General features: G+C 49.6%; 336 protein-coding genes, 13 non-coding genes and 1 pseudogene across 353 annotated transcripts; 179 read left to right on the top strand and 171 right to left on the bottom strand.

Annotated features, from left to right (window-relative positions):
- Nucleotides 1–589: 589 nt before the first annotated feature.
- Nucleotides 590–1,275, top strand: LDX57_007543 (cysteine hydrolase; the record flags this gene model as incomplete). Its single annotated transcript, XM_046089258.1, has 3 exons — nt 590–733; nt 797–1,000; nt 1,063–1,275. 3 exons carry the CDS (start codon nt 590–592, stop codon nt 1,273–1,275), a joined length of 561 nt encoding a protein of 186 aa, XP_045945228.1.
- Nucleotides 1,276–2,213: 938 nt separating this feature from the next.
- Nucleotides 2,214–2,307, bottom strand: LDX57_007542. Its single transcript has one exon. It is a non-coding gene; the product is annotated as a tRNA-Leu (tRNA).
- A 1,797-nt stretch (nt 2,308–4,104) lies between these two features.
- On the bottom strand, nt 4,105–6,102 carry LDX57_007541 (putative bZIP transcription factor; the record flags this gene model as incomplete). The annotated part of the gene is made up of 2 exons (XM_046089257.1): nt 4,105–5,224; nt 5,294–6,102. The coding sequence occupies 2 exons, from the start codon at nt 6,100–6,102 to the stop codon at nt 4,105–4,107; spliced, it is 1,929 nt and encodes a 642-aa protein (XP_045945227.1).
- Nucleotides 6,103–14,154: 8,052 nt separating this feature from the next.
- LAP3 (C1 family peptidase) lies at nt 14,155–15,891 on the bottom strand (the record flags this gene model as incomplete). Its single annotated transcript, XM_046089256.1, has 4 exons — nt 14,155–14,589; nt 14,652–15,512; nt 15,596–15,684; nt 15,759–15,891. The coding sequence occupies 4 exons, from the start codon at nt 15,889–15,891 to the stop codon at nt 14,155–14,157; spliced, it is 1,518 nt and encodes a 505-aa protein (XP_045945226.1).
- Nucleotides 15,892–16,489: 598 nt separating this feature from the next.
- On the top strand, nt 16,490–17,388 carry LDX57_007539 (uncharacterized protein). Its single transcript, XM_046089255.1, has 3 exons — nt 16,490–16,794; nt 16,873–17,106; nt 17,180–17,388. Exons 1-3 carry the CDS (start codon nt 16,666–16,668, stop codon nt 17,231–17,233), a joined length of 417 nt encoding a protein of 138 aa, XP_045945225.1. The 5' UTR covers nt 16,490–16,665; the 3' UTR covers nt 17,234–17,388.
- A 1,979-nt stretch (nt 17,389–19,367) lies between these two features.
- On the bottom strand, nt 19,368–20,391 carry LDX57_007538 (uncharacterized protein; the record flags this gene model as incomplete). Its single annotated transcript, XM_046089254.1, has 1 exon — nt 19,368–20,391. The coding sequence occupies exon 1, from the start codon at nt 20,262–20,264 to the stop codon at nt 19,368–19,370; it is 897 nt and encodes a 298-aa protein (XP_045945224.1). The 5' UTR covers nt 20,265–20,391.
- Nucleotides 20,392–25,014: 4,623 nt separating this feature from the next.
- LDX57_007537 (uncharacterized protein) lies at nt 25,015–25,923 on the top strand (the record flags this gene model as incomplete). Its single annotated transcript, XM_046089253.1, has 4 exons — nt 25,015–25,226; nt 25,293–25,562; nt 25,618–25,695; nt 25,743–25,923. 4 exons carry the CDS (start codon nt 25,015–25,017, stop codon nt 25,921–25,923), a joined length of 741 nt encoding a protein of 246 aa, XP_045945223.1.
- A 775-nt stretch (nt 25,924–26,698) lies between these two features.
- Nucleotides 26,699–27,357, bottom strand: LDX57_007536 (uncharacterized protein; the record flags this gene model as incomplete). Its single annotated transcript, XM_046089252.1, has 2 exons — nt 26,699–27,164; nt 27,248–27,357. 2 exons carry the CDS (start codon nt 27,355–27,357, stop codon nt 26,699–26,701), a joined length of 576 nt encoding a protein of 191 aa, XP_045945222.1.
- Nucleotides 27,358–29,507: 2,150 nt separating this feature from the next.
- On the top strand, nt 29,508–31,509 carry LDX57_007535 (uncharacterized protein; the record flags this gene model as incomplete). Its single annotated transcript, XM_046089251.1, has 8 exons — nt 29,508–29,630; nt 29,680–29,750; nt 29,802–29,825; nt 29,874–29,963; nt 30,016–30,098; nt 30,154–30,551; nt 30,615–30,944; nt 31,009–31,509. 8 exons carry the CDS (start codon nt 29,508–29,510, stop codon nt 31,507–31,509), a joined length of 1,620 nt encoding a protein of 539 aa, XP_045945221.1.
- A 1,127-nt stretch (nt 31,510–32,636) lies between these two features.
- On the top strand, nt 32,637–34,514 carry LDX57_007534 (uncharacterized protein; the record flags this gene model as incomplete). The annotated part of the gene is made up of 1 exon (XM_046089250.1): nt 32,637–34,514. One exon carries the CDS (start codon nt 32,637–32,639, stop codon nt 34,512–34,514), a length of 1,878 nt encoding a protein of 625 aa, XP_045945220.1.
- On the bottom strand, nt 34,515–36,543 carry LDX57_007533 (CCCH zinc finger protein). Its single transcript, XM_046089249.1, has 5 exons — nt 36,274–36,543; nt 35,643–36,218; nt 35,477–35,588; nt 35,369–35,421; nt 34,515–35,255 (listed from the first exon to the last, which is right to left on the bottom strand). Exons 1-5 carry the CDS (start codon nt 36,317–36,319, stop codon nt 34,684–34,686), a joined length of 1,359 nt encoding a protein of 452 aa, XP_045945219.1. The 5' UTR covers nt 36,320–36,543; the 3' UTR covers nt 34,515–34,683.
- Nucleotides 36,544–36,724: 181 nt separating this feature from the next.
- On the bottom strand, nt 36,725–37,051 carry LDX57_007532 (uncharacterized protein; the record flags this gene model as incomplete). The annotated part of the gene is made up of 1 exon (XM_046089248.1): nt 36,725–37,051. The coding sequence occupies one exon, from the start codon at nt 37,049–37,051 to the stop codon at nt 36,725–36,727; it is 327 nt and encodes a 108-aa protein (XP_045945218.1).
- Nucleotides 37,052–37,522: 471 nt separating this feature from the next.
- LDX57_007531 (transcription factor IIF subunit TFG2) lies at nt 37,523–38,020 on the bottom strand (the record flags this gene model as incomplete). The annotated part of the gene is made up of 1 exon (XM_046089247.1): nt 37,523–38,020. One exon carries the CDS (start codon nt 38,018–38,020, stop codon nt 37,523–37,525), a length of 498 nt encoding a protein of 165 aa, XP_045945217.1.
- A 783-nt stretch (nt 38,021–38,803) lies between these two features.
- LDX57_007530 (uncharacterized protein) lies at nt 38,804–40,051 on the top strand (the record flags this gene model as incomplete). The annotated part of the gene is made up of 1 exon (XM_046089246.1): nt 38,804–40,051. The coding sequence occupies one exon, from the start codon at nt 38,804–38,806 to the stop codon at nt 40,049–40,051; it is 1,248 nt and encodes a 415-aa protein (XP_045945216.1).
- Nucleotides 40,052–40,461: 410 nt separating this feature from the next.
- On the top strand, nt 40,462–40,598 carry LDX57_007529. The gene has a single exon. It is a non-coding gene; the product is annotated as a tRNA-His (tRNA).
- An 817-nt stretch (nt 40,599–41,415) lies between these two features.
- Nucleotides 41,416–42,584, bottom strand: LDX57_007528 (uncharacterized protein; the record flags this gene model as incomplete). The annotated part of the gene is made up of 3 exons (XM_046089245.1): nt 41,416–42,204; nt 42,270–42,340; nt 42,398–42,584. The coding sequence occupies 3 exons, from the start codon at nt 42,582–42,584 to the stop codon at nt 41,416–41,418; spliced, it is 1,047 nt and encodes a 348-aa protein (XP_045945215.1).
- A 2,647-nt stretch (nt 42,585–45,231) lies between these two features.
- On the top strand, nt 45,232–46,969 carry LDX57_007527 (aldehyde dehydrogenase; the record flags this gene model as incomplete). The annotated part of the gene is made up of 4 exons (XM_046089244.1): nt 45,232–45,704; nt 45,811–46,204; nt 46,288–46,742; nt 46,825–46,969. The coding sequence occupies 4 exons, from the start codon at nt 45,232–45,234 to the stop codon at nt 46,967–46,969; spliced, it is 1,467 nt and encodes a 488-aa protein (XP_045945214.1).
- Nucleotides 46,970–48,609: 1,640 nt separating this feature from the next.
- Nucleotides 48,610–53,175, top strand: osm1 (putative fumarate reductase Osm1). Its single transcript, XM_046089243.1, has 5 exons — nt 48,610–48,819; nt 48,879–48,947; nt 49,004–49,241; nt 49,304–50,763; nt 50,840–53,175. Exons 1-5 carry the CDS (start codon nt 48,780–48,782, stop codon nt 50,935–50,937), a joined length of 1,905 nt encoding a protein of 634 aa, XP_045945213.1. The 5' UTR covers nt 48,610–48,779; the 3' UTR covers nt 50,938–53,175.
- On the bottom strand, nt 51,479–52,597 carry LDX57_007525 (uncharacterized protein; the record flags this gene model as incomplete). Its single annotated transcript, XM_046089242.1, has 1 exon — nt 51,479–52,597. One exon carries the CDS (start codon nt 52,595–52,597, stop codon nt 51,479–51,481), a length of 1,119 nt encoding a protein of 372 aa, XP_045945212.1.
- Nucleotides 53,176–54,080: 905 nt separating the features above from the next.
- CDC55 (protein phosphatase 2A regulatory subunit CDC55) lies at nt 54,081–56,076 on the top strand (the record flags this gene model as incomplete). Its single annotated transcript, XM_046089241.1, has 6 exons — nt 54,081–54,124; nt 54,375–54,415; nt 54,540–54,637; nt 54,708–55,353; nt 55,428–55,993; nt 56,053–56,076. The coding sequence occupies 6 exons, from the start codon at nt 54,081–54,083 to the stop codon at nt 56,074–56,076; spliced, it is 1,419 nt and encodes a 472-aa protein (XP_045945211.1).
- Nucleotides 56,077–57,375: 1,299 nt separating this feature from the next.
- On the top strand, nt 57,376–62,912 carry SIN3 (transcriptional regulator SIN3; the record flags this gene model as incomplete). The annotated part of the gene is made up of 8 exons (XM_046089240.1): nt 57,376–57,476; nt 57,572–57,639; nt 57,747–58,399; nt 58,518–58,618; nt 58,671–59,394; nt 59,462–59,965; nt 60,125–62,227; nt 62,286–62,912. The coding sequence occupies 8 exons, from the start codon at nt 57,376–57,378 to the stop codon at nt 62,910–62,912; spliced, it is 4,881 nt and encodes a 1,626-aa protein (XP_045945210.1).
- A 1,379-nt stretch (nt 62,913–64,291) lies between these two features.
- coaT (acetyl-CoA hydrolase ACH1) lies at nt 64,292–65,999 on the top strand (the record flags this gene model as incomplete). The annotated part of the gene is made up of 3 exons (XM_046089239.1): nt 64,292–64,434; nt 64,490–65,696; nt 65,772–65,999. 3 exons carry the CDS (start codon nt 64,292–64,294, stop codon nt 65,997–65,999), a joined length of 1,578 nt encoding a protein of 525 aa, XP_045945209.1.
- Nucleotides 66,000–67,031: 1,032 nt separating this feature from the next.
- Nucleotides 67,032–67,472, bottom strand: LDX57_007521 (uncharacterized protein; the record flags this gene model as incomplete). The annotated part of the gene is made up of 3 exons (XM_046089238.1): nt 67,032–67,065; nt 67,148–67,272; nt 67,380–67,472. 3 exons carry the CDS (start codon nt 67,470–67,472, stop codon nt 67,032–67,034), a joined length of 252 nt encoding a protein of 83 aa, XP_045945208.1.
- A 3,831-nt stretch (nt 67,473–71,303) lies between these two features.
- btgE (putative cell wall glucanase (Scw11)) lies at nt 71,304–73,290 on the top strand (the record flags this gene model as incomplete). Its single annotated transcript, XM_046089237.1, has 2 exons — nt 71,304–71,475; nt 71,534–73,290. The coding sequence occupies 2 exons, from the start codon at nt 71,304–71,306 to the stop codon at nt 73,288–73,290; spliced, it is 1,929 nt and encodes a 642-aa protein (XP_045945207.1).
- Nucleotides 73,291–74,362: 1,072 nt separating this feature from the next.
- Nucleotides 74,363–76,962, top strand: LDX57_007519 (uncharacterized protein; the record flags this gene model as incomplete). The annotated part of the gene is made up of 2 exons (XM_046089236.1): nt 74,363–76,122; nt 76,176–76,962. 2 exons carry the CDS (start codon nt 74,363–74,365, stop codon nt 76,960–76,962), a joined length of 2,547 nt encoding a protein of 848 aa, XP_045945206.1.
- Nucleotides 76,963–77,766: 804 nt separating this feature from the next.
- LDX57_007518 (uncharacterized protein) lies at nt 77,767–77,943 on the bottom strand (the record flags this gene model as incomplete). The annotated part of the gene is made up of 1 exon (XM_046089235.1): nt 77,767–77,943. The coding sequence occupies one exon, from the start codon at nt 77,941–77,943 to the stop codon at nt 77,767–77,769; it is 177 nt and encodes a 58-aa protein (XP_045945205.1).
- Nucleotides 77,944–79,618: 1,675 nt separating this feature from the next.
- Nucleotides 79,619–81,853, bottom strand: chs3 (putative chitin synthase activator (Chs3); the record flags this gene model as incomplete). Its single annotated transcript, XM_046089234.1, has 3 exons — nt 79,619–79,647; nt 79,712–79,918; nt 79,978–81,853. The coding sequence occupies 3 exons, from the start codon at nt 81,851–81,853 to the stop codon at nt 79,619–79,621; spliced, it is 2,112 nt and encodes a 703-aa protein (XP_045945204.1).
- Nucleotides 81,854–86,441: 4,588 nt separating this feature from the next.
- Nucleotides 86,442–90,131, top strand: chsF (chitin synthase CHS3; the record flags this gene model as incomplete). The annotated part of the gene is made up of 3 exons (XM_046089233.1): nt 86,442–89,131; nt 89,187–89,992; nt 90,049–90,131. The coding sequence occupies 3 exons, from the start codon at nt 86,442–86,444 to the stop codon at nt 90,129–90,131; spliced, it is 3,579 nt and encodes a 1,192-aa protein (XP_045945203.1).
- Nucleotides 90,132–92,917: 2,786 nt separating this feature from the next.
- LDX57_007515 (uncharacterized protein) lies at nt 92,918–94,129 on the top strand (the record flags this gene model as incomplete). The annotated part of the gene is made up of 1 exon (XM_046089232.1): nt 92,918–94,129. One exon carries the CDS (start codon nt 92,918–92,920, stop codon nt 94,127–94,129), a length of 1,212 nt encoding a protein of 403 aa, XP_045945202.1.
- A 1,320-nt stretch (nt 94,130–95,449) lies between these two features.
- On the top strand, nt 95,450–97,888 carry LDX57_007514 (WD40 repeat domain-containing protein; the record flags this gene model as incomplete). The annotated part of the gene is made up of 2 exons (XM_046089231.1): nt 95,450–96,398; nt 96,453–97,888. 2 exons carry the CDS (start codon nt 95,450–95,452, stop codon nt 97,886–97,888), a joined length of 2,385 nt encoding a protein of 794 aa, XP_045945201.1.
- Nucleotides 97,889–99,833: 1,945 nt separating this feature from the next.
- Nucleotides 99,834–100,841, top strand: LDX57_007513 (uncharacterized protein; the record flags this gene model as incomplete). The annotated part of the gene is made up of 1 exon (XM_046089230.1): nt 99,834–100,841. The coding sequence occupies one exon, from the start codon at nt 99,834–99,836 to the stop codon at nt 100,839–100,841; it is 1,008 nt and encodes a 335-aa protein (XP_045945200.1).
- Nucleotides 100,842–101,090: 249 nt separating this feature from the next.
- LDX57_007512 (type I polyketide synthase) lies at nt 101,091–109,450 on the bottom strand (the record flags this gene model as incomplete). Its single annotated transcript, XM_046089229.1, has 12 exons — nt 101,091–101,951; nt 102,016–102,336; nt 102,396–104,256; nt 104,318–104,379; nt 104,434–106,065; nt 106,129–107,137; nt 107,185–107,338; nt 107,399–107,978; nt 108,031–108,081; nt 108,138–108,731; nt 108,788–109,201; nt 109,268–109,450. The coding sequence occupies 12 exons, from the start codon at nt 109,448–109,450 to the stop codon at nt 101,091–101,093; spliced, it is 7,722 nt and encodes a 2,573-aa protein (XP_045945199.1).
- Nucleotides 109,451–110,043: 593 nt separating this feature from the next.
- Nucleotides 110,044–110,980, top strand: LDX57_007511 (uncharacterized protein; the record flags this gene model as incomplete). The annotated part of the gene is made up of 3 exons (XM_046089228.1): nt 110,044–110,085; nt 110,150–110,168; nt 110,241–110,980. The coding sequence occupies 3 exons, from the start codon at nt 110,044–110,046 to the stop codon at nt 110,978–110,980; spliced, it is 801 nt and encodes a 266-aa protein (XP_045945198.1).
- A 965-nt stretch (nt 110,981–111,945) lies between these two features.
- On the top strand, nt 111,946–112,185 carry LDX57_007510 (uncharacterized protein; the record flags this gene model as incomplete). Its single annotated transcript, XM_046089227.1, has 1 exon — nt 111,946–112,185. The coding sequence occupies one exon, from the start codon at nt 111,946–111,948 to the stop codon at nt 112,183–112,185; it is 240 nt and encodes a 79-aa protein (XP_045945197.1).
- Nucleotides 112,186–113,457: 1,272 nt separating this feature from the next.
- Nucleotides 113,458–114,647, bottom strand: LDX57_007509 (alpha/beta hydrolase). Its single transcript, XM_046089226.1, has one exon. The coding sequence runs from the start codon at nt 114,386–114,388 to the stop codon at nt 113,606–113,608; it is 783 nt and encodes a 260-aa protein (XP_045945196.1). The 5' UTR covers nt 114,389–114,647; the 3' UTR covers nt 113,458–113,605.
- Nucleotides 114,648–115,520: 873 nt separating this feature from the next.
- On the top strand, nt 115,521–116,559 carry LDX57_007508 (uncharacterized protein; the record flags this gene model as incomplete). Its single annotated transcript, XM_046089225.1, has 4 exons — nt 115,521–115,582; nt 115,641–115,751; nt 115,815–116,062; nt 116,162–116,559. 4 exons carry the CDS (start codon nt 115,521–115,523, stop codon nt 116,557–116,559), a joined length of 819 nt encoding a protein of 272 aa, XP_045945195.1.
- Nucleotides 116,560–117,684: 1,125 nt separating this feature from the next.
- LDX57_007507 (uncharacterized protein) lies at nt 117,685–117,941 on the top strand (the record flags this gene model as incomplete). The annotated part of the gene is made up of 2 exons (XM_046089224.1): nt 117,685–117,810; nt 117,885–117,941. 2 exons carry the CDS (start codon nt 117,685–117,687, stop codon nt 117,939–117,941), a joined length of 183 nt encoding a protein of 60 aa, XP_045945194.1.
- A 1,368-nt stretch (nt 117,942–119,309) lies between these two features.
- Nucleotides 119,310–120,880, bottom strand: LDX57_007506 (putative DNA mismatch repair protein; the record flags this gene model as incomplete). Its single annotated transcript, XM_046089223.1, has 4 exons — nt 119,310–119,383; nt 119,458–119,991; nt 120,035–120,420; nt 120,474–120,880. 4 exons carry the CDS (start codon nt 120,878–120,880, stop codon nt 119,310–119,312), a joined length of 1,401 nt encoding a protein of 466 aa, XP_045945193.1.
- A 286-nt stretch (nt 120,881–121,166) lies between these two features.
- pfa4 (putative palmitoyltransferase with autoacylation activity Pfa4) lies at nt 121,167–122,653 on the top strand (the record flags this gene model as incomplete). The annotated part of the gene is made up of 5 exons (XM_046089222.1): nt 121,167–121,501; nt 121,554–121,725; nt 121,775–122,074; nt 122,123–122,201; nt 122,250–122,653. The coding sequence occupies 5 exons, from the start codon at nt 121,167–121,169 to the stop codon at nt 122,651–122,653; spliced, it is 1,290 nt and encodes a 429-aa protein (XP_045945192.1).
- A 67-nt stretch (nt 122,654–122,720) lies between these two features.
- Nucleotides 122,721–123,676, bottom strand: LDX57_007504 (class I SAM-dependent methyltransferase; the record flags this gene model as incomplete). Its single annotated transcript, XM_046089221.1, has 3 exons — nt 122,721–123,222; nt 123,281–123,564; nt 123,644–123,676. 3 exons carry the CDS (start codon nt 123,674–123,676, stop codon nt 122,721–122,723), a joined length of 819 nt encoding a protein of 272 aa, XP_045945191.1.
- A 1,593-nt stretch (nt 123,677–125,269) lies between these two features.
- Nucleotides 125,270–125,443, top strand: LDX57_007503 (uncharacterized protein; the record flags this gene model as incomplete). The annotated part of the gene is made up of 1 exon (XM_046089220.1): nt 125,270–125,443. One exon carries the CDS (start codon nt 125,270–125,272, stop codon nt 125,441–125,443), a length of 174 nt encoding a protein of 57 aa, XP_045945190.1.
- A 73-nt stretch (nt 125,444–125,516) lies between these two features.
- LDX57_007502 (uncharacterized protein) lies at nt 125,517–125,874 on the top strand (the record flags this gene model as incomplete). The annotated part of the gene is made up of 2 exons (XM_046089219.1): nt 125,517–125,607; nt 125,666–125,874. 2 exons carry the CDS (start codon nt 125,517–125,519, stop codon nt 125,872–125,874), a joined length of 300 nt encoding a protein of 99 aa, XP_045945189.1.
- A 1,593-nt stretch (nt 125,875–127,467) lies between these two features.
- Nucleotides 127,468–128,472, top strand: LDX57_007501 (lignocellulolytic auxiliary activity family 9 protein; the record flags this gene model as incomplete). The annotated part of the gene is made up of 1 exon (XM_046089218.1): nt 127,468–128,472. The coding sequence occupies one exon, from the start codon at nt 127,468–127,470 to the stop codon at nt 128,470–128,472; it is 1,005 nt and encodes a 334-aa protein (XP_045945188.1).
- A 2,052-nt stretch (nt 128,473–130,524) lies between these two features.
- Nucleotides 130,525–130,719, top strand: LDX57_007500 (uncharacterized protein; the record flags this gene model as incomplete). The annotated part of the gene is made up of 1 exon (XM_046089217.1): nt 130,525–130,719. The coding sequence occupies one exon, from the start codon at nt 130,525–130,527 to the stop codon at nt 130,717–130,719; it is 195 nt and encodes a 64-aa protein (XP_045945187.1).
- A 436-nt stretch (nt 130,720–131,155) lies between these two features.
- LDX57_007499 (DUF202 domain-containing protein) lies at nt 131,156–132,097 on the top strand (the record flags this gene model as incomplete). Its single annotated transcript, XM_046089216.1, has 3 exons — nt 131,156–131,516; nt 131,659–131,942; nt 132,032–132,097. 3 exons carry the CDS (start codon nt 131,156–131,158, stop codon nt 132,095–132,097), a joined length of 711 nt encoding a protein of 236 aa, XP_045945186.1.
- Nucleotides 132,098–132,469: 372 nt separating this feature from the next.
- LDX57_007498 (uncharacterized protein) lies at nt 132,470–133,792 on the top strand (the record flags this gene model as incomplete). Its single annotated transcript, XM_046089215.1, has 1 exon — nt 132,470–133,792. One exon carries the CDS (start codon nt 132,470–132,472, stop codon nt 133,790–133,792), a length of 1,323 nt encoding a protein of 440 aa, XP_045945185.1.
- A 185-nt stretch (nt 133,793–133,977) lies between these two features.
- LDX57_007497 (wax synthase family protein) lies at nt 133,978–135,246 on the bottom strand (the record flags this gene model as incomplete). The annotated part of the gene is made up of 2 exons (XM_046089214.1): nt 133,978–134,410; nt 134,462–135,246. The coding sequence occupies 2 exons, from the start codon at nt 135,244–135,246 to the stop codon at nt 133,978–133,980; spliced, it is 1,218 nt and encodes a 405-aa protein (XP_045945184.1).
- Nucleotides 135,247–136,212: 966 nt separating this feature from the next.
- On the top strand, nt 136,213–136,652 carry LDX57_007496 (uncharacterized protein; the record flags this gene model as incomplete). The annotated part of the gene is made up of 4 exons (XM_046089213.1): nt 136,213–136,227; nt 136,281–136,351; nt 136,412–136,498; nt 136,559–136,652. The coding sequence occupies 4 exons, from the start codon at nt 136,213–136,215 to the stop codon at nt 136,650–136,652; spliced, it is 267 nt and encodes an 88-aa protein (XP_045945183.1).
- Nucleotides 136,653–138,262: 1,610 nt separating this feature from the next.
- LDX57_007495 (cation:proton antiporter) lies at nt 138,263–140,146 on the bottom strand (the record flags this gene model as incomplete). Its single annotated transcript, XM_046089212.1, has 3 exons — nt 138,263–138,967; nt 139,021–139,841; nt 139,891–140,146. The coding sequence occupies 3 exons, from the start codon at nt 140,144–140,146 to the stop codon at nt 138,263–138,265; spliced, it is 1,782 nt and encodes a 593-aa protein (XP_045945182.1).
- A 1,506-nt stretch (nt 140,147–141,652) lies between these two features.
- On the top strand, nt 141,653–141,871 carry LDX57_007494 (uncharacterized protein; the record flags this gene model as incomplete). Its single annotated transcript, XM_046089211.1, has 1 exon — nt 141,653–141,871. The coding sequence occupies one exon, from the start codon at nt 141,653–141,655 to the stop codon at nt 141,869–141,871; it is 219 nt and encodes a 72-aa protein (XP_045945181.1).
- A 169-nt stretch (nt 141,872–142,040) lies between these two features.
- Nucleotides 142,041–142,676, top strand: LDX57_007493 (uncharacterized protein; the record flags this gene model as incomplete). Its single annotated transcript, XM_046089210.1, has 1 exon — nt 142,041–142,676. One exon carries the CDS (start codon nt 142,041–142,043, stop codon nt 142,674–142,676), a length of 636 nt encoding a protein of 211 aa, XP_045945180.1.
- A 201-nt stretch (nt 142,677–142,877) lies between these two features.
- On the top strand, nt 142,878–143,231 carry LDX57_007492 (uncharacterized protein; the record flags this gene model as incomplete). The annotated part of the gene is made up of 1 exon (XM_046089209.1): nt 142,878–143,231. The coding sequence occupies one exon, from the start codon at nt 142,878–142,880 to the stop codon at nt 143,229–143,231; it is 354 nt and encodes a 117-aa protein (XP_045945179.1).
- Nucleotides 143,232–144,779: 1,548 nt separating this feature from the next.
- On the top strand, nt 144,780–146,270 carry LDX57_007491 (glycoside hydrolase family 71 protein; the record flags this gene model as incomplete). Its single annotated transcript, XM_046089208.1, has 2 exons — nt 144,780–144,860; nt 144,921–146,270. The coding sequence occupies 2 exons, from the start codon at nt 144,780–144,782 to the stop codon at nt 146,268–146,270; spliced, it is 1,431 nt and encodes a 476-aa protein (XP_045945178.1).
- A 1,376-nt stretch (nt 146,271–147,646) lies between these two features.
- On the top strand, nt 147,647–148,234 carry LDX57_007490 (uncharacterized protein; the record flags this gene model as incomplete). Its single annotated transcript, XM_046089207.1, has 1 exon — nt 147,647–148,234. The coding sequence occupies one exon, from the start codon at nt 147,647–147,649 to the stop codon at nt 148,232–148,234; it is 588 nt and encodes a 195-aa protein (XP_045945177.1).
- Nucleotides 148,235–154,369: 6,135 nt separating this feature from the next.
- On the bottom strand, nt 154,370–154,750 carry LDX57_007489 (uncharacterized protein; the record flags this gene model as incomplete). The annotated part of the gene is made up of 2 exons (XM_046089206.1): nt 154,370–154,553; nt 154,614–154,750. 2 exons carry the CDS (start codon nt 154,748–154,750, stop codon nt 154,370–154,372), a joined length of 321 nt encoding a protein of 106 aa, XP_045945176.1.
- A 3,919-nt stretch (nt 154,751–158,669) lies between these two features.
- Nucleotides 158,670–159,319, bottom strand: LDX57_007488 (uncharacterized protein; the record flags this gene model as incomplete). The annotated part of the gene is made up of 2 exons (XM_046089205.1): nt 158,670–159,101; nt 159,176–159,319. The coding sequence occupies 2 exons, from the start codon at nt 159,317–159,319 to the stop codon at nt 158,670–158,672; spliced, it is 576 nt and encodes a 191-aa protein (XP_045945175.1).
- A 1,579-nt stretch (nt 159,320–160,898) lies between these two features.
- Nucleotides 160,899–163,197, bottom strand: LDX57_007487 (sugar porter family MFS transporter). Its single transcript, XM_046089204.1, has 3 exons — nt 162,514–163,197; nt 162,018–162,467; nt 160,899–161,962 (listed from the first exon to the last, which is right to left on the bottom strand). The coding sequence occupies exons 1-3, from the start codon at nt 162,560–162,562 to the stop codon at nt 161,007–161,009; spliced, it is 1,455 nt and encodes a 484-aa protein (XP_045945174.1). The 5' UTR covers nt 162,563–163,197; the 3' UTR covers nt 160,899–161,006.
- Nucleotides 163,198–163,395: 198 nt separating this feature from the next.
- On the bottom strand, nt 163,396–166,280 carry LDX57_007486 (uncharacterized protein; the record flags this gene model as incomplete). The annotated part of the gene is made up of 1 exon (XM_046089203.1): nt 163,396–166,280. One exon carries the CDS (start codon nt 166,278–166,280, stop codon nt 163,545–163,547), a length of 2,736 nt encoding a protein of 911 aa, XP_045945173.1. The 3' UTR covers nt 163,396–163,544.
- A 2,384-nt stretch (nt 166,281–168,664) lies between these two features.
- On the top strand, nt 168,665–170,089 carry LDX57_007485 (uncharacterized protein; the record flags this gene model as incomplete). Its single annotated transcript, XM_046089202.1, has 1 exon — nt 168,665–170,089. One exon carries the CDS (start codon nt 168,665–168,667, stop codon nt 170,087–170,089), a length of 1,425 nt encoding a protein of 474 aa, XP_045945172.1.
- A 930-nt stretch (nt 170,090–171,019) lies between these two features.
- On the top strand, nt 171,020–172,130 carry LDX57_007484 (glycoside hydrolase family 43 protein). Its single transcript, XM_046089201.1, has 2 exons — nt 171,020–171,328; nt 171,382–172,130. Exons 1-2 carry the CDS (start codon nt 171,044–171,046, stop codon nt 172,054–172,056), a joined length of 960 nt encoding a protein of 319 aa, XP_045945171.1. The 5' UTR covers nt 171,020–171,043; the 3' UTR covers nt 172,057–172,130.
- A 5,550-nt stretch (nt 172,131–177,680) lies between these two features.
- On the top strand, nt 177,681–179,910 carry LDX57_007483 (uncharacterized protein). Its single transcript, XM_046089200.1, has 3 exons — nt 177,681–178,397; nt 178,485–179,638; nt 179,699–179,910. The coding sequence occupies exons 1-2, from the start codon at nt 177,739–177,741 to the stop codon at nt 179,419–179,421; spliced, it is 1,596 nt and encodes a 531-aa protein (XP_045945170.1). The 5' UTR covers nt 177,681–177,738; the 3' UTR covers nt 179,422–179,638; nt 179,699–179,910.
- A 730-nt stretch (nt 179,911–180,640) lies between these two features.
- Nucleotides 180,641–181,939, top strand: LDX57_007482 (D-isomer specific 2-hydroxyacid dehydrogenase family protein; the record flags this gene model as incomplete). Its single annotated transcript, XM_046089199.1, has 4 exons — nt 180,641–180,788; nt 180,850–180,916; nt 180,981–181,264; nt 181,356–181,939. 4 exons carry the CDS (start codon nt 180,641–180,643, stop codon nt 181,937–181,939), a joined length of 1,083 nt encoding a protein of 360 aa, XP_045945169.1.
- A 186-nt stretch (nt 181,940–182,125) lies between these two features.
- LDX57_007481 (DUF1295 domain protein) lies at nt 182,126–183,234 on the bottom strand (the record flags this gene model as incomplete). The annotated part of the gene is made up of 2 exons (XM_046089198.1): nt 182,126–182,453; nt 182,537–183,234. 2 exons carry the CDS (start codon nt 183,232–183,234, stop codon nt 182,126–182,128), a joined length of 1,026 nt encoding a protein of 341 aa, XP_045945168.1.
- Nucleotides 183,235–183,757: 523 nt separating this feature from the next.
- On the bottom strand, nt 183,758–184,446 carry LDX57_007480 (GNAT family N-acetyltransferase; the record flags this gene model as incomplete). The annotated part of the gene is made up of 2 exons (XM_046089197.1): nt 183,758–184,252; nt 184,306–184,446. The coding sequence occupies 2 exons, from the start codon at nt 184,444–184,446 to the stop codon at nt 183,782–183,784; spliced, it is 612 nt and encodes a 203-aa protein (XP_045945167.1). The 3' UTR covers nt 183,758–183,781.
- Nucleotides 184,447–186,965: 2,519 nt separating this feature from the next.
- On the top strand, nt 186,966–188,069 carry LDX57_007479 (uncharacterized protein; the record flags this gene model as incomplete). The annotated part of the gene is made up of 1 exon (XM_046089196.1): nt 186,966–188,069. One exon carries the CDS (start codon nt 186,966–186,968, stop codon nt 188,067–188,069), a length of 1,104 nt encoding a protein of 367 aa, XP_045945166.1.
- Nucleotides 188,070–188,497: 428 nt separating this feature from the next.
- LDX57_007478 (NAD(P)-dependent alcohol dehydrogenase) lies at nt 188,498–189,756 on the bottom strand (the record flags this gene model as incomplete). The annotated part of the gene is made up of 2 exons (XM_046089195.1): nt 188,498–189,529; nt 189,607–189,756. The coding sequence occupies 2 exons, from the start codon at nt 189,754–189,756 to the stop codon at nt 188,498–188,500; spliced, it is 1,182 nt and encodes a 393-aa protein (XP_045945165.1).
- A 421-nt stretch (nt 189,757–190,177) lies between these two features.
- On the bottom strand, nt 190,178–191,011 carry LDX57_007477 (uncharacterized protein; the record flags this gene model as incomplete). Its single annotated transcript, XM_046089194.1, has 3 exons — nt 190,178–190,588; nt 190,645–190,697; nt 190,786–191,011. 3 exons carry the CDS (start codon nt 191,009–191,011, stop codon nt 190,178–190,180), a joined length of 690 nt encoding a protein of 229 aa, XP_045945164.1.
- A 587-nt stretch (nt 191,012–191,598) lies between these two features.
- CDC5 (Cell cycle serine/threonine-protein kinase cdc5/MSD2) lies at nt 191,599–195,879 on the bottom strand. 2 transcript variants are annotated; one of them, XM_046089192.1, is made up of 5 exons: nt 195,786–195,879; nt 195,085–195,590; nt 194,565–195,007; nt 192,409–194,509; nt 191,599–192,353 (listed from the first exon to the last, which is right to left on the bottom strand). In XM_046089192.1, exons 2-5 carry the CDS (start codon nt 195,394–195,396, stop codon nt 191,790–191,792), a joined length of 3,420 nt encoding a protein of 1,139 aa, XP_045945162.1. In that variant the 5' UTR covers nt 195,397–195,590; nt 195,786–195,879; the 3' UTR covers nt 191,599–191,789. The 2 variants fall into 2 exon arrangements, with proteins under 2 accessions (XP_045945162.1, XP_045945163.1); XM_046089193.1 differs by having other exon boundaries at nt 194,565–195,590.
- Nucleotides 195,880–196,317: 438 nt separating this feature from the next.
- Nucleotides 196,318–197,203, top strand: LDX57_007475 (OPA3 family protein; the record flags this gene model as incomplete). Its single annotated transcript, XM_046089191.1, has 2 exons — nt 196,318–196,377; nt 196,439–197,203. 2 exons carry the CDS (start codon nt 196,318–196,320, stop codon nt 197,201–197,203), a joined length of 825 nt encoding a protein of 274 aa, XP_045945161.1.
- A 369-nt stretch (nt 197,204–197,572) lies between these two features.
- On the top strand, nt 197,573–198,251 carry LDX57_007474 (uncharacterized protein; the record flags this gene model as incomplete). Its single annotated transcript, XM_046089190.1, has 2 exons — nt 197,573–197,859; nt 197,909–198,251. 2 exons carry the CDS (start codon nt 197,573–197,575, stop codon nt 198,249–198,251), a joined length of 630 nt encoding a protein of 209 aa, XP_045945160.1.
- A 1,331-nt stretch (nt 198,252–199,582) lies between these two features.
- MYO1_2 (class I myosin myoA) lies at nt 199,583–203,882 on the top strand (the record flags this gene model as incomplete). The annotated part of the gene is made up of 9 exons (XM_046089189.1): nt 199,583–199,585; nt 199,683–199,919; nt 199,978–200,023; nt 200,092–200,574; nt 200,629–202,326; nt 202,382–202,473; nt 202,523–202,770; nt 202,821–203,389; nt 203,446–203,882. The coding sequence occupies 9 exons, from the start codon at nt 199,583–199,585 to the stop codon at nt 203,880–203,882; spliced, it is 3,813 nt and encodes a 1,270-aa protein (XP_045945159.1).
- Nucleotides 203,883–204,288: 406 nt separating this feature from the next.
- Nucleotides 204,289–205,352, bottom strand: LDX57_007472 (uncharacterized protein; the record flags this gene model as incomplete). Its single annotated transcript, XM_046089188.1, has 2 exons — nt 204,289–204,429; nt 204,507–205,352. 2 exons carry the CDS (start codon nt 205,350–205,352, stop codon nt 204,289–204,291), a joined length of 987 nt encoding a protein of 328 aa, XP_045945158.1.
- A 994-nt stretch (nt 205,353–206,346) lies between these two features.
- Nucleotides 206,347–207,231, bottom strand: YOR1_3 (ABC transporter C family protein; the record flags this gene model as incomplete). Its single annotated transcript, XM_046089187.1, has 1 exon — nt 206,347–207,231. One exon carries the CDS (start codon nt 207,229–207,231, stop codon nt 206,347–206,349), a length of 885 nt encoding a protein of 294 aa, XP_045945157.1.
- Nucleotides 207,232–208,360: 1,129 nt separating this feature from the next.
- On the bottom strand, nt 208,361–210,327 carry YOR1_2 (ATP-binding cassette transporter yor1; the record flags this gene model as incomplete). Its single annotated transcript, XM_046089186.1, has 3 exons — nt 208,361–208,411; nt 208,488–210,149; nt 210,211–210,327. 3 exons carry the CDS (start codon nt 210,325–210,327, stop codon nt 208,361–208,363), a joined length of 1,830 nt encoding a protein of 609 aa, XP_045945156.1.
- A 6,041-nt stretch (nt 210,328–216,368) lies between these two features.
- LDX57_007469 (uncharacterized protein) lies at nt 216,369–217,280 on the top strand (the record flags this gene model as incomplete). The annotated part of the gene is made up of 4 exons (XM_046089185.1): nt 216,369–216,393; nt 216,449–216,864; nt 216,933–217,028; nt 217,095–217,280. 4 exons carry the CDS (start codon nt 216,369–216,371, stop codon nt 217,278–217,280), a joined length of 723 nt encoding a protein of 240 aa, XP_045945155.1.
- A 615-nt stretch (nt 217,281–217,895) lies between these two features.
- LDX57_007468 (uncharacterized protein) lies at nt 217,896–219,673 on the top strand (the record flags this gene model as incomplete). The annotated part of the gene is made up of 4 exons (XM_046089184.1): nt 217,896–218,237; nt 218,296–218,970; nt 219,036–219,461; nt 219,539–219,673. The coding sequence occupies 4 exons, from the start codon at nt 217,896–217,898 to the stop codon at nt 219,671–219,673; spliced, it is 1,578 nt and encodes a 525-aa protein (XP_045945154.1).
- A 375-nt stretch (nt 219,674–220,048) lies between these two features.
- On the bottom strand, nt 220,049–222,442 carry LDX57_007467 (uncharacterized protein; the record flags this gene model as incomplete). Its single annotated transcript, XM_046089183.1, has 2 exons — nt 220,049–222,143; nt 222,267–222,442. 2 exons carry the CDS (start codon nt 222,440–222,442, stop codon nt 220,244–220,246), a joined length of 2,076 nt encoding a protein of 691 aa, XP_045945153.1. The 3' UTR covers nt 220,049–220,243.
- Nucleotides 222,443–222,676: 234 nt separating this feature from the next.
- Nucleotides 222,677–223,704, top strand: LDX57_007466 (uncharacterized protein). Its single transcript, XM_046089182.1, has one exon. It carries the CDS (start codon nt 222,850–222,852, stop codon nt 223,204–223,206), a length of 357 nt encoding a protein of 118 aa, XP_045945152.1. The 5' UTR covers nt 222,677–222,849; the 3' UTR covers nt 223,207–223,704.
- A 1,598-nt stretch (nt 223,705–225,302) lies between these two features.
- Nucleotides 225,303–226,792, top strand: eglD (putative endoglucanase). Its single transcript, XM_046089181.1, has one exon. It carries the CDS (start codon nt 225,483–225,485, stop codon nt 226,590–226,592), a length of 1,110 nt encoding a protein of 369 aa, XP_045945151.1. The 5' UTR covers nt 225,303–225,482; the 3' UTR covers nt 226,593–226,792.
- A 719-nt stretch (nt 226,793–227,511) lies between these two features.
- On the top strand, nt 227,512–231,330 carry LDX57_007464 (putative UDP-glucose,sterol transferase). The gene is made up of 6 exons (XM_046089180.1): nt 227,512–227,704; nt 227,770–228,622; nt 228,681–229,442; nt 229,507–230,392; nt 230,527–230,665; nt 230,864–231,330. Exons 1-6 carry the CDS (start codon nt 227,566–227,568, stop codon nt 231,169–231,171), a joined length of 3,087 nt encoding a protein of 1,028 aa, XP_045945150.1. The 5' UTR covers nt 227,512–227,565; the 3' UTR covers nt 231,172–231,330.
- Nucleotides 231,331–231,384: 54 nt separating this feature from the next.
- TOR1_2 (phosphatidylinositol kinase- protein kinase tor1) lies at nt 231,385–238,878 on the bottom strand (the record flags this gene model as incomplete). The annotated part of the gene is made up of 3 exons (XM_046089179.1): nt 231,385–232,047; nt 232,142–238,689; nt 238,755–238,878. 3 exons carry the CDS (start codon nt 238,876–238,878, stop codon nt 231,673–231,675), a joined length of 7,047 nt encoding a protein of 2,348 aa, XP_045945149.1. The 3' UTR covers nt 231,385–231,672.
- A 1,408-nt stretch (nt 238,879–240,286) lies between these two features.
- LDX57_007462 (uncharacterized protein) lies at nt 240,287–244,114 on the top strand. The gene is made up of 2 exons (XM_046089178.1): nt 240,287–240,835; nt 240,892–244,114. The coding sequence occupies exons 1-2, from the start codon at nt 240,532–240,534 to the stop codon at nt 243,771–243,773; spliced, it is 3,186 nt and encodes a 1,061-aa protein (XP_045945148.1). The 5' UTR covers nt 240,287–240,531; the 3' UTR covers nt 243,774–244,114.
- A 318-nt stretch (nt 244,115–244,432) lies between these two features.
- On the top strand, nt 244,433–246,873 carry LDX57_007461 (beta-galactosidase; the record flags this gene model as incomplete). Its single annotated transcript, XM_046089177.1, has 1 exon — nt 244,433–246,873. The coding sequence occupies one exon, from the start codon at nt 244,433–244,435 to the stop codon at nt 246,641–246,643; it is 2,211 nt and encodes a 736-aa protein (XP_045945147.1). The 3' UTR covers nt 246,644–246,873.
- A 611-nt stretch (nt 246,874–247,484) lies between these two features.
- Nucleotides 247,485–248,792, bottom strand: LDX57_007460 (uncharacterized protein; the record flags this gene model as incomplete). Its single annotated transcript, XM_046089176.1, has 4 exons — nt 247,485–247,947; nt 248,044–248,479; nt 248,540–248,576; nt 248,625–248,792. 4 exons carry the CDS (start codon nt 248,790–248,792, stop codon nt 247,485–247,487), a joined length of 1,104 nt encoding a protein of 367 aa, XP_045945146.1.
- A 4,438-nt stretch (nt 248,793–253,230) lies between these two features.
- LDX57_007459 (uncharacterized protein) lies at nt 253,231–253,908 on the bottom strand. The gene is made up of 2 exons (XM_046089175.1): nt 253,537–253,908; nt 253,231–253,465 (listed from the first exon to the last, which is right to left on the bottom strand). The coding sequence occupies exons 1-2, from the start codon at nt 253,693–253,695 to the stop codon at nt 253,403–253,405; spliced, it is 222 nt and encodes a 73-aa protein (XP_045945145.1). The 5' UTR covers nt 253,696–253,908; the 3' UTR covers nt 253,231–253,402.
- Nucleotides 253,909–260,225: 6,317 nt separating this feature from the next.
- LDX57_007458 (uncharacterized protein) lies at nt 260,226–260,770 on the bottom strand (the record flags this gene model as incomplete). The annotated part of the gene is made up of 2 exons (XM_046089174.1): nt 260,226–260,296; nt 260,362–260,770. The coding sequence occupies 2 exons, from the start codon at nt 260,768–260,770 to the stop codon at nt 260,226–260,228; spliced, it is 480 nt and encodes a 159-aa protein (XP_045945144.1).
- A 171-nt stretch (nt 260,771–260,941) lies between these two features.
- LDX57_007457 (uncharacterized protein) lies at nt 260,942–261,361 on the bottom strand (the record flags this gene model as incomplete). The annotated part of the gene is made up of 1 exon (XM_046089173.1): nt 260,942–261,361. The coding sequence occupies one exon, from the start codon at nt 261,359–261,361 to the stop codon at nt 260,942–260,944; it is 420 nt and encodes a 139-aa protein (XP_045945143.1).
- Nucleotides 261,362–265,102: 3,741 nt separating this feature from the next.
- Nucleotides 265,103–267,836, top strand: LDX57_007456 (OPT family oligopeptide transporter; the record flags this gene model as incomplete). The annotated part of the gene is made up of 8 exons (XM_046089172.1): nt 265,103–265,384; nt 265,450–266,010; nt 266,079–266,195; nt 266,254–266,535; nt 266,586–266,849; nt 266,908–267,085; nt 267,142–267,431; nt 267,495–267,836. 8 exons carry the CDS (start codon nt 265,103–265,105, stop codon nt 267,834–267,836), a joined length of 2,316 nt encoding a protein of 771 aa, XP_045945142.1.
- Nucleotides 267,837–269,232: 1,396 nt separating this feature from the next.
- Nucleotides 269,233–270,426, top strand: LDX57_007455 (uncharacterized protein; the record flags this gene model as incomplete). Its single annotated transcript, XM_046089171.1, has 1 exon — nt 269,233–270,426. The coding sequence occupies one exon, from the start codon at nt 269,233–269,235 to the stop codon at nt 270,424–270,426; it is 1,194 nt and encodes a 397-aa protein (XP_045945141.1).
- A 490-nt stretch (nt 270,427–270,916) lies between these two features.
- LDX57_007454 (putative secretory lipase) lies at nt 270,917–272,422 on the bottom strand (the record flags this gene model as incomplete). The annotated part of the gene is made up of 1 exon (XM_046089170.1): nt 270,917–272,422. The coding sequence occupies exon 1, from the start codon at nt 272,282–272,284 to the stop codon at nt 270,917–270,919; it is 1,368 nt and encodes a 455-aa protein (XP_045945140.1). The 5' UTR covers nt 272,285–272,422.
- A 2-nt stretch (nt 272,423–272,424) lies between these two features.
- Nucleotides 272,425–274,137, top strand: LDX57_007453 (germin family protein). The gene is made up of 3 exons (XM_046089169.1): nt 272,425–273,178; nt 273,236–273,375; nt 273,429–274,137. The coding sequence occupies exons 1-3, from the start codon at nt 273,039–273,041 to the stop codon at nt 273,854–273,856; spliced, it is 708 nt and encodes a 235-aa protein (XP_045945139.1). The 5' UTR covers nt 272,425–273,038; the 3' UTR covers nt 273,857–274,137.
- Nucleotides 274,138–274,691: 554 nt separating this feature from the next.
- Nucleotides 274,692–280,942, top strand: LDX57_007452 (uncharacterized protein; the record flags this gene model as incomplete). Its single annotated transcript, XM_046089168.1, has 3 exons — nt 274,692–274,746; nt 274,819–277,824; nt 277,873–280,942. The coding sequence occupies 3 exons, from the start codon at nt 274,692–274,694 to the stop codon at nt 280,800–280,802; spliced, it is 5,991 nt and encodes a 1,996-aa protein (XP_045945138.1). The 3' UTR covers nt 280,803–280,942.
- Nucleotides 280,943–281,760: 818 nt separating this feature from the next.
- LDX57_007451 (uncharacterized protein) lies at nt 281,761–285,452 on the top strand (the record flags this gene model as incomplete). Its single annotated transcript, XM_046089167.1, has 6 exons — nt 281,761–282,588; nt 282,646–283,599; nt 283,682–284,019; nt 284,077–284,340; nt 284,388–284,731; nt 284,797–285,452. 6 exons carry the CDS (start codon nt 281,761–281,763, stop codon nt 285,354–285,356), a joined length of 3,288 nt encoding a protein of 1,095 aa, XP_045945137.1. The 3' UTR covers nt 285,357–285,452.
- A 322-nt stretch (nt 285,453–285,774) lies between these two features.
- LDX57_007450 (cytochrome P450) lies at nt 285,775–287,464 on the bottom strand (the record flags this gene model as incomplete). The annotated part of the gene is made up of 3 exons (XM_046089166.1): nt 285,775–286,727; nt 286,784–287,168; nt 287,228–287,464. The coding sequence occupies 3 exons, from the start codon at nt 287,462–287,464 to the stop codon at nt 285,775–285,777; spliced, it is 1,575 nt and encodes a 524-aa protein (XP_045945136.1).
- A 1,522-nt stretch (nt 287,465–288,986) lies between these two features.
- LDX57_007449 (uncharacterized protein) lies at nt 288,987–291,472 on the top strand (the record flags this gene model as incomplete). The annotated part of the gene is made up of 5 exons (XM_046089165.1): nt 288,987–289,220; nt 289,277–289,743; nt 289,795–291,043; nt 291,107–291,303; nt 291,379–291,472. The coding sequence occupies 5 exons, from the start codon at nt 288,987–288,989 to the stop codon at nt 291,470–291,472; spliced, it is 2,241 nt and encodes a 746-aa protein (XP_045945135.1).
- Nucleotides 291,473–291,594: 122 nt separating this feature from the next.
- Nucleotides 291,595–294,042, bottom strand: LDX57_007448 (WD40/YVTN/BNR-like repeat-containing protein; the record flags this gene model as incomplete). The annotated part of the gene is made up of 1 exon (XM_046089164.1): nt 291,595–294,042. One exon carries the CDS (start codon nt 294,040–294,042, stop codon nt 291,595–291,597), a length of 2,448 nt encoding a protein of 815 aa, XP_045945134.1.
- A 1,764-nt stretch (nt 294,043–295,806) lies between these two features.
- Nucleotides 295,807–296,337, top strand: LDX57_007447 (uncharacterized protein; the record flags this gene model as incomplete). Its single annotated transcript, XM_046089163.1, has 1 exon — nt 295,807–296,337. The coding sequence occupies one exon, from the start codon at nt 295,807–295,809 to the stop codon at nt 296,335–296,337; it is 531 nt and encodes a 176-aa protein (XP_045945133.1).
- Nucleotides 296,338–299,383: 3,046 nt separating this feature from the next.
- LDX57_007446 (GNAT family N-acetyltransferase) lies at nt 299,384–300,197 on the top strand (the record flags this gene model as incomplete). The annotated part of the gene is made up of 3 exons (XM_046089162.1): nt 299,384–299,548; nt 299,632–300,006; nt 300,063–300,197. The coding sequence occupies 3 exons, from the start codon at nt 299,384–299,386 to the stop codon at nt 300,195–300,197; spliced, it is 675 nt and encodes a 224-aa protein (XP_045945132.1).
- Nucleotides 300,198–301,502: 1,305 nt separating this feature from the next.
- On the bottom strand, nt 301,503–303,438 carry LDX57_007445 (Zn(II)2Cys6 transcription factor; the record flags this gene model as incomplete). Its single annotated transcript, XM_046089161.1, has 3 exons — nt 301,503–302,466; nt 302,520–302,663; nt 302,716–303,438. The coding sequence occupies 3 exons, from the start codon at nt 303,436–303,438 to the stop codon at nt 301,555–301,557; spliced, it is 1,779 nt and encodes a 592-aa protein (XP_045945131.1). The 3' UTR covers nt 301,503–301,554.
- A 1,080-nt stretch (nt 303,439–304,518) lies between these two features.
- On the top strand, nt 304,519–305,341 carry LDX57_007444 (uncharacterized protein; the record flags this gene model as incomplete). Its single annotated transcript, XM_046089160.1, has 2 exons — nt 304,519–304,799; nt 304,849–305,341. The coding sequence occupies 2 exons, from the start codon at nt 304,519–304,521 to the stop codon at nt 305,339–305,341; spliced, it is 774 nt and encodes a 257-aa protein (XP_045945130.1).
- An 830-nt stretch (nt 305,342–306,171) lies between these two features.
- On the top strand, nt 306,172–306,810 carry LDX57_007443 (uncharacterized protein; the record flags this gene model as incomplete). The annotated part of the gene is made up of 1 exon (XM_046089159.1): nt 306,172–306,810. The coding sequence occupies one exon, from the start codon at nt 306,172–306,174 to the stop codon at nt 306,808–306,810; it is 639 nt and encodes a 212-aa protein (XP_045945129.1).
- Nucleotides 306,811–307,636: 826 nt separating this feature from the next.
- On the bottom strand, nt 307,637–309,145 carry LDX57_007442 (uncharacterized protein; the record flags this gene model as incomplete). The annotated part of the gene is made up of 2 exons (XM_046089158.1): nt 308,367–309,145; nt 307,637–308,307 (listed from the first exon to the last, which is right to left on the bottom strand). Exons 1-2 carry the CDS (start codon nt 309,025–309,027, stop codon nt 307,637–307,639), a joined length of 1,332 nt encoding a protein of 443 aa, XP_045945128.1. The 5' UTR covers nt 309,028–309,145.
- Nucleotides 309,146–313,639: 4,494 nt separating this feature from the next.
- On the top strand, nt 313,640–315,743 carry LDX57_007441 (uncharacterized protein; the record flags this gene model as incomplete). Its single annotated transcript, XM_046089157.1, has 5 exons — nt 313,640–313,951; nt 314,265–314,294; nt 314,372–314,563; nt 314,621–314,825; nt 314,890–315,743. 5 exons carry the CDS (start codon nt 313,640–313,642, stop codon nt 315,741–315,743), a joined length of 1,593 nt encoding a protein of 530 aa, XP_045945127.1.
- A 2,373-nt stretch (nt 315,744–318,116) lies between these two features.
- LDX57_007440 (uncharacterized protein) lies at nt 318,117–318,479 on the top strand (the record flags this gene model as incomplete). Its single annotated transcript, XM_046089156.1, has 1 exon — nt 318,117–318,479. One exon carries the CDS (start codon nt 318,117–318,119, stop codon nt 318,477–318,479), a length of 363 nt encoding a protein of 120 aa, XP_045945126.1.
- Nucleotides 318,480–357,154: 38,675 nt separating this feature from the next.
- On the bottom strand, nt 357,155–358,544 carry LDX57_007439 (uncharacterized protein; the record flags this gene model as incomplete). Its single annotated transcript, XM_046089155.1, has 2 exons — nt 357,155–358,055; nt 358,129–358,544. The coding sequence occupies 2 exons, from the start codon at nt 358,542–358,544 to the stop codon at nt 357,155–357,157; spliced, it is 1,317 nt and encodes a 438-aa protein (XP_045945125.1).
- A 27,134-nt stretch (nt 358,545–385,678) lies between these two features.
- On the bottom strand, nt 385,679–388,102 carry LDX57_007438 (cytochrome P450). Its single transcript, XM_046089154.1, has 7 exons — nt 387,670–388,102; nt 387,418–387,550; nt 387,154–387,345; nt 386,943–387,094; nt 386,647–386,891; nt 386,323–386,594; nt 385,679–386,244 (listed from the first exon to the last, which is right to left on the bottom strand). The coding sequence occupies exons 1-7, from the start codon at nt 387,866–387,868 to the stop codon at nt 385,869–385,871; spliced, it is 1,569 nt and encodes a 522-aa protein (XP_045945124.1). The 5' UTR covers nt 387,869–388,102; the 3' UTR covers nt 385,679–385,868.
- A 1,433-nt stretch (nt 388,103–389,535) lies between these two features.
- LDX57_007437 (uncharacterized protein) lies at nt 389,536–390,688 on the top strand (the record flags this gene model as incomplete). Its single annotated transcript, XM_046089153.1, has 6 exons — nt 389,536–389,616; nt 389,664–389,700; nt 389,750–389,817; nt 389,875–390,263; nt 390,316–390,383; nt 390,435–390,688. 6 exons carry the CDS (start codon nt 389,536–389,538, stop codon nt 390,686–390,688), a joined length of 897 nt encoding a protein of 298 aa, XP_045945123.1.
- A 1,463-nt stretch (nt 390,689–392,151) lies between these two features.
- Nucleotides 392,152–393,786, bottom strand: LDX57_007436 (uncharacterized protein; the record flags this gene model as incomplete). Its single annotated transcript, XM_046089152.1, has 1 exon — nt 392,152–393,786. The coding sequence occupies one exon, from the start codon at nt 393,784–393,786 to the stop codon at nt 392,152–392,154; it is 1,635 nt and encodes a 544-aa protein (XP_045945122.1).
- A 285-nt stretch (nt 393,787–394,071) lies between these two features.
- On the bottom strand, nt 394,072–394,695 carry LDX57_007435 (uncharacterized protein; the record flags this gene model as incomplete). Its single annotated transcript, XM_046089151.1, has 1 exon — nt 394,072–394,695. One exon carries the CDS (start codon nt 394,693–394,695, stop codon nt 394,072–394,074), a length of 624 nt encoding a protein of 207 aa, XP_045945121.1.
- Nucleotides 394,696–396,210: 1,515 nt separating this feature from the next.
- LDX57_007434 (URC4/urg3 family protein) lies at nt 396,211–397,676 on the bottom strand (the record flags this gene model as incomplete). The annotated part of the gene is made up of 4 exons (XM_046089150.1): nt 396,211–396,842; nt 396,904–397,077; nt 397,139–397,466; nt 397,521–397,676. The coding sequence occupies 4 exons, from the start codon at nt 397,674–397,676 to the stop codon at nt 396,211–396,213; spliced, it is 1,290 nt and encodes a 429-aa protein (XP_045945120.1).
- Nucleotides 397,677–399,916: 2,240 nt separating this feature from the next.
- Nucleotides 399,917–401,805, top strand: LDX57_007433 (uncharacterized protein). The gene is made up of 5 exons (XM_046089149.1): nt 399,917–400,063; nt 400,121–400,536; nt 400,593–400,989; nt 401,058–401,485; nt 401,555–401,805. Exons 1-5 carry the CDS (start codon nt 399,970–399,972, stop codon nt 401,741–401,743), a joined length of 1,524 nt encoding a protein of 507 aa, XP_045945119.1. The 5' UTR covers nt 399,917–399,969; the 3' UTR covers nt 401,744–401,805.
- A 5,886-nt stretch (nt 401,806–407,691) lies between these two features.
- LDX57_007432 (GMC family oxidoreductase) lies at nt 407,692–409,753 on the bottom strand (the record flags this gene model as incomplete). The annotated part of the gene is made up of 4 exons (XM_046089148.1): nt 407,692–408,127; nt 408,189–408,630; nt 408,774–409,491; nt 409,547–409,753. The coding sequence occupies 4 exons, from the start codon at nt 409,751–409,753 to the stop codon at nt 407,692–407,694; spliced, it is 1,803 nt and encodes a 600-aa protein (XP_045945118.1).
- Nucleotides 409,754–413,838: 4,085 nt separating this feature from the next.
- Nucleotides 413,839–415,180, top strand: NAM7_2 (ATP-dependent RNA helicase; the record flags this gene model as incomplete). The annotated part of the gene is made up of 4 exons (XM_046089147.1): nt 413,839–414,025; nt 414,100–414,179; nt 414,251–414,624; nt 414,973–415,180. 4 exons carry the CDS (start codon nt 413,839–413,841, stop codon nt 415,178–415,180), a joined length of 849 nt encoding a protein of 282 aa, XP_045945117.1.
- Nucleotides 415,181–416,195: 1,015 nt separating this feature from the next.
- LDX57_007430 (uncharacterized protein) lies at nt 416,196–417,371 on the top strand (the record flags this gene model as incomplete). The annotated part of the gene is made up of 1 exon (XM_046089146.1): nt 416,196–417,371. One exon carries the CDS (start codon nt 416,196–416,198, stop codon nt 417,369–417,371), a length of 1,176 nt encoding a protein of 391 aa, XP_045945116.1.
- A 2,266-nt stretch (nt 417,372–419,637) lies between these two features.
- Nucleotides 419,638–421,010, bottom strand: LDX57_007429 (Zn(II)2Cys6 transcription factor domain-containing protein). Its single transcript, XM_046089145.1, has one exon. The coding sequence runs from the start codon at nt 420,988–420,990 to the stop codon at nt 419,866–419,868; it is 1,125 nt and encodes a 374-aa protein (XP_045945115.1). The 5' UTR covers nt 420,991–421,010; the 3' UTR covers nt 419,638–419,865.
- Nucleotides 421,011–421,275: 265 nt separating this feature from the next.
- On the top strand, nt 421,276–422,023 carry LDX57_007428 (putative quinol monooxygenase; the record flags this gene model as incomplete). Its single annotated transcript, XM_046089144.1, has 3 exons — nt 421,276–421,471; nt 421,527–421,852; nt 421,904–422,023. 3 exons carry the CDS (start codon nt 421,276–421,278, stop codon nt 422,021–422,023), a joined length of 642 nt encoding a protein of 213 aa, XP_045945114.1.
- A 356-nt stretch (nt 422,024–422,379) lies between these two features.
- Nucleotides 422,380–423,075, bottom strand: LDX57_007427 (uncharacterized protein; the record flags this gene model as incomplete). Its single annotated transcript, XM_046089143.1, has 3 exons — nt 422,380–422,781; nt 422,841–422,947; nt 423,007–423,075. The coding sequence occupies 3 exons, from the start codon at nt 423,073–423,075 to the stop codon at nt 422,652–422,654; spliced, it is 306 nt and encodes a 101-aa protein (XP_045945113.1). The 3' UTR covers nt 422,380–422,651.
- A 1,038-nt stretch (nt 423,076–424,113) lies between these two features.
- On the bottom strand, nt 424,114–425,383 carry LDX57_007426 (sialidase family protein). The gene has a single exon (XM_046089142.1). The coding sequence runs from the start codon at nt 425,317–425,319 to the stop codon at nt 424,219–424,221; it is 1,101 nt and encodes a 366-aa protein (XP_045945112.1). The 5' UTR covers nt 425,320–425,383; the 3' UTR covers nt 424,114–424,218.
- A 1,268-nt stretch (nt 425,384–426,651) lies between these two features.
- On the top strand, nt 426,652–429,445 carry LDX57_007425 (caspase family protein; the record flags this gene model as incomplete). Its single annotated transcript, XM_046089141.1, has 3 exons — nt 426,652–428,700; nt 428,759–428,935; nt 429,001–429,445. 3 exons carry the CDS (start codon nt 426,652–426,654, stop codon nt 429,268–429,270), a joined length of 2,496 nt encoding a protein of 831 aa, XP_045945111.1. The 3' UTR covers nt 429,271–429,445.
- A 1,555-nt stretch (nt 429,446–431,000) lies between these two features.
- LDX57_007424 (uncharacterized protein) lies at nt 431,001–431,841 on the bottom strand (the record flags this gene model as incomplete). Its single annotated transcript, XM_046089140.1, has 2 exons — nt 431,001–431,313; nt 431,762–431,841. The coding sequence occupies 2 exons, from the start codon at nt 431,839–431,841 to the stop codon at nt 431,001–431,003; spliced, it is 393 nt and encodes a 130-aa protein (XP_045945110.1).
- A 1,562-nt stretch (nt 431,842–433,403) lies between these two features.
- Nucleotides 433,404–433,834, top strand: LDX57_007423 (uncharacterized protein; the record flags this gene model as incomplete). The annotated part of the gene is made up of 2 exons (XM_046089139.1): nt 433,404–433,476; nt 433,539–433,834. 2 exons carry the CDS (start codon nt 433,404–433,406, stop codon nt 433,832–433,834), a joined length of 369 nt encoding a protein of 122 aa, XP_045945109.1.
- Nucleotides 433,835–435,819: 1,985 nt separating this feature from the next.
- LDX57_007422 (cytochrome P450) lies at nt 435,820–437,159 on the bottom strand (the record flags this gene model as incomplete). Its single annotated transcript, XM_046089138.1, has 5 exons — nt 435,820–435,979; nt 436,045–436,208; nt 436,264–436,300; nt 436,398–436,423; nt 436,473–437,159. The coding sequence occupies 5 exons, from the start codon at nt 437,157–437,159 to the stop codon at nt 435,820–435,822; spliced, it is 1,074 nt and encodes a 357-aa protein (XP_045945108.1).
- A 1,599-nt stretch (nt 437,160–438,758) lies between these two features.
- Nucleotides 438,759–439,748, top strand: LDX57_007421 (class I SAM-dependent methyltransferase; the record flags this gene model as incomplete). Its single annotated transcript, XM_046089137.1, has 5 exons — nt 438,759–438,856; nt 438,912–438,937; nt 439,000–439,030; nt 439,102–439,456; nt 439,512–439,748. 5 exons carry the CDS (start codon nt 438,759–438,761, stop codon nt 439,746–439,748), a joined length of 747 nt encoding a protein of 248 aa, XP_045945107.1.
- A 2,676-nt stretch (nt 439,749–442,424) lies between these two features.
- Nucleotides 442,425–443,060, top strand: ZRC1 (cation diffusion facilitator family transporter; the record flags this gene model as incomplete). Its single annotated transcript, XM_046089136.1, has 1 exon — nt 442,425–443,060. The coding sequence occupies one exon, from the start codon at nt 442,425–442,427 to the stop codon at nt 443,058–443,060; it is 636 nt and encodes a 211-aa protein (XP_045945106.1).
- An 810-nt stretch (nt 443,061–443,870) lies between these two features.
- Nucleotides 443,871–445,943, top strand: LDX57_007419 (putative manganese ion homeostasis (Fr); the record flags this gene model as incomplete). Its single annotated transcript, XM_046089135.1, has 2 exons — nt 443,871–444,218; nt 444,285–445,943. 2 exons carry the CDS (start codon nt 443,871–443,873, stop codon nt 445,941–445,943), a joined length of 2,007 nt encoding a protein of 668 aa, XP_045945105.1.
- Nucleotides 445,944–447,651: 1,708 nt separating this feature from the next.
- On the top strand, nt 447,652–447,972 carry LDX57_007418 (uncharacterized protein; the record flags this gene model as incomplete). The annotated part of the gene is made up of 1 exon (XM_046089134.1): nt 447,652–447,972. The coding sequence occupies one exon, from the start codon at nt 447,652–447,654 to the stop codon at nt 447,970–447,972; it is 321 nt and encodes a 106-aa protein (XP_045945104.1).
- Nucleotides 447,973–448,132: 160 nt separating this feature from the next.
- Nucleotides 448,133–448,519, top strand: LDX57_007417 (uncharacterized protein; the record flags this gene model as incomplete). The annotated part of the gene is made up of 1 exon (XM_046089133.1): nt 448,133–448,519. The coding sequence occupies one exon, from the start codon at nt 448,133–448,135 to the stop codon at nt 448,517–448,519; it is 387 nt and encodes a 128-aa protein (XP_045945103.1).
- A 158-nt stretch (nt 448,520–448,677) lies between these two features.
- LDX57_007416 (uncharacterized protein) lies at nt 448,678–449,229 on the top strand (the record flags this gene model as incomplete). Its single annotated transcript, XM_046089132.1, has 1 exon — nt 448,678–449,229. The coding sequence occupies one exon, from the start codon at nt 448,678–448,680 to the stop codon at nt 449,227–449,229; it is 552 nt and encodes a 183-aa protein (XP_045945102.1).
- Nucleotides 449,230–449,566: 337 nt separating this feature from the next.
- Nucleotides 449,567–452,843, top strand: LDX57_007415 (putative ab-hydrolase associated lipase). Its single transcript, XM_046089131.1, has 2 exons — nt 449,567–449,945; nt 450,009–452,843. The coding sequence occupies exons 1-2, from the start codon at nt 449,856–449,858 to the stop codon at nt 451,695–451,697; spliced, it is 1,779 nt and encodes a 592-aa protein (XP_045945101.1). The 5' UTR covers nt 449,567–449,855; the 3' UTR covers nt 451,698–452,843.
- A 412-nt stretch (nt 452,844–453,255) lies between these two features.
- On the top strand, nt 453,256–454,224 carry LDX57_007414 (HD domain-containing protein; the record flags this gene model as incomplete). Its single annotated transcript, XM_046089130.1, has 2 exons — nt 453,256–453,325; nt 453,414–454,224. 2 exons carry the CDS (start codon nt 453,256–453,258, stop codon nt 454,217–454,219), a joined length of 876 nt encoding a protein of 291 aa, XP_045945100.1. The 3' UTR covers nt 454,220–454,224.
- Nucleotides 454,225–455,951: 1,727 nt separating this feature from the next.
- On the top strand, nt 455,952–456,332 carry LDX57_007413 (uncharacterized protein; the record flags this gene model as incomplete). The annotated part of the gene is made up of 1 exon (XM_046089129.1): nt 455,952–456,332. One exon carries the CDS (start codon nt 455,952–455,954, stop codon nt 456,330–456,332), a length of 381 nt encoding a protein of 126 aa, XP_045945099.1.
- Nucleotides 456,333–456,559: 227 nt separating this feature from the next.
- On the top strand, nt 456,560–457,827 carry LDX57_007412 (uncharacterized protein; the record flags this gene model as incomplete). Its single annotated transcript, XM_046089128.1, has 5 exons — nt 456,560–456,748; nt 456,826–456,893; nt 456,950–457,070; nt 457,122–457,626; nt 457,688–457,827. 5 exons carry the CDS (start codon nt 456,560–456,562, stop codon nt 457,825–457,827), a joined length of 1,023 nt encoding a protein of 340 aa, XP_045945098.1.
- Nucleotides 457,828–458,094: 267 nt separating this feature from the next.
- On the bottom strand, nt 458,095–459,081 carry LDX57_007411 (uncharacterized protein; the record flags this gene model as incomplete). Its single annotated transcript, XM_046089127.1, has 2 exons — nt 458,381–459,081; nt 458,095–458,298 (listed from the first exon to the last, which is right to left on the bottom strand). Exons 1-2 carry the CDS (start codon nt 459,041–459,043, stop codon nt 458,095–458,097), a joined length of 867 nt encoding a protein of 288 aa, XP_045945097.1. The 5' UTR covers nt 459,044–459,081.
- Nucleotides 459,082–459,591: 510 nt separating this feature from the next.
- LDX57_007410 (uncharacterized protein) lies at nt 459,592–460,980 on the bottom strand (the record flags this gene model as incomplete). The annotated part of the gene is made up of 2 exons (XM_046089126.1): nt 459,592–460,809; nt 460,873–460,980. The coding sequence occupies 2 exons, from the start codon at nt 460,978–460,980 to the stop codon at nt 459,592–459,594; spliced, it is 1,326 nt and encodes a 441-aa protein (XP_045945096.1).
- Nucleotides 460,981–462,362: 1,382 nt separating this feature from the next.
- Nucleotides 462,363–463,967, bottom strand: LDX57_007409 (uncharacterized protein; the record flags this gene model as incomplete). Its single annotated transcript, XM_046089125.1, has 1 exon — nt 462,363–463,967. The coding sequence occupies one exon, from the start codon at nt 463,965–463,967 to the stop codon at nt 462,363–462,365; it is 1,605 nt and encodes a 534-aa protein (XP_045945095.1).
- A 980-nt stretch (nt 463,968–464,947) lies between these two features.
- On the bottom strand, nt 464,948–465,406 carry LDX57_007408 (uncharacterized protein; the record flags this gene model as incomplete). The annotated part of the gene is made up of 1 exon (XM_046089124.1): nt 464,948–465,406. One exon carries the CDS (start codon nt 465,404–465,406, stop codon nt 464,948–464,950), a length of 459 nt encoding a protein of 152 aa, XP_045945094.1.
- Nucleotides 465,407–468,772: 3,366 nt separating this feature from the next.
- On the top strand, nt 468,773–470,238 carry LDX57_007407 (ankyrin repeat domain-containing protein; the record flags this gene model as incomplete). Its single annotated transcript, XM_046089123.1, has 3 exons — nt 468,773–470,030; nt 470,091–470,168; nt 470,222–470,238. Exons 1-3 carry the CDS (start codon nt 469,289–469,291, stop codon nt 470,236–470,238), a joined length of 837 nt encoding a protein of 278 aa, XP_045945093.1. The 5' UTR covers nt 468,773–469,288.
- Nucleotides 470,239–471,063: 825 nt separating this feature from the next.
- LDX57_007406 (uncharacterized protein) lies at nt 471,064–472,624 on the bottom strand (the record flags this gene model as incomplete). The annotated part of the gene is made up of 2 exons (XM_046089122.1): nt 471,064–472,239; nt 472,307–472,624. The coding sequence occupies 2 exons, from the start codon at nt 472,622–472,624 to the stop codon at nt 471,064–471,066; spliced, it is 1,494 nt and encodes a 497-aa protein (XP_045945092.1).
- Nucleotides 472,625–473,123: 499 nt separating this feature from the next.
- LDX57_007405 (uncharacterized protein) lies at nt 473,124–474,685 on the top strand (the record flags this gene model as incomplete). Its single annotated transcript, XM_046089121.1, has 3 exons — nt 473,124–473,451; nt 473,501–474,098; nt 474,163–474,685. The coding sequence occupies 3 exons, from the start codon at nt 473,124–473,126 to the stop codon at nt 474,683–474,685; spliced, it is 1,449 nt and encodes a 482-aa protein (XP_045945091.1).
- A 932-nt stretch (nt 474,686–475,617) lies between these two features.
- LDX57_007404 (uncharacterized protein) lies at nt 475,618–477,806 on the bottom strand. The gene is made up of 4 exons (XM_046089120.1): nt 477,336–477,806; nt 476,821–477,283; nt 476,678–476,751; nt 475,618–476,588 (listed from the first exon to the last, which is right to left on the bottom strand). Exons 1-4 carry the CDS (start codon nt 477,556–477,558, stop codon nt 476,143–476,145), a joined length of 1,206 nt encoding a protein of 401 aa, XP_045945090.1. The 5' UTR covers nt 477,559–477,806; the 3' UTR covers nt 475,618–476,142.
- A 52-nt stretch (nt 477,807–477,858) lies between these two features.
- Nucleotides 477,859–480,074, bottom strand: LDX57_007403 (cytochrome P450). Its single transcript, XM_046089119.1, has 6 exons — nt 479,695–480,074; nt 479,251–479,604; nt 479,093–479,176; nt 478,645–479,033; nt 478,322–478,568; nt 477,859–478,199 (listed from the first exon to the last, which is right to left on the bottom strand). Exons 1-6 carry the CDS (start codon nt 480,034–480,036, stop codon nt 478,020–478,022), a joined length of 1,596 nt encoding a protein of 531 aa, XP_045945089.1. The 5' UTR covers nt 480,037–480,074; the 3' UTR covers nt 477,859–478,019.
- Nucleotides 480,075–480,457: 383 nt separating this feature from the next.
- LDX57_007402 (uncharacterized protein) lies at nt 480,458–482,074 on the top strand (the record flags this gene model as incomplete). Its single annotated transcript, XM_046089118.1, has 2 exons — nt 480,458–481,701; nt 481,933–482,074. 2 exons carry the CDS (start codon nt 480,458–480,460, stop codon nt 482,072–482,074), a joined length of 1,386 nt encoding a protein of 461 aa, XP_045945088.1.
- Nucleotides 482,075–484,680: 2,606 nt separating this feature from the next.
- LDX57_007401 (uncharacterized protein) lies at nt 484,681–485,697 on the bottom strand (the record flags this gene model as incomplete). Its single annotated transcript, XM_046089117.1, has 1 exon — nt 484,681–485,697. One exon carries the CDS (start codon nt 485,695–485,697, stop codon nt 484,681–484,683), a length of 1,017 nt encoding a protein of 338 aa, XP_045945087.1.
- A 648-nt stretch (nt 485,698–486,345) lies between these two features.
- LDX57_007400 (flavin-containing monooxygenase) lies at nt 486,346–488,402 on the top strand (the record flags this gene model as incomplete). Its single annotated transcript, XM_046089116.1, has 3 exons — nt 486,346–487,201; nt 487,253–487,413; nt 487,476–488,402. The coding sequence occupies 3 exons, from the start codon at nt 486,346–486,348 to the stop codon at nt 488,400–488,402; spliced, it is 1,944 nt and encodes a 647-aa protein (XP_045945086.1).
- Nucleotides 488,403–488,700: 298 nt separating this feature from the next.
- LDX57_007399 lies at nt 488,701–488,810 on the bottom strand. The gene has a single exon. It is a non-coding gene; the product is annotated as a tRNA-Ser (tRNA).
- Nucleotides 488,811–489,739: 929 nt separating this feature from the next.
- Nucleotides 489,740–491,488, bottom strand: LDX57_007398 (putative tannase; the record flags this gene model as incomplete). The annotated part of the gene is made up of 1 exon (XM_046089115.1): nt 489,740–491,488. One exon carries the CDS (start codon nt 491,486–491,488, stop codon nt 489,740–489,742), a length of 1,749 nt encoding a protein of 582 aa, XP_045945085.1.
- Nucleotides 491,489–494,544: 3,056 nt separating this feature from the next.
- LDX57_007397 (flavin monoamine oxidase family protein) lies at nt 494,545–496,020 on the top strand (the record flags this gene model as incomplete). The annotated part of the gene is made up of 1 exon (XM_046089114.1): nt 494,545–496,020. One exon carries the CDS (start codon nt 494,545–494,547, stop codon nt 496,018–496,020), a length of 1,476 nt encoding a protein of 491 aa, XP_045945084.1.
- Nucleotides 496,021–497,036: 1,016 nt separating this feature from the next.
- On the bottom strand, nt 497,037–497,726 carry LDX57_007396 (protein kinase domain-containing protein; the record flags this gene model as incomplete). The annotated part of the gene is made up of 1 exon (XM_046089113.1): nt 497,037–497,726. The coding sequence occupies one exon, from the start codon at nt 497,724–497,726 to the stop codon at nt 497,037–497,039; it is 690 nt and encodes a 229-aa protein (XP_045945083.1).
- Nucleotides 497,727–498,036: 310 nt separating this feature from the next.
- On the bottom strand, nt 498,037–498,924 carry LDX57_007395 (uncharacterized protein; the record flags this gene model as incomplete). Its single annotated transcript, XM_046089112.1, has 1 exon — nt 498,037–498,924. One exon carries the CDS (start codon nt 498,922–498,924, stop codon nt 498,037–498,039), a length of 888 nt encoding a protein of 295 aa, XP_045945082.1.
- A 989-nt stretch (nt 498,925–499,913) lies between these two features.
- LDX57_007394 (uncharacterized protein) lies at nt 499,914–501,795 on the bottom strand (the record flags this gene model as incomplete). Its single annotated transcript, XM_046089111.1, has 7 exons — nt 499,914–500,240; nt 500,295–500,375; nt 500,432–500,524; nt 500,577–500,882; nt 500,957–501,273; nt 501,327–501,552; nt 501,613–501,795. The coding sequence occupies 7 exons, from the start codon at nt 501,793–501,795 to the stop codon at nt 499,914–499,916; spliced, it is 1,533 nt and encodes a 510-aa protein (XP_045945081.1).
- Nucleotides 501,796–505,930: 4,135 nt separating this feature from the next.
- LDX57_007393 (hydrophobin family protein) lies at nt 505,931–506,464 on the bottom strand (the record flags this gene model as incomplete). The annotated part of the gene is made up of 3 exons (XM_046089110.1): nt 505,931–505,969; nt 506,030–506,091; nt 506,173–506,464. The coding sequence occupies 3 exons, from the start codon at nt 506,462–506,464 to the stop codon at nt 505,931–505,933; spliced, it is 393 nt and encodes a 130-aa protein (XP_045945080.1).
- Nucleotides 506,465–508,156: 1,692 nt separating this feature from the next.
- LDX57_007392 (eukaryotic translation initiation factor 3 subunit D) lies at nt 508,157–510,584 on the top strand. The gene is made up of 2 exons (XM_046089109.1): nt 508,157–508,453; nt 508,518–510,584. The coding sequence occupies exons 1-2, from the start codon at nt 508,246–508,248 to the stop codon at nt 510,068–510,070; spliced, it is 1,761 nt and encodes a 586-aa protein (XP_045945079.1). The 5' UTR covers nt 508,157–508,245; the 3' UTR covers nt 510,071–510,584.
- A 1,985-nt stretch (nt 510,585–512,569) lies between these two features.
- On the top strand, nt 512,570–513,349 carry LDX57_007391 (cutinase family protein; the record flags this gene model as incomplete). The annotated part of the gene is made up of 3 exons (XM_046089108.1): nt 512,570–512,645; nt 512,713–513,013; nt 513,085–513,349. The coding sequence occupies 3 exons, from the start codon at nt 512,570–512,572 to the stop codon at nt 513,347–513,349; spliced, it is 642 nt and encodes a 213-aa protein (XP_045945078.1).
- A 527-nt stretch (nt 513,350–513,876) lies between these two features.
- On the top strand, nt 513,877–514,453 carry LDX57_007390 (Zn(II)2Cys6 transcription factor domain-containing protein; the record flags this gene model as incomplete). Its single annotated transcript, XM_046089107.1, has 2 exons — nt 513,877–513,954; nt 514,070–514,453. 2 exons carry the CDS (start codon nt 513,877–513,879, stop codon nt 514,451–514,453), a joined length of 462 nt encoding a protein of 153 aa, XP_045945077.1.
- A 241-nt stretch (nt 514,454–514,694) lies between these two features.
- Nucleotides 514,695–516,462, bottom strand: flbB (the record flags this gene model as incomplete). The annotated part of the gene is made up of 5 exons (XM_046089106.1): nt 514,695–515,157; nt 515,206–515,793; nt 515,863–515,950; nt 516,004–516,078; nt 516,384–516,462. The coding sequence occupies 5 exons, from the start codon at nt 516,460–516,462 to the stop codon at nt 514,695–514,697; spliced, it is 1,293 nt and encodes a 430-aa protein (XP_045945076.1).
- A 2,949-nt stretch (nt 516,463–519,411) lies between these two features.
- On the top strand, nt 519,412–520,881 carry LDX57_007388 (uncharacterized protein; the record flags this gene model as incomplete). Its single annotated transcript, XM_046089105.1, has 1 exon — nt 519,412–520,881. The coding sequence occupies one exon, from the start codon at nt 519,412–519,414 to the stop codon at nt 520,879–520,881; it is 1,470 nt and encodes a 489-aa protein (XP_045945075.1).
- A 1,063-nt stretch (nt 520,882–521,944) lies between these two features.
- LDX57_007387 (putative arsenite resistance protein Ars2) lies at nt 521,945–524,874 on the bottom strand (the record flags this gene model as incomplete). Its single annotated transcript, XM_046089104.1, has 3 exons — nt 521,945–522,601; nt 522,677–524,691; nt 524,775–524,874. 3 exons carry the CDS (start codon nt 524,872–524,874, stop codon nt 521,945–521,947), a joined length of 2,772 nt encoding a protein of 923 aa, XP_045945074.1.
- Nucleotides 524,875–527,284: 2,410 nt separating this feature from the next.
- Nucleotides 527,285–528,400, bottom strand: hapB (transcription activator HAP2; the record flags this gene model as incomplete). Its single annotated transcript, XM_046089103.1, has 2 exons — nt 527,285–527,925; nt 528,055–528,400. 2 exons carry the CDS (start codon nt 528,398–528,400, stop codon nt 527,285–527,287), a joined length of 987 nt encoding a protein of 328 aa, XP_045945073.1.
- A 6,332-nt stretch (nt 528,401–534,732) lies between these two features.
- On the top strand, nt 534,733–540,310 carry LDX57_007385 (kinesin-3 motor protein uncA; the record flags this gene model as incomplete). The annotated part of the gene is made up of 3 exons (XM_046089102.1): nt 534,733–534,796; nt 534,885–539,720; nt 540,291–540,310. 3 exons carry the CDS (start codon nt 534,733–534,735, stop codon nt 540,308–540,310), a joined length of 4,920 nt encoding a protein of 1,639 aa, XP_045945072.1.
- A 403-nt stretch (nt 540,311–540,713) lies between these two features.
- Nucleotides 540,714–542,128, top strand: LDX57_007384 (DUF821 domain protein; the record flags this gene model as incomplete). The annotated part of the gene is made up of 2 exons (XM_046089101.1): nt 540,714–541,103; nt 541,199–542,128. The coding sequence occupies 2 exons, from the start codon at nt 540,714–540,716 to the stop codon at nt 542,126–542,128; spliced, it is 1,320 nt and encodes a 439-aa protein (XP_045945071.1).
- Nucleotides 542,129–544,885: 2,757 nt separating this feature from the next.
- LDX57_007383 (glycoside hydrolase family 43 protein) lies at nt 544,886–546,368 on the top strand (the record flags this gene model as incomplete). Its single annotated transcript, XM_046089100.1, has 2 exons — nt 544,886–545,644; nt 545,700–546,368. The coding sequence occupies exons 1-2, from the start codon at nt 545,336–545,338 to the stop codon at nt 546,366–546,368; spliced, it is 978 nt and encodes a 325-aa protein (XP_045945070.1). The 5' UTR covers nt 544,886–545,335.
- Nucleotides 546,369–546,648: 280 nt separating this feature from the next.
- On the bottom strand, nt 546,649–548,627 carry LDX57_007382 (BCS1 and AAA domain-containing protein). Its single transcript, XM_046089099.1, has one exon. It carries the CDS (start codon nt 548,485–548,487, stop codon nt 546,778–546,780), a length of 1,710 nt encoding a protein of 569 aa, XP_045945069.1. The 5' UTR covers nt 548,488–548,627; the 3' UTR covers nt 546,649–546,777.
- Nucleotides 548,628–548,648: 21 nt separating this feature from the next.
- LDX57_007381 (alkaline phosphatase family protein) lies at nt 548,649–552,448 on the bottom strand. Of its 2 annotated transcripts, none has more exons than XM_046089098.1 (3): nt 551,956–552,448; nt 549,918–551,895; nt 548,649–549,866 (listed from the first exon to the last, which is right to left on the bottom strand). In XM_046089098.1, the coding sequence occupies exons 1-2, from the start codon at nt 552,418–552,420 to the stop codon at nt 550,606–550,608; spliced, it is 1,755 nt and encodes a 584-aa protein (XP_045945068.1). In that variant the 5' UTR covers nt 552,421–552,448; the 3' UTR covers nt 548,649–549,866; nt 549,918–550,605. The 2 variants fall into 2 exon arrangements, with proteins under 2 accessions (XP_045945068.1, XP_045945067.1); XM_046089097.1 differs by having other exon boundaries at nt 548,649–550,578; nt 550,629–551,895.
- Nucleotides 552,449–553,270: 822 nt separating this feature from the next.
- Nucleotides 553,271–554,101, top strand: LDX57_007380 (NAD(P)-dependent oxidoreductase; the record flags this gene model as incomplete). Its single annotated transcript, XM_046089096.1, has 1 exon — nt 553,271–554,101. The coding sequence occupies one exon, from the start codon at nt 553,271–553,273 to the stop codon at nt 554,099–554,101; it is 831 nt and encodes a 276-aa protein (XP_045945066.1).
- A 332-nt stretch (nt 554,102–554,433) lies between these two features.
- LDX57_007379 (nucleotide triphosphate diphosphatase NUDT15) lies at nt 554,434–555,030 on the top strand (the record flags this gene model as incomplete). Its single annotated transcript, XM_046089095.1, has 3 exons — nt 554,434–554,521; nt 554,608–554,810; nt 554,869–555,030. The coding sequence occupies 3 exons, from the start codon at nt 554,434–554,436 to the stop codon at nt 555,028–555,030; spliced, it is 453 nt and encodes a 150-aa protein (XP_045945065.1).
- Nucleotides 555,031–556,147: 1,117 nt separating this feature from the next.
- LDX57_007378 (uncharacterized protein) lies at nt 556,148–557,089 on the top strand (the record flags this gene model as incomplete). Its single annotated transcript, XM_046089094.1, has 2 exons — nt 556,148–556,258; nt 556,316–557,089. 2 exons carry the CDS (start codon nt 556,148–556,150, stop codon nt 557,087–557,089), a joined length of 885 nt encoding a protein of 294 aa, XP_045945064.1.
- A 772-nt stretch (nt 557,090–557,861) lies between these two features.
- On the bottom strand, nt 557,862–561,620 carry LDX57_007377 (uncharacterized protein; the record flags this gene model as incomplete). Its single annotated transcript, XM_046089093.1, has 1 exon — nt 557,862–561,620. The coding sequence occupies one exon, from the start codon at nt 561,618–561,620 to the stop codon at nt 557,862–557,864; it is 3,759 nt and encodes a 1,252-aa protein (XP_045945063.1).
- A 992-nt stretch (nt 561,621–562,612) lies between these two features.
- On the bottom strand, nt 562,613–565,732 carry LDX57_007376 (putative HLH transcription factor (Hpa3)). The gene is made up of 4 exons (XM_046089092.1): nt 564,939–565,732; nt 564,131–564,880; nt 563,828–564,067; nt 562,613–563,766 (listed from the first exon to the last, which is right to left on the bottom strand). Exons 1-4 carry the CDS (start codon nt 565,159–565,161, stop codon nt 563,453–563,455), a joined length of 1,527 nt encoding a protein of 508 aa, XP_045945062.1. The 5' UTR covers nt 565,162–565,732; the 3' UTR covers nt 562,613–563,452.
- A 10,917-nt stretch (nt 565,733–576,649) lies between these two features.
- Nucleotides 576,650–578,242, bottom strand: NUA3_2 (oxidative DNA demethylase; the record flags this gene model as incomplete). The annotated part of the gene is made up of 1 exon (XM_046089091.1): nt 576,650–578,242. The coding sequence occupies one exon, from the start codon at nt 578,240–578,242 to the stop codon at nt 576,650–576,652; it is 1,593 nt and encodes a 530-aa protein (XP_045945061.1).
- A 275-nt stretch (nt 578,243–578,517) lies between these two features.
- On the bottom strand, nt 578,518–578,694 carry NUA3_1 (putative component of NuA3 histone acetyltransferase complex; the record flags this gene model as incomplete). Its single annotated transcript, XM_046089090.1, has 1 exon — nt 578,518–578,694. The coding sequence occupies one exon, from the start codon at nt 578,692–578,694 to the stop codon at nt 578,518–578,520; it is 177 nt and encodes a 58-aa protein (XP_045945060.1).
- Nucleotides 578,695–579,483: 789 nt separating this feature from the next.
- On the top strand, nt 579,484–579,962 carry LDX57_007373 (uncharacterized protein; the record flags this gene model as incomplete). The annotated part of the gene is made up of 2 exons (XM_046089089.1): nt 579,484–579,596; nt 579,647–579,962. 2 exons carry the CDS (start codon nt 579,484–579,486, stop codon nt 579,960–579,962), a joined length of 429 nt encoding a protein of 142 aa, XP_045945059.1.
- A 2,110-nt stretch (nt 579,963–582,072) lies between these two features.
- On the top strand, nt 582,073–583,092 carry LDX57_007372 (uncharacterized protein; the record flags this gene model as incomplete). The annotated part of the gene is made up of 1 exon (XM_046089088.1): nt 582,073–583,092. The coding sequence occupies one exon, from the start codon at nt 582,073–582,075 to the stop codon at nt 583,090–583,092; it is 1,020 nt and encodes a 339-aa protein (XP_045945058.1).
- A 345-nt stretch (nt 583,093–583,437) lies between these two features.
- Nucleotides 583,438–584,483, bottom strand: LDX57_007371 (uncharacterized protein; the record flags this gene model as incomplete). The annotated part of the gene is made up of 3 exons (XM_046089087.1): nt 583,438–583,857; nt 583,944–584,214; nt 584,443–584,483. 3 exons carry the CDS (start codon nt 584,481–584,483, stop codon nt 583,438–583,440), a joined length of 732 nt encoding a protein of 243 aa, XP_045945057.1.
- Nucleotides 584,484–585,121: 638 nt separating this feature from the next.
- On the bottom strand, nt 585,122–585,994 carry LDX57_007370 (enoyl-CoA hydratase/isomerase family protein; the record flags this gene model as incomplete). The annotated part of the gene is made up of 2 exons (XM_046089086.1): nt 585,122–585,623; nt 585,681–585,994. The coding sequence occupies 2 exons, from the start codon at nt 585,992–585,994 to the stop codon at nt 585,122–585,124; spliced, it is 816 nt and encodes a 271-aa protein (XP_045945056.1).
- An 885-nt stretch (nt 585,995–586,879) lies between these two features.
- LDX57_007369 (alpha/beta fold hydrolase) lies at nt 586,880–588,029 on the top strand (the record flags this gene model as incomplete). The annotated part of the gene is made up of 3 exons (XM_046089085.1): nt 586,880–587,431; nt 587,506–587,640; nt 587,709–588,029. 3 exons carry the CDS (start codon nt 586,880–586,882, stop codon nt 588,027–588,029), a joined length of 1,008 nt encoding a protein of 335 aa, XP_045945055.1.
- A 549-nt stretch (nt 588,030–588,578) lies between these two features.
- LDX57_007368 (uncharacterized protein) lies at nt 588,579–589,181 on the top strand (the record flags this gene model as incomplete). Its single annotated transcript, XM_046089084.1, has 1 exon — nt 588,579–589,181. One exon carries the CDS (start codon nt 588,579–588,581, stop codon nt 589,179–589,181), a length of 603 nt encoding a protein of 200 aa, XP_045945054.1.
- A 181-nt stretch (nt 589,182–589,362) lies between these two features.
- On the bottom strand, nt 589,363–590,859 carry LDX57_007367 (transcription initiation factor TFIID subunit 7 family protein; the record flags this gene model as incomplete). The annotated part of the gene is made up of 1 exon (XM_046089083.1): nt 589,363–590,859. One exon carries the CDS (start codon nt 590,857–590,859, stop codon nt 589,363–589,365), a length of 1,497 nt encoding a protein of 498 aa, XP_045945053.1.
- A 355-nt stretch (nt 590,860–591,214) lies between these two features.
- LDX57_007366 (Bromodomain associated domain protein) lies at nt 591,215–591,862 on the top strand (the record flags this gene model as incomplete). The annotated part of the gene is made up of 1 exon (XM_046089082.1): nt 591,215–591,862. The coding sequence occupies one exon, from the start codon at nt 591,215–591,217 to the stop codon at nt 591,860–591,862; it is 648 nt and encodes a 215-aa protein (XP_045945052.1).
- A 583-nt stretch (nt 591,863–592,445) lies between these two features.
- LDX57_007365 (pH-signaling protein PalC) lies at nt 592,446–594,101 on the top strand (the record flags this gene model as incomplete). The annotated part of the gene is made up of 2 exons (XM_046089081.1): nt 592,446–593,774; nt 593,835–594,101. The coding sequence occupies exons 1-2, from the start codon at nt 592,476–592,478 to the stop codon at nt 594,099–594,101; spliced, it is 1,566 nt and encodes a 521-aa protein (XP_045945051.1). The 5' UTR covers nt 592,446–592,475.
- A 518-nt stretch (nt 594,102–594,619) lies between these two features.
- On the bottom strand, nt 594,620–595,321 carry LDX57_007364 (putative NADH-ubiquinone oxidoreductase 12 kda subunit; the record flags this gene model as incomplete). The annotated part of the gene is made up of 2 exons (XM_046089080.1): nt 594,620–594,708; nt 595,096–595,321. The coding sequence occupies 2 exons, from the start codon at nt 595,319–595,321 to the stop codon at nt 594,620–594,622; spliced, it is 315 nt and encodes a 104-aa protein (XP_045945050.1).
- Nucleotides 595,322–595,988: 667 nt separating this feature from the next.
- MNN10 (putative alpha-1,6-mannosyltransferase subunit) lies at nt 595,989–597,493 on the bottom strand (the record flags this gene model as incomplete). The annotated part of the gene is made up of 3 exons (XM_046089079.1): nt 595,989–596,649; nt 596,706–596,991; nt 597,052–597,493. 3 exons carry the CDS (start codon nt 597,491–597,493, stop codon nt 595,989–595,991), a joined length of 1,389 nt encoding a protein of 462 aa, XP_045945049.1.
- An 859-nt stretch (nt 597,494–598,352) lies between these two features.
- Nucleotides 598,353–602,800, bottom strand: RAD53 (serine/threonine-protein kinase). The gene is made up of 4 exons (XM_046089078.1): nt 602,576–602,800; nt 600,939–602,502; nt 600,473–600,873; nt 598,353–600,421 (listed from the first exon to the last, which is right to left on the bottom strand). Exons 2-4 carry the CDS (start codon nt 601,833–601,835, stop codon nt 598,669–598,671), a joined length of 3,051 nt encoding a protein of 1,016 aa, XP_045945048.1. The 5' UTR covers nt 601,836–602,502; nt 602,576–602,800; the 3' UTR covers nt 598,353–598,668.
- LDX57_007361 (threonine aldolase GLY1) lies at nt 602,760–604,216 on the bottom strand (the record flags this gene model as incomplete). Its single annotated transcript, XM_046089077.1, has 3 exons — nt 602,760–602,998; nt 603,089–603,172; nt 603,235–604,216. The coding sequence occupies 3 exons, from the start codon at nt 604,214–604,216 to the stop codon at nt 602,760–602,762; spliced, it is 1,305 nt and encodes a 434-aa protein (XP_045945047.1).
- A 1,020-nt stretch (nt 604,217–605,236) lies between these two features.
- On the top strand, nt 605,237–607,507 carry LDX57_007360 (uncharacterized protein). The gene is made up of 2 exons (XM_046089076.1): nt 605,237–605,649; nt 605,717–607,507. Exons 1-2 carry the CDS (start codon nt 605,369–605,371, stop codon nt 607,140–607,142), a joined length of 1,707 nt encoding a protein of 568 aa, XP_045945046.1. The 5' UTR covers nt 605,237–605,368; the 3' UTR covers nt 607,143–607,507.
- Nucleotides 607,508–607,828: 321 nt separating this feature from the next.
- LDX57_007359 (RNA exonuclease) lies at nt 607,829–610,768 on the bottom strand. The gene has a single exon (XM_046089075.1). The coding sequence runs from the start codon at nt 610,625–610,627 to the stop codon at nt 608,408–608,410; it is 2,220 nt and encodes a 739-aa protein (XP_045945045.1). The 5' UTR covers nt 610,628–610,768; the 3' UTR covers nt 607,829–608,407.
- A 460-nt stretch (nt 610,769–611,228) lies between these two features.
- GRX3 (PICOT family protein) lies at nt 611,229–612,339 on the top strand (the record flags this gene model as incomplete). Its single annotated transcript, XM_046089074.1, has 1 exon — nt 611,229–612,339. Exon 1 carries the CDS (start codon nt 611,473–611,475, stop codon nt 612,337–612,339), a length of 867 nt encoding a protein of 288 aa, XP_045945044.1. The 5' UTR covers nt 611,229–611,472.
- Nucleotides 612,340–614,950: 2,611 nt separating this feature from the next.
- Nucleotides 614,951–616,522, bottom strand: LDX57_007357 (putative Gamma-butyrobetaine hydroxylase subfamily; the record flags this gene model as incomplete). Its single annotated transcript, XM_046089073.1, has 1 exon — nt 614,951–616,522. One exon carries the CDS (start codon nt 616,520–616,522, stop codon nt 614,951–614,953), a length of 1,572 nt encoding a protein of 523 aa, XP_045945043.1.
- A 465-nt stretch (nt 616,523–616,987) lies between these two features.
- On the top strand, nt 616,988–618,264 carry TPC1 (thiamine transporter TPC1; the record flags this gene model as incomplete). The annotated part of the gene is made up of 4 exons (XM_046089072.1): nt 616,988–617,020; nt 617,140–617,192; nt 617,289–617,442; nt 617,548–618,264. The coding sequence occupies 4 exons, from the start codon at nt 616,988–616,990 to the stop codon at nt 618,262–618,264; spliced, it is 957 nt and encodes a 318-aa protein (XP_045945042.1).
- A 326-nt stretch (nt 618,265–618,590) lies between these two features.
- On the bottom strand, nt 618,591–620,419 carry TUB1_1 (tubulin alpha chain; the record flags this gene model as incomplete). The annotated part of the gene is made up of 7 exons (XM_046089071.1): nt 618,591–619,057; nt 619,129–619,632; nt 619,696–619,767; nt 619,827–619,914; nt 619,983–620,136; nt 620,220–620,278; nt 620,408–620,419. 7 exons carry the CDS (start codon nt 620,417–620,419, stop codon nt 618,591–618,593), a joined length of 1,356 nt encoding a protein of 451 aa, XP_045945041.1.
- Nucleotides 620,420–623,465: 3,046 nt separating this feature from the next.
- On the top strand, nt 623,466–626,350 carry LDX57_007354 (Mechanosensitive ion channel family; the record flags this gene model as incomplete). Its single annotated transcript, XM_046089070.1, has 2 exons — nt 623,466–624,104; nt 624,167–626,350. The coding sequence occupies 2 exons, from the start codon at nt 623,466–623,468 to the stop codon at nt 626,348–626,350; spliced, it is 2,823 nt and encodes a 940-aa protein (XP_045945040.1).
- A 1,662-nt stretch (nt 626,351–628,012) lies between these two features.
- Nucleotides 628,013–634,269, bottom strand: RIM15 (protein kinase RIM15; the record flags this gene model as incomplete). Its single annotated transcript, XM_046089069.1, has 2 exons — nt 628,013–633,619; nt 633,697–634,269. The coding sequence occupies 2 exons, from the start codon at nt 634,267–634,269 to the stop codon at nt 628,013–628,015; spliced, it is 6,180 nt and encodes a 2,059-aa protein (XP_045945039.1).
- A 5,399-nt stretch (nt 634,270–639,668) lies between these two features.
- On the bottom strand, nt 639,669–640,139 carry LDX57_007352 (uncharacterized protein; the record flags this gene model as incomplete). Its single annotated transcript, XM_046089068.1, has 2 exons — nt 639,669–639,790; nt 639,836–640,139. 2 exons carry the CDS (start codon nt 640,137–640,139, stop codon nt 639,669–639,671), a joined length of 426 nt encoding a protein of 141 aa, XP_045945038.1.
- Nucleotides 640,140–640,252: 113 nt separating this feature from the next.
- LDX57_007351 (uncharacterized protein) lies at nt 640,253–641,269 on the bottom strand (the record flags this gene model as incomplete). The annotated part of the gene is made up of 1 exon (XM_046089067.1): nt 640,253–641,269. One exon carries the CDS (start codon nt 641,267–641,269, stop codon nt 640,253–640,255), a length of 1,017 nt encoding a protein of 338 aa, XP_045945037.1.
- A 1,253-nt stretch (nt 641,270–642,522) lies between these two features.
- LDX57_007350 (uncharacterized protein) lies at nt 642,523–643,097 on the top strand (the record flags this gene model as incomplete). The annotated part of the gene is made up of 2 exons (XM_046089066.1): nt 642,523–642,792; nt 642,912–643,097. The coding sequence occupies 2 exons, from the start codon at nt 642,523–642,525 to the stop codon at nt 643,095–643,097; spliced, it is 456 nt and encodes a 151-aa protein (XP_045945036.1).
- Nucleotides 643,098–643,391: 294 nt separating this feature from the next.
- Nucleotides 643,392–644,695, bottom strand: ERG26 (C-3 sterol dehydrogenase/C-4 decarboxylase; the record flags this gene model as incomplete). Its single annotated transcript, XM_046089065.1, has 2 exons — nt 643,392–644,054; nt 644,117–644,695. 2 exons carry the CDS (start codon nt 644,693–644,695, stop codon nt 643,392–643,394), a joined length of 1,242 nt encoding a protein of 413 aa, XP_045945035.1.
- A 600-nt stretch (nt 644,696–645,295) lies between these two features.
- Nucleotides 645,296–646,235, bottom strand: LDX57_007348 (ubiquitin-conjugating enzyme E2 variant; the record flags this gene model as incomplete). The annotated part of the gene is made up of 2 exons (XM_046089064.1): nt 645,296–646,150; nt 646,215–646,235. 2 exons carry the CDS (start codon nt 646,233–646,235, stop codon nt 645,296–645,298), a joined length of 876 nt encoding a protein of 291 aa, XP_045945034.1.
- Nucleotides 646,236–649,443: 3,208 nt separating this feature from the next.
- rga1 (GTPase-activating protein LRG1) lies at nt 649,444–653,439 on the top strand (the record flags this gene model as incomplete). The annotated part of the gene is made up of 6 exons (XM_046089063.1): nt 649,444–649,896; nt 649,969–650,671; nt 650,744–651,397; nt 651,465–652,562; nt 652,620–652,906; nt 652,987–653,439. 6 exons carry the CDS (start codon nt 649,444–649,446, stop codon nt 653,437–653,439), a joined length of 3,648 nt encoding a protein of 1,215 aa, XP_045945033.1.
- A 1,790-nt stretch (nt 653,440–655,229) lies between these two features.
- Nucleotides 655,230–656,508, bottom strand: LDX57_007346 (uncharacterized protein; the record flags this gene model as incomplete). The annotated part of the gene is made up of 3 exons (XM_046089062.1): nt 655,230–655,941; nt 656,005–656,296; nt 656,361–656,508. 3 exons carry the CDS (start codon nt 656,506–656,508, stop codon nt 655,230–655,232), a joined length of 1,152 nt encoding a protein of 383 aa, XP_045945032.1.
- A 370-nt stretch (nt 656,509–656,878) lies between these two features.
- Nucleotides 656,879–657,934, top strand: RPN10 (proteasome regulatory particle base subunit RPN10; the record flags this gene model as incomplete). The annotated part of the gene is made up of 4 exons (XM_046089061.1): nt 656,879–656,904; nt 656,965–657,003; nt 657,076–657,295; nt 657,377–657,934. The coding sequence occupies 4 exons, from the start codon at nt 656,879–656,881 to the stop codon at nt 657,932–657,934; spliced, it is 843 nt and encodes a 280-aa protein (XP_045945031.1).
- Nucleotides 657,935–658,304: 370 nt separating this feature from the next.
- LDX57_007344 (uncharacterized protein) lies at nt 658,305–660,587 on the bottom strand (the record flags this gene model as incomplete). The annotated part of the gene is made up of 6 exons (XM_046089060.1): nt 658,305–658,731; nt 658,878–659,000; nt 659,307–659,352; nt 659,632–659,647; nt 659,722–660,366; nt 660,417–660,587. The coding sequence occupies 6 exons, from the start codon at nt 660,585–660,587 to the stop codon at nt 658,305–658,307; spliced, it is 1,428 nt and encodes a 475-aa protein (XP_045945030.1).
- Nucleotides 660,588–661,400: 813 nt separating this feature from the next.
- MES1 (methionine--tRNA ligase MES1) lies at nt 661,401–663,352 on the bottom strand (the record flags this gene model as incomplete). The annotated part of the gene is made up of 2 exons (XM_046089059.1): nt 661,401–663,064; nt 663,163–663,352. 2 exons carry the CDS (start codon nt 663,350–663,352, stop codon nt 661,401–661,403), a joined length of 1,854 nt encoding a protein of 617 aa, XP_045945029.1.
- Nucleotides 663,353–663,741: 389 nt separating this feature from the next.
- On the bottom strand, nt 663,742–664,948 carry LDX57_007342 (isocitrate lyase/PEP mutase family protein; the record flags this gene model as incomplete). Its single annotated transcript, XM_046089058.1, has 3 exons — nt 663,742–664,299; nt 664,399–664,454; nt 664,527–664,948. The coding sequence occupies 3 exons, from the start codon at nt 664,946–664,948 to the stop codon at nt 663,752–663,754; spliced, it is 1,026 nt and encodes a 341-aa protein (XP_045945028.1). The 3' UTR covers nt 663,742–663,751.
- A 2,041-nt stretch (nt 664,949–666,989) lies between these two features.
- Nucleotides 666,990–668,333, bottom strand: LDX57_007341 (putative C2H2 finger domain protein; the record flags this gene model as incomplete). The annotated part of the gene is made up of 1 exon (XM_046089057.1): nt 666,990–668,333. One exon carries the CDS (start codon nt 668,331–668,333, stop codon nt 666,990–666,992), a length of 1,344 nt encoding a protein of 447 aa, XP_045945027.1.
- Nucleotides 668,334–668,696: 363 nt separating this feature from the next.
- On the top strand, nt 668,697–669,185 carry LDX57_007340 (uncharacterized protein; the record flags this gene model as incomplete). Its single annotated transcript, XM_046089056.1, has 1 exon — nt 668,697–669,185. The coding sequence occupies one exon, from the start codon at nt 668,697–668,699 to the stop codon at nt 669,183–669,185; it is 489 nt and encodes a 162-aa protein (XP_045945026.1).
- Nucleotides 669,186–670,144: 959 nt separating this feature from the next.
- On the bottom strand, nt 670,145–674,901 carry CDR1_6 (pleiotropic drug resistance family ABC transporter; the record flags this gene model as incomplete). Its single annotated transcript, XM_046089055.1, has 5 exons — nt 670,145–670,568; nt 670,636–671,099; nt 671,165–672,655; nt 672,719–674,231; nt 674,297–674,901. 5 exons carry the CDS (start codon nt 674,899–674,901, stop codon nt 670,145–670,147), a joined length of 4,497 nt encoding a protein of 1,498 aa, XP_045945025.1.
- Nucleotides 674,902–676,453: 1,552 nt separating this feature from the next.
- On the top strand, nt 676,454–677,469 carry LDX57_007338 (NmrA/HSCARG family protein; the record flags this gene model as incomplete). The annotated part of the gene is made up of 3 exons (XM_046089054.1): nt 676,454–676,627; nt 676,682–677,093; nt 677,147–677,469. 3 exons carry the CDS (start codon nt 676,454–676,456, stop codon nt 677,467–677,469), a joined length of 909 nt encoding a protein of 302 aa, XP_045945024.1.
- A 198-nt stretch (nt 677,470–677,667) lies between these two features.
- LDX57_007337 (putative carboxylesterase) lies at nt 677,668–679,346 on the bottom strand (the record flags this gene model as incomplete). The annotated part of the gene is made up of 3 exons (XM_046089053.1): nt 677,668–678,684; nt 678,736–679,071; nt 679,125–679,346. 3 exons carry the CDS (start codon nt 679,344–679,346, stop codon nt 677,668–677,670), a joined length of 1,575 nt encoding a protein of 524 aa, XP_045945023.1.
- A 316-nt stretch (nt 679,347–679,662) lies between these two features.
- On the bottom strand, nt 679,663–680,400 carry LDX57_007336 (uncharacterized protein; the record flags this gene model as incomplete). The annotated part of the gene is made up of 1 exon (XM_046089052.1): nt 679,663–680,400. One exon carries the CDS (start codon nt 680,398–680,400, stop codon nt 679,663–679,665), a length of 738 nt encoding a protein of 245 aa, XP_045945022.1.
- Nucleotides 680,401–682,090: 1,690 nt separating this feature from the next.
- LDX57_007335 (putative choline transport protein) lies at nt 682,091–684,083 on the top strand (the record flags this gene model as incomplete). Its single annotated transcript, XM_046089051.1, has 4 exons — nt 682,091–682,658; nt 682,719–683,058; nt 683,204–683,478; nt 683,986–684,083. The coding sequence occupies 4 exons, from the start codon at nt 682,091–682,093 to the stop codon at nt 684,081–684,083; spliced, it is 1,281 nt and encodes a 426-aa protein (XP_045945021.1).
- Nucleotides 684,084–684,387: 304 nt separating this feature from the next.
- Nucleotides 684,388–686,757, bottom strand: LDX57_007334 (alpha-L-arabinofuranosidase A; the record flags this gene model as incomplete). The annotated part of the gene is made up of 8 exons (XM_046089050.1): nt 684,388–684,735; nt 684,862–684,969; nt 685,035–685,189; nt 685,248–685,667; nt 685,725–685,914; nt 685,966–686,082; nt 686,130–686,585; nt 686,638–686,757. The coding sequence occupies 8 exons, from the start codon at nt 686,755–686,757 to the stop codon at nt 684,388–684,390; spliced, it is 1,914 nt and encodes a 637-aa protein (XP_045945020.1).
- Nucleotides 686,758–688,424: 1,667 nt separating this feature from the next.
- On the bottom strand, nt 688,425–689,071 carry LDX57_007333 (uncharacterized protein; the record flags this gene model as incomplete). Its single annotated transcript, XM_046089049.1, has 4 exons — nt 688,425–688,509; nt 688,579–688,640; nt 688,701–688,794; nt 689,028–689,071. 4 exons carry the CDS (start codon nt 689,069–689,071, stop codon nt 688,425–688,427), a joined length of 285 nt encoding a protein of 94 aa, XP_045945019.1.
- A 1-nt stretch (nt 689,072) lies between these two features.
- Nucleotides 689,073–692,867, bottom strand: LDX57_007332 (uncharacterized protein; the record flags this gene model as incomplete). The annotated part of the gene is made up of 2 exons (XM_046089048.1): nt 689,073–692,439; nt 692,574–692,867. The coding sequence occupies 2 exons, from the start codon at nt 692,865–692,867 to the stop codon at nt 690,760–690,762; spliced, it is 1,974 nt and encodes a 657-aa protein (XP_045945018.1). The 3' UTR covers nt 689,073–690,759.
- A 7,278-nt stretch (nt 692,868–700,145) lies between these two features.
- Nucleotides 700,146–703,587, bottom strand: LDX57_007331 (uncharacterized protein; the record flags this gene model as incomplete). Its single annotated transcript, XM_046089047.1, has 2 exons — nt 700,146–702,460; nt 702,552–703,587. The coding sequence occupies 2 exons, from the start codon at nt 703,585–703,587 to the stop codon at nt 700,146–700,148; spliced, it is 3,351 nt and encodes a 1,116-aa protein (XP_045945017.1).
- Nucleotides 703,588–704,231: 644 nt separating this feature from the next.
- On the top strand, nt 704,232–706,018 carry LDX57_007330 (uncharacterized protein). Its single transcript, XM_046089046.1, has 2 exons — nt 704,232–704,841; nt 704,995–706,018. The coding sequence occupies exons 1-2, from the start codon at nt 704,626–704,628 to the stop codon at nt 705,739–705,741; spliced, it is 963 nt and encodes a 320-aa protein (XP_045945016.1). The 5' UTR covers nt 704,232–704,625; the 3' UTR covers nt 705,742–706,018.
- A 180-nt stretch (nt 706,019–706,198) lies between these two features.
- Nucleotides 706,199–707,158, bottom strand: RPE1 (ribulose-phosphate 3-epimerase RPE1; the record flags this gene model as incomplete). The annotated part of the gene is made up of 3 exons (XM_046089045.1): nt 706,199–706,471; nt 706,541–706,792; nt 706,916–707,158. 3 exons carry the CDS (start codon nt 707,156–707,158, stop codon nt 706,199–706,201), a joined length of 768 nt encoding a protein of 255 aa, XP_045945015.1.
- Nucleotides 707,159–708,388: 1,230 nt separating this feature from the next.
- Nucleotides 708,389–711,893, top strand: LDX57_007328 (uncharacterized protein). The gene has a single exon (XM_046089044.1). It carries the CDS (start codon nt 708,651–708,653, stop codon nt 711,609–711,611), a length of 2,961 nt encoding a protein of 986 aa, XP_045945014.1. The 5' UTR covers nt 708,389–708,650; the 3' UTR covers nt 711,612–711,893.
- A 1,048-nt stretch (nt 711,894–712,941) lies between these two features.
- On the bottom strand, nt 712,942–713,544 carry LDX57_007327 (uncharacterized protein; the record flags this gene model as incomplete). Its single annotated transcript, XM_046089043.1, has 1 exon — nt 712,942–713,544. The coding sequence occupies one exon, from the start codon at nt 713,542–713,544 to the stop codon at nt 712,942–712,944; it is 603 nt and encodes a 200-aa protein (XP_045945013.1).
- A 1,016-nt stretch (nt 713,545–714,560) lies between these two features.
- Nucleotides 714,561–715,586, top strand: LSM2 (Sm-like protein LSM2). Its single transcript, XM_046089042.1, has 4 exons — nt 714,561–714,614; nt 714,676–714,759; nt 714,819–715,069; nt 715,173–715,586. The coding sequence occupies exons 2-4, from the start codon at nt 714,746–714,748 to the stop codon at nt 715,202–715,204; spliced, it is 297 nt and encodes a 98-aa protein (XP_045945012.1). The 5' UTR covers nt 714,561–714,614; nt 714,676–714,745; the 3' UTR covers nt 715,205–715,586.
- Nucleotides 715,587–715,689: 103 nt separating this feature from the next.
- On the top strand, nt 715,690–719,256 carry pso2 (DNA cross-link repair protein PSO2). Its single transcript, XM_046089041.1, has 2 exons — nt 715,690–716,832; nt 716,887–719,256. Exons 1-2 carry the CDS (start codon nt 715,876–715,878, stop codon nt 718,477–718,479), a joined length of 2,550 nt encoding a protein of 849 aa, XP_045945011.1. The 5' UTR covers nt 715,690–715,875; the 3' UTR covers nt 718,480–719,256.
- Nucleotides 719,257–721,722: 2,466 nt separating this feature from the next.
- Nucleotides 721,723–723,468, top strand: LDX57_007324 (cytochrome P450; the record flags this gene model as incomplete). Its single annotated transcript, XM_046089040.1, has 3 exons — nt 721,723–722,021; nt 722,089–722,895; nt 723,027–723,468. 3 exons carry the CDS (start codon nt 721,723–721,725, stop codon nt 723,466–723,468), a joined length of 1,548 nt encoding a protein of 515 aa, XP_045945010.1.
- Nucleotides 723,469–725,148: 1,680 nt separating this feature from the next.
- On the bottom strand, nt 725,149–725,949 carry LDX57_007323 (uncharacterized protein; the record flags this gene model as incomplete). The annotated part of the gene is made up of 1 exon (XM_046089039.1): nt 725,149–725,949. One exon carries the CDS (start codon nt 725,947–725,949, stop codon nt 725,149–725,151), a length of 801 nt encoding a protein of 266 aa, XP_045945009.1.
- Nucleotides 725,950–728,660: 2,711 nt separating this feature from the next.
- LDX57_007322 (uncharacterized protein) lies at nt 728,661–734,356 on the bottom strand (the record flags this gene model as incomplete). The annotated part of the gene is made up of 11 exons (XM_046089038.1): nt 728,661–729,450; nt 729,501–730,009; nt 730,059–730,583; nt 730,626–730,820; nt 730,879–731,148; nt 731,197–731,410; nt 731,463–732,589; nt 732,635–732,939; nt 732,991–733,239; nt 733,292–733,988; nt 734,057–734,356. The coding sequence occupies 11 exons, from the start codon at nt 734,354–734,356 to the stop codon at nt 728,661–728,663; spliced, it is 5,181 nt and encodes a 1,726-aa protein (XP_045945008.1).
- A 4,052-nt stretch (nt 734,357–738,408) lies between these two features.
- LDX57_007321 (uncharacterized protein) lies at nt 738,409–739,321 on the bottom strand (the record flags this gene model as incomplete). The annotated part of the gene is made up of 3 exons (XM_046089037.1): nt 738,409–738,596; nt 738,652–739,185; nt 739,234–739,321. 3 exons carry the CDS (start codon nt 739,319–739,321, stop codon nt 738,409–738,411), a joined length of 810 nt encoding a protein of 269 aa, XP_045945007.1.
- A 1,726-nt stretch (nt 739,322–741,047) lies between these two features.
- On the bottom strand, nt 741,048–741,964 carry LDX57_007320 (uncharacterized protein). Its single transcript, XM_046089036.1, has one exon. The coding sequence runs from the start codon at nt 741,538–741,540 to the stop codon at nt 741,232–741,234; it is 309 nt and encodes a 102-aa protein (XP_045945006.1). The 5' UTR covers nt 741,541–741,964; the 3' UTR covers nt 741,048–741,231.
- Nucleotides 741,965–742,051: 87 nt separating this feature from the next.
- On the top strand, nt 742,052–742,961 carry LDX57_007319 (uncharacterized protein). Its single transcript, XM_046089035.1, has 2 exons — nt 742,052–742,696; nt 742,787–742,961. Exon 1 carries the CDS (start codon nt 742,092–742,094, stop codon nt 742,533–742,535), a length of 444 nt encoding a protein of 147 aa, XP_045945005.1. The 5' UTR covers nt 742,052–742,091; the 3' UTR covers nt 742,536–742,696; nt 742,787–742,961.
- Nucleotides 742,962–744,721: 1,760 nt separating this feature from the next.
- Nucleotides 744,722–745,282, top strand: LDX57_007318 (GFA family protein; the record flags this gene model as incomplete). Its single annotated transcript, XM_046089034.1, has 3 exons — nt 744,722–744,842; nt 744,917–745,125; nt 745,202–745,282. 3 exons carry the CDS (start codon nt 744,722–744,724, stop codon nt 745,280–745,282), a joined length of 411 nt encoding a protein of 136 aa, XP_045945004.1.
- Nucleotides 745,283–747,035: 1,753 nt separating this feature from the next.
- On the top strand, nt 747,036–748,085 carry LDX57_007317 (uncharacterized protein; the record flags this gene model as incomplete). Its single annotated transcript, XM_046089033.1, has 1 exon — nt 747,036–748,085. The coding sequence occupies one exon, from the start codon at nt 747,036–747,038 to the stop codon at nt 748,083–748,085; it is 1,050 nt and encodes a 349-aa protein (XP_045945003.1).
- Nucleotides 748,086–750,132: 2,047 nt separating this feature from the next.
- LDX57_007316 (MFS transporter) lies at nt 750,133–752,132 on the top strand (the record flags this gene model as incomplete). Its single annotated transcript, XM_046089032.1, has 3 exons — nt 750,133–750,292; nt 750,390–750,668; nt 750,745–752,132. 3 exons carry the CDS (start codon nt 750,133–750,135, stop codon nt 752,130–752,132), a joined length of 1,827 nt encoding a protein of 608 aa, XP_045945002.1.
- Nucleotides 752,133–752,549: 417 nt separating this feature from the next.
- On the top strand, nt 752,550–754,593 carry LDX57_007315 (uncharacterized protein; the record flags this gene model as incomplete). The annotated part of the gene is made up of 4 exons (XM_046089031.1): nt 752,550–753,348; nt 753,399–753,549; nt 753,641–754,163; nt 754,267–754,593. 4 exons carry the CDS (start codon nt 752,550–752,552, stop codon nt 754,591–754,593), a joined length of 1,800 nt encoding a protein of 599 aa, XP_045945001.1.
- A 327-nt stretch (nt 754,594–754,920) lies between these two features.
- Nucleotides 754,921–756,866, bottom strand: LDX57_007314 (putative MFS multidrug transporter; the record flags this gene model as incomplete). Its single annotated transcript, XM_046089030.1, has 5 exons — nt 754,921–755,866; nt 755,930–756,391; nt 756,454–756,507; nt 756,586–756,702; nt 756,787–756,866. 5 exons carry the CDS (start codon nt 756,864–756,866, stop codon nt 754,921–754,923), a joined length of 1,659 nt encoding a protein of 552 aa, XP_045945000.1.
- Nucleotides 756,867–757,451: 585 nt separating this feature from the next.
- On the top strand, nt 757,452–758,252 carry LDX57_007313 (SDR family oxidoreductase; the record flags this gene model as incomplete). The annotated part of the gene is made up of 1 exon (XM_046089029.1): nt 757,452–758,252. The coding sequence occupies one exon, from the start codon at nt 757,452–757,454 to the stop codon at nt 758,250–758,252; it is 801 nt and encodes a 266-aa protein (XP_045944999.1).
- Nucleotides 758,253–758,384: 132 nt separating this feature from the next.
- On the bottom strand, nt 758,385–759,309 carry LDX57_007312 (glycoside hydrolase family 131 protein; the record flags this gene model as incomplete). Its single annotated transcript, XM_046089028.1, has 4 exons — nt 758,385–758,729; nt 758,790–758,954; nt 759,013–759,149; nt 759,210–759,309. The coding sequence occupies 4 exons, from the start codon at nt 759,307–759,309 to the stop codon at nt 758,385–758,387; spliced, it is 747 nt and encodes a 248-aa protein (XP_045944998.1).
- A 401-nt stretch (nt 759,310–759,710) lies between these two features.
- On the bottom strand, nt 759,711–761,314 carry LDX57_007311 (putative MFS sugar transporter; the record flags this gene model as incomplete). Its single annotated transcript, XM_046089027.1, has 2 exons — nt 759,711–761,050; nt 761,110–761,314. 2 exons carry the CDS (start codon nt 761,312–761,314, stop codon nt 759,711–759,713), a joined length of 1,545 nt encoding a protein of 514 aa, XP_045944997.1.
- An 874-nt stretch (nt 761,315–762,188) lies between these two features.
- Nucleotides 762,189–763,034, bottom strand: LDX57_007310 (uncharacterized protein; the record flags this gene model as incomplete). The annotated part of the gene is made up of 2 exons (XM_046089026.1): nt 762,189–762,341; nt 762,402–763,034. The coding sequence occupies 2 exons, from the start codon at nt 763,032–763,034 to the stop codon at nt 762,189–762,191; spliced, it is 786 nt and encodes a 261-aa protein (XP_045944996.1).
- Nucleotides 763,035–763,178: 144 nt separating this feature from the next.
- On the bottom strand, nt 763,179–763,807 carry LDX57_007309 (uncharacterized protein; the record flags this gene model as incomplete). Its single annotated transcript, XM_046089025.1, has 2 exons — nt 763,179–763,571; nt 763,643–763,807. 2 exons carry the CDS (start codon nt 763,805–763,807, stop codon nt 763,179–763,181), a joined length of 558 nt encoding a protein of 185 aa, XP_045944995.1.
- A 535-nt stretch (nt 763,808–764,342) lies between these two features.
- On the bottom strand, nt 764,343–765,443 carry LDX57_007308 (uncharacterized protein; the record flags this gene model as incomplete). The annotated part of the gene is made up of 6 exons (XM_046089024.1): nt 764,343–764,426; nt 764,494–764,609; nt 764,667–764,694; nt 764,754–764,951; nt 765,032–765,246; nt 765,335–765,443. The coding sequence occupies 6 exons, from the start codon at nt 765,441–765,443 to the stop codon at nt 764,343–764,345; spliced, it is 750 nt and encodes a 249-aa protein (XP_045944994.1).
- Nucleotides 765,444–765,546: 103 nt separating this feature from the next.
- Nucleotides 765,547–766,118, bottom strand: LDX57_007307 (uncharacterized protein; the record flags this gene model as incomplete). The annotated part of the gene is made up of 2 exons (XM_046089023.1): nt 765,547–765,892; nt 766,048–766,118. 2 exons carry the CDS (start codon nt 766,116–766,118, stop codon nt 765,547–765,549), a joined length of 417 nt encoding a protein of 138 aa, XP_045944993.1.
- A 970-nt stretch (nt 766,119–767,088) lies between these two features.
- On the bottom strand, nt 767,089–768,756 carry LDX57_007306 (uncharacterized protein). The gene has a single exon (XM_046089022.1). It carries the CDS (start codon nt 768,516–768,518, stop codon nt 767,121–767,123), a length of 1,398 nt encoding a protein of 465 aa, XP_045944992.1. The 5' UTR covers nt 768,519–768,756; the 3' UTR covers nt 767,089–767,120.
- A 2,054-nt stretch (nt 768,757–770,810) lies between these two features.
- On the bottom strand, nt 770,811–772,508 carry LDX57_007305 (TPR domain protein; the record flags this gene model as incomplete). The annotated part of the gene is made up of 1 exon (XM_046089021.1): nt 770,811–772,508. The coding sequence occupies one exon, from the start codon at nt 772,506–772,508 to the stop codon at nt 770,811–770,813; it is 1,698 nt and encodes a 565-aa protein (XP_045944991.1).
- A 673-nt stretch (nt 772,509–773,181) lies between these two features.
- LDX57_007304 (small nuclear ribonucleoprotein F) lies at nt 773,182–773,802 on the bottom strand (the record flags this gene model as incomplete). Its single annotated transcript, XM_046089020.1, has 4 exons — nt 773,182–773,248; nt 773,386–773,541; nt 773,668–773,705; nt 773,797–773,802. The coding sequence occupies 4 exons, from the start codon at nt 773,800–773,802 to the stop codon at nt 773,182–773,184; spliced, it is 267 nt and encodes an 88-aa protein (XP_045944990.1).
- Nucleotides 773,803–774,400: 598 nt separating this feature from the next.
- LDX57_007303 (CXXC motif containing zinc binding protein) lies at nt 774,401–774,711 on the bottom strand (the record flags this gene model as incomplete). The annotated part of the gene is made up of 2 exons (XM_046089019.1): nt 774,401–774,544; nt 774,610–774,711. The coding sequence occupies 2 exons, from the start codon at nt 774,709–774,711 to the stop codon at nt 774,401–774,403; spliced, it is 246 nt and encodes an 81-aa protein (XP_045944989.1).
- A 162-nt stretch (nt 774,712–774,873) lies between these two features.
- LDX57_007302 (CXXC motif containing zinc binding protein) lies at nt 774,874–775,467 on the bottom strand (the record flags this gene model as incomplete). Its single annotated transcript, XM_046089018.1, has 3 exons — nt 774,874–774,996; nt 775,077–775,191; nt 775,325–775,467. 3 exons carry the CDS (start codon nt 775,465–775,467, stop codon nt 774,874–774,876), a joined length of 381 nt encoding a protein of 126 aa, XP_045944988.1.
- Nucleotides 775,468–775,554: 87 nt separating this feature from the next.
- On the bottom strand, nt 775,555–778,230 carry LDX57_007301 (putative FAD monooxygenase). The gene is made up of 3 exons (XM_046089017.1): nt 777,122–778,230; nt 776,752–777,045; nt 775,555–776,688 (listed from the first exon to the last, which is right to left on the bottom strand). The coding sequence occupies exons 1-3, from the start codon at nt 777,770–777,772 to the stop codon at nt 775,726–775,728; spliced, it is 1,908 nt and encodes a 635-aa protein (XP_045944987.1). The 5' UTR covers nt 777,773–778,230; the 3' UTR covers nt 775,555–775,725.
- A 1,519-nt stretch (nt 778,231–779,749) lies between these two features.
- On the top strand, nt 779,750–781,138 carry LDX57_007300 (uncharacterized protein; the record flags this gene model as incomplete). The annotated part of the gene is made up of 3 exons (XM_046089016.1): nt 779,750–779,793; nt 779,848–780,436; nt 780,500–781,138. The coding sequence occupies 3 exons, from the start codon at nt 779,750–779,752 to the stop codon at nt 781,136–781,138; spliced, it is 1,272 nt and encodes a 423-aa protein (XP_045944986.1).
- Nucleotides 781,139–781,811: 673 nt separating this feature from the next.
- LDX57_007299 (uncharacterized protein) lies at nt 781,812–784,967 on the top strand (the record flags this gene model as incomplete). The annotated part of the gene is made up of 4 exons (XM_046089015.1): nt 781,812–782,852; nt 782,923–784,246; nt 784,306–784,443; nt 784,495–784,967. The coding sequence occupies 4 exons, from the start codon at nt 781,812–781,814 to the stop codon at nt 784,965–784,967; spliced, it is 2,976 nt and encodes a 991-aa protein (XP_045944985.1).
- A 388-nt stretch (nt 784,968–785,355) lies between these two features.
- On the bottom strand, nt 785,356–787,732 carry LDX57_007298 (bifunctional molybdopterin adenylyltransferase MobB/molybdopterin molybdotransferase MoeA family protein; the record flags this gene model as incomplete). Its single annotated transcript, XM_046089014.1, has 4 exons — nt 785,356–787,142; nt 787,204–787,241; nt 787,311–787,351; nt 787,409–787,732. The coding sequence occupies 4 exons, from the start codon at nt 787,730–787,732 to the stop codon at nt 785,356–785,358; spliced, it is 2,190 nt and encodes a 729-aa protein (XP_045944984.1).
- A 369-nt stretch (nt 787,733–788,101) lies between these two features.
- On the bottom strand, nt 788,102–788,954 carry VMA16 (H(+)-transporting V0 sector ATPase subunit c''; the record flags this gene model as incomplete). The annotated part of the gene is made up of 5 exons (XM_046089013.1): nt 788,102–788,207; nt 788,265–788,573; nt 788,639–788,730; nt 788,802–788,836; nt 788,897–788,954. The coding sequence occupies 5 exons, from the start codon at nt 788,952–788,954 to the stop codon at nt 788,102–788,104; spliced, it is 600 nt and encodes a 199-aa protein (XP_045944983.1).
- Nucleotides 788,955–789,440: 486 nt separating this feature from the next.
- ryh1_1 (Rab family GTPase YPT6) lies at nt 789,441–790,352 on the top strand (the record flags this gene model as incomplete). The annotated part of the gene is made up of 5 exons (XM_046089012.1): nt 789,441–789,490; nt 789,549–789,574; nt 789,659–789,747; nt 789,834–790,236; nt 790,294–790,352. 5 exons carry the CDS (start codon nt 789,441–789,443, stop codon nt 790,350–790,352), a joined length of 627 nt encoding a protein of 208 aa, XP_045944982.1.
- Nucleotides 790,353–791,107: 755 nt separating this feature from the next.
- Nucleotides 791,108–791,209, bottom strand: LDX57_007295. The gene has a single exon. It is a non-coding gene; the product is annotated as a tRNA-Phe (tRNA).
- Nucleotides 791,210–791,874: 665 nt separating this feature from the next.
- On the top strand, nt 791,875–794,043 carry LDX57_007294 (inositol phosphorylceramide synthase regulatory subunit KEI1; the record flags this gene model as incomplete). Its single annotated transcript, XM_046089011.1, has 2 exons — nt 791,875–792,090; nt 792,206–794,043. 2 exons carry the CDS (start codon nt 791,875–791,877, stop codon nt 793,187–793,189), a joined length of 1,200 nt encoding a protein of 399 aa, XP_045944981.1. The 3' UTR covers nt 793,190–794,043.
- Nucleotides 794,044–794,811: 768 nt separating this feature from the next.
- On the bottom strand, nt 794,812–795,504 carry LDX57_007293 (uncharacterized protein; the record flags this gene model as incomplete). The annotated part of the gene is made up of 1 exon (XM_046089010.1): nt 794,812–795,504. One exon carries the CDS (start codon nt 795,502–795,504, stop codon nt 794,812–794,814), a length of 693 nt encoding a protein of 230 aa, XP_045944980.1.
- A 246-nt stretch (nt 795,505–795,750) lies between these two features.
- On the top strand, nt 795,751–799,243 carry MET5 (sulfite reductase (NADPH) subunit beta; the record flags this gene model as incomplete). Its single annotated transcript, XM_046089009.1, has 2 exons — nt 795,751–799,155; nt 799,214–799,243. The coding sequence occupies 2 exons, from the start codon at nt 795,751–795,753 to the stop codon at nt 799,241–799,243; spliced, it is 3,435 nt and encodes a 1,144-aa protein (XP_045944979.1).
- Nucleotides 799,244–799,861: 618 nt separating this feature from the next.
- LDX57_007291 (uncharacterized protein) lies at nt 799,862–800,997 on the top strand (the record flags this gene model as incomplete). Its single annotated transcript, XM_046089008.1, has 3 exons — nt 799,862–800,327; nt 800,411–800,685; nt 800,776–800,997. 3 exons carry the CDS (start codon nt 799,862–799,864, stop codon nt 800,995–800,997), a joined length of 963 nt encoding a protein of 320 aa, XP_045944978.1.
- A 213-nt stretch (nt 800,998–801,210) lies between these two features.
- RPO41 (DNA-directed RNA polymerase) lies at nt 801,211–806,488 on the top strand. Its single transcript, XM_046089007.1, has 2 exons — nt 801,211–802,554; nt 802,620–806,488. Exons 1-2 carry the CDS (start codon nt 801,769–801,771, stop codon nt 805,977–805,979), a joined length of 4,146 nt encoding a protein of 1,381 aa, XP_045944977.1. The 5' UTR covers nt 801,211–801,768; the 3' UTR covers nt 805,980–806,488.
- A 1,232-nt stretch (nt 806,489–807,720) lies between these two features.
- Nucleotides 807,721–810,814, top strand: xlnR (putative C6 transcription factor; the record flags this gene model as incomplete). The annotated part of the gene is made up of 3 exons (XM_046089006.1): nt 807,721–808,195; nt 808,279–810,605; nt 810,671–810,814. 3 exons carry the CDS (start codon nt 807,721–807,723, stop codon nt 810,812–810,814), a joined length of 2,946 nt encoding a protein of 981 aa, XP_045944976.1.
- An 840-nt stretch (nt 810,815–811,654) lies between these two features.
- Nucleotides 811,655–812,851, top strand: LDX57_007288 (putative pyruvate formate lyase activating enzyme; the record flags this gene model as incomplete). The annotated part of the gene is made up of 2 exons (XM_046089005.1): nt 811,655–812,050; nt 812,150–812,851. 2 exons carry the CDS (start codon nt 811,655–811,657, stop codon nt 812,849–812,851), a joined length of 1,098 nt encoding a protein of 365 aa, XP_045944975.1.
- Nucleotides 812,852–813,498: 647 nt separating this feature from the next.
- Nucleotides 813,499–814,822, top strand: LDX57_007287 (DUF92 domain-containing protein; the record flags this gene model as incomplete). The annotated part of the gene is made up of 4 exons (XM_046089004.1): nt 813,499–813,684; nt 813,767–813,981; nt 814,078–814,453; nt 814,553–814,822. 4 exons carry the CDS (start codon nt 813,499–813,501, stop codon nt 814,820–814,822), a joined length of 1,047 nt encoding a protein of 348 aa, XP_045944974.1.
- Nucleotides 814,823–815,219: 397 nt separating this feature from the next.
- On the bottom strand, nt 815,220–816,542 carry LDX57_007286 (uncharacterized protein; the record flags this gene model as incomplete). Its single annotated transcript, XM_046089003.1, has 1 exon — nt 815,220–816,542. The coding sequence occupies one exon, from the start codon at nt 816,540–816,542 to the stop codon at nt 815,220–815,222; it is 1,323 nt and encodes a 440-aa protein (XP_045944973.1).
- Nucleotides 816,543–817,735: 1,193 nt separating this feature from the next.
- On the top strand, nt 817,736–820,680 carry LDX57_007285 (DUF323 domain protein; the record flags this gene model as incomplete). Its single annotated transcript, XM_046089002.1, has 7 exons — nt 817,736–818,031; nt 818,095–818,774; nt 818,902–819,117; nt 819,173–820,058; nt 820,121–820,413; nt 820,481–820,562; nt 820,614–820,680. 7 exons carry the CDS (start codon nt 817,736–817,738, stop codon nt 820,678–820,680), a joined length of 2,520 nt encoding a protein of 839 aa, XP_045944972.1.
- A 422-nt stretch (nt 820,681–821,102) lies between these two features.
- On the top strand, nt 821,103–822,759 carry LDX57_007284 (aldehyde dehydrogenase family protein; the record flags this gene model as incomplete). Its single annotated transcript, XM_046089001.1, has 3 exons — nt 821,103–821,601; nt 821,683–822,567; nt 822,646–822,759. The coding sequence occupies exons 1-3, from the start codon at nt 821,185–821,187 to the stop codon at nt 822,757–822,759; spliced, it is 1,416 nt and encodes a 471-aa protein (XP_045944971.1). The 5' UTR covers nt 821,103–821,184.
- Nucleotides 822,760–825,915: 3,156 nt separating this feature from the next.
- Nucleotides 825,916–826,330, top strand: LDX57_007283 (uncharacterized protein; the record flags this gene model as incomplete). The annotated part of the gene is made up of 3 exons (XM_046089000.1): nt 825,916–825,996; nt 826,053–826,108; nt 826,177–826,330. The coding sequence occupies 3 exons, from the start codon at nt 825,916–825,918 to the stop codon at nt 826,328–826,330; spliced, it is 291 nt and encodes a 96-aa protein (XP_045944970.1).
- A 149-nt stretch (nt 826,331–826,479) lies between these two features.
- LDX57_007282 (uncharacterized protein) lies at nt 826,480–827,764 on the bottom strand (the record flags this gene model as incomplete). Its single annotated transcript, XM_046088999.1, has 3 exons — nt 826,480–827,389; nt 827,465–827,510; nt 827,584–827,764. The coding sequence occupies 3 exons, from the start codon at nt 827,762–827,764 to the stop codon at nt 826,480–826,482; spliced, it is 1,137 nt and encodes a 378-aa protein (XP_045944969.1).
- Nucleotides 827,765–828,313: 549 nt separating this feature from the next.
- On the bottom strand, nt 828,314–828,821 carry toa2 (transcription initiation factor IIA subunit gamma; the record flags this gene model as incomplete). The annotated part of the gene is made up of 3 exons (XM_046088998.1): nt 828,314–828,460; nt 828,572–828,719; nt 828,781–828,821. 3 exons carry the CDS (start codon nt 828,819–828,821, stop codon nt 828,314–828,316), a joined length of 336 nt encoding a protein of 111 aa, XP_045944968.1.
- A 927-nt stretch (nt 828,822–829,748) lies between these two features.
- On the bottom strand, nt 829,749–833,520 carry LDX57_007280 (hexokinase family protein). The gene is made up of 3 exons (XM_046088997.1): nt 832,725–833,520; nt 831,340–832,408; nt 829,749–831,284 (listed from the first exon to the last, which is right to left on the bottom strand). The coding sequence occupies exons 2-3, from the start codon at nt 831,972–831,974 to the stop codon at nt 830,051–830,053; spliced, it is 1,869 nt and encodes a 622-aa protein (XP_045944967.1). The 5' UTR covers nt 831,975–832,408; nt 832,725–833,520; the 3' UTR covers nt 829,749–830,050.
- Nucleotides 833,521–835,656: 2,136 nt separating this feature from the next.
- Nucleotides 835,657–837,107, top strand: LDX57_007279 (GILT family protein). Its single transcript, XM_046088996.1, has 2 exons — nt 835,657–836,310; nt 836,392–837,107. Exons 1-2 carry the CDS (start codon nt 835,832–835,834, stop codon nt 836,873–836,875), a joined length of 963 nt encoding a protein of 320 aa, XP_045944966.1. The 5' UTR covers nt 835,657–835,831; the 3' UTR covers nt 836,876–837,107.
- Nucleotides 837,085–838,585, top strand: LDX57_007278 (uncharacterized protein). The gene is made up of 2 exons (XM_046088995.1): nt 837,085–837,850; nt 837,933–838,585. The coding sequence occupies exons 1-2, from the start codon at nt 837,463–837,465 to the stop codon at nt 838,415–838,417; spliced, it is 873 nt and encodes a 290-aa protein (XP_045944965.1). The 5' UTR covers nt 837,085–837,462; the 3' UTR covers nt 838,418–838,585.
- A 123-nt stretch (nt 838,586–838,708) lies between these two features.
- LDX57_007277 (putative MFS transporter) lies at nt 838,709–843,226 on the top strand. Its single transcript, XM_046088994.1, has 4 exons — nt 838,709–839,164; nt 839,257–839,912; nt 839,986–840,053; nt 840,142–843,226. The coding sequence occupies exons 1-4, from the start codon at nt 838,801–838,803 to the stop codon at nt 840,812–840,814; spliced, it is 1,761 nt and encodes a 586-aa protein (XP_045944964.1). The 5' UTR covers nt 838,709–838,800; the 3' UTR covers nt 840,815–843,226.
- Nucleotides 841,446–842,445, bottom strand: LDX57_007276 (putative short chain dehydrogenase/oxidoreductase; the record flags this gene model as incomplete). The annotated part of the gene is made up of 2 exons (XM_046088993.1): nt 841,446–842,125; nt 842,190–842,445. The coding sequence occupies 2 exons, from the start codon at nt 842,443–842,445 to the stop codon at nt 841,446–841,448; spliced, it is 936 nt and encodes a 311-aa protein (XP_045944963.1).
- Nucleotides 843,227–844,198: 972 nt separating the features above from the next.
- LDX57_007275 (putative gamma-tubulin complex component GCP4) lies at nt 844,199–847,799 on the bottom strand. The gene has a single exon (XM_046088992.1). The coding sequence runs from the start codon at nt 847,394–847,396 to the stop codon at nt 845,048–845,050; it is 2,349 nt and encodes a 782-aa protein (XP_045944962.1). The 5' UTR covers nt 847,397–847,799; the 3' UTR covers nt 844,199–845,047.
- Nucleotides 847,800–848,399: 600 nt separating this feature from the next.
- Nucleotides 848,400–851,669, top strand: ubaA (E1 ubiquitin-activating protein ubaA; the record flags this gene model as incomplete). The annotated part of the gene is made up of 4 exons (XM_046088991.1): nt 848,400–848,479; nt 848,547–848,632; nt 848,690–851,474; nt 851,531–851,669. 4 exons carry the CDS (start codon nt 848,400–848,402, stop codon nt 851,667–851,669), a joined length of 3,090 nt encoding a protein of 1,029 aa, XP_045944961.1.
- Nucleotides 851,670–851,978: 309 nt separating this feature from the next.
- On the top strand, nt 851,979–853,401 carry ECM4 (glutathione S-transferase family protein; the record flags this gene model as incomplete). The annotated part of the gene is made up of 5 exons (XM_046088990.1): nt 851,979–852,095; nt 852,165–852,333; nt 852,415–852,501; nt 852,575–852,753; nt 852,820–853,401. The coding sequence occupies 5 exons, from the start codon at nt 851,979–851,981 to the stop codon at nt 853,399–853,401; spliced, it is 1,134 nt and encodes a 377-aa protein (XP_045944960.1).
- Nucleotides 853,402–854,170: 769 nt separating this feature from the next.
- Nucleotides 854,171–856,475, bottom strand: LDX57_007272 (calcium-binding mitochondrial carrier protein; the record flags this gene model as incomplete). The annotated part of the gene is made up of 8 exons (XM_046088989.1): nt 854,171–854,690; nt 854,750–854,782; nt 854,837–854,940; nt 855,001–855,062; nt 855,115–855,734; nt 855,881–856,088; nt 856,185–856,265; nt 856,346–856,475. The coding sequence occupies 8 exons, from the start codon at nt 856,473–856,475 to the stop codon at nt 854,171–854,173; spliced, it is 1,758 nt and encodes a 585-aa protein (XP_045944959.1).
- A 435-nt stretch (nt 856,476–856,910) lies between these two features.
- On the top strand, nt 856,911–858,350 carry ssn8 (cyclin-dependent protein serine/threonine kinase regulator SSN8). Its single transcript, XM_046088988.1, has 2 exons — nt 856,911–857,545; nt 857,621–858,350. The coding sequence occupies exons 1-2, from the start codon at nt 857,359–857,361 to the stop codon at nt 858,154–858,156; spliced, it is 723 nt and encodes a 240-aa protein (XP_045944958.1). The 5' UTR covers nt 856,911–857,358; the 3' UTR covers nt 858,157–858,350.
- Nucleotides 858,351–862,127: 3,777 nt separating this feature from the next.
- LDX57_007270 (DUF4452 domain-containing protein) lies at nt 862,128–862,867 on the top strand (the record flags this gene model as incomplete). Its single annotated transcript, XM_046088987.1, has 2 exons — nt 862,128–862,403; nt 862,553–862,867. 2 exons carry the CDS (start codon nt 862,128–862,130, stop codon nt 862,865–862,867), a joined length of 591 nt encoding a protein of 196 aa, XP_045944957.1.
- A 2,090-nt stretch (nt 862,868–864,957) lies between these two features.
- LDX57_007269 (uncharacterized protein) lies at nt 864,958–865,580 on the top strand (the record flags this gene model as incomplete). Its single annotated transcript, XM_046088986.1, has 3 exons — nt 864,958–865,093; nt 865,223–865,335; nt 865,473–865,580. The coding sequence occupies 3 exons, from the start codon at nt 864,958–864,960 to the stop codon at nt 865,578–865,580; spliced, it is 357 nt and encodes a 118-aa protein (XP_045944956.1).
- A 489-nt stretch (nt 865,581–866,069) lies between these two features.
- On the bottom strand, nt 866,070–866,861 carry LDX57_007268 (syntaxin family protein; the record flags this gene model as incomplete). The annotated part of the gene is made up of 1 exon (XM_046088985.1): nt 866,070–866,861. One exon carries the CDS (start codon nt 866,859–866,861, stop codon nt 866,070–866,072), a length of 792 nt encoding a protein of 263 aa, XP_045944955.1.
- A 667-nt stretch (nt 866,862–867,528) lies between these two features.
- LDX57_007267 (putative TRAF-like signal transducer) lies at nt 867,529–868,902 on the top strand (the record flags this gene model as incomplete). Its single annotated transcript, XM_046088984.1, has 1 exon — nt 867,529–868,902. The coding sequence occupies one exon, from the start codon at nt 867,529–867,531 to the stop codon at nt 868,900–868,902; it is 1,374 nt and encodes a 457-aa protein (XP_045944954.1).
- Nucleotides 868,903–869,915: 1,013 nt separating this feature from the next.
- Nucleotides 869,916–870,899, top strand: LDX57_007266 (uncharacterized protein; the record flags this gene model as incomplete). The annotated part of the gene is made up of 1 exon (XM_046088983.1): nt 869,916–870,899. The coding sequence occupies one exon, from the start codon at nt 869,916–869,918 to the stop codon at nt 870,897–870,899; it is 984 nt and encodes a 327-aa protein (XP_045944953.1).
- A 631-nt stretch (nt 870,900–871,530) lies between these two features.
- On the bottom strand, nt 871,531–872,577 carry LDX57_007265 (sterol desaturase family protein; the record flags this gene model as incomplete). The annotated part of the gene is made up of 1 exon (XM_046088982.1): nt 871,531–872,577. The coding sequence occupies one exon, from the start codon at nt 872,575–872,577 to the stop codon at nt 871,531–871,533; it is 1,047 nt and encodes a 348-aa protein (XP_045944952.1).
- Nucleotides 872,578–873,129: 552 nt separating this feature from the next.
- LDX57_007264 lies at nt 873,130–873,201 on the bottom strand. The gene has a single exon. It is a non-coding gene; the product is annotated as a tRNA-Met (tRNA).
- A 557-nt stretch (nt 873,202–873,758) lies between these two features.
- Nucleotides 873,759–873,830, bottom strand: LDX57_007263. Its single transcript has one exon. It is a non-coding gene; the product is annotated as a tRNA-Met (tRNA).
- A 144-nt stretch (nt 873,831–873,974) lies between these two features.
- Nucleotides 873,975–874,046, bottom strand: LDX57_007262. Its single transcript has one exon. It is a non-coding gene; the product is annotated as a tRNA-Met (tRNA).
- A 477-nt stretch (nt 874,047–874,523) lies between these two features.
- LDX57_007261 lies at nt 874,524–874,596 on the bottom strand. Its single transcript has one exon. It is a non-coding gene; the product is annotated as a tRNA-Lys (tRNA).
- A 78-nt stretch (nt 874,597–874,674) lies between these two features.
- Nucleotides 874,675–877,583, bottom strand: LDX57_007260 (Het-C domain-containing protein). The gene is made up of 4 exons (XM_046088981.1): nt 877,424–877,583; nt 877,227–877,374; nt 877,010–877,168; nt 874,675–876,949 (listed from the first exon to the last, which is right to left on the bottom strand). The coding sequence occupies exons 1-4, from the start codon at nt 877,518–877,520 to the stop codon at nt 874,783–874,785; spliced, it is 2,571 nt and encodes an 856-aa protein (XP_045944951.1). The 5' UTR covers nt 877,521–877,583; the 3' UTR covers nt 874,675–874,782.
- Nucleotides 877,584–878,912: 1,329 nt separating this feature from the next.
- LDX57_007259 (phytanoyl-CoA dioxygenase family protein) lies at nt 878,913–879,896 on the top strand (the record flags this gene model as incomplete). The annotated part of the gene is made up of 1 exon (XM_046088980.1): nt 878,913–879,896. One exon carries the CDS (start codon nt 878,913–878,915, stop codon nt 879,894–879,896), a length of 984 nt encoding a protein of 327 aa, XP_045944950.1.
- A 22-nt stretch (nt 879,897–879,918) lies between these two features.
- Nucleotides 879,919–881,588, bottom strand: LDX57_007258 (class I SAM-dependent methyltransferase; the record flags this gene model as incomplete). The annotated part of the gene is made up of 3 exons (XM_046088979.1): nt 879,919–880,380; nt 880,484–881,200; nt 881,547–881,588. The coding sequence occupies 3 exons, from the start codon at nt 881,586–881,588 to the stop codon at nt 880,141–880,143; spliced, it is 999 nt and encodes a 332-aa protein (XP_045944949.1). The 3' UTR covers nt 879,919–880,140.
- Nucleotides 881,589–882,373: 785 nt separating this feature from the next.
- LDX57_007257 lies at nt 882,374–886,479 on the bottom strand. Of its 2 annotated transcripts, XM_046088977.1 has the most exons (3): nt 885,641–886,479; nt 885,040–885,569; nt 882,374–884,943 (listed from the first exon to the last, which is right to left on the bottom strand). In XM_046088977.1, exons 1-3 carry the CDS (start codon nt 886,457–886,459, stop codon nt 883,173–883,175), a joined length of 3,120 nt encoding a protein of 1,039 aa, XP_045944947.1. In that variant the 5' UTR covers nt 886,460–886,479; the 3' UTR covers nt 882,374–883,172. The 2 variants fall into 2 exon arrangements, with proteins under 2 accessions (XP_045944947.1, XP_045944948.1); XM_046088978.1 differs by having other exon boundaries at nt 885,040–886,479.
- Nucleotides 886,480–889,981: 3,502 nt separating this feature from the next.
- LDX57_007256 (putative mitotic spindle checkpoint protein (Mad2B)) lies at nt 889,982–891,030 on the top strand (the record flags this gene model as incomplete). The annotated part of the gene is made up of 2 exons (XM_046088976.1): nt 889,982–889,985; nt 890,048–891,030. 2 exons carry the CDS (start codon nt 889,982–889,984, stop codon nt 891,028–891,030), a joined length of 987 nt encoding a protein of 328 aa, XP_045944946.1.
- Nucleotides 891,031–893,954: 2,924 nt separating this feature from the next.
- Nucleotides 893,955–896,118, bottom strand: LDX57_007255 (E3 ubiquitin-protein ligase RNF216; the record flags this gene model as incomplete). The annotated part of the gene is made up of 3 exons (XM_046088975.1): nt 893,955–895,135; nt 895,208–895,452; nt 895,511–896,118. 3 exons carry the CDS (start codon nt 896,116–896,118, stop codon nt 893,955–893,957), a joined length of 2,034 nt encoding a protein of 677 aa, XP_045944945.1.
- Nucleotides 896,119–897,809: 1,691 nt separating this feature from the next.
- Nucleotides 897,810–898,985, top strand: LDX57_007254 (uncharacterized protein; the record flags this gene model as incomplete). Its single annotated transcript, XM_046088974.1, has 1 exon — nt 897,810–898,985. One exon carries the CDS (start codon nt 897,810–897,812, stop codon nt 898,983–898,985), a length of 1,176 nt encoding a protein of 391 aa, XP_045944944.1.
- A 130-nt stretch (nt 898,986–899,115) lies between these two features.
- On the bottom strand, nt 899,116–900,034 carry LDX57_007253 (putative sister chromatid cohesion protein Dcc1; the record flags this gene model as incomplete). The annotated part of the gene is made up of 3 exons (XM_046088973.1): nt 899,116–899,283; nt 899,359–899,525; nt 899,581–900,034. The coding sequence occupies 3 exons, from the start codon at nt 900,032–900,034 to the stop codon at nt 899,116–899,118; spliced, it is 789 nt and encodes a 262-aa protein (XP_045944943.1).
- A 1,038-nt stretch (nt 900,035–901,072) lies between these two features.
- On the bottom strand, nt 901,073–902,919 carry ANP1 (Mannan polymerase II complex anp1 subunit; the record flags this gene model as incomplete). Its single annotated transcript, XM_046088972.1, has 4 exons — nt 901,073–901,540; nt 901,605–901,924; nt 901,999–902,681; nt 902,834–902,919. The coding sequence occupies 4 exons, from the start codon at nt 902,917–902,919 to the stop codon at nt 901,073–901,075; spliced, it is 1,557 nt and encodes a 518-aa protein (XP_045944942.1).
- A 767-nt stretch (nt 902,920–903,686) lies between these two features.
- LDX57_007251 (glycosyltransferase family protein) lies at nt 903,687–904,801 on the bottom strand (the record flags this gene model as incomplete). The annotated part of the gene is made up of 2 exons (XM_046088971.1): nt 903,687–904,088; nt 904,166–904,801. 2 exons carry the CDS (start codon nt 904,799–904,801, stop codon nt 903,687–903,689), a joined length of 1,038 nt encoding a protein of 345 aa, XP_045944941.1.
- A 5,572-nt stretch (nt 904,802–910,373) lies between these two features.
- On the bottom strand, nt 910,374–911,711 carry ARC1 (putative cofactor for methionyl- and glutamyl-tRNA synthetases; the record flags this gene model as incomplete). Its single annotated transcript, XM_046088970.1, has 1 exon — nt 910,374–911,711. One exon carries the CDS (start codon nt 911,709–911,711, stop codon nt 910,374–910,376), a length of 1,338 nt encoding a protein of 445 aa, XP_045944940.1.
- Nucleotides 911,712–912,394: 683 nt separating this feature from the next.
- On the bottom strand, nt 912,395–913,798 carry LDX57_007249 (pepsin-like aspartic protease; the record flags this gene model as incomplete). Its single annotated transcript, XM_046088969.1, has 3 exons — nt 912,395–912,522; nt 912,596–913,359; nt 913,422–913,798. 3 exons carry the CDS (start codon nt 913,796–913,798, stop codon nt 912,395–912,397), a joined length of 1,269 nt encoding a protein of 422 aa, XP_045944939.1.
- A 2,016-nt stretch (nt 913,799–915,814) lies between these two features.
- Nucleotides 915,815–916,897, bottom strand: nbp35 (Fe-S cluster-binding ATPase; the record flags this gene model as incomplete). Its single annotated transcript, XM_046088968.1, has 2 exons — nt 915,815–916,761; nt 916,813–916,897. 2 exons carry the CDS (start codon nt 916,895–916,897, stop codon nt 915,815–915,817), a joined length of 1,032 nt encoding a protein of 343 aa, XP_045944938.1.
- Nucleotides 916,898–918,856: 1,959 nt separating this feature from the next.
- CHO2 (phosphatidylethanolamine N-methyltransferase) lies at nt 918,857–922,084 on the top strand (the record flags this gene model as incomplete). The annotated part of the gene is made up of 4 exons (XM_046088967.1): nt 918,857–919,028; nt 919,187–921,782; nt 921,844–921,934; nt 922,028–922,084. The coding sequence occupies 4 exons, from the start codon at nt 918,857–918,859 to the stop codon at nt 922,082–922,084; spliced, it is 2,916 nt and encodes a 971-aa protein (XP_045944937.1).
- Nucleotides 922,085–923,811: 1,727 nt separating this feature from the next.
- On the top strand, nt 923,812–925,068 carry MTR3 (3' exoribonuclease family protein). Its single transcript, XM_046088966.1, has 2 exons — nt 923,812–924,063; nt 924,130–925,068. The coding sequence occupies exons 1-2, from the start codon at nt 923,928–923,930 to the stop codon at nt 924,963–924,965; spliced, it is 972 nt and encodes a 323-aa protein (XP_045944936.1). The 5' UTR covers nt 923,812–923,927; the 3' UTR covers nt 924,966–925,068.
- A 763-nt stretch (nt 925,069–925,831) lies between these two features.
- Nucleotides 925,832–926,326, top strand: LDX57_007245 (uncharacterized protein; the record flags this gene model as incomplete). The annotated part of the gene is made up of 2 exons (XM_046088965.1): nt 925,832–925,906; nt 926,042–926,326. The coding sequence occupies 2 exons, from the start codon at nt 925,832–925,834 to the stop codon at nt 926,324–926,326; spliced, it is 360 nt and encodes a 119-aa protein (XP_045944935.1).
- A 3,674-nt stretch (nt 926,327–930,000) lies between these two features.
- LDX57_007244 (uncharacterized protein) lies at nt 930,001–931,950 on the top strand (the record flags this gene model as incomplete). Its single annotated transcript, XM_046088964.1, has 1 exon — nt 930,001–931,950. One exon carries the CDS (start codon nt 930,001–930,003, stop codon nt 931,948–931,950), a length of 1,950 nt encoding a protein of 649 aa, XP_045944934.1.
- Nucleotides 931,951–932,400: 450 nt separating this feature from the next.
- On the bottom strand, nt 932,401–934,946 carry LDX57_007243 (proline--tRNA ligase). Its single transcript, XM_046088963.1, has 4 exons — nt 934,443–934,946; nt 934,197–934,366; nt 932,869–934,124; nt 932,401–932,794 (listed from the first exon to the last, which is right to left on the bottom strand). Exons 1-4 carry the CDS (start codon nt 934,791–934,793, stop codon nt 932,784–932,786), a joined length of 1,788 nt encoding a protein of 595 aa, XP_045944933.1. The 5' UTR covers nt 934,794–934,946; the 3' UTR covers nt 932,401–932,783.
- Nucleotides 934,947–934,948: 2 nt separating this feature from the next.
- cct1 (chaperonin-containing T-complex alpha subunit TCP1) lies at nt 934,949–937,269 on the top strand. Its single transcript, XM_046088962.1, has 6 exons — nt 934,949–935,105; nt 935,171–935,218; nt 935,285–935,370; nt 935,427–935,531; nt 935,590–936,624; nt 936,686–937,269. Exons 1-6 carry the CDS (start codon nt 935,063–935,065, stop codon nt 937,067–937,069), a joined length of 1,701 nt encoding a protein of 566 aa, XP_045944932.1. The 5' UTR covers nt 934,949–935,062; the 3' UTR covers nt 937,070–937,269.
- Nucleotides 937,270–937,273: 4 nt separating this feature from the next.
- Nucleotides 937,274–939,920, bottom strand: LDX57_007241 (WD40 repeat domain-containing protein). Its single transcript, XM_046088961.1, has 2 exons — nt 939,065–939,920; nt 937,274–939,005 (listed from the first exon to the last, which is right to left on the bottom strand). The coding sequence occupies exons 1-2, from the start codon at nt 939,819–939,821 to the stop codon at nt 937,609–937,611; spliced, it is 2,154 nt and encodes a 717-aa protein (XP_045944931.1). The 5' UTR covers nt 939,822–939,920; the 3' UTR covers nt 937,274–937,608.
- A 167-nt stretch (nt 939,921–940,087) lies between these two features.
- RRP5 (putative rRNA biogenesis protein RRP5) lies at nt 940,088–945,826 on the top strand (the record flags this gene model as incomplete). Its single annotated transcript, XM_046088960.1, has 3 exons — nt 940,088–940,697; nt 940,757–945,202; nt 945,275–945,826. Exons 1-3 carry the CDS (start codon nt 940,251–940,253, stop codon nt 945,824–945,826), a joined length of 5,445 nt encoding a protein of 1,814 aa, XP_045944930.1. The 5' UTR covers nt 940,088–940,250.
- A 209-nt stretch (nt 945,827–946,035) lies between these two features.
- On the bottom strand, nt 946,036–947,355 carry LDX57_007239 (uncharacterized protein). The gene has a single exon (XM_046088959.1). The coding sequence runs from the start codon at nt 946,986–946,988 to the stop codon at nt 946,038–946,040; it is 951 nt and encodes a 316-aa protein (XP_045944929.1). The 5' UTR covers nt 946,989–947,355; the 3' UTR covers nt 946,036–946,037.
- On the top strand, nt 947,350–950,416 carry LDX57_007238 (uncharacterized protein). Its single transcript, XM_046088958.1, has 2 exons — nt 947,350–948,896; nt 948,966–950,416. The coding sequence occupies exons 1-2, from the start codon at nt 948,562–948,564 to the stop codon at nt 950,071–950,073; spliced, it is 1,443 nt and encodes a 480-aa protein (XP_045944928.1). The 5' UTR covers nt 947,350–948,561; the 3' UTR covers nt 950,074–950,416.
- Nucleotides 950,417–952,037, bottom strand: LDX57_007237 (urease accessory protein UreD). Its single transcript, XM_046088957.1, has one exon. It carries the CDS (start codon nt 951,658–951,660, stop codon nt 950,587–950,589), a length of 1,074 nt encoding a protein of 357 aa, XP_045944927.1. The 5' UTR covers nt 951,661–952,037; the 3' UTR covers nt 950,417–950,586.
- Nucleotides 952,038–952,662: 625 nt separating this feature from the next.
- On the top strand, nt 952,663–956,367 carry IRR1 (cohesin subunit IRR1; the record flags this gene model as incomplete). Its single annotated transcript, XM_046088956.1, has 2 exons — nt 952,663–953,158; nt 953,228–956,367. The coding sequence occupies 2 exons, from the start codon at nt 952,663–952,665 to the stop codon at nt 956,365–956,367; spliced, it is 3,636 nt and encodes a 1,211-aa protein (XP_045944926.1).
- Nucleotides 956,368–957,660: 1,293 nt separating this feature from the next.
- Nucleotides 957,661–959,666, bottom strand: cut15 (karyopherin alpha; the record flags this gene model as incomplete). Its single annotated transcript, XM_046088955.1, has 3 exons — nt 957,661–958,572; nt 958,642–959,151; nt 959,430–959,666. 3 exons carry the CDS (start codon nt 959,664–959,666, stop codon nt 957,661–957,663), a joined length of 1,659 nt encoding a protein of 552 aa, XP_045944925.1.
- Nucleotides 959,667–960,221: 555 nt separating this feature from the next.
- Nucleotides 960,222–961,907, top strand: LDX57_007234 (telomere-binding alpha subunit central domain protein; the record flags this gene model as incomplete). The annotated part of the gene is made up of 3 exons (XM_046088954.1): nt 960,222–960,494; nt 960,553–961,465; nt 961,525–961,907. The coding sequence occupies 3 exons, from the start codon at nt 960,222–960,224 to the stop codon at nt 961,905–961,907; spliced, it is 1,569 nt and encodes a 522-aa protein (XP_045944924.1).
- An 843-nt stretch (nt 961,908–962,750) lies between these two features.
- LDX57_007233 (CCCH zinc finger protein) lies at nt 962,751–964,359 on the bottom strand (the record flags this gene model as incomplete). The annotated part of the gene is made up of 4 exons (XM_046088953.1): nt 962,751–963,577; nt 963,662–964,004; nt 964,073–964,216; nt 964,285–964,359. 4 exons carry the CDS (start codon nt 964,357–964,359, stop codon nt 962,751–962,753), a joined length of 1,389 nt encoding a protein of 462 aa, XP_045944923.1.
- Nucleotides 964,360–964,930: 571 nt separating this feature from the next.
- Nucleotides 964,931–965,865, top strand: LDX57_007232 (putative translocon-associated protein, alpha subunit; the record flags this gene model as incomplete). The annotated part of the gene is made up of 3 exons (XM_046088952.1): nt 964,931–965,002; nt 965,085–965,518; nt 965,586–965,865. The coding sequence occupies 3 exons, from the start codon at nt 964,931–964,933 to the stop codon at nt 965,863–965,865; spliced, it is 786 nt and encodes a 261-aa protein (XP_045944922.1).
- A 256-nt stretch (nt 965,866–966,121) lies between these two features.
- On the bottom strand, nt 966,122–967,772 carry HNT3 (DNA 5'-adenosine monophosphate hydrolase). The gene is made up of 2 exons (XM_046088951.1): nt 967,035–967,772; nt 966,122–966,964 (listed from the first exon to the last, which is right to left on the bottom strand). Exons 1-2 carry the CDS (start codon nt 967,129–967,131, stop codon nt 966,225–966,227), a joined length of 837 nt encoding a protein of 278 aa, XP_045944921.1. The 5' UTR covers nt 967,132–967,772; the 3' UTR covers nt 966,122–966,224.
- Nucleotides 967,439–971,954, top strand: ucp12 (RNA helicase; the record flags this gene model as incomplete). The annotated part of the gene is made up of 3 exons (XM_046088950.1): nt 967,439–967,684; nt 967,764–971,310; nt 971,410–971,954. 3 exons carry the CDS (start codon nt 967,439–967,441, stop codon nt 971,679–971,681), a joined length of 4,065 nt encoding a protein of 1,354 aa, XP_045944920.1. The 3' UTR covers nt 971,682–971,954.
- Nucleotides 971,955–972,926: 972 nt separating this feature from the next.
- On the bottom strand, nt 972,927–974,829 carry CLB4 (B-type cyclin). Its single transcript, XM_046088949.1, has 2 exons — nt 973,607–974,829; nt 972,927–973,544 (listed from the first exon to the last, which is right to left on the bottom strand). Exons 1-2 carry the CDS (start codon nt 974,567–974,569, stop codon nt 972,960–972,962), a joined length of 1,548 nt encoding a protein of 515 aa, XP_045944919.1. The 5' UTR covers nt 974,570–974,829; the 3' UTR covers nt 972,927–972,959.
- A 4,252-nt stretch (nt 974,830–979,081) lies between these two features.
- LDX57_007228 (putative C6 finger domain protein) lies at nt 979,082–981,257 on the top strand (the record flags this gene model as incomplete). The annotated part of the gene is made up of 2 exons (XM_046088948.1): nt 979,082–979,873; nt 979,971–981,257. The coding sequence occupies 2 exons, from the start codon at nt 979,082–979,084 to the stop codon at nt 981,255–981,257; spliced, it is 2,079 nt and encodes a 692-aa protein (XP_045944918.1).
- A 1,773-nt stretch (nt 981,258–983,030) lies between these two features.
- Nucleotides 983,031–984,305, top strand: LDX57_007227 (putative DNA-directed RNA polymerase III RPC4; the record flags this gene model as incomplete). The annotated part of the gene is made up of 1 exon (XM_046088947.1): nt 983,031–984,305. One exon carries the CDS (start codon nt 983,031–983,033, stop codon nt 984,303–984,305), a length of 1,275 nt encoding a protein of 424 aa, XP_045944917.1.
- A 1,176-nt stretch (nt 984,306–985,481) lies between these two features.
- Nucleotides 985,482–985,925, top strand: LDX57_007226 (uncharacterized protein; the record flags this gene model as incomplete). The annotated part of the gene is made up of 1 exon (XM_046088946.1): nt 985,482–985,925. The coding sequence occupies one exon, from the start codon at nt 985,482–985,484 to the stop codon at nt 985,923–985,925; it is 444 nt and encodes a 147-aa protein (XP_045944916.1).
- A 1,095-nt stretch (nt 985,926–987,020) lies between these two features.
- On the top strand, nt 987,021–987,649 carry LDX57_007225 (uncharacterized protein; the record flags this gene model as incomplete). Its single annotated transcript, XM_046088945.1, has 2 exons — nt 987,021–987,177; nt 987,327–987,649. The coding sequence occupies 2 exons, from the start codon at nt 987,021–987,023 to the stop codon at nt 987,647–987,649; spliced, it is 480 nt and encodes a 159-aa protein (XP_045944915.1).
- Nucleotides 987,650–987,868: 219 nt separating this feature from the next.
- Nucleotides 987,869–988,721, bottom strand: LDX57_007224 (uracil phosphoribosyltransferase; the record flags this gene model as incomplete). Its single annotated transcript, XM_046088944.1, has 3 exons — nt 987,869–988,275; nt 988,387–988,486; nt 988,545–988,721. The coding sequence occupies 3 exons, from the start codon at nt 988,719–988,721 to the stop codon at nt 987,869–987,871; spliced, it is 684 nt and encodes a 227-aa protein (XP_045944914.1).
- A 469-nt stretch (nt 988,722–989,190) lies between these two features.
- On the top strand, nt 989,191–990,408 carry LDX57_007223 (FluC/FEX family fluoride channel; the record flags this gene model as incomplete). The annotated part of the gene is made up of 1 exon (XM_046088943.1): nt 989,191–990,408. The coding sequence occupies one exon, from the start codon at nt 989,191–989,193 to the stop codon at nt 990,406–990,408; it is 1,218 nt and encodes a 405-aa protein (XP_045944913.1).
- A 1,129-nt stretch (nt 990,409–991,537) lies between these two features.
- LDX57_007222 (C2H2-type zinc finger protein) lies at nt 991,538–994,193 on the bottom strand (the record flags this gene model as incomplete). Its single annotated transcript, XM_046088942.1, has 3 exons — nt 991,538–991,679; nt 991,747–993,880; nt 994,058–994,193. 3 exons carry the CDS (start codon nt 994,191–994,193, stop codon nt 991,538–991,540), a joined length of 2,412 nt encoding a protein of 803 aa, XP_045944912.1.
- A 9,829-nt stretch (nt 994,194–1,004,022) lies between these two features.
- UCHL3 (NmrA/HSCARG family protein) lies at nt 1,004,023–1,005,019 on the top strand (the record flags this gene model as incomplete). The annotated part of the gene is made up of 2 exons (XM_046088941.1): nt 1,004,023–1,004,274; nt 1,004,351–1,005,019. 2 exons carry the CDS (start codon nt 1,004,023–1,004,025, stop codon nt 1,005,017–1,005,019), a joined length of 921 nt encoding a protein of 306 aa, XP_045944911.1.
- Nucleotides 1,005,020–1,005,290: 271 nt separating this feature from the next.
- On the bottom strand, nt 1,005,291–1,007,064 carry LDX57_007220 (Zn(II)2Cys6 transcription factor; the record flags this gene model as incomplete). Its single annotated transcript, XM_046088940.1, has 2 exons — nt 1,005,291–1,006,613; nt 1,006,666–1,007,064. 2 exons carry the CDS (start codon nt 1,007,062–1,007,064, stop codon nt 1,005,291–1,005,293), a joined length of 1,722 nt encoding a protein of 573 aa, XP_045944910.1.
- Nucleotides 1,007,065–1,011,513: 4,449 nt separating this feature from the next.
- On the top strand, nt 1,011,514–1,015,678 carry LDX57_007219 (putative cell division control protein Cdc25; the record flags this gene model as incomplete). The annotated part of the gene is made up of 4 exons (XM_046088939.1): nt 1,011,514–1,014,720; nt 1,014,779–1,014,995; nt 1,015,083–1,015,350; nt 1,015,651–1,015,678. 4 exons carry the CDS (start codon nt 1,011,514–1,011,516, stop codon nt 1,015,676–1,015,678), a joined length of 3,720 nt encoding a protein of 1,239 aa, XP_045944909.1.
- A 1,464-nt stretch (nt 1,015,679–1,017,142) lies between these two features.
- On the bottom strand, nt 1,017,143–1,018,244 carry RRI1 (Mov34/MPN/PAD-1 family protein; the record flags this gene model as incomplete). The annotated part of the gene is made up of 2 exons (XM_046088938.1): nt 1,017,143–1,018,143; nt 1,018,220–1,018,244. 2 exons carry the CDS (start codon nt 1,018,242–1,018,244, stop codon nt 1,017,143–1,017,145), a joined length of 1,026 nt encoding a protein of 341 aa, XP_045944908.1.
- Nucleotides 1,018,245–1,018,933: 689 nt separating this feature from the next.
- On the top strand, nt 1,018,934–1,021,464 carry ASE1 (putative microtubule associated protein (Ase1); the record flags this gene model as incomplete). Its single annotated transcript, XM_046088937.1, has 4 exons — nt 1,018,934–1,019,050; nt 1,019,124–1,019,176; nt 1,019,240–1,019,454; nt 1,019,519–1,021,464. 4 exons carry the CDS (start codon nt 1,018,934–1,018,936, stop codon nt 1,021,462–1,021,464), a joined length of 2,331 nt encoding a protein of 776 aa, XP_045944907.1.
- An 805-nt stretch (nt 1,021,465–1,022,269) lies between these two features.
- Nucleotides 1,022,270–1,024,481, bottom strand: MSE1 (glutamate--tRNA ligase MSE1; the record flags this gene model as incomplete). The annotated part of the gene is made up of 7 exons (XM_046088936.1): nt 1,022,270–1,022,873; nt 1,022,945–1,023,111; nt 1,023,163–1,023,420; nt 1,023,478–1,023,891; nt 1,023,960–1,023,997; nt 1,024,076–1,024,148; nt 1,024,209–1,024,481. 7 exons carry the CDS (start codon nt 1,024,479–1,024,481, stop codon nt 1,022,270–1,022,272), a joined length of 1,827 nt encoding a protein of 608 aa, XP_045944906.1.
- A 286-nt stretch (nt 1,024,482–1,024,767) lies between these two features.
- On the top strand, nt 1,024,768–1,026,406 carry XDJ1 (putative DnaJ domain protein (Mas5); the record flags this gene model as incomplete). The annotated part of the gene is made up of 5 exons (XM_046088935.1): nt 1,024,768–1,024,837; nt 1,024,957–1,025,015; nt 1,025,083–1,025,542; nt 1,025,611–1,025,788; nt 1,025,851–1,026,406. The coding sequence occupies 5 exons, from the start codon at nt 1,024,768–1,024,770 to the stop codon at nt 1,026,404–1,026,406; spliced, it is 1,323 nt and encodes a 440-aa protein (XP_045944905.1).
- Nucleotides 1,026,407–1,027,131: 725 nt separating this feature from the next.
- Nucleotides 1,027,132–1,029,204, top strand: LDX57_007214 (IlvD/Edd family dehydratase; the record flags this gene model as incomplete). Its single annotated transcript, XM_046088934.1, has 3 exons — nt 1,027,132–1,027,725; nt 1,027,784–1,027,938; nt 1,027,989–1,029,204. 3 exons carry the CDS (start codon nt 1,027,132–1,027,134, stop codon nt 1,029,202–1,029,204), a joined length of 1,965 nt encoding a protein of 654 aa, XP_045944904.1.
- Nucleotides 1,029,205–1,030,903: 1,699 nt separating this feature from the next.
- On the top strand, nt 1,030,904–1,032,735 carry LDX57_007213 (uncharacterized protein; the record flags this gene model as incomplete). The annotated part of the gene is made up of 2 exons (XM_046088933.1): nt 1,030,904–1,031,692; nt 1,031,758–1,032,735. The coding sequence occupies 2 exons, from the start codon at nt 1,030,904–1,030,906 to the stop codon at nt 1,032,733–1,032,735; spliced, it is 1,767 nt and encodes a 588-aa protein (XP_045944903.1).
- A 2,081-nt stretch (nt 1,032,736–1,034,816) lies between these two features.
- On the top strand, nt 1,034,817–1,035,305 carry LDX57_007212 (uncharacterized protein; the record flags this gene model as incomplete). The annotated part of the gene is made up of 1 exon (XM_046088932.1): nt 1,034,817–1,035,305. One exon carries the CDS (start codon nt 1,034,817–1,034,819, stop codon nt 1,035,303–1,035,305), a length of 489 nt encoding a protein of 162 aa, XP_045944902.1.
- A 906-nt stretch (nt 1,035,306–1,036,211) lies between these two features.
- Nucleotides 1,036,212–1,036,843, bottom strand: LDX57_007211 (acyl-CoA thioesterase; the record flags this gene model as incomplete). The annotated part of the gene is made up of 2 exons (XM_046088931.1): nt 1,036,212–1,036,659; nt 1,036,797–1,036,843. The coding sequence occupies 2 exons, from the start codon at nt 1,036,841–1,036,843 to the stop codon at nt 1,036,212–1,036,214; spliced, it is 495 nt and encodes a 164-aa protein (XP_045944901.1).
- Nucleotides 1,036,844–1,037,320: 477 nt separating this feature from the next.
- Nucleotides 1,037,321–1,038,981, top strand: LDX57_007210 (FAD-binding oxidoreductase; the record flags this gene model as incomplete). Its single annotated transcript, XM_046088930.1, has 4 exons — nt 1,037,321–1,037,575; nt 1,037,626–1,037,842; nt 1,037,894–1,038,297; nt 1,038,352–1,038,981. 4 exons carry the CDS (start codon nt 1,037,321–1,037,323, stop codon nt 1,038,979–1,038,981), a joined length of 1,506 nt encoding a protein of 501 aa, XP_045944900.1.
- Nucleotides 1,038,982–1,040,161: 1,180 nt separating this feature from the next.
- Nucleotides 1,040,162–1,041,859, top strand: RIB2 (pseudouridine synthase family protein; the record flags this gene model as incomplete). Its single annotated transcript, XM_046088929.1, has 2 exons — nt 1,040,162–1,040,434; nt 1,040,525–1,041,859. 2 exons carry the CDS (start codon nt 1,040,162–1,040,164, stop codon nt 1,041,857–1,041,859), a joined length of 1,608 nt encoding a protein of 535 aa, XP_045944899.1.
- A 251-nt stretch (nt 1,041,860–1,042,110) lies between these two features.
- RPL32 (60S ribosomal protein eL32) lies at nt 1,042,111–1,043,543 on the bottom strand. Its single transcript, XM_046088928.1, has 5 exons — nt 1,043,438–1,043,543; nt 1,043,328–1,043,367; nt 1,042,772–1,042,896; nt 1,042,570–1,042,691; nt 1,042,111–1,042,501 (listed from the first exon to the last, which is right to left on the bottom strand). Exons 2-5 carry the CDS (start codon nt 1,043,365–1,043,367, stop codon nt 1,042,393–1,042,395), a joined length of 396 nt encoding a protein of 131 aa, XP_045944898.1. The 5' UTR covers nt 1,043,438–1,043,543; the 3' UTR covers nt 1,042,111–1,042,392.
- A 166-nt stretch (nt 1,043,544–1,043,709) lies between these two features.
- Nucleotides 1,043,710–1,044,165, bottom strand: LDX57_007207 (uncharacterized protein; the record flags this gene model as incomplete). The annotated part of the gene is made up of 1 exon (XM_046088927.1): nt 1,043,710–1,044,165. One exon carries the CDS (start codon nt 1,044,163–1,044,165, stop codon nt 1,043,710–1,043,712), a length of 456 nt encoding a protein of 151 aa, XP_045944897.1.
- Nucleotides 1,044,166–1,044,256: 91 nt separating this feature from the next.
- On the bottom strand, nt 1,044,257–1,045,000 carry LDX57_007206 (uncharacterized protein; the record flags this gene model as incomplete). The annotated part of the gene is made up of 2 exons (XM_046088926.1): nt 1,044,257–1,044,559; nt 1,044,995–1,045,000. The coding sequence occupies 2 exons, from the start codon at nt 1,044,998–1,045,000 to the stop codon at nt 1,044,257–1,044,259; spliced, it is 309 nt and encodes a 102-aa protein (XP_045944896.1).
- Nucleotides 1,045,001–1,045,681: 681 nt separating this feature from the next.
- Nucleotides 1,045,682–1,046,561, bottom strand: LDX57_007205 (uncharacterized protein; the record flags this gene model as incomplete). The annotated part of the gene is made up of 2 exons (XM_046088925.1): nt 1,045,682–1,046,256; nt 1,046,345–1,046,561. 2 exons carry the CDS (start codon nt 1,046,559–1,046,561, stop codon nt 1,045,682–1,045,684), a joined length of 792 nt encoding a protein of 263 aa, XP_045944895.1.
- Nucleotides 1,046,562–1,048,118: 1,557 nt separating this feature from the next.
- LDX57_007204 (uncharacterized protein) lies at nt 1,048,119–1,048,785 on the bottom strand (the record flags this gene model as incomplete). Its single annotated transcript, XM_046088924.1, has 1 exon — nt 1,048,119–1,048,785. The coding sequence occupies exon 1, from the start codon at nt 1,048,578–1,048,580 to the stop codon at nt 1,048,119–1,048,121; it is 462 nt and encodes a 153-aa protein (XP_045944894.1). The 5' UTR covers nt 1,048,581–1,048,785.
- A 1,479-nt stretch (nt 1,048,786–1,050,264) lies between these two features.
- LDX57_007203 lies at nt 1,050,265–1,050,410 on the bottom strand. Its single transcript has one exon. It is a non-coding gene; the product is annotated as a tRNA-Thr (tRNA).
- Nucleotides 1,050,411–1,051,178: 768 nt separating this feature from the next.
- On the top strand, nt 1,051,179–1,051,324 carry LDX57_007202. Its single transcript has one exon. It is a non-coding gene; the product is annotated as a tRNA-Thr (tRNA).
- A 1,098-nt stretch (nt 1,051,325–1,052,422) lies between these two features.
- On the top strand, nt 1,052,423–1,052,566 carry LDX57_007201. Its single transcript has one exon. It is a non-coding gene; the product is annotated as a tRNA-Thr (tRNA).
- Nucleotides 1,052,567–1,053,192: 626 nt separating this feature from the next.
- Nucleotides 1,053,193–1,053,339, bottom strand: LDX57_007200. Its single transcript has one exon. It is a non-coding gene; the product is annotated as a tRNA-Thr (tRNA).
- Nucleotides 1,053,340–1,053,967: 628 nt separating this feature from the next.
- On the top strand, nt 1,053,968–1,054,829 carry LDX57_007199 (uncharacterized protein; the record flags this gene model as incomplete). The annotated part of the gene is made up of 3 exons (XM_046088923.1): nt 1,053,968–1,054,219; nt 1,054,272–1,054,495; nt 1,054,556–1,054,829. The coding sequence occupies 3 exons, from the start codon at nt 1,053,968–1,053,970 to the stop codon at nt 1,054,827–1,054,829; spliced, it is 750 nt and encodes a 249-aa protein (XP_045944893.1).
- Nucleotides 1,054,830–1,058,208: 3,379 nt separating this feature from the next.
- Nucleotides 1,058,209–1,058,877, top strand: LDX57_007198 (uncharacterized protein; the record flags this gene model as incomplete). Its single annotated transcript, XM_046088922.1, has 1 exon — nt 1,058,209–1,058,877. The coding sequence occupies one exon, from the start codon at nt 1,058,209–1,058,211 to the stop codon at nt 1,058,875–1,058,877; it is 669 nt and encodes a 222-aa protein (XP_045944892.1).
- A 752-nt stretch (nt 1,058,878–1,059,629) lies between these two features.
- On the top strand, nt 1,059,630–1,059,779 carry LDX57_007197 (annotated as a pseudogene). The gene has a single exon. The product of its transcript is annotated as a tRNA-Thr (tRNA).
- A 334-nt stretch (nt 1,059,780–1,060,113) lies between these two features.
- LDX57_007196 lies at nt 1,060,114–1,060,258 on the top strand. Its single transcript has one exon. It is a non-coding gene; the product is annotated as a tRNA-Thr (tRNA).
- A 2,026-nt stretch (nt 1,060,259–1,062,284) lies between these two features.
- TIF3 (translation initiation factor 4B) lies at nt 1,062,285–1,064,073 on the bottom strand (the record flags this gene model as incomplete). The annotated part of the gene is made up of 5 exons (XM_046088921.1): nt 1,062,285–1,063,294; nt 1,063,361–1,063,642; nt 1,063,707–1,063,796; nt 1,063,947–1,063,991; nt 1,064,043–1,064,073. The coding sequence occupies 5 exons, from the start codon at nt 1,064,071–1,064,073 to the stop codon at nt 1,062,285–1,062,287; spliced, it is 1,458 nt and encodes a 485-aa protein (XP_045944891.1).
- A 1,211-nt stretch (nt 1,064,074–1,065,284) lies between these two features.
- Nucleotides 1,065,285–1,066,211, top strand: LDX57_007194 (uncharacterized protein; the record flags this gene model as incomplete). The annotated part of the gene is made up of 3 exons (XM_046088920.1): nt 1,065,285–1,065,363; nt 1,065,691–1,065,807; nt 1,065,940–1,066,211. 3 exons carry the CDS (start codon nt 1,065,285–1,065,287, stop codon nt 1,066,209–1,066,211), a joined length of 468 nt encoding a protein of 155 aa, XP_045944890.1.
- Nucleotides 1,066,212–1,067,081: the final 870 nt, after the last annotated feature.

Here is a 1,067,081-nt window from a genome sequence, read left to right as displayed (position 1 = left end):
CCGTGAGCCTCCAGTACTCTCAAGTGTGCTAGGAACCCAGGAGATGTCACTGACTTAATCTATTCACTAACCCCGGCGGCTCTATTCCTTTGTTCCGTTTCTTTTCTCCAGCGTGCAGCAAATCTCCATTGAAAGAAAGGGCCGATCAACGAGACGAACTGCACAGCAGCGCATATAGTGAATGTAGCTCCTGCCCCGACGCCATTGATCATAGGCATGACAAAACTCGTACCACCAGCAGCGAACAAGCATCAAGCAAGATGAATGCTGGCGCTAGCAGCTGCACTTCTTGAATAAAATATGTCCACAAGATATGTCTGCAAGAGCGGTGATTTCATCATGAGCTTCCGCGGTCGCCCGAAGGCCCGGAGTTGAGAAGACAGTTCCTGGCGGCATTGAACTGAACTCCGATGTCTATAGCCACCACAAAGGATTTCCTGTGGAATTTTGAACTCAGTACCCAGGTCATCAAACCCGCAACAAAAAGCCCATGTCGGAATTGAACGAAGATAAGAACCCTCCGCATCCTGTCAATTGAGCTTCAATCTACACTTACCCCAAGTCCAAGTCCAACTTTTCTCAAGACACCATGAGCTCTTCCGCGAACAGTGTTAACTTCGGCAAGAACTATGCTGTCCTCAATCTTGACTGGATGGCCCTTCTTCTGAACGCAGTTGAAGAGTCACCAGAAGGCCAATCGCTCATTGCCAATTACTCTCGATGGAATAATGCTGTCCACTAGAAGAGCAATCGGCCACTGACTGTTTTTACCACGTTGCAATTCAACCATGGACAGCCAGACCTGCGGCTCAAGACACCTTTTTCGAAACTCCTTGAACCATTTGGCACCTTTGAGACCGGTACCCCTGGTGTTGAGATCGACCCCCGCTTCACTGTTGATGAGAAGGATGTCGTACTTCGAAAGGCCAGATGGTCAGCCACTACCGGAAACAACTTGGAGCAAATTCTCAAAGCCCAGAGTATTGATACAGTTGTTATCGTAAGTGTTGAAGTGGCAATAGTTCATACCGCAACTGCATCTTTTACTGACTTTCCCTCCAGTCTGGATTGAGCTTGTCTGGTGTCGTCATGGCCACTGTCTACCGGTTGTTCGATCTGGATTTCAACATTTTCGTTATTTCAGATAATGTTCTGGAAGTTCCGCCCACCCAACACTCAGAGGTTTCTAAGATTACGCTGGAGACTCTTATGCCCAAGATGAACCTTCAAGTTATTACCCTTGATCAGGCATTGCAAGCTCTGAAGCAGTCTTAGTAGATAATAGATGTAACGAATATTACATTGACGTGTTTTATTTGTAGTTGCCTTAAAAAGTTATCTTCCACGTGCGTATAGCAACCGTTTATTCCATGAGAGCCTGTGACCGCTTTCATACGTTCCTTGATTCAAGGCTTGTACAAACAAGCTACAAAGTTTCTGGCTGGAGAGAAGGTTCATGAAAGTTTATCAATCTGGATAAATACACAGAGAAACCGTCCACCACACTAATCGCTGCTCGAAGGCTACCTACATACATGAATCATACTGTCTTTTCTTAGATGATGCTTTTCTCGGGTTCCAGCAATGAGCGTCTATATGGTGATGAATGAGAAGCTCTCTCGACTCTGGAGATTTAGTTGGCAAGCGGGATGCTTGCATTCGAATTTTGTCAATCCCATAACATGAGATTGAATATGTGCGTACCATTCGGAGCGATCTGTTAACATACTGAGTCATTCTTTTTGATGGGCCGAGATGTCTACTTCCAAGACAAAGGGACAAAGTCCTGCTTTAAGAGGAGCATTGCGAAACATTAGCGGATCACAGCGAAGAAGCGTATCTGGTCGCTGCAAATTCTCAAAGCAATGAAACTCCCATTCTCCCGGATCTGTGAACCAGGTATCACATTCAAAGCACACTTCCACAAACTGTAGCTTGCTATGGTGACGGTAGTGGGATTTGTTGCATCGATAAGGGTGAATTCCAAAAGGGACGATGTTGGGTGACGTTGTCAATTGTGTGAATGTGTGTGTGTGTGAATGCTAGTGAGTGAGGGTGTGTGATTCCATCACCCTCTATCTCAATCTCTATCTTTTAAAAAGTGGGCCACACTATATACCGGCAGAACACTCTCATAAAAGTCATAGTTGGTCATGAATGCTGATTGGCTGCAGATCATCTTATAGATATCGTTGATATAAAAAAAAAGATGATGGCAAGAACGAGGTTCGAACTCGTGCGACTTTCGTCATCAGGGATCAACGTAGTGACTTAAATCTGACGCCTTAACCACTCGGCCACCTTGCCGTTTGTAATAGGATCCACTTTATGCCTCTTTATATATACACTATTACTATTAATCATATCTTGATGTTCTGAAAGCGACAGGTATTGAGTCAAAGCTCGTCACTGCGATTAATCAGCTTGGAACAACGGGACAATGGAACAGAAATTCAACATTTGAACACCAAGTGTCTCCACTCGTGCTTGAATGAACGCAGACATGTCTCCACATTTTCACTTTGGTGAAGTCTCGAGTGAAGATACCGCGCAGCCAACTCTGAATCGTCGGCGGCTTCAATGAAATGCTTCAGAATGAGATGTTCAGTGGGAGTGAGATCCGCCGAAAAGATAACATTCAGGACAGAGGCGGAAGTGGCCATGGAACGAGAGTGCAGGTTGGACAGATAGACAGAGGATGCTCAGTCCCAGAGAATCAAGCGCAGATGAGATCGAAGCTGAAAGACCAGAAGCTGTCATTAGAAACAGCGCATTGACCGGGCGCGTTATCAAGAGGGAGGCAATTCCTTCTGTTCCGCAACTCATGAAAAGGGTGAAGTTACTCTCTCGTAGACGCGCGACACTTCAAGTGCCAGAACCCGTGACCGCCCCCTGGAAATAAATCCAGAGCACACAAACCTTTTCTTAGACAGTTCTACAAGTAGTGTTCTGTACTACTATGGCATTTACTTTTTCAACTCCTGATGTATGTGCCAGATTACTGTCATTAGACCAGGTCATCATCGTAGACACCATCTGTCCATATATACAGTACAGAAGAGCCATATGAACAGGTAGAAACATATGAAATGTAATTTCTCAAAAGAGTGGCGCGGACCGAAGCCCAAATATGGCTCGAAAAAGCCGTGTGTAAAGAGGAGGCCAAATCCAATCCTCTGAAATGGCCTCGAAGAAGTATCTGACAAAGGAGAGTGAAAAGATCGTAAAACGCTCAAAGGACCATCCCGGACATAGCAGCCCGGCTGTCCAACAAACAACAAAATCATCAAACAGATAGACATTAACAGACGTTCCCATCATAGACATCAGTCGTATCATAATCATAGCAGAAATGCCGCCCTCGGCTGAATCCAACCCACTCGCAAATGCAACAGAAGAATCAATGGCTAAACGCGGAAACACAAAATCCCAAGTACACAAAAGCCCAAATGCAATGTTCAGAGGTCAAAGTCAAAACCCGTTCCGTGGTACCGTGTTACTGGTGGTCAACAAGTTCAGAGTAGTCCAATCCGTACCTCCCCAGGAAGAGCAAGAATAAACAAGAAGAGAGTAAAGGTGGTCCGAAAAAGACCGAGATCGAAAGGTGAAATCCAAAGCAATATACACAGAAATGCAAAATGTTCTGATCGGTCCGTTAAATTCATTTCCTCGGCCCAGGTCCCGAAGAATAGAAGATCAAATGTACGCCGAAATGATCCGAAGAAGTGCGAAAAACATATAAAACACATCGCTAATTCGTCAGACGCAGTCATGAAAAGCTAGTCCGTTAAAGGTCATATATCCAGTCGAAGTAAATGGTAAGCTGTCTATGCATGCATATGGCTAATTCTGGCTTAAGTTGGTCAATAGTCGTGTATCGAAAGGCACAATGTGCAAGTAATCTGGTAAACGAACAGAAGACGGCAAAGGCGAACGAAGAAAGCAAAAGGGAGAATTCATAGACCGGTCAGGTTGTTTTCTTTGTTCGAAAAGAAAGGCTAGGCAGAATGGTTTTGCTCTGAACAAGGTGAGGATAAGTCGGACATGGGCAGTATACGGTTAGACCTCGATATCATCGGGTGAGGGTTCATTTTTTGAACCCATTCAGGCTTGACCGAAGCCCGATTCCTCTTCCTTGACGGGGGAAGCACCATAATCCTGGACCATGCGGCGGAAATCGCGGATCACTTTCTCGGGAACGCGATCCCACATCAGCGATCTCGAGTAGACATCCGAGGTAGATTTGCCGGGAATCTTGTTCCCGGGCGCACTACCGCGCATGGCAGCCAGCGCCTGCTGGAGGTTGGAGGGCTGCTGGGATTTGTAGTTGACATTGGTGTCCTCGTAGGTAGTCAAAGAATTGTACTGGTCCGCGTTCAGAGAGAAGACCTGTTCTTGCTCTTGCTCCTTCGTTGGCATCGCAAGCGCATTGTGAAGCTCATCCAGGTTGGAGTGAACGGTGCCGGCCGACATCTGAGCCATCTCCGCCCCGCTGATGGTGGTCGGGAGGGGAGCAGCCGACGACGAAGCGACGGCGGCCTGGCCCATGGGATGAGCGAGCTCGGGCGGGGAGGAAGACAGCACAGCCCGTAGAACGTTGGCCGACTCGGCCCGATACTCTTCCGACAACTGGGGAATCACGCGGGCAGACAACGAGTTGTTGTTGTTGGAGGCGATGAAGGCACCGAAGAGCAGGCACATGTAGAAAGCGTTCCAGCTGAACGGATAGTCGTTGGACTTCTCGGCGCTCCGGTCGTTCGTCGACACAAGAGAGGACGGCTGCCCGGTAGGAGCAGAGGTGACGGGGTCGGAGTCAAGAGACAAGCTGTTGACCATCGTAAAGTCTTCCCACGGGCTATTGCTCATGGTCAAATTCTCAAAGTCGGAGAACTCGTTCGCCAGGTTGGAGGGAGCAGGGGCGGTTCTGGCATGTCGCTCGAGCTTCTCCACGGTCTCCTTGAGAATGTTGTTCTTCTTGCGGAGCTCGGTGGTCTCCAACGTGTGTACCCGAATCATCTCATCCTTATCCATGTGCATGGTGTTGATGTATTGGGTGATCTCTTGCTGGGCGGCAATCCATTCGCTCTTCTCGCGAAGCAGCTCGGCTTCCCGCAGCCTCATGTTCTGCAGCTCTTCCTCAAGATCGTTGAGGGCCTGGGTGTATTGCTTCTTTTCCTCCTCTAGTTTCTCGGTGTGGAGCTTCTTCCGTTGACGAGAGTCCAGACTGTGAAAACGGGTTGTTAGTGAACTTGTTATCAGATAGCGGGGTGGGGACGTTGGCGGAGACACTTACGCAGCCTGACGGTTTCGCAACAGTCGCTTTTGTTGCTTCAACTCCTTGATCTCCTCCTCATTGCTGGACTGACTGATCAGCTGGTCGATGTTACTCAACGTGCGCTCTGCTGGTATTTCAAAGCGAGCGTTCTTCTTCCGGATACCATCCCGTCGGACGCTCAAGGGAGAGCTGTTCCGATAGGTAGGACTTTTCGTGGGACGAGAAGCGGCATCCGGCATGTCAGTCGAGGCCGGCATCCAGCCCTGGCTGGACTGCGGCGACATGGCGACGGCACCGGAAGCCGCGAAGGCCATGTTGGGACGGTATGACATGGAGGACAGATTGATGGCGCTCACGGGGCCAACGGCCCCGCCGGAGAAGGGCGCTGACGAGCCGTTGTCCATCTCTGAGGGGAAATGCTCGTACATGGCGGTCGGCGTACACGAACCCGAATCCTTGGAAAGCGACCAGGAGGCATGCTGGCCATATGCCGAGGCTGGGTGGGCGCCGTCTACCCGCATAAACGGGTTGGGAGCGGATTCAAAGAACTGATGGCCGACTTGGGAGTTGTGTCGGGACTGGTTGCTGGAGACTGATTGAGAAAATTCCGACCAGACGGAATCTCGATGCGTAAAGGCATCCGGCGCATGGTCATAGGAGGAACGCCGAGGGTCGGCCATGGAGGAAGAAAGTTCTGGTGATGTCGAATCCAAGATCTTATCATCCAATACACTCATCTCGTCCTCTTCAGGAAACGAGGGTTTTGCATCCAACGTCGAGGGGGATTGTTGGTAGAAGTCAAAAGACGGTTGAGAATATCTCGCCATGACTATGCCAGTGTGAAAATCGGATGAAAATAGAACAGGATAACAAAAAAGATTGATGGCCTTGATTGTAGAGTAAATCAAGAGGCGGTGTGTAAAATGGGTGTACGGAAAGTAAAAATCCCAGTCGGTGCGGGGTTTTGGGTGGTTGGTTATTGAAAGAGAGAAAAATCGAGGAAGAATCAGGTGTAACGGGAGGGAGGGAAAAGAAAGTAAATAGAATGGAGAAGAGTTGATAGGTATTGAAGAGAAGGGGGAAAATATGCAGGAAGAAGAGACTAGGTAAAGTCGGTCGTAGTAGTGGTAAAGTGGGAGAGGGAGGAGTAGAAGAATAATAAAAGGAGCAGGGGAGGAGAGGGGGGGAAGGAGAAGATCAGATGTGATGAAGAGGAAAATAAGGACGAGGTCTCTTGTGATCAAAGGAAAAGCCCTCTAGAGGAGAGTTTCCCGGGCAGTATAATCGATGGTGTTGATGATGGAGGGAGAAGGGCAAGTGACGAGGGAGGGGGAAGTCCATATATCTTAATTAGGAACCATGCGAGAGCGTCTCTTCCAGGTACCTCTTACTAGTAGCACTTGGGTTCTGATCAGAGCCGATCAACCAGAAGGTTAGAACGATCAAATAAAATCGATTAAAATTAAATAAACATTAAATCAAAAAGAAATTAGAATTAAGAGTAAATTAGAAGAGAAAATCAAAGAAAATCCACAGACCAAAAAATGAAAATGAAAATGGAAATAAAAATAAAAATAAAAATAAAAATCAAGAAATCAAATAAGAATAATCCCAATGATCATGATACTACGCCTACTACCGCCGACCATGGAAAGGCAGGAAAAATGGACAAAATCCAACCAAAATGACCATAAAAACCCCCCAAACGAAAGCCCATCGACCCTAAACTAACGCCGACCGTGAGGACCCAGTAGGCCGAGCGGACTAATCGCCAGGACGGCATCAACTCATCCAGCGGTCAGCGGAAAAGCCAAAAGGCGAGGCGACGATTTCTGAGGGTTCCCGAGATTAACGAACGGCGGTCATTGGATGCTTCGTTGGGCAGACGTGCGTCTGGCAGGGGAAACTTCCCTTTTGGCACCCGGCGAGCCCTGGGAATCGGGGATGAATAAGCATTGTGCTTTTGTCCTGGATGATTAATCTTCATCCTGTCAGACCACGAGCGATGCCATCATGTCGACATGTACTCCGTCGGTAGGTGGTACATACCACCTACCGCTCGTTGGTATCCGTGGATTCTGTATGAGATTTGACCCCCCACTTGCACGCCATTCTGCCCGAATTCCCCCGCGTCTACCGACGAAGTATACCTATCTCAAGATCCGTCCTCAATCTAGTCAAATGAGAAAAAGACATGGCTATTGTGTTGAGTACCCGATACTTCTCCAGTACATTGCGAAGTACCACAGTCAGATTCTGTGTTTATCGACAGCCTATCAAGGCCACCCCGAAATCCGTCGCTCTTACCGTACCCCCTCCTTTCCCCATTCGGCTAGTCTGACCGTCCATTCTCTCCCTCTCTCACTCTCGTCTCGCTTCTCTTGCTCGGCGTCAGTCTCAGTGTCCCTGGGAAAGTTCCTGGACTCTCGCAGCCTGACTCAGGCACAGGTTCACCCCTCCTATACCCCCCGTCACAAATGAACTCGGATGATTGGCACTGAGTGACTCTTCCCAATCCTCACCGTTGCAGTCGATTCTTCCAAGGTGTTGGTAGGTACCTGAACTCACCCGCCTACCCTCAAGCCTTGGAAGTCTTGGCCTTGGATGATGCCCAAAGCCAAAATCAAAAATCATAATAAAAAAAAAAAAAAAAAAAGGAAAAACCAAGGAGTCCGTCTGTGCGCGCCGTCAGTGTTCATCATCCCATGATCGACTCCCGGGATAGGATGGGTTTCCCTGCTTACAGAACCGTACCATTCTTACTTGTGAAGGGGCACTGATCAGATGGACCGGCGGTCATACAATACTGTATCAACCGGCCCTTCCCCTCGGTCCAACATGGCCAATCATCCCCGACCAGAAGGGTACGGTTTACCCTCAAACCCATCAGCAGGTCCTACGCGACAGTGCCTGAGGAAAGTCTGGATTACGCCTCCCCGGATCGTACTATTATTGTTCTTGAGATCTCACCCCCCTTAAGGTTGTTCACTGTAGCCCAAAAGTAGACCTGCATCTCGAACTGAATGAACCCTCATCTAACATGGACCTTTCGCTACATACTCATTCCCTTCCATTTCATTCTCCGGTACAGTTAGGGCCGGCCCGTTAGTGATCCAATGATCTAATGATCCACCACCCAAGGGCCCTTTTGCCGTTTGGGTTAGTCCCCTTGCCCTGCCCGTGCTTTTTTCCATGGTTTCAACAAAAAAACATGATGACAGTATGTACTGCGGGACACTGGAGCAGGCCCAGATGCAGAAGAAGCACGGACGGTGCAAGTTTCAATCTGGACCAGCCCAGCGAAAGGTCGCGAATAGGGTGCGGGGGCCAGGTTATGAACTGCATAATCTTTTCTTTTTTACCTACTTCGAGGAATGTATTTCCTTAGAACTCTGGGGGACGGAACCCGACCACGCTGCATTGCATCGTCCTCGGTCTCTCTCTGCCTGCTTCTCCAACCCTGAAACACCCGTTAGTCAGCCTGATCCCGCAACTCGTCGTAGATCTCTCATCTGGTCGCATCATTACTAAAAACGCCCTTTCGGTCGAGTGGCCTTCGTAGTACGTAGTGAGCTAGTCAGTTAGTTAGTGAACAATACTCATGACTAAACTATCCAAGTAGGGTGAGGCCAGGAGGTAAGTAGCCCACGTTGTTGTTCCCGCGGAAAGTGAGCAGAATAATAAAAACTACTGTCAGAGAGGAAAGAAAGTAAGGCATCAGTGCTTTTGTCATTCACTCATTCTCTAATTTCTAACCGTCAATATTACTGCTCGATCATACTTTCTCCGCAATCAATCATCAAAAAAAACATACATGCCTACATAATACATACATCCATCGTACATACTAGGTACCGGTAACTAGGCATAATGACTTAGCGTCATCATCCCATAGGTACATGTACATACAACATACATCCTCGAGCCAAGTTCCCTACCTACCTAGTACTGTAAGCAGCAAAGCACGCACCCATAACCCATCTCCCCGGGAGGGGAGCGGAGGGGAGGGGAAGATTAAAAAAAGCAAAGAAAGCAAAACACGACGGATGTGCCCATCGGCCACCGCGTCGCTGCTCTCATTGCACCGATGGGGGGTTAGTTTCAGGTCAAGCAAGCGCGTTCTGGGTGCTCATGCAGAAGACGAGGCGGTGCTTGGGTTGAGACAGAACTAGCCTAGCATATGAGAGCTCTTCTCATAGCTGTGACTCTATTTCTTTCTTCGATTGGTCTTTACTATGATGGGTAAACGTGGGTGTTGAGTCGGATTTTCACACCCTCCCGTCTCCTTCCCTTTCCCCTCTCTCTTTCTAGACTACCTAGGTGTGTATGTATAGTACTATTGATCATTTTAATGGCTGACGGTGTACATTACCTATCTGGGTGCTCGGTTTCAGGCACTAAGGTTACCTACGTACCTACATACATACCTACAGGACTTACTACCCATCTAGGTAAAATGCTAGGTACTTGTACTACAACGCTCGGACAACAACAACATGATACTATAATCCAAAGAGGAGGGAGAGCATGTTTGATGATTCAGGGCTTCACTATATTTGATTTCTCTTCGGGTCTTGCAGCGCATCATTCCATAGTACGGAGATTTTGTATCCACTAATGACATGACATGGCCATATGGCATGGCATGGCATGGCTATTTCCCCTTACTGATGGGCGTTATCTCGCTTTTTCTTCCTGGGTAGGGGTTGATGTCATAATAGCGGTTGTTATACTCATGGTCTTTTTGACGATTTAGTTTGTTTTATTCTATTGGAATTTGTTTGGTGTGTTCTTCTTCCGGTTGTCTGACGGGATATGGTTTGTCATTGTTTGTTTGGTTAGCTATTTAGGTAATCCGTTAGTAGTTGGTTACTACATGCTGTATATGGTAGGTAGGTAGGTAGGTATACTTGCCTAAGGCATATCTCCTACTACGTACTAAGATCCTCAACTGTTTGTTCTCCGATGAGTCGTGACTCATCGCTCCCATACAAAGGAGAAAAAAAAAAAAAAAAAAACAAAAAGAAAAAACAAAAACAAAGACTACCAGAGTGAATCAAAAAGGAAAGAAATGACCTCATACTCCCTCACTTTCAGCCCAATCTACTCCATCCACCAAACCAGAACAGACCAGACAATGGTGATCGCAATTTACCTGAGACTCTATGTCATAGGCCAAAGGGGAAAGAGAAAACGTGGTACCTGAGTCCATTCCCATTTAGCTCGTAACTAGCAATAGTAGTATCTACGGAGCACCCGTAGGTATACGGTGTACGTAGGTAGGTAGGTAAGTAGCACTAACTAAACGAACGAACTAACTCCATAGTAAACAACGTACTTGCCTACCTCCGGCGTAGTCTACCTAGTTTAGCTCGAGGGTCAGGCCCATCCATCATCCACGGCCCATACGGAGTAGAAAGAACCACACCCGCTCCACAACGCTCACCTTGACCGTCAAGCGCACTCAGCGCACCTACCAGCGTCCGGGGAATCCTTGGTGCGAACCACATCGCTCAGATGGGGGTAAGTATAGACTAGCCAATTGGCCATTCTGAGCGGTTTGTTCTAGTATGGATACGGAATGGTTCGGGAGTAGAGAATATGTAGCAGCCTGCAGCCTGAACCGGGCCACCTCGTTAATCCTTCGATAAGATGAAACAAGAAGATGAGGGAAGAAAAGAACCATAGGACCCACCGGTCCGACGACAGCACCTCCATCCCATCCCATCTCGGTAGTACGGAGTATGGCCATGACAGGATGAGCCGATGAGAGTTGAGTGTATGACTCACTCACTCACTACACCTACACCGTCCCCAAATTCGAAGGTTCTGGCGAATCTCGGCTGTCTTCTCGAAAGCCTCGCCTCGTCGTCTAGGGCATTTCCTGATTCGGAATACACTACATGGCTTGTTGTTGTTTCATCTTTTCCGTCCTTCCCTTTCCCCCATCTATCTATCCATTCATCTTGTTCGGTGTCTTCGGGCTGTCCGTCCATCTCCACACCTCCCCTCCCCTTTCCTTCTTGTCATTGTAACCCTCGCCATTCCTCTAAACTAGATGCGGTAGTTTGTGTACACGCGATTGACCGGGGATGAAGAGCAATGGAACCATACAACATACTAAGATAAGCAAGATGAGGCTAGAAGAGAAAAAAAAAAACCGTCGTGATATTGATGCCACGTTTCACCCGGGACCCGACCTCATTGTCAAGAGACCAATTATCCGACATGATGGAAATCGTTTTTTCTAGATTAATATTTTCTCTTGCCACTCTTGCCGTGGTGGAATGATGAAAGAGACCGGCCGCGCAACAGGAAGATGAAGGATTAAACTACTAGTGAAAAAAAAAAAAAGAAAGAAAAGACAAAGAAAGAAATAAAAAAACGGCATTCGCGTCAATCGCGTGAATCAAAACCGGCCCGTTGGGATAAAAATAAAATTAGACCCCAAGAGGGCAAGGCGACGTCTCACGCGTTCTTTTTTCTACTTCTTCCACGCAGCTGATGCACGATACGCCGGAATGGGATTCAGATCGTCCCTAGTCTTTCATCCCTGGGTAGGCAGTATTCCGTAGGCCGAGTTGACGTTGACCCATCATAAATCGGTGAATTTTGATTCCGTTGGGAAGGAGGGAGAGAGAGCGAAGATCGAGTGCATGCTCCATACTAGTCGAGAGGAAACAACAAAGAACCACACCACGGCGAAGTAACAACCTACAGATCCAATCGGAAAGGAATCCATATCCTGAAACAAAGAGAAAATCCTCAAAAAAGAGCAAATCATCATGAAGCGAGTCTGCTTATTAATTTCTTCCCTCTTGACCGATACTCGAGTATGCCTCAAAGAAAGCCGCGGGAAAAAGAAGGTGAAGCAAAAATTGTAGCCATTTTTATCTCTCGGCAAGACGAATCGGAGAGGAACTGGAAAACTCCTGAAATTCCTGGCCCCGACCCCATCGAAGCTTCCATCTTGCTGCTCCATTTCTCGTCTCCTGTCTTACCAAGAAACGCAGCTAGCCACCTCCCATTCCGGGTAATCGCCGCTGCGATGACGATGGCCTTCTGGCGGTGAACGACAGCCGTTGACCCAATTGTAGGGCGCGATTCAGATCGGTGGAGAGCGCGTGGGACCTGCTGCGGTTACTTGAGCTCGGTGCTTGAGGAGTCGATGCACGTATTGGCCATAGAGAGCCGGGTAAAAGATCGTTGGATGTGTTGCATCGATTTTATTATGTTTTTTTTCAGAAGGGTTAGTGAGTACCGCATGGTGACGGGAGTTCAGGTCCGCCACTAGAAATGTCAAATGCCCACTCAAGTTGGGTCCTTTTTACCTGTAACTCAATTTTGAAGCTTCCCTATTATTTTTATTTCCCTGTTTATTTTTTATTTTCTTTAGCTGTTCATAATTGTGCCTGCCTCTGCTTTCCACGGCTAAGTTGCTAACTCACCCGAATTCCAAATAGTGCATAAATCAAAATAATGCGACCTCTGCCTAGTGGGTCCATTGTTCTTGAAGATTGACTTCTCAGACTCATCTGCATGATGCAATTGTTGCCCAATCTGCATAAAATGCTGATCGTACAGAATCGACGTGCTTTTGGCTCTCGGTCGAGCAGGCGCCACAGAGAGCCACGAGCTTTGAAATCGTGGAGAGAGACAGACAGGAAGATACTCGGGGAGGACGTCTGTCTGGCTGTTTGTATGTATGTGGTGTTCGTAATTCACCGAGAATTTCTAGCTGTCTAATAGTATTGTATATTATTATCTTGCATCTAGCCCAGTCAGATATAGAATCGCAGAGTGTGGTGGCAGGGGATACCTACTAGCAAATAATTTCCCTTTGGTTTTATTTGCGATCTGCCCCTCTCCCAGATGCTACCTATGTAGGTAGTAGGTACTCTTGTTCTGTTCCACGCCCAGCCCAACCTCATCTCGATCCATAGATAGAGCGGTCAAGATACATCGAAGAGGATAGAAGAAGACAGAGTTTCTCAGCGTCCTGTACGTGCTCCATCGGTACCTAGTACGGAGTACAATACCTACACCGTAGGTCAGTTAGTCAGTAGCGGTAGGTAGGTAACCATCCGTACCTAGTGTTCTTTCTTCTTATCCGTCCACCCTGCGGCCCCCTCCTCCCCATCGCAAAACCAAGGACCAAATTAACATAGTGGGCCCTGCCGATAATGCAATGAAAGCTCTCCCTATCGGAACAGACGTGCGTTCTTCCCCAGAAAGCTAAACAGCGTGTATGTACAGTATCTGGGTCGGGTAGGTAGAGCCAGTGGGCACGATAAATGGTCGGTGATGGAAGGGAATGCCTGTTATTGGCGGGGATCGGCTCGCCTGCCCATGCCATCAGGCACGGATGGACGGTGATCAGATCGCCTGCCGGGCTGGGCTAGTTAGACACTCAGACACACACTCGGCGGCGAAGGTGCATGTGGGAAGGGATGGGGATGTACGGTGTATGTATGTATGTACCTACAGCTTGCAGGATGAATGTCTCGGTACGGGTCACATGGGTAAAGCAGGAGCGCCGTTGCTGTGACTGACACCTCAGGTTTGATCCTCGCTTTTCCGTGCGTTTCCTGTGGCTGGGCTTGGAGGGGGGTGGCAGGCCCTCACACACCCTCACATCTCTCGTTCTCATCCCTCTTAGGCCTCGTGTCCATATTTGTAAAGGCAAATCTACTTAATTAAAAAAGCTTCGTGTTTGGCTTGGAAATTCTGCCGAGTGAAGGTCGTACTTTGAAGGGGCAATCAGCTACGATTATTCGGTTCGCTTCATATTGGGTGTTCAAGATTGCGCTTGCCAAAAAGCTCACTTCTATCACTAGAAAACCGGACGACTATCAATCTATTACCGGGATCTGCTACTATCATGCCAGGACTCCCATAGGATCCCACCGTGGCAAAACCTTTGGTGTCTGGTCCAGAACGTCTCGCACCTCTTTGGCAACAAACCGCGAATCGACTACGACCTGATACGTATACTCGTCCATCCATCGGTCGGTCATCACAAACCAGCCCTTGTCGCCGGTGTTTTCGCCCCACGAGTTCTGCACTCGCCATCGCACGGGCTTGTTCTCTTCGATATGAACGGCCGTCAACACCATCGCGTGAGTCATGGACGATTCGCCCGTTTCAAGTCTGCTCGCCTTATCCATACCCAGCGTGACGTTGAACCCCAGTGAGAGATCGAGGAGCTCGGTATCCATCACTCCCGGATTGGCATCGTAAAACTTTCCCACGTCACAGCCAAAGAAGACGGGATGGCCCGCCCGAAGCATCGCGATGGCGGCCGATTTCATTGTCTGGGATAGATTAATTTAGGCACGTGTCAAGGCATTAGGGCAGCGGTGCTGTAGGGGCTTACCTTCATGTCGACATTGATGTAACTAATAGGACGTCCCTCCACCACGTTTCCCAGCTTATCAACCGTCAACAAACGGTTATACTCGTTGCGAGGGTCGTTGACCAAACTCAGCACTCTGTTGGGGTTGACTTCCGCTCGGGTCAACTGCACCGTGGCCTGGCTGGCGAAGGCTCGCGGCGCTTGACGGATCTCTTGCGACTTTCCATTGGCATCGTAGTATTGCCACACAAACGGCTCATCGGGATTGGGTGGCGGTCCTAGCATGATAGTCACCAAGCTATGAATTTCTTGCAGGAACGCCTCCTTTGTCTCTGCCAGCGTTTCCCGCTCCTTCACGCTCGGACTCTGCGCCAGTCGCCGGAGAACCAATGCATGCTCGCGCAACTTCGCGGTGATCAGCCAGTTCATCTTGTTGCTATTTTGGGCGTTGAAATTATCCGGGTAGATGGCGTGCGGCACCAGGCCATACTTCTGCACCAGATTGTCCACCATGTCCCACTGGCCTCCGTCGGTGACGGGGTCCTGGAGGAGTTTCTGAACCAACCGACCAGACAGATCCTCGCCGACCGTTTCGATGATCTTCTCCAAGAACCAGTTGGCCTTCTCGATCTTGTCCCAGTAGAACAGGTATGTCTGGCTGAGCTCGAGCTCGCTCACATTGTATTTCCTCATGAGAGGCACGCGGAAGACGTTGGTCGAGGCGAAAAGCCAGCAGCGGCCCGAGGCGCGCTGGTTGGTGATCGGGCCGCCCTCGAGAGGAATCCTGACGTTGAACACCTGGGCATCGGACCTGACGGCCGACTGGTTGGTGAGGATCTGCGAATACGGGCTTTTGGCTAAGCTCGAGATAGCCAGACGGTTCTGTAACGCTCTCACCAGTTAGCGATAATTCGTTCGTAGACTGAAGCAAATCGTGCATAGTGCTTGGCAGAGAGATCCGGTACCTTGGGATCCTTCAACAGGCGATCCTCCCAGTCCCTGAGCTGGGAGATAGCAAGAACCGTCGTTCGCTCTCGGGCGCTGTAGGGAGGAGCTAGTCACATCAGCACCGATCTTCACCCTATCTCTGCTGCAAAGGGACACGAAGCAACGAGAAGGGCGATATACGAGCTTCCTCAGTTTCAAGCCGCACATCCACCGTGCTCCCGGACACCAGCTGTCGTAAGGTCATGGCTGCAGTTAATTCACGAGGGTTCTTTTCCTCCAGAGGAAATTGGGGACTCGAGTAACCTATGCCCATGTTGACTACGTAAAGAGGATGTTGTCGGAGAGAGTCTATGGGTGGCTAAATAAGATGATGATTATTCTGTTGTATACCCGCAAGGTCCTCAAGGACATCGGGCGTGGGTGCGGGGCAGGGAGAAGTCGGTGAGGAGGGAGCTGGCAGAGGGCGGTCATCCCCTCGTTTACGGGCACACTCTCTCCCTGCGTGATTCTGCGAGGGACTTCCCTCTCTGCTGACATATTCCGCCCTTCTCATGTGATGGCGCAATATTCAAAGCCTCAATAATCAGGCCTTCCATTTCCATTCATAGATGCAACGGTGCCGCGGGATCTTCGCTACCCGAAACCTGATGACAGTGCTTATCCCCAACCTATTTCGTCACTCCTGTGTAGTTTTGTCTCAGATGGCAAAGCTTCCCCATCCGATATCGTTGGATAGGTCCAATCCCCTCTTCTCCCTACCGTGTCTCAGATTGTCCCAGCCTGGCCTGCTGTACCATGGAAACGACAGACGCAGAACCACTTATTTTTAGCACCGCAGCTGCAAAATGCAGACTCGCAGGGGAAAACTCAGGCGTCCATTAATGCGAGTTACCGACTCACAGCCATGTATAAATAACTTCCGATGCGGTGGTGTCCACTGTGTCGCCTGGCAATATAAATAACAGCGATTTCCCCCTGCATCCAGACATCGGGGGACATTGAAGCAAGCATCTGCAAGACATCGTTATCTCAATCGCATCTTGTCACTGCAATACTCTACATCCCGTATTTCCGTTCTCATCTCAATATGAACACCCTATTATTCTTGACATCCCTGGCTGTCGGCGCCCTTGCGCAGAATGCTCGAATCGGATTGCCTCAGGCCGCGACCTCCATCAAAGCTGGTAGCAAACTTACCGTGCAAGTTCAACGTCCTGTATGCTTCCTTCCTACTTCGAAGAGGTGTCATCTGTTGCGCATAACCAACCGTACTAATATACATCCAACCTGCTAGAACTCTCTAACAGGATCCCAAGAGGTCGGCGTCGCCATTGGCCTACAATCCTGCGCCAACCGCCCCTGCCATGACTCCAAGGACGTCATGGGCCAGATCCTATACAACGGACCTTTCAAGCCCGTCTACCATGAATACTATCTGCCTCCGTATGAGAACTTCACCGTCACTGTACCGGACTCGGTTGAGAGCGGCGAGGCGGTGCTCGGTGTGGCGCATGTCTCGCTTGTTGGGGTAAGTAATGGTGCATTTCGATCTATAGCATATACTTGGTTGGTATATTCAATTGCTGATTTTGTTCATCTAGGCCGGGCCGTTTCCGTTCTTGGAGGTCTTGAATCAGACTGTTCAGGTTGCGTGATGGCGTTCTTTTCTGTTGTGGATGCTCAATCCAGTATAGGGATTGGGGGTTATGATGTGTAAAAAGCTCAATGTGATCTGATGTCTCTTAGGGAGAATGGTACTTGTTATTTACTTGATAATATTCAATGGGATTATCTTATGATATACTCTCCTTCATCGCAAAACTTTGACATGTCGACAGCCGGAACAGACACCATGGCTACATACACGGCATCGAGGGCAGCCATTGTATGACTGGGCTATTGTTGCAAGCAAACTAAATGTTGAAGGTTAGTTAACTCAATCTCAACATCCAGACTATATCGTGCAAGAATAAACTAGCACAGATGGACATCTATCCATCTGGTTGCGACCAGTCTCGAGAGCTCCGCATTCCTGCTGCTTATAAATAGCATACAATCTATCCCACACAGAGGGTTTCTATTTTTCCAGTATATAATCTTCTGTACAGAATACTATCAGAGAGACATTTTCCGATATGTGGCCCAAAGCAACTATGTGCCCTCGAACTGCAGAACAAGACGGTCGACATTCCGCAGTCAGCCATAGAGCCTTGTCACCATTAATGACTATCCAGCTCCCTTCTATGATTATCTCGTCCCTGGTTGGGTCTCGAAGACGGTAATACTGCCGTAAGAGGACTGGATTTCTTGCCGTCTCAGTTTTGTTTCTAGGACACCATGGTTCGAGAACTCCATGTGATAACAGGTAACTCAAATGACAAGTTTTCTTTCAAGGCTTTAGTAGAAGCGTGCCAGATCTTGACCGTTTGATCGCTAAATGCTGAGGCTAGCAGTGGACTACCCGGTGGAAACGATAGCTCTCCGATGGGGTTCAATTAGTCCTCGAAAGAGTGCTGCAGAGTTCCAGTGCTGGTGTCTCAGAGGACAATCGGACTATCCTGGGAGCTGGATGCGAGGAGATAACCATCTGGCGAGAAATCAAAAGCTTGAATGAAAGACGACTGCCCCTCAAATTCTGTATCAGCTCTCCAGTAGCATCCCAGAGTTTGGCCTTGTCATCAATAGCGCCAGAGGCACGTAGCTGGCCGTCGGGCGAAAAAGCAAAAACACCCACCGTGCCCGAATGACCGAATAGACTGATTGGCGTTCCTGTCATCGAGAATAGGGCTTTGTAAGGCCGTGCCAATGTCCCGCATTTTGATTGCGCTATCGTACGTACCTGATGTTAGTACCTAGTAGGTGATAGGTTGGTGAGATTTTCACATCACTGTCTCCAAATATGTGGCTCTCGAGCGTCTGTCTTAAGGTGTGCGTAGTAGTGTCCCAGATTCTAACCGTATCATCGTGAGACCCGGATGCTAATAATCGACTGTCTGGAGAAAATGACACAGTCCAGCATGAGCTCTGGTTACGGTAGTTGCTGTTGTCACTGGGTTGTGCAAGGTGACATTCTGGGAATCCAGCAGCGGGCTCGAGCTGCTCATGCACGCGCCTTTTGTCGTTCGCTTTGCGGGGTTGCAAAGCCACGTCAAGGTGATCGAGGAGTCAATTTGAATCATCCGGCGCGCATCGCATGTCTATTGCCTACATGTGCTCGGCGTCTAGAAAAATAGGTAGCTTCTGGAACTCACCTCTTTTCGCTGTGCGTAACTAAGGAGTTGACCAGCTTCAAACATCCTGCTGCTTCAGACCTCGTCTTACCAATGTAAGTAAAGCTCCATGCGGGTCATAGAATTACTTGTGACGCCTTGACAGTATACCGCCAGACCTATATCACCTCTGAGACTCCAATAAACCTCATCGCATTCTATTGTGGATAGTTCATGTCGGTTTTGAGTTAACTGAAAATGGTTCTACCGTCAAAATGATCGCTAATATTCACCTTAGACTTTCACACAATGGGGGACAGACGCTCCGATTCCAGCTACGATGGCAAAGTCGAAGAAGCAGGTATCGCTATGAAGATGGACGCCAAAACTATGAACCAGCTTTCTTCGTCGGGAAAAGCTGCACAAGAGAATAGAGGGAAAAAGGCTATTCTGAACCTTCAAAATGCAATAGAGGACTTCAAAAATAAGTATCAAGGGGGCATAGGAAGCAACAGCGATGCACAAGGGCAGAGTCGATGAGGATTATCAAGAATTTGTATGCAAGTCCGTACGGGGAAATTCATGATTGAAATGCCTCTCGCAAGGAGACATCGTATTCCTCTTTGTCCTTCACCCTTTGCTCGATGAATGAAAACGTATTGAACGTCCAGTAAGGCATAGTGATTCGCCAAAATGCTGGGTCATCGTGCGTCTTAGAAAACATCGGTTGAATATGATCATAGAATATGCTGAACAGCGCCGTAGGGCTACTGAGTGCTAAGGCATACCAGAACGTCCCTCTCTCCCATCCCTGCTGCAACACGGAGTGAAGACTGATCGGCGGTCTGATTTGTAGTTCCTCGTCGGCGAAAGCCGCCATAAACTCCGCGTGAAGATTCTTGTACTCATCGGAGTTCACCAAATCAATGGCCTGGCTTGTTAGCCAGTACGGAGGATGAATCATCTCCACTGGATGAGAGCAAGCCCACTCCAAGTCAATAAGGCATGTGATGTTCCAATTGTCATCGACAAAAAGGTTGGATTGATTCAGATCCGTGAGGCTGAGAAAGAATGGCCCTCGAAGGAACTCTCGGCGAAAAAAGCAAGACCAGACGCTTTTCATAACCATTAATGCAGCTGTCTGATAGAAACCATCTTCCAGGCTGTTGACCGCGTTAGGCTGATGGCGGAGCCGACTTTCATGGAATGCGATCATGTCGTTTAGATAGGAGTCAACGGTTGTGTGGGTCACATTTCGCGGTATATCAACCGGAATTTGTTCATTCTCCAATTGTTGGATTTCAAGAGTAAGCGGGCGGTTATTCAACCTCAAATAACCATTTTCATCCAAAGTAAAGGAACCAACTTTTGGCAATGGAGTGCGAGCTAACGTCAATATAATGCGCGAGAGACCATGGAAGAGGTTGCTGCGTAATTCGGGATCATGGCGCCCTTCTTCCCAGGTGTCAGAAAGCATCTTGCCTCGCGATGGACTGATATATTCGATCAAGATATACGGTGTGCCCAATGCAAGCTGATCTTTGATAGGATGCCGAATGTACCGAGAAGGAGTTGGAAAAGTTAGCAAAGACAAGAGCCAACGACGCAGACGTCCAATGGTCCGCGTGAAAATAGGCAAGTTATCGACAAAAGTGAACTAGAACCGTAAGTAAAGATCCATATTCGAATATACATACATAGGGGGCATACGGTTTGATTATTTGACAGTCCAAAGCCATATAGTTGGGGAATAGGAATAGTTGCGCAGTTTTCTTCAAGCCATGCGTATGTGCCAGCTTCACAACGGACCTTCTCATCCGCATTCCCTGGACAGCAATTCTCACCAATCCGATAGGGCAGGGGAAATCGAACCATCAACTGCTTGGCGGGATTCTGTCCCTGACTATCAACGTCAACTCGGATACAAACATTGAAGCTCCCGTGAATCCATTCCTCCACATCCACAACGTGGCATATGTCTGGAGAAGCAAGGCCGAGATGGTGGGCAGCGATAGCTTTAATAAGCTTTCTGTTTTGGTAGAGATGAGTAAAGAATTGGATTTTCTGATCCCGGTAACCCAACTCATGCAGGATATTAGCATCTTTGTCCTTCGCTTCGGCGTAGGTAATTTCACCACGCAGCAAGCGACGGGTTTTCAGCGTGCCAGGCGAATCCATGCCCCTGACACTGACACATTCGACCTGGCGTTGGCTTCGTCACAAAGTTGAGTAAGTCGAAGCTGGCTTGAGTCTTCCAGTAAGACAAGACGCCTCGATATACGCCTTGTTTGACTGGGGAGATAGGGAGTAACGGTCGGCTCGGGTGAACATTTCTCCCGGTCGAGGCCCAGGATCTATCTTATCAAGAATAACTCTCGCCGCGCACACCTCTAATGATTTACATGATATATCAGTTTTTCATTCTTCCCGCTTCTAGCGTTGGCTAATCGAGGGAAAGGATGGAACATCGAAATATCAATTTTGCGGACCTGGAAACCCAAGCTTCAGGTGGAATAAACCTCATTCTCATTTCCAGAAATCTTGCTCGCTCAAGTTGTTATCTTTTACGACCTGATCGATAATCACCTATAGCAATACAGCAAATATCAAAAACGCTTTAATCACGACAGGATTCTGTAACCATGGTGTGTAGGGGACTCTGGAACGTACACACTAATGGTTGGTAAAATGGGGTCCATACAATCTCTCAGGTCGCTGATTTTACTTTCCAGGGAACTGGTATCGCTCCTGTCATCCACGAGGGCGGATAAGCCCCCCTGACGACGAATCAACTTTTCGGATCATCAAGCAACTACGCGACCAGCCCGGCCATCTTGTGAAATGGGAGTCAGTCCCTTTTCCTACCCCCATTCATCCAAATCTAGATTATGTGTACACTGTCGACCAAGACGCAGATGTTTTCATAATCTCGTTATGGAAGGAGCTGAACGGATCATTGAGGCCGACGGCAATACACATTGATTTATCAAAACTCTGCGCGTCCTCCAGGCTTTTCATAAAGCACTCTCTCGAACAGCCTGCATACATGATTGATGATAGTGTCTGTCGGGGTAAGCCGCCGTCAAGTGAAAGACTAGATTTTGGGGCGCTTGATATAGATTTGGGCATTCCCACACCCATGAATGAGCTACAAGAGCGATTTTTTACCGACTTCGTTTTCGTATGGCGTCACTATATTGATGATCCTTTAACATGGAGATACAGTTCCGCGATTTTCAGGGTTCTAGGTTCAGCTTTTTTGCGTCTTGCAGCTTGGGATTTTGAACTGTCCCCTGATAACAACGCTGAGCTTCCAATATCCTTCGCGTCGATTCCTTCTTGGACTTATCCTGAAACGGACACGTATTGGTTCCATGGATTTCTCATTGTCCTACAAGAAAGCGTTGAATCCGATAGTATGATACACGAAGCTCTCAAGAAAGCGAAACCACATATTGACGACTATGGTGGGGATCGCAACATCTACTTAATTCTTATCTCACCACATCATGTCACTTTCGTGGAGGTTTTTAATGGTGTTGCTTTGGCCTCTGAGAGTATTGTGCTACTCAATCGTTTTTCGGCGGTCAAATGCTCACCAGGGTTCCGTGCTCTGACCCGGATTATAACATCAGGCTACTGGAAAAAGCCTTTGCTTGACAAAGAAAGATGGAAACAGAACATTCCACCCGAGATCTTTCACAAGATCTTACATGAATTGGAGCCTCGAGATACGGTAGCGTTTTCGCAAGCTTCCTTTGCCGCTAGACAGTGCTACTATAACTCGATACCCCAGCTCAAAGACACCGTTGTCCTACGATTTCACTCGTCTGTACCGTGCTGTGGCATACGTGGAGATTTAGAAAAGAATGGCGTCTGTTGTCTCCAATGCTTTTCATGGCAACACGTAAAATGTGTTGGTATGGAAAATCGGTCATCCAATGAACGCTTTACCTGTATCGACTGTCAGAAAGGTCAAAGCTCCGCGACACTTGTCCCTGGTGACTTGAACAGTGTCAGCCGCCGAAAAAGCAGAGAGCCTTGTCAGATTAGGGTTGGGGGGCGCGAGAAATTGCTTCACCTCCGACTCTCCAAACCTTCTCATCTACGGAAAGAGCTACGGTTTCTGGGTAACCTCGTGCCCGTTGAACCTTGCTTGATAGAATATACAATTCTGTTCAATTATTCATTCTCTGGATTGGCCTATGGTATGGAAAATAGATTCTAGTTGGCAAAGCGCCCGGCTATTCCATCTTAATCAAAATCTGAAACACGTTGATTGAACACACATATGACGAGCTCGTCAAGGATGGGTATAGAGAGATATACTGCCATTGCGGGTTTCAGGAGGGCAACAATGCAAGGTTTGTCAAAATGGATTCTATGAAACGATAACTTTTTTCTGCTTCTTTGTGTTTCTAGTGAGCTAGAAACATGTGGAAGAAGGTCGAGGCTATATATAGGCCCGCTCCGGCGCCTTGGGAAAAGGCCAAGCACTATCAGGCAACACTGAAATCGAAGTAAGTCTAAAACCGCCACCCTCTTTCGCTACCTGGCTCTAGTGCTGGAAAAAGAAGGGAATGGTATTGTCCACGGCCTATTGAACTAACACAGGCCTATCGGACTAACACACAAGTTTGAGCCCATACAACTACCACAAGTCCCCGCAGTTTCGCTCTCAGATATGTGTCGAAATGGCGCTGGCATTCCCGCACAGACCCTCAGCACATGCAACAGGATCACAAGTAGCTCCAATTATCGGTTACCTATAGCCGCTGTGGTTCAAAGCGAGGATAACCATATGGCCCTCAGGTGCGGAAGCACCATCAATAGCATAGACTGGACGAAAAGCGTAACACCTCTGGGTGTCTTATTGCTCTCTGGGGTTGCTTCAACTTCTGTGCCCATTATAGAGACTCCAAAACAAGATAGTCTTTTCTATTTCTCGTTGGTAACAATACTCGTGTGCTGTCCTATTCCGTTAAGCAGCATCTGTTTGCTGTGTCCAGCATTATCATGCTAATACTAGTGTGATGAGTAAATGGCTCTATACGATGCAGCCAAGCCCCGCAATCATCACCACTTGAGGGGGCGCTGTTGTGACATGTCCTGTACAACGCTGTTGATTGATAGGCTGGTAAACAAAGCTGCAGCTCATCAACGAGGCACAGATAGAGCAACAAGGCTGAGAGCCATACAATCTGAACAAGAGGGGTAGAAGTATGCCCATTCTGAGTCCGTAATACTATCTGTCTATCCTGTTTACCCGCTTGTGAAGGGCTCAGAATAGATACACTTCTCTTCCTATTATCTAATAATACTGGACCGCTGACCCACTCAGCTACTAAAAGACTAGAATTCCAAGTTACCAGATTTGGCTGCACATCAAGGTCGTAACAGGTAGGCAGGTAGGTAGAACAGGTACGAGGTAGAGATAATAAGGGGAGAGTGTATTTATATAGCGCTAAGAGGTGTTCTGTTGTATTGGTTTGAAGATACTTCCAGCAGAATTTACAATTAAAAATGATTTTACCATATGGCCAGTATACCGGTATAGCCCGCTGTACCGCCTCATCTCTTTGATTTTATTGCCAAAAAAGGCCGGCCACCACTCTTAAATTCTCTTCATCTGGTATGCATCAAAGCACGACTTATAAGACACGCAAATCTCATTACTCCGTATACTTGGAATAAGCTTAGGAATAGAAAATATAATGAACCCTGATCTAGAGCCCAGATAGACTACGTTAATAGTTGGTAAACGCCTGTGAGGCGCTCAATGATAGGTATGGGGTATCTCCATCCCTACAAAAGCCTCGATTCTCAAAAATGCCTGCTCGGGACGACGACTTCAAGGCCCTCTACTGAAATAGTCAAAGAGCAATCAAATTGATGAAATAGAGGCTCAATCCAAGTGAATGCGATGATGCTAACAAGGCACATGTAGGAAGGCAGAAACCAGATTCAGGGTTGTCTCGAGAGGGGAGGTGTGATTTTATAGAAACTAATGATTTAACTAACTAGGTTTCACTGTATAACTGCAGAGGTTAAACTACATAGATTTCCTGTATCAGACTATGATTAGGAAGCTACGAAATTATATAAACACAGCTATATCTTTCCATATAATTCGGCCGGTTGAACCCCTTTGCCAAGCCCAATTCTGCCACAACACGTAATGTCCTGCCCACCCTTGCTACTCTCAGTATTCTCTCCATAGCAGCACTATGTCATCCAGTACTCCTCGAAAAGAATCACTGTCTCACTCCGAGGTACATCTCCAATTCGGAGTTTGGGAAATCAGTAAAAACCTCTCAACCAAGGTCCGACAACAAGAAGATCCACTCGGTGGTTTTACAACCGAACGTCACGAGGTCTATGAAGCTATAAGAGTTGATCAGCCATCAAACGCACCGGATATCATCAAGATCAAAAGCCAGTAGGTTTATATGCTGTCTGGTGGAGAGTTGTGCCAGAAACCAAGCAACAGGATTAATATTGATAGAATTGAGTATTGGACTACTCGCGATTATTCCGAGCATAGCGACGAGATAAATCGCGAGATTTATAATCTATCCCAATTACAAGATTGCAAATGCACGCCTAAACTTCTTGGATATGCCATTAAAACACAAGGTCCGGACGACGAATTACCAGGAGGCTACGTGGCATATATCGTTATGCAGAAAGTCCCCGGCGAGACGCTGAATGACTTTGACAACCGCACAGAGGCGGAGAAGAACCGCATCCGAGTTGCATTGATAGCAGCTTTATGGTGTGTACCGGGAGAGATAATGCACTTACACCAGGGTTTGGCTAAATGCTCTAAGGGAATTCTCTTCCCACTATTTTACCCACTGGGACCCACGAAAGGAAAACATTATATGGGATCCCACCAGCGGCCAATGGTGCGTAACTTGTCAAAGTTGCTCGGGTCCCTACTAATTTTGTATAGTTTTATCGTGGACCTCGAGGACGCTGAGCAACATACAAATCGAACCAAGGACGATGTATGCCTTGACGCCTTTGAACAATTAGAGTACTGGGGCCTGATTGAGGGTCATTACGACAGCATACTCTTTTTCCAAAAGGATGAACTGCTAGAAAGCTTGAAAGCCCGACTTAGCAATCAGTAATGTCCAGTTCTACGTAGGCAACAGAACTGAGATTTGCGTTTATGACAAACTATAGGTGGACGGTCTTCCTACGACGAGAGCTGTTAAACGGGAAATGGACGCTATTCTATTCGGATACAAGATCTCACAACGCAAAGTCGATTTAACATGATCAAGGCTGTGTGTCAGTGAGAGAGTGTATGTTTATCTCATTGACACTGTCTCAAGGGCTGGATCTACCTGGTCGCTAAAAGGCAAGAAGCGAGTCCTTAGCAGACTGGGCGGATGTTATCCCAGGAGCACCCAAGGCTGAAGCAGAATCAACTACGCCTCTCAGTCTATCCAACCTGCGTGCAGTACCCGTCAGAATCACAATCCAGCTGCCCGAACACACCCGACAGGCAAATGCCCCGAAGCCACATGAGGCAGGTAATACTGTGGAGTCCTCCAGAACCAAGGATACCAAGGGCTTTACGGATGTCGGCCAACTTAGCATCACTAGGATATTGGAAAAAGATTATTATGTCTATAGAAGCAATGGAAGGAATGGGGCCAAGCTTCTAAATGAATGGATGGACGAGGGTGGTGGGCGTGTTTCTCATTCTGGAGAGAAGTTGCTGGGAATAAAGCCAAAATCAACAACTAGATAGGTTGTGTCAGGGACCGTGCCTCAAGCCTATTCATCATTCAACAGTCTACCTTGGTGTTAAAATTACTCTACAACTTTGAGTTTTAGGGCTTACACTGATAGATCATATTAGGTCCTAATTGAATCCAAAGCAAAGTCCAGACAAAATCACTCCCTCCCCGCACTTTCCTCCACAACGGCAAAACTCCGCGTTTCACGGATGATATGCGTCTCGCTTGACTGACTTCCCTTATCCCAATCGTCCCCTCCCACGGAAATCATCGTTCGCGTTCTTGTCTTCTTCATCGGCTCGGGCACGAAATCCAACGCGAGTCCATGTCTTGAGCTCTTCGATCTCAGCCGCGATCGCGAATGCGAATTTGTCGTTCGGTCCCCTTTACTCGCCCCTGCGCCGGACGAGGTATTCGATCTGGCCCAATCGGCGCCAGAGAGTTTGAACGCGTCGGAGCGAATGCGATCGAGGAAGGGTTTAAGTTGACCCCAGCAGGCCGTGACGATGCTGAGCGACTGAGTGATCTGCATACAGATTGTCGAGGGAGCCGACGCGACGAATGGATCGTCGGGAGAGGCTTTATGCGCGAGGATCAGGTGAGTGAGGGATGAGGCAATTACGCTGTCCAATCGTTAGGATGCGCTAATCGGTCTATTATATTATTCTGCGATAGCAAACAAAGGGATCAGGGCATCGGAACTCACAACCCGCGAGGGAGAAATATACTCGCAAACAAGGCCTTCTTTCTGACCGTCGCCTGGATATGCACGATCAAAAGCATGGATTGAACGATGATCAGAAAATCGGTGATCATTGCTGTGATGGTTACATACGTGGTCCAGGAGATCTTTCCAGGAGCAATCCGTCAGTCCATATGTCAGATGGTAAGCTGAATAGGTGTATACCAACCCTACTGATGCACCTTCCATGCATATAATCCCATGTTCTTGGGAGCCGACATTGAAATGCGGTCCCAAAAAATGCCGCAATTCCAGTTGCCACTACTAGGCCCTGAACGACATGTGCGAATCGCCGATCCCGCATAGTAGGAGAAAGACCGCGAATAAAGCTTGTCATGGACAGTTTCGAGAACAATAAACTCGTTATAAATAGCAGCAAGGCTGCGAATTGAGACTTGCTCATAACCAAACTCAATCAGCCCACATGGTGGTGGCATGCATAATGCATGGTTTGCTAGGCGGGCGTGGACATACCTTCATGACAGCGTCTTGTTTTACTCTCGACGTCGCGTCCGTGTGATCGCCATATCCATTGGCTGTGGCCATGGAGAGCGCAATAGTGTTCCCTATGCAGAATGCCTGGTAGGGACATAGCGGTGTCAATGACTGTGAGCCAAGCAGCTCAAGTTAACGACAATGAAAGAACTCACGAGTGATACAATAATGAGATGATCATCTGTTGTTAATTTTCGAAAAATCAGCCATTTCGTGGTCAGCCGGGCCATCACACACAGGATGGTAGAGCTCATAAGGAACCATGATGTGATGTTGACCGCGGGATTCCAGCTGTCTGGTGCAAATCGGGGCATCGCACCGTTCTCAACAAGACGAGATCATGCAAAAACAAATGAACACAAAGGATACGAGACAGGCTCAAAAGAAGGATCAGCATTCTCCGATGTGGTCAGTGCCTCGAATAAAAGGACCATAGCTTCAGACACCCAATTCTACCAAGGAGAGCGACATTTTACCCGGCAAAGATCACAAAATGCCACCATGTGTTTTGCCCTTGGCAAGAAATATCAATCTGTGAACTTGGCTAATCTCCAACGGTACTCCCTTCTCCGAGCCCGGTTCGGACCTGGACTAATCGAGGCTACTCGCAGGATGATCAGGGATGCTGCTCCTTTTCGTTTATTTTAGGTCTTCCACGGTTCCGGTGAGTTACCGCGTTCCGTACCCTTGCCAGGTTTGTTCTTGCAAGGTATGTTTGCGAATTGAAAATGGAACCACTCGAACACATGTGCATGGTGACTAGAGCGACAAGTCATCAGCACGACTTTTCTTCCGCTCTAAAGCTCGGAGGCAACTAATTTCTAACGATGGCTACAGAGCCGACGCGATACTCGCCCATCGGTGTATGTACTTGCCGGCTGGCCTATGAAAAGAGCCCTAATCCATGCCATAAAAGCCAACAGGTAACCACCCACCTTTCCGAACACTAACTTTCAGCCAGAACGGCCGGATATGGCGCAGAAGGATAAGCAACCCATATTCATATGTACTGTGTACGCAAGTGCTTGGACCCCACCAAATATCTTGGCAAATCCTGAAATAAATTGCGGCGCAGGACGCTATGCGCAAGACGAACAGGGATCAGTAATTATGGCTTCGGTTGGCACAGGCCACACCATTAATGCACTGGGCATCTTGAAACCCGGGGTTTATACTGCACTTTGTGTTGTATCATGTGCAAACTTGAGCATTACATGATAGACGACGTCAAAAGAACCCGAAATGTTCAGACAATCTTGAGGCCGAACAACATCTCAGTCTTCAAAAGTCCCAGAATTGGCACTAACGATGCACCGGCCTAACATCCCCTGTCAAGTCAACGTCGCTAGCATTTAGCCACCGGATTGCTCTTCATTTGGTCCGTTTCAATGTAACGCCACCTTGCCAGACATTGTCGTGTAGCACGATTGTTTAATTTGTTCACCCCACAGGGCTGTTATTGAGCATCTAGCCGAAGTGTTCCACGCACCTCTGCCTGATGGTCGCGCAAACCCCCTGGAAGTCCAGTCAACTATGGCCAATCCCATCGATTGCAGACATTAGTTATGTGTTTGCTAATGCTTCCGTGCAGCAGCAAGCCGATTAATGTTCCGAGAAATTTCTCTTTTCTCCGTGGTTTCTGGAGATCTGGGACCGTTTTTCTTCTCCCCTGATTTCGTCCTTCTTTTTCTGCTTTTACTCATGCTTTTCGCGGAGCCTTGCACTCAAAATGGCTTCCTATGAGCTGAAGAACAGAGCTGCTCAGACCCTCCACGAGGTCGGACAGGCGCAGAATAGCAAGGATCGCGATGACTTGGATCTGGCGCGAGTGGGGAAGAAGTCGGTCTTAAAGGTACGGTTTGCCAGCAACCCAATTCCTAGCCCGATCTAAAACTTTACAGCGCAACTTCGGTGTCTTGTCGATTCTTGGATTCAGCTGTACTATCATCGCAACATGGGAAGGATTGATGGAGTAGGATGGCCCCTGCAGAGAATGTGCAACAAGATACTAATATTTGGATAGTACCTTTTTGATTCCTATGGAAAAGTCGGTCTTCGGTTTGCTGTGTTCTGTCTAGCTGCTAACAGAACACAGTGGAGGTCCTGCCACCGCAGTTTACGGATACATATTTGCATGGATTGGGACGGGATGCTGCTTTGTTCTTCTTGCTGAGCTATCCTCAATGTGAGTCTAGCTTACACTGGTTATATCACTTATTTTTGACTTACGATTTCAGGGCTCCGACGTCCGGTGGCCAGTATCACTGGTGCGCAATGCTTGCGCCTCCCAGTTGTATGAAATTTCTCAGTTATATCACAGGTGCACAACTCTCTCTCGCCGGACCTCTCGTCCGCAAACTAATGTTTCTCGCTAGGATGGCTTACTGTAATCGGATGGCAATCTGCTTTCGCCTCTACCGCATTCCTTAGCGGGACCGAAATCCAGGGCGCTGCTATCTTAGCTCATGAGAGATACAATGCCGAGCCCTACCAAGGAACTCTTATCATGTGGGCCTCGATTGCTCTTGCTCTAGGAGTCAACCTCGTCGGCGGCAAACTCCTCCCCCGTCTAGAGAATCTCGTTCTCGTTCTCCACATCCTCGGATTTCTTGCCATCCTCATTCCTCTTACGTACATGTCCGACCATAAAACCGCCAAAGAAGTCTTCACCACCTGGACTAACGAAGGCGGCTGGTCGTCAAACGGGATCGTTTTCTTTCTTGGTATGCAAGGAGGAATCTTTGCTTTCGCAGGTGGTGATGCCGCGGTGCATGTACGTTTCCATGAGGGCTTCCAGCAGGACGTCAATTGAATGTTACTAATCTATAAATTCTAGATGGCCGAAGAAGTCCAAAACGCATCCGTTACCATCCCTCGAGCTATCATCATGACCATCTTGATTAACGGCACCCTTGGTTTCGGCATGCTGATCGCCGTTCTCTTCTGCATGGGCGATCTCGACGCCGCACTTGAGACTCCCACGGGATACCCTTTTATGCAAATCTTCTACCAAGCCACAAACTCCCTACCGGGCTCTCTGACCATGATATCTATCATGCTGATAATTGGTCTTTGTGCTACCATTGGCATGCTGGCCGCCACATCCCGTCAGTTCTGGTCATTTGCGCGAGATCAAGGGATTCCAGGATGGCGACTCTGGAGCAAGGTAGCCTACTCCAGTCTAACGTGCCAGCCAAGTATATAGCTAACAATAAGTCCAAAACTAACAGGTCTCTCCCACCTCCTCTATCCCAATTTACTCTGTCGTGTTCACCATGACTGTCGCCTCCCTCCTCGGCCTCATCAACATTGGCTCTGATGTCGCCCTTAACGACGTCGTCTCCATGGCCGTCTCGGGCCTCTACCTCTCCTATCTATCTGTCGGTACCCTTCTGCTCTATCGCCGCGTCACCGGCGCCATCTACGACCACGAATCCGACATCCCCTCCTCTTTCAACTCCCCTACTACGACCGTCAACGTTCCCGGCTCCCCGCTTGTCTGGGGTCCATTCCGCGTTCCCGGTATCCTAGGTATCGCGGTCAACGTGTTCGCAATCATTTACATGATCATCGTTATCTTCTTTAGCTTCTGGCCCACCGAGTCGGTCGTGGACTATACGACAATGAATTATAGCGTTGTGAGCACGTTCGGAACGGTGATTATTGCAGTGGTGTATTATTTCATCAGGGCAAAGAACGTGTATCGCGGGCCAATTATCGAGACGATGTGATTTGATCGGTTTGGATGTTTGGCTGGCCGTGGAGAGGGAGAAGAATGTGAAGGTCTGCCTTTGTTTCCTTCCTCCTTCTTGATCTTCTTATGTAAAACAGAGTATATATGCCAGAGGAGGGATTCGGAGGAAACGAAGATTGCTAAAATTAAATAGTTTAATCAAACCAATACCATGTCACACCCATCCAACCACTAAGTATCCAGGGCATGGAAAGTGAATGGCACTCTTTCAAATGCTAGTCATTACTTACAACATGGAGTCCATATCCATCGTTCACCACGATAATCGCCATCAACTACTTTCAACCCAAAACACCACCCTCCGCTATCAAACTTCCGGAAACGCTCAATTGCACCTCTTGATGTTAACCTGAACCCTCGATTCATGTAGATCGCCCAGACCAGTCCAAGCCCTTCATCGGGTCCCCATCAACGCTAAAAAATGTTAAGTATGTGCCTAAGCGCTCGGAATGCGGGGCGCTCAGATGATTCAAGTCAAATTGACTGACCGGTTTCACTATGATTGAATTGCTTGGGGATCTAAAGAAGCATGGAAGATTGATATTGTTGGATTAGAACGAAAAGGTCTGGATTCAACCATGGCACATGTTGTATGCAGATAGTTGAATTAGAACTGTGACTGAGTCACCCATCTACTTATGGACTATGCACTGAGGTGAACGGCGAAGTTACGTACCTAGGTAGCTTGGCGGCTGAACTGCGGTTTGGGCATTTATCTACTACAGCGCGCTTATAGTGGTGTTTGGTTGGCTGAACTTAGAGCAGGGAGACAAGGTTGTGATATGACTGATGTTGAGTCGTTCTTTGGGGAGGAGGTATAAATCTAGTTGAATGTCTTGTCTTTTTTACTTTCTTTGTTCATGTGGATTAGACTATAGACTAGTACCACCCCTCAGATTCTCTTTCTCTTTACCTCACTTACTATCCCTCTTTCTGTTCCTCCGTCTTCATCTGCTTGCAATATACTATACACCCACATCTACCCACATCAATAGATATCGCCTCAAGTTACAGCTCCTACACCAAACGAAGAAACGAAACCTGCACTTCTCTCTATCCGCATCCACAGGTAGCACCTACCTAGTGACAGCCCCTACACCAACCATGAACCTCCAATCCCTCCCCTCCGAGCTCATCCTCTCCATAACAGCCCACATCCCATCCACCTTCGACCTCTACGCCCTCTGCCTCACAAGCACCCAACTCTACCGCGTCGCCATCTCCGCCCTCTACCGCGCCAACATCCAACACCACTACAACACCGCCCTCCAATGGGCCTCCATCTACAACCTCCCACACCTAACCCGAAACATGCTCGCGCACGGCGCCCGCATCAACACCATCCGACGCCCGCCCATGAAAGAACTCCCCGCGTCGTTCGCCACACGCTGTCCAAGTTTCGCGAGCGACACAAACGCCACACTTTCCGGGAAAGCGCAGCAGAGGAATAACTCGACGCCGTTGATCTTTGCGGCCGCGGCCGGGTATACGGAGGTTGTGCGCGCGCTGTGTGAGCATCCGAATAGGGAGACGAATGTGGATTGGGAGAATGAGGGTGGATATAGTGCGCTCAGCGCGGCCGCGAGGGGCGGGTATACGGATGTGATGGAGTTGTTGGTGGCGAGGCGGGCGAAGGTGGAACGGACGACGACGACGGAGTTTGATATCATTCATGATGCGACGGAGGCGGAATGCCCTGAGGGTCCGTTGCGGGTGCTGGTGAAGCATGGGGTGCCGGTGGATAAGAGGATGAATCATTATAAGGACTGTTATGGCGATACGCCGCTGAGGGCAGCGGCGAAGCGAGGGCGGACGGCGGCGGTGGAGGCGCTGCTGAGGCTGGGGGCTGATTTGAGGCTGAGTGAGGAGAAGCATCACACGCCGTTGTTTGATGCGGTGATGAATGATCATGCGGATTTGGTGAGTCTGTTACTGGATCACGGGGGAAGGATGATGCCGAACGCTCGACGGGGGTGGTCGCCGCTGGAGTGTGCGGCGTATTATGGGAGTATGGAGGTGGCGAAGAGGTTGCTTGAACGGGGGGCAGATATCAATGCGCCGGAGACAGGGAAGCTGACGCCGGTTTGGTGGGCGACGAAATCGCGGAAGACGGAGATGGTGAGGATGTTGGTTTCGAAGGGCGCAGATACGGAGGCCACATGGCCTACGGAGACGCCGTTGCGGATTGCAATGCGAGAGTCGCGCCGTGAGACAGCCGAGATTCTAATCGATCATGGAGCGAACGTGGATGAAATCAGTGACGACGAAACGCCGGTGCTGTGGTTTGTGGCAACCCGAGGATGCGAGAATCTAGTGGCGAGGCTCTTGGGCCAAGGAGCAGATCCTAACACCCGACGGCGGCACAGATCGGTGCTGTGTGGTGCTATACAGGAAGGTCATACAGGGGTGGTGAGGCTGCTGTTGGAGTACAAGGCGGACGTGAACACGATGGACAAAACCAAATCGGCCGAAAGATACAAGCCCATTTCGGCACTGGCGTGGGCAGTCTGGTCAGGCCGGGAAGAGATCGCGCGATTATTGATTGATCATGGAGCGAACGTGAATACGGTGGGATGGGGGCGACAGCTGAGGCCCTTGTTGACGGCGACGATTCTGGAAGGCCGACATCTCTATACGAAGATGTTGCTGGAAAACGGAGCGGATGCGAATCCACTCGATGGCCGTGGAAATTCACCATTATTCATCGCAATCGCGAATGACTATACAGAAGTAGTGAGGTGGTTGCTGGAACATGGAGCGGACGCAAACGAACGGAATGGGCAGGGGGACTCACCGTTGCGCTTTGCCCTCTGGGGAGGATTGTTCGTAAGAGAAAAACATTGGGGAGTGGCGAAGTGCTTGCTTGAACATGGGGCGAACGTGCACGAGGAGATTCGCGGCGAAACGATATTGTCCAGAGCGATGCGGTGGGGAGAGGGAATGCAGAATCTCCTGCAGGAATACGGGGGTGAGGTGACTTAACGGTGAAAACATCTCCATTTGTTCGTGTCTATCATAAGTACACTATCGAAAAAAGCAGACGTAAAAAGAACAAGAAAAACCAAGTCCCCAAACAATTGAAACACGCTGGATGGGTATCTAGAGATCGTTATTCCCCAAGCAGGCGTCAGACCCGCTGTCGAATCTACAATTAAAGGCGAATGTAATCCTGCTGCTGCGAGAGCTCGCTGCCACCGGCTCCCTCGATAAGCTCCTCGGGCTCATCGTCCAGCTCATCCGAGTCAATGTCATCTGAGTCAATCTGATCATACTCTTCTTCCTCGCTAGAGGCATCAGACTCGTCCTCATCGATCATGATCTCGGTGCGATTATTAGCAGTGTTCTTCCGGATCTGTCCAGCCCGGTCCACATGGGGCAGCTTGCACCGTTTCTTATTGCAGACGCCGGTGTTGGCATAGTCAGGGCATTCATGGACATGACGCTGGTCGCACTCGGCACCCTTCTCGCAGTAGCCCAGGTTTGCAAAAGCTCGACACACGGGCGCGCCCGGAGTCAGCCGGATGTGGGCATATCGACATTCCGGATTGACGCAACGCCCGCGCAGAAAATGCATACAAGTGGGGGATCGATGGGGCGAAGGCTCATGGGAGAGATCGCAACTTATACCTGCATTGCAATTACCAGTTTGAAGGAAGTCTTTGCACATGGCGACTTTGTTCGGATCATGGATGTAGAGACAATTCGGTCCCTTGTAGCACGTTCCTAGACAAATCACAAAAGCCTAGATCAGTATTGTTCCAGACAAAATCGATGAAATTAGTGTGAGAATGGAAAGGATGTAAGTTTAAGGCTCGTCAGAGGGAAAGCATCGGTACCCGTCGTAGAAAATCGGCTGCAAAGTTCATTCTTCCTAACCATCGTCGGTTTCCTATAAGACGGTGAGCTCCCATTGCGATGTACGTTCCATAGTGATAGAGTGTCACCTTTTCGAAGTCACCGCACCAAGACGATGAAGATTTCCATTCTTGCTGCGCACGAACGTCACGCCAGCCACCGTGACTCGCTTAGGCGTATTGTTGGCAGTATTGGGATCACCTATCGACGGTAAGTCAGCCCCCTGGGGCAGCGGGGCACACAGGGGAGTCGCACCAGAGACTCGAATCAGCTTGCCGCCACCACGCGACACTCGGAACGGGATATCGTTGAGATAGACCTGGTACTCGGCCATCGGCTCGGCAGTGGCCGACGCCTTGGGCACTGCGGGTGGATACTGTCTCCCGACCCCCTGAGCATACCTAAGCACCTTGGCCTGTTCTATCTGAGCCTTCTTCACGGCTTTGGCTTTACGACTCTCTTCCATAGCTTTCGCCCGGGTCTGCGCCTCCTTGTCGTAGATGGCCGAGTTGATCAGCTGCATGTGGCGGTCATGTTTGGCGACCCACCCATTCGGCGTGTTCGATCGACTCTCACCATCGTTGTCAGAGGCAGCGCCAACGGAAGGGGTCGAGCTAGCAGGCGTTCCTGACGTGGCGTTATTAAGGATGAGGGTACGGTGTCGATGGGGAGCTCCGCCGCGTCCTCGTCCGTACGGTCGGCCTCGATAGGGTGCCCATCCCGGTCGTCCTCTGGAGGGCGCGTGTCGCGATACATATGGTCCGGAATGAGATTCATGACCGTAAGGGGCGGGGGACTGGGAGTTCTGCGTTTTATGTCGATTGATCTGACCTGTGAGAGGATTAGCCGCCGGTGGGGTCTTCGTAGAGTGACAGGGCAGGCATACCAGCAAGCTGGCTGATCTTAGCCATTAGATCCTGGTCTTCAGACATGTTGGGGCTACTGATGAAGGAAAGTGAAGGGAAAGTTAGCTATTGGCATGGGCCACAAGGCGTTTACGGTCAGGTTGGGGATGAAAGATGCGCGAGGTTGTTGTGGTCATAATTGTGACGGCGGGAACGCTGGGCGGTGAAGTCATGCATCACGTGTCTGGCGGGCACTTGAATTGTTCCGGTAGTTTGGCAGGAGGCAAACATTCACTTGACTGGAAATATCCGGTGAAAGAAAGTAAGGTGAAGTAGATTTGATTGCTATGGACATGTACGGGTTATTTCAGCTATCTAAACCTACAAAAGACTCCGGATGCGCCCTGTATAATTGCAACCCAAAAACCACCTCAAGAGCAAGACGCCATGACCGTGCTGGTTATATGCTACATAGATTTTTGTTCAACATGTTCAGGGAACATTCTGGAACTGTGTATCGTCATTATCCATGCCAGAAGCATCCTCGTCCGATGCCTCGTCGTTGTAATCCGCGGGAGGAAGCTCCTCTTTGGGTTCTCCATATCCCCACGCACTTGCGTAACTGCTTTCTTTCGCCTCCGGCTTGAGCTCCCAGGTCATGGCGAAGTCTCCGGACTTCACCAAGTGAGCGGTCAGCTCCAGAGTCTGCTTGAGATACGCTTCAGGCTGTTGCAGTCTCGCCTTAAGAGCCTTAAACGGCCAGTACCGGAATTCTCGGAAACACTGGTAGATAAGATCCAGCAGTTCGTTTTGAGGCATACGCGTAGTCTTGTTTTCTTGGGGCTTGGGTTTGGTGGGCTTTGTCGCTTGCTGATAAGGGATTAGCGATGAGCAAAAAGGGCCTGTACCAAAACGGGGGGATGATAGCACTTACCACGAACGAGCCCTTGTCTGAAGGCAAGGCTGTTCTGGCCTGGTGTAATTGTCCCGGAGCGCCATCGATGAAGGTGATTTCACGCTTCGGCTTCAAAGCTTCCAGAGCTCTCTTTGCAGAAATCTCCTCGAACTCCTCATTCTCGACCGGAAGACAGTTGAACTCTTCACTAATACCTCCCACCAAGCTAGTTTGTTCTGTGGCCGTGTCAGCACCCCGCGCCTCCTATTCTCAACGGGTTGGACACATACTGTTGATCGTCTTCCGAACATATGGCTCCCACTTCTTCTTTCTCTCCTTTTTCCGAGCGTCGCGCTTGACGGATTCATACAGCGCCGACCGCGCGCCGCCAAAGACTACCGTGCGATTCTCCTGGCCGGGGATCTCCTTCTCGGTGAAAACATAGGTGTTCTTCGTCGAATGCACCGAAGCATCAGTATCGAGAGTGTGTCGTTGCAGGAGATAGTCCTTAGGAACGTCTTTGTTATCCTCGCGGTCGTTGAGGCGCAAACTGACCTGCAAGGCGACTTGTTAACCCCATACTGCGCAACTACATAAGAACAACCGTAGACGAAACATGGACGTACCCGCTTTATATCACTCGGCTGACCCTCAATCCGAATCGTCCCAATCTGAATCTCCTCATCATCGTCGAGTTTCGCCCAATGCTCCCACAGCGGCCGAGGAATGCGCGACATCCATACGTTCTGCGCAGCGTTCGAGAAATCTAAGTCTCCGTCGTCGTCGTAAATGTCCTCATCGTCGATGTCGGCGAGTACGGCATCTTTGTCGTCCGGGTCGGCTTTGATGTATGGTGTCGAGGCATCGGGGTCCTGTTTGATCGGAGGGCCCATAGTGACCAACCAACAACAAAACAAGGCCGAAAAGATCTAAAAGTAGTACAGTATATAGTGCCGGATCACGCGATCAGACTGAGGGCAAAAGTAAAGTTGCAAGAAAAAGGCCGACAGCCTATTCAACAGGCAGAGAGGATGTTGAGTGACGTGATCATTGAAGCTCTTCAGATGCAGCCGGGAAGACCAACCCACCGGCGCTTACGAATGGGGAAGGCGGTGGCGGTACCTTTGTCCGCTAGTTTTCCGAACAAACACGAGATTGAAGAAAGATGCATATTTTGGTAATCTACCGGATGGGTAGGTGAGTATGGACTAGATGGAAATCAGTCAGATTAGACTTATACTTGTCATCCATGTATTCTAGTTCATAACTGTGCATTCGTCAGATATAGAACATTTGTTTCCTTGCTATTGAAGTCCAGCACACTTAAGCTTAACGAATAGCAGCTATTGATAAATTACTATACTTACTGGTAGATAATAGACTGATCAGAAATATTTAGTTCTGTAGTTAATACAAGCAGGGAGTGAACTAATAGGAAACAATAGGATAATTTTAAAATCAAGGACAAGCCGGTACAAACAATACCTACAAACAGTTCAGCCTCTCCTTATCGATAAGCCCAGCTTCAGCTTGTCGGCTGCCCGCAGTCCCTCCACGGCCTTCACTTCCCTTCATCCAACTCACAGACAACAGCAGCCTTTCACTCATGAAGACCTGATACCTCCTTCCACTTCCTCAACCGAATCTCCCAGAAGAAGCACCCAACAACCTCTCTCATGGCTTCACAAAAGATCACCTCCGCCCTCGCGGACATCGAATCTTCCGCCAATCCTCAAAACAAACTACAGCTCTACAGCGACCTACTGTCCGATGTAGTGTCCACGTCAACAACCGACCAGCTCGCCCAGGACCTGATCTTCTACCTCGACTCCGTCCTCAGCGAAGACATCAGCATCGTGTCCGCCCGCCCCATCCTCGACTCCTTCATCGCCGTCCTCCGAAAACTCGACCCGGACACCCAGATCAAAGTGGGCCAGCACGCCGTCACCCTCCTCCAATCCCGCTCCACCTCCGTCGAAGAGCAGGACTCGCAGATCCGCGAGCTCCTCGCCGACGCCTACGAGTCGCAGGAGGAATACATCGCCGCCGCGCGAGCCCTGCAGGGCATCCACATCGACAGCTCGCAGCGGCTCGTCTCCGACGCCGCCAAGGTGCGGCTATGGGTTCGCATTGTGCGACTCTACCTGGAGGAGGACGACACCACGACCGCGGAGGCGTTCCTGAACCGCATCAAGAACCTGCCGAGTAAGATCGAGGACCACGAGCTGAAACTGCACTTTAAGCTCTCGCAGGCCCGGATCCTAGACGCCCGTCGCAAATTCCTCGACGCTAGCCAAGAGTACTTCAACGTGAGTCTGGCCGCGGGGGTCGACGAGAGCGACCGTCTCCAGGCCCTGGCGGCCGCCATCCGCTGCGCCGTCCTTGGTCCCGCGGGCCCCCAGCGCTCGCGCATCCTGGCCACGTTGTACAAAGACGACCGCGCGACCTCCGTCGAGGAGTTCGGCATTCTAGAGAAGATGTTCCTCGATCGGCTCTTGAACCCGGCCGAGGTCGCGGCCTTCTCGGAACGTCTGGCGCCGCATCAACTCGCACAAACCGCCGACGGTACCACCGTGCTCGACAAGGCGGTCGTGGAACACAATCTCGTGGCGGCTAGCAAGCTGTACGAGAATATCACGACCGACGCTCTCGGCGCGATTCTGGGTCTTGAGGGCAGCGGGGACCTGACGGCCGGGGAGAAGGCGGAGGCGTACGCGGCACGCATGGTGGAACAGGGTCGGTTGAGCGGCAGCATCGACCAGATCGACGGCGTCATTTACTTCCAATCTACCACCGCTGCGACGGGACAGCATATCCGGCAGTGGGATGCGGGGGTGCAAGGGCTTGCGGAGGATGTAGAACGGGTGGCGACGAGTATCACGGATGCTTTTCCGGAGTTTGCTGCCCGGCCGACAGTTCATTGAAAGGATTGGAATGGAATACGTGTGTGTTTTTTTACGGAGAATGAATTGTTTCAGCTATAGCGATATGTCTTACATCTTTTTTCTTTCCACTTGAATCCTTTCCATGAAGGGGGTTTAATGCAATGTTCTGCATCGAAATATGGTATTATAGAATGATTGGATTCTCAGATTACCTTGGGAACATCATTCTTCCTAGTTATACCTATAAGTAACCTGATCTTGACGCTACTCAGTATGCAAATGCAAATGGCACATCCACCCAGCCCCAAACAGGGTATAGAAGTAATAAATTGGGATAACCAGACTAATACACTTGAATTCATGAAGTCCTTGATAAGATATACCACTTCCAACTCCTTCATACCTTTAACTAGGGAATAAATAGTCATATTATGGCATATCATTTAGCTGCCCTTATAGCTCAGTGGCAGAGCGCTTCACTGTGAGTTATTATTAATCCGATCAAATGTTTTATCTTGTCCTAACAACCGCCTCAGTGTATCCATATGACATGAAGAGGTCCGTGGTTCAATCCCGCGTGGGGGCATTTGATTTTTGCTTTTTCATGTCAGTTACACTTTTTTTACAATCTACGTCGATTTCCTTGCACATGTGTCATCGGGCGCCTCAGAGTCAGTGCACCACGGGTTAGTTGTCCGGGATTCCATGTTGGTGTTTTTGGCTCATGTTGGGGAGTAGGTACATACCTAGACTATCCACTACCCTCGAGGCGGTACGGTGCGTCCAGGCTGCTGCTCTGCTACCTATCTTTCTGGCGTAGGTTTTCTTTACAGCTTAAGGATTAGGGATTGAGATTGGAGTGTTTGGTGATAATTGAAATAGATTATATACATATAATGATTAGTACTATATGTAGTATTATATTAACTACTTTAATGAGATCATGTGAGACTGAGAATGATCGAAACATGTAGTTTTATCCTGCCGGAACATAGAATCATACCAAACGTTGGGAATTATCTAGATAGTACAGAAAGCAGTACCTTGCATATTAATTGAGCTTGTCGATCTCCAAAAGTTTTTGCAGCGTCTGTTTCGCTGCGAGCGAATACATCCGATGGACGGAACGAAAGGTAGTAAGTAGTAGTAGATGTGGAAGGCCGGAGTCATTTGAGGGCGTGACCCCATCTGATATTCCATCATGAGAATAGGTAAAGGGTATATGTTGTAATCAAACAGTCGCGGGGGATAAAAGTAAACATTCCCCGACGGAAAGAACTAGAAAAGGCGGGGCATATTGTGCATTCGTAAAAATCATGACAAAAAGAAAAGGAAGAAAAGAGAGAGAAAGAGAAAACAGGGTATCGAAAGCAGAGAACCCCCCCCCAAAAAAAGTTCCGTTTTCAACGTTGCGATATCATCGACGCCGTATCCTGCTTAATATCGATCTCCGTACGGACCTGAATATCCATGGGACCGAGGTACCGATTACTCTCGGGGTCCGGGATAGTGGCACTCGTGGCACGCGAGACGTCGTCCATCTTGTAATACTCGGACGCAGGAGACTTGGGACTGGACACGGCGAAATGCGAAGCCGTGATATCGGTATTGATGTAGTACGGCGCGGTGGCGTACTTGCGGCTTCCGGGGATCTTGAAGCGCGGGAACAGGCCTCTCGCGATGGGCAGACACGAGCAGATCAGGCCGATGGAGGGCTCGATGTGCGTCCACAGCGTGGCCTGGTAGACGGTATACGTGGTGTCGTAGGGCTTGATCCAGAAGAGGACGACGATGCGGTAGATACTGGCGAAGCAGACGAAGGCGCCGAGCGCAAAGACGCCGTTCAGCGCGAGCTTGTCCTGCCAGGCGCGTTGCAAGTTCCAGATCATGGGGACGGGGAGGGCCAGGATGACGAAGTCCATGAGGACGTTGAAGACTTGGTTGACGATGAAGAATTTGTTCGAGTCGAAGCAGTGGCCGTCGACGCTCTTGTCCCAGTAGCCGCGGAGGGGGCGACATTGGAGGGCGCAGGCGAGGAAGATCCCCGTGCCCCAGAGGGCGATGAGGGTGTTTAGGCCGAGGGTCGTCCATTGGAAGGGTCGCATGGTGAAGATGCGGCGGTAGAAGCAGATGATGGAGATTTTGATGGCGGGGCAGAGAACGAAGTAGGTGAATTGGTTGGCAAGGAAGATCTGGAGGGGTAGTTGTTGTGTTAGTTGGATTGTTCTCCTTCGAGATTGAGATAGTTCTCTCTCACCTTGGAGAAGTTCATGAGGGTCTTTGTATCTAGATCGTCCATGTGTGCACCGTTGCCTCCGATTGTTACCCCTGCAGCGGATGGTTAGTGGCTGCTTGATAGAATCAACAGGAATTGCGGATACGCACATAAAACCAACTCAATCAACATAGCCAGGAGAAGACCCATGGAGAGAAAGCAGAGATAGTCGTCAAGACCGAACTTGACTCTTCGTTTCAACCGCGCAATTACACGCATGATCACCGTGATTAAGGAGACGCCCACCAGCACCGAGACGATGGCGATCATCTCACGTCCTCGAGACGTGACAGTCATGGTGAGTATAGAAAGGAGTGACTGATTAAAGAGAGAGAATGAATCACAGAAATTGAAAAGGGCCAAGAACGATCATATACCCCAGATCGAAATCATGTAGTGGGTGATTGAATAGGGCAACAAAATGCCTCTCCACTGTAGTGGAGGGATTGGGGGTGAGTATCGATACTCTAGATAGGAAGTGGACTCCAGGACAACACCGGATATACGTCTACGGTATATGACGAACTGGAGGAAGATAAGAATCTTGGAGAAAGGAGAGGAGGGCAGATGGTACCCCAATTGAATATGTACCGGATGAAGTCCACATCCCACCGAGCAAAAGGCCTTTCAAATCCCTAGTTTGAAATCCCACTACGGTCTACTAGATTACAAGGATGGAAGGAAAATCCGGCGGGGCCAGCGACTGGGTCCTCCAGAGTCAAGGGCTCAAGGCACAAGCGCCTCCAGGAAATGCCGGTGTCGACGAGCAGTAGCTGAAAAGACTCAAGAGACTAAGAGGTTAAGAGCCCAATTGTACCACGAGTCCACGACGCACGCCCGGTGGAGACGAAGATCAGCAGAATGACATAACAATGGCCAGGACGGCGTGGCCACGATCTGATTTGGAATGACAAGCCGAGTCTAAGATAAAAAATTGAAGTATCGGGCGAATAGATTGACCCAACCCTAAGGTCCCAGTTGCGGCGACGATCACAATGGTGTCAAAACAGTCTCAACCCTTGGGTCGACAGTTTGGAGACTAAGCCTCTAGCGTGGACGATTATGACGCCTGCGTTCATGCGAGGACAACAGGATAAATTCAAAATTCACTCAAACTATAATCCTCCGTATTATCGACTGATATTCTACGAGATATACCCCGAACGGAGGTAAACTGATCAATTCGTGGTCGTGGTAGGAATAGACTTCGCTTGCAGTGCACTTGGAGGCGGATCCACGGCCGGTGGAGGATTTTAAATCTATCCCAGACACGATCATCTGGATGGAGATTCCCCAGGCGTCGCGAACCTTGGATCTGAGTCGATGGTCGATTTCGTTGCGCGGCCTCTCCCCATTCCCAGCATTCTGCGACGGCCGGGATTATGGAAGACAATAACTGGGGAAATAATCAGATTAAAAGTAATAAAAACAAAAATAATATTCAACACACAAGTAAAACCCAGAAGAAAAAGAAAAGAAAAAGGGTTCTCCCCTGCACCTGTGGACCTAATAGGGTAAGAGACCAAAGCTAAAACCCTAGGGATCTGCAGCGAAATCAATAGCGTCGAGCAATTCTGCCATCCCATGTGGTCGTAAGCGAAGGGGTTCTTCAGCTGCTCGTCGCTGCGTTGTACCCGCTGTCACGGATCCTTTCCAAGTCTCTCATTGGTGTTGTTTACGGTGTTCTATTTCTTTTATTGAACATTCTCTCCCTGGCTTCCCTTCGTGCGTCTCCAGTCGGTCCCCACCCGGTGGAGCTCTTTTATGATCGTGACATTATTATTGAATAAATGCCGCCCTCGCTACCTCTTCTCGGGACTTGCCTCGCCCTTGACCTTCTCCATCACGCCCGAATGGATCCCCCTCGCCTTAGAGCCATTTTGGCTATTGGTGCAGGAACCACGGCAGGATGTCGACGATCATCGCCCAGCCTACCCGAATCATTCGAGCAAAAGCCCGGGAGTGGTGAGGTTGGTCAACAGTTCAACTCTGCCATGTGCCAGCCTGCCAGGTCCTTGACTCCTTGTCACCTCCCACATGGTTAATGATAGACGCTGCCAGTACAAACTATCACGCCAATAGCGGCAAAGGTTAACGTTCAGCAATCCCCGGACCGATTGATAGACACCAGGTCTGACTCGTCGGGAATACCGTTCAGTGTCTACCATGGTTGCGTTCCTGACATTCGTCCGACTCCTCGTTGACAACTCCACTTCGGGGTCAGGCCGTCAGGGGTGGTGGAATCTTGGTTTTTGCCATTTTGGAACCCTCAAGGTTCTGATTTCTCTCTGAGTCTGACTGTAGATGACTAGATGCTAGAGTAAAGTTTGCCCCCTGCATTTAGGGTCCCCGTTAGCCACGAGGTAGGGCGTTAGTTGACTTCCAACTCGGCAAACTGACGCCAATTATGATTGCCAATGCCATGTACCCCTTTATCGTTGCAGGCCAAGTCCAGCCAAGTATGTTTATCTCATCAATCGCACTCGCGCGAGTGCCGGTGGGGTGGTGGTCGTATTATCGACTGGGTCTTTGGCAGTTGGAGTAGCACAAGGGAATCCCCCAAAGGGATCAGCTTTCCTATCAGATAAACAAGGTGGTCCCCGACTTGCCCCCCTTCATTCGATTTGACTCGAAAGAGTATACCCGCCTTTCCATACTCCATCACGTGTAGCATGACAAGAGGTCGTTGTTCGACTTGTCCTCGGTGATCTTCAGAAGCCTTTTCTCTTCAAGTGGAGCTCTACTTCCTGCGCACCATCCTAACCACCCCTAAACTCCCAAGGCTGCTTCTATGCTCCTTGTATCCCCTCGGACCCAACCGCACTTGAAACGGTCCAATTTTCCGACTGGATATATACCTATCGCAACGGCCTGTGAATCTCAAAATTTTTCCTGATCTTCTTCTCTCCCTCCATTCGGTCATATTTCTATTTTCCAATCCACCATGACTATTCAGGACGGGCCCAGCAGCGCTCCTGCCGTGATACCCTTGATAATCAACGGCAAAGAAGAGATTCCAGACTCAACCTTCGATGTCATCAGTCCGTACACCAACGAACGGTGCTGGACGACAGCCTCAGCGTCTCCCCAAGATGCCATCCGCGCCGTCGAGGCCGCCGACGCCGCATTCCCCGCGTGGTCCCAAACCAAGCCCACGGTGCGGCGCGACATCCTGCTGAAGGCGGCGGACATCTTGGAAAGTCGACTGGAACAAAATGCCGAGTTCATGCGGACCGAAATGGGTGCCGATGTGGGCGCCTCGCAGTTCTTCATCGTGCCGCTCGGGATCCGCATGCTGAGGGACATCGCGGGGCGTATCACTTCCATTTGCGGTAGTGTCCCCGTCGTTGAGGAGGAGGGCCAAAGCGCCATTGTGTACAAGGAGCCTATGGGTGTGATTTTGGGCTTGGTGCCTTGGTGAGTCGAAGGAGTCTTCGGGGTCGCCGGTTGTCGCGGCTCACCGACTTCACGGTGCAAATATTGTCCCTGCCTTGGTTCTGGGCTAACGATTCTGTCCTGCTAGGAATGCACCATATGTGTTTGGTGTCCGCTCGGCGGCTTGTGCGCTCGCGGCCGGCAACACGACTATCCTGAAATCATCCGAGTTGTCCCCATGCTCGTACTGGGCTCTGGCTCGGGCGTTTGAAGATGCCGGACTACCAGCCGGGTGTCTTAACCTGGTGTCTTGTCGACCGCAGGATGCTCCCGAAGTGGTCAACGCCATGATCGAGCACCCTGCCGTGCGCAAAATCAACTTCACCGGAAGTACGGCCGTGGGCAGGAAGATTGCCCGATCCTGCGGGCAGAATCTCAAGCCTTGTCTGATGGAGCTGGGAGGCAAGAACAGCTCGATTGTCTGTGCCGACGCGAACATCGACACGGCCGTTAAGGGCGTCCTAGCGGGAGCATACTTGAACGTGCGTTCCCTTCCCTCTTGGCCTTTAGATCTTGTTTCATTTTGAATTTGTCATTCCAATCTTCGTTCTGACATGTCATCTAGTCCGGCCAAATCTGCATGGCCACCGACCGCATCATCGTCCACTCGTCCATCGCGCCAACGTTCATGGAGGCTCTAAAGACAGCACTGAACTCGAACCTCGACCCTTCATCTCCACCCCCAACCCTGGTCAACGTAGCCTCCAAAGCTCGCATTGATCGTCTCGTCACCGACGCCCTCGCCAACGGCGCCCACTTGGTCCACGGCACTGCTCCGGGAACGGAGGAGACACCGCAACATCAGGGCGTCCGACTAGCACCGTTACTCCTCGGCGGCGTCACAGAAGAGATGAACGTGTGGCAAGAGGAGGCGTTTGCGTCGTTGGCTGCGTGCATGGTGGTGGATAGCGACGAGGAAGCTATTCGTATCGCCAATAGCAGCGGGTATGGATTGTCGTCGGCGATCTTCACGGAGGATTTGCGGAGGGGGTTGGCGATGGCTAAGAAGATTCAATCTGGGTGAGTCAGATATTAACTACCCGTTGTCCCCTTTGAAGAGGATGTTCTCGTGTGGAAATGAGCGAAAAGCTAATTGTTACAGCGCCGTCCACATCAACAGCATGACCATTCACGACGAGCCCGTGCTGCCTCATGGGGGCGTCAAGAACAGCGGCTGGGGCCGGTTTAACACGGCGCAGGGACTTGACGAGTTCCTGGTGACCAAGAGCGTGACGTGGATGGATTGATTGATGAAGCATTGAGCATTGAGTTATGAAGCTGATGTCTGTTCCGTTCTGTATATATTTAATAGAATCGTAATTCAATCTTCTGCAGTGATAACAAAAGACATTCAAATCTAAGCCAGTAGGTAAATGGTGAGGTATGCTTTACTCAAGTAGGAACCTATAGGTAGTAGAACACAATTATTCCACCAGCACGACCCATCTACCCGACGCGCACACCACACCACACCCATCCCCTAGTAAATGATTCTCAAGATCTATCTCGATCCAAAACCCCCGGAACCAGCAGGATCACATCCACGCCATTACTGCAAACATCTAAAATCCAGCCCTTCGCTCGGGGTAAGAATCCCCCGAGAGCGAGCTCGCACTCGGTAGACGCTTGTCCGGTATCCAGCCCGGTCGGGTGTGGTATTAGATACGGGCGTGACGAGGGGATACCTGGTCTGGCAGGACTAAGGTATCGCAGATAACACGTAGATAAAGTAGGTGAGAATTAAGCATGAAGTGTGAATAAACTCATCTCCAACTTCTTCTTGTCTGGACAGCTTAAGCTTAGCCCAGCTCAGCTCATCCCTGTCGCTCGTGCATGGCATCGGCGAATGAGTTCCAGTGTCTTAAAATGGTAAGTTCATTTTCCGACGAGATTCTGCCTGTCATTACTGTGCCTGCCGGCCGGCATCTGAGGCTGTTTGTTTGATTGGTGGAAGAACTATGATGTCATAGGCAATGAAGGAGAGTGTTCCGTTGCCGGTGGTCACACGTGATCAATTGCCGATGGCTCTGTGCCTATTTTGGGACATGTCGGGGGAAGTTAGTGGTGGTAAAGACGTGACGATGTTGATACCGACGGGACTGTTTACTCTTTTGGTCTTTTGTCTTACGGTGTAGAGGATTCCACGAGAAGTGGATAGTCTGGGGAATATATACCTACACCCACGATGGTCTGATGTGCTTCCATATTAGGGGATGACATAAACAGGCTGATGATTGGATTGCTCTCGGACCGAGGTTCAACTGGGCCATGGCTGGCAATTGCAGTTGCAGTTTGCAGTAAGAGTAATAGTAATACCTACACTTACGTACTTTATTAGGTTACAGGTTGCTGAGACTATTGTCCAGGAGAAATGGTCATAGATATATATGACCTTATTTGTGGTCCGGATGAATAGCCAGATCTGACTATTCTGTTCAATCTGGGGTAGAACCCATTATTGAGGCCACTACGGGAATCCGGGCAGCAATGAGCGCTTCAGGAATAATCAGCTGAAAGGGGAGCATGACGTGCCGCTGACTTTCGCCCGCCTTCCCATTTGCTGCCGACATGTGAAAAATGCCACCAGGGAAGAAGGACATGTGAAAGACTCTGAAAGTCTGGATGACTGAAAGACTGGACTGAGCGTCAAAGTTGTCCGTATGGGGCCTTTCCCCAGTCTGAACGACAAACCAGCGTCTGTTGAATGACCCTTTACTAAGAGTGACCTGAGAACTGAATAGAGACGAGTAAAAAATCCCGCGGTACTGGTAATATTTGGTATGCCGCAAGTTCTCTCGGTGGGAAAGCCGAGCGTCCCTTCGTAGAAACTAGAAAGACTGTCGTACGGTACTTTTACCCAGACGATGAGCCTCGGCCGATAGAAGTGCGGTCGCGTCGGCTTCTGAACATCTCCCCCGGATCCTGCTCTCGCTTTCTTGCGCCTTTAAGACCGCCCTTGCTCGTTCTTTTTCTCCCTCTTCCTCCTCCAGATTCCTCTCCTTCTCCTGGTCCCTATCCCCCTTCCATACGACCTCCTCTTTACTTCTTTCATACACCATGGCCACCCCTCCTAGAGTGATTGTTGTCGGCGGTGGATGTACGGACTCCCTCCCAAAGCTTTCCCCGCATTTTGCTGACCATTACCTCGTCTCTCAGTGTCCGGTCTCAGCGCCGCCCACACCGTCTACCTGAACGGCGGCAACGTCTTGGTTCTAGATAAGCAGGGTATGTCGATCTCCTTCCCCCAAATCATCTCCAGCAAACATCACTAACCCGGCTAGCCTTCTTCGGTGGCAACTCGACCAAGGCCACCTCGGGTATCAACGGTGCCCTGACTCGCACCCAGGTCGACCTGGGCATCGCCGACAGCGTCAAGACTTTCTACGAAGATACCCTCAAATCCGCCCGAGACAAGGCTCGTCCCGAGCTGATCAAGGTCCTCACCTACAAGTCCGCTGCCGCTGTCGAGTGGTTGCAGGATGTTTTCAACCTCGATTTGACTCTCGTTTCTCGTCTGGGGTGAGTTTGCCGCGAGTTGATCCTTCTGTCTTTGCGACCGGACGATATACTGACTCGACCAGTGGTCACTCCCAGCCCCGTACGCATCGTGGCCACGATGCCAAGTTCCCCGGAATGGCCATTACCTACGCCCTGATGCAGCGCTTAGAAGAGCTCAGCGAGCAGGACCCCACCCGCGTGCAGATCGTCAAGAAGGCCCGCGTGACGTCTATCAACAAGTCCGGTAACCATGTGACCGGTGTCACCTACGAGTACAACGGCGAGAGCACGAGCGCCGACGGTGTCGTCGTGCTTGCGACCGGTGGCTATGCCGCAGACTTCGGCGACGGATCGCTGCTGAAGCAGCACCGTCCCGACACCTTCGGCCTCTCCAGCACTAACGGAACCCACGCCACCGGTGACGGCCAGAAGATGCTGATGGAAATCGGTGCCAACGGCATCGACATGGACAAGGTCCAGGTGCACCCCACGGGTCTGGTTGACCCCAAGGACCCCGAGGCCAAGTTCAAGTTCCTTGCCGCCGAGGCGCTCCGTGGCGAGGGTGGTCTGCTGCTCAACTCGGACGGCCAGCGGTTCTCCGACGAGCTGGGCCACCGTGACTACGTGTCCGGCCAGATGTGGAAGGAGAAGGAGAAGGGCAAGTGGCCGATCCGTCTGGTGCTCAACAGCAAGGCCTCCAACGTCCTGGACTTCCACACGCGCCACTACTCCGGCCGTGGCCTGATGAAGAAGATCAGCGGCAAGGAGCTGGCCCAGGAGATCGGCTGCGGCGAGGCCGCTCTGCAGAAGACCTTCGACGAGTACAACCTCATCGCCGACGGCAAGAAGAAGGACCCCTGGAACAAGCGCTTCTTCCACAACATGCCCTTCAACGTCGACGACACCTTCCACGTCGCCCTCATGGAGCCCGTCCTCCACTTCACCATGGGCGGTATCGAGATCAACGAGCACGCCCAGGTCCTCAACTCCGAGCAGAAGCCCTTCGACGGCCTCTACGCCTGCGGTGAGCTGGCGGGCGGTGTCCACGGCGCCAACCGTCTCGGTGGTTCCTCGCTGCTCGGCTGCGTCGTCTACGGCCGTGTCGCCGGTGACAGCGCCAGCGAGCATCTCTTCCAGAAGCTGATCTCCGGCGGCGCCACGACCGCACAGAGCCGTCTCGGCCAGATCTCGCTACACATCGACCCGAACACCCCCGGCAAGATCTCCGTCGAGTGGGGTAGCGGCGCTGGTGGCTCCGGCTCCGGCTCCCAGGCCGCCCTGCCCACGCCCGCTGGCGCCACCCTCGACGCCAAAGCTGCGGCCACGCCCGCCGGCGCGTCGGAGACTTCCAAGCCCACGGACCCTAAGAAGTTTGAGGTCCCTGCCACCGAATACTCCATGGAGGAGATCGCTAAGCATAACAAAAAGGATGACCTCTGGATCGTCGTGAAGGGCGTTGTCCTCGACGTGACCAACTGGCTCGACGAGCATCCCGGTGGCGCGAACGCCCTGTTCAACTTTATGGGCCGGGATGCCACGGAAGGTATGTAGCCACCAATCCCCTCCTCGTAAACCCACCATCAACATCAACATCAACCATACTAATCTGATTTCGATAGAATTCGCCATGCTCCACGACGACGAAGTCATTCCCAAATACGCGGGTCATATCGTGATTGGTCGCGTCAAGGGCCAGACCCCCGAACTAGAACTCTAGATTGTTTGGAATAGAAAAACCACACAACGCTCACAAAAACAAATTACCCACCCTTCCTCCCTAACCTACCTTCCTAACCTACCTACCTACCAGACCTACTTGACGCAGCCATTTGATACATACCCCCTTATTTTTCATCTTTTGATCTGATTTACTTGCTTCTGGCTTAGTTGTTGTTGTTATGATGGGCGGGGTTGAAAAGGCCCTGCTTTTTTTATTTCTATTTTCGTGTTTTTTAGTTTGTAAGATATGAATTTCACTTTTTATGTTTCAAAATTATCTTTTCCTTTTCGAGAGATATACTTTAGATGTTTAGTTGGTTTCATTGGTAATCGGTCAGATTTAGCTAGATGTAATTGCTAGAGTGATTAAAGGTTCGGGTACTGTGATATTTCCCCAACCTCGGCAAAATATATCTTACATTTTCTCCCCGAATCCATACCTACATACCTACCACCTACCTGTAATAATATACAATAGAAATAACCTTGGAAAGTCCCGCATATTCTCAATAAATACACACAAGTAAACACCAAGGATATCAGCGTCCCATATGTTTCAGAATCATCTTCAACCGCCTCACTGCAGGCCCATCTTCCTCCTTCCCCTGCCCACTTCCCTCCCTCTCCTTCCTAGCTTCCATCTCCTCCCTCGCAGCCTCCAACGCAGGCCGCAAATAACCCCACACCTCATCATGGTACCGCTCGTCCACAGCAATCCAGTCCGCGGATCCCGGAAGACTAGTCAACACCGTATCCCGAAGGACCGTCGCATCTGTGTCGGTGACCGGAGCGGCGCTGTTCAGGATCGAGTCGATATCCGGGACGAGGCTGTAGGGCGTTAAGCGGTGCGCTGGTTGGGTCTGCGGTTGGGTGTCAGGCGGTAGCGACATCTGTCGTCGGAAGGAGTCGATCGTTTGGATTTCCTTTGCGGTGAGTTGGGGTAGGGAGAGGTCGGTTTCGATGGGTTCGAAAGTTTCGTGCGGTTGGGGTGGGAATTCGGGGTCGAAGGTGCTGGAGGATAGGAGGGATGTCACTGCGGCGCCGTCGGTGGGGAGTGGTGAGTATCTTGCTTGCGGGGTGGGATCATGGCGGAGGACGTTCTCGGTGGTGGTGGAGGAGAAGGGTATGGTCTCTCTGGCTTTTCCTTTTCCCGGTTGGCTTTCGCGTATATTTGAATATATTATCAATTCTGATGAAGGATCATCGCCGTAGCTGGACTGGAACTCCTCCGAGGAGAGCGAAGGTAGAGCGAAACCGCCAGCTTGCTGGTTTGTTGTTGGGGACGATCGAAACGTCTCCCCCGACGCAGTGTGCTCGGAAAGTCCACGAGCAGAGGACGACGACGTCGGAGCCCCTGAATCATCGAGTCGCTGTGCAGCAGACAACGCTGCCCTCGACGACGCCGAAGGACCGGCCTTGCTACCGCTCCCGCCGGCTAACAAGGTCGCCGCATCAGCCGAAGCCGAAGACGAGGCAGAGAAGGCAGACCTCGCGAGCCCCGAGGCTGAATTCTGGATTCGGCCGGCGAGCGACGAGCTGGACCCATGGTCGGCGGCGCTATCGGACGGATTGGTCGGGTTGTGGTCTGTGTTGTTGTCGTTGCGCTGGTTTTGATTGTTGTCGGAGGTGCCCCGCTTCTGGTTGTTTTTGTCGGTCATTGCGATGGCGGGGATTAGTTAGCTAGGCGGAGGTGGGGAGTGGGGGGAGGTTTATTGGCAATTTGGCATTGGTGGGTTGAGGGGGTAAAGAAGAAGAAGAAGATTGTAAAATTGAAGAAGTGGGTTACTTTCATGTCATGAGCAAGGAGAGAGAGGTTATAGAACCGGGGAAGCTTGTTCGGCCCAAGGGAGTTTAGTTGATCGCGGTCGGGAGGGGCAGGAACGACATGTGAAGAAAGAGAGCTAAGGAAGATACGTGAGCTCAGCTGGGTAAGTGGGTTAATTGCTAATTTAGAGCAGGTTAGCCCTAAATGCATTAATGATTCATAAGGGACAGCGTTGCGGTTGTGCCCGAGAACCGATCATGGATGTAGAGTATACATCCAGCATGTACCTCATCGCGTCATTGGGCAGCGGTGGTCGAGTTGTCATCTAGTTCTGTAGGATGTATAGTTATCTGGGGGGTCATCATTGGTCAAGTTGGGACTTCAGGTAGTGTGGAATGAAAAGAAGATAATCTGGAGGTCATCTGAAGCAAAGTCCCTGGATGTACAGGTCTCTCCCGTCGGAGAAGGGAGATGATGGATCGATAGTGGTTGATGTCAGCGCTCCGTTGGCGGTGGGTTTTCCCGTTGGGTTTACGGGCAGCCACTCCTCCCCTCTACCGCCTCACTCATTCTCTCTTTCTTCCTTTCTTCCCCCCTCCTCTTCTTCTCCCCCCAACACTTCCCACCTTAACGAACCTCTTCTTAATCCCCGTTCTCTCACTCTTTTCCTCTCTCAACAGACCCCCTCTACTCTCTGTTGTCATCTCTGGTCTGTGGCTGTCGTCACTTACCCTCTTGCCCTTTGTTTTGTTGAAGGGAAAAAATTAAAAATTAAAAAAAAAGAAGAAAGAAATCACGAAATTAATTAGAAACCAAAAATTTGAGGGGAAAAATAACACCAGGATAGACCGAGAGGAACTTCCATTAATTACTCTTATACCTTCTCACCCTAACCTCCTTCCCTCTTCACCTTTCTTCTTCCTCTCTTCCTCTCTATCCTCCCGCCAACCCCTCATCTTCCACCATCGTCAGCCCGGGCTGTCAATCTTTTGTTTTCGCTAGCCTGTCGCCGACTGGAACCGGTCTCTGCCTTACTGGGTCTTGTCTGACGTCGTCTGCTTCCCTCCTCCCCCCCTCCATTCCATCCATCTCTCCTCTGGTGGGATCTTCATCTTCCCCCCATCTCCACTCTCGAGGCCCGTCGACATTCCGAAAGCTTCTGTCTTTTTGCCGTCGCCTTCACCGCTCTACTTCCCTTTCCCATCGTCTTCGACCAACAAAAAATATTCATTCTTATCAACAAAGGGATCGTCCTTCGTATCGCTCGATCGCCATCCCGACCTCCCCGCCTCTCTCGTATCGCATACCGTCTCTGCGTCCCTTACAATTCGGTTGTCAATTGTCTGCCCCAGTCACAGGGTGGTCCGTGAAAGAAAATGGTAGACAAGGAACCGGGTTCGCCTACCTGGAAGTTCACGCAGTGAGTTTAGGCCCCTTCTCTGGGTTACGTGGTCTCGGTGGCACAGGGTTTTTGTCGTGGGTGTCGATGGATCGTCTTCTCTCGCTCCCAGCGCCCCCCCACGACGGTCCAGATCGTGTCGTTGCAAGCGAGATGCGGCGTTGGGGAGGACCTCCGATCGGGGAATTTTCCTTCTATCGTTTATCTGGCATAGCCATCTAGGGGACTCCACGGGTATCGGATCCTGGTACTAACGGGACGTGAAAATTAGGTGCTTCGGTGATAAGGGCGATGTGGAGGATATCACAGAAGGTGCGCGCACAATACCCCTCCATACAACGGAGTTCAATCCCACGGATGATACTTTGTGCTCACCTGACACCCCCCACCCCAACTCGGATGTTTCGTGTCTAACGTTCCTTGTCTTTGTGAACAGCGGATATCATCTCAACCGTCGAATTCGATCATACCGGAAATTATCTAGCCACGGGAGACAAGGGTGGGAGAGTAGTGCTGTTCGAGAGGAACGAAACGGTATTGATTTCCCAATGCAACCTCTTTCTTTCCCTCATATCGACCATTCTCTCTAACGCGCCGTGGTTAGAAAAAAACCTGCGAGTATAAGTTCCACACCGAATTTCAGTCGCACGAGCCGGAGTTCGATTATCTAAAATCCCTAGAGATCGAAGAGAAGATCAACAAAATTAAATGGTGTAGACGATCAAATGCATCCCATTTCCTCTTGTCGACTAATGATAAGACGATAAAGCTATGGAAGGTGTTCGACAAGTCGCTGAAGGTCGTTGCGGAAAACAATCTCTCGAGCGAGCTGACGCCCGCCGGCGTTGGTGGCGGAGGGGCACCCCGCGCGCCCCGTCAATCGTTCAAGGATCCTTCCCTGCTGAAGCTTCCTCGGATGACACACCATGATACCGTCGTGGCCGCCGTCCCCCGGAGGACGTACGCTAATGCACACGCCTATCACATCAACAGTATCTCCGTCAACAGCGACGGGGAAACATTCATCAGTAGCGACGATCTGCGCGTGAACCTGTGGAACCTTAATATTCAAGATCAGAGCTTCAACATCGTCGATATCAAGCCCGCGAACATGGAGGAGCTGACGGAAGTGATCACGGCCGCCGAATTCCATCCCACCAGCTGCAATTGGTTCATGTATGCCAGTTCCAAGGGTACCATCAAGCTTGCCGACATGCGACAACGGGCGTTGTGTGACGAGCACCACAAGCGTATGTTCCCTCCTAGCTTCCCTGTCCACTCTCTCTCTCTCTCTCTCTCTCTCTCTCTCTAATTGTGTGATTAGTCTTCGAGCAAGAAGAAGATGCCTCCTCCCGTTCCTTCTTTTCCGAAATCATCTCCTCCATCTCCGACGTGCGATTCTCGAATGACGGCCGATACATCGTGTCACGAGACTACCTGACCGTCAAGATCTGGGATGTCAACATGGAGCGACAACCAGTGAAGACCATCCCCATCCACGAACACCTGCGGCCCCGCTTGTGCGACACGTACGAGAACGACAGCATCTTCGATAAGTTCGAGGTGGTCTTCTCAGGCGATGCCGAGAATGTCATGACCGGCAGTTACAACAACAACTTTATGATCTACCCCACCGAACAGAGCAAGGAGACGGAGATTGTGCTACAGGCAGATAAGTCGGCTTTCAAGGCGAAGAAGGTGGGCGTGCCGACGCCGATGAACAAGAACGCCAACGGAAAGAAGAACGGCTCTCGCGCTGGTAGCCCTGCCGGTCCTGGTAGCCGCATGAAGAAGGAGACCGATGCGGATCAGATCGACTTCAACAAGAAGATCCTGCACATGAGCTGGCATCCTTACGAAGATAGCATTGCCATTGCGGCCACCAACAACGTGAGCAGCGTCCTCTTGCCCTTTGATTCTGCCGACATGTATACTGACCATTGCCACAGCTATTTGTCTTCTCTGCATTGTAAGTATGTTACAAGGATGGTTCATAATTATTGGCGGGTCGACGTTCAACCAATGGGCGAGCATGGAGCAAATTTTACAGAAACCATGAGGTCACTAGCAGCACCGCAGATTCACAATTCAAGTTGCAAATTCAATTTCAAACTTTTCTTCTTTCCCCCCTACAATGCTCTTCTCTCTGTTGGTGTTGGGTCTGCGATCTTTGTCCGATTTGTTATGTCTTTGGCCATCTCTCTCTTCCTTCCCCCCCGTCTTTGCCTTACCTTTCCACTCATCTATTTTGTCTATCCATTTACTGGTTCTTGTTTTTCTGCTGGAGGGGAGGAGGCGTTTATTGGGAAATCAAATAGAGAAAAAAGAGGCAGGGCCTCCAGAAGGCATCCATCTTCCTTTCCTTGCTCTCGATGCCGGTTTACAGGGCGCATCTCCCGCGACGAGAACATTTGGGATTGTCTGCGTCACTCATGTTGTCGATGCCGTTGGTCTGTCTGTCTTGGGTTTCCACTACCTAGAGCAGGGGTATATTGCAGGGTTCAATCAGGTTGATGCAGCTGTGTATTGGCGCTATTCGGGTAGATAATGAAATGACGAGTTCTGGTATGACGGACTGATCGTATGTGATATGTTCGTATGAGATCAACTACGTAATGATATTGGATATGTTTATATATTTGATACCTACTAGCAAACTGATTCGTGCTGTGCCAACTGTAGCCCTCTACACCTGACCGATGCTACCAGCCGGCAGCACCCGGTCATGACGTGCACTTCCCGGGCCTGCCGCCTTCCCGCCAGCCCAATCACCGCCCTCAGCGACAGACCGGCAGAACAGCGGAAAAAGAATTCAGCCGAGAGGCTACACTAGGGCTGCATTGGGGTTAGCGCAGGCAAAGGCGCTCTCCGCCTTCTGTCTGGAGCCCATCCGTGATCGGTCGCGCGCAAACCATCATCGTCAACCAAGTCTGCTTGCCTGCTGGCTTTGCTCTCCCTTTTCACCTCGCTCTCTACTTCTCTCCGCGCTCCTTGGACCCTTGATTCCCCAGGCCTTTGGCTTTGTCTTTGTCTTCTGTGGAGTCACTTTCTGCGGCTGGCATAGTCTCCCCAGGTCCCAGTGATGTCGCTGTGAAATGACTTGGAGATAGAGAACTCTACCGTGCGAAAAGGATTACCGGATTCAAAGCTTGGTCTTGGAGTCGTCCACCGCCCGCCACCCTTTTTCCACCCTCGACCTCTCCCTCTTGGAACCCTTCTAGATCCTCCTTTTTTGTTTTATAGCGTCCCTGTTTTGATTTCATGCACAAACCATGAACTCCTCTGGAAACGATAACTGGCATCCTGGTGGCCCCCCAGCGCACCCGGGGATGGACCAGATGAATCAACAGCCTCGCCCGTTGGGCTCCTATGGGTAAGTGATTGCGACCCTGTCCCAGTTTTGCATTACAACATCATGTCTAAGTCCATTCGGAAAACTGACTCGATTGTCCTGCGCCCGCTCTATAGACAAAACCCACCGCCTCAGCAAGGTCCGTCCGGGCAACCGGCGGGGCCCGTTCTTCCACCCCCAGCTGGTTAGCAGAAACCTTACCCGTGACTTCTATACGTTGTGGATACTGTTCGATTGAGGATACTGTCTTGTTCTTGCTTCAGGTGACTGACCTGCTCCCGCTGTTCCTAGGCCCCTATCACCCTGCGAGCCAACCGGCCGGTCACTCCCTGCCGGGGCTGGCGGAATTGAGCCAGGGCCACGCTGGTCCCCATCAGCCTACCGCATATGGCCAGCATCCCTCCGTCGCCTCCCATAGCGCCGGTCACTCGCTGCCGGGCATCGGGCAGGCAATGCAGCACCCGTCTCCTCAGACCATCAACCGAGACCGGGAGCGCGACTCCAGAGAGCGCGATGTGCTGGAGAGACACCGTGAGGAAATGGCGCAGAGAGAGCGCGAGCAGCGCGAGCGGGAACAGATCGAAAGACAGCAGCTGGAGCGACAGCGCGAACAGCAGCATCACCCCGTGCAGAGCCACACCGGGTCGATTCCCTTGCACCAGCCCGTCGCTTCGAAGGTGCCCAACTCGATTCACGGTCCCAATGGACTCTTGTCTAACCTGGGCTCCAACCCGCAGAATGGCCCTCAAGGTCCGATGCAAACGTCAGGAGCTCCTGGCTCGATTTATGGGCCCCAGATGCAGCATGGCGAAGGCACTCCCAGGTCGTTTATGCAGCATCCTGCTGGCCCGCCGGGACAGCCTATGCTGGCCTTTAACACCTCCGGTCCTCAGATCCCGGGTAATGTGGCTGCGCTTGCGCAAGGGCAACAGCCGATCTTGAACGTAAGTTCGCCCGGGTCACCGTCACGCGGTGGAGGTTTCTGTCGCTGTTCATTTGCTTCCTTATTTTATGAAGAGATGGAACGTTTGGTTCAAGGAATCATGCTAATCCGATGTGCAGGATGCGCTTAGTTACCTGGACCAAGTCAAGGTTCGCTTTGTTGATCAGCCGGACGTGTACAACCGGTTTTTGGATATAATGAAAGACTTCAAGAGTCAAACGTAAGTATTGGCTACTGAAAATATGAGAAGAGGATTGTCTGACCAGCAGCAGCATCGACACTCCTGGTGTGATTCAGCGCGTTTCTTCGTTATTCAACGGACACCCAGCCCTCATCCAAGGGTTCAATACATTCCTGCCGCCCGGGTATCGAATTGAATGCGGCACCGAAGATAATCCAGATGCCATTCGGGTGACCACCCCCTCCGGGACAAATACTTTGAGTATGCCCCGCACTCGTCATTCAATGGAGGCGTCTGGAGAGTTGGGACCACCTAGTGCCATGGGTCCTCACGGTCGCCCCGACTTCTTTGACCAATCTCGTCCTGGCTGGCAGCAGCAACCTCAGCATCAACCGCCTCAGCAACCCCAGCAACAGCAGGGCAACCTGGCAGGTTCGTATTCACCGGGATCGCGCATGATGGGACCTGGCATGTTCGGACAGCAGAGCGGACAAAGTCAGCCCCAGGAACATCATTTTGAGTACCCCACACAGCAGGAGCAGCAGGCTGCAGCTGGTGCGGCGGCCATGGCTCACCAGCAAGACCAGCGTGGAGTATCGCAGCTTCAAGGCGCGGCCTCGGCGGCGTCTGCAGGTCTTGGACGTCCCGGATTACTTCAGGTATCTCCCGCTTCGGCTCAGAATTCTAGCCTGAACCAGCCTATGAATAGTTTGGCGGGCGTCGGTTCCGGCATGCTCCAGGGTTCTCAGGCCGATTTGAACAAACGCGGTCCGGTCGAGTTCAACCACGCGATTAGTTACGTGAACAAGATCAAGGTTAGTCGGACCGTTCCGTGATTGGCACTCAAAGCAGAATCCCAATTAATCCGTCGTGATAATATAGAATCGCTTTTCGAGTGCCCCAGAGATTTACAAGCAGTTTTTGGAAATACTTCAGACTTACCAGCGCGAGTCGAAGCCGATCCAGGACGTATACGCTCAGGTGACCCAGCTATTCAACACTGCCCCCGATCTCCTGGAAGATTTCAAGCAGTTTCTTCCCGAGTCCGCCGCTCACGCCAAACAACAGGCCGCGGCGCGTCAAGCCGAGGAGGCTGCGGCGGCAGCAGCTGCGGCGCCTATGAGCAACCTGCGTGGAGAAGGCAACTTTTCTGGTGGTGCAACCCTGCCTTCTCAGACGCCTAATCGAGACGTCAAGATGCCTCCTCTGGGTCAGTTCAATGTGAAAGATTCTGGCAAAGAAGGCAAGAAACGTCGCGGAGGCCCTGGCGCTCCCACGGGCTTGGGACCATCAGCCTCAGGTCCCTCCTCAGCGACCGACGCTGCACGTCTGCCTGATGCTCAAGGAGGTCGAGCTCCGGCCATCCAGCCTGGCAATGCCAACAAGGTGAGTTTGGTCGCGCGATGAATGTGCTCTGGAACGATTCCCTTTGTTTCCCGTATTTTGCCCGCAAAGACCCCTACCTTTCGGAAAGTCCCGCCGCCGCATTCACTTTAGTTCTTCACCTTGCTGTGAACTTAGCATATATACTGACCTGTTTTGTAGCGAGCCAAGGTCCATCATCCTAAGACAGCCCAGGCAGAAGCCCCCGCTGTCTCGCCAACCCTTGTTCCCGCCCTTCCGGAACCGATACAGCCTACTTTCTCGTTGACTCCCAGCCAAGAGGAGTTCGCTTTCTTCGATCGCGTCAAGAAATACATTGGCAACAAACAGACCTTCAACGAGTTTCTTAAGCTCTGCAATCTTTACTCTACCGACCTTATTGACCGCCACGTCCTGGTGAAGAGAGCTGCTGGTTACATTGGTTCCAACCCCGAGCTTATGGCATGGTTCAAACGATTTATGCACGTTGACGAACCTGAGGATAAGATTATCGAGCCCAAGCCTAGGGTTGAGCCGGGTATTGTCAATCTGTCCCACTGCCGGTCCCTTGGACCTAGCTATCGTCTTCTGCCAAAACGCGAAAGACAGAAGCCGTGCAGTGGCCGGGATCAGCTCTGCTACAGCGTATTGAACGACGAGTGGGCTTCTCACCCTACGTGGGCCTCTGAAGACTCCGGTTTCGTGGCACATCGCAAGAACCAATACGAAGATGCCTTGCACCGTATCGAGGAGGACCGCCACGACTATGATCACCACATCGAGGCGTGCACTCGCACTATCCAGCTGATCGAGCCCATTGTGCAACAATTCCTTGTGATGTCCGAGGCGGAGCGGGCGGCTTTCAAACTTCCCCCTGGTCTGGGTGGGCAGAGTGAGGCCATCTATCAGCGCGTCATCAAGAAGATCTATGATCGGCAGCGTGGCGAAAAGATCATCCAAGAGATGTTCGAACGGCCATGCCATGTGCTTCCCATTCTGCTGTTCCGCTTGAAGCAGAAATCAGAGGAATGGAAGGCGAGTCAGCGTGAGTGGGACAAGATCTGGCGCGAGCAGATGCAGAGGGCCTACTGGCGCAGCTTGGATCACCAGGCCATTGCCAGCAAGGGCATCGACAAGAAGCTTTTCGTGGCGAAACACCTGCAGAACGAGATCCAGAGCAAGTTTGAGGAGGGAAAGAACCTCCGCAAGACCGGGTTCCAGATTCCCAAGCATCAGTATGAGTTTACCTTTGACGACCCGGCCGTTCTGATCGATGCCACCCACTTGCTCCTGACCTTCATCGACCGCAACTCCGCTGGATTCGGAGCCGACCCGCAGAAGGTTACCAACTTCATCAAGGACTTCATTCCCCTCTTCTTCGGCATGGACCGGGAGTCGTTCCACTTGTACATGAACGAGGTCACCAGCGGTAATTCTCCGATTGACGAGGGCGATGACGAGAGCGTGGCCGCGGGAGAAAGCTCGACCCCGCGTGTTCGCAAGCCTGTCAATGGCAAGAAGATTGACCTGCTTCGTGACGTTCTGGAGCGTCGCAGCGAGAAAGCCAACCGCAGCGAGAAGGAGAGCGGCAGCGCTCCGGCCAGCCGCGACGGTACCCCGGACGCCGTTCTCATTCCGTCGACGCCCATTCCCGACCCCACCGAAACGTTCGACGTGGCGGAGCTGAAGTGGATGGAGCACCCTGGACAGGGCAACTTCAACATGAAGCGGGAATACACCTTGAACGAAACCTACGAGAAGAAGGTCCATCACCTGTACTCCAACCTGAACATCTTCTGTTTCTTCCGCACCTTTGAGATTCTCTACGCGCGCCTGCTTCGCATTAAGCTGCACGAGAAGGACGCCCACGAGGATGTCCGCCGTGCTCTGATGGCCAAGCCCGCGCAGGAGCTTAACCTGATCGACAAGATCCCCACCGACTTCTTCTACGACTGCGAGCCCACGGCCAACCTGTATTCCCAGGTGGTTCGCATGTGCGAAGAGGTGATCAAGGGCGACCTGGAGCCGGTGCATCTGGAGGAGACTCTCCGCCGATATTACCTGCGCAGCGGCTACCAGCTGTACAACCTGGAGAAGATGTTCACAGGGATCGCCAAGTTTGCCGGGGCCATCTTCAGCGGCGACGCCAAGGATCGCAGCTCGGACATCATCAACCTCTTTTTCAAGGAGCGCGAGAAGGAGCAGACCACGCATAACCAGGAGATCCAGTACCGCAAGCAGGTGGAGCGCCTGATCAAGGATGGAGACATTTTCCGCATCACTTTTGTATGTCGTTAAGATACACTCCCACTTTGTTCCTTCGGAAGCTAATACCATAGTACAGAGCCCTACCAGCAAGAAGGCCTACATTCAGCTTCTGACTCCGGAAGACTCGACGTTGGAAAATGCCGAGTTGAGCCAGGAGGCTCGCTGGTCGTACTACGTCTCGGCTTACACCATGAGGGATCCCACTGAGGGAGTGCCGTTCTCGCAGATGCGCATGCCGTTCCTCAAGCGCAACCTGCCCGGCAAGCTGGAGCAAGAGGAGGAGTACAACCGGTTCTACCGGCCGTTGGTGCACCTGGACGGACTGATCATTCGCATCTGTGCCAACAGCTACCACATCCTCTACGAGCCCGGTAGCTACGACTGGTGGTGGCGGCCCATCACGGCGTCGGACGAGTCGGGCGACGAGGCTGCCAAGGAGGCGGCGGCGGTCAAGGAGCGACGACGAGATCGGTTCACCGAGAAGTTCGTCAACAACCCCAGCTGGGCGCACGGGCTAAGCAAGGATCAAGTGGACGAGTCCAACCAGCGGTTCCGTTCCTGGATCAAGGGGACGGAGACGGAGGGTGGTACCACCGCACCGGATGCGCCGACATCCGAGAAGCAGGAGGGTGCAGATAACAAGGAAGATACGGAGATGGCAGACGCCGAGCCCGCCGCTTCGGAGATCAAGGAGCAGGTGTAAAGCATCGGTTCGACGGGTCGAGTTTGTGGAGAATCAGCGGGGAGAATATTATGAACCTTGAACAGTATTTTAGGAGTTTGATGGGATTTACACTTTGTTTTTTGTGTTTCCTTCTACCAATGCACATGGGCGTCAGCTATCTTGCATTGTCATTTTATATTTTTTGTCTATGTCTATGTCTATGTTTTTTTTTCTTGGGGGTTATTTTCTTCCGTGACTTCTGTTCGCAGTTTAGTGACTGCACGATCAGCAAGCACGATCATGGTTGCCACGAATGGGTTTGCTGGTTGATCGGATGATCCCCCTGGTCCGTCCAGCCTGGACCGAGAGGACATTCGAAGGGAAATGGTGTCGGGATGGGATTGACCTGGGATGCGTTTCTGTGTGTACTTGTACTCTAGGCAGGGTTGACACGATAGTTCTTACTTATTTACATTATTTACTTACTCGGTACAGTATGCATTAGTTATTGGATTGTTGGGTAAAAGGCACAAAGCCCTAAACTCAGTAGACGAAGAGAAAGCTCCGTGTGGCCGAAGCGGCATAACCGATACAGCCCGAGACTGCGCCGACCAAAGGGCCAGACCCGGCCTTGGCTCGGAGTGCGGATCGGCCTGCGGTTGTTGAGTACATCTACAGTTATCTACAGTTACCGTTGTGTAACCGTCCCGGGGAGGAATCCTATTTAAAGTGTCGGATGGCCTGATATATATGCAGCAGCAATTTCGAGTCCAACAACTCCAAAGACAACGACCAAGTGTTGATCTCAAGGTGACGTCGAGACTGAAGGCAAACAAGACTGGCCGAGTTAACGCCGAGGTGACGTCACGGAGGGTCCTCCTGGTGGTGCTTCTGTTCGCTTTGGGTTTTTTCACTTCTGGGCAGTTTCACTTTCTCGCTTTCATTGCGGTGGAGAGATGTGAATGGGAATTAGGATTGTTCTCGACTAGCTCATGGTGGACAATTCAATTGCTCTGTCTGTCTGTAGAAGTAGTCAGACTGTAAGTACTAGTAGATAGCTATGGGAAGATCTTCAAACCGGTAGCTCAACAGCTCAACCAATACCGTCTGATTGATTGGAATCTTACCTGTAACCAGACCCATTCTCCCTTTTCCTTTCTTCCATTCTCCCGGATCGCTCTCTCCACTGGAAAAGCCGGGGACTGACTTCTCCGTGGCGGGGGGTCCTTATTTCTATCGCGGAGCTCCCCATCTGCACCTTTCCTTTTTCCTTTTTCTTTTGTCAGACACTCTCCCCTCTTTTTCTTTCTCTTCCTCTTCCTCTCTCTATCTCTCCATCTCTCCCCATCTCTCCCTCTATTCATTCAGTCCTACCTCCTTCCTCCCTCATTGGTTTCTCTTCGCCCTGTCTCCTCACAATGTCGGCCTCTGCTCTCCTAAGGAGCCGTGTCAGACGACCCTCCTACCTCAGCAAATTGGCCAAGGCTGAGGACCTCGTGGAACATTTCCCTCATGGCTCGTACATCGGCTGGTCCGGATTTACGGGTGTGGGTTATCCCAAGTATGTTTCCACCTTTCTGTGTCTGAAATCTCCAGCTCAATGCTAACTTGACCAGGAAAGTTCCCACCGCGCTGGCCGACCACGTTGAGAAGAACAAGCTGGAAGGAAAACTGAAATATACCCTGTTCGTCGGCGCTTCGTCAGGCGCGGAGACTGAAAACCGATGGGCCCGATTGAACATGATCGAGCGCCGGAGTCCGCATCAGGTCGGCAAGGAGATCGCCAAGGGCATTAACAATGGCCAGATCAAGTTCTTCGATAAGCATCTGAGCATGTTCCCGTCGGATCTGGTCTACGGATACTACACGTTAAATAAGCCGCGCAACAAGCTGGACGTCGCGGTCATCGAGGCCTCCGCCATCACCGAGGACGGTGGCATCATTCCCGGTGCGTCGGTGGGCGCGTCGCCCGAACTGGTGCAGATGGCCGACAAGGTCATCATCGAAGTCAACACGGCCAGTCCCTCGTTCGAGGGTCTACACGACATTGCGCTGTCGGACCTGCCGCCTAACCGCAAGCCCTACCTCATCATGGCGCCCGAGGACCGCATCGGAACGCCGCACATCCCCGTCGACCCCGAGAAGGTCGTGGCCATCGTCGAGTCGGACTACCCGGACCAGACGCAGCCCAACGCGCCGGAGGACGCCGGCTCGCAGGCCATCGCCACGAACCTGATCGAGTTCCTCAAGCACGAGGTCAACCACGGCCGACTGCCCAAGAACCTGCTCCCGATCCAGTCGGGCATCGGCAACATCGCCAACGCGGTCATCGGCGGCCTCAGCAAGGGCGGCGCCGACTTCACCAACCTGAAGGTCTGGACCGAGGTGCTGCAGGACTCCTTCCTCGACCTGTTCGACAGCGGCAACCTCGACTTCGCCACGGCCACCTCCATCCGCTTCTCCCCCGACGGCTTCAAGCGCTTCTACGACAACTGGGAGCGCTACGCCGGCAAGCTCCTCCTGCGCTCCCAGCAGGTCTCCAACTCCCCCGAGATCATCCGCCGCCTGGGCTGCATCGGCATGAACACCCCCGTCGAAGTCGACATTTACGCCCACGCCAACTCCACCTGCGTCATGGGCTCGCGCATGCTGAACGGTCTCGGCGGATCGGCCGATTTCTTGCGTAGCTCCAAGTACAGTATCATGCACACGCCGTCCACGCGACCCAGCAAGACCGATCCCACCGGTGTCAGCTGCATCGTGCCGTTCTGTACGCACATTGACCAGACGGAGCACGATCTCGACGTGGTTGTTACGGAACAGGTACCTGAACCCCCCACTCCCCCTCCCTTTTTTCTGTCTCCATATCACCGTGACACTAACATGTATGAAAAACAGGGACTCGCCGACGTCCGCGGCCTCTCCCCCCGTGAGCGCGCTCGCGTCATCATCAACAAGTGCTCGCACCCCGACTACAAGCCCATCCTGACGGATTACCTGGACCGAGCTGAATTCGAGTGTCTGCGTAAGGGCATGGGTCATGAGCCGCATCTGCTGTTCCAGGCGTTCAAGATGCACCAGAGCTTGCAGGAGAAGGGAACCATGAAGATTGATAGTTGGGAGTAGAGTAGATCATTTAGATGAATGGAACTAGATGATTGACTGTTGGTATTTCAATGGGTTGATGGATCGATGAATATGGAGTCTTATATCATGTTACAAGTTATTACTTGATACTATTTGTAGGTTAAATGAAGGGATCTGAATCTGCTGATTGATATCATGTAGATATGTGTGTATTTGATGTCCTGCTATTGCTGTCCCCCTACTCATCTAACTCTATATCCACCCACCGGAGTACAGAAGAGGTAAGTATCATAGTATAGCATACCATGCCACACCCACCACCAACGATTATACCCAGGTCAGAGAAACTAAAGATAATCCTCCAGAGCCATGGTCGTTTACTCTGAATGTCAAGATCAACAAAAATGAAGTGATAGATGACGGGTAGGGCAGATCCACATTCTATTCCACCCTCCCACTCCACCGGATCATCCAAGTATCTTCAGACGTAGAATGTTTCATGTTTCACGTTCCACATTTGACATTCCCCGGACAAGAAATGCGGGGGTGTGTTGTATCGGATATCGGATGGTAGATTTGAAGTGGAGAAGAGATTGTCACTGCATGTATGTATGTATGTATGTAGATAGGGTTTTATAGAATGATAGTGTCAGTATAGTTGTGATTGCGATAGGAAGGTAGTATCTAGAATAGAACTTACTGTTGTCATATTGTTTTTGGACTGATACATATTATACATAGAAGCAAATGCCATCGAGAATGATATACTAAATGTGAAAAAGTCACAGTAAATGTAAATGTAAATGTAAATGTAAATGAAGATAAAATATATACCCAGAATAGAATGTGAAAAAACATATATCCAGCATGCTAAAATCAAACAAAGCAAACCAAAGCAAAAGCTTCAACCTGATTATCGTATCCCGTTAGGTATTCACCCTCCTCCTCCTCTTCTTCTTAGTTCTTCCCATCTTGTTTCATCCTCACTTCCTCCATCTTTCTCTCTAAGGAATCCAATCCAACCCACCAGCTCAATCAATCAATCAACCAATCGATAGATAGATAGATGGATTACTCCGGCCGTCTATATCCACCCCCGAATATCCTATCCCCAGTCAGTTCTTTCAACCAGCACATCACGCCGCAAGGCAACACAAACAGAGTGGGTAAAAGAGAAAAAAACTCACCGACCAAACAAAAACCCAAACAACCCCGACGACTCGTCGTTGCCGCGTTTCGCCCACCCCGAGTCCACGTTATATTGTTTTACGTCTTGGAGGCCGGCGAAGAGACCGCGGCCTGCTGTTGGGTGCTGTTTTTTGTTGGATTTTGGGTTTAGTTGTGGGTTTGCTTTGTGTATGGCTTGCTTGCTTGTGAAGGGGAGAGAGAAGTAGTGGAGAGGTAGAGAGGGGGACATACACGATGAGGAGTGGCGTTCTTCACCCATAGGTCAGCGCCGTAGTCGTTTTGGAGACGGGCTTGGGTGGTGGTGTGGATGTCTTCTTTGGGCATTTTGATGGTTTGGTTGAGTGGTATGTAGGTAGGTGAAGTGTGTGTAGTATGTAGTATGTAGTATGTGTGGTTATAAAATGACAAGGAATCGAAGAAGTGTATAATATAGCGAAAGGGAAAGTATGTAGACCCAATCGACAGTCTGCTGTATGTGTATGATAAACTAATATCTCTATAGCCACTCACCAGAACACACTTTATATACACCTCCTCACCTCCACCTTCATCTATACCTCGAAGGCACAAGGCACATCCGGATCCGAATCGCATCACCTCACCACTCTACGATCCAACCCGACCGACCTCACTACCTACCCAGCAAATCCATCAATCCATCGAGTCATCGTATCACCGCCCCCAGACCATGACACCTCGCACCGGATCAAACCCAGAGTATGGGAGATTTACAGCGCAGGATCACCCACGGTCCAATGACAGGGGATCCATAACAAAGAGGATCGGGAAAGCCGAGTGCGACTAGGCCGCAGATGGAATAGTGGGTTGTCTGTTCGCGGGATGGTTGAGGCTGAGCTGGGTTGTTTTATTATGGTGGTGTGGTGGTTTGGTCGGATGAATGGCGTGGTTAGGGTGAATGCTTGCATGTGGTGTGGTGTGGTCCGGTGCGATGGCATGATCGTGGTGGGTGGTGTGGTGTCGGTCGGGAGGGCGGTTTTCCGGACGACGAGGAGGTACTGGTTGTATGGTGGGGATATATAGATGGTACTTCCTCTGTACTTAGTTTGTTTCTGGGTTGGAAACCGAGGGTTTGGTTTGGAATAGTTGGTGACCCTGCATCGTTCATGTGGTCTTGATATCTGGGGTGGTAGCCAGTTGGGGATCTGGGGTTTCATATAATTGTTGTTTTGCTTGGTGGGTTTTTATTCTTTTGTTTGAAGCATTCCATGGTGCTTTGAGATTGAATTGATATCTGCTCGACCTTTTGAGAGAAGATCTACCCTTCGAATTGTGAACTTTGGACTGAAGTATTCCGACTCCTGGATGTTTCTATGTTGGGAGTACATTCTCGCACTCTCTGCTAGTCAGGAGATGTGTGGGATTTCTAGGTCCTAGGTTGCATTGCGGTGATAATAAATGAAGAGAGTGTCTTTAGGAATGCCGAATTGACGATTCCGACTAAATCAATTGATGAATATGGAGGGAAAAGTCATGCTGGGAAGAGATGCTTGGCAGTGTACACCTCAGGCAGCAACATGCCTACCGAATGACAGCCCCTGAGCCAAACCAGGAAATTCCTGTTCAAGACTTCAGGCCCAATCCTCCGTTGGAGCCCTATGCAGGGCTGACTCTGACAGCCATCTGAGTCTGACACGCAGTCGATTGGACTGAGGCACTGACTTACTTGACAGTTGACAGTCAATGGTTGACCAACATAGGGGTGTGACAACGTGGCGACAGGGACCGGGCTGGTCGCACGCTAACTATACGAGGTGAATTAGACGGAGGGGCGAATTTGCGGACGGGCAGGATGATGAAGGATAATACGGGATGAGATCATATTTTTCGTCTATGATTGCAGTGTCTCAGACATGAATGTCTTCACTCTTCAGGGACTGATTGATCTATTGTTTATTTTATGCAATACTTAAAGATATCGAGAAATATAGTTAGTTACTCTGAAGAGATGGATCCTCGTCCTGACCTGCCAACCCCCAACTCAGGGGTTCGCGCTACCTACCACGACCGTTACCGTTGAATCGCCGTAAAGGGGCTACCTGGCTGGCTGACTCTCAATCTCATCCAAGACATGTCTAAGTTCGACACTATCAGACTATCTATCAGCATTGACTTCTCCAAGTCAACCAAGTTGACCGTTAAAACGTTGATCACTGCTTGAATCCGTCTCCATAGCTACCTTCAGAGCGAAAAACTCAAGCCAAGCCTCGATCAGGGGCCGCAGTGGAGGGGAAAAGGGACAGCAATCGGGTCGAGGCCTGCTGATCTCTGCGATCACAACCCTCGAGGATCCTCATCCTACGGTGCTCACCGTAACAAGACTTAGAAGTCAAGGGTACCTACTCCGTACCTGGAAGCCGAAACCAACAGGATGACAGACAGACAGACGAGGCAGAAAAGCCACCGCCACATTCTTCTCGTTTGTTCCTTGCATTCGACCCCGTATGTTCCGGGCGATCGTGGTGCGCCACGATCCCGCAATTAATTTATGCAGGATTGATATTTCCTTTGCATTTCTGGTTTCGCACCGTTGATTTCACTTTCAGTCCCCGCTAGTAAGCAGAAAGAACGCAGACTGAGACATCTCCATCTGCATCTCCATCCCCATCTCCAGGGATAGAGTCGGGTCTCGGCATTTCAGGCTCAGAGGGAAAGATAGAGTTCCACCGGATTTGACTCGTAGTGTGTTCATTGTTCAGGTCAACTTCGATAAGTCCAGACCTCGAATCCAGCATTCAGAATTCAGATCCAGAATAGAAACAGAATGGAGATTTGCTAAGGGAAAGAAAAGGAAATGGCGATCGGCGAGAGCGGAGATGGTCCGTGGATGACCTATTGCCAATTATTCTGGTGGCGGTTTCATTTCGTTACTGTACACCGTACATGTACTCCGCGGAGTCCTAACCAGGGTCGACTTGATGTGTCTGCGTTGATTCACTTTCTGGGAATATGCAGGAAATGTATCAACTGCACGAAACGTTTCATCCCGACTGAATATAGGCTGAATATTCAGAATCATATTATAAATGAATCATCAGAAATGACAATTCCCTCCTGACCCCTGATTTCGGTCCTGCGTGCTAAAGTAAAATTACGGAGTAAACAAAAAGCAGCCGAAAGTTGGTCCAACCCGAGGCAGCCGGTGGGTCTGCGGAAATTAAAGCTGCGGCTGAGCAGCCAATCGAACCGAGAATGCGGGCCTTAAGGGACCCAAATCAAAGTCTGGCCCCACTTGGCTGCAGAGGCGGGGGAGTTTAGCGTTTACGCGATTCCCACTTGGGTTGACCGTCTTTTGCCTGGGTCTTTGACTTTTACACTCGCTTTCTGTTTCTCTGTTCTGTACGGTGAATGTACACTTTGAACATTGTATTCCTTGTCTATACAAATGGCAGATGAGTTCTTCATTTCACTAGTTGATCTGGAGATTGCCGCTTGTCCAAGCCTTCGGATAGGGCGTTTAGCCCCCAGACAGTGGTGGATTACGGGGATATCTAGCGTTATCATCAGTCAAACATATCAGAATAATTCAAGTCTTCGTACTACTCCGTAGATACTTCGTATCTTGTATTTGGGTACAACTAAACAATTGAACCAAGAACACACCTCGGTACTCCATACGTGAATACCTGGCAACCTGCCCAGGACTCCAAGAACACGCAAGACCACCAGACAAGCAAGGACAGGTCAGTGAGACACGACAAAGACACAGGCAGAGCAACCCCCACTTCTATCCGAACCGAGCAAGCACCAGTGAGAGAGCCGCCACCAATAGCGGGCAACCGGTGCCTGAACTAGCGTCGAGCACTACCCCCTAATCGGGTTGTCCACTGGGGCCAGACTGCCCAGTCCCTTCGCCCCCCCTTCTCGTTTTTCGGCCTTCTTCTTCCTGGCTTCGTCCCTCTTTTTTCTTCCCTTTCCTTTCTCTTCCTTCCTTTCCTTCCCTTCCCTTCCTTATCCCCCTGTCAGTCAAGATCAAAAAGAGGCTACCGGCCCTTTCCCCCCCTACTTTCCCTTCTCCCTTCCTCCAATTCCTTCCTTTCGGTTGAACTTGTTGACCACCGCTTCACTCTTTCAGCGGGCATTCTTTGATTCCACCTTTTGAGAAAACAAAACAATAAAACCCATTCTTCGTTCATCATGAAGGGTGCTTTCTTGGCCACCGCGGCCGCTCTTGCCGGTACGGCCATGGCGGACGTCGCTCACATGCGCCGTCACGACTCTCTTCACCACCGTCGGGCTCTCCAGCCTGAGCCTGAGGAGCAGTGCGGATGCACCACCGAGGTCATCACCTACTACGGAAACCCTACCTGTATGTTGGCATAACATCATATCACTCCAACGTGGACACCCGCTAAAAATATCATCAGTGATCCCCATCATCGAGTCGACCTCCGCTCCTGCTGAGCCTACTTCCGCTCCCCCCGTCGAGGCCACCTCCGCTCCCAACCCTCCCGCCCCCGTGGAGAGCACCGTGACCTCCAACGTGATCACCACCCGTCACTCGACCAGCTACACCACCGAGACCGTGGTCGTCACCCCCTCCACCCCCGCCGGTGTCGAGCCTACCGGTACTCCCGAGCAGCCTACCACTGCTCCCGCGGTCCCCGAGGAGCCCACCACTGCCCCCGCGGTCCCCGAGGAGCCTACTACTGCTCCCGCCGTGCCTGAGCAGCCTACTGCCTCCACCCCGGCCGGTGTCGAGCCTACCGGTACCCCCGAGCAGCCTGCCTCGACCGCTCCCGCTCCCACCCCTGAGGTGACTCTGCCCACCCCCGGTGTGACCAACTTCCCCTCCACCGGTACCTTCACCGTCCCCGCCACGACTGTGACCGTCACCGATGCCACCACCGTCTGTGGAGCCACCACCACCGACCTGCCCAGCGGTTCCCACACCTACGGTGGTGTTACCACCATCGTCGAGACCGCCACCACGGTCACCTGCCCCTACGCTACCGTCAAGCCCAGCGGCTCGACCGTGACCAGCGTCATTGAGACCACCACCTACGTCTGCCCCAGCGCCGGTACCTACACCATCGCTCCCACCACCACCTACGTGCCCTCCAGCACCGTTGTGGTCTACCCCACCCCGGCCACCTTCACCCCGGGTACCTACACTCAGCCTGAGCAGGTGGTGACCGTCACCCGCACCGACATCTCCTATGTCTGCCCCTTCACCGACTCTAACGAGCCCACTTCCACCCCGGCTCCCGTCCCCGAGGCTCCCAGCACCACCCCTGCTGTCTCCCAGACTCCCGTTGCTCCCACCACTACTGCCGTCCCCACCACCCAGGCCGCTCCCTCGTCCACCTCTAGCTCCAAGACTGCCGTCCCCACCGGTGTCAGCGGCAAGCAGATGGGTATGACCTACTCTCCCTACACCAACGACAGCCAGTGCAAGTCCAAGAGCGACGTCCTGTCCGACATCGCCGTCATCGCCCAGAAGGGATTCAGCCACGTCCGTGTCTACTCCACCGACTGCAACAGTCTCGAGTACATCGGCGAGGCCGCCCGCAAGCACAGCCTCCAGCTGATCATCGGTGTCTTCATTGACGGCAGCGGCATCTCCGGTGCCCAGGAGCAGGTCACTGCCATCTCCAAGTGGGCCGAGTGGGACCTCGTCACCCTGATCGTCGTCGGTAACGAGTCCATCCAGAACGGCTACTGCAGCGCTTCCGAGCTTGCTGGCTTCATCGCCTCCTCCAAGTCCAAGTTCGAGGCTGCCGGCTACTCCGGCCAGATCACCACCACTGAGCCCATCAACGTCTGGGAGCAGAGCGGCTCCGCTCTCTGCAGCGCCATTGACGTCGTCGGTGCCAACATCCACCCCTTCTTCAACGCCGAGGTTTCTCCCAAGGAGGCTGGTAAGTTCGCCAAGTCTCAGGTCAAGATCCTCGAGGGTATCTGTGACGGCAAGGATGTCATCAACTTGGAGACCGGTTGGCCCAGCCAGGGTGAGGCCAACGGTCTCGCCGTCCCCGGTGCCTCCCAGCAGGCCGCCGCCATCAAGGCTCTGGTTGAGGAGGTCGGCTCCCTGTCCGTCTTCTTCTCCTACTCCAACGACCTCTGGAAGGATGCCGGCGAGTTCGACGTCGAGCGCTACTGGGGTTGCATTGACCAGTTCTAAGCGTGAGGCTTAAGAACTTGGTTCAATTGTTCATAGGTTAAAGGGATATATATGTTTGGAGTTTCTTTTTCAAATTTCTTTTCGTGTGGCTCCTCTCGGAGGGTTTCCTTTTTTCTTTCATCTTCTTGAGATCCCCAATACTTGGAAGGCCTTTTCTTTCATGTAGTAGATATCACTTTATTTGACGTGTTCACTGACTGGTGCTTCCATGTTCTTTTCTTTTTTGTCAATATGTACTGTACATGCTAATTATCACGATAAGATTGTAGTATACTTCTGTAAGACTTCCTGTTGTCTTTCTAAAGTAAATTTGATCGCCGTGCAATGGATGAGCTAGGAAAACTGTCCTCCATTAGTTCAAATGGCTGGATTTGTCTGTTCGCACTTTCTCGTGTTGCGGCATGCCTGGTATTTCTGGTCAACCGTAGATCGTCTTCATAAGCCACGGGACTTGGTTCTTCTTCGACCTGAAGGACAACTTCCATCATCAACGAAACCGATAAATCGCTACTGACTAGGTGCCAGCAACCCCATTAGTAGAACGTCCACTTTCAGGAACGCGATGCCTGCAGGGCTCCATCTCACTAGACTAACCGAAAGTTTATGAATGTTAGAGAGATACAGCAATTTTCTGTTTAAATCTCTCATCCAGATTTAGCTACTCAATCATGAATTTCTAGCTAAGCAGTTCCTCCAAGTGTTCATTATGTTTACTAATGACAACGGTTGACGTGATCAACTAAGTTGTAGTCATGGTCAGGCCAGGCATCCGTATAACAAGATCCCCGCATACTAGAGCCCGCGAGCATCCTCCTACCACTGCCAAGCCTTGTCAGCCCGATCAAAGGTCACACTATGCGGTGCGAGTCAGGGCTAACCGCGAGGCTGAAGCCCGGAATCCTAGCCTTACCCCATTTTTGCCTCTTTGTTATCGGGCAAACGACCGTGCGGCTTAATTTCTCTTCATAACAATATGTGCGCTTGCAGAACATCCTGACCACCGGATCATTTGTCTCTGCATCTGCTGTGTTGCGTTTGAAGATTATCGGCCATTCCCCCAGAACACAACGCAATGACCGCAGACCGCAATCGGACGCACGGGGTTTTTGGCATACCCTTGGCCTGGCGGGAGAAGTTTCGCTATTCCAATCTGTCTAATAAATCGAAGCGCAAGCATTCACGATGGAAAGAAGTCTTATTCCCATGCACACTGCCTGGGTCCAGAAAAGCCGAGGAAGGAAGTGACTGGATCAAAGGGGTGGTCGTATGCACCTGCATCACCGGCCTGATCCTCGCTATCAACATCATCCTGACCATTACGGCGACAGTCATCGCCTATCGGCGACAAAGCAATCGAGGACAGTTCCAAATGGCCGAATTGTATAATGGACAATGCGCGCGCTCCAGTCACTGGGCAACAGGACTCCACGTTGTGATTAACGTGCTGAGCACAGTTCTTCTCGGAGCTAGCAACTATGTCATGCAGAGCCTGGGCGCACCGTCCCGGGCCGATATCGACCAGGCCCATGCCAAGTCACGATGGCTGGACATTGGCACCGCCAGCTTTCGCAACTTTACAGTTATGGACACCCGACGAAAGGTGTTATGGGTGCTGCTTCTTATTAGCTCGACTCCGATCCATATGATCTATAACTCGGCAATTTTCTCGTCAATATCGGATTTAAGATACGGCACTTTCATGATACCGAATGATCTGTCACCAAACGAGTCCTTGACTGGTGACACTACTAGCCATGAGATCTTTCTGTCCCACGTCGGCACCGATGAAACAGCTACCCGAGCACAAATTTTCAACGGAAGCTTTATCAACGCGACGAATGCGGATTGCGTGTCCAAGTACAATGTGGAATACAATACAAAGTATGGCACGCTCGTCTTCGTGGCGGATCGACAGCATTTTCCCAACACCAGTAGTCTCATGGTATGGGGATCCCACGCCTGGCCAGGGCCATATGGCGAGTCGATATACAACTACTTTAAGGAAAACTATATCCCCGTGGATAACTGGACAATGCAAACTCGGCACTGGAGCTACCGCGTGTGGAACTATTCTGCACCTAATCACATACAGGACGATTTTTATGACAAAACTGATGCGCTCTATCGTCCGATGTCCTCGTTTAACTTTCGCGATGATACAAGGCTGGGGATGTATGGCAGCTACAGCAATACAGATGACCTTCTAACCCTGGCGAACTATAATTTTGCCTATAATCCGTCTCGCGACGCCCTGCGCGAATACTTGGACAATCCTGCTCACTGGACGAACAGCTCTTGGGCAGCCAATGTAACCTTTGAGCTGATCGGCAATGGCTCCATAAATTTGAATGTTGGATTCGATCATCCTGCTCGACACGTTCCTACGTCTCACTGTCTGATCAAAGAGGCGGAAGAACACTGCCAGTTGTTTTTCAGTCCCCCGATCGCGATAGTAGTCATCATCTGCAATGCTACCAAAGTCATCTGCATGCTGTTGACCACCCGAGGTAAGCGCAGGGATCTTATGTTGACAGTGGGAGATGCGCTGTCCTCATTCCTTACACGCCCTGATTCAACTACCCGTGGCCGATGTCTCCTCTCGTACGCGGAGATGACTCGGGGGGCTCAAGCCTGGAGCCTGCCTGCTATCGCATCCGGCCAATCGAAAGGCTACACAGTACAGCAGCAGGCCGCGAGCCCAACGACGCTCCCGCTGAAGGACTATTCAACATCTACGCAAGCAATCCATGAAGTCTATCCCGGCCTTCTTCCTCGCCGCAAAAGATGGTATCAAGCAGCCAGCTGGACACGCTGGGCGACAGTCCTGTTCTTGTGAGTCCATCTGCCCGAGTCAAATCAGAAATCCTCCTACTAACAAGCCTCAGCTGCATCTGCTCCATAGTCGCAACCATATACCTTTTCGTCCTCACCATTCCCTCTGGAAGCACCTTTGAGTCCGCCATGAGCCTCGGCTTCGGAAAAACCAGCGGAGACAACATGATCGGGCGCCTTTCCAGCGACATGATAGCCCTCGTGCTTCTCGCCAACACCCCACAGATCCTGTTATCGGTTCTCTACTTCGTCATCAACAGCATCCTCACCTGCATGCTCGTCGCCGCCGAATGGGACCGGTACGCGCGCCACCGCCGCCCGCTGCGCGTTTCCTGGCCGCGCGGCCAGCAACGCTCAACTTATTACCTTAGTCTACCCTACCGGTACAGCCTCCCTCTTCTTGCGCTGTCTGCCACACTGCACTGGCTGGTATCGCAGAGCATCTTCTTCGTTAATATCAGGACATACTTCCCGGACGGGAGAGAAGATGAGGAGAGTTCATCTCGGGGATGTTGCTATTCTCCGATGGCGATGTTCATTGCTCTCTGGATGGGGATTTTCGCTCTGGGTCTGTTATTGGGGACAGGGGCTCGACGGTTCGAGTCGCATATGCCGCTGGCGACGCATTGTAGTGCAGCAATTAGCGCGGCGTGTCATCCACCAGAAGGGGACGCGGGAGCTGCGGAGAAGCCCGTCATCTGGGGTGAGATCCCTCGGGGGGAGGAAGAGCAGATGACAGAGTATACAGGCGCAGGGACGGAGGATGAGTCGGTGTATGCCCACTGTTCGTTCACGTCTTTGGATGTTGTGGAGCCTAGCTTGGGGCGGATGTACTGCTAGTTAGACATGGTCTTCCTCACCTTAGTTCCCCTCCCTCTGCTATCACTGGCCTATATAATGGATAATATAATGTGTACACGAATGAGACAAGACCGGCGAACCAGGGATAGATATAACCCCAAGCAAGCAAAGCAAAAGTAAGTAACCGCTTATCAACACATTAATTGTTATGTCTCGCGCGCTAGCTAGACAGCTAGATACCTAGTAGTAAATACATATACCCTCGAAGGTCATTATTAGCTTTCATCGTGCAATGGGTATCCGAGCCCGAGACTTCTTGTCTTGACTCAACCGTCTCCGTCATATCCTTCCAATTATCCATTTATCCTATCTCCGCACACGCACGTAGACCAAGAGGTCTTCTCACGAATGACCAGCCATATTTTCGAGCCAGATCATTGGTGAAATCGATGTGCCGGATGAATGAATAGATAAACAGAGCAAAATCATCTAGGTATCAAATTACCGGCACAGCTATTCAAACGAAATAGATATTAGCTAAATTCCAACAGAACCCCCCACAGAACCATATCCAGAAGAACCACCGGAAAGTAAAGAAAAGAAAGGGAAAGAAAAAAAGGGATATACCTTATCACTACCACACTGCAAAGGCGGACAGCACGCGAACGCCGACGTCGTGACGTTCGTGCAGGGCGAGTTGGTTTGGAGTTTCTATATCATCAAACACACACACACGAGCTGTTAGCTTTTATCCATATCTTATTCATCCATCCATTCGTCCATCCAGCAAAGCCTTTTCCCATTCCTTGCCTTGCAGTTCATCTCATTCCGTCTATGTTGTCCTTATCTTCTAATAGAGGGGAAAGAAGAGAAAGAGGAACATACACCAATACAGCTCTTCAAAGGCTCACGCACGAACAGCTCGGAGTCGCGGACGACATTGCTGTGTTCGGCGGGACGGGCGGCGACGAAGGAAGTGGCCAGGAGGGCGGTGGTGAGGAGGGTTTGGAAGATTTGCATTTTTGCGTAGGGATCAGTTTGGAATTGGGATTGGAGGGAGGGTTGAGGAGGTTGACTGGTGAGATGTGATGAACGTTGTTAGTTTTGGGTGTCAAGAAATACAATGAGTTAAAATGGGTTATGGGGAGGTGAACGATCGATGGGAGGATGAATTGGATGGGGAATTGGATAGACAGGTACGATGGGATGAGATAGGACCTTGGATAAGGTAACTTACGTCGAGAGAGAGAGAGAGAAAGATAGGTAGGATAGAGTATGAAAGAGATGTAGATAGATAGATCGATCGATAGATAAAAAAATCGAACTGAACGTGCAAGACACAAATCCAGGGATGAAGAGAGAAAAAAACAGAAACTGCAGACTGAGCGATCTCCCCTTTTATACCTGCACCTGCAGCATGCACTCCCAAAGCCAAAACCCAAACCACTTACATCAGAACCAGCTTGCTTTCACTTTCAGGTGCGGTGCGGAGTTTAGGCTCCGTAACCTAGTAGATACTAGACACGCCAGTCAGGGACAGGGCCAGATCCACCACGAGATAACTATCCTATGCTATGCTACACAGTACTCCGTACTCACTACTCACCAACCCTGTTACCCTTAGTAAATTATCTATCAACCGAATATTTATAGCAACAGAACCTCCTCCCGCGCCAGTTATCCGTCCAACAAAGCAAAACGGGGTACGCATCATCCGAAACAACAATCGACGGGATCGACAGGCCGCAGGAGGGTGTGATTGGCACGGGACCCGGTTTTCTGAACGCTCATCATCCAAGGAAGTGCGCCGTAGCGAGGTGAATATCAGGGGAATTGTGGGGAATTTCTGTGTACCCGGATTCTCAGGATGAAGGGATGTGGGCTGATTGGGATTGTTGGTGGCGAGTGCTTGGTTACATAGTATTATTGTAGGGACTGTGTACGGTGTATGTACTATGGAGGATGTGTCGTCATCGTCATCGTGATGTGGGTTATTTATAGGGAGCGATGATTTAAGAGGCGGTGTTGAATTCTACACCTACTGGACCTACTCTGTAGTCTGTACAGTGTAGCAATCCTTATAATTTCATGTGACTGCGATGCGATGCCATGTCATGCTTGTGTGTAGAAGCAAGAGTAAGGGGTAACTACACCGTAGAAGCACCCTAAACAGTAAGGATTGACAAATACTCAGGCTGGGAAGAGCATGCAGGTACTTGATTTACGGAGTAAGTAACTATTTGTTTGTTTATTATTCTTTCGCAGTCAGAATACTGTAACTATCAGAAACCGAGGAAGTAGAAACACGGTTGGAGCAAACACATCATGCAGAGGCCATGTTTCAAGGTCCCATTCTCAATGCGATTGTGATACATCATGTCTTGCTCTTCGCTACAGGTGGCCTGAGACATCTCGTTACTCTACTTCTTACTCCGTTCTGTGCTCTGGAAACCAAGTCATATGTTCAAAATCTGATTTCTGTTTCCTATACCAAATACACCCATGCGACCGGCCAAACCGACCGACCGTCTTCCAATCATCAACCAGTCAGAGTCTGCGCTGTTCAATATTATGCATTACCCCTGAAGATGGTCGCTCCAATTACGCCGTTATGTTCGAAATCGCTGGATAAATAACTGCACGAAACCCCTGTACAATCAGACCAAAGCTGGCTGGCTAGTGCAGCAGCGGACAACTAAAAAAGACCGAATCGCTTCTTGCCCTCTGTTATCACCGTTAGCCTGCCGATCACCTCGACGATCCGTGCAATGCAGGAACGAGAACTCACCCTTCTTCCCCTTTTGTCCCTGACTGGCGGCCTGCGCGGGATCCACCCCCTCGGCCGCTGCTCGAATCGCTGCAATTCGATGCGTCGCTCGCGTATCGCCCTGCTCCGCCGCTTTCACATACCAGACGTTGGCCTCCAACGGATCACGTCGGCAGCCGATGCCCATCTCGGTGAAATAGCCCACTGCGTATTGAGCTTTGGTGAGACCTATTTTCGGAGACAAACCATTAGCTATGATCACTGCCAGAAACGAAATGCCAGCTTACCTAGATCGGCGGCTCGCTTGGCCCATTCATACGCCTCGTTCTCGTCCTTCTCAAGCACGGGCTCCGCCCCCACTAGGTACCATGCACAGAGCGCCATCATCGCATGCGCATGTCCTCCTTGGGCGGCCCCTGTGTAGAAGTGAATGCTCAAGGCGGGGTCGCGAGGGCAGTTCAGCTTGCCGTGCTCATAAGCATCGCCTAGCCGGTAGCTCGCCTCTACATGTCCCAGGTCCGCCGATTTGGTGAACAGTTGAGCAGCATACGACTGGTCGGGGAAGACGTCGTCGCCGTATCCCGACTCGTGCATCAATCCCAGCTCATACGGCGCCGAGTTGTACTGCCGGTCCGATGATTCTGTTGCCCGCTTCAACCACTTCACTCCTTCGCGGTAGCGCACCCCCAGACCCATGTCGCCGGCTAGACAGGCCTTGGCCATGCGCAACATGGCACCCGGATGGTTCTTCGAGGCCGCCTGACGATAGAATTGTTGAGCCCGGGCCGCCTCGACGCGAGTACCCCAGCCGAATTCGTAGCAGAGTGCCGTTCGGTAGCACGCTTCCACGTGGCCGTGCTTGCTGGCGGCGAGAAACAGGGTGAATGCGCGGTCGGGGTCTTCCTTGCCCTTGTTGAACAGGCCGGAGGCATAGCCGTCGGCCAGGTAGTATTGCGCGAATGGGTAGCTGCGGTCGGACAGCCGCTGCAGAATGGATTTGGCTTCCTTTAGCAGACTGGCTCGCGTGATCTCATGTCCCTTGCGGCCGTACACCTGTGCCACCCCGTCGAGATCTTCGGGCATTTCCAACATGGCATTAACCATGAAGATGGCAAATTCATACTGAGTGGCCGGATCGTCCGTCTTCTTGACGTTGGCCAGGTACATGTCAAATGTTTGCTTGTGGCTGAGCAACGACGCGCTGTTGCCGACAGATGACTGCAGCTGGGCATTGCCGAATTGCGCTGGTGCGGGACCGGGTTGCGGATAGGGCGTGTTGAGAAGATCAACAAAGGAGACCGGCCGAACGTCCGGAGAGGCGGAGTGCCGTGATGAGGAGCGCGCATGGAGGTATGGAGATCCGTGAGGGGATCCATTGCGGCCGTCAATATCAGACGCAATGGAATACGCCGAGCGGGGCCGGGATGATCGAGCGCGATGAGCCGACAGATGGCCATTGCCTGCGGCATTCTCGGCAGGCGGGGTCGCCTTGGGCTGGTAGGGACGGTGGTGGTAGTGCAAAGGTTCCGGCTCCGGCTCCTCAACAACTTCGGGCACCTGGTCGACACTGTCCAAGCTGCCCCGAGAAGAGCTGTTATGACTTGCGCTGGGGGCGCCTTGATCTAGCGACGATCCGCTGGCATTGATCAGGATCTTAGGCTCTTCCTTCCCATGAGGCTCTACCACCGACCACGAGCCACTGCTGGCCGGAGTATGTCCATGCGCCGATGTCTGGGGAAGATGGGATGGTGGCGGTGGCGGAGCGTCGTATGAATCTCTGTTGGAGGCAGGCGAAGGACCATCAGGAATTTGGCTATTGTTCGACTGGGACAGGTCTTCTTCCACGGTCAATTTGGAGAACCGTCCCGTTGGCAGCGGAGGGACGTCGTAATCGACGGGGAAATTGTCGACGGTCTTATTGAACACGGGGGCCAAGGTCGCATCATCGGGCCCTCTCGAGACACGCCGGTCTTCTGCGACATGGTCTGTCAATGGGACCGAGGCTGTGGGGGATTTGCGACCAAAGCCAAAGCTCAAAGGTCTCTTGTGTGTGGACCGAGGGGTCGCATTATGAGTGTCGGAGGCAGGCGGAGAAGATCGCAGGTAGACCGGAGGAGGAGAGGTGACAGGTTGAGGGTATCCGCCTGCAACGGGGCTGGCCATTTTGTTCTTTCCTTCCTTCAACTCGATTGCGGTTGTGAGAGAGGGTACGTCAGAGCGTCCGGTAGGCTGTGGACCTGGATCGACTCAGAAATGGACAAAGCGTAGAAGGGAGGAGGTTATGGCATGAGGTTCGTGGGGTGTGATCATATGTCGTAGATGACGGTTGTAACGAGTGAGGTGTGGCGAAGGTGATGTTCAGCTATCCGGTCTATTATTTCTCGGGCTGTCGGACAAATCAGACGGAAAGACCACGGGAATCGATGGGTTTATGGAGTCGTGAACGTGGAGAACTGGAGAGCAAGTCGGGATCCACCTGATAAAGATTAACGGACAAGACTTGGAGACTGGAGCCTAGAGGGGTATGAAGCATTCCATACCGGATGTACAGGAACGACAGGAGGGGGCGGGGTGTCAAACGAGAGACCAAAACGAGGGAATGGGAGAAGTGAGGGGGAGGAGGGATGACAGAGAGAAACGAACAGTGGACGGGCTGAAGTAGAAGAGGAAGAAGAAAGAAAGACAGCGAGCAAAAAGTGGATTTGAGGAGAATCAGACGGGGTGGCCTCAGGCGCCGAGACACCGCTAGCCAATACGGTATTGCCCGTATGTTTGGTATGGTAAGACCCCGTGACTGGTCCTCTAGATTCTCTATTTGAAGGTCATGCACTACCTTAATATTTCACGAATTATTCAAGTCTAAGCGTCCTTCTTCGTCTCTCATATAATTGACCTTGACTCTCGGTTCAGCGACCATCTAACGATCAATCGGCGGGTTGTCTCCAAACACCTCGGATCGGATGGAGAATGCAACGCTAAGAACTAGCCTCAGGTTGCGAAGAGGGGAATTCTTAAATTATCCCTACACTGGAGCACGCACTGAAAACAGAAAACATAATCCAATGGAATTTAATCGGATTGGACCCCTTTCGACCTCCACATTGGTGCTTGTCTTACCTGCTGGATCCCCTCGGACGTGTCATGGTTGGACTAATCCGACCCGGCGGCACGATGAAACGGCAATGTCAACGCCATGACTGCAGCGGAGTACTCCGGTCCCAGGATCTGTGAGACCAGCTGGCATCCTGATATATTATGATCGATGACGGGCTGAAATCGAAAGATGAGGTTGATCGTGGGGTACGGAGATATACGAAGAAATATGCCCAATGCGCTGGTCCTCCCCTAACAAACTCAATCGATCGTCTCCTGTCAGGAAGGAGTTGGCGACGAGAGCCTCATCTCTCTTCAGGGTTTTAATTTCCAATACGAGAGAAGTTTTGACTCACATAGGGGCTCTTTGACAAGTGAGTGGTCGTCTAAGCGCCGTTGGACCTCAAGATTCGTCCAAATCTGCTACTGCTGGTACGCGCAACGAGATCAGGTAGTCTTGGAATTAATCGTCTGGCAATTTGGACCGGACCAAAGGAAACCACGGAAAGTAACTCGGGCGCTTCGTACAGGTGCCATCGTCTTTTCGTCATAGCGGTCGGGATGGCAATCGTGGCGAGTCTTTGTGTCAGGCGAGTGAAAAGAAGCATTGATGTTGCCAGGACCCCAAAGTGTACCGAGGAGATCGTCGTGCTGGGGTAGATTATCTGCATCGTCGAGGCGTTCATCCATGGCTGTAGTGGAGCAAGCTGGCCGATCTTTTTGATCCAGATACGCACATTCTTCATAGTAATCGCCCGCATTCCGCGCTGTCAGCGCAAAACGTGGTCGACCACTACGATAGGCGGAGGGCCCTGCATTCTTAGTCTGCACTGACAATGGCATCATGATCGTCCGGGGTGAGCTCACCGTGGCTATGAACGGTGGACTGATATCCATTAACCAAGCAATGTCTCGGAAGGCATGGAAATCCAGGCAAGGTCAGATCTACGAAGTACATGCAGCGATGTATTATCATTCTCACCGGATGTGCATGGACAGAGACTGGGGCTGCTTTGGGTCCAGGATCTTACGGCCAGGAAAGCTACCGTTTGCTGTGTAGTGCAACCTAAGTATACATAGTACTAGAGTACGGGTATGGGTGACAACTCAGATTCGGCTAACAGATACATTCGTCCGTATTTGCTGAGTACGTGCTGCATGGTTTAGGCTGACAGCACTTGTATGTACTAAGGTATTCTCACCATCTCGGCGTTCCTTATTGGGCATCCAGGACAGAAATTGACTCAGCGACCCATCGACAGAGTCAGAATACAGACATCTTTTCTCCGTTCCCCCCGCGGTATAGTTTTGCGGGTAGCGATACTACGATATACTCCGTACAGCGTACGCAGTGATTTCATAGGGAGTATCCACGCGCCAGACGTCGGCAAAGTGGCGTGCTGGGATGCAATTGGCTTTGTCTGAAAATAGCACCGGATGGATTTAGCGGGTTGCAGCCACTAGTCCGGTCAGGTGAGCGACTCGGTTTTACTCAAGTTGCACCGCTAGTGGGAAGTAGACTTGGGGTGGTAGCAAGTAAATGCATATTACATCTATGTTGGTGACATGATTGTGCTTAGATGAAAACAGGGTGACATCCTTGATTACGCACTCGACCAGAAAGTCAACTATGAATGACCTGGCATGGCGCATCGCCTTGAAAGGAAGTGTTTCGAGAACCCTGTCTAAGGGTTGTGATCACTCCGGGTTAAGTTTCTCGACATAAGTTCACAAAGCGAGCATCGTTGATCTTCCAAGACTCTCTTGTCTGGTTCAGTCAACGGCAGGTTACTCCAAGCTCATCCACAAACCCTAATTTTGATGGCTTTAGGTTGCTCCGCAACGTTTGTTTAGACTTTGATTTCTAAGCCTGGGTGTATTTAGAATGCAGCATTCACTTTGTGGTCGACCTTAGATATACATGTTTGACTGGTCAGCTTGACGACAGGGAGGCTGCAGAAGGGACCCTTCTGGAGCCGCGCAAACGGATCAAGAACCAGGTAAGACGGATAGCATCAACATATTCTCCCATCTGCGTTGTGGGGGGCCAAGTTTGAAATTCCTTGAGGAAAGATGATAGCGGTGAGTAGGTGGTCTATAGATGACGGAGCGATAGTTTGAGGTATTCCACGAGAGTAGCATCTAGGCCTGTCCTACAGTACAGAGGTCTTTTTCACTGGGTTCCCGAATGCATTATGAATAAATCCAGCACGATACGTGCATAAAGCACTGAATTTTGGCCTAGAGAGGAACATAGAACTGAAAAGAAAGAGAAAAAGCGAACCATGGTAGGTGCCCAGCCAACTGTTGACAGCCCATAGGTTCGCGAATCTTGATCTCTGCGATACTATTTATAGCCCGGCATGTCCGAGAGAGCGGAATTGGACCGTCAAGAGGCGCATTACTGTGTATTCAGCGTCTTACTAGGTAGGTCGATGGAAACCCGTGGTGGATATATCGACCAACGGTCTCCGCATTCCCTCCATGCCAGAGGATCCCGGATTAAGTTTTAAACTTCAACATTGAGATCAGACGGGAGGAGGGGGGGGCAACCGAGGGTGGGTGGGGCCAAACTTGAGACATGGCGCATTGCACGATTGGCCAGATATCTTGATTAATTAGCCTGATGTGGGATAGCGTGCATGGACACGGAATAGTGACCAATCAGCAAAAGGCATTTGACCGGGGCGTGAACCTTTTAAATGATCCGTGAGTCCGGCCGAGTGACTTCAATTGGTGGGGAGGGGATCTAGCCCGACCGATTGCCCCTAGCGACGAGGCACATGGTTACTGTCAAGGTACACTAGACGTATTGTACCATTATTTGCCTCCTTTGTTATGGGCGGTTTTTTGCCCATCGACTCCTTTGATTCATCCGATCCGTGGCATTCCTCCCGCACAGAGTGACATATAGTAGATAACTCCGAATGGGAGACACCGTTCGGTACACGCGGAGGAAAACTTTTCTACGGTATAAGCTCCTGCAGCCGAGGGCAAATCACATCGCACCCGTGCAAATAAAATACTCATTTCGGTAGGTCCTTGTTTTTTCAGGTACCCATCGCTTTTTTACTGTCGGGTTACCAGGTAGGCACTAGGCAGGCACCGTCACCTGTTCTAGTCCTATCCCGCTGATGTTCCCTTCCTTTTCTTCTTCTCCCTTTTCCTTCTGCGAAACGTTGTCGAAATCCCCGTTGGGCGCATCGCTTGCCTATCGAAGATCTCTACTCGCGATATCTAATCTGCTTCTCCACCGTTGTCGCTCGCTTTATTTATTGGCACCCTTATCTGCAAACCGTTTGTTAGCACCATTTAACGCCGTTCAGTGTTAGACCACGCCATTTCGCGATCGCTCAGCTTCACTTTGCAGACTGTTCTTTTCGCATCCTGGCCGAATTGCGAAATTCTCGTTAACGACTACAAAGAGTTCAAAGAAACATCACGTTGAGCCGGAAACGAATAAATTCCCGTCGCATCGTCCGCGCTTCAGTGTCCATCGCACTAGCATCATCCCTTATGCCATTATAGAACTTAAACAACATTACAGCACTTGTTTCCAATACTTCATGGTCGCACGGCAATAAGGGTATGTCTTTCTAGCAACAGTGAAAGTTGCTGGTTCTGTCGCTGACTTCGCCACTCTACCCGGTGTAGGACCATGTCTTTGCCTCAACGGCCGGGGAAGGCCTCCCCGCGACGAGACGAACATTCCGCCTTCCGCGAGTCCTCGCGACGCCGAAGACGAGATCCCGAGACCGGCGCCCAGAATGAATCGCTGTCGAGCCCGCCGGCGTCCCATCGCCACCATCACCGCCGTCATCGTTCGCATAGCTCTCGGAGGAGGAAGGATTATGACGAAGAGAGAGTCGATGCGGCGGAGGACCTCAGACGCAAAAAGAGCTTCGTGAAACCGGAACGCACCCGGGTCGACCAGTCCCACCCCAACTACCACTATCGTCAGCGATCCCAGAACATGCCGACGCAACCTTCGACTACGGGACATGAGCCTCTGATGGAAGATGATGACCAAGCCGATACCCCCAGCTCTCGGAGCGTGGAATACAAGACCAAGGATGACATGTACGGAAATGTCAACAAGCCGATGGAGCGGGTGCCCAGCCGAAAACGGACGAAAAAGAGGCGACACACGCGGAAGATCTCCAAGAGAGCGGAGGCAGCGGAGAGAGAGCGACAAAGGGCTATGGAGCAGGTTCGGCCTCCCAGTCTTTGGACCACTTACTGCGCTATCATCACGTTTTGGGCACCTGATTGCATCATGCGATGCTTCGGGATGCCGCAGAAGGCGCAGCGCAGTGCATGGCGTGAGAAGATCGGTCTGATCAGTATCATTCTACTCATTGCGGCGTTCGTCGGCTTCCTAACGTTCGGTTTCACGGCCACCGTGTGTGGAACACCGCCCACTCGACTCAAGATCAATAAGGTGAGCAGCGGCTACATGATTTTCCACGGCACGGCCTACGACTTGTCTAAATCGACCCATCCAACCGCCACCGGTATCCCTCCGGATACCAATGTTCTCTACGATCTCCCTCACAAGTACGGCGGACAAGATGGAAGTTTCTTCTTCCAGCAGGTCAATGGGGCCTGCAAAGGACTCATTACAAGAACCAAAGATTCGGATATCCCAACGAATTCCAAAGGCGAGCTGGGCTGGTACTTTCCCTGCGCGCCGTTCAACCAGGACGGCTCTTCGAAGCCAAATTTTACCGAGTCCTATTACACTGGATGGGCCTGTCACACATCCGGGGAGGCTAGGAAGTCATTTTACAGTCTCAAAGGCTCCGGCGATGTGTATTTTACCTGGGAGGACACAAGAAACAAGAGTCGAAACTTGGTGGTGTATTCTGGCAACGTTCTTGACCTCGATCTCTTGCAGTGGCTCGACACATCGCAGGTCAAATACCCGTCCAAATTCGATGAGCTGCGTGAGAATAAGGATGTGCGCGGAGTCGACTTGACTTACTACCTACAGAGCGGAGAGGACAAGAAGATCGGCAAGTGCTTGTCTCAGATCGTGAAAGTAGGAAGTATCGACACCGACACGGTCGGATGTATCGCGTCCAAGGTTGTTCTCTACGTCTCCTTGATTTTCATCCTGTCCATTGTCATCGTCAAATTCGCCTTCGCCCTGCTTTTCCAGTGGTTCCTGGCCCCTCGTTTTGCCGCGCAGAAAACGAGCATGAGCTCCGACCCCAAGACACGCAACCAGCAGATTGAAGACTGGTCGAATGATATCTACCGACCTGGTCCTCGTATCACGGATCCCGTGGCAGACCGTGCAAGCAAGAGAGCCAGCTTTCTGCCGACCACATCTCGCTTTTCCAGCCCGTACACCGTGAGCAATGGTGGAAAGCAGCGTCCTCAATATGTCACTATGGCGAGTCAAAATTCGACCTCCCGATTGATACCCAGCGGCAACTCGATGTATAAACTAAGCCACAACAGTAGTGGGGGTACCTTGAGTGCAGATGCCTCGCGGCAGAACCCTACGGCCAGCCGGACAAGTTTGGTACAGGACTCTCGCTACTCTCATGCTATCGCGGAATCGGAGGGCCTCGGAGCTGCCGGATACATTCACGAAGCGGTTGTTCCGCAGCCTCCCCCTGACTGGCAGCCCTACGGATATCCTCTGGCCCACGCCATGTGCTTGGTTACTTGTTACTCCGAAGGCGAAGATGGAATTCGCACTACACTGGACTCCATCGCTACCACCGATTATCCGAACAGTCACAAGACTATCGTTGTTATCTGTGATGGCATGATCAAGGGTAAAGGCGAGGAATATTCAACTCCGGAGATTGTTTTGCGCATGATGCGGGACCCCGTCGTTCCATTTGATGAAGTGCAGGCCTTTTCGTACGTTGCGGTAGCCACAGGCTCCAAGCGCCACAACATGGCCAAGGTGTACGCTGGCTTTTACGACTACGGAAACACGTCGATCATCCCGACCGAAAAACAGCAACGTGTGCCGATGATGATTGTCGTCAAGAGTGGCACGCCTGCGGAAGCAACTCAGTCGAAGCCCGGCAACCGAGGAAAACGAGACAGTCAAATTATCCTCATGTCCTTCCTCCAGAAAGTCATGTTCGACGAGCGAATGACGGAATTGGAATTCGAGATGTTTAACGGGCTCTGGAATGTCACCGGGATCCCACCAGACTTCTACGAGGTTGTGCTCATGGTGGATGCTGATACCAAGGTCTTCCCGGACAGTTTGACTCATATGATCTCCGCGATGGTCAAGGATCCTGAGGTTATGGGCCTGTGCGGAGAGACCAAGATTGCCAACAAGACGGATAGCTGGGTGACGATGATTCAAGTGTTTGAGTAGGTTTGATCTAAACGAGACATTTCCCTTGCGGAGCTAACGTTTGTCTTGCAGATATTTCATTTCTCACCATCAATCCAAATCGTTCGAGTCGGTCTTTGGTGGTGTCACTTGTTTGCCCGGTTGCTTCTCCATGTACCGTATCAAAGCACCCAAAGGAGGCCAAAACTATTGGGTTCCCATTCTTGCCAACCCGGACGTGGTGGAGCATTACTCCGAAAACGTGGTGGATACGCTTCACAAGAAGAACTTGCTGCTGCTGGGTGAAGATCGATATCTGTCAACCTTGATGCTTCGGACGTTTCCCAAGCGGAAGCAGATCTTTGTGCCCCAGGCTGTCTGTAAGACGCAGGTCCCGGACAAGTTCATGGTGCTTCTGTCCCAGCGGCGTCGTTGGATCAATAGTACCGTTCACAACCTGATGGAACTTGTCCTGGTCCGCGACCTCTGCGGAACGTTCTGCTTCAGCATGCAGTTTGTCATCTTCATCGAACTGGTCGGAACTCTTGTGCTTCCTGCCGCCATCGCCTTCACCTTTTACGTGGTGATTTCTTCCATCGTGAAGAAACCGGTGCAGGTCATCCCCCTGGTTCTGCTGGCTCTAATTCTGGGACTTCCGGGCGTGCTCATCGTTGTGACCGCCCACCGACTGGTGTACGTGCTGTGGATGCTGATCTACCTTATCTCGCTGCCCATCTGGAACTTTGTCCTTCCCACCTACTCGTTCTGGAAGTTTGACGACTTCAGTTGGGGAGACACGCGGAAGACGGCGGGCGAGAAGGACAAGGGCCACGAGGCGGGAGAGGGCGAGTTCGACAGCAGCAAGATTACGATGAAGCGATGGAGGGATTTCGAAAAAGGTACGTGCTTTGGTGGATTGGTATTGAAGAGTGACAATCACTGACTTTTGATTTAGACCGTCGAATGAGGATGGCAGGATGGGGGCAACCCTCTGGCGGTGGATATCCGTCACATTACGAACCATACTCGGATTACTAGTCCTGATTGTGATCTGAACTTGTATATTGCTTTATTCTTTTCTTCTTCGATGGGTTACGACTGGTTGATGCTTGCTTTTTCTTTATTTGCTTTTTTGGAAAGGCGTTACGATCGCCGTATAGTATATTATTGACCGGAGAGCTGTAATTATTCTTCTTTTGATGTATTTGTCCGCAGCGATGATTTTCCATCCTTTCTGACTGTTATTATCACGAACCTCTACGAGCGCAAGCAAGCAAGCGATATAGTCAAGATAGTTACGCAAGAACGACAATCGATGAGTGATTAACATACGTGCCAGATTTTCTAGCCAGGTTGACATTATAGTGTTACTACAATAGCTTCGAAAACAAATCAAAATATTACTTTTAGCTACAACCGTAGAAGTATTTATTATGAATAAGTTGAGTGGGTGCTCCAGAAGGAGCAGAATGGCGAGAGACAGCTATCGAATCGTTGGCTGTCCCATTTCAACTCTATGGAAAGAGGGTCCCTAATAGTAATAGGTGGGAACTATAGGTACGAAATCCAGATCACAATCATAGGATGAATGATACTATGGTAGGCCACCCAACTGCCCGTACTCTCACGGAGGGACAACGCCAACAGATTCAGAATTTATTTGAAGTTGATTCGAAACCCCGCGATATCCTAACCCTGATTCGAAAAGATAATACTTTAATTTTGTTCTCGCGATATCTATCATGCATTGAGTGCTTTATGAAGGCAGAAGTTTGGTAATAGTACACCTCTTGAATATCTGCTAAATATCTATAGGGAAATTTCTTGGACATATGTCTACTATACAAACTCGATTTTCTGGATCTAATGTGATTTTGTCTGGATGAGGGCGCTCCAGAGCGTTGCTCACTGAGCATTCCTCATCACCGCAGATTAATTTCCAATCGTTATTATTGGCACAGGCAAATCCGCCATGATCCTTGGCACAATCTACATTGACTTGGAGAGATTAAGCCGACTAAGAAAACCTGAATCAGCCACACAGGGGGTCCGCGGATCCGATTGACGGCAGTTCCTGGAATTTCTACTACAAAACGGAATATGGACTGGGGTGAACTGGGGCGAGTTGTTAATGGTCGAGTCGACCCCGACGTTCAGATAGCAGAGGATCTGGCTTTGCAAACGTGGCGAGCGTTAGAGTGCTGTGATCTGGGTCGAGTGGACATCCGCTACGGAGAGGATGGCAAGGCAATATGTGTTGGAGGTAAGCACGAACATCACCGCAACAATCCTATTGTGCTTAACTAACCCCTGCAGATTAATCTACTCCCTGCACTACACCCGATCTATACTGTGGTTGCAACAACAGCTGCTCAGGAAGGAATCAACCACAAGGCGCTGATAGGTAAGGTGGTCGATAGCGCCTTGGAACGATACCCATCTTTGAAAGCCAGACGTTATTCTTAGTTAGTATGTGTGGCATCGCTCAACCGATCGGTTCAAACCAATGCGATTTAAACACGAATTTCGCATTATTTCGCTCGTGGAAATGATCGATTTGAAGCCCCTGAAATTGCATATTGAATATCGGCTTTTTATCGCGTAGTTCTAGTGCACCCCAGTCACTGTAAGAGCACCCCTTCTCGCGAAAGAAAAGCGACCGTGTATGAGTTTGCGGTTGGGAGCAAAGCCATGGCAGCCATGATCATGGCCATGTTATCTCCGACCAGCAGCTTCATCAGGACGAAGACCTGTATTTGTCCGCACGACTTGATATACATCTTAGCGTCCGAGGCTGTATGCCCATAGGGTAACTCTTACCTTTTTGGATGAAGAAAACCGTTCGATAGAGTCCTCGATGTGACGCAGGTAGCATAATTCAGCCCTGGACGTTTTATTTTGCCTTCTCACCGTATGGGAATACTGAAGCTGCGTATGTCCCTTCTGCTGAGGGGAGTGGAGAGATACAAATATGATCTCCAATCCGGCTATAGATAGTAGACAATATCAATTCGTAAGGGCCATAAGCACCATAAGCACTATAAACACTAAAGCACTTATATCTGAAGGCAGCTTTCAATAGTAGAGCGTCAGTATAGCAACATGCATTAGGTACTGTCAGGTATGTCATGTACACAACCTTCTATGTTTCTCCCCGCACTAGTGTTTTACTAGTGCATCCATAGAAAGTGTATGAAGGTTCGATGTGATGTATGCCAAAGTATGTGCTGAAGCCCATAAGTTCCTAGATGAACACTGGCTGACATCATACTGAACCCTTGTAAAGAACTAAACCCCGCGCCCCCCCACCCGCCTTTCCCCCCTTTTACATTTTCAGCACCTTTCTTTTTGAAATAAGTCAATTTTGATTTTTATATCCTGTCTCCCTCTTTCGCAAGTATTGGCAATCAACATGTCTTTCAGAAGGACCGTCACGGCACGTTTCCCACCATTTGTTGACGCGGCGAAGGAAGATGACTTTTGGCAGTGGTATCAACAAACAGTGGAAAAGGGTAGGCTAACTGATATCGACACTTCTATTCAGGGGCTGTTCATCCTCAAGGTACGTCTAGAAAATGGGCGTCCCAACACGTCACCAGATCATTTACCATTCTTGTTTGTGTTAGCCAGCAGCGTATGCCATCTGGGAGAGGATTCGTGCATTTCTGAATGATAAGTTTGAGCTCCTGGGAGTGCATAATTGTGCTTTCCCGTTATCATCAGTCGAGAATGCAGGGGTCAGCGGCGACGGCATATATGACGATAATAGATATGCACGGAGGGATACTGAGCTCAGACTACGCGATCATCCAAGCACAACATCCATGATCTACTCATACTATGCCAAGTGGATCGCATGCCCGCAGGACCTCCCACTTCGACTGAATCAGTGGACGACAGCTTTCAGGTCAGAGCCCTGGCCGCAGCCTTTTCTCAGGTGCCGTGAGTTCCTCACACAAGAAGCACATACAGTGCATAAGACGCAGTATGATGCCCGTTCAGAGATGTTGCAGGTTCTTGATCTCTACACAGGTCTTTATGAGAAGCTTCTGGCCGTTCCACTTGTCAGGGGCCAGCAAGGCGACGCTAATAAGTCCGACGGAATTCGAACAGCTGTCCTATTCGGCCTTATTCCCTCTCTTCAACAGTGTATTCAAGCTGGGGTCTTCCACGAGCTAGGCCAGCATATGAGCAAGCAGTATGGTATTACCATCTCGGGGGACCCTGATCACACTCCAAACAATGAGAGCTCTACTATACACGTGTGGCAGAACTCATGGAGCTTGTCTATTCATGCTATTGGTCTCATGGTAGCTACGCATGGCGACGACCGGGGCCTAGTTATCCCACCCTACATCGCTGAGACACAGGTGATTATAATTCCTCACCAGGGCAAACAACAGGGCCATCAGATGCTTTACGCTGAGATCTTTTCCATTCAATCGACGTTGACCTCTCTCGGTATTCGTGTTACAGCAGATCTGCGCGAAGGGCATTCCGCTGGCTGGAAGTTGCAAGAATGGGCAACCGGCGGCGTTCCACTACGCCTAGTTGTCGGATCGGAGGAGCTGGCTGGACGATATGTCACCATCTATCGGAGAGATCTCCCCAAGTCAGAAGAGAAAACTATCATGTCTCTTTCTCAGCTCCCCACTGGTATCCTGGCACTCCTCGAAACTATGCATAAGGGCCTCCTTGAGAAGGCCCAGAATACCCTTCGCTCGCGTCAAAGACAAGTTACCGACTGGAATGAATTCGTCGAACTACTTTGCGTCAGGAAGTCAGCTTCTATCTGCTTAGTCCCTCACTGTCTGGCAAAGGACTGCCAACAGCGCATTGAGAGTTCGATGATCGAAACTGCCGCTGAGAACGATACTGGTTCTGAGGTTAGATCAGTGTCGGCTTCAGTCAAGTTCTTGTGCACACCTTGGGACCAGCCTTCTGGCGTCCATGGAGGGGGCGTTCCTAAATGCATCAACCCCGAATGTATTCATACCGCTAATAAATGGGCTATGTTTGGATTTATGTGCGGATAGATACTCTGAGAGATTTGAGATATGTACTTATCTACCCCCCTTTTGTATGAGATTAGTGTTGGGCTTTCGTCAAAGAGTTCGGCTTCTTATGCTTCTTATGCTAATACGCTTGGCAGCAGCTTATGCTTAAAAGTCTGACCCGGTGACATTATATTGGGTCATGAGGAAGTCTATAAATAGGGCCCTGAGTACCCTCACTGAAGCCATGGCACCCAGAAGAGGAAATCCTAAGTTATGATAGATATTCCACAACATATTCGCATACTTAGTGAGGAACATAGATCATCCCTGTCAGCGGCGCAGGCTTGGCAAGTCATGTGTGTGGCTGACACATCCATCCTGAAGGCAATTGTTCTTTTCTGCTTCTTCTCCTTCTTCCCTTTGGATCCTTGTGCGGTTTCCGACTAAGACTCTTCACCCAACTTGTACATAGGTTGATGGGATTCATCATTCCCAAGATTGATTTCATGGATAAAGCATCTCAGTCCCAGCTTCAGCTCCGTCCGACGCTTCTCTGGCCAACTCTTCATGTGACCCGCCCACGTTCTCCCCCTCCAAAGTCTGACTAAGGCGCCTCTCCAGTGATCGGTATGGCTTCCAATCTGCGTCGTTCTTTTCCCACGAGTTCCTCCTGACTCGGTTTCTTGCAGCCTCATCTGTTCCACTTCAGGTGCTTTGTACCGCTGAAAAGGCAACCTCACGTCCCCCAATTGGGGCTACCTACGGCTTTTGCAACGTAAAGCTCTCTCATTTCTCCCCTCTTCCCCTCTTCCGCCTTTGTCTTTTCCTCCTATATATCCCCCTTGCCGTGCCTCCCCTCCTTCCTGCTTTCCTTTTTTCCCTTGTCCTTTCCGACCGACTCAAATGTGGCTAATTGCCTCGTCCTTCCTGACCGACCGCATTGCCACATCGTCCATCTCCCCCTTCCCGTGTCTCTGATCCCCGGATAACTGCACCCATAGTGCGACCTCTTTTCCACTCACACAGAGCCGCTGGTTGCTACTGGGATTCCTAGCCTTCTAGCTCCAAATTGGTCGATTTGTTGTTTCAATTCGCGTGGGGGTTGGTGGGCGACGAATGCTGCGGGGTGACCACCACGTGCAGGGCCAAGATCTCTGATCCCGATTTGAAGAAGAAAGGGAAAAAACGTGGACTCGCCTTGCTATCTTGTCCTTTGTGTAGCCCTGGGGTGCCAATCACCTTCCATCGTCACTTTTCATACGATCGCATTTGACTGGCCTTGTGTTCAACTGGGTATTTGCACCCGCCCCTTGCGCCGCCGGGCGAGCCAGTTCGCCTTCGATTGACAACCTGACCGGAATGCCTGATCGGAGTGAATCGGATCCCCCCTGGTCACCCTCTTTTCATCCTGGTGATCGCCCCTCCACCATTTCCGGCCCGTCCCATCAGAATGGGGCGGATATAAGGCAGTTTCGCCAGTCCTCTTCGCATTCTGTCCACGAAGAAGTATCATCCCCGCCGACCCTAGATGATCCGAACCTGCCCTCCAGTCCTGGCCCAGCGGGTGGTGGCGGTGGTGGCGTGACTTTAGACGGGAACTTCGACACGACGGACGCGGGCATCTCCGCTCTTATGGCTGTCTCGCAGTATCCCAATGCTACCAGCCACGAATCGAATTTTCTTTCGGTGTCGGAAGTAGTCAATGCGGTTATCGAGCGCGAGGAGTACTTTCGACCGGGAGGGGTCCACCACGGACCAGCCGCAGGGATATCCTCGTCGTCCCCGCCAACTGAGTTGTACATGTCGGACTCCGAGATGACGGATGCTCTGTCTGACCTGGGCGGTGTTCCGCTTGGGCCGCCCGGCGCGCACATTGGTCTCGAGGGTCTAGTGCATCAGCTGATTGACAATGCCGCCATGGGTGAGAATATGTCGACCATCTCGGAGGATAGCGAAGACGAAGAGGCCGAAGGACTTTTTGGCGACTACGAGGAGCCCTATGAAGAGGCACTGCCAAATGGTCCGGCGCTGCAAGACGATGATCTGGACGATACGCAAAAGTCGGATTCGGACGATGGTGTTGGTGGCGAATACGGCGAGGAATACATCAACGACTCTCCGTCTCGTCTCGGACCAAACCCGCTATCCGAGGTGGATTTCGACGATTTCTATCGAGGGATGGATCAAGGTTTTAGCTCGCAGTTCACGGAAGATGCGGCCGTTCCCGCCCACGGCGATTACAACTACTTCTCGGATGGGGAAGACCCGACGGATCCTCACGTCGCGCCGTCCGTTGTGCAAGGAACCAGTAAGGTCCTCTAGGCTTACGTATCTTCGCGCCACAGCTAACGGTTTGCAACAGTCCATGAGAGAAATTTCAACATTGACCAATTCATTTCCCAATGGGTTCATTCTTCTATCGCGGCGATTCCCAGCCTTCCTATGGCACCGGCACCATTACCTCCTAACCCCCTCGCCAACATCATCGGCTGGAACCCACCGCAAAAGATCGTGCGACCGACTGCATATGGTGGGGACTTTTATGACATTCAGCAAATCCCCTGGTGGGAAGCGTTACGGGTCAAACGGTCGGACGCGCGAAACCTGCGAGATCAATGGTACAAATCCTATCATAATTTGGAGTATTCCAATCACCGACACGGGATCAAACTTCCTCAGGAGGAGTTTTTCTTCCGAGAGAAATCCATGCACACTCGATGCAGGACCACCATCGAACATTTCCAGCTGCGTAATCTGATGTCGGTCGCAGCCTACAATACGGTACATTTCGCACAAGAATCCAAACTGTATTCGTGGATCCCCGCCTACGACGATTTAACGTGCTTGATTGACCTGTCCCGTCCGTCGGTGGAGACCGGGTTTCAGGGCCCGGTTAAAATTTCTTCCATGAAATCTGCGCACGAGGTGGCCATCGCGGGAGGCTTCATGGGAGAGTATGCTCTGCGCTCATCGGGTGCCGAGGGCATCGGAGCTTCGGGGTTTGTCACTCAAGATCCCAACGGAATTACCAACCACATTGATGTCGTGCCGAGTCGAACGAACCGAGCGCCGATGGGGATCTTCGCGTCGAACGACCGACATCTGCGGGTGCTGGACTGCGAGACCAACACCTTCGTTGCAGACCACGAGCTGTCGCGCGCCATCAACTGCACGGCCACGTCCCCCGACGGGCGACTGCGCGTGGTCATTGGCGACTCGCCGGACGCTTGGGTCGTGGAGGCGGACTCGGGGCGACCGGTGCACCCGCTGAAGGGACACCGCGATTTTGGGTTCGCCTGCGCCTGGTCTCCGGATATGCGACACATCGCGACCAGTAACCAGGACAAGACGGCCATCATCTGGGACGCACGCACGTGGCGACCGCTGGAGAAGATCGAGTCGGATGTGGCGGGGTACCGATCTCTGCGGTTCTCGCCCGTGGGCGGCGGACCGCGGACGTTGCTTTTGTGCGAACCGGCGGATCGGATCTGCATTGTCAACGCGCAGACCTACCAGACGCGCCAAGTGCAGGACTTCTTCGGCGAGATCGGCGGGGCGGACTTCTCGGCAGACGGCGGCACGATCTGGGTGGCCAACGCGGACGAGCATTTCGGCGGGTTCATGCAGTACGAGCGACGACAATGGGGGCAGCGGTACGGCGTGCGTGATCTGCCGAACGAGTGGCTGCGGGAGTCGGAGCTGGACGAGGACGAGCGATGCATGTTGAGCGAACGCGAACGGCAGATGCGATTCTGGCGGAACATGAGCGACGAGGAGCACGAAGCCTTGATATTGTAGGATCGTGACCTTGTCAAAATTTGTAATCTTGTTGCATTGTTATTGAGGGCATGACCTGCCACTTGCACATTTCTTTTGTGTTTATTCATTGCATTTCCATGGGAGGATGATTGATTTAACATTTTAGCGGTGATACCATACTTACTCATACCATTGAATGTTCATTTGTTGTTTCAATTGCCATATCGAATATAGGGATCTAAGATATTCTGTCGGCGGGAAGAGTTTGTTAGCCTGAGGATACCAAAGTGCCAGGATATATATCCGGTCACGCGATCATCAAAGCCACGTTCACTGCTCTCCATCTCTGTCGCCAAAACAAGCAAAGGCTGATTAGTTCAATGGCTCAATGACCGTCCGGGGATTTAAGTGATGGTGGCGTAGAGATAAGATAAATAGATTACGTTGCGAACTTGCGTTGCGCAGTGGAACTTGTCCGTGGTTCGCCATGCTAGTCTATACTCTAGTCTATACTCGGAGTTTGTCCCGGAAAGAGAAAATTTCAACGAAGTGGCAAGAAATAGCGAAACATGAGGGAAAGAAAAGGACAACGCCACCAGTCCATACTTTCTATCTACTCGGCACGATGAACCCAGGTTCAGTATTCCAAGTCAAAAGAAAAGACATGGTCGAACTAAGCGTACGTAGTAGTAACGTGGAGTGGGCCTTACCGAATGCCCTACCGAGGCGCAGCGGAGTAGTGACTTTCTACGCATAACATTGACATATCAGAGCATAAATCGATCAATCGAGTAATCCAGCCCGAGGCACTTGACAAGTTCTGATCGTTCGAGCAAGTCGTCCGTACATTTTATGTCTGCCTTCTGTCGGACATGCTCGTCGATATCCATCTATCTTGATGCCTGGACTCGATAACACGGCCCTCACTAGATCGTATCTGAATGGAGTAAAGATTTGTCGATCGCCATGGCGGGTTAAGGGATTATTTTCCGTCGGGGGGGTTACCCCGTATATCTCAACCTCTAACGTATCAAGCTTGAACTGAGATTCATGGGTCTGAGCTATCAAGGCTGATTTGACACTCTAGCCCCTAAACTGTACCTATAATAGCAATGTAGAAACAGAGAATGATGGATCACTTCCTAAACCGTCCTGTAAGCAGTGTTTATACCAACGTCTTGGCCTTAACTAAATATTTAAGGCAACTATATATCTACCTGTTTATGCATTCCTTCATATTAGATCATGCATTAGTTCACACGGTCTTGAATATAGGAGATATGTCGAACCAACTTCTAGGTTTACTTACTGTGTGTGTGTTGAAATTTTATCAACTCACGGACACTTTCCGAGGCGTACGTAGTCGGGGAAGCCACTGCTCCGTGTGCTCCGAGTACGTAAGGTAGATTGTGCACGATCAGATTTTTCTTCTCTATACAGGGATTTCTTGGGAACTTTTACATGTACCCTAAAATCATGTACGTCAACGCTAATATCGCCCCATATCTGCCGGTGCCGGTGGGACACGGTCCTTGAGACTGTGGATCAGGAACCATCCCTAACAGTGGTTTAAACATCCATTAATATACACCGTAGGAAGCGTGGACAGTACAGAACTACATCTAGCCCCATTATAGGGCTTGAACCGATCCATGTCTCCTGTGTTTTTGTTTCCTCCGCTTACTTAGCAATGGTCGATTGGCGACGTATACTGGCTACGCTATCCCGTGCACGATGGATTTAGTCCACACCGTTGCATGGGTGGATGGGGCGAAATGGGGTTGGAGATGGAGGAAATATGTGTGCCTGTGTTTAGTGCTGGGTGAGGGTAGGGTAGGGTGTTTGGGGATATAAAAAGGGTTTCTGGACTGATTGAGTTGAATGGTTTTTGTTTGAGGAGACGTGCTTGACTGTGCATACTATACTATACTATATCACATTATCCTATACTATACGAAAGGTTCCTAGGAGACTACTGTTCGATATGAAGCTACAGACAATCAGGCACATCCTCCTCTCCCTCACCCTCACCCTCTCAAGTAGGACATCCGCCCAAACAACAGCATCTACATTCACAACCTCACTCTCATCCTCAGCCACCACCACCTCCTCAACGTCAACAACAACCCCCCGCCCCATCTACGCCATCGCCCACCGCGTCCTCACCCCCTCCTCCCTAACCGCCGCCCTCACCCACGGCGCCAACGCCCTCGAAATCGACCTCACCGCACATAAATACGGCTGGTACGCCGACCACGACAACACGCTCTGCAGCGCGCGCTCCACCGCCGAAGCCCTCTTCAACGCCATCGCCTCCGCCCACACCACCGACAAATCCAACCCCAACCCCATCTCCTTCGTCTGGCTCGACATCAAAAACCCCGATGAATGCGACCCCGGACGGGCGTGTTCCATCGAGGCATTACGGGACCTGGCGAGGGATGTACTCCTCGATGCCGGGATTGCGGTGCTGTATGGGTTCTATGCACAGGAGACGAGTCGGGGGTTCCAGGTCCTATCTGGCGATCTGTGGGAGAGGGAGGCGGTGGTGTTGAGTGGGGATGTGAGGGATGTGGTGGGGTGGTTTGATGAGGGAGGGTCGAATTCGAGTGATGTGAAGCCGAAGCAGAGGGTTATGGATTATGGGGCTGTGGAGTTGACGGAGGAGGGGTTTGGGACTTGTGACTCCACTACCTCTTCCTCGGATGGTGGTGATGATGAGGGAGTCTGCTCGGTCCTGAAACAGGGCAGTCAAGCTCGTGACGACGGACAGATCGGATCCGTGATGGCCTGGACGACAGACGAGGGAGAGGGCTGGATGGTAGAGAAGATGCTGGGCGAGGCCGGGGTAGATGGCATTATCTACGGGCTGAGTAGTGGGGAGTATGCGGATGAGGAGAGCGTGTTGGCGGCGTATTTGGATATCGAAGATTATGTGCAGAAGCATCCGGATGAGATGAGGATGGCGACGGCGGAGGATGTTCCTTGGTGAACGGCATAATGTTATGTTTATATATGGAGTTATGGGTTATAGAATGATAGACTTGAGTGTTGCTTATCAGCTGTGTGCTGTTAGAGTAGATTGCGTGGAGGAATGGATAAAACTGGACATTTGATGGTATCATACTCAAGCTTAACTCAACGATATTCAAGGCAATGCAGGTGCAAACAAACCAACAGAACGCTATCAAAAAAAACCTCTCACATAATCATACACACATAACCCAATCACCAAACCCTCCTAAACTCCCTGCCTAAACCTGGTCTTCTCCGCCGCATACAAACTCAACTGCGTAATAGCCATACTCCCCAGAATCTCAAACACCGCAATATCCGCCCCCATCCTCTTCTCAAACCAATTCCGCAACTCCACCGCCACTAACGAATTGATCCCATTCACATGGATCGGTTTATGCGGGCTAATCTCCGCCACAGGGATGCCCAGGATCTGCGAAAGTTTCTTGACCAACCATTCTGCGATGTGGGCGCCGGCTTCCTCGACCGAGGGGCTTTGTTGTAAGATGCTTTGCACATCAGGTTGCTGCTGCGTGGTCTTCCCGCTGCCGCCTCCTGACGATTGCCCAGCCGCTTGAATGAGCTGGAAGTGTTTGAAAAACGGCCGTGACATCCAGTGCGGCACTTCGAGGCCCTTGCGCGCCATGCCGGCTGGGTTCTCGATCCCCACGACGATCTGCGCCTCGTCTGAGTGTGGTGATGGTATCGGTCGAGTCGGGTCGCAGTAATGGTCCAGAAGAGCGAGGAGGTCCGTCGGGCTGACGTCCTTGAAGTAGCCGAGTCGACGCAGCGAGTCAAGCATGCCGTCTGTCTCGGCAACTACGCCTTCCGACACCATCATGCCGAGGTCGATGGAGATGGCCTTCTCGCCGAGTCGCGTGCGGTAGCGCGCGAGCGCGTCTTTGTACGTGTTGCCGGCACAGTAGTTCGCTTGGCTGGTCGCGCCGAGGATGCCGCCGACGGAGGAGAAGAGGATGAAGAAGTCCATGCCTGAGGGGAGCTGGGCGTGGAGATTCCAAGAGCCGTGGGTTTTGGGGTGCGTGCCGGTGATGAAGTCGGAGTGGGTCATGTTCGTGAAGATGGCGTCCTGAAGGTGGTTGTTAGCTTAGTCGTCTGTTTTGGAGGGGTTTGGAGGCGATGTATGAGCATACCCGTAACACCATGGTGCATTGGATGCAGCCACGAATACGTGGCATATTCGGGCCGTACTGCGCCAGGACTCGCTGGAGGTCTTCAGCCTGCGTGATGTCGCAGACTGGGGCTTGGACGGAGGCGCCCGAGGCCGTGAGCTCTTCGATGAGTTGTCTGGATGACTGCGTCCGAACGCCGGAGCGTGAGAAGATCATCAGATTTCGCGCGCCTCTGCTGACCATCCAGCGACAGACGTTGCGGCCAAGACCACCGAAGCCTCCTGCTATCACGTAGGTTGCGTTGGCGTCAAAGGTGTAGGATGGGCGGTTTCGGACACGAGCCTGTGATAATGCATGAGTTGTCGGAAGGCAGAACTATTGTGTGGGAAGTAGGAACTTACAGTTACAGTCTGCTTCGGACGCAGATCAAGGACAACCTTGCCCATGTTCTGCTGCCCCTTCTGGAATTGCTGCAGGGCCTGGTCGAGTTGAGCTGCAGGGAAAGCCAGCGGGGGAGCTGCTCCTTTGACGGCTCCGCTAGAGATCAAGGACGCAAGGCTCTCAAGATGTTTTCGGACCAGCAACGGACGATGGCGCTGTAAGCTGGAAAGATTGAATGTTGAATTGGTGAGGCATTTCGTGGCCATCTCTTCGACCAAATGGTCTGATGGCATACTGCGCGCCAATCCGACATTGACGAGTCGGCCGAATGGCGCCAGGGCCTCGATGCAGTGATCAAGATCATCACCTTGCTCGAAGTTAAGCGCAACGTCGACACCGCGCGAAGTCAGGGTCGCAATTCGCTGGGGAAGTTCGGGATCATGCCTGGCAAGTACACAATTGGCTTCGATCTGGTAGGTTTCCCGCAACAGCGTAGATTCGTCCTCCGAGTCGACCGTAGCAATTACCCTTGCCCCAAGATGCTGGGCAATCTGCACCGCGATCTGTCCGACAGAGCTGGCTGCGTGATGCACGAGGACGGTCTCGCCGCCGGAGAGATTAGCCACGCCGGTCAACGCATGAAGCGCCGTCACACCGGCCGTGGGAAGGGCTGCAGCCTCAAGGAAGGACACAGATCCCGCCGGCAGACGCGCAGCACAGGATGCCTTGCATTTCAGTCCCGTAGTGCAAGCACCGGGAGTTCTCGCAAAGACCTTGTCCCCGACGGTAAACCCGCTGTGCGACCCTACCTGCCTGACAATACCAGCGCACTCGGAGAAGATAGCTTCGTCGCTATTCCGCCCCAAGGCGATGTTGTAGTCTTCAACGCAGACGCCAACAGCTTGGACCTCGATCAGAATCTCATCCGCCTCCAAAGATCCATCTGCATCGGAATCCCCAGTTTCCTCATACCCAATACTATTAATAATGCCCGGTGTCTTTATCACCGCCGTCAGAGGCATATTACCCACCTGGACCTCCTGTTCCTGGAACGGCGTGATCTTGGCCTCGTGGATCTTGTTCATATCCGGAGTCTGCACCACCCGAGGGATCTGCAGGAATCCGTCTCTCTCCTCATACTCGAACTCCATCTCATCCAGCGCCGAACTATTCGCCTGCCGAAGAACCGTCATCACCGAGCCCAGTCCATCATCGACCCTCTTGCTCAAGCTGCCGTCTAGGGCTAATCGCACGAACTTCAGCGTGCCGTTCTCCGAGCGCAGCGAGCGCGAGAACCCGTCCACCAGATGATACTCCGGACTATCAGACCGTTTCGCGTCCCTGGTTACCCACAGGATCGCGTCCGTGATCGATAGTGCTGTTTTCAACCGATCAAAGTCCTCGGATCCGATGTCTGCGAAAAAAGGCTGTTCGTATTCGAGTAGCGAGATGCAGAACCGGCCGTGCGCGTCGGCGGTGGACACGAACTCGGAGAACGTGTAGATATCGACTTGGACCCCCTCCGCTGTCGTCTCAATGTGCATCTTCAATCGCGCAGCGAAAATCTGTTGCGAGGAGGTGACTCCGTCCGTGAGGATAGCCAGGCGCGAAGGAACCTCTTCTTTAGGGCGCGGTGTTGCATCGTTCGCCGACGCAACGACGAAACTCGTATCGCAGTGCTCAGAAGAACCGGTTATAATGAAGTCGAGACCGTTGTAGGCGTTTTCCGTCAAATGTCGATGTAGACTATCCTTAGAGTAGGACCCACCCAATGGACGACCGGAGTTGGGGGCTCGGCCCCATGTAGAGAGCAGAGTTGTTGCGAGAACGGTTCTCAATTGAGGTGATGCGATGACGCCGAAGAGGATGAGATGACCGCCTCTGTTTAGTCAGGTATCAGTGACGCTCTAATCTGGTAATCTAGAAAAGTGAGTTGACTTACGGCTTGAGAAGTCTTCGGATATTTCGAAGTGCGTTACTGAGATCGGGTGTCGAGTGAAGAAGCTAGAATAGGGCAATGAGTTTCCTAGTCATAGAATAGAAGTACAATCTACTTACTGAAGTCGCAACAACAATGTCATAGGAGCCATCGTCAAATCCCTGGTCGACAGGATCGTTTTCGATATCCAGGACCTGGAACTGGACGCGGTCAGACAAACCCGAGAGCCGTTCCTCGGCCCTCTTCAGGTCTTCCGGGCCTCGTTCAGTGTAGTCATACTGAGCCCACAGGGCCTGACCAGATTTGGATAGAATTTCTGCGCAAGGGGCAGTATCCTGCCAGCCGCCGCCGATGTCTAGGATTTTCATGAGCGGGTTCTTGTGCGCTAGGGCAGATAAGAACGCCTCCAATGGTTTTCCGAGATGTTCACTGGCCAGTCGCTCGTTTAGATACGCCTGGATGGTCTCATCCTGGGACTCCTGAGACTCGGGATGAGAGAACGTCGTGCCTTGCTGGAGGAAGTTCAAGAGCTGCTGCCCCCGCGAGACGTAGAACTCCCCGGTCTTGTTGGCGGCTCTGATTTCCTCCTCCAGGGCTACGCGGGTGCTGGGATCGTGGATACCGTTCGTCTTTGGGCGCATGATTGCATTCTCGCTGTCCTTCACATGAGTCTCGTCTGTGATATATCCGGCAAGTTGCTTGGGAATACCATCCGGCCAGGACGGGTGAAGGGCCTCTTGGATTTCGTGCACGTAAGACCGCATGAGGAGTGAGAGACGACTATCAAATCCAGAGAGAGTAGAATCAGGCTTCGGCGTTGCTTGTGCGCAAAGCTGTGCAAGTTGCTCGTTGTCCATCAACGTGACATCTGGCTGCCATTTCAAATAGCTTAGTAGGTGCCTGTCCTTGTCATCGGACGATTCCAGGCCCTCGGCCTGCGAGACGAACGTCGTCTGATATCCGTCCATATACGACAGCACTTTATCGCCTCCTTCCGACATCACGACGACATTTGATTGGGTCCCGCGGAAACCGTTCAGTGCAGATCGAGTACTCGCTCGCAGTGGCGCACTCTGCCCAGACGAAGAGGCGTCCGCAGAGATGAACAGCTTCCGGACATAAGAGGGCACCATGGCCGGGATGTCGCGCGCGCCTCCCTCATTCAGAGCCGGGAAGACCAGTTGGAATAGTCCATCCAGGACCGATGGATGCATGACATATGGTTTGAGATCGACGTTCGCCGACTCAATGATCCGCGCGTCATTGGAAAATGGTCGAACTTGCGCCACGGCGGCGCCGTTTTTGTCGATCCGCACGTCGCTCAAAGTTTGGAAGATGGGGCCGTAGTTGACGCCGTTGTCACGAATGGAGTTGTAGACGCGGGTGATTTGTGCGTCTTCGGTGCAACTTCGAATAATGGATAGGAGCTCCGCGTTGTATCGTGCTGGATCGATTGCCTGTACTTGCGGTCGAATGGAACCACGGCAGTGTTCCAGCCATTCGGACGTATAGGTGAGGATTCGAAATTTGTACCAGGGTTGAGCATGGGGGTTTCTAGTTTCTTGCTTGGTCAAGGATACTTGGGTTTCGATTCCTGGGCTGGCGGGTGGGACTTGGAGGGCGTTGAGGAAGTGGACGTCGCGGATGTCGAAGCCGGTGATGGTGATGTCGCTGCTGCTGTAAAGTTGTCGAACGCCTTCGATCGCCATAGAGAGCATCGCTGCACCAGGGAGAAGGATGTCGCCGCTGATCTGTTTCATTGTCAATTTTTGACCATGCGCGCAAGAGAGGCGAACACTTGAAGTGGTTCTTACCTGATGATCCTCCAGCCACGGAAGTTTCTCTAGGTCAATGATGTTACGCCAGCGCGAATCCTGGGCGGTGGAATCTACCGTCAATGTACCCAGAAGCTCGTGTGGAAGATGCTTTCTGAATCGGAATGCAGAGCTCTGTCGATCTTCAAACCAGTAACTCTTAGAGTGATTGAACGGGTATTCCGGGAGATCTGTCCGCACAGGCCTTGGTGTTGCATTGTCGATGCCATTAGCTTTGAGTAGATTGACCGGATAACCGAAACCCCAAAGGCGCCCGACAGCTTCCAAGATCGCTCTTGATGCATCTTTCTGACGGTTCAAGGTCGCCGTATAGTTGAGACGATCCTGAGCGCGCGCCTTGGTGAGAATCTCCTTCAACGGGCCCTGTAGGGTGGAGTGGGGGCCGATCTCAACAAGCATGTTGATGCCGGATAGCGTCTGCGGTTTCCTGGAGGTAAGTTGTATTCGCGGTGGTTTGCCCGATTGAACGGCCAGAAGAGACACCGCTGGCGAGAACCGGACTTGTGAGACGAGATTCTGCACCCAGTAGTCAGGATCACACAGCATGCGTGGCCGGGCGATAGTGCCTGTCACGCTGGAGATCATAGGGATTAGATCGTGCTGCACGGGGTCCCTGTCGATATGGCTCAGTGCGAGTCGGTATTCCTCTTTAACGGCTTCCATGAAAACGGAATGATATGCAACGTTGACTCGAAGCTTGCGACAGAAATGCTTGCCCTCTTCGAGCCAATCTTGGATGAGCGCAAGCTGGTCGGCGTCTCCGGTTAGCGTGAGACTCTGGGGACTGTTGTGGCAGCCGATCTGGACTCGAGGCGTCTCGGTGTACTCGCTCAGCCGGTCGATGAAGGGTTTGATATCTGGCTCACTCATGGCCACCGCAAGCATGCCCTGTGACGCGGAGTGAAGTTTAGGGAGTTTCTGCGCAATGCGACCTCGGTGGAAGGCAATTGTCAGTGCTGTTACGTCGCTGATAACACCTGCACAGTAACTATTTCACAGTTAGCTTCCGGTACATCATGGTGGAAGAAGACATACGCTGCCGCAATCTCCCCAGACGAGTGGCCTACAACGGCGGCCGGGACGACGTTCACAGACTTCAGGAAGTCGACTATCGCAATCTGAATTGCAGTCGTCACCGTCTGACTGTGTTCCGGTTCATTCATCGGAGACGAGGGATTCGAGAGGAATTCTGCGTCCATCAGTCAGCCGTCTCTAGCTTTTGTTAGTTTTTTTTATGATGTCAGCCCACCTCGCAAAGAGCAGCCATATCCCAGGCCATGCAGAATCTTCTCGATTTCCGTCAACCGCGATTGGAAGAACGGGAATGCCAGCAACCCATGCCCCATCTTCGGATACTGTGCGCCCTGACCCGTGAAGACGAAAGCGAGCGATCCCGGTTCGCTGTTCGCTTTCGTCGGCTTCGCGCTCCATTTCTCCAGCGATCCGAGATCCTCGCTATTATCTGTAACTGCGTATGAGCGCCAGGCGTAATTCGTTCGTTTGGCGGTTAGCGTATATGCCATTTCTGGGATGAGCGATGACGGAGATGCTTGTCTCTTTCCGGGACGCACGAAGTCATTGAATGAATCCAGCATCGTGTTGAGTGTCGTTTCGTCGGCCGCAGACCAAACCATTAGTTGCGGCGGTTGAACTGCGTCCATTGATCGTGACGGGCCTTCTAGACGGGGTTTCTTGAGTGGACGTTCGTACTCAATGTCTTCCATATCTGTCGTGCGATGGAGCCCGTCAATCCCACGCTCTTCTAGGTAATGCAGGGCGTCGTCAAGAACGACCACGGCGTTGGAACCTCCAAATCCAAAGGAGTTGACCTGTTGATCATCAATAACGTGTCACCTTCCCCCTGGGGTAACCGCGACTCACGCAAGCACGTCTCAGGCCTGAATCCGGCCATGGCATCGAGACCGTAGGGAACTAAACAGATATATCAGCCTCCAACCCCGCACAACCAAGAACCGCGAATTCCTCACCCGAATCCTCAAATTCTTCGTATCGATCCTCGGATTGACCTTCTCCAGTCCTGCATTCGGCAAAATCACACCCCTCTCCAGCATGAGAATCGTCTTCAACAAGCCCGCCATGCCACTCCCTCCTTCCAAATGGCCGATATTCGATTTCACAGCCCCGACATACAACGGCTCCTCGTCCGACCGGAATTCCCTAAACGACCTCCCAATTGCCCCCGCCTCCGTCGGGTCCCCCAGCGCCGTGCCGGTACCATGTGCCTCGAAAAACCGCACTGGCCGCATGTCTAATCGCGCGCGCGCAAACGTCTCCTCGATCAGCGCCTGTTGCGCCACGCCGCTGGGTTGTGTGATACCACCGGGCGTGCGGCCGTCCTGGTTCAGTCCTGTGGCGCGGATCACGGCGCGAATGGTGTCGCCGTCTTTCACCGCGGCGGAGAGCTTTTTTAGTACGACGACCCCGAACCCGTCGCCGCGCGCGTAGCCGTTGGCTTTATGGTCGAAGCTCTGACACCGGCTGTCGCTAGATAGGAAGCCCATGTTGGACATGATGAGCATGAAGTCAGGGTGGAAGACGAGGTTGCAGCCGCCGACGAGGGCCTAGAAGTTCATCAGCTAGTTCTTATATTATTTTCTCGGGAGATCACAGTCCCTACCATTTGCGAAGTCCCGTTATGTAAATCGCCACACGCGATATGAAGCGCACTCAAACTGCTCGAACACGCCGAGTCAAGATTCATGCTCGGACCCTTGAAATCGTAGAACCAGCTGATGCGATTGGCCAGCATCGAACCCGACAGGCCCGTCGCGGCACATTGGGGCAGGTTATCAGGCGCATCCATCAGCACGCTCTTATAGTCATCCGTGAAGGTAGCGGTATACACGGACGTCCTACTCCCGCGACACCGCGTGATGGGAATCCCGCTATTTTCTAACGCGCGATATGACGTCTCCAACATGATGCGCTGTTGGGGGTCCATGGCTTCGGCCTCGGCCGGGGTGATGGAGAAGAAAGGGGCGTCAAAGAGGCCTAAGTCGCCATTAAGGAAATGGCCTCCACGAAGCGGCATCTACAGTGTCATCAAGTCAGGTGATATGCCTCAACAGATCGGGAGGTGAAGGGATGAAGGACAAACCGTGCCGTTCATTGCCCCTTTGCGTCCATGGAACGCGTCGATGTTAAATTTCGTGGACGGAAAGTCGGTCATGGCGTTTTTGCCCTGACTGAGCATTTCCCAGAAGGACTCGGTCGAGTCAGCATCTTGAGGGAATCTCAACGAGAAGCCGACCACGGCGATCGGATCGTCGTCGGTCTGCATCGTGAGGATAAATTAAACAATAAAAGTAGGTTTTTAAAAAATATACTAGAATAGAAAACCGGACCATAAAAATAGACTGCAAAAAAACCAACAGGGGGGGAAAGACCCCCAAGGATACCCTGGCTGGAGCGACTAAATTAGCGACCGACCGGGGGGTCGCGTGGCCGGGCAATATGGAGTATATAAGTGAAGAATGAAAGGATCGAACTAAAAGATGAAGGGGCCCCTTTCGCCGGGATTTCCTAACCTCCTTGAGACATCAGACAGGACTCACAGGAGTTGTGGGAAAGTTTGTGGTTACTGGCTAGTCGTTCTCGAACTTTCGAACGGACCATCTCTCATTTCCGGAAGAAATGGGAAGTTTAAACAGCACCGCCCACTTTGTAAGGTTTAAGCGATAACTCTGCTTTATTAATTCCACATGGCCGGGTGACGATATGCGACTCCAGAGCCGGTTTGTCCTGCAGGGCTCGGCCTTTTTTTTACTTTAATGCTACGTCTTTACGTATTAGTGCTTGGATTATTCTTGATTCCCTCTTGATCTGTGCACCGTGCCACTTTGGTCTCGGACATCCCCCTCCAACCGTCCTACCATGCGTTTCCTCTGTTTACACGGCCAAGGGACGAGCAGCGATGTATGTTATCCATCTCGATATCTCCTACATGGCCTACTAGAATGATCCTGATTCATGACCACAGGTTCTCAAAACCCAACTCGGTTCGTAAATCCGGACTTTTTTTTCTCCTGTTTTCTTCTCCCCGAGGACTGACACCGACTCCACCATGTTAGCCTCTCTACGATACCAGCTAGACGCGACGGACAGCCACGAGTTCGACTTCATCGACGGCGCGGTGCTCTGGCCACCCGCACGCGGTATTCGCGAAGTCTTCGGCGACGAGGTGGAGAGTTTCTCCTACTTTGACGAATCAGCCGCCAGCATCCTCGGAGCCGTGGTCGATCTGGCGCAGTACATCGACTCCCATGGGCCGTTTGACGGGGTGATCGGCTTCTCCCAGGGCGCTGTATTGGCTGCCACGCTGATCATCGCGCAGACAGAGTCCCAGAGAGGGACGGTGACACAAACACAACCACAACCACCCTCATTTCCGACGGAGACACAGACACAGAGTCTGCAGACACACGGATCCCGTCCCAGTCCAAGTCCGACTCCGACGGTGGATGAGGATGTGGATCCTTCGACCCATCTGCCTCGGCTGCCACCCTTCCGTTGCGCGGTTTTCCTCTGCGGCGGGCTGCCGTTTGCCTGGGAGGCATTGAAAAGGGGGCGCGTGGAACTGATCACGCCGTCGTCGTTGTGCGACCGGCCGCTCGTCGAGATTCCCGTCGTGAACTGCTGGGCCGCCCACGACGAGGATTATCCGGGTATGGGCCCGCCACTGTCGCGCTTGTGTGCGCCGGAGGTCAACGAGCAGGTGATTCACGGGGCTGGACACGCTGTGCCCTCGGAGGGGGATGATCTCATAGCATTGGTGGCCGCGGTGAGAGCAACTTTCGAGCGAGTCAGGTGAAAAGGGAAAAAGGAGGGGCAAGAGTCAAGGTTTTTGATTTGTCTTTTTTCTCTCCGACTCTCCGATACGTTTGGAGAGGATTTCGTTAGGGTTGTAACCTGTACATTCCAAATTCCAATAGACGGCATGGTCATTTCGTCAAGTTCACCCTGTCCAGCCAGTCAGGAGAGTCGTCGGGCTCCGTTTTCCCACCCGGGTTAATCTAACTAATCCTCCAGGAGTAATTGACTCTGGACTTGTGTCGCGCCATGTATCGATTCGTATCTAGCGTCTGTAAAACTGCAACACTGTGGAGACGCTGCTCGCTTGGCGTGGTCAGTCCGTGTCCGTTGCCATGGGCTAAGAATACATAAGGCAATAAGCCACCGTCTGACAGCCCATGCCGTGCCGTGCCCTTTGCCTTCTGGATCTTCTGGCGCTGCGTGGAGTGGAATCTCAATCTGCAAGTGAATTCTTCAGAGTACACTCGGAGTAGTGATCAGCAACGGCATTAGGATTCTGTCCTTGTCCTGCTTGGCCTTTCGCGATGCTAACCATTCTGAGACAGGGCTGGAGTATTCCCGACTTTGTGCCCCCACGGATTGATGTTTATCTTCGGGGCCAAGATGTTCAGGGATATATAAAGAGCCAGCACCGCGAATGAAAGCGACTACTACCTGGGAGACCCTGGCCTCACCTCGGTTGGGCCCCGACTCGTGGCGAAACTTCGAGACGAGACGCGGAAGATCTGCGTGGATGCATGGATCGTCTTGGTCGTCACCATGTGTTGATTGTTGATTTGCACGATCGGCTATGCCGGATACCATGCTATGATGCTACCGAACCCCTCACTTCGCAGCTCAGCTCACATGCATCGATGTCTTCTACACCGACGGAGTACACCCTTTCGGCCCCCTCCCTGCCTACCTTACAGATCGCTCTTGTATATCGCCACCTCCTCCCCGTGAATCCACGCCCTTGCGTAAATGATCTCCGTCGTCGTCGTTTTCGTCTTCGCACCGGTTTCGCCTATTTGCCTATGCGCGCAGAACGTCTCCGTCGCTATCGCCGTCGCCGACAACTGCATCGACCAGATCAAATCCTACTACGGGAGCACCATCTTCAGGGATATCGATAGTGGCGAGAAAAGAATACCATGGGCCTTGAAAACGGAGGGGATGGACGACACGACCTCTAAGCATCCAAATTCCCGCCCCAAAGACTAAGACCGAAAGCGACAGAGAGTGATCTTGCCCGTGTCCGTATATGAGGGAGAACGCGAGAACGCGAGAAAGAGAGGGAAAAAAAAAAGAGAGAGAAACAGAGGAAAACGGAAAAGACAATATACTAACCCGTCCCGTCCTTGTCCATAGTATCTCGTCCGCATCACCAACATCCGTCCCGTCTCCTCTCCCTCGTCGCGATCGAGTTCAATTCAACCAACATCACATCATGCGCGTACACGCCCCGTGAAGGTGAAAAAAAGATCATCCCGTCTATCGAAAACGCCGCTGGCCCGTCATCTGCGCCTGTTTGCCGAACTCACGCCATCCCAGGATCTTTGGTACGCGCTCGGCATACGAAGAAGACGAGCGACGAGCGACGAGCGACGAGAACACCTATGAGCAGTTGATCTCGGACAGGGAGGAACTCCGTCCCCTCCATGGGGGGAAACGTGGATGATACGGCGGGGCTGATGGACCGAAGAAAACCAAGAATGGGAATGAAACGAACGAGACGAGTGAAAACTTGGTTCGGGCCACGCATCCGTGTGATGTTGTTCTATATTGGGTTCGCATAGCACGGGGCTCGGCGTTGAGAGAGATGGGAATTGGAATGACGCGTAGACCACGCCTCTTTCATTAGGATGCGCAGAGAACTTCCCTTTGTTACTGGTTCTGGGACATTGGGAGTCTTGCACCGTGTTGGACTTAAAAGGTGAAATGTAGACATGTCTGTAGTCTGTAGATGCTTGAGGGAAAGGATGCGTAGGATTTTATTGTTCGCTCTCTATAACCAACTTCATTAACATGATGACATCATCCCTTTCTACATGTATCAACATCCATGAATTCTTCATTCACGTGGAGATCGAAGGCATTCATCGAATCACTTTATTATTCTTCATTATCCGGCGGTCGCCTCCCTCTAACATTCCATAAGCTACATAATGGATGGATTGACTAACATGGTCTACATTATTTGCAACACAAGAGGATTCCTAAATAGGAAGGTAGTCCCATATTGGACGGGACCATCGCGTGTTCGAAGGTGACGGCCGAATACACCTTTTCTACAGATTTGTTTCGTTGTAGTCAGATACCAATGCTCGATAGGAATCGTAGGACTAGACTCGATTGGGTAGGTGAGAGTGTAGTAGACCCTGAAATCGAAGCAAATCTTCCAGGGTCTAAATAACAACAATCAAAAGTCTCTGCAATAGTTTCGATTTTGATTACGCTAAACCGCTTGACAAACAATCAATCGATCGTGTTTTGCAACCAACGTCGCAAAACACCGCTACTGATGAACGGACACGGTGCTAATGCTGTGCTAAATACATGAATATGAACATGAAATGAACAAGATCCAAATCAACCTCCTCCTGCCTGCCCCCCTTCGTCAATCGAGTAGGCAGTATACTTGCTACCTGGGATTCCGCTCATCCACCGCGGCGTCTTCCACCAACTGGACCATCTCCCGGGGCAAGGTGAGAAAGATGGAATGCCCCGTGTCAAAGTCCAATAGCCGCAACTCGACGCCGTCCTCGCGGACCTTCTTCAGCATGATGTCCTGGTACACCCGCGGGACGGAGTAGTCGTTCTGCGTAAGGACATACGTCGCCGGGATCTTCCTCCAGGCGTCGCCCTCCGCAGGGGTCATGAAGATCTCGTGCGGCGCGCGCACCAGATGCGACAGACACTCGTCGATCAGGGCGCGGTCGACGCCGCCGAGGAACATGAGTACCGGGTCGACAGGGAAGGTGGTCCCGTCGTCGGAGTTCGCAACCCACTGCGGCCAGAGATGCATCATGCCGGCTTCCTGGCAGACGCTGAGCACGGAGGCGCCCGGGCGCACGATGTAGGCGCACAGGTAGATCAGGTGCACGACGCCGCCGGGGAGGTTCTGCGCCTGGCGCTCGGGCCAGGTTAGGTCGGCGACGGCGTCGGTGCCGATCATGCCGCCGTAGGAGTGCATGAGCATCATGACGCGCTGGCCGGCGTTGACGAGGGGCTCGACGGTGCGACGCACGGCGGCCACGTCGTCGGCATAGCCGGCGACGGGCGGGCGAATGAGGCTACAGGAGGGCAGCTGCGGGCAGTAGACGGTGAATCCGTGCGCCGTCAGATCGTCGATGTAACGGCGATAGCTGGGGCGCGTGTGCCAGGCCCCGTGGACGAGGACGATCGTTGGTTTGACGGCGGTCATTGGAGGGGTTTTATTTTTTGTTTTTTAAGATCCGAGGAGAGAGGAGGGAGGGAGGGAGAGAATTAGGGTTTAAACGGTTGTGTTATAGAGTAGGGACTAGTAGAGTCATAGATGTGGTAGACTATAATAAACAACCGGCGGGGTGGAGGACAAAAAAGTCGTGTCGAGGTGTCACCCCTCTTTTTATGTACGAGTCAGCAAATTTAGACCACTTCCAACGGTAAAAACAGAGGTAAAAAGGGCCAACTACGGAGTACGGAGTCACCCTAAGTTTAAAGCACTAAAAGTTCCCCTACGGAGTCCCTACCATTTGTAAGCCTAAGCTAGAAGTGCTTAGCTCTGAACTTCTGATAGCGAGTCCGACGCGACTGCAAAGCACCCTTGTTCAACAGGCAAGTAGCGCTGGCACTTGACACCGACAAGGTATAATCATTAATCAATAATCAATCAGTGCGGTCAGCCCCGACGCTGGAAATGCAGCCCCAAACAAGGACGGACATTAGTGCGAAGGGGCCGGACAAGGAGTCAAGGACCAGACAGCCCGTGGTTCTAGATGAACTGATCTGACAGGCAGACCATCTGGTCGGAGGGTGAAGCCACAACCGACACTAAGAAGATCTTTTCCCAAGAATCAACGATCGTGTTCGAGCGGAACTCCGTGTCCCCCACCGTGCACAAGTGTACAAGTGTACAAGTGTACAAGTGTACAAGCTACAAGGTCAAGACCCTACTCCGTCCGGACTCCAGGACTCAAATTTGTCAGGAAATTGTCATCCCGAATTGGCCCCCAACGACTTCAGTGGGTCCTGCCAGCCCGAAGGCGCCCGATCGGCATTAATTGCTGACTGCGTGGAGGGGTTGTCCATTCTTTGTTTGTTCCGACCAGAGAGACCACACTGACCAGACTCGCGATGGACGCGTTATCGCCTCTCGGCTTCTCCTCATCGACGTTGCATTTCCCCATTCCGGTCCTGCCTTAACGGTCCGTGGATCTCGGTCTAACTGAAGGAGGGGTTCCTTGCATGCAGCCATTGAACGAGTGGGTTGTTTTTTTTTCTATCCTAAATTAAAAGGTCTCGCATTGCGGGGTACAATCTCTAGGGATCCAGATCCTACCAACACGCCACCAACAATGGGCTCATCTGTCACCAATGACCAGTATCTGCTGAGCAGAGACTACATCGATTGCTCCAGGTATGGGGCCTCTCTAGCTCTCTTAATTACCCGACTAGACGGACCTAACGATCGCTAGACTCAATTTGCAGCATTCGTTATGGACGCAGATGTTCGGATACCTCCTTCACCCCGACATCGACACAACCAACAAGGATCTTAAAATCGCCGACGTCGGCACCGGAACAGGGTGAGACTGGAGACCTCATCTCCTCCCTCGCACTGCTATCGCTTCTAGTTCTAATCCCTTCAGAGCATGGCTCACCGACCTAGCGCCGCACCTCCCACCGACCTGCCAATTAGACGGATATGACCTCGACATCGCGCAGGCACCGCCGACCGAGTGGCTCCCGCCTAATATGCGACTGCGCACCTGGGATGCCTTCTCCCCGGTCCCCGAAGAGCTGGTCGGCCAGTACGACATCGTGCATATTAAATTATTCGTGTTTGTCGTAAAAGGCGACCCGACAGCCTTGCTACGGAATTTGCTCGCTCTACTAAGTCCGCCTAATACCCACCCTACCTAACCCTTTCCTGCTCCGGTCTCAACCTACCTCCACAACGGTCGCATCAATCTAACACACCGTCTCTCTCCTACAGAACCCGGTGGCTACCTCCAATGGGCCGAAGTCGACGTTCCCGGCATGAAATACACCAAAACCAACCCCTCCGTCTCCGACGAATCCATGCAACAGCTCTTCAAAATGACCGCGTCCCAGGACCCCCGACTCATCCCCGCCTGGCCGGACCAGCTGCCCGAGATATTTGCTAAGGAAGGTCTCCTCGACGTCAAGGCGCATCGCGTCAAGGCGGACCCGCACCTCGAGTACGCAATGCATCACTGCAACCTGATGATTTACGATATGATTGCGCAGCGCGCGGCGAACGGCGCCAAGGCTAAGGAGATCATGGAGTTGGTGCCTAAGGCGGCGGCGGAGAGTCGGAAGGGGGCTATGTTTGCGTTTCCGAGAATTACGGTCGTGGGGAGGAAGGCTTGAGGCTGGATGCCGATACTGGGATGGGCTGGTTGGCGCTGGCTGATTGTGATGTGAGGCACTGTACATACGTACTTGTACTTGCGTACATACACGCCTGTGAGATGGAGTCTTGCTGGGTGAGACTTTCTCAGGTATTTGGTTTTTCTTTTCGTTGCCTGCTTCAATGCCAGAAATTGCCGATCACCAATAACAGATCCTATACCGATGCATCCAGACACAGCCAGGAGACGCCGAGCAGAGAAGACTCGCTTTACTCTTACCCTAGCACTATCAAAGAGACTACTCCGATCGGAAGGATGCACCGAAGTCCAGTACTTCATTCTGATCCACCCGCTGTTAATTCCGGGATCAAACCAACAACTAACCCTCCCTGGGCTCTCCCTGATTTGTCCCTTCACCAACAGCCAAGCACGCACGTCCGAACATGAACCAACAACCAACACTCGCCAGATCAGATAAAGAATTCCCTAGCTCTGTACATTGTACATACTCAAATAAGTACTACCTAAGCCCCGTCCTTTGTCTCCCACGGCCTACAGTCCACAGCTCACGCTGATAGTAATATGCCATACAACTGGATTAAAAGCGCTCGCCCTCCCGAGTTCCCATAAGTACCGCAGATAGATAGATATCTCCAATCCCAGGACTAGATCCATCTTACTGACCCGGCCACAGACAGAGACACGGACACAGGGATAGGCACAGGGGCAGGGGCTGGGGGCAGAGACAGGGACAAGAAAAACTAACATATCTAATCAACAACGCGGGACGGAACCATTTCATGCCGACTCCTAGACGAAGATCTCGATCAGGGGAGGGAGTTGTTCGAGACGAACGTTTGGGGTGCGAATCACACGAGAGGCAGACCTAACCACCCCCACCTATCTACCCAGCAACCTACGCCACCTCCAGACGCTCCCTCTCGAACTCATCGCCGAAACCCTACGTCTAGAACTCCAGCCCTTCAAAATCCGCGTGCTATCGATCGTAACCGGGGCCGTACAGACGCTGGGCCAGACATATTTCGGTGACTTCAAGCTCCCCGAGAACTCTCTCTACAAAGCCATTGAAGACACTGTAGCCGCGAGAGAACGTAGAGTAGATGGTCGCGGAAGAATGGATCAGATGAGCTATGCGGAGGAGGTCGTTTCGGCGATTGTGGGTGGGAAGTCGGGGATGGTGTGGTGTGGGGAGAATGCGGAGGCGACGAGGTTTGTGGTGACGAATCCGAATGTTCCGGATGGTGTTATGGTAGGCTTTTTCTTTCCTTGTTGAGTGGATAGAGGGTTGGGTGATGGTTGATTGCTGATGCTGAGGGGTTCTAGGACCAGGGTGTTGTTCAAGGTACTGGGTTGGATGTTTTGGCTGGGAAGTTGGAATGATGGGTCTTTGCCCGGGGGTAACATTTCATATCATTGGAATATGATCATGACATGAACTCGGTGAATTTGCAATCAGACGCCGTTTCAGATGCTCAGAAGATCGTATACCGTCATCAACGCTTGGAGAAAAGAGAGAAATCTGTAGTTATACATGCCGTAACATATACACCCGCTATGACACTCGCAAAATACTATAAGATTCACCGTCGGCTTAATGCAGTCAAATCAAATTGTACATTTGGGACAGATCCATCTTCGGTATTATACCTCTTGGTGATCAATGAGCGCAGCCGATGCGTCCAGGCCTCAAGCAAATCTGGATTAGACTCAGACGATCCGAACGTTTCGTACTCTCGCCCAGAACGCGTATATAGGTCTGTGGCTGACAATCTAACAAATTCTTCTGATAGATATGGGGTGTCGATTGGTTGATTCAAACCAATGTCATGTATTTCCTGTCCGGTTGGGATTGTTTCAAATGGCAGTTTATCGGTGTTTATCCGGCGCAATTTACTGCTACCAGAAGCTCCTTGCAAATGTGAACTCCGATGGCGCATAAGGTACGATCTGGGGTCAAATGGTTGCAAAACAGACTCTGTCGCAGAGGTCGCAGAGGCGGTTAATGTGCGAGTTTCGGTCGAGTCATTTGACCGGGCATCACCCACACCTTCCTCCCTGGAGGAGGCTGGAATTTCAGATTGCGACAAGGAAGCGCGTGCAGCAAGATATCGGCTGAGGTGTGGGTTGCCTGACTGACTCCGGAGTTGCTCCCGACGCTTCTGGATTGCTTCCTTCTTGCGCCTCTCAAAGTCAAGAGCGTCTTCTAGTGCACTGACATTAGACTGCGAAAGCTGATGAAGCCCAGTTGACCAGCCCGATGGAACAGGGACTTTATCTTGTTCTCCTCGCACATTGTTCATCTCGTTATGGAGAATTGGCCCCCGATTTAGCGATGTGGCTGATGATGTCGAATTCTCTCGCGTACGCCCAGAAGGACCTGCGGTTGATGCAATTTGGCTCGTGGATTCGTGCCCTTTCGGTGATGTTTCGAATCGCCTCTGAGCCAACTGGGTCAAAGATGGCTCTTGGGACTCATCCAACTCCGTAGATGCCTGGGAAGGCATTGTTGCAGATGATCTTCCTAACCATCTGTCCAACCCATTGATTTGTCGCTCTTCATTTTGCTCCTGTAATACTGGTTTGTTTGGTGTCCGTAATGTCAAGACTTGAGGAACATGGAAGTTCGCTGCATTGGACGGCGACGCCGCTGCTGAACGAGAGGAAGATTCAGGACTGGATGCTGACGGACTGGGTAATATCGAAGCTGCAGAGGCTCTTCTATTTCTCTCTCGGGAGCTTTGGCTCCATTCACAAAACCCTCTGCCAGGAACATACTTCGTTATACGCGGACCGGTACTGTTCAAGTTGACGCTGTTCCTTCGCTGTGTCGGAGCATTCAAACTGGTCAAGGACCACGGGTTGGGTCCTTCCTGAGAGACCACAGGGCTCTGCATACCTGGAGTCAAGCTTGCTTCCGAGTCCGAAGTTTCGCGAGTGCGGCTATTTATCTCAGGAGATGTGGGAGACTGAGCAGGCAGCTGAGTACTCCTCGAAACGGACGCATGAAGGCTAGATTGGTTATTTCCGTGCGTTGATACAGCTTCATCATCCCTGCGAGCGAGAAGTAGGTCAAATGAGCCATTGTTTCGTACAGCTGACTTCTCTTTGGACTTCTGTTTGCCGTTGGTATCGCCCTTCCCTCCATATGTGACCTGGAGGAGATCCTCCACTAGGCCAAGCACTTCGTGTGAGTCTTCAAATAGTACATCGTCTTTGGCTGGCTCTATGTTAACATCGTAGCTCGCTTCAGGACACCAGATCTGCAAACAAAGATATGGGTCTGTCGTCGTTGAACTTTCCTGGCGAGAGGCGGCGGCGCGTATATATGATTTGTAGAGTTTGGCAATATCCTGGCCGATTCCTCGAGTTGCTGATATGGGTCGGCCGTCTATGCTAAGGTATTGGCCGGTATTATTTATCTTGGTCAAGTCTATCTGATCAGCTGCGCCTGAGCCTATAAGGGATAGACATACCACAGTCGGGATCAGGCAGCAATGAGACCAGACGGAAGCCGGAATCATGAGCTTCTGCATCTATCCCTTGCGCAGGCTCTTGACATGGCCATCGTCTCTCAACACAGTGAGAAGCAACGTCATAGCCGGCAATCTTCAACACCGCATCCATCAGTGTCCCATGCTGCGGCGCATAGACCCAGTTATTTTTCTCCGCTCGGGCCTTTAGGACCTTGAACGAGAATCTTTTGGACGGATTACACATGGCATAAGTTTGGATCATTTTCTTGATCCTCGTCAAAGTCTTGGCACAACTTTTCAACGCGGTTTGTCTCCGAACAGGGATCGGCTTGAACAGATCAGTGATACGAACAGTGGCCCCGACCGGATGCGAAGTCCGTTGGGTGCTTTAGAACGATCAGTCGATTGCTTAATCAGGGGAGCATACTGCCGTACGCACCTAGACAGCTCTCCATTCCGCCCATATTTCATAGAACTGCCGACCAGCTCCGATTCAACCCGGGTAAGAATATTGACACCTCCGGATATCTCAGCCGCACTGGCCAGCGCCTGGCCTCTGAAGCCCAGACTCTTCCCTCCGACCCTCCTCAGATCTTCGAGGGTCTGGATCTTGCTAGTGAAGGTGCGTCTGCATACGAAGGCATGGTCGGCGGAAGGGATGCCGTGCCCATTATCCTTTACTTGGATGAGATCGAGCGTATTCTGGGATATCTCGACACCAATGGATGCGGCTGAAGCATCGATGGCGTTGTCTATTAATTCCTTAACAATTGAGCAAGGATCCGAGATGACTGACGCAGAGCCGATGGCGTGAACAGTGGAACTAGGAAGAGCCGTGATCGGCATCTTCAACCATGGTACTCAGATAGACGAAGGTCATGGATGAAGCTACTGAGGTAAGGTGATATATGAAAGGTGGAACTAAATGAACGCGATATATAAACGAAATTGATGATAATTCGGATTGGTGATGAAACCCAGGAAGTTGTTGGAAGGACTCGACGGTGGGAATAATTCCACGCACGGCCACGTGAGCTGAGTCAGCACCCCGACGTGTCCTTCCAACAACGGAAAAACATGAAGGTGCATCTCTTTTCAGTTCCATCTGCATATCAGCATGAGGTGAGCCACGATGCTCTGTTCTTCTTTCTCGATATCGCAGCTGGCAATACCATCAGTCTGCGTACTGATCGCCTTCCTCGCCTATACCTCCCAATACTTCTTCGCTTATTTCGAGCCGTCGCCCCTACGGGAAAGCGAACTATGGCGCATCAACATCTTCGCCTTGTGCATCTGGATCTGTTACTATCGCTCCTGCACTATAGACCCCGGGCGCATCCCCACGGATTGGAAGCCGGTAGACAGTAAGCAGTTGGAAACGGACCGTGCTAGTGGTCGCCAGCGATGGTGCCGTAGATGCGAAGCTTTGAAACCACCACGGGCGCATCACTGCAAAACATGTCGCAGGTAGCTCTATCGGAGATGACGTACGAGTGATATTTACTGATTATGTGCTCAGGTGCATTCCGAAGATGGATCATCACTGTCCGTGGACGTCAAATTGCGTCTCGCATTTCACTTTCCCGCATTTTGTACGGTTCTTGTTCTACGCGGTTGTGGGCATGAGCTATCTCGAGTCCTTGCTCTTCGAAAGGGCTTCGATTGTCTGGGCTTCCAGAAACCTTCCAAGTGTAAGAATAGGTCATGTGTACGATGTATTGATATACTGACGACGTACAGTACCTCGGACCCAGCGCATCGCAGATAGCGCATCTATTCATTCTGCTCGTCTTGAACAGTTTGACGGTGTTCATGCTGTTCGTACTTTTGCTTCGGACCATGTGGACTCTGGCGTTCAACACGACGACTATCGAATCATGGGAGATTGAAAGGCACGAGACCCTGGTGCGGAGGGCCCGTCACTTCCGCGGGTACCTCAGCGGACCCGGTGGAACGAGTATCCGGATCAAAAAGCAAGAATTCCCCTACGACATCGGTATCTGGTCGAACATCAAAGCGGGCATGGGCGGCAGTGGAAATGTATGTATCACCCGCTCGAAATCGCGATGCGGCTAATCAAGCGGATAGGTCATCAGTTGGTTTTGGCCACTTGCCAGGACGCCTGCACGCACGACAGGACTGGAATATGAGGTGAATGGTTTTGAAGGTTGGTTGTAATCTGTTCCCTTACAGTGCGAGACTTAACTCGAAATAGAACCTGATGTTTCATGGCCACCACCTGATCCGGATCGAATCCCTATGCCGTCTAAACAACACCTGTCTAGCGGCATTGCCACCGGGGCCGGGAATTACGGGCGCGACGAGATTGAAGCCTTTAACCGGCGCAAAGAACAAGACTTGAACCGCCCAAGGGAGGAATTAGGGATTCAGCGTCGTCGGCGTTTTCACAATCGTTTTGAAAAGTCGAACGATAATAAGACGCAGGAGAATGAGTCTGACGACGACATGGATGGTTCCGAAGACGGTGAAGAGGGCTGGAGGAACGCAGAGGGAGAGCGGTTGGGAGATTTTGGTGTGGACGAAGATGCGGAGTTTTACGACGAGGAAGACATCCCATTGGGTGTCCTAATGCGGCAACGAGCTCAGAAGGGCCAATAGACGCCATTGATCGTCTCAAAATCAAAGTGTTCTCTCTATTGAACGGACCATGCCTGTTTACTCCACTTCACACCTTCCTAGCGATGCCCCTCAACCGCACATATCCCAGCCACTGACTACCATCCTCATGGCGCGTCACCGCCGTCTCAAGAACTTCACATACCTGCTGCACAACGCCCTCGCGCTTTTCGTCGGGAAGAGCATCCAAGAAAGGCGCACCCATCAGCCTCACCCATCCCGCCAATCCACCATTTACCGCATCGGTCAGCTTCGTCGGCCGATACTCCGTCTCCATCTTCTCAACCTTAAAGCCGATCTCTTCTAACGCGCTGGTCATCCAGGCAGCCGACGGGAAAAACCAGGGACTGGTATCTCTGGCCTTCTCAATCGAGAAACCCTGCTGGACGAGCGCGAAGATCATAGCCGTCTGCACCTCGGCGATGTTGCCATGTCCGCCCATCTCGAATACATACGTTCCGCCGGGTTTCAGGCTATTGTATATGGCTTTGAGAGTGTTCAGACGGGTAGATTCATTGCGCAGGATCCAATGCAACGCGGCGTTCGAGATGCTAGGTACACATGTCTTATTAGTACTTCATCAGTCAACCTCCAATATAGGACTCTTACACTTTATCCCAACTTCCATTCACGATCTCTTTCTCTTGCTCTAAGTAACAGCAATCCACGACGCGGAACTCCGCCTTCGCACTTCCGTACTCCTTGTTCGCCGCTTCGATCATCGCGGGAGACGCGTCAATCCCCAGGACAGACTGGACGGCGGGCAGGAAAGCCTCCGTGTACTTTCCATCGCCACAGCCTATGTCAAGTACTTTGTCTGTGGGCTGCGGGTCTAGGTACTGGAGTAGGGTCTGGGCTAGTTTGGGGACAAACGAGGCGGAGGTTGAATAGGCCTGTTAGTTGGGTCAGTTGAGGTTTTTTTTCTTATGTTTGAGGAGTTTGATTGAGGGACTGGAGAGGATAGATATATACCTCGGTAGACCAGTGATCTTTTCCTTGGGACATCTTGGGGAGTGAAGGTCTTGGCGCGGGGAAGTTATACTGTCGCCGAGTACTTGAGGTGGGTTTTGAAATAGGAACCTGAGTTAATTTCTTCAAATTTTGTCAGCTAAATACTTGTTGGATTGTCTGGAACCAGAATGATAAATTGAGCATGGCTACAGGAGTGTTTTTATATCCCAGGTCAAGAGCAGGTAGAGACTCTGGCCCGGTCCGATGTCGGAGGCTGGCTGGAATGCATTATCAACGCGTTTCGGGACGCCAATGAGAGCTCGATGAAGTTGTTGGAGACTATTATACTTGGTCTCTTATAATATAGCGTCTTGGAAATGTTATCTATCATTTACTTACGTGAGCTATAGGTAGGACTGCCTGCTGTATGGCCTCGCTTGCCTGATATGGCTTAGAGCACATGTGACCCACAATGGTCTTCAACGGTCTTCGAGACCTTTCATCAACCCTATCATTCTACACCTCTGTAGACCCATCAAAAGACATACTACGATCGTGCAGTAATACCAGAGCCCTGACGGCACAGTGCCTCCTTTCATTGCTTTTCCCGAATCAAACCAACCGCCGATGCTAGCAAGGGTAGCCAATACCTACCATCACCCTTGTCTCGATGTGCGAATCAGATTGGATGCCTCTTTTGGTCCCAGCGCTAAAGCTACATGTCTGCCTTATATTTCCTACTAATGGGCTTCTGATTAAAGCCGTCCATCCTGATCTAATTTATTGTTTAGAATAAGCTATAAAATTTGGTCTTTCCGGCTCTTCTACATTGAATTTACTCGGCGAATGAATTTGCATTGCAAGAGGGCTTCGAGAGTTTGCGCTGAGATGTTTTTTTTTTCAACCTACTCAACCACCGGCCATCCAGTCGAAAAGTCCAACTTATTCCACCCGAACAGTTTCTGTCTATCCGCATAACCGATCGTGGTATCAACGTAGTGGTAGTAAAGAACCGGCCCGAGCTCAGGGTAGTCGATTACACCTTGTCCGCCAGGCCCATAGACATTATCGTGCGATTCTGCTAAAAGGTGAGTCTTTCGCTTGTCGCTTTCTGGAAGATCACTCGACCCGGGGGAGCGAGCGTTTTCTGGGTTGTATGGAATTCGTTAAACGCCGGGTGACGTAGCTATTCTGTCTAGACCATCTTACCCCGTATTACAAGTGGCAATGGGCAATACAGGAGGGAGGTTATAGGTAATGGAGGAAATCCCTTTGGGAAACATGTCCCGGCGAGGCTAGTTGCGAACTAAGCGCTACAGCCCAGTCTACTAATATTGGACAACGTGAAAGGGTTTCGATCGCGAAGGGGGCTTAGGGGTTTCTGGTTTGTAGTCGATTATGGATCCGGTGCTTGAATATACCTCTGGTCCACTTTCTGGATTCTCCCAAAGATACTGGACTTGAGGCCCTGCCCCGCAGCAGTGGGTCTGCGTGGACAAGATGTTTATTTAGCCGGCCAATGAACTTCTCAAGCCGAAGTCAGGGTTAGTTTGGTCAGGAACGGAGATAAGCGTGTTTCATCTCGGACTGTGGTGGTTTGGTTGCTTCATTGCTACCGGAACCGATGCCTACCAGAACGAGAACTACATGAGATTTTTCAACCAGGGCAGCATCTTTGGTCAGACCATCCCCAGTAACACCATGAAGTGGCAGTTCACGGAGCCCGAGAACGGTCAGTCTGACTTCAGCGAAGGCGAGAAAAAGATTGACTTGGCCAAGCAGTCAAGCAAGAGTCCGCTGCCACAACTTGGTCTGAACTGAACAACTACCGGACTGGGTCTCTGGCGGCAGCTGGACCAAGGACAGTTTGTTGAAGGCGATGAAGGCCCACATCATGAGGGAAATTCATCACTACGGGGGTGATCGTTACTCGTGGGATGTTGCCAAAGAGGCTGTGAACTACGATGGCAGCTACACGGATAACAGTAAGCCTACTTGGTCAAATCAAATTTTACCATTGCAAGCAAACTAATCCGTTGACAGTATTCTTGCAGACTATTGGCGACGACTACGTCACCTACGCTTTCCAGTACGCCCACGAGGCCGTGCAGGCCTCTGATGCCAATATCAAGCTCTTCTACAACGACTACCAGCTGTCTTTGCCGGGCGAAAAGGTCAACACGGTCATGAATAAGCTCATCCTAGGCATTGAGTACCGAGGCCTACAAGGGCATCACTGTTTGGGACTATAACGACAAGCACAACTGGATCCAGCCCGAGAGCAACGACGGATCCGGCGAGGCCTGTATGTATGCCGAGGACTACACCGCTTAGCCTACGGCCACTGCGGCAGAGGAAGCCCTGAAGGGCAAGGTGTCCTCTGTTAAAGTTCAAGCGCTATGGTTTGCGGCAATGTCTCGTTTAACACTTGGCTTTGTGTTCCTGGAAGCCCATGTTCGATGTCTTGTTAGAGGATTGATCTACTTCGATTTTTCGTGCTACATAGGCACCAATCATTTGTAACTCTAGAATTTAATTTGAACACCATTTGAGCTCAAATTCCCTCATTCAGTACAGACATATGGAATAATATGTATCCAGTCATGCCCAACAGAAGCATCGCTTTCTTGAGCCCCTATCCTATATACATTACCCGTCAAGAACGGCTTGGTGTTAACAAAATAACATGCTATGCTACTTCTGAGTCCGACTTCTCGAGACAAGAAACCCCCTCACTCTGATCCTATCATATATCCTTCATATAGTCCGTGATTGAAGGACATTAGAAACCTTGCGCAGTGCCACTTCGACCGGGAGGAGTGTCGCTTGGTGCCGAGATGTGGACACTCTCTGCAAGGCTCTGCATCCCTTGCCTCGTGGGATGTAGTGTTTCTACATTAACGGAAGCCTGTCGTTCACCCCCGAGGAAGCATGAGGTACAGCACGAAGCAACACCACACTGCTACTGCGGGACAGTGGACATCGGAAATAAGGCAGAGGAACCCTGAAAGAAGATTGGTTGGAGCAAATGTTATTTTAAATAGAATGAATGGACCGTCGTTTCTAGGGGCTAAGCGACTTCATACCAGTTGCCGATTAGTGATTAATTAGTAATGCGGCCGCTGGCCCCGGTGAACGCTCTTCATACCGTGTGCTCTGTTCTATTTGCGATCCCGAATCTCTAGACCCTGAGAGGCCCACTTGGAACAGCAGCCCTAACAGCGCGTCCCCACCGTCCCAGTTTCACATCGATCCTGCTTTCTGAATTCTGCCGGATCTGCCTAATTGAACCTCGGATCGGGAGCTCCATGAGCCCAACTTGTCATGGCCCCTTGTAAACCTCATTTACTGCGATATCCCTGCTCTATCATGAGATAGCAGAAGCCAATTTACTCCGCGAAATGGACATTGGCGTTTGGCTCTGCCTTCTGAGCTTGCTGTAAGTTTCATGATGAGTGGCTGGTATGGGGAATAGCGGCATCAATAGATCTCGGCCTGGATGAGCGGCTAGTGAGCTGCAGCCCCTGTCACTAGCAAGACCGGTGTTTGTTGTCGTTCGCTAAACCTCCCAGGCAGCACTGTGTCTCCGATGGCTCCTTGGCAGAGTCAGCCTCTGGTGCCTTTGGAGGCGGCCCAAGCCGCTGTCGAGCCTGAATTAAATGAGAGTCAAACATGTCGTTTCATCGATTGAGTAGATACCAGAAACTGCTATAATCCTGATATTCTGGGCCTTTATATACTCCCTTCCTTAATTCTCTTGGATCACTCTTCCATCCATTCTTTCTTCTCTTCTTTCTTTTCTCTTTCGTTGTTTAGTCTTGACGCTCTTGCTCCAACCTCCGAAAATGAAGCTCACTTCATCCGCTCTTTTCTTTTTGGCAAATACCCTCCCGCTGGTTTCGGCCCACTATGTCTTCTCTACGCTGATTGTCGACGGCGAACTCACGCAGGAATATGAGTACATCCGCAAGAACAGCAACGGATACCAGCCCACCCTGGCCTCAGACATCCTGAGTAATGATTTCCGTTGCAATTCCGGCTCCATGGCCTCCGCCGCCAGTACCAAGACCTACAAAGTAGCTCCGGGTTCTGAGATCGGCTTCAAGCTCGGCTTCGGTGCTACCATGAAGCACCCCGGCCCTCTACAAATCTACATGTCCAAGGCTCCAGGGGACGTGACCTCGTACGATGGCTCCGGTGACTGGTTCAAAGTCTACCAGGAGGGTGTCTGCAATGATATCTCGGACGGCCTGAAGGACGAGGACTGGTGCACCTGGGACAAGGACACCGCGTCTTTCACCCTTCCCGAGGATACCCCAGCCGGGCAGTACTTGGTGCGCGTCGAGCACATCGGCCTGCATCGTGGGTTCAGCGGTAACGCCGAATTCTACTTCACCTGCGCCCAGATCGAGGTCACCGGCGCAGGCGAAGGCTCGCCCAGCCCGGTGGTTAAGATCCCCGGCGTGTACCAGCCCGATGACGCGAACATTCACTTCAACATCTATAATCCCGTCCCGACCTCGTACGACCTTCCTGGCCCTTCCATCTGGTCGGGCGGTGGTGACTCTGCCTCTGTCCCTGCCTCTTCACCTGCCGCTTTGGTGTCTTCCTCCGCCGCCCCGACTTTCTCTGCACCTGCAGCCAACAACGCTATCGCCACTACCTCCGTCGTTCCGACAACCCTTGCAACCGTTTCCAAGGCTCCGACGGCAGTGCCGGCAGCACCTTCCTCGAACGGTGCGATCAAGAAATACTACCAATGTGGCGGTCAGGGATGGACGGGCTCTGGTTCCTGCGAAGCTGGCACTACCTGCCGGGTGTGGAACCCCTACTATGCCCAGTGTGTGTAGATATTGTGTTCGAGATTTTCCATTCTGCCGAAGTAGAGGTGGTTTCCGGCCGTTGTACTTTTGGTCCTTTGATTTGTCTTTTTTTTATATTCGGGTTGGCAGTAGATCCTCAAGGGTCAGGGTTCTGCATCCTTTTGACATATTTGTCGGTTTGTGCCTATAATTATCTTGTGCAAACTAAGGCCCTGCAGATACGCTCGCGGGCACGATAATCCATTCCAATCGAGATTCCCACGGCAATATAGACAAGTTAGTAATACGGTGAAATGCACTTCCTAGGCCTTCTCATGGGCGTCCTCCATTTATTGTCTGTCTTCAAGGAAGTTTAGGTGGTTGTATCCTTCAAAGTTCGTGACTGCTCTTCACGAGATGATCAATTGGCACCTTGCTCACTCTGGAGAATATCGGGGAGCTGTATAAAGCCGAGTTCTGCTGTTGAGAACGAGGTTCAGCTCGGACATCGCTTGGAAATCTGCCTCAAAGGAATGACAGAGCTGGGGATGTACTTCTTTTTTCTTTCTTTGTCTCCTTTACAGCGGCAATGTGACGTTTATGCTTTCATGGTTTTGATGTTTATGCGCGTGGATGAAGTGTTGATCGGCAGAGAATGCAAACTTTGGATATATTGCTCGGGAGTTGCTGTGCATGGCACCAAGAATAATTTACCATATTGACAAGAACAAGTTTCGATTAGTGCCAAAGGTATTTGTGGGGGTCTATCTTCAATGTTCCTCTGTATTTAGTTTGTCGGTTCAGAAATTGGCCCGCTTCAAGATTGAACCCTTGGACCTCATGAATGCCCCCTATACTAAGCTCCCATTATATTCTCGGGATAACAGTCAAAGATCGTTATCTTCTATAGACCACTTGAAGTATAGATTCCCAAACTCAGCTTTTTGCTGACATCTGGAGGGAGTCTTGAGGTGCCTGAGGCATCTCCCAGGCAGCCAGGCAACGAGGCATACGCCTTGTTGAGCCGTCAAAAGGTCCTCCACCTTCTGTAGATAATGCTCAACCCGAGATAGGCTGTTCAATCGAAGCAACTCAAGCAGTCAAAGCCGTCATTCTCGGTCCCGTATCATCATCCCGAACATCCGAATTCTACTTACAGCCTCGGCATCGGAGCACCAATCCAAAAAACCTCAAACTCAAAATAACCTCAAATTCCAACCCGCGGAATCGGAATCAACAGGCCAGAAACACATACTCGGATCACGGAAACAGAACCGCGATGCCGCAGCAACTGGGCCGCGAAGTGGAGACCCGCTCTTCTCGGCCGCCGACGTCACTCGCCCAGCGATCTTTCTGCTTTCTGCCTTCACCGTTGAATGAAATCTCCATCCCATGTCTAGTATCCACTATCCACAGGCAAAAACTCCACACTTTCGAAGCGGTATGGGGATCGGAAAACCGTGGAAACGCCGGCACGGTGGCATTATTAATCTAGGACTCCACTGGCTCGGGCGCATGGGGTGATTTGGGTTGCCATAAAAGGGGAATTATCTCTTCTACTCTTTAGAAAGGTACGGGAGTTACAGCACAACTGCTCTTTTGACGATTTTAGGTTATCCGACAAACGACGTCATGGCGTACACCGGTCATTGTAATTGCGAAAGCATCCGAATCACGCTGCCCAGTCAGCCTGAGAATTCAGTCATTTGTCATTGGTACGGAGAACTACGATGTTGATTTCTGTGAAGTTCGGATGAGATGTGATGATTGACAGTGCTGACGATATGCCGTGTTTAGTGCGAGTTGCAAGAGAGCGGGAGGGAGTGGTAAGTTAATCCATAGAGGAGGTTAATTGCAATGTTAACGAAAGAATAGTTTTCTCGACGAACTACTTTGTCGGCGAGGATGAAATCTCCCTGGAAGATGCGCAGGGGACGTTGAGGATCTACGATGACACGAAGACGGCGTCGGGGAATGTTGCCAAGGTAGAAACTCGAAGGCACCCGAGATTCATTTTGAAATCCTTGGTCTTGTGGGGAGGAGGCTGACGAGAAGTGAATATTGAATAGCGTCACTTTTGCTCGAACTGTGGAAGGTAAGATGTTTGATGTTGATGTTGCGACAGAGAAACAGGCTGATATGTGCAGCCCGATCTACACCACCACTCCGAGTGCGCCGGGGAAAATGTATCTGAAGGCGGCACTGTTCGATACGATCTCCTCGCCGAAGCTGGCGGTGTTCAAAGAACGACAGCCGCAATGGGCGACATTGACGGGGGCGGAGGGGGAGATTTGAACCTGCCTCGAGGCAATTCATGGAGAGAGGAGAAAAGGAGAAAAGAAGCAAAAGTGGCACCGGCAGCGATTGCGCCATCGCGTTGGCGCCGCGGCGGGTCCCTGATTGGACGTGGGGGCGTTTAAGCAAGGGATTGGCAGCCCTAACGGTGTGAAGTTGATGTATGCGATCTATTCCCTCATGTTGCTATGTACATACATCCTAGAGAGTCATTCTATACTTCTGTAGAAACGAGAACGGGTCGCGGGGACCCCAACAAAGGAACAGTCGGCGATCGACGGAGCCAAGGCAGCATGACACATCCATTGCCGGGATTCGCCGACCAGTCACCGCATCCTGTTTCCTGTTTTCCTCCCTCCCCTCCTTCTTGTCACTCTCATCTCCCTCTGTCGCGACAAAGTAGCACGCGACACCTCGATGCCTTTCCCTCGAGACAATGACCGACCGGTCTGACTCTGATCACCTCGCCAACGGTCCTGCCACCGTCGCCGACCATGATCGTCCCTCTGAACCTGATCGCCGACCTTCCCCAGACTCCGATCGACGGGACTCAGACGAGCGAGACCGAGATGCTCTGGAACTCCACGAGATCGAAACCCAAGACGACGCCGCCACCTCGACGGCGTCCATCTCGTCGGGTGAGTATCGCATCACGACGCACCGCACCGCATCGCGAACCAGTCAGCGGACGGTGCAGAGTCGGGCGCCACGCAAGGGGTTCGCGGGCTATGTGCAGCGGTTCTGGACGCGCAACGTCGTGTTGACGGTGCCGCAGAAGAGCAATCGGGATCATTTCGGTATGTTGAGCTTGGTCAAATCGATCGCATGGAATTGGATTGTCTGAGCGGTGTTTGACAATTTACGGCATCATGTTTTCTTTTTTTCCGTTTTGTCTTCCATGCCAACCAGCCTAAATAAACCACAAGCTAAGTTTCATAGCCCTCGAACGGACATTCCTGGCATACATCCGCACGTCCGTCATCCTAGCCATGCAGGGCGTTCTGGTTGCACAGCTGTTTCGTCTGCAGCATTCCACCTCCTCCAATTCGCGCCTCGGATATCATGAAGTAGGCATTCCCCTGTCGGTCGCGTGCCACGCAGTCGCAATCCTAGTGGCCTTGATGGGGGCGCATCGCTTTTTCAAACAACAGAATGCTGTGGCGCTGGGGACTGTGTATGCGGGGGGATGGGAGTTGAATTGTATTGGGGTGTTGATTGGTTTGGTGAGTTCTATTCATTGCATCTCTGGTTGATTGCTGCCCTTGTTTGGTTATCTCGGGGAACAGAATGTTAGGGCACTGACTATATCCAGGTAATCCTGACAACATTCATCCTCTGCGTCATTATAACCGTGGAGATTGAGACTCACGAGTCGTAATACTTAATCTATCGCCATCTAGTCCGATTTCTTGAAAAGTTCTCATGTACATAATGATAATCTATCCACTACGACTCGCTATAATACATGCTCGTCTTGCTCTGAACATGGATGTGAATCAGAGATCCTTCTGACTTACGATCACTAAACGTCCAAGAAAATAGAGTTATCAAGCTCGGCACCCAGAGGAGGCGACATGGTCAGAGTGCAGACGCCGAGACTCCACCTCGTATTCCTCCGGAGGTAGATGACCTCGTGGCTTGACTCCGCCGCGTTTACCATAACTATTCTTATACCAGGAGAGGTCTGTCCTTGATGGATTCATCATATCCTCTGTGATAAAAAAAAGTGTCATATCGCAAACCAACAACCATGAACCTGAATCCGAACCCGAACCCGGCCTTCAAAGACCCCACGATTACCACGGCCTCATCCCCAGATCGGAAATCGGACTCGAAACCCAACTTCAACATCGACCTCTCCTTCCAAAATACCCTCGTCCCCTCTCCTCCCAATACGAACCTCCCACCAGCAACAGCAGAAACAACAGAAACGATAAAAACAACAACATACCACATCTACCCAACACCCCAGAACCCCTGCCATGCGCTCATTACCCAACACAACCTCCCCAAATCGTCCTCCGCGCGCCGCAAACTCCTCAAACATAACCCGGACCTCCTCACCTCTGACTCTTCGTCCCAATCACCATCAGAATCCTACTTCCTGCACCTCCCAACCCTAACCTTCCACTCCCCACCCCGAACCCTCCGCCGCGGCGCCACGAAAACCTCCCCTCCCATCTGCATAATCCACAACTCCCCTTTCTGGAAGCGCTGGCGCATTCTCACCGGCACGGAGCTCCTGGACGCAATCGACCCGCGCGGTCTACTACCGTATGAGCGGAGAAGTGCGGCGAACAATCGTCCCCGCGCGGAAGGTGAGGTTAAGGGGTATCGCGTACGGTCGTGGCGAGCGTGCGGGGAGAGCGGGAAGAAGTATCTTAGGAAGGTCCATGAGGAGAGAAAGAGGAGGAGGAATATGGTAAGTGGTGGTGGTGATGGTGGTGATGACAGGGAGAGGAGGGTTTGGGATCCTGTTCGTGCGGAGGAGGTGCTTCCTGTGACGTGGATGCATGCGACGCCGTTCTCGACGCGTGTGCGATGGTATGGTTTTATGTATGAGGGTGTGAAGGGGACGTGGAAGGGGAGTCACGATATTCCGCAGAGGAAGAAGTGGGCGAGACGTCTGATGCCGGTGCATCATTTGAAGTTGGTGGTTGAGGGTGATGGTGGTGGTGGTGGCTCGGTGAGTAAGAATGGAGAAAAGCATGACCATGATCATGGTCTGAATCAGGAACAGGACCAGGAGTGTGGGTTCGAGAAGAGGGAGAGTGATGAAGAGAAAGAGATCGTCCTAGCTCGGTATTCGAGTAGTCTCTCGCACGGAAAACACGGTACGTTGGTCATCTTTGACGACGAGGTGAGGAAGGTGTTTGGATCTCAAGATCTGGTGCGTTCGAGGCAGGATTTCTGCAATCGAGAGAAGGAGGTTGGCGTGGTGGATGGGTATGATGTGATTGTGGCGACGGCGATGTGTATGATCCTTGGGGAGTGGCAGAAACGGAAGACCGTGCTGGAGATATTGCTGGCTTTGGCTGGGGCCGGGGCGGATGGGGGTTCTGCAATGGCCTGAGGGGTGTCAGTAGTTGGGCAGGAGATGCTGCTTTGCTGCTGGAATCGAACTGATTTTATAAACTATCTTGGATGGCAGGTCTTGCCAATCAATGCAATCTAGAATATCTAAGATACCATCTATCCATATCCCAAGAAATACAATGCAACATGTCTACAACCATCTATCAACATCCCGATACAAATCTAAACAGCCCAACTCTTAAAGATCAAAAACGGCGAGAAAACAGGCGTCCCATCCGCATAAACAGATCTCACCATCGGTATTATCCAAACAGGCGTAGTCCACAATAGAAAGACACAGACCCAGACATAACCCAGTCCACGACGAACAATCGGATTCAAACGGCTGACCCAGCCCCTACAGATATGCTGAAAGGCACTCTCGACGAGAACACCCACTGCCTGTACCAAAAAGAAACAGATCGCGCCGCTCTCTTCCCACTTGATACCGAACGCAACGTCCATTCCTGAGTGGAAAAGACCGGACAGAGCGAAAGCAATGACGAGGCGCGGGTACATGACCCAGCTAGAGCTGCGCGGGATGCGCAGGATGCTTGACGTGATCATATCTGCGTTCGAGGAGATGAGGGCGCGAAGTGACTGATGCCATGAGATTCTAGGTACAGATTAGCTAGACAGGCCTTGAAAGAGGCTGTAGGCAACATACCCCCATAACCGGCGCAACGACCAGCCGTGGAGCAACGATCCAGCAATAGGAGGCCATGCGCTGGGATGATGAATCCCCAAGCCCACCGCGACGACAGCGGCAGAGTTATACACCGCGAGCGTGAACGCCCTGCTGCAGATAGCGAACGAGATGGTAAACGCAATCAGCAGAACCAGTCTCCTCATCGACGCAGCATACACCCAAGGCAACAAGACCGATTCATCGCGCGGCAAGGCATCAATCGCAGACGGTAGATGCGGATCGCTCGTCTCGACCGTAAACAGCGCCAGAAGGACAACACCCCAAATAGCCTTGGCGACACCAACAAGCACGAACCTGCCACGCGACGGAACATACGAGGGATCGGTCTCATCGAACCGAGGTAGCTTATTGATCTGCCAGGGAGTGTTGATGCGCCGATAATTGAACGCCGCACTGACGGACCAGAAGACGCGTTCTAGAATGGTCCCTGAGCGATGGATCTTCGCGTTCGTCTTCTTCTCCCATGTCACTTGGCCTTCATATGAGACTCGACTGAGCACGAGCAAGTCCATCGCGTTCATCACGTTCACCCAGCAATTTGCCGTCATCGGGCCCCCGATTCTCATTTCCAGTGTGCTGTGACTGATTTGGTGTTGAAATGCACACGCTAGAGCGATGACCACGACTGCAGCTGCAGACCTGAATGGCGAGCGAGACGGAGTCAATCCCACGGCCATGGCAGTGATGAGCTGCATGCAGGCCCATTGCGCGACGGGGACGCGCCAAACGTCGAACGCGGTCATCGCGAGCGAGAATAGACGAGATTTTAACGAAAGTGAAAAGAAAAGGTCAGGTCAACATAATTTAGAAAAGTTTAAAGAATGACCGGTCTAGCAGTCAGGGCCATATAAATAGTTGTAAACATCTTCGAAATCGTGGGAGTTGTGCGTTGTTGGGGTGCGCGTCGAAGGCGGTGATTGGCAGTCGGTGGAAACAGGCGTCGCACTATTGCGGCGCTATAAATTCACACCCTCAGGATTGAAGGGTTTTTATGCGGATTGAGGCCGCCATGTGGGCGGTGATCTTCAAATTCATATCCCCGTCTTGGGTGAATTTTATTTATTCGGTTAGCTAGTTTTACGAAATATTTATCTAGGTGGTTGGTTGCGCAAACCACGAAAATAGATATGGTACAGAATCATCATGCTAATCACCAGACTTAACATGAAATTTAGAAATCCAAGCACTTGGAGTAAGTATGCTTCGATTTAGTAGGAGAATTCTCGCACGCCCACATCAATCCCTAAAATTAAATCCCGTTTACCTGATGAAGCCTATATTCACGCCCCCACTAGATCGTACGTTCTGGCCAAATAATCACACTACCGCCGCAAACCATAAACCTGATGAAAAATTCAGGCAGCTAATTAACAGGGCTCGAAGAGACGATTTTGAAGTATAGACAACTTAACCGGTAAACGTTAAAGCACTGTATATCTACAAAGTTTGGCACATCTTTTAGATAACCACGGTTCCGCAACGTCTATCTTGCCACGCATCAACCGTTTTCGTCCTCAAGAATACATGATCTCATGGTGACAGATCGATTCAATCTCGACGAAGCTAAGCCAGCGAGTCATGGAATCATAGAAATTTCAACAAAGAGCTCCTCCTCATGTTTCAAATATGCCTATTGTCCTTTGCTCAACCAGATCACAGCAGTATTCTGAACCACTTCATATCAGCAAAACACAAGTACAACATCGACCATGACGAAAAGTCTTGTATGTTCACTTGTCTTTGTTCAATCCTCTACTAACCTTGCCCCTACGACTAGACTTTTGACGTCCGCTACGACAACGAACTCGCCCACCAGTACTACGGCGATGGAGAGAAACTTACCAAACGGTATGTAGCTATTATACCATTATCTGTGATCACGCATACCAACCACTTCACTGCTTATAGGATGCAGGATATCTACAACGGCAAGAATCTCACCTTTCCCAAAGAATACGATACAACCTCCACTTATCCGCCGATCAGTTTCATGAAGTATGTTATCCTTGTGTGGTACGGTTGCGTTCGGCAAGGATGTAGATCTGACAAGAACAGTGTGACCGCGGAGGATGACGTCGATGTCGGCGATTTGAGGGGAGTCCACGTGCCTTCTGGTTTGAGCGTTGAGATCATTGATTTCGACGAGTGAGGGGGCCTCTACTTGGAGGAATTCCTATGTACATTGAATTTGGGTTATATGAATAATTATGCCATATATGTTGGAGGTTGGTTGTGACTAGGGAGGAATCAATGCAAACAGCAATTGCAAGCATTTTAGAAAGATATTCCTTATGGAGGAAGCTTGTGTCATGTATTTACTAGGCCTCCCAAAACTCTCACACACCCGCCCTATACAGAACTATAGCTGTTGAAGGAAACCCTCTCGTCGGCTCCTCTCCCTATTCACTGGTTATTCCGGCGGGCCAATCCTCCACTAAGGTCTAATCGTAGCATTCCACGGATTTCACACGTTTCGCCACCTGCCGCAAACAGGGATTATCATCGTTGGTCAGGTCGTCCGTATTGCCGAACAATGTGCAGAGAGGGCGTCTCTTGCAATCAGTAGATCTAGATATCTTCTTTAGCAGGAAGGTCAAGAAATTCAATTGAAGACGGGAATCATTGACTGACCTATACAAAATACACATCACATCCCCGCGAGGAATTTTGATCGAGCCGAGTTGTTTCCTGGGTGCCGTCAGTTCCATTCCGTTCGTTATATACAGAGGCGGGAGGGATGGAATTGCACGGAAGAGGGGTGAAGTCTTACAGATCGCCTTTTATCTCAGTACATTTGTCCGGTGAGATTTTCTTGGAGTTGCCCTTGTACTCGGCGTCGTTGTAGAGGGTTGACTGTTGGTTTTTCGGGGTTAGCTGGCGTTACTATACTATGCTACATGGAAAGGTGGGTGTACCTTGTTGTCTGCGGCAGCCCCCAGAGCTAGTAGTGCGATGGCAGCGGAGAGGAGTCTGATCAATTGCATATTGCTAAGTTTGATTGAGGGAAGTCGGGATGAAGGAACAGAAATTGGTTCTGTTTGTTTTGGTTCGTGATTATGTTCATTGATTAACAGTCTGGAAATACGGACTAGAGCTTCTTTATACTTTTCCTGCGATGATTTCTCCGGACCAAAGTGGAAAAGACTGACATGGAGCAGGGTTTGCTCGGCAGCATTCAGGCAACGGTTCGTGTAGCAAGACTGCTCGTGTTTCTAATTTAGGATCTGGATGGGCATGTATCCGGCCTCTACAGAGATACGGGGATAAGCAATGCATAATTTTCCACCTAATTTGAGCCATTTGTTGATGTCATGAAGTGAAACGGCGTTGAAATTTGGACTTGGATGCCTGACTTGTTTACAGTTTAATAGTTACAAACAATCAATCAAAATTCTATTAACCTGATAAGGCCTATTTATTGCGACAGGCTATGCAGGCGATTGTAAGGTTAGAGATCTAGTCATTGATGAGCTCATACCTACAAGTCCAACACCATCTCATCTTCCGGTCTCGACCAACTCATTTAGGCAGAATGATTCTAGATATCAATGGCATCATATTCCGAGTTGAACGTAAAGTACGTATACGAGCCATCAACGACCAATAACACAACATGTCTCATCCCCGGTCCCCAGCACCAATCCAACCAATTCACCGCCTGGCTGACCAGAATTGCAGCGTTGCACAGTCCAGACCAGAATCTCACATCCCCGCCTGATCTCTCTGATTCAACCCGCACTAGCCTAGCCCACCCAGTATCTAGATACCCCAAACCCCCAAAGGATCCATACCTCCAGCGTTGACCCTCTTCTGCTGCAGCGTCTTCACCCGTCGCACTAGGGTCCCCACGCAGATCGGCCCAATAAGCGTACACAGCGTAATAGCCCAGACAATGACCAGGTAGCTTTCTGTCGTTCCGGTCGATGCCCCGTCGGAGAATATTCCCTGCGATTCCGCCAACGAGGCAATCAGGTATCCGATCTCTCCGCGGGCAACCATGGCAAGGCCAAGGATCGATGGCGGGTACAGGGACTTGGGCTTAGGCGGTAACGAGATGCGGTTGGATGGCGGGTTAACGGCGGAAGGGGCCGGATGATCTGAGGGCTCGGCATGCGATGATCGATCAGCTCGCGGCATGGGATTTGTGCTCGGGGATGCACTGTCGCTGGTTTCTTCCGATGATTCAGGCTGGGGTGACCTGTCCTTCATCGGGATCTCGGAGCCCGTGGATTGTTTCTGGCTAGGGGTGGGTTTCTTTCGTGCATCGAAGCAGACGAGACGCGCATACGAGAAGGGCTTCGTGGCAATGCGCATCAGACTGGATACGGGGCTCAGGGAGACCCGGACGAGCCATAATCCGGTGACGAGTTTGCCGATGGCCATGAGAATGGCATAGACAAAGCCGCGCCATACGACGCTTCCCTGGAACATTTCGGTGATCGGGATGGCGAATCCGATGGATGCCTGGTTTAGTCAGCGGGTGTAACGTACTCTTGCTCTGAAAGAGGGATACTCACGAAGAAGAGAGGAATGAATACTCGGTTGACGGGCTCCTTGTAGTATCGTTCATAGACTACTACACCGGTGGGAGTTTCATCGTGCTCTGCTGCCGGCGGGTGTTCAGCAGGAGAACTGGACGAGGTCGGCTCTGCCGGCTGTTTATTATTGTCAGGATTATCTTGACTGCTTGAAGCCTCGTTCACGCGACGCTGTTGAGGTGATTCTGCCTGCTCCTTCGACTCGGCCACGATACCGTCAAACCACGAGACGATCACCCCGGCAAGATACGCAGCAAACAAACTTGAAGTACCCGCATACGTCGCGCCAGCAACTAACCCGACAAGCACACAGGTATGGGCGAGGAATGCAAACTGCACGGTGAGCATTGCCTCTGGCATCCTATCCTTCTGACCCACCAATTTCCTCAACACAGGCTGAAGACAAAACCTACACGCCAGGAAAAGGCCAGCCGCGAACCCGATAGACACAAAGATGGGCCTAATGACTGTGACCGCGCTGAAAGAGTCCGCCGATCTACCCAAGTTACTGATAATCTGAACCATAATGAGACCGACCACATCGTCGATCATTGCCGCGCTAGTGGTCACCACACCCAGACGGGTTGTGATCAAGTTGGTGGTGGACAAAATGGTGAACGTGGTTCCGAGACTCGTCGCGCTGAGCGCCGCACCAGCCGCAAAGGCCTGCAGAGGGGTCGCGGAGACGAGTTCCATGAGAATAAAGGACAATCCCATCGGAACTGCAATCCCCGTGAGCGCTACAGAAAGCGACAGAAGGAGATTGGCTTTCAGGGATTTGATTGAGGTCGAGAGACCGCCTAGATGCGCGTGAGTGAAGTCCCACGGTCGCATATGGAAACAACATACCTTCGTATACTAGCAGGATCAGGCCTAGATACCCGAGCTGCTGAACAGCTGTTTCCATTCCCCTATCGAGCCATTTCGCCCCAGGAGTACCCCAGAGGATGCCGATAAACAACTGACCGATGAGGCCGCAGTACAGAAGTTTATCTAGACAGACATTGACGATGTTCAAGACCAATAGAAAGCCGGTCAGGTTGAGCACTGTCGCAATGGCAGGCTCATGATACGCAAAGGCCGCTTCGGATTGTTCGCCGGCCATGCTGATGAGTTAAGATGATAATTCCTGGTACACGATACACAGGGCTATATAGGAGGGTATGAGTTTCGATGATTTGGTATAACCGCGACAAAAACAGACTCCATCAGGTGATGTTCCGAAAAAGACTTCAGGATAATTAATGCGCCGATTAGCTAGGTAAGTAGACGAGTATGTGCAAAGATGAAGCAAAAGATACGGATTGTAGAAAAGGAGAGAAATGCGAATGGGAAGACGCGATCAGATGGATTTGCAGCGGCAGAAAGAGTTTTCCGCCAAGCTGACCGCCCAGTACTAAGTGATGTCATGCCAAGACTTCCCTTGTTTTCATCCTAGTGACTGTCTCAGCAGGGTGAAAGATTGACAATGTTCAATAGTGATTGGAAAAGGAATCAAGAGGGAAAGAGTCAAACCGCTAAACGGACGAGCATATGAGCTGTCACAGAGTACAAGACCTGGTAACCTACAATGGATCCCGAGACCCTTTTTCATGTATATATATTGAACTTTGGGGTGGTACACTGCCAATATTTCCACAATTCCGCTATACTATCCACAAAATCATCAGTGGTCTATGCCCCATACAAATTGGTTTATATCGACATTCAGAAAGTGCTTCGCCAAGCATATCATACTAGTCTCATTCATTCAGCCAGCGAAAGTCGAATAAACCCACCCACTTCTATTGCATGCGATAGGTCTTCATATCGCGCAGACGATATTGGTAGAGAATCATGAACTTGACCGGGAAATTCTTGCTCAAGACATAGTTCCAGGGAAATGGAAGGGAAGTGTCAGCAAAGAGCCGTCACCGCTAACTGCGTCTCGTCCAATACCGTCTATAAGCTCGTGTACCACATGCAGGATGCAGCAGTCCTGCAGGACGATGTCTCAGGTGTCGAACACCTGTGCACAGGGCCCCAAACTGGAAATCACACCGTCTTTTAGTTAGGGTAACGGTATTTGGCATTGCATATTGTTTCCCGAGAAGGAAGCCTGAGAGGTGGATAGTTTCAGGGCAAGAGAGCTCATGACAGCGAATAGATTGTGGAGTCACGTAAACAGGCGAATGTAGGGGTAAAGCTATATTCGAAAGGGATAATTGAGTTAAGTATGAAGGGAACCTATTCTTAAGATTATTGGTATTAACTACTGAAATCTCAAGAAATAAGTATAGTGTTGTGACAAAAGTCGGCGATAGCTTATGTCCTATCCGAGCCCAGGCCACCCCCATGCCTCAATGTGGCGGACAGTAAAATTTTTCTGGGCACTCTAGATCCCTTGGCTCAGTATTGGCAACACGCTATTCTAGGCCTTCAATCCAATTGTGACGAGTCTAGAATTCATGTTCGAATACGGGAGTGGTGAAGTCATCCCGTCAACGTCACCAGTAACACAAGTAAACGGTGCACGTCATTGTCCTACTCACTCAAATGACCATCGCTAGACAGTACTAATCCCTTGCGAAATATCAGATCTCGTCATTACAAATCCCATAGCAAAATCAGAATGGTCCATCTGTCAAGAGTCAGAAAAGGCAAACATGCCCGACGTCAGGATGCCGAGGAGTCCGGGGACAGCTCAGCGGCTCCGTACGTCTACGCGACGCATTATGCCGCAGAGGAGCTACCCGAGCATGAGCTTGCAGAGCGAGAGATGCCAGCTGCTGTGGTGAAACGGATGATTCAGGATGAGCTGAGTCTGGATGGGAACCCACTGCTCAAGTAGGCATTCGTTCGGTCATATTTTTGCCAGGAATAGGATATTGACAGTAGCAGCTTAGCTAGCTTTGTCACTACCTATATGGTATGCTTACCTTGACGGCCTAAACCAAGTCGCACTCTAATAGGATGAATCCAAATAGGAAGACGAAGTCCAAAGCCTGATGACTGACGCCATGAGTAAGAATTTCATCGACTTCGAACAATACCCCCAAACTGCACATATCCAGAACCGCTGCGTGAGCATGATCGCTGGGCTCTTACACGCACCCACAAATAATGACGGAAGCGAACAAGACTCGATCGGCACGTCGACGGTCGGATCATCCGAGGCCATCATGCTAGGTATGTTGGCTATGAAGAAACGATGGCAGAACCGACGTAAAACAGAGGGAAAAGACTGGTCCAGACCGAATATTGTTATGAATAGCGCGGTGCAGGTCTGCTGGGAGAAGGCGGCGAGATATTTCGACGTCGAGGAAAAGTATGTCTACTGTACTGATACTAGATACGTAATCGATCCGCAGACGGCGGTGGATTTGGTTGATGAGAATACCGTTGGGATCTGTGCGATCGTGGGCACGACGTATACGGGCCAGTATGAGGATGTCAAAGCCATCAATGATCTCTTGACGGAGCGAAACATTGACTGTCCGATCCACGTGGATGCGGCGAGTGGTGGATTTGTGGCGCCGTTCGTCAATCCATCCATGATTTGGGATTTTCAGTTGGAGAAGGTGGTGTCGATCAATGTGTCCGGGCATAAATATGGGCTAGTATGTCGTCTGGGTCCCTTTGCTGGCTCTTTCTAACAGACGCCACAGGTATATCCCGGCGTGGGCTGGGTATTCTGGCGAGGGCCTGAATATCTTCCTAAAGAGTTGATTTTCAACATCAATTACCTCGGATCTGACCAATCTAGTTTTACCTTGAACTTCTCCAAGGGGGCCTCGCACATCATCGGGCAGTACTATCAGTTGCTGCGGCTGGGCCGGCACGGATATAAATCCATAATGTCAAATCTGACGCGAACAGCCGACTACCTGGCCGACGAACTCGAAAAGCTCGGTTTCGTCATCATGAGCGAAAAAGGAGGCCGAGGGCTTCCGCTAGTTGCATTCCGGTTCCCCGAAGATGAGGACCGGCTGTACGACGAGTATGCCCTGGCTCATTCACTTCGCCAGCGAGGATGGGTCATCCCAGCGTATACTATGGCACCGCACAGCAACCAGCTGAAGATGATGCGGATTGTCCTGCGCGAGGATTTCAGCCTCCACCGATGTAACCTGTTAATTGAGGATTTCAAAATGTCCATCAAGGCATTGGACGAAATGGATGAGTCAATGATCGATCGGATTAGCAAGTAAGTTGTAGCCTTGTGATTCGCTCATCAGTGGAAGCTAAAAAATCAAAGATACATCCAGACGCATGGGGCCAAGATGCCACATAGCCAGGTCTATGCAAACGAGCAACATTCGCTGCAAGGGAAGACAGGAAAATCACACCCTGTTTGTTAGTCAGAGAGTTAATGACTTCACTGCAAATGCATTAATTGTGCTGTCTATGGAGTAGGTTTAGCAGACCTGTAATCAGGTTATGCACAATGGAGAATGACAATTATCTCGTGTGAGCCTATGTTGAACTATCCAGACGCAGGTGTCGTATGCACCTGGCTCCACTGTCCATCCCTTACGTATACTCTATTTCCCGCGTCCATTGACCATAGTGCGAACCTAGACGATCATCTAGGCAAAAGTCGGTAAGTCGCGTATTTACAGGGTTCCCCCCGTGCGTATCAGTCATGCTAGGTGGACTGCATTTATCCCCAGTCTGACTGCACTTTTTCGGAAAGTTCATGTCAAAGCGCTTTGTTCATCTGTCAGCATCTGGGTGATGCAGTCGTGGGCGTGGCGCTCGCCGAGAAACTCCCAAGAAGTCCATCCGTAGACAAATAGACAACATCCGCCGTATGCTGTCCATTATCCCTCATAATGTTGATCCTCAAAATAGCCCAACCTTCAGACTCGATAGGTTCAGATCGACGGAAGCCAGAGCCGACCACTCAACAAGAACCTTACCAATGACCTCACGCACAGTTATACGTCGATGATGCATGCAGTTATAAGTTCTCGCAAAAAGAGCCCACTCAGCAATCATAAAATAAACGCTATTGCCTGGTTCATGCGAGGTCCGCCATAACTAGGCTATCCCATGACTGGAACCCGAACGCTGCGCATGCGTCGAAGACCCGTTCGCATATGATCTATCCGATCCTCCCGTATGACAGCAGGGTCAACAACAATAGTTTGGCTTCGCGCTGCAGTAGCTGCAACTCTGAGGTTCCAATAATGCACGCCACGCAGGGAACTGTCAGTGCTGTAGGCTCCGCATTGAGTCTGAATTGGCTGGTCAATGCGGTACATGAGTTAAGTGGCCAACGAACTGCTTGTCGAGGTTGATGCGCCTAGAAAACGGCGTTACTGGGCAAATGTTATAGGCGATATGGCGAGGCTCACTTGTGCAACACGCGGTGCCAACATGAAAGCCAATGGGTTTCTATTGATGCCTAGAGGGAACTATAGCAGTTTGTGGCCTTGGTTGTTGACCGCTACCGGATTCCTCGCAGATTATTGAACGCCGGGCATTTAAATGTCCCGGAGGGGAAATAACTTCAAATTCAAACTCAAATCTACCGTCCTTTTTTGTATATCGCTCGGGTATGGCGTGTTCCGTATGGAGTCGAGAACAGATCATATCACCGAGGGATGATTCACTTGTATTTTTATGGATTCGGAAAATCAGTGAGACGGCTTTCGTGGGAACCCTGTCGTATATTATTTCGGCAGTCCGCCGGTTCCTTGTTTTAAGAATTATTATGAAACTTGTTTGTTCCCAGTCCTCCCGCCTGACGTGACATGATGCTATTGTTTCCCTTGCTGGCCTTGTTGGCATTTGTCTGCCACGCGCATGCTAAGGGTGTTTTCGCCCATTTTATGGTAAGTCAAAGCTATAGAATCGCCTCCCTCATTCACCGCACAAGGCTAATGAACCGTTAGCTAGGGAACAGCGACAACTACACAAAAGATGACTGGCGACAGGACATCAGCGCCGCCAAAGCAGCCCACTTGGACGCCTTCGCCCTAAACACAGGCTGGGGTCTCAACACCAAAGAGCTCCTCGACGACGCCTTCTCAATCGCCGACGAGGTCGGCTTCAAACTATTCCTCTCCCTCGACTACTCCGGCGACGGCCACTGGCCACAAGACCAAGTCGTCAACGTGTTGAAGGCCTACACGAACAAAACCGCCTACTACCGACACCGCGATGACAAGCCACTTGTCTCGACGTTCGAAGGCTCCCAAGCCGCCGGCGACTGGCAGAACATCAAACGTAAGGTTGACTGTGTCTTTATCCCGGACTGGTCGTCTCTCCAACCTAGCGTCGCGTTGGGGCGGGCTGCAGTCGACGGGCTCATGAGCTGGAGTGCCTGGCCCGAGGGTGCGCATGATACCAACACCACGCAGGATAAGAAATACATGGATGCGTTGAATGGCAAACCCTACATCATGCCTGTGTCGCCGTGGTTCTATACCAATATGGTCCGCTACCATAAGAACTGGGTGTGGCGGGGAGACGACGTCTGGTACAAACGGTGGCAGGACGTGCTGGAGATCGACCCCGAGTACGTGGAGATCATCTCGTGGAATGACTACGGCGAGTCTCATTACATCGGGCCGATCCATGAGCGAAGTCTGAATGTCTTCGACGACGCCCAGGCGCCGTTCGACTATGCCAAGGGCATGCCGCATGACGGGTGGCGGGCCTTTCTGCCGTACGTGATCGAACAGTATAAGAACCCGGGACGGGACGCAAAGATCGAGAACGAGGGCATCGTCTCGTGGTATCGTGTGAATCCGTCATCTGCTTGCTCGGATGGGAAAACGACGGGGAACACGGAAACTCAGGCGCAGAAATTGTACGAGCCTGAGGAGGTCCTACAGGATAAGATTTTTTACTCGGCGTTGTTAGAGTCGCCGGCCGATATTACGGTCAGCATTGGTGGCAACAACAAGACGGCAACGTGGGACGATAAACCGGATGGGAGTAAGGGGATCTATCACGGAAGCATCGAGACTGGGAAAAAATTGGGCGATGTGGTAGTGACGCTGTCGAGGGACAAACAGTTCCTGGCACAGATGAAGGGAAAGGCCATCACGGACAAGTGCGAGAAGAACCTGACGAACTGGAACGCGTGGGTTGGCAACGCTACCTCGACTGGGGAACTGGCCGCGAAACACTCCTCGTCGTCCTCGGGTGACGATGAGGATTCGTCGTCGACGCGAGTAGCTGTGGGGGGCCTGCTCCAGGCGGCGGTGCTCTGGATGGTAATCTTCTATCTGGCATGATTCATGACGAGATGATGAGCGAAGGGAACTATCGGACGAAATTCTGATGTCAAAAATGAAGACAGGGATAAGAGTTTGCACGCATTATCTATAGAACATCATAATATCTAATACTAGAGCCAATTTGGATTCCCAACAATTTTCTCCACTAGTATTGTGTGATAGCAAATATTGACACGACATGATCTAGACTCTGTCCACGCAGGGCTGTGGGAATGATCCGAAGATCCCATCCAACTGCCAATAACGGGCGCCGGAAAAGCGACGACAACATGTCGTTCCACACGGCAGTGTCGTTGGAACCGTTCGGGAGGAGTCGATTCGCAAGTCGTGGGTCCACCGTGCCAGTGCCACTCGTCAGTCCGGAGACTCGGTTGTGCACGTCCACTCGACGGTCTTCACAGTAGAGTTCTCGGAGTTGCCTACAGAACCACCTATCACTCGATCATTGGCGGGTGAAACGATCTAGGTTTGTGCGGTGGTCCGAGTTTGACACCATGAACCTGTCAGTGCGATGATAATAAATAAATATTGGCCTAGATGTTAGCCAAATCCAATGTTGGCCTTCAAGTAGGGCTTTTCCCAACACGTGCTGCCATGTGAAGGATACGTCGGAGGACTTCGCCGAGAGTATATCGGGTCCACGGTTCTAGGGCAAGCCACCAACCACCAGATAGACGAGGCTATGAATGAGGGAGCGAATTTGTTCTGAAGTCTCCTGTGAGATCAGAGTGAGATCAAATTGAGATAGGACTCATATCGATTTCGGGCCCGACATCCGGCCAGGGAAGATAGGAACAAAAGCAACAACAAATAGATGATAGCACGATACCTATGAACGGTCATTCCGTCAGATTGCGATCATGATTCAGCTATCATCCAATGAGAATATCGGGTCGGAGCATGCACGAACCACCCGAATGAACGGTTCGCAGTCAATGACACCACAACTCTAACTTTTCGCCGATTATCTCCTTGCCACTGACGGTCAGTCCGGGGGATTTCCCTCCGTTGTGTCTAGACCAGCGCCACGACCAGCCAGACGAGAAGCTCTTCCACGTTTCTTTATCGGGGCCGAGCAGCCGTTCGTGGCGAACAGTCTGGACTGTTCTCTGGTTTCGGTCCGAGTGGGTCTAAGGAATCGTTAGCAAGGAAAACATGGGATCTAGACCGGCGCTGGTGGGAGTCATCGCAGGAAGCTTTGTCCATGTCAGGATTTTTTAAAAGCTCATGCTTTCTACCCCTGGCCTGCAGGGCATTAGAACCAAATCATTACCAGGATCAGCTCAAAACACAAAGTCTTTCTTGCATTGCATTGCATTGTCCTATTCCCAAGACAAAAAAACAAACATCAACTCTACACATTCGACCCTACCATGTCCCGGTCTTCCGAGACCTCCTTCTCCGGCCCTGCCGTGATGCGTCAATCCTCTCGCCCCAACTCTCGTCTCCCTCCTCTCGCACATCGCTCTTCTTCGCCGCTATCATGCCGCATGGTCCTTCTATCCCGCGACAAACTTGAACGGGAAACCTCCGCCCGCAGCCCCGATCTCCGACGCTGCCTGGCCCACGATCGAGTCCTCCGCCGATCGGTCGAGATCGCACAAAATGACATGAAGAAGGCGATTGCGGCACTGCAAGTCGACGACAGTGACAGTGAGGAGGAGTTCGATCCTGGCGCCGAAACTGCCCCTGTGACAATCATCCGCGACCAGATTGCCAATGTTGTGAAGTCGATGGTTCGACGACGATCGCCGGAGCGCTCTTCCTCCTCTTCTGAGAAAATTCGCTCAAAGCCCGAGCTGGTTCGTGTGTCGTCCAACAGCAGCAGCAAATCCTCCAGCTCGACTATCACAATCAGCAAGGCCCCTTCATTCTCTTCCGTGTCGCGCAGATATGCTGCGCGCCTGGGACTCGGCCGTCGATTGTGTGCGCCTTCGCCTGTTCAGCCGATGGTAGGCTGACTAGTTCGAGTCGGTCGGCCTCGCTATTCTCCACATTTTATACATCTTGATTCATACTTTGGGAAAGGATCTGTGGCTAGATCCATAGACGATATATCGGTGAACAGAACGAGATTGGGTTGGAACTGGTGTTTGGATTTACGGATTATGATAGCACGCTGCAACGAACTTGTATATAATTATTTGCGATTTAGCGACCTTTTCTTTTCTTTCTTGTTTATTGCATGCTCATACTCAAGCGTTTCAAAATTCGAACACAGATTTTACATTCATATACTTCGTGCCTTTTGACCCAAACAGGAATCACAGTAAAGACCTAAGCGAGGATCTTCATAGTTTAGCGATCATTCACCTCATGGTCCTCATCAGTCGGAAAAATAATTCTAGCGTCACATGTTTCATCCAACGCAGACTAGAAAATTCTCGAAGAGATAGCAGATCCGTCGGGTGTTCAGTTTTTCCTATCTCCCCTCTTTCTAAACTGCACTATTTTTAAGCCCCGGAAAACTATCGAAAATAGATCGACTAAGTGGGCACGTCATGTTTTGTCTTTGGGCTAAAATCCTGGATTTCGCACCACTGCCCTTGATTTCCAAAACCGTGATACAGCCAGCACCTACTCCGACAGACCGAGGAGCTTGTTCTAGTTGCTTAGCGATGTTCTAAACCTGTTTTTTGACGTTTAGTTCAAGCTCACAGATTCTGTGACTAAGGAAATGTCGTGATTGACATGGCAGCGATTACAATCCAACATACCAAGAAAAAAATGCCTTTGTCTATGCGAACAGTGCGTTCTTACCTTTGAGTCGAGGAGCGAGGCCCCTTGATTCCATTCAATTCAGCGGCCTGTCGAGCAATCCACCATACCATGTCAATCCCCCTGCCATCTATTCAGTATGGTCAAGCGACCCACTGCGTCGCGGGAATGAGCGTGAGCTTTGGTTTAAGGCCGCAGACAGGCCCATCACATCCTCAATGGGTACTCTTTCCTCGGAAATGTGTTCCCGGATCATGGGTCTTGATTCCTGTTGCTCGTCCTGCAACGCCGTTACTACTGACTCGGAAATCATCCCCACCAGCACTAGAGCAAAACCCCCCTTCATTGTCTGGTTGTCGGGACGCTTTCCAACTCGAGGATGAGCCCTTGGAGCTCCTGTATGAGATTCGGTGGTAGTGGCTCTATGTGGTCGGTCTCGACAGGGCAATGGATGCATACCGGCACTCCACATTGACCTATAGCGTTGGTCAGAAGGCGCTCGCTGGCCCATTAGGAACTATGGGTGCATTTTAGCCAGTTGGGGGTATCCCGAGAGCTCGTCGCCAGTTCACCGTTGGAGAGGAAATGAATCGGGACGCGACGCCGCTGCGCGAAACGGACCAGCGCCTTGGTACCGCGCGCAGCGCAGTGTGCTGTGTATTCTTCCCCGAATGAGCGGTTAGCTCCGTGATGCTCTTGTAAGAGCATTCGGTGACTGAACCAACCTCTCATGTGAAATAAAAAGGGGCGTCTTTATAACATTGACTTCATCTTGAGAGGCAAACGCATAAATCAAGCCCAAATAGCTTTGCATTAGCAACTCCACTGCCCGATAGGAGAAGACCCCTTTATGGAGAACGAATTCAAACGCAGTGAATCCATCTTCTCAGCCCCTCATTAGCCGCGTGAGATCAAGACATCTTTTGTCGAGCACTAGTTCATTTAAACTGCCTTGATACCGTCGAACAAATATGTAAAGATAGTTTGTGGTTGCCAATCCATCAGGGCTTGAAAGAGTGGGCTGCGGATTGTCGATCGAGGCACGCCCAACTCGACGAGTATCACATCGTACGGGACTCGCGAATGGGCTCTTGTCAATTGAGTTCTGCCTTTCGCAAGGACTAGAATGCGCCGGAATGGTTGTCAAGAATTGTTCTTATTAAGCCGGATGGTAAAGCATTCTAAATGAGGTCCACCGTGCTCAGACTGGCCGCATCCCCACGGCCAGACTTCACAGACCAGATGCTGACACCATTTGTGTCCGTACCGCGAGCAAGGAATACAATGCACAGCGCAACTATGTAAAAGTTAAACGAGATCGTTCGATTCTCCTGAAGATAGACCTGACCTGGACTTGTCAGTGAGGGAGACAGCCGGCGTTGCACGGTCTCGGTGCGATATTGGTTGACGCGCCGAGAATGTATTCCAATGGCAGATTTCAAGTTTTCTCCGAACAACGAGGAAGCCATTGGCATCTAGGAATCTATTTGATGATATCTGACAAAGAGGACTTGGGTTTTATCAGGACCAGAAAACGGCAGGTCTGAGCCACATCCCTGTGGGGAAGGTCGCCACGAACACGTACATAGACGTCTCTCATCGAATTGGAATCGTCAACGTGCACGACCTCCGGCTGGAATCGTACGATTTGCATGATGGCATGGCATGAATAGCTGGATTCGTTCTTCCCAGGCAGCAAGTGCGTTCGCAGTGTTTCATCTCTCATCGCTAAGCGGCCAATTGCTGCTTTATAGTTTTCTAGTCGGGGTGTGTGGTGAAGGCCAAACAGCATGTTAACGTTATGGGTTCTGCTATTTCCCATGAAAGCGTGGAGGCACCGGTAGTAATTGAGCAACTGAAAGCCTGACGGGTTTCTCGAAGTTAGGACTGGAGGTTGGTCGGTAAAAGTCCTCGAGAATACTCGCTGGTATGGACTTGAGATCGTCCTTACTGAGTGGTGGGGTCTCCAACCCAAAATATCCAAGATCGATGGGTTCCTCAGAGCCTTAAGGATAATGCAACGAGGGCTCTTCTAAAGATTGAGGACTTACTGATGACGTGATTTCTCTGATTGATCGAACTTTGGTCAAGATCCGAGCATGACAGGTACTGGGTGAGTTTCAGCTTCTTCGCCCGTCATTCACTGATCTTCTCGATGACCTGAGCGATTCAAGAAGCATTGAGAACCTGAACAACCTGCACGTCGACACCAAGCCATTCAAGAGACCCTGAACGGAGATCAACAGCCATCAAAAATTCGAATCCGAGCAGTCCGAGCATGGAGTCTGGGGATGACCTCTTCGGCGGAAATCTGCAACTTGCGGCGCACCTTAGCTATGGAAGCATACTCAATACTGCATCTTCTATTGACTTGATTGCCTTTACTAACAATTGATGCCAATGGTAGCAGTCTTCAATCCAACCTCGGTAGATGCTTGGTTGGACCAGTTGATCCGATGCCACGCTTTAGATATGTTGGTCCCTATGATAACCGGTTGCTCCGGAGAGGAAACATACGATAGCCCTTCATATTCCCGGGAGCTCGAAGCCGGTCTCACAGTGGGTAGACGGGGCGATGGTGAGCACTGGTGTTCTCCTCCGGATGCCCTGCAGCCAGTGATTCCGACTTTGTCAATGGATCCGATCATAGAACCAAATGAGGAATCAAGCCCTTGATCTCAATACCAAAGCCAAGGCCTTGGTAAGGGTAGGTAGGTATCAAAAGTCGAAGTGACTATTCCACTATTGCACGATGGACTATTAGCATGGTCTCTCTATGTTATGTTATGTGGGCTCTGGGATCTCGAGTCTCCCCTCTGTCCATACAGTCTAACATGCCCACAGCACCTTAACGGAAGCATAGCTTCTGTTTACCTATGGGTATCATACCGCCTAATATTTTCTTTGTACCAAAAGGTGTCTATATCGCACTGAGGACTATCCTGCCTGCCTATTATCTTTCTACACACTCTGCAGCTGTTATTACCGGATCTCGTCATTTTTGAGTACGACGACCTACTACCCCCAAGCGCCTTAGGAAATTAGTTTAAAACTGTTTGACTTCACGACTCTATCTGAACTCTACTAAAGTGGACCTAAGCGATGGTTCCTGGACTCTGGGAATCTCTCTATAGGAGGCTGTATCTTTATCTATTATTCTAAACGCGAGAATGAGTTCCATTCATTAAAGCTGAAACGACGTGAATCTAATGTGAGAACGACCACATGGTGACAACCTAAGACCATAGATGACTTATTACACCTCGCCAAATCAACTGAGGTAGTAATGGTATACTACTGCAGTCGAGCTATACAGATCTCATCGCAGAATGATGTGATCTTCTCTAGATATCTATACATATAGAATTGGCTATATGACCTGTTACATTCACCTGATGCTATTTAGACGACAAAAAAAGACTCGATCGATATATTTGGACATGCTATGCGGCTCTAAATAATTCACTATCGTGCAAAGACACAGTTCATCCCAGTTAGTAGATATATCGGCGAATTGCCGGAGTTTCTCTCGATCGCATAGGCGATTTAAGACAGCGTCTAAACTAGACCCTGCAAACTTTGCAGAACAACCCCCAATCGTCCATTTCATGGTTTGGTTTCTTGAATAAAGAATAGAAAGTAACCTACACGATGAACCTCACCGCAACCCATTGTTGCTAGTTGTAGCTGCGGAAGTGGCGAGCTGAGCCCGACATGGTGCCATGTGCGCTACTGCGACGGAAAAGGGTCTATCGCGACTAAGTTGTTAAGGAATGTCTCACCTTTCTTGATTGGGACTTGGTCCGGTCGCAACCATCTTTTAGGGTCTTTTTCTTCTCCTCACAAGGCATGACAAGATTTTTTGACCTGTTTTTAGAGATCTATTTTGATTGACTTTTTTTTGCCGCGGTCGGTGTTTTGTTACTTAGTTTTTGCCTTTGGGTTATTTTTATCATGCGGGATCAACGATCGTTTCTTATCGTGACATTTGCTAACTAACTAGTTCCAGAACATCTATACAGTAGGCAGTAAATACTTCATGGAAAGTCCATTGATACTATTGAACGATAGGTACTACTAGATCAACATTGTTCAGTAACAGCTACTAGTTGATTGTGTTCTCCATCCGGAGTAGAACTCACCGGTCGCATCTCCACGTCTTAGAGTATAGACACCATTTTCAAGACGGAGTCTCGATACTTCACACAGGGGTTCAGGGCTGAAGTAATTGAAACTGGACACCTCCTACCGATTTATCATCCATCCGGTTTCAGCTGTCCTCGTCATATTGTAGCACAGATAACTGATAACAACTCCTAAAACTTAACGAAAGGAGTCGTGTAGCAACCAGCTATGGGGTCCAACTACTGTCCAAAAAAAAAAAAAAAAGAAAAAAAAAGAAAAGAAAAGAAAAGAAAAGAAAAAGAAAAAGACTGCAATGCCTCCCACCGGTCGCTAGTACTCCATAATCCTCCAAAACAGCCGCAACGCCAACTTAACTACCAGTAACGACAAGGTATCCGTGCGAGGGCGCGTTGGTTGTTTGTTGGATGGGAACTCAACGACAAGTGACCAACGGGGTCACAGTCAGGGAAGTGCCATTTTTCTCAGTCAGATTCCTCCTAGACCCACCCAGAGAATGGCAAGCCCACTTTTCCCCCCCCTTCGTTTCCTTCCCATCCAACATCCAATCGCACTAATTCTCGTCGTCAGGAGCTATTATTGGATGATGCGTTGACGCTGAACAGGCCGACGGGGTAAGAGAAAAGCTTGGCGGGGAAATCTCGGCGATCATCTTATGGCGCTTTGCGGATTATTGTTGCTTTGCGTCGGGGCTGAGGCTCTAAGGCGAGGATTGGAATAGAATAACTAGCTGGGCTAACCTAACTACTCGGCGCTTAGATTTATTTGGCGTAGAGAGGATGCGAGAGTGGCGACCAACGGTCCAGGGGGTGTCATTGGGCGAGATGGCGCTGGAGTGATGGATGTCGTTGAGTCGCAGGGAAGGATAAGTGGAGTGTGCCAGCAATGATGCGCCGGTCGGAAAGTTTAGATCTAGAGGCTGAGAATGTGATCGTCCCTGGAATTTGAGGAGAAGTATGAATTTAAATATTGTAAGGCTTGTTCAGTCTTATTCTTGCGCTCATCAATGCAGTATGTACAACCAACTCCAGTGAACAACGAGAACTAGCGAGAAAAAGATTGAACTGAATAAAAATCATCGCTTATTGCATAGCTAGGTATAACATGGGGTATGAAAACTATTAACATCGACATAAACATGAAAAATTAACAAAGGCCCGACCGAGACGGCGTCACTGAACCGAACCACACCAGTCTCTATCCCGAACAAAAGAAAAGTCGCAGAGATCGAATGTCTATCCCTTCAAGCTGACAGCGCCTTCCTTCCCTCGCGAATGGCGCGTCTTGATGAAGATGATGGCGACTATTACGACGAAGACGGGGATGATGCAGGCGGTCGAGAAGGGAGGTCGGTTTTCCCAGAGCTGGAACGATCGGTCATCTCGCGAGATGTAGATCTGAGGGTTTGAGAGGGGCGGTCTGTTTAATCGTTAGTCATGTTAGGAGACAAAAGATGGTAGGTATAGAGTGATAACATACTGATATTCCAGCGCAGAATCCATTTCTGTGGCCTTTTGGACTTGACCGTAATCTGGCTCGGCGGCAAGAGTGTGGGCAGGATTTGAGTCCCGCATCCAGCGTTCGTAGTCAGTGTTGGGACGAGGAGTGGCAGGCATTTTGTATGAGGTCGAGGACGACTAGGAGGGTCGTTTGAGAAGAGAAGGATATTTGCGAGGTCTTGGTCTCTTAAGGTGTTGGCTTATGGAAGAATGAAAGTGAGGTGATTGAAGGGATCAAAGCAGGCCAGTCACGTCGATATAAATAAACAAACTGCATGACAGTCTAACCGGAAAGACCCTCCAAAAGAAGAAAAAAAAAAGAAAATTAAGATAGAAAATAAAATGGCTATATTTTAGGGATGTTAAGGATGCTAGGCAGCTAGGGCAGCGCTAAGAAAGTGAAAGGCCAGAAAAAAGTCAAAAAGAAACAGAAAAAAGAGAAGCCAGCGGAGAGAACCCTGTTGCCTACACCTCATTGAGCTTGATGAAAATAAACTGAGACCAAGCTTTGTTCGTCGAGTCGGAGTCATTGCGATCGGGTCTGGTCGCCAATAACGAGGAGCGACCGGCGCCACTAGGGACCGGAGCTTGTCTCAGACGGAGGGGCAATTCACTGTTAGTTTTGGGAACTTGTCACCGGCACAGGCAGCGACTTTCCTAGTTTATTTGCCCTACGGAGAGGGTCCAGGGGCATTGCAATGGTCCCATGCTGAGGCACTGGGTCGACTCGCGAACCCCGTTAGTGCCGAACGAACTTCAAGACAGAGACAGGCAGAAGAATTCCATTGCACGGGTGAGCCCTAATTCCCGCAACGTAACAGTCTCGTCAGTGGTCGGAATCCAGATGCTACTTCGTATTGCTTCATGGGTTCGAATTAAGACTTTCCAAGCGAAAAGGCTCCGGGCTGGTCTGTCCGACAACACAGGACCACTCGCCGACAGCCACATGCACCCTGCATGGTTGCCCGCCGTCCAGCGCTGGTCTTCTAGATGTGGCCATTTGCTGACTGACTGTGTCAAACACCGACTTGATGCCGCTCGCAGAAATACTTTCCAGGTGCCGCCAAAAACTCTCCGTTTGCTTATCTGTCAGGCACAGGTGTCCGCGGGATCCGAAGACGCGGATCGCTCCTGCCAACCATGCGATGAGCCATGGGCAGATTAATGGTACGTAGATACTTTCTGGGGGCCACTGGCATATCGGAATCTGCCTGTCCGCTGTCGTCAGAACTCCTCGCACTTCTGACTCCTCATTCGACGGGGCGGAGATGATCGTCGTCTCGTTTAATCTACTCCTCTGCTCCATGATCTATCAGGAAGTCTGCCCCGTACCCTGCAGTGCCCTGTGGAGGGTGGAGCGATTGATAAATGGGTAAAGGCTTAGGCGACTGGTTTTTATCTTGCTGCCTGCTTCTATAACCACGAGGCAGCCCGGTCCTCCAGTATATCCTTCCTGACCCCCTCTTTACCAAGAAGTGCTTCGCCCCAACTTTAACTCTTCCTGCAACGGTTGATCATCGCGGACGCCAAGTATCTATGGCCAGTATGAGATTCTATTCTGTTCACCTCAATGAGCGTTCATGGCCTTATCTTCAGCTAAAAGGAGTCAAATGGCACGGCCTACTACCTGGTCGTGGGCATTTCGAAACCATCCTGGAGTATACCGAGACTGACTGCTCGATGTACTCATTCCACTAGCAACAGCCATAAAGTCTGTCGGGGACAATATGATCCAAGATTGCATCATACTCCGTCATCTGGACTATAGCCTCTTTGTTCGTTCGACCCCCTGCCCATCCGACTCCCCTCATTCGGACACGCAATCGACCACAATACCAGTGACTTGAGACATACAGTCTCTTATCAACAGTCACCTACTGGATCATATTGTCGTATACCGGTTTCTCTTGCTGTGCTCTGGTAACTAATCGGTCCGGAATGACAAAGTGGCGGTCACGATGAGCATGGTGAACCGGCCGGTGAGGTATTTTACCACCCGCAGCCAATGACGAACACATGATTTCAGTCAACAGGAAGGAAGATGTACTCTGGACAGGGATGTCGCCGGATCGTGGAGGGCACAGCCGCTCGGAGATCTGCTTTTGCTGTCCACGGTATGTCTACATTATGGCACGATTAGACGAGCCGGAAAGATGGAAGAGCCGGGATCGAGACTACAATGTCTAAAAAAGATCATAATCTCTCTGCACCGTAGACGAAGAAGTGAAGCCAAGAAGGAAACAAGAAACGATCAAGGATAGTTGGCCGACGGAACCGATGCCGCTTAGCATGATCGCATGCACCGCTCCCGTTGTTTGTAGATACACGGACATCGCCTATATCATCACACTTCGGCCGAGTTGGAAGGCCTCTCGCCCAAAGACAGGAGCTGTCAGAACCGTCAGAGCCATCGGCAATGCTCACCTCCACACCGGACGATCCGCTTAGTAAAAGAAACTCCCGATCTTCCTAATCCCCGCCGGTTCCAAGGCCCTATTTCCAGAAACATATCCAATGGAAAATATCTACCGTGCACGTGCCAGTTGACTTTCTTGGCCCTGCATACCAGAAAAGAGCAGTCGAAAACGACCCAACCAAAGGGAAGCAATCCAGAGCAGTCGACGCAGGACCAGGACAAAGATCCGTGGGCAACCCACTCCGACCTGGCAGCTGCGCGTAGCGTGGCTGTGTCAAGGAAAGCGAGTCGCTGCCCTGACATTTCAGGGTGTTTCCGCGCGAGCTTATGCGCAATCGCCTTAGCGCCGGTTTCAACTTGGGTCAACCCGGGACTTATTCTGGCTCATCTCGGGTCTAGACTTCTGCTATACCGGTTCCGGCTTAAAGGATTTACATCCAGGCGCTTCATCGATTGCTGTCGGTGTCCAGAAAAATACACAGCCTCGAATCGATCGCGGTTGAGTGGTGAGTTTCCGGGGAGAGGGGGATTTGTCAAATTTTGCGACATTTTTTTCTTCTTCTTTGTTGTTTACTGCACTAGGGAGGGAAGATACTTAGTCTAGGGAGGTAGCTGTTAGTCACGATGAAACGAACAAAGAAAAAACATGGCCAACACATGTCGACCACATTTGATTTTTCGCAGAGACTCTGCTGCAATCAATTCTACCTTTTCGATATCATTTCCCAGGTCGTCGAAACCCCAATCGCTAATCGTCCAAAGTCACACATCCCTCCTCCCCCTCTTCCCCCCTACCAGCTTCGAGCCTGTCAGTTCATTTTCCCTGTGTAACCCGCAATCTCCCGCTCGTGTCTTAGCTTTAGTGCTTATACTGCATTGGTCTGGACGGGTGCAGCGTGAGGTCGTACAAAGGCAGACTTGCGTTGGCGACAGTGGCCCAATTGACGACTCCTTTTTCGCAACTGGAGGCAAAGTTCATTTCATTTGGTGGAAGTGAGACATGGCTGCTGGTTTGCTTTACAGTATTCATTAGTCACTTTTTCTGAGGTGACCTGAGAGAGGCAATTTTAACTATAGTAGTATGTAGTATAATCTTTTTTTCGCTTTTGAGTAGAGACCTAATTATAACCTGCCTATCTTTTGCTCTCTGTTTGTCTGCGCCGACCGGAGACGTAACATGCCTCGGCATATTTTGCCTCTTGTTGATTTTTTTCTTCGGCGCGGTCCGAACGATAGTAAAACACGGGACGATGGCTAGGATTAAAACCTCAATTGGCTTTTTTTTTTTTTAGGTAGCTTCGAATTCAAGAAAGTAACTAGAAGCTTCGTTGGATGTGTTCTCCGGCGGGGAATTTCCATGTTGTGGGAGGGCTGCGTTGGCCATCCTGGACATAGGGTATTCGGGGTATTCCCACACTGTTGGAACAATAGGGTTGGTTGGTGCTGCAAAATCAGATTTCTTTCTTTTTTCCCTCAATATTAGATTAACTTTTGATATCCCATATAACAGACTTTTCAAGCACGAAGGACAATGAGAAGGCCGGACGAGCGCAGGGTCTGGAACCCCAGCTCCATCTACCCACGCCATCATCCTCCCCAACGGCACACTGATAGAATCAATCAACTGTCTGCCTCTCCCCAAGACTTCCCATGTCCATGAGCTTGCTTCTTCCAGTCCCAGTCTCCGCGATTCAGGTCATCACCGTGTCGAAGACCAGCAAAAGGGTTCCAGAAAGAAGATACATCCTTTCCCTCATCTTCATTTCTCTCACCAGTCTCTTCCGCATCCGACGAGTTCGCATCCACTTCATCCTCTTTGCCATCTCCACCCAGGGTCCTTATGTCGTCAACATGCTCATGCACATCCTCGGCCCCAGCCTCAACCTCAGAGCCCTTATCCACAACATTCACCGAACCCCTCGCATCATCTCCAGCCTTGTCCGGCTGATAAAACCCACCATAGCCGTAGGCATGATACGGGCGCGGAGGGGCATCGTTCCAGAAGAACGGCGCGGGTGACCACGGTCTGGGTGGTTTGGGCACGAGGTGGCTCTGTGCGTGACGTTAGCACTTCTCTCTCCTGGGCATGATGGTAAGATGTGTTGACTGGGTTGGATCATCCTCACCGAGTTGCTGGGTCCTGTGGCGTTCCAGGATTGCGTGGGGGTGTGCGCCTCGAAAGGTGCCCCTTGCACGGGGCCAGGTAGGAGGAAAAGGAGGGGGTTGGCTAGGAGGATAAGGCCTAGTAAGGGGCGAGGGAGGGGAGCCATGAGATGGGGTGCAATTTAGGGAAGAATGGAGACGAGGTTGAAGTCACGATCACGATCACGATCACAATTGCAAGACAGATGGGAGAGATCGCTGATTACCTTACTAGGAAAATTGAGACGTACAACCGGAGGGAGTGATATATGTACTCGTTCCTCTCCATCGCTGGCATCCTGAACGCAGACTCGATAACCAATACAACACGCCACCAACTGCAACACACATCGTCCATCCCAACACCTCGAGAGAGAAGCCGGCCATGGTCCTCTTGATCTAAGTGTCTTAATCTGGATATTGATGCTAACTGCTACTGATCGATAGGACCCTACCCACCCACCCCTAGCCGTTAACGGCCCGAACGCCTACCCAGCCCGCGCACCTGGAGTCTTAGTTCGGGGGACCCATAAACGGTTGGAGAGATAGGGATGGGTCTGGAGCGGGCCGGTTGCATTTTCCCCCTTCCTTCGATCGAATAGTTTTGATACGACGTACATTCCTACGCTCCTCTTGCAGAAACATGGTACATTCTTGACGGTTGACTTCCTTGGACTGGTGGCTTTGTGACTTGGTTCTCAGGGCGTCTCTCATTCCAGGGAGAAGCGTGTATCTCTGGTCTGATTGCGCTGACCATTTTGTAGGTTGATGCTTTTGGAAGGAAGTCCAAAGTCGAAGGCAAGAAGGAGTTGCATGCTGTAATTCTCCTTAGGGTTACCAGTGTAGTTCGGCCCTTCTTTGGAATGGCCGTAATCTCAGGGATGGCTTTGGCAATTTTGAAAACCACAAGGCTCTAGGCAGTGCTGATAGGCAGGCTTCATGATCGCAGAGCCTAGAAAGTATCATAGAGATTGGGCGTCTACCCGGAAATGTCCCTTTTGCTGCAGAAGATGCATCCGTGGATGGAATATTCCCAGTGAAGTAAATATTGTGTGCCCTAGCTACGGTAGCGTCGTTACTGACCCCTAAAAGGATAGCTAAGTGTTTTAATACTATCTAGCGACTTGGTAACTGGATGGAGCCTTTGAAAATTCGGCTCGTCCTCTGCCAGGAAACTTTTATGATGGCTGGTGAATCCTGGTTTCAGGGTTGCATCGTTACTTTCCGTAGATAAGGCGCGAAAATACAGACATCTGCATCAGAATCGTTAACGTTTTATGCTACTGTAAACCAAGCAACCAACTCAGTCACTGGCTAATCATCTAAACTCTCAATACTTGGACGAGGTTTGACGTTCCGTTCCAAACCAGCATGATGCTTTGATTGAGGCCCGATTGACGCGCAGATGGTGACGCCACGGCCTGCTTAAATTCCTCAAGCACGCAACCGGATAGCAATCGACCTTAGTTGCTCCGCAGCTATCTCGGGTCAGAATGCAGGTTTTGGGCATTGGAAACCCATCTCCGGCCGCCTGGTTACATTGGACTCCCGGATCAACGTCCCGAAAGACTTATCAATTCACTAATATACTTGGGCCGTTGCTTTGATGCACGCCAGGCTTGTTATCTTCTAGGAAATGCCTGTAGATGAGCAACTCTTCAGCCACTCAGGCCAGACTTTGGTAGATGTATCCCAAGCTAGTAACCCCCGCCGGAAATGGAACACAAGGACAGAGCCAATCCTCAATCGAGGTCATAACGTTGATTCGCTATCATTAACTGTACATGCCACAAGGGACCACAAGCCCAGGCCTAATTACCTAACCTGCTCAATCTGGACATCCTCGCCCTCCCTCTTGCTATCATCCAAATCGGCCGTCTTGGCCGCCACAGCAACGCTCGCATCCATAAACACCATGTCCATCTCCTCAAGCGTCTTGCCCTTCGTTTCAGGGAAGAAGAAGATGTAACACAGGAGCGCAATGAAGTTGAACACGAAGAAGACATAGAAGTACTTGAAACCGATATCATCCAGCGCCTGCGGCGAGAACTGCGCAAATACCAAGTTGAACGTCCAGTTCGTGAATGTCGTGATCGAATTACCCTGATTACGAATATCCACGGGGAAGATCTCTGCTGGGTAGACCCAGGAAATGCAACCGAGGGGAGTGTAGAAGAGACTGAAGACGAAGTTCATAGCGACCATGGCGCGAAGAAGGTTCGGGTTAGTGGCGTCCCAGTGCTGTGAGAGGGCGGCGTTGACGACGAGTGCAAGACCGCAGCCAGCGGCCGACATGATGAGTGGTTTGATACGACCGACTTTATCGAGGGCCCAGAGACAGATCGTGGCATAGACGATGGACAAGGCGCCGGAGATGCCGATGATCATGAGCGAGGTCTGGTTTTCGATGCCGAGCGACTTGTAGATCATGGGGCCGTAGTAGTTGATCACGTTGATACCGGACAGAACGCCGAAGGCTTGCACGCCGCATCCTAGGGCCAGACGACGCCGCCAGGAGGGTGTGGTGAGAATAGACGACCAAGTCACTTTGTGGGCGGCACGCTCGGCATCAATGGCGTCCTTGATCTCTTGGAACTCGACAGCCACGAGATCCTCGCTGTTTGGAGTGCCGCCGCGGAGTTTGCGTAGTGTTTCGAGCGCTTCGTCGTGGCGGTCTTTCTCCATGAGCCATCGCGGGGATTCGTGGAGCAGCCAGATGCCGAACATGAGGACGATACCGGGCACGCATTGGAAAGCAAGAGGAAAGCGCCCTATGCTCTAGTTAGGATGATGCGATGGGAATTCGCGGAAATAGTGAAGTCCTACATTGGAATGCGCCGTTCACGAACGACGTCCCGTACCCCAGCCACTGTGCAACGAGGAATCCCCAACTTAACATCCACTGTAGCAAGCCAGACATGGCACCACGGTACTTCGTCTCTGACAATTCACCCGCATACATAGGGATGATGGAGGTCATGATACCCACGGCAGCTCCGGCAATAAACCGCCCGATGATAAGCATGCTCATCGACACGGCACCTGCTTGCAGGGCACAACCAAACACAGAGACCGCCGACCCAAAAAAGATTGAACGTTTGCGACCCAGCCAGTCTCCAAGCATCATATTGATTATTGTACCGAGAATGGCACCTCCTTGGAAGGAAGAAACCACACCGCCAGTGACGGTATTACTAGGGTTGTTAAAGTAGTCGATGAAATGCTCCTGGGAGATAGTCGAGGTGATGATACCGCTGTCGTAACCGAAGAGGAAACCTATTTTGTCAGAAGAGAAGATAAAGGAGACAGATGGGAGACTCACCTCCGGTGGCCAGGAAGATGGCCGAAAGGAACGTCTTGATTTTGGCCATTTTGGCGTTGCCGTGCCCCGTCCTGTAGTGACTTGAAGCTGGACTGAAATGCTGCGTGGGAGCAGGAGTATAGGTTATGAAAAGCCAGGCTCGTGGTGGATAGTTCTCCTGCCGATTGAACGAGCTCGACGAGAATATATACGGAAGACATGACCGACCCCGGAATCCCGTTCTACCCCGGATTTAACCCGCTTGGGCTGGTCGAACCGCAACGCACCTCCGTGCCCGCTGAAGGGAAAAGATACCCCGAAGACCGAGATGGCTGAAGAAGGGCCATAAAATCGGTAATCGCCACGGCAGCTGGACTTGTGTAGACTTGGTTATTGTGGCGTCGAGCTAATTTGAAACGGGTCCTTCGCTTAGCTGTCTTGGGTTTGACTTGTTTTCTACGGAGTAGCTTGTCTGTTGGGCTGAAATGTTTCGGGATGCCATGTTTTCACAGAAGCCGACTCTCTGTTTCCAGTTTGCTTGAGAGAGATATAGAACCTTCGCGTTTCATGCGTTCTGAATATTCAAATATGGGTGCTGTCAGAAAAGCAGAGTCATGTTCGTTGGATGGTTCACTAACATGCACTAACAAGTCTGTCCCGAAGGCAACCGAGAGAGGTGGATATTCCGAGTTCAGCACCAACCCCCGCGGTCAGTGATTACGGGATAGAGAGATGTTCCAATGGTCCCGAACCACTGTCCGAGCATCAGATGACATTCTGGGGAGCAATCTCGGTCTAATTCAGCTCGAATACCCCGGGCATTCCCCCACGTCGGATATCCCGACGACATTGTGGGCCACTTTCCGACTATCGGACAATAACTCACTCAATTATTGGCTGAAAGGTATGACAACTGAGACAGTACTTGTCTGTTTAGGGAATGGTTCTCTTGCCAGGTGATACGAATTCTCGTGTACTATGCCTTTTCTATCATTGGGTTATGGCATATGTGTAAGTAAGTGTCTACTCTCTATCACTATCAGTCTAACCCACTACTCCCGCACAGTGATCGAATAAACCCCATGCGACAGCTCGGCATCTTCGTCATACAATTCCCCTTCGCTGTCTCCCTTTCTGACAACCTGCGCCTTTCTGCCCTCGGGAACCCTAATCACGCCCACCGTCCCGAACGGCACTTCCACATCCAACTTGAACTCGCCGTCTCCTCTCGTAAATTCCACCGCAATCACCCCATACGGACATTCCACGCTGCCCTTGACATGTCCAAACTCTGCCGTGTAGGGCGGGTCAATCTCGAACCGTCGGTACGCATCCTCGAGTGTTCTCACTCCCAACACAGCACGGTAAAACCATTCATAGATTGTGCCCAGCATGTCATGACATTTGCTGCGGCACTCGTCCTGCCAGAATTCGAGAAGCGTGGTCTCCCCGCGCCGTAGGAAGCGCATGTACGACGGGTGCTCTTCTTGCCTCGCCATTTGTAGGACCAGATCCGGTCGTTTGGCGTCCGCAAGTGTGCTGAAAAGGAACGGGAGCCCGATCTCACCGGCTCGCATGCGTCCGTCGCTTGTGTCGGCGAGGAACGCCTTCATGACGTCTTCGCGGTGCGCGTCAGAAACAAGGCCAAATTGTAGGGCAACGCCTTGGTTGACTGCTGTGCGGTCTCGCGCAGGGTAGTTGTCGAGGGAAGTGTAGTATGCGTAGCCATATTCCGATGTATCGGTCACCAGAAGATGCTGGTTATATACGTTGCGGATTCTCTCGGCCCAGCGCGAGTACTTTTCTGCTTCATCACTCAGGCCCAGCTCCTTGGTCATATCTTCCACGCAGCGCAGGCAGCGGTAATAAACGGCCGTTTCAATGTTCGCTTGGTGGTTTCCGAACGCAATGTCTCGGCCCCAATCTCCGAGACCGTGTTCGATCAATCCGCCCTTTCGCTCTTTCTTTCGCATATATTCCATGTAGCGCACGGCTGCAGGGTACACCCTCGGGATGACATGTGTAGAGCCGTAATACCTGCGCAGGATATCAGGCAGCAAACACACCGCGCAGCCCCAGGTAATTGTATCGTGTAGCGGGCCACACATGTAGCGAATCTCTGGGGCCATGGTGGGAACCAGACCACTTGGCTCTTGGGCGTCCAGAATGTCATCCAGGATCTTGGTATACAGGGATTCCATATCGCGAACATACTGCGTCGCCGGAGCGAGCAGGTGTGTAACTTCAAGCCAGCCGAATTTCTCGATCTGCGGACAATCCGTATGGTAGCTGAAGAGATTGCTGCTAAAGGTCCAGTAGAGAGCATTCAGCAACGCGTTAGTATCCTCTTTATCGGTCGTCATCGTTCCCAGATTTCTCGCGCCGGAGGAAACATGGCGGCCCACAGCAGAGTGTATCACAGGGAGTCCATCGTCAGCGGAAAGCGACACACCCTCCACCTGGATATACCGCGCACTCGTGAAACTGAAGTCAGGTTCCCAAGTCTCAACACCTGATCCCGAGAGGTAGAATTTCGAGTAAACCCCCGTCTCGAATTGCTTGAACAGCGGGTCGGGCATCAAGACCGTTCCGTCTTCCTTCACCGTCTCCGCATACCGGATGATCACTTCCACTCCTGCAGGCCCGCTCACTTCGATTTTGACCATTGTCGATGCATTCTGGCCTAGATCATAACAGACTGTGCCCTTTGTCGGCGAGTAGACCTTCACCGGATGGAACGTATCATGCAACACAACTGGTGGTTGAGACTGATAGTACAGGAACCCCCGCGGGCCCGTCAACGGCTTAGCAGGCGCCCATTCCTGATCATCAAAGTCCACATTATCCCAACCGGCAGGATAAGCACGTCTGTCGTGCGTCTCGGAGGCATAAATATTTGCCAACGTGGTCGCGCTCTTCCGCACTTTCCAGGAAGGATCAGAAATCATAACCGCATGCGACCCATCCTCGTAGAAGGTATGTAACTCCCCAAAAAAGCAGAGCTCGTTTCCATATCGCACGTACGTATTGTCCTCATACATCGGCCAGAAGAACCGATCGCCCTGATCTCCCGCATAGAACCCGTTGCCAACATGCGCGCCCAGCACGTTCTCCCCCGCCGACAGGTGTTCCGTGACGTCGTACGCCGTGAACTGGACCCGGCGATGGTAATTCGTCCAGCCTGGATCCAGGACATGAGCCGAAGCCGCGGATCCGTTGACAGACATATTGAAGTGACCGAGGCCGGAGGCAAAAAGGACCGCGCGCACGGGACGGGCAGATAACTTGAAAGATTTGCGCAGGTAAATGGGTTTGTCGCCGCCGTCGCCGATCCAGACGGCCTTCCATCGATCGTGCTCGTTTTCAAACCATGTGCGGAAGATCAGGCTGCTGTGCGGCATGTATGTCTGGTTCATGCTATAGGGTGGGAGGAGGCGCGAGCGAGGGTAGGAGGTAAAGAAATGGTTGATGGCGCTGTGGTAGACATTCCCGGATTCGTCCCAGACTGTGACGCGCCAGAAGTAGCTCGTTATGGACTCGAATCCGTCGGAAGGTTTGCAGAGGATATTGCGCTGTTCTGCACTGGCGACCTTTCCAGTTGTCCAGAAAACGCTCGTCTCTGAGGGAGCGTCTTTCTTGAAGGTCGAAGCATCTTTAGAAATGGTGATTTGGTATGCGGATTGAGTGTTGGGCACGTCGCTGGTGATGGTCCAGTAGAAACGCAGTTCTTCGGCATCGATGCCGAGCGTTTCATGGAAACCGTGAATGCCACAACGCGTGATTTTCATTGTGGCTCCCTTTTTGTCTCTCTTTGTTTGGGCTCCGTGTGTGCGAACGCGCCGGATAATGGTAGGGGTATATTTATTGACCCGCGGGGAAGTTATTCGGGGTGCATTATGCCGATGTTGGGCGCGGGGGGAGATACCCCGGGTTTTCCGACAACCCAGATAACATTAATAACAGTTTCCACACACGATCAACCGACAACCATCCCATGGACCCTTCAGTTAGTGTGGTTACCACGTTTCTGGGATCGCGACTAACAGCAAACCACTCATCTTGGCATGGTGGTCTGATTGGCGGCGTCGCTTGACGAAACAGCGTACCCTGTCCTACCGAACTCACCGCATTGCTTTCGAAGTATTTTGTTCAGGCTATGGGACTTATTAAAGTCCAGTGGGAAGTCCAGCCTGTCTTGGTCTCGTGAACACACTTCATATAGGCGTGTTTATTCACAATTGTGTACAAAAACCTTGCCGGAGGACAGATTTCGTGGCGGGTAAGTGTTTAACCGGTGAGAATCAGTGTGCGAACTACCAAACGAGGGTGGATATTTGGGCCATCTTGACAAATTTACTTGGCTCCATTTTGTCCCGATAGAAATTGCAACCAGCAATCAAAAGCCCCGGGGTATGGGTGCAAAGAAAGCATTACTAGTCATTCCTGACTATTCCGTTAATTAGTTAATCAACTTCTTGACGAAAGGGAAGCAGGGAATCTTGCGTTCGGAGTCAATTTCCGTCGGCCTCTTCTCAAACGAGGCTAGAATGCAGCCCTAGAGAGCCCTAATGTGTCCATCTGGATGCCAACGGGACTTGAGCCTACACATCAAAGCGGACTTGTTCGACAGAATATACGAATTTCATAATGTATGGTCCTCGTGTGATGTATTTGAACACATTCAACCTCTATATCCAAATCCCAATATATACCAAACCGAAATGGTAATAAGCACATACGACCACAGGGTGTGGAGAACAGGGCTTCCCGTCCGCTCAGCCGTACTTAAGCCACACGCCGGCCGGTTAGTAGTTGGGTGGGTGACCACCAGCGAATACCGGCTGTTGTATGTTTTTTCTTTAACTTCGAAGCTCAACAATTCCTTGCAAAAATAGGCCGCATTCCATTGTACACTATTTCCGACCTTCTCTCCCGGACGATTCGCGGGCGGCCAAGTCCGCTGATGTTTTTACGGCTTTGGATAGTGATGAATGAGACTTAGTTCGTCGGGCCCAAGGTGAACAGCCTCGCTGTACTTTCTGTGAAAGACTCGCACCTCAATGTCCCAATTTAACGTTGGCGAATAGTTTGGTATCCTATTTTTGATCTGGGTCCTGGAATGTGTCTTAGACTCTGGGAATAGGCCTTAATGAAATAAGTAACCAGAATAACATCATAAAACCATGTACACCCTAAGGCAAGGTGACGTATGACATTTTGCAAGTGATTGTAAAATTTAATATACGTGTTTCTGATCTTGTGAACTGTCTTCATCACTCTTGTGAAGTGCGATTTGCTAAGTATGCAGTCAAATCTGACATGCCTCCTTCTCGTTCCCGTCTCGATCGAAGGCAACATGTACCCTCATCATGATTTTTTCAATTTTCTCAGCCCGCCACAAATTTTATTACGATCATTGGTCCCGGGGTGACGGTGGTGGTTTTTCCCAATGACGTTATGTGTTTTGCTTTTTGTTCTAGTTTGGGCTATCTTGATATCCCTTCATTGTAGTACGATCGAGAGCTGGCTGAAGGAGCGGAAGGCCGAATAGTCTGTTCGCCCATCATCGACGCGATAACTGGAAGGGATGAAGGTTGATTTATGACGTGTATTATCAAAGTATGTAGGATGTCTGACACATTGCCAAAATGAATGAACGCGTCAATGACAAGGTTACATCCGCCTTCGGTTAAAGTGTATTTAACATAAACTCTATCAGTTTGTATAGTTTTCGTACAAAATCTGGAGGGCTCTTGTTCTCTGTTCTAGACTGAACCGTAGATGTGCCGTTTTCGGAGATAAAGTTCAGTTATGGCATCACCAAGGGATGACGGTTCACATTCCAGAGTGCAAAATCCACGACGTAGCTGAACTTGTGGGGCATATGTATCAACTCGGAAAGTGATGCTTGGATCAATCGAGGATTTTATTATGGTTCGCACTGTTGTCTGGAGGGGGGAAAAGTGGAAATCTAAAAAAGAAAAACGCACTTGGTGCAGCATTGCAATCCACTCTCAAAAGTCCTTGGACAGCACGAGCTATAAGTTTCCCAATTCCACCATTGCTCCATTGTCAATTGATGTGGATGCACCGGATCCTTAACTCTTCCAATGACTCAGTAATCTGAACTACACTTTAACGTCTAAGTCTTGTGTTTTCATTCTTCTGCACCATGACTGGCCCGATGCAGCGCATTCTAGGCCTTGTACTAGGGTTCCTCCATGTCTTAACTGCAGCGGCCGTTCCGGATCTCCCAGATTTAGATCCCTTCTACACGCCTGATAATGACACCTGGAAAAGCAAAGACCCTGGTTATATCATAGACCATCGCCCAATCAAGCTGCCATCAGTCGTCCCCGGTGCCGACAGTCCACTCACCGCACATCAACTATTGTACGTGACACGAAATGCAACTTTGCACAAGACGACCTCTGTGACTACAATTGTCATTCCAGCGAATCCGAATCCCAACCGGGTTCTTTCGTACCAGATTGCCTACGATGCGCCCGATATCAACTGCTCTCCTTCCTACGGACTCCAGGCAGGCGCTGGGTTTTCCGCAGCGATGTGGAACCAGATGCAAATGGCCTTTGTCTTTCCCTACCTACAAAGCTACCAAGGTCCATTTGGTAAGAGACCTATTCTAAACATCCCCGACTACGAGGGCAACAATGCTGCCTTCACTGTCGGCCCCCAGAGCGGCCTTCATACTTTGGACTCCATCCAGGCGGCACTGAACTCCAAGCACATCACCGGTATCCTGCCCAAGGCAAGAACAGTCATGTTCGGATACTCCGGTGGCGCATTGGCTACAGAATGGGCTTCGGAGCTGCACGCTCACCATACGCCCAATCTTAAGATCGCCGGTGCGGCAATGGGCGGTCCTCCTCCGAATATTACGAACACGTATATCAACGTCAACGGCACCCAGTCTCCACTCAACGTTTGGGCTATGTTAGGTGTGATGAGGGCATTCCCCGAGGTCGACGATCATATGCGCAAAGACATATTGCCCAATTATCAGGCCCTTTTCTTGGGCCCTCAGAGACGCTGCACCAAGTGCCAGCTCAATGCGCCTAAAATCGAACCAACCGCCAACATCTCTTCCTGGTTCGAACATGGAGACGAGTTTCTGTACAAGTTCAAGGACATTCTGGAAACGAATGGTGTGATGGGACAACACATCCACCACGGCAAAAGTCCGAACTTCCCGCTTTACATCTACCAAGGAACTAAGGATATTATCACTGGTCCTATCGGAGACACTGATGAGCTCTATCACAAATACTGCGACAAAGGCACGAAAGTGAGATACCTTCGGTACAAAGAGCGCGACCATGCTGAAACCCTGATCGCTGGGATGCCACGAGCTTGGTCCTGGATTACAGCTATTTTCAACAGGCTCCCAGTAAATGAGTGTTCCGTTGAAGATATTGAACCGAAGAATAGTGCACTATTTGATATGGATGGCAATGACCTAGATATGGAAGAAATGGAAGAAAGCGGAGACATTGACAATGAACCTGGCCTGAAGGATCAAACATTTGTCGATGGCCAGTCTTTCGTCCCAGTTGCTAATGGTCGGGAGGATCTCTAATAGGATGTCTCTCAACAGCATGAAGTCTTGTAGTAAAAGACTGTGGTAATTCTTTTCTAATACGCGAGGAGCAATAAAACCCTGTCTGTTGATGTTGATCGATGATCGATGATAAGGAAAACGGAGTACTCTCAGTATGCCAATCAATATCAAAACGTCTAGTGAATCCCTGCCATGAGTCTGGTTGTCAGCCAGCTGATTACTAGCGAAATATTAGTGGACATCTAAGCGAACACTTTTTGAAACATCGCAAATGTTATTCTACCCATCCCCTTTGAGACAGCTAGATCCAGCCGTTATTGTCTCATCCAACCAAAAGTTAGCCAAGCCCCTGTTCCTCTAGAGTTCAAGGCTTATTATTCTGTGGCCTGAGTCTGACAATCTTATTTCCCGGTATTAAGGGCTGCACTGCCCTAGTAGGTAGCACGAGGCTATGGTTCCGGGGGCGGAATGTTTAGCTACTTGCTGCAGAATACGAGGACGCGTCCAATCACGGAGCTCCGGTGGATATCATAATGCTTCTGTCATCGGCAGTTCGTACAGACGTTGATATCGAGAACAGAGCATCGCCCAAATCGATCAAGATATAAGGTCGGCAGTCCGACCATGGCGTTTGTATGGAATTAGGCGTATGCTACATGGGATCCGTTTCAGGCGTACATACCACAACACCGGGGCCCTCTCAGAGACCCTTTCCCTTGAGGGAAACCCCAAAGCCGAACCGACCCCAAGGCTCTGGGTAGCAATAATGAATGGCCCCATCACCGCCCGGTGGAGCATCCAGCATGCCAATCCCCCTTAGAAGTAAGTCTGACGATTATCTGGTTTTAGTAAACCACTGCGAAACCTGATTGAGGAAAAAGGTTACATGCAAATCTACTTGCATATAAGAAGGTCTGTTTCTCTCTTAGTTCTCTGCTTTTTTTGTTGCGTTCACGCAACAAATCCTACAAGATGCCTACCCGAACTGCTTTAGTCCTCTCCCTCCTCTCCAGCTACGCCTGGGCCGACTCTTGGCAAGTCATTGACAGCGACTTTCCTGATCCCAACGTGATTCAGACCGATGATGGATACTACGCGTTCGGAACGACGAGTGGTGGTAAAAACGCACAAGTCGCACATTCATCTGATTTCCAAACCTGGGATAAGCTGGATACGGATGCTCTCCCTGGGCCGTTCCCAGACTGGGTGAAGGACGATGCGCATCCGGGCATTTGGGCGCCAGATGTTATCCAACGAGTACAATCCCCTCTCTTCTTTTGCCAATAGAGCCCGGACTAACTTATCTATAGGATGATGGATTATTCGTCATGTACTTCTCCGCGGCGGCTCGCGAAGACGACAGCAAGCACTGCCTTGGAGCCGCAACGTCGGACACAATTACGGGACCCTACCAGCCCTCATCCGACTCTCTCGCCTGCCCTCTTGACCAAGGCGGCGCCATCGACGCAGCCGGGTTCAAGGACTCTGACGGGACATTCTATGTCGTGTACAAGGTCGACGGCAATAGTTTGAACGGGGATGGAACAACCCATCCCACGCCGATCATGCTTCAGAAGCTTCAATCCGACGCCGTGACTCCTGACGGAGACGCCGTGCAGATTCTCGATCGCGATGACAACGACGGACCCCTTGTCGAGGCGCCTTCTCTCGTCAAATCTGGCGATACGTACTTCCTGTCTTTCTCGTCGAACATGTACAACACCAAGAAGTACGATGTCAGTTATGCGACTGCCGATTCGGTTGGCGGACCGTATACCAAGGCAACGGCTCCGGATGCCCCCTTGCTGGTGTCTGGGGATCCCAGCAATGTTGGAGATTTGGGAGGTCCCGGCGGCGCTGATTTCCGAGAAGATGGAAAGGCTATTTTGTTCCATGCTTTTAATAATGGCGAGAATCTGGATGAGGGAAGAGGGGTTTGGGCTGCGAACATCAAGATCGAGGATGGGGTCATCAGCATCGAGTAAAACGCATAGCACTTCTGCAAATATATATCTTTAGAAAATAGAACGACTAATAAAAGACAATCCAACTTGTTAAGGTGATGTGGGACCATGTAGTCAAGATGATATGTAATTAGTCAAAACAGACCTAAGTTACAGAGATTGTTATAATAAGAAGGGTATTTATTAAACTAAGTTAACTAACATATCAAGGAAGAAGAAGTCTTTCTCTTTCCTGGCGGCAATAACCCCCGAGGTTTTTCGAGTGCCAATGGCCACTACCAACAAAAAGGGGAAACAATTCGAAAATCCCTTAGTTGGCCCCATCACCCCTTTCCGTTATCCGCGTGTTAGTGTTGTTTAACCAGCTCAAGCCCGGCCAAATCAAAAAAAGGCAAAGAATCGACAACTACGGGACTCGCCTCCGACCCCAAAGGGATGTGATATCAATATTTGAGGTAGTTAGGTTACTTCGAGTCTTACGCCTTAATCACTCGTTCAAATTGCCCGATTAATATATCTTGTCGCTTATTCTAGCACTATATCCTACAGCTCAGTATTTTCGTATAGAAGTTAGCTAAGGGTTCTGGTATAGAAACAACTGTCATTCTCTCAACTCGGAACTCCGATAGCAGAATAACGCCCAGCATCTCTTTCAATCACCGTCTGACGATCCCACCGTTTCGCTTCATTAAGTTTGTAGGCCGAGTCTTGCATGTTTACTTGCAAATAAGCTTCGAGAGACTTTTAGTCAACATGTATCAGAGATTGTCTATTCTGGGAAACTCGAGTAAGTTGCACCTGGCCGATTATGTGTGTATATGAGTTGCTTTAACCTTCTTTCAGTATCAAGGCCATGGCTGGCGGTTCTCTGAAGACAGTTCTAGACGTCTTTGAAACGTATGGACCACGATTGTTCCTTGCTTCTTCTCCTCTCGTCTTGTCAGCGCAATCCAAAATTCCATCAAGGGCCCTCCCAAAGCAACCATGGTCTATGTGTTTGCTCGGATATCGCCATGTAGCGGAGGTGTGTCATTTGGCAACCTCGTTCAACGGGCTCGGAAATGAAGCTGTCATTTACCGCAGCGTGAGTGAGAGCCTTCATTTCTATGACCCAGTCTTCGTTTCGAAGAACACCTGCCAGTGCGAGGAATATCCAGCGCCGTTGCAATCGATTTTCTAACAAGATTACTTATTGTTCTCGTGTCGATACTCCCTGTCCGTACTCTCATCAGGACGCGGATCGCCGAAAAGATGACTCAAAACCCCGAGCGCAGCAAAGAAAGTGTCGAATTCCACGCCGTCGGTAAAGTGCAAGGTGTATCGGACTTTCGCGCCTGGGCATCATTTACGCGAAAGGGTGCGCTTTACGAGTTTGCAGCGTTGATGAGCTGCATTGGAGCGGGTGTGGTATTAGACAAACATTCGAGGTGTGGAGAATCCGAGGCGAATGGCGACAGGTTGAAGGGTGTCGTAACTCCGTCTGCTTGGGGGATGGTATTCGTTGAGAGGCTGAGAGATGTGGGAATTCTAATTAATGTGGGATTATTGAATGAATGAGAGATATGGATCTTCAGTCATTTAATTGTTTGTCTCATTGAGGACTGGGGTTGTAGTTTGCCCCTTGCGTGGAGTCTTAGGTTGGCTGACGGTGATGTGACCTGGGATTGTGTCATCCAGTAGATGTGAGAACGGAGATAATTACGATCGTTGAATGGTTGGTAAAGACACTACCATATTGGCCTTTGAAAATTTCCCATTAATGAAAACTTATTGTTGCTACCTTCCTTCTCATGTTTGGATACCTGTATTTTGAATGAAGGTATGTACCTTGACGACTCTTTCAATCATGCGGGATGCAAGGGCCTTTACTCAACATCAGTTATTCGGGAATTAAGAATATGGATCTCTTCTTGAAAGGGTCTATGGCTAACGTGAAGGGCAGATCTATTGCTAGGAAGTCCAAAGTGCATTTTGGATGGCATTTTACGCAACTCGAGGAAATGACGAAAGGGTCAACTGCGTGTAGTTGTAGTTGGCGGCGAACGAAAATTAGAACATGCCCGGTGAGTCTAAGGACTCTTAAAAGGACAGTATACTGTGCTGCACTACTTCTATCAATCTGTGAAATTAGTAGAAATTCCCTTCTCTCCGAAATAATGCTTCACGCCGGGTGAATTATGCACTCTGATTGGTCAGATCACGGTTTGATGCCAACCCGGAGTTCCGAGTTGTGATTTATAATGCGATAGTCCTACTCTTTCCGTTCTGTTCAGATGTTCTTATGGGAGAATTGATTCCTTGCAGCACATTTTCGTACGAGCAGATATTCTAGTCAAGCTCAATGAATTCCCCAACAACGCGGAAATTTGAATGTCCGCACTGTGGCACAAAACTTGGACACCGTATGCTTTGCAAGCCCTAACCAAGTAAAAGAGGACATGGTTACTTGACAATATAGGATCTTCCCTCATTCGCCATCTGAGAAAGAACTGTAACGAGCCACAAGCAAGCACGATTCGGCGCAAGTCATGTACCCAGTGCGTGTCAGATAAAACAAGATGTAATCTGCAACGGCCCAGTTGTTCGCGATGCACAACGCGCGAATTGGCTTGCCAATATCCCACCCCGAGTTCCGGCGCCACGACGGTCAGCAATGGCGTTCCGCAGGCTCCGGTACTGGGCGCTGAATTGGATCGCTTGCATATGTCCTCGCAGACACCACTGGTGAAAGTAGCCGGGGTGGAGCCTTTGTCGGACTCCGTATTCTCCGGCTTAGAAGACATTGACTTCAACAGCCTGGGAGATATTTCGTGGCCCGGGTGTCGTGTTGATGACTTTGAAAACAGCCTGGTGATCAACCACGGTCAGATGAATCAGAACCCAAGGACGCCTGAGGTCACACTTACTTCGCCGACTCCGGTGCTACAGCCAACTCAGATCCCGCAAACTGCCTCCGCCGCACTAGTCAATCACAGCATGGACTTCATTTTCCGCGTTGTCAGAACATGGCCGAAGAAGTTGGCCGAAGAATTCCAACTTCCCCCGCTAGTGCACCCACTCAAGTGTCGCCTAATAAGGCAGCGCAGCCCTTGGCACATTGCATCACATTATCGAAGATGTGGCACGGGCAATGTGAAGGGGCAGAGCAAATGGTTTACAGCACCATCTTGCGGGAACTAGATAAGCTGCTAGATAGAGTAGGCTCACTTTATTGTTGGGATTCAACGTACATCTAACTCAGTTCTAGTTCCGCGCCTATGACGAAGAAACCCTCCTCGCAGCCCTCCAGGCAGTTGTTATTTACACCATAATTCTCCTCTTCCCATCAAAAGGCACCCTCTGGAAACTCCCAGAAGACAGCTCCATCTTCTACAAAACGCAGCGCCTCGTATATCACGTCGTCGCCACAGGCCTGTTTCTTCGGGAAGCAAGAGAGCAAGGTCGACCATCCTTCTACGCCTGGCTACATGTAACGTCTAAGCGCCGGGCCGTGCTTTCTCTATATCTACTCCAATGGGCATACTCAGTTTTTCACGGCACCCCGTCGTTCGATTGCAAAGAGCTTGGGTTTATGCCAGCCCCTGCGGCAAAGATGCTCTGGGAGGTGCAAGATGAGCACCTGTGGAACACGCGATACATTCGATGGCTGGCTAGGTGGGATGGTCAGGGATATCTGCAGGGAGAGTTTGATAAGATCAAGCCAAGGATTGTGATGGACGCGAGGGCAGAGAAGTGGTTAGAAGAGACGGACGAGTTTGGTTTTATGATGATTTCGATTGGTGAGTCGTTCGCATCTAGAGTTTGGTTTGGTATGCTATTGAGTCAGTCAACGCGACGGATTATAAACCGCCTCTGTTTGGGGCGTTGGTGCACTGTCCTGTATTGTCTACTGAAGGCAGAGACCCGTTCTGATAAGTTGGGATACGAAGGGAACTTAGAAGCATCTAGATATCCCCATGATAACTAAAGAATTGAGTCAAACGATGATTCCGTTACATGTTTTGCGAACCTTCTCTGCTCTGAAAAACCCGTCGAGTCGGATATTGGCAGAGGGGAACTGCGCTGAATAGCGTGATTAGTGATGCACCAGCACGGAGCTGGAGTTCGAGGAGAGCCAGTTCCCCAAAATGCAAAATCAGGTTTTACAGGGAAGTCGTCTATCTGATCTCTTTCTGAAAATGTGGACTGGTATGTGGGCTTAGTGTGGCTGAGGGCCGGAGCCATGCTCTAGGTCCCGGGACAAAAACATTCGGGCCAGACCAAGCCACTGGGAATTGTTACATTCATAGCATATATTAAAAATTTCAAATGCCGCATAAACTCTATTTATGGTTTCTTGAACCAATCACATCGAGTCCTGTTCTGCGATGATGAACGATAGAGGGGTCTAGGAATTGCCAAACAATTCGGCCTAGAGGTGCGATCACACAATCGATGACAGAAAAAAAAAATAAGAAAGAAAGAAAACAGAACGCTAATGTTATTGAAACCAATTTCTTGGGAAATAGAGAAGAATCTGGGGACACTTATCTCATTCAAACGAATATGGCGATATTTGTCTGTTGACTTCTACTGGGAATGGATCTTAACCAATTGGTATGCTGCGGAATTCACAGCCACCCTGTTTTCCTTCTGGTGCCACGTATGTGAAGATTGAGATTGTGATTAATTAAACAAGTTTCAGCGCGATTGTTGGACAGGTGGTGTTGCTTTGAATTAATGTTTCTGATTCAGGCTGCCCCTTGCGAGCGATCTGTGCGGCATTCCATGAAACTGTCTCGACTGATTGGCCATACAACACTCTATGTAACGCGGCTCTCCCTCAAATTTGAGACCTCCAGAATGCCTCAAGGCTTTCCTGATGGGAACGGGATTGTCAAAGGGCGGGAAGTGAATCCCGAGATTGCAGTGAACTGAGTCATGGCACCACGGCGTTATATGTACGGATGCTTTCACTTGAGGCGAGAAAGTTTCGTGATTAGCGCACTTGAATCTCATAAGTTTACAATAAATGGCCAGTAGACAGACTAGATGGTACAGGTGCTCCATTTCTCGGGATTTGCTTTCCTTAATAAGTTTTATGTTACTCGATGATAACCTACTAATCGATCGATAAGTCAGTCTGCTGCACCAGACATGGTTCCTTTCTTGTCTTTCAGGTCCAGTAACATGCACAACGGAGGGTCTCACTCTAGCCGTTGAATAGCATTATTTGTTTCCTCCTATACTCGATTCTTGGCTGTATCTTGGATTGGTTGGCCTGATTGAATACTCGAAAATGATATGAACAGTAGCCAGACTAGCTGGCACTAAATGCGACAGGCCTCCTGAAATGAAGGAGGAGTCGGGGCTGATCTTACTCAGAAAGGAGGGTACTGCGAGCAAGGGGCCTTCCTTTGCTGGTATGTAACCGGGGGCTTTTTCCGCCCTGAAGCTGAATTCCTGCTTCTGGAGGTATGGAACGGCCCGCGCGATCAACCACTTAAGTTGCCACTCTTCCGATCAGGTACTGCTGAACCCCACACATCGAGAAATCACCATTACTCTCGATCAAGTTCAATGAGGATGATTTTCATGAAACAAAATATATTTTGCTTATTGGGATATCCTATATTCGAGTCCAATTTACTTGCAAGACGCCGATATTCCAATTCACCCGGCCCTCCCCAATCGTAAGCGCTAGGAGTCCCTAGCCTACGGCAAATGCATATGAGCCCTGTCTTTGAGGACATAGTTATTCCAGAGTCTCTCCTGTCGGCAGCAGCAACAAGTTCCCAACGGGGTCCAAACTACCCTGTTTATTACTCCGAGGAACCGACCAGGGAGATTCATGTGCAGAAGAAGCGACAACCATTCTCCAATAGACAAGTCTACGAACAACCGCTATTCGGCGAAAGGAGGAATTGGAGTCACACATCGGCGTTCGAGCCTGGGGCGAGAGGGCCTTTGCCAACAGTCATCGAGGATCCCGTGATCAACGAAGCCCCAGAAAGACAACCAAGTCTCTTCTCCTCTCACCCCGTCTCCCCCAACGGATCGGGACATGAAAGAAGGCCACCAAAGTCTCGCGTTCCAAATTTCTCGTATCGCCAGCCCCGTTTTGATGTCTCCGGTAGACCTCGAGTCAGCAGCCTGTGGGAGCTGTACGACCAAGCAAAACTTGTCAGTGTCAAGCTTCAGCGGACAAGTTGGGCCCAATTCTCCTTTGAATATGGCGTATACTTCTTATTCGTTTCCGTTATTTATTTTGTATTGATTGGAGTACCGCTCTGGAAAGGCTCGGTATATTGGCTGTACTGGGCGATGAAGAACAAATTTGTATTCAAGGGAGGATGGTCAATTGCCATTGGCTTCATGGTCATGTAAGTTTCCCTCCTCGGCTGTATTTGCACCCTAACAAGAGACACATTATGCCTGGTGAAGTCCTGCTAATATTGATCATCATCTAGCTATACCTTTGTGCCGTTATTATCCCCCTTCGAGAGAAATGCCCCTGGGCTCGAATACTACCAACAGCGACGGATTGATCGCAGTTCATCTAACACCGCTCTTTTGATTCCTTGCTTTAAATCCGCCGCGGTCATCGGAAAGACGCTTGAAGCTGCACTCACACTCTTCCCAGCGGGCCATATATTCGTCATCGCGAACGGCGATTCGCCGGTCCCCATCGACAACACGGAAGAAGTCTGTCGTTCCTACGGTGTCAACCATATCTGGTCGCCGATCGGCTCAAAAGCTATCGCCCTGTTCATCGGATGCTACGCTGCCAAACAATTCCAGCACGTTCTGTGCATCGACGACGATTGCACGCTCCCTCAGAACTTTCCCGTTGTGGTGTCTCGAATCACAAAGCAAGTCCGGTGCATCGGGTACACGATTAAGTCCGCCGCCTCCGAATCTTCAGAGAGCACTTATTGTCAACAGGCTCAGGATTTGGAGTACAAGATGTCCGGGCTGCAGCGTGCTTTTGCCGGGAAAATTGGTAGCTCCACATTTCCTCACGGGGCGATATCCTTATGGGATCGTGAGTTTCTGAAAGAGTGCTTCCGAGACCATCCAGGCTTCTCGATCAGTGAGGACTGGTTCCTCGGGAATAGTTGCCGACGCATGGGTGGCCGCATTAAGATGTGCAGCTCCGTGTTCGTGGAGACTACGACGCCGCCGGCCGTCTTCTATGTCGGCGGGAAACACGGGCGTGGCGGATTTGGGGAGATGACGGTTTTTAAGCAGCGGTTTCTACGATGGAACTTCTTCTTTGCGAACGGCCTATACTACAATCTCGCATACATATTTGGATGTTGGAAATTGGGCTGGTGGGAAATCGGCGCCAAGGTGTTTGTCTTTCAAGAGGTACGTAACACCCCATGTGATTCTGTTCTCACATAGGCTCTTTTTGTTGATGAAATATTAGGTCTACGAGACAATCATATACGTCCTCGCACCTTTCATCCTCCCCGTGTCCCTTCTAGTCCGCCCTGCTTTCAGCGCAACCCTCCTTGGAAGCACCATCGGACTATACTTTCTCCATGTGCTCATCTTCAATGAGATTCATCTCAGATTGAAAAAGGAGCGGATCAAGTGGAGAGTTCTAATATGCTATTATGTATGACAATTGTCCCTTTTCTTTTCTATAGCGCTTCTCTGACGAACATTTTGATGATAGATGCCCTACAAACTCATAATTACACTAATAAATGTTGCAAGTTGCTACTGGTCTCTATACAGGTATGCACGGTATTTTGCTCGCCGGCATCCTAAGATCGTGGAAGATCAAAAGGCTGTCGAGGTTCTACTGAAGCTGGAGATGTCGTTGGATGACCGTCCAGGAATCCCGGGGCTGGGTAGGAGTATGACGGTTCGGACCGTAGGAACGAGAAGTAAAAGTGGGAGTGTCAAGTCTTGAAGAAAGGTATATAAATCTGGAAAGCAAGATGTCTTGCTATAAAAGTACAATTCGCAATTTGCATTTTTTTTTTTTTTTTAGGCGCATATATACCTTGATCATGGCCTTAGAATTGCCACATCGTCTAAGACTCATGCTTTTCTAGTGTGTTGTGTTTCAAAACAAAGTTAGCTGGGTAAAGCTTGTTCCTTGTCAACAATCAAGGGGAAATTTTGAACTGCATACATATTCGTCTACTCATCCATGTCCGAGGGTTTTTATATTGTCCCTCTTTATTCTGCGTTTTATTTGCGGAAAGGAATTTTTCCTTCCTCAATTTTCGGTGGTTATTTATCTTCCTTGAAACTTTCCCTTCTGGTCCTTTCCAGGTTATGAATCAGATGCCGAAAGTCAAGAAACGCGCTCTCGACTTGTTTGTTTCCAGTTTCCACATTCTCTCCGGCCCGAACCACGGACGCACCAACATTCCTCACAACACAATTACGGGTCTCCTTCCTTTGTTTCTTACAGGATCACTAATGAACCTCGGCCAAAGTGGACTCCGATTACTCAGGCGGAGATAACGATAAGAGCAAACCCCGCTTCTCGCGCCCTGCGCCAGACTCGCTCTTTATTGCGACATCTGCCGGCCATATATGAATTGATAATCCACTTTGGTTCCAATTATTCCCCTGATCGATATTTCTACTGCGAAGAGACACAATGGGAGACGCACTCGTGCACAAAGAGCATCTGCTCGTGGTCTTTTTCCAGCCCATCTCCCCGCAATTGCTGGGCATCATCCAGTCCAAATTTCCGCAGGCCGAGGTCTCGACGTTGTCGTTGCCCAGGGGAAAAACGATTCCTAGTGGTATGCCTTCATTTTTATGCTGGACCAGCTTACGAGCGATCATCCTGACTCCAGTGTCCAGAACATGCCCGTAAAGCTACATTGCTTGTGACATTCACAAATCTCCCGAACCCAGAAGATGCGCAAAAGTAATTGACTTCTTCTCTTCCTATGCTGGCCGCAGCAATTGGGCTAACATACAAACTAAAACAGTCTTAAAATCATCCACTTCCTCTCCGCCGGCCTAGACCACTCCTTGCATCATCCAATCCTCCGAGAAACCTCTATCCCGGTCACCACCAGCTCTGGCGTCCACGGCCCCCCAATCGCCGAATGGACCGTCATGAACTGGCTCGTCGCTTCGCGCAAATACAATTTTACCTACGAGAACCAGAAAAAGCATAACTGGACGGGCGTCAATGCGTACGTGCAGGATATCCATGACAACGTTGGCAAGAAGGTCGGGATTTTAGGATATGGGAGCATTGGGCGACAGAGTACGTATAGCACCCTTCTTTACCTATACGACAATTTTCACCCCTCCCCGGTCCTTCCGGTCAGCGCACTAATCAAATAATTTCTCAATAGTTGGACGAGTCGCCTCCGCCCTCGGCGCTAAGGTATACGCCTACACAGCCTCTCCACGCTCCACGCCCTCCTCCCGAATCGACAACGGCTTCATCGTCCCCGGCACCGGCGACAAGGACGGCTCGATCCCCGTGTCCTGGCACCACGGGACCGACAAGGCCTCTCTACACGAATTCCTCTCCCTCGGCCTCGACCACCTTGTCATCTCGCTCCCCCTTACCCCGGAAACAACGAACTTCCTCGGCGCCGAGGAATTCGCGCTGCTCAGTGCGCGCGCAACACCCGGACACCCGAAACCATACCTGACGAATATCTCGCGCGGCAAGGTCATCGATCAGGATGCTTTGATTCAGGCGCTGAAGGCGGGCGAGCTAGGCGGTGCCGCGCTGGACGTGACGGACCCCGAGCCCTTGCCGGAAGATCATCCGTTGTGGGACACGCCGAATGTGCAAATCAGTCCGCATGTGAGCTCCCTTGGGGTGGAGTACTTTCCGAGGTCGTTTGATGTGTTGAGGGAGAATTTGGCAAGGTCGGAGAGGGGGGAGGGGTTGGTTAATGAGTATAAGAGGGGTAAAGGGTATTGATCGTTGATATCTGTTTGGGGGTTGGACATAGACGGACACGCATTGTATGCTAAATTGAACCCGGTAGTACATACGATAGTATTTCATGATAGATTCAAAGCCACATTATCCTAATTAACTCCACATTGTATGAACAAATTACATATATCGTAACCAACCACAGACACAACTGGTCATCCTGGTTCCTTACTGGAAGGCCCACCCCCTGATACCTTCTTCCAAGACAACCCCCACCAATCCACTTCCTAGCACAGCCCAGGTCCACGGGTTCAGCACTTCGCCCAAGCTCGGCCAGAAGCTGTTCTTCTCCTGCTTCCAAGCCTGCAGCTGCACGTACTTGTGCGGGTCCTGTTCCTTGTACCGCGCCTCCTGGCTTTCTTCGTTCTGTTTGTCGCCGCCCACGAATCGCAAGTAGAGGTAGTTTGCCACGGGGCCGAGGATGACAAGAGGGTTGAATGAGCTGGCAGCGTTCAGGACAACGAAGGAGAAGTGGACAAGAGCGTCGCCGAGGTAGCTGAAAAAAGAAGGTAGATTAGTCAACGTCTATCCAATGGGTGCACACTGCATGGGATACTGAGTCGGATATGGAAAACTCACTTCGGATGTCTCACGATACTCCACACTCCATGGCGACACAAGTCCGTCCGCTCCTGGCGATGCAACTCCAATTGCTTATCAGCCATAGCCTCGAGAGCAAACCCGGCCGAGAACAGCGCCACGCCGACAGTCCGTAACAAGCCCGCCGTCTGGGGCGTAATGTCCAGCGAAGTCTCGCTCAATCGGAACGGCAGCGTAAATGGCAAGGTGATGAAGGTCAAGAACGCCGCCTCAGGCAAGAACTGCTTCAGGAACGCGGACTTCCAGAATCCGGGATCCTTCGCTTTCAGCTCGTCGTATCGCGGGTCGTCCTTGCCACGGGTGATAGTGCGGGTTGCGATCCGATAGAAAAGCCGCGTTCCCCAGATCGTCACGGAGCTGAGAAGCACTTTCTCGGTCCAGGGGAGCATGCGCCAGGCAGAGGAGAAGGAGATATCGTCGAGGGCCATGGGCCGGCCGATGGCGCTCCACCAGGCGTTCAAAACTTGACTGGAGGGCCAGCACCAGTCTTTGATCTCACCGCGGTCGGTGGCTTTGGCGGCGATGAAGGATGCGATGGATAGACCGGAGTGGATAGTGAAGGATGGGAGAAGAGTGGATTTGAAGATGCCGATGTCGCCGGCATTGAGCGCGCGGCTTTGCTTATGGCCGACATATCGGTCTATGTCGACCAGCGGAGGGGGGTTGAATGTAGCCATGGTTGTGAATTGGACAAAAGTCCGGTGTTGTGGTTGTTGCAAGGGGTTGTAGGTCAGGGTTGCTATATAAATGCTTAGGGCTGGTGTTGATGTCAGAGTTATGTAACGTTGGGTGACGTCGATTGCCGCTTCGGAACAGCTCTCTCCACTGCTGATCAGCCTGCTTAAAACCGGCTATTCTTGCATTCCCACAGTTCAGAGGCCTTATCTGGAAATTTGTATAAAATGAGCTACCCCGGAGAGTGCAGAGTATACCAGATCTAAGCTTATCCGGTGAGGCAACAGCATGCTCCACTTGTACTGTACCTAGGTAGTAGTTGCCAATTAATTCCGTTCACAGTAATCCTCAGCCCGCGCTTTCGCTCCTGGTGTTTTGTTATATTGCTGCTTTACTTTTCCCGGATTACTTCATTCTGGGACTGGTGATTAAACAACTGTTTTTATCATTATTATGTCCCCGACCGATACAACTGTCTATCATTACGTATCCGAAAGTACACAAACCCCCATTCCCCTTCAGCAAGTTCAGTTACATACCAAAAGACCACTAGAGCTCAATCACAATATTATACCATCCTCCACCCGCAAAGAAAGCCTCACTCTGCCCGTGATTCTCAAACCCAGCACCTTCGTAGAACCGAATCAAATAATCATGAGCGAGCAGAGCAATCCGCCCGAACTGCCCAATATCCCTAGACCTTCGAATATATTCGACATACGTCTTTACTAAGGCCTTTCCAACTCCGCCTCTTTGATACTCCGGGATAATAGCGACCGAGTGAATCGCTATATTCGTCCCCTGGGGATCATTCCCGATCACTTCCCCGTCCACGAGGACTCGCTCGTTCGGGGGTAATGTCTCCCAGGAAGTAGGCATTTCCACTGACCCATCCGTCACGACTGGGGATTGAGTCTTGTTGGCGATGATATGTCCGATTAATTGATACGTGGTGCTATTGGCGGGTTTGATGAAGAGACCGAGACAGAGCTCGGGGGTTTGGTTGAGACGATACGCAAACTGCGGATTTTATAGTTAGTTAGGAAATTGTGGTGGAACGGCGAGTGAAGAACCTTTTCTTCGGAGCATCTCTCGTGCTCGACAAATGCGCTCTCTACTGTTACGCACGATTTGACATCGTTTGGGGTAAGAGGGCGAGTAAAGGCGTTTAGGCCTTCTAGGCCCGGGCACTGCGCGAGCAAGTCCAATGGCATTGTGGGAGTAATTGAAATGATGAGTGGAACGAGGCAACGAGAGGTTTAGGCTTGCACAACTGGTAAATAAATTGTATCACTTCTCGGTTGTTGGTTTATACACTCACTAACAAAAAGTGAGTCATTTAGGCTTGCATACGGAGAGGATTGATGGTTGAGCACGCCCTGCGGCATACCATCTTGCCCCACAAGGCGACCTTTTCACTCATATAGTCAGTGGAATCCTCTCAACGCTCAATAAAATCTGAGAGTTATTTAAGCATCTTTCAAAGTCTTGATTGGTCGGATGTTACTGTATGAACCATGGACGTCCGCGCCGCGGGCAGGTCACGGGCAGTACAAACCCTACCCTAATGCCTCGTTCTCAAGATACTAGAACTTCATCTTGGATTTTCCTGTGTCTTGACGTTAAGCTTTCTGTTTGAAAAGCTCCCGGGTTGATGATTAAATGAACACTAAGTCGAAGTACACCGACCGGGCTAACTGTGCCATATTGATCGTGTTGTCCCACTGACTCACCCTAAGTCTCGCCTATAGCATCTATAGGCATTCGGCCATTGAAAAGCAGCATCGGAAAATCGGGATATTAGTACGCTTAGAGAATTAGCGGCAGTTTTGGGCCTAGGCTGTTGCGGTACGCTGCGCTGCGATTTTGTTGTTGAACAGAACCATCAGTTAACAAGCACATCACATTCGAATATCCTTGCTTCAGTCACCTAATATTGCATCGTGTCTCCCCCCTTTGCCAACTCAAATCTCCAGACCAGGTTTAGCGGCCTTGTTTCCCTTGCTTATCTAGTCGCAAGGGTTGTCATTGAACGTTGTTGAACAGTGCACAGAGATAGTGACGTCGATAAGACACCACAGCCTTTCGAAGACATTTCTTGGTATATCTCACTCTCTTAAGCCCGGATATTTGATAAGGCAGCCATAGTGCCTCTTTTTTGCGTGAGCTGTTGTATAGCCAGTTTGATGTCGCGGGCGGCACGAGCCGGAGAAACGATGATTGGAAAAGATGACATCAGCGATTATCAGGTCTCTCAGTACGCAAACATGCCGAGATGGACTTCGGTCTAGGCCGCTTGTTATAATGCTCAATCTTATTAGTTAGCATCCGTGCTCGAACATGACAAATAGCGCTCGTACGCTCTAGTCTCCCCGACACCTCCAGGACATGAATATGACATTCGGTGCACCTTCCTTTCCATCGGGTAGCAATGACAATTAATATATCCTACCTTCGAGAATTAGAGCTCACAACCATCGAGTCGGCTGCAAAGGATCCACACTCGGCGAATTAAGGAGACTTTCTTGGTTGCTTCAAGTCCCATGTCCAGCATTCCGAACAACATACCCAAAAAGGCGAGCTGAGCTCCATCTTCATACAGCAGCGTGCATTAGGCTGTTTTCCACACACGCCAATCAGGGTCCCAACATAACGCACTAAATACGCGGGATTCCCGCACTGACGGACTGGCGAACCGTGGATCGAGAGGGAGAGGATGAACCTCGGACATTAATTAGCGTTCTTTGGCGTCGGGTTCAGCCCGCCCGGGCCTCGCGAGTCTAGGGGCGCTGATCCCTAGACACGAGATCGGGTTGGGGTCCGTAGAGTGAAGCAGAGTTTGGTCCCCTACGTCGGAGTTCCAGCTGTGCGAGCTGAGAACTCGTGGACGCGCAAGTTTATTTCGTGTCCGACGACGGTGATGTATGTCACACTACGATCCTTATTGTTCTGGGGAATAAGACGTGAATCTGACAAGGAAGGCGACAGGCCCAGAAGCATCGCTTAAAATTCCCAACTTTTGGAGCCACCAGTTCCCCACCGGACTAATCATGACTCGAGCCCGGGGCCACTTCTCTGCACGATGCCCAAGACTGTCCTCCCCGACACTTGCAGCCCGGCAAGCTCGCCCGACCCAATGCGACGCTACGATCTGTACTCCTATCAGCTCCGAGTTGAGCTTAGACTTGCGGGTTTATACCAGAGGATTTTAATCACCTGGCACCATCCAAGGAGGCTGTGTCTGCGTCCGAACTGGCTGTTTGTTTTGGTGATTGGTCTGCAAGGAGTCAGTATAATGGAGTGGAGCCCGCGCTGTGAGCGATCACACTCTCAACACCAAATCAAACTTTCTCTCCCTCGAGGGTTGCACTTGCTCTCCCTAGTTTCCTCTCGCCTGAGACGGTCTCTTTTGAATATGAGGATCTACAATCGATGTATCGTGAAGGTTCACCCTATGATCCAATCACCCATGCGCATCTTTGACTGACGTGCCGATGTCCGTGCCTTTCAGGGAGGATTTAGCGCGGACTCACCTGGGTTAAACCAAATGATATCGTGCACACAAATAAACACAAATGCAATCAAACCGGCATAGTCGCTGCCGTCAGTCGACGCCACTTTAATACTAAAGCAGAGCCATCGCCCTTCTCGTTTTTCTTGGTGTCGTCCCACGTCCTGCGCATTCAAGTCAGTCCATAACGTGCGTTGCCCTACTTTGCAAGCACTACACGGCATGGCCGGCCACCAACCCAGCAGGCTGGGCACCTTCGCTCGCCGCCTCCTTCTATCTGCCTTTGATCGAGAGGAGCAAGGCTTCCCCCCAATGAACGGACCGGGTATGCCACCCCACTCTATGATGGCAGACGGTCAAGCACAACATCCAGATCCCATGGGCCCAGGCGGTCCAGGACCCGGTGACTTCCCACCGAAACGCCTCACGCTCTCAACCACCGAAGCCGGCTCTCTCATCCCCTCCTATGACAAACTCCTCATCTTCCGTGCTCTCACTGGCATCGACAGCGTCCCCGCCCTCACCGCACTGAACCAATTCGCCCGCTCCGCCCCCAACGTCGGCATCTACACGCGAGTCGTCCGCGCCGAACAAGCCTCCGCGCAACGCTACCGCCTCTTCAGCATCCTGATCAACACCTGTCTGAGCATCCAGATCGTCGTCGCTGCCGCCTTAACCGCCATCGGGGCCGCCTCGGGCCCCCACTCCGCCGTCACGGCCTTTGGCGCAATCAACACCATCATGGCCGGCGTCCTCACCTACCTCAAGGGCTCCGGCCTCCCGGATCGTCTGAAACACTACCAGAACGAGTGGCGCAATATTCGTGAGTATATCGAGCAGCGCGAACGTGAGCTGTGTCTGGATGGCTGCGCGCTAGACATCCAGGAGGAGATCCAGATCATCGAGCATATGTATGAGGGCGTGAAGCGGGAGCTGGAGGCGACAAAAAGTGGCGGCGAGAATCGTGCTGCGCAGCAGCCGGGTCATCGGAGATCGTTCCTACCTGGTCGTCCTTACCCGCCGCCGCAGTCATCTTCATCGCCGTATCCTATGCCGCCGCATCCACAGTCACATCCACAGCAGCAGATGCAACCACCGATGATGCAGACAGAAGGACAGGGACATGGGCAGACACGACCGCCAATGTCGCCTTATCCTATGCAACCGCATCCGCACCCGCACCCTCAGCCGCCGATGCAGATGCATACACAGATGCAAGGTCATGAGCAGAACAGGCCGCCGATGTCGATGCCGCCGATGCGGGAACCGTCGGGGGCAAGCTCGGTGACCATGCCTGAGCCGACCTTCTCACTGGAGAAACATTGATGGATTAATGGGTTTATTATCGCTATCTTGAATTTGACTGCACATATTGGTATGTTTAAATGACTTATAGTCTTGCATGGGGGTGTTGTTTATGATCTCTGTCTTTCGATACCACTTGTGTTGCGCGTTCCCCCAGTATAAGATATTGTTTAATCTGGCCACTTAATACATACACCGTTGCACATGTCGCTAGTAATTGAGGAATACTTATCTTCCAAACGATGACGTCTTACCAATCTAATCGAATCATTCACAATATTTTGCTCTTGGGCTTTCTTCCGCTTTGGCTCCAGCCCATTGATTCTATTCGTAAACGATCTCTCCCAACATCCTCCCTTATGGACTGAATGCTCACTCACATACAACTACCCCATAACAATCCTTGCATTCTCCTTTCGCATCCCCTGCAATTTTCTTTTCAAGAAAATTCAATCCTCAACCCCCTTAATCAAAGTTTTAATCCCCTCTCCCCTCCTCGTCGTCTCCCACGCCTCCACTGCCCTCTCAAATGGCACCACTTTCGTAATAAACCTCTTCACCTGAATCCTGCCCTCACTCGCCCTTCTCACCCCCAGCTGGAAATCCCCAGGTCCATACCGAAAACATCCTCGCACCGTGATCTCCTTTTCCGCCACCGTCGCAATCGGAAATTCCACCTTCCTCTTCCCGTTCCCCGTCTGGATATACGCACCCCCAGCCCTCAGGACATGAATCCCCATCTGAACGCAGGGTTCAGCGCCAGTAGCTTCGATCGCGACATCGAAGCCCGGAATCTCTGATCCTCCGCTATGATGGGACGCGGAATCAAACTGCTCAAGTATATTGCTGGCATTTTCTTCAGCCGAGAGCGTCGACGAGGGGATGTATGTTCCGAAAGAGACATGCGGGTTCGGAACCACACTCTCTGCAAACTCCAGCTTTTGTGCGTTCACATCCACAACGATGATTTGTTTAGCGCCGAACTCGCGCGCCACGCTCGCGCATAACAGGCCCACCGTGCCGGCTCCGAATATCACTACCCGGCTCCCAGGTATAACGCCTACGGAGCGGACGGAGTGGATTGCCACGGCTAAGGGTTCCATTAGTACGGCTTCGTCGAGTCCTAAGCCCGACTTTGGGGCTGAGTCTATGGATCCTGAACCTGATCCCGATCCCGATGTTGCCGGCACTAACGAATGACAATAATCCCCGGGGATCTTGAAAAACCTGGTCAGCGTCCCATGACAACTACTCGGGACTGCAGCGAATTTCATCCCCGGGCAAAGATTGTATCGCCCCGCTTTGCACAGCTCGCAACGCCGACACGGATATCCGGGCTCGATGGCCACCGGATCGCCGGGTTGCAGATGGTGGACGTTGGATCCGATTGCATGTACTGTGCCGGATGCTTCGTGGCCCATCACGACTGGGTTTTCTGGCGTTATGCGGCGTTTGATCCCGCCGTGGACCCAGAAACTTACCTTTTCCCCCGGTTGAATTGTTAGTATCGGTTGGAGTTATGGAAGAGGGTTAGGGTATGATGGGTGTGTTTACGTACATCGCTCCCGCAAACGCCGGTGTACGCGATGCGGATTATCACGTCGTTTGAGTCTTCGATGCTGGGAATGGGTCGGTCTTCGTAGCGGCAGTCTCCGGCGCCGTAGAGGAGGCAGGAGGGGTTTTGCATGGAGGATATCGAGGTGGACATGATGGGCGATTTAGCGAAGTTTTGTAGCTAAAATGAGGGTAGATGGATGGTCGTTGGCTGTAAGAGAGCGATCAGGGCAGCAGGGTGACATGCGGTGAGAGGTTAAGCCATCTGAATGAGATGAGAATAGAATTGACGATCTGCAGGAACGCTAATGAGGTCTTTCTACCCCGCGCAGTATGGATATTCCTCCGAGAGATTCTCCGCACTGAATCCGATTCTATCTGGCGTTTGACGTATTACTTCGATATTGAGCCATACCTTGAAGTCCAGTGGCAAGTCAACCTTATAATAATTATATCACATATTCACAAAAACTTATATAACCCTGAACTCGTGTCCATCAACATTAACCCCCATTAAATTGATCCCAACCACATCTCCCACATCAAACAATTCTCGTTGGAATCCCCTCCATTCCCTAAATTAAATTACCCAACAGTCCCAGTCCCCCGAGAACAATCGCCGCTCCACCAACAACCTCCCTAGCATTCGCACCGCCAGTAAACAACAATGTAGAAGGAGACGCAGTCGGCAGGGTCGGGCTTGCCGTACTCGACGGCACAGACGGTACAGTCGAGGTCGGGGGCTTAGGAATCACCGGGTTCGAGGTCGTCGTCGGCTCTGGAGCAGTCTCGGTAGACTCGGGCACGGTCTCAGTGGGTTCTGGCACAGTGTCGGTAGGCTCAGGGCCAGTCGGCTCGGTGGGAGTGGGCTCGACGGTGTCAGTTGGCTCGGGGGCGGTCTCGGTGGGCTCGGGGACAGGCTCCTCAGTTGAGCTTGGAGACAAGGTGATGCCGTATCGGCGGGCGCAGGTTTCCGGGTCGAGGCCCTTTTTGGGTGTTAGCATTCCAAGGTTTAACATATCTCAGGGAGAAAGGGACGTACATCAGGACAGCAGTACGGCTCCTGCAGACAGAACGAGTTGGACGGGCAGGCGTCTATTCCAATTCCACAGACATCGTCAGCAATCAGGCTCTTCTACAGTGAGGTAGTGTCTGATAAACAAGATAGTAGGGTACAACATACACTTTCCACCCGGGCAGCAGGTCTGTCCTTGTCTGGGGTTATAGCAGATGCCACTCGTCCCGCACATGGGCCAGTTAGAAGGACAGCCGGGGGTAGTGCCAGGCACAAAAGCCTCGCTGTCGCTCTGGCGCTTAAATATTTCCATCTCGACAAGGTGAGAGCCGAAGTGCGCGGCGAGACCCTGGCCCGCAAGAAGGGGGGTGAGAAGGACAAGAGAGGAAAGCATCGTAGCCAGTTCAATCAATCAATCACGATAACAAGCGAGTGGAGTGAGTGAGCGAGCGGATGGATGAGCAACAGGAAACAGTAAAATGAGTGACTGTATATCTGTCTGCTTTTCTTCTTGCCTGATCCAAATTACCTCATGAAAGAACCTCAAGCTCACGCACCTTGCCTACAACCAGATATTTATACCCCAACTTGCCTCTCCCCTCCCGCGCAGATACCCAAGAACCAACCTGATTGGTCTCCGCATAATGAGAGCGCCGTGCCTGGACTGGATTGGGGCTAATTTCCAGAATACGAAGTCCCTCCAGCAATACGTTCAGGCCAAGACGTGATGTGGACCACTCACTTCGTAGCGATAGCGTACAATGCGGCTTAGATCCCGTCTTGGTGCTGAATATAGACTTGCAAGCCGCTTGTCCAAGCACCAAAGCGGCTGGTTGGGCGGGGAATACGAGAGGGGGAAACGAGAGATGGGACGAAGTATGCGCTCAGGACCATGCCATGAATCTTGGGGGTTGAGGTGGATGACTCGTCGAGTTGAGTAGACAAGGGGCAAGTTGGATTGGTGGAAAGTCAATTCATCATTTGAGGTTGATTAATTCGCAGGTCTGAAAATTGGATACTAAATATGTAACTGTGGAAAAGACGCACGGTCATGCAATAAATCAAACACGCAGCAAATGCAAGGGAATGAACGCAAGAATCACACCAAAACGACCATTGCAATGAATCAAAACAGTGGAAATCATAACATCGTAAGATCCGCGGACCGTCGACTAAGACGGTGCCCCCAACATTCGCAACCGTTCCCTGAGCATCCCCATTTCCTGCTCATGGGTTGCTTCCACCTTTTTGTCCTTCTCCCTAAGAGTGATGGATCGGTACTCGCCGTCTCCTCCAGGCGCGCCCACTGTCACCCAAACAAACTTCGACCCGTGGGCCCTCTCCTGGGCTCCCTCCCAGAACATGTCGAGCGACCGCAGGCCTCCTTCGACTCCCAGGGATTTGTCGAATGGGCGTCCTCCAATTCGCCCGTGTTTAATCCATCCTTTCAAAACGTCTTTCAGGAACCCGATCTTTTGAAGGAACGAGTTGGCGTCAAGGATGTCGCGAATGCGTTCATCCATCGGACTAGCTGTCGCTCCGTACGCAATGCTCAGGAACGTTCCCACCTCGTCCGATGCCAGCGCCCGCGTGTCGAATCCAGCGGGGTGCATCTTTCCTTTGGCGCTCAAGTAACGAGCAGCCGAGGGCGACAGGTGGTAGAAGTCTATCCATGGAGATGAACTTCTGGTGCGACCTGGTGATATAACGAGTTTGGTGTGGTCGGGGAAGTTGAACTGTCAGTAACTGGTCAGCACGGTGGAAGAAAATCAGAGGGGGGCTAAAACAAACCTGAAGAGCACCATCCCCAAATCCCCACACACCCACGTTACCTAGGCGCTGGTAGTATTTGATAAACTGTCTTTGGTCCCCGGTTGACGTTTGGTCCTCGAGGAATGCCTCGTCGCCATGTCGGCCTAGAGATCCGATCATATACTTGCCAAACTGGTCCACCAATTTGACGCGTTTAATCTTCTCGGCGTCCGCTCGCGCACACTCCATACCAGAATTTGTACGAACCTTGACGCCCGAGCTGGAGGAGCCATTGGATGACGGCTTGACTTCAAATAGTGAAGGGGGGACTGCTGCGCGACGTACGCCTCCGTGGAACCCGGATGCATCGTTGTCGCAGTTCTCGTAGAATTCAACCGGCTTCCCTTGGCGAGGCACAAGCTGATCCGCCTCGGAATAGGTGAATGCGTCTCCCTCCCGTTTCTCATGGCTGCGCGCCTTGCGACGGATGTGCTTCTCACCTTCGCGTACGACGACACCAGTGGCCGGATTGCCATTACCCGCTCTAAAGACGCATCCGACGCTCCCATCGTCCAGGACGTAGCCGATGCCGTATCGATTGGTATAATCGACCCATTTGATGACGTACGTATGCGGTTCTCTCCTGGCAACTGCGCGCCGTCGGACAGATGAATTTGGCACCAGGTTTGATAGCATGTGTCGTAGGTCTGCATTGGTATCGGCAATAGATGTCCCCGGAAGGGCTTCACATGGGTCATCGCGATGAAAAAGTGGGTGCGTTCCAAGAGATGACCGAGGTTTATTGCCAGAAGATAGCGACGTCTTACTGCCGGTTCTAGGCATAGCTTGAGGTTGAGGCTGAGGTTCTGGCCGTAAACGGTGGACCTCTTCAGCTGGGGCGGGTCGGGGTTCTAATTTCAATGGCTCGACCGGTTTCAACACCTCGGGTTTCTCCAACTTAGGCGCAACACGAATTGATGCGGGTCGCAGCCGGATTGGAGCGCTGTCTAGAGTAGTTGTGGTAGTTCGCTCTTTAGGTAACGGAAGTTCTGGGCCGTCCTTATTCGCGGCTTCTAGCCGTCGAGACTGCGAACGAGTCTTTCCAACCGTCAGCATCGCTGCATCACTAGTAATGCGGGAGACCTGAGGTACCAGGTTTCTATCCGAGCCACGCGTTGAGCCTGAGTACGAAGCAGCCACCCCACGGCGCGCGCGAATGGGACGATCCGCGAGGCCACCTGTTGGTCCACCCGGTACAGACAACGCATCATCATCCACACGCACATTTTCCAACGGTCGTGATACGGGGCCTGGGGGATCGCAAAGGGTTGGCACCTTTCTGACAGAGCCTCGGCCGGTCGCTTGCTGTCGAAGAGTAGCTGCATGGCTCTGCGATTCCTGTCGACGCTGTTGGGCCGCAACTAAGGCGGCCTGCGTTCGCGACTGTGACATCACATTGCTGCGAACCGATGCAGTACTTTTCGAGGACAGAACGGAGCTCTCCAGCGAGGAGCAGTCTCTGCGCTTTGTTAGCATCAGCTCCGGAACACTCCAATCTCCTTCTGGATCGTAGGGGTAGCTGTAGACGATGTCCTCCGGCAAAGGGATAACTGGTTGAAGTCCCTTCTCCTCCTCCGCGAAGCATTCAGCGAACGCCGACTTAGAGCCGTGCTTGCCAGCAGCTTTCCGGGCAGACCCATCTGGCTTCCTCCCAACGCCGCAGAAAGTATAAAAGGCGGCTTTGCAAATGTGGTATCGCTGGCTCGGATCGTCGACGTTATCTATATAGCCGGACAATTTCTCGTCATACTCCAAGCTATGGCCAATCACCATATTGTCGCCACGAGGTTGATCCGCCGTGAGCCAGAACGGCTTAGCAAGGCAGCACTGGGGCTCCAGTCTCCGCGGGATGCATCCGTCGTACATGCTGAAAAAAGGGTGCTCAACAATGTCGTCGGGGTCGGGTCGTTCCTCTTCTGCCAAATTCAAACAAGAGCTGACTAGCGACTTCGCTTCTTCCGGAATGTCGTTGGCGCAGTCTGCACCTTTGGGCCACACGTATGTGAGGTTTCTGACTTTCTTGTATATCTCTTCCTGGGTTTTCGATTGGAAGGGAGGGTAGCCTGTGAGCATCGCAAAGCTATAAAGGTTTGTTAGTCGCACCAGACAGTCAATGTAGATCATGTCGTTCTTACCATATAACACCTAAGGACCAGATGTCGACTTTTTGCGTATGGCCCCCTTTGGTCTTATCGAGAACTTCCGGAGCGATATAATTCGGGGTCCCGCAAAGCGTTCTTCTCCGTTTTTCGTCGCGCTCTGAGATTATCATCGCCGCCAGTCCGAAATCTCCCACTTTGATATCCATGTTCTGATCCAGGAACAAATTGCCCATTTTCAAATCTCGATGCGCAACATTTCGCTTGTGCAGATATTTCACCGCACCGCAAAGCTGGATCATCAATCGTCGGACCTCCGGCAAACTCAAACACTTCCTTTTCCTGACCATGTCCATAACCGACCCATTGGGACAAAGCTCGAGGATCACGTAGGTGCTCTGATCGAAAGCGAACGCGCGATGAAAGCCGACGATATGAGGGTGTCGCATTTTCGAGTGGATCTGAAGTTCGGTCCGAAACTACAGAACACCCCAGATTAGCAAACCACATGATCTCCAGTCCAGCCCAATTATCCGGGATCTGGAGCGCAAAGTACCTTCTCCTGCATCTTCTTCTGTGTCATCTCCGACTTCACCACCTTCATCGCGAAGACTCGATTATTGCGCAGCAATGTGCCTTCGTAACAGATAGCAAATCCTCCTTTCCCCAGGAATGCGCCGGTCGAGTATCGCTCACCATACTCGATGGGCTCCGTGACGAGGGCAGGCGGCGGCGGCGCATGGTTCTTCGAGGATGTAGCTTTCTGTGCAGCATTGGCAGCTGCAGCGTTCCGATCGAGTACCTTCCGTTCCATTGGCACTTTGGGTTTGATCATTTGATTTGTCGAGCGGGGTGACAAGGCCTCCATCTTTGTGCTTCCTCCTGTGTTGGATTCTCCTTGGGTGCTTTCGCTATAGTATTATTGTCGCTGGCGGGCCAGATGCGCAAGCCGACTGTCTCTGAATCGATTAAGGCGGTCGTAACAATCATGAGTTATTGCAATATACAATGTGAAAATACTAGACGGTGCAGACGGGGTATAATGGACGAGCCGGTGCTATCCTGAATAGTGGTCGGTCAGTCAATTGAGGGGAGAAGGCAATTAGCGGCGGCCATGTACTGGCCTCTAGCCAGCTGTGATTGAAAGGAAGTATAGTGGCGTGGCAAATTGAAGCGCAAAACCGTCCCATATCGAAGGCGACATCAACACCGAGGGACACAGCGGGGCGAAAAACTCGCACACAAGGGCCGACTCACCAGAATGAATCAAAAAAAGATATAACAATGACGCTCAAAAACAATGACATGCATCCAACGCCCAACGCGACTGTCAAACAGTCTTCGATCCCGGAAATCACCAGCAGGTGGGGAGCAAGGGAAGAGGAATCAAAGTCCAGTAGGGCAAAGTAAAAGGGATGACACGGCAACGGAGAGATCACGGGCGCCCCCCAAACGGTCTGCCTAATCCGGCAATCGATAAACATTGATCCGAATGCCGTAACAACCATGCATCGCTGACTCATTTTGTATAAATCTCACTTGTGCATCTGCATGGATGACGCAGAGTTGGTGCCTGACAATTCGGTCACCTCTGGAGTTCAGCCTCGACGGCTTCATTCCTTTTGATTCTCAATGAGATTTCCTCGATAAATCCTCAATGCTCATTATGAATATCACAATACTATGAAACTACTTCCCGACCTCCGATAATTTTTTTTCTCTCCACTGCCAATAATTAATTATAATTTCTTCCCACTCCTCCCCTACCTCCCCTCTACGTTGATTCACCATGTCCCTCACACTAAAGCTCTCCTCGCTGGCTATCCGCACTCTCTCAAAGCCGATCGCCGTATGCTCAACCCACTCAATTCTGTTAGCAATCCCGACCAAATTATGCTGACCACTCCAAGAATCAAATCAAAGCACAAGCCCGCGAACATGAACGTTTCCGACGAATCTGCATCGGCATGGCGCAATCTCTTCACCGGCTCGACATGCGTCTCCGTCTAGGTACCCTCCGCGACAATGCCGCCTCACAAAGACAAGCCGCCGCCGAGGCCGAATTGCGAAAACACAAACCGACCTCTCCGACGGCGAAAACGCACGCCGAGGCCAGAGCTGAAGAAGAAGCCGCCGCGAAGGCTAAAGCCGCCGCCGAAGAAGCCGCGAACCCTCGAAAACCCCACATAAGGCCTCTGTCGGAGTCCAAAGCCATCGAGTCGGGTGCGACATTTATCAGCGAATCGTTCCTGTTTCTGGTGGCGGGTGGTTTGATCGTCTTCGAATCGTGGAGGTCACGGAGGAAGGAAACTACGCGCAGAGAAGACGTCGAGTCTCGGTTAGCTGAGCTGGAACAATCGGAGAAGGCCGCTCGGCAGGCCTTGGTGGCCTTGGAGAAGGAGCTTCTGCAACAAAAGGCCAAGCAAGGGGGACTGTCAAAGTCGTCGCCCAGGATTCTCCCTCGCGAAGTGTGGGAGGTGGAAAAGCAGGAGGAGGTGGAGAAGGCTGAAGAGCCCAGTTGGTGGTCACGCATCACGTCCTATTTCACATTTGGCCAAAGTCCTGAACAATCAGCTGAAGCTGTTGTTGGCGAAGAGCAGGCCAAGAAGACGGATGACAAGACCCCGGTTCCAACGAATTCAACCAACCAGGGCCCGCCATCGAAATCGAAATGAGTTGACTATTGATAGACATTGGCTTCGTGCATAATTCTGCTCCTTATAGACGCTGTTTTGTACACAGGTGGTGTTATACCTGTTTTTCTGTTTGGGATACCCTTCTCTGTTACCGGATGACGTTGAGCGGGGTGGACATCTCCTCTCTTTCCCACTGTACATACTTATCCTTCTCTCCTCCTTTTCATCTCTTCGACTGCACATTATGGAACATCAAGGAATTATAATCTACCATGAATCATCAATCAGATCCGGACTCCATTCGTGGACAATTTTCCTCATCCCTTCGAACGCGCTCCGTATGGAAAGTCATAGGACCAATCCTGACGGCTCAAGCAAGCGTTCTTCACGGTACTTCTGCTGCATTCAATGCTCATCCAAGTCCTTACGCATGTCTTGATAGAATCCCACTTACCAAGTCACGACTTCGATTTCTACCAGGGGAATAGTCCGCAGCCTTTACGCGTCCTGCTCTTGACGCCATCTTCCCTAGGCTCTGAGAACAAGAAACAAACTATTTCTCGGCTAAACGATCTCTCTGTATCCATGCTGTGCTCACCTGGAAGATGCATCATTGCTCTCCTCCTTTCCGAACAACCATTCAACAGTGCAACGGGAAAATATAATCTAGACGTACTATTGTCCCTCCAGATACTGTACGCCATCCACAAATAATCCAGTACCGCCCATGATTGACACTCATAGAACCACGGAAACTCTATCTACGTCCGTTCCTATACTTCCTATTCCCGACTCATCCAGCTTTCTTGCGAGTATAAGAGAATACATGGGTAATCTTGTGGATATCCCGGTGCAGGATTCTTCTGTGGCGGATTCCATCAATCTTTTGGCTCATGCTCATTCCGATGACGCTGTAAACCTGTCAGAGCATGACATTAACATCCTGAGCGATTTGTTTCCATCCCTAAAAGCCGTGGGTCAGGCTGTGCGCACACCTGAGGGGCAGGAGATTCTATATGATTATCTGGGTGAAAGAAAGGCAAGAGGTATAACAAAATTCTGGGAGAATGACAGGGTATATGAGTGAACGGGTTGTAAAATGGAGAGGTACGGATAATGGGTTTTCATTCTCCCTGGAGTATTCTGGTCTTGTTTCCCGGGATATATATCCAGGAGTCCACACGACGAATCTGACTGGTAACCTCAACACCAGACCAATTAAACCAACACTAATAAATCACAGTCCCACCATGAATAACACACAAGCTATTTCTACGGTTTAATCGATCTACACAATACCTGAAGTTCATGTAAAATGTGCTGACATTGCCGCGTGTTCGCGGTGGACCAAAGAGTATGACGTCATATGGGACCGGCTGCCCCAGGCCAATTCAAGGGGACAGGCCGTCGAGCCATACGGATACGAATGGGAAATGACACCGAGGTGGACTGTGGAGCAAGATCGATTCGAGGGTCGAAACTAGGCCAATCTGGAGAAGAGAAAAAGCAAGACACGCCAGAGATTATTCCGGAATTAGAAACCATGCCTGCCTTTATTGGGCACCTGTCGACCTGACATCGACACTCAGGAGTGTTGATTAAGGTAGAAGGAAAACCGCATGGGAAAAGCAATCGGTCGTAAAAGGGCTGCCTACAAGCCTTCATACTGTGTACAAAGGCGCAGGCATCAGGAGTTGATGCCTCGGGCTCCCTTTGGAGCGTATACCAACGGAGTGGTAGAGAACAAGACGGGGAATGGGCGCGATAGTTAGAATTGATTCCCAAACGTACTAGATTTACTGTCTTCAGGGACTTCATAACTATGATTTCTTTCTTTTCCCCAAAGGCAGCCGAATTGTTCTACCGGTAACTAACTATAGTATAGGGATGTCGTAAGCAAATGGGATTGTGCAACCAAGACAATGGCACGTGCCCACCTACGACTGGGCGTCAGGCACCAGGAAAAGCATCAACCACAGAGTTGGGCCAGACTTGACGACGGGTGGAAAAGGGACGACCCAACCGCGGAGGCGAAAACTCGATGATTGCGCGTTTTGCCGGCCGTCGGGAGGTGCCACACGTGCGGCGGTGTGGCGCAGAAGGGGGGATCAGCGGCCTTAGGCAGAAATCCCATCTGTCCTCCACAAGCAACCGTCGTCATTCTGGTCCCTCCCTCTCCCTCTCCCTCTCCCTCTTTCTTCCTCTCTAACTCCTCCACTTCCACCTCCATTCGTTCCGCATACTCCCGTGTTGGAGTTACTCTTGACAATTCCCGACACATTCCTGGAATGAGCATCCTGTCTTTTACGCTCATTCCCTTCCTTACTCAGTAATCGGTGATCGACCGGTATTCCGCAACTGATACGTCGGATATCTTGACGCCTGCGCCAGATCCCGGGGCGATCGGTAGCAACAACCATGGTGAGTTGGGTTGTCTCGTTGCTCTTCTGGATCGGGAGACGAGCAATCGGTCAAGATAACTGGCAAGAAAATACATTAACCTATATTTCAATTCTAGGGACACTCACGACGTCCGGCCGGCGGGGAGAAGAAGAGTCGAGGCTTCGGTCGCTCCAAAGTCGCTGATGTCGGCGATGGGCGGCAAGCGGGCGGCAAGCCCCAAGTCCGAAAGGCCGCATTTGAAAGCACGAAAAAGAAAGAGATTGGTGTTTCCGATTTGACGTTGCTGAGCAAGATCTCGAACGAAGCCATCAACGATAACTTGAAACTACGTTTTGAACATGACGAAATCTACGTAAGCTGTGGATCGCGCGGTCTGGCTGACGGATGGCGGCTAACTGGTGTATTTCTAGACGTATATTGGGCACGTGCTGGTGTCTGTTAACCCTTTCCGAGACCGTAAGTGCGCTTGTTCTGGTATAAGGGATATCAGGGGTTGTGACTGACTCTGTTTTGTCTTTGTCTAGTGGGCATCTATACCGATAGCGTCCTCGAATCCTACCGGGGGAAGAACAGACTGGAAACTCCGCCCCATGTCTTTGCGGTCGCCGAATCCTCCTACTATAACATGAAATCCTATAAAGACAACCAGTGCGTGATCATTTCCGGAGAGTCCGGTGCTGGAAAGACCGAGGCTGCGAAGCGGATCATGCAGTATATCGCGAGTGTATCTGGAGGCACGGACTCGTCCATTCAACAAACGAAGGACATGGTTCTCGCAACGAATCCGCTCTTAGAATCTTTCGGTAACGCGAAGACGCTGCGTAACAACAACTCGTCCCGTTTCGGAAAATACTTGGAGTTGGAGTTCAACGCCAATGGAGAGCCAGTTGGTGCCAACATTACCAACTATCTGCTGGAGAAGTCGCGAGTTGTGGGGCAGATTACGAACGAGCGTAACTTCCACATCTTCTACCAGTTCACGAAAGCTGCGCCGCAGAAGTATCGAGGTATGAATGGGCTGGTCTTGTCCCGCAATGTCTTACACTAACTCAACAAACTAGACATGTTCGGTTTGCAACAACCCCAGTCCTACGTCTACACTAGCCGATCTAAATGCTTCGATGTGCCCGGTGTCGACGACGCTGCCGAGTTCCGGGATACGCTCAACGCAATGGGGGTTATTGGTATGACCGAGGCCGAGCAGGACGATGTTTTCCGCATGTTGGCGACGATTCTGTGGATCGGAAACATCCAATTCACGGAGGACGACTCCGGCAACGCCGCCATCACGGACCAATCGGTCGTGAACTTCGTCGCCTATCTTTTAGAGGTCGATCCGACCGAGGTGAACAAGGCCATGACCATCCGTATCATGGAGACCGCTCGGGGAGGTCGAAGGGGATCTGTTTACGAGGTGCCTCTAAACACGACCCAGGCCTTGGCTGTGCGCGATGCGCTTTCGAAGGCAATCTACTTCAACCTTTTCGATTGGATTGTGGAGCGCGTCAACGCTTCTTTGACTGCCCGGGAGTCTGTGACGAACTCCATCGGTATCCTGGATATTTATGGATTCGAGATTTTCGAAAAGAACTCCTTCGAGCAGCTGTGTATCAACTACGTCAACGAGAAACTTCAGCAGATCTTCATTCAGTTGACGTTGAAGGCGGAGCAGGATGAATATGCTCGGGAGCAAATCCAGTGGACTCCGATCAAATACTTTGACAACAAGGTGGTGTGCTCGCTGATCGAGGACAAGCGCCCGCCGGGTGTCTTTGCCGCCTTGAACGACGCATGCGCAACGGCCCATGCTGATTCCGGTGCTGCGGACAACACCTTCGTCGGCAGGCTGAACTTCCTCGGCCAGAACCCTAATTTCGAAAGCCGACAGGGTCAATTCATCGTGAAGCATTATGCTGGTGATGTCAGCTATGCGGTCGAGGGCATGACGGACAAGAACAAGGACCAGTTGCTCAAGGATCTGCTGAACCTCGTCGGCCACTCAAGCAACAACTTTGTGCACACGCTCTTCCCCAACCAGGTTAACCAGGATGACAAACGACGACCTCCCACGGCGAGCGACAAGATCAAGGCTTCCGCCAACGACTTGGTGGCGACGCTGATGAAGGCTCAGCCCTCTTACATTCGAACCATCAAACCCAACGACAACAAGGCCCCCAAGGAGTACAATGTCGGCAACGTGCTGCATCAAATCAAATACCTCGGTCTTCAGGAGAACGTACGTATTCGACGTGCTGGTTTCGCCTACCGTCAGACTTTCGACAAATTCGTGGAACGTTTTTACTTGCTTTCTCCCAAGACGTCCTATGCTGGTGACTACACCTGGACGGGTGACGCCGAATCTGGTGCCCGCCAGATCTTGAAGGACACCAGTATTCCGGCAGAAGAGTTCCAGATGGGTATAACGAAGGTGTTCGTTAAGACTCCGGAGACGCTGTTCGCGCTGGAGGCCATGCGTGATCGGTACTGGCATAACATGGCTATCCGAATCCAGCGCGCCTGGCGTAACTACCTCCGCTACCGTATCGAATGTGCTATCCGCATCCAACGTTTCTGGCGCCGCTGCACTGGCGGCCTTGAGCTCATTAAGGTGCGCGACAAGGGCCACCAACTGCTCCAGGGCCGGAAGGAACGTCGGCGCATGAGTTTGCTTGGTTCGCGACGATTCCTCGGTGATTACATTGGCGTGGACAACAAAGGTGGTCCTGGTGAAATGATCCGTGACGGTGCAGGCATTAGCGGTACGTTTCCTCCTATATTTTCTATGCTTCTTCCACTGACTCGGATGCTTTATAGGATCGGAAAACGTGCTTTTCTCTTGCCGTGGCGAGGTGCTGGTATCTAAATTCGGTCGCTCCAGCAAGCCATCTCCTCGAATCTTGATTTTGGTGAGTTAAACTTCGCGCCTAAAGTGATTTCCTGGTCTAACGTCTACAGACGAGCCGACATGTATATATCGTAGCGCAAACTATCGTCAACAATCAGTTGACTATCTCGTCCGAGCGAACGATACCGATTGGAGCCATCAAATCCGTTAGCACATCGAACCTGAAAGACGACTGGTTCTCGCTTGTCATTGGCGCACAGGAGCCCGATCCTCTCGTGAACTGTGTTTTTAAGACGGAGTTCTTTACCCATCTTTCCACTGCCTTGCGCGGACAGTTGAACTTGAAGATCAGCGATCAGTAGGTTTGGATGCATCAAGTTGGCGAACTGATGACTAACAGAGGAATAGCATCGAATACAACAAGAAGCCAGGAAAGCTGGCCACCGTGAAGGTCGTCAAGGAACCCGGCGCTTCCAATGTGGACAGCTACAAGAGTAGCACAATTCATACCAGTGCCGGAGAACCTGCCAGTTCTGTTTCCAAACCAACCCCAAGACCCAAGCAAGTTGCCGCGCGACCCGTCACCACTGGCAAACTACTTCGTCCGGGAGGCCCAGGTGGTGGTCCTTCGAAATTGGCCTCTCGACCTGCGCCTCCTCGTCAGCCCATGCCTCAAGCCACCCCACAGCCGGCCGCTGTGCAACCGCCACCACCGGCTCCCCAACCAGCTGCCGCTCAACCTGCACCACCGCCGGCGCCTAGGCCTGTCCCGCAGCCCGTCGCAGCCGTCGCCGCTTCTCATACACGGACTGCTTCGTCTGGATCAATGAGGGCTCCCCCACCGCCTCCTCCTTCAAGTCCTCCGGCACAAAGGAAACCGACCGCCAAGGTCCTGTACGATTTCAGCAGCGCCCAGTCGAACGAGCTTTCAATTCGGGCTGGTGAGGTTGTGCAGATTGTTTCCAAGGAAGGAAATGGTAAGTCTCTTCTGCAATGTTCCCATATCCTAGATCTTGCTAATAGATCTGGGTAGGTTGGTGGTTGTGTATGAATACTGCAACATCCGTGCAGGGCTGGACTCCCGAAGCATATCTGGAAGAGCAAGCCGCACCTGCACCGGCACCGAGACCTACTCCCCCTCCCCCGCCCCCAGCGGCACCTCGAGCTAGCCCGGTCCCTGCGACCAACGGAGCTGCCACGGCTGCCGCCGCCAAGGCCAAGCCAGCGCCCCCTGCACCACCCGCCAAGCGGCCTAACATGGCGGGTAAGAGGACAGCACCGGCCCCTCCACCGGCCCCTCGTGACAGTGCTGTAAGCATGCAATCGCAGGACTCGTCCGGCGGCAGTGGACGTGCTACTCCTAACAGCGCCTCAAATGCAAGTTTGGCCGGTGGACTTGCCGAGGCACTGAGGGCAAGACAAAACGCTATGCAGGGGAAGCATCAGCAAGACGACGATGATGACTGGTGATTGCCTCGTTCCCTTCCTTTTTTACCTTCTCTTTTTGATTTAGCACACCCACCATTGATCTTTCTCCTTTCCTTTTTCTTCTTTTCTTTTCTGTTTGCTCAGCCTTAGAGTGTCATTCCGTTTATTGAGTGTTTCTGGTCTACCTGATACCAACCCCCAAAAAGTGGACCTACATTGCTTGGCGCTGGCATACCCTCGGTGGATGTTGACATTGTTGAATTTGTAGGTAGAAATGTTTGGTATAAATAGAGTCTGCTATACTATATATGCATGAGCTGTCGGCTATGGTGTGTAAAAACAAGACCCGCATGCTACATACAAGGTTGCACGAACATACATAAATGAATTCCTGAAATAAACTATGCACTATGCTTCGATCCCAAATCACCCAGTCCGTTACTTCAGCTTACTTCAAGAATTTGCTGGCCAAGCTCATCAAACCACCGCCGGGCCCTCCAGTGCCGGTCGATCCACTGCCCTGGTTCTTCATGTACATCTTCAGCGCCATCTCGGCGGCCTTGTTCACAGCAGACTGCTTGTCCTCGGACTATAGGAAACGCAAAAGTTAGCCTTATTTGCAAACCACCATCATTAACCCCGAGGAAAAAGAAGGGAAGAACTTACCACACCACCCCCACTCGCATTCTTCTCCTCCCACAACTTACTCGCCTGAGCCATGGCAATCCCAATCAACTTATTTTTATCCATGCCTCCACTACCACCGCTGCTCTCACCCGACGAAGAGCCACCTCCCGACGTGAACATCTTCAACGCCTGCATGGCAGCTCCCGCACCGAGGGAGTTCGAGTCGTGAGCCCGGTTGCTGTCCCCGCCGCCACCGTACAGCGCCTGATGCGACTGCACCATCTGCGCCTCGTCGATGTCATTGTCCTTCTGCGCGTACTGCTGCTTCCGGTCCTTGATGAATGACAGGGCAGTGTTGAATAGCGAGCTGTCTTCGTTGTGCTCCGCCTGGGCGTGCGAGACCGCCGGGTTGAAGTCGTCGTCGGAGCCGTAGCCCGATGAGTGTCCGCCGCCGCCGTAGGAGGGGTTTCCTCCGTGAGGGGTGTTGTAGTGGCTGCTGCCGCCGGCGCTGTAGCCACCATCGTTGCCGTAGCTGGGACCGCCGCCGTGGGAGGGGTTACCACCGTAGGAGGGATTTCCACCGTGGGGGGTGTTGAACTGGCTGCTGCCGCCGGCGCTGTAGCCGCCGTCGTTACCGTAGCTGGGAGGACCACCGCCGCCGTAGGAAGGGTTTCCGCCGTAAGAGGGGTTACCACCGTAGGAAGAAGGGTTACCGCCGTGAGGGGTGTTGAACTGGCTGCTACCACCGGCGCTGTAGCCGCCTTCGTTGCCGTAGCTGGGAGGACCGCCGCCGCCGTAGGAGGAGTTGTTGTTGTTGCTGTTGTTGTTGTCACCGCCGCCGGTGTGCTTATTGATGGTGTCTTGGATGAGATCGGAGAAGCCCATTTTGGAAGGTGGTATATATTTTTGGGTATATGGAAGATGAAAAGGTATGGGGAGGATGATGTAGGAGAGGACCGGAGCAGGAGGAGGATGAAGAGAGAAAGAAAGGTATTTAACCAGGAGAGCTTCGTAGCTCAGCTCGGTGCCTCAGGTGTGAAGGAGGGGCTGTGGCGGTGCTTTCGTCATGGGTCTGGGTCGAGTGGGGCAGAGGTGGGGCGCCCAGCCACATGTGGTCGGCGGTGACTTGTGGATGGTCGCATGAGTCAGCGCGCGTGTACTTTGCCTGAATGGGAATGGTGTGGTGGGTAGATCTTATCTATATGTGTCCAAGACCCAAGTGTACCAAACATATTGGATAGGGTTTCCATGTCTACTTACATGGGTCATGCCAGCAGCTATCAACCTATCAAACCTGGTCACCTCATCTGGGAGGATTCAAATCGACGGCCCATTATCAAGGCACGTCCAGTCCGTAATTCGTGATGATTCGATGCAGGTGTCTGCACAAGAATACTATCTAATCGAGTAGATGTCTCTAGTATCGACCTATCGTCCCTGGAAACGCTGGAGGATAGCTTCGTCGGCCAGGGCCTCCGAATTAATACCACACACCCACTAAATGTCAGCAGTACTATAGAGAGGACGCCTGACCTCGGCCTTGCGGGGCCAATTGCTAGGTAAGTCGTACTTTCCCCCCTTTGTATGTGCTAACGAGGTTTAACGGATGAGGATAGCGTCGACCTCCCCAGACTTTGGGATTTCAAAACCCTTCTTATAAACTCAAGCCTCCCGTTGGACTGCCTAGTGCACATCAAAGCTATGTTATGTGACGAACTGGTCAAGGCCACTGCATAGAGCGAGGCGCGTACCAAGTCTTTTGACATGGTATTCTAGTCTTTTAGTAACTTAGTGGTTAAAAACTCCATACAGATACAATATTAGACAGTTCTAGGTGATAAAAAAGTACCTATTGCCATCCTCGTAATAAAGCACTAAGTTAAACAGTGAGTCTGCACATTTGTTGAAATTGCGTGTTCGTGTCAAACAAGACACGGGGAGTTTGAAAGTCAACCACTCGGCCTTGATCAATCATACAGATACGATCATATCGCATGATAGTTTGCAGCCGATGAGCAATACAAATGACTGTCCTTCCCTTCATGGCAGTAAGTAAAGTTTGTTGAACGGCTTCATCAGTGTGTTGATCGACGGCAGACGTAGCCTCGTCACAGACAAGGATGCGAGGATCTCGCACCAAGGCGCGTGCTAGTGCAAGCAACTGCTTCTCACCCAGGGAAAGATTTGCACCGTGGGGCAGAACCCTATGATCGAGATGGATTCGAGTAAGGCTAGCCATACGAAGTGCGTTGTACAGAACAGCGTCTGCGTATTCTTCGGCGGGATCGAGGTTGGACCGGACTGTCCCGTCGAACAATGTTGGATCTTGAGGGATGATAGCTAATCTGGATCTCAAGGATTGGCGATCCAGATCTGCGATGTTGATATTGTCGATAACGATGGACCCCTCCTCCAGCGGGAAGAGTTGAAAAAGAGCGGATATAATAGTGGATTTACCTGCACCAGTGCGGCCAATAATGCCTATCTTCTCGCCACCAGATATTGTCAGGTTTACCCCGTGCAGTGCACGAGGGAGATCACTTCGGTAGCGCAGGCTGACGCACTTCATCGTTATATCCCCCTTCTCCGGCCAAGTCGGGGGTGGCACGGTGGCCGGTGTTGATATCTCTGTCGGGATCTCGTTACCATAATACATCATCCTCTCGACTGTGATGAGGGAGCTTTCAATCTCAGCTGACTGGGACACAACGCCAGGAATTATCTGCACGACCGCCAGCGCGTAGGTCATGATCAGGCCCGACATACTAGCGAGGATAGAGTCTCCAGACAAGACAATCAATGATCCGACAAAAAAAAGTAGAAGATTCCCTAACGCGTCTAATCGGAGATTTAACCATTGTTGGCTAGCTGACGTGAGACGGGAGAAGTTGCTTGCTTCGTCGATAGCGACGTCTAGTCGAGCTTTGAAAATGTCCTGCGAGCCAAAGCTTCGAATAGTCTGACGGCCAGCAATACATTCCGTAACCTTTGCTGCGACTGTAGAACGTGCGGTGGTCTCGAGCCGCTTTAGCTCTTGCTTCGATGCGCAATAGTAGCTCGAGGTGTAGTATATGGCAAAAAGGACACCTGGGAAGGATACCACAAACTGAAGAGCTTGACAATTAGATCAAGTCCTGCACATGGGGGGTCGGAAGTATTTCCTACCATAGGGAACTGAATTGATATCAATAGAAAAGTCGATAGCATAATACCAAGCATCAAGAAAAAGGCCCGAATCGTGTCACTAACGCCGTTGTCGAGCTGACTGACATCACTGGAGAATAGGTTCATGAGTCGCCCAACTGGATTGGCGGTGTGAAATGACAAGGGTGCGTAAAGAACACGCCGGAGAGCTGTCTTGAAGAGGCGATCGCTTGCTCGTAAGCCTAGCATTGAGGCCTGGCTTAGGTATGCCCACATAAGCACGCTCTGGATGACTACAAGGAAGACATAACCCGCTATATAGTTACGATTTCTCCAGCTAAAGGCGTCATCCACCCACCAGGATAGCCATATGCCGGTAAATATTCCAGCTATTTGCGAGACAATCAAAAGAAGGAAAAGTATGGGCCAATGAAACATAGAACCCGAAGCAGAAAAGTATGCCTTGTAGGTAGACCGCGTGACGCTGCCAGACTGATGGGTCTCGCTGCTCATAACGGTATCTGGAGACACTTTTTAGCGTTATCATCATGACTTTTGTTGAAATGTTCTCTTACTATTTTTTTGGCTCTTTTTTACAGTTTTGTACGGCCCATCGTCTGATCTGTTATGTAGTTGATCCGCAGAGCTCTGAGGCCTGGGCTCTTCGTTGGTGGGAAAGATAGACGAGAGTATTGCGTTATCAGATGTTCCTTTGGATATCTCATCACCTTTTTTGATACAACCCTTCTCTAGCCATAATACACGGTCGCATTGAGCAATGACGTGCGATTGGTGGGATACTAGGATGCAAGTCTTTCCCCGTAGCAGCCCACGAATGGCTTTGTTAAAGATGTGATGGCCAGCATCCCCATCCACAGCCGACAAGGGATCATCGAGAAGCAGTAAGTCGGCGTCAGCATAGATTGTTCGCGCTAGACTAATCCGTTGCTTCTGTCCGCCAGATAATGTGATGCCCTGTTCGCCGATACAAGTCTGGTCGCCATGCTCCCATGTTTCGAGATCAGGATTCAAAGCGCAAGCTTCCACTACCTGGTCATACCATGGTTGTCGTAAAGGCTTCCCAAACAGGATGTTGTTGCGGAATGTTCCACTTTCGATCCAGGGGACCTGAGAGCAGAAAGAGCGTGTTGCGCCTAGTGTGACCTGACCTTGTGTCTGGCTCATCTGGCCTGCAAGGGCGAGGAGAAGTGCACTTTTCCCTGACCCTACTGGCCCTGAGATCGCGACAAGCTCCCCATGTTTGATCTGCAAGTTGATGTTATGAAGGGCGGCGGACAAGACGTTACTAGCATTCTGGCTGGACTGCTTATTCACGGACAGCAATGCAGTCTCTTCGCCGATTGCAGCGGATGAATCATCATTATTGTGTTTCATTTCCGCAGCATAGTTCCAGGCAAAAGAGGCGTTTGTCATGTCCACGGCGTGATGTGCACCGAGAGCCCAGATAATTGTGTCTTGTTGGTAATTCTCCCTTAGAAATGACTCGATGCGTTGCAAAGATATCCAAGCATCGATGAGCTGACTGAGCACCATAGGCAAGATGTTGAGTGGTTTGCGAAGACAATTAAACAAGGCCAGCGACGAAAAAGCCTCTGCAGCTGAAAGCCGACCTTGGTAAGTCATGAACATAACAAAAGAAATCATGGCCGCATACGAAGGGAGGGACATGGACAGGGACATGATCGTGCTTCGAATGTTCAATAGTCTGCGTTGCTGCTGAACCTCCGCCGCTCTGGCATCCGAGATCCGACGAAGAAAGTATGACTCCCAACCATGAAACTTGACAAATTTCATGTTTTGCAGCGCCTCCTGAAGGCGCGATGTCCTGTCATCTACTTCCGCGTTAATTGCCACACGCCCTGATATCAGCCAGCCCATGCTAAGTTCTACTCCCTTCCCACCAACAAAAAGAAGGATAAGACCACTGAGTGCGCTCCAGCGAAGATTATAAAAGAGAACAATCAATGCCAGGACAACTGCCAGAGGCTCACTCCAGATCATGTTTGCGTAGAGGAGAGCGCTCTCGATACGCTGCGAATCGACCGTTATCAAGTTCGATATCTTTCCCTCAGTCCAGTCGTTGCCGTCATTGCTCGAGAACTCCAGTGATTTCTCAAAGACTATAGCAGTCAAAGCAGCTTTGACCTGACTACCCACAACCTGTCCCAGATAATGGTAATGGACAAGAGCAAAGCTCATCCCCATCTGAGTGGTGAAGAGTATAGCCACGTAGGTTAAGGATGTAGAGTTGGAAGACCCATCCGATAAGCTGACGAGAAGATACCTCAGTAGCCAAGGTGCCATGATTTGTAGAATATTTGCAAACAGCATGGCGAGTCCTCCTACCCAGAACTGGGCTTTGAATGCATCATGCAAGGCACAGAGAAGTGGAAAACGCCTACGAGCAGCGAGATTTTGCTGGAAGGTCTCAAGGACGGTATTTTTGTGTAGCGCAACGGCTCGTTTCCGATTCAATGTCCCGGTGTCGTCTTTGATTAGTGGTCTAGAGTATCCAATCTAGAGAACAAGTCATGTTAGCTTGCGCAAAGGAAAGAATCGATAGAAAAACATTACATACTGACAGCAATGGGTAGATCCACCCAAATGTCAACAGACTTAATAGTCCGACAGGCTCTTCGTGACCTATCTGGGCATTTTTGAAGCCTCCTTCTGTTACGAAGCGCAATGGTGTCATTTTAAACCAATCTCGGATGCATGCAAGGTACAGGGACAGGCTTTTTCTGGGCTCGCTCAACGACAAAGAAGGGATTGAAACTACCACTAAACCATGGAGCTGGCAAATATGATATATTTGAATAGAAACTGCTTCCATGAATGGGCGAGAAAAGGGGCGGTAATCTCTTATGTATTTTACTTGTAAGGCTACTGGATTGGACATGCGCACAGGCAACCGCAATCGAGCGGGGGTCATATGGTCAGGATTCACGTTTGCAGGTCTATATTGCGGCTGGTTAAGAGGCTTTAGATTAGTTGGGAGAAGCAACGCGTAGCAGGCTACATCTTTCAGGGATGATTTGCCAATAATACCCACATATTGCGTGTATTGCTCCAATTATCACCTATCAGGCAATGCTTAGATAGCGAGGTTACATGGCGTAATGGTACCTTTTACAGGGATATTCGCCCGGAAAGCTTCTTTACCGCAACCAATACTTGCCCGCGTGGCCTCCTTGATTTGATTTGTTTATTATTTCCCTCCAAATGTATTTCTCTTGTGTTGTTCGTGGATAGCTTTAGGAATGTCGGTTCCGGGCCCAAGATACAGGAGGTCGATAGATCGGTCCGCAAGATATTTGCCAAAGTCCATGGTTTGGCCAGTTTCCATGATTAACAGCTACACCGATAATCAGATCCCCAAAATCCGGAGGAAGATAGCATACCCTAGTCAAACCACAAAGACGAACAAACAATATAAATCAAACAACAGATAATGCCAAGGGACGAGAGGCTAGATATGATAAGCACTTGAAAAGTCAAAGGCATCAAAGGAACCAACACATTCAGAGTATGAAGATCGAACAGAAAGCTCCATTCAAGACAGGTGTGGATTTTCCATAATTCATATCAAAAAGCATCCAATCCAAGAACTGGGGTATCAACAACATATCCATTCCTCCGATCGGTCAACCATTCCCCAATCCAGCTGTCCGACAAATCGAAAAGGCCTATCTTCAATTTGATAAAGCTCTTCTGGGTTACTCCCCACTCCCAGAAATAACTCAAATACTCTTGTTTGTTGTATTGCGTGCAATGGTGCCAGTACCTCGTGGATTTCAGAGGAACAGAACTCCCCAAGATGCATGTAGAGTTCTTCGAGGCCAGTCATGCCGGCTAAAGCTTGACACGTCTCTTCCCAAGTTTTCGCATCGTACGGCGCGACCACCTTCCGAGAGTTGTGGCCATACATAGAAAATGGGAAGGAATGTGCCAGATGGACGACACGTATAAGGTTAAGTCGACAGGGGAGAATTGTGCGAGATAGGCTGATCATAGTATCGACGTGATTGAACCGGAAGATATTATCATGGTATAAGATTGAAACTGCTTCAGTGTAGCTAGTTTCATGTGAGTTTAAAGGAGGCATTATCTAGGATACACGCCCAAGGACTTACATCGATCGGCATGTCTGAAGGAGAGGAACTGCACCACAATACCATTTGCAGCCTTTAGTGCCGACGCAATATCCCGGAGAGACACCGCGATACCAAAGAAATGGTTTTGTGGCACTACCCCAGCATCGGTGTTGGCAGGGTGGATACCGGTGTCTTGCCTCTGCCCCCAAGCATTTTATAGTCAAGAGTCTGCCTTCGCCCCGCACAACATGGAGGTCGCCAGGTACCAGGACATAGGTCCATATTTTGATGCGAAGTTCGACGGGAAGAGAAGCGAGTAGCGGCGATTGGTGCTGGTCACACGTATTGTCTCGCGTCTGATTCTATACCCTTTTCGCTGCCTACGAGAACGAATGTCCCCCCGCTTTTCTCTCCGGCGTGGAGACTCAGGGATCGAGGACGGAGCTGGGGTAATGCTTTCGGGGTTAACTTCTTCCTTTTCTTGGTAATTGATTTAGGGAAATTGGCGTCTTGCCCAAAAGCGCCTTTTTCGACTATCTTATAAAAGAAAGATATGCAGGCCTCCATAATCTTCGATCATCCGCAATGATTAAGAAGCCGAGTTTAGCTTTTTAGAAGCGGAAAGGAGTCATGCACCGAAGGCTTTCCGAGGTGAACGATTTCAAATAATCAAGGCGATAAAGGGCTGGCAGTAAGCAAAAGACAAATCAAGTATTAAGAATGAGATAGAGAAGAGTTGGAAGACGTGTTGGTTCCTGTCGACACCGAGAAGTGGTAACTAGCGGGGTGGTGGGCGCTTAGAACTACGCCGTCCTCATGGATGCTATTGGCGAGAACACCGTAACAAAGAAAGCTGGAACCCACATATAGAGCCCTGTGCTATATACAAGTTCCTAGCCTTGCCTTCTAGTCCAACCGCAATGCCCGTGGCAATGGAACACGGGGCCAATTTCTGTCTGACCGAAACAAACCCCCTCAGCACGGCGCTAATATCAACAAGGGTAAATTGTTCTTCGAAGGCCCCTGCTCCTGCTAGAGCAATTCGCGGCCTTATTCTTTGATCGTGGCCTCGGAAGATTATAATTAGTTGCTTGGTGGAACTTTAAGTTACTACTCCATGGTCGAAAGCGCAGCATAGCCTTAGAGGCTAGAACATAGATCAAACAACACATCGTTTCATGCCATCACGCTGGAAACCAATTAGACTGTTAGGCTCAGTAAGTCGGATTGCAGAGACCTCGTCGAGATTCGACCAACGGAAATCAGTATAGAGTATAATCTAGAACAGCAGAATGATCCGGTCTTTCGAGTCTGTTCTTTTGTATGGGTTATGAACAATCAGCATGGGAACAGCCCAGACAATCTTTAACCATCATATAAACCGAATGAAGAAACTGAAAGACGAAGCTACTGCTTTGTTGGATCATACCATCTTGCATGAGCTTACGCATGCCATCTTCCTGCGAGCCACGACTGATACATCTAAATTCTTCAGCTACGGTACGTCACTGTGTTATAATAAGTATAGAAGCTTATTTTAACAGTTGTTGCTAGGTTGGAAGTGATGTGTGAGTCTTGGAAAAAGTCGTGATTCGGGCATTAACAACGCCGACAATTATGCTTACTTTGCTCTAGGTACGGTTGATTTGGATGACACATGCAATCGATTTTTTTTACTGACTCAACTACAGGGGCGAGAATGATCAACCCAAACAATGGCAAAGCTTCCATGCGTCCAATGAAGAATGGATCTATCAAGCCTCTGAGTAATCAAAACCAGAGACGTTCGATTCCTGCGCAGGTCGAACCCAAAATTGAATCCACACACTCGATCTATACGTCCTCAGCCACATTTATCGAACGACCTTCAGTGCATGAGACTAACAAGGATCTCACAAACAAGCAGACCAGAACTGTGGGCCAAACAACGTTTACCGCTTAGATAGCGAGGTCAAACGGCGTAGAAGTGCCTTTATAATTTCACTTGTTTCTTATGTCCCTACATCTTCCGTCCCCAGAACATTCGGAAGAGCATCACCCCAGCGTATAGCCAAATGATTCTTCAATGTAAATGTCGTATCATACTCGAATGGATTGAAGTCTAGAGTTCTCAGTGATTAAATGCCAACAAACCAATTTGTCAGGTCCTTTTGTTTAAGGAAAAAATCGATTGACCGTGATCCTTTTTTGACGCTAAACCCGGATAAAGCGGGCATAAATCTAATGCAAGCTATGGATTTGGATGACTAGCGGGAGCCATGCATAACCATGGCTACCATTTCAAATTGTTTCAAGCCAGAGATAGAACAATAATCGTAAAATAATAACGATACAACAAGAGGGGAGAACAGAAAGATTTATGGACGGACATGAGTCCATGAGGTCCATCAACAACATTCCCAGTCTGGAAGTAGATCGTAATGTTGGAAGACAAATCGAAACGGCTTCTCTACCGTGCAAACATTGTCCGGGTCACAACCAATACCAACAAAGACATCAAAAGTGTCTACCTGTCTGATCTGATGCAAAGGCCTGAGTATGTCGTGGAGTTCAAATCTTAAGTTGCTTCCCCCGAGGTGGACATATAACTTTCTCAGGCCCGTCATATTCGCGATGATCCGGCATACTTCTTCCCACGTATTTGCATCATACGGTGGGATCGCATGGTCACTTTCCGCATACATCCCCATCGGGAACGTATATGCCAAGTGAAGAGTGCGGATGATATTGAGCCGTGAAGGTAAGATTGTGCGTGAGAGACTGACGATTGTATCAATGTGGTTGACGCGGAATGAGTTTTCATTGTATAGCAGATCGACAGCCTCGGAGTATCTGATGTTTCGTAAGTCACACACGTATAAAGGGAAAAAATTGGGTTTCATTACATTACGCGACAGCTTTGAAGCAAGGGAACAGGATCCGATAAGGGAGGACAGCCATTGGAGTCGTAGAAGTAGCCGGGGCATACTCCGTAGTATCCCAAAATGGCTTTGGTGGAGCTACCCCAACATTTGTGTTGGCAAGGTGGCATTCGAGCCTCTTCTTCTTGCCCCAAGCATGGAATAGCAACAAGCTTGTTCTTGCCTCGGACAACATGTATCTCGAATGATGCGACGCAGTACCTCCAGATCTGCGATCGGATCTCGAGGGGGAGCTTTCTTAAAAGATCGCTTTGCTTCTGATCACAGAAAGATTGTTGTCCCTTTAGGCGTATCACTTCATTCTCAGTCGTGATTTGGGTGAAAGGGATGGAGAGACCTCTCTCATCACCCCCGTTTGGGAGGCTTAATGCTCGAGGCCGCAGGCTTGGAAGAGGCTTGGGTGCATTTTTCTTGCGCTCTTTGGGAACAGCTTTGGAAATGTCGGATTTTGGCCCAAAATACATTCTCCCAACGAGTCGTTCCACATATTCTCTGAGGAAGGCCATGGTTTGAAGAACGGATTTCGGGATAGCCAAGTATAATGGTAGAACAAACACGCAGATTCTGGAGAGAGTCAGTGTACCCCACCAGGACTTCGAAGGGGAACAAAGAAAATAAGGGTCAAACGCGGCCGAGGGCAAGAGTGACGGGGCTAGATTGGACAGGCGCTTAGAAAACTAACGTGTTCGAATCATCCCGTTACCACGCCCATGGGCCTAGCAAGAGGAACCAACCGGATTCGCCACGTAGCATGGCTATTATATTTCTTTGACTGCGCTCGGACCTCAGCCTCAACATCTATTAATATAATCGTAAACTTACGCGGGGCAAAGATGAGTCTGACCGCAAATTGATCATCTCATGTCGGCGCTTAGCAGCCCAGTGAACTCCCCTTGAAGGCCGAAACTACTACCATTCGACAACCCTGGTCAGCCTGATATCGCGCTTGCTAGTATGGTTGGTCTATCGGAATATTTAGGTAGCTTTGGCTGAACTTTAAATCCAGGTCCGAGGTATACAACTCCGAATGGTTTTGAAGTCTAGACCAGAGCGGAGGATCTATGAACAACACATCGTTTCAGCCTCAACCTAACAGTAGATCGATTCCTTTGTGAAAACATGTGCTCGAGCCTAGAACATCTCTATCGCAAAAGAAAGACTACTCTGATTTACATACCGTAGCACAGAGAAAGCCTACCTTCCATCGATCGTAAAAGCAGTGGTGGCGACGATGTGTCAATGAAAATGGCTTAAAGACAATCTAGTTCAAATAGGCCTTCCGGAGTCACATATCTAAAGGGCTCTAATGCCGTATTCTCGCATTGACCCCTATTTAAACCACACTATCCAGTACCTCTCCTCCAGTAACACGTTCGCGGTACCGACAGTTTGGTACCGATCAGCTCGATAAGCGTCCCAAAGGCTAACTACTAACAGCGGTTAATGCTCTCATCTGAAAGGTTACCAAATGATCCTTTAGTTGCATCGTGTAGTTTTACGAGTAGCACAAAGAAAGGCGTAGATATCGATGCAGGACATTAGTACTCCTTGATATTCGTATAAGAATACATATCATGGGCTCCATCATCGTTCGCAGAAGCAGACAAAGGCACAAGTCTATTTTCCGTTGAGTTTTATTTGCCTTCCAATTCGCCATGAAGTCTTTAAACATAGCTTTTCTTATACCGACATTCTTCCTTTCATTTGTCAATGCCTGGAATATGGACAAACGCTGCGTGGAGTTAGGTTAGTGACCCTTCAGTCCTTGAGGCCATTGAACCATGCATTAACCTGGCCAAAGGCTACGAGAATGTGGTCAAGGATGGCATGAAAGGCGCATTGGATCTTGCTGCTGCTGCAGTGGACACCCTCGACGCACTCAGCACCCAGACCAACAATGTCGCTCAGATGGACCTCTTCCAATACATGTTCGGATTTGCGGTCACAACAGTGAACGGTCATAGACAGGTCAACCAAAATGAACTAGATTATATAAAAGGGATCTATACAAACGTCCTCAATTTCGCTCTTTTAAGAGAGGATAGAAAACCCAACGACGTGGTCATATACTGTGACTACTCTCGATACATCGAAGGAGTGGATTGCAATGGAGTGGAGAACAAATCGGTGGCTTGTGACAAGGATACTAGCCAGAAAGCCAATATAGACTTCTCTTATAAGTCATGCAAGTCGAAATCTGGGTATATTCCACTCATGGTAAGCCTGCACCGCACGGACGAACGGGATGGCTCATGCTAACCACCACACTTTCTTTCCGCAACAAGGCTCTCACTCTGTCCAATGGCGTATCAAACTTTGGTCAGGTTGACCTATGTTCCTGGTATTTGGAATTTAGCTCCAAATCCAAAATCAAATACTGGGTATGCCACTCGAATCATATACCATTTGAACCTTTGTTCGAGAAATGGCTAACAAAATCAACACAGTGGCATCTTGGTCCGAAGGCTTTGTTAGCATGGCCCATCCACGCCGGATATAATGCTATTTTCCAGCGGACACGCATGGATGCTTACGCGCTGTTGGACCACACACTGATGCATGAGCTGACACATGCTATACCGGTGCGTCCGACAGACGACGTTGCCGGAAAGACAAGCTACGGTAGGTGTTAGAGGGAAACCATTAGTCCGCTAGATACCCTCGTTCTAACTAGTTGGTAGGTTGGAAGCGCTGCGTAAAGCTAGGACAGCAACGTGGCCTGGGTCGATTCAACGCTGATAACTATGCCTACTTTGCGCTTGGTAAGCGTCACATATGTTCTCTCTATATTCATCCCTTTTATATTTGGGGTTCAATTGAAAGCCTAGAAACTAATTGTTCCAGGAGCGAGAATGATTAGTCCAACTGATAATAAGCCACCCCAGAGACCTAATCGAAATGGCTCTATTTCTCCTCTTCCACGTACCGACAGAGTTGGTCAAAAGCCTCGACAGAACCAAGCCCGGGGTGTTGATCCTATTGTGAACGGGGCTACGCTGGAAGAGAATGCGCCTACCTTCAGGGGAAGCAATACAAGTATCCGATCAGCATTCACCCGATCAGTTCACCACCTTCCCTTAAATACTACCAGGGCTTCTACTTCGTCAAATACGGTTCAAACAGATCCCCTGACCGCAGCACTTCTTCCACCGGAAGCTCGGAGCAGATATCCACATGGCAACACTTTGAAAAAGACATTCTCAGATGTACCTTTTACATCATCTACTGGTTCAGCAGCATCGATCAGGATGCCATTGATGACATCGCAGAATCATTCGAATGAGACCCTTTCCTTGTCGGCACAGAGCTCGACAAACCATTTCACTTCAGACATCTTGGATCCTAGCCCAACTAGCAACAATGGGGCACAGGATCCTACGTCAGGAGGTCTCAAACCAAGCTCTCTATCAAATACCCGAATCCGTGCGACTTCATTGACCTCTACCAGTCACGAATACCCTGTCACTTCCTCCACCCCTAATATCACGTCGCCAGTCTTATTACCAGTTCAGACGTCATCAACCAGCGTGCCTTCACCAATGACCTCAGCCCAATCCAACTTCACAACCGATGTCCCTGTGCCTATAACCGTAAGCAGCCCTCATACCTTTAAGCTTTCATGAGACAATAACAAACTAACTCGAACAGGTTTTCCCCATCAGCAACGCAGATACCTCCACCAGCATAACATACATCGCAACCAACACTGTCGACTCCGACAACCAACCGACCGATGTCTGGAAATGCCAGGGTGATCTCTGCGACACAAGTAGCAGCAAAAGCTGTATCATTCCGGCCTTCTGCGCCGACGAGCCAGATATCGGTCAATCATGGGGTCTATGCTGTGGCTTTATCCCGCTTCCCGTGCCCGGTGGTGCAGCTTTGCTTCCTGGAGGACCACCTTCGCCTCCTGTGATCGGACCTCCTGTTCCGCCTGGTCCTCCGGGGCCGCCTGCTGGGGGCGGCGGTGGGTCTGGTGGTGGATCGGGGAGTGGAAGTAATTCGAATACTGAGGATGACAAGAACAACGATGATAAGAGCCACAATGGGAAGGACAATGATCAAGATGAGAAAAATACCTTTACCTCGGCGTCTACTGCTGGGCGATCTACTTCTCTATCTACGACCAGGCCCAACACGGCTACCTCCACTGAGTCAACATCCTCAGATGCAACAAGTAGCTCAGAGCGTTCGACATCGACCAGCAAATCGGAAACTTGCTCACAGGCGGCAACAGCATCTACATGCACGATGACAGTGAGTATCTTCACGCCCACGGCAACGGGGACGAGCACACCGACTCCTGAGACAAAGACCATCAAGGTATACATCCTCCAGTTCTTCATACTCACTCATTGAGCAATTGCCTAACTCACCCTTTTCAATAGACCTGCTCGACCTTCCAGTCCATTGACTCCTGCCCTCGCACCATCTCCACAACAGTAACAACCATCACTGCATCAACCACCGACGCTATCGCGTCCCCCATCGAGCATTACTGGGATTGGGACGGGCAACACAACTGGCTTGAAGTGCAGCAGTCTGTTCTGGAGGGACTCGAAACCGCCTCGTCATCACCCTTCTCTAGCATCACAACGACAGACACCACGAGCGAAACCACCGCATCCGTTCCTGCGTCTATAACAGCCGTTCCATCGACCACCACAACCCAGGACCGCATCACAGTGACACGAGAACCGCCGGCCACTGCGGCTCCGAGTGTAACAACCACTGACCCGGCACCGATAATTGCTGTCATAACGCTTCCTACGACGTTGGTTACGTTGAGGAAGTATCTTTGTACGCCTTCGTATGTATCCCCAAGCCCCTCTGTCTCTTTATTCATCATCTAAGTACCGAGAAACCTATGCTAACTGCTAGTGATCAATAGATTCAACATCTGGCGCGACCCCCAATGGCTCTGCTACTGTCCGCGAACGACATCATCCAGCTCAACGACGCTCTTCGTGCCACTTATCACGAACAATCTTTGTCGGTATACCAGTATCCCGGACCCGGTGCCTAGTATGTCGATTTCGTATCGTCCGAAGCGTTTCAATACAGATTGATGGGGTGGGTTGGATGTTTACGATTGTTTCATTTTTCAGCTTATTTCGGCGTTCATTCTCTCTCTTCCTTTGTGTCTTTCATTTGATTCCTTTTATTCTCTCTTTTTCTTTTTCTTTTGTCTCGCTGTTCTGCTTTTGTTCGTGTGGCTTTTTGATCATCAAATATTATCATGTTCGCAATAGCCTTGTTCAAGCGGTTTACATTATGCGCCACGAATGCTATGAGTTAACTGTAAGAATTACAAAATTGATTCTGCTCAAAAGAAGGAAATTGCACTCGCTATCTCGTTCTGCTTCGCTATATCTAATCAACAAATTAACCGTCCTAGTTATAAAAATTCAAACAGCAGTTTCTATTGCCAGGAGTAGAATGAAGAAAAGAAAAAGTAAAGAAAATCCGTAGACAATCGTTCTATCCGTCTTCTCCCATCCGATCCCATCCAATCTCATCTCTCTTGATAACCAAATTATTACCATTATCCAACCCGTAAGTTAAATTCACTCGTCCAAACTAGAGCCAACGCAGCCTAAAAGCAATCCACCAAAACATCACGAATCTCCCCCCTCCTCAGAGCCGCATAAACCTCCCCAATCCGCGACCCAATCGTCTTCTTATCCGCCTCGCCAGTCTCGAACGTCGGGTGGTCAACAATGCCGCGATGAAGGGGTACGTTCAGCGTCTCGCGCACAAACGAATAGAACTTCGCCGACGCCTTGCACAGATACGATTTTGTCGTCGGAGACGCCAGGAACTGTTCCCGGGCGGACGCGTAGCTAGTGCTCAGAATGTCCGAGACTTGGGATTGCCAGTCGGGCACGGCGTTGGGTTGCAGGGTGGCTCCGCTCGAGGTGATCAGGTGCACCAGGCTGCCGAGGGTGTATGTGGCCGCGACGCGCGCGCGGTCGGAGAGATCGTGCGTGCTGTTACGCGCCCAGTGCTGCATCAGCTGCTCCCAGACTTGGGATTGTGTGGTAGGGTCGGTGGCGCCGACGGAGGCGGAGATGGCGTCGACCTGGGGCCGGGCGGCCTTGACGAATTCGATGTGCAGGGCGCGGAGGTCGAGCGCCTGGCAGAGCACGTACAGGTAGGTGGCGGCCATCAGGGAGAGGATGTCGACGGAGTCGGAGGCGTAGCGGGCGGCGATGAAGGCGAGGGAGTTGAGGGCCTGGTTGTGCATTTCGGCGGACTGGACGTGGTTGCTGACTGGGTGGTTTAGGTAACCGAGTTCGGAGATATACGAGGCCATGTTGATATCGACGCCCTTGAAGGCGAAGGAGAGGCTGGGGTCGTCGAGGGCGAGGTTGGGAGGGAGTCCGTTGGAGAGCATCGGGTTGATGATCTCGGAGCATTGCGCGAAAAACATCTTGCCGAGCATTTGCATGGCACCGGAGGTCTTTTCCATGGCGGAGGTGACGGCCGCGGCTTGGAAGTTGCCGCCGTGGTGGATCCGCTGCTCAACGGGGTCCAGGAGGGGGTTGTCGGTCGTGGAGTTCAGCTCGACTTCGATCTGGCGGAGGGAGAGTGCCATGTTTTCGATCTGGGGGCCGATCCACTGGCTGGAGGTGCGCAGGGCGTAGCGGTCCTGCGCGAGTCCTTCGTTGCCGCCTTCGTCACCGGGGTGCGCTGTTGTGGCGAGCTTGGAGTCGGTCAGGAAGCCGAAGATGTTGGCGGCGGCCTCGCGCTGGCCTTCGTGGGGACGCGCCTCGGCGATGAACGGGTGGTAGTTGAAGCGAGTGCCCAGGAGGGCTTCGGTGCCCATGGCCGTGAGGACCTGCGAGAGCAAGACGAGCTGGTTGGCTTCGAACAGGACGAGACTGGCGGCGCCGGCGCTGAACGCGGTGCCGTTCAACAGGCCCAGACCCTCCTTGGGACCGAACTCCAGGGGCGACAGGCCCAGCTCCTGCAGTGCCTGGTTCGAGGGGACTACCTCGCCGGTGGTGTCCTTGTAGATGGCGATGTCCGGGTTGCCCTCCAGGGCGCCGGCGATGTAGGCCAGCGGTGTCAGGTCACCCGAAGCGGAGATGCTACCGCGCAGAGGCACGACGGGGGTCATGCCGTTGGCCAGTAGGGCCAGGATGTGCTGCACGACCTCGGGTCGCACGGCGGAGTGGCCGCGCAGCAGGGAGTTGCAGCGGGTCAGCATGGCAGCCTTGACGACCGGCACCGGCATGCTGTGACTCTTGAGACCCGGGATGGGCGCACCCCCACGGTCGCTGGGCAGCACGACGGCGGCATTGTGGTGCTGGATCAGCGCCTTTTGCAGGGCCGGATAGTCGTTGGTGCGAGTATCCGCGCTGCCGCCGAAGCCGGTGTTGACGCCGTAGATGATCTCACCGGCCGACAATTTCTGGCTCAGGATATCCACACTGCGGGTCATTTGGTCCAGCACACGCTGGTTGCCCGTGATGGTGGCAGGCACATCATGTCTGGGTGGGTTTAGTCTCGTCAGTAATTCGGTCCATTCCTTGGATCTGGGTCGGAGTTCTGGAGCGGGTCTGGACGATCACTTGTCTAGATCACCATGACGCCAGCAGGAAAACCACACGTACCGAGCGACGGCGTATACCGAGCTGAGATCCAGCGAGCTGCCGTCCAGCATGAAGCCCTCGGTGGCCTTGAGAGCGCCGAGTCGTTGGCAAGAAGCCAACACGGACGCCGTGTAACCAGACTCCGCGGGGGAGCAGGTCGGTTCGCGGCACACAGAGACGGCGGTGGGTTCACCCATGGCGAATGAGGAGATCAATGTTCAAGACAAAGAAGAAGGGAAAGAGGGACAAGGGGGGTTATAGAGATAGCACGACAGGAGAAAAGAAACACAAAGACAGGAACGGGCAGAGGGACTTATAAGGTTACGCAGGCAGGATGGACCAGTCGAGCGATGAGTAAGTAAAATTCCAGATGCATTGACTAACGACTAAACCTACTTTACTGGAGTCACCAGCGAAGGAACAAGTAACAAGTTAGTTTGTCGATTCAGGGTCCGGATCCAATTCAGTTGCAACAGCTCAATTGAGTCCACCGATCGACACATCGCATGTTGGATCTCTCTCGTACTCCTACATACCGACCGGCGAAGGGCCCGCCCATACAAACCGACCACCAAATCGACCGTCACCAGCCATTCAAACCCAAATGCCACAATCCCAGAGACCTTCTCGCTGCAAGGTCGAGCTCGAACATTCCGGACAAATGCTGGACCAATGCCGGGTTGACCGCCAGAACTACAGGACTCTGGACGAGCGCAAGAGGGCACACAAACTCAGCAAGTGGTCGCTTAGGGCATCTTGGCTCAACGTGACTGGCCGCGGTGAATCCACGGCTGACGCACATGGCAAGGGGCCGCCGTACCCTTGCGCCCTGCAGAACTTGGCTCCGGTCGCTCTCTCAGTGTACGTATCTGATCGCTCTCTATCGCGTCTGGCGGAGTGTTTGATCCCTTACTGCGACCGAATGTTCCCCCCCCAGTCGACCGTTCAACGTCCCGGGTAAAGCCGGTGGGTGATGCGGTGTAGCCCCCCAGGCCCTGGCAGACCGTGGAGTCGACAAGACAGGCACGGACACGCCAGGAATGTATGATCCTCAAGGGATGGGATTCCGCTCACATGGCCTCGCACGGTGGTCCACGTCAAGGAGCTCAAGGTTCGCTGGTGGTCGGCGCCAGCATTCCACACAATGACTCTCGTCCGGACCAGCAAGTCCATGTCTGGCTGCACTTGTTCTGACGAGGATCGTCTTGCACGCGAACTCGGTTTTCAGCCTCGCAGGCTAATCACCTCACCAGGTCACACGGCTCACGAGGAACTCACCGATCGTGATGGGTTGAGCTGAGCTGAGCTGTGGCTGCGGTGATTGCCGACGAGACGCGATCGGACAGATCATTGTGATTTCCCATGGTCGGTTTGCGCCGCGTCACACATGGATCGCGACTCTCTTTCTGGTCATCCGTGTAACCTGCCTTTGTGGTCTGTCTGTTTGTCTGTCTGTCTCTGTCGGCGATTATCAGAGCGACGTGTGCTGTCTTCGATCGCAGTCAGGTAGTTATCCACTATTGACTCGACTGCAGCCGCCCATGCAAGTCATGCCAGACCGACCGACCGCGTGGCTTGGATCCGACCGAGAATTCCCTTTCTGTTTGTGACTTCAATATATTGTCGATCACCGCGACATGGTGCAGCGACGGGGAGAGTCCAGCATCAACGCAGACTGTCGGCCGTCGGTCTGCTCTGCACACAACTCACGGGTTCGGACGAGTCGATTAGATCTGGCACCACGTCCGAGGTCTAGAATTAGACAACCTATTTTAAGAAAAGAAAAAGGAAGCGGTCAGTCAAGCCATCGCAATAGCCAGGAAACTAGGGAAACCGAGTGCTCGAGGCGGACTAGAATAGAAGACAATTCATCTCTCCAGTCTCCCAGTCCCATCTCCATAATCCATTCGGATACGATACTCCGGCGAAGGTGGACCGAAGACCGACCGAAAGTCCCTGCCTGGCCTTCCATCGTCTTCCATCCGGGGATTCCACCAGGAAAAGGGGGTTCGCATGGGATGATAGAGGACTGGTGGGCGCCTGTGGACGCCGCCATCATTTCGCTAGCCCCTACGGAGTACACCGTTCACGGTCAGCCCATCCCACCATTCGATACTCGATATTGCTTTCTCTCGGTAGTATATTGCCTTGGCATAAGCCGTCGACCGGTGCAATATACGGGTAAACGCCGCTGATGGGAGAAATGGACAGGTCAGCCCTGATCGTCCAAGCGAGCGACCCTAGGATTAATTTCTGGCCAACGATCAACAGGCACCAGCGCCCGTCCGGCCATCTCATTGATCGAAGACTCTACGGTCTAACAAATTATATGAATCCCTTCATCTGAATTAATCTATGAACCGCCATCGGGCCGACTAACCCTGGATGGTCAATTGTTTGCCGCCGACCAGACGGGGAATAGTTGGCATGGCACGAATGGCGAGTGGAGGACCAGAGGGTGGATTATGCTAAATTGCTAATATCCGGATAATACTGGACCGAGGCCACTACGGAGGGTATTCGGAGTATTCCATGTCTTACTCGGACTGGGGCCGAATTAATTTATCCAGTCCAGGTCAAGCATTCGCAATCCGTCTCCAGTTCGTGCCTCCAGGCGAAACCCTCAAACCCTGAACACAAAACCCTGAGACGGCAGGGACGTTCGGAAATCGGAGTTTTCCCACCAAAGAAGACGGACGGCAGAGACAATCTGTGACGGCAGATCGCGTGGGTCGATCTGATCGGCATGTTTACCTCTCCATGACGGGCGAAATTTAATGAAATGAAGCTGAAACACGGTCCTCTGCCAAGCCCGCCGGCGCAACACCATCGCAGGAACCACCGGAGTTGCCCTCTCAGGGTGGAGATAGACGTTGAAAAGGCAAAAGCACCTCTAATCACGGCGCTTACACTCGTTCGCTCTGGCAGGTCTGGCCCTCTGTTGTCTCCGCCGCCGGAGGAAAAGCCAAGACGTCGAAATGAAGCCTATCGATTTAGATGAAACGTCTTTCTTGGTACAATGCTTGGCAGGGCTTCGCTATCTTACGAGAGTCCACCCGGCCAACTTGTATAAAGACAGCGCTGAACGATGCCTCCCTCTGACAAGCCTTCTCTTTTGTTTCTCAAGCCTGGACAGCTGCATTCATTCTCTTGTTTTTTACGTTCTCTTTTTCACCCCCTTCCTCTCTTTTTTAACACCGTCCTACGGACAATTCCATTCTTTTTTACACCTTCAAAATGAAGACCACCGCTGGATTGCTCGCTCTGGCAGCGGCTGCTAAGATGGCCAACGCCCACGCCACCGTCTTCGCCGTCTGGATTAACGGCGAGGACCAGGGCCTGGGTAACACCGACTCTGGCTACATCCGTTCTCCCCCCAGCAACTCCCCCGTCACCGATGTCACCTCCACCGACATGACCTGCAACGTCAACGGTGACAAGGCCGCCGCGAAGACCCTGTCCGTCAAGTCCGGCGACAAGGTCACCTTCGAGTGGCACCACGACAGCCGTGATGCCGGCGACGACATCATTGCCTCGTCCCACTTGGGTCCCGTCATGACCTACATTGCCCCCACCAAGAAGGGCTCCTCCGGCGAGGGCTGGGTCAAGCTGGCCGAGGAGGGCTACGACAAGTCCACCGACAAGTGGGCCGTCGACAACCTGATCGCCAACAAGGGCAAGCACTCCGTCACCATCCCCGACATCGAGGCCGGCGAGTACCTGCTCCGTCCCGAGATCATCGCCCTCCACGAGGGTAACCGCGAGGGCGGTGCTCAGTTCTACATGGAGTGTGTCCAGGTCAAGGTCACCTCCGACGGCTCCAAGACCCTCCCCGAGGGTGTCGCCATCCCCGGCGCCTACAAGGCCGACACCGAGGGTGTCCTCTTCGACATCTACAGCGACTTCGACTCCTACCCCATCCCCGGCCCCGCCGTCTGGGACGGTGCCTCCTCCGGCTCCTCCGGCTCGGGCTCTTCCTCGTCCGCCGCCGCTGCCCCCTCCACCACTGCCCCCGCCGCCGCTGTCTCGACCACCGCTGCCGCTGCTACTACCCAGGAGGCCATTGTCACCGCTGCCCCCACCACCCAGGAGGCCGTCGTGACCGCCGCCCCTGCCCCCGTTGAGTCCTCGTCCGCCCCCGAGGTCCCTGCCCCTGCCCCCAGCAGCTTCACCACCTCTGTCCGCGCCTCGACCTCCTCCGCCGCCCCCGTCAGCTCCGGCGTCCCCGGCTCCAACAAGATCTACCAGCGCTGCGGCGGTATCAACTTCACCGGCCCCACCGGCTGTGAGAGCGGCCTGGTCTGCAAGAAGTGGAACCCCTACTACCACCAGTGCGTTCAGGCTTAAATGAGTCTGACCTGGTTGGTATGAGTTGAGTTGCTTTGTTTGGGGAGAATGATGCGAAAGATAGACTTGTAGTTTAGATTTCCATCGAGGTTGTTTGCTCACTAGTTGAGATTGACGCCTCTATATATTCAAACCTTTTGCTGTCCATATATATATCCTTCTTTATCTATGTATTGATTAATTTTATTGGGTAATCTTTCATCTGCTTTCCCTTGTACCTGTGGTTATGTAGCCAGGTGATTATGTCGATCCCTACTTATTTAGGCGCTCAAATGCCAACCTGGAGTATCCTCCCATTCAACATCCCCAGTAGCTTAACCTGCGGTTTCCCTCGCCATCTGTTGGCCTCCTGAGGTATTGACAATGCAATTGATCAATTATTCCAAAGAAGAGGCCAATTCAATCAATTTGCAGCGTCATAAACACAGTTGTATCAGTGTTCCTTGGGGTGATAGGATGCTTGGCATGCTGCCACAGGCACTTAACCATCGATATGACACTCTGCATTGAGAGTCCTCTGGGTTAAGAGAGAGGTTGAGGGAAACGGATATATATTCCGGTTGTTTAATCTACTGAAAACTCTATTGCATTTGTGGGTGCTATTCATTGGGTTGAACTGTCGAAGAGTGAATGTTGGTCTGGTTGCGGTATGTGAAGATATATTCTGCTGCGTTGTATAGCGAACATCCAAGATCGAAGCTCTCGGTCAATTGAAACCTCACAAATAGTCATTCATCCTCGGCCTACTCCAGAATCCGATGACGACCCGAATTTTTGATTAGTGAGTCCATGCAGAAGGAAAAGGAACCGTGGATCGAGAGAAAAGCAGGTCTGCCCGGTTGGGCGCGGTGATGTCATCGCAGACCCTGAACTCCGATCACCGCAAAAACCCGGTCGAGGAACACCTTCTCTCCACTTCGTTGGTGATCACCCGTGCCGTTGATCTTCTTCTTTCTCTCTATCTGTCCCCAGAATGCCGCAACAGGGGATACAGTCGGGCGACTGGCCTGAGAATGTCGCCCATGAACATCCCAGCGTCGATCATGGCCATCCGCACGGACACGGACACACCGTGCGCGAACGGGGGTTGAATACGGGCGTTCGAGTGATGGGTACATTGTCCCTTTTTTCCAAGCTGTTGAAGATAGATGGATAATGCTAATAATTGATTATCAAGATGACGGCCGCCTCGACATCAAATTCCGATCGCATAAGCCCTGGCTAGGCAAACTCCTCCATCACATCGAAAGTCGCCGACCGCAAGAACCGTCGCGCAAAGCCTCCGTGCTCTCCACCACCGACGCGCCCTTCCCTCTGCGTCTGAACATCGTCATCCAAGTCGTCGGATCGCGCGGAGACGTGCAACCCTTCCTGGCGCTGGGTAAACGTCTCCGATCGCACGGCCACCGCGTGCGACTCGCCACGCATCTCGCCTTCCGCGACGACGTCCTCGCGCAGGGGCTCGAATTCTTCGATATTGGCGGCGACCCGGCCGAGTTGATGGCGTTCATGGTTAAGAACCCCGGCCTGATGCCCGATATGAGCACCATCCGCAGCGGAGCCATCCGGAAGCGTCGTCGCGAGATGAAAGCCATCTTCTCGGGGTGTTGGCGCTCGTGCTTCGAGACGGGGGATGGAACGGGTCTACATCATATCCCGGACGATCCGTGGAGTGGGACCGTGGACGCCGAACATCGTCCGTTCGTCGCGGATGCGATTATCGCAAATCCGCCCAGTTTCGTGCATCTTAGCTGCGCGGAGAAGTTGGGGGTTCCAGTGAATCTGATGTTCACGATGCCGTGGAGTGCGACGCAGGCGTTTCCGCATCCATTGGCGAACGTGCGCAGTCAGTCGACGAAGCCCTCGGCGGCGAATTTTGCGTCGTATGCTATCGTCGAGGTCATGATGTGGGAAGGTTTGGGGGATTTGATTAATCGGTTTCGGAAGAGGGAGTTGGGGTTGGATCCGTTGGATGCGATACGGGCGCCGAGTATTGCTTCGAGATTGCGGATTCCGTATACCTATCTTTGGTATTTATTCCCCCCTTAACGCGCTATTGGGATAGAAGAATACAGCTAATATTTTAAGGTCTCCGTCTCTCCTACCCAAACCCTCCGACTGGCCCGACACCATCGACGTCTGCGGTTTCAGCACTCTGCCTCACGAATCGAACTACCAGCCCCCGGACGACCTGGCCAAATTCCTCGAATCCGGCCCTCCACCCATTTACATTGGCTTCGGCTCCATCGTCGTCGACAACCCCGGAAAGCTAACACAGATTGTATTCGACGCGGTGCGCCAAACGGGCCAACGCGCTCTCATTTCCAAAGGCTGGGGCAACATTGGCGGCGACAATCCCCCAGACAACGTGCTTCTCCTCGGAAAATGTCCCCACGACTGGCTCTTCAAGCACGTTGCAGCGGTCGTGCATCACGGCGGCGCAGGCACCACCGCCGCAGGCCTCCTACTCGGCCGACCAACCGTCATCGTGCCTTTCTTCGGCGACCAACCGTTCTGGGGCTCGATCGTGTCGCGAGCCGGTGCCGGTCCACCGCCCGTGCCTTATAAGCAGCTGACAGCGGACAAGCTGGCCGAGGCGATTCAGATCGCCTTGAAGCCCAAGACGCTCGAAAAGGCGGAGACGATCGGCAAGGACATGCGTCAGGAAGACGGGGTGCGGGACGCGGTGGCCAGCTTCCATAACCATCTGGACGTGGAGAGTCTGCGGTGCTCGATCTGTCCGAACCGACCGGCTGTGTGGTTCATTCGACAGTCGAGGATCAGATTGAGTCCGTTTGCTGCGGCCGTGTTGGTTGAGACGGGGCTGGTGAAAACGAGCGACGTAGTTTTGTATGCCTCCTCACACCCAGACGAGTTCGCTCCTGCGAATACTAACACAACTTCGAAAATTTAGATATCGATCCCAAGAATACGACACGAATCGCGACCCCCGGGGTCCGTTAACCGCAGGCGCTGAGGTCCTCTACGGCATCGTCACCGACTTGATCGCGGGCGTGGCCACCCTGCCAGCTAACGTGGTCGACATGTTTTCCCACGAACCGCACGAGGAATTCCCGCCGACCTGCAAGACGGTGGGAAAGTCATCTCGAAAGAGCACGCAGAGCGAAAGACAGTCTCGGACTCGCTCGAGAAACTCACGGGCTCGATCGCGATCGGAGCCTAATACGCAATCTCAACCGGAATCTAATATCCAATTGCACTCGAAATCGCATTCCAAGTCCCCTTCAGCATCTAATTCAGCCGATTCGACAGAATACAACACACCCGAAGAATCTATTAACTCGAACGAAGGAACCACGCGAACTAGTCAATCGACACCAGAACCGGAACCGGACCCAGCGTCCGCGCATCGCAACATCAATACCACCACCCAACCTACTACCTCCCAACAACCCAACAATACCAACCAAACTAACGCCCCAAAACCTCCCGCCTCAAATCCAAACCCAGACTCAGACTCCGACACAGACTCAATATCCACAACCTCAACCTCCTCGCAAACAACCCTCAGCGCAGAACTCGACCTCGAACAAACCCTGACGCGCCAACAAACCGCCATAGAAAAGCGTTCCTCATTGCACGAAATGCTCCTCGAAACAAGCTACCACATGGCCAAAGTGGCCAAACACGCTCTCGACTTTGCCATTCTCCTTCCTCACGACCTCACCCTGTCTCTGTCGAAGGGATTTCATAATGCCCCGAAACTTTATCATGATCGGACGGTGAAGGAGACGCCTCGTGTTTTGGGCGTGAAGAGTGGGTTCAGGGCTGCGGGGACGGTATGATTTCTTTCTGTTACATCTATCGATTCCTTTTCCAGCGAAAGAACAACTACTTTCATATGAACTTGTTCTTATCTGTTAGTTGAAAGGAAGAAGCCAGCTAACAACCATATTGAATCTAATACAAATAGGAATTCACCGAAGGTCTCTACAACGGGATAACAGGACTCGTGACGCAGCCGATCCACGGTGCCAGAAAAACCGGCCCTCGAGGATTCATCAAAGGGATCGGAAAGGGAATGGGCGGGGTAGTGTTCAAGCCTGTTGCTGGTGAGTTTTCCTCTCCTCTCTTCTGTCTTTCCCTCTCCTTGTACCTATCCCGCCTCTCCTCCTATTATTCTCGTTCAAAGCTACCTTTCCCTTTCACGTCTCTTCCTATACTTGTTTTACCTTGATAATCCCTCCCGCTTCCCTTTCTCACTCAGACATACCCTCACCCCCCCAAAACCCAACACTAAAACCAAACAGGAGTATGGGGCCTAGCGGGCTACCCCCTCGACGGAATGCACAAAAGCCTCCGAAAGTCCCTCTCGAAATCCAAAACAAAAGACATCCTCAAGTCCCGGATCGCGCAGGGCATGGAAGAGATGTGTCTTGCGTCGACGGAGGAGCGGGCGATGGTGATACGGCGGTGGGAGGAGTTGACGAGGGCCGAGGAGAAGGAGAAGGAGAAGGAGAATAGGAGGGGTGGTGAGGGTATGAATGCGGATGGGGATGCGAATGCGAAAGAGGAGAATGATAGGCCGGATGTGCAGGATGGACTGAGGGCGCTGTAAGATTTAATATCATACACTGTAGAGGAGAGGGGGTTATAGAGTGGATTTGAGATGGCCATATAAATGGACTGGATAAAGGGAGAGGAATGTACTATATTTAGATTTATGCGTGGATAATCAGATGACATAAACATTATGCACGACGCATAACTTATGAATGTATGATTTGGTTGGAAACACATCATTGCTTGATTGTTGCATGACGAAGATGTGCAATCGAACTTTGAAACAGATGAGAAGGCTGGTGAATAGGTCTCATGAATTCAACCATGTACTTCACAGGAAACCAGCGCAAGCAAACAAGACATAACAAAGCAAACCCCAACAGTCCCTTGAAAACAACAATATGACCGCAAAATGAACCGATAAACCCCAAATCCCGACCTGAGCATAACCCAGCAATCCAGCGCCAGCATATCTCGATAAATCATGATTAACACATCCAGAATACCCATCATTACTCGTAATCCTCCAAACCATTCCAGTAAACCAAACAGCCCATCACCAAAATGCACACCATCCGGCATAATGCTGACATAGATTCTCGATGTTAGTGGCTTCCTCAATCAGCTTCCTAACTTGCTCTTCAACACCCATCTGCCCCCTTCGGAAGTCACAACCTGTGAGCTTTTGCTCGACCCGGGAAAGGACCTCCACGGCGCGGGCATTGAGGATTTCCTCACCACCGGCGCTGTTCTTATCGATTCCTTGCTGCGGATCGAGGACGCCGGCGCCTAGGACAGAGGATCGACGAAAGGAAGGTGATTCAGTTACTTGGCCAATGTCCCCCAGACCTTCGAGATCTCCAGACTTTGGGGATTGAGGGTAAGAAGGTTCGGAGCCCATCTGCCAAGTTAAGACAGGGTCGTGGAGGAACTGTAAAGAAGAAAATAATTAGCAAATGATCGGTATCAAGAGATTAACAGGCGAGGACCGTCGGAGTCAAATTAAGGATAAGTCGAAAACATACCGCTTCAAGAATGGTCATAATAGAATCCTTATGAGTCCTGAGAACTCTCACCACAATTTCACATGCGGCGCGAAAGTTCCCTTCCAAATTGCCAATCCCCATGGCGACCACCATCATGCGGGTCAGGCGGAACGGAACCTTCTCAGGAAATTGATCCCGCTGTAAAGCGACATCGAAGCAATCGCCGAAATCGACATGCACGATGTTTCCAGTATCGCGATGCATGAGCAAGTTCGACGGGTGCCGGTCGCCTAGGCCGAGGATGTACCCCACGATTGACATCACGGCCAACGAGCGTGTGTAGCGTGTACGATGGCCCAGCCAAGCTTCCGAGCTGGCGCTCTTTAGCCAGAGCACCTGGTAGAGGTCCTTGCCGGTTGTTTTGGCCATAGCATCTTGGAAGGTCTCGATTTTGCCGAGTAAAGGGAGTTTATCGTAGTTGGGCGACATCCGCAACATCAGGCTGAGCTCAATGTTGAATTTTATCTGACGGGCTTCACGATGCTCCTTGATCAGGGAGTGAACAGTATCACTGTTCGAAACCCACCCGAGGAGACCGGAGCTTTGGGATAGGGGGATGGCTTGGAATGGTTGAACCGCGAGTTGCCGCCGAACGCTTTCCGAATCACCTGCAAAGAGGGTATTGACAAGGCCGAATAACTGCATTACACGCTCGTCCTGGCGGATATCTTCCTGTCCCTTCAGCAGATACATATAAACATTGCCGTCGTCGCCGACTATCTTCAGCCTTCGCGGTCGCTTCCTGCTTTCAATAACAGGCAGATTAGGATCAAAGCGCGCGACCTTGATCACGGGGCTGGCGTGGTTGCGATAGGTACCGGGAACGGCAACGTCAAGATTTATGCAGCTCTTGAGCTTCGGTGATATCGACCCCATCTCGAGCTGCAGCATAAGTGGCAGTTGAGTGCCAATCCGCCGATAGACCAAAGTGTACAAGCCCCACGCGTGGTTGACGTCGCCGACCGCGCGGCTCGCCAAATACGCCTGGCAGTATTGCTTCGCCTCGGTGAGATAGCGACCGAAGGACTGAACAAATGCGATCTCATTCAGTGTTACAGGACCAGCTTCCATCATCGCATGTAATGGTCTGAGCATGTTGATCATCCCTTCGATATCCCCGCGCACGAAACATACCCTGGATGCCTCCTCGAGTGCTTCATGCCAGAGCTCATGCCACAGAGCGGCAACGCGGATCAGCTCCTGACTGATCGTATCTGCCTGTAGGACAAGGTTTGGACTATGTCGTCTCGTGTCACCAATTATATCACACGCGGAATGGGAACGCCGAGCAACCTGGGATTTCATCGCGACCGTCAACGGATAGACCAAAGCTTGCGGGTGGGACTTGGCCACCTCCGTAAGTAATCGCTGCACAGTAGTCCTCACGAGCTTACTGGGACTGGTGATACGAGCGACCAGCTGAGGACTCACTGCAAGCCATGCGTCTAGGCTGATAAGTGAGAATCCTCCATTCACTGTAATATTGACTTCTTTCTCGTTGCCGTGTGTGAACCAGAGAGTCAAAATCCTGAGAATATCTTGTAGGGGTGAGTTGGATGACAAGGAGATGGACTGGAAGAGCGCCTCGATAGCAGATATTATGTAGCCGCGTAGTGTACTCTCGGGCATCTTCGACTTTGAGGATGGGTCTCTGCCAATGACGCGTGCCGTCTTGTAGGCGGCTAGGGCCCAGACATGACATGCCTTATAGGAATCTCTGCTGTGCTGCATGGAAGCATGGTAGGAATCGAGGACTGCTTCGATGTGCTTCAAATTCCATCTGCCTTCATGAAGGACCGTCTGCCAGTCTGCTAGACTCCGATAGCATTTTGAAATGATCTTTCGAATGCTTCCGAAACCAGTAAGCTTGTCCTTTTCACTGAGCGAATGCTTCGATTGTTTGCCACGAGGAAGCTGGTGCTCTAAACTCCTCGTAAGCGTCTTCATTCCGTCGAATGCCTCCTGTCGACGCCCTAGCTGCCAGTCAATTCTGAGACGAGCAAATGTAATCTCTGTTAGGGGAGACCCGTGAAGATTCGACGCAGCTTCCTCAACAGAGGCTATCACCTCCTCAGCCATGTCCAATCGGTTCTCCTTCCGACACATGTTCGCAAATTTGATCCAGATTCCTATGTCATCTCCGACTGAACAGCCGGATAGGGTCCGCAGATTCAAGATACGTTGCCAAACTTCAACACTCCGCTGACACCCAAGCAGCCGCTGATTCCACATCTCATGGATCTGCCGCCGTCTCTCGGAATCGTGAGACTTCTTGTAGATTATGATCTCTTCCAATTCAGCGAGCATCTGTAGCCGGACGATGACCTCATAAGAGCGGCCGTAGGAATCATCCAGCATGATAGTGAGTTCGGGATCCAGTTTCTTCTGCGCGTCACGAATATGCGCAGCCGCGATCTCAAGCTGGTCACTGTGGACAGCTAGCACAGCACCGAAGAAGCTCCGGTCTGCCGTTCCCCGCTTAATTCCACCAAAGAGGGTTTGCATCAGCTCCCAATCCTTCAGTCGCCACGCAGCGGTAGCAGCCAAGGGCGCGATAGCACGCTGGTGCTCTGGAGATGCACGGCTCCACTTCTCATCCGCGATTTCGGAAAGCGCCTTCCAATCCTCGAGAGCATGCAAGCAACGTATTTTTCCCAAGACAATATCCCAGTCTTCGCAATCTTCAGCGCTCTCGCAGTTTTTCTCGCGCCTCACATATGAATTAAGGGCCGCCTTCCAGTAATGCAGCTTCTCCAGCCAGTTTTCCTTGATACCCCCTTTCCCAAGCTCGTGGGATGTGCGAAGAATCCCATGTGCAGAGTCGGGCTGTTGAAGATTGTTGTTAATAGCCATGAGAGTCTCCAGTGTGCTCATGCTTTGATCTGCATCAAAGTGTAATTCTTCATAGCGCAGAGCCTTGGCGTAGGTATGTGACCTTTTTGCGTGGTATGACATCACTCTAGTCTCAATAGGAAGATACATGTTGCACCTATCCATGAACTCTGCCAGGTTGAGCACTGTGGATGTAATATTATAGGAAGTATTCGGCGACGCAAGGGCGTTCACTAGAGACCCGGCAAGGCTTTGTTGATATTGTTCGGGAAGCGCAGCCCAGCATGAGGCAAAGGCCGTGTGGAATAGACTCTTTGCAAACGGATGATATAGCTCTGCCAGGTTTGCACAGGCCCGAACAGTCGCGCATGGCGATTCTTCCAGGAGGTGGAGTGTTAGCTCCTGAACCCACTGCTGCCATTCTCGCGTGGTGGACACCCTCGAAGTATCCCAGGCGTTCTTGAGGCGTTCCGAATTAATGTTCAGTTCTCTTTGCCGCATGCGGGGACGCTCGTACATGATTTCGTTGCGTTCGATGCGAGCATTAGTGTCTACGCGTGGGGGTAGACTTTCTCCTTTTTGAAGCTTGCATAGCAGTGTTGAGTATCCATCGTGAGTGATATGGTAACGATCAAGCACTTTGTTGACAGTCCGAGTGTAGCACATAAATTCCCGTCCTAGCAACCTCATGAGTGCACAAAGGCAATCCATACTTGCCTGCACTAGAACATGTTCATTTCCAGAAAGAATATCCACGAGAGACTGGACCAGCGGAGAGGAGAGATCGGACAAATCGACTTCCTCTGACAGGCTCGCAATGCAATCGATAGCTGACTTACGCACTTTAATCGGGTAGCCGGGATCGGAAAGGACTCGTATCAAAGAAGGAACAATAACATGCATGTACTCCTCGACAGTGTTACCCAGCACAACTAGAAGATGAAGAATGCGCTGCGCCGCGGAAGATGCCCCCCCTTCCAGGGTGGCAACTATCATTGGAAGCAAGTTGCTGATGTATCTCTTAATCTCATCTCCCAGGTGTATTGACAGGGTTTCTATCAGTGATATGAGAGGCGCCTGATTCATATTGTGCCAAAACATCCGAATGGTATTCATGATCTCTGTTAGGTAAGGGCGAATATGTTGTCTGATCACGTCAACCAGAGCACTCAGTTGGCTGAAGTAATATCCGAAGGTGTCCTCAGAGGATGCTCGGATTACAGACAAAAACGTTGGGATGACCTTTTCGAGGAAGGATGTGCACTGCATTCCTGTGACTTTGCAGACCATAACTGTGGCGTCGATGGCAGATGGGTGTAACATTTTCAGGGAAGGCTGAGACAAGACATTGTCCATCAGGGCATTGAAGACCTCGGATCGAAAAATCTCCACATCAGTGAGGTCCAGGCGGCGCATGTGGGAGTCCATCTTTGATTCCTTGAGCACCTGATTGACACGATGGAGTTCCAAGGTAGACCCATTTGTCCCAGGACATTTGACTGGGTCCAGAGCACCCAGAGTTCCAAGGAGCCTGACCGTGGACAACCGAATAGACTCAATTTCCTCGACCTTGACCATCTTGATGAGAGCAGGTAAGAGCTCGGGAAACTCGATATATGGAGAGGTTGCGCGTCCGGAATTCTGGGCAAGTTGACTGATTGCCTCGAGGGCCGCTTCACGCCGAGTATTGGAGGTCAAGCTTGCAAGAGAACTCAATAGGGAGGGCATAAGTCTTGCTCCGTAATCCCGCGCCGAGGGTCCGGCGAATTTGAAAAGGTTCGCAATAGCATTCAGAGTAGCAGTTGCGACAGCCTGGCTCTCATCCGTGGCCTTCGGAAGTAAGACATCCAGTATCGGAGCGACATATGCTTCTAGTAGCGATGTGCTATTTGAGGCAAAGGCGTTGATCATCCGAAGTGTCTCTAACTTTTCAGGGACGGCTTTGGCGAACGTAAGACCTGTCAGCAAGTTAAGAAGCAACTTTCTGAGTGACGGAAGGACGTAAGCAGGGTTAATGCTTGATAGGCGCCCGATTATGCACATCGCTGCAATCCTAACATGGAATATCTCGTCATTAGTGCCCAGAAAGAGACATCGGATATGATCTGGCTGTGCAAGAAGACGGTCGAACTCTGAGCTAAATGCCGATAACACGGCTCCTCGAATGTTAGCGTCAGGGTCGCCAATGCCGAGTGATAGAAGCCTTCTGAGAGCGTCGGGAGGGATTCGAGGAAGTTTACAACCCGGGCGTTTCAGCATAAAATCTCGCAAGAAGTATTGGCAACAAGTTAATGCGGCGGTCTTTCGAACCTCTGGGCTTTCGTGCTCCACATATTTGAACATGACCTTTTGCACAATCGCACTGGTGGGGAGGGAGCCAAAATCAAAGTCTCCTAGCACTTTGAGAGCAAAAACGAAGGTATCGTCCCGCGGGTGTGTGGGAATGTGATGGTCATTGCTTGTAGTTCTCGCCGGAAGCTGAGTATTCGAATCAGTGCATGCGCCACGGTCTAGGAGGAAGCGTTCCAAAAGAGCAAGGAAGTCTGTCTGTATAGTAGACTTCAAAGAAGGAATGTGCTCTGCTGTTGTTTGGAGGGAATCTCGAAGCTCGGTGGTTATATCACAAGTTAACATCAGTGCAAGGAGCTCCTGTGCGTAGCTCGAGAAGGTTGGACCCAAAGCGAGAGAAAGCATGCGGATACAGTCCAGAATTGATGCGTCGTTGATGTGAGTTTGGCCTTTACCCTTCATTGTTAGGCCTTCTCGAATGCAACGTGTAATGTCCTCTAGATAAGGAGCCATGCTGTCGCCCATAGCAATTGCCATTTCCCCGATAGCACGGAAGACAGCGTCACGCTCCTTGCTCTTCTTCAATTGAGTCTTCAAGAAAACCATGGACGGGCCTAGGTAATTCTGGGCAAAAACGAGCGGAGAATGGGTGGCCAGAGTGGGGAGAAGAGTGATTATCTGCGCCTGGATTCGGGAATTTCGATGGCCACTAAGCCGAAATATGAAGTCGCAGGTCTCTTTTTGTTGCTCGATTGTGAGTATGCCATAGTAGACTGCCAGTTCCTTCCGGAGCAATAGGGAACCAAAAATCAATTGGGTGTCGCTGGAGTCGAGTCCTAAGAGTATGCCTTCGTGAAAGCACATGCACCATGTCTGGCCGAGACGTTGGTCTCGCGCGTTAGTTAGCTTCATGCACTCACCAATGGCTCCTCCAGCCGTCGCACATATGAGCGGATCGCAATCGCGAAGTCCAACCCATGCTAGCTCAAACACTTCAACAGCATACGGGAGCATCAAGGAGGGGGCGTTGGTCGCAAGCTCCTTGATGGTCATGAATGCTGCCAACAGACGCTTGCTGCCAGGGTTTGCTGAATGTACGTGTTCCAAGGCCGACCGCACCTCACTCTTCACCAATTCCCTCGCTAGAAATCCACTTTGCGGTACGAGGCGCCCCAAAGACTTTGAAGCACAGACTAGGGTGTGAACATCATCACTTTGCAGGGCTTTGTTCAGATAACTGACGAATCGAGGGACGATTTGGGCTGCGTTGCCTGCAAGAATATCGATCAGCCGATCTAGTGCTAGGAGCCCTCCTAGTATTCCGTTCGAATCGCCATGCAGGATCAATTGACCAAGAAAGCGACATAGAGTATCGCAGTCTTCTCTAAGCTGCTCATTGGGTTTGTCTGTGAAGTGCGAGTCAGTAACGGGGCTATAAATTGCCATCGCGTGCCATCGTTTCCAGGCTTACCTCTGGTAATGAGTGCCATTTGGTCACGAAGCTTGTCAGACGCTTCTTCTTGGTGTCTCCTCTGCTTTGACTTCAGCTCCTCGCCAACTCCCGCCAGAATCGCGCTCATATCTGTTTCAACCATCGTAGCGGTCGGTAATTGCGATAAAGTGGATATAAGTAGATGTAAGAAAGATCGGAAATCTGTTCCCCGAATTGAAGGCCGACCGTGCAGATCGCCCTAAAGGATGAAGGTCACATCGAAAAATAAGGGTCGGGGTCAGTACGGCGTTCTTTGTTACCAGGCAGATGAGACTAAGAGAACGAATGACGAGTCGGATAGGAAAGGGAGAAATGTATCGAAAGGATGGACGTGATTAAAGGCAGTGAGAAACGAGTATGTTTAGCATCCACCAGGGATTAGCATTGTGCCAACCAGTGATAGAAATACTATCCTGTTCGCCCCCACGGACTGGAAAGACATCAGAAAGATGGAAGGAAGATGGAAGACAGAAGGAAGTTTCCTGTGACGCGCTGCACCTAGGTACACTTTCCAAACACGGTAACGCGCTAACGCTGATAGGAAAGTCGCGGCCGTTGGTGCCTGACGGTGCGAGATTTGCGGGATTTATCACTGTCAGTTTGATAATCAGGGGGCAAATCATTATATTGAATTGCCCTAGAAAGATGAATGAGGCCTAGCCTGGTCTGAGAATGAGTAAGAGCGAGTAAGAACAAGTGCATGTCGTCGCCCTTGCGTCAGCAGGAGTATACCGGAGACACGTGATCCGAACAACCATCAGGCTGCAGTATGCTACACAAATGACGGATGAAACAGACGGTGAAAGTGAATGACCTAGACAAGGTCTAAGCGATAGTATAATCTGCAATCTGCCCAATCCTTCCGAACGGTAGACCATCAGCAGTTCACGATATTCGTCGGTCTTTGTTTTTACCATTGGGAATGTTCAACTTTTCTGAAAACGACAGGAAGAAGCCCAGAATAATAAAGACATTTATCATTTGTGGGGTATCTTACTGCTCCCTTTTGGACAGTCACAACTTTGTCAAAAATGGGTTCTTGCCTGAACTCTTAGGCTTCAGCCTTACTAGCGCCTGTTCTCCGTGAACATCTAAACCTGTGTCTGTTGTCAATTCAAGGGAGCCGATATTCTCTTTCAGCTCTCTGGCACCGGACAAATACGCTCCTCAAGATATATAGTAGGAGAATGCAAGCAATCTTGGGTCAAAAGTACCAATATGTTTGTGAACGGGAAATCAACAGAAATTGCACATCAATGAATTGAAGCTTTACATTGAACAACTGTCGCTGACAACGGTATCTAGGGAGACACAGGATAATAAGAATGTGGAGTGGAAAAATCATATATTCTAAACATTATCGGAAACCTCATCTGCCGGTCTTGAAATGCATATTTTAAGCCAATTTGCGCTGATCTTTTACCCAATTTTCCATTACTGTGCATTTTGCTGCCATTTGAAGGCACTAATGATACCGTGTCGCTGCTGAAGAACCTGAGCACAAGGACGCCCGACCGCCAATCGCCTCGATATGCATGATTGCGGAGCCAATCTACGTGGTCGTCCACATGCGCTATTGAGTCCCCGAACCAGCGCATGGATCCCGAGGAACGAGCCCGGAAAAAGAAAGCACATCTGCTGCGGGGCTGAACTTATTAATTCAGCATGTCAGCTTCTCCGTCTTCCGGTTCGTTCCCTACATGAAAGCATCCGCAAAGTGATGTGCCGGTCGGCTCTCTGGGAACACATCTGAGACATGGGTCTTCGAACATGGGTAAGAAAATGGTTCCACTCGGATCGGTCGGTCAGGGGAGTTGAAAATGGCTCTGCTTCGCCATCGCCTACCGCTGTCGCTCGTAAGCCAGCTTCGCAGGCAGTGGTTGTGAATGGTAGCAAGTGTCGGGAGACACATCCCTCATCAGATAATGAGGGGGAAAGCAGGGCTCAGAGAGCACGTGGACTAGATTCGCCCTCACTATGGGACCGGGCGTATGACTCTGTGGATTCCAAACTGGTCCAGAAGTACGAGAAACTACTCTCCACAAATCTGCAGACACCTGGTGAGTATCGGCATGAAGCTAGTGATGTCCTCTGCCTGTAATATTGACCAATTTAGGTGGTACTGCTGAGGAGCACGTTGACTTGGACCATGTCGCCAACAGGATTGAGCGACAAGATGCAAAGACCCGTCATGACCAGATGAAGCAGGTTACTGAAAACTGCTTGCAACGTCTTGATGAAAGAGACCTGAAATACCACATCGGCAGTCGTGAATATAACTTGGAAGACCAGGTTGCCAAGACCGTTCAGGTGTTGCAGAACATGAAAGGTTTCATCGACGAAGCAGTTAGAGCGTCTCCGGAGGCATCGCTTGCCTGGGCTAGCGTTTGCCTCTTCCTACCGATCATCACGAGCCCTCTCGCGGCAAAGCAAGCTAACGAGGAAGGATTCACCTATGTCACTTCTCGAATGAGGTTCTATGTCGCTCTAGAGGGATTGCTATGGCCAAGCAACTGTAAAGACAATTCCGAGTCCTTAAAACAAGTGAGAATAGAGCTCGAGGCAACCATTGTGAATCTTTATAAGCACATTCTCAACTTTCAGATGAGAAGCGTCTTGCGGTGCTACGAGAGACGTGGCTTTATCTTCCTTCGCGACTTGGTACAGTATGATGGTTGGGAAGGGATGGTGAATGAAATCACGAAGCTCGAAAAGCGTGTGGAAAGTGATTCCAAGCAGCTGAATCTCAACACATCTAGAATGCTTTTTGAGAGTATGGAGGAATCTATGAGCAAATACACTGGTCTCATGGAGAACCTGCAAAGTTTGTCTGAGAAGCAGCTCGAAATCAGCAAGCAACAGCTTGCAGTCAACAAGGAACAACTTACATTCCACGAACGGGCCGAGAGAAGGAAGCAGTCCGAGAGGGAATCAGAATGTCACCAGCTGTTCCGACTAGCCCGTGATGACAGGGATAGCTCGTATGAGTGGTACAAGAACCTGGTAGAAGATGCGATTGATGGAACGTGCGAATGGTTTCTTTCAAGGGAAGAGTTTCAATCCTGGGAACAGGGACAGTCGGGAATCTTAATAGTCTCTGCTGATCCCGGATGCGGGAAGTCGGTTCTTGCCAAGCACCTAATCGACAAAAGACTAGCTGAATCGTCGACTATCTGTTATTTCTTCTTCAAAGACCAACTACAGAACAGGGAAAACCAAGCACTATGCGCTTTATTGCACCAACTCTTTTCACAGAGGCCCCAGCTTATCCGACATGCAATGCCCGAATATCGGCAAAATGGCCACAGCCTTGTGAAAGTAACATCAGCACTGTGGGACATTCTGTGGAAAGCAACAAGTGATCCTGACGCAGGTTCGGTGGTAATTGTTCTGGACGCCCTGGATGAGTGCATCACAGAAGAAAGGTTTGACATGATTAACAAGTTGAACCGCACACTCAGTGAGAATACTGGTCTGACTGGAAAGACCAAGTTCCTTTTAACCACCCGACCATACTCGCAGATAACATCTAAATTCGACGAGCTTGTGGAGAGGTTCCCTCATGTTCACATACCAGCAGAGAGTCAGTCAGAGATGATAAGCCAGGAGGTGAATCGTGCCATTGGCCGGAAGGTTGGCCAACTGACGAAGCTCGGTCCAAAGGCCAGGGAGTACCTTCAGGAAAGGTTGCTCGCCATTGAGAACCGCACGTACCTCTGGGTGAGTCTGGTAATCAAATACATCGAGACTTCGAGCATCCCAAACACCAAATATGGAGTTCGCAAGGCTCTCAATATACTCCCAACGAGTGTCAACGAAGCATACGAGAGAATCCTCAGCAAATGCGATGGTGGGGACGGGGCTTCCAAGGCCCTGAACCTGGTTCTGGCAGCGGTCACTCCCCTAAGCCTCACTGAGATGAACATTGCTATGAATGTCGATGGATCAACAAAGTCCCTCGAGGACTTGGATCTCGAAGATGACAAAGACTTCAAGGCCAGGCTGAGGGACATGTGCGGGCTCTTCATTTCAATATACGACGACAAAGTCCATTTCATTCACCAAACCGCTCGAGACTTCCTTGTGAAGAAACAACACGAAACATCCAAAACCGGTCGCAGTTCCTGGAACGGCACTCTCAACTTGCAGAATGCGCATCTAGCCCTTGCAGAGAGTTGTATTTTCTATCTCGACTCGGACATCGCCCTGGAGCATCGCCAGTTCTCGCAATATGCTGTGCGAAACTGGATACATCATCTACGCGAATCACAAGCGGTGCCTCAAGACGAGCTAGAGGCTTCGGTACTTCAGCTCTGCGATCCAAGTTCAGATATTCATATACGCTGGCCTGGGCTCATGGGCGAAATAGCCCCTCTGTGTAACAAGGATCCTTTATGGACAGCCATCTGTCTTCGACTTGGTAATGTCGTTGAAATGCTTATCAAGCATAGTGATGTGGACTTCGAATCAAAACACTTCGGAGAGTGCACGCCATTGGCATATGCTGCAAAGGAGGGCTATGAGGATATTGTTCGAATCCTACTTGCATCAGGAAGGGTTCACGCAAATGCGCGAGTGGCACATAAACAGACACCCGTTATGCTTGCTATCAGAGGAAAGAAGGAAGCCGTCGCAAAAGTGCTTCTGAGGGCAAGTGACATTGACCTTGGCGCGAGAGATGAAACCGGCCGATCAGTCTTGTCATGGGCTGCGATGCGGGGATGTGTTTCTATCGTGCAATACCTTTTGGCCTGCGACGATGTGGACCCAAATGTAGCGGACAGGAGTGGGAAGACCCCGCTTTTCTGGGCTGTTGTCCAGGATGAGATACTTGTCGTGACACTTTTGTTACAGTCGTTTAAGGTTGACCCAAATGTCAAAGATAAAAGGGGAAGAACGGCTTTATCGTGGGCAACCAAGCACGAACAAGTCTCCATTCAAGAATTGTTATTGAGGTCAGCAAAGACTGATCCGGACCTATCCCTTCAAGACGAGTGATTACGTCTACTCTTTTCTGTGGGACATGGGCCATCCTTTATATTGGACTTCGATCCTGCTCAATGAGACACATCGAGGAAACCGTTCTGTCGTATGGTTTAGGTTAGGTTAATACTTCTATCGCTACTAGACATCTGGGTCATGCCACTACTTTCATATCACAATCTGATTGCAGTTTTTCTTTTGTTTGCTCTCGGCCGGAATCATCGATAGTTCTCTTATTGCCGCCCAAATCCCGTGTACCGAAGATCTGCCTCAAAACGTGGGGAAGCGGGATGCGGAGAGCGGGGTACACATGACTCGGCACTATTAACCGAGACACTGGTTTTATCCGATTGGGCAGTATTAACCGTGTACATCGTAGAGATCGAGTGGTATGACGTCGATTCTATAACGATGCGGCCCTTTTCCGAAGATTCTGGTGACATAGCCCCGCAATACAAACAGGCTACTCAGTAGTAGTATCGTACCATATACTGATAGTAGTGCATGCGGGTCAACGAAGCAAAAGCAAACGATGCCTCCAGCATTGAAAATGCCGCATTACCCACTAAAAACCCCATAAGATGGACTGGAACAGTAGTAGTACTTAAACATTGTGATCGGACGGGATCGCACGGTCAGTTCAAGGTTTCAACTGCAATTGCCTTTCTGCAAAGATGCTTCTCCGCCAAGCAGTGGCCTGTGTCACCCTTGGAGCTGTTTGTGCTGCCACACCGCACCCTCGATCTCCCCCGTTACCAAACGGGCCCTCCCTTGATCGCTGGTCACCTGGGACTCATGTTGCTGTTGACTACTACCCGTCGCAATGGCCGGAAGAAATGTGGGAGTCTGACATGGCTCAGATGCGAGATGCCAACCTCTCGTATGTCCGGGTAAACGAGTTCGATTGGACCATCTTAGAACCAACAGAGGGGCAGTACAACTTCACGCTGCTCGATAAGACCCTGGAGCTTGTCGGTCGGTATAACCTCAAAGCGATCGTTGGGACGCCCACAGCAACTCCCCCCAACTGGGCTTACGAAAAATACGGCATTAGCTTCGTTGATAAGACGAACACCACGTTGCTCTTCGGGTCGCGTCGTGGGTATAGCCCCTCTTCGACTGACTATCGTCGTCTGAGCCAAAAGATCACACGAAAGCTTGCAGAGCGGTACGGCAATCATTCCGCAGTCGCGGGGTGGCAGTTAGACAACGAGTTCGGGTGTCATGACACTGTGCAAAGTTACGACAGCAACGCCATCAAGCGCTTCCGCGTATGGCTGGAAAAGAAATACGGAACAATCGAGAACTTCAACTCCCAGCAGGGCCGGGTATTCTGGTCGAATCAATATGTCAGCTTTGACGCAATTCACCCTCCGTTTCTGGAGGTATATACGCCACAGCCGGTTCATCTTCTCGATTGGTATCTATTCAGCTCGGACATGACGATCGAGTTTGCGCGACAGCAGTCAGAGATATTGAGGGAACTCGCGCCAACCAAGTTCATCACGCACAATTTCATGATGGGCTTCACCGACTTCGATCACTACAAGTTCTCGCGCGAGGTCGGACTGGACCTCGCAACGTTTGACCAGTACGCCCTCGCCGGCCTGGAAACTCTCTCGTCGCTCTCTCAGGACGAACTGACAAAGTATCTGCGCACCGGGCCACCCGATTGGCAGGCTCTGCACCATGCTCTTTATCGCGGTGTGTCAGGTGCCGCATACAACAAAACGTCCGGACCGTTCGGAGTCATGGAGATGCAAACCGGCGTTCTCAACTGGAATGCCTACCGGGTTTCTCCACTGAGTGGCATGGTGCGGCTTTGGACTCACGAGACGTTCGCAGATCTAGGCGACCTGGTATCATACTTTCGTTGGCGCCAACCTCCTTTCGGACAAGAACAGACACTCTCTGGTCTATTTACCTCAGACGACGCCGCGGACGAAGGCTTCCTTGAACTTCAGAGCGTGGTAGACGAAGATCTACCAAGGTTGAAGGAAGCACTGCAGAGCGATGAAAAACAGGAGTCACAAGCGGATGTGGCTCTTGTATTCGACTACGTTACCGCTCGGGTCTGGGCTATCCAGCCATACAGCGGGTCTTGGAGCCCTAAAGACACTGCCTACACTGATCCAGCGGTCAAATATATGGACGTCGTGTACAATTTCTATTCGTCTCTCCGCCGTCTGGGCCTTTCCGTTGATGTGATCGGGCCTGACCAACCTATTCACGGTTACAAGCTTGTCGTTGTGCCAAGTCTACCCATAATTCCCGACTCATTCAACAAAGCACTAGCCAACTACAACGGACCCGTTGTCTTCGGACCTAACACTGGATCTAGGACACCTGAGTTCAGCTACACGCCCGGTCTCAATCCCTCAGAAGGCCCGCTCCGCCGTCGCCTACCCATGAGGGTCACTCGTGTAGAGACACCACCAGACCACGCGGGAAGTGGCGTTGTCTACGGAGGAAAGACATACAATATTTCCGGCTGGGAAGAGTGGGTATTTTGCGAGCGTCAGAACCGCACGAGCACTGTTACATTGAAATACAGCTCGCCACATCGTCCTGGTCAGCCAGCCGCCTGTTCGAGGAATGGGTTCCACTACCTTGGCTTCAATCCTTCCGTGGACCTACTGGTTTCATACCTCGGTGATATTGCTAAGGACGCGAATATTGCAGACTTTGCGGGGCGACGTGCCGATAGCAAGAATGACCTTGGACCCACTTTGCGGTTTGCTAAAAGGGGGTCTTTGCTTTGGGGGTTCAATTATGGTTTGGGTCCTGCAAAACCTCCTGTTATTGAGGGGTCTAAATTGTTGATTGGAGGGAGGAACTCAGAGATTGCATCGGCTGACATTGCTGTTTGGAGGCTGAAGGTGTAAATATGAGAATAGTTACGTGATGGTCACTTTGCTCCTCAAATCCGGGGCCTAATGCGCTATGATGTAAGTTAATGAAGAAAACCAAACACGTTCACGCTCCCAATTATTTTATCCCAGGGCCAGTTACATAAATCGGGGCGTTGGAATTATCCTTTAGATTGAAGGATTAGAAGTAAAGCGGCCCTCATCACCAACCCGGAAAGAAAGCAGGCAGATCCCGGACTTGGGAATATACAGTACCGTCACTCTAACAAACTTTTGCATTTGGCCGAGGTTCCTGCTCATATCGAACTAATCTTATTATATCTGTGCTCTTCTGAGAAGAACTCCATGCACTCATTGCTGATTGGAGTACTTCGTGGGTCCAATGCCTATCAGTTTAACCACCTGGGGATTAGGGCTAACAGTGGCGCCAGCCGATTCTCCGAGGTATTGCCGTGTCCAGCTAGCATCATGAATTGATGACAAGATTGATCACAGAACACGAACCGCAGCCGGTAGAAAAATCACGGTTCGTATTGGTGACTTGGTACCAGTTTTACATATTGAAATATTTCCAAATTAGAGTCGTGGGCATTTTCATGGCGACAAGTGAAACTAGTCGTGATGCGAACGAGGACCAAGAGGACTAAGATTGGCATGAGAGGCTGAGGATGTCGATCACGAACTCTAATATATTGCTGCAATTAAATTAGCATTCTGCAATTCTTGAATCGAGTTTGTAGGGTCTTCAGAAAAAGTGCATGCTTGTGATGCTCGAGCCACCCAGCTGTCAAAGTCCCATAGACACTAAGCAGAGAAAAGCCTTGTTCAACTTCAATAATTATGGAAGACAGTCCGTTCACCTGTTTCTCGCTAAGTAAACAGCAGGCTTCAAGTCTTGTAACTCAACCTTGACCTCCTCCAGAACACGAATCCCAGTTTCTCCTGCCTCTCTCTCTAACGATTCCGTTTTCGTAATCGTCGCGCTCCCAGCAGTGACATCACTGTTATGCTGATGAACTCCTCCATCGCGAATCATCCAGGAGCTCAATATCTCATCGTACTCCTCTGAGCGATTCCATGGCCGCAGACCTGTGCTCTGGCGTCGGGGTGTTGAGCTCGAGATTCCCAGCATCCGTCCTAATCTCCCGCTCAGGGCCATCCGCAAGATAATGAACATCGTAGGAAGACAGGTACAAATGATTCCAGCCGACACTTCAATGATAGACCACATGAATCCGTGCGAGTAGTCATATGTGACGTCCCAATGTCCGAAGGCTGTCAAAAGGGAAAGCATACGGATGATGGCAACAACAATGTCACTAGAGTCCAGGTTTGCCATTCGGTCAGCGTTAGTTTCAAGAACCACTAAATGAAGAAGAATAAATCTGATATAAATCTGATGGGGAATGGCGTACAAAAGGCCCAATGCAAAGGTCAAAGTCAAGGCAATCTTTTGTGCCATCCGTAGCTGTAACCTCCACATGTTCGGGATAGGCATCATCCAGACTAAAAAGGACGTGATGATATTCACAACGCCGTATCCGATGGAAAACTTTCCAAGGGACATACGATGCCCTTCTTCGGTCCAGAAAGCACTGATGGGGTTGCAGAGGAATATACCCATGAAAACTGTCACGGTCGCCCAGACTGAGATAGTGACGATCATGAAGTATACTAGAATCAGAAAGCGCGAGGAAACGAAGATTCTCTTGTAGAGACAGAGAAGACATAGTTTCACAGTTGGTGGCGCGAGGAGATAGAAGATCAGGAAGACGTATAGGAGTTCCTTCATGCGTATTACGTCGGGCTCGGGGACGATGGCTCGGTGCTTTCCAAGGCCATACTTTCGACCTATATCGAATATCGTAATTAAATTTAATATAAGCTGCAAGCGGGAATGTGTGTACTTACATCCAGCGAACAGGCCGTAAAGGACCAAGTCGAGAAGCTGAGATCGTTAGTCTGGATACAACGAGCAGGGGGATAGTATTCTCACCAAAGCGACAAAGATTGCCCAGTCATCGAAGCCGAGAGATGACTTTCGCAGCTTTCTCGCATAGAACCTCCCGATGACAGCCACTGTGGCTAGCACAATGAAGACGGTATTCACAGCCCAGAGAGTCACACCTTGATCTTCATAAAGCGCGGCATTGTGCGACGACATATACTAGTCAGGCTTTACAACGGGCCTACTTGGCAGGTCCTGCAAGAGCCTATCAGTGACTCGAGGCCTCAAATCATTGAGCTTTTTTCTGCGCGCGATGAAGAAAGATTGAAATATAACATGCACATCAGATGGCCAACGGCTGGCCGAGATTATTCATACAGAGCTGCATGCCGCAATTGATCCACTATTCTGATTTATCCCTGCTGTGTACACCGCAATCGTGGGTTTTTCATTGCTCATTATTACCCCTTCATCCTTATCGTCAGACCTGCTCAATCCAGCCATGATGGCGTCTCTGTGGGGGGCAGGAACAGTTGTGGAGCGCGCCCGAAGCATCCGACTGGATCACCTACAGTCCGCCTTGCCTTTTAAGGTTCATTTATTAAACTGGTCCCCGTGAAAGAGACTTGGGTCATGATCCTTTTCAAGCACTCTACTCGAACTTCGGACCGATTTACGTATGAACCCCTTCGGAGGATTGCTAATTTTACACGCATGTCCAATCTTCGGTCCGTGGTTAGTACGGAGTATTGTTCCCTTGATCCCTTGATCCCTTGATCCCTTGATCCCGAGGAAGACACCGAGTCCCCCTCTTATAGAACGTGAATATGAGACAGCGGTGGGAACTAGGGAACTACACAGCTGTACTAGCCTTAGTAGTGCTCAGGATTGTTGCGCACTCTCGTGAAAGGATGGGATTCATTGGCGATCGGAACTTATTTTCACATCTATGCTGAATCTCTGAAGATCAGCAAACTACACATACACTCCTCTCGCAGGGAAACCAACTAATGTCGTGTTTTATTGTGGCAGGTTGCACAGCATGTGTCTGTTTTGTTGATATCCCATCACAGTAGCAGGTAGCTCTTAGGCATGTATTCAGTATCTCAACCCCCAATAGCCTCATGAGTTGCATCCGAGAGAGCGGAGATCGAGCCGTTCCTATTCGGTCTCGTCGGTAATGTCCCAGCATCTGGACTGATCATTCTGGCTCCTTGTATCATGTATTATAATTAATGTTGATGTAATCATGGCCAATTATGGTATCTTATCAAGATTAAAGTATGCATAATTATTCGCGTTTCCTGCAGCTGCCAGTGTCTTTCCTATCGTCACGTATCTTTTTCATCTTATTGATCTCAGCGAGTTTTCTTAAAGGTCAGGCATATTTTCAAATCGTATTATAGCTGCGATTTTCCTTGACGTCGTCTGCAGCATTTTTGGAAGGGGCGTGTGTTAATTTATGCAAAATTGTATGGTCGTGTAGGGCATGGGTATCCATTCTCGTGCGTTGATACATCCTAATGATAATCTTATGAATTGATTGACCTCATGATAACATCATTCTGTATTTGTTAGATATGTCTTGTACCGTTGAATCCAGCAGCTCACCCAAAATTGTTTCTTAGAAGTGGAAACAAAATTCAAATATCAAGCACAAAGATTAATCTGTGCAAATCTATGGCTACCATTCGCTTCTGCCAAAGCTTTTGCGGTGATGTGATTCATTAGCAAAACGTGAATTTATCTACAAGATACGAGGGCATATCAACTATGAGGGAATATAAGTCATGTTGCTTTTGCATTGCTTCTATCCGAAAGTTATTTTGTTATTGAGACTTGTGTCCTTATCGCAGGCAATATCTCTCTTTCTTTTGCTGTCGCAATCTTTCTCTTCGATGAATCGTGAATAGTCACAATAAATGACGACATTAGTTGTGGGAATATCTTCGTTTAGTTGTTTGACGGGAGCGAAGGTTAGGATCTTGGTGTATATTTTGTAAATTGTTTTCCAGTTATTCAGTTTGACGCGTTTCTGACCATTGGCCTTTTCAACGGCAAAGCTAAATATGTATTCGAAAAGATCTATCTGGGCCTCATTGTTTGTTTTATTTTTAAGGGCCTGCAGGGCGTCTTGAGCTGTTTGGGAGAATTCAAGCATTTTAATTATTGCCTCTCTAGCAAGGTCTTCGTATCCTGTCATTTTACACGCGAATTAATCGTTTTTCATTTTCTTTATTTTCTCACTTTGTGGATACTGGGTACTCGAAGTGCATATCTAGATTATTGCAGCGCTTGTCTAGTGCATAGCCATCAACGTTCTGTATGAAGCCTAGCATGAGCGATAGATAAAATAGCAAACCACTGAGTAGAAATTTCATTCTTGCTGGATATGCTATCTGAAATGGTAGTAATGAATCACGTTCAATCTTGAATTTAATTCTCTAGCAAGTATGCCCGGATACACTTGTTATCTAATATTATAGTCTTTGGGAACCACATACTTTACAATAGCATCAACTATTATACGGGTTGCAAAAGATCTAGAAGCCACTAAGGTCACAGCAATTAGCGCTGTTGGAGGAGGCTGACGAACAAATTCCGTCGGTTTTGGTCTGACGGGCCGCCGCAGCGTGTGTTGAGAAGACGAGTAGTCCAGTAGTTCCTGTGAATGTTTTTGCAGAGCAAACTAAACTGGGCTCAGGTTTCCTTATTTCAGGGGCTAGTACGGACTGTGCTAAAATATCTACAGGTTTGCACATAGGCAAAGTTTAATTCGCGGGCTAGGTCCATTCGTTCAACAAATGAAACGCACTGTCTTGTTAGCTGAGGCGCGAAAATCTACAACGTGATGCAGATCCCCGTAGGCTAAATGCATATATGATCGATCCTCTTTGTTTTCGGAGCTGAACACTTTTCGCCAGCAATCACTGGGGATACCTATTGTGTGGTTCGATCGCCGATTTCAGCTTGCGAGATAAGAAACTGCGCGAAAGGCTGAACTGTAATGGTCTGTTCTATTTCTTTGTTTGGCCAAATGCTTCACGCGTGTTCTGATCCACCTCCCCATGTCTGTCATGGCTATCACGGTCGATTCGATGCGACCGATTCTCAGCGCCCGGGACCTTTAGCTACCGACAGCTGAACACTGAGGCGCTTTTTTTCCCCTAAACTTTGTTTCGGCGCTTGGGCGCATCATAACTTCGTATATTACTATTTGGTCCTTGCATTTCATATGTTATTTCTTAAATCTTTCTATACTCGTTCTTTCTTTTCTTATCTTTTTCCCCCTGCAGATTTATACTTCCAACCCTTGTACATTGAACTGATCCACGACATTGCGCCGATAACAACAAGTCGTATTGGTTCTGCCATTCCCTTTTTACCGGCGAATATAGCATCTGACGGACATGTTGGGGAAATTGTTTACATCGGCACTATCTTTCGTGCCGGGCGCCAACATTCCGAGAGACATCCGAAAAGGAGGAAGAAGTACGCTCCAAAGCTTCTTCCTTCACAAAGACCTCGAACATTAAGCCTGTCAGAGGAAGGAAAGAAAGCCTCTTTTCTCGATATCCAGTCCCAAGGACAGAAGACATCAACCAAGAAACAGTACGCATGTGCGCAGAAACAATCATTGTTGCTCGGGTCTCTGCCTTTGGAGATACGTCAAAGAATTTGGAAATGCCTCCTTGGTTCATTTGACCTACATTTGGTGCGGGATAAAAGGAAGCTCGTTGCCAGCCAGTGTCATGGTGAAGAGAAAGAACGTCGGTACCCTGCTTGTGAGCACTCATGCTGGGGTTACTCGGACAAAGCGTTCCCGGGATATCACGGTGTTTGCCCGGGGTATCTGCTTGGAACGGATAATTGCCCCTTGTTCCCGGACCCAATTCCCTTGCTTCAGACGTGCCGTATGGTGTAAGTTGCTCTGTTACGCTTTGCGTTTCTGCTCCCACTACAAAGACCAAGCCATGATCTTGAAGTTGATAGTCCTATAGCTACTCGGAAGCCATCCCCATATTGTATCGAGAAAGTGCCTTCTATTTCAACCACGTCGATACAATCCTCAACCTTTCTCAGACAATCATCCCTTCTCGCATAAATCTCCTTCGTACCATGCACTTTGTCTATGCCTTCCCCCACCTCACGCTCGGTGACCGTAAAACAGCGAAACAAATCCCCCCATATGACTTCGCCACTTGGGAAGAAGTGTGCCTAATACTGGCTACTCTCTCCAGTCTACGAGAACTATATATGCACATTGGTGGCTCGGCACTTCTCCAAGACCAAATCCATGAAGTGCTAGATCCACTACGTCAGATTCAGCAGACAAGTATTTTTGAAGTGTATGTTGGGGCTAGAAAAAATCCCGCAGAACTGTATCAGGTGAAAGATGTGCCTTTCAAGTTTGTTTCCTTGGATATGGATACGAGCAGGAAGTGGTTTTGTTGTAAATGAAGCCTGATAGTGCAATTGAGGTTCTTGTTAAATGTTATTGTATTCACTTCCAGGTCTGCTTCCACTTAGCCACATTGCAAAGAGCTCCTCGCGTAGTCGTTAGCATTTGAAGATTCTAGGACGGCTTTTGCCCAGTGGTTGACCCAAAATGCCGGTTAACTAAAGCCCCGAAATAGAGCCAAGGAAGATAGATGTGAAGACCAAAGGCTTCTTTAATTGGAACGCAATCAAAACTCTAGATACATCTTCCTCCACTGAACACTTTCAAACAACCCCTCCGTCTCTGAACATCTTCCTCCTATTGTCGCTGAGATTAGGTCCGGCGACCAAAAGTCGAGCTTTCGATAATATATCGGTCAAGCTGTTTAGCACATGGCCCAGCCAGCACCCTCGGTGCAGCACTTGCCGGTGCTCTCGGAGACATCCACCTAGACAAGCCGTTAGTGGTATCCTTTTCAATGTCGCGAAGCCATTTGTATCTAATAGAGACTCGGCATACCTTGCAGTAGTAGCCTTCGTCACAGTAGCCGAGGCTGCCGTCGGAAGCGCACTCCTCCTTGTATCCGAGGACAGTGTTCTCGTCGCGAGCCTGAACGACGGGGCCGGCAACGGCGCCGGAGATGAGGGCAATAGCAGAGAAGAGGTAGAAGAACTGCATTTTGAATGATTGACTGTTTTGGGTTTTCCGCCTGGGAATTCCGATCAAAGAATGTAGATTAAGAGAGTGGATAGAGAAGCTGGAGGCTGTTGAAGAGAGTGTTTGTGAGTGAGTGATGATGCTTTGATTTGAGGCGAGAGGATGGGTCTATTTATGTCTTTTCGTGTCTCTATACTGCCTCTATTTCCCTCATTCTAGATTGCCTTTTCTTCGCGGCCTATACTTGGAAATGCGTAGGTTGCGTAAGTTGGAACGATGCCTGGCGCATCACTGTTGTTGAGCAGGGGCCGAAATAAAGGGCTATGCATCAAACTAACCCAAGATGAGATTAGATGGATAGACAATCTCACTCCTGGTCCGGCTTGGCTTCCAGGGCGGATCCAATACCCTGAACTCTCGAGGTGGTGCTGTTGGAAATAAGCTCTGATTCTAGAGGGTTGACCCCAGCCCGCAATGCATGTCAGATGGGCGATGTGAATCGATCTCGAATGGCCCCAAGGGGCCAAGTCTTTGCGTAGTCTAGTACAGAATAAGTATATACAGACCCCTGCACAGTAACATTGACCCTATACTCTAGGTTACAGGGGTTAGCCGAACAAGCGAATAATGATCAAACATGCTGATTAGCCGCAAAATCAACAATCGATGATTTCCTGTTTATCCTTCCTCCAATGCTACTCTGGACGGTTTTCTGAGTAAGATTCTTCAGCTTGATGTGTATTATGATCTCTTGCTTCATATGTTGGTTTTGCAGGCTTGTAGTCTTTCTTCAGTGCGAAGGTGGATAGGGGGCTGTCTATCATGACGGCAGGACCAGAATAGTACACAGTTTCCCAGCCCGAGTCAACGTATGTAATCTGCTGAGATCCTTAACAAGCTCATGCTTTGCTTGGCTGACTACTTCTGGGGCCGTCGGGGCGGAAGCGGCTTCTAGCGCCTTTTTGAGCCTGCAGGTTAGGGGCCGTGGAGCCCCATTCTTTGGCCCCCGGCCCCAAAGTCGGCCGACGGTTTGTCTGAGTGCAACGCTACAGGCACGAGTTGACTAGATTTGTTCTCTAATTGGCTATGGAGATGGAGTAAGGGGTAGCCGGCAGTCGACTATCATGCCATTTCCCCATATTCTAACGCGTCCATTTCTAAATCCTTCTGTCTGTGCGGCTCAGCACGGCACAACCCTTAGGCACTGCCTCACTTGTGCCTTGACGTGTGACAGCGGTCGATCTTCCCCAGCAAATCTGTGTCTAACTCAAGGGCTGGCTCCACGAATCACTCCATTGATATTCGATCACTGTCGGCATCAGTAGGAAGATCCGGATGGCTTCCCGGACCATCATTGTCTCTCTCCATTCTCAGGCTTCTTCCTACTCCAGAGAAAGGACCGTAAGAACATTCGAGTTTCCAATACCAACAATGTCCAAGGAACGTAAGACTTGTGGTTGGGCCGCAGGTTGACGGCCGCGTGGCCTTGGACCCCAGGCAGGGGTCCTGAACGGGCCGCCCTCAGCCACGCTGCGGTGAGAACGAGCCAGCATCACCATGCAGCCAGGCTTTTCACTCTTTCTCAAACGGTTTGGCCAAGGAGCTCGGTGTTCGTTTACAGTGAAACATTCCAAACCATCGCGTGGTCAATTTTATTGGCCGGTGCGAGTAGCTAAGACGGCAGTCGGTTCTACCCATGTTTCGTATGTTTTAGCTTGGCCTTCTTTCCTTGCAGCAAGGTTTCTTCTGGCGCAGAAGGCTCTCAACACGACCATCGTCTTCGATTGGTTTCCCTCTCATGGATTTGTTAAACACACCGAAGTATACGCCAAATATCTCTAACATCCTTTGGGTGAAGGAGTGGTTAAGTCCCCTTCATTCCGCCAAGTCCCAACTGAAATACAATGCTTAGCCTTGTCCAAGAATGCAACATAACAGGTCTTCCTCTCCGAGTGAAATTGTTCCGCCGTCATCGCCATGCTTGCCTAATTTAACTGTTTCCCCACAAACATAGGCGGAACTCCGAAAATAACCGCTTAGTTCTAATGCCGCACTTCTTCCCCGAGAAAGATTATGCTTTTGATCTCCTTAATAATGTTGAATAGGTATCAGGATGATAGAAAGACAGTTCCCCACGGCATCTCTTCAGGTAGGCTTTCTAGAAAATAATTCCTTTTGCCTCGTTCTCTATAAACTAGACCTCTGCCCTCTTCTACGTCTTCTTTACCGGAATAGGGCTGACCATTGTAGCGTTGGACGCTACATAGGAATACTCTGTGAGGCCACCAAGAATTCAAAATCAAGCATGGGGGAGCTCCACAGGTAGCCAGCTTCAACAACCGCGACCTTTGGTAACTTGTTATCGAGCATTCTAAATTTGTCTCCATGTCATGCAGAGCACGAGGAAAATTCCAAACCCCGAAGGAGGCAGTTGCAAAAGCCTTGTTGACTCAAGTCTCATGGTAAGTTGATTTACTCTTCGCTCGGCAATTCATGCAGTTGGGGAGCATATTGCTGGCCTATAGTGGGTGAAATTCGTATTAATGTATAGATTCGTGAAAGCTGCAGGGATGGTCGAATTCATGGGCTCTACCAGTAGATTTGGTCGTTGAAATAATTGTGAGGGAAGGAGAGGTTCTCTTGGGTCAACGTCTTTCAAACATGTTTAGTCGTGAAGTAGAAAGGGATAACGTATGAGGCAATGTAAAGATGTGATGCGCATTGCAATGCAAACCATTACATCTTAATTACTCTACTTTATTTTTGTTTCTCCAACAAATTCATGCTTGTACACATGAGAGTAGTATTTGAAATCGCAAGCGAGGAATGCTTTATCGTCAGCAAATATAACCACTTCACTTCAACATCGGATGATTGTCAAACAAAAGACGCTGGCACAATAGCTATATACGTATAGTGGAATAGATCGGATTTCCCCGGTATGCCTGGCTTCTCTCCTTGAATTCTTGGGTTTGGCTGAGCCATTGCATTGACAATGTTGTTGAGATTACGCCACAACAGGTTGAGCTGGAGATATATATATAGTTCCGGCATGAAGCACGCAACAAGGCCTTGACGACGGATTCAAAGCACTACACCTCCTCAGCGAATTGAACTTCGGGTCTATCATAGGATATTAATTAGTTTTAAGGAATTACGTTAGAGTTTATATGTAATGAAAACCGACGATGGCTAAGCCTGAAGTACTATGTAATTAGTCCATACTCTCTGCTTAACAATACTGAGTAGGCTGTCATGTTTCACCATGTCACATGTACCTAAGAGAGGAGGCCACATAGTTTAACTATGACTGTGAAGTTTAATAAATAAATAAGGCAGAAACCTTTCTGCCTCTATGTATTATACAGGAAATACAGGAAAAGATTTCGTGGATGTATATTACTAAAGGCTTAGCCTGTGGTTCCTGCGAATATTCCTGGTATACTATAAATAATCTGTTCTCTAAGACGCACGGAGATCTAACAGGAGATACTGGGCCCTACCATGCATGTGGACTGGTCATAGCTATATGGGGAAGGTTTTTCATGTCAGATAGAATAATATACCACTGTTAGAGAAAGGAATTATAGCCTATCCTATATAGACGTATGACGCAATCTTAGATAAGTTGCCGCTATTTAGTTACTGCCAAAACCCCCAATACCAGACTAATAGTCATGTAACTACCGGTTCTGTGGTCTTCTTCCCGCGTGCAAAACTGTCATAATTACTCCCCATTATGCTCTGTTCCAGTGATTGCTCCTTGCCTACTCGCATCTGCTCTAATGTAGGATGTAAAGGATACCACAAGTGGATCCAAAGGTCCTTTAGTAGACCCCTTAAGCAAACCATTGGCTCCAAAACCCGATCATAAAGCGCCCACTCAAAAGCAATCTTCTCTGGATTTTCTGGATACCAGGGTATCTCTCTGGCATTGGACAGATCCAATTCTAAAATTGGTTTGCCAGGAGGGATTGCAAGGGAAATAAAGTAAAGGGAGATAATCCAGTCCTCTGTCTCCTTATTATTCGGTTGAAATGCCCGACGATTATTCACGTTAGGAAGCTTCCAGTAGATATGGCGCAGGTGTGGAAATGAACTTTTTGGGAAACAGCGAAGAAATGCCGATTTTTGTCCGCTCCATGCTGCGCCTGCTGCCGAGCCTGTGGGGTCACATTGGACTTCGAGGATGTTTTTGGAATACAAAATCGGTATTGCTAGTTGCCTTATTGTCTCGCTAACTAGAAATATCATATCTGGTGTCTCCCAGCATGGCAGAGCGGTAGAGAACGCCGTATGTGTTGATGGGCAGTAGTATCTGTCACCGGGCTGACGCCGGCCCCAAGAAAACGCATTACAACAAAGTCCCTCACATTTTCGGTGGACAAATCTATTCCGGAGCGATGAGTATATTAGTGACGTAGGAGCAACAATATCTGAGAACTCTAGTATGCGTAGTTGAAGTTCAAGGGGCAGATCAAAAAATCGAAAGATCACTGGAGATTGTCCGAGATATCTGGTATTTTGCCGTATTGTCGTCATAATTATTTGCTGGAGATCTGGATACCAATAAGGGCCCAAACGGATTGACCATTCCCTTAACCGAGGAAGATATTGGAGTGGATCCAAGAAGGCTGCAGCAGTTTCTTTGGTTGCAGCATCGCACATTAAACGGAGTTCTAGCTGGTCGTCATGTTTGATATATGTTGCTAACTTGTCACATATATACAGCCAGTCCGATAGGACACCGGTATTCTTGCTAAGTTGACTGTCTTTCTCAATAATTTCGCAAGCTGTACCGTGACAGCGAGCTGTACCCAACCACTTAATCAGCAGGTATTTGATCATGTGATAGTCTAGGCACGAGTCTGCCCAGACCATGGTGTTCCCATTGCAACGATTCGGTCCCCTTGCCATCTAGTTCGTTAACCAGGCCTATGGTCGTGAAAAGCCATCTTATCAGAAAGCGCTGTACTCAATGGTGTCGCTAACCTCAGAAATGGTCTATCTTCTCATTTCTCAACGAATATCAGCAGGAGCTCGCTAAATACATGGATTGTTTGATATCAAGGACACATATCACCGCGAATTTACTTCTCTAGTCCTGACCGCGGAGCTCTTAGCCGCCACATATATGCTTATATTGCGCGGCATCTCTCTTTTCGTAGTTCGGGCGAGACTTAGGTACCGGTTGCGACATGCTACTACACACAATCCCTTCAATATGTTATCCAACAGCTATCAACCCCCGAGCCAGGAAGCGATGCACTAACGGCTAGTATGATACTCGATAGCTTTGAGGTAATGGCTGCCCAGGGTTAAGATTATTGCTCGCGCTATGAGAGCGCAGTTTAATTTATTGGTTGAGTAGATATACTGTGATTCTCTATGATATGAATTCAATTGGATTTGGTGGGGAAGAGGCTAAGAGCATAACCCCACACTTCACTCCCCGGACACGGGTCGGGATGTTCTCAACTTGCCGAGAAGCAACTCGGCCTTCTTTGCCGAGGGCAGCTGTTCGTATCTTATTCCCAAATGCTATCCAAGAACCAATTCACCTTTATACAGCCGATAGAACATCATTCCATGCTCTCAGAATGGCTAAATTTGCAGTGGGATCACTTGATCACCTCGTCCTTACTGTCCGGTCCATTCCGGCGACCGTCGCCTTTTACACCACCCATCTTGGCATGCGACATGAAATGTTCATCTCGCCTGCCAATAGGGACATTGAGAGGCAAGGAGATGCGAAATTTATTTATATTTAGATGTCGCTAATGGCGTCTTGCTTTTTTTTCGAACAGGAATGCCCTTATTATTGGCTCTCAAAAAATTAACCTCCACCAGTTCACCAAGGAGTTCGAGCCCAAGGCACAGAACGTGCAGCCCGGGAGTGCTGATTTATGCTTCCTGACCGACACGAATGTCGAGTGCGTGCTTCAGCAATTCTGAGATGCAAATATTGAGGTAAAAAACATCATGCCAATGAAAGGTTCAGACGCTAAATAATTTTCGCAGGTTCTGGAGGGTGACAAGGTGGTGGAGCGGACTGGCGCACGGGGCAAAATCCTGAGTGTTTATGTGCGCGACCCAGATGGAAATTTGATCGAGTATGTCGCCCCCCCTCTTAGGATTGTTGCAAGTATCATGTTCTTGGCTAAAGAAATTTCTCAGGGTGTCAAATTATGCTTAGCGGAAGTATTATGTGCCGGATGTGGGCCACATATTAGAAACCTATAGATCCTGATATAACTGATTAAGCTACTGTCTTGCAGAACACTTTGGTCATATGCCTGCTTGCATCAAAGATCTATAGTTAGTTCTGACGACTCCCGCAATATGGCTGGAATAGACCAAATTTGCGCCTTTTTATGGTGCACAAGAAGCAGACTTTGGCCAGAGTTGACATAATTTTACTGCTAAACGCTGGTGGAGGTCGGTTCGATCTTTTCATTCATAGCAAAATAAAGTCTTGGTCATATTCACATATTCTATCTGGCATTTATTTCCTCCCGTCTGCGCTCTTGTGACTTCCCCCGTCCTCGTCCCTAAACTCGCCCTTCCAAAATATCAGAGTGCCCTTCCCAAATATCAATCTCCTCCTCGTCTTCCAGCTTGCCTGGACCAGAAACCATATATGTTAGTAAGCATCCAGGGAAGTTAAGTATCAAGAAATAGCACTACCATTTATCTTTTCCCCAAAATGGTCCCGAGACTGCGAAAGCATTCTGTTGAGAAAACGTTCAAAAAATGCATGGGGGTGGCGCAGGTAATAGGCCCTCTCTGCTTCTTCTTCCTCCATCCGTTCCTCGCGTAGAGATCGCTCCTCGGGAGTGAGGTCATTTATGTCGGCATGAGACACTCTCCAAGTTCGTGATGAGGGGTTTTCCGGCTCGCGAGGGTGGATGGTTGTTTTTATGGGAGGGGGGCTGATAGGACGCACGTCGGGGGTCTTTGCGGCGTCATCCTTGGTTGGCGTATTCGGCTCGCTTGGACTGCTTCCTTTGGGCAGCCCAGCAGGGGTTTCATGTTTCTGGGGGAGTTGACGCGCGCGCGGAGCTGGCGGTGTTTTAGGAACTTCAGTTGCGTTCATTGTTTTGGTGTGATGAAAAATCACGACGATGGGGTGTGGGTAGTGAAGGAAAGATGGTGGATGAAGGGGATGGACTTTGACTCATGGGTCAGGTGATGCAATGCGTGCCTAATGGAGACGTCACTATGGGATAGCAACGGAACCTCAGACCGGAGTAGAAGATAGCTAACTTTAGGCTACAGGACCTTCCTTGACAGTACGTGCTGGCAAGATCCAGCACCCTCCAGCAATTCGAGGATCCGGCATTTCAAAACGCTCAATGTTGCCCAGACTCGAGCCAAAATCCAATTCGTATACTTTGGTACGTCGGAGGTTACTAAACGCCATCTCCGGTAGTTTGAAGGTAAAGGATGCCCAGTCATGACTGGCATTGACGTGCGTAATCGTGGCCTTGACCTGTTTGTCGTCGACAGCCTTACGTGCTTTGTGGGCACGGAAGACCAAGTCCTTGACCAAGGTAAATAAACTTGATTCCTGCTCTAGCATCGGTGATCTTGGGTAGGTCGTAGCCGCAAACACGATTGCGTTTCCTATATGGTTATCGGGAATCAGAGAGTCGACATTTGACCGCGCATTAATGGTTGTCACCATAGAGGAAGATCGCGATGTTGATGTTGAAGTCGACGTGCCGTTTACTTTGCCACGTGCTCGGACCACACATAGCCAGATCAAGGCTGAGGCACATCGTTGAGAAATATCCTTGTTCTCGCATTGGCGTGATCAAGGCCTTGATCATGAGAGATTTGACATAGATCCCTCAAATATTCCAGCGTATCATTAGAGAAGTAAAGCTTGCGGCTGATACTGGGTGTGTCCAAATTGAAGTGAACCCCATATGCTTCGTTGTTGGAGAGAGCCACAGTGCCTTGTCTAACACTGCGGACCCTCTCCCTTATATCTTGCTGTTCCTGGGGTGAAGTGATGGGTGCTGAATGCTCCGCCGAACAACAGTGTGCAACAAGTGATTGAAGAATATTAAAGCAGCCTGCTCCGTCCATCGCGGGATGAAAAAGAGTGGTTGCTAAACTGATCCCGTCACGCATGATATTTACCTGGAAGCGGATTAGAGGGTAAGCTTCACGCCGTACTATCTCTAGAGGAAAGCCAGAGAAATCATTGCTGAATATAGCTGAATTCTGAATATATGATATGCCCTGTGAATGAACCTTCTTGTGCAACATGGGATAATCCACCAGGAACTGACGATTGCCAGGTCGGACTTGTAGTACATTCCGAGTTTTCGAAGTGTTCTTAAAGACGGCGTTTCCACCTAGGAAGGATAGGTGTTGTACCAACCGGTGGACACCTTTGTCAAGCGCAGAGATGCCACTAGTGGTGTCCCGAAGTGCAAATGACGTGAAAACGGTCGGATATATAGGCGGGATCAAATGGTCCAACGGGGACAGGTGATATGGCTTGAAAAGGCCCGCCATAAGGTTGCTTCTGTTCTTTTACTAGGTGCCAATTGATGAGAGAGTGAAATACTGTCGGTTCTGGGGAGTAGGCGGCAGGAAAGGCTGAATCAGGGCGTGAATGCGCCGATTTATCAAACACCCCTAGTGCATTCTTATATTAGTCAGCCAATTTGAAAGTTTGAACTCTTATCTGAGCAGCTGCAAAGTCAACAACATCATTCCTGTGGGGTCTTTGACAGTCTCGTGAAGGTTCTAGGGAAAGGTTCCTGCACAGTAAGAAGCGGTCACCGAGGCAAGCGATTCATTGAAAGTCTCACTGATGATACGATCATGACCTGTTTACCTAAAACGGCAGGCTGCTGATGTCGACGCCACGCAGCAAGACGAAATAGAAAGGTTTCCAAGAACCAAGGGATTCCCGGGAACGATTGCTGGGCGAGGGTGGTGTCAACGGTCTCAAGATCAGATTTTCATATATACTGCGGTATCATCACTCTGGCGTCTTTTAGTAGCGATAGTATTTGCGTACTGCATTATAGGGCACTGTAGGAAATTCATCCCCAATCTCGGTCGTCGCACGAATTAATTCTTATGCTGCAGCTGTGCCATTCGTGCACTGGACTGGCCTATTACTTTAACCCCCTTGCATTAAGGGGTCGAGCAACTTCCGACACATTCGAGATCTTGCCAGCAAGAAGGTTATCGTCTTTAAACAAAAGAGGGAGCAGAAGACGCTGAGCTCAACCGGGAAATGAAGATGACGTCAAATCATTTCTTCGCTACAAATCCCGGGGCTATGGTGACTCTGCGAGAAAGTTCTTTCATTTGATGCTATTGCGAAACAACATGCGCATTTTAATTCTTGTTAACCAGGGATTGGGAAGTGTCCGCGAGTGCTCGGTAGTGAACATTATGCTCCATGCTGTTGGGCCTTCAGACAACGACGTTCTTCGACTTTGTCTTCCCCAAGTACCAAGACTAGAGATTAATTCCGGTCCGAATAAAAGCGAACCTGATTTTATTAGTCTTTCTAAGATCCCAGTGAGCTCTATCGCGTTGGATATTTCGCTAACCTCTCCCTGATGGTATACATTTACTCCTCGATCGGCTTAGGGCTATTTATAAGCGTAGAAGGTCTTTTTAATTCACTCAACTCGGAAGATTCAACATGTCATGCGCGAGCTTAGATCAAGTTTGCTAATTCTGAATATGTGATGATAAGGCAACGAGGGGCACAGCCAATGAAATGACCCGTGAAGCGAAACAAAATCCGCCTAGTCTGGTTGTGGCCTGGTCATTTGGTGTCTGGATTATTCCTATCCCGGCATACGTTAGTGCGAATTGGGACCCTTACAGTGTTCGTTTCGGCTTTTCCGAATAATGCGAAAGACATCCCACTCTACACCGGATTACTCCGTAGGGTGCCTAGGTTACCATAGACGCAGAAATGCTGCATATGGCGTAATCCGTACTGGAGGCTACCTTTACTCGGATGCAATTTACTGAGAACAACGAACTAGTTTGAATGGAATACCTTTAAACCATAGCACGTACATATACATGCACTTGATCTGTCTTTGCCCGACAGGTTTGGAAAAACCGGTTCTCTACGAAGGGTAGTACAGTAATGGGCCTAAGAAAACCTGGCGGGAACATTCTCTGGACTTGCACTAATCTTCGTTCGGGCTGGCGTGCATGTCAACGTCGTACAGTTGGGGACCCTAGCATGGGTTTTCTGGGCTAGTGAGGTTGAATTATTTTCTCAGGTGGCACCTGGAGCTGCTATACATTTTGATTGGCATGTTCTAAATCCCTCCTCCCAATCTCGAAGCACGATAACCTAGATATCTCTATCTTGCCATTTTAATAGGTAATTTTCAATGAGAATTGATTGAATTGATTATTTTTTCAAAAGTTTCGCTATTCACCTGAGGGATAGAGATTTTAAGTGATCTCAATTATGGAACGCTAAAGGGGTACCTGATGCAGTCGCGGGGCGTTTTTACTTTTGGTCACTGACGCCCAATTCGACTTGTATCCGTCCATACCCGGATGTTCGCGCTGGATATTTGATTGAGGCCAAGAATGGAGAGAAAGCTTGCCCTGGTTCCATATAATTAGGCTTTTTATCTTGTGTGTCTTGCTTCGCTTGCCTTCGGATACCATGCATAGCATTGGATGCTGTCAGTGTTAATTGCCTACCCAAACCCTGAGCTCCGACGCACGTGGACATGCAATGCCACCGACAAAGTCGATAAGCCTACTAGCACTCCATATGGCATGGTCGAAATAGCCTGAGACATTTGTTGCTGAGCGTATCGGCTCATCGCATGTTCCCTGTCTTTGTTCGAAAACTACCCATGCCGCAAGTAGGGTTACAGTAGGTGTGATCGGTGCTTGGCTAGTGTCAACTAGCCTTGGATGAAGTCGAATTAGCGGGATCGGCTTATTGGTTCGATAAGGTGTCATGCAGGTAGTCCGACGGACTTCCATCCGAGTGACCATCCATATGCGTTCAATTGAACTAACTAACTATGTTAGCGAGTCATTTTATGCCCGCTCATTAAGGCTGAGCGCCACCGGATAGTATCGTCGGTTAGGGCAAATGCCTGATTAGCGATAAACTCCGTTTAAGGGATCCAACACGCCACAACTGTGAAGCAAAGGAAGGATTCCGCGGAAGACTCTAGTTTCCGGGTTGATAACAAACAAAGAAACAACCCGGTGGAATATACGTTGGCGATTCGATTGGGCGGGCTGAGCTCTGGTGTGTTGCAGTAGAACATGGCAGGGGCGACTGGGTTGTTTGGCGATAAGGTCATCGAAGTGTAGAATGGCATCACTTACTGGGCCATTTGAAATATAAATGATGCCTTACCTTCTCAGTCCCCAAAGTTGTGAGCGCACCGAACCAACCATGTCACCAATTGCCCACGATGTCACAGTCGACGGTCACTCGGACCCCAAACAGGGGTCCGTTGATGAGAAAGGCGCAGTAAGTGTGGCAGCGAAAGGGGAAACAGCCCCTAGCGACGAAGACGATCGGAATAGCGAGGATGTCATTATCGTGACTGGTGCCGATGCAGCGCAGCACTTGTTGCCTCTTCGGGATGACTTTGACAGCGCCTTGACTCTTCGCAGCATCGTGCTGGCTTCGGGGTTTGCATGTTTCCAGGCTGTGATGAACCAGATATACCAGGTAACGGGCACCATTCAATAGTTATGTTGCCCTTTGAGTCATTCGCCTAACACCTGTCCTTCTAGTTCAAACCCACCTTGGTCACAATTCAAGGAACCTTTATCGTTTTGCTTTCCTACTTCGTTGGCAATGCTTGGGCCAATCTATTGCCCCGCGGCGATAAACTTGAGGCTCGCTGGAGAGCGAAAGGTAACCAAGGCAAGCTTCCCGTATGGCTATCAGTTGTCAAATTCATAAATCACGGGCCCTGGTCATTGAAAGAACACTCGATATGCGCAATCACCGCGGCATCGGCCTCCAACGTTGCCTCCGCCTCGACCGTATTCGCAGCACAAAACCTCTTCTATGACCTCCCTTTGAGCGCGGCAACGGTCATTCTTAGTACCATATCTATCGGATTGTTTGGGTATGGGCTATGTGGCATAATGCGCCCGATAGCCGTTTGGCACACTGAAGCAGTTTACTGGAGCACATTGCCCACCGTAAAGACTCTCCAGGGGCTTCATTGGCAGCAAGTGAAGAATTCCAAGCCACTGAGATGGTTTTGGTATGCATTCACGGGCATGTCAATCTACGAAATTATCCCTGCTTACATTTTCCCGTGGCTGAATTCGGTTTCCATTCCGGTACGTGCTCCATAAGTTCATGCCAGAGACAGTTGATGCGTTTGGGTGGCTAATGTGGAAATATGCAGTGCTTGGCTGCCCAGAAGGCGACCGGAAGCAAAGCTGCTGTGTTAACAAATCTCTTCGGTGGAGCTAGCACCAATGAGGGTCTAGGCCTTTTCTCTCTCTCTTTTGACTGGCAATATGTAAGGCATCATTTTCACAGGTTAACATACAGCAAGCTGGCAAAGCTCACACGAACAGATCACATCGTTCCAAACATCCCTGCCTTTGTCACTTCAAGTCCACCAGGCGGTGGGGATCGGCGCCTGTTTCATTTTCATGCTTGCCATCTACTACGGCAATGGGTGGAATGCACGATCTCTTCCATTTATGTCGACAAAGTTGCTTAACGCCAACGGAACTTCATATCCTGTAGATAGCGTGTTTCCAGGGGGCGTGCTCGACGAGGCCCAATTGGCGCAACATGGAACTCCGCACCTAACAGGAACGTTTGCCTGGTCGTTGTTTTGCGCGAACGCTGCTGTAAGTGCTAGTTCCTATGAATCAACGAGCTTTGTCGCTAACTCTCTCAGATTGGAGCTTTGATCGTCCATTGCATTCTCTTTTGGGGCAAAGATATTCGACGGGCCTATAAGAGTGCAAGGGAAGGCCGATACGACGATCGGCATCATGACCACATGGCCAAACACTATAAAGAGACACCGTGGTGGTGGTATGCTTTTGTGCTTCTCGGCAGCTTCATCCTTGGTTTGGTTGTTGTCATCAAAGAGAATATCACACTGCCTGTTTGGGCTTATGTGATCTCACTGGTTGTTGGAATCATCATTGCGCCCTTCGTGAGTATCCCTCGATTCAATCCTCTATAAGGAAACTGTGGCTGAGGCGTTACTCTAGAGTGTCATTCTCTACTCTCGTTATGGTAACGGAATTGCCACCAACAACCTTTCGAAGATGCTGGCTGGTCTGATCATCCCCGGAAAGCCAGTAGGCAACATGTACTTTGCTGCCTGGTCCCACAACGTGATATCCAACGCTGTAAATCTATCCAACGACCTCAAAATGGGCGAATATCGTAAGAGGTCCTACCCCTTCAGAACATTGCAACTTGAATCTCACCTTCCAAATCAGTGAAAATACCTCCTCGCATCATGTTTCTGACCCAGATGTATGGCACTATCCTCGGTGGCTTCATCAACTACGCCGTCATGATCTCAATCGTGACTTCCAATCGCGAGCTGTTGGTAGATGGCAACGGCAATTCCTCCTGGAGCGGAGCCACGATCCAGGCCTATGTCAGTAATGCGACCTCTTGGGCTCTCTCGCCTTATCTATACAAGATTGGTGGCCGATATTCTCTTGTCCCGATTGGTATCGCGGTGGGTGCAGGAGTTGTCATTGTACACCGCTTCTTTTACAAAGTACGTGACCCCAAGACAATACATAAAGCATCACCGTGTCTAACAACAAATTCTTCTGTACAGTTGCTTCCCCGCATCGGATCCGTGGATGTGGCAGAAATCAACATGGCCCAGTTCATCCAATACGCCGGTTACATCCCCTACAACCAGAGCCAGACCTGTGTCATCTTCAGTTGGATTCTCTCCGGCTTCTTCATTCAGTTCTTTCTGCGCAACTATCATCCAAAGATATTCAAGGACTACTCATACCTCGTGACGGGTGCTTTTGACGGGGCCAGTCTCACGGTGCTCTTCATCTTATCCTTTGCTGTTTTCGGGGCCGGCGGAAAGTCACACCCATTCCCCTCGTGGTGGGGCAATAATGTCGATGGGAACTACGACTGGTGTCCGGTTCCTGATTCTTGAGTGCCGGGACCGGCTTGGCGAATGTGATGGAGAGGACACGGTTTGCTTGACCCCAATGTCACTTATACTATATCCTGCCTGTTCCCCGTGGCGGTCTGCAATACCTCGATTAGTTCACAATATACGCTGTCTAGACTCCTTCGGTCGGATATTTGCCCGGTTATTTCAGCACCGGATGCCCATCACGTTAACGATTCCAAGGACAACAAATGAAAATGGAAACTCAGTTCGAACTGACGTACTACCGGGCGCAAACTGCAGGGATATCGTAGCACATTCATTGGCAAAGCCAAGATTATTTGAAACAGGCCGTTAGGGCGTTTTGTCAGACCGCAGATTCCAAATCCATGCCGCAAGAATATATCTCGGCAGCCGAATTTTAAGCACACCGAAATATGACTGCACATTTCCACGAAGGGTGTACTTAAGCAGTACGTCATTCTGGAAAGCCACAACCAGAACGGGCCTTGTTTCCTTGAACCATCTCATGGTTGCTGACTCCGTATAGATCAATGGCCGAGTGTCAGCCCGGGCTAGCCCCAAACGGGACACGAGATGACAAATACTCAAACGCCAAGACTCTCCGCCACGCCGTTAGTGCTGATTCCGCTCGGGAGTCGGGATCATATTTGGGCAACGAAATATCAGCCTCAAAAGAACGCTCTAGAACGCATGGAGTCATCGCTGCAGAAACTAAATATAAGCTTGTGGAACTTTGCCTAATACGCCGCGATCTCTGAATTGATCGAGTACAGAATTGTTTGCACAGGATTTGAGCGAGATCTGGTTCTATCGGAAACATGCCGAGTGATACGCTTTTAGAACTCCAGGCGAGCGGATACAGACTCCGCAGAAGACATGAGAAGTCGAGGAATGGCTGTCTCAGATGCAAGCAACAGAGAAAGAAGGTAGGGAATTGATTTCTGTTCATAAAAACACATGTTCTGATCAAATCACCTAGTGCGACGAGTCGAGACCGAGCTGCTCCAGGTGTAGCAAGTTTTCGTACAGATGCCAATATCAGACTATTGTAAACGATGGCAACTTGTCGGAAGACCAAGAGACTACCCGCCTCACAATCCCTGATTTTCGCGTCCCACCCACAAGTCCCAGCATAATAGCTTCCGGTTCCGGATCGCCGCTTGCACTTCCAAGTGACCACCTCTCGATCCCTAGCCCTTTATCCATTGGGCAACCTGCTTCCTTTGCCAGTTCTGGCACAGATGAGCAAGAGCACCCGTCGAATCCGCCATCTGTCGGTTTTCTCGACGCGACGGAGCTAACTCTATTGAGCCACTATATTTCACACACTAGCCAAATCATACCTGTCGACGATCTTGACCTCTATGCTCTGTCGGTCGGAGTGCCAAATCTTGCTTTCAACTGCAGATGCGTTATGTCGTCCCTGGTCGCCTTGGCTGCTGCTTGCAAGTCGCACGACATCGTCAAGAGCCCCCAGGTTCCATTGAGCCCGCAAAAGATACTGGAGATTCAGGAACTACTCGCGCTTTCAGAGCGCCATCACACGGCTTCCCTCCGGCACATACAAGCGACCATGCAGAACCCGGACTCCTACGATGAAATTCTCGCCAACGCGGCATTGATGGTCTTATACGCTTCCGCAAGTCACTCCATCCGAGTACATCTCGCGACCACTGCAAAGCGGAGTGGGCAACGGCTACCACACGAGATATTGCCTCAGAACTCACAATGGATATCGTTCACGCGTGCAGCCCATATGGCGTCTAGTGCTGTTCTAAACGACATTGTCGATTCCGCGCACAATAGATGGAAGACAAGCAGCAACCCGATTATGAATACAGGACCGGAGATACCGAGAGCGGGCTTGTGTAGCTCAGATGTCTTATCGCCGCAGGACGGCCCTTCCGAGAACACAAAGCGTTTGTTCCTTCCCCTAGTTGCATCTACATACAGTCGGGCGCTTGAGGGGCTACGCAAGAGGGTCGAGTCCACCGTGGCTCTATTGAAAGAATCAGAGCTGGACCCTAGCTCTCACTCACAGCTCGAAGCATCCCTGGAAACCATGACTATACTGGAAAAATGTGCATATTCGGCCCTATCATCGAGAGAGAATGATGAAAACATTCTCGCAAACCAGCCCTTATCGATTGACCAACTCACCCGGGTCTCACCCTGGGTAGCAAAATACATGATCAGCGTTACATCAATGGAGTCGCCACAGGTACTCCGACGGATCATCATGTCATTTCTGAATAAAGTGGCGGCCGAGTATCTCAATCTCGTCCAGTCGGTCCTGGATTCGCCTTACATCGAAGGTAGAGCTGACAGCTGGATGACACGAGACTCGGAGTCACCAGGGAGCGAGGTGCCGACCCTCAGTGCGACGCACTTACTAGCCATGGACATCTTTGCTCATTGGTTGGTTCTGGTCATGTTGTTGGATGGAGTGTGGTGGATTGGCGACATTGGGCAGTGGGAGCTAAGCCAGATCATGTCATTGATGAAGGCTCAGAATCCGCTGGGCCAGTCGGCTGATACTGGTGAAACGTGGTGGCCTGAGACTATGTACATGATTAAGCGGGAGCTTACTCCTAATGGTCGGTATTGATGAAGGTTTGCGCTGCTAATAATAATTTCTCTTTTACGGTATCACATGGGAAGGCAGGTGTGGCGCTTTTTATTTTCGAATAAAGGATAACTAGTATCATTGGCTATGGAATGCATCGAATACGCAAACGTTAGTTCTATGCAGTTTACATCGATGGATTGAACGTCTTCTTCCACACAACAGCATCTCGAAGAAAATAGAATATCCCCTATTGAGTGCAAAACAATTTCATATACTCTACCTACCGCGTATTAGAATAATCTACAGTTATGAATTAACATATCAGCCACAATAACAACATCAATAATCTAAGCGAAGTGGTCTCGCACCACAACCAGTCACCTCCCTCCTTCCATACTCTCCTGCTACTATTCGAGATTACAAGGCCGTCGGCAGCTCATAAGACCACTTTGGCTCACCAGCCCACTGCAAGAATGATTTTCCAAGTCCTTGGTAATGCTCCAGCGGCAAGAGACTCTTCAGTTTAGACTCAAACACAGCCATGCTTTGCCACAGGCCGGTGCTCAAATCGATCTTCGATCCACCGCAACCAGGTTTGCTGCGCCGCGCTCATGGCAGAGAAATGACTTCCTTCCGGGACAACCAAAATCTCTAGATCACCTGGATACTCCTTGCAAGTCTGTTTCGCGATAGTCGTGGTCGTATTGAACGGCACCGTCGTGTCACCTGTTCCGTGAACCAGGAGAACCGGACCCTTAAAAGGCATGTGTCCAGGGTTGGCTAGCTTTTCGAAGTCTTTCGCATATGATGTTTCATGCCAATCAGGCTTTAGGAGCAGCTCGTCAGGGCCAAACATGGCAAATGTGACCATCTGGGATCCTTCGACCTGGTTCAGGAGCTTGATCCTGTTGATGCCCAACGGAGTGAACCAGTCGCTGAGGTTGAAAGAGGGATAGATCTGGTCCAGATCTTTGGCGATCCAGGCGAGGAAGCCCGAAAACGCGGATCCCAATGCGTCCGCCGGTGGCGCAGCAAACACAGAACCGAGGTAGCCCTTCGCAACGTCCTCGAACTTGGTATCATTCCGAGCAAGAATTTCAGCAAGACCCCAAGCAACTGCGCCACCCTGGCTGTGGCCCATGACGACATAGTCGGTGGAGAGACGCTTCGAAAAGGACGTGCGGGCTGCTCTCAAAGCGTTCAATGCGTCGTGAGCACCAGCCTCGCGAACAAAATACTGGTGTGGGACGTGAGTTCCGTCCCAAGACGAGTCCACGCCAAGACCGGCATAGTCAGGAGCAATGACCGTATATCCGGCCTCGGCTAGCGCGAATGGCACGATCTCTGCGTAGAACAGTCCACGATGCGTGGAGGGAGCTCCATTGGCGTACCAGCCGGAGGTACCATGCGTCCATAGGACAACAGGAGCAGATGACCCAGAGGCTTTGTTTCTCCCTCGAATGGCCCTAGCGTGGTAAGGCCACAGGATGTAGGCGGAAGCAGGAACCAGAGTACCGTTTATGTCGGTCGTGCTGTAGATAATGCGTGACATAGCTGTTTTTGCGGGAATGGAGAATGGCGACGGGTCGGTAAACTTTTGAACCTTGATTGCTTCCCCAGGCTCTGTGGGCCATTCGTCTTTGGGGAGGTTCTGGATATTGTAAAAGTCATCCTCGTGCGCACCACCGTTTGCGAGCTGAGACCGGTCAAACTGGACGATGGTATTGATGATAATTTCCATGTCGCCGGTAAGGTTAGCTAGTTTGGTCTGTTCGGGGCTGAGCTCGAATGTAGAGTTCCATCCAGTCGATTGTGTTGCTGCAGCTGATATAAGCTGGCCCGTGGCTAGCTTAATCACAACTACCAGTGAAATAAAGTACTGCAGGTATCTCACCATTTCTTAAATTGGTGATTGCTGTCAATTGGTTTGAATAATTTGATGATGATCTTGAGAAATGTTTAATGATATTAAACAGCGGAATCCATCCATCATTGCTGATAGCTTTATACTCGAGCCTGTCACAAATAGCTTGATGCATACGGAGAGAATAAAGTATCTCACGTCATATTCCGCCATGATTGGAGGTAGGAATGACCAGGTTGTCGATACGCATGGTCTCTAGAAGAAATTGGGCTGCCGGCGTGAGCCTCCAAAGCGATGCCGCAGAGATCCACTGTGGAGATACGCTGCCGAAAGTGGGTCTCGTCCCACTGCCGCGTCGTATGACTAATACGCTCAATCGGCAGCGCCCAGCAATTCGGCACCCAATACGAGGCAGTTCCATCGATCTCCATCCCCTTGCTGTTTACTGTGTTTACTCTCCCCGCGGGTTGAGGCTCTAGTCATTCAACGTGGCCGCCGTGGCCGTCGTGTAAGATGGGCCCAGTCGAGGCCAAGGCTGAGGCTGAGCGGTGCGTATGCCAAATACTTGGTTAGCTTAGGAGCAAGGCTGAAGCATCGCAATAATTTGAATACAGCGCCGCAATGACTTCAACAATGATGTGCAGAAACGAGCAGATTCATGGGTATATAAGGGCCTCAAGGAGCTGGTCTTTTGGTCCTTCATTTCTCAAGGACACCAGCTCAGAAATACATTGAATCCCAGTCTCCACTTCTAAAGCCAAATCAACACTTCACAAATCCAGCCATCATGCTTTCCCAGACCATTGTGTGCTCCGTCATCGCGCTGATGTCCGCCCTTGCCCTTCCTGCGAATGCAGCACCTCAGCAAATCACCAAGCGCTCAACCGTCGAGCTCAGCAAGACCGCTCAACTGAAACTCGCGGACAAGTAAGTTTCTTAACCGAATCCCAAGAAAATAAACAACGTTCTAATTAAACTGTCTAGTTCCGCTGAGCGTTACAAGCTCCTAAAGAATGAGGACTTTCTGTTCAAGTTCGGCTCCGACGAGCTGCCGATTGCCACCAACGAGAACTTCCCAGTCTTGACTGGCACTGGTGTCTCTTTGAGTATCGGTGATTTGCCAGGTACGTTGACATTCATCCCCTAGTTTGTCCGCCCTACTAACCCATTTCAACAGGATGCAGCATGAGCTTCGTCCACCTCCACCCTAGGGCTACTGAGGTTTTCTCTCTCTCCTCGGGACACATCATGTCGGAAATGGTACCCGAGGTGGCCGCCGTTGACTCCGAAGGCAAACAGCGAACTATTCGCGTGGAGCTTGAACCAGGAACGGTAACCGTCTACCCGGCCGGCTCATTTCACACGCAGATCAATCCCAACTGTGAGCCCGCCAACTTCACGGCTGTCTTCAACTCGGAAGAATTTGCCGTGGGGCTGGTGGCCAAGCAAACGTTCCTTTTCAGCAATGATGCTATTGCCCGTACCTTTGGTCAGAGTATTGCTGGTGAGGATATCGAGAAGGTTCGGGATGCCATTCCTACTGATATGGCGCTCAAGGTTGAGCAGTGCTTGAAGAAGTGCGGTAAGGAGAAGCGCCAGGCTTGATCGGTCCGACCTGGATTTGGTGTCTCATGGAGGGACGGAGATGCAATGAAGGACTGTCAATAGTTGGCTGCATTATCTGGTCGCGTTCTTTATTTTACAAGATTGGTGTTATAGAGGTTTCATAGAAACACCTTGTTGATTCTGAAATTCGGCAATCTTTTCTTTCTTGACCTCCCTAATGAGCGTTGAATGTATTCAGGTGGTTTCTCTACATATGCTCTGAGTTTAGATTACCTAAACCTCTCGATATAAAAAATTTGTAATTCTCTGCGTTCATTGCTCCATAGAAATTAAGGTGTTTCCCAATAACCCATTCGAGGCGGAGTTTGTCTAGGTCTGTATTCTCTGTTTTGGTTGGCCAGCAAATAACAGTAGTAAAAGGTGGAAGAAGAAAAACAGAAAACACATGCCCAGCATCTTGGCATTCTACTGCGGATCGGTTAATTATCTCGAATTTAGTTTGTTGATGTATTAATATCACCTTTAAGGGGTTTACAGACGGCCATCTTCTTACTTAGATACTACACATTCATGGCTGTGCGGTGGTCATGATTCATACCGAATTTCTTTCGTTGTTTTCCCATCACATCAATATGAAAAAGAGAAGAAGATAGGAGAAACACAAGGATCCGGTGCGTGCGAATAGTGGAGAGATCGATTTTTTTAGGATGTCTTAGAAGTCTGCCGGATTGGGCCAATCACATACCTAGAATACGCATAGTGTTGGCATGAGTCAGATGACCATGCTAGTTAACTAATGCAAGAGATGTTCTTTGATAATGACGGTCTTTCCGCCACCTTTACCTCATCAACTACTTCCTCGTTACCGTTCACCATGTCCGATGGGTCTAGCGATGACGCGAATGATTATGTCGTGATACCTCGTCCTGGTAAGTTGTGTTGACATTTAACAATCTCCCCAACATTCCCGTTCGGCGTCGTTACTAAAGGGAGGCCCACAGGCGCCCCTGGCAAGAACCACGGCGAACCGCCACATGTTGTCCAGGAGATCAAAACATGGCTATCTCCGACCGATACGACTTCGCCAGCGAGCGAGTATCGGAAGCATCTCAACTCTCATGCGACCGGCACGGGAGAATGGATCCTGGAGACCGACCAATATCGTCGGTGGAGCGAGACCGACGAAATCGGCGACCTCTGGATCAGGGGCATTCCAGGAAGTGGCAAGTCAGTAGTTGCGGCCAGTATGGTCAGAAGGCTGCAGCGACGAGGAGACGCGCCGGTTTTGTTCTTCTTCTTCCGAGAGATCATCGAGGCGAATCGAACTCCACAGTCACTGGCACGGGATTTCTGTCACGGGCTGTTGGATCAATCTCCCATTCTTCAATCGATGTTAGAGAACTTGAAAAGCAAAAATCGGGACGTAGAAGCGGTTCCATTCAGTGAGATCTGGAAATGCCTTTCCTCGGCTCTGGTGGCAATGCCCAAAGTCTACTGCGTCGTGGACGCACTGGATGAAATGGAGTCGGGCCACGATCAATTTTTGCAGGATCTTCTCAATTTTGGGAGGGAATCACCGAAATCAATCAAATTGATCCTGACTAGCCGTCAGTTGCCACATTTGGAAAAACATCTTGGGGGCTCCTGTCTTCTTGATCTCCGGCTGGATCGCCGGAATGTGGACAGAGATATTGCCATGTACATTACTCAGAGGCTGGAATCCGAGGTCACCCTGACTGACGAGGAAGCAGGGGAAATCAAAAAGGTAATATGCGACCGAGGAAAGGGGCTTTTTCTGTATGCGCGCCTTGTCACTGATCAGCTGCTTCTCCACCCGACGACCATTATCTCTCAATTGAACCACCTACCAGATGGCTTAGGAAGCATGTACACAAACATCCTGCGTGATCATGCTGCTCGATCCCAAACGACAGCGGAATTCCAGCGATTGGTTTTGGAATACATTGTATACTCAGCGCGACCGCTGCGTCTGCTTGAACTCTCAACAATGATTGACTCATTGCCCGATCGCGGTGGCCTTTCCGCGGACCAACCTGCGAAAATTGCCATTCGTAGCACATGTGGGCCCTTGTTGGAAGTCTGTGAGGATGGAGTAATCCAGATCATCCATCACTCGCTGACCGAGTTTTTACTCAACCGCGACGTGAGCCACATTCAGCAAGCAGCAATCGATAGAGAATTTGCTGTCCTTGATCCGGAGATTGCCCATGAGAATATTGCGCGCGGTTGTGTGAAATATGTCACTCTTTGCTGCCTCAGAGAATTGAATCAATTCACCACGAAAACATTTCCTGACAGCAGAGCCTTGTGGCAGCGATACCCTTTTCTTCAATATGCGGCAAAGAATTGGCTGTACCATACTGCCATGTTCAGTGCAACAGAAGACTTTCTATCTTTTCTTGATGCATTCTTCAATGAACCTGCCACTTTCGCATCGTGGAAAAGGCTGTGCCTTTATGTGCGACTACCTGACCTTACGGACTCGACTCCTTTGCATGTTGCGGCACACAGTGGTCTGCAAGATTATGTCGAGCATTTACTTGCGAACGGTGCAGATACGGAAGCTCTTGATGATTATAATCGAACGCCTCTTACCCATGCTGCTATGGAGGGATATAGTGAAGTTGCGCAGACACTCCTCAACTACAGTGCTCGCTATGACTTGGTTGACGATGATATGATGACTCCCATCCATTACGCGGCAAAGCTGAACCACGCAGAGGTCGTACGTGTTTTATTGGCCGTGGGGGCGAGTCCTTCTGTGGCTGTACAAGCCAAGACACCAACGGAACCAGGAGGTTACAGGGGAAGATATGGCAACTTTGACAAAGGAGAAACACCTCTCTCATACGCATGCCGGTTGGGTCATGTTCAGACCTTTGTGGAACTGCAGCCCTACATTGATCCATCAACATTGCGCCAAGGCTTTCTTCATCTTGCAACTCGACACAACCAAGCCCAAATAGTTGACCTTCTTTTGGAGCACGAAGAAGTGCACCGCGGCATTGATGACTATAATGACACAGGACAAACAGCCTTATATCTTGCGGCTAAATATCAATGTACCGCAATAGTTCAAACGCTCTTGGAGAATGGCGCAGACTTCAACATCCGATCGCTAGACAAGCCAACAAAAACCGATGGATCCGATGTGTCACAGCAAATCAACATACAAAAAATGGGTTTCACACCCGTCCATGGTTGGGCTCAACTTTCGGGGCTCGATCACGTCAGAGGGACTCAATGTAGGGAAAGAAATCGTGAGGTGCTGGAACTGCTTATCAAGGCAGGCTGTGATGTCAATGCTACTGACTACAAAGGGCGGTCGGCAATCTTTGCGTGGGCAGACTTCCACAATGACAACATCAACCAAAAGACCGCTGCGTTTATTTCTTCACTTCTTGAAAACGGCGCCGACCCTTCCCTAGAGAATCTGGATGGAGGAACCCCACTTCATGAGATTGAAAGGAATCGCCAGCTGGAGGAATGCTTAAAGCTGTTTGTGCAGGCCGGAGCTGATATTAATGTCACAAGGAAGACAGATGGGATGACACCGGTTCATATAGCCGCCCAGGAGCGATCTGTGGTGGATTCGATGATCTTTTCCCGACTCAAAGCCGACTTCAACAAGCAGGACCTGCGAGGGAACACTCCTCTGCACTATATCTGTCAGAATTGGTGCAGATTATGGAAACACAAAGCCGAGGAGGCTTGGGTCTCTTTGAGTGACTTGAGCATCCAGAATCATGCCGGACGCGCAGCGCTTTCCGAGTTTCTGACGCATATTTCCTCACAAGGTCATCATGAAGACCTGAGCCTTTTCCTAAAGCATGGAGCAGACTTAGAGTCTAGGGATCATTGTGGACGCACTGTGTTGCTCACATTGCTCTCCAGCTCTAGCCTATCTAGGCGTCAAGCAGAATACATACCCGACCTCTTGCGGCTCGGCGCGGATGTAAAGGCGAGAGACTTTCAAGGAAAATCAGGTATGCTGTATCGACTTTCCTGCTGGCGCTAAAAGCTGACAAATCTAGCATTACATTACGCAGCAAGAAGCGTCGAACAAGTTTCGATTCTGAAGATGCTTATCGATGCGGGAGCCGACATCAACAGTCTTGACCATGACGGTAATTCTGTCTTCCACGATAGCATATACGGTTCATGGCGGGGGGCAAGGTATAACACAGAGGCTCTTATTGATAGAAATGTACCTCTCAATCTGCGCAATCATCAGGGGAGAACTGCCCTACATCTTGCTGCTGCGAATCCTGACACAGGAAAGAGGGAAACCACTAAACGAGGGACGGTAACATGGCTCGAGTTTTTGCTGCATCCCGAGCTGGCTTTCGATGTCAATGCGCGAGATCATCAAGGTGTTACTCCTCTGCATCTTGCAGCTGCCACATCCGACTTCAATACCCGGCAATTAATGGACCACGGCGCAGATATCCAAGCAAAGACCATCCTGGGACGAACAGCTCTTCACTACGCCGCGGCAGCAGGGCATCCAAATTCTGTAGGCCTCTTGCTCGAGGCTTACGTGGCCCAGTCCTTAACGGTGGATGATATAAGCGTGGAGGGTCGAACAGCGCTGCATGAAGCTGCCAAATCTGGGAGATATGAATCCGTTAAACTTCTACTTGATGCGGGCTCGCGAGTCAATATCCGTGATAGACATGGAAGAACACCTTTGCATGCTGCTGCTGAGTTTGATCAACTCTCAATTCCGCGCAAAAGGAGAAAGATCTATGAGTCCACGGAAACGCATGCTGGAAAGCGCCCAGACGACAAGATCGAGAAGCTCGAAAGTGTCGGACTTGCAATAAGCAGCGAAGAAGATTCTCCATCTGCTCGAGAGGTTGTACAGGTTCTCCTCGCAGCTGGAGCCGACCCGGCCCAGCGAGACAACGATAAACGCACAGCTTCGGAGACTGCATTACTTCTCGGGTCATTTGATGTTGTGGATGAGTTAGCAGGATTAATGGCCCGGACAATCCTTTTGACTGATGATAATCCAGGACTGATCGATTCAGACCCCGTAGGAGAAGCTTTATTCACCTCTTCTCGTGAAAGCTTGTCTATGATTCTCGGCACAATGCTAAAATCATCGGATGAACAGGCTGTCCTGAAGCGCGTGATTTCCACCGGAAATCTGAGGCTAACAGAAGAGTTACTGTGCTCACCCGATATTAACTTTACTAAAGACGACAGAGCATCAGCTCTTCATTTTTCTGTCCAATGGGGTCTCTTATCAGTGACAAGATGTTTGTTGCCATACATTTTGAATTTGCACTGCATCCTGCCGTTACTCCTTGAGACTGCTACTCAGCGACATCTGTGCAACCTTGAAATGGTGAAGCTGCTGATACAAAGTGCTGTGCGCATCCCCTGTGGAGAAACGTGTATCAACTCTAAAGAGGGCTGCAAGAAGCTTTACTGCTCCAGTGCCCTGCATAGACTCGCCACAGGTAAATATTGGTGGTACCCTCGAGCGCTTGCCATATTACTGGAGGCTGGAGCAAGCACCGAGCTCCTAAATAAGGGAAAAACCCCGCTACAGACTGCATTGCAAGCGGGAAGACCAGATGCGTATGAGATCTGTCTCTGGTGTGATGAGGCTTTCGATATTTTACTCGGTTCTGGGGCAGACGTCAATGCTTCTTCAGCCCAGGGCGAATCGTCACCACTTCAGGACGCATTAGAGAGCAAACGAGACGTCTCAATTGTTAAAAGCCTTCTAGATCACGGTGCGTCAGTGAAGGGCAAGCCCGTGGTAGCATCCGCAATAACCGGCCAGAACACTGCTGCGTTAGAGGTACTGCTCAAAGCTGGCGCCGATCCTAACGTTATGTACACAACCACAGAGTTCTATCAAGCTAACAAGCCCGAGACCCCACTCAAGCACGCCGCTGGGAAGAATGAGGCACTCATGGAGATTCTGCTTGCGAACGGCGCAGACCCGCATCACCCACTCTACGACGGGACATCGTCAGTCTTGCATGAGATCTGCGCTTTGAATGCACGGGTAACCCCCATTGCCAGAGCGGGCTATGATATTGAAACTAGAGACAACAATGGCCGAACACCTCTTTTACGAGCCTGTATCTTTGGCGAATACCACTTCCGTCTCGCCAGAAGTCCGCGAAATGAAGAGTCTTCTGCGATAGAGCTAATTCGTGCTGGTGCTAACGTCAACGCCGTCGACGATTCAGGATCAACAGCTCTTCACTATGCTATCTGCTCCGGTTTGGATAAAATTGTCAGTGAGCTTCTCAATCACGGCGCTTCCTCAACAGCACGCAATAACCATGACCTGACGCCTCTCCATTCTGCCCTGACTGGTCTAACCAATCTGTCGGAGCCTCCGGAGGAGGACTACCACATACCCTCTACTCAGATGGTTCGACAGCTGCTTGCCAAGGGCGCGGATCCACTTGAACCCCTTCCGGACGGCAGAACAGCGTTACATTGCATAATCCCAGGACTGATGCAAAACAGCGAGGAAGAACGGCCGGCAAGGAAGGCACTCGGCAAGCAGAATGAGACTGATGTCTCTTTCCTCGATTACAAAGCGCTCTACCAGACCTTCGTCGACGCAGGATGCAGCCGCGAAGCTCGCGACAACGAAGGCAACACTCCTATATTCGCGTATGTCCGGAGAATACGATGCTATCACAGCGACATAGAGAGTCGCATTGCGCCTGATCTTGATGACATGTGGGATATGTTTACAGCGCATGATATTCATGCTGTAAACAATGCTGGAGATACCTTGCTTCATGCGGTTGCGAGTCGAGAGGAGGATTGGGAAGATCTTCAAGACCACGATGTCATGATTTTCAAATTGCTGGTAGATTTAGGGTTGGATCCGGGGGCGGAGAATAAGGATGGAGCTACGCCGTTGGATGTAGCTGATGCTTGGGAACGGGATGAGATTTTGGCATTATTTGCTCGGGATGAATGAGCATGGATTCGACTTTGTTTGTTCTGGCTTTTGATGTTCTATGCCGGGCGTTGGTTGTTACTCGGTGAATAATATATTTCTACGCGCAAAGTGCATCCAATGTTGGCCAAAGGCTTGCTGATCGCAATGTACCCTCATGGATATGAAATAATTTAATTTAGTTGGAACTTCGCGATGAGCATTAAACAAAGGGCCAGCAGGCTTAAGATTGTAGTGCGTGTAGTACTACTGGGTGTTTCTTATGAGCGCCTATATGCTGCCTGAGGCTGCTAGGCATCGAAAACATAAGGTTTGGGAGAAGGATGCCAAGCATATCGCTACTGCAGGGTAATATGGTCTTACGAGATGCAGTGTGAAACAGACCGAAGATATTTCTGGAAGAAAACCAAACGAGTTGCATAGCATCATTTTCCTGGAAGAATTGCTCAGGTTCCTCTGGTCTGTTGTCGTGATTGCGTTGCGTCGCGTCGCGTCACCAAAAAGATAAGATAAACCTTGACGGAAGGCGGTGAGAATGACGGGATGGGGCAGATCGACTCACCGAGTAGACCGCCTTGCGATGTGGTTCTTTTTCAGGGCATACCTAGAGACCTTCAATGTTTGTTCCTGACTACCCCTGCTTTGGTTCTCTCAATGATCAACCACCCAAATTCTCATCATTTTCATCTGAGACCTTCCCACTGAGCAGGAGGCGAAACTGGTCTTTCTGGCCGCAGTGGATGTATCACATCTTGATCACACAGTCCTCCGCGGGTTTCGATGATAAATTGGAGCCTCGACGTCCAGCTCGTCAGTGCCACTTCAAACAACTGCAACGAACGGGATCTACAGACAAAAACGTAAAAATCATCAAGAAGTCTCCAGGTTGTTGCTTGGATCAAAACTATGAGGTCCGCAGAAAACCAAAGTCTCCGAAAAGGGAAACGAAAGACGATAGACTGACTCCAACAGTAACCCAATGGACGATAATTTCAGGAAATTGGCCGACCAGGCGATGAAAAGCCTACATGAGAATGCTTGGCTCAATGGTCTCCACATTCCGGAGCGCGAAATGGAAGCTATGCGCAGAGTTCAGAATACCTACGTCGTTCAGCTAGGTAGCCTTCCGGAGGTCGGATACAAACTCAGGATCCGTCTAATCTGGGACTATGATAGGATCTGGGGGATGTTTGATTTCGGGTGTAGTAGAGGACTGTTCTTGATTGATCCAGGTCTGAAACCAATAGACTGCGCCGACAACGGTCAGCTTTTGCCATTTACATGGCGTGGCGTGAACAAAGACTCCCCAGATGACCCCTACGGTTATGAAGAAGAAGCAAAGGGAGAGATCTGCATAAATGCGCGGAAGGAAACTCTGGAGGGTTTCTTCGGGTTCATGGGGGGTAATGGCACCGCTGGCAGGGATAGGAAATGTGCTTTTCACGCGAAGCGACATTTTGGCCCGCAAGTGGTCCCCAATTCCCTAGAGAACATTGTGAAGGAATGGAACGATTATTGTCCTGATTTCAGACAAGAAACAGTGCGCCAAAATCTGACCGACTCGGCATTTGCAGAGTATCTTGAGACCAACAACCAAGTTGCTATCAGAAAATCTCTACAGGCCGCTCCTGACGACATTGAAGCGGCCGGAACATTTATAACAAATGGCAGCGACGCAACTGCTGTCAACCCTGGTCTGCACATTTCAAATGTAGGCAGCATCCGGCTTCCCATTTTCGCCGAAGAAGCAAAAGCGATCATAAAGTCCTGCCGACTGAGCCCTTACGGAAAGGGGACTGAAACCCTGGTCAACAAATCGGTGCGAAAGAGTTGGCAACTTGACGCAAATCAAATTTCTTTCTAGAACCCACAATGGAACGCACAGGTCGACCGTTACGTTCACAAGGCGGCCACTGGTCTCGGTCTTGAGGCGAAATCTGTGGAGGTCAAGGCGGAATTTTACAAACTGCTTGTATATGCGAAAGATGCTTTCTTCCTGCCGCACCAGGATTCAGAAAAAGCAGATGGGATGTTTGGCACCCTTATCATATCTCTACCCTCGAAGCACGAGGGCGGGAACGTGATCGCTTCTCACAGGGACAAAAAGCTGGAATTTGCAACGGCGCCAAACTCGGAATTTGGGTATACATGGGCCGCTTGGTATGCTGATGTCTCACATGAGGTCAAGCCCGTTACCTCTGGATATAGGATTGTTCTGAATTACAACTTGATCCATCGTGCGTCCGCTGCGCTCTTACCGTTCCGCAGCAACAGAGCAGAAAATCTCACCGATTTGCTTAAATCGTGGGCTCTCGCCGCCAAAAGACCCGGGCAATACCTCGATGGCTGGGATGAGTCTGACTTCCGTGAAGCCTGTCCACCAGCTCTAATCTATATTCTCGAGCATCAGTACACTGAGGCAGAGCTTAGTTTCACCCGCCTCAAAGGAGTTGACCGACCCCGCTTTGCAGAACTGCAGAATGCTTGCCAAAAAGCAGACTTTCTCATCTTTCTAGCTAACATTGAGAAAAACGAGACTGGTGAGGTGTGGGATGATATGGATGATGATTACGGTGGCTATTATGGCCGCGGAGGCTACGACAGTGATGGGTTTCACAGCCTTCAAGACATAGATGAATCCAAGCTTGAGCTTTGCCATGTTGTGAACGCTGACGGCCAAGTAGTTGGAACACATATGCCCTTTGTTGAAAACATGCTGGTTTCAGCAGATGCTTTCAATCGCGACCCAGATGATGAGGACTTCAGTGGGTTCACGGGCAACGAGGGTGCTACGGCAACCTACTTTTACAAAGAAACTGTACGTTTTTGCGATGCTGAAGCTCAAGCCTTTCCCATCTCACTGCTCTGCACACAACCCTGATTTCCACTAACATTACTAGGGCGTTTTGATACTCCCAAAAGAATTTCACTGCTTGTTTCAGCTGCAAAAGTTGAAGGGTTGTGATGATGGGGTCGAACGAGCCCTTGAGGAAAGCCACCGTCTCATGAAAGAATATCCCAATGATACGAAGGCCAAAGAAAGAGTATTGCGGGTTTGCAGAGTCGCGCTTGAGTCAAAGTTAGCGACAGATTCAGTTATGCAAATTGCCCTTGAACTGGATGACCTGCCACTCTTTCGCCGGAGCATGGGCAAATTGTGGACTCGATTCTCGACCCCTCAAAGCTCTCTGATTGCCAACATCATTTTCCTGCATGGCCTGGAAGTCATTCGCTCCGCGTAAGTCAATGGTTTGACACAATGTGCTCCTCTCGAATCCACTAACTCCCTTTCCAGACTAGATAGTTATTTCTCGGCAAAATCCGGATTTCAGTATAAAAATCTTTTGTTGAGTGAACAATTGACCTCGCTCTCTCGACTGGCCGCAGAATATCAATCGCTGTGTGAGAGACAGGACCGGAAGCCATCGGCGGAAGTAACAGAACGGTGCGACAGCATTTTGGATAAAATTCTTTCCACTAAACTTAAGGGATTCGAATCAGAAGGTCCCCTTCTGGCAGAATCTTTGAGTGAATCCCCCGCACCTGGATTTCTCCAAAAGTATGTTACCCTCGCTGGCAAATTATATCGAACGCTAACCACAATAGATCTGTTACCTTCCTGGAGAAAAACATGTCACAGAAGCCGTTGATCTTGTCATTCATCGTCTCGGTTCATGACTTCCCGGAAACAGGAAACCTAGACAAGGGAGAGGTGGGTGAAGCGATAGATCGGCTGTTCCCAACGGCCATCAAGAATTTCACAGTGGAAAGCACGTTACCTTTGGATTATCAAGACAGGTATCTCTGTTGGTCTTATCCATCCCGTTCAAAGCCTTCCCGGGTTTCCCCGGACTGGGTAGTCAAGCTGGTTAAGCTAGCGGATGCCACGCATATTGACACCACAGGAATAATGGATACACTTGTCGAATACGCGGCGAATGCCAAACCGGGTGACATAACAAGCGCCTTTCATGATTTCCTATACCCATCGCCGGCGGAATTTCCGAACACATAGCTACCACAAAGCGTGCCGTTTCGCCCGGTGAACAGACCTTCTTCACAGAGTTCCTCAAAGCTTACGTGACTAATTACATCAAAATTGTGCCTCCTCCGCCACCCGACTGGAAGGAGCGCACTTCTATTAACTGTTCCTGCGATGACTGTCGTACCCTGCGCCAGTTCATCAATGACGTCAATGCCACCAGCAAGGATTTCGCCATGGCAGAGAAACGCAGAAAGCATCTGGACCAACAACTCGACAAGTCCTACTTTTTCACGAGCACTGTCAAATCAGGTTCGCCACATAGACTACGAGTGGAGAAGACGAAAGCTAAAGAGGTTTCCAACTTCATCGGATGGATCAAGCGCGCACAAGCTGGACAAGCTCAACTGGACCGGTTGTCTCAGCAGACACCCCTGAAAAATATTTTGGGTGACAATTACAACTCTATTGTCGACCACGAGAACCTCAAGTTTCCCAAGAAACTCCCACCATCTATTTTGAGTTTGATCCAAAAGAACCCCTCAAAGGCGGGCCGAAGCACTGTGCCGCAGAAACGTGGTTACCGGGGCTGAGAATGAAGTGGTGATTCCCATTTGAGGAATCTGTACGTATGCAAAAGTTATTGTTTACAGCGGTTCGAATTAGCTGCAATGGTCTTTTATTAGGGCATGCATTGAATGCGTTTACCAGTGACAGCGTTACCCCCTTCAGTAAGAGGCTTCTATCTGAGTCCCATAACATGGGCTATTAGGAGTGACTTTTGACTCTGCCTCTGTCGGAACCATGCGTGTAGAATAGAGTCCTATCTAGTAGTTTTCTTAACCTGAAAACCTCTCGAATATGGGCAAGTTGCAGTCACCAGGAGGAACAGAGTTACGTTATTGATTGACTTTGAACTTCATGAGGTATGTAAAACCTTTAACCATTATGTTATAGAACATCTGCCAATACCCTCTACCACTTGCTTGGATGTTGGACAAAACAATACCATTAATAGAGCGCCTTCTTCTTGAGTCGGATTCTCCCGTTCTGAGGAGGAATTTTCAAATCAGTGATCCATATAGCCGGCGGCCGCTTGCCGCCATATTCCACCGGCAACTCAACCTCGTAATGTCTGAAGAGATACGCAATTAGCATTTTCAGCTCCACCGCTACCAAAAAACGACCGGGACATCCATAGTTCGCGTGTCCGAAAGCCAGAAACTCCGACGAAGTGACTGCTAACCTCTTCCCGTCTGGCCCAGCAAACCGGAACGGCACGAACCTGTCAGGCTCGGGGTAGATATCGGGGTCCGTCTGGACAGTCCTGGCCAGGAGAGACACAGTCGAGCCTTTAGGCAAGGTGTAGCCATCAGGCGTTTTGAGCCCATCGACCATCACCTTTCGTGGCATGCTGTGGCTCACTAGCGTGTTAATTCGCAGTGACTCTCGGAGGACACTGTCTAGCTTGATCAGCCGGGATGCGTCATTCCTTGTCCAACGAGGCTCTTCTTTGCTGGCATCGCCATAGACGTCGTTCAGTTCCTCCTGAATCTGGGATATCGTTCCGAATTCCGCGTCTGAGTCCAGCATATCAAAAACCACGTGCGGGGTGAGCATATATGGCTGTACCGCGGCAGCCAGCATGAAGATCATGATGTGGATCGTGACGAAATGAAGGTTGAGATCGGGGCTGTTGCTTTCGTACAGATGTCGCATGATCTTCTGAAGAAAGTCTTGGGGTTCCTCTTCTGATCTTTCTCCATTTCGGAGCCCTTTAAGGCGCTCCTCGTACGTCTGACGCAGTAGGTTCTTCAGCTTTAGGAGTACAATAACCCGCGGAACTGAGAGGATCCGACCGATGATTTGATGAAAGATCTGAGGGATGGGTCGCAGGACTTCGCTGATGGGAGTAATAACCTCCATAAACACCAGAGTCCATCGGACAAATCCTGGATCAGAGCCTATTCTCGCGTTAGCGCGATATGTTCCACAAGCAACAGCAACATGCAAAGCGTACAGAGCGGAGATCCCACAATATATCGGGAGGTAGACCGAACGAGGATATGCTTGATCGAAGTGGCAAGGTTGACCTCTTTCCAGTTCTTGTCATCACGGCCAAAGATACTGGTCATGCTTCGTTCAAGTTCCTCCTGAAACCGAGGGATCTCAGTATCCATCAAGGCACGTATAGACCGCTTAAGAAATGCCGGGTGCCACTCTTCGGTAAAGTACCTGGAGTGACCGACGGTCCATCGAGCCTGAACTGTCTCTACAATTGCCTCGCGTGAGCCGAGGACATTTTGCGGCTGGGATAGCATCCATCGCATAAAACAGTTCGGCAGAATGACCATCGTCCCGAAGCTCTTGTCCGGTATCCGGCATGTTCGGCCAAGTTTAAGGTGCTGCAGCACATCAGGAGTTATAATGTTATATTCGAATTAAACTGGTAAGGGTGACTAACCGTGTCATAAGCCTCTCGCAACACCTCGTTGGCGTTGAAGAAATATGCGATGAATGTCGATAGTGAAAACCGCTTTTTGCCCGTGTCACGAACCAAAGGGATGCCGGTGTCCTCTTTTAAAATGAAATAGAGAAAGAGTACAACTGCGAGAACCACGCTGATGGAACGTAGCTGGATGGTAAACTCGTCATCCAGACGCAGTTGTACTGTCCGAATGAGACCTTGAACTGTCGACATGCTAAGGCAGAAGACGACCACCCTATTGGGAGGAAGTTCACTTGTCTGATCTGACAGATGTGCAGAGGGGTGCGGGACTCAATGGACCCGTGCAGAAATAGCGAAATCTCCTCTTATCCTAGATTTGGTTGACAGGGAATTTCAGTGTTTTACCGATGTCAATCGATCTACTCCGTATGGTGTCGCTGATCGTCCCACTCGGCTACTGTGTTTAGATTAGATCCTCTGGCCTAGGCCGATGGTGTCTTGCTGTGGAGACCGAACACCACTGCCCGGTGGATGCCGGCTGAAAAGACACGAGCTTGTAATTGTTCTTAATGAGAAGTGTGTGGTAGGTAACCAAGAATGGGCGAATATTGGGAATTGTGCAAGGATACGAGAAACCTCGAACAACCCTTATCCCAGTTCAACTAACAATCAGCCTCGAGAAGTTTGCTCCGCACGCTCAAGCTTACGATGCAGTGTTGCTAGATGGAATTTTTATGACAGGGAGCTTGCATGGAATCGCGGTCAGTGGTTTTCAGCTCAAGGTAATATTGGGTGCTGTCTCAGGCACCGAGTCAAGAGCAATGATCGGGTATTCTCTAACCATGAAACCGGCCGTGACAGTGGGTCATGCTGCTCCAAGTCGAAGGTCGGTCAATCTCGGCGGCACGTCAATGATCTGCGTCAGCCTGCTATCGCATCACGCAAGCAAGTACTAGCGAATTGGCATTCGAGCTAGATTCACTGAAGCTGCACGGCCCAACAAGCACTAGCAGTAATGATCGTCTTCCCGACATCGTAGTGAAATACTGTCCGATCAAACCCTGTCTTACTTATGTAGCTCACTTTTAGCAATTGAAAGAGGGAAAAAAAAAAAAAAAAAAAAAAAAAAAAAAAAAAAAAAAGGGAAACTCTGCCAAGGCCGCCTCATTCCTAGCTGAACATGCATCTCCTCGGACTATCGAATGATCAGTCGTGCAGGGCCGAGTGATCGACGTGTCTTCGGTACCGGGGAAAATCCATGATTGGTCCTAACTGCTCGTATAGGCTATCGAGGCTTGATTGAACAGGCTTTACATTGCTAAACTGTGGACTCCGTAACAAGGTCTTAGTGGGCTTATTGGTAGGTTTCATCCGACACGTCATCTGTGAAACTAGAGTGCCAGGCGCATTACTCCCTAGAACCAGGCTCATGCCTGACATGTATCGTCGGGCCATGGGTGATATGTACAATGTAAATATGAGTAGCACGATACTTATTTGATCCTATTCCTTGGGGTTCAGCTCCACTAGCTATTTAGTCCAGATTTGGGTTCCCACTACATGAACCCTTGGCCCAGTTTTAAAAACAAAATCCGTGGCAATGTGATAGATTACGCACCTTCCCCCCTCCACGTTCAAAGAAGAAAGTGCACCGGGTAATTGGCTCAGACTCATGGCCGAATTGGTAATTCATGTCTCTCTGGATACTTAACCTCTCAGCTGCCCTTCTTTCAGAGCCTTGACACCAACCGTGCTCGTCATCGTATCGCAGAAAATGTTCAGCGACTACGCCCTTAGAACTACGAAAGAATTAGATCCTCAGCCTCAGCTGAAGTTCGAAAACAATCCAGAGTACCCTTTCACTTCACGCGCCACGAGCCTCGATGGATGGAGACTGACTGCGGAGGACGGGCTCGGACGATTGAAGTGGAAATACTTGACAACGGATGCAGAGCGTGAAGCACAACCACAAGATAAGACGTCGAAATTTTTCCTTGACATCCCTTTTGTATGTCTTTCCGTGCTATATCTTCTATTCTAAAACCAGACCACTAACATCAGTAGACCGAATCTTCCAACCGCAAGCCCGCTTGGAAGCCATCGGAGGCAGCCAGGAATGGAGCGTTGTTCCACAGTCAACTTCAGGTGAAAGACCTGGGCTGCTGGGCTGCTGACTTGAGCTGCATTTTCTTTGTAACTCCGATGCTTATTATTTCCTGGTACATTACACAAGTCACGATCGATGAGGCACATGCTATCGAGCTTGTCAACTTCATTCTTCGAGCCCAGAACCCGGACGGCGGATGGGCCACCTATGGAGGCCAGGGCACGACACTGATGGGGACCGTTCTAATATATGTGGCGCTGCGCCTGATGGGTCTTTCTGCAGATCATGAGCGTCTAGTCGAAGCGAGAAGATGTCTGTTAGACATGGGCGGTGCTGTCTATCTGCCAGGTTGGGCCAAGTTTTGGCTTGCTCTCCTAGGCCTATACAAATGGGAAGGCACAGACCCGTATCCTGTTGAAATGTGGTGAGTAAACCCTTTGGTTCAATGATAATCTCTGACGTTTAACATTTTCAGGCTTCTTCCGGAATGGCTACCGATCAGTCCCTGGAAATGGTACATTATTCCTCGACATGTGTATCTGGTTATGAGCTATCTCTCAGCGAAGCGGTTCACCATGCCGACGAATCCTCTCCTGGAGCAACTGCGGACTGAGATCTTCGTCCAACCATATGAGTCCATTGACTTCGTTGCGTTCCGCGGTGTGACCTTTCAACGCTCTCGCGAGGTGCGCAAGAGCTGGGTACTCAACGCACTGAACTGGTTTATCGACAACGTTTGGATTCCATGGTTTCGTCCTCGCGGCTTGGCCGAGATGGGCGAGGAAAAGGTATGGAGAATTATCGAGGAGCTAGAACAGATCAACAACTCTGTCGGGATCGTAAGCGTGGATGCATTCCTGAATATGATCGCATTCTATTGCAAAGAAGGGCCAGACTCGAAGGCTCTGGCTAGAACTCAGAACGCCAGTTTCGAATATCTCTGGATGGGCCCCAGCGGGATGCAAGTGATGAGCATTCACGCTGGGCACACATGGGAGACAGGTTTCGCACTTCAGGCCTACGCCGAGTCAGGACTTGCCAATACTCCTGACATCCGACCAGCTGCCCAGCGAGCGTATAAATTCCTGGTGGACCAGCAATATTTGGACGACTGGGACGAGGCTTCGTCTTGCGATTGCTTTAGCCGGCTGGGCGGCTGGCCATTCTCGAGTCAATACCATGGGTTTTCGTGCTCAGATTGTACTGGGGAAGCGCTCAAAGCGATCCTGCTGATTGAGAGGAACACGGATATCCCAAAACTTACAGACGAGCGCAATCTGCAACTTGCTGTAGACAACCTGATCATGATCCAGAACCCGAGTGGTGGGTACAGCAGCTTTGAGCCTATCCGCGGGAGCGAGCTTCTCGAGTGCATGAACGGCACGGAGCTGTTCCAAAATGTCATGGTTGAATTTGACTACGTCGAGTGCACATCATCATGTATCACTGCACTTGCATTATACCGAGCTCACAATCCTGCCTATCGCGCTCGGGATGTTGCTCGCACAATCAACAAGGGGATTCGGTACATCCTAAGCCGTCAGGGTCTGGACGGCAGCTGGCTTTCATCCTGGGGTATTGCATACACATACGGGGCTTTCTTTGCTATGGAAGCGCTAGCTTGCGTTGGTTTGACGTATGAAAATAATGACTCCGTCAAGCGAGGTTGCAACTTCCTACTGGGTAAGCAGCAGGCCGACGGGGGCTGGGGGGAGAAGATCGACGTGAGTTTGACCATACTACCTCTTGTCTATTCGATTCTGCAAGACTAATGCTGGACTACCTAGTCTATTATGACCAAATCCTACGTGCAGGCAGCACAGTCGCACACTGTACAAACTGCGTGGATCTGTCTGGCCCTAATGCATGTTCGCTATCCAGACCCAGAGCCTATCCGGAGAGGGATACGGCTTATCATGAGTCGCCAGAATGCAAATGGCGAGTGGAAGCAGGAGAATGCAGTAGGAAGCGGCATAGTTACATGGTATGTATAGGTTCGCCTATTCGTTCAGCTATTCCCATGCGCGGCTTGTGTGCAGAGTACTGACCTGAATCGCAGTGAGCTTCTGTATCACAACTACATCTATTCTTTCCCGATACGGGCTCTATCGATGTATGCAGAGCGATATGGCGATGACGCCATCATTGAATAGTTTCCAGCTCATTGCACTAGTTATGAAAACGGAAATGAAATGCAAACAGTACATTTGGCAATGGTTGATAGAATTCAACTTTAATCAAGCAAGGCCCGGCCAGGGATCATGGCACTCATATTCTAGATTCCTCCTGTTCCGGGCACGTTCCCTTCCTTGTCAGAACGTCCACGCGCAATATCCGCGTACAAAATACCACGTCCACCGGTGCCCAAGTAAACCCGTCCGTAGACTCTAGGGTCGCCCTGGATGAGATTGAACCCGCCATACCGATGAGTATCATCATCAACGCGATCCCATGACGCACCTCCATCATCTGAGCGGTAGATTCCGTGCGCTGACTTGGGAGTGCGAGATGGACGGCCGCGAATGAACAAAGAAAGCTGGTTCTTCTTCACCCCCGCGCCAACTGTGATAAGCTCGGCCACTGTTCCTCGATCTGTGACGCGCTTCCAGCGACGTCCGAAGTTGCTTGTATGGTACACTCCCTGGTCTCCTAGAGCGAGCCAGACCTCTCCGGCTCGGTTCAGGTTCACCACTGGAACGGCGCCATCATGTTTGGGGAGACCAACGTCCTTCGCTTTCGAGGCCTTGTATGACACCCCGCCGTCAGTACTAAGATACCACACACTGTCGGTGAACACGTAGAAGGTCTTTGGCTTAACACGGTCCGCGCTGAGGTATGGCGTCTGAACTGATAGTCCATGAGGCGATTTCCAGGTTTTTCCCCAGTCGTGCGACAAGTACGGCCCCGAGTCGGTGGCTGGGACGTTAGGACTCTGCAGGGTAGGGGAGACAACCGCCATGGCCGAGGTCCAGACCACGAATTTTCCAGAAGCGTCGAGGGCCATCACACCTGGGTTTGTGCTGCTGGTGTTCACTCCCGGAATGCAAGTTGCGAACTTCACCCAGCTGTCAGCTCCATCTGTGGAATATGCTGCTTGTCCACAGCCATCTTCATATTCGTGACCAGATGGTCCACCGCGAACTATTATTTCGGGCTTCTTCCCAGCCCAGTCGAGCGTATTGAGGTTTGAGAAGGCAGGCAGTCCTATCATTGGCTGAGGAGTGTCGAGGTTGTCGTGACGAAATCCATTGATATCGCCCACTCCACTGATTAGATTTGCCGGGCCAGCCGGGGGACTAATCAAAGCGAGTGCCACGGTCTCTTCGATACCTTGTGCCTGAATGTACCATCCTGGCGCTGAGTCTTTGTCCGCCTGTGAGATGTTATCGGTAGACCAGATTGTCGCGCCTGTCGCGTACATGACATGACCCGAGTCACTGGGATCAATGAGCACAGCCGTCATCCACCATCCGAACTTGGTCAGACCTTTAACAGGCGATGGAGCCCCGTAACCTCCCCATTGAGGGCCCCAGTTGAAGCTCAGCCATTCGACTGTGGTGCCGTTTGCCAGAGCTGCCTCCTCAATCGGATGTCCCCAATACCCACCGCTACCGGATGGAGTGGACAGCTGGGAGACGTCCTTCCATGTGCGACCACCGTCACGCGAGAGATACATGCTATCAAGCGCCGGACCGGGGTCTCGATCAAGGGAGACCACGACAACGGTGTCGGGATCATCTACAGCGACGCTAAGGCCGCAATATCCACCCGCAGGGAAGGCTTGGGGCGTATAAGGCGCAGGTGAAGTATTCTTTGCGGACGGGGTGATGTCAGTCCATTTCGAGGACGTGGTGTTATAGACGTGCACGGCTCCGTATGCAACTCCCCATGGACCAGGAGCATCCGCATAAGTCACGTAGAGGGCGCCGTTCGACGCGAGCACTGCTTTCATCGGCTGCGGTGCAGTGCTCTGCGGCTGTGTCTCGTTGGGATAATTGAGTAGCGACTTGTCCCATGCTTTCGGCTGTCCAGGCAAGGCGTTCCAGGTCTTTCCCGAGTCCGTGGTGACATACAACCCACTGGGAACACACGCCCCGGCGTAAATAGTCCCTTCGTTTTCCGGATCAAATATCACAAAAGTAACTCCAATGCCGTTGGTAGCCGTGTCCGGAAAACTGGTAACATTTGTCCATGTCCTCGCTCGATCGACACTCTTCATCAATCCCGCATTGCGGGTTCCCATCCAGAGCTCATTCGTCTTGAACGGATTCACAGCCAACCGCTCGCCGTTATTCCGACCCAGCTCGTTCGCGCCCATTGCGAATGGCGCCTCATGCCGTGTAAAACTCGCGCCCCGATCATCCGACACAAAAATCGCCGTTTGGTTGGAGTTCAAATATCGGCCTTGTGCCAGATAAAGGCGATCAGGATTCATGGGGTCCATGGCAACGCTCTCCGTGCCCATGAGGTTCTCGTCCTCTGGACCAAGAAAATCGGTCAACGGAATCCATTTGTTCGCCTCTTGAGACCAGCGATAAGTGCTACCGATATCTGTCCGCGCATAGAGGAGGTTCTTCTCCGTGGGATGTCCCACGATACCCGTGATATATCCTCCTCCTGTGATTGCCACCGAATTGAATTGATACGCATGCTTTGCAGTCGCTGCGACAGCACCGGTGGTAGCATACACGGCCACCGTCAGCCGTTGTAGCAAGTCTTTCATGACGAGAAATAGTATGTCATTCAAGCGTGATGTATTTGGGGCGACCTGGCCACTTTATGAAGTCCGTAAAAACAGGCCATAATACTCACATCATGCAATTACACCGGCTTCCGGACCGTTTTAGCCGCTCATTGGATTCTTCGCCTTTTCAACGGAGGTTATTCGCAAGGGACACTCACCCCCGCACATTGTTAGCGTGTTGGGTCGGAGAAAAGCATGACGCTATACAAGCCGATTGGTGGTAAAACTGGTATTTCAAGGGTTCTCGGCTAAATGAGATGGTCACCAGGCTCTCCGGAGTTTAGCTTTTCTTTGGGTGCAGCAGGATCTCAATACTCACCTGATATATCATCTACTATTTCACGGAGCAGTCGATGGTGTTGGCATTCTTGGTGTCTGAGGTGCCAGCTGCCAAGCCTTTCGCCGCCGCCGACCCTTTACATGGCCCTTTTATAGAGGGAATGCCATGAAAAACATCTTTCGTTTCTACAGAGAAAAATCAAAGAAATCATTCAATGATGTTTCAGTCTTTTGGGCGTCTACTGATTATTCTATGGTCAATCCTACTCCTCGGGACCAACACCGACTTGTTTTTAAGAGTGCGGAAGCCCATGATATATATTTGATTGTTTTCTCAGGTTGTATCCGGGCTCGGTAAAGCTTATCTGTGGGTAAAAGTCATTTAATACACCTTGTGAATATCTGTACGGAGATATCATGGAATGTAAAAATCTTTAGCTGACTCAAAGAACGCTGATCATAGTTTTCGAAAACGAATAGCTCCAAGGTTGAACAGACACGAATGCTTGGCGTATTGCCCCAGGCATGTAGGCTGATATCAACATGCTATCCCCTGGATAACTGTATTTGCAGTCAAGTGCACGAGTTGTCTCTCAGATTTTCCTAAGCGTTTACTTCTTCTTCTGAGTTATACACAACTAGATGTCCTGGCTAACTGAACTAGTCAATCAAAAGTTTCAAATTCAACCTCTATATCCAAATCCCAATATATACCAAACCTAAATGGTAATAAGCACATACGACCACAGGGTGTGGAGAACAGGGCTTCCCGTCCGCTCAGCCATACTTAAGCCACACGCCGGCCGGTTAGTAGTTGGGTGGGTGACCACCAGCGAATCCCGGCTGTTGTATGTTTTTCTTTTTTTTATCTTTTTTATATATATGATATGGCTGCTAAATATTCCTCCTGCTCTACGGCGTACAGGTGGAAAGATGATATCTAAGGTAGTCCTAGATATCGAATGTCAACCTTTACCTCGCACCTTGCCAAGTTCAGTCGAGAAGTGCGCAATGTAATCGCCCACTAGTATACGTAGTTTACCTACCTTATTGGTTTTAATGGGTCACCTTTCCAAGCCGAAAAGGGGACCGACCATACTGTCTTATAAATTTATGCATTGAGTAATTACTACAGGTATGGAAACATTGTGGTCGAGGCTGATATTTATGATATCGAGATATCTCAAACTTGGCTGCTCTCGAGGAGATACTCAATAATCAAACACATTTAATGTCGATATCTCCACTCCATTGATTATCAGCCCCAAATCTATATCTTGAAGACTGTTGCTGTCAGCCGGGCTTCGAGTTGATGCTTGGTCATATGATCCAGAGCCAGCGTCACATGACTTCTAGGCACCAGGACAACCCCGACGCGTAGCTTTCTCGAAACTATTTGATTGTTTTGCTCAATTACTTGTTGCTGAGATTCGTTGCAGTGGTGTTCTTTCGTTACACGATATCATGGACGGATTTCATCCACAACCTGCTGGTCGGCCCAAGAACCGAGTTGATCGGCCAGTCCGGCTGACACCATCGATGATCCCTGATGTGTCCAACTTTGACGCCAAGGACTCCTCATTCTTCAACAACTGGAGCGAGCTACCTTCGCCTAGCGAAGTTCGGGGACTGGCGAAAAGACAGTGGGCTTCAGGGGCCAGTCTGGGCAAGCGCAAGTCCCTCTTATACGGCGGGCGCCATATGAGACCACCACCCGCGTTGTTTGAGAATATGGGCCTGGTTGTCAAATGGGGAGTTGAGGTGGGACTGCCAGAGGCCCAGTCTGCCTATGCTGTTCACCGTTCCCTAAAAGGTCGCGTACCAGTTCCTGAAGTGTACGGATGGCGCACAGACGGGGACGAGAAATTCATTTACATGCAATATGTGCGGGGGCAAAACCTAGAGAAAGCCTGGGACTCACTGGAACACATCGAACGCGAGTCAGTCTGCCATCAGCTCCGGACAACATTCGACAATATCCGGCAACTTGAATAAGACCCTTTAGACATGTTCATAGGTTTGTACCCCACTGATACCTCTCTCCTCGTGTTTCTAAGGAGTTTTCATCGTGTAGCTAAGTCCTGCCCAGGGAACATTACGCGGTCATCTTTTTACGACAGAATATTTCCAGCTAATTTTCAACCGGAGGCCGGACCTTTCGCTTCTGTGCATGAGTTTCATGAGTGGTTCACGTTCCTCGCCCGTCGACCAATGCTCGATCCTTACTCTGTTCCAATTGAACCATTCCGTCATGAGCTATCTGACAATAGCTCTATCAAGTTCACCCACGGCGATCTACATCGCAGCAACGTTATTATATCACCTTCTCAGCCATATCATGTCGTTGCCATCGTTGACTGGGAACAGTCTGGCTGGCTGCCTGACTACTGGGAGGCCCGCAAAGCACAGTACACCGTTGATAGTCAAGAGTGGTCAGAGAAATATTTACCAATGATTCTAGATCAATACGAGAGCACGGCGGACCCATGGGAATACTATGCATCAGCTCTGGGTTGTTAAACTAGTGGCGGTTTCCTACGATATTCCTTCATTTTCATTTGCATTCCTTTTTCTTTGACCGACGAATCGCGGTGATTATGCTAGACTTGGTCACTGGATGATACAAGTATCATCACTCAGCGGCGAGGCATTTTACGCATGTTTCTGGGATATTTAAGATAGAAGCTTTTTGTTCCAAGAGCGGGAGCGGAACAGGGACTAGTTCGATATACGTGCCTGTTGAGGTGTGCGCTAAGGCACAGTAACGGAAATAGTACCCGGCGTCGGCCAGACCCTGCTAGCTCTAAGTTCTAGTGTATGTGTCTAATAATTCTTATATTCTGTTGTCTATAGAATATGTCTTGATTGTTAACCAGGTGTTTGCAACTAAGGAGATCGAACGAAATTAGATCGTGGATAATGTGACATTAGCATTGGGGAGGATATTTAGACAGTTTATTGACTCTTATCCTAGTGAAGGGCCAGTTGATCGCCGTTTAACGATCGCACAATCAGGGTAAGACGATTAGTATCAATTGATCTATATGATACACCAGAATTTTCTATTCTATCCTTGTTCAATCGAGTTCGTAAGTATCACGGTTCCCGGTATAGAGATCAGATGAATAGGGATCTGTGGCGCTCGCAGAATACCCCGTACCTAGGATAAACTGTACCAACTTACAGTATTGACTAGTTTTAAGTGAGAGTGGTGAGCATAGGTGACGGATGCTCACCAAGCAGAGAATGTAAAACAAAACGTACGAGGACTCAGAAGGTAGATGTAAGAAGGTGCCCTCGATCAAACTTCAGAGCGAAACCTTGGTGTACTTTTGCAGACCCAGAAGGACATCCTTATCATAGCCGGGAGTTATCTGGCCTTCTGTTATGAGGTCCAGTGGCTTGAGCCTTTCGGTGCTTCTGAAACAAGATGGTGATCTCGGGCGAGCCATTCCTGGGGAATTCCATCGAACCACTCTGACCAATACTACCCAGAGTAGCTGCCCATACACTTGACGTATTGCAGAAATATACGTTCTCCATGACATGGGAATGAAATCTGATGTAGTAGAATGTTCCTGCTTCGAGCATATTTACCTACATTTCAACCAAGCCATCGGTATGGCGAGGTGGATAATGTAGCGTGATTCTTTGGCAAATGTCCAAGGCCTGAGCGAACGTTTTCCAGTTTCCGATGATCCATTAATATGAGATAATTGACAAGTAATCGAAGTAGCAACCCACAATGACAAGTAATAATAGTGTGGCCAGTACCTACACACCATCGTCCGCGCCGTGGCAACGAATTAGAAAGGAGTGTTCAACTCTCGTTCATGGATCCAGATTTCAGAGTCTATTGAATCAAAAAGCTTATTCAACCCGGTCAATATGAAGGTGGTTAGTAATTTGGTTGATCTCTATGATGTTGTTTCCAGTGGATCTTCAAATTGGTGCTTTAACTGGAAGTATTATGGAAAATGAGTTCAGCAACTAGTGATACGAATCGTTGTCTACAACTCATCAGTAAAATTTCAGACCAATTAGTGGCAAGAAAGGCGGCAAAGCATGTTACGACTCGCGAGGTACGACTCGTCGGTCCGGGAACCGATAACATCTGGCGATACAGTTCGTCTAGGCTATGGGTTGTGGGTACGACACTTTAACTTGACACAATAATCACGCACTTGCGATTGTGGGGCTCGGCTTCAGCAATGCTACGGAGTAATGCTGTGCGATCCATGAATCGGGGATAGAACATAAGAATCCATAACACGGGCGGATAATACGGTATGAAACCCTGCTTCCAGACATTTTCCTTCGATCCGCAATTGTGCATTTCCACCCGCCCATTGAGATGTCCGTCTAGTGAAGAGATACATTATCCTCGGGTCATATTCCCGCGGCAACACACTCCCTCATGGTACAAAGACTCGTAACACGCTGTATCTGTACGATGTACTCTTATCGCGAATCGCCTTATTTCAATAGTCTACAGATCCTCTGTTAGCCATTTCCAAGCACTTCAGTATGGCTTTTGACCTACTGGGCCAGTGGGCCTACACCGTAGACGGGCGCTCTGGAGATCTTCAGGTGGAAACCGGGCCCCTAACTGTTGATTTTTACTGGTCAACCCCTGTAGTGAAGGCCTATTCTTAGTGCATACTCCCGCGGTGACGGTCGGGGTTCAGGAGCCAGGGGGCTGCGTCTGTAGCGCATCCCAAAAATAAATACCGCGTATGCTAGTTTTGATTGGACTGTCTTCTAATTTTATTAACCAGTCTAAAGCTACCTTAGATTAATTTCTGTAAACACCTAGTCCACATATCTTACAATAGTCATGTGATTAAGGCCATTACAAATGCATTCTTACACGAAACTACCTTATCAGACACACGATCTTCGTACCTGTCGCAATATATAATCCCTTTCCCTTCTCCTCGACCATTGTCCTATATTCTAAACCCTCTAAACTCACCGTCACTTTAAATCCTTCTGCCAATTGTTTCACTCTTTACCTCCGCAACAGGTTTGATTCTCGACAATGAGCTCCAAGTCAGAAGTGAAATTGATCCCTTGGGATCCGCTTTCCGAGCCTCATAAAACACTGCTCTTCAAACAGCGCGTGGAATGCTCTTGGGACATGGAGATGGTCCATGAGGTATGGAGAGATGAACAGATTCGAGGCGATAGGTGTATCTATTGGATTGTGAGTTCAACTTACACAGACACCCTAGCATTTGATGTTCCATTAGCGTGTGAAGCTAGAGAAGATTTAACAGGAAATTACAGGCCCTCGCTGCCAATGACTCTGTGGCCAAGGAGTGCGAACAGTTGATGGACACGGCCGTATCCATTAATGCAGTAGCACGCCAACTAACAAAAGCAGAGTTCATCCCAGTGGGACATGTCTCCTTAGACTCGAAAAACGAGAAGGCCGAGAAACTGGACCTCGAAATTCCGCCCGAGAATGTCTTCTGGATTAAATCCCTCTTTATTCCACCTAGCCTCCAGGGAAAAGGAATTGGGCGAGCAGCCATGGATGAGATTGAGAGGATCGCTGCCCAAGAGCCTCTATGCGCTAAGACTTTAATGCTGGATACCGTCGAAAGAGGATATCAGGTGAGAGAGGACTTTGCTCTGGCTACCTATGGAGGCGTTCCGAAGGTAGGCTTAATCATTCGCAGCTGGCTTAACATTGGCTTAAACTAACAAATATGCAGCTACCTAATCAGGATTGGTACAGTAGGCGGGGTTATAGATCTCTGAAGATTGTACAGAACTATTACGATGGCAAGGATAAGAACGGAAAGAGGTGGGATACGAAGACCATCTTCATGCGGAGGGATCTTCTGTGATGAGCTACATCCAGTAGAACAGGGTGAAGGATGGCCACCCAACCAACTACTGAGCGGACGGCATGCCCTGTTCTCCACACTCCGTGGTTCTATGTACATGCTTTCAACTAGTTATAGACTACATAACAAGATCCTGTCTTGATCATGATCTCTAGGCATCGAAAGCCGTGGCTGATGCGATGTACGCGAAGGCACAGTGACGGGAATAAGGTCAAGTACTGACCAGACCTTCCTAGCGTTCAGACCCAGTTCCAACATGTCCAATAGTCTATCGTCCCACTTCAATTCTCCAAAAAGGAAGAATCAATCTGGGCGCTTATGCCTCGAATCATCGTTGTACATTGTCCTTTTTCAAGGGACACCTCGGGTCCCAGAATTCCACCTATCACAATGCACACCTATCATCGTCCTCAGCCTTAACATGCTCAGCCTCACATGCCGCTACTGGGCGCTTACAACGTTGCGGCTTTGACAGCCACGAAAGGACAAGGCCAGCAAGACGGGTTATATTGCAATCTTCCTGTCCTCATTCCCATCATCGAACTCAGCCGAAGACCTTCATACCCGTGTACCTGCATAGTTTATAGATCGACGATCACTTCCTCGCTTCATTCTCCACACCCCAAGGTCTCGCACCATCTACCTCACCGTTTTCTCCAACGGCCTATCGCCTGCCCATTATGCTGTTTACATTCCGGAGAGCGGCAAAGGACAGCATGGGAAAGTTATTCATGTAACTGGAAATGTAGCCGAGGGATTCTGGCTCGAGTTTGAACGCAACTACAATTTCAAGGAGGAACTCCGCAAATTCCAAGTCATTCCTCTCGCGCAAGTGAACGGCCAATTTATAAAAGATACTCCTGATCCCGAACTAATGACCGATACCATTGCCCGAGATCGGTTGGAGTCAGTCGCTACTACAGTGCAGCCTCCAGATCACAGCCCCAATGCATTTGACCCATCGGTACGTGATGTTTAATATTTTCATGTGCGACAGAACCTAGCTAAGATTAACTAAGCCCTGAATTGTCAAACCAGGAGGCGCGATTATATTGAGAAGCTTGTCGCAGAGGGCTTTATTGAAAGCAGCGCTCTCGAGGTTTTCCAGAATGTCCCTAGAAAATTACCGTCGAAGCCAAAATGAACCCCGGGAATTTCTGTCCATTCATGCTTGAGACAGTGGTTGTGTCGAGGGCATTGACGAATATCAGTTTATTACGAGACAAGGTATTTGGAAAATAAATTCGTCGCCTTAAAGGCAGTAGTCCAGCTCTGATATTGGACATACTAAAATAAAAGTAGTACCTGAAGGCCAAGAGACTGATAGAACTTCGCCAGCCAGATATAGCCAATATCCTCATGTCGAGGACGCACGGACCAATTGATACTCCCTCTTAGCAGAGAGCTTATAATACGGGATATGAAAGATCGAAAAAGGAAGCACATCTGGCGACTGAACCGGCAGATCAGCCGCCTCACCATATATCTCCGCCGAGCAAAACATCCCCGGGTCCACTTTGAGAAGGTCCATGATAGCCAGCGCCTGGTCCAATCCCCATGAGTGTCCTATTACATCAAGACACTGTATTGCCCACTGACGTTGAGGATGAGTCGGGCCCTCGACCATGCCGGCAATGAACAGTGGCCAGAGCAACATGAGGCCACCGATGTAGCTCTCGCGAGGAAGGATAGGGGTGTCTGGTAGGGCCTCTGCGTTAAAGACTCCAAGGTGGAAAGGGACACTGCGACAGATGTCGACGCCCAAGCGGCGGATGGTCGAACGCAGAGTCTTGCAGTGTAGACGGAAGTCTTCGGAGAGATAGGCAGCAGGGTTGCTAGACAGCTGGTGCGTGTGTGATAGTATGATCTCGCTGACCATAATACGTGCGCAGCGGTAGTGGTTCCAGCAACTGGGCGCCCAAATGTCGGGATAGAGATGATACTCGTTGTTTAGGGGCCGCAGGCCGTGACATCGGCGTTCGAACGAGCGGTCCAGGGGCATTAATGTATGTGTGCTGTACGTAAAGTCCGCTGGCAAAGCAACCAGCCAGGCGATAAGATCTGCTTCAATGGCACAGGCGGCGGCGAGAATTTTCTGGGGGTTGTCGATTGCTCTTGTGTGAATGTCCGCGCGGAGATTTGACAATTTCCCGATAATTAGAATTAGTTTATTGCCAAGGATTTCCTTCAGTTGTGGGAAGAGATCGAGCTTCGTGGTTTCCAGTAGAGTACCGGGTACCCGAACGTCACGCTGCAGACAGCTGATGATCTGTCACCGGGTTAACCGTGCTTCCGTGATACAGAGGGCAGAATGATACGCACAATCTGATATCTCAAATGTAAAAAAAGCCGAATGCCGGCTTCGCTACGAAGCTGGCCAAACCCTCTGTATTCTAGCAGAGCTGCAGCACCGCCGATATGATTAGTCCACCCCTCGATACTCTGTGGGGCTCTTGATACGACAATCTATCACTGTTGGCATCATAGATTTTGAGTATAATTGAGCGGAGAAGCTTACTTCGTATAAAGATAGAAAGACTACTGCGCCAAGCGTCTGGTTCGTCTTGGCCTCGTCAGCATTGGCAAGGGCCTGATTGACCAGTTTGAGCGCGGATCCATATTCCTGACGCGCCAACTGTTTCAATGATCCGACGTTCCGGATGCGCGCAAGCATAGCACTAGCAACAGCTATAATACTGGATTGTACAGCCTGCTGGCCCAAGGATCCGCCCGACTGCATGAGGAAAGTGGTCAAAGATTCCGTCATGAGAGAACTACCGGGGATGGCATGCGACTGGAGAAAAAAGCAGATAGCCTCCTGCTTCGACATTCCCGAATTGGGATGTGTTCCGAGAGGGCTCCGCCTAAGCTGGCGCGTCAGAAATTGAGGATCAGGATCGGACCCAAAGTCGAGCACTGTTTCATCGAACGAGGCAGATGATTCGCCGGTCGATGATGATGCCGCATTCCTGTGATATAAAACAGTACGGCCTGGTCGTAGCCGCTCCTGACGTTTTGAAGAGCTTGTCATGGAGGCTGAGGAAGAAGACTTAGAAGAACGCGATTTACGTTTAACCGACTCGCTTTCGTCTCGGAACATCAGCGTCAGCTCATCGCGGTATCCAACGCAATCTAGATTGAGTCGAGCACATTCTCGACAAGTCGGCCGGGTCTGGTCGCATCGGACCTTGCGCGAGCGGCAATTACCACAGCCCTTGCTCGGCCTGCCATCGTAAACCATCGTTGAACAAGGTCGAAGCACGAAGTTGTGGAGTCGTCAATAATAGTTTTGAAGAAGGGAGTCGGTCACTCTGGGGCTCACAGGCCAACACTAGCCCCACGGTCTTCGATTGACTAGGGAGCCAAGGCCTTTTAGACAAGAAACGCGCCAAGGTCAGACAAGCCCATGGCATGCTCATTAGGATTTTTCCAGACTTTGGACCTCGAAGCTTGAACCTGAATCCAAGTCAGCCGTGTGGTCGGTTGCACAAACACGTGTATCTTCGGAGCTGGACGCAGCGGCACACGCAGAGTGGGTCAGTTTGGGGGCCATAGTCTGTAGTTTAGGAATTGGTCCATCTTCGCTCTCGTGTCCAGCTCCCTACAGTAGATTCAGCAAGCCTCTTCGATCATTCAAAGTAAAAAGTACCCGCAAAAGGAGAAAGCGCCCCATGGAGTGAACGTATCAAATCTCTTGCAGTGATTGCAAGGCTCAAACAGCCCCCAAGAGCGAATTTTTCGAAAGCTTGGTGGACTGGAGAATTTAGCCGCGTGGGAAAGTTTGCGACCCTAACGACAATCAGTTACTTAGATTAATAGAATGGGCATTGTGCCCCATAGCGACTAGCTAGTAGCCAAGGCCGACAGGCCCCCAGCAGACCAGTACCAGACGGTGCTGCTGTCGCACTGGGCCAATTAGCTGGCTAGCAGCCGAAATCTCACAGCCTTGTGGCCCGAAAGGTCAAAGCGGGCCACTGGGATTCTGGGACGGGTCATGAAAAGATGCCTGAGTGGACCTGGAGTTTAAGCTAGGTTGCAAAGACTGCCGATCTGCTGAGACGAGGCTGTGGCGGACTGCCGGTGTGCGGACAACGGGGGATAATCTGCGGCTGGCTTAAGATTTCCTGGACTAAACCTAATGCGGTCGAGATTGCGAAGGCCAATCAGAGCTGGCCTTTGTCGAAGTATACAAGCATCAACAACAAATCTCTTTGGGGTCTATCGATTGACATCTCAAGGTGCAAAAGTATAAGTAAGCGCAAAGAAGCCACTACAGTGAAAACCTTTTCTCAACACACAACAACCGAAGACATCGTCCATCATGGGTTCTGTTACATACCGCGACGGCCTCGCTATCCTCCAATTGATTGCCTATCTGCCATCTTTCTTCGTGGCAGCTTTTCTTGTCTTTCGTCATGGAATACGCACCAGCAGTGGTTTTATTTTCCTCGTTATCTTCACCATTGTGCGTGTCGTTGGCGCAGCCTGCGAGTTGGCAACCATCAACAACCCTTCCACAGGTATCTATACTGCTGCTGCAATCTGCAGCTCCATCGGACTGTCTCCACTCCTAATGACATGCTCGGGTCTACTATCGAGAGTGTAAGCTTTTTCTTCTTAAACTCACATAATAATTTCTAACGGCTATCAGTAATCTCTCAATGTCCTCTCCGGCAATTCACCCACGGGGCTTTGGATTGTATCGGATCGTCACAATTGTCGCCTTGGCCCTCACAATCGCGGGTCTTACATCGGACATGAGCGTGGAAGGCATGGAGCACCCGAACGCGAGAGTCAAGGTCGGCATGATCTTGTACGTCGTCTGCTGGGTTGGTCTGTGTGTGCTTCTAGCCATTCTTTACTTGCGCCGGTCCTCCATTGGCAAAGGCGAAGACCGTGCTCTTTTGGCCGTAGCGATCTCGGCCCCTCTTCTGCTTGTGCGCATCATTTACGCCATGCTGATTTTCTTCCTCGCCAACTCCACCTTTAATGCTCTGGATGGGAACAATACCGCATCTCTACTCATGTCCGTGCTGGAGGAGATCGGCGTTGTCATTGTTTGCTTGGCCATCGGGTTTACGTTGAAGGTCCGGAGAGAGGGAAAGGAGGAATGGAAATCGGTCCCTCCCAATGATATTGCTTGATAATCTTCATGGCGTTCTTTGTTCTGTTTTCTTCACTTTGTTTTTGTTTTTGTTTTCGTTTTTCAAATTCCTGGGCCATGGAGGGATGGGTTGGTTTACTCGTGTTCTCTATGGTTGCGCTGTATTATGAAACTTGGAGTATTACAATATCCGGATATTTGCATTGAACGATGTCCTCATGGACTCTGCCTCATAACGAATCCCTAGGTATATAATTTGACAATCAGGTCTCGCAAAGATTAAGCCATTGTAGTAATTTTAATTGGTTAACTAGCTCCACCGACCTCGAGAGACGCTCCACTTTCTGCCCCTCATTCAACTACTCCGGTGTACTCCGGTGTAGGTATTATTCTATCTCCCGGTTTCTGTTTTTCCATTCCGGATCTTGACCAACACGCCGCCGATAGGCACCGTTGGAGTATATTGTTGAATCTATTGTTGAGTCTACTATTTTATCTATTATAATATGGTTACTGGTAAGTAGTTCATATATATTGAATAGGCTATACTTAGACTACGTTGATAATTTATATATGGCAGTTCCTTGTGAGCCATTACTCCATACTCCGTAAATGGATATGCGACAACCGCCCCATCCCTGCGGAAACTCCAGCCCGCCCGGGTGGGTCCAGAGCTTAGCCTGTCCACGCTAAACCCGATTAAGTCGGAGTTGCGATTGGTCCATCAGGCAGATCCCTGAGAGGAGTGTGCCTTGAAGCCTGAAGGACTAAAGGAGGCAGTTATTCTTAGAATACGTCCAGATTATAAGACCTGTCAACTCCCAGAACTCTCTCAACAACTCATCCACCCATCAAACTTACCTCACAAACATGGGAAAACTCGTCGTCAAACTCATTCGCTCAGGCGGGCGCCTGGTTTCTGACGCTATCCAAGCCGCCCGGGACCACCGCGCTCAAAGTAAGAGCTCAACCTATACTTCTCGTTCATCCACACCTGATATCCCTGCACACTACACCAATGACTATGCTCTCGCGGACGAGGAAACTGCCAGAGGCCTTATTCAAGAAGGGCACGCAGAGCTCCCAGCGTCAAATGAACTGTCGATACATCAACCTTGCGCAGAGCTCCCGGCAGCAAACGAAACATCCCTGCACAGAGACTATGCCGAGTTACCGTCTATATCCAATGAATACCACCCACAGCAAAGCCGTTACCTCGGGCCGCCATACCCCGTCGATGAGAAAGCGAACCATATAACCATTGAGTCAAGTGCTTCGCACGGGTATCCCGAATCAAGCGAGATATACCACGAGAGGTTACCGACATATGAAGAGTCGGAATGGTGTCCGATTGCCGTTTCGGGGGCCGAGGGGGCTGCAGATTACCAGCGACCGAGTATGAACCGTGCTCCACTGGCTCCAACACTACATCGAGTTGGTGACTTTCGAGGAACCCCTCGCCCGCTGGTCATTCCACAGTGCGGGTGCGGTCATAACGCACGGATCTAATGCCACCCACCACATTGATAGAAATGGAAGCGATCAAAAGTATGATTTTTGAGTACCAATGGGTGCAGAATAAGACACGGTGAACAGATTCCAGCCTAGTCATCTATATCATGATTAATTTAGTATAGAGTTAGTGAGGCTTGATCGGAATGTTTGGGACGGTGTGGATACATGGGCTACAGTGTAAAAGATGTCGAGCTGTGGCTCGGCTACCTGGCCGAAAGTTTCTAGCGTTTTAGCGATTTACATTTATTGAGGAGAGCTCTTACTAGTAAATAATATTAATCATCGATGGTGGTTGCAATTCTAAGATGTGACTTGAAGGGGAAGGGAAACGTCGAAATGCTTGGCAACTTGCCTCAGGCATCCAAACGGCAACAATAATTGCCTCTTAAAATGTACATTGGTGGCCAGCAGGAACTCTGCAGTCTAGTCTTCAAATTGAGAACAGTCCACCTTTGAGAAATTCCTGTTTTATTTGTTTTGTGGAAGAGTTCAGAACCTTTAGACTGCCTACCTATTCGATGTCTAATCGTCACAATCATTACATCATTCAGTCGGCGATAAAATAGTCAATGAAGGAGCGGTGATTTCTGCCGGGGGCAAATTTAGTTCTACTAGTTTATGGGATACGCTTGGCCTTGGCCATGGATATATCGGAGACTTGGAATAGCTTTCTTAAACAAGGAAATATCGCGTTGATTCACATTCAAAAAAGACAAAAGGTTAGGCTTCCAATTTTGGGATAAACAAAACGGGAAACGAGACCACGCCACATAATCATCGAACTAAAAAAGGAGGGAATGACACCACAAATAACTTGGTATTAACAACCGTAGTTTTCCATGATAGCTCTGAATGAAGGGTCTCGCAAAAGCTGAGTTGCGGTTAGACGCTTCTCCGGGTCATAAGTAAATACACGAGACATAATGGAATTCACATGACTTAGCTCAATAGGATCAGCGTCAGGACAAAGACCTGCAATATTCGATTCAAGGCTCCATTTTGGATCGGGTGTTTGGTTCTGGTCATACCAGGAATCTTGGCTTCCGGGTTGAGTGTAAAGACCCTTCCACTCCTCGGGAAGTGGACCCAGGGAATTCACAAAATCACCGATTAATCCACTTTTGAAAGCAGGAGAAAACGGCACATGGCCACAGTAAAGCCGTGAAAAGAGAACCATGTAACTCCACATGTCGCAGGCAAAAGTTGGGACTTTCCCATGCAGGCGATCAGGGGAGCAAAACTGCATTGGTGGAAAGCCGCGTGGAGTCGCCAGGTCGTTAACTCTTTTTGCTAGACCAAAGTCACCGAGATAGAACTCCTCTGTGCGCAATTTCTCAGAAATTTCGACGGGCATAACAAGCTCGCCTTGTTTCCAGAGATTGACAAATGGTATAGATTCCTTCAAAGGTCGACCAAGTACCTCGTACTTTGCAGTCCTGCTGAGGGTGTGAAGAGGAGTCATACCCCACATACAGTTTCTCTCATTGAGATCTATAAAATAAAGATTAGTAAATGAATACAAAAGTTAGTGGGAGTGGGGTCTTACTTACCTCGGTGGACTATTCCTGCTTCATGCAAGTTTTCCAATGCCTCTAGCAATTGCCGAGCAGCGGACATGCGACTGGCCATAGAGAGCTCTATCACAGTTGTGTAACAAATATATGGACCCACCAAGGGAAAAACTTGAGCCCTATGTTGACACCCGTCTCCTGGCAGTAGAAAGGTATCCAAATACGTGATCAAATGCGAGACATCCCGCACATTGTGAACAATTTCGTCCTGTATGCGAATTTCATCGTCTCCTGAGTCCCCCGCAAGCATAATCTTGAGGGCAACATCCCTGTTATCTCGTAGGTCATGGGCCATCCACACAGTTGAGAAGCCGCCATGCCCAAGTTTATGCTCTACCAAGTATCTCTCGTTAATCAGGTCTCCAAGGCGGACGGGGTAAAAGACATGTGGGGTGCGTTTTTTATCGTACTGGTCCCAAGGCTCGGCAATCCATTCCAGATCCATTTCCTCATCGTCGTTACTCACAAAATCGCCGAAGTCTTCCGTGCCATCTTGGTTGGTGTATACCGGTACCCCCGTCATTTCGTCCAGAGCACTCTCTTCCAAGTCATCTTGATTGTCTTCGTTACCCACAGAATCGTCGAAGCCCTCTGTGCCATCTTGGCTGGAGCACTGAGGTACTCCTGTATATTCGACCATATCGACACGCCACCCTGCTGCTTCGAGGCTAGGCGTGTTTCAAGATTGTTTGAGTATGTCAGATGAAACCTATGAGATTGTCTGAGCAGTATATTGTGCGTCCGAGTGCAAAGACAACAAAGGATGTTGCACATGAAGACTTCTACAGGGTGGGTTGCTCGTAGGTTAATATATGCCCAGTCCGTGTGCTTAATCAGCACAGATATAATGAGCAATGTACCGGGAACCACAGGAAAAGCCCGCTTTCATGTGCTGAAGTTATCATGGTTTAGTCGGGATTGCCCGTGAATTCACGAATGAGGCCCCACCCATTCCATATTGTTTTCGGTTCATTGTCTGTACTTCGTTTTCACTATTATGTATGCGGTCGTGCTTCCTACAAAATCCCTGACTCTGCAGTTTTCTTTGATTATGCAAGAAACCCTATACCGGCCGACTTATTACTCTTTAATATAAATACTTCTTTTATATACTTATATATATACTGTTAACTCTAATCACCTCGATAGAAAAGTAATCAAAGAGATAGACCCCAATCTAATAGGTAATGATCCTAGCAATCCCTAGAGAACCCAGCATAATCCCGAATCTCCAAGAAAGCTGTGGTATATGATGTTGTATTAGTAAAGTAGACCGCCTTCTTTGTTGCTAATTGTTGTGCGAATAGACCGGAGATGTATTGTCCAGGTAAGCCACTCCGCTGCCCTGCAGTAATCACCACCATTACCCCATTACTACGGGGAGCTGCTACAGACAACCCCCTCCGCTCCTGACACACCCCACGTGATGGGACCTCGTTTTCAACCTCGCAGAGTCCGTGATCTAGAGTTTAGTAGTTAGACCTTTGGGTCTACATTCATATAGTTATTAATTTTAAGAAAGTAATAGATAGTCTACTCTCCCATGAGACAAAACATCTAATATGGAATCCCGTAGGGATTCCATTATCCAACCCGCCATATTGTCACGGTCGGTGGCAGGTGCGCTTCTCGCTTTTAAAAGACTAGAATACCAAGTCCCCAGACTTGACTGCGCATCGCTCTGTATAGTACCTTCGTCAGTCGTCACACATATATTATATAGTGCCATACAAATTAGGGGCGAGCTCACCCGCTGCGAATCCAACAGCGTCTCAGGTGATATTACGCGCGAGACGAGATTATACTAACATATATAAATACGCTACCTAATAACATATAACTATATTTATGTGCCGAAAATCGATACAGTATAACTATAAGTATTGTTCTTTTAAATCTATATGGACTCGCGGGGACCAGCGAATCAGCGGAAAAAGCGTAGACTAAGCCGGAAACGTACTCGGACCTTTCACGTTTCCGTATACGCGTATATTAATCGATAAAATACGTTCTCTGCCTTTATAGTGACAATTATTATAATCCTATCTTATCTTGAAATGTAAATATAACGCAACGTAGAAATATAGATGGTAAGCTCTCATTGCGCAGCGCCGGCACCGGTAGCTGAATAAGCAATCTGGTCACGTGGAGGTCAGGAGCGGAGGGGGGGTGTCTGCACCTCCCATTCCTACGGTCAGCCTGCTTCACAATCCTAATGATTATCGAGGAGATAGATGGCGATCTCAAAATTTCAGAACGTAAAGTTTTTAGCATTCAAATACAGTTATATGGTATCTATCATCTGGGACAGTACACCCATATAGGACTATATACTACATGTAGGGGATCTCGCACCTTCAGCCCTAGATTACAGACCACGGACTACGAACGCCACGCAGTTAAGAATGAGGTCTGTCTATAGAGTAAATACTGCACATCGTAGGGCTACTGTGGTAAGGTCCTGCCTAGAAACGAGCATCCCTACGCTGAACTGCCAGGACGGGCGGTTGACTAAGCCAAATGGTCACATGGGATGTGCTGGTAGCCAGAGGGGTATGTATACCGGCAGAGGGTTTCTTCTGCAAATCTTAGACCTGATATTTTGTAGATTTGAATACCCGGAAGGCTCCTTATCTTCCTTGATCCGGTGGCCTATCAATGGAACCTTCCGGTTGTTTGGTATATGGCAGATTCCACTATGTTTTGACCCAGTGTCCTATTCATGGGGCTTTCCGGTTATTCAATGTATGGCCTGCGATCTAAACACCTCTGGCACCAGAGTTGCTCCCTATTTGGACATGCCTTTTCTTCCTATTCAGCCGACACCTTGTCTCCTTGTAGTTACAACCAGGCTTTTCTTTTTGATAACTTTGCACTTGTGCCTCACCAGAAGTCCTTCTTTCGAAACCGCCTGGTAGTGCTAGTCACCTATACAACCTTAACCATGTCCTTTCCCAATCACCTGCCTTGCCGCTCTCAGAGAGGATTTATTGGAGAAATTGACGTAACTTGGTCACCCAAAGCACTAAGTAGGCTTCCTGACGACGCGAATTATTACGAAGTGGACGAGACTGCCCTGAAAGGTGTCACCGAGCATATGGCACACGCGTGTGCTGGACGACTTGGGAAAACCAGAGTTCGTATCATGTATGTACTTTGCTAAAATATCTTCGTTTTACCATAAGTTATAGGTCTAGTATTCTAACAGTTTCTTGGGGCCTCGATGCATGAAACTACTACAGACTCTCGAACAAAATGGACGTTTTCTGATGGCTGTCATTGCACAATTAAAATGAACGGAGGTGAAGCCAGAGCCCATATCTACACCAATCTTATCAAAGGGATGGAGCTGGAACACATACATATTTAGGGGAAGGAGTAATTCGGAAGGGCACTTCTGAGCCAGACCAATCGCTGTCCACCGGCAGATACACCTTCCCACGCATACTGATTCATCCCACTCATTAGGAGAGTTGGCGCAGATGTTGTGGAATTTTCTAAACTCTCCATTTGGGTATATCTGAGTAGTGCTGAAGTTTTATTTCCCAGATCGGGTCAATCTTGTGTACAATATTGTCTATTAGTTGGACTTCTTGGCCGCTCAGCACATTCTAGCGCTCCATTTTGCGGCAGGCCTACGCAGCTGATGTTTTGAGTGTCTTTGATTGCTTCTTCTAGATGATAGCTGAACTGTCAAAGCTAAACAAAGAAGCACGGTTGAAAATACATTGGATCTTGTATACGCTCAATACACTCAGACAATGACAGTTTGGTTACTGAGTGCCATGTTGAGATGGATCCCAGATAAAAAGATCACCAGTGTGAGTTATCTCTGGTTTGAGATTTTTTGACCTAGTAAATCATTGGTGTCCATTCCACCGATCAGGAGCATGAGTAATATATGTGGATGACCCGAACGGCTTAGGCAATCCGCGAAACTTTTACTAAAGGCAAATCTCGCAGAGGTCTCCGTACAAGTTGAATACTTCATGACAAAAGCGAAATACTGCACGAAATTTGCCATTAGGATAACGTGGAATGGAAAATACAAAGACCTTCTTCAACGCTGGTTAGCTGATCAGCTTGCTCATCAATATAATTATCAATCCGATTAATTTCTTCATTTATAAGCTCTACACCTGGCTCTTGGTTCGTCTACAGCACATGGTGAGAGATTGTGCTTCAAGGATTACATTGAAGCCTGGGATTACGGCTATGGCATTATCATAGACCTTTCGTAAAGCCAATGTATACGTGGATCCCCGACACGATATATGTATGACACAACTTCGTAGTCGGCTTTGTCTCACTATGAAGATAGACAAGTAGATAACTCTACTCGAGCAGTGGCTAATATGGTTGGAAATAGGACAAAAAGCCATGTAGTTTGATGATTTGGTGATATATTCTTCCAAAACGCTATCTGGAACGTATATCTGCTGGACTCCGCCTTTATGTTTGCAGGTAATTGGTTAGTGCTAGTCACTCAATTAGGCCTTCTTGTTGCAAAGAGGATGCTGTTCACACCGTCACACTGTTTACTCTTAAAGTAGTGTATTCCTTTTCCGGGATATTAAATACGGATCCAATCTACATCTCAAAGCCCACAACCGGTACAGACAGTATGTACCTGAAACCTTCTTATATCGAATTTTATCTGTGAGAAAAGCTTCAAAGAACACCACATTCCAACCAGAGTTTCATAGGGCTCCAGATATATCAATCACCCACTTCTACTCAAGTTCGATTATCTCTCGCTAATGATGAATATTAGGCGATGACGCAGCAATTCAGCCTCGTCCTTCTTTTATAATTTTTTCAAAGGAGAGAATTTGGGCAATAAGAAATAATCAAATAAAATCGTCAAAAAGGCCTTCTGGAAGGCTGAAATGGCGTCAATAACATAGGGTGTATAATTTTATTCTCCATTCCGTGGCCCCCACCCCTGCGCCCCAGACGACAAATCTCCAGAATTCACCGGAAGCTCGAATCTTATTGGCCCTCGCATTATACGCTTGAAAAGGTTTAGTACAGATCCACCATCTATCCGGCAAGGCTGTGAGCTTGTGAGGGCGTTCGGGTGAAGTTTGCGTGGCTCCGAACGCTATCTTGCATATGCCTAAATGGGCAAGACTAGGTCTGAGCCAGGCATTGTTTAATATGATCTACAAATGATATAAAATCAGGGCCTTCGCACCGGCGATCCTTTTAGTAACCAGCCAGTCTCTTCCTCAACCTTTATCCTAATCACCATGAAGCTGCATTCGACAGCTCTTCTCCCGGCATTCGCTGCCGTAGCACTTTCTTCTTCGGTTACGATCGATGCTGGCACACTGCATGGTGGAAAATGCCAAGGAAACCAAGGTGCAGTTTACTATAAGGCAATTCCATTTGCCGAACCCCCGATTGGAGAACTTCGATTCGAGGCCCCGAAGGCCTACAAGAAAATGTTTCCACAGGGCAAGCTCGATGCCACGACCTCTGCTCCAACCTGTATTCAGTTCTCGGATGAATTCACTCCGACCAAGTTGAACTCCTCCAAGCTCTCATCAGAAGACTGGTATGTGAGGACATCAGATTTAAATTTGGACTTTTGCCTAATTTCACTCTTGAAGACTTTACTTGGATGTTTGGGCTCCATCGAACGCAAAGGAAGACTCGAAGCTTCCAGTGAAAGTGTGGATCTACGGTGGTTCCGAAACGGAAGGTTCCATTTCGGACCCTCTCTACGATGGTTGCAACACAGCGAGTTCCGACTCGATACTAGTGACAGTCAACTATCGACTGGGACCACTTGGGTTCATGGCCTTAGAAAGAGCTGGGATCTATGGTAACCAGGGAATCCAAGATATTGTTCTTGGGCTGGAGTGGGTTTAGGATAATATTGAAGCCTTTGGCGGCGACCCGGTATGTGAAACATTCGCTCCACTCTATGTGCTGTACAAGACATAGGATGGAAGACCTAACAAGAGTCGTCATTGCAGAAAAAGGTGCTTCTTTTCGGACAATCAGCCGGTGCTGAGAACGCGTACATAGTCGGGTCCCTTCCGCAAGCATCATCGCTGGTCAACAGTATCATCTCGGAATCAGGCGGTGGTCGAAGTTTGGTCTTAAATGCGACCCAGCAGAGTGTTGGGGCGTCATATGCCCAAGCACTAAAGTGTGACTCGAGCGATGTATGTCGACATGCTTATAGCCCTTTGAGCGGAGGCCAATGCTAATCTTGTGTAAAGAAATCCTGCCTGCAGTGTCGCTCTATTTCCGACTTGAGAAGTGCATACACTCATGATGATTTCCTCGGCCGAGGAGTAGGAAATTACGACGCTCTGGGGGTAACTGGTCCAAACACCCATACTTTCTATCCCTATGTGGATGGCAATTTTATCACAAAGGACCCCCGCGACACCGGTGTCAATGTCCCGACCGTGTTCGGATTCAGTAAGCCCAGCAACACTCTTGATATGGTTTCATGATAACATGGCTAACCAATAATTATCTGCAGACGAAAACGAAGCTACCGTGTATGCTGCTTCGTGGGCTGCCACGAATCTTCAGAAGAAGATCGTCCCCACGCCATCATTGTACAAGGACTTCCTCCGTCGAGACTTTGGTCCGGCCGCCTGGCTTGTCGAGAAGTACTACCGACCGTCGGATTTTGAAGCATTCGCCAAACCTATCGCTGCGAGCGGCGAGCTCCCTGGATACAACACGACTTCCCTTGCGATTCTCTTTGCGATGTCAAAGGTTGTAACCGACTCCACGTACAAGTGTCCGGCATGGTACGGCGCGATGCAAGCAGCACGTAAGGACATCTCCTCATGGACATACGAGTTCAAACACTCCCCTAGTTGCACTTGGCTACCCACCATCAGCCAGAAATTGATTTCCGTGTTTGGCGGCAGTCACACTTCTGAGATTGCCTATGTCTTTGGAAATCTGGACAACAGTTACCTGGCTGGCGGGGATTGCAACCCCACGTCCGCTGAGTACGCTCCCAGCGAGCAGATGATGGATGCATGGACTGCTATGGCCGAGAATGCCGATCCATCGACTAAGGAAATCTCTTGGCCGAAGTTCAAGCCTTCGAAGAATCTTTCCGTCACTCCTGGCGTGATCATCGATAAGACTTCCGTGCCTGGCACTATTGATTTCAAGGGCTGTGAGCTCTGGACGAAGGTTAACTCAATCCTGTCAACGAGCAATGCTACAATTACGGGATCCTCCCCTAGTGGTCACAGTAGTTCGGCACCTTTTTCGACTCCCTCGCGGACTAGTGGAGCAGCAAACATTCTCCCTTCAACTGGAGGCATCCTTGCTTTGAGCGCGCTGCTAGTTGCTTTTGTTGGTCTGGCTTAGTTATTGAAGTATTTTGTCCCCTCGACGGGGCTAGCAACTTTGGCTGCTTTCTCACGCTACCCATTATATAGAGTTAGACGTGTTCCGTCATCGACGATAAATGTATAATACGACTTTTTCCGTTTCACGCTCCCTGCTTCCGACCCTACCAGGCCTAATTTCACCTGTTATTAATCTGGAAAATATTGACGAGGTTTAGGTTCATCGTTCTAGACCTGCTTAATTGCTGCAGAAATACTAGCCTGACTGACATCAGATCGGCCAGTTGTCATCTCCACAGTCCCGAGAGGCTAGCCTTCCCAACAACCATAATCCTAACAGAATCGTAAGTTCCAGCCTGTCACTCGAACCAGAACGCGTTAGTGGGATCCTCTGAGCGAGGTCAACAGGGAATCTTGACCTATTCAAGCTTTTCTCATCAATTTCCTATTCAACACATGCCAGAAAACGTGCTACAGGCGCGCCCTGGAATGAGCCAAGATAAAAGGTGATCCAGATGATAAACGTCCGCATGCCTTGAGTGCTACATCCACTGCACAATCACGAATCTTGGATTGGGAAAACAATGAGGTTGACTTTCATTCACTAGCCATGCATGCACTCGTTGAAGCAGATGATCCAGAGGATGGAGGAAGATGAAGCAGGAAAAGAAGAGCATGTCAACCCACAATAGCAATTGCGATCAGAGAATCTAACCAAAAGCATCCAGGGTCTTGGAACTGCATTTAGTGCTTTTAGTGTCTGCCAGGAATAGGCTAAGGTTACCCCCCGGTTCATTCAATTTTGTATCTGGCCAAAACGGCATGTAATTGAAAAATTGGGCAGTGGCTCGTTGACTTTCGGGTAGAGGCAATCTTGTCACAAGAAAACATCTCAGGCAGGAGTTACGACCAGTCGAAATATCTTTTTCTACGATAAATTATCCACTGCGGCGACTTGGTGATTCGAAGATCTGTGACGCTTCTAACGGAGAATACACTCAATCAGTGAAAATGGTTAGGTGAACCTAGAGTTATTTCCAAAATTCGAGCCATTTTTTAAACACAATAGGCACAGGCTATTAAAGCCCGCAACCTGTTGCAGAAGCACATTGGGCAATTTGCGCCAATCAGCTTTGAATTCTAAGAATGCTATTCCAACTGTCGTTTTGACATATGTCTTGTCAGGGGAAACCGCCTGTAGTAGGAACCTATTATCCCCTCTACGCTTTCGCCTTCTGCAAGCTACGGCCTCTACAACGAGTTATGAAGTGAGAAGGTAAGTAGGCTGCACTGTCTAGTCTTTTAATCTTCCGTAGTTACTACAAAGACCATGACATGTGATTCGGGATCAACATGGCCCCGAAGAGGTGCCCCATCATAGTTAGCTCATTCACTTACACCGACAATTGACCTCCAATGCTACCACTTTATCCGAAGTCTCCGGCCTCCACCGAATGAACATTCATTAGTCACTCAGAATTGGGCCCTTTTATAGCGGCTCTTTGCGATACTGCGGAATAAACAACACAGAGTTAGCTAATACCATTTAGTCAACCTCGACCCACCGCTCGTTTTCGCATTGATCCTTTTGGCCCAGAATGAAAACTTGCTTGACCTCAACCGACGTTGTAGGGGTGTGCGAAGAACTTTGTCCTTAACTCCTTATAGAGTCGACTGATCGACTGACCCCCCTCTTTCCTGTCTGTATTTTGAATTGTACGTACTACAGTTTCTTGACATAGGTCGCCTAGGAAGAAAACAACGCCCAGATAAGTCGCATGCTAGCTGTGCAGTAGTAACTCGGCCTTTTTAGCGGATTTTAACCAACCTGGGTTCACTAGGGAATATATACTACGCAGCATCGCCTTCATTGCCCGAGCTACTCCGTGCTCTGCTCTCCGTAAAAAGTAGAAACTCACAATCTTCGTGAAACAAGGACGTTTCACGTAGGTCCTAAGGGCAGGATAGATTAAACAAATTTCCAGCAGCAGTCAGGCCTTGAGGCTGAGTGGGCAGACCCAAGCCTACGAGACGGGAATAGTGGTACGCTACTCCCTTCAACCCCCACCGCAGGATCGAGAAGGGCTCTGCCTCCCGCCAATCAATCACTGTTTGTGGATGGTCTTTGGGGGCCAAATTTGAGCCTCAGGTAGCCTTATTTGTAATTGCCCCTGATGCAGATGGCATGTACCGAGTATGCAATATAGCTTAAATTTTGAGCAACCCTCGTAGGTTGGGTGGTTCTTCTTTTTCCCAACATCATCTCCTCCCAGTCTCAGAACTGTTAATCCAAACTCTCGTACAGCGGATCCAAGTCTACGGCAAAGTACTGTCATCATCCAATTCTCCTGCCTCGAACAAACGCCCTCGTATTCGAAACATCCGAAAGGATATGTCTCCTCGTCACCAAAGCCACCTGGACAAATGTCCCGCCACAGTCCGCGTTCCTCCCGTCAACCTATGGACGACGACAGATGTCGCCGCTTTCCCCAATGACCACACATATCTCAGCAGCATGTCCGAATGCTGCGGCGAAACTGCCAAAATCACACTCTACAACAAGCGCTGTGCACGGTTCTGCAACACCAGCGGAAACACAACAGATGTCGTCGACTGTCTACAAAATGCTGGGCTTACCAAAGCAACGAGCTATCACAATGACAATGGCGGGAAGAGCGCTGCCATCTCGTTGTCCAAACCCGGCTGGGGTCTGATCATGATGGTTGTGGGGAGCTTGATCGCCGGCACGCTATGATGCTGCTTTTGATTGGTGTTCGTGTTTGTTGTTTTCTTTTCTTTGAGATAGAATATTATCAGTAATTTTGTATCATAACAATACTTTTCCTCCAGGTTCATTCTTCATTAGCGACGTTGTGATGAATCAGCGAGCTCATTATCGCCCCAGAAATGGTTTATGTCTATTATGTCTTTAGGATGGGATACCTAAAAAAGTTTAATAGGCAATATTATCTGTGACAAAACACGAGGGAAGAATTCCCCTGGGACAACCTGATATTTTGGCCATTGAATAATTGAAAATAAATGCATACATTTAGCTAGTATCGGCATAACTGTGCGGAAGCTTGAGGCAGAAATTTTGATCCACCACCCCCAACTCGCTTCCGATATGAAATAGTCAAGCAAGTTCATGATGAACAAATAGAGCGTTCCCATATCCTTCATTAAACGGGTGGCTAAAGTACTGTAGGAAAGCTGTCAATTTTCCTTGCAGACCTTCACACAAAGTGTGACGCGGCCGTAGATTCGCACTGACAGAGTAAGAAGTCATTTGTGATATATGTCTAAGCCTTACTCCCTTTGTCTAACTTTTTGGCATTCTTTCTCACTCAGCTAGGGTAACAGTAAAGGTTCGAAGATGATGACAGGTTGTGGAAGAACGAGCGTGCGTCGGAGCTTTGCTGAAATTTGAGACAGAGTGGCCGTTTGGTTAGTGCGATCTAAAGAAGGATGGTGTCAGCCAGTTAATCCTTCTTGCTCTTGACCCTAGACTTCAAATCTTCGGCTTCGCGTCTGATCGCTGTACTCTTGATCTGCACCTGCTTGCTATACATATCAGCTGCTAGGTTGACAAATTCCGGTCAGATCCCAGCAGTTCAACACCTGTTTGATTCCGGGATGATTGGGCGTGGAGTTTCACGTTATCACTTCAATGCTTTTGTTTGTTTTTAATGGTGGTATTGTCGTTCATACTACAATCCGAACTAGAAGGATGTATCTGCTAGACTCATCCTTCTGCACTATGCTATAAGCGATGTATGCCAACTATCCTAGCCTACTTTACAACCTGCATCTCTAATTGATTTCGAGATTACATGTGATCCATTCTCCGCTTGACTGCGCAATCCTTTCACGTGTACTGTTCTTAATGGGTACCTCGTGGTCCTTTCTCAGGTGTATGTCGAACGAGGAAAGAGCAGACTCGAGCAGCATCATCATAGCCGTAGCCTTCTATCGTAGGACCTTTTAGGAATAGAAACCGCGCTGGAACAAAACAATTCGAACTCACAGCTTCCAATACAACCTCGAAAGTTCGGTCTTATACGTTTCTACTATCCACTTCACACTCCCCAGGTGTAACTTTCTGCGAAGACTTTTATGGAATGGGAACCAAGCCGAAGTTCCCTTATAAGGCACGGAAGCCCGAAGGGCGCAAGGAGCCAGAGCAGCACAATTGGTCAGAAGAGTCCGAGCCAAATGAGCCCGTCACCAAAATAGCGATCCCCAACCCTTTCATGCCTAGCAGAAACCAAGTATGCATGGAAAGCAGAAGCCAGGAAGTTTAACCTCGAACATACGTCCATCAACGACATGGGCGTCCTAGGCTCCAGGACCGGCGTCACCGGGCCCTAGTTCCTGGCCTTCAGAACTATATGGCCAGAGCTCGAAAAGCGATCGTGGCCCGAGGTGCTCATGAAATAGGAGGCAGAAAAAAAGGCCAAAGGCGTAAATGGGTTCCAACACTACCTTGGTCACGTAAATAAGAATGTCAAAACATTATCCGGAAGCGAATTGGATGCTTTTCAACTTGACAGAGATAGCCAGCAGCAGTTGCAAAACATATTGCCCATGATTATGCCGACAAAAGACAGCCAGAACCTACAAATGATCCCGCGGTACCCGTTTCGGCCTCACGGTAGTAGGTTCACAATGCGCCATATAAGCAGCGATTCTAAGGGTCCTGATAACACAGCGGCTGCAGATAGCCAACAGTGCTGTCCTAGAGTTCCTCAACGCGGTCACCTTAGGTGTGTCCCGCTTAAAGGCTCCGTGGTGTGCAAGACGACTGAGCTTCACAACAAATTTCCGCAAAGCGAGAATGGAGGCTAGAACAGACGGTTTTGGGGTTAAAGGGGAGAGCCACTGCAGGAGGCCTTCGCCATCCTGACCAAAGCTCATTTTCGAAACACCAACACCAAGCAGGGTCGCTCTACTCCCTTCCAAGAAACAGGCGAAATCATCGCGCAGATCGTGACCGACGATAAGATACCGCAATCCGTGAAAATGCCATCAATAGAACCTGAACGTCACACACGGCTGCTCATAGCGCAGGACAGACATGATATCCACCTTGTTGTCGCCAAGTACGACGAGAACTATATTTGCTACCTCCTGGGAAAGACTTTCGATCAATCGACCTTCTTGTAGCCAGATTTGTATTTGTTGAATGCCCAACATAGTGTCCTTGTAGAATCCTGCCACACTTTGGGCCCGCGTAGGATATGATAAGAGTCAATCAATCAATCAATCAATCAAAATTCTATTAATCTGATGTAGTCTATCTATTGAAACAATAGGCTATGCAGGTGCTTTGTTGAATAAAATAGAATCTCGAATCTATATGCTGTATAAATTTATAAATTCACAAATATGATAAAAACATCAAAAAACATCACAACTAAATCAGCTGTCACATATTTATTGCAATCTATTACGTTTCCAAACACTGTCTCCTTTTTTGTTTCGTTTTATTTACACGTTTGCAATTAAATATATATATTCTTAATTTTCTGCATGCTGCACGGCTGCCAATTGAAACAAATTGATTTTTAATTGTTTTTTTTTAATTATCGTTTTTTTTTTGTTTAATTCAAGTTCTTTCAAAAAAAAGTTAGATTTTGAGTTTTTTTTTTCATTATTAAATATAACAAAACAAAATTGCTATAAAAAATCTATTTGTTGCATAAAAATAACAATATAATGTATTGTCTGCGAATAATTTATAATTATATTGTAATTTTGTAAACGTTCGCATAATTTTTTAATTTAATTGAGATTATTCATTATTATTTTTCGACTGACAAAATGCAGCGAATATTTTATAAAAATGTGTTTAAAAATTTAAAATTTTTGTTCACATTTGCAGCGATTGAAATCAATTTATTTTATTTTAAAAAAAAAATATTTTAATTTTATTTTCATTATGCACATTTGAATAATTATAAACGTTTAAAATTTATTTAAATCTTCAAAGATTCGCAAAATTTTTTTAATTAACATTGAAATTAATTGTTTAATGAATTTGTTAATTTGTTATTATCTTTATTATTTTGTTCATTATTTTTAAATCTTTCGACAAATATCTGTATTAATTATTATTGCGAATCGAATAATGGAATAAAATCCATTTTTTTGTGATTTCGTTAAATTTAATTTAATTTTAATTGTTGTAATTCTTTTTGTTGTTTTATTAATACATTTATTTTTTTTATTTTAATGTGCACAAAGATCCAACATAATTCTATATTGTGTAATCTTTGTTTGTATAAATTTTAATTTTTTCATATATAATTTGTAACACATATTATTTTAACAAATGATCAGAATTTTATATAATTTGAATAATTATTTAATTGTTTATAAAGATAATGATAGAAACAATATTTATTTTTTTTAAAAATTATTTTAATTTTCATTAATTTTTTTACATATATCATGAAGTCTTCAATTTTTAAATATTTTTTACAAATTTTGTTCATTTATATAAAAATAATTGTATTTTTTATATAATTTTGATAGTCGTTATCATTGAAATATTAGATATGTTAATTTTTGCGACATATTTTTTTATGTTTTTGAATCGTGGTATTTGTATTGTCAATTATATATTTGAAAAGAGATTTTTAAGAAATTAACACATGTGTTTTTTAGGATTGTTATGTGATTGAGATATAATTTTCAATTTAAATTTTTTTTTATTTCAATGTTTCCATAAAAAATCATTTAAATCGTTTCATTTTTTTGTGTTTTTTTGTTTAATGAGATTCCGGAAATATATTGTGAATGATTCAATTTATATTTAAATTGTTGTTTTTTTGATAATTTATTGTATTTGCAAACAGATTGAAGATAAATATAATTTTGTTTTCAAAATAATAAAAATAAGGTTTTTAAATGTTTTATTAATTAAAATCATCGTATGTGTTTAGATTCGTTTAAAATCATTGATAATTTTTTATTGTTTTGTATATTTAATTTGTTTTTCGATAGGACTATATCAAACAAAAATTTTATAAAATATTCAAGAAACAATCACAGTTAAATATATAATTTGTATATTTAATAATGAGATTTTTTATATAAGTATTATAATGTTTTATAAAATCTTTAAATTGTCATTTGTTTTTATCATTGTTTTTATGCAATAAATGATAAAAAACAAAATCCTGTTTAATTAAATTTCAAAATATTTTATGTATTTTATTGATCGAATAATATGATTGATTGTTTAATTTTTTATTAACAATTAATTGTGTTTTGAAAATTTCGTTTACAATTTTTAAACATTTTTTTAATTAATATTTATTAGATTTTCTTTTTTTACAATTTTATATATTTGTACGAAATGTTTCATTTTATTGTTGAATTACAGCGCAAAAATTTTTTAAAATAAATAAATTTGAATTTGTTTGACAGAAATTTAAATGAATGTTATTTCAATCATGTGATTGTTTTATTTGAAATATGTTTTAATAATTGTTAATTTTGTACATAATATTTTAATATTGTCAATATGCATGCATTATTGATTTAATCAAATGTTTTAATTATTTTAAAACTGGACAATTGCATAATTATGTTATTATACATATTAATCTTGAATATTTTTATCAAGAATATGTTAAAAAAAAGAAAAGAAATTGAAAAAATAAAAGGTCTTTGTGAGGTATTTGTAAAAGTAAATATTAAATTATTAAAATAATTAAACAATTTTAATTAAATTTACTTATTTGATAAAAATGACTTCAATTAATTTGTAAAATAATTTAATTGAATTAATTTTAAATTGTGCAGTAAATGTGCATATAAAAAATTATTAAAAATGTTTGTTATGTTTAACAAAAATATATTTATTTTGTGTTTGCATTTTGAATTATTAAAAATAATATTTAATAATAATTAAATAAAATGATTCATCAAAATACTTTTACAGTTTTTTCAATGACCATATGACAACAAATTGTGTTTTTTTAATATGTAAATTATATGTGTAATTATTATTATTTTTAAAATATTTTCAAGAATGTTTAGAAATGCGATAAATTGATATAATTTGATAATTTGATAATTTTTTGATGTTGTTTTTTGCAGAATAATAATTATAAATTGTTAGAAATATATACAGTTGTATTTTATTTTAATATAAATATTAAAAATGTTTGTGAACATTTTTTAAATAAAAATCTTATTTAATTAATATTAAACTTTGTTGAAAATATTGTTTGATTTTGACATTCTGGTTGAAAACATTTTTTGAATATAATGTAATATTTTGTATTCAAAAAAGTTGGAACTATCGAATTATTGAAAAATTTATATTGTAAAAATGTTAAAAAAATTTGTTGAAAAAAATTGGAAAAAAATGTTTTTTAAAATATTCCGATTTTTTGTTTTACAATTTTTGCAAATTTATTATTTGTTTTTAAAAATAAAATCAATTCATTATCAATTTTTTTTCATTTTAATTTATTTAATCATTTGTTATAATTCGCGCGATTTTGTTTTGATGATTTTTCAAATTCAAACACAATAATTTTAACGAAAAACCTTTGTTAATATTTTTTTTTATAATTTTTAATTTTTATGTAATGGTTTTAAATCAATCTGATTATAAAATCAATAAATTTTTATGTTATGTAAATCTCAATATATTTGTGTTTAAATTTGCATGTGAATTTGATTATTTTATAATATTTCAAAATGAACGAAAGATTCTTTTTTTTTATTAATCAAATTTTGTTCACAAAATAAAAGTTGTGATTTTTCAATTAATTGTTTTTATTAAAAATTTCATAACAAGCTTTACATGTTTTTTTATTTTTAATAAAAAATTCTTATTATATAGATTTAGATCTATGAAAGTCTGTAGATCTTTGATTTTATATGTTTTTTAATTGTAATGCATTTATACTATCAAAATTTTAGTCTAAATGTCAATAAAAATTCTTATAAAAAAGTGATTGAAATTTATATAAATTTGTTTGTTTATTTCGCATATAATCAATTGAAAAATTAAATTTTAGAAATCAAAAATTAAATTGATTATTGTTCGCGTGTTTGTTTTATTTTAAATAATAATATTTAATTTTATTTATAAATCTAAATATCTTTTGTCGCATATATTTAAAAATTACACGAAAAAAGATTTCGAGAGACATTTCTTTTATGTTAAATGATAAAGATTGAAATTTTTTAACAAGAAAATATGATTGTTAATAAATAAATTAATAAATTGATTAATAAAATTTTTGATTAAATAAAATATGTTTATATCTATAAGACCCTCGCGATATGTATCTAATTACAAGATCATTCGCGAATGACTCAACTGCGGATTGAGTCATTATACATATAAAATCCATTTTCGCGAAAGAATCATGTTAATTTTTTCAACGTTAATCTATAATATTGATTTTATTTTTAAAATCTTATTTCTCGCGATATCGTTTTTTAATCATTATTACTTTTTACACTTATTGCAAATCTTCCAAAGACTCAAGATCTTTATAATTTTAATATTTAATTAACACGATATGTTCGTTAAAAATAATGAAACTAAAAAAAAAATGATATGTTAACAAATTGAATTTCGCGACGATTTATTTTTGAATCTTCATTTTTTTCGTGAAAAAAAAAATGATTATTTTTTAAAAGATTTTAACGAAAAAATTCATCATTCGTGATTATCAATTTCAGTTATTAATGTTAAAATTCCATTCACGAATTATAACGATTAAGAGATGGTGAATTACATGAATCTACTTTTAAAAAAATTTCGCGAAAAAATAAAAGCAATTGAGATTATTTGCAAATATATCAAATATATTGAGATTATTGAACAAAACATTAAATCAATTTTGCAGAAATATGCACGCGCAAATTTTCAAAAATATGTAATATCTTTTTTGAAAGGATTTTTTTTCCGCAATTATTTTCACGAAAAGAACAATATTGAATCTTTATATATAAAAATTATTGTAAATTTATGCGAAAGATCTGGCAATTCAAAAAAATCAATTAATTCGCGAAAAAAGATTATTTGAAGTTTGCGAAAATATATTTGGATTTAATCTTGCAGGATTTATAGAAGTTAAAAAAGAAAATTAATTTTTTGCAAAATTAAAAAGATTTTTGTTAATTTTTGTTAAAACAATTGAAAAATCTCGTAGATAAATATCACATAATTTAAACAAAAACCTTTCGCATATGATCACATAATGAAGAAAAAAAATTCGCATATTTTAATAAATGACGCGAACAATAAAATGAATTAAAAATAAAAAGATTTTTTGCAAAAAAAATTTTATTATAATTATTTTATAAATCTTTTTCATTCACGATTTAACAAAAGATTTACAAATAAAACCAATTTTCAAACATATTCACGAAATTAATGGTTTTTATTGCAAAATTTCGATTGAATTTATCAACGATAAATGTACGAACAATTTAAAATAAAAAAAATCTCGCGAATTATAAAAATAAATAACACAACAATTTATCACGAATAATGCAAATTCATGAAAGCAATTTAAAAGATTTTACGCAATAAAAAAAATAAAAAATCTTTTGTAAATAAACAATTATTAAATATATAAATCTTTTACGAAAGATTATTTTCATTATGAAAAGGCTAGATATATTTATGTAAATTGTTCAACGCGTTTTAAAAAAAATGTGCGAATAATTTGAAATGAAAATTTCACGATTATAATGTTTTTTTTACAGAAAGATTGTTTTAAAAAAAATTAATTTATTACAAAACATATTTTGTTATTAATAAAAATAATATTATTCAATAAAATAATTATAAATTGTAAAATTTTAATCGACAACAAAAATTAAATAAATGTGATATTATTTTTGTTTGTGAAACAAATCAAATGGCAAATATTTTTGTATCAAATATTTATGCGAATAATAAATAAAAAGAAATTACAAAATAAAAGAATTGCGAAAGTTACAATTGATTTTTAAAATTCACAAAACATTTAAAAAGAATTTTGAATATTTGTAATGATATTTTTAAATGTAAAACAAATATTATTAAAAATATTTTAATTAAAGGTTTACAATTCAAAAACACAATAGACGATTAAAAAATATATTTTTTATAAAAAATTGATTGAAGTCAATAAGATTTTTGGAAAAGATTTTATAAAAATAATATATGAAAATTTAAATTAATTATTTTGAATTCATGCAATTATCGTGAAAAAAAAATATATTAAAAAAATTTATTTAAATAATATAAAAAATTCGCGAATGTTTTTTTAAAAAAAGAATTTTAGAAATTTTTGTTTTATCGCGAAAAAATAAATCTTAAAATTGATTTTATGAAAAAAAAATCTTTTTTTTGAATTATTTTATTATCATTTTTCACGAAAAATGACAACGATTCGTAAATATGTTTAAACAATATTTATGAAAAAATAAATTTGATTATTAAAATTTTCCGCGGGTGCGTCATTGTTGTATGTTTTTTAAAAAAAAATAAAAAAATCCATGTGTGTATAAATTATTATAGATTAAATGAGATCTTGCGAAAAAAATTATTATTCATTTTTATTTATAAACAAGATTATCACAAGATTGTTAAAAATAATGATTTTTATATAATTGAATTTTTGCAATGCGTATAATCGCATTCGTATTGCGAAAAAAAAGAAATGAAAAATAATATTTCGCATAAAATATAAATTGTTTAAATATTTAATTATATTTTTTGATTTAACGAATGTTTTTGTAACATTTCAAAAATATATAAATTAAATATTTTATGATTTGCTGAACATTATAATAATAATATATATTAATAATATTATGATTTTTTATAAAACGGAAAAATGCATTGCGAACACATTCGTGAAATATTTGATTATTCATATGAAATAAAATTTTATTATAAATGGAACAAATGTATTTTTACAATATAAAAAATCAATTTTTTAAAATATATCATTATATTTAACAAGATTGAAATAAAATTTTTATAATTAATTATTATTTATGATTGATTGATATCGAAAATTATTTGTAATACTTTAACATTTTTAAGATTTATAAATTGATATTACAAATTTATTTATATTTATATAAAAATAACAATTGCGTTAACAGATTTTTTCGTAAATTTAAAAATAAAACGGTACGAACGATCAAAAATTAAAAAAATATTATGATTTCAAAAATTCGCAAGATTGTAAATCGGCTAAAAAAACGATTTGTGAAAATGATTAAATTAAATTATTTTGCGAAAGAATTAATTTTATAAATTGAAATAAATATTTTCAAAAATAAATTTTGCGAGATTTTGACACACTTTTATTTTAATGATCAAAATTAAAAATCAATAATTTTTTTCTCGCGGAAATTTACAATTGTGAAAAAAAATTATATTGTGAGAAAATAAAAATTTTTTGTGATAATAAAAATTTTTAAAAAATAATAATATTATTTTCAAAAAATATCACAAAAGATGCAAATGATTATAGATTACAAAATTTTTAATATTTTTTAAATATTAATTAAAATATTTTTGCAAATGCAAATTTATGATTATAATTCTTAATTGAATTTCAATTCAAAATCATTTATCATACAAAAAAATTTAATTTTATAAACGGTTTTTTGCAAAAAATTAATTATTTGCAGGATAATTGACGCGAAAAAGATTGAAAAAAAATAATAAATATACAAAACGCAAATTGCTAAATCAATTGAAATTTGCGAACGAATATTTAATTTTAAAAAATATTGCGGACAAAATCTATATTACAAATATTAAAAAAATATGAAACAAAAAAATCAATTAAAATTCACAAGCGAACGTTTAATCTCAAAAAATATTATAAACGAAATCTATGTTATAAATATTAAAAAAATATAAAATTAAAAAAATTAATTAAGATATATAAACGAGCGTTTAATTTTAAAAAATATTAGAAATAAAATTTGCGTTGCAAGTGTCAAAAAAATATAAAATAAAAAAGATTAATTGAAATTTATGAATGAACATTTAATTTTAAAAAATGTTGCCAATAAAATTCAAATTGCAAATGTTAAAAAAATGTAAAACAAAAATAATTAATTGAGATTTATGAACGAATGTTTAGTTTTGAAGATTATTGCAAACATAAAATATATGCGAGATAAAATTAATAATGCTGCAAAAGTTTAATCAAAAAACAAATAATTTGCAATTATATATTTTATTAAAAATAAAGATTTTTAAAAAATAGAATTTTTGCAAAAAGAATTGGGCAAGATTTATAAAAAAAAATCATATTGTGTCGATTTCTCGCAAAAATTATTGAAAAAATTTTTAAAATTTTTTGTAAAAAATGGATTCACATAATAAATTTGAAAAACGATCAAAAAATTTGATAATTGCAATAAAGATTTTTTATAAATAAAAAAGTATTTTGTGATTATAAAAAAAATAATAATGATAAAAAAATTTATTTTATTATTAAAGAAAATTATATATTCCAAATCATTATTGATTAAAAATAAAAACTTTTGCAAAATTGCATAATAATTTCATTATAAAATATTTTATGAGAAAGAAGATTTATAAATTAATAAATCAAAGCTTTTTTTGATTAAAATTTTATAACTTTATTGCAAAATATATAAAGATTTGCAGAATTTGTTAAAACTTTCACGTATAAAAAAAATATAATTTATTATAATTTTTATCGATTCTAACGAATCTTTGATAAACAATCACGATAAATTTCATTATAAGATTTCTCGCAAATGTAAAACATAAAAATTTAAAAAGCTCGCGAAAACCGTGCGATATAATGTTAATAATTATAAATTATTTGAACAAAATGGCTTGATTTATTTCAATGTGAAAGATATTAAAAAAAATTTACGTATATTTTTATTCACGAAATCTTTAATTTTCATGAAATATCAGAGACGATAATTATTAATTGTAAAAATATATTTGTAAAAGATTTTTGATTAGATTTCATTTATTATTTATGAATTAAATATTTGATAAATATTGTCTATTATTTATAAATAAATAAATAAACAAAGCGATTAAATAATATATTGAAATAATATTCACAAATATATATTAATTTTTTATAAAATAATTAAATAAATTATTTGTTTTTTGCGCAATTCATATATAACAACATAAAACAAATATTTATTCAAAGGTTGGTTTTAATTAATTTATAATATAGATTTCAAAACGATCGCGATCGACTTGTTAATTCACGAAAAAATTGAAAAAAATATGCATATTTATGTGTTGTGCATGAAAAAGTTTCGTGAAAAGGTTCAAAAGATAATTATAAAAATTTAAAATTAACAAATGAAATATTATATTTCAAAATAAATAAAGAAAAATGTTCACAATAGAAAATCATATGTAAATTTTCAACACGAATTAATCGCGAATGCGATTAAACAAAAAATTGAATTAATTGCAAATTAATTTGTGAAAAATAATTAAAAAAATAAACAAAAATATTTATTGTGTGAATTTTTTGTTAGATTTTCGCATATATAATGTTTTTTATGTATCGATATTTTGCGAACATTATAAAATAAAAAATATAAATATTTGTAAATAATATAAAACACATTTTGTGAACGAAAACGAAACGAAATATTGAATAAATAAGATTTTAAAATTAAAAATAAAAAATCTCGCGAAAATCAAAATTAAATGAATAAATTATACAAAAATCATTGAAAAATTTCATAAAAATTTATAACATTTATAAATCTACAAAAAATATTTTTGCGGTAACAAAAATCTCAATATTTAATTAATAAAAATGAAAAAATATGATTATCGCAAAAAAAAAACAAAAAACACATTCGCAATATAGATTTAATATGATTTTTCGTTTTCGTCTCACACACGAGACATAAATTATCGCAAAAGAAAATCTAATATTATTCAATAAAAATAAAACAATTGTTATAATTAATATTAAAATAAATATGATTTATAACCATTGTAAATATAATTGTTACATTTTTATTTTAATTTTTCAAAAATACACGCCGCAAACATTATAAAATTAAATAAATTATAATATAATTCATATTTTTATTTATCAAAAAATTATTATTTAATACAAATAATTAAAAAAGATTTTTACATTTATGCACGTTTCATCAACTGATTTAGACTTACAAAATCGTATTAAAATACGAAATATAAAATTAACGCGTTCATTCAACAATATTTGTAAAACAATAAAAATTAACGTTTTGTTTATAAAAAAAAAAATAAAAATTATAACAAAATTGCATCGTATAATCCGGCAAAACTAAACTTTAAAAAATAATTTAATAAAATAAATTAAAATTCATTTTTTATATATCGCGATCAATGAAATCAATTTATTTTAAATTTTTTTAAAAATGTTTAAAAAAACAAAAAAAATCTTACAATAATTGTTTGTGAAATAGTGAAATAAAATAACATATTTTTTAAATAAAAATAACAATTTTAGATTTGCATAAATCAAACGAAAACGACAATTCAAAAATGAAAAACACAATGACAAAAAATGTAATAAAAATAATAATAATGAATATAATAAAAATAATAATAATGATAACAATGAAAACGATGGGATTAATAATAAAAAAAATATTTTTTTTACAAAAAGAATTTAAGTTAGATTAATTAAAAATTTCGCAAAATCTAAATAAAAAAATATTTATATCATTTCTTTTTGCGAAAAACAAAGAAAACCTTGAAAAAAAAATTGAATTTAAAATTGAAAATATTAATATAAAAGAAAAGACGGTTGAATTCGCGATAATTGAAAATAAAACAAATATTTTTGTTTGAACAAAAAAAAATAAAATTATGAAAAAAAAAACACAACACAATTTAACAAATAAACAAAAAATTAAAAAATATGCAAACAATTAAAAAAAACACGCGAATTGTGAACATTCGCGAATATAAAAATCATATGAAATTTCACAAAGATTGATTATTATAAATTACAAAAAAATCTTTCAATCCACAACAATCAATTTACGCTAAACAAGATAAATTGAAATCATAAAAATACGCAAAATAATATAACAAAAAAAATAAATAAAATCATATGCAATATATGATTTTGAAATATATAAAATGTATATTTTGATATGAAAAATGATAAAAACAAATAAAAATTAATAAAAAATAATATTAAAAATATTTATTTTATCAATAATGAAAATGATTAAAAAAAATAAAAATAAAAAAATATTTTTTGCAAAAAAAACAATTAATTGACAACAACTAATTAAAAATGATCATTCATTATAAAATATTATCAATTATGTGTTAAAAATATTCATAAAAAAATATTTTTTGACAACATTCTAAAATATTATGATAAAAAAATTCGAGTGAAAAAATACTCATAAAAAAAACAAACAAAAAAATTGAATATTTAAAATAGTCAAAAAATATTGCATGTTATAAAAAAATAAAATTAAACGTTATTTAATAATTAAAAATTAAATCTTTATATAATTTTTTCACGAAAATCTTAACGTCATTGAATGATTAACAAATATTGTAAAATATCAATTATTTTTTGGTGAAAATTGAATTTAACTGATATATAAAAAATTGCAAAAAACAATTGTCAAATCATAAATAATATTTTTTTTATTATGAAACCGTACATTTTTTTTATTGGATTTTTGACATTTACGAAGGATTTTTTGAAAATTGTTGACAAAAAAAATTACAGAATTTATAATTGCGAATTGAAAATTCGTGAATTGATTTTGTATAATAACGTTTTTAAAGATTGTTTATAAAGGCGTTGCCGCAATTGAAAACAATTGAATGTGAAAGATTGTGTTCAAAGAAGATGTGTTGATATATAATTTTTATAAGTTTATTTATTTTTTTTATAGTTAATAATTCAAATATTTTAGTTTTAATCAATCGGTTAATTCTGATAAAAATATTGTGAAATTTTTATTCGCGATGATTGTAGAATGATAGATTTCTGGTCAAGTTCATAAAGAAATCAAGTCATTTATGTTATAACATTGAAAAAAGATGAAGCAATCTCTGTGTTTGCATTATGTGAGTTTTTATGTGTTTGCATATGGCATAGAAATTAGTATATTGATTAATGTTTTTTTTCAAATGAAACTAATAATAATAATGTATAATCGTTCAATATATGTCTTTAGATCCTGGATGGTTTGATAATTAGTCATAATACAGGGTTTGGAAGATTCGATGATGAAACGGTTGATAATTAAAAATATATAATTGTTTGTCAATTTATATATGATGATTTTGGATAATAAAATTAATTATCAAAAATCAAACTCTTTGTTCAAATGTAATTGGAGGCAGTTTTCGTTTGTTTTTATTTTTAATTTCTATAATTGTTTGTATTATTTTATTATTTTCGTAGATTTTTTCGATATGGATCTTTAAAAACATTTTATTAGATTGTTTAAAAAAAATTATAAAAGATTACAAAACGGATGATTCGGCAAAATCTTTAGTTAATTAATTATTGAATTAGTCTTTCAATTGGATAAGCGTTTTTAAAAAAAACTCAAAATCTTTAAATGTAAAAAGAATCTTTGAGAAATTATTGAGAATTGTTGATGCGACATTAATAGATTCATTAATCAGGATAAAAGATTTGTATGCGTTGCGGGTGACTGCGAGAAGATTTTTTTAAATTGTTTTGTTAAGATATTGAAACGAAAATAAAATTTGAAAGTGTTTTTTTTTATGGGTATTATTCGTTCTCTGTGATAGATCCTGGAAATGTTTTGTCAAAAGATCAGATTTTTTTTTGTTTTTTGGATCGATACATAATCTTAAAATTAAATTTAAAAAAGAATTCAATTCATCGAGTTTATTTGCGATTTGATTGTTTTGTAATTATAAAATGTTGCAGATTTTGATGATTTATAAAAATTTTAATTGGATTTTTAAGAAATGTATTGGTCAGTTCCGGTTTTCAAGTTTTAAAAGATTGAATAATTATAAAGAATTTCTTATTATAGATTATATAATTAGTTTTTGCAAAAATCAACTTTTTTGAAAAAAGATTATCGGGCGTAGCACGTTATTATGCACTTATAATATTATTTTAATGGTTTTATAGTCAAAAAAATCAGTTTCGATTCATGTTTTGAGATTAGGATCAAAATGTATAAATATAGAAGTTACTTGAAAAATTTTTTTTAAATTCTTGAATGTTTTATTGCATTCTGATGTTTAGACAAACGGTAAATAATGAATGTAGTGCGTTTTTGATTTGATTTTGTAAATTTCATTATTTTTAATAAGATTAGTGAGGGGTCTTGTACGATGTGAAAAGACTTGAATAAAGTGATGATAAAAATCCGCAAAATTGACAAAGAAAAAAAACATCTTTGATTGATAAAAAAATCTATTATTTGTAAATAGTAGTTATTTTAATAGGATCTATACGAATGTCTTTTATGGTCATAATGAAATTTAAATATTTGATTTTTTGAATATTAAAATCATATTTGTCAATGTCAATTTGTAAATTGTGGTTTTGTAAGTGATATAAAATCTTAAAAACATATTTTGTATTTTTTTTGTTATTATTGAAGATAAAGATATTATTCAAATAAATTGTGTAAAATATATTGAAATAATCAAACAGTAAATTATTAATATAATTCTAAAATGAAATTGAAATGTTGTAAAAGTCAAATGGTATCATTAAATATTCAAATTGATTATATTGGATATTAAATACAATTAATTATTTTTGATTTTTTTTAATGTATAAATAGTTAAACGCGTGAATTATATCGACTTTATGAAAGATCTTGTTTTTTTGAAAACAGTTTAAGATTTTGTTAATTAGTAAAATAAAATAATAATTTTTGATTATAAGCTTGTTAAAAATTCTATAATTGATACAGATGCATAATTTATCGTTTAATTTGCATACAATAAAAATAAATATTGCGGTTTATAAAAAATTTGAATGAATAAAGTTTTTGTTAAACTATTTTTGAATATATTTTCAAATAATATCTAATTTTTGTTCAATTATCGGGCGGTAATTTTTTGCAAATAAAAAAATAATGTTCTTAATTAATTAAATATCATGATTTTCTGATTGATGCGGAAACAGAATATTAGTTTTTTATTTTATAAAGATGTCAATCATAGAGTGATATTTTTCAGAAATCTTTTTTTTTAATTGTTTTAATGTATAATTCTTTTTATTTGTTAAAAATTTGTCAAAATTTTTTAGACATATTGCATTTGTAATAAATGCGCAAAAGTGTTTGTAGTTATTTTTAAGCATTATCAAATAGTTATGATTATTTCGATGATTTACAAAAAAAAATAAAACATTTAACGAACACAAGCGAAAAGTTAAAGTTGGGATTTTTCATTAATTGGAAAATAGACTTATTCATCAAGATTTTAGAACTGCAGGTCTGCATGATGTAGAAAATGTTTTAAAACAGACAGTCTTTCGCAAAACAATAAAACAAATTCAAAATAAATGTGCGGTTCTTGAAATCAATCTGAGAATTGTGTATAAATAATTAGCAATCATTTAACACAATTTAATAATGTGTTAAAAAAATAATATAAATTGTTAATTATTTTATGTGGCTGTCAATTATGCAGTCAAATAAAATTATTTGGATTATAATAAAATAAAAGAAACTGTTTGCAAGATGAACCGAGATTGATGTTGTTAGATTTGTAATAGATAGATTGAGAATGTATATAAAAGAAAGATTAATAATTTTAATTTTATTTTCATTATTTATTAAAATTGGGATTGTTTCGGGCTGTTTTTGGAGTTAAATTAACACAATTAAATGTTGATTGCAATTGAATTGGTTTTTCAAATTTAATGTTAGTGAAGATAAAAAACAATAATTTTTCTTAGATCAGATCTTTGATCACGACTTTGATTAAAGATTATTTTTTTTCTAATTTAGAAGCTTGATTTTGATCATTAAAATCTGTTATAATAACAATCTCGTTTACAAAACAATGAATATTAAAAAAAGGACAATAAAAATTAATTATATAATGATTTGAATCACGATAGATTTAACAGCGATTAGTTTGATTTAAAACATTTTTATTTTTAATAATAAATTTTTTAAAGCTGTGTTGCGATTTAAATTATTTTTTAATTTAATTATTTGATTTAATATTCAAAAAAAATGAAAATAACGATTAATTTTCGCAGAAAAATCCAAGACCGAATCAAAGGCGGCAGTGTCTTTTGAAAGTGTTATAATATTAGATTGAGATTTGAATGAAATATTAATATTATGTAAATTATCAGATTTGTTGTCAAAAATAACCAAAATGTTGTTATAAGCTTTATCAAAAATAAAATTAATTTTTTTATTGCCGCATTTCTTGTGTCGGGCCATTTTCAGAATTTTAATTACAAAATAAAAGATTTCGTAATTAAAAATTTTACTAATATACGATAAAAAAATGTATTAAAATTTAATTATACAATCTTTCTCGGGGATTTTAACATGAATTTAAAGAGACAGAAAATGCTAATAATAAACAATTATTAATTTGTTTTTATTTTGTTTAATAATTGTTAACTTTTTCTTTGTTTCTTCTTTTAGAAAATGGATGTTCAAATATATCTCGAGTTTTTTCATGAAAATTGGATAGATTATATTTTTTGTATATGTGATGTATTGGCTTATAGTCTTGAAGATGTTTTTAAATATATATTTTAAAATGTATAAAATCTTGAAAGAATTGTTCGGGTAAAAAACATTATTGATACGAAACTTTTCATTTATTGTGAAATATCATATTGAATAAAGATTAACATCATTTTTGTTGTTGTTTAGGGAAAAGATCGGTTTTTTTTTATAAAAGCGGCCAATATTAATAATTGTAGTCTTGGCAATACGTTGATGTTTGGAATGTTGGAATTTAGAATATTGAGGCTGACTGTTAAAATGTAAATTTTCGTGTAGATTATTAAATAGATTATCTTCTATATTTTGAATAGATTTTTCGACTTTATAATTATCTTTATTTTTAATGAAAACCTGTAGGTCTTGAGACTGAGAGATTTCAGATTGTTTGGGAATTTTGGATTGCTTGAGAAACTTAGATTGTTTGATGGCGGTTTTCAAGTGAGTAATTTCTTTTTGTAAATAAAAAATTAATTGGTTAATTTCCGCGAAATTTTTTTTATAATATTTGACGCAAATATTTTGCATATGAATTAATGTTTTGATTTTGTTTTTTTTCGTTTCATAGATTTTTATCTATTCTTTAAGAATCTTAATCTACATTTTTAATATGTCGATTTTCATACTGTTAAAAAATGTTTCAGTGAAATGATCAAAGACAAGGATTTTGAAAAAATGTTTAAAAAAATACAAAAAATTCCAAAGTTGTTGTTTTTATCAATATTTTTATGATTTAATGTGAAAAATTCGAAAGATTTTCTTTTGTTCGCATCGATATTGTCAAGATTGAAATGGATATTTGAAATAAAAATGATTGCAATAAAGATCGCTTTCGATTCTAATTGGATGTTAGTGAAAATGATTTTTGTAATTATTTTTGTTTTTATTGACTTCTTTATAACAATGTTAAAAATTAAAGGTTTAGTAGACTTATTGCGGCTTTTAAGAAAATGTTTTGAAATCACATTGTCGGTTTTGTTTGAAATTTTGTTGATAGAATGATCTAGTTTAAGTTTTAATGAGGTTTTAATAGGATTTTGATAAGATTTTAAAAAGATTTTGAAAGATCTTGGCGATGTCAAGGCGGTACAAATAAATAATCAAATAAATAATTAAATAAGAAATCAAATGAGATTTCAATTGATTAAATGACGATGCAGCTTATTAATGTAAGAAAAATAAATTATTGAATGTAGATATGTATTAGCAAAGAATAAGCTGCATGGAATGCAATAGATGGGTGTAGACAAAAGCCCCTATTTATGATACTGTTTACAATTAACATGACTGTTAGGAATCGGGAGATTTCTGGCGGGAAGTTCCATATGGAGGGATCCTACCGGCAAGTTCATGGGAACATGCCGGAAGGTTCCTGACATCAAACAATTATTTTGTATAATTAGATCGCACATATAAAATGTTATTTCAAATATTAACGATATAAATATATAAAAATTGTTTGTTCAAATAAAACAATATATAAATTCTACATAAAAAATTACAAAATATAATTTTGTGCATTGAAATTTTTTGTAAATATTTAAAAACGCAAATACGTTGACTACAAAAAGATGTATATTATTTGAAGAAAAATTTATAAAAAATATATAACAAAATAAAAATAAATAAAAATTACAATTCTTTATTAACAATTATTATATTATATTTTTGTTTATTTACAAAACATTTAATTTTCTATAAATAACGATTCAAAAATCTCACATTTGATCAACAATAAAAAACAAATAACAAGATCTAAAAAAAACATTTAAAAAAATATATTTAATTAAATAATCAATGAATGAATTAATCAAATGATCAATTAAATTAATTAATTAAAAAATGAATGAAGCTATTTAACAATAAGATTTTAAATAAAATTCATTTTGCCGCACACAAGTCCGCAAAATATGATTTAGATAAATCAGAATCGAAAAATAAATATAAACATTGATTTTATATTAAAATCAAAATAATCTATTACACAATAAATCGATTTTGTCAACGAATCGAAAACGTTCATATTTATAATTTTTGTTTTTAAAGATCGATCTATATACAAAACGAGAATCTGAAACATTAATTTTTTTAAAAATGATATAAAAAAATGTTCGACAATAATTGATACAAAAAATTGTTTATATAATTGATTTATTTTTGACAATTAATGATATTTTATTCATGAAATAAATGTGCAACAGATTTATAATTTTTTATAAAAGAAAAATCAATTTTTAAAAATGTTTTAATAACTTTTTTAAACATTTCAAAATCAGTCGTCATCCTAACATTAAAATTGATTTTTGTTTTAATTAAAAAACACACCCTTGTTCGTTTATTATCAAAAAAACGCATTAAAATTTATATAAATGTATAGATTTTTACACATGTTACAATATAATGTGAATTGTCCTAGCATCCATTGGGGACGATAACCAAAGCTGCAAGACGACCAACGCCTTCAATGACAAGAGTGCTCTCGTTATGGAAAAGATGATAATATCCTGATAACTCTAGCGTGTCCATCTGGCCGGTATTTTTCTCTATTCGCACTGTGAGAGCTCCGATTGAAGCGATAGGTATCACGGCCGTGAAAGTTCGCCCTATGGTAGGACGGCCCGGATAAAAAAGAAGAATTTTCCACGAGTACCGTAGTTGATCACCTGACGCCCGTCCCCACCTGACGCCCGTTTTCAACTCATCGCCCATACAAAATTTGAAGCCGTACAACCACGAATAATTCGATTTATATAGAGATTTTTGAGTAGAGTGAAATATGCGTAGAATTGAAGCTATATAGCACTTTATTTAATCGCGAAAGCGCTGTGGAAGGCGGATTTGCCTACCTCTGCGATTAAGCGTTGGAGGTGCCTCATCAACGACCTCAACGCCTACCGCACCTTATCACCTGACGACCGGCCCCACCTGACGACCGCTTTTTCCCATATAAAATACCCCAAAATCACTAACTTTAAAGAGCTACAGTTCAACGAAAATAAGAGATATTAGATTTATATTTTATATTTAGATATAGAATATATTATATCTTTTTAATATAGTAAAAATATAATCTTTATACTAATTCTTATATAGTTTTATTCAAGTTAAATATAGGCGTTTTTAGAAAAGAATTAAAAGATTAACTTAATAATAATATATTAATAAATTTAATATTAATAAATAGATAATGGTATTATACGCTTAAATTAAAATAATATATTATATTATTTTAAAAAATATCGAAAAAAGTATAAAATTACAATAAAATATAGCAAATAAATAAAATTAATTAAAAAATTAATTATATAAAACAGATTTAGGGATATAATAAGTATTTAAATTATAATTAAATTATTTTAAATATAAATATTATAATTATAATTAAAAAGTATATTATATCTTCTTTATTAGTTATAAATAGTTAAAAAAGAATAAACTATTTTAGAGAGGATTTAATTAAAAAAAGTTAATAATTTAATGGAGCTAAAAATTATATAAAAATATAAAAAATTAAAATTAAAAGTTCTAAATATAGGCCTCTTAAATATATTTTAAATTAATTATTATTTATCTTAAAATCTTAAAAATACAATATAAAATACAACTTAGTAATATCTAAATAAAACTATAGTTACTCAGTAATTTTTACTTTTTCATATAAATAAATATAATAAAAATAAATATAATCCTTTACGCTATTTAAATTTTAAAAATATATTTATTATAGACTAGTAATTAAAACTTTTAAAATAAAGATAGTTTTTAAAAAGAAAACTAAACAAATATTATTAAATTAATGAATTTTTAAATATTTTTTATAATAATATATAAAATAAATATCTATATTTTAAAGCTAATACTTTATTTTTTTATTATTAATTTTATATTACAATAGAATTCAGATTTTTAATATAATTATTAAAATTTAAATTATTTCAAAAACATGGCCTTTTAATAGAAGATTAGAATAAATAAAATTATTTTTATAGTACTTTTTATTATTTACTTTTATAATAGTATCTTTTTTATATATATATCTACTAATCCTTTAGTATTATAATATAAAGACTGTTATCTTTAATTATTTAAAAACTTAGCTTTTACATATATATTTATAACGCGATTTTGATATATATTTTATAATAATCTTATAGAACTAGCCTTACAAATTATCTATTTAAAATATCTTTTCAATATCTCTTATTTTCGTTGAACTGTAGCTCTTTAAAGTTAGTGATCTTGGGTTATTTTGTATGGGAAAAAGCGGTCGTCAGGTGGGGCCGGTCGTCAGGTGATAACGTGCGGTACAGGGGCGATATCAATCGATTCTTTCGCTTTTGGAGTGCTGGGAGGCCTATTCTTGCCTCGCTGAGCCGATTTAAAGTCATTTTGAAGCTGTATATCGGCCTGCTTAGCGAGCTGATCATCCTGCTTTTTACACGTCTTTTTCTCTGTTTCACGAAGCCGTATTTCCTTATTTAAAGCGCGACTTCGCTTGCGTTCTTCAACTAAAAGCCTTTTATCTTCTTTCTTTTGCTGCTTACGAAGCCTTTCCTCTTCTTGTGAAGCCTTTGCAAGCCGTAAAGCTTCATCTTTCTCCGCTTGAAGATCACGGGCTTGCTGAATCTTCTTAGGAGAGTAAAACACCGCGTAGCCGTCCTCAGGGGCCCGTAATTCAGAAAGAAAAGGCTTACCTCGCTGACGCTTCTTCTTTTCTAGCTGTAGAGCTTCTTCAAGGCCTTGGCAGCGGAGTTTCAGGATAATATTCTCCGTAGAGAGATGATGCATCGTAGAATTCAATTTTTGAGCCTTTTGATCATATAAATCAGTCACTGCATGCTTGAGAAGCCTTTCTATCTTTTTCCAGTCTTCTGCACCAAGCACTGAGCGAGATGAATCACTAGAGGAAGGCCGATCATTATTATCTCGGCTGAATCGAGATAAAACGACCTCAGGGTCCCACGGCGCGATTTCTACCGATTTCCATGAAGAAACGATATTTTTAAGCGATAAAGCGCAACCCCATGAAGGCCAAAAGAGGCGGAAAAAGTCCCTTTTCGTAATATGACAGAGGCCTAAGCTGGTGTGAAGAAATCGCTCTAATTCATTGCTGTACGCGATTGAAAGCGGCGAGAAGATTCCGACGTCAAGCGGCTGCAATGAATGCGTAGAATGAGGTGGATACGTCATTAGAAGGATCTTATTCGCTTCGCAGTAGTTGAAGAACTTCATATTGACGTGTGAGCCATGACCATCAAGTATAAGAAGCCTCCAACGCCTTCTTGCCTTTGCCTTGGTCTCTCGATCGAATATATCACGCAGCCACGCGTATCCTAGTTTATCATTCGTCCAGTCAGAGGGTGAAGATGCAAAGAAACACTTGTGTTGAAGAGCTTCAAAATCCTGCAGCCAGGAATCTTAAACTTTTGAAGATGCAGCTTGATATATAAGGCCCGGAGATAGCGAGGTCCCATCAACGCAGATACAGGCAATCGTAGTAATCCATTCACGATTTCAATCTTGAAGCCGTTGCTTCATTCCATCTCGCTCGTAGATCTTCTTTGAGAAGATCCTTTTGCCTTTAGCGAGGACGCCAATTAAGAAGCCTTTCTCATCCATATTGTAGATATCTTTCTCCTGCACTTCGTATTCATCAATTTTTCGCTTTAAAAGTTCGAAATATAAAGCGTATTTCCATGCAGAATCGGCCTTTTTTCGAGATGAATCGATACCAGTTGTGTAGCGAGAAATAAGCTTGTCCGAATGGCGCTTTAAAAAGCGGCTCGGCCACTGTTTTCTTGGCCGATACCCGCTTATTTCGTGAGCGAGATTTTGTAGCATTTCATGCGAGATATAAAGGCCTCGCTCGCTTAATTCGTTGATATTCGAAATAAGCACTTTCGCCTGTTGATCGTTGAGCAATCGCTGGCCTTGATATTGATCATCTTTTGAATGCTGAACACCGCGAAATCGTCTTGCTAGAGTTGTTCGACTTATATCATACTTTTTCGCTAAAAAGGTATAGCTAGGTCGTTCTTCAAGGGCTAGCGATTCCAACTCTGCAATTGCCTCGTCAATTGGAGCCATATTCGTTGAATTATGGCGGTTTGAAAATGATAAAAAAGTCGGTGAAATTGAAGTTTTCGGGCGTCAGGTGGGGACGGGCGTCAGGTGATCAACTACGGTAGGTTTTAATGTCCGAATTCAACATCGCTGTACTTTTCTAATTATAGTCAGATAGCATAATATCGGAAATACCAAGCAATAGCGCATACTTTTGATGCGTTAGAAATAACGCGAGACGCAAGCGATTCGCAGCCATAAACAGAAGGAAAATCTGTGATATATCCAGTTGACGGAATCGGATATCGTTCTGCTCGATTTCGTACGCTATTTCGTATCTCGTGGATATCTTCTTCGCATTCACTTGGGAGGGGTAAGGACTCGTTTGCCGGCATTATCTGTTACGCGCTGTGTAGTTCTTGATGGCATCAGTGAGAAATGTGCTCAACTCAAACGTCGCAGAATATATTTCGGGGAAGAACGCGTATGTGTGCTCTTACCTATATGGTTCGATTAAGGTATAGCTATGGGTGGTGAGATGAAGTGCCATTCCGGGTCATTGTGGCGGGGTATCTTAATCTTAAATATGAAGTGGTTGCAGCTGACCTGACCTCTTGAAAGTGGGTCCCGCGAGCCGAAAACGCTTATTAAGCAGGATTTGGTCACGTGACGTTCGCACCACCAAATTTTTTCTTTTCAATTCGCACGACCTCTTACACCACCTTACCTTCGTATTCAACCCACCTTCTTCGACCCCCCCCTTCTTTCTTTCTTCAATAAAGCACTTTCCAAACACTTATAAAGCCCTCTGATACACTCTTCATTACAAATACTCATTTACCGCTCCGCAACCGCTTCGGAGCCGCCACGATGGCAAATCTGGCGAAAAATGTGAGTAACCGCTTATCAAGCGCTTTCGAAGCAGTTGTTTTAACTTTTCCCCTCAGAAGTGGTACTGCTGGTATCTGCGTATGGTGCCCACTGGGCAGCTCACCCTCCCCCCCTACGAAACGGTAAGCCTTATTTTCGCCTTCTTTCTGTCTGATTCCTACCTCATTCCGTTTTCCATTTGAGCAATCTTTTCGTGGAAAGGATACTTGAAAGGGAGGGAAAGATTGCTTGAAAAGTGCTTTTTAAGCACTTGAGTGAAAGCGGTTTGAAACCTTTCAGAAAGGGAACTGAGAAGTGCTTTATAAGTACTTCGAGGAAACCTTTTGTTTCCAGCCTCTCAAGTATTTGCTAACTGATTTGGAACTGCTTAGGATAGTGCCGGCAACCTGATTATCTACTACGGAGAGCTTTTTTGCCGGAAGGAGGATTGCGCCAAGGGCCAGGTGAAAAAAAAATAAAATGATTTTAACTGTTTGCTAACTGCTTGTCAACTGCTTAGAGGAAATACACGGCTACCAATAACCTTCGCACCCACCTCAAAGCGCATGAAAACATCAGCCTGGCAGAGGATAACAAGGGCGGTCGGGTCGGACAGAAGGAAATGGATCGGTCCATCAGTACGGATATTCAATATGATTACAACTGATTCTCAAGCACTTGCTAACTGCTCTACAACTGCTTAGAATGGTACAAGGACCTTTTTTCCGGTGAGGAGCCCCAGCTTGAGGAAGGTACTGGCGGCGGCAGTAGCGGCGGCAGATTTGGTTCTGGCAATGCCTCGATTCCCCTGCCAGCTTTGCCCCTGACTAAAAAGGACGGAAAGGTAAGATTATAACCACTCATTAACTGCTTGGCAAGCGATTAATGACTGCTTAGGTTCATATCACGGACATGCGGAAGCTGGTCAGAAATATGGGCAAAAAGATTCCCTGCGGCAGTTGTGGCGACCGTAGAAATTGTTGCAAAGATATCAATCTTTGCGAGCATTTCTTGTTGTTTAATTGCGACAAATTGGCCCCGGCTACCCACAACGATGAGCAGGAAAATGCTGGCGTCAATGCCGAGGAAAACGATGCTTGAAAAAAAAAATACCAGGGATCAAGTGCTTGTTAAGCGGTCTCCAAGCGGTTACAGGAGTTCGGGGGAATTTTCTTTTTTAAAAAAACAGGCGCTTTGGAAGTGTTTTTTAAGTGGTTTGCAACTGGTTACGTGAACTAGGGAGGCGTTTTGATTTGGCCAAGGGCCCAGGATTTTAAGCATTTTTTTTTGGGGGGAAAAACATGGCCGTGGTTAGTTAGTTCAAGTGAAGCAGTTGAGAAGTGCTTCTTAAGCACTTGAAAAACTTCCTTACCAAAAAGTAGATTATCACCTCAAGTAGTTTATAAGTGCTTAGATGGAATCATTCCTTTACCGAAGCTCGATATATCATAGAATATATATCTGTTATATTTAGAAGGGTCCGCCACTAAAATGCTTGCAAGGGACCCCTTAATCAGTTATAAAGCGCTTACGGTCAAGGAAATATATTTCAACCTAGCAAAAGCACTTAGAAGCTGCTTAATAAGTATTTATATCATCTTGCAACTGGCGCCGGCGCTCAATAAGATTCAATTCCAACTCTTCATTTCGTAGCTGTTGCAATCGCGTCTCTTCCTCCTGCTTTCGTATATCAGCTTCAAGCTTTTTAAGCTCAAGTTCCTGACGTTTCTGCTCGGCCGAAAGGGTATTGGTTGAAGCGAGACGACGAAGATTGGTGGTTGATCGAACGGATCTAAGTACTTATTAGGCGCTTGCTAAGTACTTGTGCAGGGGGGAAATATACTCGCTGTCTCTACTACGCCTTGATGATTGAGACCGTGACTGAGAGACGGCCTGAGATTGAGGCCTTTCTTCAGGGTCATATAATGAACCTTGAGAATTCGATCTAGGGCGTTTGCGGGATCCTAAAGAGGGGGTAAGCACTTGCTAAGCGGTTGATAAGTACTTGGGGGAACTCACGGTAAAGGTGTCTCCGATAATGTGTCTCTATACTAGAGGTTCGCGAGCTATGATGAATATTATATTGATCAAAGTGCAAATATTGCTCAATATCATTTTGATCAAGCTTCGCAGAGCTATAGTCTTATTAGTATTATCATAAATACTTGGAAAGTGCTTACTAAGTACTTTCTAGCAGCCTCAGTTAACGGTAAAAACTTTCCTGAGGCATATGACTTTTCATGAGATTGCTCAACCGCATTTGTATGATCGCGAAGGGATTGAAAGAAAACAGGCTTAATTCTTGAACAGGCTTTATTCAAACCTGCTTTAATAATTGGTCGACTTTTGTGTAGAGCCCAATTTCGTACATTGTGATCTTCCAAGGCTGTATAAGCAGTTAGCAAGCGCTTCTCAAGTAGTTAATAAGTAGTTATACTAGTTAATAATCTTATCAACTCATCGTAGTCTTCCTCTGATTTGCATTCAATAAGACTCATCATTCGACTCCATACGCCACTACCATGATTTTGAGTGCCAATCGCAGTCAAAATCGATCGTTGGAAATGGACTTTACAGAATACAATTATATTCTGCAATTGCCATATATAATCTCGATGTTCCGGATCGATTTCAGACAGATATTGCCCCAGACCTATAGAAGCGCTTAGAAAGCATTTGTCAATCAGTTGATAAGTACTTACCAGTATATTGTTTATTATCCATATCAACAATTATACCGTAAATCCCATTGCCATGAATAGGATAGAACTCAACTGGCTTTCTTGTTACCTTTGCAATAAGCTGAAAAGCTCGTTTAAAAAGTAAAAAATAGCCTTTTGTTGTTTCCTGGTTGGTAAAGACGCGTAAGAGGGTAACAACTTTATAAAGCAGTTAGTAAGCGCTTAAATAGTACTTTATTGCTGTTTACTCACTTTTCTTCTGGTCGGTCAGAAAAGTTGAAAAAAGAACTTCATTAAAGTCCTTTGTACGGATCCGTTTGTATGACATATCAACTTCAAATGAGCCTAATTCTGAAAGAAGCTGAATTTGCTCTTTGAATGCGCAAAAAGCCATACTACCATTTGAATCATGATAGTATTCTCGTAGATATTCCTTAAGTAAAGTAAATAAATGTAACTACTTAAGAAGCGGTTACTAAGTACTTACTTTTATTAAAGGATCCCGATTTTGTAAAAAGATTAAACCATTCAATCCTTGACCTGCAGGATTTGAAAGAAGACGTTCTTTTTGAATAATTGCAGAGATTCGATCTTTATTTGAAAAAGATGAATGGATTTGAGCTAAGGTTGAAGAATTATACTGCTCACAAAACTTTTCAAGTTGTGGAGATCGGAGAAATTGAGCTATTCTAAGCAGTTAAAAAGCAGTCCGTAACCGGTTAGAAAGTACTTACACGTTGTTAAAGTAGGATCCCGAAGCTCACGAATAATTCTTTGCACTCCATTTAAAATTTGTTCTGGAGGCTTGTTTGGAGGTGGTGGTATATGTTGATGAATCCCATGCGAAGTGAAGATGAAATATGGACATTCTTGAAGCTGTAGAGGCAATAATGCACTGAATTTAACATTGCATTTAGTTGTAATAATCCGTCCACTTCCTTGCGGATGGTCTTGATCTGGATAAGCAGTTAATAATCGCTTAGCAAGTAATTAAAAAGATAACATACCGCACCACTGTCTTCTGGAGGTAACAGGTTCAAAACTACCACATTCTTCAGAAGAAGGTAGTAAATCTTCATTACAAAGACTTTCTAAGAAGCCTATATCCATATTTGTATGATTTGGAATAGACTCTCGAAGATGAGAAGGATTCTGACCCCCTAGATCATTGACACAAGCAATATAGGGTTGACGTTCTCCTATAGCGTTCTAAAGTAGTTGTTAAACAGTTCCTAAGCACTTAGAGGAAATAATGCTTACCACTTGATTATACCGCTTAAAAAGCGGTTTACATGATTCCCGATTTTCAACACATGCATGCCCTCGGTTGAAACGCTGCGTAAGCATTCGAAAAAAACTGGAAAAATTAGATCAAGTACTTGCTAACTGCTTTGTAAGTGGTCATAATACCTGTATGCATTTCGTTTGGTCCTATCTGTCTCAGAAAGTTGAATGCTTCGACGAGCCTTTCGAATCCTTTCCCACAAAGCTTCATCTACTGCAGTATGATGATGTAATCTGAGATCAGAATTAAGGAATTCGCATGTTTTAATTCCTGAGCAATTCCATGTGATTCGGCTGACAAAACAATCCAAAAATGAACAAAAAATCGATTCTTTACGACCACAGATTTGCCGCTTCGCATATTGAACCTAAGAACGTAAGTACTTATCAAGCGGTTATTAAGTGGTTCTGTACCTCTGATAGTAGGTTTTTGCATTCATCATATGATCGTCCTCTTGATGCAACAATATATGAATATCCTTGCAAATGAGATTGAGGGTATTCAGGAAGATCATCAATATATTCAACCTTTAGTGTAGTAAGAGGCTTTGTTTTCGCATGAGTCAACGGAATTGGAATGTCATCTTCGGGTTCCTATAAGCACTTAGTAAGCGGTTACCAAGCGCCGGCAAGCTTGGGAGTTTTCCCTACTGTAGTCAAAGCATCCACATCGATTACTTCATTCAAGGGATCTGCAGTAGAATCCATAGTATGACTTGTAAGAAAGTACTTTGTAATCGCTTAAGAAGCGCTTGACGGACCGGAATAGGGAGTGGTGAAGAAATAAGAAAGAAAGTTGAATTTTTCATGGAAAGCGGATTACTGTAAGATATTTAAGGTCGCGCGAATCGTTCTGCTTATAAATCAAGCCTTGGCGGACCCACATTATGAAACGGCTCAAGCGAGCCTATCGATAAGCTCGCGTGAACTGTATCCACAAATATGAAGTGTTCTGTTGAAGTGCGGAGTTGACTAAGCAGTTGCGGTAACGTAATCGGCACCCGAGCGAGCCACGTAAGCGAGCGAGCCACCCCTTTCTAGCCTCCTGCACCTCCATGAATTCAGGCCATTAGAACATCAACCACACCACCAAAAATGCCGAAGTCGTCGAAAGACTTGGTTCATCAAGAGGGTCGAATTGCCTTAGCCCTTCAAGCTATTAAAAACGGTCAAATTACCTCTGTACGTGGCGCGGCACGGATTTTCGATGTTTCTCGATCAACTCTTCAACATCGCTTAAACGGACGGCATTCTCGCCAGGAAATACGTCCAAATTCTCATAAATTGACTGAGAGAGAAGAAGAATCGCTTGAAAAATGGATTCTCTCGCTTGATTCTCGCGGCGCGCCACCAAGGAACTCTATGGTTCGTGAAATGGCCAACATGCTGCTTAGAAAGCGCGGTGATCAAGATCTACATATCTCTGTCGGCGAGAAATGGGTGTCTAATTTCGTTGCTCGCCATGAAACCTTGAAAAGTCGATATAGCTGCCAGCTTGATATTAAAAGAGCGAAATGCGAGAATCCAAGGACTATTCAGGCTTGGTTTGACCGCGTTCAACTTGCTATACGCGAATACGGAATTCTTGATGAAGACATTTTCAATTTTGATGAAACGGGCTTTTGTATGGGCCAAGTCGCTACGGCTAAAGTGATTACTCGATCAACATGTGAAGGAAAGCCGTTTCTTGTTCAGCCGGGTAATCGCGAATGGGTAACTTCAATCGAGTGTATTAACGCTGCTGGCTGGGCCTTACCACCGTACTTGATTCTTAAAGGAGCTGTTCATATAGAAGGATGGTATGAAAGCCAATTATCTTTTACATGGAGAATCAATTTATCACCAAACGGCTGGACGAGTAACGAAATTAGTCTACACTGGTTTGAAAATCACTTCGTTCCATGGATTACCAACCGCCGAGTCGGTAAATATAGCCTTTTGATTCTTGATGGCCATGAATCACACTTGACGTCCAAATTTGATGACATTTGTTATCAGAACAATATTATTCCTGTTTATATGCCTGTCGGATCATCGCACCTCTGTCAGCTGTTGGATGTTGCTTGTTTTGCGCCTCTAAAACAGGCGTATTACGGCTTGATGGAACGCCTTATACGTGCGAGATATCAACATATCGATAAAAATGATTTTCTTGATGAGTATCCAAAGGCTCATTTAATGGCGTTTAAGAGTATCAATATCAAGAGTGCTTTCAGGGCTTCAGGTCTGGTGTCTTTTAAGCCAAGCGAGGTGCTTGATCAATTCATTTATGAAAAATCTAGCCGGTCAAGCAGTGGAGATTCTCAATCGATGATTTCAAAAACATCTATGAATGCAAAGCAATTCAAGAAGCAAGAACTAAGGTTTCAACAGTTCCTTAGTAATGACATGATTAATACACCAATGAAATCGGCGCTGGGTTATATTTTTAAGGGTGCCGAAATGGCCTTGAATCGAGCGGTTTTAATAGAACAGGAAGTCCAAGAGCTCTGTTGGGCGAACGAAAAGCGAGACACCAAGAAGAGGCGGAGTAAGAAACAGATCGCAGGCTTAAATGGCTTCACCGTTGAAGAAGCCAGGGAGGTTTTCCAGCGTGATCGCGCGAGAGATGAAGCTATTGGAATCATATCTGGCCAGGAAGATCAACCTCGCCGCCGGGCACCGCCTCGGTGTAGTGAGTGTCACAATTTAGGCCATATACGTACACGGTGTCCTAATCGGGTAACTGCCTGAAAACGGGCGATTTAAACTGCGATTTGAAGCCTAAAAAACACCACTTTCTTGTATGTAAATCAGAATTGCATGTGGGCGGCATTGGCCGCGGAAGGGGTGGCTCGCTCGCTTACGTGGCTCGCTCGGGTGCCGATTACGTTAACGTAATTCCCAACCGAGCGGGCCACCCCTACCCAGCGGGCCACCTTGTATTCCATATAGATCACTACTTTTTTATATCCAGATATCTCAATAATTACAAAAGATAGTTATTGGCTATAAAGTAATTTAGAATACCTATACTTTATATAGGTTAGTATATATTTTTTTAAAACTTTCCTATACAATATTTAGGTTATATTGTAAGATTATCAAAAATTACAAATAATACAAGCGTAATATATCTTACCTGGTTATACAGTGGTTAGAATCAGCTTATATCATAATCTATAGTCAATATAGATACTATTATCTTATATGTTAAATTATAGCTTATTTAGTCTATTGGTTGTTGAGATATTCAAGTATAAAAAAGCGTTAGTTTATATGGGATACAGGGTGGCCCGCTCGGTAGGGGTGGCTCGCTCGGTTGGGAATTACGTTAAGACGATCATCGCCTTGCTCGGCTGCGAAATTGCGGTATTGCGCATTCTGCAATATTGCAATATGAAGCTATAGAATAGCGGTGAAAATGAGCGATTCTAGCATTATAAATAGACCTCTTAGATAGCCAGAAAGGAGGTCTTCAACACCTTCAATCTACTCGTTTGATATAGCCAATTCAATTGCTTCATTCAATCGTTTTTTAGTGGTCCAATCTATCCGGATCTTTAGTCATTCTGCTTGCCAAGCCTTCGCCCTTTTACAGTTATGAGCCCGGTAACCCTCTAGGTCTAGGAATACGTCGATAAGGATCTCTCTGAGTAGTATTCCAGCGAATCGGAAGATCATGTCTAGCGGAATCGATACGGATAGCGCTGTGAAGGTGAAAATCGTCTTCAACGGACCGGACGATTGGCGTGATTGGATCAAGAAAATAGAAGCGTACGCATATTGTCTCGCAATATAGGATCACTTCGATCTTGATCGAGAGGAATATTCAGAGAAGCCAGAACGTTTTAAGGATCTGACTGAATTCGACGATAAGTCCTATAAGAAATGGCAATATCAGCTTCAAAATTGGAAAAATAAGACGAACGCTATAACAAAGGTGGAAGAAGCAATTCGATCCTTTATATCGATTCGGACAAGACCGATAATTGAAGATATGAAGAAGGGAGAGATGATCAAGACACTGAAAAAGCAATTTAAACCGAGCGAGAGATATCTTGACGATAGGGCTCTTAAGTTATACAATACGGTCAGCAGGAGATCTCTCAGGAAGGGCAGAATAGAGGTCTGATTGAATGAATTTATTTTTGTGTATGCAGTGATCAAGAAACGAGGCCTTTCAGAAAGCCAGAATAGATATGTGAAACGGGTATTTTTGCAGGCGATTGGACCTGTATCATCCATATTTAGTGATCTGCAGTTGCAGGCAATGGATGACGAGGAACGCGAAGACGAGACATTTTATAAATTGCTCGCGCGATATAGAAGTTATCTTATGAGTTGGCAGTATCAGGAATCAAAGGATCAATTCGCAATGGTTTCATTAAACGGTCATTCGGACGGAAAATCGAATGAAAATCGAAAGAAAAGTCCTCAGAATTGCATATGCGGAGAAACCCACCGATTCGTGGAATGCGCATATCTCAATCCATCGAAAAAAACTGCTTCATTCAAGGCAGATAAAGCAATTATCAAGAAGATCAAAGACTTAACATCGCGAAAGACCAAGTTCGATGCAGTGATCAGGGGCTACATCGATCGGAACTGGAAGGACGAATTGTCTCAACTTCTCCATACAATGACGCTTGTATTTAACGCAGGGACCATCTTATCTCTAAAGAATTGCTTTATTCTTGATTCAAGAGCGTCCACGCATGTATGCAACGATATTTCGCGATTTGAATCACTAGACGAAGACGCGGTAGGAGATCTGTGAGCAGGCGATTCAATTATCAAGATCCTAGGCACTGGAATTGTCAGGATTCGTTCTAACTGCGGAGGCGATAAAGGCGAAGAAACAATCATTTTAAAGAATGTGGCATACATTTCCGGTCTGCATACCAACATTCTAAGCGTCAGGAAGGTCCAACAAGCAGAATATGAATGGGAATTCGGCCGTAATTGCATCACAAGGAATGGCAAGGTTATGTTTCGACTAGAGGATCATTCCACAGGATTATGGATTATCGAGAAATCGAAAGGATTGAGCGAGGATTTATACGTACACGCGATTTCTATACAGACGATCAAGAAGTCAGAAAAACTGTTTATTTTGAAGGAAAGAATAGAAGATTGGCATTGCTGAATGGGCCATGTTCATCGAGATGCAATCAGATGCTTATTTGAAGCCGCTATGGGCGTCGAAATTATCGATTGGAATGATTACAATAGAAATCAGCGAATATGCGAGCCATGCAAGATCTTATGGGCTCCTCAACAGATATTTAGGCGTTTTGGGATGAAGGCGACCTCGTTATTCGAGAGGGTGCATTTTGATCTCATATAGATGAGACCAGCACTCAATGGAGACCAGTGGATTTCGCATTTTTATGACGAATATTCACATTTTCACGCAGTGAATACGCATCCGCGAAAGAATGACTGCGTCAATGTTATTAAACCTTTCGTCAATCAGAGGGAAAATCTCTTCAAGATACAGATTAAATTTATAAAAAGCGATCAAGAACAAACGCTTGGGAATAAGATCAAGCACTTTGAGCATCTCAAAGGGATCGTACACGAGTATTCGATAGTCAGAGTCCCGAATCAGAATGGTTCAGCAGAGCGCGCAAGATCTATACTGATCTTGAAGACGAGAAAGATGATACTCGGAATGAGATTACTCTGGGACTTGTGGCCATGGGTCTTCGCATCCGCTGCGGAGATAGCCAATCGGACGCCTATTGTTAGTATTCAGTGGAAGACATTTTTCGAATTACTTCATGAGAAAAAACCAGATCTCGCGGCACACCGCATAGTTGGTTGCATTGTCTACACGAAGCAGGATCAAGATCGAAGCGATAAGATGGTTCCACGCGCGTATTGTGGAATATTGCTTGGGCCAGTTGCATCGAATATATGGTATATCTGGAATCCGAAAAAGCAGTTAGTAGAGATCGCGAGAGACGTGCAATTTGATGAAAACAGGTTTTATGATCTCAACGAGCCATTTTTTGAAGATCTACTTCGCGAGATCTCTTCCATACCGCCGCCAGAGATCGCAATTCTATCGCAGGGAGGAGAGGACCTTCACTAACTGAATGATGCGACTGATCTTGCGGAAGGAGATGGACATTCTAGAGACGATGTCTCTGACGGGTTGAATGAGGTCTTTACTGGTCAAAATAATGAAGATTTGACTGAGGAAGAAGGATCCGTTGAATCGAGCGAGTTGGATCGGCAACCCAGTAAGGAAGTTAGATATCAGGTGATTACTCCGGACCGCATGCGTATCGCAGGACTTCCAACATCTCGATCAACGCTTCAATATTGCAATCAGAATCATCGGTAAGAGGTAAAGAGATCATTTTCTTGTATGTCAGAAGGATTTGACGATGAATCACTGTCTCACACATTCGTACGCTCGCGAGAGGAAATCCCGGACGATTTCCTAATGAAATCATTGCAGGAAGTAGCAGAAAACAAAGATTCTACATCTATTACATTTTATGAGAATCCTAGCGAGGCAGATACAACAAAAAATCCCGATTCGTATATCTCATCGAGATCAGAGGGTGGAAGATCAGGGAATGAAAGATTAAGAAGACGAGGATCTTAGAATGATGGGATCTGTCTCGAAAACATTATTCAAGACAGGAGATCACGAAGAGTACGATTCGATCCGCAATATATTATTCATTCGATTATACAGGATCTCTCGATTATTGAAACGCCGAATTGAATAAAATACGTTTTCTCGATTGTTTTCGATTCAGCAGGGATTAATAAGAAACGATGGTATCGAAACGATCTTTTTTTGTTATCAAGAACATATGCAGAGATGCTGCAGCACCCGTTAAAAGACGAATTTATTTCTGTTATTCGTGTAGAAATAGGAAATCTTGAATCGATGGAAGCATACGATCTTATATATTACGAAGAAGCGAGAAATGCGCAGATTCTATCACTGAAATGGGTCTTCACATACAAATTTGATGAAAATGAACAATTTCTGAAAGTCAAGGCAAGAATCTGTGTACGCGGTGATTTGGAAAAAGATTTTATATTTATTAATTATGCAGCAACCGCGTCCGTAAAAGTATTCAGAGCAGTTATGGCACTTGTGGTAGTATTCGATTTCGATACGGATCAGCGTGACATTGTAAACGCATTTCTGAATGCATTGCTTGATGAGATTATATACACAAGATGTCTGGACGGATTCAAAGTCAAAGGAAGAGTTTGGAAGCTTAGAAAGGCATTATACGGATTGAGGAAATCGGGACGCCTTTGGCAGAAGGATTTGGCAATAACATTGCTTGAATTTGGCCTTGTTCCCGTTCCGGAGAAAGAATGCCTTTATTCCAATGTCTATATGATTGTTTTTGTATACGTTGACGATATTATCATTATCAATTTACTTACGAAGACCGCACGCGAGGCAACTGACCGATTCAAGCATGCTTTCGCGAAGAAATACGAATTACGCAATATAGGAGAAGTAAAGTGGTTTTTAGGAGTCAGAATTATTCGGGATAGATTTCAGCGGAAGGTCTGGTTCTGCCAGAATGCTTATCTCGAGAATTTCGTTACGAAATTCCATCTTAACGATCTAAAGATCTGGTTAGCGACCTCTCATTCAAGCGTCTATAATCTATTTCCATACACGGAGCAGGCGCCGCTTCAGAAGATCAAGAAATACGAGATGAAGATAGGATCGATCTAATATCCCATTGTGATCATCCGCGCTGACGTTGTCTATATGGTAAGCTGTCTATTTGAATCACTGAAAAACCCGTCTCCGGATTATATCCTCGCTGCGAATCGAGTCATTGCATACCTTTACGTCACGCGTTTTTTAGCAATCGAATACTCAGGCAATCAGAAGACTAAAGAGGTGGCTGTAATCGCTTTAGATGCAGCATTTGCGGATTGATACGATCGATCAAGTTCTGCAGGATTCATCTGGAAGCTATACGGAGGTCTTATTGAATGGAAATCAGGCAAGCAACGTGCAATTACTATCTCTATTATTGAAGCCGAATATCTTGTGTTTTCTGAAGCAGCGAAGGCAACATACTGGTGGAGAAGAGTTTTCAACACTATGGGATTCGATTCTGATCACAATTTGATCGTACACTGCGATAATCAATAGACTATTCGCTTAATCACTTCAGCAGATGTTGAGCAGAGATCTAAATTACGTCATGTTGATATTTATCGATCTTGGTTCCGTCAGGAGGTTCAGCAGGGACGCCTACGCGTTGCATGGGTCTTTATCAACGAGATGATTGCAGATGGCCTCACGAAGGCATTTCCTGTTTAGAGGTACCGTGAATTCGTCAGGATGCTTAATCTAGTCAATATCAAGGACCTCATCATCGATATAGAAGAAAATTGATCTCGCAATGCGATGAGGGGGTGTGTTGAAGTGCGGAGTTGACTAAGCAGTTGCGGTAAGACGATCATTGCCTTGCTCGGCTGCGAAATTGCGGTATTGCGCATTCTGCAATATTGCAATATGAAGCTATAGAATAGCGGTGAAAATGAGCGATTCTAGCATTATAAATAGACCTCTTAGATAGCCAGAAAGGAGGTCTTCAACACCTTCAATCTACTCGTTTGATATAGCCAATTCAATTGCTTCATTCAATCGTTTTTTAGTGGTCCAATCTATCCGGATCCTTAGTCATTCTGCTTGCCAAGCCTTCGCCCTTTTACATGTTCCTCGTCCTCACGTGATCAAGGAAAAGTTGCTGCCCGAGTAGCTAACCGCGCCCGACTCATTTTTGCCCGCCGAGACATATTAAGGCAACAGGTACACATCAGGATACGGGGAGTATCTGAGCAACGGAACTGTCGGATAATATGATGCTATACATGTGATGTTGGGCGTTTCAATCGAAGCCGCGCGCCCCCAGGCTTATCGATCACAGAACAACACACCGCTGTGAAGATGGCCTGAGTCCAGCCATATTTGGGATTTGTATGGACTTTGATGTTTTATGCGGTCGGTTCAGCTGTTGTATGTAGTGATGTAGGGTTCGGGAATCCGTTCGTTACCTCAAAGTATTCAATTTCGCTACAAATCACAGCATCATAGTCTACGTGAACTGAACTGAAACGTCACATTAGGAGCCTTCTAGCGACAACAAGACATTCGCTGCTATTACTCAGCGACTCAGGACTGAAAAATCCGCCTGAAAAGCGAGATAGGTCGCCTTCGGCATCACATAGACTTGATGTCTTGGGCCTGTAATAGTTGGAAAACGAAACACTAGAAGCTAGAACAGGAGCACGTACAACCAGAACGGTCAATAAATAATGATTAGTACACATCGTTTTCACAGAAGCTTGCAATGACTTACTTGCAATGCTGACTTTAAAGTATTGATGCTTCGCAGAACCCCCGAAATAGCGCCCAGTAAACTCATTACTTCCAACCGATGAAGAAAGTGGTCATTCAGAAACGTCAAGATCTTATCACTCCGGCCAATTATATCCCTACTTTGTACTGAATGGTGGGTCCAATACCGACATGAATAGTGCAGCTCTGGTGGCAAACGGTAATGGTGGAGAAGGAGCTGGGCTTCATCCTTCGAAAAGGAGAAGGATATTATCACATTGTCAAGAACAGAACGTACGAGTACCTGTTGGTCTCTATCAGAGAGTTTTTACATTATCATTGCGTGGGGTCATCAGAAATTTCATTTAACCATTCTTGAAATAGGAGCGATAATGATATATACCAGGCGATAGAAAGAGAAATAGACCTGGTGACAAGAAAGGGAACTCTAACTCATCAGCAGCTCCAGCTATCTTATTCCTTCAATGAATCGCTTCGCCCTTCCGCACCAGCGGTCACATTGATAGGCATGTTCTGAGAGGATTTAGGAGAGAGTCGGAAACCTCGTCCATATCGTTCCTTAAACTCGGAGGTGGTTTCGCTTGGTATCTCGTCATTAGGAGCATACGGCGGGCTGTCTTGTGAAGATGGGCGAAGAGTATTCCCTAGGTTGATACTTGTAAAGTCTCTCGATAGTTGTTGGAGAGAAACATCGCTAAGATGACCTCCAACCTGTCTCGACCTCCAACCGACCCCTCGATTTTTACCGTGGATAATTGTGCCGTTTGTCGAAACCATGAATTGTACGGCGTCCCCGGTGGCGTAGTTGTCAATATTGCTGATGTTCTCCTTTAGGTGATCGTCTGCCCTGGAGCAGATATCCATACACTGACGGGCTGTCTCCCACTCTTCTCGCAGCCTAGCAAGATCGGCAAGTTCCTCGTCAGAAGACATACTCGCTCGCGATTTTGTCAATAACTTGTCCATGAGGCCCTTCATGTGTCCCTCAAGCTTCGCAGCAGTGAGAGTTAATCTCTTCTTACAGTCCTGTAGGCTCTCGTTCGTGACTCTTTCGGGCAGGGTATTGAAATCGAACGGTCCGGGAGCACTGCTACCCGATTCGCCAGTGGCCTGGATTTGGCTAATATGGTTGGACAACTGGGTACAGATCTGCAGGCATTTTTCCGTGCTTAGTCGTTCCTCTTCGATCAGGCGTAGCTCAGATGCATCTGAATCGCGTCCTGCAACAGTCTTCCGAAATATATGCTCAAGCTTGCCATCGATGGTTTCAAGATGAGCCTCAAGATCTGCCTTGGCTGTTACAATAAGATCTTCGTAATCCTTAAGGCTCTCAGCTGTAACAGATGACTTGCGACTAACAAAAGTTATTCAGCTGGATATAAAGGGGTGCTATAGGATGCTGTACTGCATCCGGAATATGGACTCACAGGTTAACGTCAGTAAGGGCAATGTTAATAGTTAACTTGTATCCAGCTAACAAGCGCCTAAAGCCATCGATATCATCGCCCATGTATCTTAATTTAGCCCAGTCTCGAAAGCTTGTGCGACTGCCCTCAGATCGCATCGAACACTTCTGGATTTCTTGCTCAAACTCTCCACAGGCGTGGCCACACCGTAATAGGGGAAGGTCAAGCGCCGAAAGGTCGACATCAGTGATACTGCTGATCGTCTCGGTGAGTGGGCCAAGGACCCCGCTCAATGCCTCCAGTTCCTCTATGAGATCGCGCACGCGTTTCGGATGGGAATGGAAGCTTTTGACTGTTTCATATAGCTTAATGCTTGACTGAAATGCGAAAGTGGCCAATGCTAGTAAGCCTGAAGCCAGACTAATAGGTTCCGCCATAGTTTTCATATATCTCGCACAGAGTCAGGAAGCGGATAAGGGGATCGGCGAGTTGTTTTGACCTAGAAGTTATCGAAGCCGGGTAGTTTTGATTATAATATATAGCTGGTGAATTTTGAGTTGTGCGGATTGCAAGCGCATATACCGCCTTGATTTGATTGGCATGCAGGCAGGGGAATGTGTTATACGCGGTCTTACTCGGCGACTAACCGAACCCAATTGCCCCACATTCGCTCAGCCTTCGACTTGACCCCGCAGTCAGTGTTACGCGGGCTACCGTTTCCATGTACAGCAGGCGCCTAAGCCACACAATGGCGTAAATCCCTCTCGCAAATGCGCCTTCGATCCCATCAATTCCTAAGAACATGTCATTTAATTCCACCAGTAGCATGGAGATAGGTGGTGATGTAGTGTACTTATTTACTTGGGCAAAATTAAATATGATTTCTCTTGTTTATTTGTTGGCATTTTCCCTTTTAGCAGAGGCAGAATTTCATCGAGGTCTCCTAATGTACGCAACTTTGGGCGCTCAACTAACGGAGTTTTTGACACCGGGTTCCGCAGTTACATAAGCAGTCTCAAATCCAATCAAAGATAATCTGTAGCCGCCCGGAAGTCAGCTGCCAGCTCTTATCACACGAGGGGTAAGCCAGCCTAGACCTCGACACAACCCGCGGTTTACCCGTTTTGGGTTACCCAAAACCCGCCAAGAATGGGTTTTGGATCTCTCACAAAAACCCGCGGGTTAGATTTTGGATTTATATTTCGATCCGTGGATTTTTTTTAGATATTCATGAATTCATAAACAATGCAAACATACTAGGACACATGATAAGTATTATTTATGCAATTTAGAACTATATCTTTAAATAATTTGTTTACAGATATAATATATTTCATAATTTATTTCAAAAACTGTATTAAGAAAAAATTTATCGATTAATTGAATAACTTTTCAAATTCTATTTAATATTCAAAAAAATCATTTTACCATGAACACTTCCAACTCCTCCTGTCACGGTGCAGACCTTGATGCCTGAGGCACCTTCTAACTATGGCCCGGAAGGCCATATTATCCGTTCCGGGATCTGCATATCTTCCCGCTTGTTTGAAGATCCTGTTGTAGCTTTTCAAGCTACATCTTGTCTATCAATCTGTATATAGCTTGATCTTGTAACAATTCAGAAATATTGTGAATTATTAGTCTATCTGTTTGTCTGTTATTAGCTCTATCATTTCTGCCAGTTTGCATCTTGACACTATGTAGTTTCCATTTTTAGAGCTGATGTCCGTCCGAAAATGACAGTTATCCCAAATCTTCCGTCTTTTTTGAACAATTCAAAAGAATTAATCCAACATGTTGCTGAACATGTTTTAGAATGATATAATTATTGCGAAAAGATTCATTTTTATGCAATGGATATTAATCAGAATTTTAATAAAAAAGAATTACTGTTAGCTTTTCAAGCTGAACAATCTTAGCAAAAAGAAATGAAGATAATTTATCAATTAATTGAAATCATAAATGCCCGCAATATGGCCTTTAAAGAAAGAGATCAAGTTATAAAAAATAAAATCCAATTATTCAAATAATTACATCAATAATTAGCATTCTGATTTAGATTTCTAAATTATTTATTGAAAAATCTTTAATTATTTCAATAAAAACGTTTATATCAATCAATTTCGGATCTTTTGTTTTTATTTATTTTTTCAAATGTTTATTTGATTCTGATAAATTTAAAGATATTCAATCAGATTTTCATCGTTTTATCTTTTAGATTAAAAAAAATGATTGTTAATCGCGATCGTTTCTCGACATCTTAAATTTGTATAATTTATGTTTCTAATTGTCTAAAAAAGTTGTTTTATATTTAGATCTTATTATATATCAAAGATGAGATCTGTCAACTAAATGATCATATTGATATTTTGAAAATATTGGATTGAACCTATAATGATCTAAATCGTGTTTGTAATGCTTGAATTATTTTTTATAACTTGTAGCAAAAGAATCAGAAGTTTTTTGTTTTTTTTGTTGAATTTCAACATCTTATTATGAAGAAAAAAATCATTGAAGATAATCTTTTTATATTTTTTAAAAAAGCTGTAAATCAAGAATTAAAAAATATGATAATATATTAAAAACTTTTTATTGACAATTATATCGATCTTGTTATTTTTTTGTAAAAATTTGAAAATTGTTGCAAACAATATATTCAAAATCAGTTTTGAAGATCGATTTCTGGTATTCAAAGTTTTTCGCATTGTTTTATTATCGAAAATTTCAAAAATTTATTTTGAAATGTTATTGTTGAAACATTTAAACTTGTCTTAGCTATTTTTGATTTCGATATTATGGATCTTTTTTTTATACGTTGTTTGTTCTTTAGATCCTGTGGTTCAATTCACAAAGAATGAGATGAATGTTTTTATTGTGGCTCTAGCTAACATTTTATTAAGGATTGTTTCAAGTCCGATAATTATACTTATCAGATCAATTATATTGTCCGTTTTGTTTCGTTTTTTAAAACTGTTTTGTTCTTTAAAAAATGGTTATTTGTCTTTATATTGCATTTTATGTCTTAGAATCCGCCTGTATCTTCTTCAATTTAGGCCTTCCAATCCTGTGCTATGCTTCAGTCCGAATGATTATATTTTCCAGATCCGAGCGAATAGTTAAAAGAAATTAATCTGATTCAAGTTGCAGTTAGGCGGATCTTTTCGCGTGAATATATCGAATATTTAAAATTATTATTAGAAGATTTTCAATCAAGAAAAAATTCCGAAGGATTGATTTATTGATTATTTTTATTATTTTGAATTTTGAACAAAATAAGATTGTTATTTACATTATGTTTGACATTGATTATTTTATATTCTGTGTTATGAATAAGAGCTAGATCAAAATTCATTATCTGACTTTATATCTCTTGAACAAGTCTAAATCTATAATGGGTTTTGATGATTGTAAGAACGAAATTGGCATTATTATTCATTATATTCGCATAATTTTAAAGATCTATGATCACGTTGAAAAGAATGTTCCATTCTTAATTATTTAATTAGCACATTTCTCTATTATTATTGATTTATTATGACTAAAGATTCATGATTTTCACATAAATTTTGTAGAACATATTTTTCAATTTTTTAGTTTATATTGTCAGAAACATTGCAATATTTCAATTCAATCTGTTAAGATCTGAATTCTGCATGATATTTTTGTTCAAGCCAGATCTATGAATTTGAAGGTTTTTAAATCCTTGAAAGATCAAGACTTTCAAATGATTTCATTAATTGTTTGCGCTGTGTACATCTGTAGAAAAGATAAAGTCTATGTTTTAACAATTAAACAAATTGATAAAATAGTTCAGATTATTTTTGAATTATTTGAATCTGAATTTTTAAATGAATTTAAAGACTTTGCAGATATCTTTTTTTTAAAAGAAACGAAAAATTTTTTTTTCACATTGAGATTACAATTATACAATTATTTTTGAATCAAAAAAAAAATTCCCGTTTGAGTCATTTTACAATATGTTTCAAAAAAAAACTCTCAGCGCTTTAAGAATAGCTGTTAGAGAATCTAAAAAAAAAATTTATTTGTTCAAGTTTTTTATTTGTTGCATTTCCAGTCTTGTTCATGAAAAAATTAAACGAAGATTTACGTTTTTATATTGATTATTAAACTCTAAATGTAATTATTATCAAAAATTGATATTCGTTATTTTTTGTAAAAAAGACTTTAAACAATCTTAAAGACATACATTATTTTATCAAGATCGATATTATTAACGCGTTTAACAATCTCTATGTTAAAAATGGATAAAAATGATTGATTATTTTTTAAATTTGTTTAAATTTATATAAGTCTTTAATGATGTTTTTTGGATTGATAGAGATTTTCGGAACATTTTAATGATAGATAAACAATATTTTGTGAAATTATTTTGATATTTTTTGTATTATTTATTTAAATGATATTCTGATCTATAATCGCATTCATTTTGAACATATGAAGTATGTCTGTTTAGTCTTTTAAAAATTATAAAACGTTAACTTGTATGCAAAGCTCTTTAAATGCAAATTTATAATTTTTGAAATTAAATTTTTGGATCTAATTATTGATCGAAAAGACATCCAAATGAATCTCGCAAAAGTTGACACAGTTATTAATTGGTTTTTTTTTATTTGTGTAACAAATGTACAAATGTTTTTAAGATTTAATAATTTTTATTGTCAATTTATCAAAGATTTTTCAAAACTTATTATTCTGCTTGTTGTTTTGATTCGAAAAAATGTTTTGTAAAAATGAACATTTATTTGTTAAAAAATTTTAAATGATTTAAAAAGAGCTTTCACTGATGCTTCAATCTTACAATTATTTGATTAAACCCATGACATTGTTTTGGAAATTAATATTTTTAATTATATATTTATTGGAGTTTTATCTCAATACAAAAATGATAAAATATTACATTTTATTGTGTTTTTTTCAAAAAAACATTTTTCGACTAAATGTAATTATAAGATTTATAACAAAAAATTACTCGTTATTGTTTGATGTTTCGAAAAATGACATTTTAAATTCAAAAAAACTTCTTTATTTATTTATATTATTTTTAATTATCGCAATTTGGAATATTTTATGTTGACAAAGTTTTTGAATCATTATTAAATTCGTTGGTTCGAATTTTTGTTTCATTTTAACTTTAAAATTATTTATCGATCTGAGAAATACAAAATAAAATTTGATAGCTTGATCAAAAGATCAGAAGATTTTTTCAAAAAAAGAAATGAATATTTGCTATATTAAAGCCAAACTGTCTTGAAATGTGAAAATCTTGATCTGTTTAATCTAATTGAATCAATCAGCCCATCTAAACCAATCAGCCCGTTCGAATCAATCAATTTGTTTGAATTAATTAATCAGCCTGAATCAACTAATCCATTTGAATCAACAAGCCCATTTGAACCAATTGATTCATTTGAGAATCTTGAAATCCCGCACACAAATGAGATTTTTGATCGATTAATTCTTATTATTAGAACCCGAACTCGAAAAACTGTTATTTTTGAAGATAAACAAAGTCTACAATTATTTTTTAAGATACAATCCCGTTTATATGAAGTTTATAAAAAAGACAAAAAGATCTAAGATATTTTAAAAATCTTGATTATAAATAAAAATTATTATTCAAGAATTATCCTGATCGCTTGTGAACAAAAAAATAATCTTTTATTTTACAAGAATTATTTATGGATCTTTAATGATAATTAACTAAAAACAGATTTAATTTGTCTAATTTATGACAAATCTGCGTTCAGACATTCAAGAAGAATTTGAATGTATAAACTTTTATTTTGAAATTATTACTGATTCAACATGTATAAATATATGATTTAATAAATAATAAATTGTCATATCTGCTGTCGCATAATCTCGTTTCATGAAACAAAACAAGATATTTTGAAATTTTTATTTGTATTTGAACACATTTAAAAAGATATTTTTATAAATTTTATCACGCATTTGTTTGAGAGCGAAAACTACAACGCAATTTTAATTATTGTGGATTATTTAATTAAGATGAAATATCTGATTTTATGCAATTCAATTGTTAATGTTTCAACTGTAGTTGCGATATATGTGTAGTATGTATGGAAATTATATGGATTATTTCAGTTGATTTTGTTTGATAAAGATTTTCAATTTATTATTTAGTTCTGAAAATATTTGATCAAATGTTTGAATATCATCAATAAATTATTAACTATCTATTATCTTAAAACTGACAATCAAATTGAGTGTGTGAATGTTATATTAAAATAATATGTATGAGCTTACATGAATTATTTGCAAAATAATTGAAATATTTAATTTTTTTTGACTGAATTTGTTTTAAATGTCATGCATTCTGAATCTATCAAGACAATTTTGTTTTTTATAAATTACGGGTTTCATTTTTGTATGAGATTTGAATCAATATTTATCGAAGATTATCGTGATTGTAATTGATCTGTTGTTTAAAATGCAGAACAATTTGTTATTCAAATATAAATTATTACGGAATTTGTTTGTGCAGAAATGTTATTAGCTCAAATTTGTTACATTAAACAAATTGATAAATGACATTATTTTATTCGAAAATTTAAAAAAGATTAGTTAATATGACTAAATGCTCGTCATATTAAAATTTTACAATTTAGCAAAAAGCTGAATTGGAATATCTTGGGTTTATATTGTATTAAAAAAATTATTAATTCACACGTTTATTGTCTGGAATTTCTATTTAACATGAAGATATATTCTATATTTAATGTTAATTTATTTATTTTTGTCTGCCCAAAATCTTTGTTTGATCAATATTATTTTTTGTTATCGCACGTGAAAATCAATGAATTGAAAAAATGAAAAATCGAAAATATTTTTGATTTATTTTGAAACTGTCGCGGCCGCAATCATTATTTGATTTATATTGTCAAATAAATCAAATACATGGATTTTATTGTTGAGTTTGTTGAATATTTTGAACACATAAAACAAATTATTCAAAATTATTATCATCGATATCTTAATAAATTTGGTTCTCTTCGGCTTTACGGAGTTCGGTCATAGAAGAGGAGCGTATTATCACAATGCAGATCTTGATGTTTGAAACATCTTTTAATTATGATCCGGAAGACCATATTATCTGTTCCGGAATCTGCATATCTTTTTATTTGTTTGAAGATCCTGTTGTAGTTCTTCGAGCTACGTCTTGTCTATCAGCCTGTATATAGCTTGATCCTGTAGCAATTCAGAGATACTGTGAGCTATTAGCCTACCTGCCTGCCTGCCATCAGCTCTACCACCCCCGCCAGCCCGCACCTTGACAATTTTCTTTAATTCGAAGAAGATTTTCTAGAATTTTTTACTGTTTTAGACAAGGTTACAAAGAAGTTCAGTCGACAAACTGGAACAGATATAAAAAACAGTATTTTATCTTGATTATTTAGCAGTTTTATGAACGCCAAGACCAAGATTTTATACAAAATTGGGCTTTTGCAGGGGTCCATTGGGGACTCATCGTGGGCCTGATGATTGGGCTTGGGCCTGAAATCTGGGCCATCAGCCCACAGTGGGTTGGGCCATGGGCCCAAGAGTTAGGCCCATTTGTGGGCTCTGATGAAGTCTATTGAAGATCCACAATCTAAAAATGTGATGAACGGCTGGAAAATACATTTTTCACAGAAAACCGATTAAAATTAATGAGGTTTTCGCGGACGATTTTATAAAAATGATACGCAAAAATCCAGATCAATTATTTTGGGTTAGCGCAATTATCGCGGAAGAAAACTGTACAAAAGAGGATCTGCTAAAATAATGTGAAGATTTTGCGAATATGTTTTTCGAAAAAGAATTTCAGAAATTTCCGTTTCATTGTGAAGAAGTAGATCTGAAAATAGATCTTATAAAAAAGAAAGATTTTTCATTTAGATCGCTCTATCATCATTTCTCTTGGGAAATGATAACAATTCGTGAGTACATTCAAACAATGTTTGCGAAGGGATGGATTTAATCATTAAAGTCTTTCGCGGGTGCATCACTATTGTGCGCGTTTAAAAAAGATGAAGGAGTTCACATGTGTGTGGACTATCACAGATTTAATGAAATATCGCAAAAGAATCGCTATCCGTTTTTTTTATAAATAAGATTATTGTGTGTTTGTCAAAAATAATGATCTTCACGCAATTAGATCTTCGCGATGCATACAATTGTATTTGTGTTACAAAAGACAAAAAATAGAAAACAGTCTTTTGCATAAAGTATGGACTGTTTGAATATTTAGTTATATTTTTCGGTTTAACAAATGTTTTCGCGACATTTTAAAGATATATGAATTAGGTATTTCACAATCTATTGGACATTACAGTGATAATGTATATCAATGATATTATTATTTTTTTGCAGAACAAAGAAGCTCATCGTGAGCATGTTCGCGAGATGTTTTGTCGATTATGTGAATCAGGATTTTATTATAAGCGAAATAAATGTACATTCATGACACAGAAGATCAATTTCTTAGAATATATTATTACATCTAATGAAATTGAGATGGAATTTTTGCGAGTGGTTATCATTTAGAAATAATTGATGTCAGAGATTATTCGTGATATTTTAGTTTTTTTAGGATTTACGAACTGGTATCGCAGATTTATTCATGTTTACATGAAGATAACAATTGCGTTGACAGATCTTTTTTACAAGTTCAAGGACGGTCCGGTATAAATGATTAAAAACCAAAAGAGTATTATGGTTTCAAAGGCTCGCAAAATTGTAAATCAGTTAAAGAAGCAATTTGCGAAAATGATTAAATTAAATCACTTTGTGAAAGAATTAGTTTCGTGAATTGAGATAAATGCTTCAAAAAATGGGCTTTGCAGAATCTTAATGCAATTCTATTTTAACAATTGAAGCTAGAAGTCAGTGATTTTTTTTTCGCGGAAGCTTACAGCCGCGGAAAGGAATTATATTATAAAAAAGCAGAAACTTTTCGCGATAGTGAAAATCTTTAAAGAGTGGCGACATTATTTTTAAGAAATATCGCAGAAAATGCAGGTGATCATAAATCACGAAATTTTTAATATCTTTTAAATATTTATCAAGATGTTTTTGCGAATGCAGATTCGCTGATTGCAGTTTTTAATTAGATTTCAATTTAAAATTATTTATCGTGTAGAAAAGCTCAATCTTGCAGATGGTTTTTTATAGAGAATTGATTATCTCTGAGATGGTTAACGCGAAAAAGATCGGAAAGAATATGGCCAACATGCGAAACGCAAATTGTTAGATCAATTAAGATTCGCGAGAGAGCGTCAAATTTTGAAGAATATTGTGGACGAAGTCCGTGTTGTAAATATTAAAGAAACACAAAACAAGAAAGACCAATTGAAATTCATGAGCGAGCGTTTAGTTTCGAAGAATATCGTGGGCAAAACTCAGAATGTAAGTGTCAAAGAAATGTGAAACAAAAATGATTAATTAAGATTTGCGAGCAAACATCCAGTTTCGGAGATTATTGTAAGTGTGAATTGCACACAAAATAGAAACAATGATGTTGCGGAAGTCTAATCAAAAAAAAAATGACTCGCAATTGTGCAATCTGTCAAAAACAGAGTTCTTTTAGAAATAGAATTTTTGCTGGAAGAATTGCGCGAGATTTGCAAAGAAGAAAAGTTATATTGTGCCGATTTCTTGTAAAAATTGTTGGAAGAGTTTTCGAAGTTTTTTATGAAAAATAAATTCATACAGCAAATCTAAAAAACAATCAAAAAATTTGATGATCGCGGTAGAAATCTTTCGCAAACAAAAAATATCTCATGATTATAAAAAAGATGGCAATCGTGAGGAGATCTACTTTATCATTAAAGGAAATTGTATATTTCAAATCATTACTGATTAAAGATGAAGATTTTCGCAAAACTGCATGATGATTTTATTGCAAAACACTTCACAAAAAAAAAGATCTACGAATTAATGAATTAAAGATTCTTTTGGTTAAAATTCCGCGAATTTGTCACAAAATACATAAGAATTTACAGAATCTGTCAAAACTCTTGCGTATAAAAAAAAGAAATACAGTTTGCTACAATCTTTATTGATTCTAGCAAATCTTTAACAAAAAATCATGATGGATTTCATTATGGGATTTTTCGCGAATGTAAAATGCGAGAATTTAAAAAACTCATGAAAATTGTATGATGCGATGTTAATGATTGTGAATCGTTTAAACAAAATGATTTAATTTATCTCAACGTGAAAGACATTAAAAAAAAATTTACATATATTTTTATTCGTGAAATCTTCAATTTTCATGAAATGCCAAAGACGATAATTATCGAGCTCAAAAATATATTTATAAAAAACTTTTGATTAGATTTTATTTACTGTTTGCAAATCAAACACTTGATGAACATTGTTTATTATTTGGAAACGGATAAACAAACGGAATGGTTAAATAATATATTAAAATAATATTTGTGAAAATATATTAATTTCTCGCAAGATGATTAAATAGACTACTTGTCTCTCACGCAATTCGCGTATAACAACACGAAACAAACGTTTACCAAAAGAATTCCGTTTTAGTTAGTCTATGACATAGATCTTAAAACGATCATAATCGATTTGTTAATCCGCGAAAAAATTGAAAAAAATGTGTATATTTGTGTGTTGCGCATGAAAGAACTTCGCGAAGAAGTTCAAAAGAAAATCGCGAAAATTTAAGATTAACAAACGAAACATTATAATTCAACATAAATTAAAAAAATGTTCACGGTAAAAAATCATGTGTGGATTTCCAACATAAATTGGTCGCGAGTGCAATCAAACAAGAAATTGAATTAATTGCAAATTGGATCGCGAAAAATAATTGAAAAAATAAACAAAAATATTTATTGCATGAATTTTTTATCGGATTTTCGTATACACGACATTTTTCACATATCGATGTTTCGCGAACATTGTGAAATGGAGAATGTGAACATTCATGAATGATACAAAATGCGTTTTGCGAACGAGAACGAAACAGAATATTAAATGAACAAAATTTTAGAATCAAGAATAAAAGATTTCGCGAAAGTCAGAGCCAAGTGAATAAATTATACAGAGATCACTGAAGAATCTTATAAAAATCTATAACATTTATAAATTTATAAAAAATATTTTTATGATAGCAAAAATTTCAATATTGAATTAATAAAAATGAAAAAACATGATTGTTGCGAAAAAAAAGACAAAAAACACATTTGTGATACAGATCCAATATAATTTTCCGTTTCTGTTTCACACACGAGACACAGATCACCGCAAAAAAAATCTAATATTGTTTAATAGAAATAAAACAATTATTGCAATTAATATTAGAACAAACATAATTTATAATTGTTATAGATGCAATTGTTGCATTTTTATTTTAATTTTTTAGAAATACACGCCGCAAACATTACAAAATCAGACAGATTGCAATACAATTCATATTTTTGTCCATCAAAAAACTGTTGCTCAATATAAATGATTAAAAAGATCTTTCGCATTTGCGCACACTTTATCAATTGATTCAGGCTTGCGAAGCCACATCAAAATACAAAATGCAAAATTAACACATTTATCCAGCGGCATTCGCAGAATGATAGAGACTGACATTTTGTTCATGAAAAAAGATAAGAGATCGTGATGAGATTGCGTCACATAATCTGGTGAAATCAAACCGCGAGAGACAATTTGATAAAATGGATCGAAACTTATTTTTTATACATCACGATCGATAGAACCGGTCTGTTCCAAGCCTTTTTAAAAATATCTGAAAAAATAAAAGAAGATTCTGCGATAATTGCTTGCGAAATCGCGAAACAGAACAAGATGTTGTTTAAACAAAAACAACAATTCCAGATTCACACGAAATAAACGGGGGCGGCAATTTAGAAAGTAAGTGTCAGGAACCTTCCGGCTTGTTCCCAGGAACTTGCCGGTAGGATCCCTCCGTATGGAACTTCCCGCCAGGAATCTCCCGATTCCTGGCAGTCATGTTGGTAGTAGGCAGTATCATAAATAGGGGCTTCTGCCCACACCCAGCTGCTGCATCCCATGCAGCTTATTCTTTGCTAATACATACCTATGTTCAACGGTTTATGTTCATTACAGTAAGAGACACGACGGCAGAGGATGCGGCGGGAGCAGCGGCAGTGAATGTGACAAAAACAATAATAACGATAATAACAAAAATGGCGGGATCGATGATAGAAAAAACATTCTTTTTCATGAAGAAGATCTAAGCCAGATCAATTAAGAATCCCGCGAAAATCCAGATAAAAAAAACATTTATATTATTTTTTTTCGCAAAGGACAGAGAAAACCCCGAAAAAAAAGAGAAAGTTGGGCCCAAAACTGAAAGTATCGACATAAAAAAAAAAGCAATTAGACTCGCGGTAATCAAAGACAAAGTAAACATTTTTTGTTTGAACAAAAAAAAATGAAATCACGAAAGAAGGATGCAAAATAATTTAACAAACGAACGAAAAACTAAAAAATACGCAAACAATTAAAAAAAAACATGTGAATGCTCACAATCCGCAAATACAAAAATTATATAAAATCTCGCGAAAACTAATTGTCATGATTTGCAAAGAAGCCTTTCAGCTCATAACAATTAATTCATGATGAGCAAAATAAGCTGAAATCACAAAAACGCGTAAAATAATATAACAAAAGAAAATAGATGAAAATTATATGTAGTATATGATTGTGAAACACATAAAATGTATATTTTAATGTTGGAAATGATGAAAACAAACAGGAATTAATAAAAAATAATATTAAAGATATTTATTTTGTCGATGGTAAAAATGATTAAAGAGAAAAAAAAAAGAAAAAGAACAAAAAAGAAAAGTGTTTTTTATAAGAAAAATGACTAATCGACAATAATTAATTGATAATAATTATTTATTGCAAAGCATTGTTAATCACATATTAAAAATGCTCGCAAAAAGAACGGTTCTCGGCAACATTTTAGAATATTACAACGAAAAAACTCGAGCAAAGAAATGCTCATGAAAAAAAAAAAACAAATGAAAGAATCGGATATTCAAAGCAATCAAAGATCATTGTATATTATAAAAAGATAAAGCCAGACACTACTTAACAATCAAAGATTAAATTTTTATATAATTCTTTCACGAAATCGCGAGATGTCGATCATCTTTTCGCGAAGATTGAATCTAATTGATGTATAAAAAATCGCGGAAAACAATCGCAAAATCATGAGCAATATCTTTTTTTTATCACAAGATCGCACATTTTTTTTATCGGATTTTTGACATTCGCGAAAAGTTTTTTAAAGATTGTTGACAAAAAAAAATTACGAAGTTTACAGTTGCAAACTAGAGATTCACAAATTAATCTTGAGAGATCAAGATCTTTGAAAAGAAAAGACAATTGTAAGACCCTCATAATATATATTTAGTTACAAGACTATTCGCGGATGACTCAACTGCAGATTGAGTCATCACACACATAGAATCCATTCTCGCGAAAGAATTACGTTGGCTTTTTCAGCATTAATCTATCATATTGACCTTATTCTTGAAAGGATACCTCGCGACACCTGTTTCTTAGTCATTATTACCTTTCACACCTATCGCAAACCCCTTAGAGACCCAAGGTCCTTATAATTATCTGCAGACTTTTTAAAACCATATTAAATCAATCAATTTTGCAATTTTCTCGCACAATTCCAAACTAATCGCTTTTATTTCAGATGATTAAATAATTAAGTTCTGGAATATTGTTAACAATCATTATTTGCAGATTTTTAATAACCATATTAAATTGATTAAGTCTGCAATCTTTTCACACGATTCCAAATTAGTTGTTTTTGCATTGTATAATATAACAATTAGACTTTAAGATATTGTCAACAGTTGTTATCTGTAAATGCTAAAGAATTATAATCACTAAATTTAATCAATAATCTTTTCGCATAATTCTAAGTTAATCGCTTTGGCATTGTATAACAAGAAAATCAAAATCTGAGACATTTTAAACGGCTATTACCTGCATATGTTTGAGAATTATAAAAATTGAATCAAGTCTATAATCTTTTTGCACGACTTTACACAAATTGCTTCTGTTTCAGATAATTGAATAATTAAAATCTGAAATATCACTAACGATCATTATTTACAGATTTTTTAGAATCATATTAAATCAATTGATTCTGCAATCTTCTCGCATAATTTTAAGCTAATCGTTTCTGCATTAAATGATATGACAATTAGATTTTGGAATACTATTAATAACTATTATTTACAAATGTTTAAATGTTATAACAATTTGATCCAATTGATAATAATTTTATACAATTCTAAATTAGTTATTTTTATTTCAAATGATAAAACAATTAAAATCTAAAATATTATTAACAATTATTGCCTGCAGATCTTCGAGAATTATAATAATTTGATAAAATCTATAATTTTTTCACATAATTCCAAATTGATTGCTGTTGTTTCAGATAATGAAATGATCAAAATTTAAAATATTATTAATAGTTGTTGTTTATAAACATTTAAAAATTATAATTACTGGATCCAATTAGCAGTCTTCTCGCACGATTTTAAGCTAATTGTTTTTATATTGTATAATAAGAAGATTAAGATCTGGGACATTATTAACAATTATTGTTTGCAGATTTTTCAAAGCCATATTAAGTTGATCAATTCTGCAATTTTTTCACATGATTCTAAACTGATCATTTTTGTTTTAGATAATTAAACAATCAAAATCTGAGATATTGTCAACGATCATTGTTTATAGATTTTTCAAAATCATATTAAATCGATCAATTTTGCAATTTTTTTACATGATTTCAAACTGATTGCTTCTGTCTTAAATAATCAAACAATCAAGATCTAAAATATTATCAACAATCATTGTTTATAGATTTTCAACAATCATATTAATTCAGTTAAATTTGCAATCTTTTCGCATGATTTCAAATTAATCGTTTCTGTTTTAGGTGATAAAACAATCAAGATTTAAAATGCCATTAGCGATCATTGTTTACAAAATTTTAATGTTGAAAGATGAATCCGCGTCAAAATATTTGATCTAATTAATTTATATCTTAAACTTAATTATAATAAGATCCGTCTATTTTTAGACTCATCTAACAAACTGATCGAAACATTCAAATTCTCAAAATATAATATTAGTTTTAATGATAACTAAATTATCTAAAATACAGAAAATTTGTTATTGTTATTTCTCGAATATCGATCATATGTTTTTGACGTTAAAACATCAATTATTTATATAGATTGTTTATCAAAACGCGTATTAATATTCAAAATGGATTTTCAGCGATTATTACATTTCATTCCAATTTTTAGAATCTTTTTTCACATTATATTGGATGAAGTGGATTAATTCAATTAATCATTTAAAGATATGCGCATTTATATGACTGCTTTCAAATATTTCTTTTTGATTTAAAGTCTTTAATTCTTGTATAAAATTGCGTCAATATTGTTAGACCTCGGCATGGTCCGACTCAGGTTCTAAAAGTTGGATCCTCGAACCTGAACCTGAGGTTCTCAGATTCCAACTTTTAGAATCTGAGTCGGATCGCGACTTTATCAGATTCGATTCAGATTCGACTCAGATTTGAACCTGATAAAACCTAAATTGCATAATTTTGTCAAGACATTTCCTATTTCAAATAAATAAACTGCTAATTCATCTCTTTTTTTACTGTTATTTACATCCGTTTTGATCACTACATATACTAATCTTATAGTATATCTACTTTGACTACGAAATTATACGAAATATTCTTGTATTCAAATTATCTGATATCAAATCACCTGTCTAGTCTTTAATTTAATTTTATTTAGATTCTCCGTAACTAGATTGACTGGATATCGTAGATGATACAATATATAAAATAAAAAAAATATATTTTGTATTCAATATTATCTCAATATTTTTCTGACGATTTCTTTTAAGAAATATTTATACGCGATATATTAAGAGAACTAACTAATTCTATGCTTAAATTAAAGTAATAGATCTTAGAAAGTATCCTGGATTTTTAAACCTGAATTCTTAATATTAATATCCTCTATTTTCCCATTTAAAACGATCTGCAACCTAACTATGTGTCTTAACTAATATATTTAAATAAATCAATTTTCAAAAGTCTCAAAAATAGATTCTAGATTCGATCCAATTCAAATTTAAAATCTGTCAGATTCAGATCCAGATTCTATTAGGATCTATCAGATTCAAATTCAGATTCCGTCAGATTCGAACTCAGATTCGAATCTGACAAAATCTAATGATGTAGAATATAATAATCAATTGTTACATATAGAAATAGATAGGCCAATCTATATTTAAATAAATATATGCATGTTCTCATTCAGCTCGCGTAAACCGTTACATCCTTTCAAATTCTTTTAATTACCTTCATTAATCTTTAAAAGACTATTCGTAAATCTTTTTTAAAACTACATTCTTTATTATCTCTGTTCTATCATTCACTATGTCACAGAATCAAATCTCTCAAATTTCCGATAATTATTCTTCATCAATCTTTGAAAATGCTCTTTTAAATAATCTTTCGTTTCTTCCATCCGATAACGCTCAATCATTCAATCCTGATGTTTCATACAATCAAACCCCTACTTCTACATCTGATTTTAATTTCGATCGGCCATTATTCACGTCTCACCTCATATTTACAATGCAAATTTTGAAATTTGCATTGTAAATATATGAGTCTTTGATAATATTTAATTTTATAATAAATGCTATTTATAAGATTTGAAATAATCTATAAAATTTTGATAATATCAATTATGTTATTTGTTGTTTCAATCTTTTTTTGAAAAGAATTGAGATTTGTTTTATAATACAAACATTATTTTAATAATAAAAAGATTGCCAGAAATGTTATCTATTTTGTTATAATATTAAAAATATTTCGTTTTTATTGCATAAAGCATATTTAGCATTATCTTTTTTTAAGCTATCTTTTTATGTTTAAGCTAATTAATAAATTTTTTAAAATGATTAAAAAGCTTGTTATAAATATAAAAATAAGATATATTATAATATTTTTTGTTTTTGAAAACGCATTCATGAATTGAAAAAAAGATTAAATAATATAAAAAAGATAATTAATCTGACATCTAGACTTCATCAGAGCCCACAAATGGGCCTAACTCTTGGGCCCATGGCCCAACCCACTGTGGGCTGATGGCCCAGATTTCAGGCCCAAGCCCAATCATCAGGCCCACGATGAGTCCCCAATGGGCCCCTTTAAAAGCCCAATTTTGTATAAAATCTTGATTTTGGCGTTCATAAAATTGCTAAATAATCAAGATAAAATACTGTTTTTTATATCTGTTTCAGTTTGTCGACTGAACTTCTTTGTAATCTTGTTTAAATAAAAAATCTTAGAAAATTCTTTTCGAATTAAAGAAACTAAAGCTTATTTTAAGCTATTTATTTATAAAAATGTTATATTCCGATTGTTATGATGGTGTACGGGTGGTTTGTAGATGGAGTTAATGTAAACTTGTCTAGATATATATTTCAAATATAAAAGAATGTGTGTATCTTCTTGACAAGAAAAAAAGTAAAAAAGAAATTATTTTTGTTTATTCTGATTTGTTCATTTTTTACATGAAATAAAAGCTCATTTTCTTTATTTTAAAATTCTAATCATAAACGACAGTATAAAGAAATGAATTTGAAAAAATTTAATTTTTTGTATTAGTATTTTATCTATATATCTGATCGGATGAAAATATTTTGAGAATATTTAAAACCAAGTTGGATTGGGAATAAGCTATCAATGGGTTCTTGTGGGCTATTTGTGAGCTTTCGTGGGCTTTTGTGGGTTTTTGTGGGTTTTTGTGGGTTTTTGTGGGTTTTTGTGGGTTTTTGTGGGTTTTTGTGGGTTTTTGTGGGCTTTTGTGGGTTCTTTGTAGGGTTTTCTGGGTTATTTATGAGCCTTGATGGGCTTTGTTGGGCTTTGTTGGATTTTGTTGGGCCAAATACATTTTATTTGTGATATATAGGCTTGTTTGTGTGACTTATTATCAACAATTAAATCAAATTATTAGAAATCCTTTTTTTAGTTATGTATTTATCTTTTTTATCCTTTTTTTTTTTTATTTATGTGTTGTATATTTATTTTATCATGTTTCAAAGCCAGCAATCTGATTTTATATTATTTTTTTATGATGTAAAGATAAATAATTTAATGTTTCTGATTTTTTAAATCACGTAGTTATTTTATTTGATAACCAGCATCTATTTGATGTTCTTGATCTTTCGGTTTTTTCATTTATTCGATCAGTTATTTTTCTTACAATTCTATTTTTTCTTGAATGCGTCGGACCTGATCAAAAAAAGCATATGTGCTTTACAATGAAATGATTTATAATGAATGAGTAGATTGGTGATTATAAATTAATTATGGATTTAAAAACAAAATATATTGGGATTCAAATCATCTTTTAGATATTTGAAAGCAATATAATCAGGTTATTTCTAATATAAACGACGCCTCAAAGGTTATGTGTAAATGTTGCAGTCAAATCTTTGAACATTTTTATTTTACAAAAAAGAATATTAAAAGAAAAAAAGAATGTCATGGTTTATTAACAATGACAAGGTATTTAAAGATTGTTGCGTGTTAACAGATTGAAAATAGATAAAAGAATGAAATTATAAAATTTTTACAAAAAAGGATATATCTAATATTCTATTATTATATTTCTTTAATTAATAGTTAATTATTTTATTAAAAATCTATTTTGACTGACGTTTTTTTCTCACAATCAATTTGAAAAAAAAAGATTTTATTATTTTTTACAATCAATTGGCTTCTTTTTTATCTAATTGAATATTCAATATTTATAAATTTGATTAAGATGATTTACAATGCATCTAATATGTCACAAATCTTATTTGCAATAACGATCTGTTGTCGATTAGAAGTGCTAGTCAAAGATCGGCAACAAAAAGTTTTTAGAATGCTTTTTTTAGATTCAAAGATATTAATTGCGCTTGATAGTTGGATATCTTTATTTTTTTAGATATTTTTAGCTATAACTGGTTATTTTATTGATGCTGATTGAATATATCGAGAAATACTTTTTGGTTTTAAATTTTTTTATAGAGCACATACTGATTTGAACATAAACAATGTTGTTTTTGAAACATTGAATAATCATCAGATTTAAGATCAAGTTTTTGAATTAATTAGTGATAATATATCAAATAACAAAACACTGGCTGATTCTTTTTAGTAGATTTTATTTAATGATGTTAATATTATTCAAACTCTTTGTCTTGCTCATGTTATTTAATTTAGCTTGAATCAGTTTTTTGACTGTTTTAGAGCAGTTTTATAAAATAATATTATAAAAACAAAGTGGACTGATCGATTGTTATCTTCAATTAAGACAAATACATAGCATCAGAAGCGTGAAATTTTTTATATCTTGAACAAGATCTGTTTTTTGACAATTTATATCCACGGAAGTTCTTCACATTGAGAAATATTCAACAATTTTCAAACAGATGATTTCAAGCTTTCATTAATCCAAGATGTAAAAACTCGATGAAATTTAATCTTTTTTATGTTTTGTCGTGCAAAACGATTTCGCGATATTTTTACACAATTTTATGCGGATTATGACTGCGAAGAGATGGTATCAAATAATGAAAAGTGATGTCAAATTGATTATTTTTTTTATATTATTGAACTGTTTTTTTTTATATAACAAAATTATCAAAGATTCGAGAGATTATAATATAATTTGTTTTTAAGATCTATAATGCGTTCTTTGAGCATTTTAAAAAAATTAATGAAGCAATTCCGACGGAAGTGTGTTTTATAAAAAAAACAGATGTTTGATTTTCTTGAAATTGGTCGATCAAAGCTTAATGAATACTATTTGTAGATAAATAAAATTAAATTATATATTTATGCGATTAACACAATGCTTGTCTTTGATAACAAATTTTAATTCTTTTTATTTGATGATTGAAATAAACAATGGCGTGAATTTTATTGAATATTTTTTCAAAAAGTTCTGATTTTTTATCAAGAATGTTTTTTTATTATTCAAGACTTTGTTATTTTTTTTATCACAACCAGATCAAGCTCAAGGTTTAAAAAGATGTTGAATGAGCATAAATTACAGCCAAAGTTAGTGAGAAATGAAATGACTCAATATTTTGATAATGATATGTTAAATATGTTATTTTTTTTAATCATATACTAATATTCTTGAAGATATTATTGACATGGAGCCCTTTCAATTCTGAAAAAACAATGAATATCGATTTTCAGCTATTACAGTCCTTGCACGGGATATTTTCTCTATTTCAACAACAGATGTTAATATTGAACGATTTTTTAATATTGTTTGAGATATTTGTCATTATTGCCGCGGTCGAATGAAGTCTAAAACAATTGAGAAGATTATAATGTTTCTTTGTATATTAAGATTTGATCTCGAAGAACAAGAGACAGAATTTCTTAGAGAATTTTTTTTTATCTACGAGATAGAAGCAGCAAAGGAAGAGAAGGATGAGAATTTAAAGAAGATTGAAATAGGACTGATTAGTGACACTGAGGAGCAAGAAAATGAAGAAGTAGTAGTGATACAGAGTCATATAGAGTCTGAGTTATTAGAGAATATCATACAAACATGAGCTTTAGGAAGATTCAGAAAGAGGAAGAATAGGAAGAATGATGAGTTTGAGTATCATTAATATATTGAATTACTGCTTTTTAAATAGTATCTTAATAACTAATCTTTGCACGTTGATCGCTTTAGCAAATAAAAATATAAGATATAATTAGGCGAAATAGACATTATAATGAATCAATGATCGCTTTTCAAGAGAAATAATGTAAGAGAAATACTCAATATTATAGTTAAAAAATGCATAAGTTATGCAGTCATGAGATCGGAGCATGTTTGCACTGTTTAGCCTAGCTTGGGGGCCCATTTGGGCCCCATTTATTGGCCGTGGGCCCCTGGGTTCAGCCCATAGCCCATTATGGGTCCTAAAACCTGGCCCAAAGCCCAGCCCACTTGTGGGCTGGGTTGGGTTGGGCTTGGGCTTTAGTGGGCTCTGATGAAGTCTACTGACATCATTGTTTTTGATCAAACTTCAAATGCAAATGTTTATATTTAATACAAAATTTATCAAACATAAACTGTAAACATTTCGCATATTTAAATATAAAAAAGATCAAATTTTAATGTGTTTTAATGTCTTGAATTGGCACAAGGGATGTTGATGTAATTTAAAATTTGCAAAATAGCTTTAAACGTTGAAGACTCGCGTTGATGAAAATAATTAAGTTTTATATCTATATATAATTAAATAAGTGAATAAATTCTTATTATATCAAAATTATAAACTGATTTTATTAAATATATTAATGATCTTTTATTTTTGTTATCTTGAATGAATCAATTGATTTTATATTTCAAATTATTATATTTTAATTATGTCATTTTTTGGATTTGCTTTCATTTGTCCGAAAAATTGCTTAAGATTAAGTTAAATGATGTGGGCGAGATAAAAAATCTTGATAATTATAATACAATTGTTGATTTCAAAAAATTAAATAAAATCTTAAATATTCAATAACATAATATTATTGTTTGATGCATTATTGATAATAATTGCAAATATTTTATTTGTGATTTGATGTTTTTGAAATAATTCAAAAAAAAGACACTAAAATTGATCCTTGAATATGTTTTATGTAACGATTCAAAATCAAAAAATATTTTTTGATAATTCCAGTTCTTGTTAAAAAAATAATTGATAATTGTTATAAATATCTACTAAAAAAAATATTCAGCAATCTAAGGTCATTGATAGTTTTTCATTTTTTAATAATTTTTGAAAAACATTATTTTAACGTTTGATGATAATATTTTAAAATTGATATTAAATTGTTTTTGAAAATGGAATTTATAGACATCTTGAAACATGAAAGACTATATAAATTAAATAATGAAAGTTGAAATATTCAAGGATTTGGAATGATAGTCGAAAATCAATAATAAAATAGAACAAATTTGTTTTTCAGGCCTTTTGAGTGAAATTAAGACTATTTAAAGAAAATGTACTTTAATAAAAAGAAAGATATTAATTAAATAATTTTTTATAACATAGAAGAATATTATCTCTTGAAAAAATTATTTAATATTAGATCTATTTTGTTTACAACATTTAATCTTTTTTAAATGTTTGATTATTGCTGTAATGTCATTTTTATATTATTATAAATGATCAAATATTTTTTTGCATTATTTATATATAATTTTCAACATTTCATCATTAATTTTAATTATTTGATCAAAATGCTTTCAAACATCAAACTATTGTCAAATATTTTAATGTATTTGTTTTTTTTGTCTGAAGTCAATTTGGAATCATTAATTTATAAAATTGTTTTTTGTTATATCGAAATAAACAAAATATATTAAAATTCAGTTAGAATAGACACACTTGAAAAAAAAAATATAAAAACGGAAATAAATAAATAAATGAAATCTAAATTAATGACTGATTGTGACATTTATTAATAAAACAAAAAATTGAAAATAAAATTGTTTGATTGAATAATCTGAAGATTATCTGAATTGTCAACATTATATAAAGATAATGTGTACGTATCAAAAAACTGGGAGAATTGAGATATTATAATAAAAGAAATGAAATTAAATTAATAATATAAAATCATATAATAAAACAAATATTTATCACAATAAATTTTACAATTAATAACTTTAAATTTAGAAACTCTAAATATTCTGAGCTATAATGACATATGAATAAATAATTTATTATATTAATGATAAGTTATTTTAATTGATAAGTTTTATAGATTATTTACAAAATACCCATTTATCCGCAAATAGTTTAGGAAATATCTATTTCACTTTAATAATTTTTTTTATATTTCAATCTCATCAATTCTCGACAAAATCTAATAATTCAAATCTCTTTTACACATATTATAGACATATAAAATCAATAAAAAAATAATTTAAAGATAAAAATAAAATATATAATTTAATTTATCAATGTTCTAATATAATTAATCAATATAAGATTACATAAAAAGATAAAGATAATCTTTATAAAAAAATACATTTATTTTTAAATATCAAAATGTATTTTAAACATTCGACAAGACATTTCTCATAATATCATTTAAAATCAATTCTATTTTAATATATAATCAATTAAAAATAAACATATTTTATTATTATTAGAACTTCTGATAATGTTTTCGAATTTTGATATTTAATTTATATAGATATTGTGATTATATCGTGTCATACATTGAAAGATGATCAGAACAGGTAGTAAAATTAATATTTTAATCAGAAGAATAAACAGTTTTATGCGACTTGGCACATCCAAAAAGGGTTAATTATGCATTTTTGGATAGTTCACGGGTATTCTGCGGGATACCCATGGTGAATAATGGGTAGGGGGGTCATGGGTAATGGGTAGGATTCGTCTACCTGTTCCACGGGTCTGGAACCAAAATGCCTACCCGTGGAAGTTCCATGCCGAGGTCTAGTTTTTATATTGTTAAATATTAATAAGATTATTTTGAATAATTTGATTTGCCGCAGCAACGACAAGATTTTGAAAAAATCGTTAAAAACTTATTTAAAAAAAGTTTTTAAAGAACTCTTTTGACATGGAATTTTGTATCAAGATCAGAAATTTGATAGTTTTTTGTTATGTAATAATAAAGATCACGGACATAGCAAAATGATAATTATTGATTTTAAATTGATTAACTTTTTTAATTAATTATTTTTTTGACAATACAATATCAATTAAAAAGAAACAAGATCTTTGATGAAAGACTTCAAACATCAACAAAATCTTGTTTGTGAATTGCTTTCATTTGAATTATAAAAAAATGAATATAAAAAAAATGTAATAGAATGAGTTAAATAATTTTGCATTTATCGTTAAACAAATATTGATGTTTGTTTTTATTTGGGTTGATATATCTCTGATACGACAATAATGTTGGAATTTTTTTATGATGTGATGAAAATGTGATATAAATAATTTTGTATCAAATTATCTGTACAGATATTGATCTTGAAAAAGTAAAACAAATAAAAAATATTACACAAATTCTAAATATTTCCATGAAATTGAACAATAAGCGATGATAAAAATTTGCAAATTCTAAAATGATTCAAAACTAAATAAAAAATTGTTTAATATTATATATTTATTTGTGTCATTTAGTTTAAAAGATTTATCAGATATTCAAATAATAATTAAGATTGAACAAAGTTCATTCAAAGTTATTTTTAATTTATTAAAAAAAAGATATAAAAAAACTCATAATATAAACTGAAATCAATCGCATATATTTTTATAATATTTTTTAACTCATTCTAGCGCTTCCGGGAGAAATTTCCACGACAAAGAAGATTCAAAGAATTCTTATGTTTTGCGAAAAAAACAAAAAAGTGTAATTATAATATAAACATTATCCAATTTTATAACCATTATATTTCAAAATAGTTCCAAGTCTTTGTTATAAGTAACGTATTTTCTTGTTTTATGCACTTCTCAATGACATTAGAAATTGACATTTGATCTAAACAAAAGAATACACATAATAATTATAAATATCGTTGATCTTAACTGAATCTTTTTTGCTCGACAATGTCATTTAATATTAGTTGTTCTTCTTTGTTGAAATCAATTTTAACATCCGTGTTATATTGATCGCGAATATCTTTCATGTTTAATCTTTTATAGAATGACGATGAAATAGTTATTATGAAAAAAATAAAAAATAAAAAAAATTTTTTCAAGATTTTCAAATAAAGTTTCTGAACTGTTTTATATTTATATTGAAATTGATATTATATTTTTTTAACAAATTTTTTTAGATTGTAATCAACATTTTGATTGCTTGAAAATAATCCAAAAATATTTTTTTATAATGTTATAATATGTTATAAATATTACATGACATCGATTTAGCTCTTTGTGAATATTGTAAACACAATTCCGAATTTGATTACATATATTAATAAAAAAAAAACAATGTAATCAAAATTAGACTGGATAAAAGGACGAAAAGAATGAGATAGATAAAATGAGTTAGATGAAAGAAATGAAAAAAAATGTTGTTTAAACAGTTACAAAAATGCAACATTTTTAATGCAAACTGACTGTTTTAGAAAATGAAATAATAAATTAATGATTTGTTGTGTTTTTCATATTTAAAAAAGAAAGATTATAATAAATAAAATAACCAAATAAATTGCATCAGTCGTCGGAAGTCGTCAAATGATATAGATGCTATCTAAAATGCATTCAAAGAAATCGCGTGATAATATTGGCGATTGTCAAAATCGCCAGTTAAAAATATTCACCCGACTATTGATTGCACACAAGCCACACGCCGGCCGGTTAGTAGTTGGGTGGGTGACCACCAGCGAATCCCGGCTGTTGTATGTTTTGCTTTTTTACTTCTTTGATCTTTTGATTGTTCGTTGAAAGGGGCTGTTGGGCTACTCTACTCTCCATCGGAATGCATCAGACGAAGAAGTTGACCTGATAAGCGAAACGATATCTGAACCACCTTTCGAACGACTGCCGCCTAAGCGAATGGGACTGTATTAGATGGGGTTGACCATGACTGAAAAGATGTATGTATGAAAAGGCCAATCCGATACTATCAGAGAATTAGCCAGTTCGCCGAGGGCTGGCTAGGTAGTGAAGTAGCTAGCGTCAATGGTATAATATGCCTATCAAAGAGGGTCGATCTAGTTCAGATCCAAAAGGAACGAAGAAAGGTGATGCGCTTAAATGTGTGTGCGTGTGCTAAAGACTGATATTTCCCTTTGCACCCACGCTTTTTGGGACTCCAGGTCACATTCATCGAGGTGTCAATTATACAATATATTGCTTGGCTACTCTCACGGCCAAATGCCAGAAGCATGACCCACAGTGCGTCAAATGATGTAAAGGCCTTTTCCTTGCTGGGCCTGATATCTTGGCATGATGGAATCAAACCAACATGAGCAGCTCTTAGGGAGTTGGTAGAGCAGGCCACGCAATATGGAAATGACCGTTCGCTGTACCTCATTATGAACTTAGGAACGAGACATTGGGGGCAGGCCTCGGACCACAGCCCGCGGTATCTTTCAGTCAAATTGAAATTCCCATGCAGTTTAGGGGCTGAATGGGTCAAAACAAGGTTCCGTTGAAGCACTGTATTCATGCTGTGAGCAAGGCCATGACGATACATTAATGCGAGCCACGATTTCCTCGCTGTGGCTGAGATTCCTGATAGGGGTTCGCGCCAATTATGTTGGCCATCGCAATTGTGCAGACAATGAGCGTTGCGGATGCAGTTATTCTACCAATTGTGTAGTATGCGTTTTTGGGATACTATAAATGAGGTAGAGCAGGTAAGCCTATGGCTCTCATCTACTGGAATACGATGCGATTGAAAGAACGTGGCAACAACCATAGTGGATGAAGTGGGCCTAGAATAAACGCCGTATGAGGGATTATTCGGTGCCTGAGGCATCAGTTATCCTGTTCAGCTAGCCTGGATACAACACGCAGCCATTGGCAATTAGCATGCTAAATATAACAGGAAATCAATTGATAGAAGACTCTGTTCTACTACATCGGTCTATGACTTATTGATGGCCCTCTATCATTATCCACCCCTCAAAGCTATTGAATATCTTCCGAGAGGTTTCCGCTAAATATATCGAACACTAGGTACTGTACTATCGCGAAAAGCTACTCGAGTACTAACAAACAACACATCAACCCAAACATGGGCCATTGGCCTAATGGTATTTGGCACATGAGTACTCCGTAGTAACGTTCATTTGGTTAGCCTGATCTACAAGGGTCAATTGCTACGTCCGCCATCAGCGGATCTCATTCCGAAATCCCCGACCACACGCAAGCAAGACTTGTATACGGAGTACGCGTCCAAGCATGAACTACTATAAGAATAGCTTATAGTTTTCCAGTCAAAAACACCCTGTAGTATGTACGTCAGCCACGGCGCAGACCCCGAGATTTGTCAATGATGGGGCAGAACACAAGTACGTAGAGGTGTCATATCGCATTCAACTCAAATTCCTGATCTGCAAGTCTAAGTTATGCGCTGGCTCTCGATTTGAGTTGAGGTCTGTGCTGCTCGGTTACTCCGCAAGAGCTCTCTCGGTTGTTTCACAACAACAATTAGAGCAGAATAGTGGCGCTTTTTACTTTTTTTTTTGACGTGTTGTTTTGGCTCTAGGCAAAAATGATAGCTTGGGAATTTTTGATCCCTGATCCCGGCTGCGGTTAATATGTCTACCTGGTCGCAACCAATCAAAAAGTGTAGATGAAATGAAGTGGGTGCGTGTCTTGGCACTGCATATGCGGAATCCTGCGCGACAAAACCCAAATCGGGAAATGTAGACGTTTCCTCTCCGCAACCACCATGAACTAAGATAAAGGAAGAGAAGTTATGGAAGAAAGCAAACTTGTCGCGTTGCAGATGATTATATGTTGTCACCCAATTCTGAAAACAAACGAAGACAAACCACCCATTGCCCCGACACCTACTTGCTAACCAGCCCTTACCCAGTTCCCTCCTGATCTTACTTAATAAACCATAAACATAACGAAAAACATGAGAATAAAATCATCAATCCTGTCAATTAGCATTCAATTTGCCCGATCTCCCATGCATCACTCTTCTCCCACGGACACTCAACCTCCACTCGTCGAATCAGCTCGTCATGCGCCTCACTGCGCGCCTCAACCTGAAGTCGATACGGCACGGGATGACTGACAACGCCAGGCAAGAACTCAGCCTTTGTTTCGTGAGTGTCTCCCTTCGAGAAGTTGAACACAGCGAGGGACTGTGCAATGGTTCCGAAAATCGTCGAGTCGGCGAGGAAGCGACCGGGACAGATGCGCCGACCGAAGCCGAAGGATAGTGTGTGCGGGTCGAGTTCGGGGTTGGGACCGAGGAATCGTTCGGGGTTGAACGCTGCAGGGTCGTTGTACGTGTTTTCGTCGTGCGTGAAGCCCCTGAGCGTGTCGTTGTTAGCATTGGATTGGTTCTGTTGTAGGGTAATTGGGGAAGGGAAGGATAGGAGCAGAGCGAACCAGATGTTCGGCATGATGATTGCACCCTTCGGGATGAGATGTCCCTCGTAGGTATCGTCTTGGGTGCAGAGGTGCGGGATGCCCATTGGTGCAACTGGATGCCATCGGAGTGTCTCCTTGACGACGGCCTCGATGTAGGGTAGTCTCTCGCGATCGTCAAAGGTAGGAAGTTTATTGGGGCCGAGCACGCGGTCGATTTCTTCTTGGGCTTTCGCTTGGACTTCGGGATGTAGGGCCATGGCGAGGAAGAAGCAGGAGAGGGCAGATACAGTCTGTTCATTGCATTGTCAGCCTTCGTTCCATAAGATGGGTGAGAAAGCATACAGTATCCGCGCCACCGGTGTACAGCGACCCCGCGGTCCATTTGTTCACAAGCTCTTCTTCCGGCGTGAACTTGCCATCTCCTTCCTCGAGTAGGCTGGCTAGATAGGAGGGGGGATAGGAGCCTTGGCTCATCTGCTTCTGAACTAGCCGGTAGGGTTTCTCAATAGTGGTAAGGAGGTTCTTGCGCCAGCTGCTGCCGGTGCGTTTAAATCCGGCACCGGGAAACCATGATGGGATGTATTTTACTGCAAACATTAGACAGCGAAGACATTTAGTCAAAACAAGTAAGTACTCACATAAAGGGATGGCGTCAACTAGCCACGCCCCCGGAGTCCCCGCGACGGAGAAATTATCCATCGCCTGGTTTGCCAAGTCGACAAGGGGGTCGCGACCATGAGGCTCGATCGTGTAGCCATACGCAATTTTGAGAATCACAGCGCCGGCCTCCCTACTCACATTAGGTACCTTGCGAAAAACAGAGAAAGTAAAGACATGTGGATAGCCTACGTCCGGATATGTTGAACCAGATCATTTGGTTTCTGTAGCACTCGCAGTAAGAACCGACGGATTTCAATATCCTGCAGGGCATTAAAGCGCGATGTAACCGCCTTCGAGCCTAGAACTCGATGCATCACTTTGCGGTACGCGCGAAACCGATCGGAGTAGGTCTGCATGGCTAGGATATCCTCCCATCCCACCCTGGAAATGTCAATAATATACTCCGTACCTAATCACTCGAAAGAAAAGTGACAGAGGACGCTTGGGACTTACATTTCTCCCGCAAAGACCATCCTCGGTCGAGAGGAGTAAATGGCCGAGCGTTTCTCGAGGAGATCGAACGCGATGCGAGGCTCATTGATGATGACAATGGTTTGGCCAAAGATAGTGATCGAGCTGATGGGACCTGTTGTCGATTGATTAGGACGATCTAGTCTGATATCGAATCAAATATCGGGGCGCAGGATTCGGAAACATAAAGAAGGGGTAAAAAGGGGGCGTTCGATGTAGCAGTGTGAAACGCACCATAGAGCTTCTTGAACTGCATCCAATACTTCCAATCTTGCTGTCCCGGTGGCGGCAGATCCGCCAGATTTCCAATGATCGGTTTCGGCTTGGGGCCCGGAGGCAGAGGCGCTGCTGTTTGCTTGGGAAACACGACAAGCTTGACCAGATACAATATCACCAGGCCCAAAAGGGCGCCGTACAGGGAGGACAAGGCCATGGTGGCAGGGGCAGGGACAGAATGAGATCTGGTCTGCAGTGCCCAAAGTACCGGGAAGGAGGACAAATTACAATTGTACAATTTATTAGCTGGGTCAGGGGTGCCTCTTAAGCATGAATTTGTGACTGATCAAGTTTAGGAGAAAAGGAAAGAAGCCGGAATTAAATCTAGGGATGTGCGAGTGCAGGCACCAACGATAATTTTGTTCGTCAGCAACGCACAGTCCGAGCACCGTTAGTTTAACTGGCATCATGACTTTCCCCGCCTGGACTGGTGGAGGCAGCGGGGGTGAAGGCAGAGCTAACGTCGTTAGTGAAAGTCTGACAGATAATCGTTTAAGGCCCATTGGCCGGTAGATCTGGTCCGTGGGAGAATAATTGGATTCTTCGGATTATTAAGAGCTGCTCTTTGTTACACTGCAGAACAAAAGTACTGCCGACGGAGATATCTCCCACGTCAAGGTAGGGCTCAGGCCAAGCACTACATGTGGTTGATTCCATCTCCCCGGTACATATGCTAAATTTTCCTGGTAAGAATCTCTTTGAAGGCTGTGACTATGGTCATTGACACGTAACTCGGCCGGCAGCTCCCGATCATCGCCAATATATGCAATTTGGAAAAGAAAAAGCAAAATCGCGAGCGACCCACCACCCGCTGTCAAGTATCGGCCTTGCATGTGAGATAAAATGCAAAACTCAGAGTTTGTGATCAGTCAATTCCAGCTAGCTGTCTCTCCCTTGCAGCACCAATCTAATTTCCAGGAAAGGTTGCGACCGGTCAGAGACAGCTAATCCTGTGCATTCCGGATAGGTCATCTGGCTACAACTCTAAGAAATTGGTGACAAAAATTTTAATAGTAATCTCCTATGTAGTTGTCAGCGGGCGGTCCCAAATCCACCGTTGCAGATCATCATCCGAGCTAATGGATAGCTATTCCTTCTACTGCTGCGATGGCCTGGTCCCTGCGGCACGGTACTTTCTTCCGAGGTGATAGGGAATAGGTGTCCCACAAACATTATTATTGGGCCCAAAGCTGCATATCCCGGAGGCGCACAGTCCATTTTCAAATCCCCGAGCGTGGTTTGTCTATTTGACAAATGAACTTGTGCGTGCAGAGTAGGGGGGTAAACATGACCAGTAAATTTATCTTAGCGGAGGGCTCGACCTGGAGGCTTCTACTTAAACCGTCCAGAGAACAGACAGTCGGAGTGTTGATTTCATGATTTCTCTTCATCTTTCCTAAACCAAGTCGTGTAGCTCTCATTCACATGATGAATTCGACTATCTCGGACGGCTTCCTCGGGGGGCTGGCAACCTGTGCGGTAGGATATTCCTCGGTCCACTTCTGTACTCCTGTTTCTCATTGATATTGTCGCCCAGGCCGACTGCTTCACCGCTGTTCTGAAGGCATCATCGTGCTCTGCAACAGATCAGTCCTGCATATGCGCGAATGAGCCCATTCTGACAAACGCGATTGGTTGTTTTGCTCTGCAGTGCACGCCCAAAGATAATCTTGGTATGGACCATAACAGCTGGGACGAGACTTCAGCATTAACCGGTGCCTAGCCTCGACAAACGCGACAAGAGCAGCATGTGGGGTCCCGGAAGAAAATCAGTCGGACTTGACTCCCGGACTAGCGGGTGGTTTGGGGATGATGGCTTTGATCATGGTGATCTTGCGGTTGGTACAGAGGCTTTGCATCAAAAAGTCATTCGGATGGGATGATGGGCTGATCCTGATGGCACTGGTGAGTAAGGTTCGCTCTACGAGTATTCAATGGCTAACAAAGATCAGGCTTGCGCTGCTCCATTGAACTGTTTAGCCTTTCCTAGTGAGTCCAGTTCGTCTTCCGATAATAACAGTTGCTGATATCCGAGCAGTGCAAAAGTATGGACTTGGCACCAATATCTGGACCATTCACTTTGATGACATCACCAAGCAGCTCAAGGTACATTCCTTACGAGTTTGACGCTAGGCTTATCGAGAGTGCTAATATGTTACAAAGTTGCTCCTCCTCGCCGAAGTCTTCTATATGCCTTCCGAAGCCTTCACCCAGCTTTCCTTCCTCACATTCTATCTCCGGATTTTCCCGCCTTCTAAATACCAATATATTGCATATACACTGGGAGCTCTATCAATTTGTTTCGGGACATCCAACACTCTCGTCATGATCTTTCAGTGCACACCTGTGTCTTTCTTCTGGACAAATTGGACCGGTGAGACCATGGGTTCTTGTATCGATATCAGCGCATATTCTTGGTATCGTGCCGCCATGCAGATTGCAATGGATATATCTATCATTGCGCTTCCCCTCTGGCCACTCTCGATGCTGCAGATTACCATGAGCAAAAGGAAGAAGACTATGATCATGCTGATGTTCTGCACGGGTTTCCTGTACCAACCCCAACATTCCTCCCATAAATCTGTCACCACTAACACCAACTAGGATCACCGTGGTGAGTTGCCTACGACTTCAATCTCTAATCAAATTCTCCAAATCCGCCAACATCAGCAGTAAGTCTCTGTCAAGTACCCTCTCCAAATCATACACTGACCCTGTGCTAGTGGACAACAACCCGGCTATCTACTGGAGTATCGTAGAATGCGACGTTGCCATCATCTGCGCTTGCATGCCATGCATCCCGTCACTCCTTAAACCGTTATTCCCATCCTGCTTCGGAAATACAAGAAAGTATACTAGTGCCGAAGACGGCGACGCGACACCACCGCCGGTGCGTATGGAGCGCGTCAAGAGAAAGGAGGAATTCAGTATCCTTCAGACAACTGCGTCGGAGGATGCGTTGGTGAACGGTCGATGAAGGGACAGATTAGAGGGCTCCGTGACTATGCATTTTCATGACATCTCTCTTTTTTGCTCGTTTCCTTGGTTTCGGGTGTCAAGTTAGCGTGGCAGGGTAGGTTTGTGGCTTTTTAGAATTACTAAATATAATGGGGGCAATTTCGCACGATAGGTTGATATCGTAGAGGTATGGCAAGAGTCTCTTTCGACGCTAGTCAGGGCGTAATTCTTTCTACAATGTTACGATTTCAATGGACTGCGAGTTCTAGATAGGGCTTCAACTTGCACGGGACGTCCAGTTTCGGACTCTCCGCAGCGAATCCCGAGGTAATTCAAATGCTATCTGGCGAGAACTTCACAGACAGCTCACTTGACTGACACGAATCCAGCTAATGGCTTCACATCTACAGAAGACGAGAGGATCGAGGGATTTTACAACTATCAGTATCCTGCTTTAGACCAAGACGCGCAGTAGTTAGGTGAATGGAACTCACAGTTCGCAGACACACAGGTCGGGGGAACATGGTCCCGCTGGACTATCCCATCAAATCCAGAGCTACGAAAGACTAAACATGCTGACCAGCGGCTGGTTCCGACAGAATGAATCTCGGTTGGAGAGAGCATGGGGGTAATACGAGCTGGCCGGGCGGTTGATGACCGCTCGATCAACCCGCCAAGACAGCGACAGATTGAGCGATTACTATTAATGATATTGGGAGGAGCTGGATTTGAGCGTGTTTACTTTTCACAAACCGACCGAGCGACCGAGGCATAAATTCGGGAACGAAGAAGGATTGATGCCTCAGGCTGTTGGCCACACCGAGGAAGTCCTCAACCTCGGCCAGGAAATCATATCTGAATCAGTTTTTTCGAAGGAATGCGTGTTCCGGGCACTCCGCAGTTGTCAAGAACGTCTTTCCAGTCAAGGGGCAACCTCACGCGGTCTATGGTGGATGAACGGCGCAACTGCCCGAGTGGACCCTGTTTCGGGACTCGGGATGGCACAGGAAGAAGTCGGGACAGGTGCGAGTCGACCAGCTTCTAGACGGGACACCGGTCGGTGGGGGTTGTTTTGGTTTTACGTAGACGAAAGCAGTTGTTCCAGGCTTTTTCGACGGGCCTGCCTGTTTGGCACTTTTTTTCACCCCGCCCACGCTCTTACAATTTATTCCAATCCCACAATACAGCGAGCACAAAATATGGTTAGATGATGTCGATTTGTGGGAAATGTTGAATCATGTCATATCGTGTGAATTTCTTTTATCCATGATATCAGTAAATATACATGAAGCCATATCTTGACTCAATGCAACATATATACAACCCAATGCAAATTCCATCCAATGCATCAAACTCGGTCATGTCTTGTGTACATACATAAATGTTAAGTTAGAGGGAAAAATAAAAACGCAACCATCCCATATGCAATGTAAATGTAACCAGACAAACACGCATAAAAACAGCAAAAAAAAAATACATCGCTTAAGCCTGAGCAAGCTTGGATCTGGCTCTGATAGCCGGACCGAACTTGAACAGGACAAACGGAATGAGCGTCAACAGGGTGGCGACCAGAGCCAGAATCAATCCAGCGTACTGGCTACCGACATTGTGGAAGAACTGAGACGCGAAGAGGGGAGAAATGGCACCGAGGGTGTTACGCATGAAACCCTGGCCGGCGATGGCGGACGAGGAGTTCGTGCCGTAGCAGTCACTCGTGAAGGAGTAGCAACTCTCGAAGATGAAGAAGATACCGATGGTGATGAGCGCCAGGGCGATGACGGGGGCGATCCAGTGGAGGTACTCGTACTGTGTGAAGCTGTAGATGAAAAGACCAATGGGCAGCCAGACGGCGCCGAAGAGGGCACCGTACAGACGAGCCTCAGGGGGCGGGTTCTCGCCGTTCTTGACCATGCCTTCGAACTTGCGGATCTGGAGGAAGTTGAGAGCGAAACCCATAGTGGTACCCAGGACGAGAGAGATGTAGGGAAGGCCGGAGACACCCTCGTTCCAGCCCTTCTTCTCGTTGAAAGTGATCGGGATGACGGAAAGGAAGAGGAAGGTCAGGAACCATGCGAAACTGATCCACAGACCGAAGAAGAACACGACGGATTCGGTCATCAACATCTTAATGGCTTTTACGGACGAGTTGTGCAGCATCTCCTTGATACCAGGGGCCTCGAGCTCGTTGGCGGCACGGTAGCGCTCGTCACCTGTTTGGCTGCGGAGGAGCTTGGCGCGCTTGGTGAGGGCGACGGAACCACGGGTTTCACGGAGGCAGAAGATGATGGCAATTCCAAGGGGAATGTTGGCGAGACCCTGGATACCCTCAACCCAACGCCAGCCGAGGGCCTGGTCGATGAATCCGGCGTAGATGGGCGCACCAACGGTACCGAGGATAGCGATGTACGAGAAGGTAGCCATGGGGATGGCACGCTCCTCGGGCCGGTACATATCATCGAAGGTACCACCGACCAAGATGGTACCGACACAGCCAAAGAGACCGAGCAGCGCACGGCAGACGAGGATGGTGGCGATGTTCTTGCCCAGTGCGAGACCGATGAACATGAGGGCGAAGCAGACGTAGGAGCCAACGTAAACGACACGACGACCAGCCAGCTCACAGAAGGGGGCCAGGAAGAGAGGAGCCAGGGCACAGGTAAAGTTGAAGCAGAAGAGACCGAGCTGACCGAGCTCTTCGGACACGCCAAATTCGGTGGTCATCTTGCCAATACCGGAGCTGTAGGCGGTGGTAGCGAGACCAATGAAGAGCGTCATTAGACAGAGGAGCATCGCGATGAAGGCCTTGTAGCGCGGGTTCCAGTTGAACGGGTCCTCCGGGTCGTCGGGCGTGAATTCGACCACGATATATTGGTTGCCGTCGTGAACTTGCGTGCGGGTGAGAGTGAGCGGGAGGTCGAAGTCGAAGGTCTGCAGAGGGCCAGCGCCCTCATGTGAAGACATCGACGACTCATCTTCGATCTTCTGAATGTGCTTGCCGCCGACGACACGGCCGTGAGAAGGCATGGCCTGTTGCGAGGATGATGAGGAGGCGTTTTCCGTATGAGAGGCAAGGCCTGGCTGTGCCTTATCGGATTCTGTAGCAATTTTATTGTCCATGTTGGCGGTGGACAAGCGACCCTTTAAAAGCGAGGAGAGAAAAAACGGGGTAAAAGGAGGATGGGGTCGAGAGAAGGTTCAGGATGGGGAAGCAAAAACTGGACAAACGAGGGAGGATGAAGCCCTAACTATATGTGATCCGGTGTCATCGTGAAAAATGCCGCGGCCACGCTGGACGAGCCCACCCATGGCATCATGGGACAGACAGGCTTTTCTGGTGCCTTCTCCACGGGCAGCTCTAGGTCAATCATAGTGAGATGTGCTACACTGCCCGGGTGGGTCTGCTCAACCAGACTTGAGTTTGCGCTGTAACGATTTTGGAGGTCTCGGGCCCTGACCCAGACTGGTATAAACTTCGGGGAAACCTTCAGACTCTCTACCAACTGCTAACTGATGGTAGAAGAGAATGAACCCTTCCAACGTGATATGGTTCTTCGACCGCCAGATAATTGCGTTAATTACAATGATATCCCCCATTTCCCCAACTCCATAACCCCTTAAACCCATTTCCTGCCTCACGAGAAAAGCCGGGCCGAAAGAGAAATCCAACGTAATCGGAACTCGCCCGAGATCCTTCTCCATCATTGGACCTTCCAACCCCCACGCCGTCCGTTCGGCATCCCGATTGTGGTAAAGAGCTGCGACGTCTCTGCCATCGGGCCGATTCGGAATTGCCACCCCATGGGTCTCCAACTCGACTAATCTTCCCTCCGAGCCTCCGGTGCAAGTCGGTCGGTAGGGGTGCATCCTCGGCTTCACCTCGGCGAAACCCCCTCTTCTAGCGTCAAGCCGGGTGTTTTCGCCCGGAATGCCGGTGGACGGAATCGGGATGGTGTGTGATTGTCCCCCTGTTCTGTGTTCGCGATATCTGGAGAATCTGGAGACACGGGGAAAATCACCTAGAAACATCCCCCAGAGAGTTCAATGCAGGGGTTCTCGAGGTCGGCATTTCACTACTGAGGTCGAAATTGAGACATATCGAAGAGAAAATAAGAGACGGAAAGTGAGGCAGCCAAGCTTCGGGTTCCACCGTGCACCAGACCCACTCGCATTGGAATCCGAATCTGGTAGGAAGCAAAATCTGATTCTGGCTCTGCGTCCGAGAATGTGCGGTGCGATGACATAGCTGGCTTGGGTTTGGCTGTTTGGTGCCAATGCCGTGCCAACCCGGTCCAGGGCTCAACGGGTTGAATCGGGGTCATGGGACCTACTGATGACGGCTGACCGATTGTTCTCTTGTGCTTGAGACTGACAGCGTCACTCCTTGTTTTGATCTGTGATCTGACACCGTGTCCTCGTGACGGATACCCTCAATCATATTAGATTATCTTGTTTGGCACGTTGCTATCACTTTGGCTTTGGAGACAGTGGCAAATAGTCGATCTGATGTCGCTGTCCCCTTGACTGTGCCTGTCAATCACACAACGGTGAATTAATGCATTTCATTACTCCGTAATGTTCGCGGTGTGAGAGGTGGGTAATTCATTTATTCCCTCGGATCTTTTATCCACCGGCGTGGGATGTAGTCTACCACTAGTCATGGATAGTGTAGATATTACTATTACTATTAGTGAGCTGCTCCTCTTGGTTGCCTCACGCGAATTGAGCCTCGACATGCGCCGATTGCCTACGTAGACGACAGCATGGTTGATTGTTCCTTCATCTCAAATTGCTCCTCTTGATTCGCCAACCCATTCTCAGGACAAGATATAATCATACGACGCAAGACAATCAAGAAATCCAGATCAAGTAGTCCGATTCCAGAAGAAAACAATCCATGACAGCATCATACATCAGTTGAATGCCTCAGAAAGAACAAATCAATACAAATGTAAAAGCCGGTTTTTCACACCCGCCAGAGTGAGGGTACGGACTACGGACTCGCGGCACGAGAGCAGTTTGAGGGAACGAGGGATTTGCGGGTTTGCCACACCGGACTTGAAACTCTTTTTTGCTGCTCTCCACGAAACGGGCGTCTACCGAGAACAACGCTGATCGGAGATCCTGACCTGAGTCGCGACTGGATGAGTTGCGTAGCCGCCGGAGCCGAAACTCTCATGAAACTGATCTGGGTAGAATCAGAATTTTCATTGCTGTCTGCAGTCCTTTTTCTCGAAAAGGGGGAGATTCGCCCAATTGCCACACCTTAAAAACTCTAATCGAGTGAAGATCAGTTGGAGATGATTATGTAACCGCCACTCGACCACAGTTCGCATTCCTAGTTGAGGTCGTGTTTACATTCCAGCGGCAAGAAGGGGGAGATCATAGGAAAAGGCACTTGATACATGTGTTTTTTCAAGCAGCAACTATTGTATTTTAGTCATGTTATCATGGCAAGAGTCAACCGTCTTTGCTATTCCCGAATTCAGCCGATATTATGAAGCATCAGACATCGACGGAGTATTCTTATTGACACCGTTTAGACTAAAACAACGTGCCATCCCCCAGGATCAAGATCGGACTAGACCGTGTCTCCGGTCTCTTCTCGGCCGCCAGCTCCCTCCCCGCCTTCCACGTTCCTGCCTCCAACACTTGCGGAAGTGTTAGCCGCTGTGGTCCCAGATCCGTCTGCTGGATGGCCTCGTGCACACGATCAAGCAACGCGACCGTCAACGCACGCCACTCAACGATCTCGTCGGCTGTGGCATCGAACGCAGGCAGATCGACACTGGAGTGCTTGACTCCGCGGGCCAGTGCTTCGGGCTTCAGTGTCAACACGCCAGTGTCGATGAATACGCCGCCGTTGCGGTACTCGGGGAGGCCGGTGGCGATGTCCGCGTTCTTCCACGTTATGGAGAGCAGGCGCTCGAGTGGCACCATGAGAGAATATGCGAGCCATTGCGTGAGCTTGTGGAAGGGCTGGATGGTGTGATATGGTGAGTTTGGGGAGGGAGGGTGGTCGGACAAGGCTTGTAGGGGCCAGGCATCACCGACCGGGTGACCGGACAAATGCGTTCGAGTTGAGGGCCAGATCGGCAAAAGAACATTCTGGAGTGTTGTCCAGATTATTTGAAAGTCGATGGTATTGCCCTTGCTTGCTTGAGATACGAGGTAATCTATCGCAATGTGAGCTTGTCCGCCGATCATAGGCCCAATTATACTTGGTTGGATACGTACCGACGAGAGACCCTGGGCGTCCAGATTCACCGAATACATCACGGAGACGGAGTAGGGAATGGCCTAATGATCTCAAGAGCTCTACTCTAGCCGGGACTCCGACGAAGGGGTTCTCGTCTGTTATTTGAAAGCCATCGCGAAGCGTGTTCTCGCTGAAATCACGCAACGTTTCTCCTGTTTCCGTTTAGCACTCTCGATCTCCTCCTAATACCCAAGGCGTATTGCAGCAACTAACCAAGCACCACATCCTTGCGCCCAAAAGGAGCAGAAGAAAATTGTCCCTTCAGAAACATATGTAGCGTGGCAACCGCAATGCCTTCACTGCGGCCCAACACAAGCCCGGTATCTGGCTCTGTAAACCGCCACTTGTCTCCCGCCCCGGCATCGAGCAGGACAGACACAAAGAACAAATCCACCAGCCCACGCGCCTGTTCGGTCTTGCTGTATCCAGCAGATTCCCACTGGCAAAGGAGCTTACCGATCCGGTCAACGGAGCTCACTTGAAAATGTTGCCAGCGGCCGTGAGGGGGGATGTTATGGAAATTGTTTGGACCGTAGTCGCGCTGCTTCGTCAGCTTTTATCTTGTCATTGTATATGCTGTCCTTGATATATTCACCCTGATAATACCAGCTACATACTGCACAGCATCATCAAGCCGGTCCTCATGGTAGTCGAAATGGTTGAGGCGATCCTCCTTGGCGAGGGACAAGATGTGATTGGCTCGCTCACGAACAGCCTGGAGACTCAGGATATACTGCACGTCTTGGTTCATCGCGTAGTTACTTTCAATCGATTATAGGTTTGAAAATATGAGATCGCTCCCATAGTATCAGTCTGGGGAAGCGGAGAAATATAAAGCATGAGTAATTCCGACTGTTGGGATGCGGGGTTGGACACTTATGTCAGCCAAATGATCATTTCAGTGACTAAAAGTAATGTTCGAGTGTTGCATTGCCACTTGGCATGTTTTTTTGCCTTGATTCGAGCAGGTGTGGGTGGTTTGATGCTCTCGTGCCCAAATTGTTATGCTGTGGAGTGTTTACAGGAAAGTTTGGTCGATACCTATCGTGCCGTAACTATCACAGGTAACAGGAGATACGGTACTTACTTTTTAACATGAAACTGAGAGAATTCCCTTGAATATACCTCGTTCTATAAATTAACAATCACTGAAGAGTGGTTTCTTAGGCTACTGACGCTGAATTACCAAACACCAGTGCTATACTCGGATGAGAGCTTGAGTTTTACAAATATATATCCAGAACTTGAGCCCTTGGTAAGCCATTATTGCCATTATAGATCAAGGGATGAATTACCGATGACAAGTAACTTCGAACAAAGCTACTGACATTACGACATAGAATCGAATTGAGTATCATCAACGAATTCAGACCTCATGTGGTCGAGGGGCTTGAGTGTGACATCGACATACATAACACTTCCCTTGGCTTGGCAACGTTCGGCAAACGGAGCACTCCGAGATCGTCGGAGAACTTACCATAGGAGGAATAGTTTGAAAAAAAGGAGGAAAGCAAGCTGGGGATTTGAGTGAACAGGGGTGATCAGCAATGTTCATGAAAGCATTTCTGTTCCCCTGCAATTCGTTTTTCGTGAGCCCTAAAACTTAACGCTTGCGTTAAACTCCCTGGCCTGCATTTTCCAAATTATCCGAAAAGCAGCGTGGAACTAGTATTTTTAACATAATTTGCAGTGGACTGTAATTCGTTATTTACACAGTGCCAAAGGCATGATTGCGGCTATCGGAATGAGTTTAGAAGGGTAATAATTGAATTACCGGTCCAGACATTCTGAATGGCTGCACAATACTCGGAAATACGGAATATGCACGCCAGAAGGTCTAGTTGCCTCTCTGGATTTTCCGAAGCAGAGTTTTCGCGAATTGAGGAGGTTATTGGCAACGGAAATGAAATCCTGTAAGAGCTTTTAATGACTTGTTCTTACTCCGGAGTAGGTCAATTCTTTGATTTAGTAAGGGAGGATCGAGGTGAGCACGTGAATTGCTCACTGGAACATCGTTGAGCCATTTTAAACCTTTCAAAGTAAGCCCTATCTGAATATGGACATAATTATTCCCAGATGTCTTGTACCAACGTAGATGGCAGAGTCAGAAATTAGAAGTGATTTGTTAGACACGTGTCCAAATTACTGCAAACTCTTGCGTTCCATTCAAACCCGGCAGACTAGGCTACAGCATATTTGAAAGGAGGGAGAAGGATCAGACCCCCACCCTTGTTCTTCCAAGGAGCCAAGATTATGTATGAAAGGAATAGTGCACCCACGAAATGTCTCATCAACCAACCAGCATTCTGCGAATGGTCAGTCGGGGCAAGATTGTCCGTAGGGCTGAAGTGGATCCAACACGGAGATACGGCACGGTTAGGGGAGAAAGCTTGTTTCTTTCTGATTACGCCGCTTCTGGGGTGCTTTGGGGAGCATTCATTTGGTTCACCTCTGGCAGAAGCGGTTTGGCGCTCTAATATCATTTATTCCCGAATTGGGAACTGGTATGTTGGTGGTAGCCTTTGAGTTCCCGTTTATCAAGTCGAAATACAGTTCTTTCTACCGACAACATAACATTGAGTCACCAACTTCATCCACGGAACACGAGGTCAGGCCAATAACATGCCATGGATAGCTCGGCTCGCGACAATAGGACCACAAAAACTAAAATAGATACAGAAGAGCGACCACGTCAGCCCTACGAGGGACCGGGGGACCTTGAGCGCCGGGGTCGCCCCGGTCGAGGGGGTTTTCGCCCAATCGGGTGCAGCGGGCGGCAATGTGAAAGCGGGTAGGGCTGAGACCACGCAGGCAGCAAGGACGGTTGGTCCATCCTTGTAGGGAAAATGGGTTTGATCGGTGGGGACGGAGATTGAATCACTGGTGGGCCTGATCATCCTGGCACAGGCAGCGTGAGTCCGATAAGTGAGAGGTCACTCCCCCCTGTCCGGCTCATTCTCTTTTCCCCTGCTCCAGCACGTCCGATTTCAACGACAGATGGCACTCTCGTTTCAAAATCAATTGTCCAACTGCCATGGATCACGATGCAGGGGTCCAACACATCTCTATTTTCGGGTAGAATTACCTTAAAGCTACTATGTGCGGCTTTGTGCTTTGGAATGTCAGGCACTTCGCGAGGTTTGTGAACACATTGCAGTGACCGAAGAATGGAAACTGACCGTCGGAATGCTATAGGTCTCGACGAAGGTCTCATCGCCAGCACAATAGCCGATAAACCATTCATCGACAAGTTTGGGCTTGAGGCTGACTATCTCAGCGCGGCCGAGCAAGCCAACCGACAGTCAAATGTCACTACCATGGTCACCATTGGCTGTCTGCCTGGTGCCTTCCTCGCATTCCTGTGGAGTGAGAAGATTGGTATTCTCTGGGCCATGAGACAGGCGTGTGTCATCTGGATCGTCGGATGCATTATTTTCTTGACATCCCATTCAATTGGACAACTCTACGCGGGCCGTTTAATAATGGGAATGGGCATCGGGCAGTTCGAGGTGCTGGCACCGGTTTACCTCGGTGAAGTGGCTCCCCGGGAGATGCGTGGGATACTGATCGGCCTATTTGGCATGTCAGAATATCTAGGTATCATGACAGGGGTATGTCCACCACATTCAAATCCTGGTGAAGTCCATGCTAAGAACCAACAAAACAGTATTTTTCCATATGGGGCGCATCCATCCACATTCCGGATTGGAGCTCGAAACAGTGGATCATCCCGCATAGCGTACAAATCATGTGGGCTGGCTTGCTGCTCATAGCCTCCGTATTCTGCGAAGAGAGTCCCCGATATATGTGTAAAAAGGGCCGCCACGATAACGCCGCCAAGACGCTGGCAAAGCTCTGGGACTTATCAGCCTTTGACCCTGCTGTCCAAGAAGAGATCAATAGTGCACAACGACAACTAGAAGAAGAATCCGGTCACACATCAGCGCGATCGTTTTTCGGGACGGCGAAGAGTCTGTTCACAACTAAGGAGAACCTTAAACGTATTGCCTTTATCTTTACCCTTCAGTGTCTAATTCAGTGGTCCGGCCCTACTTCTATAACAAGTAAGTAGAGCCCCCATATGTTTTTAGCAGGATTTCCAACAATACATGACATCTAACACGGCAAACAGCTTACGCTCCCCGCCTTTTCGCTCTGTTCGGCATAGAGGGCCAATCCCAGACACTCTTCACGACAGCCATTTTTGGCGCTGTGAAGTTTGCCTCCGCGCTCGGCTCTGCCCTTTTCATGATCGACTTGCTTGGTCGACGCAGAACACTCTATATCGGACTAACCATGCAGCTGGTGGCATTTGTCTACTGCGCCATTTTTCTGACCATCTACTCGACCCTGTCGGAGGCATCGCAGGACGCGCTAGCCGCAAAGCATGCTGCTATCGGCGCCATCGTCATGATTTATCTGATCGGTGTAGCATGGGCATTGGGTTGGAACTCCATCCAGTACATTATAACCGCGGAGATCTTTCCGCTTCACGTGAGACTCGCAGGGTCGAGTTTGGTAACTATATGGCATTTTGGAAACCGGATGGGCACTTCAAAGGTATGTCATGGACGAATGAAAGCAACTGGGAAGTTTAGGGAAGTGGACTAATAGTGGTGTCTCTAATAGGCCGTTCCCACTATGCTACTTGAACATGGGTCTATGGCACCAAAGGGAACTTTCTGGTTCTTCTCGGCGGTGTCGCTCGTGGGTATGATTTTCACGTGGATGTTTCTCCCAGAGACGTCGAAGAAAAGCTTGGAGGAGACAGGTGATCTGTACACGAAAGGAAGGGCTCATGGAGAGGAGAGCAATTAGAGGTTACAGGTAAAGGATCGCGGGACGCCAAATTACATGATGGAAAGCTTGAGAAGTGATAGTATAGGATTTTGGAAACCGGTAGCATCGGGTTTCTGAAGTGATGGAAGTGTTGGTCTAGTTGTGTCTCAGCTCATTCTACACTACACGCATATGAAATCGATCCATTCATTACTTGCTTCTCCGGGAATTAGCAGTATATTCTGATGCTGAAACAATTTAGGAAACAGCTTGATGTTCCAACGTAATCTGTGAGGTGGGCGTTGAAAGCACAATAATCTCTCCACAGTTTCGGAGAATGTGGTTGCTCAATCCGGAACTCCTGTTGACAGCAAGGGACATGAAGGACTGAGGAAACGCGACAAAGATCGAAAGAGCAGAACAAGTGGAGGGAGACAAGGTAAGAAACTTCTCAAAAAATGACAATCAATCACGTTTTCATCTGGGTCTCCCGGGCAGGCATGGAGCGCATGACACACTTCTATCGCACTGCCCTGGAGCCCCTGGCCTACACAGATGATATCCGCCTACAATGGAACACTCATTGGATAAGGTATGTGGCTGAAGAGGGCACCAGAAGGAAAATCGTTTCTTCCAACCCACATCGCGGTGGACGCACCTGGTGAGTTTTCATTCATTCTTTTTTCTTTCTTTTTTCCACCTCTCTCTTTCCCTTTTGGTATACGGGGTTATACTAAGGAAGCGAGACAATGCGGCCGTGGAGACATTCTATCACACTGGGCTGTAAGTTCCCCGACTTGACTTGAGTTAGTATGATACCTAACGTTTTCAACAAGCGAGCCGCGCCTACAAGCGAGCCGCGCCCTTTCCACCAAAATATCTGCTTTCTTAATTCAACGCGTCTTTTCTCGTCACCACAATTCAATATGCCTCTTTCTAAAGAATCGCGTATTCAGATGGCTATTTCAGCCTATCAAAAAGGCCAAGTTAAATCAATTAAACGCGCTGTGGCTCTTTTTACAGTTCCTGAAAGTACTGTACGCGACAGGCTTCATGGCGCCAAATCACGATCAGAAACACGCGCTAATGGTCATAAACTGACCGAATTTGAAGAGGAATTGCTTTTAAGGCGATTACTAGATGCAGATACGCGAGGATTTCCAATTCGACCCGAATTTCTACGTGGAATGGCCCAGATTTTGCTTCGCAATCGTGTACACGACCCTACCGCAGTTATCGGAACTAACTGGCCTTATAACTTCGTTAAACGCCATCCTCAGCTACGTACGCGATATACAAGACGTATTACTTATCAGCGCGCAAAGCAGGAGGATCCGAAAGTTATAATCCCGTGGTTTGAAGCTGTACGAGCGACTATTCAAGAGCACGGCATACATGAAGATGACATCTGGAATTTCGACGAAACTGGCTTTGCAATGGGACTTTGCTCTACTTCAAAAGTGATTACTGCAGTTGAGCGAAGCGAGCGACCGCGCAGAGTCATTCAGGGCAATCGTGAATGGGTTACAATCATCGAAACAATCGGATCAAAAGGCGTACATCTACCGCCAGTTATTATATTAAAAGCGAGCTATCAACAAGCTGCCTGGTTCCAAGAACCTAAGCTCCCTCGCGACTGGTGGATTTCTACTAGTCAGAATGGCTGGACGACTGATGAAATAGGTCTCCTCTGGCTAAAAAATGTCTTTGAACCGCTTTCTAAGCGCTATATGACTGGTGCAAAGCGGTTGCTTATTCTTGACGGTCATAGCAGTCATTTAACTGCTGAATTCGATGATTTCTGCAAGCAGAATGCAATAATTTGTCTCTGCATGCCTGCCCATACTTCGCATCTTCTTCAACCGCTTGATGTGGGCGTTTTTGGCCCGCTTAAAAGGGCGTACGGAAAGCTTCTTGAAGACCGTATGGCTGTTGGTAACAACCACATTGATAAAGAAGACTTTCTATCGCTATATCCAGATGCGCATAAGGAAGTCTTTACTCCAGCTAATATCTGCAGCGGTTTTAGAGGAGCAGGGCTTAAGCCGCTTGATCCAGAGTATATTCTTTCTAAGCTTACCTTTCAACTACGTACACCTACGCCACCACTAGTTGAAGGCTCAATTTCCTCTGCTTTTCAAACTCCGCAGAATACTCGTCAATTAAATCGAAAGGTCCGAAGCCTACAGAATAGCCTTAACAAAAAACGGCAGCTTTCTAGCAGTCCTATTGCTCATATTCGACATCTTGAAAAAGCGGCACAATTAGCGATGCAAACCCAGCTGCTTTTAGAACAAGAAATTAAGGCTATACGAGCTGAAAATGGACGGCAACGTCAGAGAAAGACAAGAAAACGTGCTGAGATAGGTAATGACCGCCTTTTTAATGTACAGGAAGGTGAAAATCGCGTTCAGCAGCTTGATACGCAGCTTAATGAGCAGCCTGCGGAATCTACTCCAGCGCCTCGTCGACGAGCTCCGCAACGCTGTAGTGGGTGTGGAACAGTCGGACATACAATTCGAAATTGCCCTAGAAAATAGCTATTATTTCATGTATTTAATTAGTCAAATTTAATGGCGTTGGTGGTTGAAAAGCCTTAGGAAGTAGGAGTTTTGGTGGAAAGGGCGCGGCTCGCTTGTAGGCGCGGCTCGCTTGTTGAAAACGTTATCTCACTTTGCGTGGGGGTTGTAGCGATATAGAATAAATTAGAATACAACATATGTACAAACAAACGGTCATATAACCAGATAAGCACGAACTTAAGCATGCAGAACCAATAAACCTGTTGCAACAGCCCCGAAACATCATGATAATTACTCTAGACCAGATTGAAGATCCCGGGATCAACAAGCCAAATGACACCAGCCGTGATAAGCCTATGTTAATTTAAAGTAGAAGCTCGGGGTAAAACACCATGTCGGACCTTCAGATACAGGCCGTTCAAGATCACCCTGATTCACGGCCCCTGACTATGACCAGCAAGCAATTGATGCGCCTCCAGCTTTACATGATCCATGCTCGCGTATTCACCATGCCAACACTTCTTGATTATTTTGCCACAGGGAACATCATCAACATTTAGAAATGAAGCAGGCCAAGAAAGGTCGGGGTTTTCAGCACTAAAGAAATAGTACTTATGAACCTTCCAGGAAGCAATAGAGTAGAGAATCCAGCCAAGGTGTAGGATCTCAATCCGAGCATTCAGATCATTTGCGGTTGTAGACGCGACATCTGCATCAAGTGGCAGCAAGATAGACTGGCCAAAGTCTGCGACTTTAAGCTGTTCATCTATAATTAAGATGTTCCGAAGAGCGATATCATCCACAAATACTTTGCAAGAGTGGATATGAGCGAAGGTCTTGATAAGGCTTAATATCCAACCAACCTTGAAAGTATCAACCGGTGATGGACAGCTTTCTAGGTAGGATTCAAGATCGCCTTCCGCAAGGGCTAGCTCGATCCCATACTGAGATGTTTCGAAACAGGGGATAATCCCTTCACAGCTACCCAGGCGTTTAAGTACTTGAATCTCATTCTCTAGAGCTTCTCGATTGATGTTGTTCATGTATTTTGCATCTCCGGCATCTCGGAGTTGAGATTTCTTAGCTTTCTTAACAACCCGACCGTCCCCTATATCACAAACAATCCCAGTCATGCCAATCCCAATCACAGGGAGGTCGACATAAGGATCATGAGTGAGCGGAGAGTGCTGAATATCTTGAGACTGGCTAACATTATTCTCAGGCTTGATCGGTAGAGGTAGTGATTGAGCTATATGAGGCTGTTCATCAGCTGCCGGGGGGTCGGCCTTAGAGAACATCGTCAATGAAGACGGCAAAGGTGGAGCCTATAGGCCAAGTTGATGTTTAGCAAGGGGGAGATCCATTTAGTGGCGGCCATTGCCAAGAATCATTACCTAAGTTCCAGTTCATCGCGGAAGAATGCTGTTCCTTCGGATCATCTAGAGGGCGGAAGGTTGATGATCTATAGAGTACGATTCTCTGGAATCAAAACCCAGGAGGACCAACGCGTTATGACTGTCAAAGTTGACTAGTAATGGACTTCAGAGAAGACTCATTGGAGGTAACACTTTTCATTGAAATCGAATCTTCAATAATATGCTTTGCGGAAGACTTCTATATAAAAAATGTGACCGCAGAGCGCGGGTGTAGTAAGAAAGGCCAGCTTTACCACGACCATATATGCGACCAGTCTTTTGTTCTGATTCCCACCCGATCTGCAAATGCGTCAATTCCAAGAGATCAGCGGCAAAAGGAAATCACCTTGACCATGGTTTTGTTTCCCTGGAAACCGTTGCCACCATGGCCGCGGAGCCCGCCACCCTTATGAGGACACTTGTGCGCACGCCCATGCCGCTGCCTACAACGGGGACACCTTGGTTGAAACTCGCCTTCGTGTTCTAGGCAATTGCATAGTGGCTGAGGGTATCTTGCTAGAAACTCCGTTAGCAAAATTCGAATACAGGATAGATTGGAGTCTTGACGGCCTATGCACATCTATCAGTAAACGTTTTGTTTGAAATGGGGATGAAATTGGTACATTTCAATCGAGAGGATGATGGAACTTGATGAACTGAAGGAAAAAGGGAAGGGAAAGAAGGAAAACCCACTTTGGGAACGATGGTGCCTTTGCCATTCTCACTCATGGTGTGAGGATTGGGTGAACCGACAAGTCAAGACCTGCCCGTCGTCACCAATTCTTTGAGTGAATTGGTAGGTGGTGAATGAGGAAGGCCCGAGTTTCTCTCTCTTATTGAACTTCCCAGTGTTATGGCCTCGTCGCCTGGCCTGCGTACCTTATCTTTCTTCAACTGAACTTAAAAGAAATTCCGGGTGTTGTCGACTTTTTAAAGGCTGAATTTGAACCATAGCAAGACCGGAGGGATGCGGGAGGGATCCACTCTAAGAGCTGCTCACAGGTTACCGCATACAAAGAAGCCAGTTATCCATGTGTTCCTTTATGACAATTCTCACCATAGTATCAAACGACTATGCCAATCTTCGAATCGTGCCCTAGACCTCGCTTCGACGTTCCCTCCGACAGTTGCCTCGCCATGGCCTTCCATCCTAGCGTCAGTGTCAAAAAGGTCAAGTTCAATGTACTTTCCTTTCATACTTGATCAATCAGCAAACAATCTAGCTGGCCTAAAAAATCCTGGTCTTGGCCTCAAGCAACCTAGTTGGGTCTAAGCTCACATCGAGAATCACAAAAATCGGTCTGTTTCCAAGGTTCCAGACTTCCCGTTCTGTCTTCGAACACGCTACGCAGTTGCTGCCACGAAAAAGCCGCAAATCTGCTCGATCGAAGACGTTTGATAGACTTTTGGTCGCTAGGTCTCACTGGCGAGTGACATACAGTCGTTGAATGCCGATTATGCAAGGGAAGAAAAGATCAAAGAGGGCTACCACTTCCGATTGCGAACAAGGGTCTGGCATCCGCAAAGTCTCTATACCAAAGGGCCAGTTTGCAGGGGGTTTCGATAATCGGTTTTGGACAGTCTTGTAAAGCCGACGGGTTTCAATGCACAGACAAGGTGCCGAAGCCGTTGATGGTCTCTTTGGGACGCAAGCTTCACATGTCCGATGTGGTACCGTCGTCCTACGGTCCCACACTTCTCTAAAGCTACCTATTGCCATTCACAATTCGGTGTCACCCATAGCATAGAGCGCAATTTGCATGTCGAGGGTGTTGGCTTTATTGACGACGGGTGCAAGGCCCTCCGTTCCTTAGATCGGCGGCGGACAAGGAACTGGAGGTTGGGCAGATATTATATAGAGTACAGGCATCAGGGCTTCGCCCGAAAATAAGTTCAATCCTAAAATGTCCAAGCCCTGGGCTAGGTACTGTCTTAGACTGTCTGCTCAGCCCGGCCGCATGTTGGACCTGCCTGTAGTTGGCCTCCCCATTTTCACCTCCTTTCCAATTCACCTAGTGTGTGTCTGTGTAGACATTCTCTAACGCCTTGTTTACTCCCTCTTCCATTCCTGCTTGATGAGGTCCGCTGCCCTTTCCGCGAATGCGTACACAGTGGCTTGCAGATTCGCCGTGCTTACAAGCGGGATAGCGCTCGCATCCACAACCCTCAGTCCTTCGATGCCATACACCTTCAAATTGGAATCCACCACCCCGTCTTTCTCGCGAGGCAGCATGGAACAGGTCCCCGCAAAGTGCCACATGGTGACTAGATTTTCTTGAGCGTACTTCTTTGCAGCATCCAAGTCTCCCTGGAAGTCTGCAGCTGGGTCACGGAACTTCAGTGGCTGTTCGAGCAGCTCCCCAAGCTGAGATGACTCCGCTAAGTTCTTGATACCGATCAAGTGACGTGCTATGACTTCCAGATCGAGAGGGTTCGACAGGTAGCCAGGATCAATGATTGGAGGGGTTTCAGGATCGGTGGAGGTACTAGAGTTCTTTGTCAGACGTGGTGATCTCTAGCAGGTAAGAAAACAAAAGCTCCGCTCACATTTGAACGCTTCCGCGAGAAAGAGGTTGAGAGAGCATTACTCCAAGCGTGACGAACTTTCCAGGCGAAGCAGCTGGGATAGTCTCATCATTGAGGTCTGTGGGATAATTCGTCTGCCCCAAGGCGGACAAGTACGCAGCTGATGGTTGCTTGGAATCAAGAACGGTGGACTTCGCAATGTCGTAATAGGCTCGTGTCGCCCCGTGCTCCCCTGAGCTTTCGGGGAAATGGTTCGCAAATAATGCCTCGAGAGCACTTCTGTCCGGTGCAGCAAGAGGCAAATAGGCGTAGGTGTGAACCCCGAGTGAAGCTAGGGGACCAGACTGCGTGGCAGTGTATTCCTCCATTGCCTGAGCGAGGGCTTCAGGCTCTTGCCTGATCAGAGCGTCCTTAGTCTCAAGTTCGGCGTTTGCTTGAAATGCGGTGTACGATATCATATGATCTAGAAAGGGTAGGTGTTAGTTTAAATCCGTCCCAAAGCGAGAATGCGTCAAAAAGGGATATGGTGTCATATTATTTGAGAGCCACATCAAGATAAACAACACAAAGGCTCTGAATGTGCTAGATTAGAAGCCGTTAACATACCCTGAAGGTTCTGCCCAACTCCAGGAAGGTTCATGACTATATCGATGCCATGCTTCTCAAGAAGATCCGCCCCACCAACTCCAGAAAGTTGGAGAATTTTGGGAGATTGAAAAGCGCCAGCGGAAAGTATAACTTCGCCCCTTGCGTGAACAGTCTTTGAGGCACCATCGAGACTGTATTGGACTCCAATGGCTCTGGGAGGCTTGCCTTCGTCAAACAGAATTCTCTCGACAGATGAGTTCGTAAGAACATGAAGGTTTTGTCGAAGCTCAACAGGCTTAAAGTAGGCCGAGGCGGAGTTACTTCTCTGACCCTTCGAGTCGATGCTAGCAAGGCAACTGAATGAGCCTACAGAGCTATGGATGAACGGATCCCCGGCGTTGTATTGCCCCCTACTGCGGAACAGTTCGGCCCACGCCTTGCGAATAGGGTGCTTCTCGTTGCCAAAAGATGTTTGGATCGGACCTTTCGCATCGTTCAGTTCAGGCCAGTCCTCAATTGCCAGATCTTCTTTGACATCCTGTGCTACAGCCGGACTGCTGTAGGCCTTGGAGAAATAGTGCTTTAACATGGTCCAATTCCATCCGGGGTTACCGAGTGCCTCCCACGAGTCAACAACTCCCTTGAAAGGAGGAACGAAGACGTGTGCATTTAAGGAACTAGAACCTCCGAGTGCCTTGCCCTGGTTGAGGCCAAGCACTCTGCCATTGAGGCCCGGCTGTAAAAGCAATGAGTAAGCCCAGACCCTTTATTGAGACAGAGACAGTCCTTACTTGAGGGGAAGATTGGAATTTCCAATCGGCGTCGGATCCAATTAGGGCAGCATAAAAGATGGGAATGTTCACACGGGGATCTGTTGTCAAGTCGGCGCCTGCTTCGAGAACCAGGACGGTGGTGCTGGGGTCTTCGCTGAGTCGAGAAGCAACCACCAGGCCAGCCGTACCGCCGCCAATAACGACATAGTCATATACAGCAGCCATTTCGTACTGTGTGCAGGTCTGGTTAAAGGTTGAACAAGAATGTGAGATAGTCGAGCTGCGAGCGTAGCAGGTGATGCTGAAAAGAAAAGGAAGAACCGTGGACAGGAAATACATATTTACTGGTACTAAATGACCTACCCCCGGTGTGTTAACGTGTTCACAGTCAACAAAGAAACAGATTTTATCAGTAGCACCCAACAATATGGAAGTGTTATAATTAGCTCCACAGATGCCAGTTCTACCCCGCCCAAAAAGTCCTGAATCCACCGGCCCCTCCTCAATGCAGTTTAGCAGGTCGGCGATTATTATGGTACCATTTCAAATTACCAACGTCTGCCCCACCCTAATTTCTAACACGATGATCCGGCTTGAACCGCCAAATGGAACTATGGGGCGAAAACCATCCACTATTCAACGAACGAAATGTTGGGATCCTCGACAACGCGGGATGGAGTGCTAGTTCAAAATAAGAGGACCAATCAATCTCCGGCCCGCTGCAGTAACTCTAATGGAGGCGCAGCTTTAATATATCCAATTCCAGAATATAGCCAGGATCTGAATCCTGCGCGTAATACTATTTTTGGCCAAAAGTCTCGCGCTAGTTGGCTTGAGACCAAGGACCGAGATAATTATCGCGGGCCTTGCTACAGACATAGAAAGTATCAGTACAAGAGGGTCACCTCGGAATTGGAGAATGGAGGGCTGTATTGAAGTATAGATAGGTTTAAACTTAGAGTACTAAACTTGGTACTAATCGCTTAAGGGAAAGGGACATTAGCAGAATAACGAGAACGGAACTCGAAGGTATATTATCCTTGAGATCGTAGGATTTCGACTTCGAATATGAAGGCTGACAAGGCCAATGGCCTGCTAATGAGTTATCAGTGTAAAAGTGGCTAAACTATCGGCGGCATGGTCTCCGCGCTGACTGAGTGTATTCCAGCGTCTTAGGCTACAATGTATCATTAAACTTGAGAGTAGAATTGAGTAGCTTTAGCGGGTGGCAATTAGAAGGTTGCAATGTTGGAACCTTTGTTTATTTGTGTGGTAATTGGTTGCTAGCCTGCATGTGGGAGACTTTTGGGCAGCACAACTACCAGTTCTCGTTAGCTCACAATACCTCTAAATTGATTCAATAATAACATAACAGTCTTGATTCTAGGAGAATGGTTCTCGGTCTCCTATTCACTAGTAACATGCATTCCAGACACTCAGATGTAGACGTCTACCCTGTGGCCCCCAACAATCACCGTCTTTATTTGGCATCATGCATCGTGACCGGATATATGCAACATTTGAATACTCGGGGCCCCTACCGACCGACTCAACACGGATCCAAGGGTTGTGAATTTAGCAATTCGACGCGAATCTGTTGATTGTTCTTGCGAAGCTGCAGGGGATTATGCCGTGAGCTGCAGACATGTTGGTGGCGTCTTGTGTGTCCTGTATGCATGGGGCCCAAATTCCAAGCCTCATATTGAGTTTTGTGATTTGACTTCATCGGCGAAGTTGAGGTGTGTTGGTCTCTCGTCATGGGTTGTGACACAGCTATTTGCTTCTGAACAACTCACATTCGACTATCTAAAGACACTTCAATTGAAAGAAATTGATATCTTTACTCTGACAATGCAAAAGAAATACCAGTCTCGACAACGAAAATAGTGCAGAGAACTGGATGGTTTCCGGCCTGTCATGGAACCATCCACACGTCATACAACTCAACCGCTGAAGGATTCTCGCTTGTCATGTAGTTCCACCTCTGAAGGATCACCTCCTTGTCAGTGAATAATTGTGTGTTTTATTGATTGCCTCGAAATCGAAATTGGCCTTCGAGCCGGCGTCATTCCACGAAGACTCGAGTACGGCTCTGGATGAATAAAGGCAAGGTCGTGGACACTGGCACACGAAGGCTAGCTAAGAGACACTACTACACTTTGCCTATTATTGAATTACCTGTAGGCTTTTTGATAGCCTGATCGTGACTTCCATCATACCTACGACGATGGCGTCTTTCCTATCATCATCATGCTATCATGCATACACTGCCCATCTATTTGTCTACGATAACATCAAAGAAATCATTTGCCTCGGGCTTTTATTTGGGGCGTTGAATGCTTCTGTGGCGTCTGAATTCGACATGGGCGCCTCCTTGTCTTTCAACCAGATACTGGCGTCTTTACCTGGAATGTTCCTCTGGTCATGGAGCAATCTGTTTCTTTTCACGCTCCATAATCAGCGCTCTGCCTCCGCCATCTCGGAGGACAAAATCAACAAACCCTGGAGACCTCTTTCAGCCGGCCGAATATCCCCACGTCAAGTCAAAACGCTTATATATTGCATGTATCCCGCCATATTTGCAGTTTCAGGCACCATGGGCGGTGTTGTGCCATGTATTCTGGAGGCATTCTTTTGTCTGTGGTACAACGAATGGAACGGTGCATCAAACCCACTATTGAAGAACTTGTTTAATGGTGTTGGGTTTGCGTGTTTTTTTGCTGGCCCACTAGAGGTTGCAACAAACAGCTCGGTTTTTTCTGGCGATATGAAAGCATTCATGTGGCTCCTTGTTCTCGCCGCGGCAATTACGACAACTGCTCACGCCCAGGACTTTCGGGACATTGACGGAGATAGAGACTCCGGTCGAAGAACAGTGCCCCTATTAATCGGAGACAGCAATGCTAGGTCTGCCCTAGCAGTAGGAATTATAGGGTGGACTGCGTTGTCCTGTTGGTTTTGGGACTTGGGCTCGGCTGAACGCACATGGCTTTCCTGCATTCCCGCGTTCGTTGCGGGCACTATAGTGATTTGTGGATTTTACTGGGACAGAACTCGTGAGGGTGATCGAAGGTCTTGGAAGATTTACCCACTATGGCTCGTTGGACTTATTCTTATACCTCTGCGTATCCTTTGAGAAGCGTCCTTGGGAGACAATTTCGTCTTCCTGCGAATAGTCTGTAGACCCTTTGGAATGATGTGTGGTGGCAGGTGCTCTAATAGACCAATCCATTACGGCTGATACAGTAACTTGATCTTTGACTGTCAATTTGAGGTGCTTGTTTGGGCTAGGCGCTACTGTGATAACAAATCTCGGAAGGTGCCATCCAAACGAGGATGATAAGCCAGAGAGTCAATTCAAGTCAATTCAAGTCCTCTGATTTACCCCTTCGGAATGGGGGCCGCGAGCCTCTATGCACGGGGTTCCATTCTGGAGCATATATTAGGGCTTTGTGCCCTGTTTGAAGTTCCTTGTGGGGATTTCTTCCTTCTCTCCCCTCTTTCCTCCCCCGCACACTATTCTGTGCGCGGGTGGGAAGTAAACCCACCAATCGGCGCCTGGTAGAGTTTAGATAGAGAACCAAAGTTCAATATAAGGAAAACGGGCTAGAGAGGTGAAAGGTGCCTGGGGACTTGGAAATATACGGAGTAACCTATGGGAATGAGTATTTGGGGGGGCGGGTTGGGTGGGGTCGGCCCCCGTGCGTCCATAGGTGTCCCTAAGTGTCAGGGCTGAATTTAGCTCATTTGTGCAGATGCAGGTGTCAAAATGGGTTGCACTCGCGAGTTCCGTAAATCCTGAGGGGTCCAGATTTCCAAGATGTAACTTGTAAGACATGCGCCCTCTGGGCGTGGGCGGGTGAGGCGGCCGGTTCGGCCATTCCCGTCCCGGAGAGTCTGTTGGGCTTTGGGGTCCATAGTGGGTGATATGTGTGGGCGACTCTATGCTGCCATAAGAACAGATAGTTTTCGCTTCGAGGTGCATCCCCGAATATGAGGGTTAACGCCAATCACATGCCTAAGGCCCTTCAAAGCTAAGTACAAACATTTACTCAGATTAGTGCGCTCTGTTAGCCTTTCTTGTAGTCTGCACCATATAGAAATGATCCCTGTCAAGCGTTACATTTCTCGTGACTGGTGCGCATATCGCCCCCACGACTGTCAAGACTGTCTTATTAACAAGTCTCATGTACTCGGATCTCTTTACATTGTAAGTCACATCGAAACCCATTGTACCTACAAGACATCTTTATTGACATTTGATCCCCTCTGAAACAGTGCATGAACCTGGCTTATCTCTTTCTCTCAACATGGTGCTCCCATTAGGTGCCGTGCAGCTAGCTGTGGTATCATTCATCGTGGGCCCAATGGCTATCATCGCTGTAGCGCTTAGACTGTGGTCTAGGTATCTCCAGAGAAGAAACCTGGCCGCGACTGATTACTTGGTATTGGTAGCATTGGTACTAGCCGAGTCAGCTTTGTCCGTGTTCGTGGCAGGTAGGTTTGTCGAACATTCAGCTCCGCCTAACTGAAGAGACAAAAAATTCGAACTCACACTTTCCACCATCTAGCTGGCTTTGCAGCTGGCCTCGGAGTTCATTTAGAAGAGCTTTTAGCAACGGCTCCTCAAAAGTTCGCTCTGCACATGAAGGTGGGTTGATGGGTATTGCAACAATTTTCTCCTCTACACTCTATGCTAATTGCCTTTCGCCACTTGTTTAGCTTTTCGTGCCTGCCCAACTGCTGTGGGCTGCGGCGAACTCGTGTGTCAAGGCATCAATACTATATCTCTACATGGACCTCTTTCCCAATAGGACCTTTTGCCGTGTGTGCTATGGTACCCTCTTCATAACTGCCGCGTATTTCACCATGGTGCTGATCGAAACCTTCGCGCTTTGCAAACCTGTCCAATATAACTGGGATAAATCAATTGAAGGGGAATGCAACGGTGAAAACATTGCTTATCTCGTTGCTGGCATTGTCAACCTCACCATCGACACTTTCATTGTGGTACTACCGATGCCTCTGGTTTTCAACTTGCAACTGATTATGACCAAAAAAGTTGCCGTCGCTGCAATGTTCAGCCTCGGGGCGTTGTAAGTCGATACAGTTGCACTCCCAACATTAATTCCTCTTGTTTTATTTCTTCTTCTCCTGCAGAGATAGGCCACTTACTATGTTCACGCTTGCTAGGATTTGCGTTATCTCTCTATTGAGGGTTATTTGGTTGTGGACTTGGGATCTAACTGATATGACCTACAACGTTACTCCTGGAGCCATTTACTCGGTGTTGGAACCAGCCCTTGGGGTTGTAAACGCGTGTTTGCCCACAATTAAACCTGCTCTCACCCAGCTATTTGGAGCGTACGTACTGCTTTATTACTTGTTTTCTTGACAAGTATTCTCGGTTTCCACATTGCAAGCTCTAAGCTAACACTTCACAGTGGCACCCTCCAGGGCACGAAAGCCAGTTCCAACACCGGCGGGAATTATAGTAGCGGATCATGGAGTCGACAGCTCAACGGAAAAGTGAAAGGCAATCTCACTCGGGATTTCGAACGGCTTGATGATGAATTTGCACTTCATGAAGTGCCCGCCGACAGGAATTCTGACGTCGGTCTCACTAGCGCGACCACAAGTCGTCGATTCTAAGTTGGCCTTGAGTAACGGGGAAGCTCTTGTGGCTTGGGCGTGTCATGATTTACCATTCTGTAATTTAGTGTTATCGAAGCCTGACTTCCACAGTTTGGGCTGTGTTATCGTACCTTGTTTGCTCATGCGTATTGCTTTCTCGTGTTAATGTTCCACCCCATCGGTCTTCTACTCGCTCGTCTGGTTACATCCGATCAAAGTCCTGAGCATTCAGGGCCGGATCAGTAACCTTACGCATTTTTGCCGCCCCATTTCTCGCTCCACGGCTTTCCCCCTTCGGCGGACCTTGACACTCCTTACCCTCTCTGCACTGAACATACTATCAACCTTGTGAGTGGCCCTGCCAAGATTGCACCTTTACATTATGCTCGGTTGTTCTCAGCAACAAAGTCGTCATTCTGATACAATTTAGCTCGCCGGTCGCCTTGTCGTTCTCTTCACTTTTGCGGGCGCCGTGCGTGACGAGTCCCTTAAAGAGACTGGAGTTTTAATTAGTGCGGTGAAACTGGTCCGCGAAATTTAGAATGATACATTAGCTCAAGAATACAATTTTTGGGGGTAATATAACGTTGGCTATGATGATTAACGTGCACGTTCCTCTAGCTCTAATCAAAATGGAAGGACGTACTATATTGACTATTCTGGCATATCCTACAAACACTGGCAATCAACGCTTCCGGCCTATCATACAAGCTCAATTTCAGTTCAACATGAAGTCATTTGTGCTTTATCCCACACTTAATCACATAAGCTGTTATCACGTATGCTATTCCTGGTGGGTACCTAGAGTACCTTCTACTATTGTCTACCGAATTGAGCAAGAGCGGACCCGAAAAGAATTACCCCATGTACGCGTAGTATGCTACAGTATGTAGTTTTAGAAGATCAGACCACAAACCAGCAAAAGCGAATACATACTCAAATTTCTCGAATCATTTCAATACCAAAATTCGTTTTCATCTGCTTTTCGTGGTCTCTCCTCTCCCCTTCCTTTGCGTGACGAAGATACCACACAATGACCAACAAGAGAAAGGCAACCACTTCAGCATCGAACGCAGGAGGCCCAGCCAAGAAGACTCGCGCCGCCCGAGCAAGCACATTGGAGGTCATACCCAGCAACAAGCTATCGTGGACGAAATGTGCAACGGCGGAAGGGGTCAAAGATACCTCTATCAACGATCTGACAACACTGAATTCCGGGTCCCGAGTTACTGACGCACAGTTTCTCACTTTTCGAGTCATCTGGCCGGGTAGGAAAGGCATGGAGGCTTTGAAAATCCCAAATGAAGAAAAGGCAGATGAAATCATCGAAGCTATGAACCCCTGGTGGCAGCGCTACATTAAGCACATGAAGGATGGCAAGCTAACCTCTCCATCGATCCAATTAGGTACCTTCCAAACGGTCAGAAGTAACCAGCAGAAGGTGGAAAATGCGTTACCGAAGGCGTCGTCAGAGTCTGAATCTCAATCGACGACAAGCGAAACCCCCGCAGAAACGGACTCGCGGTCGACTTCTCCAAGCCAGCTGAGACAGAGAACTCCCGCAGCAGACAGTTTCGATCCTGAGAAACAGTGGATAAAAACGAAGGACGAGCAGATTGTCAACGACGCCATCATATCCTACCTCGACGTCCTCACACTCAATATACCTGGGTTGGGAAGTCTTTGTTCCTCGGAACGCCTCCGCCTCTTATTCGAATTCAAGGCCGCTCAAATGGAGGCTCGAACGGGCGGTTTTTTAGGCATACGCGGCAAAGACGAATCAAAGGAGGCCTTTGCCACTATAGAGGCCAAAGCAGCGATTCGCCAGCGGTCCAACCATCACCACGGTGTTTACAAGGAGGAGTCCGCCCAAACAGTTCTCCTGATCGCACAAGACTCGAAGAACGGGCGATTTACGACATTACCACGTTTACAAAGCGCTCATAAACACCAAAGACTACCCAGATCCCAGGATAGGCACGAGATATTCATCGTAATCGCTTCATATGACGACGACTATGTTCGTTATCTCAAGAAGGAAGACCCGCAAACACCTAGCTTCATGGTGATGCAAGAATATGGTCCGTTTATCATTGGTGAGTATACCAATATGCAATACCTCGCACAGTTCATCGTCGGGTTTTGCCTTGAGGTGAACGAGCGAATTTCGATGGCATGTCCCAAAGTGATCATCGATAACCACCCCTAATTGGGCACTTCTTAATCATCCACCGCTGCTAGCCTTTAGCAAATCATTTCTGCGGAGCTAAAGGCACTGCCACTCGCCATCAGCAAAGCTGTTGTGCAAATCAGAGAGGCCTAGAACTAGAATCCGTGGCAAATCGATCCGCAGTGTGCCACGGACAGAGAATGAGCAGCGCGTACCCGCCTTCAGCAAAGCTGTGGCTTACTTTATCACTAGCCCAAACAGGATCTGCTATACGAAGCGATCGGGCAAACAGGTGACCCTCCAGTGATAGGCTCGCGCCTCAACGTGGCACTGGAGTCTAGTAACCCACTATTAACGGGCGAAGCTAAGACGAGCTTTTTGTGGTCCAATTTGTACATATTTCAAGTACGTGTAAACTACCGCGTGAAGCATGTAACTGTTCACACCTTGTGCATCATCTTCATGGTTGTAGTTATATATGCACCTCATGACCACAAACAATACATGTATCGTCCACCGATAACACTCATGGAACGGATTGTGGGCGGACCGCGAGTGGAGATTTTATGAAGGATGGGGACATCACAGAGCAGGTCCAAAACCTAGAACCAGTCACATTTGACAATGAGTCAACTACGCCTCTCAAAACAAGCAGACGGGCCCAATACACGCGTTGTCAGATGTCGCCGTCTCGATAAGCTGAAGGATATGGGAGAACATCTGGATAACTATAGCTGATAAACCAGGAAGTGCCATGACTAACGCATTCTGGGACATACGCCAGTACGATAAGACTACCGCCAGGGCTAGCACAATCACAAGACAACTTTCTGATGAATTATGATGAATTATGATGAATTATGATGTTTCTTCTCACTTCAGGCAACACTTCCTTTACTATCTGACAACAGTGATCAGAGAAATCTCAGTGGAACACGCGAGGGTGTACCTATACGAAGCGGTCAAACGAAAAGCTAAAATAGCGTAACAGCAATTTCTCCTTTCATAACAACTAGATAGCAGCAATAGTACATCTCATAACAAGTAAATTAAATCACCGAGGACACGAGGCGCACTTGGTGGGGACTTTGGGATAATCGTTATCAGCAATAGGCCGGGTGGTTGCACTCACAGGACTGCTAGCCTGATACCGTACGAAAAGAGGAATAGGAGCAGCTTCCTCCTCTTCATGATCCACCTCAAAACTCATCAACGGCGAGTATTGTACAACCAGGCTCTTCCCATCATGGTGTGCCTGTAGGATTCTGCCACTTCTCGGGCCCACGTACGATAGAATAAGAAGCTAATATCGGATGAGCATTAGATGTCTTAAAATTCGTCTTGAGATAGGCACCTACCGGTAAGATAACATGAGAGCCATAGAGCGAGTCCTGATAGCGAAATCGAAGGGCTCTTACAATCGATTTTAGCTCTCCGATTGTAAAGGTCTGGTTATTTGCGTTGACGTTATGAATGGTGCAAATTATCATGTGAGGACACACAACGCTGTCCCATTCCCTAAGTGACTGCCACCTGTAAGACACCGTTGACAGTAGCTCAAGGTCACCCCCGGGTATTCTTCGCCTTCTGAAAAGCAATGAGTAAAGAAGATCAATCTGGAACGAAAGCAAGGACAGCCTGGTGAACTTACCCGGGACTTTCGTGAATGGGAGTGAGTCCATGCAATCCCCAGCCATGTGGAAGACGAAAGTCTGTAGTACGTCGATCGACATGCTCGCACATCAAGCGGGTTACCTCGAAGATCGAATATTCATAATCAAAAATGGAATCAGCGAAAGGGTAATGTCTCGGAGTTGGGTAATAGAAAGATGCTATTGAGGCAGTGGTCTCTTCTTCCAGTGGAAGATCATCAATGATATCTTGAGAAAGAGGTTTGAAGAAACATGGTGAAAAGTCCACCTCATCTTCATCAAATCCTACGTTTACCGGTCGAAATCCGATACTCGGAAGTTCCTCGATATGGATCAGTTCTTTATCAAGAGAATCAACGGCAGGTGACATTGAACCGAGGTGATCATAGATAGCTTGACGCTTCTGTTTGATATCCCTAGCCATATTGTATGTGGTTGAGATGCACGGAGCTGAATGAGGGTGGTTGTTGAAGTTGTCCTGTTGCCTATTGCAAAGCAGGGTCTTGCTTGAGACGTTTGTCATGCCTACGTCATCGTTGGTCATGTTACTTTACCAGATTTTTTCTACGGTCAAGATGACGTGACGGACACATCGTTCATTCTGTTGGATATTGATATGTTTTGCGCCCATGCCACGGCCACGGCCACCGCGACCACCACGCCCGCCGCCATCTGCCTGGCAGTTGATGTTATGCAACATTGTTCCAATGACGAACGAATTAGTAAATCTTCTGGGCCGATCGCTACTCACCATAGCCTGTCTTATCAACTGGTCATATTTCGTTCACTGCGGTGGTCACATGGCATTGGCGAGAAGTGCATCATTTCAAGTCTTTCACAGAATCCGACACTCGTTATAACCTTCTCATTGTAAGTTTACATTAATCTTCTAGCTTAAGTATTTCTCTACCTCGCTCACCGATACAAGGCGCAAGGAGGAATTTATCGAATGCATCCAACTTTCCGGACACCTGCCCCGTCTCGAAAGCCCTCGAAAAATCCCCGTAAAGCACGGTATCCGAGCCCAAACGATGCGACTCCGCATTCCACGACGCATCTGTGTTGATACTCCAGAACAAAGAACCGAACGTGAAGGGCAGAACGCTCAACTGCCTCACAATTGTACAACTTCCCATCTTCAGCATCGAATAGAGCCCCTCGATCAGCACGGAAACGATGACCGTTCGTCGAACGCTCTCTGCGAAAATCCATTCCCGCCATGTTGACGGATTTCCGAGCTCACCGACGCGAACTTGAAGCTCCATGGTCCATGCGCGCAAGGTATCCATATTCTGCTCCGCCATGGCGCGTTGTCGGACGTCGCCGTCGAAAAGCTGGATGATGTGGAGGAGCATCAAGGCTTGGACCGTGGCGAGAAGTTCTTCTAATGTGGCTTGGTGGCTTCGTCGGACTAGACTTTGCGTTCTGGCTTCGAGAATCTGGAGAACCGTGTCTTCTGTCTCTGGTGTTCTGCTGTAATACGAAGCTGAAACCATGAAAGCATCCTGCATTGCGTCTGGAAGACATACGTCATAGAGGCGATCATGGATGAAGGGAGTTTTGCGAGACCGAGCAAACATTTCCGGGTAGCTTTTCAGGCCTCGAAGGAGCTGCTTTGTAGACCATCTGTCGATCACAGCGACCTCGGGGAAGTAGCCAGCGGGAAGCAATGTGGGGACCGCGAAGAGAGTAGGGCTAAGGGTCAGCCATGAGGCGAGAAGGTCCGCATCATTGAAGAGAGTAGTTTCCTCGGGCGGAAACGCAGACAGGATGTCGTCTATGGACAGCGACAATGACTCTATCGGTGGGAAGTATGGAGACTGTGCCGTGGTTTGTTGTTGGTGTTGCCGAGTGGATCTGGAGTAGCTATTGACGTAGGTGCATTCCAGCCCACGCGCCAAACATCGGGAACACTGTGGAGTTTGGCGATTACATCGTCGTTTGCCGTGGGCGCATGTGACGCATGATTTCTGCCGAGAGCGGGAATCAGTTGATATGCGAGGCATTTTGCGGATTCTTGACAAATGCTAAAGGTGAAGACGAAGAATGACACAGAAGTGCGGCGGGCGGGTCAAAGTCCGCAGGAAACTCCGCCGCCCCCACGCCAAAGTCCGCAGGGCTGGCCCAATCACATGGGCAGGTGTGTGTGTGCATAAATTAGTCATCCATCTATGCACAGCGCCAAGTCCGCAGGCCGCATAATGTATAGATTGCTCTGGCATATAAGAAGACCCGATGATTGCTTCATCTATGATCCTCATCAACAGCATATCCATCAATCTATCCTCACAATGGCCATCACTGAGCTTATCTTCCCATCTATCAAAACCGATCCGGCTTCTCTCATCGAGATTGAGCGAGATTGGCCCACAATCAGCAAACGATTGATCGACCCAAACCCCGGCTTGCTGAATGCTTTCCGTGGATTCATTCTGACTGAGAACGGAGTGGATGTACGAGATGCGTACAGAGAGTTTCTGCTTTTTGGTATCTCCGCCACCCAACATCCGACCGCAAGAACTCGCTAACACTGCCGCCATAGAGTGGGTTAAGGCAGAAGACTTTCAAGCCTTCATCAAGTCGGACCAATTTGCCAACTTCGCCAGCTCAATCAAACACCTAGTTACTGGCCCACCTACGCTACAGCTGTTCGAAACAAACTTCAGCCCCAGGGAGGCGGCTTCGGCGTCCGTTGTTGAGATCGTTCGGTTAAGTGTCTCAAGCCCTGAGCAAGTCGTCGCATCAACGCAAGCATGGGGTCAACTTGCCCGGAGCCTCAACGCCAAACACACACCAATGACATATGGAACTAGCACAAACCTTGAAAACAGTGTTGTCGTCGGAATCATTGGATGGAGTAGTGAAGAGGTATTTCGAAAGCCCTTTCTCTACAGTCCAGCACTTTCTTATGATGAATAGACTCGGTCCCAGATAGTGGAGGAGCCTGTGTGCGTTGAAGCTCTGCGGTCATTACAGCGTTTGGGAACTCTCAATAATATTGTGGTTGCTGTTGATGCAATGGATCTACCTCCCCTGTGAGGTACACTGTGGTGAATGAATTATTGAAAACCCGCCATTTCTCATAATCAGAATCAGAAACATTCTCAGCTCAAGGACATAATAATTGATATTAATGAATAGACCGTACTTCAAGTCCTCCTACAAGTACAATTCCGGCCAATCTTTTGCCATTGAACCATTTATATTAGTAGGTGAACATGTAGACGGGTCTAAGACATCTATTGCCCGTTTGTAGGAATCGGCGAATTTGATCCCAATACTAACACCACCAACATTGCCTCAGTGGATAGTAGTACGCACATTTCCAGGCATAAGTAATCGATTCAAAACTCCTTAGCTCGGCCCGCCTTCAACCAAATCACACGTGCGCTCCTTTGACCTACATACGTCCTTCACAGCAGGCCAGGCTAGTCTAATCACATTGGGGATTGTTCGGGTGCATAGATTAGTCATGCAACAATGCACAGGGCCAGGTCCGCTGGTCACCTTCTTGTTGTTGTCACTCTTCCTCCCTCGAGAAACAATCCCCCCCGTCTTTACCATGCACTGATTGCAATCCCAACCTCAAACAACATGTCGACTGACGAATTTGGACTTGTCACGGACGGCAAAACGACTAAGAAAGGTTTGACCGGTGTAGGAAACCTTAATGCGCATAACCATGATAGTGGTTATTAGTGACCGTGCTATGGTAATGGTTGACGCTGCGAGGGCCGCCCTTGCCACTACCACCCTCTCGCTTGCTGGGGTAGTGATTATTGGGGTGGTGGCGGCACCTCGGACATATGGGCGAGCCGGTTAGTAGCATTGGAATATGGGATGGGCCCGACTATACCTTTTCTCTGACGTCTTGCCGGGGGCGGCATGATGGGGCACGGCAGGAGCAGGCGCAGCCAGAGAACGGGACGCAGCACGAGCGGGAGAAGCAGCGGGGACCCCAGACTGCATATCATGTTAGTTTGTGCTTCTTAATGTGCATTCGATGAGGCTTTCCAACTTACAATATGATGAGGAGCGGAGGAGGCGCGGCTAGAGATAGAGGGGGAGAGCGGGTTCGCTCGCTGTGACATTGACAATCTGCTTTGACTTGAACATAACATCACGAAACTGCTGGGTTGTCAAATCACCTGGGACCCTTTGTGGCCATCCTCAGCAGGAATTGAGCAAAAGCCTCCGAACAAGAAGGTGATTTTCATCTGATTTTACTCACATGCATATTAATGTAGCGCTCTGTTGCTCTGTGAACTTTTGCCCCTTAAAAACAACCATCAAAAACACACTTAAATCTCGTGGCTGGCATTCGGGACATCCTCTATCTCCTTTTGGGAATATCTCGATTGTTAGGGAAGGAAAGAACCTCAAAGATCATTTTCGATTATACCAGCATTCTAAATATTCGATCCGCGGGGAACCCTAACAAGAACAATGAATATTCTTCTGATCGAAAAGCCTCAAAAGATGTTTGATCCCTATTTTTGCCCCGAAAACACCAATTGCATCACCAATGTACTCTGCCGTCGCAATTTTATAGCTGACGTATAGGGTCTCCTCTTGAAACAGGAGAAAGGCTTGCTCTGGTGCCATCACCAGTATTTATATGATTAGCAACGGCAGCGACATCAACACCATAACCACACAGTACTCGCTTTTTGTTGCCCATATTAACAGAGCACTAGTGTACTCCCTCGTACATATAGAACGTATCGGACAGTACAAAGCACAAAAGGCGTGTGGATTCCCAAGATGCGATCTCACCCCAAAGCGGACGAAAAGTCACTAAATAGCGAGAGGGATATTTGTAATCTCTTCCAACAAAGTCAGAGTCCAGCCACAACAAACCGCTATTTGAGAGAAACCTGTTCCTAGAGCCTCACAGAGTTCGAGGTAAAGACGTGTTCGCGGTATGTTAATTCCTCGGCGTTGATAATTATACTATCGTACCAAGAATTAGGGATATAATTGCTAAGTAAGACGCCTGAGATGTCTTTGTATACGGCAGTTAGCATTGTTAATAACGGCAGTCGACCATACAAACAAGAGCCTGCACAAGAATGGGTCGCGTCTTTGAAATCAAGTAGGCGGATGGCATTATTAAAGTTAAAATTAGTCTCAAGATTAGAGTACTCTCAAACATAAATCCTTAAATTGAAATCGCCACAAAGCTCAGTGAGTGAAACCGTAACCCATGATATGCAAGGCATCTACTGATGCACTCAATGAATGCTCACTCGCGTGGAAACAGAAGTCCCATCATCATAGTCACACATAACCAGCAAGCTGTTCCCATCCACCGCGACTTCCCCAGCCCAGTGACAATTCTTGTGCACAAGGGTCTTTTGGCCCCAGCTGGCTCCTCCGTCGGTGCTAACAACTACCTTGACGTTCGGAGGTTTCGAATCCCCAGCTTCTCGATCATCTTCCCAGGTCGAGAAGCTGACCACCAGAGTCTTTTCACCAACGCGGACAATCTGAGGAGCAGCCTCGCTGGGAGGTCCATTGGTGCCCTTATAAACCAGCCTGCGGTTACCCCAGGTCTTCCCGTCGTCGTCGGAAGTGACTGACGTGATGCCCGTATTATCCCACAAGCTCTCGAAGACAGCGATCAACTTCTTAGAGCCCGGAGCCACACGCGCGACGCCGACCATGCCATCGCGTTTCTGGATGTCACCGCCGGAAATCGTCTGCTCCTTGCCCCAAGTCTTGCCTCCATCCGAGGACCGCACGAGGACGTTGTTCTGGTCCTTACCATCCGTACGTGTCTCTCTCGAGAAAAACAGCATCAAATCCCCATTCAGCCCGTCCATCATGAACGGCTCCCATAGCCCCAACCCAGTGGTCTGTGTCGTGGCGACCGTGCTGAGCTTCGCCCACGTCTTTCCGCCATCATCAGACGAATACACGAGAATGATATGGTTGATGTATTTCGTGTCCTTTGCGTCGCGCTCGGGGTTCCGGAACGCCATCAGGATCCGGTCAGAGTCGGGCAGTTGGTGCAGGAAGCAGTTGTTCAGTCCGTGCTTCGTTTTCTCCTCTGTGATCGCTGTGCCCACGGGCTTCCAGGTCTTGCCTCGGTCGGTCGAGCGGACCGTCTCGAGTGCGAGCTTTCCGTTCTTGTAGGACCGGAAGCATCCCAGCAGCGATTTATCTTTGATATAGGTGGCGCGCGGGTAGGTGCCTTCACCCATGATCCCGGCCTTGGTGTCGACGCGAACCTCGCGCTTCACGATCGATGATGGAGAGGCATTAGCTAGCGGGAGGAGGATAAGGGAGATGAGGAGACAAAGGACCGTCAAAGGAAGACGACCCGAAGCCATCTTAAAATCCGAATGGAAGTAGTATTTGTCCCTCTGTGTGAGTACAAGTGGAGTTTTTGTTACTGAATGAAGTCTACATCGTGACATCTGGGGTGATCTTGATGTCTTATATACAGTATACTGATCTGGCTCACTAGCCAATTTTAGTCAAAATTGAGCATCAGCATTGCCTCGAGGCTGAGATGCCTGGGCACGCGGTTTGTCAGTGGCACTAATGGGAGAATACGAGGCCCAACTAGCCCTACGAGCCCCTGCGATCGCCAACAGCCGGGGCTAAACACGGCCCCGTTGATCTTTCCCCATTTACGGAAAGAGGATTACAGACTATGGATTGTGAACCAACTGTTCATACTACGTCATGGAATTTATGCTTTCGGCTGAGAGATTATCCGCTTGTATGTCTCAGGCTGAATGTTAGTCTTAGATTTGGTCAGCTAGAGCGTGGCGGAGTATACAGCCCATCTAACGTGACCATGAACCCCCTTGCTCCGGACTACAGTAACGGGCGGATATGTCGTCCAAGCAAGTCTTGAACCCTTGTGCAAAGATTTATCCACTTTTGGTCGTGAGTCACGGGGAGTTCGTTTTCATCGTTCGTGTCATAATAGGTAATGAGCTCCTATAGCTTGATTGAGCTTTCATGTTGACTTTATTTCCTCGATTCCAATAAGAGAAGTAACATGCTCTTGTATTGCTGATATAACGCATTCTGTTGCTCCATCGCCTTCTATATTTTCTTTTTCCTTTCTCCTGTTTTTGTTTTCGCTTCCCTTTTAGTGGTGGCTTCAGTTTGTATCTCAACTAGGAGCAATCTCGCTTCACATAGTGAATTTTGCAAGGCACTGATTTTTTCTTTCATTCACGCCAACACGCTTGATTCTCTGGGCTGTATTGGTGCGTCTAATACCGTGACATCATCGACATGGTATTGGCCATGAGCGACCAAATTATCTGATTTATCACATCTGCCTACATCCGACGAAGCCAGTTCAGGGATCGATGTGAATGGCCTGTATGCAAAGAACATACGTGGGTTATGCAAGTAATGCAGAGCTAGAACACAAGCGGGAATGATATTCCGAGCCCACCCACCCTTGTAAATGCAAGAATCAAAGCACTGGATAATGGCAGATACACATATTGTCAGGCAGGAATGCTTCTTCGACACCCAAAATGCAGAGATGCGGCCAATCATATAATATTCGCCTTCAAAGCCATTCATAAGACACCACCATGCCCCTCCTCGCAACTACCTCGACTTTTGAAAGTCGCCTTCAATCGTCAGTTTAATCCGACTGGGTTTCATTTCTGGTTCATTGAGTGCCTCCGAATATGTCGTCTACCCAAAGGGCCTTGCTCATTGCAGCTCCCTTTGAGGGCCTGAACGGAACTCTCTACGATGCTCAAAGTATTCTTCGAGTACTGGAAAGCAAAGGGTTCAACACTGACACCTGCTTTGGGGAGAATGCGACCCGAAGTGGCATTTTTGCGGCGTGGGAGCGTCTTATCTCCGAGACCAAGGAGAATGATGCGGTGGTTCTCTACTATTCTGGACACGGGGGGTTAGTTCAGTCGCCCCAAGGCGACAGACCTGTGGAGTCGAACGATGTTGCCACACCTTCCACACCTTGGAGATACCAATTCCTTGTACCGGTTGACTACGATCAGTCGACAGAGAGCGACTTTCGGGGAATTTTGGACGTCGAGATCTCACATGTGCTGCGGCAACTGACTGAAAGAACTCGCAACGTCACCGTCATTCTGGACTGCTGTCATTCCGGGAGGATGTTCCGGGCTCCGATGCTCGAGGGCCAGGCCCGTCAGAAGAGTCTCAAGGATGTTCAGTTCCATCAGGTTGCGCAACATATCACTGCTATGCAGGGACAGGGACAGCTTGAAGGACAGGGTTTCCTGACAGGTAATCCGCACGCCGTACGAATCGTGGCGACCGCTCCGTCCGAATCGGCATGGGAGTATATGAATCCTCGGGGGGAGTGGTGCGGGACATATACTGAAGCTCTGGTGAAGGTGATCGAAGACTGCTGGGGGCACGAAATGTCCTGGAAAACGATCTTCCTCCGCGTACGACAGCTCGTCAACAACCGTTTCCCTGGTCAGCATCCTCAAGTCGAAGGTCCGGAGACTCGCGTCCCTTTCTCCCTCCGACAGGCACCATCTTGCGTGCTGCAAATCAAGATTACCAACGGTCAGCCGATTATCCAGGGAGGAAGCGTGTTGGGGGTCCGAACCGGTAACACATATACTATTGTTCCTTTGAGTATGAACGACCAGCAAGTGTCCGGGGACAACTTTCCCGAAGCGACGGTGACAAACGTTGCCGCATTCAAAGCAAAGGTTAAGCTGTCATCGATGCCTTCCTGGTTATCGCTCAGTAACGTTGGTGCGCTCGCGGTCTTGAAGCGCGAGAGCATTGATAAGCATCCGATCCAAGTACCGGAGTCGCTGTCCTTTTTACGAGACCACGTCGAAGAGTCAACTTTGCTTCGGTGTCACACTTCGGATGAAAGTGAGCCACCACTTATGGAATTTCGTGAGCAGGGCGAATCGTTCATGCTTCTCAACCAGCAAGGCGTGGAGCTTGGATCAAGCCCACTGAATGAAGAGGAGAGCTCACGCAGGGGCAAGAACCTCATCGTCACGGCCGAGAGATTGGTTCGCGCCCAGAGAGTGCTGTCGCTGACATGCGAAAAGCCCGCCGACAAACTCAATCACATGCTGTATCACGAAATCGGCGTCGTCGAGGATGAACAGCCAACACGGTCGTCGCAGGTCGGTGGGGAGGACTATCATGTCTTAGAAAAAGAGTCAGTCTACATCAAGTTGCACAACCGGGGCAGAGACACTGTTTACGTATCTGTTTTTGACATCAACGTTGCCGGAGAAGTCTCTTTCATCACTCAAACCAACCCCGAGGGTATCGAGCTGCCAGAGGAACGATCCACTGTCCTGGGCAGTGACGACTTCGGAGAGCTGGTGGGATTAGAGATCACATGGCCCAAGGATGTCTCAAAAAAACTCCCTATTGACGAGCAGTTCTTGCTAATCATTACCAACACCCCGATGGATGTCCGGTATCTTGCCGACTCTGTGAATATCGAGCACGCGACCGGCCGAGACGCAGCAAGAGCGATCAGTACAGCCAAGATTCAATATGACGTAGTGCATCTGAAATTCAAGCTTCACCCAGCTGGTCAAAAGGACGAGGTAGACAAGATGAATGAGGCACAGCAGGAGCACGGTTTTCCATCCTCATGCATAACCTGCAGCGAGGAGCCGATTCGCGCGGCGAACATACTCGACGTCGAGCACGTTCCTGGGTGGAATGAGCTGCCGTTCAGTCCGCCAACGACAATGGCGAAGGTTAAACAACCGGTCTCTCTTTTGATCCCGTCCATACTTATTCTTTCCTTTGCTGTAGGGCTTGCTTGGCGCAATTGTTAGAACCGCACAACGTATCCCGCCATGTGTCTGGGTCATCAACAAGTACAGCGAAGAGATCACCGTGACCATCTCGAAATACCGTCCAAATCGACTGCTCACTGGTATAGGTGTGAACGCATCTGCGACCGGGGCCGGACTGGACTTTAGTTCGTCGGTGAGTTTGTTTCCTGGCATGATTTGACTGATTAGCAGGATTAGCTGATGTTGATCGGTTTGCAGACCTGGGTTGGTCCGGCAACGAAGAAGACACTTGCGCCCCAAGCCTGTGGGAAAGGGCAATTCATGGCGGTGTTCCCTTTGTGGACACGCAAAGAAGGATTTGGAGTGATCAGTGTTTTCCGAGGGCCTCAAAAGGAGCTGTTCATCGAGAATGACCGGGTGCCCTTGGGGGCTACCGTCTATTTCAATGGCGAGGCAGACTTCGACATCGTGGAATACGGGCAAGCCACTGCAAGCGGACACAACTCGAGGATTGGCTTAATCGTTTAATTCTGTCGCGAGGATTGTCAGAAAGGAAGACATGGATACCTAACTGACTTCGTTGTATGCGAGGAGTTTCCCAGCGGCAGAAAATGAGTTCGCTCACGTCCCTAGATGGTAGATCTTAATCAAGTTAAACAGTTTCGAATTCAAGCTAGAAAGCCTATCTTATAAGAGTCTTATTTTGAGAGTACATTATCGTGAATTCTTTGCCGGAGGCTGCAACGTGCCAAGCATTTTGCCAGAACCTCTTCCTTCCTGGATCACCGTTTTGATCATCATTGAGTTCAATTAATATGTCAGTTCACGGGTTGTTATTCTTTTTCTTGGATGTTGTCTTCATCGAAATAGTTTTGAAAGCTGTGACATAACTTGTGCTATACTACCATCCATGACGACATGATATATGCTTAATAACGCAGACCACATACGCTGGCATGATTGTCGACGCTCTAGGCACCTAGAGGCCACCGCGTAGTTCAAGAACAATGTAACTCATGATTCGAGACAAGTTCTGAGTTATACTAGTGCTTGAATATTGGTGTAGGAAGATCCAGAGTGTTGTAGGCTGTTGTCTACATAAAATGTGTGTTTCGAAGAGCAGATGGCGGAATGCTTGGCAGTATGCCTCAGGCATTAAACCATCTATGATATCCAGTAATCTTATCAATGTATCCCTTCTTTCGACTTTGAGAACTTTCAGAATACAAACTATCATCCCATGGGCTACATGAGAAAAATCTGATTGTTTTGGAAAAAAATTCCTCCTGAAGAAGAAGACTTTCTTGGTGTTAATCTTTCCGTGCTATTTACGCGCTGTATTTTCTACGTTTCTCATATAGAAGTTCGAGAAAACAATGAAGAACAATGAAATGTGGCTCATTTTTCAGTCCGACTCCCATAGCGCACGCGCTTTTGCTGTCCCTTATTTTTTGTCGATAATGACCCACCCCTTCGATGGTACGACAAGAGCGGATATAAGTACAACAGCCTGGAGAACGTGGACCACCGGCGACAAGACGAGTGACATCACTGCATGATATACAATACCAGCCCATGAGACATTGTTCAGGCTAAGATCCTGCAGGATCGCGCCGGCAAGAAAAACATGGATATTGGCTGCGTCGTTGAAAATCATCCAGTCACTATACCAGCTTGGAGCGTAGATTCTGTACCCCAGAACCCCCATCAGAGGTCTGCAAGTATTCATTAGCACGCACGATACCTCTTCGAAGCGGTTAGGGGATGGAGGGGGCTAACGAGATGAAGATTCCTAGACTTCCAATTCCAGTCAAAATTAGAGCGAGGCGAACTGGAAAACTGTCCATCCTATAAATACCGGTATACCAGCGTCTCCTCTGTTTCCAGAAGTCTCCTATCGTGAGGGGAGGTTGCTCCCGGAATATCGCATGGACCCACTCAAACTTGAATCCATGCGCTGCAGCCTAGGGATCTGAGTCAGTGACTATAAATGTGGCGTGAGGTATTGCACTCTCACATGATAACCCAACCAATAATCCTCGCAGATGTTCTCCGTTTCCCAGGTGAGGGTATTCTCTACCTCTCCATTGATCAAAGACCAAGAGCCATGTGTCCAACCTAGAAAAGGGCGCTTGAACAGCAAAAAAGGAAGTTGGAACCGCCCAAAGTCTTCTGCAACCCTTGCAACCTCAATCGCAGATGGGAGTAGATTGGTCCAGTGGTTCTCGGAGGTGTAGTAGATTGTGCCCTGTAAGTTGTTAGTCCATTTTCTTCCCAATTTTGCTGGTACGTACCATTCCAAAATCAGCCGTGCCTCTCTCAATAAACTCCAGCGTCTTCTCGATGACTCGGTCATCTATCTCCGACTCTTCATCAAGATGTAGCACCCAGTCCTCCTTGGAGAATTTGTACTTGAGCCGGAAGAACTCAAATGCCCTGGCCTTGTACTTTGCCTTTCTGAACTTCACATCCACCGGTACCTGATCGAGGGTGACAAAAGAGGGAATGTGTGCGCCAATTTCGGCGCCATTTTCACCATCAACAAGAACATGGAACCGTATAGACCTCCCGCTGTTTCAACCTATACCAGCAGCTCACCTAGTTCAAAGCGGTCTACCAAAATTAGACTCGAATTCAAGCCCTTGGCAGGTTGAACAGAATTATTACCTGCACATTCGTTCCTTTGGTTACAAGGCAGACCCGCAATGTTCCCAGCCGTCTCGTTTGCGGGCCCTTGGAGTGTTTATCCGGTCGCATAGGCAGACATAGTCCTAGAGTATTGGCGTATGGCGGAAGCTGGATCAACAGAAAGAGAATGGTTACAATTCCATGAATAGTAGCGGATTTATGCCAGGCGCCGTCATCTATTATGTCCACATAGTGAAGCCCAGTTGCGTGGACAAACTTTTTAAAGGCTTGTCATCTATTATCAGAATCGTCTATATTACAACTCTAATTTCGGGTCTACATACCATAGAACGTCAAAAGCAGAGTGAAGGGAAAAATGAGGTAGTTGTACCTCAGCGCAGCGTATATTCGGTTTGAATGTTTCCATTGTTGTCGCGTGCTGGTGGCACTGCCATTGGTCAATTCGCCCATTTCGTGTATAGTGGGTAAATTTTCTGCGGTCCAATGGGCAAATGCAGGGGCGTTCTCTTTCTTGGGTCAAGGGTGCAAATTGAAGATCAAGGGCGCCAGACAATAGGTCACGTAAATGGTAGTAAATCCCCGTAGGCCTTATAGAGGAGCCATGCACTCGTACGGAGTACGGAGTATCATGAGCCAAGTAGTTCTAGACTGAACTTATGAAGCAAGGGGGTGTTTATCTTCCTGTTGCTGCAGACCAATTTTGTTTGGCCGTTTCAGCGCTATCACAGACATTTTCATCCCCTTGCGTATGTAATGTGTATATAGTGCAAAGCTTGAAGTAGCGAATTTACCCTAAGAATACGGAGTACTCCGTACACCTGATAACATCCAATTTGGACGGTCAATGTGATATGATACTCAGCGGGTTCCAGGTCAGGATCAAAGGCAGATGACGAATCTCTTGTCAATGTTTCTCAAGTCATTCATGATTTTGGCCTCGCAATTTATGATTGCCTTCACCTAAGATCCAGAACTCTTGTTCTATGGTGATGTGAGGCTTTCCTTACATTGTGGATGGTAGGACCGGTTTGGTCAACACGCAACTCGATACATGAGAAACCAAACTCTAAGCTAGATATGCCAGGAAATGCAGTTCTTTCGGAATCGAATTTCCCGGGTTGAGAATTTTACGGGCGCTGTACTCCGTATGGGGAGCGCGAAATGAAGGACAAGACTTCTATTCTGAGTTTGCAGTGCTCGAAAAAAAATAGTAATAATCATGCAAGCTAGTGGAGAGTACGGAGTACATGCATACACTTATTTAAATCTAGTAACAGTAGTGCGTCGTTACGTGACTGCTCTGTTCACTACCCTAGGTTAGGTCGAATACAATATTCGAAAGAAATAAAGACTTCGTTTTTATACGTATGAAAATCACCAAGTAAGAGACAAATACGGAAAGATATCATACAGTGATCCGTAGATGTGTACGGAGTATATCAACCTACTTGCCTCTTAATCTTGACGCCTCAAAGGGGGAACTGAAGCGGCATGATCTACCCAGTCATGAGCCATCAGATGTGACACTTGGCAGCGGGGGCAAATCCCGATCGAATGCCCCAATAAGTCACAGAACTGTTTTTGAGATCACATTTTCTGCATGGTTCGGGCATATGTATGTGATATCAACCCCGGACAAAACGCGGTGTGGGCTGACAGCCCCTTGAACCTGCATTTCGTCTCTACTGATTCCCGCATTAGGTTACCCAAGCAGAGCTCCATCTATTCTAGGCTTACGAACCGGTCAAATGACTTCTACGGTGGCTTTCGATAATTGGAATAGTGCTACTATTACCAAAAGCCGACATCTGGTGTGTTCAAAATGGAAATGGCAATGGGCTCATGGCTGCCATGGCCTTCGAATCATGGAATATTTAAAGCACGATGTGTCGCCCGAACTTGACTAGAAATCAACACGCTCAAGCCTTCCACTCCAAAGCCCTCAAATTCAAAAGCCTTCAGCAAAGCTTCCTGCTCTAACGCACCCCTCTTTCTTCAACCAAACCATCAAGATGCGCTTCACTTTGCTGTCCTCCGCTGCCTTCTGTGGCCTCTTCCTGAGCGTCGCTGCTGTTCCCTTGAACGGTATAAACTCTTTCTTGCGCTGCCTCTTCGAAGATCTCCGCTAACTAGTAGTCACACAATAGTCCCTCGCGGCCATGGCCCCGGCTACCCTGACGACGTGAGCGATCACGGCGCCGGTGCTCCTGCTCCTGCTCATGCTCATGCTCCCGCTCCCGTCGCTGGAGCTGGTGCCCCCGGCACTGTCAATGAAATCCCCACTGGTGTGGGCGCGGATGGACACCCTTGTGGCGGGCGTGGTGGACATGGACTTGTCTCTGATCTCACCGATGGAGTTAACACCCTTGGCTGTGAAGGGTTGGACGAGGTTTTGAGCCACGGTGTCCCCGGAACTGTGCACGCTGTTGGAGATATCCTGTAAATAGCTCTCAGAACCTTTTGCCTCGTTTTTTCTTGATGTGGAAGCGCGTGTTGCACAGCATATTTGTACATTGAGGCAAAATGCGGGGAGCCTGGCCAAAGGCAAGCGCAGTGATGGTTCTCCCGTGGTGGATATAACTAGTTACATACATAATTCCTAATAAGACACTATCAGTGTTGATTTTAAAGGCTCATGAAATCTCACGGACGTAGAGTACGGAGTACTTTATAACAAGTTTCGTAGATTGGGCAATTTCTAATGTGTCAAAAGAAACTTTATTGACTTCAATTTCCAATCCCATCAAATTGACTTTAAGAACTCTGGAGTCTCCTGGTTCGTATCCTACAGTTTGAGCTTCTTCTTCACGTATCTACAACATGTGACCTGTCAATGCTGCGTGGTGATGCGTACCACTTTGAGACTTTGACCCGCATTCCGCCAAAGCCTCGGTCATCCATAGAGTATAAAGAGCTTACTTACTTCCCGTAAGTCTTCAGTAGTTATCCAATCGTTTGTCTGCACTTGAGAAGATCTGGCCAGGCGTTAACTCTATCTCATTGTATTCAAGCTGAGACATAATGGAAAGGATTCAATGGGTTGACGGGCTCAGGGGACTTGCAGTCTTCTTGGTAGCATTCAATCACTACTTCAATGGAGAGATTACTACCCCTTACCGATCATTCTGGGCCGAACCAGCGGAGTAGAATCGGCACTTGATCCAACTGCTCCCCTTTCGCCTTCTTTGGCAATTCCACGCAATGGTGCCTCTTCTCATGGTCATCTCAGGCTATTCGGTCTCCCTTAACCTCCTTCGGCTGCGAGATTCCGGGTCACTCTTCCGATTCATCGCCAATATTCGGTCTGCAGTGTGTCGCAGACCTTTTCGTCTTTATCTTCCAGCATTTCTATTTGCAGTCTTTTCCTAGATTATATCTTGTTTTTCGACTTCTAATTGCATTGGTATCGCGATGGCAAACTTGCCGCAATCGAACCACGTGCTTCCCCATTCAGCCATGTGCAATACCTCTGTGAATACGTGATTGACAGTCTGAACCTTGTCAAATTTCAGTACAATCATGGTCTCAATCAGCAGTTCTGGACGATGCCACACGAGCTACGAGGCTCGTTGATTGTCTATTTCACCATATTCACCCAGTCCACCTGGCGCCAGAAAACTCGGCACTGGTCGCTGCTGTCGATGTACGTATATAGGCAGTTATTCAGGGTTGCATTTCTCCTGAATTGACGCGGTGATCTTCCGAAAATATGCCGAAAGTTCCCACGTGTGTATGATTAGCCACAGCTCAGGCAGCCTTCCAGGGTCTCATGTGATTGCACCCTACCTCCTGCATCTGACATGTCATCTAGTCGGTCAGTTTGATTTATCGAGTTTTTGGTTACTGTTTGCAGCACTCTAGTGCTCAGGGGTGGCAGCTCCTTTTGTGGACTACCGGTATGTACGGAGTACGGGGTAGAGTTTGCATATCTCATCCAACTCCTTCTGCCCCTTCTCAGGTAAAATACTATGAGAAGCTCAACAACCGTAGGAAGAACCATTTAGATCTTACCCTCGAAGGCCCTTTCTCTAGCTATATTTTCGTTTGCATGGTACACGTCTTTGCCAAGACTATTTCTATATGATATCATATCCGCGCGCACATACCCATGCATAGATCATTTCTAATACGTTAAACTGGAAAAGGGGCTCCCAGCTAAGGGGCCCCCAGCCAGAGTTACAAACTTACAATAATTCTTTCTGTCCGGTATCATCTGTGCCTTTGCCGTCAGGTCAAGATAAAGAAGCCTGGTTACGGAGTACTAAGCCAACGTTGATGTAATGCATTCCAGGCTTGCTGGGTCATAAAGGTAGCGAACAAAATAAGGAACAAATGAAACCAAAGTATTCTTGAATCACCTCCCTTAATAACTTACTCCGTACAATTTATTAACCATCGCCTTGAGCTCACCGTGCAACAAGCTCGACTTCAATGAATAAGAACCCGCACCCCCTTGCTATCCTCCCTCGGGTAGGGCAAGAAAAGGTCATGTGCAATAGTGACATCCTCACGAGTTGTCTCAAACAACTCGAATTCAAACTCGCGCAGGATCTTGGGCAAGAGAAGTAATATTTCCGCTTTGGCGAGACTATGGACTGTAAGCATCGGGATAGACACCTAACGATTGAGAAGGTCCAAATGTGCTACACTCACTTCATACCGAGGCATTGTCGCGATCCTTTGCTGAACGACACCATGTACTTCTCGAGTCGTTTTCGTTCGCAAAGATCTATCCATCTCTCGGGGATAAAGCTATACGAGTCGGGAAATATTTCTTCGTTGTGGTGCATAAGCACGCTGGTCATCTCCACCGGTGTCTATGATCTAGTATCAGTACTTGACTTTAGGAATGGACGGGAGGTGAGCTCTCACCCCGGCAGGAATAGTCCATTCCTTGAACTGAAGAGTGCTATTAGGTGCAATTCGAGGAAGGCGTGAGCTTATGCCGTAGGAGAGCCTGTTTTTCTGGTTATAGTCGAGTTTCTCAAGCGATGTCGAGGTCATACCTCAATCCTTCGAGCATCACTGAAGTCTTCTGCAGTTAGCAGATTGCGCCCACAAGGTGAGTTTGGTAGGTTTACCAGATACGGCATCTGCTCAAAGTCCACCAAAGAAGCCGTGTATTCGGGGTCCAGTCGGTTCAACTCTTCTCGCAATTTGTCCAGCTTTTTCTTATTTTCCAACAGATAAAACGTTGTCCACGCCAACATCTTCGATGTCGACTCCGACCCAGCCCCAATAACCAATCGCACCTCCTGGGAAAGCCGCTCCGGCGATTTCTCCTCCAGGGGCAAGCTGCTACTGAGCACGTCGTGAAAGAACGTCGGATGACTGAATTCACTTCTGGCTCTGTCGTAATTCTTGGAACTCTGTTCATCGATGATCGATTGCATAATGTTCTCGCAACGACGCTTGAACTGCGCCGTCAGGATTGCCTCGGGGAATATCCGCAACAACACCCTCTCGGGGAGCGCGTCTAGTAAACATCGCAGCCACGGAAATGGCCTCATATACACGCTTGCCTTTGCGCTTGTTGTCAATGTTTCGTTCCATTCCGGGACGAACCCGGGCTCGTCGAGGTAATGAAACCCAACGCCCATCGTATAACCAGATACAACATCTGTGGTGAAGCAGATATAGGCGTGGTGGATATTGATGGGCTTTCCAGTGTTTCTATACTCTTTCAACCGGTGGCATAGCTTATTAACGAGATTCTGTATCAAGGGCTCCAGGCTGCGTATCCGGGATGTGGAAAAGTACGGGTTCATGTTGGCGCGGAGGAGACGGTGATGATTATGATCGATTGTAGACACAACCGTCCGTATAAGCCCAAACTGCTTCGTGAAATATTCGTATTTGTTACGTGGACTACTCCGGCAGTAGAGTACTTCGTAAAAGTCCGGGTCGTTGACGTGCAGTTCCCATGGACTGATCCGGACAATAGGGCCTGTATGGTTTTAGCGCTTGCCAAGTTCTTGCTCGATTCCACCACTTGCCGTATTTCTCGTGCATTCGCGCAATAACAAATGTATACTGCCCATGGCAGTACGCGTCATAGTAAGTCTCATACCATCTAGTTAGAGCAGCCAGTTTGGGGCCCGGGAATTTGGCCAACGGAGAGAGGTATAACCGATAAGCAGTGATAGCTAGCAAATAGCATATCCACACGAGTACAACGTATGAGGGCTCTAAGAGTAGTTGAAGCATTTGGCTTTTGATGTACCACAATTTTCGTGAAGAAAAACGCAAGGCACCGAGCCGACCTAAGTACTCGACAAGACCAAACCAAGCCACTACCCCTCCCACCATTGCTCTGCGCGTTATGCTGGTTCAAGTTATATCTCTTCGGAGATGTCTTCAGTGATATATGCACGTAGCCAGCTTCCTGGTAATGCTAGACCAATTCTAGCTTCCTCCATCTTCTTCCTACATGTAGCCCCATAACCATCGTCGTGATTGGGCATCATCCGGCACGCATGTGGCTAGTGATTTGGGCATCTGCAACACTCAACGGTTACAAAAGACCCGCACCAATTAGATATTGGTGCTAGACTAGTGGAAGAAAGAGTCAGGCCGTGTTGGACAGAGCTAAGATGGACAGCAAACAATGAGGGGGGTTAATTGTGTAACCCCGGAGGCTAAACTTGTTCCACGCGAGGGGATTCGCGTGGCCAGGACGAAAGTTGGTCCTGAATATAAGCGATCGGCGGGCGCTCGTCGGGATAAAAGTTACGTAGTCTGTCACATCGATCAGGTCCGGTTATGCTCCTTCTGTCAACTCATCATGGACGAGCACCAGCCACAATCCGACCCGCTTATTGTGTCCGAGGTTTGTGTTTCAGCTAGCTTTGGGCTTGCATTAGTCTCAGCTGGCACTGACTGCTACAAAGGAGGGCCAGGATATGTTTGATGACTGGGATGGCTATGAAAGTGGGTAGGTGGTCTGCGTTCAGGGGCTGAGTTCTGGTCTCTGCATCCCGAGGTAGCATTGACGGTTATTTGCCAGCTCAACCGCCTCTCTTTCATCGACCATTCTTAATTACCAGTGAGTGTTCACTATTCCTACATCTCTACATAAGGCCTAATATGCTAGCTAGGTACGAGGTGAGGCCTGCGGTCTCCGCTTTGGGTTTTGCCATTAACCACTCACAAGAACGGACGAAGATATCACGCATATCGACAAGGAGAATATGTCATTGTAAGCATCACAGCATACAGTTCTAGGCACCCTTGGACAATTGACTCTATTTCTTGTCCAGCCCAACGACGAAAGGGAGCAAGAGCGGCTCGACTTGGTACACTCAATCCTTGTCAGCCACAAATGTTTGACTGACCACCCAAAGCATCATCACATCTGCAGCCTTGCAATGGGGGGCGACCTGTACCGCACTCCCCTTCCACAAGGACTACAACGAGTTCTGGATATTGGGACCGGGACGGGAACGTGGGCAATTGACATGGCGGAGTAGGACAAATCCACCATCACTTTACGCCCATGCTTACAGCTAACGTGCTGATAGTTCCTTTCCCGAGGCCGTGGTAATTGGTAGGTCTTATGATGCTCAAGGCTACCTACCTCCCCAATGCAGTGGTATTCACGTAGGACAGGCACGGATCTAAGCCCCATACAACCCTCATGGTATGATTTCTCCCGCTCTCTCCCAAAACCAGGTCATGATTCGGGTTGCCATGTAACCAATTGCTTCCCAGGGTTCCACCAAATTGTGTTTTCGAAATCGATGACTTCGAGCTCGAGTGGAATTTCTCGCAGTCGTTCGATTACATCCATGCACGGGCTATTGAAGGTTGCGTGCATGACTTCCCGCGCCTTTTCCAGCAGGCATATGACTCGCTTAGTCCCGGAGGATGGTTCGAGATCGTCGACTTCACTGCTGGGATCTTCTCCGATGATGAAAGCACCGAGAAGTCCCCACATCTTCTTGAATGGCGGGATAGACTCATCGAGGCAAGTCGAATGTTCGGGAAACCTCTGGGTGTCTCGGGCCAATACAGCGAGTGGATGGTACAAACGGGATTTACAAATGTCCGTCAGGAAATAATACAGGTCTGTCTGCTGGTGGAACTCATTGTCGCCAACCCCAACTCGCTGACTCGTGCAGGTCCCATTCGGTCCATGGGCGAAGAACACTACGCTGAAACGGCTCGGCATATATCATCAAGCAAATATGCTGGAGGCGCTCGAAGCATACTCGCTGGCCCTGTGTACCCGGTACCTTGGGTGGAGTGTTGAACAGGTACAGCTGCTTTTGATAGGGGTCCGAAACGAGCTGAAGGATCAGACTTTGCATAATTACTCCAAGCTCTACGTGGTATATGGTCAAAAACAGGCATTTTGAATACGTTATACAGAGTGTTTACTTATCTTACTTATGGTCATAATGGGTCGTCTTTGATCACAGCAGGTTGAAGCATGTTACACCGTCCTACTTTTTGTCTTTCTAAAATGTTAACCAGGCTCTCATGAAGATAAAAGATCTGCAAGAGTGCCCGTTTTAGGTTTTCCTTTACATTCATATGTCACATGCATCATCAACAAACAAATGTGTCTATTATTCTTTGTACAATTGACACTGAACGCCAACAACAGCTGACCAGGATCGAGCTTGATCCTAGCAAAGCCCCATGGTAGCATTATAGAAAAAGATATTCATATCACCGTCAGAGAATGATAAGCAAATTGGTCACTGGGTTTCCCAACCCATGACACTGCATCCTACCAAGTCACCGTCAGCCACTGTCTGTACCACTATACGACAAACTCTTAACCTAGCATCCCAATACAGTTCAGGCTACTCCTGCAATATATAGGAATTATCGATTGCTTCATCTTCTTTGGTTATGTTTTTTCATTAGTCGCAGCCGATTTCACAAGTGTCCGAAAGCAATTGGCCAAATACCTCCCAGGTTTCACGAACAGAAGCACCAGGAGTCATGGCTAGTCAACCGGACTGTCATAGATAGAATCCCGGAATAAACAAAAGGCGCCAGAGTTTTCTCGCCGTGCTTCGTGTCGAGGACATATTCTGGCGCCTTCCAAGTCTCTTTTTCCAAAGTAGCCCAGTCACCATAAGTCATCGATCTTTTTGAGTCAAACTACTAATCCCCATAGTTCTCCCTCGGATGAAGAAAATTTCGAATCGAAACGTGCGGCGCAAAACCAATGAGATGCATTGTAATGGGTCTTATCTCCTCTAATTTCAGCTTCTCTCGATATTTTCACGTTAATTTGCATGCACCACCGTAAGCGAGAGTTTAGTGTCTTGATAGAGGCGTTAGGTAGGCTACTAGTACTAGATCGATAATAGTATGTGGCAGGTGTTCCGAGTAACAATCAGTTCAATTGACATGATGATATTTGCTCATCCATGGCCGAGGCCCTAATAGCATTGTAGGTGTAATTAAGATATTGTCTGCTGCATAGAAAGATGGTCTAGTATAAACTGCGTAAGAAGCACCTCCGGGATCGGCAATGTGCCTGAGGCCATCGGCATCCGCGATAACGCCACCTGCCGGGCCCATCGGAGAGTCTCGCCGCCCTGGAATTCTGCCCGCCAATTCTTCCCGGTTTTGGGGTTTCATGGTCCTTCTCTCTTTCCCCTGGCTTGTGTCTCTCTCTCTTATCTCGGACCATTTCTCTGGCTCTTGATGCCCTTTTCTTTTTTCTCCATATCTAATACCTGAGCTGACTCTCCCTTCTCTGCTTCGCTCCTGTTCCACCTCCAAAACTCGACTGGTGGGGTTATCGTCATTCGTTCTTTTTTCCTGCCTTGCGCCGCTGAGCGCGCTCCAAGGGCATCTACATCATGGGTCTCTCAAAAACCCACAGGATTCTGATCCTGCTGGTGATAGATACTGCATTCTTCTTGCTCGAGCTCATAGCTGGTTAGTTGTCTTTCCTTCCGCGGAGATTCAACTTTGTCTAAATCGTCATGCAGGTTATACCGTCCACTCCCTTGCCCTGGTTGCCGATTCGTTTCACATGGTACGTTATCTACGTCTCGACTCACTCGCCAACACATACTCATACACATACGTGTAGCTCAATGATGTTATCTCTTTACTCGTTGGATTATGGGCAGTCAAAGTCGCCAATCGCGAAACGACGTCCAAGATGTACACATACGGGGTAAGACATTCCTCCTTGTTTTCGTTGCCTCCGGATGGAACAAACTCTAATCATTGGCCTTCGACCACGCGCAGTGGCAACGCGCTGAAACTCTCGGTGCTCTCGTCAATGGCGTTTTCCTAGTGGCCTTGTGTCTATCGATTTTCTTGGAGGCCATACAGCGATTGGTGGAGCCTCAGGAGGTCAAGAATCCCAAATTTGTCTGCATTGTTGGCTGTCTGGGACTGTTGTCCAACATCATAGGCCTGGCATTGTTCCATGATCATTCGCACGGTCATGGTGGACACGGTCACAGTCATGGACACGAGGAAATTGATGATGTCAATGCTGCAGAGCAGGGATATAGTTCCCATGATCATAGCCATCCGTCTGCGATTGACAAGCGCAAGGCCGCCGCAAGTGTAAGTCCCTCGCCCCGATATGCGTCCGTGGACTTCATCTAACATGATATAAAAAGAACGAGGACTCACAGACTGCCACCGAACCGTCATCTCCCTATTCTCGCAGACGCCGAACCCTTGACAGTCAGAACCGCAGCTCGCGCCGCTATAGTACCACTACGCGTGGATTTGACCCCGAGGATATACAGGTGCATCCAGCGACTTTGAGACAGGAGATTATTGCGGCTAGTCGCACGCGCTTTGTGGATGATGAACAATCCTCTGGGTCGGAGACTGTCTCCCGTGAGGGAAGTGACCGGGGTGTTGAGCCATCAGAGCGGTCAGCCCTACTCCCTAGAAAAGATGGAAACCGACACTACACCGACGATGACCACACTCACTTCCCAACGGCTGACCATGGGGCCGAAGACGACATTCACGAGTTTCACAACCATGCCCAACCCAAGCCCAAGGAGAACCATAAACACGGCCATCATGATCTTAACATGCGAGGTGTCTTCCTGCATGTCATGGGCGATGCTTTGGGAAATATTGGCGTGATCGTCTCGGCTCTGGTCATCTGGTTGACAGATTACGACTGGCGATTCTATGTGGATCCCGGCATTTCGCTGGTGATTACTATCATCATCCTCGCCTCGGCCATCCCCCTCTGCAAAGCTGCTTCCCGCATCCTTCTCCAGGCCGTCCCGCCCGGTATGAGTATCGACCATATCAAGGAAGATATCGAGCGGCTCCCCGGAGTGATCGGGTCCCATCACCTCCACGTGTGGCAATTGAGCGACACCAAGATTGTCGCTTCGATTCATATTCAGGTGGACACTGAGATCAAGGGAGAGGGATCGGAGAGATACATGCGCCTCGCACGGCAAGTGAGAAAATGTTTGCATGCTTACGGCATCCATTCCTCCACCATCCAGCCTGAATTCGCACCGGACAGTGATGTTGATGAATCGACGGCTGCCCCGTCCTATTCCCGTGCCAGCAGCAGCGACCCGTCAGCCCCCAATCATCCGTCTAACCGACCCGCGAGCATTCGGGATGGCGATCCCCAGGCCTGTCTACTTGAATGTGGCGACGAATGTAATAGGGGAGGTCAATGCTGTCCCACGAAACCCACCTAATCAGTCTTTCCTTTACTCTTTGAGTTGACTGCTACGCGCATCTCGCTCATTCTTGTCGATACCTACCAAAGACGGATTTCATTTTATCGTTCATACCCTCACAGCCTATCTCCATCTCATTCATATTATTGTTATTAATACTGTCCTTCAGGGTGGAGATCTTGGGTGTTCAAGATTTGATGCAAATAGATAAAAATTTCGTTGCAACGAGGGTTTGATTCTTTCAGTTGACGGGTATCAGCTGCACTTGATCATGTCTCATCGTTGGATTGTGTATCCTTAGCAATTTACTGGGTTTTGATTCCTGCGACTCAGGAAGATATATATAGATCGGTCCCACTCGTTTTGTAGATCCACATCTAGCTTCCTCGCTGTGTTTCGACAACAACCCCGCCATTCACCAGCGTAAACAACTATTGTTTTCGTAAATAATCTTCTGTAGTAAAGCATCAGGATCATACTTGTATCAGTGTGACTTCATTCAAGCCGTCGGCCTCGAAAATGGCGGAGGACCCCGAATCTGCCACGTGACCTTGCGGTGTGTCGCCGCCGTCAGCAGATCTCCAACCCCTTGTTCGATCTTGTCTCATCGCCAATGTCAACGATTGTGGATTTCGCTCGTTTTGATTTCCCGCAATAGCACTGTGACCTCGTTTTACTCCCCTTCTTTTCATGTGACATCGGGCTAGCCACCGGGGTCTGTCCGTTGCCGAGTGTCTCTTCACACTCCTGTTTACAACCAAGGCGGCGGAGCGATGCAGCAGACACTGTAGCTTGGCTTCTTCCACACCGTTCAATTGACGCAGAACCATGAGTTATTCGTTTCGACAAGGCACAAGCGCGGACGCTTATCGACCCTCTCGCGGTTCCTTTTACAAGGCCCCGGGTACGCTGGACCGGGTCCAATCTCTCTTGCCGACCGCGGCAAATCGACAGATCGCAGACTTTCAGACACGCGGTGCATCGCTAGCCTCGGGCGGCACAGAGGGCTCTAGAGCCAGGGCAGCGCTAGGGACACAAATATGGCAGATCTTTAAGTCTGTTTTTAGCGTCGCGAATGGCTTGGTTCTCCTGTGGTTTTGGACTCTGTGGTGGGGGGAGCGGACTGTCTTTCGGGAGAGCCTGGAGACATGCGCGTGGGGGAACTGGGAACACTGGGTGAGACCGATTTCATTGACGGATAAATACAATACCAGGTGCTGATTGCATGCTCTTCATATGCAGCCTCGAGATGCGACGCCACACCATGTTGCCTTCATTGCCGATCCTCAGCTCGTTGACCCTCATACGTATCCTGGCCGACCGTGGCCGCTTTCCACTCTGACGGTGCGGTTCACCGATCAATACATGCGACGGTCGTTCTGGTCGATTCAAAACAAACTCGGTCCCGATTCCGTGCTGTTTCTGGGGGACTTGTTCGATGGTGGTAGAGAATGGGGAACGGCCCACAGCTCCAGTCCGGAGGAGCGGTATAAGAAATATAAAGATTCATTCTGGAAGGAGGAGTACCATCGCTTCGTGAAGATCTTCCTGGATCAGTGGAACGAAGGTGATCGGTTCTCGACCAATCCCCGCGGCCGCAGGATGATTGCTAGTCTGCCTGGAAACCACGATCTTGGGTTCGGGTCCGGGGTGCAGGTGCCAGTTCGCGATCGGTTTCAGATGTTCTTCGGAAAAGGCAATCGGGTCGACGTGATTGGGAATCATACCTTTGTTTCGATGGATACGGTCTCCTTGAGCGCTATGGACCAACCCGACCCCGAGACCGGCAGTTCAGGCGCTGGATCTGGGGACGGGCACCGACCGAACGAACACATTTGGAAAGAAGCGGAGGATTTTCTTAACAATATGAGCGTGTATCGGGCGAAAGCAGAGATGGAGGAGCTACGCATGTTGAACAATCAAAGCGAAGGCCATCTTTTCACTCATAAGGCCGTCGATATCTCCGAGCCTTCGGTCGCGCAAAGACCCCAGCCTGAGGTCGTCGGTCTTCCCGCTGTTCTTCTGACTCATGTTCCGTTGTATCGACAACCGGCGACGCCTTGCGGGCCATTGAGAGAGCACTGGCCTCCTTCGTCCGAGGGTGAGCTGGAGAAAGACGAGCGCAATGCCCTCACCATCGCGGGTGGCTACCAGTACCAAAACGTTCTGACCCAGACCATCTCCAAGGATCTTGTCAGTAAGGTCGGGCCAAACCTCATCCAGGTTTACTCGGGAGACGATCATGATTACTGTGAGATTTCCCACCGTGAGTTCAGCGGCTCGCCCAAGGAGATCACGGTGAAGAGTCTGTCCTGGGCCATGGGAGTCCGTCGCCCGGGCTTTGTCCTCACCAGTCTCTGGAATCCCATCGATCCAGCCACGGGGAAACCCACGGCGGAAGGAAACACCGCCACTACGCTTCAAAACCACCTATGTCTTCTCCCCGATCAACTCTCCATCTTTATCCATTACGGCCTTATCCTCGGCCTTACACTTGCCGTGCTGTTGGTCCGCGCTGTCGTGCGCGCGGCATTTTCCCCCAAGTCCACCTCAAGTCCTCTCCTCCCCCTCTCCGAATCCCGCCCCCCTCAATATGAATTCTCCCAAGTACCTTCCTCAGGTACGTCCAGCTCCAAGTTCCCGTCTCCGGGTGGCCTGGCCAGCCGAGCGACGAACTACCCGCCTCGACACAAGTCATCCCCAACCCATCATGATGCTTACCCGAGTGCAGATGCAGACGAGGACAAGCTGGACCGTACGAAGTGGAAACCGAGCCACGCGGATTCCCGAGGGAGATCGGGAAGCCGGGTGCGGTTGATCTGGGTCGAGTTCATCGACTCGGTCCGACACGTCGCTGCGATTGTGTTTGTGTGGTATTTTTTCCTCATTTGGCGGTGGTGAATCGGCCCACTTCCAAGAGATTCTTCCCCGGCCGGGGATTGTATATAAGCATGATAATCTAAGACGCAGGGGGTCTGGTGTGTGGCGTACTGTACAAGTCTGGGTCTGGGTCCGGGGTTTAGAATTCAATTCGAGCTTTCTCCTATTTGGTCTCGGTGTGCATGTCAATGTGTTACCCTGCTGTGTTAATATAACTGGAAGGACTGGGGGATCGACGTCCATCGTGTAGACGATACGAAGACAGACTAGTCGGTCGTGTCCATCCACGGTTCCCTCCCTCTCCTTAGACAAACTCAAGCCCCAGCCCCCAACAATACTCAACAGTCCACACTCAGGGACTCCGGCCAGTTTCAGGCGGGGTCAGACAGTCAGACTCCAGATCTCCAGTCCGGGGATAACTCACCGGGAATATGTCGGAGAATCCTGCCCACGCAGTCCAATTGGAACCATGGCTTCAGGTGATCGGGATGAAGATGGACAGTATGACGGCATCTGACCCCGGGCTAACGAGGTAGTGTAACGTTAATTGAATGGGACGCGGGCTTGAAAGGGATGCCGGTGAGGGAGTGCATTTTCCTCAGGTATTGACTGGTGTCCCTTGCGAACCTGAGAAAAAACAATGAAACAAATGGTGAACGTGCCGGATTCGGGCAGCGGCACGGGGCCAGACTCGGCATCTCCCGTAATCAAACAATGCAATTATTATCTTTTCTGCCTCTTCCATTGTCTTCTCTGCACATTCCACGGAACGCTTTGCCACGCCTATTTTTATGACTGTTTGCAGCGACGCTAGACTGCGCACTACTAACTAGTTTCGTGCCTAGTGACTAGCCTCTAAGCTTAGCGGTTACCGCCAACCCTCGGGATCGCCTCGGAGTTTCCATTTCGGGGCACGAAATGAAGGGTCTGGCCATGTAGGACTCTGCACTCTTGTACCGGCCAGATGCAGTCGCTGGACGAAGGACGGGGAACCACTCCTGAAACTCTCTAGCCTCCACGCTCTCCCTGCCTATTTCCAGAACTTTTCGACGTCGCTGCGCCCGCGTTTGACTCCTTTTGGTCCGACTTCTCCGTGCCCTCGTGCGCAATCGCTCCACTCCCTTACTCCCCAGATCCAAAGTCGGGGATCCCGTGGTGCGGAGATGGGGCGAATCGAGCGACTAGCACGCTTGAGAAAGTCCGAGGGAAGACACAGAGGGAAAAAAAAGCTAATGCCTCATGCGGTCTGGTCGACGTGCACCGATTCCGTGCGGTCGGCTTGATGTCTGATTTCGGCCGTCCGTTTCTCTGGGGGTGCCGGATCTGGAGATGAATCGCCCGTCTTTTCGCATGGCCGCTGCTCGGTTGGCCGAGTATATAATGCTCTTGCCTTTCCCGGGTCGGGTTGAGGAATTGTCTTTCCATTCCTGAGTGCTCATCATACTTTCTTGCCTTGTGTGAACTGAAGCGTTTGCGTCTTTCCATCTACTGTTAGCTACTGCTTGTGCTTGACAACTCTTACCAACCCTACCTCAACATGGGTTTTTCGTTGAGGAAGCCCGACGATGCGGCGGGGTCTGCAGCCCCTGCTATTGCCATTGGCTTCTTTGTGGCCTTTGGTGGTGTGTTGTTTGGGTAGGTCAATCTTTGCTGCGCTTGTTGTTTCCCCATTGGCACGTACTGACCGCTGGTTAGATATGACACCGGTACCATCAGCGGCATCCTGGCCATGAAATACTGGCGACAGCTGTTCTCGACCGGTTATATCAATCCCGACGACAATTTCTCCGACGTGACCTCCTCGCAGTCATCCATGATAGTGTCGCTGCTGTCTGCCGGTACCTTCTTCGGTGCCTTGACCTCTGCCCCCGTTGCCGATTACTTCGGTCGGCGTATTGCCATGATCATAGACTCGTTCGTCTTTTGCTTTGGCGTGATTCTCCAGACAGCTGCTACGTCGATCCCGCTGTTTGTTGCAGGGAGATTCTTCGCTGGGTATGGAGTTGGTTTACTGTCTGCAACTAGTACGTTCATGCTCCGCCTGCGTTAGACTATTACTTCGATGCATATGCTGACGTTGCAAAGTTCCTCTCTACCAATCCGAAACGGCCCCCAAGTGGATTCGTGGTGCCATCGTCGGTGCATACCAATTGGCCATCACCATTGGGCTGCTGCTCGCTGCCATTGTGAACAATTCCACCAAGGATCGCATGGACACCGGCTCCTACCGAATTCCCATTGCCATCCAATTCGCGTGGGCAATCATTCTCGTCCTCGGAATGCTCTTGCTACCTGAGACGCCCCGCTTCCTGATCAAGAAGGACCGTCATGAGGCTGCCTTGAAGGCCCTTGCGAGACTTCGCCGGGTGGACGTCAACGATGCATCCGTCATTCAGGAACTGGCCGAGATCCAGGCGAACCATGAGTACGAAATGAGCGTGGGTAAGGCCGGATATCTGGAAATCCTCCGCGGGTCTATTGGAAAGCGGTTGGCGACCGGCTGTGCTGTTCAGGCATTGCAGCAGTTGGCCGGTGTGAACTTTATCTGTACGTCTCCTCCCTTTACATACTACTGGCATGATACTAACTTGGTATAGTCTACTACGGAACGACCTTCTTCGAACACTCCGGTATCAAGAATGGCTTTATCATCACCTTGATCACCAACATCGTCAACGTCGTGTCCACCTTCCCGGGTCTTTATATTGTTGAGAGATGGGGCCGTCGGCCCCTCCTTTTCTTTGGCGCCATCGGCATGTTTGTCTGCCAGCTCGTCGTCGCCATCGTCGGCATGGTGGCCACGTCTGACGTTGCCAACAAGGTGCTGATCGCCTTCGTGTGCATCTACATCTTCTTCTTCGCCAGCTCCTGGGGCCCCGCGGCGTGGGTGGTGACGGGCGAACTGTTCCCGCTCAAGGCCCGCGCCAAGTGTCTCTCCATCACTACTGCTACTAACTGGCTCCTCAACTGGGCTATCGCCTACGCCACCCCTTACATGGTCAACGCAGGTCCCGGCAACGCTAACCTGCAGTCGAAGGTTTTCTTTATCTGGGGCGGCTTCTGCCTCCTTGCCGCCGTTTTCGTCTACACATGCATCTACGAGACCAAGGGGCTTAGTCTGGAGCAGGTCGACGAGCTCTACTCTAAGGTTTCGGCGGCATGGCGCTCGCCGGGCTTCCGGCCTTCGGTCAATTACACCGATGTGCAGGACATTGCGTCAGGGAGCTCTGGGCCGGGGTCGACCCTGGCCGAGCTGGAGGCTGATGCTCAGGTGAAGCGGGACTTGCAGCACATTGAGAAGGCGTAGTTGGCGTTATTTCTTATCTTTTGTTCTTCACTTGTTTGCGCGTTGAGCTATGGTACGGAGTAATGCTTGACGGGATCGAGACGATAGAGATGCGATATGACTTGACTTCGATTCTTGGTAGATAGAATTCATCATTTGGACTTTATTCTTCCGTGCTTCCGTGTAATAGTGTACATTCAGGCCTCAGGCACTCATAGCATCTTTCGCCTCAGGCACCATAAATCTGGCTACTGATTGGTTCAACCCGATTACGCAGCGGCCCACTTTCACGTGCGCTCCCGTTTTAGAACACTTGCCCAATGCGGCCATCCCGGCTTCTCCCCTTCTACTCTCCCACGGTTGTTGTTGGGTTTGTTGATCTCCCCCTTTTCATTTCCCGTTGGTAGGCTGCGTTGTCACTTCTTGCATAATGCAGCTTTTGGATTTTGCCTTTGCGATCGGTCGCCAGACTTAATTTGCTTAGACCTGCTGGTCACCGCCGCTTGTTGCATTCACATGCCGAGATTCACACTTTCATACCCCTGCAAGGACTACCGAGCGCATCCTTTCCTGCGATAGACTACGATAATTCATGATAAACGATAGCATACGATTTCCCACGATATCCTGCGATATACACCTTCGTCATGGCCATCGAGCCCATCTCCCCTACCTCGCCCTCCCTCCCCGACGGCAAACGACTCGAATATGCTCTGGAGCTGCAGGATCTAGACAGGGTACGCGAAGATGAGAAACTCGGCGTTTCAACCGTCACTGATGCGTTGTTGGGCGACGAGCAGCGTGAACAGCCTTCCGCACATCCCTCGGCCAAGGCGACGACATCGACAGGCCTTCATCCGTCCACTCACCCGCTGTTCCCACCGCTTCCCGTCTACGGCGCTCCATCGTTCCTCTCCTCCCTGCAGTGTCTCGCGATCCGAGGCGTGTCGTTTATCTTGTCGCTGCTCTTCCTGGGCGTTATCGTCGGCGGCGCGCTGATCAACCGGGCCGGAGGGGCGCTACACAATGGGTATCTTCGAGCGCGAGGTCAGGATCCGAACGCGCAGCGGAAATTCTACTCGGAAGAACGGATCCGGAATCGCGACCGAAAGGCCGACCATCGACGGTGGACTCGCCAACAGAAGAAGAAAGACGAGGTCGATGAGGAAGGTCACGGTCCGGTGCCGGACGAGTGTCCGCCGCTTGAAGGCGGTCGGGATCCCATCGTCTCTGACGTGGCTTATTATGCGCGACGCGTGGGCCTGGACGTTGAGACGTTCAAGGTCCAAACGGAAGACGGCTATATCTTGACGCTGTGGCATGTATATAATCCGCAGGAGCAGAACCCCTCGTCGGTCGCCGATCGGCAGTGTCGCGGACCGCAGGTTTTCACGGGCCAGAAGAACCCTCGTGCGGTGCCGCGCGCGGACGGGCGCCGCAAGTACCCTGTCTTGTTGCTTCATGGGTTACTTCAGAGCGCTGGGGCGTATTGTACCAATGACGACGATAGTCTTGCGTTTTACCTCTGCAAGAGCGGGTACGATGTCTGGTTGGCGAATAACCGGTGTGCGTTGAAGCCGGAACACACGACGCTGTCGTCGTCCGATCCGCGCATGTGGGCGTGGAATATTCGGCAGATGGGGGTGTTTGACATAGCGGCTCATATGTCTCGGGTGCTATACGAGACTGGGTTTGAGAAGCTCGGTCTGGTGTGTCATTCTCAAGGGACCACGGAGACGTTGATCGCTTTGGCGAAGGACCAGCGACCGGAGCTGGGTGAACGGATATCTGTCTTCTGCGCCCTCGCGCCCGCCGCGTATGCCGGACCTCTCGTGGATCGGGTCTACTTTCGCATCGTGCGCGCCCTGTCGCCGAGGCTGTTCCGGCTCGTTTTCGGCATCCACTCGTTCATCCCCTTCATGATGACTATGCATGCGCGTCTTCATCCTCGCGTCTATGGCACCCTCGGCTACTATGTCTTCTCGCATCTCTTCGGCTGGAGCGACACACACTGGGACCGCGGTCTTCGCGACCGCATGTTCCAGTTCGCGCCCGTCTATGTCAGCACTGAGACCATCCGGTGGTGGCTCGGACGCGACTCATTTTCCATTCAAAAATGTATCCTCGCCACGCGCGAGACCTGCCTCCTCGAAATGGAAGAGGACTTGCGCGCTGAGCAAGGTCTCGATCCGGATTCCCATGTCCGTACCGACACTGCGTGGTACGGACCGCAGGCTCCCCCGATGGCACTGTGGGTCGGAGGTTCCGATGACCTAGTTGACGGACGACGATTGCTGCGGCGGTTGCAGAACGGTCGCGAGCCCCATGTCCGGGTTGTTCATGCGAAGGTCATCGAGGAATATGAGCATTTGGATGTCCTCTGGGCCATGGATGTTGTGGATCAGGTCGGAAAGGAGATTTGTCAGGTTCTTTGGAATACTATGCCCGAGGATGTGAGGGGGCTGTGTCGGGCTCCGAGAGGTGTGTAGATCGGTTTGGCATGAATGATGTGTAATGACTGCATATTATACTGCATATATATTTGCATGTATATATTAACTAGATTATGTCGTTGGGGTCAATGACTGTATATATTAGTGTATAGTTTGGTTTAATTGAGTACACGAAGTCAAAGATCTCAACCGACTTGGCCTCCGGAGCACAGTGTCTGCGTTAGTTATGCCTAAATGATCTGTCATGTCAGTCTCATCAGATTAGCCAGCCAGTCCATATGCAAATCAAACCAAACAATTCCTATCATCCACTGAGCCCAGGACAGGACTATGTGACCAACCAAGCTAGATAAACAAGAATGGCCATGAAAAGCAGAAAAAATGATCTACGGTGAGTTAAGCACGACTGACATGTTCATCGAGACACCTACCTATACCCAACTTACTAGGTAACATAACTAGTTTTCCCGCATCATGCAAGGGACCGACATAGTAATACTCCACCCAATCCCCAATTCAATAATTTAGTTATTTTGGTCCATCTGACTTCACCTGACCTAATGTGCGGATGCACAATCGAAAAAGATCTAGTTAGCTCCCTTGACTAGGCATGCAAAAGCTCAGCAAGACGCAGTGCGACTCGATAAACTTGCTCTGGTGGCTATCACATTGTGAATCACACGGGCCAGGTTGAGGGTTTATGGGGATGCTTTGGGTGAGTGGACATCTAGGCGTTAGTACTCTTTGTTGTTCTTAAGACAGCCTATCGTGAATGTGGGTACAATGTATTGTGGTGAAATCAACTATCTAACGTATTGCACTTCGATGATATGAAGAAGCATGGAGTAAGCAAAGGAAGTGAAAAGATTGCGAACTGAGCTGTCTATCCAAACCTAACATGTGTTACCTACACACATTGTCCTAGTGATCGATGATAATGTCTACCAGACTCCGTCCTTCGGAAATAGTCTAGAATCTCCTTCTTGCTCACATAACTTTGGTTACCTTTAGAATTAACATTGACCCATCACGTCTGTTTCCAGTCTTCTCCGTCCGTATCCTGCCAAGTACCAATTTGGCTGGCTGACTGGCTTGCCAAGTGGATAGAGTAGCTAGCTGAACACATCAGCTGCATCTGACATGTCCAGGTGACTATCCGTATAGTCTATCTCCGACGCATTACTCCATCCGCATTCTACGCGAGTTCCTTGCAGTAAAAAGTACACTAGACGGGTCTAAACACCACCAATTCTCCACTCTGATAGGAGAGTGCCTACCCATGGATCGATTCGATATCGAGATTCTAGAACTTTTCCCCGTTCGGTTCGGTGATTGAACCTGAACCTTATGGAAATGGGACGTCTGAGGAGTAGGTTCTTGATTCTGCTGCGACTTGGTTATTGCTATAAATGCTCCGATCACCGTCCTGAATCGGTGGCTGGGTTCTGAAGCTGATTGTTTTGTGAGTGCTGCTCGTTGAGGGGATTTTGTGCGTCTTATTACTTTTTCTCTCTTGCTGTGTTCATAGTATTCGGGAACTTACCTCTACCTTTCCTATTCTTCTTCTACGAGCTGTGGTGATTACCACACCAAAATGAAAGACATACAAGAAGAACGAGGTCGTCCTCGCGAACGCGCCGGCGCGCAATGGACACCCCAAACAGGTACCTACCTCCTTCCATCCATCGCCATCCCCTCAATCAACCCCAATAATCAAACAACTCACTAACACCAACCCCTTCGAACAAAAAGTCCTCTCCACCCTCCCGCACCCCCCACCGACAAACACCTCCCCCTCAACGCCCATCCCCTTCTTCCACCTGCTCGAGCGCCTAAAAACAACTCCCCGATCCGGCTGGGTCCAAGTCGGGATCCCGCACGGCGAGTCCATCTCCGACCACATGTACCGCATGGGCGTGATGGCCATGATGCCGCCGGCGAGCGTGGCGCGGGGCCTGAATATCCCGCGGTGTGTGATGATGGCGCTGGTGCATGACATGGCGGAGTGTTTGGTGGGGGATTTCACGCCGAGGGATACGGGGATTTCGAAGGCCGAGAAGGCGAGGAGGGAGGAGAGTGTTATGGGGTATATTCAGGGGGTTTTGTTGGGAGGGGTTTCTGTGGACCGGGATGGGAGGGATTTTGGGTTAGGAGATGGGTTGGGGTTGGGGGAGGGCAGTGCGAGCTCAAGTGATGAGGATGGAGATGCGGAGGAGGTGAAGGGGGAGGAGAATGGGGGAGGACTAAAAGGGTTGTTTGAAGAGTATGAGGAGAATCGGACCCCCGAGGCCCGGTTCGTGCATGATGTCGATAAGTTGGAGATGTTGTTGCAGGTGCTGGAGTATGAGCGGGCGACGGGACGACGGTTGGACGAGTTCTATCATGTGGTGGACGAAATTAGGTTGAATGAGATGAGGGAGTGGGCGGCGGTGGTGGTGCAGGAGAGAGAGGAGTTTTTTGCGGCTTTGGAGAGAAAGGGTAAGGAGAAGGAAGGGAAGGGGAGGGGGATTTGTAGCTGGTTGAGACGATGGAGGAAGAAGGGGAAGACAATGAATTAGGGCTGTTGGACGGAGTTGGGTGCAAGAATACCTACATGTACTGTACGTACTTGCCAGTCTGTAGATTAAGAGGCACTTGTTGTATACATAAATATGCATAAATATTGGCAAATGGCCAACTCACCAATCGTGTTTCCGGCTTATTCTTGTTCGTTGGAGAATGCAACGTCTACTGCAGGAATATTCCGGTCGCTCTCGCAGTCTCGCAGAAGGATGGATTAACCCCTGTCGCATCCAGGACTTCGGTGACCGCTCTTTCTCAGGCAAAAGGACGAATGATTGAGGGAATAATCTCCCTGCTGACGGGTTATATTAAAAGCGCCGCAGCGTCATACAAACCATCGCCACCCGTGTCACTACGCCCTGCCAAGTGCCTGTTATGGCCTCGGAGATACCGTGAGGGGGATTCTCAGACAGAGACACGGGCTGGAAATGAACAATCCTCCTCATTCCTCATTCCTGACACTTCCTTAGAGCCAACTTGCGACCGACCAGTCGTGGTGTTCACCGACTTCTCCGAGCCATCCTCCGGGCTGCTAGTCTGTGCTATTTCTATCTACCCTCCACGGTCCTCTCGTGCGGGGTTGCAGTGAGCTATCTCTGCATCGGTCGAGACTGTCCATTCGGGTAGGTGTAGGATGCAGGATGCTGCCATGTTATACGTCCTGGCCTTGGCCTAGCGGTGACTAGCAGTGATTAGCAGTGATTAGCAGGTGGGGGGGCAAACTTCCTTCCCGACGGTTACGCGGATAGGGCTTAGTAGGACTGGTTGGATTCCTTCAGGCAGGCAGATTCGCAATTTGCTGTGCGGAGATACACAGGAAATGAGAGAAATATGATCTTTTTTTCGAAGGAGTTCTCGTGCTCTTTTTCCGCAGGATCATGACTGACTACTTCATATACTCCGTACATCAAGTCGGGCTCTTTTTCTGGGTCGAGGACGATCTCGGCTTGGCTAAAGCTTAGGAAGGCTTGGGGAATTTAGCGGCCTTGACTTGTCCACTTTTTCTTCCTGGACGAGTAGTAGTCCAACGATTATGCATCGTCTACGTACCGAGTATGTTTGCGTCTGATTCCTTCTGCTTTTTCCTCCGGAGCTATCCTAGGCAGCAGTCATTCCAGCCATTAGCCCTATGGCTGTAATTAAATCCTGCGTCGATCCTGTCCGTTTGGGCCCCCGTTGCCAACTCCGGCTGCCCGGCACCGCGCTTTCGTCTGATATAAGACCTAATTTAGACGAGGCTTTTTACTTCCTACCTCAAAAGGCTCTAATACTAATGAAGCAATTAATAATATCTGCGCTTTCTTGGCATTCTTCTATCTCCGTCCGGTCCGATTCATCCAACATCCTTGCCGATGCGGAACCAGCGGCACCGACACCGTTGTCTCTGCCCGTCTCTGCCCATCTCAGCCCTAATTGCATCGACCTCCCTCTCCCCGCATCGTAGTCTCGCAGTAGGCAAGTGGCGACTGCAATATTTCTCCAATTTTCTGGAGCTCTGGTGAGGGGTCAAAGGAGCTAGGAGGAGCAGAATCGGAGGTTCAGTTGCTGCGCTCAGTACTTTCGAGGGTAGAAATGCATATAAATAGGCCGACGGAACGGGGTGTTATCGCTCTGAATCTTGAAGATCCATCATTCGCTCTGCATTCGATTGAAGCTCTTCGTTCAGCGTTGCCCTAGCATTTCTATCCATACAACTCATACTCTCCTCTCTGAGACCTTGTCTTCATCATGAAGCCCGTCCTCCTCTCCCTCCTCCCCCTCCTCTTACCTGCCATCCAGGCCGCCCCAACTCAAGGCTTCGCCAGAGATGCGGACCCTCCCCTTCGCGGCTCGCCCGACCTCCTCGGCTACTCGTCGTCCAACAAACTGACCGAGCACACCACCGAGGGCGCCAAATACAAGCTCCTTCCCGGCCAGAAGGAAGACCCCAAGATAGGCAGCTACTTGGATTTCTCAAACGTGCCGAATCCGCAACCCATCCGTGGGAACCTCGGCGGAACGGACTCCTCAGGACGTAGGGCATCCCACCCACCCCCCTTGCATTCCCGAACGCGCACGCATCAATCAATCTGTTCCCACTGCACATACATAACTCGCATAGGATATTGACTCTTCGCACAACAGGCCAAGAGGCGTACGATCGCATGAACAGCGATAAATTCGCGCCCCCTGGAACCGACAAGGGACAGACCATCAACGCGCAATGGCCCATGGGTGAGTTTGTTGAATTGCCGGTTTAGTCAATGACGTCACTAACCCTATGTGCCCAGGCCTCAGCCGTAACCGGTACGATCAATCCGACCTGAATTTGGGGCCTTTCTGAGATCTTTACTAACATGATTTGGCACGATAGCTATGGAAAGGATGGGTCCGGGTGGGCCCGTCAGGAGAATACCGTGGTTATGCCCGACGCGACGAGAATGGCGGGCGTGGATATGCGTCTGGAGGCCGGGGCGTATCGTGAGTTGCATTGGCATGTGGCTAGTGAGTGGTCGTTGGTGTTGAATGGGTCGTGTCGGATTCAGGTTTGTTTTCTTTTTCTTGACTTGCTCTGTTATGCTCTTGGGTTGGGAGAGGTTGGTGTTAATGTGCTGTGGTATAGGCTGTCAATGAGGATGGACAGACTTTCGTCGACGATGTGACCGAGGGTGATGTGTGGTTTTTCCCGCGGTACGTATAGTATCTCCGTCTTGCTAAGAGGAGATAGTAGCTAACTCGCAATACAGCGGCGTCCCGCACTCCATCCAGGCTCTTGACGCAGGTGTCGAGTTCCTGCTCGTCTTCGACGACGGAACCTTCTCCGAAGACAACACCTTCCTGGCATCGGAAGTCTTCGCGCATAACCCTGTACGCCTCCCTGCCCTAACCAAGGTTATCCAAACCATCTAACCCTCCCAGAAATCCGTCCTCTCCAAAAACTTCGACCTCCCGATCGCCTCCTTCGACGACATCCCCGAAGACGAACTCTACATCTTCCCCGGCACCCGCGCCCCCGACGACATCGAAGAACAAAACGTCACCGCAGCGGCCGGCATCCTCCCCCGGAAGGACAGCTACAGCTACCACTTCTCCGAGCAGCCCGCGCACGAAGTATCCGGCGGCTCGGTCAAGATCATCGATCCGCAGACCTTCCCTATTGCCGAGAACTTCGCCGCCGCGCTGGTGACGGTGCAGCCTGGCGGACTGCGCGAGATCCACTGGCATCCGAGCAGCGACGAGTGGACGTTTTTCCTGCGGGGCAAGGGCCGCGCGACGTTGTTTGATGCGCCGGATGTGGCGACTACCTTTGATTATCAGGCTGGGGATGTGGCGTATTTCCCGCAGTCGAATAGCCATTATATTGAGAATGTGGGCGATGAGGAGTTGGTGGTTTTGGAGGTGTTGCAGGCGGATAAGTTTACTGGTTTGTTTACCCCGTTGCTTTTGGTTTGTTTTTGTGGGAGGATGATGCTAACAGTGCATAGATATCTCCCTGGGCCAGTGGATTGGGTCTACGCCGAAGCAGATTGTCGCTGATACGCTCAAGTTGCCCGAGAGTGCGCTGAAAAAGCTGAAGACGGAGAAGCAGTTTGTTGTTCCTGGTGGCAACCAGACCTCTAACTAGGTTTCGAGTTGGTAGACTTGAAGAGTATGGTGGGAAGATGAACAGGGGTACATCTGTCTATAATTTGTGATTGAGCTGGCGAAGAATAAGACTGCATTGCATTGAAGTGCTTGTTGACCTGGTTATATTCAGAATAGGTTTGTTAACATCACAAGATAATACTATCAAACTCAGTTCAATCCACAGGTGATGGCAAGAAGGATTCAGACACGACGAGGAACCCTCCCTTAACCATACAACATCCAACATAGGATCCACTATGCACAACTAGGGCAATTCCGAATACGGCGGCGGCGCCTCCTCATGGCGACTCTCTCTCTGTTTGTCTTTCTTCTTTTCCTTGATCTTCTCTCCCGCACCCTTCTCATCATCATCCTCATCCTCCCCGCTCTCCTCACTCTCCGAATCCGCCTCCATCTTCATCCACGCCTCAACACTCCTCTCCTCTAGCTTCTCTCCAGAGAAATCCACCTACAAGTAACGATTAGCCCAACCGAAGCAACTAAACCAGCCAAATCAACGAAAAAAATAACAGACAGAGAGAAATACTTACCGCATCAACGCCCTTCCCCTGAACCACAACCTCCCTCCCAACCATCCTCCCCACCAACCTCCCCCCCTTCCAGACCCCAAACCTAAGAACCATACCCCGATACTCCCCGCCCAGCAAAACACACCCCGTAACCTCGCAATCCCTTACAGTAGCCTTCTTCACATGGCTCTTGACCACGCGACTCGACACCACCTGACTCCGTCGAAGTCGGGTTTCCTCGACCACCGCATCCCGCAGGTTACAGCGCGTCAGGACGGATGAGGAGAGCGTTGCGTTTTGGACATCGCAGCGGCGGAGAGATGTATTTTCGATGCGGGAGGATGTGCTGTGCAGGGATTTGGCGGTTGAGAGGGACATGTGCGAGTTTGTTAGCGTGGAGCGGCGGAGGGAGGTGCGGGTTAGGTGGCTGTGGGTTATTTGCGAGCGGTGGATTCGGGTTGGGGTTGAGTCCCTGTGGGAGTCGGGGTTTGGTGGGTTGGCGAGGGTTGAGTGCGTGATGGTGCTGCGGGTGATGCTGTCGGAGGGGGTTAGGTTGGTGAGGGAGCTGGAGGTGATGGTGGAGCGGGTTATGGCGGGGGAGGAGGAGGGTGGGGGGAGAGCGGTGCTTGTGATGGTGTTGCTGTTGCGGGGGGACATTTTAGCTTCGCTTAGTTGGAGTTTCATTTCTATGGGAAGAGATGGTGGTTTAGACAGCGTTATAGCGGTTGAAGGTCCAGGAAAAGGTAGTCTATTTATGATGGAAATCTTGCTGCCTTGGCGATTCGAGTTTGGGAGATGCCTGGGGGAACCATTGTCAGTGCGTGATCCATACGAACTATACTAAAGGCTGACAGTCGGAGTGGGGTATCATTTGTTTGAGCACGGCCATCTCCAAACTCCAGATGGTTCGGTTATGTTATTTGTCTGGGATTTAAAGGCCTTGTACATGTGTCTAGTCAACATACTAATGCTCTATACTATCCAGTCTTGTTGCCCTCTAGGTAGCCGCCCACAAAGCCAGAAAACCAGAAACAAGATTCTACATACAAATACATTAACAAATCATTACCTCCGCCATCTACCTTTCCTACCATTCTTCCTTCTATATATGGCCGAGGCTTTGCTTCGACCATATCCCTAAGATGGTATTCACCTCAGCCTGTGACCACCATTCACCGCTGTATAACAAGTCAGCAATCTTCACCATGAACCCCAGAGTCCAAAGATCAGTCTCACATGTAGATACGACCCCCTTCACGAACCTGACCCACCTGTCGGTTTCTTTTCCTTTCTCGGGTCCTGGGGTTATTTGGCCTAGCTGTCGCCCCGGGGGAGTCTTGACAATCTTTGAGGTCTTCGATGTCGTTTTGCAAGGTCGGGATCAGCGCTTCCAGGTCTCTATTGGCGATTGTTAACCTGGTTTGCTCTTCTTTGGATTTATCAAGCGCAGCGCATAGGAATTTTTTCTGCTTTCGAGATTTCATAGAATTCGCTCTCTCGCTGGTGAGAAGTCGCTGGGTTGTTCGCAGCCGCACGGAGACTCGGAGGACTTTTCGCTGTAGGAAGATGTTTCGTGCTGTAAGGTCCTGTTTTTCTTTACTCAGTGCTTCGTTTTCGGATTTGAGTGTTGATATCTCTGCTTCAATGTTATCTGTGTGCTCCTGGGCCTGGTTGTATTCGTTCTCGGACATACCATCATCACGAGATTGGATCATTGATAGATCTTCAGTGCGATACCTTTCAAACTTTTGCTCTATCCTGTTGTATTCCCTTTGTTTGGTCGCTATGTCGTTCTCTAGTTTGGTGATTGTCTCATTAGATAAACTGAGCTGGGTGTGTAGGTGTCTGTTTTTGGTTTCGGCTGCACGGCGCTCTTCTGCCGCGTTTTGTCGCATTGTCTCACCTTCGTCTCGCTCATTTCTCATAGCATTTGCTTTTTCCTCGAGTTCGTCCTTTTTATTATTCGCAGCGCTGAGCTGGTCCCGAAGTTTCTGCATTCCTGCCTCAGACCTTTCGCGTGCTCGTGCCATCTCGATATCGAGGTCGGACTTTTCCCTATTTGCAGTGTTGAGCTGTTCCCGAAGGTCCCGTTTTTCTGCCTCGGCCGATTCGCATGCCTTCTGCATCTCGGTGGCCATGTTCTGGAGTTGAGTATTAGTCTTCGTCTCGTCCTTTAGTTGTTCAGAAAGTACCCGGATTTCATCTTCGCGTATTTTGGCTTCCATTTGGAGGTCGTTGTTTCTTTTTTGGGCTTCATCTAGCTCAGCTTTCAACTGTTTGAGCATTTCTTGACTCTGGCTCTGTTGATCGAGAGCGCTTTGCTTTTCCTTCTTGCAGAGATCTAGCTCCTGCTCAAGTCGGTTGGATGCCTCCGTCCGCTCCCTTAGATTCTCGGAGATGGTATCTCGACGGCTTTCGGACGTCTCAAGCTCGTGCTCGAGTTCAGATATCTAATGATGCTAGTCAGGTCAAATCACTTCATCATATTCAACCATATGCTCAGAGTAACGGACCCTTTCTCGAAGTTCTTTGTTCTCCTCTTCTTTCTCCGCAATATGTCCATCAGCCTCTCGGCGTCCTTGTCTCTCGATGCCGATCGCTTCGTGAAACTGTGACATCATACCTAAGGCACTCCCAAGGTGGCGCGTCACATTGCAAATCACTTCGCATGTATCATCATTTGACCCCCTCGCACAGTCCAGGCCGGAGGGAGTGCCATCCGATCGATTCCCAGTCGCACTCTCCGTCGATATTCCATTTCGAGAGCGACCGAAAGATCGAGCGGTGTCGAGGATTTGACCGTCCAAGGCTGAAGAAATGCCGGCTCGTATTTCATTTGAAGCTTGTTCGATGGGAGCGCGTGAGCCCGCGGATGCGTGGAGTGGACGCGATGTGTTTCTGTGCGATACTCTACCGGCCAGTCGAGGGAATCGACTCGGGCCACTTGTATTAGGCGTAGGAGGTGTATTCTGGCTAGGCCCAGTTGCGTGTGATGATCTGGGGACTGGACGTGGTATAGAGCTTTGTGAATGTCTTGTCCGGGAGAGTGGCATGGCCCCGGTGGGTGGTGGGCCGTCAGAGGGCCTTCTAAGCATATTTCAAAGCAGACAATAGTTTTATCCCGGCGAAATCATGCGCACTACCAAAGGATTTGTAAGGGGTAGAGGAGTCGAATTAAATAGACACCATGGTCGACAGGCCAAGGATCCGGGAAACGACCTCCCTCCTCCATTTCCTTCGACTAAACTATTTCCAGTACACCGGACAGGAATATCATAGTCATATTAACATGGTCAAAGGATTGGATTGGATGCACGAGGCCAATAGGACTTGATGGAGGTTCGTTCGGGCAACGGTACAGAGTGATTGGTTTGTACCCATGACTCTCTGGACGCGACAACCAGGAAACATCACTGTGGCTATACGCCTCTCGTTTAGCAGAGGGTTTTAACTGGCTGCGTGCAATTACTTTTACTAGTGATGTGCTTGGCATGATGACATTATGCGTAGTCGGCTGGGAGGTATAAGGCTGTCGTGAAAGTGAGGTTTCACACGGTTTTGGTTCATCTCATTTTCATTTTATCCCTTCTATTTTTTGAGAATTCTAATATGCGGTAGTTGAAACCCCTATATGTTTCCTGCCTATGGATGACACACATTAGCATGTATTTCTTACATCATGGAATGGTTACTACATAACAATAAGTTATTCAAACTTGACATCTTAGAAAATTTCAAATCTATGTAACGCTCTATTTGAAAGAATAAGTTATACGCGGTATATATAAGGACAAATAATAGAGGAAAATTTGATATGTATAAGGTAGAATAAGTGAACATAAAGAAAATGTAATTGAACAAGAAAAACAAAGATAGGAGATTGCAGGTGTTCAAGGAGAAAGAACAACAAAACAAAACCCAAAGACCATTCTATACTTTACTGGTATAACACAAACAATCATAGTGTACTGTTTTGATCAGTACTTGTATATACCATGGACAATCACCTACACAAAGTCTCCGTGGCCGTTGCATTCCAACCAGTGTAAGGTTGAGTGTTGGGGATGGATAACTGCGTTACCTGCAAGAGCTTTTCCGACTTTTCATATGCTTTCTGCAATCCAGTTAAGCGATTCTGGGTTTCAATGACTGCTTTCTGTGCGGTCGATAGCTGACGTTCAATTTCCGTTCTTCTTTTGGTCAATGCAACTCGCTGGAACTGCAGGAAGACGATTCGAGTGCGAAGCATCTGGTTGTCGCTCTCCGTCTCCTGATGCTTGGCTCTTTCGGTATGGAACTGCTCGATCTCATTTTGCAGCTCCATCAGTTTGTCTTCGAACTTCGAGATCTGGATCCTCTGCGTATCGAAGATGTCAGCCCACTGATCGCGTTCCTTCTGATACCGCTCCTCGATATCAGATGTCTTTTTCTCATCCACCATGTCCGCCTGAGATGCTTCTTCGGCATTCTTCTGCATGAGCGCGTTCCGCGCCTCCGACTCAAGCAACATCTGCTGCGTCGCCTGGATGAAAAACGCATCTTCAGCCTTCTCATCCCTCAGGCGGTTTATCACAGTATTGGCCTCCGTCAGCAGCTTTATGAGACTCTCATTCTCCTCCTCCGACGTGCTCAGCTCATCGTAGATCAGATTATTGCTGTTCTCGCTCTCCTGCAGAAGCTCATTGACCAATCGCTTCTCCTCCTCCAGCCGCACAACATTCTGCTTTTCCTTCGTCACGCTCTCCTCAAACTCTGCCCTAGCATCTTCCGCCATCTCCAACTCGGTCTTGAGTAATGCCGCGTTGCTCCGCTCCGTAGCCAACTGGCCCTCTAGCTGCAGGACCTGGATCTCTCGGTTCGCCAAGAGCTCTTTGGCCCGCTTGTGTCGGTTCTCCAGGTTGGCGATGTACGTGTGGAGTGACTCAATCTCCTCTTCCTTTTCGGCCAGCGCGGACGAATTGTGCGCTTCGTGCTGCATCACGTCCATTTTGCTTAGCAGTGCCTGAAGCCCGGTTTTCAACTCGTCGATGTGGTCGCCGGGGGCGCCTGTCGGCTCCTCGGGTATAGGGGTCATGGTGATAGGGACGGGGGCCCGCTGGATAGACACCGTGCGTTTGATGACAGGGAGGGCGAGTGGCGGAACAGTCGCGGTCCCATCGGGAATCGGTGTGGTGGGGCGGTAGTCTCGCTGCGGCGCGGGGATCGGCCTGCCAAGAGGCTCCGCTGGCTGGGCATCAGGAGTGGGAGCGGTAATGGTGCAGGCCGGTACGGGAGCGGGAGCGGGAGGCGGGGCGGAAGTGGGGACCTCTTCCCGCTGACGAGGCGCCGGAGTGGCAGGCGGGGTCGGAGTCGCAGGAATCTCTGCATCATCTTGTCGAAAGGTTTCTGTCTTCCGGGTGGGATCTTGGATCCCTGTTGAAGGCTTCAGGTTTCTGATTTCATAGGACCCGCGGCGGCGAATATGCTTCGAAGGGTAGGTTTCAAAAGTCGATGCAGTTGTTTTAGGCGGTGGATTCACTGAGACTGACGACGAATGCACAAAGGACGAGATCCTCGCTGCGGCGGATGCCTTGTGGCGGGACCCGGACTGGGAAGCTACTTTGGACATGGTGATGATGGGGTGGGATGGACTTTCCTATATAAAAAGAAAGTTCCTGGCCTACCCGTATATACAGCTTTAGTGGAAAGGAGAATCAGTGGGGTAGGTTAACATTGGAAAGACGGATGCGACGGAGGAGGTTTATATAGCTGAACTTATGATGGAAAGTGTCACTAAGTAGTTTAACGGCCGGAAACTTCTGGCTTCATAGCACCGAACAATGGAAGCAAAGTGTGTGAACCAACTCTTGGACATAGTAGTTTTGCGTAATATCAGCGGGGATTACGACCATTCGAATTGACCAAGCCCAGCAAACATGTATCCTGATCATGCCTAGAGTCATAGGATGTGCTCTTTTGTCGCGGTGACCGTATCATATAGACTAGTGCTTGACCAGGCAGAGCTCTTCTTCACCAACGTCAATTTACCAAGTGGGCTAAGCCCACTAAATCCTGATTATGATGTTGTGCTAAGATGGAAAGGTATGACCGTTGACAACACAACCAAGTGCACATTTCTCGTATTGTAATTATGAGACCCAAAGTCCTGTTGTACAATCATGTTAATTACCTGTCATCCAGTAAGTTTGATGCAAACCCCATGAAACAGACTAATCCAACATATATGAAAAGTTCCGGTCGGAAGTTCGCGCTCAGTGAACTGCCAAAGAATTAGGATTACTTTGATATAAAGGCACCTCAGCTGTTGTTTTTATCTCATGTTTCAAACAATGACTTCAGGTTACTCCTCATATCAGGTGTGAACCTCGGTTCTTGGATTAAGTCTTTCTTTCATCAGTCGTCTGGTAGAGTTCTATTCACACGACTATTCCCTAGCTCGGTCCATTCAGTTTCAAAAAAACTCCTGCCCAAAGAAAGATGTCACTCTGCAAGTTACCCAACGAGTTGCTTCTCGACATCATCGAAAGGCTAAATTCCGAAAGAGACCTCAATGCTCTCACCCGAACAAACCGCCGCTTCTACGCTCTGCTAAACCTCCTTCTCTACCAGCACAACCTCCAGCGCTCCAGATGCTCGGCCCTCCGATTTGCTGCCATAAAGGGACGAGTCGGGACGACTAAGATTATGCTGGACATTCTTTGGCCTATTTATCAACACAAACGAGTCCTCGCCTTTACTCAGAGACCATTCTCTCTTGCCGCCGAACATGGCAATGTTGAGGTAGTCGAGCTTCTTCTCGAGACCGGCCGCATTGACATAAATTGGCAGAACAAACTCAAACGTACACCTCTGTTTCTTGCAGCGATGAGAGGCCATACGGCAATCTTCGAGCTTCTTCTCGCTACAGGCAAGGTCAATCCAGATAAACCCGATGTATATTTGGAGACGCCTCTGTTCGTTGCAGCTGAGCGGGGATATGTAGGAGTCGTTAAGGTTCTTCTCGCTACAGAAAAGGTTAACCCGAAGGCTGAGAACTGGGACCGTCATACACCACTGACGGTTGCAGTCAAGGGAGGCCACACGGAAGTCTTCGATCTTCTTCTCGCTATGGGAAAGGGGTATCTGAGTATCCCAGATTCAGAGGAAGACAGAAGTAGGTTTCTTGAAGCAGCGGCTGCGGGGGGTTATACCACAATATTTGAGCTTCTCTTTGCCATAGACAATGTCAGGCTGAGCTTTGATCGCGCTTTGGCTAGACCTTTATTTCTTGCAGCTGTGCGGGGACATACGAGAATAGTCCAGCTTCTCCTGAATTTATGCCCAGTTCTCATATACAACCGTTATAGGCACGGTCGTTCGGCTTTCTTCGTTGCTGCTGTGAAGGGACATGTGCGAATAGTCGAGCTTATGCTTGCTACTGGCAGAGTTGATATAAATAAGCCAGATGATTACGGAGTTACACCTCTATATGCTGCAATCACTAGGGGCCACGAGCAGATCGTCGACCTTTTTCTGAAAACGGGAAGGGTTGGTTCAAGTTCAGAGGCGTCTCCGGCCATGGTGCCCGTGCTGAAGGCAGCCCTAAGTGGACACGAAGGCATCTTGCGAAAGCTTCTAGGAGTGTGTGGTGCGTATGCCAAAGATAGAGCTCCTTGTATGCAGATGATATTCATCGTCTCAGCGGGACGCAGCCACACCGGCATAGTGAGAATACTGATGGAGGACAGGGATGTGAATCCGCTTGCCATTTTTCCTCATGAGCCGGCACGAGGAATCACAGCGCTTCTTATGGCCGTTTTCTCGAAAAGAGTCGAAACTGTGCGGCTACTGTTGACGAGCGTGAAATCCCTAGATGTCAACAAAGCAAATTACGACGCACTACACCTCTTTGCGCAGCCGCAGAAAGCGGCAGTGTGGAGATTATACGGTTGTTGGCAGGTATAGAGCCCCTTGAGGTGGATAAAGTGGATAATAACGATAGTACACCTCTCGCTTTCACCGCCAGATGGGGTCAGAAGATTATGCGGTTGCTGACAGGTATAAAGCCCCTTGACGTGAATAAAGTGGATAACCAGGGCATGACACCTCTCATCTGGGCCGCAAAATGCGGCCAGCTAGAAACTGCGCAATTCTTAACAAGCATGGACTCCCTTGATATAAACAAAGCAGACATGATGGGTGTTACACCTCTCGCCGTGGCCGTAGCATGGGGCCATATAGAGATTGTGCAATTGCTAGCAAACATGAAGTCTGTCGATGTGAACAAACCGGATAATAAGGGTAGAACACCTTTCCTCTTGGCCGCTGAATTCTGTCAGGCAGAGTTTATACGATTCCTGGCGGGTGTAAAGTCCGTTGACAAGAACAAAGGGGATATCAACAGTGATACACCTTTCCTCGTAGCCGTTTATCGCGGCGATTTAGAAGTCGTAAAGTTTCTAGCAGCGGTAGAGACCGTCGATATAAACAAAGCAGATATCCATGGTAACACACCCCTCGGGATTGCCCCAAGCAAGAACCACATAGAAATTGTGCAGTTTCTAGCGGGTATAGAGTCTCTTGACGTGAATAAAGCAGACTGCGACGGCGCTACGCCTCTCGCTATTGCTGCAAAGTATGGAGATTCTAATATAGTAAAGATTCTGCTTTCTATTGATGGGATCGATCCGAGTGCCAGATGCCGAAATGGTTACACTCCCTTAACATATGCTGCGTCATGGGGACGCATGGATGTTGTGAGCCTCATGCTGACGGATGACAGAGTGTGTCTAGATCCTGTTAACAGTATAGGCCGTACGCCGGTGGACTTGGCTAGAATGAACTCCTATGATGAGGTGGCAAACCTGATCCAGTCACGCATCTTGTCTGTAGAGCATAGCTCATAAACATTTTCGAAGTGGAGTAAAGTAGCATTATGTATTGAAGCTGAAAAGGAGCTCTATCTAACTAAGAACAGTATTAACACGTGTGCATATAGTTTTGAGTAGGGCGAAGGACGTCCTGTAGATTATGAAACTTTTCCCAGCCCTCTTCCACAACTCCCCACTTTCTCAATGACTTGATTCTAACTTTGCAAATAGGGCATCTTGATGAACATGATAAACCGGTGGATTGAAGTACGCGAGATCATTGTAATTCCCTAAAGTTTCATGGAAATGGCCATAAGGAGGGGTCCGGCTACAGCGCACTATATTGGACACTAGGCAAATTTAATCCCTATTTGGGAATTTTTGGGGTAGTATCTTCAATTATCCCCGGATATATGATATGCCCACCAGGTCTTCCAAATATTGAACTATTCTAGTAGTTCTCATTAGTTACTTATCTCTACTGCCGTCGGGAAAGACTCCGCTTTTTGCCCCCCATCCAAGTTTTCCTGGCTCTATGTTTCCATTCTGGATAAACCTCTCCGTTTCGATCATGCAGTCTACTGTTTAGTCTACAGTTCAGGCTACGGTGGGGGGGTGCGTAGGTGCAGCAAAGTGCTGCCTCTCGTGAAGAGTGTAAAGACATGGAATTCTGGCGGGTGGCGTGGTACCGGGATTTTGTAAACGGGCAAGTAGTCCACCGCAGTTGATGGCTTGTGTCGCTTGCTGGTATATCACGGGTCTTTGACGCACCTTCGCAGCTTCTTATTCCAACACTCAATGTCCCGCAGCAGTCTGTTCCGTATCCTGATATTTCTCGTCTATGTCAGCCTATCCCACAGGAGTATCTTTCAGCGGACCACCGCAGCTGACTAAATGTATAAGTCGTTAGTTAGCCTAGTTTCCCATTAACTATTCTAGTCCCTGTTCCACCTCGGCTTGGGATCTATATTTAGTGTCTATAATAGATTTGCTGCGGCCTTCTTAATGGTTTTTGTAAGAACCATCAAATAAGCAGAGACTTCCGGACAGTGCCTTTCAAATTATTGACGCAATTGGGAGTTGCCGGTTCCTTGCCCAGTCCAGCCATTCTGAGTCTCTGGAGACTTCTGGTCCGTTGTTTCGGAGCACCCAACAATGAAACCATAGGGAAAGCTTGATTGTGAACAAAGGCTAGAATATAGAAGTCCTGGAAAATAACAGCGGGGACTTGGAATGGGCCCGAGCGAGAAAACAAAGAAAAACAGGTAAATTAAAGCCCCTTTCAAAGAGAGAAAGGACACAATGATCTTAATTTGAGAAAAACGAGTTACGTAGACTATGGCTTGGCTAGCCGGAAGTTTTCGTCACTATCCCACAATGAGAAAGGAGTCAGATCCATAAAATCTAGAAATATAAAGATGTATTGAAATTAAAAGGAAGCGAGGGATCTTAATTTGCGCAATAAATGGCATAGTTGTTATACTGAACGGTTTAAGACTTGATATCCCTTTATACACTCTCCTCATCTCCATTTCATTGATCTAGCTTTATTCAACTTTATAACAATCGAGTGCTCAAGCTCACCTATACCGAAGAAAGTCCAGTCGGAAACTTGCGCTTAGTTCTTTGCTTAAGTGGTGGAGTGGTGGAGTGAAATTTATCACTATATAAGGACAGTGTATCCATTCGTTTTACCTCATGTGGAGCATAACCCATCTAGTCATCTTGGATCAGATTACACACGGACTTCGGTCTTTCAATCTTTGGTAGATGGTATCTTTGGAAGATTAATCAGCTTACTTCCATCTACACAATCAACCTATATCTCAGTCTGTTTAATCTGGAAAGTGCAATCATCACTATCTGTCAAACTCGAACAAAAGATCAGGAGGGAAAAACGGGTAAATTGCCGTCTTACACGCCATCCAATGAGCTGCTTCTCAGCGTCGCTGGGAAGTTAGCGTCAGGAAGCAAGGTAGACGTTCTCAGCAAGGAAAACCCCGGATTCGATACCTTCCTGGGCCCTGCAGCCGAATGGGGCAATGTTGGGGTCTTCGAGGCTCTGCTCAAATCCAAAGTCATGCATCTAAATTGGCGGAACGAGCACAAAAGGACTCCTCTTCTTCTTGCAACCATGTCAGGACATGCACGAATCGTTGAGCTTCTGCTTGCCACTGGCAAGGTCTATCCAGATATCCATGATAAAGACTGGCAGACGCCTCTTCTGGTTGCTCTTGAGAGAGGTTATACAAGGATTGTTGAGCTTCTTCTCGCGACGGGCAAGGTATATCCGCTCATGAAGGTTTCACGGGAATATGGACGAAGGCTTTTGGTGGATGCAATGATCCGGGATGATACTAAGGCGCAAGATGCTATTCTCTCTACGATTAAGTCCTCGAGCGTGTTAGACGAAGCATACCAAAAGAGACTTCTCAGGGCTGCAGCCAATGCAGGTCATACAGGGATCGTCCAGCGTTTAATCGAGTTGGGTGAGATCACTGTGAACACGCGCGATAAACTGTTACAGACACCGCTCTATGGTGCTGCTGCCGGGGGCCACAAGGAGGTCGTCGAGCTTCTCCTGACTACAAAAGGTATCATCGAAAGTACCCGCAGTATGGGGACTGGAGGACCTGTGTTGGTAGCAGCCCGCAATGGACACGCAGATATCGTACAAAGGTTGCTAGAAGTAAACAGTGAGTGCAGCTTCGACCGCGACGGACACTACGGCCGGAGGCCGCTTCATGAAGCAGTGATTAATGGCCATGTTGGTGTAGTGAAAACTCTCTTGGAGCATGGGATTGTGGAAGCTCACTGTCGAGGTGCAATTGGATGCCCTTTTTGCTGTGATAGTTATGGAATGACACCACTGTCATATGCAGCAAAAATGGGCAATATAGAGATTGTCCGGTTGCTGGTGTCGGCGGAGCGCGTTTACGTGAACCGAGCGGACCGCGCTGGTAATACACCTCTCTCCTTAGCTGCAAGATGGGGACGTGCTGAGGTGGTACAGTTTCTACTTTCGATTGACGGGATTGATATAAATGTAAAAGATAGTGACGGTAACACCCCTTTGGCGCATGCTGCAATGTGGGGGTGTATAGAAGTTGCGCGTCTCTTACTAATGGATGATAGGATTTGCGTAGATCCAGTTGACAGTTATGGTTACACGCCACTGGCCTGGGCTAAAGCAAACTCCCATAATGAAGTGGCAGACTTGATTCAGTCACGTATTCCCGGGTAGTAGAACGGGACATGTCTCAGATAACGGGTTGAGTCTCTGTTGAGGGCTCTGATCCTCACTTTGGCCTCACTTTGGCCTCACTTTGGCCTCACTTTGGCCTCACACTTGCCTATTCTAGTTACCTAGTTTACATGCCCGCTGACCCACAGTGGAGCTCTCGCTGCAGCAACAGCGCTTTCATACATTGCAGGCATCCCATACATCCTTCTCTACAGTAGCTCTGTCAGCGTCTCAGAGATGTAACAAGTATGTATTTTTCAGAAGCAAATTGTAGAATCCCTAGATAGGCTTTGCCTACCAGAGACTGATACAGTAATATAAGCGAGAGAGCTGCTCAAGTAACCCTGCCCCTCAATAGATCAGAACATGTATTCATTCTGTAGTCCTCCCAGGAAAACACTCTATGATATCGCTCAATTCATCAAAAGAAATCCTCCTTCACTTTCTTATCTTTTACCTTGTTGCTGTATAACTTTGAAATGGACAGGTATCATGACATATCCATGACTCATTGATAGGCATTCAAAACATCCATGAACACCGATGTTGCCATGATCCAACACACAAAAAAAAAAAAAAAAAAAAGGCTTGGCTATGAATGAAGAAGGATATCAACAGGGGAATCTCAGGTATGTATCCTTGATCGGCTCAAACACGGTATAGAAGAATTCCTTCTGGAAATCCTGGTTGTTAAAGCTCCGAGACCGAACAGAAACCTCAAATGACAACTTTATACATCGCTCCGCTGCACGTCTACAAGGGGCAAAACCGGTATCTTCAATCTGTTGCAGGAAATTCAACACTGACTCGTGAATCTCGAACCACGAGCCCTGTTGAAGCTCCTCTGAAATGGGTCTTTCGATACTGAGTTCAATGAGAAGTACTCCGACAGCATAGACAGTTCTCCTTGGAATCGATTGTGGAACTCCTTCCCCGACTGGCTCTTCCGGTGACGGTGTGGGAAAGATGTACGAGACATAGGGGTGCTGTGAAGGCACCGCCACATCAGATTCCGGGTTGTTCTCATAAAATATCTGGGCTTGCTCATCGGCCCACTGATCATTCAACCAACGACTCCCGCCTAAGTGCAGCACCGCCCAGGCAAGGGAGGCGGCGACACCAAGGCGCTGTTTGAGGGTCAAGTGATAAGAGTTCCTTGGGTCGAAGGGCTGCTGAAGTGATATGACCTGCTTCAATGGAACCGCTTCCTGTATTTCTCGGGGATTTCCCGGGCTCCAATTGAGAATGAACTGTCGGTGTTCGTCTTCCGGGTCTTGGAGATTGTCTGATGGAGCGGAGGAGTCAAGGCTCGAGCTCAGCTTCTGGCAGAGTTTTGCCGGAGCCTTGGGAGAAGAATTCACGGGTTCCGATGGATCGACAATACGGATCTTGGTCTCTCGCCAAGAATCAAGTTTCTTCTGAGGGCCTTTCGCGTAGGACACCATCAGGTTGAAAGCTTCTGCAGCAGCATTCTCATCCGTTTCCCAGTCGAGATCGATGGCAGCTCGGTGGGAGATCGAACAATCACAGCTAAATTCTGATCCCAATGCTCTGTGCAAAGACTTGAAGCTCGCACGGGCGGAGTTGCATTGAGATGGGTTGAATCGGCTAGCTGTGAGCTGCACTTCAGGATCCCTATTGTTTTGAGCAGGTACCTTGCGCAAATCATCGATCATATCGATTATGCGTATGAGATCCGCCTTTGTCCTTTCCCGCTCCTTCGCATCGAAGCTATATTTCACCCTCCTCCACCCTCGTCGAACCTTCGCAGCGAACTTTGGGTCTTTCTAGATGAAAACAGAAGAGTTAGCATGGTTTCGGTTCCTCATGTTGGGGCTCACGTAGGCTTCTGACACTTTCCGCAGGGTCTACCTCCATCTGTTTCAAAATCTCACTCGTGATCATGCCCATGCGGCTGATGAAGTGCATGTACGCTTCAGCAGCTTGTGGATGCTCTCTCTGCAGGTATTCGAGCAACTCATCATCTGTGGGATTCGGGCCCAGAACTTGCCCAACAATACACCGCAGACGTTCCTGCTGCAGCTGGATTTCGAAACGATAATTTTTAAGTGACTCGGGATGTTCTTTGAATTCCTTCAAGGGCGCCTTGTAATATCTCACTAGCTCGATAAGTATAGGAAATGCCCCAAGCGCTACACCCAGGGCCTCCATCGTTGAATCACGACGTGAGTAAATAGTGCAAGGGGATCAGTGGAAGAAACAGGTCAAGGAAGGCAGACACGAGTTGTTGACAACTGGGAAGATTGGCTGAAGTATATGAAACATTGCTACACAAGCGGTCAAGGGGGCAGGGGTCGCTTGTACGACCGACAAACGGCCATGTCCGCGCCCCAAGCAGTGTCTTTTACCATGCATTCCGGCTTGAGAACTCGAAATCAACGCACTGGCTGTGAATTCACATCTCTTAAATACATTCACAACACCTTTTGACCGGGTGGAATGCTGTGCTGGAGCTATTCACTGTGCCTTGATCCCGAGTTCCGTCGTCGTACGCCTGCACACTCGCGGTGGGTCTTCGCCACTATCCTCAGCAAACCGTTGCTCGGCCTTCCTTTTCTTCTTTTTGATTTCCTTCATCACTTCGCTGTTCAATTTCTCCCGGAACAATCGTTCGATAACGTCTCTCTTCCGCGTGCGGCGATCCCCGATCATGATGGCAGCCGATGCAAGCTTTCCACCTTTCTGCGATTCATTCGAAAAATGTCTTCACGAGTTCGAAACGCTTGTGGGGGTCTTGTCTGAGAAAGACTGTCGTGTAGTAAACCTGAAGCTAATTGGCCTCCACGAGATCAAAGATGAGTACGGGAGATTCGTGGTTTGGGGAAACCAGATCAAAGCCCGACTCCTTGCCAGGGCTGAGGGATCCCTGGAGGATACTCTCCGGCACAACGAAGTGCTCAAAAGGTTGGTCTGCGAGTGTGTCAACCGTCTCGAGACCATCATTTGTCAAGGTACCAAGTCTCGTTCCTGTTGTTACGGTGAGAATGGGAAGGTGTGTGGGCGATCATCCGGCTGATCCTGCTCTAGTAACGGCAGTCGCCAAACCAAAACACAACCCTGCCGTTGAAACGGAGCCAGATTCTGTCAGCAGTGTCAGCACCGAATCAGATTCTGATTCTGAGGACAATGAGCATCAACGACAGAAGGTGCCAAAAATCCGAGTCCTTGTGGATTTGATAGTGCAACACATCCGAAGCCTCTACGAATTCGCCTCTCTGCCCCGTGGACCCCAGCTCGCGCGCACACCTGCGGGTCAGAACACGGATGAAGATCTTATAGTAAATACAATGCAGCTCTGGCCCATCTCAGCCAATCACAGGCGGGGTACTGGGCTGCAGAGCGAGGCCATGGCAAGAGATCCGGTGGATGATATTCAGTGGTTTTGTAAACGGCTTGCAAGAGCAAGCTCAATACGAAAGGACCAGCTTCGTTATTGGGTTGACCGTCCGTTGATTCGTCCGTTTGGCACGTCCAACCAAACGGGAGCTTTGGGACAAGACTCTGTTGGCCCGGCCTTCGTACCCAGTTCTCTCTCGGCTCCTCAAGTCGCAGCCAAGGGTAGTAACATGTTCCCGTGTGGGTTTTGTGGAAGAGAATTCGAATTCTTGGACTGGCAGTCATGGTGGTAAGCCAAATCCGTGTTCTGTCAAATGTTCAATTCAAACTCTAATGACCCTGTGACTCCACAGTTTCCATATTTCTCGCGATGTCAGCCCATACATCTGTACCTTCGAAAATTGTCAGAATCCGGAGAAGCTATACAGTTGTCGCAGTGACTGGATTCACCACGAACAACAGGTCCATCGCCTTGAGTATGTCTGCCAGGGTTGCAATGGCATAGTCCCTACCAAAGAAGAGATGATAAGACATCTCCAAGACCAGTGTGCCAACTCCATAACCCCAAGCCAGCTGAGCGCTGCCTTGTACTTCTGTGCCCGGCCTGTCAATGAGCCTAACGACACGAAGGAATTCTGTCTCATCTGCAGAGAGGAGTTCTTCTTGCCGGATTTACGTGATCATCTCGCAGGCCACATGGAGTATATTGCGCTACTGTCCTTGGCAGATTCAGATAACTATCACGAGACCCAACTATCAAAGGCCTGGATGGATACAAATCCACATATTCAGCCTACGGAGAACAACAAAGCAATGCGAGAACTTCGATGGGCTCGACAGGACACCACTAGGCCACCTCCTATCCTTTTTGGATAACAGGGAATCTTTTTCCCATTTCCCGTACACTAGCTGTATCTCTAAGGACAGAGTGCGGTCGCGGGAGCCCTCGAGAGTTGATTATTTCTCACGAATTGTGGAAGGAAGATCTTTCAGTTTACAAGACACGACCATCAGACCGGTTTTCAAGATAGATATGTATGGCTGTTTCTTCAGAGTTGCCGGGTATGATGTACAGTATCGACAGGATGAATTCTCTCTCACATGCAGTTTCTCGCTGCAACCATGGACCGATGGTCCCTTGCTTCTCGACGTCTGGGGCTACCGTGGTGGGTATAGAACCTGCATTCGAACATTCTCCATTGGCATCGCATGCATCGGGAGTGGCTGGGGTACAAAGACCTGCAAGTTACTTCAATGTGAATCGGAAACTGGGGGAGACTCGGCGAAAGAGCCAGGGAGGTCCGTTCTACAGCCATGCCCACCATATCAACCAGGAAGCAAACCGCCGCCTTTCTTTGTTGCTCCGATGACACATACATTCAAACATATCCGGTTTGCAGAGGCCACAACGGATATCACTGATACTAGTAGGTATTGCCGCCTAGCAATTGAGCTTTATGCAGATATTGCAGAAGGTGATAATTATCCTCAATGGGTGAAGGTTGCTCGAAAGCTTTCCGACCTGATTGTTGTTCAGGCTCTTTCTCCTGAGAATTACTGTCATCGCGGGGAACCCGAAGCTCACTAAGTGGGCAATGTTCTTCTTTTGCTCCTTTTCTATTCTTTTTTTACCCTTTTTTTTTTTTGTTTTTGTTTTTCATTGCTTTTTTCTCTCTTCAGTAACGATTAAGCTGTAGTCAGCGGGGCTCCAAAAGGAGAGATTATAAGATAGAAAAAAGGCGAGTCAAAAAGAAAAGATGGGAGGAAAGGGGGGAAAGAAAGGGACGGAGCGAAGTCATTCATTGTTATCCGAAAAGTTTCAATAAGTTTTTTGCTTGAATATCAGATAGTTGAGCCTTATGCCAAACAAATGGATTTGCGGGAAAAGGAAACCGACACAGAAAAAAGAAGTAAAAAGCGAGATTAACCACCAGGGTTGAATTGCCTGTTATTCCACTATTCATACATGTTCCATCCATCAATATTATTTGTAGCAGAGTCAGAAACGAACAAAAAGAACCAAAAACCAAAAGCACCCGGTAGAAAATACGCCCTCCTCGTTATACTCCGTCGCCCGGACCGGGACCTTCAGAGCAGGGTGCCTGAGGCAGCGAGGCTGTGAGACAGTCAGGCAGCTGGGCATCCACCAACGACACCGACACCTTCTTTGCCCCTCCATGCTTCGCTCAGAGTCCTCGAGTGTCAATTGGAGGCTATCACAGCATTCACGTGCGTTGCATTCGCCAATCAATATCATCTCGGGACTTAGGAACTTTGGGTTTCCTGCCAAACCACACCCCCATGCACGCCCGCTCTTTATAGATCCGATCAAATCAATACCCACCCCGGTCACTCTTAACCTCGATCCTCGTCTGGATGCGAATATCCCCATCATCCTTGACCAGATTCCGGATCTCGTCGTCCTCGAACCCGCTTCCGCGCGGCGATATCACCGTGCTCGTCATCACGCCGTTCATCGACTTGAGCTGCGTCGCTTCGCCCGGAGTGGTGTCGGTGCCCGTGCCGTTCCGTCCGCTCGAGAGGTTCAGGTACGGCCGGTGGCCGAGACCGTGGCCGTGGTGGGATCGTTTGAAGCTGAGAGCCGTCCCGGTTCCGGAGCGCGCTTCGAGGGTCGAGTTTCCGCGGTCAGAGGGGTGGAGGATGCGGTCGCGGAGCCAGCGGGGGAGTTTTGAGAATAGAGGGCGCATGCCAATGAGGCAGGCTGCGCTAAAGTACATTCCGCATTCGACGGCCGTCCAGGAGAAGGCTTCTGTGGCCCCTGTTTGGTTGAGATGGGAGGTTAGATTAAGGACAAGGTTGGGGAAGGTAGGTGGGTAAGTAGGTATATAGGATAGAACAAGGACATACAGGTAGCGTCTGTTCTGAACATTTCGGAATCGCGGAAGAAGACACCGGTTCGCATGCAAGAGGCGAAAAGACCACTGGTGATCGGGAATAGTTAGTACACGGCTCCATTGCTCGGATGGGATAGACGTAGGGACAAGTCTTACATGCTTCCCATAAAGAATACCATCGCAATACCTAGCTTCCTCCCCGTCGATGCCTTCAACCCCCACACCGTCGGAATGGGCAAAACGAGAATCATAAGATCACCAACAACGTTAGGAATATTGCTGATTTCGTACCACAGGATTTGGTCGAAGCATGTTCCGCCACCCGGAAGCGCCTTGTTCCAGGTGTATTCTAGCGGGACGCACTCAAGCTGCGCAGCGATAATGGTAGACAGCATATTACCGATTAGAAAGGCGATAACGAACCAGCAAATGCCGCGATAGAACTTGCTGGTGAAGATGCGTAGGTAAAGAGCGACAACAGAGATCCGAGACATGCAATTAGAGGGTACGTAGAACCAATCAAGCACATAGAGGAGCTTCGCAAAAACGACCATCTGATTAGGATCTTCGGCCACGACGGCGGCGGTATGTCGGCCGAGGCCGCCGTATATGACATCCACTGACGCTCATGTTAGGGATAATGAGGAAAAGAGAGAACGGGGAAGCCCTACGGTATAGACAGATAAGCAACCCGATCAAGCACATATACGAAGGCACAAGCAAGAACTCGTCCCAGCCTCTGGCAGCCTTGGTCAGGCTACGTGCGTACAGCCGCATGGCTAACAGAATGGTGGTCAACACCAGAATGAAGCTGGACGCCGCAATGACTTGACTGCCTCTGTCAGCCTCCATGTACCCCGGAGGAAATTGAGGCTCGGCGGGCGAATCCGACATGGCGAAAGTGACGGCCCTGCGATCTGAACAAAAGCGACGACAATAGTTGACAAGAAGGAGGAGGGGATGACAGTGACGATGACCAGATGAAGGAGGGAAATGCAGCGCAAAAGTCTAAATTCATTTTGCCCGTCAGGCTGACAGCCGGCTCTTTGGCCAGAAGATGACCATCTAGGGCCATTTCACACAGGGATGGCTGCAACTTGAGGGGGGGTCGCTTGGATTGGGGTCCGGACGAGGATCATCGCCTAAGAAAGTCAGTGTCAGACCAGCTGCATGTCAGATTTTCAGACCGACAAGGATTCCCACTTGATCGCACGGGAAAACTGGCGCCACGTTGGCGCTACTGAACACTTATGCATGGGCCGGTTATAGCGTTAAATTAGGTCTTGTTTGCTCAATTTTCTGTGAGTTATCGTGAAACTAACTAGGGTTTATCGTACATGGATTGTTGCATTTTCCTACGCCCCTGTTATCGTCATGTCCATTTCCGTCTGTTTCGTCACCCAACTGCCCATTACTTTCCACGGTCGCTGATGGGTCAGCTCGATATTAAATCGGTAGAAGAACTCCGCCACGATTTTGACGGTTTGGATCATGGCAATGTTCTGGCCAATGCAGGTGTGGGTGCCGGCGCCGAACTAAAGGGACCTTGTCAGCTTCATGCACGTGGGATGACAAACAAGTAAGGCATCCAATAGACAACGAATAGAAGACATAGAAAGAAGAGAAAATAACCCAAGGAAAGAAAAAGGGAACGTACCGTAAACAATAGCTTTTTCATCTCAGTCCTCTCCTGTGCAGTCGCTTCAATCCACCGCTCCGGTCTATAGACATCGGCATCCGCGCCGAAGATTGGATCGCGATGAAGCACCCAGGCGTTTACTCCCACTGTAGTGTTAGCGGGAAGATAGTACCCGTCAATTGTGACACCGTCTTTTGGGACTTTGCGCTCGAGAATCGTCCCCGTGTTGGGGTGAACGCGGAAGGTCTCGTGAATTACGGCGTCCCTGGTAGACGGCCTGCATTAGCGGTTTGGATTCAAACAGACGGTTGTGAACTGAATAGACTGAACTGGGAACTCACAGATAAGGTAGCGACGAGGCCTTCGAATATGGTAACTGAGAATTCTCATCGTCTGATAGACCTTCTTCTCTCCGTGCGGTCGTGATTTCCTCGCGCAGGATTCTCACGACACGCGGGTTCTGCGCAAGATAGTACCAAATGGCGCGCAGGGTGATGGCGAGGACGTCATGGCCGGCCATTCTACAATCCCGAACAATCAGTTTGACTCTCGTTGCAAGCAGGGCAAGGAAGATATGCCAGGGGCCATACAGGTTAATGTAGATAGCGGCGTGGATTTCACGCGCAGAGACTTTCTCGGGGTGCGACTCTTGGAGCGTCAGGAATTTATTCAGCATGTCGGTCTTTTTCTCGGAAGACTTTTGACGCTCTTCCAACTTTTCATTCGTGAACTATGATAAATCAGTGTCCTGTCCTTGTGAATATGAGGGCTTAGGGGGTAGCAGCTCACCAGGAGAAGAGGCTCGCTCTTTTCAGTCAGCAGAACAGACGACAGCATCCGGAATATCGATTGCAGAATCGGAGCTTGGGTGAACTAAAACAGGTTAACGTCAGCCCAACAGAGGGAAGTAATAAAAGGTAAATCTATCAAGACAGAACACAACGCACCAATCCAACGGCCAGGAACACCCGGTCAGCGGCCTCTATCCAACCGTTCATATCATGTCCGTGCTCCAGAAATCCTATCTTCTGCGACACATTCACCTCGCTCAGACAGTCATAGGCGTAGAAATGCAACCATGACGACATATCCAAGGACTTAGCCTGTTCCTCTTTCATGCGTCGCAGGAACAGCGCCACGCAGTCGCCGATCTTCGGCTCAAATTCCTTCACGGCGGATTTAGTGTACAGCCCGGCAATATTCTTGCGCAGAGACGCATGGTAGTGAGGGTCTCGGATCGAGAAAAGGTTCTCAAGCGGACCGTTCCGGAAGTTAGGCGCACCCACTTCGTAGAAATCGGTCTAGATAGAGGTCAGATGAGAGGACGAAGGATCGTGCAGAGCTGATGAAGGATTGCGGATGGCTGATAGACAGCTGACGGGGTTCCTTACCTTAGGGAAAGCGCTCCGGGAGGCGTGAACCTGCGAAAAGGCCTCGGGGCTGGACACGGAGACATGATGCGGACCGATACGAACGACGGATCCATAGCGTTGATGGGCCGCCACATTGTCTAGGTGCATGTTTTGCCGGTAAACGGAGGCGACTTTCCAGATATTACTGAAACTGGCCAAGAAAGGGCCCGGGATGGGCCTCAGCGCATTATAGCGTGTCCGGAGCAGCTGAAGCAGGAGCAGAACAACACTGCAGATGATTGTAGCGAGTATGAACATTGTGGTCTGTGTAGAATGAAAGCAGTTGTGATCAAGCACTCTCGGTTGAACGGGACACCGCATTAATATAACACTCTGTCTGCGCAGCTTTTGCACCGGCACTGGGGCTGAGTTTCTAATTTCGAGTTCCTACTCCGTGCCAACGAACCGCTCTTGCTCAATACATGTGAGCTGATTTGCTCAGCTAGGAGCCCTCGGCGTCATCGATCATCAGGCCGCCGATACCGTGCATCACCGGAAAATTTGGAAACGGGGCCGTTGAAACGAGCTGGAGCGGCTTAGCTGTCCGTTTTCCGATGTATCCATTACAAGGTCTAGGAGTACGCTGAGGAATGCCCTCGAGATTACTATAAAAACCCCTATCGGGTCTGACTTGTGGACAGTCATAGCCATATATGAGGCCATCTGCTATAGAGCTATTCTGGGTACTCCGTTTCTCTCTGTCTCCCGGGCATTTCAAATTAGTCCGCAGACGATATACAGCATGGCTTCCACCCTGCTACATTCGTGCTTTTCAGCGCTCCATACTTCTCTCCTCAACCCTCTTTCCCTACTGCTTCTCTCCACCACACCTCAGAAGCACCAACCTAAGATTTATCCCTTACAGTCTCCCGTCTTCCAACAGGTCACGGCCGAGCTACAACTCGACTCTCACAGCGCGTACTGGTGGCACACGTCGGGATTGCTCGTCAGCGCCTTGCTTGAAGAGGCCGGCTATTCATCTGCTGCACAGTATCGCATCCTTATCTTCTTCGGCCGTACCATCGCTCCGTACCTGGGGCCAGTTTACCTTCCTGATCCGCAATGGCACAGTTTCATGACCGACGATCACCATCCCATCGAACTCAGCTGGGACTGGCACACAGGCCACCACCAACCTCCTACCGTCCGCTTCTCCATCGAACCTGTAGGCATCCATGCCGGCACCCCCACCGATCCTGAGAACCAACAAGCCGACCTCTCCTTTCGCAAGGCTCTCACCGCAGCCCTACCCCTACCAGATACCCACATGGCCTGGTTCCAACACTTTGACCATTTTCTGACACCCAAGACCCCAACGGGCACGAGGCTTATGGAAGGCCACCCATCCAAGATCTTTTACGCTTTCGACCTTTCGGCCGACGCCGCCATCACCAGCAAAGCCTACTTCTTCCCGGGTTTCCAAGCCCGCGCGACCCACCAGTCCAATCTCGACGTGATCAGCGCCGCCATTGCCAGTGCCCCCGGTTGTACCTCCCTCGAGGCCCTACACACCTTCCAAGACTTTGCGCGCGACCCCCTGACCCCACCTTTGGAGATGGACATGTTAGCAATCGACAATGACCCGCCGGCCCAATCGCGGCTGAAAATCTACTTTCGTAACCGCGCTACGAGCTTCGCCTCCGTCCGTCAAATGATGACTCTAGGCGGCCGGCTATCAGACATGGAGGACGAAGACATGGCCCGCGGGCTTCAGAACCTGCGGACCCTCTGGGACGCTCTTTTCGATCAGGCTGGCGCGCCGGAGACCCAGTCTCTCGGCAGCAAGGGCCATCGTACCACCGGCCTTCTCTACAACGTGGAATTTCGCCCCGGACGATCAGCGCTCAAGGTCAAGATCTACATCCCTGTTCGCCATTACGCCCGCAGCGATGAACATACCATGAATACAGTGCACGACTATATGGTCACCCAGGGAGGAGGAAGTCCTTTGCGACGAGATTACGGGACGGTTCTGCGGAAGATGGTGTAAGTTCTTTTCCCTCCGTTTCTTTTTTTATTTCTTTTTTTTTTCGTCATGACGTGATGTTCGCCATCGATTCTCACTTCCCTGCCCTTGTCCATGTCCTTGTAACCATCCCTGTCCTTGTCATCCTTGGCCTTCCCCTCACTCACTCCTTACCTCTTCACTGATTCGCCCTCCCCCTCGTCTGAACATTCCCAACTCCAAATCTAACAAATCCATTGTCTCGCCCCCAGCCACGCGGACGCCCTGCACGAACGAGGCCTGCACACGTACATTGGATGCTCAATCCAACCAGGTGGAGACCTGCGCGTGGTATCCTATATAAACGGCCAAGGGCCGAAGCTGGTTAGTAGCGGCTGCGGCAGGGCCTGCTAAAATCTGACCGACATGGGTGCAAAGTGCCGATTATTGCAGAAACGGGTGAAGAAGGTGCCAACTACTGACTGACAATCTGACAACTCGGTGATTATTTTGATTTTCTACGTGCAGAATTGTTTCCGTCAGACAGACAAGGATGTTTGGATGTGGGTTCCCGTCGAATTGGGTGCACTGCACGACGGAGTACTGCTGTACATGATACATGTGGAACATGGCCCCCATGGCCATGGCCATGTGAGAGGAGGAATAGATTGTATTTATTTTTGTTACGTGTATTGTTCATAGCGGTCCTGGGCGGAGTTTTGGGTTGGTTAGATTTTTTTTTTTTCTCATGTGAATTCGGGGCTTATTCTTAGAATGCGTGATTTCGTTGATCATTTTTATTGTATTTGCTTGCGGTCTTTTCTTCTACTCGGAATCAATTAGAAAGTCAAATCTAACAATAGTAACGAGCAGGGTACGCTGAGTAGGACAGAGAACCTGGAATTAGAAACACATCATGCAAAGCAAGGATGCGCCATATGGGAAAAGACGCCTATAATCAGCAGGAAACCATACAGATATTCAAGAAAAAATAGAATATAATAGAATAAATAAAAAATAAAAACAAGCGAAAAAAGGAAAAAACCAAAAATCCTCATCACCTTCCTCATCCTTCGCCTCATCCTTCTTGAGAACGAGCGGAGGTCCGACTCCTCCCTTGATCCAGAACGGCAACTCTGCAGCAGTTAGAGCAGACCCCAAAAGTCTTGTGCCGCAGTTGGATCACCAACATACCCAATTTCCCATTCCTTCCAGGCTTATCGGTTTCGGCCCCCAGCAGCGTGAAGAATGGCTAAAAGCACGAATAACGTGGCTTTCGCTGCTAATTGCCCCACGGGCTGGATGATTAATTGTTACCTAGTTACCGAGTAGGTATTCTTCAGGCACGGCAATGCTTATCATCGCTGCTGTCCGTGTCTGCGGGTTTGGGGGCTGTTATGTTAAACTTGAACGTGACTTATCTTGAGTGTAACCCTACTATGTGATTTTGTGTCAAGGAACCTGTTTCGGAGTACCGGTACCCCTGCACCTCTTTCACTGGAACGTGGATGTGAGTAGCCTTGGATCAGTCGAGGCGGTTTTTAGGTATTGTTGGTGTTTGAGGAAATGATCCGTTTCGAAACGGATGCAACCATTATTGACCTGATACTTGCATACTATTGACTACATCCCTACAGCGTAGTATTCACTACTCCAAAACTACTGTACCTACTAGGTACTAAGAGAACGCCCAAGCGACTCGCTCGGCCGACCTGATCCGGCATGGGCATATGGATCATGTACCCGTAAATAGCTCAAAGTAAGCGTGTCCGAGCGAGCCTATCAGCCTCGGGTGCAGACCTGTACAAGAGAGGGGAACCCTGTCAACCACGCCAGAGACAGGCCAAATTGACTCGTGCGGTGCAGCCAAGGCGCTGCAAGGGAGGCCAGGCCGAAATGGGCGATTCAGCTGCGGCGGGGGTTACTGATTCCTGTTTAGCGTTGCTACGTCGAGGTTAGTGGAAGTCAAAAATAAATTAGAAAGTGGGGAGTTTTCGCCGGGGCTTTTGCATGCTTCACCTATTATTCGTTGGTTTCGTTGAGTACAATGTACACGGTGTACAGTTTACTATCTTTCGCTATCCATCTCTAGATTTAGGATTTAACTGAACTGAATGGAATCAAATTATAGTAACCAACCCATTCACGCTACTACTACACCGTTTCCTACCTAATTGACAATCTCCACCGAGTCTACCCAGTTTAGTCTGCAAATCTCTAAATCCTCCGAGTCGGTGATCGTCCGACAAAACCCCACTACTTATGCAGTCAGATTGTAGTAAAAGCACAAGCAAAAGCAAAACTACTGGCCCCCTGCGTCCAATTCTACATGCCTTCACACTTACAGTAGTTTTTCCATCACACCGTTACACAGTACTGTGCTGTATTAATGTCTGAGTATGTCTCGGCCCCCAAATGATCAGTCAACTCAAGTTGCATTGCCTGGATTCTGGATGCTGCACAGTGCACAGCCGAATTAGTGCTGACAACGGGTGTTTCCAACCCGCCGTTTGATTTTAAAGAAGCATTTCGACTTGGTGGAGCTTATTGATCCAGGATTTCTGGCCTTGTTGTGGAGTACTGGAGGTGGATTATGATGGATTCTGATAATCCTGGAAATGTGAATAAGACGAAATTATTTCATAATCGCGTTGCTTGGATGACTGCATGGTGCATACAGACTACGGAGTGATTTTACAGGCACACGGAGTTGGCTCGGGGTTGCGGACGCGTTCATGAGGGATTTTCATCGTCGGGGTTACAGGTTATGGCATTGGGATCAGGCCGTCTGGTTATGTCTAGACTTGCGTTGAGCTGAGCGTGTTCTCGATCGCGTGGTGGCCGATTGGATAGGATAGGTATGATTACGTCCCAGTCCAGTTCAATTTTATTTTCTTCATTTTTTTACCATGGAATTCGTTTCAATCTAGTAACATGTGAGACTCGAGAAGAAGAAAAAAGGCCCCAGCCAGGCAAAAAAAAAAAACCAGACAGATAGCCAAACAAGCGGGAAAAGAAAATCACGCCTTCTCCTTCCCAAGATTCTCCAAAAACTGCCCCGCCGCATCTACCACCGCCGTCTCGAACGACCGGAACTGAAAGCCTAGCACCCGCTCCGTCTCGCTGGAATCATACGGCGCCGGCAGCGTGGGGATCGAGCCCCGCGAGAACACCCCCTCAGCCGTAGCTTTGGGGTAGGCCTTCGCGACGTAGTCATACGCCAGGGCATAGTCGGCGGGGTTACAGGCACCAAACGCCCGCGGGGAGCCCTCGGTCGGCGCGTACTCCAGGACCTGGAGATGCAGGGTTGCGAGGTCCTTGATGTGCACGAAGCCCTTGTGGACGGGGTTCGGGACCTCGTTGCCCGTGACGCTGGCGATGAGGATGCCGTTGGAGCTGTTGGTGAGGAAGGCGGCGTTGTCGCCGGGGTAGAGGTCGTTGCGCCCGAAGATGTAGCCCGGGATGACGTGCGCGACCGAGAAATGGGGTTTTTGGTTAGCCACAAAGGCGTCGGTGTTGTTGATCTCGTTGATCTTGCCGAAGATGTAGGCTTCGAAGACGTTGTTTAGAGTCTCTGGTGCGGGGAGGGGCACGCGCGAGGCCGCCGTGACGGTGACGTTGGGGTCGGGCATGGGCGACAGGTTGGCGACGATGGAGGAGGTGATGACGATGCGGGTGATGCTGGGGAAGCGCAGCGCGGAGGTCAAGAGATTGGAAATGCCCTTGACTGTGGGCTGGTAGACGTCTGTCAGGGGATCCGCGCCCGGCATGGGCAGCGGTGACCCGACGTGGATCACGGAGGTGATGTCCTGGAGGGCCTCGTCGAAGGCGCCCTCGACTGTGATGTCGGGGACGACGACGGAGGTGAGTCGCGAGCCGGGGTTTAGCGACTGCACGACGGGGTTGGAGAGCACTTTTTGCGCCTTCTCGGCGGAGCGCGCAGTGATGCGGACATTGTAGCCGTTGCGCAGGGCGTCCAGCAGGACGTGCGAGCCGACGTAGCCGGTAGCGCCGGTCAGAAGTACAAGAGGTGCCATGACGATGTCAGAGGAAGAGTGGCCTGATGTGGGAGAGAAGATGAGGTAAGAAGAAAAGAGAAAAGAGAGAGCTGATCGGAAAGAGATTCAAGAGATCAAGGCGATAACTAGGATGGGGTCCAAGGCCGTTTCAGCGGTCGGATCAAATGATTAATATAAGATTGACTTTCTTTGTTTGAGACTGGCGATGCAATTATGAATTAGTAATTCACCTGTTGGGCATTTGGGAACATCCCCTGGTTCAGGTGAGAATTTAGCGTCAATTACGGGGTATAGAAATTGGGGCTGAAATGCGGAACTCGCCGCCACTTTTAGTTCGTTTTATCTTTTCTCTGTCGATCGCATCAGCCGTCGGGGCCACTGTCTGCTCAGTGGCCAGTCTGCCTTGCCTAGTACTGCGTAGTGCATACCCTATCAATCCTTCCTTGGAAGCATGGAATCATGGAATCAGGGCACTGCCTGCCGAGGGACTCCGATGGTCATGTCAGCTTCTGGGCCTTCGTAGGCTTGGTCGAGGGAGGTAACTGGAAATGACTGCGCCTGTATTGCTGATCAATATATCCCACGTAATTCCCTCCTTGTCCGTGGAGTGTAAAATATCTGCATCGCTTGTGCTCCAAGTTTTTGCGCCCATTCAACTGATCCACAATGGATCCCTCTCGCGAAGATGCCATTCACCACGAGCGCCATGTAAAGATCATTTGCATTGGTGCTGGTGCCTCGGGACTCTGTCTCGCATACAAACTGCAGCGGTCCTTTAGCAACTATTCTCTCACAGTATGCGCTCCTCGATCCTGCCCCTTATACGTGATTCAAGTTTCTCATAGATGTTTTTGTCTACAGATTTACGAAAAGAACCCCGACGTCTCCGGCACATGGTACGAAAACCGCTATCCCGGCTGTGCCTGCGACGTGCCCTCGCACAACTACGTCTACTCGTTCGAGCCCAAGGCCGACTGGTCCTCCGTGTACGCCGGCTCGCGCGAGATCCGCAGCTACTTCGCGGACTTTGCTAAGAAGTACAATCTAGCCCCGTACATCCGGCTCTCGCATCTCGTCACCCACACTCAATGGGACGCCGAGAAAGGCCAATGGAACGTACAGACTCGGGACCTTGAATCCGGCGAGACAGTGTCCGACTGGTGTCATATCCTCGTGCATGCCACGGGGTATCTGAACAACCCAGCCTGGCCGGATGTGCCGGGGCTGGATGACTATCGGGGCACTAAGCTGCACAGCGCGGATTACGACGATAGTGTGTCTCTAGCAGGTCGTGATGTGCTTCTCATCGGGGGCGGTTCGTCCGCAGTGCAGATTCTTCCGGCGATTCAGCCGATCGCGAAGAGCGTGAAGATCTTCATCCGGTCGCCGGTGTGGGTGTTGCCGGATATTAGCACCGAGGCGGGAACGTTCTCAAAGGAGCAGATTGAGCAGTTTGTGAAGGACCCGGCGAGCGTGTTGAAGTTGAGGCAGGATAATGAGCGCACGATGAATAGTATCTTCAGTATGTTGTCTGCGAACTGATCTGGATAATGGGAAGCTAACAAAATATTAGCGGTCTATCTCAAAAACACGATCCTGCAACAACAGTGCAAGGACCTCCTAGAATCGGAAATGAAGAAGCTCTTCAAAGACAAGGAGCTAGAGGAGAAACTCATCCCCGACTTTGCCGTGGGTTGCAAACGAGTTGTCCCCTCCGGGTTCCGATATCTGAAGGTATATCCTCATTCCCATCAGCTCTCTCTTCTCTCCAATGGTCATCTACTAATACCACATAGACCCTCCAAAAGGACAACGTCACCATCGTCCACGGCAGCGTCACCTCCTTCACCGAATCCGGCTGCACCAGCACCAGCAACACCAACGACGAAGAGCAGCAGCACGAGGGAGACGTGATCATCTGCGCCACGGGATTCAACACATCCTACGTCCCTCGTTATCCCGTAGTCGGCCCCTCTGCCCGCAACCTACAGACCGAACAAGCAGCCTCGATCTCCGGCTACATGGGTGTCGGCATCCCAGAGTACCCCAACACCTTCACGATGCTCGGACCCTGGACGCCCGTATCCAACGGCCCCACGCTGATCGCCATCGAAGCCCAAGCAGATTACATCTGCTCATTCATAGACCGGTTCCAAACGGAGCCGATCCACAGCATGGCGCCCAAGAAGCGCGCAGGCGAGGACTTCAAAGCCCACGTGGCCTCCTTCATGGAGAAAGCCGTATGGACAGATCGGTGCCGCAACTCACACAACGGCCACAAAATTGGAGGACGAGTCCCCACGACGTGGCCCGGCAGTACATTGCATTACCTGGAGGCGCTGAGAGAGCCAAGGGCCGATGATTGGGACATCGAGTATACGGGGAATCGGTTCTCGTGGCTGGGGATCGGGGTTTCGCAGACGGAGTGGGATCCGACGGCGGATCTGGGGTATTACATTCGAGAGAAGGATGACGGGGCGTGGGGGAGTCGGAGGAAACGTACCCTGCAGATGGCGAAGACGGGGAGTTTGCCGCCGAGACAATTGCATAGACAGGCGAAGTTAGCGGCGGCCGGGGGTCAGACTCGGAGTAATGGGGCTGCGGAGGGGACAGCGAAGGTGGAATCCACAGTGGAGGTAGCGGAGCTTGTTGAAGAAGAGGGCAGTCCGAGGAAGAAGCCACGGATTGTTGAGACTATGGTCCCTGTGCAGGATTCTTTGTGAGATCACTGATCTTAGTATGTATGTAGTAGACTTTTCCATTGATGTGAAACGGCGTTCATAAACATGGCCATTTGGACGGTATGAAGTGTGTCCCCAGTTGTTGTTATTCAAATGCGACTTTACGCGTTTGCACTGAAGGGCTGTATGTAGGTAGGCTGGCCAAATTAGTCAAGTTTGTTGAAGGCCAATTTTGATCAAGTCGATCCGACGAGTTGGGCTGTATGAAGCGACCACAATGATTCCAAAAAGAGAAGGCAAGACACACCAGAACAACAAAAAGAAGAAAAGCAACTAGAATCGACAACTGCAGGATTCGAACCTGCGACCCCGAAGGGATAAGATATCAATATTTGAGGTACGAGACCGCTAAATTCGAGTCTTACGCCTTGACCACTCGGCCAAATTGCCCGATTGCCCGATTGTTGAAGAGAGTGCCACACATGACTCCTTTCATCGTAATTATCATGATAATGCAGACATCCACAACACTGGCCATTTTTTCTACTGCAGATGATCCATAGCTGCACCTTAGCTATCTGCTCGATATTTAAGACCGCCGGTTTTCAGCGACCTTTTGGGCTCCAATTGGGACCAACTCCGCGAGTACATCCCCATTGTTTTGTCGATTTTATCCCACAGCGGTATATATTTTTGACTTATGCCCTAACCCACCAGGAGTGTAAAGCGAGATACGCACCGCAGTGATCAAGAACAACTTGTAGAATAAGTAAGCAATTTACATATTCAACTAAACCAACGCTAACTCTCTAAGTTATTCTTCATGAACTGATGTTGCAAGAAATAAACCTCTAATAGTGATCGACAGCGAAATGCTTGGCACAGGGCGCCTCAGGCATTCACAACACCTCTAGCAACTAAATCAATGTCCATCTATTATGCTGTTCGTAAAGCCCGCAGAGACGTTCTACAGCTCTGTCTTTTTGTCATGGTCTTTATTTCTTGGTTCTTAATTTTTTATCTTTTCGGTTTTCATTCGCCTTGTTCAGCGTGTATGGGTGGTCTGAAATGACCCGATAGACAATAGAGACTAACTAGGTGTACTATGGAAGGAGATGAATTATATATAGAATGACTTTCGGAGCGGATGATTCGCAGAAGATCGGTTAGGTAATTGCTAGGAGGATTCTATTGGGAAGGGAATGAAGTGGGTTTAACTCTATCCGACCTGGCTAGTGGTCTTGGATTAATCTCTATTAGAGCGTGATATTTTGACGAATGGTTAGCTCCTCGGAATACAGTAGCACAGTACAGTACATATACACTTTCCTCTCCTGTCTCTCTCTCGCAGCTATAATACAACCCACAGTCCAGACCACCTAGTAAACAGGCACCTTGAACGCCGAGAACTCATAAGTCCAGCTCTCGATCGACTTCTCATCATCCACACATTTAAACACCGAGCTATTACCACTCCACAGGGGCCGAGTAGGCCACTGGCACAGCATCTGCGTCTCGCCCGCATGATCACCCGACGAGACCGTCGCGTTCAACCGACTCGGTTTCTTGCCGTTCTCCACCCAGTCAATCATCGTCTCCATGTTGTTCTGCGGGTACGGGCCGGGCTGCAGGGAGTTCGAGCCGCAGTGCGCCGCGCCAGGGACGAGGTAGAACTGGTACCAGTCCTCGAGGGCTTTCAGGCTCTCCTGGTCTGAGAGATGAGGGTACATGATGGCGCGCACGGATTGCCAGTAGTGCACCGATGAGGCGGCGGGGATGCTGGGGTCGGATTCGCCGTGGTAGTGGAGCAGCTTGCCGCCGGAGGACTGGAAGGGGGTGAGGTCCGGCAGGGTGGTCTGGAGACTGTCCATGTACCGCACCATGCCGGTCGTCATCCAGTCGACGAGCGTGTCGTAGGTCACGTTGTTCAAGTCGCTTAGGTTGTCGAGGTCAAGGAGCTGCACGAACTTGGTGACGTATTCGCCCCCAGTGGAGGGGATGCTGAGCTCCCAGGCGCTGGTGTTGCTGTTGTAGGTGGGTGCTGCGTCGCTAAGGTCGGAACCGATTTGCCAGGAGAGGTAGGCGCGCTGGCCCTTGCTGTTGTGGAGTCCATCGTAAACGGCCTGGGCGACGGCCACTCCTTCGGCGGTCACCGTGCCGTTCTGCTCGGGTTGGTAGCTAGTCGTGCTGCCCGGGGCTTGGCGCTTGCTGAAGCCGAAGCCCAGCGAGGTGCTGGTCTGCGCGGCGCAGTGGTAGGGCTCGCCGATGATGGAGGTGAGGTTGAAGTTGAGCTTGCAAAGGTCGGTACGGGAGATGACGCCGTCAGTGCGGCCGTCGAGAGGGTCGCAAGCGGCGATGGTGGCGTTGACGATCTTGTCCAGCTCGCAGGGCGGAGGGTAGTAGTCCATCGTGTGCTCGATGGTGGCCGGGTAGACGTGGTGGACTTGCTGCTGCGCGAACCGGAAGGCGGGCGCGCCGGCGATCACGCCGTCGTACTCCTCGCCCCAGCGCTGCACTTGGCTCATGCCTTCGCGGCCGCCGTCCGAGCAGCCTTCGTAGTAGGTGTAGACCTTGGAGTCGGTGGAGAGGCCGTAGAAACCGCGCGTGAGGACCTTGCCGAGGGAGGTCATCTCGCCGAGGGCCTGGTAGCCGAACATGTGAGTGGCATCCCAGTTGATCGAACCGTTGCCGTACAGCACCACGTCGTCGTAGCTGTTGTCGAAGGCGTCGTAGCCGGCCGAGGTGGCACCGCCGACGGCACCGTAGGAGAGACCACCGGTGGCGTCGCTGGAGAGCGAGAATCCGCCTCCACCGGCGACATAGAAGCGCTTCTTGAAGTCAGACGGCTTGGGGAAGGCGTACTTGATGACCACTTCGTCGTCCTTGCCGGTGTGGGTGTAGGTGACGGTCACGTTGCAGTAGGTGTAGGTCTCGGTACTGCCCATGCCAGCGGAGGCGTTGTAGACGGGGCTGGCGGTGACGGCGGAGGGGATGAGATCAATTCCCAGCAAGGTGCCGTTAGAAGGAAGGGCGTTCTGCACGTTGGACTTGGTGCAGATATCGGTCAGAGACGCGGCGTTAGCCGTTGCTGCCAGGGCAGCGATAGCTGCGCTGGACTGGGGGCGCATAATGGAAAGTTAGAAGAAACGAGTGTGAGAAATGAATGATCTTGCTTAACAGGGAACCCATAATTCATCGGCGAATCGGGCCTATTTATACTTCGATCAATCTGCGATGATCAGCCTCGTAGACTTCAGGCTTCCGTTTCAACGTGCCAGACTGAAGCCAAATATTGCGTGGCAACGAAGCCAAGAAATTTCTAGCCAGGAATAGACTGATATGCCGCGTCATTTCACGGTCCTCATCATTTGCAACAGCCATTCCAGGGCTGACGCGGCATATGGGTGGAACCGAGTAAAAAGATCTTGATAAGATTGATTGAAACGCGCTGATTGCTGCTGGTTGGGGGTAAGCTTAATTGGTCTCCACAAGCTTTTCGTCAGGAATCAGAGTGCCGAATGTCACGCTATCTGCCTTGGTGCGGAAGAGATTGACCCGTCCGGAGAAGTGCCGCAGAAGTGATGTCGCCAGGTCCTAAGCTTTCCCATGTCCATCTTCATGTTCAGCCTGACAGGGCGGGTTCCCGGTCTGTTTACTTCCTCCGCTCGAGGGTTCCCGACCATGCAATGAAGTCATGGATCACGGATCACACAGTCAGGACTCAATTGACTCTTCTCTCGTCTTGTTTCAACTCAATTATAAATTATAAGAAAGTCTTCCTGCCGGACAAAATCCGCCAACTTCCGAAGATTTTCGAGGGTGCCTGAGGTTGTGGGACAGGTCTAGCCGCATTCGGAAGATAGCGCCGACCTTTCCTCGGAGATTCGGGAATAAGCAAAACCATCAATACCTTTGTTCTCTGGTGAATATGCAAGGAGTGTTCTCTTCGTGCTGACATTGTTAGTATCTGATTAGAAGGATATCAGCCTTGAGAGAAACCGGCACAGATATACAAATGGCGATTAACTCCCATTTTGCAACGTCCTCGGACATGCTCAGTCACCGCTGAAATTCCTCTCTATCTGCTCGGAGCTGAGCTCTTCAACCGGTCCCTATGGAGTATAGCGCAAGATGTGGGTATTGTGGGAGTGTGGGAGGTTTGTGGGAGGTTGACTCCAGCGTTACTTCAGATGATTATTCATTAGTCGAGTGGACTAGATCCGGTCAGGAGTAGACTTCTTACGCATACGTTTGCCTGGTGCGTTGCAGGTTCCATCGAGGGGTGTACCAGGCTTTGACTTCTGTCTCGTAAACTCTCAACAAGTGGAGTGAGTCGTTTTCAGAATTCACCATCGGGGTCTATCTGTCAGAGTGAATTGCTCGGCGAGGGTTTTGATGAATGAAGCTACCAATGTGACACTCCACTGCAAAGTTGACTGGGTACTTTGCTTTCAATGCATTGAATCTGGAAGGATCAATACCTTCTGACTAGCCTGATCCTGCCCCAAAGTCTCTGATGCCCGAAATTGCCGAAAGGAATGCTTCATCCAGTCAAAAACACCACGGGTCTTGGCGAGGGTACCTTTAATGTTATGACCCGGCAGCCATAAACAATGAAGGGCCTTACTCGACGCATCGGATATTTGATTCTTTGTGAAGATATTGAGTGAAGGAGCAGATGTGAAATACAATGCGCGATAAGCTAATGCAGGAGAAATAGTAGCGGCGCTCGTTTCGCCCACAACCATATCAAGACGGTCACCATTAGACTTGGCATTTGTAAACACACGGAACAAGAACTTCAACTGTAGCTTGGAATTGACAGGAAGTAAAGAAGTGTTCTGCTCCCTGGTTTGTCCCCGTGTTTATTACCAACTAGAGTGGTATGCCAACCCAGGAGACCAAACGAGTAAAGGCAGATTTTCAACAGTTCATCCACGAGGAAGACCGATGTAATGTGGTTGTTGTAGCCCTAAGAAATACGGATATGATCTTGCAATGTCTCAATGCATAGAGCATGCTACATAGCTAACTGCAATTTCACACTTCCTGACCTAGTAGTTACTCCATATGGACTCTCATAACTCATGGTGCAGTCTAGACTGCCCAGACTCTTTCCATGCTACTTAATATAAGTTAATCTGAATTAATCTATCAGAACCCACCTGCCAAGACGGACCTACGTCCACCCAAGAGGAAAAAAGGTACACAGGTGCCCGCCCTGGCAGATCGCCGTGCCCTCTAGGCGGAGGTGGGCGGACCACCGGCTCTTATTTGGGTTTCACAACTGAGGTAGATTATCGCTTTCTTGCCCTGTTGTGTATCTATTATACTTAAGCGGGTGCCCTTGTCTGAGAATTTACCCGGGTCTGTATACCCGACGGACTGCGGGTTGTTGGAGATATCTATCTACAAAACATGGCCAACAGATGATATCATCGAAACCGTCCCGCCTACAAACGAAGAAAATAGAAAGAAGAGAGAACGAAATAGAGTATAATATCATTAGCAAGTCCAAAAATCGTATGATTACACACCGACAGACAGACGGAGATTACCAACCAGGGACCCTTGACTCTTCTCTCTTGGCATCGGACATTGAGGCGGAGGCAGGGTGCATCAGCTCCGGTAGAATTGCTGCTATGACCACACCCCGGTTTTATTTTTATCTTTGGGGGCAATTCGCTGACTCTTGTCTTCCTTTTCTTTTCATGTTGAACAGATCAAGATTCCCAGTTTCTGCTCGTGAACATATACCGTATATGTCTCGTTCGGTATTCGGTGTTAGTATGACATTTTCTCGGTCGTCTCGGAGGATAGCTTGAGTTAGAACTGTTTAGGCAGTTCGGGGCTCGGCATCAAGGTAGAGACATTGTTAAAGACAGGACAATAGACGGAAATAAAGCACGGAGTACGAAGGATTATTGCTGCAAGTCAACGATCGACACGAGAGTTGCTCTTCCAGGATTGGGGTGACCAAATACCCCCGAGTGCCGAGCGACTCTATTCAAGGCAGTGTATTACATGCATCACATTGTCTTGGACTTCGCCTCGACGAGGCAAGTGCACTCCGGGTATAAAGTAGACCGTTGATCCTGGGTACTACACTGATTTCTCTACTCAATTTAATTCTCTCCATCATTCTGTATTATTATCATCTATGCGAAGGGGTTGGTGAACAAGTATGTATACAAACAACCACCTCCCAGGGCTCTTGCTCCTCTCCCTAGCCCTAACGGGCGCGGCCTCCTCCTCCCACAAAACCACCATCGACGCCGACGTCGACGTCGCCATCATCGGCGGCGGCCTTTCCGGCCTCAGCGCCGCCAAAGACCTCTCCGCGGCAGGTAAATCCTTCGTGGTGCTCGAAGCGCGCGATCGCGTCGGCGGTCGCGTCTACAACGTCCCCGTGCAAGGCGGGGGATTCACCGAAGCCGGTGCCGAATTCGTCGGACCGACACAAGACCGCGTGATCGCGCTCGCAGACGAACTCGGGCTCGCCCAATTCCCGACCTACAATCTCGGCAATAACACGCTGTACCGCAATGGCACGGCCTCGCATTATGATCCGAATACCTCCACGGGCCTCCCGCCGGGGATTAGCACCGATGCGCTCCTCCAGGCCGTTGCGCTGATCGGCGAGTTGGATCGTATGGCGGAGAGTATTAATGTCGGGGCGCCGTGGAAGCATGCAAATGCGACGCGGTGGGATGAGGTGACGTTGCAGACGTTTGCGGATGGGATGTTGACGCATTCGGATGCGCGGTTTCTCCTGGAATTAGGGGTTGGGGCGATCTGGTCGACGAGCATGGCGGAGCCGTCGCTGCTCTACATCGCGGCTTATATTGCGGCGGCGGGGAACGAGACCTCCGTGGGCACCTTGGAGAGGTTGACGGGCGTGACGGGCGCCGCGCAGGATAGTCGGATCCGCGGCGGGACGGGGCTGCTGGCGACGAGGCTGGCGTCGAAGCTGGGGGATGAGAAGATCCTGTTGAATTCGCCGGTGCGCGCGGTCCGGAAGGCAGAGGAGGGGAAGTACACGGTACAGTCGGATGGGCATACGGTCACGGCGAAGCATGTTGTTGTTGCGATGTCGCCGCCTCTGGCTGCGAGGATCTCCTACGATCCGCTGCTACCGCCGGGGAGGGACCAACTGACGCAGCGCATGCCGATGGGAGCGCTGGGCAAGGCGATCGCAATCTATGACTCGCCGTGGTGGCGCGAGAAGGGCCTCAACGCGCAGGTGCTAAGCGATTCGGGGGCGGTGCGCTCGACGTTCGACAGTTCGCCGCCGGACGGGAGCTTTGGCGCCATTATGGGATTCATGGAGGCGGACCAGATGAGGTGGTTGGATCGGTTGACGGAGAAGGAGATCCAGGACGAGGTGGTCAAGGACTACGTGCGGTATTTTGGACCGCAGGCGGCGAATGTCAGCTCGTGGGTTATTCAGCGCTGGGACCATGAGGAGTTCTCCAGAGGTGGACCGGTAGCGTATGCGCCGCCAGGGGTATTAACGAGATATGGCGAGGACTATCTCAGGAAGCCAGTGGGTGGAATCCATTTCGCGGGCACCGAGACGGCGGAGTACTGGACGGGTTATATGGATGGGGCCGTGAGGTCGGGGGAGAGGGTTGCAAAGGAGATTCTGGATGCTTTCTAGACTACATGGTTGTTCTTGTCTAACTGTCTACAATGGCTATTGATAAACTCAACATTGAGCATTGAACAGGGAAACATTTACTCAATCTCGTTCAACAAGTCCTCTTGCGATCCGGTGTTACTCTAAAAATGCTACCCTAGCCATCCTGTGTATCTAGGCCATGCTGTCCACCTTACAGCACATTCTCTCTTCTTACTACTGGCATGAGCTAATCGAATACCGAAGTTGATGGGCCTCGCATTTGCCACAACGTTCTTACACGCTCTGACCGCGACGCCAAGCGATGTATCTGACGTGGTCCTTATATAGGATGGGTTTCCCATCCGAAGACTTGCGTCCTGCGATACATAATCTTGAGCGAGAAAGAAGAACTCAGTAGAAGACAATAAACAGTGGCAATCAATGAGTCAATGAAGTAGAAGGAGAGAGGAGAATCAATTGGCTTTGATCCAACTCAGAGTAATCTACCTGGTCAGTGGCTCGATCTGAACAGGGTTCACCTCTTACCATGTTCATCATTCCTTGTTTCGCTTTGCTATCGATGCTTTAAACTGGTTTTACTCGCAGACTAAGTATTTGTTTCCTTTTTTTTATAGTTATTTTTTAAATTCATGTAGCGACTGCGACTGCGCCACGTCATTAAAACGCATGGCTGAGTTGTTTGTTGGTTAACATTAAAAGAAAGAACTATTAAGCCTAAGTTTGCCCTTGATCGGTCATAACCCATCTCATCCCATGCCGTGCAATCATAAACCTATCTAGATATTAAAGCCCCTATACACCTACCTATTCTTGTAAATCTCATGATCATCGCTCACGTCAACGTATACTCTACATCTCTCGTCTCAAGTTACATAAACAACCCCGTTCACATCGACCACAACCAGGTGCAAAAGATAACAGGCGGGGTGGAGGAGAAAAGAAAAGCAAACAATGTGTGTTACAGTGGGTATACAGATGGATGCAGAATGGTTGGGTGAGTCACGGTCGTGGTACAAAATAAAGACCTTATAAGGTCAGGTTGAATCTGAGAAATACTCATCCAGCAACGGCCGATCCGCTGGCACGGGCATAGGCTTCAGCAGGTACTCTCGATTCTTCTCGGCAGTACTGAAAATTTCGGTCAGTTTCTGCCAGACGCTTTGCGACGAACTGCGCAACTGAGGTTCCAGAACGATCATGTCTCTCATGATCAAGTCCAATAAATCGTGAATGACTGCGGAGCATCTCTCTTGGCTCCTTAGGTGATCAACCCATTCGAAGACCGAGGACCGGATTCCCTGATAGTCAGTCGTGTAGAAGCAGTCGGAGCTGAATTCCGGGTTGTCATCGTCGTTGCCTCTCCAGTTGGCAAAATCCTCGATGGCTTCATAGCCGAGTACGAACCATGTGACGAACTCGAGGTACATGCAACCCAGGCTCCAGATGTCCCACGCTCGAGATATCCGTCTCCCTCGGAATGCATCGGGCGGAGCATATGTGGAGGGAACGGTGATAGATGCTGGGTTCACGTTGGATCGGGATCCCAGGCGATGGACACTAGCCAGACCCATGTCGGCGATTTGCAAGATGCCATCCTGGTCATCATAGCCATGCAGACGCGCAAACCAAAGGATGTTGTCGGCCTTTATGTCGCCATGCCGCCCGAAAAGTGTACCGTCGTTGAACTGGTGGATTAAAGAGAGCCCGCTGGCAATCCCTACCATCTGCTTCAAAGACCACAACAGTGTTCGCACGTCGAATGGAGGCGTCGGTCTCGCTTGCCAGTATCTTCGGAGGCTCCCGTCCGCCCACGGAAACACTAGGTGATATTTGCCTCCTTTCTTATAGGTGAAGAGCAGGTCGATGACATGCACATGGGGGTAATTAGTGCCCAAAACTTCGTGGAATTGTCTCTCGGCCTTGAAGGAGGACTCCTGGGAGGAGTAGAGCCTTTTGACCGCGACCAGCAGTCCTTGGTCCTAAGGAGGAGACACCGAGTAAGCCACAGACATATAACGTGCAGGCAAAGCTCAATTATGCGACGGTCACCACTCCCAGTTTACTAACCTTGTATGTAGGGTACTCCCAGAAATTGTGGTGATCGGGATGGATACATGCCTGAAAGACTTCGCCATAGCCGCCCTCGGCACTGGTGCCCTCCTGAGGATCCGCCGCGCTCAATGCAATATAAGGAAGGGTCTGAAGCTCGGTAAACTCGTGGTGTGTCTTAACCTCCAGTAGTGGCGCCAACATGCGGTATTGCTCGTCTTCAAACGTCTTGAGAGACTCACGGTCCCAGCTTTCGAGAGTCTTTATGCGCCGTCGTTGACTGGTCTCCAACGTCAAGGTCTGTTCCCCGACGCTGGACCTTCTTATAAAAGGCAGGTCTTCATCATCTATTCCTTCGTCCAAGAAATCACTTATGAACCAAGCCTTATCGCGATCAACCAAGATAGCGAAGAGTTTTCGAGAGCGTTGGAGAATGTGCCGGGTTGTTTCCTCTATTTGATCCAGTGCCACCAGCTTGCCTTCTTTGAGAATTGAGCGCACCGTGTCCTCGTCTATGAGTCGCTTGAGAGTTGACGTTGGTATGAACAGTTTGTATCCATCAACGGGACACTCGAGGACTGCTTCTCGGAGGCATTTTCGCAGATGCGCCAATGCGGGGTTCAGTTGTTTATAGTCAGGCTCGGTTTGCACGGATCTGGAGCTGGCCGTTGATGCTTCTCGACACATACTCGGAGGACATAGTCCTTTGCTATCGCTTATTGCCACGGGGTCAGCAAGCAAAGGTCGTTCATCTCCGGGGATGTGCTCGGGCTCGGTGATGGGAGCCTGAATTCGCTGCTGCGGTTTCCGACGACGAAAGCATACAAACAAGCACTGCAGGGGAAAGAGGACCAGCGATAGGAGCTTCATCATGTCACGCCGGAATAGGGTATATATCCGAAGCTGTGGCACGGGCTATTGTTCTCGTGGCGATTTGACGCATGGAAGACGGATTGGTTGACGGAGGCGAGCGACGATGTAGGAGACCACTCCACACCGAAGGTGGACACGCCTAGTCGGATTTGAAAGAAAAAACTTCTAATTGATAGGAAAGCTAATGAGAAGACAAAGAGTGATGGGGAAGGCAAAAGATGGCGAAATTAGAAAGGAGTGTCGAGTTAGGGGTGTATATGATGGGTGGTAGATGGGTAAGAGCCGGAAGAGTGGTTGAGTAGGCGGACGGATGACGGAGGGAGGCAATGCGAAGAAGGGAACGGACGGCCACAATCGACCATTGCACTCCACGGACTCACTAGTTAACCTCGCAAATTACTAACCACCGGAACCACTGGCGAGCCTCAGTTACTCGTCTCACAGCCACTGTTACCGGCGAAGGGGCCAATTAAAAGCTGACCGAGGGAGGCAGTGAGAGGCGTGAGACCGGGGGGTTCTTCCTTGTGGTCACGATGTTTTGCAGTTGCTGCTGTGCTTACTCCTCCACCATGTCTACGTTGTCGAGAAGTCCCGATTCAGCTGTCTGCTATTTCCGAGGGAATGAAAGCATATACTGTTGCTAACCTGATCATAATGCCACTGTCCCCGCACTGCTCGAGGCCGGGGTACGAGTGGACGGGCTGCCGAGGACAAAGTCCGGTCGAGGCTGGGGCGCAAATTACCCTGTCGTTCACCTGCTTAGCTAACTGGGCTTTCTCGTATTCTGTGGAGGGAGCCAGAAGATTCCTGTTCTTTCTCTTTCAGTCACGTTGCAGAGAGATTTCGCCTGGGCCGATCCTCGTTCGTTAGGGCTTATTCGGTCAGTGACCCGCTCCCAGAGATGATGTATATCCAAACGTACGTACTGGCGAGGAAAACGAAAAAAGGTAAAAACGGACACAGAAAAACGATTTCATTTCTATTAAGTGTCATGAATCTGGCTTCTTGGGAGATGGCCAGCGATCCGTAAACGAACTCATCAAGCTGAACATGGTGGACTCCTTCCTGATAAGTACATGCTGGATGCCTCCTTCCAAATCTCCCTCTTCCTTCTTCTTCCTTCGCAGACAGAGATCAATGAAGTGCTTCATTTTCTGTCTTGAATCAATCCATGGCTCATATCGCACGCAGAACCACCATACTCCGATCGTGATGAAGGTCAAAGGAATGGCACAAACGGCCATGATCCAAACGTCTCTCGAAACATTCATATCTCCTTGGTCATTGACCTTCACAAACTCGGTTGAGAAGAAATTCTGACAGAATGCAATCAGTCTTCTTTCGAGGGTAGCAAGCAGAACCCAACGTACCGCTACAATGGTGGTAGGCAAATACACAAGGCCGACGATTGTCAGCATTTTCACTGCCGCAGCGTCTTGAACGCTTCGCTTCTATATCAGACATCATGGTCAGCGGCGCTTTGTGTCAAGCATGTGGCCTCACGCACTGTAAGCTCGGTGATGTTGTGACTTTCTTCATGGGATATCTGCGCTAATCGCTTCAACGCTCTGGTTTCCTCATAGCCAAGTAAATCAGATAACTGCCGTCATTGATTAGCACTCCTTTCGATCGGATACTCGATGGAAGCCTACCAGTTGTTCTGTCGATCGCACTCGAGCTTTGAGAACCTCCGCGCGCTGCAAATACACTCGAGTCTCTGCCGCATACGCTTCGAATTCTTCAACCATGTAGCAGCACGAACATGTATTCCTATCCTGACAACCGATCTCGCAGTATTGCCGGCAGCTTTTCGCAAGGCGGGATATGGTGTCGCTCATGGTCTGGAGTATTACAATCAGGTCCGTGATGTAGTCCTCTAGTTGCTTTAATCGCTGGCGATCGTCGGCGCTGAAGTAAATCTTTTTGCTGTCAATATCCGAGACGAGGACGCGATTCGACTAAGACATTGATTGAGTCAGCCCCTCTGACATTTCATATTCTACATTGCTTCAACGAGAAAAAGGGATCATACCTTTTGCTTGGACTCTTCCTCCAACCATGCCATATATTCCATCCAGCCCCTCAAACTGTCCACGACGAGCCGTTCGTGTACTGCAAACGCTGGGTTCATGGTGTCTTTCTCGAGAGAGGTCTCTCGAAAGCACGCTGCAATATCATCTTCGGCTGCTCGCGACGGCGCCACCAATATAAACACCGATTTATCTTGGGAGGCACTGCCTGGGTATCGCAATTTGTGATATACCCCCGTTTGGCGGATGGACCAAGGGCACTCGCCCTGTTCAACGGGGCGATTGTTTCTCTCCACTCGCCGAATCACGTATGTCAATTCTGTGCTATCAGTCAGCTTCGATATCATCGAACACCTTTCGCAGGAATCGAACCTTCATATTTCCCATGCTCGCCACACGAGCCCTTCGCCCGAAACGTCGGAAAAGCATATTCATTTTCTTCCGTCTTTCGTCCGAACGTTAGGACGGTTTTCCAGAAATGGGGAAACACGTTGTAGGTTGTTAGCAAGCGTTCAAACAGTTCGCGGGATATATTCAGCGTTGTCCACGACCGTAGATGTCGGATTGTATAAATTTGGGCACAGGCCTCGGTATCAACCTGGGCTCACAGCAATCCATTAATCAGCTTTTGCCGGATATAGGGCACGGGTTACCTTACCGTCAGTGAGTGCAACTGTGAAGATTCATCGATGCTTAGATGCTGTTTGATTTGTAGTAACCATTTTTCGGCACTGCTCCTTGTCCGATCAAAAGTGGTAACTTCTAGCTGCGGGCGATCGTTTCGCGCTTTGAACAGGTCGTGCGACCGAGACTCGATCTTCTCGGCTAGATGATGATCCATATAGGATGGAGCGGAAAATGGACCCATAGTGAAATTATCTGAATTTATTGTGGCTGACACCACCTAGCATTCATTCGAGTTGTGGAACGCATTCTTTTATATTACTATCGTGATATCGCGATTCTCGTCCTGCCGTTCTACGGCGTACGGCCTCTATTGCTTCCCCAGTCTACAGGCAGAATGCCATCGCCACAGTCGCCTAGTCTTCATCACGTGGAACGTTCTTGAGGCTCGACTATGAGTAAAGAAGATGACTGCGATGGCACAGCGAGGCGTTTTCACAGTGAACGTCGCTGCTCCGCCCCGACGACTGGACCCAGGACTCTGAATTACCGAGAGGCAAACCATCTGCGGCTGACGCGTGAGGCTAGACAAACGTAGCGTCTCGCCGACCTTACTCCGTACAGCCTTTGAAGATAAAGGCCAATCGGACCGAGCAAAGTCGCCGATAGTGTGGTTACATTTTTCCTGCTGACGCAATCTTCTGGCTCTCACTGGACCGGTCATCTACGCTACTGCTGGGCGGCAAGGATGCATATACGAGTGCTGAGCAATACCCAAAACGATCAAGTCTATGCTAGGCATGGATATAGTACATGTCAATCAGCTCATCCCTGTCCCCATTACTGCCTCTGCCGTCACACCAAATGCAAGTTCCCCTCGCACTGCTTGGTACTGTACACCGTCGGGTCATTTCCCCAACCGGTTTTTCAGACTCGCTGTGCGGACGTTTAGGACCAAAGGCCAAAGAATTCATATGAGTGTCACCATTGCCAGAATGATGTTGAAAAAACATTCAAAAAACAAGATAAGGTCGTGAAGTCATCAGGGTGGGTCGTGTGTTATAGGAAGACCCGGCAGCTGTTAATTTGTTCCTGGTCACCTGCCCGTCAGCCCTAAGTCACCCGGGCAAAGAAATCAACACAGGGGGCAAAGAACGCACTTCGGTAAGACCGGCGGACTTGGCTGTTGTATTATCCGACACATAGATCTTATACGTGTCCAGTCGTAACTATCGAAACCTCATCAACCAAGGAGGCCTCCTCTGAGGTCGTTCAACCAGTTCAGAAGGACGCAATTTACCTCGACGCGGAAGTTGTACTGCCCGTACTCATCCCGCAGTAGACTCACGAGCCGTTTGGGATCCATGTATTTTCCCTCGATGACATGATGAGGTCTCCTCGCATAGACGCGGGTCCTACTCATAGCGACCGCGACGGTCTGCGTGGTTGAGTAAGAAGCTAGAAATACAAGTCGGAAAAGGGGTATCAAAGGTGAAAAACGGGTAAGAGGGGAGCAAAAAGCCCTCGTGGCATCACTTTCAATTTACTTAATGAAGCTCTCCACCGGCGCGGGCACGCCTGGGGCAAGGGGTTATATATTCGGGATCAGAGTACATTGTCTTTCGCCCCTCAAAAATTGGGAAAAAGTTGCCTCGAAGGAAGGTTCGGAGGTCCTGTGGAATGCTCATGCCTTGTTCCCTAACCTGGAATCGTCGGGTTTCAAAGGCCAATAAGAAAGACTGCTGTGAATACACATGGGCGCGTATCTGCGGCCGAACTCGCCTTCAGACCCATCAGTTATCGCTGGACACCGAATCGAGTTGCGCCTAGGCCGCCGTCAGAATTCATTACTGTCAGTTCATCGCAGCGTCTGATTGTTTCCAAAAATAACCACAAATCATCGGTCTTGCCTTTCCGACAGGAAAGGGTGCATCGCGTCATTTGACATATATCACTCAGCCCTTGCCCATCAAGAACAGGGCAGAGTAGGACGGGACAGGGATGGAAGGCTGAGAGATACAGATAATAATGACCGACCAACGTACCTGTGTCAACGCTTTGGGTAAAGTTGCATAACAAACACCCATGCGGATCTGCTCATATCAGCAAAAGTAAAAAGACAACTTCGTATTAGCAAGGACTGCGCTAGAGCTTTATAGGAATAGGGCATGTATGGGAACACGGAGTATCCGGTGGTGAATCCTGCATCCATGCCGACACAGCCACCACCATTTTCCATCTGCCAATAAGTTTGGGCCAAGCAACATCGGTGTTGACAGGGGTGTGCCGGGAAAATGTGGGGGAACACAGAAAGGAAAGGGAAATGGCCTGTGATGTGATTCAGAGCAAGGGCGAGCACTGGGCACAGGGTTATGCGCCGTTGGTTCCAGTTGCCTTTGTTCAGCAAACCCCAGCCAGCCAGCCAGCCAGCCTTCGCCTAGCCTAGTCTACCCAGGGTTGTGCTCACGCAACTGTTCGGGGAACGGCCGAGACGGGCTGTTGATTGCTGATCTGTTGTTTGCTTTTTCCTTCTTCTTCCAAGGCGCCCTTAGTAGGGCAGGAAACCAGGGTAGGGTAGGTGACTCTGGCCCCTTCTTCCTAAGCCCTTCGTGGTTACCCGAGTCTGCCTTGTCTGTCTGACAGTGCCAGTCTGACTGTCTGACCCTGTCATCCCGACTGCGACTGGCTGACCGGCTGACCAACACATGATTGTGCTCCCGGGCTTACCATCCAACGTGATAAAAGGGGAAAAAAAGAAAAGCCAAAAAGAAGAAAGGTACTTTGTACTCACACTCACGGAGTACCCTCCGTTCGGGTACAGACTTTTCAACAGTGCCAATAGGCTGTCTTCTCGGATGTAGCGCATGACGATGGTTTGGTCGGCCATATTGTCTTGCTTTGCTTCGCTGTGCCTTGTGATATGGGCAGATTGACATTCAGTCAGTCCCAGCCAGGAACGATAAGGCTTCGTTTGCACAGAGGTAAGGTACATACAGGACGTCGTATGTCTGTCAGCCTTGGGGGAAGAAACGATCGAGAGAAAAACAAAAGATGAAGCAAGGCAGGAAGGAGGCGATAATGTCGTCAACTGTTATCAAAATCGATCTTAAGAACAAGTCGCAGATATATGGTCTCGACGCATGATATTGCAAGCCAGTCCAGCCTGCATGGAGTGGTCGTGGAGTTTCATACAGCGTGAGTTCAAGATAAGCAAGGCTCCTGATATAAGTAACTATCCTACTGCTCCATGATCTTGTAGAGCCGCATGTATGTGTTGCAGCTTGCGTTCGAGCAAGCGCATCACAATTAATCCTTCCATCGCAACGGAGCCAGAAATGAACAATGTGTTTACGAATAGAAAATTCTGCCCGCAACTACCAGAAGACTAAGGTTACTACCGCTGGTGCCCAAGGCAAAGCAATCTCGGCAGTTGATCGATTTATGGAAAGGAGGGAAGCGTAGAGTAACTATAGTAGGGCAAATTGAATGGAATGGAATGGGACGGACGGACGGACGGGACGGGACGGGAAAAAATGATTTGATTAGTGGTTACTCTACCCACTACAGTACATCTTACAGTAGTAAGGTAGCTAGACTAGCTGGCAAATACTAGCTTTGGTGACGTGGTTGATGAGCTTTCCGTCTCTCATCCTGGTGGAATGCTTGTAACACATCATTCAGTTCGGATCGGGTTAGCTGTTTTTTGGTGTGAAGGGTCATGGGAATGGGATGAAACCTCGTGTTTAGCCTGGTATTATTGGCTATCGATAGACAGAGGAGTGATTAAGAAAGAGGTATACGTTTCAGGTGGTTTATGTAGGGTTTGTAACGGGAATGTTAATACTACGCACTTATCGGATTAATATCGATTTAGTTACTTAGTACTCTTAGATTTATGAGATTGTATTCTGGGTATGTTTGGAAACCACGGTAGTATTTCAAATGCTATGAATTGCTAGGATGGGGTGTAAAGATATTCTAATGACAAGAAGTGCTTCGGGGTAGTTACAGAAGCACTACGATTGTTGACTCACCTTGATAATTAGGTTGCGTGAGATAGGTTCTTGCCTTAACCTTCGTGATTTTTCATGCTCGAAGAATGCTCATCTGGAGAGTTTGCTACGACCTTTGTGGCTAGTAAACCGAATCAGGTACCAGTATAATTCAAATCATTAATGGGTACATCAAGTCATATTAAGAGAGCATAGACAGACATCTCCATGTCCCACGAAAGTAACCATACCCTTGTCCATTAAACTTGACTTACTCAGTCTCTGCCCATTCTTATACCCCAAACAAACCTGACACAAACCATATCAATTCACAGGCACCGTACTGATGCATCCCGCTGATTAGCGCTGATTCTGGCAGCCAAGAGCAACGGTACCTGACTATATCATATCATTAGCATCATGGATACTCCTTGATCTCGAGAGAGAGAGAAGACTCACCAAGACGTTGACCTGATCGCAGCACTGAGCCGGGCGGGCGCAGGAAGCATCGTAAGGGTGGCCTGTGTTACCCCCTTTGGTTAGCACACATTCGTTCTAGCTCAACAGGTCATACCAGAAGCGAATGAAGAACATGAACATACAGAGAAGACCGACCGAGCCGACAATGTTAGAAGCACTGACACCGACGGGGTTCAAGACAGAATCTAAGAGGGGATCGACAGGGGTGGTCAAGCTGGGGCAGCATAAGGTAGGCTGGAGGCAGTCGCCAGGAGCTCTCTTGTTGTGCTCGACATTCTCGACACCCTGGAGTTTGCCGGAGGCGACAATCTCCCTCACTCTGTCCTGCAGTTCCTCTTCGCTTGGGGTGGAAGGGTACGCAGAGACCATGACGCCGCTGGCGGCGAGGAAGGAGATGACGGTGATGAGCTTCATTGTGGGAGATTGAGAGTTTGAATATGAGATTCTGGTAAAGAAAGGAAAGAGATTTGGAAGAATAGAAGGGCAATGAAGATTGAGTCTGAGAGGAACAAGTTGATTGAGTTGTTTCCAATTGAGAGGATTCAGGATGTATTTGTGCCCTCTATATACCCTCAAGGACAGCCAACATGTGACCATATGGGATGTCTATCCTCTGGCCTGCTCCTCCCCTTAGGATTGGGTGCTCCAATGGCATCCCACGTCGCGTTATCTCGACCACGACATACTCAGAAAAAGAAAATTGCCAGCCTTCGAGATTCGGTAAGAGATCGAAGAGAAGCTCCCGTCCGTATCGAGAGGGACTAGATGATTAGTTCCAGACCGAGGCAATGATCCGTACACTATGCTTTAATTCCCTGATAGGGAACAGTGAACTCCCATGGAATCGATAGGCGGGTGGGTGGGAAGAAAATAGGCAAGTGCATCATTATCAGACATCAAGCATCAAGCCATGAGGTTTACCTCATCGAAGTTTAATTCAAAGACATCGACTGGGCAATGGGTCGATCTGGACGCAGGAACCATGCCGGGGAGATTGTAGGCTGATGGATTGATTTCCGACTGGCTGCTTGTAACCACCGAGGATCCGGTTGAAGAGCGGCATTTTCCAGGGTGGTCTAGTCCAAGTACCGAGAGGAGGAGAGAAGAAGAATAGAGTGGTAAGTGGTAGAGTAAGTGGTAGAGTAAGTGGTAGAGTAAGTGGTAGAGTAAGTGGTAGAGTAAGTGGTAGAGTAAGTGGTAGACGAGGGAAACATGGAAGCGATCGATCCGCTCTCAGTGGGGCGGTGGCATCCAGTCACGTCGTTCCCGGCGCGGATGATCGACACCAGCGCGAACAGGAGTAAACAGACCATATTTGAGTTGACAAGATAAGAATCCGTGGGGGCAGATGAGAACAGATTGGGTAATAGAAGGAAATTGAGAGTGCTCTAGAGGGATTGCATTGCTGTATGGGAAATACAGCATTTGTATTTCGAGACTTCCCTCCCATTCAGGCATTGAATCTTGTTGTTCCAAACTCCAGGGCGTGTCGATTACCTCCCAAACCGAAAGCAGGTCTTGCACGTCCAAGAACTCAATTGCAAAAGGTGTGTCTGCCCGTCGAGCATCGAACCAGTAAAAAATAAGCAATAATGATGCCCTGATAAGCTGCCACCGCGTAACATATTAGTCACTTCAACTCCCGACATCGCGGTACACCATGGGTCTCGCAGGTTAGTCTAGAGCTATTCATTCCCGAAATGCTTTAGGATCTTCGCGAGACCAAGAATTATTGATCCTTTGGTGGATTCAATCGTAAATGTCTCCGGGCCTGTTGGGGTGCAGCGATAACACATATCACCTCACATATCGCCTATGATGGTTGATCTCTCTGGCCACTGGTGCCTACTAGACTACGATTCAGTGTGATTATTATCTATATTGATGCTGATCAATTGTTCAGACTCTGTCAGGATAGCAGTGACAATTTCAGCTGCCAGGTCAATGCATGCATGTATCTGACATAATCAAAGGTAATGCACTGTATAAGTATTGCGCACCACATGTGGCGGTGCATATGTGGCCGAGTGCCAAGCCCGTCACCAGCCACAGCTCGCGACACAAAAAACTGCCCGCAAGAATAATCCACCGCGATTATCGTCCGTCCGATCCTGATCTCCATCCCATTCCCACCCCCATCCTTTTGGAGATTGAGCCAAGTAACTCATCTCCTCTTCAGTCCATTTCGTCTCGTCATGGCTCCTCTTTCCATTGCCGACATTGTCGCGGCCCTTCCGGCCGACGACACCTGGGGCCCCGCGACCGCCGCCGACAACATGCTGGACGGTGTCCCCTATGCTCCTTTCTCCAAGGGTGACAAGCTGGGTCGCATGGCCGACTGGACTGCCGAGTCCAAGGACCGTGAGAGGGCCGGTCGCCAGGCCTACAACCGTAACTACAGAGGTATGTTCAATTGTGTTCGAAAGATCGGTGCAGTGGTGGCTAACGAAATCTTCAAACACAACAGATCAGCAAGTCTACGGTGCCGGTTCCTCCAGCCTCTTCAACGTCCAGGTCGCCGAGGACGAGTCCTCTTTCTCCGTTGTCGACAACACCCGTACCTCTGCCAAGCGCACTTTTGGCCGTGGTGGTGGTACTGTCTTCCGTGGTCGCGGTCAGCGTGGCGGGGCTCAGCGCGGTGGCCGCGCTGGCTTCCAGCGTGTGGGCGCCGGCCGTGGTGGTCAGGGTGGTGACCGCTACTACGACAACCGGGGTGGTCGCGGCAACCGTGGCCGTCGCTTCGGATGGAAGGACTACGACAAGCCCCAGCGCACCCGTGAGCCCTCGGTCAACGTTCGCCCCGAGTGGAGCATGCTGGAGGAGGTGGACTTCTCCCGTCTGTCCAAGCTGAACCTCGAGACTCCCGAGGGCGAGGACCTCGACTCGTACGGTTTCCTCCACTACTACGACCGGTCCTACGACAAGGCGCCCGTCAAGAACGCCGAGCGCCGCCTGCAGTCGCTCGACCGGGCCGCCTACAACGTCACGACCTCGCAAGATCCCGTCATCCAGGAACTCTCCGACAAGAACGAGGCTACCGTCTTTGCCAGCTCGGACATCCTGTCCATGCTCATGTGCGCTACTCGCAGTGTTTACTCCTGGGACCTGGTCATCGTGCACCAGGGCAACAAGATCTACTTCGACAAGCGTGATGGCGCTTCTCTCGACCTGGTGACCGTCAACGAGAACGCCGCCGACGCGCCTCTCGAGGTGGCCGACTCCTCCAACAAGCAGGACGCCATCAACACCCCCAGCGCCCTCGCCATGGAGGCCACCTTCATCAACCACAACTTCGCCCTGCAGACCGTGGCCGAGTCCGAGGACGCCAAGGTGACCTTCAACCACCCCAACCCCTTCTACAACGCCGCCGAGGAGACCGAGCCCCTCGCCTCCAAGGGCTACAAGTACCGCCGCTTCGACCTGTCGCTTGAGCGCGACGAGGAGCCCCTCAACATGATCGTCCGTACCGAGGTCGACGCCGTCATGAAGAACCCCACCCCCGGTGGTGAGGACCAGCAGCTGGTCGTCAAGGCCCTGAACGAGTTCGACAGCAAGGCGCAGGGTTCCGGCGGTGCGCTTGACTGGCGCAGCAAGCTGTGGTCGCAGCGCGGTGCCGTCGTTGCCACCGAGATGAAGAACAACAGCTGCAAGCTGGCCCGCTGGACCACCCAGGCCATCCTGGCCAAGGCCGACGGCATGAAGCTCGGTTTTGTGTCGCGTGCCAACGCCCGCTCTGCTGCCGCTCACGTCATCCTGGGCGTTGTGAACTACAAGCCCCGCGACCTGGCCTCGCAGATGAACCTGAACCTGGGTAACGGATGGGGTATTGTGCGCACGATCGTCGACCGTATCCGCGCCCTGGACGCCGAGGAGGACTCCGAGAAGGTCAAGAAGTACGTCCTCATCAAGGACCCCAACCGCTCGGTCATCCGTCTCTACAGCGTGCCGGCCACCACCTTCGAGGAGGATGAGGAGGCCGAGGCTGCTGAGGAGGAGAAGGCCGAGGAGGATGATGAGTAAACCGATCGAAAGAGGGGAGGATGTTCTCTGATGTCGTAATGTCATTTGGAATTTCTTTTTTTCACTCGTGTGCATACGTTCAAAAGTTGCTTAGAATATGAGCATGCCTGATGTTTTTTGTATTATCTCTTTCAATCCCACAGCGTATCAATATGTTAAAGTGGACTGTCTGCTCTGTACTTGTCGTATTCCAAGACCATTGGGCAGCCGCAATCAATTCACTGTCTAATTTTGACTCTTAACAACCCGCGAGGATTTGATCCATGGTCCCTTCTGTTTCAGTTATATGATTACCCTTGAGCTTTGGATAGCTCTCCCCTAGATGATCACACCGCCATGAGTCCTGGAGCACGGATGGCGATGGATCAATGTCTGAAACGAAATCGTCTCCAAAGTAAAACAACACAATCTATAAATAGCACCTCATTCCATTACTTACAGAACTCCTGTGGCTATTTGCCCATTGGAGCAACAGTACGGAGTAAACATATTCAAGTCCATTCTTATTGAGACCAAGGGTAAAAGATCTTCGAACTCTCATTCCGGCTCAGATCTCATAAAACAACACCGCCCGAAGGTTCCATGGTTTAAAGACACGTCTAGTTTGTTAGTTTACATCAAACACGAGGACACGGACACACCAAATCCCACTCATCAGCGTAGTCCAATCCAATCTAGAACTCAAAGTGCCGAATTTCGACGTCATAACCGGCATATAAACCAGGTAGAGGAATTTCTTCGTGAAGAAGATTTTCTTGTATTGCTTACCTGCAAGCCACATACCTCGGCATATCTATTGGGCTAGTGGTGGTCTGTATACTCCGTATGGTAGTCCGGATTCTGCGGTCTGAGCAACTAGAGGAAGAAGGGGAGGGACCTGAACAAGAGCAATTGGGGTCAGCAGATTAACTGGGTCACTATATCTCGGGAAAAAGTCCGACTTACTCTGTAGATGCTAGACTACCTTATAGTTAATTTATTATTATGGGTCAGGGAGTGGGCACGTCCTCGGGGTTTGATCATCTGCCTTTTGGGGCTGTCTACTGACTTGAATCAGATTTGTATCTCCCTGTGCACTGTCTATTACTGTACCTCGATTGATTGACAGGATCGTCCTTTTCTTGGGTATTATGGTTTGTACGAAATAGATCTATTGGTTGGCGTGAATTGCGGATTTTCATGTATATGATATCCTATGCTAACCACCTCATTATCATAGTATTCTATGGAATAAGTATTGAGTCAGCCCCTGAGACAAATCTTTGTATCGATTGTATTTCAAAAAGAATCAAACCGATCCTACGCTCAATTCATCATGCCACGCTCTTCAACACTCCCTAAAAATGTGACCATGTTACATGTCGCCCGCCAAGCACCACCGCCGCTTGGCTTGCATCCTTCATCTGAAACTACATGACTCGGCCACTGTCTATTCTTGTCTCTGTTTGTCTGCCGAGGCCTCATCTATCCAGTTCCTGTTCTCTATTCTCACTACATATCCATCAAACGATTTAATGTAGGGTATCTTACAAATCCCGACTCATCAACACACCGCATCCTCGGCTCATCAAACCAAATGAGTCAAACCAACACGGACACCCCTCCGCCGTCGAACATTTAATATACATACCCCGTAAAACTCCTCAGATCCAACAGAAGATCGACAGCCAAGAACCGCCGTTGAACTTATTCTTGATTCCCGTTGGGTTCCCTCGCACGCTCTCCTCAGCGGAGAAGACATCCTTCGTGTTTTGAAGGGAATCGACAGATTGCCCATACTCGTCGTTCGCCCTGCGCTGGATACCTAAGGTCTTGGCTGCTTGGTTGAAACAACCCACCTCTTACTCTCCAGGGATAGTGCCATCCGTCTTTGGGATCTGTTTCGCTCGGAACCTCTGCGACTGGGTCTTTCTTGATCCTGAGCCTGAGTCCGAGTCTTCTGCCTCTTCGCATCGGGGACTGTGCCATGAGGGGTTCAGACCTAGCCTTGTTGCGGGGAATGCAGGAGGAATGAAACGCAACGAACTCATTTCGGCATTGAATGCGTTTCGTTCCCTTTCTGACCGATCCAGTCTTGTAGAGAAGGACAGTTTGACCGAGGTATACGGCACTTCTTTTACTATTTGCTGATCTGAATAGGAAGTGATCGGTGTCTAGTATGGCGACTGAGCTCCGAGGGTCAATGAGCCAAGCATAGCCCTCTAGTTGTCGTGAAGATGGTCTTGTCTAGGACTCCTCAGTCCCTTGGTCCAAGAGTGGAAGGTATTGCAAATGCCGTTATGAGAAACGACTCAAGTACCGAGCGATGAAGGTTATAAAGACTCGTTGAGGGACGGTGGATTTGTCTCGCATCTCGTTTTTCATCTCAGCACGAGCACAGCACAGTACAGCGCGGCGCAGCATTGAGTTGATTGAGCAATTCTTTCCATTCCCTCAGTCCCTTCCACCCATCTTCATTTGATTTCAAAGTCCAAGAAGAAGAAATCAAAGACAGCAAAGATGAAGCTCCAACTCCTCTCCGCTGCCCTGGCCGGTCTGGCCGCCGCTAGCCCTATGGCCCTGGAAGAACGTCAATGTATGTCCATTCCCTTCCTTCCTCAACCATACACAGACAGCAAAGAGAATGCTCACATCGTATCCAGCCAGCTCCGGCAACGAACTCCGCAACGGCGACTGCCAGCCCGTCACCTTCATCTTCGCCCGTGCCTCCACGGAAATCGGACTCCTGGGCGCCTCCACCGGCCCATCTGTCTGCAGCAAGCTGAAGGCGGCGAACAGCGACGGCGTCGCGTGCCAGGGCGTGGGCCCTAAGTACCGCTCTACACTGGGCGATAATGCCCTGCCGAAGGGAACCTCGCAGGTGGCCATCGACGAAGCCAAGGAGTTGTTTGAGCTCGCGGCCGAGAAGTGCCCCGATACGCAGATTGTGGCGGGAGGTTATAGGTATACTTCACCCTCTATCATTCTCTCTATAGAACAGCCTGGTGGCTGACAGATTATCAATGTGAAAACAGTCAAGGAACAGCCGTCATGCACGGCGCAATCCCCGAGCTCTCCGACGCCCTGAAAGACCAGATCAAAGGCGTCGTGCTGTTCGGCGATACCCGCAACAAGCAGGATAACGAGCAAATCCCGGACTTCCCCAAGGACAAGATCAAGATCTACTGTGCCACGGGCGACCTGGTCTGCGAGGGCACGCTGATCGTCGCGCCGCCGCATTTCTCGTACCTGGGGGATACGACTGATGCGACGGAGTTCTTGACTGGGAAGTTGGAGTAAATTTAGGGTTTCCATGTACTTGGACATCGTGATCTTGCTTCTTGAGTTGGGTAAGGATGGAGAGAGGGAGTGGTGGAGGGAAAGAACTGATGGAATTGAGGATACCGGAGATAGGGTGGAAGGAAAAAGTAGTGCAGGACATTGCTGCTTTCTTCATGCAGTCGCTCATTTGTTCGATTGATGGATATCATTCTTGGATTGAACTGAGTATATATCAGGCATTTAGTTTTGCATGCATTATGATTTCGCCGGCATCTCTCTCCCTCCCTCTCTCTTCATAAATCAAATCTATTTAGATCACACAACTACCCATAAAATCAATCAGTAGTACGCTTGGTACGGAGTAGAAACCAACATTATGCAGTATTTATGCAGTCTATTCCCCGCTGAGTCATCCATGCACCCTCCCCATGGAATTCTATCCACCATCGACATCGAACATCTACGATCTACCCCATCAAAAACCAAACTCCCTCCGTCAACCAACCCAATAAACCATAAACAGAAGAACAAATAGAACAAAAACCATGAACCCCCTCCCCATCCACAAACCAAAGCCCAGACCAGCCGCATCCTGCGCCCCCTGCAGGAACCGAAAAGTAAAGGTACGTTATCGCTTATCGTCATGAATCACCGAACCCCCATCAACCTCATACCAATATTCAATTTCCCCTGTGAAATTTACGTTAAGCGGTGCTAACCACGAGAGGGGGGGGAAAGTGCGATCGCCTCTCTCCCTGCGAAGCATGCATCGCGCGCGGCATCGTGCACGAATGCAAGTACTCGTCTACAGACGAGGACCGGGAGGCGATCGCCCAGGCGGAGGTGATAGCGACGCTGCGGGCGCGGGTGCGACGGCTCCGGAATGAGCTGGCGGAGGCGGAGGCGGAGGGCCATGAGATCATGGAGTTGAGGGAGGGGATGATGACGTCTAGTTCGAGTCAAGGGAGCTCAGGGGCTGCGGCGAGGAAGGCGGAGAATCAGGCGATGGAGATCCTGTATTCGGCGATTCGATTGGGGTCCGCGGATTTGGTGGGGAGGATTGTCAGTGGCGTGAGAGAGGGGAGGGAGTTGGTGGATGTGGTGAGGATGGTGCAGGTGTAGACATCTATCTGAAGATCTCGGGGTTGATTTATGTATTAGTCAAAATGGTATATGCCAATGCCAAACGTTAATGCGTACAATGTCGATGGGATAATCTCCATGTCAAGGTCAATCGAATCATCCGCTCTTCTCCATACCTGAACCAATGCGTGCTATCAGTTTATTTACATATTCAACACAGCCCATCTTATGTCAGATCCAAAACACCACCAACTCCGTCCGTCCGTCCGTCCCGTTGAGATCATGAATATAACATATCGTCGTGGACCTGCGAAATTCCCAGGTCCACCTTGGTGCCTACCACGCTGCTCAGGCAATCTTTCAGTTCAAAGTCCTCCACCACAGCCCCGAACCCGTAACACCGCACTTTTGTATTCAATGTCTCCATGATGATTTTGATATCGTCGCGTGTCAAGCTGCGATAGAGCTCGTGGCTTTTGAGGCACTGCAGCGCCATGATCGGCGTGATCTGTCCCTCAGTTACAAGCTGTCGGCTGAGGTTCAGCAAGGTGGAGAGATTGGCGTGTGGTAGGTCGTATGTCTGGTGGGGATAGGTCTGTTCGGGCGTGGTGTTGGAGATGTAGCTAGGAGGTGGACAGGTCGCCATTAGAGCGTGTCCTGAGAACGGCATGTCTTCATCATCGGCTTCCGTCACAGATCGTCGACATAGATAATCGGTATGCTCGCGACATGGTCCTTCCAATCTGCTCACAGTTAGACTTCAATTTCAAACACGGGAGGAGGCAACTTACTTTAGGATAAAGTCAATTTGCAATTGGGGATCTGTTTCAAAGATTCCATTAGGATGTGCCGGTTGCCGACTGGCCGGAGCTATCCGATCCAGAGTGGCCAACGCGTCGCATGGCGCGTTGTAATGTGAGTGATTGTGCGGCGTCAGTTCCTGCGTGGGTGAGACATCCACATGCGATACTCCGTTCATACCAGGGCTAACGCTCGACGAGACCGAAACGGTAGTCGGGGGAGTGACCGTGGCAGGAGGGGTAGTATACAAATTGCTGCCAGGCTGTGCAACGTTGGGCGGCTGCGAGCTGACACTACTACTGGCAAAGGGGCTCGTCAACGGTTGCTGGTGATGCTGCGGGAATGTCGGGCTGGCGCGTTCGGCCTTGCGTCGCTCGACCTCGGCTTCGACGTTGATGCCCTGGCTGGCGAGGATGTCTTTTAAGATGTTGTTTTCCTCCGACAAAGATCGCACCATCTCCCGATGCTGATGAACCGTTAAGTTGGCCGCCGAGATTTCCTGCGTGTAGGCCTCTCGTAGTCGCGACACCTCCGTCTCTAATGATCGCATATACTGTTCCTTTCGCTCACGATGCGTCCTGATTCACCCATCACTTGGTCAGAACATTGACCTGAACAGCCAGCATTCATGATTCCTTTCGACATACCTTTGTGCCTGGCGATTTAACTCTTGCCGTCTAGTGAGGGCAGGTCGGCTGTCGGGTTTCGGGCCTCGTCGTTTCGCCGGTTGACCATCTATTCGCCATTATTATATAAACTGCGAATGGTCCAGCAAGGGGATCGCTAACCTCGAGTGACTTTCTTCTGTCCACCACCTCCTCCTGAAAAGAATTTCAACCAATCTGTTCCGGAAGAAGTTTTGCCTTGGGGTTGGTTAAATGTCAGCAGTCTGTCCAAGAGATGCAACCAGGAAGCAGCGAGTGGCAATAAGAAAACAAAAGAAAGTAATCGCTGAAGCAGATAAACATTGGTCACTGTCACCAGGCGCAGGGGACCGACGTTTGTCGTTCATAGCCGGCGCAAGGCGCGTTGTTTCCTTTGGAAAGCCAATTGCGCCACAACCCGACGAAGCTTTGAAGGAATCCAAGCCCATAGTAAAAGTATTGAATACAGCGATGCGACGGTTTTCGACGAACACAAAAGAAAGAAACAAGCTCCCGCAACTTACCGGGAGAATCTTGTTGCATACTATGTCGATAGATCGTGCCTTGATCCACCGGCATGATCCCGTCATTCATGGCTTCCATGGTTGGTTGCTGGCAGTCGTCTGCAAGGAGAGGATGGATGGAAGAAAAGGTAGGGAAGATGCGACCGGCGCGATTACAGGTCCGAGATAGGAGAGACGACGGGGGAAGCAGGGAGAGAAACGGTAACGATGGATACGAGCCGGACCGGCGCTGACGACAGACGAAGATCTAAATGGGTCCGGAAGGGAAAGATGATGGTGGCAAAAGGCTCATATGAGAGCAAACGAGAGAAAGCTTCCTGCAACCGTTGTCAGCCTTAGGATGAAACTACGAATGATAGAGTGGATATATTCCCGCTTTGTCCAAGCGCCCTCACCGTTGGAATTAATAAAAAAGAAGGAAGATACGATATACTTCTGGGCCGACTTTTGATATTTTGTTTGATTTTTCTTTGGTTTAATAACACGCACGGAAGGCAGATCGGATGCGTGTTCCCCCCGATGCGCGCCCGAAGGGGAATTGAGTTGGACACCACACGAGGGGGAGGAAAGGGAGTAAATGGGAAGGAGAGAGAGAGGTCAATTATTCAAGATCCAGGTGCAATGGAGAACCAACAAGGCTCGAGCAGGGGACGGGATTGATAGATCCAAACCGGGGATGACGAGGGATGGAAAGAGGCCAAAAGGAAAGGACAAAAGATGAGGGATCCAGGGCGTGTGGGAGGAGAGCGTCCGAAACGGAGGAAAAGAGTGGAACGACGAAGAGGTCGGAGGATAAAGTGGGACACGGCGACAAGACATTCGACAAGACCGGAGATGATGCTAAGCAGATGGACCTGGAGACCCTGTCAAAGCGACCTCGTCTTGTTACATCCACCATGCAAGTCGGAACTGGCGATTAATTGGCTCGCGTCCCCGTTCTTCACGGGCCCCAGGTGGCCTTGGTCTTTGCGCAATCAAGATAGTCTAGTCTGCCGGTCACTGAATTAATGAAATGAATAATTAACGACGGGCTGGAATGGAGTCGTTCCGCAGATGCCACTAGAGTCCGTTAGTTCGAGTGACGGGTCCTTGACAGGAATGCACACGGTCGATGCGGTTACAGTATGTAGTACTGGAAGAAGATAGAATAATCATGAAAACCATCATCATAATCATCATCTTCTTCTCTCCCAAGACCGAAGATCAGCAAAAAAAAGAAAAGGAATTACCTCTGGCCTTGGTCCTAGCCTCGATGCACTCAGATCTGACCTCGGCTGAGAGAACAACCGGAATGGATTCCATCCGTCAATGGGAATCCACCCTCATCTCCCCTTTTTCCATCCGATCGCCAATAATTCATTGGCAGTCTGGGTCCGTAGGAAAAAGCAAGAATGCACCCACCCGGGCAATCTGTATGGGTATGTCGACGGTGGAAAGTTGAAACTGGCCTGCGATCGACCAGACAAAGTTTGATTTTTCGCCTCGCTCTGTCTTATTTGATTTTTCTTCTGGTAGTGACTTAATCCTGCTGATTACGGCGATGATGATAATCCCTCTCTCGAAAAAGAATCGTCATGGCAATAGTTCGGTCTAGCTCCATAGGATGATTCCCCGAAGGAACTCCGTTCGTCTGTTCCTACTGTGGTTCCCGGAATCTGCTCCGTAGCTTCCAGGTCCAGATCCCAGATCCGAGAGCTCCTACGGAGGAAGTACTGGAGTGGGAAAGTTGCACCAGAATGGTTTGGTCGGCTTTCCTGAACTTGACTGGCCAGCCGGGGACCATCCAACACAATCCGAGGGTGCTCAACTCGGTCGATATCTCATATGTAAGGCAGGATGAACCGTAGGGAACCTGGTCTTCGTGTAACGTCTAGCGTCCAGGGTCTTTATTCTAATTTCCTGGGTGAATTTGGGACACCAACGGTTGTACGTATGCAGACGGGTTGGCATTTGGACTGATCTCTTTTCCTTCTGTCGTCCTTTTCTTTTTTTTCTTCTTCTTTTTCACTTGAAACGATCAAAGAAAATTTTCTTGAGTTTCCCTTTCACGGGTCTCTGATTGACGAGTCCCACTGACCATTGAGAGTTCGGCCTTTTATCCTGGACCGGGATGGTGCTCGTAGAGAGACTGGAGACCTGGGTTGTGATTCCCAACGCTTTTACCCACCGAGCTAGCCAGCCTGCAACCTGTCGTAACACTAAATCGGTATGCACACGCAGTAGTACCGCACCGCACGGCGCCAATCTGCCGAGCTTTCAGGTACGAGGGCGATGGTAGGGGCCTAAGGGGGGAATTTCCTAAATGCCACTCGGGGAGCTCCCATGACCGTGTCGTTCGATTGTTCGGGGTTTAATGATCACCGGGATTGCAGGGGGAGAACCAAATAGCATAGTTTGATTTTCAATGGATTCTCCCAGCCAGGAGGCGAGGCGTTGATCTGATCGTTCAGACTTAATCCGTACTCTTGATTCATCAACATTGGCATCTACCGAGAGATTTTGACTTATCTGGTGACTGGTCTGCCATTTTGCTCTCGCTCTTTTGTTCTATGAGGATCCTTATTTCACTAAGGAAGTAAAAATAAATAAAAATAAAATAAGAAAAATGGAACTAAAAGTTCCATCCTTTCCCAGGATGGCTGGGTCCCCAAAACGTACTCCGTAAAATGTACGGAATAGCCTTGTAATAGAACACCCAGCCACTCTCAATAACTCAGTAACTCGGCCAAGTCGATGCCGTTGGGTTCGGTGGTGAGGGGGGAAGGGAAGAGTGAAAGGGAAGACGAACGCCTGGGAAGATCGGCTTCCCAAAGAAGAAGGCACCTCCATCGAGACCGATCTGCGGCCTAAGGCCAGCCAGCCAGCCCGATCGGGACGCCTCTCCACTTCCGCATGACTCGCCTTTTCCGTTTCTTTTTGTTCTCCTCTTCTCTCGCTTTCATCGGACAGCGATGAGGCGACGATTCCGCCTTTATTGATTCAAGCCACTGGTTTGCAATTTGCGTAATACCTCCCTCTCCGCTATGTCATGGAAACATCGGAAGTCCTCGTCCACGTCTCCGCTCCCAGCACCGCCGCGGACGATGCCCGCTATCGTGCTCAGGTCCAGGCCATCCTCGGCTTCCAGCCTGCCTCGTGCCAAGTAATCACTCTCAGATCGGACGAGGGCTCCTATGATCAAGCCCAGGATCGGAGTCAAGATCAAGACGAAGGTCAAAGTCTCGATCGCCTGCACCCCAATGACGCCCGTCATCGTGATGCCGATGCTCATGCTCCCCAACCCGTCGGCCCACCTCTCCCTTGCACGTCCGAGTCTGCCTCCGATCTCGAACCCCACGTGATCCCTCATAATAACAATGCCGTCTCTTCGACGGAGTTCACCCTCGCCGTTGACGATCCACCACCCCGTGGTGGCGCCGCGCAGGATTCGCTAGGTAGTCCGGTCAGCGTCATACCAGACTCTCAACCCGAGATATTGGTATCGGGAAATGCCACCGGCTTCGAATCCTTGGATCAGTATCAAAGGACATCGGCGCCGGATCTCTCGTCGCCACCTCAATCAAAGCGGTGTCGAATAGAATCAGATCCAACTCCAGATGAACACTCAAAAGTGCTCCCGGACAAACAGCTTCCTCCCGCAGCGCGCGACGGAAAACAAGAACCAGAGCTGGAATTGAAAGGAAAACACTCTCCACACCAGAGCGATCATGAACCTCGTCCTCCCCATTCTACCCCCGCTCCCATGCCTACATCCAAACCCAAGCTTCCGGCTAAGGGCAAAGACAAAGACAGCAACAAAGCATCTCACCCTCCCGCTCCCGCCCTCGAAGTGACAATTGCTCCTCCCATGCAAATCAGACCCCCTCCGCCTCCAATCTCCAACAAGAGATTCACCACACACATCACACCCACCCTATCCATGCTCTTCAAACGTCTTCACTCCCCACGAATCTACACACCTATCCAGCAGTCCCGACCCCTGGATATCCTCGAACGCGGGTACTGGTATCTTCGTATTGACATCCTGCACGCAGACGCCGACGCGAACAAATCCAAAACCCACCCAAACACATGGGACCGGTTCCTCTTCAACCGCTTCTGGTCTTTCCTAAGCGAGCTTGTAGGCAAAGAAGGGCGAGCGGGATGGGGTGTTTGGTGCTACCTCGAAGATGTTTCTTCGAGCGTTAGTACGGACCCCGGCTCTGGCTCTGAAACACGTTCCGGCTCCCGAACCGATTCTAACTCAACTTCTCCGCACAACCAGCGCATTCCACCAGCTCACGAACTAGGTCTCAAGGTATACGCGTGGGGCGAGATCGCCGTGCATATATACCTACTTCTATTCCTGGCCAGCGAGCGCCGCATCCGCAAGATGGGCGCGCAGTGGTACGATGGTAGCGAAGAGGTCGTGATTCGCATGCCGACGTCTACTTCTCCTTCTACTTCCACGTCCACTTCTACTACTAACAGAGACCTGCCTGGGAACCTAGCTGGCTAGTATACCGCAGGCAGGCTACACTTTCGTATATACCTTCATCTTTCTCTATCTATAAATTATATCGAGCCATTACACAATAACACTTACAAATTTGCTATCTGGATAATATACCCTCCCACACCAAAATCCAAATCCACAAAAAAAGAACTCGAAAAGAAAAAGAAACCGTAACACAAACCCCGCCTCCCTCCCATCTCCCTCCCTTCCCCGGATGCAGTGACACAAAAGAAATCAAATCAAATCAAGTCGTCAAACCTATTAGTTCGTACGAGGTCACCCATCCTGGTTCTGTTTCTTCAGGTTGAAGTCGTCACGGGCTGTGAAGAATATGAGACATGGATTAGGACCATGGTTCACGGTCGGACAAGAAGGGAAGATTAGGAACTCTAATCTTACCTATGATTTTGGAGCGCAGCCTAGAGTAGCTAGCTGCCTTGGTGTGTGGTTTTTACCCCCAACGATGATACAGTATTAAACGCGATAGAACAGTTAACTAAATAGCTAGATGGCCAAATGGATTGATCAATGCGTTGATGTATTCCAGTAAACACAAAAGTATGGTACACACAAAGAAGGAGGTGGCAGGAGGAAGAGAGGAAGGAAACTTCAAGAAGCACCGCTTTTATTATGTTTCCGTGTTTCCTTCTTTTTCTCCTGCTTTGAAGCTTTCATCCTTCGGTCGGAAGAATTCCACGATAAAAGGAAATCCGAGAGAGACCTGGTGAGCAAGGTACATGTGACAGGTTGAGATAATTGCGGTAAGACGAGCAAAAGAAAAAGAACTCCTGTTCCCAAGTAGGGACCCTCCGCTCTGAAAACATGGTTTTAACTGGCATGTAGAATGGACGAATGAAGAAACGGTGATGAAAGGACCGGACGATCTGGTAGCGCGTATTAAAAACCAAAAACATAGAATGGAAGACGTGCGATAGATCAAGCTGAGGTTATGATAGGATTGAAAACGAAAAGAAATGACAGAAAGATGGAGTGACCATTGGACGCCACGGGTTGGAAAATCTTTTTTCTTCTCAAAATGCAAGCAACAACTAAAACTGTTCGAGCTTTAGTAGTTCAATTCACCACTGCCGGCACCGCCCACCGCATCAAGATCCTCGTAGCTCTTGAGACTGCGGCCTTGAACGGCTTCGCGGGGTCCCATACCCTGAGGACCGGCACCGCCACCCATGGCATCAGGAAAGCCTCCGGCACCAGCAAATGCGGCAGCTGCCGGGTGTCCAGGAGGGATGTATGGCGCCCCCGAGTTGGTCGGAAGGCGACCACCAGATCCATACATGTTTGACATGCCACGAACCGGGCTCAATCGACCGCTACCGGCGACGGAATTGCCATAGCGGTTATTACCTCCTCGCCGGTCGTAAGGCCCGGAGCGATTGTTAAAGCGGCCACCTCGACGCATCACGCCGGGCTGATGTAATCCAGGATGGTCACCACCGACCATACCGCCACTCCAGGCACCTGCCGGATTGTTCACGCCCATGAAGCCAGGCAAGGATGCTGCCCCGGCCATAGGGGGAAAGCCAGCGGGAACGTTGCCGTTCGGTCCCATGTATGCGGGCATCGATGACGACAGACTGAAACCACGAGGCGTGCCGGCTTGGTTCTGGCCGGAGCTGAGAGGGAAATGGCCGTTGCTATTGGCATCAGACCGCGAAGGTGCAATCCGAGCAGGATCGAGGACATATGCGTTGACCAAAGACAGCTGTGTGTCAACATGTTAGCTTTCTTCTCGTCTTTCTCTCGACTGGCAGAGGGGGGGGGGAATATTGTCACTCACATCGCTTCGGATAGATTCATACCACTCCGTGTGACGCTTCTCGATGTGCTTGCGCCAGAAATATTCGGCCTTGAACAACTTAGTGCACTCGGGAACCTTGCAGCGATACTTGGATTCGTCCTCTTGCTTCATGAATTTCGATAGTTCCTCCTCAAGTGCGTCGTCCACCGGTTTACCACCCAGCTTTCTGATATCCACATTCTCGGGCTCGAGGATCTGCAAGAGCTTGTCCTCGAAAGTCTTCACCCAGTTGAACGCACGCTGGAGCTGCTGTTCCGATTTGGAAGCAAACCGTTGCGGTCGCTTTTCCTCCGCAGGCGCTGGCTGCTCCTCGCCCTCCTCGCTGGGCTCCTTCTTCTTCACCGGGAACGGCTGTCCTAAAGCGCTAGCTCTAGCGACAGCCTTCGACTGCGAGCTGAGACCCGCCCGCGGCCGGCGAAGGTGACCACCTGGGCATTTCCGCGCAAGCTCATGAACCGAATCGCTTTCGAATACACAGAAGAAGCAAAAGTTGTAGACCCTGCGGACATACTCCACAAGCAAGTCCAGCTTCTTCTTCTTGGCCAAAAGCTCCTCGTCATCGATCTCATCATCTTCCCATCCTTCCTGCTCCTCCCCTTCTTCGGCTTCCCCCTCGTCCATATCATCCGTGTCAAAATCAGGTTTTCTCTTCTTGACACTGACGGGGCCTGTAACGGGTGGCTGCAGCCAGCCCTTACCACGCAATTCTTCCACTCGCTCTTCAATCTTGACATATCCATCTACACCGCCGCCCATTTCCGAATCCAGTTTCGCCACGAGTCGTCTGGCTAGCTCCAAGTCGCGCTCGATACGCTCTGGGGTGGAGAACAAATCCCACAGCGCCTTCTTGCGTGGCTGTGCGGGCGGAACGTGGACCCCAACGTGGCATACGAAGTCTCCGTGAACCGGGTCATGGATGGTTTTGTCATTGACAGCTTCGAGGGCCTTCTCTGCGGCGGAAGTACTAGAGCTGCCGTTGGCATAGTCATCTTGCTCGATTTCCTCGCCCTCTTCCTCTCTGCCGTCCCCTCTCTCGACAACGGCATTTTCCGCCGCGGGGTGCAACATGATCCATCCCATACGGTGGTACTTCTTGGATGGGTTTGGATCACTGAGACTCAGCCACTTAAAGCCACCATCTTGTTCCCCTAGGTGTTCCTTGCAAAACTCCTCGATTTTCTCCCGGCTCACGTTCGGGGCCAGGGTCTTGATAAGCAATGCGGGTTGGGACAAGGCCTCGTCACGCAGCTCGCCTCCTCGGGCTGGTAGCAAGTCCAAGACGCTTAAAGTCTCTCCCACCGCGGTCGTTTCACCTTCCTCTTTCTCCACGACACCGCCCGCACCATCGCTCTCACTTTTGTAAATTCCTTCGAGGGTGAAATCATCAAACAACCCGCCATCAATGTCGCTCTCCCATTGCTGATAAGCGCCCACTCGGAAGTCCATCACACGGCGGCGCAGAGGATCCCGAACCTCGGGAACATAACGTTCCTTGAACCATTCTTCATTTCGATGATGTTGGACGAATGTCCTTGCCATCTTGATCTGAAGGTCCACCTTGTACGCATCATACGCAGCCTGGATCTGCGCCCGCTCGCGGTCACGATCTTCCCGCGCCTCGCGCTCTCCCTTCACACGGTCCGACGGGCGGCGTCCTCCATGCTTAGCACGTTCTTTCTCCTCCTTGATAGATTGTTCGGCGCGCCACCATTCGGCAAACCAGTTGAATCCAACCTGGAAATCAAGGCTGAGAGGGTTCGGCAGGGGATTTGTCGGAATCGGTCGCTTTCCCGAGTCCTGTCCAGGGACATATCGATCAATGTTGGCGACGTTGGGAGAAGGAGCACGGCGACGATCTTCACGCTCCCTCATGGTATGTTCGCGAGCCGTGGCGTAATAATCATCTCGGGAAGTCCGTCGATCTGTAGGTTCATAACGATCGATCATTGCTGGCGAGCGAGAACGACCACGTCCACGGCGACGGTCCTGGGACACTGTAGAAAATACAATTAGTAAATGGTCCTTTCACTTTCTCTCTCTCACCAATTCCAAGGTGTCAAGCTTGGAAAGGTCTTACCGGGAGACCGACGTCGGTAGGAATCCACCGGTGCCCTGTTCGAGTACGGGTCTCCGTCCCGGCTCCTGCCGGGAGATCCATACGTATCATAGGAATCCATGTCGAATGGCTGAGCTTTCAACGACGATGAGAAGGACGTGTCCGATCTTGGCTCACGTTTGACTAGTGTCAAATTTGAGAAAATAATCGCCGGAGTTGAGAGGACGGCCGACGAACGAGCAGGAGAAGGCGGTAAACACCGGCAAAGGTGAGCTAAAAAGCGACATCAACAAAATTAGAGAATGTCTTTTCACTTGACTTGTTCATCTGAGGAGGGTGCCTGGCAGGTTGAATTTTGACGCAGTGTGCAAGGAGCGGGATGTGATGAGGAAAAAGACGGAAACGAGGCTGAAACCCGCGCGACGGAAGAGCTTGAAGAGGACATGTTCGCGATTTGAGAGACAAAGATCGAGCCCGAAAACGAGATAATGAAGACGCCCTTGAGGGACCGGAAATAAATAGAGAAAGAAAATGAAGAAGGGGAAAAAGACAAGATGATCGGTCTCGAAGGCCAATTTGGGCGCGACGATATGACCAACTACTGCTCCCTGGAAGAGATCGGGAACGGAAGCATGGAAGCAGGTGGCATAAAAGAAGGGTATCAAGAAAAGAAGAGATGCGATGGGAAAGATGATTTGGTTGCTTCCTTTTATTTTCCCTCTCATGCAATGAGAAGAGCAAGAGAAGATGAGGCAGGGAAAAGGGGGTAACGAGCGAGATGGGGGGGAAAGTGATAGAGACAAAGGGAGGTCGGTGGTGAGTGTAACAACAGAAGAAACACGGCAATGGGAATAAAAGAGAATAGTAAACGGAGGAAGGCGACCTACAAGAAGCCTTATAAAAAAGGATGAATCAATCGGATGAGACCAATCCCTGATCACAGACCCAGTCCAATGATAAGTTTGGAGGGAACGAGACAGCCGGGAGCAGATGCGATGCAGTTGGAGAAGGGGAAAGCGAAAGTCGAGACGGGGAAGGGCGACGCCGACGGCCGCGCTGACATAAGCAGACGCAATGACTAATCCGGGGTTATTTTTGGCACTTGCGCCAAAGCGGAAAGTTGCTGGTGGTGGATTCACTCCAGAGTCGAGACTACCTAGTACTTCCGCTCATTACTATTCACGTCGATTGCAATGCACACAAGATCAACTGATTCTACGGGGTATTATGATAAAGCCCAGATTAGCCAGATCCCACAGGCTACCGAGCAACGTCGAAGTGTATGTCCTGATATTTGTACACGACTAGTGGGGGAATCATCCTTGTAGTAAAAGAAAAGAGATGCTGAGAACGAAAGAGAACAGCGACCACGAATAGTGCACCGATAGTCAAATGACAACATACTGATAGCACAAACCAAAGTCTAACTCAACAAGAGCCATACTTGGATCAAACCCCAGGTTCAGCAGCTCGAGTCGGAGGAAACAGCTACCGCCGTTGGTCTTATATCAGTTTGAGGAACTTCGGGTCCAAGGATAACAACGCTGCAGACAACATAAAAAAAGGGAAAGGGCATGATTGCAGATATCTAATCCAAAGAGATCAGAACTCCATGTAGATCAAAATCTGGCCCTAGGCACCCGGTGCACTGCCTTACAGTGAGTCTCCCGCTGGTTCATAACATTCCTCCGGTAATATCTGCATTTTCATTTTTCCTCGAGGGGTTCGTTCGTTTTTACCAGCGATGGGTACCGCTCTAAGCCCCAACCAAAAAAAAAAAATAAAGAAGAAAGATAAATAGAGCGGAAAAGAAAGGGATTCCGTATAGCACGATGCCTAAATGCGAAAGCGAACAATGCACTGTCGATGTAACGAGCTGCTTCGACGAAAGCGTAAGCAGATTGGATCCGTGTGATCAATCGTAGAATGAACGATACTCATGCCAAAAGTAATCCTGGGAGTAGTCGAGACGGCGGTGTGGGGAGCTTTAAAGGCAAGCCAAGAAGCTGATCAGAAAATAGGCCGTCGGTCCAAGATACCATCACAAGCTATGGCACGTTTGCAGTTCATTCGATGTATTGACAGCCGGGACCCGACGATTGGAGTTCGATAAGGATAGGAGAAACAGAAAAGAAAATATCAATATGCATAAAGAAACATCAGAACAAGAGAGAAATAAGAATAGAAAAACAGATCGGGGAAATCATTTCATACACACATTCCTGGCAGACGGAGCATCATCGGGTCAAGGGATATATGATCAAACTTCGTACCAGCATAATATCAACAACCATGAAACCAGAAGACGTAACAATAAGACGGAAAGAAAAGGGGAGGGGGTGAAATAATCAAGTCAGAACCACGGGAAAGTAGTCACACATCGCTCGCTACGGGGAGAGAGAAAAGAAATTAGGAAAAACAAAATCCAGGCATCCATCCATAAAAGGCCATGAGAAATAAGTACGAAGAAACAGATGTCGGGAGCGGAATCGACGCGAGAAGGAGAACGTGACGGGGTCGTAAGTGATCATTCAACCTTCTTCATCCGACGCGTCGGCGGACTCATTTTCACTCTCCTCGGCACTGCTGGTTTTAGGCCCGGCGGTCTTCGCCTTCTTGGCCGAGCTGACATTGTCCTCGTTGACCTCACTTGACTTCCGTTTCTGGGCCGACGGAGTACTCCCGCCGGTATGCTTCATAACGGGGCTTTCGGTGTTCTCCTGACCGGGAGCTCCGGAGCCCTGTTTCTTTTCCATGGCGGCGACTTCCTCCGCGGTCAAGAATCGACCACCGGGACCCCGCGGTCGCCGCATGGCGTGGTTGTGACGAGATTCGTGCAAGTACGGCTTGCGGCCCTTAGAGGTCAGTCGCAGTTGCTCTTCCAACTTTTGTCGGGCCACGCGGCGTTTGAGGATGCGGTGGAACTGCTTCGCGTTGACGTAGAGCGGGGATTCTTCCTGGGGACCGGCGACCATCTCCGGAGAAGGTTGGCTTTGCTGCACCGGCGGCTGATGAGGGGGGGCCATGGGCGGGCCCACGGAAGGACGACCAACGTGGTTGAGAACGGGTTGGGCGCTTTGAACGTGCGGGCTTCCGACGTGGCTCATCCGCCGCGGCTGCATCTGAGCGCTCTGGGGCATGGGCACTTGGGAGGCCATGGAAGGCATTTGTCCTGGTAATTGCGGCGGTGAGCGAGGGTTCCGATCATTCTTCACGGGCACTCCTGCCATGCGCGGCGAGCCCCGCGGACCCTGGGGGAGTTGGCCGGCCATGGAGTCTTGGTGAAGCGGATAGAACTGACCCGAAGCCGCGGCGGTGGCCATGGCGGCCGCCTGAGTTGGGGAGATGCCGTATGTCTGCGGCATCGCCGTTGTTACCCCGTACGACTGAGGAAAATTCATTTGCTGATGTACCGAGCCCGGGGCATTTTGTGTCTGCTGGTAATGCGATTGGGAGGGGACAATTGGCGAGGCCTGGTGTGTCGGGTGGGCAGGTTGCATGTGCGCTTGAGGGTTGGTGGGAGAAGTCATCGACCCCACGGTAGAACCGGCGTTCTGCGGCGCGGTCTGGTAAGGGGCGGCAATGTGAGAGGAGGCATGGGGATTTTGGCCGTGAGGCTGTTGATATTGGGGAGGATACTCCATCATGGGAGGTTCGCGACGGCGCTTCCCGTCACGCGTCCAATATCCTCTGTGATTGGATCGATCGGACTGTCAGGAACCAAGAGACCTGGACCAATAGTAATGGCAAAAGGGAGTAATTGGCGGGAAAGAGACCACTGGTTTGAGATATTGGGAACGGCGCTGGGAAATGATAGGATATGGAAGCGCTGTTGCACTTCGGGGGGTGAGGGGGGGGATATCACGGTCGCGCACGAAAGAGGGACAGCCGCACTTAGTAGCGACAGACTGCAGTTGATGATTCGATAAGTTAAATGCGAAGGTCTGCAGGCTCTCCCTATAGCGTCAGCACGGAGCGCAGCGCCGACCGGTCACTGGATTCTGGGTGGGGTCGAATGGAGACAAAAGCGACGGCACTTGCACCAGGGCGCTTACCGCTATGTTTTTCGGCTTGGGAATGATACACGGGCTTTTCCACGGTCCGCGACAAGAGAGAAATCCTCCAAAGATGAACGCTTGTTTGCCGAAATGACTTCGAACAGCTTTCTCCGGAGATTCTGGCTCTTTTTGTGGAAACCTTTTTTTTTACGTTCAACTCCGAGTGTAACGTGGTTGGGCTCTGATGCAGCGAGCCAGGGTGCCCTCGACAAGATGTCGCACTTGATGCGTTGTCAGACAAAAATCGATCTTCTTGATAACAAAGTTGACCATTGCCGGCATGCGCCGAAACAGTTCAAAGATCCTTTCCCCATAAAAAAATGGATGATGATAACAAAGAATAAAAAAAAAAAAGGAAATAAAGATAAACACGGGGAGGGACAGGCAGTGACTACGGCAAGTATAGTTGGGGAAAGAAGAAAAACAACTGGCACCTTACCTGCACGGATAATGTTCAGACCCTTCAAGGTATTCGGGCTGCCAGGCCACGTCTGTTTGAGGCGGGGACGATGCAGGAAATAGTGATATGAGGCGGTGCTAACAGCGCGTCCGGCCTGCTCCTTCGGGTCCAGATGGGTGAGGATATCCCGGTCCGCGGTTCCCAGGGCTACTATGCGACTTGGGAGGGGACTGATGTCAGAATGCGCCTAGCAAGGGCTTGCACCGTGAAGTCGACTACAGGAAACCATCAGCATATCCCTTCTCCGCCAATCATAAGTTCTGCACGCTGATTTGTGCGCTGTCATAATGGGGGGGTAAGGTAGACTCTGTCAGAGGGATGGTGGGGGGGGAAGAGTGATATTGTGGCGGTTTAGTCTATTCAGGGCTGAAGGATGTATGCGTTGGCAAGCGGGAATCATGGTGCAGCCGGCTACATACCTTGTTGACGAGATGCAACGACGCCTTCAGAGCGAGATACAGGAGGTACCGACGCTGGTGCTGCGCGCTGCAGGGGAGAAGACTTGACCGGAAGGGGAGAGAGGACCAGATTTACTCTCAACAAGGACCGTCTTCAATGTACAACGACGAAGACAAACCGCGCGTCTAGAGATAGGAAGATGTTAGAGAAGCGCATGCAAAGGACCATGAATCAAGGTTGACGCGTCGTGATTGGGCGACTTGGGGGCGGGGGGCTCGGGGAATTGAAGGTAAAACGCGACAATTAACGGCATGCATAACAAGGTGGATATGTCATCAAACTCTCACGAGGCGTTATAACGGGGAGAAAAAAGGGAGTGAAACAAGGAATCTATCTGCAACGCCAGGAGGACATGCAAACGGTCGATTGGATTGAGGGGGGGGTGTTTTGATTCGAGGTGGGTAAATAGGCAGAGGGCTTTCCCCAATCGCGTGGTTCCGGTACATACAAAACAACAATGACACGCTAGGGTTCTGATAAGATGGGGGACGGGCGTGGAGGGGGAAATCAGGTTAATTACCTGATCCAACAAGAAGAGATGCCGCTCACGAGAGACAGGAATCAATCCAAACAATGCAATCAATAGTCACGGGAAGGGAAGAAGCCAATTCTCAGCGACGCGAAAAGGTGTGGGCTGCCGCTGATGTCAGTCACGCCGTCGGCCCGGGTTGATCCGCGCGATCCAGCGCGAGAGATCGAACAAGCGATTAATTGAGCTTCAACGGAGTGGAGCGATTCAAGCGCAAAAGGGTCATCGTTCGCAATGCGACCGGATGCCAAAGCAATGTGATTTGTGGAGAGGACTGAGGGACAGACAGGAACAAGTCGAGTTGCGACTGAGCGAAGGGTTGGAAGCCAACAAGAACGTGCACAAGGGACACAGAAGTGATGTGATTGGGACGACAGACGGGCATTGGGGAGAGTTGGGTACAAACAGTCTATACAATCATACAATCGTACTCGAATCATAAAACCGGAGATAAAAAAAAAATTAAAAAATAAAAAGGATAAACAGGAATAAAATAATACTGGACAAGAGCAGGGGCACGACGGAGGGGGGGAAAGATTCCACGTACCTCGGGGCAGTGATTCGACCACAAACCGTGGAAATTTTGGAAGAAGACAGATGGAAGTGATCAATCACGAGGAGAGAAACGGATGGGGGAGGGGGGGAGGCACAACGGGCTCAATGAATCTGATTTGAAGGCTGCTCGACGGTGGGAATGAATAATCAAATCAAAAATGCAGAAAGATAAAAAAAAAAAAAAAAAAAAAAAATAGAATAAGATCACTGGTAAGTATCCGTAAGAATGGAAATAAAAATAAATAACAAGAGAATTTAAAAAGGTAGGAAGAATGCCAATGGACAACCACTTCTGTGCGGCCAGGTCAGAGGGAGGTCGGTGACTGGAGGGCACGCAAGGACCGGAGAGGGCGGGACAACCAACGAGAAGAAGCAGAGAGAGAAAGCCGCAGCGAAAAGAAGGGCGGGCGATGGGGCATTTGTACCGGAGAGGAGCTGACTGGCCCGCAGCCTTCGTCTAGCGGTCGACGCGATGCCCTCGCCGTACGGTTCCGTAATCTCCCCCGGCTCTGCCCCACTTGGCTTTGTATTGTACTGTCCTCAGTGTCCTGGGAGTAAGGTAATGCGCTATGGTCCCTACAGAGTTACTGGCGGACGGGGATATGGAAATGAGGATTCTCTCATTGCAGCAGCGTACTCCGGTGTAGTACTGCCTAACCCTCAATAATCATGAAAAATAATTGTTATTATTATTAAAATCACAATGTGACAATATATCATAATATATCTCGATTAAAAACTAAGTTAGCACTAACTGACTTGTTCATTTCCTGGATAGGAATTGTTTTTTTTTTTTTCTACTGTCCGGCCGTCCCGAATTTGAGACGCTCGTCATGTGCTTCTCCCTCGGTGGCATCGACCAGCCACCCTCGTTTGGTTTCCACGTGTGCTTAGTCCGCGTTGGATTCTGGATTGTATTCTCATCGCCATTTCTATTTCGATATTGGCCTTTGGGCTACCCTCTCGGTCTGATTTAACCGTCGTGCTAGATGACAGACGGATTACGGACTTGATTCATCTCCCCAACGTGAGGATTTAATCACCATGACGTCGAGCCTTGACGGGGACAATGGCAGTTCGGCCGACTTGGTCGCAGACGCTCGGCCTCGGTTATATACCCTCTTTAGGCAAGAAGTCTTCGGGCAGCCCAACGGTACAATCATCATTGCTTTTATCACTCGGCAATTCTTGTGCACAACCCACGGTTACGTCGCGTAGTCGGTATTATTTGAGAACACTTCCATTAGCAATGGCGGTTACGAGGTTAAGCGCGCATAGACACCGTCACGGTTTTCTTCTTTGATTTTGTAACTGGAATTACTCCCAACATCTCCCTGATAAAATCATCTCGTGGAACCATCAAACGCAAAACGAACTTCCCTGCCGTCGCGTACCGAGTAAACTCAGTTGCCTTGAGAATACGTGGAATAAATTGCAGCAACCCCAAACGGAGCCCCGTCCGTATCCGGTATGCCAAGTACTACGGAAACCGAAATCTGCAAGGACCTGGATACGTTGCTTTTACTATCACAGATATACTCATAGTATGGAGAGAGTTTATGTTATGGTTAATATAGCCAGGGAACTATAAACAAAGAAACTCCGCCTAGTACCACGAGCCTGTATGGCTGTCTGCCTATACTCCCCGTCGTCCAGCACGATGGCCGACAAAGATTGGTCGCCGATCTGTCCCACACCACGTGTAGAAGCTTGACCGCTTGGTCGTAGGGTTGATTCGACCAGCCCACGCTGAAGATTTAACTAATTTGTATCACGAAGTTGGGTGGATATGATGGGAAATACTCACTGGTCCTGCACGGTATAGAATGCTCTTTAGCCTGTCTCAGCATGGCCTTTGGCCCCATACGGAGCGATGTACTGTGCAAACGACCTCGTTTACACTTCCATTACGCAGTAGGCATTACCCGTACGGTAAGATGACTCGAAGGGGAAGCTTTGGCCACCTGACGTCAAGTGATTTGGTGCCCCCACCCACACCGCTGTTCGGCGTTTGCATGAGCTGAACGGAGTTCTTTGTATACCAGAATCTGTACAGCAAGATGGCTTGGAATGATTTTTTTTTTTTCCTCCTGGGTATAGAGTCGCTTCTTGGAATACAGGCACCTTGCGGATGCAGGTTCTGGATGGGGCCTAATGTAGCACAGTTTTCTGTCAACAATGTCACATCCTACACATCAATCGACCTTCTCATGACGAGTCCAAACTAGGTAGCGAGGTATGAAGCCTCTCATGTATCCCGAGCAGGGAATGCAGTTCTAAATTCAGCGGACGTATCATTTGTTGTTCTACTTTGCTTTTTCACTGCCTTGGATTTGATTCTCGTCTCTCCGATTGCGCGCTGTGCTGACTTCATATGTAAGTAAGCAATTTGGTGTTAGAATATGAGTACAGTCTCTTTGGTATCATCCTGTAGGTTATCCTCGAGAGGTGGATACAATTGCGTTTCAGTCTTGTGTCATTCTAATGATGTGTTCATTTGATCGTTTAGCAATGTGTCGCGGGATTTCTAACCCTATGTTCTATGCGACCAAGCTGGTCTACTTCGCATGGCCGGGAAAAGCGATATATATCTCCATGTCGCGGACTAGAGCACAACTTTCTTACTCCACAAGGTCAATCTATAGACGTCGAATGATATTCGCCAATATCCCAATATGAATTCCCATCCTAATTGTACCATAAATTATATCTAGTCAGGCCTTGTTCATAAGTGCTAACATAAGTCCTTAATATGTTTCACGATGCGCTAAGATTACATTCGGTCAGATGTTGATGACATTTACATTTTGCTAGGTCTCAGGTCAGTTTGCTTAAGGACCGGTTCTGTTTACTAGTGCCACAATAAGTACACCAGCACTGCCTACCATGCTTATATATAGATCGAGATACGCTCATGCCTGACCCGGTTACACGCGATTTTAATAGAGCCGGTGGCTCATGCAAAATGTTCAGATCATGTGATCAAGACATGCTTCTGGCCATGAGGTGGGTGCGACTGAAACCGACAGAATGTACGGAGTACGGCGTGCTCCTGGAAAGATAAAGTAAAGGAATGACCCCTGCTGTGCAGTTTGCTTGAAGTTATCTCGACCTGAAGTGTCGCAGGTTGTACTGTTCTCCCAACATGATATATAGTGGTCCGTATATTATTTCCTGGCTTTTGATAGGGACTTGAGAACTTCTACCGGAGACTTCGCGAGATTGATGTTTCCATCGATGATCTGCCTGGCAATGAAGGTACCTGCATATCCTGTACAGATCACAATGACCAGTCCTAGAGGAAGCGAAGCGTGACGAACGAATCGTCGCGAGAAGAGTGGATGGAACCTGGGGACGCTTACCTAAGCCGGTCCTTTCGGTCTCATGTGGCTTTTCCCGTGCCTGCGAGGGTCGGCCGGGCCTGGAGTCGATCGCCTGGCTGCAATATTATAATTTTCTCCCATCTTCCCCCCTTCGATCCTCATCTGCCTCGAGCAGCTCGATAACTAATCAAATAGCGCGTCTCGTCTAGTGGTACCTTGCATGGTCCCCCGTTATTCTCGTTCAACCTGACCTCGCTCCCACCCCTGAACGCGCCCGGGATCCTCTCCCCCCCAACACAAGTCCGTATACATGACGTCTTTGTTGACACGCTCCACCGACTCTCAATCCCCTCGAGGCTACCCCGAAAAGACCAAATACCTACCCGTGAACCTGCTGTAACAGGATTTCCGGGAAGAATTCATTCCGCGACGCTGTAGGGCGGCGCTCTCCGAGGCGTTCGCAACTTCCGTGTTTTCTGGACCGACTAGACCCCCGCGGCCGCTTGCGCTCCTTTGAGCCGTCCCCTTTGGAAATCGAAACTTGTGCCGGTGGAGGCGGGTGAACGGCCCTCAAGTGTATGGGGTATAGGCCATCATGGCTCCTGGAGGTGGAGGAAATATTAAGGTGGTGGTGAGAGTTCGGCCTTTCAACAGTCGAGGTGAGTCCATAGTTGCTCTTATAACCCCCTCCATTCCCTCACCCCTTTTCTGATTCCCAGCTAACGCAGGCGACTTTCTATCTTCTAGAAATCGAACGAGGTGCAAAATGTATTGTGCATATGAAAGATACCCAGACCGTCCTCACGCCGCCACCCGGTGCTGTCGATAAATCACGAAAAGCCGCTGGTGGAAAGCAGGCCGTGGAAGGACCCAAGACGTTCGCGTTCGACAGATCATACTGGTCCTTTGACAAGAATGCACCTAATTTCGCGAGTCAAGATAATCTATTCGATGATTTGGGAACGCCACTTCTGGACAATGCCTTCGGAGGTTACAACAATTGTATCTTCGCCTACGGTCAGACCGGTTCGGGAAAGTCGTATTCGATGATGGGATATGGCAAGGAATACGGTGTCATCCCACGAATTTGCCAGTCGATGTTCGAGCGCATCAAAGAGATCCAGCTAGACAAGAACCTAGGGTGCACGGTGGAAGTGTCGTATCTGGAGATCTACAACGAGAGGGTTCGCGATTTGCTGAATCCCTCGAATAAGGGCAACTTGAAAGTCCGTGAGCATCCGTCGACTGGTCCCTATGTCGAGGATTTGGCCAAACTAGTGGTGCGCTCGTTCGAGGAAATCGAGAACTTGATGGACGAAGGAAACAAGGCCAGAACCGTTGCCGCTACCAACATGAACGAGACCTCTAGTCGATCTCATGCGGTTTTCACCCTCACCCTCACCCAAAAGCGGCATGATGCGGAGACGTCAATGGACTCGGAGAAGGTGTCAAGAATCAGTCTGGTCGATCTTGCAGGCTCAGAAAGAGCGAACTCGACTGGAGCGACCGGAGCTCGATTGAAAGAGGGTGCGGAGATTAACCGTTCGCTTTCAACACTGGGACGTGTCATTGCGGCTCTTGCGGACGTGGCTGCTGGCAAGAAGAAAAATGCGTCGATGGTACCCTACCGTGACTCGATTCTTACGTGGTTGCTTAAAGATTCTCTCGGAGGTAATTCCATGACGGCAATGATTGCTGCAATCTCACCAGCGGATATCAACTTCGAAGAGACTCTCGGTACTTTGCGATATGCCGACTCCGCGAAACGTATCAAGAACCACGCAGTCGTGAACGAAGATCCTAATGCACGGATGATCAGAGAACTGAAGGAAGAGCTGGCGCAGTTGAGATCCAAGCTTGGACCGGCAGTGGGTGCCGTGGGTGCCGGCGGAGCGGCGGCGGCAGGCGGAGTATCTGTTGTTGAAGAATATCCCCCGGACACTCCGCTGGAGAAGCAGATGGTTTCCATTCAACAGGATGATGGCTCTGTAACCAAGGTCAGCAAGGCTGAGATTGTGGAGCAGCTCAACCAAAGCGAGAAGTTATACAAGGACTTGAACCAGACTTGGGAAGAGAAGTTGGTGAAAACGGAGCAGATTCACAAAGAACGAGAGGCCGCTCTGGAAGAACTGGGAATTAGTATTGAAAAGGGCTTCATCGGACTCAGCACGCCCAAGAAGATGCCGCATTTGGTCAACCTGAGTGATGACCCGCTGCTCGCCGAGTGTCTTGTTTACAACATCAAACCGGGAACGACTATGGTTGGAAACATGGAACAGGGAAGCCACGTGGAGATACGATTGAACGGTTCTAAGATTCTCGCTAACCATTGTACGTTTGACAATGTGGATAATATTGTCACCCTTGTGCCGAGCGAAGGTGCCGCCGTCATGGTCAACGGGTTACGCATAGATAAGCCAACACGCCTCAAAAGCGGCTTTCGAATAATCCTGGGCGATTTTCACATCTTCCGATTCAACCATCCCCAAGAAGCTCGGGCCGAGCGAGTAGAGCAGAGTCTGCTGCGACACTCGGTTACTACAAGCCAGCTAGGATCTCCAGCCCCAAACAAAACACACGATCGCAGCTTGAGCAAGACCGGCTCGGAGATCGACGGGGACTCCAGTAGGGCCGATTCGCCAATGCCTTCGCAGCCCGGTCGCGAGTCTGATTGGTTTAACGCTCGCCGAGAAGCCGTCAGTGCTGTGCTGGGGCCTGATCATATTTCTCACATGCCTGATGATGAGTTGGATGCCCTGTTTGAAGACGTGCAAAAAGTTAGAAACACTCGCCGGGGACTTGCCGAGAACGAGGAGGACTCTGATTCGCTCAGCTCGTTTCCGGTCCGAGACAAGTACATGTCCAACGGTACGATCGATAACTTTTCGTTGGATACTGCTATCACCATGCCGGGAACTCCTCGCCAACAAGACGAGGAGGAGGGCCAAAATGGGGGTGATACGACGCTGCAGTCTGTACGTCGGGATATGCAGCGCCAGCTGGACCGACAGAAGGAGGAGTACCAGGATAAGTTAAGAAACGCGGAGGTTTCATCTAGCCAGGGCACCGACGACATCCGCTCCGAAAAGACTCGCATGGAAGTGGCTCTGCGCACGGCCAAAGAAGAATTTGAGGAACAACTGAGAAAACAAAAGGAAGAATTCGAGTCTCACATGAAAGATATGGGCCAACCGGTGCCCAAAATTTATGAGAATGGCTTTGAAAAATTGGACCAAAGGGAAATAGAAATTGCGCATTCGGTCTTTCGCCATTGGACGCAACAAAATTACGTCCGCATGGCAGAGAACGTACTCCAGCATGCGTCGTTGCTGAAGGAGGCTCAGGTGATGAGCCAGATAATGGATAAGAATGTCGTTTTCCAATTTGCGGTCGTCGATCATGGACACAACATGGCGTCCTCGTACGATCTGGTTTTGAACGGTATCTCTGGTGATGAAGATGTTGTGCTTGACGAGGCCAAGAAACCCTGCATCGCAGTGCGCGTAATCGACTTCAAGCAGTGCGTCATCCACCTCTGGTCCCTCGAGAAGCTCCAGCGCCGTCTTCAATCTATGCGTCAACTGCACCAGTACATTGACCGGCCAGACTATATTCAACACTTTAAACTGGAGAATCCTTTCTCGGAGCCCTGCTCCCCACAGTATTCGCTGGTGGGTGACGCTGATATCCCACTGACGGCGGTGTTTGAGACACGAGTGCAAGACTTCTCAGTTGAAATCACTTCGCCCTATACACAGAACGTGATCGGCATCATTAGACTGTCTTTGGAACCGTCCTCAGCTCAGGCACCATCATCCACTCTGAAGTTCAACGTTGTCATGCGTGATATGGTTGGCTTTGCCGAATGGGAGGGGACGGAGGTCCATGCCCAACTCTTCGTGCCAGGAATATCCGAGGAGGGAGGTGCCACTACCACTCAGATGATCAGTGGGTTTGATGAGTCTCCCGTCCGCTTTGAAAGCGTTCATAGCATGAGCCTACCGCTCTCCAGCCCGCGGAGTGCGGCCCTGAAGGTTTGTGTGTACGCGCGAGTGACACCCATGCACATGGACAAGCTTCTCAGCTGGGACGACATGCGCGACTCGGCAGAACCAGCACCCCAAAAGCGTAAAACCCCTCGCATCGCGGAGTCTGAATTCTTCTCGGAAGAACGACACGATGTTTTCGCGCGTATGCAAATACTGGAGCTGGCCGAAACCGGCGAGTACCTTCCTGTCGAGGTGGTTCAGAGCAGCAGTCTTGATGTTGGCACGTATCAACTCCACCAGGGACTTCAACGTCGGGTCCTGGTAAACCTGACTTATAGCTCCACCGAAAGCCTTCCTTGGGACAACCTCAACCATATCCGAGCAGGCTCAGTGCGGCTGCTAGACCCATGGGGCAAGATTCCAGACCAGGACCTTCAGACGCCAGACGTTCCGTTGAAGTTCGTTCAGGAACCGATGGTGAAAGACAATGCGGATGGAACATCCAACGTTACGTTGATCGCCCAATGGGACTCCAGTTTGCATGGTTCTCTGCTCCTCGACCGAGTCACTGCCGACAAGTATCGCGTACAGGTTACGGTCCGATGGGATCTCATTTCATCTCGCTTGCAGGATCCCGTGTCCTTTGATGTAGACTTGACGCTCCAAATCCAAAGTCGAACCTACGTGCGCCCGCAGTCCATGTTCAAGCAGTTCTTCAATTCTACTCGAATTGTACATTCCACGGTTCGCATGTTCTCCTTGGCCGTTCGACCCGTATCTGCCAAACGCGCTGCGGACCTTTGGCGTATGAACACTCAAAACGATTACGTGAAGGGCGAGGAGCTCTTGACGACGTGGTCGCCGCGCAAAGTGTCACTGGTGCGTGACTACATCGCAGCTCGCAAGCGACGTCGACGAGTTGCCGAATTGAATGCTGCCAAAGGAGCCCTCAGCGCGAGTAGTCTGGTGGCATCTCCTCCACGGAGCGGCCGGTCAACCCCCCTTCGCAGCCAGGAGAACTCAGAGCGAAAAGCCAAGCTGCTTCGGAAGTACGTCGAGCTTTGGACCACGAAGACAGACCCCATCGAGGCGATTCTTGTCCGAAGCAACACGGAGCCTCCTGACGGGGGCGCAGCGTTTGCCTCGCGGACGCAGCCATCCTCGGGCGATGATTCCAGCTCTATCTCTGATGAGGCATCACTGAAGCCGCGCTTCATTGCAACCATTCAGACCCTTCCGAAGAATGCATCTTCTTCGAAGAACGGATATCTCTTAACACCCGACGATACCAACAGTCACTGGGTCCGACGCTTTGTAGAACTTCGTCGGCCTTATCTTCACGTCTACTCTGTTCCGGACGGGGATGAAATCAATGCCATCAACTTGCGACACTCACGCGTGGATCACGCCCCTGATTTTGCACGTCTTCTTGATGGCCCAGGAGCGCGGGGCGATAATGGCTCGTCGCCCAAGGGACGGCCGAATGTATTTGCGGTGTATGGAGCGCAGAACACCTTCCTCTTTGCCGCTCGTACCGAAGCCCAGAAGGTTGAATGGATCCTGAAGATCGACGAAAGCTACTTCAGTCACGGGGGTAAGGCACCGATCAACGGGTCTGGATGAAGTGCGCCACCACTTCTACACTTCCGATATCCACAGCGATCGATTATAATTGGAACGATTTTTGCCGACGTTACGCAAGCGATGCATTGAACATACGATTCTACTTTCTTCCTTTATTGGTTGCATTTGAATGGTTCGGCTTTCACTTTTACCCTTATCTTTTCTCTTGCATGGTCATGGGCAGGCGAGGTCCACCCTACACTCTCTCGCGTTTCTCATCAGATCGAATTGTTTTTGCGCCTCACACCCAGGCCTGGAGTCTGTCTATCTTTTGTTGATCACCGTTTCCCTTCGTTTTGATATACTTTTGTGATTGATTGGTTTAGAGATACCCCCTGAATATACCTGCCCCTTAGTACACATGCGATCTCCCTGTATATAGTTGAGATTACCCTCCCCTATCTGCAAGACATAGACGTGATCGGTCGGCAAGCGATGATATACGAGGCCCTCTGTGTCCGCAGGCGGCGGTGGCCATTGTTTGTTGATTTTTCTTCTTTTTCCAAAGTGAAAGCTGAATACACTCCGAGTGAACCATTAGACATTGACTTCATTATTTAGCGGGAAATTCATTTGTTCTGCAGTCAGTATTACGCATATCGCTATCTACTTAGTTGTGTATGCCCCAGTGATAACGAATTGATGATCTCATTGAATCAATGCACACCTGTTGCCATGGGAACCACGACAGCCTCAGAACTGTCATGCCTAACTGCATCACATCACCTTCAACTGACCTACCACATTCTTGTTCTTAACTTAAATCATTTTTATTTCTCTCTGGAAGAACATTCTTACCGATATAGCTTCTGATCGACATGACAGTTGCTACATGAATGACGAATTTGCCTAGAGAAACTAGCAGCGGGATATATAGACGGAATCTCAATCAACAACACCACATTCCTTTCACCAGCCGCAGCATATCTAGCAGTATATATACAGCATATACACCTCCATCCCAATGCGCTGGACGCAAACCAACCAGACCCGAACGACATGGCTCCGTTTCGTCGGCATCGGCGCTATATTGACCCTGTTGATCGTCGCATTCCTGCTCTTTAGCGATCGTCTCTCCACTTCCGCTACGAAATATATTTTAAAAACGGCCGATAAGTCACCGCTGGAATGTCCGTCGGCGGTTTCGAATATTACACAATGGGAGTTCCATACTCAGAGGGATGCGAATGATCACGGGCTTTCGGATGAGCAGTGTCGGGCTGCGTTTCCGAAGCTATTTGTGGAGTTGGATAAGTCTGCTGAGGGGAGGAAGGACAAGAAGATTACGTTTCAGGAGGTGAATGGGATATCGGTGGAGGATGGGATGGTAAGGGCGGTTGTGCAAGATGGAGAGGTAAGATCTTAGTTTCTTGCGATGGCGATTGTTTGGGGATTGTCGTCTGTGTGAACTATACGCGGACCACCCATGCTAATCCATGACCGCAATAGCTATATATTGTCGATTTCGGCGCTATGCCGGCAACCTTCACCCGTGGCAAAGCGACCCTGAACTCGCTGCACCGCGCGCTGGCTTCGTTCCCTGACAGTCGCAACCTACCGAACATCGAATTCGTTCTGACGACAGAGGACTACAGCACAGGTGACGGTCCCATCTGGTCCTACTCCAAGAAGGATGAAGACACGAACGTCTGGCTGATGCCCGACTTCGGATACTGGTCGTGGCCGGAGGTCAAGATCGGCTCGTACAAGGACATCCGCGCACGTATCGCCGCCGTGGACGACGGCGACTCCTCATCACCAAACGCCCAGCACGGACTATCCTTCCAGTCGAAGAAGAAACAACTCGTCTGGCGCGGCAGCGTCGCCACGAACCCGCAATTGCGCGGCAAACTACTCAAAGCCGCCCAGGGCAAGAGCTGGGCCAGCATCCGCGTGATCGACTGGGACGATGAGAACGATCTCCGGTACAATCTGCTCCCGATGGAAGAGCACTGTCGGTACATGTTCCTGGCGCATGCGGAGGGCCGCAGCTTCTCCGGCCGCGGCAAGTACCTGCTCAATTGTCGGTCTGTGACGATCACGCATCAGCTGGCGTGGAAGGAGGCGCATCATGCGGCGCTGATCGCGTCGGGTCCGGAGGCGAACTATGTGCAGGTGCAGAACGACTTCTCGGATCTGGAGAGGAAGGTCGAGTTTCTGATTGATAATCCCGAGACGGCGCAGCGGATCGCAGAGAATGCGGTTAGGACGTTCCGTGATCGGTATTTGACGCCTGCGGCGGAGTCGTGTTACTGGAGGGAGTTGATCAGACGGTATGCGGATTCTTGTGAGTTCGAGCCGGTGCTGTTTGGGATGATGGAGGATGGGAGGAAGGAGGCTAGAGGGACGCCGTTTGAGACGTGGGTTTTGACGGGGTGAGGGAGGGATTGCATCTTGGGTGTAATAGGTGTTGGGAGTCTGTATGATGTTATGGTTATGATCTACTTTGTATATAAAATGATTCTATGAATATCGGACGAACAATGACAAGACGGAGGTTTTGGCCTTAGGGCTCGGGAAGTGAAGTTTCCCAGGCATCCGTCTCAACGTGACTATCCTTTTCTCTTTCTTCTACTCGTCTCCCACTCCTCTTCGGGTCTCGATTCCTCTCACATCAGCAGCAGCAGCACAGTCATCCACATTGACATCATTGTACATCTTTTCCCCCATCATTCTTTCACATGGAATGCACCGTGATCATGGCCATCTCCCCCTTACTGAAATTGGCAAGAGTCCCCACGTGAGCACTTCGATCCCCATGTCGGTGTCTCCAGATGAGCTTTCGAAATTCAACCTGAATGAGACCCGATACTTTCCGTTGTTGATCAAGTCATCCCAACCGCAAGGCTATAGTCTCACTGTACTAACAAGTGTCGATCCCTAGGAAGTAAGTCACGGTGCCCAAAAAGACAGACGTCCCGCGACCCGTGGTTCAGGCTCTCCCCCACAGAGCCAATGGTGATTGAATTAGAGTGTGCACGAGATAACTAGCCAAAACTAATTTACTGACTGTCCATCTCCCCACAATTCGAGCCTTGCTGCCGGGACATACATACCGACTCAATAATGAGCTTCGCGAAGCTGAGATTTCAGACGACGGGCCTCGGCAAAGGCGTCAGTGCGACCATTTCTGCGGGGAAAAAGCCACGATAAGAAAAGTCCGGGGTACTTCGTGCTCGGCAATGGCTCACACGACGCTTCTTTGTTGGATGGTTAAATCGCTCATCTGATGGATGGGAAGTCCTCGACAAAGAGTCGCTTCGTCTGGTCTCCTTCCGCTTTGGACGGAACGGCTCCTATTTGCGACAATTCACCCGCGGAAACCTTTTTTTTTGTCGTGTCTTGGCCTTGGTAAGAGATATTATTGAGAGATACGACTAGACCGATCTTTTCCCGGATCTTAAGAAAGAGTTTTACTCTAGTAGATTATAATCCGCGGTTGGACCTGGCAAGACAGACAACAAAGCCCCATGGAGCCCAATCTACCCATACGCAAGGGGTACAGGTCTGAGACAAAGATTATCTGGCGAGATCTGCATAGCGGATTGACAGGACACAGGCGAGAGTGGAGTTGCTCAAGGCCATGGACCCTGTCGGCGGTATCCTATCGGTCGGCTGGATTCGAGGATCTGCTGTACCTCTCGCGAGGCTTTTCGAGTTACTCGAGTCGAGTCAACGACGGCATCCGGTGAGCTTGTGCACCTCTTGATTCTTGAACTGGGCAGTAAGAAAAAGGCTCGTAAGTTGGCATCGGGACTACGATTGGACTGGACCGTCGACAGCCGGATGCACAATGTGACATCACCAAGTGACCCCCATTTTAGGGTCAGGGTCGTGGACTTGGTTGGATCCGAACCTGGCCCCGAGCCAAGGAAACACGACGTTTTGGAAGCGATCCTTTCCTGCCATGTGTCTTGCGCCTTATGGATGGTCTGGTAGCCGCCTCCCATTGACCCGAACATTAATCCCATTTTACGGTAGGAATAAGAAAGCGCACTGGCCTCGACCACTTGTACAGCCTCCCCGGCGGTTGGCTTCTATTTTCCGAAAAGGGAAAATGTGGAGAAATTCGAGTCAATTCGAATGGGGAAAAGAACACAAAAAAGGAAACGAAGGCCAATGAGAAAGAAAGGATCGGCGATGAGATCAGAGATCACAAGCTTGCATTCCTGCCAAGAAGAGCCAGTCTGCCTTTCGACCTCACGGCTTCCGAAGGCGTCTGACAAGACTCCGTTGGCACTGAAGTCAGATGTCTAGGGGGATTTTAATTTCGACGTGTATGACCGAATATGCCTGACTGGCTGACTCCTCGTTGTGGTTCCTGCCAGCGAAGGGGGATTTGAGGGCTCCCCCTATCAGCAGACGGAAGATCCTCCTTGACACAAGGAAAAGACAAAGGAAAAAGCAAAGAGAAAAAGAAAAAAAGGTCGTAATACGTCCAAGAGGCGAAGGCACAGCGTATGCAGTGTGAGAGAGATTGCAAGAACTCTCAGGGGTGAAAATCTGGGTTGTAGCGGTCTGCTCTGCATTGCCCTTGCGTCGCTTATCCATTTTGTTCTTTACTTTCGATGCTCTTGATCCACAATCTTCGCCATAGAAGATCCAACACCGACGGTTTCGGTACAGACTGACTCAACCCAGAGAGCGTCTAGTGAAGTTATTGATGGGAAGATCAGCCGCCATCCAGGGTCATCACCGCTTGGCTCACCATGGCTGCCCACCGTGATCGACGCCCAACTAACAACTAGGAAATGAATCCTCGGCAAATCAGCGTCGGCCCGAACCAAGACCATTCCCGCATCCGGAAATATTCAAACACCCTGGGATCGCTTCGCATTGACGCCACTTCGCACCGTCCGGCACCGCCGTGGGTAAGTTGATATGATTTTTGGGCGGGCCAGTCACGTCGAGTTGTTTACCAAAATTTCAAATCTGCTGTAGCAGAGCCGAGTGACCGAGCGTAGTACCGTGATCAACCGGTGCCTGTCAATTGCCCCGGAAGAATCGAAGTATGGACAGCCTTGCGGGACTTGCATGCAGAAGGGTAGCTCAAAGCGTCCAGACATTGCCACGCCAGTCAAGATCCGCTCCCAGTGTCAGGGACTATTCGCCCCAAGTTGCTCTTTGATTTGATCCACTAACCTCCGAAACTATGTCAAATGGCGTTCTGCAACTGATCCCCCACTTTCCGGCTGATTGTTCCTTCCAAGGGCTTGGCGATGCGTCCCATACTTGGTCCAGCAGACCCAGTCGCCATTTGGACGCCTGCCTATCAAATGACTGATGATTTCGTCTACCGGACCAAACCTTCCTAATTACCCTATTCCACTCTGGGGCCAAATGCGGTCGACAAGAAATGGTACGGGGGCCGATCACCTACTTCCTCCGAGAGGAGGGGGTGATTGTCAAGTATTAAAAGGCTTGACGCATCCTGGAGATTTACATACCATGCTGTAGACATTCCTTTGATCGTTCTCGGCCATTGCTTGCGTGCCTCCCAGTCTCTTTTTCTTCCCTGCTGACATTCTTCCTTTTTCTTTTTGACGGCCTGGGTTTTGTGTTCCGCAGACGTCTGGTCTACTAGCCATGTGGTGTTCTCGACTATCCTCATGGACTCTGGGCCTAGCCCTGGTGACAGGGGCATTGGCTTCTCCCTTTCAGAAACGAGCAGCAGGGGCTCGCATGGCTATTAATTCCGACTTTCCTGATCCCAGCTTTGTGGGAACTCCCGACGGAACTTGGTATGCCTTTGGCACCAATGGAAACGGGAAGCGTGTGCAGGTCGCTACTTCACCGGACTTTAAGACATGGACTCTCACGGACAAGGAAGCACTACCTACCCTTGCGGGATGGGAGACCGAAATTGATCATTGGGCTCCTGACGTAGTTCAACGGGTATGTCTTCAGCCAAGCAATCTAGAACTCTACCAGACACTAACAAACTATACAGAAAGATGGAAAGTACGTGCTGTACTACTCCGGCGAAGCCAAAGAAATGGTCAGGCACCACTGTGTCGGAGTCGCCGTCTCTGAAGGCACTGATCCAGCCGGGCCCTACATCCCCAACCCCGAACCTCTCTCCTGCCGCCTCGACCAAGGCGGCTCAATTGACCCCGCTGGCTTCCTCGACAAGGATGGTAGCCGGTACGTCGTCTTCAAAGTCGACGGCAACAGCATCGGCAACGGCGGCGACTGCAACAACGGCATCGAGCCCTTGAAACCGACCCCCATCCTGCTGCAGAAAGTCAAGGACGACGGTTTCACCCCCGACGGTGCAGCCGTGCAGATCCTGGACCGTGACGCCAGCGACGGACCGTTGGTCGAGGCGCCCAACCTCATCTTACACGGTGACACCTACTTCCTCTTCTACTCCACCCACTGTTTCACCGACCCCAAGTACGATGTGCGCTATGCGACCTCGAAATCCATCACGGGGCCGTATGTCAAGAACGGCCGCAAGCTTTTCAAAACCGGCGATTATGGCTTGACTTCTCCGGGGGGAGGCACGGTCTGTGGCTGTGGGGATCGGATCCTGTTCCATGGGTTCTGTGCCGAGAACAAGCGATGCACATATGCTGCGGATCTTTCAATCCAGGGGGATCAGGTTACAGTTCTATGATAGATGCTTGAATATATTGTTTTCTGAATTGTTAATGTGACATGATTTGAACTTATTGGCGGGCATGGATTAAGTGACGTCGTTTCTTTATTTTTCTCTTCCTTTCTTTCTGAAAATCATTTTTGAATGATTTAACTTGAGCCATCTTTCCATATATATATAGATCTGTGAGGGAGATATGCCATTCTCAGGGATATCTAGCTTGACTTGCAGGTTCTTATCCTAGCACTGACAAAATGCCTTTGGCATGAACCTTATGGTTGCCACAGCACGTCTACGTTTGGGAAAAGGGAAATTAGTTTGGGACACAGTTCGATGATAAGGTGATGAGATTGATGCTTTCTACATGGAGGAGAGAAGGGTATCTAGTTTAATGTGCGTCTCCAACGATCCATTTTCTGGGAAACAGCTAAACGCCTGATGCAGCCAGAGGATTCTCCTTCCCCTTGCGCTTCGACCGGGTGTTTTCCACCCATGCCTCGACACCCTGGATGGCTCTCTCAGGATCATCCTTGTGATTCAGAAGGTATCCCTGAATCTCAGCAGCCGTGAACTCCGCTGGTGGCACACGCAATGCGAACTCCGAAGCCAGCCCCTGGACCTTTTCGCGCGAAACGCGATGCCATGGGGCCTGGATGATATCGCCGTTTTCCTTTTCCTTCTCCTTTTCCAACGCCATGGCTCTTCCCCTGGGTAGCCGCACGTCGCCCTCGAGGGACGCATAAATGGCCGTGAAGAGTTCCCTGATGTCCTCAGTCTCGGCGTACCCGAACTCCACAGACATATCCACGCGTCCGGGACGAAGCAGCGCTGCGTCCAACTTATCCGGGTGATTGGTCGTCATCACGAGAATCCGGCCTTCGCTCGCCGCGACGCCGTCGATGACATTCAGCAGTCCGGATAGCGACACGCCTGGCTTCACAGTCGCGGTTGTCTCCTCTGACGACGAGCCCGACTTCTCCTTCTCCTTCTGCTCCCCGCCCTTGTCTCCATCCCCCAACGTCCTCTCCTTCACCATACCGGCACAATCCACGTCCTCTAGGAGCACAATGCACCGCCTCGGGAGCTCGTGAAACAGGCTCATCAAGTCATCCTCACCGAAGCTCTTCGAACTCAGGTTGAGCAGATACAACGACAGCCCCAGCATGCCGGACGCCGCGAAGCACAAACTCGTCTTGCCCGTCCCCGGCGGTCCATGTAGCAAATACCCCCGACGATACGGAATCCCCCGATTCGAATACCAGCGTCTCGTCCGAGGATGCAAATACTCCTTGATATCATCGATGAACGCCTGCTTGCGCTCAGCCGCCAACACCACCGTCGACAGCGGCCTCGGCGCCCGCGACATACACCTCGTCCAGTCGACATACTCGCCTGGCGATTTCTGCGCGCGGTAGATCACCGTCGTATTCAAGTCCCGGGCCACATAGGCCCTCTGCGCCTCCACCAACAACTCCTTCAGGATGGTCGGATCGCGGCCCAAACACGCCAGATAGAGCTTCTCGGGAGCCATACGGGTATAGAAACTCGCAGTACTCTTATTCGTATCCTCCTTGACACGCATGAACGCCAACAAGCGCCTCCGGAACCAGAAATAGTGCGTGCCCTCGGCGGGCGTGAACCGCAATCGTTTGTACTTATCACGGTTCTTCGCCTTCGCCCAGTACGCGTCGAACGAGACCAGCACGTTCCCGTCCGCGTCGTACTCATCCTCTTCAGACTCCTCGTCCTCCTCGTCCTCCTCGTAGTACGAGCGGCTGGCGGATCCGCCCGTGCGCGTGCCTGCCACGAAATGAGTCGTGCGATTCGTGAACGGCTGCTGCGCGAGCCAGAACATCAAATAGCTGTAGATCTCATCGTCGAGGCGGATTTCGGCCTTCGAGACGCAGTGGGTTTCGATGAGGTGTTGGATTCGTGAGGAGGTGTATTTTAGGGATGCGAGGAGGACGACGCATGCGAGGACGTAGGGCAGGTATCGCGTTGGGTCGATGTGGAGGTGATTGATTAGGATGCGTGAGATGAAGGAGTAGCCTGGGATGAAGGCTTCGAGGATGGCGGTGTCGGAGGGGGTGAGGAGGGAGGAGGAGTTGGAGGTAGGGTTGGTGGTGAGGTTTGCCATGATGGAGAGGGCAGAGATGAGTATGATAACCAGGCAAGGAAGTATGATTTGAAGAAGAGACGACGATAAGAATGGACTCGATATCAAATCGATATGCAAGCAGAGAGAAACAAATCCCCCAACACCCTCTATGCCGGAGAAAACCGTTACAATATACCCAAGAAGAAGATGCGAAACAGTCACCTCTTTATATGTCCATCCATCCATCCACCAGACGATCAAACAAGGCAATCGCCGCAGTCACAGAGACAAGAAAAATGCAACTTCCGGTCCAACAGTACAGTCAGTAGTACAACGCCCAGGCAAAAATAGGCACCCCACATAACAAAACCAAGCCACTGGCTAACAGCAGCCTTCTTCCTAAACGATCTGCAACATTCAATCTAACCCAGTCAATCATCCAACGAATCATCCTTCAATTCCACAACGATGTGACTAACAAGTCCTGCATTCCTTTGCCGCAGTCATTGCATAGTGTAGGCGCGCAAGGCTGGCACAGTGGGTCCACCGTTGACTCACGATCGGCGTCTCGACTGGGGGTATGATTGCCTTTGTATACTGTAGTGTAGACCCCATACAGTAGGCCAGAAGTGCACGGTTCATCTGCTTGGTGATGCGGGATTTTTTAGTTGCTTTTTTCAGCTGGGATCTTCTGGATGCATGAGGCTGGAGAATGGTGCCTGAGAGGGTGGTGTTGCTGCCTAGGTGCCTAGGGGTACCTAGGGTACGGGTGCCTGGATATTGGTGCCTGAGGCTTGTGCTTGAGGATTCATATCTTCATCTAAATATGCATGTCTCTTGGTAATTTGTTTCTGTCTTCTCTTTGATTACGGGTTATTCAAACATGTAGCTGCATCAGTTTATAAGTTCTACCGCACATATTGGACCCTTCTTTTTGTTCTCCTGCGTAAATCTCCCAGATAGCACAATAATGTTGACGGGAAATGACTCCGAATGAGAATATGAATCGATTATTGTGGCTTGGCGTTTACGTTGGCCTCTATTTTCTGAAAGCATGTCAATACTAGCGCGACTGCTAGAATGGCGCAGTGCTTGACTTACGGCGCAGTTGAAGGTTAAGGCGTAAAGCTGCCATGGTTCTTGGATATTCTACGAGGCGTCTTTCTGCCTTTGTTCCACCAGAGTTGTACTTTGTCACCGTAGGCGCCATGACTTCTCTGGATAGCGTGATGGTGGCAGAGGCTCTAAAAAATCGGTGCGCGTTGAAACACGCAGCTCACCCAATTATATGGTGATTTCAAGAAGACCTGGATGGGGCTCTAATAGAGCCATTAATTTGAGGACAGATCCTTTCTCCCTGGTTATCATGGCTCGTCAGAGAGACGCCGGACGGAGCCCGTGAGAGAAGGGCGACCCAACTGCTGATAGTTAGCTCAGCCCAGTCCAGCTTTGCAGACAAGCAAACGTACCTCCGGCGAGGTCTGATTTGTGCCGTGCTAGCTTTGTAACACCCAACATGATTATTCAGAACAGATTTGATGATCAGTTTGAAAGAGCAAGAGAATAAAAGAGAATGAAATGAAATGAAGCAAATGAACGGAGTAGCCTCTAACAAGCCAGCGGTGATATATCGCCAAAACAGAATGGGTATCTCGAAATATTAATCCCGGCCAATGCCTCACGGCACAGGCGGATAGGCGCAAGAAAACGAGTCAGAATGGAACAGAATATATAAAAAATCACATCTAGATGATCAATCCGAGGTCCAAAAATTGTCTTTGATCGTCTCATACGTATCGGTCGCCCAATCCTTGGCGTCCTCAAGCTTACCCCAGAGCGTTCCCCACCAGGTAGGGCCTTTCTCGTCATCGCTTTCCGGGTTGGATTCCGGTTGCGGTTGGGGTTCTTTGCTGGGCGTAGGCTGTTCAGAGGGAACGGCCACAGGGGTTTTTGTAGGAGTCACATTGGCAGCAGGGCTACTGGCTGGAGGGTCGGGAGGATTGTCAAGAGGAGGCGAATTTTGATCCGAATGGATCCCAACCGGCTTCAGAGGAAGACGCAGGGTTCCGTTGTTGGGGAGAGGAGTGATACCAAGGGTATCGCAAATGATGTTGTATACATTGACGTTTTCTGCACGAGTTAGAATATCTACCGAAGTTAATAGCATGGGGAGTACTCACGGAAAGGCTCTAGACGGCTATTGCGTTCATGAGGGAACGAAGGCCCCCTAGCGACAAAGATGGCCCGCATGAGAGGGTGTTCGTGATCGTAGCCATGAATACCTTTTGGATGGTAATCCTCTCCTTTCTCCAGGGCCTGTTCAGCATCAAAGTCAGGCCGCTCAACAATCGCCCATCCGGTTTTCGGGATGACCCAGAGGGGAGCTATGCGATCGTTGTTCTTGAAGTGGTAGCGTTCCGGCATGGTCTCTCGAGTATAAACCTCCACGGCATCAGAGTAGTTTGCAGCGATGTTCTCTAGCTGGTCCTGGAGGGTCTTCAGATCCTCTTTCCGCTTAGGGCGTATTCCACGTAGCGGCCACCCATCGATACGATCAACAAGATCCATATCTATCAAGTCATCCAGCTGAACCAACCGCTCCGTGGAGGTTGAAGCCATGCCATGGTCAGACACGATCACAACGTTCACGATCTCCGTGAGATTCCGTTCTTGGAGGCCAGAGAAAAGGCTTCCAAGCATGTTGTCGACACTGGAAATTGTGCCACGAATCTCTGTGCTGTTCGGGCCGTATTTGTGACCATGCGCATCTACGTTGGGCACGTAGAAGGCAATGAACTGTGGCCGCTCTGGGGTATCCAAGGACTCATCCTCGGAGCCCGGCATGTCAAGGAACTCCAACACACGATTTATCTTCCGCGGAAGAGCCTCGGACCCGTTGTACTCATCCAAAAGACTAGGTTCCACATTTCCAATATGTGCCTCCGAGCCGGGCCACATGTGGATAGCGGTTCTCAGTCCCTGGTTCTCGGCGGTCATCCACACCGGCTCGGCATTCCACCACTTGGGCTGCATGCTGACAGATGGGTGCGTGTAATAGAACTCTTCCTGCAGGTTCGGGTCCCAGAATGTATTTCCCACGATTCCATGGCTTTCCGGATATAAGCCTGTAACGAGAGTGAAGTGGTTCGGAAAGGTGACACTAGGAAAGCTGGGTAGCATGTATTGCGGAGAAACGCCGTCGGCGATGAAGGAGTTTAGCGTCGGCGTTAGACCGCGGTTGAGGAAGTCGGCTCTAAAGCCATCGAGCGAAATTAGGATAGTGGTGGGTGCGAACAGAGCGGACCCGTTTGAAAGAAGGGGAGGCGGTCGCGAATGCGATGCACGGAATTTCGTCGAGGCTTTATAGGCACCCAGTAGGCAGATGAGGAAAAGAACGAAAATGGCGGAAAAGAGTAGCGCAAGCTTGCGCCACGAGACAGGGCGCGTCTGCGGGAAAGACAAGAACACATTAGCTAAGTCAATAATCAACGATATCAACGCTCATACCTCTTCATGTGTATATTTCTCTTTAACGGGTTGTCCCAAGTCAGAGGAAGAGGCGGAGCTAAGCAGAGAACTCTCATCTTCCCGGTGACCTTCCTCCATTTCATACATCAGTTCCCCGGAATCCGACAACTTGTGGCGCTCCTTGCGTGCATCTCGGCGAGCTTGCCTCCGCTGCTGTCGACGTTCTCGCTTTCCAATCTTGACACCGCTGCTACTGGGACTGAATATACGACGGAGACCCTGGGCGGGTCCTTTCCTCGTCAACAACTTCTCGGTTTCTTCCTCGTCGTCCAAGACAGTGCGATCGTGTTCAGCTAGTTCCAACGTGGTACGGGAATGGCGGAGAAATTCATCGTCTTCCGAGTCCGAGTCCTGCTCGGAGGGAGACCGTAACGATTCGGCGTCTTCATCGTAGTCGCCAGGGGATAAAAGGGAGTGACTGTGGCGCTGACGCTGTGAAGGCATGGGGGATGATGGATATGATGAACAAACAAAGAATGGAGTAGATTCAAGACAGGGGCGATCCCTCCTGCTCTTCACTGGGAGATCACCGGGGCCGAGGCCGCTGACTCAGCGAGGGGAATTCTTTCTCCGCTCCCCAATCTGAGTAGGATTACTCTGCAACACCTTGGAATCATCATTCGTGTTGGCCAAGATTCCTTCTTCTACTGGACCCTGGTATTGACAGTCAGGGTTTCCGAGCTTCGCAAACTCCTGCAACCCAAACTCCGGCAGAGAAGTTGCCCTCCACGCCATGGAAAACGCAAACTTTCCGTGTAGGGCCATTGTCGAAGGCTAGGAAGCCAACCTTCTTGAGCGGTTGATTAACCTACCTCATTGCGTCTGTGGGGTCGATTTAAGGTAATGGTTATGATTACTTCAGGTCGTGGAAAGAGCCTGCTAGGCCGTCTTGATCGATCCGCCTCTCTGGCTCTAGCTGCACCCGATCACCGGAGATCTTACAATTATACGGTGCACAGGGAAATATCTTGCCTTTGGATGGAAAACAAATGCCGTGAACAGCCGACGGTTCATACACGGTAGGGCGTAGAGTCTGTCGCGCCTTATGATTGACACGGTATGGAGAAGGCCCCACAGTTGTGGCGTGGGAGTCCTGAGCCTTGAGATTATCCTCTTGTAGACAAAGGGTTTGTTGTTGAAATGTTTGGTTGCTCTTCAGGCTTTTCTTCTTCACTTTCTAAACTATTGCTACAACTCAAAGCGAAATCCTTATTCCCTTCCCATTTCAATCATCTACCCTGATCTCTTCGTCTACTCGCCTAGTATGCGGCTTGGCTTCTTGGGCCTTGGGGTCATGGGCAGCGCTATGGCCCGGAACCTCTCCAAGAAGTATCCTCTCATGGCTTGGAATCGAAGTCCCGCCAAATATGCCACCCTCAAGCAAGCCGGAGCAGTCTCGATTGGAGAAACACCTGCAAGAGTCGTGGAGAACTCAGACATTATCTTTATGATGCTCTTCAATGCCGCAGCAATCCAGTCCATCCTTGACGCCGATTTCAAACGGGCTCTTCCAGGCAAAATACTAGTCAACACTAGTTCGGTGTCTGTCGAATCCAGCAAACTTTTCGATAAAGAGATCCGAGAAGCCGGTGGACAGTTTCTCGAGATGCCGGTTAGTGGCAGCAAAGTTCCCGCGGAAGAAGGTCAGCTCGTTGGGATGATGGCTGGAGACCCGGATCTGGCAAACACTATCAGGCCTTTCGTGAAACCGATCACTCGCTCTGCTGTCTACTGCGGTCCTATTGGCTCCGGCCTGAAGGCAAAGTACGCCATCAACACATTGCTGATCACTCTCACCGTTGGATTGGCTGAGTCTATGAGTCTGGCCAAGGCCCAGGGTCTCGATCTTGCAGCGTTCAGACAAGTCCTGGAGGCGTGTCCTATGGCATCAGCCTATTCGCATATCAAAATCGGCAAGATGCTTGATCAGGATTGGTCTCCACAGGCCGCGCTCAAGGATTGTTACAATAGCACGCAGCTCATTCAGTCTGCCGCTGTTTCAGCAAATGTCAAGTCGCCACTCATGGATGTGTGCGGGAAGCTATATGCACAGGCTTTGGACGCGGGCCAGGGAGAAGAAGACATGATTGCGATTGCTAAACAGATTGGGAACCGCGAAGAATAGTCTGGATGCGCTCTCTTGTTCATTTCCTTGTTCTCTTAGATTACACATATCACCATAGATGGCTACAGGGGTGATTTACCCTCCTCCAGAGTAAAGGAAGTTTAATGCTTAGACACCTTCAGCAGAGGTTGTGTCACGGTGACAGAATGATATTATCAATGCCTTGTATGGAGCAGTTTCAGCAGTCCTATGCGAATAAAGCAGTGGGTCTATATCGGGAGCCCCGCTGGAAAGGAAAATGCAAAGCATTCAAACATTAAGCGGAAGGGATCATCCTGTACCACACTCGTGTCACAGTGCCAGAAAACACTGATTTACAAGGCCGCAACATCATGGAACCCAAAGTAGGGATTGGAATTTTCGTTCGCAACGCTGCTGGCCAGTTCGTCTGGGGAAAGAGAAAGGGAAGCCATGGCGCAGGTGAGTCACGGAGTGCCGAATAGAACTACCCTCGACACATCTTCATCGTGCACTTTTTCAAACTCGGTATCTTACTTTCATTCCAGGAAAATGGGCAGTGCCGGGTGGTCACCTCGAATTTGGCGAGACCTTTGAGAAATGCGCGGAACGCGAACTTCTCGAAGAGACGGGCATGCACGTTAGAAACCTGCGTTTCCTGACTGCTGTGAACAATGTCTTCGAGAAGGAACAAAAACACTATGTCACTGTGTTTATGGGAGGCACCGTGGATGATGGGGTTCAACCCCAGGTGAGTGAGGCTTTTATTGGCTTTGCGTTGATTTTCTGCCTGCTAACCTCGAGTAAAGAACTTGGAACCGGAGAAATGCGAGGCTTGGGAATGGACATCGTGGGATAAGCTTCGTACCTACAGAGATGCGCAGTTGAACTCGGGGCCTGACTTTGCCGGACGCCAGTTGTTCTTGCCTCTTGTGAATCTATTTGAACAACGGCCTGACTTCTATATCTAGCAGCCAACTATCTTACGGTAATCAAATGCCTTAGCGACTTGTGAGTAGTTCCATCACCAAGCTGCGTGTAGAACAAGTTGGGACTCGGGAAGAGGTCGTTCTACTACTAAGCACAGGACGATTAATCGACCACTTAATTTTCTGTAACTGATAGCAAAGGCGTAACTCAACAAGTAACAAACCAGCGATGACTCAGGTACATCTATCGTTGCTTATATCTATGGATAATGCTCCAGCGATGTAAAAGGCTTCCGAGTACTCTCCACGCCACACCAGTCAAAAGACTCGGTATTCCTGATGTAATGCTTATCCTGGAATCCGAGGCATGAACACTACAAGGCCGTGACAGTCGCAGTGGCGCGTAGCAGAAGAAATGATCGACATTCTATGGAATGTATAGAGCACCAATCGAACGCTCCCTGCAGCTTTTTAGTATGACTAATGAATGAAGACGGCGTTCTCTCTTGGGTTTCCAACCCTCCGGACGATGTGGTCTGTTTCCGTGCTTGGATCCGTGGATGCTTTCATACTTTCACCGGTTCCGCTCAATGTCCATTGTCTCTGGATCACGACTCCGGCCTTTGTTGGCAGATGGCTAACGGTCTAAGAAGGGTCAGAGCGCAGGAATGGATCGACATGCCTGTCTGCTTCCGGCCCTGAGAACGCTTGCCTATTTGGGAATGCTAGGGCTGAAGACGTCTCATCACGTGATATGGCATTCCTTTTGCGTTCGCCTCGTCGAGCAGTCGTGATCTGACCATTTACGGCCATTTTCGCACAGAAGGTAGTCTCTTTGCCTTCGAGATGCAGCCGCCCCGGATTCAGGCCTACTCCAAAGGCGTCAGACGCTCACATCATTCCCCCCTGTCCGATTCCGGCAAGGTTCCTTCGAGAGGACGAGAGCAACTTTGCACTCCGAACGAGAAGTTGATGCCGGATCAGTCTCGACAAGAACAATATAAAATACCCCTGCTCGACCCGGTGGCTGGTCATTCTTATCCATCATTCTTCTTCGCATACTTTCTCTCAAAAAGCCACCGTTGTCTATCCCTCGCAACGCTACGCACCAGCCATCAGTGAATATCTTTCAAGATCATTGGCACTTCATTTCTTCACAATGCACTTCTCTACTCACGTTGTTGGCGCCTTGGCCATCGCGGCTGGCACTGCTAGCGCTGCTGATCTTCATCAGAGGGGAGACACTATCACAACGACCATCTGTGAAACTGTAATTACTCCTCTTCTACCCCTTCCCAACTTGATTTAACGGTCTAACCTTGCTCAGAGCGTGATCCATGTCCCTCATGCTACCTCCCCGGCTGGCCACCCCGAGGCCCCTGTTGTTCAGCCTGTCCCGACTGGTCACCCTGAGGCTCCTGCTGCCCATCCCAGTGCTCCCGCGGGTAAGCCCGAGGAACCGGCCCACCCCAGCGGCCCTGCTGGCAAGCCGGAAATTCCTCACCAAGGCCAGCCTGAAGCTCCTGCTGGACAACCTGAGGCTCCCGCTGGACAGCCCGAAGCCCCTGCCGGACAGCCTGAAGCTCCCGCTGGCCAACCTGAGGCTCCCGCTGGCCAACCTGAGGCCCCTGCCGGACAGCCTGAAGCTCCCGCTGGACAACCTGAGGCTCCCGCCGGACAGCCCGAAACCCCTGCCGGCCAGCCTGAAGGACACCCCGTGATCCCCGTGATCCCTATCCCCGAGCCCAGCGCCCACCCGGCCAACTCCAGCGCCCCTGGCTCCAAGCCCAGCGTGCCCATCATCCACACCAGCCCCCAGGCCACGCCCCCTACCACCCAGGCGCCGCACGCGACTCCCAGCGTCTCCGTGCCTAAGTACCAGAACTCGACCACGCCCAAGTTCCACAACTCGACGACCCCCAAGTCCACCGCGACGGGCGGCCATGGCGGCGGCAACGGCGGCAACGGCGGCGGTAATGAAGGCGAGGTGCCCAAGCCCACGGCCACCGGGTTCACTCCTGCCAACCCAGGCTCGAAGGTCATTGTTCCTGGCCTTGCGGTTGCGGGATGTGTCGCGCTGGGTCTGCTTCTTGTGGCTTAGACTTGAGATGCCATGGGACCTTCTTTGCCTTGACAAGTCCTTTCTTTCTTATGGTGGACGTACCATCACTGAAGTAAGCATGTGCCTTCCTAGATTACTAGGGTTAGGGGCATATGCTACTTTTTCATGATTATGCTTTTCTATTTCTATTTGTCTTTCCTTTGTATTCCGGGCACTGAATTTTCCTGATTCATTCTCTGATTCAAGAATGGGTTGAAAAAAACTACTGTCAGACAGAACAGAAGGCGTCTTTGGTGTGATATATATGGCTTTTTTTTCTCGAGTTACGGTTTCGTTTCCAGTTTTTCTAGCACTTAATAAATAAGTTTAATGGAATTCAGATAAAGACATTCTTCTCGTTGTTCCTTTTTCATATATAAAACCATTCTATGTCTCTGGATTGTTTCTCAACACCTTTTACTATGCTCAACCCCGAATTGCTTGTCCACAAATGGCTAACGCCACACGTTACGCTCTCTGCAACACTAACTATTCTTTAACTTATTTAGGAAAAAAGTGCTCAAGATTGTTGTTATCATGGGCTCCTATTCTCAGGCAAGAGGGTTGTTTGTTTCCGACGAAGTATTGCTTTTACATACCAGATTAATAAGGAACAATAGAACGTGAGATCCCAACAAATGCAACCAAATTAGTTCGACCTAGAGCATTATCCTTGAACATCACATCCCCTCTTCACAATAACTCCAGATTAGTTCCAGCGAACAACATAATCCCTCTTCCTCTCAGAATACACCCCTCCCAACCTAGATATCTAACTTCTCGAAACCCAATTCGCCCACTGGCAAGCACACCCACCCGTGCCCCCATCAAAACCCCCAAGATCCTGATCCCTCTCACTCCCCGAAGAACTCGTATTAAAGATCCCCGGCGCCGGGTTAACAAGCAAACCACCGAAATCGCGGTCCTCGATTTGCAGCTTCTTCTCCGTCCCGTTGATGTGCAGGTCGCTTTCCAACCCGTAGCAGTAGAGCATCTTTTTCTTGGCTTCGCCGCCGTGGCGGTCGAGGGTTATGGTTATTGGGTAGGGGAAGGAGCCGGGGCGGGTGAAGTGGCTTGCGGATGAGTTCGTGGTCGTGCTGGTGGAGGAAGAGGATTGGGCGGTGGATGTTGGCGTAACGGATGCGGAGCTAGTACTGTTGCTGCTCAGGAGTGTCTTGCCTGATCGTCCAGGTTGTGTCCAGATTTGGACGAGGAAACGGGTCTGCGCCCAGGTGCACCGCACACGAGCTTTTGTTTTGCTAGAGCCGCCGTTGTCGTCGTCTTTGGGGTCTGACTTGCTGCCGTCTAGGGGACTGGATGAGGACAGGAAGATCGAACGGTCGAAGTATGTGTAGAAGCCGTAATGCTCGCTATCTTGGCCTCGGTTGTAGAGCCGCACGGGCTGTGATTCAGGGAGGGGATATAGATTCGCCGCGGCGGCAGTGCCATCAGAGTCCACGTCCGGGGAAGGGATGAGCGATTCCAGATCCGGGAATGAGTTGTCAGACCGGCGCACATTTCGGACTGTTGAAAGAGGCACGGGAGATAGAACGGTCATGTAGAAGGGGGTTTCTTCGCCGGCGTAAGGGAGAGTGTTGTTATCCGTAGTGTTTCCGAGGAAGGCCTGTTCTTTCATATCTGGCGGAGACGGAGATGAATCAAATGAGCCAGGTGTCCTAGATGCGAGCCGTTTGCTTGGACTTGACGCTACAGTCGTACTGTTTGGATAGGTGCCATTGCGAAATCGAATCTCCACTCGGAAATTAGGCTGGTTGGCAGGATAGGGCTTATTAGCATCTTGTTGCTCTTTCGGCAACGCACAGCTCCAAAGAGAAGCAGGAGTGATGCATCCCGAATTCTGCACTCTGGGCTCCGGGGCGGCAACCGTTGCGATGCCCGTGGGCATCGGTGGATAGCCGGTCAGATTCAGCCACTGCGATTGAACTGGCGTTGCGTCGCCTTTTTTGGTGAGTACAATGGCAAGGACGATAGCGACGATGACAATGGCGAGGAAGAAGGCAGCAATTGCCATGTACCATCGACGCTTCAGCCGACCTTCGCGTCCGGATCTACCAAAGCAACCCTTGTTGGGGATACATCCTCTCCCACGCCACAGTCCGCCCGCCTTCTTTCCGAGTGCTTCTTCCTTTTCATGCCTTCGTCGCCGGGACTCAATTCTCTCCCTCTCGGCAAAGGGATTTGTCGTTGCCTCTCTTGTTATGGGAACGGGTTCGATGCGTGGCGGAAGAGTAGCCGGGTCGTTGCGAGAGGCTGTGTACGCAGGTGCCGGGCTGTTCTCCATATCACCTAATGGAATGGATCCTGATCCCTCCGTTGCTTGTTGAAACCCTGGTGAGATGGGATCAGGGCGTTGTGGCTGCGACGGCTGCGCTTCATGATGAGGGGGAGGTATCATTACGTATTGAGGAATAGTTCTCTCGGTAGTGACGACGGGAGCTGGTGCCTGAATCGGGACTGGAGCTTGCTGAATATACACATGTGTGACTGGCGGCGGCTGCGGTACAGCAGCTGGTTGCTGTTGGGCGAAAGGATTAAACGACTGATGCTTCTCGTTCCCGTAGTCTGCTGGCGCTGCTTTATCCATGCCTCCCCTGGCCTGTGGCTCGGGGGCCGGGGTACCATGTCTGGATGGTTCTGGTGAGCTTTCAATAGGAGTGTTGTCATCATCTGGAGTAGCTGGTACAACTCCTCTGGTCTGCGGCTCTGGGGAACCGGTCTTTGGGGTTTCTGGCATAATCCCTTTGGGGGGGTCATCTTGCTTTGGGCTGCGACTCGGAACAGTTGATCCGTCAGCTGCAACCGACGCACCACAGGAGCAAGTTTTTGAGACCGACGTGGGCGCCAAAGAGCTTCTATCTTCGTGCGGCTCGGACCGGGGCATATCGTCGACGTCTATTAGAAGACCCCTTTCATTCACCGTACCATCCGCAGCCAAGTCCGGCTCTGAGACTGGTATCGTATCCTTAGGTGTAATAGAACAGACATGGTTCAGGCATTCAAAGTAAGATCGGCCGCTGAACAGTTCGTGGGCACACGCTTGGTAATACTCGGCTGCTGAGCCCTGGATCGCGCGTCCGGGAAACATGAACGACGTAGCATTTCGTTCCCCCAATGGCTCAGCCTGAGGGTCCGTTATCGAGTTGAAATCAGCAAATGGATTCGTATCGCAGTTTTGCCAGCTAGCGACCTCCCCTCGGGTGACCCCTGCGGTCTCCGGAGTTTCTGGCGAGAAGCATGAGACTTCCTTTTCCCACCATTCGTCAGTCGACTCGGACAGGTTGGTTTTGATGGCTGGAACCGGAGGTCGATCCGCGTCTGTAGGGGCTTTCCTGCTAGAGATTGTGCTGGATCGACCTAGTAGCGGCGAAAGAAGGTATGTCCACCACCCTTGAGACTGATGCCGATCGTATTCAGTATTAACGCTCAAACGACTGACTCCATCGATGCCGCTCAATCGATCGAAGGCCCGTTTGACGCTGCTACTCGAGTATGACCGAGAACGAGCGCCAGGTCGTGATACCTCATCTTCTTCGAATACTGTGCCTGCAGAAAACGAACGGTGCTTTCTCGTCGATGCCAGAGACCGTCTGCGGGGAGATTTTGGGCTGATGATTTCGTTCTTGGCCGCTGCATGCTGTGCGGGGATGGCTGGAACAGGTGGTACGGGAGTTTCGCTATCCTCCAAGCAGGGAGTCGGCTGAGAGTAGATGCTCGAAGTCGCTCTGGGGCGGGGATAGTCAGGTGTCAGTCCAGTCCAGAAGCCATCTTCCTTGGCCGGCGTGACCACGATTGAAGGCGTGAGAGGCGTCCGTTGACTGTCCCCGATGTCAAGCTCCCGTGGTTTCTCATTCTGCGAGTCTGGGGATCCGTCAAACGGCATGCTGAACCCAATCATTATGGGTCGATCGGACGGTGATAGCTCGTCCTTGTACTTCTTTTTCGGCGATATCCTAGGCGTCATATCGATCCAAGTAGACCGCCTCCTTGTCGGGTTTGGAGAGTCTTCCTGAAGATGCTGATAATCCTGATTGTTTCTTTTCTTCAAAATTCCTTTAATCTTTTGTGTAGACCTCTCCTTCTCTCGCTCCTCTGAAAGTACCTTCAGGTCGTTCAGATCCATCAACGGCGGCTCTGTCGTCTTTGCCTGGGCACTAGGGTGTGACGAGAAATCGGTCACTAGGTTCAACCCCACTGGCTTTTCACCACTATTCTTCGCTGCAAGCGATCCGGGGCCAGACTCGCTGCTTTGGTGCCCATTTTGGAGATTGTATGCGTTCGTCTCCAACTGATTGCTTCCTGAATTGCGCTCATACTCCGCTTTTCGAACAAAAGGGTTTCGACTGGTAACTTTCGACAGATATTCAAACGGGCGAGTCCTTTCCAGGTCCCGCTCATCGGACGAAGACGAAGTTGGGCTCGCAACCTCTTCGGTGATGGGTGATGATAAAGGGAAGTTTGGGACTGTGGGGATTCGCAACTCGGCGTGGGGATATTGTCGCCTGAACGCCATCTTTCTGCCACTGTAGACACTGGTTTCTAGGAGTAGCGTTCTTGTTAGTAGAAAATGCTAGAGCTCACAGCAAGTAGGTATCTTACCGTGAAATGTCAAATTCCTCAGGGAGTAGAGATCACTCCCAAGCCGGCGGGCAGTGAGCGAGTATAAGTGAGAAACTAACAACAATTGACAATGAAATGCAAACACAGCAGAAATTTAGAAAGCGAAAGACATGAATAGGATTCTATGAATGCAAACAATGGCTGACAATGCAAAACGCCGGTGAATGTTTGGAACAAAGACAACGACCGCTCAAAGAAAACAAGTCAATAGCACCAGCTATTGTCCTTCACACCTTATGCAATGAGATAGAATAAGGTCACAAAAGAGAGAGAGAGAAACGAATGTGAAGAGAAATAGAGAAACAGTCAGCTTTTCATCTTAGCGAGCAATCTCGAGGACAGAGCAAGGAAAGTAAACAAATGAGCATCCGCAAGCTGGAGGGACGGGCCAGTAACGCCAGGATGCGACGGGAGTCTAGGTCCCAAAGGAAAGCACGCCGGGTGAGACAAGAGGAATCCATTTTGCAAGACAGAGCTACTCTCGCACGCCTGATATAATTAGCTCAGGAGCTCATGCATCAGGATCACCCGCTGAAGGCAATCCATTGGGCATTACCATCGATTCTCCCGTGCTGCAGAATGCTAAATGTCCGGCTGCCATGACTCCAGCGGGATCTTGCCAATATCCTCACGGGCACCATTGGACAGTGTTGTGTGATCGGCTCTGCAGAACACAATCTGAGACGCAGGTCCCAGGCCAGGCATTGGTTGGACCAAGAAGCACTGGCATATGCGTAGCCGCTCTTCTGGGTCCGGCGCGTAGAGAAACGGCTTGACGTGAAGGATGAGGTTGCGAGAATCCAATCAGCGACGTACTTGTTCCCCGGGACAAAAATAGTTGGCAGTCTTGACGATACTTGTCTCTTCATACGGAAAAAAACATGCAAGCAACGCATGCCGGCTGCCGTAATCGAGTGAGCTGGATGACCCTGGTACGTAATACTCGCTGCTTCGAGGCCCAAGAGCGCCGCTAGCAACCAAGTCGGTGTCGAGCCCGGACGAAAACTAAATCCAAGATGCGAAAAATAAATTCCACGGAACTTCTGCCAATATGAAGAAACGTTAAATGTTTTGGTATTCAAAGTGGCCGCTCCCACTCAAAAAGCAAAAAATCATCCCAAGCGCCATCAGCATGATAAACAGATGGGGATATAAATTGCACACCGTACACAAGTGCTTCTGCTGGAATTTTTTTGGTACAAAAAAATGCACTGTCAAGTTCCCAAAGGACCCAGTTGCAGAGATAAGAATAAAAAGCAAGGTAATAATAATGCACACTTCCCATAACCAATCCCAATCCAAGATATCCCATTTCCAATGCAAAAGATATAAAAGAAAAAGCGCATCTGAATGCAGCGCAGCCAAAGCAAGAATCGAAAAAGCAATGCCCTCAGTCATAGGTCGGACGTCACATCGCGTGGCACAAAACTCAAAGCCTCCCAACCATTGGTGTTGTTTTACCAGGCTGAGGAAGATGGTGAAAGCAAGGATGAGAAACAAGTCTCGCTCCAATAAAAAAAGACTCGGCCACCCAAATCAAATCTACAAGCAAGTCAAAGAAAAACCAGTTCCGCGTCTAGGGAGTAAAGAACACAGGGGTGTTGAAACATGACAAAAACAAGGATATCGAGAGAAAAGGAGTGAACGCAGATTTTGAATGAGGGTATAAATGGGTCCGGCACAAGAGAATTGAACCGAAAGTTCTGACCGACATCATCCGCAGAATTATCGTCGGTCGTCGGTATACTGTACGCCTTGCATTGGGGCCACGGATCCGTTCATGAGAGGAGGCAACGTTCGCGGTTGTTCCTGTACCATCCCAGGTCCGGGGGCGTAGTTGGTATATATCGGGCCATGTGTTTGGCCATTCGGCTGCGGGGCCATTGGGTGGTGTTCGAATATGGACGCTGGTCGCGATTGTCCGTTGGGTTGCTGCTGGTTGAGCTGGCTACGCATCTCTTCGAGTTCAGATCGTAATACATCGTTATCACGACGGGCACTGGTAATCATCTTTTCCAGTTGGGAGATATATTCGATCGCTGCAAAGATGTTAGTGATTTCACGATAGAACATACCAGCGAGGGGGGAAGGGTGATTTACCTCTAGTCAGAGTCTCCCATTTGCTAGATTTGTTATTTTGACTCTGCGGGAGTCGCACCCGTAAAGCCTCAAAACAGTCCTTCATCTCACTGCGACGCTTGCGCTCCGCCAGTTTGTGGGTCACCCTCAATTCAGGCGTTCTGCTGTAGGGAGTATTGCCATTTTGAAGATCGGGGTCTCCAATAAGACCGCGCACTTGTTTGTGCTGTAGGGAATGGTGGTGAACACTCTGGGGGAGTTCTATCACAAGAATCAGTACAAGGTTTCAGCGCAAAACGCGGGACAAAAAAAAGAATTGCGCACCATGTTGGCCGCGAGGCAAACGAGATTCCGAGTAGATACTGCTAGTTATAGACTCAGCAGTGCTTCCCTTTCGGGAAAACTGGATATTCGGCTTGTCGTTTGTGGACGAAATCGAGTTTGACCGAGCGACATCCGGGTCCGGAAACGCATAGGCAAGACCGGCGGTGGGAGCCTCAGCGTTGTAAATCTCGGAGCGAGGATTCGACGAGATCGCAGGCGCAGTGCGGCCAGCCGCAAAACTGCGATGTTCGCCAGGTCGCGGACCAAGTGGAGACAAAGGTTGACCCTGCGAGTAACGAGGCCCTCGGTAGGAAGGATTCATGTTCACGTCCATGGAGATGCCTCGTTCCCTCTGCAGGCCCGATACGATCGAAGTTTGCGAGGCATTCGTGCTATGATAAGGCGAAGCGGAAACGGGATTGATGGCAAGCGAGCTGATCCCCTGGTTCATCCTACTGTCTATGCTGCTGCGGCGCGATTCCGGCGGTTCTGCGATGCTGCCCCGTTGGGATGGGGCTTCATAGTTTTGATTGATCGAGGGCAGTGCTGAATTGGGCTGGGATGAGCCAAAGTGAGGAGAGGGCTGTGCCCCGGCAGAGGAGGGAGTATTGGTATTCGAGTGATCGTTGGCGTAAGGGGACCGGTCGGACACGGCAGACAAGCGGTTGGGAGAGGGGTGGGTTGACGTGAGGAAGGATAAGGATGGGTAATTGCCGGTACCGTTTGTCGCGGTGGAATAGGTAGACGACCCTATGATGCACGTCAGCCTGAAATCGAAAGTTTAAAGTCAGACAAAAACCGGACTCACTTGCGCTCTGAGCAATGGACCAGTTTCCCGAGTCCCGCTCAATCGTATTCAAAGAAGTATTGCCTGGTGACTTCTCCGCAGGTGGGGGTGCAGTGCTTGTCATGCTCGCAGTAAGGGTTGATATCGACGGGAGTGTTTGCGTTGAAGGGACCGGAGGAGTCTGCGGCCCCGTGGAGACCGGCTCCCATGGACGGTGGGTAAGTGTTGCTTCCATGACAGACATAGAAAAAGGAAAAATGGGCAAAGTCCAGGAAAAGGGTATCGCGATCGGGTTAAGGTAGGAATTCAAGGGGCGCCCTGGTATGGAGCAAGCAGGATTAAGTCGGATATATCACGCTTCGCACTATCTCATGTTCCGCGAGTCGGCAAGGCAAGCAGGTCGAATGATGGGATCAAAATCGGCAGATAGTTCGGTGAGATAGAATCTCCGTCCACTAGCAAGGAAATAATAGCCCGTGTAACTATAGAGCAGTTGCCAGGACGGTTCGTGATATGCAGTATCGAGATCACCCCCGAGAAAACTGCTCAACGTTGACTCGGATTCTGTTTCGTACGGTGGTTGATCGACTCGACGACGCGACTTGGTAGAATATTCGGTTGACTCCGATCTCGGTCCACACAAGCAGTAAGATGAAACCCCCAGGCCGGTGTCGACAGCGTAGTAATTGAACACTGAATAAGAATGACAATGCGACTTGCAGTCAGGGTGGTGGAAACGGAGGGGCGAGGCGGGCAAAGATCAGGTGAAAGAAGGATGGATGGTGAAGAATTCCCGATGATGGAGTAGTAATGACCGAAATTAAGTGTATTGTCGAGACCGCCCCAGTAGCTGCTAGTTCGGGGGTGGGAGCGATAAAAGAAAAAGGAAAGAAAAGAAAGAGAAAAAAAAAAGCGGTAAATCTTGCTGGTACTGGAAACAGAGAAATCGTATCAGTTTGGAAAACGAAAAAAAAAAAAAGGAAAACAATTAAAATAAATTAAAAATTAGAATAAAAAATCATAACGGAAAAATAATGACAGTTAAAATCCTGAGCCAATAAGTCCAGGGTATGGTTCGCAGATGATGGATCGCACAGGAGCTTACCTTAGGCGAAGGCGCAAACGCTCGGGAGGTGCAGTAGAACGTGGCACGAAAATAAGAGAGCGAACAATTGGGCAGGAAGAAGTTTAAGAGAAGAGGGTCCGACCGACGGAGGGCCCAGCGAAAACCACGCTGCTGCGGGGGGGGAAAGGGTGGAAAAGACTGAAAAAGAAAGATGACCAGGGGAAACGGTTCGGAAGGACGGGAAGAGGGGAGAGAAGGAGGGGTGTGGGCAAGAGAGCAACGGAGATTTTGAAGAAGGGGAGACTGAGAGAGAGGGTGTGGGAGAATTAAAAAAAAAAAAAAAAAAAAAAAAAAAAAGAGGGAAGGGAGAGAGAGTGGTCTAGAAAAGAGCGAGAAGTTGTGGTTGTGGCAGCAGAAAATCCGTCACGGAGTACAGTGCCAGTGGTGGTTAGTTTCCCAGGACCAGATCCAGTGGAAAAGGCTAGTTTAGTAGCGGGAGCTATCGATGATGTTCAGACTAAATGAAGTTGGGGCGGAGTCAAGGGCTGCCAGCAGTCAAAGAAAATTTAAATAGAATAGAATTAATTAATTGTAGGAATACTCGACATACACTGTTTTTTCCCTTTCCTTTTTTTTTTTATCTTTTTGGTTTAGAAAATAATCTTCTTGCCTGGTCACTTTTCTTTTTTAGGGAAGGGGGGGGGGGGTGGAAGAAAAGAGGCGTAGTCGTGACCGGAGCTAAGGAGGACGGTCAAATGAATTGACAAAAGGCAGAAGAATAGTAAAGAGAATGAATGGTAAGGAATGGATGGATGGAAAAATAGTAATACTACCTACCAACTTTGGAGGGAGGAACAGTGCTGACAAGGACCCTGTACTGTAGTCGCAGCGGTTAACAAGAGAATATAATTAGTACTCCGTACCTAGGAGTCGGTCATGGCCCATGACTATATTGCAATAGTCATAGCATCAATTTAACAGTCAACAATTCTGATTATTTATTTTCATTGTACAAGAACCAAAACCGAATACAATAAGAGTAACAATAAATGATGGGACCGGAACTATCACCCTCCTATTCTGATTCTTGAAGGTAGGGGCGAATTCGTAAATAAACATCGGGATAAGAATCGATTGCCAGATGTGTCTTGCCCGGAAGTCTAACGATTGCAGTTTAGGTGGTAAATACCATGAGGAGATGATGATTACTGATTCTTCGATTCTACTTGCTTTTACTGCAGACACAGTATTACTACGAGGTATTACTACTATGGGAATATTGGCAGAATTCTAAAATCTAAATTTGAAGATTATTGGAAATTTCCCAATAGCAAAATACGCTGCCCCCTTCCTTCAGTAGTATTGGGCCATTGGGTTAGTCCAACAAGTCCCATGCTGTGTGTAGGGCAGCTAAATCATTATCCCTACATCTTTTTTAGCGGTAAAAAAGATATACACCGTAACCTGAATAATAATACTTATGGAGTACAGATTATGCTGAAGAATGTATGCAACTTATGACTAGGCAGGTAACCCCTCTTTTCAAGTACAGCAACTTTGGCCAGTCGAATGGAGACTAAACTGTACCGTACGAACGAGGAGTACAAAATCTGACAGATTACCTAACAGGAGACTTGAAAAAGACACCCCCCCCAAAAAAAAGCAAAAAAATAAAAAGGCAAACGGGGTAAAAAGACGAAGCCACAATGGATACTACCGTGACCCGAAATTAAACGGTTTACGGAAGGAGAATACGAAGCAAATGTATGATTGCTTGGCATTGCGTGTCCGAATCCATCACTACTACCTAGGTACATGTCAAGTGGACACCACAACCACTTCCTGAAGGAATATCAAATGGTATCTTACGGAGTACGCCGTACTGGAAGGAAGAGGGACGGAACCAAGGAATTAAAATAAGAACTAAACAGTGGTAATCTATTATCCATGCTATTCCTGAAAAAGTGAAATGACAGCCACTGGGGCAAACTACTTTAGAGGGGAACAGAAAAAGGAAAAGCATGCGGGACCACAGGCAGGGCGTAATTGGCCAAGCATTAGACAGATGTGCACTACTGCGCGCAAAAAAGGGAAAGGAGGAGAGGGGGGAGAAGAAAAGAAATATTAAAAAGTCAAAAGAACACAGGAGTCCACCGCCGCCACGAGGTGCACTTCTGGGGAGGAGAATCAAGGCCGCCCGGCGGGCGAGCTTTCTGATCCGAACTCGAGCTTCCAGACCACGGTTACTCCCGACCGGAATAGAATTTGGCGGACGCGCGCCAAAACGACGCAATGTTCTTAAACCAAAAACTTCGACCGGAACATGGCCTGCTAGCAGGACCTTGTAAACTGCCCTCGGGGATCACGATTATACTTTGGTGGAAATGCCAGGTACCAAACTCCCAGTCGCTTAGTCCTCCACTCGGCCGGAAATATTCTCTCCTCCACCTCGATTGGACTGTCCTTGCTTGGAGAAAGGGATAACCGTTCGAGTCCCATGCAAAAGTGAGTTTATTGGGTTGAGTGGTTCGCAGAATACTACGGTTTAGGGAATTAATGATATTGTCAATGTCAGTATTGTTCATCCCTGTCTTCCCGCAGAGAGTTGTACACAGTAGGTAAGTCCTGATTGATACTGTGTACTGGCCTGGTCTATCTTGAGGGCAGCTGAGCTCCATCAGAGTCCCCAATCTCGGTCTATATGATGACTGCAGGGTGAATCGTTTATCAACCGGATTGACTTCACCAGGAAGGCAGGGAGGTGTCTTCTTCTCGAATAGTTGATGCCATCCTGGACATTCCGTATGCCGATCAGGGCCGGGGCACCCTGGCAATACACCGCAGTGAGAAGCAGGAGAATGGGAGAGTTATCTTCCGTCCATATGGCCGACCTCTTGGTTGTTTCCCATTTGCATGCTGCCCCACTCCATCTGGCTGCGAGTCGAACCGGGGACCGGGCAGAAAGGATCTCATTAATTGGAGCGAGCCTAGCCTAGAGGCTTAACTTAAACAGGGTAGCCCTGTCTGCCGACTGACATCGGCCGCAGTCTTCCCCACCTGCAAAGCTAATTTAGCAATTTAGCAGGCAACGCTAGCTCGGATCGATACCTACGGGCAAAAGGTTGTATCTGCTCTGTTGGAGATCGATGCCGAAAAGGAAAAGAAAAAGAGGAGAAAAGAAAAGAAAAGAAAAGAGAAAAAAAAATAAAAAATAAATAAAATGAAAGATCACAAGCAAGAAAGAACCGACCCAGTTCAAGAAGAAGCACCTTTGGAGCTTAGTGCCTTGGAGCAGCCGGGAAGTGGGGCCCAGAATGTGGATGAGGTGGGAGGCAGAGGTCGATCCGGTGGGTGCGGGCGAATAATGAGCAGGCACTGCGAAATGTCCCGTGGCCTGAAGATTTTCGGCACTCAACCATGGTGGTGAATGACGAGACCATATGTAATACATAAAAATAAATCCAGAGACACCAGAGACACGTTGTTGAAGGGGCTCAGGCATTTTCGAAGGGGTCTTCCGCCCCAAAGACGCGAGGGATGGACTACATTCCCCGTTAACTTTGGCCTATGCAGTACTCCGGACTGTACCTTTTCTCTCCTTCCTTCCAGTTCCTTCCAGATTACATCATGGCTCGAAGTGTCTGCATCATTGGCATCTGGCCGTACGGTTCTTGTCTGCCGGAGGTGGATGGGTTTACCATCTGGTTACGACACTCGAGCTTGCGCCCTTGTTCTAGACTGCGGTAACCGTCTTATACAGTATTAATGATAATGCCTCGTGTATTACTTACCAACCACGTACGCTAATGGTAATTACGTAGTGGCCAAATTTCGCCCCTTGACTCCGTACCTCCCTAGCCCTATCAATCCAGGAGAAGGCCTAAGCGACTTTTAACGTTCCTCATTATGATCCTGGATCGACAAAGCAGATAGCTGATTACTATGTCAGAAGAATATCGGCATCCGGACTCAGTCTCTTGTAAGGTAGGTACCACCTTACGGCATGTCGCGTGGGGGGGCAAGTGTCAGTAATCAATGATCAAGGCACAAAAGGTCCTCGGCCGGCAACGATCTCGATACAGGCTGCCTTCACGTGGCCGCACTGAGCGATCGTCCTCAGGGGTCCCACGGGCTGCGAACTGCCGTAAGCGGCGGTGTAATGGTATTGTACTCCGTCTGTACGAAGGTATCATTCTTGGGAAAGTTTATTATTCGGTTGCTCCTTGCGAGGTTTGGGGAGGACCACGTTGAGGCAGAATCATGACAATAATAATAATCAGAATTACGCTACTTTGGGTCGATGGAGGCGTCATGAGTATGACAGCTCCGTAGCCGAGCGATGCACTAGCGACCGGGGCACTTCTGCGAGGGATTGGTCTGGTGGAATTCAATATGCTATTATTGTTCAGCAATAATGTGTTTATTCTCCCTTTTTCAAATTTCTCTTATCGGCTCTCCTAACTTGGCCGGTAAGATTCCCAACGTGGAAAGTACCCTCAGGCATTCAGGAGGGGGTAACTTTACACAAAGTACGCCCGAGCAAGGAAAAAGGGCTTTGACTTCCAGCAAACACATGGCAACCACGGTGGATTGATCGCCCCTAAAAAGTCTGTTTGGCCTGGACATTGGACGCTTTGACTGGTCCAGCCACCCTGCGCCAAGCATCCGGAAACGGTGTGAAGTCAAAAAGTCAAATAATCCATAATCTCAATTTGATAGAATAATATCGAGAATCAAGATGTTAAAAGCTCGCGCGGGTTTCCTGAACTCGACTAGCCACCGCCCCCGATTCCATCTACTTGCTATCCATCACACCAGGCCAAAAGCCTCAACATCCCAACCCTCCATATACTGGAAAAGGCATCCAATAACCATGAAGCCAGTCCCGTCAACCCCGGCCAGTCGGTCTAGGATTCTCCCCCGCTTCCACGGAATGTGACCATGGCCAGATGTGCATACCGATGTGCACCACGGAGTACATGTGGACAATCGGTGGGTGTGTGTTCCCCTCGGTGCATATCGTCATGTCAATCAGGATCCAGCGACCATGACCAACCCCGTCTCGCATTCATGCCCTTGCCTTGCCAAGTCCATTCATCCCCACGGGAAACCTCGTTGTCCTCATCTCCGGCGCCCCCTTCCTGGTCTCGAGAGCTGCCCGCAGCGTGTCAAGCCGTTCCTACACATGGACTTGGGATTGGGGGGAGCAATGTAGCGTTCAGCTATCCTTGTCTTACAATCGCAACAAAAAGTTGGCGCTGCGCAGATGACCCTGGCATCGTGACTGGTCGATAAAAACCCTTGCTTCAGACAGGAGTCCCCATTGCTTACTGCGGGTGGGTTAGATATTCACCTATACTAGCATGGAACAGGGCAGGATAGGACCGAAAGCATAATCATCCAGGCCGATCCCAACTGATCATCCAAGACAAGGCAAGGATGAACGCTGACCGGATCCGTTGATAAGGAACAAAGCATGAGAGCTCAATCTTATCTTCCAACGACCTCGAGTAGTCGGGCTAAATGTAACTTTTCTTTCACCTGGTCCAGTTGGACTCGGTGTACACCGACGCGATTGTCATCAACGTTAGGACTAACTGTTTTTTCTATACCTTTTTGTGTTCTTTTATGTTTATGTTTATTTTTATTCCTATTTTCTTAGCGATCGTTCGTTGATCCAATTCTTTCAGAATCAATTTCTATTTTCCCTTCTTTTCTTCTGACCAACAACTGCAGATCTGACAACAGATTCTTCCTTTGCCCCCTGCTAGCGTGGTCGAAAAGCCAAATCACCGAGGGCCATCCAGACGCCAAGACAATATGCACATACCAAAGGCCAACTAACTCATGCATCATTTTCGCCCCGAAGTAACCCTAAGGCAGTATCCTAGCCCAGTAGTGGCCCCTTCCTCTTTCCTCTCGGTCAGGGTAGGTAACACCAGACCCCCGAAAGAAGGCCCGAGGAGATCATCCTCATCAACCCATCGCCGGGGCCAATCTGCTTCGTTCCCCTCCCCTCTCATTTTCCCCTCTCTCTCCCTTGGGGGCGCACGCGGGCGCCCCCAAATCTTACGCAGGCCTTGCCCTCAGGGCTGTACTGGACCGGATGAAGATAGATTGCCGACCACCCTTCCTTTGCCCCCCACTGCATGCAAGGTGCCGCCGAAAGCATGGCCTTCCTGGCTGACTGATGGTTTGACTGGCTGGAAAATCCGGTGCATCGTGATCCCGCGGATTATAATGATTCTGACGGGCGGAAGTGCGGACGGGCCACCCGGCCGATTGATGGATGGATGATTTACCGTTGAAGGACGGATTTGGGATCGCTGAACAACCTTACCTTGACGGACATACGGGCCATTACATTCTACTGGACCATTGACTGACTAACGTGAACACAGACAGAGTGATGTCCGTTACATGCTGCAGCTTGCAGCGTGAGGGGGCAACGGAATGTGTGACAGACAGGGATACCCCGGTCTAGTCCATCGTGCATGCTAAAGAACTCGATCAATGAATCCCTCCCGGGGGATCGAGGGTTAGGGATTTAGGGTAGGTACAGGTACAGACTGCGAACAGGCTATGCATCGGCCTTGACCCAAAATTAGGTCAATGGACAAAGAGAAGGAAAACGACTAGGCAGTAGGTACAGAGTACTGCCTCAGGCTAAGAAAAAAGAAGAATCGCCATACAAATGGCATAAACGAATAACCATATTAATAGCGCCCGGTAATAACGACCGGAGCCAGCAAGGAAGCCCCAGAAACAACTGGGTTCCTGACGCCTTATTGGGTCTGGGCCACGCTTTTTTCATCTACCTGACACCCCAGGCACCTTACGGACCTGCCCGACAGAGTATAGATGGCCGTCCATCTTGACCGCACATGCCTGGTGTTCCTCCGGGGAGTTTCGCCGTCGCCTCCTGCACCGTGCTGACCTAACAAATTAATCTATCATGTCATCCAAGCGCCCGGGGAGGACAGACGATGACTGATTAGTCCAGACGAGAGGGAAAAAATGGGTTTGGGGGCCTTTCACTTTGCATCATGCATAGACCGACTCCACTCGTCCCCAACACTTCCTTCACGAAATCAATGGATATTAATCAATCTCGTCGGTCGACCTAGATCGTGGCCTTCGTGCTCCTTTTACTTTTTGACAGCGGTAGGGCTAGTTACCGTTGCGTTGCGTTGCGCTGCGTTGCAGTTGCCACACGCCCACGCTCCTGAGCACCTGGGGCTGGGTTTTGCTGTGTGCATGACATGACCGCTGTGCCTCGTACCGATGTCCTTGTTCCCCATACGGTTTGAGTCAGCCCATGTCAACTTTCTAGATTACCTGACCATGCGGCTTTTTTTGCACTCGGGGTTGCAGAATCCTACGCGAACCATCTTGCTTCAATATATTAATTATCTGTGCAGTGTTCACTGACCACCGGAGTTGATCCACCTTATAATTCGGAGTACTCCATGTCTTCCCTCGGGAGTCCCGTTAGGTTCGCAGTGGTGTACCCTTTTTGGGTATTTCCCCTTCGCTTCCATCTCTACGTACCTACCTAGCTTAGTTACTGTATTCTTTGAAGTGTTGGTCTTGGCGTCTCTTACTGTCACATCGCTTTGCTCAGAGTAATCATGCAGTGCAAAACCAACTAAATAACCACGTCCGCTGCCAAAACCAACTCCATTCGGGGCGAAAACACCTTCCTCTTCCCGGAAGTACGCCGCAAGTGGTTCGTACTTTGTGACGACTTTCTTTCTCGCCTACTTAGTTGCTTGGCTTTTTCTTAACCTACACGGTGTACAGTAGAAATATCCTACGGAGTAAACTACGGAATAGTTAGTTATTTCCTCGGTGTTATTAATGAATGCCGAATGGTCAACTAACAGAACTAACTAACTAGCTAATTCCGAATTGACTGGCTGACTGCCCCACGTTCTTGGCACCTCCGACTCTGTGATAAGTTGTCGATACATATGACCGGCCAAAATCGTATTTAGCATCCTGAATCTCCTTAGTTAACTGATGCTTATGTGCTGCGTAAGCCCCCGCAATCTGTAGTATAGTATAGTATATTGATATAGTATATTGATGCCCACGGAGTTCTCCGGAAGACTTAGTCAAAGATGAATAATTGATCTGTAGATTTAGATGCTACTATATTATAGGATCGATAGTGTCCACGTGCAAGCGTTAAGAGCCACAGTAAGACCGGGGTTATCAATTGACCATTCACCTACTGTATCTGGTTCAAGTACCTAATTACATAGACGGTGTGTGGTCCATCCATCTACCTGTCCAAAGAAACAACAACCCCCTCCTCTGATTATGAGCAATAATGCAAACAAACCATCTCTCTCTACAGGGTGACTGTATGTACCTAGGTAAGGTAGATAGATAGATAGATAGATAGCGCTTGCAACTGACTCAGTACTTAACCTTATCCACCCTGGTAAATCATATCACGCGCCGTAAGTAGGGTAAATAGTTGCTTAATAGTTTTCCGCCTTAGCCATGTGGCAGATACGGTGTAGATTTTGTTTTTTCTTTGTTCTATTTTTCCTTGCTAGGACACGAGAGATGGTGAATAATAAGGCTAGCTATGCTCATGGATTTTACTCTTGTGAATGCACTGTATGTACAATGTCGATGAATCGAAGATGTTGAATTGCGTTTCTTCATAGATAATATATCTGGAGATAAGTAGTTTCACGTACACACAAGATCCAATTCAAGAATCTCGCTCGCTCGTTCGAAACTTGAGAAAAAGTGAGACAGAAAGGAAGAGAGAGCCTCAAACAAAGAAACCCTCGAATCGAAGAAAAAAAAGATCAAAATCCAAGGCTAAAAAAAAAAACAACAAATCAAGTCTTCCAAACCAATAACAACTCCCCAAGCCAGAGACAAGAAAGCCCCAATTATGGACCTTCTAGGGTGTTTGTCGTTTAAACTTTCACAACTGACTCGTCGGTCTTTCGGACCTTTCCCGCCATTTTTCTCTTCGCAATGCCTCATCGCATCTCCGGGATCGCTCGAATACGAGGCAGGATGAACGGGATACTAAGGTAGGAAAGGGTGTTGGTAGGAAGTAGGCGTGTTTGATGGGACGACGTGGTTTATGAAGTTTTTTTTTTTTTTCCTATGCAATTTCAATTTGGTTTTGTTTTTCTCTTTTCGTTTATTTGCGTTTTGTTATGGTTATTATTCTCCTTTGTTCTTACATGAGACTGCCCCGGCTGGGGTTGGGACGTCCTAATCCAATCGGTCCTCCGGGTGAGAGGAAAGGATGGCTTAATTACATACTCCGTAGGCAAGGAGTATGGAGTATAGAGTAAGAACTGTGGTCTTGGGGTTTTAAATCTACTATTAACTAACCACTACTACTGTAACTAACAGGTTTACCTAGGTGTCATTCGTCACTTATTTACTTTCGGAAAAGTGCATTGATTGAGCGTCCTGTTCGGCGTACGCCGTAGAATAAATAGAGAGGACCGCGATATTAGCCACACATGCGCAGTCAAAAGCGTTGAGAAGAAATGGCCTCGTTCGGTGGGACTATGCGATAGGTCGCGCTCATATTGAATGAGGGATGTTAGATACCTAGTTACCTAGGTGGGAGGACTGTTGACTGTATGTACGACGGTAAGAGACAAATTGTAAATTTTCAATTACTATAAAAGCAAACTCATATATGAGCCGTCATTTTGATTTATTGGCTATCAATCAATTCAACATTGAATCTGCCTTGCTTTGGTTATTCACTTGCCTACTAGCCAGGTGGTCACTTTTTCGTAGGGATAAGTAGGCTATGTCAATGTCAATGTCACCCTGTCCTTCCCTTGATCCTATGTACATCCATACTAAGGTCGATCTATCCCTACAATCCTATCACAGACAATAGAGACAGTCTACAATATACCCAACTCCCCTGAAATGCTGAAACAAACAGAGTAAATACCTACAGTAACTGACCAGGTAAGCCAACCAGGTAATCAGGTAATTAGGTAAAGTGGCTATGTCAGAAACCAAGCTCCTCACGTTCCTGCCCTGAGGTCATTTGATTCTCATCCAAGACCTCGCTAGCTAAATGACTAGGTTCTCAGCCACCTGGCTAGCCAAGCTGGGATCCGATCCCCTTCAGCTTGCTTTGTTTGCGCCTTTTTGCTTGCCGCAGCTGCTGGCTAATTACATGGACTAGTGAGGTCCGGGGTTAGGTAGTTAGTGGTTGAGGTAAGAACTGTACATACTGTATGGCGGAGTTTGTTTGTTCGTTTGTTTGATTAGATTGCCTGCAGGCTATTGATAGATCGCGTAGATCCTGACTCGACGCACATTAGCATGATTTACTACCCTGCCTTACCCTATCTGTACTAGGGAGGAGGTTGAGCTGAGCTGCCCAGGTGGTGTGCCCTGCAGATGCGTAGGCAACGACGATTGAGAAACAAGCTTGGATTGAAATTGAAGGAATGGCATGTTCTATTTTTGTAGTTCGTTAGATGAAAGGATGGAATATCCAGGTGTGCCCAACTTCCCGAGTTCTCATGACTTCTTCGTGCGGGAATTCAATTGAAATGAAACAAAGAGAGGGCCAAATAAACAGAAATTGACTAGAAATTATATACAAATGATGTTAATTTTGCAAAGGAAAAAGAAAACGATGAAACTAGTTTTACTCATCATCCTCATCCTCATCCTCTTCATCCTCGACTTCAGCGTCGTCCGCGTCGTCTTCGTCTTCAGCCTCGCCGAAATCAACGCCCACGTCGCCAGTCAGATCCCAGCGGTCTCCCTGGGCTGCGGCACTGACGTATTTCACAAACTTGAGCGTGCCGCTGTCCCGCAGCACGATGCTCAGTCGGTTCCATCCGGCGGCTGTGCTAAACAGGATCCCGTCGTCCTCCTCGGCCGCGGCGGATCGGTAGATGGCGGCGTCGCCCTCGTCCTCGTCGTCGCCGGCCATGTAGATCTCATAGCCACCCACAGCGGGCTCATCGTGGGTCTCGGAGGCCTCTTTGGTCTGCTTTTTGGGTTTCTTTGATGCCGCCGCGGACTCGCCCTTTCCGTCCTCTGCCTCATCCACCTCATCTTCCTCCTCCTCCTCATCATCATCCCCGTCCTTCTCCCACCCGGAGGTAGGCGTCAAACAGAGCGTAAATTCCAATCGCGGCTCCTCGTGATCGTAGCCGCTGGCCAGGGTGTAATCCTGACCGCGTCGGAACCGACGCGCCAGGTAGTCGTAGTTCGTGATGCGCTCGGCGCCTGTCACAAGCGCCAGCCACTTGCGGAAGGCCGGTGAAGGGAAAAGGTCATTCAGGAGTTCCTGGATCGGCGTCTTCTGGTCCTGTGCGGTTGTGGGGTACTGCTGAAACATGTAGCGCTGTTTGTGCGGCGGTCGTGCGACCGTCCAGCCGGTTTGAGCCTTAATCTCGTCCGACGATTGGGGGAGCTCCGTGCGTTCCTGCTCGGCAATGTACTCCTGTACGCGCGCGGCGAACTTCTCCGACAGGAACCGTTCCAGGTTCAGCGACGACTCGTTACCGAACGTTTCAGACATCTCCTCGGCTATATCAGGCGTGAGGTACGAGGGCGCGATGTACTGCACTAGGAAGTTGAGGTCGGCCTCGTTGAATTCGGTGCCACTCGACACTTCCTCCACCTTGCCCTTGCCCTTTCCTTCCACCTTAGGCTCGGTCTCCTCGTGGCAGATGGTAGGCTGGGGCTGGGGAAGGTCGTAGATGTCGCCGCGGCCCTGGAGCTGAGCCAGACTGCTCCGCTCGGCCAGCTTCTCCTCCAGACCCTCTTCGTAGCCATCTTCGCCCTTTTGCGGAATGTGAAACCAGCCACTGATAGCCATCCGGACCCGTTTCTTGGACTTGTCCTCGCCTTCCTTCGGGTGGTACACCTCCTCGACGTCGTGGAAACTCTCTCCGGGCTGGACGGTGAAGAAGCTCAGCTGGTTAAAAGCGGGCGGGATGCTCAGGCTGTAGTCCGGGCTGGGAACCTTGACGTCCTCGCCATTGGCGTCCTTCTTGGTGGTCGTGGGGTACAGACGCAGGGCTCCACCCCATTCCGCCTGCCAGGGAGTATCGGGGTCGGTCAAGTAGAGGATATAACTGAGGCGACGGCTTCCGATGACATCGTCATGGCACAGAAGATGGCACCCCTCGTTGTAGATGTTGATGGCCATGTCGGTCTTCTTGCCGCTCAGTTTGCCCGAGTTGGTGACGGACGACAGGAACTCACGGAAGCGGGCCGAGTACATCGCATCGCGCAGTTTCAGCAACGACGGCAATCGCGAGAGGGAAGTGTCGTCGAGACCGTCGAGGTTGGCCAGATCTCCGGACTGGAAGATCTTGTAGATGTCCGTCTCCTTCTCGGTGAAGTCGACTTGGGCTTGGATTTCGTCGCGGACCGATCGTAGCAGGGAGGGTTCGATCAGAGGATGAATGACGCCATGTTTGTACCTGGGAAAGAAGCAGCGTTAGCATTGATGTCGCTTTGTGTGTCTCTTCCATCGCGCAGTCAAAAAAGACCCTTTCAGATGACATACGGCGCAGAGTTGGCGTATTCCTTAGTATAGTTCTCCTGCACGGAGGGTTCGAAAAGGCCGTCGCGGAATCGAGCGGCGGCTTCCTCGCTGGACAAGGCCCGCTTCTTGGAGTCGGGCTGACCATTGGCCCCTTGGGGATCTTTGTTGTCCGTCTTGCGCTTCATTCTGCCGGGTGTGGGAGGAATTGAGACTGAGAATCGAATCCAGAATTGAAACCGACTGGATCAGGGAGCTTTTGCGACGCGGAGATTTTTTTTTTTTTGGACAAGGCGGTGAGAGGCCGCGGGCATCGATCAGGCCACCAGATCAGGCCATCATTAACGGCCAATCATTCGACATGGAAGTGTTTTAACGGATCAATTGATTACATTTTCCGGTACCTAGTTATATCTTGGTTATTGATAGTGTGGCCTGGAAGATCTCGATCTGTAATGTGGTTGTGTTGGTGGCAATTTAGTGTGATTTGAGAATCCTACATTTTATACTCCATGGCACTGTATTTAGTAGGTTACGGCTTAGGTTAATTAGTTAAGATAAGCCCTTATTAATATTACTATCTACGCTCCATTAGTCGACACTCCGGTCCCTCTCCCTATACCCCTGCTCCAACCCCTTCCTCTTCTCTTTCATAATCCACCAGACACAGCATTTCACCATGTCTAGCCCCGGTGAACTTCCTTCAACCCTTACAGAGGAAATGGAGCTGTCCGCCCAAGCCAGGGATCTCACCAAATTGCAGAGTCAACTGGCCAGATGGGAGGCCGAGGTCGCTGATGAAAGTGTAACACAGAAAGATCATCTCGGGATCGATCCCACGGTGACCGAGATACTCGATCGAACGGAAATGAGAACCCACACCGATATAAGTAAGCATGTCTACGAACTTCTTACTCGGCTGCTAATTCAGGCTGCGGGGACAAATCAAGTGGCTATGCTGAGCGTCGATTACGCCCATGATCGCAAAGAAGGCCTTGAATGGCAACGCCTTTGAAGTGCTCGAGGTCTTTCTAGATCATGGATGGAACATCAACGATCCCGCCCAGGAGAACCTGTGTCCGACACTAGGGTGAGTTATTCTGAACGAGCAAAAAGACATCAAATCTAATAGCAAGACAGGTTTGTGACTCATAATGAGACGCGGGTGCGCTGGTGTCTCGAGCATGGAGCCGATCCTAACGCGAGAAACAGGAACAAGTACCAGGATGTGCCGAGCCAAGCTGGTCGTTATGCTTCAGTTTCGACGCTCCAGCTGCTTGCTGCTCATGGGGCCAACTTCCCTAGTAGTAATGCTCTTCAAAGGGCTGCTGAAAGTAGATTCAAAGTACGAATGGAAGCCCTCCAATGGCTTCTAGACGAGGCGGGTTTCCTGTCAACCAGCGCGAATTTGAGTGGGATCCAGCTGAGTTTCGCAATTGGCGGAGAAGTAGGTTAGCAACGGCGTTGCACTATGCGGTTCTTGCCAACTTCCCTGAACGTGTGCGGTTTCTGCTGGAGCGAGGTAGCGATATCAATCTACAAGACACGTATGGCCGTACCGCACGGGAGTTGGCCGATACGTCTGGTCGCGAAGAGGTCTTTGCGATTATCGATGGTTGGGGAAAGTAATTGGTAGGCTTTTAGTTAACTAGCTAGTAGTAGCCAATCATGCCAATTATAACAAATCATTGCCCATTACGATCCATATCCATGCCGAAATGATCTCTTGCGTCTAACTGAGGCAAGCTAGTCAAGTATTGTCCCGGCTTGCTGCCAATTTAGACGAACGAAGGCGACGATGGATTCTTGTGACTGTCCACCCGGATGCTGCACTAGGACGAAGCCATTCATTGTCTCTGGTGGCCATTCTTCCACTAACAATTCTCCTTGATCATCCACCAATAGATCCTCCGGTTCGATATACTTCACTCTCTGAGGCATAATGCCAAGTTTATCCTGGACGATGGTCTTCAGTTGCTGGAGGAACTCACCCCCCGTATATTTGTCCGGTTCATGTAGCCTGACGTGCCCGTAGATCCACGCTTTGTCGCCTGTCAGGGCGACCTTGTGGTCATCTATTAGGCCGGGCGAATTGGTATTGGCCCGAGAGATGCCGAGATCGGTGCTAGACTAGTGTCCGATGATGACCCCCTGGCTGCTTGCAATGACCAGACCGGTGCACCTTATGAAGCCTCCGCTGCCAAGGGTGGCTGGCTCCGAGCCAAAAGTCATGAACTTCTCGTCATCCTGCGTGACTCTCGGGCTCATCCTAAGTTCATCGAGGAGACGTTTATACTCGGGGTCTATACCGCGCTTCACGAAGACACCTTTGCCCAAGGAGGTATGCTTGTCATGGGAAGCAGATCGGAAGCTGCTCAAATCAACCCATTAGCTCGATCCGAAAATTCCATCCGGCTAACTTACACGACAGGATCAGTTGGCACAGACAGGCAGAGAGTCAGGTAGGAAAGAAAAAGACGGAACCAGAGCCAGCATCTTGTTTTTCCTGGCCATAATATCCATGTTGAAAGACTACTTGCTTCAGGATGCGGCACTAAATGGAAAATGGAGAGTGGAAGGAGGGAGATGAGGACCAGTTTCTGCGGCGTGTCTACAGAGTTCTCTTTCGGATATTCCTCTGTTTTATAGGATCCTGTCACCACGACTTGGCTGGCTTGAGACCAAATGTTTCAACTGATAGATGGAGCCATGGTATTACCGTTGTTACAAGATAGCATATATATTTGGGGCTCCAGGAATTACGATCGACGCTCATGAGGGTAAGGGTACCAAATGATGCATTATCTATAGAAAGCAAACCCCGTGTTGACCAATCTGTTGGTCAATCGACTTAACAGCACTCTTTCATCCGACTGACCCTTACTGGGTATGTAGCTGCTGCCAATATAGATATATGCAGCGAGGTGTGATTGTTTAGACAAGTATTTAGGATGATAGGGCGCTTTAGCTGCCGCATGCACTTGTCCACCTCATGCCAATTCAGGGTATATATTTCATTGTGCTCTGCATTCTGGAGCAATAATCCACGCGGAGGCGCTATTCACTTGTCTCAATCGTCGTTCATTTGCCTCTTCCTTTTTTTGGTATCAGAATGCTGAGATTAAACATGGCTATCAAGATGCTCTCCGTTCCTGTGTTCCTGTTGCTTCTTCTAGCACAGCATACTGCGTGTCTGCCAGGCAGCTCTCGCGTTCCGTCTTCTTCGTTCGTTCTACAACAAAATAGCACACGGAATTTCCTCTTGACCAAGTCTGTATTTTCTGAAGCCAATTCGAGTACACTGTCTTTCACACCTAATACACCTCAACCATCCAACTGTGCCGATCAGTACGTAGTGTATATAGTTACCTATCTTCATGCGGATCATCGACCCATCTAGATCTTTCCCCCGACCCAGCCAACGACGTCATTGTCCGCCTTGGCAGTCCCCGATTGTCCCAATCGATAACCAACCTCCTCCTCTTCTCTCTCTTCTTCTTTCTCTCTCCTTCATCTTCCCTCAACGTCACCCCCCCCCCCCCCCCCCCCCCCCCAAATCCACCACAATGCAGCCGTCTCCAGACGACCAACCCAATCCGACCGACCGTCCCGGCACGCCTCCCCGCCCGCCTTACTCCCCCGTGACGCCCGTCTTATCGCATCTCGCCCCCGTCCCCAACAACAATCACAACAACGGCACCGACTTCCCCGCATCCTCCGCTCCGTTCTCGGCCTCGCCATCCCATCCCATCGTCCCTCCGCCTGCGCGCTCCCCTTCGCCAACAACACGCATCGCGCCGCCGTCTATCCCTGCGCTTCAGAGTAACGTCAATAGCCATAGCCAGTTCCAGAACCACAACCTGAACCATACCGACATCTCCATCTCCACCCCCTTCTCCGCTCCTCCTCCACCTCCCTTAACATCCACAACGCCATCTCAAACATCGCCACCGCAGCAGCAACAGCAACAGCAACAAGGCCAACAAAGCCAGCTTCCACGCCCCACATTCCTCCCCGAGCCCTCCCCCATCCCGATTTCCGAAAGCGAGAACCCCGACGCGATCGCGCTCCGATCAGCAATCTCCATCTTACAGATGCAGAAGCAGCAAAGCATGCGAGATCTGCGGACACTCGAGCGATTGAAGAAAGCGGCGGCCGCGGATCCGGAGGCGTTTGCGCGGGAACTGGCGGCGGGGAATTTATCGGCGAGGAGGGATGTGGGGGGATTCCTTGGTTTGGACCCCATGAGCCGGGAAGCGGATGATGATGATGGGGATGATGAGGGAGATGTTGATGTTGGTGGTGGTAGAGAGGAAGGAGGGCCGCGTGCGAAATTCGAGACGATACCCACGCCGCAGAACGTCGTGCGCATGCCGCCGGTTAATTGGGCCAAGTATCAGATCGTGGGGGATCCGTTGGATCGCATGCATGAGGATCAGCGACGACGGCCGTTCTCCGGGGAGCCGAGACGAGAGGATACGCAGAGGGCGCCGGAACATGTTCTGGCTTCGCCGTATCGGCCGTTGGTCGACAAGCTGGAGACGCCGAGTAAGGTTAAAGGTGCCAACAAAAGTAAGAAGACGTGAGGAGATCCTGGAAGAGGGGATCTGGATGTAACTGTGGCTGTGACTGTATGATTGTGGAGAGCAAAAAGAAAGCTACCTTAGAATTATGGCACAGTCTCATGTGAAAACAATCCTCAGTCCAGTCCAGCCATAGCTTGTTGGCGTTCGTCATTATGCACAGCCCACAATATGTACGATGCGTATGCCAGGGGGTATGTTACTATCATCAGTGACAGGGTCATCCAGCCCAGAAAGAGGAGAACAATCGCCACGACATGCAAAAATAGGATATCGTACAGATCACCAGTGATCGCGAGGACTTCAAAAGATCAACGCACACCAATCGACCAACGTTACATCGCCCTCCTACTTGTTCTGGAAAGGTTCGATCATCTTCTGAAGGCGCTCATGAGCCTGACTGACTCTCTCCAGCTGCTCCCGCATGCTGATCAACTCATCATCCTTACAAGCGTCCTGCTTCTCGTCCTCCCTGGGCAGCGGGGCTGGGAAATTATTGATTTCCTGCGACAAGTTGCCCAAGTTCGCCACGTGACGGGCCCTGTCACGCAGCCTGGGCGCAATTCGCTTCTGAACATTGCCTCTGTCCGTCATCAGGCGTCTTTTTCCCGCCGTTATGGTTTGCTCGCCACGGACAACCGATTGCGTAAAAGGATAGCCCTGGTGGAGCTCCCCGCGCATTGCGGTGATGGCATTGCTACTGAGACGAACCAAGGAAGCCACGCCCTCGTACCTAATGATCTCCTGGGGTGAAGAAGGACGGATCGTCTAACGGAGCAATTCACAATTGTCAACAACAAGGAAGGCCTCTTACTTTGTTGGACCGCAGTGATAGGAAGGTTCCGGAAACTTACACCGTCATAGCCGATCTTAAACGGAGCGGGAGGACGAGGAGGGAATGAAACGCGGGGCCGGTTAAATAATCTTTTTCTCAGCTTGTCGAGGCAGGTCTCGTCCATCGTAAGGTTTAAGCTGTCCTCCTGGGCCCCGATGTCCTTGCGCTTCGCTGTATTGTACTGGGTGGTTTCTGTGGCAGCGGTTGCGGCTGTCACCGGGGGGTCGTTCTCGATAGAATCAGCTGTGCGTTTCATGTTATCTTGACCTTGGGACATAGGAAGCGGTAGTCTGAGTATTGATAGACGATTAGCATGTAGTCATATACATATCAAATCCGAAGGGGGAAAGAAGAGGATAATGTGAGGCGTTCTCGTGGCGAACGGAGAAGGAAGAGGCAAGTGAAGTAGACACAGTCAGTCAAAGAGAGACACTCAAGTCCACCGAACTTAAAACTGTAGAGGAATAGAATCCTTCTCATAGACTCGACCTGCCCGTAAACAGACTTGCCTCACTTACGCAGCTCTCTTCTTGCGCCGATTAATCTTCTTCGTCGCCATTTCGACGACGCTTCGGGAGCGACAATAGGGTTGAGAAGTAGCCGTGAGCTTGACGAACAAAGTATACTCGTGATTGTTGGTCCAATATTTGTTGGTCCAGGGTTTGTTTAGCTGATGAGCGAACTTCCGGCTGGAAGAAGAGTGAATGCGAAACATAAACATCGGGAATAAATTGACCTCCATAATGATAATTAGTATGGAATACACGTACTGATAGTAATTGGTAAAGTTAAACAGACAGGGAGTTTGTCAGTCGCTGTCCAAGGATGCTGTGGAAGGCTTGGACTTGGTGTTTTGAGAGGTTAAGGAAGACTTTTATTTGTTTATCGTTTATCTAGAAGGGTTTAGATGGTGCTAGTTGGGAAGGAAAGCTCTATGCCGGTGAAAGGAAAGTGCTCTCTTTGCCTTGGTGATAGGCCTGTTGATAAGCAGTGTTAGCTTACATCATTACATGCGAACAGAAGTATAAACACACTGACCAATACTCTCTAACATCTTAGCTCTTCCTGTTCATGAATTCTTGATAACCACAAAAGATATAGTTCTACACATAGCCCGCCATCACGATCTAACACCAACCAAAACATTCATATACATACATACACAAGAAAGACCTATCTACTACCTGTCCCTAGATCTCAAAGCTTCGACCCCCTCTGCTTCTCCCACGCCTCCACCGCCCTCAAACCCTCCTTCTCCACCTTCTCATTCTTCTCCTCAACCTGCTCCCTCCACTCCAAGTTCTTCTCATGACCATCCACAATATCCAACGAATGACGATACATCTCCTCCTTCAAGGTCCCGTAGATCCCCGTCGCCGCCTTCTTAAGCAGTCCTCGCTCGCGAATAAACGCCAAGGTCTCGTCCAGACCGCCCAGCGCGTCCACAAGGCCGGAATTCACGGAGCTCGCGCCGCTGAAGCGCTTCGCCTCGAGCACCACGTCCCGGAAGGCCGGTGGGGTCAGCTTCTCGCGGAAAATGCACATCATGGGCGACTGCAGCGGCACGCCGAATTCGATCTCGTTGATGCAGAGAAAGCCCTTGCTGGGGTTCTGGATTCGGTAGTCGTGGTACATTGCGAGCATGCAGCCGGCCGCGAAGGCGTGGCCATTGAGGAGGCTGATTGTGGGCATGGGATATCTGGTCCTGGTTAGTTTCGCTATAGCCAAGGAAAGGGAAGTCACAGGGAGTAATCACGTTAAGAGTCGTCGGAAAAGCTTCCACAGGTAATTCTCGACGAATCCCTCTGTGGACTGCGCCAGCTCCAGGTCCAGCCCGTTGCTGTAGAACTTGGCAATGCCGCTGGTGGTGATCAGCACGCCCTTGGGGTATCGGTGGTCGACGATGTCCAGGGCCAGCAGGAGCGCCTCGATGAAGACCGGCGTGAGCCGGTTGTCCTTGGGCGAGGTGAAGGTCAGGAGGTAGATGTTCTTCTCCTGCTCCGAGGACGACGGATTACTGCAGACAATGCTGCCGCCGGAGGCGATGGGGACGGTGAATAGAGTGGTCATGGTTGCCGAGGTTTGCCGAGTAGGTTGATGTAGATGCGGATATATGTAATATCTGGGATGTGGTTGATGGGCTCGCGGTGGACAGCTGGGGAGGGTTTATGTACTAGTTTAGACTGGGTAGGTGAGCGTGGATATAGCCGATAGCGAGAGACATGGACGAATGGACGAGGAATAAGAAGTCGGTTGAGGCATTGGAGAAAGTCGTGAATTGTAATCATCGACACCGCGGCATCACATGCAGAGTGCTACATAGCTGAGTCAGTGTATGCATAAAACACTATGCAGGTGTATATTCGATGACGATGTGGGTCATCTTCTATTGGCATGTAAGAGCATGCATTCCCTCTCCTTAAGCGGGCACGGGGAGGGGATCCGGGTTCGAATCCTGGCACCGGCTTTCCCTTTTATTTCATCAATTTCTTCGGGGTCCTATGAAATCACGATGTTCACTTACGATCTGTCTGATATTGTAAACTGATGTAAGAAATACCAAAAAGCCATGAAGTGCCATTCATGCTACCTATTCTGTGACGCAGCCAGCACATTTCCATAGACTAGGCTGTGATTTTCACTTTGTTGACCTGCTGTGTTAGATCTGTACCTTCGTCCAGTATCCTCAAGATGAGGAAATTCCAACCACAGTCAATAGTACCCCATTATCATTCATGAACCATCGCAGCTCTTGATAACATTTATCTGCAAGAACATCCCAGATGACTGCCTGTCCGAACAGCTCATCCCTCTCGCCAAGTCTCCGAAATGTCTCCGTCCACCAGCCAATCCAACTAGTATATAAGACCAACACGAGTCCCCCTCAACCCTAACCACATACCTACGGATGAGCCACCTCAAACACAGTCCAAGCAGTCCACTCTCAACATCAGAATGGCCTCAATCACATCTCCTTCGCACTTCAAGTCCCTCACCCTCTCAACCTCCCATACATACACCTATATCCATCACCCCCCTAGCATTAGCACTCCCCTTCACCCAACAACCACCATCCTCTTTCTCCACGGCTTCCCCTCTTCCAGCTACGACTGGCGCCACCAAATTGCCTTCTTCACCTCACAAGGCCACGGCATCCTCGCCCCTGACCTTCTCGGCTACGGCGGATCCAGCAAGCCTGTATCGCTCGACGCTTACCGTGCCCGCGCCATGGCCGCCGAGATCATCGAGATCTTGAACCACGAGTGCTTGGAGCAAGTACATGCCGTGGGCCATGATATGGGCTGTGGCTTATTGTCACGACTAGCGGATTACTATCCCGCGCGGTTGAAGTCGTGCGTGTTTCTCGATGTGCCGTACATGAACCCCGGGGCGAGGTTCGATCTGGATATGGTGAATGCTATGTCGAGGGAAGTGTTGGGGTATGAGAGGTTTGGGTATTTGGGGTTTTTTGTGAGTGAGGGGGCTGCGGGATTGTTGGATCGGTTTGTATGTTCCTCCTTCTCTAGGAGGAGGGAGGCAAGATAATTTGGTGCAAGCAATGCTGATATTCTCTGTCGCAGGGAGAATCCTTCTTCACGCTCTTCTACCCCGATGATCCGGAACTGTGGATCTCACATCTTGGTCCGACAGGGGCCATGGAGGCGTGGCTGTGTGGTGATTCACGGGCTCCGTTGGCTTCGTGGATTACTGAAGAGGTATGCATATCATCTAGCTCCTGTCAATCATGGTTAGTTAGACGAAATGACAACTAACGCCCAACTAGGAAAAAACCACACATCGCCAGATAATGCAAGATAATCACACCTTCGCTCTCAACTGGTACAGGGCCCTAGTCGGCAACATCAATGTAGAAAATGAACTGCGTGCCGGGTTCAGACCTGCTCTCGAGATGCCGGTGCTCATGGTCAGTCCGCAGCCTAGTAGGCTGGAGTTTCCGGGCGTCGAGGAGAGTATGGGCCAGGTTGCGCGGGATCTGACGTTCAAGCGTGTTTCGACAAAGGGGCATTGGCTGCAGTTAGAGGCAAGGGATGAGGTGAATGGGGTATTGAGGGAGTTTCTCAATAAGGTGGATGGTGTTGATTGATATGGTATCTCAATTATGAGCAGATGAAGTCTAATGGCGGTTTCTGGGCTTGAAGAAATACTACGGCGATACGATAAATTACATACAGTAAAGCTACTGCCTCCCCAGAAAATTGCCAACAGATATGCTTCAGTTCAAGCGCATCCTTAGCATTGCACTGTACCCCCAATCCCCAAACCACGTAGTATATGATACTATCACCAGCAACAGCACGAGCAGTAGCCAACCAAGCAAAGCAACGTACACTGTAACTCGCTAGTCTTAGCTCTAATAGGCCTTACCACATCATCGAGGTCGATCCACCTCGAGAACCAGACTGAGCTAATCAAATGATGAACGTTGAACGCTGAACTTGGACTCGGACTGATGTTAGTGACGTCATGCGGACATCAGGCCTTCAATCTATCGATATCATAGATCACTCATTCATTCTTTCTTCAATCTACCTACACATCTTCCAAACCATAAGAAATCAAGCCATTTCAATAAATCCATTCAATTCCACTTAATCCATCCAAGTCTACCGCCCCCCCAAAACCAAATTCAAAAATGTCCTCATCAACCACCAACCAACCACCCCAACCCCCCAAACAAGCCGCCTATAACGCCCAAAACCCAGTGACCCAGAACCCGCTCGAGCAACGAACCTCTCTCCACGACCATGGCCAGCTCCACCAGGGCCGACGATACGGCGACTCCGTGCCTTCCATAACCCGCGGAGCGGAGTCATCTCCATCTAACCCGTCCGCGCTCTCGCAGATGCAAAAACGCCATGAACAAGAGCGCAACACGGTGCAGAATGCCGAGGAGGTGGATCTGGAGTATGGGGTGGAGCAGCAGCCGAGGGAGGGCGATATCGCGGCGGCAGTGAAGGGGAGACGAGAGCAGGCGGGGGCTCATGCGGGTGCCGTGGGGAGTCAGCCGGGGCCTGGGTATACGAGGTACGGGGAGAAGGGGTTGGCGGCAGATATGGGGAGGAAGAGGGAGGAGCATGATCGGGTGCTTGGGGAGAGGGTCGGGCAGTCGCCGCCGGAGCCGGATGGGGAGACGGCGGAGAGGGAGGCTGTGAGGCAGAGGAAGTTGGAGAAGGATAGGGAGTTGGATGTAAAGGGGGCAGTGCAGGAGGGAACGGGAGATCGAGTTGTTGGGTAGGAAGTAAATAAGGAGATGGAAGGTATAGAGATGAACAGGTCATCGGTATCATATTTGTATTATAATCCTGTCATGCGAAATGAAGAGAACAGAGTATCACCGTCAGAATGTACCATCTATGACAAACGGGGGTATCAAGAGATCAATTAAAGGTCAATATAAAGAAAGAATGAAAAGTAAATCAATCGTCGCCGTCATCGCCTTCGCCCACCGAAACCTTCTTCAAAGACAAGTCTCGCTTCAAGTCTTGAATTCGTTTGGCCAGCTTGCTCTTCAGGATGTGATTCTGCATCTTCTCCCACTTCGCCGTCTCGGTACTGATCAAGCTCTCTAGTTCGGTGATTTCCTCGCGCTGCTGTTGCATCTGTCGTTGTCGCTCCAGCTGCTCGTCGTCCAATTCATCCTCCGGCTCCTCACCGTCCTCACCGTCCGACACGTCGCTCTCGTCGCCAGACGTATCGGCCGCTGGGGTCGACGGTTTGGTCGCAGTAGGTGTACCGGCTTGGTAAACCGCGCCTTCGCTTCCAGGCGCCACGGCTTCGGCGGCCGCTGCCACTGCGGTTTCGCCGTCGGCACCTGCAGCCAAGGCAGCCTCCATCTCGGCAACGAGGGTATCCTCCAGGTCTTCGAAAGACGGGGCCGCCTCCATCGTCTCTTCCAGTTCTCCTTCGGCGTCTTGCTCATCGTCGTATTCATCGTAGTCATCGTAGTCACCGCTCTGGACAAGTCCTTCGGCGCGGTTGAGCGACGCACTATCGATTAGTTCGTAACGAACAGCCGACGCCGAGGCATCGTCCTGGGCGATCAGTTCCTCGACCGCCTTCTCGACCTGCTCGATGGTTCGAGTGCTGGTGCGCTCGCGGAATCGGCGCTTCCGCACCCAGCGCAAGGGCGGAGTCAATCCATGCGGATACTGCAAGTTCTTGCCTTCGACGTGTTCGATCTCGCTAGGCAGCGGATAATCCATGGCCTCCGCGTCGGTGGCAATAGGACCCAGGACGAGCAGCATCTGACAGATATCGGCCGATTTATACCATCCTCGACGATCCCAACTCTTCATGCCCTCCGAGACAGACGGCAAGTCCACCAAAGACGCCGCATACTGTTTGTCTCGAATCTTGATGACAGCCCGTCTGCCATCGCGAGTGAGAGGCTTGAAGGAGAACTCTCCCTGATCAAAACGTCGCTCTTGTATCAGCTTATGTAGATAATCGCAATCATCGCCCGGTGGCATGCGCAGGATAAACTGTTCTTCGATGGAAGGATCGGCTTCCCCGTCCGAGGCTTCAGAGTCGTAGCCTACGCCTACCGGTCTCGTGGGCTTTAGGCTTTTATGCTTGATTCGAATCGACTGCACGCCCGGTTTCTTGGATGGGTTCAATTTCAGACGCTTGGGACCGGCTTGTTGCTGCTCCGCGGCGACTGCTTCCTTCACGACGGGTCCATCGGCGGGTCGCTTCTTGGACGGCTTCTTCTTCTTGGGCTTTTCTTCCTCGGTAGGTTCGGTTGGCTTTCGAGCGATCTTCAGGGTGAGCTTGCGTTGAGGCGTGTCGGATGGAGCGGGCGTCGAGGGAGCGGCAGGAGTTGAAGGCGCCGGAGCGGGCGCATTCTGAGCTGCTTCCTCCGGCGCCTTCTTCTTGCCGAAGGTGAGTTTGAGCGCGGGACGACCTTCTGACATGATAAGCACGCGTCGACTCGGATGTTGAAAGCTCGGAGAACGCGGAGATCGGAGTTCTCCCAGCTGCGTGGTGAAGTTGAGGGGGAAGGGAGGATGACAAGTGAAGGAAGAAGCAGAAGTGAAGAGAAGAGGCGGAAGGCGGAAAGGCGGAGACGAAGACCTTTTGCTTTCTTCCGAACATCAATCAACAACTGCTGCTGCTGCTGCTGCTCTTTCGCTCTCACCCATTGCATTATTTTTGCCTACACTTTCATCTCACTTGTATCATCTCTGAGACTTCATATCTATCTGACATTTCGTCGCACAATCTCCCCAGCGAGGAAAATCTATCACAAAAACCCACTTCTCGCCCAGAATGTCCGGAGCAAATCTACACAACGCCCTCCTTCGTCCGCCCATCATCCAAATCCTACGAGCTGCCGGCTTCCACGCCACGCGACCGTCTGTTGTTGACACTATCGCCGACCTCACAGCCCGCTACATGATGATCCTCGCCTCCTCTGCAACCGCGCACGCCGCCAACGCCCACCCCAGCAACCCCATGCCCGTTCTCGAAGATATTTACCAAGCGTTGCAGGACGCCGGCGCCTTGCGACCCCAGATGCGAGATTGGGAAGAAGAATGGGCAAATGAGGAAGACAACCGCGGCCTGGAGGGCTTTCTATCATGGTTTACGGGGCCCGCCAACCGGGAGATTCGACGCATTGCGGGTTTCGTGCCTAGCGAAGGAGACGTGGTCGATGCCGATTCTCTGGAGAAGGAAGACTACCTGACGGCGTTGAAGAAGAAACATAGCAAGACGGGCGAGGAGTCGCGATATGCCGGCACGGTGCTGGGGAAGAGCGCCGAGGAACATCCGGTCGTGATCGAAGGTGGTGCGCCCAGTATTCAGGAATGGGGGACACAGGTCCGGTCTAGAGCACCTTATTTCGCGGAGAGCGATTCTTCGGCCGTCAGTAGTGCGCCGAGCAGTCTGTCGGATGCGGAGGGGATGGATGTGTGATGGGCGAACAGTTGTGGAGGACGGAGTTGAATAGCTCAACTCCTTGTTCGACAAGACGATCGATCATATCTTACAGCTGTGAGGAACTTGACAAGCTACGATTTCCCGTGACGTCTCTACGGCTGACTTTCTCTCCCTGCGACTTGGGATGTCCCGAGATACATAGGGACGCCCGAAACCCCCGATTCTTCCAGCGCTCGCAGCCATTTCGGCTTCGACTTGATAGTGACTGGAGCCGGCAGATTAGATGGCCGGCTGATAGAACGTCCACTCAAAGAAACCAGCCACATTGCCTTGGATGCGAGCGACTGATCGGTGGAGAGTTGAGCGCAAGACCCGAGAGCCATCGACTGACCTGACTAGCATAACTGCGGGGACCTGTCAGAAAAACGTCAGGAGCAATTAGGATTGCACAAGCACGTCTATGTATCTATTCGCGATTACAGAAGAGAACAGAAGAATAGAGGAGGTAATTCTTAATACCTTCCAGAACCCCACTGCTGTAGAGCGTAAATCTTCTCCGCTCCCGAGCTTCTTGGCTGCGGTGACATCAACTTCCTCTCTTCCTGATCTGCCACCTTCTTCCTCTCCATCATCACCACCAACATTCACCATGGTCTACGCCTTCACCCTCCCCACCACCTCCCACCTCTCCTTCCAAACCTTCATCTCCTCCAGCACTCATCCGTCACTCCCTCAATCCGCCTCGACCGCCCGCCATGCCCTGCGCGCCGCCCTCAAGGCCCATAAACGCCTACCCCGCGGTGCGCAACGGGACTCGCATCTCTCGACCATCATAACCACTGCCTCCGACTACCTGCCTTATCTCCAGGCCATCTCCACCGGCCTCTCCGGCTCTTCTTCCTTTACTTCATCTTCTCCCATCGCCATCACCCAACACTCCGACATCGAGTCCGAGTGGCGCGCCACCCTCTCCTCCCCCGCCGTCCTCCTCTCCCTACGCTCTAAACCCTCTCGCTCCTCTACTTCCTCCGGCCGCGTGCGCCTCCCCGGCATCGACGCCGAAATCGCCTTCGTGCTCATCACCCTCGCCTACGCTCTCTCCAACCTCGCCCACTCCACCGTCACCCGCACCCTGTACGCGCCGACGACCCCAACTCCCGAACAGCGCACCACCGCCATCCAAACCGCCACAAAGTACCTCCTCCAGGCCTCGGCCATCCACGCCTCCCTCGCCTCGCAGACCAACCGCGCTTTCCTCCTCACCGTCCCGGACCTCGACCCCGCCACGCAATCCGCCCTCTCCGCCCTCGCCCTCGCTGAAGCCACCCTCCTCGCCGTCCTCAAAGACGACTCCTACGTCGCGGCGTGCATCCAGGCCCGCAACCCGAACGATAAGGAGTGGATGGTTCGCGCGCCTGAGATCCCGAAAGTCCGTGCGCATTTGTTTGCGAGGCTGTGTATCCGTGCTGCTGAGTATGCGGAGCAAGCGGGTGCCGGGATGGGTGCTATTGGTGGGGGCGAGGCGCGGGGTCGCGCGGGTGGTCTGGATGATGAGGTGCTAAGGTATGTGAAGGTTCTGGGGCGTGTTGCGAGGGCGCGCGCGTGTCGGTTCTTTGGGGTTGATGCGGAGCTCGCGGGGAAGATTGGAGAGGGGATTGCGTGGTTGAGGGCCGCGAGGGGGGCGTTGGGGGTTAGGTCTGCTGGTGGTGGTGGTGGGGAGAGTCAGGAAGGAGGAGCAGGAGAAACGGGAAAGAGTCGGGGATTGTCGAAGTTGAAGCAGGGGTGGATGGAGAGACGGGAGGAGAGGCGCATGGAGAAAGACGCTGGGGGGAGGAGCGCCGAGAAGATCGAGAAGGGGGATCTAGGACCAGGAGATAATGCGGGGAGAGAGGAGGAGGGGAGAGTGATTGAGATGTTGGAAGTGAAATGGGTGCGAATGAATGATACGGTATGTTCTTTCTTGCCAGCATGAAATATTGGACAAGATGATATACTAACACCTCCTCAGATCAACACGCAATTGATCCCTCCTTCAGCAGATCTGCTGGCCAATTTGCCCTCCGGAAGAGATATCCACTCCGCGCCGGCTCCGTACAAGCTTCCATCGCTGGATGAGGACCGGCTGGCCGGGATGCGTGCGCCCCCGGCAGAAGACGACTTTGCGCCAGGCAGTGACGTCGAGGATAGCGAGGAGGACTCTCCCCGTGAGAATGCGCATTCGTTCACGCCGGGAGGGTTACCGGAGCGGAGCGAAAGCACCAGTACTTACTATTGATATTGACATTCAGACCTGAGACTTGGTATAGTGCCCATTGATATAGCCGGTTGATATGTTTCGCATGTGGCCCGATGGACTGGACGGGCTGTTCTATTGTTGGATATACGTGGGCATGGATACTTCGGGTTGAACATAACGATCTACATGCAATCCATATCGTACATACAATCCACACGATGCCAGCCATCCTCACCAGTCCACCTAGATCAACCTAACCTTCAACTAACCACCTCGAACCCACCCAAGTAGATACTAAGCCAAAAGATGTAAGAGAAATTCACAATCGATTCAAGCTAAAAACACAATCAATCGATAGATATACCCACAGAGCAACCCATATAAGAAAACAGAAGAAAAGAAAAACGTAGGAAAAGTACAAATCAAGTTCAAGTTCAAGTCATGCCGATTCTCTAAATCCAGTCCAGGCTCGATCCGATCTCAAATGCAAGAGAGATAGATATATTTGGAGAAAAAGTGGTTTTTTTTTTGTTGATTTCTTGGTAGGTGACGACGGTCTAGGCAGACTTCTCGTTCGAGAAATAGTTCTTCTCCTGGAACAGGTAACCCTTGATCTTGCGCTCGCCGAGGAGTTCGAAGTATTTTTCTGATAGAGAGGAGGGATTGCGTTAGCTTGGTCTTGTTCTGGATCTTGCTGTTGTGAGGTCATGGCTTGGTGTATGCCATTCCGATCTATCCCGGGCCATTGATCGATCGGTCAATCCACCTCTTTCTCTGCTGCTGCTGCTGCTGCTGCTTCCCCGGTTCCCTTCTTCCCTCTTCCTCCGCAGTTGCGAAACCAAAGGATGAACCAGAACCGGGGGACAAAGGAAACCCAACACCCGAAACCCATTGAATCAATCAGTCCTCTGCCCTCTCGCCCTTTCCTCCTCAAACTCGACCCTCTCCAAATCTCAACCCCCCAAGTCCCCTCAACCGGACACACAAAAACGTAGGAAACAAAGAACGAAAAGAGAAAAAGAAAAAAACTCACCCCTCAAAACCCCACACTTCTCAAGATGATTGACGCCCTCGCGCGCATAACACTTGCCCAATTCTTCGCCCACAAGACGAGACATCATGCTGCGCACCCATTGCTCCCGAATAATCGCGTCCCGGGCGTTGTGGACCGCGCTGCTGTCCTCGTAGTCGACGCCGTCGTAGGTCGGGGGCACGGTGGGCTTTTTGGCCAGGAAGGAGGCGGATTCGGGGGTGGGCATTTTTTAATTGGTTTGTTGTCGGGGTTTGGCCTGGGTGTGGTTGTTTGTTTTCGCAGCGGACGAACGGTTGGTGGACTTCGAGGTAGACACTGGTGGTGAAGGAGGATTCAAGTCGGAGCTGTTGGTTTCTGATGTCGTCCAGTCGGAGTCCGGAGGTTAAGGTGGAATTGGGCTGTTGTGATTGGTGCAGTCTCGGGCGGTCGGGCTACGGATGGGTGGGGGGACCAGAAGTGCAGTTTCTGGCCGGAGGGGTTAGTCAGCTCTCACGTGGCTGGTTTTGGATATCTAGTATGGAGTATAGGGAGTATGGTAGCAAGTGGTAGGTATTTACGAGTTGTGAGTCACGGAATCTAATTCCGATCATGATGAGTTTGATTATTAGATGCAATGAAAGTCAAGTCAAGTAGCCCAAACGCCTTGCCAAAGCAACATCATTATTCAGGAAGTTGAACATCAAGCGCAAACCAAGTCTAATGATAAAAGTAAAAACAAAACAATGACAAAACAGCTGCCCAAGTACTCCAAATATCGCCAAGCTAAACCCAACGGGCGGACTAGGGTCAAAGTATTACCCAGTCCAAAACCCAGAGGTGGAATCAATGTAGTAAGACAAATGAAGAAACCGATTGACGTATCGTATCGTTGAATCAGGTGAGGTTAGGTTACCTTACTGCTGCGGCTCTGAACCTCCAGTGATCCGCGTGTAAAGATCCTGCATGTAATCTTCCATGCGCTCTCGCCACGACCGGTTGAGCCAATTGCTATAATCCCGATATTGAGACATCTCGCCCCAGCAGTCGCGGCCGAAATCACATCCCGCCATGTTGACAACAAAATCCCTGCCACCCTCCAGGTAGTGCACATCCGGGTCGTCGCCGTCTCCGCATGCCCCTGGGGGAAAAGAGTTGATGAACCGCTGCGGGAGAAAGGCGAATTTGCTGCGGATCCACGGTTGGGTGGTGTACAAATACTCCAGCGCATCCTGCTCTTTATGCTCCCATTGCATGTGCCTCTGTTCGTACATAACAGGATCCCACCAGGCGTCCAGCAGCCGATCCGACCATTGGGAGCGCTTGATAAAGAAAGAGCCCAGATTGAACCCGCCACAATCTTGTGACAACAGGAATTGGATAGAAGATGGGTCTTGATCCCCGTCAGGCGATCGGGAAACATCGTCAAGGTATGCGTCTGTCGGGGGGTGGGTGATGTTGAGTGGGTTATAAACATTGATGTCGCGGTATGCGATCTCGTCCAAGCGCTTGAAGATATGGTCGGGGAGCGAGTACGAATACTCCATGATCCAAGTGTTAAGATCCAACCACCAGAACCTGAAATCATGAGCTGTCAGTGTACTCCTGGTATGCTACGACAGATCAACACGTACCACTCAGCGTCCGGGTATTTGCGCATGGTATCGCGGATAAGATCAACCTTTTCCCAGCTTTCGCGCCACTCATGCGAATACCGTTTCTTGGCCAGCATGTTGACGATCTCCAGCTCGTACCCCCAGTGACTCGCATATCTCTTCTTGTTCCAAATGCTGCTGCGTTCGACGGCCCATTCGGTGGCTCCTTTCCACTCCATGACACCGCCTTCCACGTTAGATTCGAGAATCACCACGAACTTGTGTCCTCTGCCGAGTGGCGATCGCCGATAGTGCTCAACAAAATCTACCATTAAGAGTTAGCATGCGCAATGCGCAATCCACACCGAGACCAATCGAGACATACACGTCCAGAAACACAGATACCCTACGACCACGAGAAGCAGTGCTAGCAGAAAGCGCAACCTGCGACGGCGCAGCATCGTGCGACCAAATCCATAAGGACGCCAATATGCGCCAGACAAGAAGCCTCGACCGCGATCATAGTATATGTCCTTCTTCTCGAAATAGTCGTCCGGCGATCCAGAGCCTCCCCGAAATCGCGGTAGAGTGGCCGTCAGTTGGCGCTTCGATCGCGAAAAGAATCCGTTGTTCCTTGTCGAAAATGACGGATATCCTCGAACTTCCTCACTTTTCGCTTTGGCGGCAGCCCACGAGATTCCACCCGGACCCAAGGAAGTCGGCGACAAAAGTCCACTGCGCGGCGTTGAGCTTCCACTGCCCGGGGTCAGGCCCGGACTAGACCATCCTGCTCCCGGGTGGGGAGACGGCGATCGCGAGAGGGACATCGGCGGGAAAGGAAGCGACAGGGAGGTCGCCGAGAGACACACGGGCGTGCGGGAGTGTCAGATAGATAGCTTCTAGGCAGCTGTTCAGAGATCTTAGAACTGGCGACGGGTGTTTCAGCGCAGCGGAGGAAGGCCGCGATGCGGAGAAATTAAAGAGAAACAGGCCGAGAAATGAAAGAAAGGATGAAGTAGATAGAAATCAGCGAGAGTTACAAGGGGGAAATCAACCCGACGGAATAGGGATAGCAGGAAGCCATGAGACGTCGCTTGGAGATTAGACGTTCACCGGCAAGGTAAGTGGTCCAAGTTGAAGTGGAAAGGGGAGATGGGGAAAAAAAAATTAAAAGAAAAAAAAAAAAAAAAAAAAGAGGCCGTCCAAGCAGGAGGCCGTGAGCGGCGATGACCGTTTCCGTCGATCGAGGCCAGGGACCAGGTGTGGGACGAACGCTAGGGGAACCGAGAAACATTCAGGTTCAAAGGATCGGAATGAAGGAAAACGAACTCGAGCAGCCCATCTATCTCGTGACAGATCGGCCTACAGGAAGAGGCACATCCTTCCGGCCCATGATCCTATCGGACGTAATCAGAGCATCTGAACAGATAGCAGTTAATCAAAAATGAGATTGCGACACAGCCCACATGAGAATTGGTGGGGGTAGAAATGATGACGCTAAGGCGATGGAAATGAATCGCCCCACTGCGCTTGGCGTTCAGGGACTTTCCTGTTGGCGCCGCGTTGATGAAATGAATCCAGTAGTTTGTTAGGTAGAGAATAGAGATGCTGCCGAAGTCCTGCGACCGAACCCTGCCAAGTCACGTTTGCAGCGAATGCCCTAAATATAAGGCACCTACCCAAGTATAGGAATTCAAGAATATTGATGTATTGTCGCTGACTATTGGTATCAAACTTATGCTATGTATGTCTGTTCTTTTCTTTTTTTTTCTTGGGCTCCTCAGGTTTTCTCCCCCTACTGAACCAGTCCTTCCAAAATCATATCATCGCCATGATGCCGTATGTAACCTTTAGTGAACCCGTCTCGCAACAAAACTCCAAGTCCAGGAGCAGAGATGCAGATAAAAACACATGCCTAACCCAAAACCCCCTACCCGGGATACATCAACAGTAATCAAAATAATTATGTCGTACGTCGTCGTCACACTTCACCTTCGGTTGGCTACTTCTTTTCATTGCGGTCTTTTCTTCCCGGTTGCTGATTCGTGGCCACTTCCTTCGGCATCAGGACCTTGCGCACGGTAAACCCCCTTTCGTTGTCGGGCCGGCGACAGGCGCTGTCCCCGTGGTAGAATTCACATTCAAACCTTAGAAACTTATTGCGGTGCTGATAAATAGTAATGACATCGCCCGTGTACAGCTTGCCAAAATTGAACGCCTCTCGGCCGCTGTTCCCCTCCGATCCCCGACGGAGCTCCGTGCCGTTCACCCAGATACATTTGCGGGTCTTGGTAGAAAGGATCGCCATCACGTTAGGAACGGTGGTCCAGGCTTGTCCGGCCGCGATGCGGTTCTCGATAGCTGGAGCCCAGAATGTGACTTCTAAGGCGTAGGCAGGGATCCGCGTGTCCATGGGGTCTGGGTGACAGACCGTGGCTTGGGGCCCACGGCCCCAGGAAGTCATCCGATCTTCCAGGCGAATCGTTAGGTCGAAGATCGAGCCGGGTAGACTCGTGAGTTTCCCTAGGAGAGGTCGCTCCTGGTGCGGCTGGATAATCACACGAGGGATGCCGGTTAATGCATGTTCGGGGATGGGCTCAGAGGAAGGATCGCGATCTTTTCGCTCTTGCAAATCAGGGAGTTGTTGTCCAGTTTGTGCATCTATCGTATTGGTCAATTCGATGTCGAAAATCTCATCCGAGGCCGACTGAGATCCGCCAGGGCTGCCCTTGGTGTTCTGTGCGACGGTTTCGGGACTTGAACGCTCACTAGCCGTGTCAGGGATGGGTAGCTCAATGCGCCGGCTGAATTTAGACGCCTTGGGGGTATCGTCGCCCTCACCAGCAAATCCGGGTGCCTCCGAGACGTCATTGGCAATGGGCCGGTTACTGGCTGGCTGCGCCGGTGCCCCGACGGCTGGGGGACGGTTGGTTGATGTTCCAGGGTGCCACGTGGAATTCATGTTCAGCTGCCCAACGAGATTCTCAGCTCCCATCAAGCTTGGTGCGGATCCGGCAATGGGGTTATCCGGGAGGGATAGGACGGAATTGAGGCTCTTGCCGTCGCTGATTATCGACTCACCGGCTGAAGAAATAAAATCATGGATGCTGAAGTTGTCGTCGCCTTCGAAGTCGGCGGGGTCGGCCCCCAACGCATGCGAGCTCTGCAGTGCAGAACGGTTAATCTCTCCAAACAGGCGACGAGGGGTGGAATCATCCCCTGCCTGAGGTTCCTTGACGCTTTCGATGTTTGGGAGAGATGGGTAGCGGATATCCGTCGAAGGCTCTTCGATTCTCGGCCGCTTCGATTGCGCCAGATCTCCATCTTCTTCCTCGGGATCTTCCGCATCCTCGTCGTCGTGGATGGAGAGTTGTGATGCGTCTAGCTCGTCTTCCAAATCTTCACCGATGTCAGACAACATCTCGGCACCGCTATACTGGCCATCATCATCTTCATATTCATCCACGTCCGGAACATCGGCAATCCATCTGTGCTGAAAGCATTCCCGCTCTTTCGGACGATCCTGAGGGACGCGGTTCAGGAGCCGGGCAACAAAATCAACGCCAGCCACTGACACGTCTTCCTTGAGCAATAGATCAAAGTCTGCCTCGGAAGTCATGATATTTCGCAGCATCTGAGCCCCTCTGTCATCGCCTCGTCCAATGTACGGGGGAGTCCCAGCAAGTACATGGTAGAGAACGGCACCGAAAGACCACATGTCGACGGATTGGTCATAGGGAGATGTTTTCGGAGGTCTGTCAATTTGTTAGGCCTCGCTCAGAAATGTTGAGTAGGCAAAAACTCACGGGTCACCTAGTCTGCGTCTCTTCCGGACTTCACCGCGGCGATAGTGCTCGTACTCCGGGTAAACCTCAGGAGCACAGTAAAGCAAGGTACCACAGAAGGTTTTTAGAAACGTTTCCTCCTGGACCACCTTCGAGAGGCCAAAGTCTGACAACTTCACCCTTAGCGGATCTAGAGACGAGATCAAAATGTTGTCGGGCTTGATATCCCTATGCGTAATTTTGCGCTTGTGGAGATACTGCAGCGCGTGAAGCATTTGGCGAGCGATGACCTTGACCATGTCTTCGTGAATTTTGCCACTAGATTGCAGGTAGGTAGAAAGCTCCCCACCAGGAACATACTCCATAATGATATAGATCCACCTGTCATGCTCATGGTGGTCGATATATTGTACAATGTTGGGCTTGTCGCGTCAGGCTGTTAGTCACACACATTCACCCAGAGAACAGTAGCTCATAGAACACTCACATGTTTGAGATCTTTCATAATCTTCATCTCGTTGTCAACTTTGTGATCAAGGATACCGTTCTTCATGAACCGACGCTTGTCGAGTTCCTTCGCCGCGTACACAGCTCCATGTTGTTTCGTGGCGAGTTTGTACACTGTTGCGAAGGCGCCTTTGCCGATTTGACCAGTAACGTTGTACGTTGACCCACCCGACCAGTGCATTCCATATGTATTAGGGCCGGACGCCCATTGCAGGACGGGCTGAACTGAAGCTTGTCGAGGTTTCGCCGCCACGACGCCTGTCTGATGTTTTTGGATTCGCTCAAAGTAGCGAAGCAGATTCTCTGTGTACCGCATGGAGAACCCTTCTCTAGACGGCAAGCGGACCACGAACCTGACCTCCTCCGAAGCCTGATCGCCATTCATAACTTGAATGACAGAGCCGTTGGTCAGCATCCGGCTGTTGTCCTTTTGACTCTTTCGGAGGCGGCAATTGTCGACAATCGTGCCGTTTGTCGAGAGGTCCTCGAGCATGACTATCCCATTTTCCGTGATGTGAACGCGAAAGTGCAGGTTAGAGATACGTTTCGAGTTGGGGTCGGCAGCAAGCAGAAGGTCGCAGCGAGCTCTGTTCCGCCCAAAAACAAATCCTTGAGTCAGGTCACGAACATTCGACGATAGTCTGAGAGCAATGTCGAAGGTCGCGATGTCCACAGTCTCGTATTCGAGGTCATCTTTTTGTAGGATATGCTGGGGACAAATATCGGCAGTGGCTGCCACTGCCTGGTGGGCCGCAGGCGAGCTGGGATGCAGGATGCAGATCGTGTCTGACAAGTCCTGTTCATGTAGGCCCGAATTGTTGTAGCCCATGCGACGTGGGTCCGTGCATGGCTGGGTGGATTCTTGGGTCGCCTCCATTGGGAACGAGCAGTGATGGAATGAACCGACCAAGACTATCTACCCTCACAAACCAGAGACAATATAATAGATAGCAGCAAGAGGAGTGCCCCTCTATGCCTAACAGGGTGCCGATAGAAGATATATGGAAAGGCAAAGAAACGGCGGAATAATCAACGCGATCGTCAAGCTGTCTCCATATCACGTATGAGCCTGTGCGACGGTCAGTTGTCTTACCATGGTACTCAGCCAGCACCCGTGATAGGATCAGATGGCAGCTTTACCTTTGAATAAGAATCGATAAGGATGAAAAAACCAACTGCAGGCTGCAGCAGCCAAGTGGGATGGTTTGACGGGCGCCTAGTAGTGAATACTCGACGAGGAATTCGCTTATGTGCAAGTGCTATAACCCAAAGGAGGAAAAGGTTTATATTAAGCCAAAGAGCCAGCCCAAGAATCGTCAAAAGAAAAGGAAATTCCAATGCGGGAGTCCTATATGTTGTGCTGCGGCTTCGAGTACAACCAGGATTGTAAAAGTACACTCGACGGCTGGGCCACCCCTACTTCTGATGGCCAACCCTTAATCAAAAAAATACGGCACGTGGTGTCATGGGACGAGACTATCGAAACAAGGAGCGACAAAAGGAAAGGAGCTTTGGCCTAACGAGGGTTGAAATAATAGCTATGTCTGCAGGGGAGCAACTTGATGGTTAGTTGAGCTCGTGGATAAACAGAGAGAGCACAGGGAGCTGGAAACTCACACAGTTGGCGAACTCCCCATCAACCATCCACTGCACAATCAGGGAATACAATTGCTGCAATAGGACCTGTTTGACGGGGGAAGCCGGCAACGGTGGACGGGCTCGAAAGACGGACAAGTCTGGGAGGAAGCGTCGTCCGAGAAACAAGCAGCGAGGCTGAACCGAACATCGAAGTTCCGCGTTATTAATTTGAAGGTCGCCTGGCAGCCTCAGGCAGAAGCAAGGCACCCACATACTGCGTGCCTGAGGCTTCAGGCTTCCTAGCGCCCTGCCGGGACTCGAGCCAATGAGCGCCCGACCCCGCCGGGAACAAACGGCAGCCTTCCATGGATACAGAAAGGGATGATGGAAGCTTCAGCTGATAACTCTCTGGAGCTGTCTCGTTTGAGAGTGCAGTATCACGTATTGGGCACGTTTCAATGGCTAACAGGTGTGACCATATGTCATTTACAGAGTCATCATCAGTCAAACAAGAACTAGGTACTACTAATTATCTACTTCCATATGGCTTACTCTGGTCGGTGCTACGCTGGAACTGCCCACTCATAGCTGCATCGAACGCTTGTCCCAGCCGCGAAATCGCTTCCTCGGATACCTCTGGTATGAGTCAGAGTAAGTCAGGCGATTCCGCAAGGGTGGTAAATGACGGGGCAACTTACGGTAGTGAACGACGATTCGACCCCCTAGCAATTTCAACCCCTTCTCTTTGCCAATGTCCGCCAGATCATTGGGCCCTAATCCGGATGACTCAAGGTCTAACCAGACCATGTTGGTCTCCACGGGGAGCGATAGCTTGCCCCCGCGACTTGTCCACATCTCGGCCACTCGTTTGGCGTTGACGTGCGTTGCTCGTAGTTTTCCTTCATGCCCGTTGGGATCGGGTCCAAATGTCTCCTCCACAGCCACTCGGGCGGCTGCAGCGAGTACCCCGGCCTGTCGGACACCTCCACCAATGGATTTGCGAAACCATCGAGCTTTCTTGATAAATTCTCTGGATCCCACAATGATGCTGCCAATGGGGGCGCCGAGTCCCTTCGAAAAGCACAAGCTAACGCTGTCAAAGAGACCGGCGTAATCTGGTAAGCTCCCAGCCCCTGACACTACGGCTTCCCATAGTCTGGCCCCGTCTAGATGCACTTTGATGTCGTTCGCATGGGCCCAGTTTACAATCCGACGCGCCTCGTTCAGGGGCATGATCATACCGTCCAGGGTATTCTCCAGGCTAATGAGCTTTGTGGGACAGTGGTGGATGTCATCGTCAAGTACGGCGTATTTCTGGACGTCTTCGAGCGTAAGGTATGCGCCATTCTTGGGAATGACTGGCTGAACCATGGCGCCAGTGAGTGAGCTGACACCGCCGGCCTCGTAATTGACAATGTGGGAGCGTTGGTCACAGATCACCGCATAGGGAGGTTGCACCAGATGGGTTCGGATGGCAACCTGGTTGCCCATCGTTCCTGACATGACCAGCAGGGCATCCTCATGATTCGTTCGCTTGGCCACGTAGGACTGTAGATCAATCGTTACGGGGTCTTCGTTAAAAACGTCGTCCAGGAGAGTCGTCTGGCAAATGGCTTCCAGCATTGAGGGGGTGGGTTTCGTCATCGTGTCACCTTGGTTTCCGCCGCAACTCAGCATCATCAGCGAAGAGATAGATTTTTGGTATGACCCAGTGCTAGTATAACTCACTCCTCAAATCAAATTCGGCAGCACCGGCCCCGTGCCAGGCGCTAGGTTTGGCATTCGTGCCATTGGAGACTGTGGATACGTGCGCCATGATGATGTTTGGGGCGTATCTGAATCTCCGGAGGCAAGAAGTCGGCCGAGGTAGAGGCAAAGGCCGGAGGAGGGTACGAAGAGAGGAATTCATCAAGCGACTAATTCGAGTGCCACTAGGACCAGGAAAGGATTGATGAGGAGAGATAAGCCCAGCCAATGCGTGCCTGCGGGGTAAAGCCCCGATTCCGAAAACGCTAGTCTAGAGTGGGTAAGGTCGGCATCTCGTGGTCGGAGAACTCCCCGATCAATCATCGAAGGACATCTTACTGTGTACACCGTGCATTAGATTAGCAATATGCAGATTACAACTTAGTCTCTCAGTTGATTTTGAGTTAGATCTTTGTCTCGATACACGCCTTGACGTATTTGACCTAATAACCTTACTGAGATGCACAACATACTCGTTCATGGTCCAGTTCGTTGAATTGGCTTCATTGATCGAATTTTGATCGCAAGACATCATAGATTGTTCAGACGCCACCAAGTGAATGCCGGACTTTGTTTCTGCGGACTATATTTGAAAGAGATGCTAAATCATGAGCCACCGATGCGATGGCAGAACTTGCGACCATTGGGTTAGTAGCCATGCCGTAAGGGCGCAGGCTGGGAGCTACTTGATGCGTCATTTTAGGATTCTCCTCATCCCTGAAAGATGGTTCATGCTCGTATCACCTGCGTGGGAGCACTCCGGACTAGGGCTGAGCCGGAGTGCCTGAGGCGACAGTCGGCAGAGACACGCCACGTTCTGCCGAGAGAGCATGGAGAAGGAGGCACGAATGACGACAGCGAAACGCGCTGCGACCGGTCTTACCCAAGCCCCAAAGAGGCAAGCGCGACCCGCCAGCGTGTCTCCGTCGGCCGCTGACTCAGCAGTCGAGATCCCTCTGGACTTTTGCGGGCGCCCGTTGAAGCCTTGACCTCATCTCTTATCCCGTACATATCGCTGGTGGCGCCTTGCAGAACGATCGTTGAAACAAGAGTCCTCTCGTGGGTTGCTGACCCCTCCCACCAAGGATGGATCTCTCCAAACTCACCCGTCCGGCCATCCTCTGCCAGTGTTCTCGTTGTTCGAGTTCGCTGGCCGCCCTGGAGAACGAGTGGGCGAAATTGTCGAATTCCTATTCCGTTGCGGCTGGATGGTTGAGCGTCGAACTGCACCGCATTTCGATTTCCTCGGAGAAAAAGCAGGTCCCGCAGTCGTCAGATTTGAACCTCTTGCGGGGCCGGATCCTGCAGGAAGTTGCCTGTAAACTCTGTCAGCAAAAGTTGGGAGTATTGTGCGCGCTGGACAATGGGTAAGTGGAAGGCGAAGCCGAAATCCTCCCTATCTCTCTTTTCGCATGCTAACAACCAACCACGCAGTCCCAATGTCTTTTGGAAGCTGTCGAAAGTTTCCTTTAGGGAAATCGTTACGATGCGCACGGTAGAGCCTTCCTTCAAGGAGGGCGCTCTCGATCGTCTGATGAATGCGACACCCAAAGAGCCAGCAAAAAGAGACCGAACCTCCATCCAGCCGGGGGCGCTGGTACCGGCCGGTGCAAACGAAATCGACCCCTACAACGCGTCCGTGGAACAACAGATTCAGTATCAGGGTGTCAGCATCGACAACATTTCGAGCTCCGTCAATAATCTCCACGATACCATGTCCGAACTGAAAAATGCTTTCACAGCCCTTCGCATCGAGCTCAATGGCCCGGGACAATTCCGTGAACTGGGCAACCCTTCTGGCCACGACTTCAACATGATCACAACTGTTTTACGCGAGCTTAAATTCAAGTCGGACGAAATCGAAAAACTGAATTTAGAAATCGAGGCGCTGAAAATGAAGAACCGATATATGGAGGAACAGGCTGGGAGGTTGCCGGCGCCTTTGCCACCGCCCGATGAAGCGATCTCGCAGGTGCGCAGCCCCGCTATACTCCATGGAAGCAGGAAACGCCCATTGCCGGACTATTTCGAGAGTGGTGGTCGAACACATCCGATCGCAGACTCTTTCGACGATGATGATGACGACGACGACGACGACAACGTTAGCATCGGTGATTTTTTAGCTGAGCCAAGTATTGCACCGGTGAAAATTCCTCTCAAGGAAGCTGAACATACGCCGGCTGCCCACACACCCCTCGAGCCTACCTCTATCGACTCCGCGAACCTTCGGATTGAAGTCTCACAACCACAAGGTTCGACTTCGCACCCCGAGACACCTACTATCGCCGGAAACACACAACAGCAGGCAGTCACAAAGCGGCCTCGTGTATCTCAATCTACGGGCAGACCTGCATCTAGCGGGACTGCCGCCGAGAAAAAGAGGGGGGCTGGTCGTCCGCGGAAGTCCATCAGCCAGGCACCAAACCTAGATTTTTCTGAAAACCCTAAACCCACACCTTTGTCTGAACAGAACGGAAATGCCCTTGGCAGCAATCAGATGGAGAATCCACCCTCGAATCAAACCCCCAGCGAGCCTTCCAGTGCCAAGGAAAACCGTCCTGGCAGGTCACGCAGCTTACGCAGTCGGTCCCGTCCTCCATCAATGGCCTCGAGCAATCGAAACGGCCAAACTGGGGGAACCGACGCGCCGGAAATGGCACAAACGCCTACCGGTCCAGAGACTAGACAGCAAAACGGGTCAGGAAAGAAATCTTCGTCGGCGAGGTCAAACGGTATTCGCATCAACAGTGAAAATCTACTCGATTCCGAGAAACGCAAAGCACAGGTTGCTACGCGAGACGCGATGGCACGATTAGCCATGCAGCGCGAAGAAGCCATGGAAACTGAGGAAGCTAGGTGACATTTTGACTTTTCTCAATGTATTATTGACTCTTTTTCTCTTTTGACTTTTGCATCCCCTTCGACTCCAAATTTGGACTCTCACTTTTATTTTCTTGTGTGTGTGTGTGCCCTTCTCTTCATCTTGTGTCTTATCTCCATGGGATTTATTTGGGATGCATCTATTTGGAAAAGCACAAATCCCTCGACATCTGTTTTCATCTGTCTGGCTTGATCTGGCTTACTCTGGGCTGTTTCCATCCGATATTGAAACTCACCTGGGGCGTTTGCATAGTCCACAAAACATTAACTAGGTATATCATCGACAGAATATAGAAAAGGAATCAGGCTAGTAAATGAAAGCCATTATTCACCATTGATTCTCCAATAGACAATGGCCTGTGTATGGGCCAAATATGTTAGATTGATATCTTGCACAAACTGTTCACTCTACCCGGTTTTATTGATCATTGCACTCTCACCACTCTTGGGTAGTTCTGCATCATACCCCATCTCTTTCTTACTTATATACTTGCTCTTGTGTAGGCCTGCTACTATGCATGCGCTTTCTCACATGCAGACTTACTCTATACACGGGCTTATCCTATGCGTGAACTTACTCTTATACAAACTGACTCTATAGGTTGACTCACTACCCCCGTCGGTAGGTCTATACAGTAGATTACTACCTACTATGTAGGCTTGCTCTATGTGTGGACTCGCTGTATACGTAACCTTACTACTACGTCTGAACTTACTCTACACGTCAACCTATTATGCGTAGACTTGCTATTATGCGTCAGCTTACTACCCCCATTGGTAGGTCTTATTTTATATAAGAAAGTAAGAAGATGATAGTTCAAGTGGCTGTTGAATAAAGTGAATAGGGCGCGCAGTTGCACTGTCCAAGATGCTTGTCAAAGACATACATACATACATACATCGGGCTTCTTCTAGTTACAAGAGATAATCGAAATATGCTCGGAGCACGCGAGACGCTTGAAGATGCTCTTGTTTGAGGTCTCGCTGGTGCCCCATCGTTCGCCTTTCTCGCCTTTCTGTTTAAACATCCCGCATGAGCACTCGTCGCAAAATATCTTATGCATGGCCTGCAGACGGCTGACTTCGCGTGAGTCTCCCCGGTGCCTGAGTATACGACGAATAAGGTGCAGGGGGGCAGAGAGGTGTAGACATGCTCGATGTTCGAGATCGTGCATGCCACCATGTCCGAGAGATCCTGCAGGTCATCGGTGGTGCCTAAGCCGGTGCTAGGCGTGGGTTCTTCGTCTATTTCACACACATAAACCCACATCCCGCTCGAGCCCTCTCGCACGCTTTCTTTAACGCCTGCTCTTCCGTATCCGTCCATTTCACACTCAACTCGTCCCACGGCTTCCGGGATTGGTATTCGTCGCGGAATGTCTTATGCATAGCCTGCAAACGGCTGACTTCGCGCGGGTCCCCGGTGCCCGAGTACACGACGAACAAAGTGCAAGGGGGCAGAGAGTCGTAGACGCGGCGGATGTTTGAGGTCGTGCGCGCCACCATGTCCGAGAGACCCTGCGGGTCATCTGTGGAAATTGGGCCGGTGGTGGGCGTGGTTTCTTCGGGGGGAGGGTTCAGGGTGGTGGATTCGTTGGCCTTGTTGGGATCGGGCATGCGGTTGCACCAGCCGCGGTGCATTTCGAGCTCGCGCATGCGTCCCCAGGTGAAATCGACGCCGTCACCCGGAATGGAGGCGTTAGAGGCGTCACCGTTCACGACAGAGGAGATTCCACGCGCGACTTCCTCGTCGTCGCTGCATCCGATCGCGACCGTCGCCTGCGATCCGAAGCCGCGTTCGGGACTGCCCCAGTCGACCACGGCGCCGGTGCGGCCGGCGTCGTTGCCCGTGGAGGACTTTCCAGGCCGGGCAGAGCGCGCAAGACGCTTGAAGATGCTCTCGTTTGAGGCCTCGCTGGTGCCCCATCGTTCGCCTTTCTCGCATTTCTGTTTGACGAGGTCAAGCACGGCGACGGAGTCTTCGATGGAGTCGTGGCCCGTTTGGCCTTTTTGGATCTCCTTGCCGAGGTATTTCTGACAGAGCCATTTTAGGCTGCATTTCAGCGGTGGCCCGCGAGGGTGCGGGTAGATGAATGTGGTGTCGACGATGAAGGGATGAGTGAGTTTAAGGGCGGTCAGATCGGAGTTCAGGGAGTGGCCGACAAGAATCGTGCGTGGGGTAAGGATTGAGAGAAGCTTTTGCTGGATGTCGGCAAGGGTGGTTGTGACAGGATCCAACTTTTCTTTCGTGATTCCAGAAAATCGGGTAAGGTAGTCAATCACAGGTAGCTGCGGTTTCACGAGCTCGTCGAGCACGACTTCACCGTCCCAGCGGATCAAGCTAATGCGCGTGAGTTCGGAATTGCCGCCTTCCGTGACACACATCTCACAGTCCATAGCCAGGACCTCCCGGCCAGCTGTCATACTTCCCTGCTGAATCTCTGCTTCGGGCACGTTGCCCTCTTCAAGGCTGTTAACGTCGGTGTTTACCCATCCATCCTCAGCGGACTGGCCGAGCCGTTTGCGATTCTCAGCCAGCTCAGCCTTCTCACTTTCTGTCGCAAAGAGAGCCGGGTGGAGAGGGTAGTCATTTTCACGGAGGTCCTCGAGAGTACTAATAAAATTGGTAATAGGCGTTCGTTTAGGCTGAAAGCTCTTGTCCATCTTCGCCTGCTTCGGGCCCTTGGTACCGTTGCTTTCCTTGTTTTTCGGTAGAGCGGACAGCAAAATTGCCTGGAGCGGAGAATGTACTCGGTTGTATTTGGAATCCCCGGGAGCTTTTACCGGCCAGACATGAGGGAACAATTCGGCCAAGGGATGCAGCGGCTCCGGTAGGCTGTCGCGCGACAAGGCGCGGGGATTAAACTGACTCGATCGATCCTGCGGAGGAAGTCCCTGTTTCCACCGTTGAAAGTCGGCCTGTCTGGGATCCTGCTCCGTTTCCTCTGTATCCATCGCGCCCCCCTGCTCCGGGGCGTCGGTGTCCGCCTTGTCGTCCTTCAGTGCCTGCAGGGGGATTGTCCCATCGAACATACCCAATTCCAAACCCGGAACCATCAAAACCACGATTTTCCGGACACGAGGCGAGTGCTTGATGGAGATCCACTGCGGCGCGATGCCATCGGCAAAGCAGTAGAGCAATAGATTCTGTAGGTCGGCGATCCGAATCGAGGATTGAAGCTTGCCTTCAACGTACGTGAGCTGCGGGTATTTGGTTTTTTCTCCATCTATTCCCCGTTTTTTGGTAGGCCTTTTCGACGGCATATCGCCCCGGTTCTGCGCTTGCGCCGCCGACTCGGTGTCTGATGCCGGGCCATTGGTCGACTGAAGCCGAGACAACGTCTGCCCTACTCCAATTGAAATGTCTGTGTTCGAGGGGCCTTTGACCGGGTCTTCATCATCGGAATTTTCGGCGCCACCGCGCTTGCGCTTTTTTGAGCCCATGTCTGGGCTTGCGGCGACCATTCGGTGGAAATGGCTTGAATGGCCGGTTAGAGATGGTCAATTCTAGCAGAACTCTATACAATGCACTTGTCGCGCCTAGACCATACAGCACGTTCAGGGATGATCCGACGGCTCCAGGCAAAAAATCGGTCGCGCAAAAGCAAAAGCAGGCGTATTGCGCGCAGAAAGCAGCGTTGCCCCGGGATGCCAAACGAACCAACTTTTGTAGCACGTGATGATAACGATAACAAGGTTTCCGGCCTTACCGGATTGGGCCATATATCGCGTGGTCGCCTCAGGCAGGATTCGCAGGGATGGGGTGTCTTGCTTGATGTGGTCATGTATTCCTGCTGCTGATAGTACTTACCTACTGTATTTGGCCTTACTACCTAACTACCGAGGCACACACTCATACAGAAAGATGGACACCGTGTACAGTCATTCTCCGTCAGCAGCGATGTCGGCCTGACAGCCTGAATCGTGCCCCAGGCCAGCAGCCAGACTGCCTGAGTCAGCCGATGGTGTCACCGGAACAATGATATTCCCAGTCTATCGCCGGTTTCGATCTGATAAGCCAAATCTTCTTCGCCTTCGCTGATCTTCTGCTTCCTTCGTTCTTTTCTTGTTAAACACCCCGCCAGACGCATTGCCGGTCGCTTCCTTTCCTACCGGCATTTTCTTGCGAAGGTCTGATCTAAAATTTCGTATCCAAACTCTCACCATTTTCGCCCCCCCACCGTTCATCGGCATTCTTAAAACCTCTTCTCCTCTCCCCCCACTACTACTTTACCGATTTCTCCCTCCCTCTTCCTCTCCCCCGCTAGGAACCCCACCCGACACCGACTCGACACCCTCCAGTATTCGCCATGTCGTCCCTCATTGAAGTCGACTCAGAGCTTCACCTGCACTCCATCGCCCAGTCTCTTCCTCGCTCCGCCCTGCTCGTCCTCTACTTCCACGCACCATGGGCCGCTCCCTGCGCGCAAATGCGCGCCGTCCTCTCCGCCCTCGCCTCCCAGTATCCGGCCACCTCCCCGCCCTCGATCGCCTTCGTCAGCGTCAACGCCGAAGAACTCCCTGATATCTCGGAAGAATACGACGTCACCGCCGTCCCTTTCGTCGTGCTCAGCCGTAACGCCACTGTCCTCGAATCCATCTCCGGCAGCGAAGCCGCCAAGGTACGCGACGCCGTCGAACGCCACGCCGGGTCCGCTGCTGCCGCCGGCGGTGCCTCTCAGGGCGCCGCCGCCGCTACCATCCCTCCGCCGCTGTCCGCCGTGCCGCGAGAGAACGGCCCCGCGACGGCGACTCAGCCGCCTGTCAACGCGAACGCCGCGGCCGCGGCCCCCGCGCTGACCCCCGAACAGTCCAAGGAGGCGCTGTTCGCTCGCCTCGCGGAGCTGGTTAAGGCCGCGCCGGTCATGCTTTTCATGAAGGGGACGCCCAGTGCGCCGCAGTGCGGGTTCAGTCGGCAGCTGGTGGGTATCCTGCGGGAGCGCAGCGTCAAGTACGGATTCTTCAATATTCTGGCGGACGAGGATGTGCGTCAGGGCTTGAAGGAGTTCGCGGAGTGGCCGACTTTCCCTCAGTTGTGGGTTAGTGGGGAGTTGGTCGGTGGATTGGATATTGTACGTCTTTTTTTCTTTTGTTTCCCCCTCCCTTGTTCCTCGTGTATTGCATTGACGCTAACTATTCATCTTTCATGTCCAGGTCAAGGAAGAACTGGAAAATGATCCCGACTTCTTGAACGCTTTCTCCGTGAACAAGGCCGCTTGAGCCTTTGTTCCTTTCTTTTCACTTCTTTCTTTTTATCCTTCATAGATTTCCAGGAACCATGGTATCGGTCCATTGGCATGTATACCAATCAATGTCTTTGGTCTATCGGCCTTGATTTACTATTATTTGATGCTGTGTGTTAGATTATAACTAGCGATGAGGAATGATTTCATTTTATCCTATATCATCTATCTTCTCACTCAGTGGATCGAACGTACGCTTTAAATGAGATTGGAGAACCCAAGAAATATAGCCATTGGCCGCTTGAAAAACACCAAAAAAAAAAGCACAAACAAAGCAATCTACATACATGTCGATATACATACCTGCACATATAAACATGCTCACCCCTCGCCGCTTTTTACTCACTAAATAGACCTAAACAGGCCCTCAGCAGCCTCCGGCGATTACTAAGTCTGAGATAAGCGGAAGACTGAATATCCTACACAGTAAATAAGTAACCATAATATACTATATTCTTATCTATTTCTCTACCTCTGTTTTGCTTTATTTATTATACTTCTTAAAAGATTGTCACCGGACGCTGTTGGGTTCGCAGCGGGCGAGCTCGCCCCAACGCAGTATGGCACGCGGGTTGACGTCACCTAGCTGAGATAGTATAGCTTCCTTAAATAGTTATTGCATCGTGCGTGTCCTTGCAGTGGAGACTAGACTAGGGCCAGCCTTTACTGGAAACCATCCATGGATCGTTTCACCTCCGGCATTTTCCCGTCGACGACAGCGTTAAGCTGTGGAGTTTCGAACCATTCTCGCCCCTCTATATCACCCATCTATGCAATAACAATCCAATTAGTTTCTATTCTGAACAATCTTTCAATCTATATGCGAAAGGGCCGGTACTATGTTCAGTGAAAAAAGGCCGCGAGATGAATTCATAATGTTTGCTCAGGAGTCCTCCTATTCCGAGGCTTGTTCCAGGTAACATCCGGAACGAAGAAGTCCTAACTCGGCCGAAGTTTAACAGACTTCCTCGTCTTCTTGTAGGTTTGTTCCCGGCGCCAGGCTTGGAAGGCGTAGGTGACGTTGATTGGGGTTGTGTTGTGCTTGCAAGACTGAGATAGGAGGCCGGTGATTTGACACTTCTCGGACAGGCCAGTGTTCTATCGCCGACGAGGTAGCGCTATGATAGCAATTGATCACTGCAGTACACCTTTCTTGTGGGTTGTCTCACACTCGTCTTCGAAAGATGTTTTATCTCGACATCTAATCCTAGATGGTAACTATTTCATTGCATCGTACGAGCTATCTTCCATCCGATAATACTATCAAGTATGGGCCTTGGTTCGTATCTGCGTCCCAGCAAATATTTCGATCAAGGTACCGATCCACACGTGGTAATGCACCGATAGTATACTTACACCCAAGTATGACCAAGGACACCAGATATACAAGACTCAAGTTGTCTTAACGTTCAAACCCGTACAATAGGAAACTGCTTATGCCCACGGTCAAACAGTGACTTCTCAACAACATCCACAGAGCTGTCTCCCTTCTTATTGATTTTGGCAGTCCACCAAGCCTTGAACTAGCCCTACTTCTTCCTACATGGGAGCCATTTACTCCAGAGACTCGCAATCTGTAGCCAAGCATTCATCTGGATCTAGATTGATCAAAAGTACTGTACATATACATTCAGCTCACGCCACTTTCCCCGCATATGCCCGATATTAAACTGAGAGCCTACGTCTCCACTGTGCGATAGTGCAAACATGCAGGCCAAGGACAGGGAACAGAATCCATTGCCACCATCATAGGTGGCCTAGCTTCCTCACTGTGTGTTCACATGCTACTGTTTTGCTGTATGAGGCGTTCAATCTAAGCGAGGCATTCAAGATGAAGACTGATTTATGATCGAAAATAAACAATATAGGTAAATCTCCGGAGGGTAGAGAGCTACAGTAATGTTAGGCCCGCTTTTGTTATCTAGTAACTTCTTGATAGTAATCTTGTAACTATCTTGAAACACGACACAAATGATGATACTATTCTAGGTTCGTCTTATACTCTGGCAGATACGAATTACTAAAAACTACGGATCATATAACTGCTAGGAATCGGGAGATTCCTGGCGAGATGTTCCATATGGAGGGATTTGTGACAAAGTGACCATGAACCACTATATACAGAGCGATGCGCGTACCAAGTTGGTGAATTGGTATTCTAGTCTTTTAGTAGTCTAATGGTTAAACGTTCCACGTTCCATATTAGACATAAAAAAAACAGAAGACAGTAGAAGTGCACCTACCATTGACTCCTACTGGCAAATTCAGGCCGAAAGGTTCCTAACATAGCGATAAGGGCTGTCCGGTTAACACGCTCCTCCAAGCGCTCACTGAGCCTTGACCGGTGATAAGAAATACTTAGTGAGTAATCCCCTGAGCGCCCTCACTAAGGCGGCCCTATCCAAACGGGGAAAGTGACATTAATTCTAGAAAATCGAGTCTTGTATAAGTACCTGTATATTGGCTTCTTTCCTCTCACATCGTATCTATAGACAAAATTCTCCATGATCGGGCCGTCACGACGCTTGTCTATCGCGAAGCCAACTCATTTAAGTTCCTCGTCGATCTCGTCACGCCCACCGAGGGATTGAGCTTCGGACAATTCCTCTGTAGACGGCAATCCAGCCCGTTCCATCTCACCCGTTGTTTGCTTTCCTTGGGCAAGGGGATATTCGTACCAACTGGCGGGGTACTTTCGGCTGAGGGTCCGGAATTTGGACAGGAGAGCGTCTTCGTCGACGTAGGTGCCGGCCAGCCAGCGACTGCCGCTGGTCAAGTCGAAGGGCCGCCGCGCATGGAGCACGCGGCGGTTCTCGAAGATGGCACACTCGCCGGGCTGCATTTTCCGTTCGAAAATGTTATCTTTGTCCTCCAACTGCCGGGTAAAGAAATGCAACGCGCGCAAGCTAGCCGAGGTAAACTGGTAATTTTTGAGCCTTAGAACTCGGCCCTGGAAGGGCGGGGAGTAGTTGACGTGCCGCAGGTCCATGTTTACGATCGAGGAAAACTCTCCGACTTCGAAGACGGGCCAGCGGTTGGTGTAGACGTCGTCCTCGTGGTTATACTCGTAGTTAAGCTTCAGCTTGGTAAGGGCTTCGAAAACCATTGGGTGCTGCTTGTGGAGCGTTTTCGCAACGCGGAAGGAGTCTAGGAACAGCGACTCGCCGCCGACGCTGGAGTTCTCGAGACAGTGCAGCAGCTGGTATCCGGGCGGGTTCTTCATGTACATCAGGTCCATGTGAAAGTCAAGGTTCTGATTTGTGTACGCGACGTTCTTGGCCTGAGGCACGGTACGCACATCCCAGGTCTGCCCGTAGAAGGTGTTCCGGAGCGGGCCCATCCTGGTCGCGATTTTCTCCACCTCGTCACGCGAGTCCGGGATGTTCTTAACGAATATTAGCCCCGTCAGGGCCAGGTGGCGCATGGCCTCCACAAACTTCTTGTCGCCGCGCATGTAGTCCTCGTAGTCGATCCAGTGCTGGGTATCCTCCATGCTGGACCGATCCCAGAGCACGCGCGGTCTGTTCGGTCCGGCGCTGCCTCCCATAGGGAGGGGAGATGGAAACTGCAAGTCTTTGAGGCTGTATTTTGAGACGTGCAATCCGTCGTGGCCCATAAAATCGTTTTTCCATTCGATTTCAAGAGAATCACCGTCCACGCGAATCGACCGCGGGCGCACGTGAATGCTGATATCGCTGGTCCGGAAGTTGCGCTGCTTGGAATAGGGATCCACACACTGAGAGCACCGGCACGCATCGCGGAGTAACGTGTACAGATAGTATTTTCTACCACCGAATTTTTTGGGTATTCCCAGCATCTTTCCGTTGGCGTAGACGCCCTCAGGAAGCGGTCCATCCAGGTCTAAGAGTGGTAAACCTTTGTCGCCCACGGATTCGAGAACTTTTCGGGGATCTATTCTGGGCTCATGCTGAGGCACGTGAGAAGTCTCGGACGCTGTTGAACTGAGAGCATCAGGGGCTGCCGACGTTGCAGAAGCTGTAGACGTTGCAGGATTGAGGACGTCAGGGCCTGCAGAGTAGCAGCGTCGTTGAAGCAGGCGAGACGAGGAGGCCACCGCTCGCGCCGAGCTAGTGAAAGCTCTTAGCAGGCGAACCATGGTATGTGGATGTTGAAATCGCGAAGAGGACGAAGAGAAGTGTCGATGAGTCGGACGTGAGGAGAAGTGGGCGCTTGTCTTGTACCTCGGTCGATCCGTCAGTGCGGAGATGGACTGGCGCCATGCCGCTTTAGTGACACTGACTGAGGTAATACCTCAGGCATCAAATGCCGGTTTCATTTCCGCTTTTTTTTTTTTTTTTTTTTTTTCCAGGAGAGATCGAGTTATCTAATAGATATGTCAGACACCATCTTCCTTGTTTCTCTGCAGACAGACAAGACAACCCAATTCTTTTAAACTTAAACAACGTTGCAAACATCCCTTCTGATCTCAATTCGCACCTCTTCCGTCCCCTGTCCGTTCGATGCTCACGCCTACTTGATCGTACGATCTCTACTTCCTCTTCCGCCCCCGGTTAACCCCGGATTTCCTACTCCCAACTCCCCTTCGTCATCTGTCACATGCATGTCGGCCGGGGGAGAACATCTGAAGGATGAGGTGAGTGCGCACACTTGACTCCCTACCTGACAGAGTATTGATTGCTTTGCTTGCGTCCGATCAATTGATCCCCTTGCTGGCGTTGGTGTGGCTGAGACTAAAGTTGTGTTTCTTATCAGGGCACCCGGCGACAGGTCGTCCTTGCCGGTGGCATAGCGGGTTTGGTTTCCAGGTGCGTACAAGATTTCCTTCATACCTGTCTGTCTATCTGTCCAGGGACATGGGCTTCGAGTTCAATATCTAACCCAAACGTGGTCTATCTCGATAGATTCTGCATCGCACCCCTCGATGTCGTCAAGATCCGCCTCCAATTGCAAATCCACTCCCTCTCCGACCCGACATCCCATCAGTATGTGAAAGGGCCGGTCTATAAGGGCACGTTGTCGACGATGCGGTCGATCGTGCGCCAGGAAGGCATCACCGTACGTCTCTCTTTGATCCACTAGTCGAGATCACCTCCTCCGCTACCCTCCAACAATCCTCAACCAGCTAAGGTACCTAGCTAACCACAAACCCCATCACAACAGGGCCTCTGGAAAGGCAACGTCCCCGCAGAGCTAATGTACGTATGTTACGGCGCCGCACAATTCACGACCTACCGCACAACCACGCAAGCCCTCTCCCAACTCCCCTACCGCCTACCTCCGCCCGCCGAGTCCTTCGTCGCGGGCGCCCTCGCCGGCGGAACCGCCACGGCAGCCACCTACCCCCTCGACCTCCTCCGGACGCGATTCGCAGCGCAAGGCCCCGAGCGCGTCTACCGGTCTCTACTGGGGTCAGTACGCGACATCGCGGCGCGGGAAGGACCGCGGGGCTTTTTCCGCGGGTGCAGTGCCGCGGTGGGCCAGATCGTGCCGTACATGGGACTGTTCTTCGCGACGTATGAGTCGTTGAGGCCGTCGTTGGCTGGACTGCATGATTTGCCGTTCGGGTCGGGGGATGCGGTCGCGGGCGTCGTGTCGAGTGTGTTGGCGAAGACGGGTGTTTTCCCGTTGGATCTGGTTAGGAAGAGGTTGCAGGTGCAAGGGCCGACGCGCTCGTTGTATGTGCATCGGAATATTCCCGAGTATCGGGGCGTGTTTAATACGATTGCCATGATCGTGCGGACGCAGGGCGTTCGCGGGCTCTATCGCGGATTGACCGTGAGCTTGTTCAAGGCGGCACCGGCCAGCGCGGTGACCATGTGGACGTACGAGGAGTCGCTGAAGCTACTGCAGAAGATGGATGCAGTGGCCGACGAGTAAAGTGCTTGCTCTCGTGTTGGAGTTTGTTGTACAGTATCTCATCTGGGCCGGCGCGTTTCCTGTTTATACGCTCTTAGACATATTACCAAGATCAATTAGAATAATTAAGCACATGTATTCTGATATTCTGGTTTTGTAAAGTACTCTGGATCGCCCGCGGGAATTTTTTTTCGAGATTATAGAACAACGCTAGTGAAGCAGCAACAGAGGGGGGTTATCGCGAGCAGAAAAAAAGAGGCAAGACATTATGGGTTATGGCACGAGAATTTAGACGAACCAAGAATCAAACCAAGCAAATCAATACCAGACGAAGGGCAAGCAGGCCATTAGTACTCCGGCTCCTCCGCCTCTGGCTCCAGACTATCATTGGCGACTTCCTCGTAGTCCTTCTCCAGAGCAGCCAAATCTTCGCGGGCCTCGGAGAACTCACCCTCCTCCATACCTTCACCCACATACCAGTGAACGAAAGCACGCTTGGAGTACATGAGATCGAACTTGTGGTCCAGGCGACCCCAGGCTTCGGCGATCGAAGTGGTGTTGGAAAGCATGCTGACGGAGCGCTCCACGGGGGCAAGCTCGCCGCCAGGGACGCGCACGGGTTTCTGATAGTTGATACCCAGCTTGAATCCAGTGGGGCACCATTCCACGAGGTTGAACGAAGACTTGGCCTTGAGCGAGGCGATGGCCTGAGTGCAGTCACGAGGCACCACGTCACCGCGGTACAGAAGAGCGACTGCCATGTACTTGCCGTTGCGAGGATCACAAACCACCATCTGATTGTTGGGTTCAAAGCCTAGAAATATTTAGTAGTTGTTCACGAGGCCGGATCGATAAAGTCTCCTTCTGGAAACGGGCAGTACGTACACTGGAAGGTGAGATCCTGGACTTTGAAGCTTTCATGAGAGCTACGGCTGCTTCCAACCACGGGCGCGTAAGAAATCAAAGGATAGTGAATACGAGGGAACGGCACCAAGTTAGTCTGGAACTCGGCCAGGTCGACGTTGAGGGCGCCGTCAAAGCGAAGACTAGATGTGATGGAGCTGACCACCTGGGCAATCAGACGGTTCAGATGCTCATAACCGGGGCGAGGGATATCCAGGTTGCGACGGCAGATGTCATAGACGGCTTCATTGTCCACCAAGAAAGTACAGTCGGAGTTCTCAATGGTGCTGTGAGTAGATAGAACGGCGTTGTATGGCTCGACGACAGCGGTGGACACGCGAGGAGAGGGATAAATGGCAAACTCCAGCTTCGATTTCTTGCCATAGTCAGTCGAAAGGCGCTCCAGTAGCAAGGCGCCAAATCCGGAGCCGGTACCGCCGCCGAAAGAATGGAAGACGAGGAAGCCCTGGAGAGAGGAGCAGTTGTCTGATCGTTGTTAGCAAGGCTTGTTAGTGGTTAAGACTTCCTCGTTTAGAGTCCTGGACGTACCGGCAACACGACGAATACGGTCAATCACGCTGTCAACGAGTTCCTTTCCGATAGTGTAGTGGCCACGGGCGTCTGCTATGAATGAGCACTATTGTTCTTTCAGGTCGGGAGAGTCTAGAGTTTAGACATACAGTTGTTGGCAGCATCCTCCTTGCCACTGATCAGCAATTCGGGATGGAAGAGCTGGCGATAACTACCGGTGCGGATTTCGTCGATCGGCTATGACGACGTTGTTAGCGATCATATAGCTGTAATCTGGGGCAGCGCCTTGCCGGGTGGTTGCATACCGAAGGGTCCAGATCCACGAAGATGGAGCGCGGAACGTATTTGCCGTTGTTGGTTTCAGTGAAGAATGTTTGGAAAGAGCCACCCTCGTTGACTTCTTCGGATCTCTCGGAGTCCAGACGACCGTCGGCCTTGAGACCATGCTCAAGGAGATACCTGGATTGATTAGGTTGGACCAAGTATTGATGGGTATTGATGGTTGCGGGGGAACGGGCGACGGAACAACGGTGACAACGTACAGCTCCCAAGCACTGTTACCAAGCTGAGTACCAGCCTGGCCAATGTGGATGTGACAGACCTAGATGTGGACGATAAAATGGATTAGAGAATACCACAAATTCCTCATGGATTAGATGAAACGAGGATGGAAAAGGCGCGTTATCGCAGCTTGGAGGGGAGGTGCGGGGGCAGTAGATCGGGTATATACCTCGCCACGCATGATGCCAAATTGGCGTCTGAGTCTGGGCTCGATGTGAGAAGCAGGGGTTTTTCAACGGGTGGAGTGGTTGATGAAGTATCGGAAGCCCAGGAGACGATGAAAGGGGAAAAGCTGAGGGCGAGAATGCGAGATGAGAAAGAGAGGAGGAAGAGAGGACGAGAGGGGAAGAGCAGATGAACGGTCGTTCCTGCCAGGCGGCAATAAACAGGCCACCCTCAGCCAATCATCGGTGCGCCTACTCCGGCCAGATACCCAAGTTTACTTCCCATGGTTCTTCGTAAAACACTTTATGTTGGCAGTAGTACTTTCCATATCTCCCCGTCGACTCATCTCTACGATCTTCTTTGATTTGACTATGGAGCATCCGCCCGCCACGTGCAACTGCCGTGGAATGCGGGGCGCCCGGCGACGGTATACGGAGTCACGGACACAGACCCTCCCTGATCAATCGGACCTCATAATCATGGTTCGACAATATATCGGCGATCATCAATCATATAATTGAATACATTAATATATTAGGCTCCGTAAACAGGCGGGGAAGACCGTCCGGAGAGCGGTGGTTCCAAGCGAACGAAGATCAGCAAGAACTAGTCTATATCAAACAAGCGAAGACGCTCCGTCCACCAAGAGCGTTGATTCCAAAGTACTCCGTATACTACGCACTGTTCAGAATATGCAGGAGGCCAACGACGATCAACCTGGGGAACTAGGTGTACGAGTGCGGATGCACTGTGTCTGACTGTGTACGGTGTACGTCGAGCGATCATCATGTCTGAGACGTTCGTAAATGATACCATAAGTAACAGGCTTGTCTGAGCTTATGATTCCCAGGTCAGTCTCAGACTCCCCAATGCGACTGGGCGGGGCAACCACGTCAATGCCGCGGTGCTCCAATGAGTCCCGCAGCGGTGGAACGATGATGTCGAGGCAAGTCAGACAGGTCGATCGCATTCGATCACTGGCTATCAGTACTTTCAGTAGCGAGGGCAAACGGGGTTGTTTCCTGTTGGTTGATTGGTCGTATCTTTGATTCTCTGCACACCGTAGTCTGGGACTCTTCGTAGACCAACTGAATGGCGCACCAAAAACCCAAAAAGGACCCGCGAATTGGTGCAAGCCCGAGACACAGACTATTGAAGGTGGTAGATCCAGCAACTTGGACCAAGGAGGAAGGTCGAATCAATCAATAATGGTAATAATAAAAGATCTCAAGGCGACGAACGGGCGCCGATCATAAGACGTGGTGCATATCCGACATAATCTGCATAATCCGGGCACGGGCATTCTATGACGGTTAATATACTAATTAATATCTCGGCCGTCCCAAAGGAAGCTATGCCCTGTAGTGATTGCGGCTTATCTTGGCAGGATGCAAAGTAATTTGGGGCGGATTCTGTTCTCGAGCAGAAACCTGAAAGTCGACGATGTTTCACATTGATTTGGCCGGGAGGGCGAAAAAAGGGGAGAAAAGAGTACGGGAGAAGTGGTGCCTGAGGTGGCGTTTCTTGGCGGTGGCCAATTTCTCGTCGGGCGTTTCGCCTCTTTTTGACTTACCACAAGATATCCAATATTCACTGACTACTGCTGGCCCGGAGTTTACTTTCCACCTTAATTCCGGGTACCTGACTTCTATAGTTACACCGGAATTGAGCACAAAATAAGACTCTCAAATTAGTAGTTGAAAGTTCCGCGGAGACTACCGTACTAACGGAGTGTACCAAGGTCACGGGCGAGACCCGCGCTGTCGACGTACGCAAGGTTCCCTCTTTCCCCTCCTTCTTTCTGCCTCGGACAATACTGAGTATTCCCCCCCGGTCTCGGTTCCATTGTTCCAGACATGGATTCGCACTGTCACCATCCATCAACATCTGCCAACTGGGAGATCTGATCATGATCATTGGTTCACATCTGGCTTACCCAGCTCGCGCAACTGGGTCTTTGACTTTTCATGGCCCCGTTTGGACCACTTGTAGGGACCACTTAGGGGCTCCTTTGGCTCTTAGCCATTAGGCTAGACCCCCGTGAGGAGACCATTCCTTGCCTGGTGTGTCGGACTGTCGCTGTATGTGCTTCGGTTAGCCCTGACTCGCGATCAAATGGGCAAAGGAATCGTCCTTGTCTCTCTGCCATCCCGGTCACCATGATTGTGATTCCATCCCGGTAGAGGGAGCGATCGTCGCGAACGCCGGTCGACCCCGAGAGCCAGCTTTCTCTCGACCTGGAAGGAGTACACTGTGGTCAATGGATGGGGAGGCTAGGAGCGTTCTTAGAGGTTCTCCCAACGGTCTGGACTGACGAAATCTCTCGATTCTCCACCGGTCCATATTCCCGTGCGATCGGCATCTTCCCGCATCGACTTCGCTCCTCCTTCTGGCTTCTATTGTTGGTGCTCAAATCCTGCTCCAATTTTTCTTTCCTTTTTTTTTTTTTTTTTTCCTCCCTTCCCTCTCTTTCTCTTTCTTTTTTCTTTTTTCATCTGTTTTAATGGCCTGCCACTCTCGCTCTCCCTCCTTTGTCGTTCTTGGATCGCATCTCTTCTCTCCTCCCTCATCTTTCGCATCCCATCAAAATCTGTCGAGCCCTACCATCTTGTTCGTCACTTTAATTTCCACACTCTCCTCATTCATACACGCTATCTCGCAGATTAAGCCGCCCTGGTGTACCCCCTTGATAAACTAGACTCGATATCGGTTAACCCGTTCCCCACCCTGTGTTGGTCTGTCTTCCTGCCCTTGTTGGCGTCTGAGACTAGCTAGCTACACAACGGCCTAGGGGAAAGTTGATTTCTATAGAATTCCGGCCTTCTCCTCCCTCCCGCGTTCTTCCTCTCTCTTCCTGCTATTGCTACACTCGCTTAACTTCAGTCTTTTACATTTATTCTATACCTTTTTCTTTTTCTTTTTTTAAAGCCTCCATTTTCATTCGTTCTAGTTTTTTAATACCCTCGGGCTCTGACATTCATCCCAGCCATTCTCTCTTTTGAATTGTATCTTACTAATTCTCCGTCGATCTTTTATTCCGCGCTGTCTGGCCTGGTGCCAGCATGTCAACCCCCGTGGAGGAGATTCCGGCTCCTAAATATTCCGAAGAGAAGAGAAAGGACAAGACCGGCGACAACCAACCTTCCGATGATGGCACCTACGTCAACGAGCCGTCGAATGAGGGCCAAGGGAGCCATCTCCGTGTGAATACCACTCACGATGATCTTGATATCACTGCATTGCGGTCTCCCTCGGCCTCGAGGGAGCAAGCCATGCGTCTTGAAGATGATCTAGCGGTTCTGGAAGCAGAGCGCGTGGCATCTCGCTCGACTCGAGACGAGACAAACGAGAAAGAGAACGGACTGGAAAATGGCGAGACCAACTCCATTTCGCGAACTCGGTCGCGTCGCTCGCAAAACGTGGACGAATTCGACGAGGCAACCAACCCATTGCACGAGAAAGCCGCCGTTTACAATCCGCCGGAAAACCCCAACACCAGCTTTGCCAAATTCATCAAGAAAATCCATGAATCCAGCTTTATCGTTCGATATCTTACGTACATCGTGCCTCTGGTCGTCATTCTGCTCATTCCCTTGTTGGTCGGTGCCCTGGCTTTTCCCGATGCCAATGTGGGAGGCGTTCAGCTGCTTTGGTTCTCCGTCTGGTTGGAAATTGTTTGGTTGACATTGTGGGCCGGAAGAGTACGTATATCCCCTGTATTCGGACACCCATTTGCATATAATTAATCGGTTTCTACCTAAAGATTGTAGCCAAACTTCTTCCTATCCCCATAGGAATCCTCGCGAGTGTGTTCACCAACAATGCAAAGAAATGGCGCGATTTGGCGAAGCAATTGGAGCTTCACGCCACTCTGTTCTTCTGGTGGCTCGGAGTGGAAATCTCTTTCCTACCTACTATGAAAAGTCATCACGTTGATGGCGACAAGAGGACCCGGAGCTGGGAGAAAACTGTCAACACTATCATCATTGCAATCTTCGTTTTCGTCATTCTGAATCTCATCGAGAAGTTCATCATCCAACTGATTGCGATCAGCTTCCACACGCGGACCTACGCCGATCGCATTGAAATCAACAAGTTCCAGATTGGCAGTTTGACCAAACTGTACGATTTCTCCCGGACCAAGCTTGCGAACGAGGACGACGATTTCGACAACGGACAGGAAAAGGAGAACACCGGAATCAAGACTCCCTTGCAATTCGCGGGCATGGCCCAGCGAGCTGCCAAGGGTGCTTTGAACAAGGTGGGCGACGTGGCGGGCGCAGTGGCGGCGGATTTCACCGGACGCAAAGCCACCAACAGCACGCACCCCTATCAGGTCGTGTTGACCCTGCTGCGGACCACAACCGGCTGCCAGGTTCTCGCGCGCCGTCTGTACCGCACCTTCGTGCGCAATGGATTCGACACGGTTTTCTCGGGTGACTTGAAGGAGGCCTTCGACAACAATGACGAGGCCGATGCTGCTTTCATCATGTTTGACAAGGACATGAACGGCGATATCTCCATGGATGAGTTGGAGGCAGTCTGTGTCGAAATTGGACGTGAGCGCAAGTCTATCACTGCGTCTCTGAAGGATCTTGACTCGGTGGTATCGAGGCTGGATAATGTCCTCGAGTTCTTCGTGGTCGTGATTGCCATCATCGTTTTCCTTTCCCTCATTTCAACCTCCGCCGCCGGTGTGCTCACATCTGCGGGCTCCACTGTCCTTGCTTTGTCGTGGCTCTTCTCCGCCACTGCCCAGGAATTCCTTCAATCGGTCGTCTTCGTTTTCGTCAAGCACCCATTCGATGTTGGTGATCGTGTCACGATTTATGGTAACGCCGGTGATGCCGGTCTGGGTGACGACTACTTTGTCAAGCAAATCTCCCTCCTATACACCGAGTTCAAGAAGATGCAGGGTCACATCGTCCAGGCGCCCAACAGTTACCTTAACGGTCTTTTCATTCTCAACCAGCGCCGATCGGGAGCTCTCGCCGAGGCAATCCCCATTGTCATCAAGTACGGCACAACCCTTGAACAGATCGATGCCCTCCGCCAGCGCCTTCTCGAATTCGTCCGGAGTGAACGCCGCGAGTTCCAAACCAACATTCTTACCGAAATGCGTCAAGTGACCGAGAATTTCTCCGTGACCCTCAACGTTGTCTTCTTCTACAAGTCCAACTGGCAGAACGAAGGTCTCCGTCTGCAACGTCGCAACAAGTTCATCTGCATGCTCATGATTGCCTTGCAGGAGATTGGCATCGAGGGCCCTCGCATGAACCTCCAGGGTGCCCGGGTCGACATTCCTCTCCATGTCACCGGTCTGGGCAACCAGATGGCTTCCGGCAACGACGGTCGCCCTCCGCCTACGCCTTTGAGCGAACGAGGAGACGTCAGCGAGAACTCACCCTACAGCTCCGGTGCCTTGCGCCATCCGTCGATCCTCCGCAAAGGCGCTGCCACCGCTGCTGCCCGAGCCCGTGGCGACACCATGCAGTCCCGCAAGCATGTCGACTTCTCGCTGGGTATGCGCGACGTCTCCTCGGGCGACGTGATGGGTGACGTCTTCGAAGACCGCACCCAGCGAGTTGACGACGTTGTCCGTTTCGCCAACCGGGAGAATGCCGAGCGCCGTATCCAGGAAGAAGAGGAAGAAGAGACCGAGCGTCGTAGCCGCACCTCGTCCTCTCGCTCGCGACCTCGTGGCAACTCCAACCTCAGCGTTCCCTCCAACCACGAAGGCCGCCGGTCGACCGAATCGCAGGGCGGACACAGCATCGCTTCATCCATCAGCCGCAACCGTTTCTTCCGCCACCGCAACAGCCTTAACAGCCGTGAGCACGAAGACCTCGCTGAACAGGGACGATTCGAGCAAAACGACGCCTTGACTCAGATCCGCACGGCCTCGCCCTCCGGCAGGAGCCGCCATTCGGAGCAACAGCTACGGTAGAAAAATGACGATTCCCAAAACAGCCACAAGAAACATAGAAAACCTTTCAACATCGACTACATAAAACCTACACTCTCTCAATACATAGACAGATACTTCACAGATACCTGATTTGATGCTCCAGCCTATCATTCATGTTACATTTTGTTTTCCAAGTACATACATACTACATACCAATGGGCGGCATTGTTTGATTGATTTTGTTTTACTTCATTTCAAGTTCTACAGATACATTTACCTCCATACAACTAATCGCCTTCCCAATGGTTTTGATCTCTCCATCTGATGTTTCTATTTCCCACTTTTTAGCTCTCGGCTCTTCTATTTCGGCCCGTGTGTACTTTCCATGTAAGTACGGAGTTAGACATTTCGTCATCATCAGGATTCCCAAATTTGTGTCTTTCGTCGGAGACTCGGATTCTCGGATGTGATGTGATGTAATAATGGTTTCATTATTAGATTTTGGTCTACTGACAGACTAACTAACTAGCCTCGTTCTAAGCGGTGATTCCGAGATCAACTAATGAAAGTCAAATTCCGCCGTCTTTGATTTCATATGCACACCGTACAGGATAGTACATATCCTTCGAGTTGTATTAGCTAAGTAGCCTTGCACCTACGGAGTAGATTGCTTTACATCATGGCATGTCATATCATATTCTCGTATTGTACAAATCCTAGGAAGTACTGTAGTTACAGGACATGGATTCCTGTTTCGGGGAAAAAAAAAACCTGGATAATGTGACAGAAAAGGAAGAGGAAGAAGAAACAAGTCGGGAGTTCCGTAACTAACTTAGTTTAGTTATCCTTAGATAAATAGAAGAGAAATCAACCAGAACTTGACTGTGTAAAGCTCTCTCGAGAACAAATTAGAAGCTTGCTTCTTTTTTATTCGTTTGGAGAAAGAGAAAATAGAAAAGGAACTGGGAATAATCAATTCGAATAAAGTCCTGCTTTTTCCCTCAATGTTCATTTTTTTTGTGGGTTTTTTTCTTTCAGATTTCAATCATCTCGTACATACATGGAGAGATGGATAGAGAAAAACCAAACAATCAATCAATCAGTCAATTCTATCCATCCCTTGTTGAGTTGAGGAATAGAACAGAAAAAGAGACGAAGAACAAAAGGTTTGGTTGAGATTGAACACAAAAGAAAAAAAAATTGTCTGAGAGGAAAAGGAAAGCAAAAGAATGAAAAGCTCAAAAAGCGCAAGAACTCAAACGACCTGGTTGAGATGATGGATGATAACAAATGTTCATGTCATTTCACACCCAAACGCCCGCTTAGTTGAACAATACCTTAAAAAAAAGAAGAAAGAATTTCAGAATGAGGGAAGAGCAAAACGCGGAGATATTTTGACAGAATGCAATATTGCATACAGAGTTGGAAAGGAGAAGAAAATCAATCGATCTGTCACTGATACAAAAAATGCAAAGATGCGTGGGGTTTATCAACCGGCAAGGTGGAGGAGAGGGAGAAGATACAAGAAGTGTTTCCATAGAGAAAATGCAAATCAACTCAAGTCTTCATATCATATCAAAGACAGCAAGCAACAACACTCTATGTCTCTCTTTGACTTTTGTTCTCTTGCTTTTGTTTTGTTTTCCGTTTTCCTTTTTCAAGCAAGTTTTGAAATAAAAGTCCCGTCACCGGTGGCCGGCTCTATCGTCCCGACTGACGTGGCGTGGTATCATCAGCTAAACCAAGCGAAGGCGTGTGTATTGGCCGAGGCGTAGCTTCAGATTCGGGAGTTTGGATAACTTCACTATCGGTGCTCATGTCCGCGTCGCCGTAATCTTTGACCTTGACGGATGGCGTGTTGGGGTCAGTTGGCGTCGTCTCCAAGTCCTCGTCAATTTTGTTGAACACGATTGGAGGTGTGATTTGCCCTTTGTGAGGGGTTTCTGTGCTTGCTTTCGCTCCAGACTCGCATCCAGTGGGCGTCTCTTTGTCATCGGGAGGTTGAGGAGAATGTCGCGGACTAAAATCCTCGTCGGTTGACCCAACGACAGCTTCTTCGGGAACTTGGAGCCCTTCGAATCGTTCCTCTATTCTGATGCTACGAGGCGACGACCCGAGTTGATCACCGCTAACCCCCAAACCCACGCTTCTGGCTCTCTCGAGAGCCTCTCTTTCTTTCTTGAGCACCTCTTCGCTGCCACTGACCACACTTCCTCGGCTATTGGTTCTCATCATCTCAATCCCCAATTTGGAGCCGGGACGATGAGACCGGTGTCGAGGACTTTGCGCCCGTGCCTGGGCAGCACCAAACTCCTCGTCCTCATCATCGCCAGATTCTGCACATTCATGACGCTTTTTCTCCAAGGACTCTCTTTTGGCCCGAATGGCTTCACTGGACCGCCGTTTGCGGGGAGCGTCCGCGGTAGGAGGATTCATTTCAGCCGGGGCGGAGACCGCATGTATTAAGTGCGGTATAGGTTCAGAATTCGAGTCAGTCTTGGCGGTCGTCGGGTCGGCAGTCTTCTGGCTCGCAGCTGTTTCTTCGGAAATGCCTAGTCCGCCTTGGTTGGCGGCCCATTCATCGGTCTGACGACTTGAGGTCACTGGAGCATCCTCGGCCTTAACAGATTCCACATCGCCAAAGGAACTGCTGCCAATGGAGTCCTGGCGACTAGATCCTCGATACGAGCTTGAGAGTACCGGCATGAAGCTAGACGACGTGGTCGAGCTAGGGCTATGCTCAGTCGGTGCAGCAGAATGACGTAACAAGGACTGCGAAATAGGCAAGGGTTGCGAGGGGGTCCAGTCCTTGGGTGGAGGTTTCCACTGGCAGAATCTACACAGCAATTCCGTGAACTTGGTCAAAGTCGGTGGTTTCTCGATGAGAGTGTCAAAGTGATGCGTCTCGGGCAGGTCCTTGAGATAACCGGTGACTGCAATGATGGGCGTATGGCGGTTGGCGCTTCGCGTCTCCCGGACCATACGTGCCACATCTGCCCCATTTACCTGAGGTAGCTTGTACTCCGTTAATATGATATCGAACCGGACTTCACTTAGTGCGTAACGCATGGCCTCTGCGCCGTTGGGAGCCGTAATGGTACGGCAGCGGAGCTTCTCAAACAGACGTTCCATCACCAATCTCGAAACCGGATGATCCTCGCAGATGAGCACGTCCAGCGGCCGGAAGTAAGGCTTTTCAGGTATGTTGATTTGGGAAAGGCGACGGGAGCTCTGACGCTGCCGTTGCACTTTGAGCAGCGCCTTGGTGCGTGGATCCTCGTTATCTGAGGAGGACGGCGAAACATCGACAAGTTGGCTATGGCGCTTGTAGTGGCCCGCGACGTACGATTCCTTTGCCAGAGAAGACGACAAATCCCCATCCTGCGAACCGATAGTCTGCGATCGTGCTCTTCCGATAGGAACGCTGCCTTGACGGGTAGGGCCGGAGGGCGTCTTGTCGGGAGAATGGGCAGTGGTTCTGGTGGGTTTGATCGGGGACGACGCCGTGGAGCTGAATTTCAGACTTGCCATACGGTTTTGATCCGGTGCACCAGGTTGGAAAGACCCGCTAGATTGGTGGGAGTTAGCCGAAGAGGACCCCGACGTCTTTCTCCGTTCGTGGTTATGATGGCCGGTGCTGAACTGCACCAGGAGCGGAGACGAAGGCTGTGAGGGACGGCTAGGAGACGAGTTCGCCTGACTCAGACTGGAAGGTGACGACGGCCGGTTGTTGCCCTTATTGTGCGACAGCGTTCGCTGCAGCGACATAGGCAAAGGACTGCCCTCCAAAGAAGGTCCGGATGACGATAGTGCGGGCGGCGGTGGAGGCGGCGGGCCCTGTGCCTGGCCGGGTGCTGGTGCTGGTGCTGGTGCTTGGACGGGGGTCTGCGGCGGATTTTGGGTCTGGGTCTGCTGCGGTGCGCCCGAAGGTGTAACGTGACGTTGCTGGGCTTGCATTGCCTCCTGACGCAGTTTCTGGATCACATCTTTATTGGCCTTTTCCAACATGGGTAAGTTCTTGAAGGCGAAATTGCCAAAATCGTCGGCCAACGTGGGTTCACTGAGTCGTCGACTACGTGATTCGCGCACATGGGGCGGGATGTGTAGAGGCATAAGAGGTCGTTTTACGGAATTCACCTGCGAGCGAACTTTGAAGAGCGCATCGTGGGGCCTGTCGAGATAGGGTCCGGTTGTAGCCGGCTGCTGGGGAGAACTGCCGTCCTCAACCTCCTCAGTAAAGGCCTGGAGGGTAGCTCCGCGGGCATCGAAGTACTCGGTGTCTTCAGGATTCTCCAGGTTTGGGACGAACTGTGCCTTGTCGTCGAGGAGCGTATCCCAGTTGATATCCGAGAACCACGGGTGGCTCCGAATTTCTGCGCCTCCGTTGGGATACTTTTCATCGACGTTCGCCCCAATTCGCTCACGCGGATTGATCGTCATCAGCTTGTTCATAAGATCAACAGATTCTGGCGTTGCCAGTTCTTCAATATCCTCGGGCCAGTTGATCCTGCGGTGGAGAATATTGTCGAATACTTCGTCCGGGGTGTCTGCATTGAAGGGTGGGTATCCAAACAGGAACTCGAACATCATGCAGCCCAAAGACCACCAATCGCTCATCTCGTCCTGGCCCACGCCGTTGATCGTCTCCGGCGCCAGATAATCGGGGGTGCCGACAAAGCGTCGGTTATGATCTTCGGGGTCGAAGAGCGCCATCAGCGGCGGCATCATGCCCGGCTGCGGGGGTGTCTCGTGCGAAGCCGGGATGCTGTGAGCCAAATGCATCGGGTACAGTTGGGGCGATTCGCCCAGCTCGCTCTGGCCCTCTTCCTCCGTTACACTGCTGGAAGAATGGCCGGGGACGGGAACCGGCAGAGAACTTGCCGTCTCGCTGCCTTCGTTGAGCGATAACGATTGGAAAATGGCGTTCAAATTGTCGCTGCCCCCGCTGTCACTGCGGTAGCCGGACGCTCGGCGCGAGGTCTGTCGACTGAGGCCGCCGCCTTGGTTGAGGTTGAAGTAGGAAGGCTGGGGAATGCTGCTCGCAGCATCTGGGGTGATCAGCGGCGTCGAGCCTGGCGAACCGTTGCCTTGGAAGTCAAACGAGGCGGACCGGGAGGACGTAATCGACGTGGCGCGAGGAAAGGGCCCTTGCTGCAGTAGGTCAGGAGCCGGCTCGTTCATGTTCTTGAGAACGCGCTTTTGACGTCCGACTAGACCCATGCGGGACAAACCGAAGTCGGTGAGCTTGAGATGGCCCGTTTGGTCGATTAGGAAGTTGTCAGGCTTGAGATCACGGTGAACAATTCCCCGTCCGTGGAGATGCTCCACCCCGAGGACGATTTCGGCAACGTACTTCTTCGCCCAGTCCTCGGGGAGACCACCTAGTACCTTGACAAGCGAGGCACAATCACCCCCGTTGAGGTATTCCATCACCAGATAGAGGTATTCTTTGCTAGAGAACGTCCAGTACAGCTTAGCAACGAAATCGCTCTCGCCCTGCCACATCATGATTGCCCGCTCCGCCTTCACGTTGGTGACCTGATTCTTCGCGACCATATCCGCTTTCTTCAAAACCTTGATCGCAAAGTACTCGCCAGTGGTCTTCTTCTTGGACAAATACACACTGCCGAAGGCGCCTTTGCTGATCGGCTTGATGATTTCGAAATCCTTGATGGAGGGCGGTGCCGGGCGTGGCTGTGGCTCTCGAGCGGAGGTCAAATGGGGCGACACTGGCGGCCGTGCCATGTCCGAAGAAGTTGCGGAAGATTGTCGGCGATGATGGCGGAAGTGATGGTGAGCCAGTTCCCCGGCATTCGTCAAGGGAGACACAATCGGGGACGGTAAGCTATCGGCCCCGCTAGACAGGCGAGGTTTCGGCATGCGCAACGGGGAGTGCGGTCCTGAGGCCCTGGCCGGAGAATGCTGCCGATGAGGAGAGCTGGACAGCCCGGGAAGAACCAGGCTCCGTCTTTTGAGGCTACGATCGGACGAGGGAGAATCGGTTCGCATGGCCCCGGCGAAAGCAGACGACGGGACGCTGCTGTCGCTATAATCGCCGACGTCCGGATCAAGTGAGGAAAGTGCTCGACGGGAGGACTGGGACGTGCCCAGCACGCCGGCCATACTCTTGTGAGAGCGAGGAGTCGGACATTCCATCGGGCTGTTGGACCCGGTGGACACGGCCACCGAAGAAGTGGGTTTCCCCTCGGAGGAATAAGGGGACTGAATGCGATCCGGGGAGTTACGCATGGACATCGTGAGGGCGGACATGGGAGGCGGCGGCGGTGGAGGGGCGATCTCGCGAGACAATCTCGGGCTGGGGGCGGCAGCCGGCGTGTCGTCCCTGAAAGATTCATCGTCGGAGGAGCCCGAATCGCTCAATTGACCAGCAGCGATACGCTCGGCTTTACTCAGAGCTGCCGTGATACACTCTTCCACCAAAACTGTGTATTCGATGCGAATTCGTTCCGCGTACTCGACTATTCTGCGATGGCGAATCACCGCATCCACCTTCGCCCTCGAAACCTGTTCCGTGTCCATGCACAACGCCGCCAGGCCTTGCTCCTGCTCTAGAGTATTCGAACTGGGAGACTGCCACTGTAGGACCTGCGAGATGCGGGACTCCGACTGCGGAGACATGGTTCGAAAATCGTCCCCGTTCTCCGGCCGCGTCTCCTTGATCACCGGCATGTTGATTTCCAGCGCCGTGTCGCACAGGTCAAGAATGAGTTCGACCACGCGCGATAAGGGTCGTCGCACAGCGAAGGATCGACCCCTGGCGTGTCCGATACCCGAGGCCGAGTGGTCTCTGGACCGCGGTGGAGTGGCAGGGGCAGAGCTGGAGTTGGAGACCGACCCAGACGACGGAGCCGAAGCCACGGGAGACGGACCGATGGGTAACCCTTTATACTCTGGCTGCGTTGTCGGAGGCGGATTCCCGTCGCCGGGGATCAGCGGCCTGCCCTGTCTGGCCTCCAACGCATCCAAGACCCTCACAATCGCATGTCGGTGCTCGTTCAAGTTCTCCTGCGCTATCTGGACATCCATCTCGGCCCGGTGTTCCTGGAGGCACAGATCCGAATGCTTTTCGAACCACCAGGGCGTGATCTGGCGCTCACAGATTCGGCACAGGATGGGGTCCGGGGCGGGATATCTAGAGGGATCGGGCTCGGTGGCAGCCGCTTCGGCCAGCGTCGTCAAGTAGTTCGCGAGAACCTCGGCTCCGACACCAAGCGACTCAACCAGCATCGGAGGAAGATCGATCGTAACTTCCCTTGGCTGCGTGAAGGGCCGTAACATCCACATCGTCTATGCGAGTATCAAGAATGTCAGTTCTTCCAGGCCCTAGGTAGATCCCCAATTCGGTGTGTTCATTCCAAACTTACATGACCAATCCCACTGGAAGTCCGGTCAAAAGCCATGATTCCTTGTCCCTCCATATTGATGATATCGTTGTTGCGCTCCTCTGGTTTCGCCGGCGCCGCATCTTGGGCCTCCGATCCTTCAGCTTCATCGGCCCCCGAAGTGTCCAGATCGAGAGGTTGCGGCTCCGGGGAATACTTCAGGACCGAATCGGGGCCCATGTGCACGGCGAACCGAATGAAGCGACTGCGGGAGTCGTCTTCCTTCAAGGATTCGATGGCGTCCTGGAAGACGTTCTTGTTGCCGGCCAGGAGTTCCGAGATCATTCGTCCTTCTACCGACTCGGCGGGGGTACCGACGACCTGTTTCCACGAGGGGCTCACCCATTTGATGCGGCCCTCGAGATCCAGATCAACGATCACGTTCAGAGTCTGTTCCGCCGCCTCCCTCAAATCCTCACGTTCTTCTTGCATGTTGTCGGATACCGAGCGCATCGAAGGGGAGAGATTCGGGTCGATGGCGCGGGCCTCCTGCCTCAAGGCACTCACGGCCGGAGGAGCCAGAAACTGGGCACTCTGAAAGCCATTGCCCGCCATTATGAACGGGAAACGCCGTCGATCTGATGGGAAAGTCTCCCGGGCGGGAGACTGACAGGTAGGGAAACGAAGGGCCGGCGCTGAAAGGCCTCAGCGGGCAGGAGACGAACGAGCGATCGGAGCGAATCTGTCGTAGACGGAATAACAAAGACAAAAAAAATGGCCCTAGCAGGACCGTCTGCCGGGCAGAGCGGATGCCCTTGGAATAGAAGTTATGGATTCATCCGCAGCATCAACTAGCTAGCCATGGCTAAGGCGCGCGGGGGAGAAACGACGGAGGATCACAAAAGACAAGCGGGAACGGCCCTCGTCAGAGGGAGGATCGCGGCAGAGGTTCGTTGCCCGGATGATTTGATTCTCTTGAACAACCACAAAGAGGTTGGAGAATAGAGAGAGAGAGAAAATAGAACAAATCAAAACAAAAAAAAAAAGCACACTAAGAAAAAAAAAAAGATGGCACCTCGTGATCGGTGGACAGACGAACAAGAAGAACGACCAAGAGAAAAGCAAAGTAGCGGCTATGCGGGGAAGAGCGCGACGGGAGGCGTCAACGCGAAGCCAGCGTGATCGACCGAGTCAACCCCCGATTGAGGTTGACGAAGACAGTTCCGGGAGAATCTCAACGATCCGACGTATCGAGTGGATGAAGATGGATAAAGAAGTATGGAAATATGAATTGAGGAGAGTGAGAGGGGGAGCCGAAGGGGACGGAGATAAAAAAAAAAAAGACGAAAAAAAAAAGAGGGATGCGAAGAGAGAAGTGGGTTCAAAAGGCAAATGCAGTCTGAAAGTCAAAGTGAGGCAGGGAAGACTGGAAAAACATTGGGAAATAAAGAAAGAAAAAAAAAAAAAGAGGAACGGCAGAGGACGATCGATTCCGATTCTTCTAATCATTACGACATGGGATTCTTGCTCGTCTCGACACTCTGAAACAAACAGTGCAGTCTGAAGCCCAAAACCTGTGCTTACTCCGTCCTTCTAGGATAAACTACCCTGAACAGTAAAAACATAAATTATATCAGTCAAACTCTCGTAAGAACCAACAACCAAAACCCAGAAATAAACCATTAATAAGAATCCCCCCGACCGTTGGACGCGAGCACGAAGCATAACATGATTCAACACCGACCACGCCACGGACCGACTGTTGCCCTTCTCGGGGGGAAAAGAGACTGACCTCGACTCTGGAAGGTGGAAGTATCTGAAAGAGATCAGCTTCTCCTCTTCCTTCTCCTCATCCTCAGCATCATCATGACCTGTTGTCTGGATCGTATCGACCCGACCGATGATTCGCTCGTGCCTTCATCCCCAGCAGCATAAGATCTGTCGCATCCCTGTCTCGCCCTCCCCCCCTCCTCGTCTAGACACGGCTCGTTCCTCGGACCACCAGCTCGTCGTACTAATTAATTAGTTGCTATCAACTTATCGGCACCATTCGAAGGCCTGTCATTCCGGTCCGTACATGCGCCACGCTGATTTGCTTCTAACGGTGGGCGATAGTGGATTCCTTAGTTGTACTGTTGTACTGTGTACATAACTAACACCGTTAACTAACTACCTAGTCGATAGTCCGGCTCTCTCTTAATTATTCAGCCTCGAAGTTAACTAGTTACTGAATCAAAACCATATCATATTACTGAACCACCCAGATACTCAGGAAGAATGTCCAGATGATCATCCGATCGAAAAAGTACCGCCATCCACCGTTTCCGGCGGAGTTCTCGGGACGTCACCTCCTGGCCGCGTTCCATGGATCCTCCCCCCTTCTTCCTTCTCTTCATCCACCGGACAAGGGTGTGACGATGTTCATGGAAAATTCCATGAATGTGTCCAGCCTCTACACTTCATTGGTGTGACCATTTCTTTTTTTTTTTGTTATTTGTGTGTCTGTGTGTGTGTCCGTCCTTCAGCATTTCCCTTCGCCCCGGGCGGAATCGGGGTACAAAGTGGGAACACAAACGATTTGTACAAGTCGGACGTTCCCCACCTCGTCTGCACTCTGCAGTCATGGACAAGCTACGTTAGTGAGAGGCTAGGTTGGCATTAGCATCGACCTCCTACATTGCTGGATAGTGCAAGGTCTTGGATGGGTTGCAGAGTCTGTCTGTCTGTCTGTCTTAATTAATGCAGTGTCTTTCTCCTCTCTGCCGACCGAACCAGGCGGGATTATCAATTAATAATCCTCAGTACACTTACGGTGTATATCTTGGAAGAATCGAAGAACCAGAATTGAGAGTCAGTACCTTTGAACCTCCCAGACAGATGATTGGCACTTTTCCGCTCGAGGAGACAATAAAGTTTCGCAAGACCCAAGGCGAGCATCAGCAGGATCAACGAGGGCTGCGTGAAACGGATTCGATTCTGCGGGGTAACTCGAAGGAAAAAGGTGGGGAGTCCATCTTTCTTCGTCGTCCTGCGAGACGTCCATTCTCTAGGGACCGGCAAGGAAGAGTCAAGAGAATAGGAAGAGAAAAAAAATGAAAAAATATTACTGCGTACTCCCTGCGTCGTGCATGGGTCCCATTCCCTCATGCAGCGACTGGAAATGATCGATCGTTTACTTTGAATGGTCAGTAGTTATCAGTATGGAGAATTGGAGTCAACTTCTGTGTCCACTGTACACAGTACACCGAGTACGTATGAACATCCAAATAGCCTGCATCTGAATCAGACAAACCACCTCCTCAAGACCAAAACACATGAAATTCCAAAGAGAGCGGAAATCCCTACCTCTACAGTCCCTCCTAGAGGAACCAAATCCAACCCATTCATCATCATCATACCATCTATCTCATCCTTCCCCACAGAATCCCCATCCGTCCGCAGACCCGCATCACATCGCATCGCATCGGCATCGGCACCGTCAATCCTTACCTCGTCGGACGGGACGATGAGGCCATGATCGGCTCTCTCATTGCGGAGAGAGAGACATGCACCGTACGGAGTCGACCATCCCATCGAATACCGACCTCCTACCTAAGACCCAGTCTTTGGCGAGAGATCCGTCGAGAATATTGGACGGGTTCAACCTGGAAACTGGAACTGGAACTGCACTTGCCCGTTGTTCCGGTCTCTGAAATGTTGCGTCGTGGTTGGTTGAAACGAGCCGGGAATTCATCATCTGACAATGCGGGATGAGAATCTTTGGTCTGGTCTGGTTTTGCCGTCCGGGGAACGGCTCTTTTGTTTTAGACTTGGCTGGAAGGACAGAATAATATGTAGAACTAACTACCTGAGGTACGGTGTAGAACAATTTCGGTCCTCCTCCACAGCACATGTAAAACCATCATGATAACTCAAAGAAATCAAAACAAGATAAGAAAAATCTTAACGCCCCAGTCCACTCCAGCCTAGACTCTTCCTTCTCCAAGTCCGTGGTTTAGTTAGCATCACCTGGTCGACCAGATTCGTGCTTGGATCCCGAACGTGGCTTCCACTCGGAGATCTCACGACCCTCCTTCTCTTTGCTTCCTGGCTTTCCGCTCTCCGCGTTTCCAGATGCCTTTTCTGGTCTTAGGGATTTGATGGTTTGGCTGATTCTAGATGATTGATCGAGTGGGATCTAATCCTAATATGATCATGATATAAACCCCTTGATTCTGGCATCCTTTCGGTCAATAAAGACCGGTACTTATAATTAACTAGAGCAATGTGTGAGTCAAAGCTATATCAACGGCTTATTATAACTGCATAATAAGTTCCACTATGTCATTGGAAGATACCCCAGACGGATAACTGTTTACCTCGTGTAGGCATACCTACGGTGTAGTAGCCAAATATGGCATTCCCGGGTCTAGGCGTGACAAAAGTACCATTGACCAACTACCTTCTAACCTACCACTCTTACGACGTCCTATCCCGTTCTACATACAAGGATTAGTTAGTAGCTAGGTTTCAAAGAAGGTCAAGTCACCGACTCAGACGGTGTTTGGTTCAGGTTCTCTCGACCTGTCAACTGACATTTTGTCGCAGAGTCGAGCGTGGCGATTATCGGGTCGAGTTCCGAGGCAATTCGAAGCTGTTGGTCTGAATGGTCTGACTGCCAGGTCTAATTTGATTAGTTATTGATCCCTGCGATATTGCCGTTGATTGGGTTGTGTACAAGGGATGGATGTTGGGGTAGTTGAATTCTGTATATCCGATCTTCAAGATAACTTGATTAACATCGAACATTAATTCCATATGCATCAAATGGAGTATCGATTGTATTCACAGCTATAACTCCAAGTATTAAAACTATAATAATCTAGTGAATATCTCATAGTTATACGTGTATGGTAGAGCGCAATGGAGTATACCTACCATACACCCTACACCATCTCCTTTCCTCCTTCAAAACCCAGAGACCTCCACCATAGTAGAAAGTATACAACCATTAACAACCCAACATATATATACATATATAACATCGTATCCATCACACCATCAAGGATCTGCAAGCCTCACACAAGTAGGTAGACATCAGAACCTAACCCATGATCATGATCTCCAGTACTTTTTGAGCCACCACCACCACCTCCACTGAATCATAATGATGACAAAATCCAGGGATTAAGCAAACAATCAACTAGTTGAACTCAATTAATCGTTTCTAATGACATAACTTCGCATATATATATATATATACACCGTATAACTACAAATATGAAAATAAAAGATGATATGTTTGTTTATTTACCTGGGTTTGTTATCTATAGGTACTAATCTCGGAGGTCCTATAAATATATCCCAAATCGCCACAACGGCAAATCCAGTCGTCATCCAAAACAGATGCCACACACTATCTCCCCACCTCACTTTATATTGATTCTAAGCCTCAAAGAAGAAGAGAAAGAAGAATATCCTGATCATTATGTAAAAAAAAAAAGGCAATCATCACCCAATCGCATCATACCACAAGAAAATTGAACTGAACACAGGATCTTCCGATCTCTCGTACGAATCAAGTACACAATGTACACCGTAAACCTCGCCTTTCCCCATCTGCACCCCCTACATCATACCTTAGTCATAGGCGGTTTCAAGTTATGTTGCACAGACTATCTATCGGTCCACATAATCCTTGCAGGAGGGGGGGCTTAGACGATATCCATATCTATATCCATGACGACGAATCCCCTGTGCTGATTACATTAACGTACGCAGTGTACCCCGTACATATGGGCCGCTCAGAGAGATTCTAAGGGACAGAATATGTGAACTCAAATATAGCGGATTCGGGCTAAGATCTTCATGCATTCTGCATCTGCATCTGCATATGGATTCCTGTTGGATAGTAAACAGCGACCAAGTACTGCATCAACCATGCCAATAATGCTGAGAATTAACCTATATACCCAGCATCACCCATATGATGTCATCGTGACAACAATATATAATATCAAAATGGACCTATCGCATCATATCCAGTCATAATCAAAAGAACCAATACGAATTTGACGGCAAGAGCAAGCTGGCGTACTCCAGGCACCTGACGCAGTGTGATGAATAATGTCTGCAGCGATCTTTTCTGCAAGCATATCTTGAACCGTTAGAGAAGAACTCAAGTCCTGTACAATGGACTTACAAACGATGGATTGAGGATGCCCAGGACCCAGAACCGGCATAGAACTAGCGTCGACCACCCTCAGCCCTTGAACTCCAAACACCCTCGCCCGACTATCAATGACCGCCATATGGTCACTGGGAACTCCCATCTTGCAGGTACCGGCAGCGTGGAATACGGTCATCATGGTGTCGCGGACGACGTTGAGAATATCGCCGTCGGACTGATACTGCATCCCCGGGAAATACTCCTCTCCAACCACCAATGGAGCCATGACCGTGCTATGGAAAATGTCGCGAATTCTCTTGTATATTGTAATTGCCATCTGTTGGTCGGCTTCCGTCGACAGCCAATTTGGGTTAACGATGGGCAAGTCATCCGTATCGGCTGATATGATGGTGACATTTCCGCGCGATGTCGGCGCAACAAGCGCCCCGGCTATGGTAGCGTATTGTCTGCCACCCCCAGGTTGTAGTATCGGAATGGAGTAGTTACCAACATGTACTGGTACCGATATGTACTGCACTTCAAGTCAGCGGAAACATAACCGACCAGTCTGCGAGCCAAGGAACATGTTACCTCTATCTCCGGCCAGTCACTTGGAACCCAGGAAAGGTCTTTTTGGGCTTGGGGCGAGAGTGAAGACCGCAGCTGGTTTGGAAGCTTCTCAAAGGCCAGGTACTCAATACCCGGGTTAGTAAGTACACCCCGGTGAGAAGTTAAGTATTTGACGATTTGTTCAAGGAGATACCACATGTCGGTTGTGACCCTGGTGTAGGACTCCAATGCCACCTGGTATGTCGGCCCAAAAAAGACATGATCCCACATCTCCTGACCGACACCCGGGAGGTCAGCGATGATCTCGATTCCGTGCTCTTTAAGGGTATCGGCTGGCCCTACGCCTGAGACCATCAGGAGTTGAGGAGACTGGAAAGCACCGGCCGAGACCACGACCTCCCGATCAGCATTCAGAACATATCGCAGTCCCAAGGTTTTCACCTCGACCCCAGTAGCCCGTTTGTGAGCATCAAACAGGATTCTCCTTGCAATGGTTATCTTGTAGATAGTCAAAGTCCTGAGCTTCCACATTTGCAATAGAGAGGATTCGAAGAACGAAGACTCCGAGCTGCTCCTCGATTGATCGGACGGTCGGATAGTAAACGGCGTATATTGAGACCCTAGTAGCCAGCCGCTGTTGAAGCCTCGGGTTTCATTGACCCCCACTGCTTCCAGCCCGAGCTTCATCCAGCTAGGGAAAGATCCGGGGTGTGTAGGGTATGATACGTGAAGGGGTTGGCCATTCTTATCAAACGAGTCTGGATTGTACTGCAGAGAAGCGTTTGCAGGGCGATTGCGATTATCAGGAGGTGTGAACTTCACCGTCCGCTGGAAGAAGCGCAAGGTGTTCTCGAACGTGTAGCTCTGGTCATTGACGAGGTCGGCCCACAGTTGCATCGATCCTATACTCGGTCTAAGACCCCAGATATCAGCCTTGTCCCCGAGACCCACAGATCACATCAGACAAACCGTTGGTAAATCATCAAGTTGATTGCCGATCTGCAGACAAAATACACAAGAGCAAAGGTCAGCATAGTGAACACTCTGAAGAAGAAAACTGAACGCATACGATCCCCCCAAGCACTTCGCCCTCGCATAATGAATATCGCGCGAGTTCGCACCCGGGCTGCCTTCGACCACGAACCCCCAATCGATAGGTGTTTTGTAATCCGGATTGGACCCTGTGCCCAGGATTGCAGCTCCGGGGATCTTAGAAATAGGATATTGAGCTTCGTAAAACTCTCCAGCTTCCACTAGAGCGACGCGGAACCTCTGCTCGGCCAGACGGGCAGCCAACGTTATGCCTGCAGTGCCGCCACCAACCACAATATAATCGAACGTGGCATTGATCCCCGGTATGCCTTCCAGCGGCCTGATGGGTTGCCTTGCTGAACCTCCTTCAGCGAACCCTAGCAGTTGGAGAAGTAGGAGGATTAGCAGGGCCATCGAATGTCGGATAGAGGGGGTTGGCTGAGAGGACATCGTCGTTGTGGGAGATTAAACCAATTCAGAGATAGGAGTTGTCGTCTTAGAACTAAATCGACTCTAGAGAAGACGAGGTGACACGATAGATGAGCTGGTAAGGCATGAGTAGAAGATGCACGCCCAAACCAGAACAAGGAAAGCCCTTCCTTGCTCCCGTTTGAGAAGGTACAACACGCCGCTATCTGTTTGGAAGGATGAGTCAATTGGGAATATGGTTGATCAGGCATGCATTTGGATGCGTTTGGCTAAACGGATCAGTATGTGTTCCAATAGTGGAATGGAAATGTCCGTGGGTAGACATGAAGAAGACATGCGATTGTCGGAATCCTTACCCAAATTCAAACAGACGATATCTCTTTCTAGCCACCACCACAACAATGGGTCTGAGCGTCTGTTTGAAATGAGTAGTACTGTTAGCTCACAAAAGGCATCGCATTTACATGCTAGAAAAACATCGCCTAGCATCTCTTTGATCAGTACCTGTGAGTCCCACTAACAAACGCCGAACCCTCAACCTCCCTTATCTAGATGCCCACAGCTCTACCTTGCCCTTCGTCAACACCCTAACGCTCTGACCTTGAATTCGTTGAATAAAATCAGATTAAACTAAATCAAATCAAACCAAACCAAACCAAACCAGCCACCCCCTCGTCTACCACCCCGACATGGCAACTCCCTCACTATACTTCCGAACCTTCAAGGACTTCGACCACGACCCCAACGCCCTCATAACCGAGGAGTTCAACCGCCTGGCCAAACTCCGCCTATGGAAAGACGGCTCCCCGACCTGGAACAAGCAGTGGAACAGATTCGTCAATTTGGAGTACAACCGGCTGATCGGGAAGAGGGAGCTAACGACGCTCGACGAATGGAGGACGCTTTGCGAGCAACTCGGTCTAAAGGGCCCTTTCGCCTCCATAAAGAAATGCAAAAAGGTACGTTCTGTGTGTATCTGTGTGGGAGAAGGTCCTTGTCTCTTGCGTTGGGTTTGAAATGAAATGAAATGAAATGGGGTTGGGTATGATCGGATCTAGCTCACACGCATGCTGCATAGGCCATGAAAGGAATACATATCAACATTGTGGACTTTTTGGAAGCGCGGCAGATGGGAACCACGCCGCGGCGGTTTACCTCCAAGGAGGCTCTCTCGGAGTATACCCTGACCACGAGACGATTCTTCAACAGGAAGGTGGTCAAGGGGGATAAGATGCTGCGGGAGCTGTTGAAGAGCTGTAATTAGATGATGTTGATGTGTACGTGATGGGGTGCTTGATTATCTCTCGTACTGAGCAGCGCTGCGTGATGTTTTGCTTGCCTGGTTTCACAATACTAATTCATTAATTAATGCGTTGGTAAGCAAAAGTAGATTGAGCTGACAATGACTTAGCAGTAGATGACCATCGTGAACTTCGTCAACAATCCCATGCTGTATGTGGGCATCAAAATAAACATATTGACAGATGGATATTAAGGCCAGATGACCCGACGATTACTTATAGTACAGACAGATTTATATCACGTTCGCCTCACCGGATCACAGACCCTTCTTCTCGGATTCCAGACGCTCGCGCTCCACCACGTAGCCAACCGCGCGGGCAAGACCCTCGTCCACCGAGACGAGAGGGGTGTAGCCGAGGCGGAACTTGGCCTTGTCGGAGGAGTAGTAGCGGGTCATGCACGAGTAGCGGACAACCCTGCGGTTCAAACGGGGAGTCTTGCCGATAAGTCCCAGAACGGTCTCGGCGATAGCACCGATGGGACCCAGGAGAGCTTCGGGAAGCGCCCACACCTGATGGGGTTCAACAACCTTGCCGGCGAGCGCCCATGCAGCGCGAGTCATATCCCAGAAGTAGACCGGAGAGTCGTTGGTCACGTTGAATGCCTCTCCATCCACTCGCTCGTGGTCCAGCGGTTCAGACTGCCCGGCGTCATAGCGAGTCTTGGTGCCAAGCAAGCGCCACGCGGCCAGCATATGGGCGTACGCGATGTTGCCAACGTAGGTGAAGTCGAACAGGTTGTTGTTCTCGCCGAGCTGCATGCGCAGAACGGTGGGCGACGCCTTCGACGAATGTTCCAGGATTTTGTATGTGAACGTGGTATCCTTCTCACCGTAGATACCGGCCGGGCGAAGAGCACAAGTCAACATCGACGAGGGCGAAGTGCGGTTGTATTTCAGGACCTGTTCTTCTGCGTCCGCCTAAGAAAGTCAAACATCATTAGGGCATGTCTCAAACTCCATGACCAACGCGACCAACATACCTTCGTCTCCGAGTAGTACTCCAGCTGCTGCTTTCCCCTAATGTAAGGCCACTCCTCATTCACATTGATGAGATCGCTTTGCGTATCGTGCACCACAGAGCTCGAACTCGTGTAGACAAACGCGCGACATTTTCCACCCCACTCGCCATGAGCGCCGCCCGCGACCTCCAGCAGTGTCTGCGTGCCCTCGACATTCACCTTGCGCAAGAGCGGCTTGTTTCCCTCCAGAACATTGGGCGTAGCGGTATGGATAACCACGTCGGGCTTGACGGCGCGAAAGACGGACAGCATGGATTCGACCGACGTGATGTCTCCATCGTAGTAGTCGGCGCCGGGCAGTCGGTTGTTGGACGTTTTCAAATCGACGACGGACACCTTCGTGACGTATCTGGGGTAGCGATCTCCGAGGTTGGGGTACTCAAAGCGAGCGTCTCCTTGCGGCTTGGGGAGGGCGACGGAGGGATCGGTCTCTGAGGGGAATCCAAGCAGTTGATCGACAATGTGCCAGCCCAGAAACCCGCAGCCACCAACCACCAGGACCTTGCCCAATTCCATGGTAGGACGTTTAGTAGTAGACATAGCGGCGATATCAGGATGAAAGAATTCAAAGTAGGAGAAGAAAAGAAGGGGACAGGGTGGTTGGTTTAAGGGAGGGGAGGCAAGAAGGAGAGAGGGTGGATAAGAGTGAAGGGTCAAGGGAGACTTGTCAGTTGGTCTGGCACGAAAGTTTGGGGAGGAGAAAAGGAAAAGTCCGGGGCCAAAGAAGCTCGGACCCGTTTCCATTTCCACTTCCGTCTTCCGCCCCCGACTTTGATCTACGGAAAGCAGACTGTCGGCCATGGTACGGAGTATATGTAAAATTCCTTGTATCTTTTAACACTCTAGCCTAGTTAGAGAAGACTGGAAATCGCGAGAATAAATTTAGAACGAGTAGGATAAAAGGAAAATCTCATTTCTTCAACGCCTCTGCCACACTTGCGTTGCCTTCAATTTACTACCCACGTCGTAGGCAGACCCAAAGGAAACAAGAATGACAACAAATGTCATAAAAAAAAGAATAAACAAAGCACTGACTAAAATGTCAAGAGAAATTAAACTCCAGATATCTGTTTCCGCTAATGCAATATGCATAACTCATGTCTCCGATGAGCATCATATGAACCAAGAGCGTCAGGCCCATTATTCGACGCTCCTCTGAACCGATCTCCGCAACTGCCGATTGTACTGCTTCTTTTGGTCTGGGTTGCCCCAGAAAAGCCTGGTGGCTTCGGGATTCACAGTAGTTCGAGGGTCATAAGGTGGCGATTCTTCCTCCATGGCGGCGACAATGGCTTCGATGTGAAAGCGCATCTCATCGGATCGCTGAGGAGAGTAGCAAAGGACTCCGGATGGAGACACGCGAATATGGAAAAGCGATGTCTCCACGAGAACGCGAGGCTGCTCGTCGGGGAAACGCGGGCTTAAATAGATCTTGAACTTGAAAATCCCTCCGTCTAGTTGGGTCATGGGCCGACCGAAATAAATGAACTCCCAAAGGAATGGGTTACCGTTCACCAGACTCAGATCGATCGTGAAGTTCTTTTGGTTCTTGAAGTGCTCCACGATTTGTTCGTACTGGCGCTGCAGATTGACCGCAATGCCCAGTTCCTGCTTTCTAGCCTGGACTCCTTCTTCCACCCAGCGAAAGGTCTCCTCAAAGATCTTGTCCCTGACCTGACCCAGGCGTTTTTTAAGCTCCGGGTAGTTGAAGTGACCTTCCATTCCGTTTTTGTAACCCTCGAATGGCATGAGCTCGAACTTGCGTTGGGGTGGTGTTTCCGGGATAGCCTCGTCAATGGTTTGCATGTAGGACTCGAAATACCACAAGAACCGTTGTTTACGGAAATCGTCAAAGGTGATAATCTCATCATCGGCATAGAGATGCTGGTCCCCTTCGTCAGATGAGCTGAACGTGGTCTGAACTGCGTCATTTCGGACACACAGTGCCGACTCTAGTGGCTCGATAACTGCGATCCGGAGAGTTTCGTGACGAATCTTGCAAGCGACGCGGTCAGTATTACCAACGTTAACCGCTAGACAAAAACGGTTGATTTGTTACCTTGGCACAGTAAGACTTCATGCTGACTTTGTCTGATCTTGACGATCTATTCTCGTAGCCAGGTTCATTCTCATACGGGTTGTTTGACATTAGGCTCTGAATTGAGATCAAAATCGACTCTAAGCCCTGGGCAGACGACCATTGCTCCCCCCGCTGCCCCTGCCAGGTGCTGTAAAGCAAGTCAGCCGCCGGTTCGGTTCCCGCAATTAAAGAACACTGTTGGAAATTTACCCCAAAATGGACCTAGAATGTATGAGCGGGTGGGCGTTAGAGGCTGAGATGTCTGGAAGGTGGAACTCACAAGCAAACCTTGCCGCAGGCATAGATGTTAGGGTTGAAACGACATCGTCCCCCATTTGTCGTCATGGCTTGGACTTTTGGAGGCTTTGCGGGGTATTCTGGAGCATGTCACAGATCGGTGAGCTGAGATTGTCGCACAGAGATCCTCTTTCTCGGAGTCGCCTACCTCTACCGAATTTGATTTTGAACTATGTAACCCAGCAGTCAATATTGGATCAAGCGCTTAAGTATTGATTTGGAAGGTATGCAGGATGCGAAACCACAGGAATCAACAAAGAAATTATACCAACGTACCTCGAAGAACCCGAATTGGTAGGGGGTGCCCGGGGGGCCCAGGATAAGAGCTCGCACATCTCGGATATCAGAATCCTTGAATTTCACGGCGAGAGCTACGCCGCCCGAACAGAGGCAGAAGTCAGTTTATATGGCATGACCACCAAAGAAGTCCATCAAGAATCGACAACAAGCGTGGCTTACAAAGGTCGGCTTCTTGTTGGATTTGTTTGATTTCCTAGTACCCCGCGTTGACGGCGCTCGTTAGTTTTCAGGCGACTCCAAAGAACCACGGACCCGAAGATTGAGAGATGTGACGATTACCCTGGTGATGCGTAATGTTGCCTGATCCGACATATCGATGAGGGGGGGCTGCGCCAGTTGCTAGGTAAGTTGACAACAAGGGCAGGGTAGGTTGGGCGGCTAAGAAGTTGCTGTTGTTAGATGTATGAAGGACAGAGCGATGATGGCGATGGAAGGGCCAAAGTCCCCGAGGCTAGGGATGAACCAGACGCTTCCCACGTGTGGTCATGAACCAGAGGATGAGAAAAGTGGCTTGTGTGCAGCCGTCAGGGGTGGTTCGTACCTGATTTATGCTGGTTGATCCGAGGAAGAAGAGGAGGTGAGGTGAATCAGAGAGCCGCCGGGACAGAAGCTCCAAACAAACGGATGGATGCAGACAGGACAAACGCCAGGCGACTGGCGCCTTCCTATGAACTATAAATGAGATCTTCAGTCCAGTAGAGGTACATCTACCCTAGACTATGCATCATACCAGGGTATCCGCTGTCTTTGTCCGATCCCCTTTGATCACATTATCTTTTCTTTATTTATTTTCTGTTTTGTTGTAGGTACAAAACTACGGAGTGGGGGACTACATATCTTTGTAGGCGGCGCTTTCTTTCACATTTGGCGGCGTCAAACCACTTCAAGATCGGAGCAAGGGCGCACCGTGCATTGTCTTTGGCCAATCGAGCCGATCGAGGCGAGTGGTTAATTTGACGCCGTATCTAAGTTCTAAGGTCCGACCTTTCTTACTTACTGACGCTGTTCTCAAGGGACTTGGTCAAGTCGAGTGGAGACTAGCGCCTACGTAGGCGGCACTACCGCCGCTTACGGCGTAGTCGCCTTAGCGATGCACCCCCAGGACATCAATCTGTAAGGTGTACGCTCCGTAGCGACGAAAGACCGAATAACTACAATCAGGTTCTGTGTACCTTTAGGAGGGATTCCACCCTCAATCAGATCCCACCTGGACTATTCATGAGTAATGATCATGATATATACTCTTACACCGCACTCCGTACTGTGTACCCTGTACCCCTGTTTCACCGCCTGCACGGGATGGAGTCGACGCCCACTTTCCCCCCTGCTGGCGGTACGCCGTCGGCGGTGGACACTCAACCTTCATTCCTGATTCCCTCGTCTTCTTGGGCCATCGAACATTAGACTACCGCTAATCCGTACTTATTTTTAACCTCCCCTCTCTTTGCCCCTGATTGCTCCCTGTCATTGGTCGTTCGTGAGACCCCGCCAACTTGGAAGGCTGGGATTTCCTGGCCTGGAGATTTCTGGGTTTGCCGCCCGAGGGGTTTCTGCCGGAACAAAGGCTGCTGTTCAGAGGGAAAATACGAATAGATGTATAGTAGGCGGGATGCATCTCTCGTATAAATACCTAACCGGATGGAAGAAGTAAACACCAAACAGTGTATACTGTGCCATCACCCACAGGCACCGACGGACGGGCGGTGGCTGGGGCGGTGAACAGATCCACGTGACCATCCCTAGTGGGCAGCCGTGAAGAAGCACAATTAGGGGAGAACGGAGAGATGAGAGAGTGAGAGAGAAGAGACAGCATCTCCTCTCTCCTAACCTTCTTTCTCCTTCTCCTTCTCTCATTCTCTCTCCCTCCCTCTCTCGCTTCCTCTCTTTCTTCCAGACGGGTTTCCACTCCCTGGATTATTCTTTTGATCCCGGTCGGTTGTCTGGCGCTCTCGGCTCAGACCCCCATCTCCTTGGTCCCTCCCCCCCGTTGGAAGTAGGAATGGTTGTGATCTCGGGCAGTTTACTCCGCCGCCTGTTGGTCTCGCTTTGAGCTCCAACCTTTTTTCAATTCCGCCGCCCTCGACTCGGGCGGTTGCGCTCCTTGTGACATATCTTTCCACAACCCCAAATCAGCACTACCGCTCGTGCCTCAGTCTATGACAATTGCGTCTCGTAGATCGAGCCTGTCTTTTCATCCTATATCCTCGACTTTCCAATTTCCCCGCAAGTTTCATCCACATGGCGTGAGGTGAGTTGGTACGGAACAGAACCCCCAGTGCCCCTAAACTGCCCCGCGCAAAGAAGACCAAAAAGGCGGTTAGGGCCTGACTTTTTTCTTGTTGTTTTCTCCTTTCTTTTCGCCATTTAGAGGACGCCATATTCGTGCACTACTTGATTCCGATCGTCTGGTATCCTGCCGTCCTTGATATTCTCTTTGTTTATCCCGCCCCTCGAGAAATCGATTCGACCCAGTCTTGGCGGCAAACCCATCGCTCGAAGCCACTCCCGAGGATCAACACACCTTGGCCGCAACCCTCGCCGTCGACACCCTCCGAGATAATCGTCGAGACGCATTGATTCGAATTTCCAACGCCAGAGTGCTCTTCAGGAAATGCCTCCCGGCGACGTTCCTTTGCCGGACAGCCTCGTGCCGGGCAACGGGGCTGTCCGTCCCACGTTAAACACTAGTGGCTATGGAGGAGGCTCCAAAACGAATACCCCCACGTCACCTGCAGATAGCAATGTCCCCTTTGACTCGCCGCGCACGATTTCGGGCGCAAGAAATGGGAATAGCCCGGTCGATGGCCCTCCGAACGCCGATACCCGAATGAGTCGAAGGTATGAATCGACCAACTCTGCCTCGCGCGACCCGTCCACGCCGCGCGATCCCGCTGGTTATAGGGAAAGGTCCACGCCGCGCGATAGGTCTCGTCCGAATGGCCGACCGCATACGAAATCGCCAGCTAGCACGTCCAGGATTTGCAAAAAGTGCGGTGACCCTCTCACCGGTCAGTTTGTGCGAGCCCTGTCTGCAACGTTTCATCTGGAGTGCTTCAAATGCCAGGTAAAAATTTCCAGCATTCAATTTCCCTCCTCATCCTTGTATCCTATGGTCGGTGACTGACTAGTGGCACAGGACTGCGGCCAAATCGTGGCATCCAAGTTTTTCCCCATCGATGCGGAAGATGGCAGTGGCCAGTATCCCCTTTGCGAAACAGACTATTTCCGACGACTAGACCTCCTTTGTCATGAGTGCGGCGGCGCTCTGCGTGGCTCGTATATTACGGCGTTGGAACGCAAGTACCACATTGAGCATTTCACTTGCTCCGTATGTCCCACAGTGTTTGGTGCGCAGGACTCGTACTATGAACACGAGGGCAAGGTATACTGCCACTTTCACTACTCGACGCAATTCGCCCAACGGTGCCACGGCTGTCATACGGCGATCTTGAAGCAGTTCGTAGAGATCTTCCGCAATGGTCAAAATCAACACTGGCACCCCGAGTGCTACATGATCCACAAATTTTGGAACGTTCGCTTGGCACCCACTGGTCAGCCGCTGGAGCCCGTTGAATCTGAACAGGATGCTACCGATGAGGAGCGCAACAGGGTGCGGGAGGAAGAGGACGTGATGGAGGAGAAGGTATATAAGATATGGAGCATCCTCTCGAGCTTTGAGGAATCGTCAGCCGCATGTATCTCCGACATGCTTCTTCATGTCAGTAACGGCACCTACGTTGACGGTGTGCTCGTTGCGAAACGATTTATTGGGCATGTCGATGTGCTGTTCACCGCCATTGACCAACTGGCCCAGCTGATCAAGGCTCAAGGCATGAAAGGTGAGTCATCACATTACTTATCTCTGCCACGGCGCGAAATTGGGTTAGTTAACTAACTATTCCCCGATTTAGATCTCGCCTATGGCCGCGAAGCAAAACTCCTTTGTAAAAAGATTGTAGCGTTCTTCGCATTGCTGTCGAAAACCCAGGAGACCGGCGTCCGGAAGCTTGGGGTCACCCAAGAGCTTCTCTCCTTGGTCACTGGTCTTGCCCACTATCTGAAGCTCCTCATCCGTATTGGCTTGCAAGGAGCTCTGAAGCTGGAAAGAGAGCAGGAGCACCCCAACGGCCTGCACCATTTCCTAGATCGTCTTGGAGACCTGGAGGCACTCAGACCTATAGAGGAAGAAGAAACTCCTTCGGATTTGATGACGGGCGTGGAAGTTCTGGCAGATCAACTTTCGGATTGTTGCGTCTCATGCAAGGAACCGATTGACGACGAATGTGTGATGCTAGGCGACAACCGATGGCATGTCAAACAGCCTCATTTGACATGCTCAGGATGCCAGAAGGACTTGACCGTTGCTCTTCAGGACGCCTTGTGGAGTCCCAAAGACAAGCGCCCCTTCTGTAACGCATGCGTTGGCCAGCGGGGAATTGCTGCTCAGACCCAGAGTGGATTTACTCGCGTGAGCAAACTCCAGCAGTTCGTCTTTCTGCTGCGGGTTGCGCTTGCGCGACTTCTTACCGTCTTACAAGCTGGCGGCACTCTACCATCCGCGTCAGGTATGTCGTCGACCTCATCTCACGGGCCATCTGGAACAACCTCACTGACCTACCGATCTCGCCGTAGACGATAACTCCAAACTACCAGATGACCAGGACGGCTCACGGGCTCCCCCTGGTGGTATGGTTCGCAGATCAACTACGCGATCGAAGTCGTACACGCACGCCAATAGAGGAGCCCCCGAAGAGTCGTCTCTCGAGCAAACTGTTGGTGAGATGCGACGTCTGCGTTCCATTCGAAATGAACGGACCTTATCGACAACCTACAAAAAGGCTCGGGCGTCGCGGATCATCGATGGACCGGAAGGGAGGAGTGTGAGACCCGGCTCCTCCGGTGGCGAAGGCGCCGACCCTCGAGGCCACGGATTTCAGATTGTAGAGGAAAAAGACGCAAATGGCGAGACAGTCACCGAGCTGACATTTGGTAACCAGGATGCTCTGACTTTGGATGATATCCCCCGGATCGTTGCGGCCGAACAAGCCAAAGAGCAACGACCTAACGCGTACAAGCATGCTCGGACTAAGCTTGTCAATACGACCGAACCGCTCCCCAGGTACAACCAGGGCCATCAGCGTGGTGTTTCCGATGTTGGTTTGGACCCGCATCTCCTCGAACAGGGCGGAAGAACCAAGAAATACTTTTCCGAACTGTCCGCTTTGGAGTACTTCATCGTTCGCCATGTGGCCGTATTGTCGATGGAACCCTTGCTAGATGGCTACTTCTCTTTGGATGAGCTGCTGTCATTGATCGAATCTCGCAAACCGACGATCTGGAACATCTTTGGTCGTGCCTTCAATAAGGAGGGCAAGAAGGTTGGAAAGAAGAAGGGCGTGTTTGGCGTCAGTTTGGATTATCTCGTCGAGAAGGAGGGCACAGAGTCTAGCCACGGCGTTGGGCCTGGGGCACTCCGCGTCCCTGCCCTTGTCGATGACGCCGTATCCGCCATGCGACAGATGGACATGTCCGTGGAGGGTGTCTTCCGAAAGAATGGCAACATCCGTCGACTGAAAGACATTTCCGACTTGATTGACAACAAGTACGAACAGGTGGACATGACCAAGGAAAATCCTGTGCAAATCGCGGCCCTTTTGAAGAAGTTCCTTCGCGAGATGCCCGATCCACTACTGACCTTCAAACTCCATCGCCTGTTTGTCGTATCGCAGAGTAAGTGTTTGACCGCTCTGTTTGGTGTACTTTGTGGCTGACTAATTTCCGTTGTAGAACTCTCCGACCCTGAAAAGCAAAAGCGAGTGCTTCATTTGACATGCTGCTTGCTCCCGAAGGCTCATCGAGATACTATGGAGGTACTTTTTGCCTTCCTCAACTGGACGTCGTCGTTCTCGCATGTCGACGAAGAAACGGGCAGCAAGATGGATATTCATAACCTGGCAACTGTTATGACACCGAATATCTTGTACCCTAACACCAAGAATAGCACTGTGGATGAAAGCTTTTTGTCGATTGAGGCTATCAATGCACTGATCACATACAACGATACGATGTGTGAGGTAAGTTTTCCTTTCACCTTCCCATGGCCTGGGGGATCGATGGGTTTCGTGGTTTCTTGATAAACTGACATGTCCTTCAGATTCCGGAAGACCTACAATCGGTCCTCAGCGACACCAATTTCCTCAGAGAGAATTCTGAAGTCACAACGAAGGAGATCCTCAAAAGATATGGGGATATCGCACGTGGAAGCTTCTCGCAGAAACCTAGCAACGGCGGTGAAACAGTTACCATCACCAACTCTAACCGGGGAGCGAACCTTCCCACCTCTGCACGCATTGAGACCGACCCATCCCAAGACGCAGCGTGGCAGGCACAGAGCTCCGTGCGGCATGTCCAAGGGTCTGGTAGCCACGCACATTCGGCCAGCGCCACTCCTTACGGCATGGAACTCGGACCTGCTCCGCCAGGTGAACAGCGCGAGCGCAGCACCAGCAACAGCAGTCAGCCAAACTCCATGCAGGCCGAGGGACAGCCTCAACAGATGCCTTACAGAGCTCGTCCGGGTGCAGGGCCCATGGGGGTTGCCAGTTGATGTTTGTCCGTTGTATTTTGAGCGATATTAAATACCCTGCTTCCCTCCTCTCCTTTCTCCCTGTTCGCTTCTTCCACTGCATTTCCACCTCTTTGGTTTCATTTATCCTGCAAGCTCTACCGAATACAAATGGAGTACAACTGGGCTGTTTTAGCGTTCTGTCAGTCTGCACAAGCCGGATATGCCACTCAAATCGTTAAGAGTTGCTCACATCTGGCTGACCTGCTTTAATCCGACGTGTGGACGTTTTCTTTTCTTTTCTTTCCTATCTTCCTTGCCCACCATCACTTAAAAGTGTAATACATTCGACGGCGAGATTCGGAGTGACTCGTTCTTGTTTTTTCTTGGCATGATGATTTGTGGTCATTCAGTTGGTTTTATCCCTGGATTTGTGTCCACCGTGGATACGAATCTTGCACTATCATCTCTTCTTTCCTCACCCATCCCGCATACTTTATCATCGCATCACCGGAAACCTTAGCGTGAATATTTCCATTTCAGTTTGTTTTTCTTTTTCTCTTCATCTAACCTTGGCATTCTTTCTCTATCTCATTCCCTTAGTTTCTTGACCTTTCTTATCTCTTCCTTTCCTTTGATGGACTGTTCTTTTGCCCCTTTGGCATCTTCTTTATTTCCCTTCCTCGGCGAGCGAGCTTTCGGGCATGCTCCAACACTATCACCTCCCATTGATTGCGACGTGAGGTAATTGATTAATCGAGTACAAGACCTGCTCTGTTTTTTTTCCCTTTCTATTTTCTTGTCCAGCCGGTCAGTTGTGACTGCAAGATACCTGTGCTGATAGCTTTTTCTTACTTCTTCTATACTCCTCTTTTTCTTTCCGTTTCTTAACTAAACCATTTTTCGTTTTACTCCCTCATTCTATTCATTCAATACAATCTGCAGCCTACAGTAGCTGAGATTCTTAAGTCATTTTCTTCTGGTGGGCTTTGGCTCGCTTTTACCTTTACCTTTGCCTCGACATGGACTTTTTCATCTACGATCTACTCTCATATTCCGGTGCTTGCTCGCTTGGTTTTTGTATCACTCATAACGAAGAGATGTATGAGATACGAGAGGAGAGGACATGTGATAATAGGTCCCCGTTTTCCTTTCGAGAAGCAGGTTGCGTACTAAACTAGACTGATTTTGAGAATCTAGGTCTTGTCAGAGTAGCAAATGGATGATATCAGGTAAGGTAGGATAGGCTTGATTTATTTAGGAGTTTGTTGGGCGTTTTGTAGATCGACATAATTCATAATGCTGTTTATTGCATCGCTTACCTGCCTTGGCTTACCTTGTAGGTAGTCAGTTGTAGCATGGATTCATTCCGTATGGTTCAGGGTTGGGTTCATGGCGATCTACTTGGGTGTAAATTCAGGGATAATTGTAACAAGAACAAGACGGGTTGGAATTGACCGCTCGACCGCGCTAAATGATTTTAATACGTAGAGTTGGGGAATTTTCAAGGCAATTCTACATGCATGAAATATGCAAAGAAGAAGTCGCAGTTCGATTAGGTACCAAGTCCCAATAAGTATTTAATCAATGCCAATGAAACACCAGACAAAAATCCAGATAAAGCACGCGCGCGATAACGATAAGCTAGAAATTTCTTCAATCAAGAAAGACAAGCCCACAAAATATGCTTCTGCATAGTAAAGTTCGAAACTCCTATATAACCAACCATCCCATAATACGCCGATTGTTTCAACTCCCGAGTAATTCAGTCATACCAGCCATAGTTCAAGACCTAACTTTTTTCCCCATGGACGTAAGTATAAGGTCCCTGTCTAAGCGCGTTTCCGCAACACCCTACGGCCCGTTGTTGGAGCTTCGCCTCCTGCGGGCGCGGTGGCTTTCCTGGTTGCCGATGTCGTAATCCTCTTAGCAGAGGTGGAAGGGACCTGGTTGCGCGCGACGGTCTTCTTGGCGGGGACGCTGGACGTGGACGTGGTGGTCGCCTTTCGGGCACCGGTGCCAGTGCGCGTCGGCTTGGCAACGGTTGTCCCGGACGATGCGGAGGACGAGACGCTGCCTCGGCGCTCTAATTGGCGCGTAGCAGGGCGCGGCAAAGGCGACTGGACGGACCGCACACTCGTCGCAGCCCGACTCACCGGTCGCTTGGTTTGCGCTTGCGAAGGGGGTCGAATGGAGGTAGCGGCCGAGGGAGCAGCACGCGCAGATCGCACAGCCGACCCAGGCAGAGCAGCGGACGTCGACTTGAGCGGACTGGACGGCTTCAGCGGCGACATGGGTCGCGACAGGTAGGACGAGGTTTGGGGCTTTTCGGGAGAGGCTCGCAATGGCGATTGGGGATAGGTTCGGGAGTTGGAGGACTTGGGGGACAAAATCCGGAAGTCGGCCCCTCTCACTTCTTGGGACACGACGCGCGAAGTACCAGCTGCGGCCCCGGGCTTTCCGCGTCTCTTGGGGTTCTTCAATACGTCGAGAGATTCGCCTGCAGCCGGGGCGTTCTCCTTGTCGGAGTAATGACCTTCGTGGCTGTGATTTCAGTCAGTACGGCTCGGGCTTTAGAAAAGATGGTAGACATGAGCGCAGTTCTACCTTTGCTTCTTGACCCTGCGCGTCTGAGGGCTAGCAGCAGCAGCCCTTTGCTTCGCAGGGCTCATGGAAAGGGTCGTAAGGCCCCGGGATCCCTTGATGGGGCTGATGTGTTTCCTGGGCGAGCCGTTCTCGTGCTGTGCCCGGATCGCTGCATTGTGCTTCTCCAGCAACTCGCCCATATTCGCCTTGCGCAGAGCTACGGGAATTCGGTTGATGCGTCGTTCGATTCGAGCGCGGAGGTCACTTGCCTGAAGGGCATACTGCGCGCGAAGTTTGCGGGCGCGTTCAGTGACTGTGGTTGTTAGTGTGGGTTTGTCGCTAGTTTGATAAATGAAGAGACAGATGTGGAGTCGTACTTTCAAGCTGCAGATTATCGATCAAAGCCTGTTTCTGGTTTCGTGTGATCCGGAGTTTCTTTTGAGGGGGGCTGGATGTGGGTGTTCGAGCCTCGTTGCTGGGGTACGCGTCTTCGGCAGACTTGCGCTTGGTTCCTAGAGGAGCCATTGTGATTTCACGTTGATATGAAATCGGACCGCAGGGAGTAATTCGTCGACCGAGCTGGTGTTGGGAGTAGCAGGTGGGGGAAGTTGAGGGTGGAAGAAGAGAGGGCGAGCGCGTGGTGGAAGAGAGAGGAAAGGAAGGGATAAACAAGCGCTGACTTAATCGATCTTAGCTCCCGAGGGTGTGGCATCTCTCGCCTTCTCACTTCCGCCCAGCTCTCCCACCTCCATCTACCATCCTTTCCACCTTTCCCCCATCGCTTTGCAGCCCAAGACAGCTTCAAGAGCTTTCTCTACACTCCTCAATCTTGCTCTGTGCATCCGAAACATTCCAGTATCTACTATTCCCCACCCACCGACACACCGTCGCCAAGATGTCGCTCGAAGCAACCATGATCATGTCCGTCCTGCTCCATCTCCATCTCCAAGCTCCATGGGCCTAAACTAACAGTCTCTACAGTGTCGACAATAGCGAAAGCAGTCGAAACGGAGATTATACGTAAGTCTATCACGCCTGATGGCCGCCCCGAGCCAGTTCTGGGCCGCAGCCCGCCTAACAGCTAGCTTCCAGCTCGACACGATGGCAAGCGCAGATCGACGCCGTCAGCGTCATCCATACCGCCAAGATGCGTGTACACCCTCAATCGGCCGTCGGTCTCATGAGCATGGGCGGCAAGGGCCCCGAGGTTCTTTCGACGTTTACGACCGACTTTGGCGGAATCCTATCCGGTCTGCACCGCACGAAGATCCACGGCACCGCCCACCTTAGCTCCAGTATACAAGTTGCCGGGGTATGTTTTATGCTCCGTGATCTGAATGAATTGTCGAGAGAGATACAAGAACGTCAGGCTAACCATCGATGCGGAGTGTAGTTGGCCCTGAAACACCGCTCCGAGAAGTCGCAGCGTCAACGCATTATCGTGTTCTCATGCTCGCCCATTGAAGAAGACGAGAAGACGCTGGTGAAACTGGCGAAGAAGATGAAGAAGAACAACGTATCCATCGACGTGATCGCCTTCGGGGACCTGGAATCCGACCAAACGAAGAAACTGGAGGCCTTCGTCGAGAACGTCAAGGGTGGCGATGGATCGCATCTGGCCATCATCCCCCCCGGACCTAACCTGCTCAGCGAGGAGCTCCAGGTCACACCCATCCTGGGTGCCGATAACGCCGGGGCTGAGGGCGCGGCCGGTGAAGGCGGTGATGCCGGTGGCTTTGGATTTGAAGATGCGGCCGAGAACGACCCCGAGCTGGCATTCGCGCTGCGTTTGTCTTTGGAGGAGGAGAAGAACCGACAGGAGAAAGAGAAGAAGGAGCGCGAGGAGCAAGAACGGAAAGAGAACCTGGACAACATCCCCGAGGAAGGCCAATCGGGCGAATCGAGCGGCAAAGACAAGAAAGAAGACGGCGATAAGATGGACACCGCGTAAAGAGGGAGACTCGATGCAGTTTTATTTCTTCTGAGGATGACCGTTGATGCATACCCGGCGTTGTTCTTTCTTTCTGTATTTGGTTTCGCTCGTACCTACTCATCTTTTTCGTTTTGTAATTCTAGAAAGCGTTTTCACCGCGACGCTTTTGGAAGGATGACTTGATCTATGTCTGCACTATATGATCGCCCGCTATCTCAACGAGTAGACAAGAAAAAATGAGTAAAAAAAATGAAAAATCATGAATGTAATTACAAAAAAGAAACCAACAAGTTGTCATCAATGCAATCATTAATCCCCCAGTCCAGGGGAGTCAAATCCATCCCATCCCATCCCTTAACCACCAAACCCGACCAAACAATCATATCAATCACGTCCTCCCCCTCAACCACCCCCCCAAGTGACGATCAAACGCCTCACACCGCACGGGCATCTCCAACTGATAAAACGGATTCTTCATAACATAGTCCGCATACAACTCATAAATCTTCCCCATCACCGAATCAATATTCCCCATCATCGGGTCCGTAAACAGCAGGAACTTCGTCCCCGTGAGCGTCTGGAAACACGTCAGACGGAACTTGTCTGTTTCGAGCGTCTCGAGCCCTGTTACGGGGACGCCGGGGAGCGGGAACGAGTGTGCTGTTGCGCTTGGTGTTGTGGAGGAGGTGGTTGGTGTTGATGTCCCTGAGGGGGATGGCACTGTTGAGGGGGAGGAGGATGCGGTCGCGGCCGTGGGAGGGAGGGTCGAGGTGATGGGGATTCGGGGGGTTATGGAGCGGGTGATGGCGTGGACTCTGTTTTTGTTGGATTAGTGGATGTTGTTTGGGTTGTGGATGGGGTGGGTGGCTCTATGGGACGTCTAGCTATCTGGCCGTCTGGCTGGCCGTCTGACTGACTGGTGTATGAAGGTAGAAGGAGGACAAGACAGGACAGGACATACCCGTGAAATGTTCCTGCTAGGACGAGATAATCGTTCGTCGAGAGTTTGCGGAGCCCGGGCTGGAATTCGCGTTGGTAGACTAACCCGCCGGCTTTGTTGATGATGATGAGGGAGAAGACGGTCCTGGAAAAAATGTGTTAGCTTCAAGTCTTGATATTGTGTTACTTGGCTTCAGGTTCGTTGCAACCATGCAGTTTGCGCAGGGTGAAGGGAGGGGGAATAGCGTTATAACAGCTGGCCGGCCAGTCAGTCAGTAAGACAGATAACCGAAACGTACATGATGGAATGAATGGATGGAGGCGGACAATTGCTGTCCCTGTCGGAGAGAGAGTGAGTATACGCTACTGTCTATGCAGCATTACTTGGCGGGGAGAAGAGGAATTGGTGGGTTGGAGACGAGGAGGGAGAACGAGAGAGAGGATGATCTACATCATTGTTGAGATGGAATCGCGATGCGGAGGCGGAGGTTTGCGGCCTGTTTATACCGCACCCGGTCAGGCGGGCAGTTTGGGTTGACCGCCTTGCGTGGGGTAGAGGCGCATATGGTTCTGGTTCTTAGTGCTGTGGGCTTTTAGTTGGCTTATACTCTTTTTACTTCTACAGGTAACATAGCCCAAGGGTCGAGCATTTCTGGAGATATTAGATCAGAGAACATAAAGATGAACAAAATCATTACTCCATTTCAAAACAGTACCAAATCACTTCCATCATACCATCATACCATCATGAGTTTATTCTTCGCCAACCAAAGTACTAATCATCACGATGGTCTGAACAGAGAACAGCAAGTCAGCATCCAACCAAAGCACAACCCCCCAAGAACTTGGAAAGAGGAGAAACTTACCGGCATAGGCTTCAACTCCTCCAGATCAATCACCTCCGTCTGATACCTCTTACTCCCCCGAACATACTCCACATACTCCGGCGCCCCAGGGATATCTGTATTATCCGCCACCGCGAGCCCTCCAACCCTCAACAATCCCAGTTCCTCCACGATCTTCAGATCTGGCACATAGAACTTCTCCCAGTGATCAAAGAAGACCACATCCACGCTGTCCTTCGTCAACTTGCCCTCCGCATGCAGCGCGCGCAAGGACTCCGAGCTCTGCCCCTCCACGACATGCACGATATCCTGCAGACCCGCAAGACGAATAAAGTCCCGCGCGATGCCAGCGTTCACGGCGCTCAGCTCAAACGTGTACACGCTTGGCAACTCAGCACCGGGGTTAAGATCACGCAAGATGGCACCCCATGCGAGGGCGGAGTTGCCGACGTAGGTGCCGAATTCGAGCAGGCTGGTTGGGGCGCGGGGCATGCGCTCGAGCTGCGCTTTCGTGGCTTGGATCTTGCCATCGCGGTAGGTCATCATTTTGTTGGCGAGGGCGTATTCCTCGATTGCGGTGACTAGGGCCCATGGGTTGTTGGTGTATTGGGCTTGGGGTTGGGAGAAGATGTGTGTGTGGAGAGCTTGCGCTTTGGATTCGATGGTCTGGGAGGGAGTGAGTATGGGGGGAGAGGAGGGTGGTGAGTGGGACGTACCTGTTCGATAGACATATTGGGTGGATTGGCTGTTGTGTAGGGATTTGTATTGTTTATGGAAGTAGAGAAACTATATGAGGTAGAAGGAAACGGAGGATGGATCCAATGCTTTCGAATTGGACTGAGGGGGGCAACGACTGATATGCCATACTTATATCCCGTATCCTGCATATATAGAGCATCGAGACTGTCACAAGATTCCTGTGATGTAGGGTAATCGCCGAGAACCAGAATTCCCCGAAGATATTCGCTCTCGAGGGTTCACATGCCGATGTCACCCCATGCTATCGGAGATAAGGTGTGACCGTCCATTCTCGCTCTCCAGCAGACAGATGCTCGCATAGTATACCGAGACATGAAATTGTTCTAGGCTCCGTTCAGTATAAGCTGATGACGCTGGTGTGGACGATGTGGAGGATAGACCGAAGACTCGGAGACACCTCAGGCAACCCCGTGATCTGGATCGCCCGGGGCTAGTCCCGGAAAGGCAGCCGAGGCCGCAGAAGGTCGGCATTGACTTATCGCCGAGAGTTCGACCGAATCTAGGCCTTATCGCCGGGCCCTCTGACCTTGAGGTACATCAGTATTCAAGACTGGAGCATCTACATCATACATCATGTCACTGCGCCACTACTTTGTCAGCATGCCATCGCAGTTACTGGTATTGTAGTAGTATCTAGTAGAGAAGATCCCTTTCTTTCCAATTCGTAGATATCATTCCGGTCAAATCTTGCTAGAAGAAAACAAAATAACTGTTGAATAGCAACCCCCCTATATCCGAATAAAACGTAATCAATCATTCGTTAGTTAGGTATGTATACCGCAACTCCGCTGGCGACTTCCCGTTTTTGTTGAAAGTGTTGAAATGGTCGTCGGGACATCTATTGCGCCCCACCCCCTCCTGTTTCTCCGTAAAATGCAACTCTTCCTTCACTCTGATCTAGAGTCTAGTCCCCTTCTTCGAGCAGAAAAAGATCACGCTTTTTATGCCTTGGTCTCCGGCTTGGCCTCCGGCTTGGTCTCCGGCTTCGCGTCGCCTCCCTTCTTGGACTTCTCCTTCATGGCGGCCTTCTTAGCGGCCTTCTTCGCGGCGGCCTCCTCCTTAGCCTTCTTGGCCTCCTTGTCGCCGAACATGTCTCTCCACTCCTTGCCCTTCTCGGCCTTGATGTTGCTGAACAGGTACTTGGCCTTGGCGATCTCGTGGCCAGGCTTGACGGAGTCGGCCTTCCACTCGTCGGGAATGCGGAGAGGCTCCACGCGGAGCATCTCGTTGACGGCATCGGCGGTGGCGGGCATGTAAGGCGCGATAAGAGCGGCAATCAGGTGAATGAGGTTGAGAGCGAAGCCAATGACAGCGGCACACTTCTCAGGCTCGGTCTCCGCCAGCTTGTTGTCGAGGCCGTTGGATTGCAGGAACAGGTTACCCTTCTGAGAGATCTGCAGCACCTTCTCCACACCGGCGCGCAGCTTGACGGCGTCGAGGCTCTGGACGTACTCGGCAAGGAGACCGTTGATTTCCTCCCTGGCGGCATCGAAGGAGGGGTCGGAGAACTTGGTGTAGTCCGGCACGATGTTGTCGTAGTTCTTCGAGTTCACGAACTTCACCACACGGCTGACGAAGTTTCCAAGGTTCTTCAGGAGCAGGTTGTTGTTGCAGCTGATGAACAAGTCCCAGTTGAACTCGCTGTCGCTGGTCTCCGGCCGGTGCGAGACCAGGTAGTAACGCCAGACGTCAGCGGGGACGCCGGTCTTCTCGGCAGAGTCTCCAAACACGCCGATGCCACGAGACTTGGAGAACTTGCCGCCCTCGTAGGTGAGGTATTCGGTGGTCGAGAGGTGGTGGACCTTGGTCCACTTGTCCCGGGTGCCGATCTGAGTACCCGGGAACATAACGGAGTGGTAGGCAACGTTGTCCTTTCCGATGAACTGGTAGAGCTGGACGTCATCGGGGTTGCGCCACCACTTCTCCCACTGGTCGGTGTAGTTGGCGGTGATGGAGGGATACCCGATACAGGCATCGAACCACGAGTAGATCACCTTCTCCTCGTAGCCAGGCAGAGGGACCGAGGTACCCCACTTAATATCACGGGTGATGCTTCGAGGCTTCAAGCCCTCCTTCAACCAAGCGCCAGTAATATCCCTGCCGTTATTCGACCATCCACCCTTCACCATAGACTCATTGTTAAACGCCTCGATTTCGGGCTGGAGCTTGTCCAGGTCCAAGAAGGTGTGTTTCGTATCCTTGGGGACGGGAGTGGCGCCGTCGACCTTGCAACGGGGGTTCTTCAGGTCCAAGGGATCCAGCAGCTGACCGCACAGATCGCACTGGTCACCGTAGGCTTCGGGGTACTTGCAGTTGGGGCATTCACCCTGGATGAAACGGTCCGCCAGGAAGGACTTGTGTTCCTCGCAGTAGAGCTGCGTCGTCATGCTCTCGGACAGGAAGCCGTTCTTGTGGAGCTTGAGGAAGATGTCGTGGGTGATCTCGGTCTGGAGGTCGGTCGTTGTGCGGCCGAAGATGTCGAAGCTAATGTTGAACCACTTGTAGACACCGGCATGGATCTCATAGTACTTGTCGCAAAGCTGCTTCGGGGTCATCTTTTCCTGCAGGGCCTTGGCCTCGGACGTCGTGCCATACTCATCGGTACCTGGCGGAAAGCAACACATCAGCTGAAATTCTTCCTTCGAACAGAGCAAACGAAGATATATAAAATTTAGATCAAGACCAACAAGCCAAGCAACTTACCGCAGACATAGAGCGTATTGAGACCACGGCCTCGACAGTATCTAGCATAGACATCGGCCGACAGCACCGAACCTATAAGATTTCCAAGATGCGGGACATTGTTCACGTAGGGCAGAGCACTAGTGATAAGGATGTTGCGCTGTCCAGGCTGGGGCAGCACCGGAGCTTTCGACTTTTGCGATTCGGCCATTTTGATCCGGGACTCTCGGTGGGAAGGGTGGTGGAGACAGGGCCAGAGGGGAAAGTATATGAGGGGGTTGTTGGGAGCGTGAAGCAGCTCTGGCAGAAGTCGAAAACGCAGGGAAGAACGTAAAGCCGACTTTGGAGTTGTGCGATAAGCTTCTCTCGTGCCTTCAATTCTCTGCTCGCCTTTCGCCCCGCATTCGTGACTCATGGTCACGTGGTCTACCCCTCGCCTTAGTCAGCAGATCTATATCGCTCTCGTTGATCAATTGTTTATCTTCCTTAGTACACTACACCATAACTCTGACGAGGCTTACTGCCTGTTTCTGATGCCTATTCCATCAATATTCAATCCAAAGACCCGAGCTCTAATAAGAGATATACTACTAACTGATGCCACAACTGACTACTCAAACTGATACCCCTTCGTCCCCGTCACTGACCCTTCATACTGATACCTCTCCTCCAACTCATAATACTTATTAAACCCCACCCCCTCACAGACCTCCCCATACGACAGAATGGTCGGCGGCTTCCCGGTCAACAAGGACCCCTTGACCCCCTCCAACGCCTCCCGAATACTCTTCAACTTCGCCGCCACCAACGTCCACGGATAGGCCACGGCCGCGAAGCCCAGCTCGCCTAATTCCTTCGCTGACAGGTTCTCCGTCTTCCCGCCCTCGATGATGTTCGCCAGCATGGGGAAGTCCAGGTCCGCGCGCATCTGCGCCATCGCGGCCCGGTCGGGGAGCGCCTCGACGAAGACCGCGTCCACGCCGATTTCAATCGCCTTGCGCGCCCGCGTCAGCGCTTCCTCGTACCCGTGCATGTAGCTGTCGGTGCGCGCAAGGATCCAGATGTCAGTTCCTTCGTTGCGCGCGTCCACGGCGGCTTGCCACCGCGCGTAGGCCTCGTCGCGGGAGACGACGGCTTTGCCTTTGGTGTGTCCGCAGCCTGGGTGGTTGTTAGTAGGACAATTTGATTCTAGGAGTGTACAAATCTAAGGCGGGGCAAGTAGAGGAGAGGCTTGATTGGGTAAGATAGGATCCTTACGTTTCGGCCAGGTTTGGTCCTCGATCATCACTCCTGCTGCGCCGGCTAAGGCGAACCTACTCGATTATTAGCAGCTTCCTAGACCCCCAACTGTCACATGTCAAATCTGCATGCATGCATATACATACCCCTGAACCGTCCTCCTCACATTCATCGGACTCCCATACCCCGTGTCCCCATCCACTAGAATAGGAACCGATGTCTCGCGGACCGTCTCCTGGATCTTCCCCGCGACCTCCTGGAACGCAATGTATCCTGCATCCGGCAGCCCGAATGCCGACGACATTGCGTACCCGGCGAGGAAGACGATCGGGAAGCCAGCTTCCTGACAGAGTCGCGAGCTCAGGGCGTCGTAGCTGCAGACGTGGGCTACGATCTTGCTCGGGTCTGCATGCGCCTCTTGCATCATGGATCGCAGCCGGGAGGCCTGGAAGGAGGGAATCGAGCCCCGGACTTGCGGGATCGTGATCGAGAAGTCCTGGGTTGTGCCCGTGTTGATGCCCGCTGCCGGCTGGTTGGTTTGGAAAGTCCAGGGGTAGGGGGTAGACATGCTGTAGATTGGTATATGGATGTTTCGGTGAGTTCAATAGATATAGAAGCGTTGGTCTTGTATAATTTAGATCTATACGCAGTAAACTGACTTGATATATCCTCGCTCTGGCCCTCCTATATCGGAGCCTGTGCAGCTGGTCGGCTATTCACGGCGCAGTAGCAGACAAGTCAATTGTGGACGAAAGTGCATACAACGTAGTGAGGAGCAGTGAGGAGTGCAGATGATCGGTGATGTAACAGACAACAAGCCTATCCGGCATCGGACCGTGCTCGACCAATCAGCGGGACTGAGATTGTATACCTCGAATACGTCCTGCCTACCATTCATCGCAAGTATCTTGCATGGCTTCTTGTTGCGGGAAGATCCCCGCTTTCGAATTCTTTGTTGGTGTTTGAGATGCGGGGAAGTATACGGTGATGTGGTGGAGGAGAAGAGAAAAGTGACCACCGAGAGAGAGAGAGGGAATGACACCTCAGGCATCAAAATATCTACATCATCATCTACTCGTTAATCGATCTCTACTGGAATGTCAGTACTCTCGCCTTCGAGTCCGGATATGTATAGATGTATTTGCTTTGAAATAACTGCTCTCTGTCGAGTTTATTGAGCTAGGGGTCTACATGCATACATATATACTCCCTATTCCGTGACATTTCTCATATATACTTCGAAAGCGAGGCTGACTTATGGACTCTCTTGAAAAAAATAAATAAACACACCACTTAGACAGCTCATCGTTTCAAAACTCTCTCTATCTCTCTCTCGTCCAACGTCCAGTTTCATCCTACACACCTGACACGTACAACACACCTAACCCTAAGTAGGTACCCACCTCACATATACCCCGTCCGGATGAAACACCATACCACTCTCAAACACAACAAACACAGACCCCTACACCAATCCCTAACCAGCTAGTTCACTAACTAGATAAACCCCGCCTACTCCCTAGGATCAAGTAGGTAACCACAGATCGTCAGGCCCCGGACCGCGGACGAGGCTGCAGCCTTGCATTGCGGGCTCGGCTCCATCTAACTATAATCAGGCTGGACTATAGTTCCTGTTCCGGATATAATACATTACATATGATCTACTCAGTACTCCACATGTTTCGGGGTTTTTTTATGCGTCCACATGGTTAGCTAGCTAGTTACTCCATAGTTAGTGGATTGGTCTGTTGGTCAGTAGGTTAGTACGTAGCGTGCAGACCTGTCATGATCTAAGATCTAGAATCTAGACCCGAGCTGAGTTAGGCAAGGCTTGATCTGATCTGATCAGCTCCTAACGGGTCAGATGGGTTGAGACCGTCAAGGTCCGCTGTGGAGAGATACTTGTAGTGCTACGGTGCGGTTCGGGCCTTGGTTAGTATGTACTTACTCTCTAGTAGTTAGTCTCGGTTGCCTAGTGAAGTTTGACCGTTGACAGGTGGCAGGTGACACTGACAGAATATGTTGTGCAGGCTGTAGGATCGATAAGGGTGGTTGAGTGGATTCCCTAGGTCAGGGTTCACGGGTGAAGATTATTCTGGCAGGAGTAGATGAGATGGGCTTAGCGGTGTGTAAGTAGACTGCAGCGTGCATGATGCATGAAGTCTGAAGGATACGGCGGTCGAGTGTTAAATGTTTGTTCAGACTTCTAGATAGAATTGAAGAACTTTAATTGAAGAATTCACAGCTTGAATTGGAGATGCAATAAAATAAAAATAACCAGCTATGCGAATCCGAAAAATAATATAAGATAACCAGTCCATCTATCATTCCCTCAAACCATTCCTTGCTCTTGGGTATTTCGCGCAGAATATCAAAGTCCAAAAAAGGAAAGAAAATGTGATTAAAAACATATGAACAGACCGTCAAAGTAAGCTTCAGAAGATCAGAAATACAGGATATCGGTCATCAATCGTAAACCAACAGAACGGACATTTGGGAACGTCACAATCGTTGGGGATGCAAAGCGAGTAGAATGAGGTGGGAGGGATGGTTCAATCATCGGAAGAGACGAAACGGGAAAGGGGGAGAACACAAAGGAAAGAATGAGTTTATTTGTCCACAAGAGAAGTCAATTTCCATTGACCCTCCGCCAAACGGACAACGCCGGATTCAATGGCCCAGTCGCGCAGGGCCGGGTCTTCAGCCTCGGCGTCCAAAGAGACGTCGCGCTTCTCGTAATGTCGGCCAACGTGCTCCATGCGCTCGTTCCAGCTGCGAAGCCCGACGAACTCCTGGCCGCAGAATCCACACTGGCTGCGGAGCGGCGCGGTACGCTGCTCGTGCCAGCAGCGAGCGCGGACGACGTCGAGGGTAAGCTCGAACTCATGCCGCTCCTCTTCGGTCACCGGCTGCTTGCGGTTTCGCTTCACCCAGGGTGCGTGCATACGGCGCTGGTGCTGCGTGAAGAGGTCCTTGCGGTTGAAGTCGTTGACCAGGCGGACCTCGTCGCAAGAAGCACCGTCTTCGGACATCTGGTGGTTGTCTCCGCTGAGGTTATTCAGATTGCAGCGTCCCACGTCGCATCGGTAGAACCCAAGTTGGACATGCTGCGACGCGACGTGTCGCTTCCACTCGTTCTTCGAAACAAAGGTGCTCGGGCACCCGTACCGCGAAAAGCTGCATACGAAGAGTCGATTGGAGGCCTCGGAGGCCTTCTTGCCAGTGGGCTTGGTTTTAGCAGTGCAGCGGGGCGCGGATGTAGGCCCGGTCTTCGGAGATGGCTTCTTCGCAGGTGAGCGCTTGGTCACGCGGTGCGACGATTTGGTCTTGAGGTTCTTCGGGGCGGAGGTCTGAGATGGCACGGGCATGACGTGCGAGGAGGGAGCGGGTTCTTGGAAAGTGGCAGACAAGGACGGTGAGGGCGACGCATCGCCGAATGCGCCCGGGGTATTCAGTGGCAGCGAAAAGCTACCGACAATGGGCTGCGGCGCGTAACCCGAGCCAACAATCGGCTCCGGGTCGGGGTAGTGTTGTACTACTTCTGACGGGGCCACCGAGCGATCGAAATCAGCGGAGGCACTCGGGGAAGGCGAATCCCAGTACTCCTGCGGCGGAAGCAAGGAGTCGTCGCAACTGTAGGGCGGAGACATGTAGCAGTCAGCATTGACCCAGCTGCTGCTACTGCTCTGCGGGCTCTCGGGTCCGGAGATGGTCGAGACGTTGCCGCCCCAAGCCGACGGCGAGAGGTCGGCGACGGTTGGATGGTAAGCCATATCCATGGGAAGAGAGCTGACTTGATCCGGGCGGACTGCACTGTGTGGCCATGGGGCCGGCGAGAGCATATAAAGACTTTTGTAGGGAGCTTGGGATTGATCTCCCATCATCGATTGCTGAGCGATCGAAGTCACGTAGGACTCCGAATCGGAGGGGTAGAGCTGGTAATCCTGGTGCATGGCGAGGTGATCCGGGGCTGAGAGCTGAGACTGGGGTTCAGGAAATGGTGGAAAGTGATTCATCATGGCGCAGCAGTGGAATGGTTGTCAGTAGCAAAATCTGCCTACGTGCTGTCGAAGGCAGGAGAATAACGAGTCGAGAATTGCATGAGCTGCGCAACGATGAACTTTTCCTTTTTTTTTCCGGTACCCCCCAAGCTGGGGCCATTCCAGTATATATGCGCGCGCGGTCGAGAATCCACGGGGCGAAGCCAGTACCAAAGCACCCTAACCGGGACAACAGTACGACGATCAGAGAATAGGTATTGTGTTGAGCCTCAAGAAAAACTAGGCGGAGAAGGAGATGAACGACGGTGATTCGTCATGTGGATGGATTGGAAGGAAGTCGAGAAGCCCCTGCAGCAGTGGGCAATGTCCATCTGGCGCAGTCCGGCCATGGCCCGTGGCTCGGCCATTCAGATCCATCCACCCACCGCCCCACCCCTTTCTTTCTTTGTTTATTTTAAATTACTGGAGCATCGATTGGAAACCATGATTTACGTTTGGACCAGCGATGGCTTGACCCGTTGCATGGGCTTGTCTCGTGGGAAGACAGTCAGCCAGGGTGTTGACGGAGGTTATTGGTCCGAAGGCAGTCCTCTAATCTCTGGGGGAGCCTCATCAGTCCATCGAAAGTGCCAGGGTGCACCTCGTGGGCGCATTTTGGCGATTGCCCAAGGGCCCAAAAGGAGGGGGTCAGAGACTCAAGAAGTCAGCCGCAAACAGGCAGTGTTAGCTCAGGCCGACCAAGTCATGGGCATGAGAATTTTGGCCCCCAGATTTCCAAAGAGCCGAACGGACCCGACCCGCTAGCGCGGAGAATTGGAAGCAAGTTGAACCAACACAGCCAGCGGCTACTGGAAAGGGTAAGGGCGGGGACAATCGTCAGAGCTGGTTGGGCAACCAGGGATGAGAGAGCTGCATGTTGACAGGGCGTAGTTGTTTGTTTGCCCGCATTTGCGCCCGAGGAAAAAGCAATAATGACAGACAGACCGACAGGAGAGAGTGAGTAGACAAAGGAAGAGAGAGAAGAGGAGAAAACGCAGAATGAGATCATCTCCCCCGTCCTGCTGAGTCATTGAGCGGGCCCCTCACCGCTTCCTTCCGCTAAACCCTTTCGGGGAATTTTTGCGGTACCCACAGTTCCCACATTTGCCCATCCTTCGCGCGTGTCATGAAAATCCTCGTTGTCTCCCAACTCTCTCGATTCCATGATTGATGATTGCCTCCTGTCCCGCTCCACTCCCCGCTTAAAGATCGGGTTTAATCGAGCGGGCAAATCAGCATCCTGATTTTGGCCCCCTCCCCTTTTCGTCGGTCTCTCGCTCGCTCTGCAAGGCTTATTTCCAGTCCCGCAACGGCGTCCTACTAGTCAGACCCTTATGATAACTAGAGTCCTAGACAGACTAACGGCCTAACTAACGACGAGTACTCCGGTCGGTGTACGGATCTTGAGAGATCCGGCGGTCCGTCCCAACAATCTCGCGTGTCAACCCGGGTGAATGGTCAAAGGATTCGACTCCCCGTCGCTGTAAGCCCATGGAATCCCGGTCGGATCCTCGTCCGCAGTTATCGGGGCTCTCTAGGTGCTGATGTGCATGCATCCCTGTGCAGAGCGGAAGATAGGAGTAATTATTCTGAGACGACTAGCTATGTATGCGGAAATATTTGCGATTTATGCAGAAATGGAGAAAATGTGATGGAGTGGAACATGGAAAAAGCAAATAAACAATGAGACATCCTGCTATTGTACATTGTCCAAATCCACGCGTCTACTCTTCCTTCTCCTTCCGCGACTTCTTCTTGGGCACACGCAGCAGCCAATACAGGAAGACGGCGGCCACGGCGTTAAAAACGATGTAGACGAACAACAGCCCGATGTTGCGCCATCGATCGTCGAAATTGATCGAGAGTGTTTTCAAGAACTGGTCCGTTTTCTTAAACGTACACATCAGGCATTCCGTGTCAGCTTCAGGGTTAATGATTCGACTCTGGGCCATCTCGGCGAAGGGGCCAAGGAAGGTAGAGCAATTCTGTCCTTCAGGAGGCGGCAGACGCAGGAGTTCAATGTCCGAGCACTCAACGTCCGTCCCGGATAATCCGACTGACAAAACCGAGCTAACCAGGTATGTAAAGGGGGAAACCCGATACATGAAAATCCAAAATCCGGGAAGTCTCTCCGGAGTTGCAAGGACACTATGTCAGACATCAGCATACCCTCGTCTATCTCATGATGGCGTAAAGGGAGGTGGTGGCAGCATACCCGTTGAAAATGAGGCACAGTGAAAACATCAACTGCGCAATGTTACTGCCCGTCTCCGGGTTCTCGATCCCGGCAATGATCATCGAACTGAACGTGGAGGTGAACATCATGAATATCAGAATTAGAAGGAACATCGTGCCCCCTCGCTCGGTAACCGCGTCCGTCGCATAGGCGTTGCGGTAGAGACCGATCGGATAATACCAGGAGAAAAACGCAGGAACAGCCATGAGGATATTCCACGGCAACTCGACTACAACGCTGGCCATCATGAACGCTTTCCACGAATAAGCCTTGGAGGGCCGCTCGCGGACCTCGTACAAAGCTCGCTGCGTGCAGAAGTATGGCATCATTTGTTGGACCAGGTTGGGGAAGATAACGAGCAACATGAAGATGGCAAACATCTGGTTCTGCATGCCTTGGAAACTCGTCGGCTCTCGCCAGAACGTGAAACCAATGAACAAGGGCTACACATGTATCGTCAGCAATGCGGTCGCACGAGATTATTCTAGAGGGAAAAAGTGATACTCACCGGAATAATGCAGGTGGTCGCTTTGGAATAGATGTACGCCGGGCTGCGCCAGTACTGCTGGAACATTCGTTGGAGACAGATCAGGAATTGTGACCAAATCGGCATCGCGAATTCTCCGTATTCAACCGTTTTAGGAGGCGGCGGCTTTTGCAAGAGTTCGGCCTTCATGTCGGCGAGTTCCTGGCGAACCTGAACGCGCTCGGGGCTTTCTTTCCAGACCTCTCCCCAGTCTTGCTCTGAATGAGACCCCGGGGCAGCACCGATGACCTCCAGCATCCACTCGGCGGGATTCGCATTATGGGGGCATTTAGCAGAGCCTTTCTTCTCGAAATACTTAATGAGGGTCTCCATGTTATGGCCGAGCTCGCCAAAGTAGACCGTGCGTCCTCCTTTAGCCAGAAATAGCAACCGATCAAACTGCTGCATCAGGATAGCGGACGGCTGGTGGATCGTGCATAAAATGGCTTGACCATGATCCGCCAACTTTCGCATGAGGGAACAGATGGACCACGCAGTCTGGCTGTCCAGTCCGGATGTCGGTTCGTCGAAAAAGAGCAGAAGACCCGGCTTTGCCGCGATTTCCACGCCGATAGTCAATCTCTTTCTCTGCTCAACGTTTAGGCCCTCGCCCAGGACCCCGACGACGGCTTCGGCGTATTCCTGCATGTTGAGCATTTTGATCACTTCTTCCACATAATCGAGCTTCTCCTGGCGTGGGGTGCTGGCCGGCTGGCGGAGCAAGGCGCTGAAAATCAGTGCCTCCCGGACAGTGCTGGTTTCCAAATGTAGATCCTGCTGCTGAACATAACCGGTTTTGCGTTGAAAAGAGTCATCCCGCAAGCGCCCGTCGACTAGCATATCACCGGTGACAATTCCCATGGTCACACGATTGGCCAAAACATCCAAAAGGGACGTCTTTCCCGCCCCAGTCACACCCATCAAGGCTGTCAACGTCCCGGGTTTCACCCAGCCGTCAACATGATCCAGGATACGTCGATTCTGTCCCTTGATCTTGATATCGTAGCAGACATCCTCCCAGTGGAAGATCGACGTCTGTTTAACGATGGCACCGGTGTGATCCTGAGCTTCGCTTTCCAGTTGCTGCGGTTTCTCAGCAGTTGGCGCGTCTTCCTCGTCCTGGTGGGCTTTCTTTGTGAACGCCGGGATCTTTCCGCGGGGAAAGACCAAGATTTCACCTTTCGACGGCTTGGCTCGAACCAACTCGCTGCAAATAATATAGGCTGCCAAGGAGAAGAAAAGGAACCCAAGAAGAATACCATAATTGCGCCACAAATGCGAATGATAGTATTGAAAAGTTGTGTTGAGATAGGTATCGCCGTCAATATAGTCAAGGCCAGCTTCGGCACCATTTCCAGAGCAAATCTTCGAGGAGATAGGCGTGTTTTCGTACCCTGGTCCCGAAGGCACATAAGTGGCACAATCGAAATGTCTATGGCTGTATTCGTTGATCATGAGAGATTCAAAGGCATACTATTAGAAAGTCAGCCGGCTGCTGGGACTTGATGGAAAGGTAGAGTAGCTGTTAAGACGTACCGCGATTGGATTCAGGTAATTAAGCCATCGAAACCATGGATGCATATCTCGAACTGGGATGGTAAAGCCCGTGTAAATAATCAGAATTAACATGAAAATCGAAGATGGAACCATAGCCTGAGCCATAGACCGTGAGATTGCACCAATCCATCGGAAGATGTTGGACATGGTCAACGTTGTGGTTACGGAGAAGAGGTAAAAGATGAAGAAGTGTCCAGGTGTACGGCGGAGATTGGTCATGAAATATATGATGATATTGAAGACGATAGACACAAGCACCTTCGCCGGAAGGTCGACGATCAGCGAGCTTATCGCTTCAGCCGACGGGTGATAAAGCGCATACTTGTCATGTTTTTCCACGATGGGCCGTTGCTGCCAGAGGGTTAAGATTTCCAAGGCGCTCGCAAAAGCATTGAGCAGAATGGCGAAGAACAGCAGGGCGCCGCGGGAGAAGAAGCTTTCGGTGGTTTCGTCCAAGTTATAGAACACACTTGCGACAATCAACGCCATGATACTGTTACCGATGACTGTAGTCAGGGTCATGCTCATGTCACCCTTGAGGCGAAGACCTCCTCGATAAAGACACAAACGAATTTGGCCCAGGTAGGACAAGGTATACGGGGAAGCCGCCCGGGTTCGCTTGGCCTTCTCTGCGGCACGGGAGCGGTCGAATTCCTTTCTTTTGTCGGCGCCAATGGGGAACTCATTTTGGAAATTGTCAATGTCCACAAGGAGCTGCTTTCGCTCAAGGCTATCTCTCCAGCGAGCGGCGAACTCATCAGGCGTGCGAGGAACGAGATGCTCGAACCCTTTTCGAGCCCGTCGTTCCGTGGGACTCGTCAGAGAGGTCAAGAAATCTGCTGTGGTCTGTCTATCCGGACAGTCGAAGCCCATGTCAATGAAGAATCTCCTTGCGTCATGGGCATTGCCGAAATAAATCTGGCGGCCCTCATACAGAACGATCGCTTTGTCAAAGATATCATAGATGGCCTGACTAGCTTGGTAGATGGCAACTACTGCCGTCGACCCGCTATACTCGGTGGACAATCGAAGGTTTCTCACGAATTCCAAAGCCGTTGAACTGTCCAAGCCACGGGTGCTATTATCCCAGCACTGCAGAGGACAACCACACAGAGTCGTCTCGGCAATACTCACTCGCTTTCGTTCTCCTCCCGACACGCCGCGGATGAATTCATTGCCCACCTGCGTATTCATTGTATGACTCAAGCCCAGCATGGCCATAACGACGTCTCGCATATGCATTGCGTACTGATCACGAGATACGCCGGGAAATCGATTGGCCGGGGCTCGAGCATGGGCTGCAAACAGTAGTGTCTCGCCTGCGGTTAGCTGCGGGAAATGAATCTCGGTTTCCGCCTGATAAATGACCTCTCCACGGAAGCGACTGTGCATCTCGTCCCAAGAGATACCCTGGTATTGTATATCAGTCCCTTCATCCAGCCAGAGACCATGGGTCTCCCCAGCAATGGTTTTCAAGAACGTCGAACAACCACTACAAGGACCATGGTTAGAGGAGAGAAACACCAGGAGGACAAACGCGATTTCAGCCATGCTTACCTTCCCGGGCGACCCAGCACGACCAGCATCTCTCCGCTACGAACAAAGCCTTCAAAATTCCGCAGAATATCAATGCGAACTTTATTCCCGAATCCAAGCACGTTGCGAAACCAGCCGAAGCCCTTCAGCCACATGTTGGCCACGTCGGTTTGATAGTCAGCGGCCGTGCCATATCCAAAGGCGTTCAGGTTGCGAAAGGACACGCCTGCCGTACGCCGAGGATAGCGATCCGGGTCGCGTGAAGTGATATGCAGCATGTTCTTGGTCCATTTGCGCGAGTTGAAGCGACCCGAGTTTGGGTCCAATTCCGGGTCGCTCGTGGGGTTGAGAAAGGTGTTGGTGCCATCCCCTCCGATGCTTTTCTGGGAGATCTGAGAGAACCTGCGCGCCAATTCGGTGATTTTCTCTTGATCTTCGCGTTCGATGGCATCTTCCGAGTCTGCAGCGGCGGTATCCGAGCTGTCGGTCTTCTCTTCGATGGAGGTGATCCGGTCGTAGTGAGTTTCTTGAGTGTGCCGGCGAACGGTATTCTCGAATTGTAGGGCGGCGTCGCTGGAAATCGTAGAAGCTCCAAAGGGAGCAGGAGGTGTCGGTTGGAGACCCATCTTCAAGACGTACCGTAGACCCAGTAGAGATGGAGGGGTGATGGCATCGCCAAAACAGAAAAGAGTCAAGAAGAGGAACAGGGGAACGAATACATTCGCATGCAGTCGCACATGCAGCCTTACGGGGGATTTATCACGAAAGCTCAGGACCGAGCCGCAGAAAGAAAAGCAAGCAAAGAAGAGGGAGCGGAAAGAAATTTATTTCTATATGGCGCCGTGAGCCTGGCGTGTGTACAGTACAAGTACTCCGGCCCCCATGTCGACAGGGGAACCTTCCTTGTACGGAAGACGGAATGGCGGCATCCGAGCACGACAGGCATAAACATTAACTCCAGAAATGCTAAAGCGAGACCCGATAGAAGAGATGGAAGGGCCGTAAGGTTAATCAGGCAGTGGCGAGCGACTTGATCCTTGGCAATCATCAGGTGCCATCGTATTCGCACCCGCGAAGATGACAGCTAGGGCAGTACCTCCTCTGTACTTCGCAGATCGTAATGGTCCCACCAGGATCGATGTACCAGGAGGTACCTACCCCGTGCCTACTAGCCAATCAGCGTTGACGGGGGCTGACTGGCGCCGTATTCCGGCCGTATTTCCAGAGAAGTGATTGGGCAGGACCCGGATTTGCCTCGATCTGCCTCTCACACAACTTGACTTGAACCAGGTTTATCCCTCGGCTACTGCCAGCTCCGACGGAAGGCCTGAATTGCGCTTCCGAGGGTTTCTTTCTCCCTTTCTCTATCGTGGCTACTCGTAGGGCGGATCATATGGGGAGGGATTGAGTTATGTGTCAGATATCCTTCCGGAAAATACTCTTCGGAGGCTTGGACCTAGTTTAATACTTTGAGCGTGCATGCTGACTCTGACATCTGCTGGCAGGTTGCCATACGGGAGATTCTCGCTGATTTTGGAACTGTTTGGGAACGCGCTATGAACTGTGACAATATATATTTCAGGCATTAGACAGGAGTGGAGCCTTCTCCCTGCATCCTACGTCCATACTCCGTACAAACAATACGAAATTCTCCGAGCATGCGTGGAATAATAGGAATAATTCCTATATGCAAAAACACGGAAAAAGAAAGTAAAAGACCCGAGATCCCAATAGAAATCATAGTCCCAGAGCAGATTCACTTATGGGGGTCTCTCAGTCTCACCCACCCTCTCGATTGAATTAAAGTGATTAGAAAACCCCACTAGAGCTCCGGCTCTAAATCGTCATCACTTACCTAGTTACGGAGTACTCCGTACAAAGCAGTTGCCTCAAGCTGTCTCAGTAAGGCGCTGAGTAAGCCCCCATAACATAACGCTATCTGCCAAGACCCGCCCCACTTGACCTTCGGCCTCAACTAAGGCCGAGTTTAGTAAACATCAGTAAACATCGGCCTTTCTGAATAACCTCTCCTTCGAATTCATGCTGGCTTAAGGAGAGATAAATAGGCCCGGATAGAAGGGGACAATAGAAATCCATCAGCGAAATCATCACAGTCTCCAACTATCGAATTATTCCAACTTCCATCCCAAGCCAACACTTGACCCAAATCCATACAAGATGTCCAAACTTATTACCGTCTTTGGCGCCACCGGTAACCAAGGAGGCTCTGTTATTCGAGCCATCCAGGCCAACCCCAAGCTCTCGAAGGAATTCAAGATCCGGGGAATCACCCGCGACGCGAATAAGCCCGCCGCCAAAGACCTCGCCGCGAAGGGCGTCGAGGTGGTCTCGGTACGTTGCTCTTCCCGTAAACTTTGATCTACTTTACATATCTAACGCGCACAGGCTGACATGTCTTCTGCATCGTCTCTCGCCGCCGCTCTCGAAGGATCTCACACGGTCTTCCTAGTCACCAACTTCTGGGAATCCCTCTCCAGAGATGTAGAGGTGTCGCAGGGCAAAGCGGTCGCCGACGCCAGCAAGGCCGCCGGTGTGCAGCATCTTATCTTCTCCTCCATTCGCAACGTCACGGAGATGAGCAAGGGTCGGTTGACGCAGCTCGCTCATTTCGACGGCAAGGCCGAGATCGAGGATTACATCCGGGCCAGTGGCGTGCCTGGCTCCTTTGTGCTGGCGGGATTCTTCATGTCGAACACTTTTGAGATGATCAACAAGCAAGGCGATACGTACACTCTAGCGTGGCCTGTTGATCCTCGCAAGGCGCAAATTCCCGTGTTTGATGTCGGAGACGATACTGGTATGTTGTTTCTCCTGAGTGGCAATAAGAATACGTTAGCTGACCTAGAGCAGGCAAATTTGTCATTGCGGCCATTAACCGCGGACCCTCAAATGAGCGGATTCTAGCGGCCACTGAGTACTACACACCTGAGCGTCTCATGGCTGAGTTCTCTGAAGTTACTGGGCACAAGGCGCAGGCTGTGCAGATTCCCAGCGAGGTGTTCAAGAGCTTCCTGCCTCCCCCTGTGGCGGAGGAACTGAACGAGAATATACTCTTGCTGGAAGACCCGGGATACTATGGTGGCGAGAGCTTGGACACCTCCCATGCACTGTTGGACCAGAAGCCAACGGGTTGGAAGGAGTTTGTGCAGCGGAACAAGAGCAAGTGGCCTTGATTACACTTGGCTGAATATACGAACCAAATGTTCAAAGCTTTAGGCTACCAGATTGGCATATGAAAATATATAAGTGCCTTCAGGCAGATTGGTATTTAATAGTCGAAATCAGAATCGTCCTTTCACAGCAGCAACAGGTCTGGGCAAAACCCAGTAGCGTGAGATGCCCATATAAACCCCAAATGACCGTGTCATACTCTACACCTCCATCACGGGACCCAGCGCCCTCCACAAATCGCACCGATCCCTCGTTTCCCGCGAAACCACTCCCATCTCCGTCTCCTGCTGCAGAAAGAGTTGCTCTCCCTGTCCCCATCTCGTCCATTCCGGCGTTCCTACCTTCCGAAACACATTCGGATCCAACGCTCTCACGAAACTGATAAAATAATTCATCGTCACTGGCACGATGGCCGCATTCTCAGCAGCGTACGCATCATAATGGACACCCCCGTACCCGACCCCGAAAATGGCCTCCGTCTCAAGCATATGGCGAACGCCGAGCCCGATGGCATCCATGGCCGGATCATGCACGTCGAACAGGTAATCCCACACTTGGCCGGTGGATCGCATCATGGCGTCTGCCATGAACATGCTGGGACAGGTGAATGCGGCATCGCCGTAGGCGGCCGAGGCAGACGGGAAGTATGCTGCGTGCTGTGGCATGGGCTCTTCTTGAGGATAGGCGTGGTTGATCGCCTCCAGGTGATCGGGCGTGAGATGGGGATAGTTGTTTTTGATGAACGCGGATACTTCGGCCGGGGTGGTGGCATTGTTTGCAAACTCGGACCCGTCGTCTGTGTTACTTCCCACTAACAGTGGCACCTTTAGATACTTGTCTTCTTCGAAGAGATTGTATAAACTGTCTGGAATGATGTCGCCGTCTACAACTGGCAACCAGTACCATAACGATATGGGCTCGTCGGAAGCACCAGGGAGAGGATGTAGCACGTTCGCCTGTTCCAGGGTGGATATGTTGAGAGACCGGAGACAGGAGAGAATGTTCGGAGAGTCCGAGCATCCGGTTTCGTTGGCGAACCGGTCGAATTGGGATTCAGCCTCCGCCACGGTGGGCTGGGCAGGCCAGAACGGACTCTCAGCGACTGCACCGATGAACAGTCCGTCGTCTCGGCCTCCGTACGCGGTGAGATGGTGAGCTACAGAACCACCGCCGGCAGATACTCCTTGGATCACGACGTGGTCTGGGTTTCCACCGAACTGGTTGAGTTAGTACTACAAGGTCAGTCGATGGTGCACATGAGGTTATACCTTGCGGATATGTTGCTGCACCCAGTGCAACGCCTTTCGCTGATCCAAGAGACCGGCGTTCAAATCACCATCACGACGGACATTCTCGCTGGCCAAAAAGCCGAGGGCGCCGACGCGGTAGTTGAAATTGACGAAAATGATGTTGTGGCCTGATTCTCGGATCACGTTGGTGCCATTATAGTTGGGATCGTAATTGGTGGCGTATCCTCCGCCCTCGATGTATATCCAAACAGGCAGGTCTGTGGCGTTCGAGGGAGCGAACACGTTGATATATAGACAGTCTTCGGATTTCTCAGCAGAGACCTCCTGTTCGACGCCGAGACAAGATGGTCCGAACTAGATTTATTTTAAGAGCCAGACTGGATTGGAAGAGGCTGGAAAGGACTTACGGTGAATGCATTTTGTATAGACGTCTCCTGGACTGGATCTCTAGGAGCACGGAATCTCAATTCTGCAAGTGGTGGCGCAGCGAAACGCATGCCCACATATTGATCTATGCCTCCGGAGAGTCTGACGCCTCGATAGGTCGAGTATCCTAGATCGACCACTGGGGCGCCAGTAGGAAGGGCGGATGCCAGAAGGGGCAATAGCAGCCCGTAAAAAGGCTTCATATCTGATATACTTGGTTGGTTGGAAATCTCCAAAAATTACTTTCAGACTACGACGGCAGCTATATATGCTCTCATCGCGAGAGATTTAATCTTGAGGCCCTGCAAGGCCTGTCATTTCTCCTGCAGACTTCGGCATCCAATACATCAACTCCTATTACTCCGTACTGTTAATATGAAAAAGGACTAGAATAATTCAAGCCCCTTGCATAAGCTCAGCTCTCAGCTCGTGCCACCCTGGACCTCCCCCTTGCGCAACTGACAATAATTGCTAATAATCCCCACAACCCACAAAGTTAGCCGGTAGCCCAGATAGATCTCACTGCGTCCCCAAATTCTTTATCTGCTCGATCTCCTTCCCCTCCTCAAGAATACTGCGCCAGTCCAACCGACTCCACCGCTGCGGCCTCTCCAGCGCGTCCACAAAATGCTTCATCGCCAGCACCAACTGCGCGGCCCATTTCTCAGGACTAACCATCCCACACCCGGTCGCCATCGGGGGCATAAGGATCCGATTGATGCGCTTGCCTTTCACCTTGCCCTCGCGAACGTCGCGATTCCAGCGCTCCAGCTCACACAGCAAGCTCCAGATACACTTGTACACGATCTCCCGATCCCAGGTGACGTTCTGCGGCGTGCGCATGGTCGGACAGATCGCAACCCATTGACAGCCCCAGGGGTTCTTGCCGAGCAGTTCATACGGGAACGGGACGAGGGTGCATGTGCCGGAGGGCGCGTAGCCTCTGTATCGATCGTAGAGCACCCGTTGCGCGGCATCGGTTAACGTGTCGTAAGGATGGTCTGGAAGGCAGAAGACGCGTGAGATGGCGTCGTCAAAGGACCCGTCTAGCCGGCCGTAGGAGTTGGCCGGGGACACGACTAGCTGGTAAGACGAGGTTTTGGGGAGTGACTTCAGAGACTCGCTTTCGACTGTGATGGGGATCTTGGGGCCGGTTTGGTAGGTCGGCCAGAAGGTTGCTAGCGCTTGATGGAATGCTGCGCTGTGTTTGTTCTCCATGCAGAGGAGGAGGATATCGGGGATGTCTTGGAGAGGCATGATGTGGTTTGAGATGAAGTTGAGAGTTGACTGTTCTGAACAGATTGCAGTTGCGGTTGTTTAGTAGTCGTTGCCTGGAGAGCCTCAAGGTACAAGGACAAGGCTGTGTAAGTATAGTGAGTGGGGCACGAAGGAGGGGGCCGTCAGTCAATGAGATTATTTTTATATCCGTTGCGATAAAAGGTTCTTCGCAGGATTCCGCCCTAATTCATAGAATATTCCTTTTCGTGTAGTGATTTCTGGAACTTGTCTTTAGCCAAGTTTTATCGGACAGTCTCCGTCGACCGGCAGAGATCTCAATAATGATTCACTAGCCCACTGTTAAGCTTAGTAGCGTCACGATGTCACCATCCGCGCGCAAATCCGGGGGGCCAAGGATCTTCAATTCCGCAGTGGAGAGCCGAAGGCTTCTCCAGGAAAAGGGCATGATGATGATGATGATGCATAGCACGCCTGGATGCCTGGATGCCTGGATGCCTGAGGTTGCAACACGCCAAGCCTTTCCCTTCCTGGCCCTTCATGGCACTAAAGCTTCTTCTTCCTCTACAACAACCATCTCGATCATCTCACATGTTGGCTCCGTCCGAATTTCCCATATCTGCAGCATTCCCGTTCATCAGCTCACAATGTCAAACTTCCAGATCATTCATTTCGTGCCAGCAGATCGCGAGGCTCAAATCTTAGCCCTCCCAGTGAGTCGGATTCTTGCTATTCCACATGGACAATTAGCCGGAACAAATCACTGGTGCTTCTATCTTGTGGTATCTCCAGAATGCGCAGTTCAACTCGATTGTCAGCCCAGCCATAGTGTCCCAAGCACTGTTCTTCGCGGGGGCTCTAAAGCAAACTTGATTTTATCAGAATTGTCCTACACTGTACCCCCTGAGGCCGAGACGGAGTTCGTTCTGGATGTCATTCCAGGTCTCACTTTAGCACGCGTCTATAGCGAGCTCGTCCAGAATGAACGTCACAGGTACGAGTTTGATGCAGACGGGGTTGGCTGCAGATTCTGGGTCTCGAATCAGATCGATCTATTGTGCCAACTTGGGCTGCTCACCGATGCGTCGCAGGTCTCGGCTGCTAAGGCTGGGATACTCAAGTTGTGGCCAGATCAGACTCCTCACCCTCTCGATCAGGGGGCTTACTATTAAATGCTACCTGTGAGAAAGGAGTAGCTTTCACAATACGTGCAGGTTCCTGTCCTTCGTCTTGTTTCTTTTGCCTAAGGGGTTTGTCGTGGATTCCGGGCGGAATTAGCATTGAATCCGAATTACGGTCTTTCAACCATAATATCCCGTCACAATAACAATCAGCATGGTTATCGCCGTTTATAAGACACCTCTAAGCTACATAACGTCACAATATAGCTGCCTGCAAGCCCGAAGTACCAAGGATCCTTGATTCCGCAGTGGAGAGCCGAGGGATGATCGTCCTCGATGACCAGCAATCTACAACAGCTTCCCCGCATTTTCCTGATCGTATTAAAGTTGTCACAATTCCGCCTTTATTCCGCTAAGCCCAATAGATAAAGACGTCTATGTCGACGATCTTCGAGATAAGTTGATAACCCTCGGAATTCGATAAGCGTTCCGGTTATCAGCATGTGCCCGTCCAGCCCTAACTACAAGACGCTCGTGATGCGCTTGTCTGTGATACCCTCATCCTTCCCATCCCATACTCCTAGTTAGCCATGGAAACGAAGAACAAATCCCCCGATGAGGTTCCACAGGTCGAGCTGGCCACCGGCCAGGTTGTCGGCCTGCCTGAGATGCCCATGAAACGACGTTTCAGCATCCTGAGTATCATTGCCGTCGGGTATAACATCTCCAACAGCTGGGTGGCGATTGCATCTAGCTTTGCTATTGCCATCCAGTCGGGCGGGCCTGTGTCTTTACTATATGGCATTATCGCCGTCACCGTCGCGATGCTGGCTACCGGATTGACCTTGGCTGAGCTCGCCAGCGTCTACCCCACCGCTGGCGGACAGTACCACTTTACTTCCATCCTGGCCTCGGCGCGCTGGAGCCGTGGTCTCTCCTACTTTAGCGGACTGGCAGCGGTCTTTTCATGGCTTACCCTGGCTGCGTCTATTGCGCTGGCAGCTACGCAAGCCCTCATGGCCATCGTCCTTAGATGGCAACCAACGTATGAGGCGCAGTCATGGCACTATTTTCTTGTTTATCAGCTCTTCAATGCGGTTATCGTTCTGTATAATATATTTCTTACTAACAAAACCCTCTGGGTTTACAATATCGGCTGTATGACCCTCTCCTCTACTCCACCGGCTTATCTTCGACAGCGTCTAACTAGAAGCCCAGTTCTACTATCGATATCCACCTTCCTTGTCATCACCATCGCCTGTCCCGCACGCTCCGCCATCGATGTAGACTCCAGCCAAGTATGGACACACTTCGTCAACGGCTCCGGCGGCTGGCCCGACGGTATCTCGTTCCTGACCGGCCTCTCAACGCCCCAGTTCATGCTCTCCGGTCTCGACGCGACACTGCATCTCGCCGAGGAATGTCTTGAACCGGAACGCATCGTTCCCCGCGCCGTCCTCGTCACAGTCCTAGTGGGGTTTCTGACTGCGTTTCCGTTTTCCGTGGCTATATTATATAGTGTGAAGGATGTGGGGAGCTCGTTGGAGTCAGTGACAGGGTGAGCATATCTTGCTTTTCTATATTCCGGCCTACCTTGTACAGCACATCCTCCCTCATCATACACCTCCCATACTCGCCAAACTCACCAAAGACTCTCCAACCACACCTATACTCTAAACTAACTAAACCACCCCAATCAACAGTTTCCCAATCTACTTCATCTGGGAAAAAGCCATCCACTCCCCAGCAGCAGCAACGGTCTTCATGGCCGCCTTATTCGCCGTTTCCTGCGTCGCTCTGAATGCCGTCCATCAGACAGCCTCCCGCCTAACGTGGTCGTTCGCGCGTGACGACGCCCTCTTCTACTCCCATCGTTTGGCACACGTGAGCCCTACCCTCGGTGTTCCCGTCTACGCACTCATATTGAACGGTGTCATCGTTCTACTAGTCGGGATTGTATATGTTGCTTCGTCGACTGGTTCGTACTTCTTCCCTCTTCACTCTCCGTCCTTTCTCCTTTCCTCCTACCCATATCCCCAACACCGATCCAAATATACTCACCAGGAAAGGAATACATAGCATTCAACGCATTCATATCCACAACCGTCATCGTCGCCCAGCTCTCCTACGCCGTGCCCGCCTTCCTACTCCTAACTCGTCGCAAAGACCCCTCCTACCTTCCTCCTACCCGACCATTCCGGCTCCCTTTGGTCGTGGGCTACGTGTCGAATACGCTTTGCATAATCTGGACGGTTGTATTGTTGGTGTTCTTTTGTTTTCCGGCTACGTTGCCGGCTAGGGCGGGGGATATGAGTATGTTTCTCCATCATTACCGTTTTCCATGCCTTCCTTCTCCCCTCCCTGAACCTTTACTCTATCTGGGTCGATTAGAAGCTCTGTATTACGGGCTATCTATGTTCTTCTTGGGGTGGGATGGTTACGGATAATGTGCTGTGGCTAACTGGTATTTGTTTGCTTGTGGTAGATTATGCGGTTGTCGTGTTAGCCGTGATGTTGGTGCTTGGGGTGATCAATTGGTTTGTATATGCGAAGAGACGGTATCATGGGCCGAGATTGGAGTGATTGATTACTTTCTCTCTTCTGGGAAAGTAGGTTGCTACGATGGTAATGGTGATTATGATGAATGTATGTAGGGGTTAAGTTATGTCTGACTTATGTCTTCACGTCTTCTGATGCTCTTTCGTTTCTCTTCTGTTCTATGTCTGTCGTCCGTCTTGTCGTGACTTCTCTAAACGAACAGAAACACATAAACTAGACCACCCACCCCTTCTCATCTCCCCAAAGAAAAACAAACAAACCAACATCCACTCAATTCACACACCACTCTTTTCCTCCATTGCCACAGCAACAAATCTATTGACTCCTTTTATTCAGTCTTCAAAACGGCCACACTCAAATTCGGCAAACTGAACTCATAAACCCCCTTCTTCCCAGCCCTCACAGTCGTAACCTTCTCCTTGACCACATTCTCCCCACCGACCTCGTTCATGGCGAACGGGTCTGGTGCGCTCAGCACGGTCAGCTGCGCCTTCGTGCCGGCTTTCACGCCCTCGAAGGAGAGCGAGACGGGAACTTCAGCGGTGCTGTTGTATACGGCGGCTTTGAAGATACGGGAGTTCGTGGTGTTGTCGAGGCCCGTGGCGTAGTAGAGGGGGCCGAAGGAGGAGGTGGAGGTTGAGGGGAGGGTGTTGGTGATGTGGGTGTGAGAGAAGAGCTGTTGGGTGGTATTCTGGTTAGTGTTTGTTCTATTCTTGTTTGTTGGGGGAAGGGGGTATGTGGGGAGATGGTAAGGGGGAGGATGGATAAAGGGAACGGGGATTTGATTGGTTTCATAACGTACATTATATAGATGCCAGCTTGCAGATCGGGCGGTTTGGGCTGGGTCAGCGTTGAAGGCGACAAAAGTAGGTGACCACTGGTAGTTGTCGAGGTTCATGAAGAAGGGAGCCTGGATGAAGAGGAATTGTAGTCAGTACCGCAAGCTTTAGGGGCTAAATGCTAGCTACAACATACATAGGTCGTTCCGATGATCTTGTCGGCGTTTCGCTCAGCGCCCAGCAAGAAGACGGCTTCGGCGACGGTGCCGATCCACCACGGATACAGGGAGAAGTTGGTGTCACTCCAGTCAATGCCCTTGCCGTTGTTGAACTCGGTGGCAGCAATTTCGCCTGCCCAGCAGTTAGCAAGTCTACACCCAAACGCAAGAGCAGATAGAGCGGAACGCACCAAGCAAGAGCTTGTTCTTGGGATCGAACTGGTCGAAGAAGTTGAACCGGGCGACAAAGTTATCGGGCACGTCGTATAGATGGTAATCTCCAGCCGCGTCGCCCGGCAGAGTCATGTCGATCGTCGAGGCAATGACCACCATGTCCGGGTACTTGGCCTTGATGGCGTCGTAGAACGCTTGGAATCGGTACGACTTGTACGAGGACAATCCGTCGTTGAGGTTATCTTCGTTGCCAACCTCGATGTAACGCAGGGTCCATGGCTCCGGATGACCGACCGAAGCACGTAGAGCACCGTACTCGGTGTCCGTGGAGCCGGTGAGGAACTCGATTTCGTTCAGAGCATCTTGTACGTAGAAGTCAAGATCGGCTTCAGGAATCGCGTCGCCGTTCAAAGCGAACCCGGCCCAGACTCCGAGGACTAGAATTGTTGAGATAAGCCTGCTGTCGACGGCTCAGGAAGCAGGATCTGACTTACTCGGCTCGATTCCTAGATCGTCGCACCATTCCATGTACTCAACCAATCCCAGCCCGAGACTTTCCTGGTAGTTCCAGGTGGTGGCACGGCCCGGACGGTCTTTTAAGGGTCCGATGGTCTCATTCCACTTCCATCGGCCGGCAATAAAGTCGCCCTCGAGGTTGTTTCCACCGGGGAATCGCAGGAATTTCTACGGTTCTAATCAGTCCATCATCCTGGTCCATATTGAGGACAGACTTACCGGGCCAAAGTCTGCCATCGCCTGCATCAAGTCCTTCCGAAGACCATTAGGTCGGTCATTGTAGGTTGGAGGGAACAGGCTAATGAGATTGAAGTCGAGCGATCCCTCTGCTGTTTTCTTTTCTCGAGTCAGCAATGCCCTTCGTATTTAACGAGGGGACTTACAGATGCATCAAAGCTGATCGAGAATGTGTTCTTGGTGTTGGGCGCGGCCTTGCGAGGCGTCAGAGTGAACTCATGCTGCGTCCACTCGCCGCGCACGCTCTTGGACTTGACCTTGGTGCTGGCAAAGACTTCACCCGTGGAGTTGGACTGGAGAGATGCCGTGAAGGATCCCTTGTATTGCCCCTTCACGAAGAATGAACCGGTGTATTTCTGTTTCTTCACATCAATACCCCACCAGCCCAGGTTAGTTAGACCGGCCTTTCCACGGCTGCCTTTGACATTCACCGAGGTTGGCAATGCCGACGATAAGGGCTGACTGAGGTTCTTCAGGGCCAGGGTCGTTCCATCAAGGGGGATCCAAGCATCCAAATTGGAAGGAAACCGAGAACCTCCTTGAAAGGCACGGTTGCGAATCAATTCTGCGTACAGACCTCCCTCACCGCAATGGTTGATTTCCTGGGAAAATCAGTCGGCCATGCTCTTACATGAATAGGCGGAATAAAAATACCTCTTCCATGATGCCATACTGCAGGTCACTAGTAACGTTGCCACCAGATTTGGCAACCGTGATCTTAACTGCAGCACTGCAGGCTGCCAAAAGCGACAGCAGAAGACACTTGCGAACCATCTCGATGACTCCACAAAACACCAGGGCTCAAGGTCACTGCAATCTGCCGATCTTATTCCCAGTCACTGACAAGGTTGCAGCAGAACCGGACGATCCCAACCGGGTTATATATGCATGCCTCGCATCGCCTGTCCATTTCTCATCCGTAGCTGTGTTTGCCCCCTCCCCACGGCCAAGAGCCCTCCGCATTTTTGTCCGCCTTGTAAAAGAGGGGATAACTCATGAAGCAAGCGAGCGAATGTCGGTGCCTCCCTCCGAAGAATCTACCGGAATCCCCACGGTTTCTCCTTCTGGCAAAAGTCCAGAGGGGGGGATGAACAGGGTACACACCGTCCCAAGCCTTGCGTGACAGGGAATTGTTCCGAGAATTGGCCCGGATTGCATGACGTTACGAAGGGCTAGATTGCAGACTGACGAGGTACAGCCATTTCAGCCGACGCTGGCAGTTATTGGCCTTGGACGATGCAGGCCACACCAAGCCTTTGCCGAGGAGGGACGGGATCTCCAGGCACATCATTGGGGCTGGTTGCTTGACGATGTCGAAGAAGGGAAAAGCTCGAGACTTCCCCCGCATCTCCAGGCCTGCAATGGAGCTAATTTCTCCGGCATGCCACGAGTGAGTATGCAGGTGACATCCGAAATTTATCCGGCGAGTTTTCGTCGAGAAATATGATATGACGAAGGTCTGCCGTCAATCATGCAACGATTTTACTACTCTACTAGTATAATCCCATGTTCAGTCCAGTGGAGCGTTCTTCAGAAGGTCTGGAACCTACTGGTTGGCCTTGCAGAACCTCCGACTCCACTTGGAATGCCAATGGTTCCATAGGTCCATAGGGCTTTGTCGGAAACAATTCCGATGTCCACCAAGCAAAAAGTTAGGGAAAAAAGAGAAGGAAAGAAAAGACCACTGGTTAAGGCTGATGCACTCCGGGGAGAAGACGAGGGAAGCACGGCGTTGGGAGAGACCCACATCCACCAGGCAACCAAATATCCGCCGGTACGTTCTTCCATGGCCGACGACGAACGCCTTTTTGCATCTTGCACGGCCATTCGCGATTGATCCGCGGTTAGTCAGTTGAGTATGGAGCTGACGGCGCAATGGTGAACGGATACACAAAAAACTCAAACTCTTTAGAAAGGGAAAGGTGGTGCCTTTTCCAGGCAACAATGGATTTTTCGACCCCGGGGCTGGACCGATTAGCAAGAGCCAAAGCCACCTGCCAAGCGACCGGTCGCAGCTGGAAAGTCGTGCTGCATATCACTTGCATTGTTCCTTCGCTGCAGATTAAAAAAGCTTGGTATAAAAGGCCCAAAAAGCGCATGAAAATCCTATTGTCCGCTAGTGCAGCTTCGTGTCTTTCGCGATAAAGCCGTAGTCCCTGAATTCAAATCATACCGAGGCATACACCAAAGAAAAATCCACTCCATGGAGCTAGGATTAGAAAGAAAACCCAACAGAACAGAACCCCAAGTAAAGATAAAAAGAGGAAAAAATAAAAGGAAAATTGACACGAAAGAAAGGAAAAAGCTCGCAGGTACCGGTGGATTGCCTGCCCGCCCATCGACTCGTGCGATCTAGCAGCATGCGATACATCATATCATCGAGGTCATATACCCATTTTGACGCTGGTGGCCCACCTCGGACCCGTGTATCAATCGCTTCTTTAACACATCTCGCAGCATTCGATGCACTCGAAACAGCATTCGCAAGTTTCTTCGCAGAGGAAACAACAGCAGAGGGTGGCCAGACTAGCGAAATAAAGAAAAATGATTAGTTCCGTGCGCCACAAGGATGGAAAAGACAGGCGGAGCACTCACCAAGCACCCAGGCATCCGCGATCCTTCTTCTGGGGAGCCGGTTGCTGCTGGTACTGCATTTGCTGTGTCTGTTGTCAGCGCATCGCATTTCTCGTCGCCAAGTCACTCGGGTCGCAACGTACCGGTTGGGGGGGGTACTGGGGAGCCTGCTGGGGAGGATATCCGTAGCCACCCTGAGGAGGAGGATATTGGTAGCCCTGAGGGGGAGGAGGGTAACTATAGACGGTAGGGGGTTAGCCTAGTGAGCCCATTGTCTTCATGAGGAACAAAGCCGGGTGGTCTCCGCCGTTACGAGATCAACCCAAGACGAGGTCTGGCCCTTTCAGAATTCGCCCGCCGTTGTCGTTGCAAGCAGCGACATTCTGTCGGAGCCCCAGCGCAAAGCAAGCTTAAAGCAAAGAGATCGGCGGTCGGGAGAAAATGGAGTGGGTTGTAACAGCAGCACTTACGTCTGAGGAGGGGGAGGAGGGCCGTTGTAGTAGGGCTGGGACATGGTGATGGATAGCGAGGCAGCTGCAGCAGAAATGTGGTGTCGCACCAGTCAGTGAGTGTACTCAGAGCAATCTCCGATGGGGAGTCGGCAGATGGGGAAGAGTTGCTCGTGGGAAACGCAGCAGGGCCAATAACAGGGGAGCAGAGCGTACCTAAGAAATGCCAAGTTCGAACGGATCGAAAAGGGAGATGAAAGTTGGGAAAGAGGGGGGGGGGGGAAGAAGAGTAAGAAGAAGAACCGGACAAGACGTTAGGGGGACAAAAGCGAAAGGGGCGGAGAAAAAGAGGAGACCGGATCGCTGCGTAGCGTCGGTATAATCATAAGCCTCTATCTCAGGTGGGACTAGGGACCTGGTTTGGTGAGTTTCAATTTATAACATTTTTGAATTAGAAATTTTTATCTTTTCTCTCTTTTTCTTCCCTTGTAAGTAACTCTATGCTATACCGCCTCCCTTTCTGGAGTGGATTCTGCGAGCCTCAGGCTGAACTGCCGATGCCCGAGAACTCAGGCTGACGGTACGGTACCCTCGTACGAAAAAGACAGATCCTCTACGTCACCGTCGTTTCGATGAAAAAAATTAGTCACCCTGAACTAGTTCCTAAAACTGAATGTTATTCCCGTAACCTGTCCCCAATATCAGTTATATCGATCTTCTCCCTCCGCACTTCCCAGAGGTTCATTAGTCGAGCCAGCCCATCAAGGGTCATTCATTACAATACAAAGCTCCGGCCTGCCCTACAGACCCGATTTCCGCATTCCCGAGTCCCGCTGATGGCGTCCTTCTCCACCGACCAGCCTCGCTCGGTGGCGGTCGTCGAGTCAACGAGTTAGCAGACATCGTCATCATCTTGTTCTTGATCTTGATCTTCAATCAGTAAGCAGACACCGTCGTGGTAGGCCCTCCCTCGTAGGCTTCATTGCATGACCAGCGCCCTATCACTCCCACTGTTCTTGCATCTTCAGCTGCGCTGGGGTTGCGTGCCGTCTGGCGGCCTACAGTCCTAGGTACGTTCTGCAGTGTGCCCTGGGTGGTAAGTAGGAGGTAGTGAAAGCAACTAAGTACCTAAAATGTAGGTAATTATCAAGGGATTCGTTGCCGGTCAGAGCCGGATAGGAGCCATCCCGATCGGGTCCCAGTCAAGGGGTGCCCCGGGATAGTGCCGTTGCCGTCAAAGAATGACGTTCACCAATTCAAATATATTCAAGAGAGCAAAAAAGAACAAAGAACACTGGAGTCTGGCTGTTTCACTGTTTGGCTGTTCATCATCACACATTATGTCGTCCCATGTCGCCTTGATTGAGGCGGCGCAGAGGTCGGCTGTTTCGACCCCTGTGAGTTTGCGCGCGGCAAAAGGCAAAGATTCGAGAATGAAGAATCGATGGAAGAGAGAAATAGAAAGGGAAAAAAAGAGAAGAAGGGAAGAGAGAAGAAAAAGTCAAAAAGCAACAAAGAAGAGAAGAGATAAAGAGAAAGAAGACGAAATGGGTAAAAGTAAGAGAAGAAAGGCGGGTCAAACCCGCATGACAGAGAAGAGAAGAAGAAAATTATGTAAGGGTCCAAAGGAAATAACAAGAAAAAAAAAAACGAACCAGAAAAAGAATACAAATCCCATATATCAACATGAAGTTGGCAATAAACCAAATGAAAAGAACAAAGGGGAAGAAAAGGTTCTAAAGGATTATATAGATCACACATACGAATCAATCTCAGGAGCCAGAGGCTGAGCATCCAGATAACAGGAAGTATCAAGAGATGAATCCAGGCCCATCGTGGGAAAACCAGAAAAGGCATCGTACCCAGTCATCATGGTTGATTCCAACCCATGTTGGGGCATATCGTCGGCCGGCGCTGACGACAACCCCGGGAACGTCGCATCCTCGGTGGGCACCGACGACGGGGCTGCCGCCAGGTCGTCCCCGATTGCATCTTGGTCAATATAGTTCTGGGCATTTTCAAGGACAATCTCCTCCTTCTGCACCATCCAGTGCTTCAGGACTTCCATGGGCGGGTGGTTTCCACCGCCCTTCCCGCCGCGCTTTTCACTGTCTTTCCCACGTCCACCCCGGCCTCGCTGGCAAGGGTTGAAATGAGTCCGACGCAAGTGAGCGGCGGCGTTGTAATTCGCGCCGTATCGCTTCCCATTCCGGCATGCTTTGCAGTTGGCCAGGAACGTCTTGCCGGGAGAGATGTCAACGCAAACCCAAACCTTGCGAATCACCGCGTGCACCCGCTCGATGTGCCGACGCAGCTCGTGCTCCCCGTGGAAGCCATCGGGTTGGTCGTTACACATCGAACAATATGTCTTGGGACGTGGGGGCCGCTGAATCGATGCCTTGGGAATGGCTGCCACCTCCTTGGCTGTCCCGTCGGAGGATGAGATGCGGATCATCTTGTGTTGCTCAGCCGCTTTAGGTTGAGAACCGCTCGACTCCACCTTGGGGGCGATGGGTCGAGCGCCCTGCACAATTTGTTCTTGGGTTCTTCGAGCCGCTCTAGACGGCTGGGAGAAGGAGGAACTATTGCTTTCGGCGGACATGGAATGCTTCATCTCCACGGCGGGAGAGAGTGGTAGGGTAGAGATGGGTTGTTGGGGGAAAGTCGTGGCAGAGGGGGCAGAGCAGGAGAATGCGGGAGGAGCGGAAGATTCAGCGAAGGGGAAGGTGACAGGATCAAGATCCCGTTGCATGGATGTAAAGGTGGAAAAGGGGACGTTCATAGGGGAGGTGGACGAAACAAAATCAGACGAAGGGTAGGGGAAAGAGAAATTGGGGTCGAGATTTGGCCCCGAAGAATCAAATCGCATCATGCCGATGCCACCACATATCGAATCGGTAGTGGTGCTCCTACTCATGTCAACAGCGCCCGTGGCAGCCTGGTCGGCCAACGAAGGATGTCCCATCCCCATCAGGCCGGATGTCAGCGCGGAAGGTCCCTGGTACTGCTGATTGGGGGATTGGCGGGAGGGTTGTTGATCGAGTCCATTCGATGTCGAGTCCGCAGAGAGTGCCATGGAGAGTACCGAAGCACCCCGTTGTTGAGCCTGGTGGTCGTCCAAGTACTGCTTGGCGTATTCTGATGGAGAATACTCGCTAACGTGGTCAAGGCGGCGTTGGGCGCGCGAAGGTCCATAGGAGTGTCGATGTCCCGTCATGTTGGAAGCCAGCGAAGGCCGGTGAGACACCGGAGTCTGTTGGCTCTGCGAACGGACCATGGTCGTGTGTCGGGAGGACCCAGGACCCGAGAAACCGGACGAGCCGTCCTTGCGAGAATTCGACCTCGATAGGTGCTGAGCCGTCTGTGGAGCTGCCGGAGAGGACGCGTGAGACAACTCGCGCGTCAGATCAACGGTCACCGGGGGATCCGGAGTCTGCCAATTGTCAATCCAGGGACTGGTTGCCGGCGGGAGAGCAAGGAAGAAGGGAATGCAAGAGCGCGGGAGGAACAAGATGGGTGGTAAGGTGGAGGAGAGGCGGGATCAGAAGACCAAGATGGATCACATACGGTGACTCGTCGTTTCGTCGGAGGAAGACCAGAACCAGGTAGAGTCCGGGGAGTATCCTGTCGAGCCCGTTTCCCAGATTTCTCGAGAGTTGTTGAAGCGCCATTTTCAAGGATGCCAGAGCCGGAGACCGGACGGTAGCTGTTGAGGGAAGAGGATGCCGTTGCCGGTATGAACTGACTTAGCCGTTGGCCCCAAAGTTGGTTTCGCTCTGATTCCGGAAGGTGGGAGTGCTGAACCAAAAAAGCGTCCCGATACCCAGAAATGGCCCGTGTGAAGAGTTCGTCATCGGCCATGGTGACAGCCATTTTAGATATCCTTTGAATGGTGCCTCTCCCGTGTGAGGCGAGCGATAAGGATAGAGCTGCTATCAGTACCAAATGACTATATAGGGGGGTCTGGTGGGAGAAGTGGATCTCTATCGCAATCATATCAGTATTGCCATCCAGTGAAAACCACAAAGAAAACAGTGGCCACGAGGACGTGAGAAGGGGCGGAGAGAGAAAAAAAAAATAAGAAAGGAAAGGAAAGAAAAGAAAAGACAGGAGGAAGGACTGACTGGAGGGTCAAGATTGTTCCCGCGACGGCAGTGGTTTTTTCGGTGGGTGTACAGCAGGAGGGTAAGGTTGCGCGGATGACACACCAGAAATGAGGGGATTGAGAACAAAAAGTAGGCAAGATAGAAATGTGAGGGAAATAGGAAGATGCGAGGGAGAAATATAGATATAGAGACGGAGAGAGGGAGAGGAGAAATATGAATCTGTCAGGACAGGATCGCGATAAGATAGTTGAGAGAGATGAATGAACGAGGGGGAGGGAGGAGGGCGGGAGATATCAATTTAATGGGGGAATAGTTATACTAGGAGTAGTTATCCCCACAGCCTGGCTTGGTCAAATGGTCCGGATTGCATAAGAGGTGTGTGAGAGGAAAGAGGGGGGTCCGCAAGTATGGGGGAGAGAATAGGAACGAGAACAAAAGATCCGTCGGAAACAACAGTCAAGCAACCTGTTGGGTTTAGCAGCAGCTGCAGTAGTTCATGGAAGTTGAAACTTGGGAAACGACCGGGGTGGGGGAAAGCAGACGGTCTGTGAGATGGAAAGAAGGATTGGGTCCCATCCTCATTCATCGTGGACCAGGATGGAAGAAGAAGGTCTGGAACCTTTTCGTCGTGTCGGTCGGGGGGTGGCCACTGGTCAGCGATTTTTGCCCGCTTTTTCTTTTGCTTTTCTTTTCTTCCATTTTTGTTTTATTTCGTTTTATTTTATTTTATTTCTCTGGGAAAATAATATTTCACTCTCCCGTCAAAACAAGAAAATAAAATTAATTCCACAATTATCTGATTTTTCGTTATTTTATCCTAATTTATTCTACCTTTGGGCCGTCCCTCTGCCATCGTCTACGGAATACGGAATAGTGTCTGAACGCTGAACGCCGAAGAAGAGTCCAAGCCTAGGGCAGCCAAAAGGGTCTCAAAGGTGTCCAGCAAATGCTTTCCTATTTCGTAAGGGTCTACCGTATAGAAAGTGGACAGGTAATTTCACAGTTGTCCAAGAAAAGACACAGACCCGACCACCAATAACCGGGAATCTACGCACGGAATCGAATAAAAATACTCTGAGTGTGAAATCCAAATTAACCACGAAATTTCACCTGATAAAATTCCATTCATCCGTCCAGAAAAGGAAGCCGAAGAGAAGCTGGAAGAGGAGGGAGGGGGGGGGCATGATAGGGGAAAGGTGACACCCTGACTGGTCGACCCAAGCTCCGAATGTAGCCTACACCACAAACGGATGGGCATTTACGGAGACAACAGAAGCAAAGGAACACGGCGTGAGCCCCAAAGTGAGGCAGCGAAACGGATTGCGCCGACCGGCACCCGCACCAAGCAAGAGAAAATCCCGGGTCGATGTGTTGGATCTTCCTGGATCAGTCATCCGCTTTCCTTACGGTTGAGTACGAGCCGTGTTGGTGCTATTATTAGGTAAGTGCTCTGTTAGGTAGGCCCAGAAGGGAAAGGAAGAATGACGTACTCCCTCCTGCTGAAAGAGACAGTGACCTGCTTCTTCCCCTTCAGGCGCCTACAGCGGCATGCCTTAGTCTTCACACTTGGAACACTCACGGTCTAAGGAGACAGCGTGCTACAAGCTATCCTTTTAGCGGTGCTTGACACCCAAGCACAAGCTACCGTACTTCGGGACTCAGCTGAATCTTCCCCCCTCGACTCGAAATCTGCCACGTCGTTTGGGCTACACCCGATCTGGTGGTCTCGGCCCCTCATAGTCACGACCACCTGCTAACTATGTGGACTGACCTTTCCCATCCTCCGTCAAAAAAATGACCTCGTCCAAGTTCTTGTAGATGACGACGGCACCTCCGTTTGCAAGACTGATCTTGTCTTTGTTGGTTGATGCCATATCATCTCTTTAACAAATATGGCCCTATGGGTGTCGACTCTAGCGAGAGCCCCCAAATCATGCAAGTTACCTCGTCACGCCTCTGTCCGATCAGAATAAATTTGCTTGGTTTGGGGTCGTCCCCAGCTTCTTCTGTTCCCTGCAGATGATAGAGCTTCTCACGTCGTAAGAGCAACAGTAACAATAACCTACATACCTCCCCCGGAACGAGCCTACGGTACCACGCGGAAGGTTCCCAAGGTTCGACTATTCTGCGCGTGGCCGCCCAGACTCCCGATCTGGTTGAACAAAGGATAGCTGTTGCTGTTGGTGTTGTTGTTGCTGTTGATACCCTTTCAGTTCGCTCTTTCGGCGAGGGGTTGCCCGTCACAGGGAAATTCTGCTAGATTTCCCGATCTGTTAATGGCGGTGCCCCCCATTGCTGGCGGTGGAAGGACGATCTTGACACTATCGACGCTGGATTCGATCATTTGCGGACGCGGTGGGGACCGACTCGAATAGGCCAAGCGCAAACGTCACGTGAAATCACGTGCATTCTTTCCCGTTTCGGGTGGATGAACAGTTGGCCGTCTTGGCGGGGCCCTCTTTCTATCCTATCGAGCCATCGGCCCTCACTCGGAGTGCGGATACGACACCAAAGAACGCAACGGTATGGAGCGCAGAGGAGTCTCGCTCTTCTTCGTGGGTCAGTTATTTCGGTGGCAGAAGCGCTTGCCGAATTTCCAGCGGTCAACCTTTCACTCCGCCGTTGTTTCATCCGTCCCAGGCAGCATCCACTGCCAACCCACAACCAGGTCACCGCTGTTTATGTCTTGAGTGGTTCCGGATTGCGGCTATGATGTCTGGCCTACTGGACAGTGGTGGAAGTTATTCCAGCGACTTCAAACTGGGTCTTACTGTGGGAGGAATAGAAAACGGCCCCTTCAATTTCCAGCCATTGCAAACGCTCGTTCTGGGTCCCGAGGAGAAGTCCGCCGTTCGGAGTCCCTGGTCCATGCTCAGACCAAATCTCCTTACGATCAGGAATTTTGGCTCGGATTGGAAAGTTGAGAACAATAATGGAAACGAGTACCCCTCCATTGACGAGCCCCGAGCGAAACGCGCTGAAGCCAGAAGGCGACTCCGCAATGGAAAAGTTGCTGTCTGCGCAGTAGTACTCCGACTCCACTAACTCGAATGGTCACGATGAGCACCATGAATGATTCGCTCTGTTCGTTTCAAGTTTTAATGTTTCAACAATGCCGATGACTCAATGTCGCTAGGTAGGAGATCATCCGTCCCTCCTCAGCCTTCTGTTCACACTTCACACCCATCGTGTAGTATCAACAATTTAGGTACGTTAGCCCATCAGCTGACCTTCCATCCAATATTGTCAATCCCCTCGATTGTTCTGTACAATCAACTTTGTCCAGGTCAACCCAATCCCATTCTTTTCTGCCTACAGGATGAGAGGGGAAAACCCGATGTAAGGTACAAACTACCGACACGACACCCATTTGGCTACAAATCCGTCACAAAAATAGACATCCGCGCGGTATGCGTTCCAGAAAGCCAGAAAGGTCCCTTGAAAAAGTACTTCCTTTCGACAAATGGAGGGGGAACGGCGTTGCTGAGTGGGACCGCTAGATAAGCGTGATCGCCGAGTGTCCCTGACACGGCAGAATGATAGGCTGAGGATCTTCCAAACATGGGACCGCTAATGCACGCTATCTGTGATTCTATGCAACTGGGCACATTCGTAAAGGGTTTAGGCTTCTTGGAAGGTTAGAGTTCCGTTGGGAGATTGAGAAGGATTGGACTGGGGGGAGAGTAAGGGCAAAAATGAATAATATCGGAATCAACAAAATTGGAATGTGGAAAACAAAGGAAGAGAAAGGAACTGAATGACGAGATGCGTTCGGGGAAAGAATCCACGTACAGCGACGACATACTCCGTATGTACACAGTCTGTACATACGGGGTTAAAGCGATCGACTCGAGAGAAAATAAGGAAACTCGTCCCTACTGATTGGCGGGGTTTCGACTGGCGACGGTCAAGAATCCCCGTTACCACATCCACCTACATGAACAGTTCTAAATCGATCTACCAGACAGTGTCAATCACCGTCGACGTCAGAACTTCCGGGTCAAAGATCTCGAGTGCTATAATCATGACAGTAGTAGTTAGTACCTACTGCCCCTTCCAGCCGTGCCCAATCTCCGTCTGTGTCTGCCTTACCTCCATCCATCCGTGTCATGAGGAAACGGCTCAGAAAGCAAATGCGATCTGAGCATCTGACACTCTTGTCTGCCTGTGCCCGGGCAAATGTAGTCTGTCGATATCGTGATGCTTGATAACGGGATAAACGAGGTGGTGCTACTACCTCTCGTCATCACCATAATAATCATAATAACCGAACCCAAGCCCGCGGGTAAGAGGTAGGTAGAGCCTGACCGACCAAGGCTGTGCCGACGCCCCGTTCTGACCACCATCTTTCTTTCTTTTTCTCTCGTTTGCCTTGGGCATTTTATTTCCCTCTTTCAACGTTTATCCCGCTTTTTTTTTTTTTTTTTTTTTTTTGTTATCCCCTCGCTGACTAACCATGTTTGTGCCCTGAATTGCCCTGAACAAAAGAATATCCTCCGTAGATTATAGGCCACGGACGCAGCAACAGAACAGGTTTCACATAAGAAAATATAAATAAAAAAAGATAAACCCTCTCAGCTCTCAGGCAGCATGCAACATCTACCAATTAACCTCTCCATCACCCTCAGCCACCACACTCTTCGGCACAGCAGAATGAGCGCCAGGCTGAAAGCCAAGTGTACCCGGGGTCATCGCTTTGCTCCCAAAAAACTCTCCTGGCCAGTATATACGGATTTCTAAAACCAGCACGGAGGCGCTTTGAGTCATTACCATTGTAGTAGTATATCTGTCTTTCTTCTGTTCGTTCATAGCGACGTGCCCGATGACGCGGCGGTGTAGTTACTCGTTTGCCGCTCGCGGCTTACCTGGATTCCTATCTACTCGAGTTTCTGCTAAATGTAGGAATTCAGAAAATGGCTCATGTTAATGGCATGGGGTTCAAACGGTGTTGGTGTTACTTGATTGGTGCGTTATGCCGATGGGAGTGTGCTCAGACCCTAACTTCGGTGCTTCACGATCGCGGAATATATTCTTGGGGGATTCATGTCGGGCGTCAGACTTGGCGCGGTGGGATCTAGATTCGGGACTGGGCGATTTCGGGCGTTTGGTGTTGCAGTGTTTCTATCATGTCAAACATTTCGGTTCATTGTATGTGTGCTGTACGTACTCTCCATGTTGCTGTATGTTGTTTGTACCCTGGACGTGGTGTCTGGTGATCTGTTTGAGAAGTTTGCCTCAGGCAGGGAGATGTGTTCGTAGGTATGTAGGTACTGGACCTGCCTGCATGGGAATCAAAGACCACCAGTAGCGTCGCTACGGAAAAAGCACTAGAGCCTCCCTGACTATAACAACTGTTTATACGTGAATGTGTTTGTCCGGAGACTGGAATATGGGTAGGGTACTCTAATAGTGTAGTCGAGGCTCCGTGGCGTGGTAGGAAAGTCCTCCTCTCACCCATGAAGTATTCAAGGGACTTTCTTCAGATTGTTCGTTTGGGATGTATGATATGTAGGACTGCGATATAGTCAGTCACACTAGGGTCTCAGGATCGAAGTGTTAGCCTGGTACAAGCATAGAAACTGCGAGTGTCATAAACACCAGACCAGTGAGCCTATTCTCTATCTCGGTGCCGATGCCATCTGAGTCCACGATGTTTTGCTTTCTTTAATGCACTGGCGACATCGAGGAAGAAGAAACATACTAGAACCAAGAGTCAACCCCCCGAGGCTACGACATGCGTTCGTATGTATAGAATTCTTACCACGACAATACTAACATTGAAGCACAGATCAACAACTACGAGCCCGTAGCCCGTAAGAGACGATAGAACCCGCTCTTCCCGGCTCTACTCAGCATGTGTCTACACGGTGTACATGCATGCTCACCGCCACGGGATGATCCCGTTCGATATAGACCGACTGATCCACCACCGCTAGGGCCGTCGATTCTACAGCGGTGACCATCATCCCCATGCCCAGAATGGCGAATGTAAACGCGACCGGAGGAATGACCGCATTGACCAGCTCATGGGAGTCGGATGCATTGCGGGCAAGAAGTTAGTCACAAGTGCGGATCACCGATTCCAGATCCGGAGCATATACAACGCATGCCCTGAAGCGTGTCCTGGGGTGTGCTCGATGTGGTGACCTCCGATAAGTCGAGCGACGCCTGCATGAATGACCCATGTCTCAGGCCCGAGCAATGATCGAACTTCTAGGAGACATAAGTGCAAAGTGATAGATAGAGGCAGCCTGCGTTGCTAGCTCAGTCGCGGTTTCAGATGCAATGCGCTGCGGACACTGGGCAAGAACCTCCCAAGGAATGAACGGTAAGACTCAATACGCTTCTTTTGTCGATACTAGCAGGTTCATGCCGGCATGCAGCAGAAACCGGTGGAAGATTTGGCCTAGGCAGTCCTGGTGGAAATCACTTCCTTGTGTTAAGAAGGTCACTTCGTATTGCGTACGGAGTACTCTGTCCTGTAAGGAGATCAGTATTATTGTCCAATTATGTGAAGCCCACAAATCCTTTAACTGGAGACAAATAAACATGTACTTCATTTGACGAGTAGCGTGGCTTCTGAGACAGCAACAGAGAACCAGAAACGTATCAGATCTACACTGAGGTTCCATACTGTCAGTGTCGTGGTAGCGGGTCGTATTCGACAGGTTCGAATGTCGACCTCTGACCGTCTTTTGGAATCCAATGTCCTTGACTGTTTACGAGCTGGGGAGACGACTGCTATATCATCATCGGTGTAACATGCAGTTGTGAGATGACTGAACATGAATGTGAGCTATCTCGGGATGTATCAACTCAAGGATATAACACGGCATTCTTGAAGCTTCGGTGAAAAGTAGCAGAATGTGCAGGGGCACGTGCAGAGCGGTAAGCGGTCTGAAATCGTTGCCAGCCCTTTGTATCATGATATTGTACTAGCACCCTTGGAAATCTGATAAGTTCGGCCAAGCTTTCTTTCTCTTTGCATTGTTATTCTCGATGGTCCATCAGAGTATAGGGCACTCAAATTAGTTCATCGTTTTCGGAAAAAGTTAATAAAAGCTTGCCGTTTAGCCCCTCTGACAGGGATTTCTGCTTTCCAGGTCCTAAGGGCGTCGGATGAAGACACATAATCTGCGTGTTCAGGACCTAATACTTTGTAGCGGAGCTCAACACATTTGTCCATCAGAGCTATAGCGGCCTGAGTATCGTCGCGAAACCTCAAAGTACAAGCAAAGTTGTGCATGCTGGTCAGAGTGTTAGGATGCTCTGGTCCTAACACCTGTTTTGAGACCTCTGTTACCTGTATCTGTAGCTCTTCTGCTTCCTTCCATCGTTTTTGGCCTAGATATGTTGACGCAAGGCAAGACATACTAGTCAGAGTATTAGGATGTTCTAGCCCTAGCATCTGTTTCCAGGTCTCCATTAGAGGCACCTCTAGCTCTTCAGCTTCTTTCCATCGTCCTTGGCTCTTGTATGACAATGCAAGGTAGCCCAAGCTGTTCAGAGTGTCGGGATGTTCTGGCCCTAGCATCTGTTTTGAGATCTCTATCACCTGCACATTTAGCTTTTCAGCTTCTTTCCATCGTCCTTGGTTGAGATATGTTGACGCAAGATTGCCCATACTGATCAGAGTGCTAGGATGCTCTGGCCCTAGCACCTGTTTCCGGGTCCCCATCAGTTGCACCTCTAGCTCTTCAGCTTCTTTCCATCGTCCTTGACTCTTGTATGACAATGCAAGATTGCCCATGCTGGTCAGAGTGTTGGGATGTTCTGGCCCTAGCACCTGTTTTGAGATTTTTATCACCTGCATATTTAGCTTTTCAGCTTCTTTCCATCGTCCTTGATACCAGTATATCAATGCTAGGCAGGTCATGCTGGCCAGAGTATTGTAATGTTTTAGCCCTAGCACTTGTTTCCAGGTCTTTATTGCCTGCACCTCTAACTCTTCTGCTTCCTTCCATCGTCCTTGGTTTAGATATGTTAACGCAAGGTTGCCCATGTTGATCAGAGTGTTAGGGTGCTCTGGCCCCAGCACCTGTTTCCAGGTCTCTATCACCTGCACGAACAGCCTTTCTGCTTCATTGTATCTCCCATCTCTTTCTAAGCAGGTTCCGACTCTTCGTATGTAGTCGGTATATTTGCCTTCTTGCCTTTGGAACTCAGACTCGTTCAATAAGAACAGGGCGTGGGGCAAGTATTCCCTCCAAATCTGTCGGTTGACATGATCATTATGTGGAAACACCTCATCCAACCGCTCCGCTGCTCTAGTTACATAGAATGGGAACTGTGATTCTTTTTTCAACCAGTTTCGAGTCGCGAGATGTACCAGGCGATGGAGAGTTATGAGGTCATTTTCGGGTTGAATAGTAATGAATGAGTAAGCGCTCAACAGGCCAAGGGATTCAATCATTTCCAGTTCAGATGTTGGTTGTGGTAGAAGAGACCGAGGGATGTTACGTGAATCAACGCAAGCCATGAGCGATAGATATTCGGCTGCACGCGGGTCAAGCTTTTGGACTTGATGAAATGAAATCAACCACGTCTTTGCTATCGGATTTTGGATACCCTCATAGCGTCCATCGTCACCAAAGTCTCTGCTTAGTAACTGGACAGCTTCTGCCTCTTGTTTTTGGAGAAGACGCAAGTAAATCGAGAATGCCATCAGGTCGTTTTCGTTGATATACGCTGTAGCCTGGGCAATAGCTAATGGAAGAAAGGTAAGCTGTTCGAGAAATGTAATTGCCGCATTGCTGTCGTTCAGGAGACTTTTCCTAATGAGCGAATTCTCCAGAAATTCTAACCCAGCGTTTTCATCGAGCTCGCGGACGTGTATCACATCAGAGGATGCCAGTTGTACGGCTACCTTCCGATTCCGAGTGGTGAAAATAATTTGACCTTGATCAGTATAAGGAAGAAAGTCTTTCAGCGGTGTGGTAGTATTGCTTCCCTTGTCCCACATGTTCATCTCATCTGCGTTGTCGAAGATCAGAAGCCACTTGCCCTTCTGTTGGGTGAGGTAAGTTTTGATGCCACCCTTTGCCTCTGCTGGCTCCGTGATCTGGATCCCGACCATCTCAGCAATCTCTATGCAGGCCTGTTGAACAGCCTCATGGCTAGTACAGGGAATCCAGAATATTGAGCATTCAGCGTCTCTGTCTTGCATGCGGTAGGCTAGCTCAAGGGCTACCTGGGTTTTCCCTACGCCACCCAATCCGAAAATAGCAAGCTTCCTCTGTCCATTAGGCATGGACATCAGTCTTTCTGCATTTTGAAGTTCCTGCTGCCGGCCCACAAAACGGTGATTTCTCCTGAATGGGATCATCACATGCGCTTTTTTGGTTGGATCTAAGAATGGACAATAGAAGTTTAGTATAGTATCGTATTTTGGAAGTTTTTTTTTTTTTTTTTTTTTTTTTTTTTTTTTTTTTTCACTAACCTTCTCTGTAGCTAGGCCAGTACTCTAAGAAAGCCTTGGCCGCAGAAGCTCCTGTTGCTGCTGCATATGCTTGCCATGATGTGCTTTTATGGCTGTCCGCGTAGTCGCACACCCCCTTGATAATAATACAGGGGAGGTTATCCCATACCCCCGCCCCCTCCATTTCGAAACCAATAACCTTCTCGGTTCTCATGATTTCATCACGGTGTTGCCCGGACTTCATCACTGTGTCAGCAGAACCGATGGTTCCAATGTGTACAGAAGCTGAGGCATGGTCCGACACCTGTCGACGGCGGATAACTTGGGTTTTGTCGCAACCAAGATCACCACACTTCAGCTGCAAAGCACCTTCACAGATCTCATCTGACGAGCTGCTCTGTGAACTGTAGCATCCACAAGGAACTGGTTTTCCTCGATGCTGGTGAAGATACCCGACACGAAAAAGCACATCATCAATTCCAGGATGTAGCCATTTATCTCTGTTTGGTCTCTCTGCGTCCTCTTTCCCTTGAAGCATGTTAAGGTAGTGTAATGTCTGACGCTGGAGTTCAGGGCGGGAATAATCAGCCTTTAGACCGTTGAGGAGAGTCCGAATTTCCCGATCGGGCCGGCCGAGCGTTTCTTTTACTCCAGTCTTTCGTCGATATCCACCGGGATACTGTCTGCCAAAATCATATTCGATCACTGTGTCGCTGATGATGACATCACCGAGGAATATCTCTTCGTCGCGTGATGGCATCGGGGCTCCTCCGCATATACCAACAACTAAAGCAAGCTGGATCTTGGTATAGCTGACTCGCAGGCTTGAAGCAACACTTGCCGCGCCCCTTTTTCCCATTCCCGGCAGATAGCACAGAACCACATTATGTTCCCCGATCCTTCCATTGATGTACCAGTTTGCATCGCCTGGCTGTTTCTTATAGAACCTTCCTAACCGGTCATAGGTTTCATCAAATAGGGCTTCGACGGCGTCTGCCTCCAAAGTAAGGGCGCAGATAATCGCGATCGCAAAATCGTTCCGGCTTTGTGGGCGCATTTCAGCAGAAAGCAAAATACAGTAATGATACACAGCGATGATATGTGCAAAGCCCGCTTTGCTCTTGTCGGTGAGATGGGAGTGCTCTCAAGCGCTGAAGTTGGATGATGAACCACACCAGAGAAGTCTTAAGGGAATCGGGCTGTTTGCTGCGCACCCAGCCGCACAGCACTAGCCAATTAGCCTGGACAGGGGTGCCTTTACCCCTCACAGGACATCAGCTGTGTCACGACATTGATATCGATTGGAACCTGGGCACGATGACTCGGGCTGGGGGCGTTTCATCTTGAGTTGTCTTTCTATGGCTGCCCATCTGATCTTTAGTTCCAATTTTGGATAGGCTCGAGCAACAGAGACTGGCATAAGGGAACCCGAACCGAGAGAAAGATCACCCTGCAGAATCGATAGACAAAGCCAATGACATCAACCATTCCAATTGGTACAGTTAAGATGATATATCCGCTGGTTAGGTAATTCTGCCCAGTCAAGATGCTCGAACTTGTGTCAGTGACAGGAGGTTGAAGACTGGGAACACTCTGAGTGGGCGATATAATCCACTTGACGTCAGATTGCCACGCATGGTTGGCGCCCAAAGATACAAGAACCGCGCAGAGAGAGGCATCCAAAACCAGGACAATGACATAAGGAGCCCCAAGAGTATATAATAATCATTGCAACAGGGCGTTATCCCTCGCTCCTAGAACTGGTGCAGAACAATTCATAGTTCACCGTCACCGCCCATCGGCTTGTCTAAGATCGTACGACCCCTCTGTCCGCGAAACACGTGACACCGCGTGGGCCCCCCCCCTTCAAAGCCGCCACGTCATACCTGCGAATGATTTCCCCATTCCAGAAAGCTGCAGGGAACAAAAAAAATAAGAAAGGAGGGAAATTGGAGAAAATCCGAAACTGCGCAGGCATATTTCATCTCCATCCAACTCATCTGGATGATCGTCTCTTCACCGCATCTGTTCTGTGATCGGTCTTCACTCTAAACGAGTTCATCTTAGAATCTCTTGTTTTAATTCATCTCTCGTCATGTCCGACTCGACCCTCTACCTCTACACCTCCCTTACTGCGGGGTCATCCCACATCGTCACCGCCACTGCACGATTGGAGACCATCCTGAAGGCCAACAAGCTCCCGTTTCGCGCAATTGACGTCGCCACCGACGATGCAGCTCGTAAGCTCTGGGGTCGTCGCTCCAAGGGCAAGAAATTGCCGGGTTTGGTGAAATTCGGCACCGTGGTCGGCGTATGTCTTCTTCCCCCCTTTCTCCATCGTGGCAGGGGATAGTTACCGGCGCAGGGGTTATCTCAACCACGCGCTATATTCTGTCCCCCTCCCCCTTGATTCCTGTTTCACGTAGCTTGTTGGGGTGTCCGCTAATAGCGCATTGTTCTGTAGGATCTAGAGGAAATCGAAGAATGGAACGAGTACGGTGAGCTGAGGATGCAGGTGAACAGCGTCGAAGACTTCGACAGTATGCCTGCCACCAGCTACCCAGCTCCCACCGACACGCCCTCCGCCACATCCACCCCCACCCCCGATTCGGCCGCTCCGAAGCAGAGCACGATCAAGATCCAGAACCCTCCTGCTAAGGAAGCGCAGAAGGATGACTCCATCACTGTTGCATTGCGCCAGGCCAGCGAGGAGGCGGCTTCCAAGGCCAAGGAGAACAGCGCGAAGCCCGAGAAGGCTCCCGCAGCCACGGGAGAACCCAGCCCGCAGCCGCCTGCCCCTGCCCCTGCCGCCGCCGCCAGCACAGACAAGAAAGAAGATGGCGGAGACTCAGTACGTCGGAAATCATTGGTTCCTGAAGATGCGGAAAACCTGAAGCGTCCGCCTCTCATCATACCAGAGGTTGCTGCGGTCTCGTCTGCCAACATTCATGCTGATAACGCCCAAGCTCTAGGGTTGGTGGAACACCACCGTGGCTCCATAATTTCGGCCACGTCCCCCGAAGAGCAGGAAAAGGTCAAGCAGGACTTGCGCAAGTCCATCTCTGGCGGTCGTCAAGAGATTCTTGATGCCCTGAAGAAGGAGAAGGCGGAGCAGGGTGCTGCTCAGGATGAACCTATCGAGGAGGAGCCCGCAATCGAAGATGGACCCGACGTCAAGGATACGGAAGCCAAGAAACAAGAATCAACTTAATCAGGATGATTTTGACAATCATTACCACCAACTCCAGGCAGCCGCTAGCGGTGGGAATTAATCCGGGTTGTCTGTGTTGCATAACCCTGGTCAGCTGTGCTGTCGGGATGACGAACACGACATGACATCACACTTGTTTCATTTGGCTTTTCCTTTGTTTGTAAAGATACCAGTTGAGTGTTCTTTAGTACCTAATTCGAGGAACTTTGCGGGTTCGCATGTATTTATTTAGGTGTTTCTGTTAATTTATTTATATTGTAGCTTTTTTGCTGGGGATCTATGAGCAGTAAACTCGTCAACCGTAACCGCATTAAATTACTAACGTAGTCTTTCCGTCTCTTTTTCTTTTGGCCATCACATGCTCCAATGATTTGAGGTAGAGAAAAGAAAATGGGACATTATAATAAAGTAAATCGCAAAAGAACCGAATCATATGAAGGTATATATCCCCTTTTGCTCACAGCTTTTCCTCCTTCCGACGGCTGTCGACGGCCTCGCGGAGTTTCGCGATGACGTCGGCAGGATCCTGGGCACCAAAAACAGCCGAACCAGCGACGATAACGTTGGCACCGGCATCCGCAGCCTGGTCCACGGTGCCGATTCCCAGGCCTCCGTCGACCTCGATGTTCAGGTTGGGGTAGCGCTCGCGCAAGGCCTGGACCTTGGGCAGTTCGGAGGCCATGAACTTCTGGCCACCAAAGCCAGGGTATACCGTCATGACAAGGACCATCTATTAAAAGAACAAAAGAGTCAGGTCAGGTCACAGACATGGGAAAATCCCGGCGGTGATGGCACTTACATCCGGACGCTCCTTCTCATCCTTGGCTTCTAGGATATCCCACAGCACATCCACCGGCGTGTCGGGCTTGATGGCAATACCAGCTTGCATACCCTCGTCGTGAATGTAGCGGATCAGTTCCTTGGGGCTCGTTTGGCGGGTGGTGGTCGAATCGGCGGGCGAGGTGGCGGCCACGGACGAGACGGCCGCTTCGTAGTGAAAGCAGTAGAGATCGCAGCCGGCGTCCTTGAAGTCCTTGACCCATTTATGCGGCTATATATCATGATGAAATGGTTAGCGACGATGTTCCCTATTGACCCGAACGGAATGCGCGGATGCTTATGTCGCGAGGAACCACGCGGCGACTCGCGGATCGTATGGAACGGGGCGTCTCACCTCCATGATCATCATGTGGCAGTCGAAAGTACCCTTTCCATTCGGTTCCGTAGGGCGGGCGACATGAGAGCGAATCTTGGTGACGACGGGAGCTCCGAAGGTGATGTTGGGAACGAAGTGGCCGTCCATGATGTCAACATGGAGCCAATCGGACCCTTGCTCGATTTTCGTCGAGCATTCGCTGCCCAGAGTCGCGAAGTCCGCGCTGAGAATAGAAGGAGCTATAATGGCAGGAGGAGACATGGCAAAGGGTCGAGTCGGACGATTGTATAGAATGAAGTGAGGTTCTGTACACTGTACGGATGTTGCAACGGCCGGAAGTGGATGAAGTGGGGGGAAGGGAGCGGAAGAGAAGACAGGAGCAGCGATGACGACTTATGTACCAATGACTCAGAAAAGGGAAATGTGTGAACAACAAAGGAGGATGGAGACCAGAGTGGAACGCAATACAGCGTACTCCATCCAAGGGCAAATTTAAGCGGCCATTGATATCACCGCCAGTCGCCGGTCGACGTCAGTCCGGATCGCCAGAATAGGAAAGCTTGCATAGACGATAAGGGCTAGGGCCAAGACCTTCACGTGGGTCAAGCCGTGCTGAGTACAGTAGTAGGTGCCTGAATCTGCTCTCCGGTCGGGTCGAGGCCTCAAGCTAGTCCCTTGTCGGCCGGGTCACGGGAATCGGATTCCTCCCGCCTCTTCAGTCGGATTGGTGTTTGTCCTTGAGGACTTGGACTCGCGGCGCTCTCAGGCTCTCAGCACCGCAGAACAATGCCAATTCATCCGCTCAATTTCCGATGTGCTGGTCGGCTGACCATGTCGCCCGTCTGTTGGGCGGCATTACGCTCGGAATGCCCTTTTTCGTCTTTCCTGACGCTGCCGACAGGTCAACTAAGTCAATCCATGAGATAATGTGGCAAGAATTGGGGAAGCAATCTATCCCTCTTTGATTTGCCCTTGCTCATTGTCCTCACCGACGGAATGCGACAACGGCATTCACCTCAGGTCTTTTTCTAGGCGCAGAGCGTTGTTGAGGGGAACTCAGGGTGTGCTTGACCATCGCACCGATCGTCGACACCCCCCGGAACTTCCTTTCTAAAGATAGCCCGCCCGGCGCTTCCAGTCTACCAATCACGGATCGCTTGTCATCCCTCGACACCACTCTCGTTCGTGGACGGCGGTTCTTTGCAGGTGCAAAGGTCCTCCTCCACGCTGATTGGCATCATCTCCATGCAACCTGTGCCTGTTGTCACTCCGAATGAACCTGTTAGAGTGGTTGGGGCCTCGCGGGCGACGCGCCGACAAGTTCACATCCAATGACACTGTGTGCACTGGCTCCATTTCCAAGGTTCCTACCTCATGTTGCAGTAGTTTCTGCACGGATCATGGCTGGTGTGGTAGGCGCTTCCTCCGGATCAACCCCTCCCCTCTTTTCGCTCTGGGGGATATATACCAGAGCCGGGCGCTACTCGAGAGATCTTGTTCTTCACCTACTCCATTTGTGCGCGCGATCTTTGTGTTGTCCTCGTTTTTGTTCGAGTATTTGTGCTTCAAGCTCTGGTAGCTTGGCCGTCTTCTGTCGTTTTAGTTATACATACCTAGACCCCGTTGACCGGCGTCTAATGCGATCGAGATACCCCTAGAAGCTTTGTTTAGTTCCGCGATACTCGGTGATTGTTCGTCTTGCAGTCGCAGTCAAGGAAGAGGTGATTCCTTAATTGGCAATAATCAAGTCAACATGACATCGGAGTCTGTTCGTTTGGCTAGATGTCCGCCTCCTCGGCAGGGCCGAGGGACGAGACTAAATACCATCATTGAAGACTCGCGCGAGGCTCAGTTCTCAGAGAAGGCCGAACCCAGTCCTCCGCCTTCCCGCACGACCAGTCGAGCGCCACCATTGAAACTAAGAACCACTGGTCTTCAACCGCCTTCAAGGCTGAATCGTGTTTGGTCGCCTTTGTCCACGGGTTCTTTATCGTCTTGTTCGGATACGGAATGGCAACATCAGATGCGGAATTTCGATGATTTGTACGATGCCACTGATGACGATTCAGACATGAGTGACGACTGTACATCATTTGCAAGTTCCAGACCGACAAGTCTCACGACCCCTACGACCAGGAATTCAATAGTATCCCCAGTTAGTCGCAAGCGGTATCCAAGTCTCACCATTCCGTCGCCAACCTTCTCGTCACTGAACGGTGCTCCTAAAAGCTCGCCGGTTCCGCCCACTCCGCCACCGAAGATACCGGTCTCACCAGCGGCCTTGTCAATGCTAGGTCACTCGGTACCCGCCGTGCATGCTCCACCATCCCTAGATGGCAGTATCTCCTCGGATCAGATCTCGAACATCAGCGCTCCAGCGACTCCAGACCTGCAGTCCCTTCCCGACAGTGAATGGAACGCTCGGGAGATCCATGTCCAGCCGGATCTCGAGGAGACAGAGAATGTGGACATGCAAAATCCCGAGTCCGACTCTGATATCCAGAACATCGAAATTGCAATCGAAAATGCCGAAGAGGATTGGCAGCAAGTTTTGGGAAGATTTCCTCAAATTCCCGGTCAAGATACGCCAACCTCACGCCATTTCCCGTTCGAACCTGCGCGGGAGGACACGCCATCAGACGGAGGACTGTTCCTCCCTGAAGATGCTCTGGCAACATTGAGACACATTACACTTGACGGGACACCAGATCCTTGGTCAGAGACTTCCGAGGGCAATCAAGAGATGTGGCAGGTCGAGACCCCCGAGCGACCTCGCAGCGCTGATGACGCTACTCCGGCTTCGGATATATCTGGATACAGCTTCAGTAGGCTCAGCATACCCTCGCCCGGTGGTTTCTTCTCCTCTCTCGGACCCCGAGCACGTCACACTTGGTCGATTCCAAAGGGGTATAGACCTCCCACGTCGGCCACTGCCGAAAACTTTTACAACCTACCTTTCGGCCGGACCGAAGGGGAAGTTGTTGAACAAGTCGTTGAGTGCAACCGACGTTTGACCGAAGAGCAACTGACAGCTGTATACGACCCACCGACTGCCATCCGGATCCCTTCTGAGAATGCCGGCGAGCCGCTGGAACATCCGGAGAGTCCAGTCAGTGATGGCGTGGATGGAGTGCATGAGATTGTGAGGCCAGAGACCTTTTGCGAAGACGACGAACAAGACGAGAACTACGAAAACGAACTAAAAAAGAAGTCAATGGCTAGCCTAGACAGAACTAGTGTCTGGCTAGCCGCGCAGGCTTCCTATCTTGCTGCTCTTCGTGAAACCAATCCCGTCAACGCCCTAGATATCGAAGTCAATGCTCGGCCTGATGACCATGAGATTGACAAAGATACTGCTGCTGCCGCTGCCGCCGAGGAAGCTCAACAAATCGGCCGAAAAAGATCCGTCAGGTTTGCCGAGGATGTTCCCGAGGCACCCAGCTCTGGGCCATCGGCCATGGCAAGCAAGGACTCGATCTATTGGCGAGGCTTCCAGTTCGTTCGCCAGCAGTCGAACAATCGGGATACTTTTGTGCATCGCAACACACGTTTTGACGCTGTCCAATCTATTCGACTTGGTTTGACAAATGTCCACACCAGATCTTTGCTGGGTAATTACGAGCTCGTCCGCCCCGAACGTCCAGCTTACAAAGGGCCATTTTCACAAGCTCCCCGCAACTCGGTGATCGCATCGGTTCTGTCGGAAAAGGCACAGTTTTCTATGCTGGAGAAAGAGCAAATGGTCCTCTCCCAAATTAGTCAATCTATGTGGGCCATGGACGCTCTGAGATACCTCAATGGTGGTAGCTTAATTCCTAGTCCCGCCGCAAAGCGCCTTTCACGACCCTCCACGTCCACAAAGACTCCGCAAGGCTCTGGTACCCGTCGCCTTAGGGTTTTGGATCTGGGAGGACATGCTTCCTGCGAGTGGGCATGGCAGTTCGCTCATGACTATCCCAATGTCAAGGTCTACACCGCGTTCACCGAACACCAGGCAGTCAATCAAGGCATCAAAGGCCCCTCGAATCACCAACCGCTGTCGGTCTCATGCCTTTGGAAACTGCCTTTCCCCGACAACAAGTTTGACGTGATTTCCGCTCGCTCTCTCCCTGCCCTTCTGAAGACAGAGCATCCGCCAGGTGAAAATCAGGACGAGTATGACCTTTGTCTCAAGGAATGCTATCGTTGCCTCAAGCCTGGCGGTGTATTGGAATTCTTTGTCATGGATGCAGAAATTTCGCGGGCAGGTCCATCCGCTTCGGCTACCTCAGTCGAATTCGCATTCAACCTGAAGAATAGAGGCTACGATCCAACGCCTACGAAGAAATTTCTCGGCCGCCTGCGAAACGGAAGGTTTGTCGGCACCAAGCGTGCCTGGATGTTCCTGCCCATGGGTACTGAGCCGACCAAACCCCAAGTGCCTAGAGAGACCCCTGAACCTCGCGTGAAGAGTCAAATCGATGAGTACGAGGCGGTCCACGGTCCAATCGGTAGTACAACCGATGTCGCCAGTGTCACTGGGTTGTTTGGTGGTTGGATATGGGAACAGTGGCTTCTGAAACTTCAGATCGAAATGGGTCGCGAACAGCATAAGCTACTGGAAGGCATTGGAAGTGTGTTTGATGAGGGCCGCAAGAACGGTGCCGGCTGGTCTTGCTTGTCGGGTTGGGCCATGAAGCCAAAACCGAAGCGGAGGACTCAACAGCACTGCTAGGAAAAACAACGGTGTCCGAGTGCCCAGGCTCGTTGGTCTGGCTTGCACCTTGTCTTTCTCTCTCCCATCCTATCTCTGTCTCTCTTTTTCCTTTTTGTCTTTTTGCATTGCATTTCCAAATACCTGGAGTATTTGGAACCACATACTCATTTGATACCCCCATGTACCGCCCTGGTGGCGAGATTTAATGTAATTGTCGGACAATCGCCGAGATACTTTGTTTATTTGTTATGGATATGTGACGAGCATATGAATAGCAAGTGAAATGAATGGAGTGAGGTCAATAATTCTTTCTTTATATGTAAAGCTGTATATTAAATAGAAGATGTAAATCATCAATTATAAGCATCAGTAGCGCTTGTTCTGTGTTTCGGCCAGGTCGTTCTTCGGGAATGTACAGAGCCGCTCGGAACTGGATTCCGTATATTATATACCACGAGTTGTATCCAAGCCCTAAATGCCGCAGACCAGGCTCTCTTGACGAAACGACTCGGTACTTAAGTCAGCTGTACGGCCCCCTGTATTATTACAGCGAAAAAAATAGACTTAAACTACCCATGACGTCGCCCGTTTTGTTGAGATTAAAGAGCCATCACATCAACATTCGAACTGCCTCAGGTAACTAAGTCTTGGTACCTGGTCACCTCTGCTCTCCGCGCCCGAGGCTGCCCACCCTCTCGCCCATCAGCTGCATTTTGTCGACCCTGCTGCTGCGCATAAGCCCACCACATCCGTGCCTCCCTGATCATCCAGATCCGCCTTCGACCGCGGTATGATATGTATATGTACATACGGCACACTTTGTCCCATCTTGACACCGTCCTGGTTGGCTGGGGAGATGGAGAAGGACACGGTGGGCTAATTTAAGTGTATCAGTGGTTGACTTCACTACTGAACGCATCGTGATTACATAGAGTAGATTATATCAAACTGGGACCAGGCTGGTCGCATTGAGACCAGGTATATAACGAGATAAGTAGCTTAGATACACGGTATTCAAACTGCCCGTGCATCCGGTAATCGCTTGTATCCACACAAATGTCGAGCTATGTTGATCTACCTGGGTGACCAGCGGTCGTCGACCATGGGTTATACAGTAGGCAACTCCGAGCCTATTCTGATTGACTGGCAGGTTACTCCATGTCTTCATTGAGTCTGTTTGTTTAGTATCGGTCAGCCTGTCTGTTCTATCTCGTTGTACACCTGTTCCAACAGCTATGGTCACTCACTGTTCCCCCTCCCGCACTACCTGTACCTAGTATACCGACACCAACGGGAATCTATTGATTGTATCTGTTAATTTCCTCTCCGTATGTAGTATGCTTTCGTATCAAGGGCTGGCACTTACACCCCCTTGGAGAAGGTTAGTGAGTGCTTGTATAGCTGAGGTCAAACCCAACAACTGCCGTTTGACAACTGTATCACTAGTCGAACATTGATTCAATATGCCACTGCTCTTGTGCTTATTCCTGGCCTCATCTGCCTTTTCGGCCATCAGCTCGATTAGCTGTGCCAATTCCGCAATATCTGCGGGCTGGCTGGACTTCTCGTCATCCGACGAGACTTGTTTAAGCTTAGTGATCTGGTTCTGCAATTGTTCCCTTTGATGGGTGACTTCCGAAACTACTGACTCGGACACACGCCCGTCAGCCAGTGCAAAGATATCGTCGAAGAGCACTTCGAAATGGCGATAACACCCGAGTGCGATGGCGGCTGCCTCGCCCACGGTAAGGGGGGCACTGCGTCGCTGCGTGTATGCCTCAATCAATCCGTGTGACTCGGCGACAAGTGCCTGCTGGTCATGTAGGTACTGGCAGGTGTTGTCCAGGTCGCCAGTAAGCTTGGTGAGGTCACTGCAGGTCTCGTCCTGTCTTATAGTTTTGGACAGGGCAGCGCCAGCGAAAAGAGAGATAGCGATCAAGTTAAGCTTCATTGTGGGATAGTGGTGGGATGGTGATCATCTTTTCAATATTGGTTGAGACTTGGAGGGGGTGTAACACCCAGGAAACCGTTTCCTTTTATGTTAAGCCAGGGAAAGCCAGATCCCATACTATTGCTTAGTCAAAGGAACCCAATTCCGTGTCCTTTATATTGCCTATCGAGGAATTGGAGACGTGATACTCCGAATAAGGCAACGAGGAATCTGAAATATTGCGGTTGATACTTGATCATGACCATCTTAGAGCAATGAGGCTGATAAAATGTGTATATGGTGCAGATCTAAAGTCTTCATGAGTAAATCTGTCAAACCTGTCCTAAAACCTGCCTGGATTATCCTAATAATATGATGGGCCGGTTGGTGGCGTTACAGAGTGCTATTAAAGAGCGATATCACATATCAGGTAATCATGCAACATATCATATGTGTATGCATATAATGCAGATCCAATGCCCCACAGGGTCAACCGTTGAGTATAGCTAATACCAGACTGGTATATACTTGATAAATAGATTGATAGACCGACTCATAATATTTAATAATACTGTCAACTATCGAATAATTATGCGTATGTGTACGACCGAAGTGACCGGGTGTGGGTAAACATTGGGAAGGGTCGTCCCATGAGTCGATCATCCATGTTTAATAAGGATCATTATGGCTGGGAGATCTGTTGGTCATTGACCATTGTTTGGTTTTGAGAGAAGTCTAAGCAATCACTTCCAGACTATTGATTACAGGCCCTTGTCTCCTAGATACCATTATTTTACCCCACAAGTTAGTGGTTATATTCCCCTTGAGTTTCACCACCAGGTGTATGTGCATAAATAAAAGATATGCACACCCAACAGACGCTCCCGAATTTATTTTGACAGTAGACCAGAAGAACAAAACAAAAATCCAAGCCCCGGTAAACCAAGCTATGACAGTTATGGAGTACTCCGCAGAGAAATGAGTGGTGCCCTCACGTGACAAGGAAGCTGCCCGCCTTTAATGCCGCTGGATGGGATGGAGTTACAACATCACAGTTCTTGGTCGCTCTACCTGGATATATTGTACCTTCTGTGAGTTCTCACTGCAGCTTTAGACGACTACTATCTTTTTTTCTGACAACTTTAGACCCAGTACTTCTCAGCCCATGCGATAGAATTTCCACAGAGACCTACAACCCCTCTACCGCGCGACCACCGCAACCATGCTCTTCTTCAGGTAAATCCGACCAATGCCTCCCAACTTGCATCGAGCGCAGCTGACCCATACCGCTACAGCTTCTTCAAGACCCTCACGAACCAGACTGTCATTATCGAGCTCAAAAACGATATTCGCATTCGGGGAACTCTGAAATCGGTCGATCAGTACCTCAACATCAAGCTGGACGATGTCGACGTCCTAGACCTGGACAAATATCCCCATCTTTCGTCGGTCAAGAACATGTTCATTCGAGGCAGTGTGGTGCGCTACGTGGTGCTTCCCCGGTCGGAGGTCGACGTTGGTCTTTTAGAGGATGCTACGAGGAGAGGTGAGTTTCGCTATGCTCGAGACACCGAGAGTCATCCGGTGCTCTCTCATTCCCTTTTTAGATGAATCGCGAGTGTCTTGCTAACATGCGCCTCGTCCTACAGAAGCTGCAAACCAGGCCGGAAAGGCTCGATGATTTTTCCACGATCGAAACCACCTAATTTTTTTTTTCTTTGTTCAATAACGATGCGATGTTGCGACTGCGTATGCGGAACGAACCGAATTTCTTGTCTTGTACTGATGATCCATCCGGAACCCAGCTTGGAGGAAAATCCAGGTCGTGGAGGAGAGAAATGGGCTGTTACAATTTGGGGTCAGGAATCGGAGGAGTCGGGCGCTGCGACCGGGAGGGTTTTCTCTGCCCCGGATTCACCATAAATGTGGGATAAATTCCCTCCGAATATGGCCATTCGATTTAGAGATGCGGTTATAAGCAGTACGCTTGATCTGAACGTGTCTTGATCCTCCATAGCAAAGACGAACGGATTGAATTCCTCGAATTTAGTATTTCCCTCTACAGTCATAAAGCTGCCGTAATTCCGTAACGGAGCACGTGATCTCGCGTTGCGAAAATGGCGACTCGCCGCGCCGCGCTTTTAGTCTTCTTTGCACCCCTCCTTCGCCTTCTTCAGTCGCGTCTATCGGAAAGAATTATATGACGAGAATATATTGAACCTACACATGATGAATGTTCCGGTATTATAGTTCATTATATTAGAATCTTCTCTCCGACCGATCATCTTCGCCACTCCGATAATCGCCGATCGCTACGCTCCGAACAAGACGAACGACTTCTGCAGTTACAACATGCCAGTCTCCAATGCCAGAAAGACCTCCACCCCATCAAAAGTCCCTTTTAGTTCCAAACCCAAGGGATCGGTCAAACGAAACAGCAGCCTGCTCAACTTCTTCCAGAAGACGGACGGTCCCCCGCAAGCTACATCGCGACAGTCTCGAATTACGCAGTTTGCCACGAAATCGGAACGCTCGCCGAGTAGCGGGAACAGCACGCCTGATCTTCGAAGACAGAGCAGCTCCAAATCGGTCGATACTGCCGGGGGGTTATTTCTGGAAGACAAAAATGGCGCGGGGTCTCTTTTCGGAGGTAGTGGGGCGAGCACAAGATCTGAACGAGCGAGGTCTCGAACGCCGGACGATATCTGGGGCGAAGACGCCGATGAGCAAGATGGGCCTGGTTATGAGAAATATAATGAGAATGGATCTGCAGTGAAGAAGCGGAAGGTGGATTCGCCTCTGGAAGATGGGCAAAAGAAGGCTTCGGAAGAGGTTGATCCAAGCCCTGCGCCGATACCCCCGAAGGCTCGCCAGATTAGCGGCCCGTTTATCGATGAATCCGATAGTGAGGATGATATTGGTCGATTTGGAGATCTCAATGAAGAATTATCGGAATCGAAAACAGACACAAAGACAAACGAAGAAAAGCCACGTCTCGATGACAACGATCACAATTCGATAGACAGTACACGACCGACCTCCGTCGTCCCACCATTGGTAAGAGAAGCCACGAGCCACGTCGCAGACGATGAATATACGAATTTTGACGATATAGAAGAAGACGAATTCATTGGGGAAGACGAAACCCTAAACCAGGAGAACGACTACGAAGATATGGATGATGATGGAGCAATCGATCTTGATGATTCGAACGACTCTACCGGTTTGGAAGAAGGCGACTTGAGTCCCTGCGGCGAAGTTCCCACATGTCCCATATGTCAGGCCCAGCTGCCAGGGTTAAGCGAAGCTGTAAGTTGTGGCTTTGAGTAATCTCATCAACACCTTATACTAATGGGCCTACAGGACATTTCGGTGCACGTGAACGACTGTCTTGATGGAAAGCAAAGCACCATTCCGGCAGTCTCAAAGCCTCTCAGTCCGCTGAAAGGCTCAAAGCCCGCCGATAAGGCGTCAATAGCCAGGCCCGCGCAAAGAGACCCTCACACAAAGAACAGTTCATCGAAAACGGGATCTGCTTTCTCAAAGCTCATGGCAGGTAACGCCGAAGACACGGCGTGGACAACAGCCGCAGCACGAGAGGTGGCTTCTCGGGGGAAACAAGCATATCAACGCACCTGTCCGTTCTACAAGATCATGCCGGGATTCTCCATCTGCGTGGATGCTTTCCGTTACGGAGCGGTTGAAGGCTGCAGTGCCTACTTCCTCACTCACTTTCACAGTGATCATTACATTGGTCTCACAGCGTCATGGCGCCACGGTCCCATTTATTGCAGCAAACCCACAGCCAACCTGGTTCGCCAACAACTCAAAGTCGATCCTAAATGGCTTGTAGGCCTGGAATTTGAGAAGAAATACGACGTTCCCGGGACCAATGGGGTGCAGGTGACCTTGATCGAAGCAAACCACTGCCCCGGAAGTGCACTATTTCTGTTCGAGCAAACCACGGAATCCGGGCCATCGATCAAATTCCAACGTGTCCTGCATTGCGGTGATTTCCGAGCATCTCCGGCCCATGTGCAGCATCCACTCCTCCGCCCGGAAGTTGTGGACTCTGCGACAGGCCGGAGTCGCCAGCAGCGGATTGACGCGTGCTATCTCGACACTACCTACCTCAGTCCCAAATATGCGTTTCCAAGTCAAGGGGATGTCATCAAAGCATGTGCTGAACTCTGCGCTGGCCTCGATCAAGGATCGGATGAGGAGTTTGGTCAGATGGTCCGACAATCCGGGTCGACAAATTCGGGGCAAGGGAGCATGATGAGCCGCTTTTTCTCCTCCGTTACGGGCTCTGGAAAGTCGCAGAAGCAGTCTTCCGGGCCAAGCGGTCGACTGTTGGTGGTGATCGGGACGTATAGTATTGGCAAGGAACGTATCTGTCTGGGGATCGCACGGGCCTTGAAAAGTAAGATCTACGCCACGGCGGCTAAACAGCGCGTGTGCAATTGCCTCGAGGATCCTGAGCTATCATCTCTCCTGACGGATGACCCGCACGAGGCTCAAGTGCACATGCAGACGCTTTTTGAAATCCGGGCCGAGACCCTAGCGGACTACCTGGATTCGATGAAACCGCATTTCACGCGCGTGGTAGGTTTTCGACCTACCGGATGGTCCTATCGGCCCCCGGCCGGACGGATGCTGGACAATCCGCCGGTGTCGACCGTGCTCCACTCGGCTCACTGGCAGACGCCGTTTACGGCTCAGGACTTGGTCCCCCAGCGCGGCAGTACGCGAGAGAGTGCCTGCTTTGGGGTGCCTTACAGCGAGCACAGCTCCTTCCGGGAGCTTACCATGTTCTGCTGCGCACTCCGGATCGGTCGGGTGATTCCCACGGTGAACGTGGGAAGTCGGAAAAGTCGGGATAACATGAAAGGATGGATTGAGCGGTGGGAGGCGGAAAAGAGGAAGAGCGGACTGTATGAGTGGCGATGCACATAGCAGGGGGTTGTTCGCATTTGTAAATATAGTGAGGCCTCACAAATTCCTCCTCCAGGTTAGTTTTGCCGTCCCGGCATGGTCAGCTTGTACATAAAGACCACTCATTTAAAGCGCACTCTGCTCTTTCCCCTAGGTAGTCTTCTTATAATATTTTCTGTTTTTGCCTCTGTATTACACTTTTTCCTACTTATGCATAGATGATCTCTTCCCAGCGACTTTCCTTCACACATCGCTCGAGATCCTTACATTCTCTGATACCCACCCCTTTCTCTGGGTTACCTACCTAACGAAGCTGGGCTGTGATTAACCAAGTGTCCACCTTTTGGGTGCGGCTCACCACCACTTCGCAGCTCATATTTGAAGTTCTCAGTCAGCAGCGTCTGAGCAATTAGAATAGTACACAGGATATTTGGCAGATAATGTGGAAGCCACCGGTCTTTCGTTTAATGCATCGCCCTGTCCGCACACGGCTAATTGCCCTTGTTCGATATTTCCCCATGGACATGGGGCGAACCTATCGCGCAAGAGCACATAGAAACGAATCAATAATGAAGAACATCAGTTTGTCTATTCATTACCCTGTAATGGTTTGTTCTTTCTGCACAGTAACTGATGAATAGCAGGCCTTGGCACACATGACCTGGAAGACTTATTTAGATATACCTCCGGCCGATGACTGATAAACGAGAAACACCAACTAGAACAGCGTTATGTAAAGTTCAACGTCGAAAGACTTTGTTCACGAACCGCTTCTCTCTTTGGTTCCGACACAAAATGCGTGCGCATTATCAAACTAGAGGGGAACTTCAACAAGGCTTTCCTCCTTACAATGAACGATTGTAATGAAGTTATAGCAAAAATCCCTTGTCCAAATGCTGGGATGCCGTTCCTGACAACGGCATCCGAAGTAGCGACGCTAAAATTTTGTATGTTCCCTTATGAGCTGAATTTATTCCGATATGCTTATGTGATTGTCTTCGTGCGGTCTCGTGTATCAGTTCAAGTCCCAGAAGTATATGCTTGGAGCTCAGACCCGGCAAACCCAGTGGGCGCCGAATATATTATCATGGAGAAGATAGATGGAGTCGCGCTCGCAGAACGATGGGAGGTAATGAGCACCTTGCAACGCTATAAAGTGATCGACAGAATTGTGGAAATGGAGAAAGAGCTTGAGAGTTTGAAGTTACCGGCATACGGAAGCCTCTTTCTGCGGGAATCTCTGCCACCTGGATATCATCATTACACCCTTCCATCCATTTTGGATCCCAACGGCATATACTGCATCGGCCCTTCGTGCAGTCGAGCTATACATCACACGATCACTTCTACTGATGCGTCCAAGTTTGATGCTGGGCCTTGTCAGTTTTGTGGGATTGCTTTACTCCATATTATTTTTGCTAACTTCGTTCAGGGACCTCGGTATTGGACTTTGCACTTTCTAAACCGCATAAAGAGCTAGCCTTAATTGCAAGCGATAGGGAGGAAGTGCAGCGCCATCTCAGTCGTTTTCATGATAGCCAGTCTGTCGACGAGTATTGTGACCTATTACAGAAAATGATACTAATCCTGTCTGTTCTTTCGTGCGACCCACGCGTATTAGAAGGGGCAGACTCAACCCTTTGGCACACAGACTTGCATCTTGAAAATATTTATGTTTTTTCGGATGATCCAACCATGGTTGAAAAGATGATAGATTGGCAGTCAGTCCAAGTCGTTTTTTTATTTATGCAGGTACAATTTCCTGGATTCCTTCGACCGCCCAAAGGCTACAATCCAGGAACAGAAATTCCCGCGTTACCTAAAAACTTTGAAAAGTTAAATCCTGATGAAAAGGAATTGACTATCAAGGAACAGGCATCAGCAGCCCAATCGAAGTACTATGAGATGTTCTGTCTTGCATATAACAAGTCTGTCTACAAGACAATAAAGCTAGATCGACGATTCTAAAAGCCTTTTATTTGTTGTCAGTTCCTCTCAAATGGCTCCCTGGTTCCATTACGAAATTCTCTGATACGGATCTTTAAGAACTGGAAACATTTGGGACTCCCAAACAGCTGTCCGTTTGGATTCACTAAAATGCATCTTCAAAGGCACAATGAACAAGTCCAACTTTACCAAGACAGCGTGTATTTATGGGACATTGTCAAGGCCCAGCTTTGTACGAATGACGACGGGTGGATTTCAATCGAGGAATGAGAATCAGCCAACAAGATGAACGAATATCTCTTTAACATGTATGCAAAGACTTTGAGCGAAGAGTTATCACCAGAAGCAGCATTAGAACGGTGGCCTTTCCCTCTCTCCTATAAATGACGTCATTTGATGCGTTGACATTTCATCCAAGCCCGGCTAGCTCAATCGGTAGAGCGTAAGACTTTTAATCTGAAGTGATTCACAACCTTGTGAAGTCGCACTCCATGGGTATCCAAAAGGCATTCCATGGTGGTAAGAAAAAGGACCCCATTCCATGACTGCGAGTGATCCTCGCGTTGGGCTTCTTTGTTTCTGGCCTCATCCACGAGGTACATGGTGTTTCTATTGACCTGTTGTAAGATAATAACCCTTTATGCTTGTTTTTACTATCCCCCATATCTCTCTCTACACACGATTTATGTTCGATAAGCCTGAGACGCCAAGGCTGCCCCAGGCATCGACTCCTCCCCGATGGCTGATCCTCTCGCCAATGACGAAGGAGGCAAAGTCATCTTAAGCGCAGACTTCGCGCCATCCATGGAACCAACGAGTCAATCCTTCAGAGATAACCGAGCGGTGAGGCGGGGTCGGGGGGCAGAGTCGGCTGCGACAGGTGAGCAGCGCAACCCCAGACTCCCGATTCCCACATCCGTCGCCGGTGATTGCCTCGGGGATGCTGGCCAGCCCTCGTCATCTTAAATATGGCCCTGGGACGCCCAGCAGACTTTGATAATTTTCTCCATCTGTTCTTTCTAGAAAAAGTGATGGAATAAACTGATGAACGATATTCTGTTTTCTCGAGTTACCAACTTACTTTCCCACAATTGTATCTTCTTCTGCCTGAGTGCCTCGCTGCCTGAGTGCCTGCGGTGATCCTCGGGCCAGTCCCAATCCGGTTAGTGCAACGGCTGTCATCCCCACGCGTTGCTGCCTCAGGAACCAAAGAGCATCCGCCCAAAACGGTCGATTTGTTCAATTTGTTTGTCCCTCGTGCGTCTCGACTTCTCGCTAACCATGCTGTGTCTTACTTAGCCCCGTTCCTTCTGCAATATGATTTCCGATCTAGTCGCCCCCTACGGGCCTTATCTCCTGCTGGCCCTGCTAGCTGCCTACTATCTGGTCCCGTACCTACAGCTATGGCGCCTGCGTGACATCCCTTCCCCCAGCCTGGCCGGCTTCACCAACCTCTGGCTGGTCCTGCAGGCTCGAAAGGGCCATCGCTTTCTCTCCGTGCACGAAGCCCACAAGAAAAATGGAAAATTGGTTCGCATTGCTCCGAGAAACATCTCCATTGCTGACGATGCCGCCATTCCTCTCATCTACGGACACGGAAACGGTTTCCTCAAGGCGTGCGTTCCTCTTTCTGGGGTTGATCCCGTCCCTGACGGCTAGTTGACATTGATTGACCTTTCGCAGGGACTTCTACGATGCCTTTGTCTCCATCCGTCGCGGTTTGTTCAACACTCGCGACCGTGCGGAACATTCTCGCAAGCGTAAGACCGTGTCTCATACGTTCAGTATGAAGTCGATCGGTCAGTTCGAGCAGTACATCCACGGCAACATCGAGCTGTTCGTGAAGCAGTGGAACCGTCTCGCCGAGCTGCAGGGCAACCCCAAGACCGGCTACGCCTCCCTTGACGCTCTCAATTGGTTCAACTACCTGGCTTTCGACATCATCGGCGACCTGGCCTTCGGAGCTCCGTTCGGCATGCTCGAGAAGGGCCAGGACATCGCCGAGATGCGCAAGACGCCCGACTCGCCCCCATCCTACGTCCAGGCCGTCGAGGTGCTGAACCGCCGTGGCGAGGTCTCCGCCACGCTGGGCTGCTTCCCGTCTCTCATCCCCTTTGCCAAGTACATCCCCGACCGCTTCTTCAAGGACGGCATGCAGGCCGTCGAGAACCTCGCTGGCATCGCCGTGGCCCGGGTTAACGAACGTCTGCGCCCCGAAGTCATGGCTAACAACACCCGTGTCGATCTCCTGGCGCGTCTCATGGAAGGCAAGGACGGCAGCGGCAACAAGCTGGGCCGCGAAGAGCTGACCGCCGAGGCCCTGACTCAACTGATCGCCGGCTCCGACACCACCTCCAACACCTCCTGCGCTATCCTCTACTGGTGCATGCGCACTCCCGGCGTGATCGACAAGCTCCACCGCGTTCTCGACGAGGCCATCCCCCAGGATGTTGAAGTTCCCACACACTCCATGGTGAAGGAAATTCCTTAGTAAGTTTTGCACCCCCACCGACCGCCCAATCGCCTGCATGAAATGAAATCCTGGCTTCGCACATCATTCTGCACCTACAACGACCTAACTCCATCAAAGATAAAACTAACGCAGAATCCTTTTCATCTAGCCTCCAATGGGTCATCTGGGAAACTATGCGTATCCACAGCACCTCCGCCATGGGTCTCCCGCGTGAGATTCCTCCCGGCAGCGCGCCCATCGAGATCTCCGGCCACATCTTCTATCCGGGCGATGTCGTCTCCGTTCCCAGCTACACCATCCACCGCTCTACCGAGATCTGGGGTCCCGACGCCGAACAATTCGTCCCGGAGCGCTGGGATCCCGCCCGTCTTACGGCGCGGCAAAAGGCAGCCTTCATCCCCTTCAGCACGGGCCCTCGCGCCTGTGTCGGCCGCAACGTCGCCGAGATGGAGCTCCTGGTCATTTGTGCTACCGTGTTCCGCCTCTTTGAGTTTGAAATGCAGCAGGACGGACCCATGGAGACTAGTGAGGGTTTCTTGCGCAAACCCTTGGGGTTGCAGGTGGGCATGAAGAAGAGAGTGGTGGCTTAGATGAAAGTGTTTGTTTCCTTTCTATATTTCTCTTCCGTCTCTTATCTTTTATATTACTCACACCCCATCTCCCCTCTTATCTTTACTTTTGATGTTTGAACCTGCATGATGTCTATTTTGGAAGCAGCATGATTTTGTGCCAATTTTTTCTTTTTCTTTCGTTTTATATGATCCTTGTCCGGGAAATTGTCTGGGGATATGGTTTCCCAGTCTAGAATGATATCGGTATAACCTTGGGAGGAGTATTCACGATGAGGAATGTCATATGATTTGCATGAAGCTGGTTTCTCTTGCATACGGTGTATATTGCATGCACACATATATACCGAAATTCTACACAGATTGAACATCTTGTTCCTATTCTAGTGCTTGTCTCTCGCTGCTTCTCTTTCAGTGAGTAAACCTAAGTATACACTAGGCATTTAAAACGGACACTAAATAGAAATTGAGTCAATGGATAAGTAGTTCTAAGTACTTGATTTTCTAGCTAGATCTACAGCTCTCCCTTTCCGCTCTAGTACGAAATAAAACCTCAAAACAAGCGCAGTGTATTTTCTATGCATAATAATCAACCCAATTAGATACATACGTACTTGACTTTCTCGCCAGGTCGAAGGCTTTCTTTTTCTCTTTTAATACTCATCCTTTGCCGTTTTTTGCTCACTGAGTGGACCTGAGCACGCCTTAAGTAATTTTAGACGATTATTGAGCACAAAATAAATGAAAGATTAAATACTTTAAGTGAGCAATCTTAATAAATTGTATTTCAACTAACGATTTTTTTTTGTTCGTTTTTTTCACTTTGAGTTTACTTTTGTTTGCCACATTTCTCAAAAAGTCCAGGGCCCCTCCCCCTAGGCGCTTCCCCTAGGGGTTTTTAGAACAGATGAATATGATTAGAGTAGATAGACGAAGCACTTTCGAAGAGCTGTGACTCTTAATCTGACAAGCACTGCTTGACGGGATGGCTCAAATCGGTTGAAAATGCTTATATTCAGGAGGTGTGGAAGGTAGAGTAAGCTCAGCTAAATACACAATGTGGCTCATGTGACCAGCCACGTGAGCAGCCATACTGGCAAGCTCCAACAGGAAATATTCAACCGAATATTTATAAAGCTCCTGAGGTCCCTTTTGACATGCGGTGGAGCTGTAGTGCTGACATACGGAACGTCGGTGCCATGGTGTGTTGAGCCCCTTGATGCCGAGGAACCTTTTTTTTTAAACTATAATTATAGATCTGGGTTATCTTCGAAAACAAGCATTTGTTTAACGCATTTGATGACTAACATCTATATAGTTAACTAGGGCAATGGTTAGGTGCGGGTGATGTCTCTGTGCCTTCAATATCTTTGGAAGAGGCGGAAGAAAATCTTGAAGGACAGAATCAACGACTTCTCCAATTTGTACGGTCAATGCTACGATGGATCCCCGAGGAAAGAAAAACAGCCAAAGGAGTATTGGACGATCTGTGGCTTAACTCTGCATGGGTAGAAGAATAATACAAATATAATATCTGATTAAACGTAAATCACATAAATCACTGAAGTATACCTATACCGAGCAGTGCATCAACAAGGCTCTTCTTCCCATACGTACCGGATTACCTACACAGCTCAGACTCTTGCTCTGTATTCGTCAGGGTAGTATACTGAATCTATACTAGCACCTCTACACAATTTATCAACAGTATTGCCTATCCAGACTCGGCGCCATAGCATCATAAGAAGTAAAGCAACAATGGCCGTAAGCAGGCAGCGGCACAAACTCACTCGTCAGGGCTATCGACTCGTGATTATTCTCTGAAGTCTCGTCCGAGGTCCCGTCAGGACTGCGGAGCTCATCAACCAGGCCAGGACTTTGACTCGGGATACTGGGATTAATATTAACATTCTTCACCTCACCCCACATGACCCCTTTAAGTGACGCGTCGCGGTCATCTTCTGGCGAATGGCAAGCGGCACTTATAGCCGCGCTGCAATTCCCAGCAATCGGCATGTGGCCTCTCAATCGTCTGTATCCCAACGCCAAAGTGACAAAGCTCATGACGAGACCGATAACGCCACACAGGAGACAGGGGACACCGTTGAAGCTGACCGAGCTGATTTTCTTATGCACTGTTCCGTACTTATCGTATCCGATCGCATGGACATACGACATGGCCTGCGACAGGAGCCAATGCATCAACGCGGAGAGGACTATCATCGGAAGGCTGTATTTGTACGGCAGGCTCAACCAGTAGGTAGATCGCTGGGAACCGCGGGGCCAAGAGACCCGGAGAGGCTTTCGCTCATGCGAGTAATCCGCATATTCAGCTGCCAGCACCATGTTGGTTATGATATCGTTATGGAAGAAATAGATCGTCGACAAGCCCAGCTGAGGGATATTGGCGAGAAGTATTAGGGATAGCGGGCTTCTGTCGAAATCGTCATCGAGCAGTTGCGCTTCGTCCGCTGTGAAGGAGAGGTTTGACGGGATATTCATGAAAATGGAGGCTATCATTACACCAAGGTATACTATGAAGCTTTGGGAGAGTGTGAGTCGATTAATAGGCATTATTTGGAGGACAATGATGATGGCTTGGCTCACAGTAGTTTCATAAGCAACCAGCGGTAACCGCGCACGGCTTTCTTCCATCTACTTCGCCGAGGTAAATAAGTAGGAACGCTCACAGAGGGTGGACTGTATAATTGACTGGGTGATTTTCCATGAGTTGTTTCCGTTCTCCAAAGCCATGGAGGAGAGTCGACTTTTCTTTTCGGCATCAAGCATTTGCCTTTGGTCGTGGTGTCCCGCGTATCGAGGAATGAAGCGATTGCGTCCCCAACTGTGAAAAGAAGATCCTCCCTCTCCTCGCGCATTACGAAGAGCATACACACCACTTTTATCACGTTGGAAATGACGACAATGATGCAAAAAAGAGGAATAAAACGCAGCTCGCACTTCCCTGGAAGCTGCTGGTGAAGACAGCCTTCCACTTCATAAGAGGGTGAGCCGGGGGCTTCCAACGGTCTCCCCAAATTCCCAGGGCACGCGAAACTCGGTTCAACGCCTATACTTTCTGCCCACGTCTTGTCCATCCATATGCTCTTGTCATGGAGGAAAGCCCTCATGTCAAGAGCGCTCGGGAGCTTCTCCAGAGGATCATACCCATCAATGTAATCATACAGCTGCCTTCGGTCATATCCATGAATACCTGTCATGAGCCATAAGTCGGACTTGTTCTCAAAGTTGAAGCTTTCCACGCTACCATCATCGGCTGGTACAACAAAGCTGTAGGTAGAAACCTCCCACGGTTGAGTGTGGACGGCCCAGTTGTTCTCGGTAGATTTAAAGTACGGCGACAACCCCCTGGTGGCAGGATTGTACAGCTTTGTGCCGTTGCGATGGTCCAGGTCTCTCGAGAGCAAGACGACGGGGCCTGGGCTTTCTGCGAAGCTCCCGATTGTTCGGGTCCCAACATAGTCTGACATCGGTCGGGCATCATGAATTTTTTTCCAACATTCATGTTTCTCTACACGTTCGTACTTTCCCTGGCGGAAGATCTCTGCAAACTGTGAAATCTTCTGCCCAATCGTTCGCTCAAAGCAGTCACCTTCGAGCGAGAGAGATATAGTGTCGGGATCAAAGTTGCTGGGTCCTAAAATAAACCGGGACTCATGGAATGCAAGCGAGGAAAAGACGGTAGAGTTGTAGCTGGCTCAATCATGAGACTAGTGACGATGTGATCAGGCTCAGAGAAACACCTACAAAATATGGAGGGGCCAAGATGTGACAAGTAATATCAGCCACGACAATCGTCTCCTTGGAGGGATGAACCGCAGATTGCGAAGGCTTGCAGTTCCAATATGGAGCCAGGCTCTTTGAGCATGGGCACGGTCAATTTCCACTCGAGATGGCGAGCACAAACACTGCATGCAGTAATTACTCGCAACGAGAACAATTGTGCTGAGAATATTTATCACCAAGTGAAGCCCAGTCGACCAGTTCTTCACCAATTGGCAAGAGCCGCGATACATGATCGCGTGGGAGAACCCCTGTCCATGGAAAACGGAGTAGGCTCTCCCCGATGCGATGGCTATTAGGATGATATTGACGGCCAATACACCGATAGTCGCTCCTAGGGCAAAACGCGCCCCTCGGGTCCAAGAGGTACCCGTGTTCTTTTGAGCGTCGTCGGTGTCGTCTGGATTGGGGGGATCCGCTGCACCATGTATGCTTTCCAGTGGAATTGCTTCATTTTGTTCACTAGAACGACTGGAGGAGCGCCTCGAGGGCGCATTACCGACTCGCTGTAGGGCGTGATCTTGTAGTTGACCAGAAGGTAGGGGGTCACAGGACCTTCCAGAAGGGTCGGGACTTTCTACATTCATCTGCGATTGCACAAACAATAGTTTCACCAAGAGTCTTTAAGTATAAAAGATGAACACAGATTGCTTTTGTATCTTAGGCAATGAGAACAAATAAGGCTGCCAAGTCTCAGCCTCGTGAAGAATGTAAACATGGGCGCCAAAAGACAGGATATGATTTGTTGATACGTGATTCAGCCAAGATAAACCCTTGTTTGTGTGTGCGCCGTGGGCGAAGCCTTGCGGATTTGAAGTACTAAAGCGAACCTAAGTAGGTGCTTACCTCGAGATAGCCTTATGAGTGGCCCAACATGATTCCCGTGGCACCTGTGTATCCCATACTAACGGGCATGCTCTGAATCTAGGTAAGTACTCCCAACCTGCTAGCTAACCGTTCACCCTCCTTTGCGAGGCAAGATGCCGGCGAAGCGAACGCGTCCACTGACCCTCCCGCCAGGGGCCACGGTAACTCAAGAAAATGCTGCAGAAGGCGAAATCACTACTGAACCTCCCCAAGGCCCAAGCCAGGGACTGGAGTAATATTCCTCGGATTACGTCCAAATAGTCCTTCGAGGCCATACCGAGCTTATGGTGGAAGTGTCGTAAGAATAATATACTGTACCTATATTAACTTTTATACTACTCTCTGCCGAGGCCATTTTATTAACTTAATATAACTAATGTGAATTACCCACTAAGCAAGCCCTTGAGTGCCCTCAGTAAAGCGGCGACGTCTACAACAGGAAATTTACGATAATGTAGAAAAATAGGTACATATAGTGACATATATACAAACAATACTTAAAGACACGCATGAAGGACAGGACGATTTCGGCAAAAAAGGAATCACACCCGCCTAGTTTCCAAAAGGCAGTACGCCTTATCCCCATCCTCAAATTTCTCGATGATTTCAACGACGCTCAATCCTACCCGATTAATTAATCCCGTCCAGACAGATGTAAAGGACTTGCCCGCTCCAATATTTAAATGACCAGATGCCTCGATTGCACCCGCCACCCAGTGTTCGAATTGCCAGTACTCTGGGTCGGCCTTTGCCAGTTGGGTCGAACTCAGATTGGCTTTGACCACACCAGCTGGAGACACGTAGGATTTACCAGCATTATGCCTATCAGAGGCGGTCTCCGCGACGAGGTTGAACTTCATGTCCTGGAATAAACATGGATCGTCACCACCACCGAGGAGGCTTATACGCGTGTCGACAATTTTGACTTCTTTGCTGTTGTTGTTCTTGCCGGTGATTGTGACGGTGCTCGTCGTATCGGAGGCGACCGAAGTCGGACTCAATGTATAGCTCAGTTTGGGCCCCGGAGGTGAGGCCCAGTTGGCTACCAGGGGTCGCGCTGTGTCCCTGATAAAATCCCCGACGGGGTCTGGCGGTGTTTCTTTCTTGTATAGGTTGAAGAACAATCCGATGATCGTGAGGACGATACCCAGAACCGCCAGTACTGCTCCGATAATAGGTATTGCAACAGCCATTGTCCCAGTGAGAACAAATAGCCCGACAGCGGCTCCAAGTTCGACGAGGTCCAAAATAACCGTAAGGAACTGCACCACCACTGACAATGTGTTGATGACCTTTCCGACGTCTGTTAGATTATCCCAATCATGGACCAAACTGTACACATATTAGTGTCTATCAGCAATAAAATCAGGGGTCGAAGTTACCTGAACGTCATTGCCACGCCCACACCGAGACCCAGGATAACGTTCAAACATTGCAGCCATTTGCCCTGCATGCTAAATCGTTTTGCATCGTCTTTGGCCCCGGGTGGCACATCTCCTGGTGGTTCATTGATCTTCTCCGTCCATCGCTCGCCGTCTCCCTTGATCACCTCATCATGTGCTGGTAGACCACCGCCGTTCACCTTCTTTGAAACTCCTTCCTGTAGCCCATGTGGGCCATGAACTTCGTCCGCAACATTGGAGATTCTCTTTGGGTCGCTTTCTATAGCGTTCCCGAGCGATCTGTCGAGAACAAACTCGTCTAGCGCTATTTGAGTGGGTGTGCCGGTCTTTGTCTTGACTCTGTTCCACGCATCCTTGACTTGATCTAGGGCTGTGACCACAGTTCGAATGGTTTCCAGGATTACAACTGCACGCTGCGAGCCATTCAAATTGTTCCAGTCTACAATGGCGCCTACAAGGTTGTAGATCTGGCCGATGCTGTACGAAGCCTATTGCACGGTTAGTAAAGTGAATAGTTAGAAGGTGATTAGAGCTGACCATCGATATAACTGTCACCCCAAGCATAAACTTCGCTCCAGCTACTTTAGAGCCCACTTTATTCAGCACTTCGCCGAATGCCCTACCGAACCACTGGAAAAGGCGTGTGCCGCTAAAGGCTTTGGGGATAAGGGCGAGGCTTTTGCCAATCGCAGAGAGCCAGTTTGCTGATTCAAAAGCAAGCACTGACTGCTTCTCCATGATATTCCTGGCACGATCTTTTGCGTTTAGCTCACTGTTGAGGTTATTTGCCTTTTCGAACTCTTTAAGGTCTTCCTCAAGACCATCTCGGACCGCTTTCACGATAGAGTCATCATTCGATAGAACTCTGAAGATTAGCTCCTCCATTATTCCGTAAAGCCACTGCCTTTGCCAATCTTTAACCTCTTCGGTTATGTCTGGAATATTTGTCATATGACTGGAAGCGTAGCTGATCATCTTTTTGAACCATTTGTCGGGGAGGTTACTGTTAGGTGCTAGTGTGTTCAAGATGCAACACTCCTTATTGACAATATTTCCAAGCTTCTAGACATTAGCATCAGTAACTACATGGAGTCGAGTACCTACGCCTGAAATTCGATCACCCATAATGCTCTTGAGAACGGGTGGCTTGCATAGATGATCCAATAGCGCTTCCGCCCACTTTTGCGCTTCTGGTAGATACTTGTCCAAAGTATCTGAATGAAGCTTTCTCATCGCATGGATCGAAGCTAGATTGTTCAGCTGTTGGAATTCTTTGGACCGCGAAAGACATGTCGGACCCTGCAATTTGATCGTCCAGTCAGATAAGTTGGTTTAGCCGTGTGAGATATTAACTTACACTTCCTTCCCACCAGTACCAAACCTTTTTTCGTTCCTCTTCCGTGAATTTATCCTTGTGTTGTCGGATCTGCGTGATCGACCGCGATATAAACGCAGGGCCGTACTTGTTGCGAATGAATTCCTTTAATTTGGGATCCAGATTCTCCCTTAGCTCCCTAGGGAGATCCTCATCTGGCGGCTTATCTGCAGTGGTGAATGTTTGTCTTTGGCTTGCGTCCATGTGCCACCAGACCATTCTTTGGACAAGATCCTGTGTCGCACTGTGAACCTACCAAATGTCAGTATGATATATAAAGGAAGGAATGCGGATACTCACAGCAGCTTCCTTATAATTGGGCAACTCCTTAAGATCTTGTAGTTTCGTGGCACTCATGGTTGTTAGCTCTTTTGTTACTGCTGGAGGTTGGAGGTGAGGATCCCTTTGGATAGGGACGCCTGGCTTCGCGAAGTCGGAGAATGCCTTGGATATCTTTGCACGCTGTGCTTTGAGATTGAAATCGTCGTCGGCGTAGTCGCCGACGAGAAGATGCCTAATCAAATTTAGTTCGACACGGTAGAACAGGTGCTGGCCCATTGACTCACCGACTCCCTTTCATCCCGCGATATTGGGGATCATACTCGTACAGTGCGCCCGTCAATGACATTTCATCCCAACTCGTTTCAACATAAAGTGAGTGGAAGAGTACTGGCAATCGGAATGCAGATTGAAGTGTCTTATTGAAGGTGAGGCCAAATGTTTTGTAGTCTGGACCGCCGTCCGTGATGAACGGCAGCAACGCGGCATTGTTGAACTCCACGATTGTCCGATGAACGGTCTTGTCTTTATCATCAGGTGGCGAGTAATCCCATTCGTATGACGTATATAGCTTCCCGATCTTGGTCTTGGACACCTTGTTGATTTCTTGCTGAAGTTGGTCTAGGACTGGAATGGCTACCACAGGGATCTCCACTCCATCGTCCATGGTTTCTGTCCCCAGAGATATGATGCCAAAATTGACCGGATCTCGTGGCTTCTCCAGCAAAGTGCCTTTCTCCCAGATGGTTTTATCAACTTTCACTGCGTAGTCGTTGGCAAAGTTTATCCGTGGTGCTGATTTTTCATCCATGATTGAGCCCTCTTCTGCTTCACCTTGGTCCTCTGGAGAGGTTTCTCCAGCGGTATCATCAAGACCCCTGGAATTTTGGTTTGAGGCGGCTCTAAAACGGATGACTTTATCTTTGGGGACTTTCTTGGGGTTCGGCTCATTAGTATAAAACAGGAGCCCATTGCCGCCACGTCCAGCGGAGTAGAGCCGAAACATGCCAAATTCATACTTTGTTTTACCGTCTGGCACCGTGACTTTCCTAGTCCAACGAACTGTATTAGTTTGCTCATCCAAGGTGGCCCTGTTCTGAACTTCCCCATCCAACAACAGAAAGCCTTCCACAAGTGCCACTTTGGAAAGTGTGCCCTGCGTTGACTTGAGTTTGAATGATCTCGTCACGTTGGTCAGGGAAGCGTTCCGCTGGAACTTGGGCTTCGGAACGCCCCTCAAAGGGCCTTTTTTATATCTCCGACCGCCATAAATCTCTGCATGAAGGCGGTCGGCGATAGAGCTAGCCCCGAATCGCTCGAATAGTGGCCGAAGATCCTCCAAGGCATAAAGAAGAGTCATTCGCTTTGCCGCAGGCAAGGCCTTCAGCAGACTTGCCACATAGTCCACGGTAATCTATATCGGTCAGTCTGACGTATCAGCCGGAATCGGGCGCCTTACTTCAGGGAAATTGACTTGCACCAGGAAGCCATTAGAGTGATGCAGACGGACAGCATCATGGAGGCGGAGTTCGTATACCGTCCTTAGGACTGGTGTCGTCCGTTCAATGGACTTGATCGAAAACCTTTCGTACATGTTCTTGGCTTTATCATTGTTCCCTTTTAAACGGTAGACTATATGTCCCGCTAACAAACGACCAACCTTGAGCCACGGATTCTGATGCATGGCTGCTTCAGGGTCGACCGCGCGTAGCCCAGTTGTGGTATGGAAGACCTGCCAAGTCGGTGCAAAAGGGTCTCCATTATCTGCAATGAAATCAGCTAAGTGTTTCGCTTACCAGATATATAGATACTCACTGAATCCCACTAAAGGCACGGTGGCCTGCTGAGGAAACATGCTGTCTGATACCTGCGCTGACTGGTTCGGACCGTCTTCAGAAGCAAGAGACAGCACCTGATCCCCTGGGACCAGTTCCTCAACTGGAACAGATTGTCTATCAACAAGGGCAATCTGAGTTCCAGCCACGATATGAGAGCCATTTGCGGTTTCCTTGCGCAAAACTCGCAGATGATCAGGAACACTGTTTTGGTCTTCGTAGCTAACGCCTAACAACTGTCAGTATTCCATCACATCAAAAGGTCATACGCGACAGCATACCGTCGGTAATCCAATAGCCCACGGCACGGCCATTGTTTATAGACAATTCTTTCTGGATAGTATCACGCCAACGTGGATACGCTGTGAAATTCCATGAGTTCCACAGCAGCAAGTAAGACGACTTCCACGCATTTGCATCATCTTCAACAAGCTTCTTGAGGCTTTCTTGTGCATCCTTGACGTAGGGATCCTTCACTGACTTTCCTGAAAGAAGCTTCTCGTACAGCTTCGTGGTAACAGTGTAGGTCTCACGAGGCTGACGCGTATCCCCCAAGCCGGGCGAATACACAGCAGTTGCCAGTCGACCACAGAATTTGACGGTCTGATCCATGCGCTCTTTTCCATCAAGTTCCCACAATGTCTTCGACCAGATCCCCAGAATATCCAGACTAGGCGCAAACACAAATCCATCGTCCAAGGCAGGGATGCCTAAATCACCCCGGTCAAGGAAGTCGGCAATAAAAAGCAGGGTCATGCTGTATATATGGCTGCCATTACGAGCGTCATCCCGGATGACGCCTTGTATAAAGGGCTTCTTCTTCAGTCGGTCTTTCATGAACGCCCCAAAGCCGCTATACGATCGCAGCTTGTTGAGAGCCTCGACCTTGGCTGCGGCCAGTTTGCGGGTGACATGTTCACAGTAGCAGAGAGTCGCCACCCGGACAATCTGGTCATTCAAGACTTTGTTCGCGTTTTCCTAACATACCTGATAAGCGGTAGGCTCTTGGCAGGGGCTGGCGAGGGAGGTCTAGTTGATTTACCCACCTTATTGACTCGATTCGCGAACTGGGTCTTTTCCAGAGCCCTCGGAATAGTACCGTCAATCAAACGGCAGAGAGGGAAAGAAACACTCTGGTCGTTCAGATGCGGCCCTGAGGGCCGTGGATCATCATCGGGCCAGGGAGTGCCATAATTGAGTGTTTTATTGTCCCTAAACTCGGCCGCACGTTGGGCAAAGCAGCACTTGTAATGCACCCTGTTGGTGTAGTCTGAAACAGGAAGGGCGTCGATACCTTTAACCGCCTCGACGACCTTTTGAAGCAAGTTATTGTAATCTTCAGGCATTTTCGCAGTAGGTCTTTTTACTCAATGATCGATTGTTGATGCACAATTTTACGACTCATGGTCCACGGTCATTCTAGAGACGAGTGAAGCGTCAGACTATATACTTTGTTTCGATTGCATGACAACATGACTTAGTCTTAATCATTTGGTTAGAAAGTTTAAGATTGTCCACACTCTTCCCTTGTGGAGAAACTATAGAGACAGCTTCTGAAGATCTAGCACGGTTATCCAATAAGTGTCGTTCTAGTCAGACTCTTGAGGCTTGTTCGTATACACCCAGAGACGGTTACATTATACATACGTCAAGATATCGCAGGCAAGTTGCCACGGATAATTACGGCTGCTTTGAGTAATGGTGAATATAGGGCTTTAGAAAGTCTAAGCGACAGAGTCTTTGACGAACGCGGTAATCATGTAGTAAGGACTGCATTGCTTTGCTCACTGGGTAGAACGGACTGCCTAATATAAGATTCCGTTTCTAGTAGCTGGCTGACAATCCATAAGGAATTGACTCCATCCTTGAATGGTTCTTGATCATTGGAACGCCGGAAAGCCGGAACCAACAGTCAAAATCACCTAGACAAAAAAGTTGTTGGAGTTCGTGAATTCTGGACAAGGTTTCTCCCAGCGGATCATACTTTGGAACCCATCCGCTTCTTACCACCCGATTGTCAAAGTACGGAGTACATTTCCGGAAGTATAGAAAATCGCCGAAAGCATAATAGCATTCTTATAGTCCGTGGTTAAACTGATTATCCGCGGAAAATACTTCCATGGATACTACACTGTAAGCCAGAACAAGGGCGATAGGGAAATGATTTACTGGGAATGTAACTGCGCGCATACCCCGCGGGACATTAAGGACATCTTGTCGTCATAGCTAGCAAGATTAGATCCTAATTGCTCCAGTAGTCCATGACTCTCTTTGTCCTGCTTCTCTGAAGTCATGTACTTACCTTGTTCTGTCAGTACAGTTGCTACAAAACACAAGATGTAGAAGGTGTCCTTGATTCATATTAAGAAAGAATCCAATTTCGGCCACGGTAATAATAAAGAGAGTGAATATCTTATTTTCACAGTATAGTACAACAACTCAAGGCTGTACTGGTATATATCTTTCCTTTTGACATTTTCCCCTAAGTGTCCGGGTTTACATATTTAGCAAAGGAATGATATCATTATTATGACAGACAATCATACCAATAGATCCTTTTCTTTCCTACACGCCGGGCTACGTACAAACCGTTCAAGTCTGTGACTTGCAGGCCCTATCAAACCGCGTATCGAGAATCTCGGTCGCGGGAAAGGAGAGCAAACAAGTAGAGATAGGGGTATAGATAGCACAAAGCTCGTCTCCGATTGAATTGAAGCAATTTAGAACAGACAAATGGCAATAAGAAATTTGGTGATGTCGACAATCGGACATTGGAGTTTTGAGGACGCTGGGCGAGTTAGTGCGGGTTATAGCGGCTAATGGTAATGTGCCGGAACGCCATATACTGCCAACGGGGCATGTTATGATCATTGAGGATGCGCCTGGAATGGTCAATGCTGCTTTCTAGGCCATTCAGGCTAGCAAGCTCCAGTCTGACTAGTACCTCGGAAGGTTCTGGATGGATGGAGGGCTGAGAGTGTATTGGATTTCCTTCATTTCTTTACCCACGATCAGTTGAGCTATATGGAGTAATTCAAAGGGTATTTCAGAAGGAAGTCTATGGCCCTCTTTCAAAATTAAGGATATAGCTTGAATCCCCTAATCAGATTAGCTTCAATCGGCATGAGTGCTGGGCTTCAAGCGAGGCGAAACTTGTTGGATGTAATACTTCTGAGAGTATTACATACTCTGGTGAGATGAACATCGCTTTGGACACTCTCATTTCTTTCGGTCACTGGTACAGCCAGGGCTATTGAACTAGGTCAGCAGCCCAAACTTTCGTAAGGGTCTAAGTATACAGGACCCGTCACTGCCGATCAGTGCGCCACAAAGTATAACTCTAGATAGTGGGTTGTGGTATTGAACACACTCCTTGCATCAGGTACACAACCCTAATTTAAAAGGAGATGAATCGAAGAAAAAGCGATGAAACACGATGCTGATCTATCTTGCCTGTTGAAGATGTGATATAGTCCGTACTGAATAATCTCGGAGTTATAGTCCCTTTCATTTCGATTGGTTCGAAGGGAGACTGGATCCTTGAACCAATTTCTACAAGGCCGAAACAGGCACGCCCCAGCTAGTTATTGATAAACTAATTACATAGTTCAGGGGGTCTTGTCTCTCGTGACCCTGCGGCTGGGATCAGCTCTTTCGGTCTTTCTGCTGGTTTTTGCCCTTAAGCCACATCCTGGCTGTAAACGTATAAATATGGCGGTTTCATCTAAAGGGAATGTATATATCGTTCACTCCATCTTTATCTCTCCTGGCAGACATCTCCCATCTATTCTATATTCAGCCATCTTATCTTCATTCTTTGTGATCCATCCCAGTCCCTCCCACCATGAGACTCCTTCCCGTCACTCTCTCTGTTCTTCTCCCCCTTCTTGCAGCCAACCTGTCTTTGGCTGCAGAATGTGGCACAAATGATGATGGGACATATGCAGGGCATTGCGGCCCGGGTCTTGAATGCATAGGTCGTAAATGCCAGCGCCGTCCCACGGAAGGAGAGTCATGCGTCCGAGGAGTCCATTGCGCTGCAACTCTCTACTGCGACGAACGAGACAAATGCGTGAAATGGCGACAACCAGGCCAATCATGCACCCAATCCTCTCAATGCCAGGACAGTACTTGTGTGAAAGGTGCTTGCATCCCATACGAATTCGGTGCTTCTGGGGGCCCGTGTGTGGCTACTTCTGATTGCCCGGCGAAGGAAACCTGCGGGTACAGTTTAATCAGCTACCTTGATCTGAAGGAGAGAGTTGAGGCCTGTGGGATCGAGTCTTTCTTTTTAAACAAAGAGCTGAGCTGTAAGCTGGATAACAAAGCCATATTGAAGAGGGCGGGCGAATTGAGAGGTGGCATCCGCGAGTGCCGTAAGAAACGCGACCTTCATATCGGAGAACTATGCACATCCAAGACTGAAGCAAATGATGAGGATACAAGGAATGATGACAGATTGGATGACTGTGGCAAGGGTCTGCACTGTCAGAACGGGATATGCCTGCTCGATTCTATGAAGTTTGACAAGGCTCCGAATGGGCTCTGGTGTGAGGAGGATTCGCAGTGCGAATCGGACAATTGTGCAGTTTCAACGGATGATGGACATGAACTGACATATTGTGCTGCCAAGAAGTGAATTAGATTGGAGCAGAGAGGACTGAAGGAAGTTGAAAGCGATCTCCATGTTTTAGGTATCTTTTGTTTGCTTCTTTAAAGGGACACAGTGATAGCATATAGCTCGATGCGATCTTGCCATAGGTTGAGCAGTAGTTATCGACTCGATCTACCTTCATATTGTCAGTTTGTTAGAGGATAGATCAGTATAATTTGTTTCTATTTAATTGTTCATACATTGCTGTTATTGACTTGCTAACGGCTTCACTTCCTGACTATTGCGTATACAACACTTACCATGAGTAGAGTCTGTTTTCTAGTTTTACTTCCCCCTTCCTTTCTTCCCTATTCAGTAATGTTTCAAAGGCTGGCAGGGACATTAAGAATGACCGACAGGCCAATGAACGGTGTCCAGTTTTCCATTGTAATGCCCGTGCCGCGAAAGGCAGGCAAGGCACAACAATATCTGACAGCAGTGCTAAAGATGTCCAGACCAAAAATATTCAGTGGTACAAAGTCCGAATTCAATAGCGATTAGCTGATCCCGAATGGCTAACCCCGAATGACTAATCCATCTGGCAGGGTCCAAGGAAGCCGTTGGGATGCCTCATGTGGCGTCCTTGTATTTTCCGCAGACGCTATCTTTTGTCGCGTGTTTATAAAACTGTAACCTAAGCTGATATAGTGCCATTTGAGGCAGTCGAGTCTATTCTGGTTCAAAGAACCATAACACCAGTATAAGAAGTCTTCGGTGTCGCCAACGTCAGCAACAGCCAACCGGTTAAGCGGCCCCAGACGATTGCCATGCCAGATCAAATGGCTCTGTTGACGAAAACATTCCGTCATCTCCCAATGCCCATTCAAAATCGGCAATGAACTGGTCGTCGAAATGTACAGGGCCTTGTTTGTCCATGAGTCCATTCGGCGCACTGGCAAGGGTCCCAAGGTTGTCACGACTGTAAGTAGCTCCTATATACTTTGTTAAGCGTTTAACCTTGATTTCGGTATCCTGCGGCGAACATACCATCAGATGTCGTTCCCTGCAAAGAGGCTGTTTGGCGGCACTGAGGGTCGAATTCCTCCCGCCACCACCAGACCACGTCGATGACAATGCTTGCGGCGAGCCGGCTGCGGATCCGAAGAGCGGTATACTCGCCATTATCAGATCTACGGAATGCCCTCGTGCTATTCCAAAGTTGGTTCATAATCGTGGCTAGCATTGCTGCGGTATCATGCTGATCCACTGACATCTGCCGTGATAACTGGATTGCCGCAAAGAAGGACGTTTTTGCTTTCTCAATATCCAAGCCATCCATTGCAGGGCCCTTGAGTATGCGCAGGAGGGAAGTTGAAGCCAGCATCAAACCAAAGAGCATTTGAGTGGGCACGGTTCCTAGACTTGACAATTTCTGGCCTAGGCTCTGCAAGTAATCCACTATGGCACAAGACGTGGTCATTATTCGAGAAAGGCAGTCTCTAGATACGGGGTCGTGAGCCTTGAAGAAATTGTAAACCTGAATGTTGAGACGACAGATAGTAGTGTAAAAACGTTCCTCGTCTGCCAACAGTTAGTTCGATCCAATTCCAATTGAGATTGAGCTATCACCTGTATCAGTCTCCACCTCCAGACTGCTGACCTGACCCTCAAACGATCGTAAGAGAACATCTAAGCCCCTTTCCTGTTCCCGTGACATGACTCGAATCCCAAATTCTGTCATGGCCGTGCTGCATCGTGTAATGAGATCATGAGCTTTGACATACAAAGCCAAGGACCGTGAGATCTTTCGGAATAGAATTTGACGCTGGCCTGTATCCGGCTCCAGATCATTCAGTGAGCGAGGCGGCAGTCCTTTCTTGTTGCATGATCTACGTCCGGTAAGTTGGAGAAATGTCGTGGCAAAAAGAGATAACATACTGCTGATATGAGATAACACAATGCGCCCACAGCTCCGAACGCCGGGCCAGATCGGCCTCGGATGGAGTTGGGATCTTGATTTTTGCGAACTCATGACTGGACATTGGAATGTGAAGCCCATTTTGCATAGCCATATGCAGCAACATTCCTCCCAATACGAAGGTTGTGTCTGGTCTGGTGTTTCCCTTGGGAAAAGGCCACGTGAGAATAATCAGGATGCCTTGAATAATGTGCCACTGTGGGGACGTTGAGGCAATTGATACCATGGCCATTTCCGTAACACTCTGTCCAAGAGCTGATAGAAGCGTGGGGTTCTGTGAATACGTCCGAGACGCAACGCCTATTACGGCCCAGAACAGAAAAGGGCACTGCGCGTAATAGAAGTCAGGTGCCATTTGAGGATCCAATATGGGTAAAAAGGGCGCATATTCAGCAAAGAACCTTCAACGACTGTTAGTTCCTTGTGCACCAGGTCCCCCTTCGATGGTTTTTCGAGCATACAGATGAAATAGCTCATCAATCTCAGTCCCAGAAACGTGGACATTGTTCAAACTCCGTGGCTGCGTAACACCTTGGATCCGTTCTCTCGGTGCCATTTCTGCTGCAGACAGAGACGGTCCCACGAGCGCTGGAGGATGGGGAGGCATTGGCGGCGCATAAGCAGGAGCCGGTGATTGTGACTGGGGAGTAAGGTGTGTTCCAGCCCTATTACCTGCGCCATGGGCCTTCATTTCAGCCGCGGCCGTCAACATTGCGATGGGTGGCGACTGAGGTTGAGCGCTTTGAGAAGACCTCAGCTTTTGGCGCAGCTGATCGGTCTCATTTTCTAATTCGGAAAGTCGTCTTACATTCCATCAGCTCCAAGTTCGGTGATATGAATTGAACCAGTGAACCTACTGACGCTTGTGCTCTCTCCGAAAGGGATCGGAGATGACACATTCTGTTTTCATTCTAAGGCATCTACTGCAGGGTCGATCCGAATGAAGATAGGCATCGCATTTTGCCTACGCCGGTGTCAGGACAAGGGTATGTAGCATGGCGTTGGGTTGGTTCCAAGCAACCACCTTTTGCTGCCTACACTGTGTGCATGCCTTTTTGCCTCGTTTGGGCGTCCTTGGACAGGAGTTAGCCGTGCCTTGAAAACAGACATTACGCTCTTAGAACCAACACACCTTTCTGAATTATGATCCATGTTTGTCAATCTCAGTGGACATCATGGGCGATCTCATTACCCTTCGACTATTGAGGGATTAGAGAGACTTGTTGAGCGAAAGCGGGAAGGATGTTGGACGGCATAACAATTATGGACGATGATTATGCAGAGTATTAGGTCAGCATGTGCACCCGTAGTTGGCAACTGGCTCCGAGGCAATTAAGGTCTGATTGGCTGGTGGCACCGGTACCGGCCTACCTTTTTGGTCGCCTGAGGCAGCTCTGCCGGCATTATTCCTTTTAACTCCGTTGCTTAACTTGATTGCTTACACGCCCACGAGTGCAACCCCCCTACGCCAATGTGCCAGCCCTGATGGGAATCGCAAGAGACCTACGGAGTAACTACCCCAGGTCTAGCACTAGATTCTACGAAGGTCCTGACAATCCCTTCTATATATAGGAGAACCTGCTCGAGCTAAAACTACGAGTACGGCATTTGGCCTGCCCATGAAACCAATCAACGCTGAGATTTGGTGCTCACAGCTCCCAATAAGTCCATGCCAATCTGTCTGATAGCATGATCTTGAATGCAGTGCCTTTTCGTGTGAGCTCCTGGGTTTGCCCTTTTCTCGAAACGGACATGGCACCGCGAAATGGCGGAGACGGACTGTTTTTAATATAGGGATTGACGTCTTGGCAGGTTAGAGAGTGAGTCGGAGTCATAACAAGACCAGCACAATAGCTTGGCCCCCCACTTCCTCCTTCAAGGAGTCGGAGAATTTCCCCATTCATGATGCCCTCATACGGCAGTTGCGAGTAGACCGGTTGGTGGAGAATCGCATCCATGGGTTCGAACGGTTGCCCTTCTGACCGTCGAGGCCCTGCTGCCCACAACGCCCAGAATCTCGTTGTATCAGACTTATCACGGAGTGGAATTCCATTCCCTGTCCCTGGCGACTAATTCGCTTGGCAGTCTATATGGGTTGAGAACTTCTTTCCACAATCATGCTATATAAGGGCCAATGTCTTCAGAGCCCTACGGCAGAGCTCGAGATCTCCATCCCATCTTCCTTCATTTTCTCAGCTATTGACTAGCTCCTTCATTCTTTCATCTAATATACTTTCGTTCCTTTCTCTTACATTTCGTATAATTTTCTTCCAAGATCAACATGAAGGCCACTCTTTCTCTCACTGCCGTCCAGCTGCTGGCCAGCCTGGGTTCGGCCCTCCCCACGCACGACCAGTCCCTTGCTGGTGTTAAGCGTGCCAATGCCTCTTCCTGGAACCCCCCTTCGGACCTGGTGACCCCTCTGAAGGAGGTAAGAAGTCGTCGTCTGCCCTATCATCTCAAGGCCCATTCAAGACTAACATTGAATGTCTAGGTCTGGGACCACGAGATGGACACCTACAGCGACCCGCTCGGCTTCAAGAACTACGGCTTCGACCAAGTGATCGACGGCAAGGGCAAGATCAACTACTGCGTGCGCTGGGACTCGACCAAGTCGGTCACCGCCAGCCAGCGGGAAGGCATCGAAGCCGCCGTTCGCAAGGGCTTCAACAAGTGGATCGAGAAGCTCGCCGGCTTTGATGGTTTCCCCTACGAAACCGTGGATGTCAACGTCGTTGGCTATGCCGTCAAGGACAAGTCTCTTCTGGAAGGCGACACCTCCGGCATCGAGGTCTACACCACCACCGACGCCGACGGAATCCCCGAGTGTGACCCTAAGTGTGGACGATTCTTCCACCAGGATGGTGACTACAGTGCCTGCGAGGCCGGTGCTGACCGTCACTACGGTAAGTGGCTGTTTGCCCCATCTATTCTATTAGGCCGCACCGATTGACAGCTTCATAGACCAGAGCCTGTGGCTCAGCGATGACTTCGAGGGTGGTGCCGGTGGTGACTGGGGCCAGCGTGTTGGCCAGCAATACTTTGTTGAGAGCTTGGACCAGGAGAACCAGCACATCTACCTGCACGAGATCGGCCACACCTTTGCCTTGGACGGTATGTTTTCCTCCTCACCTCCTCTCTTACTCCAACTTCTCTCTTTATTTCCCTCTCATACAATTGAATGATTTCCTAACTCATTCCTAGATTTCTATGACTGGACCCCCACCGGCCAGGACAGCTTCATCATGCTGGCTGGAAGCGCCACGGAGATCACCGAGTTCGACGCATGGATGGCCCGTGACTGGTGGCGCAACCTGAAGGACCGCTACAGCCTGTAAGGGTATCGTGTGTCGGCATGGAAACTCGTAATCAACATCACTGCTTAGTTCTTGGAGCTATTAAGTGAGTATTCAGTTGAAAATCAGTAGATCGAGGACCCTTTGTATCTACTGAACCACTAGCCAATAATATTTAGTTCTATCTGATTGTAGATCTATTAGCTTTTTGTCTTATCTGTTGTTAGCTTCAACTTGCTGTGGGATTGCAGTGCGTATTTACTCAGGCATAGTACTAATGGAATCGTCCCTAACTCTGAGGTTCGTTACTCATACACCTCCTTGTCAATCATCCTTTCAATAGAACTCTTTCTTTACTGGTGTGGTTGTCTCAACCAACGGTGCATCTGTGTGTTTTGTACTTCTGCCTGGAGTAGAACTAAACCAGGGAACTTGACCACCAAGGTCACCTTTCACTGCCAATTTCTTAGCTGATAGAAGGGTTCTGACAAGAGAGCCGACACACATCCAGGCTATGAAATCCTGGCTCCGATAATTGCAACATACATTCTTATCCGGATAGTTTATCCTGCAAAAGCTATGATCACAGCATGGCTGGTGGATTCACGTGTTTCTGCTCAGCTCTGTTAAACTCGATAAATGGACCCCGAGCCTCTGGACCCCGACACTCCATGCAAAATCCAAGCTGAAAGATAAGAACTCAAATCAATCAAGAATGAACAAGTTACACCCGGAAGCACAGTCCACAGTCCCACCATAGAACCACTGCAATCTCCCGAGATCATGAAAATATGTGACTCAGATTATCCAATCCACTCTATCCGATCGGATCACCATCACTATCACCAAAAAACGCGAATGCTCACGGTCCACCACAGTGTGTAGGACATAAAGGGGAAATTCTGTTACTTCCGAGATGACCTGCCCTGACCTGACCCATCCTTGGACTACCGACCGACCGGTGTTGTTCGGTAATTCTTCAAGTGCCAAGTGGAGGGGTTCCTTGTGCTTGGGGTCTGGGTCTCTGACGGAGCTTAATTGAGTTAGATGCATCTTTAGTTAGTCTGGTGGGTACCTGGAGACCGACAAAGTGGCGGGATTGGAGAACATCTCGCTAGATGCTGAGAAGGAGGGGTTTGGAGGGGTTTGTTGTATCTCTATTCTCGACAGCTGATGATCTATGATGTATGCTTCAGCTCCTCGTTGCCGGCCTTGACTATTTCACGCATCATTCGCACAGCCAACGATGTCAAAGCATTGACCTCCGACCAATTAATACTGCGGACATGGTCAATGGACGGGCTCGTTGACCGAGCCAATGCGGTTTTTGCGACCGTGAAGGCGGGGAAAGAGACTGAAGCGCGAGAAAGTACTCCGATAGAGATCACTGCCAAAGTCGAGCCCACTGGAGCCGAAAAGAATCATTTGGAATTGCTAAATGCCAGATCGAAGTCGCTTCGGACTTCCTCCCGAATATATCGCCGATCGGAAAGGGCTGAGAAGCTGATCCTGTAGGCTGCCGGAGCATGCAAGTGCAACAGAGAAGGTATATCCACTGTGCTCACGTCATCCTGGGCGTAGGAGGAATCAGTAAACGAGATTCCAAATACTGGATAAGTGGCGGGTGGATCCATGCCCGAGGATTTGGAATCCGGTGAAATCAGAGTTTCGCCGTGACGCAAACACTGCAGCCATGACAAATTCTGCAATCCGAAGCGCTGGCCAGAGCGCGGGGCATGGAAGGAAATAAATATATCGTTTCGTGCAGCCTCAAGGGTCCCCAAATCCTGAGCACCTTGTGAGTTATCAACTGGGATTCTTTTCGCCTCCAATACCAATCATCATGCCTCTCTCCGGCCACTGCCTCTGCAAAGCCGTCACTTACACGGCGGACGTCGATCAGCCGGCGATCACTGCCTACGACCACTGTGACGACTGTCAGCGCCAGAGTGGCTCGACCTATTGTGCGTATCTTGCCCTTGGCTTTCTTCCATGCATCGCCTCTTACAAATTGGCTTGCCCTACTAACCTGTTGCAGCTCTGGTCGCGGTCGTGCCCAAGGACAAGCTCACCATCAACGGTCCCATCAAGAAGTACTCCAGCAAGGGATCTTCGGGCTTTGACGTCCACCGCATTTTCTGCTCCGAATGTGGCTCCCCCATTGCTCATGATCCCGATGCCGCTCCCGAGATCATTGCCCTCAAGGCAGGCACGCTGGACTCGGAGATCAAGAAGAACCTCAAGCCGGTATGTAAAGACACTGCCCCACGGATTATCAACGGGTGCATTCACTATGAATCCTGGCGCTAACAGTCGATTGAAGGACACGGAAATCTGGACAGTGAGCAAATTACCCTTCTGCCAGGAACATTTGGCCAAGCCATTCACCCACATGCCGGAGTAAAAGGGTGACACGTTGGTGGGAGAATATTATTGATGCTGAATGACTATCACGGAATTAGCGAGATGTTGAATATGAATGACCATTTGTCTCTTGATCTTCTCAGATATGTATCGCAAAACTGTTTTCTTTAAATTTGTCTTTCGGCCCGACATAAGGATTGACTAGGCCTCTTGCGAAAACCAGACAAGTGTTAGCTGTATTATTCAGTATGTAGCAGGTTGAAATGTCACCTCTTTGCTCGAATTTCTGGAGTCTTGATCGCTCAAGAGAGCTGTTTCCCAGCCACAAATGAGTGGTACGGTTTATCCTATCACCCGTATGTCATTACCAGCGGCATTCACAGCTCGGGGACAACGCGATAATTCCCTCAGCAACGGATACCATTTCTAATAAGCTTCAATATGGTGTACACCGAACGTACCACAAAATACGTGGTTGGTCTGGGTCGTGGCAGAGGTCAGTCCAACAAAACGCCACCGCATGTGAGAGTATCCAGGAGGATGGGAAAGGGATGATGTGAGACAAACCCCGGATGAAGTGGTTCACGGGTTGGACCAGCGAATTTGAAATCATACAGCCTCAGAATCAGGAGACTGGGGAGGTCTAGTGTTCCGGTAGACGGTGAAGTTCTGCAGACAATATGAGAACCGGGATCAGCTTCCCCGTAGCCAAAGCTGGGGCCTCCTAAAGATTGGTCAACATGGCAAAGGGAGGAAATAGCTGTTCGTGCAATCTCGGTCGCCGTCCTACGGATCAGCGCCGCGAGGGTGTCACCGTGCTAGCGATAGCCGCATTGCACTCCCTGTGTTTCTGGTTCTATATGATTTTTTGCGTAACGCCCTACAGCTGACTGCAGGTGGGGGGGGGCGCCACACGGGGACTAGGTATGGAAGGTGTTCTATGTAACCGTCAGAGTCTAAGAACCATGCAGTGTTATTGCTACACCGTTGCAGGTGTGATGACTTCCGGGCACGCCTCAGCTACGCTGGTAGAGAAATGGTGTTGGCCCGTGGGTTCAAAAAGGCCTCTGTTCACCGTTGACTTGTTGCAGTCAGGTGAAAGAAAAAATATGACCCCCTGTTTATCTCTATTTTCACTTGGTGCATGATTGGTTTCCTGGTATATCGTTGTACTGTCACGAGTTCTCGCACCATGAATCGAGACCGACTTCCAAGGACTTCTGGGAATGCCTTGCCTAAGAGCGTCAAAGTTCGATCGACATGCAACGCCTGTCAGCAAGCCAAGATCCGATGCAGTCACGAAAAGCCATCTTGTCGACGATGCCAGAAGCATAAGATCGAATGCATATACAGTATGTCCCGGCGACTGGGGAGGCCGGCGAAAAAGAGAGATTCTTTGCACGACAGTCAGTTTCTGAGCCAAGAGTCGTCGATGTTCCCTAGCCATCAGGCGAGTCGAAGGATTCGTAGTCCCAAGAAAGGCAAGGCAAAAGAGGGTGCAATATTAGAAAGAGACCAAGGAGAGCGATATTTCCAGGGCACAATAGAGAAGATGGTGTTGGACAGAAATCCTTTCGATGATAGCATGATTGAGGACATGTCCTTCGAGGATGCAGGCTTACAAGCCTCGTCATTCTTGAATTCAAATAGGGCATCACCCTTTCCAGGTTTGTTCTGCTCTCACAGTATCTCAATTGACGTGACTAATAGTCAACTCAAATGCAGCCTCGGAAATCATCGATTTATCTTCCGATAGTTGGCTGCAAGATTTTGTCCCTACACAACCCTCGGATATGGATTCCGACAGCAATCTTCTTCAGACTATTTGTGTCAGCCAGACAAAGCCAGAGGATGTCTTCCCTGCTTCTCAAATGGACATTCACGACCTAAATAACACAATGGGCGATGCAGGCTCTTCTCCACAATTGCGAAGTCAGTCACTTTTGATGGACTGCTATTCTACCGGCAATGTCCTTGTACCGAATGGTGAGGGACCGGACTTCGTTCAGGCTATGCCCCGGCTCCAGCCCTCAGCATTTATGGAGCATCCTGTGAACGAATACCAGCCATGGGCACAAACCCTCTCCTCCTCAATCGAATCTTTACCGAATAGGACATCCGTCGAAAGCGAAACTCTGGAACCTCCGGCACAGGGCAAGCCTGAGAGACGTATGCTCGAGTATAAGCTTCCGCCCAACGACCACAGAGTCAAACCCCTTATACTAAGCGCCGACGGGTCTCGTCAATTCCAGTGTCAGTGTCATGAGCAAGCGGTTCGAGAGCTTATGCAGGTGAATTTGCTAGTCTATCGCACGGAGTCGACCATTACCATCGACTCGATTCTTAGCTGCCAGCGGGTATTGCAGCAATTGGCGGAGACTGTTCTCCAGTGCGGTATCTGCTCTAAGACAATGGTAAATCTTCTTATGGTCGTTGTCGTGAGCATCGACAGCCTGGTGGGAACGCTCGAAAGAATCACATCGGTTGAGAACGGGTTGGTAGAAGGGATGTTCCACGAGCAGCCAAATGATGGCTGGCCCGAGTACTCTCGAGTTTCCAACGGCGGACGACAAAAAGAAGTTGGGAATCATTTCAATCTGCAAGTTGAAGCCTGTCCTTTGCTGGTGGGTGGATTTTGTGTTCCATCCGATGAGAAAGTCTCCTTTGTTCATCAGGTGTTGCATGCGAGACTGTCTGGTTTATTGGGCACTGTTCGTCGCATCCACTTCTGCACCCAGGAGATGCTGGCCGTCTCAGCATCACAAGGCAAGCTAATCATGATCATGGAGACGGATCGGAAATTGCGGTTGGTCATGATGAGAATGAAGATGCTCACTGGGTAATGGCGAGGCCAAACAATGAAAAGTGCATGCTTTGATGTTAATTCGAATATACCTCTGAGGTGCAGATATTTCCTGTCGCCCGGTGTTGTAAAACATAGGCTGTTAGTTCTCTCACACTATTCGCTGCCGATAGGCTCTGTCACCGCCAATGAAATGCACGAGGATTCAGGAAATGACAAAGGAGGGCCACACAAGTCAATTCTTACGTTCAATGTGACGGTTTCCCCGCCCCTCCTGCCTTGGCAGATGTAGGTCATCTAGACACAGACATCGTTCGTAACAATCGACAGCCGTGTAACCTTGCGATGATTTTCAGTGTTACACGAGGCATTGGCCCCATAAAGGACGGACCAACAGGTCGTGTTTTCTGCGCCGGGGACGAGGGTAATGTGAGGCGGCGTTCCATGACAATCCGTCACCAACCGTCCGAGGCCTGGTTTCTATTGGGCTGGGATCAGGAGGAATCAAATGAGACATTGTAGATGTTGCACCCTTCAGGTCGAGCTTACTTGGTCCCAAAGCAGGACTTGTCTGCGTGATGGCTAGCTCGAGAGGTACCTGGCGCTAGCACTCTGAGATAAGTAATAGGAAAATGTATCATGGGATTTGACAAGGCATGTACCGATCTCTGCTCCGTTAACAGAGACACGCACTCACAGGCTCTGTTCATGCTTCTCTCGCACTGATGGAGACCGAAGGAAAGTGTCAATGTTCCATGAACGCTGTACAGATCCTGACCGAGCTTCGTGATGTCCACACCGTTGTGGAGCTTGGGACCATTCTTGACTTAGTTCATCGTGTCTATAGCCAAGGACAGACCATCCTTCAGTGCAAGGAATGCAGAAACAACCCCCAGTCATCCTTTGTTACCATTCCAGCGCTTGCGGAGCAGTGTCTATGTCTCTTCGAGGCTATCTGTCTGGCATATGGGATTTCGCGCCAAAACACTCTGTTTGACCCCGGTGCGCTGGCATTTGAACAACCTTTGCCGCAGTTCATCTGTATCCGCAGCAAAGTTCAGCTGGGCGAGACGGAGATGGACGAAGAAGAATCGGGGGTCCTTGTGCGGATGCTCCTCAGTCGAAATTTAATGAGACTTGTGGGTCTTTTAGAGGCTCTCCGCGAAATTCTGCAATCCCTGTCAAAGGACAATACACAGTCACATCGAACAGGCCCGCTGCAATGTTGTGAGTCTTCTGTGGAGACGACCATTCGCCGATTTGTTGTTTTTATGGAACAAATAGGCTTCGGGTCCCAGTAGGTAAGTAGTTGGTTCATATTCCAGCAAGTGGGACAATCACTAATGCTCTTAGGGAGCCGAGTTAGTTCTGCAAAACAAAAGAGATGACCGGGGGGGTTGTTATCTCGTATTGATTAGATATCTGGTAGTGTGTTGGCTTCAAGGCAACGTCAGAATGTACTTCAGGGCAAATAATTGCAGTCGGCGTTAATGAAGAAGTACTTGTGAAGAAGTTTAGTCGCATGAAGTGAGTTAAATTGTCGATGTCCCATTTGGCTCAAACGCCGATGATACCGTCCTACCCATTGGAAACGGCCCTGACGAGGCAGAGCGGGGCCTCCTGGTCGTGGATGCAAAGGGAGTGACGAGGGGACTCGAGGGAAGATGCAAACGGAAGGGGGACCCTTGAATGTTTTATAAAGCCTGAGGCTGCCAGGGGTCCGCATTCGGTCACGAACGAAGCCTGAGGCCAGAGGTACCGGTACCTCGACCCACATGGTGGGCGCTATGGCCGATGATGTCACGGTGACCGCCAGGCTGCCCAGCTGGTCCGTGCCTGTATAGATCGCGGGGAGCCAATCAGCGGGGCCAACCGTTCCGCGACTTCCGCTCGCTGAGTCAGTTTTTGGTGACCTGAGGCATTGACCGAACAATCACTGCGATGTTCGGGATTTTCGGTCTCTCCTCGTTTCCTTCCCTTCTTTCTGCATTCCGTCAACCCCTGCCATGTTCTCGCTGTGAAGTCGCTTGAATTCCGTCCAAAAATATCCCGCTCTCTTCTATCCTCTTGCCCTTACCTATAGTCTCATGGCATATGCTTCATCCACACCGGACTCCCCAGCCGAGGATGTCCGACAACGCCCTCCGCGGTATCCTGGTGAAGACACCACTCCGACGAGCCGTCGAGAGATTTTGGGCTGGTATGCCTACGGTATTGCGGCAGAAGTATTCGCCGTTTGTGGTGTAGGTATGGCTTACTTTTTCTTTTTCTTTTTCTTTTCTCCCCATCTTTCTTTCCCGCACCGCAAGACTGGAAGTGTACTCATCAAGATTGCACGATACAGGTTCTTTCCTACCTCTCACCCTCGAACAATTGGCACGCGAACGCGGAACCCTTCAAACCAGCCACCTCCCCTGTACCGGTCCGGACTCTCCTTCGGCAGCTCCTGGAAATGGAACCGCCCCGGCGATGTTTCGACGCGATGGGACAGCCAATGAGCAGTGTGTTGTAGGACTATTGGGTCTGGAGATCAACACCGCTAGTTTCGCCATGTACACATTTTCGCTGGCTGTGCTTGTCCAAGCATTGACTTTGGTGTCATTCAGCGCTCTCGCGGACTATGGTATGACCTATAATCGCTTTAGAACCCCCGACCCTTACGGGCTGACCGTTGACGACCTCCTTTCTCCATCATGTAGAGAACAACCGTAAAACACTTCTACTGGCGTTCGGATTCATTGGATCGATGACCAGCATGTTGTTTGTCCTAATCGCACCACCAGTTTTTGTTCTCGGCGCGTTGTTGGTGGTCATCGGTGTTACATGCCTTGGCTCATCATTTGTCGTCCTCAACTCCTTTTTGCCCGTTCTGGTGGCCAACGATCCGTCCATTCAAGAATCACCCAAGCAATCCGAAGAGATGCATGATTTTGAGTCCGATGCGGGCTTTTCTCCGCGCCGAGATTCGTTTGCCGAGGCCGAGTACAACTTGGGCTCTCGCGGCCCTGCTGGTCCGGGAGGGGGGAACGACTCGAAATCAACGTCACCAGAACTGCAATTATCAACTCGTATCTCATCCAAAGGTGTCGGACTGGGTTATTGTGCCGCAGTTCTCGTACAGATTCTAAGCATCACTATCCTCTTCACGCTGTCGAAAACGTCCATCCCGAAAATCTCAGGGACGCTTCCTCTGCGATTTGTGCTTCTGCTGGTGGGTATCTGGTGGTTTGCCTTCACTTGGGTGACGCGTCGGTGGCTGCGCAACCGCCCCGGGCCCCCATTGCACTCGTCCACTGCCGGCGGGCATGGTAGCCGGTGGCGCGCTTGGCTGGGCCTGGTCGGCTTTGCGTGGAAGTCGTTGTGGGGAACCATCAAAATCGCGGTAAAGCTTCGGGAGGTGATGGTCTTCCTGGTCGCATGGTTCCTGTTGTCAGACGCTATGGCCACTGTGTCGGGTACGGCCATTTTGTTCGCGCGCACGGAGCTGAAGATGAGCACTACGCTGATCGGGTTGTTGTCGATCACCGTGACACTTTCTGGTATGGCGGGAGCATTCCTGTGGCCGGTCGTGTCGCGCCGCTTCGGACTCAAATCGAACCATACGATCATGATTTGCATTGGTCTGTTCGAGTTGATCCCACTGTACGGCATGCTCGGGTTCATTCCGGCTTTTAAGAAATGGGGCGTGATCGGGCTGCAGCAACCATGGGAAATCTTTCCGTTGGGAATCATTCATGGAATCGTCTCGGGCGGCCTGTCATCGTACTGCCGATCCTTCTACGGACTGCTGATCCCCCCTGGCAGCGAAGCCGCGTTCTATGCGCTTTACGCCGCGACTGACAAGGGGAGTTCGTTTATTGGACCGGCCATTGTGGGACTGCTCATCGATGCAACAGGCCAAGTGCGAACGGGATTTTTCTTCATTGCCGTGCTGATTGTCCTGCCAATCCCGCTGGTGTGGATGGTGAACGCGGACAAGGGACGACGCGAGGGAGTCGCCATGGCGGAGCGACTGGAGATGGAACATAAATCCGAGGGAGGCGAACCCACCGAGGAGGCCGAGGGCCTGTTGGCGCGTGGGAGGTGAACGCGACGACGTGAACGAAATATGGAATGGGATGTGTATATGTGGCTACGACCGACATGACCCCGGGATGGATAGATAGAACGGATAGATCGTAGATTGATAGATGCGTTCGCCCGTCCGAATACAACCAAGATCCACTGCACTATTGTCTGCCTGCCTGCACCATTGCATCATCGCTATTTTCATCGCTCCGATCCTGTGGAATGAGTCGACTACTGGGTCCAGATGATCGATCAATCGCCGTTGCCTGTCTGTTTGGTGCGCCGTCCATCTCAATGACAGGCGATCGTTCGAGGTGTCAGACGAACAATGCAGGAGTATATAGTTCTAGACTCTTCAACAAAACACAAAGGCACTGTGAGTTCTTGTCCCTGGTAGCTCTCCCCTTTCATCGTCTCTGTTCTCGCAGCACTCACGATGGATGTCAGCTCCGATGCAGAGTCCTTGTACTCTTACGCTTCCACGGTCGCTCTCGATGACTTTCGCGACAGAAGCAACGAACTCATCGAGGGCTTTCCCCATCCACCGCGACAATCAGGATGCGCGTCGCCCACTGCCTCCGTGAAGACCCTACGGCGCAACTTCTTCGTCAACGAGTTGCCGCTGTTGCAAGAAACGAACCCATACGATGGCTCCGCCGAATTTAACCCCGTGCGCGAAGACGGGCTCTCGTACGATCTCATCGCCCCGTATGGCGGCGGCGATGCCCCGCTGCACTCTCTGGAGCGCATGGCCGACGTAATGTTTTCCATCGACCATATGCGCACCATCCTCAATGACTCGCGATATCTGGCGCAGTTTCGCGAGTTCCTGCTCGACGAGCGACCGCGATCTTTGTCCACACTAACCTACTATTTGAACGCCTGCAAGGCCCTCAAGGCGATTGAGTACGCCAACTCTCTCGTGCGTCTATCTGTCGACGTGCCACCACCTTCCATCCAGCCCGTCGATCGTAATCATCACCTGCAGCCGGTCGGACTCACCGGTAACCCGGCACTCGAGCGACGCGTACAGGAGGCGCTCCTGGCGCTGACCGCGGAGGAGCTCCCGGCATTCATCACGTCGCGATGCATCTCCATCACCAGCCAGATTGTCGAAGAACGGGTCCGAGGAACTCTCCCGGAGAAGTTCCAGGGCACGTCAGATGCGCTGGCGGAAGTCTTCTGTCTAACGGATCCGTCGCGACCAGATAACCCGATCATCTTCGCATCCGAGGGTACGATGGCCATGTCTCGGTGCTGTCCGTGGTCGCTAACACGGGCGTAGAATTCCACCGCACAACGCAGTATGGCATGGACTACGTGCTTGGCCGAAATTGTCGATTCCTGCAAGGGCCCAAGACAAACCCCCATAGCGTGCGACGCATTCGAGAGGGCATCAAGTCGGCCCGGCATCACTCAGAGCTTTTTCTCAACTAGTAGGTTCATGTTCTTCGCCCGCGATTCGCCTCTTGCTGTCGCTGTCGCTGTCAACTGTACGGATTCTGATGATCTCCTCCACTCTTCCAGTCGACGAGACGGGTCTCCGTTTATGAACCTTCTGCAATGCGCGCCACTCTGCGACGGCCAAGGCAACGTCCGATATTTCATCGGTGCGCAAATCGACGTTTCGGGGCTGGCGATGGAAGGCGCCCGTATGGATTCACTGCAGACGCTACGCACGCAAATTGAACATAAGCAGCGAAGCGAAAATGAGGGCGAAGTGTCATCTCTGCTACTACCAGACCAACCAGAACAGCCCGACCAACCGCAACAAAAAGATGAAGACGACCAACAACAGCAGCAAGCAAAGCCACCCAAGTCCGAGTTTCACGAGCTCTCCGAGTTATTCAGTCCCCGGGAGCTCGGCCTGGTGCAGGACCACGGCGGCGACCTCTTCCAGCCCGTCCTAGATCCCCGTCTCAGTCTCCGGAGTCAACGCATGCAATCCCGCGCAGACACGTCGTGGGAGAACCAGGAGCTCGAGGCCATTCGGAGTCGGGAATTCAAATCTTCCTTTTTCAGGACATCGCTGACAGGCGTTTATGAGAATGTATGTCCGAGACCTATCCACAGGGTCACTGCACACCACGACCTTGTTTCCCCTTGTTCGCGGTGGTTATAGTATACGTTGACTAGCACTCACCAACCTCCAGTATCTTCTCGTCCGACCGTATCCCTCGCTTCGTGTCCTGTTCACCTCCCCATCCCTGCAGATCCCCGGGATGCTTCAATCGTCGTTTCTCTCGCGTATCGGCGGATCAGCGGACATTCGCGACGAATTGCTGCATGCGATGATGAGCGGTCGCAGTGTAACGGCGCGCATTAAGTGGGTGAATCGATACAATACCGAGGGTCGGGATCGATGGGTACATTGTACGCCGTTGCTTGCGAATAACGGAGAAGTGGGTGTGTGGATGGTGGTCATTGTCGACGAGGACGGTTCGGAGGTAGATAAAGCGGAGGGAGAGGAATCGGATTGATTCCTTTTTTCTATTTTGTGTTTTTTTCAACAATGTCATGAATATATTGTAGTTATTTAATAGATGTATTATTTCGATCTAACCGTCCTGGGTCTGGGTAGTAAATTATCTGATTCAATCTGGGATGTACATACATCGATGTCATATTGCATCTCAAAAGAATCGAATGCTCTATGTATACGTTTAATTGGTTTCTTTTCTGTAAGTTCTATCACTGTAGATGCTGTTACCGAACCCTGACGCCCTTTTTGCCCATATATCCAGATAACCAACCCATACATACCCAATCCGACAACGCCATGTCCCCAATCCTTAAGACCAGATATTTCACTCTCTCCGCTCCGCTCCATTCCCTCCCACCGCAGCCTCTTCCTCCTTCTCTGCCTCTGCCTCATCTTCATCCCCTCCGAAAGTCGACTCGCGCATGAACGGACTGCGTCGTCGAATCTCCGGCCCCTTCCACACCAGCACCAACGGCACCACCGACAGCGCCACACCGATGAACCCCAGCAACGAGCCGGCCCATCCGTATCCCAGCCGATCAAAAAGCTGATACGACGCCAGTGGTAGAAACGCTCCGAAGGAATTCCGACCCAACGACGCCGCCGACAGCGCAGACGCCGCGTACTTCTCGTACGCGTCCGTCAGGTAGTTAATGACGGCCATGTAGATCGAGTAGATGCCCAGACCCGTGGCGGCGATGCCGCACGTCGGCACGATCCAATGCACGTGCGGGAAACTCGACCACCCGTACCAGAACAGCCCGCCGGCGAAGAGCAAGCTCCCCGGGATGGACGTGTACAGGCGCGCTTCGGGTATTGGGCGGCCGGGGACTTCTTTGTTGCGGCGCGCAGACCGCAGGTAGATCATGTCTTGAAGGGGGTTGATGATGGTGCCGATGAGCGCGCCGACTGAGATGGCGAGCTGGATGAGTCCTGTCTGGAGGGTGTTCATGCCGTAGTTTGTGCTGAAGGTTTGGACGACGCTGCTGAAGAATAGGAAGAGGATGCCCCAGGCGAAACTGATCCAGAGGGTGAAGAATGCTACGACGGGCTCGGTTAGTAGCATGCGTGTGGGCCGCTCGAATGACACCTGTAGTAGCTTCCACACGCTCGTTTGGCTGATTTCGGCCTCCGCGTAGACCGGGCGCCCGGTCTCTTTGCGGATCTTTTTGGCGCGGCGTGAGAGAATCACGTCGGCGCGGGTTTCGTAGAGGATGAACCAGAAGATGGGGAGTAAGCCGGCGTTGTAGATGATTTGGATGTAGAATATCCTTTGATGGAGTGAAATTCGTTAGTACAGGATTGCAGATTGGACTTATGGAATAGAAGCTCACCATCGCCATGGGTCATTCTTATGAATAGCCTGAATGGCAGAGCCGATGAACGGTCCCAGAGCAATTCCAATGACACTAGTCAAGCCGAATAGTGACATTGGGATACTGCGTGCCTTGTCACCACGCCAGACGTCACTGATACTACCACCGACGATGTTAATCGACACAGACGAAGCACCGCCGCCGAAGAACCGGGTCACCACCAGCGTCGCGAAGTTTTGCGCAAAGGCGGACGGGAATAGCGATATGATCAACAGTCCATATGCGACAAAATATCCTGGCATACGACCCGACGACTCGGTCAAGGGTACGAAAATGAGCGGCCAAAAGGCGGCTCCCATGTTCCAGGAAGTCGTGGCCCAGGCCAAGTTTGGGAACGGCGTATTTTGCACATGGAACTTTTCTTCCATGTAGTTATTCCCGGCACCGTAGGAACCGGCCGGGAGACCGGTCAGCACCGATCTGGAGGCATTGAATGTCAGTTGAAGCCAGATGTATAGTATCTCAAATTGAGGACGGCTCACATGATGCAGATGGTGATGGTTAACGTCCATTTGTACGAATTGCTCCAATTGAACCTATACAGGACCAATAGCCATTAGTCGCTGTTCGCTTTTCAGTTCGAACTTCAATTTCGTTCCCTGGACCACACGTACGGATTATCCGGGTCATCCTTCCCATCCCAGGTATGAATTTCGAGATCTTCCTTATCTCGAAGTGCATGGTGGCCGACCACGCCGACGTGGCTATCCCGGTGGACGAAAGATCTCACACTGCGCATCGTACGATGTAATATTAGCCTTTGTCCGGTCTGATCCTTCGCGTGAAGCTACTTCTGCAGCAGAGAAAATTCATACCGGCCCAAAAAGGAATCGTCAAAATCATTAGTATGCGTGCTGGCCCTTCGCAGGGTACGCTGCGGGTCCGAGGTTGACATGACACACGAAAATTGTTCTATCTTGCACAGCTTCGACTTGTTCCTTGTTCACTAGTCCCAGACACGTCGCTCGAGAGCCATGATCTGCAGCGACTTGCAGCAGAATGGTTTTATTAAAATTGGCTGGGGCGTTGTCTTAGCATAGAGCGCCGAGAACCACGGACAGGCCGGTTCTCGTGTCGTCATGGAACCGGAGAAACGTGCATGATGCGGGTTGCTGCGGGCCATGATGTCGACAATTCTAGTTAGTTTCTTTGTTCTTGACCGTTGAGTCCCGGTGTGCCGCCTGGTAGACCAAGCCGGTCCGAAGTGGGCTGGACTTGAGATGCCCGGTTTGTCGGCGGACCCAGTCGGTGATTTCACTGCTGAGACTAGTAGTAAGTTGTGCCTCCCGATGATGTCATACCATCCCGGTCCGTCCCACCTGGTGAGATCACCACTTCCTATTTATACCTCCTCACCACCTCACCTTCTCTTTCTTCTTCATCAATCAATCTATCTATTAGTCCTCTCTACAATCCTCTGAGAACCTCTACCTCCATCTCTTTATCTCCTACAGAACATATCTCCTCACAAACAATCAACATGCCCGTCAACGTCCCCGCCGCCAACTCCCTCCACGACTTGCTCAGCATGAAGGGCAAGGTCGTCGTCGTCACCGGTGCCTCCGGACCCCGCGGAATGGGTATTGAAGCCGCCCGGGGCTGTGCCGAGTTCGGTGCCAACGTCGCCATCACCTACGCTTCCCGTGCCGAGGGCGCCCAGAAGAACGTCGACGAGCTCACCAAGACCTACGGCGTCAAGGCCAAGGCCTACAAGTGCGACGTCGGCGACTGGAACAGCGTCGAGTCCTTCGTCAAGAACGTCCTCGCCGACTTTGGTCAGATCGACGCCTTCATCGCCAACGCCGGCCGTACCGCCAGCAGCGGCATCCTCGACGGCTCCGTCAAGGACTGGGAGGAGGTCATCCAGACCGACTTGACCGGTACCTTCCACTGCGCGAAGGCCGTCGGCCCTCACTTCAAGGAGCGCGGCACTGGCAGCTTCATCGTCACCTCTTCCATGTCCGGCCACATCGCCAACTTCCCTCAGGAACAGACCTCCTACAACGTCGCTAAGGCTGGCTGCATCCACTTCGCTCGCTCGCTGGCCAACGAATGGCGTGACTTCGCTCGTGTCAACTCCATCTCCCCCGGTTACATCGACACCGGTCTGTCTGACTTCGTCGACAAAGACACCCAGAACCTCTGGCTCTCCATGATTCCTCTCGGCCGTAACGGTGACGCTAAGGAGCTCAAGGGCGCCTACGTCTACCTGGCCTCCGATGCCAGCACGTACATGACTGGCAACGACATGCGCATTGACGGTGGATACTGCGTGCGGTAAACTGATGGATCTTACGAAGCATGTAAAAATAGCTTTTCTATATATAATGCGGGACGTTATGATATATGAATGAATATCTTTTCAAATTCTAGTTCTTTCTATCACTTCCAACAAACCTTAAGTCTTCTCTCTTCAAGGTCCAGCAATCGCCTTGGTAATCTCCCCCTTCTCAATGTAGATGCCCGACCAGAACCAGTCCTCAGCGCCGCCCTTCTCGCCGTTATCCAGTCGCAGTTCGCCGACATGCCAGTCCTGCGAGTTCGTCTGAGCCGACGCACTCACGGGCTTGACGACCTGCGTCAAGGCCTCCGATCCGTTCGACGCCCAGAGTCCGACGGTTTGCGCATCAAAGTCGATCTCGTAGGCAAAGTTGTACCAGGTGCCGGGCTCGAGATCGGTCGACCAGTGGGATTTGCCGTCGGCCATCCAACGGAGGGTCTCTTCGTCGCCGCCGTATTTCAGTTCGGTGAAGTGGCTCTAGAGGGCCTGTGGTTAGTACAGTCCGTGGATATATAGATAGAACGATGAATGACATACCTCGAAGAACGCAATCTGATGTTCGAGTCCAGCCACGGGCGCGTTCTTCTCCTTCGTCTGCAGCGAAAAGTGGTAGAAGAGCTGGCCGGAGCCTAGGTCGGCCTTGGTCTGAGGGATGAGCTCCGATCGCATCATGGTCTGGCCGTTCCATGACGCAGTGTCGTCCTATTTTTGTGAGTAATTGCTTGGACCCGATCAATTCTAGAGCTGCTGAGGCACTTACAATTGTGATGCGGATTCCCTTAGCCTCTGCTTTGTCGGCTGGGTTCTTGAAGTCGGAGGACAGCTCCAGGTAGTGGGAGGTCTCCTCGGAACCATGAATGTACCACTGGAAGGGCTCAATTTGGTTGGACCATGACCCTGAGATGATGAGCTCTTCTCTGCAGCGCTATAGTGGTAACCCAAGAGAAAAGAACTCACATTTATCGAAGTGGTCGACGGTGAAGGACTCGTTGAAGAAGCCGTTCCAGACGACAGTACCGGCCTGAGCCAAGGGAATGTAAAAGAGAATGGACTTCATTTTGAAATTGAACTCGACAAGAAAAATTTGAAGAATAGAATGAGAAGAGAAAAAAAAAGCACTGCTTTCTGTCGCCTACTCTTCAACGAGTGTCAAAGGACTTGGCTTTATAACCAACCGCCCGATGGAGCCGGTTTCAGACGGCGTTTCAGATAGATCTACACTGCCAAAACTGACACGGAGTCATTCATTAAACTAAAATCCAGCAAGGGAGTCTTCATGACGATCATTTGGATTTAACCAGGTCCGGCCCGTCCATCCGACACTCGCTGCGAGTGACGGTGAATCCATCGCTGCTTCATCATTGCATTTCGTTGCGGTCATGAACCCTAGGTACAGAGTCTTCCTTTCCCCCTGCCATTTCGGTCCTTCCTTCGTAGTCCGTTCCTCCCTTCCTATCCTCACATCTTCATCTTGCCACCACTCTCGCCAGATTCCGTCCTTTCCACATCCACGTCCTCGGCCAGGTGCATCCGTGGTAGCGTCCGCGCCAGGCGTGGTGGATCCAGCACCGACTTGGAGCGCAGGAAGATCTCGTCGATCTCTTCGAGCGACCGACCGTTGGTCTCCGGGAAAAAGAAGTACACGACGGGCACGATCACCGCATTCAACACGGCGAAGATGATGTAATAGCGGTACTCGATGGTGTTGAAGCCGACGGGGGTCACCTCCGCCAGCAGGAAGTTGAACGTCCAAACTGCCGCCGTGGACACGGCGCTGATGGCCGCGCGGAGCTGCAACGGAGCGACTTCCGTGGCATAGAGGAAGGTGAGACCGGAGTAGCCGACGGTGAAAATGAACTCAAAGACAAACAGGAACACGACGGCAGTGACCAGCGCGCCCGTGTTATCGGTCAGCGACGTCGTGCCTGCCAGGACGGCCATCGACGCCGACATTCCCGCGGCACTCCAGAGCATCAACGGGCGCCGACCTAGGCGATCGATGGTGAAAAAGGCCAGGAACCCGCCTAGCGGTTGCGTCAGGCACATGGATGCCGCCAGAATGCGAGACTGCAGGGGGCTCAGGCCCAGATACTGCTCGAAGATGGTCGTTGCGTAAAAAGTGATCAGGTTGATACCGCACATCTGCTGGAACATCTGACCACTTGCTGCCAGCATAGTACGGTGGAAGAGTCGCTGTTCTCCCATGCTCAGCATGTCTAACCAGGACCCTGTACCCGACAGAGCCAGCGACCGTTCGATGTCAGCCAAAGCCATGTTAATAGCCTCATCATCAGACGGCAAATCCGCCAGCGCTGCCAGGATTTCCCGGGCTTCACTCTGTCGTCCACGCTTGACCAGCCATCGTGGTGATTCGGGGAAGACGACGATGAAAGCCATGACTAGCAAGGACAGCACGATTTGGAACGCCAGCGGGAACCGCCACGACACGGAGTTTCCGGTGACAAAGTAGAATCCAAAGTCGATCCACAAGGAAAAGGTGATGCCGGCACCGATGAAGATGCCGTCCGTCACGACATGGGCACCGCGCTTCTTCGCCTGCGAGATCTCGGCCTGCCACACTGGCACCGTGGCCACGTATCCGCCGGTCCCCACGCCCAGCACCAGGCGGGCAACGATGAACTGGGGCAAACCGAACGAGGTGGCCATCAGGATGGCGCCGATGATGGACACGGCGGAGGTCAGGAATATGACGCGACGTCGTCCCAGCAGGTCGCCCAGGTAGATGCAGGAGAGGGATCCGAAGATCCCTCCCACAGTGTACAGGGCAACCACAGTGCCTGACATGTCAGCAAGAGAGCTACTTTCACCAGGCTCAGGGATATCAGAGGAGGGTTACCCTGAATGGTAGAGTTATAACGCTGCTGCTCTCCCGTCGTGGTCAATGTGTTCATCTCGGGGAACGTCTCCGAGAACGATTTGAGCGTCAAGAGACCGCCAGTGACGCCTTGGTTATAGCCATAGCAGAGAAATGCTGGACAAACGACCAGCCAGATGATAGCGCGGTTCAGCAGAGCGCCGCGCAGGCCGAAATAAGGCTGCATGGTTAGATCATACACGCTCGATTATAGACAAAATGATGATAGATCATACGATCAGAATGGGCGGCGATTTCCCGCTAGATATACAATCGATGTTCCATTAAAGGACCGTTGATCCCATCTCCTACACACGCAGTGAGATACAGAAAGTGCCGTATGTTGCACGGGCTTCGTGCCCGGCCATCGGCGGCACCCGTGGATCGCCACTTCCCCAGAATTTGGCTGAAGCACCAGAGAGACTCTAGTCGTCTGGACTACCAGATGCTTGGCTGGGGATGGGGTCGCTTAGAAGCCCCCGCTTGCATTTGAGCAGCTTAGATGGCCGGAAGGTGGATTTCTCCACTGGACGGGCTACTCCCATCGGACCCGGCCGATGGACCTCGGGCCAGCCAAGATGGATCTTCACGAACTCATGAAAGGAGAGGGAACGCACGTCGACGACAGGCTGGGATTCTCTGTGACTCTCTGTAACCGTTACTCCGGAGGACAAGTCAAGCTCACATGGTGAAGAGAGCGAGTGAAGGTTACCCTCCTCGCAGTTCTGTTCCTCGCTTCTCAGGATGAACGCCCTTCGTTTACGGGGCTGATCGGTACCTACTGTGGATCAGCCGGCTTGATAATCCTGATGTGTCAGTCAAGATACCAGTGATAAGACTCAAGCCCAAATCAATTAGCTGATCTAATTGTCTACAGACCACACACGTCCTACTTATCCCAGCCAGATAACCCACGTCAACTAGTCGGGCTATATCGACTCCACGTCCGAATCTTCTTACCATAGACATAAAATAATATCGGAACCGGAAACAAGATCGCTGTCAAGCATCCCAGCAACGTCATTGCCCAATTGACTCCAAGGTTGTGGAACTGGCTATCGTCAGCTCGCCTCCCGGTAGACCGAAGACAGAGAACCTACCATGGGATTGGCAAACAGGGGGAATCCAGCCCCCAACGCAGACCGGAAGAATGAATTAGCGGCGATCGCAGAGTTGGAGTTGGTGGCATAACAGTCAATGATATAATTCAAGCCCTGGTGGAGTTAGTGGGAAGAACAGTGCCATGCTATACATGTGCTGAGATGGCCACATACCTGCAAGAAGATCAACAGAACCCCTGCTCCCAAGAATCCCCCTGAGATTACCTGTGGCACCCAAGTGATATTCGGACTGGACGTCCACCCAAACCAAAACATGCCTGCAGGCAATAATACGCCACCCACCATCATGGGAATGAGTCGTTCTTCAGGGACAATTGCTCCAGTGCGTTCCATCACACGCTGAAACCGCAGCTTCGTGAACATGATTATGAAGCCGCAACCTACGAGCACGCCGCAAGTGATGGCAATAAATGGCAGTGCACCCACCCCCTCGTTCCATCCCCGGTCCTGTTGGAAGGCCACCGGATATGCCTCGAAGCACAAGTACAAGAATCCATAGATAAAGCCCATATACAAGGTGATCAGGGACAGGATAGGCTCAAGGATTAGCATCTGCACCGGTCGCAGGAGATAATTGTGCGCGATATGCTTCGGGTCCATGACAATAGTTTCCTCCGAGCGAGCATGCAGAGCCCAGTTGCCCGTCTTCCGTCGCAACACCTGCGCCCGTCGCCGGAGAAGAACGGGCTCAAAGGTCTCGGGCACGATTAGCAAGCCGATCGTGCCGAAGAAGAATGCCATTATAGCCGTGATATACTCAGTCCACCGCCAGCCAAGATAAGACATGGTGATGAACCCGCCCACGATGGGACCAGCAACAGGCCCGATGAACGTGCTAGCAGCAAATATGGCGACGGCGATGCCACGGTCAACGGGACCAAAAAGGTCGGCCAGGGCTCCTCCGACCTGCATCGCTCGTTAGTTACGGCGTCACTTGCGTTCCGGATCTTGCACACATACAATAGCTAATGGCGCACTGGCGAACAAACCCCCAAAGAACCGACAGACAAAGATCGTCTGTAAATTCTGCGCCACGGCCACCGGGATCTGAAATATGGCGAAGATGAAAAACCCCACAAACAATGGCTTCTTCCGTCCGTATAGCTCCGACAACGGTCCAAACATCAGCGGGCCGAAACTGAAGCCCAGCACGAACAGACTCGTGCCCAGTATCATGACCTCCTCGGATACCCCGAATTTCTCGGCCGTCACGACAGCCGCCGTGCTGAACACCGACGAGGCGAAAGTGACGCAAAACGTCATAAAGCCTAAGGTGAGTGTGATGATCCATTTGCGGAATATTCGAAAGTTCCGTGGGTGTTCCTGTCAGGCGTGTGAGCATGCCGATCACTAAAGTCCTCGCCGCAGCATAAATTGAAATTGATCAATCTTACAGGATCATCGGGTCCATCCCATTGAACAATATTAGGATCGTCATCGTGATTGTTCCTTTCCTGCTGATACAGACGCTGCTTCTCCAAATCAGATGCCGAATCCGCAGAACTGCGAGAGTCGCCGATCGTGGGGAGGTCGGTCTGCGTGCCTTTCTCTTCTAACATGACCTCTCTCTCTATTAGTCTATTTACAAAAGCTTTGACAATTAACTGCCCGAACCCCACGTGCAGGCGTTGGTGGATTTATTTCCCGACCAAATCTTCGCCGTGCGGGGAAGACGTCATGTTGATATCATGAGGTTGCCGACGAACAGGGACCGGTTAACTGCGGAATTAAGGCAATGTATTTCCTTTCTATAGCCTCATAGTTATAAATTACTTACTAAAGCCTGTTGTTTCCCGGGTATCTCCTGTTCTACATCATCATGCGTTGCCGGTGCAGGGGAAACTGGTTAGCTCCCATCCGGCGAAACCCGAACTAACAGTTTTGGTGAATCATCTGTCTCACGCACTTACTAGACTGCTGAGTAGGCAACTAAGTAAGACGTTTGTTTCTTATGGCAGATCTGATGTAATGGCTGATATATTCGGGAATCAAAGTAGTAAAAAAACACCTTTACATGGTGACAATGCAAACGTTCCATCTAAACACATAAAACACTTACTATAAACCCCGTACCTCGAGTATCTCCACACCTCATCATGCGTTGTTGGCACACGAAAAACTTGCACTGCTAGGGTTATCATGGAGAGCCTTGCCCGAGACATATAAGCCCAATCCACACTAGATCAAATCAGCATCCCTTCTGGATAAGCAGCCACAACGAAGATAATTCGAAGGGTAGCCTTACCAAACAACCCCCAATTCCGACGACAATAGCATTGATAATAGTCAGGAAGATCTTCCGCTTCGATGAAGTGTATCGTCCCCAGTTCATGAATAACCAGAAGATGCCGCTCATTCCGTCTAGTCCGGTATTAGATTTTGCATCTCACGAAAGAGGAAAAGGGATGGAGATCTCACATGTGAACCAACTTGCGAAGAGAGCCGTCTATCGGATCCTAGTATTAGCATGCCGTGAGTGATGGCTATAGAGAGTGTATCCCTTACAATCAAACTCAGGAGGTTATTGAACACGGGAATCGCCTCGGCGATGATCCATGCCACCGTCCAAAGCACCAGCCCGATCAGTACCCATGTCCCTAGGGAGAGGAAGTTGCGTTTATGCATGCGATCTGTTCCGCGGAAGAGGCGTACGTAGATGTACTTGCACGCGACGTGTCCGTTGATCACACCTGCGATCACGATCTATAGTGGGTTAGCTTGACCGTACTGGTCTGTGTCTGAATTGATATAGCAGTAGAATGCAGAGTCTGTCCTGAACATACGGTCGGAATGGCAATGCCATAGGCAATCTTCGCGATTAAAGGGCTCGTCGATCCCAGAGCCGGCGATTTGACGTCCTTTCCGCCGTAATAATAGATTACCACAGCGGTGACGACGTACATGCTTGTGTCGGTGATTTGGAGCATATACAGCGTCTTCGGGTAGTCCGTGGGGGTCTTCATCTCAGAAATGAAGCCGAAGAATGCCACATGGCCGGCTAGATTCGAGTTAATCATCGAAATTGCCTATTGCCGAGGTAGCCAGTCTGGGAATCTCGGGGAGGGAGGGACGGTAAACTAGCCTACCATAAGCAAAAACAATGTTCGTCACGGCGAGGAAGCCCTCATATAGGTTCGTTTTCACGGTGGTATCGACTTGACCATCGCCAGGGCGTTGGATGCCGATGGCGATCATGGTGACCAACACCGCAGCAATGATACTGATGAACGCTGGTCGTCCTGGAATATCAGCTCCAGGTCCCCGAGTAAAACAAAAGCTAGCGTAAGAAGAAGCAGATTTAGTTATACGCACACGATATCGACATCCACGACACCTTCTTCAACGTCCTCGGCAACGTCAACACAAACGACAAGACCAGGCCTACGACCCCAAAGACGATCGAGCAGGTGCCGTGGTCGGTGACGGTGTTCATCATGACAATGAATGTCAAGATATGGCTGCCCATGATAAATACCAGGAAGAGCAGCTGTGCGGTGCCGAGCAGCTCGCGCCCGAAGCGACCGAGCATGACCTCGCCGGCGTCCGCCATGCTATGGACATGAGGATAGCGCAGCTTGAACTGCCCGATCACGTAGCCGGTATAGGTGGCGACGATGCCGAGGCCGACGATGAGGATGACAGCTCTGTCAATCGGGAAACATCAACATTGACACATAACACAAGGTGTCACGACCTGGCGGGGTGAGGACCAGGGACGGGAAGAGCGAAAGGCTTAAATCAGCCACAGTGAAGCCCCAAGACGCCAAAAGTCTTGGGATAGGCGTGGGTAACCACTCACGGTGCCAGGCCGAGCGCCGCCACGGCTGACGGCAGCGATAAGATTCCCAGGGAGATCGTCTCGGCAATCATGACTATCGATAGAAGATCAGAGACCTGATATTAGGGCCGGTGTTCTTGTATTTCTACTTTGTGTTGCGTGATATCGGGAGGGGGCCTACTCATAGCGCATTGCCTTGGAGAGAGAAAGAGTTCAGGTCAGTATTGACACCAGATAGAATGTGATCCAGTGTGCAGGATAGTAGAGACATGACCGGACTCACCACCATCGCAAGGTGCGATATTGAACCTCTGCAAATTCCTCATTGCCAAAAGGGTCTTCGTAGGCGGGCAAATTCTCTGCGTGTTCATACTTTTCGTGTTTCTCCTCACGGTCGCGATCGTCCACCCCGTGGATGGACCGCATTGTGTTAGCTGTTGGGGTTGACCGATAAGAGGACAGACAGGAAACAGCGATAAATAAATGAGGGAGGACTGAAACGAAGGAGAGAATGAAAGTTGAGAGGAATTTGGATGTGGACAATAAATCCGGAAAGGGGAGAATAAGATTAATTAGATACACTCCGAGGAGATGCCAGATGACAAGAAACCAACGACGTCAGCGGCCCGATGAAATACGACGTGAAATGCGGAGAAAGCGAGATCGCGTGAGTCCAGGAAGCCTCGAGCGCTTCCTTTCTCCAGCATTTTTGGTCGGCTGGGACCGCTAGTCTATCCTCTCGGCCTGACCATGGTTGGTCTATAGTAAATTATAGTGCACGGTAGTTGGCCATCGGCTTGACCCCTTGCCTCTCGCACATGGAGTACACGTAGTAGAGATGAAGTGTAGCAACGCTGATCAAATGCATGCATAGATAAAAAGTCTGTAAGAATCGGCCATGCCAACTGTCTATCAAAAAGTCAATACAACCATATAATGAACAAATCATCACGCAGAAGTTAGAACTTTTCAGTTCCCCTGTCTATCGTGTCTATGAGGGTATTATGCAACTCAACAAACAAACAAAAAACCATATAAAGAAGACAAAAGTCTATGCCATCCCTCCAAAAGAAAGTTCGTATCTCATAATCATGTTAGGTCATCGTCGAAGGGCAGTCTCGGTCGCGCAGGTGCAGCTCGATGCCAGCCTCAGCGCATGAGATGTGTAACGCTTCGGTCATCTCATAGATCCGAGGCTTGATGACCTTCTCGGCCCCGGTGTTAGCCGCGTCGGCATCGTATCCCGAAGCATCCTCGTCTTCTTCGTCATGGAAGAGCCCTTCGATGTCCAAGCGACGCAGACCGACAAACCGCTTCTCGCGCTGACCGAGCACCAATTTCAGCTGCCCAATCAGCATTCTCAACGACATCTCCTTGCATCCTTCCACGGACAACGTTTGCACCGACGGCGGGAGAACGTCGGGTAACGCGGTCGAGGGCTCGAGCTGGTAGCGGACGTCCAGAAGGTTAGGGAGACGGATGCGGATGTCTTTCAACGCCGTAAAATCCGCCAACGTCCCGAACCATTCGTCATGTGTCTCATTGGCTCCGGCGATGGTGAAGGGCAGATGGGTTCCGAAGCTATCCAGCCACAATGTCTCGAGACTGCCTTTACTGGCCGCCAGCGACCGGGCAAATTCCGAGGGCCGGTAGCCCTCAGAGAGCAGATGGGAATCGGAGTGCTGATATTTAAACGACCGAAGCGACGGACAGGATGCGATCAGTCCTTCCATGCCCTTAGAACCATTGCTTGAGTGGAGCGTGATCTCAGAGATTCTTGAGAACCCGACCTGAGGTGTCTCCGTCGTCTGTCCGGCCTCGTCGTCGGACGAGGAGCTGGACTCGACTACTGAATACGCCGATAACGCTCGCATCGACGGTAACTGGAAGAAAGGGAAGAGCTGGGAGGGTGCGAAGCTACCCGGAGTGTCTGCCTCATTCTCCATGTGGCCGAGAGACACCTCCTGTAAAACACGGAAGGCGGACTGGTCGTCGAAGGGCTTCTCCCCCTTCAAAGCCCTTTGCAGCGTGCGGTCCAGATACACGCTCTTTTGTGGGTACACCAATCGGAGTTGTCGTAGGTTGCTCGCCAGTGGCAGAGCAAGAGCAATCCAAGCCTCCTCCACGTCGTCAAGCAAGTCCTGCTCCCATTGTACATACTCCTCCTCTGACTGGCTGATCGACCGAGCCCAGTTCTTGAATGGCGTCCAGTAAATGTGCTGCGATGAGGATATAGAAGAGGTAGAAGATGTTTGCTTCCAGTCATCGAAATGCAGGCTTCGCACCGCCCGAGCCAGCTCAGGACGACGCAAGAGAGCATTCAGGAAAGAGCGAGTCTGCGAGGCATTCTTCAAAGTGGCCTTTCGATATACTAGGCGTAAGAGAAGGTCGTGAAAGCGACGGCAAACAAAGACAAGATTATAGCGGTCTTCGTGGTCTTCCAAGAACTCCCCAACCAGGAGAATGATATCATTGGGAAGTAGGGGAGACATGACGTGACCACAAGACCATCTGCCTTTAGTGGTTGGGAGACAATGCGATTGAGAAGTTCCTAAAATGTTCCAGCGAGGAAGGAAAAGTGTACCCTTCGAAGGGAGGTGGGCCTCATTCTTTAATATGACCACCCAAACCGATAACTTTAATGACCGGCACAGAAAATTCTTCGGATTCTTCCATTTCCAGCCCTCCTCCACAGCCCTAAACAAATAAGCCACTCCATCATCGGGGCCGATCATTCGAAGAAAGTAAAGAAAAAAAGCGGGCCATTGGAACACTTCGAGCCACCATGTGGGCGGACTCGGCGGAAGGCTTGAGATTCTTAATTGGAGATCGCTTGACCTGCTTCATTCCGTGGTTGTTCTCTAACTGCCTGCCATGGGAAATAGGGGACAATTGGGAGCATTCCGTCACCCGTGCCGAACTCAATGCCATCGGCGATCCGCACGTTGAACGAAGGATCGCTATCTGCTGCAGAACAAAGACCGGCGGCCCGCTTCCGTAGCCAATCCTCTTCGATGAAATGACCTGCAGCGGATCTGCTCGACTGCATTCCGCCCTCAAGGACACAAGTCTACAAGAGGTGACAAGGAACCTAATTTACCCGAGCGCGTTGCCACAAGAGCGGCCGTCATTGGGGGAGCCAAAGCTCTAGTACGGCGGTACTTCTCAGTCTGATAGAATCTTCCTGTGCGGACAACCGACGATCTTGATCTTACTTCGTTGGGATTATCATCTCTCATAACGCAGCCTTTAGCTGCCTCCCCGTCTCCACCATATGCACTTCGAAAACGAAGGGTGGACGGGATTGAGATCGATTCATTGTCTCGACGCTCGCCGTGGGGGTTTTGTTTTAGGATATTCTGACCAGCCCGGCGGCGAACTCGGAGGAGAGCCGTGGGAGCAAATTCAGGCCGTGGTTTATGCCGAATCGAGTAGCCGTGGAATTGTCCAATCAATCCAGTCAATTCACGTCAGATCATCAGTATCATTCAATGCCGTCAAGACGAACACAATCTCTTTCTGCCAATCTGCCAGGGTCCGGACCAAGGCGGCCAGCGTTCAGCAGCTTTGGAACCATTGTCCCAGCTCCTGAACGGCTATCGCCAATGTGTTATCTACTCGTAGCGCATGCAGATTATTATCCGCTGAGAAATCCGCAAGGTAGAAATTGACGATGACATCATATAACGATGGCGGACAGCGTGCTGGCATGCAGTAGATCAACACGCAAGACCCTCCGTGCCTCTCGGGAAAGCATCGCGAGAAAGCCTTGAAGTCAAGAATTGATCGACCCGACCACACTGCCTAGACATCCAATTTCCCTCCTCGGTCGTCTGTGTCGTTTCATCAATTATTGTGAAAAATGCATCGTCGCCCCCTAAAGTTGACGCTGCAGCCAAAGTTTGCAGCCCGGTGGACCCTGCGGTCGGCAGGCCTTCTTCTTCGGGTGAAGAAGTGGATGCATTTTTGCCATCGCGGTGGAGCTCGTGTCGGCCCTCTGCAAATGATCACAACTCATCTTTCTCACGGCGACTCCGTCCGTCAAAGAAGTGGACTTTGAGAGGGGTTCAAGTGTTGTGAACTTGTGTCTGCTTATTGATACATTAAACCGCGGGAACGATAAATCAATGGCTCCATAATCTGTGGGGGAGTTTGCATTCATCCTCCATGTGACAGAGAAACACTTCACTTGCAATTGTAAGTACAGTTGTTCTGATCCCGATAATGAGCAGATCTAGGTTTATGAGAGTGACGAAATCCCGTCAGGGCGAGCACTGAAGGATTGGAACTCTTTCCCAAATCAGCAAAACTATCTCAAGCCTTAAAAGTAGTGGCTGAGTTTCCACGCATCGAAACACACCTAGTATAGTAGACTCTTTTTTTCACGCCATCCGATTCTAGGTTTGATTTCCCGGCCCCTAGGCACCGATCTAAAACGGTGAGGCGGTATTTTCTCGGAGTGCGAGTTGACGGCGTTGGTGGCAGGTTGGAGGAATGGGATGTTTGGCCGGTACGGTTGTTTCTCACGACAGACGCCTGGTTGCGCTACACGTGATACCAGGTCGAGCGAAGCAAGACAAATGAATCGAGCTGCAAACTCGACTGCAGGTGGTTCATTCCTTGCGTTATGTTTGCATGCTAGCATGCACGTCATATGTACATTCTTTTATGCACGTCAACGACAGAACTCAAAAACTACGATGAATATCAGACCATGCGCGCATTTGTTGCTCATTGTTCAAAGATGAATTGAAAGAAAGAAAGAACAATCCATATATACCAGTCTACGCTGTGTCAATGCTCCGGCGACAAAAACATGACGATTGAATCGGAATATCAGCCGTCGCAGCCGCCAGTTTTAACTGTTGTTTCACAATGCGTGCTTCGGCGGTTCGCCCAAGCTTCCTCAAACACTCATGGTAGCCATGCAACGCCCATACATTGTTCGGGTGTTGCAATGGGCGCGGAAGAGTATCGTCCATGCCTAGGTCAGCTCCATATACCGCGGCGGCTTGTTCCACATGTCCCTGCTCCAGGAGTAGAGCGCCATACGCATGTCGCGTCGGCTGCATCCACCCCCAAGGCTCGTCATAGGGCAGTCCATCGTCCAAGGCAATGGACCTTCGCAGATGCTCATAAGCGGCATCAAAGTTCCCGCGACGGTACTCCAGCTCCCCGTCTAACATGGCATCCGCAACGGCTAGTATATCCACGCAACGATTGTTGAACAGCATCCGACTCTCTCCTACCCGGTTCTTCGCCTGTCGGAAGATGCTCCGTATCGTATCTGCCTCGTCCACTTTCCCTGTCGCTGCCAGTGCGACGCCTTTGGCATAGTATATCATCGCCGTCGTCACGCAATAAAGGTCCGCGTCATGAGGGAGTTGAAGGTCAAGAATGTCTTGCCACCTTCCGAACCGGATCAACACATGCACCTTCATTGCTAAGAAACCCTCGAGCCAGTCGGCCATCGGCGGGGATTCGACACGAAGAAGTTCTTCGGGAATTGACGATTCCAACTCTGTCGCCGTTTCCAGTGCGACCCTAGACTGGCCGGCAAACATGGCGGCATAGATGCGAAAATGGTAGTTGTGTGATCTGTACAGGGTGTAGAAATTCACAGGCCCTGCCCTTGCCAGGAACCGTTCATCTGCCCGAATTGCTTCGGAGTTGGACGCGATGGCCCGTCGATAGTCACCACACAGGATGTCCAAGTGGGTGGGCATGTGGTTGAGATGACCGGCATCAGGTACCAATCCACGCAGGTAGTCTGCGGCAGTGAGCGCCGTCTCGGGAGTACCCGACATCTCCATCAAATGGATGTACATGTGTAGAAGGCCCGGATGGCGGAGAGCTCCGTCTTGTGCCAATGCTCGATCCAGAACCGTCTTGATCTCATTGGTGCGGGCGTTGGCGGCCGGCTGTCCAGTCTTCAAATCCCACAGCTCCCATGGCGTAAGGTTCATCAATGCATCAGCATACAGCGTTGCAACGTCCAAGTCATCGGGAAACAGCTGATAAACCGAGGTCATGGCATTGGCATAGCCTTGGTTCCATGACGAGCAGTCTGCCGTCGGATGCACTTGCGGATATCGATGCTGGAGGGCGCCAACGAGCGCCGCCTCCACGGGAGTCGCCGTGGCAGCAGCTACTCCAGCGTCGGCAACTGCTCGATGAGTACGTTGGACAGTCATCTCTAGTTCCTGCTGATCAAAGAACTGCCAAGGCTTATTGTAGTTTGGGCCCAACGCGTACGCCAGGCCCCAATATGCCATAGCACATTTTGGGTCATGCGCGATAGCCTGTTTGAAACAATTTACTGCCTCTTCATGGTTGAATGCATATGTCCAGATCAGTCCGCGGTCAAACCAAGTTTGAGCCTTGTGGTTTGTAGTGCTCACGGGTCGATGGTATGACCCGAGGTTGTAGTATGTATCCTCGGAGGAACGATCGCTCTTGGCTTGTTCACCGTGACCGCTCATCTTGACTCGGTAGCATCTATCTTCTATTGGTCGGGATAATATAGGGTGTGAAGAATGATACAATCAACTGTGATCCATGCGGAGTTGTCGAGGTGAATGTTGAAATTCGATGGGAGTCTGTCAAAGTGGGGTCAGTTCACGGGATCACGACAGGGAGTAGCCTACAGTCGCAGTGGTTATTGATTCCGAGATATGCAAAACAACAGTGCATGGCCGCAATTGTGGGGGATATCAAAACAGCTTTCCACTCTATCTATTGGTTTTTAAGTGGCTGAATAGCTAACAAGAACATTGAAACACGTCCATGCCACATGCAGCTGGATAAACGGCACACCCTCCCATGTCCTTATCCAGTGCCAGGGGTGGTTTTAGAATAGAAGACCAGGAGAAAGACGCGGTTTCTCGGTCCTCCAGTCAAGGCCTTTTCATCATGATCGGCATAATCCGCGCTGTCATTTTCTCCCCGTAACCAATATCCAGAAGCCATCTTCGAAAACGCCTCGTCCCAGAAACAAGGAAACAGGATGGAGCTGGCGATAAAACTGTTCATGAAGCTCCTTTTCGGTACCTTTCTCCTATCCTTCCTCGCATACATATATCGTCCCCGTGAGTAATTAGCTGGTATATGTATCTCCGCCCGACCTTCAATCGGTGTTCGTCCGCTCGATCGTCTCTACCGCAACCCTAGATCCGTCATCTCGACGCTGTCTGCCGATCCCATCCAAAGGATGTTGTTGCATCTGTGTACGCAGCCAAATGTTAGCGGGTGTACTATTGGTAACAGGTTCCCGGCAGAACGCAGCACCCGACACAAGCAGTGCTGGATGCTATGAACAAGTATTGCGCGATCGACGGATAAGAAAAAGTTGGAACACACCTGATCAGCACCAGGCCTAGAGTACCCGTGTTCTTTCCATCAATGAATTCCTCCGTGTCTCGCAGCAGCACGTTCATGTACGAATCGATGCTCTCCAACTTGCCCTTGTACTCGGTTTGACCCCATTTGAGACGGATGACGAGCTCGGTGCCGACCCTATCAGCCGAGAAGTTAGCGTTTAGATTCCCAGCATTATGCCCACGCGATCGGGTTTCAGAAAGAAGAGGGTGGAAAGGACTGGCGAGCGCGATCGACGGGTTTCGTCAAGACGGGGAGACGTACCGAGCCTGCAGGAAGGGCCGAGGGTTGACGGGTTGGAACTAGTGCAAGCAAGTCAGAAAATACTCTCATGGCATTCAAAAGCATTTGCTCATTGGTATGAATAAGATGGAATGGATAAGGAACACGAACACTCATGGTGCAAATGCTCGAGCTGATCTGATTCAACAGCTGCCGGTAACGCGACTTTTTCTGGTCACAGACTGCACTCCAAGCACAGATATAAAGTGACCAAGTAGGTAGAAAGAGATCCTCCTCCGGGGAAAGGTGAGTTTTGTTGGTGGTGCGTTGGATTGATTGAGGGTTGCTCGCGGTCGCCAGCTCGACGGGACGTTCAACTTCTCCGGCCGCGAAAATGTGATGCGCCTGGCAGTTTCCCGCCAATCATGGGGGTCTGTGCTACACCGCCTTTATTGCGCGCAGGGAAATCTTCCTCGAGTTGTCCAACTTCCATCGCGTGTTTATTCTCATTTAGGACGTCTACACAAGAAATAATATGAAATGGTTCATGATTTGAGTTTTTTGATCTCGTGGAACTGGTCCACAAAACATGATCGCATCTGCTCTGCTATTGCATACATGAACTAGAAGCCACGGCTGAGCAAGAGGAGATACACAATCAAGGAAGAAATTCGTTAATAAAACAAGCTAGATGACTCTTCTGGTCAAATGCAGATATAGATGCAGACACCGGCGATACCGTGCTCGTAGACTAATGCTTTGGCATATAATCTCTTCAAGCTCTTCCAATTTCCCAGCTGATTTCCTTGACGGCGACCTCGTCTCCTGCCTTTTCATCGTAATCATACCACTCGCCCTCGGAGAGGTCAATGGCTGTGAAAGGCATGGAAGAGTCGATACCTTTGGCTTCCCATTCGCCCTGTATTATCTCGGTCAGTCAAGGAGATATCTAACTTAGCGAAGACGAGTGAGAGCACTACTAACATCGGGTTTGAATTCGGTGAATTCCAGGCCACGGCAGTCGAGGTCAATGACCTTCTGGCCTTTGCGCTTGTCCTGAGGCTCGTAAGCGTTTGGCGCGGTCATGATCGAAGCCGAATGAGTTTTCTGTTGTAGATGGGTTAGCTTCTCCATGGGCTGATCTGTCTTGCGCTCTGTTCCACCACTCTCCAGCTTCCATAGCGTTAATATAGAATAGAAGAAGGATAAGGGCTATGATCGAACAAGAACCGAAAGCAGCTTTCGTCGTTAAAGCCAGAGCAAGGAGCAATAGGCCATGTTCCTTAGCTTGGATTTCAAACCCACCTGGCAAAGTTTGCATTTCCACACAAAGTTGGCCTCCCCACGGCTTCCGGGGATCTCATGTTGCTCCTGTGACATCAAATTAGCAAATTCCCATTGAAAATTCTTATAATCTGGGAGCGAGATGAAATATAACAAGACAGACTTACAAAGCGGGTGAAGCTGACCCAGTTCGGGTGAGTCTCGCGACAAGCATTGCATTGAACCTTGAAGGTATAGTAGTAAGGATTGTCCTCAGTATCGGTAGGACGAAGCTCGGTGACTCTATATGAACAGACGATTGATATAAGTAAGCCAAGCAACGCGACACGGTCAGGTGCGGGGAAGCAACGCAAATGCGAAAGACACAAATAATAAAATGTATCAAAATTTTCATGGTTGAAGTCAATGATCTTACCCGTTGAGTTCCGCGGTGAGGATTAAGGAGAGCATTTTGATGGTCTGGACGGTGGTGCGAAGTAAACCGTGAATTGTCTGCAGAAGAAAGTCTTCACTTGGGGTGCGGGGTGGGATTATTTGCGCGATGATGTCGTTGGTCATCGGCTCGCACAACGGCGGCGGAGACCTTTCAAACCACACAAAGACAACTCTACGAACAAACCCTACAATACTCATCGCTTCCAAGGTCATATAAGAAGTCTAACTTGATTGCAAGTAAATATATAAACGCCAAACATGCTGTTCCACAGTCGCTCAAACTGAACGAATCAAACCACAAAAAGAAACTCCGAGACAGGTATATACATCAGTCTATCATGTCAGATACTAGGATACAGAGACATAACAAATGCTTCTTGCTTATAGACGGCTCTGCTGCTGGTCCTGGCCCAGAGACTTCGTCGAGAATGCATTGAAATAAGCATTGAGAGCGTCCGCAGTGCCGCTGCCTTCGGCCAGCTTCACCAGACAGGCGACGTGGCTGTCAGGACGAGTGACAACAACACCTCCCTGCTCGGGATCGAACCCAAGCTTCTCGTGGGCAGCAAACTTGGCAGTGGGAACTCTCACGTCGGGAATGTTGTCGGCATAGATATGGTGGTGGTAATCCCGAAGAATCTGGGGCACTGCCTCCATATCGATCTGGTTCTTCTCCGCAGCATAGACCAGACAGATGGTGAAGAGTTTCGAGTGGGGCTGGTGACGCTCGAAGCACGAAACATCCGCAATGTCGGGTCTACGGTGCATGGAGAGGAACGAGCGCTCCTTCTCCAAGTTGGCACCCAAATCCGCAATGGCCTTCTTGGTGTTGGCCTGCTTTCCGGCGAAGATGAAGATTCGGAAGGCACCGTTAGCAGGGATCTCCTGTTCCAAATGCACCGAGTTGGAATCCGCAAGCCGGGTGACGGTCGAAGGCGTAAAAGCGCGGCCGGGAGTCAGCTTCACACCGGGGATATTGAACAGAGGCGACTGGGCAGGGTGGCTTTCATCCCAGTTGAAAACATTGGGCTTGTAGGCAACTCCATAACCACTGGTGAACTCGCACGAAGACTTGAAAGTCTTGACGAATGGGTCCTCCTCTGCGCCGGCAGCGGCGGCGGTGTGGCTAGCAGATCCAACCTCGCCGGCAGATGGGCGGCGCTTAGAGAACAGGGCAGCATATCTGGCATCAAAGTCGAGCAGGGTTTCCGCAACATCCTTGCGCTCGCTTTCGTACGTGCTCAAAATGGAGCGGTCGGCAAGCCCAGATTCAACGGCGTGCAGCTTCCAGGCCATGTTGAGGGCATCATGGAAAGCAGTGTTCATTCCCTGACCAGCTTTGGGCTAAATTGAAGTTAGCACTTTCTCCATCGACTTAAGATTAGAGGATGAGGTCTGTTAACGTACGCTGTGCGTGTGGCAAGCATCACCGCCCATGAAAATACGCTCGTCCAGAGTGTATTTCTCGGAGATACCCTGTCCAATGGGGTAGACAGAGTACCATTCCACGCGATCCCATTCCAGCGTGTAAGGCTGGAGGATCTTCTTCGCGGTGTTCTGGACCTCTTCGGCGGTCGCAGTCTTTCTCGGGTTGAAATCGGGATCGGTGGAGGACGCGATTTGGACATACAAGCGAACCATGTTGTCTTCACGGGGGATGACCATGATCGAGCCGGCATCCGAGTGGATAGTACACTTCGTCTATAATATGGGGAAATAGCCGGTTAGCTTGATTGAATTCCAGGAGGAAGTCAAAAGAGTTCAATTATCCACTCACCTCGATATCGGGGAAATTCGTCCTCACAACACCATCCATAACACCCCACACATAGGAGATGGGATCCTTGTGTCGGATGTTGATACCAAGCTGTTGCCGGACGAAACTCCGAGCGCCCTCACCGCTGAAGAGGTACTTCGTGCGAACAGTCTCGATGACATTGGTGTCAATAGACTTCAGCTGGACCTCGACGGGGTACGTCTTATCCAGGCCATCGTTCTTGAATCCATGGATGGTCCACGGACGCTCCACGGTCGTACCAGCCTTCTTGATCTCATCCAGGAAAACACGCTCGATCTTACCCTGGTGTACCAGGGTGGTGAACGGGTAGCGGGTGTCGATGAAGCGCGGGCAACTAGGCCAGCTACCAGTGCGGTGGATACCTTTTCCGTCGGCGAGAGGATCCCAGAAAGCGACATCATAGACCTTGGCGGGCTCGTAAGCCATGATCTGGCGCTTGAGTCCCAGGTTTCGGAGGATCTCAGTGGAGCGGGGCTGAATTCCGTCGGCACGCCCAGTGGCAGTAGGCACAGGTCGGTTGTCAATATGCTTTACTTTGTAGCCCCATCGGGACATGCAAAGCGACAACAAAATGCCGACAGGGCCTGCGCCCACGATGACAATGTCGTAGTGTTCCTGGGGATGGCCCATACTGACGATTGTATGCGATCAACAAGCGATGAGGATAAGGTACTAGTCGTTTGCGGGGTGATGATCGACAGTGAACAATTGGTTGGTGGATAGGATTGGACAGGATTGGATATAGACCGGGGAGTATGATTACCGCATCTATCTAAGGGAGGGAAAACAATTCCAGAGGAAGGTAATCAAGGGAAAGCGATCATTGGAGTGATGCGAGAGAGAAGAAAAGTCAGACGCATGAAGGGATGCAGGGACTCATATATAAATTATGATTGAAGCCAGCTGGGGGCAGCGGGTCGGAGAACCAGCAGCGAGGCGTCCCACGGAGAACCACAACGGCATTCATATTCGGCTGGATCGTGGGGGGAGGCTGTTCGTAAGCAGAAACAGAGAGGAAGCTGACTGGGGGAGCATCGGCAGGGCAGGCGCAAACCCGCAACTGGAGAAGCTGGCAGAACCAGCACTAGCGACCCTGCGGGGAGCGAATGCCGGTCTGCTTTCCGAACGTCTGGAGTGGCAGCGGAAAGAATCTCGGCAAGTGGAGGGCCCCACGTGATGCTCTTGCGGTCGGCAGAATCGCCCGGGATTTTGGCCTACTCAGCGAGTCAGCAGCCAGTCCGCGTTGGTGGCCTCAGGCTGCTGTTGACTGCCTGAGGCTACACCAGACTGTTTCAGGCTGACCGACTGCCACCGGACATTCCGGACTCCACAGGCGGATTCCTACTCCCTTCTGACTCGAGCCCATTAGCGAGCCCGCTAAATCTGCCTTCCTGGTAAGGTCCATTCCGCGGGCAATCGAGATCGGCTCTTACGGAGTCGACCTGAGGTCTTCTATTATTCTTGCATAGTGTATACACCTTGTGCATCTCCCGTACTCCAATCCCTGGGGATAGGACGATCCGTCCTGTAGTCTATCGTCATCTTTGAAGATCTACATGGTCCGGGAGAAGCTTCGGTTCCTACTTTGTATCCCGTTCCTGTGCAGTATCCCGCAGGTAACTCACTGGCCTGTAGATTTACGGCATGCCGAACCGGCTTGGGCCATCTTACGGGGGAAGTACCACTGAGTATGCAAAAGTCTTGGCATCTCAGGGAGAACTCCATAGTAATGTTATGATTCATAACATTCACTGTTCCAGTATAGCCTTCGCCTGTTTCGCTTCGCTCTTTTTTTCACTACAAACCAGCTGCAGTAGACCCTACGATAAATTAGGCTCACAGACCAGGCCCATGATTTGATTCAAATGTTATTACCCAGTAGTATTCTCCAACAAAAACCCAGGTACACCTAGATGCCGTATACTGCTTGTTAATTCCAGCACATTGTAGCTTGGGGGTGACAACTACAAAGCAATAGTAGGTATGTTCGCACTCATATTGAGGCAATACTGGAATGAAATATGGTCCTGGTTTATTCCGATGTGAGGAGGACTCTATTCAGACCATACAATACCACTGTGTTGTAGAGTTTGGTTGCCAACCGGCCTCACAAGAATGGCCATTGCTTTGAAATTTGAATGGTCTTGTTCCTTTAATAGATCCACTATAATAGCGATCAGCAAGTTTAGCTAGAATTCATTGCTAAAAGAAATTTCAGGTTGTATAGTGAATTTTGTTGTTCTATTGTTCTATTGACCAATACAAACAGCATTCACCAACAAACCCCCACAGAAGATGGGCTATTGTTGAACTGGTTCAGCCTACTGGACTAGCCCCATAGTTAATACAATACGGCAATTGTATTGTTCTCAATAGAAAATCGAAACCGATTCATGATCAATCAGTACTTCTGGCATTTAGATGTTCTGTAGATAACATCCTCGATATCCTCAGGCAATTGATCCTGCACCTCCATCTTCATTACTCTGTTCGCTCATAGCAGATTCCTCCTTACTTCCAGATACACCTGATTATCTCTTCAGCTTCTGAGTACTCCAAAACTCATCTACAAGATCGCTGAAACTGTTTAACTTTTTCGTGTCTAATATGAATCGCGAGGGCTGCGACATCCCAATCATGCTAAGCATGGAGTAAGTCAATATACCTGCAAGCAGCGATTCCTATACTAACTGTTGCTGTTGTAGCCACTTAGACTACGAAGACATCGCCAAGCTCAATCCCTTCTACGACGAATACAAATCTTTCTGGGAGTTTCCATCGGATGAAACGTTCTCTTCGCTATCCTCGAGCACTTCCTCGACCACCTCCCCGAGCAGCTCTTCGTTCCAGTCAATCCATTCTGAGCTTGACATGGTCGTTGCCCCTCTAGAAGTGTCACCATTTGCTCCAATGCACCATAACCAAGGAGCGGATCGGTTCCTTGCGCCGGAGGAGCCTTGTATGGTGGTCCATGGCGGAAATGAACACAAGACGATCTACACCGCGCACGAAAAGTCCGCAGTGGCTCAGGTTGCAATCGTGGAGTATGAGGAGCATTCCAAGCAGCCCATGAAGCCGGTGAAAAGCAACCCCAATTCGAGCCAGTCGGAATTATCGTGTCTCGATCTTGTCGATAATCCGTTTAAGGCAAAATTCGCCTCGCATAAAAAGCTCTTCGGCGAGAATGGCTGGCTTGGGAGCGCTCCAGAATCAAATCACCAGTCGAACGAGAAGCATATGTCAAAGACATTCATCAACCTGGGGAAGAAGATCAAACACCAAGTCGAAGAGTTTGTAAGTTTGCTCCGAGCCTGTTCCAACTTTTGATTGTATGGACTCAGTCTAACACTGGTGTAGGCCGAGGATATGGTGAAGGTCTATCCTATTCCATTCATTCATGCTCAGCGTCCCTTGAGAATGTTTCCCACAACGACTGTTCCCATCTCGCTGAATCCTCCAATGCAAGCCAAGATGTATTCCGAGCTAGAAGTCATGATCTGTGTCACTGCAAACGATTTCCTAGTCCAGCAATACAGCAGTGGGCGGGTCTCCGAAGAATCGATCAGGAAAGTGAAGAGCTTCTGGGGATCAAAGAATAGGCCTCAGGTTGTTGAGTTTCAATTCGACCAGGCCACTCAGCGTCGACTGATCCTATCGAATATCCGCACTTTACAGTTCAACGGCGAGAGTTCGACCAATCCAATTCTCCTGCATTCGAATCTCCGTAATTGGAAGGCAATCGTGCAAGAGATGAGTGTGCGCACATTCTGTGCTCCTGACAGTGCTATCCGCAAGCACATGCACGATATTCACAAGCTCCTTGAGATGCTAGGAGTGCCGACCGTGACCTTCCTTGCCTTCCAGGACCTTCAAATGAAAGCCTTGGCCATGATGAAGAAACATCTGGAGGAACGGTACTCTGACGAGAAGGGCAACAGCAAATCGTCTAGGCCCAAAAACGGATCCACTCAAGGGTGTCGGGGACAGGCTGTTTAGGCGCCGGTGCTACCTAGTGGGCCAGCCATGTATTCCTATTTTCTAATCGTTGTCTGTTTTGTAGTTAGCTCTGGTCTAATTTCTTTTTTCCTCTCGCCTCATCTCTTATTTTCCTTTCCCTTCGAGATTCAAGCGAGGGATCCAGTGACTGGTTTGTATTTTTGTGGAAGCTTGAATGTCTCGTTAAGCAATAGGCGCGTTGAGAAAACGCCAATGAAAGATATGTTTGTTGCTGCAAATGATTTGTTTTTGTTCCGGCGGGTGCACGTGGGCCGACGTCATAGGCGGAATCACGAGAAAGGGCTGGGCTGGAGACCGCCAAACCATTGCCTTGTTCTTTGAGTTCTCTCTGTCCTTCTTGCGGAGCTAAACGCCGGTCGGTCGACCCAGAGATGCTTGACGGTGAAGGCCCTGAGTTTCTACTATGTCTTATCTTTTTCGATCTTCGATCCTTGGGCTCCCTAAGCTCCTTACTTGAGACCTGCTCCCCCCTTGCTGACACAGCTCCAGTAACTAGGCTTGAGGGAGATTTTAGTGCTGCAATAGCAACTAACCATTTCTTGACCTAACAATGACGGTCTTTCGTTGAATCGCTCATCCTTTTCCTATATTTCCACAGTAGGAAGATTTAGATTTCCACTCCGCGTGGATCGTCCCCCGACGAGCTATCACCATGACAGGTCCCATCCACACCTACGGTCCATCATGCCTTCTGGCCGAAGACGAGCCCGATCTATCAACTTGGCACTCTTCCGACAGCGCGCCAAAAGTTCGCCCGCAGTTCTTTTACACGTCCTCGTTGCCAATCGATGATCCCTTAACTGCCCTGCCGCCTCCTTCAGGCGGTCAAGATTCCGGAAACGAAAGAGCTCCACCCCAACCCTTTTCGGTCAAAGATAATATCGTGCTGGAAGAGACATGGCTATCCTTACTGCGAGCCGAGAAGCAGAAGGTATCTTCAGGGAAAAGATCACTGGAGGGTTCTGCGGTCTGGTCAAAGAAAGGGGTCACCGTACCCGGACACAAGTCCCTTCCAAGAGACCGCAGAAAGCCGACAGGAACCCTTGGTGGTGATACAAGCCTGGCTGGTAGTGAGAGGAGTCATGCAAGTCTTCCCGATTTCTCCCTCGAGGAACGAGCACCACAAAACTTCGGAGCACGAACCAGCCTTGAGTCCGGCAGTGTAGAAGCAGACAACAAAGACCTGGGGGAACGAGTACGCCCTCGCTCTACGTTTGACAATGCCGTGAAAGCTGCCAATACGTCCAGTCCGGTTAGCTATCGGAAACGAGATCTGTCTCCAAATAATAGCCTCAGAGCTACCAGACGCAGGACCAACGAGTCACCGCAAAGTGAGGATACGGCTATCGAGGGGATAGAAAGCGGGAGTTTACGCGGATGCTCTTCGCGCGACGGAAGCATAAGCGGTTCTCCATTTGCGAGAGCACCCTCGACCCGACCACAAAGCCTATTAGGGCGCTCGGTGGATTCTATCGCATCGAAGGATGGCAACCCGGCGCCTCAAACTGAAGCCCCAGCCAATGTTTCTAGTCACGTAGCTCCGAAACCATCTGGGCTCAGAATTAGCGCTCATCCAGACGAGTCACCGGATATTCTAGAGGAGAATGAAGAATCAACGGAGAACGAAGCAGCTCAGACGAGGATCCCCGTCGGTGTATCCCGTCTTCACTTGGTGGAGCTGCCCAATCTGAAGGTACACATCACCTACATTCACACGACAATTGGCCTCGATTCTAGACTCCGAGACACTCACTTTTGATTAGATGAAACCGATATACTGGAGTCCTCTACATGACATATCCAGCGTTCTTCGCGCAACGTGGTTCTACAAGAACACTATGCTACCGGTAGAAACAGACCTGGCCAATAAACTCGAAGACGGTTACGTGTATTTGAAGCCATGGACTGAAACCTGGCAAGACGAGCTCAACAGTTGCGTAGAGAATGGCGCGGATGCAGAGATGAAGATTGTACACAGGCTGTGGTCCAAGGAAGATCTAAAATCTCAACCCGCGTCTACCACAGCTCATGCTCAGAGCACGTCAACTTCTCGTCCTGCAACATCCGAAGCACAGGAAAATGACAAATTCGATGACACGAAATTTGATGAGAATCGAGCTGCCGGTGGAACGGCTGTCCATTCTGAAGCCGTCAAACCTTTCATTCACTCGAGCGTCATCTACGTTGACGGAAAGGATGCACAGATTCTTCGGCCCAGCCTGCTACCCTCAGTGGCTAGAGGAAGAAGACCACTTAGTTCGATTCGCAAAGGGCGACAGATAGGGATCCCTGTAATTCGAGGTTTCAGTAGGCGACTCTGGGAACAGCTACATCCGTCTAAGCCCAATCCGGTTGATGTCAGAAATTATCTCCGAAGCACTCAATCGCGCACTATGACCAGGGCGAGCGGCGGCAGGCAAATCTGCTATGCTTGCGCAATGGAGGAGTCACGGCCTTCACCTACCGACCTGATACTTGTCGTACATGGGATTGGGCAAAAGCTTTCAGAGCGCATGGAAAGCTTCCACTTCACACATGCTATCAATGCATTCCGTAGGAATGTCAACATGGAGCTAAACAGCGAACCGGTCTGGCCACATGTGCGGCAAGGTCATGGCGGGATCATGGTTCTCCCTGTTAACTGGCGCTCTACGTTGTCTTTGGATGATGCCAATCTCGAGTCGCAGGCAGCTGGCGACCCTACCGCCAATCACTTCACGATGAAGGATATCACGCCAGACACGATACCCGCCGTCAGATCACTCATCAGTGATGTCATGCTTGATATTCCTTATTATTTGTCTCATCACAAGCCGAAAATGGTCCAAGCTGTCGTGAAAGAAGCCAACCGTATCTATCGACTCTGGTGTAAGAACAATCCCGGGTTTCAACAGAATGGCCGGGTGCATTTGCTGGCACATTCCCTCGGAAGTGCGATGGCACTAGATATCCTCAGCCACCAGCCAACCACTATACCTGACTTTGATTTCCCCAAGACTCCTCTTCATGGAGACATCTTTGAGTTCGATACGACGAATCTCTTCATCTGTGGGAGTCCGGCGGGATTCTTCCTTCTTCTCAACAAAGGTATGCATCACAAGCGTCCTATCAATGAGCAATTCTGTATTAACTCCCATGTCCTATAGCGAATCTTTTACCTCGGCGCGGCAGGGATAAACCTGGCTGTGAAGGAGAAGACCGCCTCCGAGGAGTCGCCGGGGAGGCCGAGACATACGGGTGTCTAGCTGTAGACAACCTCTACAACATCATGCATACTACAGACCGTGAGTATACCCTAAAAATTGCACAGTCTGCCCTTTACTAATTTTAAGCAGCAATTGCATACCGTGTTAACGCTGCCGTCGACACCGACCTAGCCAATTCCTTACGAACCGCCTCCATCCCCAGCTCCTCCGCTTCATTCTGGCAATCCTTCGGCAGCGTCTTCCGCTGGAGCTCACCTCCTTCCTTCATGTCCTCTGCAGCCACTCCCTCCCGTCCAGCCGCCGTCGCCAAACTCCCTTCCAACGTGGAGCTAGAGACACACGACTTTACTCGCGAAGAAATCGCAGAGAAACGCATGCTCTTGCTCAATGACAACGGCCAGATCGACTACTTCCTCTCCGGCGGCAGTGGGCCGCTGAACATCCAGTACCTCAACATGCTGAGCGCGCATAGCAGCTACTGGACGCTAACTGACTTTGTCCGCTTCCTTGTTATTGAAATTGCCCGGAAGCAGGGCAGGGATTCCACGCTGCCTGCGCTACGGGCTGAGAAGAAGAAGGGATGGAAGTATCATAAAGGGTGATTTTGTTGGAATACAGGATTTGAGCTGTTTAGGAGATTAGGACAAACAGGATAAGGTACCATTGTGTTGTCTTGTCTTTTTTCTTCTTCTATGTCGATGATGACTTACGCTTTTTGGTAGCGGGATAATTTCATGAATTTATGCTCGGTGTTGTTGCACGATACCCTTTCTCTTCTGTTGAGTCTTGGGGGCTTTTCTTTTGTTAGAAGGTTGCTCCTCCGCGTGCTATATGTTTTTCATTTATTGGAATTGGTCACAGCTTTGATAGATATGAGGCTTTTGATTTGTTCAGATTATAATCTCCGGTTTTGTATATGAAAGATTCAATATAGGAACGTAGGATGTTGGCAATACAATATCCAATGAATGCCCTATCCATGTGATGGTTTTATTTCTCAGCAACAACAGCACCCAGCATCAAAGCTTCCACCAAAGCACCCTGTTCAGCCTTGCCGCTTCCCGGCTGCAGTACTAAAAGCGAGTTCGCGCTCGCAAGGCTGCCTACCCTCGAGCTCCGCTGGCCGACGCCTTCCAGGCCCGTGCTAGTTGCATAGAGTCGTCCGTCGGAGCGAGACGCCGTCACAATGGCACGGTGATACTCGGTGCGTTTGGCGTCGCGCGGGAACGGATGGGAAAGGGTGACAGAGACGAGAGGCAGTCCGAATGTAGGCAGCACACCCGCCGAAACTTCTCTTTGACCCATTCCCATCAGCTTGTGGAGCGAGGGGAGAACGAACAGGTTCAGAGTGACAAGCGCCGAGGCGGGGTTGCCTGGGAGCGAGAAAATGAGTTTTGTCTCACGCTCTTGCTGTGCTGATACTGTCGATGTTGGTGAGGAGGCTTTGAATGGGACCGTTGCGAAAGTGGTCGGTTTGCCGGGTTTCATGGATACTCGACCGAAATGGATGGTGCCGCCGAGAGAACGCTCAATGGTGGGTTTCAGTAGATCGAGCTCTCCCATTGATACGCCGCCGGTGGTGATGATCACGTCGACACCGGTGTTTGCTTTTCCAACTCCTCGGAGAGCGTCTCGGAGGCTGTGCTCGAGTTCGCCAACCGGTGTGTCGCGGGCAATGCCCAGGTCGACCGTTGGGAACCCCCAGGATGCAAGACAAGACAAAAGGGACGGCCGGTTAGAGTCCCGAATCTGGCCCCCGTAGAGTTTGCTTGGGTCGTCATGCTCTACCAGTTCGTCTCCTGTACTCAGAACTCCGACACAGGGCTTTTTATATACCTTGACCGTTCTCGTGCCAGTGGCTGCTAGAAGCCCTATTTCACCTCCGACGGAGGTGATCACGTCTCCCTTTCGAAGGATCTTTGAACCCAACGCGACGTCGCTGCCTGGCTCGCGTACGTTCTCCTTTGGTTTAATGTCACCAGTCAAAATCTCCACGGTTGCCTCCTCTTGACCGTCGGGGGTTGAGGACGCCAACACGGTGTCCTCAACCATCACGACGGCGTTCGCATTTGGCGGAAGAGGCGCTCCTGTTGTGATTCTCGCAATATTCCCCGGCTCAAGCGGTGCCAGAGCACCCCCAGAGTTGGCGTGAGTGATCGATGCCACGGGGAAGATACCCTTCGTACTAGGGCCAAGATCCGACGACTCCGGTGCAATCACGGCGTATCCATCAACGATACTGGCTCGGTAGGCTGGAACCGCCTCGCCAGCATACACATCTTCTGCAATAACAGACCCAACCAAAGCCGTAGTCACTGGGGCTTCAACAACGACCGGATCGGGGGTATGCTTCGTGATTAACTGCAGCGCTTCGTCAACAGAAAGCATCGGATATGGAGACGAGCGATATCGCCGATTTGGCCCCGCATTGGGATCATTGGAGTTTGGTCGTTCCGACGGCGAAGTGTGTGCTTTCGGGACAATATGTCCATGACCATGGGAGTGGCCGTGGTTATGGTGGTGGTGATGGCAATGGGAGTGCCCTGTCTGTGCTTCTGGCTGTTTGTTTCCGGATGAAACGCCAGCGTCGGCTTCTAGCTTTTTGACACCCCCTGCATGGATAGCTCGGGAATTGGCACCGGCTGCTTGGGTACATGCGTGGGGAAGGAGCTTGATGACTGCCTCAAGATTCTCCTTGGCGCCTTTAGGAGACCCCGGCAAGGTGATAACCAATGACTTGTCCCTCACACCCGCAACTGGTCGAGACATCATGGCGACTATGCAAAACAGTCAGTCAATTCATGGTTCTGAGTCATGCGAGGCAGATTCGGGTCCTACATGGTGTTATCTTCAAGGAAGCGGCTATCATGCCGTGTCTTTGGAACTTCAGTTAGTGGTCTTTAAATCCCTATCTTTCATCAAAGTTCCCGGGTCTTGACACTTACACAAGACCGGATGCATGGCGATGGATGAGAGGTGATACAGCCTGCTCCCTTGATTAGCTGCGCCGGAATGACTCTATGGAGGGCCCATTCGAACGAACCTCAGGGGTGTTATCCTTCACTGCAAATCCCGTGCCACCACTAACTAGAACAAGATTGAACCAATCTGGTCCATCTGTCCAGTTACAGATGGCTCGTTGGATCTCCAGCACATTATCGGGTACGACCTTGATAACCGGTTCCTCCCAACTGCTCGATCCCTCGGACGAAAATAAACTCGTAAGTGTCTCAGCCACTCTATCGGTGGATGGGTCCTGAGAGGCTGTGTCTGACACGACGAGAATCGCTGGTTTGAGACGGGTGTCTGCCATGGTGGATGGAAGTGATAGAGTGAGGGGCTGCGGGTTGTGGTGCGGGGAGGTCATCTACTATTTATATGTCCGCCATGTGCAGGCGGCCTTTCCGAACATTGCCTTATCTACAACTCCCCATCTCTGTGCACTGATAAGATAGAAATATCGTGGAATTGCATTGAAATATTTAGTACGTCCATTAACCTCGACGCCTGTTACTGTACACCACTTCTTCAAACATCATAGCAATTTCGCGGGAAGATTGACGCTATTCACGCATACCCAAGACTCTACAGTTCAAGTCGAATCCATACGCCTCAATGCGGTATATAAGAGAACATCAGAAGAAAGTGAAGCTTAAGAAAAATCCAAGTCATACAAATGGTTTCCACCCCGGTTCGTCTAGTCTTCTCTCAAAGAAGACATCTTGCGCCCCCCACTCTAGGCTCCGAAATCGGTCGCCTTTCCTGCTATCAGGAGCCCGACGATAAGGCCGAAGAGACCGAGGACAGAACTGAAGATCTCAATGACGAGGATCTTGACAAAGCTGTAATGAAAGCAATTAGCATCTTACGTCTCGATGGGCAGGAGGGACGGAACGAACAGGGTAGCGTCAGCAGCATCGGCCAGGGCCGCACCACTTCCGTTCATGCCGACAGAAACGCCGCAGATCAGGTTGCATGCGCCCACCGTGAGACCGCCCCAGAAGAGCCCATAGCCGGTGTAGTAGCTACCGCCCGACATAAGCTCCTCGTTGTCCACAAGGTTAAGCTTCGAAGAGAACACAATAGCCATGATGACTCCGTAGATGGCAACGACTTCGCAGAAGATAATCGAAATCAGGTTCTTCGTCCGAATTCTAGGCGCCTTGACACCACCACCGACAATCGAAGAGCCCGTCAGGAAGATACCCCTATAGATCCTAGTGTAAGTGACCGCGCGAGGAATTTGACGGAATTGGTGGTGACGAGTATATACCATGCAGCTCCTACAACCGATAGACCGATACACATCGCAATACCAAGGTTCGCCCAGGCGTACGGGGACACGGATTCGAGAAATTGGCCGACCTAAGATCGTGTTAACGAGGGTCCGACAGCAGCGGACAAGGGGTAAAGGTGCGAGAAGACGCCGGTCGTACATTGAATTGTTCGCCATCGCCATGGAAGAGCATGTCTAGCAGCAAGCAATAGTTAGCAGAGTGTTCGCAGCAGCATCGATGATGAGATCACTCACATCCTCCTATCACCAGGAGTGACACGGTAGCAGTGCTGGCAGGATAGAGGAGACCCATGATGACCTCCAACCTAGAATAGAACCTGCAAGCTGAAGGGTAGAGTAATCCAACAGACGGAGCCTCGGGAGGCTTGAGGACGAGTCAAACGTGAGGGAAAGAAAGGCCGATGAAGCAAGCTCCTGGGCGGATCAGCATCACCGTCTCTGCTTGACTTGGGACACGACTCGCCGGTCGGGCCGGAGTTAATCCGCGCAGGCGGCGGCGGAGTTGCTTGTCAGTTCATACTGTTTCCCCAGACGGACCCATGGGTCGAGCTCACTCCCAAGTCGCCCTCTGGAATCCCTCGTGCGCCTGATCTGGTCGCATTCTACGCCTCGTCCCTCCTCCATATCCCTCTTTCGACCCCATTGTATCCTTAGCGCCCTTCTCGGTCCATCCTCGCACCGCCCGCTAATCCATATATTGCCTCCGCCTCGTGCTACTACTTAGTACTACTACTACCCCTGATCCTCTTAATTCACCACCACCAAGTCCTCAGTCGCCATGGCAGCCACCGGAGTCGGGTCGTATTCGAACCCGTTGAAGAAGTTCAAGTATGTTCTGAGTGTTGGTGCCAACGATGATTTACATTAGTCACTAATTGGGCTGTAGGTTGGTGTTCTTGGGCGAGCAGAGCGGTATGAACACATGTCCACCCAGCGGTTCACCTCATTCTCGGCCGTGAACCACAGGATTCGAGATATCTAACAATGGGAATACAGTCGGGAAAACGTCTCTAATCACGCGGTTCATGTACGACTCGTTCGACAACACATATCAAGCAACTATCGGAATCGACTTCCTCTCGAAGGTAGGCCTCAACCACGGGCGACGGCTTTCACGTCATACTATGCGCCCTTTCGCGGAGCCATTGTATCTAACCCGGACATTCTTTAGACGATGTACCTGGAGGATCGAACGGTTCGATTGCAACTATGGGACACTGCTGGTCAGGAGCGATTCCGATCTCTTATTCCTTCCTACATTCGTGATTCGAGCGTGGCGGTCGTCGTTTATGATATTTCGAATGCCAAATCCTTCCAGAACACCCGGAAATGGATCGACGACGTACGGGGAGAGCGTGGAAACGATGTGATCATCGTGCTGGTGGGCAACAAGACCGATCTGAACGATAAGCGAGAAGTTACGACGGCACAGGGTGAAGAGGAGGCGAAGAAGAACGGCCTGATGTTCATCGAAACCAGTGCCAAGGTCGGCCACAACGTCAAGCAGCTTTTCCGAAGGATAGCCCAGGCTCTACCAGGAATGGAGGGCGAGGCGAACAAGGGAGAGAACAACAGTTCGTGTCTTCGCAATCCTCGACCATCATATCTAGAAGCTAACCCCTTTTCCTTAGTGATTGACGTTAATATCAGTCCCAAAGAGACCACGAACAATGACGGATGTGCCTGCTAGCGGTTGTATTTTACCTGGTCTTACCTACCACCCACCCTTTTCGCCATTTTGCTCACCGAATCTCAATGATGAGGCTTGAGACTGTTCATAATGCGCTGCCATTTTTAAGATGTACATTTTCCTTCCTTTACTTTTTCAGGTGATAGCGTGTTTAGAGCAAACTTTATTCGAGATGTTCTCTCTTTCACCGTCCTTTCTCTTTTGTTTTGCTCCTGGTTCAAATGCCATATTTTCTTTTAATTTTGAGGGATATCAAGTGTTGTCTGTTTGCCGCATCTTCCAGCGTCCATTTGCTCTCCCTCGATGACCATTGAGGACAGGTTTATCAGGCCGTGGGATGTTGACTACGATCCTCTCGAATATGTACGGTCTAATCTAGGTAGGAATGGCCGGGTCTCTATTGATATTCTGATATAGAGGGCGGCTTTACCGCTCTCAAATGATAAAGGCACGCCTGGGACATACGGTTGTAATGTGCTCCGGGCAGCGAATGATTGGTTGCAATTCCACTCCTGTTCAGAGTCCGCCGCAATGAAAGGTTGATACAGCCCCGTCCCTGACAGATAGTGCGAGGTCAGCCGGGATTAGATATCGTGGAGGGTTTAAAGAGGGGAGATCTATGTGATTCTGTTGATTGAATGGTCGAGATAGCAAACAATTAAAAAAGGGATAGCAGATGGAGAGAGGGAAAACAACAAACGTAACCAATTGAAGTATACACCACAATGAAAAGAAAAACAAAAAGAAACAGATAATGGGATGAACCGGGATTGAACCGGTGACCTCACGATTGCCAGATGACCTGACTGACTGAGTGGATCTTCAGTCGTGCGCTCTCCCAACTGAGCTATCACCCCATTTGTTGAATTTTGGCTATACTTTTGGTTTGATAAGGCTAATTCTGTTTTTAAGTCCTGGTAGAGACACTACCTATCATTATTAACTATGCATTTCACCTTTAAGGAGTGTCAATCAACCCCTTGGGATTGGTTGAGACCTCAATTCAAGTTGGCACTTGCAGTCAGGATAGATACGCCTTGTTCATTGAGTATCTGAATTTACGGTAGCTGCGGAATACGCCGTCTTCGTATTGTCCACTCGCAGTATATATTTGGCGCCAGATCTAACCAGATGCCCCATCCATGCGTGGTCAATGCTCGTAGTGGAAAGAGAACCAAGCCAACAGAACACAAATCAAATAAATCGAAACCATTTCATACTTCCCTCCCGAGTATCATGCGACGTATCACACGTCAACCAAACCCACGGCTCTAGCCACCGGGCAGCCATGGCAAGGATATGTAAATCTACTCAAACGGATTTTGACCGTAATTTCCAGTATCCACCACGTTACTAGACCAGGGACCACCCTTATGAATGATCAATATTTAATATAGATAATTCAGTAGAGACTATGTCCCCTGGTCCCCGTATTCGTACTTCGTACCAGGCTCCCTTGAAAACGATGAAATGATTCCCACGTCATGAAAGGGCAGCGATCGGCAGGCGGATCGACCGGAAAATGGCGCCCCTTTGCGGCTACGATTGGCCCATGGTCGCCCCCCTCAAGCGCCAGCCTCTTCTTCCCTTCTTTCTCACCCCTTCTGACATCGCCTTCCATTCCTTTTCCTATTTCTGCTCTCGTGCCATTATCACCGATAAACTCCCCTCCGTCGGCGATATCAACATTGCAAAGATGGGGTTATCAACCCGTTTCCTCCGCATCCCGCGGCCAGAGGTATGTCGACGTCCTGAGTCCTGAAGAAGAAAAATTCTGGGCCCTTATCATCACCCTTGCCCGTTCCGTCCGGTCGCTCGTGGGCGCTAACGACAACGCCTGGGTCGCGCTACAGACATTCCTCTATGTGATGAGCCTGCGCACCGGCGCTGCTCTGATCACTCTATCGCTACTTCTCAACAAAATCAGCGGCCTCTATGGTCTTCTGGCCCTGCTGACCGGCTACCACCTCTCTCCTGTTCAACTGTCCATGTACATCTACTCCCTAATCGCCCTCGGACTTGCGACGATACTTTTCCCTCACATCCGGAAACAATCCCCCTTACAATGCCTCGCCCTCGCCTGGCTCTATGTGTTCGACAGCCTCATCAACGCTGCCTACACTGCAGCTTTCGGCGTGACGTGGTTCCTGGTCGTTTCCCAGCACTACGAGAACGGCACCGTGTCGGGACCCGGTAGCGAGACGATCGCTCAAACTGCCGGCTTCACCAGCCCCAAGTACGACGATTCATACACCGACTCCACCGATGCCAGCCACTACGCCAGGAGCTCCGAAGGTTTGAGCAACGCCGTGACTCAACCAGAAAGCTTCCAGAGTATCGTCTTCATCTGCACGCTTTGGGTCGTCCGTGCCTACTTCGTGTTCGTGATGCTCGCCTTCGCCCGTCAGGCTCTGCGCATCTACATCGCCGTGCCTCGCCACACGCAACTGCCCACCCACAGCCGCAACACGTCTAACGCAAGTGTGGCTAGCGTAGCTGACATCGACCGGGAACCGTTCTCGCCGTTCAGCCCCGAGGGTCAGGGCTGGCAGGGCAAGCTTGGTCGTGCCATGATTAGCGTGGGCCGGAACTACTGGTTGGGTGAAGATGAGGAGGGAACTAGCTGGGTGAACAACATCGGGCGTCGGTTCCGCACCCGCCTCGAGAACACCGAGCTCCCCGGACCTCTGGAGCGCGAGAGAAGACGTCGCTCTGGTACCGGTCCCCCGCAGCCCTCCCAATCCGCCGTTCAGGCCGCCGCCTTGCAGCAACCGATCTACGAACAAGCCGCGCCTGGAATGAACGTCAAGATGCAAGACTGGACCGAAACCCGGTGATCAAGGCCGCTCGGATCCACCTAGTATAGGCCCCCTACTCATGCTCTGGCTGAATTTTGGGCCCTGCATGACAGGGCCCTCCAGTCCACCTTGTTGCCACGAACATGAGGGTCGCCATGCACTGGCTTGTAACTTGTAAGAAGTGAATGGTCACATGCTTCTTTTCAACCGGCCCCGTCCGGGAGAAAAGGGAGAGGCGTCACGGCCCATTGCCTCTCCATTGCGTGATACACACAGCCGTTATTATTTCCCTTCGTTCCTGTTATTATATATGGCGAGATGATCTACATACCCTGGTTACGAATCAGACCGTTGGAAAGGAGGGGCTGAATTGGCGGCGTTTTCTTGTTTGACACCCTTCCCTTCCGTTGCTTATTGCATAGTAGACTGTTCGTGGCTCGCCGTTTGCATACGGGGGAAGAAGTACACCTAGGTGCCTGCACCACCATGCTTGGGATCATAATAGGTGCCCCTCCCCAAGCCTTAAGTCTAGCATTGGAGCATGTACATTGGTAGTGATTGATATGGGATGGTTGTTTTGATACGGCGTCATTAGGGATCCATCTTAATCTGCACCTAATTTGCTTTTGCACCATTGTTTTGGTGAACACCAGTTTCATTACTTCCCCTGCCGAGACCGCTGTCGTTCTCGCCCGAGTCAGGCTACGGGAGCACGTGGTTCCGGAGGGAAGACAAAAGCCGGAGAGACCCAATCACGAAAGCGGCAATCAAACCGGGCAAACGCAGCAAACCGAGCAAAAGCCGAGCGCTGACGTGCTCGACTGCCAGTCACGGGATGAGCACGCCTTACCGAAAGAGGCATGTTTGCACACCCTGCCCGCCTAGGTTTGCATCGATGTCGTGATCGCAGACCAATGAGAAGACTGCTGATCCATCCCCGATGGCGGAGATTCACCTGAAAGTTCAATGGAGAACTAAACCGCCGCTTCTCTGGTAGACTGTGATCGCACCAGAGAGAAAAAAAAAAGGGAGACGGGAAATTCGTTCTAAGCTAAAATTCCCATGTCTTCTGCTTCGTGATCTGTGATCTTCTTCTCTTCTTTCCCACATCTCCATACTCATCCTCCGCTGAATTTGAATCGGGTGGGGAGTCACCGTCGGCGGTGATATCCAGTTCTCTACGTCAATTGTAGTAGAAGTTACATCCCACCTTCCGGCGCTGTGAGTAGCGCTGTCGGCAATTGTCATTATGGCGACCGTTCCCACTGCTGGAGAAGCTGGTATGTTGCACTGAACGCTGATTTCCTTAACTTATCGCCTTCTTCTATTATTTTCACGTTATACTTGGGCCTTCTTCATTCTGCACTGTATTGTTGCACATGTACTGATGATTCATCGGTTTGCTCAGTGGCGAGAATTGCCTACCTGGCCAGCGACGTCGTTCTCTCCGTCCAGCCCTCTCTGAGAGCAGACTCGCTGTTTAGCAAGTCTCTCAAGGTTCTCAATGCGACCAAGGCCCAGAGTCTGTTGTCGCAGCATGTGACGGATGTAAGTTGTTTGAAGAACTGTGGGGTACGGGCTCAATGGATGGTCGCTGACAATTGCCATAGGTGGTGACCGTTCGATATAACGAAGATCCTCTTCTTTCAGCCTTCCACCCTCTACAGGGAGGCAGAACGGTTTCCGTCGTTACGAGCTCGTCTACCCTTCTCTCCTCCATCCCTCATCTCTACCGCCTGGCGAACCACCCCGTCGTCATCCATGTCGCCTTGGAGCCCTACCCGTTCCCAGATTACTCGGTGATCAGCTCGATACGGCAATGTGGTTTCACCTTCTTGCACTCGGAGACCATCCAGGAAGCGCAGGATATCGCTATCACCGCGCATGCCCTGGCTCGCAAGTCCGGAAAGGGTGTCATTCATTTCTTTGACCCTGCGAACTCGGCCCGTGATGAGGCCATCCCCCAAGAAAACGTGGATGTCGTGAAGACGCTGCTGCACCTGGGTGGAAATATCGCTACTCATACCGATGGCCTTGGTGTTCAGACCTTGTACGCTGACTCGGGTCGCGTTGCTACTGTCTCTGAGGAGGTGACGGAGAGCACCTCCCAGGAGCAGCAGACCGAGGCTGCTTCCGCCCCGGCCCAGCCATCTCAGACTCCCTCGAGCGTCAGTGTTGACAACTCTTCCGTTGGATCTTCGAGGAGGGACAGCAGCACGGACAGCCGTGCCACGAGCTCTGCTGCCACCACCGTCGACAATTCGTCTGTGCGTCCGGTTAGCGCGGCCGATATCTTCGAATGGACGACCCAGATTTGGAACGTGCTTTCGGCGACCGTGGGACGTAACTACCATGCTATCGAATACACTGGCCCTGCCGATGCCAAGGCGGCCATCTTCGTCTTCGGCTCGACGGGGGTGTTCGTGGACGTTCTGGCCAAGCAGGACGTTGCCCCCGAACTTGCAAACGTCGGCCTGATCACTGCCCGCCTTTACCGACCCTGGGTTGGAGGCCAGATCGCCAACTCCATCCCCAGCTCCGTCGAGAAGATTGCCGTCTTGGAGCAGGTCCGTAAAACCACGAAATGGGGTCCTTCGTTTATGGATCTCCTGTCGAGCTTGACCCCGGCTACTGCTGGCGGACGCAGCCCTCAGATCGTGGGTTACCGTCTTGGATACATTGAGCCTTCTACCTCAGTCCAGGCCCTTCGCGGCATCGTTCAAAACCTCGAGACCCCCTCTCCTGTCCAGAACCTCGAGGTCGGAAGCTCTAAGGTCCCCACCATCGAGACCCCCCTGGAGCAACCCCACATTGAAAATGCCTACCTGAAGATCTTGGACCAGCTGTTCGGAGAGCGCCTGCACATCGCCAACCAGCTGGACTCGAAAAACGCCGGCGTTTCCAACACCATTGCCGCGAGCCCCGAGTATGGATTTGGTTCTCTGATCGCCAGGAAGGAGCGTCGCCAGCGTTTCGCCCGGGAGGTCGAGGAGGCATCCAAGTCCAGCACCTTCGCTACCGAGGGCCCTAAGACCTGGCTTTCGAAGTGGGCCCTGGCTGCCAGTGACCCCGCCAAGGCCAACAAGCTGGCTGCCGATGTCATTGCTCGCCTCTCAAACGACGGATCTCAACTGTCGAGACAGCTGCTCGAATCGAAGAAACTCTTCTACGATGAAACCCACTGGCTGGTTGGATCGGACGCTTGGGCTTATGACCTTGGCAACTCCGGTGTCCACCATGTTCTGGCCTCCGGTGCTAACGTGAACATGCTTGTCATTGACTCGCAACCGTACTCGGAGCGTGCTGCGGCTGATGCCGCGCGCCGAAAGAAGGACATCGGGCTTTACGCCATGAACTTTGGCAATGCTTACGTTGCCTCTGTTGCCGTCTATGGTTCCTACACCCAGGTGCTTCAAGCCATGGCTGAGGCCGAGAAGTTTGATGGACCTTCCGTCATTCTTGCCTACCTGCCTTACAACCAGGAGAATGACTCCGCTCTCACCGTTCTCCAGGAGACCAAGAAGGCCGTTGACCTCGGCTATTGGCCTCTTTACCGCTGGAACCCTGCCAACGAAGAGCAGGGCGAGCCCAAGTTCGAACTTGACTCGGAGCGTATCAAGCGCGAGCTCGAGGAGTTCCTTCGCCGGGACAACCAATTGACCCAGCTCATGAACCGCCAGCCTAAATTCTCCTCTGTTCTTTCTGAGTCCTACGGAACCGAAGTCCGTGCCCTGCAGAAGCGCAAGGCTAAGGACTCCTATGAGAAGCTCCTTGAAGGCCTCTTCGGAGCCCCGTTGACCATTCTTTTCGCGTCGGATAATGGAAACGCCCAGAACCTGGCCAAGCGGCTGGGCAACCGTGGCCGTGCTCGTGGTTTGAAGACCATGGTCATGGCTATGGATGAATACCCGGTCGAAGATCTGCCCACCGAGGAAAACGTGGTTTTCATCAGCAGTACCGCAGGCCAGGGAGAGTTCCCCCAGAACGGTCGCAGCTTGTGGGAAGTGGTGAAGAACTCTGGCGATCTGGACCTGTCTGCCATCAACTACTCCGTGTTCGGTCTTGGCGATAGGCACTACTGGCCCCGCAAGGAGGACAAGATCTACTACAACAAGCCCGCCAAGGATCTCGATGCTCGCGTCGCCTTCCTTGGAGGCCGTAAGCTCACCGACATTGGTCTTGGTGACGACCAGGACCCCGACGCCTACCAGACTGGCTACTCGGAGTGGGAGCCCCGTCTCTGGCAAGCTTTGGGCGTGGACAAGGTTGAGGGTCTGCCCGAAGAGCCCGCCCCGTTGACCAACGAAGACATCAAGATTCAGTCCAACTTCCTGCGTGGCACCATCGCCGAGGGCTTGTTGGATGAGACTACCGGTGCCATTTCCGCTAGTGACCAGCAGCTGACTAAATTCCACGGCACGTACATGCAAGACGATCGGGATGTCCGTGATGAGCGCAAGGCCCAGGGTCTTGAGCCAGCCTACAGCTTCATGATCCGTTGCCGACTTCCGGGCGGTGTCGCCACTCCCTCTCAGTGGCTGCAGATGGATGCCATCAGCAGCTCGTGTGGTAACGAGACCATGAAGCTTACGACGAGACAGACCTTCCAGTTCCACGGTGTCATTAAGCGCAACCTGCGTGCCGCCATGCGTGCTATCAACAAGTCGCTGATGACTACCATTGCTGCCTGTGGTGATGTGAACCGAAACGTCATGTGCAGCTCGCTCCCGGAGCTCTCTGCCTACCACCGCGAAGCGCACGCTGTTGCGCAGAAGATCAGCGATCACCTCCTCCCGTCCACGACCGCCTATCACGAGATCTGGTTGAAGGACGACAACGACAAGAAGGTTCAGGTTGCCGGAGATGCCATTGTTGACCACGAACCGCTCTACGGACCCACATACCTACCCCGTAAATTCAAGATCACGATTGCCATTCCTCCTCACAACGATACCGATGTTTACGCTCACGATATCGGTTTGATTGCCATCAAGGGCTCCGATGGACACCTGGAAGGATTTAACGTTCTTGCTGGTGGTGGTATGGGTGCTACCCACAACAACAAGAAGACCTACCCCCAGACTGGCCGCATGTTTGGTTATGTTCCCGCTGACAAGGCTCACATCTTCTGTGAGAAGATCATGCTTGTCCAGCGTGATCACGGTGATCGCAAGAACCGCAAGCACGCTCGTCTAAAGTACACCATCGATGACCTGACTGTCGAGGGCTTCAAGGAGAAGGTTGAGGCCATCCTTCCCGACGGTCTGAGGTTTGCCGAGCCTCGTCCGTTCAAGTTTGCCTCGAACGTCGACACTTTCGGCTGGCAGAAGGACGAGAAGGGTCTCAACCACTTCACGTTCTTCATCGAGAACGGTCGTATCGAGGACACTGCGGAGTTCAAGATGCGTACCGGTCTGCGTGAGTTGGCGTCTCTTGACAAGGGCGAGTTCCGTCTCACCGGAAACCAGCACCTGATCATTTCCAATGTCAAGGATGAGGATCTTCCTCAAATTAAGGAGCTGATGGCCAAGTACAAGCTCGACAACACCGCTTTCAGCGGCATGCGTCTCTCGTCTTCTGCCTGTGTCGCTTTCCCTACCTGCGGTCTCGCAATGGCCGAGTCCGAGCGTTACCTGCCCGTCCTCATCTCCAAGTTGGAGTCTACTCTCGAGGAGGTGGGCCTGGCCTCGGACAGCATTGTCATGCGTATGACCGGTTGTCCCAACGGTTGTGCCCGACCCTGGCTTGCCGAAGCCGCCTTTGTCGGTAAGGCATATGGCGCGTACAACATGTACCTGGGTGGTGGCTACCACGGACAGCGTCTGAACAAGCTCTACCGATCTTCCATCAAGGAGGATGAGATTCTGGATATCATGAAGGATCTTCTCCGGAGATACTCCCGTGAGCGCAACACCGACGGAGAAGAGCCCGAGCGATTCGGAGACTGGTGTATCCGCGCCGGCGTGATCAAGGCGACGACTGACGGACAGAACTTCCACGAAGGAGTAAGTTCATGATGCCCTCAACGATTTTCCACCGCATATCTAACCAATGTTCCTACAGGTTGCCGAAGATGATGAAGACGAGGAGTAGAGTCGAAAAGAAAAAATAATTCTGGTTTTAATGTTGGACATGCCAACTGATGCTATGACCATCTATGTTTTATGCCTCTTCGCATTGCTTTGCTTTAGATTGAGTGTTTTTCTTCTCGTGGACATATTTGGTGTCCTATTTATCATGACCCTGATGCCCGCATTTTGTCTGTATATACCGCGCGTGCCCAAAATATGCTTGCATTTTACATGCTGTGTTGTAATCTGGACTTGATTCCTTACAGTGACTGAGTTGTTGATATTGTGTACTTCGACATACGCCATGTAAATCTTTCTCTCCCAAGTAATTGAATCCGATTTAACCATACATTTGATGCGATAGATACACTCTTAACCTTATGGAAACCGTAAACGGCAAGCGGTGTGAACTGATAGGCAGATTCTGCCCCCGCTTATCAAACGTTACTGCGCCAGCTTCGCCGATAAAAAAAAGTCCAGGGAAAAAAAAGTCCCCAACTTGCTTGGATCGCATCCACACTGTCAGTCTAAACTGACAATTTGCTTCCAAAAGGAACCCACTCCCTCAATGGCACCTCTCTTATAGCCAAACATCTAATAAATTTTCTCTCTATTCTCTCACCCTCCCAAAACCGCACACATGGATTCCTCCGACTCCGACCCCGTCATCGCATCCTACGACGTCTTCCTCACCGACTCCGAAATCTCCCGCTACGTCCTCCAATACCTCGACCGACCGACCGACGACGCCTACGATGACCGCCACGGCCAGAAACCCGCTTCGTTTCGCATGAAGCAGAAGACCGGTCTCGTGGAAGTGGACGTCCCCATTAACACGCGCGTGAACTACGATGTCAGCAAGGGTCTGCGGTACGGCGATGCGTTGAAGAAAAGCCGCAGTGCGCGCGAGGGCGGCGCGTTTGGTATGGCGGGCGGGTTTAGTACTGGGAGTGCGGGCGGGAAGGTGAAGATGGAGGCGAACGCGGACGTGGAGATGGGTGGCACCGGGGAGACGGCTTCTTTGTTGAGGATGCAGACGCTGGGTGGGAGGGTTCGGAGTCCTGAGACTGGGGATCCGGTTTATATGTTGGCTGCGTTTAGGGGGAGTGAGTTATCCTTCTTTATCTCTTATGACTTCCTGTTTTGCTATGGGAGGGTGTTCCGTGCTTAGTGCTAACGATTTGGACAGAGAATCTACACCTCTCTCCTGTCTCTGCCGTGGTTCAATTACATCCTCAACTGCACCATCTCGATGCTCTGGACGAAGTCCCGACCAAGGGAAGGGGCGGAAAAGGTCGAAAGGACGGCGAAGAGGATCGCCCGGCCGAAAGTGAAGCCCGCGCCATCGATGTGAAAATCAAGGCGGCCGAAGATAGCGAGGGAGCCATGGTTGCTGGCAATCTGAACCTTCTGAAGAAAATGCAGGATGAGAAATGGAACTCTTACGACTGGGTCGATGCCGAGGTGAGATTGCTCCGCTGACACTGATTTATCTATCCATGGGCATGAATCAGGAGACGAGACGTTATACTAACGCGCGTTTGTTTCGTATAGACCGAGGAATCGTGGCACGTCTATGAGAGCTTCATGATGCATCAAGATCCGGAGAGCCTGCCGCAACTCGAATCGGCAATTAACAGCGAGGATTATTTGGATAAGATGAGTGCTCCGCGAATCGACCCGGCACGACCGGAGATGACTGGGTGGGCGATGAAGCAGAACCGAAAGAAACAGCGTGAACAGGCGTCGCCTACTGAGGGTAATCCGGAGGGATAATTGCCAGTAGGTTTTGGCAAAACCTACTACCGAATGAAAATCAAGCATGAATTACGTATGATGCCAAATGGCTTGCAGATGTGTCAGAAGTATGTACTTTAATATATGCGGAGTAGAAGGGATCGGTTGTGCATATTGCCACGTAAGAAATGCATAACTTGTACTGTAGGTACGGATATAGAAGATGCTCGCTATATACCTACAATATGTTGCGCACTATACAGGTTGTTATAGTATGAAGTATGAAGTTAGACTTGTTGAAAAAAAGAAAAAGAAGCCTGACAATTCAGGCGAAGAAACCGACCGACCGTTCGAGAAGGGGCGGTCAGCCAATCAACGACGGCAGAAAAACCGACGCGGAACATCACGTGCCCGGCGTGCCTTATCGCCTTGTCGGTCACGCCGTATTTTTCTCTTCTCCCCGATTTCTCCGTCCTCGACAATTTCATCGCGCTCCTCGACGCTGCCTTCTGCTTCTTTCCCTTGTCATCCTACAACGGCCAGAGCGAGGGCTGCCGGCCGGCTCGTCAGCGTGGACTATCATTTTCTCTCTCTCGCTGGCATTTCTACGCCTTTCATCTTTTTATTTTCTAAAATCTGTCTTAATCCCAATTCGCATATTTTAATGGTCTAGTTCTCGTCCTGTTTTTGGCCTGCATACTGCAAAAATTTTGCCCTTTATCTCTTTTTTAATACATACCTCCGCGACCGTCGCCCCCCGGTTTATTGCATAATAATTCATCGCAGTTCCTTCAGCGTTGTTCTCGAACCATGTTGTCTCGAATCGCCCGCCAGAAAAATGGCATTCCTCACCTCCGGCGTTTGAACAACTGTCGGATGTCGCCTTCCTTGACGGCATTGCGGCTTCATACTAATTCAAGCCGACCCAACCCTCTTACAAGTGCCCCTACGATACCTCAGGAGCGGTCTCGCCTCTCGTCTTTGCAGTCAAATCGGAATCTCGCCACCGCCGCAGATCTCTCGGCCCTGGAACAGGGGTCGTTCCCTGAGCCACAATATGATCAGATGGCTTCTCTATTCCCTCCCTTCGCCACAGAATTCGACCCTTCGTCTCTAATTATCATCAATGACACCCTGCAGACACAGCCACGAGTGCTTAAAATGGTCCAGGGCATGGGTGGTCAGGAAGACGAGATGCTGGCAAACCTGGACGTCTCTTTGAAGGTTGGCCAGTTCGAGCGCGCTGCTATTCTGATCAGCCGACTCGGCGAGTTCTATCCGGCCGATTCGTCTCAGAATCGAGCTCTACACAATCGCTATCTAGAGGCGATGGTATCGCATATGATCGTGACGCGGCAGCAAAACCTGCTCTTACCTTTGCAGAGATGGTTTGAAGTGGATATGGCTGCCGGTGGCGTTGTGCCAGATGCAACTACTTACGCGGTGATGTTGCGGATGGCTTTGCGTATGCTGCACGGCGGAAAGCGGGATAGGACGGTGCGCCGATACTGGGATCTTGCGAAGAAGGTGGGCTTGGAGGAAGAAGTACTTGCTGTTCCCATTCTCTCGGAATTGGAACTGGGTGAACTTTCGGAGGTTGGTCCCCGCCAACATTCAAGTTATAACATATGGAATGCTAATCCTTCCCCCTATTTTTATAGATATGTTCCTCGGATCTCCAGCGCGTTGCAATTGATAGTATGCAGTCGGATGCTGTGCAGGATGAGTCGATACCTCTTGTTCCGAATGCTACGCCGGAGGTCAGACCTGTCGAACAGAGAGGTCTTGGTCTCTCCTCTCTGAAGGAATCCCTTTCTTTGCTCTCAGATTCAGGAATTGCTCTTCCGGAAAACACCATGTATACAGCGGAGGAGAACCAGGAGCTGCATGCACAGCTGCGGCAGAAGCAGCTTGAGACTGATAACATCAAAGTGTCGATGAACCGCTGGCGCCAAGAGTTCGAGCAAATGCAAAAGTCAGGCCTCGACCTCGCAAGCGGTAACAAGCGACTTAGCCCCGTTCTAAGCCAGTGGCACGCTGGGCTTGTTACGAAGATCAAAGAGGAGCTCAAAATGGCTGACACGGATACTGCGCATGCACGGACGTTGGAAGAAAGGCACCGGTCCGAGTATCAGGCCTACCTCCGGAGCCTCGATCCCGAGAGGCTCGCAGCTCTTACTGTTCTTACTGTGATAACCCAATTTAGCTACGCAGGCATGAAAAACGGTCTCAAAACGTCCTTGGTTGTTACATCGATCGGAAAGGAGATACAGGATGAGTTGTGGGCCGAAGAAGCACTCCGCAAGGCATCTAGCGAGGACTCTCGGCGCGTGAAAACTTTGAAGGAAATCTTCTCGAAGCGGAAGGCGAAGGATGGTCGGTCACGGTGGCACGGTCTCGTTCATAGCCTACAGAAAGACAACTCAACCGCGGTCTGGCCGCCGAGGGTGAGAGCTAGAGTTGGCGCTGCTCTGATGGGTCTTCTTTTTGATATTGCGAAAGTTCCCGTGGTGGCTGAAGATGCAGTCACCAAGAAGAAGGAGACTATCATGCAGCCTGCATTCCAACACTCCTACGAAATCAGCTGGGGACGGCGTTTGGGGTACATCCATCTCAACCCCGAGGTCGTCAAGCTCGTTACCCAAGAACCCCCTGCCGATGTTATGGGTCGCCACCTGCCTATGCTTTGCAAACCTAAACCCTGGACCGGCTATAAAGAAGGCGGTTACTTCATGTACCCGAATGTCATAGTGCGTTCGACGCCTGGTGAATCATTGCAGCCGGCTTATGTGCGTGCCGCCCTGCAAAAGAATGGGCTTGAACAGTTGCGCACAGGCTTGGATATCCTTGGAAATACAGGGTGGACAGTCAACGTCGACGTGTTCGATGTTATGCTCGAGGCTTGGAACTCGGGCGAAGCAGTTGCCAACCTTGCTCCCCTGCATCCCGACTTGCCTCACCCCCCGAAACCACATCCCGATGAGGGATACCAAGCGGTTAAACAATGGGAAGCTGCCATGCAGAATATTGAGAACCGACGATCTGGAATGCATTCGAACCGTTGTTTTCAAAACTTTCAGTTGGAAGTTGCCCGAGCTTACCGAAACGAGACCTTCTATCTCCCTCACAACATCGATTTCCGAGGTCGTGCTTACCCGTTGCCGCCTTATCTCAACCAAATGGGCGCGGATAATGCGAGAGGTCTACTTCTATTCAGTGAGGCCAAGCCCCTTGGCGCCGGTGGATTGAGATGGTTGAAAGTCCAAATCGCAAATTTGGCTGGGTTTGATAAAGCTAGTCTTTCGGAGCGGGAGCAATACGCCAATGATCACCTGGCTGAGATCTTGGATTCCGCCAACAAGGGCTTGCACGGCCAGCGCTGGTGGCTTAAAGCGGAGGACCCTTGGCAATGTTTAGCAGCTTGCTGTGAGTTGAGAAATGCGCTCCAGCTTTCGGACCCCACCAAGTATCTGTCGCGCCTACCGATTCATCAAGATGGTTCTTGCAACGGATTGCAGCATTACGCAGCACTGGGTGGCGATAAGATCGGGGCACAGCAGGTTAACTTGGAGCCCTCCGACCGTCCTTCCGACGTGTATACTGGAGTCGCCGAGTTCGTCAAGAAAGCCGTGGCGCTTGATGCCGCCCAGGGCGTTGCCCCAGCGAAGCTTCTCGATGGACGTATCACCAGAAAGATTGTGAAACAGACCGTCATGACCAACGTTTACGGTGTCACGTTTATTGGAGCTGTGAAACAAGTGCGCAGGCAACTTGCAGACCACTACCCCGAACTTTCTCAGGAGGAATTGAAGTTTGGATCTTTGTATATTGCTCGCAAGATCTTCGAGGCTCTGGGAACCATGTTCAATGGAGCGCACGAGATTCAGTACTGGCTGGGAGACTGTGCTAGTCGCATTACCCTGTCTCTGTCTCCCGAGCAAATCGACGAAATTGCGAAGGATGCGTTGATGCCTCAGGAACCCGAGCCCACGGATATGAGGAAGAAGAAGGACAAGCAGAAGAGCGATTCCGATCCAACCAAGAAATTCCGGTCTACCGTGATTTGGACGACCCCCTTGGGGCTACCTGTCGTTCAGCCGTATCGCGTCCGCAAAGCCCGACGTATTAAAACCTCTCTGCAGGACTTGAGCATTGTCGATATGCACTCCGGGTCGACTGTCTCGAAGCGCAAGCAACTTCAAGCGTTCCCCCCAAACTTCATTCACTCCCTTGACGCCACTCATATGATCATGTCTGCTACCGCATGCCACCGATCCGGACTCACATTCTCAGCAGTCCACGATTCCTTCTGGACCCATGCTTGTGACGTCGACCACATGAACGAGATTCTCCGCGAGGCCTTCGTTCGTATGCATTCCGACGACGTGGTGAAGAGACTTGCCGCGGAGTTTGAAGTCCGATACGGGCAGAACATGTTCCTTGCCAAGGTCAAAACGAACAGCAACATCGGAAGAGCTATTCGGAGGCACCGAGGAGCCATCAATCCGTTATCCGCCAGGACTAAGGAGTTGTTGGAAGAGACCAAGAGACAGAAGCTTCTGAAATCCGATGACCCTGAACTCCAGGCCCAGGGCCGCGCGATGATCACGCCAGCCAGTATCTTCGAGCAAGAAGGGGGTACCGACGATGATCTGACCATCGCCAGCTCGCTCGGCGAAACCGTCGTGGGACACGTGCCGGAAGACTTGGAGACGGCCGAGCGGAAATCCGCAAGATTCGATAGAGACATGTCCGATCCAGTGATCCAGAGTCTGACAGCCGGCTTCAATGATAGCTTTGTTGGCCCGCAGAACGGGGACGCTGAGCATGCCGGCGATGCCGAGGAAGGCGACGCGGCGGAAGGCGACGCGGAGGAAGAGGACGGACTGCCGAAGAAGAGGACCAGGAAGCAGGCTATCCCTACTACTTGGCTTTGGCTTCCTCTGCGGTTCCGCGAGGTTCCCAAGCGAGGAACCTGGGACCTGACGCGGATTCGCGACAGCAAGTACTTCTTTTCTTAACGGGTGAATCATCCGATCGGGCTTATGAACGCATTGGGTTGGCGTTGGCTGTGTTTCACGCACCGGTTTCTTCAAGACTAAAATGACTAAGGGGAAAGATCTTCCGAGGCATTTATCCGAGTTGGACCGTGCTTTTTTATTGTGAATCTGTCTTGTATATTGGCGGCAATCTCTCTACCCCGTCTGTTAATCATCTCCCCGCATACCCCCCAGCTTTTGATGATTGTCTTTGTATTTTATTATTGTTTCTTTTTTTTGCATTTCTACTTTTCTCTTTCCTTAATCTCCCACTTCCTCCAGTGCCACGAAGCGGCACAACGGACGCAAAGGGGTTATTTGGGAAAGCTGTACATTACGATGCTTGTTGGTTGGGATTCCATCGAAAAGCGAAACGAGGAAAAGAAGCACACACACTAAAAGAAAGAAAAACGAGGGATGTATATAATTAAGAACCAGGTATATAGCGATGGGACAATGTAAATAATAATGTGACTACTACTTCAAAATTCCACCATCTACCTACCTTACTAGGCTATATGTGACCGAGGCTGTGATTGGAGGTGGAGAGAGTCCGGGGTAATTTAGGCAAAATCGGGCTGAACAGCAGCAGCCGATCTGCAGGAGTCGGGGAGATGAGAAGGGCGAGCTGGAATTCCAGCCCTTCCATCCATCCGGCTTCTGACCTGATACTAAAGTAGGAACGGGCATGAGGCTGGGGTCGAAGGGGACGGGGTGCATATGCCAGCCATATCAGTTCCCGGGTTTCGGGCGCAATTGCCGTTGTTTATGCACACCGTATGTATGTACTTGTAGTACCGAGAAGTGCATGAGTCCCTGGCAAAGGATGGATAATATCCCGATGCTACACGATACTGGCCCAGTAAACCGAGTGAAAGTAGAGGAAGATGCAAGAGATCGTCTCGACTTCTCGGATGAAGCCCCGAATTTGACTGTTCCCGAACCGGCAGGTCACTGACTTTCCCCGCCTTCTCTCTCTCTTTCTCTCTCTTTCTCTCTCTCTCTCTCCCTCTCTCCGTTGAACTTTTCGTGGATACTCACCGTCGTCTCCATCTCCCCCATATTCACCTTCATTTTATCAAACGTGGAGGATTCTAGGCTCGAGGTGGCCTGATTCCCCTCTGGTCCCTCATTTCTGGTTTTCGTGTTTGGTCATATTTTTAATTTCTCGCGCACCCACTAGGCCAGGCTAAAGCCGACTAAAGGACCGCCCTACCAAGTCCCCTAAATAATACTGCAATGCTGCATCGCCTGACTAGTCTAATTAGCTGTTTTAGTCTCCTTTCCCCGGCCTGCCAGGATCTGGGGGCCTCGTGTCTTTCCCCCAACGGTGCCATTGCTGTGACTCGCCTAATTCTTCTCCACGACTCCATTTGTCTCCCGAACCCGACGCTGCTAGTCGGCCATGGATCACATCTGACCGATTCCTCTTCCTCTTTCCTTTCTCTCCTCTCTCGTCGTATTCGCCGTTCTCGTGATTTGCTCTCCTGTCATTCCGCTCCGTCTCCCTCTCTATCTCTGTCTCGCTCTCTCTTTGATCTATCTCGTTCGTCTCTTCTACTCCGGACGAATCCCCCTCCTCTTCTTTCGAATCTGGGGCCTTACGGCCCTTCCACTATTCCCCGTATTTTCCTTGTTCCTCTCTCCCCCCCACATCGCTCATGGTCATCTCCCGCATCCTCTATGCCTGGGTGAATCGATCATCTCGCTTTCCTCTGTGAGGATGTCGACGACTTCTCTTCACCAGTTCGCTAGTTCCTTCTCTCATTTCTCTTCAGGTGCTCCGTCGTCTGGCATGACACAATCCCAGACGGTCGGGCTGGATACGCTCGCAGAAGGTTCCCAGTACGCGCTGGAGCAGCTGCAGCTGTCGCGAGAGTCGGGTGGCGCCAGCAATGATGGGCACCCCCTGAGGGGTTCGATTTCCAAGTCCGACGACCAGCCGCTCTACGGCGACGGGGACAACAGCGAGCCCAATAACAATGCTAATCTAAACCACAATAATCCCGCCCACAATAGTAATACCTTCTCGGGATTTAGGAGTCTGTCACACCGGGATCCGCTAGCAGACGCGCGCTCTGCGATTCGGAAGAACTCGGCCTCGGCTCCCGTTCGAAGGAGGATCAGTCGCGCGTGCGACCAATGTAACCAGCTGCGGACCAAATGCGACGGGCAGAACCCGTGCGCTCATTGCATTGGTAGTGTTTTGTCTACCCCTTTCCCACCCCATCTGTCTCGTGTCGCACCGTCCCTTGTTTTAGCGCTGACACTGGTGGAATAGAATTTGGGTTGACTTGTGAATATGCTCGCGAACGGAAGAAACGTGGGAAGGCTTCTAAAAAGGACCTTGCTGCCGCTGCTGCTACCGTCGGTGGTGGTACGGCATCTTTGGCAAGCCACCATGTCGGTCAGGATGGTGCTTCTTTGGCCAAAGGCCACTCTCCCCCGGATGGTCGACCATCGCAAGACGTCAACGGAAGATACGACCCGACTTTCGATGCCGCCCGCAATCTTACAACGTCCACGCAGGCGCAGCTGCAGCATGCGTCGGAGGTCCCAGGTATAGTGGGGATGCAGAATCCGTCGCAGGGGTCGTCCCATTCTCAAGCGCCCTTGGGGGCCTCCATCGATTCGCTGCAGCTGAACCACTTCAATGCCCTGAATGAGTCGAATCGGCCGCCGTTGTCCGTTCCCGATCTTCGCTCGCTGCAGATATTGCACCATTCTGGCGCCAATCCTCGTTCGCCATCGTCTGTCATGCCTTCCCAGGGGCTGGGTTCCGGTTACAACGATGGCGCATACTCTCTCATGAACCCGCAAGATTCAAATAATGCCTCAATCAATCAATTTCGACTGGGTAGCTCTGCGGAGAATCCGTCGGCCCCGTTTTTAGGTCTGTCGCCTCCTGCGCAGTCACCGGGCTGGCTACCACTCCCTTCGCCATCTCCCGCGAACTTCCATTCCTTCAGTATGCCGCCGTTTGGCAGCACTTTGCGATACCCGGTTTTGCAACCAGTCTTGCCTCATATCGCGTCCATTATTCCCCAGTCTTTGGCCTGCGACCTTCTCGACGTCTACTTCACCAGCTTTTCGCCGTCTCACCTGACCCCGCAATCTCCGTACGTGATAGCATACATCTTCCGAAAACAATCTTTTCTCCATCCGACGAAACCAAGGGTGTGCAGCCCTGGTCTTTTGGCAAGTATGCTCTGGGTTGCGGCCCAGACGAGCGACGCGGCCTTCCTGACCTCCCCACCGTCAGCTCGAGGGAGGGTGTGTCAAAAGCTCCTAGAACTTACCATTGGGTTGCTTCGCCCATTGATCCATGGTCCCGCCCCTGGGGAAACCTCACCGAACTACGCTGCCAACATGGTAATCAACGGTGTGGCTCTCGGAGGATTCGGCGTCTCCATGGACCAATTGGGCGCGCAAAGCAGCGCCACGGGGGCTGTAGATGACGTCGCGACGTATGTCCACTTGGCGACCGTGGTCTCTGCCAGTGAATACAAGGCAGCTAGCATGCGTTGGTGGACTGCGGCGTGGTCTCTCGCTCGGGAATTGAAGCTGGGACGTGAGCTGCCGCCAAATGCCGCCCAATCGCGACCGGATGGGGAGCGCGAGGGCGAAACGGAGGGCGATCTATCCAAACGAAACAACCTCCCCCCTCTCATTACTTCCGTGGGCAATGGCTCGGGAAGTGCAGCTTTGAATGTCACCGAGGAGGAAAGGGAGGAACGCCGGCGGCTTTGGTGGTTGCTTTATGCGACGGATCGCCACCTCGCGCTGTGCTATAACCGGCCTCTGACGTTGCTGGATAAAGAATGTGAGGGGCTTTTGCAGCCGATGAACGACGACTTATGGCAGGCGAGCGATTTTGCTGCAGCCAGTTATCGCCAGGTAGGCCCACCTATAGAATGCACCGGCCACAGCGTGTTCGGGTATTTCTTGCCCCTGATGACCATTCTCGGGGAAATCGTCGACTTGAAGCAAGCGAGAGATCATCCCCGGTTTGGCCTTGCTTTTCGGACGAGCCCTGAGTGGGACAACCAAGTGTTGGAGATTACCCGCCAGCTAGATACGTATGGACAGAGCCTCAAAGAGTTCGAGGCCCGCTACACCAGTAGCTTGACCCTCGGCGCAGCAGAAAACGAAGCTGTTGTTGAAGGGTCGCATCTGGACCACGTGAGTCCTTCAGGCCGGTCGAGCAGCACGGTCGGATCGCGCGTGAACGAATCCATCGTGCACACAAAGATGGTAGTCGCATACGGAACCCATATAATGCACGTTCTCCATATCCTGCTAGCGGGCAAATGGGATCCGATCAATTTGCTCGAGGACCACGACCTCTGGATATCGTCTGAGTCGTTCATCTCGGCGATGAGCCACGCGGTCGGTGCCGCCGAGGCGGCAGCAGACATCCTCGAATACGACCCCGATCTAAGCTTTATGCCCTTCTTTTTTGGCATCTACCTCCTTCAAGGTAGCTTCTTGTTGCTCCTCGCTGCGGACAAGCTGCAAGGGGACGCGAGCCCCAGCGTTGTCCGCGCCTGTGAGACGATTGTTCGTGCGCACGAAGCTTGCGTTGTGACACTAAACACTGAATATCAGGTAAGTTTGTGTTTGTCCCACCATTCCTAAACCGGTGAATCTTTGTACTAACTGTCAATCTTCAGAGAACATTCCGGAAAGTCATGCGGTCAGCTCTCGCGCAGGTTCGCGGGCGCATGCCCGAGGACTTTGGCGAACAGCAACAACGCAGACGGGAGGTGTTGGCCCTCTACCGCTGGACAGGGGATGGCAGCGGTCTTGCCTTGTGAGGCTAGGGCGTCGTGTGAAAATATCTATATCTATCATCTCGCAGTGTATATATGGCAGCTCTGACGATGTGACGCAAACTCATGACAAATACTAATTTGAATTGGGGTAAGCTCTGGAGACCTCGAGGTTTGGGAGTTTACAAAGCCAAAAAGAAAATGGGAGTAGCAGGATCTACGGTGCCTTTATCTCCTTCTTCTATTCTTCTTCATATATATATCCCGCTTTGGTTATCTGGAATTTTATCGGTCAAAACCGGATGGATCCTTTCTTATCTTGCCTCTGAATTTCTTATCTATATTGTCTTCGGCCTGTTGTCCGATTGGTTTAGCGGAGCTTCAGGATGGCAATGAAGGGAGTGATGAACGGCGCTGAGGCTAGTATCTATACCGTGACATATCTCTAGGCAGCTTGCCCTTGTAGTACATACGACGCATTCACATGAGGCTTATAGTCTCTTTCTGTGTTGATCTCAGGCTTTGACGATATCTGTGGACTATGACTGATTGAATTGTTCTATACTACATGAAATTCTCAGGCAATTCAGGATCCCATATTGAAATAATATTCTCCTTTTCTATCCTTTCCTCTTATGGGAGTACACACACCAGTCTCATTCATGCAGAACTATTGACCCTTGACGTGGACTGAATTAGTAAATCACCAAATCTACCCCGGATTTCGAAGCGATGACGCCACCGCTGATATAAGCGTCCTTATCGCCGATAAGCCTCTTGTCCTTCGTTGCCTCGGTCTTTTCATCACCTTCATTCTACCATCAGCTCTACTTCGGTCTGTTCATCGCAATGGGTTAAGCGTCCTTCCCAAAGCTCTCGCAAAACATGACCAGCATAACCCGCTCTTTCCGCCTCTTCCCCTCCCAGCATGCCCGTCTACGCCCATCAGTGTCTCCCCTCATCCCAAAACGGTTCCTAGGAATCCCCCCCGCCTTTCTACTAGACGACTACATCCCTCGATACCAGCTTCTTTCCTCAGTAGACGCAGCCAAGAAGCGCTCTCATGCGTATGCGCACCTTCGGGAATGCAACCTCTGTCCACGACGCTGCGGTGTGAACCGATACGAAGAGACGGGCGTCTGTTTGATCGGCGCTGAAACGGCCAAGGTTAATGTGATCGCACCGCATCGCGGCGAGGAGCCCTGCATTCAGGGGTTTCACGGCAGCGGGTCGGTGTTCTTCTCTGGGTGTAATTTGCGTTGCGTCTTTTGTCAGAATCATGTAGGGAGAGGCCCCCATTTGCAAGGCCCCTTGAGAAGTAACCTTATTCTATATGGAGTCTGATCAGCTAATGGATATGATATTGTTCCTGGCGTGTAGGATATTGCTCATCAACGAAAAGGATTCGACCTGACCCCGGAAGAACTCGCAGATTGGTACATGAAGCTTCAGATGGTGGGCAACGTGCATAACATCAACCTAGTCACGCCGGAACATGTAGTCCCGCAGGTGGTGCTCTCGATCCTGGCTGCGCGCGACATGGGCCTCAAGGTCCCCATCGTCTACAACACGTCATCGTTTGACTCGCTCGAGTCGCTGGAACTCCTCGATGGTTTGGTCGATATCTACCTTCCGGATTTCAAAGTGTGGAAGAGCAGCACGTCGAAGCGGCTGCTGAAAGCGGACGACTACACCGAGACCGCAATGGAGAGCATCCGGGCGATGTATAAGCAGGTCGGCGACCTCTGTTTTACGTCAGATGGGATTGCCAAGAAGGGGGTCTTGCTGCGGCATCTGGTCATGCCGGGCAAAGAGGATGAGGGCCGAGAGATCATGCGTTGGTTGGCGGGGAATGTCTCCAAGGATACCTATGTGCATATCATGGAGCAGTACCACCCCGACGCGCATGTCGGTAAGAAGAAGAGACGGACAGGGGGTTCTGGCGTAGAGGAGGTGCGGTATGCGGAAATCAATCGTGCCGTGCGCGATGACGAGCTTGGTTCAGTTCGAGACGCAGCCGTGGCTTCGGGGTTGTGGAGGTTCTGTGAAGCGAATGAGGAACAGAGTATGTTCCATCTATGAGGATTTCATCTCATTGCTGTATGCACGGATAGTAAACTTGTATGAGTGTTAGGATTGCATTTGTTTGCTTTGTACATACAGAGTCCAACCCTTCCATAAATCACATTTTCTCTCTCCGGATCCTGGCGCTCATACCCAGTGTTGCATAAATACTTTATGCAGAATCTTATGCCGTTAGTGCATGGTGGATCAGGTGACCCAAACTCTAAAAAACCACAGATTTCACATGACAATTTGGGTGTGGTTCTGTCTGCAAATAACAAAATTTGTATGGACGCCTACGTCTGTAGGCTTCTCCCAGAATCAAAACCCTGAAGTATTGTATAATATTTGAGAGAGTGGCGAACAAAGTAATGCAGAATCGAGCCCTGTAGTCATTTTCAGAATATCGCATTGCTTGCGGCAGTGAGGGTCGAAAATAAAGAGGTGGAGGTGCATCCCCTATCTTTCCGCGATCGAGTTTTGGCAGTCAACCCGGCGTTGGCGGTCAGGCCATCACCGCTAGTCCCGAATCGATTCTGCCAGGCAGTTTCTTGGAGCCCCGTGCCGAAGGTCAGCTGCGTCCAGCCTCGTCTTGTGTTTGTTGACTGCTTGTCATCATCTCCCCGGGGTCTTCCACTCGAGCAGCGGAACCCAACCCGTTGACGATGAAGCCCATCATTGCTATCCCGGCCATCTTGGCACTCGTCTATCGTGCCTGGTCCCGGAAATCACTGACCCCGCTCGGCCTTGTCGCCGCGGGCCTAACCGCCAGCGCCCACGCCGTTCATCCCTGGTCAGTTCCGTTCGCCTTGCTGGGCGTATTCTATCTGGGAGGGACGAAGGTGACGAAGGTGTGTTCACTGTTTGAGTTCGTCTCAGACCATATCCTGGTCTATAGACACCGATGATACTGAGAACTGACCTTCCGGCAAGGTAAAACATGACGTCAAAGCTCGTCTCACGCTCTCTGCCTCCGGCTCGGATGGCGGCGAGGGCCAACGCACTCATGTCCAGGTTCTTGCCAATTCCATCGTGGCTTCTGTGCTCGCCCTCCTACATACTCGCGCGCTCGCTGTATCCGGCCTCGATACCGGCTGCTTTTCGAATGGTGGCCATGCGGCGGATCTACTGGTTGTCGGAATCGTAGCGTAGGTGGCGCTCTTCTCCTCCTCTCCCTCTTCCACAAAGAACAAAAGACCGTAAACACTACACACCAGCTAACCACTCTGGTCCATCACGAATAGTAACTACGCCGCCGTAGCCGCCGACACCTTCTCCTCCGAACTCGGAATCCTCTCCAAATCGAAACCGCGCCTCATCACCTCTCCAACTCTCCGTGTCGTTCCCCCGGGTACCAATGGCGGCGTGACAGGAACGGGTCTCCTGGCCGGTGCGTTAGGAGCGTTCACCGTCGCGGCTACATCCGCATGGTTACTTCCTTTCTGCTCGTCGGGTGACGCCTCGGGATTGGATCTGATCTCGAGGGCGCAGTGGATTCTAGGTTTCACGGCGTGGGGTACGCTTGGTAGCGTGTTGGATAGTTTTCTGGGCGGGATGTTGCAGGCTAGTGTTGTTGATAAGAGAACCGGGAAGGTAGTTGAAGGGACGGGTGGGAAGAAGGTATGTTTACTATCTGTCCGACATCGCTGTCGTTCGGAATGTTTTGTGCTGCCCTGTACAGGCTCACCGGGGAGACATGTCTGATCGGTAACTACATAGGTTCTTATCACGCCCAGCGGAGTGGCTGGAACTTCTGCCTCCAGCTCCGTGTCCACTGCCACAGAAACAGAGACCACGCGGCACCGGAAATCAGCGGCTGAGGATGCTAACTCTGTCGACTCGCGACAGGAGAGTCGCCGTGTCGAAAGCGGATGGGATATCCTAGATAACAATGCCGTGAATTTGCTCATGGCTGCGATCATGAGCGTGGGCGGCATGGGTGTTGCCAGTTGGGTGTGGGGATTGTCGGTTGGAGATATTAGGCTTTGAGTTGTTTGCGATTACTAGAGGGGGGAGTAATTATGAAGACGCGATTACGAAGACCACTTGCTGCTTGCTACTTGAGAATGGGAACAGCGACACTTGCATCATTTATGGTTCGCCATGGGGTTTTCGGGAACTATATATTAAAGATTAAGGTAATACGTTATTGCTTTTACACTATTTGTTTGAGGATTAACCAAAGCTGGATGGCTAAGAATCGTATGAGATAACCAACTGACGGGACGGTCTTTGTTCAACCTACTGAATATAAGCCAACGCGATAGACTACCAAAACGAGCCAACGAACGAAAAAGCCAAGACAGAGCCAGAAATTCGGGGAACGAAAAGGAGACGTCAAAAAAGTCAGGATCCTCCGTCTTGACCAAAATGACCAGAACGAGAACTACGAACGTCGCGTTCGACGCCCATATCGCAAGGCCTGGTACTGAGTGGGGTTCAGTTCCTCGGTCAGCATGCCCATTGTCAGATCTGTCTTACCGTCGGTTCTGGTTATCCTCGTCGTCCTCTTCGGCACTTTGTCCTCCCACGGCTGCTTCGTGAAGATCTTGTGCGACCGGAATCGACTCGTCCTGCCCTTGGGGTACCTGCAGAAATCGAACACATCCTTGGACGGCGGGTGATGCGGCAGCTGCTGGGGTTGCTTCCAACTGAAGTCATAGGCCAGATGATGCAGTCGAGGAGGGTCCCCGTCCACCTTGTCGCCGGGATGGACGTGGCGATCCGACTCGAACGTCATGACGGTTCTGCTGCGCGGCTCGCGCCGGTTCTGGTTGCCGGTCTTGCGAGGCAAGTCCAGCGCGATGGCCACGTCCGGCTCCATGTGCTCGCGCTTGCGCTTTAACCCCGGGCGCGAGTACCGGTTGTACTCCATGCTGTGAGGCACGGCGGACGAGGCCGGGACTTTCTTGCGGCTCACACGCGTGGACTGAGTCTCGTGCGGAGGATGGAATCCGTGCCGCGCCAATGTGTTGCGCCGCTTGTTCTTCTCGCCTCCGGGACGCAGCCACTCCAGGTACGTCGGGATGCGGCGCATCTCGTCACAACCGCGGGCCAAATTCTTGGCTGCCTCAGAGAAGTGGAAGTAGGCGTCTGTTTCATGGCCTTCGTACCAGTCGATGCGGCCGAGCCAGTACAGACAGCGGGCCTGGTTTTCCGTGTCGCGAAGTCGTTCGGTGATCTCTTCGGCGTGCTTCACCCACTCGCGGGCCTTGTAGGGTTGTTTCTGGTCGAGGTTTTTGGTCGCTCGTAGGAAGGAGTGCGCGAGCGCTTGCTGGTCGAGTTGGCGGTCGAGTCGGGCGAGCTCGTCGTGCATGCGATTCTGTGCTTCCATGCCATTGAGGAGTTGTTGCACGAGTTCATCCGTGTCGTCTGGCAGTGCATTTTGCCCTGGGGGGATGGGGGTAGAATCGGAAGGGGGGATGGGTTTGGAGGTGCTCGTAGCAGGGTAATTCAGCGCGCCATCCATATATGCCTCGATTGGAGGCGTGGTGGGAGAGTTGCCACCCACGCCTGAGATCGGGGCAGAGAATATCTCCGGCGGGAGAGATTCTGGTTCGGCGGATTCCCTGTTGGATTCTGGAAAAAGTCGCTGAAGACGTGTAGGAACAGCCGTGGGATGTCCTTCGACTGAGGGCAACGTCAGCACCTTGTTTGTCGATAGTGGCAACCTGCGTGCAGAGCCTTGGCGGTGGCTATTTGAGGCCATGGCTCACTCGTCTTGATTCTGATTAGCAACTTGAATAGGAAATCAAGTTGGGTTATGAAGAGGTAATTTGGTGAGAGATCAGTATAGTGTATGCATTCTATTATGGGATAAGGCGACGTCCCGGTCCAAGCAGGAACGATTTGGTTTTATATAGTAGAGGAACCTTTCTTTGAAGCTTTTAGCCATGGTGCAAACGCCGGGGATCACCGGGGGTATATAGTTGAATCCGGGGGGTCTTTGTATCAAGCTGGTTGACTCTTTGAGCTTTGTGCGTGCATTGTTTTACTTGTAGATGGTAGTACGGGAGGACCCGTCTGAAAGGAAACGGCATTGTATTCCGGCCGAAGAGGATCGACGGCTGAGTCAGCCAGGGCGTGGGGCAGACAAACAAGGCAACCCCACCAAACAAGACAATCGAGGCAAACCAAAACAAACCAAACAAACACGACGTCATGACCGGGAATTTTCTCCACCCGCCGTGGCCGAAGATTCTCTCGTGGTTGGACCGTCGCGGTAAAGAATGACCTCTATCAGACTTCCCAGAAATGCGCGTCAGCCCCTTGGGATGGCTTTCCCTAGCACCGATGTGGCCTGACTAGCAAGGGGTGGAATGCGCTTGAGCTGATCCGCCAATCTGATTGATAATTCCCATATCCCGGATGATGCTCCTCAGCCTCCAGGCCGGGAACTGCACGGGGTGGGGTGTTTGCACATCAAGATGACATGGGTGATTCAGGAACGACCTCGGATTCTCTGACTCTAGGCGGACAAAATAGACAAAGACAAAAACAACCCGGCGCTGGTTCTGGACTTGTCTGGTCCTCATATCGCCCGCCGACTTCCATATAAAAGAAACGCCGGCTTCCCCCTCCTCCTCTCTCCTCTCTCCCCTCCCCTCCCCTGCCTTCGAGTTGCATTTTCCGTTATTTCTTTATCGATTTCCGTGCACTTCCTGCCCTGAATTTAATCCCTCGGTGCCATACCATCTGCAGGAATTCTATGCACTCCTCTTTTACCCCTCTTTGATCTGCCCAAAACAGCCCTTTGGCTTTTTTAGTTTATTTTGTTGTCCGATAAATCCAGGGCTGTTCCTTGAACGAAGACGGAAGAATTTAAACTCGGTCTTGTACCATTTCCAATCTCAGAATCCCTAGATTGAATTTTCGGAGTATAACCGGCCCTGGCCTGCCACCATGTCTCCTTTGACCTTCCCTACCCAGACGGTCGACATCGTCGATATCCGTCAGAATGACGTGGGTTTCTCCCTAGTCAATGATATCCACAAGGGCCTCGACCCCACCGTGGGTTCCAGACGGTCCATGCCGACAATGCTCCTCTACGACTCCAAGGGTCTCAATCTCTTCGAGGAAATCACCTATCTGGACGAGTATTATCCGACAAACGCGGAAATCGAGGTGTTGGAAGCCCATGCCAAGAGCATCGTCGAGCGGATCCCGAACAATGGACAGCTGCTGGAGCTGGGGAGTGGGTATGCTTAACACCGTAGTGACGCTAACCATCTGTTTCGCTCCGATCCTAACCGCCCTTCTAGAAACCTTCGAAAGATTGAGATTCTTCTCCGCGAGTTTGAGCGCCAGGGGAAACACGTAGACTACTACGCTTTAGATCTGTCCCTCTCTGAACTGCAACGCACATTTTCCGAGGTGTCCGTTGAAGACTACACCCACGTGGGCTTCCATGGCCTCCACGGGACGTATGATGATGCCGTTACCTGGCTGAACAGGCCGGAGAACAGGAAGCGTCCCACGACCATCTTATCTATGGGTTCGTCCATGGGCAACTTCAACCGCCCGGAAGCTGCGCAATTCCTCTCGCAATTTGCAAAGATTCTGGGCCCGTCGGATGCGATGTTGATCGGTCTGGACGGCTGTAAGAATCCGGTCAAAGTTTTCAAAGCCTACAATGATTCCCAGGGCATCACGCAGCAGTTTTACGAAAATGGTTTAATCCATGCTAACCGGGTTTTGGGACATGAGGCTTTTAAGCTGGACGAATGGGAGATAGTGACTGGCTACAATGCCGTCGAGGGGCACCACGAGGCGTTCTATTCGCCTAAGAAGGATGTGACTATCGACGGAATTCTCGTTCCCAAGGGCGAGAAGCTCATTTTTGAAGAGGCCTTCAAGTATGGTCCTGAAGAGCGGGAGCAGCTCTGGAGAGACGCGAACCTGATCCATGGCGCCGAGTTTGGCAATAGCTCTGATGACTACCGTGAGTTACAACCCCTTGCACTCATATCTACGTGCACTCGGATCTTTCCCACCTTCACACAATTTCCTCACATATGAACATTCGAAAACTGGGCTCAAAACTCGTGCTGACTTGCCACTGCGGATAGACCTTCATTATCTGTCGTCTTCTACTCTCAGCTTCCCTACTTCCCCTTCGCAGTATGCGGCCCGTCCAGTTCCTACTCTTCAAGATTTTCAGTCACTTTGGACTGCATGGGATATTGCCACGAAGTCAATGGTCCCCCGTGAGGAGCTTCTTTCTAAACCGATCAAACTGCGCAATGCACTTATCTTTTATCTGGGTCACATTCCTACATTTTCGGGTTAGTTGGGATGTCAATACAATACTCAAATTATAATGTTAACGAGTGTGAACAGATATCCATTTGACGCGAGCTCTAGGGGGAAATGCGACCGAACCCAAGTCCTACCAACTTATCTTCGAGCGTGGGATAGACCCAGATGTGGACGACCCCGACAAGTGCCACTCACATAGTGAAATCCCGGACGAATGGCCAGCCCTTAATGACATACTCGACTATCAAGTAAGGGTGCGCAACAGGGTCGAATCAATTCTCCAGAGGGATGACCTCGACAGCAACCGGACTCTAGCCGAAGCGCTCTGGATCGGGTTCGAGCATGAAGCGATGCACCTGGAGACTTTCCTCTACATGCTACTCCAAAGCGACAAGACGCTTCCACCGACCGGTGTTGAAAGACCAGATTTCGAAAGATTATTCCGCGATGCGAGGAAACACGCGAAGCCCAATGAGTGGTTTACTATTCCCGAGAAAACGCTGTCTATCGGCCTTGAAGACGCAGGCCCCACGTCGGTGCCCTCGGCTACGTTTGGATGGGACAACGAGAAACCCGAACGAATCGTGACTGTTCCGCCATTTGAAGCACAGGCTCGACCTGTTACCAATGGCGAATATGCCAAGTTCCTACAGAAGAAGCATATGCGCCAAGGCCCAGCGTCGTGGGTTCTGATCCATTCCAACGAAGACTTCTCGATCTCTGGGGTCAATCAGGACAGCCCGGAAGCCACAAAGGATTCCATGTCCAATTTCGCCGTGAGAACGGTCTTTGGGCTGGTCCCGCTTGAGTTTGCTCAAGACTGGCCGGTCATGGCATCCTACGACGAGTTGGCTGAATACGCAGAGTGGGCGAGATGCCGAATCCCCACGTTTGAAGAGGTCAAAAGTATCTATGCTCATTCTGAGAAACTAAGAGCATCTGACAACTGGGTACCCAATGGCGATGCGTAAGGATTCTCCCCTTTCACCCCTACGTGCTGCGTACTGCTGAAGCTAACACCCACATAAGTGAGCCCGAATATGTCAACGGAGATGGACCGGGCAAGAAAGAGGTCAACCGGACTCGGCCTCGTACTCCGGATCACCAGCCTGTGCGGCCGCCTTCCCGAGGCTCCTTGCCAGTGTTCGTGAACCTCTACGACTGCAACGTCGGGTTCAAACACTGGCACCCAACCCCAGTGATCCAGAACGGCAATCGACTTGCCGGTCAGGGTCAACTGGGAGGCGTGTGGGAATGGTGCAGTACAGCACTAGCCCCGCACGATGGATTCAAGGCTATGGACATCTATCCCGGATATACTGGTAGGTGATGCCTGGGATATACCTTTGGAGCTGTTCTCGACGGTCGAGTATTAACTGTACTTAATAGCGGATTTCTTTGACGGCAAGCACCACGTCGTGCTCGGGGGCTCTTGGGCCACTCATCCTCGCATTGCCGGACGAACCACAGTGTAAGTATCGTGGGAATCCCAATGAAAGGTTGCGCTAATGTCTTGCTGCAGTGTCAATTGGTATCAGCACAACTACCTCTACCCGTGGGCAGGAGCGCGTCTTGTGCGTGATTTGTAGGAAGTGATCAGTGGGATGATAGCGTGTTTCCAACTGAAAGCCATGGGATACTATACCTAGCCACAGCGAATCCAATTGTTATTGATACTTGATACTTACTAGCAGTCGAACTATGACCATCACTCTTTCTCTATCTCGAGTACATACGACCACAGGGTGTGGAGAACAGGGCTTCCCGTCCGCTCAGCCGTACTTAAGCCACACGCCGGCCGGTTAGTAGTTGGGTGGGTGACCACCAGCGAATCCCGGCTGTTGTATGTTTGGATTTTTTATTTCTATTGACTCCATTTGCGTTTTTATTGTTGCTCTTATATATAGACAAGGGATCCTGGGATACTTCTTGAATTGATAACGAAGTGGGTCCTGCAGCGGGGGAGCTCCGCGGATAACGTGACGCAACCGTGCCCCTCATCGCCCCAACTCCCTCTCTTGCCACTCTCTTCCTCCCTCCCCTGAACTTAGTTGCTATTCATCTCCTTCCGATCAATTACTGGAAGCTACATCATGTCCGTTGAAACAATCACCACCATCTCCCCTTCCACCAACGAGCCCGTCCTCGCTCGGACGGGCGTCACTGCCGACGAACTACAGCAGATCCCACAGCTCGCCCAGGAGGCGTTCCGATCATTCTCTCAGTCGACTACGCTGGAGCAGCGTCAGGAAATTGTCACCCGCGCATTGGACATCCTCGAGAAGAAGAAAGATGAGCTGGCTCTTGAAGTCACGAACCAGATGGGCCGGCCCATCGCCTACACCGGCGTGGAAGTCATGACGGCTATCAGGCGCAGCCGGTACTTGACGAAGATCAGCAGCTCGGTTCTTGGGAAAGAGGGCGTCGTGCCCGGGGAGGAAGAGAAGGGATTCAGACGCTTTATCAAGCGGAAGCCCGTTGGTGTTGCATTGATCATCTTCGCTTGGAACGTATGTCACTTTGGTTATGTGTTGTACATTTTCTTGAAGTATGCGGGAATCACTGACACAGATGTCGCGGACTGATATTAGTACCCCTACTTGATCTCCGTGAACAGCCTGATCCCCGCAATCCTGGCCGGCAATGCCGTGATCCTGAAGCCGTCGCCCCAAACTCCCACCATTGTCGAACAGTTCGCCAACGCCTTCGCCGAGGCCGGTCTCCCCAAGAACGTCATCCAGTACTTCCACTGCGGCTCGCCCACCACACTCGAGACCATCGTTCGATCCCCGCTCGTGAACCACATCTGCTTCACGGGCTCCGTGGCCGGCGGCCTGGCGGTCCAGAAGGCCGCCTCGGACCGCGTCGTCAACGTCGCCCTCGAGCTCGGCGGCAAGGACCCCGCGTACGTCCGCGACGACGTAGACACCGCCTGGGCAGCGGAGGAAGTGGTCGACGGGGCGATCTTCAACAGCGGACAGAGCTGCTGCGCGATCGAGCGGGTCTACGTGCACCAGAACATCTACGACACCTTCATCGCGGAGGTCAAGAAGGTGCTGAGCAACTACCGCGTGGGCGATCCCCTCGACAAGCAGACGCAGATCGGGCCGGTCATCTCCAAGCGCGCCAAGGAGACCGTCGCCGCCCACGTCGCCGACGCTATCCAGAAGGGCGCTCGCGACGAGACCCCGGCCAACGCCACGTTCGAGAACCCCCCGCCGGCCGGCAACTACGTCAAGCCGACGCTGCTGACGGGCGTGACCCACGACATGGTCGTCATGACGGAGGAGACCTTCGGGCCGGTGATTCCCGTGATGAAGGTCAGCGGCGACGAGGAGGCCGTGAAACTGATGAACGACAGCGAGTTCGGATTGACGGCCAGCGTGTGGACCAAGGATGTTGCCAGGGCGGAGGAACTCATCGAGGATATCGAGGCCGGAACGGTGTTTATCAACCGATCAGATTACCCAGCTCCGGTGAGTATTTCCTCTCTTGTCTTTTGATCTGCTTCATGTTATCTTGAAAATTGCTCGCTAACGCATTGGAATGACTAGGACCTCGCATGGACGGGATGGAAGAACTCCGGTCGGGGCGTGACGCTCAGCCGATTCGGTTTCGAGCAATTCGTCAAATTGAAGAGCTACCACGTGAAGGAGTACCCGAAATGAATGTGATGATATTGGGGAAATTGCATGAAGGATAAATAGACATAACGAATACCACTTATTTCATCGTCACGATTTTAGCTTTCGTGGAGCATAGGACTAACGAACAAGAACCCAAAAAAAGAAGAAAACATCAGAAGATCCAGTCAACGAACAAACCAGAAAGGACTAAACTAATCCACCCAACATAAACAGATAGAGACGAGAGTGTAAGAGGGGGGACAGAGAGAGTGTGCGTGTGGACCAGCCCCCATACCTAAACCAACGATTGACGAACAACGCATCAACTGGGGCTGGGGGGGAACTGTACACAAGGTCTCGAACATCCATCGGCCCCATTCTATCCACATCCCTTAAACACAACCAACCTGTCTGGAAGACGTGGGACAGGGTTGCCGTAACTACGCTGTGTAAGAACGAAGATCTAGAATCCCACGGTCGGACCAATTAACTAGCCACGAAGACCTTAGCCTTACTGTAGTTACTATACATACCTCAGTATGGGTAGTGGTACACTGGAGGGTCGTGTCGTGAGTTGACAGTCAGGCAGTCCCACTTTTTCCAAGCATTAGAACGGTCTGGCAGCTAGATAGACAGACAGGCAGACAGGCAGGCAGGCAGGAAGGACAACAAAAATGTACAACGGTACAAGAGTCTAGACCTCCACCTGGATGGGCTAGGTATGTAGAAAGACGAATGCGTCCATGTCAGTCAGTCAGTCAGTCAGTCAGTCAGTCATCGATTTCCTTGGAAGGTTCTCATCATTCCTGAACGCTAACAACCCAACTTTAAACTCGGTCTAGGTCGTCTAAGAAGGGAGGAGGGGAGAGCAAGCCAAAGTATACGCCAAAACATGAACCAGGGAGACGAGAATTAGGTCTGTGAACATGATCAAGGATTCAGTAGTCAGGTGTACGTAAACCCTGTATCTTGTTGAAGTTAAGTAGTATTGTTACTCTGCAGGACAGAAGAACACGTATGTAGACACAGAGACAGTCATTTTGGTGCCTAGTTAAACCAAATGATAATGTTTAATCTGAATAGAAGTACTCCGGAAACAAGACACCAAGCAACAAAATCAAAAACCCAAATAAAGTAATAGTTAAACCCTAAGGGAAAGTGGGCACGCTAAAAGGGGGAAATGAACCATCCATCCCTTCTTTTGACGTGGATTTATTAAGTTTATTGTTGGGTTGTTTTCGATCGTTCTCTATTGAGTGTATAACTTAGTATAGAAGAGTTCGAGGAGAAAAAAAAAATTAGAGAGACGGAAATGCAGCTTCATGTACTCCATACTAACTAACATAGACAGGTCTGCCTTCCCGTCTGCCTACCTATCTATAGAAAAGTCATTATGTAGGTACGACAGGGACAGCTGCATTCAACCATGTAGACTCATAGAATGTAAATAAAGACATGGGCGACAACGGGAGGAAGCGGGTCCGAAAGGGACAAGAATACGACGGGGCCAGAAAAAGAAAATATTTTATTTTAGGAGAAGAACAAGAATGCGAAACAAACGAAACGGCATTTCTCCCGATGCAAGGGCGAACCGCTCAGTTCCATACTTAGATCCTCCCCCTGGATCAGCGCGAGTTGGGGGAAATTAAATTTTTTTAGATGATCCAGTGATCCACGTAGTTAGCGACGACGACGGGGTTCCATACTATAAATGATCTTCCAATAATGATAGATGGTGGCATTATTTTTTGGTACTTGGGCGGCTATTTGGTGAGTACGTCGGGGTTGACTATAATTATCTGTATAGCAGGATAGGATGCGATCATTAGGTATTCTCGACTCGAATTAAGAAGTTATTGTCTCTAGCTTTGTCTCGGATAGTTCCTTTTGCCTTTGTTTCTGCTACCAGATTTAATTTCCACCTCCTCTTTTTCTCCCCTGATGAATGTGGGCTGAGGGAGATCCTCCATAGTCCATACTCAGTGCTCCATACTGTTCATTAAGAAAAAGAAAAAATAAAGATGACGTGCCCTTCAAAAACAACCGAGAATGCACTGCCGCCGCCCGAGACATTCTGGGCCCTGGCAGGCAAACAAGCCCATCAGGAGGCGCTTCCCTGGCAATCCACCATAAATTAAGAAAAAGCGAGACAGCTGCATCGGGAAGGGAGAATCTTACACGTCGCCCAGGGATGCTGCCAATGCATACCGACATCACATAGTCGAGTATGCCCATCCAATATGCAATGCAGATGCCAGATCGGGAACGCCTCGGCGACTTTTTTTGCGACTTTTCGTACGCTCGATTGCCTTGTTTGCCGGTTTCATAAGGGCGTACAGTAACACGACTGTCCAGGGTCGGGGCCTCGGGGGAAGCGCCTATGAGGTCAACAAGGCATGAGGCGTCCGACGCTATGCTTAGCCCGGACTCAAACAATTGCTCGTCGAATGCATGGCGAATGTGGAATCAAGGGGGCAGGGATAATAACTCTTGGAGACGTTGGCTTGGCCAATCTGGTCGTCAGCCCAAGTTACCCTGGGAAATTCCGACCCAAAGGGGGGCCATTCAAGAGCCAGAGAAACAGCGAGAGAGAATGTGTCACATAGCGCGCAAAGCAAAGATTGCTAGGTAGCTTAAGGCTGTCACGGTGACCTTCGTGCCACTGAATTAGCCGATCAGGTTAAGCCTGCATTGCACGGGCGAAACCGTTAATCCGTAGGCTTGCAGGGCGTCGCGTCTGTCGAGGATCTTTTGGGGGATTTTCTGAATATATATGACCGCTGCCTCGTCTCGGTCCTGCATAGCCCTTTCCTATTCCTTTCTTTTCTTACTTGTCGCCAGCGTCTCAATGTCATAGAACATCTGCCAGCCTTTCTTTCATTCTGTTTGCGTTTTGGTTGCTTCACTCTCGTCTTTCGATAGTCTCTCGTTTGGGTATCCTTTGTCCTTTTTCTTCTTTTTTCTTCAAATAGACCTCCTTTTGCCATAAAAAGCGTTCGCTCCCTATTATACGACTGATTGATTGATTGGGGATACCATCCACTTGTTGATTTGTTTTGCACATCGCTTGCATCGGTCCTGGCTGTAGATACTGACCGACCTGCCACTCATTTCAACCCTCGCTGCTTCCATTCGAATCACTGAATCTTACTCTTACGATATTTATAATCACCTCTCGATTCTCCCATTCCCTTCATCATGGAATGTTTCCGGCAGATCGTTCGACTGGTCAAGTCCCCGTTTCAGCGCGACTCGAACCAGCACAAGGTTTTGGAAATTGTGAGCCAATTGAACGATCACCGTCAATGCATCTCAGTGCTAATGGCGAATCACAGGGACCCCCAACCAACTTCCGCAAGGAGGAGCTGCCGGCGTTTTTCTCCGATGATGAGTGAGTGCACCCCTAGAATCTCCACGATGATACTGTTCTGTTGTTTCTGACATTTTGTTCGCCCGCAGCGCGCTGACCTTACATAGCAATGGCTCGGCAAACGAGAAGGAGGCAGTCATCACATCGGTGGAGCGTCAGCCGTCCACCCGGGACAAAATCAAGAACCACGTCCGACGACTGAGCGTCAAAACCCATCGCCCACTTCCCGAGCAAGAAGAATAGGCACTTTGGCCATCCGATGGGAAGAAAGGAGCCTCTGAGCACCACCTAGGATTACCGTCAGGTATACGCGACCAACGCAGGGATGGGATGAAGCGCTGGAAAATGTTGCAAGTTTCCGCATCGCAAGACGGCGGAACGCCGTCGCACGGTCAAAGCAAGAATGTCGGGACTTCGTTGAGACGCGATTTCTTTTTCGACTCCAGATTGTTATCGTTTTGGGTTTTCTGTTGGGTTTTATTTATAGACGATGTAGATCCGCCTTTTGTCTGTGTGTATGATGTATGTAGCTCTGGAAGCTCATCAAAATCGTCGAAAAGCCTCCTCTTTCTGGATTGAAGCGCCGGTTGTGCCTTGTATTTAGACTTCGTCTCCACAGGACGCACCTCTTTCGCTGCACGATTTTGGTCGGTGCGAGAGGACAGCGAACTGCTCCTTTGATTTGACAGATACGAATCCGAACCGATTACCTGAGTCCTCCGATGTGGTGCCGTCAGGGTAGGTGTTCGAGCCTGGGCGTCGAGATCGTCGTCGTCTTCCGATGCGGTCTCTTCCACGTCATGATTCCCATCCCTGCTATCATTCCTCTCTGTAGCATCCCGCCGAGTATCTGAAGATTGTGAAAACCCAGCCGCCGCGCGGGTCGATGACTTGACCCCCTGCATGCCCACCAACGATCTCGCCTTCCGCGGGCTCATCAACAGATCATGCAACGACGTCCCCGCGAACGTGTCATCCAGAGCGACATCCTCTTCGACATCATCGCTCTCGTCGGAGTCCACCGCCGGTCGCACGTTCTGAATCTGCCCCAACCCATCTTTTTGCCGCGTGGAGAGCGCGTCGGCCTCACGTTGTCTCTTCGTCTCTTCGCTCATTGGTGTCACTCCGTCCGTGGGCCGGGCGAGGTCTTGGATAGCGGCTGCATTCTGCAATTTTGCCTCCTTCTTCCGTCGGACGTATTCGGCGTAGTGGAGGTGCTGGGTGAAGGTTTGCGCGACGGCATAGAATTCATCTTCAACCATCATGTAGATGTCATCATTGTCGAGGCCTTCGATTAGGAATCTGTCTCACCCGACGCCACATTAGCCCCGGGGCATGACAAATCGATCGAATTTGGGGAAGAGAGGATGTCGTTACTCTTCTGATGGACAACGATGGATGGGAGACGATGGCGGGGTGGGAGCTATTGAAGGGTGACCGGTAAATGAGCCCAGAGATGTCATCGCGCAGCCCGGGAACAAGGAGCCTTCACTTACAAGATCTAAAGAAGTCACGCTTGCCGACCTCAGAGGAACTCAGCTTTAGCTTTGCTTTGGGGGTCGTCTCGTTGTCCTCATCTTTCTTGATGTCTCGCTCTCGTTTCACCGGTCGTCGTCGCGGCGTGGCGTCTTTCGCCCCTCCGCCGGACCCGGTAAGCCACGGCAGAGTTCGAGGCATGGCGATGACTCTGTATATATTAGGGAGCTGCCGTCATTCGTATAAGTCCAATATCGACACTCTTCCCACGGAAAGGGAATAGATTGATGGAGAGGGTGACGCGAAAGTTGGCGCGACGGAGACGCGGGAGAGATTCCGCCCCGCCTCCGCATGGAGTTAGTTGCCTTAGTTTCAGCCTTTCAGGGCCCGAATGAGCTACTCAACGCTGTCTAATGATGGGGCATGAATGACGAATCCCTGAGTCATTTGAGATGATTGGAAAGAGACAGACAGATTTGTAGGCACAGTACTAAACGTCTAAGTAAACCTCATATTCTCGTAGGTATCGGTGGCCAATCAGGCTATTCCGGTCGCAGATTTATAATACAACAAATGCCGAACGCAAGCCCTCAACGCCGACGAAATTCCCAATATTAACGCAACCAAAGCCCAGTGTGAAACGTATGCTGAAACCTCATGGACACCATCAGTCCATGTAAATGGTCAGATGGTAATCAGAAGAAAGAGAAAGTAGAAAACGCCATGAAAGGATGTCAACGACTGCCTTTTCTAAACCTCTCCGGGTCGCTTGCTATTACAGCTCACGATCTTGACCTTGTCCGCCGACACCGTTGTCTGGTTGTCCAGTTTAAAGTTGACATCTTTAATGAGGAAAGTCCACACTTCGTCGCAGAATCGGTAGGTATCAAGATGGCCCTGGAAAGAACAGGAATTTATCAGTTAGCGCTCATCGCCCCAGCAACAGATGTCAAGTGATCCTTGCGACAGGAAGGTGAAACCCATCCTTGCCATGAGTCAGAAGTGTACCTTGAATGTAAGCCTTGCGCGCACTTTCTCGGCAAGGACTTCGGTGATGATGCGGTCGAACGTAGAGAGGATTTTCATCGCCAGCTGAGGTTCGATGCGGCCCTCGTTAATCAGGTCATCGAGCGTATCGGTAAGGGAGAGACCGAGACTGCGAAAGGTTCAGGTCAGTGGCAGAACATGGGATGGGCCTTCAATAGATGCTGCAATACCTGCTCCCGCGATACAACTCGTAATAAGCCTGAGCACTCATGGTGACGGATGACGGACAGGTGGAATTGTCGGCGAGATGATGGATGTTGGAGCGTTGGTCGGAGCCAATCGATGCGCGGAAGCGGGGAGTGAGAAGCACGTGATTTGGCAGTATATCATGTGACCATCACCGCGGCATTACGTCAAATCAGCGACAGCAGCGTCAAGTATAGCTGCATGTTCAACCATCTCACATCATGGCTACCGTTTTTTCATCTTTCTCAAGGTACACAATGCCATTCGCCAGAACAATCAAGTCTCCAGTGGCTCTTCAATCCCACTATCTTCACATGGTGGCTAGAGCTCGCTTTTTATCACATACATCGCAGAACTTATCCGATGCCAACAGAGGTCTGCATGTGAATATATTCCCAGACATGCGCTTGCTTCCCTGCGCTAACAAACCCTCCAGACAACACATCGTCTGAGCACAAACAATGCCCAACAAAAGAAGAGAAGAAGAGCAAATCAACACCAGAAAGCAACAAACAGACAAAGTCAGAAAAAGCAAAGTCCATCAGCCAGGCGGACGACGAACTTCGCGAGCGGCTTGAGCAGATGTCTGGTGGCGGTGGAGCTTCCGGAATTGAATACGAGGATGGTCAACCCAACACCATGAAACGAAGTGTCCGTAACAACATGTTCCGCTATATTTGAAGCCCTTGATCAGGGGATAGACAACCAACGCCGCAACATCTTGTTGCAAATTCAGAATACGGAAACAGATCAGCAGACGGAAGCCAGGGCCAGAGAGATGGTAACCCAGCCCACCATGAGCCCTTCCGATGGCAGTTCCCGATAGTACTGAGCCCCGCAAGTCGCTCCGGTTCGTTCGCCAGCAGATCGATCAAGTTGGGGTTCTGCTTTCAATAAGAGCATTAGATGTTGATTGAAATGAGACCGTGCATAGTCAGCTGCGTTGAAGATTTGGTTATTACAAATAGATAGATAATGAATCTGGCCAATTTCTGAATCCAAATTACAGCCCCAGTTTTACCACGAAATGAGCAAAAATTTGTAACATGACAGGGAGGGAAGAAGAACAAGAAAAAACAGAGAGCCACTCTAAAACGCCCTCGATCAAAAAAAAAAAAGCTGCCCTTCTATTATCCCAAAGGAAAAGTTGCCAACTCCAATGGTCCACAGCGCTAAGAAGACAAACGAATATCCCACACATCAAAATCATTATTTCATGTCACTTTCAAGCAACCGACGACGGAGCCGGCTCTTTCAGAGGGATGGGTTGTTTCCAACCATGCCCGCGAGGACTCCAGCCCCGATGATCCCACCATCCGAAGCCTCACGTAAGAAGACCGATTTTCCGCTCTTCTGCGGGCCGGTCCGCATGATCAGACGATCGATGAACTGCTGACACATCTCCTTGAAATTAGGATAATGTTGGATGATTCCACCGGTATAGGCAACTACCAGCTCCTCGGGGCCAGACTGCCAGTCAGCCGGCGTGGGTGAAGGTGAGAGGACAGGAACGATCGGCCCTCGAGATTTGCTCGTGCCCGGAACTCCCAACGTAGGCTGCGTGGATTCATGAGAGCTGCCATTATGTACTGGCGAAGCAACATTAGAGTTCAGCGGCGAATTCTGATTGCTATCCACTTTGAGCTCGATTTCTCGCGCACAAGCCAGTAACCCTACGACCGCCGCTGCAATGAGACCGGCAGATCGTCTCTGCACCGTTCGCGCAATCTTGCGAAAGGCCCCGGCTGTCATGGTATCCCATTGCCAGTCACCACCTTCAGGCGGCGACAAAGAACGCCCCAGTTCATCAGCCAGTGCCTGATCTGTGCGGGCACGGGCAACCTTGTCAGAGATATACGAAGTCGTAAGCGCATACTCTTTGATGACGTTCGCAGGTAGATCCTTCTGCGCCACACCATACACTGTGGTGAGGTAGTCAAAAAGGATGAGTCGGACCAGTTCGCCGATATATCGACCTCCAGTCATGTATTCGAAGGGCTGAAACCCGGGACGTGCGCACGCCCTGTCAAGCTCAACGTCCCATTTGGTGATGATACCGAGTTCCTTCAAGGGAGGTAGGGCCCCCGAAAGAGTCCATTCCGTATTGACCACCGTTTCTTCCGCCGCAGAATTCCTCAGCTTCACATGCTTCGCCTTGGAATCATGCAGCGACCCGAGTTTCATCGGAATCGTAGCATTGCACCCGGTTCCTACAATGATGCCCATTGCGACACGGCTATTCGGGAGTGATTTCACCGCATAGGCCAGGGAAGTCAAAGTAGCAACGGCGTCATTAGTGATAGCGGTAATCTTGAGCTTTGGTAGCGAATAAAGCTTTCGGCGCTTGGTGGAAGGCTCATCATCATCACCCGGACGCTTCGTGTGTTTCTCGTAGCCATTGAGCAGGATATTCCGAAGATTGAGGTCCGAGGTAATAGCAAATCCTTTCCCCATAGGCATCAGGGTGGCCTCCGCCAGAGACTCTTGCCTGTGGCGTGTCAGCCGCGAAAACAGTCCATGTAAAACAGCCGAGAGAAACTTACATTATCGGGAAACTGAAAGTAATTCCCATCTCCAATTCTGCCGGAATCGTACCTTTCGTCGCATCCGAGGTCAGACTTTCAGCCACCACTTCCGCAATGCAGTCGCCAATCCAAGAGAACAAGTCCTCCGCCTTATCCATCTTGAGATGCTCCTGGATGGGCCACGCTTTCTCCAAGGTTCGTTTCACGCGCTGTCGCTGCGCTTTTCGGATTGTATCCCGTGATCTCTCCGAAGCGTCTGCGGAGCGAATGTCCGAATCGGCAGATTCTCCTAGCAGCTCGATGAATGCGACGCGCAAGTTACTCCCACCAACATCGATCGCCAAGTAGCGGCCCGTCTCCAACCCCGTAGGTAGGTTGGTCACCGGCGTAGGTAAAAACTGTTCTTCAGATTCAAGCGCAAGCCTGCGATATACGCCGGAAAACCGACGCGCAAGTTTATACAGAACCGCTTCGTCGAGAGCCAATGGCGACAAAAAGTCGTCAAGTACTCGGTGCCGTTCCAAGTGTTCCTTTTGCACCGGGTCTAGATCATCTTCCTCCTCGTCTTCCTCCACATCAATTGGATCCTCGTGAAAATGATCATGATCCTCGTCCTTGTTTAGCTCCGCACCGACCGGAGTAATGGGTGTCATATCGAATGATCGGTGAAGATAAATAGGGGTTTGTTTAACCGACAGAAGCAAGAACGACTAGAGGCATACACACGAGAGACGGTAAGGCCGGTCTGTGCAACTAGCGATCTCCGTGTAGTAGCCACTGATGTAGTGAAGTCGTGAAACAATGTCGTAGGGTGGGAGAACCACAAAAAAAAAAAGAAGAAAAAGGCTGTTATTTTTATTTTTGGTCCTCAACCCAGAGTCTCAGGAATGTTTTCAAGTCCGACGGAATAATGGGTCCAACAGGAATGGAGGCTAAAGCTTGACGGATAAGGTGTAGACGATTTGGAGGGATCGCGCAATGCTGAAGGGAGTCACGAGGGATCGTAAGGAGCTCCGGAATTCCAGCTAGTTGCGATTCGAGAAAAACGGTCCGGCGGGGGTCAAACCACTTGTAATAATCTGTCGAACTATAATTAAACAAAATCCATCAGAATGTCAGCAATGAGGTTGCAGTGAAAAAGGGGGAAAGAAGAAATCCAAAAAAAAGAAAGACCAGATCAAATCAGATAAATAGAATCAGGACGCACAACCTAGAAAACAAAAGGGTTGGGGGGTTTCAACAACAATGTCAAACGGCAATGACGCGTGTCTGCAGTGGAATTATGGGGGAGAGAAATCCTGCGGGGGGGCAAGAAGATGGACACGACGGCGACGATCAATGCAGGGAGCCCTAGCGTACCTAGAAAGTAGGGGGGCCAGAACTGATGGGAAGTAATCGTTTACCTCTCACAACGCGCTGGTCCGCACCAGGAATGGAGCTTCGTAGAGTAGCAGAAGGGCCAGCGGGTGGGGGACACAGAATAATAAGTTGTTGGTTTCGGGGCGATGATGGAAGAAAGAGGGAGAAAGAGGGAGAGATGAAGATGTATTAACTAGAGTTGTAGTTGGGTGAATAGGATAACGATAACCGGAGAATCTCAGAATACGAACGGTGCTTGAAACCGTCCCCACCGGAAGAGATGAGATCAAAAAGGGGAATGAGTGAATGAAAGAAGGGGAAAGAAGAGCAAAGACTGGGATCGATGACGAGTCAGGAGGGAGAAGAAGGAGAAGAAGAAAAGAATCTTTAGTCCGACAGAGCCGCTGGAGATGCGACCATCGGCGATGTGACGCTGTTAGATGTTTGGTCGCATGTCCTCCACTCCTCGATCTGTCCATGATGCCGATGATGCTAACTTAACTATCGCTTGACAGGCAGTTGCTCCAGGCTCTCTTGTTGGTCCACTCGCTACGTATTATTGTCCTACTTTACTTCCTACTACTCCCTACTCCCTAATCTACGTCCATCTTCCTTTCCTCTCGCCCTCCCCTCGAACAATAATCGAATGCGACCCCAACTACCACCACTCATACGGACACATCTGACACACGGACATCCTCCGTATATCTTTGTTCATTATCCAAGCATCCGTATAAAGCGGGTCGGCGTTGTAACGACTCGGAGTTGACTGATTCAATTCCGGACGCCCATGCCCCCAAACACGAACTCGCTAGCCCAGACACAAAGCCCCAAAAGTCCAGGGAAAATAAACAGAAATAAAAAGACAAATGAAATACCTAATAATAATAATAAATCCACACAATAATGACTCGATCCAAGCAAAGACGCCATGTGGGAGACGGTGGGGCAGTTTCAGCCGACAGCTTTAGTCGTCAACATTAATCAATCAGTGATGCACGGACTACTTGGTCCTGGTCGACTAGCATCAAGTCAAATGCCGGCGGTTTCCAAGCCTCCACTGCCTCTCTTTCTCTCTATCCTCTAGGCTGTCTAGAGGAAGGAACCCGCTTGGATCGACTGGCGCCATGGCCTTCTCCCCCCGCCGACTGGCGTGAAACGTCCGGTACCGGCCTCCTTCCTCTTTCTTCCCAATGAGGCCTATCAAAGATAGGAACAAATGAGTCAAGCCTAAAGAAATGAAAATGAAAAGGTCTCTCTCTGGATTCCAAAACCAGAGTAACATCCAGCCCCCCCGGCAAGCGTCATCTTTCGAGAACTCCAGTCCGTCCCGCAACCCGGTTTCCGGCGAGCATTCACCCGTGTGGCCTACATGCTAAGACCGGGGAGGGCTTGAGGACGTTGAGCAATGTTACCTGTAAGATTGATGAGCGCTTCGATATTTTCCCAGCAATCAAAGCCGCACAAAATGGAGCCTTCTAGGTCGGAATGAGTGAGACATCCTGAGCAGTGACTCGATCAACAGTGTGGCCTTTGTGCGGAAGTATAGCGGGACTCGGGCACATCGATACCTCACATGCGAACCATTGATTATAGATGCCTGTACGGCGTGGAACTTGTGATTACTTTTCTGTGACATTCAAGTAGCCCAATGTTACTTTCCGAAAGCCTACGTCGGAGGAGTAGATGTTAGACTTGCTACAGCCGTTGGAAGTACGAATACATACCTTTCTTTATACCTACTGTACAACATGCATTTCTGTCCAGTGTCCCGCAACCCATCTGGTATGGTAAGATCAAAAGCAGCAGTCAGTGGTAGGTCCTTTAGCATTGTTGCATTGCAACTGAGACAAGGCCCCATTAACCAGCCATGGATCGGACGTCGACCGAAATAGGCTGAATCTAGGACGCGACGATGAACAGCGGTGAGTTATCCACTAGTCAAACGTTGATCTTTTCCATAGATCACCAATAATGACACACCGGTGGAGCGCATCTCGTAGGATTGAGTCTGGGCTGATCCAAGATGGACTCCAACGGTTTTTTGTGCCTTGGTAGTCAGGCTCCACCACATCTCTATTAATTGCAAAGATTCGGCTCGTCTAGACTTACCAGGCTGTCAGTGTGACAAAAAGGCAAATGGTCCACACTCGACGTGTGGTGATTGTGTCCACAGTCTTCCGGGCTATTTGGCAACATTTTATACTTGCTTGTATGGATGGTCCCGCAGATTTGTCCAGTGGGCTTCTGGAGCGACAGCACCGAGGACAATCCCTTCAAACGATATCCCGATGTTTGAGCAAATTCTCTTGCTGATGAACATCTTAGCCGGTCCTTGGCGAGTTATGCAGCACGGTCGAGACTTGTGTGGTCATGGATGGTAGTATATGCAGTGTGATAGTAGGCATTGAGGGGCGAGACGCAAGCTATGATCTTTCATAGGCAGGTTTACGCCGCCACAACCTTCGTAGCCTGACTTGCATACGCTTGTGGGAATCAAGACAAGGGTAGATCGTTCCGCAAGGTGCATGACCCTAGTCTAGCGATGTCATAGTCCGTTGAAGGTGGTATATGGAGTCAAGCAATCTCGGTTGGGTCGCAAGAGGTATGCTTGAGCGAGGAAGCCAATTTGTAGTTGCGTTGCAAAGAAAAGTGTTGAACGGTAGATATTCTCATCCGTCATACAGACGATGGAATATCACGGCGACGCAATTTCTCGAGACAGCGGTGAAAATTCTTTATGTTCCGTTGGATTTCGAAGTTTCCTGACTATTCCTCATCGCGTACCTGGTTGTGGGTATGGACGCAAGCGATGTAACCTGAACGGAAGATGAGCGAGATAAGCACGGGTTGAAGGAGCACGCAATTCCGGGTCAGAAGATCAGGTGGCCCGGTTCATAGTAAGATCAGTATTAGTCTGCATGTAGCATAAATCATAAGACAGGGTAATAATATAAACGCAGCGAACAAAGACGCGCGAATGTTGATGATCTCGAGGATGGCCCGACGCGGCCGGCGCAGGCAGAAGGTGTGAGTGTAACCTCAGGCCAACTCCGCAGGACTCGGCATCTCCGCAGTCGCAATCAGCGCCCAACTTTCCCTCCCCCACATCTTCCTTCCTTCCCTTGACTTTGAGACTTCTTGAGTCTTGATGATTTCCACCCCTCCCATCCGATCCGCCCAGCTCCCGGTATCCATGGAAAAACAACCTTTTCTATTTCGGGACGAGACCCGCTCCTGTCATGACGATGATGTTGAGATTCCCGTTCCTCCTGCCTCGAGCCCGAAGTGCGCCCGACGCCGTCGCTTCGTCGCCGCCCTCGCCATCATTGGCCTGAGTTTCATACCCTTGCTCGTTCTAGGGTGGTCCTTGACCTCGACGGCTTCCGGCTTCCGCTTGTTCAGCTGCCATGGCTTGACAAGGCGTATCTTCTATGGTTTCTCAACTACCACGGAGGGCGCGGAGCTGCCCTTGATGGACCTCGCCGACGAGGAACCCTCCAAGGTTCCTCTGGAGGCCCACATCATGAGCAAATGCCCGGATGCTCAGTACTGCCTACAAGAGTTGGTTGTGCCAGCCATGGAGCAAATCAGCGACAAGGTGGACTTCGACTTGTCCTTCATTGCAACGTAAGGGAAAATCCTCAACCTTATTTTCTTTTTTTCCATCTTCTTCTTGGAACTATGCGACGGAGTTAACACCCAGCTTAGAGTCTCCCACAAGACTTCCGACATCGAATGCAAACATGGTCCTAGTGAATGTATCGGTAATATACTCATTCTCTGTGCCCAGGAACTGCCGTTCCCCGAGGGCGGCGATGCTCGCATGCCGACCATTCGCTCTCTTGGCTTCGCCAATTGCCTTATCAGCTCATATGAAGACATTCCAAACCGGGAGCTTGTGCAACATTGCGCCCTGGAGCATGGCATTGATTTTGATGCCTTGAATCAGTGTGCTAGTCAGCAAGAAGATGACCCGGGAAACGATGGTCTGAGTGGCCTTGCGTTGCTGCGAGACAGTGCTCTTTATAGCGCTGACCTGGGGGTCAAGACAAGCTGTACTCTGCGGCTGGATGACTCGACCTGGTGTGTCCGAGACGGCGGTGTTTGGAAGGACTGCGCCGGGGATGGGGAGGGAAGTGAGGTGTCAGTACTTGTTGACGAGATCAACAAACTCTGGGGGCAGAGAAATTGATTTTCACAGCCCACTCAGAATGTGATTGCTCATCAAGGTTTATGATTTAATGTCACGGCGAACATAGGGAATTTGGGCTTTTGGATGCAGGTTTGCGCCAGCTTGGTCTCGGTCTGGCTTGGTTATTGTTATTGTAGCTTATGGGAGCTTTATAGAAATTGTTAATCCCGGACAATGATGATTAATTTACTATACATGATGCTTGGAGCCACTATTCTTCTCTATGACAAGAGATCTTTTTTCTCGCTGCGTGTACGAAGTGATGAATACCACCAAAAATTGGTAAATCATTCTGGGACCACCGGCGTCTGGATGTTTTCTAAGGATTACCGGCGTGGTCGTTACCATGCCGGGAGTCTCTGTTATTGTTAACCTTAACCCGATCTTCTTGCGCTTGTAGGTCTTGTTTGTCTTCTCCTTGGTCTTTATTGGGAGCGCATCAACACCAATTTTTACTTGTTCTGGAAGTTGTCATCATTCATTTCCGTCGCTTCTTCACTCACTTTAACTCTCCCCCTCCTCTTTTTCACACTCTCTACCCTCCAGCCACGTCCTCACTTTGAAAGTGAGGACGCTCCATCACAGCCATGTCCTCCAATCGCATCTGCCATCATTCCAAGAAGCATTTTGAGAGTAGAGTAGATGAGCTCGTGCGCAAGTACACCCAGGTCTCTGAACCTAGCCCGGCCCTCAAGCACATTCTCAGAGACAGAGACGAGTCGGCTCTCATCATCCAGGCCATCCGTCGCCAGGTCGCGCTGATCAGATGTCGCTCTCAAGCCCCCGAGAATGACCAGATCACCATCTATGACAGAGCGTTACTGGTCCTCACCCGGTACGGAGAAGATCCTCGAGAACTCGGAGCTCTTGAACTCTACATGACCGAATTTCTCGGGGTCGTTCCGATTTTCCCTGAATCGCAGAGCAAAGATATCCTCTCCCAGCATGTTGAGTTGCAGTCTATTGTGAATAGAGGTTCGTGAGACCTATTAACCGCCATTAGGCCGACACCCCCCTAATGAAAGCGCGCGCGTATCAGAGACTGAGTCTATACCAGAAACCCGTCTCCCTCGCAACCAACAGCCCCAGCAGGAATTGAGCGACCGTGGCGTGCGTGCCACCGAAAACATCGATCCCAACGAGCATCGTATCGACCACTACATCCCACGGCGAAGCTACGCCTCCCACGCGTCCGACAGTCAGGGGGTTCGTGACCAGGCTGAGAAAATAGTGGAGGCGTTTTACAAAGCCAGGCGTGACTACTTTGAAGAACTACAAACTGATGGCTTCGCTTCCATGACCGCCATTCGGTTCCTTCGGGATACAGCTGAGAATGCCCTTCTGTACCTCCGCCAGAACGCGATGATGGACCACGTCGCTGTTGGGGATTTGCAGAGGAACTTCGCCCTTGCCAGAGATAAGGCAGCTGAGCTCTGTGGAGGTCGAAAGCGCCACTTTGACGACAACCAGGGCAGACCCACACACAAGCGATACCGTCGAGTTACGGTTGATTCATATCGTCCTTCGGAATATCGGTCTTAGTAGTGTCCGTATTAGTGCCCAGGACGCTTGAATTTGGGTCGGGTCGGGTCGGGGATAGGCTGTGGCTAGGGTACATGGAACAGTTGTTTTCCTGAAGTGACTCCATTCTCAATGTATTGTAATATGGAATGATTGCACTGAACTTTTTGCACTTAACAAATACCCGCGTGATGCTTGGCAAATCACGCCCCCTGACGCATGCCACGTGCATTGATGCACGTGACTGGCGATGGAGGTGCATGCTTTACTAGTTATCGGTGTATTGTTCTCGTTCGTCAACACTTCTAGCGGTGCCTCTCAGATGCTGGCTCTGTGCTTTTACCATCTCTAATCCTTATTAGACATGGACATCTAGAAAATATTAACACCCCCTTTATTCGAAGATGGCCTTTTTGCGGCCGCAGCCGACCGAGGCCGCTTTTTCCACTTCCAGCAACGGATCGTCCAGCGCTCAATATACGCCGGTGTCTGATGGATCGGAAGAAGAACATGTCCCATCCAGTGGGCGTCGTCCACCACCTGGCTCGTTGAAGCTCCAGACAGACCTCGATCTTGATGAGGACTTTTTTTCCGATGCTGGTAGCGACCCGGGCTACGAGTCTTATGGTGATGCGCCGCGCGACTCTGAGCAGTCCAGCCTCCCTAAATACTCGATGGCCGAGGAGAGGGAGGTTGTGAAGAAATTTGATCGCAAGCTTATCCCGTTCTTAGCGCTGCTTTACATGCTTTCGTTCCTAGATCGATCTAGTACGTTACCGACAAGCTCTAGTCTCAGCAGCACTTCCCCCTCGTTGCCCCTTGCGTATCTGTGAGTGTGGAGTAGCTAACTTTAGCTTCAGATATCGGAAATGCAAAGATTGCAGGACTTATGGAAGATTTGAAGCTAACTTCTTCTCAATATGAGTGGCTTCTCACTGCGTTTTACATCACCTACATTCTGTTCGAATGGATGACGCTTATGTACCGCGTTGTCCCACCACACATCTACATCGCACTCTGCGTATGTGGTTGGGGCCTCGTGGCGACCTTTCAGTCTTTGGCTACTTCGTTTGGTGTCCTCGTCTTTCTGAGAGCTCTACTTGGAATCACCGAAGCGGCATTTGGGCCCGGTGTGCCATTCTATCTATCACTCTTCTACAAACGCGAAGAGCTGGCCTTTCGAAACGGACTCTTCATTTCTGCAGCTCCCTTGGCCTCGTCGTTCGCGAGTAGTCTAGCATGGGTGATCGTCAAGCTGAGCAGCAATGGCCCGATCGCTCCCTGGCGCACCTTGTTTCTGGTCGAGGGGTTTCCTAGCGTTGTTGTGGCTGTTTTCGCCTGGTTGCTGATCCCCGATTCCCCTGGGAGTGCCAGGTTCTTGAATCCGCGCCAGAGAACCGTGGCTAAATTGCGAATGGGCGAGAATAAAACGGACTTTTCTGGATCGCATCAAAATAAATTCGATTGGAGGGAAGTGGGAAAGACCCTAGCCGATCCAAAGTCTTATATTGCAGCTGTAAGTGTTTTTCATCGAAATCCCCTTAATATCGAAAAAAATTCATGCTAACTAATCTTCGTTTGACGTATAGTTCATGTTCTTCAGCTGCAATGTAGCATTCAGTTCAATGCCTGTATTCCTTCCTACAATTATAGAAGAGTGTGTACCTCCACAACCTCATACCCATCCTAGCTATCCATTCACGAGGCTCCATACCAGCTAACCAACCCACCTTACAAAAATCCAGCATGGGCTATTCCTCCCTCACCTCACAAGCCCTCTCCGCACCACCCTACCTCCTCGCCTTCATAGTCGTTCTCATAACCGCCTACATCTCCGACCGCAACCGCTCCCGCAGCACCTACCTAATCCTGCACGCCGTGATCTCGTCAACCGCATACCTAATCATCGCCCTGACGGGCCACTTCCACACACACCTCCCGACGCCCGCGCACGTCCTCATCCGCTACCTCTGCGTCTACCCGGCCACGGCGGGCTTCTTCTCCGCCATCACGCTGATCATGACCTGGACCATGGACAACCGCGTCGCCAAGGAAGGCAAGGGCGCCAGCATCGCCGTCCTCAATGTCATTGGCCAGTGCGGGCCCCTGCTCGGCACACGGCTGTATCCCGCGAGTGATCGCCCGTGGTACGTGCGTGGCATGGCCACCTGTTCGTTTTTCATGATGGTGGTGGCGGGCTTGGCGTTGTTGTTGCGCGTGTTGCTGCAGAGGGCGAATCGCAGGGTGCAGCGGAAAGGGGAGGAGGATACGTTTGAAATGCAGGGCGGTGGACACGCTGCTTTTGCATCTGCTGGTGCTGCGGCGGAGGAGAGTGAGGTGTTGATGGGGGATCGTGCGAGTCGAAGGGGCGTTACTTTGAGGTATAATGTGGAGGAGCGATTTACGTATATTGTATAGATCTTACCTCAGGTTCTCCTTTTTGGATTTGCTACGTTATTTGGGGATCATTGATTGGATATCAAGGTCATAGCGGTTAGTATTATTATAAGTTCTATGGTTGAAACCAGAATGAACATGAAAAACGGTAAGAAATAGACATCAAGGTTATGCCGAACGAATGAAATAAATAAATCCAGAGACTAGGTCCAGTCTAGTCTCACCCATTAAGAATTGATATTGATGCGCTTCAACTAACCGATTCATCATGCAGAAGGGAAGTAACAAAAGATATCCAGAATCAAAACTCAAAAGCAAACCCAGGGGCATCAATCAACAAAAAGAATTCGAGAAATGAGAAAAAATAAGAAAATGAAGGAGGTGCGAAAGGTGTACGTATGATACATCGAGAAGGCGACTAATGTTCTCTCCTTTTTTTTCCCAGCCTTGTCGACTATGCAAATGTTCTTCGGGTATCCTCCAACTTCCGTGCGCGGGCTATACAAAATTCAGGTTTGATTTTCTTCTCTTTTGGCGTTATCCCAGTTCCCTTTGTCTATCCGTAAATCCAGTCGTTTGTTTGGTCTGTCTTTTCAAGTTACTCCCTTCGAGGGTTGCGTAACATGGATCTTGAGTCTTTTGTTCGGCATATTTACCACGCGGTGTGACCTCCATCGATGACCATGGTGCTTCCGGTCATGAAGCTGCTGGCGTCACTCATACTGAAGAGGGCAGCACCGCGGAACTCCTCGGGATAGGCCAGACGACCGAGCATGTTCTCGGCTTCCCAGACGGCCCGGGCGGCGGGGTTCTGCTGGAACACTTGCTCGACCATGGGCGTGATGATGTGACCGGGGCAAAGGTTGTTGACCCGAATACCGTGGCGGCCCCATTCCATGGCCAAGCTGCGAGACAGCTGGATCACGGCGGCCTTGGAGGAGTTGTAGACGGGCGAGGTCATGCCCTTGTTGGCAATCAGTCCGCTCATGCTCGCGATCAGGAGGATGGATCCCTTCTGCTGGTAGTTGAACATTTGTCGCGCAGCGGCGGTGGCGGAGTTGAAAACCCCGTTGTAGTTGATTTGCATGACTTCGTTCATAGCAACCTGGGAGTGTTCAAGGGCACTCTGAAGGTGGTTGATTCCGGCGGCGGCGATCAGGCCATCCAACCGCTTGTTCTGGCCGGCAATCTCGGCAAAGGCCTCGTTGACCTCTGCGTCGTTACGAACATCAATCTGGTGATATTCAATGCTGCCACCGTACTCCTTCTCGGCGTGCTCTTTCGCTTTCAGAAAGTCGGGGTGAGGGTTGTCCAGACGGTCCAGACAGTGTACTGGATTCAAGATCTGGTAAGCTTTCGAGTTCAGAGGAAATCGACGACGGATAGGCACACATACCTTTAGCGCCCGCTTCCATCAGAGCCTCTCCCATGGCCAGTCCAAGTCCTCGGCCACCACCAGTGATGGCGTAGACGCGGTCTGCCAAGTCAAACTCCTTGAACCGGGGACCATTGTTGCCTCCCTGCGGTATCGAGGACATCCGGGTCTGGATGTGGTTGGCGCTATGTGTACTAGAGAACGCTACCCGTGAGAGAGGGAGGGGTCTAGAAGAGGGCTGGAATGATCGTGCCGTTTGGAGCAGCGATCGGGACATGGTGGAAGGCATTGTTGTGAAGAAGAGGAAAAGAAGATATCCCAAAAAAAAAATTAAGTATTAAGAGATAGGCAGTCGTAGGGTCCAGACGGCAAAAAGAAAGTAGCAAGCAAGTTTTTCTAGACACGCAATGAGAAATGGGACCGCGATACGAATTGAGCAGAAGACGATTGCTCTGTCTCTCCTTCGGAGGAGCTGGGGTTTATAGATCTGGGAGGAGCCAGACCAGGGCAAAGTAAAAGTAGCCGGCCGAAAGCGAAAATCAACTTCCGTTGCACGAAGGAGCCGAAACAAGCATAGCAAGGAAAAAACAGAATGACCGCGTGATTACCTCGATGGGTCCGCCATCGGGATCCAGAACTGCTTGCTTTGGCGGTGATTTCAACGACCCAGACCAATTCATCGCCCGGGAGCATCTACGGTACATGGGGGCATGGGGCTAGCCCATGCATCAAGCTATGCCCCATAAAAAGCTTGCCACCGAGGGAGGGGGAAAGACAGCCATGGACGAGCATTGGATACGAAGCGTACTGCAATGGTAGGGAGAATTGGGTCCATGAAGCCATCGTGACCTTTCGCGGTAGTAGGACCGCTGAGAACGGTAAGCGACCTTGATCATTTGATCGAGGGATGACGATCATTCATTCGTGGAATGCCCCACCGAAACGGCATTCCCGAGTATGGAGGGCCGAGAAGCTGGGTCAGATTCAGATTTGGCGGAACGTGTCCCCGACGATAGTAGCGGTCAAAGGGGTGGAAGGGAGAAAAGGAAAAAAGAAAAAAACAAAGAACAAAGAAAGGCGCCGGCCTGGCCGGAATATCATCCGCGCTTCATTTGATTCAGTTATCTGAATCGAATTGAGCTCCTCTTTTCTCTTCGTTTTGAGGAATGTGATTGAATTGAGATTCTGTTCCACTCCGCTAGGGCAATGCATATGGGAGGGAGGAGCTTCTGGCACTGGCTAGTATGCTTCGGAAGCGCTGGTGAATGCCCTTCCCTCCAATGACCGTCTCGGCATCGTGAGTGGTGGTGTAATCCGCCCTCGCAGGATGGAACGCTCCAGTGGAACAATCCTGCAGGAAGGTGCTGGTTCGATTCGCGTTCTCGACAGGCTGATCTTGGTTTATCCTTGCAGCCGGGACCCAATCTTCGGGAGGTCACTCATCCTTCTAGATTTTCTCTCTGCTCCATGCTGTAAGCCGTTTCCCCGCGTCCGATGTTTATTATAGCAACGGTGGAGGGCATGAGACGTCCCCTAAGCAATAGCGTATATCGTGAATGTCGGTGGCTTGGATGAGAACCAAGTGATGATTTTTCCCGTCTGGTGATCCTTTTACCTTTTCTTATTTTCCAATCCCTTCGAGACCGTGTGTTCGGGGAGGGGAAGGGAGGATCGGCCTTCCTTACAGCTGTCTCTTGGGAATTGACCCCTTTCCCCACAAAAAGGACCGTACTTTTGCCGGTTGCCACTTTGCCAGCGCAGCCTGGCATCCGAAAAATGACATCCCGCGAATTCCATGGGCGAGCCGATAGGAGGATAGGCAGATAGGCTCGTAGCATGCCATATGGGTCAGGGAATATGCCTCAAGATCCGCCAAGCCAATCAATTCCTTTTCCCTTCATCCCCGTCTCCGCGGATCTGGGGTTCCCTCTCCCTCTTGGCCCCCCTTGCGCTCAATATCATCTTCGGCCAAAGCAGCGGACGGCAGCGGAATAATCAGCCCTAATTCCATTGATGGCCGCAATGTCGGGTCCCAGGGAGAAAACGGCATCCGGATCGAAAGATAAAAAAAGAAGCATAGAAAGTCAAAGTAAAAATAAATATTCGAAGGAATGCAAGTCCGACAAACCAGAGCAGAGAGCAGAACTGGACGAGATCCGCAGGCAAATGAAACTATCCTTTCGGGTGGAGATCCCCTCGGGTTACCCAAATAGGCAACCGTGACAAGACTGGACCCTGAATCATGTGCGTCTTCAGAGTTTTATCTTCTTTGCTTTTTGTTTAATCTCCGGCGAGAAATCTGTCGATATTCCTGCATGAGTGCTGCGGCCCGGAGACCGAGTAAGCCCATATGCCGATAGACAGCAGAAAGTTTGACTGTTGAATGTTGATGAGATGTCCCTGGATCCCCAACCGTTTTACTCGTCATCACGATGACTGATTGGTTCAGTCGTGGCCATTTTGGTGCGTGAGATAGGCTATGCAAAGCAATGCCTACTTCCACATTGATGGAAAAGTTGTGGATGAAAAATCATCAGCCCAGGGGAAGACGTGTCTTATCCATAGAATAGAATAAAAGTGGTTTTCGCGACCGTGGAATGCTCCAATGATGCTTCCGGAGAAGCAAGAAACTCTAGCCAGGACATACGCGCAGAATAGCGGAAGACTCTCCTCAGGATTGAGGGATTGGTACTTAGTTCAGGCACGCAGTCCGAACGCGCGTACTCCTTGGGCAGAAGAAGAGCGATTCTCGAGATTCTTTTTAGATGAAAATCAAAGTGGATGTTTGCTTGTTTGCTTGGACTAGCCGGATCGGGACTAGCTGATTTGCCCTGACACTTGATATCTGATAACTACTCTTCTAGAGACCATTACATTCGTCACTGCGCTTTCATGTTTACCCCGTCGACGCTTCCATTGGCATTCCCGAAGTCCAGTTTCATCAGCAGTCGGTCAACTCCAGCCGCCTTCCGTGGCACATAATGATCGATGGCCGATTCTGCGCTGGTGCCGCTCTGCGGGGGAGCTGACAAGAGTCCAGTGTGTGGTCTAGCTGCATTGAACATCTTTCGTCCCTCTCCTGATCGATTGTCGTCAATATCCCTTAGCCGGGCCACGACGTTCTTAATTCCCACCTCCACCTGATGGCGCGCAGCACTCAACGATTGCCAAACTTCTCTTTCTTCTCCGGCATAGTCTACCAGTGCATCCACGACGCCTTCATCCGTTTCAAGATCCATGTTTCGTTGAATGCCTTCGAGGCGTACCACTAGGGCGATGAAATGATCGACGCTTGTAAGAAAGGACCGTAAAGCCTTGGTGAAAGGCACATCCGTCAAGAATAGAGATTGCACGATAGAGAGTAGATACCCACGATGTGCAATGGTCAATGTTTCGGGGTCATGTCGCTGGGTCGCAGTTTGACCAAATCCTTCGAAGCCGGATTCCTGGGTCTTCGACGACGCTGCAGTTTGCGGTCGGGAACCAACTGACGAGCCTACGGAAGTTGGTCGCCCCTCAATCCAGTCTCGAAAGTGTTGCCAGGAGCCGTTGATAACTTCACCCTGGAAAAAACTCCCTATCTCAGACACCACGAAAAGCGAGGCACTGCTCGTTGCCCAAATTGGCCTCATTTGATGAAGTCGTGCGTTGTCCCTTTGCCGCCCCATCTTAAGCTTGTTTTGTCCGAAAACAGTACTGCTTCGAGGTGGGCCCCATGGTGATGGATAGCTCCTGCGCAAAGACGTACGCTTCCATAAGTCACCGAGATGTATTTGAGCGCGCCGGATACCCAACAGGTAAGAATGGATTTTAGAGTAAGTGAAGATGTCGAAAGAGGAGAGGAATAAATCGAGAGGTGGGCGTACTTGTACCGAAAGTGATGTCGGTGTTGGGAAAAGAAGATCCTCGAAAACAATATTAGAAATGTCGCTAACCTGCCCAAGGTCCACCCCATCTTCGACTGACTGCTGGCTTTCCTTTGAGTCATTAACTGACAGTCTCAGAAGGTCCCTAGCAAGATCAAGCTCGTCGTCCTGAGGGTCCTCCTCATTCTGTAATGAGTAAAGTTCGGCCCAGGTTTGTGCCAACGCGGCCGTAACGTCGCCCTCTTTAACGGCGAGGCCTCGGAGAACCCCGGCGGGTTTGTCTCTGGGGCCTAGGGCCTCTGGTTTTCGACGTCTTTCTTGTAGCCGGCGATCAGCATGCGATACCAAAGCAGTCGCAAATTCACCACGCCTTAACAGCAAAAAGTCGTGGAGAACAGATAGAACTTCGAGAATCTTCGGAAGAGGGAGGAGCTTGGAAACTGTGCTCTGCGCCAACGATAAGCGGATCGATTTTATCGCCATGGATAGCTTTGAAGTGGATATAGGAGATTTGAGGGCGGCAAGATACTCGATGTGATCACCATGAAGAGTGACCGGTGCCGTCGAGAGTCCACTTGAAAAGCCCCCTGTCGAAGTACTTCGCTTTGCTTTAATGAGATTCAAAGTTTTCCCAATGAACAAGATGGACGACGCCGTCTGTTGCGAAACAAACTTTGGTAGCAGCTTTGTATGTAGAATAAAATTGGACGTAGTTGCGGAGTGATTGCCAGAATTTGCACTTTCGTCTTGTATAAAGAAATCGCTTTTTCCCAATACTGGGAAATTCCCATACAACAGCCATGTCGACAATTGCCTCATCCAAGCCGTCTCGGCTGCACCGACCAGGTGCAATGCCATTTCTTCAATATCCGCGTATCCAGTCTGCGCTTCTGCCCGAAGGAAGTCGATCAAAGATGCACCAGTACAGCTATCGTGCCTCCCCTCGGGCAGAATAAACCTCGCTACCTCCCACAGCCATTCCAGTCGTCGCGTCCAGGGCGAAAACTCTCCAACAATAGTTGACAATGGCACAATTCCATACCCGCCAACATATCCACTGTCTTCCAATAGGATTGCTCTTTCGACCTCAATGATCTTCTTCTGGAACGCGCCAAGGTGTTGCGTGCTGATTGCCGTCGATACGGCTCGACATATCACGGAGTCATGGGAGGAGGAGATTCGAGCCGTGTGAGTGCGCAGACTGGCATGTAGTCGACTTAGACGGGCAAGGGGGGTGAGGAGGGCTTTCTCCGGAGGAGACAGGAGGGAAAAAGTATCTTCAGCGACGAGGTTTTCTTCGGTGGAGAGGTTGAATAATGGCGACGGTTGGCCGGATAGGGAGAGGAGGACCTCGTGGAGCATTCTGTTGGGAGCTCTCTGCGGAGGAAGTCAGGCAAGGCGCAATGATAACCAAAGTGGACAATTGCGGCACCAGTTCGCAAGACTGACCTAGAAGAAAGCTCTATGTCTTTTTTGGATTTCTTACGCTGCCAATATAATAGCCCGCGACCCAGTATCTCGTACCGACACATATAAATCGACCGACTGTTGATTTGTTGCTTCCATGTAGAATTCCGGGTGCAGCGCGCGTCGCGTGTAGAGTTCGGTACCTGCAGGCAGAGGGGAGAGGCAGGGGGACCTTCACCTTCTCGCTGTTCTTATAACTTCCGCTAGTTGAGGGGTTAGCTGCCTTTGCCCATAGCAGAAGAATGAGCTATGAATGGCATGGTCCGTCATCACTTTCATGGCTGCCGGAAAGAAGCAGCCATGACGGAGTTCCTCGGAGGTCCCAGTCACGCGCAGTCACGGGCGGTGGGCAGACAGCCTGAGGCCATCCCGCGGGGCTGTGGCCAATCACGGGCCTCGGCTGCTGAGTCAGCCGCGACAGCTTGTCCCTCTTACGTCGCCGACTGGTCGATTATTCAGTTGGCTGGTTCTCGTTCCTTCTCTGCCACCTCCTCTTCATCTGTCTCTAGCATCTCCAGACCCTGTGAATCCGATCTTTTCTATCACATACACATCTAAACGTCAGAGAACTCCTCTGCATCCTTCCCTCTCCCCTCGCCTCGTCCGGTACTTGACCGCCTCTACCCCTCTCTAAAGTCAGTCTGCACTGGCAGTTGTAGACATCATCATCCCACTGTCGGAAAGTCTTGCTTGGAAGCAAGGCTTTCGTTGCACCAATCTTCACGATTCCTTCCGAAATCCCTGTTCGTGACGCTGAGAAGCCGGGAAAGCGGAGAGCGTCCGCGGACAAAGCACCCATTCGACCGGAGAAGAAGATCATGACGGTATGTTGATAAATCTGCTACGTCGATGATCTTTGTGTAACCACCGGGGCTCTGACATGCTGTAGGACTCCACAATGCAGGTGGATAACCCCCAGGAAACTGTGGAAATGATCAAGCAGGGGGAAATCGATGAGTCCTTGTACAGCCGACAGCTGTAGGTCACCCTTTAGTATATCTCAAGCTTAGGAGCTATACTAATCTCCAACCTTTCTCGAACGAAGGTACGTGCTTGGTCATGAGGCTATGAAGCGTATGGGATCATCCAATGTTCTTGTCGTGGGCTTGAAGGGTCTGGGTGTTGAAATCGGTAGGTACCCAAGCTGCTGTGTCTCCGCGGAAATTTTGTATTGACTATATCTCTCAGCTAAGAACATTGCCCTCGCCGGTGTCAAATCTCTCACGTTGTTCGATCCTGCCCCCGTTGCCATTTCGGACCTGTCCTCCCAGTTCTTCCTCCAACCCCAAGATGTCGGCAAACCCCGTGCCGAAGTGACGGCTCCGAGGGTCGCGGAACTGAATTCATACGTCCCGGTCACGGTCCACGAGGGTGATAGTCTTGTGAACGATCTTGAGCAGCTGAAGCGCTACCAGGCAGTGGTGCTTACCCTCACGCCTTTGAAAGAACAACTCGCTATTGCAGACTTCTGCCACAAGAACGGCATCTACCTGACTATTGCGGACACATTCGGTCTATTCGGCTACCTTTTCAACGATTTCGGCAAGAACTTCACCATCGGAGACGCCACGGGCGAAGAGGCCGTCGGCGGTATCGTGGCCAGCATCGATGAGACTGGCCTGGTTTCCGCCCTGGATGAGACCCGCCACGGCCTGGAAGACGGCGATTTCGTGACATTCACCGAAGTCAAGGGTATGGAGGCTCTGAACAACTCTGCCCCTCGGAAGATTACCGTTAAGGGACCTTACACGTTCTCTATCGGTGACGTCTCCGGACTCGGAACGTATAAGGAAGGTGGTCTGTATACTCAGGTCAAGATGCCGAAGTTTGTGGACTTCCAATCGCTCGAGGAGCAACTTAAGAAGCCCGAGTTTGTCATCTCGGACTTTGCCAAGTTCGATCGTCCGCAGCAGCTGCACATTGGTGTTCAGGCACTTCATAGGTTCGCGGAGGCTCACGATGGCCAGCTTCCTCGTCCTCACAACGAGAGCGATGCCGAAGAGGTTCTGAAGCTCACCAAGGATCTGGCGTCGACTCAAGAAGAAAAGGTCGAGTTGGACGAGAAAATTATCAAGGAGCTCAGCTACCAAGCTCGCGGTGACTTGAACCCCTTGGCAGCTTTCTTTGGTGGTATTGCGGCGCAGGAAGTCTTGAAGGCTGTTTCTGGAAAATTCAGCCCCGTGCAGCAATGGCTATACGTGGACTCTCTGGAGTCCCTTCCCACCTCAGTCACTAGATCTGAGGAGAGCTGCAAACCTCTGGGAACCCGCTATGACGGCCAAATTGCCGTCTTTGGTAAGGAGTACCAGGAGAAGATCTCCAATGTTACCCAGTTCCTCGTTGGAGCTGGAGCTATTGGATGTGAGACCTTGAAAAACTGGGCCATGATCGGTCTTGGTACCGGTCCCAAGGGTAAGATTTATGTGACCGATATGGACCAGATCGAGAAGAGCAACCTCAACCGACAATTCCTGTTCCGCTCGAAAGACGTGGGCAAACTGAAGAGTGAGTGCGCTTCCGCTGCGGTCGAGGCCATGAACCCTGAATTGAAGGGCAAGATTGTCACTTTGCGGGACCGAGTGGGACCCGATACCGAGCATATCTTCAATGAAGACTTCTGGGAGAAGCTAGACGGAGTCACCAACGCCCTGGACAATGTCGACGCGAGAACCTACGTTGATCGCCGCTGTGTCTTCTTCCGAAAGCCTCTCCTTGAGAGCGGAACTCTCGGTACCAAGGGCAACACTCAGGTGGTCCTGCCGCACATCACGGAATCCTACTCAAGCTCGCAGGATCCCCCGGAGAAGACGTTCCCCATGTGCACGCTGAAGAGTTTCCCCAACCGGATTGAGCATACTATTGCTTGGGCCCGGGACCTCTTCCAGACCTATTTTGTCGGACCCCCCGAGTCTGTCAACATGTACCTGTCCCAGCCGAACTACATTGAACAAACCCTCAAACAAGCCGGCAACGAGAAGCAGACTCTGGAGTCGCTGCACGAGTTCTTGGTGGCTGACAAGCCATTGACCTTTGATGATTGCATTGTTTGGGCCCGTAACCAGTTTGAGGCCCAGTACAACAACGCAATCCAACAGCTGCTCTACAACTTCCCTAAGGACTCGAAGACCTCGTCCGGTCAGCCCTTCTGGTCTGGGCCCAAGCGTGCTCCTACGCCACTGAAGTTTGACGCCACAAACCCTACCCACCTCGGATTTGTGATCGCCGGAGCCAACCTGCATGCCTTCAACTACGGGATCAAGAACCCCGGCGCCGACAAGGAGTACTACCGCAAGGTCATTGACAACATCATCATCCCCGAGTTTACTCCGAAGTCCGGCGTGAAGATCCAGGCCAACGAAAACGATCCCGACCCGAACGCCCAGGCTTCGGGATCCTCTTTCGATGATAATACAGAGATCCAGCGCCTTGTCGATTCTCTGCCCTCGCCGAACTCGCTTGCCGGCTTCCGTCTGACCCCGGTGGAGTTCGAGAAGGACGATGATACCAACCATCACATTGACTTCATCACTGCGGCCAGCAACCTTCGTGCCGACAACTATGAAATTCCTCAGGCCGACCGCCACAAGACCAAGTTCATTGCGGGCAAGATCATTCCTGCCATCGCCACCACTACTGCGTTGGTTACTGGACTGGTCGCCCTGGAGCTGTACAAGATCGTTGATGGCCAGGATGATATCGAGAAATACAAGAACGGCTTTGTCAACCTTGCATTGCCGTTCGTCGGCTTCAGTGAGCCTATCGCCAGTCCCAAGGGCAAGTACATGGGCAAGGATGGTGAAAAGACCATCGATCAGCTTTGGGATCGCTTTGAGGTGGATGACATTCCCCTCAAGGACTTCCTTCAGTACTTCTCCGATCTTGGATTGGAGATTAGCATGGTGAGCTCCGGAGTGAGTTTGCTTTACGCCAGCTTCTATCCCCCATCGAAGGTGAAGGACCGCCTTCCGCTGCCGTACGTTATCCACCCCCCTCTATTCTCTGTTGATCGACTAACATCCTCTTGCACAGAATGAGCAAACTGGTGGAGCATGTCAGCAAAAAGCCCGTGCCCGAGCACCAGCGAAATATCATTTTCGAGGTGACCGCCGAAGATCAGACGGAGGAGGATGTCGAGATTCCATATGTGATGGTGAAACTGAGGAAGTAGACGAGAAGGTGAAAAGCATGTGGAGCGCTGCTTAGAGTGAACGTGCCTCTATTATCTTAGTGCCAGATTATTCAAGACTTAGAAAGCCATTGGTAAAGGACCATCCATCACTAAGTGTCTCATAAGAATCCCGTAAGAATGACCAAGCGTCGCTTTGTCAGCACACGTCATCGATCCCCGCACCCTGATTGGGCTTCGTCTTCCTCTCCGCGACGCCGCCAGCCCCGTCCAGACCTTCTCTAGACACTATTTATACTCCTCGTATCGACGCCGTTCCCTCAATCTCTCTCTCTCTGCCCCTCACCTCTCATGTTTTCTGCCCTCCGTCGTCTCCAGCTATCCTCCCGCCACATCCTGCCGCTCAACACTACCGCGGGGTTCCCATCCAGCATCTCCGCACAATCAATCGCTCCACGCACGATGGCTGTAAGCTACCATACATGCCCTACCTATTGCCAATTACTCAAAGACTAACTGCCAGCGAACCAAATCTAGACTGGAAACACTCACAAGATCACCGACTGGGTCAATCCCAACGACAAGTCCGGTGAATTCAAGCGTCAGCAGTCCGTCTTCCGGAACTGGATCTCCAGCAAGCCCGGCGCGGAATTTCCCCCGGAGAAGGATCGCTACCACCTCTATGTCTCGTATGCCTGTCCTTGGGGTGGGTGTTGTCTAATCTCTTGTTACTGTTGCTCTTTAGGAGACCTAGGGGAGCAGAGGACTAACATGATCAAACACACAGCGCACCGGACTCTGATCACCCGAAAGCTCAAGGGCCTGGAGGATATTATTTCGTTCACCTCGGTGCATTGGCATCTTGCTGAGAAAGGTTCGATTTCCCTTTTTTTCTGTCTTAACTGTCTGGTTATTAAAAGGGACAAAGACTGATGCGTTCTGAACAGGTTGGCGCTTCGCAACCCCCGAGGAGAACCTGCCTGGCGAGAACGCGGTCCCGGATCCATTGCATCCGCAGTATACTCATCTGCGCGAACTCTACTTCTCCAATGACCCCGAGTACACGGGACGATTCACGGTCCCTGTGCTCTTCGATAAGAAGACCCAGCGCATCGTGAGCAACGAGGTATGTCTACCTTGAAAATTGGCGTCATCTACAACCAACCACATACCTAACATGATTAACCACCAGAGCGCGGAAATTATCCGCATGTTCTACACCGAATTCGACTCCCTCCTCCCCCAGCAATACCAATCCGTCGACCTCTACCCCAGCGCACTCGCCGCCGAGATCGACGCCACAAACGACTGGACCTACAACGACATCAACAACGGAGTGTACAAGTCCGGCTTCGCAACCACGCAAGAAGCCTACGAGAAAGCCGTCACAACGCTCTTCTCCTCTCTGGACAAGGTCGAGGCGCATCTGGCCGCCACCCAGTCGCAGGGCCCGTTCTACTTCGGGTCATCGATCACAGAGATCGATATCCGGCTATTCACGACGATCGTGCGTTTCGACCCCGTCTACGTGCAGCATTTCAAGTGCAATGTACGGGACATCCGATCCGGGTATCCGGCGCTGCATCGCTGGTTGAGACACTTGTATTGGCAGGTGCCAGCGTTCCGGGATACCACGGAGTTCGAACATATCAAGAAACATTATACGAAGAGTCATAAGCAAATTAACCCGTTTGGAATCACTCCTGTCGGACCGGTGCCGGATATCTTGCCGCAGGATGAGGAGGTGAGGGCTGTGGCTGCGGTGAAGAAGTGAGCAAACAATCTATTCCAATGACATGAAAAGAAGGGGTTTGGGTTATGTTTGAGGTCGTTGGCTTTGCTGGTATTGATGATTTTATTTGCATTTTCAAAAGAGGTAGTTGATAACAACTGCATATTTATATAATTAACCAATAGTATAGTATAGTCTAGTCTAGAATAGTATGTGAAAATGCATATCAACTATTTTCAAGGTATATGTTCTCTCCACCCACATTATAGTGTAATAGATGCCGTGAAGCAAAAAGAAATCTGTTTTAAGTACATTCGAACCAGGTGAAAACGGCTGGTTCGACAGGTCGGGGGGGAATCCGGTGAACAAATGAGATGGATGACGAGCAGGAAAGTGAACTCCAGAGTATGCTGCAACGCACGACGCCTGCCATGCTAACAAAGTCGGCGGGACGCCCCTTTCCAATATGGAATGGCCGTTCGAGAAGACCGCCGGTCTCAATGCCAGAAAACGCAAAATGAGCTCAAAACAAAAAGCCATTAGTAGATCCGTTTGGAAAGATTGGAGGTGATGTGAAAGAAGATAGAGCGACGATGCCGTATCAAGCACATGCGAGAGATCCATTACTGTCCACCCAAAGGGTAAGAACGAGACCAAATCGGACTAGATGGCTTCGAGGGTATCTTGGCGAAAATTTCTAGAATTTGATGAAATCAAGGTGAAGTGAAAATGAGCGTGCTTTGAATAGGGATGGTCCCAGAGCACGGCGGTAGTTGCAGGTAGCCACCAGCAACGGGACCGAGTCGCGGCTTTATCGCAAACCAAGCATTCGTTTGGCGTTCTCGTATACAACGTAGCTGATGGAAACCGCGGGCGCAACCTTGAGAAGGTTCGGCGTCAGTCCTTTGTAGAATCCACGGAAGCCCTCGGCTTGAATCGTCTTGCGGGCAACTTCGCTAATGCTGTTGTAAGTTTGAGGATGGAGAATGGTGCCTTGAGCCTGCATTCGAGTCCGGAGAACGTTGAGCGGATAGACGACAGAAGCACTCAATCCTCCACTAAGCGCACCAATAGCTCCGGTAGTAAAATTATTCAAAGGGACGTCGTCTTCATGGCAGTGGTGCATGCGAGCTTTGCGCGCAAGTAAGCCGCGTTTCAGGTATTCGAACGTAGTCAAGTCGATCGCAGCATATGGAAACATGCCAAAAAGTCCGAGCGGCAGGCCACGGAAAAAGCCGAATGGGCCATGTTTATTCACGACTTTGCGCGCTGTGGCTGCAATAAGTTGATTGCCTTTGAGGCCGCCTTCGACCGTCTCGCACTGCATTCGACTGCGATAATATGAGCTTCCGATGTCCAAGAACGAAACTGCATGGATAAATGTACTCACAACTTCAGAGTATCAAGTGGGTAAACAAAGCATCTACCTCCGGTTAGCTTGTATTCGGAGTTGATTTGGATCCTCAGCATGACATACTGGGCAACCATTCCACCGCACCCTCCGGATAGGAACTGCGACGTCGGCGCAAGACGTTTGGTATCACCGTGGCCTTCAAGGCGGGCAAAGGCGCGTTTGGCAGACTAAGCTCATCGCATTAGCATGTTGTAGACCGGTCAATTAACCTGAGGAGAAAAACTGACTTCATAAGCGCCGAACTTGATGGCCGACTCGGGCATGACTTTCAACACGTTCAATCCATTTCCTACCATTATTAGTCAAGTCCCCTTTCTCGCATTGACCGGAGCGAAACCAACCTGCGAAGAGACTCCGAATACCTCCTGCGCGCCACAACTCCTTGACCGCGTCGGTGAGCGTTTTTGACGCGGTTCCCGCCGCCTTCAGCGGCGCACCATCCTTGGCCGCACGAACAGCAGCCGTTTGCACACCGGTTTGTGCAATGAGATAGACTTTTAATCGGTCCAAGGGCGCGGTTGCTGTTCGTGATACGGCGCCAGCAATCCCGCCTGCAAGAAAATAACCTAATTGAGGAGTGTTTTCTGTCAACTTTCGCTCATAATATCGGAAGGACATCCACATGGCGACAGTCCTGGGTATAGGCAGCCACTCCAATTCGAAGTCGCCGTCTAAGGGGCCAGAAGCATGGTCAAACGCAGGGCCGGGAGTAGACACCCCGCCGACTTCCGCATAAGCCGATGGGATGAGAGTTGCCAAGGCGTGCACTGGGAAAATATAGTACAAAAGGTTCTTTATGGCCAAAATATAACGGCTAGGAAACGTGTGGTCTGTACCTAAACCCTGTAGATCATTGATGTGGACATCTCCTTCCGGGTTTAGATTGCCCGTGGCCGTGTAGTATGAAAGAACAGCGTGCAGGTTCGAGGACGAGTAGGCAGGTAATAAAAGGAGGAAGTCCCTATCAACCACGAGTCATTAGCCCGAGTCAGCCAGAACCTCAAATGACGTATAGACGTCAGGAGAGGGGAAAGAACAGGAATGAGGGGGCGCAAAGAAAGGCCAATATCGAGCGAACGGAGAGGCAATGATCGACGGCGTACATACCTCCACTCAGCGTACGAAATGACACCATCTTTATTCGTATCGACGTCTGCGAAGAATTCATCTAGTTTGGCGTTGGACACGGTCACGTCCGCGTTCGCAAAGGCGGACTTCAATTCGTTTTTGTCAATTTCGCCGTTGCGATTGCGATCAATACTCTGGAAAAGGTGCCATAACCCATGTTCAGTATGGTCGACGAAGGCCCGGAATTCTGGGACTCATTAGGCTTGTAAAACTAACCGGCAGTGTTGCCAGTTACTCTAGGAGAGGAACAAGTCACGTCCATGGTCCCGACTCGTGATCTTACCTGAGTAATCGATATACCCATCGCCATTGGTATCGACGGTTTTCATGACATTCCGTAGCATACTGTCCGCATTTTTGAGGGCTATCAAGACGGAGAGTCATCGGGTCAGTCGGCTGCGCGGCAAGCAACGCACGGGAACAACTTTTGCAGGTCATGCTCACGGTGGTCGATCTTCTTCAGCCCCTTCTTCAACCCATTGAAATCCAAGCGACCGTCTCTAGGGACCCCCAGTCGTTCCCAAAGTTTCGCGACTCGCAAGTCACGTTCATCTTTCGACTCGTCGGGTGCCATATTCGATAGTTGAGCCATTACCGGCCACCCGACATGATATTTCCCAGGGGAGGGGTTTTTTTTTCCGTCACGGGGTTTGAGGATCGGAGATAAGGAGCCTGTCGCGGCCGTGAAAGAGGGAGTATAAGAACCAGCTGGGCATCGAATCCGCGGGGGGGCAGCAAGACTAGTTGTGGTTTAGAGGGTGAGGAGGGTGTCGCAGTAGTTCCGCGGACATGGCAAACAGAGCGCGGAAGCCATGAGAAATCCAGCCGCAATGATTTGCTTTGCCTTACGACATTCCGCCGGAAGAAAACTGAGCGTCGGCCCGGGCTTGCACGGGACTAGACTCGTCACGGGACCCGATAGTCACGGGACTGCCACGGGGGCCCAACCCTACTAGGCCTGTTTAGGATGGCTCACCTGCGCTGCTCTCTCTACTCCGTACTACTCCGTTACTATTCTATCATCCATGCTGGCCAAGTAGCCTACATCGCTAGACCTTGACATATACAAGCATCCCCCTCAACTACGCCATGACTGTGCGGTCGATCGGGATCTAATGCTGGAATTCCTCAAAGCTCCGACATCTCCGTCAGTCTAGGTCTAGTATATACTACTACTCCCGTCTCCCCTCCCTTTCGGGGCTGAACGGGCCATGGCTGCCAATTATTGGGCGTCGACTCAGCGTCGACACTGGCTATTCACGCGCGAAAGGTTGATGGAGATCGGCGAAGGGTTCAAGGAACGAGACAAGATCGCGCATTCCCAGTTTCCTTTGCCGGATCAAAGGTTGCTCAATATCTATTTTAGCCAACGTAAGAGAAGATGAGATGTGGCGTGATGATTCTCGCAGCGACTGAGAGCTGAAAATCCGGCAGAACTGATTAAACTTGGAAAGAGGATGTCGACTCGACAGCAGGCACTCGCAACGGCTCAAGTGTACATCAAGAGGTTCTACACCAAAAATGAAATCAGACACACCAACCCTTATCTGGTCGTAACGACCGCATTTTATCTCGCCTGCAAAATGGAGGAATGCCCTCAACACATTCGCTTTGTCGTCGCCGAAGCGCGTAACTTCTGGCCGGGTGAGACATCTTCATATATATATGACCTTCGTGCGGGAAGACATGGTGTTCATAGCCGCTAACACACCCGCGCAGAGTTTATCGCTCCCGATGTCTCGAAGTTGGGCGAGTGTGAATTTGCCTTGATCTCCGAGATGAACTCTCAGCTTATTGTTCATCACCCGTACCGAACGTTATCGGAGCTACAGCCCGAACTAGCTCTTACGTCCGACGAGGTTGCTCTCGCGTGGTCAGTGATCAACGATCATTACCTGACGGACTTACCACTACTTTATCCGCCCCATGTCATTGCAGTCATGGCTATTATCGTCGCCATCGTTTTCAAGCCGAGTCAAACCAACTTCCATGGATCTGCGGCTCCCATAGCCTCGGCCATGCGAGACGGGGGCATGAATATTCTAGCGGCACTGGGGGATAGGAACGGCAGCGGCCCACCCGCTCGGATTCAGAAAATCATCGCTTGGCTGGCCGAGAGCGAAGTTGACGTCCGAGCCGTCATTGAGTGTACCCAGGAGCTAGTGTCGCTGTATGAGGTCTGGGAGCAGTACAGTGAAAAGCACTGCAAGGAACTCCTAGGCCGGATGATCAAGAGCAGGAATCTTGACAAGTAGGTTTGAACAGATTTGGAAACATTGTTCTACGGACCATTTGGAGTCTTCGGTTCAACCTCAGCATTTCCAGTATCCGGGTTCCGACCAACAATTCATTGGTCATTGAGATGTCATTATCATTGCATGGGTCCATGCATATACGCATATACTACAGCCAGTATATCAATACTGAATATATATTCACGGAGTAACTGGAATTGCATTGGGTTTCTATACATAGTAGAATTCCTAGCCTATACTCAAATAGGTTCATGAACCCGGTGTTCTAATCATTTAAACTCAAAAAGTCTAGTAGTTTCAAGACGATATCGTGCACTTAGGCTGTTATGAAGTTCAATCAGTTCAGTTAACTTTTCAGAATCATCCGTTGATAATGCTTCTAAAAAAAAAAAAAAAAAACATGCGATATATCACTAAATCAGCATTATTGAATCAGAAGTGCCTCAAGCCGAGTGAGTACGGAGTACAGTACGTCCGGTATGCGCGACAAAATAAGTGAATCGACCACCAACCAGAGAATCCGTCTAAGAATAGCCAAGGCTGGTTTGATTCTCAAGATTCTTGCTGGTCTGGATTGCATGCCCGGAATCAAGATCTGGGCAAAGAATCGTTCAGTGTTTAAGATCCAATAGGCTGGCCGGCACGGGATGCCTATCTAGGAGACATGAATGCTACATGCCACCACGCAAGGGATGTGAAACACTTGATCGATCGGCCGGAGTCTCAGCAAGCGCCCATGTTGACGGCCACGGGTCGAGGACGCACCCAATAAAACTGGCTCGTGGGACTCTGTCCTGAAGACCATGTCGGACTAGGGTGGATGTATGTACTCAGTCTCTATGTACCTTGTCCTACTGTATGTAGGCGCTCCCCAGATGACGGTGCCTACAGAAGAGTCCTGCATGGGGATCTCGAATTCCTGGCGCATCTCCGGGTAAATGCTGATTGGTATTCGGTCATATCTGAGGATTTGACCCCGGTCGGTCGATACGGTCAGACACTAGGTAGAAGTACCTATCGTTAGCTTGTACGGAGTACTCCGTAGTAGTTAGGTAGAGAGTACTTGCGTCAGACTCGAGAGCTCGAGACTAACTCCTGGACAGGACTTCGTAAGGCCTCCAATCGTTAAGCGCCCATGCAATCAGCATCTATTCCCTGGCTTGAGTTCTCATTCGGCGTCGGAGTAGCTCCAACCACCAGCCGACACTTTTATCCCTGCACCCGCATTGCAACCCTTACCAGCAAGCACCAACCACCTGGATGCTGACATCTGCATACCCAGTTAACGAACTTCCGGTTCTCACGCCCTCTCTTTGTCTTGTTTTTCGTTTCCAGACTAGCCCAAACACTCTCGTTCATGGGCGAAAGATTGTCCAGGTTCGACCCACCCCCCGTTATGAGATACCACGCAAGGAGTAGGTTGTGTTTGAGAGAAAGAGAATTCCCCCGGTTTGGGCACTTTCTTTGATAGATCATCGACACATCGTACACTGATCCGTGCCGATGACTCGATGTATTCCCCACGGGTCCACCAGTGAGAACAATTAGACGACGACTACAGTTGATTCGTCATGAATCGACAGTACTCCGTCGAGCGACAACGAAATGATAGAATCTCAACCTTAATCGAGGGTCTTAAAGAGCGGTGAGACGAGGGGTTCCATGATTCAGTCTTCCGACAAGAAATTTGGATCCGGGGGGGGGGGGGGGGGGGGGGGCCATCAGGATTGAGACCCAAGGTGGAAGAGCGATTCCATTGTTCCAATGAATCCAACGATAGGGTCCCGCATGGAATGTCTGAGGACCAAGGAGAATCTGTTAGCTGCAGGTTGACCTGCATGCCGCCCTCCTGGTCCGTGGCCTCGTACTCCGTAACATCAAACCTTCTGACTTCTGAGTCTTCCCGGGTTTCATGAGTCGCCTGTCGAAGGCTACTACAGTAGTCTATTCCGTACAGTACAAGTGGCAGGAGGATGTGGTCCCTTCTCGCAGGACGCATCGGCGATTATCGTGACAGCGGATCGTCTGTCTATTCTTGGTAACCGACCCTCGAGTACGGAGTACACTGTAGGTAGTTACAGTCTTCAACCGTTCACACTGCTGGCCTCCTTTCCTCTCGTCCAGGAGAACAGGAGGTAAAAGGGGTTGGTAATGGATCCGAGTTGGGGCTCTATTGTTGACCATTGGCGCATAGTGCAAATCTGACACGGCACATCACCATCTTTCCATCTCCGTCCTCTAAATTGGGCACTGGCTTCACCCATGGGAACGAGTCTCCAGATGTCTGAAAGTGTAAACGTACTTTTACATAATCTATTTAGGTTTCGGTTTGGAAAACTGTCGAAGCCGCGAAGACCGCACAGGGCCACGGATCCATCCTAAACTCTGACTGTGGCAGGGTTTGCCCGGTATCATGATTATTATTATTATTATAACTCCTTTTTACCAGGTGGCACGGTTCAAGGGAAAGGTACCGAGACACATCGTGGCCAATAATGCCTCCCCCGGAGTGGGGCCAGCCACCCTCTTTTCTGTAAATTATTCTTGCACATCATTTCCTGCACCTGTCGTAGTGTGGTTTAGGTAGGGTATTCGGGGGGTACCTAACCTGCCAGCGCATGCCTGTCTTCGGAAATGGAGAGCCACCTTCGTTCCCCCTTCCTACGCAGGATTACCACCTCCGGAGGACTCATCTGGAGGATGGGAATATCCTCGTCATCATCTCACGTTTGTCCAGGTCTAAGTACTCTACTGTAGACCTGTAGGCTGTAGTACTGTAGCACCACCTACTCCGTACAGTACTGCCTGTCTTCATGTTTGCCACGATCTTCAACATAACACTGCAGATCCACTTCCCCCCTCCCTAAGCCCCGATCCTCCGGTAGTCAACTCATCATACAACAAGCACGACCATCTCATCGCTGCTCCATTATTAGGTATCATACCACAGGGCAGGAAAGGAAAAGACGGCAGGGACGGGGACCCAGAGTGGTAAAGTGTTACAGGCTCGACAGCCTTAACGCTGAACACTCAACTGGACTGATTAGTGTTTAACGCCCGTCCGCTGGGTCTGGTCGACCGCCACCTTGCAGTCTTGCACTAATCGGGGGTGCCCAGATTTTAGATTATCGAAGTTGGTGTAGGACCATCGCTCGAAATAGACTAGACTAAATCTTACGACGTCACTTTAGTCCGTCTGCTAACCGCCTCGAGCCGTTCTGGGACAAGCCCATTGGCGGAGGGGACGGTGGCTGTTACAGACCCACATCAAGGGACCCACCTTGCCACTCTGCGGGCGTGGACGGGGTTCTGGTTGGATCGTCCTGCTGCCCTAAAACTGGTGCGTGACCAGCTTAGCGCAGGAGGGAGTCGGGACCGGGTCATTACCAACGTTACCCGTACGTGGATTGTCGTCCCTTCAGGAATGTCCCTGCGAGTGCCGGTGTACGACCGTCAGGTATGGTAAAAGGATCCACCGACTTTGCACTGGCTCAGCCCCAGCAGAAGAACAGCCTGCAGCCCCTCTTGCTCTCTCTCGCCTCCGTCCACTCCGGCGGTCTTTCTTTTTCAACTTCTTGTCCCGCCTTTTCCATCGAAGATTCCCCATCCCACAACCACTAAACGCAAATTCGAACCGACCCTCTCGCTTTTACTGCCTTTTTTTTCCTTATTATTTTTCCTGTTCGTTTTTCTTTCCTCCCTCCCAATAATCAATCTTGCCTCCATAATCTTTCCTCTGTGTTGTTATTTGGATTTCTCTCTTCTGCTCCCGCTCAAGTCTTCTTACCTACATTCCTCCCCGACCCCTTGTCACTTTACCATACTGTTTTTTCTTTCAAGTCTTTCTCCCTCTGCTTAGGATTCCAGCAAGCTGGTCCTTTGTTTTTGTATCCACCTTTATATAACCCGGAGTTCGCCAACGATATAACGACCTTGTCTCCTTCGTTATTACTTGCCACCATACCTTCACCATGTCGACATTCTTCTACGGTCAACAGCAGCAGCAGCACCCTCACCACGGCGCCACCGCACACATGGCCTCGAACAACCACCACGGCGGTCGCTCTCGCAGAGGACCTAAGATGGCCGCGCAAAACGCTCAGCGCCAGTTCCGAGGTGTCAAGAGCATGAGAGAACTTGCTGAAGCCCCTGCCGTCTCTGCTTTCCGTGCTCGATTCGAGGCTGGACGGTCATTTGACCTGGACGACGACCTGGAGTTCTGCCCTGGGCTCTTGACGGAAGACGATGTATGTTTGCTGATTGCTCCCCTCCCCTAGCTCGGACCATCCGGGATCCCCTTAGTCTTTCCTCAACCCCTATCAGACTCCAAACCAAGTCTTGAGTGGGAGATGGATGATTGGTAGAGCGTTGTATTAACGTCTTGACCTCGATCTAGCTGCACTCAATCCACTCCGCTTCTTCCGATCGGTCTTCTCTCTCTAGCGGGTCTCCCGACACGTCTCCCCTTCAGCATCAAATCCAGCCCGTTCAGCAGGTCACGCCCTCCATCTCCCTCTCCCCTGCTTCCAGCAACTCTTACGTTCATTCGGGGGTGTCCGGCAACCTCAATCACGTGAACTACCAGCAGCCGTCGGCGGCCCGTACTCGCAAGGTCATCCCTATTGTCAACCCTCAGACCGGGATGACCCTGACCAGCCCGCCCACGTCCATCTCGCCGGCCTCGATGCAGCACGCTCAGCGTCGATGGTGAGGAGCATCTTCACCTGCCAGTCGCCACCCTCTCTGGCTCATGGGCGCAAGTCCATGACAATGTTTTTCAATTCGTCCAGCTTCTGCATCATCGGGCTCCCTAACCGCCGGCTTTAATTCTTTGCTTTTTTTGCGCTTGTCTTCTGTTCGACACGGCCATCGCATCCGTTATGATTAATGCCGGGTGTTTCAAAAATCTTCCGTTTGGCTTCCGACATTCGTGAAGTCACGAGATCACCCGGTGGTTTTCTCTGTATATACACCTTTCTCCGATGACGACCTTCAGCACTTTTCTCTAGACTGATGCTTTCGACTTTCTGCGAGCGACGGCGCCTGCGATCGAGTTTTGCATTCACACTTCCTCTTCCTCTTTACTTCTCCCATCGATACCTTGTTTTTCATCATTCGGTTAGGGGCAAAAACAAAATTATTCTCTGGCCTTGACGTTACTGGCCGCGATGATGTATAGAAAGTGCGGCGGATTGCCACTTGGGCGCGCATTCATGGACCGGAGTTGCTTGTTCTTTTGATGTATTTTGGCGACTAGGCAAGAAGTGCTTAGCCGTTTGCCATATATCCTCGGTTTGTTGGTTTGTTTTTGTGACTTGTTTAATCTTTTCTGGGTGGGATGGGTATTTTCTATTATACGCTTTTCAGGGATCTAGAAAGGTGGAAACGATATACGTCTGCATTGATTGGGCACTGTTGGACTGTTCGGGATGTTTGTTTGGTCTGCTTGACTTCTTTGACACGTGTGTCTTTTACAGCTCATTTCTCTTTTCCTTTCTATTCGTGTATATGGGTTGGGGATTCGGGTGATTCTTTTTTTCTTTCCTCTGTCTGTTGCTACTGCACAACGGCTGTTGAAACTAAAAAAAAATCCATGGACTGGATGTGGCTGGAGTTTTTGACAGGGTCTCTCGCTCATCGCGAGACAATAGACCATTTTGCGGTTTCCCACGTTGATTCGTTCGGGTGTTGTTTGTGTTATTTGGATTTTTCACTTCTGGGCACTCCCGGAGAGTATGATGCTTGTATGATCTTTTGTTTTCTGTTCTCTCCTCTTGGGCACTCGGTCATTTACCATATCTTCTTTTTCCTTTGTCTATATGCTTGTTGCTATTGCACTATGCGGGAAGATTCCCTATAAATAGTTGTGAGATTAGCTTTGGACACAACGTGATTGTTGATACCACTCCAAGTCTTTCTTATTTCTGATATCGTAGACTGAGTGAGCTCATTATGTTTGGCCATCCATGGCAGTCTCTACTTGCCAGTCGATTTGCGAGGATACACTTCAGTTGGTAAGCATAACCTCCCATGCCTGTATATCACGTTGAGGCTTTGAAATTAAATTTCGCCACGTCGGATCTCATCTTCTCTGGTCCTCCCTTACAACTCCAGGAGCCACTTTGAAGATGCGAAGACACATTGTGATGTCACCGATAGACATAACAGACAGGCCCCAAACAACAGACCTCCCGCGATGGTCGCCCTGACTACCTAGCTTACGAACACCCCCCCAGCCCCATAGGAGAGTTCCCCATAGCGACATTCTCCACTCAGGCAGCAGAATAGCAATGCACGTTACGGAGTGGAAATTAGAATAGAACATCATCAACGGTCATAAGTGCAGCCAAGAAGGAAGGCGATGGATTGTTCGACTGTCCATGACGTCATCGGTGACACCAGCCAGGATGGTTTTACCGAGGAGAAATGGATGCGGGCGATGGCTTTAAGAACAGCTTTTTCCTTTGTGTGCTTCAGATAATTGTATTCTGTTCTTTTGAAGATTCTCTTGTCGTTGTGAATTGTCTACGAAATATTGTAAGTGCCTCTTCCAAGGACGCTGAAGTTGTACTGTACCTATAAATTCCCCGAAGCCGGGAGCTTCTCATACGTCATCCATTCGATCTAAACCGGCCGCCTCTGTCTATCCAAGCTTTCTTCTTTCTCTCGCCCTCTCGCTCTCTTTTCTCTCTTGACACTTATACGAATCATCTCAGTTCATTAACAATCAATCTTTCTTACATCCAGACCTTCAAAGATATACACACAAAACCAACACCAATCCAACCCAATCAATCAAACATGTCATTCCTCGCCTCCGTCCGCTCAACAATCACCCCTCGTCTGGCCCTCCGACCTATCTCCGCCAGCAGCGCCTCTGTCTCTTCTCCCTTCCACACTTCCTCGGTCCGTCAGGGCCTCAAGGAGTCGGATCACAGTTCGTTCTTCCCTCCCTTCCTCCCTTCTCTATCCTCTATATATCATGAAAAAAAATTATATATATATACATACACGATCACCAACGAACAACCCCCCAAACCCCAAACTAACCATTAATACTATATAGACCGCGAAGAACTGCACAAAGTCTACGAATCCTCGAAAGAAGAGCAACTGAGAAGCACCAAGGAGGGAAAGGCCCACTGGAAACAGGAATTGGCGAGTAACAGTGAAGCTTCGGTGGGTTTTCCCCCTCCCTTCCTCGTTTCATAGGTTGGTGGTGGGTTGAGTTGATGGATGCTTGCTTGCTTGCATGAACAAACCAACGAACGAAGGATGAAGGGATGAATGCTAATACCAAACCTCTCATACAACAGGTCAAAGCCGATCGCGGCGATCTCGACGAACATGTGGATTTGAAGGATTTGCAGAACAAGACGAAGCATCTGCCTAATGAGCAGGATGCTAGTAAGAAAGGTCAATAAATAGACAGACACGGTGGAAAGAGTTGGGGTTTTGTTTCTTATGGCGCGGATTTCTTTTGTAATTTTTTTTGGCTCCGTTTTAATTTAATCTTCGTTTTGTATTCTTGATGGTCGTTCTCTCTTCCTTGTTCTCGTTCGCAGTCCTGCGACTGGTTGTCATGATTGTATGGGCGTATGTATATGTATGTGCTTGGGGTTAGTCAAGGCCAAGCAAGAAGTTACCCGAATTCATATCGAGATGCGAGTGAATTGCATAATAATTAAAAGGTCCGAGCTCCGTACGATAACTCCTAGTCAACGAGATATAAACCATGTACAAATATAATAACAAGGACAAACAGAAAAGGGGTTGGGGCCTCGAAAGCTGGAATGTGAAACATGAAACAAACGCCGCATACGCCTCTCCTAGACCTATATTTGCAAATCCCGGAAGTCCCTGGCATAACAAGAAACAAAAAAAATGTGATCTATACACCACTCTTCCCTGTATCATTTCAACAGGACGATCAGGATGACCAGGACGATGATCAATCCGATGATGGTCATCATACTCCAATTGTCGCCGGCACTTCTCCGGATCTTGTCGAGCCGTCGTCTGGCGCCATTCAACCGGCCCTGATGCCTCTCGACATGTCCATCCATATCATCCAGTAGAGCCACATGGCCTTCCAGCTCATCCCCAATCTGAATGCTGAGTTGATGTTGCCGTCCAATGGACTCTCCCAGGCGATCCAACTGCTCGTCTTGCTCGCGCATCACATCGTTATGATGATCATAGATCTGCTGATTGGACATATCCGACTGGTCCACGCCCGATGGGGACGGCGAGTCGCGATACGGCTGGAACAGATGGCGTCGATTCAGATCCTCCTCTTCAGCGGCCGAGTCCATGAACCGTACCGACTTCGACGGCGGGTGCTGTGGAATGGGCTGTTTCAAGTCCGGCGAGGAATTCTGGACGGTGGTGAATTGCGGTTGTTGTTCGCTCAGCGGATCGGCGGAGTTATCATGGCCGTGGAACTGGGTCGAGAGGTCGCGGAGCTGCGTGTGTAGGTGGCCCAGCTGGTCGCGCAGGGCGGGGGCTTCCTCGTCGTTGGCATTCTCGAGTCTAGAACATTCCGCCTCGACGGCTTCGATGCCGTCGCGTAGGGATTCTAAGGAACGGGAGATCTCGCCGTCCTGGCTGTTGGGTTCTAGGTCTAGCGAAATGGCACGCTGTCGCTCTAGGAGGGATAATTTGATGTGATCTGCAAGGAGAAAGAGCTGAGACGGATTCGGCATTTTGAGGATGATCTGAAGGGTTGTGAATGGCGATGCGATGAGGTTGAGGTTGAGGATGAGGATGAGGTTGACTGAATGCGGAGACGGTCTTGGACGAGGTACCCGGAGAAGCCGGCGAGTCTGGTCGATAGTCAAGGTCGAGAAATCCCGTTGGGCGAGAGAGGCAGAAGAAAGAGGTACCCGAACGGAGCAGAAGCGACAGGGACAGGGGAGTGGAGGTGATGGATGGAAAGGCAGGCGAGGATGGAATGAATAAGGGAATGGAATGAATGGACTGGCCGGTGTCAGCCTCGCCTCCTCTCGGCCGGAGATCAGCTGCCGCCTCCCGCCCTTTCCAGTTTCCTCCCCGCAATCTTTCTTTAGTTTCCTCTCTTCCCCTCATCGCATCGTCCCGTCGGTCTTTTTTCGTCCTCCCCTCCCAAGACTCCCATTCCTGACGCCCTTCAGCCACCGTGTAACCCTCATGGGGGTCTTGCAGCACTATTGTTTCATCATCTCATCCCTTCGGCAACTCGTCGATCCTCGCTCGAACCCTCCCCCCTTTCCTGCGCCGCTACTAAGCCGTGTGAGGATTAAGTGGCGCGATATTATCTTATAATCCGCCTCCTTTCCAGGGTCATCTCGACTTGATCTTTGTCCTACTATGAATCTCGAAGAGCTCCTCGCCATGGAGTCGAATTCCGACCGCGACAACGTCGTCGATCTGCGCTCCCTCGACCATGTCTCCAGCTACGACGACCATCTGATGTGCCCGATCTGTCACTGTCCCTTTATCCGCCCGGTGCGCTTACAGTGCGATCATGTCTTCTGCCAGAAATGTCTCAACAGCGCGATCACCAGTTTTGCGGCTGGTCGCGACGAGTTCACCTGTCCCAGTTGCCGAACACCGACCAAAGGCGTGTACCTGAACGTTCCCCGACTGTTGATCAATATGTGCGACGACATCCGCGTCAAGTGTCCGTTTGCGGAGGAGGGGTGCAAGGAAATCATTCCTCGGGGCCATGTCCAGTCCCATGTGGACAAATACTGCGGTTACAGGTTGATGGACTGCCCGGGTACGCTCTGCGACAAGAAGTCTCGGAAGAAAGACTTGCATCCCGACCGTCGATGCATGCATGAACTTCACAAGTGTCTGCGTTGCGAGGAGGAGATTATGGAGCAGGATTACGAGGTGTGTTCTACACATGGTCTATCACTTTCATGCTATTTGATTACTGACGATGGTCTGTCGCCTCAGGAACATGTGAAAGAACTTTGTCCGAGCCTAAAAACGACATGCCCCGACTGCCAGACGACGGTTTTCCGAAAAGCGTTGAGGGAGCACGTTGACGCCTGTCCCGAGGCCATTCACTCATGCCCGGCTTCGAAATTCGGCTGTCCCATCAGAGTCAAGCGTGCGGAGCTCGTGGTGCATGAGCAAAGCTGTCCCTTGATCACCATGGGCCCGTACTTTGAAGCTCAGAACGCACGACTTGACTCCATGGAGCTGACCATCCGTCATCTCCAGCAGCGCAACGAGATCTTCGAGGACGGAATTGCCAATATCCGCTCGACATTGGTGGAGTCTACTCGGTCGATTCCGGAGCGGAATCATGCTACCGAGGACCGCCGAGGGTCTCCTTCGGCTTCCTCAGCCCCGGAAGCCAACGACCAATCACAGCTGGACAATTCGAATGCATACACGTCGAACGCCACGACGTACTTGTTGTCCCTCCACGAATCCCTCCGGGAAGAGGTCGGGCAGCTCTCGCATGCCATCACCGATCTCGACGCTCGTGCCAGCATGGCCATCATGAACGAATGTCTCCGACTCAAGGAAGACATGGCTCACACGAATGCTGCCGTTGGCAGTATCCGCATGCAAGTCCAGTGGCTCATGAACCCTCGCATTCATCAAGGCCAGCGCGCCGGAGTGCGTACCAACGGTAGCAGCAATGAGCCCGGATCTTCAACGCCAGCAGGTCCCAGCCATGGACCTTCTGCCGGTATGTTTCGAACACGTCGACTCAGCGATAGTGGACGTGAAGGCACCAAGCTGTAGCCTCTGCGTTGCAACGCAGGACACGAAATAATGACCTTATTGATTGATATTTGACCGATTATACAGCGAAGGGTGGCATTCAAGTAGCTATTTTTCTTTATGTTTTCTAATATTGATAGACCTACGATGGTCTGGTATGATATTTCGAATGTGGTATTTACTATGTTGCTGGAGTTAGAGGGATGGATGGATATTATATCATTGTAATGTTGGAATGTGTCTGGTTGGTGGTTTCGGGCTCGTGGATTATTGAATGTAATCTCTCTTTTGTTTTGTATATACCTATACCAGTGGAGTTGAATCTATTCTAGAACAGACATTCGAGGTGACGGCCAGGATGTGTCTCGGTTTATCTCATTTCATATTTTCTGCTATGTACTGCCTGCCTGGACAATGACCATGCAATAGATAATAGATGAGCTTTACTGTCAACCTTTCGTCCTTTCTCATTTCGCGTTCCCATATCTAACATGTCTGGCTCTGATCCCTTCTGATCTACGGCTTCCTGGATCAGGTGGCCATATGATGCCTAGGGCTATATCTAATAAAATAGTTTTAAATGGTTCCCATTCCTTCTTACTCTTCTACTTCCCAGATCCCCTAATTCTACCAAATCCGCCCCATTCAAGTTGAACACTCACTCCTCTTCTCTACCAGCCAGGGACTGTGATCGTTTAACTTGACCACCATACTTAGGGCACACTCATTGAGACGGACGCCTTCCTTTCCTAAGACCCCCAACTACTTACGATTAGCCACCACCATTCAATTCCTAAGATCTTTCCTTGATTTCGCTCTTATGCATAAAGTCTACTGGATTTCCAGAACTGCTGATTCGGCAATGCAAACGGACATGACGTTCTTCGCCTTTCGTGGGTTCTTGACGTCACCTTGATCCAACCGCCGCGGTGGCATTTGATAGGCCATTTATAGATCGATCATTCACTTTTTACAGTTTTATTCTCGATCATTTGATTCATTCAATCAAAGAGAAATATAACTAACTACGCATCATGTTCGGAAGCGACAATACCTTCGACCCTAACAAGGACATCCCAGATCTTTCTGGAAAGGTAGGCCGTCAATCCCCCTCCAGCATCCCCAAACAACAGACAAGAACATCTATACTAAGAAACAGCTATACAACCAAACAGGTCTACATAGTCACCGGCGGCAGCGCCGGAATCGGCTTCGGCATCTGCGCCCACATCCTCCAACACAACCCCCGCGCCCTCTACCTCCTCGGCAAAAAAGCCGACCACATCGACGAAGCAACCACCGGCCTACGCAAATACGGCGACGTCTCGAACCTCCACCCGGTGCAGATCGAACTCGAAGACCTGCGCCAGACCGACCGCGTCGCGAAAGACCTCGCCTCGAAGCTGGATCGGCTTGACGGTCTCGTCTGTAACGCGGGTCTAGGCGTCGGAATGTTCCATCTGACAGAGAAAGACGGCATCGATAGCCACATGCAAGTGAACCATCTCGCGCAGTTCCACGTCTCGAGGATCCTGCTGCCGCTGTTGCAGAAAACTCCCGATTCGCGACTCGTGGTGCAATCGTCGGATTTGCATCGTGCGATTAACGACCGCGACGACGGCGATGGGGTGAAGTTCGCTTCGCTCGATGAGTTGAATAGAGATATCGGGCCGGCGAAGCTCTATAATCGCACCAAGCTCGCAAACGTCCTGTATATCCGGGCTCTGGCCGAGCGCAAGGAAAAGGGGCTGTTGGGGTTCAACCCGGATCCGAAGGCCGGGCCGTGGATGAACGCCACGCATCCCGGGGCTGTGAGTACGGATCAGCAGAAGCAGGCGGAGGATGCGTATGGCACGCTGGGGAAGGTGGGGGTGGCGGTCGTGAGGCCGTTCATGGCGGATCCGGTCGATCAGGGGTGCAGGGCTGCGCTGTTTGCGGCGACGGGGGAGGATGTGGTGAAGGGGGGTTTGCAGGGGCAATATGTGAGTCTCCATTCGATTTTAACTATCACCTCCTAGTCCCCTCTAGTAGGGCTCTGTGTTGATTGAGAAACAGATTGTGCCTGACCGCAAACCCGCCGATCCGTCCAGCGAAGCTCGGAACCATGAACTCCAGGAGAATCTGTGGAAGTTGACGGAGAAGATCTTGGTGAATAAATTGGGCGAGGTGCCTTACGAGACTCAATACGTCTAGACTTGTCTAGTCTGGTCAGGTCAATCGTTTGATGTTTGGTTGTAGCATCGTTTAATGACTGTCATGTACTATATAGGAAGGGGTATATAAGATCTAACAAAGTTCGTGCATATATCATCATTCATCCGTAGCCGAACAAGATAGACAGGCAGGCAGGCAGGCAGATGCATGTCTGTTGTCAATTCTTGTAGCTTGCTTCTTCGTTCCCTTCTTCTGCTTTTTATATTCTTTTCTTCATTCGAATTCTTTGTTCTTCTGCTAGGTGTTCAAGTCATAAAGTTTGGCGTTGTGTCTTTTCATGTATGTATGTGCGTTTCCTTCAGCTCTTTAGGTCCTGCCGGTGGTATATATGATAATTGTTGACTGGGGTGACAATGAAGAGGTTGAACGCATTCCACACACATATTGTCGAATGCAACCATCGATCACAATCACACACCCTACCTCCAGATCTGATCAAAAAAGCGGCATCATGGCCGGATTCTCATAATCGACATTCCCCACCACCGACTCAATCCGCTCATGACAAGTCCCAAACACCCGATCCCAGAGCCTCGTCTGCTTCCCGTAGTTATAGCTTTTACGCCAGCCCTTCCGATGATGCAAATCATGGTCTTCGATGACGATCTCACAGTCCAGAGCCTGCAGCAGCCAACTCAGCGTCGAAGGCACCGTCAAATGCAGCCGCAAGCCACTATGGCCAAAGACCTCCGCGAAAGCGACGTACTGGTGACAGATCCACCACTCGTAGAAACCCAGCGGGAGGCCGAAGAGACGGAACGAGAGGTACGTGAGGAGAGGGACGCCGACCATATCGAAGAACTCCTGTTCGTGGTCGGCGTAGGCGGCGAGGAGCGGGTTGGGATGCTTGGTGAGGTGGTGCGTGCGGTGGAATTTCCAGAGACTGTTGACGTCGTGCATCACGCGGTGGTACCAGTAGAACCAGAAGTCGAGGATGATGCCATACAGGCCGATTTGGAGCGGGAGCCACGTCCAGGTGAGTTGGCTGGGGAGCTGGGTGCGGGTGTAGGTGAGGTAGATGGCGAGGAGGATGCGAGAGCCGGTGGTTTTGTACAGCGAGGTGACCACCTTGCTGACTCCTACGTCTGGGACACCGTCTCGTTCGTGCTGGTCGCCGTCGAGGAAGCCGTGGATGTGGCCGAGACGGCGCAGGACTTGGACCTGGTAGAGCACGGTGGCGTTGAAGGCGAAGAAGTAAAGGTTGAAGACGGCGAAAGGGCCGAGGGTCTTGCCGGTGTAGGACATGTAGAGCTGGTGCAGGAGGAGTGGGAGGGCCGAGTAGAAGAGCACCCAGCGGTGCAGGGACCATTGCGGCATGAAGGGCACTTTCTCGTCTTTGCTGTGCACCGGGACCTCTTGGTCTAGGGCGATGGGATGGGCATTGAGAATCTCAAGGGCCCAGTGGTTGATGTTCCATTCGTCTCGATTGCCGACGCGCCAGGTCGACTTCATCGAGTCTTTCGGGTTGGGTCTGGTAGTCATTCTTGCTGCTGCTGCTGCTGCTGCTGAATGCATCCATACCTACCTGGCAACCCATGAGGAACTATATAGTCAGCCCCCTGCTGATCTCTCAGCTCCGAGGCTGGATCTATGCGGGGTTGACCTCAACCCACGACCAAGATCCATTCTTCACATGCCGACTACCCCGTAGAATACATCTCTGATCTAGGCCGGCTCGGGAGTTCCACTGTACGAAGTAGTGGGAAGTGTGGGATGAACCGTCTCGCTTCCACGAGCCGGGGTTTTGTTGGGGAAACCAAACAGGGGATCGGCAGTGAAAATGATCGACGGGCGATACCATCCTATTCCTAACTGGGGATATGTTGCGAGACTTGATGTCTTCTATGATCATTCTGTGGTTCCCTAACCCCGGCTTCACATGGGGGTGGGATCATGAGAGGCCTCGTTTGACCGATTCAGAGGGTAGAGGGAAAGAGAAGCTGAGATGGTAGGTAAATATACCACAAGCACTATCGGACTATTCGATCTTTTCTGAGTAGTAAGATGAGCAGAAAAAAGAAAAAAAAAGATGGATAGCATGTCCTAGTTTCGATCTAGGGGCCTCCGGGTTATGAGCCCGGCGCTCTTCCCCTGAGCTAACATGCTGGGGTAGTTAATATTTCGAGAAAACATGCCTATATCAACCTGTGGCAGGTACAGATAGCTAGGATATCACACCTTTTAGATAAGCAGAACTATAGAAGATCTCGATTCTTCTTACATCAATTAATCAACTGATTTAGTATCTTTCATCCATTTCTCTTATCGTCTTCGCAGAACTTATACATACAGGGTTGACTTTACTATCAGGTCTTTGGAGAGATGAGAGACGAACAACTTAGGATCGAGGGGTAGGCCTGAAGCTGTGAGCGCATATGATCTGGGTTGTAATTTGAGCCCATTGACAGTCGCAAGGAATATTTAAGATCCAGCCTGCTAAGTAGACAAACAAGAGCCGACCCAAGAGACTCCACAGTCCCCAAACCCCAAGCAAGTTTCGCTCATTCCCAACAGAGAAAAAGGAGAGAGATAGGAGAAACAACTCCACCTCAGTAATAACTACGCCTACTTTCTACAACTCATTCTCATTGCCCAAAGGCCCCCGCCATGACATACAAAGAATGCAGTAAAGTAGAAAAAAATATTATGAGATAGGAAAAAGATAGCATGTCCTAGTTTCGATCTAGGGTCCTCCGGGTTATGAGCCCGGCGCTCTTCCCCTGAGCTAACATGCTGGGAGGATGAAAGTGATCTCAAAAGTTAAATATATCAGCCATGGATAGTTGACACGACAGACACGAGTACATCTAAAAAAGTATCTGGAACGAGAAGATCACATAAATGTAAGATAGGCAAAATATTATAAGATAGAAAAAAGATAGCATGTCCTAGTTTCGATCTAGGGTCCTCCGGGTTATGAGCCCGGCGCTCTTCCCCTGAGCTAACATGCTGAGAAGGATGAAAGCCATGGGCAGTTGAATCGACACATAACAACACAGTTGATGCATACATAAAATAATAACACAGGGAGTAGTACTACAGTACCTGACTATATAGGCAGGCTGGGAGTGGTTGCCTCAGATTATCTACCTATCATTTATTACCCAATCTTGTATGTCAGGTTATGGCCTGTGCAATGAGAGTACAATGTGTAAGTCTAGTAGTGGTTGTGATTTGAAAGAAGTTATATCGATATATATATACAGAGAGAGAGAGAGAGAGAGAGCGCGCACTGTCCCTCTTTCTATATATTTCTCTCCCTTCTCGATGATGAATTTCCTAGATCCATACATATGTGGAGAACATACGGATAGCGAGGCATTGGAGGTAAAGTACCAAAACACCACCACAACCCCCAAAGATGAAGGAGACAATTAAATCAGTCTGTAGAAAATTGAAAAACACAAAAAGAAAAAAGAAAGGAAGTCAGCCCAACGCGGGGCTCGAACCCGCAGCCTTGTGATTAAGAGTCACACGCTCTACCGATTGAGCTAGCCAGGCTCCCTTGTTGAAAAGTTTGTTACAAATGTGCTCTATATTCACAATCCACTTAACAGCAGTGAACGTCCGCATTTTGTTCAAGGGAGTGTTTCTCAGTGACCACATCTACCAACTGGACGGAACCATCATGAACCAAATCATCAAATTGAGGAACATACCTCCCGCATTAAATAGAGTCTACATTATTCAGTACTGATATCCTCCGGATCCATACCCTCCAGAACCGTACCCCCCAGATCCATACCCAGAGTTATATCCACCCGATCCCTGGCCCGATCCATATCCGCCACCAGATCCGTATCCCCCAGACCCGTTGCCATAGCCTCCAGCACTGTGCCCGGTCGATCCAGACTGTCTGTAATCATGCCCGTATCCTTGTCCCTGACATTGGTTAGAGTACCCGCCGCCATAAGATGCCTGGCTGGAGCCGTACGGCTGCGACTCGTAGCTGTGTCCATGGCTGGAAGTTGGTTGACTATAGTAGTCAGAGCTATGTCCACCCTGTCTCTGATGGCCGCCGTGGCCACCGTAGCCGCTGCTATAGTCGCCTCCAGACTGATAGCTTTGGTGCTGGTGATGATGGGAATGAGATTCGTGGGATGAATGGTGTGATTGATGGGACTGGTGCGACTGATACTGGCCAGACTGTTGATGGCTCGAATACTGCTGATCCTGATAATGGGACGAGGAGCTCTGTTGGGACGGGGCCTCCTCCCGAGCGGAGCCACCCAGTCCGAGACTGGAGAATGCACTACCCAGTTTGCCAAGATTGGACATTCCTGGGATTGGAAGGTTGGACAGCTGCTCGAGTGGATTTCCAGGGGAGCTCTGTTGCTGCTGCTGCTGCTGTTGCGGCGGCCGCTGGTACTGCGATTGTGACGAACCGTGACTGTGTCCGTGACTGCCTTGTCCGTGGGAGTGGCCAACCTGTCCACCGTTGTTCTTTCCTTCCTTAACACCCTCGGCACTTAGGATATCGTTGAGCTTGGAGCCTCGATCTGACCGGGACTGGACCCACGACTCGACGGCCTCAAACATGGTACGATGGGCGTCGTTGCGCATGTTGCGCAGAGCCGGATGGTGGAACACCTGCAGGCAGTCCTCGACGACCTGGTGCTCCGGGATGTTGGTGTTCTCCCAGGCATGAAGGACGCGAGGCGCCACGTACCGGAGAATGGCGGAGGCAACCTGACCGGCAGGTTCGTTCAGAATGTTGGAGAAGTGGTCCTTGGACAACAGCGAGTGGGTAGGGTCCGTGCAAGTCGGGTCGGTCCACGGCTCGTACTGATGCTTACCGGAGGCGTCGATGACGCCGGCGGATCCAGACTGCAGCGACTTGGAGGCGGCGTTGATGAGGGGGCGGATGAACGGAGCCAGCAGAGACATGACGAAGACCGTCAGCGTCTCGGTGACTTTCTCAACCAGCGTTTCCAAGCCGGGGATCTTCTCGATGATCGACGACAGCTTGCGGACCACGTTGTCTCTGAACTGCAGGATCGGGTAGATCTGTTCGATGGTTTTGCTCGGGTCAAAATCAGCCAAGGCACCGGAAGGACCCTCGGAGGAAGAAGGCTTGCTGGTTTCATTGGCTCTGGAGGAACCATATCGGTCGTTTTCGAAGCCGCGACTGCGACCCGAATCGCGTTCGTTAAAGCCTCGGACGGCCTCGCGCGCCGCGTAGCCTGAACGGGAGCCGCCGCCCCTGTTGGACGACTCCTGGGCATCGGAACGGCGCTTGAGCTCTTCCGCTTCGGCCACGAGGTCTTTGGTGCCGGGGATCTTGCCGAGCAATGCGGTCAAGGCCGTGGTGGACCCGGAAGATGAGTTGTCCTGCGCGTCTCCCAGTGCGATGTCCATTTCGTTGACCTCGGACTGGGTGAAGTGATCCGTGGCTTCTCCGAGCACCGAGTGGAAGAAATCCACCATACCAAAGGTTCCGGTCACCAGGGGAAAGACGTGTTTACCGTGGATGTTCATCTGGGTCCTGGTACCGGTGTGGGGGAAGACGTTCTGGAAACCCATCTCACGAAGGGCCAGTTCGACGTAATTGGTGTGCGCCGCAAAGTCCTCCAGGGTGTGCAGGCCCTGACCCAGGCATCGCAGAGCTTCGCACAGATCCTCTTCGTTGCCTTTGCGGCTTCCGCTGTGGGTGTACGTGCGGCCGTAGTGAATGCTGCGAGCCAAACTCTTCTTGATGTAGGCAGTACTCGTATCCCAGTTGCCTCGTTCATTGGCAATGTAGTTCTTCATGCCGGTCTGAGGGTCGATATCGAGTTCGGGCTGACGAACGGGGCCGCGTAGTCTCTTGTCATATTGGCGGGCATCCTGGTTATCGGCGTAGTCTTTGGGGTTGCTATGGAGGGCCAGAGGGTTAGCTATCCGAGCTTGGGTGACAGGCATTGCGAATACATACTCAATGTGTTCCTCCGGACGGTAGACACCGAGTCTGTCGGCGGTGACCTCGAATTCGGCCGTCGCGTAGCCGAAGGTCATGAACGAGAGGATCCAAACGAGGACCCGGATGGTATCGGCGGGGAGACTTTTGAGGGTTCCGACGTCCATAGCCTGGGAGCTTTTTGCAGTCAGCACCTTTTTCCGTCTTGTCGCACTCTCAGAGAGGGGAAACCCACTAATCGCGCAACCAGTTACCAAAGTAAACGCGCTTAATCATGGTGGAAGTCCACTTGTGGCCCTTGATGAAGGCGACGGTCTTGAGCATATCCTCGATATCGCCATGGCGCCAGTTTTTGCCCTCGACGGCGGAGATGGAGGCGATGTCTGAATGCGTTAGTGCGACAAATCAGGATGATGATGGATGAAGACATACTGCCGGCACCGAAAGCATCAACGTGCGAGGGGAGCACGAGCAAGAGCAAGCCCAAAATCAGCAGGGCGCTGAAGCCCGGACTGAGTCTCGAGGCCATGGTAAAACGTAAGAAAATGTCGGTAGAAGCTAAAAAGGTGCAGCTAGAGAAGGACGTCAGAAGGGGAAAGAGGGAAAGAAAAAAAAGAAGGCTAAGCAGAAACAAGAGGTCGATGCATTACGCACTTACCGGAAGAGGGGTTGCTTGGGCAGCCCGATTAGGAAGGCACGGGAAGTGGCAGGTGCGGTCTTTCCTGATTCGATGGTCGGACTATATTTATTTTATTTATCCTCATTATTCTTATTCTTACATCATACCTAATAAAAATATTACTCTTCTTACTGTCTTCATCTGACGCGGCTCACCACCCCAATGTCATAAGAATATTCTGTACGGTGTAAGAAGATGATCACTCTGCCCCGCCACCACGCTTCTTCGTTTCCATGACGGCTGAAGCTCTCGATCGGCACTGCCTTCTTCCTCATCCAGCGGTGGGGGTCGCTATACAGCCCATCGGTCTTGGCTGTCTTGGCTGAGACATGCGAATCGCCTCATCCGTGGAACCGGGAGACTGCGGTACGTACACAGGAAGGATATTCGTGATATTCATTCCTTCAGTTTCCGCGGTGTGCTGAGTATGGCGTACTCCGGAGTATATTATTAGGAGGATTATCATTGTCTGCATCAGCTCCGGAACTCCCCGCGTAGGGCTTCCTCCACTTGTCCAAGGCAGCTTGGCTGGTGATCGGCTTGGCATTCGAGGCTCAAAGGAGCTGAGTGTCATACCAGCCTACCAGGAGGTAGACAGTCAGCATGGTAGTGGTCGTGCAGGGGATATCCAGCTTTTATAGAGGCTAAGCTGAGTCTGAACTGAAAGTGCTTCGTAAACATCGTATACTTGGCTGCGGGCTTAACCGAGGTGAGACCGTGGTCTAGCTAAGACCGACATACATTGACCCTGAGTAGCATGAATATATTCCATCCCACACATAGAAGGGTATAGAATAGTCCAAAAGGAATGTGGCAGGACCTCCCTAAACAAGATCAGCCCACCGAGTACTCCGTCCACCGTAAACAAATGTAACCACAACCTTCCAGAACCCCGCTTTGGTGCTGCCGCGGGGTAATCAACTGTGTACTTTGTAGTTACGAGTTACGGCTCGAGAGAGAAAGTCAATAAGCGACGTCGTATTCCCACGCTACATCGTTGGGTAATAGAAATGAAGCCTTGATGCGACATCTTCTCTGCTTGGCTGTATAAATTCCCTCCCTCCCTACCAGCTCAGTGTACAGTACCTAACGGTCTGGAGTAAAAAAGAACAATTCCGAGGCTAACCTCTTATCTCCGTGACCTCTTCAACTTCTTTTTTCCCCCACGCCCACTTCCCTCCTCCTTCAAAATCGATCCATCTAAACACCCTCTCCAAGAACAAACCAAACCAACCAACCAAAATGACCACCCAAAAAGAAACCCCCTACCTAACCGCCCTCCAACGCGACGGCTTCGTGGTCATCTCCTCCCTCCTCACCCCCTCCGAAATAACCTCCTTCCGGACCGCCGCAACAACCGCAACCCACAAGACCCGAACCGGCGAATGGCCTCATTTCCGCACCGTGCCGAAACAGTTTCCCCCGTGGCCCACGACCCCGCCGCCCGCCTCGGAGGGCGGCATCTGGGGTGTCCAGCACCTGCTGCATCCCGAGATGCCTGGACGGAAGGAATTTGCGCGGTTTTATTTCTCGGAGAAGGTGTTGGCTGTTGCGGAGGAGTTGTTGGGAGTATCGGCATTGGCATCGGCATCGGGCCAGGTGGAAGGAAAGGAAAGGGAAGAAGAAGAAGAAGAACCGCTTGTGATGGAACTATTCAACCTGCTCGTCGCGCCGGAGACCAAGGACTTTGAACTCCGATGGCATCGCGACGATATCCCCGACACGGTGACCCCCGAGGAAGAGGAACGGTTACTCCATGCAAAGAGCCCCGCGGGGAAGCAGTCGCATGCACAATACAATCTAGCGCTGTGCGAGGACGCGTCCCTGATTGTGGTGCCCGGGTCGCATCGCCGGGTGCGTACGGAGGCGGAGCGCAATGCGGCGCCGTATGAGGGGAACATGCCGGGGCAACTGGTGGTGGAGTTGAAGCCTGGCGATGCGGTGTTTTATGATAGTAATATCTTGCATCGCGGGGTGTATCGCGCGAAGGCGGAGGGTGGGGAGGAGACGAGACTCACCCTGCATGGGAGTGTGGGATTGAAGGGCTCTGGGGGGGATGAGGCGGATAAGAAGGTGCGGGCGACGGCGGTGCTGCAGCATGGGGTTGGGGCGTGGGTGCATCGGGATGATGCGGCGTTTGGGATTGGGGCGAGGGCGGAGAAGATGAGGGCGAATTTGGTGGCGATGGGGACGGGTGAAGGAGTGGGATATTCCCTGCAGGGATAGAGTAGGGCAGTGGTAGTACATAGTCCGTATATGAATATCAATTGTCTCCAAGGATGAAGCCGTTGAAGTTGAACACCGCCTCGCTATATATACACCAGACATAACACCGGAGGGTATTCAAGAAATGCGAACAAAACAGAAGATGAAAACCGAACAGTAACCCTCCCCACCCAGATCCATCCATTTATACAACCGTCATCATCGTCGTGAACTCGTCGAATTCGTTGCACCTCAAGTCAAATCCCTACCCGTCGAGCGGCCGCTGTCCGTAGACATAGTGAAACAGGACGTAGCTATGATACGGGGAACTGAGCAGCTCCGCACGCACTTTGTTCACGTAGTTCTGGGCCTCTTCGAAGGTCCAGCCCAGCACACGAGTAAACAGAGCCAGCGAGTAGGGCTCGACAGCCTCGAAGGTCGTCACTTTGCCGACTCGTCCAATCTCTTTTAACCGGGGACTTTTGGGCCAGGAGCCGACGGGACACTGACTTGATTAGCATAGTCCAACCATATTATCATGTGGATTGGGATAGTCCGATAGAAAGAATGACACAGAAGGGGAAGTGAGCCAAAGGAGAGGAACCAACCTTATACACATCATCCGTCACATTCGCAAACCCCGCGTCACGCATCCACCCCCGCAAATGCGGCGCGATATTCATCCTCTTCCCGAACTGACAACTCGCCGTATCCAACTTCTCCTGCCAATCCGTCAACAGATGGCCCTCATGCAACGTGCCATCATCCGCCTTGAACCAGGCCTCGTACTCCTGGATCTCGATCCACCCGCCGGGCTTGAGATGAGCATAGGCCTGACGCAGGAACTTGCCCCAGTCGCCAATGGCGCCGCCCAGGGTACGGGCATGAATGTAGTCAAAGGCCTCATCGCGCGTAAAGGTCCAATCGCTCTCAGCGTCGTCGATGTGGAAGGAGCAGTTCGGGGGCGCCCAGCTAGGCTGGATGGGGCTGAGGTCGGTGCCGACGATCTCGACGTCCGGGAGGAGTTCGGCGATCTCCAGCGCCCAGATGCCGGTGCCGGTGCCGACGTCGAGCATGCGGCGCGGCACGCCGTGCTGGAAGATCGGGGCGCGGTAGAGGTCGCCGCCGATGAGCAGCTTGAAGAGGTGGTGCATCAGCGTTAGCCGGTCTTGCTCTTCCTCGTCGTTCGGCATGGGGTATTCGCCGTAGCGGTAGGCGTGGTAGCGTCGGCCATTCTCGTAGCAGTAGTCACGGACCGAGGAGGAGAGGGTTAGGTTGGAGTCGACGATCGATTGGGCATCGCAGAGGGAATCTTCATCGCTGGTCTGGAGGGGATGGGTTAATATGAGGAAATAAATTTTAATGGGGGAGAGGGGGGAAGGTAGAGGAACGGGAGGGGAAATGAATGAAGGAATTGCAATTTAGATGAAACGCCAACACGGGGAGAATGATGGTGATGATGATGATGCTGACATCCTTCAATTTGACACAACGTCAATCACAACCTTTTCTCCCTCTTTCTGATCCTCCAATCTCTCTCTCTCTCTCTCAATTCTGGAGAAGACCGATCCGAACTGGGTCCTTGTGGAGTGTACAAAAAGACGGGAACAAGAGGATACCCAAATTACTAATATATATACTTGTGGAGTAGAGAAGGATGATAGAACTTACATCCACCACAATATGTTCGTAGAGATTCGGTTGTTGTGGCATGCTCCCAACGACGGACGCAAGACTGCGCAAAGCGAAGGGCAGGAAGGAGGCGTGTGATCTAAGATCTATGATGTAAAACGGACGAAGAAATACAGAAGATCGAAAGAGAGAATAAGAGGGAATTAAAGGTAGAGAGGAAGGAGAAGAAGAAGAAGAAGAAGAAAGGGAGGGAGAATGCGAAAACACTAATTGACAGAAGAGGGGGGAAGAAAAAGAGGGAGGGACAGGAAAATCCCCCCCGTGGCATAGTCAAGTGAAATAGAAGATCGTCAGGATGCAACCCAAGGGCTCGAGTGACAGGGGTTCTGGTCCCGGCAGAGAGGGCGTCGGGTCGACGGCGGTGTGCGCCCAGAGCTCTGGTTCCGCCGGGGATGATTTTCCTCGTCCGTGCAGACTGATCAATACGATATTTGAATTAATTTGATATTATTATAATATTGAATAGAAGGAATCGTAGACTCCTCAGTATTAAAAATTGCATATGTGGCCTGCATCAATAATCTTCCTTCTATTGACTCGAACACACAGTGACTGTCCTGTTTATCAATTAATTGAATTAATTCTACCTAGGTATTCATTCCTGGTACCCATTCAGTCAACCCCCGCACGGCTGGACCCGAACAGGACGCGGTACCACCTTGCGAGACAACAGGCACAAGTCCTTACAATAACAAGATACATAGTATTGACCCATGCACCTCAAGTTACACACAGGTAGAAGTACAAACTCTCCATGGATGTACTGTACCAGGTCCCCTTGATGATACGACGCTGTCCTCCTCCCTGAGGACGCAAACCAACCCAACCCAACCCAACCCTCAGGATACTCGTACGTTTATTCATCCTTCGCTATGGACGCGAAACCCACCGCCTCCCCAGTGGCGCTTACAGATTCTAACAATTAATCTCGATAGCCTTGTGTTATTGGCTCGCTTGGTTCACCCGGTGCTAGCCTAACTTAGTCGGTCTAACAGAGGCTACCTAAGAGTCCGGTTAGGTTGTGTCTCCCAGTTCCCAGTTCCAGTTCCCGGTCCAGGTAATATCTGGGCTAGTGCACTGCGAATCCCTCTTCCCCCTCCTTCGGTTGCATGAGCGAAGAACCTACTTCTGAGTACACCGGAGTAAGCGATGGGGTTCGATCCCCTCTCCCCTCTTCGCTGAAATTACCCTGGAATACGGCATTCGGTCGCACCCTTGCTCAAGGGCTTTTTGAGCGATGCGTTGGCATGTACGGAGTGCCATTTACGGAGTAGACTGGACATGTCATGTTGGAAACTACCTAGGCTAGCGAGGTCCTAGATACGAACTACGCACTTGCTGTAGAAGGCCCAGACAAACACATCGCTGACCCATAGATACGGGCTGCCAAAATCACTGGTCTAAGCATCCATCCAAATACATACACATCATCAATAACCTTAATATGTTCATCGACAGCGATCTTCGTATTCTCTTCCCCAATGGTTCGGTTCCCCGTCAGATTCCGTCCAAGAATTCTGATGCATCAACCGTAATTAATCTATCCCTGCGTCATATCACCCGTCTTGGTATTCTTTTTTTTTCTGTCTCTCTCTCGTAATCCAATTAGCCCAGACTCTGCAGCTTCTCCTGCTCGGCCGGCGTCAAGGCTGCAAATAGTTGCTGGAATTCGGTCTTGGCAGATGCGTTGCGGAAGAAGTCCAGCAAAAACGCCTGCGTCTCGTCGTCACGCTTGCGCACGCCAAACACTCCTTCGCTGCCGCCTTCGCCAAACGCCATCAGCTCCTGTTTCGTCACCCCCAGACTCAGATCCAGCGTGTTGGCGGGGAGGTCCTCCCACTCGTCGTCTTCGTCGCTGTCCTCTTCCTCCAGCGCCGCCGCTGTCGCCGCGTCGATCTCTTTGCTGCCCGCCGCCGCCGCCAACTCCTCGACCAGCACCTTGACGATCTTCAACGGTGCCGGCACCGCCGTGTACTGATCCGGGTTGTTGCGCGTCTGCGACCGCGTCTTGATGCGACCGGTGTCCTGGATGATGAGGTCGCCCTTGACCTGGACCTGAGCCAATCGAGGATCTTCCAGGTTGTACAGCGTTGCCAGGGCGATGATGTTTTGCTTGATTTCGTCATACCCGGCGAAGTTGACCGAATTCTCCAGCCATTTGCTCATCACGATCGGCAGTCCGCTCTGCCCGCCAATGTCGACCTGCGCGAGGAAGTCCACCACCTCGCGCGCACTGATGAGCGTCAGTCGGGCGAAAACGAGGATCAAACTCTGGATGAATTGAGCTTGCTGGGCGGTCGCCAATCGCTGCGCCACGGCCCGGAGGAGCTGGGGCAGATAGGGTCCAAGTCTTTCGGAGCCCGCTTTCTCGACCAGTTCGGCCGCCAGCTGTCCGACCTCGGTCGCAGCGTTGTCGTCGACGGACGGTCCCAACAAGCGATCAATGATCACCAAGACAACCTCGGTGGCTTCCTTGCCGCTCTGAGGGTCCCGCCAGTTGACAAATTGGTTGAAGTCGTGCGAGAGCATGTGCCGAACGGCTTCCGTCGCGGGACGAATTAGTTCCGCGTCGGTCGAGTCCAGCAGCAATCGGTTCATCTTGGGCATGACGGTCTCCACGAATCCGGCCGGAAGGGGCTCGAGAGCTCTCTCCGCAAGAGCTCGCAAGAGATCCGCGGCAAAGTTTGTCAGCGCGTTCTCCTGAGTCAGGTTTCCAACGTCAATGGCCCCAGTCAAAGAAGGCAGGACCTTCTCGCAGAGAAGAACAAATGATTCGGGGCCCTGGTCTGCAATGGCATCGACCAGGTCCTCGAAGGCCTCGATGACGATCATGGTGAGCTGGAAATTGGTCGCGCCGTTGCTGGCGATGTTGAATAGAACATCAATGGCGATGGACGACAGAACGATGCTCGGATTGACCATGATCGTGTCGCGGAGCGTTTCGGCGAGAGTGACCTTGAGGTCGTCGCTGTCGGACGGTTCGCGGAGATCGTGCGAGGAGACAAACTCTGAAATGGCGGAGATGATGGAGTTCTGGAGGGGAATAGTGATGTTGGAAGACAGAGCCGGCAGCAGATCCTGCAGGGCGCGAATGCAAGAAACCTTCACGACTTCCGATGGGTCTTCGGAGATCGCCTTCAGGGTAGCCTCAAGATAAGACGCGGCGGTCGGCTGGAACGCCTCGCCGGCCACCTGGGTCAGGACACCCGCCACAAGGTAGCCGCGGGCTCTGAGAAACTCCTGCTCTTGCTGCATGGAGTAGTGGATGAGGCCGTTGAATCCATTTGCCAAGTCCGCAGAGATCTGTTGAGCGACCTCGCTGAAGTCCCGGAGCAGTTGGTTGAGGATGTACAGGGCCGATTCACGGGATTTCCACCTGTTGTGAGAGTTCTAGTTAGTTTCTCTTCACGCAATTATCTCCTCGAGTCTTGCACTTCGGTAGACAAGCAGGAACAGGGATGATGATCCTTACGTAGAAGAAGAGTCCGCAAAAACGGCAGTTAGGTATACTAGCAGACCCTCGACCGTAGTACCCTTGAGCCACTCGCCGAGCTTGATGACCAAGTCACCACTGCAGGTACGAGGTGTGTAGTTGGCGGTGACGGAAGTCTCTTCCGAAAGGAAAAGGTTGACATCAATGTCCCACAGGCCTTCTTCCTCGGACGTGATCTGGGCATATGATCCGGTCAACCTGAGAATCTCCGGCAGCCAACTAGAAGTGGTGACGGCCTGTCCGGCGTTCTGCAATTGCTGCTGCAGCTCTGCCTTGACCGGGGGTGCTTTCAGGAGAGTTTGAATCAAGTCCAACTCTTCCAGAACGAGGAAGTCGAGAGTGTATGGGAGCCCGTCCACGTCCTCCAAACGACCCTGTCTTTCGTCCTGAATATAGAACTCATGGTATCCTTTCTGGATATTCGTGAGCTCTGTCCAGATTGTAGAAAAGTAGATAGGACTTTGGGCGGATAGGAGACCGGGGAAAACCATTCGAATCTTCATCAGAGTCTGAGGGGAGGGAGGGATAGTTAGCACCGGGGATTGTATGGAATAAGCCAGAGTAGCAATCGAGAACTCACTTTCACCACCTGCAACTTCAAGCCGATCACACCCCTCCATTGGGAAGCGACCTGGGTCTCCTTCGCTTCTTCTTCCTCTACAGGAGCTTCGGGCAAGGGGGCCTTCAGCGTCGAGATAAAGAAAGGAGACCAGCCACCGAGCACTTCGTCCATGAACTGCTTGACGGCCACCTTGTGTTGTTCCAGGACCATTTCCAGGGTATCGAAGCACGACCGGAAGACGGCGACGGCCAAGGCGCGCAGCATCGGTCTTCTCGACTCGCTGGTGGCCACGTTGTAAAGCGACGAGACGAGGTCCCTGGCGACGTTGAAGAACTGCTCCTCGTTGAACCCGGTGTCGACTAGATCCAGGAGCACCTTCAAGGCACCGTGCAGAGCCCCCGAGGTGCTGTTGCCATCGTTGATGATCTGAAGCAGGGTCGGCAAGAGGTCCGGCCACTGTTCAGGAAAATCGGCGCTGGCAATCTTGCTGACGGCGAAACTGGCAGACGACTTGACCTTGCGCTCGGGGGTCTCGGTCACGGTTGCCAGGTCCAGCAAGACTCTTCGAATCTGATCCTTGTTGACATCGTTGATGAGGATGCGGCCCTTGAACTCGTCCAGGTTCGGGGACCAGGCGGCGGCAATAAAGGTACGCAGGACGGAGAGGGCGGACTGACGGAGGTTGGTGGGGACGGAATCGTGCGAAGCAATAGCGGCGAGAGAGAGAGGGAAGTTCTCGTTGGAGTAGAGACGCAGCAGTTGAAGCTCGGCGGCCTTTCTCGTATCGGCGGCCGGCGACTGCGTGTCGGCAAGGAGCGATAGGAGCTCTTGCTCCATAGTGGGAGAAGTTGTGGGGGAGACGTTGAGAGAAGAGACTTTGCTTATTGTTTACCAGCTGAATAAGAGGATTGGCCGGTCAGTAGTACCCAATGAAGCGAGTCAACGATAAAAAGACCCCTTGCAAATCCTATGCCGAAGCAGAGGAAATCAATGATAGCGGAACGAGGGGTGGGCCGGTCGATTAGTTGGTTGACATCCACGCGATTTGGGCGCGTCGAGAAGGAGGGGCAGACTTGAAGGCGAGCAGAATGAGGGAGGCGGTGAGGGACTGCGTTGGCCGGTCGGCCACGAAGGCGGTCATTCTGCTCTTTGTTCCACTTTTCACGGCGTTCATAAACTACCAGGGTTGTCCCTCCCAGAGAACCATGGTTAGGTCTGCTCCTGAAGATTACTGTTTTTCTGCACTTTGGGGGTTCTTCACCCTCACGAGACCCATAATTTTTTTTTTCATCAAAATTTTCGTTCTTGAACAAAGAATGGAACAATTAGCTTGATCATTAGTCATCTTCTCCAGGTGACCTCGAGTACTGTGTACACACTAACTAGTTACAGTAGTGTACAACAGTAAGGGCCCAAGCAACACCAAACCCAAGACAGCAAAAAGACACACCCGAGATCCGAAGGACGATCGGAAAGGAACTCCATGGAAAGGAAGAAGTGCTTAGTAGCGGGATGCTTACCCTCACGCCTGCATTGTACTTTTGGCGGGTTGCAGGACAATTCAACCCCAGATGCGATTCTCCGGGAGTTGCTCTGACGTAATGGTCGGATTCCATTCTTCCTTTTTGACGAGCCGATCAACACAGTGGCATAACTTTGCTCGGCGCAGGAGGGAGCTGCTCTGCTGCAGGCCATACGTAATTGACCACTTGGGAGGTCTTTGTAAGTTGATCGCAGGCGCTAAGAGGTCAAGGGCTGTGGGGAGGGGGAGAAGACACGAAGGGCGTTCCGGTAAGAGTTCTTCCACTCACGTTGCCTCGGAGAGAGGAAAATGGAGGCGAAAGTCGGGTTGGGCGGAGCACAAGGTACCATTTTTTACTGTGGTGCATGGATCGATCCAGGATCGTACAATCTACTAGTCTCTATCGCACCGTTATTTGGCAATTGGATTAGTATTGATTACTGAGTAGACAGTAGTAGATCCTACTACGTAGTTATTCGACCGGTGAGCTGGTCAGAAAGAAGACAACGCAGCCTTCTACGACATATGTAATAAAAGCGTTAACAGGTATGCAATGCCTGAGTCAGCAGGGCATAAATAATATCCTCATATTAATATAATGATTGAATATGCAAGGAGAGCGCGAACCCCGGCAGGGGAAGAGGCAACAGTGAAATTAAGGCTGAAGGCTAACACGGGAAAGACGAGTTAGAGCCAGCCAGATGATGCAATCGTGGACGGTTGGCGGTTTGGCAATTCGGGGTTGCTTCTTCCTTCGCATCCTTTTTAATCTCGACTCGCATTATTTTCCGTCGTGAAGAAAGAAGACGAGGACTACTCCCTACGTGTCGGCTTAGGTTTCGCTTGTGGCATTTTCGGTCGATGAGATGATCGGCCGTGTGAACTAAAAGCGCCTCATCCCACCACCCACTTTAAGTCGGTGGAGAAAGCCAGGGAAGCGTCCTGTAGGGGCATCTCTTAACGCTGGACCGGAGTACGGAGCAAGATGCATCTTGAGTCTTGACTCAAGCGATCATAAGTCTGATAATAGGGAGGACTCTGATTATATCTAAAATCTGAATATCTTCATACACCGTAGAGGATACTCGGAAGACCAACGGATTGACAGCCACGAGCACGATATCCTTCAGGCCTCCATCCTCGCTCATAAGATGATTGATTATTGATTTCATCCTCACTCTGACCGGAGTACATTTTAGCGTATCCGTGGCTGCCCCTCCGATAATTCCAGCTAAGGATTTTGCCTTACACAGGTACTCAGTTACCAGAGGAATCCTATGAAAAGAAAAAGAAATGGAAATAAAAACAAAAGGGAAAAAGAAAAAGAAATGAATTCTGCAGCGCACCCACACCCATGACGCAACCACGTGACGGGCGGGCAAACCGTGACTTGGGCGCCTTTTCCTCCCTCTTCTTCTTCTTCTGCTGGAGACTCTCCGTCGCCCGACAAGCCTTTCCCCTCCGAAGACTCTCTCTTCTTCCTCTCTCTCTCTCTCTCTCTCTCTCTCTCTCTCTCTTGTAGTATTTGCTTGGTCTGCGCGTTCTTCCCGCTCTCTTTATTTTTATATTTATTATATTGAATTATTTTGTGATTTCTTTTTTTTCTGTTCCTTGGGGGAACTTGAGCGGTCTTCACTGGTTGACTCGATTCTCCCCATAAAAACCAACGCGGCGGCAAAGCAGCAGCCCACCTTCTCTCCCTTCCCACCCCCAAAGGGTTGGTCTTCCCTGTCGTCTGCCCAGTTCACGAAAGGGAATTAAATTCATTTGGAATAAGCAAAAAACAACAAAACGACAAGGTATTATTTTTTTCTGATTGGATTTCCGTGAGGATTTTTCTCTCTCTCTTTTTTTTTTCGATTTCTTTTCTTTTTTTTTTTCTGCTCCTATCAAGAACAGAAGAAAGACGAAGAAGGTTTCCAGGAACAAAAACTTCCGAAAAGGAAAATAAAACTAAAAAGATAATCCGGGCAGGGTCAAGGGGAAAAAAAAACCTACCGTCGTGTCTCTACGCCTAGTTTCTCTTCTTTTGAAACCATCTGTCTATCTATCTCCGTCTATCTACATTCTACTATCCCAAGCAGACGCGGCTAAGACGATTCCACTCATGCTTTGAGGTTTGCTTGTGTTCTTTTTCGTCCACCCAACGTACGTCCGGTCCCTTCCTTACCTTCTATCCACTCTCTTCCCCTCCTTCCCGCCCTCATTCGCTCGCGCTCCCTTGACTCGCCCTCTCTCTTTCTCGCTCTCTCTCTCTCATCTCTCTCTTTCCCTCGCTTTCCTTTCAAACATTCGCTCCCGTTTGCTTTCCACACCACCTGAGACTCCTCATCTTTGGTGTTGCCCCCCCTCTCTCTCTCTCCCTCCCCTCCCCCCCCCCCTCTTCCCCCAAAATTTATCATCAGTCACTTTTGACATTTGCGACCCTTTTTTTTTTTATTTGCCTTTTTTCTTTTTTTCCTTTTTTCTCTCCCTTTTTATTCTAATTGTACTGTTACTTGATCCTGTCGCTACATACTCTTCTTCGATTGTCTGCCTTGTTCTTTCCTGTTCTTTCCCCTCCTCTCCCCCTCTTGCATATTTGGAATTCTGATATATTCTGTTCTTATCCTCATCAAAAGTTCATCTTTGGGGTTCCCTGTCTTTCCCTCCCCTCTTTTCGCACCGACGAAAAAAAAAAAATTTCCCCCTCCATTCACCCCCACTCTCCCTTGGTTTTCGTCCTTCCCCTCTTCCCTACATTGTCGCCGCATAAATAAAACAAGGGGAAAAAATCACTACTTGGAAAAGCGAGAGAGCAAAGAGCGAGCGAGCGAGCGAAGCCACTGTCATTTCTCATGCGTGGCAAGGAAAACCGTTGTTGACCCATCGTCTTGAAAAGGCAGAGCGATGATTAGCCTCAGGGTGGAACAGCACTCAGATTCTCCGAGATCCCGTCAATACCATCTTTCCCCTGGAACCGACGATACCAGAGCCTTCGACGGCAATGCCGATTGCCAGTGAGAGCACTACTGTCAACCCCGTTACTACCACCATGACAACATTTTCCGCCCCGGTCACCGCACCCAAATCGATGCCCAACAACCAGTCGGCGTTGGCTGCATCGTTCACCAATTTCCTCACCGTCTCGATACACCAGATTCTGTTCCTCCGGTCGGTCTACCCGCGAGCAACGTTCCTGCCCGTCCGAGCCTACAACTACCCCGTTCGCCAGTCCCGTCACCCGAAAGTATGTGACTACATCAACGACGCCTCGATCGCGGTCGGGACGGAGATTCTGAAAGGCACAATAACCGCAGTCAGTATCATCATTTCATCTCTCCGCACAAATCAGCCCCTCGAGCGATATGCCTTTGATCTATCGGGTTTCCCCCGCGTTGCCGCCGGAGAGATCAATACCACTTTTGAAGAGAGAAAGGAAGATTCATCCAAACCAGGTGTCCCCTTGTCAGAACGGGGCTCTGCTGCTCCGACGCCCGATCTCGAAGCCCAATTTCGCGCTTGCCTGGCCAGATTGGCCTCTGCCTGTGCGCGGTTAACGCCGCTTCCCCGGGACGATGAATTCAGCTTCACCGTCTGCATTGAAGTCCGGGAGGATGCTTTGCCTCCCGCCGGGACCACGACGGAAGAGCAAACCTGGATCGTGGCCGAGCCCGACAAGGTTCACCTACGGTCGTGCACCGCCCCTTACTCCGTGTCGAAGTTAAGGAATGGGGAGCCGCAACAACAACAACAGCCACAACAACCACCAACCAAGGTTTCGAACGGTCGCGCGAAGACAGTTCCCGTACGACGGGTAGAAGCCGGCGAACTTCGTCTAGAGCTATGGGTAGAAGAGGCACGACAGAAATTCAATGAACCGCCGGACTCGGAACATCCGCCTTGAATTGCATAATCGGGGTTCATCTGGTTTTTCTTTGATCGCCTTTTTCGAAACTCTCTATGTTCTTTTTTTTTCCCTTATGGAAATTCCTCTTATCGTTTCTGTCTGTCTAGTTCGAAGTTGTCCTCTTCTATTTTCACTCCAACATCTCTCTTCTTTTCTTTTTTTTTTTACTATCATTATCTTTTTCCTCCCTTTTTTTATCTCATTCTTGTTTTAGCGTGACCAATGATCGAACATACATGATGGATGAGGAAATTGGGAATTGTCGTCCGAAGTGAGCGGCGCAAATATATAAAATGGGGAGCGGACGATTTTTGGGACTCGCATGGCATTACATAGATTTGGTTATATCTTTTTTCTCCCTCCATTTTCTTTTCCTTGCCATTTCTATCTGTTTCCTCGTCACGTTCCTTTGATGCTCATCTTTTCCATCTTTCTTCACTATAAACTTTTCCCCCGCTTCTTTTACCACCTTTCTTTTGACTCATCATTTCTACCGAATTTTTTCTTTTCATTTTTGCCACGGAATGTTTCCATTTTTCATACCATCTCCTATTGTACTTTTCGTCTCCTTTGTTGAGTTCTCAAACATGATCCTAGCAATTCAACTATCAAGCATCTAGGTACCAAAGGCCGCCAGCGTTGTCGCTCCTCGTCATAGTGGAGATGGTTTTGTCGAATCCTGTCCGTAATTGATAATACGATCCCCTCCTTTTATTGTTTCGAGTTGGTTTGCATCTTCTGTGTTTTGCATTTCCTCGGTCACGTTGGGTTTCTTTCTGTCAATCTCATATCTAAAACTGTTCCATATCATCCATGCAGAAAGGTCTCTGTTCCATTGAATATGACTGATAATGACATGCAGTGTCACGAAACGTGCCGGTTAACGAAGGTGGAAAAGGAAGATCAAGGTGAATGAATCAACGCAGACGATCTACTCCCTGTGTACATGATTGTGTTGGACTCATATTCTAGAGATGGACTGCATAGAAGGATGCTGAAGAACCGTATATTCAAGGTACTTGTCCTGGGTATTCCTTCGGACTATATAGGACTACTACATAGATGTGAATGAATTTGTTTCTATCTATCTATTTATTTATCTAGATCAGGGACTGTATTTATCTTGTTCACAAGGTGTGTACTGCATGTACCTATGTAACTATATAGACCGGAACTTGGCCATACACCGTAAACGGTTTCATCTTCTGGATAATATGATAGTAGATAGATTGTATATAACAGACCCTAACGAAACGCCCCACCCCTCCCCGGGCATTCGAGAATATCACATTAAAGAAATAAATAGATAGTAAATTCTCTTCCTGGCTAGGGAAACTACTGACGTTAGGGAGTATGGAGCTTTACAAAGACCAACTAAACTAATAATAACTATACAGAGAAGAGAAGAGAGGCGAGGAGCGTTCGACCTCATTTCCCAAGAACTGGTTCTGGTTCTGGTTCTGGTTCTGGTTCTGGTGTTTGTTCTGGTTCTGGCTCTCTTGACTGTCCGATTCAGGAGGTCTCCCGGACACCTAGAAAGCAAGATCCAGGTCCTTCCTTTATTTACAGGAACAAGGTGAATAGGAGACAAAATATTCGAAGGAATATTATAGGCTTATCAATTGTCGATATACCTTGCCCTGCTAGGTTATTAATAATGCGATGTCCATTGTTAAAATCAATGTCTTATGTCTACCTACCTAGCAGCCTGTTGGAGTTGAGTTCACTTTGATAGTTTAGTTTAGTTATCTTGGTAGTAAAAGTCTAGAGTGGCACAAAGTGTGATAGAATAGAATAGGATAGTTAAGCTGATGGCGTATTGCTAACTACCTCATTGCTGATTATAGCTGCATACCTAGACGAAAGTGGTATACCGTTGAATGGCAAAACAGAGCTTGGAAGTTATGTGAAACGTACTATCTATTTTGCCGACAATACTCCTTCTTTAGTATCAGACCCGTCGGTTCTGTTACACTCCAATTGACTCGTCTAGTGACTTCGACGGAGTAGTAGCTCTAGATATAGGTATGGTATTCCTGTCAGGTGTAACCAGATGGGGGACTGATTCCATTCTAGGTGATATCTATAGCCATTTGTCTTCTTTTTTTTTTTTTTTTTTTTTCTTTTTCTTTTTACTATTATATACTCTACTTTTGGAGGTTATATTCGAAACAAACATCGATTTGAATTATCTACCTACCTACGGCTAGGAACCATGGAACGTGCATAATGTTTGAAAAACTTTCCAATTAGACAATGCGAGATGGATAAGTAATAAAAGCCACATCTCGTGCAGCATCGCAAAGACCAATGGAAAAGCTGAGATAGGTAGATAGGCTACCCAGTATCCCCAACCCGACTGGCCGACATAACAAGATACACACAGGACGAGTTACGACAAGGAAAAGGAAATTGTCAGAGTATGAAAATCACAGTCAGCTAAGGAAATTAGTAGAAATATGAGCTTTGAGGTCAAAATCGTCAACTTTCATCCCTTCCCTGAACGGGCAGTATTCATGCATGGACATTGGGTTCGTACTACAGGGCACAAATCAGAAAGTCGGGCTGACAAGGAACAAAACAAACAAACCAGGAAATCCGAGGATTGAGAGACCATTGAGAAAGAGGAACATAAAGCACGGATTCGACATGAAACGGAAGGAAGAAAGCCACGGCCAAAGACAAAGATATGGCAGTCATTGAAGACGGACCAGTTATCTCTTCCAAGGTGGGTTGCACGAACCCTTGTGCAAACCTTCTCTCCGTCGTGGTAAGAGTTTGATCGATGGCCACAGACGATGCATGTCAGATATTTGTAGCGACATGTTAGCTGGATGGGAGTGAGGCTGCTTGTAGAGTATTCCTAGTCAGTGAAACAGTGCTTGCTTGTTGGTATTCGATATACAAGACATAACCCTAACTCAAAGTGGAGGAAAACGAGGGGCTGGCGGGAGCGTGGGTAGACGTCCTGACCCAGTTGTGGTGAGGTCATATACATCAGCGCGAGGAACGTGCCGAGGAACCTGCTGCTGCGGAAACAGAAATTCAGGGTACTCGCCATATGCAGGCGGCAGGTCGCCAAAGTCGCCAAAACGGTTGAGCGCACGATAGTTCTCTGGTGCATCACCGGCGCGCAACGGTTGCGGGACTACGCCCATGCGAGCGGCTCGAACTTCTTGAAGTGCGCGCTGGATAGGTAAGTTAACCGGCGGCGCCGCAAACCTAGGTCGTGGAGCAGCGTTGGAGATTTTACCCGGGGTAGATTCGTGTATTAGGAGATCCTTCTCGGTCAAGTCGGGATTCCGGGAGAGTACCTCGGAAATGGTCGCTCTTTGAGCCCGCTCTACATCGTCCCGATGGCGGTTTTCATGACCATCGTGCGTCTTGCAGTATGAAGGGGCCCTCCCGAAATGGCCATAGTACTCTTGTGTGATGTCCTTTCTGCAAACATAGCACATGTTACAGCCGCACTTGGAACATTGCATTCTGTTGCAACCGTTTTCCTTGACAATCTTGACCTTGCACCTGGGGCAATTTCGAATGAGGGCTTCGCTCATAGCTTCCTCAACCGCATGACGCTCCGGGAGGCCTTTATCCTTTTTGGCCTCTAGACAGGTTTTCGGGATATGACTCTCGTCGTTGCATAGACGACAGCTGACTTTCTCACAGGAAGGGTTCTGGCAGTGGAATTCCCGATCTTCTGCCACCGGGCCGCAGATGGCTTTGAAATCGCAAAACGGACAACATTCGAGTCCTTCCAGGCCGGCTTGTTGGATCTCGTCCTCTTGTTGCAAAGAATCGAGCTTCTCCATCAAGGACGGTCCCAACGTTTGCTTCAACCGCGAACGATCAAAGTTCTCTTGACAGCCGCTAATGTCGAAACACTGCAGGCGCCACTTCATGAGTCCAATTTGAGTCTCGGCCGATTTACGTATGCAGGTAAAGCAGAAGAAATGAGCAGTCTCTCCTTCACAAGGCGTGGTTCTGTTCAACGGGGTGTCAATGTAACAACACTGACACTCTACTAGAGTACCAGCCTGAGCAGATTCTTCCTCGTTCCGCCTTTCCAGCTCCTCTTCTTCCACTCGCTGTTGTATTGTGACTACCACCAAAGTAAACGTTAGCTGGAAAGGCATGTGTTGAAGATGTTTCGCGGGGTGGGGGGATTCCCTACGTTTTTTCTTTTGCGCTTGTTGCTTTGCAGCTCCGAGCTCCGCCAGACCCCGGAAGTTATGGTATTTTCCTTGATCAAGAGTTCTCGGTTTCTTCAATCTGGCATACGGGATGTTGGAGTCGCCTGGAAACATTTCTTGAAGATATATGGTAAGATAAGCAGTGTAGAGACCTTTCTTCTCCGACATAACTTGGCGAATATGAGTGACGGGAACGCGCAGAAACTCCTGGCCTAGAACATCGCAGCTTTAGGGAATTGTCAGTGATCGTCAAGGTTTCAAGACAGCAGTTGTGGAAGACTTACGCTTGATGGAAGTATAAAGGATTATCAGCACCTACAGCAGCCTGCCTCCACTTTTCAACGCCATCATCTGTCTGTTCTAGCTTTCTTTTGGGTTTGTCCTGTTTAGGATAGAAATTCTTCGCCAGGATATACTCGATGAGCTCCTCCTTTACCCGATCAGAAGTGTCCACCACGTTGGCTCCGTCGTTCGAGGCCGAGGCTTGACGCGTTGCCAGGAATTCAAACACGTATTTATGGCTGATATCTGGAAATATCTCCAAGATTCCCGCCAGCAACCTGTCATCGGGTTTCGGCACAGAAACCGACGAATCGCGTCCTCCGTTGAATTGGGGGAGAGTGGGATGAAGGGCAGGGTCTAAGGGGAGATAATTGTCAACAGGAATTGCTGTATCCACGGTGGTGTCGGGAGCGCGGGTCCTTCCTCTCTTCATGGGCCTGGCGGTGGATAAATGGAAATAATCCGCGTCGTCGCCCATGGCAGATGTTCGCCCTCCGAGCCCCCAAGGTAGAAAATCATCCTCACCCGGCAATATGTAGTCGTCTCGAAGAGTTCCGCGGTTGGTCTCTTCACCCCGTAGGGCTCTATTACCGATGGGAATTTGGGACATTGTGAATGGGCTATGAAACACGAAAAAACGATTTGCAGTCGGCTTAGAGGAGATTGGTGAAAGGAACGCAGAGAACAGTGAGGTTATATGAGAAGAGGAAGACACAGTAGGGAGGGGGGTAGAGAAAGGCTCAGTATGATTAGTGAAAAGTAGCAGACAAGTTGAAGCAAATCAGAAGAGGGAGAACTAAAACGCAGTTAGATGTTCAGAGAGTTGCGAAAGCTGCGGATGAACAGGTCCATGGGCTCATTATGATGGTAGAAGCGGGATTATTACGACACGATGAGACCAGAGCGATCGAAGTGAAACCTTGACGGCTCAACAATCAACAACAAGCGACTGTAGAAAACTAGGATCAACTGAGAGAGAATATTGTGCTTTCTGGAGAGGTATATATCCTCTGAAAAGAAAGATAAGAAGAGGAAGAGCTTTCCAGCAGCCTGCTTGACCCCACCACTGTGCCTGATGGTCGTTGGTCCAATTTGGGTCGAGCTCCCTGCATGAATCCGAGGACCAGTCAGTTGCTTTTAAAAGGTCATCCAGGCCAACCCGGTTGTGGGCGTCAGCTATCCAATAGTGAGCAGGGCCAATTTCAGGGGCAGATAAGAAAGTGTACGTTCCATTTCTTGATCATCTTTCGTTTCTTTTCGTTTTTCCCGTTGCGGCCGGAAGATTACCCCGGAACGTCAGGAAGGTTCCTGCTCAGGTGACTGGAGTTCCCAAAAGGAGCCTAGCTCAGGGATCAGGTGTCCAGGGGAAGAGTTGAGGCTGGGCTTGTTTGCCGTGTACAACGTCTCGTCCAGATAGATGCATCTATCAGGAACGGGTGATCTATCAATTGAACAAACAGATGGATCATTTTCTCATCAATTTAGCATCAACAAATCACCATGATTCATCTGAAGAATTCGAATAGCGACAGCTGAGAAACTGCATCACGGACACTGCCATCCGTGTAGATAAGAGCGACAGAGCGACCAGGAAGGACAATGGAACTGGAAAGTAAACAGGAAAGGAAGAGAGTCCAAGCGGGGATCGACAGATGCACGTGAAAGACAGAACGGCAGTACCCCACCGCCTGCCAGACGGGATAACCTGCCTTACTTCCATTGTTAACCGCTCGAAGAATGTTCAGATGTTAAAGCTGGGCACTTTTCCGCTTGACCAAGGCTCTTATCGAGTCATCGACGCCCCTTGCGTCTCCCCCGCAGCCGCCTCTACGTCACGAAGACCCCTAACGGCAGGTACAACCAACGGTAAGGCAAAAGATGCCGGGGCGGTCCCAGGGTTGGGTCGCTTTCCATCGCTTGTAATCGGCAGGGCGTGCCAAAATTACAAATAGAAACACCGCCTGTGGAACATGCATCCGGTCAGCTTGTTGCTTCTTCTTTATCATACTTGATCTCTCCGCCCGACTTCCCCGACGGTTGTCCTGTGATGTATGGCCGCTAATGCTGGTATCTGCATGTAACATACTGATATAATATCGATCCGTCTTAATATATATACACCCCTGCTATCTGTTATTCCCTCTCACTTCTTGAGCTTTGTCTTTCGCGGTCGTGGTTGTTTTTCTTTTTGCTTTCCACGCCAGTGCATTGGGAGACGTTTGATCTGTTGACACTTGCTATCGCGTTACCTCAAGACATTCGATTCGAGGGAACCCAGTACCTCGTGACCAATAAACCATCATGATCGCCTCTTATCCTGACGCCACGGTCCTGCCAAACGGCGTCTCGCCAGAGTTGGTTCTCGTGCCAGCCTCGCCGGAGGAACGCATCGAATCGATCAAGCTGAACAGTGCTGTATGGAAAGGCCGATTCGATATTGAGACGTACATCGGGCGAGAGGATCATCTGCTTGAACAGCCTTTGGTCAAAGATGGATTAACCTGCTGGATCCTGGTTGACCGTCATGAACCCGAAGGACAGCGGACAATCCTGGGCTCGTGCGAGACGTATGTGAAAACGGCAATGCTAGCGCAAGACGGCGAAGTGAACAACGTCGCCTGTCATGGCGTTGGGAGCGTATATTGCCGGCCGGAATTCCGAGGCAAGGGATATGCGAAGCGAATGCTCCAGGAGCTGAGCATCATGCTGGACAAATGGCACGACAACAAGGCAGTGAACCGATCAGAATTTAGCATCCTGTACTCTGACATCGGGAAGACTTTCTACGCCCAATTTGGCTGGAAGCCGTTTCTATCCTCGCACTTTGATCTTCCACCGATCTCCAAGGCTGAATATGACCTGGTTCTTGCCGGAGTCGATTTGCCCAAAGCGGAACCTTTGTCTGCCCACGACGTGCAGCGGTACGTGTGTAATGACAAGGTTCTATCGGACGAGCGCGAAGTGCTGCGAGCCGCTTCTCAGAACTCTCCTGGCGCTAAAGTAGCAATCGTTCCAGACTTCGACCACTTCGAGTGGCACTGGGCTAGAGAGGAGTACTGCGCTGAAAAGCTCCACACAGATAAGGGTATGCCTCTCATCAAGGGCGCTGGCGATACCAAGTCTGGGGTATACTGTGTCTGGAACAGGAACTTTGGTGCGACCCCCGAGGAAAACACGCTGTACATCCTGCGATGGGTATATGATGAGCCAACGTCGCCGGCAGAGGCTGAGACAACCACCAAGGCCATGGCTGCGATATTGAGACGCGCTCAACTCGAGGCATATGAATGGAACATGGCCACGATCGAGTTTTGGAACCCGACTCCCTTGCTGGAGAAGGCAGTTGCTCTCCTGGACCCAGCTGCCAAGGTGGTCCACCGGGAGAATGATAGCATTGCTTGCTTGAGATGGAATGGTACCAAGCAAGGAAAGAAAGACGTGGAGTGGTTCTTGAATGAGAAGTTCGCTTGGTGTTAGACTCGCTTCCTTCACTGGAGTACCAGGGACTTTTCTGTTCACGGTGTTGGTGACTTATTTGGCTGATCATAGATTGCGTTGAACATAAGAGATGGTGCGTTAGCCACCGAGGCCCGAGTTAGGATTTAAACTAGTGTTTCTGTCGCTTCTGGTTCTTGAACAGTTCGTGCCAATTCCGGGTCTTTTTGGCTGCCGTCGCAGCGCTGGCGTCGGTCGAGACATTCTTCTTCGCCTTTTGGCGATCCTGTTCGTTGACGAAGCAGATAGTGGTGAGCTCGGGATGTTTATATGAGATTTCCTGCAAGAACCCTCGTGTTAGACTTGATTATAGCGAATATATCATTGAACCAAAACGAAGAACATTCCCACTCACAGTTAGTTTCGATAGCTTGACCTCATCCTGCCAAGACTCAGGCAGATGGTTTCTCCATGCCTTCAAGAAGTCATCTCGCCCGATGGCAGCAGCAGACGTCGGCGCCATAGCCTCCAGGCACGTTTCGCCGACCCATCGCGCGCAGGTCGTCTTGTCGATACTTGCCCCTGTTCATTCCAAGTGTTCAGTAGACATCCCCAACATTGCCTTTTCAGAACTTACACTTCATCTTCGACCCATCCAGCAACCGATCTCGCTCAGACCCTGATTCACAAACCCTCCTCACAACCGCCTCAAACAACGGCTGCGGAAACGGCTCCTCACCCCTCTCATCCAGAACCGACCTCCACAGATCCGAGACCAGGAACTGTTTCCCCAGATCGATCCCCTGGAGCACCGAGCCCTCAACCACCCGCTTCCACACATCAACCTTGACCCTCGCCGACGGCCGCCAACACCAGCCCTGACCCCCCTCTGTCTCTGTCCCACCACGCGGCCGCACAAACGCACAAATCTCAATCCAGCCTTGTTCACACTGCCCCGAACTCACAGGAACATCAGCCAACACCCGCTGCAGGACCTCCTGCCTCTCAATCGGATCGATATCCTCCTCATCCCCCTCGTGGCCCTCCGTACCAACCCCCTCACTACTCACAACATCATATACACCCAGCATCCTCTCTAGGAACGGCACCGCCGAAAACCCCTCGGCGGGGGTATGTAATTCCAGCGTCGACCCGCATTTCGAAACAGAGGTGACGGTCTCCACGAGGCCCAGCTCATCTTGATCTCCGCCGACGATACTGATATCGCCTCGTTGTACGCCGCCGGAGCTAGGTCGGACGACGAGCAGGGAGTTTGAGGATTGGACTTGGCGGATGCGGTAGGTTTTTGTTGCGGTGCAGAGGTTGACGAAGTCGCGGGTTTCTTCGGTGGTTGTGTTCGTGTTGGTGTTCGTGTTTGTTGTTGAGGAGAGGGATGGGGAGGGGGATTTTAGTTCGAGGCTGTAGAGAGTTGAATTGAATGGTTAGTGGTTCTCTTTCTGCTGGGTAGGGAAATGGACTGCGTTGGCGATTGGGAACGTACGTGGGCGGGTTTTTGGATGTGAGCTGCTCTGCTAGATCCGGGGGTAGTTCTAGCAATCTGAATCCCTGTTGCGGGGTCGTGTGTGTGAATAGAATGCTTCGCGCAGCTTGAGTCGACATGGTGGGTGATTGGCGAGTATGTCTGGTTCTGACTTGGGCGTTGTTTGAGCAGACAGGAGGAGAAAGCTATCTTATCCGTTCCGATTGAGGCAAAGTAATTTGAACGCGCTACGCGTGAGGACCGCACGGGCCACTGCTTATCGCTCTGATATCTAGATTCTATTCTATTACTATAGTAATTCCATTTACTGTAGAAAGCTGATGAAAGTCATCTGTTTGTCTATCTATAGCAATACATCAGTACAGAGAATAAGAAAAATAAAACCCCCCCTAAAATGAGCCATGATTCCTTTTCACCACACCCAGAATATTAACCAATAAACCCCATGTAAGCAACCAAACACTCCCCCTCGAATAAACATTTGTTTTCATAAAGACAACAGCTACCCTGTGACCAGCACAGGATAGATGCAAGTTTCTGCAAAATCAGGTGGTTTAGCCGTTGTCGACTTTTCGACTTCGGTTCCTTCACTCAGATGAGGGAAGATCTAAACCCCTCAGGGTTTGGTTTATTCATCGTCTAGAGTATCCACACGTCCCTTGGCCGGTTTGATGGCCGGAACCTCTTCGGAGTTTTGGATGTCATTGCTCTTCAGTTGATCCGGCGCCTTCTGGTCTTTGGGATCTTTCAAGTCCTTCGGGTCTTTCTGCTCGGGCGCCTCCTTTGCGGCAGCTTTGTTCCCAGGTGATTTCGTGTCCTCGCTGGACGCAGGCTCTGAAGCTTTCTGCTCCCTCTGCTCCTCTTCGATCGAGTCACGGACGAACGCATTGTCGATCTCCCATTGGGTCCTGGTGTCTTCGAACATATTCTCATGACGTTCCTTCCGTTCGGCCTGTTCCTTTTCTTCTTTCTCGCGGGCCTTTCGCTCTTGTTCCATTTCCTCCATGTGTCGGAGATCGTCTACACTGGGCTCGTACAGATGCCAGATGGTGTAGTGCGGCAAGCCGATGACAGAGAATCCCATACGTTTAGCCATCTACTCGGGGTTAGCATTGAGTGACTTGTGAAGATCACGAATGGCGGGAGAGCCCTAGTCTTACCTTGCCGAAACCCTCGGTTTCTGCGTGCTTCTCGAAGCTGAAAGCCGGGAAATGGACTCCGGCACGGAATACTCTCGCTTTCGCAAGAATACTGACGCCACCGACGCCGTCTAACTCCATTTCCATATCGCCGTCGCCGTACGGATCGCGTAGGTAGGCCAAGTGAGGCCGCCATGTTGCGTACTCGGCATACCCTTCCACGATCACTGCATCTTCATCCAACGTTTCGGCCAAGGCCAAGGCCGTATCTGATTCCTGCCAAGAGTTTAGGTCGTAGGGTTGTTCTCCGCCTAGCCAGTCGGGCAAGGGTCGCCAAACATCTGATAAACCATGATTAGATAAGGGAGATAAAAGACCGAGGTTTAAATCCTCCTCAGGAAAGCGGGCCACTTACTCGGCACAATAACATCCTTGTCGTGTCGCATAAGATCTTCTATAATAGTAGACGGCGCCGTCTGGACATCGGCGTCTCTCCAATAAACCCAGCTGTGAGTCGGACGAAGAGTGGCACTCAGAAGCCAATTCCGTGCCTGGGCCATCAGCTTTCTTCGCCCCGCTTGAGCAGCAAAACCATGTCTGCTTTCTACGTCCTGCGTGACCTTCTGACCGAAATCCTTTTGAATGACCGAAATCTCGCCAAAGGTCATTCTGGGATCGGCGTCGTTCTGAAGCTCGTCCAGCATGCTCGACAACATCTCTAGTGTACCGTCCTTCGAGTCCGAAACCAGGAAAGCCAGGTCTATGAGGTTGTGCGGGTACGTCAGATTCCGGAGATGCGAAAAGAACATTGGCAGATGCGACGAGGCGTCTCGGAGAGGCGTGCACATCAGAACACGCTCTTCATTTTCCCAGCCACTTCCGGTGCCCTGCGTCTTGGATAGATCGTAATATCGCGTTGTTTGAATGTGTAGGTCGTCGCTGGATGAGACCAGCCCGAGGGAAAACGCTGGCAGCAGTGCAGCCCGCCAGGACGGGAATATTAAGACCAAGAGGAATATCGAGATACCTCCGAGGAAACATAATCGGTGGATGAGTTGTCTTCGTCGTCGCAGGGCAGGTTGGGGACGCGGTTGGAAACTAGCGAGTGGTTTCACGAACAAGTCAGTGGAAGGGACCTCTTGTATTCTTGGAAACGATAGCGCGATCAATTAAGATGCGATGCGACCCATCCGCTCCGAGAGAGTACAGGAACAAGTGGACGCTATGCGACAACATTCTGAGCCACTTACCGATGAGGAGAGATCGAGAAGGTACCGCCCTGCTGCCCCCGAGGGTAAGCAGCGTACCCGTTAGCAAAGGCGTGATGCCTATTCATGGCTCCAGGGATAGCAGCATACGCTGCTGGTCAGCAAAACCCGTACACAGACACTTTGCAGTAGACCCTGGATCCCGCCGAGACAGCCCCAGGCTTAGCTCCCTCCAGAACTTCGCACCGAGAAAAGCGGGTTCAGAGGCGGACGTGGTAGGAGATGGCGATCAAGTCGGATGTCAGGGGATCGCAGGGTGCGCTGAAGGGACAGATAACCAAAGAGCGAGGCGGTGGTGAACTCCAGGGAAAAGGGAGAGAAACGAATGGCAGGCGACCGGGATCGTATGTAACCTGGGATTGCGTCGGCAGGACGTAGTCTTAGTGCAGGGTGGCCGGCCAAAGCGCCAGGTGGAAAGACGTTGGATTCTCGACCGATGGACTCCGCCTCCCGCTCGCCGAACCCGGAAATGAACTTCGCCCTTCCTCCCGTTTGCGGTCTGTTGCGGTCATCCATCCGCAGTCGATCCTTGGAAATCTTGGGAATTGCTACTTCGTACTTTATCGATCTCTTGCGTGCTGATACGATGCTCTGCAATCATTGGTGGTATTTTACTCGGTACCAAAAAAAGAACAAGAATGCTGCCGGTCATCTATTTACAAGACCCTGAAACAATCCTATCCCACAAAGATAATTTCCCATGCACATGCAATTCCCAGACCAATACAAGACCAAAAACTCCCATGAAACAATGCTGAAAATGCTGATTGACCTTATCCCAGAAAGAAGAAAACCCCAACAGACCAGAAAACCAAATAACTTTTGCCTAGTAGCTTCACTGCGCAGTCAACCGCGATATCCGTGACTCGGGCGATCCCATCCCCTTGATTCCGATCTCGACTTGTCGCATTACTTTTTTGAGCAACGCATCCATCTGCGCGGGGTCTCGCAATGTCGGGATTACGGACCCGGCTTCGTATTCGCTATCCAGAATGAAGTATCGCTCCCTGCCCCAGTTCTCCACAGTCTCCCGTTGGAAGGCGATTTTGGCGATGATCTTGGCCGGTACCGTGGCCTTGTTGATGGCACTCTTCGAGAACACTCGCAGGAATGGACCGAGTCCAGATCGGGTTTGGTGGGCCATGCGAACCGATAGAGGAGCGGCGGTTGTGAGGTGGTTCTCACCCGTCAATGCGCCGGGGTCGAGGGTAAAGATATTGAGTGCAATGCTGCCGGTCTAATCGGGTCGAACGTTGGTTAGCGGGCGCGAAACTAGGACAGTAGGGAAAGATACAAACAAAGCGGGCGGCTCACCAGGACCAAACTCCGACGCAACGCATACATGGCGGCACTCATCAGCAGTTTGCTGCTTCCATACCGAATATTTCCATCCTTCGCACTGATGGGCGACCCGGGCCGTTGACTCGGGTCGCTGAGGTCGTGCTTCTCGAAGTAGTCCAAGGATCCCTTGGACATGGAGGCACATCCGATGTTGATGACCTTCGCTCCGCCATTGGGGGTGCCGTCGCCGGCCCGGAAAGCCTCGAGCAGGGTGACCGTCAAGAGGAAGGGGGCAATACTGTTGGTCTGGTATACGGGGTCGTGGCCATCCCGAGTTGCTTGATCAGCGATGTACGAGGAAACGGCGGCGCAATTGATCAGCAAGGTCACCGGCGGGATTTCCTTGCTCTGGACTCTCTCGACCGTGTTCTGCGAGAAGCTGACCACGGAATTGAAATTCGCCAGATCAACTCTCAACACCTCGACGGACCTTGGCCCGATCAATCGGAGCTTCGCCGTTAGTTCCTTGACACTATCCGATCGGATATCCCGGGCAAGCAACATCAGATGCACGAACGGCTGTGCTTTGGCGATGGCGATGGCGACCTCGGATCCGAGGGACCCGTTCGCCCCGGTGATAATCGCCGTTCCATGAAGTGTAGTCGCCATTGGGATGGATTCTCGAAGTCTTGAACAAAAACACTGAAACGACCGTTGCAAGTAGAGGGAAAAAGGATATCAAATATAGAGATACGGTGCCGGGTCAACCGAGCATGCTCCGTAAATATAGTAATATGATGCGTGGGAACCAAGCCCCCAGGACGATTTGAAATATGGAAGCAGGGGTTCAGATATCCGATATGTCGAAACGATGGTGGAAGGAGATATACAAATAGGAGGGGATATACGAAGGAGATCAGGGCATAATGTCCTCGAAGGAAAAAGAAAGTAAACAAGCCCGCAAGCCTCGGGCAGCCCAGCGAGGAAATAAGAAAAAAGAAAGCCTTAAGGGGGGTAAGAAAAAAAAAGGCAGAATAAAAAAAAAGGAAAGAAAAGAAAAAAACGAGGGGATGGGAGAATTCAAAATCAAATTGACAGCGCCGCAGCCAAGGCGATCTGAACCAAGATGCGCCAGACCAGTCCAGAGTGGCAGAGACCAGAGTATGAGTAAAAGAAAAAAAAAAGGTTATGGAAACAGGAAACTAGGAAAAGCCAACCGCACTGAAACTTCAAGTGGGGGCATTCGGACGTGGTCCACTTGGGACGCTTTATAAAAAAAGAAATGGGACGGCGACTACAAGAAGATGCGTATTCTGACTGGATTCGGAGTCAAAGATGACTGTCAGTGTCAGCCTGACAAGCGAAGGACAACCCGATCGCTGATCGACGGGAGAGGCTGAGGTTAATTCCCAGCTATACGAAGTCCATTCTGTGGATGTCTACGGAGTTACTACTCTTTATATCGCAGTACTCGGTAGTTTCCGTCAACTTCTGGGAAGGAACGAAAAAATGAAATTCCCTACGGATGCATTAGTTAGTGACCTGCCCTGTGGAGGCAAGAAACATGATCCAGGTTGGAAGTGCAACGATCTCAAAGGCGACCTGTCGTACGGCTGAATGTCTCTCTCTCTCTCTGTGAATTTACGGCGTAGTTTTATTTAATCAATTTACCTGATTTACTCTTTGTTTTCTTTTCCTCACCCTTTTTCCTTTGTTTCGGACCCGAGAGCTTTCCCATCCCCCGGTACTTTCTTCCCAAGAAATCCTCGTCGTTCTAGAACAACAAGACGCCATGCTCCAGATGCAGCTTCTCGTGTTTAGCGGGGAGGCGATCGCTAGTTTTTCCCTCTGATGGCAGAATTGGGGATCTGAAATTCTCCTCGGTATTCTCCGATGCCGTCTTCTTACTGGCATGGCCGTTCTGGTATAATTGCCAATTGGCCCAGCATATGACGTACATTCAATTCTTAGATGTTGACCAATGTTCCGTCGAACCGAGAGAGAAAAAACAAAAAGAAATGTAACAGAAAGACAAAGGAAACAAGAGGGGCTGATGAGAATGTCACCTTGGGATTCTTCTGTTGACAGACTCAGTACACCGTATGCAGTATACACACTTTGCAGGATCTCGGTCAACAAAGGCGTCATAGACTACGGAGATCACTAGACCCTCGCATAATAATGGTTCTTGGACCATTCCAATAAATCGACTGACTAGTGACTACTGACTAGTATTAGGGAACTACGGACCGCCATCAGACTAGCATCTCCAACCGACCAGGGTAGCACGAAAAGCTATTTAGTGATGTGAATCAGCTTACCAACCATCAGCCCACAAGGTCAGCTCAGATCTCGTTATTTCTGACTCGGAAGACGGAGGCGAGACGGAGGGGAAGAAAGAAAATCACAAGAAAAGACACGTCAATGCGCTGGCCTTTTAGGCTGTTAGCCTGTTCCATCTCCTTCCCTAACTCTCAAGTATGTTGAGAACAGTAAGACACTGTGGAGCTCTCGGGGGTTAAAGAGGCCCAATGAGCCAACATTGCTGAGACGCATTCTGATTCCACACGTGGTTATTCGTCGAGACGACTACTTTCTCAGGATTCCAGCACTTCAGAAGTCAAACTTTCCTTGACATCGTATCGTCTGGGAAGTTGTGAGTTCTTAGGCGAATGATTCGGGATCCCGCCACTTCGATGCGCGGTGGCGCCAAGCAGCCGGGTTGTCGTCGAGGGAATCGGATCGAATGAATCATGACTTCTGCTCCACCAAGGTACGTCTGAATGAGCACTTGTGAGGTAGGAAACTGTAGTCAACTGTAGTCAACTGTACCAATGCGGGGATTGGGCGCTAGACCGATGGCAATCGACCGCTTCCATGGCCGATGTGTTTACCGTCTAGACTCGAGTCGGGTCTACCGGTCAAACTAAACCTACACAGAACCCTCCATCTAGACCTGTCATGACATGACCGCAGCCCTAGTTGCGCTCTAGTGCCAGATCAAGAGGTTGGACAACGAACTCGTCCGCTGGACTTCTTCCTCTCCCCACTACGGCATGGCTGGCTGGACGACGGGAATTATGGCCCGTTCGTGGATTTCTGCTTTCTGGTCTGCTCGAGGGTCCGGCCAGCAGATCTAGATTCTGGGTGTTCGTCTACCTAAATCTAGCCCTAATGTATGTCAGTCCCTAGTCTTTCTACATGTACTTCTGTCACATCCGCTCCACCGTTCTTCCGAGCTGGAGCTGCGTTTGCGTGTTTCCCTGACCGACGGGTGGGCACCGAGATGGTCGACAGCCGGTGGGATTGCTGGCTGCTTTCAACTCCAGAATGTCTTAGAATGTCAAATGAATGAAAAAAGCAAACAGGAATGTTGTTCATCGGATAGTATGTATATGCCGAGTAAGGTCGCATCCGGTCTGGATTGAAATAACGACCTTTACTTCCTTTTTTCTCTCTACAAACACCATCTATTGCCATATTGGCATCAACAATGACATCTTGACATTCTGCCCTAGAAACCTTGGCAGAAAGAAAAATCCTGCAAATCGCCATGGCTACGCTAAATGTCGACATTTTCATATCCACTAACTAGCTAGCTCCTCATAGTTCCCCATAGCTCCTTGGAAGTACGGTGTACTCAAAAGTCAAGACCAGACCAAGTCCACGTAGATATCACATCACATCCCTCATCCTGATATCCTTTAGCGTATGCGTCGACATCATCACAATAAGCCTCACCGCGTCTCTGGGACCTTGCGTCTTCACTACACTCCCCGGGAGCCAATGAATTGACCCTGTGCCTTGTTGGTCGGTCTTGGTGTTTTTTTTTTTGTTTTCTGGCTATGCGCTATCCAGCCAGGTGGTCCCTGCTATGCTGGCCTAGCCTGCCTAGGGTTAGGTACCGTGCACAGCTGGCTACCTAGCTACCTACCACGTCGGGATGTCGGGCTACCACGTCGGGATGTAGCAAACGGGGAATTGATTGATACCGTTGCAGAGGTTATTGAGGTTCGGGCTGTTCGGGATTCGAGGAAGTGGCTAGCTGCGTTGCCGTTTGTTTGACTCGGAGTCGTGGGGGTTGCATGCTTGGTAGTTCGATTTGTAAGTAGTACATAAAGGTACTATATTCAGAACCTACTGCGTTCTACCTAACTTAGGTATTTACTACTTACTAACCCCTGGGGCCGGGATGAGCTGGGATCAGTATTCAGGAAATAGTAGAGTAGCGCCCTCGCCGCTATCTGAAACGCTGGTCATACTTTTGTGGGCTGATTCTGGTCTTTGTTTACTTACCTGTGTTATATCTTCCTATTTTTGAGAATTGATCGCTTGATCGAAATTCTTGAATCAGATTTTATGTTCTAGTGATGAGAGTTCCAGCATGTTATCGCCAGGCAACTCACTGTTTCTCTCTACTGTCCGAATTTGAGACGAAACCAAGCGTGTAATTCATTATCGCAGAGAATATTCTATTTGTTACCTCTTGTGGCGACTATGAACGTGCCAGAATGAGGTGGTTACCCCGATCGCGTTTTTCACGTCTATACCAAATATAGGGGCTACACACAAATTATCATGTACACCAGTAAATAGTACATTGCGTGTGCGAATACAAGCTATCAAAAACAGAACTCTTTCTCCCTGCTCCCATCTCGATAGTCTCAAACAGCATATACATAGGCACGCACATCCACCCCTCTATAGGTACACACAGCCTCAAGAAGAGAAACCTGTCTCACCTCTATCTACCCCCGGTTCAATTGAATCCTCCCCAAAACCAAACCACTCTCCCTTCCTCGTAGGAATGGCTCCACTTCCAATTCACAGCGGCTGCAGAAATGAGTATTACTCCGACCACCCTTGCATTTTCCGGGGTTGTGGGAATACGTTGGACGACCAGACCATGCCGGGGAGTTTGGAATCGGGCCGGTGGGACGCGCATCTCGGGGAATAAAAGGATCAGGAGATCGATTTGGTTGGTTCTGTTTTAGAGGGTACCTTGTACTATTTGTTTATTTTCTTTTCCCCTTCTATCTTTGAATAGAGAGATTACTCAAGTGGTGATATGTTCAGTGGAGAGGGAGGTTGCGTGTATGTGCTACCTTTAGTAGTTACCTTGTACTCGTCATGATGGATCTTACAGTAACTCCTGTACCTTCTTTCCTCTTTATTCTTTCTTTTGTAGTACAGTGGGGGATGAGCTAGCTCTGTTTACAATGCGGAGTAGTATTTCGGTATCAGCAGGGATCATATGTGTTTGCTATTGGCATCTTTTTCTATTCTTGGTTCCTCTCGATGCCCGCGGATTGTAGGGTGGTCTGATTTGGGCACCTATCGTATGTTTCAAATTCATGGAAAAGAAATATATCCCTAATTATGAAGCTGTTGTCTAACTAGGTACTTAAATCTACCTCAACTCCAGCCTTCGATCTCATTTTCCACAACATCTCCATCAACCAGTTGCGGACGCTATCTAGCAATCATCCATAATCACAACAGTACCACCACCACCTATAGAACCTCCGAACATATCTACATGCCTAGCCCAATGACCACCTCCCTTTCAATTTACCCAAATCCCCGCCTCCTCTTCACCCAGGAAAGCATACTCATCGGCCCCCGCAATCACACCTTCTGTGCAAGGGTCCCACGGCATCCGAGATCCTGACGAACGCCTGATCCTGTCGCGGGACCTTGGCTACTGTCACTACTATCTCAGGATGGATTTCAGCTTTCATCTCTCGCCGAGTTAGATTGGATCGTGGTGTTGGGGATTAGGGGTCAGGATTATGAGTGTGGTATGGTTCGGTGGTGATATTTTTCTGGGATTGTTGATTGGATTGAAGTCTTATGTTTATGGTTGAGTTGTTTTTTTTGTGAACTCTTGTTGCTACTTGGATAGTAGAAGGTAGGTAGGTAGGTAGGTATGTTGACTCCGAATATGTACCAGTCTTGTCGTTGGACTAGAAAGCGAAGCCAAGCTAGCTACCTAAGAAGCCACTACAATTGGATTGTGGATCACCCAGGAAAGACGTTGGAACAGAAATAGAGCAGAATTAGTTTCACTCGTTTGACACGTTAATTACTTGTCTGTTGACCATATCTACCTTACGCTGTTTGTAAATACAACGGAATAAGAGACTTAATGTTTGCACGCTTTTTTGTTTCTCTCTTTATTTTTGTAGAACAACCGCTTTGATTTGATGAATCAGTTCCCATCTGTCTTCAGATCTCCCGTTTACCGGACAGCAGCTCCCTTCAGGGTCTTGACAGTGCAAACCACACCCGAGGCAGTAATCAGCTTGCCAAGAGCGGGCTTGCCCTCCTGGCCCTGCACAGCAGGCACGGCACTGCTCTCGAAAGCCACTTCGAGGTTCTCGGTGGTCGTGAATCCCGGCTGGAACGTCTCCCAGACCTTCTTCTTGGGGTTGAGCACCTTCTCGGGCTCGCCCTCGCTCCAGCCGTCGAAGTAGATGCGCTGACCGGCGGGGGCGTCGGCGGGGGGCATGACCAGCTCCACGGGGCCGGCGTGCGAGTCCTCGCCCTCAGCCACGCGCGGGGACGCAGCCAGAACCATGGCGCACGACTTGATGCCGCGCATGGTGACGGGCTTGAGGTTGCAGACGGCCACGATCTTGCGGTCCTGCATCTCCTCGAGAGGGATCAGGCCGTTCAGACCCGAGCACACCGTGCGGACCGTCTTGCCGGTGGCCTCGTCCAGGGAGGTGTTCTCGCTGCCGGGGGCGTCGCCGCAGTCGATGGTCGACACGTACAGCGAGTCGGCGTTGGGGTGGTTCACAGCGCGCAGGATGTGGCCGACACGCAGGTCGATGATCGAGGGAGTGGGCGGCGCGGCGGGAGCAGGAGCAGGCTTAGCCTTGGGCGCCTTCTCTTTCTTCTCCTTCTTCTCCTTCTTGTTCACCCTGCCTTCGGGCTTCTCGGCCGGCTCACCGCCAGCAGCAGGAGCGGCAGCAGCGGCAGCCTTCTCGGGCTTGCCCTGTCCCACAACCAGAGGCTTGTCACCGGCGGCGGCAGCAGCCTTCTCCTTCTTCTTGCGCTCCTTCTCCTCCTTGGGGTCCACAGGCTTGGGCACGAATCGCACGTCGTTCACGTCGATGGCGATCTTCTCCTCCTCGGGGATCTGCAGGGCGAACAGACGGCTGTTCTGGACGAAGTCGACGTGGCGGACGAGGTTGTGGAAACCCTGCTCGCCCGTACGCTCCTCGGGGGACCACTTCTCGACCAGAGGGGCCACGAGGGCGTAGACGGCAATATCGGCGACGGAGGGCTTGGAGCCCAGCAGGGTGGTGCGGGTGGCCAGGTGGGAGTTCAGCTGGGTCAGGATGTTCGTGGCGACGGGCTTCTCATCCTTGACGAGGGCGGCCTGCAGGCCGGAGATGGTGTGCAGCCATTGCTTGATGTCGGCCTCCTCGGCCACGGAGAAGGTGGTCTGAGGGAAGATCTTGGGCGAGGCCGTCAGAAGGTCGGGCTCCGTGGCGTCGGGCGAGACGGCGGCGGGGTAGGAGCGGTAGAGGAGGGAGAGGAGCGACGACTCGGGGGCGGAGGGGATGGCCATTTTTGCGAATGGGCGGAATGGGAACCGGCGAGAGGGCGAGATGAGAAGCGGAAGAAGAGGGGCAGATTTGTTCGATGCCAAAAGGCGTCCACACCGCGGGGTTCTGGCGGCCCGCAAAAGGCGCCCGGCGAAGGGAGTCAACTTGTCGGTCGGCACAACTCCCGGGACAAAGTCTCGGGATTTAAAGCGAGTATGATATGATTTAGGGTGAGAAAGGGTTAATTAGAGAATAGAATTGATTAATTTAATGGGGTTCTAGCAGGATTGACTCGAAGTCCAGCAGCGAATCATCAACATCAAAAAGCGTCGCTCGCCATCAAATTTGATCTCCCGCATTCGGTTTAGCGTGGAAACAGGCCATTTGCAGGATGACTCAGCAGTTTGTTTCTTCGCCCTGACCCTAACTATAAAAAACCATAGATAATCTTTCAAATTGCCTTATTGATATTTTTTTCTCCCCATTAACGAAAGATAACCCAACATGCCCGACCCATAATCGGATCATATATATAGCTCACCCCACAAATTACGCTTGAACAAGGGTTTCCAGACGAATAAGTAATAGTAGCTCTGGAACACACGCCACACATGCACACACAAAAGGAAACAGGGGTGAAATGCTGGATCTTTCATGAGATTTGATTAAGATGGCTGGAAGGAATGCTTGGTTGGGTTGGTTGGGTTTATTTGGGAGACGCAAGACCCAGAGAAGGGCCCCGGAGATCGAAGATCACGAAGAACGCCTTGAGGAATACGTCGCCGAGGATCTGCATCGAGCTGCCCTGGTTGGATTGGATGCCGCCGTAGCAGACTATAGGTTTATCAGCAAATGCTCTTTTGGTGTATAAGGTAAAAAGACGAAAATAAAAGAAAGAACTGCTCACCCTTCTCGCCCGTGGTTCGGTTGGTTCCAACCTCGGAGAATCCGATCAGATGGCCAGGAACGGTGGCCAGGTGCTTGGAGCCGACGGCGATGGAAAGGCTGGGGAGGTCGGCATCGCAGGGGTAGATGTAACCGCTAGCACTGCTGGCAAAGATGGCACCGGGGACCTCGTCGTAGTAGGCATCCACCACGGCCTGGTCGAGCAGCATGAGGGAAGTACCGGTATCGGCAATGGCGGTGGGCGTCTCCTTGATGTCCTGCAGGGTTCCGTTACCGACGAGGAAGTGGGCCGTTTCGAATTCCCAGAATCCGTTGGAAGAATCCACCGTCACGTTGGAGATCTCGCCGGTGTACTTCTTGTGGTCGATGACGCCGAATTCGTACTCGCCGACGCCGTCGCTCTTCAGGGCGGCGGTCAGAACGGGCTCGTCCAGGGTCTCGGCGGCATTTTCGAAGAACGTTTTCTGGCTCTTCGGCTTGACGGTGTTGAGTGACGAGAAGCCCAATCCGACGAGACCGTTGGAGTAGGTGTCTTCGATGAAGGAGTCGGAGACCTCGTCCGGGATACCGATGGCTTGGTTCTTGACGGTGGCACCGCCGATGTTGACGTGTTCGGTGCCCACGCCGCCAGACGCATAAGAAGAATCGCCGTAAGAGATGTTGAACGTGGCTCCGGTGATCTCGGCAAATGTGGACGAGTTCGAGGGGTGATACACCGTGCGGCCTTCCTGCGCACTTTTGGGCAGTCGCGAATTCATGACCCAGCTTCGGACTAACAGTTAGCAATTCACACCCCAAAGGTCGACGAACACTAATTATTGACATACAAGTCGGCGGATCCGGTATCGAAATTGAGGACCAGCTTCTGGCCTCCGACAAGAACTGGAGACACAAATGCAGCATCACCCTGCACGGACACAGCACTGACAGCCCCCGATTCGGGTTCGTCAACCTGCTTGTTGTTGGTGGTGACATGCTTCACGTGGATTGGCTCAAAGTCCGTTAGGTCCAGACCCAAGTTGGTGGGAATGATCCCGTACTTCCGGTACGCCTTGCGCAAGGCTTCAGGGCCGTGAATAGCGTCATTCCCACGTCGGACCCGCTCAACTTTGTAGGACCTGCCCTTCCGTTGAGGGGCTGTCGGAACCGAAATCACCCCATGGGCGAAGAACAGGGCGAATAGGAAAGAAAAGAGGAACCTCATGGTGCTGATGCTGGGTTCAATCGGTCTCTCCGCTGATGATTAAATGAGTGATGGTGGTATGCTTCGTCAAGAAGCCCTCAAGATAAAGAATGATAAAGAAAAAACAGGAAAAATGAATGCCCAGAATAAATCTATTGTTTTTTTTTTTTTCTCCTTGTCTTTTCTTTTGCGCTCTTCCCCGGAATTATATCAAGTAACACAAAGGAATGGAATAGGGCCCAAGTCCCGACTTGGATACCTGAAGAGAGAAAGCACGAAAAGAAATAGATTAGAAGTAAAGAGATAAGTAAAGATCAGCAGCCTCGCAGAGCAACTGCTGCCAAAAAGAAACGGAGGTTAAAGGAAAGGAAGACAACGAAGGGAAAAGGTTAGAAGTTTAGCATGTCATTAGGATTATGTGAGAAGTGAAAGGAATTAATAGTGATCGTGCAGGGATCACTGGCCTTCTAATCGAGGGGAAGAAGGGGAAAAAATTAAAAATAAAAATAAGATAAAAAAAGCGTGCAGGAACCAGAATCTGAGAATCCACGAGAATGGCTGCGTTTCCAAGACTTCACGACAAGTACCAAGACGTATGCCTGATCCACCAATTTCGAGGACTAGCAAAGATCAGGGCCGATGGAGCAGCTCCAAGAGTCCGGCGGTGGAAGAAAGAACCAATGCATGGTGCCAGGAGGGACTCGAAGCGGGCCACCGGCTCATATGGCTGACACAGGTGGATTGCAGAGTGTGACAGCGTTTGAACTTTCAACGGTAGATCTCCATGGCGCATGAAAAGAGGATGACAGCCGCCGGCGAGGAAGAGCGTCGGGGCCAGTCAGCGACGGCCAGGCCTCCGTTGCCCCTGAGGGCCGCGGTGGCTTAGGCACTACTCCGTAAAGGTGGTGGCCACTGGGCAGGCACTCGACTCCCGTGAAACGCTGGGCGGAGGGGCGGCGTCTCCGGAAGGCCAATCACCGCGCCGGGCGGGTGTTTCAGCTGGGCTGGGGCAGGGGCCCCCGTTACAGCTTGCGTCTTGGGCTGGACTAGAAGTCTCCGTGCCGTTGCTTCTGTTGCTTCATGTTCGCCCTCTTGATCCGTGCACTCGAGGACAGAGAAAATGAAATAGAATAAAATAAAAATATGGTAGCCTAACAACACCTCGAGTCTGATTTGGTGCTACAGATACGCAGTATACGTACTACATGAGGTAGTTGAAAGTCTGTCTACCTGACTCCTCCGTAGCCTGTCTACTTGCACCATGAACATCGACGCTTTTGGCCATCGGTCGCATGACAGGGCAGATCTCTAACATGGACAAGCCGCTTGGTGGATAGCGTCAAAGTCAACCCTTCCTCGAGTTAGTGGAACCCTAGGTCCATTGTCCAAAGCATCGGCATGGCAAGACTGCAACGTCCCAAGAACCAAATGTCTCATGAATCGACCAGTAGGCAGGCATGCTTAACATCCAGTGGAACCCCCGTTGCGGTTTGTGTGTTGGAAAAAGAAGGGGAACAAGGTCCATTATTCAGCATCACTCGACCGCATGGAGCAGCCAAGCATTGGTTAAGATTCGAGGATCGCGATCAACGGAACGGCCAATTTATATATGACCGCGCTCCCTGGATGGGCGAACTTGGCATTACTGATTTTAGCATGCCCAGCTGGATGTATTACCCGGATGGTACAAGGCTGTCGCCCTGAGCCCGGATCGACACACCCTAAATTGCACTGGATTCTTAAAGTCGCTCTATTCCGACTGCCATGCTGTCTGTTTTCTCCCGCTTGGTCTGTGTTGGGTTGAGGGTCGGAGGGGTAGAATTCTTTGGATCAGGGGACTATGCATCAATCTTCATTGCAATTTTCATAACTGTGCTAATGATATGGTATCCAAAAACTAGTACCTCTATCCGTACAACGCCAAAAATAGTAAAGGGGCGGGAAAAAGAAAAGAGAACCCAACCCAACAATCCGTTTGAAAAAGCTGCCCCAATGCATCACGCTGGAGAAATCAAATGTAAGTAAGCATGCATATATTCATTCCATCATTCCCTCCGGTAGCACGGCGTCCGGATCCTCGCCGACAAGCTGGCCAACCGATCGCACAACCCCTTTGATTGCAGTCGATGCCGGACTATCCGGGAAGTTGTCCACAAAGCTCTCCCCATAATCACAAGCCATGCCCACTCGGGGGTCGAGAGGAACGGATCCCAAGAAAGGAATGCCCATTTTCTTGGCAAGACGCTTGCCGCCTCCGGTGGTGGCCCGGAAGATTTTGGACTCGTGCCCACAGCCGGTACAAACGAACCCCGACATGTTTTCCACCAGCCCCAAGACTCGAATTCCCGCCTTGCGGCAGAAGTCGATCTCTTTCCTGACATCCAGCAACGACACCTCCTGAGGCGTTGTGATGACAACCGCCCCGTCAACGCCAGATTCTTTCAGTAAGGAGTTGACTGACAAATGCTCATCCGAGGTACCGGGAGGCGTATCGATGATCAGGTAGTCCAGTTCGCCCCAATCAACGTCCTTCAGAAACTGCTTTATTAGACCGTTCTTCTTCGGTCCCCGCCAGATGACCGCATCGTCTCGGTTGGGCAACATGAACTGCACACTCATGGCACCCAGATTATCCGTCACCCACACCGGACTCCATCCAGCGTTGCTCACATGAATGGTCTCCGCCTCGACGCCCATCATCTTCGGGACTGAAGGCCCGGTAATATCGGTATCCATTAATCCAACGGTCGAGTCGGGGTTCGCCGCAAATGCATGGGCAAGGAGGGAAGAGAATGTCGATTTGCCCACGCCCCCTTTTCCAGAGAGCACCAGGATCTTGTGACGAATTTGCGCGAGACGTTCGGTGATGATGGCTATATCGGGGTCGGGTCCTTTCGGGGCGGTGGAACAGATCGATTGGTTGGGGCAGCCAGCGCAGGCATCGCCTTTACCGGCCTGCTCAGACTCGGGGCCAGGGCAGTGTTCTGTTTACCAGTCAGTGATGAAATGAGTGTTTGCGACAACAGACATCGTACCTGGCTCGGGAGCGACGAGATTCGGTGCCATCTTGGACGGCGCATCGAAGGAGGCCGGCGTGGGCTCCTCGAAAGAGGGCGCCATGGTCGTAGTTCAAGATTCGGCAGTGGTTCTTGAAAGTAACAGACTCAACTACGAAAGGATTAGAATATGAAAAGTATGTAGATTGAATGCACCGCAGTGTTGATGAAGCAGAGAATGGGAGAAATTTGGAGTGGCGGAAGAACTCATGGCGGGGGATGCTTGATAATCCACGGAAGCCGACAAATCAGGTGCTCGGATGACAAACACGCCGGGCGCTGCGGTTTCGGAGTCCGCGATAAGATCTGGTCGCGTTAGCTTCCATAGACCACTCGATATGATCTTGCCATTTTCAAGTCGAGAATGGCCGCCCGATGTTACCGGAGAGACATCTTCCTCACTACCTAAGATACTGGATCCTTCTCCGCACTATGGAGGTACGGAACTACGGATATACTACTGTATGTATTCTGTACCATGGAGGAGCTCTAAAAGTGAAGGATTGTCGACCCCAGGGAATAAGAAAATACCTCATCATTAACTGGACGGCTAGACCCTTGGCGATTATCTCCATCATATCAGATCATCAGATACTAGTCGATCACCTATATTCACGGGACTCCAAGGATGTTCTGTACGCAAGACCAGAGCAATTGGAGTCACTCTCGCGAAGGAAAGGAGGGCGACTAAAGACCGGGAGTGGCTCGAAGCAACCAGGATATATTATTCTATCGCGTGCCTCATCTCATCCTCTCAATCTCGGGTAATTGAAAGGAAATAGCGGTTACCATTTAATCCCCTGTTACAGACAGCCAGGAGGGGTAGAGTAAGACATGCAAGGTCAGAACTTTAACGCCGGTGGTCCAACCGCGCGAGAAGTCGTCGCTGATGATCTCATCGTCTTCGTCTCACAACCCGGTTCTGGTGGGGGCCTGAGGAAACAGGCACCAACCCTCTCAACGTCATCGTCGCCGTGCTCCGGGTGCCAGTCTGCCGACGATCTCGATCCATGGAACAAAGTGATTATCTTTAACAGAGCACAGGACAGAGCATCAACCATAATATAAATACGCATGTTTCGGAACGAGGCCACGGGCATGCATCCGGTCCATATGCAAAGCCGGATCGTGGTGCCCGTTGCGGCCATTCTCGTCGCTGCAGCCATGCATGTGCATATGCATCTATATCTGGGAGGAAAAGAGCAGACGAGTAATGATATGTCATAACGCAATTAATGGAAACCACCGCGTTGAAACCACCCGCAGTTACCAGTCTAGGTTATCCCCCAGCCGATCATCCATTCGACGGCACACCCCCCTCTTCCCGAGTAATAAATCCCTCTTCCGACCATGTCGAGCACAATAAAGAGTGCAGACGGTGGTCCGCACGCATGCAGCATCTCAGGGTGGCATCCATGGACTCTCTGGGTACTCGCTGGCAGAAGCAAGAAATGGAAGAATGTGCCAAGGATCCCAAGCAACGTTGCGTCTTTGTGGTTGAGGAGAAGCCTCCCTAGACTAGTTAGTGCGCAGTAGGACTCGACGATAGTTACTCCGCAGACCCTTACTAACAGTAACTCACCAATCCCTTCTTCTTCCTTCCGGCTGCTTCTTCCCTGTAGTGCACGGGGTTCCACTCCGGGATGAGGAGTCGCTTGCTCGTGCTATCTTGCTCTGGCGCGCTCGCTTGAGTCTGTCCCAAGATAAATACGCGGCCATAACTTCCTGTCAATTCGTCTTTCCTCTTTCTTTTCATTTTTTGTTCAAAATATACTCAATTCGAAGCGACACCAGTATTTTCTACTTCCCGCTGCCTCCGGGAGTCTTTGTCTTTACTTAATCTTTACAGTTGACGCCTCAACCAAGTGGGCTGGGGGCACAACCTCAGGCCAATCACCGCCAAAGCAAGCCCGCTGTCACATGCTCTGATCGCCTTTTCTTCCCTTGTCTCTCAACCCTTTTTGCCTTCCTTCTCTTCCTTCCCATCGTTCTTGTTCTTTCTCCCCCCCGTAGATTTGCAATCATGGATAGTGGCCTCTCAACAGGCACCCAGGCTGGGAATGAGGGACTTCGTGAAAGGAATGTGCCCTCCCAGTCCGCTCCAAAGCTCACCACGGAGGCCCTCACGGCCACCGGTGACGTCGAGCCCAAGGACCAGCACTCGAAAACATTTGGTCGGACTCCAGATGGCACAGGTAGGTCATCCTTGAACATGGTTTGATTGCAAACCAATTCTCCTTCTTCCCTCGACAGAACTCGATTCTTTGACAAGACTTCGCGCCTTTGATCGGGGTTTCTTTTCGATGGATCTTCCGAAGTTCAAGAGAGCTAATTCAGCATCACCATGCTATAGTCTTCACGGTCCCTCAAACCCATGACATGGTCTCTCAACTCCTGTCACCTTCGGAACCTAAAAACTTATCCGATCTTCTGGTCCTAGCTATTCTAGGTGCTCATATCTTTCTTCTCTGGTGGCTTCCCGCAGCTGCCAAAGTCCCCGTTTTCGCGGCTGTCTATCTGTTCTGGCGTGCGGGTTACAACGCTGGAATCGGTTGGCTGCTTCACAACCAGTCTCATCACAATACGCTTGTCCGCTGGGCGGAGAAGACCAAGATCTTCGTGAACCCCGCCACGGGAAACAATCCGCACCCGGCTCTCTACAACCTGATCAAGCGGGAATTGGAAACTAAAATTCGCAGTGACTACTCCTTCGACAAATCTCCGATTGAGTACAACACTTGGCTCGTCTTTAGACGCCTGGTGGATTTGATTCTGATGTGTGACTTCGTGTCATATTGTCTCTTTGCTATAGCATGTAGCCACCATCCCGCTAATGAGGGCGTCTTGATGACTGCGCTGCGGTGGTCCGCCGGTATTGTCCTGGTTCTATTCAACCTCTGGGTCAAATTAGACGCCCATCGGGTGGTAAAAGATTTCGCGTGGTACTGGGGCGATTTCTTCTATCTCATTGACCAAGAGTTGACCTTCGACGGGGTTTTTGAGATGGCGCCTCACCCAATGTATTCGGTCGGCTACGCTGGATACTACGGTATTTCGCTCATGGCCGCAAGCTACAAAGTGCTATTCATTTCGATCATCGCCCATGCAGCTCAATTCGCCTTTCTGGTTCTCGTGGAGAACCCTCACATCGACAAGACCTACAACCCTCCTCCTCCCCGGAAGCGTATGAGCGACCAAGAAGTCGCGTCGACAACGTCCCAAAGCACTGATTCACCCATCGCGCCATCATCCGTTGACGATCAAGTTCCCCACGCGCCAGCCTACTCTAGCAGCCCGCCTCCGTCGGTCCACAATCTGCTGGGGCTCCACAATTTGGATCTGCATAGAACGACCGACACCTCTTCCGTGTTGATCCAGTTTCTCGTATTCGCCCTGACCGTCTTGACGCCCTCCACTCGGTGGTATCAATTCTTTTTTGTAGCCAACGCTACAGTGTGGAGACTTTGGTACTCGGCTGGCATCGGGTACCTGCTGGATTGCCAGTCAAACCGCAAGTCCTGGACCCGGCACTTTGTCAAGTATGGGGAAACTCCCCAGGAGGCCTGGAATCAATGGAAGGGCACATATCATATTAGTATGGTCATGTGCTATGCCAGTTTCATTGCTGCCGTATGGAAAATGTACTCCTTTCCCGCCGACTGGGGCTACGGTTTGGTTCTGCTCCGGCACGTTCTGGGCGCGGGTCTGATTAGCTTGCAAATTTGGACTTGCGTCAGCATCTACGAGTCTCTCGGCGAGTTTGGGTGGTTCTATGGAGATTTCTTCTTCGACGAGTCTCCCAAACTGACCTATAATGGTATCTACCGCTTCTTAAACAACCCTGAACGTGTTTTGGGTCTAGCCGGCGTGTGGGGGGCTGTCCTGATCACCAGTAGCAGTGCCATCACTTTCCTTGCCATCTTGAGTCACATCTTGAGTTTGGCTTTCATCCAGTTTGTGGAACGCCCGCACATGCAAAAGCTGTATGGCCGAAGTCTGCGACAGGACGCCGGTCTCGTTAAGAGCTTGAAGAGGTCTCTGCCTCCCACGCTCAAGCAGCTTCACGGCAGTGTGGACAAGATCTTTGACGAGTCATTCGAATTTATCGAGGACATTATTGACAATGCGCGTCCGAAACTCGCCGCCGGTGTCAACACATTTGTCAAGGACACCACGGCCCTTTTCCAGAAGTATCCAGCACGTGTTACCATCTCACGTATCGATGAAGACCTGGCTGGATACAACTCCCGGGACTACTCCTTGGAAATCGAGGGCACCGACTCATCCTCACTGACCGAATCCGACGGCAGCAGCGGTAGAGAGGGCGCCAATGCTCGCATGCCCCTGGATCGACGAGGCGATTTGAAAAACCTGGTCTTTGAATACGGTGCGCCGATCAAGGTCAAATGGACCGCGCCTCTCAACCATAGCAAGAAGGACTGGATCGGACTGTACAAGGTGACGGATAACACTTCGCGAGAAGTGACACGGGTCTCCTCCCAAGCCAGATGGATCGCCACGAATGAAGGCTTCTACGACAACACAACGTGCGAGAAGGGCATCGTCACAAGTGATGTTGTCTCAACACCCCAGCGCGCGGATGGCGACGATTACGACATCGCTACAGGCGAGGTCGTCTTCTCTGGAGACAAGCTGTTCTGGACCCAAGGCACTTTTGAATTCCGCTACCATCACAACGGCAAGCACAACGTCATGGCCATCTCGAGACCCTTTGAAATCCGCATCAGTCGCTTCGACGAGGAAGACCTGCTCGGAGGCGACCAGGACCTTAGCCAAGCATCCGTGGAGAAGAGCTTGCTGGCCGTGGTCCGCAACTGCTTCGACCGGGACCCCGAGATTGCGCCCGAAACCACAGAAGAGCAGTTTGGATCTCTGGTCGAGCGCGACGGCAAATACGCCAAGCGGGTCATCTTCGCCGTGCATCAGATGTAAGTCTTCAGTCCTAATATCCCGTTTCTTTTATGTGAACTGCTTACTCACGAATCCTAGGTTCGGTATCGAGTTCGCCCCGGAAGTCGTTCGAGCAGATGGAACCGTCCGCAATCTTGCCTGGAGAATCTGCCATGCGAAATCCGTTCTTGTACGTCAAGTCAGCACCTCTCTCTCACCAACGTCCTCCCTCACCCTTGGTCAATAAAATAGCAAATGCTCACAACACTCCTCTATCCTATAGGCCCCATATAGCATGTCCCGAAACGGCGCCACGACACCGACCGAAAGAAAAGAGTAGAGAACAGGTTAAGTCGACGAAATGATGAGTACAATATTATGTCTTGTTCTTAACGCTCATGGTGGATATGAACAATGGCAAGATTTAAATATCTTGTTCTTTTTTTATATAGACAGGGCGAGGCGCTGAGATAGGTAGGCGAGGCGGTTCTGTCAGTTTTCTTTCTGCGTTGGTTTTGTTGCTTGTACGCTTGATTACAATCAAGATGAATGAAGCGTTGCTTGAAAGAGACCGGGATGGCGAAAGATAGGTGAGGGGGGCCGGATGCAAACGTTGCAATGTAATTTCACAAGAAAACTAAATATTGAAGGCAGAAAAAAAATGATATAAATGTTCAAAGTGGAATGAGTATTTGACTTTTTGTTTCTTTTATAGTTCGCTTATATTTTAACTACGCAGATATTTGGAGAAAAAGGGGGAAAAATGCTTTGTAGAGAACGATTATTTGTCATTACTGAAAAAGACTACCTTAAGTTCGAAAGACCTGTTTAAAACTACTGATAAAATGTCAGCACATTTGCTGCAAGCATAACAGGGTGAAATTTTCATCAAGTATGCAAAAATGGCGTAATCAGCCAAGCCGAGTTAACTCATCCCATCCCCTGCCGACTTCGATCCCCCAACATGCCATCCAAGACGAACGACATGCCGGAAAAAAGACGTCGACACAAGTCAGTCAAGCAAGAACCAGCAGGTACAGCACGAAAAGACAAGATGAAGCCCACAGCCCCAAACTCCACAACCTTCCTCCCTTTCACCTGCCGTCTTCCGTGAGGAAGATGGTGAGTGTAAGGTCCAGTACAAGGGAGAGGGGCGTGTGGATCTTGTGATTCCATTGCGCTGGCTGTTGGTCGATGCAGGCCCGAGGGGCGGTATCTCACGAGGAGATTCATTGAATGGATTGACTTGTTGTCATCATAAAGGTGTTTGGGGGGTAGAGAGTAGAGGAAAAGATCGTGACCATACCTTTTTATGGCCAAAGAGCTTTTGATCTTGTTGACAGGTTACTAAGATACAGTGTCTAAAGTTCTTCGAAGGGTCAGCAACCAATTGCTATAAAATGCGTGTGCAAGTAGAAAATGGGAAAGAAGCTTCGAATGGGATCAGGAGTTTTTGGTAAGGTATTTTGTTTTCTTCAAGAAATTTGCAGAAGCAGAACTGAAAAAAAATGTTTCTCATCACGGAAGCAATGGCAGTCTGGAGGTGCCAAAGGGAAAGGAAAAAGGAAAAAAAAAACCTACCCAGTTTGTTTACGAGATTCTGGTTGAGTGATGCTAGAGTACCTAAGATGTCTTCTTGGACGTTAGCCAGAAATTCCTGTAAAGATGTATAGGAAATTCTTGCAAGATGTAATGGTAGAAAGGGATCAGATGGTGATGCATGTTTGTTCAATGGCCCATTTATTTGTCGCCAAGAACTGATTTTGGATCGTAATCATCATAAAAGATGGTGGGAAAGGTGATGATGAATGGTTCAGGATTGATGATAGACTCACAGGTAAGAAAGTTAGTGACAAATAATTGTTGACTTTGAGCAATGTGACTGGTCTTCCTTCAGCATGAAGAAGGAAAACCGTCTTGTCCACAACATAAGTTGGGTTGTCAAGCAAGTAGGGAAGGAAGAGAGAGAAAAAGAAGAAGAGGAGAGAATTTAAGTGGGAAGAAAAACGAAGGAAAAATTGGCGCCGACTCCACCGCCCGACAAACAAAGCAAACATCCCTCAAAATTGTAGATTTCCGTTTCTGGCTTCCAACGGCAGCCGTCGGGAGTTTCACGTCTCGCCGGGCATATCCGTTCTTCTTTCCCTTTTATACTGCTTGGAGAGCTTGCCAAGTAATGTGTAATGACTGACCGAAGAAGAATCAATGGGCCGCCTGGCGGCACGAGGCCTGCGATCTTTGCCTCGTCTCTCAACTCCGCCTTTACTGCTACCGCAAGACCGCAACGGCAACGGCAACCGAACGATTTACGGAAGATATGTAAGGATCGCAATGCTTTGTTTACCACTACTAAAGGACATCGGGACTAATATGAGCTCTGACTAGTTTTGAAAACCGGCTTGATCCCCTCCGCGTCGGGTTCCGCATACCTTGAATTCGAACCTTCAGCCTCTTTGTCCGCCGCACGATCATCCCCTCAGTCTCTCATCCCGCCGTCGTCCGCACTGAAGCTCGCCTGTACAGTCCATGGGCCGAAGCCTCTTCCGCGCTCAGCTACCTTCTCGCCTAACCTCGTCCTCACAACCCACGTTAAATATGCCCCGTTCGCTGCGCGGAAACGGAAGGGCCATATCCGCGATGCCAGCGAGCGTGACCTCGGAGTGCATTTAGAGACTGCTCTTAGGGGTGTTATTGTCGCCGAGCGATGGCCCAAGAGTGGTTTGGATATCACAATCACAATCCTCGAGGCAGAGGATGACCGTTGGTGGGGTGATGCTCCGGACTCGCATGATTCCCCTTGGGGCATGTTGAACGTGCTTGCCGGGTGTGTAACGGCCGCATCTGCTGCCATCAGTGATGCTCGAATCGACTGTCTCGACCTCGTGGCCGGCGGAGTGGCTGCGTTGGTCTCTGATGAATCGGAGGAAGGGAAAACCTCCAAACCGAAGTTGATGCTGGACATGGACCCCGCAGAGCACAAGGCTATTGTCTCAGCATGTGTTGTGGCTTATATGCCTTCTCGCGACGAAATTACGGAACTCTGGCTGAAGGGAGACAGCTCGAAAGCGTCCCTTGCGGCCGACGACAAACGCCTCGCACATGATGCCCTGATCGATGGCGCCGTGGATGCGGCTCGAGGTGCACACACGGTTCTAGCGGAGGCTGTCAGAGAGTCTGCCATGCGTTTTGCTGGTCTGGATTCGGCGGGAAATGCTGTTTAATGAGATCTAACATCAAGGCGTACTATCTTTGGTTGTTCCAATATCCTTTGTCTGTTACCGTTTCTTATCAAATCAATCAATCAAAAATCTATTGACCTGATGAAGCCTATCTATTGAAACGGTAAACTATGCAAATGCTTCGTTGATTGAAGCAGAATCTCGTGTCTGTACGCCATAGCAACGCACACGTCTGCCGCGTGTCCACCGCGCCTCTCTAGCCGCTGTACACTCCTTCCGCTCCGTTCTATGTGGGTGTTTCTCGTAGAATGTGCGCGCCATAGCAAGTAGCCAAGACCCTGACCCGTCACTCAAAGTTCCTCGTAACTGATCGAGCCCTTTCAGGAGGGTGCTGGGTTCAGGAGCGCCGTCCTCGTCCTCTTCGCTCAACAGAGCAAAGCAGAATTGCTGGAGGAGGCCTGTTTGATGCATAAATTCGGCACCGTAGCGAATCGCCTGCGGGTGTGTGATGCATCGTAGTCCTGTCGAGATGGAACGTTCCACCAATTTCCTGCGGTAGGTGGTGTGCAGCGAGCAGTATAGCAAGACGTGCCTAGGGGTCTATTGTACCCATCCAAGCTATCACAGTTGATGACTACAAACTTGGGCTACAACCTACTTTCTGAACCGTTGCCCACAAGTGAGAGCAGCATTAACCCTTAGCAGATGTGATGTGACCTTGCGCCGTGAGCCTATGTGAAAACCATTCACTTCTTCTGAAACCTAGCAACCTGCTGTCCTCTCCTCAAACCATATCATCCCTCTCCTTCATTTTCCTACTGCTCACCATCCCTCTCACTCTCCAACCGCTCTCACAACAGGATACACCCGTCCAAAACTACACAAAACCTCTGTGGTGATTAACGACCATGGCACCCAATAAGAAGAGCAATGAGAGCCTGATGTTCCTCTTCATCTGTCTCCTCAGCCTGAAGGACAATGCAGTAAGTTTCTCACCAAGACAGACGGGAAAGGATCTCCAGCCTTTGTACCATCTCTCTCACCCATATCTACACCTCCACGTGCCCAGTCGATATAGATCACTGCTGACAATGAATCACTCTTTCGTTGATCGTCAGGTCGATTTCAGCCAGGTCGCTGCTGCAACCAACCTCAAGATCCCGGCCGCCCGCATGCGTTACTCCCGTCTCAAGAAACAGCTGGAGGTTGAGCTGGTTAACGGCAAGTTCGACCTCACCAAGGGGGCTGTCGAGGCCTCTGATCCTGTCGAGGCTGCTGCTGTCGCTGCTCCTGATGAGCCTACTGTTGCTGAAAATGCTGCTGAGACTACTGCTTCTCCAGCCAAGAAGAAGCGTGGTGGAAAACGCAAGAAGACTGTTGCTGATGATGAGGATGATGCCTAAAGATGAGAGCAGCATGACACTCTGACTTCTTGGATACTCGCTTAAGACTACCTGAGTTGAAGTAGGTTGCTCTACGATGATAAAGAGGAAGAATCTTGGCGACATGGCCGAGCTAACTATTGACAGTGGAAAGGGGTGCTTTTTTGCACATCCGATCGAGCATGAGACAAGGATGGACTTACAACGAAACCTGGAATGAAGAGTTCTAGTCACGCGCAAATTTGGACAACGGGGGTTCTTTTTTCGCCTAGTTTAGCTACACAGAATGCATTTTTTGAAGGCCTAGCGAAGAGCTACCGTCCCGATTGATAAGATCCCATGTACTTCCCTGCATGCTACATTCGATTAAAGTTCGATGTCATGTCCTCGGAGCATGCAAGCCGCACTAACGGAGAAGCATGTGGCCAGGACGGCCCGGTTTCTTCTGCAGGCAGGCCGCTTGACCTACTTGCTGCCTCCACCTCCGATCCTAGAAAGCAGTTCATGCAGATGCGTAGCTGGAAAGCAGTATATGTGTCGCCTATACCCTACGTATGACTGGGCGGCAGCAAAGTTGTCTTGGTCATGTCTTTAGAGCGCTACGATATGGCGGCCGTAACTATAATAGTGTATAGCTAAGGGGTGAAGTAGTGCGGGAAAACCCGAGAGGGGTAGTTGGAGCTGTACAGCAAATATGCAAAAAGACATAAGTCATGGTAGGATTATAGTGGAAGCGTCGGGATTCAAAAAAGTAGTCGAAGGGCAGCGGGAGTGAGGATTTTGAGTGGAATTGAAGATATACATCTACGCGGGAGTTTGAGACATAGGCAGCTATATTTGTACTTTGAATGGATTTTGACTTGAACTCTTAAATCGGTCGGTTTTGTGAGTTTAGATAGGACGTTGGCATTGTCAAGGTGGATTTACTGTTTCATTTGGGCCGCTGGTGACTCGGGAAGAGCCCCATCAGGGAGCTGAAATTCGAGTATAATGCAATCATCATCCTCATCATCCTCATGATTAAAGTTCGATGGTTCTAGATTAAAAGATACCCGGCCGCTGCATACAGAAGTCATGGTATCAGCCTGTAGATCTCCAGTGCCCTTTAAGGCCCGTTGAGATTCCCATCTGTCTCTTGATCTTTCCGGTGGTTTGAGGTCCGTTCATTGACTTCAGAGTCCAAGACTTGATTTAGACTTCGCTAGATGCAACGGTGGTGGCGTGTTGGCATTTGGCATTCGGGAAATTACTAGGGAGACGTTGCCTCGGAAAATTTCTTGTGCTACAATGAACAGAGGGCGGGATTTCTTTCTTTCAGCTATTTCGTTTTGTTTCTTTCTTTTCTTTTCAGGGGCAACTTGATGACATGCATCCGAGCTGCCAGCTTGTGATAGCTGCCTGCAAACTAACCGGGAATCACACGACACTAGCCACATGCAGCAGAGGGGCTGGGGCTTGGGTTGACGAGAAGTCGGACTTTCGGATACTAAATAACGCTCAAGTGGATAAATGAGAGATAGGGCTCGCTCGCTTGGTTATCTCTAAGCTGCTTTGACTTGGGATCCCTCGAGGGATTGGGCTGGAAGCGTGGAAGCTATGGCAGGCAGATCTGGACTCAGAGTCAAAAATAAATTGAAGATAAATTGATCCCTCTGGATCCGCGGAGACTGATCCGATGGCCGGTGCAAATAGTCAACACTTTCCGATGACTAGTTCTGATTCCGTCCCTCGTCTAATTTGACTAGGAGAGAGACCAACTGCCAAGTTGACGCCCCAAGATTGGGCATGGTGATTAGGATCGTTGGCGTCAATACCCGATCTTGCTAGTTCGTGCGTTGGGGCGGTTCACAAATAGAACAAGACCTGGGACTAAGTTAGCCGGGAGAACGGAGAACTGTGAGCTCGAGATGGGGTTTCTTTCCCAGCTCCAGGCCGTCAGTGTCTCCGATCTGATCGATCTTGAGATATGGTGTATGAGCTGCGTAGATTCAGATTGAGCCGGATAGATAGGTGGACGAGGATGAAGAAAAAAGAACCTACAGAGTACGGAAGTAGGGTTAAGAGAGCACGAGGACAGCTGCTGAGGTAACCGGTAATTATGGTACGGTACGGTAAGTGTCAAATCCCGAGGCCATTTCCAGTCCTGCGTTCTTTCTTTCCTTCCTGCATCCACCGTCCCTCATCGATCAAGATTCAAGCTGCCATTCTACCTCGGTGTTTCATCCTCGATGGAGGTTCCGATGAGAATGGGGTATTGATGTGCATGAACAAAGAGCCATGACGATCTTCGCTGGTCATCTGTGACAGCCTACGCGTCTGCCGAGGGTCCGACCTCCTCGACGATGCTGACCCCTAAGCTATGCAAACTATCTATTTAGTATTGGTTTATCTACGGAAATAGTGTCTACCTGTCAATATGCCTGCCTGCCAATCCTTCGGCTCATCAGCAATAGCAATAGTATTCTACTCATGGGGAGACTTCCTGATTCCTGATCTCCCAAGAAACAAAGGCCCCATTTTCTTTTCGGGTGATCCTGCTCCTTAGTGCATACTATTCACCCAAGAACCGTGGAAAGTCGGCTCCTTTATGCCTCCCACAATTACGGTGTTTGTACTTTGTGAACGATCACCTCCGAGATATACCAATAGACGGTTCATCTCATACCCGCTCGTTTTTTATGGATGTTCGCCGACCCCGTTCGACGCAATTTCCCGGCTCCTGACTGGCACACGCCCGCCAGACTTTAAGCTAGGAACCCATTTGTGCCTTCCCTGTCGTTAGAGCGGCCCACTTGCTCTCGGGGCTGTTTTTACGGTACCGCCGGATACAATGGGCCCACTGTTATACTATGCTTGCTTTTCTTGCTTCCCTCGTGCCTAGTTTCCTGCCGGCTTGGATGGGCTGCAAGACCTGCAGATCAAATTTTCCAATGGCATTGCTGTCAAGTGGAGTTCAAGCCCTAGTCTATGCATAATGGATGATGGGCGTCCTGACGTTAGGGCTTTGCTGCACGCTCTACACAATCATCACCGAGTAAGCAACTAAGCATGTACAGGCCTCTTTGGGCGTCACAGCCAGAGTTATCAATGTGGTATCTGCTCGCCGAATACGTTGGGTCGGACGCCACGAACAGGGGTAGGCCTCTGGGAAAGCAAAGCCTTTCATCGTACTCCGTAGACCACGGAACCTTTCCAGGACAGCGAAATTTCCCGCCTGTTCCCGTCGGTCCAGCCCCATTTTCTTGTCCGCCAGTCCGTCACGATGGATCATGGAGACCGGGCCACTTACCCTCCCCCCCTGATCCAGGAACAAGTATCGGATCTGCAAATCAGGCGAGCTTCGATAGCAAAACCTCTGGGTTCCTCACCTGTTCTCCAAACCTGGGTTTCCTCTTTCCTTTCTCTTTCTTCCTCTATCCCTCTCTTTCATGTCCCTCGTTTTGACCTCTCCATTTGCTCTGAATTCCTTTGATTCAAGCGCCCTACGGGCCTTGTTTAATTAATGATACCATAAGACGCATCGACGTTGTCATGACAGCAACCTTACCTTGATTAGCGTACTCAACTCTTCCTTTTACTACGATTGGTCTGCACTTCCCTTCTATCTTCGCTTGTTTGGTTCTTGTGCAGGTTTCATGCTTGAGCTTTCCGGAATGATTTTCGCTTCATGATTCGCTTCATGTCTTCAGTCTAACATGGTTGCCCTGAGGCGATTATTCCAGGCGGAGAGAGGTTTGTCGATGGACCACAGCGAAAGAGAGTCCCGAGAAAGCAGCTTACCGCAAAATGATACTCATTCTGCAAAAGCTGCGTCGCCGTTAGGTGGGCAAAATCACTTCCAGCGAATTGAGAAGGAGTTTGAAACCATGCACGACCAGTTGCAAACCCAACCATTGTCCCCGTGGTCTCAGGTCCCGCCATCTCGTGGTTCAATGCGGCCCAAGGAGCGAAACCCTCGTCATGTGGATTTGCTCGATGCTCTGTTCTCCTCACATCGATACCAAATACAGTCTACGACCTCATTGTCGCCTATTACCCCGTACAATGAAGATATCGCCGAGCGCAACATGACACGATTTCTCCAGGAACAACCGCGCAAGAAAAACATGTACGCTCGGTTTTTGTCTGCTTTGTATCAAGAGGACGTTGCAGAGAGAAACATAACAAAAAGCCGGAGAAGAAGCCGTTCACTGTCGCGCACAAGGGTCGGCGAGCCTGAAGGCCAAGACAATGGCAGCTCGCATTCAAGGTCGAAGATTGAGCGAAACTCGCGGGAAATTACGAGTCCTAGGTCAATGAACGACGCTCATAGCGCCAGCGCAAAAGAACGTGTGCCAAGTGTTAGCAATTCTCTGAAACACCAAAATTCAGCACCAAACTTGTCCGCTGAGCGAGCAAGTGCACCTGATGGAGCTGCTAGGTCAAGCCCTGACGGGTATCTCGGCGTGCCTCCAGCCCACAAACAAGGAGTTACTTGGAGCAATACTCCTCTCCCTGATAGCCCAACAATACCCGTTACTATGAGGCACGAGAATATGAACGAAAACCGGCCAATACACAATAGATCCTCGAGCTCAAGTCGCGGCTCGGGCTCTTCACGTCCATCACTTTATCGCAGTCCCCTCATATCTCCTCGGCTGGGTTCTAAGAAGAACATCCGAGATCTTTCCATCAATACAGAGCTGGCTGCCCATGGTCGATCAAATGCGAAAATCACGCATCGTGCTATACAACCCCCGACCCCTAACACTCTCGAAAGGCAGAACCCCAGCATCGCCGAAGTCATGAACAGTCCTTTGCCAGCAGGTACCCCCACGTCTATATCTCCCCTTCCCCAATCTAAAAGGATTGAAGAGATCATGGATATGTTCAGAAAGGCACATAGCGCATCGCAAGCTATTACCCCACATCCCACTTTTGAGACCCTGCAAGACGCCATCATCCGGGAAATCAACTCCCACGAGGCCTTCCAACGGGTGCCTCCTCCTGAACAGGGCCCTCCTTTCACTCCTTCGCCATCCCAAAAAACCTTTAAGCAAGGCCATAACCGAACTAGGTCCCTCAAAGATGGCCAATTTTCTAAGCTAGCTAGACGAGGCTCTGTCCAGAAACATGCCCGGAGCAAGAGCTCGGAGACGCGCAAAAGTATATCTACCAGTGTCTCCCCAAAAGTCTTCCGACGAAGACACACTGACGCTCCGCCGCCTTCTCCTGGATTTTTTGAGACCTCCGAAACAGGGAGAGAAAGCTCTGAAGAACAGATGACCTACATGGACTTGCTGCTTCGTTCCGAGAAGCACTCGCCCAACCCTGGATCGAAGAGCACCATCTCTCCTCCCCCAATGCCAGAGCGCTCGAAAACAGCCCCTTCTGTACTACATCTCCGCGCACAAACATCGGTTTCGTCCTCCGAAGGCCGGTCGAGCTTCTCTGCCGATGACAGCGACGAAGAAGTGATCCAACTGCCAAGTGTCGGTATTCCATGCGTTCAGATCCAAGGCGTGGACGAAAACAATGTGTCCTATGTTACTGGTCCGACTACGCCGCAGACTGCGTATAGACTCATGAACTGGCCGCGGAAGTCGAACAAGAGCAGGTCTGGCAGTAACCGCCTCCAGGGGATGCGATCCGTGGAATCCTATTGAGTTCCAAGAGCCCCGGTGTTCGAGGAGCCCTAATCAAACCCAACCCACCTTTGTCCATCCTTCTATATCTTTTCGCTATTCTTCATCTACATCCCTCTCTTTCAATTTCCCCTGGTGCTCATTTTCCTTCCTTAACTTCTAATACCCCTCTCTCCTTTTTCATGATTCCACTTTGGGGTTCATACTCGCTCTCAGCGGCCGCAAAAAGCATTTTCCTTTTATCATTGTTAAATTCTGGCTTATTCCTTCCTTTTACTCTCCCTTGACGCGACATTATAGGATTCATCGGGGCTCTCGTCCTGCACACTCCTCCTACCTACCTATCTTTTACAGCTCCTTTTCGCACATTTAGCGTCATTGGCATTTCTTTCATCGTGCATACATTAGGACTAAAATATCTTATAATCGGATTTCAAATAGAAGAAAATATACTATAAGAGAAAATGGAACATCGCATGGAACTCATCATCATTCAACCCGTTAGCTACAAACAAAAAACACAACTATGCCTGACTCCTCAATAAAGAAAGATAGATATCTCGCTTTTCCGTTTCAGTAAATCACTCTCTCCTCGGCAAAATCACCCCTTACTCACTCACGCCCACAATTGCGTCACTCCAGGTAACGAAGAAAAATGCCCTTCTCTCTAGAGATTGGTGTAAATTTTGTTCTTTTGTCTGTTTACTTCTTGGTGTTTCTTATTTCTGTCCATTCATTTTACGTTGTCAACCAGGGAGGGTTGTTTGCGCTGTATCAACAGTGAAATAAATGTCATAAAGGTCATTGTAACCATACGAAAAATGCAACTAGGAAGGATAGCTTGTCTACTATGTTTAGTAGGAACCTGTTGGGAAGAAGATGTTAGCAAGGATACTGGCGGTGGTGATGGGGGTTTATCTAGGGGATCCGTCGACTTACGTCCGAACATGCACCATTTCTCGGCCAACCGGGTGCACTGGGGGTTGACACACTTGGTGACGCCGGCTTCGATACCCTCGGGCTGGTCGAAGGGAATGCAAAGGGACTTGGCACCCATGCTGGGGGCGCGGGCGTCCTGGGCCTCGTTGGAGTCCTCCTCGGCCTTGCGCGCACTCATGTCCTTGATCTGGTCCTCGCACTCCTCCGTCAGACAGTGGGGGATGATACAGATGTTCTTGTCGTTGAGGGCGGGGGTGAATTCGTCCCAGTTGGTGATGAGCTTGCGGTGAGTGCGGTATTCGTGGTCCGCGCGCTTGAAGAGGTCGCTCTGGATGGTCTCGAGCAGGGTAGGAACGGCGGTTCCCAGTTCGGGGATGGGGATGGTGATCTTGCCGTCCTTGCCGGGAATGTCACGGCGAGCAGCAGTGACAAAGTTACCGGCAGACTCGCCGGGACCGAATTCAATGCGCAGAGGCACACCGCGAAGCTCCCACTCGTTGAACTTCCAGCCAGGAGAGTATCCCTCACGCTTGTCGCTGATCGCCCGGACGCCGGCAGCCTCGAGGGTGGAGACAAGGGTGTCAATTTCAGCGTACAGCTTCTCGCGTTCCTCGTCTGTGGTCTTGGCAGTGATGCCGACGGGGACAATGACAGTCTGGTTCTCCGCAACGCGGGGAGGAAGAACCAGGCCACGGTTGTCACTGTGGATCATGACCATGACACCGAGAGTACGGGTCGAGAGACCCCAGGAGTTCTGCCAGACATGGAGGGGAGCCTTCTTCTCATCACCCTTGGCGGAAGGATCCTCCACAGTGATGTTGAACATCTTACTGAAGTTCTGACCCAAACCGTGGGAAGTACCACCCTGGATACCACGACCAGTCGAGGGGATGTATCCCTCAACGGTGGTGGTATACAGACCACCGGCGAACTTCTCCTTCTCGGTCTTCTTGCCCTTGACCACGGGGACAGCCAGGAGCTCCTCGTAGATCTGAGCATAGTAGTCCAAGATCTGCATAACCTCATCATGGGCACCTTCCTGGGTCAGGTGGGCGGTGTGACCCTCCTGCCAGAGGAACTCTCGGGTTCTAAGGAAGGGCTGGGGGTGCTTGAACTCCCACCGGACGACGGAGTTCCACTGGTTGAGCTTGAGGGGCAGATCACGGTGACTTCTGATCCACTTGGCGTAGTAAGGGTACATAACAGTTTCCGAGGTCGGACGGATGGCAATCTTCTTTTCGAGCGGGGTGGAGCCACTGTATGCATGAAAGATAAGGTCAGAGCCGGATCCTCTGGAAATTAGAGCCTAGAGATGAGGGGAAACGTACGCATGAGTCACCCAGGCGACTTCGGCGGCAAAGCCCTCGATATGGTCCTTCTCGCGCTTCAGAACGTCCTCCGAAACGAAGAGAGGGAAGGAGCAGTTCTTGACACCAATCTTCTTAATGCGCGCGTTGAACCAACTTTGGATCTCCTCCCAGATGCTGAACGAGGCGGGCTGGGTGAGTCATGAGTTAGTATAATGATATGCGACGGCGACGAGGTCAAGAAAAGACAGGTAGACTGTGACCAACCTTCAAGATGAAGCATCCGGAGACATCGTAGTAGTCAAGCATGTCACCCTTCGTAAGGACCTGCTGGTACCATCCGGGGAAGTCCTCCTCCTTGGAAACATCGATACCGATCAGGGCGGCGCCATCGATCTTTTTCTTGGGGGCCTTAGGAGCCTGCTTCGCACCCCCCTGTTTAGCAGCCTTGTCGGCCTTGTCAGACGCCTGCTTAGCAGCCTTCGCGGCCTTTTTGGCGGCGTTCTTGGAGACCTCTCCCTGGGGAGCGCTGTTATCGGCGGGGTTTTGGGTACGATCAGGAAGGGTTTGCGCCGAGTCAGAGGCGACCGGGGGATCAGCAGGAGCTTGGCTTGCCATCTTGCAGGATAGAAATGTCAGAAACACGGAAGCAGACCGGAGCAACAGACGAAGAAGCGAACGCCAGGCGAGACAAGGAAGGGGGAACTCCGTGAAGCGAAAGAAAGAGCGGCGCCCCTCGTCAAAGTGGGATGCATCTAGAATCTCTCACCGCCCGGGGCCGGCAGAATTCTTAGCGCAAACACGACCGACGACGAAGTCCAGCAGCTCTCGAAAGTGAATCGATTCCTCTGCCACGCTCCCTTCCCTTTCTTCTCCCTTAATCAACAATGGCAGGAATCTTCGAAGCCCCGCGGAATGCGGACACTCTCTGTGAGACCATCCCGTCTCCCTCTTTTGCTTTCCCCTGAACCCGTTCACTGACCGAACTCGCACAGTCTTGGGAGGGCAGAAAATCACCGGTGCTGATGTCCGGGAGCAGAACGGTATGTCCCCCATCTCGGCCTGCTCTGGCGGCCCTGTACGCCCATACTGATCCATTTTGCCGGCAGTTCTTGCAACGCAGGCTATTGCCAATGTCGTCAAGAGCTCTTTCGGCCCCTCCGGCCTGGATAAGATGATGGTGGATGATATCGGTGTACGCACCATTCCGAACCCCGCGTCCGTCGAACAGCTTTCTGATGGCCTATCTAGGATGTCACCGTCACTAACGATGGCGCCACTATTCTGAGTCTGCTTGACATCGAGCACCCAGCCGGAAAGATTCTCGTCGACCTTGCCCAACAGCAGGATAAGGAGGTGGGTGAACTGTCGAATCTATATACCCCGCGAACGACCAGGGCTGACATCCTTGCAGGTTGGAGATGGAACCACCTCCGTCGTTCTGATCGCTGCCGAGCTTCTACGACGAGCCAACGAACTGATGAAGAACCGTATCCACCCTACGACCATCATCACCGGCTACAGGCTTGCGCTCAGGGAAGCCGTCAAATACATGAACGAGAACATTACCACAAAGGTTGAGACGCTTGGGAAGGATAGCTTGGTCAACATTGCGAAGACGTCGATGTCCAGCAAGATCATCGGATCCGATTCCGACTTCTTCGCCAACATGGTTGTCGATGCCATGCTTCAGGTCAAGTCCACGAACCAGAGGGGCGAGATCAAGTACCCCGTCAAGGCCGTGAACCTGCTGAAGGCTCACGGTAAGAGTGGAACGGAGTCTGTGCTCGTCAACGGCTATGCTCTGAACTGTACTGTGGCTTCCCAGGCCATGACCACCCGGGTAACCGACGCCAAGATCGCTTGTCTGGACATGAACTTGCAGAAGGAGAGAATGAAGCTCGGCGTTCAGATCACCGTCGAGGACCCCGACCAGCTGGAGAAGATCCGTGAGAGAGAGTCTGGCATCGTTCTTGAGCGGGTCGACATGATCCTCAAGTCTGGAGCCAACGTCGTTTTCACAACCAAGGGTATCGATGATATGGTCCTCAAGGCCTTCGTCGAGAAGGGTGCCATGGCTGTTCGCCGCTGCAAGAAGGAGGACCTGAGACGCATTGCTAAGGCCACGGGCGCAACTCTGGTCAGCTCGCTCTCGGACCTCAATGGCGACGAGAAGTTCGAGGCCTCGAACCTGGGACACGCAGAGGAAGTTGTGCAAGAGCGGATATCGGATGACGAGTGTATCCTCGTGAAGGGTACCAAGGTCCACAGCTCGGCCTCCATAATCCTGCGTGGACCCAACGATTTCAGCTTGGACGAGATGGAGCGTTCGGTGCACGATTCTCTCTGTGCTGTCAAGCGAACATTGGAGAGCGGCAGCATCGTGCCCGGCGGTGGTGCAGTTGAGACGGCCCTTCACATCTACCTTGAAGAGTTCGCTGTCACGGTGGTATGTAATCAATTTGGAACATAACGTCTCGGAGTGGACCGCTAACAATTCCTCCAAACAGGGCTCCCGGGAACAACTCGCCATCGGTGAATTCGCTCAATCTCTCCTGGTGGTCCCCAAGACCTTGGCCGTCAACGCCGCCAAGGACTCGTCCGAACTCGTGGCCCAGCTCCGAGTGCGCCACGCTCTTTCCCAGCGGGTGCAGGACGGTGATGCCAACGAGGAAGAGAAGGCCATTGCCAAGAAGAAGACGTACCGCAACTACGGTCTGGATCTGATGAAGGGACGCGTTCACGATACCCTCAAGGCCGGTGTGCTGGAGCCCAGCATGGGTAAGGTCAAGCAGCTGAAGAGTGCTGTCGAGGCCTGCATTGCCATCATGCGTATCGACACCATGATCAAGCTGGACCCCGAGCCGCAGCAGGATGACGGACACGGTCACTAAAAGAATCTGACTGTCGATCTCGTAATTAAATTGCCTGCCTTTTACGGAGTTTTAGACTCAGGGTGAAGAAGAAAAAAGTATAATAAGATGTTATGAGTACAAATTTCTACTGCCGTTTTAAATGGCTTAATGCCCACTCTCGTACAATAATCCTCTTGGCTGCGATCTAGACTAGAGCAATCTATCTATTCAATTGATAGATGAAAAGAAAGCTTTTCAATGTAAATCACAGCTCTTATTGATTTTTATCACTGTTGATGGTAGAAACAAAATGTAAATAAACACCGAAGGGCTCCTCAAAACTTCTTCCAAGCCAGTTACCCAAACCCAAACCAGAACAGATGATTATAAATGCTTCTTTGGCAGATGAATCTTCTGTTATGCAGTGTACGCTGTAATGAAAATCAAACAAGGGACTGGAGTCCTCTAGAAATCGCACAAACGCCCGCTAAATAGAAGCAAATGATGTATCGACCGACGCCTTGAAAATGCTTGCGAGCGCAACCCAACCAGTTGCAAAAGTGTTTGAACCATAAAAATCATTCATCTTCATCATCGTACGAGTCTTTCGTCTCAGCCCAGCCGCAGCGCCATCTTCTGCCATCAGCCTCGCCACCGACTCGAAGGTCTCTAGCATCAGGTCCCTCGCGCCAGCACCTAGCGCTATAATCATCGCTGACCGTAATGAGTTCACCATCAACAGTCCACGAGACCGCCGACACTTCTTTCTTGTGTCCTTCGACTAAAGGTGTTCCAGACTGGTAAATTGGAACCGTGTCCTCTAATCGTCCAGACAAGCCAACCCCAGAGTTCGTACGGCGCAGACCAGAACGAGTAGAAGGGAACGACGATGGAAGGGGTGGCTCTCTGTCGTCGATAGTTTGTGTCTGGGCTGAGGAATGAAGGAAGCGCTCGTCAGTCGGAAACAAGACGGCACATTGATCGGTACTCCCAACCGCCAGCATCTCGGGCTTATCCGCCGTGGCCTTTCGAACACCGGCCTTGACGTAAAAGGAAGCGACTTGTAAACGAGGATGGCGAAACCCGTACAAAGGCCCAAGACCTTCTTTGTCAGATCCTCCCGAGCGACGAGGACGGTCGTTGTTTAGCGAAAGTTCAGGTGCATGGCCAAGGATTAGATGGGAAGTCGAGTAGGCGTACACCGTGCCATCTCGACACAAGGTGTAGAGTCTTGAGCCATCACCGCCCAGTGTCATAGAGGTAAGTCCAAACCGTCGATATTTGATGTGACTATCCGGTTCTCGAGTGGTAGAAAGAGGAAGTACAGGCCGGCCACGACGATTGTTATGTGTCGTGCGCAGATCCCATAGCCTAACACACGCACTTGCTTCTGATGCAGTGACAAACAAGTTCTCCCGACCCGGAGGAAGAAAAGCCAAAGAGGTCACAGTGATGTCCGAGCGCCCAATCTGAGGTTCTGACTTATCAGTGAAGACCTGAGGCATACAAGCGTGGGCACCATGTATCGTGTTCAAAACCTGGGGGTACGTCATCTTGGAAGTGATGGGCGCACTAGGGTAGTCGGACTCCGATTCGAGAGAGCACCGAGCCTGCCAGGCAGGTTTCTCAAAGCCCTTGCACCGAAGGTCCCAGATGTTGACATTGCCATCACGACTGCATGTCGCGAGGACCTTATTATTAGCAGCTGGTTGAAACTGCACGCGTTTCACGGAGGAGGTATGGTTAGCCAAACAATAGATCGGCTTCTGCGTAGCCATGTCAATGACGACTGCTGTTTGATCCCCGGAGGCTGTTGCTAACAGCATATCATCGGATGAAAACTCAAGATCCATGATTGCGTTCATGTGAGGACGAAACGAAAGATAAGCCTTGGAGAAGCCATTTTTGTCGTCTTTTGCGGAGTCGAGTAGTCTAATACCGCCCTCTTCATCACCTACGGCAACAAGCGTATTGGCTGTTTGTATTGTCAGCGAACATTCCGACGAACACCCTGGCGGCATTCATTCGACTTACTATTGCACGATGCAGTGCAGAACGGAAGAGCAAGGCGGTCTCCAGTTGAGCCGGAGCAAGTATGACTGTCCGATGGTCGAGAGTAAAATGATGATGTAAGATCTTGCCAGCCAGCGCCGGAGTTCGCACGCATGGTCACCCGGTTCGCTCTTGAACCTAACACACTTCGCATGAACAGTCCTCCAGATGTCTGCAGCGCTCTCGACCGTTGGACCGGTGCAATTTGGCGAGAAGGACGGGCCACGGTATGGGGCTTGATTGGGCTGCTCGGAATCTTATAGTCGACCTCGATATCACGGACTGGGGCGTCTAGCTCGTCGGCATCTTGGTCTGGCGTTCGAACGCGGACTTTTCGTAGGGGCGAGGACTGTAATGGGGAGCCAATTGAAGAAAACGAAAGCTTTCTCTTCCTACTCGGGGTTTGCATAAGCTCCGAAGGATCAGGTCTCGTGCCAACCGCCTTCAATGTTCTTGTAAATGCCGGCCCTAGGCGGTTCACAGCCGGAGAGCTGAGAGCCTTCAAGGCCTGCCGGTTGGTCCTGACGGGTCCAGCACTATTTCCGCCATTGAGCAAGGAACGAGGCGTAAAGAATCGTCGAAAGGATCGAGGGGTAACCGGAGGAGGCTTCTTTGGCTTGCGACAGACTCCAGCGTCGGATGCTGCTATAGACGGCGGAGAGGAAGGGATCTCCTGCGACGAGGGAGGGAAAACAGGTTCGGACCGAGGTACCTCTGGGAGATCATGACTGCCATACATTGTGCCCCAGAAACAAACAAACACCAACCGACATTCTACACAGACGAAGGAAAAGGGAAAAGAGGGTGTTGGGGGGGTGAGAGAGTGAGTGGACTAAGTGGCCAAGGATTGAAGCATAGTGGAGCTGGCAGGAGAAGGGCTAATAAGACTCGAGCAATGCGTGAGTCGCGGGAAAGGAAAGCGAGTCTCGTGTCGACGTGCTTTTTCGTGTCGCGCACGGCCCCAGATGGCAGGCGGTGAGATGTCCCATTAAGGGAGTTGATCCTGCTCATTGCAGTAGGCGGTCAGAGAGTCGGGCGGGATCTTTCCTTCGACAAAATTTAATTTTTTTTTTCCGGAGTCCGCCAAATTTGTACTCCGGATCTAGAGCTTTAGAGCAGCTCAACGAGTCTGCGCTGAAGCCCCGGATTGCATCAACTCCCCCCAAATATGGCTCCAATTAAGCGCAAGGGCGCCTCTGCGGAGGGCAACGCCTCCCGTCAACCTCAGAAACGTGCACGCGTTGGCGCTGAAGAACGCCAAAATGATCAGAAGAAGCAGAATACCGGCCCGTCTGCTTCTGAACTGACGGTTCTGCGAGACGACGAACCGTCGTTCCCTCGTGGTGGAGGAAGCGTTTTGACCCCTCTCGAGCGCAAGCAGATTCAAATTCAAGCCACGAAAGATGTTCTGTTCGAGCAGAAAGGCGCCAAAGGCTCCAGCGGACATTTCGCCGATGAGAATGACGAGGACGATGAGGACGTACAAATGGGTGATGCGGACAACACGACAGCTGCCGCCAAAAAATCCCGGAAACGCAAAACAAGTGGGAAGAAAGGCGCAGAGAAGGATGCTCAGGACAAACAAGCGGTGCGAATTGAAGGTCTCAACTTCAAGGTAAGCTTAGGATCATTCTCGGATTGCGGCTACATGAGCTCAGATGCTGACGGAAGTAGCGAATTGTGCCAGGATCTATGGTACTAGGTCAGGTTTCGAGTATCAACGCTCATGACATCGGACTTTCTCTGCCTAACAACCTGACTGGTTATGTCCCCCTCACTGCTGTCTCGAAGGTGCTAGAAGAGAAAATCGAGAGCCTTCTAAAGGAGGACGATAGCGACGACGACGAGGAGGATGACGAGGATGATTTCGACCTGAAGGACTACTTCTATTTGGGCCAGTATCTTCGCGCATACGTTGTGTCCGTGGGAAGCAATTCCGCCGATGCCACCTCCAAGAACAGAAGGCGCATTGAACTCTCGATTGACCCAAGACAAGCTAACTCTGGTCTCCTGAAGACTGGCTTAGTCGACAACGCCGCTGTTCAGGCTTCAGTCCTCAGCGTCGAAGATCATGGTCTGATCATGGATGTGGGGATCGAGGGCTCCAATGTCAAGGGCTTCATGTCTTCTAAGGAAATTGACCCCAAACTGGATTATTCAAACATCAAGGAGGGATCGGTCTTCCTGTGTATGATCACTGGTCAGAACGCCAACGGCAGCGTCGTCAAACTCTCTGCCAACCTCCAATCCTCCGGATCCATCAAGAAATCTCGTTACCTCAGCACGGCCCCTACTATCACCACTTTCCTGCCCGGCACCGCGGCCGAAATTCTGCTAACCGAAGTTTCGTCAACCGGAATTAGCGGAAAAATCATGGGAATGCTGGATGCCACTGTGGATCTAGTGCAATCTGGTGGTAACTCGGGCAAAGATGATTTGACCAACAAATACAACATCGGAGCCAAGATTAAGGGCCGTCTTGTCTGCACCTTCCCATCCTCTGAGCCTTACAAGGTCGGCTTCTCGTTGCTTGACCATGTCCTGAAATTCACGCCTGCAGCCAGTGTACCAGGCTCCTCTGATGACACTCCTGTCATTTCTGCAATCGTGCCCGAGGCTAAGGTTGTCCGGGTTGAACCTGGGCTTGGTGTTTACGTGCACCTCGGCTCATCAAAACATATCGGATTCGTTCATGTGTCAAGATTGGCAGACGGTCAGGTCGAAACTATCTCTGAGGACCACGGACCGTTCCGTGTCGATTCCGTTCACGAGGCGCGAGTGATGGGATACAGTGCGCTTGACAACTTGTATTTGCTGTCTTTCGAAAGAAAGATCATTGATCAGCCATTCCTTCGCATCGAGGACGTGACCGTAGGCGCTGTGGTCAAGGGCAAGGTTCAAAAGCTCATCATCGGCGCCTCAGGAGTTGACGGCCTCATTGTGTCTCTGGCCGATGGTATCAGCGGTCTTGTTCCTTCTATGCACTTCGCTGATACGCCTCTTCAATTTCCCGAAAAGAAGTTCAAGGAGGGTATGACTGTTTCCGCCAGAATCCTTTCGGTCAATCTGGAGAAGCGCCACATTCGGCTGACTCTAAAGAAGAGTCTGCTGAATAGCGAATCTGCTATCTGGAAGGACTTCCAAGACATCAACCCCGATGCCCAATCTCCGGGAACCATCATCAGTATCAAGCCGCATGGTGCTGTGGTTCAGTTCTACGGTACTGTCCGAGGATTCCTTCCGGTGTCGGAAATGAGTGAGGCTTACATCAAGGATCCCTCTCAGCACTTCAGACAGGGACAGGTCGTCAATGTCCATGTTCTGAGTGTCGATGCCTCTCTTGGAAAACTTGTAGTCTCCTGCAAGGACCCTTCTACATTCACCGAGTCCTATCGGAAAGCCTTCGAAAATGTTCACCCCGGCTTGCTTGTCACTGGTACTGTCTTCGAAAAATCCGACGATGACTGCCTTCTCAAGCTGGATGAATTCGGCCTCGTGGCTCGGTTGAACTTCGAACATGTGGTTGACGGTAGTCCTTCGAAACAAGGATCAACTCTCTCCAAGATCCGCGTTGGCCAAAAACTCAATGACCTCCTCGTGCTCGATATTCAACGGGCTCGCAGACTCATCAAGGTTTCAGGCAGGGCAAGCCTCAAGAAGGCCGCTCAGCAGGGGCTGATCCCAGGCAAGTTCGAAGATGTTCAGGAAGGTGCCGATGTCACCGGTTTCATCAGAAACATCACTCAAGACGGCGTGTTTGTTGAGTTCCTGGGTGGTATGATCGGTCTTGTCCCTAAGCGTCTTGTTGCGGAGGAAAACGTCAACAAGCCCTCATTTGGCATGGCGAAGTCGCAAGTCGTTTCTGCCACCGTGCATTCCGTCGATACCGATTTCCGAAGGTTCATCCTGAGCATGAAACCCTCAGAAGCCACTCATGCCGGTCCTAAGAAGTCGGCTCCCAAAACAACCCCTAAGGCTGCCAATTCTGACGTTCCTGTGGCCAACGCTGTCGATGAAGGCATCACCCAGATGTCTGATTTTACGTTTGGAAGAGTTGTCAAGTGCAAAATCACGTCCGTCAAGGCAACCCAGGTCAACGTTCAACTTGCAGACAATGTCCAGGGTCGGATCGATGTCTCTGAAGTCTTCGACAAGTGGGAGGATATCAAAAACCGCAAGCAACCCCTACGCTTCTTCCGCCAGAAGCAAGTTATTTCTGCCAGAATCCTGGGTGTTCACGATGCTCGCAACCACAAATTCCTTCCCATTAGTCACCGCACTGGAAAGTACCCTGTCTTTGAACTTTCCGCCAAGCCAAGCTTCCTACAGGCTGCCAACCCTAGCCCCCTGAACTTGGAACAGGTCCAAACTGGTTCATCCTGGGTGGGTTTCATCAACAACGTTGCTGATGACAGCCTTTGGGTCAACCTCTCCCCCAATGTCCGAGGAAGAATGCGTTTCATGGACGCATCGGATGACCTTTCTCTTTTGGCCGATGTGGAAAAGCACTTCCCCATTGGTTCTGCTGTTAAAGTACAGGTCACGGCTGTCGACACCGAAAAGGGTCGCTTGGACCTTTCGGCGAAGAAGCGCTCCGATAAACTTTCTTTCAAGGACATCTCTACTGGCATGGTCTTGCCCGGAAGGGTCACCAAGGTCACTGAGCGGCAGCTCATCATGCAGCTCACTGATAATATTGTTGGTGCAGTAGATCTGGTTGACTTGGCAGATGATTACGCAAAGGCAAACCCGACGGTCTATCAGAAAAACGAAGTGCTGCGCGCTTGCGTCGTGGCTATCGACAAGGCCAACAAGAAGATCTCTCTTTCGCTTCGACCTTCGAAGGTCCTCAGCTCCTCCTTGCCGGTGCAGGATCCCGAGATCTCTTCCGCCAAACAACTCAAGGTCAACGATATCGTTCGCGGTTTCGTGCGGAGGGTCGCTGATAATGGTCTTTTCGTGACCCTTGGCCATGGCGTCACTGCCTACGTCCGGGTTTCTGATCTATCGGACTCCTATCTTAAGGAATGGAAGGACTCATTCCAGGTCGATCAACTTGTTAAAGGCCGTATCACTGTTGTCAACCCCGAACAGGACAAGCTGCAGATGAGCCTGAAAGAATCAGTTTTGGACCCCAACTACAAGGCTCCTGTCACGCTGCATGATCTTAAGCCTGGTCAAGTCGTCACTGGCAAAATCCGAAAGGTCGAGGAATTTGGTGCTTTCGTTGTTATTGATGGATCGCAGAACCTGAGTGGTCTCTGCCACCGTAGCGAGATGGCTGAAAAGCAGGTCAAGGATGCCAGAACTCTCTACGAGGAAGGCGATGTTGTCAAGGCCAAAATCCTCAAGATCGATCATAAACAAGGAAAGATCTCTTTCGGACTGAAGGCTTCCTACTTCAACGATGAGGAGGATTCTGAAGACAGCGACGGCGAAGATGATGATTCGGAGGGCGTCAGTCTAGATGGGTTTGACGGCCTTGACGGTGCAGATGGCAGTGACGACGATGAAGAAGGAGATGAGGACAGCGATGTGTCTATGGGAGGAGTGGAAGTAGACGAAGACGATGACAGCGATTCTGACGACGATTCTGACGATGAGCCAATGGCCAACTCAGAGCCTCGACCAGAGGGTGGCCTCGGTGGAGGTGCCTTTGACTGGAGCGGTAACCTCAAGGATGACGACGATGAGGCCGCTGACTCGGAGTCGGAAGATGATGAATCCCACAAGAAGAGAAAGAAGCACCGCAAACCCGAGATCCAAGTTGATCGGACTGGTGATTTGGACGCCAACGGGCCCCAATCTGTGGCCGATTACGAGCGGCTGTTGCTTGGCGAGCCAGATTCTTCAATGCTTTGGCTGAAGTACATGGCTTTCCAGTTGGAGTTGGGAGAAGTCGACAAGGCACGAGAGATTGCCGAACGTGCCCTTCGTACTATTGCCATCGGACAAGATGCCGAGAAATTGAACATCTGGATCGCTTTGCTCAACATGGAGAACACCTATGGCGACGACGACTCGTTGGATGATGTCTTCAAGCGCGCATGTCAATACAACGACACCCAAGAAGTCTATGAGCGTTTGATCAGCATCTACATCCAGTCAGGCAAGAACGAGGTAGGCTTTCCCCCCTTCCATCAGATTTGTATTTATGCTAGACCTGATGTGCTAACCTTTTTTGGCTTATAGAAAGCGGATGAGCTCTTCCAAACCGCGCTGAAGAAAAAGGTTTCGTCTTCGCCTAAGTTTTTCCTCAACTACGCCAGCTTCCTGTTCGATAATATGGCCGCCCCCGAGCGTGGTCGCGCTTTGCTGCCTCGCGCTCTCCAGTCCCTGCCATCTCACACTCATGTCGAAACCACGTCTAAATTCGGCCAGCTTGAATTCAGGTCTACGAACGGAGATGTTGAGCGTGGCCGAACTGTCTTCGAGGGACTTCTCTCCTCGTTCCCCAAGCGAATCGATCTCTGGAGCATCCTGCTGGACTTGGAGATCAAGGCTGGCGATGCGGAACAAGTCCGGCGTTTGTTCGAACGGGTGCTTGGTATTCGCGACAACAAGAAGGGTGCCGTTTCCGTCGAAGCAGAGAAGAAGGTCCGCCCGAAGCAGGCCAAATTCTTCTTCAAGAAGTGGCTGGCTTTCGAGGAAAAGCTTGCTGCTGCGGAGGGTGGAAACAACAAGATGGTCGAGGAAATCAAGGCAAAGGCAGCGGACTACGTTAAGTCTCTGCAGCAGGAATAAATTCCGGGTTTTATGCCATCTATGTAGGTGATTTGGGTCATACATGAACTCTTGTATATACAAAAAAGCATTACATTACAACGACGATATCTTCATTTTGTTCACTGTCTTATTAGCCGCGATAGTAAATAACTAGAACATGGATTCAAGCACATCACACAGTGCAGAGTATGAAATTAGTTATGCAACTCTATTACTCTAAATTGGTCAATCATTGCCGCTTCTCTGCCATCAACTTCCGGTACTGCTCCACGATGTTCCTTCTCTCGCCTGCGAGCTCTTCTCTCGTTCTCAAACTTCCTGCCGCTGTCGGGACGTTCGCAACATCAATTTTTGCTCCGCCTCGAACCTTGAAGATTTCCTTCGGTTTCGTTAATTGCGGCGGTGCCTCGGCAACCTCGAAGGGATTCGCCTTCTTCATGCGCTCGCGCTTGGCCAACTTTGCCCAGGGGTCCGGATCGTCAACCGCGTCCCCGTCAGTCGTCTTCTTCCTCTTGGAAGAAGCGCCCTTCTTCTTAGCCCTGCCCTTCCCAGCCTCCAGCTCCCATTCATTCCAGAGCCGTAATTGCTCTTCCATCTCCTCTTGTCGTTCCTCTCGCTCAGCGGCCTCTTTCTCTTTAATCGCCACGTCGTCCTCGCGCCACTGCTTTTGAAGCCGCAGCAGATGCTTCTCGTGTTTCGTCAAGCGATGCTCCTCTTTTAGGCCCGGTATATTTGATGCAGTCGGTTTACTAGATTTTTGCATCGCAGAGATAGGCAATTCCCGATCCACACGAGCCGCAAAGTCCGACAATCTCTCCCCGGGCATGATTTTCGGTTTCGAAACAACTGGGGCCTCGGTTTCGGTCTTGGGCTCCTCTGTCTTCGCCTTCGCCTTCGCAGCCGCCGGCTTTTTCCGCGCAGCGGCCGTGGAGTCTTCTGTCTTTCCTCGCTTCCGTTTCTTGTTTTCGCCGGCGTCGGGTTTCGACGACGGTTGAGCGCCCGCGTTCTGGCGCTGCATCAACCGGAGGAAGGCTTTCGGGGTATCATCGCCCGTGCCGGCTTTGCGCGAGTAGTCGGACTGCTGGGTTGGAGGGGGGTTCTTCTTCGCATCTTTGCCGCCTTTCTTTTTGGATTTGGATTGGGCTTGGGGGTCTCGGACGGGGAGAGGCTTTGCGATCATGGACGGGGGGAGGTCGTAGATACTGCGGATTTTGTGAGTAGAGGGTCATGGAATCTATTGAAGAGGGGCATCTTACTTTGAGTCATTTTGACGTCTTTTGTGTTTGTGAGGCATTATGCCGGTGTTGGATCGTTGATTAAGGAGGGAGATATGGGAGGATGGTTTACAAGTTGCGGAGACAAACTCGTTCGGCCGCCAACCTTTTTTTTTTCTTTTTCTTTTTTTTTCCCTCCCCGTCTGGTTTCTTATCGAGGATCAGTCATCCCTTATCTTATCGCGATAAGCACCAAGTCACGGGACCTCGTACATTTCGGGGCGTGGGGCATCGCATGTCATCGAGCATTGGATTCATCCTTCTCGGATGGCAGATGCAATCATTATTGAATTGCATTGCAGGCTCGGTGTTACTGTACACATTATCTCGTGAGCTTGTGGGATGACCGTTGTCTCAGTTGCGTTCCACGACGAAACCTCATCCAGTCGCTGGTCCGAATTCATAACCAGCCACACCTCGTCGACCTGATTTTCGCTCGAAATTAATTGTCCGTGCTATTTCCCCTCTTCCTTCTGCATGCCAAGCCGACACTATCTCTAAAGGTCCGAGATCAAATTCAAAACGGAGTGCTCCGTACTATGACGAATTCCTACTCGCCCGTAGAACTAGAGGCGATAGCATCGGCAAGTGACTGTAACCTCGGGGAGCATGCCTGGATGATTGGATCCAGGCTTCGGTGGCGGCTGATAGATTCCATCGGAGACCGATCCTGTGTCTTAGAGTTATACTGATCCTTTCAGTTGGGGTGACACGGCGCGAAGCCAAGTTGGTATAACCCTTCCACCATTCCAGGCTTCCACATTTTCTGCGGGTTGAGGGCTTTGAGGCACTTTGGATGAGACGAATCACAATCCGACTCGAGGTGGCAACGACGTGGGTCACCCTGGGACTATCGGCAGGAGGCGTCAATGAATAAAGAGAATTGAGGATATGATAGAAAGATCGGCTAAACGGCCAGCAGGGTCGGAGCCCGCGGGACCACAGGCCATTGCGCTTTCCCCCTCGTCCTACCTGCACTCTGTGACTGGCAGCGCTAAGCGATCTAGACTTGCCAGCTCGGTCGTCCAGGGTCTCATCTCGGTCTCGGATCGGCGCACGAAGCTGCTTACCGGTCAACTTAGTATTGCTGCCGTTCTTTCCACCGGGGTCTCCTCGTTTCTTTTCTCCCCGTGGTTTCAGATCCCTCCTTTTTCTTTTCTCAAAAAGCTTGCGCAATGTCGACCATGATATAATACTCCATCAGTGCCCGGCGTGATCTGCAGGTGGAAACGTGCCTCTCTCTAATCGTGGCCATCCAATAATGGGCTGCAGACCCGCACATGGTTGACTGGGTCGTGGAGAACAACAAACTGCTCGAGAAAGTCGAACCAGAGTTGCCTGTCGGTCGGTGACGAAACCCTGAGCCGGTGGGTCGGGGAATCTTATAAACCCGGGACCCTTTTCCCTCTGTTCCTGAAAAGAACCAGGTCGCCAAACAACAAGAAGACAAGAGGCGCTGGGATTTCCATGGCCTGAAGAATGCCTTCCCGCTCCTCCCCGCATTTCTCCAACTCCGCCGCTTCGTCTCCAGATCGCGACGGCGCCGGTTTTGCGGTCGATAAACAGAGCTTCTGTATCGATGTGAACGACGCTCTGCCCCTACAGCAAAGACGGAAGGCTCCTTTATGGCGTCGGGGATTAGCTGCTCTTTCTCCCTTCTCCTCGTCCTCTACATCGGTTGCGAAGAATACCGATGATGCTCGCCCGCTGCTCTCACTCTCGGGCGCTTCCTCCAACCCCTCACCGAAGTTCTCAAAACGATCCACGATCAATCGCTGCTTTCTATTCCCTTTGATGGGTTTCTTTATCATGCTGTGAGTTTCCCACTCTCCTGGATGGATCGCTCGCTACGAAGGCAGCTTCATTCACACTTCTCTCTTTAGCGGCGTCGTGCAGTTTATCACTATTGCCTGTGGCATTGTAGTGTCATTCTTTTCGGACGACTTCGATCGCGCGATAGACCGGTGGCGCTTCCGACAAAAGGACGTCGGTCCTGAGATATCGCACTGGCCTACAGACATTTCGAGGGATATCGTGCCGGTCGCATGTCACTCGCACAACGATTACTGGCGCCCCGTACCTTTGTATTCGGCTCTACAAGCGGGTTGCGTGGGTGTTGAAGCCGATGTTTGGCTCTTTGAAAATGATCTCTACGTGGGCCACACCACCTCGTCTCTCGCTCCCAAGCGAACGCTGAGGAACATGTACATCGACCCTTTACTGGAGATCCTTGAGCGGCAGAATCCCCGCACTGCATTCCATCCCACCCACGATCAGCCGTTACAAGGGGTTTTCGACACTGACCCATTCCAAACCCTAGTTCTCCTTATCGATTTCAAGACCGACGGGGAGGCAACCTGGAAGAGCGTGGCCGCACAGTTGTCTCCTCTGCGCGAGCGTGGTTACCTGAGCTATTTCAACGGAACCGACGTGGTCGAAGGACCGATTACCGTGGTGGGTACGGGAAATACGCCCTTCAACCTGGTCATGGATAATACTACTCACCGAGACATTTTCTTCGACGCACCTCTGGAGAAACTAGCCGAGCATGACGAAATCGAACTTCTCGAGAAACTTACGCTTTCAGAACCTGATCGGCGTGTTCCACAAGACCAAGCCGTGCAGGAGGAGAGTTCCACTGAGAATGTCGGTCAAGGCTTATCGGGCATACCCGCTGCAGATATTCGCCCCAACACATTCAATAGCACCAACAGCTACTACGCATCGGTTTCTTTCAAGAGTTCGATCGGGTTTCCCTGGTCCTTCCGCCTCACCGAAGCTCAGATGGCCAAGATCCGGGCGCAGATTCAGGCCGCGCATCGCCGTGGCCTGAAGGTCCGCTATTGGGGCTTGCCGAGCTGGCCGCGCAGTCTGAGGAATCACATCTGGAGCGTCCTGGTCCGCGAGGGTGTGGATATTCTCAATGTTGATGATCTACAGAGCGCCACTAAGAAGGACTGGAGGCCCAAGTTTTCCGATTGGTGGAGTTGAATCGTTTCGCTGCAGTGAAATGACTCGCGTTCCTTGCTTGGCTCGCTTTTTCTATTTACTACTTTCCCTCTTCCTTGCTTCTTTCTTATTCCCACCTTCCCTTCCTTCGTGTAGGGGAGGCTTTGCTTTACGGGAATGGCGTTGGGGTTTTACGTTGAGACAATACCCTACAGATATTTTTCTGCCTGTTTTCGTTACTTGGCCTTTCCTTCCTTTTTTTTTTTTTATTTGATTTTAGCGGGCTGTTCTTTCGTAGTACTTGAGTTTGTCACTGGAATAGACAGTACTAGCTAGGTTACGACTAGATGAACAATGGAAAAGATGATTCATGGATTCCGAAAAGTGATATGATATGCTACTAGACGTAAGGTGTGTAGCTGGTCACAAAGTAATCAAACGCCTGATTATGAAGTGATTTTTGGGTATCATCTGGATAGTTTATCAACCTCGCCGCTTTTTTTGCTGTCTCCCTTTCCTCGTATATATGCATAGGAGACCGAAGGAAGCGACCTTTCATAGACAGAACAAAGCTTCCTCGCCAAATTCATTGAAGACCGTGCCCTCCTCGCGCAAGATGTTACCAAGCCAATCCTTGGCCGTTTCGAAGTCGCTCGCTCCGAACTTGACCAGGACGAAGCCGGCGCGTACACGTGCCGCCGTGAACGTGACTTTGCTATCGTAGTTCGGCGTTGATTCCACAGCGCCAGGGCTAGATGAGGACCAATTCCGAGCGCCGATGCGTGGCTGTGACGTGAACCGATCCATGAAGAAGGTCGCTAGGCGTTCAAACACTGGCCCGTAGAGGATCAGCGTTCCCACTACCCCGTGGGGCCGCGTGCGCTCTCGAATCAAGCCACGACGACTCAGCGTTTCGCTATCATCCTCCAGGCAGAACTCGTTGACCTCGTCGTCGAGGATGAGGGAGTCGCGCAGGAGAAGCTTCTTGTGTCCGTTCTCGTCCGCCGACCAGACTTCGTTTTTCCCGCGCCAGAGGTGGAAATCCCAATTCTCGCCCCGCGACGTGCGGCCTTCTGTCACCCAGTCCAGGATGCAGAGACTACTCCGCTTGGACTCCTTGGTTGTGGTCCCGTCGACGGTGAATTTCTGTACTTGTTCGTACCGGCTGTCTTTGTAGGGGACTGCGGGGTCTGGGAGGTAGCAGAGGGCGGCCTCGCGGCCGACTTGCACGTCGACCGACTGGCGGCTTTTATCGGAGAGTTGGTGCGCCGGGGTTCCTCGCTGTCCCTTGACGCTGGCGTTGGGTTCCGTCTTGAAGATCTTGGTGCTGCCCTGGGGAGTTGTGACGACGAGTCGGGTCTGAGGGTCTAGTTTGATCGACACGTCGATGTGGTCTCCGGGGAGAAGACCGCCGCCATAGGTAAGGAGATAGAGGTGGACGGGTCGTGAGGTGGGACAGGAGAGGGCAGAGGATTGAGGGACGTAGCCCGGGGCACGTGTGAGGAGTTTCAACGGATATTTGTAGGTTAAGGTCGTCAAGGTGGGATTCGAGGGAGGAAGCAGGGAGAGAACGACGTTGCCTTGTCCCGGCTTCGCAATGGACGACTCGAACGGTGATTTGATCGGCATTCTGGGAAAGCAGAGTTTTGTTTGAAGGGTTTCTGCGGGGGAAAAGAGACGATCTCTTTTATATGGAGAAATTAGAAACGGAAAGAGAGAGCGAGGGAGGAGAGGGATGAGAGAGTGGATCTTAAAGGCATGATATACGAATATTGGAGACGGGGATGGATGTTGAATGGCGTCATGGGGAAGTTTCCCTTATTGAGGCCGCAAAGTCTAGGTCTTTTCCGGGGCGAGCAAACTGCGGCCGGCTCGTCCAATTGACAGGCGTGCTAAGCCTCCCGGATCACCAGGTCGAAGCGGGGTTTGAAGAATCTGTAAACGACGCAGTCTTGGCCTTCCAATGCTGAGCTGGACACGAGTCGAACGTGCAACCGTGATGGAGCAGTCGGACGTTTTCATTACGGCATCGTTTCTTTCTCCGCCGCTGATCAGGGCTGCCGTGCTTAGGGTTCGCCCGGTCAGCTGGCCGTGCTCCTGATTCGGTCGTGCCAAGAGATCGCGTATTCACCGTATTTTCCCGGCTTTTCCGCCGGCCCCGAACAGGTAGCGTTGGTGGCCTGAGGCACCCACAGCGCCCCGTCATCGCCAGGCACCAAGGCTGCTGCCCCCCGGCGCGCGTCGTTTGTTCCGTCGACGCCAGAACTGTTCAACTCCCCTCATCCCGACTTGCTCCAGTCCCACTCTCGACACTCCCCCAGCCCTCCGACCGCATCGTCAATGCACCCGTTTTGCATTGTATCTGGCTAACTTATCGCTCCCCCCTTTTTTTGATCTTTCTCGTGATTCTGCCCGATCGCGTGGTCCCGCAGCACGCGCGCGCAGAAGAACTGACACAGGGTCTTGCGAAACCCGACGTCGCGTTCACGCCCGATAACCAGACACCTCCCACGTCCAAGTACGATCTACTCCTCACCTCTCATGATGTCAGCCCAAGACTGTCTGCAAGCGCTCAGTGTCACTAATCAAATTGGTATTCATCTAGTGCTTGACTGATCCCATCCGACCACAATGGAAACTGATTCGCGCCCCTCGAGCCCGCAACCCGGGCCCACGCAGGAAGCCTCCACCCCGCAAACAGACAGAAGAAAGTCTGGCCGAACGACGCGCAGACCGGAATTATTCTCCCAGAGATACGGCGCCAATGAAGGAACGGCTCCCGGTGGCTCCAAGCGCAAGCGTGCTACCCCCGGCGATGAAAACGAAGACGAAGTTGAAGACGCGTCCGATTCTGAAACCGACGAATCTAACGATGATGAACCTGACGCAGAAGAACTCAGAGAGAAGAAACGGGCTGCGCGCCGTGCCGCGGCCAAGAAATCAGCCGCTTCTGGGACCAAGGCCAAACCTAAGTCCCGTAGCTCGAAGAAGCCCAAGGTGGCGAGCAATGGAATTGGGAACCAACTGGCTTTTCGTCCCGCTGCCACCAACGGAAAGAAGCCTGCTTCGCGCCCGCGAAAGCCGGTGGTAAGACCAAGTCTGGCTGCCGGCGAAAAGGGCCTCTTTGGTATGCTTGCCCCACCATGTATCTAATCTCAAGCAGGAGTGCATGCCGACTAACACCGTTGAAATATAGCCGAGGTGTTTGGAAAAGGTCGTAACCTGGATACCACTGCTGCAGATTGGCTTAAGTCCTATCAGAAAGACCAGGTCGAGGCCACACGCCAGATGATCATTTTTATAATCCGTTGTACCGGATTCGATTCCGAAGTAGAGAGCGTGGATATCACAGATCTTGACCATGTGCCGCAGCGCGTGCACGACCTGTCAACCCAATACCAGGACCTTGGTTTCGCCGACTACCCTCTTATATCAAAGGCGCGGACTTTCCGAAATTTCAAGACTGTTCTCGAAGACTTCCTCAGCGCGTTAATACAGACTCTGCACCATTCTTCCACATTGTACAAGGATCCGAACCTCTTGGACAACATCCTGGTATGGCTCGGTCCCATTACCGGCTCGCATTGCCGGCCTTTCCGACACACTGCAACCTTTATCATTCTTAAAGTCATGAACACCCTTTGTGACGTGGCTCGGGAGCTCATGACGTCTATCTCTACCTCTCGCAAGCAGCTTGAGAGCGAGAAGAGAAAAAGGTCTGTGAACAAGGGAAGAGCCGATGCCATCCAGTTAGCCGTTCAAGAAGGCGACAAGAAATTGGAACTTGTCGATGAAGTTCTCCAAAATGGCGTCAACACCTTCTTTGTTAACCGTCATCGCGACATTGACCCGAATATCCGCTCCGCGTGCATCTCTGCTCTGGGCTATTGGATGCGAACATATCGTGAATACTTCTTCGAAGGCCAGTTCCTCCGCTACTTTGGCTATATTTTATCCGACCCCGTCGCCCACAACCGCGGCGTTGTCGTCGAAGAGCTATGCAGCCTGTATGAGAACAGGGATAACCTGGCTGTTCTGCGCACATTCAGTAACCGATTTGTTTTACGGGTGGTAGAAATGTCTGCGCACGATACTGACCTCGAAGTTCGGGCATCGGCAATTGTATTGGCTGACCTAATTCGGGATGTCGGTCTTCTCAAACCAGAGGATATTGACACCGTTGGGAGACTTATCTTCGACGCGGAACCAAAGGTCCGAAAGTCAGCGGGTCGTTTCTTTGCCGCCAATGTCGAGGAGTCGTTCGAATCCACTGTGGAGGAGGTTGGCGATGATCTTGACGAAATGTTTGGCGATGAGGATGAAGACGATTTCGAGTCGCCCAAACGCTCGTGGATTAAGTATAAATGTCTGACGGATATGCTTCAAGCGTACGACGAACAAGAAAACGAGCTGCATCCCGATCGCCCTTTCACCGTCTCGAGGGATGCGCTTTCTGGAATCTCCGTGGACTCGCGATTTGTTCTAGCTACCGAGGCGATATACTCGCACTTCCTAGAGCTCTCGCAATGGCAGTCTCTGGCCGGGTATCTTCTCTACGACCACTCCCAAATTGAAGATGAACCCAGTGAGGATGATACCGTGGCTGTCGTCAAGAAGCTATACAAAATGGAGGAAGGGCAGGAAGTTATTCTGCTAGAAATGCTGTGCTGCGCGGTGAAGTTGCGAGTGCTCGAAGTTGCCAAATCTGACATTGACAAAAGAGGCCGAAAAGTCAAGGCGCTGACCGACAAGATACCGGAACTGCAGGAAGAGATCGCTCACAATCTTGCACAAATCATTCCTCAGCTGCTAAACAAGTTTGGCTCCGTCCCAGAAGCGGCATCTGCTGTCCTGCGGCTAGAACATTTGGTCGATCTTGACAAGATCCAGGATATGCAGAAGGATGCCACTGCTTACACGACACTGCTAAATGACATCAACAAACAATTCCTTACACATTCTGATCAGGATGTGCTGGCAGAGGCTAGTGTGGCATTCCTGCATGCCAAAAGCTCCGATGATATGCGAGAAGCGCTGGAGAATAAGGTTCAAGAGCTGTGGGATGATGTAGTGGAAACGCTCAACACTCTTTCGCAGAAGACAGAGGCCGTTGAGGGCAGCTCATTACCTTTCGCAACTCTCAACGAACTCACTAATACTGTATCAAGAATTTCCAATCTTGCCAGCATCACTGATTGCACGCATGTCCTGGAAGCATCGCCTTCTCGATCAAAAAGCAAAAACAAGGGGCGCTCAGAAGTGCCTTTTAACACCCTCCTGCATTTGGCAAAGCGTGGCCTTCGCGAAGACGAGAACGACGAGGATCTGGCCAGTGCTGAATCTGAGCTTGTTATCAGTAGCATCCGGACGCTGCTCTTCTACTTTATGTGGAAAGTGCAGTCTTTGAGGGCATCGCTGAGCGCAGGGAAGGCGGCTTTCAGTACCGCTTACTTTGAAGCCTTAACGAAGAGTCGCGAGACGTTCGTTTCTACCCTTGTTGCCATTATGCAGAAACGCTCAGACTTGGACGACGTCCGTTTTGCTGCTATTACGACCCTTCTAGATCTACAAACATTGTTCGGAACTCTACGCCACCCAGGACAAAATGCCAGCAACGACGAGGATGTCATCCTCCAGACTCAAAGCTTGGTGCACGAAATTGACTCAAATACCCAAACCCTGGTTTCCAAAATTCACGCCACAGCAGAACGCAAATATGCCAAGCTGCGCAAGTCAGTTCTGAAGCACGCTGATGCCGAAGAGCCGGAATCGGATTCAGATGTGGAGCGACCGCCTTCGGACGATGAGTCCGAAATTGACTCAGACGACGAAGCGGCGGCCAACGATGCCTTGCGATCCAGCATCATCGCAGAGCAACGGCTGTGTGAACTGACTGGCAAGCTTGTTCTTGCCATTGTCGGGCGCATTATCGATGCTTCTGGCGACCAACAGGGCAACCTGAAGAAGGCGCTCTTGAGACGCAGAACCAAACTGGGTCCCAATTATCGCGCGGTAGTCTCTTTCCTCGTGGAGCCCAAATCTCGAGGCTCTCGGAGCGCCCCATCCAAACCGAAGCCATCTGCTCCAAAGAGTGCGCCTAAGTCCCCGGCTGCCCCCAACAACAAACGTGCGAACAACCACAAGTCAGCCGAGAGAATAGATGAGGAGGATGAAGATGAAGATCGCGAGCATTCTCCCATCGAGGACGACGACGACGAAGATCTACGAGCTAGGGGGCTAATTGAGGACGAGATCATTGACCCCGATGATGACGAGGAGGAGGCGCCAAATCACGCAGCGCCGGATCCCGATGAGGATGAAATCATGGGCGACTAGACTCGTCTTTCTGTTCGATTCTTCCCACTTGGACCCCGTTCTCTGATATTTTTCTTTTGACGTTCTAAATCGGCATGCGAATTCTCCTTCTGAAGCAAAGCAATGGTCTCTTATTTGACATCTAACTGGGTTGTCTTTTCCAATTTCTTATTCTTATTTTCCTTTTTCTCTCTTCTCTTCTCTTCACTTTATCATGATGTGATTGCTCTGGATCAGCTATGAGTACAGAATAACTTTGATTCGTTACCATTTGAGGGTGTTTGTTTGCTGCGATAATTCCACTTTTCCCTCTTTTCTCTTCTTTATCTATTTCAGATCCTTTTGCTTGGTATTCTTCTCAACTACTTTCTCTATCTTCAAATGTAAGAGTCTCGTGGCGATGGGCGTCCGTGATGTATGTAACGCTATCTTATCTATCCCGCCATTCCCCTGTATATTTGTTCTTAAGGTGTTTCTTCCCCGCACCATTATATTGACGGTGATATCCCTGTTTTGGGTATCATTCGTGGAACGTAGGATTGGTGTTACGTGACGTATCTAGGTACGACTCTACAGCTCTACTTTGGACAGAAACGCACGGTCAGAGTACGTACCGCACTGTACGTAGAACCACCAGATCCATGTATTATTATTGCAGGAAACAAGGGGGTTGGCATTTTTCGGCTAGCAGGACTATCTATCCATTATCATGGGATAAAGACGACCTGGCCTGTTGTCTCTCTCCTTACGTCCACTGATGTCCGGCCCCAGGGGTCAAGTCTAGTTGAGATACTTGGTATCTTGCCCACGTAGGCCGGGGAAGCGAAGAAAGAGACACACGGCCGAAATGAAATAGTCTGATTGGGTAATCAAGGGTAAACAAAAAGTGAAAAAAAAAAAGAAGCAAAAACCGAATCAAGAAACAGTTACGCCTGTGTATGGGATGCTACGAAATGGACATTGTGGGTGACATATGGAAAAGGGAGGGGGGCTTGGTAGGGGAAAGGGGATACATGACGGTGAATCTTGTTTATCGTGAACTATCAAAACCCGGGAAATCATAACACAAGAAAAGGAGAAAGGGGCCCGAAACCAACGTGGGGATGGAGCGGGGAAGAAGAGGGGGATTGGAATTGCTCAAACGGCAAATGAAAACACAGGTTTTAATGTCTCCAGGAACATCAGCAGAATTCGTTTCTTTTTCTTTTTCGACATGGCGGCATCAAGCAACAAAGGAACGCCACGTAAAGATCTAGCAAGTAGAATCGGAGACAACTTGAGCGTCATGAATGATTTGCAAATAATATTCCACTTTTACATATCCATGGAGTCACCGCCGTTGGCGAAGGTGAAACCACCGGGTTGTTGCTGGTTGGTGCCCAGAGCGAATCCGGTCTGCGTCTGCTGGGGAGCAAGCTCGTCGACATCTCCACCGGCCTCGTCCTCATCCGAGAAGTACTTCTCAATGATGTTGTAGGCCTTCATGTAGATCTCCTCGTTGGCGTTGTTCTGGCAGTCATGGATCTTCTCCATACCACCGGCCTCTTCGATGAACAGGGCGTAGCGGTTGACGCGAGCGTCACCAGACTGCGCAGTCTCCTTGTCCATGTCGCCGACCTTAAGAATGTTCTCCAAGCCATCCAGAGCAACCTGGATGATCTTGTTATCAGGGCAGGCAAGCAGGTCACAGAGAGGCTTGATGCATCCCTGCGAAACAAGGTAGCGGATCTGATCAGGCTTCTGCAAACCGCCGGAAGTAGCGTTAGAGATAGCCCAGCAAGCCTCCTTGCGGGTCTTGAAGTCACCGTTGGCAAGCAGGTTGATCAGAGGGGGGATGATGCCAGCGTCAACGACGGCCTGGATCTGGCTGGAGTTACCGGCGGTAACGTTGGAAATGGTCCAGCAGGCCTCTTTGCGGATACCGTCCTTGGTAGAGCTCAGAAGAGACAGAAGAGCCGGGAGAGAGCCACAGTTGATGATCACTTGAGTCTGAACATCGTCACCGGTCACGATGTTTCCAACCGAGCGGAGAGCAGGGGTCTGGACCGAGGTGGATGCATGCATGAGAAGTTCCACCAGACGACGAGGGATACCGGCTTCAATGACAGCCTGGATCTTGTCGTTGGCGCCATCGGACAAGTACGAGATAGCCCAGCAGGCATCGATCAGGACTTCGTCATCAAGCATGTAGATAAGTTTGGCGAGGACAGGAAGAGCGGGAGCAATCTAGTAGATTGTTAGTTTGAGATAGAACGACAATTTTCTTTTTTTTCTTTAAATTGGAATGTTACATACCGTGTTCCAGTCGGGCTGCGGCGTCTTGCCACGGCAGAAGTTGCTCAGGGTCCACGTGGCATTGCGAAGCATGCTCAGCTTGCGGCCATCGTTGATCAGGTTGAGAAGGGGACGGAGGGCACCGGCGTTCAGCACGAAGTCGCGACATTGAGGGCTGTCACCAGCAATGTTACCCAGAGCCCAGACGGCTTGCTCACGAACATCGGGCTCGGGGCTGCTCAAAAGTTCGACGAAGATCGGCACAGCACCAGCCTCGATGACCACCTGGGTCTGTTGGGCAGATCCAGAGGCAATGTTGGTCAAAGCCCAGGCGGCTTCGAACTGAACCAGAGTGTGAGGGGATCGGAGGAACTCGACGAAGCGGCTGACAACGCCGGTCTCGATGACGCGCTCGATGGGAGGGTTGCGCTCCTTAGAGAGCAGCTTCCTGAACTTGGTCGTAGCTTGAATTTGCGATTCGATTTGCTCGGAGAAGACACCCTTAACCATCTCGGGCAATTCCACGTTGAGCTATAGAGTGATTTATTAGCCATTTTTTATTCCCATGATACGGCAGTATATACTGAAGGAAATATGAGAGAAAAATTTGGTGTATCGTAGGATAGCAACAGGGCGGTGACAAGTTCGTTGCTGGGCGCAAGACGAGGGCAGGGCAAAAAAAAGGGTAAAAAAAAAACAAAGCCGCTGCCTCTCACGACAGAGTCGAACAAAGGAAAAACAGAGAGAAAAGCAAGAACTGAATTGACATAACGTCAAGGAACGAGAATATAATCTAAAATCGTACGTACCTCGCTTTCAATAGCAGTGGCCTCGTCGTCGCTCTCAGCAGCGGCCACGCCACCTCCTACACCAATGCCACCATCCCGGGTCTGGATACCACGACGCTTGGCCAGGTTCTCATCTCTTTTCTGCTTTCGGATCTCGACCTGCTGTTCCTCACGGCGACGACGGAGCTCATCAGGCCTGAACTGGTTTCGGGCCTTGTACTGAGTGCGACGATGCTCGGGGATGTAGCGCTCCGCCATGGTTGCTTGGGACACTGAGGGGTGAAAACAAAGCGCCCACAACGGGGTAGTAGAAGAAAAATAAAAGGAAGGAGAGGATAAAAGTGGAGCAGGTGAGAGGGATGAAGAATGGAAGCCCGATGATTTGTCGGGGGGAGCAAGGAAAGCACAGAGGCTAGGATAGAGAGGGATAACAGGAAAGACTAGACAGCCGGGGAAGAGGTGAAGGAGGGGAAAAAAGTGTTGATGTCGGAGGTGGGATTGCCCAGTCACGGGACTCACTGCTGGCTTGCTGTTTTCGGCCACCCGCCCGCCAAGCGCCACTCCCGCCTAAGCGATCGATTGCCGCCAGAACGCGTCCTGCCATATTGGAATTGGATCCGGTTGCTATTTGCATTTGGACCTGGCGTTTCCGGTGCATCACGGCTGCCAATCCGTGGTTTGGACTCTCGGACTGGCGACTTCTCGCGGGGATTCCCCATACAGTTACCCAATCCATCTCCTTGGGACTCCTCCGTGCTCACTAAACATGCGCAACACCTACTGAATGGCCACTACGATCTACTACTATTGACCATGTCAGAAGCGCTGCGTTATCCCGAATTAGTGGATATCTCCACGGCTACTTCCACACAGGGCAATGTAACTGTCGTCGGGGTAGTGGTCGATGTCATGGGAGCTCCATTGAAGTCCAGAAGCTCATCTAGTTTCATAACCTTTACCCTCAAAGATTCGGATCTAGATAACGGCCATACGTGGGATGGGCTGAAAATCAAGTACTTTCGAGAAAATGAAAGTCAATTACCCCCTGTGCAGGTTGGCGACGTGCTTCTCCTACGAAACCTTTGGGTTCGTGCTTGATAGACTGCTGAATCCCCATGAGTACACTGGCTAAAGAGGATCACAGGTAAGAGCGTACTCTAGCAAGCCACTGGGCGTGGCTGCCCAAGATAAGACGATCCCATGGGCACTGTTTCGTCACGAGTCAGACCCAATGTCCATTGCAAAGCCCATGTGTGGCCCGATACCGTTTGAGCCATCATTTACGGAAAAGAGACTTGCGATGTCCTTACTAGAACATAGTACAAAGATCAAGGGGTTTCGGATCTCTTCCACGAAGCCCGTGGCCCCCCAATTCCATTCGGGTACAACTGCACCGAAGTCCAAATATTCTGCCCCTGGTTGCTTCACACTGATCAAAGATGCAAAATATAATGCAAATTATAAAACATATGTCGACCTTATCGGGGAGGTTATCAAGATTTACCCCCCTCGCGGCGACCACGTCCTGATGTACATCACCGACTACACGATGAATAGGAACCTACCCGACCATGACAGCGATGATGAAAAGGGCCAAGAAGGCGACTATTTCAACTATCAACGCAACAACCGAAGAAGATGGACCGGTCCATCCGGTCAGTTGTCTCTCGCAGTAACAGTTTGGAGTCCGTATGATTCCTATGTTCGAGAAAATGTTAACGAGGGGGATATTGTCTATCTAAGCAACGTTGAGATTGCACGGTGTAAATTCGGCACGACCATGGAGGCTATCATCCGTACGGGCAACAAATACAATATCGAAAAGGGCAAAGTCCGCCTAATAACCGCCAAAAATGATGCACGAGCCCAGGAGCTTCTACTTCGAAAGGAGGAATATTGGCGCAGAAACCCGTCAAAACGAAAACTTGCACAAGATGACGAGCCGCCATCGCGCTTGAAACGGCTCAAGAAAAACCAGAAACAGAAGGCCGAGGCAAAGAAGGATGAAAGTCAAACTTCGATCGATCTCAGGGCCCGAAACGCCCCCAATCCGAATAGTAAGTACCATCTCATCCAAACATAAGCCCTTTCATACTGATCCGTCCGCCAAACCAAGTCACTGCTGCATATAGCAGCTGCAGTGACCTCCCAATCGAGGATATTCTTACCAACGAATCACACAACAATGTCTCGCCTGATGGCGTTAAATATCGCTTCCCGTTCCAGAATCTCTGTTACCGGTCTATGGTTCGCGTCGTCGACTTTTTCCCTCATAAACTAGAGGATTTTGCTGTACCAGAAAGACAAGACGACGAACCGCTTGCTCGATTTGAACTTGAATGTGCAACTGGTGAACAATTCAACAGGTGGGAATGGCGCTTTTGTCTTCTCATCGAAAGTTCCTCCGCGCCACCCCCCGGGCAGGCCAGAGAGCAGATGAAACTTTTTGTGTCTGATGTGGAAGCAGTGCACCTAACAGGTCTTGACGCAAGCGAGTAAGTCATATGGCAAAGTTAAAAACAGACGAAATACGAAACAAGCTGCTAACTCTGGAACTCTGTCCCCAGTTTGCGCAACAAACCAGACGACCTGGCACGTTTAAGAGAAAAGCTCTTTCTCCTCTGGGGAGACCTTGAAGAGAACAAAAGGAAAGCTATTGAGCAGAATGGCCAGACTCCGAAGGCTAATTCAATGCGGCCTTTTGCTTGTTGCATCCAAGAGTATGGAGTCAAGTGCTCTCATCGTGCCGGTACCGATGACGGGTCTGAAGAGGATTCTTCTTGTGGTCATGACGGTTGTTTTGGGTGGGAGAGGCGGTTCGGGATGTTCAAAACGAGGATTAAATGACCGCCTTGCTTGTGCTTGTACTTTCGTTTTGCGCTTAGGTTCTATACCCCTTAATGTTCAGTATTAACCTCACCTGCTTCGTCATGTTCGATAATAGGCGGAAGTGAAGGTTTTTGCATTTTAGTTATACTTGGTCACAAATATCATGAGTATTAGGCAGTGATAATCTTTGAACGAGTCTACAAGTGAAATTCGTACGAACTGTTTCTGTAATTCCTGCGACAAATCGTCAAGTAGGTGCAAGTTTCATTCCTAAGTTCATGTCCACGAAACGAAAGAACGATACTAAATACAATGAGACTGAGGGGATGGTCAAGCTGGACAGGGTCGTCGTCAAGAAAAAGGCGCAGTAAATCACAAAACAGGGAAGAGACAGATACACAAGCGCCGAAAGGCCAATAGAGAACAGGGGAAGGAACGCTGGCCAAAATAGCGATTTTCAGGCAAAAATGAATCGAGACATCTGCATTCGGCAGGAAATGATACCGGGCCAAGCTAGACTTTCGTGACTTTGACGACATTGAGATCAATGCCGTGTGCAGAAGGCTCAAATCGACAAGCCGATCCCCAGTAGCACTCACTCTTACCGGGCTCACTATGTGGACAGCGATGGCCGTACATACAGTCAATGTCGTCGCATTCTGTCCCATAGCGACAAGGCGTCATGCGAGCGACCGCTTTCAGAATTAAAAGTTCACTCTTGGTCAGGTTGCGCGAATGATCATGAATGCAATTCTCATTCGGGCATTCTCCCAGCAGAAAATAGAAGTTGCAAAGCTTCAGCTTCTTCATGCGGTTCATTTCTTCTCGAGGGATGGTTTTGAAATCAATTCGATCTACGCGCTGACCGTACTTATTTCGCTCCACAATTTTGGGTGGTGGCGAAGAGTTCGATGATTTGGCGCGTACAATCTGGAATTCACCAAGATTCGTATTCTTTGCGGGGGTAGACGCAACTGACAGCGGAAAATCATTGCTAGTGGACGTGGTGGTATTGGTTGAGGTTCGTGAAAGAGATACGGTTTGCTGTACAGGTGACGGTGTGAAGGCAGAGCGCGGCTTGCTGGCCACCGCAGCTTTCCAGGGAGCCCATACAGCTATTTTTGTATCTCGAAAGAGATCGGGGAATCTAGTTACTCTGTATGTCGACTTTACCAAATCCAGTTTCTTATCAAAGGGAAGGCCTTCAATCAGAGACACTCTGCCAATGAGATCTGTTTCATGCAGGATAACTTCCAGGATCGTCCCATAGGCAGTATCCTGCGAGCACCCAAGGAAGATCTGGTGGCAATGACAGTTGTACAGATTTAGCTGGAATGTTTCTAAGGCAGAGGGGAAACAGCAAACGGTCAGCCTATTGGGTCGGAAAAAAGAGCGCTGCAAGGGGGTGATGAATAGCACAGTACCTGCGATCTTATCATGCGCGCTATTTTTTCCACACCCAGTATCAATCATTTCACAGAGTGGAAAGGCCCCATTGAAGCCGCGAACGAATTCTTCGATCAAAGAAGGCTCAGTGGTAACTCCGCCTCGAACGCAGAGCTCTGCCAGTCCCTTCACGTTGACATATAACTTGGTGATTATTTTGGGAGAGGCGATTCGAGGGAAGTTACTGGCAACATAGTTCTGCAAGGCCGTCTGAAGCTTTGTCGCCGCGTTCCGACCCCCTTGTCCTCCTTGTTGTAGGAAATTATCTTGAAAGATGATCCCATCGCCGTCTAGAAGGACCACAACGAAGGGTACACGATCCTACCAGCCACGTGGAATTATTAGTCGACGTTGTTGTACAGTACGAGGGGGGCAAGTAGGTTGTTTACCATGACAGTCTTCAATCTGGATACCTTATCCATTAAGTCCATCTCGTTTATCTGGATGTCCCGATTAAAGCGGGTCTCGCGTTCATGGTCAAGCTTCTCTTGTTGATATGCTTCCTCTAGCTCTGTCACGCGTTGAAGAAGGTCCTAAACGCGGTAATAATTTATGCTAATTAGAAAATCACGTCTTCCCAAGTACAGCAGTGGGCCATTACCTCAATGAGAGCGTTCTTTTTCTGGTCTATCAATGATAGTTGCTGATAGCGCTCAAAATAGCCTAGTGCCGTCATGATGGCTCCGGCGACGATCAAGAGATGGTTTGATTGCGGAGAAAGCGTGGAGAGGGAGGTCAGGACAACAGGTGCTAGTAAACAGTGGAGAGATCTAAGACAAGAGGAAGAAAGAGAGAGGGGGGTGGGAGAGAGGGTTAGGCAGGTATATATCAAGCTAGAAAGTGACGGGGAGAACGAGTGAAGGAGAGTTTTTTACGCGCTGGAGGCATCCATTCACTTGACAGAGCATGCGAGCGATCTACATGGCAGATTTATTTAGATTTTCTATAAACAACCGGTGGATACCGGTTAACTCCAAGGAATTCCACGACAAACGGTCGACAAGAATAAATTAAAACTTCTTTGTCCAGCGGCAAGAGACGCCCAGTCAGGCGGTGGCTGAGTCAGCGGGCGACTGGGGAAGTTGGCCTACGTGGAGAAAATCATCTCTCCTCTCTTGCTCTCTCTCTCTCCTTCTCTTGCTCCCTTCCCCCATTCTCCCTCTCTTTCTCTGAGTCCTTCCTCTTCTCTTCTCCCGTTGTCTTCTTGAATTGCTTTCAGACTTTTGGTCTGTTCTGGTTACGTCGCAATGGCTCGTTTCGGTCTCCTGTCTCTGGCTCTATTCTCTGTCCAGGCCTTGATTGGTGGTGGTCTCGCCGCAGTACGCTCTCTCTCTCTGCTCTTTGTTTGTTGTTTCACACAGGCCCAATTGGATTACTGACCCTTCTCGCTCTCATCATCAGGACCCTGCTGAGAAGGTCGAAGAGAACGTTGAGTCGCCCAAGCTTGCTGTGTCCGCCCAGGCCTCCTTCCCTGCGTCGGAGTTCTTCGGCGTGAAGCTGGTCAACGGCCTGCCCACCCAAGCGCTGATCACCTTCACCAACGATGAGCCGGCCCCTGTCACCGTCAACTTTGCTGGTGGTACCCTGTCGACCTTGGACGAGGAAGAGAGCCAGGTGGTGCGCAACTTGACTGCCACCGCGTACGGCGTCGAGATCCCGGCCGGCGAGAAGGAGAGCGTCAGCTACAGCTTCTCCACCGAGATGCACCCCCAGGATCTGAGACTCTCTCTGGCTTCCGTTCTGTCCGATAGCGAGGGAAGATACTTCACTGTCTACGCCCACAACGGTACCGTCAGTGTCGTGGAGCCGGAGACTAGCATCTTCGATCCTCAGATGTAAGAGCTGCTCGCCCCCAGTTACTTGATCTGGAGAAGATTGGCTAACATTGGGTGCTGTTTTTAGCATCTTCCTGTACTTCTTCCTCCTGACCTGCTTCGTCGGCGTCGTCTACTTCTTCTACACCGTCTGGGTTGCGCCCTACTTCCCTCAGAAGCGCAAGTCTGGCAAGGGTCCTGAGAAGGCCTCTGTGTCCAAGAAGGCCGAGGTTGCCGTCGAAGCCCCCAGCAGCCCCGCCGTCTCCTCTGCGACCACCTACAACGCGGAGTGGATCCCTGCTCACCACATCAACCGTCCCGAGGCTCGGAAGGTCAAGGGTAGCTCCCGGTCTAAGAGCCGTGCCTAGATTGGCAGTGCGGTGACGGTTATGTGAGAATATTGGGAGAGGGGTTGAAAAGCCTCGTTGGCCTTGGAAATACTTTGGTTTCTGTCAGCGAGTCTTATGTATGATTGGCGACTTTGGGCGAACAAGATTGCTGAAAATGCAATCTGTCTCGAGTTGCTGCTATCCATGGTTAGAGCATGTATAGTTACGGAAATTAAACCGAGTCAGTGTAGCTCTTAGAAGGCCTATCCCTACGGGTTTATACAAATATATACACAATCATTCGGTTGACGAGGAATTTGCGATGAGAGCGCAGTGATCGAGCGTAGTAACAAAAGTAATAGCTATAACGTGGTCGTATCGTCTCTTCTCTACTTCACCTATAGCTGTCTCCACTCGTAGAATTCCTTCTCCAAGTGCTTCTTCAACTCGGTGAATTTGTTCCCGAAATCACGACCACAACGCCAGCATTTGAACGCGTACTTGAGATAGCCCTTTCGATCCGTGTCTCTTCTGACATCATCCTGCGCCAAAGGGAAATCTTCAATATCGACGAAAAACGGCGTGGCGAAGCTATTGTAATGCTTTCTGTGCTTCATGCGATCGCTGAACAGATCCACAGCGATGATATGGATATGTAAATGGTTCATGGACGGATGCGCATGGATCCCGCACCTGATTTCCTGCTCCCAGTTGCGTCCCGGCGGCAGCTCCTCCGGCGGCGGATCCGCATCCAGTGCATCCTGTCGCTGCTTATCCTGCGCCGAATACTTCCCGTGTAAGCGTCTGAGCTCACCCGCAGCCAACGTGCGAAGCTTCTTCGTCTCCGCCTTCACCTTATCTAGGAACTCGCGGTCTTCGAAGGCGTCGAACGGATGTAGGCGGGTTTTCGCGGGATCGCGGGGCAGGAGAAGTAAGTGCAGGGTAGATTTGGGGAAGAGGTCATGGATGACGACGAAGTCTTTGTTATAGTATACGACGACGTTGGAGGGATATGACTCCGGCCTGACAATGTAGGCGCCGAGAGCATCCCGCGGCCCACCGACGGCTCTCTTGTCGCGCGAATCTCGATTGTTCGTGTGTTTCGGGTGCTTGGATTTGGGGGCAAGAAGCTCTGCGACTAGACCAGACTATACGTTAATTCGCGCGACGGGGTGGAGAAGGGGAGAAGATGGATGGATGAAGCATACAGGCGTCTCGCTTTGCGGTCTTCCCTTCTTGGGTCCCCGACTCTGGATTAGCGTTATCCATACCCACAGTGGGCGAATCCTTCTCTTCGGAGGACATGATGAAGAGCGGATTGGCGAGTGGTCATGACTGGAACCTATGGAGGAGAAGAAGAAGAAGAGGAAGGAAGGAAGGAAAGAATGCGCAGGCTGGAGAATGCGGGCGACCGACCTTTCCTGATCGGCTCCCCGCAGCCCTAGAGGGAAATCGCCGAAAAATGCGGTCTACTCCGTAATAAAGTGCGGGACAACCAACTTGCCTCCCAGCATCTTTTCCTTCCTCTTTATATAGTCATTACCTTCCGCGACAAGCTCGGTAACTGACTCCACGGGCGTCTGTTCAAGTATATTCGTCGGTCGGAAAGAGAATGGGCCCCAAGAAAAAGGCCGACGCCCGTGGAGGGGGTCCCAAACCGGGGACGAAGCAAGCCAAAGCGGCCGCCGAGCGATCAGCGGAGGCCACGAAGGCGAAGGCGCCTCCTGCGACGGACGAGCCGAAGAAACCCTCCGTCAAGGAAGTCATTGGCGGCGCATCATGGACGGGCAAGCTGCCGGTCAATATGCTCTCCGAGCACTGCCAGAAGCAGAAGTGGGAAAAGCCCGAGTATACGATGGTGAGTGGCAGACGACGCCGTTGACACGACTCCTACCGTCGCGCAAGCATTTTGAGCTAACCGGTCTTTAATGCAATAGGCAAAAACTCCAGAAGGATATATATCATCGGTCATTTTGAAACGCGTCGATCCTAAAACCCGAGAAACGTCCATTCTTCCTCCCATGAAACCCCCTCCGTCCCACAAACACCTGGCGGCGCAAGCTACTGCGCTGGAAGCTCGCCATTTCGCCGCGGCGTATGCGCTGTTCCGAGTGTGCAACATGAAGAACTTACATATGATGCTTCCGCCGGCATACAAGAAGCTTTGGAAAGAGGATTTCTCGCAAATAAAAGCCACGGACAGTAAAGAAGGCAAAGGCTGGATGTACGAGGCCGATCCTTTCCTGGCCAAACAAGAGCGAGAGAGTGCGGCGGCAGATCTGGAGAAAAAGCGCAAAGAGCGCGAGAAAACCCAGGCGAAAGAAGCTAGCAACAAGACGGTCGATCTGGGGCTGGGGTCGGGATCCGGTGGTGAGAACAAAAGCAAGAGAATATGGTCGCAAGCTCCCAAAGTGGATTTGGGAAACAGGGTTCGTCGGGATATCGAAGGACTGTTGCGTCAACATACCATCTGGAACCCTTACAATGTGCGAATTCCGGAGAGCGAGCGCAAGGCCATGATCGACGAATTCGCACGTTTAGGGTTCCGACGCAGCCACGTCGAAGAGGCTGCGGCCGCTTGCAAAGACCGCGAAGAAGTTCTCGAATGGCTTCTGATCTACGTTCCGGAGGATGACCTGCCTTCCTGGTGTCTACCAGAGAGGTATTCTGCCGGCGTGAGTCTCGCGAGCGATGACCTTGCAAAGGAGGCCAAGATCAAACGGCTCTCTGCTGTCGGTTACCCTGCCGATCTTTGCTCGCGCATCCTAGACAGCCAGAAAGGCGACGAGCTTGCAGCTGCAGAGTTCTTACAGGGCACTTTGGTACATGGAGAGAGTGCCTCTACCGACTCAACATCCGTCGAGGATGCTGAGGATGTCTGGGCCGAAGAGCAAGAGACCCTGGAAGCAGTCTTCGGGGAACGCTACCGTCGAATCTCACCCAAGGTCTGCGAGATACAGGGTGAATCGCCGAGCGCTTTGGAGAATATGTCATTTCGTTTCCAGAAACCCTCCGGCCATTATCCGTCCGGAGTGCCGATCATTCTACTCCAGACCAAAGACATCCCGGCTTACATCCGCCTCAGTGCTATCCGTCAGGTTGTGCAATACTCCGAGGAGAACTTCCTCGGTGAACCGATGATATATAATATATTAGACTGGCTTGAGGTCAATTTCTCTGCGGTCATGGAGAATCCAGGCAAACTACGAGACATTGCCACAATCACGGCGGCCCCGTCGGTTTCCACGTCTACTGTGGAAATGCCCGTTCGTCAGTCGCGCAAGAAGGCAAGGGAGATTACATGGCAAGCAGGGTCACCGCAGAGCCTTTCTATTCGCGAGGCATGGGAGGCCAAGCAGTTAACCAAAGCCCAGCAGGATATGACGCAGAAGCGAGAATCACTTCCCGCGTGGAATATCCAGGATGCCATTGTCCGGGCCGTCAACAAGAATCAAGTCACCATCATCTCTGGTGAAACAGGAAGTGGTAAGAGTACTCAGTCGGTGCAATTCGTGTTGGATGATATGATCCAGCGCAACTTGGGCGGAATTGCGAACATAATCTGCACGCAACCACGAAGGATCTCTGCCCTTGGTCTTGCAGACCGAGTCAGCGACGAGCGATGCACATCAGTTGGCGAGGAAGTCGGATACATCATTCGCGGTGACTCCAAGGTCAAGACCGGTGCCACGAAGATTACTTTTGTCACCACCGGTGTTTTGCTCCGTCGCATACAATCGGGCAGTGGCGCAGATGGCAATGTCGCCAGCTCTCTCGCGGACGTTACTCACGTCGTGGTGGATGAAGTCCACGAGCGGAGTCTTGATACCGACTTCCTTCTGGCTCTCCTGAGAGATATTCTCCGTTTCCGCAAGGACATCAAGGTTATTCTGATGAGTGCAACCCTCGACGCCAACATTTTCATCGATTATTTTGGTGGCCGTGACCGTGTTGGTTTGGTGAACATTCCCGGAAGGACATTCCCTGTGAATGACTACTACCTGGACGACATAGTCCGCGACACTGGATTTTCGCCGGAGTTTTCTGACCGAGATTTCGACGAAGATGCAATCTCGTCACAGGGCGACGAGTCCCTCGGTAAGCTTCTTCGTAGCATCGGCATGGGAATCAATTACGAGCTCATTGCCTCGACGGTCCGTTATATCGATGCGATGCTAGGGGATCAGCCGGGAGGCGTGTTGATCTTCTTACCCGGTACTATGGAAATTGACCGATGCCTGAACGCCGTGAAGAGGATCCCCAATGCCCACCCGTTGCCATTACATGCATCTCTTCTGCCCAATGAGCAACGGCGCGTCTTCCTCAGTCCTCCAAAAGGCAAGCGAAAGGTCATTGCAGCAACCAACGTCGCCGAAACCTCCATCACTATCGAGGATATTGTCGCCGTCATCGACACTGGCCGTGTCAAGGAAACGAGCTACGATCCCAAGGACAACATGGTCCGACTCCAGGAAGTGTGGGCCTCCCAGGCCGCATGCAAGCAGCGTCGTGGACGTGCCGGTCGTGTCAGGGCTGGAACGTGCTACAAACTCTACACGCGCAAGGCCGAAGCCAACATGGCAGCTCGTCCGGACCCTGAAATCCGCCGCGTGCCACTCGAGCAGCTCTGTCTGTCCGTCAAATCCATGCAAGGAGTGGACGACGTCGCCACGTTCCTAGCCAACACTATCACGCCACCGGAAAGTATAGCCGTCGAAGGAGCCCTAAGTTTCCTGCACCGTGTGGGTGCCCTCGACCACGACCGACTCACAGCCCTCGGACGGTATCTCTCCATGATCCCGGCCGATCTACGATGTGCTAAGTTGATGGTCTACGGCTCCATCTTCGGCTGTATCGACCCCTGCATCACCATCTCGGCCATCCTCACCGTCAAGAGTCCCTTCGTTTCTCCTCGCGACCGCCGCGAAGAGGCCGATGCCGCGCGATCATCCTTCTCCAAGGGCGACGGAGACCTTCTCACCGATCTAACGGCTTACCAGCAATGGTCCGAGCGAGTCAAGGCCCATGGATACTGGCAGACCCAGTCCTGGTGCGGCGACAACTTCCTCTCGCACCAAACCCTCCGCGACATCTCCTCCAACAAAGCTCAATTCCTCACCTCGCTGAAAGACGCCGGCCTCCTGCCTGTCGAGTACTCGGACTCCTCCAACTCCAGCACCGATCCCCGCTGGAACCGCAACGCCGGGAACCGGGCTCTCCTGCGCGCCTTGGTCGCAGGGGCTTTCCAACCTCAGATCGCGCAAATCTCCTTCCCCGACAAGAAGTTCGCCAGCTCCGTCACCGGTACTGTCGAGATCGACCCGGACGCCCGCACCATCAAGTACTTCAACCAGGAGAACGGCCGCGTCTTCATCCACCCCAGCTCGCTCCTCTTCTCGGCCCAGAGTTACCCCGGCGCGGCCGCATACCTCAGCTACTTCACCAAGATGGCCACCAGCAAGGTCTTCATCCGTGACTTAACCCGTCAGTTGCCCCCCTCTTCCCCTACGTCCAATTCACCCATAACCACCAAAGTAAAACCCCTACCTACTTACCAAACTAACGTAACTTTACAAACAATAGCTTTTAACGCCTACTCCCTCCTCCTCTTCTGCGGCTCCATTTCCCTCGATACGATGGGCCGAGGTCTCGTCGTCGACGGCTGGCTCCGACTCCGCGGCTGGGCTCGTATCGGTGTCCTCGTCTCCCGACTGCGGATGATGCTGGACGAGATCATCGCGTCGAAAATCGATAATCCGAACGACGGCAGTGGAAGTGGTAGCTCCTCGAACACGGCGAACCAGGTGATCGAGGTGGTTAAAAAGTTGATTGAGTTTAATGGTTTGGATCAATGAGTCAATGAGTTCTCCGTTTTGTGGATCGTGGATTGCGTGTTTTTTGGTTGTTAGAGGGGTGTGTTGCGTGAATCGCTCCGCGGATATATATCAAAATAGACAGGTAGATAGAAGAGAGTGTTTTGGATCGTTAAAAAGGTTGGTTACGATGACCTAAATGGTTGCTTTTGGTCAGTTATTCTCGGGTAAGGAAGTACTCAGGAGGCTTGGATGCTGAATGAAATGAGCTTCTTATTACATGACCTGCTCTTAGTGAAAAAACTGATGACTTGGTAATTGATTTGTTTTCAAAAGCTTAAGCATTGCACGTCGAGCCGGTAAATATACAGCCGAATATCTTACCACAGCAACATAAAAGTCATTAGACCCTTACAAGAAAAGCAACTGGAGATAAATGAATCCAATTCGACTAGTGTATGCGCCATAATCCTGGACATTAACCCATGATAAACAAAGAAAATAAGATGGGCCAAAAAGAGAAAAGAGAATGACGGGCAAAGACTAGAAGAACAAAGGAAAGAAAATCTCGAAGAGTCGTCGAATCGATATTGATCGCATGAGATGAATACCAACACACCGGGGGACGTGCAAGTCATGACAGTTGGGTAGATGGTAAGGGGAAAAGAACACATACAAAAGAAACGAAGAAAGGGTATGACAAGACAAAAAGAGGAAAGCAACGAAAATTAAGAGAAAAAAAAAAGCAAGTCCATCATCCCACGAACTCCCCAGACCCGGATTGATTGCATGCATGCATGTCTTTCATGTCATCCGATTTCATTAAGTAGATTCGAAAAAGAAAAGAAAAAACTCCACCCATTCGAAAGCCGGTTTCTCCGATCTTGTCGCCTTTTGTTTTTCGGTTGGCGTCATATTGTATCCCAAACGCGTGTAAAGGAAAGAGGTGAATGTAAATGCAGGTACGCAATCATAAAACGCGTCAAACGACGAAATAAAATGCAAGGAAAGTCGTGATAAGAGTCGATGATAAGTCAAGTGTAGGCAGAGAGCCTTAAGCACGCTTCCAATAGTCAGAGTGTTGGTTGCGATCGAAGATGGAGCTATCCTGAGAGGGTTCGGGAAGTCGGAATCCCTTGCGCATCTCAGCTTCGGCGAAGAGAGAAGCGCGCTTGAATTTCCTGTCCGCGTATTTATCATAGATTGCTGCATGGTGCTTACGAGGGATCTCGCAGCATTCCATCATGAGCGATATAAGCGGAAGCAGCTGGGAATACGTATAGCCCGCATAGTGGATATGGGCGGCAGACTGTCATCGCGTTAGAACATTTCAAGACAGAGAAAAGGTGCTAGACAAGAACATACCCATGATCCCTTTCTAAGCATCATTCTGGCGAGGCAATGGGCACCAGCAGCGACAAAGCTAGGGGGGCTGCCCACAAAGCGCTCATCCATGATGGTGATCTCCAGGAAGTACTTGGCGAGAGTTCGAGTTTCTAAGTCATAGTCGTCGGCCTTGCTCACCTTGCGCAAGAAGCTCATGGGACCGGGCCATCCGAGTTCAAACTGCAGCATGCTCAGCATGAAACGTTCGGCCTTGAGGATCTCATCGGCCGTGTAGCCTCCGTCAACCATGTACACGATCTCGCCCACGGAGGGACAGTTAATCTCCTCGTACTTGGCAGCGATGAAGATCGCCGTAGCACCCACAAGCTGCAATTTGCCCAGGGAGACAATCTTGCACGAGAGGAAGCGATCGATGTAGTTGACACACAAGAAAAGCGTCTCCGGAAGCAGGCCGAAGCGATGGTGGACCTGCACAAGCCAGTCCATCAGCACCGAGCGCATTGACCACTGGATCTCTGCTTGGTTGTCCATGTAGTGAGCATTTGGCAGCATCTTGATCTGGTAACACGGTATACATTAGTCAAAGCAATAAATAGGACGGGCGTGCTCAAAACACTTACCTCCTGCTCCTTCATGTAATCGAAGATATCTTCGTTGTAGTCAGCAACCATGCTGGTATCCCAAAGCTCTTCTTCAATGTCCTCCTGCGTTCGGCTTTCCTCGACAATCTGCTTTGCGCGAGCCAACTCTTGTTTCACCTTCTGGGTAAAGCGAGGGAAGAGCATGGCCGTGGTTGCGCCAGTCGTGTTATCCCCGCGAGAACGATATGAGCGAGCCGTAATGTATCCATCATCCTCTTCGTTCTCGTCGTCCTCTTCATCCCAGTATTCCTCGGGCTCCGACTGGATGGTGACGTGTTCAACACTATCGCGAGGCTTCGCGACGCGGTCCAAATTTGTGACGGCTGCGTGGGATTCTTCGGTCTTGCTGATGCGTCTGACACCCTGGATCTTGCAGTCATCGTCGTTGATCTTTGATACATCCTCCTCCTCCTCCTCCTCGGGAAGATCGGAAAGAGCAATGGATGGATCCAGCTCATCTGAAAGGGGCTCTTCCAATTCCTCTTTTGATGTAACCTCTTCCTCCCGGGTGTTTAGCTGAGAAGGCGCCGTCGGCGCGTGTTTCGCTTCGTTTGATTCGCTTTTGGTTTCCTTGGATGTAAGTGTTTTCTTCTCTGCTAGGGGCTCCGAGGGGTCTTTGAAGACAGTTCCTCGCTTGTTAAGGGTCTTGCGGGCGTTGGCGGTCTGTTGCGAGACGCCCAGCTGCTTCGTAGAGGGCTCGAGGGGCTTAGGGTTGGACGCGTTGTTCAACAGGCCTCTCAGCCCGCTCACTGACTTGGGACGCTGGGCGGGCTGAGAGAGCGCGGCCTGTTTCTTCTCCACAATTACGGCCGACGGCTTCTCCGATACCTTGAGTTGTTTCTTGCCGGCAAGAGAGGCATCGTCTCGGCTGCCTTGCGTGTTGCTCACGTCTCCAAAGGCAGCTCTTCTAGGAGCGTTCTTGGTTCCGCCATTCTGGAACATAGTCGACAGGGCGGGGGTGGACTTGTTTTTCTGGTGAACGGTCTTGCCGGCGGCGAGATGAAGGGGAGCATTCTCGTCTCCGCGGACGCGAATTCGCTGGGGCTGTCATTGGTTATGTCCAGTCAGTATATCGTTGTATAACATGTAGTTGCGAGCGCAGCAAGTACAGATGAGAAAAGACGGATCTGTGGCGCGTCGAAATTTCCCGACATACAGACGGGGCTCGTCTGTAGCGACAGACCAGATGCAGGGCAAAGAGGAGAACGATGCAATAAAAAAAAAAAGAGCAAACATACCTTTGCATCCATATTGGCACCAGAGGGAGGTTGAAGCCTTCACCGGACCGCGTGTGGGGAGGATTGGGGGAGAGTTGGTCGATTGTTTACCTCTTCGCAGGAGTTCTCCGTTGGTGGTAGCTAAACTTATACTAAAACTACCCCCAAACAAACAACAAAACCCGTGCCAAGAGAATTCTTGTAGGACACCGACGCAGGGATTGTCGAGAGGGATTTGAACCACGCACGAAAGAAAATCGACGCAACGTAGATACACGAGAGCGACGGGGTTTGTTGACTCAGATTTGGACGAGAGGGAGAGAAAGTGAAAAGAGAACGAGGGAGCCGCAAAGGCGATGGCCGAGCAACAACAGTGCCTGAGGGAACAGGCAGCGCTGCCCGTCTCACTGGTGATGGCCGCATTGCCCAATCCGGTTACTTCCTTACTTGGTTACCGTCAACAACGGACTGCCGCTAAGCCCCTTCCGGTCCGCCCGTGGAATGCTTATGTCAGGTCTAGTTTGTCTGGTTTGCACCAGTCTTGGCTCATGACATCATCCGTCGCGTCTTCTCCCGCCGTGCGTAATGGACTCCATCACGAGTGTCTCGATCAAAAGGGGTTAAATACGTTGGGGAAAAAAGCAAAATAATTCTGACATACATGCGACAGATCTCCATATCAAAATACCCTCCCCCAGCCCTCGAATGGAACGTTGGCAGGATGCAACCTGTCCAAGGTACTTTACGCGCCGTCCGACACGGGGGCGGCGCCCATTAAACGCGAGAACACGTGATCGTCCGTCGCCGGCTTCGCTGCGGGATTCGAGACCTTCGACACTTCTGGCACCTGCTCAAGCCATCAAACGTCGCCCGGTTCCACGCAGTTGGCCTCTCGTCCGACCGACCTTCTCCCGTCAGTTTAATCATGGATCAGATTGGTTTAAGGGCAACAGTTGATGGCAGACAGTCGCCGAAATGCAGCGACCCGGCATCGACCCCGACCAGCAAGTCTGCGCAAGGAAGCCGTCTGGTTTTATATCGAGAGGCGAGATACAAGGTGGGCAGTTATGCGCTGGACGGACGGATCGGATTGGATTCTTTCACGTCGCCTTCTCCGCTCGCGTAAGGGCAAAAAAGCCACCCAGGAAGCCCGATCCCCAATGTGGGACGCGGATCGGGCGGTACCTCAGATGAGGCATGATATCCACAATTCACACAACTTGGTCATTCCCGGACTGAAAAATTGGACCGTCGCCTGTTTTGATTCATCGGCGGAGAGGCATCGCATGACTTATAAATTACAATCCATCCGTTCTCAAGATCCCGGAGACTTTGGGGGGGACGGCGAGTTCGGCGACGACCAAAACAAGCGAACGGGGGGGGCGAGGGCCATGGTTGAAAGGGAAAGGAAAGAGTCGGAAAGAATGACACCAATACGAGGCCGGACCGTAGTCAATAGTAAGAAATAAAGGCAGTAAATATAACAACAATAAGAAACAGCGTCGCAAACTTTCGGTGTGCGGCCTCAAATCGACGACTGCTCCAAAAAAAAATGCCCCGCCCAAAGGTCCCCGAAGAGGATAGTAATTTGATTTCCTGCCTCTCGATTTCGCCCATTCGCTTACTTATTATTCTTGGTTCTTTACCGTGCTTTGTATTCGGCTTGGGGCTATCAAGACCAAAGCCATACATATGATGTATCTAGGCCTGAGGAACTGAAGGGAAGGAGAGTCCCTTGTCGGGTCGGATTGCAAACGCATCTCTCCCCACCCGGCTAACGGCATCGTTGCGCCAGCTGGTTCGTCTGCTGGGAGACCCTTTCCCTCCGTCGCTTTTTCTTTTCTTTTCTTTCGTTCGCAATCTAGAATCGACATGCGCTCTTTCCCCTTTCAATGCGACGGCTTTGTCCGTCCCAGATGATGGATGCGACGCTTCCCTCTCCTGCTTTTTGCCTTTGGGGACCCGGGGAAAAGATCTAGAGTCAGCGCGCACGTCGCTGACCAAGATGCGATAGGCGCCGACCCGACCAGGGAAGAAAAATAGTAGCAAAATAGAGTCGAGTAAGGCGTAGGATGATCCGCCCCAAAGGTGATCCTTACGTAGTCCGAGGGAGGGGTAAACGAACGAGTCTGGACAGGCGCAGATCATGAAACGAGGCAATTGGGCGCGGTCGCTGGCTTGGCTCGTTCTCGCCGATTGCGATGCCTGCCTCTGTTGATTATTCAAATGATCACGGTTCTTCTTTGTAACCGGTTTGCACGGAAGTTGCATTTCCTGTTCGTTTCGACGACAGCTTCGCCGGACTCGAGTCATCCGCGGTGCCGTTTGTCCGCCGTCGCTGTCACTTCTCGCTCTCTGTCTCTATCTCTGTCGGAAAGAGGAACAAATGAGCAGGAAGAGGCCCGACGGTCACAGCGACCAGGATAGCATCCTACCATAGGAATGGGCGAGTTGCTCTTTTGATATCCACCGGCTTTGATGGTTTCGCACGGGACGATGGCGGCCTGACGGCACGGGCATCCTATGGATGACTTGGCTTGACTCTTGGTCGCAAATCCTCCTTCACTCTTACTCTTTACTCGCAATGATGCTACATATGGCATGGGCATTGACCCTGCCGAATGGACGAAAATTCAAAAGAATGTACAGGAGCGACGATGACGGAATGGATTAGTTAGCTTGCCGGGATGTGATCGGGTCATTCGACGTGGCCGCGCTGAGGATGTGCCATTTTAGTCCGCCACTTCTTGCGCTCGCAGCGAATCATCCCGGTGCGAGGTGTGGAATGTGTTTGGGACCTGCTCTTGCTCATGGGAAGCGTCCGGTAGGATGGAATTGTCTTGAATCCTCCCACGGTCGCTTCTCTAGCTGGAATGGCCTACGGGTTGGTCTGGTTTCATTTGCGCCAGACTGCCATCTCAAGACGAGTGGATCGCATTGTCGTCCACCGCGCTGGCCCAGGCTGGGCATGAATAGACTCCCGGAAATCAGTCGCAATCAATGGACCCCCATGACTATCGAAGTAGACCTCCAAGAGCACTGGGGGAGGAATGCGATCCGGGTCAAATGCGACCAGGAAATGACGGCGCAAATGCGACGGAAGAGCCCAGTCGATGGAGCGACCACGAAAAGCACCACAACGAATTCTTAAAAGATCAAATTGTAGTTGGATAGAAAATAAAATGAACAAATAAAAGAATTGTAAATTAGAAAAGCGGAATAGCAGGGTGTATGCAACGCAGCGAGGGGAGATGGAGTCGAGGCCAGCATTGTCACCGACCCTCTTTAGGTGAAACCCAAACCATCCATTCTCCTCTTCTTCCGCTTCTTCGACTCAACCTCTTCCTCTTCCTCTTCCCCCAACTCGCCTGCTCTTTCGCCCTCCTCTGCCACCATCCGCCCTCTATCATTCATCGACAAGCCTTTTCAGGTATGTACTACACCCTGTTTATCCTCATATCCTTCTTTTTTCGCTTTACTCGACTTCCTTCTCCCCTGAAACGCTTCTGTTCTGCGTCGACTACCAGTGATGCCACCACCGCTGACATGCCCAGGCGCTTCGTAGACAACTCCCACCGCTACGACCTCGACCACCGCCATCGCCTGTTTTCTCTTTTCCTTCTCGAGTTACTTGTATAACTGCGACTCTGGATAATTAGGTTTGATCTGTTATAGGTGCGTCTTTGATGCTCTCCCTCGTCTTCCGAGCGATTCGGGTCGCTTCTCCCACTTCCACCCCCCAAACCTGCAAGACCCAACAGGCGACCTGCGAGGAGTCGCCTCTCCATCCCATCCTCCCCGACCATTCATCTCCTCCATTGGGATATCGGATGATGAATTGTACTGACCTCTGGTTGCCATTTCCACTAGTCTTCGGCGGCAGTTTTTTTACCCTTCCCTTTCCTATCGCTCTCGGTTCTTGCGACTTGGGGTGTTCCCATCCCATCCACAACCTTTCGCCATCGTCTGTCGGCTCTAAAACAATCGCGGGTGATCCATCTACCAGCCAAATCCCTCTGGTCTTTCTTTTCGTGGTAGGTTTGGATAGAAATTGACCCCGTACCCTGCCGCCGTTCTCCCTCTTCCCTCTGCCGATTTCTGCGTCGCTCTCTCTCCTCCCCCACCCAACCATATCCCGTGGCCCGGTCCATTTGGCCCAACCTATATATGGAACAGTCGATTGATAACTTCGTCAATCCAGCAGCAGCGTGGCAGTCGGTCTGCCCTGGTCTCCTCCATGATGCAGGCTATGCAGTTTGAAGGACACGCCGTCCCGGGACAGCCACCCGCCTACCCGAATCACCATTCGCCCCACGAATCCCCCCATAGCCATAGAACCCCTGTCCCAAAGAACGTGGCCTTCGAGTTACTCCTCGATGAGAACTCGAAGGTGCGGGCTCGCATTCCCATGCGAGTGCAGATCTATCCTCACGATACCACGGACTCGATCGTTACGACGGTCAAGAACTTCTATGGCATCTACGATGGCGCTGCCAGCGGTGTCAGCTTCGAAGATGAACATGGGACCACGCTCATCGCTAGGTATGAAAATCTGAGGAATAACATGACCGTGTACGTTCGGGTGATCCCGGTTCAGGCCTACTCGGATGACTATGCCGAGCGCTTCTACGGGCATCTGGAGGCTCGGAAACGCCCCAGCCTTGGCGAGCCCTTCCAGATGCCGCTCATGCAAGCGGCATCGGTGCTGGACCCGAGCCAACCACCCTCTCGTCCTGGTTCTCGTGTTGCTCGGAAGCGCAGTATGTCGCCATCCGCAAGAAGCCGTCGGAGCGCTTCCCAGCACCAGCACCAGCACAAGCAGCCATCAAAACCTGGCAACAAGAGCCGGGGCTCGAGCACCCATGGAAGCCTCCATGATGATGGAGCTTCCGGCTACAGCGATAGCGAGGGTGGCTACGGCTCGGTCTCGGGGAAGAAGTCTCGAAGTGAGCAGCTAGGGAGCTCGGATATCAGCATGGAGAATATACTCCAAGATGGCCGTCGTAAACGGCCCAAGTTCGAGAGCTCGGTTCGTCTGACTACTTGTCTCGCGTGGGGCGGTCTCATGCGCTGGATAGGAAAGACGTGCTAACGCTGGGATGCTTCCCCTTTTTCTCTGATTCTAGGAATTACCGTTGTTTGTTCCTCCTCAGGTTCCCCTTACTACCTCTACCTCCTCGATCTCTCCCCAGCGTCGATCTGTCGGACAAGAAGGAGTTGTCTCTCCGTTCGCTCGCCCCGCCCAGCGACCATACAATTACCAGCAACCGCTGCCTTCGCCGCAGAGCTACGGCCACAGCGAACAAGTATATGCGTATAGCGCCCCGCGCAATTCTGTATATGCCACGCCCGCCGTTCCTGACCATGGGCATCGCCTGCGTGACCGGACCGCGACCCAGTCGTCGGGCCAGCTGAGCAATCCGGCGGGTCGAAGCAACGGGTCGGGCGTCCTGCCGACCCCCGACCCGACCATTGCCAGCTGCATCTCCGACGAGGATGTTGCCATGCAGCTGATCCGTCTCGGGGATGCGTCCAACTTCTCGCATGGTCGCACCTCCGCCTCCACTCTGGATGATGCTTTCAGCGGGGCGGCGGATGCAGCTTCCTCTACGGGCGCGACGAGTGATGGAGACGATTTCAGCGAGGAAGATGATGATCTTCCTGCGCGCAGCCGGCAGAGACTGGAATCCAGCCCGATGCTCCCACCTGGTGCGACCAAGCGCACCCACAAGCGTCTGGACGATATTCTACCCAGCTTCGACAGCTCTGATGGGAGCTACGATGGCATGGACGACGACTACAGACAGGAGGATCCTGACGATGGCCTGGTGAAACACGAAGCGGATGATGATACCTTATACAAAGAATCGGCACCCAAGCCGAAGAAGCTCAAGACACGCCCGAACGGCATCTCTTCGAATAAGTCTCGCTCATCCAAATCGGCCCCGGTGCGCCACAACAAAAGCAGCAAGACGTCCTCCGTGGGCGTGCCTCGAAAGGTCAAGTCGACCTCCAACGCTACCGGTCAGCCGAAAGTTGCCATGTCACCGCAGATGGTGAGCCCGGCTCCCACTCGGAAGGCTTCGACCTCTTCCGTGAACTTCCAGCCTCCGCTGGCAGCCGACGAGGAAGACCTCTCGACGAAGCCGCGTTGCCAGCGGTGTCGAAAGAGCAAGAAGGGTTGCGATCGACAGCGCCCTTGCGGACGATGCAAGGATGCTGGTATTGGACTGGAGGGTTGCATCAGCGAAGACGAAGGGAATGGTCGCAAAGGCCGCTACGGTCGCCACATGGGAGTTCCAGTCAAGAAAACCCTTGATTCTCCCACAGAAAACACCGAGTCCCTGCCGATGGTAGCCACAGGTCCGCTCTTCTCCGCGAACGCAGATAAAAACAAGAAGCGCAAGCGTTAGGGCTCGCGATCCTACAAATCGCCTCGCTCGTTGGGACTTGCTGGCTGCCCGTGATTGACTCCTCGTGCTTCCACACTGACCATCCTTCTGCGCCTGCATTCGTCTTGTTTCCACCCCGAGGTCATTTCTCACCAGGTTACACAAACCCACCCTTTGATCGTCCAAAAACTCTGCTTCAAGCACCCATATTCACATGCGTTTCATCCTCTTCTCCCGTTTTCGTACAACTTCTTATCGCGTGAACTTGGTTTTATCCTATCGTTGTCTATCTACCGTCCATATTTCACCTTGTTTCTCTCCTTACATACAGTGTTTGGGGTTGATCCCAAGCTGATCTCTTCCCTCCTGATGCTCCTCACATTCCTTCCTTGCGATCGCAGTGTTCGTCATGCTACACTCTGCACCCTACCTTGTTTATCATGGATAGTCTAGCGATTGAACTGAGCGGGTTGACATCTTTGTCGAGTCTTTTTTAATCCTTTTTTGGGGGGCGTTCCTGCTGATACTTAACGGATCACTGCTCCAGTGTCACATACATTCATTTATTAGCCTATGTTTGAAGAGTGTGAATTTATCGTTTTGCTCTAATAGTTTTGCATCTCAAATTCTATAGAGGGACACAAAGAAAGAGAAACCAGAAAGAGGAGAGGTGCAGTAACTGATGCCTTATTTCAGCCTTATACCATCTATCTGTAAACAGACTAGCGTCAATATTATGTTCGACGTGCCCCGCAGCGAATAAGCGCGCGCTTCTTTTTTTCCCGCCAAATTCCACGCCCATTTTTTGTTCCGTTCTGCCAATTTATTCCCCTCTATACTCACATTTTCCCCCCTTCAACTCCCCCTCCCTCTCTACCATTGTATTTCTACGTCTGATATCGCTATATTGTTCCTGTCAAAGATCTACCTCTCTTTGATATCCTAGTTTATCTTATCTCGTTCTCTTGAAAGAGAAAGACAGGGAGACTGTGTGTGCGTCGGAGTCAGAATTATTCATCTGGTAATGACGATCTGCTAAACGATACAAACGTCAGAGTCATATACGAGTTATCTATCTACGGAATCCCCATCAACTCCTCTTCTTATCCGACTCGATCAATTCCACACGTACACGCCTAGATCAACGAAATCGAATCTGTGCCCGCTTGCTCTTCGAGCGAACGAAATCCAATCAAACAAACTTCGACACCACACAACATGCCCCCCAAGGCCGCAGCCCGCCGAGGTCGAGGCGCTGCCGCAACGGCCACCGCCGCTAGTCGACGAAATGAAGGCACCGAAGGCGCATCCGCTAGTCCTGCGCCGGGATCGGCCGGCGAGACGGGGACGCGATCGAGCGCGACTCCAGGCGCCGCGCGAGCCCCCGTGCAACGGCTGCAAACGCTGAAGAAACGTACCCCCTCGGGCAGCATTGCACCCGCTGCGAAACCGCCTGCCGGTCCGGACGGGGAGCCCGCGAAGCCGACGCTAAAGTATAAGCCGCGGGCGGTGGGCCGACGGAGTAAGGAGGAGCGAGAGGCGATCGAGAAGCTGGAGGCGGAGAGACATCGCGAGCGGTTGGCCGAGGCGGCGGCGATTCAGCGCGGTCGCGCTCAAGACGGATCGCGAGGTCGTGGAGGAGCCGGACGCGGTCGAGGCGGCGCAATGGGCTCGGCCGGACCGCTGGGGTCGGGAACGGGGATGGGCGGTGCGCGCAGAGGACGCGGTGGGTTTGGACGGTTCGGAAATCAGGACTCGAGGCATTCGTCGATGTCGCGGCGGAGTCGGTCCGTCATGGATCTGGGCAGTGGTCACGCCTCTCGGGACGTGTCGTCGGATGAAAGTGACAATGAAGTGAGGGTTAGTATCGATCAGATCAATTTGGAGAGCGACGAGGACGAGCCCGCGCAGACGGAGGATAAGAAGAAGGGCAAAATGGCCGTGAAGAACGCCGACCGGCATGGGGGCGAGAAGGGCTTGCGGCCTATTCGAGTGGAAAGACACGAGCACGAGGAGCGAGTGGTCAGCGTGAATATGGAATCCAGCTCGAGCAAATCGGCCGAGCTGCGGCAGCAGGCGCAAGCGCAGGCCACCCAGGACGATGCTCTGTTCGTGCAAGATGATGACCAGGAAACTACGCAAGAATCGAAAGAGGGTGAGCCTCGTGTGAAACAGGAGCCTACGGATGATGACCAAGCCATGGAAGATGTTGCCGCGCACGACGATACTATCATTACGGACGACGGGCTGCTACCGGTACAGAAGGTGAAGGTGCGCCGGAATCTAGGCTCCCGAGAAACCTCCACTGCCGTCGAGACGCCTCCACCTAAGGATCCCAAGAGTTTACTACGCACCAAAGAGGATATCGAGGAGTTCGATCGCCACGCGCACGATCTCGATATGATGAAGGATCTCCTGTCGCGAGAGGAGAAAGAAGAAAAGGAACCCGCGAGGGAGAAAGAACCAGACACGGAACAGTCCGAGAAGCCGGCGGAAGGAGAATCCGACACCGCGGCTGACGATAAGGAGAAGGACGCCGAAGACAAAGAAGATGAGTCGGACCAGGGCAAGCTGGCGGGCCAACTCTTCCTGATGCAGTTTCCACCCATGACCCCCAATCTAGTTGTCCCCAGCGAGAGTGATGAAAACGCCGAGGGCAGCGCAGATAACGCCCAGCAGGCCGACAACGACGGTACGACTACGAACGGCGGGGTTCGATTTCAAGAACCGACCGTCAAGCACGAAGACGGAGTGGAAGTGCTAGACGGAGCGGACGAGACGACGGCGAGAGAGCCCTCCAAGGTCGTCACGGCGACGGACTGGCAGCTGCCGGCGGGACGTGTGGGGAAGTTGAATGTGCATGCCTCCGGACGGGTTTCGATGAATTGGGGAGGGATCAGCTTCGAACTGGATCGCGCGACGGCGGTGGACTTCCTGCAGGAGGCTCTGATCGTATCCACACCGCCGAATGCCGAGGAGGTTGACGCCGAGGACGACAAGCGAGTGTGGGCGATGGGGCAACTCAGCGGCAAGTTCACGGTGACGCCAGACTGGTCGAAGATGTTGTGAATGATACAAGTGCGACCAACAGAATACAGATAGAGGCGATACTTACACCGTACTGCATCAAGTAGCGAGAATAATGACAGGCTGGGATGTGGGATGATCTGCATCGCATCGACTTCGATCATTCGACGAGACGATTCCTATAATTAGCGTGGCTTGCGAGTACATCATAAGGCTGCCTGCGTCGGAGAAAGGACCCATGCGGGCGTTGTCCGAGTTCCAGCCTGCAAGATAAGAGAATCTTCCACTACTCAGTAGTTACTTGTGTACACAGCGAAGAGTACACCAAGTGTACACTGAGGACAGAGATGACGCTGTCCATCACACCTGCGCAGTTTAGTGTCGCGGCACACCTCGCGATTCCGTCATCGGCGCAATCAAACCGGAAAATGGTTAAAGACTGGCCCTCGCGTGGATGCACTTCCCTTCTCTGACTGGCCGCTCTCGTCCCAGCCAAGCCCTCGATTAGGAAACCCCCCAGGCCGATTGTTCCAGGGGGGACCCCTGCTCCACCGCCTGGGATTGGCCCTGAATCCCTGACAAGCTTCTGCTGGTGGCACGAGACACGGATCGTCTCGCGCTAGTGTCAGCCCAAGCTGACACGGCTGATATTAAACCAATTATATCGCTTATCCCAGACCCACAGTGGGCCGTCCCAAACACTAACCGCAATTAAAATTCCACTAATTTCAATTCCAGGGCCAACGGGGGCCTGTCAGCGTCTGGCCGTTTTTTCCCTCCCTTTTGCTTCGTTTCTTGTTTTTTTATTTTTCCCTTTTCCCTTCCATTTCCTTTTTGTTTCCTCGTGTCTGTCGCCTTGTCCTAATAGAATATTATTGTCGTTATCTTTTTTCTATCTTTATTTCCTCTCTTCTTTCGTCTCTCCTCTCTTCTCTTCTCCCTCCTCTTCCCCACTGCAATTGCAATTCGATCACGACTTCCTTACAGTCCCTCGTTTGGTTGGAACTTGGAAATACCTTCGGTGGAAATACGGCCACATCTCTCCCCCCCCGACTCGCGATCTCGTGTCTCTGAATCAAGCTCGATCAGATAGATAGTCGCCGGTGATCGCTCCGTCGCCCCCAAACGAATCTCTCCGCTGAAAGTGGTTGGTGGAGCTATTCGCTGCGACCGTCTTCCCCCTCTTCCCACTTGTTTCTCATTCGACTCCATAACGACATGAAAGCCTCGCTTCTACTATTATCGCTCGTCCCGACGCTGGGCCTCGCCGTCGAGGCCGACAATCAAATATCTCCCGCCGTCGCTCCGAGCCCCTCGGTGCCAAACACCACTCCGCCCGCCCCGTTGCCAGAAGTTCAAATCGCCTCGCCTCGAGAACATGGAGTCGCGATCCCCTTCGAAGCTCGTCAGCTACATCCCGCCGCGGTCGAGCCCGCCGACGTGACGGTTACCGTTGCCGCAGAGGACCCTCTCCCGACGACAGTTCCCGATCAATGGCCGGAGCCTGCGCGGGGGAATATCGGGCTCAGAGCATTGGTCGCATCGCCGGGCGTGACGAAGTCGCTGCGGGCGCGGAGTGAAGGAACCCTAGGTCAGACGCCGTGGATTGGAATGGCTATCGGGTTGACCTGCACGGCACTTGCTGCCGTGATGCTGGGGTGATCACGACCGGCGAGGACGATTGACCTCGTTGGAACCGTTCTTCATTCGCATTACATTCGAGCATGGTGTCCGCGGTTCGAGACACTTCTCATTGCACACGTCGCATACGTCTATATATTGCGGTTTGGCCCATTTCGTTTGACGTGGAATTTGCATTCGGAGTTTTCACCTTTCATCCTTTCTTCACTTTCATGACGGACCTGGCCATCGAAACTTTCGGTTGTTAGGTCTCTGCTACGAGCGTATTTTGCATCCATTGCGAGCATTTGATCGGAGGCCCTGTCATCTGGAGGATGCTCAGGCGTTCTCTGCTTCTGATACACTTTTTCTTCTTCCCCCTTTTCACCTTTTCCTTTCTTCTTGAGCATCGGCACATCCTGGTTCTCATACCCAACCCGACTGATGTATAGACAGGGTTGGTGACGTTTGGTGTACGTGTACATGATACCTCTTTATTTGTTTCTTTTCTTTGTCTTACCAGAACACGAGCTCTGGTTTGGATTTCTATACTGTTACTATTACTGTGACTACTGTCTTGACTACTGTATCTACTGTCTAGATACTGAGATTTATGCATGATGATCTGAATTCTTTCTTCCTGACTTCTTTGACCTTTCGACTACTTCACACGTACCGCCAATCACCGTGTGCAGAGGCTGTTCTTTGTGCCCCGACGGCTCCATTTGCGGCTTAGTCTGCAGGAAATTCCCCGGATTTGAAGAAATACGAGTTCAGCCTCTTCTTGGTCCGGGACTTTTCTTTATCTTCGTCGCCTTCCATCTTTATCTGCCCCTCTCTTTACCTTTACTTGTTCTTTCATCCCACCGCACTCCCGTCGCATCGAGGCGCCGTCTTCTCCCTTCCCACCTACCAATCTACCTCTTTGCCCAATAGGTAGATATCCATCCCCTTTCAATATCAACATTCGCCTCCGAACCAACCACCACAACCTCCGAGCACTCAAGCGATACTCGCCGATACTCAAGACCAGCCTGTCAGCCACTCTCCCTCAACCAAAGCCACCGAAGAAGTTCAAAACAACCCCTTAGCCCAGAACCAAAAAGAGTCGGCAGCAATAGTTCAAAGTGGGGGGAAATGAAGTCCAAACGTGAAATCATCGCATCCACCAACCTCCCCGACAACATCCCTCCTTATACCCCCATGTCCTCTCTGGGACATGAACTGGGGATTCTGTTCGGGTTCCTGGTCGCTTGCTTTGTCGTTATGGCTGTTTATATTGTTGTTTGGAGGGGTATGTTTACATCTTTTTATCCTTCTTCTCTCTGCCTCTCTCTCCCCATGGACTATGGATATCAATCGGTTTGTTTCATGCCGTGAATCGGTTTAATTCATTTTCACAAGAGACAAATGCTAACATTACATCTAACGCAATGCAAATAGTAATCGAACGCCGCGAAGAACACCTTGAAAAAGTCCGCCGGGAGGAACTAACCGCCAAAGGGATCCATCACGGCCGAGGCGGCGTGCACGAGAAGATGATGGATCGGGACCGTATCGCGCCGTTCGAGAGGGCCGAGTTACCGGGTTATTTTGGTGGGATTGCCACTGCGCCAGGGGTGGTTCTTGGTGGTCGTGCTGGTAGTTCTAGTGGAGCAGTAGCAGGGAGTAGTAGTCGGGTTCATGGTAGTATGAGCGGGAGTCAGTTGGGGCGGAGGTCGGAGAGGGAGATGGAGATGGAAATTTTGAGGATGGCGTCGAGATGAGTTTGGTATTTGGTTTTCAGGTTTGGTTTACTTTATGGAATTTGGAAGTTTAGTCATTGATGATATGATTATGATTATGAGCAGCATACATCTGCTATGTGAATGAATGCGAAATGACTGCATGAACGTTTCTGATATCGTTATTTCTATACCTACACCTATACCTATAGTTATCGGGTATAAATCATCTATATGTGTTCTGCATGCATTTCATTCGCTTCATTTGCCCATCGCAACAAATAGTCGGTCCCCGATATCTCCCAATCCAGGCACGATCATGCCGCGCTCATTGCACTGCTTGTCCACGGCGCCCACCCACAATTCCACGCCTTCCGGCCAGGCCTGGACGGCACGATTCACGCCAGGTTCCGAGCCCAGAACGCCCAACATCACCACCTTCTTAACGCCCCATTCGCGCAGAAGATGAATGGCCGCTTCAGCGGTGGCTCCAGTAGCGATGACCGGGTCCAGAAGCACGGCGATCTCGGCGGCGGCCGTGTTGGTGTCTGACGTCTGACGGTGGAAGGGCAAGTTGTTGTAGTACTCGACGGGCTGCAGGGAGAAACTTTCTCGGAAGAGACCCAGATGATAAATTGGAACAGGGGAAGGGAGGAGATTGTTGATCGCTAATGTGGGGGAAAGAGGGGAGCGGAGAAGCGGTCAGTCAGGGTTGATATGATTGAATGAGAAAATGAAGCTGCAGGATTGATTAAAGACAAAGGCAAAGACAAACACACCCTCGATCATGCCCAAACCTGACCGGAGAATGGGCACCAGTGCCACGTTGGTGGGGTCGATATCTTGGGTTTCATATTCGAGGCCTAACGGGGTTTGATCCTAGAGACACGGATCAGTTGGCTAAAGCTAGACCGAGACAAACCGAGGGGTTTGGTACCGTTCCACGACGGGTGGCTTTCAGACCAGCTGCAAAGGCCTCGACGCCTAAGATAGTAGCAATCTCATTGACGAGATCGCGGGTCTCGCGGGTGGAGGTGAATTTGGAGCGCAACTGCGAGAGCTTGGCCTGGAGACAGGGGTGAGAGGAGACGTGGACGTTGGGAGGCAGCGGCATTGTTCGGTGGATGGATTGGAGATGGATTGATTAATTTGAAGTGGCAGAGAGACAGGAGGAATGAACAAGAAGGAGGGGAAGAAGAGAGGAAGATGAGGGGAAAAGAAAGTGGGAAAGAGGGGAGGTCACCTGCCTGCTTAGTCCTCCTTCCCGATGACTGCTCACATTCTTGTCGTTTTTGTCTTTCTCTCTTCCTTTCTTTTGTCTCTGCACCGTCAATTGGTTTGCATGTCAACACGTCCATCCAACATTCAACTACTGCCTATACATCGCCGGGTCTCAGCCCACTCCAATCTCCATGGATCGATCTCCACCAATCCCGACCCCGACCCACTTGCTACCCACTAACACCGACTGCTAAAGTGCTTGGAAATTGCTAAGTGCAAAACCACCGTCATTACACCCTCTTTTTCTTTTTCTTTTTTGCCTTTCCTTGCCTTCCGTTTGCTCCCAGAAATGTTGACCCGCCATGTCCAATGCCAACGCCATCCTTGACACTGGCGCACCACCTCCAACTACCCAAGATGCGACGCAGCGTCACGTCGACTCTCTTCCTCCCACCAACGATAAGCCTTCCATCGCCCAGCCCCTCGTCAAACATGCCACGCAACTCTACACCCTCTCCTACCTCGTTTTCTTCGCTATCTTCGGCACCTTGGCACGTCTTGGCCTGCAGGCCCTCACCGTCTATCCTGGCGCCCCCGTCGTAACCGGTGTTCTCTGGGCCAATGTGGGTGGATCCTTACTGATGGGCTTCTTTTTGGAAGACAAGAACCTCTTTCGTGAAGAATGGGGTAGCGACGACACCTTCGCCAACCACCCTGGAGACGCGACCGAGCAGGCCAAACGGCACAAATCCGTCAAAAAGACTATCCCTCTGTATATCGGCCTCACCACCGGATTCTGCGGGAGCTTCACCTCCTTCTCCTCGTTCATTCGCGACATCTTCCTCGCGCTCTCCAACGACCTCGCCGACCCTTCCGCGCCCACCATCTCCTCGCGCAATGGCGGGTACAGCTTCATGGCCCTCGTCGCCGTCATCCTGGTCACCGTCGCCCTCAGTCTAGGCGCTCTCATATGCGGCGCGCATCTCGCCCTGGCCCTGGATCCCCTAGTCCCTGCGTTCCCCTTCCGCTTCACCCGCCGACTGTTGGATCCCCTGTTCGTCTGTCTCGGCTGGGGATGTTGGTTGGGCGCCGTCTTCATGGCGATCTGGCCACCCGACCGCCACGATGCCTCGCCAGAAACCTGGCGCGGACAGGCTATTTTCGCCGTCGTCTTTGCGCCCTTGGGCTGTCTGGTACGCTATTACGTTTCCTTGATGTTGAACACTCGTATCCCCGCCTTTCCCCTCGGTACATTCGCCGTCAACATCGGCGGCACCGTCATCCTGGCCATGTGCTTTGACTTGCAGCGCGTCGACGGCCTAGGCACTGCGCTCTCCTCCAGCGCAGCGTCCTCGTCCATCCTCACGAGCTGTCAGGTGCTGGAGGGCGTCATGGACGGGTTCTGTGGCTCCGCCACCACAATCAGTACCTGGGTCGCGGAACTGAATGGACTGGGCCGTCGTCGCCACGCCTATACCTACGGCGTCCTTAGCATTGGCGTCGCGCTTGGATTCTTCGTCATCATCGTAGGGTCTCTGAGATGGGCACTAGGCTTCGTAGAGCCTGTTTGTACATCATGAGCAAGTCGGTCTTTTTTCATAGGAACCAATCACCATATAGAGCAAGATAATGTATAATGTGTAAACTACCGATTTAGCTGGATTAGACTTTACCAGGGCCTACAAACCTACGGTGTACTTGGAAGACCATGTATTATCCCCGCCAAACCAACTTATATTTTGTGCTAGAATTACTTATAGTACAGGGTACTACAACGCAAAGCATGTGCAATCAGGAAAAAAAGTTAAAAAAACGAAGAGCAGATAAACATTACCAACGCGAAGATTTTCAAGAATAAGGTAGAAGATGGACAAGATACCAAAGCAAAAACATCGAAATATGCAGGCAAGAGTAAAACCAAGATCAGAAAACATTGGAGAGGAGTCAAAACAACACAAACCAAAAACGATCGCAAACATAAAAAACGATAAACACAGCGGGGACGGCATAAACACATAAACTCAGAACGGTTCTAAATCACATACATTAAAAGCAGAAGTTCAAAAATGATAATCAAAAAGTGGAGTAGAAACGAGAGACTTGAAAAGAAGTTTGGAGAAGGGAAAAAAGATAAGTATATAAACGGCGAGGTATCAAAATGGTCCGGGGACAAAATCGACAGGCAAATTGACCAAACACGCTGGATGCGTAGAGAAAAGTAGGAGCACTAAGGATTAATAGTGTAGAAATGGATATAAAAAGAAAGCAACAACTCCACCGAGTGCTAAAGTGAAGAACACACAGGACCAGCCGGGTGTCGAGATGTTACCTTGAAGGGGGAACAACCCATAAAAACAAGAAAAGTGACCACACCGGACTCCCGTGAGCTCTTGCAAGATGAAAGACGAGAAGAATCAAGAGAACGCAATGAAAACGAAAAAGGAAACGTCGCAAAAAAAAGTTGAAAAAGGCAGTCAGGCAACACCGGCACGAGGCATTATGCAGCGGTTCAGATCATAAGCTTTCCCGGGTGGGAAAAAGAAAAACACTTTGCCGCCCATGCTCGCTCCTTTGCCCCCAACCACAACCCCGAAAAATCACGAATGTCCCAGGAGTCGAGCTATAAGCTCGGATAGCGAGAGTGAGAATCAAAAAAGTGGCTCAAAGAGACCAAACGAACGGTAATTGTTTCGAAACAGCTGACAAAGCCTAGTAAGCTGTTCCTACACTGGCAAGTGTCTTGGTTGGCATTGGGTGGATAGGTTGATCCTTGGCAACGCGCAGAGAATCTTCGTAGCCAACAAGCGCTTGGGAGTGGAGTTTGAACGACTCGCCCATCAGCTTAGTGATTCTGTGAACACCAGTTAGTTATATGATCATGCTGGTCTCAAGTCGGACGAGAAGAGAGAGAAACTTACCCCCATACTACCACGCCGTCTAGGATGTTACCCCATACACGGGCCACGGTGGAGCTGAGTTTACCAAAAGCATCAACGGCGTCGTCATCAAACAGATTCCGGACCTTGTTGTAGATGGCCACCTCCGCCTCAGTCGCAGGCTCTTCGTCATGTTCCAGGCGATAGAGCCAGAGGCTGAGAATAACCATCAGGTCAAGGCCGCAGAGCGGATGTTCAACACTCCAATTGGTGGCGGATGTCTTGGCAACCCAGTTGATTCCCTGAATAGCGGCAATTTCGATGCATTCAAAGCAGGATTGAATGACCTTGTTCATTTCTTGGGACCGCTTGACTTTTTCGCGAGCGACAGTCATGGCAGCCGCGACCTCGTAGGGCGAGTGGTAGCGCAGAGCCTCTTGTATCGACTTCAGATCAACCTCCAAGCGAGCCCGGGTGTTGCGATAGACAGCCATCGAGTTGAAAATCAAGGGATGGCCGTTCTGAGGAGTGCTGAGGGGCACAACAATGGTTTCGGGCTCGCACACCTCAAGCGAGCTTTCCCACGTCTCCAACGCCAGTCGAAGCTTATATTCGGTAACCACATCCTGGAGGGCCTCAAAACTTCTCTTGTGGTTCCAGACCTGCAAGAACAGGGCGTTGATCAAGACACGGGTCGCAAAGGCACTGTAGCGGGTCTGCTCGCCTTGGAAGAGGCAATCGTGGGCTTCACGAACAGTCAACGAGGTGGACGAAGCCAAGCTGCGGCGCCAGCCCTCGTCATCGGTGACATCGAGATTCCACAGCGACTCAGAGGATGGAAGTTCGAGGTTGTCAAATTCATCGAAGCTCATGGCGGGGGTGTGGTTGAAGGTCAGCGTGAGCATGCCGAAGAAGATGTAGACGGCGTAATAAGTGCGGCGGCATGACTCGTCCTCAATCCACTCTTCTCTGGTAGGCTGGGTTCCCTCGCGAGCTTCGGTGCGGAGCTTCAGCTGATAGCGGTTTCCAGCAACCATGTTGGCGAGCAAGCTCTTGATCGAGCAAGTCCATTCAAGACCCTTGGGATCACCACTCCAGCTTTCGAAAATCATGTTCAGGAGCGAACTCTGCATCGCCCACAATGGGCATTTTCTCGAATCGAAGTTGTCCTTGTGCTGGAGGAATTGAGTGACGAGAACCTTCGATCCAACGTGAAGCATGAATGCGTGCTGTCGCTCAAAGGTGTACAGGGCACCGATAGAGAGAACAGCGAGCAGCAGCGGGGGCGATGTCGCGGTGGGCTTGAAGGACTCTTGGTGCAGGAAGGGCAGGTGATGGTGGTAAAGGTTGAAGTACGTCGACAGGTACTTGTTCAAGGCCGCCGTCGACGGAAGTTGGAAGTGATCGGGAAGCGAGCCGAGGGCATCCGCATTGCGGATCCGTTCCAAGATCATATTGCGCTCAACCTCGTTTGCGACCTGGGGAGACTTGGGAAGAGTGAGGGCCTGGCTAGGACCGGGGGACTTTCTGTAGTTCACGGGGCTGACGGGGCCAGTCATAGAGGGGTACGGGGACAGCGCATTCGGCGTCGAGTTTCCGGACACCGGCAGCGAGTTGACAAGAGAGTTCAGTGAAGGGGCAAGCGCTTCACCCACGGGGCCGTGTCGTTCCATGACCGACGAGACGTGATGCGAGTCTGGGCCATTTTCTTGGGACGCGAAATGCTTCGTGTCAGCAGGGGAGACCAAAGTGTCCCACGGCATTTGGGGAAGAGTTGCGTTGCCTGAAAGGTACGACACGGAAGGTTCTAGCAGGGAACCGCGTCCGGGAGAGAACGAGCGATCGGATTCAGCTCGATCATTGGTTTGACCGGTAGCAGCGGCTGCGGCCTTATGTTGGAAATCTGTCATCAACATGGCTGCAGTTTCAAGATCAACCATACCATCACTGCTTGCTTCAATCTGCTCTAACGTGGCAGGATCGATTGTGACCGAGGGTTTCGACGGGGCAGGTGCAGGGGAGGACTTCTGAACACCACCGCCACGTCGACGTCCTTCAGAAACAAGCGGTATCCCACCATCTTTCGCATGAACAGTACGGTCATGGCGAAGAAGAAGATCTCGACGAACAAAGGTACTCCGGCATTTCAAGCACTTGAATGGTCTCTCCTTCGTATCTGTGACGGAATTCGAGTCAGCAAGGCCCTCTGCGCAAATATACTGAAACCCAGAAAGAATTCTGAAAATGGTGGAAGAAAGAAATAAAATAAATCGCGAGGGAAATGTGTTCAGAATGAAAAGAGGGGAGATAACATAGCGGCGAGGGGAAGAAGAGGGGACATTCGGGCACTTACGCGAACGTTCATGTCGGCTTCGATGTTCACTTCTGCTAAAGGCGCGGTTGCAAAATTGGCACTTGTACTTCTTCTCTGGTACTGATGTCTTCTTTGCCGGCGAGTTGCTGGCCGTGTTCGGTGCACTTGGAGCCATATCTTAGGGAACGGGATAGCGAAAACACAAAACGACCGATTCCTTCTCAGCAAAACAACGGCGAAAATTGCGGTATCGTCCCTTTTGTAAGTTCACACCGGTTCTGGAGACGGGTCGACGACAGAAATTCGGTTTGATGTCTGGTCATTCCTTGCGCGGGGGAGTACTGGTGGAAAAGGATGGTTCCAAGGGAGGGGTGATCCAGCCACAGGCGGACCAAGAGGGGAGAAAACGAGAAGCGAAGTGGCTGATAAACCACTGATAATAATAAAGAATTAAGAGACAGCACCCAAACAAGAAGAAATAAGACAGGAGCGGGTGGTTATGATGTTGAATGATAAGGAAAGAGAGGGAGAGAGGGAGGAGGAGGGGGGGGGGAGAAAGAGAAGAAAAGAAGAGGGGGATGTTGAATGGATGAGGAGAAAAAGAAAGTCGCGAAAGAAGAGGAAGCGGTCGAAGGGGGAGAAGGGGAGCGAGGGGGGGGAAGAGCGGCGAGTGCGAGGGAGGAAACGCGGCAGGTCGTGGGCAGAAGGCGATGGCAGATTCGGGCGATCGCTGGATCGCGACAGTGAGGCGGTCGTGTCCAGTGTCGGTGTTGGCGATTTGGGCGGCGAGAAGCGCAGCAGCAGGGAAGTTGTGGTGAAAGAAAGAGGGGCTGTCGAGGCGGGACTCGCGGAGGGGAAACCAGACGACCTGACCAGCGCACCCGCGTCGCCCACGGCCCACGCACTGGAGCCTCTAATGCCACTCCCGCGTCTCCAGCGACCCCCGCGCGGCCAATGATACGCTGTCTCCGCCATTCTGACTAACGCCCGTCCGGCGCTAAACGGCTTCTGGTTAGTCCACGTCCACCATACGACTAATACGGGCTCCGTACCTGTATGTATAAACAAACCCAGCCCAGCCCACATGGACTTGTCGCTTCTTTAGTTCGTTTTTCTTTTTTCCTTTTATTTCTTTTTTTTTTGGTGCTTTTTGATTTTACTTATTTTTTCAATTTTATTTCCCTTTTCTAAACCCGTCAACCCGGGTCAACCGAGGAGAATCTACACAGAACAGAAGACGTTCGCTCAGAAAATATGGAGGAGAAATCGGTGGTTTGGGATAGTAGCGAGTCTGATAGGCCTGGTCTCTCTTTCTTTTTTCTCTCTTCTTTTCTTTTATTTTTCTTTTCTTTTTTTGGTTTTTGCTTTTTTCCATATTTTCTATCTTCCTTTTCTATAGCACATGTTTCTAACATTCTAGCATCCATCTTATCCACCGGTTAGGTATTCACTTTACCCACAACACACACAGCTTCTCTGTCGACTCATCGAGTATCGAGTCGACGAGTCCCAAAGAACAGAAACAAAAATATCCAACCAATTGGCCTCTCACTTTCGACCCATGAATTCAAAACCCTGGCTGCACATAATACATACTTGCATAGACATTGGGCAGCACCGTCATCTGTCCTGGACCTGGAATTATCTGATTTCTTTCCAATTGATATTATTGCTGCCTCCGAAAGTTCCAAGCGTGACAATCCCTTCCTGAGAAGCATGGCTGTTTCCTGCTAGGGTCCGACTCCGACGGGCAATCGAATCCACCCCGTCAATTTCTCCCTATACTCTATAGATACTAGTTCCTCCATCCCTGTTTAGTGACGGGCCCCCCCTCGCTCGGTTTCTACAGGAGCGACGGTTTAGTCGGAAGAGATAGATTATGATTACGATTCCCATGATTTATGCTGTTGATTACTGTTATTCCAGTGTGGGGGACTCGGTATGAGAGCAACTTCTTCCGGTATGGTATGTAACTCTGTTCGATGGATCGAAGGCCAGGCATGAATTCATTATCCAACGTATCCACTCGAAGTAATCTTCTAACTTCTTACTCGTACATACTCCGGAGCAGACATCCAATATCCATGGACAAAGAAACGGTCACCACCGATCGAAGGTACTTTGGGCGGCATACACCGTAGTCGACACATCCCTATGGTCCATCCCTATCTGACAGCGCAGAACCATCATCTTGGTACGCCGCAGGTGGCTGCGGGGCCCTTCGAGGAAGATCCGATCATCTTCGCTCCTGTCCTTCCTCTGCCAGCTACAGGTACAAAGTAATGGACGACACGCAAAGATCCCATACTCGAGATGGCAATGGAAGTCAGAAGCATGCTCCGCTGAAGGACGGAGAGTAACAGGAAGGTTAGGGATAGGCTACTCAATCACACGCAACTCGAACTTTAGCCCCTCCCTCTCCCTCCAGACAACTCCGAACTTTTTCTTTTTCTTTTTTTTTTCCTTTTTTTTTGGCAATTTCATTTTATTATTCAATTTTTCTCGCCCCTCGTCAGCCCCCCCTTGCCCCTCCAACAAGGATCCGGCAGCATCAAATGCCACGGAAAAGCTAGGTAGGCGACATGATTCGTGAAACCGGCTCCTTTCATTTCCACCGAAGCCTCCGTACATTTTTCATTCCATGCAATCATTCTTTTTATCGATCATTCTTCCCCTGCTGATGCTGATGCTGTTCCTGGTCGGTGGCATTTCCCTTTTCATTATTCAGAAAATAATAATGATATTTGCTGATCTCCCTTTAATTTCGGAAGGGAGGAGAAAGCAGGTGAGCTTAATCATCACTCAGTCTCTCCCCCTCCTTCTTCTCTCTCTCTCTCTCTCTTACCCGCCACCCACTTTTTCTGTTATCAAGCACCGTAACCATGGGCAGTTCCTAACTTTACCCCTCGGTCCCCTCCTTCCCCTCCTTTCTTGACTTGACCTGGTCAACAAGGTCCGTCGGTATTCCTACGTAATTAACCCCAGTTATTTGGGAAACCCGCTCAAGTCGATCGCCTATCATCGCGACGCTTTTCATGCGATCATAATATTTTGTACGAACATGATTGCCTACTACTGGCACTAGTTTCGAAGTCGGTGGATCATCCCATCAAGCTCGACCGTTGTTCCAGACTTTTTGTCAACTTGCCAGTAAGAACGAGAGGGAATCTGAACCCCTCAAGGGAAGGGCGCGGTGGTCTTCTGCTCCCTTGCCAAGTGGGAGTTTCTTAGGTATGCTTGGCCACTACCGCCACCCGTCAGCACGCAGCAATAGGAGATTATTATGGACGATGTGATATCTCGGGGGTTGACAGATCATCACCACCTTTTCTTGGTCAAACCTGGGAGATACATATTATATAGATATTAGAATTGAGATCTGATTGATGCCACCTTTGTCTGTGTTATTTATTTTGTAATTTTTCTTTCTAATCTAATGAGTGGATAAAGGCCAGGTGGGATCCTTGGTCTAGGCTTCCGTGACATCGGGTCAGCTGCCTCTAAAAGTGGACAGTCATCCAACAGACCGTCGGTGACATCAGAGAACAACTCCTCTCGCAACCTCTGCAGTCGTGCTCCGTGTCTTTTCCGTCGACACTCTACACTACAAAACTGGCCTGACGGACAACCCGGCTTAAACCAAACGTCGATGGACAGGGTCCTACCTTCCAGAAAGGGACGTTTCTTCACCAAGACCCGTCGCATCGATGGTTTCATGTAAGACTGCATCATCGTCATCAGCCGACACTACGGAGGACACATACCTACTGTTTTTGGCACTTCTGCATCCAAGTCGAAGATGCGTCAACCTAGCATCAACTACCTGATCCCATCTGCATAAGTGGCATGGGGGTGGGAACTTCCTTATCCCAATTCCCAACTTTCCCTTCCCCTCCGTGGCTAGTCGTGGTTTGGGTTAGATCGCCTGTGGCTGGCTGCAGCCCAGCAATCGTAATCGCGCCTAACCAGCCTCACTCGGAGACGCGCCCTCGTTCCGCGTCCACAAGGGAGGATCCACCTTGAATTCGAATTTCGAAAGATTACAGAGCACACAATACAACCTCCGGTCAGATGAGTGAGTGCTCCGCGTTGGCCATGACGAAATTGGATCTTCTCGTTGGATAAAGTTACCGGCCCTCTTTTCGAGGTTTTTGGACTCCTCTGCGGAACGAGATTTGGAACCAGACCGAGACAACCTGTAAACACTACTGTGAAGTCTTCCGGGAGATTGCAGCGTCAACCCTTTGTCCTACATCAACACAGGGGTTCCTCTGGTCTTGCCAGTTCCCGACATTCAAAGAGACGGACGAAAGACTCCGTAAAATCCCGGCAATCTCAGTGGGGCGTATTGAATGGATCCCGAGAAACCCGTTCAAGGTCAGAGAGTCAGACGCGGTTAGTTACTCGGGGAACGCGCACATGACCTTGAACTGCTGACTACTCCGAGTTACTGAGTACGGAGTACACCGTGTAGGCGTGTACACATCTGAGGATGGATACACCGTACAGCTCGCTAGGAAGATCGTTATCATGATCTCATCGATGCATAGAATCCCACATCTCAACAACCTTGACGCTGCAAATCGCCCGTCCACTTTTCGATTTCCACAAACCCACTCAGCTCTCAGTTGCCGGGGTTGACCCTGCCCCATCGGTCTTCTTGCCCTAAGACGTCAGCCTCCACCGGTCTTGGGAAGTGAGAATTTGAGATGCATGATGATCCAGTTTTCTCACCCACAGTCCCACTTTGCTGCTTTAAGTCCAGCAGTCAACCTGCACTTAACGTACTTTGGCCTCACCGCTTTGGAAACTGCCAGAAGCGAGCGAGCGGTGAGTCGGCGCCCTTACGCTTTTCGGTCATCTTCATCTAAGCCGAACGCGAAGGGATGCCAATCCTCGGCCAGAATGAAAGGGGCGGGGTCCATCGCGTTGTCTGGCCCTTTGCTCTCGGTCTCACGCGTCCAGCCTCTCGAATTATTCTCTCCTCCCTCCCTCCCTTCCGTCCTTCCTTCACTTTTCCTTCCACTAAGATTTCGCCCTAACAGCAGAGGATTTTATTCTTCGATCCACATCCCGACCATGCAGCGGTCCGACCCAGTTAACGTTGAAGGAAGGTACTGTACATGTACGAAAGCCTACGAATTCGACGAGAATTCTCGTTCTATCGAATCATCCATGTATCATAAATGCGGCCGCTCCGAGAGACAATCAATAATAGTCGAAAACCGGTCCCGGCGGGTTCAAGATCTCGAAAATGGAGCGAAGTGAGCACTGATATCCGGACGGTCTTAGGACTATTTCTTTTTTTTCATTCCAGTCTCCGGCGCACGGGGCCAGAGGGGAGGGAATAGTGCAAAATCCTCCGTGCATACCGATCCAACTATTCATGATCGATCATTTCCCGTCCAGTGCTCCTTTTCTCCGTGCGTGTTGGCCCTCTCTATCGGTGATTCGGTGGGTTTCTCCTTGAACCGTGTCTCTCTTTCAACCTACGATTCCATTTTCTTTAATCTAGAATATGGACTTGGATAAATTGCCATGATTGGACTATGCTAGAAAGGGGTAAGGTCCATCACCCCGGAGCAGAAGGAAAAACCTCCAGGTAAAGTTTGGATTTCCCTGCAGCTACCCTTTCCAACGACGCAAGTCGATCTTCGAATGTCCACCCAAAACAGACCAGAGAACAAAAGTCAAAAAACGCAAAGAATGAATCGTGGAATCCCAGCCGAGACCCGATTCAGTGATCCCAAAGTTCCCCACTAGGTACCGTTGCAGGATTCCAGGAACCTCTTCCCCGATGCCCCGGGGCCAACGCTAGTGACCCTCGGCAGCAAGCAACCCGCCTTGGCTGCCGTCCCATCGTCCCGACAACTTTGAAAACTCCATTCTGGCCTTCCGGGTTAGGTATCCGTAGGAAGAGGTAGTGCAATCCTGAGATCGCGAGACGGTCAACAATTTCGAGTCGGTGAAGGGTCGACCAGGTTCTGGTCTCTCCGACGGTGATGTTGAGTCCTTGACCGCTTCGATTTTTCGAGCCCATTTTAACACATGGCATTGAGGATTGGGAATTTTGGGCACCCTGCTTCCGTATCCACTGATTTAGGGCTATGGATTCTGGATAATGGAATCCGAATCCGAAGCCGAATTACGAGTTATCATCTTACACCGTAGGATTCTTTGTGATAATTTTTCATTTTTGTTTTGGTTCCCACCTCGTCAAAGAAGCAGGATAGAACGAAAGAATCCACAATTGATCGATTGCGGATACTGTCTTTAGTCGGTTTTCTCTCTTATCATTTTTTCCTTCCCGCTTTCTTTTTTTTCTTTTTTTTTTTTTTTTTTTTTTTTTTTCCTTTTCATTTGTTTCATTGTGGGACAAAATTTCGGTCTTTCGTGTCCAATATTGAATCGTGACGAGGCTTGTGCGTGGCTTTCGCTAAAGCGATTTCAAACCTAAGCGCTTGTGGATGTTTTATTTGTTTGTCTTCTTGGTCTCGTATGTACTGTATTGATCTCGCGTACCTAGGTGTAGTTAGTCCTCCATTATAGTTGTACTGTAGATAGAGAGTGTGAAACAGACTCGATAGTTAATGCATCACATAACTATTTACACTGAAACTGGCAGCAGCACGAACCATGGAATCTACCCGTCCCGGCTCCCAATGAACGGTGAACTTGATACACTTCCATCCAGTCCGGATGCGTTCGTTCCATGGTTCAGTCCCGCCTGTCAGTCAGAACTCATGTTTGTTTGTTTGCTACTCCGTACTGCAGGTGGTTTGTTGGATGTTTATTTTTGGTGTTGTGTTGTGTTACCGTAGGTGTTGGATTTGTTTTGTTTCTTGGTTCGTTTCTACACTGTATACTACTAGGTGTTTACTGTAGGTTTATATGTTTTACGCTGGATAGAGGTGTGTCTATACATTTTGTGTGGAGTATACCGATAGCAATATATTATTATTGATAGACTTGAATCTCAATCTCTCCATTGTCCCCGCTATCAACTTATCAGAACTGATCGTGAATATAGATAAAAGATAGGACTGTACTCCGTACCTACTGTAGTGTTCAAATAGCTAGACTATGGTATAACTAAACCCTGACACTATCTATTAATAACCCAGTCCAAATGACAACCACATACATAACCATCCCGGAACGCAATCGACCAGAAACAATCTCAACCGGAAGACACGGAGTACCGTAAGTAACTACAGAGTAGGACCCTGAGAAGAATACGTAGGTATGACTGACAAGAAAAGAAAAAAAAAAGCAACGACGATTGCGAATAAAGACAAAGCAAACAGCGTCCCGAGAGGACTCTACTCTACTACAGCACATCCATGGATATATATACTCCGTACTACAGTATGCATGAGGAGTACACGCCGGGCCCAGTTGCACTGCAATTCCCATCTAGATTCCGGAATCTAGCGATCAATTCGGGCGTACAGACTACAGAGCACAACATACCCTACCCTACCCTAGTCTACCTATCTATCCATCCAGAGGGTTCCGATCAGAGGATCCCGTATCCGTAGAATTGAATACTGACAGATACTTCCCTGACACTGCATACCCAACCAGTTGGTTAAGGAATCGGACCGCGAATCAAGATGGTTCCTCCGTTGTCTTCTGCAATGGACTCCGTACTTAGGGAATAGACAGAGTACCTATGTCCTGGTCGAGAAACCTTCTCGAAGGATGAAAAGAAAACTAGTCCGAACCTGCGACGTCCGCGCAAGTGAACCGTCCCAAGCTGTGAACCAACCGTTGTTTTCTCTACCAGGCCGGAGGGCCACGGAAGGGAATTTAGAAATCAGAAATCAGAAAAAGAAAAGGCACGGCAGACGGATCGAATTTAGAAAAAAAAAAAAAAAGAAACACACGAAAAACCGGAGCCTAGAAGGTCTAGAAAACCTAAAATCTTAGAGAAGGGGGAAACAAAAAGGGGCAGCTGGAAAGTGAAAACCGGAGATGAGCGTTTCTGACTTCAGCCGTCCGTTCAGGATTTCAGCGTTGCCCAAAGCGAACCAGATAAAAAAGGGGGAGGGGCAGGCTGCAGTCTTTTTTTCGTATGTTCCAGACTTCCATTTCTTACTTTACTATAGTTAGACAGAGACGATGTTAAGTTGACTAGAGAGAAATATTCAGTTCTTCCTTCCAAGAGACTCGTCGCTTTCTGTCTCGTCCTACCCACAAAGACGGGATGGGAGGATCGTCCCTTGGGACCACCCGAGGGGCTGGTCCGATTTGTTTCTCTTTCTTCTTCCTTTCCGAGAGAGGGATGAGGTATCGTTTTCCTCGCCGGTCGTCATTCCTATTATTAATTTATCGTCTTGGGAGATGTCTGCGAATTGTCCATTGAGAGTCGCTCATGGCACCGCCCTTGTCCTGGTTGGATTTCCTTGTTTGATGGTTCTCTCTCAGACTTGGAAATCAGACTGCAGTGGATTGGCTGTTTCCCCTTGAACTGACTACCTCGTACTGTAAATATCCCCCTTTAATGAGACAGCGACAGACATACTACTGTGTACACTGCAGATTTACAGTAGTTACTCCGTACTTGCAGAGGGATGAACTATCAGTATGAGTTATTGCGATAAGCATGCAATTGTAGACAGCATCTGTGAGGGGCTCCGCTCCCCCTCTCTCTTGCACTTGTTTAATTTTAAATCACTTTAGTCAACTTATGCTGGTTCATTATCTTATATAATCTCTCCTTACTGATTGCCCCTCTCGTGGATGGAGGGGTGTCGGGTCTATTCAATTATTATCGATTATCGCATGCTGGGTAATCCCGATGTAAGGAGCTGGGGTCACTTGCCTGTTCCTGGTCGCATTGGAGGGGGGGAGGGGGGGGGGTTGTTCACCGTGTTCTTTCGATTTGCTGTTTGGAGGGGTGAACGTACAATTCCTGTCTTTGAGTAACTGGTTGGTGTTGAATTGACTATGGCTGTTCTGTATGTTGTCGTAGTTGAGATATTTGGTAGGGTATGGGATCTTGTATATGTCCTTGTCTTTTTTTTGTGGTTTCTGCTTTCTGCAATAGATGCTAGTTAATAGGAAGATGCTATGTTTCTTCCACTTTCGTTTGGTTGCAAAGTTGCAGGCAGGATATGCTTGGTCTTTGTTCCTCGCGAATGGCTACACTGAGTATGGTTCAAGTACCCCAATATCAACCGACTCGGGGATAGAGATGTTACTAGCTTTCGTTTAACCGACCTGCTCACGACTGTTAGACAAGCTCTCCACGTTGAGGACTCTAAGAGCCTGCTAGAGAGATAGGGAGACATATTTGTGCGATATTTCCTGACGGGACTGGTCTGCCCAGCTTAAGAGATGGCCATGTACTCGACAAGATAGCCTTGTGATAAAACTAAGTGATCGGTTGAGTACTATCAAATCTCTCAATGACCTGTTTATTTCATTACTCGTGCCAATGACAGTTGAATAATTCATCTCAGTGACCGTCGAGTCATTTAAGATGTATAGTTATATAGTATAGTAGCAGGATGCGTGCCCTTCCGACTAGCCCTAAATCACCCCCCATCAGTAGACCTTTCCATCGATTATTCCAGCAGCATCGTGAACTGCAATTCCATCTAACTCTATATAATCAATGGCCCAAGAGAAAATATCATCTAAAACCTTATCTAAGCTACTGGCCTCTCAAGCCCGAGTATGACTGAGAATGTTAAGCTGTTCGGGCCTTCGGGGTTGAAAACAATCCCGAATCGCCTCCCGATGACAAATTTCGCTCGTTCCATGGAACGCGACAATTTCAACCAACGTTCGATCTATGCAGAATCATCTATAACCCTGGGTATGATCACCGTTATCTAAGCTTGACGATGGGTATAAGAAAGACGGGGCCCCATTCCCTGAGGGTGTCAAAGTCTCATCGCAAAGTGAAAGACAAATTGATAATTTAATCATTACTGTCTCATCGTCCTGCCTAACTCAAATCGATACCTATTTTCCCGCGCACGAACAACACAGTGATGGATTCCATCCTCGTCACCGGAGCCACAGGCAAACAGGGCGGCTCGGTGGTGCGAGACCTCCTTCGTCGAAATGCACCCTTCAATATCCTCGCGGTGACGCGGAACGCAAAGTCCTCGTCTGCGCTGCAGCTCGCGCAGAAATCTCCTAATATCACGCTCATCGAAGGGAACCTTGATGACCCGGCGGGGATTTTCAAGGCCGTGAAGGCGCAAACATCGACTCCGGTCTGGGGTGTGTTTAGTGTTCAGGTGAGACATATCTTCCATTTCGCTCTTTCTGTTGATATCACCACGAGCATAGAAGAAGACAGACTAATCCGGATAGACCGCCAATCCCAAAAACGACGACGAGCGCCGCCAAGGCATCGCATTAATCGACGAGTCCATCAAGCAAGGCGTCAAGTTCTTCGTCTACAGCTCCGTCGACCGCGGAGGCGAAAAGCGATCCTTCGACAATCCCACCCGAGTCCCGCATTTCATCTACAAGCACGAGATCGAGCAGCATCTGCTCAAGCGGTCGAAAGAAGCCAACGTCAACATGGCCTGGACCATCCTCCGCCCCGTCGCCTTCTTCGAGAACTTCACCCCGGACTACTTCGGCAAGGTGTTCACGACGGCGTGGCAGATGGAGCTGAAGGGGAAGGCGTTGCAGCTGGTCGCGACGAGCGATATCGGGTTCTTTGCTGGCGAGGCGTTCGTGCGGCCGGATGAGTTCGAGGGCAAGGCGCTGTCGTTGGCTGGCGATGAGTTGACGTTTGAGCAGATGGCGGCCGCGTTTGAGCGCTTGACCGGTAGGAGGGTGCCCACGACGTTTCGGCTGCCTGTGTGGGCGATGATGGCCGCTGTGAAAGAGTTGGGGTATATGTTTAAATGGTTCCATGATGAAGGGTATGGGGCGGATCTTGCGGAGATGAGGAGGATGAATCCTGGTTTGAAGGACTTTGGGAAGTGGTTGGTGGAGGAGAGCCAGTTTGAGACTTCTCAGAGTTCTTGATCTGAATATGTGTTTAGTTTCGGCGTTATGGGTCAGGATTCTGTTTGATGTGTATGTAATAATGATTTTTGCTGTGAGCCCGTTCTCCAGTATAATATAGAAGACCCTTCCTTGTATGAACATCAAGAAAAGCCGGATATGGAGCAACCTTCGAAATTGTATTCTCCAGCCCATACTGATGCGGGAACCTGGTTTGTGAAGCCTTTCAACCATCAGCTTCCTGGACACGAAGCTGGCTTCGAATATGATTCTGTCGACTTCGTAGACCGCGTCACTCGACAGCTCCCCTTTGTCTCCTTGAAAATTTTGCCCGCTCCATTAGCCGCGACACAGGCTCCTCCATCTGGGAGTTAGTTTGCTGAGTCTCCTGCCATTCGTCATAGACCCCTTTCACCAAATCCCACGCATGATCTGTTTCCGGCGAGATAGGTCGAGAACAGAGCTGAGAGAGGATCAAAGCCACAGCATGTTCTTGTTTGTAGCTTTTGCAGAGCCATGCCCACGGTGCCGACATTTCATTGTTCTGCAGCAGACTGGCAAACTTCAAGATCTCCACGGCTAGGTTGAAGATTGCGTCATCTGTGGCGGTGGACTCTTTATCTGCCGCTGTCTTAGAAAGACGATGGACCAGCGATGCTTTGGATAGGGTGAGACGAAAGATCACGGCGGTTACCCACTGGATCGGGATCTTTAGGTCAAACTTTTGTAGATACCGTTCCTCAAGACTGGCTGCTAAGTTGGACAGGGGATTTTGTTCATCTGCCAAGGATGACTGATGGCCGTCCGAACCAAAAGATAGGCTGGTCCAAGACAGATGGGCCATGATCTCGCACTGTATGATGCATAATGTAATATCAGTAAACCCAGCTCGAGGAGAGGGCAATTCGGTCATATCAGACGAAAGGTCATCGCTGTCAATATTCAGTGGAGGTCTCGTGTCGAACATCTCCGGTTGAATCTGGGTGTCAGTCCCCTGGTCTTCGGAGCACAGGATATCCAGAATGCAGATGTAGGACCAAAGCCGACGCCGCGTTTCGATATCAAACGGACTCAGTCCGAGTTTCTGACCGTCGCGATGGATTCCCTGTCGTTGCGCCACGCGTACTACTATTGTTGCTTCCACCCATATCTGCTTGGAATCGCATACGCAGCGCAGACATAGTAGATATAGAACGGCAGCCTGCAGAACCCGGACGTCGTCGGAACTGACTAGGTCGGCCTTTTCCAAAGATCGCACTACGGCAAGTCGGAACTCGCGCAGGCAGACATCACGCTCTTCACCGACGACTGACCAGCAATGCGCTGGATCCATACTCACCACTGCTGCGAAGAAGACCGTTTGAACCAGCGCGGCTGATTCTGGGTCCAGCTCAACATCGGGCGTAGCACAAGCTTCACCAATGACGGACTCGATCGAGGGGGAGTGCAAAACCGTGATCATAGGGGCAACGTTCGATTTGTACACCTGCCACAGCGTCTTCATCTGCTGGGGTTGAAGCGAATCAACGCGCCCAGCGTCGACGCCCAACTCCGATTCCGGCCCAGGATGCTCCCTGTCCCAAGAATGGCCATACAGCTCTTGTAGTCCAGGAATCTAGACTTGTTTCAACGATCCATCATCCTACACGACAAGATAACTTACCTACCGTATCTCTTAAAACAACAGACGCTTCATCTCCTACATAGCGACTTCTCGTCTCATCCTGAACCACCAACATCCCACGCAGCCGTTTAGCCTCGACATGCGGCGGTGGTGGTTGTCGCCGATCGACTTCATCGGCCGATCGTGATCGCAACGCAGGTCGCTTCCCGCCGGCCTGTAGCCTCTCCACTTCCTCTTCGAGCTGCTGTAGCCGAGTACGTAGCGCCGCAATTGGCGGCCGGTTCAGCTTCCGTGGTGCGCGTTTGTTCCCTGGATGGATGCACTCGGCATTGGCTTGGAGGCATTGAGCGCAGGGGTGTTTTCGATCGCAGCGCACTTTTCGGCGATTGCATCGGATACAGCTGCGTTTGGGTAGGTCGGATCCTTCAGATTGGGGTGGCATCCTGGTTTTCTGGGACGTTTGATTGGTTGGTGATATTTAAATTGGAATCCTTGTACAGGTTCAAAGTATGTTGACGTCAAAGTCTTTTTCTTCGCCTCGAGACACGATTAGTCAGATTTTGACCAGCATCACCCATAAGACTTTAACTCAATAACTATTTCTTCTATCATTTCTTTTTCTTATTGGAATGATATGCGAGCGCAATGTATCAACGTCGATCGCTATTGGGCTTTGATCTAATGTTGTGAAGTTTGTAATTGGTTCATTAATCTACGCATACTTCTGCTTGCGCCTTAGAAACATTCTTGAACTACATACATTTATCTCTTGACAGCCAGAGGTGATCCAATACCTAAAAAGGAACGGAAAACTGATAAAGCCTAATGGATCTTTCATCGTCATATTCCCGATTGCTCATTCCCAGAGAGCTAATCTAGCCTGACCTATTATGTGATGGAGCTAACTGATTCGCTGTAAAGAAGGATTCCGGTGTATCTTCCCTGTCCAACCCTTGTGCTATGTTGTCCAAAGAGCGAAGAGAGCATTATGAATATATATTGGTCGTCTTTTCGGGAGAAAGAGACCGAGCTCGAATGTTATGCAAGCGTTCCTTCTGCAGAGACAGAGTTGAAGACAGCCAGGAGACAGATCTTGAAGATTCACACATTTTGTCTCGATTGATACCACTGCAACCAGGAATGAGCACGAGTCAGAGTTCAGTTAGCTAGATGTGTCAATGTATGATCGTATAGCTCAGCCGTTGTAACATGGCGCCTTCATCATTTGTGATTCACCCTGTGTAGGTACGGATGACTCTGTAGAGATTGAATAGTATACTATATAACTATTCAAGAGAGGTCGTAGACAGATCTTATTTTGCATCTCTGGCCACTGACACTCGAAGATACTTACTACAAGAGAACCAGAGGGGCGGTCAATACAAACAGTCCATTTACATGAGCCCTTCAGCTTCAATCTTAGAGTGAGCAGAAAAGCAGGCCAAGTCGTAGTGGAGGCATCATTTTAGAATGATCGAGATCCGGGAGGTCACCTACTCAGTAACAAGTCCTGTACTCCACACACGGCACGACACCTACGCCATGTTCCAGGGACAAACCAGACAAGAAAACAAGCAGGTTGGTTCCAGGGGATGCCAGAAACCCCAGGAAACACCGTTCAGGTTGACGTCAGTGCGAAACTGGGAGAACCGGCATCGTATAATATCCGTCAACACTCTACATGTAACGCACTCCACCGTAATAATCAATATTTGGGGCTAGATTTCTTGTCGAAGCCCTTTCTACTACTAAGCGGAAGCCTCTAACGGCCGGCTTTGACAGTCTAGCAGCACCCGAACTTTATTTAGAAAGACCGGCGTCTTTTTCTGTCCGCGACTGCCGAGGTTTGGAGACTTTGCTTTCTGTCGTCTGTATAATTATAGTAATGTCAGTTAGTTAATAATATGGAAGACTTAAACCCGACATTCGTCCGTTGCCTCCGTTCGGATGGTGAAGCGGATTCAGGGCATCGCATGGCCCGTGACCCACTGTCATCCCCGAGTCCGCCTCGCTGGCATGGAGGTCTCAGGTGGAAACGGCCGTTTCATGACGGATTAGAAATACCCGGGGGAAAGGGAGGTGTCAGTCAGTGTCACTGTCAGGGTCAGTTTATTTGTTTGTACTGTATGTACGGAGTACCGAGTAGGCAGATAAGTTGTGAAGGTGTAAACATGTACTCCCTACTCCGGACTTGTCACTGGGCGGGCTGTCAGCCACCGCAGGGCGCATCCAAGGTTCAGGTGGCGGACAAAGAAACTCGCCCCGCGGATGCCTAGAGAGCAACTCCTAGTATGTACTGTACTGTACTTTTGCGCCAGTCCTGACTCGATTTGGCGTCTGCGAATCCCGGAGGAGATCGAGCATGTCCGCGCACCTGACAGGTGACAGGTACGGTGAAGCTCTCTACGGCGTGCCGATAGCTCATCTGCACGGTGGTGTGACTTGCGTCGGGATGTGACGTGACAGGCTTAAGTAGGGAAGAGAGAATGTATCAACTGACGGGAAATGAAGGAGGGAAACTTGGTCGAGTTGTTTGTTTGGGCCCTTTGGGGGCATCTCGCCGGGATGTTTGACTACACCGTACACGACTTGATTGTACGACCAAAGATTGAAACTGAAAGAAAAAGAACTAAAAATCATTCAAGAGGGAATGAAAAAAAAAAAGAAAAGAAAAAGAAAATTCGGCAGGACTAGTCGACGATCTAGCGAATTTAGAGCAGCACAAACAAGGTCAGTAATTAAAAGTCCAGTCTCGTAACCCCTGATCTACTCCGTACCGAGGAACAAGCAATGGAAATATGAATTTACTGTGTATGAAATAATACGGACTTATTTCCATTTATATGCTCTAATTTCCCATGTAAATTGCCGGGACTGTACCCCTTCCATTCCCATCGAGTGTTGTACTTGTTCTCCAGATAGAAGCCGGCGACAGGGGAGAGCAGACGATTTCCAACCGGTAGGGTCCGATCCCCTCCAAGAGGCACAGCCTTATGACGCCTCGGGTGCCTTCATGCGACCCGCCGCCCTCGAGATTCGGTGCGACGCCGACGTCGTTCAATCGCCCTTTGTGATTAATCCTCCGGGTGGGCGGGTGCGTGTCGCGGTCAATCATCGTAGGTGCGCGCTCAGACGGGCCAGAGCAACGGGGGATCCTTCCTGCATGCAACATTTGCAGACTGACGTCCGGACGGAAGTGTCTGATGGGTTCCGCGATAGTTTATATACCGACTGATTGGACCTGTTCTGCTCCGGGATTGCTTCTTTAGGTAGTTTGCTGCATTGTGCAGATGCCTTAGGTGCTGTAGATATTGGACGTATGTCATGGTGTCCATAGTACCAACGGTCGTTCGAGAGAGTCCAGACTTCTAGACCATTGTCCATTCGATTGTCTCCCAATTTGGTTTACCGGTTGACGCGAGTCATCGTCCCGTTCTCCACGGCGAGAATGGGGGAATCTGGGATATGGGATAGGACCCATCTGAGGATGAAATGTAATGAAACGGCGTTGCAGCGGGAGACTTATCCGCCGGAACGGATACGGAGTTGCGTACTGACTGTAGGATAGACTGCTCGCGAAGTGGTGCTACCCAGAGTCGAGGCGAGAATAAATACTCCGTAGGGGATTGCAATAGAGACTGACTGCTCATTCAGTTACTACGGTACAAAAATTGCTAGTCACTGCTGGTGCATACATCTAGTCAATCAACAGACTACTTCGGTGTTCAGTATGAGTGATGTACATGTGTAGTTACATGGATATTGACATACTGAAACCTGAGAACTGAACCCACAGCCGGACCCGAGACGGTCCTCTGCCCACTGTGCCCAGAGACATAGCAAGTTAGCAAGCTATGGAAGAGACCATCCAAACCCCAAAGAAAGAGCCCCATTTAGGCTCGAACGCACGGGACTTTTTGTATCTTTGGGACGGCGGGACTTCGTGGGTCTTCCGTATTTGGGTATTGAGGATGTATTCCGGACGCAGGTATAAGTACACTATTATTATGTGTCACCTCACTGATAACCAAGTAGTGGCAACCAAATAACTAAACGAAAAAAAGAATAATCAAGATTTGAAGACAGCAAATTAAGAAAAGAAAAGGAAAGCAAAAATCGCCCTCAACCCCCAAAGAAGAGGATGTCAGCTCTCCTCAGCTGTCCCTCTGAAGAGTACTAAGAAAGGCTGCCAAGACTCCCGTGGATACCGTATGGTCACACCTCGTAATGCCCACCGAACAATTCCACCTCCCCTAAAATCTCCCGGTTCTGCTCTCAATCGGCTCCCTCTTCTTTCTTTCTCTCTTCTCACCGGTTCTCTGCTTATCCCTCTTCCTTGCTCTCTCTCTGTTGTCTACACTGACTGACTCCCTCCTGACTCCCTCCTGACTCCCTCCCTTCTCTCTCTCCCCCCCGAGTGAAGTTGAAATTCACCGAGCGGCGTTGACGGTCTCCACCGCCAGGGGTCATTGCCACCAGCTGTCTGGTCCTGCCACCCAAACCAAAGCAACCCGTGCAGCGCGCACCCACCACCCATTCTTGCCCGCAGGTGAATCTGCAACCCACCGCCCTCTCGCCGTCCGTCTCTCTCTCTCTCTCCTTCCACGGCTGTTTGCCCGTCTAGTCATGACCAACGCCTCTCGTTGAGCTCGTCCAGCCATTAGCCGCGGGGGGGACGTAGCGTGCCGACTTTTTACTTTTTTTTTTCCCTTTTCTAATTTGAATTTGGATCCTGAAATATCTTGGAGATTATCTTCTTTTATACCCTAGTCATCTCCTCCCTCCCTTCTTTCCTTGATCTTGCGTGGGGGACTGATCTATCCATTCCTATATATAACTTCCCCCCCCCATTTCTCTCTCTTAACCTACCAGTTCTTGTGATACCCCTCCGATGTTCGAGACCCGTGTGGCAGAGCCATTGGCTGTCGACACTAGATCTGCGTTGGAGACCAAATCCCAGACTTTCGCGACCGCCTTCGAGTGCACCGAGGAGCAGGCTTCCACCCCCACGACTGCCCCTCGGAGTCGCAGTCGTGGCAGCAGCATCTCCTTCCGGAAAAGAGACCTCGCCGCCGATCAGTCGCCGCAGCGACAACTATCCGCCATGAATTTATCCGCCGGGGGTCGTTACACCCCCAGCCCCGAACCGGCCCCCGCCCTGTTCGTGCGAGCCATGTACGATTACGATGCCGACGACCATACGAGTCTGAGTTTTCGCCGAGGCGACATTATTCAGGTGCTCAACCAGCTCGAAACCGGTTGGTGGGACGGTGTGATTAACAACAACGTTCGGGGCTGGTTCCCCAGCAACTACTGCGTCGTGATTACGGACCCTAGTGAGCTGGAGGAGGAACAAGAAGTGCACGGTCGCGAGGATGGGGACATCAGCGCCGAGTCGGGCGTCGGAGAAGAATACGAGGAGGAGCATGACGACGACGACGATGTGGACTCCGCCGGCAACCCGCGCGATTCTCAACCTGTCCTGCCCATCGAAGGCACCGGTCCCGTGAAGGAGCAGGAGGAGGCCGCGTTCTGGATTCCGCAGGCGACGCCCGACGGCCGCTTGTTCTATTTCAACACGCTCACCGGATACAGCACCATGGAGCTCCCGTTCGAGAATCCCGCGACAAACGAGACCGGCCCCTACGAACGCAACAATTTCTACGTGCCCGACCAAACTCGACCTCCGCCGGAATTGATGGCCCGTGGCTTCGAGCGGGATGAAGACGACTATGACGGTTCGGCATCGGAAGCGGAGGGCGAGTCTTTGATGTTGGCCTCCCACGACTCCATGTCTCGGAGACGGCAATCATTCATCGACGGAGTATCTCCCGCAACCTCTATGGACTCGTTGCACCCTCCCTCGGCTACCAAATCGATCAGCGAAGGAAAAAGCTCGCATCGCAACCTCCACCAGTCGTACGGTGCGGCTGCCACCGCGGCCAGCAGCACGGCCTCGCTCGCCGATAACTTCCATCGACCGTCGGTCTCGTCGGAAGCTCCGTCGCATTTTGTCGACGACGGCGCCCTGGCTCCTTTGACCTGGCCTACGCTCATCGACAACATGCGAAACGCCGTGGACCTCTATCGCCAGGCACTCATGAACGGCGACCGCTCAGAATATGTGAGGCGCGCCGAGGACATCTCCGATCATTTGCGCATGCTGCTGGCTGCGGGCTCCGATACGACCGACAACCATTCGGGAAACCCGTCGATCATCTCCACCAACAAGGCCCTGTATCCCCACTTCAGGGATATGATGTCTAAGTTTTCTAAATTGGTGTTGTCCTCGCATATCGCCGCGGCTGATTGGCCCGGCCCGGATTCCGTGAACAAGTGCCTGCAAGAAGCCGATGGTGTCATGCATGGAGTTTACGGGTACGTCGACATTGCGAGACAGCAACGCGGTGAGTCGATCCGGCGGATCGTCCCCGGTTTCGTCGTCGGCAGTTTCTCCGGCGGCTGCTGGCAGAACAATGGCGTGAGCCTTAACGAGTCTGGCCCCACGTCGTTCTTGGACCAGGATCCGGGCGATTCTCGAATGGAGCCCTCCGTCCCTCTTGATGCCGCTCTGTTAGACCACATCGATATCCTGCGGAGGTCCTTCGTCGGCAGCATTCGGCGTCTCGAGGAGCGCTTGACCCTGAACCAAAAGAAGATTGTCACGGTGACCGAGCATGGTGTGATCGGCGAAGCCGTCTCGGCCGCGGCGATTAAAGTAGTGGAACAGTTCCGCCCGTGGGTGTCGGCCGTCGAATCCATCAATCTGGCACCCCTGGGCACCAGCTATCAGAATCCCCAGTTGGTGGATTTCAGTCTCCAGAAGCAGAGAGTCTACGATGCGATCGCTGACTTCGTGCTGAGCTGCCAAGCGGTTTCAGCGCCGCTGGGCGACGAATGGGCGGAGTTGCGGGGCGATTCGCTCGACGACCGGTTGAATGCGGTGCGCGGCGTGGCCCGACAACTCGAGAACTACGTTTCCCAAATTGGATTCTCGCTCTCACTTCTTCTCGAGCAGGTCCCTGAGCCCACTTCGGTTCTCCGGAGCGACAGCCGCCTGGGCGGGGAACAAGAGAACTTCAACGGCACGCACAGCCGCGGGGAGTCGCAGACTAAGATTGCCAATGAATCCATTGGCATTCCCTCTTCTTATCCCGCCGAGAAGGCTTCGGACAAGGTGCGACGTAACATGGACAAAGCCCAACGGTTCTTTGGACAGGCACCGCCCGCTGCAATCACTCGCGAGCCCCCGATCCGGGAACCTGTTCGTGAGCCCGAAGAAACGCCCTGGTTCCTGAAGATGACCCACGAAGGGGAGGTCTTCTACGACACCAAGAACGACATTCCCACCTTGAAGTGTGGCACTCTGTCTGGCCTGGTCGAGCACCTAACACGTCACGACAAGCTCGATGCTTCTTTCAACAACACTTTCCTCCTCACCTACCGTTCCTTCACTAGCGCCTCCGAATTGTTTGAAATGCTCACCCAGCGATTCAATATCCAACCTCCCTTCGGCTTGACTCCGGATGAAATGCAGATGTGGATTGACCGGAAGCAGAAGCCTATTCGATTCCGTGTTGTCAACATCCTGAAGAGTTGGTTCGAGAATTTCTGGATGGAACCCAATGACGATGCGCACATGCAGCTTCTCGAGCGGGTTCACGCCTTCACCAGAGACTCAATCGCCACCACGAAAACTCCCGGATCCCCGCAGCTTCTGACAGTCATTGAGCAGCGCTTGCGAGGTCAAGATACCACCGCCAAGCGACTTGTCCCAACCCAAGCGGTTGCTGCGCCAACCCCCATTGTCCCCAAGAACATGAAGAAACTGAAGTTCTTGGATATCGATGCCACCGAGTTTGCTCGACAGCTGACAATCATCGAATCGCGCCTGTACTCTAAGATCCGACCAACTGAATGCCTGAACAAGACGTGGCAGAAGAAGGTCGGACCTGACGAGCCGGAGCCTGCGAGCAACGTCAAGGCTCTGATCCTTCATTCGAACCAGCTGACAAACTGGGTTGCGGAAATGATCCTGAACCAATCCGATGTCAAGAAACGTGTCGTTGTTATCAAACACTTCGTCAACGTGGCAGATGTAAGGAATACCCTTCGTCTATAATCGCAGATCGAACAGTTGCTGACTAAAATCATAGAAATGCCGCGCTCTCAACAACTACTCTACGCTGACATCCATCATCTCTGCGCTGGGAACGGCGCCTATTCACCGACTTGGCCGAACATGGGCACAAGTCAGTGGCCGGACATCGACAGTCCTGGAGCAGATGCGCCGACTCATGGCGAGTACCAAGAACTTCGGCGAGTACCGTGAGACTCTGCATCTTGCGAACCCGCCTTGCATTCCCTTCTTTGGTATGAAGCTATCAACAGCGTTGATTCCCAATCCCCCCCCCCCCCCCCTTTGACAGTGACTCGTTGCTAAATCGTTCGTCCCTGTAGGCGTCTACTTGACGGACTTGACCTTCATCGAGGACGGAATCCCATCCCTCACGCCATCGGAGCTGATCAATTTCAACAAACGCGCCAAAACCGCCGAAGTGATTCGAGACATTCAGCAATACCAGAACGTCCCGTATCTGCTCACGCCGGTTCACGAATTACAGGACTACATTCTTAGTAACTTACAAGCTGCAGGCGACGTACATGACATGTACGATCGCAGCTTGGAGGTGGAGCCTAGAGAGCGGGAGGACGAAAAGATTGCGAGGTATGCTGCCGGTAGTAGAGAAACGAACGGCTTGTCTTTTGCAGGCTTTGTTCTGTCATCTCGATGATTCCCTTGACCCTCCTTATTTCCACCACCTCTTTTCTAGCGTTCCACTGTTGTCCCCCAAACCCTTTCGGCGGCCCCCATTTCCCTGCCCCTTACTTGGCGATACCCCAATTTGTTCAGAAACATTGAGTGATCTACAAGAGGAGTTTCTTCTTCTGTTTTTCTTGCTTTTCTTTCTTGTTCTTTCTTTTTTGATTGACCGGGGACTAACGAGATCTACCTTTTGTCACGTAGACTGCTCTCCGAATCAGGCTTCCTGTAAATGGCCCGAACGAGTGTCTCAGCATCTGGTCCGGCATGATCCCTGCGTGTGGTGCAGTCACTACGCGCGCGCCGAACTTACCGCCATTTCGCTCTCCCGGCAAACCGAAGGAGTTGACTTTCCAGCCTGGCAGCAGCCTATCACCGGTGTTTGAAGGGGCGACGGTCAAGACGCACTGTCTGAGCGGTCGCTTGCTTTGTTTTTTTCTTTTTTTTTTTCTTTTTTTTTTTTCTTCCTCCCAATTTTTGGCAATGGCCTGTCCACCAGCTGTCCGGGCAGTTCTAAATCTGACAAACGTGGCGTGCTCTTTGCGCCCGAGATCGACCAAAGACACCATAATATGGCAGCTCAGACTGGTTGGTGGATCTTCGGGGGAATCACCTGTTTGGTGAATTTCTCGTTTTCCTGCACGGAGTACTAGGGTATTCTTCTTCCCTGCGAGGATTGAGCGTCCCGAGGACCACTTTAATTCCAAGATCCAGGCTCTCCTTCGTCTGGCGTTGATCCCGATGAATGGTCAGGCCATATGCGCTCCGACCCACAGACGGGAAGAAGAAAAACAAGAAAATCCATGAAAAAAGAAAAAGAAAAGAAAAAAGGGCGACAGCAAAAAGGTCAGGCGGCTGAGCCTTCGATAAGCCCCGACATTAGCGCCATTGCATGTGATGAACTCCCTCATCCTCATCCTTTCCCACCACGTCGATCCTTTGAAACCCCGTCTCTCCGACCACACTCATTTACTTCATATTTCTCCTTTCCTGACCAACTTCAACATCCGACTTACTCTCGTCATCGACCCTTCTCCTTTGTTCTCATCCCTAACCTCGACGGTCTTTCAATTTCCTTGGATCTACTACTCCCCTACCTGTGTTTATCTAACGCCCTATACAACCCTACATACATGACCGACCAACGCCTCTGATATATCCTTATGGCTTGGTTGGTCGTTCTTGTATAAAAGATTCTCGTTCGTGTTGCAGTCCCTTCCTTTTATTAGGTTAGGGCTTTTTTCGAGATTGTTGATCTCGCTCATGAATGGATAATGACATGTCATGATACAGACTTGTTCCTTTTTTATTCTTCTTTTCTAGCATTGGGTTGTGTATCTTTTTTGCCTTCTGCAATGCATTCTTCTGTCTATCTTCTCTTCTGTCCTTCTGATATTCACTTCGCTGTACCTACTCCTTGTATTACAAGAGGTATATAACTTTTAGTCTTAGTCATATCCATGGAAATCCATCCTTTATTGAGAGGGCTTGTTCCATTTGTTTCCATTATAAATCTCCTATTTCGTATGTTTTGTTGAAGTTCAATGTCTCCCAGACATAAGAAGCAAAATGTTTTTAGTATTGAGATTCACCAAGCGCCAACAACACCGTAAGATGTAAGATAAAAGGACAGAAAAGAAACCATCAGTCATAACAGTCGTCCGCAATGTATTTTTCATTCTCATCTAGATGCCAGTCATGTTTGCCCTGCAGATTCTCTCTCCGAGCGGCCCTTCTCGCCAATATCCTGGAAGAGCTTCATCTTGATCTCCGCCGCCAGGAGTCCCTTCACTTCCTCCGAGACAATCCGCTGCCCATCCCGCACCACCTTCTCCAGCTGCTGATCCTTGGCCGTGCTGGGCCCTCCACCCCGCGACGCACCGCTCTCGATGCCCCGCGCCGCCTTCCGCACCTTCTGGCTCAAATCCATCATCTGCTTGCTGCCGTAGTCGCGGGTCGTGAACAGAGGACTCTGACTGAGCGTCGCCACCCAGTACTTATTCCACAGAAGCGACAGGATCTCGGTATCCAGCGAGCTCTTAAAGTGCGACACCTCCAACGCATAGTAATGAGACGCATGGGCGCCAAAATCCTCCGCCTTATTCAACGGCACGGTCTGGTACCCATCTTCATCCTCCTGCTGCTCCTTCGGCGGGGTATAATCCTTCGGAAACGTCCGAAACGCCCCGATATCGACCTTCCCTGCCGAAATGGTCCGCTCGGGGTCAATCACCACCGCCACGAACGGCCCTCCCAGCTGCTGCATGTCCTGCGTCGTCACGTCGATGCCCGACAACCAGCACCCGTACCCAGGGTGGCTGTGATACCAACCCACCGCGTTCTCCATGCGCCCGGCATCCCTGCACGCCTGGAGATACGACACCATGTACTCGTTCGCCTCGTCTTGGGCGTTGACGCGCGTCTCCGTCCCCTCGACCGGCAGGCGGAAGGCGTCCGTCACCACGAACGTGTTGGGCAGGATGTACCCCTGCATGAGGCCCATGACTTCGAGGCTTCCGCCGGACCGCGCGTGCATGACCATCTTGAGCAACGCGACGGCGGAGATCCGTATCGATTTGAAGTAGTGCGGGTCTTTGGACCAGGGCCGTTCCGCGCTCAGCGCTTTGTGGGTTTCTTCATCGTATTGGTATAGGGCGTCGCGTTGGGGGTCGATTAGGCTGATGGTGTTTTCGAGCTCTGTGGGATGGGGATTGGAGTGCGAGTTAGTTATGGTATGGGAGGTGAGGTGACTGGAGGTGGGGTTGTAACGAACCCCATGACCGCTGGGCAGTCTCCATGATGATGGGTTTTGGAGGTTGTTGACCAGGGATGTGGTGTGATGGTAGACCGGGTATAGCAGAGTTTCGAAAAGCTGGTCTGATAGAGATCGAGGGAATAGATAAGACAGAAGGAAGCTGATGCAGTCACTGCTAATCTATCGGAACTGCGGAGCCAACGTGGAGAAGGCGGTGAGGCAAATGAAACGCGGGCAGAGCCGGGCGGTGGAGGACTGAGTCAGCAGTTGCCCGAGTAACGCGGCGCCATCAACAGCAGCCGCAATCCAGATTCATTGCGGCTGCGTCTCACCAGAGTCGATATTATTGTTCCCCCTCTTTTTCTCCTTCTCTCGCCCTCTCTCCCTCTTCTTTTCTCTCCACGGAGTCTCCCTTTCCACTTTTCCCTTTCTTGCCCTTGCATATTACTGCATTGGCCGCTCGACACATATATTGTGCGGGTCTCTCCCAGCCGCCCCCCCCAGTCTTGCTCGCAGATGACATTTTCGCCCGGCTCGGTTGTATGCTGTTGATTGCAGATTCGCCTTGCAATCATCTGCGTGTTTTGGTTTTTCTCGCAGCTGTCAATCTCGAGGCGCGCTGTCGCCAATCATTGCATGACGGGCAAATTGTCTGAGAAATACTTTTTCTAATTTTCGGGAATACATAATAAGCGCGATTTGTCTCCCTGTTGGTGGGCTATTGGATACGCAATGGCGGTCGACACTAGTTATTTGACCACGCAGGTCAACAATATTGTGGCCCAGTTGCATGGCATATTTGATGAGATCGGAGTCCCGAATCATGAGCGTGAGACTCGTGAGGCAGAGGTTTGTTTTTTCTCTTTTCCGGCAATGGCTTTGTTTATTTCCGGTTTCTGGGTGAGAGCTAACCAACTTGCAGCTTTTCAGTGCTTTGTCGGATACGTTGAATGGTCACCTTAAGATGGTGGATGAGTAAGTAGATATCGGATTTAACGCAATGGCGATCTATTGTTCAGGTGCTGATACTCCACGCAGTGAGAAAAATGAAATGACCGAAGAAGCGGAGCGGTTGATCACCGCGATTCGACAGATGGAGGAGTCCTTGGTAGATGAAAAGGCTAATGGACAATATAAACTGGACGGCAATGATCTAAAAATCACTTACCCCCTTAATCGCTGTCTCAATTTCCTTCGCGAGAAGCATGACGCTATGAAGAAACTCCACCACGAGCGCTTTGAACAGGTTAAGAGTATGTTACTTCCCGCCCAACCCCTACTCCGGCGCAGATAAATTTGATGGCTGACAACAAGCAGAACTGATCGAGGCATTTGTATCATACTCTTCTCATCTCGAACCCAACTATGTCACTATCGAACTCCCCCCTACAGCGCCTGGCTCGACAATCCCACCCAGCTTTGATCTCTCTCCATCTTTTGTCGCGGCCCTGGATAATGAATTCTCGCAAGTTTACGAAGAATACCACCGACGTCTTGAATTTGTTCAAGTAACGTGCGAAGAAATAATTAAGTTGTGGGCTGAACTCGGAACCCCGCAGGTGCAGACCGATTCCAATATTGTGAAATACTATCGCGAGTCTCCCGAGCAGCTAGGTCTTCATGAATCCGACCTGGCTAGCATGAGAGCGAAGCGCGAGAAGCTTCTCGAAGAAAAGCGAGGCCGTGAGCGCAAGCTGAAAGATCTCCGGTTGGCGGTCGAAAGTCTGTGGGAGCGGTTTGGAGTGGAGGAGGGCGACCGAAAAGCCTTCCTGTCGGCAAACCGCGGTTGCGGACTGCGAACAATCAACGAATTCGAGGAAGAACTGGGGCGTCTGAACGAGCTTAAGCGACAGAACCTCCATCTCTTCGTTGAGGACGCCAGATGCAGGCTGCAGGAACTCTGGGACAGCCTCTATTATTCGGAGGAGGAGATGCTGGACTTTGCCCCGGCATTTTCCGATGTCTGCAGTGACGCGCTGCTTGAGGCGCATGAAGCGGAAATCACCCGGCTGCAGGCTCTGAAGGAACAGCGAGCTCCCACATTACAACTCATTGAGAGGCACCGCAGTCTTCTGTCGGAGCGTGATGCTTTGGCTGCGTCTAGCCAGGACGCGTCTCGTCTGATGGGACGTGGTGTCAAGGGAGAGCGACGTGACCCTGGAAAGCTCTTGAGAGAAGAGAAGATGAGAAAGAGGATCGCCAAGGAGCTGCCCAAGGTGGAGGCGGATCTTAGGAAAGAACTAGAAATGTGGGAGGATGAATTCGGCAGACCCTTCCTCGTTCACGGCGAGCGATATCTCGACGAGCTGACTCCTGTGATCGCGAAACCACCGCCCCGATCGAAGACTCCCTCTGCGCCACCAAGCAGCGTGAGAGGCGGAGGAGGTAGCTTGAGGTCGCAGCCACCCTCTCGCCCTGGCAGTGTGATGAGAGGTCCGCCGCCCCCTCGCTCTGCAACTAAGACGCCTACCGGAGCGGCGAAGTATAACACCGTTGGTCCCTCCAGAGCTCCTTCTAGAGCTGGAGCCAAGTCACCATCGAAGATCCCTGCCCGCGTGCCCTTGGGCAACATGCCTCATGGGAACAATTCCCCTGATCGTCGTGCCGGTACGCCCGGTCCCTACTCGACCAGCACGATACATGGCAAGATGCAGAGCTCTCGCGCTCCGCCTCCCAGAATGCGCGCATTGACGGGAGGTGAAGGTCGCGAGGAGAGAGCAAGCTATCTGTTTGATCCCCCACGATGCGCCAGCGCTCTCTCAAACTCCTTTGTCCGACCCGTCAGCCCGGAGGATGTTTACGATGATCGCAACCAACGCTCCTTCATGAGTTCCTCGATCTTCTCCCAGCGATCTGCGGGATTCTCTCAGTCGTCGCATTCGTCAGCCTCGTCGGTGTCCCTCAATTCCATTCAAAACTTCCCACGACCGAATCCGTATCTGCAGCACGCACCCCCTCCCCCGGCGCCCCGGCAGGTGTCCGACTGCTCCACAATAAACACCGCCCACTCAGGGTCGGAGAATTGGGAGACGTTCGATGATGGGTCCGGTTCCGAAGCAGATGCTAGTGATATATATTATGCGAAGCTTCGTGCCGCTCAAGGCAAGCGTGTCGCGCCGGATGAACAGTCGACTATCTCCCTGGCGGGGAAGAAGACCAAAGGCATCCGGAGCGTCAGTCCGGACGTGCCGCCTGCCAACATGAACAGCCGTTTCGTGCGAGGCAGCGATGCCGAATGGACCGATGACATGGAGGCCTATTAACCTCACATATTCATGTGAAACAGAAACCCCTCTCGTTTGTTGATTCCCTCTCTTTTTCTTTCTCTTTAATTTCCCTTTATGAATGCTTGGTATAACCTCAGGCGCTTCTGGGAGGACGTGATTACGAGACCCACTCGATATGAGCGAAAATGCCTTGAACGAGGCCGGTTGACTTCTTTGTATTATGCTTTCCTTTTCTGTTCATACGGTTTAATAATTTGTCCGTGGCTCTCTTTTCTGCAACGGAGTGGACATTGGATCTTTCTACTCTTCTCTTTTGTGATGGATTGGCCCGGTTGGTTTTGTTTTTGTGTGTACCAAGTCGCATAGCATGCTTTTTATTTTGTGTTTCTCTTTTGTTTTGATATCCGCGGCAGCGCACCTGTTTTGATTCTTGATTTTGTTTTTATTTTTGACCCTTCGGTTGATAGGAATGGATGATTTTATTACTTTATTTATCTCTTTGTTTGGCTCGTTTCGCTCTTTGGTTGGGTGGTACTTGGTTTGATAGTAAGGAAGATGAGGACTATAAATCTGTAAAGACAAAAGATCAGGGCTACGTATGTTCTTCGTCAGCAAAACTGCCGCGTACACTAGACTAGTTGCACATGTGAATGATAAAACAAGTTGTATAATGCAGACTTACTCTGTCCCCTTCCTTTGAATCTTTCTTAAGTAGGAAGTGAGTAGGTTAGATAGGTTGAATAAGTTAATATACAGATTGAGATCAAACCAATGAACAGATAGGATAGGACAGATTCCATCCTATACATACATACATACATATACATAGATATCAAGATGATCACAGTGAACCCAACGACCCCATCCACGACCTATCCCCCTCCTGCATCGGCTTCCCCTTAACCTTCTTCTTAGGTCCGGTCAAACCCCCCGTCAACTCCCTCGCCTCCTGCAATCTTCGGAGCGTTTCATCCCGGCCCAAGATCGTCATCGTCTCGGGGATGCCCGGGCCAGGGGCGGACGCGGATAGTGCCCAGCGGAGGTAATGGTAGAGTTCCTTCTTGAAGGCCTTGTCTGCTGCGATACGCGCCTTGCGGTGCTCTTCTTCTGGGATCTCGGTGGACGGTGGAGGGGACTCGGGATCGGTGGGCAGGGCGCCGTCGTAGGAGGTGATGTTGAAGCGGTGGGATTCGATGGTCCAGTGGGATGGGGGGACCAGGCTGAGGGCTGCGGCGGCGGTGTGGAGGGCGGAGATGGGGATGGGGTTGGTTGTGGTTTGGCTGTTGGAGTTGGTGGTGGGTGTGTATGCGGGTCTGTCGAGGGTGGTGGTGAAGAAGGTGGCGTTGCGGTCGACGAATTCGGTGGCGTTGGTGTAGGATTTGGCGTCGGCTTGGAGGAGAGGCGTGATGTATTCGGAGAGAGGGCGGGATTGGAGGATTGGTGAGCTGCGATTGGGTTTGTTAAAGGTGTTCTGAGAGTGAACTGTGCCTCTCTTTCGGAGGTAGTGTGTACGTACAGTTGGGCGGCTGGGTAGGTGTCTTCGACGACTTTGGTCACCTTAGACACCATTTCTTCGAATTGAGGCCCGCCAGTTGCGGCAAATCGCTGAGCGTGGGCCTTTTGCAGGAACCACAGTTTCTCAAAGGCAACGACGGTGTTGCCGCGGGTGATTTTGAGGTTGAACTGGTTGACGTTAGTATTGCTGATATACTCGAGTACAGTATTGGGACATACGATTTGTTCCAACTCTTCCAAGTTAAAGACATCTGACTTATTGGTGTGAGACCATCCCAGGAGAGCGGCAAAGTTCACCAGCGTCGTGGCGAAAATGCCCTGCTTGTCCTGAAAATAAGTCAAATCGATATCGGCATTGCGCTTGCTGAGCTTCTGGCCGGACTTGTCCACGAGAAGGGGCACATGGCCGAACCGAGGCGGCGTCCACTTGAAAGCGTTGTATAGCGCGACGTGCAGGGGTGTCGAGGGCATCCATTCCTATTCTCAATGGTGAGCAGTTGATTGCGATTGGCGTGCCTCTCTGGCGACACTCACGGTTCCCCGAATGACGTGGGTGATCTTCATGCAATGGTCGTCGACCACATTGGCCAGATGATAGGTCGGGTGGCCGTCCGATTTGAGCAGAATGGGGTCATCGTACACCCTCTCGATCAGGTCCAGCTTGTTGGGCGAGCGATTTTGCCCTGTCTTGCCGTATACCAAATCGTCGAACATCGGGTATCCTTCCACCCTCAGACGGACCACATGCGTCTCTCCGTTGGCTGCGCGTTCTTCGGATTCCTCGGCGGAGATGTCGGCGCATTTCCTGTCGTAGCCTGGAGGCAGTCCGGCTTCGCTGCGATGTCTCGCGAAAGCGTCCAGTCGATCGGCGGAGCAGAAGCATCGGTAGGCGTGGCCGTTGCTGATGAGATCGTGTGTGTGGGTACGGTAGATGGAAGTTCGCTCGGACTGAAAGTAAAGGAATTCAGGTCAGAATGATGAACACAAGCTTGAATCCAAGAAGTGTAGTGTCTCACCTGGCGATAGGGACCGTAAGGACCTCCAATTGTAGGGCCTGCCAACCAGAAGCGTCGCGTTAGTAAGTCGCCGCCGGTGGAGGTTGGAGTCGGAATTGCGATCGCGCATTGCTAACCTTCATCCCAGTGCAATCCAGCCCACTCGAGGTCTTCGTACAGTCTCTGTTCGGCGCCGGGAATCGTCCGTTTCTGCAGGGCGTGTCGGTCAGCACTTTGTCCGTTGCGTCATGAAGTTGATCGTCCGCGAACCTGATCCGTGTCCTCGATTCGCAACAGAAATTGACCTCCGGTCCGCTTGGCCAGAAGGTAATTGAACAAGGCTGTCCGCAGAGAGCCCAAATGCAGGTAACCGGTGGGCGAGGGCGCAAACCGAGTCCTAGCGGGCGACTCGGGGAGATTGGACTTCTTGGAGCCGCGCTGAGCTGCTGCGGCCCTGGATGTCGCGACCGAGAAATAACGGGCACTGCTGCTGCATTGAGTGCAGATCCACGGCCGACGGACTAAAAGACCCGGATGTCTCATTGTGAAGGGGGGTTGGAAGCGACTGTCGAGGATGGTGCAGGAGGAAGGAAAGAGAAGCAATCGGAGGATCTGCGGCGAGAAGCTCCGACCAGAAAAATAAAAAAGGCGGACTGAATTTTCCCCGACTTTTGGCATTTCCTTAACCCGCATCTTCTCTTCCTTACATCCTCGAGCTTACTTTGGGGTATATTGCTTGGTGCTATAGACGTCCTTCATATTCTCTTTTTGTTTTTAAATCTTGCATCTGAGAACATCTCACAGCCCTCAGTATGTTGGCTCCTCTCATATGGAACGAAAGTCCGGACAAGCTAACGTGCACGCCGATCTAGTGTCGAAAGCCGAAGTCAACCTCTATGGTATGCTCACCTCCTGTGATTTTTCTTGACTCTGTTCGAGATTATTTCTTGCGTCTATTTCACCGCGGTTATGCGATCATCTGAAGTTGGAGACAACAGCTAACCTGCGCGAACAACAGAGGTCCTAGAAATCACCAGCGACGCTTCCAGAGAAGAGATCCGAAAGGCTTATCGCAAGGTACGACACGCATCTACGCGACTTACTTGAGTCACAGTGAGGATGGAACTAAACACATCACCGCCAGGCCGCGCTTGCCAGTCACCCCGACAAGGTTCCCGAAGAAGAACGCGAAGAAGCCGAAGTCAGGTTCAAGTCCGTCCAGGAAGCCTACGATATCCTTTACGATGATGACAAGCGACACCTCTACGACACGCACGGCATGGGCGCCTTCAATGGTTCCGGCGAGCCAGGAATGGGCGCTGCTCCGGATCTAGATGACCTTCTGGCGCAGATGTTCGGTATGGGCGGTATGGGGGGAATGGGAGGTATGGGAGGTATGGGTGGCATGCCCGGCGGCATGCCCGGAGGCCAGTCGCGGAGGAGCCCCAACGAAGAGCAGAAGTACGAGGTGCGCTTGGAGGATCTCTACAAGGGCCGCACGGTCAAATTTGCCAGCACGAAGAACGTGATCTGCGGGCTGTGCAATGGTAAAGGTGGCAAGGAGAAGGCGAAGGCGAAGAAATGTTCTACTTGTGACGGTGAAGGTACGAACACCCCAGAGAAAAGCTCACACTCGAGTCGCGGCGGAACTGACGAACCTTTTGTCTTCTAGGTTACAAGCAGATCTTGACCCAGATGGGCCAGTTCCTCACCCCCAAGACGGTGGCTTGCTCCACCTGTAACGGACAGGGTCAATTCTTCAGCCCCAAGGACAAGTGCAAGAAGTGCAAGGGTCAGAAGACGACGGAGGCCAGGAAGATGCTGGAGATTTACATTCCTCCCGGAGCGAGGTGAGTTGAGAGTTAATGCTGGTTTACGGGTCTCTGTCCAAGTCGCTAACGACATGATTTAGGGAGGGAGATAAAATCGTTCTGGAGGGTGAAGCGGACCAAGTTCCGGGCAAGGAACCGGGAGACATTGTATTCCACATCGTGGAAGAAGAGCATGCTACATTCCGCAGGGCCGGTGCTGACCTGACGGCCGAAATCGACGTCACTCTGGCCGAGGCGCTAGCCGGCTTCTCGCGCGTGGTCATCAAGCACCTGGACGGACGTGGAATCGAGCTCAAGCACCCGCAGAAACCCGGTCAGGTCCTCTCGCCCGGTCAGGTCCTGAAGATCGCCGGCGAGGGTATGCCCATCAAGCGCAGCGACGCCCGCGGTGACCTGTACCTGGTGGTCAACATCAAGTTCCCGGATGAGAAGTGGCAGCCTAGCCCGGCCGTGCTGGAGAAGCTCAAGGAGATGCTGCCCAAGCCGGATCCTCTCATCACGGCGGACACGGTGGACGAGGTCCAGTACGATCCCAAGGGCAACCTAGATAACTTCGGAGCCAACGACCCTCAGGGCGGCAGTGCCTGGGAAGACGAGGAGGACGAGGGCGAGACGGCGCAGTGCGCGGCCCAGTAGATACGGATTGAATTGGTTTATCGTTTCACCTTTTATACCTCTCGTGCTTTGGGTTACATAGGGTTCTGGCATTGGGGGGCGTTATGTCATTGTTATAATTGAGAGACATTTTTTTCTGTGAATAGTAATACGGGTCGACCCTCTCCTCTTGAGCCTGATGACAAGTACCTGCTATATGATATGACATGAAGTGAGATGAGAACTGGGCAACGTGGGAGAGTGGGATGTTCCCAACTTCCTGTAGAAGAACCCCCATGTCTCCATAGTTTAGCGTGGGGTTTCCCGCTCTTCTCCATTCTTTCCCTCTTCAACCAACGAGTCTTCTTTCCAAAGTCCTGGACGCGCCTTCACCATGGCCCTCCCTTCCTCTTCTTCTCATCATCCCGATTCTTACTTAAAGCCTGCTCTGCCTCGTCTGTCGGCTCTCCCTTGTCGGACATCCTCCGTACCGTCGGCTTTTCTTTTCCGGCTTTCTTTGCGTCCCATATAATTTCTACCCAATTCCCGGCCGCTATTCTAGTCAGAGCTTATCGCGCGCCTTTTATCTTGCTTTATTAATCATCGATATCCTACTCCGAAGAAGCCATACTTCCATATCTTTCCCGAGTGCGAACTAGCCGATGAAAATCTCGTCGCTCGCGTGTTCCCTTCGTCCCACCACAGAGATTCCCGACGGACCCAAACTTAGTAGAAGAACGTGGGGAAGAACGCCCCGAATCTGAATCATGCCGTGTGAACCCCAGAAATCGTGCGAAGGCTGTTCCTGCGACGCGGGGACTAGTCGGCCCCCGGTGAACATCGAGGACTGCGAATCCGAGCTACTGGCGCTTCGAAAGCGCACCGCTGAGCTCGAAAAGGCCTTGAAAACCGCCAAAGATGGCTCCTCCGGTCCCCGCGCCGCCCGGAAGGGGCGCAAACTGCGCTCGTCCAATTGGTTTACTTGCGAAAGTAATCCCGCCATGATGGCCCTGTACATCGAGCGGTATCTCAACTACGGCATCACTCGGGAGGAGTTGATGGCCGGCAAGCCGATTATAGGTATCGCGCAGTCCGGATCGGACTTGTCGCCGTGCAATCGTCATCACCTGGAGCTGGTGAAGCGGGTTCGGGAAGGTATCCGAATGGCGGGCGGCATTGCCTTTGAGTTCCCAACGCATCCCATCCAGGAGAGTAGTAGGAGGCCTACCGCCTGTATCGATCGCAATCTGTCCTACCTGGGTCTGGTGGAGGTGCTCTATGGATATCCCTTGGATGGCGTGGTTCTGCTGACCGGTTGCGACAAAACCACTCCCGCCGCGTTGATGGCTGCTGCCACGGTGGTATGTGCTTGCGAAAAAGTTTCCCGGTTGGGTTGGTGGTATGCTGACGAGATTTCAGAATATCCCTGCCATATGTCTGAACGTGGGTCCTATGCTCAATGGGTATGTGAAGAATGAGCTTGCAGGATCGGGGATGGTAGTCTGGAAGGGCCGAGAGATGTATGCTGCCGGGGAGATCAACCAAGAGGAGTTCATTGACTACGTGTCTAGAGGGTATGAGGAAATCCCCAATTTTGAGAGACTTATCTGACAACTTGTCAAAGGGCCCCCTCCGTGGGACATTGCAACACCATGGGAACGGCATCGACCATGAATGCGCTAGCAGAGGCACTAGGCATGGCCCTGCCAGGCTCGGCGGCCATCCCTGCTCCTTACAGAGAACGCGGCCAGTGTGCTTATGAAACCGGCCTGCAGATCGTTGAGATGGTGCACGCGGATCGCAAACCGAGCGACATCATGACTCGCGCGGCTTTTGAGAACGTCATCACCACCAATACGGCTATTGGGGGAAGCACGAATGCCCCCATCCACATCAACGCCATTGCCAAGCATATTGGGGTGGACGTCTCTCTGGATGACTGGGACCAGCTCGGATTTCACATTCCGCTTCTTCTCAACATGCAACCGGCTGGAGAGCTATTAGGAGAGGAGTATTTCCGGGCCGGTGGTTTACCAGCCATCATGGCGGAGTTGCTGGACGCCGGGAAACTGAACCCTGACGCATTGACCTGCAATGGCCACACGATAGCAGAAAACGTCCGAGGAAAGCATACCTGGGATCGCCGGATGATTCGCGCATATAATAAACCCCTTCTGGAGGATGCAGGCTTTCTGCACCTCCAAGGGACTTTGTTCAATTCCGCCATCATGAAAACCTGTGTGATTTCCGAGCAATTCCGACAAAAGTTCTTGGAAAACCCCGACGATCCGATGGCGTTCGAAGGCGTCGTCGTCGTGTTTGACGGACCAGAGGATTACCATCATCGTCTCGAAGACCCGTCCACGCCCATCGACGACCGCAGCATCTTGGTGATGCGCGGTGCTGGTCCGTTGGGATACCCCGGAGCCGCAGAGGTGGTGAACATGCACCCGCCCGGACGTCTCCTACGGGAGGGGGTCAAGTCCCTCCCGTGCATTGGAGACGGTCGACAGTCGGGCACGTCCGGATCTCCGTCGATTTTAAACGCCAGCCCGGAAGCCGCGGCGGGAGGCAACTTGGGGCTTCTGCGTGACGGCGACAAACTCCGAGTTGATCTCAACCGACGTCGTGTCGACATCTTGGTTCCCGCCGAGGAGATCGAGAAGCGACGTTTAGCGCTCGAAGCTACCGGTGGGTACGCTGCTCCGGAGAGTCACACCCCATGGCAGGAGCTGTTCCGGAGGGAGACGACGCAACTGAGCGAGGGAATGGTGCTGCGGGATGCAGTCAAGTTCCAACGCCTGGCGCAGAAGTATGACGAGCCCAGGCACAACCATTAAGATATCACTTGGGGATGTGAGGTTTGATCTTGGTATATTTCGAGTACATATTTTTCGCTATTAGCACTTTTTGAATTTTATTTGGATTCAAAAATATCGATCGTATCTCCTCTTGGACTTAAGCTCATAGTAACTCGGAAGAGAGACAGAGTTCCGTTGGATCACGGAATAAAGACGTCAGAGAGCTCATAATGACTGGCATCTTTTCCCGCACCTTCATCGCCCTTCTAACACTACCCCTCCTTGATTATCTCGGCCCATCTGGTTAATCTATCACTCGAACACACTACTGGCATCACCGTGACCAATTTCCCCAGCTCGAATATCGGCTTGGCTAGTTTGGACACCATGTTGGATACCTTTCTCGATCCCATTCTCGATCCCATTTTAGATCCTTTGCGTCCCATCTTGGAACCCATTTTGGATCCCAGCTCGGTAGCGGTATATCCCACGCTGGAATGGTACTGGCCAGTGGGCATAGTTGGAGGAGTCTTACTTGTGATGCTTCTAATACTATTTACGGTGATATGCTGTGTATGTTCCGTCTGTCCTTTTTATTTTCTTCTGCTTCCCTTGGCTGAGACGCTGTGTAATCCATGCTTACATATAACTGATATTGAAATTACATGTTGATAGAATACCCATCGGAAACCCTCATCAAAGAAGGAACCTCGCGCGTGCGAATCAGAAGGTATGGCCTGGCTTCGTTGTACCTCTATTCCCTGCCTCGGAGTCACTTGTCTGTTTTTCTGTTCTTGACCGGGTAGGGCAAAAGCTGATCCTTTAAATTGGATTACAGTGGAACTCGAAATTGTGGATGCAACTAGTGCTGGTGATGATGTTGATATTGGCGATATTGTCGATATCAACAAAGATAAGAAGACACCTGTAGAAATGGTCTGATGGACTCGTTGGAGTTGAGTGAGGAAAGTTCGAATAGGACCACTGTTTGCGTTGCGTTGCGTTGCGTGTCTTTGCTTCGCTTTGGGGACTAAGCTGGAGGGCTCGAATCATGCGGTCCTTGATCTCGAAGAAAGAATAAAACGTCTTCTCTACTTGCGTTGTCTTTAGTTGAGGATAACCGAGATGAGACACATTCTACAATCTGGTCTACCTTATCACACATCATCATGTGTTTGTTAAGTTAAGCCAGGATTCAACCATTGTCATCCACTACAAAGCAAACGAAGAACCACAACCGTACCCCTATTTCTCCTGGCAATCAGGCTGTGTAGAGTATTGAAGTTCAATTTCAAGTGGAGCCAGCAAAATCAAGCAAATACCCATCTTTCGCATCCACCCAACGTATAGCATGATAGCATTGGATGAAGCAATTCCAATACGAACCATCAGCCCTACGTGACATCATCTGGCGAAGACTCAGCCACGCGTGAGATCGCCCTCGTATTTCCCAGTTTTGCCGTATTGGGAAATGCGTCTATTTAACGTGGTGTGGTTGGATTGGCGGTCTGGTGCCTGATTGCTTGCTTCGGGTGCAGCGGTCAGTGGCCGAGTACGAGGATGCCGAATTGGATTTGTCGGATTGGGGCTTTGCTGGTCGTTCGTCAAGCTTTTATCCTGGGGAGTCGGAGTATATGTAGAGTGAGCTTTCGCTCCTGCTTTCCCCTTTCTTTCGCGAGTGTTTTTCTATGATTAAGTCTAATTGAGTGTGTTTGTGACTGGTCTATTATTGATCTTCATGTATTTCTTTTCCTCTCTTGTTCTCGCGGCTGCTACCGCGTCGGCGGTGGTGGTCAACGTGCCGCCGACTTGTCGGTGTCTGCCATCTCAGCCGTGCTGGCCCTCTGATCAGACATGGCAGGCCCTGAATGAATCCGTCTCGGGCCGTCTCATCACGGTCCGACCAGTTGGCTGGCCATGTCACGATCCTACGCTGGACTCCGCCCTATGTGATGAGCGGAAGGCACTCAGCACCAATTCCTCCTGGCGTCGAGAACAGCCTGGCGCACTGCAGTACCAGAACTGGGAGGCCCTGCCGTCGGCGAACGAGAGTTGTTCCTTGCAGACTCCGAGCTCGGTGCCGTGTGGTCAGGGAAGAGTACCTGTGTATTCTGTTGTCGCGGAGACAGTCGAGGATATACAACAAGCGGTGCGATTTGCACGAGACCAGAACTTGCGTCTGATGGTCAAGAACACGGGCCATGATTTTCTAGGCCGGTCGGGAGCGCCGCATTCTCTGCAGATTGCAACTTTCAAGATGCGCGGGATTTCGTTTAGCGATGACTTTGTGCCTAAAGGGGCCCCAGGGGGTCACGGTCTCGGATCGACAGTGACGGCTGAAGCGGGTGCCATTCTAGACGAGATCTACCCGGCCGTGAAGGAAGAGGGCAAGGTGGCAGTGCTCGGAGCGGCGCATACAGTCGGTGCTGCTGGGGGGTATATTCAGGGAGGTGGACATTCGCCTATTGGGTCCTGGAAAGGCATGGCATCTGACAATGCGGTGGAATTCGAGGTGGTCACTGCAGATGTAAGCATCTACTCCCCATTCCGTGTTTGACAGCTCGTGAACGTGGATTGACACATCAGCATCAGGGCAATCTGGTCACGGCCAACCAGTATCAACACCAAGAACTGTTCTGGGCTTTGCGTGGCGGTGGTGGAGGAACGTTTGGAGTCGTTACCAAAGTCACTTTGCGGACCTTTGACGAGGTGCCCACGGTGGCTGTGAATGTGACCATTTCCATGCCTTGGAGTCCGAACTCCAGCTACTGGCAGGCCCTGGCGGTATTTAGCTCACGTATCCCGACTATCAATGACGAGAATTGCGCAGGATATTTCTTCCTGCTACCGAAGCTTCCCTGGGAGAATTACACCATCTCCGTGCTCCAGATGGATACTTTGTGCATGGATCAATCGGCTGACAAAGTTGACAAGCTCTTTGACTCTGTCCTCGCGCCCATCCGCGCTCTGTCTGATGTTACAGTCGCCTATAACTCGACCTTGTACCCTACCACCAACATGGCTCTAGATGGTACGCTCAGGCTGGGGAGTAACTACGATCGGACCGGTGGTCCATCCATCATGGGCTCCCGTCTGATCTCCCGTGACTTGCTCCAGTCATCCAACGGAGGACGTGATGTTGCTCGGACGATTTCTCAACTGCAGACGAGCGGTGGAGAAATGATTCTAGCCCACTTCGTGGCTGGAGGACAGGTCACTAGAAATGCGGACGTGGAGAGCGGATTGAACCCGATCTGGAGAAAGGCGGCCTTGAATGTGATTTGGACACGCTCCTGGCTTTCTGGCGCCTCGGCCGGCGAGATTCACGCCGTGGAAGAACAAGTCATCCGGGAGGTTGACAAGTTCAGATCTCTCGAGCCAGACATGGGGGCGTACCTCAACGAGGCAAATCCCAACGAAGTGGATTTCCAAAAGTCTTTCTGGGGAGAGAACTATGCGCGATTGTATGACATCAAGCAGAAGGTAGACGCTCGGGGGTTGTTTATTGCCCGCAAAGGAGTCGGAAGTGAAGATTGGGATGACCAAGGTCTCTGCCGACGAGCAGTTTGATCAACCGTTGTCATCGGATATTAGATTGTAGCAGGTGTAGAAATCAAGGCTTAGCAATGCCCAGTACCCAGACTGTTAGTTCTTTCATTCAGAGTTCAGTAAAGGGAGAAGTAGGGCAGCTGAAACATATTGATAATGAATCTGCATGTGTCTCAGAAAGGGAAGCCTACCAACTCGGTCTATGATTCTATGACCAAGTCTGACTTAGCTTAGGCAATTAACGGACATCAAAGTGTACGGTTGACGACATACGACCGTGCATGAGCCACATTTTCAGCGGTGGCTCAGACTGAACTACTCCGTAGCGCGCAACGGAGGTACGCGATTCTTACTATAAGCAGTATAGGGTTAGATGACTTGTGGCTGAGGCTAGCGTTCTCTGGTTTCTCAGTAGATTAGAGAGAGCCCTCGAAGGTCATGGAATAAGCTGCAGGTGTCATAGACCCATCTTCAGAATCTCAAGACACCATCACACCACGTCGCCGTACGGACCTGAGGCTATGTTCTCCGCTTATTTGGCGTAACGGTCGCTGAGTCAGGGCTCCAATTACAAAGAGTCGACCTGCTGACCTCACTAAGCTTTACGACGCTGCGAATTGGATTCTGGATATTTGGGATGTACGTGGTTGTCAGGTAGACGCAGCTCGAGGATTGTGTGCCAAGGCCGTTCCTGGGCCAATTTCCAGGATGCCCTAAACTCGGAACTATGCTTAGCGGCTCCTCTGCTTATGATATTGGATTATTGATTTGAATGTGGCCGTAAGATGATCGGCAAGTCACCAGGATGGCGATAACAAGAGTTCTGGCGATTCGTGTGCCAAGAGGCCAAGTCGGATTCCTTCAGGTTGCCAGAGATGATGAATTCCCAACCAATTCTATAGTCGATAGCATGCACATGGTTGTCAGCATTGGACTCCAGCAAGGATGCAAGTGATAGTCAAAGGAACAAGTCAGTAACTTCCAGCCAAGACGGGCGTTATCGGTCTCGACTTGAGAATTACGGAATCAACGCAGACGATCAGGACTGCCAAGGGGATTGAGTCATCGGGTGGGTGGTGACTGGCTTAGCAAGGTTTCGTAAAGGCTGAGAGAAGTGGATAATTTTGGAAAGTCGAGAGGGAAGCTGAGACTGACGAGTGAGGGATGCAAAACACAGAGAAAAAAAAGTCTTCCGGTGGATCACGGGAAGGCCCCACTCCGCGTAGGGTCTGGGCCGGCCCCGTGATTTTCTACTTTCCATCTGCAATTTTTTCGCGCTTCTTCCCGGCTTCTGCTTCAGACCGCCTCAGGAAGGTCTCCTTTCAAGGCAGCCATCTATTTCTTTTCTTTTTCTCTTTTTCCTTCCTCACTACCCACCCCTGTCCATATAAACCCATCTATCATGTTTTCCATTTCCTCTCTCGCCCAGTCAGAAGCTCGATTCCCGCCATGCGCACCTGACGAACAATAACAAGCAGTCTTGTTTCTCGTCCTCTGTGTGTGTGCGCTGTGCGCTGTGCGCCGTGCGCCGTCGGTCGCTGCACCTCTCCTGATCTTTTCCCCTGAATCCATCTGATTTTCCTGGATTGGTGCCGTTTGGATATCAGCCGATTCGTTCCGTCCGCCGCTCAAGACCCGACGTGGTGTTATCAGCCTCGAACCTGTCGCAATCGGTCGTCTTCAAGAGATTCTGTGTTACCCACCACAAGTCTAAATCGACCGTCCACACCTGTTCCATCCTCATATACGGAGCTCTCTACTTGCACACCGCATTCTTGCACCGACGCGTCCTTGATACCGCAGAAACAACTAAGCAGTGCCGTTTAAAATCGTTCCAACGAATCCAATCCTCCCCCGAAGACATTCAAACACACCCTCCGCGGTGATTGATTGTCTCGCAATTCTCCTTGTATATTTTTTCAGGTCATACTTGTTTACACTTTGTCAAGATGGCTGTCGACCTATAATTTATCCTCGTCCCTCGTCTCGTCTCGTCTCTTCTCGCATCGCATCGCCTCCTCCATCTTCACGCATCTACGTTACCTTTTCTTGATCAGCAATTAAGCGAGTTTATCCTTCCTGTTTTTCGCGTCCCGGCTATCATGGCGCCCAACCTCTTCCTCTGCCTGCGCATGGCCTTCTGTCCTGTGTACTGGTTTCAGCGCGGAGAGCGCATTCAGGGTTCCATCCACAAGGAGGAACACTGGGAATCCCCCATTCCTGGAATCTACAAGTACATTCCCGGCCGCGGATGGCACCTGATCTGCAAAGATGGCAACGAACACGATGAGAAAGTTCCGGTGCCTCTAGTTTACTGTCGCATCCTTCACCGCCACATCTTCGAAACAGAGATGGAAGATCGGTGCCAGTGGCACACTGTCCACGACGGTGCTGAGCCCGAAAAGTTCATGTTCTTCCGCTTGGACGATGGCAACACCTGGGTGACCGGATGGGACTCCAAGGGCAAGTTTATCCCTGGTCCCTACCAGAAATGGTACCTTGACTCGGAAACGAACACCATGCGTCACATTCTGTTCCCCGAGAGCGCCAACGTTTCTCGCTGCAGCGTCCTGGCGGACAAGTTGGCTTGAACGCCGACTTCTGGCTTACTCCGATTACCACGGAGGCGGTCTTCTGTACGATGGACAGATCGCATATCGACCTTCCCGGGACATAGATGGTTTTGATTCCACAGCTGGTGTCTCTGGATTCTCAACCAAACAAAAAGTGATTTTAAAAAAGTGATTCTTATGATTCTGGAGCAATTTCCCTTATTACCCCTGAGCGTACTAGCGAATGCTTGTCCGCGTTTCCTACCAATGTTTTTCTTTTGTTTTTCTGTCTTGTATTCAAAGCCCTGTTTGGACTTGGCGATGGCGCTGGACTTTAGACCCGGGATAGAGTTATGATTCTTTTTACCTCTTTCATATGATACCAATGTTGCGATCCACCCAAAAAGTTTGAAACAAAAAATTTTAATACGAATCTATTTCATAACTCATTCAAGTGAATCAGGTAGCAGAGAAATAGACTGTATGGTCTCACCGAGCCACGGACACCTCGTATGCCCGACGCACATCTCGGACAGGTCAGAAATGCACGCTGCAGAGGTCGTGCATCCGCTGCAAGTCCTGCCTCCGACGGTATCTGTGATGTAGCTGCATATCGCATATCGCATCTGCACCTCCGAACCGGTCTGAGGGATCGACAAAGCCACACGAAAGTTTGATGTCCGAAGAATCAGAAAAACCTTATCATGTCCAATTAGAAGGCCTGGGCCACCCTCCTTGACAAAATTCAGATTGTATAGACAGCTGGAAGGCAGGGTGACAGCAAACCGTCAATCCATTCCACTTGTTTATGTGTATTGTCTACCGATGTCACCAGGACACCGATCGCTACCCAAAACCTAATCATGAATCTTCCCCTTTGGCTGTCCGATCTCGGGCAAGACTCCCCTAGTCCTGTGGCTTCAGCCATGCAGCACCACATCCATGTCACAACTTCGCGGCCGCCGCGCCCGTCGTCCCCTTCAGCAACTTCTCCAGCTCCCGTCGCGTCCTCTCCTCCATCCCCGCGCTGGTCGGTCTCATCGTCTCCCTTGCGACAAACACATGCGTGTACCCACCCACCACTTTCACGGCGTCCTCGCCCTCCTTGAACACCCCGACTTCGTAGGTGACGCTCGACGACCCGAGTTTTGCGACGCGTAGGCCCAGATCCAACACGTCGGGGAAGGAGACTGAGGCGAAGTAGTCGCAGTAGGAGTTTACCATGATGGCGACTTGGTTTGAGATGGGCGATGCGTTGCTGTCTTTGTTGTTGTTGTTGTTCATGGAGAAGGGGTCCATTCCGCAGTTGGTGATTAGGTAGGTGTTGACGATGGAGTCGAAGAGCTGGGCATATACGGTGTTGTTGAGATGTGCGTACATGTCGTTGTCAAACCTGGGATTAAGGATTAGCTGGTTCTGTTTGGGTATAGACGGAATGATCGTAGTAGAAGATAAGGGAGTGGAGCGGCGCGGAGCTCGTGCACTAGGTGTGTGTACCATCTTGTTCGGTAGGTCTGGTGGAAGACATACTCGCCGCGAGTGCGACGCTTCTTTGCCTCGATCTCTGGGGAAGGCATGGTGATATGTATGAAGTTACGGATGTGAGGAGGAGGGGAGTTGTGAAGCCAAAAGTATGAGGATGAACCATCAGCCGAGGTTCGTCGATGCCGAAGCCGCCTTTCCTAAAGAGGTTTAGTGGGGGATTTCCCCGACTTTCAGATGATTTCGACTTTCCCCTTCCCTCGATCTTTCTTTCTTTCACTCTTTCGCACTTTATCGATATGAGATCGAAAAGTCTATTCAGCATCTCATTCATGTGAAATAATACATTTGAGCCATGATTTCTGTACACATCCCAGTACATCCGATATCGGCTCTGACCGGTCAACAGTATGACATCTTGGCGTCATCTTAGCCTATTCGCAGGGCTGAGCCTGAACAATAAATGTGCCGTATTACTTCGCGATTCAGATTCTGAATCGAGTTGAGAATTTATACCATGGCTTCTGGCCTTTCTAGCTTTTTGGATCCATAATTACATCATATATACCAAAATGGAAGTGGTGGCCGCTCTCGGTGCCTGGGCCTTGGGCAAGTTCAACACCTCTTTGCCATGGATCAACGATTCCATTGCCCACCATCCAGCTCGCATAAGCGTGGATCTGGGCCCGAAGCTTTCAAATGGCGCACAAATTTTCTTTCCCAGTACCCCAGGATTCGAAGCGGCTACGGCCCGGAATTCGCAGTATAGCGTCCCCAATGTCACGGTGGTCGTGCAAGTCGCGCAGGAAGAAGATGTGGCTGAAACGGTGGGTTTTCAGCGAGAACTCTTGTGTGAGTAACTCTGACAGACGGAAAGGTCAGGTATGCCAATGCCAATGACATCCCCTTTTTGGCTGTGAACAGTGGCCACGGCGCCCTGGCTAGCTTGGGAGGTGTACAGCATGGTATCGAGATCTGGCTGGACAAGCTGGACTCGATTTCCATCGCCGATGATGGTAGCACGGCTACCTTTGGAGGAGGCGTGAAATCAGGAATGGTCATTGATACGCTGTGGGAAGTCGGGAAGCAGACCGGTATGTCATCGCTGAAATCTTGATCTAAGATGTTGAATTGACTGTGCCTAGTAACGGGTAGCTGCGAATGTGTTAGCCTCCTGGGACCGGGACTAGGTGGTGGCCATGGCTTCTTACAGGGCAGATATGGCCTCGTTTCAGACCAGTTTGTCTCGATGCGAGTGGTGACTGCCGATGGCATTATTCGCACCGTCTCGTCCTCTGGTCCACATGCGGATCTGTGGTGGGCTATGCAAGGTGCTGGCCACAATTTCGGGATCGTGACTTCTGTCACCTCTAAAATTCACGATGTGTCTTATGAGGGACTGTGGTCGTATGAAAGCTATGTCTTCACCCATGACAAGGTTGAGAATCTCTATGATCGTATCAATCGATACTCTATCGACGGCGTCCAGCTGATAGATCTCATCAACTACTCGTTCTTCTTTCGCAGTCCAGATATGGATCCGGAGAATGTAAGGTTGCGCTTCTCTATAAATCATTGATCTTGCTGACAGACTCAACCGCAGCCCGTCATCGCCCTCTTCCTTTTCCAGCAGGGCAAATCTGCCGTTGAGTCCGTATATACAAAGCCATTGAGAGATCTCGATCCTATTGTGGTCAGCTCCGGATCAGGAACATACAAAGAGATACCATCATGGGCATCCACTTCCAGAGACTCCCCTGCTTGCCAAAAGGCCAAGATTAGCAGTGTTTGCTTCCCGCTCAATCTCCGGTCCTACGATACCCAAGCGCAACGAGCAGCATTCGATGCTTTTGCCGCGGGAACATCCGATGGTTCAGAGTTTAACAATTCCGTCTTACTATTCGAAGGGTACTCCGCGCAAGGCGTGCAGTCCGTGCCCTCTGAGTCCACGGCCTACCCTCACAGAGAGCATCCGTTGCTCGTCTCGCCGCTTATTGTGTACTCTGATCCGGCGCTTGATGACAAGGCGCGGGAATTTGGAGAGAGTTTGCGAGAGATCTTTTTCCGAGCGACGGGTCAGAAGGAACTGCATGCGTATATCAACTATGCGTCAGGGCACGAGAATCCGGGGGATTGGTATGGGCATGAATCGTGGAGATTGGAGAGGCTGCGAGTGTTGAAGGCAAAGTACGATCCTCAAGGGAAGTTCCGATTTTACGGACCTATTGCTTAGATTTAGGTGAATTGGACTAGTCCAGCCAAGTCCCTCGGGATATATTTCCGTCCGATGAGGGAAATTTGGATTATCACGGAATGAAGACGTCAGAAAACCATGGTGACGAGACTATGACTGTCATATCTTTATTTTCTCTTCCCTTCTTTTCCGTCTCCTTTTCTGCACCTTCGTCATCTTTATTACACCTACCCCTGGTCATATCATCCCATCTGGTTTATCTACCACAATATCGAAAGCACTGCTATCTTGACTGCCAGCTCGACCGCAGCCCCTGGAATAATGGGCGACTTCAAAGAAGGCGTAGACTCCGGCCTATGGTTCGTGGCGCATGTCATCGTGCCGGTGGTCACAATTGTTGGAGTACTACTTGGAATGGTAATTCTGGTGATGATTATGGCCATCTGTATAAGGAAATTAAGCGTTCGGGCCTCCTTACCCTTTATCTCCCCCTTTTCTTCTCTTATGTCTCTTGGCCAAGGCGCTGTATGATCCATGCTTGATACTTATACTTTACTTGTGCTGAAATGTCATATTGATAGGCGCGGCTGAGCTCTTCATCAACCTCACAAGAAATAAATCTTGGCGTCTGGGGTGATCTTCATTCTCAGTCGACGCCCTCACCAGGTGAAAATGATCGCTTCTTGCAGGCGCTTGAAATCGAAGGTACTTGGCACTTGTATTCGCTGCCCTGAAGTGGCTTGTCTAATTGTTTTTGACGGGGTGTGATAGATGCTGAATTAATCGTTTGACTGACAGCCGATAAGACGGTGGGAATTGTGGTGGTTATGGCATTTATCTTTGGGGCGATGGTTTTCAGGACGATATGGGTCTTATTGAAAATATCATGAAACAGTGGGCTTGATGGGTTGGGTTGCTTTGAGGCCTCGAATCAACAGGTTGATTCTATTTACAAGATAGAAAAGAACGTATGTTGTCAAAATATATAGTGCTAGACTGCGACAAGAGTAGTATTCTACCCGTTATCTGCGATAAGATCCCCCGCAGCCCGAAATTTTCCCCCCTCGAAATATTTTCGTCTCTCTCCCTTCCCACAACATCAAATATCAGACCTCCTCCCAAGCCCACCATTCAACCTCCATCCCCAACCTTTCTGCGCCTCCGAGTCCTTACGCAACTGCTGCGACAAGGCAAGGCTCCTATCCCTGCACCCCGCAGCATGGTCGACCCGACCGCGCAGCCTCCTGTCGAGGCAGCAGCACCGCCCAAAGGCGAAGAGGAACAAACCACGGCGACCTCAACGATCACCACGACGAGCTCCACGACCTCGAGCAAAAAGAACTGGCCGGCTCCGTATTACTACGAGAACGGGCTGAGACGCGTCAAACCGTATCATTTCACCTATAATACTTTCTGCAAGGAACGGTGGCGCAATCGCGAGTTGGTCGATATCTTCATTTCTGAGTTCAGGGATCGCCCGCCGGAGTATTATGTGCGTTTCCCTCCTTTTCTACCGTACCGTGAACTACGGAGCTACCTCTAGTGTCGTGTATACGATGAGATGAGAACTAACCAATCGCAGAGACAAGCGCTCATCGACGGAAAAGTAACCGTCGACAAGAAAGCCGTGGGCCCGCACCACATCGTTAAGAACGGCGAAGTGATCTCGCACACGCTGCATCGCCATGAACCCCCCGTCACGGCCAACGAGATCGGCGTCGTCCACGAAGATGACGACCTCTTGGTCATTGACAAGCCGGCCGGCGTCCCCGTGCACGCCGCCGGTCGGTACTACTATAACTCGATCATCGAAATCCTGCGCCACCAGCATAACATCGACTGGACGCCGAGGCCGTGTAACCGGCTCGATCGCCTGACATCGGGGGTCATGTTTATCGGGAAGAATCCGAAGGGCGCGGAGAAGATGGCGGGGAAACTGAAGCAGCGCACAGTGCAGAAGGAGTACGTCGCGCGCGTGAAGGGGAGGTTCCCTGACGGAGTGGTTATCTGCGACCAGCCCATTATGTCGGTTAGTCCGAAGGTCGGGTTGAATCGTGTCAGAGCCACGGGGAAGGAGGCGACTACGAAGTTCCGTCGGTTGGCGTATTATCCGCCGCCCACGGAGGGCCAGCTGGCGGGGCCGAGGCCGGCCTCGCGCGATGGGGACGACAGTCGACCCGCGACGCCGCCGCCGATGCTCTCGAATGAGACGGAGGGCTACAGCATCGTGCACTGTCTGCCGCTGACGGGTCGCACGCATCAGATCCGCGTGCACCTGCAGTTCCTGGGCCACCCGATCACGAACGATCCGATCTACTCGAACCGGCGCGTGTTCGGGCCGGAGCTGGGCAAGATGGAGGAGGGCGGGGAGCGTGACGACGAGATCATCGAGCGGCTGAATACCATGGGCAAGACCGAGACGCCGGACACGGTGAGCTACAAGACGCATTTCACCGCCGCGCCGATGGTCCCGCCGGGCACCGATTCCTCCGTGGTCGAGCAGATCATGTCCAAGGAGCACGAAGACGCCGTGGCCCGGTATCATCAGCGCAAGGGGGAGATGCTGTCCGGCGAGACCTGCGACGTCTGCGGCACTGAACTGTATACCGATCCCGGTCTGCACGATCTGGGTATCTTCCTGCATGCCGTGGCCTACTCGGATAACGAGGGCGAGTGGAAATATCGTAGCAAGATGCCGCAGTGGGGACTGCCGCCGGCTGGATTGGATGGGCCTCGCGAGGTTCCCGACTGGATCCCTGTGCCGCCGGAGGAAGAGGAGGTGATCGGGCATGGTACGATTCCCGAGGGATTGGACGGTGAAGAACCCAACGTACCGGCTCTGGTGAGAGGTGTGGGCTTGGTGGACATTTCGTCGGCGAGGCAGCAGCAGCAGCAGCCGGCGGAGCAGGGTGTTTAATCAGACAAAGAGCAAAAAATCGACAGTGATTGTAGGGGGATGTGATGAGGATAGATTTTAAAAATGATCGATACCTGCATATAGAATATGACATGGCATAATGCATGACTGGACACATGGCAGATAATCTCTACACATGAGACATGAGACATCACCAACATTTACACATCGATAAAGTGGGGGAGAGCAAAAGCCATCTACGATCCACCATACCCCCGATAGAAGAAACTAGATAGATAGCAAAGCGATCAAGCTCATGCACATGCACATAATCTGAAATTCGTTTCGTTACGTTTTAAACCTTGACCCGCAATTCTTTTTTTGCACTTCATCGCCACGAGAATTTGATTCAATTCACGACCATACAAGTAGAAACCGCAAAGGTCGATCGACACACGACACCACGTTTAAGAACAGAGATCCCCATCGTGTTAGTTTTAAGATGTCCGTTCCGCCCAAGGATATATGAAACTGGTTATTTTTTGGAATTCTTGATGATTGAAAAGGTTTTCCAGTAATAAAAATTAATTCATTTAAGCCTCGGTGGTGACACGGCCACGAGGGTTGGTGACCTTGACGCCGAGCTCCTTGGCCTTCTGGATGATGTCGACACGCTTGCGGGAAGAGACGGCGTGGCCGATCCTGTGAGATAATGTTAGCCTCGTTGCGAAGGACTAGGTTGAGCGGTTTCTGTGGACAGGGAGACGTACTCAGCAGCGTAGGTGCGGTTGTGCATGAGCAGCAGCTCAACGTCCTTGGGGTTCTGGACGAGGAAGGCCTTGTGACCCGAGGGCATCATGTGGCGGGTCTTCTTGTTGCTGCCGTATCCGATCTATCGATAGAACTGGGATTAGTATTCGGTCGTTTTTATAGATCAGGATTGCGCGGAATCCCGCAAGGGCGAAAACGTACCGAGGGCATGGGGATGTTGCTCTTGAAACGTCTACGGACGCGGTTGTCGATACCCTTGGGCTTGCGCCACGACTCACCGACACGCATGAAGCGGTCGGACTGGTGGCGCCAGAAGCGCTTGGTGCCTGTAAAGTACCAAGTCAGTTTGGAGATTCTCGATCGAACATGATTGTGTTTGTCTCGTGGTAGGTGGTCGGTTTGATGGTTGAGATGGGTCGTCGGAAAATTTCTTCTGAATCGTTCCAGATCATCGCAATCCAGATATCGCTCAGCAAGTCAATGTCAGAGTAGATAAAAAGTGTTTTCACTTCGGTTTCACGTTCGAGGTTCTTTTTTTCATCGGTGACGAAATGATGGGTTCCAAATTCGAGTATTGCAAAAGTCTTTCCTCCGCTCGATCAATTCGCTCGTAAATCAATTTCTTCCGGCTTGTTCTCTTCTTTCGTATTGACAAACGCTTGCTGAGGATATATGGACTGCATTGAACTGAAACTGGGCTGGACTGAAGGTTCTGACAAAAGGGCAGGATGTATTTCAGGATGGCAAGGCAACATACGCTTCTTGACGATGGGGACATGCTTCTTTGCGAGGACCATCTGGACGAAATGATAATTAGTATACGGCGCGACGAGGCAGAATAATCGTATCGTCCGGGAAATAACTCACCTTGTCGGTGTCGTAGGGTCCGTGACTGGCGCTCAGAGTTGTCGTGACGGTTCGAATTCGATCTCAAAACTGTTCGCTGAGGTTTGGCCGAGTCGGCGCTAGTGCCTCGCTAAGCGAGTCCCGTTTAGAGCGACTTAGGGCTCGATCGGCCAACCCTGCCAAGTCTGCGATGGGGGATTATGTCATCTTCGTTGCTGAAGCTTCTTACTAATTCGATCTCATGCATTGTTCTAGTTCCCTTCTTCTATCGAGTACGCAGAGATAGCAGCTACCTAAGGACTGGTCTTTATTTGCAATTGCAATCGCTTCTTCTCTCCATCCTCTGAACTGCTCGTGAACATCCCTTCCATCACTTCCAGATCAGCCAGCGCTTCTTCCGGTCGCAATGCCGCCGCAATGCCGGTGCCTCCGACAATGCTCGCCCCGAACTCGCCGATCTCCTTGTTGACGCAGCGACCCTCGAAGGGCACCTCATACCCAGTTCCGTTGACCGTCACTCGATCCCCGTTCAGTGTCACGACACCCCCGTCGCAAGTGAATTCAAACGTGGAATCAGTCAACGTCGAACCATACGAGATCGACACCACGCCTGTCGCGCCCGACCTAGTTTTCACGACCGCGTCTACCGTGTCCACAGGAGCAAGATGTTGTTGCTGCAGACACGACTGCGCAGATACCGTGGCGAGAGCGTCAGTCGACCCGAGAATCAGCCGCAAGCCGGCCACCATGTGAACACCGCCATCGAGGACGAAACCGCCCTGATACGCGGGCGTTTGGCGCCATTCCGTTTCTGCAGAGGATCAGCTGAGCGGGCACCCTTCAAACACGCGTGAGACAGTCCGGCGAAAAGAACCTACTGTAGTACTTGGAGTCCGTCTTGATCAAATTGCGCACGTTGACGCGGAAGTTCTTGACTCCGCCCAGCTTGCGCACTTCCTCGGCGGCGCGGACATATTTGCTCACGTAGCGGAAGTTCTCGGCCACGGCCCACAGCACCTTCGTGTGGTCGACGTTGGCCTCGTACCAGGCGATCAGGTCCTGCGCCGTGGCCAGGTCTTTGGCAATTGGCTTTTCGGAGAGGACATGCTTTCCTGCTGCTAGCGCCTGGCGGATGAATTCGGGCTGGACAAGAATCGGCAGACTATCGCGAAGGCCTCGTAGATTAGCTCATTGTTCGGTATCCCGTATGCTTCTCCGACGCGAAACGTACGCGATAATCACTGCGGCAATATCCTCGCGCGACAGCAAGTCGGCGTAGCTTTTGCCAGGGCCGGAATCCTCCGAGTACAGGTCGACCCCGGAGACGCCGGCGGCGAGGTTCTGCGCCGAATTAAGAGATCGCGAATAAATGGCCTTGAGGTCGAACTCTTTGGCCGCTTGCACACCGGGCTAGCACGTTGTTAGGCCCCACCGGAAGAGACAATGGTGTGGATTGTAGGGCAATGATGCCATACCAAATGTTCCTCCCGCGCGAAAATCCCTGCCGTTTGGTCAGTGGAATTGACTTCTTCGGATCTTCGATGATCGCATACCACTTCCGATAATAGCAACGCCGACCGACATAATGATCTGAGGTTGGATGGATGAAAATATGGTGATAATCAAGGCAAGTATATGTATGAGCCCAAGTTTTCGCAAGGATTACTGAATCAATGGGTCTCGTCGGCGGATGTGTGGATCGAGAAGCCCGTCCGGGTTCCCCGTATCAAATATAACAAAATCCATCCTGAGCCCGGTGGGTCAAGCATTAAATTAGCTCCAGACCCCGTTGGCGGGGTTGAAGAGGCGATCCCAAAGCCGCTGAAACCCCCAATGGAATGCGAGTTGAAGAAAGGACATGGTGGTAAATCTCTTGCATGTACAGATGAATTATAGCCTGCAATCAAAATATAGCCAATATAGATGCTGTAGACAAATATGAACAACGCCCAGTAGGCCGCAGAGACCAATACTGATCAAGAACACTGAAACAATTTCAACCAACGCCATGCCAAAATGCTGTTCGTAATCTTCATGGGCAATGACCCCAATCCATCAGGTCATGTCTCATGTCAAATCCAAAATTATATAGAAGATGCGTGGATGCCACCAACACAAGGGTATAAATAACCAAATGACAATGACGACCAGTATCCAAAATCAAACAGAACGATATGGGGTAGTATGTGAAAAGAAATGCCAAAAAGCAATAGAATCAAGAAGAAAAAAGAAAGAAGAGGAAGGAAACAGGCTGTCGAAGGTTGGCTACCCGACTAAAGCCCGAATGCGTTCGACTCTTTCCATTGCCTTTTCAAGGCGCTCGAGGCGGTTGCGTTTCTCAACGTCTCGTCGTTCCAGCATCGCGACTCGCTCTTCCAATTTCGCCCGTGCTCTCCGTTCTTGGGCGACCATCTCGTTGGCCTGGCTGAATAGCTGTGCCGTCAACTCTTCCAGTTCAGTATTGGCCTGCGTGAGCTGCGATTCCGCTTCCCGACGTAAGGTCTGCTCCCGGTTCAAAGCATTCTGCCATTGGATCCTTTCGTGGTCCGGAGGCTGCGGCGGCGAGGGCGGAGTCGGAGCGACAGGCTGCGCGGGCGCTTGCGGGGGCGTTGCCGGCGCGGCACTCGGGCGACGATAATGTAGGAGCGAGGTCAGGGTCGAGAGACGGCCGCCTTGTTGGGTCTGCGAGTGAGACGACTGAGGCGGCGACAACGACCGATCGACTTCATTGGATTTGGCGGACGACAGGGACGATATGGAGGAACCGTTGCGGGAGTTGTGGACGGCGGCCTGAGCGCGGAGACGACGGACTTGTTCTTCGTACTCGGCGAGCTTTTCAGCTGGAAGGGTCATGGGGGCCAGATCAGCATATGCAGGGTTAAACCCGGCGTCATCGCCAACGGAGGAAAAGCGTGGTTCAATCCTTACCCATATGTGCCGCCTGGACATTCAAGCATTCGATATGGCCCTCCAATTCATGGACTTTCTTCTGGGCATTGGCTGGGAGGGGTTGCGACGGAATGGCCTCCTGGCCACAGGTTGGGCAGTTCTTCCCCGAAACTAAGGCCGTCGCATCGGTGAAGGTGGGAAGCATTCCGACCAGCGTGGTAGACGTTAGAGCGGTGGTCGTGGTCGTAGTCGACATTATTCGTAAGGCATGGAGAAGTGGGAAGAGGGATAATCGAAGAGGGAATCCACGAGAGGAAGAAGTTGTCTGAGGAAATGAAAGGGTGTCACCGCGATGGATCCGTGTCGCGGAAAAGCCCGAGCTGGAAGAAGTCCGGGGCGGGATGAGCGCTTAAATAAGGAATTGGGTAGCGGCAAACAAAGAATTGACAGGACGCGAGGGGAAAGAAAGAATCAGGTTCCCAGCCAGTATGAAAGAGAAGAGCAAGGAAAAAGAAAAAAAGAAGGCGAAGTTCAGATGGAGAAGGAAAAGAGAAAGGAAAGTCGGTGGAATTGATTGATTACTGTACCGTATTGGGTATTGTTGACGGCCTGAACTCTCAGGTGGGAAAGAGGAATTTAAGGCCACCAACTATTTTCTCTTTAACTCTCTACTCTCTACTCTCTGCACTCTACACTCTACACTCTACCTTAGATACAGGCTACGCGCTGGATGGTGTGCCCTGGGCAAAGCCTGATCGCCCTTCCATCCCCGGATCTCACTCGCACACGTGTGGATCGCCCTGCGCCACTCGTGTGAGCTCATGACTCGTCACTTTTCAGCCCTGGTTTAAATCGATTTGTCTCAAACTAGAGGCTTGTTCTCAACCACATTAATCTATGTGTTTGCATTGATACCTACCTATACTGCTGAATCTAGTTTGTACTACAGAAACAAAATATGGTCACATATCCAGCCATCAAATCGCATTACACTGCATAACTCCCTTGCAACTGTCTGCCCAACCTCCATGCACTGTACCTACATACATACAACTCCAGTCGCTAGGGAAACCCCCAGCCCTCGGTACAATGGAGTTCTCTATGGCAATATGCATGGTTACTTTCCATCCCTTGCGCGGAGATAGGGAAGTTACGCTGTTACTCAGGTACGGTCCGTTGGTGTTATCCCTTGCGTTGCAATGATCTCCATGGTCCGATGATATCATGAGAAGGGCCTGGTATCAACCTCGAAAAGTCGCTTGACTTCACTTATATGATTCCCCGCTACCAACATGGAAGAAGAATTTCTCTCGGTGGATCACAAGCACATCCGAAACTTATGATCAAATAACGTCACTTCAGCCTGCGTCATGCGACGGAAGAGGCTGCGTCTGTGGAACACGGAGTTTGTTTCACCACGGACGTTTTACTCAGCTAGTTGTCCAGGCTATTTGAAAGTTGAGTGTCAAACAATAAGCTCGCTTCGGCCAGTGAGGCTCATGAAGGGCTTGATAAGCGCCTGCTATCTACTACACAATAGCTGTTGTGCCAGACTCGACTCGCGGTCATATCAGCCTTTGCTCTACGTTGACCAGCAGACTAGCTCTCACCCATCAAATACTGAAAAAGATTCACTTGTTCTACACGCTAGATATGACTTCTTCAACATTCAATCTTGGATCAATTGCGCTCCAAACGAGTGACAAACGGAAACGTTACTTCATCAGCATATATCATCACACATTATCCAGAGACAAGCCCCCTTTCGCATCGCCGCCATCCCATTTCCATCATAGCATAACATTTGACCAAACTAGACATTGCCCACCAACACCAAAGCTTGCAAAATCCTCCGATCCGTGAGAGAGATAACCATAGCCATTGCTCCACTCATGATACCAAACGCGCACGTCATAGTCGACCACCCGCTGACATCCATGAGCAGACCAGCAACCAGAGGCCCCAGCACCTGGCCTCCAAACCAAGCGACGTTGAACAGGCCGGATGCCTGCGCCATCGCGCCCTGCTTCCCTAAGATCCCAGGGTGCGCTTTATCCTCGCCTTCGACCGAATGGTCGACTTCTGTCATAGGGCGACCATTTGCATGGTTGTGGCGACGCCGGCGATGAATAGGAAGATGTAGAGGATTTGGTCGTGGGTCGTGTTTTCGGTGATAAGGCGGAGGAGTAGAAAGACTGGGCAGCTGAGGGAGAAACCTAGGAGGCAATGAGTCGAGGACCGCAGCACCTGTGTTTGGTTTTGTGAGTATTGACATGACATTATGTTATGAGTATAGGGTTGGGGAAGAGCAATGTACCGACTTGAGGCGAAGAGGATGGGGCGATTAAGGGCAGAAAACAGAAGCCTATCAAGTCCGGTTCCCTTTTGAATGTTCTCATGACGTATATGACGTACAATGGAAGAACCTGGATAGGAAGAGTGAAACATTCGAGACTTGACACCCCTAATAAGAGTATGTGGTAAGTATATAGTACTCTAGGTTTTATATTTAGTCTGAGTAAAGTTAGAGTATTAGAAAACTTAAATTTAGTATGTAAAGCCTACTCCGGGCTCTATAATACTATATTTAAGCAGCCGCTGCGCCTACAGCTTCAACTTCCCTACTCGCTCTAATAATATTTTTGGAAAGTAGTTCTCCGCGGGCCGGAGAGTCGGTTGGCAGAGAAATATGCCCACAGTTTCATGGTAGTTGTTCCTATTAGAACACACAAAGCCTTCATTAGCCTTACTGCTCTCTACTCTAATCCACTGAGGAAGAGATCTGATAAGAAGTGACTTAGATATACTGGGTCGTATGTACTCCGTCGCCATAATACAGATTTCCCAGGAAGATACATACGACTCCGGGCTTGAACTCAGCTAGAAGAATCTCTTTATGTGTCAACACTATAACGTATCTAATCATCACTAGTAGATTCTTGTTATGCGGATGATAATCACTTTGATATTAGTGTCAGCAACTATCAATATAGAATAAAACTACAAAAAGAACACAAAGAGAGTACACTTATCATCTCGATAAAAACCTGCTGCCTCCCTCCAGGATTAACCCGAAACCTAACTACCAACGTAAGAATTCAATTTTAAAGACCGTTTCTTACCTATTGCCTCTTTGGAAGACATACTAAAACAAGGTCAGCGCGGTCGCCACGGCAATATATAATAGATAAAAGGCTAGCTTAATATAAACGTCTAAAAAATCGAGTAGCCTCGTCGTGCGCTACGTGATAACCGGAAAAAAGGTTTTTTAATCAAGAATATCAGCGTCGAAGTACGGTTTTAGATCTGTTTAGATCTGAGCGGCTAGATCCCAGGAGATAATATTGCCGCCGTCGCGAGTGATGATTGGGATGAGGGCTTTGGGAGTGGTGCAGGAGTGCGTGTTTTGTTCTCGAGTGTGTCTGGTTATTGATGATGGCGGTGTATAGAGTAGAATGATGGAGTCGGGTAGGAGGTGTCGCTTACATCTATTTATATACTATAGTCCTACCCGACAGACGGTTCTTTCTTATACCCCTGTCATTCGTCGTCATTCAAGCTAACCCTGGTATCCATTTCCCCATGACTGGCTCCGATAGCCAGCCAGCCAACTAACTAACTTATATTGTACTATGCACACATTCGGCGAGTCAAAAGAGAACCCAACCGGCCCAGCACCTCCACTAACACGATACGCCCATCTAAACCCAAACCAGCAGATCGAGAGAGAAAGCGAGCAACAACGTCCACCTCCTCTATTATTGCGGGTTTCTTGCCCGACAGGAGATGCAGGACACGCTAAGCCGGATCCGGCAGGATAAGAGAGAAACCATAATCGTCGGGTTCTCTTTGTTCAAGGCAGCATCTGGTTATGGTGGTATGGGAAAATAGATCTAAACAAAGCCTGCCAGGAAACAGACACATTAAATACACCTTTCTCGATGGGCAAAAAAAGATACGGCCCGAGCCGCGGATCGAACGCGGGACCTCTCGCAGATATGCTTGGGTTGGAACCCCTGGAGTTGTTGTTAGTAAAGGAAAATTTGGATGGTATATGGTTGTGGAGACATACTAAGCGAGAATCATACCACTAGACCACCCGGGCGGTTGATGAGGCGAATTTTCAGATTTGAGATATAGAAAGACGTGCACGGTCCATCAGAATATTTGGTATGATCCGTGTCAGACAAATCGTATTTAGAATCCAACCGCACTGCAGGACAGGACTCTGATTCTGGCGGTTCAGTGCAGGTAGATATCTTCAACTAGTAGTTCTTCGAAGTCATTTGTATAGGTATAGATAGCGTCGAATGCATGGCAGCTCTATACTCAGGTCTGACTAACATCATGCATGCCTACTACGCGTATATAGTAGGTAAGAAAATGTCTAGTTGCCTCTACATGAGATCTATATCTCCTTTAAAACCAGGATAAATACAGTTTGCATATCAATTCTATATGGTCTCTACCGCAGGTGGGAAACGTAGGCTACCTCTGGTGCAGCAGCCGAAGAGACCAGCGACGACAAAATCGGCTTTCTAGTAGGTAGGTCCAAAGCTGCCCGCTAGTTCGCATGCAAATGGGCTCGGAAATCGTTTATTTCTTTTCTCATGAGCGGGACGAAGATACGAATAGCCCCAGAGTTTCCCGACAGAGAGGCAGAGAACCGCAGCGGCTACAGAGACTCATGCCTCATAGCCCGTTAGTATACGAGATGCAGAAACAGTGGGAATGAATCAAGTCAACCAATAATTGTGCAGAATATAGAGGGAAGTACAAATACTTGAGACAGCCGCCTGGGATATCGGTCCTGGTTCACAAGCTTTTTGCACTGTCTCATAAATCCAAAAATCTTATATTAATTTTATCCATTGCCCGGGTGGTCTAGTGGTATGATTCTCGCTTAGTATGTCTCCACAACCATATACCATCCAAATTTTCCTTTACTAACAGCATCTCCAGGGGTTCCAACCCAAGCATATCTGCGAGAGGTCCCGCGTTCGATCCGCGGCTCGGGCCATATCTTTTTATTTTTGTTTTTTTGTCATTGGGTGGTGGCGGATCTTGGTCATTATCTACTCCGAAGAAGCCTGTGGTGTGCGTGCGTGTGTGGATACCGGATTGGGACGTGGAGAGGGCAAATAATCCCAGGTAGTTAGTGATGAATGCCGTGGACTCGATCACCCAGCGTCAAAAACAACATTTTCTTATCGAGAGCGTAATCCGATACATATATGACCAACTAGTTTTTGCTATTAATCGGGATCTTCCAAATCCTCTCAAGAAGTGTGAGGGTCTTCTTCATACGTGAAGGTTGTGTTTTTCGGGGGCTTTGTTGATCTATACGTACGGGCCCACAGCTCAATAAGTGACTTGATTAGGGTAGTCGGTAATCAGAACGATAAAACACTATAGGCAAATAAGACAGCCTGTTAGTGTTTTAAACGCTCTACGGAGTGCATGCTGTCTGCCTTGGCTTCGGTGTCCATTCGCTTGGTATCGAGCCCAGGGTCTAATATCTCTAGATATGGTTCCTGGAAAGAGATTAAACCATAAACCAGCAGTGAAACAACCAGAATAGGGACAAGACACCCAACTCCCTACCTCTCCGACGCCCTACCACCGTCGTATCATTAACTTCTCCCACTTCCCAATACTCATCTCGGAGTAGTTCTTGTCCCACGGACAAGCTTTCGCGGTAGGGTAGTCTAGAGTCTCTGCTACATTACCGCGACACACAACAAGGTACTGGATACGAGAGAGAAGGGAAGTCATACAATGTCAGATTTGCCTATGACCACTCTTCATGGTTTCAGGCTGTAGGTGTAACCGTAAGAGCATAGCATTCGTATATGTCTAGACTCGCGAGGGCTTATCATAGGTCGAGTCCCTATAAAATTTGACCAATTAACAACCATTCAACAGGGCACACAACCCAGGGTGCAACAGACCCTTGATACTATGACACCCCTGAACAATTACATCTGTGCGTAGAACGGGATTCTTGATTGGCAGCATTGAGGTAACCTTGATGGGTAGGCCTTTGTCGCAATGCAAATCACCAAGCGCGTAATGGATGCTTATGATGTCAGAATCTGAAAGTTGGCCTTATCAACCGCCCGGGTGGTCTAGTGGTATGATTCTCGCTTAGTATGTCTCCATATCATCCGCATTTAAATTTACACTTTACTAACAACAACTCCAGGGGTTACACCCAAGCACAATTGCGAGAGGTCCCGCGTTCGATCCGCGGCTCGGGCCGTATCTTTTTTACTTTTTATTTTCTTATACAGTTCTAGATAGAAATCAAGTTTCTCTCACTTCTAGTCCTGCAAAAAAAGAAAAGGGAAAGAAGGGGACCGGGTACAGGTCAAGTCATCAGTAGAGAGGCATTGTTGTAACACCTGTAACCAGGCACAGGCTCTGACCTGCTACCCCCTCCCAATTGCAAGTATAAAACCTGATTCGTGTTTCGTCAGGGCCCTGACAGGTACTTTGTATACACCCAATACAGCGCCGCTCCTCAAACAAATGAAATGCATTGCAGTCTCCTCGACCTTTATCTAGTCCCTCTCTCCCCCTTTTCAGGTTCGCATCCTGTCTAGTATACAGACTCCAGCCGCGGCCAACACGCCTCCTCCAGGCTGGTGATAGTAAGTCATATTGCCCTAGCCCGACCAAATTCATATGCCGGTATAGAAAATCGAGATCAAGTGCCTGGTCTATATGTGGGGTCATGCAGTACACGGCTGGAAACCAAGCCAATAATCAATGCATTAGGTTGATTTGTATTATGGGAGAGGTGTGTGCCTCTTGGTTGATAGACAGATAGGACTTGCAGCGCCTTTTGTGACAAGATTAACAAAAAAAGAATACAAAAAGAGTACGGCCCGAGCCGCGGATCGAACGCGGGACCTCTCGCAGATATGCTTGGGTTGTGACCCCTGAAGATGTTGTTAGTTAATTGGTATAGGATTATAATTGTGGTAGTGGATACATACTAAGCGAGAATCATACCACTAGACCACCCGGGCGGTGAATAAAATGATAGAAGGATTAAGTGTTACAGTAGTCAAGCATTCTGCCTCGATGGAAGGCCCAAATGAATCGATCTCAACTAGGAGTGATTGATTAAGCCGGGGATCCCACTGTCTCTTTGCTTCCTTGCAGATAGTCCTTCATCAATACAAATAGATCTAGCAATTCAACTGGCCCTCTTGCCTACGTATGAACGCTCCACACCAGGTGACCAAGTGTATACGGTCGAGAGTATATTCACCACGCCAACTGCGAGCCTGACGGTTGCCTAGTCAGTCGCTTGGCTACTTACCTACTGAGTCGAGATACTCAAGAATTCTGTATGGGACTACGAATGAGTGGCTCGGGCCTTCGATGGTAATCAATTCATTGATCATGCAAATATTTGTTTCCCGGAGGATCTGATACCTTCCTGACCCTACAGGACTTCTGTTCCCAAGAAACAACTGATCGTCTGTCATCGACATGATTCTTTGGATGGAGCCCAAAGCTTGTACCAACTGCGGGCTGATGCAAGAGGGCCATACGAGGAAGAACTGCCCGCAGATTGCATGCTTTCGCTGCCACGAGCGCGGCCATATAGGTGCTGACTGCCCGAACACCGAGTGCAGCTACTGCCGCAGAATGGGACACTGCAAAGCCAAGTGCCCCGACATCGAGCGCAAGAATCGTGGCCAGCAAGGCTCTATAACAGATAAACGCCCCTCCCTTCCCTCCTCGTTGGCAAATCCTGGGGCGAAGGCTACCGACACAGCTTCCTCCCCACCTACAACCCTTCGTGCATCTATGCCACCTTCAAGACGCGTGGAGGCTCCCCCAACCAAGTTCGACCCCGAGGCCACCCTTCCTCCTTCGAGTACCCAGGAACCTCCAATGGTCAGTTATAGAGTGGTCTAGAGGTGGCGTATATGAACTAACTCACAAGCAGAATTCCTGGGAAGTAGTCCCAAATGTTGTCTTCCCGAACCTTCACCGTGCAATTTGTCAGTTAGCTTCTCGTCTAGCCATCGACCCCGATGTCTATCTACAACAGCTCCCATACCACTCTATGATCACAGGTCATGGTGGTCCACAGAGGGTCGCCGAGATGTTGCTGGAATGGATAGATCCTCATATTAGGGCGCTTGAGGGCAGAGTTCTCCGGGCCGAAGAGTATGCTTTACGCTCCTAGTTTCAACATTACAATTCCTGACATTTCCAAAGGCTTCTTAGTCTCCAGGCGCGTCAGAACAATCTCTGGAGTCCAAATGGAGGCTACGTGGACATCGTCACCGACTTGAGAAACAACGAATACTGGCGTGCCTACCCGGGTCAGTCTAAGGATCCAGCAGGTCGAATTAAAACCCACAATCCGGCAATCCTGCGCGGATCCAGAAGCACACTACACCATCATGTCATTGCTCAGGGACAAGGGTACCGAGCGGCGAACTGCTCAAGCTCTGACAGCTATCTACCATCTCTCGAGCCGTGGCTCTCAATGTGCTAGAAATGACGATGTGTCGCGCTTTCCAGTCACTCCCGGGGAACACTATAGAGGCTTATTATGGGCCAAATGAGGACGGAAGACCTCCCTCCAATCTTGGTTTGAATATAGTTCCCCCGGTCCTCCAAGGACTGTCCCTTGGACCATCAGTACGAAAGTCCTTCTCCCTTGGCTTGGAAGAGTCCCCGGATTCCGACATTTCCGGATGGCCCCAATTTCGTTATGAGTACGGGGAAAAGGCCGAAAGGTCTAATATCAACTTCCAGCAGCCGCTACTTCGATCCTCAGAGTTCAATGTCCGTTTTCAAGACGCAGTTAAGTGTCTCCAGCTAAGCAAGCCCTTTTGTGCCAACGAGTCCCTGCCACACAAGGTATTGACCGACCTTGAGCTTTCCAACCGGCTGAAAGATGACGAACTGTCTAATCTGGGCTGCAAACACAGTTCTTCCGCTCAACCCACAACAGCGAGATTGGGCCACTTATTCGGTTTAACCAATCTATTCTTCAACACAGTGGATTGAGGGTGGTTCTTATGTGCGGGCGCGCAGTGCAGAGTCTTGTCTTACCGATAGGGTGTGAGGAGACACGCCTTCGGCTAGAAGCTGGGGAGCTTCCTATGTTTCTGGACATCGAAGGCGCGGCCATTAAACGGGTCTATATCCTGATCCCTAACCCAGTCGATGCATTTCTACTCCGAGAATGGCGCAAGACTCACAGAATATCAGAGGCGCTTCATTTCGCATCAGTGGCTGATTGTCGTTGCGACTCGTAGACCTGGCCTCCTGACTGCCATCATTTCCAGAGAATGAGCGCTTCGATGGGCCAAGCCCCATTTCAATATCATCCAAAGCATCTGACTGTCTGCGGACTAGTTCATAGACTAAATTGTCTCAAAACTCCAGCGGTGGAAACAGCGTCGATACAGTCAAGTCCGAAATATTTGTAGAAGCTCAAGCTCAGACTTATTGAGTAGACATCAGCATAGACTCAGGCTCAGTGATCAGATCGGTGAGACTTTGTCAGGAATGACTAACGACAAGTCTGCAATTTGTCGGGCGCATTCTGAGCTGCCTTTCCCAAGATATGCCCCAAAACGCAAATTTTAGTTAGCGCTTCGAAAAGCTCGCAGCGTACTAGTAAATGTAGAATTATCTACGCTTTGCCAGAGAGATCTGAAATTACTCTTAGAAGATCCGAATGACTAGAAATATCTCGATCAAAGTAAGGTTTTGCATCGGCGTTGCTGTTCTGAAAATAACGAGCACAGACTCAGAGTCCACTATGCGATCGTAGAAGTTCGGGTTGTTTGTGGTACTGTAGGTTTCCAGCTTTTACAGAATCCCTGGCCATGAACGCATAGAATGACTTCTTACACTCTAGCCTTCTTCTCCGGGATGGACGTCCACATCCACCAAATTCCAAATGTTGTCGACGTGAGCGGAACAGCGAAAGCCCAGTAGACCCAAAATTCCCCGACTTGATTATTTTCGGAATGCCAATCAAGAAGTGGAATAGAAAATAATGTGGCAAGAAATGTTCCTGGCAGAGAAAACATAGTAACCAGCGCAAGTGACTTTAGTGACAAGGAGTCTTGCCGAGTTGCACTTGCAATATCCAAATTTGTTGTCGCTTGATCCTGTGCTATCATGTTCGAGACCTGTGTAAGGAGGAGACTTAGGTGAATAAATCAATATGGGCGGGGGGTGGTTGGTAGGCATCTATTACATACCGACTGTAGTTGGATATCTGCACGATGCATGAAGAATTGGGCATCCGCTTCCTGCAATATAGTTCGCTTCTTGAGTACTTGAGTATACTCCTCTGCCAAGCTGACAACATCTATATTTGATGCTCGAAGAGATGTGATGCGGGGCTCCTTTCCATCAACACCAACGAGATGCAAATTCTCCTCAACAACATCACATAGCTCAAATAGGACTTTTGTCCTTCGGTAGAGATTTGCAATTCTGGTTTTCGCCCCCGCAGTCATAGCCGACAGACTAACATAGTCTCCCTCAGCAGGAGCTTCATTCCTACTAGTCCAAGAATGGAATTTCGTTCGAACCTCCACTCGCCTCACGTTTTCCTTGGTGACTTTGTGATCTTGGTCAATTAGTCCGCTCAAGCTAAAACCGAAAATCAGGGCAGGCAGCATGGGATGGCCTGCAATACCAGCTAGTGATTGTACAAGATTCTGAAGCTCAGGTATTTGACTCGATCCAGCAAAGTATATACCCTGTGCCAGACCACTGAGGACATTGTATGACCATGCCGTCGCGACTTTTGGATGATTGCAAACTGAGTAGCTGAACAGGGATTTGGTATTTGAAAAGCGTGTTGAACCAGCGAAGCAGGTCCAGCCCCAATTATATGCGAGCTCTATGTGGAAATGCCTCAAGAGTGCATCAAGAATCGTATGTGAGATGTGTTGAACCTTTTCCATGTGTTGAAATTCAATCCACACCAGTCTTAGCAACATTGTGGATTCTCCATTGATACCGTTTTCTAGGGTTCGGTTGAGCCATGCATCCAAATCTCCGTCACATCAATTGCATCTGTGCCTAGTAATTCGCATGAATCCCATACTCGGTAATGATTGTTAACAAATTCATAAAGAGAGCTCATAGCGTCAAAAGGGTGGGCTTTGGCAACTTGTTCTTTGGTGAGTGATTTAGGATCCAGCTTTCATCTGCACTTTAAAGGGGACGACTCGCTGGACTTCGGCAGAGCCACCCCCACCTTGGCATTATGTACCTTACTGGGGAAATAGGATGAGGCAAAGTCGGGCATTTCAAGTTTGATGACAGGTTCTTGGCGATGGGTTTTAGGTTGAAGAGATTTGGAGGAAGACAATATTAAAGCACAGTTGTAATGACCAGATCAGATATGAATTAGTTTCCCCTCCAGCTCCCTCGCCTATGGTGTAATTAATCACCTTTTCTTTCAATCAGGCGAAAGGGACCTTGTGGATGTACGGGACTAGTGTTTGAGGCAACATTTCACACCTTGTCAGAGCACAGCCATGTTGCCTCGTTATCTGTCGCAGATGCTCAACGGCTACCATTCGGCCGGGATCCAGAAGGTGGTCTTCTAGCCAGACGGTCTGCTAACCGTCGGCATCCGTCCCTACGCTGGTGATAATGGTTGTGTCTTAACAAAGGCCATCCGAGATTACATGGATGAACAGAAAGGGATCCGGAACCCGTTAACGCTCGAAACTCTTCACCCAATGACCCGTCTCTGGCTTGCACGTAGAGGGTTTGCGAAAGATGAAGACATCTCTCTCTTGCAAGAGAAAGGAGGTGGAAGTCTTAGTAACTCGATCCTTGTCTGGTTGCATGTGGCTCCACGTCATTTTCAGAGCGCCCAAACAACGTCCTTTATGAGCTCATTTCGCAGAACAGAGAAGCGCCATGCACCAGAGTTCAAGATTTCTCAAGCACACCTTGAAGCCGTTCGGGAACTCTGTGACCAATTTAACAAAAAGCCCCACGTTGATTCTGGTCATCCTAGTGGTGATTTGATCCGAGGTGTCCGATCCAGGGAGGAGGGATTGGATAATGATGTGGGGGAAGCTCAAGTCCTTGAAAGAGAAGACCTGGAGACTTCTGGAGTCTGTTTGGACACCCAAGGAACCTTCACACTTGCCTCTGAGGCCCCAGTCGTTCCGTGGGGAAAGAAAAAGCCCCGTGCTGGTGCTGAAGATCGAAGCTTCACCATAGGAGACCAAACTCGAGAGCAACTCTTACAAAGCCGCAAATATCTCGGCAGCTGGAAGAAAGCCCTGGGGATCTTTTCTGTGACAATCCACTCATGCATCGAGCTTCTTCTTCGTCTCAATGAGCGTCCAACGGAACTCACTGTTAAAGCTGAGGTCAAGCCACTGGGCCAGCGACATCCACAGGCATGGGCCCAGGAAACGCTCGCGACAGATCCTGGGTCACGGTTGGCTTTCTACGTCACGTACACAAGGAAGGCCGTGGAAACATCGTCCTATGTGACTTCGAATCTAGTCAGAGATCTCTATAAGGCCAACTCATTTGTCCACTGAATGGAAGGGGAAGGTGTTGCAGACATTATCAAAAGGCCAAGGCAATTTGTTGTTGTGAGCTCATTGACCAAGACCCTTCCTCAGGGAGATCTTTCTACACAGACGATCACATTACTTTGACCCCTGCCCAAGAATTCGACCCACGTAAAAAGTGGAAAATGGATGCATCATAAATCAGTGCTCACACTTCTTGTCAGCAGGAGAGCGATGCGTGTGGCACGACTCGATCTGTAACTCGGGAAAGGACTGGACCTATCTTAGAGGGACTGAAATATAATCACAACGATTTGGACATGTTCTCCTGAGGCCCGGGTCATTCTAATATGTTGATAACCTAGGTAGCTTAGCAAAGTCAAGGTCTGTGGGTAATAAATTTAAGTGTCTCTTCAACTAGACTCTTCCTAGCTTACTTGGGTAATCTATTGTTCGTAACTGGAAGTCAAGAGATTTTATAGTTTAAATCTTAGTAGAATATACAAACCATTGATTTTCAAGGAAAGAAGAATGTGGTAGAGGAACTTAGAGGGAGGGAAAACAATGCCTCCTCGTCCAGCTCAATGGCATTAGAACTCTTCATGGTCTTGGAACGGACAACCTCGCTGTTATTTTCTCCAGATCATCTGCACTGCCGCCGTCTGAGAAGTCGGCCTTTTAAGTCAAGCACTCATTCGTTTTCACGGTAGCGTGATATTTCTTAGCAGGTAGCCACACTTGCTACTGTAGCACTATATTCATTCGTTGCCCCATCAACCGCCCGGGTGGTCTAGTGGTATGATTCTCGCTTAGTATGTCTCCATTATCTATCATCCGCATTCACATTTACAATTTACTAACAACAACTCCAGGGGTTCCAACCCAAGCATATCTGCGAGAGGTCCCGCGTTCGATCCGCGGCTCGGGCCTATTTTTTTTCCCGGGCAATGTTAATTTAATCTGTACGGTATTGTAGGAATTTGAGGTGCCCGGGGGTAGGCTACCGAAGTGGAAGAAAATGAATGAATTATTGAAGTTGCTTGAATGCTAACTAGGGGATAGAAAGGCCCTTTATATATACAGTATCACGTGGTCTTCATGGCCGATTTCATGGCAAATACCGCTTATTTTCATGGAACCTTCCGCTTTATATAAAGGCTTTCGGAACTTGCCTTTAGCGAGGGTTTGGCTCGAAGCATCTGATTCTTCTACAGATATTAGCTTGTTGTTATAGCACAATTATGAGATGTTGTCTCATCAACCGCCCGGGTGGTCTAGTGGTATGATTCTCGCTTAGTATGTCTCCATATCATCCGCATTTGAATTTACACTTTACTAACAACAACTCCAGGGGTTCCAACCCAAGCATATCTGCGAGAGGTCCCGCGTTCGATCCGCGGCTCGGGCCTGTTTTTTTTTCGGGCACTGTGCAAATCGGTTCGCCATTCGAGGAAACCTATCTACTAGTCACATGATTGGCCATCGTCAGGTGATCTTCACCATCATCGTGAAGCATAAAAATATGAGCAGGAGAAAAGCCTAGCGACCTAACTGACCACCCTTGCCATAGAAGTTTGTGGAGTATGAGTTATCCTCGACGCAGCAACTTGCTACTATAACGACGGAATAGGCGGGCAGAAATGCAAAGGAGCCAGATCGGTATACATATTGTCTACCGTACAACAGGATGTTCTTCCATTATGAAGCTGGTCTTCTCACTATAAATTTACAGCATGTTTGTTCCTGATCATCAACTCCCACCGCTCATGGCGCAACCCGGTGCCGCCAAGTCGTCCAACCCGTCATTCCTCCGCAGTAACTAACCTCAGCAGCATTAGCATCCCGTCGACCAGGTAAAGGTCATTGTCACCGACAAGTTCGGCTGTAGTCTCCTGACCAGCCCGTATGAAGGACTCGACGATGTGCCCTTGATGCGGAATTATAACATCTTACGGCAGAAATCCAGCTCCTAGAGAGTGTTGATCAAGGCCTTCGTTGTTACTGCATGGAGTTTCCCCCCGATCGACGGTCTCTTCGCAATCATAAGTCATATCGTCATAGCTACCTAGATACCACCAGTCTAGCAGATCAGACGGTGTGCTTGTCGCTTAATTAGGTGGTGTGTTCCCTTGGTCGCGGTGGTTCCTGTTTGATAATCTAGGCTACCGAGTTGATTGTGTGGGATTTGCAGAACGAATTTGTGTCCAATTCGTATAGTGCTTGGAGAGGAGGAGGCATCGTATAGCACTGGTCTGTGTGGATATAGTTTGTTTGCAATGTTCATGTCTCCTGTCGGCTGTCAAAGCGATGTAGTCTCTCCTATCAATGTCAAACAATATTTTTCTTATCTATCCAATTTACTTTTGTCGAATCGTACGGCCGTTCTCCACGTAGAACCACTACCTATCTGACGCTTTCATTTTATCCATCCACGGAGTACTACATCCTCCTCGATATATCGGATCCCACACGCAACATCAACAAACATCACTGGCTAGATTATAAGAGCAAAAATCATTGTACACACCAAAATACTACATACATACAAAGAAAGGCTTCCATCTGACAGGGGATCCGTTTATATTTACCACTGTCAATAGTTGAACCAACAAGAGATACAAGGAAACAGGTGAACTAAGTACGGTCTTCTAAATTCAGGACTACCTGCGATTTTCCATTCTTTTCTCATATCTTTGACATTACCTCTTCACGCGTCGCCGAGTCGTAATCTTATTCGCATGACTGTCTCGTCAACAAGGAAGGGACATGACTCCGTTAGAAGAACACGAAAAAGAGGACTCCACACACGCCATTCCCCAATCCCAAACAAGATGGGGGAATCATTCGACAAGGAAATAGAAAAAACAAGGCCAAGTCCCGATAAACAAGGAATCCATCGTTGGTCGTTCCCTCCATATCGGCCGTAATGGTCATGGGTGTATCACCGTCCGTCCACATACAAGGGAATCAAGCAGCTCGCATCGAAGGAAAACAAAGGGCGAAAAACAATCGAGTAACAAACTTTTCGACGTGCCGACAATGGTAGTAATGACAGGGCGTGAGTCAAGGGGAATCGTTGCCCGACGAAAGAGATCGTGAACCAAAGGAAGAGTCGGAGAAGAGAGAAGCGACGATTGCAGCTTTGGTAAAAAAGACAAACAGCCATCGGAGATAACCAAAACAACAAATCGGAAAAGAAAAGAATGGTCAAGGAAAAAGAAAAGAAATGAGAAAAAGAAGAAAATAGATAATCATATCAGCTTAAACAAGGGCGACTGATCGAGTACTAGGATCTTGTCATTATAACATGACTCCAATAAATCCCGAATACATCCCATCATGTGCATGCCTTAAACAACACACTCCCTCCGCAAACTGCACGCGGCATTTTTTTGAGAAGTGATAGCTGAATTTTAGGGGTATCCATAGATCAATTAAGATCGGGGTCCACGACGGTTGTTGCGCTGCCTCGAGGGTCCCACCGTGTTCCAGCCCTCGTCATCCGCAGCCTCGGCGGGCTGGGCAGGGCTCCTCCAGCTACCATTCGTCTTGCCCGCGGCCTCTTTCGATGCTGCGTCCGAAGCAGCGGCCTCTTCCTTCTTGTCCTGATCGGCGGCCATGCCGCCCTCATCCTCGCCGGCCCGCCGGAGGATCTCGAAGTTGGTACCACCCTGAGGCGTCTCGGCCGTGCCCTTACCGTTGGGATCGGCTTCGGTCTTCGCTTGCTCCTTAGCCTGTCGCTGCTTCTCGGCCTTCTCGGTCTTCGCCTTCTCGTCGGCCTCCTTCTTCTGGCGCAGGGCTAATTGGCGACGCTCCTCAACTTGCCTCTCGCGGGCGGCAGTGTCGGTTGGTCGCGCACCACCGAACGGGCTGGCCTTGGATTCAGTGGCGGGGGCAGGGGTGGAGACGGCGTCGGTGACGGTGCGTTTTTGCAGGTTCAACCGGGGACGGGTGGCGGGGGCGGCAGCGGCGGGAACGGGGGAGGTGGGAGCGGCGGCAGGAGAAGTCGGGTTGCTAGGCTCCTTGGCAGGAGGGGCCTGGTCGGGTCGCATCTTGGATCTCCAGGAGTTGTCCAGCTCGGCCGCAGTCGGGGCGCGTTCCTGGAATTCGCGTCGCGGAGGCCGAGAGCCATCCTGGGAACGTCCTTCGCCCCAAGCAGGCGAGCTTCTTCTGAAGCTGGATCCCTCGGCAGCTGCCGGGCGACCCTCTCTGACCGGTCCACTTGTCGGAGAAAGAGGACCCTTGCGCTCCCAGTTGCCGAAGTCACGGAACTTGCCGTCCGACTCGAAGTTGCGACGTCTATCACCTCCACGCTCGCTGCCGGCATCAGAAACGTTGTCGAGGCCGCGGCCGAAGGCGGAACGGTCGGGCACACGACGCTGAGGGGCATCAGGAAGGGGTCCTCTGCGAGTCCAGTCGAACTCCTTGACATCCCGCTCCTTGGCTATTGGGACGGTCAGTTTTGGGGGCCAATCAACCGTTTCCGAACAGTAAAACATGGGTCACTTACGAGGCTCGGCAATGCTAATTCTGATCGCTCGTCCTTGGAGGGTGGTGCCAGAAAAGTCGAGAGCCTTCTTCAGACCATCGACGGTTTCAAACTCAACGTATCCGAAGCCCTTGGGACTGTGGGTCAACTTGTCCTCCACGATGCGGACATTCGTCACGCCGCAGTCGACAAAGAGATCAGAGATGTCCGCCGAGGTTGCGTCGAAAGACAGGTTTCCGACGTGAACGGTATAGGGAGGCTCCGTAGGAAGAGGAAGGGGTTCCCTCACGGCGAAACCGCGGTCTTTTACTCCAGCGTCAGAAAAACATCTAAATATGATGGGCGCAAAAGGAGCGAGTTCCCATACCGTTGAAGCTACCTCCAAAACCACTACCTCCAAAGCCAGAAGCAGGAGGACCACGGCGCTCACCACCGAAGCTAGATTGCGAGGGAGGAACTGTTGAACGTTTAGACCATGGCCATTTGCGGACGAAAACCGGGAAAGGGTGGAAGTCACGGGGAGTGTGGGTGGTTTACGCACCGGCTAAAAGGCATTCGGGTCAGCACAAGACCATCAACCTTGAGAGGGTAGAGGGTTATTACTTACCAGGCATAGGCATGTCATCCATCTCATCGGCCCACGAGCCCAAGTCTGTTTCTCTTTAGTCCAGATCGCCCCCGCGGGGAAGTCACGAAAACCTACTCTCATCAGCCAAGAAGGTGCTGATAGACATCTTCTGGGCTTTCTGCTTTGCGGGCGCTGCAATACGAACGAGTTAGCAACCATCTTCAACGAAGCGAATGGCATCGATGGGATATCGAGATGGGTCTAGACATCCCCGGGGTGCAGAGGAGGGGTTGGAACGAACCCATGATTGCGGTTGATGGAAATCCAGAAACGCGCCAAGGGAACCTGTGCGCGTCTCACGCAGATAAAAAAGAGAGTTAAAGAAAAGATGGAGAGACTTCCGAAAAGGAAGAGGCGATTTAGAAAATGACGTTTGGTTGTTTGATCCAAGTGATGTGCGATGGGGGTTGCAGGAAAGCTCCGCAGTGAAAGAGCAGAGGGGGGAAAGTAAGTTAATCCGTGAGGATAATTTTTAGTGATGACGCTAGAAAAGTCAGCCTCTAAAAAGTGTTGGTGCGGTCTTTCGGTCTGCGCCTCGACCCAATTCCGAGGGCTTTTTCCCCCGTCTTTTTTCTTTTCCTTTTTCTTTTGTTTCTTAGAAGTTTTAATGCGCGCAAGATATTTTTTTGGAGTGAAATAAATATTTTTGAGGTTTATTTGTTATTATTTTTTTTATGATCTTTTAAACCATAATTAAAAATAGAAGGTTCTTTTTATCTTAAAAAAAAGGCAGTAAAAACAGGCGAGATTCGCCTGGTTAGTCGGGTACAGTAAGAAACCCTTTCGGTTGGAATGTAACTGAATCCGTCCACCACTCCTTGCTCTTCCTACCACTTAGATAACTAACTTCTCTGCATTCCCACATTCCTGGGGCCATGTCTGACTGCAGCCATGGGAGAGTCTCAGGCACCGATCGATCCGTCATGAATGCAACTCGCGTTTGCCCACTTGTCGAATGCAAACCTTGACGGGCAATCAATGGTTCCTCCGTATTCCACTTGTATTGTTCTTTCTTGACTTGGCACCACCAGCCCTCGCCAATTTGAAGAACCAGCCCAATCTTGTAAGGTCCGGACATTGGTTTTTCTCTGTAGGCAGTATTAGGGATCTATGATATTCACTTATCCATGTAGAGAGAAACGACAAGCACGAATGTGTCGTGGTGATTTTACAGGGCGTCTTGCCACCAGTGATTATATAATATATCACGTGTGCAGTCACGTGTATCTTGACCGTCGCCCGACCTATCGAACATGAGTGCTTCTCATACTGTCGACGTTGATTGCAGGGCATGCTGAGTGGTTTGTGGTTTGCAAGATGAGCGGGAAACCTACCCAGCCGCCGGGCTTGGAGTCCAATGCATTGCTGTCTGCAGTCAAAGTGGGCGCTCTGAGTGGTTAGTATCAGCCCTGATTCTATATTTTTATGTTTCTCCAGCAGTTGGTGGCCCTTCGCCGAGGACCACCGGGCCAGAACAATTTCCGCATAGAGAATCATAACGACAGAAAAACCACCTCTACCGTATAAAAAATACTGATATACAACACAGGCTCCGCAGGACTCGTCTATGGAGGCATTGCAGGCGTTATTCGGTCTCATCATCCGGTGATCCATTCCATTTCATGTGGTATCCACTGGACTGCTTGTGGAACCTCTTTCTGGTGTCAGCACCCCCTCTCTTCTTGCACTCAGTGTTGCAAAAGATACTGACGACCTCTTCCAGGGCTCAGAAATGGCATCTTGGACCTTCACTTCCAAGGCGACGCGACGCCGAGACAGCGTGCTTATGTCAGCGCCCTTTCTGGCGGCATCGCGGGCGGTGCGGTCACGAGACTAATGGGTATGTTCGTGGTGATGTCCTTGAGAATCCCCTATTGAAGGTGGACGAGGTCGATGATCGTGATGTTTAGCTGACGCGTGTCGATAAAAGGAGGTCGACTTATTCCAGGGGCTGTGATTTTTTCCATGCTAGGCTACGTCGGGCAAAGCTCGTACAATGCGATCGACACATGGCAGATGGAGCATGCAAATAACCCGTCGAAGCCAATCATCCAACGCATAGCCGACTCTAAATGGATCCCTTTGAGGTCTCTTTCCGACGACGACTATCGCGGGATGCTCAGCGAAAAATTGCTGAGTATCGAGGCAGAAATCAGCCTTATCGACGACAAGATTGAAGAACTTGAGAAATCCAAAGCCGATTCTGGATTAGCACCGATGCCGGCCGAGCCTACGGAGCGATGATCGTATAGATCGAGTGCTCAGCGAGGAACTATTTACAGACTGATGCCCCCGATCGCTTTGGAACCATTTTCGACATGTCGGGTTGACTATTTACAAGTAGATGCAGGTGATTGGCCAGAGTGCAGGCTGTCCTCCACCCGGTCGGTTTGAGAGTTATCCATTTGAAACCGGCATCTGAAGCATGGAGGGCATTCGCCATTGGGTTTGCGTCGTTGTGGAAATGACATTGGCATCTATGCGTCCCCCTGAGTGACTTGGACCCTTGGGGATGGATGGATCAATTTATCCGTCGCTGAAAACGAGTGGCGAGGATTTCTGTAAATGTGGATATGTAGAATTTGAGGAACAATGTGTACATACGTGTATGATAGAGAACATGGTGATTTACTGGTGCCTACAGGATCTCTATTGTTGAAGGATAATGTCATTGCCAAGGGAAGGGGTCAAGGAATCCTGTACGTTGTAACACCCCGTCGGTCTACACAGTTCACACCGATGGGAATATCCTGTGGTGAAGAATAAATTCTGGAATTTAATAACACAAAAATAGTGAAGATAACTAGAACTAAACGAAAAATGACTCCCACATCAGGAGAAACCGGAGAAATTCAATACCTTAAGCCCCAGTTATTTCTAAGCAATGCCGAGACAGCCGGTTCGGCCAGAATGCCCCGGAGGAGGAGCAAAGTGGGTGGCTTTCCGCTTCCAGTTCTGCCCGCTTGTCTGTCCGTCTGTCTTGTCTGTCCGTCTTTCCGCTGACATGCTGGATAGATCTATGGTTCGGCCGCCCCGGGACACTCCGTTCTATCCTCTGTCTTCGCTTACTCACTCTTCTTCTCTCGTCGCCCAGTCTTCTTCTCGTCGCTGAAA

This window comes from Aspergillus melleus, assembly GCF_016097325.1.
Source record: "Aspergillus melleus strain CBS 546.65 chromosome Unknown contig4, whole genome shotgun sequence".
Lineage (NCBI taxonomy): Eukaryota > Fungi > Ascomycota > Eurotiomycetes > Eurotiales > Aspergillaceae > Aspergillus > Aspergillus melleus.
Note: the sequence above shows the minus strand (reverse complement) of the source record. Positions and strands in the feature narration are given on the sequence as shown.

Coding starts and splice junctions, on each gene's coding strand:
- LDX57_007360 (XM_046089076.1), top strand. CDS start 605,369: ATGGATCTCTCCAAACTCACCCGTCCGGCCATCCTCTGCCAGTGTTCT. Junction 605,650..605,716: donor TTGTGCGCGCTGGACAATGG/GTAAGTGGAAGG, acceptor CCAACCACGCAG/TCCCAATGTCTTTTGGAAGC.
- LDX57_007320 (XM_046089036.1), bottom strand. CDS start 741,540: ATGGATGCGATTCTCCACCAACCGGTCTACTCGCAACTGCCGTATGAG.
- LDX57_007257 (XM_046088977.1), bottom strand. CDS start 886,459: ATGGAGCAAGAGCTCCTATCGCTCCTTGCCGACACGCAGTCGCCGGCC. Junction 885,570..885,640: donor TGAAGTTGCAGGTGGTGAAA/GTGAGTTCTCGA, acceptor CCCTCCCCTCAG/ACTCTGATGAAGATTCGAAT. Junction 884,944..885,039: donor TTTGCGGACTCTTCTTCTAC/GTAAGGATCATC, acceptor CTCTCACAACAG/GTGGAAATCCCGTGAATCGG.
- LDX57_007376 (XM_046089092.1), bottom strand. CDS start 565,161: ATGTCTGTCATGGAAGCAACACTTACCCACCGTCCATGGGAGCCGGTC. Junction 564,881..564,938: donor GTCCATTGCTCAGAGCGCAA/GTGAGTCCGGTT, acceptor CGTGCATCATAG/GGTCGTCTACCTATTCCACC. Junction 563,767..563,827: donor ATGGGAGACTCTGACTAGAG/GTAAATCACCCT, acceptor ACATCTTTGCAG/CGATCGAATATATCTCCCAA.
- LDX57_007328 (XM_046089044.1), top strand. CDS start 708,651: ATGACATCGGAGTCTGTTCGTTTGGCTAGATGTCCGCCTCCTCGGCAG.
- LDX57_007278 (XM_046088995.1), top strand. CDS start 837,463: ATGTCCTCCAATCGCATCTGCCATCATTCCAAGAAGCATTTTGAGAGT. Junction 837,851..837,932: donor GCAGTCTATTGTGAATAGAG/GTTCGTGAGACC, acceptor AGTCTATACCAG/AAACCCGTCTCCCTCGCAAC.
- ssn8 (XM_046088988.1), top strand. CDS start 857,359: ATGTCGACTCGACAGCAGGCACTCGCAACGGCTCAAGTGTACATCAAG. Junction 857,546..857,620: donor AGCGCGTAACTTCTGGCCGG/GTGAGACATCTT, acceptor ACACCCGCGCAG/AGTTTATCGCTCCCGATGTC.
- eglD (XM_046089181.1), top strand. CDS start 225,483: ATGAAGACCACCGCTGGATTGCTCGCTCTGGCAGCGGCTGCTAAGATG.
- LDX57_007509 (XM_046089226.1), bottom strand. CDS start 114,388: ATGACCGCCGTCAAACCAACGATCGTCCTCGTCCACGGGGCCTGGCAC.
- LDX57_007239 (XM_046088959.1), bottom strand. CDS start 946,988: ATGATCGCAAAGCCTCTCCCCGTCCGAGACCCCCAAGCCCAATCCAAA.
- LDX57_007237 (XM_046088957.1), bottom strand. CDS start 951,660: ATGCCGATCAAATCACCGTTCGAGTCGTCCATTGCGAAGCCGGGACAA.
- LDX57_007487 (XM_046089204.1), bottom strand. CDS start 162,562: ATGGCCAAAATCAAGACGTTCCTTTCGGCCATCTTCCTGGCCACCGGA. Junction 162,468..162,513: donor CATCTTCCTGGCCACCGGAG/GTGAGTCTCCCA, acceptor CTGACAAAATAG/GTTTCCTCTTCGGTTACGAC. Junction 161,963..162,017: donor CGTGAACGGCGCATTCCAAT/GTAGGACTTCAC, acceptor ACTAGAGCATAG/GGCGCTTTCCTCTTGCTTTC.
- RPL32 (XM_046088928.1), bottom strand. CDS start 1,043,367: ATGGTCCTCGCAAAGAAGCATGTCCCCATCGTCAAGAAGC. Junction 1,042,897..1,043,327: donor TGTCCCCATCGTCAAGAAGC/GTATGTTGCCTT, acceptor GGTACTTTACAG/GCACCAAGCGCTTCTGGCGC. Junction 1,042,692..1,042,771: donor GCAACATCCCCATGCCCTCG/GTACGTTTTCGC, acceptor TTCTATCGATAG/ATCGGATACGGCAGCAACAA.
- LDX57_007381 (XM_046089097.1), bottom strand. CDS start 552,420: ATGCCTTCACAGCGTCAGCGCCACAGTCACTCCCTTTTATCCCCTGGC. Junction 551,896..551,955: donor AGAAATATACACATGAAGAG/GTATGAGCGTTG, acceptor TCTTTCCCGCAG/ACGCGCCCTGTCTCGTGGCG. Junction 550,579..550,628: donor TAGCCGTCTAGAGCCTTTCC/GTGAGTACTCCC, acceptor TAACTCGTGCAG/AAAACGTCAATGTATACAAC.
- LDX57_007466 (XM_046089182.1), top strand. CDS start 222,850: ATGCCACAATCCCAGAGACCTTCTCGCTGCAAGGTCGAGCTCGAACAT.
- LDX57_007483 (XM_046089200.1), top strand. CDS start 177,739: ATGCATATGAGCCCTGTCTTTGAGGACATAGTTATTCCAGAGTCTCTC. Junction 178,398..178,484: donor GCCATTGGCTTCATGGTCAT/GTAAGTTTCCCT, acceptor ATCATCATCTAG/CTATACCTTTGTGCCGTTAT.
- LDX57_007280 (XM_046088997.1), bottom strand. CDS start 831,974: ATGACACCCATTACTCCGGTCGGTGCGGAGCTAAACAAGGACGAGGAT. Junction 831,285..831,339: donor ACTTTCAGTTTCCCGATAAT/GTAAGTTTCTCT, acceptor GACACGCCACAG/GCAAGAGTCTCTGGCGGAGG.
- osm1 (XM_046089243.1), top strand. CDS start 48,780: ATGGCCACCCCTCCTAGAGTGATTGTTGTCGGCGGTGGAT. Junction 48,948..49,003: donor CTTGGTTCTAGATAAGCAGG/GTATGTCGATCT, acceptor TAACCCGGCTAG/CCTTCTTCGGTGGCAACTCG. Junction 49,242..49,303: donor ACTCTCGTTTCTCGTCTGGG/GTGAGTTTGCCG, acceptor TGACTCGACCAG/TGGTCACTCCCAGCCCCGTA.
- LDX57_007260 (XM_046088981.1), bottom strand. CDS start 877,520: ATGGCCTCGAGACTCAGTCCGGGCTTCAGCGCCCTGCTGATTTTGGGC. Junction 877,169..877,226: donor GGTAACTGGTTGCGCGATTA/GTGGGTTTCCCC, acceptor GACTGCAAAAAG/CTCCCAGGCTATGGACGTCG. Junction 876,950..877,009: donor CGTCCGGAGGAACACATTGA/GTATGTATTCGC, acceptor GGCCCTCCATAG/CAACCCCAAAGACTACGCCG.
- LDX57_007330 (XM_046089046.1), top strand. CDS start 704,626: ATGTCCGACTCGACCCTCTACCTCTACACCTCCCTTACTGCGGGGTCA. Junction 704,842..704,994: donor AATTCGGCACCGTGGTCGGC/GTATGTCTTCTT, acceptor ATTGTTCTGTAG/GATCTAGAGGAAATCGAAGA.
- MTR3 (XM_046088966.1), top strand. CDS start 923,928: ATGACTGACCGAAGAAGAATCAATGGGCCGCCTGGCGGCACGAGGCCT. Junction 924,064..924,129: donor GAACGATTTACGGAAGATAT/GTAAGGATCGCA, acceptor AGCTCTGACTAG/TTTTGAAAACCGGCTTGATC.
- LDX57_007241 (XM_046088961.1), bottom strand. CDS start 939,821: ATGTATGGCAGTCATGATCTCCCAGAGGTACCTCGGTCCGAACCTGTT. Junction 939,006..939,064: donor CTGCACTGCATCGTGCAATA/GTAAGTCGAATG, acceptor CAATACAAACAG/CCAATACGCTTGTTGCCGTA.
- LSM2 (XM_046089042.1), top strand. Junction 715,070..715,172: donor AGAGGATGCTACGAGGAGAG/GTGAGTTTCGCT, acceptor CTCGTCCTACAG/AAGCTGCAAACCAGGCCGGA.
- RPO41 (XM_046089007.1), top strand. CDS start 801,769: ATGTTGTCTCGAATCGCCCGCCAGAAAAATGGCATTCCTCACCTCCGG. Junction 802,555..802,619: donor AACTGGGTGAACTTTCGGAG/GTTGGTCCCCGC, acceptor CTATTTTTATAG/ATATGTTCCTCGGATCTCCA.
- LDX57_007415 (XM_046089131.1), top strand. CDS start 449,856: ATGGCCATCGAGCCCATCTCCCCTACCTCGCCCTCCCTCCCCGACGGC. Junction 449,946..450,008: donor AGCTGCAGGATCTAGACAGG/GTACGCGAAGAT, acceptor GGCGACGAGCAG/CGTGAACAGCCTTCCGCACA.
- LDX57_007539 (XM_046089255.1), top strand. CDS start 16,666: ATGAACACCCTATTATTCTTGACATCCCTGGCTGTCGGCGCCCTTGCG. Junction 16,795..16,872: donor CCGTGCAAGTTCAACGTCCT/GTATGCTTCCTT, acceptor CCAACCTGCTAG/AACTCTCTAACAGGATCCCA. Junction 17,107..17,179: donor CGCATGTCTCGCTTGTTGGG/GTAAGTAATGGT, acceptor TTGTTCATCTAG/GCCGGGCCGTTTCCGTTCTT.
- LDX57_007429 (XM_046089145.1), bottom strand. CDS start 420,990: ATGCCTCGCATATCAACTGATTCCCGCTCTCGGCAGAAATCATGCGTC.
- LDX57_007243 (XM_046088963.1), bottom strand. CDS start 934,793: ATGGCAAGCCAAGCTCCTGCTGATCCCCCGGTCGCCTCTGACTCGGCG. Junction 934,367..934,442: donor CCGGATGCTTCATCTTGAAG/GTTGGTCACAGT, acceptor TGACTCACCCAG/CCCGCCTCGTTCAGCATCTG. Junction 934,125..934,196: donor GTCGCCTGGGTGACTCATGC/GTACGTTTCCCC, acceptor TCATGCATACAG/TGGCTCCACCCCGCTCGAAA.
- LDX57_007301 (XM_046089017.1), bottom strand. CDS start 777,772: ATGGGCCATCCCCAGGAACACTACGACATTGTCATCGTGGGCGCAGGC. Junction 777,046..777,121: donor CGAATTTCCCCGATATCGAG/GTGAGTGGATAA, acceptor CCCATATTATAG/ACGAAGTGTACTATCCACTC. Junction 776,689..776,751: donor ATGCTTGCCACACGCACAGC/GTACGTTAACAG, acceptor ACTTCAATTTAG/CCCAAAGCTGGTCAGGGAAT.
- LDX57_007382 (XM_046089099.1), bottom strand. CDS start 548,487: ATGGCAAACCTCACCACCAACCCTACCTCCAACTCCTCCTCCCTCCTC.
- LDX57_007275 (XM_046088992.1), bottom strand. CDS start 847,396: ATGCTCCACGAGGTCCTCCTCTCCCTATCCGGCCAACCGTCGCCATTA.
- LDX57_007279 (XM_046088996.1), top strand. CDS start 835,832: ATGATTTCCACCCCTCCCATCCGATCCGCCCAGCTCCCGGTATCCATG. Junction 836,311..836,391: donor GACTTGTCCTTCATTGCAAC/GTAAGGGAAAAT, acceptor CACCCAGCTTAG/AGTCTCCCACAAGACTTCCG.
- LDX57_007404 (XM_046089120.1), bottom strand. CDS start 477,558: ATGTCGGATTCGCCCGCCGAGCCTCAATTTCCTCCGGGGTACATGGAG. Junction 477,284..477,335: donor GTTGCTTATCTGTCTATACC/GTAGGGCTTCCC, acceptor CATGAGCGTCAG/TGGATGTCATATACGGCGGC. Junction 476,589..476,677: donor GTTCAGAACAGACGCTACCT/GTATGTCCTTGT, acceptor TCAACCAAACAG/GGGCCACAGAAGCCTTCTCC.
- LDX57_007438 (XM_046089154.1), bottom strand. CDS start 387,868: ATGGCCTTGTCCTCCCTGTACGGCGCCCTTTTGGGCCTGGTGATATTG. Junction 386,892..386,942: donor AGTTGACGCCATCCCTTTAT/GTGAGTACTTAC, acceptor TAATGTTTGCAG/TAAAATACATCCCATCATGG. Junction 386,245..386,322: donor ATCATCATGCCGAACATCTG/GTTCGCTCTGCT, acceptor CGACACGCTCAG/GGGCTTCACGCACGACGAAA.
- LDX57_007238 (XM_046088958.1), top strand. CDS start 948,562: ATGCCTTCCCGCTCCTCCCCGCATTTCTCCAACTCCGCCGCTTCGTCT. Junction 948,897..948,965: donor ATGGGTTTCTTTATCATGCT/GTGAGTTTCCCA, acceptor TTCTCTCTTTAG/CGGCGTCGTGCAGTTTATCA.
- LDX57_007359 (XM_046089075.1), bottom strand. CDS start 610,627: ATGGTCGCCGCAAGCCCAGACATGGGCTCAAAAAAGCGCAAGCGCGGT.
- CDC5 (XM_046089192.1), bottom strand. CDS start 195,396: ATGGAGGCCTTGTCACCCCGCTCGACAAATCAAATGATCAAACCCAAA. Junction 194,510..194,564: donor TGGTCCTTAGGTGTTATATG/GTAAGAACGACA, acceptor AAACCTTTATAG/CTTTGCGATGCTCACAGGCT. Junction 192,354..192,408: donor TTGGGGATGGTGCTCTTCAG/GTTTGTTTTAGC, acceptor AGTTACTGACAG/TTCAACTTCCCCGACCACAC.
- LDX57_007462 (XM_046089178.1), top strand. CDS start 240,532: ATGGGTCTTCGAACATGGGTAAGAAAATGGTTCCACTCGGATCGGTCG. Junction 240,836..240,891: donor CACAAATCTGCAGACACCTG/GTGAGTATCGGC, acceptor TGACCAATTTAG/GTGGTACTGCTGAGGAGCAC.
- LDX57_007392 (XM_046089109.1), top strand. CDS start 508,246: ATGGCTCCTCTTTCCATTGCCGACATTGTCGCGGCCCTTCCGGCCGAC. Junction 508,454..508,517: donor CTACAACCGTAACTACAGAG/GTATGTTCAATT, acceptor CAAACACAACAG/ATCAGCAAGTCTACGGTGCC.
- LDX57_007459 (XM_046089175.1), bottom strand. CDS start 253,695: ATGCAGTTCTTCTACCTCTTCTCTGCTATTGCCCTCATCTCCGGCGCC. Junction 253,466..253,536: donor ACGAAGGCTACTACTGCAAG/GTATGCCGAGTC, acceptor CGGCTTGTCTAG/GTGGATGTCTCCGAGAGCAC.
- LDX57_007426 (XM_046089142.1), bottom strand. CDS start 425,319: ATGGCTTCGGGTCGTCTTCCTTTGACGGTCCTTTGTCTCCTCATCTCC.
- HNT3 (XM_046088951.1), bottom strand. CDS start 967,131: ATGTCCTCCGAAGAGAAGGATTCGCCCACTGTGGGTATGGATAACGCT. Junction 966,965..967,034: donor GACCGCAAAGCGAGACGCCT/GTATGCTTCATC, acceptor AGTCTGGTCTAG/TCGCAGAGCTTCTTGCCCCC.
- LDX57_007453 (XM_046089169.1), top strand. CDS start 273,039: ATGCTTTCCCAGACCATTGTGTGCTCCGTCATCGCGCTGATGTCCGCC. Junction 273,179..273,235: donor CAACTGAAACTCGCGGACAA/GTAAGTTTCTTA, acceptor TAAACTGTCTAG/TTCCGCTGAGCGTTACAAGC. Junction 273,376..273,428: donor GAGTATCGGTGATTTGCCAG/GTACGTTGACAT, acceptor CCATTTCAACAG/GATGCAGCATGAGCTTCGTC.
- RAD53 (XM_046089078.1), bottom strand. CDS start 601,835: ATGGAGGCGACCCAAGAATCCACCCAGCCATGCACGGACCCACGTCGC. Junction 600,874..600,938: donor TTATGAAAGATCTCAAACAT/GTGAGTGTTCTA, acceptor TGACGCGACAAG/CCCAACATTGTACAATATAT. Junction 600,422..600,472: donor AGACGCAGACTAGGTGACCC/GTGAGTTTTTGC, acceptor ACAAATTGACAG/ACCTCCGAAAACATCTCCCT.
- LDX57_007306 (XM_046089022.1), bottom strand. CDS start 768,518: ATGTCTCCCCTACTTCCCAATGATATCATTCTCCTGGTTGGGGAGTTC.
- LDX57_007319 (XM_046089035.1), top strand. CDS start 742,092: ATGGACACCTACAGCGACCCGCTCGGCTTCAAGAACTACGGCTTCGAC.
- cct1 (XM_046088962.1), top strand. CDS start 935,063: ATGGCAGGAATCTTCGAAGCCCCGCGGAATGCGGACACTCTCT. Junction 935,106..935,170: donor GCGGAATGCGGACACTCTCT/GTGAGACCATCC, acceptor GAACTCGCACAG/TCTTGGGAGGGCAGAAAATC. Junction 935,219..935,284: donor TGATGTCCGGGAGCAGAACG/GTATGTCCCCCA, acceptor TTTTGCCGGCAG/TTCTTGCAACGCAGGCTATT.
- LDX57_007277 (XM_046088994.1), top strand. CDS start 838,801: ATGGCCTTTTTGCGGCCGCAGCCGACCGAGGCCGCTTTTTCCACTTCC. Junction 839,165..839,256: donor TTCGTTCCTAGATCGATCTA/GTACGTTACCGA, acceptor CTTTAGCTTCAG/ATATCGGAAATGCAAAGATT. Junction 839,913..839,985: donor CAAAGTCTTATATTGCAGCT/GTAAGTGTTTTT, acceptor TTTGACGTATAG/TTCATGTTCTTCAGCTGCAA.
- LDX57_007533 (XM_046089249.1), bottom strand. CDS start 36,319: ATGTCTGAAGACCAGGATCTAATGGCTAAGATCAGCCAGCTTGCTG. Junction 35,589..35,642: donor CAAGCTGATTCGAGTCTCTG/GTGCGACTCCCC, acceptor TACCGTCGATAG/GTGATCCCAATACTGCCAAC. Junction 35,256..35,368: donor CAGCCGATTTTCTACGACGG/GTACCGATGCTT, acceptor TGATTTGTCTAG/GAACGTGCTACAAGGGACCG.
- LDX57_007403 (XM_046089119.1), bottom strand. CDS start 480,036: ATGCGGTGTCCCGTTCAACCGAGAGTGCTTGATCACAACTGCTTTCAT. Junction 479,605..479,694: donor CCCGGAGCGCTTTCCCTAAG/GTAAGGAACCCC, acceptor ACCTCTATCTAG/ACCGATTTCTACGAAGTGGG. Junction 478,569..478,644: donor GCCTCGTCGCTACCTTATCT/GTGAGTTCCCAG, acceptor GCCGTCTACCAG/GGACGCCGTAATTCACGAGA.
- LDX57_007433 (XM_046089149.1), top strand. CDS start 399,970: ATGCAGGGGTCCAACACATCTCTATTTTCGGGTAGAATTACCTTAAAG. Junction 400,537..400,592: donor ATCTAGGTATCATGACAGGG/GTATGTCCACCA, acceptor CCAACAAAACAG/TATTTTTCCATATGGGGCGC. Junction 401,486..401,554: donor ACCGGATGGGCACTTCAAAG/GTATGTCATGGA, acceptor TGTCTCTAATAG/GCCGTTCCCACTATGCTACT.
- pso2 (XM_046089041.1), top strand. CDS start 715,876: ATGCCAGTCTCCAATGCCAGAAAGACCTCCACCCCATCAAAAGTCCCT. Junction 716,833..716,886: donor TGCCAGGGTTAAGCGAAGCT/GTAAGTTGTGGC, acceptor ATGGGCCTACAG/GACATTTCGGTGCACGTGAA.
- LDX57_007484 (XM_046089201.1), top strand. CDS start 171,044: ATGCCTACCCGAACTGCTTTAGTCCTCTCCCTCCTCTCCAGCTACGCC. Junction 171,329..171,381: donor CGCCAGATGTTATCCAACGA/GTACAATCCCCT, acceptor ACTTATCTATAG/GATGATGGATTATTCGTCAT.
- CLB4 (XM_046088949.1), bottom strand. CDS start 974,569: ATGTTCCAGAATGGCGGAACCAAGAACGCTCCTAGAAGAGCTGCCTTT. Junction 973,545..973,606: donor ATTACATGAAGGAGCAGGAG/GTAAGTGTTTTG, acceptor CCGTGTTACCAG/ATCAAGATGCTGCCAAATGC.
- LDX57_007464 (XM_046089180.1), top strand. CDS start 227,566: ATGCCGCAACAGGGGATACAGTCGGGCGACTGGCCTGAGAATGTCGCC. Junction 227,705..227,769: donor TACGGGCGTTCGAGTGATGG/GTACATTGTCCC, acceptor TTGATTATCAAG/ATGACGGCCGCCTCGACATC. Junction 229,443..229,506: donor AAAACGAGCGACGTAGTTTT/GTATGCCTCCTC, acceptor TCGAAAATTTAG/ATATCGATCCCAAGAATACG.